Below are 946270 nucleotides of genomic sequence, written 5' to 3'. Positions count from 1 at the left end.
GAAAGTCGCTTTGTTGACATTGTGTATTAGATTAATATTGATTCGATGTTGTTTTCTTTTTTTATTTCTTTCTCCTTCACTGTTCCGGCAGGAGGCTACAGCTTTCATCATGTTAGAATGAAATCTATGATTTTCCCCTGATGAAGGTTTCAATCCGAAATGCATTGGGTCCGCTTTTCACAAATTGTTAAAACCTATGTTTTGAGCATACTGTTTTATGCATTCGACGTGTTTAGTTTGAACCTTGGATATCAGCATTATTGAACAGATAATTTATGTCTTTATAAATTTCATTGAGAAACAAATATCAAGTGAAGAATTGCTTAAAATCACATTTGTGTATAAAGTTTTTTATCTTTTGATGCTAATGATTAAAAATGTTTACTTTATAAAGAGAAACCCTAGGGACGTTTCGCAGAGCGCTGTGTGTTAGGAACGGAGTGGCTCTGTTTCCTCTTCTGAATAACCCAGGAAGGTGTGACATGTCGACTCTTTTAGTTTAGCTACACCACATCAAATAGCCTGCAATGGCGCTGTGTATGTGTTAGGGATGATATCTTGCAGGACACTTGCACAAAGATATTTTCTAACATTAGTTTTCAGTGAGTCACAAAAAAATATAGCGGGAGTGGTGCAGGACTGAGGCACAATAGCAGAGCTATGTGTGGTACTAGTCCTAGAGTAGGATGAGCTGTTGACCAGGAATGAGGTGCATTAGCAAAGTTGTGTTTTGTTTGAGGTAGATGTGGATTACACATAACCACAAAATCTGATGCTGATAGCGGTCACAATGCTCACTATTTATCAGGATCTACGTAGAAAAAAGGAATCTACAAAGAAACAAGTACAGTAATGGACACAAAATGAAAAATCTTTTGATTTTTTGGGAATCAACCTAGAGTGACTACAATGGTGAACATCATTAACTCTTGATGCATCTCCAAAACTTCGCTTAATGACTCTGCCGCATTTAAAAATAAAAATAATACAATCTTTTTTCATTTTAATGTTTTTGTCATTGTCCCCTAAAAATACAATAACATTTGTTATTTTCACTTTTCATTTTGGGGTAATACTGTCTGTATTTCTTAATTTTGGGTCTTCAGTCTTACATAATTAAAGTTTTTGATAAACCGACCCAGTGCCTTCCAACCCTGAGAAGAGCACAGGACCTCATTCACTATTGTAATAATAATTATCATAAAATGAAGTGTATCAAATAAACAAACAAACATCTTTGTGCTTTGACAACATTAATAAATGAGGGCCATCGCACAAGAAAATTATGATTCTACTGCGCCCTGAAGAAGGTGTTGGTTTAAATGTGCATGAGGATTTTTAATAGTCTCTAGCTCCTCATACAGGTTCTAGTTAACATTTCCAGAAGGCCTGTATTGATGATCGCATTATTTTGATTAAGAGATACTCGGCTGTCCTTAACGTTCCACAGTCGTAGTCCGATTTCATCTGAGACAAGTTTCCCAAACCTTTCACAGCTTCTGCAGTTTTTCTTGCTGGAGGTTGTTTTTACTTCACTTCTTCACAACTGTGGTAGGAAACATGGAACACATATATAATAAATATATATTAGGAACTCACATATCAGAGTCACAGAACATGCACAGCACATGCATGAAAGCTATGGTACTGTCAACATCAACTGTCAACATCAGAAGTGCAAGTTTTGCTGAGACGCAAAATAGGTAGAGCCGCTGTTCAGCAATAGCACATGCTTTGGAAAAACACACCCAAAGACGTCCATCCCTTCAAGTTCCCCATGCCTCAAAATAAATGGCCGCATTATATCTAGCTGCTAAGATGTGATAACATCACCCAGTCATTATATAAGGCGTTGGGTAGAGTTGAAAACATTGAAATGTTTATCTGCTCATTCCAGCTGTGATAAAACTCACAGTCCTAATGTGCACTTTACCAGTGAGAGAGTTTCCTTAATCCCTGTCATAGTGTTTCCTCGAATTGAGCTTCCAGCCTTTAAAGTGATTGATTTATATATAGCCTTGTAAAATGTATGGTTAGCAAAGGTTTTCTCGAGCTGGCCTGGCTTTTTACATACACATACAACGACGACAGTAGTGTGGGTTAAAAGCAGTGATAAGGGGCACCTTCCTAAAACTCAGAAGTGGAAGTGGTGTACATAACATGACAGGTCGGAGTTGGGACCTAGAAATTATGTCACTTCTGAGGGCTGTGACCTGGGAATTACATCACCCTGTGGGAGAGACCGGAATGTCCCACTCAGGAAGAAACATCACCCATAGACCCTGACCCTCAATTCTCTTTTTTTGTGCAGTAGAAACTGGCCTTACATTAACTTCAAAAAGAAAAACAAGATAAAATTTCTCCATTAGCTTACCGGCAAAAATGCTATCACGTTCAATTCGCTTGAATCATGAATCCCAATATTCACTCACATAGTTCTGATTATACTATGCCTCATCTAGTTCCAATTTGGAGATGTCATTTTTTTCCCTTTTTTAATCCATCCATTTTTCAGAGTGAGGCCTCTGGCCTGCCACTGATCGATTTAGGGTGAATCCCGATCAATATACTGCTGGGCTCCATATTATACGTGCAATTCATGCTGCAATAAACCAATTCCCCTACACACATATCTGGATTTCTTTCATCTAGTCCAATCAATATCGATGGTGTGGAAAATTCAATTTCCTGTAAGGGAATTAGTCTTAGCTCCAGGCCCGGTTCCAGGAATTTTCATCTGGATGGGCCATGGATGCATTCGGGTGGGCCAATGTGGGCCCAATATTTGCCAATTCTGGAGATGGCCTACAAGCCCACGATTACATCATATCTTATTCCAAACAAGCGTACAGTGCATGTAGAGAGTTATTTGAGAGTAAGAGCTGATGTCTATACTCATTGGCCTAAACCCTTAAATTTCCAGCAGGCCTTCAGCACAAGCACCAGGATTCCAAGCAGATAGTAATAGTAGTTCAAGCTTAAAGAGGTCCCTGTTACCAGACCTAAGCCTTGACATTGTGCACTAGGAAGACTGTCCACGTATTCCTTGCAGTTTGCGCCCACACCAATTTCTTTGCACACTGTCAACTTTGTAACTGTTTATTTTCTTTTTTTTTAAATTTCAAAGTATTTTATTAATTTTATAGACCGGTACATAAGCGTTTCCGTAGCGAGGTACCAGCTGTTTATTTTCATGTCATTCTTTTGCGGTGTACTTTCATTGATAAAAAGGTTAAAAAATAGCAACACATTTGGGAAAAAGAAAGCAGTATTGTTGACAACTAAGAGCAGTTTTCATGTCTAAGAAGTGTAAAACCAGTAATTGCAGTCCCCCTTTTTGGGCCCTGGTTACAGAAGGGGCCGCAGATGCTTGTGCAGGACTTTATGTAAAACTAACAGCAATGGCACGCATGTATAGCCAGTGCTATATTCAGAGGATGTTCCCTCATTTGCATGGGGTGTGACCCTACACATGTGATGGAATCATTTTGCCTCTTAGCCCGTCCATATTATGAATGTGGGCGCACAGGCGAACAGGCACACAGCATGAGAAACAAAAGCTATCATGCATAATAACAGAATACTCCATCATGGTTGAGTTGTGTATAGTTTTTTCTTACTGGCAAAGACCTGCTACAACACAGGCCGCATCCACACTGAATAAGATGTAAACGTACTCTCTATACTGATGACGGTCTACTCTGCTACTTATGTATCACAGTCATCTATACGAAACATGATGTTTGTACGCTTATATTAACAAATGCCAATAAAAAGAATTTTCAACCAAAAAAATGGTTGAGTTGTGTATCAGTCTGATCTGAATGCTCAAATAAAGTGCATTTGCTTCTCTCGAGTCATGTCATGTTATGTTGGTTTGTAAAGTGAACTCTTACCTAGGAGGGTATCTTGGTGCTGAGCAGGTGTGAGATTAGCCAAGCCTAGTGCCTAATATGGGTTCTCAAAAAGCCAGGTCCTCAGCTTCGTATGGAATTAAAGAATTGAGGAGGAGGCTTGGATGTGTAATGGCACATCATTTCATGCTTTAGGAGTGATGTAGGAGAGGGCTCAACCACCGGATGTGGTTTTCCATATGCATGGGATGTGTGAAAATATGAGTCTTGTTGATCTGAGCTGTCTGGAAGATTTGTGAAAGCAGATTGTATTGTTAAGGTATGTTGGGCATGAGTGCCTTGAAAGTTTGGGTGAGGAGTTTGAAATGTGCTCATTTGGGTATGGCTAGCCAGTCTAGCTCTTTGAGGTGAAGTGAGATGTGTGAGTGTCATGAAACGTTGGGAGTGATTCTGGCTGCCGGGTTCTGGATGTTCTGCAGCCTCCTGATGAGATGCTGGTTTATTAGGTATAGAGGGTGTTCTTGTAGTCTAGGTTGCTGGTGGCAAGAGCATGGGTGATAATTTTCCATGTTTTGACTGGAAGCCATTTAAAAATTTTCCTCAGCATCTTCAGTATGTGGAAGCGTAAGAAAATGATGGTATTAACTAGGGCTCTGATGTGTTTGCAGTGCAGGATGATTCGAAGGTTCATGGCCTGAGTTATTCAGTTCTGAGATAAGTCGATATAATTAGGTTATGCCACCTTGTGTATATGTCCCACATTACCATAACCCGTGGTTGCCCTTTATTGAATTTAATTATGATCAGTCCCATTGCTAGTAGATGTGGATAGACAAAGAGTATCACCAGGGCCACTGAATTTATGTGGTGTGAGAGGACCGAATTTTGAAGCAGAGTTGACTAAATTATGCTGCAAGAGAAGGCTAATTATGTGGTGTAATGCAGCAACATTTTGTGATAATATAACTTCATGATTTTGTTTACATTTGTTTACACAGTCTGTTCCTCAGTTGCACCTTATTAGTACAAGTTTTATACGTAAGTATAGCAATAAGCAACTGAAAGGTGAACAGTCAGCCTTTGCAAAGGGTATTCAACTGCCCTGCAATATGTATTGCAGCATTTTGTAGTAACGTTTGATCCCTTTAAGCTAGAAACAGTTTTTTTTTAATTGCAGATTTTGCACCAGATGATAGATTATGTGGCAAATACATAATTTTGCGAAAAACAGCACAGCTATAAAACTGCATAATTTCACTGACAGTGACTATAATCTAGGAATGTGCAATGTACTGTAACAAGATATTAGAATATGAAATGCTCACATTTGTAACACTGCCAAACTGGTGAGAACAAATTCAGCCCAACACATTGTGTTCCCTGAGATAACAAGAAGTACAACAACAATATCTTAACTGGTATGATTATGGAGGACAATTAGAAATGCATGTATAATACATTGCAAACAAGGAAGAGGGAGACTCTGGTAGAATTTTTGGAAGGTGCACTAGGCATCATATATTTTCAATGCATAATAAAGTACTGCTGTAACAGCACTGTAGGCAAAGAAATGCATAAAAACAACCCGAAATTGGACTTGGTGCTCAATTGTGTAAGTGACAAAACAAGTGGCGACGCAAGTGACGATGTGTATTCAGCGAAAAACGGCGCAACGTGAGATTAGTGAACTAATATATACAGTGAGTATTGGTGGTTCTGACAGTAATTTAACACATTTGTTAAAAGGAGGCAGTTGTTTGATGGAACCACAGTGTATAATGCACTATTATTTGCGCTAAGTGGTCGACCACGTTTCGATCCTCTAACTCAGGATCATTTTCAGGACCGGGGTGTTGAATTAGAGCGGTGCTGTACAGGGGCGAAAAAAGAGGAAGGGGATCAGGGAAAAGGGAGGAGGGAGAAGTGTTGGTGCAGCGCGTGCAGGTGAGTGCCGGACGAATATTATTGTCGTGGTCTCAAGGGGGAAGAAGGGGGGAAAAAATGAGCGTTTAAGCAGAAGTGGAAGGGGTGTGGGAAGAGCGTGCTTGGACAGGAGCGTGGACAGGATGGGGATGGTGAGGAAGTTCCTGTTAAGGCAAGAGTGATTACCTGGAAAAGACACAGTCCCGTGTCCTTGGCGAACGAAGAATGATTGTTAGATTTGGTGTGATCTGGACTCCAGGGAAGGATATCCTGGGGAGAGGGAGTGGGCGTGAGTAATTGCGGTGAATGGTAAAAACTAGTGAAGAGCGCGCATGAGGTAACGAAATATACCTGAAAGTAAAAACACAATGGGACGCGTGTTTTAGGTGGATGCCGTGTCGCAGGGGGGCATCGGAAATCGAGAAGGCGAGACGATTTACCGCTCCTCGTGGTACCGGGAATCAGTGCTGAAGGGGGAAAGCTAGGAGAAAAAGGAAGGAAACCGGTCAGGGGCTGACCGGTGGCTGAGGGGGGGGGCACATATACCACATTTGTACCTGATCTGGGCTAGGACTTACTTGTGGGGTTGGAATCAATCCAGATGAACCGGGGCGCCAGGGTTGGCGACTCTCCGCTGCAAATGAGTGCAGGTGGAAGATCTAAGTTGCCACAGAGGTGGTTAAAAGCAAGGAGCTGTGCTTCCGGGTCATGTGACCTCACGGAGCTGGTGATCGCTGTGAAGCCCAGTGGTTGGAGACGCTGCGATGTGGGGGGCGGGGGAAGGGCAGTGTAGGGGTTGGGAAAGGGAACAACTAGACCACATTTGTATATCGCTCAAATGACGTACGGTAATGGAAATTGAAAAAAACATTGAAAAAACACAGAGACCTCATGGTGCAAGAGACATGAGGAATCGTCATTGGTGTACAAGGTGGCTATGATTAGAGGGGGAAATTGCGCAAGATAAGTTGACAGTATAATATCTGATAATTATGATGGTGGTATAATTAAAAGGATATACATCACATTTAAGAAGAAGGGCAAAAACATAAGTGACAAAGTTACAGCATGTAAATATGAATGGTTAGAGAACGTATAAAGTGCTGGAAAGTCATGCTAGGTGAGAGATGATGGTGCCTAGTTTATACAACGGAAATGTATCAAAGTGAAATAATGAAAGACAGGGTCACAGCATGTAAATGAGTACGACAGATAAGAAACTGGGGGGGGGGGGGTTAGTTGGGAGGGGCGGGGAAGGTTTTTGGTTAGAGTCCTGTGGAGGGTGCTGAGGCCTCACTGGTGGTGAGTAGATGAGGCATAATGTGTCTAGCTGGAGGTGATCATGGATGGCGTGTGAATGGAAGTTAGAGTGCGATAGTACTATTCCATTCGTCAATGGTGTTCAGGCCTGTGTGGACAGAGTCACAGATTGTCATCCATTTGCATTCGCATTTGTTGAGGAGTGCTTTCATGTTGCCGCCTCTGATCGGGAGTGTTGGTTGGTCTATCACTTGCCAGGAAATGTCTGTTTCGCAGTGATTTTCTTGAATGTAATGTGCGACCAGTGGTGCTGTAAGCACTTTGCAGTGGATTCTGCTTTTATGTTGGATAATCCTTTGTTTGATCATTTGGGTGGTTTGTCCAATGTAGATGAGGTTGCAGGGGCAGCGGATCGCATAGATGACATTTTGGGACCTGCAGTTGGTAAGGGTCTTCAGTTTGTAGGATCGGTTGTTAGTTTTGAAGTCTTTGGTATTGACTGTGAGATCACAGACAATGCATGCTTGGCATTTGTAGTGACCCATAGCAGGGGGTAGGCTCCAGGCGGCCGTGATCGTGATCGTGTTCCTGCCTGGTGTTTCCATTGACCATGTGATCGCATGAACTAGATGTGTGGCTAGATTGCTGCCACGTTGGTATGAAAAGAGAGGAGCTTCTTTGAATGTTTCAAAAGGTTGTAGCAGCTGCCAATTGCGTTTAATGATCTTGTTGACTTTATTGCTGCAGGGGCTGAATTTAGAGACAAAAGGGATCCTGGTCATAGATTTTTTGTGGTGTGGTGTGAGATGATCTCGATGGCAGTAGCAGGCTCTTTTCCGTGCATAGGTGACAAGGCGTTTGGGGTAATCTCTGTCAAGGAGTTTTTGAATTAAGATGTCTGATTCTCTAAAGTAATCTTTCCGCCATTTGCAGATCCTGTGGATACGGAGGAATTGACCGTAGGTGTGGCCACCCCTGAGGCCTCGTGGGTGGTAACTAGAGTACTGCAGCAAGATGTTCCTTTCAGTGGGTTTCCGGTATAAGCATGTACTGATTTTGTCGCTTCTGCGTGTATTGTAATATCCAGGAAGGGAAGGTCATTGGGTTTGGACTCGTAAGTGAATTTGAGGTGAGTTTGAGACTGGTTGAGCCATTCGATGAAGGGGTTTAGACTCCGGGTGGAGCCTTCCCATAGTAGAAGGATATCATCGATGTATCGACGCCAGAGGGAGATATGGTCGATGAAAGGCTTCTTTGTGGTGAGGATGTGGGTCCTCTCCAGGTGGTGGACGAAAAGAATGGCAAAATTGGGGGCGAAGCATGCTCCCATGGAGACGCCCTTGTCTTGGAGGTAAAAGGTATCGCGATACAGGAAATAGTTGTTTTCTAGGGCGATGTGGAGTAGCTCCCTGATGAATTCAGTGGGTATTAGGCTGGGTTTGGGCCTGGTCTCAAGTAAGGATTCGATGACTTGAAGACCCTCTTTGTGTGGGATATTGGTATACAATGATTCAATATCTAACCCGACTATCAGGTCAGTTCTGGTGTCAAACGGTCTGTCTTCAATGGTAAGGATAAGGTCCATGGTGTCTCTGATGAAAGTGTCTGTAGATGGGACAAATTATTTTATGATTGCATCGATGTATTTGCCCAAGGCTTCAAGAATGGAGCCACAACCGGAGACGATGGGTCGTCCCGGTGGGTTGATGCTGTCCTTGTGGATTTTGGGTAAGACATATTGAACCAGTGTACGAGGATATTGATTGTTGAGGATGGTATATTCTTTTTGAGTTATGATGTTAAGTGATCTGGCTCGTCCAGTGGCAAGTTGCATTTTGGCTCTGAGGTCTCGTAAGGGGGCGGTAGTGGAGGGCGTTGGATAGTTGTCGTTTAACTTCCAGATCGTATTTGTCAGTGTTCATGACCACGATCCCTCCACCTTTGTCTGCCAGTTTTATTATTAAGTCAGGTTTGTTTTTGAGGGAAAGTAATGTTTGTTTTTCGGTGAGGGGTAAGTTGTATGGGACAAACTCTAATTCTGCTTGGAGACTTTAAACTTCGCGTAGAACATTGCGTTCAAATGCAAGTATTTCTGGAGGCATGCTGGAGGAAGGAGGATTGAAGGTGGAGGGTGGGTGGAATCGTGGTCCTGCTGGAAGAATGGATTGGGGTTTGTCTGAAAAAAATTGCTTAAGTCTGATCCTGCGGAAGAATAGTAACAGGTTGGACTGTAGGTCCAGGAAGTTGGTCCGTTCAGTGGGCACGAAACTTAGGCCCCTGCTGAGGAGGATGGTCTCGTCATGGGGAAGGATGTGGTCAGAGAGATTGAAGATAGGTATGGATTGAGGTTCCACAGAGGTGGAAGATGGGAACTGTTCGGTTATTGTTGAAGTTCCCATTGGTAGAACCTGTTTCGTGTTTGTCTTTCTCCTGTGAATTGAGGTTGGTATTGGCGATTTATCTGTGGTCAAGATTGTTGTTGGCCGCATCCGCGGCCTTGTCCTAAAAAAACCTTGTGATAGTAGTGGAGGTGGTCTGTTGGTAGCCCTGAAGGTGCTAGGACCCTCTCCCGAATCCGAGTCTTCAAGTGAGGTATTGGAGGAGTCGGAGAAGGTAATCTGTTGATTGTTGCAGTATCTGCCCCAGTTGCGTGTCCTAGGTGGAAAGTATGGAGTGTTGAAAAATCCGTCACGTAGTGTCGTACTTTAGAATTTGGGACCACGTAGGAGGCAGGGCCCTACCCCTGTCTATCCCGGTATTAGTGAACCGCGAATGGTTAATGTGGTATGTACAAGTGCTTTGTGTAACGTTTTAGCTATGAATGCACTGTGTATACGCTATTTCACATCACTACGTGGGTTCCATTTTGTATCGGTGGCCATCTTATGGTTGCCCTCACATAGGCTATATAACATGAAGCGAATACGGGCCTTTTAGAGCACATGTGGCGTTCTTTGACTTTTCTGTGACCTGGGCAGCTTGGCTCCGCTGCCCCAGGTCAAACTGGTCTCACGAGTTCCCCGTCCTCTGGCCACCTGTGATTAGCATCAGGGCTTGACACACCATAAAGTCTTTTCATCCTACACAAGCCTCCAGCTAATCTCTTTCTCACCTGACTGTTCCTGCTTTATGGCTTGTTTCCCAAAACAGGAGATGCTCATGTTTATTGGGGCCTATCGATATCTGATGTGGGATCTGAGCCTTGCTGTGTAAATAATTGCCGGCTGGCTTAACTGGAATGTGGGATGGTCATCATGACTCTGCCTTTTCGTTTGTAATGTATACTTTAAATGACCATGCCATAAACCTAGGAATGTATGCCTGAGGCAGGATATTCTGTATTTAAGAAGAAGCCCGTTTCTGTGATTTTCAGCAGTCTCCTGAGAACATACACGCTGTTGTACTTCTAGGATACCTGTAATTGGTCTGCAGCCAATAAAACTGATCTTTGACTTCACCCAGAAGACTCTGTGTTTCTGTAGGTCTGAAACAGGAAGAACCCCGAAGTCATAGGGTGTGTTCCCCTGCACCGCTGGGCTTAAAATACCCAGTACTTCAGTTGGCGCCCAACGTGGGGCGATTTCAGCGGTACCGGTCCAAGCCAGAGGTTCGTGAGGAGCTTCGTGTGGAAATTCTGGAGGAAGGCCGCCACTTCATCGACCCCTGCATGTCGACGTGGTCCGAAAGTCTTTTCTGCGAGGTTCTCCGTGTCCCGACGGCTACGAAGGACTGCTGCCCTGATTAATCGCCCTGTTTTGGACCCTTGACGATTTTGGTAGGGCGAAACAATCGAGAGAGTCTTCTGGTGACGCCATCGATCATCAATATTCAGTTAAGTATAAGTGGAGCGTCTCCCAGTTTGAATTTGGTATCCTTCGGGATCATTTTGATTTAGTGCTTGCAAGTCCCAAAGCCAGAGGACTCGTGTATTCATGAGACTATCGTATTCGATAATCCTTTGACGTTTGAAACTAGACTAGTGAGCGAAGATGCCTGGTTCTAGTGTATTTTGTAGATTGTTTTGTTTGGGTTGTGGAAGGGATTTCCAGTTAGAGTATTCATGTCCGGTTCCTCCAATTGGAACTCCAACTTATGAGCTGTATGTAAAACATGGCGTGGGCCCCATTGCATATAATGAAATATGGATCCGATACACCAGAAAGGACGGTGTTTTAAAATGGCCCCAAAATGGTAGTTTCGATACAGATATCTTAGATAATTTGGAGGTTAAATTGTTTAAAAAGAAAGCCCGGCCGGCGCTGTTTGATTCTTTCCGCCTATGGCGAAAGGAAGCCAAACAGAAGGAAATTAAGCTAGCGAAAAGAAATAAGAGAGAGAGAGGTATGTCAGTGATGCAAGCAGCTGTGCAATTTAAAGATAATGAGGAGGAACAAATGAATGAGCAATTGCACAGACAGCGCAAACTAGGGATTGATAAATGTTACCCTGTTTTGTCACCCCTTGTGCAAGATGAGACAAAAGAGAATGAGAAAGATTCCCTAATGTCCCATTTGTTAAGTTCGCCACCCCCATATGCACAAAATGCCACCGCACCTCCACAGCTTGTAAATGTGCAGCCTCCAGTAAATATGCCGCAAGCCTTCCCGCAGCCGCCAGCTCCTCCTCAGCTGGCTCCTATCCCTGCAGTGCAGCCCTCTCAAGGGCCGCCAGTTTTGCTACCTGTTACCCCCGCGCTTCCTGCGACTTTGCCTAGCACGCCAGCGGCTTCCCCTGGCGCTCCTTCTTACACTACTCAGGTACCTGTATCTGAACCTGTTTTTCTTCCCTCTGTCTATCCCCCTGTTTTCGCCTCAACTTCTCCTTCAGCACGACAACGACTAGCTAATGTAGTTACTAGTTTAATGTCGCCTCTCTTTGGGTCATCTAGTGCGACTCCTGCCTTACAGCGTAAGCAATTGCGCAGTCAGCTGCCTGGTCCCGACGAAAAAGAGGTGTTAGATCATCTGGCGCGTAGGTGGATTGGTTTCCCTTCACTCTAGGATGTGGAATCAGTTGTTCACGTTTTTCACCAATGGGATCCACCAAAGCAGAGGTATGTCTTTGATAAAATGTGTGAATTCCTCTGTGAGGAATTGGAGGATAATGGTGCAAACCCAAACCCACAGGAATTGTGTCGAGTGCGATTTGATTTTGAAAAAGGTACAATTGTGGGTCCAATGTAAATAAAGCAGTTGCGATCTTATTATCCTTGAGGAATGATGATTGTCAACAGTCGTTGTTTGAACCAGATTTCCCTATGGGGAGAAAGGGAAAAGCGTGACAATACCCCATGAGAGAAGTCCCTCCGGTATGGAAGGAAGCCGTTGCGGCTGATGCCGCTCAAGGTATTGCTGCTGCTCCAGCACATTTTCAGCGTGTTTGGGTACATGTCCCATGGAAGCGATCTGAGGTGTTAGCACTCAAACAGACATTGCCTGATCCCCGTAAAAACCCTGCAGGATATTATAAGGAGTTGTCACAAACTGCAGAATCTTGTGTAAATGAATCTGTCTGACATAGATATGCTGTTTGGGAATGTGGTTCCACAGCCTTTATGGGGATCCATTCGTAATATAGATCACGCTGCAGAATTGGGTGACACATGGGCTAATATCGTTGCTACAGACGCTAGACAAGTTGGTGGCGCAAAACCTGACCCTTTGGTAGCAGAGCTCCCTGGTAGAATTATTACCTACATGAAAACTATAATGCCTGCGATGCGCGTAAATTGGGATAAACTATCCGCATGCAAGCAGAAGAAAGATGAGACAGTGTCCGATTTCTTCACCAGGTTTGAAGAAACGTTTATCGACCACAGTGGTCAAGACATGAGCACTGAAGGTGGCCAACGGTTATTCGTTGATAAATTTGTGCAGAATCTACTTCCCGAGTTGTGTAAAAAATTAAAAGACTCAGAAAGTTCTTGGGCTGTTTCCTCTTCAGCGCAAATACTGGCTACTGCACAGTATTATGAGAATAGAGACAAAGATGAGAAGGATAGAACAGATAAGAAAACAAAAGAACTTAAAACAAAGGTCCTTTTACAGCAGGCCTATCCGCCACGTGGAGGACAGAATAATTATAGGCAAACACAAGGTGTCTATCACCAGCCCCAACAGTTTCAGAATAGTCAGCAAATGAATGGGTATTATCAACCACGAATCCCTGTAGGTCCCAACCAATGTTCATATTGCAAAGAGGAAGGTCATTTTAAATATAGTTGCCCTAAATTAATGCAGCGTAACAGTAATGCGTACGGCACAAGAGGTAGAGGTGGTCAGCAAGCTCCTAGAGGCAGAGGGCGTGGAAATGTTCTCCAGAACGCGCGTCCTCTTCCGCCTCAAAATACCATAAATAGCTTTGATCAGCAAGCCAACGCGACTGGTAATACAGCTCAGTACTACAATAACGATTATTATGCGGAAGACGACCATGTAGAAGATGATGATTACTAGGACAGCCGTAGACAGAGAGAGGGAGTTGTTTCAGTGCCAGTGGATCAGAGCGGACCTTATGTTAAAGTAACTACAGCAAATGTAACGGAGCCCTTTCTGCTGGATACTGGTGCTGCAAAGAGTTCAATTATGCATTCAAAACTCCCTGGCGCGCCTTTGTCTGGCGAAATAAACGTCTCAGTAGGTTTTTCTGGCGCCCCAGTTAGGAACCCGATTTCTAGTCCTATGTCACTTTCTGTTGGACCTTGTGAGCTAAAAGCACCCCTCATTCTAACGACAGGTTGTGGTGAAAATTTGCTAGGCTTAGATTTGCTAAAAAGATTGCATGCGACGCTATATTGTTCTCCCTCAGGAGTACAACTTACATTAGGTAAGAAAGTGATTTCCCCGATGTATTTGTCTAAAAATGCAATGCCACCTGAATTATCCTCCCTTCCGGATGTCCTTTGGGCTACTGGTCCCAATGATGTGGGTCTTTTGGAAATACCGCCATATGTGGTCACTTTAAAAGCCAATGTCAGATTGCCACGTATTCCCCAGTACAAGATCTCCAATGAAGGTCAGAAAGCATTGTTAGCAATTGTCAGTGATTTGATTAAAAAGGGTGTAATTGAAGAGACAAGAGGCAACGTTTGCAATAGTCCTGTTTTAGCTGTCTTGAAACGAACGGACCCTTCACAGCCACCTGTTTACAGATTTGTGATTGATCTTAGAGAGGTTAATAAGATTGTTATACCACAGTTTCCAGTTGTCCCTGATATAACTGCCTTGTTAACCATGATTCCAGCCTCCGCTGCATGGTTCTCAGTGATCGATCTAAAGAATGCTTTCTTTAGCATCCCAATTGCAGAGGAGAGCAGAGACATTTTTGGCTTCAGTTTAGGAGGTCGAAGCTTCCGCTTTAAACGCGCTCCCCAGGGCTACTGTGAAAGTCCATCAATATACAGTCAGGCTTTAAAAGCGCAGCTTGATGCACTGGTTTTACCCAGTGGCGCTATCCTCATTCAGTACGTCGACGATTTACTAATCGCCGCGGACACTGAAAAGATTTGCAAAAACGCTACCTTGTCATTGTTGCGTCATTTGTCTGCCTTCCATCACAAAGTGTCTCTCTCAAAGCTGCAATATTGTCGACAAGAAGTGACCTACTTAGGTCATCTCTTATCGAAGGAGGGAAGGAAACTGACCCCAGAAAGAATTCAAGCCATTGCACAGTTGAGTGTGCCAAGAACACAGAGAGAAGTGCGTGCTTTCTTGGGCATTACTTCATAATGTAGGCATTGGATTCCCAATTTTTCCTTGTTGGCAAAACCTTTGTTAGCCTTAACATGCAAAGACACACCGAAACCTATCCCATGGTCTGAAGAGTGTCAGAAAAGTTTTTGGGAATTGCGTAATGCATTATGTTCAGCTCCTGTGTTGGGTACCCCTGACTACAGCAAGCCTTTTACGTTGTATGTTCATGAGAAAGATGGTTGCGCATTATCAGTGTTAACACAGCCTTTTGGCGACAGACCGCGTCCATGCGCATATTTTTCATCAACCTTGGACCCAGTAGCGAGGGCATTGCAAAGTTGTCTGAGAGCCACAGCTGCCGCAGCTATGTCTATTCGACAGTCTGCTGGACTAGTAATGGATAATACATTGATTGTTATGGTTCCACATGCTGTGGACACATTGTTAAACAGGACCAAGACACAACACTTAACTAGTGCGCGATTATCTGGTTATGAGCTGACACTGTTAACAAATCACATACACATAAAGAGATGCAACACATTGAATCCAGCTTCACTATTACCAATTCCAGCAGACTGTGATGAGATTGAGCAACATGATTGTCTGTTCAGAACAGAAGAAGAGACGAAAGGGAGAGTAGATCTTAAAGATACTCCCCTGACTGAGTGTGATGGTACCTTATGGGTGGATGGTTCGTGTTTCAAGCTTCCGAATGGTGATACGACTGCTGCATATGCTATCACGACTTTGCACACGATTGTTGAAACTGCACGTGTGCCACAAAATTCGGCTCAAGCAGCAGAATTGATTGCCCTTACAAGAGCATGCGTGTTGTCTGAAGGAATGAAAGTGAACATATATACGGATAGCCAGTACGCCTTTGGCGTGGTTCATAGTTTTGGGCGATTGTGGAAGGAACGTGGGTTCCTGACTTCGCATGGAGCTAAGATTCAGAATGGCAAGTTGGTGAATGATCTCCTTGAGTCGCTGACCCTACCGTTACAAGTTGCGATTATGAAATGCAGTGCGCACAAGAAAATCACTGATGATGTTGGTCGTGGTAATGCGTTTGCTGATGAAGTCGCGAAAGAAACAGCAAAAGATGTGAAAACTCAAATGTATGTTGCAGGCCCTGCCAGATGGGTTGGTGATGTTGGAATGTGTGAAAACACAATAGAGAGTGTGAAGTCCCTTCAAGCTGAAGCCACAGAGAAAGAGTTAAGCAAGTGGAGAGAAAGTATGGGTAAGTTGGATGAGAATGGTTGTTGGATTGATTTGTCAGAACATAGGCGATGGTTGTTACCTGATGCATATGTGCTTCCAGTGGTTACTATGGCACATGGATTGGCACACATCAGTACGAAAGGAATCTGTAAGTTGTTGGCTCCAGTATGGCAGAATGCTGGAATTCCTAAGTGTGCAGAGAATGTGGTCAAGAATTGTATGGTATGCTTGAAGTACAACCCTGGTAGGGGAACCCCAACTCCAGCTGGTCATTTTGCGCCTCCATCATATCCATTTGAAGTTTTGCAGCTAGATTTTATCCACATGGAAAGGTGCAACAACCTGAAATGTGTATTGGTGGTTGTTTGCGCTTTCTCAAAATGGATAGAGGCCTATCCTCTAAAAGATAACACTGCTCTGTCCACAGCCAAAGCCCTTGTGAAGGAATTTTTCCCTAGGTTTGGAATGCCAAGAATGGTGTGGAGTGATAATGGGAGTGAGTTTGTTGGCCAAGTGATGAAGAATGTGTGTGAGGGACTAGGTATAAGGCAGAAATTTCACGCTGCAAATCACCCCCAATCAGCTGGATTAGTGGAGCGCTACAATGGCGCTCTAAAACTCAAACTGGCCAAAATCCAAGCTCAGGTCTTAAATGGCCTGACGCTCTGCCTCTAGCACTCCTGTCCACTAGAATGACCGTGCATTCACGGGTGGGACTTAGTCCCTACGAGGTCGTTTTTGGCTGCCCGGCCAATGTATGGGGTGTGCCAAGACCGACAAAATTCAGTGAAATCGAACACCCAGTACTGCTTGATTACTTGTATGATTTGACGGTTAAACTGCGTGTTTTACGCCAACAGGTGCACGATACTCTCCCTCCGGCTTCTGAAGCTCCTGGACACCCTATCGAACCTGGCACGTGGGTGCTCATCAAAAACTTCCAGCGGAAAACCAACAATGAGCCCCGCTGGATTGGCCCTCTTCTCGTGCTACTGTCTACAAGATCAGCTGTTCGAGTAAAGGGGAAAAGGAACTGGATCCACGGCACCCACGTGAAGAGGATCCCTTTGCCTCTGCCGTATGACCAGTGGGTCCAGGAGGGTATCGCTGACTCTGAAACAGACACTGTGCCTCGTTTTGTGCCGTTCAGTGATGCACGCATAAAAGGCACAACTTCAGCGCAGGAAAGTGACGATATTTTGCAAGAAGCTGTGCCACCGTCAATTCGATTGGACACTACAGAGCCTGAACTCTTGTTTCAAGATCAAACAGAACCTGGCCGTTTTCATTACAATCTAAGACCAAGGCCTATGGACAAATAAATATTCTTTTTCTTTTACCTTTTTATTTTTTGATAACCAGAGCTCTCCCATCTGAAGGACTTTCTTGATTTTTGTTTTCGAACCACCATCCGGGTTCAGCCGCAGGGTCGCGGTGCCAAGACTTTGGGGTACAGGCCGAAGACGTTAGGTCGACGGTTCTGGTTGGTCTAGGGCGTTCCCTGGACTGACAGGCGTACTCCTTAGCAGAAAATACTCACCCGCCGCGAGCGGCACGATTAGAGGATGGAGTTTTGTAAGATGGAGAGACTCACTGAGGAAATGAACTTTAAAGCAAGAATATGTAAAATAATGAGGAGCAAACGTTTTGTATTTTTATGCCTATTCGTATTATGTAGTATGGTAGTGTTTACTGTAGGATTTGTATTCTTCTCCTCTCAAGAGCCCATTGCCCCCACTGTACAGCCTATACCTCCTCCTACTATCTCCTCACACTCTTTTCACCCTCTGCCTGAACATGAACAAGTTAGACGATCAGAGTTTGTGAATAACTCGTTTATTCAGCTCCTGCACCAGCACCAACTAGTCATGAATACAACAAATTGTTGGGTGTGCGGTTTAATGCCACATACCATTAATAAGGGTATTCCCTATCTGGTGCTGCCGTATAGTTACAATGGATCGTCATGGGCATTCCAGACCATGTTTCTCTATGCACTAGATGCGTACTCCCCGCGACAACCGCGTTCCATCAGACCTAGCACCAATAATAAAGCTTTAATGAAAGGAGTTGCCGATATGAGTAGAGATATCGATGCATACTCAGCCATTCCCAAAGAAGAATTGAGAGCTTATGTAGGGTGGAACGCGACGGGGTATAGTATTAGTCTAGGTGAAAGACAACGGAAAATCTCATCCCCAATCTGGGTCGTACCCCACATAGGTCGGTTCTGTTTGCAAGGTAATGGTCAGAATCCTAGAGCTCAACTGGGAAGAAGTGACTGTACTGAAACGTACACTTTTCCGTCACAGTTTTCCCCTGCGTTTTTGGCTGCCAAGGGTACATATTTTATCTGCAATGACCGAGCATATACATGGTTGCCCCCTGATTTCTCGGGCACATGTTATATTGCAAATCTGCTACCGCCAACATTTACTGCCGCCTCTGACTATCACAAGACCAGAGTTGTGAGAGGCGTGATTAGTAAGGAGGATACTGCCGGTCAGGAAGCGGGAGATTTCTTTTTGGGTTTCCTGCCGTTTTGGGGACCTATGGTTAATAGTAGGAACCTGAGACAGCTGACTCGTGTGGTTGAATCCACTGTTAATGTTACGGCTGGTGCCCTTGGTAATTTGACAGCTGAGCTCCAAGCGGATCGCCTCATGACTTTGCAGAACCGCATGGTTCTAGACGTCATACTTGCAGACCGTGGTGGGGTATGTAAGGTTATCCAATCCAGTTGTTGCATTTTCATACCAGACAATGCTCCAACAGTTTATCAAGCCATCTCCAAACTACATAAAATATCTGAGTCCATACACGTGGATAAAGGAGATTGGTCATTGGTGGGGTGGTTCTGGGAACTGATATCTGCCTGGGGTTGGAAAGTTCTGATGGTCATTGGAATGATCTTAGCCATCCTTTTCATGTTCTGTCTGTGCGTACAGTGTGCTCCTGCGATATGTGGCCTCTGTGCTACATTATGTGTAAGGAAACCTGTATCGAGGGACGAGCTAAGTAATAGGATGATGCTACAGCAACATCTCCATGACTTCGTGAATATTGACCTAGACTCGGATTAAAATGAGCATAGTTATTGCCTATGTAAGGGCAAAAGGAGGGTCTGTCGTACTTTAGAATTTGGGACCACGTAGGAGGCAGGGCTCTACCCCTGTCTATCCCGGTATTAGTGAACCGCGAATGGTTAATGCGGTATGTACAAGTGCTTTGTGTAACGTTTTAGCTATGAATACACTGTGTATACGCTATTTCACATCACTACGTGGGTTCCATTTTGTATCGGTGGCCATCTTATGGTTGCCCTCACATAGGCTATATAACATGAAGCGAATACGGGCCTTTTAGAGCACATGTGGCTTTCTTTGACTTTTCTGTGACCTGGGCAGCTTGGCTCCGCTGCCCCAGGTCAAACTGGTCTCACGAGTTCCCCGTCCTCTGGCCACCTGTGATTAGCATCAGGGCTTGACACACCATAAAGTCTTTTCATCCTACACAAGCCTCCAGCTAATCTCTTTCTCACCTGACTGTTCCTGCTTTATGGCTTGTTTCCCAAAACAGGAGATGCTCATGTTTATTGGGGCCTATCGATATCTGATGTGGGATCTGAGCCTTGCTGTGTAAATAATTGCGGGCTGGCTTAACTGGAATGTGGGATGGTCATCATGACTCTGCCTTTTCGTTTGTAATGTATACTTTAAATGACCATGCCATAAACCTAGGAATGTATGCCTGAAGCAGGATATTCTGTATTTAAGAAGAAGCCCGTTTCTGTGATTTTCAGCAGTCTCCTGAGAACATACACGCTGTTGTACTTCTAGGATACCTGTAATTGGTCTGCAGCCAATAAAACTGATCTTTGACTTCATCCAGAAGACTCTGTGTTTCTGTAGGTCTGAAACAGGAAGAACCCCGAAGTCATAGGGTGTGTTCCCCTGCACCGCTGGGCTTAAAATACCCAGTACTTCAGTAGATAAGGGTAGGTTTTATCTATGTTGTAGAATTTGATGTTCTTCAGAATTTTCGTCACTTTTTTGTTGAGCTCGAAGGTGCTGATGGTCGTATTGATTTTGTCTAAGAGACTCTTTGCATCAGTGAAAGCGGTGTCCGCAAGGATAGGTTGTTCTAGTTCCGCTATTTCTTCTAATTCTTTGCGACTGTGTTCAATTGCTGTGTCAATCCTTAGGACCATACAATGGCGTGAGTAGGTGGTCGCTAGATGGCTGAAGCCTGTGCGGAATTTGGGGTCTTGAGTGAATATGGCTGGGGTATTTCTGATTTGTAAACCAAGTGGAATGACGCCTGATTTTAGGTATTCAGTGAGCATTCAGGCATGGAGTTCGGTTCTAATTTGTTTTTTCTTGAGTTTTTCAAGTTTGTCTAGTAGCACACGAGAGGTATTGGGTGTGGTAGTGGTGGGTGGCCCTGAGAGAAGAGAAGGGCCCCCGATAATGCGTTGAATATATTCTTCTGAGTAAGAGAGAGTCTCCCTAGACATTCTTAATGTCAAACAAATGGCAAAAAGAGCGGACAAATGAATTAGTCTGAAAGTAGGGTCCTAAATAATAGCGCATTATACACTGTGGTTCCATCAAACAACTGCCTCCATTCAACAAATGTGTTAAATTACTGTCAGAACCACCAATACTCATTGTATATATTAGTTCACTAATCTCACGTTGGGCCGTTTTTCGCTGAATACACATTGTCACTTGCGTCGCCACTTGTGTCACTTACACAATTGAGCACCAAGTCCAATTTCGGGTTGTTTTTACGTATTTCTTTGCCTACAGTGCTGTTACAACTGTACTTTATTATGCATTGAAAATATACGATGCCTAGTGCACCTTCCAAAAATTCTACCAGAGTCTCCCTCTTCCTTGTTTGCAATGTATTATACATGCATTTCTAACTGTCCTCCATAATCATACCAGTTGAGATATTGTTGTTGTGCTTCTCGCACCTACCCACATCTCAACGTGGTCTATGGGTTATACTCCTGTCGTGTTAAACAAAAAAAAACCTGAGATAACAAAGCATCTGTCAGAAATCAGACAGACACGCTTAGCACCTTATTCAAAAAGATAAACATACACGTTTGTGTAAGTTTAATATTTTTGGGGGATTCATAAACTACAGGTTTAATTTTACAAATAGTAATTTTACGATGGAAGAGACTCCGCATTGATGCCAGAGACTCCCAGCATAAAAAGTTAGGCCTGTCCTATCTTTTTATGTGCAGCGCTCTCCACGCCGACTGCGTCATCTCAGGAGTCAGAAAATTACTGTTAGTAGAAATAAACTCGTAGTTCTTGAATACAAAAAAATTGTAAACTTACACAAAAGTGTAAGTTTACCTTTTTGAGTCCGGTTCTTACTCTATTAGGTATTTTAATTCTTGGGGAAATGTATGATTCCCTCGCCCTGGAGGCTGCTCATCCAATGAGGCATACACTGCCACTATCTGAATAGTATAATGCATGCCCCTTCTTACAGTATATTACTGCATGGATTTTACACAAACTAAAATAGATCAACACTCTAAGAACTCCCACACAGAACATAATTGAGGTGCAAAAGGCCATTCAAAGGCCTGGGCCCTGGTGTCACTGTACCTGCTGCATCATTATCAGGTACATCTCTGTCCCCACTCTCCCAACTACAGATGGGGGACCCACTGAAAGCTTGATCCGGGCTTAAGCCTGAAGCCTGGCTCTGGCTCTGCTTGAGGTCCTTTTGGAACTTGGAGCCCATAACGAGTCAAGTTTACATGTACCTTCTGCCTACCACCCACCATCTACCCAGGATGTGGCGTTACAGCGAGATCTTCTAACTTTGGAACTGAACAAGCTAGGTTCGACCCTCGGTGTTGGCACAAATTCCTGTGATTCTTGGCAAATCTCCAGTGCCTAAAAGAAATGTATCTGACCTTGTGTAATGTAACTGGTGTTCATGTAAAGTGCTTCAGTGCCTCCAGGTCAGGTTTGCACTATATATAAACTTCAGAAAACGTCACAAAGAGCTAAAAACAAAGTCTTAACATGAAAAATAGAGACAAACAGCCTTTTAGCGGCTTATTTTCACAAAGTGAAAACACAAAACCTGGATAAATTACAGCTTTCTCACTTAAAATGGGTGATCATGGGCAAATATTTTATTTAATCAAGACTTACTTTTCTTCATATTTACACATGAAAGCACGTTCAAATGCATGAATGAGAAAAACCAACTATACAAAAACCTATAGTGTTTGATTTAATAGACTAATGTTGCTCTATAATAATATGGACTACATACAGGGATCACGTAAAAACTGTCTAGCCTGTTGGTTCACTAATGACATGGTCACCATTTTGAGGATGGGGGCAGGAATGACTCTAAGCTCATCTTTAAAAACTCACTTTCAATTAGTACTTTTCAGTGCAAACCTATATTGTGACATATTAATGTCAGCGCCTTCATGTGTTAAATATACTTTTTTGAATTTTGAAGATATTCTCACATTTTACATGACGTTTGTTGTATGTTTTACATAGCAAACATTTTCAGGGCTCGGCTCGTTCATGGGCTTTAAGGGCCAAACCAGACCCTTAGCTCAGCTCTCCCTGTTAATATGTCGGCTCGCCCACCTGTACACCCAACACACAGGGCCAATTGCACTTTTAAAGACTAGAAACAACATTATACTGTTTCCGTGTGCCATCTCCATAGCCTCTTCAGTCTTGACTGGGTGGGCCAAAGGTCATTTGTGAGTGGGCCTGGCCCACCCGACCTCACCGCTAGAACTGGGCATCCTAAATTTTCAATAAGGTGCAGTTTGAAAATGTAAGTATATCAACTGCTTCTTTCATATAACATCTAGGACAGGTAGTGCGTCTTTTGCATTTGTACAATTTAGTTGGAGTACACTATATGGAGTTATGTCAGATCTTAAAAAACATTTCTTCCATGCATGCCGTGTTTTGTATGCCACTTTTACAATTTACACAGCCATCCCCCAGGGTCATATTTTAACTAAAGGGGAGGGGGGCATGGCCCCCCTCCCTGTGCCTTAAGAGACCCCACGGACCCCATCTTCCAGGGCCAATTACTTAACTATTAGGGTTGAGGGCGCATTGCCCTCCTCCCCAAGATCAAATGGGCCCCAGGGACCCCGTCCCCGGGGCCAAACATAGCGTTGAATGCAGAGCCCCCGGCCAACAGTGGCCCTTGGGACCCTATTCCCCAGAGCCTTACATTGGTGCCCCGGTGTCCACCTGGGGCACCCACAGACCCTAAGCTGAAGGCCACGGAGGGAGGGCCAGGGCCCCCATACCCCTATCATTGTTGTTGCGGGAGCTGGAAGTGCTCCCAACCGGTGGGAGAATTTTAAAGCTCCCACCAGGTGGGGGCAAATCTCTTTCCCTGGCTGTGGTCCTGTGGGCAGGGAAAACCACTGTGTCCCGTGGGTGGGCTCCTGGGAGACAGTTAAAGAGTCAGCCCAAGGGGTGGGGTCCCAGGGGCTTTGTAAGATTCGGGTGGGCACCCCGCCTCTACTTATTGTTTGGCCCCAAAGGATAGGATCCCTGGGGCTCATTTGGTCTTGCGCCACCCTAAAAATTATATTTTTGGCCCTGGGGATGGGGTCCCAAGGATGCCACAAGCTCGGTGAGGGGGGCCATGATACCCAAGCAATACCTCGCCAGAGGTGGGACTGCAAACAGATTCAGACCAGGATGTCCTGAAGGACCCAACAGGCAAAGTGCCAGTCACAACGGACCGGACTGTCCAGGTAGTAGTGCTGGGGAATGAATGCTGAGATGCCCACGTCGTAGCCTGACAAATGTCCAGGACAGGGACTGCGTGAGCTAATGCAGTGGTCACAGCCTTGGCTCTTGTGGAGTGAGCACACAAGTCCTCAAGGAATTACTTCTTGGTAAGTGTGTAGGATAACTGAATGCAGACTACGATCCATCTTGAAATGGTCCTTTTCTGCACAGCCTTACCTTTCTTTGCTCTGGCGAACCCAATGAAGAGTTGATCGTCCAACCAGTGTTCTTTAGTACGATCAATGTAGAATGATGACACTCTTTTGGGGTCCAGGGGATGGAGTCTTTTCTCTTCTTTGGAAGGGGGAGGGAGAGCAAAGAAGGTCGGCAGTGTAATGGTTTTGCCAACTTGGACGGGTATCACCACTTTCGGCACAAAGGAGGCACGTGTTCTCAAAACCAGTTACCTTGCTGATGTAATGGCCAATAGAAAGGCAATTTTTATGGTTAGAAGACGTAAAGGACCATTGTGCATAGGTACAAAGGGTGAAACACATCAAGAATTTCAATACCAGATTCAAGTGACATTGGGGCATGGTGAATAGTTTCGGAGGGTACATATGCTGTAGTCCTTTTAGGAAGCGAGTCACAACAGGTAACGTTTTATAGGGAGGGCTCATCTGGCAACTGCAACAATGTGGATATGGCCGAAAGATACCCTTTAACTGTGCCCAAAGCAAAGCACTGCTGGACTACTGAGAGAACAAACAACAAAGCCTCAGATAAAGGCACAGAAAGAGGATCAACATTTTTAGAAGCACATCAAGCCACAAATTTGTCCCAAAGGCAGGCATATGCTGTCTTGGTTGAGGGAAGCCTGGCTGCCAGAACGGCATCACAAAGTTCTATAGCATGGGTACTCACAAACATTTTCCCAGTGGATCAAAGTTAGTCTGTGATGTGACCGAGGGCAGCATTGATGCCAGCAGGGTGGCAGGTGGGATGGGAAGGGGGCTGTGTGTAAGGAGTGTGTAGGGGATGCAAATCATATACATCTAGGGGCTTATTTACAAGCCCTTTGTGCAGCGAGAACACCACGTCTTCCTATATTAAAAGTGATGCACCAGTGGCTTGTTAATAAGCCACCTAGTGTCTGAATTATACAGTGTGAAACCAAAAGCTTGGGATTGAACCCAGCTACTCCACTTAACCAAATTGTGTGATCCTAGGTAATTGCTTTTTTCACTTTACCTCCTTTTTCTAACTATAATGTTCATGTTTAATAGAAACCCAGGCCACCCAAAGAGTTCACATAACAACTGACTGGCCACTTAGTTCACTATTGGCATTGTTGCCGGGTAAGAATGAAGGTTTCTAAATTCATGTTTGAAAATTATCACTTTTAAAGGCACTGAAATAATCTGATGTACTAAGGTGAGCAGGTTGTACATGTTTAATGAAATACACTTTTTAAATTTTGAAAAGGCTTTATCATACTTTTACAATTTTGCTGCAAGTTGTCTTTAAAAATGAAGAAGATATTTCTAAAGTCTAGTGGCGCAGGATACCCTAGTTATTTCTATTAGCCTGTATATAAATTATTGCCCGTTTATTTATCTTTTTTTTATTTAAGTTAGTGCCGAGTTGCGTGAACAGCAGCCCAGTGCTGCTGTTGATCAGTGGGCCGCATGAAAAGGTCTGGAAGGCCACATGCGGCCCGTGCCATAATTTGAGTATCACTGTTCTATAGGCATTTGTAGATTGTTTCTTGAGACCTATTGTGAGCAAGATGCCCACGTATCTTCAAGATACAAAAGATGTTTTGCGCTGGCTACCAACCATTGACTTCGACACGCAGAGAGACTTTTTAGTCTCCTTCGATGTCGAAGCATTATACACCTCGATTCCCCAAGACGAAACCTTGGATACAGTAGCTTCCATTTTACATGAAACTGAACTGAATTCCATCACCCCAGTTCATTTTATCATGGCCCTAGCTACACTAGCCATGAAAGACAATTTTTTCAGATTTGAAGATAGGATTTTCTTACAAGTCTCCGGTACCAGCATGGGCAGCATTTTTGCGCCAAGTCTGCCCAATTTGTACGTACACTCTTTTGAACAGCAACATATTTTTACATCTACCAATCCTTTTCTTTTATCTATTCGTCTTTGGAAACGTTATATAGATGACGTGTTGGTAGTGTGGCGAGGTGATCGAGAGTCTATACTTCTCTTTCATCAATGGCTGAACAATAGAAACCAATTTTTGAATTTTACAGTTGAAATCGATAAAAATAGGTTAGCTTTTCTTGATCTGTCGATTTTTGCCACCTCTACAGGGCTAGAAAGTGAGCTTTACCGAAAGCCAATGGCACGTAATTCTCTATTACGATATGACAGCCAACACCCCAAGTCACTAAGGGATAATTTGCCCTTTGGTCAGTTCCTGCGAGGTCGCAGGAATTGTTCCACTGACAGTACTTTCAAAACACATGCTAATGGCCTAACTGAACAATTGGTTTCCAGGGACTATCCCCGCCAATTGGTCAAACGTTCTCTTAAGCGGGCTAAAAACAACCACCGTCAGGCGCTTTTGGAACCAGCTACTGACAAACCAGCTCTTGAACGTTTGACTTTTGTTAGTACAGTCAGCACCATGGCTAATGGGATACAAAAGAGTGTCCGAAGACACTGGCGTATTCTCAACTCTTGTGATGCTAAAATTGCCCCTCCTCTGTTTTCGTTCAAGAGATCAGGGAGTATACGAGATCGGCTAGTGCATACACGCCCCAAACCTATTCCTCAGAGAGAAGTAGGGACTCTATGGGATCTCCCTGCAGTGACAGGTCACTTTCCATGTGGGAATTGTTTGATTTGCCCACATACAACACATACCACCTCCATCGACATAGGCACGAATAGACCATGGATGCAAACAAAATTCACTAATTGTAATAGTGATAATTTGATCTATTTACTTACCTGCCCATGTCAGTGCAAGTATGTAGGAATGACAACCCGCAAGGTGAGGATTCGTATGTTAGAACACAAAAGCTCTTTCAGATGTAAGAAATCCGACACAAGACTTAAAAGACATTTTCTTGATAACAATCACCAGACAGATGATTTCAAGTGGACAGTCCTTGAAAAACCCATTATACCAACTCACATTAGTGATATCTCTAAATATCTGTTCACTAAGGAACAGAAATGTTTTTTTAAACTCCAGAGTGATGTTAGGGGTCTTAATGATGACATCCCGTGCACAACTTTGTAAACTTTCACCTGGGTTGTAAGGATAATACATCTATTTCCAGCGAGTGTAGTCTCTTTTACTAGTCCAGTGATGGTTATGGATATAACCATTGCAGTTTTTTCTACATTTTATACGATCTATGGGAATATTACAGATGATCAGCTGCACTGTATTAAGAACCTAAGAAGGTCATTATGATTGAGCAGGGTATGTCTTATATTGTTGAGATGTAAAAGATTTGGTTGCACTCACTTGTTCCCCTGTCCCCCTTTTTGTAATATTGAGAAATATATACCAACATCACTGGGCCTTAAAGATGTCCAACTTAACCTTTTTCTTCACATTTTGAGCAACTTGTGGATATATACATATATACATATACTACCTGAATGTTGGCGACTAGAGGACTGAGCGGTGTAAGTCACATACACAAAAAAAAAAAAATATTGACCTTCTTATAAAAGTCTTAGTGCCACCACAAGATTTATCATCCGTTACAAGAGGGGTAATCTTTAGCATGTACCTGTATTTATTGTCAGAATAATGTCCTGCTCTATCGCTAACTTTGCCCCGCTGTTTAGACACTCTATACCCTTAAATAGCGGATGGCAGAATATTCACGTACATTTTATACTGATTCAGGCAAGATACGCCTCTAATCTCGTTCTATTTACAATAACAAATTGGAACGAACTACAGACGCCATTTTTATGACGTCATTTTGTAGTTTTGATGACGTGATCACCGTGAGCCTGTGGTCATGTGTGAATGATGAACGGCTGTGCTCGCGTGTGCGTTGGATTACCTTTGTGTACTTAAGCGCGCCCGGAGCTTGTCTGCTTCACCTCCATTCCCTGACTCAGATGCCATTTCGATTTCGAGGTAACGACGGATAGGTGAGGACACTTTGATTTACTGTGACCATTTCGGCATGTAACTGTTTGCGTAGCCTATTTTAGTGGTATACATGCGCAGTCTGAGTGTGTAGGACTATGGACGTTTCTTACACTGCCTAGTACTCGTCACTAAGTTTAAAGATGTACATTTCCAAGGAGATTGCCCCTTGAGATTTTTGTTGGTTGTTTGTTTTGTTTCTAAACATAACGATTATCCATCTTCTGATCGAGTAGAGCAGTGATTCGCTATTTTGGATAATTAGAACATAGAGACTTTCAGTTGGTCTTTTAACTTACGAACCAAGCGCATATATTAAACAGAATAATGAGGTTTGCAGTCCCGTTTTACTGTACATTAATTATTGTACATCTGACCTTTACATTGGGTATTCAGTATTAGTTTTATTGTTTGATTTTTATTTATTTTTATCATTAACATGTGCCCAACTCACCACCTTTTAAATCCTTACCAATTAATGACTATTGTACGTAGACCGGGCAGTTCTCTCACATTTGTTTGTATGTTTGTGAACACTGAGAATACATACACCGGGTGTAGAGGTGTTAGTTACTTTGTTTAGCGAGCACGTGCACAGAGTCAAAACAGTTTTCTTATGCTACTAAAAGAGTTTGATTACTGTAAGCGACCTCTGTCTTTTCCATATAGAGCGGGGCCTCTGAGTCCTGAGTAATGTTCCAGGCAAGGTGAGGTCCATTCCTCGATCAATATGGGTAAGCATTCACATACAATGGGTGTGCTCAAAGTGTACAGTTTGGAGTAGAATTATTTTGATGACATTATTTGGAGATTAAAACAAAATTTCTTATATGTTTTTTTGACAGATGCCTACTGCATCCTTTGAAGCGGAGGATCACATTGAGGTTGTATTAAATCCAAACTTAAGTTAATAGTGTGATAAGCACACTTTGTCACTATTTTTCTTTTGATACACTAATGCAGTAGCATATATTTGACAACTGGGGTCCTGAAGAAAGCCTTTGGGAGAATGAGTTCCCGTATGGCTGAAACATGTCGACCTTTTCATTCAGCAGTTATTTGTTGAACACTGCTCGTTGCACTGTTGTTTTTAGTTAGAGTGTGAGATCTTTTTTTCATATTAAACTAGTAGCGTTTTTCTCATAACTCTATTTTAACACACCACTTGTTTCTTTTCAAGCACTGCACTTCCTTCAATTGGTCTATCACCAAATACAAATGATCTCCTTGCTCTGATCCTTTGCTGATCTTAGACCTGATTGAGTGGGCTCACTCCCTATAAGATATTCTCTATGATCAAGAGATATATCTTGCTTTGGATTGGATGACCAGATGATAGGATTGATCACATAGACAATTGATGGGTATCCAAGCTTTACTCTAGGGTCCTCGTTTTTAATGTTTTCTCTTTGTCTCTTTTTCTACTCCTTGACTTGTCATCTTTTGACAGACACAGCTGAACATAACACCATACACATATGGTTTTTGTTAGACCCCCAGTTCCACTTGTTTTTGACACATGCGGCCCGTGCCATACTTTGAGTATCACTGTTCTATAGGGAGGTCAAAAACCGTCAACAGCCGTCACCCAATCTCCATGCCTGAAGGTTGAGCATTCGCAGGTTTGGGTGCAGGACCCAGCCCTGTTGCTATGACAGTAGATCCTCCCGAAGGGTATTTTTAACAATGAGAGAGAACGAGAGGTTATAAGTGGCCTACACATACCCTTCCAAATCTCACAAATTCTTTTCACTACAAGATGCAATGCCCCAGAGAACAGCTCTACCTGCTCCTTATGTGATACCTATCCCTACAGGGTCCTAATAGATATTAAGAGGAGTCACCTCACCCACCAAACGGTGGCATGCTTCATCGCTGGTGTGTCCCCTCACACAAGTAGTTCAGTGGCATCTGCATGAGCTCAACCGGGCATGGGAGCTCTTACATAGGCTGTATTCTGGACAAATGGAGGGGTCCAGTTCACATAAAAAATTATTATGGGTATACCCTAAGTACCTTTATTCAACGGGTACCCCTATCATAGTTAAAAACTCAAAAAAGTAATGTCCTCTGCTAACCCAATGGTTCCAATATCCTATAACCCCAAAATGTTTCATATGACTCACATATAGCCCAAATGGGTCCCTCAGCTTTTATCAGGGCTCATAGACCTCCCTGCCGACCCCTTCCTAACTATGGAGGGGTATGAGGGATAAGGATGAATATAGCTCTGCTACTTGACCAATATTTTTGAATGTGAAAAAGCTCTTTTAATAGTATAATTATATAGCAATAATTACACACAATGCGTTTGGAATAAAAGGAATGCTCAAACCCATTCTAATTGTTGATCACCGCACATCATGCACACACCATTTTCTATTTGTGTGACCCTGCACCAGCAAAATGAAAATCATGTACAGTGCACACCTTCAAAAACTCACTACTATGCTCATATATAAAGCTTCGTTGACTGGCACCATTGCTATTATATATGGCGTGCAGTAGTGGACACTCGAGAGAACAACTTGACTCGCCTCCTTTGGGGTTTACTTGAGCCTCATGGCCTGACGCATCCCTGTATTCACACTCTTGGGATTAATTGTGGTACAACAATTATTAATACTTTAAACTGGAAGTGCATTTTTAATTATTTAATTGCGTAATTATCAATCCCTCCTAATAACCTGCAGTAGCAACAGGTAATACCTCTATGGCATGATTATTGGGTCCTAATCTAACTGTTCGCACAGTCCTCTCGCTTTGCTCATTGGCTGATACTTTTACATTGCAATGTTACTGCTAATATGTATAACCTGTGTTACACACATACTGCCGTGACATATGTTAATATCAATTTGGCTTGTTTTAACATCCGCCTCAGTACTTGTGGCTTTTCTCATAGGCCTATTTACTGTATCACTCAGCAATTCTTTTTGGTTATTAGGTAATGGCAGAAGCATTTATTTAGTTAACAGATTATATTGGAGATACCAATTTCTCAGTTCATTTAGAACAACTATACCTGCTCATAGTCTGATCATGTCGGAAAAATATCTGGTATCAGATCATGTTATAATTGTGACAGCATTGCCCCAGAGGTCAACAATCAAATTTTCAAAGCAGTAATGGCGGGAAAGAGGACCCCAATATTGTATTTGCTTCGTCAAGGCTACGGTGCCTCCATTCCCATACCTACAAGTCTCTTCTCTGCCATGACAGACATCAAAGTGGCGGTAATCCCTCTGTGTACATGTTCCTTATCCATGTATCCTGCGGCACAAACGCACCCTGCGTGTAGTCAGGTGATGTGCACTTGTCACATACAGAAGCATCATGGAAGCTGTACTCTGGTTGTCTCACTACACTCCTGTATAGCCTACCTGTCCACGTATCTACCGGTGCATGTTCGTCCCGTGTGCAGTCACGAAATGCAAGCTCGCCGTGGGCAATCATGCTCAGGAGTTCGGGATACCATACAAGAATGACCTGGGCCTGGTCGTTCCTCCTCTTCTTGAGAACTCTGAGTAGGAGTGGTATTGGCAAAAAGGCAAACAATAGTCCTGAGCTCCATTAGAAACAAAAAGCGTCTCTGAGGGAGAGTTGCCATAGAAACTCCAGCCGCAGACCTGTGATATTCAGCATTCTCGGCAGAGGTGAATAGATCTAACCAAGGCTCTCCCCACTCTCAGAAGGGACCTTGCACTAGAGCTGGAATAAGACATCATTCATGATCCGTTAGGCACTGACAACGGAGTTTGTCTGCTCTGGCGTTCAGAGAACTTGCCAGTTGTTGAAAACCAGGAATATGTCCTGACGTTGCAGCCATGTCCAGAGAAACAGGGCCTCTTGACACTGGGTCTGTGACCCCACCCAGCCCTGCTTGTTGCAATACCACATGGCAGTGGTGTTGACCATGGACACCTGAAACAGCCTTCCCTTGATAGAAGGAATAAAGACTTTCAATGCTAGGCAAAAGGCTTTCAACTCCAGCAGGTTGATGTGGAGCCAAGAATCCGCCAGAGACCAAAGTCCTCTGATCTCCGCCTCTCCCAGTTGGCCGCACCAACCCAGGAGTGAAGCATCTGTCTCTACATTCAGCTCTGGGTGAGGAAGGGAGAGGGGTCTGCTGCTGACGCAATCTTGTTATGTCAGTGACCCTGGCAGATCTTTTGCAGTTTCTTCTAATACGTAGATCAGGTCAGAGAGACTTCCCTGATGCTAGCACACTAGGTCTTCGGTTCCTACTGCAGAGCTGCAAGCAGGACCTCTAACCTCGGCCAGGGACCTGCTCTCTCCCCCACGTAGCTCCCGTCTGCCGTGCTGTGCCTCTGCCCAGGCTGGTAGGGGTTCGAGCCTAGGTCACCCACTCGCATTGTCTGCCTGCTTTGCCTTGTTGCGCTCTGCTTTGTTTTGCCCACATTGCTAACTTTTGTGCCTGATTGTCTGTTTATTGCTTATTTCTGCCTTGTTGCATCGTTTTCTGTGCCTTTCCCACTGTGTCCTTTGTTTATCCTTTTTTGCGCTGTCCCGCCCGTTTCCCGCTCCTCCACCCGCTGCTGCCCCCGCGGCCCCCCCCTCCGCCGTTTTCCCACTCCCACCTCCCAGCTGCACCTCCCTCCCACCTCCCCTATAAGGCAAGCCCATTTGCGCCCGTCCGCGACTCGACCGCGACCAGCGCCAGGAACCCTAGACCTCCGCACCAACAACGATACAACCCAGCATCACACAACGCACTTAACCAAGGCCGCAACAACAACTGCAAGCTAGCCTCACCAGCCGACACCCACGGTCCCTTCAGCTGTCACCGCTGCCGACAAACCTACAGCACCACCAGGAACACGGACCCCGCACAACCCGACCACAAGAACTCAACCGAACCGAAGACCCTGCAATGCATCCTCCTCATCGTCCGATCCCTCCACAAACACGCCACTGAAATCTGGGACCTCCTCGACAGCACCACCCCGGATGTAGCGTTCTTCACCGAAATCTGGACCAACACCAACTCAGGCCCGGACATCGCAATCGCCATTCCTCAAGGACACAAGATCTCCAGGAAGGACTGCCACACCCACCCGGGAGGGGGAATCACCATCGCCCACAAATCCCCCCTCTGCCTGAGCACACTACCCGACGAGTCCACAGACCTGATGGAACACCTGCACTTCAAGTTACAGGTCAGTCCTACCACCACCCTCTGGGGAACCCTCATCTACAGACCCCCTGGACCATTCACCAACTCCATCACAGACATCATCTCCCAGCATGCCATCGCATCCACCAACTACACCCTGCCGGGGGAACCTCAACTTCCACCTCGACAATCAACTGGACCCCAACACCACATCCCTCCTCGACAACCTCCACAACATCGGACTCCGCCAAATCGTGACCGAACCCACGCACTCTGCAGGACACACCTCTACCCCCTCTTCACAACAGGAAACTCCAACACCGTCAGCCACACCCCCGAACTCCCATGGACTGACCACTGATGTGTCCACTTCACCTTCAAAACACCCACCATCCACAGACACCAGCACCTGCTCCCACGAAGAAACTGGTCCAGAATCACCTACGACCAGCTCACCTCCTCACTCAGCAACTCCACCCCAACCAGCGCGGAAAACAACGACCTCAACACCGCAGCCCGAACCCTGCACAGATGGATCACCGACCGCGCCAACGCCATAGCCCCCTCAAGGAAAACAACCGTGCCAAGAAAGCCAGATGGTTTACCACCGAACTCCGAGAGTACAGACGCACTTGCCGCGGCCTCAATAAGACCTGGAGGAACACCAAATCCACAGAAGCACACAACAACTTCAGGGCCGCCACCATAACCCACCACCAACTCATCAGAAAAATTAGAAAAAAAGCGATCGAAGACAGGATGTCCACACACGCACACAACAGCAAAGAACTCTTCAACATCATCAAGGAGTTTGCCCAACCCCCCAGCGAGTCGACTGACATTCCACCCTCACAAGGCCTCTGCGACAAACTCAGCATCTTCTTCGACCACAAAATCAAGAGCATCTACGACAATTTCAACTAAGACAACCAACACACGGAGCCACCACTTATCACTCCGACACCCGGAAGCCAGCAATCAACAACTGTACAGCCCTCTCCACCGGAGACACATTGGAGACGATGAAGTAATTCAACTCCGGGGCGCCCACGGACCCCTGCCCCCACCACATCTTCAACAGAGCCGCCAACACCATCGCACCCATACTCCGCCACACCATCAACCGCTCCCTGGCAACTGCCTCATTCGCGACGACTGGAAACACGCCGAAGTCAACCTCCTCCTAAAGAAACCCTCAGCTGACTCCACTGACCTAAAAAACTACAGACCCATCTCCCTGCTACCTTTCCCTGTGAAAATCATCGAGAAAGCCATCAACAGCCAACTCGCCACATTCATCGAAGAACACAACATCCTCGACTCCTCCCAATCCGGCTTCAGGAAAAACCACAGTACGGAAACTGCCCTCCTCACCGCAACAGACGACATCCGCACCCTACTGGACAAAGGAGAAACAGTAGCCCTCATCCTCCTCGACCTCACAGCGGCGTTCAACCCACTCTCCCACCGCACCCTAATACGCAGACTCCTTGACGCAGGGATCCAGGACAAGGCCCTCGACTGGATCCGCTGCTTCCTCACCGGCAGAATGCAGTGGGTCAGACTCCCCCCCCCCTTTCTCTCGGACCCCACACCAACCACCTGCGGAGTCCCTCAGGGGTCCTCCCTCAGCCCTACGCTCTTCAACAGCTACATGGCTCCACTCGCCCCCATCATCACAACCTACGGACTCAACATTCTGTCATACGCGGACGACACACATCTCATCCTCTCCCTATCCAACAAACCCAACACAGCCAGACACAATTTTCGTGAAAGCATGGAAGCCGTCGACAATTGGATGAAAAACAGCTGCCTACAACTAAACACCAACAAGACAGAAGTAATCATCATGGGTCCAAATACCGCCGCATGGAACAACACCTGGTGGCCCCCCGCCCTCGGAGACCCGCCCACACCAACGGACCATGCAACCAACCTGGGAATCATACTGGACTCCGAGCTCAAAAAGGACCACCAGATCAACTCCGTCTCGTCCTCCTGCTTCCACACCCTCCGCCTCCTGCGGAAGACCTTCAAATGGATCCCCCTCGAACACAGAAAGACTGTCACTTTCGCCCTGGTAGCCAGCAGACTCGACTACGGCAAGGCACTCTACGCCGGAATAAACAAAAACCTCACCCACAAGCTACAAAACATCCAGAACGCCGCCGCAAGACTGGTCCTCAACCTGTCAAGACACTGCCACATCTCCCAGCACCTGCGCACACTCTATTGGCTCCCTATCGAGGCAACAGTCACTTATAAGATGCTCACCCATGAACACAAGGCCCTCCACAATACACCGGACCAGCATACCTGAATAACCGGCTCAAATTACACGCACCCCAAAGGACCCTACGATCAGCCCAGCTCTCCTACGCCATGGTCCCACGCACCAGGAAAACGAGATCAGGAGGCCGCTCCTTCTCCTTCCTCGTGGCCAAAGCCTGGAACGCCCTTCCAATACTCCTCCGACAGACAACATCGCTTCCCATCTTTGCAAGACACCTCAAAACCTGGCTCTTCGCTAGACCCCTCCCTGATGAACCGGAAGCTGCACCCCCCCCCCCCCTCCCCCCTCCCCCCTCCCCCCCCCAGCTCCTTGAGACCCCTACGGGTGAGTAGAGCGCTTAACAAACGCCTGATTGATTGATTGAGAGCTTGCATATGCCAGCGGGCATGTGTAACCAGCAGGATGCAGGATCCATGAGGCCTTGCACCCTCAGAGTCAGTCTCACCAAAATCCAGAATAGAGGCTGAAACACTGGAATCGTAGAGTGAATATCCTGGACTCGTCGCTCCAGAGGATAGGCACAAAACTGTACTGTGTCCAGAATGGCTCTGATGAAAGGGAGCCTCTGAGAGGGAGTCAGGTATTACTTCGTTACTATGAACCCCAGCGAATGCAGGAGGTACACTGTAGCATGGCAGTGGGAAAAGACTGCCTGGGGCAAGACAGCTTTCAACAGCCAGTCGTTGAGCTCAGGAGAGACAGGAACCCCTGACCTATGCAGATGTGCTACAAACACAGCCATCAGCTTGGTGAACATCCGAGGGGCGCTGATGAGGCCAAAACGGAGCACAGTGAACTGAAAGTGCTCGTGGGCCACTGTGAACCGCAGGTAACGCCTGTGGGCAGATCAGGCAGGGATGTGGAAGTAAGCGTCCTGCAAGTCCAGCGCTACCATCCAGTCTTCAGGACACACAGAACCTGAGCCAAACGTGAGCATCTTGAATTTCTTCTTCTTCAGAAAGAAGTTGAGGGGGAGCAGGTCTAAATTAGGGCTGAGGCCTCCATTCTTCTTGGGCACCAGAAATTAGTGGGAATAGCAACCACAAACTACTTCTGATGCAAGCACCCTCTCCTTGTCTCCTTTTGCCAAAAGAGCCTTCATTTTCTAACTCTCGAAGGAGTAGCAAGACATGGCCTTCCGTCAGCCAGTTTGGGGATGGTGGCATAGATGGCAAGGGTTTTAAAAATGGGGATGAAGTAACCCTCCTGAACAACTTGAAGTACCCACTTGTCCGATGTTATGGAATGCCATCGGGTCAGGTGATGTTGGATCCTGTCACCCACTGGGTTCCTGTGATGCTAAGAGGGCAAAGTAAAGTGGTTTTGAGGCTGCCGGGAGGCTGGTGGACTGGGTGGACCTCTGGCTGTGTGTCCCACAAGGATTGTGGGAATTGTTTCAGCTGCCACAAAAGGGTTGTGAAATCTGTAGGATGGATGCAGCTGGTAGACCCTACCGTAGCCACGGAAGGGGCGAAAGGCAAATGGTGTTGACGCTAGGCAACTGAGAGACTGTTGTATTCTACTATGTTGCTCTGCTGATGCTGTGTCATAGTGTCAGGTGCATGCTAAGAATGTTATGGTTCAAAGAGTGAACTCTTTAACTGCACTTGCTGCTGCTTGGCTGTACTTGGCAGGTGTTGATCTACTGCTGTGCAGTCTCTCCTTCAATAAATTCACTCTTCATCCAGACCGCCTCAGAGTCAATCTCTGCAGATTTCCTGCAACGATTTGACTACACAATGGAACCCGCAGCGTGAGTTCTTCACCTTCAAACCTGGTCTCAATTCTCCTGGCCATCCTCAACACTGCTTCTACTGGTCCCGCTTCTGTCGACTTGCTGGTGGGTCAATTTTGGCTATTTTGTCCCCTTTCCCAGCTTCTCACAGTTGTTCTGCACAAGCGTCCTGCGCTTGTATACGCCTGCGCTGGTGCATGCGCAATTGGGTGTGCACGCGCTAGAGAAAGCTTTGCGCTTGTGTATGCTCTCACGTCACGTCTTTCAGTCTTCTGTGCGTTGGACAACCATCCTCATTGTTCAGCACGCCTCCTGCTTGACACTTTTGCTTCAGTAACGTTTTGTTTTCTCCAGACGGATCTTTTGTTTACAGTGTTTTACTAGTATTAGGCCGCTTTTAAGCTCTGTTTGCACTTGGGCATTGCGAACTCCGGTGATTCGCACACCACTTCCACTTTCATATGCCCTCTGCTTTCTACTGCCAGTTGTGGATTTAAGTGATTCACACACTTTTCACAGAGTTTCAAAAGATTTACACCGAGTTTGACCTACGTGTGGATCATAGTGATTCGCACACTTTCTACCTTGCTTTCTTTGCTCTGTTGTGCACTGATTTTTCTACGTGGATCGCAGTGATTTGCACACTATTCCTTCAATTTGACATTTTGTTTACGTTACCTGCATTTTTTTCTTAACATCGCTTCATTTAGTTCTGGTTTTAATCTTGTTTTCTGCCATGTGTACCATACAAGCCGTTTCGCCACCTCCATCTTTCCTAGACACCCCAGGAGAACCACATGTCAAATGGGATGTCTGGCTCGATGCATTCGAAACATACTTAGGTGCCATTGGAACTTTAAGGTTAGGTGCTGAAAGGAAGAAGTGTCTACTCCTTCACTCTTTAGGCTTTGAGGGAAGGTCCATCTTTAAATATTTACCAGAACTGACTTTGGACGACAACAAAGTCATCAATGAATATCAAGAAGCTGTGTGCAAACTCAAGATACGGTTTGACAAACAACCAAGTTTGATGGTTCTAAGGCACAAGTTCTTTAACAGGAAGCAAACCAATGGTGAAGAGGTTGATGCCTACATTAGTAGGTTGGCTTCAGTTTGCATTTTAGAAAACTTTACTGATCAACTTATTAGAGATCAGTTCGTTTGCCAGTGCAGGGATAAGCATATTAGGCAGAAACTGCTAGTTATGGGGTAGCCGTCTCTCGATGAAACAATTAAAGTTGCAAAAAACATTGACATTTTACAGGTTTCATTGAAAGAGCTTGATGAAAAACCTCTTTAAACCGTCAATGCTGTTGGAGTAGCCAACAATGTAAAACTTAGGTCTGTCAGGAGCAGTAGCAACAATGCCACCAAACCTAATTCTGATTTTACCATTCCTAACAACGTGTGTCTCCGCTGTGGCAGCTCTCCTCATTCCAAAGGGAGTAGATGCCCGGCTACTAATGTTATGTGTAACTTTTGTAAACCACCATTTACAATGCAATGGGTCTCGCAATTACATTATTTTGAGCTATTGGAATTGTAAATGACATTGTTTTTTTTGTTTTTTTTCCTGTGGTGGAGATCCTTTTTTGTTAGATTCCAGTAGAAACCCCTGGTCTTAGATTCTGGTGGAGACCCCTTCACGCTATATTCTCACGGCAACCCCTTGACTTGAAGCTTCATAGAGACGCCTTTGCCTAATGGTAGGATAGAGCCCTTTGACTTACATTTGGGTACAGCCACCCATTGCCTATGATTTCAATGGAGAATAATTTGTGTGGATTCCAGTGTAGGTCTTAGATTTCAATGAAAACCGATGGAAACCCCTGAGCTTTAAGATTTGTAGAAGTCCCATTTGCCTATGATTACGATGGAGACCTCTGTGCTTTAGATTTCAGTGGAAACCTGTTGGTCTAAGATTCTGATGAAGACCCCTTTGCCTTAGATTCCATAGGAGACCTCTTTGCCGTAAATTCCATTGTAGATCTGTTAGTCTTAGACCCCGACGAGGACCCCTTTGCCTTAGATTCCAGTGGAGGCTCCTTTGCGTAAAATCCCATAGGAGAACCCTTTGCCTAAGATCCCATAGTCTGTGCGTCATGGCCACCCTTCCAACGTCACGCTAGGCGCACGGCTGCCATAAGTAGGCCGTGCATTATCCGACCACATTTAATCTCAATAGCGGCTGGAAGTCATTACCCCAGAATAGACGCAGGCCACGCGCATGGAAAGCTGCCCTCCCAGACTTCCTGTAAATGGCGAGGGGCATTGAACAGGCAGGGCGCGCGGCACAGGCTGGAACACAGTAATTGCTCGAACAACAGCACCAACAGATTGCCTCTTTTCACTGCTTTCGAGGCAATTATGTCTTTTTTTGCTCAGGAAAATGGGCCTTCACAGCACTGTAGGTACGAAATTAGAAGGTAAGTGCGATGAGAGGGCAGCTGCCGCCCTCCCTGGCTTTCAAGGGAAGAGGCAAAAGAGTGCGTGGAGGGAGAGGGGGGCAGGCGTGAGCTAAGGGACGGAATGAAAGAGTGAAGAACGGAAGGAGGGATGGAGGGAGAAACGACAGAAGGAAAGACAAACGGAAGCAAAGGAGTTAAAAAGGAAAGAAAAGGGAAGGAAAGGGGAGGGAGATGCGCAAAGGGAAGAAAGGAAAGAGTGTAGAGCGAAAGGAGGGAAGAAAAGAAGAATGGGAAAAAAGGAAGAAAGGGAGCAGGAAGGGAGAAAAGAAGAACACTAAACATGAAAGGAAGGAAACAAAAGTGCATAGGAAGGGGAGTGCAGATGAGCATGAGAGCGAGGGGCAGTGGAGGAAGGAATAAGAAAAGGAACAAAAGGAGGGTTAGTGGGGCAGGAAGAAGGAAAGCGGGGATGGTGTAGAGGGTCAAGATGAAGTAAGTGTGAGGAATGGCGATGGCTGATGGGGCAAAAAACTCAAATTAGAAGATGGGACAGTAGAAACGAAGGAAGTAAATGAAGGAATAAAATATATAAAAGCGAAATTAAGGGGAAGAAGGAAGTACGGCTGAAAGGAATGGGAGTAGATAGGAAGGAGTAAAAAGATGGAGATGGAATGGATAAGCAAAATAGAAACAAAGCAAAAGAGCAACTAAGGAAGAGAGGAAGTAGGAAGAGAAAGATTAAATGTAGACAGAAATGAAGGAGGAAGAGCTGAAAGTATGGCAAAATGGTATAAACGAACAAATGAAAAGAGTGAAGAAAGAAAGAAAGGAAAGAAAGAAAGAAGGAAGGTAGAAAGTGGGGAGGTATAAAGTAAGGTGGAGAAAGGAGGAAAGGGTAAGTAAAATACGAAGGAAGCAAAAAAGGGAGGAAGAGAAGATAAAAAAATACAGGTAGGGAGAGGAAGGAGGAGAAAAGACATGAAAGGAAGGAAGACGAAGAAATGAGGGAGAGTTGAATTATGTACCATAATATGGAAGGAACGAACAAATGAAAAGGAGTAGCGTGGAGGGTAACATTGAGGCCTATCTTTGACAGTTGTCTCCAGCGCTGCCCAAAGCAGCTCAAATTCCCCTAATGAGTCCACGGATAAGCCTCCCCTCCCCCCGGTCTGGAAGGGCTCGGTAAGCAGTGGTGTCAGATGAACAAACTAACCCGCTCCTAATGTAGTGACGTGGATTTAGGAATTAGATAACGGTCGACGTTTATGTTTTTATTTATGTAAGGCCGAAAGTTTGGCAGACGTTATTTTGGAGTTTAGGTTTTTGGGAGACATGTTTTTATGTTTCCACGTGAGCCCGTCCCAGATGTGCACATAAGTTGGCATCTGTTCTCAGTTCGCCCTGGTGACACAGGCATCAGAAGAGGGGTCTCACTCTTACCACCAGAACTGTTGAGGGGCTCTGAGAGCGAGGCTGCATGACCCTGTCGGTCTGTGATGAGATGGGTGGTCTGTAGCCTGCCGAGGAGCCCAGTGTCAGCTACCGAAGATGCCAATGGCCGCTGACACATAGCGCCTAGTGACGCCGCCGCGGAGGGATGCAGGGAGCGCCTCTCTCTCTTGTGTAAACCGCACATGGAAGCTTCTTCCGTGCTGCAGAGGGTGCGAGTTTATTTGGTTAAACATGACTTCAAATTGTGTTTTTTTCGTGCCAGGGCTCGTAAACGCCATGTCTGTTGCTTCGCCCAGAGCAATAAAACACCCCCTGTCCCTACTGCTTGGTGTATCCCGGGTGTCAGGAGGACATGTGCTGAGCAGATGTGCAGTGTGGGGGAAAGGGTGCTGACATGTGCTGAGCAGACGGGCAGTGCGGAGGGGAGGGTGCTGTGCACAAGGGTCGAAGACCATGAACTGGGTGCAAGCTTTGTGCGCTTTTATTGCATTCATTTCCCAAACTTCTTCTGAGGCGACTCTCTGCCCTTGGGTGTACCCTCCTCCCTGCGCACTCCTGCTGTAAAGAGAGTTTAATATCTGGGAGTGTTCTATAGCGCTTCCCAGGATACTGTGTTTTTCACGGCACTATTGTAGGTTCCATGTGTTTCCTGCTCATGAGAAAGGTTCACTTTTGTCTTCTGCTTTCTTACGCATCCACGTGTACAGAATTCTGTTTCAACATTAAGATTCCATTCCATCAATTTATGTATTTGTATTTTGTATAGTGCTTGGTGCTGAGAACCTGCTTCCAAGCGCTGCAGCACGAGCAGTGCGTCTCTGTGAGGCAGAGGGTTGAGAATAAAGGAGGAATGACAGAGAAAAACAAGCATTACACGGACACTAAAAAACAGATGGCCCCTGCACGCGCAGACTCGGGAACTGAAAACAAGACAAGTAACAGATGGCCCCCCTAAAGATCAAAAAATGCTTCGCGACAGCCGCAAAGCAGACGATCTTGTCCGGATGGGCCGGACGAAAGGGCGGCAACAAAAATACCTAATTTCCAATGGCAGGCCACCATTTAGCATAAACGGTGACGCCAGCCAATGAAAAAGAGGGGCTTCAAGTCCCCTTCTGAGAACCCCTCATCCACAATATCTCTCGCCGAGCGAGCAGCGCATGCGCTGCAACGCTAGGCAAGACCTAAAAAAGGGTCATTATGCTAAAGTGTGCCTCAAGAGGAAATTTAAGAAAAAGAGTGTAGCTTGTGTTATAGAATCTGATGACGACTCTAACACTGAGATCATTTCTGTTGTTCTTGATGATTCTTCCTCTAGTAATGTGTTAGATGAACCTGTATCAGGTAATCCTTCTCTATGTGTTGACCTCATTGTTGAAATTATGGTTGGGGATAAAAAAACTCCAACTCTTAGTTGACTCTGGTGCTAGGATTACCATGATAACTCAAAAATTGTTCACCGAAACATGGGGTGACAGTTGTTTCCTCCTGACCGCTCCCCTGTCTCCTATGAGGGACATAAAATTGAACTATTAGGTTTAATTGTTTTTTTCAGGGTACATCTCTCCTTTTGGTAATATTGTGTGAAGTCCACAAACATAGTAACTTTAAGGGCATAAGATGTAAATTTGTGAACTCTGCACAACTTATCTAGGAGAAAATCTAGATCACACAGACTAATATAAAAAACTGTTATAATAGAAAACCGAAGCGCATGTCATCAACACACCCTACATTAATTGGATTCAATGCAGTCAAAATATAAGCTACGAAGTATGTAGATATGAACCACCAAATTATCTGTGACTCCAACCTTGATGCTTTCACCTTTAATTAGGGAGCCCTAAAAGCTTGGATGAGCAGGTCTCAACCGGCTTAGCACTTACCATTCTAGCAAGTAACCAACTAATTAACAATTTATCCCCGGCAAAAGCATTGGCATAGCCAATAGGTCTCGTCTTTGGGACCTTATAAGTGTTTAGCCATGTAACACTTGATGTTGTTGCACCAAGGATATTGTGCTGGATAACCAAACACTTATAAGGTCCCAAAGGCGAGACCTATTGGCTATGCCAATGCTTGTTTTGCAAGTATCTAGATCTACAGCACTACACAATACGAACAAATAGTTACAGGGTAAGTAAAATATTCAGTTCATAGAATGTGTGGCTGTAGAAACACATGCTCTGTATTAATTATAAAGCAGACCCTCTCCAAAGCTGTGGCTAGTGAGCAGATAATGTGCCTTGTGGACACATTATTGATCTAGTCGTCTCCAATATACGGTTAAGTCAATTGGATCCCCTCCCTCTACCCTGGACTGGCCATTATTTGATCTATATTGGTTGGCAGATGGCCTTACATGGAAGTCGTGGCACTTCCTATACACTTAATAATACTCAACCTTTTTCCAGCATTCCTCAGGATAGGCTGCTTAGCACCCTAGAAAGTACTGCATCAATTTGTTCTGGTTCTCTTGATTCAGACGCAAAGGAATTTGATAATTGGATTCGGTCCTCAGTGGAACAGCTAGCCCCCCTCCCCAGATGTTTGATAGGCTGAGCCAAGTGCTCTTGCTCTTGGTTTGAAGAAACTTTGAGGCAGGAAAAAAAAACATGTAAAAAGGTTGAAAAAGCTTGGCGCAAACCTATAACTTGGCGGACAAAGTTAAATATGTCAGCTTCAAAAACCTATACTAATCTAATCAATTTCACTAAAAGGATATTTTTGGTTGAAGGATTGATAAGGCGGAAAACAAGCCTAAAGAGATTTTAAAAACAGTCAAATAAAATGCCTAGACCCGGTGGCTTGCCACCTTAATAAAGCTTCTTTGGTTAAGTAGTGCGAACAACTATCCAGTTTAAAAAAAAAAAAAATCTTTAGAAATTCCAAAAGGTTTAACCAATATAGGCCAATCAGTCATCAATACTCCACTCCCAGTCACTCTCAGATTCTACCTCTTTTGAAAAAACCAAATGCCGACCCAAACATTCCAAGCAACTATAGGCCTATTTCCGTACTGTCTATTTCATCTAAACTGGTGGATAAGTTTGTAAACCGGCAGATTTCAGACTATATTGAATCCAATTCACTCCTTCATCCTAGCCAATCAGGGTTCAGGTCTAAATTTAGTACAGAGACAGCACTTCTGGAGGTGTCCGAAGTGATAAAATATACATTAGATGCAGCAGGAAAGGCAGTCCTGGTACTGCTTGACCTTTCCGCAGCGTTCAATACGGTCCTACACTTCAGGCTACTTGCCTGTCTATATGATATAAGTATCAGGGGCACAACACTGAAGTGGTTGAAATCCTTCCTTGAAGACAGATATCAGGAGGTTTGGATGCCACCTATCTCGTCCTGCAACCGCAGTGTCTGTTGTGGTGCCCCAAGGCTCAGCCTTTAGTCCAACCTTGTTTAACATTTATTGGACCACTTTAGCAGCATTGGTTGAGTCTTTTGGGGCTCAGATAATTCCGTACGCCGATGACACTCAGCTACGGTTCTCTTTCAAGAAGGGTGAGCCTCTTATCCATGACAATATTAAGCCCTGCCCATCAGCGGTGTCCCACTGGATGAGTATTAACCAGCTTAAATGCAACATCGACAAGATAGACGTTCTTAGTTATGGCTTAATTTTTCCCTAAACCTGCAAACCCATTGGCCAAATGAAGCTCTCCTACCTAACCAGCAAGCTGATGCAGTAACAAACTTGGGGAGTCAAGTTCGACAAACAACTGACACTACATAGCCAAGTCAATGCAGTAGTTAGCACATGCTTTTGCCTGATACGAACTGTCAAAAATGTTTACAGTTCCTCTCCTTGCTAGTGAGGAAAACTGTTATTCTGACATTGACTGTATCCAGGCTGGATTATGCCAAAGACTTGTAAGCTGGCCTTTCATAATATCTATTGAGCAAACTGCAGACGGTTCAGAACGTGGCGGCAAGCCTGGTTCTCAACCTAACTAGAAAGATTTCAGTCTTGTTATACCTGAAGAACCTGCGCTGGCTCCCTGTTGATAAAAGGATTCTGTTCAAGACTCTTGTCCTCATGCACAGCACCCTAAACCACTCTGGCCCTGAGAACCTGTCTTTCAGGGCTCACTTCTACACTCCTCTTAGAACTCTTCGTTCCTCTCAGGGCCATTTGGCTAAAGTCCCGCTAGTGAGGCTGACAAAAAAATGAGGCAAGTCCTTTTCTCTTCTGGGCCCTCAAGCCTGGAACAGGCTTCAGACCAGACTACGTCAAATTGCTGTTGAGAGGCCTTTCAGAAATCAATTCAAGACATGACTTTTTACCCTCTCATTCTTTCAGCCTCTGTTTCTTACTTTCTGTTTTAGTGTCGGGACACTCTTCTGAGTAGCTAAGCGCTTTAGAAATCTTAATATTCTTTCATTTATTCATGATGCAGATGTTTAAAACAGTGTTCTTAATACTGCTTGGCCAACTAAAGGCTGTTGACCTCCTGGAACGTACAGACAATAAAGCTTGGTGAATGTATACAGCGTTGACCAAGTAACAGCCTTGCACATATATGTTAAAGAGGCGTTATATTAACCAAGAATGTTAGGGTTGCTACCTTTTAACATGAATAGTGGGCTCCAGGGGGCACATGGAGTGTGCGCTTAGTCTTGGGATAGCAAGTCTGAATGCGGTTAACTATCCATTTGGCAATGCCCGCTTTCAAGATGGCACAGCTGCTTTAAGGTTTTGCAAAGGCTACAAAAACCTGAGTAGACTTTCCAGAAGGCTTAGCTCCATCAAGGCAGTACATAAGTGCCCTTTTGACATCCAGAATATGAAGGGCCATTATGGCTGTCGACTCTGGTTACGGGAAAAAAGACAGCCAACTCTATGGTCAGGTTTATATGGTAAGGAGGGAGGGTCTTGCCTGTCCATTTAGTCCCCCCCTTTGGTGCTGCGTGCACCGGCCTTTCTCCTTCCCCTACCGGGAGCTGGGGGGGTTTTGACCTCTGCCCTGGCCCGCCCCTTCTTTCCCCCCCCCCAAGGATATGCTCTGAGTCCCCCCCAGAATAAGATTGTTTTCTTCGTGGCATAGTTGGGTATGGAGGGTGGGTTCTGGGTGGGATGTGGGATGGGGGTCAGTTGAGCGGGCACTGCTCCCTTTGGGCACGATAGGTTGGAGGCTAGGAATGTACTGCATAACACTGTGTTGAACTGATGACCTCCTTATTTGTATTGTGATATTCTGGATAGGCTTCGATGACAACACCACATGGGGCACAGCGGTAGTATAATGCCTGCATTGTATCCTGAGCTCTCTGTATAACTAAAATGCTCACTGTAATGTGTACTACGATGTACCCCCACTTGAAAATCCCAATAAAGTTGTTTTAAAAAAAAAGGTTTATATGGTAAGGTGAAACAACCTTGGATAGAAACATGGGCTTGGTACAAAGAACTACCCTATGTTTGTGAACCTGGATAAATGGTCTTGGATAAATGGTTTTTGCAGTTTAAGAGCTTGAGGCTCACTAATGCATCTAAAGGAGGTAGGTGATTGCGAATAAGAAAGCCACCTTCCAAAAGACCTCTAGATGACATGAATGTAAGTGTTCTAAAGGATACCCATGAGACAAGTGAGGACTAATCGAGATTCCAGATAGATGCCATACGCGTCTTTGGGGGGTATTATCCTCTTTAGACCCTCCTTGTGGGCTTTAATCATTAGTATTCTAAACAGGGAACATTGTTGTGTGTTTTTAAAGGTATTCAGCCACTGCTGTTAAGTGTAAGCTTTTAGAAGTGTAGGCAAGGGCTGGCTTGTGTAAGTGTAGGAGGTAAGACATAATGTCCTACCCAGACACTCAGAAAGGGTCTAACTACAGTAATAAATTAACTTTATCCACTTAGCGGCATAACAGGCACAAGAACTGGGCTTTTGCATCTACTGCAGGATGCCAAACTATGTATTCCTATGGCAGATTGAGGAAACCAAACTCTAGGATTGCTAAATTGAGGTATTTAGGGTCTGGGAGTCTTAGCAAACCATGACGCTGAGTGAGAAGGTCTGCTGTGTTTGGGAGCTTATCGTGAGGATTTTATTTTATCAGATTTTTTTATAGCGCGAACTTGAACCGAAGGTTTCAGGTATCAGAGCGCTTCACATGAGCACTAGTTGCATTACACAAGGACACATTAATTTTTGTTAGGCACGGGGAGATTAAGTGATTTGCCCAGAATCGCAGGATGTCGAGCATCCCTGCTGAGACTCGAACCCAGTTCGCCAGGGTTGAGGTTGACCGCTCTAGCCGTGAGGCCACATCCTCTCCCCTTAGGATTGATTGACATCTCTAGGAGCTATCTTGACCAGGTTGATGCAACAAGGAAGAGGGTCATGGACACCTTACTCATCTTCCTCACCATCTATGGCATGAGGAGAAGAGGCTGAAAAGCATAGACAAGTATCCCTGGCCACTTCTTCTATAGTGCATTGCTAATGGACTATGGTTACAGGATCCTGGAGGTGAAGTTTTGCCATTTCGTATTTTTGGGAGTGGCGAGCAGGTAGATCTTTGGAATTCCCGACCATTTGAAGTACCTATGAAAGTCTTGTGGGTAGAATTCTCACTCTGGGACTTGAAGCATCCTGCTGAACACGAGTGCAAAGTTGTTTTTCATTTCCAGGAAGCTTCACCTACAGGTGAATGTTATTGCGGTTTGCGCAGTGCGAAGTCTCCTGAGCTAGTGCAGAAAGGTAGGTAGAGAGAGTCCCACCCTAATTCTGGATGCAGAGCATTGCTGTCATGTTGTCTGCATTAGTACTGTTTTCCCCTGCAGAAGTAGGAGGAACGCATTTAGTGCAAATCTGATGAATTCAAGCTCAAGGTAGTTTATGTGGCACACCTGGTGCTGATCTGTCCAGGTGCCTTGTACAGTCATATAATGGAGGTAAGCTTTCCACGGGGCGTGGCCAAGACATCAAGCATGGCGGATGAGTGAGCTAGGAGCTCCGTCCCGGCCCACAAGACATCCTGCCTCTACATCGGCATCCGCCGACAATGAGTAGCTGGAAAGACTCCCCCGCCACACTACATCATGGGGTGGACAGAAGTGGGCCATGTTTGCCATCGGAAGCCCTGAAAAATGCGAAGCGGCTGACGAGAGGGGCATGATACCAGGGCTCACAGAGGGCATAACGCGTTAACGCTGCACGAGAGGCTCAAATAACATTTGTTGTCCCCGGAGCTGCAGGGGTCCTGGAGCAGACACCCGCAGGCGGTGTACAGAACCGGCCTGTCAGGGCCTGGCCGTAGGGCCTACAGTGGTCTGTAGTGTCTCGGTGGCTGTGACGCAGACGGCGGGCCCTGGTGGTGTCGCAGGCTGTAACGCTGCGGACACTGACCTGTCCCTCCGGAGGCCTGGAGAAGCCCCAAAGATTCACCTAGCGGGGGACTTGCCACAAGACTGACCTGGTACCAGAAACCGATGACCTGGTGAGTGCGCTAGGTTGAGCGCGAGGCCCTGAACATAGACTGACCGGGAAGTGACCTGCGGAGGAGCTGGGGGCCCTGAGACAATTCACCGGCATTGCGCCCGACTCTAGGAGGAACACATTTTATTGGGGCGGCTCCGGTGGTTGATGGCGCCCTGAGGCTGATACGGGCCCTGTCCAAACCGAGCCCCGAGTATCAGGCGTACAGTTAAGCAGTGGATCCCCCACCGGCGCATCCCAAATGGAGAGAATAGCACACTGGTGCTTAACAGCAATCCCGGAGAAAGAGGGCAGAGACCCGGGACAACTGCGGGGATGTGCGATGGTGGTGATGCTCCGTGGTCCAAAGAAGCCGAGAAGTCTGGAATGCCCCCTTTCCATCTCACCTGCAGGTGAGATGGGGGAATGAAATAGCTGTCCCTGAATGAGTGGAGGGGCCCTGGGAGCTCACTACCAAACGAGGAGGACCCCCAAAGAACTGGCCTTATCCTCCAATAACCCTCTGGCGCTTGGACAGGTTGTTGGCTGCCATCGCCAACACCAAAGCTGCACAGTAGCAAGACATTGGGGCGGTCTCTGTGGGCCTGGGCCTCTTACAGGCAGAACACCACAAACTTGCTGACAGGGTTCGGGAAGTGGAATCTGCGTTAACCAAGCTACATCCAGAACAAAGGTGGCACACCTTCAGACTAGATGAGCTCTTCTCCAGAGTGACAATCCTTGAGCGTCCGGCCAAAGACGCAGAGAGCCGCAGTCGCAGAAACAACGTCAGATTTATTCGAATTTCAGAAGTGGAAGAAGGGCAAAACATGGTGGAATACCTGGAAAAATGGTTGCGTTCTTTGGTGGCTCCGGAACATCTCTCCCAATTGTTTGCCCCGGAAAGATCACACAGAGTACCAGCTGGCCCCGGGAATACCTCCTCGCCCTGCAATCAATAAGCTCCTCCACTAGAGGGATCGGGACACATTGCAACATTCCCAAATGCATGGCCCCTATGTAATCAAAAACAGCAAAATACTAATATTTCCTGACTTTACTGCCAAGGTTCAGGCCCAGCGAGCATCCTTTCTAGAAGTTAAAAGAGCTCTCCGGGATGCAGGAATGCAATACTCCTTAATATTCCCTGCCCGGCTTAAAATCATGCTAGACGGGGCCTCCCATTTCTGCGACTCTCCAGACGAGGTTTGGTCTTGGAGGCGTACAAGGCGGGCACTAGTATAGAAGTGCTAGGGATAAGTACATGGAGAGAAAGAACGTAAATATACTATTGATAAGGGTGATCTGTAAATGACTCTTAGTGACTGCACACATACCCCATTCCTTGTTACACCATGAATCCCAGGGGTGGTGTTCGTGAATCCTCACGTACTCCCACTTCAGATCCCTGTTACAGTATAACAAAAGCACAAACAAAAATGTATGAAGGTAACATACAAGTAACAGATTCCTTAAGGTCATACGTTGTAAAGAACTCCTCAATACAATACAGATGGCAGGTTCGTAGCAGAAATAGAAGTACAGCTCAAATGTCATCAGTTGCTGCCTTCCAGAATATCTTGATATCCACACTCAGGAACCTCAAAATAACCCAGAGTTACAGAGTTCAAACCACTCGGCTTTCGAGTAGACCAGCACCTTAATGTGCAGAAAAGCTCCTCTCCGACAGAGGGAAGCCCACAGACAGAAGTGTGTTCCGTACGTGTTAATTCTTTCCTTTGCAAGGTCTCAGCCGAGACCACCCAACAGAGGAAAGCACGGAACACCAAAACAACTCTCCCCGACTGCAAGGATCAAGTTAATGACCCGCCAACAGCAGGGAGAACCATCAACAAAGAGATAACGCCCAGGAAGTCAACGAGCCGAGAGAGAGAGAGCGTAAACGAACTTTCTCGAAAGGAAACGAGAAAAGATTACGGTGTCGGAGACACCCTTACCGGACCAGCTCTCCTAGGACCACTGCGTGGACAAACGAATAATCGGCAGCGTTCTCTGCCCCGGAAATAGTATACATCGCGGAAATGCAGCTCGCGTGAATGGCGCACGGGCCTCCGCCCGCATAGGCCAATGGGAAGTGTAGTTTATACGCTCCAGATGGCAGAGTTTACATGCCGCGGTTGACTCGCCGATGGGATCTGACAGTACATCCCTCTCCGAGAGAACTCTGACATGGACAAGGGTTCTGCAGATGCTGATTATGGTATGCCTTTATCAATCGGGCAGCATGTAGGTTGGTGGAAGGTTCCCAGGAGTTTTCCTCGGGTCCATAACCCTTCCATGACACCAGATACCATAACTGTCCCCTCCTAATCTTTGAGTCCAGTAGTTTTTAAACCTCATATTCCTGTTCATCGTTAACTCAGACTGGATCAGGTTTCCTCCTTACTGGGACCAGAGAGGGTTTCAGAAGTGACACATGAAAAACAGGGTGTTTGCGTAAGCTGGAAGGCAACGCTAAGCGAACAGCAACAGGATTGACTACCTTTACCACTTTGTAAGTCCCAATGAATCTCGGGTTAAAGGCGCTATACCGCTTGAATGTATATTCTATGTAGACAGCCACACTCTATATCCCCTTTTTTGTAAAGCGGGCATGCCCTTCTGTGCTTATCTGCCTGCTTCTTGTAAGATGCCTTATCTTGTTTCAACTGCTTTTGTGTATTTGTTAACGTGTTGTGTATATGTTGTATTCTTTTCTGTACCTCAGGTACATCTTGGGCTTCGGCTGGATGAATGAACGGGATAAACCTTGGATGACAGCTGTATGTGCAATAGAAAGGGGAATTCTGTAGAGAAGCATGTGATGCACTGTTGTACGCTACCTCCGCTAACCACAACCACTCCACCCATGCCTCTGTGTTTTAGCCACATAACGCCTAAGGTATTGTTTTAGTGTTTGATTGAGTCATTCTGTCTGCCCATCCGTGTGGGTGGGGGGGGGTATCTAGTGGATAAGGCAGCGGAAATGTGCAAAGCTTTACACCATACTGTACAAAATCGTGCATTGAATTGGGACCCCGTTTGATACAATTACTCTCGGGAGACCATGCAACCAAACAATGTTTATTAACAACAAATGGGCCAATTGACCTGCCGTTGGTAGTTGTTTGCAGGCAATGAAATGTCCTAGCTTAGTTAGGTAGTCCACTACCACCAATATGGTGGTATACCCCTGGTCACTGGGCAACCCCACTATAAAATCCAAGGATATGTTTTCCCAGGGGACGGAGGGTGTTGGAAGGGGACATAAGTAACCTTGTTTCTTCATAGTGTCCGTTTTGTTTCTGGCGCACACCTCACATTTCCGGACCCACAGTACGATATCCATACGTACGCTAGGCCACCAAAACTGACGTAGCACTCTTTCCTGGGTCTTTTCTATGCCATTATGTCCTGCACATGGATCCTCTTGACACCATTGAAACACTTGTTTGCATAACGTTACATTGGGGATTAACACTTGCTGGCCTCGCATAGGTATCCCTTTGATGACCTTCCATTCCGAATGTCACCTCACCCATGTTCTCCATGTAAATGTCCGTAAACCTCGAGCAACCTGGTTCAAGAAAGGGTCCCAATGGAGTGCGAAAAAGCACTTTTTGAGGATCGATGATGGCTCTGGCCGGGGTCTCTTCAATTTCTTTTGTGGAGTCTTGCCTTGTAAGAGCATCAGCTTTTCTATTCTCGCTGCCTGGTCTGAAGGTGATCACGAAGTTATAGCCTGTGAAGAATAGCATCCATCTAAGTTGGCGAGGTGTGAGTTGTCTGGCTGTCCGCATGAACTGTAGGTTGCGGTGATCTGAGAAAACCGTAACCATATGCTTCGTCCCCATCAGCCAATGTCTCCACTCTCCAAAAGCGATTTTGATGGCCATTAACTCTTTCTCTGCGATCGAGTAGTTCCTCACGGCCTCATGCAATTTATAGGACATATAAGCTACGGGATGCATCTGTCCTGTTTTTACATCTCGTTGTGATAGAACTGCCCCCACAGCTACTTCTGAAGCATCGGCTTCCACAATAAAGGGTCGGTCCGGATCAGCGTGAGTCAACACAGGGGCAGTATCAAACGCGACTTTCAGCCCTTCAAATGCTCTTTGTGCCTCTTCCGTCCAAAGGAATGCCACTTTCTTCCTCAAGAGCTTCGTAATGGGTGCTACCATGTGAGAGAATTGGCATATGAAACGCCGGTAAAAATTGGCGAATCCCAGGAAACATTGCATGTCACGAACATTTTGGGGACGAGGCCACTCTTTCACCGCCAACACCTTCCTTTCGCCATCTCCTGTCCATGTTTTGAAAGCATAACACCCAAGAATTTCACTGATGTTACATGGAATTCACATTTCGTAAGCTCACAAAACAGAAGATGCTTCCGAAGGGTACGTAGGACTGCATTCACATGTTGTACATGGTCTTCCTCGCAGTTGGAATATATAAGTATATCATCAATATATACCACCACGTAGCGATCCAGAAACTCCCGCAACACATTATTGAGGAAGAACTGGAAAGCGGCGGGAGCATTGCACAATCCAAACGGCATTACAAGGTACTCAAACAATCCGCAGCGTGTCTTGAATGCCGTCTCCCATTCGTCCCCCTCTCACATGCGCACCAAATGGTAAGTGCCTTTTAAATCCAATTTAGTGTAAATCACCGCTTTCTTAACCTGTTCCAGAAGGACAGATATCAGGGGGAGGGGATACTGGTTCCTCAAAGTGATTGCATTGAGTGCGCGAAAGTCAATACAGGTTCTTAACTCTCCATTAGCTTTGGGTATAAAGAATAACGGAGAGGCTGCGGGGGACTTTGAGTGGCAGACGAATCCAAGGTCCAGGTATTTATCCAGATAACTACGCAGATGATTGTTCTCTGGTTCTGTCAGCGCATAGATCCGTCCACACGGCACCACTGCTCCGGGTATGAGATCGATTTGGTAATCATATTGCCTATGTGGCGGCAGGATTTCCGACATCTTGTCACTGAACACGTCTGCATATTTTTGATATTGACAAGGCAGGATGACATCTTTCTCCGCTGCTGTGGCTATATGATAAATGTTCGCCAAAGCTCTAGCAGGGGGTTCGGCTGACAACAAGCAGTGAGTTGGACAATAGGCGGAAGTGAACTTCACACTGTTTTCTTCCCAGTTGATTTCCGGGTTGTGTTTACGAAGCCAGTGTAATCCAAAAATGGTTCCGTATTGCGGGGCTTGGATAATGCTAAATGACATAACTTCTGTAAGGTTGTTGTCACAGACAGAGAGTTCCTCAGTACCATGACAAATCGGTCCAAAATCCAGTAACTTGCCATCCACAGCAAAGACCTGTTCGGGTACATCCTTTTCCTGCAGGAGAATATCCAATCTTTTGGCTCTGTTATAGTCCATGAAATATGCCGTGGCTCCAGAATCAATCATGGCATGTACTACACACCACTTCTTTGGTATGAACATCCTCACCTCAAGATATAAGTGGTCGGTGGACAAATTGACTTGTTGCGTTATGGAAGGGATGTTCAGAAAGCTCGAGGGTAACCCTTCCCTTTGTCCTGAGCTCTTTAGTTTTCCGTTGTCTTGATTCCTGCGAAAGACTTGGCTGATCCTATCCCAGGTCGAGCGTCTCGGGGTCTGGATACACAGTCGTTAATGAAATGCCCCTTCTTTCCACAATATAGGCATAGCCCTTTCTTCCGTCTCTCTTCTCGTTCCTCAGAGGTCAATGCTGCTCTTACAGTCCCTATTTCCATAGGTTCTTGAAGTGGAAGGGAGCGTGTTTCAAAGGTACGTTGTCGTTCGAACCAATGATAGGTCCTTTCTTTTTTCTGATTTCCCCCCTTTCTTTCACCTAAACGATGATCAAGACGCAAGGTGAAATCAAATCTTCACAAGTTACTGGTCTACCTGTGCAATGACGTCTTTCAATTCATCCGTCAGTCCTTGATAATAGACGGCTGCCTGTTTCACGGTTGGCCAGTTGGTTTCCGCCACCAACCTCCTAAAGGTGTTCAAATAAACCACCAGCTCCTTATTGCCTTGTCGGAGTTCAAGCAATTCTTTATCCGCGGAAAGAGAAGCGGATCTCCTATCAAAAACTTTCTCATAGTCTATTTTGAATGCCTCCCAATCGTATAAGAGGGGATCGTCTCTCCGAACCAAAGGGACCGCCCACTGTGCTGCTTCTCCAGCCGGATATGATATCAGAAAAGCCACTCTGGCCTGATATGATACAAATGCCTTAGGTTTACAGGTGAAATGCAACTTGACTTGTGTAAGAAACACTTGAACCTTGCCTGGGTCACCATGAAACCTTTCAGGAGGGGCCAAAGGAATAGGTGTGGGTACCTCTACTACCATGGGGGTAGCCTGTTGTGGAGCTCCACCCCTTACCTCAAAAGGGTTCTGTTGCAGTCTTTCTACCCTGGCCTGGAGAGCTGCGGTCTCTGTACGTGATGCAGTAACTTCTAAATGTAAAGCGGCAAGAGCTGTTCTAACATCTTCTAAGGTGGCCATTGCATTCAACCCAACCAGGAGGACAATATTCTTGGGCCGATAATTCTGTAATCCGTAGGCAGTCCTCGGGGTTGGTTTGATGCTCTAATGGGTCCACCTCCCAATCGCTTCAAGTCTAACTGATATAATATCCTAGACTGTTGAAGTGATTAAGCGGGGTAAGGAAAGGATGGGATCAGCGGGGAGGGAGACCTGCAAAGAAAACACACTATGACTGATATGTACTCGTCTGTGGTAACATCTCTATGTAAAACAACTTTCCCTTTCTTTTCTAGTGAGTAAGAGTCCTACCTGTAAATAAAAATAACTGTACGGAAAGGTAGGTTGGTTCTTCACCAGTGGTACTAGTATAGACTTGCTAGGGATAAGTACATGGAAGAGAGAAAGAACATAAATATACTATTGATGAGGGTGATCTGTAAATGACTCTTAGTGACTGCACACATACCCCATTCTTTGTTACACCATGAATCACATGGGTGGTGTTCGTGAATCCTCACGTGCTCCCACTTCAGATCCCCTGTTACAGTATAAAAAAAGCACAAACAAAAATGTATGAAGGTAACATATAAGTAACAGATTCCTTAAGGTCATACGTTGTAAAGAACTCCTCAATACAATACGGATGGCAGGTTCGTAGCAGAAATAGAAGTACAGCTCAAATGTCATCAGTTGCTGCCTTCCAGAATATCATGATATCCACACTCAGAAACCTCAAAATAACCCAGAGTTACGGAGTTCAAACCACTCTGCTTTCGAGTCGACCAGCACCTTAAAGTGCAGAAAAACTCCTCTCCGACAGAGGGAAGCCCACAGACAGAAGTGTGTTCCGTATGTGTTAATTCTCTCCTCTGCAAGGTCTCAGCCGAGACCACCCAACAGAGGAAAGCACAGACCACCATAACAACTCTCCCTGTCTGCAAGGATCAAGTTAATGACCCGCCAACAGCAGGGAGAACCATCAACAAAGAGATAACGCCCAGGAAGTCAACGAGCCTCGAGAGAGAGCATAAACAAACTTTCTCGAAAGGAAATGAGAAAAGATTACGGTGTCAGAGACACCCTTACCGTAACAGCTCTCCTAGGACCGCTGCGTGGACAAACGAATAATTGGCAGCGTTCTCTGCCCCGGAAACAGCATATATCGTTGAAATGCAGGTCGCGTGAATGACGCACGCGCCTTTGCCCGCATGCCCAATGAGAAGTGTAGTTTATACGCCACCGATGGCAGAGTTTACACGGGCGCGGTTGACTCGCCGATGGGATCTGACAAAAACACAGAACGCAGAGTCAGCACTGCATACAGTCAGGAGAAGACTGAGTTGAACCCGGAAGAAATCCCGTCTAATAAAACCCATGGCCTCGCAAACCCAGCAGGACAGAGAAGCCGCACTGCAGGCAGCAGTACAACTTATTTTGCCCCACCGCCGAGATCGAACCTCAGATGTATCAGCCAGATCTATCGACGCAATGTCCGAGTCCAGAGACTCCTTTGAAGCTGACTCCCCTTTGCTGAAAATAATTCCAAGATCGGTAGACGACATTGACTAACCCAAAGCGCCTCCTAAGCCGGTATACAATCCACAGCCTCCAAGAACTTTCAGAAGGGAGAGGAGGTTGCATATGGGATTGAACATGGGTGCTCCACGGATTGAAGGCATGTAGACTCGGCGAAGGCTGCCATTCTGAAGAAGTGTATGGGATGGGTCCGGGACGAAGCCCACCTGCTCCTTCAACACGCTGATTCCACCCCCCAGCAGAATGTTCTGCCTGATGGTCCAGAGGCAGCATTCTAGTTTCACATGCTGTTTTGTTTGCAGGTTTGGGCTATTAGCGGTTGCACTGTTGCCCTTGGGTTGGGGAGTTGGGGTTCTAAATGTACAAATGAGCACTCCGGGGCCCAGATGTAGTCACACCCAAACGTGGCAGGTAGGTCAAGACACCAAATACACATGGCAGTCACAAATGTAAATCTTAGAGGGACAAAAATCCTATCTTGGAATGTTAGAGGCATGGAATCCCTGTGAAACGCCACAACATACATAGCTATATTAGGTGTGGGGGAGCACAGATAGTTATTCTTCAAGAGACCCACCTGACTCTGAAAGAGGGACAGCGTCTCTGCAGACGATGGAGAGGCCAATTGTTTGCAACAACATACTCTTCTTTTTCCCAAGGAGCGTTGGTGTGGGTACATCCTGGGACCCCTTTTGACGCAATGCAAACCCTGGTAGACCCTGAGGAAAGGAGGTAGATGTGGGCAGCATCTATGCCCCCAATCAGGACCAACCACAGTTTCTATGCAAGCTCTCTGGCCCACTTATGGGAAATGCCGCTCAGGACATAATACTGGTGGGAGACTATAACTGTGTTGTAGACATTAACATCGATAGACCCAGCCCACCACTACATGGCACAATTGCCAATACAAATGCGAAAGCCCTCCGAGATAGGATGGATAGACTAGACATGTTCCTCCGCAAATAACTGACCCTGAATACTTAGGACGCACTCTGTCAGATCATAGCCAATTACCCCTATCCTTCTCTCCTGTGCCCAAAACGACAGCCATCCCAGTCTGGCGACTAGATGCAGCCATGCTGGAAGATACCTGCTTCCAACAATAATTACATTCTTCAATTGCAGAATATTTCCTAAGGAACCAAGGCTCTGCAAGCTCCTCCCTAATCGAATGGGATGCTTTCAAAACGGTCATTAGGGGCCACTGTATGGGACCAGACTGTAGGGGCCAGGAGGGAGATAGAAAACCAACTGCAGAAATATGAAACTGAGATACATGCTCTAGAAATTAGGCTACGGGCGCAGATACAAAAACAACAGTGATGGACAGAATGCAGAACAATGTTATACATTCACCCCAGTACAGAGATCTGGGACTAAATCCATCGTTTTTTTGCTCACCATGCCATTCCAGTTTGAACCCAGCCATATGCAAATCAGTCTTGACCCTGTGCCTCGTGGGAACAGTCCAGCCTGAACTGCCAAGCCAGGTCCTCCCTGGGCTGGAACCAAGCATTCTAAGACCATGTTCGGGGTTTCACCCCTCTTCAGCCAGGATAGCTTGATTCCAGTGGCATGGAGAGCACGGGAACCAAGACTGGTCATACCCGTCCCACTCGGGGTGACAATTGCAAAAACAACAGTTGATGGACAGAATGCAGATCAATGTCATACATTCACCCCAGTACGGAGATCTGGGCCTAAATCCATCGTTTTTTTGCTCACCATGCCATTCCAGTTTGAGCCTCATCGTTTTTTGCTCACCATGCCATTCCAGTTTGAACCCATAGTTTTTTTGCTCACCATGCCATTCCAGTTTGAACCCACAGATAGACACCCTTACGCAGTTGTCAAAGCCAAGAGTACATATTATAAAACACTAGACAGACTGCAAGCACTAGACCTCAAGAACTATAGGAAAAAACAACATATTGAGGGTGGGAAATCCGTGAAACTGCTTGCGTGGCTGATTCAGCCTGAAAGTAGAGGCTCACCCATAACTAGATTGCAGGCTAGAGAAGGGTCAATGATTTGCTCTCCAAAAACCCTTAACACTTATTTCTTAAACTACTACACTACACTTTATGAACCCCGCCTGAGCTACCAGAGGAATACATTCATAGATACCGGGATAGACTCCATTTACAGAAAATAGACCCTGAAGCACAGAAAGAATTAGGGGAATCAATAAGTGCACGTGAGATCAGAGCAGTGATTAAGGAAATACCTAAAGGGAAGACTCCAGGCCCCGATGGACTTCTAACAGAATTGTATGCAGTCTATAGTGCTCAGTTGGCTCCCTATCTTGAGAAACTGTATGCGGACTCATTAAGATCTGGCCAGCTGCCAGCAACGACCAGGGAAGCCCTGGTGGTGTCCCTTCCCAAAACTAAATCAGGCACTCCCTCTGTCTCAGAATTCAGGCTGTTGTCCATGCTAAATATGGACTTTAAAATTGTAAGTAAAGTTTTAGCTAGCAGACTACTCCTGCACATGCGCACACTGGTCCACATTGACCAGAATGGGTTAATTCCAACAGGATCCACATCGGGAAACCTCTGATGATTATACTACGCAATGTTTCACCGTGATCTCCTGACTCACCCTATTGCTGTGGTTATGGCGGTAGATCTCAAAAAAGCCTTTGACTCCCTGAGGTGGTATTTCCTGATGGAAGTAATGTAAACCATGGGGTTGGGGGAGAGATGGATTAAATGGGTTAAGTTACTCTATACATCCCCCTCAGCCTGGGTTAGGACAGGAGGAATAATCTCAAGCTCCTACAAAGTGCATAGGGGAACCAGGCAAGACTGCTCCTTGTCCCCCCTCCTGTTTGCTTCAATCATGGAGCCATTGGCTGCGCAGTTTCGGGGAAAGGGTAGATGACTGGGTTTGACGCTAGACAGGAGTGAATTTATGATTTCCCTTTACGCAGATGACATCCTCCTTTACTTGCGGAACGGAGATGAAGGGGTCAAGTATGCATTAGGTATCTTGAGAGAATATGCTACCCTAACTGACCTAAGGGTAAACAATTCTAAAACGCACATCTTCCCGCTTGACCCAACAACCCCCCGTCCACTGTCATTACCAGCTGACACGAACTGGTCCCCCCGCTCCTTCAGATACCTGGGAATACAAGTATACCATGATCAGCGAGACTTCCTAGAGGGAAACCTGGGGCCAGCACTACATTCTCTTAAATCGAATGTTACATTCTGGCGCTCTCTTAAACTTCCCACTATGTCAAAGGTGGCCCTATCCAAAATGGTAATGTTGCCACGATTACTATACTATTTTGCAAATTTACCAGTGGTCATCCCGAAGAGCTGGTTCAGCGAACTAGATACGTTACCGAGAGACCTGATTTGGGATGGGGGGGGCAAAACAGACTGTTGTCTACTGCTCAGCGACCACCAGGGGGGTGGGGGGAATTGGGGGTGCCGGACTTTGAGGCATACTACTTGGCTGCTCCGCTGCAGTGGCTGGAAGGGATAGGGTTGGAGACCCTAGACATTTCACCATGCACTGACCTGAAGGTGAGATAGTAGCAAAGCTGCTACTTCCCAGGAAAGCAAGACCAGCAACAGGGTACCTTGCTCACAGTGGCCTTGAAGTTCTGGTATAGAGGCATCCTGCGAGCGTCAGGAGCCCCGCTATATGCCCCAGACCTCCCCTTGGTAGGCCTACCACATAGTGACACCTCCTCATCCTTCACCAAGAGCCAATTGAGGGAATGGATTCATGCAGGCTTACAGACAACCAGGGACTGCTATTTAGAGGGTGCAATGATCCCACTAGGTGATTTAATTTCCCAGTTTGATCCACCTCCAGGGCAATTCCTGAATTCTCATGGGTTGCAGAAAGTATTTCAGACACTGATGGGAAGGCGGGAACCAAGAACCAGCCACACATGCTCTACTACAGGCCAAGGTAACATTAGGATCGTCAAGGCATCTAGTTAAGTGGTTATATCGGGCCATGAGAAAGATGGTAGATGGTCCACTACTAACACTGCAACAGAAATGGGAAGTACTCCTCAGCCGAAACATATCAGAGGTGGAATGGAAAAAAGCATTAAAAATGCAATAGGTCTCGCCTTTGATTAAGTTAAAGCCACTTGCTTTGCTATACAATACCATTAGCAAAGCAAATAGCTTTAACTTAATCAAAGGTGAGACCTATTGCATCTTCAATGCTTGTTTTAAAAAGGGAATTCGTTTCTCTGAGTATGGGCACGTGGGCCTTAGAGTACCACTCAAATAAATGGAGGGGGGTCGGTTAGTCTGGGGAAGGAGGCTTAGTGTGTGTGTGTAAGGGGGTGGGAACACTAGCCTTTGGTGCACCCCATGTGATTACGATTATCAGATGACCCCATGTCATCAATCAGACAGAGCTCCGGCCCTAGGTTTTCCTTTCACAAATCATTGTTTTAGGTGTCACTTCAAGTGTAACAACCCGGACTACAACTCCCAGAAAGCATTGGGTTGCTGAAAACCCAAACATCGAGCACCGCGTTATTGGCAACGTGCTGTTATTTGGAAGCCTTATGTTATGGTACAGGAAGGGGGCCCAGAGAGACGCATACTGTGATGTCTACGCAGGGTGTACAGGTATTGCAACTGGTAGCAAAACAGGCACCGGAGCAGTACTTAATTTGAGCTGATGGTTTCCGGTGCTCAACACCGGCAATCATCATCGCAGTCTGCCACATGGTGGCCATGTCAATCTCATTTATAGAAAAACATAACAGTTGTTTATTCATTCAGTATAAAGTAAAAAAGACTAATACCTGCCCTTATAGCTTGGGAGGCCTGGAATAGTCAGAATTGTCACACTTGTAGCAGTGTGATGGTTAGTAGTGGTGTTGCTACTGCAGCCTGCAGCGCTGGCAGGGCAATGAGTGATGCATGCAGAAGTGCCGTCCTGAAGAGGGCCCTGGCACATGTATTTTCACAAATTACGCACTGCCTGCACCTGAGCCATGCGGCCCAATTTTCCAGTCAGTCATTGAATATCTATGTGGGTCACTCCTTCAAGCACATTCCCTCCGCAGCACACACAGTGCAGTTGTTCATTGAAGTGCCATGAGGCACCAAGGAACACAAAAAAGCAATTATGTACAATTTAAAACAATGGAAGGAACGTATTTGTAGTGAGCGCTGAAAAAATAAGTACTTAAGAGGGTGTTTAAGGGGCAGGACCCTATCCCCGTGGGAGGTGCGAGGTGTCTGAACAATCCAGGCATTTTAACCCCCTCCCTTTGCCTGCTAGCACAGGCTCCCCTGCATGTATTTCTGTATTATTTGGACACTGAACAGCCAATAATCGGAACAATGAGGATGACATTTCAGATGAGTAATACAGTCGCTCACGCCGTATTTTATATAAAATAATTTGTTAGCAAATCTCTATGTATTTTAACGTGTCTTTAAGCACACGTGACACGCACAGTAGCTCGTTAAATGATGTCATTGCTTCGGATTCGGATGAACATACACGGGGTTAACAGTGTGATTCTGTGTGTAAAAATGTTAAAGGGTCCCCAATGAATGATACAACAATACTTCACAAGAGCCCAACTGACATTAAACAGAGCAACTTTCTAGAATGCTTGCTGCCAGTAATTGTTAGAGGGCACGACTGGGTAAAGAAAACAACTTTTATATACACTTTCTTTAAGAAAAAAACCCCGGCAGCACTGCATTCATGAACTGCAAGAAAAGGCTAGGCAAGCTTTCGCTTTACCAGCTGCAACCGGGGTCATAATAACGTGCCCTTTATAGCTTATTGCCTTTTTTTTTTTTTTTTACATGACTTGCAGGCTGCAAGACAGGAGCTAGTAAATATTGCAGGAAAGACGATACCCAAGCAAAGCTGTGGGAGGGGACAAAGGGACACCAAATGAGTGAAACGCTTGACAGAAAGAACAAGTGCACGCCATGATGTATTTGCTTGGCTTTCCTGCTAAAAGGTTTCTTGTCTTTATGGGGCCATGTGTTTGGCTCCGTAAAGATAAGAAACCTTTTGCGACCAACGCAAAGCAAGCGAGTCCGTCCAAATGGGACGGCTCGGAAAGCCAAGCAAATACGTCACGGACACCTCTTTTCCAATGGCTTGCCACCGTTTAGCATAAATGGTGACGCCAGCCAATGGAAAAGAGGGGCGGGCTTAATGTCCCTTACAGAAAATACCACATCTCATTCAATCTCGCCAGCGAGACTGCGCATGCGCGCAGCCTACGCCAGGCGAGACCTATAAAGCACTTAGCTTGCTTAAGAAAATCTCTAGAAATTCCAGCTTTAAATACTCCCAATTCAACATCCTGCACATGACATACCTTACCCCACATAAGCTTAATATAATGCTAGATAGCGCCGACAAGCAATGCCCACGATCTGCAACCCTAGACAGAGACTTTAGACACATGATGTGGGACTGTCCGGCTCTGCTTGATTATTGGTGCCGAGTTACTGAGTTGCTACATAGGGTCCTCACACGCACCATGCCCACCACCATCGAAGTATGATTATTAGGCCTGTTTCCTATGCCTAAGGCCAAAAAAGTGGGCAATCGATTTATAGACCTAGCTTTAATATTGGCAAAAAGACAAATAGCGTGAAGATGGAAGTCCTCCACAGGTCCTAACATTTCAAATTGGGAAAATGCCGTTACGGTCTGGGCACAGACAGAAGAGAGAGCACTAATAGAAGAAGGTAATAGAGGTGTGAGACACTGCTCCATAGTGGCGGAGGTGTTGCGGGCATGGGAAACAAGCAATTTGGGTGAAAGTGATAGCTACCCCAAAACCTTATAACCCACTGCACTAATATGAATAAAAACTTCGCTCATGTATGACCCGGCTGGGGAGGAAGGTACATACCTCGTTCTCACGACCCCCATACTGCCTTACCAGTAGCACTAGACCATACCGAATATACGCATAAACCACCTGTCATTAAGACAACTAGACCAATAGCTAACTATCCTAACTGGAACCCTTATGTGCTCTCGTTGTTAATAAGTTCGATAAGTATCTGTTATTTACATGTTCAGATATAAGACTTTGAAATAGTGCTTTTAACATGACGAACAAACTCCCACATTTGGCAAGATATCCATTGGGCCTTCAACACAAATTTAGTTCTAGAATACACTGACAGAAAAGATGTAATTCACAAAGTTGAAAGACTAAATTGAAAAATGTACGTTTTTTACATACATCTAGTACTTGAAAAATGCTATTGCATGAAGGCCTAATGATACATGTATGTTTATCTGCTGGAAAAGAAACTTAATAAAAATGATATAAATTTTTTTTTAAATGGAGGCAAGCTTCCCCCCGAGGTATCTGTGGTTTTAGTCACCTGTGGCAGGGGTCTCCAAAGGGAATGCCGAGTTGTTGTACGGTTCCTATTAATTAAGTAGGACTGTGTATTGGGACAACATAAACGTCAGACAATGGGGACTGAGTCCATCCATACCATCAGAGTATGTTGTCCTAATTCCTAGCTAGCGCACAGCGCGCTATTTGGACCCCTAGCCTTACAGGGTACCGGATGGTGTCTGCAACCTCAGAACATGACCACTCTAATTCCCCAAGAAAATCATGGAAACAGATCTACCCTTTTGTTATTACTTCGGCATGCCCAAAGGGAGACCAAGATCTACCCTTTTGTTATTACTTCGGCATGCCCAAAGGGAGACCAAGAAAGATACAAAGTAGTGTTTCAAACATATATTGAAGCAAATGTATTCTTGTGTAAAAAACATGAGCTACAATTATTAGCAGGAGAAAAAAAAGCGCTGTTACCAGCATTACAAGAATGGTGAAAAAGATAAACAGTCAACCATTATGGTAATATTGTGTGATTTTATGATAACGCATATATGAATACTCATACCCTAAACCTACCTACACTATCAAGAGCATAGTGAGACTGCTGTCTGTCTGATCACTTGGAAAAACCCAACTCAATGTACCTTTGTATGAAGTATCAGGAAGCCAGTCTGGTGTAGAACAGGCTGCCGACCTTTGCAGGATAGAGATTGGAATCAGAAGGCTGCATCTCAGGCACAGCGCCCAGGATAATCCATAGAAGTGCTCCTCTGAAGCACTTAGCTCAGATGCAGTTTATGTAATCAAAGACCAGTTTTATTAACATTGTGTCAGAGGTGCAATGCTGATGTGATTGGTTGTCTTTCCGAGTCATGGGGTTGGAGGTTTGACAACAGTTTTCTGCTTTGCATCCAAGAGTTCTGAGAGTTTTTCTAAGACAGAGCCCTTTGAGGTGTTTGTCTTTGGCACAGAAGGGGGCTTTGGCGCTGGCTTCCAAGCCAGATGTTGAGGTGCTTTCAGCGTCAACTTCGGCTCACAGTGCGTGTTTTTGGAGCCTCAAGCTGATGTGGAGATGATTTAGATGGGCAGTGCGGTTTTTCGATGCCTCAGTGCTGAGAAGACATGGAAGCGTGGTTCAGTGGCTTTGGATGGAGTCTTTGAAGACAATCTGAGGTGGAGCAAGTGTGTTGGTGCATTGTGGGCCGAGTGTGACGTTGGCAGATATTGTGATTCAAACTTCTTCAAAAAGAAGCTGCAAACATACTGACCCAACACTAGATGACAGGAGTATGGAGAGCATGTGCATCTATAGCCACACACGCTATAAGCATATATTTATAACAGATACAATTATTATTTGCATCTTCAAATTTTCAAAAAGATTTTTTGGGACTGTTCGTGAATTGAATCCCATCTCAAACATTACTGTCCAGATGTATTTGCAAGGATACTCTATCGAAAACCTTCTCTGCATCTTATAAGATAACTGTCATATTCTTTTGAGTGATTTGACTGCATCAAAGAAGATAATGGTCATGTTCACATATGCAGAAGTGGCTCTGCAGGGTATAAACCTGTGTTGTTGTTTGGAAACTAAGCTGGATATCACTTTGGCAAGAGTGTACCTTTGCATCAACATTTACTAGTGAAATAGTTCGATATGATTCTTTCTCTAATTTTGAGTATGCCTTCTTTCAAGAAGATTATTGTATATAAATGTTCCCACAATAAGGGCACTGTTACTCTTTCTGTAAACTCTCTACATACTACCAGCATATATGGTGCTAATATGTCCTTTAATGTTTTATGAAAAAATGTGTCTGGTAAAGAATCTTTGCCTGCACCTTTTCCATTAGCTAAGGTATCTATGATGTTAATCACTTCATTTAAGGCAATGTGTTTCTTAGATTTGTTAACTGCTTCTATCATGAGTTGTGTGAATTGTGCAGTAGTACAATATGGGATTATTTCTGAATAGACGAGTCGAATGAGTCTGTGTACATTTGAGCATATCTGGAACTGCTTAATAATGTCTGTTTGTTGATTAAGAAAATGTTACTGACTTATAATCCTAGTTCTGCATCATAGGAATCGTCAATGAATTCATTAATGTTGCTCTGTACAATTCCCTCTATGCCACTTTACACCATTGTATTCTGTGATACTACTCCACTTCACTCAATGACAATCTACTCCTCTCTACATCACTTTAACCTATTCCACTCAATATAACACCCTCTAAGTCACTTAACTCTTTCTTACACCACTCCACGGCACTCTATGCATCTCCACTCTGACACTCTACTCCACTCTGACACTCTACTCAACTTTAATCCACTCTATGCCCTTCCACTCTAATCCCTCCATGTCACTCTGCAAAACTCTACACCATTTCATGACACTCAACTCTACGACACACAGTGACATCCACACCACTCTTTTTTACCACAGTAGCTTTTAGCCATGCTGAACAGCAGCCATGCTGCTATACAACTTGACAAAAACATATTGGCAAAGCCAATAGCTCTTGCAAAGGTGAGGCCTATTGGTTTTCCCAATGTTTGATAGACGTATGCATTGCTCGGATTCTTTGAGTGCAGACACTGACATGCTGATCACTGGATTCAATATATGGCTTAATATAGTTCTGTCTTACCTCATTTTGGCAAGTGAGTGCTTTTTTGTTCCGAAAGACCGCCTTCTATGCCTTGTGTCCTCCCCACATCAAGCACAAGTTTACCTCACTTTGTACTCTTTGTCTTTAAATCTAGAAACTTGCAAGATATTTTCCACGCCAATTCATTTGGTTGTCTCGCCACTGATTATCTGGACATGGTTTGCCCTTTCTCACACAACTGATATTGCAATTCATGGTGGCATTTCTTCCTCTATACTTGGGTACTTCAGATCATTTGTATAAGTAAATATACATTCTAGTTACCAAATTAAGATTTACACCTGCAAATCTTTTGTTCTTATGTGTGCCATTAATTTTCCAGGTTGACTCCCTTAAGTACACCAACCTACAACTGCTTTGCAAGTTGCATGGGTGTGCTCATTCACCTCAATAGCAACTCACACTTCTTCCGTCTCTTCCTAATGCTTTCACGTGACTGTTTTGCAGGGATATGTCCATGCTAGAATACCAAGTAACAGATTTTTGCTTTAAAGAGAACTTTGTCCTTTTTACTGGCTGAATTCAATTCCTTTGTCCAACCAGTGCTTGTATATGTTTCCACTACCTCATAGGATCTCTAATGTGCTCTCAGAACTAGTATGTCCTGAAGATGACCCTAGAATTGCTATTTTTGGGTCACAATTCCGTCGACAATCTTTGGCAAAAAGACTGCAGGAACATTTGTGACTTGTTTTAGTTGTAAACAAATGTTTATTTTCTCTAGATATTTTATGTTTATATTAGTTTGATGGTAATCTTTTTGTCTATCACCACTCTCACTGATCACATTAATGGACTTTTTCTTTTGGTGCTCTCACTTACCTGCACTGTGCCACCACTCATTACGCAGACCACTGAGATTATCACAGACCTGTTTGTGTGTAATTCATTGGTGGACTAACTCCGGCGTAAGTATATGTATGTACATAAAAAACTCATCTCATGAAATATGGACTCCGTCATATTGTTGTTTACACATATGTATTATCAGAACTGAGTTTTAAAGTATCACTCAATTAGTTTAACAGGTTTCGTTAATTAGTGACATAATATTTCTTGGTCATGCTTGAGCTCCTGGCAAAATACCAAATAGCACCACCTGATTAAGAAAGGCATTTTTCAACAGCAGTGCAGTACGAATTCGGAATAATTTAAATGATTTTCAATCAACTTAGATATTGGCTGAGTCTGCTGATCAGCTCTTTCAAATAATAATCTCTCAAAATCTGGATTGTTTTTATTTAATGGCCAACCTTTGCTAGAATCTCCAAGACTCATCAAGCTGAAAGGCTTTCAGGACACACTTTCAACCATCTACTCCATCAAGGGAGGGACCGATATCCCCTCATCATTGTCAGCAACGAATAAGAATAATTTGATTCCCAGCATACTCTTAAGACCTACCTCAATAGACTTTAAAAAGCAGCTAAACTGTTGCTGACTAAAAACATATGTCAGCAGTGGCTGACAGGATTCTAGAGGACAGAGAGGCCAGAAGCATCATGGATAGCAGGGCTTTGAAGGTTTCTCTGATGCCTCTGGATGTGTCTGAATGTAGGAGTTACATGCATAAGTACAATCATTACAATGAGCTTTGCAGGTCATTAAAGTAGAACCTTTAAGGGTTGCATGAAAAATGTCGGCAATCAGTTGCATCAACGACATTTTGACTTTGGGACCAAATGCTTTTGTGAACTAAAAACCTCCTTGTTCATGGCTTGAGAACGCTAGTTCACATTCTGGGTATTAGAATTATGGGCAGAATCTCAGCCTCCTGGGCCAAAACCAATTGGTTGTCTCACCTTTAATCCAAAGTTGCTGAGAAGCTACAACAAAGGACAGTTAAGATCACTCGAATTTCACTTACTGGTCCCAACCGGATTATTAGAGCATGCATAATTAGCTGAACAGTAAGTTAACTGTGATTACTGTGTCAAACTATCTTAGATTCAAGTTTACTATAAACTCCGGTAGTAAGCCACGACTATTTGACCTACTCTACAAGAGTAACTTAGTTATCCAATCTCAGTGCAAGATTACCTGAGGTTATGAGACATAGAGGTATCATGAACTTGCCATTCCTATAGATGTTAATGAAGGTACTCATAAAAGATCCTAGCTTTGACTTCCTAAGGACCAGGACACTAGGCCTCGAGGAGACCATGGGCCATGTATTTGATTGATTTAAGATTTATAGAGGAAAGTATACATTAAGGACTGGATCGGAAACTACTGTTAAATAGTATCCCCTACTGCAAGTGTTTTAGAAACTGCTATTGGAAAGTCTGAAGAACTGTAGAACTTTACCTCATACATCAAGACATCTGATCCATTGCACAACTGAGCGCCCAACATTACTACAGAGACCTCAGGTGCAGCAGCACATGGAATGAAAAGAAAATAGAGGGCACTACTCAATCATGCTACTGGATGAAGCTTCGACCAAGGATTTGGGACAGGGTTTCATGCTGTTACTTATAATAGCCCTAGGATGTTCATTCTTGAGTGACTGTTGCTCTTTACAAATGCTCAGATGCATTTGATACCACCGACACTGAAGAATGCTGGCTGTTACAGAACCTTCTGCTCATCTTCAGTAGCCAATAGTCCAGGTATGCCTAGATAAATACTTTTTTCTTCCTGAGGTGTGCTATTGGTGTGTTTAACTCCTTGTTAGTGTGAACATCCATCTTGGTGACTCTTCTTTTGCAGTGGTGCATCTTCGTTTTGTAATCTATTGACAATGTTGCTTTCAATCAATAAATCAATCAATCAGGGGCTTATAAAGCGTGGCTATTAACCCTCGGGGGTCTCAAGGTGCTACGGGGGCGGTTGGGGGGGGCGGGCTGCTGATCTCTCTGGGGGTAGGATAATTCGAAAAGCTAGGTCTGACGTAATTGGGACAGCGACACGAATTGCCTGAGGCGGATGGGCAGGATGTTCCAGGTCTTGGCGGCGCCCCCTTGATGTGACATCTTTTGCTGTAGTATGCCATTTCTCTGATGTAACTATGCTCCTCGGAGATCTGCCCTGGGTGGGGTGGAAATACAATATCCTGCTCCCCAGGTACGCCAATTGGCTGTCGACACTGAATGGGACCTCAATGTTAAGGCCAGTCTAGACAGCATGTTTCTCAAAGTGGAATGCCTGAAATGTGTAGATTTCACAAGGAATCATCCCAGACATCCTCAAAGTTGGTCAAATATCCCCCATCCCAAAAAAAACATCGGCGGACCCATCTGACCTGAATAACTATCGCCCAATTTCCAACATCTCGACCCTCGCCAAACTGCTAGAAAAATGCGTCAATGTGCAGCTTAGTAATCACATAGATCACTTCAACCTGCTCGATCAATTTCAATCAGGCTTTCGATCAGGGCACAGCACAGAATCAGCCATGACCCACATAATTGATGACGCGCTACAAATATTGGATCAAAACAAGGGAGGCCTGCTAATCCTGCTTGACTTATCCTCAGCCTTCGACACAGTCAAACATGACAATTTTCTAGATCTCCTTAAACACAGGATGGGACTATCTGGTACTGTGTTGAACTGGTTCACGTCTTTCCTCCAAAACAGAACACAAAGATTCAAGATTAACCAATCGTTATCCAACCCCAGGGTTCATCCCTCTCCCCGACACTCTTCAATATGTTAATGAAACCTCTCACCGAGCTTCTCAATTCATCAAACATCCAATATCACATGTATGCCGACGATACACAACTCTACATTAAGGTCCACTCACTTGATGACATCAAGTCCCTTAATTCAACACTCCATAAAACACAGATCTGGCTGACAGAAAATCATCTAAAACTAAATAGTCTAAAAACTGAATTTCTCCTAATCGCCCCTCGCAACCAAACAACCACCATCCTTGAATGGATGAAGCACATTACAGCACTTGATGGTCAACCTATCATCATTGATTCAGCTAAATCACTGGGAATAACCTTGGACAATAAGTTAAATATGCAGAAGCACATCAGCGCTGCAACCAAAGGAGCTAATTTCCAGATTAACACCTTGAGAAAACTGAAACCCTTCATACCGGCCAGTGACTTTAAACAGGCAGTTCAATCTCTAGTAATTCCCAAAGTGGATTATGGAAGTATTGCTCTTTGCGGCCTACCCAGATCAACGACCGCTCCTTTAAGAGCCACAATCAATACAGCCTCTAGCCTCATCACAGGCTCCAAAAGAAACTGCCACATCTCCCCTGACCTTCGTGTCCTCAACTGGCTTCCTTTTGAGGCCAGAATTCATTTGAAAATCGCCTGTATGACACATAAGGCCTTACATCACAAAACTCCGAGATACCTAGCGGAGAAATTGGTACTATCGGGTGGTAACAGATCCACCAGGAGCTCCAACAATCTTCTACTTAAACCACAAAGGTTCTCCAAGAAGAAAACATACTACCGCTCCTTCTCAGGAATGGCTCCCAGGATTTGGAATGCCTTGCCCCAAGAAACGAGACTTAATCCATCCGCAGCTTTTTTCAAAAAAGAAGTGAAATCTATTCTTCTGGCCAAATTCACTTGACTCATTGATATTCCCATGTAAATACGTGCTATTCGTGTATGCTCACCTTTACTGTATTCACCTATTTCACGATACCTATACGTTTATGTTGATATCTCTGTACTGTAAAGCGCTCTGATACCTGCAAGGGTCTTGTTCGCGCTATATAAAACTGCTAAAAAAAATAAAAAAAATAAAATAAATCCTCCCTCCACCCTGACAAGATAATGCACGTATATCATTACACTACTGATTGGCTCATCAAAAATAACTGATCTTTTAAAAGATCACTTTTTATTTTTGTTTAAGTGATTTTTAAGGGTATGACCCTTTTTTTCAGCGCCATTTTAAAGTAAATCCATAAACATTGGCAATATAGCCTGTTTTTAAGGCTGCAAAAATGTAACATAAAAATGTCTGTCACATATGTTTCCTCTCCTTTCCAAAGTTAGGCAAAGTAGATGTAACTTTGAAAGCACTGCTCTGGGATTCCCGAACGCGGGCGAGAATATTCAGTGCTTATGATTATCAGTGGCGATATCCTGAGAGAGAACTATATTTCCCTGGCTTCTGCAGTAGGCCGTTTATTTAGAAACAGGGAGCAGGTCATCTACTTATTTAGAAACAGGGCACAAAACTATTGCATGTATCATTCTATCCCTGTCAGATACCGTTGTAGCGTTTCCCATATATCCCTGGGTCTGGACGCACTCTACAGGACAGTTGCATATACTTCAGAATGAGCATTACACATTAGTAAATCTTTAAGCCACTCATCAAATTTAGGTGCGCTAGCTCTCCCTAAGAACATGGCCAAGCTGAACTTCCCCAACAGGAAAGACATTGCAGTGTACTTCTTAAATGCAGTTGGAATACTCATCACATGCTCTTCACATATTCCAGGATTTCGATAATGGGTTGACGCCTTCAGTAGGAGTTCAGTCATTTCACATATTTCAAGAAATATTTCGGACAAATGGTCCCTAACAGATGGACATTCCCATGTCAGACGTAGAAACTCTGCATTACGAGCAGGACACCATAAACTTGTTGAGTAACCAGCCAAGCCAAACTTTACCATACTAGCTGGTATGTAATAAGCTCTGGGAATTAATTTATAATGGTTAACTCTATGTCTCCCATTGGAAGAAACTTTAAGAGTTTGTTGGCAACAATATGCTCACTGGGCCTCTGAAACATCATGTTCTATGCCCTGAGCCCACTTTCCCCTGGTTGCCTTTAAAATAATTTAATATGCTCTTCATGGTGGTTATCAACTTTAATGGGAAAAAGTTTAATATAATATTTGGCAGCAGGTTCCACCCCCGTGGCTCCACTGGCAAGGAGGAGAATGGTTTGGTGCAGCCGGTTAGACTGAAGGAGATTAAATGGGGTACATGGTTATCAAGCTGTGTATTCTTGTAGTGTAATATATTTTTTATTTACATGAATATCTTCCAAGGGGGAAACAACCTTACCAACGCAGTCATTACATCGCACTACATTTACAATGCAACATCCTTTACAACGCATGTCACTACAACGCAACCATTACATTGCATGTCACTACAACGGATGACACTACAACGCATGTCACTACAACGCAGGCATTGAATCGCATGTCATTACAATGCATACCAGTACAACGCATAGTACCCCTACACTATCCAACACTTACCCTACTGTTGCACCCCCTAGAGTTAGAATAGTAATTTTTACCCCTACACTATCCAACACTTACCGTAAATGCAATGTAATGGTATGCGTTGTAAAGGTATAATGCGATGTAATGGAATGAGTTGTAAATGTAGTTTTAAAAAATTCGTTTTAGTGGTATGCGATGTAAAAGTATGCGTTGTAAAGGATGTTGCGATGTAAAAACTGCATTGTAAAGGCATGCGTTGTAAATGTATGCGTTGTAACGTCATACATTCCTTTCAAGGTACTCGGCTGTCAGATAAATTCATCTCATTGCCAATGGTTCACAAGTTAGCTCTAGGAGGGGGTTATTGCTCAGTGACAACAATGGTGAGTGTGGACTATCCCTTTTGGGGGGCTTGAGGGCCTGTTTGTGTAATGGTCACACTCTTGTGAGGCTCTTACGTTAGGAGGGCTCAACCCAACACTATATTGAGTGATATCACGCCTCATAGGCCGATGAATATAAAATTCTGCTCTCAAATTAGCTGTAGACTCGATTAATGTGGAAATCTGGTGGTCCGTTTGGTAGAGAAACAGCACTTTATTTATCCATCCAGCTGGGCAGCTAAAACGGCAGGAGCGGCCTAGAGGAGTAGGTGGCCTTCACCCATGAAGATTGGTACTTGTGCAGAGATCAGTTGCATATGGGGACCGGCTGCGCTAACACTCTCAGGGTCCGGCTCTGTGGCCTGAGGTGGGTACTCAGTGGCGTCCGAGGGGTGCTGCCAATTGTGGAGGAAAGTGGGACTGGGCAGCCCCTGGACATATGCACCTGTGGGGTCTTAGAGGCCTATACTGCTACCGGAGGCGGCCGCTCCCTAGGTGGCTCTGAAGGTAGTTGCTGCTGGGTCAGGATGCCGCAGGAAACAATTGTGAACCTCTGACCGGGTAATTTCCTAGCTCTGTTTCCCAATGCCCTCTACCTGTTGGGTTGCCACATGTCGTGCGGCCTACTCTTGCTGGGCCCCAACAGGCAGGGACAGTGCACTGTTGCATCCTGGTCACCTAGTGCCCTCGGATTGTGCTGTTGAGGACTGCAGGCAGGTGAGCCCCCCAACTCTTATTACTGCCCTCTCTGCAGGTTACTTAAAACAAATTTTTTAACGCATGGTCATATTATTTTGTAAACAATACGATATTATAGGCATTTATAGTGCAAAACTGCTTCTGAGGAAACATCCTGGTGCTGGCAACAGGAACATAGACTCATTAGTCCTTGTCCTTAAGCGAACAAGCCTTACGCATTTAAAAGATACACCTTCAGACTTTTCTTAAAAACTGTTTCCGACAATGCAAAATGAAGAGCAGATGGAAGCGGTTCCACATCCTTACCATATGAACAAAAAGGATCTTCCTCCCCATCTAGCCCTGCGGGCCAAAGCGTATACATGAATTTTAAAGAGCTGGACCTCAGGGGTCTGTCCTGACTGTAGGCCTTTATTAATGTATTTGTAAAGCGCAGCACTTATCCCTTAGGGGATGTCACCAGCACTAGGTAGCTCCCCATCTTGTCCATTGACAAAACTCCATTAAGGCCTTAAGTCTGCTTCTAAGATACAGCAGGCCCTTCTGCTCCATAGCTCTTCAGGCAACAATCTGAGCCTTGAATTTGATGCGGGTTTGCTATCAGCAGCCAATGCAGCCTCTGAAGACCAGTAGACACAGAGTGCCATATGGGAATTTTAAGTATCAAATGTGCAGCCGCATTTTGAATGACTTGTAAACTTTGCAGCAGGAAGGCAGGAAAGCCCAAATATTCACTATTCGCTAGTCTAATTTAGAGGTTACCAAGGCATGGACAATGGTCTTACGGGCCACAACTGGAATCAAGTGAATCATCCTCCAGAGCGATTTCAATGTTGAAAAGCAGCTAGCAGAGACTGATTTGACCTGAGGTTCAAAAGACAAGGCAGAATCAAACTTGAAAATCAGGTTTCTTACACAGGAAGATGGTTCAAGGGGCAAAGCAAGCTCCAAATGCCACCAATTGTGAGAATCTGGGTAGTAGTTACTTCCAAAACAAGCATTTGCAATGCAATAGGTCTCGCATTTACGCGAGTTTAAGCTATTGGCATTGTAAATTACAATGCCTTTTATTTATGTTTTAAAAATGGAAACAAAAATAAAAGGCATTGTCATTTGCAATGTCAATAGCTCAAATTCACGTAAATGCGAGACCTATTGCATTGGAAATGCTTTTTTTAAAGGACGCAGCGACGTGCTGCAAAATTGCTCGCAGCGCTGCGCCATTTTCTAGCAAATATATCCCTGGATCTTGCAACAATAGAGTTTTAATGAGTGAGAATCAAAGGACATGACGTTCAACCATGGTCAGAACCATTGTTAGTGACTGACTACAGTATGTGTAATGGTCAGTTTGTTTTCGTGTATAATCAATCAGACTGCATCTTTTTTAGAAATTCACTTTGAGAAGTAACTCAGCGAAAATAGAAAATAGTTTGCTTTTTTGGTCGAGGTGCATAATTTCATGTTGTTGATTTTGTTTCAAAAATTGGTATTTGTTGTTTGCCGTTTTTCCATTTTATCTAAGACTACCCAGAGAGACTCTATAGCGCCTGTGCCTCTCAAGTCACCGAGGAGTGATTACCTTTATCATTTTCTCTTTCCCTTTTTGCAACGAGCTGTTTACGCGACAGGCATTGGCTATAGGGTTGTCTTCTTGCCTATCATCTCGTTCCAATCCAAATTTTCAGGGATCCATTGGACTATTCTCGTTTTCGGAGATTAAGGCAACTCTCAGCTCGGCTGGCGCTTTAACTTAGAAGAACTATCACAGTGGGAGTCATTTGATTCCGAGCGCCAGGCAAGGGGCTCGGTGCCGGTGCATTCCTCAAGTCTGCCTAAAGCATGACTCACAGACGCAGACATGGTCTGAACTTTCCAAACAGTTCGCTATAACTGCTCTCTTAAAGCTGTACGACACAATAATCCAACAGCATAAACTGTCATGAGGACTCGGACCAGCATAAAATAAACCCAAGCGGTATCAGTTGTCCAGTTCATCCCGCCGGTTCTAGGCACGTTAATCTTCCATTTAAAGTATGCAGCCTCGTTTTTCATACAGAACGTCTTGTGATAGAAGCTTTTAAAAAACAAGAAGTTCCAAGGCGAGCCCGCTGTAAATCAAGGCTTACTTGATATGATGCATAAATACCCTTTTTACAAAATTACAAGATATATCTTCAGTGATATTTATTCCAACAACTAAGAGCGGACCATCAGCTCGCAAGGAAAGAAAACAAGCCCGCGAATGGTGCGCATGCGCCACAGCGAGACATCTGGTTTAAATTATCGCGCTCGTGTCTGGGCACAATAATTGAAACCACATGGCGGCCGTGCGGGTAACCAACACCAATAGGCCATGGGCGGAGCAATGCGCCCGCCTCTGGCCAATTGCGTGCTGTCTTTGTTAAAAAGACGCATGCAAAGGCCTATAGCGTTGGCCAAAACAAAAAGCACACACACGAGCGTGTGCGATTCTCAGGTTAGTTTTCGAGAGCCCCTACATGAAGTCTTCGCCAGAACAGCGCATGCGTGCTGCTACAGGCTCGACCTAAAAAGGACTTCCATTTTCTTGGAATTCAGTTTAAGGCAACTCTCACTCATACATTCACCCACTAATTTCAAGCACATCCTGAAAGAATTAAAAGCATCAGTCATCTTCCTAAAAGGGCATAAGAAGCTGGGTATCATCAGCAAAAGAAATCACTTTAAGGCCCCAAGATTCGATCAGGTTTGTCAAGGGAGTTAGATATATAATAAAAAGAGTGGGGGCTCAGAGCGGAGCCCTAGGGAACCCCACATTCAAGAGCTTTGGCATTTGATGTAAAAGAGGCAAGAAATATGGCTTGAGGTATGTTCTGCAGATAACATTCTAGCCAAGCCCAGGCTTTCCCTTGAATTCCAATATTAGATAGCCTATTAAGTAAGATGGAATGAGAGACCAAGTCAAACACTGATGACAAGTCTTGGCAAACCACCATTGCTGATGCTCCCTGAATACGATTAGTCCTAATAAATCTGGAGACCTCCAGTAAGGCCAGTACTGTACCCTGCCCGTAAAACAGGATGTGTGTCATGAAGAAGAGAACTGGATACCAGAAAATAAGAAAGTTGTTTATTATTAACTTTTTTTTTCCAGCATTTTGGCTACAGCAGGGAGAAGTGAGATAGGTCTGAAGATACTAAGGATCTTGGGATCAGCATTAGGTTTGTTGAGCAAAGGAAGCAGAGGGGCCTACATTCACCGCAGTGGGACCCGGCAGACTCCAGAGAGGCATTCATTTGATTATTCAAAATAGGGTTTAAAAGCTGCGGGACTCATTTCAAAATATCAGAAGGGAAGAAATCAAGGGGTGAGCTAGATTTACTATTGGCCAGCAGAAGTGCCAAGACCTCCAAGGGTAGAGGCTCGAACTCAGCCAACACCGGGCAGTGTAATAAATCTTATTAGTAGTATATGCTGACTTGCCCTACCAGGGAACTGATCATAGATTGTTTCAATTTTATTAGAGAAGAAGTTTGCAAGTTCCTCACATAGGAGAGCATAAGGAGTGGGAGGGTTTTGATTAGCCCTAGGAGATAGGATAGAATTCACAATCCTAGTGCATGCATATATGGCTGAAGCAATATAATCCCTTATCTCCTTTAAGGAAGTTTTACGGAAACTCGCCTGCTCCTTCTTATAGGCCAGTTTAGCATCCTTAGGATTTGTGCCAGCTACATTCCAGCCGTTTGCAATATGCCCTCTCTTCTCTTAAGGCCTCCGAAAATCAGGTGGTGGGCATCTTAGAGCAGCTTTGAGATATAGATTTCATCTGGGCAAAATTATCTAAGGCTTTGGACATCCAGTTGTTCACCTGCTCCAGGTCCTAATCAACAGGGCCCAAGAGCAATAGACGATTCACAGGCAGTTCTTCACCCAAAAGCGATTGCGAAATTTACCCCCATGTACCTGCAGATTTATGCCGAGCATCACCAGAAGTTTTGGGTTGGTTGGTTATAATCCTAAAAGAAGCGAAAAGTGGTTGGTCCAGATTTCCTTTTTTTTTTTTTTTACAGAGTTGTATATAGTGCGAACTTGACCCGCAGGTGTCGGGTATCAGAGACCTTTAGATAGCACCGGCTGCGTTACTTGAGGACACATTCATTTTTGTTAGGCACAGGGAGATTAAGTGATTTGCCTAGAATCACTGGATATTCAGCGTCATTGCTGAGATTCGAACCCAGTTCCCCAGATTCGAGGTCGACCACCCTAGCCATTAGGCCAACTCCTCTCCCTCTGCCTTGCAAGTACAACTCATTTAAACATTTAGGGAATGGGAGAATACAAGGGCCAAAATGTGACCAGCCTTGTGGGTGAGGCTGTCTACATGTTGGATCAAATTAAAGCCCTGAAGCACGTTCAAGAACTTGGCCGTGGTGCAACTCGGGTCATCAAAATGTACGTCGCCCAAGCTAAAAAGTTAGGATGAAGAATAAAAAGTTGCCCAAACAAATCGGAAAGTCATCCAAGGGCCTCAACGGAACAATTGGTGGGGGGGGGGGGGGGGGGGGGGGGGGGGAGGATAAATTAGTGACCCTGACAGCGTAAAAGTCGTATCCAACGGAATAGAGAAAGAAAGACCTTCAATGAGCTCAATATTCATCAGCTTGGTAGTTGTACATGCAGCAGTGTCTCCAAATAACAACCACTACATCTCCTCTCTTACTATCAGCCCTATAAATATGGGGCCCACAAATACTATGCCCTCACATTGCATTAGTTGAATCAATTTAAGCACCAATTGCACTTCAGGCCACTTTAACCATGCCTGCTCACATTATACAAAGATAATCCTCTCCTGGTGTGGTGGTCTGCTCGTTTCTCTCCATTCTCAGAGCTCAGGGGGTGATGCTGGATCCAACATCCTACCATCAGCCTCGTCTGGAAGGCTAATTCAGCTACATATTCACTGCAAATGATACAAAAGCAGTGCATAAGTGGACTGTTTTGTTGGGCCTGACTGACTGGTGTGAGTGGTTCCACTGATCTGTCACTACTTATCTAGCATTTCGCATACTTGCCACATTTGGCTGACCCCCACTGGTGGGCAACCAAGTTGCTACCAATTCTGTGTCTGGCAAATTAAACATATGACAGTCTGTGACACAGAAGCAAGGTCATGGAGCAATCATATTTGTATTTTGGGCATATTAGAAGACTTGACGCTAGCTATACTCGGCCAGGAAGCCTTCTAAAAGTCACTGTCGGTGGAGAGGGCCCACCGGTAGCTGGTGCTGAGGCCACCACCAAGAGCCCTGGCATGCCCTTTCATTAATTATGAACTTTTGAGACAGAGATACAGCTCTCAGTCTTGCACAAATAAGTGCTCTTTGTCATATGATGGCTGCCAGACCCCACAATTCCCCGACTTTATACCAGTGGTCCAGGATGCGAGTAGGAAATTAATTCCTGTCAAACAGCAGCTACTCAAAGAGGGCATCCAATATGCTATGCTTTATGCTATCTAATGAAGATCACGCACCAGGGGAAATTGCACATCTTCCCCACTCAGAAATGAGCATCAGAATTCCCATGTGCTCTAAGACAAGCCAGCGGGCCGAGACCTGTCCCGCACTTGCTTGCCGCGCCTTCAGACTGGGGGTGAACTCCTAAAGGGGATCGCCTCTCTTATTGTCTTGCAGCTGCTTACTGTAACTTTGATGGGAGATCAATGTTTCTCTCCTAGATACTCATTGTACACAATACTAATATTACCTCCTCAGCATAACTTTGAATAGGGGCTTACATGGTTTAAATGCTTTCACATAGTGGTGTATAACCAACTTTTTCCCTCCGCCCTCCCTCACCCTCCCTTCAGCCCACCATCACTTGGTGGGTGGTAAAGTGGGTTCTCCAGATGTTACCCCGAGGGTTACCGGCCCTAGCAGTGTTTGATAGATTTTTTTTAGGCTTACTGGATGATCAGGCTAGATATGTCATTTTATGGGGCAGATTCGAGCATAACTTTGGAGAAAATCTGTGGGGCATTAAGACCGTGGCCATAAGTCTTTCTTAGAGTGACATGTGCCATCTGCAAGATGCCTTGGGCAATAACATAAAGTGCCTCAAGATCGGACATGGTGCAAATATATTTAAATACGACAAAGATTTTCACGTCTTAGATCATATAATGTCTTTAGGTGTATGTATATATATATATATATATATATCTCCAGTTACCACTCGAGGGTGCATCCAGGCACCAAACAGAGAAACGGACGACTTAAATATGCTGATACTGCTTGCCGTGATGGCGTTTTTATTTTTGTATTTCAAAGTGTAACTCGAACATGACACGTTTCGGCCAGCACAGTGGCCTTGATCACATGAGCGCGTAGCAAGAAAGTGACGTTTAAATTAAACAACCATAAACCATGTGACAGTGCGTCTACTGCCAGCATAGACATAGAGGAAGGAATATGCTACTTACCAGTATGCATCTGTTCTTGGCATGTAGAGCTGCAGATCTATACACTGTGCATAGATGACCATCTGGTGTTGGGCCCGGATGTTTGCAGTTTGTTTTTCCTCTTGGAAAGTCTTTGGAAGTCACGAGGTCGGTGACTCCTCCTTTGGTTCGTATTGCGCATGGGCTTCGGCTCCATCCTCAGATTGTTTTTCGCCAGCAGGGAAAGATGGAGCGTAGTAGTAACAGTAAAGAAACCCATGTGTGTTGTATCTAAATAAGATAAACTGGAATGGATACAGGTAGCTGGGGAGGCGGGTGGGCGTTTATAGATCTGCAGCTCTACATGCCAAGAACAGATGCATACTGGTAAGTAGCATATTCCGTTCGAGGCATATGAGCTGCAGATTATACACTGTGCATAGATTATATAGCAGTACCCAACCCTAGCGGCGACCACCGGCATCCGTTGCAGTTGTTTGGAACAGTGATTTTAGTACAGCCTGGCCCACACTAGCTTGTTGCTTGGTTTGCACATCTACACAGTAATGTTTTGTGAAAGTGTGCGGTGTTGACCATGTCGCTGCTTTGCAGATGTCATCTAGTGGTATGTTTCCTAGAAAAGCCATAGAAACCCCTATCTACCTTGTAGAGTGGGCTTTAGGGGGAACAGATAGCATTCGTTTTGCTTTGTGGTAGCAAATCTGTATGCATTTTACAATCCACCTAGCTATCCCTGATTTAGAAATAGGGTTGCCTTTATGTGGTGGAGAGAAAGAGACGAATAGCTGTTTGGTTTTTCTGAAAGGTTGTGTTCTTTGGATGTAGTAAAGTAAGGCCCTTTTAACATCCAGTGTGTGTAAAGCCCTTTCCGCAACGGTTTGAGGTTGTGAGAAAAAGACTGGTAATTCTACTGACTGGTTTAGATGGAATGGAGAAATGACTTTGGGTAGAAATTTTGGGTTGGTGCGGAGTACAACCTTGTTCTGATGCATTTGGAGAAAAGGTTCCTGTATAGTGAGTGCTTGTATTTCACTAACCCTTCTGAGGGAAGTGATGGCCACTAGAAAAGCTGTTTTCCATGTGAGAAATTGCAGCTCACATTTATGTAATGGTTCGAAAGTGGGTCCCATTAACCTTGTGAGAACTATATTCAAGTTCCAGACAGGTGAGGGTGGTACTCTGGGTGGAATTACTCTTTTGAGGCCTTCCATAAAGGCCTTGATGGCAGGCACCCTGAAAAGTGATAGGTGCTGCCTGTTCTGTAAATAAGCAGCAATTGCTGCGAGGTGTAACCGAATGGATGTATATGCTAGGTTACACCTTTGTAGATGGAGCAAGTAACATATGATGTGCTGTATGGACACATTTAAAGGATCGATTGTGTTGTTGTGGCAGTAAACAACAAATCTTTTCCACTTTGCAGCATAGCATGCCCTAGTAGTAGGGCGTCTAGCTTCCCTGATAATATTCATGCAATCAGGGGGAAGGTTAAGGTATCCGAATTCTAGGACCTCAGGAGCCAGATCGCAAGGTTGAGCTGAGCTGGGTCCGGGTGTTTGATCTCTCCATGGTTCTGGGTTAGGAGGCATGGTGAGAGGTGTAGCTTTTGGTGTGGTACTACCGAGAGTTCCAGCAGTGTGGTGTACCACGGTTGTCTGGCCCATGTTGGAGCTACTAGGATCAGTGTTAGGGAATGCTGTTGTAGCTTTCGCACCACTAATGGAATTAGTGGGAGAGGTGGAAAAGCGTATGCAAATTTGTTTGACCAGTTCATCCATTTCGCATTGCCTTTGGACAATGGGTGTGGGTATCTGGCGGCGAAGCTTGGGCATTTTTTGTTTTCGTGGGTGGCGAAGAGGTCTATCTGTGGGTGCCCCCACATCTGAAAGAACGGGTGAAGAACCTGTGGGTGAAGTTCCCACTCGTGGATCTGCTGCGTTTGTCTGCTGAGCAGATCTGCCACGGTGTTTTGGACTCCTGGGACGTGTTGGGCCAGGGAAAGATTTTCTGTGGAATTGCCCATCTCCATATGCTCTGTGCTAATTGAGAGAGCTGTGGAGAGCGTGTGCCCCCCTGTTTTTGAATGTAGTACATGGCAGTCATGTTGTCTGTGCGAATGAGGACTGCCTTGCCTGAAATCTGCGTCTGGAAGGATTTTAGGGCGAGGAAGATTGCCAGTAACTCCAGATGGTTGATGTGGAGTAACTTCTGTTGCGGCGTCCATGTGCCCTGTACTGTGAGATGTAACAGATGAGCTCCCCAGCCGGAGAGCGATGCGTCTGCTGTTAGGATTATTTGTGGGACCGGGTCCAGGATCGGTCGACCTTTGGAAAGGTTTGTGGTGTTCCACCATTGCAGAGAGCGATGGGTGCGACCGTCTACCAACACCAGATCTGTCAGTTGCCCCTGGGCCTGGTTCCACTGGCGCGCTAAACACTCTTGGAGTGGACGCATCTGGAGTCTTGCATGGGGCACTATGAAGATGCAAGAGGCCATCATCCCTATCAGTTGCATAAACACCCTTGCTGGGAGAGAGTGTTGACATATGAATTTTTGACGCAGAGCCTGTATATTTGCAATCCTGGCAGGATTGGGATAGGCTATGACTTTTGAGGTGTCTATGGTGGCACCGTGGTATTGTTTTGTGTGTGATGGTGCCAGGTGGGATTTTTGGTGGTTCACCGTGAAACCTAGCTGGTGAAGTAGTTGGATTGTAGTGGCGGTGTGTTGCACACATTGTTCGTAGGACGTGGCTTTTATTAGCCAGTCGTCCAGATACGGAAAGACGTGAATGTGCTGTCTTCTGAGATGTGCCGCCACTACTGCTAGGCACTTGGTGAATACCCTTGGTGCTGTTGTTACCCCGAACGGGAGCGCCTTGAACTGGTAGTGTTGCCCATCCACTACAAATCTGAGGTACTTTCTGTGAGCATGGTGTATTGGAATGTGAAAGTATGCGTCTTTCAAATCCAGAGTGGTGAGAAAGTCGTTCTGGGAGAGGAGTGGAAGAACCTGTTGAAGGGTTACCATGTGAAAATGGTCTGAATGTATGTAAGTATTTAGAGGCCTGAGATCTAGAATAGGTCGAGGAGTTTCGTCTCTCTTTGGAATCAGAAAGTACAGGGAGTAGACCCCTAAATATTGTTGATTGATGGGGACTTGCTCTATGGCTTGTTTTTGCAGGAGGGAGATTACCTCCTGTTTTAGTAACGTGGCATGTTCTTGAGACATTGGGCGTTGCCTGGGTGGAATGTTTGGGGGGGTAGATGTTAATTCTAGGCAATACCCTGAATGAATAATTTGGGTCACCCATCTGTCTGAGGTGATTGTCTCCCAGACGTGAAGGAAATGTTGTATTCTGCCCCTGACCGGAGTGGAATGGTCTGGAGGGAGCGGGGGAAAGTCATTGGGTAGGTGGTGTGGCAGAGCGGGCGGTATTTGTCTTGCCTCTGCCTTTATTATTATTACCTCTGTATCCGCCTCTTTGATAACCCTTTGTGAAGGTAGATTGAGGAGGGGATTTGTAGGACGTGGATGCACTATCCGAGGAGTAGCCCCTGCCCGTGCCCCGAAAGGAAGAGCGGCGAAAAGAGTGCCTAGGAGTGTGTGACTGTAGGGCTCCCATGGATTTCGCCGTATCAGTATCTTTTTTCATCTTTTCGAGGGCTTCATCAACTTTTGGGCCAAAGAGATGATGTTGGTCTAATGGGTGGTTCAATATAGAGGCTTGTACCTCAGGTTTAAAACCTGAAACTCTGAGCCAGGCATGGCGACGGAGAAGGACACTGGTGTTTATGGCCCTGGAGGCTGTATCTGCCGCATCTAGGGCACAGCGTATAGAGGTATTAGTTATTGTTTTTCCCTCCTGGATCAATTCATTAGCCATATTCCTGTATTTTTCAGGGAGATGGTGCATGATGGTCTCTAACTCATCATAATGCGCCCTGTCGTATCTGGCCAATAGCGCTTGCGTGTTGGCGATACGCCATATATTGGCGGCTTGTGACGCAGTGCGCTTCCCTGACGCGTCTAGGAGCTTGGACTCTTTGTCAGGTGGTGGTGCTTCGCCCGACGCCTGAGAATTTGAACGCTTCCTAGCTGTAGATACCACTAAGGAATCCAATGGTGCAGGGCCTTTAATGTATGAAGGGTCTGTGGGGGCGGCTTTGTATTTTTTCTCTTTACGGGGGTTTAGGACCCTGGCCCTGACTGGGTCTTTAAAAACCTCCGGTGCATGTTTGATTACTCCCTTTAACATAGGTAGAATGGCAGTAGACCTATGTGCATTATCAAAGGTGTCTAGGAGAAAATCTTCCACCACTGAGTCAGTATGTAACTCCACCCCGTGGTAATGTGCCGCCCTCTGTAGTAGGTGATGAAAGCCTAACGAATCTTCTGGTGGGGATGGCCTAGATGGGTAAAGGTCATCCTGTGGGACATCTGGGATGTCCGGATTGTTATAGTCATTCCATGGGTCTGGAGATCCAGTAGGGGTGGGGTCTTGTGGCACATCTGCTGGATCATAGTAAGGGTTCCCTAGATCGTCTGGGACTGGAGACAAGGTTGGAGAGCGATGAGGCAGGGGTGGAGAAGGTGGAGGTGGGGAGGGGGGAGGAGGTGGAGGAGGTGGGGAAGGCACTCTGAAAGGGGAGGTAGCAGTGTCCTTCCTCTTTGGAGGTGGAGGTGGAGCTGGTTTGTCCAAGTGTCTCTTAATTTGAAGACAGTGTCAAATGTCCAGTTTTTGGATCCTTGGTAAGTGTATTTTGCAGAGGATCCAGTGTGAAAAGTTCTTGCGACACTGGTTGTTCGGTTGGCGCCGAGGTTTTCGGGGCCGACGGCTTTTTAGGTTTGTCTAAGCCGTGCTTCTTCGGGACCTCCGATTTTTTGTTCGGTGCCGAAAGAGGCTTCGGCACGGGAGTGTCGGTGCCGAGGGCCTTGTCATGTTTGGTCGGCACAGGGAGGGCGGGTTTCGACACCGAGGGCATTGGTGCTGGGCTCGGTGTGGAGGTGGAGGGCGATTTTTTCTTCGGTGCCGAAGGGTGTCTTTCGGTACAGCTGGTAGGCTGGCTCGAGCCCGAGCTGCCGGAAGGCTTAACAGGCTTCTTTACCGGGCCCGAAGGTGGGGTGTTAGAAGCAGTGTCCTTGGTCTTGCCTAGGCCCGAAGGCGAAGGCGTGACCGAAGCCTTTTTGGGTATCGGTGTGGGAGGGGGTATAGTACTCACGACCCTCTGCGCCGGGGTGATGTCCTCCACATCTGAGTCGTCGGCCTCGGAAGCACTGACGAGGTCGTCGTCCTCTTCTTCGATGTTCTGCTGTCCCGGAGCTTCTACGTCGTCCCCGAAGATGTCGACTGGAGCGGAGGTCGAGGAGTGCGCCATGTTGCGTCTGGCCCTTCGATCTCGAATAGTCTTTTTAGATCGAAAAGACTTGCAGGCGGGACAGTCTCGGGCCTCGTGTTCAGGGGAGAGGCAGAGGTTGCACACCTCATGAAGATCGGTGTCGGGGAATTTGGACCCACATCGAGGGCACTTCTTGAAGGGAGTTCTTTCCATCAGCCGAGACCGGAGCCGGAATAGGCCCGAAGGCCGCCGTCGACGACCGGAATCGAAGAAGTGCCGAAGAGAAGGTGATTAAGATGATTTATTATCTGAAGGATCTCGATGAGCGAGGATTTTGCGTCGATCGCTGAACTGGAAAAGTTCGGAACCGGAGCGCGAAGTATTACATCCGAGCCCGATGGCGGAAAAAAACAATCTGAGGATGGAGCCGAAGCCCATGCGCAATACGAACCAAAGGAGGAGTCACCGACCTCGTGACTTCCAAAGACTTTCCAAGAGGAAAAACAAACTGCAAACATCCGGGCCCAACACCAGATGGCGATCTATGCACAGTGTATAATCTGCAGCTCATATGCCTCGAACATACTATACCATATTTGTTTGTAAATACAAAACGCTCTTGTAGTTAAAAAAGACAAAAACTCACTGGTAAAGACTAAATACAAGCATTTAAAAGGAAATATTAAATTTATACTGAACCGTTTATCTATAGCAGTATAACATAACATCAATTATTTAAATATTGAGTATTTAAAGTTCATCTTATCACGGTGTCTGTCACTGAAATATGGTATATAAAATGCTCAAATGCAAACGTATAATAAGTTTTGTTCTAAAACAGAAACATGAATAGACAGAAACTAGAAACTCAAGATGTTAAAATTTCTAAAAATGTCCTAAAAATCATATTCTATTAAACCGTGAGTAAAAATTCATAACAGTACATATATATACTGGATGAGACTATATATATATATATATATATATATATACCAGTCTCAAGAAATGAAAACACACTCTCAAAGGTCAGTCTTTTTTATCATAAATCGCTACGCGTTTCGACACAACCTGTGTCTTGGTCACACGATTACTTCTGGATTCTCAAACATACATATAGGTATATGTAAACATAGAAGAGGTGCTAACATATTGCTCATTTAGGGAACGTAGGCGGCACTAGTCCGCTTAATGCATATATAGTGGAGTTTACCTGGCTTGACTATTCAATATTACTAGCTTTTGTCTGATTATCAACTCGCAATGGATAAAGTTGGTTGAATCTTTTGTCGGAAATTTTAATGTGCGGTAAAACGTATTGCATATATCCGACAACATGACATAATTGGAATTCAATATGTAAAATGTTAACAAGCTGATCGAATGTCAGAACTCAAAGAATACTAGGTTATATTCATCTAATTGTACGAGGTTTGTACCTGTTTAGAAATGGCGGCCGCTTTGCAGCCTAAATGAGCAATATGTTAGCACCTCTTCTATGTTTACATATACCTATATGTATGTTTGAGAATCCAGAAGTAATCGTGTGACCAAGACACAGGTTGTGTCGAAACGCGTAGCGATTTATGATTAAAAAAGACTGACCTTTGAGAGTGCGTTTTCGTTTCTTGAGACTGGTAATTGGATTATCCGGCAGTGGGTTCGCCGGACAACGCACCACCTGACGAGGGCTTGGATCCCGGAAGGACCCGAATAGAATGTTGCGGATTTCCTATGGAAAATAGGTCCTAACTATAACTATCTACTGGCGACCGCCAGTATATAATATATATATATATATATATATATGAAAATTTTGCGAAGATTCGTCAATCGGCGCCAAAGTTATTCCAAATAGAATGTTGCGGATTTCCTATAGGTCCTAACTATAACTATCTACCTATAGGTCCTAACTATAACTATCTACTGGCGATCTATCTATATTAGTAGATAATATATATATATATATATATATATATATATCATGCAGTATGTTTATTTTAGGAATTACACAATCTGGTGGTACATTATGCTACAATTTGTTACCATTTACCGCACTTTGTGTTTTATTTTTTCATAATCCCATTGTGGCTTTTCACCAGTCGCATTTCTCGATAGGATGCCTGAAATGTATATATTTACATCGCTGAAAGCTTTTTTCAATGCATGCTTTAAACATATCAGTATTTCTTTTATGTTTACCATTGCCTTTAAGGGGGGGAAGGGCTATTTATATTCAAATGTGTTTGGCGTCATGTAGATTGAGAAAGACTTCTGTGAAGGCGAAACGCGTCTCTCTTGCCAGGGGGTCGAGCGAGACCCGAGACATTAAAGAAAGCCATACCTGACTTCCTCGAGTACGTGCCTTCTTCTTCATTGGAGTGGGATAGTGGATTCATTTAATTACAGCGGCTGCGGTTCAACGCTGTCCACGTAACACCAGTCGGCTTGTGGCTCTACATCTTGTCCGCATTTTGTTTGGGAGCAGCATGGGAATGCTAAAGGTAGAGCCCCCAGAGTTTGTGCCAGCAGGAGAATTGGGGATGACAGCAGCTGGGAGATGAGGATCCAGTAGCGGGGCGGTTTTGCCAACTGCCAGCATGGGGTCTGTTGTTTCCCCAGTCTAGAAAAGCCCTACTTGGAATACTGGCATCCTCTGGTGACTGGGCACTGCGGACGCCTATGCGGAAGCGGTGAGGAGTGTTCGGCATCAGTATATTTTTTTCATCCTCGGATCTCCTTCGGCCCCGTGTTTATGTCTATTTTTCAAATATTCATTTAGTGCTGCTAGTTCCCACCAACAGCGAGACAGTTCTCATATAAATGACTTTGCCTGCTGCTATTTAAATATACTGAAGTGTCCTGATCTCGTTATGGTGAAGGCTGTTTGCGGATGTTTGGAAGGATGCCCTAATATATGTGACTTTTTACTAAACTGCCAAGTAGCATTATGGGAGATGTAGTGCTTTCGGGGATAAGTGTTCACCGGGAAGCGGGCATTTAAGCTGTGACTGTACACACATGTGTTAATTGGCTCAGCGGTGTAAAGACATTCCCCTCAATCTCAAGGCCGTTTGTGTTGAAAAGGAGATATCGAAGCGATCGCATCTGGGCACACAGCAGTATTATTTCCGCATTTCCAGCGCTCAGGTCAAAGAGCAAAGGGACCTATTAATAACAGAACTAATATTGCCGGCTCTAAAGTGTGTGGGACAATTGCAGCATGACTTTTTACATTCGTATTTTATTATTTGTTATATGAAGGGCTTATTTTTCAAAGAGGCTGGCGCCATTCTTAAAATGGGTTAACTGTTCACCCATTAGGCTGTCATTCAGTATGTTTATTTTACACAATCTGGTGGTACATTATGCTACAATTTTGTTACCATTTACCGCACTTTGTGTTTTATTTTTTCATAATCCCATTGTGGCTTTTCACCAGTTGCATTTCTCAATAGGATGCCTGAAATGTGTATATTTACATCGCTGAAAGCTTTTTTCAATACATGCTTTAAACATACCAGTATTTCTTTTATGTTTACCATTGCCTTTAAGGGGGGGAAGGGCTATTTATATTCAAATGTGTTTGGAGTCATTTAGATTGAGAAAGCCTTCCGTGAAGGCGAAACGCATCTCTCTTGCCAGGGGGTCGAGCGAGACCCGAGACATTAAAGAAAGCCATACCTGACTTCCTCGAGTACGTGCCCTCTTCTTCATTGGAGTGGGATGGTGGATCCTTCATCTTCAAATATATATATATATATATATATATATATATATATCACGCTCAGGCTTGGTTGGTCGTTCAAATTGAAAAGCACTCGACAAACACCACGGTGCTCCAAGCATAACACCTTTATTAACACGGGAAGGGTAACGTCTGCCTGCTGCGTTCACAGTTCCCACCACGTAAACCGACGCGTTTCGAGGCAATCCTCTCTTCAGGGCTGGTAGCGGAAAAATGCACCTCCGGTCACTCCCCACTTAAATGCACAACGCGGCACGCCAGATGATCGTCTGTCACGTGTGCATAAAGCGAAGCATTATGGGCAATGTAGTGCCGGCTTCAATAAGAATGCAATGTCCTGCTGAACAGAGCTCCCAGATGAGCCCCGGCATTTCGACGTTATCCTCAATTCCTTGGTGCTGGTCCCCGAATACATGCTGGCAAATGTCAACACCTTGGGGCCCCCAGGTTCTCGGGGTGCTGCTCTTCGACGGCACGACCGCTGCCAATAAATCACGCTCAGGCTTGGTTGGTCGTTCAAATTGAAAAGCACTCGACAAACACCACGGTGCTCCAAGCATAACACCTTTATTAACACGGGAAGGGTAACGTCTGCCTGCTGCTTTCACAGTTCCCACCACGGAATTGAGGATAACGTCGAAATGCCGGGGCTCATCTTGAGTGCTTTTCAATTTGAACGACCAACCAAGCCTGAGCGTGATATATATATATATATATATATATATATATATATATATATATATATATATATATATATATATATGAGAAGGAGCAGGAGTATACGGGTGGACTATGCAACACTAAAATGCCCAAAATACCCAGTTGGATTCCTTACCGGCCATGTGATGAGGGCGATGAAGCCGAGGCGGCTTGGTCCTCGATAACGAAGCCTCTTTTCCCTGCCCCACAGCATTTCGGACGCGACCCGGAAGGCGTTTCCCCCGGAAGCGGCGGGACTCGACAAACCAACCAATCGGGTGCCTGCAACGGAGGTCAAGAACAGCAGAAAAAGCCGGAAGACAGATCCCCGACGGCACTCGCGGAAGGGCAGCTGGAGACGGGAGCTGACGCCGGAGGAACCAAGGACGCCGACGAGGAGGACCCGCCCGAAGACCCGGAAGGACCCGACACCTGGAGCGAGGAGTGGTGGAATCCGGAGGACACGCACGAGCCGCCACAACTCAGGAGAGTTGTGGCAGACCGCGGTACGTGCGGGGAACCACGGGAGTGACTGCTGGGAAGGGGAGAGGGGAGGGGGGGTAGCGGGTCGGTAATACGAGGAAAAATGGAGGAGAAAATTCTCTAGATTATTTCCTTTTTTCCCCGTTGTTTTCAACCCCTTTCTATAAGATAGAAAGACCTTGATTTATCCCCTGTGATTTGTCCTTTTCCCAGAACACCTAACTTCACGCCTAAATTCTGAGAATTGCACACGGTGTGGTGGAGGCTTTATTACTCACACAAACGAGACGTGGTCAGTGACCGTTGTTTTTTTTTGTTTTGTTTGAGCATACTCCGGGGACCACAGCGTTATCTCAAGTACTGGCGACCACCTGACAAACCAACCGGAACCTGACACGGGAAGACCGCCCCAACAGATCCATCGGCTCCTACAAGCCCTTGTGTGTCTACGGACTTTGTTCGAATTATTTAGAGCCACGTCCTTTCTCACCCCTACGAGTGTTACTTTTGAAATAAAAACCCTTCACTATTCACCCTATACGGCCTCCTCGCTTCTGTTTCCGACACTCACTCCGACAATATATATATATATACATACACACTGGATGAGACTGTGTCTATATTGACATATTTCATTTATTGATTGTAGATTTCTTACTGGGAAAAGAATCGCAAACAGGCCAACATGCCTTTTGCGACTTATGACATTAATTTATCACTTTCTCAGGGCCTGATCATTGTATAATTGCGCTTAAAATTAATTCCAAAAATGAAGCTAAATAAAGTGTTGCATAATTAGTGCCAATCAACACCAGACAAAAGGGAAAAAAGTAAATAGAGAAAGAGTAATGAAAAAGGAAAAGCAGAACAAACAGAAAAATAATATTAACATTCATTGAATAATCAAAAGAACTTTTTACAAAAAAACTAAATAAGTTTCAAGACAAACTAAGAAAAAATATAATTTGACACAAAAGGAAACATTGATGAGGTGTAATAAAATTGGAATACACATGTTTTACAGTTTTGCTTGTAGGTAAATATATTGAACAAATGTAATAGAATGTAAATTATACATATACAACAGAGCCACCAAGGGGTTGGCCAGGAGAGGGTGAGAGGCAAGATGGCGGTTGTCTAAGGCCGTAGCAACGTGCAGCTCAGCAGAGAGCCAGAAACAGTTATGCTACAATAAGAGCAGTGAAGCAGTATGACCCCATAGATCTGCGAAGAGGAATCACCAAACACCACTAGCAAATACGGGCAGTATTTGCACTTAGTAGCGACGCTTATCGGACTGGCGGTATTGAGACATTTCTCTACGGCTGTTAAAACCTATGTTTGTGATAGCAATCCTTACCAGGTATCCAAGCTTACAGAGGTCGGAGCTGAGATGGAGGAAATGGGGCCAAAGCCGGCGGGAGGAGCCTCCAAGACAAGAGTGGCTCGATCCGACTTGAAGGGGCAGTCGGAGATTGGAGATGCCAGCGAGGATACCGCGGCACCAGCTTCACCGGCACAGACTCCCAGGCTGGGGTGTCGCGGACAGCCAATTGATCCATGCCCGGAGAAGAGAGGAAGAGGCAGGGCAGCAGTAAAGGCTCGTCCGGCCGGCCCCTCAGTGGTGGAGCTACTGCGAGGTCCCACAGGGAAAGCTGCTCCGGGTCACGGCACGGCGAGTCAGAACAGTCCAAGCAGGCAGAGGCTGGATGGCGGCTCAGAGGAACAGGGGAAGAAAGATGAAAACACCGCTATACGGAATGCCGAACTTCCGGTAGCTGAGGCAGCCGAATCGAAAGGTAGGCCGGGAGATAACCCCCCTCTCCAAGTGACTGGGAACGGAGGGGGGGGAGGGGGGACAACGTGTATGCTCCAGACACTGGGTTCAATCAAATTAATAATGAGGAGAATGCAGGCAGGGTAAATGTGGGTGGGGGGAACCCCCCTCTCAGGCTGACGCTACAGTGACCCCTTCTCAAAACTCTCAGGCATTAGCCAGTTGCAGTTCTCTAATCACAGCGTGTACTACCCAGATAAGATTTGAGGTGCTGGCTACACTAACAGTGGAGATATGGAAGAGGACCTTGGAAAAGAGCCAGACAAAGAGCCCAGTGAATATTTCTTCTTGGTTTCAGATGGAGTTGACTTGGATGAGGCTGATAATGGTAAAACAAAAACTGTCTTGAGGGAAAAAAAAAGAAAGCAGGGAGTAAAAGATCTCAATTGGGATTACACCCCCAAAACACAATTCGCGAAATCAATATCCACTGGACAACCTGTTTCAGACCTAGGTGGATCCACCCCCCCCCCCCCCCCCCCCGACGCTAGAAGTAATTTTTCAAGCCATATCACTCCACCAAGACGAGACACGACAGGATGGACGCAAAGCCCAGGTGGCGATGCGAAAGGTCCAGGGAGTGGTTCGAAAATTTACCAAAACTTGCAGTCTATTTGGAGAACGACTCACTGACCTCGAATCAAGGGTTGTTTCAACAGAATCGGATCTTACAACCAACCAGGCATTAACAAAATCTCATGAAGCTCAGCTGGTAAATATACAGTGGAAGCTAGAAGAGCATGAAAACCGCCAGAGGAGGAACAACCTGCGGGTGCTTGGGGTTCCTGAGGGGATTGAAGGGACAGATATTCGTTCGTATGTTGTGGATTTATTTAGAGATACGCTCCCAGAACTTATGGACTGGAACTGGGCCCAAGAGGTGCGACGTGCTCACCGTGTCCCTTTTGTAGAGAAGCAACCTACGAGGGCAGGAGCTTTACCCCGAGGGAATCTGGTCTACTTTGGTAATTTTTTGTTACGCCAAGTCATTTTTGAAAAGGCCAGGCCGGAAGCAAGGAGAACCAGAAATGAGGTTTCCTATTTTGTTCGACCGGATTTTTGTCACTCCACCGTCGAAAAGCGGTGGAGGCTACGGCAGCTGATTAAACCATTCCAGGACAAAAATGCACAAACCTTCTTGAATAACCCAGCTAGACTGAAAGTAATCTGGAGGGGGGAAACACAATTTTTTCTGTCAGAAATTAAAGCTAAGAAATACATGGACAGCTTGAGCTACAGAGTAATGGTTAGGTCAGATTAGAATAGAGAATATAGATCACAGGTAATTGTAGGTACTGTTTAAGAAATACATTAGGGGTGCACTAGGAGGGGGTGATTTGGAGGGAGTTTTGGGGTGGATTTTGTTTTTGGAGTTGTGGATTTGGGATTGGAAAGTAGCACTTGTTTGATACTTAAGGGAAACCTACTTAGGGCACTCGGGGTTGCGCGTCGCATCCATTATGCACAGACCTAAGTCTGATCGCCTCTCATGGGGGGTGAGGGGAACGGAGGGTTCAGGGAGGATGGAGGGGTGGGGTGGGGGGGAAATGGGTGGGGGTGGTTGGGGGGAATATTTGGGGGGAAAAACATATCCAGAAATGATGATGTAATTTGTGTGTTATCAAAGATAATGAAGAGCAAACAGGTCGTTTTACTAAAGGTGGGAGAAAAAAGAGAAAGAAAAAGAGGATTACTAGAAGTACTCAAATCTGAATATAGATGGGGAAGATAAGCATTTGTTCTCTGCAGGGCTGAACGATAGAGGGAAAATGGCAAGCTTAGCGGAACTAGAGAGGACAAATGCTTTTGATGTCCCATGTCTGCAAGAAACCCAGATTCCTTGGGGGAAAAATAATTGTTGGGTATAAGAGGATATAACATACTGGCTTGTACTTCCCAAACCTTAAACATTCGAGGAGTAGCTATATTAGCTAAAACTACTTTGGGACTAACTAAATGAAAGGCAGTGGATACATTGGGGAGGTGGGCTATAATAGAATTAGGGGCAGGAATCACCCTTTGTTCAATCTAAGGGTCAAACCAGGATGATCCGCAGATATTTGAAGATCTGGAGCTCGCGACATGGCCCAGCCCACTAATTTTGTGTGGTGATTTTAATATCTCACTTGATCCGGGACAAAGACAGTATAATCAAGGTAGATATCATGGATATCATGGTCGGAAACCCAAAGTGTACAGAGCATTAACTTCCCTTAATATCAGTCATGGCTTAGTGGATATCTGGGCACTGAACTATCCAAATAATGCTGGGTATACATATTATTCCTGTCCACACAGGAAATATGTAAGGATTGATTATTTTTTTGGCGCAAAGGATGTATTAAATCTAGTAGATATTAAAAAATTCCCAAAGGTGATTTCCGATCACAACCCTCTTATTTTGGAGATTGAAATTCCAAACTTTTTGAGACCCCAAAGGAAATGGACGTTTGACAGGAAACTCCTTGTTAATAATGATTACATTGAACATATTAAGAACTAGTCACAAGAATACTTTGACATGAACAGATATAGTGCTGGCAGGGGGACTGTGTGGGATTCCTTTAAGGCCGGCCTTAGAGGGGAGACCATAAGTTTCGTAGCAAGGGCTAGGACCTCGCTTAAGATTAGCAATTAATGCGGGAACTAGTAGAGGCTGAGGAGAAACATGTCACTTTAATAGAAAAGGGGCAGGAAAGTGGTCAAATCCAGTAAAAAACAATTGTTCTGAAAGCTGAAATTAATAGCTGGTTAACGAAAAAATCTGCAGAGGAATACCAATCTCAGAGGAATAATTCCTATGAAAACGGTGAGCTAGTTGGGAGGAGGCTAGCTCTTCGTACTAGGCAGAAGACACCAATGAATCTAATACCCTTTATTAAAGTGAATTGACTTACATTCACAGATCCAGATGATATTATCATGGGATTTAAGGATTATTATCAGAAATTATATCAAGAGGTTAACGATAATAATAAGGATGCAGCTGAAGTATTACAGGATATATCCTGTTTAGTGAGTAATACCGGATTTGGAGAAAGATTCGATATTTTAACCAAAGAAGACATAGAGAGTGAAATTTCATTAGAGGAAGTACAGACAGCACTACAAGGAATGGCATCTGGGAAAGCTGCTGGTCCCGACAAAATTCCGTTAGAGTTATATAAGATGTTACGAGTAGTAATAACCCCTCTTTTATAGGATCTGTTTAGGGGTGTGCAATATAGTGGAAAACCCCATGAATCATGGAGAGAGACTGATATTATAATTTTCCCAAAGAAAGGGAAACCAATAGATAATCCATCATCCTATCGACCAATCTCTCTGATTAATTCAGATACAAAAATGTATTCAAAGGTATTGGCTAATCGGCTGGGGAGGGTTAAAGGACGTCTGGTTTTCCCATGGCAACATGGTTTCATCCCTGGAAAAGAAACAACGGATCATATCCGAAGGGCAATTTCATTATTTGATATTATGACGGGGACTGGGGGCTGGATGGCTATGATTCTCCTCGATGCAGAGAAGGCATTTGATCGGATGTCTTGGAAGTTTTTATGGGGGGTACTGGAGTTAAATGGGATTGGACCGCAATTTATAAGGGCAAATAAAGCTATGTACAGAGAACCAAAACCCCAGCTACAAATAATGGGGAAGGAGTCTAACAATATTGTAATAACCAGGGGGACCAGACAAGGCTGTCCCTGCTCCCCCATTTTATTTGCTATGTATATTAATCCTCTTTTGGCTAAACTTCTAAAGTCCGAGTAGATTAAGCCAGTAACAAACGTGGGGTATGAGACCAAAGTCCTGGTTTATGCCGATGACGTTGCCATATTAACTACTGATCCAACAGAGGCAATTGAGGAAATTGTCCAGATAGCAGAAGGCTTTGGGTTCCTCTCAGGCTATGCTTTGAATAAAGGGAAAACTATTGTTGTATGCACAGATAATGTTGATTTTAATGACCCTAGACGAGCAGATTCGGCAGTCTATCTGGGGGTTCGAGTTAGTGCAAAAGTGGATGATATTGCTAAACTCAATTGTGACTCTGTGGCCAAATCAATAGCCACGGAGTTAAAGAGAGTTAATGGTCTCCATTTCTCTATTATAGGGAGAGGGAATTATCTGAAAATGACAATGCTGCCTAAAATACTTTATCAGTTCTGTTCAATTCCCCTCGCAGTGGATGATCATATATTGAAAACTCTGGATTATATGTTTTCTAATTTTATTTGACAGTATGGTAAAGTGAAGAGGGCTCTAAAATTATCTAACCCTACCGTAAAACAGAGGAGGGCATACAGTTCCCAATATTACATTATATTACTGGGTGGCCCTTCTTCACCAGATGATTTCCCTGTTCACTATGAATGAAAATAGGGATAATGAGCTGGAGGGGGATTTGATAGTACCTACAGTATATGAACTTGCAATAGGAATGGAAGCACAGGGGCTGTTATTGAGACAAACGAAGCCGGGCTATTACAAAAAAAATCGCTTCCAAGTCATTTATAGCTCATGGAAGATCTGGAAACAAGTTTCTAAATTTATGGTGATTCCGAAACTCTGCAGATATACCCCCCTCTGGTGCGCCTCGCTACTCCCTCCTCAGGTATATGGTATTATGGGTAAAAGATGGGAAGAGTTGGGTGTGGGTACTATTGGAGATCTCTATGGGGGGGAACAAGCTTTGCAATTTTCAAGGCTCCTGCGTGAATTTGTAATCCCAGCAAATCAATATTTTAAATTTGTGCAGATAAGGAGCTTACTTACTTTATGTAGCCCAACGTTTAAAGTTGAAAGGATACCAATGTTGGAAGTTCTCACTAGGAGAACAAATAGAATTAGGTATATCTACACCTATTACTCAAAAAACTACCAGATGATTTGGAAAAAACTGAGAAATCCTGGGCATTGAAACTGGATAATGCAGAGGTGGATATATATATGAGCTTATACTTGTCTGACAAAATATTCCTATCGACAAATTTAAAAGCACAACTATATAAGACTAGATTTAATTTATATTTTACACCCTCTAAATTATTTATGTGGGGGAAAAGGCAGGATGATAAATGTCCCAGATGTGGGATAGGTCCAGCAACATTAATTCATATGTTTTATGATTGTGACAAATTATCTTTGTTAAAAAAGGGGTTGCTTGGCTTTTGGGAGAAATTTGTCAGGATTGTCGAGCGCAAGACGCAGTGATCAGTGACTATACCTGTGCGCAAGACGCAGTGATCAGTGACTATACCTGTGCGCATGCTCCTTAAGCGACGAGACTGTAGAAAAGCGGAACGCACAAGGACTCGAGGCTTCGCGTTCTAGTGTTTGCCCCATAGTTGCGTTATCCATTTCCTGTTTCCTGTTTTGCGCTTCCTGAATCTGGATGCTAGACGCCTTCCGTGGCGTTTGTTTGCCGGAGACTCCATTTTTGGATCAAAGACTGCTTCTTGGCCGTGTCGGAGTCGTAACTCCTCGTACTTGTGCCCCGAATTCTGTTCGCCTGCCTGGCCGGGTGTCCCCGAGGCAGGGCGGGCTATCTGTTGTTCCTGGAGTGCCGTTATAGAGGCATTCCGCCTCTCACCCTTTCCCTCCTCCATTGACAGCCCCGCATACCCAGCGCTCCGCCCGCCTTTCTGGAGCTGCTTCCTGAGGGCCGGCCGGGTGTCTGGGGTGCTTTCCCTTCACTGCTGAAGGTTTCGCATACCCAGCGCTCCGCCCGCCTTTCCGGAGCTGCTTCCCGAGGGCCGGCCGGGTGTCTGGGGTGCCTTTTTCCCCCCGTTGCTAATTTCTCCCTCCTGTCGCTATCTCCGCTGGTGCCACTCGCACTTGGATTGGGGTCCTCCTTGTGCCTCTCTGGAGTTGGGCATCTGAGGCTTAACAAAGCAATACTATCTGCCAAGGGTGAATACGAAGACACCACCTACTCACACTGCTTCTTGAGCCTTGCTGCCTCCGACTTGGACTATCGTGGAGCAGGGTTACGTCAGATCATCGCCCTGCTTGCATATCCGGTAACGGGGAAAAGCATGTAGAAGGGAAGGGGGGAGGCATTGGAAGAGTAGTGGAACTCATATATATTGTCTCCTATGTTCTAAGTTTAGGGATACGTATAGAAGGCTTCACCCCAGATTGCCCTCCACAAGCATACTGCCCCCAACAACAGATCTTAGGTATTCCTTTATTCCTTTTTCTGTGCTACAGTTGAACACCATTCCACTGCGTTTCTCCACCCTTTTCCTAATTCTGACATTACCTTTTAGACACAGTATCCAGGGAGCTCTACAGTGACCAGACACCATCCGTAGAGTTACATCCAGAAAGAGCAGTGGACTGTGGCTGCGGAGATCTCTTCCCCTCTTACCTTGTTTTGTTTCCCTGTTTTCCCCTAGTGCCTGTGCTCTCTAGGTTCTGATAGAGGCATTAGGTGCTGGTGGAAGGCAGGGGCTAGCTACGACATCTTCACAGACTCCGGGGCGCTCCTGCAGAATCTATTACGGGTAAGATCTTTACAAAATTGCTTGGTACTACATTTGAACTGACCCCTACATTGATGATTTTAGGTTGTGATAGCTCTTTGGCCCTCAATACCACACAGGAATCTTGTCTATTTCTGGGGACAGCGATAGTGAGAAAAATGATAGCCGCCAGGTGGAAAGATGTAGAACCTCCAACATTTCAGATGTGGCTTGCTAGACTCCTCGGAATATATAATCAAGAGAAGGCTTTGTATGACTGTAGGGGCAGACAGGCTAGCATTCGGGGGAGGAAAATGTGGGCACTCATTTCTGAATGGAACAGAGAAACCAGGGGGGTATAATTATAAAAAGCTTATGTATGTTGATTTGGGTTTACGTATTGTATACGGTTTTAATGGTAATACTCGTGATTGCAATTTTTGCACAGTATTTTGAGGCTGTTAAAATAAGAACGAATTGTTAAAATATATAATCTTACACCCCGGTTGCACCGTTGAGAATTTTATAATATGATCAAATAATATTTTAGGAGTTGTTCACAATCTTAAAACGGTGCCCAAAAAAACCTGCTATGTCTTGTCTAAACCGTTTTACATCTTGGCTTTAATTGCCGGAATCCTACATTTCTAATTAATATCTTAGCTGTTGTTCCCAATTTTATTTGGTATGCACTGCTTGAACCATTTTTTGAACTTTTATGAACTGTTTAGCTGATATTTATCCTCGTGTAATGTATAACCTGTAGTATGACCTGATTAACTGATATTGTCTCTCTTTTTATGTAAATGATGTGTTCTGAATATGAAATAAAAAAAGGAAAAAAAAGAAAATTGTATAAATACATTAGGTGCCATCAGATTCGCTTCCGATAACGGTCCAGGAGCTAATAGTTTTCTTATGTATTTTAAACTATGGCACACTTATTTATATTCGTATTAATTCAATTAACTTTGGCTGTTGACACTATCTCTATACAATTTAAACAAAAAACATGTAATAATGGTTAATCTGAGATTTCATCTAAAACCTTTCAACTTCAAGATAAAGTAAGCCACAAGTATAGTATAATAGCTGAGACATCTGTTCAAGATGGACATAGTCATTCCTGTTGGTGGTAAACATATTGAATGGGGCAAAAAAACATATGTAGAACATTCAAATTCTGCTGAATTTCTAATCTTTTATGGGGCACAAAATGGGTCATATTTTATTAGGTGAATTCCTTTGTATCGCTGTACTGTGATGTGTGACTATAACTATCTCCCACTGTTGTCTGATCAGTATATAGTCTATTTTGCATTAATCAAATTCAATAAAAGGTCATTCGGACACCGAAAATATGAAGTGAATAAGTTCTGATACAAAATACCAGGTCGCTGGTGGTCGTGTTAAAATTCCAAAATAGCCATGTCAGTAGTTTTCGATTGACTGTAAACTTACAGATCACAGTGCAGAAACCAATACTCTACAAAATTCTGAAATTAAAAAATCGGGAGTGGAAGTGAAAAAACAAATATCCTATGCATTCAAGCTTGAGCTTTGAGTAGTGTGGTAAAGAATTAAAGTTACTCACTTGGGGCCTCATGTAGGTAGCCAAATACCGGTCGGTAACGGCCGATTTTCGGTAAATATGCCGTTACCGACCGGTATTCAGACAAGTGAGATGTAGGAGTCCAAAAACCACTTTTCGGTAAATATGAGGCGGTAAATACCGATTCATATTTACCGAATTCCAAAATACCGAATCAGAGTTACCGAATACATAATTAACGAATCGGTAAATATGAAGTGGTAAATATGAAGTGGTAAAAATGAAAATGACATGTAGGAGCACTCGGTAATTAAGAAATCCAAGAAAATCGGTAAATAAGAGTCGGTAATTAACACGGATTGAAAGCAGGTGGTAACCATCAACAGTGCAGATAAGCAATCCCAAAATGCAACAGCGTGGACAACATGCCCGCTATGTACGTCATTGCAAGGCGCCTACATCCACAGGCAGCAGGACTGAGGGTCTGGCGACGGGAGGAACGCATCTACAGACAGCGCATCACACTATTCCAGCTGACTGATGCAGAGATACATGAGAGGTACAGGCTACACCCCGAAAACATCATGGCCTTAATCAGGGACCTGCACCCACTCCTGGACCAGCCAATAAGAAGGGCGCACGCCATACCCCCACATGTGCAGGTGCTCTGCAGCCCACATCTGTTGGCATCCGGCAGTTATCAGGTGGTGACAGCTGCGGTGGGTGGTGTATCCCAGAGTTGCCTGTCCCGTTCCTTCAGGAATTTCCTGGATGCCATGATGCAGAGAATGCACCACTACATCAGCTTCCACAACACACAGGCTGCACTGCAGTAAACAAAAACAGACATTTCTCACATGGCACAGTTCCCCCATTTCATTGGCTGCATTGATGGTACACACATCCCAATCTGTCCACCAGCTGACACAGAGCACATCTACAGGATCAGGAAGTCCACCCACTCCATCAATGTGCATACCGAATTGAATGATTTTGTGAATGGTCCTGTGGGTGGCACAACCAAAAGGTGGGCGTATGCTATTTACAACGAAGTCTGCAAGTTGTCGCACAGTGAGGCGGCTTCCAGATTGAGAGCTATTGACCAAGCAAACATGGAGAAGGCTTTAGCCGTTATAGATAATAGCTACAGCACTCTCTCTTCTAGGATTCATACATGAGACAATAGGCACATGCCAGTACACGGCGCATGCAATGTACAAGCCCCGAATTTGGCGTGCGTCCTACGAGGTATCCCAGTGCCTGTGATTACACCTCCTTTCACTCTGCTTGCAAACGGTATTTATTTAATGTTGAATTATGAAGCTTGCTGCGGGATGTGAGTGGGAATCCCGTACATAACTGTCTCGCATAAAGTTGTCTGCTGCAATACTGTTCTTCTTCCACCCCCGCATGTGCGGCTGGATGTTTCCATCTGGCCTTCGATTCCAACCTTGAAAGCAGAGTTCAACAAGTTGAGCAGAATAGAGCGCTATTGTCCCACAAACAGGTGCCTTTGACTTCCTCTCGTGAAACATTTGTCCTTCACGTTGCTAATACGCACACTGAGGTACAGGCGCCTCTGAATACTGACCTCCCCCTGCATTTCGGCTCTTTGATCCAAACTATTTTCAATGCCTCGTCCACGACCGGCCTGGCTCATTTTTTTACACATGTGGGCTCGGGTCTCGTGACCTCTTTCCAACCTATTTTTGGTGTAATTCCGGCATTTGTTCATTCACTGTTCTCGAGCATCTTTGGAGGTGTCCCGCTGCTCCTGGCGCTAGTGGTAGGTGTGCTGCTTTTCCTTTTCATACTCCGGAATGGCTGCTCCTTCTGTGCCACACGAGCACCTGTCCCGTCTGCATCTTCTTCGTGATAGGATGCTTGACTTTTATGGTACTCTGCCATTGGCGACTTTGAGCCTGGCTTATGGATTATCCTTCAGGTATTCCTACTTCACCTGCGTACAACCTGTATTACACTGCCTGGATTGTCCCTTTGAATGGCCTCTGGATTTGTGCTTGACCAACATGGTGTCTCCGGTGCCGGATTTCGATCGACTGATGAGGCCCTTAGTGTCTCACGAGTTGTCCTGTTCTGGTGTCCGGATCATGGCGTGTGGTGCGGCGCATGGTATCCTGGGTAATTGGGACATCTCAGCGGCAGCCTACGACTTCTTGTCCATGAGCTATTTGGAGGAACATTCCGGGTGCCCTCTGATTGTGCTAGAGGCTCCGTTGGTTGGAGAACACGTATGTTCCTTTTCTTTACTTAATTGGATGGCTGAGACTTTTAGTGGCCCTGCAAACGATTTGTTGTTGGAAGCCGTGGCCACATATGCTGCCTATACATTCATGGATTAACTGGATTGTCGTCCATTGCGCCTGTGCTACTGGACAGCACCCTGGCGCAACATTTATTTCTTTTATTTCTCTTTTTTCTCTTCCTGATGGTCGGCTTGAGTTTTTCACTATACTTGCATTGTGTTTTTTGGAATTTTATGCTGCAATTAATTGGACTTTAGGACTTTGGCGCTGCATTGGTTACGCCTTGTTCTGCTCTGACGAAACTGAACTCTGCGTTCTCTCTTTTCTTGCCTATTAAATATTGCTTCGCTCAAGGGGGCGTGTAGTGAGTTCTCCCTGAATACGTACATACATTGTTCAGTTAGCATAACCACGTTGAATGTTATGTAGCCATCTTTTTGTCTTTGCACACGACACTGCGTTTACATGTTCTTTCTTGAATAAACTGCTGACTCGAGACTTCCTTCAGACGAGTGCATTCTGTTGTTCCCATCCCAAGCTCTGCGCAGCGACCTTGGTCTGTACATGCTGTGACACACAGTCTGGAATTTTACACAATGCATGTTTTCCACTCTAGGTTGTTCGACCCACTATTTAGCCATGACACACGCGCAGCTGCAAATACCTGACAGTTGGTGCTTTTCATATCACAGACATCATGTTTATTATTCAGACCGAAGACGAGCCTTCCTGCGAGACGGCTCCTGATGCTCCTGTGATGTGATTTCACTGAGCTGATTTTTGAGGTATGGGGTCCCCTATTCAAGCCTAAGAGACCTTCTATTATAACATAATTATGATATTAGCTACTTAGTTAAGGGAAGGTGGTAGTATCCTCGGTATTTTCCGAATCGCTAAATACCACCTCGGTATTTTCCGATTCGGTAAATACCACCTCGGTATTTACCGATTCGGTGAATTCCGATTCGTGATTACCGAATGTTACCGAATCGGTAATTGTTACCGAATTTTTACCTACATATAACTTAACGATTCTAATTTAACGATTCGGTACGGCTCGGTATTTAAGAAACGGTAAAATTTATTTACCTACATGAGGCCCTTGGTACTCATTTTATAAATAAATGTCACAAAAAATATAATCCATCCTTACCTATCTGAAAGGTATGATAACCTGTGGTCAATCAATCAATCAATCAAATCAGCTTTGTTTCCGAATATACACAATATATCCATAAAAGCATTCTACTTAAAAACAATTCATCATAATAAGCATTTCATAAAAATCATTTCATCTGTGGAGTATAAAAATAAAGTATTCCGAGGAGGAGCCTAGCGCGCAACCAAGATGGCCGCGTAGGTGCGAGGCTCCCGAGGACCTCCGCGACCTCCTACATATATCCTGACAATATCCTGTCCTAGATGAGGGGACTGTGTTGGTGAGCCCGAGCTGAGGTGGCACCCGCTTTCCGCTTCCAAATTGGACCTCGGACTCCGGCGGTAGCGCCGTTTGAGATTTCCGGCCTTCTCCACGCCGGACCCCGGATTGGAGTTGTGGGGTGATCCGGAGGCAAAGTCAACAACAGCGGCGGGCTGGGCGCGGCGGCTCGCGTACCCCACACTTTCACTTTCGCTTTTGCACCCTCCTTGCTGTTTCGGCGAGGTTGGGTTGCGGGGCACTGTGAGGTGGTGTGGCCCCGTTGGGGTGCCCTGCCGGCCCGCCGGCTGTGACTTGCCCCGTGGCCCTGTGGTGACCCCCCCCCCCGGATCCCGTGTACCGGCTTGCCCGCCCTTTACGACGTGCCTGGCACGGCCGTGGGACTGGAACCATGTCCACAAAGCAAGATGGAGATCGGGCAAAGGTGAAATCGACCCGACGTGGCGCAGTCCCCCAGTCCAACAGCATGGACCGCTACACCCTCCAGAAGGGATCTCCCGAGGTGCCGCGTAAGTCCCCTGAGGGCCCGACTGATGCTCCTGCTCTGCCCGCGAACCTGACCCTGCGAGACGTCATGGGCGCCATCGCTGAGATGAAGGCCTCGGTGGACCAGCGCTTTGATACACTGGCGCAGAAAATCGACTCGGTCCTTGTGGATGTTGGCCTGGTAAGGGCCGATTTATCCAAGACAAATGACCGGGTTGATTCGTTGGCCCACACCACATCGGGCCTCACGACGGATGTGGCAGCCCTCCAAAAGGAGGTGCGCCGGCTTGGCCAGGCGAGCGCGCTGATGGATCGTCGCCTGGAGGATTCTGAGGGTCGGGCCCGGAGGAACAATGTCCGTATTCTCGGGGTGCCTGAGGGACGGGAGGAGGCGGCGGCGGATCTATTCGTGGAGGACTTGATTCTCACCCACCTCCAGCCCCGGGGACTGAGTAAATTCTTCGCGGTGGAGCGGGCCCACAGGGTTCCCGGGGGAAGGCCTAAGCCCGGAGCCCCCCCGAGGCCTCTCATCGCCCGGATTTTCAACTTCCGAGACAGAGACGCTATCCTGCAATCCTCCAGACTACAGGGGCCGGTCAGACTCGACAATATGGATATAAATTTTTATCCTGACTTCACCCCAGCGGTCCAAAAGCAGAGACTAAGCTTTCTCGGAGTCAAACGTAGTCTACGGGACTTAAACCTCAAGTACGCTATGCTTTTCCCGGCTAAGCTGCGGGTGGAGTTGGATGGCTGTACGCACTTCTTTGATCGTCCCGAAGCAGCCGGGGACTGGTTGGATACTTTGCCTGGGGATCGGGATCGGGGGGTGGGGGGGGGGGAGCGGTGGGGGGAGAGGGCCCGCCGGATCAGGACTGAGGGCCTAATATTATGCCTCGCTCTGGACAAAATTGATGTCACTTTAGACTGTTCACCTGTTTGAGTAAGTCTCCTCCTGTGGAGGTCGTGTAGGGTCTCTTGGGGGTTCTCCCTCCTCCTCTGGGGGTTTAGTTAGTTTCACCATCTATGGGGCGACAGGCACACTGCACTTTGGGGGGGCTGTTTGGGCTCATGCAGGGGTGCAGGGAGGGGGGAGTTTTGTTGGGGGGGGGGGGAGTTGGGGTGGGGTGCTGTTGTTCGTTTTTACCACAAGGCAAACCCTTTTCTGTATCGTTTTCAAGGTGCTCTCCGGGGGACGATTGATGGCTCCTGTGTGTTATGGGGGGTAGGGAGTTGACTTTGTTGTCCTGGAACGTTAATGGACTGGGGGATAGGATCAAGCGAGGTGTGGTCCTGCAGTATTTGAAACGAATCTCACCCGATGTAGTCTTCCTGCAGGAGACACACCTTATTGGAAACTCTTTCTGTGCCATGAATCGGCGTGGCTATCGTTTGGTGGCCCACTCGGGCTTCACGTCGGGCTCACGGGGTGTGGGCATTATGGTGAAGAACTCGCTCCCGCTGGAAATTGATGAGGTGCGCCATGATGATAGGGGGCGCTATGCTGTTTTAGTGGGGAGAATGGAAGGCAAAGTGGTGGTTTTTGTATCGGTATACGTCCCACCGGGATTGCAGGCGACCACTTTTGCAGACCTGGGGCGCCTCCTCCTGGGCCTTCCGGGGGGACTCCTGGTGGTTGGGGGGGACTTCAATGCGGTGGTTTCTGGGACTCTGGATCGTCACCCCCCTAGGGACCTCCCCCGGGCCCAGGCGTGGCTACCTGGCCTCTTGGATACACTGGGATTGGTGGACTGCTGGCGCTTAAAACATCCCACGCAGCAGCAGTACACTTTCCACTCGGGGGCACATGGTAGCCTCTCACGGCTTGATCATGTCCTTGTCCCGGCGGCCTATGCTGGGAGTGTGGGGGAGGTGCGCCATCTGGCGCGGGGTATTTCAGATCACTCCCCGCTCCTGTTCCATTTTGATGTCTTTCCGAGGGGTGAGGGCAGGGTAGTTCCCATCAATGCCTGGTACCTGCGCGACCCCACTATTCGCGCTGCTGTGATTAAATCCCTGCAGCGATACTTTGATGAGAATGTGGGGTCCATCCCTTCGGCTATCTCCTTGTGGGAAGCCTTCAAGGCAATTCTCAGAGGAGAGGCCCTGTCCCTCATTTCCCATGCCCGGAGGCGCGAGCGGGAGGAGGTTACCCGGGTGGAGGCCGAAATTGCTGTATTGGAGGGTGATTTAGAGAGCGGAGTGACGGATGCTGCACTGCATGTCCTACAACTTAAGCAGGCGGCCTACAGGGCCCTCGTTACGGAGGCGGCCAGGGGCCTCAGTAGGGAGCAGCATGGGCGACTGTATGATGTGGGTGATAAGGCGGGCAAACTGATTGCGTGGTTGGATAAAAAGGAGAGAGTGAATCGTGTGGTCCCGCTGATTGAGAGGACGGATGGTGTGAGTGTCACCGAGCCGGAAGAAATTGTCTCCTGTTTCGCGGATTATTTCCGCGAGGTGTATTCTCCGGTCTCTCCTTGCTCGGAGGAGGACTCCCATTCCCTGCTTAGGGATATCGCGCTGCCCTCCCTCTCGGAGGAGGACAGGGTGTCGCTGGATGCCGCTCCTACATCCGACGAAATTGCCCTCGCCATACGTTCGGTTGCCTCTGGCAAGGCCATGGGCCCAAATGGCATCCCTATCGAGTTATATAAGCTGCGACCAGATGTATTGGCGCCCCACCTCCGCGCGATGTTCCTGATGGCCCACTCGCTGGGCTCCCTCCCACCGGACCAGCGTCTGGCTACTATCGTGGTGATCCACAAGGAGGGGAGGCCTCGGGACCGGGTCACATCCTACCGGCCTATCTCGCTCTTGAATGCGGAGCCCAAAATTCTCGCCAAGGTGCTGGCCAATCGGCTGGTCGGCGTGGTGGGCGACCTGGTTCACCAAGACCAGTCCGGCTTTATACCCCATCGCAATACAGCCCTTAATCTGCGGCGCTTGCACGGGGTGCTCGCACGTGTCCCATTCGTGCGGGAGCCGGCCATTTTGGCGTCCTTAGACGCGACTATGGCGTTTGACACGCTTGAGTGGCCATACATCTGGGCGATGCTGGCGAAATTTGGATTCGGCCCGGGCTTCATCAGTTGGGTCAAATTGTTGTATTCGGGCCCATTGGCGCAGGTGGTGGTGAATGGAAGAGTTTCGGCCCCATTCGAGCTGGGCCGGGGCACGCGACAGGGCTGTCCCTTGTCGCCGCTCCTGTTTGCGCTGGCCTTGGAGCCCCTGGCGGAGTGGCTGCGGTGGCACCCCTCCATCCGTGGACTCCGTTGGACCCCCGAATATGAGGACCGTGTGTCCCTATACGCTGACGACATCCTTTTGTACCTAGCCTCCCCACGTAAGTCACTCATAGTCCTGGTTGATGTTTTACGTTCATTTGGCCGGAACTCAGGCCTTGTCATCAACTGGGCTAAATCATGCGTGTATGTGCTCTCTGGGGAGGCTCCTGTCCTTCCGCGGGGTTGTCCGATTCAGATTGCCTCTCAGGGGTTTCGATACCTGGGTGTCTACATTACTCTGGACCCAGAGGCTCGTTATGAGCGGAACTTGCTTCCCCCTCTCCAGCGCTTGAAGGAGGACGTCGTGCGCTGGCGGCGCCTGCCGCTTTCGCCGCTCGGCCGGGCGGCGTTGTTTAAGATGATGTCGTTGCCACGTTTCTTATACGCCCTCCAGAACACTATGGACCCAGTCCCGGCGCGCTACTTCCGTGAGGTGGAGAGTTTACAGCGCCGCCTGTTCTGGGAAGGGAGGCCGCGCATTGCCCTGGCGAAGTTGACGCTCCCATGGTATGACGGGGGGATCGCCCTCCCGGACATTAAACGGTATTACTGGGCCTCCAAGCTAGCTGCAATTAACCATGGCCTCTATGGGCCCGCATTGAACCCGGCGTTTGAGATGGACAAGATGCTACTGCCCGGTGGCGACTACAATCGAGCGCTCTACTCTGGCGCGCCTGATGCTCGCTTGACGGGACCTACGCGTGTCATGGTCAGAGTATGGCATGCGGCTAATGCAGCTATGGGGTGGAGGGACCGGTTGACCCGGGCGTCACCGCTGTATGCGTCTGAGAAGCTGGGCTCTCTCTGGACCTCGAAGGGCTTCGCGAAATGGGACATGATAGGCATCAGTAAAGTGGGGGATCTCTGGTCGAGGGGAGGATTTAAAACATTCGAGATGCTGCAGACGGAGTTTCAGTTGCAGGGTAGTGAATACTTTCGATACCTGCAGATCCGTCATGCACTGGGCTCCGTCTTCCCAGACGTCGCCTCCATCCCGGAGTCTTCCCCCCTGGAGGATAGAGTGCTAGATGGCCACGTTCCAGATAGTACGATCTCCCTTATTTATAAAAAACTGATTAATGATCGATCGGGCTTGCTGATTGGCCTTCGCGAGGCTTGGGTTGCCGACGGTCTGGAATTGGACGATGAGGACTGGATCTCCGCGGTGGCCTCTCCGAAGGAGGTGGCTATACCGGCTCGCCTTCGCTTCGTCCAGCTCAAAATACTCCACCGGGTCTACATGACGGGGCCAAGGCTTCAGCGCATGGGCTACACTGTGGATGGTTTGTGTAAGCGTGGTTGTGGTGCCGTGGCGACCTTCCTGCACATTTTATGGGAATGCCCGAAGGTGGAGCGATTCTGGCGCGGTGTGCACGAGGTCCTGCGAGTGGTTACGCGTGTTGCGCTGCTGCCGGAAGCGAGGAGATGCCTGTTGAATGTGTGGGAACCAACTGACTACTCGGCTCCGCAAACGTGGTGGGTGACTCTGGGATATATGATTGCTAAGCGTGATATTGCGCAACTGTGGGGATCCCAGAACCCCCCGACGGTGTCGGCCTGGAAAGAGCACATGGATTGGTGCATGTTTCGAGAAAAGGTGGTGTATGTGGCGAGGGGTAAGCCTGCGACATGGGTGAAAGTGTGGGGCCCCTGGAACGCCTACCGTGGGAGTATTTGCGCGCCACCATTGCTGCCTGCTGCCTCACCAGCCCCGTCCCCTTAGCTGACCCCTTCCCCTATACCCGGGCACAGGTCCCCCCAGCCCTCGCTCTGTTTCCCTTCCCCTCTTTGGACTCCTCTAATAGTTGGGGTTCCCCTTTGGGGAGCACGTGCTGTTACTTTCGACTGTAGGGTAGCCTTGTGGGTGTTGTTTTTTTGTTGTTTGTATAAAATGACACCGCACTGTGACGTATTATGGCTGTGGCCCATGATGTTGATGACTCCTTCTTATGCTCCTATGTAATGCCAAGGGTTCTATGAACGTATGCCATATGTTTTTGCCATTCCTAGCGGCCGGCCGGAAGGTTGTGGGCCCATAATTGTATATTCTTAAGATTTGAAATAAACGGTTTCAAAAAAAAAAAAAAAAAAAAAAAAGTATTCCATAAACAAAACATTTAGGTATAAATTCAGACAAGACCAGATAATTAATATTACTTGGCATCACAGGACTATCCAAAGGTAAAAATAATCGGAGAATGCAAACTATTTGATCAGGATGGATGGCTAATCATTTTCATAACTCAACAATTCAGGTATGAAAGGGCCTTTCTTCTCTTTATGGCCAATTGTACAAAGAGAATAACAGTATTGCATGTTGTTACATTTTCCAAATTGCATATACGATAAAAAGCTGATTTATACGCAATCTGTTGACCATAAATAGAGGCCGTAAAATTGCATTTCTGATGTCCCTGTAAAATTTACAAAAAAGTGCAAGGTGGACTGGAGCGTTTTACCGTCGCACGGGCATTTGGGAAGGTGGGCACTCCACTTGCTCATCTTGGGGAAAGCAATGCTCAGCCTTAGCCTAGTTAGGATAAATCTATGTTGTGGATTTCTCATTGCTGTTAAATATAGCTGAAGGCCTGCTAAAATCGGGCCTTCACAGTAAGAAATAACAAGTGATTTTTTCCTTGCATCCACCTCTCTTGCAGATTCTCTGGATTCCAGTAATCTCTTTTTTTAACTCCCCTTTGGTATAATTCAGATTAGCAGATAACCTGTGGTCTATTATCACATCCTCACATCTAAAATTAGGGAGCCACTACTATACAGGTCCTCTAATTATTAATCCTCATTTATCAAGTGCTTTTTTACCGTGTCCGTGCAGTCTGTTACATGCAGTGGTTAAATGGGAGTTAGTACGCCAACTTGCTGGCCTAGGCGATCTTGAAACCCACCCCACTCTATGGGCCAAATGTACAAAGATTTTGCGATTTCCTAAATCGATCGTAAAATGGTCCGCAACTGCGCAAAAATAAGTATTAAATGTATCAAAGTGGTTTTCAGCTCCATTCACAAAAATAACGATTCAAACCAAATCTTACTGATTCGCTATTGTTGCAACTGGAAATAGCATTTGCCTGTTAACAATTCCCTAATTGGGTTTCCTAAATGGGATTTATTAACCGCTTGCAATTTGTGAATGGTCACAAAAGCAGGTTTTTTTATTTGAAAATTAGCATTTGGTGAGAGCAGGTGGTTATCAAGTGAAAACTATAAAAGGAGAGGAAACCACAGTGGCTGTTCTGTATAATCTGGCAAGAAGACGTCACACTAACAGAGGAAAAGACAAAGACAGGAGTGCATTTTCAGAGTCAGTTAATTTATTCTAGCAAACTCAGGAAGAGGTCTATTATAAGCGGCGGCGGCTGCTCCGCTAAGGCGGAGGAGCGTTGCCCCACTGCGCAAAAGGAAAAATAAAATGACAATAACGTATCATTATAATCATTGTATTTTTCCTATTACAGACAGTGGCCTTGTTCAATGTGGGGGCGGGGCAGGGCTGGACAGAGCAGGGGCGGTTTGGTTTGCACTCCCTAAGTGTGCATGACTGTTTGACCCGCACTCTTGGGCCGGCCAAACAGTTCATGTGCACTTTGCATGTTCTCTAAAAGGGTGTACTGCACAGCCTGATTGGGAACTTAAACAGGCTCCCAGTCCCCATCTGAGCGCGGAACCACAGCTCAGACTAATCACAACACACTGCAGCGTTGTGATTGTCTCAGGGGAGTCTGTGTGCCTAGGTGATTCCTGCTACCGGCCGGGCCTGGAGACAGAAAGAAGGAAAAGGACGGAGGGAGGAACTGGCAGGCCGCTCCAAAGTAAGTGTTTTTTTTCTTAATCACCCCCCCCCTCCTTCTGCCGAGTAGCAGGCGCTACTACTGATAAGTATAGGCTGAGCAGCAACGCTATTTTGAAATAGACCAAGTGTTGTCTAGGAACACACCCAGGAGTGTCTATCCCTACACATCTCCAAGTGCGTTGCTGCCTTCAAAATTAGAGAGCTATCAAGATGCAGTAGCCACTTCAGGAGGTATTTTGCAGAGTTCACTTTTAATGTTTTTTCCGAAATTTCTCAAATGCAGTGCTGATTAATATAAACAGACACATTGCATTTCTAAACAAATCACTAAGATTTGCAGCAAATAAAAATAGGCTTTTCGTATGGCTCATTTTTCGCAGGTTATAGGCTGTGTGGATGGCACACGTTTTAATCTACCCACAAAGTGCCACTAAATGTTTATTTAGAAATAGGAAAAGCCTCTTTAAACAGACACATTGTTTGCAATGCAAACTGTTTAACCCTTTCGCTGCGGCGGGAATTCCGCCGCAGCGCTGGGGGGTGCGGGGGGGCAGCGCGGTGGTGCTGTGCTCATGACGGAGCCGCTCCGTCATGAGCCACGGTTGAGCTGTGCTCATGACGGAACGGTTCCGTCATGACTCCGCCCATTTGCGTTGTCCCCCCGCACAGGCGGGGAAACAGCGCCGCGTAGGCGGAGCGGCCGTCAACGGCCGTGACATGACGGAACCGTTCCGTCATGAGCACACGGCAACCGTGGCTCATGACGGAGCGGCTCCGTCATGAGCGTGCAAGGGGTTAATAGCAGACCTTCTAGCAACATTTCCAGGATATACTCATGATTCAAGCATTGTACTTTATACATCTGCCTTTTCAAAGGAGATTTTGGTTATGTCTTCCTATTAGGTATTTATTTTGATGTAGATTTTGTGTTTTTTAAATAAATATAGGTAGATATGTAAACTGTACCAATATGTCTGCGTTAGGTGATACAACCATGCGCAAAGACGAACCAAGGCAGTAATTGAGCGCACTTTTGGACTTCCCAAGGCTAGATTTCACTGCGCACAAACAAGTGGTAGTGCTCTGCAATATTTCCCTGAAGGGCATGCAAAATTGTTTCAGCTTGTGCAGTGTTACACAGCATTACAATATGAAAGGGTCTTTCAATCCAGCCTGAGGTTGACAGCTCAGATGAGGTAGAATTACCACCACACAACCCATTTCATGGTGCCACTAGGGCTGCAGATGGAAGGGATTGCCGAATATACCTTAGAAAAAGTTTGTTATAATGTAAGTGCATTTAGTATAAAGTATATTAATAAAGACTCAAAGTCTTAAAGTAGACGAGTAATTCTTATTCCTGTATTTATTCACACAAGATTGGAAGAAACAAAATTAAAATTAATACAAAGATTTTTGTTGAAGCCACAATTTTTAGCTAATAATGTAAGCTAAAAGTAAACATTTTTGTTTTATCAAAAAGCTCTTTTAACCCCTTAACTGCTGGGCCTCCCCTAACCTGCAGTGTTGAGCCTTTGTTTGGCTATTTAGGGTATTTTGTGCCTAGGCCGCCATAAAATGTTGTCCACATTTAGTATCCGCGCCACATTTGTGTCTTTTCTCCCTAACCTTCTGAGGATTCTAAAGGTACCCAGGGTTTCTTGATACCCCTGGATAGGACAGAGTTTTTTGCAAAACAAATAGGAAAAAGTGCTTTGGATAAAAGTGTATGGTTTTTTTTCTCCTAAATATGGCATAAATGAATGGATTTCTGTGCTAAACGAACAAGTTAATTACCTTCGGTAACGATATATCTGTAAGAAACTTAGGTTAGTTATAGATTCCTTAAATTAGAATTACCCCCAGGTGTCAGACTGGGTCTGAAAAGTTTTTTTGTCAGCAGTACCTCTGACCGTTGGTCGGCTCCGTGTCCGACGTTGGCGTCGTGGTCGCCGGGATGACAGCACAGTAGCTACATAGAAGACGACCAAACATGCTGACGTCAGATCTGTACACGACTTTCCGCGCCAGAAATGCACAGCCATGCAAGACACTGACCACTGGTGCACAAAACTAGGGCCCTTAAAGGATGTCCTTAACCCTAGAAATAAGTTCACAGAGCGGGGAGGATGGGTGGGGTGGTTAGGAATTTATAACTAACCTATGTTTCTTACAGATATATTGTTACCGAAGGTAAGTAACTTGTTCATCTGAAAGAAACAGTTAGTTATAGATTCCTTGCCTTAGAATAGATACCCCAGCAATACCAACCCCGGAGGTGGGTCTGCCTGCAAACCAAGATCACACCAGAAAATCCTGGAGAACAGAACGGCCAAAGAAGCCGTCTCTTTAGGCTTGGGTGTCCAGGCAGTAGTGTTTCGTAAACTTGTGCAGCGATGCCCACGTAGCTGCCTGACAGATGTCATGCAGAGGGACTCCTCGCTCCAAAACAGTAGTGGCTGCCGTCGCCCTGGTGGAATGGGCGCGTAGCCCCACTGGAGGCTCCTTTTTAGCTAGAGAATAGCAGGCTTTAATACACAAAACGACCCATCTAGAGATGGTCCGTTTGGGTACGGCCCGACACCTTGGCGCCCATGTAGCCAACAAAGAGTTGGTCATCCACCCGGAACTGTTTCATGCGATCTAGATAAAATTAACTCACACATTTTGGGTCCAGACGGTGGAGCCTCTCTTCCTCTTTTGAAGGATGCGGAGGCGTAAAGAAGGTGGGCAAAGTGATGGTTTGCCGTATGTGAAAGGAGATAACCACCTTGGGAAGAAGGATGGACAAGTTCTTAGGACAACCTTGTCTGGATGTACAGCCAGAAATGGAGGTTTAGATGAAAGAGCCTGGAGTTCACTTACTCTTCTGGCAGATGTGATGGCTACCAGGAATGCAGTCTTCAGAGTTAAAAGACGTAAAGGACAATTGTGAGACGGGTCAAAGGGAGCGCACATCAGCTATGTCAAGACTAAATTCAAATCCCACTGAGGCATTACGAAAGGGATAGGAGGAAAAAGATGAGTAATGCCTTTCACTAAACGTTTGACAACCGGGGACTTGAAGAGAGAAGGCTGATCAGGAAGCCTTGGAAAGGCGGAAATGGCCGAGAGATAGCCCTTAATAGTGCCCAAAGCAGAGCCCTGCTGGGCCAAAGAAAGGAGAAACAAGAGAACCTCAAAAAGGGGATCCACAGCCTCTGCAGCTCAGCATGCCACAAATTTGTTCCATCGACAGGCGAATACCATCTTAGTGGAGGGACGCCTGGCTGCCAAGATTACACACAGGTTTCAGGAGGCAAGTCAAATGACATCAACTGCTGCCACTCAATCTCCACACAAGGAGGTGGAGGCTGGACAGGTTCGGGTGGAGGACCGTCCCATGCTGCTACGACAGAAGATCCTCCCAAAGAGGCAATCGAATCGGAGGATCGTTGGCCATGTTGAGTAGCTCAGGATACCAGACTCTTCGTGCCCATCCCGGCGCCACAAGAATGACTTGGGCCAGGTTGCGCTTGATCTTCTTCAGCACTCTGGTCAGAAGTGGTAAAGGCGGAAAGGCATACAACAGACCGCAACTCCACTCGTGACGAAAAGCGTAGCCTAGCGAGTGCCGCCTTGGAAATTCCAACGCGCAGAATTGCTGACATTGTGCGTTCTCTTCAGTGGCGAATAGATCTAACCAAGGCTCTCCCCACTGCTGAAAGAGACCTTGCACCACCTCCGAGTGAAGACGCCATTCGTGAGCCGTCATGCACCTAGGGCTGAGTTTGTCCGCCCTGGCTGATGTTCCAGCCATGTCCAGAGACGGAGGGCCTCTTGACAGAGGGTTCACGGCCCCCACCCGCCTTGTTTGTTGCAGTCCCACATGGCGGCGGTGTTGTCCGTGAACACCTGCACTACTCTTCCCCGGACACAGGAAAGGAATGCTTTCAGAGCAAGATGGATCGCCAGCTGATCCAGAAGGTTGATGTGGTGCCCAGACTCCGCCGGAGACCAGAGGCCTCTGATCTCCGCCTCTTCCATGTGGCCGCCCCATCCCAGAAGTGATGCATCGGTCACCACCGTGAATTCTGGTTGAGGAAGGAAGAGGGATCTGCCGTTGACCCAATGCTGGTTCGTGAGCCACACTGCAATTGGTGTGCAGTGCCCTCTGAGATCTGGACGCAATCAGACAGATTCCTCTGATGCTGTGCCCACTGGAACTTCAGGTCCTACTGCAGAGCCCGCATATTCCACCTGGCATGATCCACCAGCAGGATGACATCAGGCCCAGCAGCCGGAGGGTCATCCTGACCGAAACCCGGGATAAGGGCTGAAAGATTAGAATCATAGCCCGGTTACCCAGGAGGATAGACCCGAAACCGCGTCATGTCTAGAACTGCTCCGATGAAGGGGAGCTTCTGAGAGGGAATCAGGTGCGACTTTGGCACGTTGATAGAGAACCCCAGCGAATGCAGGAGGTCGGCCAAAGTATGGAGGTGGGAAAGGACTGCCTGGGGCGAGCCCACCTTTAACAACCAGTCGTCGAGATAGGGGAAGATTGGAACCCCTGATCTGCGCAGGTGAGCTGCGACCACCGCCATCACTTACGTGAACACCCGAGGGGAGCTGTTAAGGCCAAAGGGGAGCACCGTAAACTGAAAATGCTCGTGGCCTACCATGAACAGCAAGTAGAACTGGTGGCCTGGCATGACGAGAATGTGAAAATAGGCGTCCTGCAAGTCCAACGCTACCATCCAGTCTCCAGGGTCGAGGGCAGACAAGACCTGAGCTAACGTCAACATTTTGAACGTCTCCTTCCGGAAGAAGTGATTGATGCTCCTGAAGTCCAAGATAGGACACAGGCCCTTGTCCTTCTTGGGTACCAGAAAGTAGTGGGAATAACAACCACAACCTACTTCTGGGACAGGAACGCGCTCTATGGCTCCCTTTGCCAAGAGAGCCGAAACATCCTGCTGGAGAAGACCCAGGTGATCCTCCGACATGCGATGGTACCGAGGTGGTATAGCTGGAGAGGTAGTCTCGAAAGGGAGGGAGTAGCCCCTACGGACTATCTGCAAAACCCACCTGTCTGACGTGATGGCGCGCCAGTGGGGGAGGTGATGGCAGATCCTGCCGCCCACTGGTGAATGATGGGCCTGGAAGGTTGAACTAGGAAGCTTTGGAGGCAGAAGCAGGGGGGGGGGGGTGTTGGGGGACTGGCCCGCTTGCTGGCCCCAAGAACCACGGCGGTGGTTCCCACGTCGCCAGACGCGCAAAGGTGGTGCAGCTTGCACTGGCCTGTGGCTCTGGGTTGGACGTAGTGGGGCACCCCTCCTATAGCCACAAAAGGGGGCGAAAAGCAGACTGCGCAAGGTGAGTGAAGAGGTCCAAGGACTTGGCCGTAGCCCGTGGGTCCTTGAAAAGCTCTAGCGGATGGTTAACTTTGCTGCATCTCTTCCAGCGGCAACGGCCTGGGAGAGTACGGTCAAGGCCTCCTCCGGACACTGAAGCAGCACTTGCACAACCGTATCCCACACAGAGTGAGAATAACGGCCCAATAGACATGCGGTGTTTGCCGACCGCAGTCCCAAGCTGGCGGAAGAGAAAACCTTCTTCCCAAGATGATCCAGCTTCTTGGATGCCCTATCTGGTGGTGAGTTGGTGAGTTAGGGATTGCGCTCTTGGAAGTAGAAGCTTGGACCACCAAGCTTTCCGGGGTGGGGTGTTGGGAGAAGAAAGTGGGGTCGCCCGGGGCCGGGCGGTGGCATCGGGGAACCATCCAATCCACAGGAGCCCCAGTGTTGGTCCTGGACTAAGTGCCTAAAAGGATGTCGGTCAGGGTTTCACTGAACGGCAGCAGGGGCTCCGAAGAACTCGCTGCTGGCTGAAGCACCTCTGTTAGGAAGTTAGTCCTGACTGCCACCGTAGGAAGCTCGAGGTTGAGAGCCTCGGCCCCCTACGCAACACCACTGCGTAAGACGCTCCCTCCTCTGTAGCCACGGTAGGAGGATAGAACATGCCAAGATCTGGGGAGGTATCCAGACAACTGGCATCCACCAGGTTCTCTCTCCAGTCCTCTTCGTACTCTAACTGGTCTGATAAAGGGTCTTCAGACCCCTCCCAGTCTTCCTCACCCTCCTCTGGCTGCCAGGTTGGCTGAAAATGGCCAGGGTGGAACACAGGGTTAAAAGTACCCGATGGCGCCGGATCCGGCGTCGTCCGACGCCGGTCTGGCTCCGTGTCCACATCGGGTTAGAAGCCGGGGTCGATGCCAGCTAGGGGTCCAGACGGCATCGGTAGCGGACACGTTGCCGGTGGAGTCCGCACAGGTGGAAGTGTCACAAGGTCGACCTGTACCGGTCCAGATCCAGGCCTGGATCCAAGGGGGCCCTGCGACGCCGGGGCCGAAACCGCCGACAGGGAAGACATAGGGCCCCCAACCGAGTCCGCAGGGCCCAAAGGTGCACCACCGGAGTCGGGCTGCCCAAAGATGGCATGCATGGCTTCGTAAAACTGACGAAGCTGGGCAGGGGTCGCTCCAGGTCCTGGAAAGGGAGGGAACCCTGGAGTCGTCCCTTCAGGCTCTGCACGCAGAGCCGCGTGAATGGCACCGCCCGCATCCCTCATCGCGTCAGCCGACCGACGGGACGAAGTCGAAAAGCGACAATGTGTTTCGACTTACCTGACCCTGAGTGCGAAGACTTGGATGACGAGTGATGATGGCTCCGCGACCGGTTCTTCGACCTCCCTCTTGACCGGGACCTCAAACGGAGCACATCTTGGGGTCGTGGTTGCGAGGTGTGGATCCGTCAGCTACATCAGTTGGTTACAGGAACCGCAAGCCTTGAAGTCAGGCATCCCTACGTGCACCAGAAGTCGTTTGGACTCAAAAGACGTCGACAAGTCACAAAAAGTTCAGTCAAGAAGTGACTGGAGGTACCGCTCTCTCCGGGTCTGCGCTGGCTGGCGCGGAAAAAGAAAGAGCTGACATCAGGACGCGAGTGCGGCGTCTAAGTAGCTACCGCAACGTCATCCCGGTGACCACGACACCAACGACGGACGGGGAGCCGACCGACGCCACCTTCCGACACGCAAAGGTACTGCTGACTTTCCAGTCTGATGCCTGGGGGTAATTCTAAGGTAAGGAATCTATAACTAACTGTTTCTTTCAGATTCACCATATTCCCAGCTTTCAGGAGCATGCAGAGCTGAATAAAAAAACTTTACCACAGTTTTGGCACTTTTCAAATAGGTAGCAAATGTTTCCTTTTTTGTGCTTTCAACCTACTTCCAATTTGTGATGAAAATCAGTGTAAAACCCATGGGTGATCCAGGAAAGCTATAGATTTCTGAAAAGATGCAAACATTCTGAATTTAGCAAGGGGTCATGTGTGTAGGTCCCTTAAGATTTTCCCATAGAAACTAACTGTTCAAATAAAGAAATATTGAAAAGGAGTAGGAAAAATAGACCACTTGTGATGCTTTCATCTGTACATTTTTGTCACAATGGCCGATTTACAAAAGCAAAACACCATTACATCTGCTATACCCTTATGGTTGCGGGGATATACTGGGTTTGTAGGTTCTACAAGAACCTGAGGTACCCAGATCCAACAACTGAGCTGACCCGTACAATGTTTTTTCATTGTGTACCGAGTATAGAGACATTCATATGGTAAGATATGTGGAAAGAAAAATGGTTATCAAGGATACCCAAGTATTTCTGAAATGGGCACAAGATTTAGGAGTTAAGGAGCAGTGGTTATTTGTACATCTCTAAATGTGTGGGTACCTGTACTAGCATGTGGTCCAGAGGGTATTTTTCAAAAAGACTTCTTTCTTACACACTGGCTTCCATTTGGAAGGCACAAATGCAGCACAACCCAATTAGTAATAACAAATGTTCTACCATTCTATTTTCCCACGTCTTCCAGTAAAAATGGTACCTCACTTGTGTGGGGAGAGGCCTAGTACCTGCGACGGGAAATGGACACATTACATTTTTCTACAGAAAACTGGACTTTTTTTGCAATATGGGTAGCTGTGGGTTTTGGGGCCTAGCTAGTCAAACCTAGCAAACCTATACATTTTTGAAAATTAGACACCTAGGGGAATCCAGGGTGGGGTTGACTCGAGTGGTTCTCACCAGAAACTTAAACGCAGAAGCCTTTGCTAACCTCAAGCTTCGACTAAAAACACACATTTTCCACATCATTTTCTGATTAATACTTCTGGACTCTGTGGGGAGACACACATTTCCTACAACCTAGCTTTCCCCCCCAGTCTCCTGATAAAAATGCTACTTCACTTACCTGGGTAAGCCTAGTGTCAGCGTCAGGAGAGGTCCCAAAACGCAACACAGACGCATCAAACTTTTGCAGTGAAAATGCCCCCTTTTTCTTTTTTTGCAATGTGGGTAGCTGTTGATTTTGGGCCCTGGTTCAGAAGGCACCCAGGGAAACCTAGCAAACCTGCACATTTTTTAAAACTAGACACCTAGAGGAATCCAGAGTGGGGTGGCTGGTGGGGCTCCCACCAGTATTTTTTACCAAGAATCTCTAGTAAACCTCAAACATTTAGAAAACAAAACCTACATTTTCATCATATTTCTGTGATGGAAAGTTCTGGAATCCTAGTGAATCACAAACACCCTTTCAGCTAGCATTTTCACGAGTTTTCCAATAAAAATTGTACCTCTCTTGTGTGGCAGGCCTAGTGCCTGCATCACGAAATGGCCCAAAACTAATTTTTCCATAGAAAATGGACCCTTGTTTTACAATGGTGGTAGCTGTAGATTTTGGAGCCCAGGTCATCCAACACCTATGGAAACCTAGCAAACTTGCACACTTTTGAAAATTTGACAACCAGGGGAGTCCAGGGGTCCATGACCTGCATGGCTCTCACTAGATAGTTTTACCCAGAAGCGTTTACAAACCTCAAACTTGGACTAAAACAAACATTTCTGTAAGAACTTCTTTTGGAATCTGCAGGGAGCCTCAATTTTTCTACCAAACATCATCCTCCTAAGCCTCCCGATAAAAATGCTACCTCACTTATGTGGGTAGGCCTAGTGCCTGTGACAGGAAACGGCCCAAAACGCTACATAGAAACATCACATTCTTGCATTTAAAACTCACCCCTTTTTTGCAATGTGGGTCGCTGTGGATTTTGGGCCTTAGCTCAGCTGGCATCTAGGGAAATCCAGCAAACCTGTACATTTTTTTAAAACTAGAAAACCCGGTGAGCCCTTGGGTGCGTGACTTGCGGACACCCATTGACCTTGGTCTAATCCTTTCCTATTGTGGGCTCTAGGCCCAGCCATACAAGTGGGGCAGTGTTTCTATCAGCACATGTGGAGTAACTCTGGGTGGTAGGAATTTTGTTGATTCCAGAAATTTCCAACTCAGAAATGTAAGGAAAATGTGCGATTTCAGGCAAAGTTTGAAATTTGCAGGGCATTGTGGGTAGAAAACCTTGTGGGATCAACGGAAGGCACACCACCCTGGAATCCTCTGGTTGCCTAGTTTTTAAAAATGTCTACGGTTTGTTGGCTTGCACGGGTGGTGCCACAAAATGGCCACAAATACTGCAGCTACACCTATTGCTTATCTCTCAACGTAGTGCTTTAGGGCCTTTTGTGTCATGATCTTATCGAGAGACGTGTGGGAATTCAGGGTCATTGTAAATTTGTGGCTCTCCACCGATGCCAGAAATTTCCGTCACAGAAATGTGAGGAAAATGTGTGTTTCTTACCAAAGTTTGATATTTGCAAGGGCTTCTGGGTAAAATTGCCTATTGAGGGCTAAGCAAGTTATGCACCCCTAGACTCTAGTCTTCAGGTTTCAAAATGTGCAGGTTTGCCAGGTTTCTCTATATGCCGGCTGAACTAGGGCCCAAAATCCACATCTACCCACATTGCAAAAAAAAGGTGCGTTTTCAGTGCAAAAATGTGATGTGTCTATGTTGTGTATGCGGCCCTTTCCTGTCGCAGGCTCTATGCATACTCACATAAGTGAGGTAACATATTTATCAGGAGGCTTGGGGTAATGCTAGGTGGTAGGACATTTGTGGTTCTCCGCAGATTTGAGCACTTTCAGTTGTGACTATCCAAGGCGTAGGCTGCTGCGCTAAGGCGCAAAGAAATACGGAATTGAGAAAGTATCTCATTGCGGTTGCGTGGGATGATGTGCTCTCAGCCTTCCGGGAGTCTCTGTGGCGACAATAGCTCTGAAGGACTCGAAACAGTCTGCACCTCCTAAAAAAGCTCCCCATAAAGACCCCACCACAAAAGGTGGATACAACACAGCAGGGGTAATAATGTGCTGTTTCTACTGAGTCCATAAGCGCCACAAAGTGGTACTACTGTGCCCAGCATAAGTGGTCTACAGTCAAGACACCACCATTCAAGTAACAACTGTATCCAATACGGCTTGAAAGCCCAACAGTTGGGTTTGGTTTATAATAGTTATGTACTGCCAAGCCACTGTGAAATCCTGGAACAAACCATGTTAGATTTAAGACAGCCTACCATCGGCAATGTATTGGCTTATTGATGATCCTTGTCATGTTTGCTGTAATGAGCAGTGTCAAAATGTAATAAAGATGGTTAAAAAAAGTGGCACCATACTGGACACCACAGGGTGTTTAGTTTGCAAAAATAAAGAAGAGTCCTTACTAATGGTCAGATTTACATTTTGACCAACAGAGAAGACTTTGTAGGTGTGGTGGAGGACTTAACATCCACCATACTGAGACTACTCGCACGCCAAATTTAGAAATGACTACCAAGCGGGCAGCCATTTCTAAAAAGTTGTCAGGAGCCACTATCATGGCAGTTTCTGTCAATGCTTTTTTAAGTTTGATGCATGGTTCCATCAACATGATGCAGCCATCCATAAATTAAAAAAAAAAAAACTTTTTTAAAACAAAATCCTAAACCTTGATTTCTGATCTGTATGTCCAACCATCTAATTTTGTTTTTTCATTTTTTTTTCCATTTTACATTAAACAACCAAATGACGTCACAATACATCCCCCTCCAACATAAAATCACATTCTACATATGACAAATAATCATAAATACTCAAACACATCAATGTCCCTGCACATCCAACAAAAAGGACAAATAACTCCAAATTAAAAATTAAAACAATAAAACCCCCAAAAAAACGTCCTCACATCCTCCATAGACGTTAGGTACAAAGTCGTGCTGGAATAATGCAGCATCGCCCAGTCAAGATTTTAGACACCCTGCATGGCCTCCCGTCACCACCCTCACAATCTCTAATGTGCCTCTCCTTGCCCATCAGCAGCCGCCCTACTCAAAAGAAACAGACGCAACGGCTCCCAAATGTCTTTCGGTCTCGACATTGTCGGTAATTCTTCCGTGTAAGTTTCCAAGTTTTCTTTCCAGTAGACCAAGTCCTTTATCCAATGTTCCACTTTCGGAATGCGTGTTCCCCCCCATGTAATTGCCACCCTTCGCGCAGCCATAAGCAGGGCCAATCTCACAAATCTCCCACTCACTCCCCTCACGTGCGGCACACAGCACAGCAGACAGACAAGTGGAGTGCACTGGAGGTCCATCGTCATCATAATCTTTAAGTCTCTCACCACCGATTCCCAGAACTCATACACCTTTCCACATCCCCAAGCTAGATGCAAAAAATCTGCGCCCCCTTGTCCGCAACGCGCACAACAATCAGATTCACGCAGTCCAGTCCACCCATCTAAATTAGGTCGGAAGACATAGAGGTCAGCCTCAGATGGCCCTTACTTAGTCAGACAGAGTAGTCTTCGCCACGGTTATAGCAATGGTCCGTCAGAATATAAATTGGGTGGACAGACCATTATCTTGGAGGCAAGGCAATTCTGTCGCCCTCGTGTCGGAATATACTTAGCACTACAGATATAAATCTTGCTCTCATTTTTTTAGTTAATCTGTCATTTACACTGGTTGGATTTTGCACCTCCAGAAATGCTAACTTTAATGAAGGAATACTTATCACATTATCTGAATATTGAAAAGGAGAGCCATAAGGCAACATCAAAGCACCAACCGCTTTAAGGTTGATTCACACACCATTCACGCACCATGCAGAAGACTTTCCTTCTGCCAGCCATGGGCCAATTCCAGCAGATCAGTGCAAAAACATCAACATACCGCTGGCATTCAAGGGTCCCTCACATTCATATGCCACAGGAGAGAATTCTATTCAAAACAACATCTTAACCAGTCATCAACCAACTTGTATACAAACACATAACAAACAAACCTCTATAAACACATATGTCAAGTCATGTTGACAATTGGTGCCTCTATAACTTTCATGAATGAATATAAAATGTGACGTTTTTACTACCTGTCAAGTATCCGCCTTCGTCGACAATCTGAACGTTTCCAAATGCGTATCTAGTTACCCTTTACCAACAGCTCCCATTATAGCGACATGACGCTCAGGAAGACGTGTCTTTCATGCGCCATTAGCAGGCACACTGTGCTAAATCCAACTCCTTCCAGTTTGTGGATGCAAGTTGGGGTGTCTGAGATTTCAATGCAAGGCCCACACTCCTCAAACTGAGTAAGCATATCTACCTTTGAAACTATGGCAAACATGCTGGGGAAGGCTGCCTAAGTTGCCGAAACAGCATGCCCTAAACTATGAAGAATGTTAGTTTTTGGCATACAGGGTAGTCTGTGAAAACATGGCATAGGTTCTGTCTACCGTTATGTGCAGTGCTGAGACTGTAATGTACTTATCATTTGACAAACGGAACATCTACTATGTTCTGAAGGAGGATGAACATAGCTAGCAGAATACATATGTTACCCATATATGTAGCATTGGGTGCAGAGTCCTCTGAAATATATTGTGTCTGTAAAGCTCAAAATCACACTGGGGTATCCTGATGCCGACCCAGGAACAGGGTAGATCCATGGATTTACCTAGTGGAAGAGCCAAGTATTCAGCTTCATGCAGAAAACAACAGTTTTTCGAGATGGGGCAGATGTATAGGGGCAGGTCATTCTGCCCTTTCAGAACAAATTAGAAGTCACTTCTCCCTGTTCTGGTAATGTGTATGCATGAGATGTGTGTGAGTACAAGTTTGGCTGAGCAAAGGTGTCTGGAAGGTTTCTAAAATCTGAGGTGGTTTTGAGGTATGCTGGGCCAGTGCTGTGTAAGGCTTCGAATGTGTGTCTCAAGAGTTTGAAAAGAGCTGTGGATGGGGAGCCAGTAAGGCTTTTTGGGATGCAATGTGTGTGCGTGGTGGGAGGAGGCTCTGTATGGTTTGGAGTCATCTGCTTAGTTGAGTGAGGGAGGAATTCACGATCGGGGTGAGTGTGGCGCCGATGGGGTTGAGTCCATTGGTGAAGATGTAGTGATGGCATGTGTGTCTGTACTACCTAGAGTATCGCCTTCTACCTATGCAATATCCCTGTGAAAGAACACCTAACCTAAGTTTTTCCTACCTGTCCATGTCTCTGTCCCCTTCAAAGTCCTGTGTACTTGCCAAGTGACCCTTTACTAACACCTATCATTGCTAGTTACTTGAAGCTCAAGAAAACGTGTCCTCTATTCGACTTCAGCACACTCCCTGTGCGAAACACAATTCCTTCCTAATTCGGAATGTAAGTTGAGGGTGTGCGAGACTACAATGGAAGGCACATAGTCCTCGAACTTCGAAACTAAGACAAACGTGCTGGGGAAGACTGCCTAAGTTTCCTAAAGAGCACTTCAAAAACTAGTCAAGACTTTACATTTTTGTCACACAAGGTAATCCGTTGCAACGTGGCTTATATTTAGTCTATCATTATATGCAGTGTAGGAACTATAACACACTTTTCATTTGGCAAACAGAACACCTACCACGTTCTGAAAGCGGGTAAAGGTGTCAAGCAGGTCATAAGCAAGTCCATGATTTCCTCCAGTAGATGAAAACAGTTCTATAGCAAAGTAGTGGCCCATGGAGAGTAGGTATCCATGCACAGCCATTGAAAAGGATATGTTACAACAGCTCCACCTCAGTTTATTTACCAATACTTCACTTTTGTATGGTACAACATAAAGTAAGTAGGAAAACAAAGGGCTGGTTGAGCTGGACACTAAGGACAGTAACAATGACTCTCCTGCCTCGTTCCTTGATTAGAGCAGACTCTGCAACAACATGGTGGAGTCTTTTTAGCTGTGACTGGAATGCGGTCGGCAAAGTGTCAATCCTGCAGCCTTGGCACGTCCTCCACAGCATATGAGGTGGAGGCTGCTGCTTCTGTAGCAGTAAGACTTTCAACGACAGTCAACTGAAAGTCAAAGAAGGACACAAGTCTTCCCGTGGTAATCTGATGTTAAACATATGCATTGTATGTTAATATCTGGATCAGGTGGGTAAACAGCTTCTTATGCCAAATGCGAGTTTTACGAGTCAAATATGGCTAAAGAACATGGTCATTCTTATCCACTCTTCCCATGTACTTGTTGTAATCAAGTATACAGGTGGGCTTGTGAACTTCGGCCATCTCACCCTGAACTGTGAAGGCTGAAGTACTCTCATAATAAACTGTAGTGAGCCATTACACATCATGCCTGTTAGAGAACTTTACTGTGAGCAGTTTGTTGGAACGCAAGGAAGTGCCCTGGGATATTTGGAGTTTCTTACAAACAAGCTCCAGCGAGTATCCTTCGTGTGACTACGGACTGTATAGCATGCCACAGTGCCAGCTTTGTACAGCTCAATTCTTATGAAATCTGTTTATTGGCATTTCATAGATATAGTCACAGTACCCATTACATTGGAGCAGCCTGACGGCTAATAATTGAAACAGGACCAATGATACATCGATGGGCATGGGCATGGTGACAAACAGGATCAGGTGCTACACGCACCCCTTAGGGAAAATGAACATTACGGGCCTCCCAACCAGCCCCACTAACTCAGTAACTCCCTCTGCACTCACATCGCTGGGTAGCTACCCCTAGAGGAGCCACTCGTGATGCGCCCATACTTCCCCAGTGCATTGCAATAAACAGTTCCCTTAAACAATAAGAAGAGAGGGCAAAACAACAAGTGCCTCTACCAAACAACAGCAGCAGCTACAGCATTCTCTGGTACATCCTCTTTGTCCACCCCCAACCGGACCCCCTCCCTGCAAGCCCATATCCCCTCGTACAGACAGTGTGATTGAACATGTCTCGCCACACTCCGGTACCACACCCAGTCATCTAGGGCCTTTTGAGACAACTGTCATGCCCGACTCCCTGTCCGATCTTCATCTCCCCCTCCACAATAGGTGGATCCCCAGCGTGTGTCCCACTGCAACCCAAGGTGTCCCCGTCTAGTTGTGTCAGGGTCTGCAAGAGTGCATTCCATTGGGCCGCTATGGGCGTCCGCCTGAGGCCCATCGTTTCTTCTCTCAATAGGGCCACCCCTTCCGCTCCCGCCCACACCAGCATCGATTTCCGCCAGGCTCGCGCTCGGGGGGGGGGGGGGGGGGGGGGGGAGGGGTCCTCCTCCTTCCAACGTTTGGTGAGCAACCTCTTCGCCACCACCAGGCCCAGGTCGAAAAAGCGTGAGGCAACCTTCGTAGGAGGGGTGCGGCGAAACAAGTGTAGCAGGCAGACCGACCACTCCAGCGGCGCAAGTTGACCCGTGCAGGTACTCAATTCCTCGTGCACCGCCCGCCAGTACGCGCCCAGCGCCGGGCAGCTCCACAACATGTGGACTAACCCAGCATCCAACAACCGGCAGCGCGGACAGCTCGCGTCCGTGCGATGAAAATACCGATTGATAGAGTCGGGTGTAAGATACGCCCTGTGCAGAATAAAGTATTGGATATGGCGGAACCGCATGTTCCTGGGAATCCGCGTGGGGCCTTGTAGCGCCCTACTCCATTCCTTGTCAGCCAACGGACGGGCCAGGTCCGCCTCCCATTTACCGCGCAGTGGTGACAAGTCGGTCGCCGTATGCGTGCGCAAGGAAGCGGCGAACCAGCGTATCAGATGCTGCCCCCGCCCCATGACATGCAGATATTGTAGCGTAAGGTGCTGCGCTGGCTCCTCTTTAAGATCTCCCCACCTACTCGCCAGCGTCGCAATAAGCGACCGGTGACACAGAAATTGGCCTGCTGGCAACCCCGTCTCTTCCGCCAACCAGGTGAATGGGATAAGAGCACCATCCTGATAGAGGTCCCCCAGTGTGTGGATATCCGCCGCGTGCCAGTCCACAAGCTCGGTCCGCCACAGAACCCTCTGCCCACTAGGAGAGCCTTCTATCGGCATGGCAGGGGCGTAAGGGATACATTTCCTGGTTAGGTAGAGAGCACGACGATAGCATTTATAGGCCACTTCTACAAGGAGGGGCAGCGGTTGAGGCGCCCTGGTAGTCGGATGGAACGATGCAATGATGTCAGCTAAGGAAATAGGGGGTTCCGCGGATGCCGTGTCATCCCGCTCCCTGTCCGCCAGCCAACGGGCCACCCATTGTAGTTGCGCTGCCAGATAATAATGCGCGAAGCACGGCATCGCAAGACCCCCCTGACCCGTGGGGAGGTATAGCTTGGGCAGTGCCACCCTGTGGCGCGCACTGCCCCACACAAAGTCCGGAGCGAGCGTTCTAAGGGTGCAAAAAAGGATGCCGGGATATAGAACGGCAGGTTAGCAAAATAATATAAGAGCCGAGGCAGGGTCACCATTTTGACTAACGCGATGCGCCCCGTGACTGCAAGGGGAAGGGTACTCCAAAACCGCATCTGGGAACGGACCGCTGCTACAGCCTTACCCAAATTGCCTTCAACTAGATCATCTGGCTGCCTGTATATTTGGATGCCCAAGTAACGGAAGGTGTCAGATTGCCACTTAACTGGCACCCCCCCTAGGCGGAACTGCGGGTCCGGGGTGTCCGCCCGGAACGCATAAAGGCACGACTTAGCCGCGTTTACCCGTAGTCCGGAGAGCGCAGCGAAATCAGTCAGGACACGCTCCAGGTCTCCAGGGATGGCCGCCACATCCTCAATGAAGACCAGGAGGTCGTCCGCATAAAGGGAGACCAGATGAGTCGCGTCACCCATGAGAATGCCGCTCGCCAATACCCTCCGCAGGGTAGCAGCTAGAGGCTCTATTGCGAGCGCGAAGAGGAGGGGCGAGAGGGGGCACCCCTGTCTGGTACCACGACCCACCGGGATGGCGTCCGAAATGTAGGGACCGGTCTTCACCCGCACCACCGGATTTTTATAGAGGAGCGCCGCCATTTGGAGGAATCCGAGGCCCAGCCCGTAATACGACAGTGCTGCCACCAAATAGCTCCATTCAAGGCAATCGAAGGCCTTTTCGAGGTCCAGCAGCAGACAGCCCGCCCTTGGCCAGCGTTGCGCCCCCTCCGTGGCCACCCGGAAAAATCGTCTCAGGTTAAGAAAGGTGCTGCGCTTGGGCACAAACCCGTTTTGGTCCTTGTGCACCAACAGCGGCACCGTCGGGGTCAGCCGCTCCGCCAAGATCTTGGCTAGTATTTTGTAATCACAGTTGAGAAGGGCGAGGGGGCGGTAAGACCCCAAATTGGTGGGATCACGTCCCGGCTTAAGCAAGGAGATCAGGAAGGCCTCTCTCATAGAGGCCGGCAGGGTAGCCTCCTCAAGGGCCGTAAGATAGAGCGCATGCAGTCTGGGCACTTGGGACTCCCGGTAGGCCTTATAATACTCCCTGGAAGCCCATCTGGCCCTGGCGCCTTACCGGAGGCCAGCGAAGTGACCGCCTCCCCTATCTCTTCCAGCGTGAGGGGGGCCTCCAGCGTCTCCTGGTGGGCATCCGGGACCGCAGGTAGACAGGCAGCCTCCAGAAACTGATCCAGCTCCTGTGCTGGTCTGCGTCCTGTCGAGGCGTATAGGGCCGCATAATGCGCCGTCAGTGTTCGGTGGATCTCTCGCTGCGTGTGTACTAGCGTCCCGTCCGGCCCGCGAATAGATTCTATTGGAGCATGGGCTGCCTCCTGCCTAATCAGCCAGGCCAACAACCGTCCCGCCCTATCGGAGGTAGCATGGACCCGAGCCGAGTGAGCCGCGTAATTGTGGCATCGAAGACGCTCTATCAGCTCAGCGTGTCTCGTCCGAAGCCGCGCCAGTCGGGCCGAGTCCCGCCCTCCTCCTTCGCCATGGCGTTCACACGACAGCAGGCGCAACTCCAGGGAAGCGAGCGATAGCGTGAGTTGTTTACGGATATTTCCCGTCGCCCCCAGGCATTGTCCCCGCATAGTGGACTTGTGCGCGTCCCATTCTGTCAGCGCATTACCTGCCGTGCCCTCATTGAGGTAGAAGAACTGCTCAATCGCCGTGCCTAGAGAGGCACGAAACTCTGCGTCTTCGAGAGCGGCCGGCTGCAGTCGCCACGTCGGAACGGGGGGCCTACCCGGGTCCCAGGAGAGTCGCATTCGAAGCGAATTATGATCCGAGTGAGTCCGGCCCAGGTATTCTGCCTGAGTTATCAAAGGAGTCAGCGAGGGAGAGCTCACCACCCTGTCCAGGCGGACATGAAGGTCATGCACCGCCGAATAATATGAATAGAGACGATCACTAGGGTGTAGGGAACGCCATATATCATATAATGCCCAGCGTGCCAACCAGTCTGTGAGACTCCTCGCATTCGAGACTGCCTGTGTGTTACGAAGCGGTGGGTACGACCTGTCAAGGTGCGTGTCAAGCACTGCATTAAAGTCCCCGCCCAGTAACCATGGGAGACCCACATACGGCGTTAACGCCACCGAAAGCTGGTTCAAGAACGAAGGTTTGTCGACGTTCGGGGCATAGAGTGAGCCCAGGAGTATGGGTTGCCCATTGAGTTTCCCCTGAACCAACGTGTATCGCCCAGCGGGATCAACCACCGAGTCAGTGCAGGTAAAAGGTGTACCCGCACGCACCCAAATCAGCATGCCACGTGCATGCGCAGAGTATGTGGTCCCGAAAAGCTGCCCCCTCCATCGAGCACGCAGCCTATCTAGTTCCGGTTGGGTCAGATGGGTTTCTTGGAGAAGAGCGATGGCCACTCCATGGCATTGCAGGTAGGGGAAGACTGAGTAGCGACGCGCTGGCGTGTGCATACCCCTTATATTCCAGGTAACCAACCTAGTGTCCACCATCGAAAATGAGCGGGAACTACATGAGGCGCAAGGCCAGGAGCGGGCCATCCAAGGAGAGGGGGGGGGATTGCCAGTACGGGTGTCATGTCTGTCTGCTGCGAGAACATAAGAAATAAAAGAATTATAGTGCATTGCCGAGTGCACTTAACCAAAATCAAAAAAGAGAGAACTATCGAACTATGAGGGCAAACCCCAGAACGGGTATTCGTCCAAACGTATAACTCAGTCGCCTATGAGATACTAGGCGAGGTGTGGGCTAGTGGGTGCTAAGGGCAGAAAGACGGGCCCGAGTAATTAGAGCCCAATGTTACCCCGGTCCACGCCTTGTGTGCCGCCTGAGCTAAGTGCCGTGCCAAACCCCCGGCAGGGGCGTCACTATGCTGCGGAAGCGTGGGCTGCGAGAAACACTCACCAGCGGCGCGGACGCGCGCCCCGCCGTATGCCACCACCTATCAACGGAAGCAGGTGTAGTGCCCAACTCCCAATCCTTATGCAGAGAGCTCCCTTCTGATCCCCAGCCCCCAGGCCATCAGGTACGCCCCAGCCAACCCGCATGCATCAGCACAAAGAAGAGTCTACAACCCCCCGCCCAGAGGCAACTGGCCATATGCACTCCACCTCCCTACAGCGTCCATATTCATCATCGTCCCTCCGAGCCAAGGATCACACAATAGTGTCAGCTGTTTGGGGCGTCACCACTGGCATCGTACGGTCATCTGAAAGTATGGTATGCGAAGAGGAGGATCCATCAGTCTCAGCATCGCTGTGGTCACGAGCCGCCACATCCCCTGGACTGCACACAGATCCCAGGGAGGCCACCGCCTCAAGGGCTTCCTGTCGTTCCAGTCGTATCCTCTCCGGGCTGGGGGCCGCGGGCGGGCTCGGCCCTGCCCCTGCACGACTCCTCCCCTGCCGCCGACGTCTCAGCCGCTTCCCTCTGTGACCTCCGACTCCCGCGTCTGAGGGCCGTGGACCAGTGTGTTGCCCCGTTTCCTCCAGCCAGTCCCAAACATCAGACGGGGCGTCGAAGAAGCGTGTCCCTTCCTTCGTGACCACTCGGAGGTGCGATGGGAACAACAGCGAGTATGGGATCTGTAAGTCCCGGAGCCGGCGCTTTACCTCCAGATAGTTGCTGCGCCTCCTCTGAACCGTCGCCGTGTAGTCCGGGAACAGCATCACCGTGCCGCCCCCTACCGTCAGGGCACTCATTTTCCTCGTTTCTATGAGTATCACGTCCCTGTCACGATAGTTGAGGAGCCTGAACAGGAAGGGACGTGGGCGCGCTCCGGGCACAGGCCTCCGCGCCGGTACCCTGTGTGCCCGCTCCATGACGAACTGCGGGGAGAGCACCCCCGGGGGGAGTATGTCGCGCAACCACTCTTCGACGAACTGCTCCGGGTGACGACCCTCTTCACCTTTCGATAGGCCCACCACGCGTATGTTCTGGCGCCGAGAGCGGCCCTCCGCATCCTCAGCACGATCCTCCAGAGTGTGAACTCGGTCTATCAAGCCCTGTAAAGTGGCAGAGTGGCTGCGCATTATCGGCTGGACCTCTTGGAGCGTCTGGCACTGGCTAGCAACAGTGTCCGCTAGTTTACGATGGTCAGCATGAAGTAAAGTGAAATCTACCGTGACTTTGTCGATACGGGATTCCAATGAGGTTCTGGTTTGTTCCAACGTGTTGCCCAGTCGATCCACCGCTGCTAGCATGGCATCCATCTTGGCTTCCAGCGTTGACACCGACGGATTCGCATCCCCTGCAGAGCATCTGGATGTCGGGTCAGGGCCCTCCACCCTCAGCCGGCCCTCGTTCTGCTTGGTCCGCAGCTGCCCCATGGCCAATTGTTGAGCGGACGGCATCCAGAGACACCAGCGGTGCGCTGCAGATAGGTGTGACCCTGGGCACCACCACTCCAAGACAGCAAGGGACCAGACACCCACCGCCACTTGCGGTGACAGGACAGGAGAGGAGGCACAGAGTCCGTCCAAGCACTAACGTTGCCCCCGTAGGGTCGGCGCCGTCCAGATGGGCCCCTCCACGGAGCGAAAGTGGCGCACCCAGTTCCTAATGAGCACCACACGAGGAGGATACGCCCATGGATTGACCCTCCTGGGCTCCAACAACTGTGCCACTCGCCAGTCGAGTCCAATGGTGTGCCACCGTAGCCGTCAGCGACCAGCGTGTAGGAGTCGACACCAGGCGCTCCACCGACCGTGCGGCCGCCCCGACACCGCAGACCGGGTAGACCACAGAGAGCGCCCAACGTGCTTCAACAACCTGCCGCTTATTGCAAGGAACGTTTCTCTACTCCACGTCAGGTTTGGCCGGTCCACGCCGAACTGTGCTGGTAGGGTCACGGCTGCCCCTCGGGTTCCAGTAGGCGCTGGGCGGGAAGAGAGCGGGGGGCCCCAGCCACCAATAGACGACGACCCCCGGGGGCCGCAGCTCAAGGCAGTCCCTCAGGCGTAGTAATGTTCGCAGCCCCCCCACGCCTCCACCACCAGTCAGTCCGGGGGCTGCGTCCGTGCACCAGAGCCCAAGCCAACGAGACAGCAGCACCCGGGTCACAGTCGCACCATCAGTAGGGCGCAGACAGTCGGCCTCCTCCACTATGCACTCAAGAGTGTCCGGTCAGATCGCTCCCCCAGCACTACACGCAGGGTCACGTTCCGCGCCCCGGGGCGCGCCCACACAGTCTCTGCCGTACCTCTGACGTCCGATTGCGAGCTCCCACCGCTTATCCGGGCAGTCCACCAGGCGATCACAGGAGCCCCCTCCAATGGAGCACAGGCGAAGCGGGGGCTCTCACCAACGCAGTCCACCAGGCAAGCGCCGAAACTTCCGTCAGTGGAGCGCAGACGAAGCGGAGGCTTTCGCTGATGCGGCCGCCGGATGCCGTCTCCCCCGCCACCAGCGTTGTGATCCGCTATGTCCTCCGTCGTGTTCCAGGGAGAACAGCGGCCGACGCAGGCCCCCCAGGTACAAAGTCCGCCACAAGTGGCATCAGCGCGGCCAGGGGCGCAGCAAAAGTCCTCGCGGGACACCAGCCAGCCGGCGGGCGTCCGTGCCCGCAGCATGCAACGTGCACGGCTCAGGCCCCTCGGTGGCAGGCCGCGGTCTGTAGTGGGCCTCGCGGCCGGCCGCCACCTCCAGCGCGCTCCGCGCATCTGACCGAGGGAGCCGCTGGCAGAGAAAGATCCGATCAGGAGCCGGCTTCGCCCCCAAAGTTTCTCCCCCAGAGCCGCCGGAAACTCTTAACCGGCAGTGGACGGCAGCAGCAGCCCCGGGGCTGAACACAGGCAGGAGAAATGTCGGATAACGGCTCTAGTGCACGGGAGCCCCACGGAGATGCAGCCATCTTGGCCGTGCGCCCTCTAGCGCCCCCCCTAGCTTTGTACAGCTCAATGAACAGCTCTACTCCTGTACAGAAATTGTCCACATAAGGGTTATAACCTTTGTGAAGGAGTGAATAGGCAAGCTTCCATACAATATTTTCAGTGACTCCTTGCATGGGGGGAAACCTACAGGGTTTAGAGCTGAGTCCTTCCCTGTATGCACTCTCAAGCTGTATACATAGCCAGTAGAACTCTCACACAGAATGTATAATTTGATGCCATAGTGAGCTCTTTTACTTGCAATGTTCTGCCTGAGTACTAGCTACCCTTTGAACAGTATCAAGGACTTATCAATGCTATATTCTTTCCAGGAGTATAAATCTCTGGAAACCTGTCAGACAAATATTACACGACAGGCCGAATTCTGAGCAACCTATCATGGTCTGGATGGTCCCGGGGCACTGCAGCAGAATAATAATTGAAATGCAGCATACGATGCAATAGCAAAAAAAGATCTCTACTAATGTATTGTGCAATGATGGGTGTTACCCAAACTGTGCAAGTAGACCAGCAGGACTGCAAGCATGGTTTGTGTACTAACCTATTTTGAGTGCAAGGCCTAAAAATGTCTTCAACTCCTCAAGTGAAGTGGGAGTTCACTGGGGTGCCCTAGAATGAAGCCCCAGAATGCCTCCATGCTCCCTCAGAAATTGTTTGGCACACAAATTTGTTCGCTGCACAATTTTCTCATGGAAGTCAACATCTAAAAAGAGATGGACATACTCTAATGACAAAAAATTTGCTGTATCAACTTTACATCCAGCTTCACCAGTAAACAGTAGAACTTGGGGCTGTACCAAATTGGGGGGTTCCAAGAGGGCACACAGCTTGTGCTTGCCACCCACATGCCTGCTCTCTGGGTTGGTCAACCCTGCTCCGGTCGCTCCGCTGCACAGACTGCACTTGCGAAGGGACAGCACAACTGCCATTATCATGTTCCTCAGAATCTCTGAAAGACGAGTCGTTGGATGGAACTCTGCTGACTGAAAAATCACTTCCAAATTCTTCTTCATTTTCCTCTCCTTCAGATGCTGTCTCAGTATCCTCCATAACCCGAGTTAGGACCTGGGTAGGAGATGCCATCTCTTTGAAGGAAGGTTTTAGCCAATCACCAAACACTGTCTTATGTAGAAGGCAGACCTACTGTTCTAAATCAGTCGGTGGATATGAGATGTTTACAACGGTAAATAAACACAAAATTACTTATCTTGTTCGCAGAATATGTAGGTTCTCCAAAGATATTTTTTTTAAAAGACACAATCCTACTTCACCTTGCCACATACGCCATACCACAGCATACTTTTGTCATGGTTTATGCAAAACATTATTGTTGGGGGAGGTGTTGGACCTTTGTCAGTGTGAAACAAATTTCCTAAAGCCAAAAATCTATCTTTGATCTCAAGAAGCACACATTCACATAGTCGCCACTGCAACTTCGTGTGCAGGAATAAACCTTGTGAAAACACACCATCCTATCACCAGTCACTTGAATTTTGTGGCAGGAGAGCACCCAACAGGTTTAACTAAATTATGTGAAAAGAAAAGGTAAGTTATGCGGCATAATGTGGCACTTTTTTTACAGTATTGCTTCATTATTTTGTGATTTCAAAACATGGTAATACTGCCTGGGTAAAGATTTCAAATCATTTTATCACCAGTATAGCAATCAAATAAATAGAGAAATTAGCAACTGAAAGATGGCCAGTAAACTTTGTGCAGGGTCTTCCACTACACTACATGTCAATAACATTTTGTTATGTTTATATAGTGTGGCTTCTTTTTGTAAGATAAATTTGTGTTTTACAATGTGTGGGGGAGGTAGCTTAATCGCCCCAACAGGGGGAAATAACGCATTTATAAAAAAAATGATTAGCCCCAATGGGTGGTGACCCATGTCCTGAGGACTGACCCCTACCTACATTCCTTTTATATTTTTTTGAAAATGTGTGTTTTCTCCAGGGGCGGCGATTGGACCCCCAGTGAAAACACAATTCCCCCCAAAAATGTGGGTCTAACAAGGAGTTAGCCTGTATGTCAGGAAATCCGACCCCCCCCCCCCCCCACAACGATCGCACTTTTTAAGATAACAAAATGTGTATGTTTACTCCCCTGGGGACTCAATCACACCCCCCCCCCCCCCCAGGCAAAAATACATTTATAAAAAATTGAGGGCTGACCCCCCCTAAACAATTTCACTTTTTCTTTTTCTTTTTTACTTCTCCTGGGGGCACGATCAGGTAAACACTTTTTCTTTCTCTTTGTGCCCACACGAGGGATCTGTTCATTCACCACAAGGGCTGACCCCCCTACATACTACGTTCTGGTACCCTAGTGGGTTTCCTGGCTGTACATTGCGGCACGACTACAATCCACAGTCAGGAAACAGTTTTAGGAAAGGCCTCATTGGAAAGAGGAGAGACTCTCCTTTCACATGAGGCCTCCCGGAAACGTTGCGAAGCCTTTTAGGTATTTTTCTCCACCAGAGCATGAGAGAGCACTCACCTGCTCCTTTCTGCCACTCTGGTGGGGAATCTGTGATGTCAGCGTCATACAGATGGGTGGGGGCTGACATGGATGCAATTCTGTCACCCCCCCCCCCCCAGCACTTTGTAAAAAACACAAAACCAAAAAAAAGGAATCCTCCAGTGCAAGCATCCTTTTCAACCTTCCCCAATGTGGTCCAATGGGCAACAGACACACTAGGGAAGAGGTGTGGTGCTGGCACACCAAATGGGGTATGTCTCTTTCTTAACTTTCTAGGAGTTCGTATGTCAATATTTGTCTCCGACACGTGCCCTTCTCTCTCAGCAGCCTAAGAGTACACCTACATCTTACTGCATTAGGCGAAGACAAACTACTCATTTCTATTTATTTATTGTTCTCTGAATTTGCCATGACAAAATATATTTTAGAACACACAAACATAATTCGAAAAGATAATAGTTCACATCATAAAATCCTCTTGTTATGTTATATTGATTTGTATAGTACACTAATCACCCAAGAGGGTATCCTGGCGTTTGGGCAAGGTGCGTAGGTGTTTGGTCTCAAGGTGCTTGTATGAAGAACCAGGTCTTCAGCTTCTTGAGGCTCTGATGTGTTGAGGGAGGTCGTTCATGTCTTGGGTGCAATGTAGGGGAATGTGTGACCTCTAGTCTTGCTTTTGCGGATGCGAGGAGTGTGGCACAGTGTAGGTGTCTGGTGGGTTGGTGAAAGTGTATGTGGCTGTTCAGGTATTGTGGTCCTGTGTTGTGTAGGGCTTTGTATGCATGCGTGAGGAGTTTGAATTGGCTGCACTTGTGAATGGGGAGCCAGTGAAGCTTTGTGAGGTGCAGTATGATGAAGGTGTGGTGTGGGAGGCCAAGTGCCTTGTGGCTGCGTTCTGGATGGTCTGAAATCTGTATTATGTTTTGTGAATACGTAGATCGTGGCTAATTACCCGTGAGGGTATCCAATCGCCGAGTATGGCAGGCCTGAAGGTGGAGGAGGAGGTCACGGCTGTTTTGTCTGGGCGAGCGATGCCTTGAGGTTCCTTTCAAAGTCCATGAGGGAGATAGAGGTTCTAAAGAGTTTCAGGAGGTCCTCGGTGCTTAATTTGTAAACAAAGAAGTTCCAGGGCCCCCGACAGGAGGCAACTGCCGCTTGTACCACACATGGCCCCTTCCTACGCTGCCAGCGCTGGCAATGATAAAACCTACACAGGTACTAACCCTCACACTCCTGTAAGTTTTCCAATTCAGACTATTTCAGGGCCCCAAAGCAAAAGGAATGGCTTGGGTGGCAGGTATTAGTCATTTTGAATGGATATTGAATTAAGAAGCAACTGTTCTTCTGCTCATCCACCAATTACACAAACAGTGCCACAATGTGGCAGACAAGCATAGAAAGCTTGGTAAAAGAAAGCATAACTGTGTCATCTGCCCATAACAAATCAGAAATACGCGAATTGCTGAACTTTGACCAATCTAAACTCAGACTATCTAGGTACGGTCCAACATCCAGTGCTTAGTTTGTAAAAAAGTAAGTCCTAGGGCCCTTGTTGTGAGGCCCCTGCAGCTTGTGCTACCCATTGGCCATGCCAGCACTGCCAATGACAGTACCTGCACAACTTCAAACCATCACACTGCTACAAGTGTGACAATTCAGACTATATGAGGCCTGCAAAGCAATAAGATTGGCTTGGGTGGCAGGAGTTAGTTGGATTTAATGTATTACTAAACAGCTTTTGTTCTGCTCATCTATAAATTACACAAACAGCACCACCATATGGCAGCTGTCATGAGTACCGGTGTTGACAAATAAGTGCCGGTGCTGAGCACCGGCTCAAATTAAGCACTGCCAACATCATTCAAAAATAATGTAAAGAGCGGAGGGCAGCACACATACTTGTCGCACACCAGTAGTTCTCAGTAAACTCTGTAATTCTCCCCTGCATGCATAACGCACTTGAGCAAATGTGTCTCTATGCAAATTCTGCAAGTCTATAATCAGATCCTGGTGCAACCCTATAGTTGTAACGCTAGCCAAAGTAAGACCCTATCTATCAATAAACATTTTTTAAAAACAATGAGACCTTCCTCTGTCTGGAATATAAAGGCATGGCCTATTCCACTGTTCAAATACTCCTTCTGAAGTCTGCTTGGATATCTACTAATATTTTCCCGTCTTTAGCCCAATCTTGTATGCAATTTGAAACCACCCACCCATAGATGATACCTGCCCCCATCTAATAAGAAATTGGGCGGTAAGTAGATTGGTCTGTTCTAGCACCTTTCTTTAATAATGGAACAATTATTGCCCCTCATGCCATGATGTTGGCGTATCTCCAGATTTCAACACAGCATTAAAATCCTTAGTGACAAACAGGACCCATAATGAGAGGATCAGCCTTATATACATCTAAAGGAAGAAAAGCAGGGCCCAGGGCTTTGTTAGGTTTTTGTTGTAAGATGGCTTCTTTAACCTCAGATTCTGTGAACGCCCAACCATCCACTCCCAGGAATGATTGCTTAAGCATAAATGTAACTTGTTGGGAACAGTTTCTCTCTCTAGTACAGGCATAAAGACTGGACAAACTATTGTGGCTGAAAGCCTCCTCACTTTTCAGAGCAGAGACTGCTGGATCACTGGAACGTGCTTGTATAGTTTTCAGCAATTCCAGTGATGACGTCACCTAACCCAATCCCTCAGCTACATCCTTGCTACAGTGTGCCATTTCCTGCTGAATATGTATGGTTGTTCTGCTAAGCACCCCTGTAGCAATAAGCAATGTATAATTTTCTTGCATAGTTTAACTTTTTCAAAACTACATGGCAAAATCTTTTTTGTTGCAGTCTCCTCACAAATTGCCCCACATAATGATTTAATGGCACCAGTTAAAGGAAATAAAACCATTCATCCGTGTTTCTGCCAATTTTGAAGCATCCAATTATTTATTTTGCACATCTAACATGGATTTTTCTATCTTCACAAATTCCTCTCTTGAGGGTGCAGCATCTGCCTCATTGTGTGTTACAGTAGGCCATGGTCTTAATGGTATTTAACCTTGCCTTCTTAAGTCTTTGGAAGTAGAGATTGATTGTCATATAGGCAGACATAGAGGTGTAGGTTTGGATGTTTGTCTTCTGGGAGGCACTCTTCTTTCACAAACAGTAGCACAACTAGTAATGTTTATTGATAAAGGAATATCAATTATGGGACTATGTCGATCCTCAATCTTATCTTCAATATTATCGTAATATCCCTCTGATAAATTTGCTTCAATATTTGTAATGAAAGGATGTACAAATGATATAAATGTAATAGATTGATCTTAATCTACCATATGGTTATAACAACAATTTCTATGTGTAATTTGTGTTAGTACATAGAAGATAACATTTGTTACATCAGTAAATAGTTGAAGAGGACACAATGGTATCACATTTGTTACATTAGTAAATAGTTAAACAGATTAAAATGTTATTAAGTATTATTATCATTATTATTTATGAATTTGTAACGCACGCGGCTACTCATGAGTGTCCCGGTGTAGAGCCTATGGGCAGAGAGCTTCAGGGAAATAGATGTGTTTTCAATTTCCTCTAGAACACGAATGGGTCCTGGATGGTACGCAGGGCAAGAGGAAGAGCATTCCAAGCAACTGCCGCTTTCACTGTAAATGAGCTGCCCCATATCCTCTGAAGCTTGAAACGAGGGACAAGAGCATAACATAAGGACGAGGATCGCAGGGAGCGCGCAGGAACATAGAAGGAGAGACGCCTCTGCAAGTAGAGAGGACCACAACCGTGGAGAGCACGGTGGGCTAAAGCTAGTAGTTTAAATTTGACTCTATCTACCATGAGGAGCCAGTGGAGAGAGCGCAGCTGTTGACGAACACTGCTCCTAGCCGACATGCCCAATAAAAGTCTGGCTGCCGTATTTTGAACCATCTGTAACTTCTTCAACATGTAGCCCGGGATACCAGCATAAAGGGCATTGGCATAGTCCAGCTGTGACAGAATATGCGCACAAGTGACCGTTTTCCTCGCGGTCTGAGGTAAGAGGGGGAAGAATCTTCTGAGAATTTTAAGCCGGCCGAAACAGCAGCCAGCCAGCTTCTTGATGTGTGTCGAGAAGGAAAGACATTCATCGCACCATACCCTCAGATTTTTGGCTGGTTTCCCTGACGAGGTGGGTAATGGAAACTCAGGAGGCCAGAGCTGCTCTCTGAAGTTAAGGGGGAATTTACCAAATAGCAGAATCTCTGACTTTTCTTCACTGCACTTAAGCTGCGCTTCCGCAAGCCATTTAAAGATGGAGGATAGGCAATGATGAACCAGTAGTACAGAGTCCGCATCGTTGTACCAAGTAAAAAGCATTGTTGTACTAAGTAAAAAGCAGCTGGGTGTCGTCAGCGAAAGCCATCACCTTGGCCCCCAGCTCCTCCGCCAGATAAATCAGAGGAGTGACATAAGATATTGAAAAGGAGGGGGCTAAGGGAGGAACCCTAGGGGGACACCCGTTGTTACTGGCTGAGAGGAGGAGGAGGACGGTGGAATCCAGATCTGCTCAACCCGCCCTTCCAGGAAGGACCGGAGCCAGCCCCACACACGGCACCCGACAGACCAATCTTGGCCAGACGTGACAGGAGAAGTGAGTGCGGGACCGTGTCGAACGCCACCGAGAGGTCAAGCAAAATTAATGCAGCTCTCCCGCCGGCATCCAAACACTCCCGGATGGCTTCCGCCACCTCAACCAGCACTGTTTCGGTACTGTGGGACGCCCGGAAACCTGACTGGGCTGGAGCGCCTCCCTTTCCACAAAATCGGTGAGCAGTTTATTTACCACCTTCTCACACACCTTCGCCAAAGCAGGAAGGAGGGAGATAGGCCGGTAATTCCCTGGACAAAGGGGTTCAGCAACAGCTTTTTTAGGAGTTGCAAGATCTTAGCCTCCTTCCAAGCCCGTGGTACCACCGCTTTCTGGAGAGACATGTCAATGATGGTATTCACTTCTGTGTTTGCGAACCCTGCAACTGCTGCCAGTATCCTTGCAGGACATGGGTCCGACGGTGAGCCAGACTTTAGAACCTTAAGGATTTTAAGACAGTCCAATGGGTCGACTTGCCTAAATAACGACAAGGAATGAGCTGTGCCAACAAGTTGACAATCCAAAGATGCCTCCATTCTGATGTCGCGGGGAGTAAATGCAGCTTGGATAGCCGAATCTTATCCCTAAAACAGCAGGAGAGAGTGTTACACAAGGAAGGTGAAGATGGCGCCACACTAGCTTGGGCCAGAGGGGACGTGAAGCTCTGGACAATAGCGAAAATTTCCTTAGAGTTGTTACTGGCTAATTCAATATGGGCCGTGTAGAATTGCCCTTTAGGCAACGTAATGGCTGCATAGTATATTTTCTGCTTATCTCTGAGCTTCCGCTTGTCAGCCGGGCAATGCCCACTCCTCCACCAGGCCCGCTCAAGGGTCTTACAGTCATGTTTCAAGGCTTTAAGGGTTGGTTTGAACCAGGGTTTGAACGTAGATTCCCTAGCCAACCTAGTGGAACATTGTGGGGCCACCGTAGCAACTGCATTCTAGACCCAGCTAGAGAACCCAGTCAAACGGTCCTCGAGCTCCTCTACCAGGCTAGGCCTAGAAGCTTCCAAGGCCATATTAAGTTCAAGTGGGTAAATGTGACTAAAGGCTGATTTGTAGCATGACCGTGCTAAAGGCTCAGTATTAGACACTTCCTACGAGAAGTGGGTTATGAAATGGTCCAACCAGGTGACCGGGCAAGGGGCCTTTGATGAGATAGGAAGTTGGTACAGATAGGGTCAAGTATGTGTCCAGCTTGATGAGTAGGAAGGCTGACATACTGGTCAAGCTGAGCGAGATGTAAAATATCCAGCAGGTCACGCGCATCCTTACTGTCCGAGTGATCCAGATGGATATTAAGGTCACCCAAGACCATATAGTGGGCAAATCTAACCGCCCTGGAGATAACAGCGTCTCCCCAGGCCTGGAGAAAAGGTCCCACTGGGCAGGGGGCCTATATATCAAAGAGCCTCCTAGTGAAAAATGGACTGAGAAGCGAAAACTGAAGTCAAGTGCCTCGCATCCGCCCCACGAAGTTACATTCCCCCTACGGAGATCCTACTTGTTTTTAGAAATATTAGCAACACCATCCCCTCTCCCATCTGGGCGATCAGCTCTAGAAATCTGATAGCCCATTGGTGTGGCAAGTGTTACAATCGGATCTGAAGAGGGATCCAGCCAGGTTTCAGTTAAAAACAGCAGGTCAAGTGAATTGTCCTCTAAAAGGTCGAAGACGTCTGCATGGTGTTTCCTAAGAGAACGCACATTAATAGTGGGAGCCCGAATAGGAAGGGTCCTAGGCAGCTGGCCAGGGGGGTTGCCGGTATTATCCAAAAGAGCAGAACCCAGGAACAACTTAAACCCGCAGGTTTGACAAGCCTGTTTTGGTGCCACAGCCACATCCCAACTCCCTAAATGGCAATGAGGAGTAGAATCAAGGGCTCGTAGAGACGCCGCAGTATAACTACGTCTGATAACAGAGGACTCACGGGCAGCATGGCTGGCGCTGGCCGCTTTCGGGACGTTGATGGGTGCAGACGGGCTTGCCTTAGGTGCGCCTTTGGCGCGCCAGCTGCGCACCCGTTGCGCGCGTCCACTGCGCCTCCGCGCATTCAAATAGCCCCTTGTGCCAGAGGAACTAGAACACCAACTCCCCAAGATGGCGGTTCCTCGTGGCAGCAAGGGTGAGCAGGAAGTGTGCAACAGCAGCACCAGCTTCCGTTCGACTCGCCAAAAACAGGTGAAATGAGTGTAAACAAGATTTTGAGATTTTAAAATGCGGGTATGAGGGAAAAGATTAAAATAATAGCAGCACAAAAGATTAAAATAATAGCAGCATTCAGCATAAGGTGCGTAGTGGATAGCAGCTAACCCCTAAGGCCATAAGTATGTTTGCCGTATAGTGTGTTCCTTAGATATATTAAACTCCCATTAAGCAATTCACAGTGCAAAACAAAAAAGGTTTTCACCTTTAAAGTTTCACTTTTAACAAAAAAAAGGAAAGTGATCTCAAAAAGTCATGTTACATTCCAAATAAATTAAAATATTATTTATTACAGAACATAGTACATGCTTTTTAGGTCTCGCGCCTAGCGTTGCAGTGCGCACCACTGCTCGCGCAGCAAGAGACCTTTTGTAGGGGGTTTGAAAATTTACCTAGAAATTGTACATGCTCGTGCGTGTGCCTTTCCTTTTGTGTTACGCGATTGGCCTTTCTGTTCGTGTTTTTATTTAAGACATCACGCAATTGGCCAAAGGCGGACGCATTGCTCTGCCCATGGCCTATTGGTGTCTATTACGCGCATCGCTGACATGTGGTTTCAATTATCGTGCCCAGACACGGGCGCGATAATTGAAACCACATGGTGTTTGTGGAGCGGGCGCGCGCGCACCACTCGCGTGCTTCTTGGATCCATTTCACGGGGAAGCAACTAAATGAAAGAACCGCTGACGTTGTTTTAGCTTCTGTTCCCTCCCGTTTGAAGCTGTCCTACACGGTGCTTTTGCAGGGGTAAAGGGAGGTGAGCAGATTGTACCTTTGTGGGGGTGTTGTCGGCCTCGGTGCATTGATATGAACAGTTGAACCTCCAGGTGTACGTCTGTGGCGCACAGGTAAGGCTCCTGCTACGGGGCAGCCAGGCCTTGCTCTTGCGGGGTCACTTGGCCTTGCTTTTGTGGGGTCACTCGGCCTTGCTTTTGTGGGGTTACTTCACCTCGTATTGATCACAGCCACAAAAACACCCTTTAACCAAAAAACATATCTGCGCCCGGTCCTGAGTTTTGTGCACTTGCTGGTAAAAATGTGAACTCACCTGTACAAGGTCACGTTGTGTCCATTTCCGCCTGTTAATATCTCTTTTAGTGCATTTTACCCGCGCGGTTACCACCAGCTGGGGGATGGGGGGGGGGAGGGGGGGGGGGGGTAAGAGACATAAAATGAGTGGGCACAATCTGGGCACTGTTATCCGAATGGGTACAAAGCCTGTTTATTCTACTGTCCAGGTCCAAACGAGCCTGCAAGCATGCTGGTGCCTGTCACTCTTTACTTGGAACAGATCGCGCTGAACTACAAGTCCCAGCATGCTCTAGTTTTGTTACTATTTCCGGCTGTCTCGCCTGTGACGTGGGTAGGTAGGTAGCTGTGCATTCTCCCCCTCATTCATTCAAGCTCTCATTTTGGCGCAGTGGAAGATGGGTCCAGCTGGTTTTCATTGGGCCCCCCCCCCCCCGTGTTCCTTTCAGGGCTCTCATTGGTTGACCATGATTGCAGGGGATCAGTGTCCGGCTGCAGATGTGGCCAGATGATGTGCTATCCAAACACCTGCTGATGGTCCAGGTGTGACTCTGGGATCTTGACTTGGACAATCTCTGTTTTCCTCGGCAGGTCCCGTGAGCCCCCAGCACCCCCTTCTATAACCTGCAAAACGCTTCGAGCCCCCAATACTGCTTTATTGGGTGTATTGGTCTCTGCAGAACAGACCCTCATCTGAGAGAAGCGTCGCCGTGGTAACATAGATGCCTCTGTGCCCAGATGCTGGTGCACCAGGGTAAAGGGGGCATTCACGTTTGATGCCCTGGGTGCTATGCCCTGCAATGCCCTGTGAACCAGGGGGGGAATGGGCATTCACGTTTAATGCTTGTGAGTGCTATGCTCTGTGCACCATGGTGGAAGGGGCATTCACTTTAAATGCCCCTGGGTGCTATGCCCTGCGATGCCCGGTACACTAGGGGGAAGAGGAAATTCACATTAAATGCCCATGAGTGGTATGCCCGGAGTACCCAGGAGCGCAGGGTGGTGTTTGAGGAAAGGGGCACATCTCTTGTTAAAGTGCCCCCTCTTTTGTACAGCTGGCTAGTTTTAGATCCTGCTTGGGGGGGCGCTGGCAGCAGTGATGAATGCCCAGTCATGCACCCCACAGGGCCTCAGATGTAGGTTAGTCACAGATCGGCTGCGACACAGCCTGGGGTAACCTACACAGCGTCACATTTAACTGTGCCTAGCGCCTGTGTGCTGCAGCTGTCCTTCGAGGCGCTCAGAGGCCTATCACTAGGTATAGTGTGTGCGAGCCTCGTATGGTCTGCCTCTCTCAGGTGAAGCTGTGGTGCACAGTGGAGGCTTCTGGGAGCTACGGTCCGGGGTAACCTACACAGCTTCCCATGTATCTGTGCCTAGTGCCTGTGTGCTGCGGTTGTCCTTCGAGGCGCTCAGAGGCCTATCACTAGGTATAGAGAAGGTGTGCGATCCCCTCCCAGGTGAAGCTGTGGTGCACAGCGGGGGGCTTCAGGCCCACTGCGGTGACCCCCCAAATCACTGGAGCCCCGCAGTGTGTGTCTGGTGCAGTGGCATTACATTGCCTGCGCCTGGGAACGGCGAATCTGTTCCATATTACATTTCATGTTTTTCTTACCCGTGCATTCCCTAAATGCATTTACTTTTTCCTGAATGATGTTTCTGTATTTTGTTCATGCAACATATTACTCGTGTAGAGTGCATAGTGTGAAATGCCTCACAGTGCCTGACAATTGCTAATAGATGGGTTCCAAATACATGCTCATCCAATCATTGGCCTCTCTGCAGGGCGCACAGAGCAATGCTCAGGTGTGCCAATTATTATTTTGAATGTATGTGAAAGTGTGCGAAGGAGGTAAAAGCAGCTGTCAAAATAATGGCCAGGTGAAAGTTGAAGAAAATGCAGAATGAACAGGTGAGTGAGGGAGTGTGTGTTGGGGATGGATGAGGTGAAACAGATGCAAGAGAGAGTATAAAGACGGTGCTGGTGCGGGAAGGTATGATGTGGGAGAATTGCAGATTTGGAGATTGAAAAAGATATAAAGTGTGCAAAATGTCTGTTTATAACTTCTCTCTCTTTCATGCACCATACTTATGCTTAATTCACATTCTGCTGAAAAAGAGTAAATTAATGTATTTATCAGACCCGGCCCTTAGCATGTGTGAGGGCTGCCCCCGCCCAGGGCGCCGACCTCCAAAGTATATTATACATTCTTTTTACGGCCGTAGGCCCCTTGTCTGATTTTCGTTTGGTTTTCTTTTCGTGACCCTACTTTATTTTTCCCCCTCACCTTTCTCAAACATTTTCAATACATAAAGAGAAAGTGGTGTCAAATCTGTTTTTTCCCAGGGTGCTTTCCGCGGAAAGACCAGCTCTGTGGATGCATTCATTCAATCATTCAGACTTGTCAGAGGCTTGAGGTGCGGGTAGTTGATGGTTCTCACCCTGGGCTGTTGATGTGTGACCCGGTTCCTTGTGTACCCTGTTTGTTTTGATGAGGTGTTATCCAGCGCCTTGCAGCAGTGACTGCACCCTCAAGTCGCTTTCTTTTGTGGTGGTTAATCTTGCCGTAGGTGAATGGTTGTATTTACCTCGTACTTTGAACTTAGGCCACGTAGTTAGACCTGAGACTTCAGAGCTTTCATGGAGGTGGGGGGGGGGGGGGGGGGGAGCGGGTTGCACAAGCTCATTGCGGCTGGATGTGTTTGAAAACTCCCTTCCTGCTTCCTGTTTTCTCACCCGGATGTTTCCCTTTCACCCTCCGCTTCTCCCTGCTCCCTACTTACCCCGCCCCCACCCCTCTGCCTTGTATCCCCCCCTGACGTCATTACTCTCATCTCGGCTCTTTCCCCGTCATAGCTATTTCCTGGGGTTCTCTCTCCCTTTACATTCACCTCATATTCCCTCTATCCAGCGTCCTTTTGCCCCTTTTAATCCTCCCGTCGGTAATTCCTCATTCTAAGTGCTCTGGACAGTGCTACAGCTGCGTCTCTGGTCATGGTCGTGATTTCTCATTCTTAGTCCTCTAGGCAGTGCTGGTAGCTGCTTCTCTGGACACCGTCAGTAATTCCTTCATTCCAAGTGTCTCAGTTCCCAGTTGTAATTCCCCATTCTTAGTCCTCTAGACAGTGCTGCAGCTAGGTCTCTGTTCATAAATCCACTACACTCTAAAATCGAAATATATAGATAACACATTGTAATTTACAATGCCAATAGCTCCAACTCTGACAAATGCGAGACCTGTTGCATTGCAAATGCTTGTTCTTTTGTGGAAGCTAATCTGAACGAGAGTCAGGAGTTTAGATGTATTAACTGAAGTTAGTCCTGATAAAGCTTTTGACGACAGTACTCTCAATTTCCCGAACCAAAGGTGTGCGTGGTGGCTGTGTGGAAAGGCCCCCTCGAGTCCCGGACGCTTCCTTCCTCCAACTTGCAAGCTTCACCTCTGTCCTTGAGTAAAGGTCACACCACCTTTTAGGTCTCGCCTTGCTATCACGTAAGCGATCGCAAAGCGAGACTATTGTAAAGGGGCTTTTCAAAGTGCTCCCAAAAGCGAATTGCATGGCTAGCACGCGCACAATCACGCGCATCGTGCCGCCATGCACTCCGCTTTTGGGAAGCGCTTCAGCCCACTGGCGCCCTCGTGCGCGCCACTCCGCCGCGTCACAAATTTACTTTCACATTTGCGGCGGGCGCTCGTTTATTTCAGCAACACAGTTTATTTCAGCAACACAGTATTTTGTGTGCTTTTGATACATGCACAACGGCCACCACTGCCTCATGTAACGTAACTTTTGTTGACGATGTATTCTGAAATTGTGCAGTCTGGATCCTCGGCCAGTAACCCAGCATAAAACCATACTATCTGTCATGTACAACATGCGCACATTGTCTTTGTGTGGTGTCTCCAAGCATAACCCACCCAGCCATCCAGACTGCTTGTGATTCAGAGGTGATTGAATATGTTTCCTAGTCGACGTTCTATCCACTATGTGCAACTCAAACAGTTGTTACATACATTCTAGATTATCTCTGGAGCTTTACAAAACCTCGGCATCCCGACTGGTGCCCTCGCACGCGCCACTCCGCCACGTCACAAATTTACTTTCACTTTTGCGCCGGGCGCTCGATTACCCACCCAGCCATCCAGACTGCTTGTGATTCAGAGGTGATTGAATATGTTTCGTAGTCGACGTTCTATCCACTATGTGCAACTCAAACAGTTGTTACATACATTCTAGATTATCTCTGGAGCTTTACAAAACCTCGGCATCCCCACTGGCGCCCTCGCGCGCGCCACTCCGCCGCATCACAAATTTACTTTCACTTTTGCGGCGGGCGCTCGTTTATTTCAGCAACACAGTATTTTGTGTGATTTTGATACATGCACAATGGCCACCACTGCCTCATGTAACGTAACTTTTGTTGACGATGTATTCTGAAATTGTGCAGTCTGGATCTTCGGCCAGTAACCCAGCATAAAACCATACTATCTGTCATGTACAACATGCGCACATTGTCTTTGTGTGGTGTCTCCAAGCATAACCCACCCAGCCATCCAGACTGCTTGTGATTCAGAGGTGATTGAATATGTTTCCTAGTCGACGTTCTATCCACTATGTGCAACTCAAACAGTTGTTACATACATTCTAGATTATATCTGGAGCTTTACAAAAGACGATAAAGTTGGAATTTTAAATCCTAATAGAAATTTCAGCTACTTTAAACAAGGTTCACTATGTCGTCCTGCTTGAGATGGCGTGCGTGGTGCCCTTCAAACTTTTTTTTTAGTGTTTTGAGTATCTGCCATTTATTGAATTTTTTTTAACTATATGTGTACCCTATATGCTCTTTTAACCTGCACACGTCACTTTTTAGGTCTCGCCTGAGACAGCGCTTTAGCGCTGCTCTCGCAAGAGCTTTTGTTAAAGGGGGATCTGGAAGTGCAAACGAGTGCTTTTCAGGCCTCCAAATACAGTGCATGTGCGCCGGGCGCGCGCACCATTTGGTAGCCTGAAAGCACTGCCTGATCACTTTCACGGCCGCTTTGATGTCCTCAGTGAGCCGCGCGGCCACTGAGGACATCAAAGCGGCCGTGAAAGTGCACACCATTTGCCACCCCCTTCCTGCTTGTTGCCTTTGCTTCCTGTCACGCTACACTCCCTTACTCTCCCACCCAGACCTCTTACACAAACTAACAGGGTGTCTTACACTTTTTTTTGTCATTTCTCATCGTGATGCCCTTTTCCCCCCACTTTTCATCTGGCATAACTCAACCCCCCCCTTGCTCTCTCTGATATAGCTTTCAATAGTAGCGATTTTTTTTTTCCTTCAACCGCATTTCAAAGGTAGTTCCAAGGGGCCCATTTGAGGCCGAAAAGCGATCTATAAATGACTCACTTTTCTCTGGGGTTTGTTCAAATTCTGTAGGATTTCTTTCACCTCCTTCGTCCACATCCCGTCTCTATGTCCCATACCTCCTTCATTCATTTACACCTCACACCCTCTACTCCCTGACTCGTGTTCACTCCCTCACATTTTCTGTCTCCCTCTTTCTCCCTTCATTTCGACACTTTCTTTTCTATTTATCAGCAAGTCTTTTTGTGTGTGGCTTTTTTGCAGTTTTATTTACTGCTGACTCGACCCGAAGGTATTGGAGTGCTTTACAACTCCCCCACTTCTTTCCTCTTTAATGATCTTTCGCCTGCCACTGCCTCCTCTATGATGTGCCTCCCAACTTCTCTGCTACCACCCTTGCGCCTTCTCCTGACTAGACACCCTTACTGTCATTTCCTATGTTTCTCTCCCCATCCTTTCATCTCCTGTACCCAGCACTTCTACTTCCTTTCCCCCTTCCCTTCTCGTGACCTCCACCAGGTCAGTTCCCTCTCCCCGCACTCCTCTTTCTTTTTAACTTTTTCCTACCTCACTTACCATTCCGCCTTCTTCTCCTCCACTACTCTCCCCCTGCATTAGTCCATCCCCTCGCTACCCATCAACGCTCCCTCCTTCCCCTGCTGTCCCCTTTTCGGAGAGTTCCAATGTTTTCATCTCTCCTTTTATCACCTCTACCCTCAGCCCCCCTCTTCATCTCTTCCCTCTTCATCTCCTTCCCCCCATAAGCCTCACTGACCTGCACTCTCCCTTGTCAGCATACTTCCCTCCTTTACTGTGATTTTATTTATGCTTTTTGCATTGTCTTTATTGCGATTAAAGTCTAAACTCTTTAAATCTGGGGTGATGAAAGACAACTTGTCGGCCTACTTCAAAGCGGCGAATTCCCTGCACGCATGAGCGGCTTCACAAAGGAAACAGGCAGCCTCCCGGTAGATAATGGGGGGGGGGCTCTTGTACTGTTGATGAGGACTTTGTTGGGGGAGGGAGCAGATCACCGACAGTTCGTTTTACCAACGCAGGTCCTTAATACACATTTTTTTGCCCAGCCTTATTTCAATATAGCCTTTCCCCTGCGCCTGCTATGGCACTCTTCTGAAGGGCACAGTACTACCCCAGCAGTCCATAGGGAATACATTCGACACTTGTATGCACCCGGAATCGCTTTTAGGCGCTTCTCCTCGGGACAAGCTCTTTTTTTTCTTCTTTTTACGTACATTGCATACTTACTAATTTTACATTCTAAATCCTCCGATGTTGGCAAGTTGTATAATTGGGGCAGAGGGAGTCAAAAACACACGCTTCTCGGCGCTATTCGGGGGTATGTAGCGCTATATCATTTAAATCTCTCAGCGCTTCGAACAAGCATTTGCAATGCAATAGGTCTCACAGTTATACGAGTTTGAGCTATTGGCATTATAAATGACAGTGCCTTTTATTTATGTTTTAAAAAAAACAAACTTAAATAAAAAGCATTGTCATTTACAATGCCAATAGCTCAAACTCCTATAAATGCGAGACCTATTGCATGGCAAATGCTTGTTTATAATGTCAGCTACAATGCGTGTGGTTACACCTACTGCATTTATGCACTCTAGAATTCTGCTCCAGATTCTTTTTTGGTGGCTTCTGAAACTATAAAAATACATAGCCAAAAGGTTGTTCTTTGTTGACCACACGTTCTTCAACAAGTATCTCTATTTCTTCATCAGAAAATCTGTGCTTCTTTTTCCTTCCTGACTTGCCACTCCTCTATACTGACATAAATTGAATGCACCCAACTTCTTTCCTGGCAGTGTCTGTGCTTTTGAATGTGACTAACACGTATTTCCTAATTCTGATGTCATCAATGTGTACCTGAATGACATTTGTAGTTTTGAACAAATCGCTTATTGCGATTCTGCATTTTAGGAAAGCAAATCTTTAAAAAAAAAAAACACTATTTAAATCATGTATTTAACAGTACATTTCATTTTAAGAATCAGAAAATGTGATTTCTTAAGAATCTCAAATTATGTTTCGATAAATTACACATTAATACATATGACTCTAGAGTCCCAAATAGCAATCTGAGTCACGATTTATTGATTATATTTTCCTCATTTGGAAAGGACATGAAGGGGATCTGATTTAATTTCATCAATGTCTCAACCATAACCCATATAACAGAATTAACCTTGCAGTTCAGCAAAGAAAATGTGGTACTTACACTGTGGAGTCTGTGTGAGAGAAAGTAAAATTAAGTGAAAAATAAATAGGAAACCCACCAGTGTAAACAGCATCTTACATTGTAGCTCAGCACCTCCCTTGCATCAAAAACAAATATTCCCTTTGGGGAGCTGTAGTGAGCTCACAGATTATGCAGTTCAGATAATGATTACAGAAAAAAATATATTAATATTAAAGAAAGATCTCTTGATAGAGGTCACAATCTGTGAATAAGGCACTCAACACAGCAAATTCAACTATAAGGGATGGCTTATTCTATAAATAGAATTCTTCTAAAAATAAAAAGACCAGGAGAAGCTAACATAAGATTTGTAACACATTAAAATGTAAATAACTCTCAAATTCATAATATCTTTCAAAACATTGGCATCTGTTATCCCTAGAGAAAATATTATTGAAACATATTAATACTACACCCAATATTGCATTTAAACATTTGAAATCTTTAAAAGATTTACTTTGTCCAAAGAACACCCTTAAATATTTCCAAAACGTATCCCTTGATGGCACCATCATAGCCTTATTAGGTTTTCTTAAATGTGGTAATGGTGTATGTTGCCCCCATACCATTGGATAGCAAACAACTTTTGAGATTCAGTTAACAGAAAATGCTACTCTATAAAATAATTCCTTAATTGTAGTAGCAAATACTGTGTGTGCATCATTTTGTGTGCTTGCTCAAAGATTTATGAATGTCCCACCATCAGTCCTGCTAAGGAAAGATGGAACTTCCAAAACTCCTGAAAGACAAATGACCAATGTCAATTCACACCAGAATTTCATAGTGCCGGTCCAAGATACGTGGCGTTAAATTTGTAGCAACAGAAGGTATGAGAAAAAGTAGACGAGGAGGTAATCGAGAACTTAAACTAAGAGTGAGAGAAAACTATTGGATCTTTAAGTTGGGTTCTGCAAGATTCATATGTTAGAATGGCATTGAATGTTTTTTCGATAGGCAGACTGACTCTTTTTGAATAACTGACAAAGATATAATTATTTCGTATTAAGAATGCTTTTTTTTCCAACATAATTTTTCCATAACTCCTATTCCGATACAATAGCCCATATGTTGGTTTATCAACTATAGATCGCAAGAAAGTGTAAATATTATGAGGATAGCAATAGATCTAATAAACTGAACAATCAATCTTCAGATGGTGTAGTTGTAGAGATCTAGATTAAAGAATCTAGACCAATAATAATGAAATTCTCGTATTCACCACAGCATTAACAAACACACACACATTTGATTTAAAGAATAATAATTGGTGATTACTGACCCTTAGTGAAATTGAGCACACCTAATATGAAAAACAGAGTTAGCACTCTAGCTGTTAATACTGAATGTATTTTTTTTCTTCAGTGCAATGTCGTACTTTAGAATTTGGGACCGCGTAGGAGGCAGGGCCCTACCCCTGTCTATGCCGGTATTAGTGAACCGCGAATGGTCAATGCAGTATGTACAAGTGCTTTGTGTAACGTTCTAGCTATGAATGCACTGTGTATATGCTATTATACATCACTACGTGGGTTCCATTTTAGAGCGGTGGCCATCTTATGGTTGCGCTCACATAGGCTACATAGCATGAAGCAAATACGGGCCTTTTAGAGCACATGTGCCTTTCTTTGACTTTTCTTTGACCTGGGCAGCTTGGCTCCGCTGCCCCAGGTCAGTCCGGTCTCACGAGTTCCCCGTCCTCTGGCCACCTGTGATTAGCATCAGGGCTTGACACACCATAAAGCCTTTACATTAAACACGAGCCTCCAGCTAATCTCTTTCGCATCTGACTGTTCCTGCTTTATGGCTTGTTTTCCAAACAGGAGATGCTCATGTTTATTGGGGACTATCGATATCTGATGTGGGATCTGAGCCTTGCTGGGTAAATAATTGCGGGCTGGCTTAACTGGAATGTGGGATGGTCATCATGACTCTGCCTTTTCGTTTGTAATGTATACATGTAATGGCCATATCGTAAACTAGGAATGTATGCCTGAAGCAGGATATTCTGTATTTAAGAAGAAGCCCGTTTCTATGATTTTCAGCAGTCTCCTGAGAACATACACGCTGTTGTACTTCTAGGATACCTGTAATTGGTCTGCAGCCAATAAACTGATCTTTGACTTCACCCAGAAGACTCTGTGTTTCTGTAGGTCTGAAACAGGAAGAACCCGAAGTCATAGGGTGTGTTCCCCTGCACCGCTGGGCTTAAAATTCCCAGTACTTCAGTTGGCGCCCAACTCGGCGCGATTTCAGCGGTACCGGTCCAAGCCAGAGGTTCGTGAGGAGCTTTGTGTGAAAATTCTGGAGGAAGGCCGCCACTTCATCGACCACTGCATGTCGACGTGGTCCGAAAGTCTTTTCTGCGAGGTTCTCCGCGTCCCGATGGCTACGAAGGACTGCTGCCCTGATTAATCGCCCTGTTTTGGACCCTTGACGATTATGGTAGAGCGAAACAATCGAGAGAGTCTTCTGGTGACGCCATTGATCATCGATATTCAGTTAAGTATAAGTGGAGCGTCTCCCAATTTGTTTGGTATCCTTCGGGATAATTTTGGTTTATTTGGAGTTTGCAAACCCCAAAGCCAGAGGACTCGTGTATTCACGAGACTATCGTAATCGATAATCCTTTGAAGTTGGGAACTAGACTAGTGAGCGAAGATGCCTGGTGCTAGTGTATTTGGTAATTGGTTTTGTTTGAGTTGTAGAAGGGATTTCCAGTTGGAGGATTCATGTCCGGTTCCTCCAATTGGTACTCCAACTTATGAGCTTTATGTAAAACATGGCGTGGGCCCCATTGCATATAATGAAGTATGGATCCGATACACCAGAAAGGACGGTGTTTTAAAATGGCCCCAAAATGGTAGTTCCGATACAGATATCTTAGATAATTTGGAAGTTAAATTGTTTAAAAAGAAAGCCCGGCCGGCGATGTTTGATTCTTTCCGCCTATGGCGAAAGGAAGCCAAATAGAAGGGAATTAAGCTAGCGAAAAGAAATAAGAGAGAAAGAGGTATGTCAGTGATGCAAGCAGCTGTGCAATTTAAAGATAATGAGGAGGAACAAATGAATGAGCAATTACACAGACAGCGCAAACTAGGGATTGATAAATGTTACCCTGTTTTGTCACCCTTTGTGCAAGATGAGACAAAAGAGAAAGAGAAAGATTCCCTAATGTCCCATCTGTTAAGTTCGCCACCCCCATATGCGCAAAATGCCACAGCACCTCCACAGCTTGTAAATGCGCAGCCTCCGGTAAATATGCCGCAAGCCTTCCCGCAGCCGCCAGCTCCTCTTCAGCTGGCTCCTATCCCTGCAGTGCAGCCCTCTCAAGGGCCGCCAGTTTTGCTACCTGTTGCCCCTGCGCTTCCTGCGACTTTGCCTGGCACGCCAGCGGCTTCCCCCGGCGCTCCTTCTTACACTACCCAGGTACCTGTATCTGAATCTGTTTTCCTTCCCTCTGTCTATCCCCCCGTTTTCGCCTCAACTTCTCCTTCAGCACAACAACGACTAGCTAATGTAGTTACTAGTCTAATGTCGCCTCTCTTTGGGTCATCTAGTGCGACTCCTGCCTTACAGCGTAAGCAATTGCGCAGTCAGCTGCCTGGTCCCGACGAGAAAGAGGTGTTAGATCATCTGGCGCGTAGGTGGATTGGTTTCCCTTCACTCTATGATGTGGAAGAAAACAAGTTACTTACCTGTAACTGTAGTTCTCCAGTATTGGACCTTTCATAGATTCACATGCCTGAATCATTCCCCGTCGTCGAGACGGGAGTCTCCGGTACATAAAAAAGCTTTGCTTAGTATCATAGCAAACAGAAAAAAGGCCTAGGCCCATTTTCCTTTGCAACCCATAACCTTCGTTATGTAAAAAAGGACTAAACCAGTCCCTGAGCCAATCAGAGCCTCTCACCCTCTAGAACACTCCTGAGAGAACCTTCTGCCCTCAGATTTTCGTGCACTTGTGCAATAACACTCTTTGTGCTAAATCCGAGGTGAGCCTCTCAGGGGAGGAGGGTGGGTTGCATGTGAATCTATGAAAGGTCCAATACTGGAGAACTACAGTTACAGGTAAGTAACTTGTTTTCTTACTCCAGTATTGGAGCCTTTCATAGATTCACATGCCTGAATCAGAATAGCGAGCAGTAAATAAATGCACATTTTTTGTTACCTAGAAAGTGAATCCAGGAAACATATACAGTGTGATAAAAATGGTATCTGTAAACCAAATTCCACCTCTCAAAATTTCTTTGCAAATGGTAATACAATAAACAACCATAAAATGTGCCAACGTACATAACAAAGGAAGGAGGGATGGTAAAGAAGGCTCACCGTTACTGGATAAGGTTCCTCAGCACCGCTTCTCCCACTGCCACATCTCTCTCTGTGGCTGCATCCAAGCAGTAATGCCTGGTGAAGGTGTGTGTACTCGTCCAGGTCGCCGCTCTGCAGATATCCTGGATCGGTACTCCTGCAAATAGAGCAGTAGAGGTGGAGACTGCTCTTGTAGAATGAGCACGGACTCGTGCATTCAAAGGTCGGCCAGCTGCCTGATGACAATACCCTATGGCACTTGATATCCATCTGGCAATTCCTCTCTTTGACAAAGGGAAACCCTTTCTGGGTGCGCTGTAGGCCACAAAAAGCTGTGAAGACTTGCGGAAAGGCTTAGTTTTCAGCAAATAGAATTTCAAACAACGCTGGACATCCAGCGAGTGGAGAGCTCTTTCCGCCGCTGTTGATGGTTGTGGAAAAAATCTTTTGAGAATTAAAGGTTCGTTCAAATGAAAGTCAGTTGGAACCTTAGGGATGAATCTTGGATTAGTCCTGAGTATTATCCTGTCCTCCTTGAACTGCAAGAACGGCTCTTGGATCGTGAGAGCCTGAATTTCTCCCACTCTCCTGGCTGAAGTGAGTGCAATGAGAAGCGCAACTTTCCAGGAAAGAAATTTCAGTTCCGCCCTGTGAATTGGTTCAAAGGGCTGTTTCATCAACTGGGAAAGAACGACATTCAATTGCCAGAGAGGTGGTGGTGGTTTTATTGGAGGAAAAACTCGGAACAGACCTTTCATAAACTGCTTGATGACTCTAGCAGACCACAGAGATGGACCAGAGGCCGTTCTTCTAAAGCGTGAAATTGCAGCTAGATGTACTTTTATAGACGCATGCGCCAAACCAGACTTAGCCAAAAGCAAGAGGTATGGAATAATCTCGTGAGCTTCTGAAAGCAGCGGATGAATGTTAGACCTTTTGCACCATAAACAGAACCTTTTCCATTTCATCCGATATGTCTTGTTTGTACTATCCGCTCTAGCTCTAGATAGAATCTCTCTGCACTCCGTAGGGATATTCAGATGTTGAAATTCACGGTATTCAGGAGCCAGGCTGCTAACTGCAGAGATTTCGGATCCGGATGCAGCACTTCCCCCTGGAACATTGTCAGCAGAGACGGTATCGGCTGCAGGCAAATCGGGCGCTCCTCTGACAGTAGAAGAAGCTCTGCAAACCAATGCTGTCTGGGCCACCACGGAGCTATCAGGATTAACCTGCATGGTTCTTTCTTGATCTTCATAAGAACCCGCGGCAGGAGGGGAATTGGAGGAAAGGCGTAGGCAAAGATGCCTGACCATGCCATCAAAAACGCATTCCCCCAAGATCCCCGTTGGGGAAGCCAGCTTGCGAAGAACCGGCATTTTCTGTTCTCCCTTGTCGCAAAAAGATCTACTATTGGAGTTCCCCATTTCTGGAAGATGTTGTCCAAAATCCCGTTGTCGATTTCCCAATCGTGACAGACAGACTTTAGTCTGCTTAGAGTATCCGCTTTGGTGTTCTGGTCCCCTGGAAGATGTTCCGCTGTAATGGATACTTCGTGTCGTAGAGCCCATTCCCATATCCACTGGGCTTCCCGAGACAGGGAGAGAGATCTTGTGCCTCCCTGTTTGTTCAAATAGTGCATTGCTGTTGTGTTGTCTGTTCTTACCAACACGGCTGCACCTTGAATCCTTGGCAGGAACGCTAACAATGCTAAGCGGACGGCTCTGAGCTCCAAAAGGTTGATATGCAATTGTTGTTCGTCCGCTTTCCAACGACCGGTGACCTGCAGATCCTGAAGGAATGCTCCCCATCCTTCCAAGGATGCATCTGTTGTAATGACCAATGGAGCTGGCTGAGTCAGGAAAGAAAGACCCTGTGAGATGTTTCGTTTTCGGGTCCACCATGTCGCCGCGTGGACCATGATCGGCGTCACTTTGATTATATCCTCGAAGGATCCTGTCGCTTGATGCCACTGAAGATCCAATTGCTCTTGTAACGGACGCATCCGTAGTCTGCAGCAAGGTACGAGGGGAATGCAAGATGACATCGTTCCCAGCAAAGACTTGTACCTGCGTACTGAAAGAGACTTTCTTTTTATAAACGCCTGGGATAGAGATATTATTCCGCGCTGTCTCTCCTCGGAGGGGAACGCTCTGTTTACCTCCGTATCCAGGATCGCTCCCAAGAAAGTTATATTTCTTGAAGGTTGTAGAGTCGACTTCCCCTCGTTTAGAGTGAGGCCTAAACTGGCAAATAGTTCTATGCAAGCCTCTGTTGACAACTGGGCTGACGCTTTCGATGGAGCCTTGACTAGCCAGTCGTCGAGGTAAGGAAACACTTGGTGTTTCTGTCTCCTTAGTACCGCTGCCACTGGAGCCAGACATTTTGTAAAAATCCTCGGGGCCGATTTCAGACCAAAAGGAAGCACCCTGAATTGGTAATGATCTTCGGCCACCACGAACCGAAGGTACTGCCTGTGTGAAGGATGGATTGGAATATGGAAATATGCATCCCGTAAATCCAGTTTGGTCATATAATCCTCTGGGTTTAACAGCAGCAGAATATCCTGGAGGGAAATCATTCTGAAGGTCTGATCCTTGAGGTAAGTATTTAGGGATCTGAGATCCAAAATGGGGCGCCATTGAAGAATGTTTTTCTTGATCAGAAAAAACCGGGAATAAAATCCCCTTCCTTTCTGGGAATTCGGTACCGGTTCTATTGCTCCCTTTCGGAGCATTGTCCGAATTTCTTGACGCATCTGATGCAAATACTTGACCTCTTGAAATCTTGGAGGTGAACAAGGGGGGCTTTCCAGAAATTCTAGAGTATGACCGAATTGAATTATCTGGAGGACCCATTGGTCCGTCGTTATCTGCTGCCAATTTTGATGATGATAGGAAATTCTTCCACCCAGGGGAATATGTGACATATGAGGAGTAAGTGTCACCAGAATGTCATTGTCTTCGGGTGGTGTCTTTCCCTTGACGACCTCCTCGACCTCTAGGAGTAGATTTTGTGAAACCTCCTCTTTGTGAATATTGTTGTTGACGATATGGTTGAGATGATGTGGAGTAGGAAGAATAACGGCCTTGTTGATAACCCCCTCTATAAGAGGGCTGGCCCCTACCACGTGAGCCACGAAAAGGAACTTTCCTATACTGCAATGTTCCCAGAGATTTCGCTGTTTCCGTATCCTTTTTTATACTCTGTAAGGCCTCATCCACATGTTTTCCGAACAGATCTTCCCCATTGAACGGAAGATCCAAGATCTTATTCTGGACTTCAGGCCTAAAAGATGTTGCTCTCAACCATCCTTGTCTGCGCAAAACCGCCGCTCCTCCCAGAGATCTGAAGGCCGTGGTCGCAATGTCCATTGCACAATCTATGACTTCAGCCGAAGTCCTTTCACCCTCCTGGAGGATTTTTCTAGCCTCTTGTCTGTCCGCTTCAGGTATGCCATCAATGTATGGTGATAGGTCGCACCACATCTGCCTATCATACCTGCCCAGGATGGCTAGTGCATTTGCTGCCTTAACCAGAAGAGCAGACATGGACGAAAACCTTTTTCCTGCATTATCCAAGCGCCTACCCTCTCTATCCGGTGGCGTGGAAATTGGAGCAGAGGGATTCCTCGACTTTTGCTGCGCCGCTTGAGTTATAACCGAGTCCGGTTTGGGGTGACCTAATAAACAAGCCGGAGCATCGGAAGGCGCTTTGTATTTTTTGTCCAGCCTAGCCAGCACTGGAGTAACCGTTGCCGGCGTCTCCATTACTTTGAGACCTTCCTCCCATAGATGACTCACAATTGGAAGAGATCTAACAGTCTTGCGAAACGGTTCTTTAAAATCATATAAAAAGCATTCTGCTTTATCTGATGACATACTGAGCGCAAATCTCTGCGCGGCTCTTTCCATCAGATTATGGAACCCTCCAATGTCCTCCGGAGGGGAATCCACAGGTCTTGGTGACGGAGATGAAGGGGACGGAATCAAATACTCATCCCATTCCTTACTAGGATCTGTTATCTCCCCTTCCTCCTGCTCTTCATCCTCAGAAGTGTCCAGAGCCGGCTGCGGCAAAGGTGTTAGTGGCCGCGGAACCGGTATCTCCTGTCTTCGCAGTGGTGTACATGGCACAGAGTGCGCCGGAGCCACTGGCATCCTTTGGGTAGACTGAGGCAAAGTATGCCTCTTCTTGTAATCATCCAACATGAACTGCAAATCCGTCAGAAGAGAAGCTGGAACACTCACCATCTCTTCCTGTTCATGTTGTCGGGGGGGGTCCTGATAACCCCCATACTCATCCTCCCAGTCATCCTCCTGACATTTAACGTGCAACTGAGAGGGGCTACTTGCATAGCCAAACGGGCCCTCATTATCCTCTTCCTGCGAATCTTCTTCTTCCAATAAATGGGATGGAACCAGAGGCGTTACCTTACTAGGAGACGTAATATCCGGGGTAATCCTTCTTTTCCTGTCAAAACCCCGCTTTTCCGGGGTTTTTTCCCTCGTCGACGAGCCCGTCGACGAGATTGCCATTTTAACCGCCGTCGACATCGTCGTCGTCGATGCCGTCGTCGACGCTGTAGACATAGTCGTCGTTGCCGCCGTCGACGATGTAGTTGTCACCGTCGTCGACGGTGCCGTCGACGATGTAGTTGTTGTCGTCGTCGTCATTGCCGTCGCCGTCGGCGCTCTCGTCGTCGACACTGCCGTCGACGATGCCATCGTCGACGAGAGTACAGGCTTAATAATGACTTTTACTTCACTCTTCGTCGTCGACGACGCTACCTTCTTCGTCGACGATCCCGTCGACGATGTAGATTTTCCTAATTTCTCCTCAGGTGAAGTAGACGCTGGCTTTTTAAGCGCATGTTTAATTTTAAGGGGTGATTTTGAAGGCTCAGAACTTGTTTTCTTTGGCTGTTCCACCCCTGAAGCATGACCCTTGCTCTCCTTTTCTTTAGTTTTAGGAGATTTTGAGGGACTGCGCTCTGAAGACCCAGCAGTGGTCTTTTTAAGAGCCTTCTCAGGTTTCTCCCCTGAGGTATGAGCCTGAGGAGATCTGCCTCTCTTCTGAGATCTCCTTGAAACATTTGACGCCTCCTCACTGTCACTAGACACGACGTCCTTCCTGGTTTTAAGTTTTTGGAGCCAAATTAGCAGTCTGCCTTCACGATCCCTTAAAGTCTTATTAGAAAAGGTGCGACATACCTTACACTCCTTCGCCTGGTGGTGTGGGTAAAGGCAGTATATACAGTCCTTATGAGGATCATCAGTATATAATCTCTTCTTTGAGCAGGTGGCACAGGCCCTAAACAAGCCTTTCTTTTCTTTATCAGCCATTCTCCTAGATGATGTAGAAATTTCAGTAGAAAAAATCACCTCAATCTAAAACCAACTGTAGAATTTGAGCAGAGCTCAAAGGAGACTCCCTAGCACAACGTGCGGTAGAAAATCTGAGGGCAGAAGGTTCTCTCAGGAGTGTTCTAGAGGGTGAGAGGCTCTGATTGGCTCAGGGACTGGTTTAGTCCTTTTTTACATAACGAAGGTTATGGGTTGCAAAGGAAAATGGGCCTAGGCCTTTTTTCTGTTTGCTATGATACTAAGCAAAGCTTTTTTATGTACCGGAGACTCCCGTCTCGACGACGGGGAATGATTCAGGCATGTGAATCTATGAAAGGCTCCAATACTGGAGTAATCAGTTGTTAACGTTTTTCACCAATGGGATGCCCCAAAACAGAGGTATGTCTTTGATAAAATGTGTGAATTCCTCTGTGAGGAATTGGAGGATAATGGTGCAAACCCAAACCCACAGGAATTGTGTCGAGTGCGATTTGATTTTGAAAAAGGTACAATTGCGGGCCCCAATGTAGATAAAGCAGTTGCGACTTTACTGTCCCTCAGAAATGGTGATTGCCAGCAATCATTGTTCGAACAGGAACTCAATGTGGGGAAAAAGGTAAAAGCGCGCCAATATCCGATGCGTGAGGTTCCCCCAGTTTGGAGACCTGCTGATCCAAATGCTAATCCACCTGTCTTAGCACATTTTCAACGTGTCTGGGTGCATGTCCCATGGAAGCGATCTGAGGTCTTAGCGCTTAAACAGACATTGCCTGACCCCCGTAAGAACCCTACAGGATATTATAAGGAGTTATCCCAAACTGCAGAATCATGTGTAATGAATCTGGCTGACATAGACATGTTGTTTGGGAATGTTGTTCCACAGCCTTTATGGGGATCCATTCGTAATGTAGATCACGCTGCAGAATTGGGTAACACATGGGCTAATATCATTGCTGCAGACGCTAGACAAGTTGGTGGCGCGAAGCCTGACCCTTTGGTAGCAGAACTCCCTGGTAGAATTATTACCTACATGAAAACTATAATCCCTGCGATGCGCGTAAATTGGGATAAACTATCCGCATGTAAGCAGAAGAAAGATGAGACAGTGTCTGATTTCTTCACCAGGTTTGAAGAAACGTTTATCGACCACAGTGGTCAAGACATGAGCACTGAAGGTGGCCAACGATTATTTGTTGATAAATTTGTGCAGAATCTACTTCCCGAATTGTGTAAAAAATTAAAAGACTCAGAAAGTTCTTGGGCTGTTTCCTCTTCAGCGCAAATACTGGCTACTGCACAGTATTATGAGAATAGAGACAAAGATGAGAAGGATAGAACAGATAAGAAAACGAAAGAACTGAAGACAAAGGTCCTTTTGCAGCAGGCCTATCCGCCACGTGGAGGACAGAATAATTATAGGCAAACACAAGGTATCTATCAGCAACCCCAACAATTTCAGAATAATCAGCAAATGAATGGGTATTATCAACCACGAATCCCTGTAGGTCCCAACCAATGTTCATATTGCAAAGAGGAAGGTCATTTTAAATATAGTTGCCCTAAATTAATGCAGCGTAACAGTAATGCGTATGGCGCAAGTGGTAGAGGTGGTCAGCAAGCTCCTAGAGGCAGAGGGCGTGGAAATGCTCCCCAGAACGCGCGTCCTCTTCCGCCTCAAAATACCATAAATAGCTTTGATCAGCAAGCCAATGCGACTGGTAATACAGCTCAGTACTACAATAATGATTATTATGCAGAAGACGACAATGTAGAAGATGATGATTACTAGGACCGCCGTAGACAGAGAGAGGGAGTTGTTTCAGTGCCAGTGGATCAGAGCGGACCTTATGTTAAAGTAACTACAGCAAATGTAACGGAGCCCTTTCTGCTGGATACTGGTGCTGCAAAGAGTTCAATCATGCATTCAAAACTCCCTGGCGTGCCTTTGTCTGGCGAAATGAATGTCTCAGTAGGTTTTTCTGGCGCCCCAGTTAGGAACCCGATTTCTAGTCCTATGTCACTTTCTGTTGGACCTTGTGAGCTAAAAGCACCCCTCATCCTAAAGACAGGATGTGGTGAAAATCTGCTAGGATTAGATTTGCTAAAAAGATTGCATGCAACGCTATATTGTTCTCCCTCAGGAGTACAACTTACATTAGCAAGAAAGTGATTTCCCCAATGTATTTGTCTAAAAATGCAATGCCACCTGAATTGTCATCCCTTCCGGATGTCCTTTGGGTACTGGTCCCAATGATGTGGGTCTTTTGGAAAAACCGCCATACGTGGTCACTTTAAAAGCCAATGTCAGATTGCCACGTATTCCCCAGTACAAGATCTCCAATGAAGGTCAGAAAGCATTGTTAGCAATTGTCAGTGATTTGATTACAAAGGATGTAATTGAAGAGACAAGAGGCAACGTTTGCAATAGTCCTGTTTTACCTGTCTTGAAACGAACGGACCCTTCACAGCCACCTGTTTACAGATTTGTGATTGATCATAGAGAGGTTAATAAGATTGTTGTACCACAGTTTCCAGTTGTCCCTGATATAACTGCCTTGTTAACCATGATTCCAGCCTCCGCTGCATGGTTCTCAGTAATCGATCTAAAGAATGCTTTCTTTAGCATCCCAATTGCAGAGGAGAGCAGAGACATTTTTGGCTTTAGTTTAGGAGGTCGAAGCTTCCGCTTTAAACGCGCTCCCCAGGGCTACTGTGAAAGTCCATCAATATACAGTCAGGCTTTAAAAGCGCAGCTTGATGCACTGGTTTTACCTAGTGGCGCTATCCTCATTCAGTACGTCGACGAATTACTAATCGCCGCGGATACTGAAAAGATTTGCAAAAACGCTACCTTGTCATTGTTGCGTCATTTGTCTGCCTTCCATCACAAAGTGTCTCTCTCAAAGCTGCAATATTGTCGACAAGAAGTGACCTACTTAGGTCATCTCTTGTCGAAGGAGGGAAGGAAACTGACCCCAGAAAGAATTCAAGCCATTGCACAGTTGAGTGTGCCAAGAACACAGAGAGAAGTGCGTGCTTTCTTGGGCATTACTTCATACTGTAGGCATTGGATTCCTAACTTTTCCTTGTTGGCAAAACCTTTGTTAGCATTAACATGCAAAGACACACCGAATCCTATCCCATGGTCTGCAGAGTGTCAGAAAAGTTTTTTGGAATTGCGTAATGCATTGTGTTCAGCTCTTGTGTTGGGTACCCCTGACTACAGCAAGCCTTTTACATTGTATGTTCATGAGAAAGATGGTTGCGCATTATCAGTGTTAACACAGCCTATTGGCGACAGACCGCGTCCATGCGCATATTTTTCGTCAACCTTGGACCCGGTAGCGAGGGCATTGCCAAGTTGTCTGAGAGCCGCAGCCGCCGCAGCTATGTCTATTCGACAGTCTGCTGGCCTAGTAATGGATAACACATTGATTGTTATGGTTCCACATGCTGTGGACACATTGTTAAACAGGACCAAGACACAGCACTTAACTAGTGCGCGATTATCTGGTTATGAGCTGACACTGTTAGCAAACCATATACACATAAAGAGATGCAACACATTGAATCCAGCTACACTATTACCAATCCCAGCAGACCTAGATGAGATTGAGCAACATGATTGTCTGTTCAGAACAGAAGAAGAGACGAAAGGGAGAGTAGATCTTAAAGATACTCCCCTGACTGAGTGTGATGGTACTTTATGGGTGGATGGTTCGTGTTTTAAGCTTCCGAATGGTGATACGACTGCTGCATATGCTATCACGACTTTGCACACGATTGTGGAAACTGCGCGTGTGCCACAAAATTCGGCTCAAGCAGCAGAATTGATTGCCCTTACGAGAGCATGCGTGTTGTCTGAAGGAATGAAAGTGAACATGTATACTGATAGCCAGTACGCCTTTGGCGTGGCTCATAGTTTTGGGCGATTGTGGAAAGAACGTGGGTTCCTGACTTCGCATGGAGCTAAGATTCAGAATGGCAAGTTGGTGAATGATCTCCTTGAGTCGCTGACCCTACCGTTACAAGTTGCGATTATGAAATGCAGTGCGCACAAGAAAATCACTGATGATGTTGGTCGTGGTAATGCGTTTGCTGATGAAGTCGCGAAAGAAACAGCAAAAGATGTGAAGACTCGAATGTATGTTGCAGGCCCTGCCAGATGGGTTGGTGATGTTGGAATGTGTGAAAACACAATAGAGAGTGTAAAGTCCCTTTAAGCTGAAGCCACAGAGAAAGAGTTGAGCAAGTGGAGAGAAAGTATGGGTAAGTTGGATGAGAATGGTTGTTGGATTGATTTGTCAGAACATAGGCGATGGTTGTTACCTGATGCATATGTGCTTCCAGTGGTTACTATGGCACATGGAATGGCACATATCAGTACGAAAGGAATCTGTAAGTTGTTGGCTCCAGTATGGCAGAATGCTGGAATTCCTAAGTGTGCAGAGAATGTGGTCAAGAATTGTATGGTATGCTTGAAGTACAACCCTGGTAGGGGAACCCCAACTCCAGCTGGTCATTTTGCGCCTCCATCATATCCATTTGAAGTTTTGCAGCTAGATTTTATCCACATGGAAAGGTGCAACAACCTGAAATATGTATTGGTGGTTGTTTGCGCTTTCTCAAAATGGATAGAGGCCTATCCTCTAAAAGATAACACTGTTCTATCCACAGCCAAAGCCCTTGTGAAGGAATTTTTCCCTAGGTTTGGAATGCCAAGAATGGTGTGGAGTGATAATGGGAGTGAGTTTGTGGGTCAAGTGATGAAGAATGTGTGTGAGGGAGTAGGGATAAAGCAGAAATTCCACGCTGCAAATCACCCCCAATCAGCTGGATTAGTAGAGCGCTACAATGGCGCTCTAAAACTCAAACTGGCCAAAATCCAAGCGAGCTCAGGTCTTAAATGGCCTGACGCTCTGCCTCTAGCACTCCTGTCCACCAGAATGACTGTGCATTCACGAGTGGGACTTAGTCCCTACGGGGTCGTTTTTGGCCGCCCGGCTAATGTATGGGGTGTGCCAAGACCGACAAAATTCAGTGAAATCGAACATCCAGTACTGCTTGATTACTTGTATGAATTGACGGCTAAATTATGTGCTTTACATCAACAGGTGCACGATACTCTTCCCCAGACCTCTGAAGCTCCTGGACACCCTATCGAACCTGGCACGTGGGTCCTCGTGAAAAACTTCCAGCGGAAAAGCAACGATGAGCCCCGCTGGATTGGCCCTCATCTCGTACTCCTATCTACAAGATCAGCTGTTCGAGTAAAGGGGAAGAAGAACTGGATCCACGGCGCCCACGTGAAATGGATCCCTTTGCCTCTGCCGTATGACCAGTGGGTCCAGGAGGGTATCGTAGACTCTGAAACAGACACTGTACCTCGTTTTGTGCCGTTCAGTGATGCACGCATAAAAGGCACAACTTCAGCGCAGGAAAGTGACGATATTTTGCAAGAAGCAGTGCCACCGTCAATTCGATTGGACACTACCGAGCCTGAACTCTTGTTTCAAGATCAGACAGTACCTGGCCGTTTTCATTATAATCTAAGACCAAGGCCTATGGACAAATAAATATTCTTTTTCTTTTACCTTTTTATTTTTTTTGATAACCAGAGCTCTCCCATCTGAAGGACTTTCTTGATTTTTGTTTTTCGAACCACCATCCGGGTTCAGCCGCAGGGTCGCGGTGCGAAGACTTTGGGGTACAGGCCGAAGACGTTAGGTCAATGGTTCTGGTTGGTCTAGGGCGTTCCCTGGACTGACAGGCGTACTCCTTAGCAGAAGATACTCACCCGCCGCGAGCGGCACGATTAGAGGATGGAGTTTTTCAAGATGGAGAGACCCACTGAGGAAATGAACTTTAAAGCAAGAATGTGTAAAATAATGAAGAGCAAACGTTTTGTATTTTTATGCCTGTTTGTATTATGTAGTATGGTAGTGTTTACTGTAGGATTTGTATTCTTCTCCTCTCAAGAGCCCATTGCACCCACTGTACAGCCTATACCTCCTCCTACTGTCTCCTCACACTCTTTTCACCCTCTGCCTGAACACGAACAAGCTAGACGATCAGAGTTTGTAAACAACTCGTTTATTCAGCTCCTGCACCAGCACCAACTAGTCATGAATACAACCAATTGCTGGGTGTGTGGTTTAATGCCACATACCATTAATAAGGGTATTCCTTATCTAGTGCTGCCGTATAGTTACAATGGATCGTCATGGGCATTCCAGACCATGTTTCTCTATGCACTAGATGCGTACTCCCCGCGACAACCGCGTTCCATCAGACCTAGCACCAATAACAAAGCTTTTAATGAAAGGAGTTGCCGATATGAGCAGAGATATCGACGCATACTCATCTATTCCCAAAGAAGAGTTGAGAGCTTATGTAGGGTGGAACGCGACGGGGTATAGTATTAGTCTGGGTGAAAGACAGCGAAAAATCTCATCCCCAATCTGGGTCGTACCCCACATAGGTCGGTTCTGTTTGCAAGGTAATGGTCAGAATCCTAGAGCTCAACTGGGAAGAAGTGACTGTACTGAAACGTACACTTTTCCGTCACAGTTTTCCCCTGCGTTTTTGGCTGCCAAGGGTACATATTTTATCTGCAATGACCGAGCATATACATGGTTGCCCCCTGATTTCTCGGGCACATGTTATATTGCAAATCTGCTACCGCCAACATTTACTGCCGCCTCTGACTATCACAAGACCAGAGTTGTGAGAGGCATGATTAGTAAGGAGGATACTGCCGGTCAGGAAGCGGGAGATTTCTTTTTGGGTTTCCTGCCGTTTTGGGGACCTATGGTTAATAGTAGGAACCTGAGACAACGGACTCGTGTGGTTGAATCCACTGTTAATATTACGGCTGGTGCCCTTGGTAATTTGACAGCTGAGCTCCAAGCGGATCGCCTCATGACTTTGCAGAACCGCATGGTTCTAGACGTCATACTTGCAGACCGCGGTGGGGTATGTAAGGTTATCCAATCTAGTTGTTGCATTTTCATACCAGACAACGCTCCAACAGTTTATCAAGCCATCTCCAAACTACATAGAATATCTGAGTCCATACACGTGGATAAAGGAGATTGGTCACTGGTGGGGTGGTTCTGGGAACTGATATCTGCCTGGGGTTGGAAAGTTCTGATGGTCATTGGAATGATCTTAGCCATCCTTTTCTTGTTCTGTCTGTGCGTACAGTGTGCTCCTGCGATATGTGGCCTCTGTGCTACATTATGTGTAAGGAAACCTGTATCGAGGGACGAGCTAAGTAATAGGATGATGCTACAGCAACATCTCCATGACTTTGTGAATATTGACCTAGACTCGGATTGAAATGAGTATAGTTATTGCCTATGTAAGGGCAAAAGGAGGGTCTGTCGTACTTTAGAATTTGGGACCGCGTAGGAGGCAGGGCCCTACCCCTGTCTATCCCGGTATTAGTGAACCGCGAATGGTCAATGCGGTATGTACAAGTGCTTTGTGTAACGTTCTAGCTATGAATGCACTGTGTATATGCTATTAAACATCACTACGTGGGTTCCATTTTAGAGCGGTGGCCATCTTATGGTTGCCCTCACATAGGCTACATAGCATGAAGCAAATATGGGCCTTTTAGAGCACATGTGCCTTTCTTTGACTTTTCTTTGACCTGGGCAGCTTGGCTCCGCTGCCCCAGGTCAGTCCGGTCTCACGAGTTCCCCGTCCTCTGGCCACCTGTGATTAGCATCAGGGCTTAACACACCATAAAGCCTTTACATTAAACACAAGCCTCCAGCAAATCTCTTTCGCATCTGACTGTTCCTGCTTTATGGCTTGTATTCCAAACAGGAGATGCTCATGTTTATTGGGGCCTATCGATATCTGATGTGGGATCTGAGCCTTGCTGGGTAAATAATTGCGGGCTGGCTTAACTGGAATGTGGGATGGTCATCATGACTCTGCCTTTTCGTTTGTAATGTATACATGTAATGGCCATATCGTAAACTAGGAATGTATGCCTGAAGCAGGATATTCTGTATTTAAGAAGAAGCCCGTTTCTATGATTTTCAGCAGTCTCCTGAGAACATAAACGCTGTTGTACTTCTAGGATACCTGTAATTGGTCTGCAGCCAATAAACTGATCTTTGACTTCACCCAGAAGACTCTGTGTTTCTGGAGGTCTGAAACAGGGAGAACCCGAAGTCAAAGGGTGTGTTCCCCTGCACCGCTGGGCTTAAAATTCCCAGTACTTCAGCAAGGCTCTTTCAGTAGATTTGTGACACTGGTGAAAGATTTAAGTAATGAAAGAAAGTTTGTGATCTACATACCATAAGTCCGACCTAACATGTTTTCATGTTTGTCACAAACAGGTTAGCGTACCAAACATATTTTACCATAGAGTGTGGCAGGCCTCATGACCACCTCATGACACTGACTCAAGAAAGTTAGTGTTTCAGTTCTTTTTAATCAGAGAGTGTGGCACTATATATAGTTACCACACTAACACTTGATAGATGATGATTACTTTAAAAAGGTCATTCGTAATGGCAGCCACTTATTCCTAGACATGGGAATGCTAAAACAGAGCTTGGGTTATTATACTTGTTTTAAAAGGTAAGGATTGCTTATATTTGTTGACATACAAATGTTTTAACAAACTATTATTTTTTTGCTCAAAATCTGTTTTTTTTAATTTTACAGAACAAATTAGGTGCCCTTGCATAGAATAGGTAACATCATATAGTCTTCAGACCCATTGAAATAACAGTGCATGCATGCAGAATTGACCTGTCCACTGAATTGGTGGACGGAGGCAGGAAAAACTTAGGAGGGGCAAGTCAGGCCAGTCAGAGCTGTATCAGGGCTTGAGGGTCTCTCAGGCGCGGTAGACACCAAACAAAGGGAGAATGAACAAGAAGAGGGGTAGGAACGTGGGAGGGGGAGGAGGAGAGGAGGGCAAAGGGGAAGAGTGAGGAAGAGGGAACATGCAGTCCCCATCGAGGTCTTCAGGGGGTAAAATAGTGCCTGTTACCAGGGGGAGAAAATGCAGTTTGTGAGCAAAGAGTTGCTGGTGGTGCTCCGTCAGAGCAATGAAGCAAGGAGGGAGCGCTTCACATCTAGTTATCAAAAAGGTGGAGGGCTCACAACCTGGCGGGGCTGGAAGCAAGAGAACTCCAAGCGGGACTGATAGTGTAGTGGAAAAGGGGCAACCAAAGTTGCTGAAATTTATTGTCAGTGTGTGTGAGTTTGTGCATCATCTGCTCCAGCTCAATGGTGTGCCAGAGCTGTGTGAACCAGGATGCTGTGGGGGGGGGCAACTGGGAGTGCCAGGAACGTGCTATGAGCTGTTTAGCAGCGCCCCTCATAAGCTGCACTAGGTACCAGTCTGCGTGAGTCATTGCAGTCAGTGATGCAGGGTGAGTGCCTAATATGATTGTGCGGTAATCATCTGGAATTGGATATCCCAAGGTGCCCTTGATGTGGCTCAGGATCTCCTTCCAGAAAATCTTCAGGGTAGGGCATGCCCACCATATGCAGTGAAAGTCACCTCGCGGGGCCCTGCATCACCAACAGGAGGCATGAACCACTGGACGCATGGCATGTAGACGGGAGGGAGTGTAATACCATTGAAACATAACCTTGTAGGGTGCCTCCTGCTGGGGAATGCTTCTGTGTATGCGTGGGATGTCATGCCAAAGTTGCTCCTACTGTTTCTGGCTGATGTCGGGCGCGCTGTCCGAGGACCATTTCCATTGGTAAGGGTGGTGGGGGAGAGTGCGAGATTGTTGCAAGACTGAATATGTTTTAGATACCAATCCCTGAGAGCCCACGTATTTGCGGACAAGGTGTTCAAAGAGTTTGAGAAGGTGGGTGGCAGCCTCGGCATTGTGGGGGTGAAGAGCCCATTGGCGAAGCTGGAAATATTGGTGACGAGCAGTTTCAAACAGGTGGACTTCCTGTTTGCATTGTTCAAAGGACTTAACAGTCAGGCCTTGAAATAGGCCGTGTAGTATCCTACATTCGCCTGACACCCACTCTGGGAGGCCTCCCAGGGAAAGCGCGGGAGAGAAGTCAGGATTGCTTGCTATGGGAGTATGTGGCGATGGGAATGTGGTCAATCAGCGCCTACAGCCAATTTGTCTCAGATCTCCAACACGGTGCATGTCGGAGTGGCAGCGTAAGCGCTGCGTGGACGGGAGGATTTAGGCAACCAGGCGAGCTCCCAAAGTGTTAGGCAGGCCGCTGCCCTGTCCATATTCAGCCAATGTTTTTCACTTTCCCTCACCATCCATTCAGAAATTAAGTGGAGGTGCACTGCCCAGTAATAGTCTAAGAGGTTGGGGCATGCCAACCCCTCTCGGTTGTGAGGGAGCGTTAGGAGTGCTGCAGATATGCAAGGGTGTTTAACCATCTTAGCACATTTTTAGGAGAAGAAGTTAGAGTACTAACTCCTGTTTAATCCCAGAGTGTAACAGCCTGTATGGATGTGGTAAAAATCACGCAACACAGAAGGATTAATAGTAGCTGCACCTTAATTTTAGAAGTGAGAACCAATAATACACATCAGGTTATCATGCCTTTCAGATAGGTAAGGATGGATCGTATTTTCTGTGACACATATATTTATAAAATGAAAGTACCAAGGGAACAACTTTAATTTCTTATTACACTACTTGAGGCTCAAGCTTGAATGCAGAGGATATTCGTATTGCCTCCTCCTGTTCTTCATTTTAAGATTTTGTACAGCATTGTTTTCTGCACTAATGTCTGTAAATTTGCAGCTATTTGAAAAATATTCAGAAGGCTATTTAGGCATTTTAGCACAATAGCATGAGCATCCTAGTAATTTGGATAGGAAATTTTGACTTCATATTTTCACTGACCGACTTATATATTATTGAATTTTATGAACGAAAAGTAGATTATATACTAATCAGACAGACATTTGCAAAATGTATAGCCCTGCATCAAAGTATAGCGATATATTGGAAGTGAGCTAATAAAAAATAACCCATTTTGTGCCCAATAAAGATTAGGAACTTAGGGTACTTTGAACATTCTACACACACTGATTTTCAAATCGATATGTTTACCTTCAAAGGTATAAAGGTGTCCATCTTAAGTTGTCTCAGCTACAACACCATACATGCAGCTCACTTCATCTTAAAGTTGAAAGGTGTTAGATGAAATCTTGGGTTCATCATTATTACAATTGTTATGGGTGAGTTATTCATTTTTAGTTTTTTATTGAAATGATATGAAGATGAGGTCTACTGGTGCAGTTACAAATATACATTTGTGACCCATAGCTTAAAATAGATTTGTGCTTTATTAGCTCTTTGGTGGCAATTGTAAGAGATACTCCTGTATATGCTGTAGGGATCCCTTTGGAAGTTATATGCAATGGGAAATCTGGTGATGAAGCAGGTTTCATAGAGAAATTGAAACAGAAGTTTCCTGAGCTTTTTGCCAATGAACTGGGAATGTATAAGGGATTCACACATCATATGAGGTTACAGGACGGGGTCATTTTTGCATGCCATAGAGTAAGGAATGTTCCTTTGTCGTACAGAGGTAAACTGAAGAAAATATTATTGGATATGTGTAAGAGGAAGATTATTGAGCCTTTGCAATTTTCTCTGTGGGTTTCTCTGGTCGTTATCTCAGTTAAACCTAATGGGGATCTCCGATCTATGTAGTCTCAATGATGCAATTTGGGTTGATGCACATGAAAAAGGTATCTACGTTGTCTGGGGAACAGGTGTTTTCATGTGTTGATTTAGCCAGTGAATATAATCAGGTGTTACTGCATGAGGAATCTAACAACTTAACGGTGTTCATCACTCGAGGCTTTGTTTTGGTTCTGTAGCAAGCCTTTTGGTTTAGCAAGTGCTCCTTCGGTATTCCAAAGGTTAATGAACGAAACCCTCGATAATCTTTCTGGGGTGGTGGCTTTCTAGGCTGATATATTGGTATTTGGGAAAGATGTAGAGGAACATGACCATAATCTAGTGAATGTTCTGGCCGCCTTAACATCCAAGAGTTTGACTTTACGTGCAGATAAATGTAGATTTAGGTAAAGAGAAGTAGGATACTTGGGACATTGCATTAGTAGAAGTGGCATTAAACCAAAAAAAGTCATGTAGAAAACATCAACAAGGCTCCAGAGCCTACATGTAAAGAACAGTTGGTGGCTTTTCTGGGATTAACGGAGTTCTATGCAATGTTTATCCCAAACTATACTGCTGTTGTGGATCCCCTCAGATTTTTACTAAAAAACTCTAAATTTTAATGGACAAAAGTCACGTCTGATGTTTTTGACACCTTACAAAAACTAATTGTAAATGCGTGATGTTTGAATCCTCGTACAATTGGAAAACAATGCAGTATAATGGTTGATGCTAGCAATTGTGCTTTAGGTGGAGTGCTGATGCAAGAGAAACATGGACAAGAATGGATTGTGGCATATACGTATAGAGTTGCGTGAGGCAGAAAACAATTACTCAGTGATTGAAAGAGAGCTTTTAGCTTGTGTGTGGGGTGCTGAACATTTTTTGGTTCTTTTTGTGGGGTTAAACGTTCACTATAAAAAAAAATGACCACAAACCGCTGGTGCACATATCTGCACCTGGGTCGGGTTGCACCATGTCTTCTAGATTAGCTTCAAGGCTACCACATTTTCTGTACAAGATAGATTATGTTCCTGGTAAAAAACAAAGTACACCATGACTGCATGTCCAGATTACCTTTGCATATTGAGGATCATGTGGCAGATGATTGTGAAGTTGCGTTCACTTTGGAGGATATTAATCTACTTGGTTTTGATTTTCCTGTTATGGAGGAAAACAAGTGGCAGGAATAAATTAGAAAAGATAGTGAATTGATCAAAGTAAAGCAATTTAATTTGGAGGGTTGGCCTGAGGAGAGGAAAACTGCCCATGACTTAGTGATTTTATTTTAAAATACGTCAAGAACTTGCAGTTGAAAATGACATTATTATAGAGGATGGTAAGCTTGTTCCCCTTTTTAGTTTAAGGAGAGCTATTGTTGACATTGCACATGAGGGACATTTTAGTATTTCTGCTACAAGGAGACGTATCAAAGTTACCTATTGGTGGCCAGGCATTGACTCGTTTGTGGAGCATCAAGTAAGATTGTGTGATAAATGTCCTAATAGTGACAAATCAGCCAAAGCCTTAATTGCTGATCTCATTCCTGTAGAGATGTCCAAAGCGCCTGGCGCAAGTTAGAGTTGGATATCATAGGTCCATTGGCTGTCTTACCTAGACATAAGGTGCTTGGTATTGTTCTAATAGATTACTTTTCAAAATGGCCAGAGATCAAAATGGTTAAAGATGTTACTTCTGAAGTGATCATAGAGTTTTTGGATGAGATATTCTGTAGAAAAGGCATTCCCCAGGAGCTTGTGACAGATAATGGGCCTCAGTTTGCCAGTAAACAGATGGAGAAGTATTTACAAAAAGTGGCGTGATTCACATGAGAATTTCGGTCTTCCACCCAGAGGCCAATGGCCAAGTGAAAAGGCTCAATTGTGTTTTTAAAGAAGCCATCCAATTGGCTGTAAAAGGTGGTTTGAGCTAGAAGAATGCTTTGCAATCTATGTTGTTGACATACAGAACCTCTCCTAATTCTGTTACTTTGTCAAGTCCTTTTGAATTATTAAGGGGACGCAAACCTAGCACTTATTTGGTCCATGGTGGTTAAGAGACAAGAGAGTGTTGCATTGTGATCTGGTGGAAGCAGATTGCAAAGACATTCAGGAGAAAATGGAGTGTATAAAACGAAGATGAAAAAAGATCTTAAGGAAAGAATGGGTGTGCCTGGGAAACAACTGGTGCGAGTGGGTGGCATGGTGCGAATAAGAAAAGGTGTGACAGTGGGTAAGGAGTTTGCAAAATGGTCAGATCCTGTATGTGTGATTCAAGTTTTTAGGAATGCTGTACATGTCGAAGGTGGTATTGTATGGAATCTCAACAGTGTTTCTTTAATTAGGAATGAAATCACGTCATCTGATGAAATCACATCATCTGATGACTGTGCTACAAGTGTATTTTTTGATGTACCAGGTAATGATAGCCTTGGAAGTTCACGCTGTAATGAACCTGTTCAGTGTAATAGGATGTATCCAGGGGTTGTTCAAGAGATTTAAGATCAAGGCGTCCTCTTGTAAAAATTGAAAGATTATGTACTTACATAAATGTAAAAATAAAAATGTAAAGGGAGAAGATGTGTTGCATTTGCATTTCGCACTCAGCCGTGCAATGCACATTACGGTTTAAGGTTGACACAGGCGTGAACCGCTCTTCATGCTCGTGTCCACTTTTTGTGTAATGCTGTGGGAGGCAGGCATTGTGGGAGGACGGGTGGGTGCATCTTTTGTGTGGGAATATATATTTGGGGGTTAAGGACGGTTGCCATTCTGCAACTGGACTTACTGCTGACATGTTCATGCTGAATAACGATTTTGTCTGCAAATTCACTGAGCCATTCTTCATTGGAGCTTATTAGCTTATTCTACAGCTGTGTCTGTTATAATGTTTGCTATGACTTGGTGGGTTTTTCTAGGGTTATTCACCCACCTCACAATCCATGTCATCAGTCTAAGAGGCAGAGTAAGTGAGTTTATTGGGGTTGTGTACTCAAATCTGCACCGAAGCCACACTTTTCAGAGGAAGATACCAAAACATAAACCTGGCTGGGATATAAAAAAAAAATGTTATCGCCCACTACAAACCATTGTGAAACTAAGATGACCTCGGGGGGCCAGAGTAGCAATACAGTTAACCATTACAATGCCCACAATATAAGAAGCTTACTGCATCATCATGTCACTTTTTGGATGGAAAAAGCAAACATCACTCTACATTGCTGAGGTGTTGACTTCCTGATTGGCTGCCCACACCTCTGCCATTCCTTTTTGCAAGCAAGAGCTTGTTTATGAAGGGTAACACTGCCTGGGGATTAAAAAAAACATGCATTTTGCCATTTCTGGTCAATTTAAGTCTTGCAGGGTACAGTATGCTGAACTTTACTTCAAGAGCTTGCAGTTTTGCAGTTGATCCCCTAAGTGCAAAAGGTATGCCCAGACATGGGTCCTGTGCTCAGCTGATCCATAGGACCTTAGCTACACCCTACTGACAATCACTAAGCAGGGCAAAACCTGTTTTGGGCTGCTTGTGGACCCTTCTAGAGCGGGCCTTGCCAACTAGTTCAGGACAGGCTGTTTGCATAAGGCGGGTCTTTGCCTAGAGTGGCATTATGGGGGAAAAACAATGGGCAGGAATGCCGCCACAACCGCTTATTAGTGACTTAGATGAATATAAGCATTCCATCCATTACCTTATTGTTGTTGCAGTCTTACCTATTAGAGCAGCTTACTATCTTACAGAATCAATGTATATTTCCAAGAATGTTTAGCGATCTGCTCGCCTCAGGCAAACAAAAAGATTCTCATTTTGGATATTCCCCTTCAAGTTGAAATTCCCACCAATACCATAACATTATAGCTTAACCATATTCATTCGAGGGGCATATGAGATGCTGGAATTGTGGTACTGTGAACTTGTATTGCTGCATCTGGACTTCTCCACACTCACCAGTTGTGTCAGTTATTTCAATTAAAGGTGCTCTCTTAGTCTCCGGTCCCTGGAGGGTACAGTGCACACAGCCCCCAAGCAGCAAAGTCCGCTGGTGAGGAAAAGAAGGATACAGCTTGCATAGAGCAGGTGAACCCTGCAGAGCGATCTCTCAACCTGAAAGGACACAAACAAATCATATGTAATCCAGTCCACTTGCTCTACTCAGCCTACCACACCTTTAATGCATCAGCTCACCTCTCTATCGCTGCCCTATCTCCTGAGTAATCTCACACTGGCTTAGACAAAGACAAGCTGCTTTAATATAGTGTTAGTCTGTCTTGGCTTTAAATAAATGTGTTCTCCAATGCTGAAATCTTTCCTAAATACACAATATTTTCAATTATTCCTTACTGACATCCTTAGAATTCTCAGCATAATTAAAATAACTAGTTGCAACAGCTATTCATAATGTAGCCTGATGAGCTCAGTGTGTTTGTGTCCATTTTAGTGGAGGGATGGATGAAACTTCAACCTGATTCCCTCCTCTTACCTCAAACACATAAAATGCCCATACCTCAACAGGGAGAAAGGAAGGTTTCATCTGAACCCACAAATGATAACAGACAGTTACAGGTAAGTATTTTTTTTCTCCAGCATTAGAACTTTCACAGATTATACACACTTAGAATAACAAGTAATATAGCAAAAAACGAAAGTGAGAATGCAGAACAGTTGTCCATATCACACTTCTTTTTTGCCAAAGTACTAGTGTTAGGAGAAAGTAAGATGTTGCTTGAAAAGGCATTCCTCCATCAAGGGCCAAGATAGTGTCTACTACTTCTGGGTCATTCTGCCATTGACGCTTCTATTTGGTTTTGTATTGCCCAGTTTATACTTTGTTTCGAAAATGGTTTCAAATAGTTTCATTGTCCAAATAAAACAATCATCCAAACCTCCTTGAAAAAAACCTTGGTGCTGGTCAAGTAGTATTTTAACAGTTCACGTGTTTTCAACTACCAAGACCTGGGTTTCGTAACTGGAGAACAGTCTAAGAAAAGGTCTTTAATACAGTCTTTCTTGAACTATTTGTTTTTTTAAGAGCATTAAAGATCCATCTGCACTTGAATGACATGTGTCGGTGCCTGGAGTTTATGGGCATAGCTGCTACGCTAAAACATTCAATGAAGCTCAGTTGTGGAGAGTAACAGATGAGAAACATCTACTCCTCTTTTCATCAAACATTGAATAGCGCAGGGAGAAACATTTTTCCTGCTCCCTGTCAATATATTGTATAAGCACCTGAAGGAAGACACTGACACTATCAGGCATGCTATCCAGCCACAAGATTTGTAGGACCCTAGCCCCTCTAAGCAACTGCGTGCCAGTTTGAGTAAAAACTCATCTGATCTTTCCAATCTCCTTCTTCCTGCCTCCATCACACATCAAGTAGTACTTTAATTGGTCTCATTAACATCAATTAATGAAGTAAGCGCAGTATACATGATGACACTTTATCAACAAAGCCTTCTGACTTTAGAGTCTCTCTTCCTCTTTATATGCTTGCACCATTCTTTAGTAACTAAGGGTTAAGTAGTACAATTGTTGTTTACACTCACAAAGCCAACACTGCTCTAACTTACAGGCTTTGTGAGTGTAAAAACCCAAATCACAATGTACAAAGGTGACATTGCTAGCCAGAAATGGCTATGCAACTCACAATGGCCATATTTAGAGTCCTGGCCTGAGAATAGCAGGCTCATGTATCAAAGATTTATGACTTCTCCTGCAGTCGCAAACCATTGACAGATTGCCAAATCATTGAAGTGAAGGATTTTATTTGCAAAATTTCTTCGAGGGACCATTTATACTTTTGAGTGTCACTGGCAGGCATCAGTTGGAAAGGGTGGAAATTCACAGTACCGCTCCATCTGATGACCCTTTGTACCCTACAAGAATGTTTTAAAGCCATAGTCTCTCTTCATCCACTGGCCCACAAGTGCAGCAGCAGCCAGTGCAACTTAGAAGCAACAGCAAGGAGCATCCACAGCTACAAGAGATTGAAGTCTGGCTGCAGCGGAGATATGGCTGAGAGCCCACTAAGCTCTCCCTGGCTGAATAATATAGGTGCTGTTATCCAGACTGAGGTTGGCGACCTTGGAATAGTTGCTCCCTGAGTGAGAGGAAGGAAGCTGCTCGGGGAACCTCAGTATCTTCTAGAGCCTTTGGAGTTGGAGCAGGGTGCACTGACCCTGGGAATAATGTGTCATTGTTGCATCCTTGGAGGACTGAGTTTAGGTCCAGAGAGGGTCGATTGGAGTGAGTTGAGCTGGAGGAGTGTTGCCTTTCCCTGGGTCACAACAGAGGCTGCGTTTGCAGTGTAAGGATAACTTAGGGTCTGATTACGATGGCAGACGTACTTCTGTCCGACCGCCATCATACCGGGGGTGGGGACCGCCCGCCTATAAGGCGGCGGTCCCACATAAGCAATTACAATGCGGCCGCCACCACGGCAGCCGCAAAAGGCATTTTTTCCATTGCGGCGTGTGCTGCTGGCTGCAGCTCCCGCCGCAATGGAACAAAGGCAGGTTTTGCTTTTCCCTGCACTACGTGGCAGGCACCATTCAGTGCCTGCCACATGGTGCAGGGAAATGTAGGGGGGCACCATAGATGCCCCCAAACCCAAAGTGCCCAGGGAAAGGGGGGCCCACTACTGGCCCCCAAAGTCCATCCCCGCCAGACTTTCCATGGGGGTGAACCACTATGGAAAGGCTGGCGAGAATGGACCATCATAATCCTTATGGTGGTGCCTGGTGGGCACAGCCGCCATTTCAGGGATAGGGAGGCCCTCCGCTGCACTGTCGGATGCTTGGCAGTCGGAGTTTCCGACCGTCACGGTACCGCCCGAATAGCCTCACAATGGCGGTGAACCCGCCACCGACAGCTTGTCGGTGGCGGGTTCACCGCCATCGTAATCCGCCCCATAGTTGGTAACTCCCTGGCTGCCGAAAGACCATCCACAAGATGATCAATGAAGGGAATCTTCTATGCTTGATGCCATAAAAACAATGGACAATGACTAGGAGCCTGTATGAGTTGTACAGCTGAATGAACAATGCGATACCCATGCCTTGTAAACGGTGCATAAATAGAGATCTGATGTGAAAATGTATGATCTTGTCTACACCACTTGTTACAAGATACACGAGAGGAAGAAGAATGCTTGACACCGGGGGGACTTGGGAGGGGGGAGTTGGGGACAGGTTTGTTGTAATAATGTGACAACATATGCTCACCAGCCGTGATGGGGCTCTTGACGAATTGACTATGGAATTTTATAGTATTATCAGGATGCATTGTTTATATCGCCATTGAAGGAAGCATATGCAGTAGACATGTGTATACTCATTGTGGAAAGATTGGCTGTACAAGATGTGTAACTTGATTATATGATATGTTTAAGGAGGGAAATAAATAAACGTATGTTTCAACAAAAAAATGAAGGGAATCTCCTTTATTGTGCAAGAGTATTGAGACACTTATTTGGAGCTACAGTGCCTGCTCACAGGGACAAAAAGCAAAGAACCCCATCACAGCTAGGAGCTACAGAGGGTATGTGCCAAGCCGCCCTCCACTCAATAGTCATTAAACCAAACAAGGCTTAGCACTGGGAGGGGATATCATTATTATTATTACTTTAGGACCTACACAGCTCATGGAAATAGTTATTTCTCTTCAGCTACTGGTATTGCATCCTGATAGATGTAGTCCTAATCCCCTCAAATTTCAAAATCAACCAAAATAACAGCCCACCGTTATCCAACACCTCCACAGAGAAAAGTAACGAATACTCAAGAAAAAATGAAGGTGAAAGTGAGTGGGCACCTCGCGTACGCAACACCAGGGAGGCTACCAGCCGGTTCTCGCCAGTATGCCCACGTTTTCTCATCATCGGTTGCCCACTCACAAGAGTCAAGAAATTAGAGTCCAGTGAAGAAAAAGAGGAAACAGATCAAGAAAGAGAAATATTTACTGTTCCCATCAGAGAAAAGAAACCCGTGTATTGCGAAGAACCAGATGTCCCAAGCAATATTTAAAATTGAGTTAGAGACTCACTTGCAATAACCCTCTTTATTCAGACCGGTGAGTCTACTCAAACTTAAAGCACTCGATGTTGCTAACCTTTGTAAAGAAGGCCAACATGTTTCATTGCCACTTAACTTTGTTCTGGCAAATTCATCAGGGCAAGGGTTTCAATCGAGCACCTCACTGGACGCATGCTTTTATGTTGCGGAAAGGCTGTTAAAAACAGAGAAAACAAAACAGAATAGCCAATTTCTGTTCCATTATCAACTGACACACACCAACCAAATGTGTTCATAGTCACACATTTTACACATCAATTTCTTATTACAGATGGGGGTATTTACCATGTAGAGGCGGAGGGCATTCGTACCTGCCTCCACTATACCGCACGGGGTTGTATTGAATACTCTTTCCCCGGTTTTTATAGCTGCACTATTGCTAGCTCGTTAGTCACCTGTGGAAAGAAGGCGTCAATCAGGCTACGTATCGCACGTTATAGCATTGTGTATATAGTATTACAAATAGCGCGGGTTTCTTTTCTCTGATGGGAACAGTAAATATTTCTCTTTCTTGATCTGTTTCCTCTTTTTCTTCACTGGACTCTAATTTCTTGACTCTTGTGAGTGGGCAACCGATGATGAGAAAACGTAGGCATACTGGCGAGAACCGGCTGGTAGCCTCCCTGGTGTTGCGTACGTGAGGTGCCCACTCACTTTCACCTTCATTTTTTCTTGAGTATTCTTTACTTTTCTCTGTGGAGGTGTTGGATAACAGTGGGCTGTTATTTTGGTTGATTTTGAAATTTGAGGGGATTAGGACTACATCTATCTGGATGCAATACCAGTAGCTGAAGAGAAATAACTATTTCCATGAGCTGTGTAGGTCCTAAAGTAATAATAAAAATGATATCCCGTCCCAGTGCTAAGCCTTGTTTGGTTTAATGAGAAAAAGCAAAGAAGACATTTTAAACAATGTGTACAGTGTCTGAGAGTAATCGAGGAGACAGACACATCCACTCTTTTTTTGCATCAATTAACAATAGAGTAAGGAGAAAAAACCTTGCTGCACTCCATGAAAATCTTGCATAGGCATCCGAAGGTAGAAACTGGCATTATCAAGGATGCAGTTAAAGAAGGTGAAAATAAGTTGCAGTCCCTTTCTAATAGAGTTTTGGCAGTGGGGAATAAGCTGGAAAGAACAGAAAGGTGATGGCAAAAACTGGAAGTTGTGGAAATGGACGAAAGGCTGAAAGGAGCATCATCTGAGTCCAAGACTGTAGAACCTCTGGTGACCCTTGAACAGAAAATTGAGAAGAAACGGCTACCTACTCGTAGTCGTGGTTCTGCATTGTGGAAATTTTAATTGAAGTCCTAAACACCATAGTGAATCCCCACTGCGATTGTGGGCGTCCAAGCATGTTTCATAAATGTATTTCCCAATAGTAAAATCAAACAGGGCATCCAAGTCCATATGTCTTCTTATTGAGCAACAGCTTGTAACAGCCTATAAAAGGCTTGATATTTTTCTTTGAAAAACGTATGATGAATCTGAAATAACAGTTACACGCTTGAAGTGCAGCATTTAGTGTGCAGGTAGGTGTGAAAATGCTTAAAATGGAAGGTAAACATTTCAGTCTGATCAGCTTTCATTGCAACATGTGAAAAAGAATCCTGTGTCTAAATAAGGCTCTTTTTCTAAAAATTATGCACTCTAAAAGCAGTTACTTTAGAGAGCCAATTCTTTTCTATGGCAACTTAGTTGGCAGAATTATTTACTCCTTATTAACTTTCCAGTGCCCAATCCTACCCTGCCAGGGAGGCAGGAGGGTGGTTTATGACTTTAACTAAGATTCCTCTGATGCAGCACCAGGACTACAAGTAAGTAACCTTTTCTTGTGGGTTGTAGGATCTTCGTTGATAGTCAAACACTAAAACAGAACATCAATGTAATATCTTTATCCAAAATGCGACTGTTGAGCAGCACAAAGATAATATAGAAAACTAGTAATCTTAAGTAATGTTAGGTGGAATGATATAGTGAAAATATTCTCTATTAAAAGAGATTTCAGAAGGTCTCCTGATCCATCTTAGCATTTGCCTGAGTGTAGGAATCAAACCAATGTCAGCAAATGTGTGTGCTGATTTCCATGTAGCTGCTTGATATAGGCCAGCAATTTGCATACGTCTGACCCAAGTTGCTGTAGTTGCTTTGCCTCTAGTAGAGTGAACTTTATGCATACCACGCAAAGGTTTGTTTGCTAGTTGATAGCATAATGTGATAAAGGATACTAGTCATCTAGAACTAGGATGATTGGATATGGTTGGGCCTTGTCTAATCTGACTGTAGTTAATGAAAAGTAATTTCATCTTTCTCTTATCCTTTGTCTTATCTAGCATGAAACGTAGACCTCTTCAAATATCTAGAGAACGTAGGGCACATTCAACAGGTGTCGAAGAATTAGAAAAGAAAGTAGGTAGAGTAAAACTCTGGTTAGCATGAAAGCCCGCAACTACCTTTGGGAGGAAAGAAGGATGGGTTCTCATTAGCATTCTGTTAGAATGGAAAATAGTGTAAGCCTCTACCGCAGATAAGGCCTGCAATGCGTTTACTCTCTGAGTGGAAGTAATGGCTATTGAGAAAGCAGTCTTCCAGAAAATATTCAGCAATATAGCCCTGTGTATTGGTTCAAAAGGTGAGCCCATACAATTTTGACAGAACAATGTTCAACTCCATTGATGGATAGGAGTGTTTAATTGGAGGGGACACCTTCTTAAGACCTTCTAGAACGTCTTTGATGACTGGCAGTTTAGAAAATGATTGCCTGTTTAGAGACTGTCTGTAGACTGTAATCGCAGTCGGACTAATCTGCTTGTGCTAAATGAAGCCAATAAGTAAAAATCATACTTTCCAGAAAAGTGATTAGATTTTGTCCTCTATCTTGACACCATATACAGATTATTTTCCACTTTAAGGAATAGCATAGCTTTACTTTGTGTGAGAATGTTTTGCTTCTTTCAGTATCTCTATATAGGCCAGTTCAGATACAGATGACCATACTGTCTGACTTCGGGAGCCATGCAGACAAATTAAATGATGCAAGGTGAGTGTTGCATTTGTCCCTGAAGTCTGGTTAGCAGATTTGGTGGTTGTGTGGAAGTATCTTATAGTTTGAATATTTTTATTGGGTTTAAACAGCTTGAGCAGGTTAAGCCACAAAAAAAGACATATGTAAGTGGATTATAAGCAGGTGCGTGGCAGGAAGGTAATGATGAACAGGTAAGAAGCACTATTCTGTATCTGTCATACATTCCCTACAAATATGCCAAAAATTCGTACTGGATAGGGGGCCTAGCTGGGGTGAGGGGAAGCAGGAGGAAAGAAGAAGATAGGAATGACGGAAAATTCAGGAATAGCGAATATCTCACAATGGTGTCATTATGTCATCTTCCTATGTTCACATCATCATCCACACTAGGAAAGTAGGATCCAGGATGCAACTAACCAGCCTTTACGGATCAATATAATCGTACAACAGTTATGTCACTAGTCTGCCGCTGTAATTCTATTCCTCTCCGTGCCCATTCAGGGCTTTATACTCAATAAATAATATGAATATGAGCCATTTTATCTCCATTATGGACAAATGGGATTTATCCGAATATACAATGAGAGAGGACTTGGCCATTCTTATCAGATAATGAATTCGCAATAGGCTGCTCTTAATTCTCATTTAGAGGAAGCATAACAGAGTTAAATTGCCTAAATAATGAATGGAGTATGAACCGCTGGCTTAAAAACAAAAAACGTTAGTACTATTATATTGATTTAAGTATTTTCTCACATGTCTTAAGATGGCCGCCACTGTGATGAAATAATGTGAGGCATTTTCTTTTTTTTTTTTTTAACAACAAATTTTATTTGGTCATTTTTCAATATATTGGGGCGAAGCCCCACAGTGGCCTATATGAGCATTTGGACAACGTATGCAGCAATAACCATTACCACTAAAATAAACAGCCCCTGCCAAACATGCAGGTCAACAAAAAATAAGAAACGTATGCAGACAGTGGTCAAATCCCCAGATTCAGTACATGATGCAGCAAGTTTCCTAGAGTCATCCAAATAAGACAATGATAGAAGCATACCATAAGGTTGGAAGTGTTGTAAGGCGGGGGTCGAGGGTCAGCCTTTATGAGTCTTCCTCAGGCAGGGGGTGCAAGTCTATTGCCCGATATGTCGCCCATCGTGTCCATATCTTACGGTGTTTCCAGGGGCAGCCCCGAGCTTCAAAAACAGCGATCTCCGCCCCCATACACTTGTCTAGTGCGGCCTTCCATTTACCTATAGTCGGGGGAGATGATGCCTTCCAACACTGCGCAATGTCTCTTTTGGCGATGGTGAGGGCAAGGAACAGTAGATGTTGTTTATAGCGATTCCCCCCAATGTCATCTGAGGAGTGTAAGAGAATCAGCCATGGGTCCAGTGGAAGCACCCACCCCAATACCTCATTGAGGCATGAATAAATCCTGTTCCAAAAGGGTTGCAGGGCAGTGCAGGTCCACACGGTATGGAAGAAGGACTCCTCCTCGCTGACACACCGCAAGCAGACTGGGGACTGAATGACCCCATTCACCACAGACGTACCCTAGTGTAGTAAACTTGGTGCAGATATTTAAACTGGATGAGTCTCTAGCGTGTGAAGACAGCCGCGCCCCTAGGGCTGGCAATCGCCTCAGCCCAGTCATCATCCGTCAATTCAGGGATGTCAGCCTGCCAGGCCAGTCGGGTCTTGTCCAAAGTGGTGGGGATGTGTGTCGTCAGTGTTTGATAAATTTGCCTGATTTTATGCAATCCGAGGTCCCCCATTAATAGACGGCCCTCCAAGGGCTGGAACTCCGGGAGGGTTTCCATATTACGGATCTGGGGGGAGAGTGCGTGTCGGAGCTGTAAAAATGTGTAAAATTGTGACCTATGAAGGCTGAACTCCGTTTGTAATTGTTGAAATTATTTTAATGTGACACCCCTCATAACATCGCCTAGGGTCGAGATCCCCACCAGGTCCCAACCCCGAAACCCACTCAGTGTGGTCGCAGTCTTGAGACATGTGCCCTGCCACAGTGAGGTTTGTCAAGTTAGTTTCCCCTTCCAGCCCATCTGCCTGGTCTTGGCCTGCCACAGCTGTATAGCTTGTCTGCTAGCCGGCAGTAGATGATCTAGCCTAGTATAGCTGTATAATAAGTGGAGTAGGGGCACATGCTCCATGGCGGCATGTTCGATAGCATACGCCGGGTCTGTGACAGAATTATACCATAGTTCATTGATTGCAAGAATGTGGGATGCGACATAACAGGAATAAATGTCAGCCGCCGCAATCCCTCCACAGTACGAGGACTGGGAACAGATGCGGAGCGCTACCCGAACTGCCCCGCCCCCCCACAGGAAATTATTTTGTATGGCATTCACTTGTGCAAACCAGTTGCGGGGGATAGGATATGGGAAATTTTGGAGGCGATACAAAATCTGAGGCAAGGACACCATCTTAAAAATGGCCGAACGCCCATAAAGGGACAGTGGGAGAGCAGACCATACCGCAGTCTCATTCTTGAGGCTAGCCGTTAATGGGGTGATACTGTGTGCCCAAGAGATTTTGGGGCTTGGGGAGATGTAAATACCCAGATATTTGAACCCATCTGTGGCCCGAGACAGCTGCGCGGTCCACGTTTCACGGCCTTGGTGTCCACACACCGGGAAGGGAACGGATTTGGCGGGATTTGTGTGAAGACCGGTGGTGCTACCAAATACCCGAAGGATTTCTAGGATGCGGGGTCCGGAGTACCACGGGTCTGTCATGAAAAAAAGGACGTCGTCTGCGTATAGCGCTATACGGTCTGACCGTGAGCAGGACCAATAGAACGCCCGGAGCACCGGGTTGACTTCTCACCCAGGCCGCCAGGGGCTCAACCGCCAGGGCGAACAACAATGGAGAAAGCGGGCAGCCCTGGCGGGTACCCCTTTGGATCGGGAAAGGACAAGAGCGGTGACCAGCAATTCGGACTGACGCCGTCAGGTTCATATACAACAGACGTATGTACGCCAGAAAGCGGGGCCCAAAGTTGACCGCTTCAAGCAGCTGAAAAAGATAGACCCAGCTTAAGGAGTCAAACGCCTTGTCGATATCGGCTAGTAAGAAGGCAGCAGGGTGGCCTAGTGTAGGGGCCGCTGCGATGGCATTGTGCACGGTGATGCACCCCCGAAGGTGATCAGCCAAGACTTTCCCCAGCAACTTGGGTTCGAAATTAATTAGGGAGATGGGGCGATAGGAGGATGGATCCTCAGGGGGTCTGCCAGGTTTAAGAAAAAGCAGTATTTCCGCATGTCGCCAGTCCCGGGGCAGACTTCCCAGGTCAGTTGCGTCCACGATGGTTGCCAACAAGTGAGGCCCTAGTAGGGTCATGTGGGACCAAAGGAATTCCAAGGGGAACCCATTGGGATCCGGGGCGCGACCTGGCTGGATCGCACTGAGTGCGCCGGATAGTTCCTCTAAGGTAATGGATGCCTCCAGAGTCTCCCGCACTGAATCCGGGAGCCGGCGAGGCGGGACGTCCGCAAGAAACTCCACTATAAGTGCGGCAGAGATCTGCTCCTTACGGGCGTAGAGAGATGCGAAGTGTCTCGCAAATTTGTCTGCCACCTCCATCGGCGCCGTGTACATGGACCCATCTGGACCATAGATCGTAGGCGTGGCGGCTGGGGCGCCGTCTGTTTGGCACAGTCTATGGAGCATTTTACTTGACTTATCCCCCCACTGATATATCCGATGTTGAGATGCCTCCCAGATCTCCTTGGCTTCGCCCAGGAGGTACTGACGCAGTTCTTGTTGTGCGAAGAGCAGATTACGGCGAATACCGGGACAAGGATTGGCACTGAGTTGGGCGGATAGGGTCGCCTGGCGCGTTTTCAGGGTATCGAGGTATTCTCCTGTGTGCGGTAGCTAATGTCGGAACCCCGGACGGTCGGCTTGAGGGCCTCCCAGAGGGTTGTGTTCGAGGGGGCCATTGTCAACTAAGTATGTAGTGATCGTTGCATTGAGCATGTCCAGATAGGCTGGGCTGCGGAGGTGCCAAGGGGACATGTGCCAGCGGAAAAGGGGCCTGCGTGAGCACGTGTGGAAGCGCATCATGACTGGGGAATGGTCAGACAAACCACGAGGCCGGTGTTGCACCTGAGAGAATCTATGGAGAAAAACCCGGGGAACAAAAAAGTAATCCAACCGGGACTGTGACCCATGGACCGCAGACAGATATGTGTAGTCATGTTCGGTAGGGTGAAATTCGTGCCATACATCTGCCCAGTCTAATGTCATTGTCAAGGTAAACAATTTGGTCGGACCATGTGTAACAGTGGTGTCCAAGGTGCGTTGTCTATCAGAAGGCCCCATGGTGTCGTTCCAGTCGCCCCCCATCGGGGTCAAGCCAGCCGGGAGGGATCCCCAATAAGTTGTCGATAAAATTGGCACCCAGAGGTGGAGGGGCATAAATGCTCCCGACGGTGATCTGCTCACCGTGTACCTTGCCTGTGACAAAAAGAATCGGCCCCCGGGATCTGCTCTATGTGCTATATATTGGAACTGGACTCTGCGATGTGTAAGAACTGTCACCCCCCTGGAGCCTCTTGTAAACCCTGCATGATAGATGTAATAGAAGTCAAAGCGGGCGAGGCATGGGGCCTTCGTGCCCGATAAATGGGTTTCCTGCAGGAGTAGGATGTCTGCCCCATACCTCTTTGCCTGTTGCAAGGTAGCCCCCCTTTTCACCTTGTTTAATAATCCCCGAACATTCCAGGAGACCACTGTTAAGTCTCCTAGGGGGTGTGCCTCACCAGACGTCATTGGGCTCGAGGAAAAAGATGTAGAAAGCAAGTGGATCTGCATAGGAGACAATATGTATCGGAGTGTACCATCTGCATGAGTTAACAATACATAAACAAAATAATCCTACTTGTCCGAAACACGGACCCCCCCGCCCCTCACCCGACACTACCAGAAACAAGGAACATCTGTCGTGGTGTAGATGGCTGGGGACCCCCAACGGGAATTCCCTGGATACCACACCAAAGGTTCCCATCTCACCCTTTCAACCTAAGGAAATGGAGAGTGAAAAGCAATCTGGGTCTAGCAGCCCGCAAAGCGGGTCCCATGCCCACTCAAAGGACGACATCACAAAAACAGAATTCTAATATACACGTTGTCTATGAAACATTATTAGGCCAGTGGAGCAGTCTGGAGCCATCAGGACAGTCACTCAGGACTCGGCGAAACTCTATCTGACCCCAGGCCTTGTCGCTTCTGGGACTTATTGCGACGCGGCCGCTGAGTTCTGAAACTGCGGGAGGAGTCTGATTCCAAGGCTGATGGGGAGTTTGCTCGGAGCTGTGGGCGCTCATCAGACCATGCAAAGACCGTCTTTGGGGTATCGAAGAAATATGACTTGGAGTTATAGATTACCAGCATTCAAACCGGATAAAACAGCATATATTGTATATTCAATTCTCTAAGTCTGCGCTTTGCGGCCATGAAAGATTGGCGTTGTTGCTGGACCAGACGTGTGTAGTCCAGAAAGACCAAGATGGGGCTGGATTCATATAAGAAGCAATCTTTATGTGTCCTGGCAAAGCGCAGAATAGCATCCCTGTCGGCGTAGTTCATGATCTTGGCGATAACAGGCCTTGGGGCCTCACCCGGAGGAGGCTTCCGCGTCAGGGCTCTGTGCGCCCGCTCTACTATTAAGGCAGAGGATAGCAGATCAGGAGGTAGGATATCTTTGAGCCACTTTGTGATAAAGTTCATCATGGATACTTCTTCGCAGCCTTCAGCCAGTCCCACGAAGCGCAGGTTATTCCTCAGGGCGTGGCCCTCCGCGTCCTCCACTCTAGAGGCCAGCTCCTGTGTGACGACAGCTTGTTGACTTTCTTTTGAAGTGAGGTTACTGAATCTTCCACGGTCGAGACCCTCATTTCCGCCACGGTGATCCGGTCTACTGCCTTACGGAGATTCTGGCGTAAAAATGATACCTCAGACCCCACCTCGCCGATTCTTGCATCCAACATATAACGGGCATTGTTGATTGCTGCCAGGAGGGCAGCATTATCCGGAGCCAAGCTGCCCCCAGCTCCACCCGTGGCACCCCCGGTGGCCGTGGTAAACTGGTCTATGGTGCCCTGCATGGGGTCGGCCCCACCCAGCCCACCCTTGCCCATCCCGATGAGTCTCCGCGGGCCGCGTACCAGACCGGGGCGAGGCGCTCACCTCACCGGGCGGCCGTTCCTCTAGGTGGAACCAGGAGGACCAAGGCCGGGGAGACACAGTCTCGAAATGTGTGTGTGGCGCGGCCAGGGGATCAGGCCGAGGGGAAGTATAGGCCACAGAGGGGGAAGCAGCCCCCACACAGGCCTCTGGGCAGTAAATGAATACACGTAGGTCACGCAGGCTCAAGGATAGAAGGCCGCTTGAGCCCGCCCCAGTCACAATTACAGCCCTCCTGGGGCCCTCGCGTAGCAGTCCGGGGCCGTCTCCACCCAGTGAGCCCAAAAGTACGAAAGATTGGCCTCAAGGCGCTGATAGCCCCGCAGTCGGCCTCGGGGCTCGGCCGATCCCATGCCGGTCACAGGAGAAGAGGGGAGGATGGCGGGCCACTCACCGTCGGGGTCGTGGACCGACCCCGAAAAACACCAGTCCTGCAGCCACTCGACTGTCGCTGGCCACAGGGATCGGCAATGTCCCCACTGCGGCGCCGCTCACATCAGGGAATCAGGGCCCCAGCTCAGCCCCGGTGAAATGATGGACTCACAGTGGGCGCAGAGAAATTAGCGGTGGGCTCCCATGGCAGCACTCCGCTCCTGGCCCCACAGCCAGCCAGTCAGGGATGGAGGGCGCCACGCCTCGATGTATGGTCCCAGGGCGCAGCGCCCACAGCGATCCGGGCCGCACCCCAGGGCCAACCGCCCCAATCCGGACCTCCCTGGCAAGATGGCGGCCGCGAGGACGATCCGGCCGGGCGCCTCGCACGTCCGCACAGCTCTTCTCCCTGGGAGCAGCTCGTCAGGGGCCTCTGCACCGGGGTCCCGGTCGCCGGGCAGCGGACACGGGGCCTTCACCTCAATCTCGCCCAGTAGGCCCCGGGTGGGCCGCAACAGCCGGAGCAGCGATCCGCACTTAGGAGGAGAGAGATCACCGCAGCCACTCAGCCGATCACTAAGCCAATGGCAAACCATGCTCCAGGACCATTCGGGGAAACGTTGAAGCTCGGTGAGTCGTCTCTGAGCAGGATATTGACGGATAATTAAAGGATTATGGCGTGGGTGAACTGAGCTACGCTAAGCTGCGTCCACCATGATGGCCGATCAAGCCATGCCCCCCGAATGTGAGGCATTTTGTGACCATCTTCACTGTCAATGAATTAATGAAACGCACCCTGTTCACTTTTTTGTTTAAAATGGCAACCCTGACAGTGCTGTAACCGACATTGAAAAAGGCAGCGTGCCGAAACGTGTCTGTCAGTGTTTGGAGGCTTGTACAGTAAAGTTTTGATTTAATTACATACCCGTGAGTGCACTCGTTATTGGCAAAGAAGTACGGTTCATCATTGCGGTTTCTTGTGTTGCCGCTCACCACCGCAGGAGTTATGCACCCAGAACGTGCGGTGCGGCGGTGGTGACTGTGGAAGTTTGGAGATATTTATATATATAAATATATAGAATATATTGGGCATTGCAATTCGCCCCTTGGAAATATAATACAAGTGTCCTTCCCTTAAGAAAAAGGAAGGCAAGATTTAAAAATATATATATTTGTTTATTCAATTTTCAAGATAATACAAAACAAATTAGTGCAGTACAGCATTATGAAGTACGTTCACATTATCAGTGTGGTAGGTGTGGAAACAGGAGCTTCCCAGGTGATGGCAAGGAAATAAGAGGGACAGACCACTACCAGGCATCCACATTCTGTCAGGTACTACAAGAGGGAATAATGCCAAAGGCTAGGCATTGTGTGATTCTTAAGTGGACCCGCTAGCAGTAGATGGAGCAGGACAGTGTGGGTGTGAGATGGTCTACGGCGCAACTAGTTCAGTCCCAATGTCAGCTATCACAGCAAAGGCCACGATAGCGAACACTGAGACTGAATCAGGAAGGCAAGATTAATGACAGAGAATATCACCACTCAGGGCACTTATATGTTAAGTTTATGTAAACGGCAATTATGACTAGGTTCGAAGAAAAGGGCCCATTTGTCTTCCAATATCTGCGGTTGATCATAAAACTTACAGATCATTCATAAAACTTTATTAGATTAAAAACATAACCATAAAAACACACAGATAAAAAACATATGCATATCAGAAATACAGGGTGACAGATCACTCTAACGGGCCGCTGTGGGTGCCAATACTTCTATCCGTTTAGCATGTGCGTGTTTTGATTTAGCTTTAATTTCCTGAAGATATAGATCTCTGCTGTTGCTAATGAAGAGATAATCCATTGTTTGCTGTGAATATTAAGCCTTGGAATATCCTGCATGTCACAGGTTAGGGTGAATGCCATGGAAGGTATTCTAGTTAAATTGCTTGTTTCCATTATGGTGTTCCACACGGAGGTCCAGAAAGTGTGTATGACTAGGCATAACCATAAAATGTGAAGCATGTTCCCCTGGGGTGAGCGACATTGCCAGCAGCTAGAGATGGGGCTGAGGTGCCCTTTATGAAGTTTTCTTGGCGATCAATTACCGTAAGGAGGAGTAGGAAATAGCTACATTTCAGTGTGGCTTCCCTAATACTTTGCTCATGGGTAAACATTCATTATGCGGTACAAAAGGGGGGGGGGGGGGTGTGATGGACGGAGCATCAGAACCAATCAAACACTCACACCCAGTCAACAGGTCTGGGTTTGATCCATCACCGTTCTTTAGCCCACTCTGCCACCCCAGTTCAGACATGGCCATATGCAAATCAGTCTGACCCTGTGCCTCGTGGGAACAGTCCAGCCCGAACTGCCAAGCCATGCCTTCCCTGGACCGGAAACAAGCTTCCTAGGACCGGTTTCTGGCATTTCAGCCGTCTTCAGCCAGGCTTGCTTGAATCCAGTAGCAAAGTGAGCAAGGGACTCACGTCTGAGCATACCCTGCCAACTTATGGCGAACAAAGCGGTACAAAAGGGGGTGGTGATGGACGGAGCATCAGAACCAATCAAACACTCACACCCAGTCAACAGATCTGGGTTTGATCCATCACCGTTCTTTAGCCCACTCTGCCACCCCAGTTCAGACATGGCCATATGCAAATCAGTCTGACCCTGTGCCTCATGGGAACAGTCCAGCCCGAACTGCCAAGCCATGCCTTCCCTGGACCGGAAACAAGCTTCCTAGGACCGGTTTCTGGCATTTCAGCCGTCTTCAGCCAGGCTTGCTTGAATCCAGTGGCAAAGTGAGCAAGGGACTCACGTCTGAGCATACCCTGCCAACTTATGGCGAACTGTTCACCATAAGTTGGCAGGGTATGCTCAGACGTGAGTCCCTTGCTCACTTTGCCACTGGATTCAAGCAAGCCTGGCTGAAGACGGCTGAAATGAAAGAAACCGGTCCTAGGAAGCTTGTTTCCGGTCCAGGGAAGACATGGCTTGGCAGTTCGGGCTGGACTGTTCCCATGAGGCACAGGGTCAGACTGATTTGCATATGGCCATGTCTGAACTGGGGTGGCAGAGTGGGCTAAAGAACGGTGATGGATTAAACCCAGATCAGTTGACTGGGGGTGAGTGCTTGCAATGTTCAACACTCCGTCCATCATTTCCTTTGGTTTTTGCTTTGTTCGCCATAAGTTGGCAGGGTATGCTCAGACGTGAGTCCCTTGCTCACTTTGCCACTGGATTCAAGCAAGCCTGGCTGAAGACGGCTGAAATGCCAGAAACCGGTCCTAGGAAGCTTGTTTCCGGTCCAGGGAAGACATGGCTTGGCAGTTCGGGCTGGACTGTTCCCATGAGGCACAGGGTCAGACTGATTTGCATATGGCCATGTCTGAACTGGGGTGGCAGAGTGGGCTAAAGAACGGTGATGGATTAAACCCAGATCAGTTGACTTGGTGTGAGTGCTTGCAATGTTCAACACTCCGTCCATCATTTTCTTCGGTTTTTGCTTTGTTCGCCATAAGTTGGCAGGGTATGCTCAGACATGAGTCCCTTGCTCACTTTGCCACTGGATTCAAGCAAGCCTGGCAGAAGACGGCTGAAATGCCAGAAACCGGTCCTAGGAAGCTTGTTTCCGGTCCAGGGAAGACATTGCTTGGCAGTTCGGGCTGGACTGTTCCCATGAGGCACAGGGTCAGACTGATTTGCATATGGCCATGTCTGAACTGGGGTGGCAGAGTGGGCTAAAGAACGGTGATGGATTAAACCCAGATCAGTTGACTGGGGGTGAGTGCTTGCAATGTTCAACACTCCGTCCATCATTTCCTTTGGTTTTTGCTTTGTTCGCCATAAGTTGGCAGGGTATGCTCAGACGTGAGTCCCTTGCTCACTTTGCCACTGGATTCAAGCAAGCCTGGCTGAAGACGGCTGAAATGCCAGAAACCGGTCCTAGGAAGCTTGTTTCCAGTCCAGGGAAGACATGGCTTGGCAGTTCGGGCTGGACTGTTCCCATGAGGCACAGGGTCAGACTGATTTGCATATGGCCATGTCTGAACTGGGGTGGCAGAGTGGGCTAAAGAATGGTGATGGATTAAACCCAGATCAGTTGACTGGGGGTGAGTGCTTGCAATGTTCAACACTCCGTCCATCATTTCCTTTGGTTTTTGCTTTGTTCGCCATAAGTTGGCAGGGTATGCTCAGATGTGAGTCCCTTGCTCACTTTGCCACTGGATTCAAGCAAGCCTGGCTGAAGACGGCTGAAATGCCAGAAACCGGTCCTAGGAAGCTTGTTTCCGGTCCAGGGAAGACATGGCTTGGCAGTTCGGGCTGGACTGTTCCCATGAGGCACAGGGTCAGACTGATTTGCATATGGCCATGTCTGAACTGGGGTGGCAGAGTGGGCTAAAGAACGGTGATGGATTAAACCCAGATCAGTTGACTGGGGGTGAGTGCTTGCAATGTTCAACACTCCGTCCATCATTTCCTTTGGTTTTTGCTTTGTTCGCCATAAGTTGGCAGGGTATGCTCAGACGTGAGTCCCTTGCTCACTTTGCCACTGGATTCAAGCAAGCCTGGCTGAAGACGGCTGAAATGCCAGAAACCGGTCCTAGGAAGCTTGTTTCCGGTCCAGGGAAGACATGGCTTGGCAGTTCGGGCTGGACTGTTCCCATGAGGCACAGGGTCAGACTGATTTGCATATGGCCATGTCTGAACTGGGGTGGCAGAGTGGGCTAAAGAACGGTGATGGATTAAACCCAGATCAGTTGACTGGGGATGAGTGCTTGCAATGTTCAACACTCCGTCCATCATTTCCTTTGGTTTTTGCTTTGTTCGCCATAAGTTAGTAGGGTATGCTCAGACGTGAGTCCCTTGCTCACTTTGCCACTGGATTCAAGCAAGCCTGGCTGAAATGCCAGAAACCGGTCCTAGGAAGCTTGTTTCCAGTCCAGGGAAGACATGGCTTGGCAGTTCGGGCTGGACTGTTCCCATGAGGCACAGGGTCAGACTGATTTGCATATGGCCATGTCTGAACTGGGGTGGCAGAGTGGGCTAAAGAACGGTGATGGCTTAAACCCAGATCAGTTGACTGGGGGTGAGTGCTTGCAATGTTCAACACTCCGTCCATCATTTCTTTTGGTTTTTGCTTTGTTCGCCATAAGTTGGCAGGGTATGCTCAGACGTGAGTCCCTTGCTCACTTTGCCACTGGATTCAAGCAAGCCTGGCTGAAGACGGCTGAAATGCCAGAAACCGGTCCTAGGAAGCTTGTTTCCGGTCCAGGGAAGACATGGCTTGGCAGTTCGGGCTGGACTGTTCCCATGAGGCACAGGGTCAGACTGATTTGCATATGGCCATGTCTGAACTGGGGTGGCAGAGTGGGCTAAAGAACGGTGATGGATTAAACCCAGATCAGTTGACTGGGGGTGAGTGCTTGCAATGTTCAACACTCCGTCCATCATTTCCTTTGGTTTAAACATTCATTATGTCTGACCTGTCATCTGCTGCATATTCCTATTTACATTAAAGAAAGATGCTTGTCAGTTTGGAGTTCGCCTATTAAGGTTTCATAAGGTCCCATTACTAGACTGGGAAATACTGAAAGAGTTTTACCACTTCTTGTATAAGACTATGTTCAATTGTTGCTATCTCAAAATGTTGATTTCAATCAAGATCAAAATCTGCTTGTAGCTGGGGATATGTTTTAAACTATCCCTTGGTTAACAGCTGATCTATTATTGCAATGCCATCAGAGGTTCAGTTAGACCCCTGAAAAGGCCTATTATCAATCAGCAGATCAGCATCTTTCCAGATAAGAATCTGAGAGTGCAGGAAACCATCTGAAACAAGTTCTTTATGTATGCGTCTTTAGGTGCATATTGTTTTATGGATCAAAGGGTTATTTGGATCTATAGTAGCCTTTTGTCTCCTGTAAAGTATTAATGGTCCAGAAGAATTGTATATTATGAGCTCCTCCATTGAGATCCACTCATGCCCTTCTGACTGAGGCAAAATATTAAACTATTTGCAATAAATGGTATGGTGTGCAATTAAAGATCTACGTTCAGTAAGCGCAGGCCCCATACATAGAACTTTGTTGTTGCAACTGTAGGAAGCATGTTTACCCATTTATATGACTTGTTTGTATGATAAATGCTGCAAAGCTGCGCTGGTGTATATTCAAAGTAATCATGTTAAAGATATAATTACATCTGGGAGCAGCAATCAACTTCATAATTTGAATTTCAACCCCATAAAGATAACTGCAACTGTTACCGTCAGTTGAAGTCTGGCTTCACTTGATCAATCAAAATTGTTAGGATGTGTTGAATTATGCAAGCAATGTCCCCACTCAGAAGGATTTCCAGATATTTAAGTTTGTGAGGAACCCACTAAAATGGCAAGCTGAGTGAGTTTCCATTGTCCAGTATCGCCGGACTAATTTTCCAATTTATTTTGTACCCAGAAAAGCCTGAGGATGTTGTAATAATGTTCATCAAGAGAGGCACTGATATATTGGAAGTAAAGAGAGTCAGCAGTATATCATCACCATAAAGTATAAGCTTCAAATCACCAGCCTTCGAGCAGGTCCCTGAGATATCTGAAGTTTGTCAGCTTGCTATCGTAAGGGGCTCGATAGCCAGCAAAAAACAACAATGGAGACAGCGGGCATCCCTGTCTAGTACCCCTTCTAATGCCAATCATATCAAAGTCTAAGCTATTGTAACTCATCACTGCAGTTGAGATGTCATATAGGAATCGAACCATGGTAGGGAAGGTAGATTTAATGCCCTGTCTCGCTAACAGACATTCCACCACATCGAGAACTTTCTCAGCATCTATAAGAGGGCCACAGTTTACTTCGATTTGGTCCTAGACACTCCGAGTAAATGCAGGAGGGTTCTTAGATGATTTCAGGATGTTCTTACGGGGACAAAGCCCACTCGGTTTTAATGAATTAGACTTGGGATTATTTTCTGAAGCATCTGTGCCAAAATCTTGGCTAAGATCTTGATGTCACTGTTTAGGAGTAATACAGGCCTTTTATTTAGAACTGGAGAGCGGATATCTCTATTTAGCTTCAGAATCAGCTAGAGTAATGCTTTATTAAATTCTGGACATATTCTCTGCATACCCAACAAATCTCTATTGACTTTCCCAAATAGAGGTACAGTATGTTGCCCATAATCATGAAGAATTCGAGAGGGAATTCGTCCTCCTTGAGCACCCTTCCTGATGTTAGTAACTTAATAGCCCCGGATACCTTGGTGTCTGTGATATCACGGTTTAGTTCTTCCCTTACGTCTTCAGAGAGTCAGGGAATCTTGAAGCCATTCAAAACCTCAACCTCTTGTGGAGACTCTACAGAGGTTGTGTGGAAGGTGGAATAGAAGGATGCAAATTCTTTCGCTATCACAATAGGATTAGTAATCAATTGTCCCTCAGTGGTACGTATCACAGGGATGGCTGATATGGAGTCTCTCTGCTTAAGTTGGACAGCAAGTAATCATCCTGACTTTTCACCATAAATATAGTGTTGACTCTTTATACATTCTAGGGCTTTTTCCGCCAAAGAGGGATAAAGTATGTTCAATTTGCATTTTTTCCCTACTAGATTCCTGAGGTGGGACTCTAAGGGCTGTCTGGGATAAGTCTGATGTAATGAATCAATCTCTGTTTCGAGGGCTTCACACTTTTGCAGTCTTGCATCTCTTAAGGGCGCCTCTCAGCATTAAGCCACATATATAGAATATCCCAGTAGCCCATAGCAGCTGTGGAGGAGTAAACGAGTGCTCATTGAGCTTCAAGTATTTCTGAAATTGCTTCAGCAGTTCTCTTGTTCTTCAAGGAGCTTATGATAACAGCTGTTCATTCTTCCTGTTTTAGCTTTAGAAAAGGAAACACCCATGTCTAACAAAATGAATTTGAGTGCATAGTCTGACATTCAATATCTAAACAACAGCTTTTTGGTGTCATTACATTATTGACCAGAAAGTTTATTCTCTGTATGCTTGACAGAGCAGGCACCAGTGATCAAGAAAGTATGATGTGCCATCAGATCTGGAGGGACCTGGCCTGCCTACAACAGAGTCAATCATCAAATTCCAATCCCCACCTATCATGAGTCCAGCATGTTTACATTCAGTAAGGAATTTGTCTAGTTTTGAGAAAACCTCTATAGCATACCTCTCCTTCTGGACAGGTTTTCAACATCCTGAAAGGTTAATGTCTGTGACCACACCACTTTTCTCATATGTGACAGTGTTTGTTGTCCATGATCACTGGGATTTCATTCCCTGATGGACAGATCCCCATTCCCACCTAATCCCTCTTTAGTTTCTCTGGTTCATTCTTGGATAGATAAGTCTTCTGTAGTAGTAGAATATCTGGTCTCTTGTTTGCAAGTATGTTAACATCATTTTACGCTAAATATAGTGCGATAAACAATTTATATTCAGTGAGTAGGTAGGTACACTCTTTAGCAACAAGATTCTAGAGTATTCACAGGGCTAAAAGGTAGCACACTCTCCTTGTTTCCAAGAAAGGGGTGTAGGAGCCTAGCAGATGCCAGATGTGCCAAGAGTTTAAACAGTTGGTTCCTAGCTTTATACTCTATACTGTGTGGGGATGCTAATGTCTGTCGTAAGAGGGATACCAATTGGCACTTCCCACCACAGAAGACTGCATAGATCTTTGCTTGTTCTTAAAGAAAATCAAAACAGGTGAGCCGAAAAGCATATACACCATTGTCGACACTCTTAGAAATAAGACATTTAACAGTGGTAGACTGCATGTGCAAGAATCTGCTGGGGCTGGGGAAGGAAGCCAGTCAATACATCTCAAATAAGTAGTTACTGGTTGTCCTCATCATGCCTTGAGGGGTGATCTGGATTTTTCTGTGTGCCTGGGAGGTGATTTATTAGTACCATGACCCTTATAATTGTCACTTTGGTGACCTTGTGGTCTATGAGAAGCACCTGTGGATGAAACTACATCACCACTGAAACCTCTGTTGTGTAGCTGTATGCGCCTTGCAGAAAGGGTCTCACTTCTACTGCAGTGTCTCTTCGATCCTCCACAAACTGTTGTAATTTTTCTGGGGCACATAATTCTTTGGTCTTCCAATCTATGGTTATTATCATGGTTGCTGGATGTAGTAGATGATAGCGGATATCTTTGTCTTTGAGCAGGGGTGGAGAGCCAAGAAATTATTTCGGATAACATTAGTATTGAATGAGAAGTCCGCGGCAACAGAAATGTTGTGACTTTTGTAAATAACGGGGCCATGTTTGACGATTATTTGGCGAATTTAGGGATGAAGTTGGTGTTGTAGTGTAGTTCCTATTTCCCTAATAGGCTCTGCGCATAGGACTGAGGTCAGTATGCCCCTATCGAGTATATTAAACTTGATTACTTTGTGCCTACTAACTCAGAGGCCACTAGAAACTCCTTGTTAACAAGAAGGGAGTAGTTTCTGGCAACCGCATAAACATGGCAACTTTGTTTCCCTTTAGAATTGGAACACTCTCAGAATCGTGGAAACAACAGATAACAGTTTCACTCAGCTAATAGTGCAAGCTTAGTTTCTTCAAAGTTACACAGAAAGAATAGACGGGCGTTCCAATAAAAGGATTAATTGAACAGTCTTGTTTCTCGTTTAAGAGATATGAGCTGTTACAATCGTAAGACAGTACGCAAGATATATTATGTACAGCGTAAGCAGTAGAAAGAAATAATACTGATCTAGCATTATCTTTTAGCTATGACACATATTCATATTGAATATGCTACTTACCAGTATGCATCTGTTCTTGGCATGTAGGGCTGCTGACATTCATATCTGTGCATAGATCGCCGCCTAGTGTTGGGTCCGGATGTTTGCACGTTGTTGTCCTGGAAGAGTCTTCGAAGTATCCTGAGATAGGTGACTCCTCCCCTGGACCACAGTGCGCATGGGCATCCTCTCCATCCTCAGATTGTTTTTCGCCATTGTGGCAGTGATGGAGTAGATACAGAAAGTGATGACCATGCTATACAGTAATTCTGAGAGCTGCAGCTGCTACAGGCGCCGGGGAGGAGGGTGGGCGATATGAATGTCAGCAGCCCTACATGCCAAGAACAGATGCATACTGGTAAGTAGCATATTCAGTTCGAGGCATGTGGGCTGCTGAATTCATATCTGTGCATAGAATACATAGCAGTACCTCCCATTAGCGGCGGCTACCAGTGCCAGCTGCAGCGGTCTGAAAAAGAGTTTTGAGAACAGCCTGTCCTACAGCTGCCTGCTGTTTTGAGTGTACATCTACACAATAGTGTTTGGTAAATGTATGTATAGTGGACCATGTGGCTGCTCTACATATATCATGTAAAGGAATGTTTCCCAGGAAAGCCATGGAGGCCCCTAACTTACGTGTTGAGTGGGCTCGTGGGGGAATCGTTAATGTGCGTTTAGCCTTTTGACAGCAAATTTGAATACATTTAACGATCCATCTGGCTATACCTGCTTTGGAGATGGCGTTGCCTTTGTGTTGTGGAGAAAAGGCTTTTGGTTCTGTCTATATAGTACATGAGGGCTCTTTTGACGTCTAGTGTATGGAGCATTCTTTCAGCGACATTTTGTGGATTCTGAAAGAAAACAGGCAGTTCAATCGTTTGATTCATGTGGAACTGCGATATTACTTTAGGCATGAACTTTGTAGTACGACCTTGTTTGCGTGAACCTGTATGAATGGGTCTTGAATGGTTAGTGCCTGGAGTTCACTAACTCTTCTTAACGAAGTGATTGCTACTAGGAAAGCTACTTTCCAGGTGAGGAATTGAATCTCACATGAGTGGAGAGGTTCGACGGGTGGGCCCATCAGGCGGGTGAGGACCAAGTTGAGGTTCCACACTGGTGCTGGTGGGTGTCTTGGGGGAATTACTCGTTTAAGTCCCTCCAAGAAGGCTTTGATGGCAGGCACTCTGAATAAAGAGAGGTGCTGCCTGTTTTGGAGATAGGCTGCTATTGCGGTTAAATGGATACGTATTGAGGTGTACGCCAGATTGCATTGGTATAGGTGTAAGAGGTAACAGATGATGTTTTGAATGGATGCGTCTAGCGGGTTAATGTCATTGTTATTGCAATAAATGACAAACCTCTTCCATTTGGCTGCATAGCAAGCTCTGGTAGTGGGTCTCCTAGCTTCCTTAATGATCTCCATACAGTCAGGTGGCAGGTTTAGGTAGCCAAACTCTAGGACTTCAGGAGCCAGATTGCCAGGTTCAGCTGTTGCGGATCTGGGTGCTGAATTTCTCCATGGTTCTGCGTCAAATGCGCGGGTTTGATCCGCAGCCTTTGATGCGGCACCACGGAAAGTTCCAGAAAGGTGGTGTACCATGGCTGGCGTGCCCATGTGGGAGCAACCAGGATGAGTGTTTGTGAGTGTTGTCGCAGTTTGCGTGTCACCAGCGGTATCAACGGCGCTGGGGGAAAAGCGTACGCAAATCTGCCAGACCAGTTCATCCATATCGCATTGCCCTGCGACTGTGGATGTGGGAACCTGGCGGCAAAGCTTTGGCATTTTGCGTTTTCGCTTGTCGCGAATAGGTCTATCTCTGGATGGCCCCACTGTTGGAAGTACGGTTGGAGTACTGACGAGTGTAGCTCCCACTCGTGCATCTGGTGGCTGTGTCTGCTGAGCAGATCCGCCATCTGGTTGTCCTTGCCGGGGAGGTGTTCCGCCATGAGGAATATGTTCCTCTGAATGGCCCACTTCCACATGCTCTGAGCCAGATGAGACAACTGTGGAGAGTGCGTTCCTCCCTGCTTCTGTATGTAGTACATGGCAGTCATGTTGTCCGTCCGGATCAACACGACTTTGTTGCACAAGTGTACCGTGAAGGCTTTCATTGCCAGGAAGATTGCCATCAGTTCTAGAAGGTTGATGTGCATCTTCTTTTGTTGTATTGTCCATAGTCCCTGCACTGTGTAATTGAGTACATGAGCTCCCCATCCCTGGAGAGACGCATCCGCTGTCAGTATTATTTGTGGAACAGGCTCGTGAAACGGTCGGCCCTTGCAAAGGTTTTGTGGATTCCACCAATGCAGAGAGTTGTATGCCCGACCGCTCACCAACACTAGGTCTTTTAATTGCCCGTGAGCCTGATTCCATTGGCGTGCCAAGCACTCCTGAAGCGGGTGCATATGTAGTCTCGCGTGCGGGACTATGAAAATGCAGGAGGCCATCATGCCTATCAACTGCATGAACACTCGTGCAGGAAGGGAGTGTTGGGGTTTGAACTTTGAGATCAGTATTTGTATGCCGTTGATCCTCACTAGATTTGGCTGAGCTGTGGCTGCCAGAGTGTCTATGGTCGCACCTAGGTACTGTTGTACGTGTGCGGGTTGGAGATGTGATTTTGGGTAATTTAGTGAGAATCCCAGACTGTGAAGAAGGTGAATGGTGCGGGACATGTGGCTGGCACATTGCTGGGCTGACTTTGCCTGAACAAGCCAGTCGTCCAGGTAAGGGTAGACGTGTATGTGCTGCCTCCGTAGATGTGCGGCCACAGTAGCTAGGCACTTTGTGAAAACTCTGGGTGCTGTTGTCACGCCGAAGGGAAGAACTTTGAATTGGTAGTGCTGCCCCTGAATAGTGAACCTGAGATATTTTCTGTGTGACGGGTGTATGGGTATGTGGAAATACGCATCTTTGAGGTCTAGCGTGGCTAGGAAGTCTCCCTGTCTGAGCAGCGGGAGAACCTGCTGTAGGGTGAGCATGTGGAAATGCTCTGAGAGAATGTAGTGGTTGAGGGGTCCCAGGTCTAGTATAGGTCTGAGTGACCCGTCCTTTTTTGGTATTAAGAAGTACAGAGAGTACACCCCTGTCCCCTGCTGGTGGACGGGCACGACCTCTATTGCGCCTTTTTGCAGCATACTTAGCACTTCCTGTTGTAATAACGCTAAGTGCTCTGAGGACATAGGACGGTGCTTTGGCGGTATTGTGGGTGGAGTGGAGGTTAGTTGGAGGCAGTAACCGTGTTGGATAACATCTTTGACCCACCTGTCCGTGGTGATGGTAGTCCACGTGGACAGGAACCGCTGGAGTCTTCCCCCGACAGGTGTTATGTGGTCGGGGGGAAGGGAGAGGGCGTCACTGTTTGTTTTTGGGAGAGGACCTGGTATTGCCGTAACCGCGTCCTCTGCCCTTCGTGCTGGAGCCACGATATCCACCTCGGGTGTTTTTATCATAGGTACTTTGTGTGCCCCCTTTATTGTAGGTTTGCTGTGACCCCTGTCCTCTACCTTCTCCTCTATTTCTGGGGCGACGAAAGGAGCCACTACGAAATGTCTGCGTTTGCAGAGCCCCCATTGACTTTGCAGTGTCTGTGTCTTTTTTTATTTTTTCTAGGGTGGTGTCAACCTCTGGTCCGAATAAGTAGTCGGGGTTGACGGGCTGATTGAGGATGTTATTTTGAACCTCAGGTTTGAACCCGGAGATTCGTAACCATGCGTGTCGTCTTAGCATGACGCTGGTGTTTATGGCTCTCGCAGCTGTGTCGGCGGCATCCAGTGCACACTTAATGGATGCGTTTGTGAGAAGTTGTCCCTCCCTGATGAGGAGCTCCGCTGCCTCTTTGTACTCGTCTGGTAGATGTTGGAGTAGGGTCTCTAACGTGTCATAGTGTGAGCGATCGTAGCGAGCTAGGAGCGCCTGTGTATTGGCAATGCGCCATATGTTTGCCGCCTGGGCTGCAATCCTTTTGCCGGAGGTCTCTAGCACCTTGGACTCTTTGTCCGGGGGAGGAGCATCACCAGTTGACTAAGAGTGTGCCCGTTTGCGAGCATTGGCAACTACGATGGAGTCCAGAGGTAACTGGCCTCTAATGTACGTAGGGTCCCCAGGTGCGGGCTTGTATTTTTTCTCGATCCTGGGGTTTATTACCCGTGCCCTGGTGGTTTCTTTGAAAATGTCCTTTGCTGGCTTGAGGACACCTTTCAACATGGGCAGAGTCTTTACAGTCCTCTCTGAGGATGCGAAAGTGTCCACCAAGAAATCGTCCTCGATTGTGTCTGAGTGGAGTTGCACTCCATGATTGGCTGCGGCACGTTCAATGAGGGCGTTGAATGCAGCAGTGTCCTCTGTGGGAGACGTTTTTGCGCCATAAAGCTGCGTGTCCTGTGTATCCAGAGCGGCACCTGGGTCTACAGGGTCATCCCAAACTTGATCAGGGTCCTGCTGGCCTTCAGGGTCCATATCCCTGGGGTAGATGGGGTCGTCACCCATATAGTCCTCTACTGCGTCCGTGTCGGAGTGCGTCGGAGAGAAGGACTGTGGTTCTCGGTAAGAGGTGTGGAGGCGTTCATAAAGAACTGGTTCCGATTCCGCCGGCAGTTTTTGCTTTAGCGGGATCCTGTAAGAGTCCAGAGCCTGCTCAGAAGTGATCTTCCGCTTTCGGAGCATGAGCCTGCTGGTGTCGGCGTCGATGAAGTGGGACGGTGATGTCCCAGTAGGAGAGCGTTCAGTAGATGGGGACCTTGTCTGGTTGACACGTGTTCTGATCTCGAACAGTTTCGGCGCCGTGGATGGCGGCAAGCCAAAGGTGATGTTGGTCGGTGCCGAAGGTGCCTTTTGAGCCTTTTTCGGCTCGGAGCCCGACGTGGCCTGGAGGGCTGCCTTTTCTCTGATGCGTTGCAAAGACGCTGCAACTTGTCGCACCTGGAACGCCGACGGTTCTTTGGCGCTGAGTGGTTCTGTAGAGGTAGGTGTGGACTTCTTTGGAGCCACAGGGTCATCGAGTCGAGGAGAGGTAGTAGCTGTCGACGGCGTCGATGACTGGACCGTAGTCGCTGCTTTCGAGGTGGATTGCGATGCAGCGGCCATTTTAACCTTGGTGGTCGGTGCCGATTGTTTCGGTGCCGGGGGCCGAGGCGCTTTGGCGGTACCGATGGTCTTTTTCTTTGGGTCGGCGCCGACATCGGCTGCAGCGAGTTCGGCACCGAAGTCCCTTTTGGTGCGGTCGGAGCCGACGGTTTTGGCTGGCGTCGAAGGTGTGGTGGTCCTCGAGCCGACCAGTGTTATTTTCACTTTCGGTTTCTGTGGAACCGGTGCGACGATTGGTTTCGGTTTTGTGGAAGGGAAACCAGTCTTTTTGGGTAATAATGGCTCTCGCTGGAGGTCCGAGGCCGGGCCAGAGGGCGGGGCCGAAGAACTGCGGGATTGATCTTGGGTAAGGCCCGAAGGCGATCCCTCGACCGGAGCCGTAGACTGACGCTCTGTGATATCCTCCATTTGGACGGGTAGGCCCTGCTCGTCACCAGAGCTACCTTATTCGGCCCCTAAGGCCTCATCGTAGTCTCCTACCTCATCGTCGGCTTCTTCCCTGTGAAAAAGCTCTTCATCTACGTCTTCCGATCTGGAACCGTGTTCGGAAGCGGGGCTGGAGGGTATGTTTTCCACGCTTTCAACATCTTCGTCCTCGGTGCTGAAGATGTTGGTCGGGGCCGGTGCCGCCTGCTGCGCTTCAAGTCTCGCGGCTCGTCGATTCCGGAGAGTCTTCTTGGATCTGAATCGGGCACAGGCCATACATTTTGATTCGTCGTGATCCGGTGAGAGGCATTTGTTGCACACCGGGTGGACGTCGATATGGGGATATTTGGCGTGGCAAACAGGACACCGCTTGAATGGGGTCCTCGATTCCATCGTCGATGTAGGGTCGATGGTCGGATATAATGGATCCGAAAAAGTTGTTAAAGTCGCTAAACTATCTAGTAAACTGTCGATACCGATCGGGAACAGTACCGACGAAAACTAAAGGCCTTTTGGCCTGAAAACTAAATTTTCCTAACTTGAGTCAAGATAAGCACATCCGAACCCAATGGCGGAAAAAAACAATCTGAGGATGGAGAGGATGCCCATGCGCACTGTGGTCCAGTGGAGGAGTCACCTATCTCAGGATACTTCGAAGACTCTTCCAGGACAACAACGTGCAAACATCCGGACCCAACACTAGGCGGCGATCTATGCACAGATATGAATTCAGCAGCCCACATGCCTCGAACACATAAATAACATAAGCTAAAAATGTGAGTACTCATAAGATGCTTCTCTAACTAGTTCTACCCCAGTGTACCTAACCCAAGTGTCGTCCAAGTTAAGAAGTAGGTGATGTATTCTATAGTATGGTAGGCTATAGTATGGTATGCTATAGACTGGTTTACCAAGTTTGGTATGCCAAGAGTCCCTCTAGGTTCTAGTCAGCTCCATACCTTGAGAATGAGAGAGGTGGGAATCTCTTTCCGGGTCTCGAACTCTAACACCCCACGAAGGGAGTCAGAACACTGGAAGCTGGATTCTCTGCGAGCAGGGATTACAGCGTCTCTTGTCAGTGCATCAGGCCGGGACACGGGCTCCTCTAAAGTCGAGGTCTCCCACTACTTGCTTGGGCAAGGGAAGGTATATTTATACCTGGTAGGTGCCTTGGAATGTTAGCATTGACGTAAAGTCAGGCAGAGGAAGACGTCAGGAATGAACCCTTAAGGAATAGCGGTTCATGCATAATAAATGAGTTCTTGGATAAATCAATAATCCTGTGCTAGGGGAACTCCCAAGAGCTTAAGGGCCTGGTTTCTAAGAACTCGTTGTGACGTTGAAGTGGACAGATGTAGGTGACCATGCCTGTATTTGGATAGCATGGCTAATGCCTAAATAAGGACTGGGCTCTTATGCCTATATGAGGGCAATGCGAATTGTGCCTATATAAGGACATGTTTCAGGAAAACCTATATACGGACACCTAAAGCGGAATACAACACCCACTCCACTTTCGAATGAACGATAATGCTAAACATTAAAACTGAGTACCACGTTGCAAAAACATTTGTAAAAGCATACTAAAAGAAGATTTCTTTTTTTTAAAAAACATTTGCTAAACATGTAATGCAAAGGTACTGTACATTTTTAAAGCAGTTTTTCATTCTAAGCATATATCGGAAGTAAATGCAATATGAATGAATAGAAATATATACATTTGACGAAATGTTTGACAATTATCCAAAAACCAAAGCCATTTCATAACATGGTACTAAATGAAATAGTGGTAATTAAGGTGACAATGCGTCCCTGGAAGTATTCAAAGAAGTCCGTTCTATATGAATAGTTCTACTGTAAGCAGATTGAAGATTGAATTGCCATGTATTTTCAAATTTACAAAAAAAATCAATTTTAGGAAGAGTTCCAAGTTTTGTTCTGTTTTGATATGGAGGCCAAATTCATAGCTTCCCTGGTACACTGTGAGACAAATCAAAGTCAGTGTATGGGTCTGGTGTAAACATGAAATCAACTACTCCTATAGACAAAAGATCCTCTACCAATGTCGGTGACAAGTGGAACACCTTGTTTAGAAGGTTAACTGCACAGAGATGTGAAGCATCGCCTTCAGCATGGGATGCCGCAGCAATGTTCGTTGTTAACTGTGTGCCTGTTGATCCATCTCGTACCTCAACAGCAGCACGAAGCGTCCGTGAGATCTCAACGAATGCCGTCATTAGGATTGGTAGCCTCTGGGGACAACACAGGGCATCGGGTCCAGCAGAGTATCGATATCCGCTGGCATGACTGATGGGAGTGTTAGACAGATGTCTAGCACGTATTCTTCACCGCAAAGCAGGCAGCGTAGAACAGGTAAGATGCAATCTTGCCAGATTGGTCTAAATGACAGAAACCATGTTGTATTATGTTCCCGTAGACGATGTATGCCCAATAGTTGCACTATGCGCTCACGGCACTTCCGTTCTAGGAGAGCTATCTCCAAGTTGCTGGGAGTGACACCGGTGGATAGGCTTGCCATAGCATAGTAGTAGGAATAGAAACAGGATTCCTGCAATGAGTGCTAGAATTAATGGCAGACCACCAAACACCGAATGCATGAAGTTTGGAATGATTACGAGGACTGCCTGAAAATGTGTTAACAGTCCTGAACATATGGTCTTAAATACATGTACAATCCCGTTCGTATCAGACATGTTTAAGATACGTCCCATCATTTCCACAAAATGTATAGGGCAGTTTGTACGTATTAGAGCCTGTATCTCAGCCGAAGTCCTTGCAATTGTAGAACATAGGTTTCTTTGGCTGAGATCAAAGGCACAGTCCGTTGCAAAAGCATGGCTTTCATTCTACTTAAAGTATCACAACGTATAAAAGAAACATTCAATGAAGGCCATAGAGGCGACTCCCTGACTGTATCTATTTGGGGGAACAATACTTGCACACAACCCTGGAGCTAACCATTACCAGATATGGGATTCCTGGCAACATGCCAGAGCAACTTTGATCATTCAACATGAGGTAACTCCCGTTAGAAAGTTGGCCAAACGTTGGATTAATCAAGGCAGCTGGTTTACCCTGCAGGTGGCAGGACAAGAGTGCCACAGAACCATTACAAACCCCGTGTAAAGAAATGTCCTGACATATGAGTGATCCGCTCAGTGCATTTTCACAGTGTGTACCGCTTAGAAACACTTCACGACCCCCCACTCCAACATCTGTATTCGTAAGGTAAATCCCAGGATGTCTTAATGTATTCTCTACCCAACCTTTCATATTTGCCTGCTTGCATTTGTTTGAGGCAATACTGAAAATGAAAAGTCGTGACAGGCAGAGTTATTTTGCCATTGATAAGCCATTCTGTAGCTGGTTTTTCTGCTACCGTAAATTTTCCAGTTTTTCAATGCTCAGCACTGTATACTTTGCTCCCCTTTGTGCCAGTTCGATCTGTTTATCCATGAGACTGTATTCTGAAAACAGAGACGACGTGTTGATAAAACGCCAAGGCACTTAGCCTGCACGCAAGGATTGCAGCGTCCAGCATAATAACACAATAGAATGCAACTGAGATTGGCCTTGTTGTAACATGGCTAAATCTTGTTCCAGTATGTCAATAGCAGAGGATACAATGTTGTCCAGTGAATATATTCTGAATGACAAAGTTGTTAACCCATTGTCGACCACAGTGAGAGATTTCTCTAAGTTAATACGATCAACCTCACGTATTCTTTCTGCGGCCTCTGCCTGTGAAACCTTCCATATTTCATTATAAGCCGCATAAATGCCGGCATATATGAAACGTTTTTGATGCGGTTTTCTTGGTCCTAGCAAGAAATCCCTAAGGTCTGCGTCTTCTTTAAGTAAAGATAAGCGTTGTTTCACATCCTCGAGTGTAGATTTTTGTAACCATTCGAGGTACAATTTTCCTACACTGTATGTTTTTACTACCCCCGGATGCTGTCATTGAACATAACGTGGGCCTGGCCTATGGATAGTAAAGCCCTGTATTCTATTCAGGAATCTTCCTTGACACATGTTTGTGTCTGTGGGCCAGAGCAACCATTTTTTCCAATCAGGATCTGATCTGTTGTTTTGTAGTATTGTGTCTACTGTGACCGTTCCCTGTGTAGTGCTATTACTTGCTGGTGTTGGTACAGAAGGTGTGTTCATGTCTTTGAGTTTGGCTAATCCAAGGCAAGACGTTTGTTGCACAGTGTCATTCAAAAACATTATTTGCTGTGGGATGATACAAGCTCTAAACAAAGCTTCTATCCCCTGCACTTGCCAATCTTTAGAACCCCAGACAGATTTTGTGTCGATTGTGTCTTTCCAAAAGTCAAACCCTTGTCTAGACAGTTGGGCAATAAAGGGTGCAGAAAAAATCTGTTTTGCATTAGTTAACATATTTTTCTGTCCTGTTTTGTTTACATTTCTATGGAAAAATGTTTCTGGATCAGATGTAATGTAGCCTCAAAAATATGGAAACTTAATTGCAAAAGTTTTTGAACTACCCTTTGGTGGTGTAGGACAATGTTCCCATTGGTTAAACATAAACACATTTCTTGGTGTTGCAGATTTATGCAAAAAAGGATGACCATAGTGGTTGTAACAATAAAGCTGTTCGTAGTCTGATGAACCCTCTAAGTTTTCATTGTTAGAGAACGCAGCAGACTTTTCTAGATCAGACATCATGTCTCAAAGTCCCAATCATCAGAATAGGTACTGGAGGTACTAAAGTCACTTAATGAAATTTTAAATAAATGTGGAATCTTCAAAATTCAGTCAGGCAGAATATGTCGAAATCGGTTTTGTCGCAAACTATACCATCCTGTATAGGAACGGCTGTGATGTTCACTGCTGACAACTCTCTTGCTTCACGATGGGAAGATTTGTGTTGCTTTAAAAGTAAGTTTCCATTTTTTTTTCCAGTGTCCAAACGAATGTATCTGCCATTCATAAGCACGTGAAGTCATTACCAAAGCTAGCCAAAGCAGAAAGAAAAATATTCCAGAAATAATCCACAGTTCAATCCATGGTGAAACCACATAAGTGTCTTTCAGAAATTGAAAAAAGTCTTGTACTTGTTGTTTGAAAGTTTTTAGGGCTGGCGTTGTTTCAGGCTCACTTGGATCCTCAGAAAACGTATCAAAGTTAATGAAGTAGCCAGAAGCAGTTCGGTCAATTGTTGGAATTGCATCAGGATTGGTCGCAATCACTGGAACCAGTTGATCACGTGTTACGTTGGTGTAGACAGGTGTATCAGGACGAACTGTTACTTGAGTTTCAAGAGGGATGAGTTCCATAGCATTGTTGCTTAGTCCTTCACCTCTTACTGCTGAATTCTCGATGGTTACGAGTCTTTCAGTCTGAACCTCTCGGATAGTAGCGAGAGGAGGGAGTCTTCTACTAGGTCGGAGTCCATAAGGCCTACTATTTAGTATCGGCCACATAGTGTGGTTTGATGAAGTAGATAGACACAAATCTTTTCTCCTTTTTTCAAGCAAGGGGCGGCAGAAGTACTGTTCTTGTTCCGTGGATGGCTAGGACAGGTACTGATTGTCTGTAAGAAGGTCCAAATACCTTCTTCTCCGCAATCTTCTCTCTGACTAGATCCCCAACTTTTGGGATCCTGACAGGCCTTGCTGGGACTGCCGGTTTTTCCCCAGTGGTGGTTGGCTTCAGGAACACGTTGCTTTGTTTCGATCTTAGTTCATTTAGATCCTGTAAAACAGCCAAACGATCTTTGATAGCAAAGGGTTTATTTTCCACCACTGTGCCTTTACATTTGAGATCAGGAACCTACATTCTTGTCCCAAATATGGACCTTATATGGAGTGAACCCCCCAAGAGAACTTCTTGGCAAATTATTTAATGAGCGTTGGACCCAATAAAGATGTTTGACCCACCCATCACCCGAACCTAATATTCTAGCTGTTATAGACTGCATTATGTCCCGGTCTTTCCTTTCCACAACAGAATTTCCCTCAGGATGAAACTGAGAGGAGTACCGCAATGCTATGCCCAAACTGGCCATGGCTTCTTTGTAAGCCCGAGAGCTAAACGCAGGGCCCTGGTCAGAATGTAGTGTGCCAATTGCGTATGTGCCGACAAAGACTCGCAAATCTTCTATAACAGTTTGAGCGTCAGTCGAGCGTTGAGGCCACATCCATAGGAACCTTGACTTAGTGTTTGTGGGAATGCATTTGTCATAAAGGACGCCTGCGCGTAGATAGTCTAATGTTGTCTAACAATGGTGTCTGTACTGGGCAGGCTACTTCGTAGACTGGTGTCTGATGGCGCTCTGCACTACGCTGTCTATTGCAATCTCTGCAGTCATTGATGAAGATGTGAATCAGTGTATTTGTTCCAGGCCACCAGTACATCTCTTTTAATGTTAATATTGTGTTAGAGATTCCCTGATGTGACAGACCCTCCCCAAGATGTGCTTCATAAATCAAAGCTGCTCTACGTTCCATGTTTGGAATTACCCTATCCCCCACTCCAGGGATTCGCGCAAAAGGAACGTTGTTCGCATCAATTACATAAGAGTGCTTGAGTGGATAGTTCTTTGGTAACGCTGCACCACTGCCTTTGCTTGAAGCATTGACAGCCAACAATATCTCAATGTCTATTCTCGTTTTTGAACGAGTGATCGGAGCTACGGAAGCCGTCTGAACAGCCCCCTTTGCGGCTTTATCAGCCAATGAATTCCCTGCAACGTGAAAGCCATCACTTTGATGACTCAGCGTGTGTATCACGTGAGCTTTTGATAATTCATTTCTCAACTGAACTACTTGTTCCCAAAGCGTTTTATGCTTTATTTTGCCACCTTTTGCATCTTTGAATCTGTTTTGAAGCCAATTCTGTAAATATTCATTTTATGACTGACACAGTAAAAGGAATCGCACGCTATAAGTGTGGGGAATTCGCGATCTGTACTTTCAAGTGCCAGTTTGAATGCTTGTAGTTCAGCTCGCTGAGCTGTACAATCTCCTAGAGATTGAGTTTTAGTGACCATTGGTCGGAAGTTACCATTGCGCATGCTACCTTTAACGTTTGCGCACGCTGCACTGTAAGCTTGCTTACTCCCTGTACTGGGTTGTGCTGATCCGTCAGTATAAATTATAAATTCGTACTGATCGAGAGGCAGAATTTCAGTGGGCAGAGGACATTCATGTTCATATTGCAGGAACACTTGTGTTTTTAAATCAGGATCAAAAACATATTCAACATCTGTTGCAGCAAGAGAATTAACCCATTGTATCCATCTAGGATGTAAAGCTTTTGCATTTGGAATGCTCGCTTTTGTAACCGCCTCTGGTACTGGAGTCACAGCAATAATGCGTTTCCCCTGAGCTAATGCTCTTTCTTTTGCTACAGCAGTTTGAACTGTTGTCAGTATTTTTTCTGTTGAAGTGAAGCGCATTTCTGCTTGTGTATACAAATGTGATTTGTATGCTATTGGTACCTTTTCACCCTCATTAAATGTTAAATAGGTGAATCCGCATTGACCCGAAATTATTCGGATCACTAAATTGCGTTTATTTACACGTGTGTGTAAGTGATTTGTTGCTAACATGTTAGCTTGGAGTGAACGCAGGATGTCTGTGTGTTCCTGTGTCCAATGTTTTGATGAAAAATCAGGTTTGATTAATTCATAGAGAGGTTTAACCCTTTCTGCATAATTTAGAATGTAAGTTCTTCCAAAATTTAAGAAACCCAAAATGGATTGTAAATTTTTCAGCATTTTTGGAGGTTGGAGCAGCGCACACTTTTCTAAAAAGTTATCTGCCAGTCTTTTTTCTTCACTTGAAAGCTCATATCCTAGGAAAAGGACATTGAGATGAGCAATTCTTGATTTTTTAAAGTTGAATTTATAGCCCTCAGAGGCGAAGCCCAGTATAATGGTACTCACCCTGTTCAAGTGCCTATCTAGGTCATCGTCAGTCAGATAGATGTCATCGACATATGACAATGCCTCGTCATCATACATTTGTAGTAACTCTGTTACCCTTGCTGAGAATAACCCCGGGCTGTTTTTGAACCCTTGTGGGAGTCGACAAAATTGACGCTAAGTTCTCATTATTGAGAAAGCTGTTAAGTACCTGCTTTCATTAATGATGTATTATGTGCATTTTGCACAGCAAATGTTTTGGACAAGTGTTCAAATGTCTGTAATCCAAACCTAGACGATATGTATTGTCTGGTTTGGATACAGGAAACAAATGATTGTTCATTGAGGAGGTGCATGTTTCAATCACCCCTTGGTATTCAAGTTGATCTAAGATCTCCCTGACCTGTTTTTTTAGCTTCTTGCTTTATTGGGTACTGCCTTTGTGCAGTAGGTTGATTTTTTTAGCTGTATTTTGTGGTGAGGTGAGTCCTCGTCACCTCTTTCATGATTTTTGTATAATGCTGGGGCCTGGGCAACTGCCCATTTCCTGGCATAAGTATATTTTAGGTGAATTGGAATATGGTTGGAGAAACCTGGCATAATGATGTCCTCACCATGTGGGCACTCCCTGACAAATTTTGGTGGCCAGTCCTGTTCTGCTAGAAGTATAGCATAACCCCTTTCTCCCAAAGAGTGCTTTCACTTTTCTTGGTATGTCTCCCTCCATCCGGAGTGTTATTTCATATAACTTTTGTGGAGTACTAACCCTGGTGTCTACAGTCTCTACTGTGATGTACTCATTCAAGCCCACTATCTCCAGAAGTCCCTTCAGGTTCTGGCAAGCTATTGTTACTTCTGCTGCACTGTCCAGCATTGTCTGAGCCCATTCTCCATTCTTGAGCTGTGTTCTCAGTATTCTTGGCATGTCTGATCTTCAGACCTGCTACCTTCTTTTTGGTGAATTGAGGTTATGATTTATTTTTCTGAACGTGTTGATCGTCTTTGGACTGCACGCGTTCTTCTTTGTGATCTGACCGTCCTCTTCTTTCTGATGTCTGTGAGGATATCTGAAAGGTATGAGAGGAACGTGTATCAGTATCCTGATACCTGTCAGGTTTTCTTAAATTATCCCTATTCCTGAGGTTATACCTCCTTTCAGAGGGCTCCTTTTGAGGAGACCTACCTCGGGATTGAGAACGTTTCTCTTTTGAATTTTGTTTATTAGTTTCCCACTTTTTTTTTAGAAGATGTAGGATTTTGTTTAATAGAGTCCTTCTCAGGACCTTCAGACAGTTTTGGCTTCAAAGGTTTTCCACCCAAACTGTCTCTGCCTAATTCTGCATAAGATTTTTCTATTATTCTGGGTAGTTCATGTTGATTTTCTGTTACATCGAATTCCCTTACGCGTTGGCGGATCACCACTGATGCTGCTCCCCCTTTAATATTAGATAATATTATTGTTGAGACCTGGTTAAAGTTTTTCAGTAATGTCATACCTAAGTTCAGAGCAGGCTCTGCCCCGTATTCATTTTGAATTTGTTTCAGGACATCTGGTATTACTGCAATTGACGGAACACCATGTGTTTTAAGTATAGATGGCAGCAAAGACTGTGCCCCAAGTGGTACAGTCTTCCAGTTATGGTGTGGTCCCCATTGGTAAACAGATTGTTAGGATTCTATGTTTCTCATAAGGGCTAGTATTTGGAAATACTGCTTTGATTTGAGTAATTTTTTGAGCTATCCAGAATGGAATTTGTTCACGTTTTGTGGGCATTTTACCCATGACTGCGTGTAAAGTCTGTGGAGTAATTTTTAGTGTATACCCCTGTTGGGGGGTTTGATTTGGAATGGTCATTGGTGGTTGGACTGTAAATTTTTATTAACTCTTGTAGTTGAGTGAGTAATTCCTAGTCTGACATCTCTTCGATGTCAGGATGAGGTGTGTAGCCGGCTAGAATTGGCCATGTTGCTCCTGGTCTACCTAGTGGACCGAGCCTGGTAATGTTTTTATGATGTTTTAGGGCGCCTTTAAACCACAGATTATGCGCCTGGTATGCGAGTGGAATTTCAATATCCTCGAAAGGAATATATTCCTCAGGTGGTTCATCTTCTTTAAAAAAGTGAAACACTTTTGTTACTGGATTTGATTCTGGGAATACAATCCATGAATAGAATACCTCTGTCTGAAAGGATTTGTGTGCCTCTATCACGAAAATTGCTCTACCACCGCTTGGCGTTAGGCCGTGTTTTATATGTTTTAGAGTGATGGCTCTCCTTAAGTTTGGAGGGATGTTTAGAACACCCTCATCGGTTTCATTTAAACCTGTAAAATTAAAAGCTGTAACGACTGGGTCAGCCGCAGCTACACCGTTCTCGGTGTTAGTATCCCCGTTAAGGGACATTGTTTGTGAAAAATGTAGAACAAGTTTCAAGGAAACAAAGATAAGGCGCACAATATTTTGGAACACTGTATCCTTCAACGTTGAACAAGCCAAACAGCTAATATATAGGATTTTTGTCCTATTCAGCTTTAGCGGATACTTAACCTTACCCACTCCAGACGTCTTATGGAGCATGTGAGTAGAGAAAAGCACGACTGAGTTACTCAGTATCTAGCGTTAAATTAGTGCCTTCCCAAACGTTGGGCGTCATGTAGCGTAGTTCCTATTTCCCTAATACGCTCTGCGCATTGGAATAATATACCCTATAGATTTGGCATAGGACTGAGGTCAGTATGCCCCTATTGAGTATATTAAACTTAATTACTTTGTGCCAGCTAACTCAGAGGCAACTAGAAACTCCTTGTAAACAAGAAGGGAGTAGTTTCTGGCAACGGCATAAACATGACAACTTTGTTTCCCTTTAGAATCGAAACACTCTCAGAATCGTGGAAACAACAGATAACAGTTTCACTCAGCTAATCGTGCATGCTTAGTTTCTTCAGAGTTACACAGAAAGAATAGACGGGCGTTTCAAAATAAGGATTTATTGAACAGTCTTGTTTCTCGTGTAAGAGATATGAGCTGTTACAATCGTAAGACAGTATGCGAGATATATTATGTACAGCATTAGCAGTAGAAAGAAATAATACTGCGCTAGCATTATCTTTTAGCTATGACACATATATTCATATACATAAATAGCATAAGCTAAAAATGTGAGTAGTCATAAGATGCTTCTCTACCTAGTTCTACCCCAGTGTACCTAACCTAAGTGAAGTACAAGTTAAGAAGTAGGTGATGTATTCTATAGTATGGTATGCTATAGTCTGGTATGCCAAGAGTCCCTCTAGGTTCTAGTCAGCTCCATACCTAGAGAATGAGAGAGGTGGGAATCTCTTTCTGGGTCTCGAACTCTAACACCCCGCAAAGGGAGTCAGAACACTGGAAGCTGGATTCTCTGCGAGCAGGGATGACAGCGTCTCTTGACAGTGCGTCAGGCCGGGACACGGGCTCCTCTAAAGTCGAGGTCTCCGCCTACTTGCTTGGGCAAGGGAAGGTATATTTATTCCTGGTAGGTGCCTTGGAATGTTAGCATTGACGTAAAGTCGGGCAGAGGAAGACGTCAGGAATGAACCCTTAAGGAATAGCGGTTCATGCACAATAAATGAGTTCTTGGAGAAATCAACAATCCTGTGCTAGGGGAACTCCCAAGAGCTTAAGGGTCTGGTTTCTAAGAACTCGTTGTGACGTTGGGGTGGACGGATGTAGGTGACCATGCCTGTATTTGGATAGCATGGCTAATGCCTAAATAAGGACTGGGATCTTATGCCTATATAAGGGCAATGCGAACTGTGCCTATATAAGGACATGTTTCAGGAAAACCTATATACGGACACCTAAAGCGGAATACAACAGTGTCACAGAAAATAGGACATTTTAGTCCAGGTGTGGTAGAATTGAGCAGCTGTCTTTGGCGCAATATGTGCCAGGCCTGAAGCCAGTAGACAGTAGCATTGTTGGGAAGGAGGCCAGGAATTTGATTACGTTAGAGCCTTCATCAGCTTCGGGTATACCCAAAATTGGAAAACTGTCTCTCCTATACCTGTCCTCTAACTATGATTTTCTTTTTATGGTTCTAAAATTACCCCAGAATGGAGTTTTGAGTATTTAAACAAAATCTCATTGATTACGCTTTTTGTTAGTGTGTCTGCAGTGGCAAACTCCTCCCTGGTAATTGAGGTCTTCATGTGCTTGAGTTCTGATTTCAGAGAATCTAATGGGATAGACAAAATGCAGGTATTGCTCTCTTTTCTTGCCTCCACCTTTCAGAGCCTCAGAGAAAGAGAGTTGTCTAACAGGCTTCTGTTTGGAAATTTATAGTAGATTAGAGGGTGTCAATTACTGAGCCACTGGTGCTCTTGTACAGTTATGGCTTTGGAATGGTGACATTTGTAGGAGACATCATCAAACAGCACGGGAACAGACAGAATCAGTCTCTCTATAAAAAGTTGGCAGCTGGAACTGCAGGTCGCAAGGCCTCAGGAAAGGAAGCAGCAAGTGCGGGAAAGTGTACTCCTCTGTCAAAGGAATAATGGAGTACAGGACCTGATAATGAAGGGTGCATAAAGTCGTGCTAGTAGAAGTTCACCATTTTAACGCCCAATTCCTGCAGCTCGAAGGACCTTGACCCCATAACACTTTCGTATTGTACTGCATGCAGCAAAGAGAGACAGCAAGTTCAGCTTGTCTAAAGAGGAAACTCGGAGACAACTATCTTCCTCATGGCCAGGGTCCTCTCCCACATTACGGAGGCCTCTTGAATGGTTCTATGGACATTTGGAGTAGGTCCAGGCACCACCAACTGTTTGGTCAACCTGGCATGACTAGTATCATTTTCGCCAGATACCTTTGAAGTTTCAGTATCACAGATGCAATTTTTTCAGCTATGGCCCTCGATATTACCAGCAGCTTCATTAATGTTGGCTAGAGGTTATGTTTTGGCATCGAATGATGAGTGTTTTTTAAGTGGACGGTGATCTTTCTGTACACTGACATTTTGTATGATGTTTGTGACGTTGTTTTGTAGCCATCGAACCCGCATGTAATGTAGAACAAGTAGGAGTCGATACTCTAAAAGTTGAAGCAAATACCTTCGTAGTCCCTCTAGAATAACTCAGAGGGTGGTGTTGTTGATATTTAGATGACAGCTTCCTTTCTCCAGATCTCCCTGTGAGGAAATCCTTCTCAGGGGTAGGTAGTTTCTGGGAGGAGACATGAGAGGATGATTTCCCCAGTCTTCTCTTTTTCTTTATTTTCTCCTCCACTCTCGTGTCCTGCATCAGTTCCTTGTGTCTAATGGCTTCTCTGTACTTTAAAGTCCCTATGCACATCTTTTTACAGATGTCACAGTCCTTTACCAAGGGAGAGCTTGGCAAGCACAACCCACAGACCTTGTGGTTTTCAGAAACTGCCTTTATTCTCGCACGTGAGGGTCGTTCTCAGCAATACAAGATATTTTTCTGGAGAAAATGTGTCAGAGATCAGCAACAAATGATTTTACTCAACAGACAGAAGATAAAGACGTTAAGTAAAACTATGAAAACAGGAATTTGTGTTAAAATTTTAATCAAAACTGTGGTGTCAAACCTCTCATTTGCTCTGTAGATCCTACTCACAGGAGCCGGGGGAAAATAACTGTCTCTCTGCAGTGGAGTGCATCATAGATAGGCAAAACTCATGGACCCAGAGATACAGGACACTTTTTCTCAACTTTCAATGAAATCCAATTAGCTGTAATTTTATCCTTCCCCTTCATATATTTTCACACCTTCCTGCACACTAGATGCTGCAATGCGAGCTTGAAACTTATTTCTGGTTTATCGTAAGATTTTCAAAACTAAATCGAGCTTCTGATAAGCTATTACAGGGTGCTGATTTTTTTTATGGGAAATACATCTATCTATGCTATGGAGTCCATGCACACAGGCAGGAATCCTTCTGTCTTTTATGACTATCTATGAAGATACTAATACAGAACATGGACAATTTGCATAGAGACTCACACACTAGGGGCTTAGGGATCCCAGCTGAGATCAAATATAAGGAAATAGCCAAGCAGTGGGAATACGTTTCTGACATAGTAAAAGCGTTTTGACTTTCAAAGAAAGTCCCCTGGCCGGGGGCTGGGGGTACAGTCTTAATCATTGTTCAATCACCTGACTGGAGAGAACAAATCCTAGGGTCTGCCATACAGAAAAAAAGAAATGAAGAGAGAGCAAATTGCTACTATTCCCCAACTTGAGTCCTCATACTGTAGCTAAGAAGAGAGCACTAATATACTTCAGGCAGACATTGAACAAGAGAGATACAGAAGCCCAGTGGGCTTCCCTGTAGATTACAAGTTGAACATCAAGGGAAGAGACATGTGGACACTCGGATGGACTCGGCAAGGGCATTCCTGGACAATCTAGGCCTGCCTTGAAGTGAATTGATGGTGATGGTATGGGATTAGGCCGGGAGACAGTCATGTTTTAATCTTGAATACAGCAAACAGTTAGGTATCTTGTTTGGGAGGGTGGCGGAGTAGTTTCAAAATTTGCATTCTGATGTTGTTCTTTTGCTTCTCAATTTTCCTCCTCTCCTTTGCACCTTTGGAACGTGGTGAACCACGCTGGAGGTTGACCAAGGATAAAAATGCCTTTTGCAATATTCCGAGCCTTATACCAGGTCTTTTTCCAATTTCAGGGTTGAGTTTCCAACAGTTACTCAGAGCTTTACCTTATTGTATTAATATTCAGAGAGGTTTTACAACTCTGCGATATACTGTCTTCAATAAAAAAAAGATTTAAACATTATTAGAACATTGGAATGTGGAGCACTCCATTGTAGACAATGGAGTGCTCCGTGCTTCTACGGGCCGGTAAAGGCCCGCAGAGCAACATTCCAATGTTTTACAAAAGCCTCTCGAAGCTCGAGGGGATTTAAATCTCCTCGAGCTTCGAGAAACCTTTGTTTAATTTGTTAGAACATTCTGCCCTCTAGAGGCAGAATGTTCTAATAGCCTTATACAAAAAGGAACAAAGTGGGGAGTAGAGAGGTACCACTCGCACGAGTGGTGGAGGTGGATACTTCCTCCCAGTCATACGCTCATAAACATAGGGATCCACCTGTGGCTACAGTATGTCAAGAAACTCCCGCAGAAAAAATATGTATCCCACAGTCGTGGAGAATACACATCAGTTGTTTAAATACCCCTCACACACCAAAAGGGCCCTTGGTGTCATGCTTCATCATAGGGGTCTTCCCGCCCCTCTACGGGACGGGGCGTGCTACGACCTACGTCTGCGTGGGAGCACTGTTATTACTGAGACGACTATGTGTGATGCGAGGGTGTGAGAGGAAGGGTCAGGAGTGGATGGAAACGTGAATTAAAAAATACCTGGCTCTTTGGTCAAAAGAAATTTATTATCCCGTTTGAGCTGGTATTAGTAAAAAGGTGAGGGGGAGGAGGGAGTGTGCCTCAATGAGCTGTGCCTCCTAGTGGTGCCGACATGTTTCAAAGCTTCCCCATGCTTCTTCTTCAGGACCTTAAGGATCCCTTCCTAAAACTCACTGTGATGTGTAAAGATAAAGAATAATGAATGAATGAATGAAAAAGGAAGCAAATAACCTCCTCAGGTTAGTAATGCCTAGATAGGTCTTACATGGTCCATTGACCTAGAGGAACAAACATAAAAGCGGAGATAAAAAGACATATTTCACGTAGGTAGATGATCAATCCATCGTGTGTAAATAGTGATCTGAAAAAGAAGTGATATAGTAATCTCCTCTTAACGCTATCCATAACGTTATCACGTGGTCTGTGGTGAAGGTACTGTGTGACAAATGAACATCAACATTAGACAGAACATACATGTAACATAAAACACACGCTCTATTCAGAAAGGAACTGAGTTCCTATGATCCTAAAATACCCAAAAACAAAGGTTATCCATGCCAGTAGGAACATGTCAAAAAAACAACATACTTGCTGTAAAGAGAGAAAATAACCTCATGAGCTCGTGGTCCGAGTGGTGGAAGTGCCAAATCGGCTATCTATATGGTAGGAAAAAAGGGGAGAAAGAATATTGCCAATCGATCACGAGAGTGACGTTGAAATGGTCCGAGGTAGGCAATCCCTACAGGTGCCGGCTGTGCCGTACTTACAACTCCCTGGAACAATGTCCTGCCAAATGAACCACCCCGGTCGGCTCCGTCGATGAAACTGAGCGGGAGGGAGCGGGTTTAAATACCCACTTCAATCACGGTAAGCACGCGAAAGTCGGTGATTACACCGTTGCACGTTGACCCGCTAGCTCTGCGTACGGAGACCCGGAACCGGAAGTAGGCCGGTCGGGTCAAAGTGTAAGTGCAACGGGACACAGATCGTATAGTTAAATACCAAGGACACAAGTACTAAGGCGTCTGATACAAATGCCTGCGCGCAATCGTCTGCAGGACAAATACCCAGAAAGTGGTATCTAAAAAGACGGATACCGCTACGGTGAAACAAATAATAATGTAACGCCGAAGGAAAATCGAAATGTATATACGCATGTTCAAATCATCTGGATATACGCATAATCTGAAGCTACAAGGAAAATAATGCACGCTCAAGGGTGTTATTAGGAGAAATAACCCCCGCCCCCCCGATGTTGTCGGTGGCCATGAACATCAGCCTTAGTTTATAGGGAACCAGGTATTGGGCACAGTGACACCTAGAGTTGAGTAATGGTACAAACAACATGGGAGCAGATCATAACACAGGCACAACTCTCCAGGACAGGGGAGAGAAAGGAGAAGGCTGCATAGATCAGGAATTCATTGCTGGTACGTGCAGAGTTGGTAGTCTGAAAGTCACAAATGGAATTGATTCCATGGTATTTCGTTATTTAGTCCACAGATGTGGGTCCCAAGACGGAAAACCCAACGCTGTTCTTTTTCAAGGAGGCCATGTTCTCCGCCCAATTGCTCAATCACTGTCCACTGCAAATCATCAATGCCATGTCCACTGGATATGTAGTGGCTGGACATCTTAGTGGTACTTCTCCCACATCTGACATTGCTGCGATGTTCACCTACACTTATCTTGATTGGTCTGATGGTCATCCCCACATATTCAAGACCACATGGGCAGGTGATTAGATAGACCACATTTTTGCTATTACAATTAGTAAAGCTTCTTTGGTCCCACTCATCACCATTCCGGAATTTAATGTGTTTGCTTTTTTTCGTGAGGTAACATGTGCTACAGTTACCACATGGGTGATGTTCCTGTATTGGTGGTAGTAAACCTTCAATTCTAGGCCGGGGTGTGCTCTTGGGTCTGGTATGGACAAGCATGTCTCTGAGGTTCCTACCTCTTTTGTGTGCAAACATTGGTTTAGTGATATTCAAACCGCGTAACATTTTTAAGCAGACACACCATCTCTATTCAGTCACACTACCATTTCATCTCACAAGCTATCGAAATGGCAGACAACATGGGATTGACCTTCGCAGAAGACGAAGTGGAAAGGATTTTGGCTGCAATCAACCAAAATTGATAGTGTGCCCAAGTTGTAATGTTTATATAATTCTGTTAACACACAAGATCCCCCAGAGATAGGAAATTGAGTGTAATTGGGAGAGAGAGAACTTAAAGGCAGTACTGGATACAATCTCCCCTGTTAGAACTACAAATACTCTGCAGAAAGAGCATGAGTAGAAGATAAGTCTTCATTAAGAATCCTTGTTTTTATTTTATTAAAACCCTCACCCACTCTATTAGTGGCACGGTTCATCATTGTGTCTCATCCTGGTCCCTGTTTCTAGGGCACTAATATGTGTTTCCAGTATTGCGGCAAATAGGCCTGCATTACTATGCATTGTAGTGTCTCATTATGGTGTGTATGACTAACAATAACAATTCTAAATAATCTCTACATAAGGTCTGACATCAGCCATGAGTGACCATTCAGGCAAGGACAGAAACGTGTTAACATACTATAAGAAGGTGTAGGGAAGATAATTTATTCTAACATTCCAACAGTGTACATTTTTAACCATACCTAGGACACCAACATTAAAGGGAAACCAGGTGTTCCTAAAATATTTTATTATAACTAAACCCAGTTAGGTACTATCCGATGGTTTACCCATGCCTCCCACGTGTAGTTCTCTTCTCACTCCAGGATAGACTGGGTTCTGCAATTTCAATTATTGTGAGACTGGACCTTGTGCAATTCCCAATCCACTTTAACTTGAGAGAGCACACTGGAGAAAATACAGGCAAGTCCCCATTCAATCACTTGACTGTAGACAATTTGGTGCTAAAAGTGTATACACAATCCTAATCTCTAAAGCATTTTAGGAACTGCCACTTCCCCAACTTACCTCAATGTGGGGGTGGAGGAGCTGTAAGTAAGGAGGGGTCATGGGGCAAAGACATGGGGCAGGACGAACATGCCTAAGAGGGAGCCTCCGATCTTCACATGTTGGACAGGGTTTCCAATAGGAGCGTTTCTGAGGGTGTGAAATGTCCATCACAGTAGTGGAGTTTGAGGAGTACCCACGCTTTTACTTAAATGACTTGAATGCTGTTAAAGACATTTATTTAGTTTCAGTACAAGCCTTAAGATCATCATCAAAGAAAAATGAAAACTTTCATAAAGGAAAGTTTTAGTTCTATTAAGGACTCGAAGGCAAGGATTATGTATGCATTCTTTCTCCACTTTGTTTCTAACAGCAGTTATGTTAAACATAAACATAAACTACCTTTTCCATAAGACAACGGAAAAAAGAACTAAACGTATGCAGTCAATACCAACACTGCTAGTCCTATAATAGTCCTTTCTCATTCCTCAAACTCCCTTTCTCTTTGCGCTGCCAGGATCGCCTCCATCCCACAGATACTCTTGTTTGGATGCTTCAATACCTAAAAGGAGTATAAACAACATAACACAGAATTCTTTTCGTAAAGTATGTCAACCAAATGACAACATTGACTTAATCCACTTCATAACCAAGGCAATTCCAGAACAGAAAATGGGCACAATTTAGGGTATTATCCTTTACCTAACAGAACATATTAATCCATACCAAACTGGGTTTCCTAACTCGCAATCCCATCTGATATCTTATTCCTGTAACATGGGTAGGACATAATTCTCTTATCTTAAGGGGGATAATCCTTGCTTCGCAGTTCTTAATAGAACTTATGTACAGATATTTATTGCTGTTCTATGACAAAAGGAGGTTAAGGATGTTGTTCACATCCCAAAGGGTCGAGTACCTAGTCATAAGAGGCAGAGACAGGCGAATACCCCTCATTCACTTCCATACTTGGGATGTTCTCTAACAGGAGGCCCCTCTATCTGAGGATGCCCCGCTGAGATAGCTTACATAAATGTATTTACCAATCTGTAGGCTAGACCATCTGAGGCTAAAGAGAACAGGAAATTGAGAATCTGGATAATGTCAGACCCCATGTAATCGACGTCCCTTTGAATACACCAACCCAGCCATCTTTCCCATGCAGATTGATACCTCTTACTGGTTCCTTCTGCCCAGGCTCTTGATATGAGGCGTTGAGCATCCTGCGAACTGAGAACTGAGACTTTTCATCTTTCCCTGAAATCTTCCACGCCATGAGAGATAATTGTCCTTTCAATACTAGGTGATGGGGATTCCCTTGTGGATCCAGGAAAAGATATGGCAGCAGGGGAAGAAAGATTGGAGAATCCCATGAAAGTTCCATCGGAGCTGGTTACAAGAGTTGTGATCTCCAATTTGGTGTTATCACCACCAACTCCACCTTCTGTCTCCTTACTTGTGATGAGAGTCGCGTGATCATCGAGAAGAGAGGAAATTAATATCCTTTCTCTTGGCTCCAATTTTGCAGAAACACGCTTGTCGCTGATGCATGGGGATCTGGTCTCCAGCTGATGAATCTCGCTAACTGATGATCCAAGCGCGATGCAAAAAGGTCCATTGTGACGGGACCCCATCACCTCTCTAGCTCCTTGAAGACTTTCAGGTGAAGCTTCCAAAGGCTTGCGTCCTGCAAGTATCTTGAGTTCCAATTCGCCACCTCATTGGCCTTGCCCGGCACGTGTTCTGCTATTACCGAGATGTTGTTGCCCAGACAGAAGTTTCAAAAGCTCTTGGCTTACTCTGAAGGGGTCTGAGATTGGGTCCCTCCTAGATGGTTGAGGTAATGACAGACAAGACATTGTCCATCTTCAGCAGAGCACAACACCATGCCTTCTCCTTGGTCCAGCAACATATGGCAAACAACTCTGCCAGAAGTTCCAGACAGTTGATGTGCAACTGCTGTTCCTGTGCAGCCACTTTCTTCCTGTAGAAAAGGCGCAGCAACAGGCGCCCAAACCACTTCTGCTGTTATCTGATTCTATAATGATGTTTGGATTAGAACCAATTATGGTTCTCCTGTTCCATGCTTCCATGTGCGTGAGCCACCATCTCATCGCTTCCTTTGCTTCCTCTGTGAACGGAGTCTTCTCTGAGTACGTCAAGCCCATGTATAGGTGGTGGGCTTTCATGCATTGTAGGGCCCTGTAATAGAGGGGTCCCAGAAAGATTGCTTGAATAGACGAGGAGAGGAGTCCCACTATTCGAGCTACTTGCTTCCAATAGGTCCACTCCTTCGAAAGAATCTTGCAGACTTCCTGTCTAATCTTTGCTATTTTTTTCGATTGAAGACTCAGAGTGATATTGTTTGAGTCAATTACGAAACGCAGGAACATTGTTTATTGCGCCGGAGTGGGAAGCGACTTCTTCGCACTGATGACGAAACCAAGATCTTCCAAACGGAATTCCACTGTTTGGAGATCTTCACAAAGTTTCTTGGTACACTGATCCATGAGGAGGCTATTGTCCAAGTAAACTATTGGGCGGATTCCACGGGCCTGTAGAGTCTCCATTGCCGGCCGCAGCATCTGGGCTAAGAACCAGGGTGTGCAGGAAAGACCGAAAGGCAAGGAGTTAAACTGGTACGATCTTTCATCCCACACAAACTGAATGCAGTGCGGTGGGAAGATGGAAATGGTGAGGTAAGCTCCTTCAAATCCAGGTGTCCCATCCAATCGTCTGGTCTCAAGATGCCTCTGAGGAGATGAATTTCCTACATTTTGAAGTGAAGGTAAACCAGCCACTCGTTTGAACTCCTGCAGATGGATGACAGGTCGCTGGCTTCCATTTTTTTTCCAATAAGAAAAGGTTGCTTACAAAGCCTCGTTGGTGAAGGGTGAAAGGGAAAATAGCCCCTTTATTTAAAAGATTTTCGACCTCCTGGGAAATCAGAAGAGATTCTCTTTCCAGGAACAGATGAGGGTGAGTTCTCTGATAGGGAGACCCATAGAAAATCCTGGATGGACTGGATGTCCCAGGCGTTCAAAGTGATACGTTCCTAATTGTGGCCGAATCTTGCCAGTCGTCCTCCCACCTATAGTTGGGAAGAAGGGAGAAGACTTATCGAAAGTAGTGCCATGGGAGTTTCTGCAACAGCCTCCTCTGGAACCTCATGGTGTGGTCCTCTGGATGGGTAGAACCCTCCAAATCTGAACTTGTCCTGCCGTTTTCTGCCGTGAGAACCTTGGCACCTGAAGGGGGCAGTGGAGAAAGGGCAGCCGGTCGTGCGCCATCTACCAAGACCAGCCGCGACAAAAACCTTGGGAGCAAATATACGCTTCATCGAAGCCTGGGCTATATCAAGGAAAGTGAAGGTGGCTACGAAGTTCGCCAGATCCTTGACAAAAGGATCTCCGAGTAGTCTCCATTGTGCAATAGGACCTGCCTCTGAGGATGCTAGGTCTCCCAGTTTGGGGTCCACTTTAATAAAGAGTGACATCCTGCGCTCAGTGGATAAAGCACAGTTCGCATTTCTCAGGAAACTTATGAGCCACTGGGCCCACCCCAACAAGACATCTGGAGAACTTAGGGTACCTGATTGCTTGGCTTCCTCCGCCATATTCAAAATTCTAGTAAGTGGCTCTGTGATGTCTAAAACCTTATCTTTGCAGAACCGCCACAAGCAGTCAATACCCTTTTTGGGGTCCCAGATATATTTCCCCAGGAAGGTAGCCATTCGTGTGACAATTTCCAGGCTCAATTGTGCTTTGACCTCGAAAAAGGGATGAGGACACTCCACCCTAAGGCGAGCTCTGGTTTCTTTTACTAATGGCTTCCTGTCTACTAGTGACATAAGTCACTACTTTCTCAGCTTGGGACCACTTCAAGGAGAGGGATGCATGAGATCATCTGGATCTAGCATGTCAGATGTATCTATCCCTTATGTGTGTGTGTGTGTGTGTGTGTGTGGTGGGGAGGATTATTTACTACGTCTGTGGAGGAACACCATAGTATAGAGGAGCATGGATCACCATCTGAAACCCCATGGGAATCATCTCCATATAGCGTATCAGGGGTAACTGCCCATCTGGGAAGATTTTACTCTCCCCCGAAACCTTACCCGCTAGGGTAGGAAGGATGGAGTCAGAGTTATCTGTGAGGAAAGTATATTGGAATGGAAACGCACATTTCAGGTGGTCAAATGCATCTACATGCTTTTGTTTGCTCCCCAGCTTGGATAGAATCTGGCCTGAGGAACCTGTTTGTTGCAGTGGTTTCTAGGACCTGTGAAAGGATCCAAAAGATGCAAGGACTCAGGATAGTGGTAATCGGGCTTCATTCCTTTCCGCTCCAGGGGAGCTATAGCGGAGGCCACCCCTTGATCAATTGGCGCATCCACTGCATTGCAAAAATCGGCATCAAATGGTATTAAGGGGCCATTCTCTTCCTCTGAGTAGTCTGCCTTTGAGCAATGCATGATGCTTCAGAAAGCAATGGATATTAAGTGCAGCATAGGCTAGGTTTGAGTGCTGGGTACAGCAGTATGGAGAGCCATAGGCTCGGTATTTGGGTCTAAGCAATGGGACCAAACGCCCTTGTTATTTTATGGGCTTCCCGCCTGGGCCGTCCCTTCCGGTATTCACATGCAGGTTCTCACCTGTCCATAATAGACACCCCAAGAGGCGTCAAGAATATATATGTACTCTTTGTGCCTACACTTGCTATCAAGGCTAAAATTCTGGCAAAGAATGGTGTGGTCAAAACCAACATCTATAGACGTGCTCCAGGTGGTGAGGGACCCAAGGCTCTCTCTGCTGGCGTGCCGATCCAATTGAAATGATAATTACATGCCGCCTGCAGCATGTCTCGATGACGCGCTGTTTGTAACGTAACCTCTAGTGGGCAGCAGTCACTAACGCAAAAGATTATCATCACTGAGTAAGGAGCCTTAAAGAGCGTTCCTGCTGTACCCCTGTTAGGGGAAAGGGTACAATCAGCAACAGTTTGCACAACCGAAAACAGCATAATTCCTCCAAGCCTTATTTCACAAAGAAAAAGAACGTAAAGAGAGAGCACTTATCTTCCATGGCTGCAGAAGCGAAGAAAGAGGGAGCCTGACGATTGAGAAAGGACTGTTATATGACTAGCAGTGTGGCTAGTGGCTGCCTACTCTTTATTCCTTTTCCCAGTTGCCGCATGGGAAAGGTAGTTTATGGTTATGTGTTTAACATGGCTGCTGTAAGAAGTAAAGTGGAGAAAGAATGCCTGCATGGGAAAAGTAGTTTATGGTAATGTGTTTAACATGGCTCCTGTAGGAAATAAAGTGGAGAAAAAATGCCTGCATAATCCTCACCTCTGGTCCTGACATAGAATTTTTAAAAAGCGTACATTTGAGTATTACAGTTCTTCATCATTATAGCCAATATAACCTATATAACTAATAATCTGCTTCACCAGATGACAAACAAACAAACAAATTATCCAAGTAAAAAAAAGTTTAATAATTACTTGCATGACCAATTTGTATAAAATCTTAACTATTTGGCTATAAAACTACAAATCATATTACCTAACATACTACCCAGTACAGTAAAGTGCAGCAAAACTAAAAGAAGACTTGAACTGCCCTAGCTCATATAAGTTAACAAGCATTTGCAAAGCAATAGGTCTTGCAATTGCGAGATTTTGAGCTATTGGCATTGTAAATGACAATGCCTTTTATTTATGTGTTAAACCTGCAATAACAGAGCGCATTGTCATTTACAATACCAATAGGTCAAAGTTTCTAAAATGCGAGACCTATTGCATTGCAAATGCTTGTTTTTCCAAAGATGCTTCTGACTACCCCAAGAAAGGTTAACCATTAAAATGCCACATTTGGGGCGTGGCCAAGATGGCGGCCTGACGAGACGTGGAATTCCGAGGCTCCCCGCGGCTGCCCTTCGCCCGGGCTACTCTGTGCCTGTGGTCCCCCCTAACTTGGCTGCATTCCTCCCGGGGCAGGGCGGCTTGGCGAAACGAGGCCCGCTGTGCCTCCCTAGCGGCGGATCCCACCGAAGCTGTACGTGGAGGGCCCACAAAATGGGGCCCGCTCTATGACCGGGGTGCCAGCGGGAGGCGGCAGAGACCCACGCCGGACTGGAGGTCGGGCCTGGCAGTGGCGGCGGCGAGACGCGCGCCGGAGATGGGAGGCTGCGGGAGCGTTGCTGTGGCCGGAGAGAGGTGAGCGCGGCCCCATCGGCGGAGGTGTGGTGAGGCACAGGGCGGCCGGCGCGCGGCTCGAGGCCGCGGCTTCGGGCCTAGGGGGCCGGTCCGGGACTCACCGGCCGCGCACCTGCTTGCTGCTTTGATCCGGAAACGAGACGAGCTCCACCTTCAGCTGCAGCATTTCCCTTTGAGCTGACATCGGTGCCACAGAGCGCTGCTTAGAGCACTGGACTTCGTGTGGCAGCAACTAAACTTCTTTACTTTGAACCACCTGCGCATCACTGGTCGAGACCGCTCCATCTTATTACCGGGTGCCTTGTCTGATGGAGAGAGACTGAGACCCCTATAATACACTTACCTTGGTGACTTTTTCACGGTTTCCTGCTCCAGGGGCTGGTAACAGAAGTGGGCCACGGTATCAGCCCCCGCAGCGGCAAAGGAGGGTTCAATCTCGGCTGTGGCTGCCCCATACTGTGAGTGACTGGGTGGGCCTTGGTCGCTGGTCCTTGGGGGCACCCGCTTCAGAGGCTCTCCTGGCAGACGCTCCCCCGTCCTCTTCGGTGCGGTGCGTTTAGACGGCTGAGAGGGGCCCTCACCTACCTTCCCCACCGGGGGCTTGTCTGTGCTCTGGCGCTGTGCTCAGGAGTTGGCGCCTTGAGGCTGTGCAGGCGTGGGCTCCCGGGGTGCCTTCTTTGGCCTGGAGGAGTGGCCCTGAGTTCTGGACTGGCACGTTGCTTCCCTCATCGCCCCGGGGTGCTGGAGTTGGCGTGCCTAGAGTGAGGTGAGGTCCGTTTACTGCAGATTAGAGCCCACGGAACGATCGTTGGGCCCAGGGGTGTGGGGGCGACCAAGGAGAGGACCTGAGGCGGCGGGGACACCCAGTGGGTCTAGGATCACATCTCTGAGCTCGAATCCCCTATCTCCTTGTCGCTGCTTGGGGCCATTCCGTCTTCGGGGGCCTGAGGGCGGATCCTGCGAGTGGCTTCATCGTCTCCCCCACTGAGCAGCCACTCAGTAGTCCCGATAGTGGCACCACAATGGCCAACACCAAGAAAAAGGGAGAACGCTCTTTGAGAGACATGCTAGTGAAGGGGTCGGCGAATGGAGAGAGGGGGAGCTCCACCCCAACGCAATCCTCACGACAGGATGGCGGAGAGGTGCCCATCACCCGGACATTTCTTGAAGCTCTCTTTAACACCCTCCGAGAGGACTTTCAAACACTTAAACAGGAGGTTGCAGGGGAGGTGAGAGAAATTCGCCGCGATGTGGACGAGTTGGGAGAGCGTGTCGCAGCTATAGAAAATGCGGAGCAATCTAGATCTGACGAAGTTGAGTTACTCTAGCAGGAAATCCTTCGACTTAGGGATCTGCAGGTTGACCTGCAGGCTCACGCGGAGGACCTTGAAAATAGATCCCGTCGCAACAACATTCGCGTACGGGGCGTCCCATTACAAGCGGAAGGGACAAATGTGACAGACTATCTTCAGGGCCTCTTTCGGGACATTCAGGGGGCAGGTCCGGATCTTGAGATTCACATCGATCGCGCCCACAGGGTGGGCCTGGGGTGAAAGGCTCCGGCTCCCCCACCAGACATATTGGCCTTTTTGCCGGACTTTCCCCTGAAGGAGCGCATTTTAAAGGAGGCTCGCCTCAAACAACCGCTTACGTATCAGGGGCACGCCATAGCTCTTTACCAGGACTTGGCCTCCATCACCCTTCAGAAACGGAAAACCTTCAAGGAGGCAACCAGCTTCCTAAAAGGTAATGGAGTGCCATACTCGTGGGGCCACCCCTTCCTCTTAATCTTCAGATGGAATGGTAAGCTGCACCAACTTCGTTCGTTCCAAGAGGTATCCGACTTGCTTGGCCTAACTCAGCACACTCTTGACTCTTCTCCTAAGCTCTCACAGGGTTCTTCAAGGGATGGCTGGCAGCGGACGGGACGTCGTCGATCGCCTGAGACAACTGTGAAGCCCGACCATGACACGATGACCACCGAACGTGCCTCGGCCCTCGCCACAGTCACGAGAGACACTTCTAGGCCGGACTCTCCGTCAACTCCATATGGGGGGACACGCTACGCATCAAATTCTCGCACCTGTGGGGGAAGGGGGGGTAGCGGGCGGGGAGCCCGGGTCGCCCGGATGCCATGTTTTCCCTGCTCTTTTCTCACCGTTTGTCCTCGGCTCGTGCGGAGGATATTGGACAATGGTTGGCCTTTGGCACTGTTTCGTGGGGGTTGGGGGGGCGGGGGTAGGGAAGGGGGGGTGTTGCGGAGGGGAAGGGAGGGGGGTACCGGCGTGCTGCCAGGGGAAGGTTATAACAGACGAGAGCACTTTGGACGTTGTGCCCTTTGGTGGCGACTTCGCTGGGTCTACTTCTCATGGCCATTACTGGTCACTGCATGGCCGACACACACTCCACAATCTCTAAGGTTCCCCATGGCAACCCAGGTTCTCACTCTTAATGTAAAGGGGTTAAATAGCCCCATTAAGAGACAGACAATTCTGATCTATTTAGAAAACTCAGGGGCCTCGATTTGCCTGTTACAGGAAACGCACCTGTTATCCAAGGACTGGCATAGAATGCGATCTCGGGCGTTTCCCCACCAGTTCTTTTCTTCTATGCCAGATAAGAAGGGGGGGGGGTTGCCATACTGTTGGCGAGACACTTTCAGGGCAGTATTGGGGACAAATTGGTGGAGGTAAAGGGGCGGCTGCTGGCCTATAGGCTTTGGCTGGGGGGTATCCCAGTTATTGTGGGCTCCCTCTACTCTCCCATAGATTCCCTGTCTGAAATCCTTCGTCACCACGACAGGCACATTTTAATTGGGGGCGACCTCAATCTAGTCATGCACCCTGGACAAGATCGATCGGGTCAGTGCAAAGGGGACGCAGGAGCACTCTTGAGTGGGGGACGGGACTGGTTGCGGAGCAGGGGGTTGATAGATCGTTGGAGGGCGGCTCATCCCCATAGCACGCAGTATTCCTTTTATTCCCACGTACATCAGACGTATTCTCGGCTGGATCATTTTATAGGGTCGTCCGACCTCAATGCGCTGGTTCAGACCGTTGAAATAGTCCTGGCGGCTCTTTCCGACCATGATGCCGTGACTGTCGCGCTGGACCTCCGCCCTTTGCATTGTCCGAAGGGGCGGTGGCGTCTTCGGGAATCCCTGCTTCAGCGTCCCGAAGTTGTCCAGCAGGTGCGTAAATGCATCACTGACTATTTGACAACTAACGATCTCCCGGACGTGTCCTTGATCGCATTATGGGGGCCCTTAAGGCTGTAGTGCGCGGGGAACTAATAGCTATTTCCGCGGCAGAGAATAAAACACGCAGAGAGAAGAGAGAGGAACTGACAGCCAAGGTAGCAGAACTTGAAAGAGTTCACAGTGGTACCGGAGCCCAAAGAATGTGGCGGCAACTGAAATCCGCCCGGGCTCAGCTAGCTAGCCTGGACCTTGACAGGGCGGAGTACGCCGCCCTACGACTTAAACATTCCTACTATATCGGGGGCGATAAAACGGGGAAGCTTCTGGCGAGCAAACTTCTCGCCAGGACTTAACATTCCAGGATCGCGGCCCTCAGCACCTCCACCGGTGAGAGGGTTGAAGATGACGAGCGGATTGCGGAGGCCTTTCAGGAGTTCTACGCCACTTTGTATAGTAAAGACCCTACGGTTGACGGCTCGGGGGAGGCCTACCTCGGCCAGGCAGTGGTTACAGCACTGAATGCGTCTGGAGCTGCTGCGTTGGATGCTCCCATTAGGGTGGAGGAGGTTGTGGGTGCGATATCCCGCCTCAAGCCTCTGAAATCCCCGGGGCCGGATGGGTTCTCGGCGGGTTTTTACAAATCCTTCTGCCAGCCCCTTGCGCCGATTTTAACCCGCCTGTTTAATTCCTTCGAGGGACCGGGCTCCATCCCTGCGGATATGCTGGCAGCCGATATCGTGGTCATTCCCAAGCCGGGGAAGGACCCCACACAATGTGCAGCATATCGTCCGATCTCCCTTCTTAATCTGGACCTAAAGCTCTTTACGGGTGTTTTGGCTACCAGACTGGGCCCCCGTCTACCGGGTATTATCGAACCGGACCAATCGGGTTTTATACCCAACAGGCAAAGTAGAGACAACACCAAGCGGTTAATGCACTTAATCGACAAGGCCCACGCTGTCTTGCTTTCAGTCGACGCTGAGAAAGCGTTTGACAGGGTGGACGGGGGCTTTTTGGATAAGACCATGGCTCACTTTGGCTTGGGGACTCGATTTAGGACTTGGGTCGCGAGCGATCAACCCACAGCGACGATCCAGGTCAATGGGGTCAGTTCCCGGCCGTTCGACATCCGGCGGGGCATGAGGCAGGGGTGCCCTCTCTCGCCTCTGCTCTTTGCGCTATATATTGAACCTCTAGCGCAACGGATCAGGGATAACCCTGACATTTCTGGAATTCCCTTCGGGGGGGGGGGGGAACGCCATACGGTTAATTTGTACGCAGATGACATCTTAGCGACTCTCGACAGACCCCCCCCCCCCCCCCCCGGTCGCTTCGTCCCAGCATTCCTACAGGAACTTGCGGAAATTGGTAAGGTCTCAGGTTTTAAAGTTAACGTGGGGAAGTCCATGCTGCTGCCGCTGGGACTCAATGAGAGCACTGCTGACATTGCGGCCATGGGATTTGGGGAACTGCGCCCTCAGCCTGAAATCCCCTACCTAGTGATTACTCTGACCCCGTCCACATCCCAAACAATTGCCCGTAATTACTCAGTCCTCCACTCTCAGGTCACTTGTGCTCTTCCAAGTGGCGGTCTTATCCCCTTTCACTACTTGGCCACGTGGCGGCGGTCAAAATGGCGATCTTTCCTAAAATACTTTATATATTCCAGACGATCCCGGCAGAACCCCCCATGAGTCACATCCACGCTCTGCAACGAAAGCTGCTCAGTTTCATTTGGGCAGGGAGGCGTCCACGGGTACGTAGAGATATTGCCTACCATCCCACGAATGAGGGAGGGTTGGGGGTTCCCCATCTGCTGACCTACTACAGGGTGGCGCAGCTTCGCTATCTTGTAGAATGGAGTAGACCTGAGTCGGAGAAGAGGTGGTTATTTCAAGACAGAGCGATGGCAGGTCTCTCATTGTGGGAGATACCGTTCCTGCATCTGGTAGATAGACCGAGGTATCTTAATAGATCTCCCATCACGCGCTCGGTTGTGCGGACGTGGGATGCGGTGGCGACCCAACGGCAACTTACATATTTCCCCTCACTGCTGACGCCCCTATTTGACAATCCGGCCTTCCCTCCGGGATTCGACAGGAGGGAGTTTCTAGAATGGCGAGCCTCGACCTGTAAATCTGCAGGCTACCTCTTCGATGTGGACGGGTTCCTCCCATACGCAGAGTTGACTAATTGGCATGGCATCCAGCGTCCCAAAAAGTTCCAATATTTCCAACTTCGCCATTGGTTACTTCATCCTACTACGCGCGCATTTGTGAGTAGGCACCTTACAGCTTATGAGAAGTGGCTTTTGTCGAAGCACTCTGACCGCCGTTTGATTTCTGAATTATACCTCATGCTGCGTCCGCCAGACGCCGCCGAGTGCTCGGCTGGGCAGCGGCGGTGGGAGGCGGAGTTGGGGAGGAGCCTTTCACTAAAGGAGTGGCATCAGATCTATCATCGAGCGAACCATACTGCCAGGAACACAGCCAGCAAGGAAGCAGCGGTTAAGGTTACCCTTTACTGGCACCTGACCCCTGCTCGCCTCAATAAAATTAATCCGAATCGCAGTCCCACCTGTTGGAGAAGCTGTGATGAGGAGGGCACATTGACACATCTCCTTTAGGACTGTAGGGAAGTGGTAGGTTATTGGACGTCAGTCCTTGATGATATAGATACCTATTTCGACACAACTGTACCCTGTTTTCCTGTCTATACTCTGCTAGGGTTACCCAATGCACTCACTTTCCCGTAGAAATCTATCCGGGGGAAACACATGGGGCTAGCTATGGGCGCAGCAGTACAACATATCTTATCGCTATGGGGCACACACACTTGCCCTACACATACTGGATGGCTACACAAACTGTGGTACATTATTGGGATGGAACGCATACACGCTAACTTGACCCACTCCTCGGACTCCTTCGGTACTGTCTGGCGACCCCTCTTGGCACTGCTGGCGACTGAATTTAATGAAGTCACATGCCTCAAATACCTCCGTTTACTCCGCCTCACCGACATCTCAAGCTCACCGAACACCGTTTAGGGGACACTCCGTCTTCTTGCCCACCAGAGGTGGCAGCATACCGGTAAAGGGGAGGGAGTCGGGAGGTTGGGGGAGTTGGGCTAGGGAGGGAGGGTGGGGGATAGTAACTGGTGGGTTTAGTTAAGGTGCTGACGTCGACATTGCCCTTTTCAAGTCTGTTATACTACATGGGCCTCATGCTGGACATTTTCCCGTTATCGCATGAACATTGGTAGCCAATTGTGGTTACATATGTAAGGGACTAGTCGCATACCTTCAGTTGTGGGACCTGTTGGGCGATGCATGGGCATTGACGGGTTTGGTCGCATGTCACTATACCTGCCTTATAACACTAAATAAAGTTATTACAAAATAAAATGACACATTTAATTCAAAACTCTTCTTTGCAGCACACCCTTGACTCATAATGCCTTGAATCTTCAACCTCCAATAAAGCTCTTCATTTCCAAGCATTTCGTGCAGTAGGAAAAGATCATGTTTGAAAACCTAATGCTTAATTCTATAGATAGAATGAAGAAACTATTACTTATGGCAATATCGGACAGAGTTCATTGCACAGTACATAAATGCTATCTAACATTACCAGTCAGAACCTTGAAGAGCACCGGATGACGTGCAAATGCAGTTCTACAACACATCGAACTTACTGTATGCGTAACTTTTAATGTGCTCTTGCGTCGACATTCAACCCTCTCTTTTCATCCGACCCTTTCAGCTCTTGATGATGTGGCCAGGGCCGCAGACGGCGGTATAAATGTCATGCTAGTATTTTCATCTTCTCCGGAAACCGAGCAAGACGCACGCGCGAAGGATTAAATGGGAGAAAAGCGAGCACGGGTGGACAGCAGGGGCCTGTTAACATTTATGTCACTGGATGTAACAAGGCGGAAGAGACGCCATGCACAAGAGACGCCGTGCGCGAGCACAATCTCCTGTCTGGGCAGGTGCGGCAAACAGGAGGCAGGGAGGGTACAAACAAGCCTCGCTCACAATCAAAAGCGTGCGTGTGTGACGCGCGCCAATCAAAAGCATGGGTGGAGCTTCCACAACACTTCCAAAGCAAACCCGAAGACAATAGATCTTGCAAGTGAGATCTCACAAGCGAGCAATGCATGCGCTGCGACGCTAGTCAAGACCTAACAAATTCTTACATTTAGTGGTCACAACCCAAATAGTCCAAATATAGGAAGCAATTGTGTGGTCATCAGTATAGTTCAGTAGATGTGAAGTATTAAATTAGGGGAACACGCCATTTTGTGCAGACTTATCTTGTAGCACAAGATAAAATGCATAGTGGTTTTACTAATCTCCATGACACAATGACATAGATTAACACAAACTTTTTGTTTTTCCATTTAGACGTACAAGTCTTTTGGGGCAGATTACCACAACAAAACTTAAATAACTTAAAAAATATACAGTGTGAATCGTGCATCAGAATGAATATTTTCTAGTTAAGTCTCAAAGCAACCTGGTCTTTATGTAAAATAAATCTGAATACAGAGGAATTATTCTTACCAGCATTACAAATGCCCCTGATTTTATACTGGCAACATGCACCCTTAATTCTCCTACATGTACCAGAGGTAGCAGAACAGGGATCTTTAAGATGTTTCATATATGGCTCCACCACTTCACTTAAGCTGCTCCAGGACACCATCTACCCTCAAAGATTGCAAGTAATTATCTGCTTGCAGCTTCCTAGGTACATTATTGAAAAAATAGAAGGAACTTCTTAAAGAAGTTTTTGGGCCATAATCATGAATTTTGTTTTTGTCACATTTATTGTTTTGTTAAGAACAACAATATCAGAGATAGGTTTGATACCTAGTTGTACATAAGGAGCAACCAAGAGTAATTACCTTTAAAAAAGTTTGTCAATTTTCTGCATCACAGTGACATCCATAGGACCCCACAGATCAGCACCATAAATGGCTGCAGCTACTGCTCCTGATCTGCATACTGGTATCAGAACCCCTTTCAGAGTGCCATGGGGCAAGCAGGCATTCATCTACCCAACTGTTGGGGTTCAAGCCTTTTACTCCTGATGTCCAGGGCCCAACTTACTATGGGTTCTGAACAACTTGCCCGTCTTTCCTCTGCTGCTACGTTTCCCAGCGCTCCCGCTGACCGCAACTATCGTATTGCGGTTGTTGTTCTCCTGCCTAATTGGTTTGCCATCCAAGAGTTGTTTGGCGATGGGACGTCCCCTTTGCTCGGATGTATGATAGGTCTAGTTGTGTGTTTTTTATTGCACAAGTCTATCCCTCATCAAGAGGTGTCATATTGCTTATTTCTAGACCTTCACGTGATAATCTGAAGATATATCCATACAAGATTTATTCTGAACACCATCGCAAATCTATCCTGGCGGTTTTGGAATTCGCAATTGTGGGCTGTGCTTTGTAGTCATTATTTGGTCGTGGCCTTTATACAGACGGCACCAATTTCTTGAGATAATAACTTACCGGACGGGAACAGCTTCCTAGCAGAAATTCCTATGACCACCCAGTTCATGGAAGTACTTGACTCCACCATCATCTAGTGCCCTGAAGAAGTTCTGCACTAGGACGAAACGCGTCGTGTGTGTTGAGTCTTTAGAACTGGACTCTGTTTTTTATCTACGTAAAATGAAATTGGAATAAAAAGAAAAAATTGAAGAACTTTCTTCTCTGGATATGGACTTCATAACTGTCCTTATTGATTGAATCCCGTTGCGTAGTGCACCTGTGTTTTTGTTCTAAATTGTTAGGTTCCTGAGGGAACAAGCACTGTGACGTGGGTGCTATTCAGTGTGCACACAGATCCCTGCAAGTATAGAAAGGACAATACTGATGGAGTGACAATAGGTTAAGTGCTGGCAGCTAGAAGGTCCCACTGTTAGGTCTAACTGTTTATGCAAAACTTGGCAAAGTAGCTCTTCAGCATTTAACTCGGTTGTAGGATAGGTTGAACATGCCAAGGCTTCTGGGGGGGGGGGGGGGGGGGGGGGGGGGGAGATGCAGGGGGCGAACACTCGCAACTCAAAATATGTTCAATAGCAGCAATGATTGCTAGCCACAATGAGTGTTTCTAAATAAACACCCCTTCCATGCCCCCAAGAGAAACCTCCGCTAAGCCAACCTCGCCCTAGCCACCGTCACGCGTTTCTACAGGACCAAAGCAGAGGAAGATTCTTCTCCTAACTCGCAGCCAAGACCTGGAACAAACTCCCCCTTCAACTCCGACGAAGCCCGACACTGCACCAATTCAGAAAGGACCTCAAGACCTGGCTCTTCGAATGACCCCAACACAGCTGCTCACCGCCCTCCTCAGGCTTATATCCTTGCTTCTATTTGTGCCGAGGCCCCTTCCTCGGTGACCTCTCTCTGAATCAAAAAGCACTCTTTGAAGTGTACTGAAGAGCCTGGGTCTTCCCTCCTCCAATGTGCATTACACCCAGCTCTCAGAAATGCAACAATCTACACATCTGTCTTGGGGAGAATCCTCTACCTCCTCATTCTGCTCCAGTCAGTCATTGGGTCTCCCGAAATGGAACCCAGAATCTTCCATGTATTGTACCTTTCACAGGCACACATACACTCAGTACATGCATGCAACCACACACATCCTGCATTGGTGCTACATACAAACTTGATGTAGGCCAAGGGTGAGTTAAGCACACAACAGCAGAACTTTACAGGAGTGGGCTGTAGATCTCACTTCAGTGACACAGATAAAAAGGCCTGTTCATTCCTACTGATCACTGCATGGTATGGGGACAGCATCGGTTTCGTGCTACTTAACTCCTGGTAAAGACAGTAGCCTTTCACCATCAAGTGGGTAGTGCTTTAGGCAACTCTCCTGGTCCAACAAAACCACAATCCATTTGACAAGCCTATGTCATTGCACACACACACACACACATGCTCCGTGTTTGCCCTAGACAACAAAATTCAGCACCAGGGATCTAGCTATCTTAGCAGCTGGGGCACTCAGGGCAGAGGTACACGTCTATCGGCATGCAAGGGACTTTTCCGTGCCAACAACTGGTAATAAAGTGCTAAAGGACTGGCCTCTGACCTTTTGTTTAACTAATTACATCAGCTGTGGCTTGTTTCAAAATCGCTGATGCCTTTTCTCTATATTGGCTCCAAGTCAACATGATATCAAAATGAATATTCACGAAATCAAGCGTATCCATTCATTCTAAAAGCTGATTATCGCCAAAGAACAAAATGCTTAAAGAAGTCTTTCGCTTCAAAATCATGACTTTTGGTTTTGTCACATTTATTCTTAGCTGTTATGTTCAACCAATAGTTAACAAAATCATTAATTAGCTTAAGCACAGAAAGCTCATTCAGTGAGAGAAGGACTGCATCTTTAGCAAATAACAGCACTGGAATTCTTGTATTTTAGAGTCTAGGATTATCATGTTTCAACCCCTCCAAGGGTAAGCCAACATCGTTCAGAAATAAGGAAAAGAGCAAAGGAGCTGGAAGGCACTCTTGGCACACACCTGTACGAATAAGGAACCTCTCAGTACACTCTTCATTGGACCAACAACGCACTCTGGCTTTTGTATCCTTGTACGGTCTTGGCAAGATTCGTATCAAGGAATAATTGAATCCCTGGCATTCCAGTGAAAGCCATAATTGTTCCCTGCAGGCCAACTCAAAGGCGGAGTTTGAATTAATAAATATTAAATTTAGGTTGCACAAATTTCACAGAAATCAGGTATAAGCGAATGGTCTGATCAATCATACAGATACCCTTCTGAAAACCAGCCTGGTTATCAACTAGAACATGTTCTGATTCGAACCACTCTTGTATGGAAGCGATTCTTAACCTTTTGAGTTCTGTGGACCACTATTGAATCATTACTGGAATTTTGAGACCCCACTGAGTCATTATTGGTAGCTGGGGTCTCCCGGCCTACGGAATTTCTGTGATTTGAACCTCAAACCAATACACAACAATGCAGAAACAAGTATACATCAAAGGAATAGACAAATGCTGAAATATTTTAGTTAATTCACAATATGGAAAATCTACTTTTTAATGGTAACGTTGGAGCTTTTCTCAATTTGTTTTTTATTCTTAAAGATTAGAAGATATGCTAAACTCCAGGCCATTACTTTGCCTTTTTGCTCTTAATGCATGCACCCTTCTTTTGACACTTCAGCTGAGTCTGCCCATTTGCTCTGCTCCAACAAATAAAGCTAAGGATATTAACTTAATGTTTAGCCTCCAATTTCAAATTCCTACACATTTACAGAGTATGTTCAAATTTTGATTCTTTATTTGCATATACTTTATTAATATTAGGATTGTTTAATTTTCTAAACAGTCTTGGACTGCCTTGGCAGGTGACGCGGATTACCAGGGGTCTGCAGACCACCAAACTATTGCTGTGTATGATTAAAAAGGACTCAGCCACAGATCTTACCACAGCCATCCAATAATTATACGAGGTGGTAATTAGAAGGATTAGATTGAATACCCTTTTTATATAGTGGGACAATTGTCACAGTACACCATGTCATGGGAATAACAACCGTCCTCAAGATGGAATTAAAGACTTTAGTGAGAACTGGGGCCCATGTTTCTGGCTCAACTTCAAAAAGATCATCCATCACAAAATCGGGTCCAAGGTTCTTTATTTGAATGTTGTCTTCCAATTGAAAACTCCACCTCTGTGATCATTATAGCAAAATTATTATTCCCATTAGACAATTATTGGATCATATTGATCATATTTGACCTGTCTATAGGTTTAATCTCAATCATAAAAGAAGCATAAACCTTCTTTAAATGATTTATCCAATCCGTCGGCCAGTTACATAGAGCCTGGCGGTTACTAAAGACATTATATTCCCAAGTTATAAGTGCCCACAATCTTTTAGAATGTTTCTCAGTTGCGGATTGTCCTACACGTTCCCAGATGGTTTGTTGTAGTGCAAGCTTTTTCCACAACAATCAAATCTAGTGACTCGTGGCACCAAACAAGGGCACACACTGGTGCCCTCTTCCTGATCCAGCATTCTTCACCATACCAATTACCATGCTGCCTACTATCTGTAGTGTGTTTAGAGGAATTCTGGTAGTCAATAAAAAAAGATACCTTAATAATGATTTGTTCATCTAGAGAAGTCAACCTACCCTCATGGTCCCCTCTGGATCCTAATAACAGTTCTTCCAAATTAAATTGTATTGATGTCATCATACTAGGTGTAAGGATATTATTATTTTCTTTTCTCCAGTTGACTGTGCTCCTACAGTCTGACAGATTTGTTCCAAGTCAAGGTTACTTACTTGTAGTCCTAGTTTTGCATCGCAGGACTCTTCATTGAAGTCATGAAAGATTGAATGATAGTCATAAATGCTTGAAAGATCCCCTGCTGTCTAAGTGGACTCAGAGGACTGTCCCATAGATATGATGGTCACAGAATATAGCACAGGGTGCCAAAGTCCATCTGTTCATAGGATGAATAACACCCTGTCACAGTCTATCAGAAGTAGAATTTCTTCTGGAATAACTAAGCAGCTTTACTCTAGCAACGGTTTAAAAATACAATCAAACATCTTGGGTGAAAAGACAGGTTAAACATGTAAAAGACAAAGACAAATGTATCCTGATACCTTCTATTACAAACCTAGTGAAAAGGAGTTTGTCTCTTTAGGAATACCAGAAGATTATTCTGCCCATGATGCATTGTACTGGCAGTTTGCCTCACCCACTCATCCTTTTTTAACAACAACAAAATAAAGAAATCAGATTACATTTTCAAACGCCCCACTGCATAGAGCTGGGAAGGTAGTGAATGACTTAAATAAAGATTCCTATGATGCAGAACTATGAATATGAGTAAAGAACATTTTCTTCTGTTTAGCATGATCTTGATTGATAGTTATAAATGCTTGTTTAGAAAGGTAAAGTTTAAAAATAAAGCAGCGGCTGATGGACATGAGGAAAATACAATATATGTAATAAATAATATTCATATATATAATTATCCATATGTAAACATATATGCATGAAAGAATTCAGTATATAAATATATGTACATAACCTAATAAGTGTGCTCTCTGCACCACTATTTGGAAATATTCCAAGAGTTTCTTGACCTGATCTTCCTTCTGCTTCGGTATTAAGATCAAAACAATAATGTTTTGTTATAGTGCATATAGATTTCCAACTTGCAGCTTTACAAATGTCAGCAATAGGAACGTTCCGTAGCCAAGCTGTGGTTGTCACCTTGACTCTAGAAGAGTGTTATGAAGTAGAACACCGGCTATGAACAAAGTAGAGAAGATTTGCATAACTTCATGAAGATACAACTTCAAGACCCTTTTAACATCTAATAAGTGAAGTTAACGATCAACTGGAGTAGGAGAGTTTGGAGAAAAAGTAAGTAATATAATAGGTGGATTATTATCGAAACCAAACACTACTTTTGGGAGGGATGAAAGCTTTGTCCTTATCACTACCCCATTTGAATAGTATAGGGTTCTATAGAAAACAGTGCTTGCATTTTCCTAACTTTTCAGGCTGACCTATTAGCGATTAGAAAAGCTGCTTTCCAAGAATGATGTTGTGATGAAGCTTTATGGATGGGTTAAAAAAGAAGACCCATTAATTTTGATAATTCTAAATTAAGCTCCCACGGAAAGGCAGTTGTTTCAATTAGAGGAAATACTTTCTTGAGACCTTCAAAGCAATCTTTGACTAATGGGGCTTTTGAAGCAAGAGGTCTGATTACAAGATTTTTTGTAAACTGTGAGGGCTTCTAAGAACATTAATTGAAGGAAATTGTAATTTGAATGGGCCAAATTCAGTAAAGAAGAAACTATAGACTCTTCTTGACATGTAATTGGAATGTGTCAATTGATTGGGCACCATATGCTAAAGTTATTCAAGGAATACATTGCCTAGAAGATTAACATGTTGCTTCTTTTAAAAATTTCATGAAGGCAGGAGGTAAACCTAGATGACTGTATTAACTGACTTTAGAAGCTATGCTGCCAACATTTAATGATATAAGGTTAGGATGAAGAAGCTGGCCCTGAAGTCTGAACAAGAGGTGGAGTTTGAGTGCAAGTCTCTTATATGCTTGATGGACATCTGGATAAGACGTAAACAAACACTGTCTTAGTCATCCCAGAGCTATCAGGATCATCTTCACTGGATATTTCTGGAGTACCATAGGTATTAGAGAAAGAGGAGAAAGGCATCAATCAACAATTTCCTTAAAAAGGCGTTTGCCTTTTGCCCGATGTACTGGTTGTCAAGTTTCAGCACTTGCTGTTTTTTTGACGTTGGAAAGAGATCTATAGAAGGTATGCTCCACTCTTTGAAGATGTCACTAAGAACATAGTTGTTTAGCAGACATTTGTGATTTTCTACGTAGTCTCTGTTTTGGCTGTTTACTTGAGAGTTTAGTGCTCCTGTGAGCTCTATTGCTGTCAACGAACGTTTCGTCACTAATGTCCAGTGTCAGATTGTTTGTGCTTCCATGGATAGTATTTTCAAAGCGGTATGTCTCCCTGTTAGTCTTCAGCCAAAGTGGGTGCTACGATTCTGCGCAGTATGTCTCGTTTGTACTGCCTGGAGTGAAGCTTTCAAGATAAACAATCAGCAGAAAATGGCCCGACGCCCTTTGACTTTAACTCATTTTGAAATACTGTGTTCATTTGAACAATAAACAAGATACGTAGTTAACAGCTTTCCAAGGAACTTTGTTCACAACTTAATATCAATTATTCAGAACAGCCAGCTCAGATGAAATACTGTGAATGTATTAGATCGGACTTGATAAATCTATCAAATATTGCTCTGTGGTTGTGGACCTACTGTTTTGGGCTGGCACATTTGTAAAGACCTTAATGCCAGGGGCTCTTGAAAACCAAATTCTGAGCTGTCTGCTAGAGGATGATGTAGAAAACATATCAGGCGAACGGTGTCTTGACCTGTAAGAGTGGTCTACCATAACAAAGGCAAGTGGGCACTAAGTATCGTATCTTATGGGTACTTTCCTAATTTCAATAGAATCTTCTGCACTATTTTTGACTGCATGGAACTATTTCTATAGATTTTGATAATTGTGTTGAAAAGTGACATAAAACAGGGGTTGGGGGAGAGAGGTGTGCGTGGTTAGCAGGCCAAGATGGGGGATGCGTGATGTCACGTCTCCGCATAGGCCCAACCTTTATCCACGTAAGCTCACTGCCCTGGGGGCCATCGCCCACAGGTATCACAGCCAGCGGCACCCAGATCACCTTGGGGGCGGGGGAAGTGGAAACAATCTTGATGGCTTGAGGGTTCAGGTCCCCCCTGTTGTGACCGCTCATACTTGGTCGCCGAGGGCCTGAAGAGTAAAATGGCAGGAGGGCATGCGGCTACCGAGTGAGGCCTGGGCTGCGCGTGGCTGGGAGGTGCTGTGGCCCACATCGGGACTCACACGCAGAGTGCACTGGCACGGGAGCCGTTGGCAGTGGTTCCCGGGGTCCGGTGAGGCCGTATCCTGCTCCAAGGACTGTGCGGACAGAGAGGGCCTCGGTGTAGGCCGCTTGTGGCGAGAGGGCTTGGGAGGAGGGTGGCCGGCCGGAGCCGTTGGCAGTGGTTCCCGGGGTCCGTTGAGGCCGTATCCTGCTCCAAGGACCGTGCGGAAAGAGAGGGCCTCGGTGTAGGCCGCTTGTGGCGAGAGGGCTTGAGAGGAGGGTGGCCGGGCCCACGCCCACTGCGTGGGGCCTAAGAGTCGGGTGACAGATAAGGCCTGTGTCTTTACTCGAGTTCAGTGTGTGCGGAGTCAGCTGTTGCTGCCGGAGGCCACCGGGACCCAGCAACAAAGTGCTCAACTCTGAGGGTGTGCAGAGTTGGGGCCCCGCATGAGGACAAGGTGAGCAGACAGGGGTCGGTGGGGGGCATCCCGTGATGCTCGTACATGGTGTGGTGGGTCTGGAACCGTGGGATAGTGGAGTATCTAGCAGCCCCCCCCCTTTTTCGAGGGGTCAGTAATTCTGTGGATGGAGGCAGCTAGAAGTCGGTATGCCCTGAAAAGCTCCCTGGGCCCTTGTTTGGAGGAGGCAAGTCATCGTGTTTGGATCGGGGCACAGTTTGGTACATGGAGACACGTAGACAGGTGGTCGCCGGTTGCAGGGGCTGCTCCCTCTGTGCCCTGCCCTGGGCTGGGTCCTGATGAGGCCTGGGTTTGCCCTCTTGATTCTACCATGGTGACCAGTGGGGGGTGCAGCTCCCTAAGTAAGAGACGTAGGGCAGACTTTGCCAGAGGGCTCCTCTTCTGCTTGGGACTGTGGACTCCGGTCATTCCCCACACTGCAGCGGTGCCCCACACTGTTGAACCAGGTACACTACCCTGCGCCTGTGGAGGGCCGGTCCAGGTACGGACTGCAGAGAACCTGCTTCCCTCTTCCGCGCCTCTGCTTACTGGCCGTTGTGGCCTGGTGGCTTGCTCCTCATCCCATTGCTGGCCGCACTGCTCCCATGCGGAATTTGAAGTCCTAGGTCAGCAGTCAGCGCAGGTGGAACTCTCCCATGACTCTGTGTCATCGCTGGAGGCATTGGAACCGTTGTTGCTCTCATTGCACTCGCAGCGGGACCGAAGCTTCAAAGCCATTAAGGACACTAAGGCCACCCTTCAACACGACATTAGCAGTGTGTTTGCCGCAGTGGGACTGCTGCAGGCCGACCAGCATAAGCTGTCGGACAGGGTGAAAGGCACAGAGGCAAGACTCAACGAACTGCAGCCGGCCCAACAAACACTGCAGCTACATGTGTCCAAGCTATCAAACCGAGTACAGATAGCAAAGCACTGAGCTGAAGAAGAGGAAGGACGCAACAGACATAACAACATCAGAATAGTGGGCCTTCCCGAAGGCACGGAGGTGTCCTACTTGGAGGGGTGGCTCCGTGATGAGGTGGCCTGACGCAGTCATCACCCTTCTTTGCCCCGGAGAGGGCACACAGTGTGCCCGCCCAGCTCCCTGCCCCATGCTGCCCACCCAGCCCCTTGTCCCAGGCTGCCCGCCTAGGACTACAGTGGACAAACTGCTTCACCACAGAGACAGGAATGTCCTGCTCCAGACAGCGCATGAGATAAGACCACTTTACGTGGAGAACGGCAGGGTGTTTCTATTCCCAGACTACACTGCAGTTGTACAGGCCAAGAGAGCCTTATTCCAGGAGATAAGGAAAGCGTAGCGTGATAAAGGCCTACAATACTCCTTACTGTTCACAGAAAGGCTTAAAATTATCCTAGGGGAGGCTAGCATTTCTTCACTGAACTGGCGGAGGACTGGAACTGGCTTGAGACATATAGAACGGGGGCGACCCCCTCAGCTGAGCGCAGGACGGGCCTTGCGACACAGCGCAGGCCCATTAAACTAGCATGCTGTGCATCCCACCGGAGGCTCTTAAAAAAACTACCAGGTCCCAGACTGATAAAGACCGTGACGCCTCGCTCCTGGCGACAGCGGAGCTTGCTGTGCAGAGACCTACTGGATCGGAGGGCTGGCCCTCGTCGGAGCGGCTTTTGATGGCATCGATCTCTGATGACTCTACTTCAGAAGGTGGTGGCCTCTTTGTGGTCACACCTCAGACGTTGAAGGACCTACTTTAATGGGGAGGGATGAGGAGCGCTTTGAAGACCCCACTGGTGAGGTTCCTCACCTACCTGCGAAAGAGTGTCGCCCCCGGTAATAGGGGGAACAACATGTTGTTGCCTGGACGTGTCTGCCCTGCGGGGAGATGCTGCGGTGTCTCCGGGAGTCGGCAACCTGCGATGACATATGCTGTAGGGCCCTATACTATTGGGGCCCCTCCCTGGGGTAGATCTCTGCTTGGTACTAGACGCTTACAAAGCCCATGGTTTGTCGATTCACATCTCGGCTGATGCGAGACTGTTCAAAACGCGCAAGCTTGTCGCCTCATCCCGCTAGCCTATTGGTTCGTGTCTAGAAGGAACCATGATTGATTCACAGTGTGCGATATTACAGTTTGGGTGGTTGGCCATTGCTGGACTGCTCTTGGGTTGGGGAGTTTGGGGTTGTTTTGTTTGTTTTTTTGTCCCGGGGACTGTTGTGCATGCAGCGTTGGGGGCGCTGGGCCCGTAGAGGGGAGATATATGGGTGTTCTTCTTTCGGCTTACCACATGACTGACTCAAGACGAGACATTCTGCTGATGACATGGAACATTCGGGGAATGGGTTCAGCATTCGAAAGACACACCATACACAGGTACCTCACAGGCAGGGGACTGCACAATGTCATGTTACAAGAAACATATATCACCATGGTGAAAGTCGAACATTTATGGTGCCATTGGAGCAGACAGGCTTATGCAACAACATATTCGGCCGATGCCCGGGGGTCTCATGTGGGTAAGGGATTGAGTCCCTGTTAAAGCAACGCGCAGCAAGATTGACAAGGAGGGACATTACATCCTGGTTGAGGGCACGCTATAAGGCAGACAGATTACACTGGGGAGTGTGTATGCGCCGAACCAAGACCAGGTCTGGTTTCTGCACACCCGAGTAGCCTATCCAATTAGGAGTTGATGCTAGGGTGGGATTTCAATTGCGTGACTGATACGCATGCGGCTCCCAGGGGCGCTAACACAGAGGACAGCCGCAGGACTCCGAGAATGGTTAAGTGATTGAGGTTAAAAGGAGGCTTGGAAGGTGCAACACAGTGGAGTGCAAGACTACTCCCACATCTATCAACTTCATACCCGCCTTCAGAGATTTGTTTGCTCCAGCCAGTTGAGACAGTATGAGACTCAATCGGCGAACCTGGGACGCAGCCTTTCGGACCATAACCAACTGTGGCCAGGTTTACGTCCGGAGGACGAGCGCCAGGATGTCCCCACGTGGCAGCTGCACCAGACTGCACGGGCTGACACACAGTATAGGGATTCATTGTAAGAGGCCATAGTGGGGTGCTTCGAGGTCAGCTAACACACAGCAACTGACTGCATGGTTGAATGGGAGGCCTCAACATGGTGATCCACGGACACTGCCTGGGCAGTTCCATGGGTGCGGGGAGGGAACTATATAGAGAGCTGAGCAAATTTGACGTGGTACTCCAAGCTTGCGATAATGCCTTGGACACTGGCCAATCTCCTGGCTGCAAAGAAGAGATACAATGTGGTAATGAAGCACCTTCAGCACCACAACTATAAATAGTATATTAGTAGGGCGCACACTGAGATGGGCAGGACTGGGAAACTCTTGGCCTGGCTAATCAAACCAGAGACTCTGGGCACACCCATCACTCGACTGCGCATGGATGAGGGTGGGGCCTTGTACTCCCCCTAAAGCCATGAATTCTGCCTTTCGTGATTGCTACATTCAGCTCTATAGGTGCCCACATCTGGTCTTGGGGTGGTCTGGGCCTTCCTAGAACGCTGTGTAGGGACAGGTGGTGAAGCCCAGTGATGCCCCAGGCAGCCATTAAAGGAAAGACCACAGATAAGACCCTAGGGCCGGACGGTCTGCATGCGGAGTTTTACATATCGTATGTAGACACTTTGGCCCTCAGGCTGGTAGCGGTCTACACTAAGTCATTCACAGCGGGGATCCTGCCGGCTAGACGAGGGAGGCAGTGGTGGTACTGCTCCCTAAATCAAAAGCCTCAGACGCCCCAGTGGCGGTGTTCCACACACTCTCCATGCTTAACATGGAGAGTGTTAGCATCTAGACTTCTGCCGCACATATAGACGTTAATCCACGCAGACAAGAATGGTTTCATACAGGCACAAAACACCTTCCTTAACTTGTGGGCTTTACCACATATTGTATAGACTTGAAGTTCAGGCTATTCCTGAAACCCGGATTATGCCAGTTGACCTTGAAAAGGCATGTGACACGATCCTGTGGGACTTCCTTAAGGAGATAATGTGCCGCATGGGCCTTGGTAACTCTTCGGTCAAGTGGGTGCACCTCTTGTACTCCTAGCTGAATGCCAGGGTTAATATGGACCCCAAGATCTAGAAGTGTTATGATATTAACTGTGGGATGCGCCAGGTGGGCCCGCTGTCCTCCATCCTGTTTACCACTGTGACAAGAGTCGTTGGCGGAGTTGCTGAGGCTGGAATGCCGAGGCAAGGGTGTTGTAGTGGGGGAGTACAAACACATCGTATCCCTCTATGCAGATAACCTTCTGCTATAAAAGGAAAACCGTGCTTCAGCTGCCGCTCCCAAGATGCGTCTCCTAGATGATTTTGGTGTACTGTCGGGCCGTCAGGTTAATCAAGCCAAGACCTGCCAATTCCCGGCTGCAGTCGGTCCCCACGGCCACCTGAAGTCCTGCCAGACGTAGCTTGGGCCCCAACGCCTTTAAATACCTGGTGATCCAGGTCTACCACACATTTGAAGATTTGAAGGAGGGCAATCTGGGAGGGGTATGGCGCTCCCTTCTGTCGTGTGTGCCTTTCTGGAGCTGGCTTAAGCTGCCCCTCATGGCATGCATTGCGGGCTCCAAGATGGTGATGCTCCCGAGGCTGCTCTTCCTCTTCACAAATATCCTGGTTGGTGTGCTGGGGTCATTGTTCTGGCAGCTAGACTCCCTCCTTATGGAGCTCATCTGGAACAGGGGCTGCCACAGGGTGTCCCTGGTCACCCTTAAGAGACTGCTGTCAGAGGGGGGTCTGGGAACCCCAGATTTCGAGGTTTGTTTTGTGGCGATCCAACTTCAGTGGGTCTCTCACTGAATGAGCAGTACTCTTCGGAAGCAGCTTAGCCTCACTGGCCGGGAATCCAACTGTAGGGGTTTTGCTGGCTAACTTATTGTGACCGGCACTGAAAATCCTGTGCCCTGGTCCCCTACTATCTGTGGCATTGCACTGTTGGTGCCATTGTGTCCGACGCACATGTGAACAGCCACTTTATACCCCTGTCCTACGACTAGTGGACCTCCCACATGGTGACCCCCCCTCTCCTACTTCTCTGAGGCACAGCTGATCAACTGGACCGAGGCTAGGCTGGTCAAGGTGGGGGACTGCTTTCACATGGGCATCCTTCTACCCATGGAAGATATAAAGGTTCAGAGATCTCTCCCCTGGCCAGTTCCTGACATACTAAGCAAAGGTATGGGTGTTCAGAGGGTTGTGGGACAATGGAGCCCCAACCTGACGAAGTACTTCAGCTCCTGGTAATGATGGGTTCAGCTTGGCACCTGGTGACTTGGTTGTATAGGGCTCTAAATGGGATGGCGAGTAAACCTCTATCTGGACTCAGGGACAGGTGGGAAAATAATAGTGGGATGGGAAATTCCAGATCCTGAGTGGCACAGGATTTTAGCATAACCGCACAACCTGTCCCAAATATATGCTTAAAGTATATCCAGTTTAATTACACCCACATGACATACCTGATGTCACACAGGATACGGGCTATCTACAGCGCTCACTAGAACTCTGATGTCTGTCACATGATGTGGGGATGCCCCCACCAACAGGATTACTGGTCCCCTGTCCCGGACAGATTGAGCAGAGGTCTTTATTGCACTATTGCAAACACAGTGAAGACACGATTAATTGGCGCCATCCCTAGAACTAAATCAAAAAAGGTTGGTAACAGGTTCTTAGATTTGGTGCTTGCGCTGGCCCGGAGGATGTTAGCAATGGCCTAGAAGGCTGGTGCACTCCCTGTTGTGGGGCTGTGGGAGACGGATATGACCTCATGGGCGAGCGCAGAAGAGAGACCCCCATCAAGAGGAGAAGAGGCCAGGAGGGTGTGCAGGCGCCCCATAGCGGGGCTTTGGGCAGAGGTTGTGGATGTGTGGGAAAATCCTATGGATGATATGGACCTTGGTGGGGGTAGTACCTGGCTCCTCGGACGACGCGTACTCCAAAGAAAACTGAGCGATAGTGGGCTACTCCCCCTACTACCTGAGGGGGACAATGTAGTGCTCTTCCGTGGAGTGCTTTCCTCATGTCATTGGCGAGTCCTGCATCTGAGCCCCTCCTCTCATACCCCCTGAGGACTATGCAGAGCTGGGCTGAGGCTCTGGCCCCTCCCCCCACATGCTCTTTTGCTCATATCACTACCCCTGACAGACAGCCTCGGTCCCCCGTAGACAATTGTTCGGGACGTTTCCCACTGTTTGGTTCTCTCTTTTTCCCCCCCCCTTCTTTATGGACTGGTCTAGCACTGAAATTGCAGTGAAACCCTGGGACACAGGATACATACCTGACCCCAAGCACTGCTGACCGTGCAAAATGATATTCAGAATGTAGAAAGGATGCACCTTCCACTACCTTCCAAGATCCTTGGGGAAGCTGGATACACTTACTGTGACTTGGAACCGTTTGTTGTATTTGTCTGCTAGTATGCTACCTGTAACTTAGCGTAAGCTTTTGGTTGTACACATTAATAACATAATTCCAATAAACACAGTTAAAAAAAAAAGACTAGTGACAAAAAATTGCATTCTATATTAATCACACAGTTAATTTTAAAAGATTAAAATGTGTAAGCTAAAAAAAAAAAAGGTACACCTAGAAGAGAAAAAAACATAATAATCATAACATGCGGGTTGAGGGAGAAGTGAAAGGTTGTCACTTTCTCCCCAATGAATATCTTCCCCTTCCGGAGGTTTAAGATTTTGGAGTAGTAGTCTTAGATCTTTCCTGTCTATTAGTATTGACATTTTTGCACTTGCTGATATTGTTGGTATGACCGATAGGTTCATCGAGGGGACAGAACCCTCAATAGGAAAGATCTTTCTCTGGGCTTGCATTTTTTGAACTTTTTTCTTCGCCTGTAGGCCAACTGCATGCAGGGTTTCTGACTCATTCTTCATTTAGAGCATTTCATCATCTGCGTACTAGCCAAATAACATTAAACCTGCAAATGGTAGATTGGCTACCATCAACTGAGCATCTAGGTTAAACGATGTCGAGTGAAGTCCGTATGATCTTTTGATAGCCACACCATTGCAATAAGAAGTAAAGGCCAGACTTGCTGAGTCTTCTGCTGCACTGATTATATGGCTGGAAATCAGCTAACTATAACTGAAAGGTTCCATGTAACCTTGGTGTAGATGTTTGCAAAAATCATAAGCACAAGACTTCATTTAGTCTATAATTTCTCCTTGGTGTCGAGTGAAAACAGCAGAGGCACTCACATGTTTTGCCTCATAAGTCCTACTTCTTGCTTTCTTTTTCAAGAGGTGCAGTGTATTCCGGAGCTCATGCATATCGCCATCTGACTTAAGTGATAATGACTGAGTCTGGTTTAGGATAATTTTGTAGAAAAGTGCGGCTCTTGCTGTGGAGCTTTGTATTTCTTTAATAACCTAGGTGTAGCTGACTTAATTGTTGCAGGTGTTAGGAATTTTTCCAAAAATATATCCATAATTCCTGGCGCCAAAGGGAGCAGGAGTTTTGGAGCTGCTTTTGACTGAAGCATCTCGCGGAAAACTGAGACAGCTAATTTCAAAATCTTCCCAGAAATGTTTAATTTTGATGCACCCCAAGCTAAAACCTTGTGAAAAGTGTTCATATCATCCACAGGGGATGCAGGAGAAGGAGAAGCTGCATGTGATGTTGGAGCATACTACGAATGCGTATCATCAGTGTTGAGAAAGGTCTTGATGGAGATACATTATCTCTTCCTGAGTATGTCTATGAGATGAAGAAGGCCTTGGTGGAAGAAGACAAAGAGGCATCATTGATGTTGTTTTGAAAACCATCCTAATGGGAGATTGTGGCAGGGTAAGAGTGATAGGTCGGAGGCCAGGTCTTGGTAGATAAGGTTTTATTTTTTTTAAACACGCGCTTATGGCGACTTGACAGTCTCTCTACAGCAAACTTAGCCGGATCCGTGATGCCGGGTGGTTTGTCGCGCTGTCTTCATGCCCGGTTTTCTGCTTAGGGTCAGGTCAGGCTTCTCCGTGCGTCAGCCATCGATAGGGCATGTAGGAAGGAAGAAAACATAGGGTCAGGACGGCGTCCGATGGCTAGTATACAGTCCAGGGACCGGGGAGTGAAAGGATCACCACGCTCCTGTGCACTTTTAGTAGCCCACACAACACACACAAAAAAGAAAGAAGGAGCCGTAGGAGGGAGGGTAGTGAAAAGTGACCAGTGCGCGGGTGAGGATCCAAAATCAGGTCTTGAGACGGTATGGGGTTTCAGGGTTTGTTCCATTTTACGCAGTCGGGCATCCCCGCCTCCCAACCCACCCCGATACTTTCTCTCTTACCTGTAGAAGCCACGCTCCTCCAGGAGCGTGGCTCGGCGATGTGTGGGGATGTTGGCCTCCTGGCTCAGCCTGGGTGTCCGCTGGTACCGACCCTCCGGCTCGTCTCCGTCCTCCGTCTTCTCCTGTTCTCTCCGTCACTGCAACCGCTACGACTCTCCCGTCTTCCGTCTCTCCTCCGGTGTCGATGCACCCCGGCTTCCGGGTTTCCTCGGCCTTTAGCAGCTGATTCCCGCTGACGTCGGCTGGGGGCGGGGCTTCTTCGTACTGAAAGTCCCAGTTAAAGGCGCCGGCCTCTTCTTCTTGAACTGTCACAAGCGGTGTCTTTTCCCAATTCCACTCACCCTGCTGAGAAGGGAAAAGAGGGAGAGATGGGGGTATAGCGGTCCACCAGTCCCTATCGGGGTTACTTTGTGGGGCCGGTGAGTCCACCCGGTCACACCCCCCCCCCCCCCCCCCCCCCCCTGGATTCTCCCGATCGGGGAGAGGAAATGTCCGAAACAGGTACTCAGCATTCGCATTTTCCCTTCCCTTCCGGTGACGTACTTCAAAGGCAAATGGCTGCAGGGATAAAAACCAGCGGAGTACCAGTTCTGGGCCTTATTCCTGCACATCCACTGTAAGGGGGCGTGGTCTGTGCATAGAATGAAGGGACATCCTTCCAGGTAATACCTTAGCTTATCGACAGCCCATTTTATCGCTAGACATTCCCGTTCTATTGTGGGGTAATTAAACTCCCTAGGGAATAGCTTTCTACTTATGTATAGGACGGGGTGTTCCAACCCATCATTCACAGTTTGTGACAATACTGCCCCCAACCCAGAGCTAGATGAGTCGGTGGACAGTAAGAAGGACTTGGTGAAGTCTGGGGATATTAACACGGGACTGGTGGCAATGACCTCTTTCAGGTTCTGAAAAGCCCTCGTCATGGATTCGGTGGGACGTAGTAACTGCTGTTGTTTGATGTCCTTTCGTAAGACGTTGGTTAGGAGCGCTGCTACCTCTGAGAATAGGGGGATGAATCTCCGGTAATACCCAATGAGCCCCAGGAACGCTCGTAATTCTCGCTTGGTGGTGGGAAAGAGTGTGCTCGCCATCGCCTTTACTTTCTCTGATTGGGGGGCGATTACTCTATTCCCCAGTGCATATCCGAGGTATCTCACCTTATGGTATGCTGCTCGTGACTTTTTAGAATTAATGTGTAGTCCGGCTCGTTCTAGGGCCTGCAGGATAGTGTCCAAGTGCTGTAGGTGTTCCACCCAGGACGTCCTGAAGACGACGATGTCATCAAGATATGCTGAGCAAAACAAGGGATAGGGTTGGAAGATGGTGTTCATGAGCCGTTGAAACGTGGCCGGGGCGCCATGAAGCCCAAAAGGGAGGACGTTAAACTCAAACAGACCTTCTTCAGTCGCGAACACTGTTTTCTTTTTGTCCTCCTCTCGAAGGGGCACCTGCCAGTATCCTTTCGTTAAGTTGAACGTGGTGATGAACTTTGCCTCCCCTAGCTTTTCGATTAACTCGTCAACTTTCGGGATCGGACGAGGATATAGCATTCAGAGCTCGAAAGTCCATACAAAAACGGGTCGTCCCATTAGGCTTGGGGATCATCACAATAGGCGAGGACCAGTTACTTTTGGACGGCCGGATGACCCCAAGCCGGAGCATCTCCTGTATCTCTCTTTTTACTTCTGCCCTTCTAGCCGCTGGTATTCTGTAAGGCTTCTGTTTTACGTGTTTTCCAGCCTGGGTCTTGATGCAGTGCTCAGCTAGCGTTGTTCTCCCTGGGGTGTCTGAGAATATGGCTGAGAAGGGCCACAAGATGTCCTGCAGGTCTCGTCTCATGTCGCTGGTGAGCTCATCGTTAACTACAAGTTGGTCTAGAGTTGTTTTGTCGGGGAATGTCGGCAATACTAGCTGGGCGGTCATCGGCAAAGGCCCCAACCATTTTTTTAAAGTGGTAGCACTGTTTTCGGGTGGGAGAGATCTGGACTCGGTAGGTTGTGTTACTGAGTGTTTCAACCACTGGATAGGGGCCTAACCACTCACTCTGAAATTTCCGGGTGGACGAAGGAAGCAGAACCAACACCCAGTCTCCTACCGATACTCTCCTCCATTTCTTTCCTCTGTCATATTGTTTCTTTTGTTTTTCTTGGCTTTTCTCCAAGTGGGTGTAGGCTAGGTCCCTCAGTTTCCCCAGCTTGGATCTCAATTGGAGGGTGTACTCCGAGAGGGACTGTTGATCACTTTCTTCTTCTTTTTCCCAGGCATTCTTTGTGATCTCGAGAAGCGACCGGGGTTGTCGGCCGTAAAGTAGTTCAAACGCCGAACAGCCCAGGCTACTTTGCACCTGAGCTCGTAGGACATACAGTGCCAAAGGGAGGAGGCGATCCCAGTTCCGCTCTTCCAGTGTGAGCATCTTCTTCAAGGTGGTTTTTATCGTTCGGTTGTACCTTTCGACCAGGACGTCAGTTTGGGGATGGTATACTGACGTGCGTAGGTGGTGTAGGTCTATGGAATGGCACACTTCTTTCATCAGCCTGGACACAAAAGGCGCTCCTTGATCCGTCAGGATCTCTTTGGGGAAACCAACCCGGGAGAATAGTTCCAGCAGTTTCTCAGCGATGTTCTTCGAGGTGGGGGCCCTGAGGGGAAAGGTTTCGGGGAATCGGGTGGCATAGTCCACAATCACTAGGGCGTATAGGTTTCCTTTGGATGTACGGGGTAGGGGGCCTATTATGTCCATCCCGATTCTTTCAAAGGGATTACCTATGATTGGCATTGGTTGTAATGGGACGGCCGGGGGTCGCTGAAGGTTCTTCTTCTGGCATGTTTCGCACGTCTGACAGTACCTCTGTGTGTCTTTATAGATGCCGGGCGAGTAGAAATGCCGCAACAGGTTTTGGGTGGTCTTCTCCCCTCCGGAGTGTCCTGCGGTGAGATGTGCATGAGAGTGGAACAGTATCTGTTCGCGGAAGGACAAAGGAACTAGCAGTTGCATGGGCTCTCCCGCACCCCCTTCCCGATGTAAGAGCTCATTTTTGATCACGAACAGGGGATAAGTAAGAGAGGGCGTATTTTGGTTGATATGTGCTGCTTCCCAGGCGTTGAGAAGGGTGGTGTCGTTAGCCTGGGCAAACCTGAAACTACGGACCATCAACCAGGGCTCGGGGGTCGTTAGGGCGGAAAGGGGAGATCCCGGATTTCCTACTGTGTTACTAAGAGTGTCGTGAAACAGGGAGAGGAAGTCGGGATTGTCCACCCCTAAAATAAGATCCTCGGGGCAGGAGTCCACTACCCCCACCCTTACCGTACAAGGGGCCCGGGAACACGGGAGTAGGGTGACAACCGCAAGGGGGTATGGTTTAACATCACCATGCACGCATCGGATGTGGACTAGGCTGTCTGGTACGTGTTGGGAAGGGAGGACAAGACTCTTCTGTATCACCGACTGTTTACACCCAGAGTCTAATGAGGCTTTCACCACTTTGTCATTCACCTGTACACGTACATAAAAAGATGGGCCCATTTCTGCAGAGTACAGCACGGCCTTTGGGATGTACCCAACCTCCATGGGCTTGTCTACTGGTTTCCGTCTAGGACATAGCTGGGCGATGTGGCCCCATTCGCCACATTCGTAACACTGAGGTCCTCTAACCGGAGGTAGTTCAGTTCTGATAGGTTTACTCCTTGTGACATCTAGTCCTTCTTCTCTCTTTTTGGAGGAATCCTGCCTCTAGCGGTTTTATCGCTATCCCAGGGTAGGGCTCTAGGCTGGGCTCTTGAGTAGTTGGCGGCCATCTCTATGGCCTGTTCAGTAGAAAGGTTAGAATGCTGTTTGAGCCACCGCTGGGTACCGTAGGGAAGTGCCTCCATGAACTGCTCTAGATAAACCCGGATCATGATTTCCTCCTTTGTGCTGGTGGCGGGTCTGAGCCATTTGTCGGCTGCCATCTTTAGCCGAAAAAACAAAGTCTTTGGGTTTTCCCCGGGTATCCCTCTTTCCTTGCGGAACCTAACTCTATAGGCCTCCGCGTCAAGGCCCAGGTGGTTGAGGATAACCTCTTTGATCTGTGAAAACGGTGTGTTCCCGGTCGCATTGGCCACCTGGTACGCAGACTGGGCCTAACCAGTCAGGAGAGGTGCCAGAAAAAACTGCCATTTCTCTTCTGGCCAGCCGCATGCTCGGGCGGCGCGCTCAAAGTTTGTCAAGAAGGCATCGGGGTCCTTCCCTGTCACATACTTCTGGAGGGACACCCCCGACGGGCTATGGGAGGGGGCTCGTCTTTCTCCTTGTACGAGCGCCCCTGATTCATGCATCGCTTTTTGTAGGCTCTCTATCTGGGCCGATATGGTGTTTTTAAATACTTCTCGGTCCGCTTGAGACGAGGACATCTGTCTTTCAATGGCCCATTCTAGTTTCTCCTGGCCTTTGATCAGGTGTTGTATCACGGTCTCCATCACGGGATCACTGATGGAGGAGGATAATCCCACTTCTGACACCAGTTGTGGCGGGGTAGGAGTGATAGGTCGGAGGCCCGATCTTGGTAGATAAGGTTTTAATTTTTTAAACACGCGCTTATGGTGCAGAGATCACCCACGTTGATACTTAAAGCGCCATGAGCGGCAGGGGCCCAAGCTCGATGCAGAGCAACCGCATCGACAAGTACGCCACCACCAAAGATCGGCATGGCGTGTTGGAGGCGGCGCCGGGAGTCCTGCCTAACCCACCTGTTGAAGCACAAAAGGAAATCACGCTCCATGATGTTATGGCCACCTTGCAGCAGATGCAGGCCTCCATAGGCACCATTTCTTGCGATGTGACGCTGCTGAGGGCTGACATTTCGAAAATGGGAACTAGGATGGCGGAAGTTGAGGCCACAACGGCGGTCCTCTCAGCTGATACGCAGACTCTCCAGCGGCAGGTACACCAGCTTGAATTAGCTAATAAACAGATGGCGGAAAAGCTCAACGACCAAGAAGGGCACGCTAGACGGAATAACGTGCGCTTGGTGGGTGTGCCGGAGAGTGTTACAGGCCCGGCGCTGGATCTATTTGTAGAGGAGCTGATCCAGGACCAGCTGAAGCCCCGCAGACTCTCCAAATTCTTTTCGGTGGAGAGAGCTCACCGTGTGCCGGGCGGTCGGCCCAGGCCGGGCGCTCCTCCGAGACCTATCCTGGCAAGGATATTCAACTTCAGAGATAGGGACGCAATTTTATAAGCAGCCCGAGTGGGACCGCCGATTCGGGTGGACAACAGTGTGGTAACCCTCTACCCGGACTATACGGACGCCGTCACAAAGAAGCGGCGCACCTTCACAGAAGTCAAGCGTGAACTTCGCAGCAGAGCACTAAAATACTCAATGCTCTACCAGGGGCATGGTCGGAGTATTGCTACCCGGCGAAGTTACGAGTGGAAGCGGAGGGTAAAAGTTGTTTTTTTGTAACCCCAGAGGAGGCGCAAGACTGGCTGGAGGGCTGGCGCCCAGCTAGAGGCAAGGGCGCGCGGGAGACGAGAGGACAGCGGCAGCCCGGGCAGCTGGCCCAGCATGAAGAACGAGAAGAAGCGGTAGGACCGACCGCCGGGGAGAGGACTGGAAGCGACGTGGAGTGAGAATCTGAAGTGTAACCTCCAGATCCAGGGGCATGGTCGGAGTATTATAGACTTGTGGAGCCTGGCGGCAGTCCTGCGTGGAGGCCAAGGAGTCGACCCACAGAGATGGTGCAAAGTGGCGGACTGTGAACTGTGCCTGCAGATCCCAGGGCCGGGGGCGCGGACCCCTACCAGTGGTGATGTATAATTTATAGGGCCCGATGGGTGAATGACACTGGACACAGTCCATACACCACAGACTCATAAAACTCTTTGTAAGGGGTGCTCGGTGAGCGGAGGGGGACTTTTCCCCCCAGCACGTAGGTACATGGGTCGGGGATTTAAGCGCTCTGCTATGTTGGGGAGGCGGGTAGTTCCACATCCGCTAAACAGGGTGGGGGGCGGGATCAGTTCATGTTGAGTGGGGTTTCAGTTTTAGTGGCAACACTTTTTTGAAAAGCTGCGACGAATAATGTGATGGACTGTAGCGTGACAGACAAGCCGGAAATAGCAAAGGGCACAGTTCTCGTTCCACATCGGGATGGCAGACTGTGAAGGGTGTTAGCGAAGGGGGTTGGAAGGAACCACAGTGACTCGCTATAAGGATGAATAATCCGGGTTTTTATTAACAGTCAAAGCCTCGTTCTCTGCCTCTCTCCGAGGGGTCCCAGGATGTTATGTTCGTCGGGCCGATTCCCCGCCTGGTCCGGATTCCCTCCTCGTGGTCCGTTTTCCTCGTTGGGCGTCGGGGGAAGAAACACACAAGGACACAACGGTGAGAAGGTTTGAAGGGGGCGTAGGAGATTTGAGGGGGGGAAAGGCTGTGAGGGATCACCAGGGCTACCACCAAGTGCCGTATCTCGGGTCACACCAAAAAAAACAATAAAAAAGAGGATCCTAGGCTCGGAAGCGTGGTTGTGGAGTGACGGGTGAAATACAGCAATCAACACCTCCTACTCAGACTTCCCCTGTAGTCGTGACCTCCCTCCTTTAATCAACCTGTCCCACCTCGTGGTCATGAAAGGCTCAGGATACGGTCACGTTCCTTTCCCAGCCACGCTCCTCCAGGAACGTGGCGGGGCGAGTGGCGTATCTGTTGGCCTCCTGGCTCCGTCGACACTGCTCCGCGGTCTTCTTCGCTCGTTTTCTCTCGTTCTCTCGTTCTCCAGTACTCGCCCGCTCCTCTCGTCTCTCCGATTCTCCGCTCCCTCCGGCTTTCGCCTCGACCTTCACATCCGGGTTTCCTTTACGAGGGAGTGTGACTCCTGATTGGGCGGCGGGTTCTGACGTGTCTCCTGTAGGCTCCTCCCACCGGGATTCCTCGGTTCTCTTAAAGGGAACATACGAGTCCTGTGGCCGGGACGGAAAGGGAGAGTCAAACAATCCTGCATCGCGTTCGTCCAGGGTAGTGACCCCGTGACAGATCCCTCCCCCAGATGTACCCCGATCGGGGGAACATGGGAACCGGGAAAGGAAGTCGGCATTACCCTGGTTCGTCCCTTTTCGATGCCGTATGTCGATTTGATAAGGTTGCAAGGCAAGGAACCACCGGAGGACTCTGTCATTATGCCCATGATTTCGTTGTAGCCAGGTAAGGGGAGAATGATCCGTATAGAGGATAAAGGGTCTTCCTTCCAAATAGTAACGGAGCTTTCCAACCCCCCATTTGACCGCAAGGCACTCTTTTTCAATGGTGGAATAGGCTTGCTCCCTAGGGAATAGCTTTCTACTGAGGAAAAGGAGTGGACGTTCGTGACCCTCGGGGTCGTGTTGAGAGAGAACTGCCCCGATCCCCACCCCTGAGGCATCAGTCTGCAAGACAAAGGTTTTATTGAAGTCCGGGGTCACTAGCACCGGGGAGGTTGTTATGGCATCCTTCAGGGTTTGGAACGCAAGGGCCTCTTGCTCAGAAGGGGGATGCAACCTGGGCGAGGTGTGTGTTTTGCGTAGCAGGTCAGTGAGAGGGCTAGCTATGGTAGCAAACTGGGCGATGAACCGTCGATAATACCCCACCAGGCCTAAGAACGCCCTCAGGTCTCTTTTGGTTTTTGGATAGGGTACTGACTGTATGGCGGCTACTTTTTCAGACTGGGGTGCTATCTGGCCGTCCCCCAAGAGATACCCCAAATAACGGACCTTCTGGAAGGCTACTCTGGTTTTCTTCGCATTGACATGCAAGCTGGACTGTCTAAGGCTTTCCAGGATGTTCCCCAAGTGCCCCATGTGTTCCTCCCAATTCTTGCTGTAGACCACAATGTCATCCAAATAAGCCCCGGCATAGGGGAGGTGAGGGGCCAGGAGGGTATCCATGGCCCGTTGAAAGGTGGCAGGGGCCCCATGCAACCCAAAGGGCAGAACTGTGAAGTGGTAGTGGCCGGAAGGGGTGGAGAACGCTGTCTTTTCCTGGTCTGCGGGGGCCAAGGGGATCTGCCAGTAACCCTTGGTGAGGTCGATCGTGGTTATGTACTGAGCCTCCCCAAGGCGTTCTATGAGTTCATCCACGCGGGGAAGGGGATAGGCATCTTGCTTGGAGACCCTGTTCACGGCCCGAAAGTCAATACAAAACCGGATGCTGCCATCCGGTTTGGGTACCAGCACCACGGGGGAACACCAATTGCTATGGGAGGATACGATAACCCCGGATAGCAACATCCGGGAGACTTCCTCCTGAAAGGCTGCTCTCCTGACCTCAGGAATCCGGTACGGTTTTTGTTTGACCACAACCCCTGGGGGTGTGGAAATGGAATGTTGCGCTAGTAGGGTCCTCCCAGGCTGATCAGAAAATACATCTGAGAAGCTCATCAACAGAGACTGGAGCTCTCGGGTTTGGGACTCCGTGAGGTCAGGATTGACAGGAGTCTCTAGGGCAGTATGAGGGGGAGAGGAGCCCATAGATACAGAGTGAGCCCTGGAAGGAGGGGGTCCTAACCACTTCTTAAGTAAATTGATATGAAACATCTGGGTCCTGTTTCCTCCCATCCGTAGGATATATGTAGTTTTCCCTATCTTTCTGACAATCCGGAAAGGCCCTTGCCACTCTTTTCTCAACTTGTGGGTGGAAGTGGGTAGGAGCACCAGTACCCAGTCGTCTATATCCATCTCCCTCCACTTCGTGCCTCGGTCATAGAAGGTTTTCTGTTTCTCCTGAGCTACCGACAACTGTGAATGGACCAAAGTTCGTAGTTTGTGTAGCCGGCTCTGTAACTGTCGAGTATAATCGAGCAGGGATTCGGCCTCTTGTAGCCCATCCCTCTACCAACTGTCTTTCGTGATCTCTAGTAATGTTCGGGGTTTACGCCTAAACAGTAACTCAAAGGATGAGGTCCCTAAGCTAGCTTGTCTTTGGCTGTGGAGTACAAAGAGAGCTAAGGGGAGGAGTTGGTCCCAGTGTCGCCCATCCCCAGACAGAAGCTTCTTTACCGTGAGTTTAAGGGTACCATTGTATCGTTCTACCAGTCCGTCTGTCTGAGGATGGTAGACAGAGGTGGTAATATGTTTAATGCGTAACTGGTCGCAGACTTGTTTCATTAAACGAGACACGAATGGGGTGCCTTGATCAGTGATGATCTCTCGAGGAAACCCCATGCGAGAGAACACTTCTACTAGTCGTTGAGCGATGGCGCTGGAGGTTGCTGCACGAAGGAGGAAGGCCTCTGGGTACCTGGTGGCATAGTCGATCAACACCAGAGCATACTGGTGACCCCTACCGGACTTGGGCAAGGGTCCGATATGGTCCATACCCAAGCGGTCGAAGGGAGTCCCAATGATGGGTAGGGGATTCAAGGGAACAGGAGGGGGAACGTAGATTTTGCGTTTCTGGCATATTTGGCACTCCTGGCAGTACTTCTGTATTTGAGCGTACACCCCCGGCCAAAAGAAGTGTTGTAAGATGGCCTGTCCAGTCTTTTCAGCCCCGGAGTGCCCCGCCAAGAGATGAGCATGGGCAAAGAACAGGATTTGATCTCTGAACCCTACAGGAACCAATAGTTGGGGAACTGCGTCGAGTTTGGCTATTCTGTAGAGGAGACCGTTTTTTTCTATAAAGGTAGGGTAAGTACGAGTCCCTGGAACCTCTTGATCTCGAGCTTTTTGCCAGGCATGTGAGAGACTTGCATCATTTAACTGGGCCAGTCGAAAGTGATTATCCCTAGCCCAGGGTTCAGGCGTAAGAAAGACGTTGAATTTGGGGTTTATGGCAGCTTGTAGAAGGGGAGTAAAGGATGGGGTGTCAATTCCTATGATTAGGGATTCGGGGAGATTCTCCACCACCCCCACCACTACTTCTGACTGCATGTGGTCATTGATTCCCAGGGCAATCTTAGCCAAAGGGTACTCTCTCACGTCCCCATGGATACATCGGATATGCACTGTCTGCCCTGGTAAGAGCCAAGAAGGCGCTATCAGATCCCTCCTTATGACGGAATGCCTGCATCCTGAATCAAGAAGGGCCCTTACCCTCCTGCCATTGAGACTCACACTTACATAAAAAATGGGTCCGGTTTCTTGTGCGAACAGGACTGTACGAGGTGCATAACTGATGTCCATGGGTTCATCCTCTTTTTCCCTTTTCTTGCGACAGAATCGCGCGATGTGGCCCCACTCTCCACAGTCGTAGCACTGTGGGGACGAGTAAGCAGGGTTCTCTGGTCGGGAAATGCGGAGGCGGTTTCCCTCGGGTGGAGGTCGTAAGGGCTTTTTGTCAGGTTTCCCAGGACCGTTAGGACGAGAGTGTTTTTCTGGTTCTTTCATAGGAGGTCGGGGCTGAGCCCTGGCGTAAGCAGTCGCCATTTCAATGGCCTGTTCTAAGGAGAGACCGGCGTGTTGTTTCAACCACCGTTGAGTGGGATAAGGGAGGGCCTCCAGAAACTGTTCCAAATAAATTTTATTCATGACAGCGTCCATGTTGGCCTCATGTGGTTTAAGCCAGAGGTCAGCGGCTCCCTTGAGTTTGAAGAACACGGTCTTGGGTAAGTCTCCCGGAGCTCCACGTTCTTGTCTGAATTTTAGCCGATGGGTTTCATCATCTACACCCAGGCGATCCAGCACATACTGTTTTACCACGGTATAGTTGGATGTTCCGTCTTGGTTTATTGTCTGGTAAGCGGCCTGGGCTTCTCCCGTCAGGAGGGGGGCTAGAAAGAAAGGCCAACGATCTCCCGGCCAAGCACTGGCCCTAGCAGCCCTCTCAAAATTCAAGAAAAACGCCAAGGGATCGTCCCCTGGCACTAGCTTTTGGAGGGGAACCACTGTCCCAGGGGGGTTGGTCGCTCTTCCTTGTCCCAATGTGACCAGGAGTTGGGCATGTCCCTCTGCTAGTTTCAATAAACTGTCCGCTTGGTTCTGAATTGCTGATGTGAAGACTGCCCGGTCCGCCTCCGCTTGACTTGAGGACTTCTCCACTGCCCACTCAAGTTTAGCCTGGCCCTCCTTCATCTGGTGGATGAGGGCCTCCATCCTGTTTCGGATGCTGGTTCCCAAGGCTCCTATCTGGCTCGCCACTTGTGAAGGGTGTTAGCGAAGGGGGTTGGAAAGAACCACAGTGACTCGCTATAAGGATGAATAATCCGGGTTTTTATTAACAGTCAAAGCCTCGTTCTCTGCCTCTCTCTGAGGGGTCCCAGGATGTTATGTTCGTCGGGCCGATTCCCTGCCTGGTCCGGATTCCCTCCTCGTGGTCCGTTTTCCTCGTTGGGCGTCGGGGGAAGAAACACACAAGGACACAACGGTGAGCAGGTTTGAAGGGGGCGTAGGAGATTTGAGGGGGGGAAAGGCTGTGAGGGATCACCAGGGCTACCACCAAGTGCCGTATCTCGGGTCACACCAAAAAAAACGATAAACAAGAGGATCCTAGGCTCGGAAGCGTGGTTGTGGAGTGACGGGTGAAATACAGCAATCAACACCTCCTACTCAGACTTCCCCTGTAGTCGTGACTTCCCTCCTTTAATCAACCTGTCCCACCCCGTGGTCGTGAAAGGCTCAGGATACGGTCATGTACCTTTCCCAGCCACGCTCCTCCAGGAACGTGGCGGGGCGAGTGGCGTATCTGTTGGCCTCCTGGCTCCGTCGACACTGCTCCTCGGTCTCCGCGGTCTTCTTCGCTCGTTTTCTCTCGTTCTCCAGTACTCGCTCGCTCCTCTCGTCTCTCCGATTCTCCGCTCCCTCCGGCTTTCGCCTCGACCTTCACATCCGGGTTTCCTTTACGAGGGAGTGTGACTCCTGATTGGGCGGCGGGTTCTGACGTGTCTCCTGTAGGCTCCTCCCACTGGGATTCCTCGGTTCTCTTAAAGGGAACATACGAGTCCTGTGGCCGGGACGGAAAGGGAGAGTCAAACAATCCTGCATCACGTTCGTCCAGGGTAGTGACCCCGTGACACAGACATAAACCAAAATTACGGTAGCAGCACCCCAAGCGCACAAGACAATCAAACGAGAGGGCCCCCATGTACTGTGATGTCATGGAACGTAAATGGGTTGGGAGATAGAATCAAACGAGGGCTGGTGTTGCAATTCCTTAGGCGGAAGAACCCGGCGGTGGCACTCCTTCAGGAGTCGCATCTGCAGGGCACGACAGTCAAAGCACTAGATCGCTGGGGTTTCAGAATGGCAGTGCAGTCCGAATTCACCTCAGGGTCTCGTGGGGTAGGGATCCTCCTCAATAAACGCTTCCCTCTGACTGTAACTGCAACACATAGAGATGATCAGGGTAGGTTCGCGGCCATCACGGGCCAATGGGATGGTAGAATATACAACATAGTGTCAGTATACATACCCCCCGACGCTGCACCAGCCTGCATTCACAGATCTTGGGAACTTCCTGCTGGCTCTTCCGGGTGGGAAACTGATACTCGGTGGTGATTTCAATGCCGTCATGGATACGGCTATAGACCGGCACCCTCCCAGAGACCCCAGTAGCCCAACCCATAGATTACAGGAATTTGTTGAAGCGCTTGGGCTGCTCGATGCGTGGAGGGCTAGACACCCAAGCGAAAAGCAATACACCTTCCACTCGGGAGTACACCGTAGTCTTTCTAGATTAGACTACAACTTCACATTAGTGTCAGGGATGCTGGGTATGGCAGACATTAGACACTTACCTAGAGGTATCTCAGACCACTCCCCGATTCTCATCACGTATGCTCCATTCGCCCCGCGGACCCGCAGACTGTTCCCCATCAGGCCAGGACACCTCCAGAACCGTACAATAAGAAAGGGCCTCCTTAGGACGACAAAATGCTATTTTGAGGAAAACTCAGGCTCGGTCACCTCATCGATAGTGCTGTGGGAGGCATATAAGACAGTGCTCCGCGGGCAGGCCATGTCATTGATAGTAGGACAACAGAGAGACCACCGGAAGCACATTGATGGCCTAGAGGCAGAACATTCACGGGCGGAGGCGGCCCTAGCGGCAGACACGACACACAATCTACATTTGGTGCAGCAGGAATATTGGGCATATGCACGAGAAGAGGCTATAGATAGACTGACAAAGACGCAACATGTAATATATGAGCAGGGGGATAAGGCGGGACGACTCCTTGCCTGGTTGGGAAAGCGTGAAAGAGCGGGCAACTGGATAACCCAGATAAGGGCGGGGGATGGGGCATTAGTGACGGCACCACAGCAAATCACGGCCGCGCTGGCGCAACATTACGAGGCAATCTATACACCGATGGCTACAGTGACAGAGGAAGAGCACTTAGCGTTCCTGCGAGATATACGTATGCCATCGCTTGACGGAGCCGCCATAACTGCCCTCGAGGCAGATATTGCGCCAGAGGAACTTACGCAAGCCATTAGGGCACTAGGAAAGGCGCTAGGGCCTAATGGAATTCCAGTAGAATTTTTTTAATTAGCGAGCCCACAGCTGGCGTCCCACCTCCTGGCCATGTATACTGAAAGCTTAGACAAAGGAATATTGCCCAAAGATCAACGACTGGTGACTATAGTGGCTATACATAAGCCCGGAAAACCGGCGCATGAATGCGGATCTTATAGACCGATTTCCCTCCTCAATGCGGAGGCAAAAATACTTGCGAAGACACTGGCATCAAGGCTACAGCCGCATCTCTCAGCTATAATCCATCCAGACCAATCTGGATTTATGCCCCACCGCAACACAGCGCTAAATATTAGAAGGCTGCATTAGAAGGCTGCACGGAGTAATAGAGCGTAAATCAATTATAGGTGAAGACGCAGCTATACTTTCGTTAGATGCAAGGATGGCTTTTGACCTAGTGGAGTGGCCCTTTTTATTTGCAGTCCTTAAACATATGGGGTTTGGGCCAAAATTCTGCGAATGGATACATCTGTTATATACGCAGCCGGTGGCACAAGTTGTAGTCAATGGCATCTTATCGGACGAGTTCCCATTAGGCAGAGGGACTAGACAGGGTTGCCCACTGTCACCACTCCTATTCGAGATGGTCCTGGAGCCCCTGGCGGCTTGGATTAGGCAGGACCTTACGATACAGGGACCGTGATAGGCCAACGGGTGGGAAGATCGCATTTCGCTATATGCGGATGATATTTTATTGTACCTAACGTCCCCTGCATGGTCCATCAACTGTCTTCTAGATATCTGTGCCGCGTACGGGCAGATGTCAGGTTATGCCATCAACTGGGGAAAGTCACTGCTTTATGTCCTACACGGCCCCCCGCCGCGGCTCCCAAGAGGATGCCCACTGCAAATAGTCACGGATGGATTTAAATATTTAGGAATATTTGTTACACATGATCATGGAACAAAAACCTGACCCAGCCCCTGGCGCGATTTAAAAGAGACGTTAAGCATTGGCGTACACTACCCTTAACGCTCCTAGGGCGGGCAGCCCTATTTAAAATGATGGCGCTCCCCCGGTTTTTATATGCACTACAGAATACGCCATTCCATGTCCCAGATGCGTACTTCACAGCAGTCAAATCGGAAGGGACGTTGCTGCTCTGGGATGGAAAAACGCCCCGAATAGCTCTACAGAAACTCACCAGCAGCTGGTACAATGGCGGAATTGCCCTTCCGGATCTAAAGATCTATTACTGGGCTTCCCAATTAGTCGCAATCAACCAGTGGCTCCATGTCCCTCATGACGACCCCGCATACAGGTTAGATAGACACCTCCTAGAGCCATCAGGGATAATGGGTGCTCTATACAATAAGAGGAAGCAACACAACATTACGGGGCCTACACGACACACACTGCAAATATGGTATGCGGCGCAACACACACTAGGATGGGACGGTGTTGTCACACTGGCGATGCCATTATGGGAGACAAAGCGACTTGGAATGTTGGGAAGGACGAAGGGATTTCGTGGCTGGGATCAAATAGGCCTTTCCAACGTGGGGGACTTGTGGCAGAGAGGTGAGGTGGTTACCTTTACTCATCTTCAGGCCACTTATGACATGGCCCAGACAGAATTCTTCCGATACATGCAGGTCAGACATGCGCTGCAGTCCCTAATACCACCAGGTACGAGGCCTGAAGAGGTCTCTCCACTGGAGGATCGACTCCTGACGGACCACCTCCGCAAAAGGGCAATCTCATTGACATACAAGAAAATAGTTAATAACCGGAAGGACCCTATGGTAGCGCTTAAGGTTAAGTGGGAACACGAACTTGGAGAGATTGATGAGGCGGACTGGCGGGAGGCGCTAGCCTCCCCCAGAGAAGCTGCAATCCCATCAAGACTGCGACTAGTCCAATTAAATATACTGCACTGTACATACTACACTAGGCAACTCCTACATAAAATACGTCGGGCGGACACACCGCTCTGTCTCCGGCAATGCGGGGAGGAGGGCACATTTTACCACACCATCTGGTTATGCCCCAAAATAATACAGTACTGGACGGCGGCAATGCGAACACTGTCCCAAGTCACACAGATCGGTACACTCCCAAGCCCGAGATGTTGCCTGCTCAATATCTGGGAACCTACAAATTTAAATGTGGTGGCTCAAGACTGGGTAACTTTGGGCATGACGATAGCCAAGCGTAACATTGCCCAGCGCTGGGGATCCAGAAACTTCCCCACACTTGATCAATGGTGCAAAGACATGGATACGGCAATGGTGGGGGAAAAGTCAGTATATATCCACCGGAGGTGTCCCAAAAAGTGGGAAAGGGTTTGGGATGGCTGGAACAATTATCGTGGGAATATCTGTGAGCCCCCCCCCCCCCCCCCCCCTGGATGAATCGGACTCAGATGCCAGTGGCTCAGCAGATTTGAAGGGGCACACATATAGGGAGCATGGGTGATGGGACCGCAAGGCTGCCAGAGATGGAACGAGAAGGAGGGCACAATGAGATGTACTGTAATGCTAATGTTGATGCCGGAATAATTCAGTTCATATGTCACACGGAAGTAATATCGATGTCATGCTTTGCAAAATGTTTAATAAAAATATTATACAAAAAAAAAAAAAAACGCACTTATGGCGACTTGACAGTCTCTCTGCGGCAAACTTAGCCGGATCCGTGATGCCGGGTGGTTCGTCGCGCTGTCTTCGGGCCCGGTTTTCTGCTTAGGGTCAGGTCAGGCTTCTCCGTGCGTCAGCCATTGATAGGGCATTTAGGAAGGAAGAAAACACAGGGTCAGGACAGCGTCCGATGGCTAGTATACAGTCCAGGGACCGGGGAGTGAAAGGATCACCACGCTCCTGTGCACTTTTAGTAGCCCACACAACACACACAAAAAAAAAAAGGAGTCGTCGTAGGAGGGAGGGTAGTGAAAAGTGACCAGTGCGCAGGTGAGGATCCAAAATCAGGTCGTAAGACGGTATGGGGTTTCAGGGTTTGTTCTGCTTTACGCAGTCGGGCGTCCCCGCCTCCCAACCCACCCCGAGACTTTCTCTCGTACCTGTAGAAGCCACGCTCCTCCAGGAGCGTGGCTCGGCGATGCGTGGGGACGTTGGCCTCCTGGCTCAGCCTGGGTGTCCGCTGGTACCGACCCTCCGGCTCGTTTCCGGCCTCCGTCTTCTCCTGTTCTCTCCGTCACTGCAACCGCTACGACTCTCCCGTCTTCCGTCTCTCCTCCGGTGTTGATGCACCCCGGCTTCCGGGTTTCCTCGGCCTTTAGCAGCTGATTCCCGCTGACGTCAGCTGGGGGCGGGGCTTCTTCGTACTGAACGTCCCAGTTAAAGGCGCCGGCCTCTTCTTCTTGAACTGTCACAAGCGGTGTCTTTTCCGAATTCCACTCACCCTGCTGAGAAGGGAAAAGAGGGAGAGTTGGGGGTATAGCGGTCCACCAGTCCCTGTCGGGGTTACTTTGTGGGGCCGGTGAGTCCACCCGGTCACAGAGATAGATTCAGAGAACGAAGAGATTCCTGGACTGGATCCTTGAAAGTTTTAATAGGTTTGATCAGTCGAATGGCAATGAATGAGGGTCTGTGTTAACGTACGCCTCATTGATCACTTATTTGCTGACTGTATTTTAGTACTTAATTTCTTCAAAAAGGATGAAGTCGAAGATGGCTGCCATAGGAGTGTTGTGAGAAGAATTAGGAGGCAATATAAAAAAAGACACAAGTGAAGAAGACAGTGATGAAGAGCGTGATATTTCTGCACTTGAATGTTGAGAACCCACTGTAAAGTTTGGTTAATTCTCTCACTGTTTCCTCTATGTTGATGGTGAGTTCAGTGACTAGAGGCAAATCTTTGCTGGAATAGAAGGCTTTTTCCATGTCGTGTGTTGATGTCTTGATGACGTTGGGTATCCAGGCTGCCGTTGATATCCTGATGGTGACAGAGATCAGCGATGAGGCTTCGCCATTGATTGTCTCATCCCCGACGCAGCTGTCTTCGACATCAATGAAGTGGAATGTCGTGGAGACCGATGACTCTAGTCTCCATGTCTGTGGTAGGAAGGTGTCAAACGCACTTTAGAATGAAAATGTGTAGGGGGCTGAGGATCTATGCATCAACAGTCTTGACATCGAAGGACAACTAGAGTGAAGATGTTGACAGTGAGCATACATTTCTCGTCTTTTTTCAGAGGATCTTCCTTTTGAGGAGTCCTTATAGGAACGTGCTTTCTTAGCAAGAGATGTTTGAGAAGGAGTGCCCTCCAGATGTTTTGTCTTAAGCCTTCATGTTCTGAAGCAACTCTTTAAAGCCTGATGCCCTGCTTGTCCTTAAGAGTGATTTTGAATATATTTTGTCAGATACTGCAGTCTTTAACAGTATGAGATGGAGGAAAGTGCACCACACAAACCATGTGAAGGTCTGAGATTGCTTTCTTTCTATCTATCACAGGAGAGACAAGTCTAAACAAGAGAATGGAGTTTGGGAAGAAAAGAATCTCCAAATGTGGTAAAAAAATATATATATCCTAGGTTGGTAAAAACAGAGTGAGTATCAAATATTGACACTATGGGCATGGCCATGCACCCACCCTAACAAAATGTGCAAAAAGTCTTTCTACCACCACCCCCCCCCCCTAAAATCTGCCCCCTCTGGGAGGCAAAAAGCCCACTAGATAGCAGGGAAATGAAAAATAAAAAATATATATACATATAGGGGTGGGGTCGGGCCACCATGGGCATGGTCATAGCCCCACACTATAAACAATACAGTCTTTTTCCCCTCCTGTGGTCATTCACCCCAATCTGCTCACCTCAGGGTGCAGAAAGCCCACTAGACACCAGAGACTTCATTTATACAATATTGGTTATTTTTTGGGGAGGGGGAAGCGGAGCTCAATAGTTATTCTGCCCCCCACCCGGGGTGGATATGGATATTCACTCCCAATTTGCTCAGAAAGCCCACTATGCACAAGGAACTGCATTTGTGCAATATTTATTTTTGGGGAGAGCAGCCTTCTTGAGCATGGGCCCATGCTCCCCTCCACCCCGGGGCCCAAGGTGGGTGAATGGGTATTCACCCCCAATCTGCCCCACCCCTGGAGCAGAAAGCCCATTAGACACTAAAGATTTAAAAATGGCGCTAAAACAAATGGACGGAGCAGCCAAGCCTGCCATTCAGCCATATTCCTGCCCCCAATAGAGTCTTTGGGGGCAGATAGGAGGCCTGTCCTAATTGGGGATTTGTCCTAAATCTGCCCCCGATGGGTATAGCAATCCCACTAAACACCAGGGATTTTATATTCGGGGCAAAAGAAAGGGGCGCAGGCGTCACACTCTGATAATAGGCACACTCCTACCCCAAAGGAGACAAACCAGTATTTTTGCACCTTCCCGGAGGACAGAGGAGGTTTGGCCCCAATCTGCCTCCAGAAAGTAGAAAGCTGACTGAATGACAGGACAATTTATTATTATTTTTTTTTAAATAATGGGGTGGGTCCGACCCACCGTGACATCAGGCCCCACCCTCACAACTAAATCCTCAACAGTGTTTCAACTCACCTGCGGGCTAAAGAAATCCCATCCCAATGGCAAGTGAGAGAATATTTCATTCTTTTGGGTGTTGTTTTTACATATGGGCCCGAAGAGTGTGTCTTAATCCCAATATCGACTTACTTGCATGGTGAATTGCTGCACTTTTTGGGCTTGGTAAGCCACCACCCGGAAAAAACTACCAGACCGAGGGGTGTCATGGGTGGTATGTCCCGCATAGACTCCATGGCGTTTTTGTGAACACAATGCCATGCAAACTTTTCTTCAAACCACAAGTTTTCCTAATATTCATGTGATGTAATCATCCGGAATGCATAAAATTCCTACCACCCAGCGTTCCCCCACTTTTCTCGATAAAAACGCCACCCTACTTGGGTGGCTGGGCCTTGTGATCGCACCAGAAACGGATCAAACTAGGGTCAATGGGAAGTCTCACAGTGGAACTCCCATTGACCTTGGTTTGATCCGTTCCTGTCGCAGGCACTAAGCCCAGCCACACAAGTGGGGTGGCAGCCCATCACGGCCCAATTACAGCAGCTACCCCCTATAGCTGACTCACCACATAGAGCTTCCCTAAAGCTGATCTCGTCACACTTTTTTTGGTGGTTTCTTGGCCCACCCACACAAGTGGGGTTACTATTGTTAACAGGAGCTGTAAGGAAACTCTGGGTGGTAAGAAATTTGTGGATCCCCACAGATTCTGGAACCTTCCTAAAATGTGTGTTGTTCGTCAAAGTTTGAGGTTTTCGAAGGCTCTTGGGTAAAAAAAAAAATTAAAAAGGGTTAGAGCTATGCAACCCACACCCTCCATGGATTCCTCCAGGTGACTAGTTTTCAAAATTGTGCAGGTTTTCTAGATTTACCTAGGTGCCGGATGAGCTAGGGCTCAAAATCCACAGGGACCTACTTTGCAAAAAAGAGTCCGTTTTGAGTGGAAAAATATGATGTGTCCATGTTGCCTTTTGGGCCCTTTCCTGTTTTATTGGGAGACTTCTGGGAATACTGGGTGGAAGGACGTTTGTGTCTCCTAGCAGATTCTAGAACTTTCATCACAGAAATTGGAGGGAAAGTTTAAGGTTTACATGGATTCTGGGTAAAAAACTCTGGCAAGCCATGCAAGTCACCCCACCTAAATTCCACTAGGTGTCTAGGTTTAAAAAATTTACAGGTTTGATAGGTTTCTCTATGAGCTGGCTTAGCTAAGGCCCAAAATCCACAGCTACAAACACTGCAAAAGAAGGGTTATTTTCCAGTGGAAAAATGTGATGTGTCTATATTGCGGTTTGGGGCCTTTACAGTAGCGGGCACTTGGGTGAATGCCAGATGGGAGGAAGTTTGTGACTCCCCTGTCAGGAACCCGAGCTTGAACTAGGGGAACAGGAGACGTGTGCCCCGCTGCATCCCAAGCCTGAGCTTCTGGTGCGTCATATACAGGCTGAGGAATTTACCTTTAAGACTCCGTATGCTGTCTGCGGGGAGGAGTCCCATCCAACGACGTTACCGTCAGCGATCCTATCTGAGGAGGCTGGGACAAAGAACGAGGAAGAGGATTCCGGATTGGAGAAGCCCGCGAACGATAAACCGAGAGAGACCAGAGAAGCGAAGGAGGACATGGCGGATTGCAAGAGTCTTCGAGGGATGCCTGCAAAGCTGTCCGAAGCCGACGTCCAGGACGCAAGAAAGAAGCCAGGAGGCCAACGTGACCATGAGCCGCCCTGCCACTCTCCTGGAGGAGTGTGGCTGGAAAAGGTACAGCGCCGTATACAGGGGTTCTCGGGGCACTGGGAGGGCAAGGGAGGTACTTAGAGGGAGGACACCATTACAACGGGACTGCACCTGGTGACGGAACGTGGTGATACCTCACCGACTCCTCCCAAATCCAGCTTAGAGAAATCGACTAAACCACTGATTTGTGGCATTTTGTTTTTGTTGCTTTTCCTTATACCCTCCCGGTTCTTCGTGGGAAAAGCCGAGCATCCTGGCCGAAGCCTCCAGTTTGGTGGAAGAAGCGGGCTGGGTACTTGAAGACTTTCAAAGACTTGTATTGGAGAAATAAAATAGCATACCCTGAGACCATCTTTGCCTACTGGTTCTCTGTCCTTAGTGTGGAGAGCCGGGCCCTGGGGTTGCCTTACGACATCCCTGCAGATTCCAGAACTTTCCATCACAGAAATGTGAGGAATATATGTTTTTATTCAAAGTTTGAGGTTTGTAAGGGATTCTGGGTAAAACAATCTGGCGAGTGTCACATTTGTCACCCTGCCTTGGCTTCCCCTAGGTGTCTAGTTTTAAAAAATGTACCAGTTTGCAAGGGTTCTCTAGGTGCCGCCTGAGCTAGGGCCCGAAATCCACAGCTACCCACATTGAGAAAAAAGGGTCAGTTTTCAGTAGAAAAATGTGACGTGTTCACGATGCATTTTGGCCCATTTCCTGCTGTGGGCATTAGGCCTACCCATACGGATTAGTTACTTACCTGTACTCCTAGTTCTCATCCAGGGGTATACTCATCAAAGTCATAATCTATGAATAATCCCCGCCCATGTGCGGGATCCCGGAGCATATAGAAAATATATATATATATATATACATATGTGAAAACATATACATGCAGCCTAAAATGTTTCCAAAATGGCAAAAAAGCTGAAATTACATAGGTGTGCATTGTAGTACCCTTAACCCATAAGGAAAAACTAAACAATTGTCATACAATAATGCTTTATTGCCATAAAGCAAACTTGTAATTGCAGGCATTTGCCTGTAGGCTGCAGCAGAGTACTAAGAAACAAAGAAAACTGACACCTTGCCTTTAAGGCATTAGAGTAGGGGTACCGTGCCTTTAAGACCTGCAGGAGACCCCTTGCTCCCATGATGCACCACAGGTGGCATTTAGGTCAGTTCTTTTTGACGGTGCATATGCACCTGAGTAGATCTGCAATCAATAAACAATAACTTGAAGAGAATGCTCGTCCGGGGAGGTGGGTGGGTCACTTATGACTTTGACTTTGAGTATACCCCTGGATGAGAACTAGGATTACAGGTAAGTAACTAATCCTTCTCATCCAGGGGATACTCATCAATAGTCATACTCTATGAATAGAGAAGCAAGCCCATACCCAAAGTCTCGCGGACGAGCAACAGAGCTTATAGAACATGAAGTAACATCACATTCAAACCGCAGTTATGCAAACAAATTCCTGAAAGAGGCCTGCCCCACCTGGGCATCAGCCTGTGCATCTGAATCTAGGCAGTAATGGCGTGTAAAGGTATGTATCGAGCGCCATGTAGCCGCTTTACAAATCTCAGATATAGGAATGTTGCGAAGGAGAGCTGTAGTAGAAGCTTTCCCTCTGGTAGAGTGCGCTCGTGGTCTGCCCTGCAGAACCTTGTTGGCTAGTTGGTATGACAAGGCTATACAGGAGACGATCCATCTAGAAATAGATCTTTTGGAAGCAGCCAGCCCAGTATTTGTTGAACCATAATTGACAAAGAGCTGGTCAGACTTCCTAAGTGGAAGGGTTTTATTAAGGTAAAACATCAATACCCTCCGGAGGTATAGAGAATGTAAAGCTCTCTCTGGGGGAGTGGTTGGCTGAGGAAAGAAAATGGGCGACGTGATAATCTGATTGATGTGAAAATCCGAGACCACCTTGGGCAGGAAACTCGGATGAGTCCGCAGCACCACTCTATTGGCGTGGACAACAGTGTAAGGCTCCTTGCAGCACAGGGCCTGAATCTCACTTACCCTGCGGGCTGAAGTGATGGCTACTAAGAAAGCAGCCTTCCAGGTCAAATGCTGCAAAGATGCCTTATGAATAGGCTCGAAAGGAGCACCCATCAATTTGGTGAGGACAATGTTAAGCTCCCAGGGACGCGAAGGGGACCTCACTGGTGGAAACACTTTCTTAAGCCCCTCTAGGAAATCTTTGACCACAGGCAGTTGAAAGAATGAGGTCTGGGTAGGAGACTTTCTATAAGCTGTGATAGCAGCTAAGTGGACCCTGATGGAGGGGTACTTCAGGCCTGACCTTGCCAAGTGCAGCAAGTATGAAAGAATCACTTGCTCTTGACCTTGAGTCGGATCAAGAGCGTTGACCCTACACCAAAGGTAAAATGTCTTCCACTTGAAAGCATAAGACTTTCTGGTGGAGGGCCTCTTTGATTCTCTAAGAATGTCCATACAGTCAGCCGAAAGGTCTAGATGGCCGTATTGGATGACTTCAGGAGCCATGCAGTCAACCGGAGGGAGGGGAGGTTGGGATGAAACACTCTCCCCTCGTTCTTGGTCAGTAAGTCTGGGCGGCAGGGCAGCCTCTGGCGTGGCCACTCCGGCGCTATCGGGATCATTCTGGTGTTGGTCCTGTAGAACTTCTGTATGATCGCCGGGAGTAGAGGGAGCGGAGGAAAAGCATACAGCAATGTCTTTGACCAGCTGATCAAAAGTGTATTTCCCCGTGATCCCTGCTGGGGGAATCTGGACGAGAAGACGGGGCATTTCGTGTTTGCCGCGTCTGCGAACAGATCGATGTCCGGCACTCCCTATTGCCGAAAGACCTCCTGAGCGACGTCTTCGTTGAGCACCCTGTCGTGCGCTTCTACAAAGTCTCTGCTGAGGCCGTCTGCCTGCACGTTCAGGGTTCCTGGAAGGTGGACTGCGACGATTGAGAGACCTCTCGCCAGCAGCCACTGCCAAATGGATTGGGCTTCCAGAGACAGGACTCGTGACCTGGTGCCTCCTTGCTTGTTCAGATAGAAAATAGTTCTTGTGTTGTCTATCTGAATCTGAATGTGGCTGGATTGAAGAGACGGATACAGGGATTTGAGTGCCAGATGGACCGCCCGTAGCTCCAAGAAGTTGATGTGATAACTTCTTTCTGTCTCGGACCAAAGACCTTGTACCTGAAGCTGGCCCATATGAGCACCCCAGCCTTGCATTGAGGCATCTGTGACCACTGTCTCTGTTGGAGGCGTCTGATGAAAAGGGACCCCTTGCAGCAGGTGAGAACTTTCATCCACCATCTGATGGAGTCGCTTGGTGGAGAGAGACACGATCTTCCCAGCGACCTGACCTCTGAGAACATTGATCTTCGAGTGCTTGTTGTAGAGGCCGCATGTGAAGTCGTGCATTGGGCACAATGTAGATGCACGAGGCCATCGATCCCAGTAGTGAAGACACTTGCCTGGCTGTGGGAAGTGCAGTGTCGAGAAGAGTGTGGCACTTGAGAAGCATTGATGACAACCTCTCCTCCGAAGGACACACGCTTGCCTCTGCGGAGTCCAGGGAGGCGCCCAGACAGTGTATCCGTTGAGTGGGGTTGAGGACCGACTTCTTGTAGTTGACTTGCAACCCCAAGGAATGCAGCAGGTTGAGGCAGTATGAGAGATGGCTCTGGAGTAGCACAGGTGTGGAGCTTTTCAGGAGCCAGTCGTCTAGGTATGGATAGACGAATATCTTCCGCCTGCGGAGGAAGGCAGCCACCACCGCCATGCACTTGGAGAATGTCCGTGGGGCGGATTTGAGGCTGAACGGAAGCACTCAATACTGGTAGTGGTGACGAGAGACCTGAAACCTGAGAAATTTGCGATGTTTCACTGAGACAGGAATGTGGAAGTAGGCGTCCTGCAGGTCGATGGCACACATCCAGTCTCCCTTGATGCAGGGCTAGCAATTTTTCCTTTCTGATAAACCTGTTCAGCAGGCGCAGGTCGAGGATAGGTCTGTACTATTTGGCTACTCCTCGCTTTTGGACTAGGAAGTAGCGGGAGTATACCCCCTGGTTTCTTTGGAGAGGTGGGACCTCCTCTATGGCCCTCTTGGAGAGGAGGATAGATACTTTGTCCTGTAAAAGCCGACTTTGAAGTTGAGGAAGGCGCTTCAATTGCGGGGGCACTTGTGGAGGGGGAAACTTGAACCTTAGCAAGTAACCATGCTGCACAATATTCAGCACCCATTTGTCTCTTGTTATGGTTTCCCACTCTTCCAGGTGAAAAACGATACTCCCTCCTACCGGAGTGGAGAACGGGTGCGGAGGAAGCAATGCCTCACTGTTTGGGAAGCTGCTTAGTGGTGGACTGTTGCTGCTCGTTGTTCCCTCTTCCTCTGCCACGACCCCTCTGCTGGAATTGGGGCCTCTGCTGGTTCTGGGAGGACCATTGAGGGGTTTGAACCCTCTGCTGGAAGGAACGTTTGTCGCCCTGACGAAAGCGCTTCCAGTATTCTTTGCGCTTCTCCAGACCTACAGCCTTGACAGTATCCAGCTCTGTCTTCATTTTATTTATCTCCTCATCGGCGTGAGCCCCGTAGAAGGAGGAGCCGTTAAATGGAAGATTCAGAATCTTTTTCTGTGCATCAGACTTTAGGCCTGTGAGGCGCAGCCAGGCTGAGCGCCGTGAACAGACGCCATGGGAGTAACCATGAGCGGCGAGATCTGAAGCGTCCGCTGCCGCACTTATAACTTGATTGGCTATTAGACCACCTTCTAGCAGAATTTCGCTGAAGTCCTGCCGGTCTTCTTTGGGGAGCTTTTCGGTGAACCTTGACAGGGAGTCCCAAAGAGACCTGTCATATCGCCCGAGAAGGGCTGAGGCACTTGCAATCTTCATGGAAGAAGCCGACGTATTGCACATTTTCCTGCCATAGGAGTCCATCTGCTTACTGTCCTTCTCTGGGGGACAGAAGATGATACAGACGCCGAATGAGACCTCATGGCTGCTGCCACAATGACGGAGTTCGCTGGTGGATCAGCTCTGAGAAATAAGGGATCCTCGGCTGGGGCCTTATACTTTTTGGCAATCCTGGATGGTACGGAGCCCACTGTAGCAGGGGTGAGGAATGTGGCCATAGCTGGTTCCAAGAGTCCTGGCACCAAAGGAAGAAGCGGTCTAGGAGCTGTGCGATGGTGTAAGGTGTCGAAGATGATAGATGTGGGAACTACAGGGGTATGCAAAGTGATGTTTAGTTTCTTCGCACCCCTACCCAGGACATCTGAGAAGGTTGCGATGTCATCGATGATAGAGACACCCGCGATGGAGGAGTCAAGGAGAAGGTCGGAGAATAGTCCCGGACCGAGGACCTCGTGGAGGAAGACCAGGTGGGCGATCTCGTGCGTCTTCTCTTATGGGGACGGTCGTGATGAGAGCTGCGACGACCCCTGGACTTTGATCGGTGCCTAGAAGGTGATCTTGGTCTTCTGGGGGGAGACTGACGACCCCTGGACCGTGATCGGTGCGTGGACGGTGATCTTGGTCTTCTGAGGGGAGACTTGCTTCGCTGAGGAGAGATCCTAGAAGGCGAGTAAGTGCGAGAGTAGTCCGAGCCCGGACGTCTGCAGTCACCTGTCCCGACACCTTCCAGCCAGCGAGGCGACAGACCGTACTTCTCTCCACCTTTGGGAGATTTCTCCGGTGAAATTTGCACAATATGCAGTCCTGGGGATGATGACTGGTCCCCAGATGATGTCTCCTCTGTGGCCGCTGCACTTTTTTTCCTCGACATCGAATGCCTCGACATCGATGAAGTCTGCGTCACCCTCGGCGTCGATCGAGGGGATCTGCTATGGGAACGCAGTCCCGCTCTCGATGGTGGTCTCGACGTCGATTGCCTACGGCGATGTGGAGACCTCGACGTCGACTTACGCCGTCAGCCTGGTGATCTCGATGTCGATCTCCCATGGCGTCGAGTAGACATCGATCTTCTTGACGTCAAGTGATGGGACTTCCACGAAGCTCTAGACATCGACAAGCCCACTTGCGGCGAGATGTTCGCCATCGTATCTCTCGACGCCGACCCCCTCGAGGGTGGCGGAGAGTGTTTCGACATCAACGGAAGCCTCGACTGAGACTTCTCAGGTCTCTCAGGACCCACAGCCTTCGAGCCCGAAGAGCTGTGCCTCAACGCCGACTTACTTACATACGGCGGAGAATCTCGACGTTGAGTTGGTGATGCGTCCCTCGACGCTGAAGCGTGTCTGGGTCTCTTCTACGGCGACATCGACGGCGAATCTCCTGTTACCTTCTTCTTTCTGGACTCAGGAGAGGTGGCATGTTGCCGTTTTCGGTGTTGTTTGCTTGAAGAAGGTGATTTGGAGACTCCATCGTCACCTCCATGATGTCTTCTGTCCTTCTCCAGCTGGGCATGAAGTTTTATGCGTTCTCTGTCACGCAGAGTCTGTCTGGAAAATTTCTGGCAGTGGGGACACTGGTCAGGATTGTGTGAGGATGGAAGACACACAATACACACAGAGTGTGGATCTGCCAGTGCCATCTTATTGCCACAGGAAGGGCATTTCCGGAATAAGGCAGGCATTCTGACTGGAAAAAAGTTATGGTAAGACCAAAAAACCAGTAGAATGAGCCTTTAGGAGTCAGAAAATGTCGAGTTTTCTGAGAAAATATCTATTAAATCACTTTAAGTCAAAACACTGAAGAGCTCAAGCTCCAGGATCCTCATAGAAGGAGCCGGAAAAAAGAACTGACCTAACTGCCACCTGTGGTGCATCATGGGAGCAAGGGGTCTCCTGCAGGTCTTAAAGGCACGGTACCCCTATGCTTTAAAGGCAAGGTGTCAGTTTTCTTTGTTTCTTAGTACTCTGCTGCAGCCGACAGGCAAATGCCTGCAATTACAGGTTTGCTTTATGGCAATAAAGCATTATTGTATGACAATTGTTTAGTGCTTCCTTTTTTCCTTATTGGTTAGGGGTACTACAATGCAAACCTATGTAATTTCAGCATTTTTGCCATGTTGGAAACATTTTAGGCTGCATGTATATGTTTTCACATATGCATATAACCAACAAGAGTCAAGAGTACGCAAAATTATCAATAAGAACTGGTATCTAATCAAACAGGATCCGGTTATAGGAGATACAATTCCTAAAAAACCATCTATAACATATAAAAGAAATACCTCAATGAAAGACACTCTGGTAGACAACGATCCCTGTGGCCCTACAGCCAAGGGATCATGGCTAGCTCAAAGGACCGGATTTTACAAATGCAAAACATGCAGGGCTTGTCAATTTGGGGTAACAACCACCGAATATGCAACCCCCTTCGGTGGACCAAACAAACTTATTACAAAGGCCCTAAATTGTAAAACCGAATTTGTTATCTATGTGTTGGAATGTCCGTGTAAGTTAAAATATATTGGTAGTACCATCTTACAAGGGCATAAACGCATACTCCAACACATAAGGGCCATCAAAAATCATGATCAGGCATATCCGGTGGCCCGCCATTTTCACGAGCAGCATGACGGAGATCCAAAGGATCTTAAATACTTCCTATTGGACTCAGTCCCTAAAAACAAACGGGGAGGTAACAGGGAAAAAACCCTTCGCATCCTGGAAATGAACTACATTTTAAATTTAGATACCAAACAACCCAATGGACTCAATAGCTCTGATGAACTCCATGCTAGTCTGTAAGATTAATCAATATGGTCCAACAGCATTGACACCAAATAAGTAATAATAAAAATGATCTTCAAATACACTCCGGGGATCATTTTGAATGAAATAACAAACCAATATTGCAAAAAAAGATAAAACAAAATTTGCAATAAGAGACCCCAGGAACTAAAATATTGGATATTTGGAACAATATGAAAGTTACTGACATCTTTCTAACGATTTTACCTGCTGAAAATCTCCCCCCCCCCAGTGAACTGTTTTTAACCACTTTTTTTAGATTAGTTTTAGGCACTTAGCACTTTTTGTATCAGCACTTAGTTGTGGACACTTATGGGTGTTTTTTTATTCTATAAACACATTAACATCATCCAAGTTGATTTGAATAGTAAACAAAGACACTAGACATTGCCCAGAATAAAGTCCCAGACCAAGGCGTATGAATTAACAACGCCCAGATTCAATAATATCCCTGCGGAATACCAGCAAAGGTAACCCATTATATGGCAATGATTAAAAGCAAATCATTCATTAAATTCAGCCAATACTCAGTATAAATTCCAATTTAGAAAATAGAATGAGCATTCAAGGCGGATTGAACAAACTAGGATTTATCCAATGATGTAAACTTTTATGCATGTATTTATTTATTTATTTATAATAATAATTTTAACATGCAATGTGACGCATTTAATCACCGTATACAAACTGGGCTTCTACAGATGTTTTAAAGATGTATTTTAAACATAAAATTGTGTTTTATTTGCATTTTATTAAATATTTAATTATTTATTTATTTATCTAAACAACTGCAAATTTGCACATACTGCCTTGTACCCCACATTTGTCATCGAAATGAAATCAGAAACCTCAATTTAGAAAATTTAAATGATTTTAAATTGTGATGACAACATATATGAGCAATGCAGATAGATGTCTTTTACTAGCCTTAAATTATTGTCTGTGATGATGTTAAGATACAAACACAAGAGTGACACATAAAGTTAATATGGAAAAAACGAAACAAATAAACAAAAAAAGAGGAGGGAAAAAAACCAAATTGGGAAAAAAAAAAAAAAAGTGTACAGCCTATAAAAAGTATCTCTATTGGCAAAGGCGCGTCATGTGATCAAGTCCCCAGGGAGGGACGAAACGCGTAATGGCTGCCGCTCCTGTTGTGTGAACTTTTCAATAAACTGAGCGGTATTACAAGAGGATTCTGTGGTCCGTGCTCTTTGTTCCAGCATCCAGAAGGAAGGAAATGTGGAAAAGGAGTTTTAAGGTGATTTAATACGAGGCAGTTTTCGACTCCTCCTGCCTCCTACACGGACCCCTCTGCGAAAACGGGCTCACCTGTTTCAAAAGGAGCCACCGCTCGGGCTCGAGCGTTCAACGTTGAATCCGGGAGGAATCTGGACAACACAGCCCCCCGACGGAGTAAAGAAAACAGACGCGGACGGCAGGCATCTTGTGCATCATACAGGTAAGCGGGGGACGTGCCGGAAGGCGCGACTAACGCGTTACTAGTATTTTGTGCGAGGGCCAGCCAGCGTCTAAATTTGTGACTCCGAGTTGGGTGCAGGGTAATCCAGGCTAATAATACTTTGAGGCTCAATTGGTGGACAGTGAGAAAGGAACGTTCTCCAAGCCGTTAGTATTAAGCAACCGCCACACAATCATTTCAAAGCAATATTCACACACAGTGACAATGGCAACCGACGCGCTGAGAGAGAGGGAAGAGGCAGCAGCAGCAATGTTCAATGACGAACTGGCCCCACCAGGGAACTCAATCACCCAGAATGCACCAGCATCAACCAAAAATCCGAGTCTAAGGGACAAGTGTAAATCATTAGAAAAAATGATGAGAAATGAACAAAAACGCTGGTGGGAAGCTAAATCATTGCAACGTTACATTGATGTGGGGCGGGTCCCCAGAGGTCTGAGAATACTTATTGCCCCCAGCTATGAAACACCGGATCGTGAAATGATGCGGGAGTGGGCAGAAACAAATTTGGAATCTTCACGCAAACTATTATTTATTTTGGTGAAATATGCTGAACGAGACTGTATTAAGCTGGCGGAGGATATCGCCACCCTCAATAAAGAACTGGAATCAATGGAAGGACAAGATGAAATTGAAAAACTTAAAACTGACATGAAGAATAGACTCAAAAAGGAAGAAGATGTGATTAGAGAGAGAAAAGCGTACAAATTCCACCGGGACCGGTGTGACTACGAACAAGGCAAAATCTTTACATTTGCAAGGAAGTTTGAAGCATTGAAGGCTGATAAAACTGTCACCGTAGCAAACCAAAAATACGGGACAAGAGCCAATACAACGCAACCGGATCTAACCTCGGCATCTGAATTGAGCTCAGCCGTAGAAAGTGGATCTGAAACAGAATCGAATATGAAAGCCAAGCAAACAGAAACACGCAGACACTCACTAACAGAGGAGGTGGATTTTTTATGTCGCGAGCGCCTCCAATCGCTCAGACCAAGAAAACAGCAAACGAATCCAAAGCGAGGCGAAACATCAAACGAAGAGAGAGAAGAAAAGCAAATCGACGAAAAAACAAACAAAAGACCACCAAGACGTCAGCAGAGGAAATACTGGAAAAAATAGGGGCCGTAGATCCCCTAACAACCAGCGACAAAACAGTAATCAATCTAACTGACGTAACCCTCAATACAGCAGAAAAGCAACTTCTTGCCCTAGGACTGTCATTCTGTCCCGAGAGTTCATTCAATTATGCCAAATCACGGGTGGATATTTATAAAAGCGTCAGAAAACTCAAGCTTTTAAAATATCATGCACAAGCGAAAAAGAAAGAGAAAATTGCTGCAATACAAATCAAAACGGATAAACAACTCGCAGAAATGGTTCCTCAAGAACTAGCCCCAATTGATTCCAGCAATTTGGTGGACACTATTTATGACCTGATCCACGAGAATGACCAATTGGACAGCAACACCAGTGGTGAAACTATGATAACTAACAGCCAACTATGTCAAACCCCCTTTCAAGCCACCATCAAAATTCTATCCGCTCATGATAAAAGACACAATAGACAGCTTTCAGGAACAAGTCATCAAAGACTTAAAACAACTAAATAAAACTACAATCAAAGAAAGGAACAACAACATAAAAAATAAAAAAGAGCTCCAATATCACCAGCTAATGACCAAGATAAAAAACAACAAAGAAGTGGTCATTAGAAATGCGGACAAAGGTGGCAACATTGTTTTGTGGAAAAGAGATGACTACCTGGCAGAAGCAATGCGCCAACTCAACGACAAAACCTGCTATGGCAATAGCAACAGAATGATCTTTAATTCAGTACAGACAATGTTCAAAATGAAACTGATGGGGTGGCGTGATACTGGCCAATTAACAACAGACGAATACAAATATTTATGGAATGCGAACCCCACTATTCCCATTCTATATTTCATTCCGAAAGTGCATAAAAATGAGAAAAACCCGCCAGGAAGACCAATAATATCTGCGAGGAACAGTATATTTGAAAACACTTCAATTTATATTGACTTCTTCCTACAGGAACATGTCCAGAAACTAGCATCGTATATCAAAGACACAGGAGACTTCTTGGCTAAAATGGCGAACTTTTCCTGGCATAATGACTACTTACTGATCACCCTTGATGTGACATCCCTGTACACCTCAATTAAGCATAAGGATGGTTTACGAGCACTACAATACTTTCTGTGGAAAAGAGGAATTCAATACTCTGACCACACAAAAATGCTAGTAAACATGGTAGAAACGTGTTTGTTGAACAACATATTTATGTTTCAAAATGCAATGTACCAACAATTACAGGGAGTAGCCATGGGAGCCAGCTTCTCCCCCAGCTATGCCTGCCTACATATGGGCTGGTGGGAGGAGCTGGTTCTTAAAATGAACTATATGGAGACTCTAGAAACTCACGTGAAATGTTGGTGGAGATTCATTGATGACCTCTTTCTGGTATGGCAGGGCACTGAAGAGTCAGCACTAAAATTCATTGAATCTATCAACATCAATGATCTAAATCTTAACTTTACCGCCAACATTAGCAAAACCAGTGTGGTGTTTCTTGATGTTGAACTTGTTGTTAACCAAGATAAATTAGATACCAGACTCCACAGAAAACCCACGGCAGGGAATGCTATTCTCCATGCCAAAAGCGCACACCCAAAACACTTAGTGCAAAGCATTCCCTATGGGGAGTTACTGCGGATCAAACGCATCTGCAGTAACGTCAACGATCTAGAAACAGCACAAATGGAATGTTTGACTAGATTTAGAGAGCGAGGTTACAGCAAAACATGTCTGACTAAAGCTCTAAATAAAAGCAACTTGAAAACAAGGGATAATTTGCTTAAGCAAAAAAACAAAGAGGGCAAAACGGATACATCAGACAGCAAATTCAGATTTATCTTGGAATATAACCAACAAGAGTCAAGAGTACGCAAAATTATCAATAAGAACTGGTATCTAAGCAAACAGGATCCGGTTATAGGAGATACAATTCCTAAAAAACCATCTATAACATATAAAAGAAATACCTCAATGAAAGACACTCTGGTAGACAACGATCCCTGTGGCCCTACAGCCAAGGGATCATGGCTAGCTCAAAGGACCGGATTTTACAAATGCAAAACATGCAGGGCTTGTCAGTTTGGGGTAACAACCACCGAATATGCAACCCCCTTCGGTGGACCAAACAAACTTATTACAAAGGCCCTAAATTGTAAAACCGAATTTGTTATCTATGTGTTGGAATGTCCGTGTAAGTTAAAATATATTGGTAGTACCATCTTACAAGGGCATAAACGCATACTCCAACACATAAGGGCCATCAAAAATCATGATCAGGCATATCCGGTGGCCCGCCATTTTCACGAGCAGCATGACGGAGATCCAAAGGATCTTAAATACTTCCTATTGGACTCAGTCCCTAAAAACAAACGGGGAGGTAACAGGGAAAAAACCCTTCGCATCCTGGAAATGAACTACATTTTAAATTTAGATACCAAACAACCCAATGGACTCAATAGCTCTGATGAACTCCATGCTAGTCTGTAAGATTAATCAATATGGTCCAACAGCATTGACACCAAATAAGTAATAATAAAAATGATCTTCAAATACACTCCGGGGATCATTTTGAATGAAATAACAAACCAATATTGCAAAAAAAGATAAAACAAAATTTGCAATAAGAGACCCCAGGAACTAAAATATTGGATATTTGGAACAATATGAAAGTTACTGACATCTTTCTAACGATTTTACCTGCTGAAAATCTCCCCCCCCCAGTGAACTGTTTTTAACCACTTTTTTTAGATTAGTTTTAGGCACTTAGCACTTTTTGTATCAGCACTTAGTTGTGGACACTTATGGGTGTTTTTTTATTCTATAAACACATTAACATCATCCAAGTTGATTTGAATAGTAAACAAAGACACTAGACATTGCCCAGAATAAAGTCCCAGACCAAGGCGTATGAATTAACAACGCCCAGATTCAATAATATCCCTGCGGAATACCAGCAAAGGTAACCCATTATATGGCAATGATTAAAAGCAAATCATTCATTAAATTCAGCCAATACTCAGTATAAATTCCAATTTAGAAAAATAGAATGAGCATTCAAGGCGGATTGAACAAACTAGGATTTATCCAATGATGTAAACTTTTATGCATGTATTTATTTATTTATTTATAATAATAATTTTAACATGCAATGTGACGCATTTAATCACTGTATACAAACTGGGCTTCTACTGATGTTTTAAAGATGTATTTTAAACATAAAATTGTGTTTTATTTGCATTTTATTAAATATTTAATTATTTATTTATTTATTTATCTAAACAACTGCAAATTTGCACATACTGCCTTGTACCCCACATTTGTCATCGAAATGAAATCAGAAACCTCAATTTAGAAAATTTAAATGATTTTAAATTGTGATGACAACATATATGAGCAATGCAGATAGATGTCTTTTACTAGCCTTAAATTATTGTCTGTGATGATGTTAAGATACAAACACAAGAGTGACACATAAAGTTAATGTGGAAAAAACGAAACAAATAAACAAAAAAAGAGGAGGGAAAAAAACCAAATTGGGAAAAAAAAAAAAAAAAGTGTATAGCCTATAAAAAGTATCTCTATTGGCAAAGGCGCGTCATGTGATCAAGTCCCCAGGGAGGGACGAAACGCGTAATGGCTGCCGCTCCTGTTGTGTGAACTTTTCAATAAACTGAGCGGTATTACAAGAGGATTCTGTGGTCCGTGCTCTTTGTTCCAGCATCCAGAAGGAAGGAAATGTGGAAAAGGAGTTTTAAGGTGATTTAATACGAGGCAGTTTTCGACTCCTCCTGCCTCCTACACGGACCCCTCTGCGAAAACGGGCTCACCTGTTTCAAAAGGAGCCACCGCTCGGGCTCGAGCGTTCAACGTTGAATCCGGGAGGAATCTGGACAACACAGCCCCCCAACGGAGTAAAGAAAACAGACGCGGACGGCAGGCATCTTGTGCATCATACAGGTAAGCGGGGGACGTGCCGGAAGGCGCGACTAACGCGTTACTAGTATTTTGTGCGAGGGCCAGCCAGCGTCTAAATTTGTGACTCCGAGTTGGGTGCAGGGTAATCCAGGCTAATAATACTTTGAGGCTCAATTGGTGGACAGTGAGAAAGGAACGTTCTCCAAGCCGTTAGTATTAAGCAACCGCCACACAATCATTTCAAAGCAATATTCACACACAGTGACAATGGCAACCGACGCGCTGAGAGAGAGGGAAGAGGCAGCAGCAGCAATGTTCAATGACGAACTGGCCCCACCAGGGAACTCAATCACCCAGAATGCACCAGCATCAACCAAAAATCCGAGTCTAAGGGACAAGTGTAAATCATTAGAAAAAATGATGAGAAATGAACAAAAACGCTGGTGGGAAGCTAAATCCTTGCAACGTTACATTGATGTGGGGCGGGTCCCCAGAGGTCTGAGAATACTTATTGCCCCCAGCTATGAAACACCGGATCGTGAAATGATGCGGGAGTGGGCAGAAACAAATTTGGAATCTTCACGCAAACTATTATTTATTTTGGTGAAATATGCTGAACGAGACTGTATTAAGCTGGCGGAGGATATCGCCACCCTCAATAAAGAACTGGAATCAATGGAAGGACAAGATGAAATTGAAAAACTTAAAACTGACATGAAGAATAGACTCAAAAAGGAAGAAGATGTGATTAGAGAGAGAAAAGCGTACAAATTCCACCGGGACCGGTGTGACTACGAACAAGGCAAAATCTTTACATTTGCAAGGAAGTTTGAAGCATTGAAGGCTGATAAAACTGTCACCGTAGCAAACCAAAAATACGGGACAAGAGCCAATACAACGCAACCGGATCTAACCTCGGCATCTGAATTGAGCTCAGCCGTAGAAAGTGGATCTGAAACAGAATCGAATATGAAAGCCAAGCAAACAGAAACACGCAGACACTCACTAACAGAGGAGGTGGATTTTTTATGTCGCGAGCGCCTCCAATCGCTCAGACCAAGAAAACAGCAAACGAATCCAAAGCGAGGCGAAACATCAAACGAAGAGAGAGAAGAAAAGCAAATCGACGAAAAAACAAACAAAAGACCACCAAGACGTCAGCAGAGGAAATACTGGAAAAAATAGGGGCCGTAGATCCCCTAACAACCAGCGACAAAACAGTAATCAATCTAACTGACGTAACCCTCAATACAGCAGAAAAGCAACTTCTTGCCCTAGGACTGTCATTCTGTCCCGAGAGTTCATTCAATTATGCCAAATCACGGGTGGATATTTATAAAAGCGTCAGAAAACTCAAGCTTTTAAAATATCATGCACAAGCGAAAAAGAAAGAGAAAATTGCTGCAATACAAATCAAAACGGATAAACAACTCGCAGAAATGGTTCCTCAAGAACTAGCCCCAATTGATTCCAGCAATTTGGTGGACACTATTTATGACCTGATCCACGAGAATGACCAATTGGACAGCAACACCAGTGGTGAAACTATGATAACTAACAGCCAACTATGTCAAACCCCCTTCAAGCCACCATCAAAATTCTATCCGCTCATGATAAAAGACACAATAGACAGCTTTCAGGAACAAGTCATCAAAGACTTAAAACAACTAAATAAAACTACAATCAAAGAAAGGAACAACAACATAAAAAATAAAAAAGAGCTCCAATATCACCAGCTAATGACCAAGATAAAAAACAACAAAGAAGTGGTCATTAGAAATGCGGACAAAGGTGGCAACATTGTTTTGTGGAAAAGAGATGACTACCTGGCAGAAGCAATGCGCCAACTCAACGACAAAACCTGCTATGGCAATAGCAACAGAATGATCTTTAATTCAGTACAGACAATGTTCAAAATGAAACTGATGGGGTGGCGTGATACTGGCCAATTAACAACAGACGAATACAAATATTTATGGAATGCGAACCCCACTATTCCCATTCTATATTTCATTCCGAAAGTGCATAAAAATGAGAAAAACCCGCCAGGAAGACCAATAATATCTGCGAGGAACAGTATATTTGAAAACACTTCAATTTATATTGACTTCTTCCTACAGGAACATGTCCAGAAACTAGCATCGTATATCAAAGACACAGGAGACTTCTTGGCTAAAATGGCGAACTTTTCCTGGCATAATGACTACTTACTGATCACCCTTGATGTGACATCCCTGTACACCTCAATTAAGCATAAGGATGGTTTACGAGCACTACAATACTTTCTGTGGAAAAGAGGAATTCAATACTCTGACCACACAAAAATGCTAGTAAACATGGTAGAAACGTGTTTGTTGAACAACATATTTATGTTTCAAAATGCAATGTACCAACAATTACAGGGAGTAGCCATGGGAGCCAGCTTCTCCCCCAGCTATGCCTGCCTACATATGGGCTGGTGGGAGGAGCTGGTTCTTAAAATGAACTATATGGAGACTCTAGAAACCCACGTGAAATGTTGGTGGAGATTCATTGATGACCTCTTTCTGGTATGGCAGGGCACTGAAGAGTCAGCACTAAAATTCATTGAATCTATCAACATCAATGATCTAAATCTTAACTTTACCGCCAACATTAGCAAAACCAGTGTGGTGTTTCTTGATGTTGAACTTGTTGTTAACCAAGATAAATTAGATACCAGACTCCACAGAAAACCCACGGCAGGGAATGCTATTCTCCATGCCAAAAGCGCACACCCAAAACACTTAGTGCAAAGCATTCCCTATGGGGAGTTACTGCGGATCAAACGCATCTGCAGTAACGTCAACGATCTAGAAACAGCACAAATGGAATGTTTGACTAGATTTAGAGAGCGAGGTTACAGCAAAACATGTCTGACTAAAGCTCTAAATAAAAGCAACTTGAAAACAAGGGATAATTTGCTTAAGCAAAAAAACAAAGAGGGCAAAACGGATACATCAGACAGCAAATTCAGATTTATCTTGGAATATAACCAACAAGAGTCAAGAGTACGCAAAATTATCAATAAGAACTGGTATCTAAGCAAACAGGATCCGGTTATAGGAGATACAATTCCTAAAAAACCATCTATAACATATAAAAGAAATACCTCAATGAAAGACACTCTGGTAGACAACGATCCCTGTGGCCCTACAGCCAAGGGATCATGGCTAGCTCAAAGGACCGGATTTTACAAATGCAAAACATGCAGGGCTTGTCAGTTTGGGGTAACAACCACCGAATATGCAACCCCCTTCGGTGGACCAAACAAACTTATTACAAAGGCCCTAAATTGTAAAACCGAGTTTGTTATCTATGTGTTGGAATGTCCGTGTAAGTTAAAATATATTGGTAGTACCATCTTACAAGGGCATAAACGCATACTCCAACACATAAGGGCCAGCAAAAATCATGATCAGGCATATCCGGTGGCCCGCCATTTTCACGAGCAGCATGACGGAGATCCAAAGGATCTTAAATACTTCCTATTGGACTCAGTCCCTAAAAACAAACGGGGAGGTAACAGGGAAAAAACCCTTCGCATCCTGGAAATGAACTACATTTTAAATTTAGATACCAAACAACCCAATGGACTCAATAGCTCTGATGAACTCCATGCTAGTCTGTAAGATTAATCAATATGGTCCAACAGCATTGACACCAAATAAGTAATAATAAAAATGATCTTCAAATACACTCCGGGGATCATTTTGAATGAAATAACAAACCAATATTGCAAAAAAAGATAAAACAAAATTTGCAATAAGAGACCCCAGGAACTAAAATATTGGATATTTGGAACAATATGAAAGTTACTGACATCTTTCTAACGATTTTACCTGCTGAAAATCTCCCCCCCCCCAGTGAACTGTTTTTAACCACTTTGTTTAGATTAGTTTTAGGCACTTAGCACTTTTTGTATCAGCACTTAGTTGTGGACACTTATGGGTGTTTTTTTATTCTATAAACACATTAACATCATCCAAGTTGATTTGAATAGTAAACAAAGACACTAGACATTGCCCAGAATAAAGTCCCAGACCAAGGCGTATGAATTAACAACGCCCAGATTCAATAATATCCCTGCGGAATACCAGCAAAGGTAACCCATTATATGGCAATGATTAAAAGCAAATCATTCATTAAATTCAGCCAATACTCAGTATAAATTCCAATTTAGAAAATAGAATGAGCATTCAAGGCGGATTGAACAAACTAGGATTTATCCAATGATGTAAACTTTTATGCATGTATTTATTTATTTATTTATAATAATAATTTTAACATGCAATGTGACGCATTTAATCACCGTATACAAACTGGACTTCTACAGATGTTTTAAAGATGTATTTTAAACATAAAATTGTGTTTTATTTGCATTTTATTAAATATTTAATTATTTATTTATTTATTTATCTAAACAACTGCAAATTTGCACATACTGCCTTGTACCCCACATTTGTCATCGAAATGAAATCAGAAACCTCAATTTAGAAAATTTAAATGATTTTAAATTGTGATGACAACATATATGAGCAATGCAGATAGATGTCTTTTACTAGCCTTAAATTATTGTCTGTGATGATGTTAAGATACAAACACAAGAGTGACACATAAAGTTAATGTGGAAAAAACGAAACAAATAAACAAAAAAAGAGGAGGGAAAAAAACCAAATTGGGAAAAAAAAAAAAAAAAAAAAAAGTGTATAGCCTATAAAAAGTATCTCTATTGGCAAAGGCGCGTCATGTGATCAAGTCCCCAGGGAGGGACGAAACGCGTAATGGCTGCCGCTCCTGTTGTGTGAACTTTTCAATAAACTGAGCGGTATTACAAGAGGATTCTGTGGTCCGTGCTCTTTGTTCCAGCATCCAGAAGGAAGGAAATGTGGAAAAGGAGTTTTAAGGTGATATATATATATATATATGTATTTTCTATATGCTCCGGGAACCCGCACATGGGCGGGGATTATTCATAGATTATGACTATTGATGAGTATCCCCTGGATGAGAAAAGTGAGTTACCGTTTCTATCAGAAGACATGTTGGAACAGAGAATAGTAGAACATCTCTTATAACAAATTGGAGTTCGCTGCATTTGTGCCTTCCAAATTTAACCCAGTTTGTAAGAAATAAGACAATGGGCTGTATCACATGCTAGTATGGGTACCCACAAATCCATAAATGTAAAAATAACCACTCTCTCTGCATATTTCACCATATGAATTGGTCTATACTCGGTACCCAATGAAAAACCATTGTATAGTGCAGTTCAGTTATTGGTTCTGGGTACCTCACTTCATGGAAAACCTACAAACCCTATATATCCCTGGGACCAGAAGGGTTTAGTGGAGGCAATGGTGTATTTTTTTTGTAAATCGGCAAAAGTTACAGTTGAAAATGTCACAAATGGCTATATTTTTCTACTCGCTTTCAATAGTTCTTTATTTCAACAGTCAATTTCTTTGGGAAAACGTTAGGGAGCTACATATGTCCCCTTTCTGAATTTGGAATTGTGTGCAGTTTGCAGAAATCTTTAGCTTCCATGGATCACCCATGGGTGTCACACTGGTTTCCACCACAAACTGGAAGTAGCTTGAAAGCATAAAAAGTAGTAAAAATGGGCTATCTTTGGAAAAATGTGAAACCTGTAATAATACATTTGTTTTTTTGCTTCCGCTCTGCATGTTCCTGAAATCAGGAAAGATGGTAACTTTAGCACAGAAAAACTTCAGACGATGCTATTTTTAGAGAAAAAAATATAGACACTTTTATCCGGAGAACATTTTTCCCTTTTCGCCCAAATACTCAAAATTTAGCTAGATTGTGGCTATTAACCCGGTCCCCTCCAAGGGATTTCACAAACCCTGGGTGCCTTTAGAATCCCCAGGATGTTGGGGAAAAAAGGACATATATTTGCTGTGGGTATCTAAAATGGAAAACAAGTTATGGAGCCCTATGCACAAACTACTCCAAATAGCTGAAAAAAGAGGCGGGTGGGCGTAATGGGAGGGATTAGTGACAGGGACAATGGTGGAGCCCCAGCATTACATTAAGTGGGGTTTTGACATCCATGATGCCCTGTATATCACAGTCATAAATGTTGACAAGATCTCTAAAGTTGATGTTGTCATTGTTGGGTGAGCAGGAGGCAGGAGAGCTGTGCTATACCTTAACCTTGAAAGAGATTGGTGGTAACAGTGTTCCAGATTTTTGTGGCACTTTCCAAGACTTACTCCTCAGGGATTTATTTTTCTTCTTTTCTCTGCGGCCAGCCGCCAACAGAGTTTCATCATCCTTCTGCCTGCCACTCATGTGATTCCACATCAGTGCTTCCATGTTATTTTGGACATATTATGATAAAAAGGAACACCTTTCCTTAGTGTGTGCATCGTGTAGATCTACCTCATAAAAGCATGAAGGCCATTCAATAAATTTTGACTGGAAATGAAAATCTTGTAAAATGCAAAGTGTTTCAACAGAAAAACAATTAAAATGGCAGAACTCACTGCTTTAGGATCGTGCTGACATGAACTGGAAAAAGAAACAAGAGCCCAAGTGCCATTGGAGGCCATGAAAGTCCAATGACTGTGCTGCCTGTTTAAACATGAAGTTCAACATGGGCAGCTACTGAGAGCTGCCGCCTATCATCAATCTCCAATTTAAATTAAATTGTGTAAAATATTCTTTTTAAAATAGCTTACTTAATGTTTGATTTTATTTACAATTCCGACCAGCGTGATTTTCAAAGAAAAAACAAGCAAAATTATTTAAAAATATAGGTTTTAGAGAGATTTTATCTCTAAAGTCGGATGTTTGCAAGGTTCCACCACACAGAAACTATATTGAGGTTAGGACGAACATGAAGATACCATAAAGTAGAGGTGACATATTCCACTTTACTCTCCAACCCACTGACTTTTGTCAACAGGGTGGTCACAGTGGAGCCCTAGCATCCCAACCAATTCTTCTCCATCTCTCTTAAGAGAAACCTTTGTAGTCAATGTGTGTAGTCACAATAAATGTTTTCACTAGCACTAGCTAACTACTGGTGCAATGGTGGGCACGGAGGGGTTATTAGCACCTCATTTGCGCCACCAACAACCTCAGACAACATGGAGGTGTTACAGTGAATTTAGAAAAGATTAAGGGCCATATGTATGAAAATGTCCATTAGCGATTTTTTGCGAATCGCTATTTGAGAATCGCAAAACGCTATGTATGTAGGATTAGCAAACAATTTTGCGAATCCTACATATTCCTTAATTGGGAATCGCAAATTGCGATTCGCAATTAAGGAATACCTCCCCAAAATTTGCGATTCCTTATTTTGCGAGGGGTGTTTTGTGTCATACATTGAATACTGCAGATTTGCGATTGTAAAATTGCCCCCATACATATGGCCCCTTATGTTTAATTCACATTGATGAGACACAAATAATGTAAGTGTGCTGTAGTATCATAATTAAGCATTTTGGAGTTGACATCAAAAGGCCTCCAATTTATTTGCAATGTCATGTATTGTACATTTTTTAATTAGCTTTATTGTATTATGTATGTACACTAAGAGTTAAAATGTCTTTCTGTAATTAATAAAACGCATTTAAGTTAACATAAGTAGGTTGCAAAAGTAATTTGCCGGGCCTTGCCTAGTTGCAAATCAAAATGTGACTTTTAAAGGTTGCACTGGTACAACGGTCATGATTTAGTGCAAACAGTGTTTTTACTTCATTATTAACTAGTGGAAACATGCTCTGTTCTGTTGAGATATTCATTTTAGCTGTACCAATTTACAAGCTCACTGCCTAAAGCTGAAAGAACAAATATTTAGTGTTTAAATGTTCACTTGCAGAACTGTGGTTTATTCATATTTTGGAACAGCTATACTTTAGTAAGGCAAATGTTGTTTCCCTTTTGTATGTAGGCTAAAAGTCCTAATAGTTTGTGAGTTCTGAAGGGTTTTTCAGAGTGAGCTTGCTGTACGTAGAGAAACTTTAGTATCAGTGCTTCCTAAAAACACCAAGTAAAGCGTCTTGATTTTTTCTGATCCTATTAAAATCTTGGTTTCCATCACACTTTTGAATAACAAAAAAGTGCTTCATTTTTGCTTTCCAAACTCCTGAAAGTGTACAACTTATTTACAGGTATGTTGTATGTTAAGTAAAAATGACACCCTACAGTCATTATTTCCACACTTTATGTACCCAAGCAAGATTGTCACATAATTCACTTTATTTTTCTATCTCTGATTGCAAAGTGAGAGAAGTTTGTAAACACCAGTCCTCTTGTTAAAAAAATAAGCAACATAAGACTTAGCCTGACATTTGACCGCTATCTTTGACGGCAAATGTGGCAAGATATATACAGAATTTAGAGCCATCTTTCTTTACTGCTTGAACTTTCACGGCCCACCAGAGGGTCGTGACCCGTAGTTTGGGAAAAACAGTTCTAAATGATGACTGGCATGCAGTGTTGCAATTTTAGGTGTACAACACTTAGTGACACTTCACACCATGGTTGAGGCTTGGACATTTGCTGCTAAAATATGATAAAAGCTGTTGTATATGGGCTATGTGTCAGTCACTTTCTTATAGAGACAGACATGTCAGTCTTCTAAGTGAATTAAAACTTAGAGGGCTTCCATGATTCTCATCTCCTGCCTTTCAACTGAGCAGACACTATGACTATTTGCTACTTGATTTATTATTTGCCTATGCTGATTCACATTATTTTGCATTCTGAATTGAATTCACTAACCACTGGATTTTGCCTTGTGTAGTAATTTCTAAATTTATTGTAAATAAACCTTCATGTTTTTTACTTGAACCTTGTCCTGTGTGGATTTTTCAGTGTGGATTTCCATTTCCTGTGTAGGTTTTATGGGTTTTCTTTTAATTTATGTCAAGTGCTCTCGTTATTTGGGACTCATATACAGCCCGATTCATCTTATCAATCCTTTTAATGGCAAAAAAGCCGATAGAGGTCAGGATATGGTCCTAGAATTTCAAATGAGACAGCATAATAGTCTCGGCCCACCCCATTTAACAAGTCTCTCCTGCCACCTTAGAGAGCATGGATGTTAGGGTAGTCCAAGATATTCCTCATTGTTCACTATCCAATTCTGACTTCATATAGCATGGGAGTCAGCAAAGTGTCACAGTTCTCCCATCCCATACCTCGTTAGAAACCTGTCCACCTCACCTCAGTCAGCACTGTTGTCAAGGAAGGTTGCCAGCGGTATTTGCCCTGGTAGCAGGATGGGGTTTTCCACAAACTCTCACGCTTGGACGCCTCACGCTTGGACGCTGCACTGGTACCTGATGTAACAGGTGGTTGTGTCAAAGATCGAACACCACAATCAGGAGGTTTCCTGGTAAGTTACAAAAACAATTATTTAATATGGTGCAGGTGTCTGAGAGAAAGCAAGAGAGCGTGAAATAGAGACAGACCATATTATGTGCTATATTTCCAAGCACTTTACAGATTTGTAGTTGTTGAAGTAAGTAGGGAAGCAGGCGCCCTGATAAATCAGTTGAGTAGGGAATAGGCAATTCACGATTGTGGAGGTGTAGCGTCAAGTGAATTGTAAAGTTTTCTAGCTTTCTAGGCCTGAAAGTTGTGATTCTCTTAACAGCATGGAGGCGAGGATTATGCTTACTTTATTTTAATATTTCATAGCACCTCATGAGTAAAAGCAAACACAACCACAATACCCACCAAACTGTATAAAATGGTCACAAGCTACCTTTCAACAAATTATCCATAAGGATACTGACGTCATAGAGGCTCCACGCACAACATTGGACACTTTTCTTAATGCTTAGTCATATTGGGATCGTATGAGTTATAGTTACAACACTAGTATCCTAGACACATACAATGCTGTAACCCACTACAAAAACATATCACCCCGTACTCTAAATGTTGGAAAGCCCACCTTTCAATACCACAAAAACATATAACGTGGAACACGAAGCAAACAACGACTCAGTACAAATAATGATCAATCACAGAAAATCCCCAAAGGCTCATTATTTAAAAACAGGACAGCCAAGAAGGTATGTCAGAAAAACACTCTCTCTATTGACGAGGCCTGACACTAATCCCTTTAACAATATCCCGTAATCAAACAATCTGTAGTGCAAATTCATGAACTACAGGTCAGCTTGTGAAAATTATTTAGCCAAGTCTACACCTGTGAATTCTCCTGCCATAATTAGTCCAACATGACCTCAAAATCCTCTTCCTAACAGAAACCAAGCTTTCTCACATAGCACTCCCTCTCATTGACCTAATGGACCCTCAGGGCTACAATGTTCTACGAAAGGATAAGAGAAAATTAAAGGTGGAGTAACAATAATACATAAAGAGCACATTCTTTGCACACATACTTAAGCCCTCGTCACAAGCTCATTTGAATGTTTATAGTTAAATAGCCAAGTCTATAAAACCCACACATTAAATATTATTTTAATGTACCATGTTCCACTACTGCAAGTTCCATCTGGCCACTGTGGGAAGCTGTTTTTTGTTGCAGTACACCCCCCCACACATACCTTTTGCCTGGTTTTTTATGCAACTTTGACTGAGGAGTACGTGGTCCCTTCTAACCAGGTTTCCAGTGCCAGTGTTCCTTCCCTAAAAACTGTACCACAATTGGCAGAACTTTAGCAACCCCTGTTAAGTCCCTAGTAAATGATACCCATAGTACCTAGAGCATTGGGATTGAAGAGGGTTGACAATGGCTGCAGGAAAAACTGTGCCACCCTAGGGACCCCTCACCAAGATCATGCACACTGCCACTGAAGGCTGCGTGTCTTGGTGTAGAGAAAACTAAAGTCGACATGGCACACATCCCTGTGTGCCATGCCCACAGACACTGCATGAGGTATAGGTAAGTCACCCCTACAGCAGGCCTTACTGCCCTAAGGCGTGCACTATATCATATGTGTGGTCATATCTGCCTGAGCAGATATGACCCTACAATATCTAAGTCCATTCTTGGCTACTGTAAGTGCGCAAGGAAGTCATAGAGAGTACATGGGCTGGACACCTGTCATTAAAAGTTCCCCAGCACCATGATGGTTTTACTGCACCTAGGGATGGTTGGTACCAAACATCTCGTTTTAATAAATCCACACTGATGCCAGTGTATGATTTATTAATAAATGCACAATGACGGCACCTTAGAGGTGTCCCCTGAAAACCTACCAAACACTAGTGTGGTCTCTAACTATTCTTTGCCATCCTGCCACCACCAGACATATTTCTGACCTTATGAGGTGAGAGCCTACACTCTCAGAGGCTGGGAACAATGTCTGCTCTGGGCGGAGTTGGTTCACACCTAAGCCAGGCCAGAATGGCCTTTCAAGGCGGGACGCTTCAAAGGGGATGCTGCTTTTGAAATTCAACCCAGGCATCTCCAGCTAGTGGAGGATGCCAGCCACCTGACCTGCTCCACTTTTGGCGGGAGGACAGGTGTGAAAATAAGTTATTTTATGAGGTGGGTCCACATTCAGCCAGCACCACCCTTAAGGTGGAGCTGGTGATATGGACCTTACTTTTCCAATTCCTCCATCTTGGGATGGAGAGAATTAACCTATCAGGGTCATGGTTGTGCCCCTTCCCACAGGAAGGGGTAACATAGAGGGTGTAGGCACCCTAAAGGTAGGCAGCCCATTGGTTACTACCTGTCACCCCCTTTAAGTCCCTAAATTTAGTATTTAGGTGGCATCCCAAGACCCTGAATTTTCGATTTGACGGACCAAAGAAGAAAACGTACAAAGAAGGGCTGCTGACCCGAGAACAGAGTACCTGCTGCAGAATTTTGGCAAGAAACCGTGCCTGCTGTTTCAAAGGAAATCCTGCCTGCCGTTTCAAAGGACTCGACCATCATGGTGTGCTGACTTGTCCTGCAACTGTGAGGCTTCCAAGAACCCAGGAGCATCTCCAGCCCTTCGATAATAGCCAGAGAACTCCCTTGGAGTAGAGGAACTATTCCCCTGCAGTAGCAGACACCAAACCTGCAGAGTCCGACTTACCGTTCCCCAGCGACACAGCAACCAAACCAGAAGCGGTATACTAGCTCCAGAGGGCCAGATCTGTTCCACTACCAAGTGAGAGGACACCAGAACCTACCAGTACTGTGCCGTAGCAATACCAGAGATACCAGACCACCTGAAATTGAGATGAAGTGTCCAATCCAGACTCCAACTGCCCAGGAAGCAAGCTCCAAGATCCTGAGAACTACTCCGTGAGTGGCCCAACTGTTTTGAAATCGTCCCTACAACATGCCTGCGCCAGACCGCGAAGACCATCTTGACACACACAGCCCGGCTGGCCTACCTGCTCTGCAACTAGCCCACCCTCCTCAGTACCAATGAACCAGTTGTGCTCCTGCGGTCCTGAAGCCCTTGCAACCCGATCACTCATTTGGGGTCCCTAGGAGTAACCTGCAAGTCCCCTTATACAGCCTGTTTTGAGGTGGCTCCCTTCTTCATGGCGCACCAGCTACCAACGACCTTAGCACCCTGCTACCAGCCGAAGCCTGGACGCTCCCGATGATCCGTTGGTAGAACATTGGACCCTGCCTGCTGCTACCCTAAACCTCGAAGGTGAACCCCTAGAACCGACTGTACGATTTTATATACATTTCTGTATTTTCTCCATAGACTTTCATTGTGCATAATTGCGCACAACAGTGAGTTATTTTCAGAACTTTGAAAGTTCATAAACAAATGTTTGATCTTAAAAATTATATACAAATCAATGTTATGTTTGTAAATTGGTCTTGGATTCGTTCTCGAGTGTGTGTCTCATTTATTGCCTCTGCGAGTACAACCAATGCTTAGCACTACCCCCTGTAAGCCTAACTGCTCACCCACACTACCACCAATCGAGTGTTAGTATTATCTACTTTATACCAATCCAGGTCTCACTGGACTCTCTGCACAGTGTACTTCATTTTAGTACACTATATAGACAGCCAGCTTCCTACAGCCACTATGGTTGCTTCTTGACAACTCACAATGACAATCAAATATGGGATGCTAGTAACGAAGTTCATCCAAGTAAATCTCCCCACCATCTTTGCCACCAAACTATGCCTGCTCAGGGCCATAAACTTTAAACGAAAAATCTCAAAACGGACAACCCAGTACAGAAGCCAGTTTAGTGATCTATGATCAAAAGAAATACCATAAAAGGAGTTACAGAGCTGTTCAGAGCTGCCAGCTTACTGAAAACCATAAATTGTGTGCATATCTATCACACTCCTTCATCCATTACACTAAGCTCTATATCCGGGAGGGCAGAGCTGGAAACACCGTATTAACTCTCCCCTGCTTTGGGAGAGTCATCTGGGGACCACGGTCATGACGGTGAAAGGGTGCTCCCGAGCCCCGAAGATCTGTGCGAGCGGCAAACTGCGGGAGACAGCTGACGGCCCACGTGGCGAGAGGGCTGGAGTGCGAACACCCACCCGGGCTTGTAGCTGGATGATGCCTCGGGACAGCTGATGAGTGCCAGGGCCACCACTACCTCCACAACAAAAACTGGCGGGTGATGAAAGGCAGGATTCGCCTGCTGATGGCCGGAGAGGAACTGCTGTTGAGTACGCCTTGCTGGGCCTGCTGCTGTGTGGCCTTTGCCCTGAACGCAGGACTGCTGCTACACGTGCGCGCGAGAGGCATTCTGGCCGCTGACGCCTCCGAGACCCCTGCATGGTTTGGAGCAGGCTAGGCCTGGCCCACGGCCTGGACACCGCTGGAGGCCCCCAATCCGACGTTCTTACCTCGGGGGCACCTGCTGGCCCACTCATACCCCGTGGTGCATTGGATGGACAGAGGTGCATGTATTTCCAAACAGGCAGGAGTGCTTAGGGCTATACTCGCTCAACTGACCAAACTTGAATGGGACATTCGGGACTTAGAATCAGACTGCCACAAGTCCAATGATTCAGGTATACTGGCAGCTACTCAGAGAAAATATCAGAATACATGGCTGTGGCTGAGAGAGAAATGAGATATTTAGGAAGGGACGCACAGGCTCGCCGTTATGGAGAGGGGGACAGACCTGGGAAGACACTAGCAGCCTCCTTCGATGCCCACACACCTCCACATATGTGGTTGAATTGCTAGACAATAACTGTGTCCAGGCCACGACCACAGGAACTCTGACTACGATTTCCACTTTTTACACCAAGCTATATACCACAACCCTGACCCAGGACACGGCTGACCTGACTGCATACTTTGACATTTTACAAATAATCTGGCTCAATAATGCACATAGGAAATTTCTTGACATGCCCATCATGGTGGAAACAATTCTGCAAACCATCAGTTCCTTCTCCAGCGACAAGGCACCAGGCCTTGATGGCTTTACTACTTCTTTTTATAAAGAAAATGGCGTTCTCCTAGCCCCATATTTACTCCCCATGTTTGAGGACTCCCTTAAAGAAGGGAGACTATAATTGTTTCGATTCTCAAGCCTGACAAGCCTGCCTCCAGATGACACTCATACAGGCCATTATCGCTAATCAATGTGGATAATAAGATATTAGCAAACATTCTGGCAAATTGCTTGTTGCCTCTGCTGCCTAACATTGTGACACCAGACCAGGCCGTATTCATTCTTGGCTGCTCAACCTCACACAATCTACGCACTATTTGCGGTAATACACCACCTTGATCCGCACGTGCAGGCCGTAGCTGCCTTGTTTGACGCTATCAAGGTGTTCGATTCACTAACATGGGACTACCTATTCCCACTACTTCGACTGGCTGGGACTGAGCCCTACTTTTATTGGTTACATACAACTGTTATACACACTTCAAACAGCGAGAGTTCGCCTGAATGGGCTTATCTCTGCTCCTATAGTGATCACTCGAGGAACACTGTGTCACTATAAGTACTCCCTTGGTTGAACAGTCAGCCAAAAACAGGTGTGGCTAACTAGAACTGTATGCTGATGGTGGAACGATGGTATGCCCTATCTGAAGTGTGTGACACCACCTAAGTGTGGGGAAGAAAGCATGTCCTTTTGCTTTTATATTCCCTCACACACCCTAGTGGTGTCATGCTTTATCATCGGGACACCCCGACGGGTGGCCTCTACCGTTATTTCAGGGAGCACTTACTGAGATGATATTTGGCCAGGGGGTTAAAGTCGATGTCAGACCCCAGTTTCCCTTTATTCTTGGGTCTGGCACTGATAGTAAAAACACAAATTAGGGGTTTCTAGGGATATTATAGTCCTAGGACCCTATTGCCAACATGTTTCTGTCCCTTGTTGCCCCATAAATGGTGCACGGACTTTCTTCAGGGCGTGGGCCCCCCTGGGATATTTAGATAGTAAAGGGGTTTCCGTACACTACTATGCGATAAGGGCAGAAAGCTGCTCCTTATAAATCAGACAATTGTCGTCACAATCACTCCATCTATAAAAAATAGAAAGACAGACAAAGTATACAACTCGTTATGTCCTGATTGATAATGAAATGAATCAAATATATGTGTACACCTTCGTTTTTTCCACATCATCATACGTGAAACAAAATAGAATGTGCGCGTGATTAAAGCATAACCCATCGTATATATGCTACACTTTTTGTAGCGCGTGAATACATGGGTGGCGGTAATTTACCGCATTCTAATTTCATACACTCTTTAGTGCGTGATTTGTTAATGTCAGTCTTTTCAGTCAGATGTACTAACACGTAGACAGGAGATAAAAACAAATATGCCCCTAACTCATTCTCATATCCATAACAGTTAATACATACTCGCATTCATTCATTTTGTATGTAATTCCGCTTACCCCAATTAAGGAGAGGATAGACCCCATGTGGGACCTCAATAAGTGGGGTAGCCCTTTGTCACACTTATAACAACCTAAGCAGAAAGGAGAGAGAGGCTATGAAGAACCTCAGCACAAGGACTGATATCACAATTAAGCCAGCAGATAAAGGTGGGGCAACCGTGAAACAGAGTCCCTATCGCACGGCGTGTTTAAACCTCCTGGCTGATACTAAGTTCTATAAACCCCTCACCAGAGACCCCACAATGCGTGTCAAAAAGACTATAAGTTCAATAACTACTGAAGCACTCAAACAGGAATGGATAAACAAAAAAGAATATGCATTTCTTAACTGTGAAGACCCCAAAACACAGGTTTTCTACACTATACCTAAAATCCACAAGGGCAAACTTCCCCCCCAGGGAGACCTATTGTGTCTGGCATTGGGTCTCTTTTTGAACCCTTATCCAAATACACTGATTGGTTTCTTCGACCACTGGTCACACGTATTAGATCCTACATACAGGATACTAAACACCTTCTCAATACCCTTCAGGACGTGGCATACAACCCAGAATTCAACAGACTAGTATGTCTGGATATAGAAGCTCTGTATACGAGCATCCCGCAAGATGAGAGCATCCAGACAATTTAAACGATTCTGAATAAGGAAGACTGGACCTGGGATGCCCCAGTGAGTTGGATTATTACCCTATTGCTCTTTGCGCTCAAAGAAAATTTCTTCAGATTTGATGACCAGCTATACTTACAAGTCCACGGTACATTGATGGGCAGTACATTTGAGCCTAGCATAGCGTGTTTGTATATGGGACAATTTGAAGATGAACATATATGGACCCCCAACCCATTTTCAAACAACAAAGAAATGGTGGTGCTATATAGACGACATCCTGGTCATATTGGAAGGAGACGTGACCACATTGGGACAGTTTCACATGTGGTTAAACCATCGAACCCACATCTAAAGTTCACGATGACCCACAATTAAGCCCATGTATTGTTTCTAGACGTCACTATCAGTGCGAAAGACGAGGGCATCGTCAGTTCCTTATGCACAAAACCAACAGATAAGAACAGCTTGCTACATTTCAACCTCGCTCATCCGCGTGCACTGAGAGAGAATCTATCTGTGGGACAATTTCTACGTATACGTAGAAACTGCACTGACGTCAATAAATACAAAGCTGAAGCAGAAATTCTGACAAAAAAATTGGAAGAACGATCCTACCCTAAAAGAATCATAGAGAAAGCAAAAAAACGATCCCGAAATACTCCCCGGGAGGTTTTAATTGAAACACACCAGAAAGAAGAACCCGATGCCCTTATTTGTGTAACGACTTTCAATGCGTCATCTAATGATTTAAAAAAATCATAAGTAAAAAATGGCCAGTGTTAACATCAAACAAACTGAACTTTGAGAAACCCATGTTCTCCTTCAGAAAGAACAGGAGCCTAAGAGACGCCCTTATTCACACAGATCTACAAAAAATGAAAACTCCACATCAAAGTACACTATGGAATCAATCACAAGTTATGGGCCACTATCCCTATGGATCCTGTGTGGCCTTGGACCCGCAGTGTTGCCTGCTTTACCGCCGCCCGTTGAGACATTGTGGGGAGCCGAAGCCAGGAGCCGAAGCAGGGAGCCGCGTATGGTGGTGGCTCTGCCATAGAGGCTGCTGCGGTGTCGCGTGGAAGGCTGCGGAGGCTTTGGTGGTTGCGAGGGTCTCTCTAGCCTCTCTAGGACTCTGGGATTTCTTAACAGAAAGTTAAGGATCCGTCCTGCTTTATGATTTACTAATCGGGTGAACTGTGTGGGAAAAGCAAACTTCTAGTGCACTCACGCATTGAACTCCAGTCCAGTCCGGTCCGGGTATTTCGGCCGCCGCCGCCATTCGAGTCAGAAGCGAGGAGCGAGAGCATGGAGCGAGGAGAGGCACGTCGCTCCGTGAGGCCATCAATTAGGCGGCACTATCCAGAAATCGCCAGGAGTTTCCCGCGGTAGCTGTTTCGGCAACCGCGGCTTATAGCCTCCGTGGCCTGGACCAGCAGCAGTTTCTACAGCAGCTTGGACGAGGGGCTCTACACCTCTACCCCTGGCTGTGTTTCGGCGGTTGAGCAACGGATGGAGTGGAGCAGGAATGACTGGTGAGCTGAAATCAGCGAGGTTCAGCTTCTTTATTTAGCTGATAAAGACTGTAGTACTGTAGTATAAAAGGACGTAAAGCGAAAAAACAAAACAAAAAATAAATAAATGCATTTGCCTTTGCCTTTAATTTAACCGGAAGATTGATGCCATTGATTTGGGTTTAAACATCTGCCTGGTTTTGTGGTTGCTAGTAAGAGTGGGAAGAGGCAGCGGTAGTAGAGCACTTGAGAAGCATTTACACTGCATTACCGCAACCACAACCGCAACCGCAACTGCAATATCGCGGCTGTGAAGCGGGAGTGTTCTGGTGTCCTCTGAGGGGCAGAGGTGCGGGAGAGCAGCGCAGAGCGCGTTAAGGAGGGAACTGAGCCCTGCATCCCTGGGATACTTCAGACATCAATTAAGGTGCTTAGTCTGGCCTCCCGCCACCAGAGGAGATCGGATTTTACTTGCTGTTGTGGGACTGAGCCCTGCATGTCCTGCAGCCCTGCTATTAATGAGTAGGTTGGTGAGGCAACCGGATTGTAGTGCTGCTGCTGGTGCAGACTAGAGGGTTATTGTGCCTGCGTCTGCGACTGCGCCTTGTGGCCCCGGCAGTACAGCTATAATACAAATTTCAAGCCCCTTAAATCTGCGGTAAATTGTGACTGTGGTCTTTGGGTCTGGCGGGGATGTGAAAGTGCTCTCCCTGGGAGAGTTACAGGAGACCTAGAGCTGTATGAGCACCGTCATTGGAAAGCCAGCAGTTGTGAACTTCCATATAATATTCTTTGGCTCTCACTGCCTATATAGTGTCATATACTGTGGCGCCTAAGGAAAGACAAAAAAAACCTAAAGGAAGTAAATAACGCTGCCACTCGAAATGCGCTCAGGCAAAGAAAGAACTTTGGGTACTCCGAAAAGACGTGCCTGAAAAATTCAACCACCAAAAGTGTTAAAAAAAGCTAAAGCACAAATTAAGGGGGCAAGTCAAACTTTAATTTCACCAATAGCTAGAATGTTTGAAAGATCCACAAAAATTCCACAGAAATGTGATTTTATGAGAGATCCAACAGCGGCACTTATGTCAATGCAAACAGAAGTAGAATCAAAAAGTTTACAGACTCCAATAAAACCAATGAACAAGTTGAAAGAAAATGTAGATATAAATGATGTAAATTGGGAATGGGACCAGGTTAACGATAATCAAACTACAGAAATAAAAGAGCAAATAGAGCAAATACATCAAACAATGCATCCAGATATGGGAAATCTAGAGATGGACAAAAATAGGATGGAAATACCAACGAAGGAATTAACACAAATCGACAAGACCAAGAACACATCTATTTCAGGAGCTCGGTTACCACTAGAAGTTAGGGTTGACATAAGGAAAAAAAAAATGACGATTTAGCCAGTGAATATACATTACACAGCAAAACACCACATCAAGAGGTCAGTGAAAAGAATAAAATTGATCTTATGTCCGGAAATCAATATAAAAAAATTATTGATATAACTAATTCCATTCATGGGACACCAGTGCAAATTAATGCAGGTGGAGGAAATAATGTGGAACAGAGTTATGGAAATCAAGATTTGGACGCTATAAATCAATCAAAAACACCAGCAAATAAAGAACTATTTCTTGACCAACCTGCATTCTAAAATGATAATTCTGCTAACAATAATAATATGTCTAAGCCAAAGAAAGTGGACACAACGACATTGATACTTCAATTTGTGCTAAGGAAAAATATAGAGACAAAAATATAGACAACCCAGATCTAGGATCCATATGGGATATATTCTACCAAGCATCAGTATTAACTCTGGAAGCTCTAACAGTACAGTCAAATAAAATGGATACTCAAATTGATATACTTGGAGTTATGGCAAATGCAGTCGCCGGGATTGACCATAAATTGGCTGAATTAAGGAAGCAGCCTCAAACTATTTGGATTGTACATGTGCTCCCTTAATTAATAAATTGGTAACTATTCCGGATGTTGTGAATACAATATTAGAAGATGTTAAAGATATTGTACGCAGAAAAAATAAATATCAAAATGAGGAGAGGTGTCATTCAGATAAAAGGGTACCTGTCGCTACAGAAGAAGACAAAATGGAGCAACCGGGTGAAAAAACAGATACTGAGGTTGTGACTAAATTAAGCATGGGGGCAACTCAGAGTACTAAACAAGATATAAATAAGACGAATGGAAATGGAATACTGTCTGATTCGTTAAATCAGCTGAACAATGAAGGAGAAGATGATGAAGACTCTATAGCCTTTGAAATAACAAAAAGACAAAGGAAAAAATTACGTAAGGCGAGGAATAAGGTAAAAAAGGAAAGTGCAGTAAAAATAGACATTAAACTGGATACATCTTTTAACAATGGAAGTGCACCAGCAACAGACATTAAATCGAATATATCTTCTAATACAGTAAAAGAAGAACAACAATTAAGGAAAGAATCAATAGGAAACCAAGACAGTAAAGTAATTGTGAGGAAATCTGCAAAAACAATAGATAAAAATGGAAAATATTATGATATTTTTACTAAGTCTAGGAACCACCCTGACGAACAAAACTATGTCCTTGAAAATATAATTTCATTATCGGGTAGCACTAACCAATTGCCTTGTGCTCCTGAAATTAAGGTAAGGAGGGCACAAGAAAAAGAAGACCTTTATAGACAAAATGGAAATGGTTGTGTAATAAAAGAGGCCACTTCTTGGGATATCCAAAGCGAACCAACAAAGGATACGACCCAAATTATGAGGCCCTTAAATAGTCTTGAACCTAAAACTGTAATATGTATTCAGAATGAGAAGCAAAACTATGTGGGTCTATCGATCCAGAAGACAACTCAGCAAGATCAAAATACCGCATTAAGCTTAAGTTGGAAAACAAACAAACAAAAAGATATTCGTGATAGAAGCAATTCGTGGGTTGATAAAACCACGAATAATTCCTTTAAAGTAGAAGAATTGGTAGAGGATACGAGGTATAAAAAAACAAGGGACAACCTAGTAATTGGTTTTTTTTTCGTTTTTTTTTCTTTTCGCTCTTGACCTCCCTCCCATCCCCAAACAACCACGTAATTGTATAAAGTGGTCATAACAAGCAAATCACTTATGACGAACACCAAAGTATTAAGGAGTAAAAAAGTGAAGCAGGGTTGCCGAAAAAGTCTGCTCAAATTATTTTTACACCATTATATGATTCACGGGGCAAACATGATATTTTGAATAGAGGAAATATCCTTCGGCTGTTGAAATCAATAACAACATTAGAAAAAGTAACAACTGAAGATATCGAATGTGTAGGTTTTTTACCAAATCCTGAAGGTAGATTTCCTCTAACGTTGGTAACAGTGGCCACCGTCTCTATAGCGGATTTAATCATGCAACAGCAAGGAATATTTCAAAATTGGGGGATACTAATTAATCAACCTACTCCAAAGGTTTATCCAACACCTTTTCTGAAAGAAGATAATCCTACAAAGAGGACAAATCTAGAAAAAGACGATTTTGTCTTTTCTATATTAAAAAATCCCCTTGGTAAAACATGCTATGAAGATGAAAGGTCCTCTAAAGAAGTAAAAGTAGAAAACATAAATGGAATAAACGAAAAATGGATAGTAACAGCTTTATATGGCAATAAAGTAGATTGACAGAATACATCACAGGCCGTAGTAAAAAAACAGATTACGGACAGTTCTATAATAAGAATGTGTTCATGGAACATAAATGGGATATGTAAAAAACTAAAAGATGCCCAAATAGACGCATTACCAAACTCCAATCATTTTATACTATTGCAGGAAAAATGGGCAATGGCCCCATTTATGCTACAACGATATAAAGGATATTTCGAACCTGCAACCAAAAATCACAAATATTCATACTGATTGATCTGAAAGTTAATCATGACCAGCTAGTCACGAATAATTCGAATCTTCTTGCAGTAAAGTTGCGATATATATCTGGCAAAAATAATATTACAAAAACCTTAATTTTAATTAACATATATATATACCCCCAAATAATACCTGTAGGAAAGATATGTGTGCTGCTCTAAATAGTTTCTTATTTAAGCAAATCTTGGAAGAGCCCTTGGCAGATTATATTGTAACAGGTGATTTTAATATGAACTTGTTATTATCCTTCTTACGGGACGACTTTATTCAGTCCCAAAACCATCAATGGTCAATCCCTGAACAAACAACAGAAGCTAGAATAAATATCAAACAAAATAGAATGGGGAGAAACTTTTTGATGGATATGGAAGCATTGGGACTAAGAATATTGAATGGTAGATTTCCAATGGATATACCACCGGCTTGGACATTTCATCCACAGAATTGCAATTCAAGAATTGATTTTACAATGGTATCATTATATACTTTTAACAAAGTAATTTCTTATCATCTGAATAAAGTGTCTGATAGTGACCATAGCCAACAAATAATGAATATAAAACTGTCCTGTCCAAAACCACAAAAGTATTTGACAACACAAGGACAGACATGTACTATCAATTATAGGAAACTTATATGGAAACCAAACGATGCGGATGCTATAATGGAAAAAACACAAAATCTTGCTAAAGAGTGTTTTAAAGACAGAACCAGGAGGACTATAATTGAGCAATGGGAAAACTTTACACAGCAAATAGCGAAGCTTCATGAAATCACTTAATGTGTATATAAAAAACAAGTGATACAGACTGAAACAACATCAACCAACATCAACCTCCCGTATAAGGTGAGAAAAATCAGACGAATCCGTAATAGACTCAGGAAACAGCTAATAAAGTCTCCTTATAATACAGATATATTGGTAAAACTAAAAAATACTAACTATAATCTGAGGAAATTAATTTGGAATGAAAAAAACAAAGTTAAACAAGAATTGTGGACAAAAATCTTCCACGCGAGCACTCAAACAAACTCAAGGGAGTTTTGGAGATTGATTAATGGACCAGCTAGACCTAATAAATCTGCGCTAGGATCTCCCCTAACTGAAGACGAATGGGCTACATTTCTTATAAAACACCTAAATCCAGAGACTACAGTTAACATTCAAGATAATACACCGAAAAAGATGGTTAAATCTGATTTAGAATGTGATTATGAAATCCACATAACTAAATCACAAGTTATAAAGTTTATAAAGAAACAAAAAGATGGGGCACCCGGTCCCAACGGTATCCCGTTTGCATTCTACAAAGAAGAACCAGAATTTTGGTCCGTATACCTAACTGATGTCTTTAATGAAGTGGTTCAGAGTGGAGTAATTCCGAAATCTTGGAGAGGTTCATTAATATCTCCTATTTTTAATAAAGGAAACTGGCAATTGCCGGAGAACTACCGTCTAATTACCCTTCAAGATACCGATGCAAAACTGTTTGCTGGAATTCTATTAGTAATTCTAACAGATTGGGTAAAGGAAAAGCAAGTGCTGCTCCCAAATCAAACAGGTTTTATCAAAGGACTTGGAACCTCTATAAATATATTAATATTATCTGTACTAATGGAAAAGGCAATTTTAGCTAAACAAAAATTATATTTTTGTTTTGTGGATTTCAAATCGGCTTTCGATTGTGTTGATAGACAACTTTTGTGGACAAAACTTAAAAAACAGGGGATTTCTGATACATTGCTAAATATGATTAAGCTTTTACACTCTGATACTTGGATCAGGGTAAGGATTGGTGATGGACGAACACTAACAAAATAAATCCCCACGTCTAATGGACTAAAACAAGGGTGCGTCTTGGCCCCCCTGCTTTTTAATTTATTTTTAGCTGATCTTTCTATGGTTTTGAATAAAGTTAATGCACATCCTCCAAAGCTAGCAGATAAGCATATATCCAACTTGTTGTATGCAGACGACGTTATACTCTTAAGTCAAACCAAAATTGGATTGCAACGATTAATCGATTGTCTTTCAAAGTATGCAAAGGAAAATGGTATGGTAATAAATGATGCAAAGACCAAAGTAATGGTTATTACAAAAAACATGCGACTTAAATATGGTATTGGGAAGACAATGAATTAGAACAAGTTGTTACCTATAAATATCTTGGTGATATTTTTAACGACAATGGAAATTTCCTACCACAAAAAAATGATATCATAAGGAAAGCAAATATCCTGGTTGCAGCATTTAGGATAATACAGAAATTCATATGTGACTTGTCTTATCGTCCCTTTTTAAAGGTGATCGCTGCAAAACTATTACCAACTTTAACATACGGTAGCGAGACATTGAATGGGAATGATGCGGAGATCATTAATAGGGCAGTTGCAAAAACTTATAAAATGATATTCTCCCTGCCCAAGAATGCCTCACAAGCGCAGGTGAGGCTGGAATTTGGGTTAGACAACCAGCTATATGCAAGGAAAGGGCAAGCGCTTACAGTGTGGAACAGAATAAAAAACTGATCAAGATAACGAAATGTCTAGGCTGTTGTGGCATGAAGTAAAAGACAATAGGAAATCACATGTTTGGTCCTATCTAAATACAGCGATAGAGGAATTTGGTGTAACACCGATTTGGAACAATACAATCGCACAGGAAAGCTTAAAAAAAACAATCAATAAACTTACTAACCATCTTTCCTTGATAAAGGATAAAGATATACTTGTAAAAAGAAAGCATGCATGGCCAATTATAAATGGATTTAAGGGAAAAAAGGCTCAAGAGTATCTTGAAACATCTTGGTCAAAGAAAAACAAACATATCTTTATCAATGCTCGATTTGGTTGTTTGCCAGGATTATGTCACTTACCTCCATGGAAGAAGACAGAAGAGGATAATCCATGCAGGTTATGTAAATCTGGACAAGAGAACATTATACACCTATTGTGTCTTTGCCCGGAATTAGAATGCGAAAGAAAAATCATTCTTAAGAGATTATTCAACAACCGTGGAGTAAGGACATGTAGGCAAGCCTTGATAGCATGTTTAAACTCTGAAGATTTATTAATGAACTCTGCATTTGTAAAATTGTTATGTGCTGTTGGAAAAAAATTGGAGGTTTTTATCTGAATTTATTAATGGTTTGTGTTAAAATATATTATATACATTTAATCTCTGGATATAAAATCTTTATATGATTAATTGTTTTATGCTTTTTAATATTGGAGATATTTTAGCAACTTTTGTAAGATTTTAATTAATCAAACAAAAAATAAATAAACTTGAAACCTGTGTGGCATGTGCATTCACGGAACATACTAAAGAAATAGATGTGGGTATGCACCATAGGTGGGAACAAAGGTCTCATACTAATTGTAACTCAGACAAGGTGATCTATATAATAAAGTCCCCATGCCAATTGATGTATGTAGGGATGACAGGGAGAAAGGTAAAAGTACGCATAAACGAACACAGGAGTACAATCAGAAGGTCCATAACAGCAACTAGATTAACTGCACACTATGTAGAGAAAAAACACTCAGACAGCGACCTTTGGTGATCTGTGATTGAAAGAGTCAAAGGAGACGGTAATATATCCAAAAACCTCTTAGAACGAGAACAGAGATGGGTATACAGATTAAAAACTCACATTTCCGATTTGAACGACTGCATTCCGTGGAATCAACTAAACACAGCACTATACGCTCCTTACAAGGCACCTTGAGCTGAAACTAACACGGTAGAATGTGTCAGGTGGGCATGGGGAGGTATAAGGAAAAGGGCTGGGCTAACGCAGCTATATGCTCTGTTTAATCCTGCTGTACGACAACCCCATGATGCCTCCACTACAGGACAAAGGGGCAAAGCAGAGAGCAAATTGCTTAAAGATCTATACCTTTTCAGACCTCTACCCAAATGACAAGTTTCTACAAACAATGCCCACTGACACTGCACACCCACCCACGGCGCTGGTCCTCTTCTTATACTACCAGACTAGAGCCACGTGCCGCACCATGCTCGACACCTTCCCAACACAGCCTTCGACACTTCTGGCACTCGAACACATCCTCACCATGCCATCGTCTCGCAAATTGATAACACGTCTGACAGACGCGCATTGGATATTTTGTTGTGGACAACTGGAAATGCTATCACCAAATTATAGACTCCGGCTGATACACTTCAAATTCTTACACCGGATATAGTGCACGCCAATGCAACTACACAAATTGGGCCTAGCTGATAACACCAGTTGCCTTCGAAGCGCCGCAGGCATACTTTCTTCACTTGGCATGGGACTGTCCAAGAGTGGCTGCTTTCTGGAAGGAAGTATTCCTGACTATTCAGTCCATAAATAAAGCACATATTGATTGCAAACTGCTAGTAGGCTCACTGGCTTATGTTAAAGATGTCCCAACAGATACTGGCAGGCTCAAAGCCATGATGCTTCTCTTGGCCAAGCGTAGAGTGGCCATGAATTGGGGAAGACGGCTAACCCTGAAGGTAGAGGACTGGTTACAGGACTCTGATCATCGCTCCGACCAATTGTCGCATTCCAGGGACATGATGCCACCACAGTCCTGTCCTAGAGACATTTGGGAACTTTTACTTGCTTATGTGAGGTTCAGAAACACTAAAGGTCCACTAACACCACCAACCCACCTCACTGTGCTGCTGTAACCAGATAATACACATTGCCATCCCTCCCCACATGGTGTAAAGCACCCTGCTCTCCAGACACTGTTCCGTGTAACTTCTTACAGCACTGCTGGAGAAACAGGAGAAATGTAACCACCACTTAATGTATTGCCACATATTGTGAAGTGTCAAATGAGCCGTTCACTTGTGGAGTTGTGGGTTTCGGGATCTTAGTCCAATGCATAATGGATAATATATTTGCATATCGCCGTACTGTTTTATTTCTCTTTGCTGTATTCTCTTTTTTCTCTTTTCCCCTCACATGTTCCAAGCTATACAATGCTGTTGGCTATATCGATGTGAGATGTTGTTTGTAATGCTATAAAATGTCAATAAAAAAAAAATCACAACACTACATCCCATAACACGAGAACAGCATCTCATTTGTCATCACACACAACATGGAAGCACTTCCCACACAGAATCAAAACAAAGACAACACCCTTCCAAACAGTGTTTCATGCTACCCAGGTAGGCAAGCATTTCAGTATGTCCCGAGGCATCATCCACCTACACTATATTAATTTTACAATACAATACAACCATTAAAACTAATCACAAAATGAGACCAACATAAAACAATCAACAGTCTCTTTGTCCATATAATTCATGCCATGCAGCTGCCATCTTCCTCTCTATCTTGCTACAAGGCTTCTTTAACAATTTCCAGAGTATCCCCATTTTACATCATTATCTAAAAGGGCAAAATCAAATGTAACTCAAAGTAAACTCATTGTCAAATTTCCTTAACGATGGAGTGGGTAAATATCATTCAAGAACAAGCATATTAAAATGGCAATATAACAAACATGTTTCATTCAAAGAAACACAACAAAAAATACAGTAAATAATATATATCTTATAATTACTACCAGAGCAATAACCTTTGCTTCCGTGGCATTAATAGAATGAAAACTTTCAGATGCAAAAGGTAGGACATTTTGCATTTTATTACTGGACCGGATGTGAGGCTCATGCTAGTTCAAACCTTAGATACCGCATTTCAAGCCATGGAAGAACAAGTAACTTACCTTCGGTAGTGCTTTTTCTGGTGGACACTCTAACTGTAAAGATATCTCTTGAAACCACGTAGTGGAGATGACACTTGTGATAAGCCACATGATGCTGACTCATCTTGCCCGCACTGGCATTATGAGGTGCCACTAGATGGTTGGCTTTTCCTCCAGAGGCATGGCTCCTGGTGCAGGATCCAGGGCCCACACCACCCTGTTTATTGAAGTCATGAGGTCTGAGGAGACCTTTACTAGCAACCCCCAGATGGATGGCAAGATAGCCCAAAGCTCCAAAAGACTGATACGGAGCCGGCTCTAAACCAGAAAACAAAGGCATCTAATCTCCACCTCCCGCATGTGACGTCCCATTACCCAAAATAGCACTGATGCGTCTGTCACAACCGTGAAGTACAGGTGCAGAAGGGAAAGTGGTCTGCCACAGGTCAGAATGGCATTGGTCTACCACCACTGAAGATCCTAAGAGGGTTCCTGTGAGATCTGGATAGGGTGGGAGTGGCATCCCTTATGCTGGACCCACTAAAACTTGAGGTTCCACTGCACGGCCTGCATTTGCTATCTGGCGTTCGGGACAAGGAAAATACACAAGGCAACAAGTCCAAGAAGCCTCAAAGCTGTCCTAGCCAAGACCCAGGATTGAGCCCCAGACATCAAGATGATATCCTACATGCTCTGGACTTACTGAGGCATGGAAAGGAATTAAATGCCACTGTGCTTAAGACAGCCCCAGTGAGGAATCCTCTGTGTGGAGCTCAAATGGTTCCTTGATGAAAAACCCAAAAGTTGTCATGAGTTTCAGCCATCATCTTGAAATGGCCTACTACTGGCTGCAGCAAGTCCGTATGAGCAGTCAATCGTCGAGGTATGTAAACACATGCCTCCACTACCTCTGAAGATGGTCAGCAACCTCTGCGATACTTTTTGTGAACACCCAAGACCAAAGGGTAGCATGGCAAATTGGAAATTTCCAACCCCACTATGAACCACAGATAGACTGTAGGACGGGTTTATGAAAATATGCGTCCTCCAAGTGCTGGGCCATGATCCATTCTTCCGGGTCAACGGCAGAAAGAATCCGAGACAGTGTGAGTCCTTGGAAGAAAAACAAAACATTCAGTAGTCCAGTATAAACTTAGTCTCCCTGTCCTCCTACTGCTTGAGGAAGTAGCATGAATTGCACTCTTTTCCTCTCTCAGAAATACAGCACTTGCTCAACAGCACTCTTGGCCAAAAGAAGCCTAACTTCTTGCAGCAAGATCACAGAATGGTCCGCTGAGAGTTGCACTGATATACATGGAAAACTGGGCAGGGAGGAAATGAAAGGCAGGACATAGCCCCTTTGATTTTTTTGCAAGACCCATCTGTCCGAAGTGATGGATCTCCAGCTGGGAAGGAAGTATTGTATGGACAGTGTGGAACTGTGAGGACAAGGTAAATTGGCTTGGCAGACTGTGGCTCTCCAGGTGCAATTGGCCCTGGCTGCTGCCACATCCTCTGCCCGGGAAAAAAAGGGTCTGCTGCCACTGCACAGGTTGGGAAGATGGCTATATCTGTAATCTAGCCCCCTGGAATAATCCATGAACATTCTGTATTGGTGGAACTGCCTGGTGGGAGACACAACCCAAGGATTGTGCTGCTGTACGTATGTCCTTAAATCATTTGAGCATCGAATCAGCCTTCTCAAACATTTTGGAAACATCAAAGAGGATATCCTTAAAAGATGCTTAGCCATCTCCGGAAAACCTGGTTGATCTCATTCAGGAGTGCCCTCTAAGCAAAATACTGATGCCAACACCTCTCTTAACAGAGTCTGTGGTGTCCAAGCCAGCAAGCAAGACATACTTTGCAGAGTCCAGGCCATCATGTATCATTTGTAACAGAAAGGATCAGAAGTGTTCTGGGCTGGACCACAATACCTTGCTGGCCATATCCCATAAAGCAGATGTGCCCCTTCCAGTATCATAAGGCTAAACCAGCCAAAATTACCAATTTTGTCACAAAGGCATCAATACATTTTGACTATGTATCCGGAAGGTTGACTGGCAAGGCAATAGGAGTGACTTTACTTTTTAACTTTTTGTATGATCAGACTCTCAGGCGAAGAAGGCCTTGTAAGAAAATCAGGACCACTGGGGGCCAGTCTATGTCACCTGGCTACAGGTCAACTGGCTGGGTGGCCTGAGCGGGCTTGGACCAGGTGCCATGCAAGTGCATGTGAGGGCCTTGCTGAATGGCAATGATGGCTCAAAAGATATAGGACCTGGTTGATGGATCACATTTAATAAGCTTGCCTTAGTTTCAACAGTAGGCAACTGTAAATTGAGCACTTCAAAGGCCCTTTGCACAGCTCGTGCAAAAGATGAACTTTTTCCATTGGGGCACCAGGAGGCAAGTCAAGCTTACTCTCTGGACACTTATCTCGCCCACTGCTATTATGTAAATCTAGTTACAGTCCATTGTTGCAATAATGAAGGGGAAGCATGATGGCCTTCCCAAATGCTGCTATTTGCTGAGGGTCGAAGACTGTCTGGGAAAATAAATTGGGGCACACCGAGAACAGTACAGGGGTGGCTACTCCATGTGGGCGGAGGAGCGTTGCCCACTGCTTTCTCGCAGTGAGAGAAGAAGAAACATAAAGTGGTATTACAAATACCATTTTATGTTTCTGCTTCTCGCACTGCGAGAAAGCAGAAGGGTTTGGTTGGGGGTGGGCGTTCCGGCCACAGGGTAGGGGAGGAGTGGCTTGCACACTGTTGTGGGCGCTAACTGTTTGGTCGGCCCCAGGGCTGACCAAACCAGTCATACGCACTCTCCGCTTTCTGGAGAAAATGGCCTCCTCATAGGCGCCTATGGGATCGGCGTCCCAGCCAATCACAACGCTGCCATTGCAGCGTAGTGATTGGCTTAGGGGAGGGTAAGGAGGCTGCCTGCTTCCTGTGTGGAGCAAAAAGAGAAGGAGACGCAACGTGGGACCGGACCGGGCCGATGAAGGTAAGGTAATTTTATTTTTTTTATTTAAAATTACACCACCCTACCTGCGAGTCGTGCCGGCCGCGACAGGAACAGTAGCGAGACTCGGTGCGAGTCAGAAGACTATTGTGAGGTATGATATTTCGATTGACAAACTTGTAAATTCTTGCCTGATTTCGGGCTTTTAATGAAGCATCTTCGACTTACTGAAAGACTTAGGGCCTCATGTAGGTAGCATACCAGTTACCACTTCTAAAATACCGAACGATACCGAATCGGTATTTTAGAAGTGGTAACTCGTATGTAGGTAATGAGTCGGTATTTTTTACCGATTCGTTACTATTCGGTAATTACCGAATCGGTATTTACCGATTCGGTAATGAGGCATACCTTCCCATTGATGGGAAGGTATGCCTCATTACCGAATCGGTAAATACCGATTCGGTAATGGGGGGAACACTTGCATGGGTGGCAGGGTGTCACATTGACACCCTGTTGCACCCCTGATTCGGCCATGTGTGCACATGTGGCACACATACATGCCCTAAGGGCATGTATGTATGCCACATTGCACACTGCTACGCGCGTCAAAATGCATGAATACATACTTTAATTATTTACCACCAACTAAAAGTTGGTGGTAAATACCGACTCTAACACACACCCACACACTCCCCCTACATCTCGATTTTGGTGTCGGAATTTACCGAATCGGTAAAATTACCGATTCGGATAAGTTACCGATTCGGTAACATTACCGATTCGGTATTATTACCGATTCGGTAATTTCAACGATTCGGTAAATTCCGACACCAAAAAATGTCCCCCTACATACCATTAGCCAAAATACCGGTCGGTAACGGTAAAATTACCGAAAATCGGCCGTTACCGACCGGTATTTGGCTACCTACATGAGGCCCTTAGAATGGGAGCAGGATTTCACAAGGGACCAGCCTCTTGAACAAGATCATGAACAGCCCTGCAACTTGGACAGGAACTTGTGATTCAACCATGACCTCATATGTTCAGCATTGTAAGTTTCAACTCTCTCTCCTGGATTGACTTTGGTTGCACAAGAACACGTCTATCAAGCAGCTTTGAGTTGCGACTGGAATCCAAGCGCCAAAGACACACACTGTGCAGGTTCATGACTGATATCTGCTTCCTCCAGTCATGCCTAGGCTTGAATTCTATGGCTTTTGGGGAGACATCGTCCCTGGGACACTGAATAAGTTACATTTCAAAGTCATTGAAAAGTGACAAAGTTGGAAGCAGAGCTATGGATCCGCATCAAAGGGTTCAGAAAGAAAGGAAATTACGTCAGCTTTGTCACTTTCCGGGCGGTCTTGAGTCATCACAGAGCCATATGGCACCACCTATTGGCATGCTGCAGCATTGATGTAGACTTCTTGGCTACAGTCTGGAGCCCGGGGATATTCTTAAAATGAGGAATGTGTGGTTCAAGGGTATTCATCGCAAGGAATGAGTTTAAAGTAAAACTTCTTTAACATTCATTTTTTCGACCAGTCAGTAGTCCTCATGATGCCTTCTTAGCAGACACCTGTCAAAACGCATTCGACACCCATAAGCCTTCTCACTGAGTGACCTGAAAAACGACCTATATTGAGGCCTGCTTCAGTTATGATGACCCATTTCACTCAACATGCTGAGGTAGTCTCAACACTGGCACAAAGGTTTTCTCAAAGAATGGAAGTTGAGAAGATGCTTTACATCTAAATTTCTTAACTTGTCCTCATATCCTTTGAGGCAGCAAACAATACATAACATGGGACTGTCCGGTAAAAACAGGATAAAAGATGGATCTCTTGGATGCAGTAATTCTCATTGAAATCATGAAAGTCAACCTAATCGAAGTAGAGTCTACAGTCAGTCTAAAGCTTTCTGATACTCTGCGAAAAAAATAATAAACAAAGTAACAGTCAATTTGACTGTTTGCATTTAAGATCTGGGTTTATCGGCTAATGTTCAAGGAACCTTGAAACAATGTTAGATTCCATAAAAAAAGAATACTTTTGTTCTGGCTGAAATGGCACGCGATCACTATTTACAAAATTTTGATCAAGGGATGTTCACCACAGGATGACCTGCGAACGATACATGAACTGATATCACCGACCAATAAATGTTACCCATGACGAATACTGAAAATGCACAGCAAGAAAATTGCTGATGTTGACTACATCTGTCCCTAGGGGATTGAAAGGTTGTTCAAAACACAAACTGTACAATCCAGACAATGATCTTTGTTATTGTTTTTTGGAGTGCCTGGGCTTAGGCCTAAAAGATGAACGTAAAAACTTGCTTTGACATTCTATCCTCTGCAGATATTCTCCAAGGCATTAACCAAAATTATCCTAGCACAAGCAGTGGGTATGGTTTGTCCAATTGATTCATTTGAAGAGTATGCAGTGGAAAAAGCAACTGTGGGGAAATGCTGAACAGATACAGACGTACTGGGAACTATACCTGTCATCTCCATCACAGGGTTACTAGTACCAAATTCACTTGTTGACGTCTGCCTTGTATCTCGAGCCTCAGAATCATTATGAATGGTGGAAAAGCATAGTGAGACCAGCTGCCCAGGCCTGCAGAAAAGTATATGTGGCTTTTGCTACTGTGTCTGGCCTCCAAATGAAACATTTGGAAAGTTACTGAGTCAGACAAGATGCAAACCAGTTGTACATGGATCCCTAAGACACATCAATTTCTGAAAAGCGACTGGATTCCATTTCCATTTGCTGGAGTCTCTGAGCCTTGGTATTCCAATCTGTTACTATTATTGTTCTTGTCATGCAGGCACTCTGTTGCCATTTAAATTGTGTGCTGAAGGCAATAGTGACAAAAATCCTTAGCCAGGTCCACCAGGATTTTGGATCCAGTGCCTCCCTATTTGTTGATAAAGCACACTGCTGAGAATGTGTCCATCCCCCAACACTTCATTCTGTACCTGGCAAAGAATCCCACTAATAGTGCCAGACAAGTTAACTGCAAAATAATTTCTTACGCCGTCCAATTCCCACTTAAGGAGAGAGTGCTACTTGTAGCTCTCCGCTTCGGCCTTTTAACACTGGTCTCTAATACCATGTTCAGAGATGACTCAAATATAGCTCAGGCGTTCTATGCTTCCAAGTAATACAAACACCCTTCCAGTTCTTCTTTGGCTTTGCCTGAAATGGTGATCATATCTGCATTTGAAAGACCTTTCCTGAGGTGAAGGATTCTGAATGTCTGGAGCAGTCTGTAATGTGAAGACCCTGGAAAGATTGCCTGAATGGACAATAACAACAACTCCACTACTCTCACTAACTGTTTTTCAGAAAAATTAATTCACTTAAGAGAACATTCTCAATTCTATTTTTATTCATGTTATTTTTGCTATTGGTATGGAAAGAGTTGCTGTTTGGGCTCTGATCTGCAACCCAAGGCTTCCAGCTGTTGACTGGGTGTCAAATCTAAGTGCAGTTCATTTATAAAGGGAGCTCAATTTTTGCAGCAGTTCAATCTCTGAAGAGTGTTGTAACTTGGGAATCCTGGGATATGATAATCAAGTTGTCTAGGTAAATAGTCATACATAGTGCATGGAATCTGAAGACCTCCATTATTAGCTTCATTTGTTTGGTGAAACACCACAGAGGAGCAGACAAGCCTAAGCGTAGGGCAGTAAAATCAAAAAACATTTTTGTCCCATTGGAATTGAAGAAATGTTTGATAAAGAGAGGAGACTGAAATGGTTAGGTATGCATCCTTCAGATTTAGATGCACCATCCAGTCTGTCTCAGGACAGCTTCTAGAGGACCAACCCGTCCCTCTTGAAATGGCAGTTTCAAAGGTACTGAATTTGTTCTGATTTATTAATAAATGCACCTCTGTGCCTTTTTCTCCACCAAGAAGACATTGCTGATAAACCCACTGGCTAACAGAAGATTGGAGTGATCACCTCTTTCTGCAGGAATGCTTGAATCACTGTCTCCACCCAAGTACAGCCTTGAGTTGAAAAATGCAGAGGACTGAAAATATGTGCGTGTATCAGAAACTGATAAAAATCCAGGTGAAAAACCTTCAAAGTCTGGAATTATCATGCATCTCTGTTAGAGTCCAGTGGTGGAAAGATCGTCTCATCCTGCAGCCATTCACAAGGAAACAGATGTTGAAGGAATTAGTTTTACCCAAGGTTCCAAATCCATAGTTTGAACTTCCTCTATGGCCTCTTCTGAACACCCCTGGCATCCACAAGTTCTGGTAGAAAAGGAAGTGACCAAATGACTTTGGTCCCATCCACCACGTTTTCTTGCTTGCTGTCTCTGAGAAACGTTGAATAGGAAGCAGCTGGAAGAAAGTCATCTACCTCAACCGGCCCAGCCAAAATACAGTGATTGAATTTCATGGACAAGTATGCATAGTCTACAGTGGAGACTATGAATCTGCTGAGTCGCTGAATAAGAGGGTCACTGAGCAGCAAACCCTCTACCATGGAACTCGCCACAGAAGATTTCAAGTCCCCTAACATCAGGTCTATCGGAATTAGCAATTAAGGTCACATCTCCTACGAAATGGCACAGTTAGTGTTGCCAAACAAACATATGCCCATTGGCGAACATGTAAGGGTACACTGATGAACTGTTCTCTTTAGCCATCAAGGTTATGAGGTCTAGAATTTTGCTAACAGAGCTTCATAAATCCAAGAGCTAAACCTTGCACCCTGTACAAGCTTGACTTATGCTTTTCTTCGACACTTATGAGAATTTGCTTACAAAGTTGGCCGTATTCTGGAACTTTTCCAGCATGAATACCACTTTACCATTCAATGACAGATGCAGACTTTTCAACAAACAAGCAATGCAGGTCTCTTACATTATAGGCCTACTTAACAACGTGTGCTCAGATGCGGCCGTCTTGATTGACTGAGTCCAGTCAGGCTAAGACGGGAGTACAATGTAATTTGGAAAAACATGTTGCCTATGAATCTATATGTAATTTACATACGCCATGGGGTTTTACTTCGGATCCTCCTGGTCTGTATTTGTCTTTTGTTTGCCTGTCAGGAGGCACAATACCTTTGGTCTTTATCTTGAGTCAAGGTGTTGTAAATTGGCAGCGATTGGCTTAGCATTAGCGGAATCCATCTTGTATTTAGAGGCTATCTTGTCCATTTTGTGGAATCCATTTTGTATTTCTGGCAGCCATTTTGTTTGCCATGTGCTGCCATGTGCTCACCATGTGCTTTGTCCTCCCTCAGTGTTGACTGCTCTTGTAATCTGCCTAGAAACGAACTATATTTAGCATCTTCCACCTTTGCACATGCCCAGTGAGTTTTCGGCTGTCCTTGCAGCTGTTAGTAGTATGTAACTGTCAGGAAGTGTTTACTAGCATTGGCAAACTGTTAACTCCTCCTACTTGTCGACTGTGCATTTCTATATGACCTTATATGTACATAAAACCTTCTCCTGTACTTGTACCGCCCTCTCTTAAGCCCCTGTGTGGGTATAAAAGGACCATGCTCCTTTTGTTTGGTGTGCTACTTCATTCAATACCGAAGGGTGCTGTGTGAATGTAGTTCCACCTCATGAGGTTTATTAAACTTTATATTTTCTATTCCAGTTTCTGTGCCAACTTCTTCCTATTGGTCTGAGGACTCTGTGCAGAGAAGGGCGAACCCCTTGCACTGGTAGGCCTAGCTGAGGTCCACTTCTACAAATTGGCGTCCAACGTGGGGCTCATCGGCGACTCGGATGCCCAAAGGATTGGTCGCGACGAAGGATTGGAATCTCGCTCTGGACGCGAGCCCTGCCCGATGAGACCCGAGTCTTGGCAACCACAGCGTTTTTCCTTTCTTTCTGATCTGACCATCCAGGTGGTGCCGGTCCTCGACTGAGATCTCTTCTGTTGATTCGCCGTGCAGTGACCATTTGGTCGATTTTAGATCTTGGCAGTTGGAACCTGGACACCAAGTGATTGGTAAGTGTCATTCTGCGGCGCTTGCTGTTGGTTTTTATGCCTGGGATTGGTAAGGTAGTTTAGTAACACTTACTGCGGCTTTTGTATTTTGGAATTTGTGTTGGCCAACTTAGATTTCTATGTGATTCATATATAAATTGCAATTTATATAGGCAGGTAATGAGGAGAATTTTCTCTATCTGAATTGATTTGAATGGCACATCGTACTAAAGGTACCTTAAGTGCTACTTTGATTATAATACTGCATATTCTGCACTATTTTTGGCATGCCTGTTTTTAGCACACTTCATAGGATGTGTTGCTTTTGTAGTGGTACCAATTTGAGACTCGATGAAGCACAACCGCCCCCCCCGGAGGGGACGCCTAATAGGGATATGTATATTAAGCATGGTCTTTCTTCTATAATGTACAGCACATTATGGAATAAATACACTCGTAAGGATCCTGAGTTGCGTTGGCCTATGCATGGGTCATTTGATTTACGAAAGATTGATATGTGGAACAATGTATGTTTAAGCGAAAGACTAGGCAAGATATGTTTGACTGTGTACGAATGTGGGAGAAAGAAGTGTGTGAACGAATGAAGCGTGAGCAAGCCTTGATTGAAAAAGAACAGCGAAAGAACATTTATGCAAAAGCATTAGAGCTGAAAAACAAAGAAATAAGAGAGTTAAAAGAGAGAGAAGATAGGGAGCTCAATTTACAGGTAACTGGCCAATACGCTGTTCGGCGGCCCCTTTATCCTATACTTAATAAACCACAAGATGATTTCTTATTATTAGATCGTCCTCCACCTCCGTATACTGTTCCTTCTGCCCCTCATGAGTCAGATGAGGATTCTGGTTCGGAGGAACACAAGGCACGAGAAACTCATTCTATGTTGACCGCTGAGCGTGCGTCCCAGCTTAGATCTGCTGCTCGTAAAGCAGTTCGTAGCACTGCCCCCGCCTCTTAACTTCTAGATAGTATGAAAGGGTGGCAGGAAAGGGAGCAGCTGTATTTTACTGAGGTGTTTGCCGCAGAGGTCCTATATTCGGAGGAGTTAGAGCCCGACGATGTAGCAGATAATTGTAAGCAAATGCGTGATGGTCTTTTTGTTTTCTCCCAGGTGACTGATACAATCAGGCGTTTGGTTAAACTGCGTGTTGATGCAGTTCGCTTGCGAGAGGAGAAAAAGGCTGCAGACGTAGCTGCACAGACATCTCAGACCAGCATGGCACAAGCTTCTATCTTCGGAACAGATAAGACTATGATAGTTCATGCGAAACCTATGCGGGAGGCCGCGCCTGTGTATGTTCCTCCTAAAGGACAGGGTACAAGTGATGATAAGGCTTCTCTTGATGCAAAGGGTTATTTTATTTTTAATTGGGTTTACACTCCTTGGAATAGGACGGATGTCATGGCACTTAAAACTGCATTGCCTGATCCGCGGAAAAATCAAGCCGCTTTTTATGAGGAAGTTGAGGGTGCTATTAGCTCTTGTACTATGACTTTGCCTGATATCTATTTATTTTTCGGATTGATATTACCACCTGATATGTGGAGAACTGTTCATAAAATTGATGATCGTGCAGCTTTTGGGGCGTTATGGAAAGACTTAGAACAAATGGATGTGGAAAGGGAACCCGCACAGAAGCCATGTCAGTTAATTTTAGATCTTCCCGCAGCTATATTGGTTACGTTAAAAACTATTATTCCCCCTAAAAAGATAGATTGGACTGTTTTAGCGTCGTGTAAGCAAAAGGCAGATTAATCGGTCTCTGATTTCTTTACACGTTTTGAAGAAGCATTCCACGATTTTAGTGGCCAGTCATTGACAGATGACACGGGCAGACATCTGTTTGTTGATAAATATGTCATTAACCTGTTGCCAGGAATAGCTAGTCGCCTAAAAGCCAGTGAGAGTTCATGGACTACCTCTTCTCCGGTTTCTCTCTTGACTATGGCTCAGTATTATGAACGCCAGGAATTAGAAGCAAAGGGTAATGAGGATAAAAAGACTAAAGAATTAAAAACGATGGTTATGTTGGCTCAGGCTTATGGTCTGCCTTTTAGAGGTAGTGATAGAGGTGGACAAGGATCTTATGGTTCGTCTTTCCCTTCTTATACTCGTTCGAATTTGTCTGTTGACCAGTGCGCGTACTGTAAGAAATTTGGGCATTGGGCTTCCGATTGTCCAGCACTGCGTGCTCAGCAGTGTCCACGTGGTCGGGGACAAATGAGAAATCGTTCAGCATATTCAGGGCCTAGAGGAAGCACAGGTGATCGTGCTAGGTTTGATGCTAATATACGTGGGCAGGATGGGTTTAACACTTTTGATAGAAGGAACCAATATCAAATGTCCGACTATGTGCCGTCTGATTCTAAAGATTCTGCTTATGCATAGGATTGCCTAGGATGGGGTAAGGAATCAGTTGAAGTTCCAGTAGATCCGAGGGGTCCATATGTTACAGCAAATGTTTTGGGTTCTACTGATCAGTTTCTGGTTGATACAGGAGCTACTCGTAGCGCCTTGTCTAAACAATTGGTTCCAAGGGCTCCCCTGTCTGGCTTAACCATTACATCGATAGGTTTCGATGGAACCCCTTCCCTTAGCCCACTGTCACAACCACTTGCATTCCATGTGGATAAATTTAGTGCTCCATGTCCATTTTTGTTTTCCCCGAATACACCAGACAATATTGTGGGTCTTGATATGCTCAAGTATTTCAGGGCTACGATACGATGTTCTCCAGAAGGTGTACGTGTTATCTTGAATGACAACCATCCTGTGAAGGAGAGAGCTTGTCTTGTTAAAAGAGGATATTGCATTACCTTCACTCCCTAGTACTTTGTGGGCTACTTCAGACACTGATGTAGGGCAAATGGTTATTCCACCAGTACATATTAGTGTCAAGGAGGGCGCTGTGCTGCCACGTTTGCCTCAATACAAAATTTCACAGGAAGGTGAAGAAGCACTCATACGTATTGTCCATGATCTCATTGAAGTGGGGGTTGTTGAGGAAGTTCCTTACAATGTTTGTAACAGTCCGATTCTTCCTATTCTGAAAAAAGATACGGACACTAGGATTTACCGATTCATTATTGATTTGTGAGAAGTTAACAAGATTGTAGTACCACAATACCCCGTGGTTTCTGACATAACGACACTTCTTACTTTGGTTCCTCCGACAGCAACTACATTCTCTGTGATAGACTTGAAGAATACTCTTTTTGATCCCTATTCATCCTGATAGCCGATATTTGTTCGGTTTCACTTTGAATAATTGATCGTATAGAGTTTGTAGAGTTCCTCAAGGCTATACTGAGAGTCCTAGTATTTACAGTCAAGCATTAAAAAGACAACTTGATTCTTTCGTTTTGCCTGAAGGCGTGGCTCTCATACAATATGTCGATGACATCTTGTTGGCAGCCGATACCCCTGAACAGTGTGAAAAATGTACTTTGTCCTTGCTTTCTTTTCTTGCTTCCCATCATCACAAAGTGTCACGAAAGAAATTGCAATATTGTAGACCGAAGGTAACCTACTTAGGTCACCTTCTGTCTAAGGAGGGCCGTGCACTCACACCAGATCGCATTCAAGCTATTTTAGACACACCAGTGCCCCGTACTCAGAAAGATGTCCGTGCATTCATTGGTCTTACTTCTTTTTGTAGGCAATGGATATTAGGGTTTTCACACATTGTTAAAACCTTGCTAGCACTTTTGACAAAAGATACTCAAAATGCCCCTCCCATGGACAGATGAATGTGAGACTGCTTTCCGACAGTTACGACAAGCTCTTTGTTCAGCACCAGTGTTAGGTACTCCGGATTATACAAAGCCTTTTACACTCTATGTACATGAGAAAGATGGATGCGCATTGTCAGTTTTAGTGCAGACACACGGTGACAAACAGCGTCCCTGTGCATATTTTTCAGCAGTACTTGATCCTGTTGCTCGTGCGTTACCTGGATGCTTCCGTTCAGTTGCAGCAACAGCTGTGTCAATACGTCAGAGTGAAGGGATAGTTTTGTCACATAAGCTGTTGGTGCTAGTACCCCATGCCGTTGATGCCCTTTTAAATCAGACGAAGACGCAGCATTTAACTAGTGCTCGTCTGACAGGATACGAATTGACATTGTTGGCCCCTCACATTACACTAAAGAGATGTGCGATACTAAACCCAGCCACTTTGTTGCCATACCCGGTGACTCAGTCTCAGTCACAGGAGTTTCATGATTGTATATTCCTTACTGAGGAACAGACAAAGGGTTGTGTCGATTTGCAAGACACGCCCCTTTCAAGTGTTGATGGGGAACTGTGGGTTGATGGGTCCTGTTTGAAGTTACCAGATGGTACAACGTCAGCTGCATATGCAATTACAACACTTCAGACGGTAGTTGAGACAGCTCGTATTCTACAGAAGTCAGCTCAGGCAGCTGAGCTAATAGCTTTAACACGAGCATGTGAACTTAGTACTGACTTATCTGTGAACATTTATACAGATAGCCGCTATGCTTTCGGAGTGGCTCATGATTTTGGGCTACTCTGGAAGGAGAGGGGCTTTCTTACATCCCACGGGATGCAAATAATGCATGGAGAATTAGTACATAATCTCTTGACTGCTTTAACATACCCGAAGAGAATAGCAATTGTTCAATGTAGCGCACATAAGAAAATAATTGATAAGATAGGACAAGGCAATGCTTTTGCAGACCAAACAGCCCGTGAAACTGCCATGCAGCGAAGCACCACGTCTATGTACGTAGTGAAGTCACAGGCTGAACGCTGGCATGATACCAGACAGGAAGTGCTAGATATGCAGAGATCTGCTTCTGCAGAAGAAATTGAGCAATGGTCTAAGGAGGGAACATTGGACGATGAGGGCTGTTGGAGGAATAAAGAGATGAGCAAGTGGAGATTGCCTACAGCCTATTTACAACCTATGATTCATATGGCACATGGGCCGGCACATGTTGGAGCCTCCTCGATCACAAAATTGCTCACGCAAGTTTGGGAGCATCCAGAAAGTGCCAGCACAGCTAAAAAGATGGTGCAGTCTTGTCTGATTTGTCTTCAGCATAATTCTGGTAAAGGGACACAAACTCCTACAGGAGGGTTTGCTACGCCAACTGCACCTTTTGAAGTTTTGCAAATGGATTACATCCAGCTTGAGCGCTGTAATAACTTAAAGTATGTTTTGGTAGTGGTATGTGCCTTCAGTAAATGGATAGAGGCATACCCTACGAAGGACAATACAGCTCTCACTACAGCAAAGGTACTTTTGAAGGAATTCTTCCCTAGATTTGGTGTCTGTAAACTTTTATGGAGTGATAACGGACCCCATTTTATTGGGCAAGTTGTCGAATATGTCCTGAAAGGACTAGGAATTAAGCAAAAATGTCACGCTGCTTTCCATCCACAATCAGTAGAGCTAGTGGAAAGGTATAACTCCACACTTAAATTGAAATTGGCGAAAATACTGGCTTCCACATCCTTGAATTGGCCAGACGCATTACCTTTGGCACTGTTATCCATTAGATCAGTGCCACATTCGCGATCTGGTCTTACACCATATGAGGTGGTGTTTGGAAGGCCTATGAACATTTGGGGAATTCCTAAACCACGTCCCATACATGATGTACCATGTGTGTTGATGAGTGACTACCTATCACAATTGACTGACAGTTTGGTTTCTATTCATCAACAGGTTCGAGAAGCTCTTCCTGATAGGTCTGCAGGTGAAGGCCATGGACTTCGACCTGGAGACCAGGTGATGATCCGATTATTCCAGAGGTCGAGCAGCTTGGAACCGAGGTGGCGCGGCCCAGAGCAGGTGCTCCTTTCAACGAGAACTGCGGTCCGAGTGACGAACAGGAGGAACGGGGTGCACTCCACCCACTGCAAGAAAGTGCCGTCTACCTTGGTGGATCCTGCTGCCTTAATCGACCATCGGGACATCCTGGATACAGAGAAAGGCCAAGCCATATCACCTTACGAACCTGAGGGAGTCTTCCCGGACCACACAATTCCTGAAGTATCCCGATATCAACTGAGACAACGGAAAGAGCCTGCATCGTCGAAATAGACTGGTTGAGCAACCGCCCTGGGTTAGTGAAACGGAATGCCGATGTGGCAAGGGGGGGGATCAGTCCTGTATAGTGTTGCGACACCCGTCTCGACCCACGGTGAAGAAACCAACGGCTGCCCAGGGATAAGAGCTCCAACGATTGTTTTCAACGACAAGCTGATCATGTCCACAATGAAATCAACTGTTGCTAAGAGAAAGATCATTTGTGCTATAGGGTTTGTTGTTGCTATGGTGGCTGTAGCAGTAATAACCTGGTTCGTTGAGAAAGTGGCTCCTGCTCGAGAGCTTTTGATCGCCACTACTCCAGTATCAGTTGAACACCACTACTTTACGCTTCTCTACCATGAGCAGAAGCATCGACAATCTTATTTAAATAATACCTTTATCCAGATGTTGCATCATACTCATAATGCCACAAATACTACCAACTGTTGGGTGTGTGGGATGATACCTGCACATCAAAAGAAAGGAGGAACACCTTTTATTCCTCTTCCCTTTTCTCATAATGGTTCTTGTCAAGCTTGGTATGCGCTTTTGTTTGCATCTGGAAGACGTACAGTAGGCGGGCTTCTTTTTTGCCTTAATAAAGTATGCTACCAAGATAAAGATGGTTATCCTCAAGCCAAAGGGACCAAATGGGAATGGGAAGAGTATCAACCGGACAATATTTCAACACCATATGTCTTCACAAATATGACAACTTTTACCAGTAATGAACAATTTGTGATTTCTGTTACTAGAGCTAAAGCAGATCTCTATGTGTAAGCAGTATTGGGAGAATTCCAGTGGGGAAAAGCAAATGTACTGTAATTTTGACTATTGAAGGTATAAATAACAGTAGTTTTATAGCCTCACATAATACCTACTTTATCTGTGGTAGCCACAGATATTATCAACTGCCTGCTGGGTGGTCAGGTGTGTGCTATGTGTCCTTTCTATTGCCCCCTGTGTTTCTGGCACCTGCATCATACCACCGGAACCTTAAATTATTCAACGATATCTCTAGAAATAGATACAAAAGGACAATAAGTACTGACAAAGTTGACCAAACTGATACCACTCTGCAACAATATGTCGATTTTAATTTAGGTTTGTTCTTCTTTGTGGGTGCTGCATTAAACATAAGACGATTGACTAGAGTTGTGGAAGCTGTTACCAATCAGACAGCTATGGCACTTGGGAACATTACGGAGGAGCTGCAAATTGCAAGGATTGTAGCTCTCCAGAACCGAATGGTTCTAGATGTGGTTCTGGCTGATCGAGGTGGTGCATGTCGCATCATCGGTAGCAGCTGTTGCGTATTCATACCAGATCAATCACCTTCAGTATATGACGCAATATCAAAACTGCATAAGATTGCTGCAGAAATTCATCCAGAGACTGGTACTTGGACTTTTGCTGGATGGTTTTGGACTCTTGTTTCTGCTTAGGGCTGGAAGCTACTGACTATCCTGTGTGTAATGATTACGATACTTCTTACATGCTGTGTATGTATCCAATGTGGTCCAATGCTTTGCTCCATTTGCGTCTCTGCCTGTATACCTGTCAAAAGGAATGTTGCAGAAACAGAGGCCCAACAAATGTTGAATAAAGAGGTGGCCGAAATAATGCTAATAGATATACGGGATGCATATTTAGATTACCCCAGAGGAACAGATGTCTTCAGCTAATGCTAAAAGGGTCGTCTGTTGTAAATTGGCAGCGATTGGCTTAGCATTAGCGGAATCCATCTTGTATTTAGAGGCTATCTTGTCCATTTTTGTGGAATCCATTTTGTATTTCTGGCAGCCATTTTGTTTGCCATGTGCTCACCATGTGCTTTGTCCTCCCTCAGTGTTGACTGCTCTTGTAATCTACCTAGAAACAAACTATATTTAGCATCTTCCACCTTTGCACATGCCCAGCGAGTTTTCAGCTGTCCTTGCAGCTGTTAGTAGTATGTAACTGTCAGGATGTGTTTACTAGCATTGGCAAACTGTTAACTCCTCCTACTTGTCGATTATGCATTTCTATATGACCTTATATGTACATAAAACCTTCTCCTGTACTTGTACCGCCCTATTTTAAGCCCCTGTGTGGGTATAAAAGGACCATGCTCCTTCTGTTTGGTGTGCTACTTCATTCAATACCGAAGGGTGCTGTGTGAATGTAGTTCTACCTCATGAGGTTTATTAAAATTAGTATTTTCTATTCCAGTTTCTGTGCCAACTTCTTCCTATTGGTCTGAGGACTCTGTGCAGAGAAGGGCGAACCCCTTGCACTGGTAGGCCTAGCTGAGGTCCACTTCTACAAATGGACACATTACTTGTGTCATCATCAAAATTCTGAGAATTATCTTCCCACGTTTGGGTAGGAATTACCTCAGACTTAATCGACTGCTTTGGTGGAAAAATAGTGTGTGCTTTAGCAGACATTTCTTGAGTTTGAGACAGAAAAGTTTATTTTGTTTTTCAAATGCCTTTCTATGAGATTTGCCCTTGGACTTCTTCCTATACTGATAATCACAGTAATTGTGTAATCCTGTTTCTTGATCTTTTTTGTACCTTTCTAAGTGATTAAAAGAGAGGTTTTCAAGTTGGTACTGAATGGGCTTCTGCCCTTAGAAACTGACTGGCTCTCTCTTGCAGTGCTGAACTTATGATATGCAGTAGATTGCCCAGACGTGGGTCCCTTGCTCGCTGTGCCACTGGATTCACGCTAGCCTGGCTGATGAAGGGTGAAACCCCGAAACCGGTACCAGGATGCTTGTTTTCTTTTCAGGGAGGACCTGGACTGGCAGTTCGGGCTGGACTGTTCCCATGAGGAACAGGGTCAAAACTGATTTGGATATGGCTGGGTCCAAACTCGGGTGGCATAGTGAGCAAAAGAGCGATGGAATTAAACTCAGATCTCTTGACTGGGGGTGAGTGGTTAAAATGTTTCAGGACTCCATCCATCATCTTGTTGTGTTTGCTATGTTCGCCTAAGTGACCATGGGTATGCCCAGGCATGGGTACCTTGCTCCCTGTGCCACTGGATTCACGCTAGCCTGGCTGATGAGGGGTGAAACCCCAAAATCTGTCCTAGGATGCTTGTTTCCGGTCCAGGGACGACCTGGCCTGGCAGTTTGGGCTGGACTGTTCCCACGAGGAAGAAGATCTAGACTGATTTGCATATGGCTGGGTCCAAACTGGCGAGGCAAAATGAGCAGAAGAACAAAGTATTAAACCCAGATCTCTTGACTGGGTGAATGATTGAAAGGTTTCAGCACTCGGTCCATCATCTTGTTGTGTTTGCTATGCAGTAGATTATTCCCTAGCAGGAAAATAGCCACCTGCTCCTTTATGATAGAGCCAGCTAAGTTATAGTGTTCCATAAAGAAATTCTCAGCCTACTAGCATACAAGACTTTATATCAGGCATTTACAGCAACCTCAGAGTATCGATGTTAGTAAGGAGCAAGGGCAGAGGTCCAGTGGGACGTCATCTAATGATGTGGTGTTCTCAGGAGGAGGGAGCATTTAGTTTTGGACCCTTTGATGGGCAGTGAGGCGTGTAACACATCCAACGTTTCATGATGTGGAGGAATCACAGCGCAGCCAACTCCCATTCATTTAGCGGACATTTTGAAAGGTTGGGCTTCTGGTGTTTAATGTTGTAGGAAGCTCAACTGACATTAGACAACAGCTTTTTACTGGTGCGTGACAATGCACAGCTGCCATTTTGAAGGTTTGGGCTGATTTTCATAAACTTGCCTAACTGATGTGTAATTCGAAGAGCCTGGTGTACTCTATGAAAGGCACACCTTCAGTAAAGTTTGATCTCGTCTCACAGAGAAAAATGAATTGGTGATGGGCACACCTCAAGTTTGATTTTTCTGATAAAAAACACTGTATTGTATTCACTAAAAGGTACACCAAAAACCTTTTGTTTTCCTGTTGGCATATTTGTTCCTCGGAAGCAGTTGTACCTGAAATCTTTTATGATCTGACAGCTTGTGTTTTAGGAAATAATAACTTTAGAGTTTTAGACATTCAAAACATTTGTGGATCAGTTTGAATTCAACAGGGATTAGTGTGTCAAATTGGTGAAATGCAGAATATCACACAACCGCCGTTTTTTGAGCAGCCCTGGTGAATATCTGGTGAAATGGCGAAAGTGGAAGAATATCTGTGCAAACTATGTGTTGGGGATCTCGTGCCCTGTTGTCATGTGCGTTCCTCTCTGAGTGTTCCCCGCGTGGAACCTGGAATGCGGGGGTTTCGGCAGTTGCTGCCAGGGAAGCTGGGCGACCGGAACGTAATAAAGAAGACAGGGAAACTTGCCTGGATTATTGTCTTCTTTTCAGTGGCGACGAGTTGTCCAATCCCCAGTCTTTTCCACAGTGTGTTGCCGGACATTGTGGTTGCCCTACCACTTCGAGGCGATGTTTTGATGTCACACCTGCAGGACCTGGCGAGAAGAATCTGCTGAGTGTCTCCGAGACTCGTATGGTGAAGACTTCGACACAGGCCGTTCACCATCCTGGAGCTCACCCCTCCGGCAAAGGTTATGGTGAGACTTTGTTTTTTTGTGTGCTTCAAGCGTTTGGCATCTTCCTCGCGCTCGCATTTTGAAGGCACTCTCACGCCCTGGCCTCATGCGCACTCACGGCACCTCATAGAACTTTTCTATGCTTCTCCCGCTACGCCACAAGATACATGAAGTCTCAACACGCACTTTCGGCATGAAAGACTGGTGCGCTGCCTGACCTACAGATTCTGAAGCGCTCAGAGCACGCAATGTAGACGCCATCTTGTGGGCATTTCTAGTACGGTTACTGGCTGTCCAACTATTTAATGGTCTCTTCGGAAACTTGAATTGATTGCAGTGTGTTCTTCAGCACTCATAATTATCAAGTCGTTTTTGTCATAGTACTTATGATTCAACAGTGGCACGCACACCTGGCGTGTCAACCAAGTTATTATCAGCATTGTGCAGCTGATTTTACATTGCTCGTGCAAGTTATTGCTACGGTGACACACACACCAAGCGTGTCAAAGAGTTATTCTTGTGTTTGCTTTTACGGTGACATTTAACCACTCATTTTATTGTAACAGTGACACATACATCTTGTGTCAATGTGTCATACATTGTCGTAACTTCTTCCTCATTTGCACGTCGGTGATGTGCACACCTTGTTTTTTTTTTTTTACTCTATTTTGGTTATCAACACAGCTGGTACCATTCTCACAATTTCTATCTGCAAACTGACAACTTGCTGGTGGTGACTTCTGGGGCAGCAACCCACCCACGTAAAGTCATCCAATGGATCGCCTGCTCGCACCACCTCCCTTTTGACAATCACCCAGTACTCCTTCTATTAATTGGCAGCAGTGGAAAGAGACATTTGATGCCTATTTAGTGGTGATAGATGGGGACACTTTTACCTCAAAGAAGAAGAAAGCCTTACTAGGGTACAATTTGGGTTCTGAAGGAAGAAGTATTTTAAAGACTTTACCCCAAGAAGTTGTGAGCACACGTGTTAGTGGGGGGTGATGATGGCGATTCTTTAATCATAGATGATTATGTTTCACTTATTAAAACCTTAGACAAGAGATTCAATCCCAAAAGAAATACAGTACTTGAGCGTCACAAATTTCTACAACATGCTCAGCTTCCCGGTGAATCAATCGATGATCTTGTAGCCGCCGTCAGAACTCTAGCCGTCACATGCAATTATAGAGAGTTCAGAGAGGAGATAGTTTGTGATCAACTAATTGAACGCACCTGCAATAAGAAGATTCAGCAAAAACATTTATTCTCTGAGGATCCCGATTTGGAAACTGCTCTAACTTTAGCTAGAAGCATCAAGCATTCTTAGTTTTGTATGAAGGAGATGAGTGGAGTCTCACCTTCAAACTAAGTTAAGTTAGTTAGCACTAAACCCATCAGCAAATCGGTTAAAGGAACCAACTCAAATGTGCCTCGCATTCCTGAATCTGTACCTGGTCTGTCCAAACCTAAATCTGAAAGGTTCGAACTCTCTTGTTACCGCTGTGGGAGCAGATCACATCTGGGGAATTTTAAGTTTTGTTTTGCCGTAACTCAAACTTGCTTTAAATGTGGTAAGAAAGGACATTTAGCACGCTTATGTAAGGCTACTGTGGTTCTCAAGGGATCATCGCAAACTGTGAAAACTATTGAGGAGGACTATGCTGATTATGGGGAGGATAATAATAATGATATGTTATTAATGTTGTCTTCTTCCTCCATACAGTCAGATGGTGTGGTAGAAATAGCTTCCATAGCTCAACCTTGTAAAAGGAAATCCCCCTGCGTGTGCAATAAGCTTGAATGGGACGAATATAAGATTTCATGCAGATTCTGGTTCTCCGTTTACCCTCATCAATAGCAAGGATTTTGAAAGACTGGTTAACATTCCAGTAGATCAGTCTAGCATAAAAATTGTTGCCTATGGTGGAAAAAGAGTGGAGGTCCTTTGCAAGTTTAAGGGAAATCTGGAATTCACTTGGATTTTTCACAAGGGACAGTGTACATTGTGAAGGATGGTGCAAATTTGATGTTTTGGGAGGAGCAAGGTGAGCTTGGGATTATTCTAGATTCCAACCATCTGGATATGGTTCTTTCTAAACATGAAGCTAAACAATTTTACTGTGATTCCTCCTCTGTCACTCCTGTGCATACTGTTACCGGGGCACGGTTATCTGGTGATGACTGGATTCAAATGTATCCCGATATTTTTAGTGGTGAGATGGGAAAAGTTAAGGGCTTTCAACACCGCATTGTTCTTAAGGAAGTTGCAAAGGCTATTGCACACAAGGTGCGCAAGGGACCGTTCAGTTTACGTGGTCAATTCAGGCAAGAACTCGAGCGCTTGTGCACCATGGGTGTAATTGAGCCCATTGAGGGGTCCGAATGGTTGTCTCCCATCATTTTGGCGTGCAAGGCAGACAAGTCTCTCAGAATGCGTGTGGACTTGCGCGACCTTAAAGCTTGCCCTAACCGAACATCAATGAGATGCTGGCAACCTTGGAGGGTGCAAAGTATTTCTCTTCACTCAAAATATCCTCCGCTTATCATGAGGTGGAATTGTTTAAGGATCCTAGACATCTCACGTCCTTTGTGACACCCGAAGGTGCATTTCGCTATATACCCATGCCGTTTGGTCTGGCATCGGCTTCTGCAGTGTTCCAGCGTCTCATGGGAAATGTATTCAAGAACACTGCAGGAGTCGTGTTTTTCCAAGACAATATTCCTATTCATGGCAAAACCGAGTTAGAGCACAATACTAGGGTCAAGCAAGTGTTGGAGATAGTCAGGTCTAGTGGTCTAACGCTAAGGAAAGACAAGTGCAAATGTCTTCAAGATGGTGTGGACTATTTGGGGCACCACATTTCTGGGAGCGGGGTTGAACCAAAGGTAAAACTTTTAGATGCCATTCAAAATGCACCTGAACCTCAGGACAAGGATCAGCTGCGTTCTTCTCTAGGGCTGGTTGAATACTATGCGAAATTTGTGGCCAACTTCTCAGACATAACAGTGCGTTTACGTGAGCTTCTGAAAAAGAATGCAAAGTATGTGTGGTCAGATGAGTGTGGTCGTGAATTCAAACTCCTTAAGGAGGCAATTATTCAAGCACACCCTCTGAGTTTGTTTAATATTGAATTGAATTGAAAAGGCATTTCTAAAGCACATGGCTACCCGAAAGCATGCCCGCGCTATTGCGACCCTTAAAGCAGGTAGAGAATTTAAGGAAACAAAAAGGTCTTTAAAAGCTTGTGAAAGGTGAGATAGTTTGATTCACAACGGCAAGTTGTTCCACAGTTTAGCAACATTGTACACAAAACGGCGTCCTCCGCTGCGTGCGCTCTTTATTATCGGGACTATAGCTAGCTGCTTTTTGTCAGATCTAAGTGACCTGGCAGGTCGATAGGGCTGAATAAGAGATCTGATAATGGGGGGACCTTTATCAGAAAGGGCTTTATGAGTGATACACAATGCCTTGAAATAAACTCTTTGGGGGATCGGCAGCCAATGAGGCGCCGAAAGCGACGGTTTAGCTGAAGTGTGTTTAGAAGAGTTGGTAAGTAACCGTGCTGCACAATTTTGAATGACCTGGAGCCTTTTAATTGCAGACAGGGGGGCTCCTAGATAGAGGGCATTAGCATAGTCCAGGCGAGAGAGGATGAACGCCTGGACCAATACTCTTCTTACAGTTAGTGGGAGTAGGGGAAGGATCTTTCTGAGCATTCTTAGTATTCCATAACAGCCGGCGGCTACCTGACTTGCCTGCTTCTTAAAGTCCAGGTTATGGTCTACCCACACTCCAAGACTCTTAATTTCCGCTTTGGGAGTGGGCAGGGAACCAAGACAGTTAGGCCAGGAAGAGGCTATTGTACGAGGGGAGTGATAACCTAAAAACATGAGTTCGGTCTTGTCCCCGTTGAGCTTCAAATAAGAGTTGTCCATCCATCTGGAGACTTTTTGCAAACATAAAGCCAGATTAGGAGCTAAATTGTCCTCTTGACTAAGTGATACCACTAACTGGGTGTCATCCGCATACGTGACAATCTGGATGCCAAAAGGAATTACTAGTTCCGCCAAGGAGCTCATGTACACATTAAAAAGATTGGGGCTCAGGGACGAGCCCTGAGGAACCCCACATCTAAGGGGTATTGGCTCAGAGGTAAAGTTTTCTTCGAAGACTACAAAAGAGTGGTCTTCTAGGAAGAATTGTAGCCATTTCAGTGCCAAGTCGGTAATTCCAACCTCCCTAAGCCTTTGAATCAGAAGCTGGTGGTTAACCGTATCAAAGGCTGCGCTGAGATCGAGCAGTATTAGTGCAGCGCAGCCCCCGCTATCCATCATTTTCCTTAGACTTCCCACCACTACCACAAGTGCGGTCTCAGTACTCTGTTGGGCTCTAAATCCGGTTTGAGTGGGGTGAAAACAGTTATTATTTTCTAGAAATGTAGAAATAGTGGTATTAACATATTTCTCTGCCAGTTTCCCTATACCTGGAAGCAGCGAGATAGGGCGATAATTGGCTAGTATCTCTGGATCAAGTTGGGCTTTTTTTAACAGAGCTCTGACCATAGCCTGTTCCCATAGGGGAGGTACTATACCCTTTTCTAAAGAAGCATTGATTACTTCAAGAATCACTGGGGCTACAGTCTCGGAGACTCGATTTAGAATACTAGGAGGGGCAACATCGGAAGGAGGTCCAGATTTCAGTTGACTAAGAGTTTTCTGAAGGGTGACCAAATTCAAAAGGGGAATTGATTCTAACAGATAAGTATCAGAGCATATGGGGGGTCCTGTCTGTGAATCAGGTACTACGGGAAAGGATTTATAAATAGATTGTATTTTGTCAATAAAAAATTTGGCAATTAAGTTACATCGTAGGGGGAATGTCCTTGATAATGATAAGGGGGGGGGGGGGCGGAGGAATAAAAAGAGATTTAGCAATTTTAAAAATTTCACGAGGGCGGTTTGCTGCTGAAGTAATTTTCTTTTCAAAGTAAGCGGATTTAGCCAATTTTATTTCAAGCTTATAGGTTCTGATTCCAGTTCTATATTCCATTTTTCTGTCAGCTGTCGGATCTTTCCTCCAGCTTCTCTCTAGCTTCTTCGTAGCCTGCCGGAGGACACGTAAATTGGGCGTATATTACAGATTATGATGGGCTCCTGTTTTATTATACGTACGTTTCTTGGCTAGGGCCATTTCCAAAGATGACTAGCCATTTATTGAGTTCATCATTCGCAATTACTGGATTGGAGTCTACTATAGGGACTGACTCTTTCAAATAAGTAGTCCATGAGTCGCATGACAATTTTGCCCAGGGGCGCGTGCGCCTAATACTTTTCTCCATCAGAGGAGGAGCCTCTTGAACTGTCCACGTAAAGGGGATAAGGGAATGATTAGACCATGGAAGAGGAATTGGGTCAGTCGCCACGAGACTAGGGGCATTAGAAAAAATAGGGTCAAGAATATGACCCTTATTATGGGTAGGTTTGTTGCTTAATTGCTTAAGATCAAGTATTTCAAAACCTTCAGTAATTTCCACTACCGATGAGAGTGAAACCTCATCAAAGTGCAAATTAAGATCCCCGAGAAGAGTAAAGTTGGGGAGGGGACTAGCAACAGTATCCAAGAGTAGTTTACAAAAATTAGCTGCGGGGCCAGGAGGGCGATAAACTAAAATGCCAGAAAACGTACTAACATGTGATGTGCTAATCGTAAAGAAAAGGCTTTCACAGTCTTGTAGGGGGTTACATGTAGTACGACAACTAAATCTGTCTTTATAAATAATGGCTAGGCCATCTCCTCTCCCTGTTCCCCTGTTGAGCCTAGATATTGCATATCCAGGGGCAAGGCTTAAATAATAGCGGGGTCCCCCTCTTCGTTCAACCAGGTTTCCGTCAGAAAAAGCATATCAGGACTTTCTTCTTCAAGCAATAGGTAGATTTCCTCTGCATGCTTAACCAAGGAGCGACAGTTAAGAAGCAGCATCTTGACGGTATTAGTACTAAGGTAGACAGCAGAAACTTTAAGAACGGGACATAATTGAAATTGGCAAAAAAGGCATTCTTTGGTAGGGCCATCGGGTGCCATAGAGTGTAAACGCTTACTAGGTAACACAGTCCTGAAGCTCTTAAGTTCCTTGCTAGAATAGTTACAAGTTTTCCTGGCTGAACCACCAGGGGTCGTGGCCCCTGGGCCCGGCCAGGGTTGCCTTAGGCGCGCCCGCGTCATCGGCGTTTAAGAAGCCAAGAGGCACGTGACCTGCGCATACGTGTCGATGCAAGAACTAGAGCGCTGACCCCCGCTTTTAAATTTTCCCGGTAACAACAATGTGCAAAATCGCAATAAATCTGTTTAAAATATTTTTTTTTAAAACAGGAGCATTGAACACAGCTCCAATGACAGTCCCCTTCACAATACAATGAACAGACCTCCGTGAAATTCCGAATACAGGCTCAAAGGGTGCCGCTGCACGGTCGCATCATTGGCGTTTAAGAAGCAGAGAGGCACGTGACCTGCGCAGATGTGTTGATGCAAGAACTAGAGCGCTGACCCCCGCTTTGAAATTTTCCCCGGTAAAAACAATGTGCAAAATCGCAATAAATCTGTTTAAAATATATTTTTTTTAAACAGGAGCATTGAACACAGCTCCAATGACAGTCCCCTTCACAATACAATGAACAGATCTCCGTGAAATTCAGAACACAGGCTCAAAGGGTGCCGCTGCGCGGTTGCGTCATCGGCATTTAAGAAGCCGAGAGGCACGTGACCTGCGCAGATGTGTCGATGCAAGAACTAGAGCGCTGACCCCCGCTTTGAAATTTTCCCGGTAAAAACAATGTGCAAAATCGCAATAAATCTGTTTAAAATATTAATATCAATGATCGCTGTATCGTTACTACCGATGCCAGCAACGTAGGCTTAGGGGTTGTCCTTATGCAGAAGAGAAGTGATAATAAGGAGGAAACTATCGCTTTTGCCTCAAGAGCACTTCGAGGGACAGAAAACACCTACTCTACAATTGAGAAGGAGGCTCTGGCCTTATGGTGGGGTGTACAGTATTTCCGGAACTTTTTGTGGGTAAGGGAAATGCTACTTACCAGTATGCACCATGTTTTGAGTACAGCCTGGCCCACACTAGCTTCTTGCTTAGTTTGCACATCTACACAATAGTGTTTGGTGAAAGTGTGCGGTGTAAACCATGTAGCTGCTCTGCAGATATCATCTAAGGGAATGTTCCCTAAAATGCCATGGAAGCCCCTATCTTACATGTAGAGTGGGCTTTAGGGGGAACAGTGAGCATACGTTTGGCTTTGTGGTAGCAAATCTGTATGCATTTGACAAACCACCTAGCTATCCCAGATTTGGAGATGGGGTTGCATTTGTGTGGTGGTGAGAAAGACACGAACAGTTGTTTGGTCTTACGAAAGGGTTGTGTTCTCTCGATGTAGTAGAGTAAGGCTTGTTTGACATCTAGTGTGTGGAGAGCTCTTTCTGCAATGGTCTGTGGCTGCGAGAAGAATACGGGCAGTTCCACAGATTGGTTTAGGTGAAAGGGAGAAATTACTTTAGGGAGGAATTTTGGATTAGTGCGGAGAACAACCTTGTTATGGTGCATTTGTAGACAGGGTTCTTGAATGGTGAGTGCTTGTATCTCACTGACCCTTCTGTAATGGCTACAAGAAATGCAGTTTTCCATGTTAGGAATTGAAGTTCACATTTGTGTAGAGGTTCAAAGGGAGGCCCCATTAGTCTTGTGAGAACGATGTTTAGGTTCCACACAGGTGAGGGTGGCACTCTGGGGGGAATCATTCTTTTGAGGCCTTCCATGAAGGCTTTTATGGCAGATACTCTAAAGAGTGATAGATGTTGTCTGTTTTGTAGATAAGCTGCTATGGCCGCAAGGTGCAGTCTAATAGACGTGTAGGCTAGGTTGCATCTTTGTAGGTGTAGTAAATAGCCTATGATGTGTTGAATGGACACATCTAGGGGACTGAAGTTATTGTTGTGACAATAGATCACGAAACGTTTCCACTTGGCTGCGCAGCAAGCTCTAGTGGTAGGTTGTCTAGCTTCCCTAATGACGTTCATACAGTCAGGGGGAAGATTAAGATAACCGAATTCTAGGATTTCAGGAGCCAGATCGCAAGGTTGAGCTGAGCTGGGTCCGGGTGCCTGATCTCTCCATGGTTCTGGGTTAAGAGGCGTGGAGAGAGGTGTAACTTTTGGTGCAGTACTACAGACAGTTCCAGCAGTGTGGTGTACCACGGTTGTCTGGCTCAAGTTGGAGCTACTAGGATGAGAGTGAGGGAGTGTTGCGGTAGTTTGCGCACCACGCATGGAATGAGTGGGAGAGGCGGAAAGGCGTATGCAAATCTGCCCGACCAGTTCATCCATATCGCATTGCCTTTGGACAATGGGTGTGGATACCTGGTGGCGAAGCTTGGGCATTTGGCGTTTTCGTGGGTGGCGAATAGGTCTATCTGTGGATGCCCTCACATTTGAAAGTACGGGTGAAGAACTTGTGGATGGAGTTCCCACTCGTGGATCTGTTGTGTTTGTCTGCTCAGTAGATCGGCCATAGTGTTTTGGACTCCTGGGACATGTTGGGCTAGGAGAAAGATGTTTTGGGGTATGGCCCATCTCCATATGCTCTGTGCTAGCTGAGAGAGCTGCGGAGAGTGTGTGCCACCTTGTTTCTCTATATAGTACATGGCTGTCATGTTGCCCGTGCGGACTAGGACGGCCTTGCCTGAGACATGTGTTTGAAAGGCCTTTAGGGCTAAGAATATGGCTAGTAACTCCAGATGGTTGATGTGGAGTAACTTTTGTTGAGGTGTCCACCTGCTCTGCATGGTGTGATGTAGTAGGTGAGCTCCCCAGCCGGAGAGCGATGCGTCCGCTGTCAGTACTATCTGAGGAACCGGCTCCAGGAACAGTCGCCCTTTGGAAAGGTTTTTGGTGGTCCACCACTGCAGAGAGCGATGGGCACGACCGTCTACCAACACCAGATCTGTCAATTGACCCTGGGCCTGGTTCCATTGGCGTGCTAAGCACTCTTGGAGAGGACGCATCTGGAGTCTTGCGTGAGGTACTATGAATATGCAAGAGGCCATCATTCCTAAAAGTTGCATGAACACTCGAGCTGGAAGAGAGTGTTCCGGTTGAAATTTGGCGTGTAGAGCCTAAATGCTTGCTATCCTGGCAGGACTGGGATAGGCTAGCGCTTTTGAGGTGTCTATGGTGGCACCGAGGTACTGTTTTAAGTGGGACGGTCGCAGATGGGACTTTGCGTGGTTTACTGTGAAGCCAAGTTCGTGAAGTAGTTGCATAGTGGCGTGAGTGTGCTGTACACACTGGTTGTATGGGCTGGCTTTTATGAGCCAGTCGTCTAGGTATGGGAAGACGTGGATTTGTTGTCTTCGCAGGTGTGCTGCCACTACCGCTAGGCACTTGGTAAACACCCGTGGTGCTGTGGTGACTCCGAATAAGAGTACTTTGAATTGATAGTGTTGACCGTCCACTACAAATCTGAGAAACTTCCTGTGAGCGTGGTGAACGGGAATGTGGAAATAGGCGTCCTTGAGGTCTAGGGTGGCAAGGAAGTCGTTCTGGGAGAGTAGGGGAAGTACCTGCCGGAGTGTGACCATGTGGAAATGGTCTGAGTGTATGTAGTGGTTTAGGGGTCTGAGGTCTAGGATGGGCCTTAGAGTGTCGTCCCTTTTCGGTATGAGAAAATATAGGGAGTAAACTCCCATGTTTTGTTGGTGGGCGGGAACTGGTTCTATTGCACTCTTTTGTAGAAGGGAGATTACCTCCTGCTTTAGAAGTGACAAATGTTCCTGTGACGTTGGGCGCTGTTCGGGTGGAATGTTTGGGGGGGTAGATGTTAGTTCGAGGCAGTAGCCTGACCAAATTATCTGTGTCACCCATCTGTCTGAGGTGATGGTAGTCCAGACAGGAAGGAAATTGTGGAGTCTGCCCCCGACCGGAGTGGGATGGTCTGGGGGGAGTGGATGGAAGTCATTGGGCGGGGGTTGAGGCAGAGCGGGAGGTGTTAGTTTTGCCTCTGCATTTATTGTTGTTACCCCTGTAGCCGCCTCTCTGGTAACCCCTAGTGAAGGTGGATTGGGTAGGGGCTTTATAGAAAGTGGAAGCGCTGTCGGAGGAGTAGCCTCTGGAGTTGCTTCGAAAGGAAGAGCGGCGAAAGGAGCGCCTGGGAGCTTGCGACTGCAAGGCTCCCATAGATTTTGCCGTGTCGGTGTCCTTTTTCATTTTTTCAAGGGCAACGTCGACGTTGGGGCCAAACAGATGTTGTTCGTCAAAGGGGTGGTTGAGGATGGAACTCTTCACCTCGGGTTTGAAACCTGAAATTCATAGCCAGGCATGCCTACGCAGGAGGACGCTGGTGTTAATTGCCCTAGAGGCGGTGTCAGCTACATCGAGGGCGCAACGACTGGAGGGGTTGGTGATGATTTTGCCCTCCTGGATTAGCTCGTTGGCCCTATTCTTGTATTTGTCAGGGAGGTGTTGCATTATGGCTTCCAGTTTATCATACTGTGCCCTGTCATATCTTGCTAAAAGTGCTTGGGTGTTTGCAATGCGCCATATGTTGGCAGCCTGGGATGCAGTTCGCTTGCCAGAGGCGTCCAGGAGTTTGGACTCCTTATCGGGTGGTGGAGCCACACCTGATGCCTGGGAGTTTGCACGCTTCCTCGCATTGGAGACCACTAGGGAGTCTAGTGGTGCGGGGCCTCTGATGTAGGTGGGGTCTGTAGGGGCGGCCTTATATTTTTTCTCAATGCGAGGGTTGATGACCCTGGCCCTGACCGGGTCATTAAAGACCTCCGGTGCGTGCTTAATAACCCCTTTCAGCATGGGCAGAATGGAAGTGGCCCTCTGTGTAGTGTCAAAAGTCCTCCTCCACGGGGTCTGTATGGAGATCAACTCTGTGGTAGTGTGCAGCCCCATGGAGCAGTTGGTTAAGCCCCATTGTGTCTTCAGGGGGGGGACGGACTTGAAGGGTAAAGGTCGTCCTGCGGGACGTTAGGGATGTCTGGGATGTTGCAGTCGTCCCATGGGTCTGGGGAGCCTGTAGGAGTGGGGTCCCCTGTGGGCTGGTTATCCGGACCGTCCCCTGTGTCGTCGTAGACATCGTCATCATCCTCATCAGGAGAGGGTGTGGGAGAATGATAAGGTGGGGGAGGCGGAGGAGGAGGAGGTGGAGGAGGGGGTGAAGGCAGTCTCAAAGGGGAGGTAGCAAAGTCTCTTCTCTTTGGAGGTGGGGCTGGGGCAGGCTTGTCCAGCGTTTTTTTTTATGCTGAGCATCAAATGTCCAGTTTCTAGGGTCCTTCACAAGTGTTTTTTGTAGTGGATTGGGCCAAAATAGTTCATCTGTGGGGGGCCGATCTTTCGGTGCCGAAGCCGTAGGTTTCTTAGGCGTCAACTCGGCATCGGTTCGTTGTTTTGAACCGGGGGGCTTCGAAATGTCTGTTTGTTTCCTCGGTTCCGAGATGACTTTCGGCTTCGAGGTGTGGGTTTCGAGGGCCTTTAGTTTTTTGCTGGGCTCCGGGGATGGTGTCGGTACCGAGGAGCTAGTGCCAGTCTTCGGCGCCGAGTTCTTCGGTGTGGAGGTTGGCGCGGAGGAGGCCATCTTCTTTTTCGTTGCTGGTGCCGATGAGTGTTTCTCGGCACCGACGGCAGGCTGGCTCGAGCCCGAGCAGCTGGAAGGCTTGATGAGCTTCTTAACCGAGTCCGAAAGCGAGGTATGGGAAGCAGTGTCTTTGGTCGTGCCTAGGCCCGAGGGCAAAGGCGTGACCAAAACCTTTTTCGATGTCGTCGAGGGTGGGGGCCGATGTTAGTACTCACGCCCCTCTGTGCCGGAGTGATGTCCTCGACATCGGAGTCGTCAGCTTCGGAGGCGCTGACGAGGCCCTCTTCGGTGTGCTGCTCTTCCAGAACATCGACGCCTTCTCCGAAGATGTCGTCGGGGATCGAAGTCGACGAGTGAGCCATTGTTCTCCCCGCTCGTCGGTCCCGAATAGTCTTCTTCGAACGGAAGGATTTGCAAGCCGGACAGTCTCTTGCCTCGTGTTCTTGGGAGAGGCAGAGGTTGCACACCTCATGTAGATCGGTGTGGGGAAACTTCGACCCACATCGAGGACACTTTTTGAATGGCGTCCTTTCCATCATCCAGGACAGGAGGCCAGGTAGGCCCAAAGGCCTTCGTCGACGACCGGAATCGAAGACTTTGAATGATGAGAGTCGCGTCGAGTGTGGAGATCGCGATCGAAACAATACAGCGGAAAGGGAAAGGATTGTGCACCGATCAGAAGAACTGAAACGGTTCGGAACCGGAGCGCGAAGAACACATCCGAGCCCGATGGCGGAAAAAAACAATCTGAGGATGGAGCCGAAGCCCATGCGCAATATGATCCAAAGGAGGAGTCACATACCTCGTAACTTCCAAAGACTTTCCAAGAGGAAAAACAACTGCAAACATCCGGGCCCAACACCAGATGGCGATCTATGCACAGTGTGTAATCTGCAGCTCATATGCCTCGACATGAATTTACTCTGAGAACCGACCATAAACCTTTGGAAGATCTTTTTACCACTAAAGGGGGTGGCAGGGCCACTCTACGCATAGCCACATGGCAGTACAGACTGAATGAGTTTAACTATCGTCTAGAATATGTGGCTGGTGTGAATAATCATGTGGCTGATTGCCTGTCCAGATTAGCCCTCACTGAGGTTGCTTTTGACAATGTTGGAGAGGACTTGGAAATGGTGTGTGCTGTTGGCGCAGTGGCTGACTCTGTTGGTACTGCTCTTTCTGAAATTGATTGGAAATTAGCCTTGTCCAAGGATGTTGAGATCACCAAGGTGATGGACTTTGCGGTTCATGGATGGCCTAACAATACGAATCTTATTCCTGAATTGATTCCCTACAAGAGAGTATGTGATGAGTTGTCTCTTGTGGATGGGATTCTGTGGGGGGGGGGGGGAATGTGGCTAAGCCTGTGGAGGTGTAGAAGGTGGGTGTTAGTGCTTTGCTGATTATGTCTATGCATAAGAAAGTTTTAGATCTGGCTCATAAGGGTCACCTGGGCATTCATGCGATGAAGCGGAGGGTTAGAGAAGACTTCTGGTGGCCGGGTGTGGACAGGTCCGTTGAACATTGTGTTTGTGATTGTGGTGCATGTGTTTTGAGTGACAAAACCCAAGTAACCTATCCTTCTCCCATCAATCCCATTGTGGTAAGAGACTCACCTTGGTGCAAGTTGGCTTTTGATGTGGCTGGCCCTTTTGGTGGGATGGGAAACTCTCCTAAATACACTTTGGTGTTAATTGACTACATGTCTAAGTGGCCTGAGGTGTAATTTGCGGATGGAATAAATTCTGCAAACATCATCAAATTTTTCAGGGAGGTCTTTCTTCGGGAAGGGTTCCCGGAAGAATTAATAACTGATAACGGCACCCAGTTGCTGTCCGTGGAGATGCAAGAATTTTTCAAAGAGCATGGCATCAAGCATATCCTTACCTCCCTTTATCATTGCTGCAGCAACGGTCTGGTTGAGCGCCTGAACCGTGTTGTTAAGGATCAACTACAGTTGGCTTTTATCAATGGTTTGGACTGGAAAAAGGTTATCCCCGACATGCTGTGGGCATTGAGAACCACCCCCCACGCAAGCACAGGCATGTCTCCTTTCACCTTGTTAAGGGATAGGGTGGCTGGTTCTAAGCTGAATAAGGACTGGATGTCAAGAAAGGAAGTTGATCTGCAAAAGCTCAGCAATGTGGCGGATGTCAGGGCCCCTGCTCAGTGCAGGTATGCTTCGGATTGTGTTAGAGTATACCCGTTGTGCATTGGTGACTGGGTGAGGTTGAAGAAACCTGTTCTTGTTCGCAAGGGATTCTCTCAGTTTTCCCCTCCGGTTAGAGTGAGGGAGGTGAGAGACCATGTGGTTGTGTAAGAGAATGGCAAGATCTGGAACAAATGTGCTGTCTCTGTGGTGCCAGAGTCGCAAGCTGAGTATGTGAGAGGTAAGTTTGGGGTCCATACACCTTGCACTACTGTGCCTCCTGTGGGTGGTAGAGTGTACCCGTTCATTCCATGGAGATTATTCCCCGGGAATGTTCCTCTAGAACAAGGGTTGCTCCCCCCAGATTTCAAGACTATGTTAGGTATTAAGTTTTGTAACCATGCTTTCTCAACCTGTTTCTTTGCAATTTGTATCTACTCTTATTGGTTTTCTGTTTATTTATGTTTAGTTATGCTGCTTTACTTCGTTTTTTCCCATTGTGAAGGAAGGGGGGTGTGTTGGGATCTCGTGCCCTGTTGTCATGTGCATTCCTCTCTGAGTGTTCCCTGCGTGGAACCTGGAATGAGGGGGTTTCAGCAGTTGCTGCCGGGGAAGCTGGGCGACCGGACCGTAATAAAAAAGACAGGGAAACATCTGGATTATTGTCTTCCTTTCACTATGTCAGAGTTTGTGGAGTCAGTGTGTAACGTAAATATCTGTTATTTCTGCACTGTTTCAGTGATAAAGGGCAGGATATTTTGGAGACACTTCCATCCTTAACCATAGTGGAACAAAGATTATTGAACGAGCATGAAATTTGTATTTTAATATTGGATCAATATTCTCTTCAACCTGTCAGTGCTATTATGAAATGATATTATTTTGGTGTGAGGGAACAAGGAAGAAAAGAAAGTGGAAGACTGTGTGAAAGGTTTAAGGAAACTGGCATCTAGATGTAAATGTGGTCGGGGACCCGAAATGAGGATTATAGATCAATTTGAATTAAAGTGTTGAAATGAGAAAATAAGGGAGGAGCTGTGGTTGAATAATGAGCCTCCTTTGGAAGATGTTATTCCATAGGAAAGCATGTAGAGCATATATTAATGTGTAGGTGAACTGATTAGCAATAAGAACACATCTGGTGCTAATTCTGACAAGGTGGAAGAGGTGATTTGTCAAGTCAACGGCAAATTAAATGAGGAAAATGTATGTAGTGACTTTTAAGGAACGCGTTTTGGTGTGTAAAACAGGGTCACAAAGCCAGTCAAGGTATGTGTCTAGCTACTCAGGTTTATTGTAATGCGTGTAAGGGGAAAAAATAAATTTTTACAAATGTTGTAAGAGCAAAGGCAAGACAGATCAACAAGGTGAATTGAAAGAGTATTTCAAGTGAATGGAATAGAGAATGAGCATCAACGTGACCGTGTAAAAATGTATGAAATTTAATGAATGAATGAATGAATGAAGTAATTTTATAGAGCGCGCATTACCCGAAGGTGTCTTAGGGCTAGGCGAATGAAGGACTGAGGAAAGGGCAGCAAGCCAAGTTAGGTCTGAGTGACTTTGTTGTTTACAGGGGGAAAAAAGCCAGGTCTTTAGCTGCTTTCTGAATAACTTCAAGCTGGGTTGAGACCGGAGGGCAAGAGGAAGGGAGTTCCATAACTCCCCCCCCCCCCACACCCCCCACCCCCCTGGAAGGTCAGTGTTCTGCCGCCCCAGTTTACTTGTTTAATTCTGGGTATCAGGACTAGATGCGCCGAGCTAGATCTGAGTGTTCTACTGAGCGCATACCAGGTAAATCGTTCCTGATAATAGAGCGGGCCGGTACAGTGAAGAGCCTTGTACATTAGGCACAGAGTCTAAAATGAGATTCTCTTCTCCACCGTTAGCCAATGAAGGCCGTGTAACAGGTGAGATACTGGTTTAAACTTAGGGCTTTTCAAAAGGGTTCTAGCTACTGCATTCTGTAGGGACTTCAATTTTTTTAACAGGTATTTCGAGATGCCAAGTTAAAGGGCATTGCAGTAGTCCAGTTTGGAGCCTATGAGGGCCAGCATTACGGTCTTCTGTAAGTCCGTTGGGATGAAAGGATGGATTTGTTTTGAGAACCCGTAAAATAAAGTATCCCCCAGAGGTCACTGCATTGATCTGAGCAGCGAAGCATAGTTTGGCGTCAAAAATGACTCCCAAGTTTTTAGACTTCTGCACAGGCTTGGGCAGGTCACCCAGCTCCTGGGGCCACCAGGATGCATTCCAGAAGGAGGTTTCTTTCCCAAAGAGCAACACCTCCTTTTTTCCCGAATTTAATTCGAGACAATTCTCCTTCATCCAGCTTGCAACTGCAGCCATACATCTGCAGAAATTGTTAGCATCATTTTCAAACAGAGACGAGACGGACACCACTATCTGTGTGTCATCCGCATAAGATAGTACGGTCAGGCTGGAGCTCAAAATAAGCTTCACCAGGGGGGTGAAAAACACTTTGAAAAGAGTGGGGTTAAGCGCCAATCCCTGCGGCACCCCACAAGGGAGGGAAAAGGTGCTGGATTTTGCATCTCCCATCTCGACCCACTGTTACCTATTTTCGAGAAATGAGCTCAGCAGAGTTAGTGCAGTGCTCCTAAAGCCTAAGGAGTGCAGGCATTTCATAAGAAGCACATGGTGGACCGTACCAAAGGCGGCAGAGGGATCAAGTAGAATGAATGCAGCTCTGCCGCTCTTATCCACCCTCACTAATTTCCTCTGATGCTGCCACCAGTGCGGACTCCGTGCAGTGGTTCGCTCTAACCCCGTATTGAGTGGGGTCCAGGAATTGATGGGTGTCCAGAAAGGTTAGAATTTCCACATTTATGGCCTTCTCTAACACCTTAGCTGGGAATGGGAGTCGGGAAATTGGTCTGTAACTGTCCACCAACTTTGGGTACATGGAGGGTTTCTTCACTAAAGGAAGAATAGAAGCCTTTTTCCAGATGTCAGGGTAGTGCCCAAAACTCAGTACTTGGTTCAGTAGATCTTTAAGTGGTCCAGCCACCTGACTAGCCAGCTTATTGATGAACCCCGGACGGCATTGGTCAGAGGGGACCCCAGACTTGATGGAACTCATGAGGCTGATTGTTTTATCCCATGTGAGAAGAGAAAACTTCTCAAAGGTGGGAGATTCCTCGCGACCCGTGACTATACCTGTATTCGAGTCCTCTTCCAGATTGAAGATAAGGTCAGTGCTAGGTGACTGCTGACAGAATACCTGAAAGATAGAGTTGACCTTGAATTGGAAGACATCTGACAGCTTGTTGCAGAGATATTTGTCGAGGACAAAGGAGTTGCTGTTGCTCCAATTCAACAAATCTTTAACCATTTTAAAAAGTTCCCTGGAGGAATTTGCTGCTGCTCTAATTTTCCCTGCCACAAATTTAGTTTTTTTGGCTTTAATGAGATCTTTATACTCCGCAAGGGTTTTTTTGTATGTGGCTTTTTTCCCAGGATTACAGTATACCCTGCAAAAGCGCTCTTCGCGCCTGCACTTCAGCTGTGAGAACCAAGGAGCAGATGGATTTTTCCTATGGCTCTTCAGCGTTTTTACAGGCACCACTTTGATGCATGCGGTCTCCAGCCAGCGAGTGTAGCTAATTGCTGCATCGGCAATGTCCTTGACAGAAGCAGGAACAGAATTGGAGCGAGCCTGATGTTGTGATGAGGTTTGATTGTTGCTCTCATCTAATTTCAGAGAGTAGGTGAAGTTGCACAGAATGAATGTATTTCCCGGTAGGTATGGTGAAACTCTTTTCAGAATGATAGGTTTCTTTAATGCTTGTCTGGAACTAGGTGGTAGGCAAGGAGTATGTGTCAATAGGAGAGGATTATTTGATTGGATGGCCACATCAAAGGCTATTAAGGGTCACATTAAATCTTAACACAAAGCCTCAAATTTAAATTCAAGAGGCTGATGAGGATGTCACTGACTTTGAAAAAGAATTCAAGGCTGTATATCGTAATGAATTGGAATGTCTTGTGAGCTATAAATATAGCATTAGGTTATGAACAGATGCGAAACCAGTAGTTGCCAAAGTAAGAAGAATACCCTTGAGTATACAAGAAAATATACAGAATGAATTCAAACATCTATATGATATAGGTGTGATTGAACCTGTGAAAGCCACAGAGTGGTTACCTTTTATTGTCGTGGCAAAGAAGGCCAGTGGTGAGATACAGCTATGTATAGGCCTCGAAGCACTTAAAGGAATTTTAGTGGATACGTTTCCGTTACCTGACACTGATGAAATTGTAACAGCATTGGCTGGTGCTAATTATTTTGCAAATCTTGATTTAACATCAGCTTATTGTGAAATGGAGTTAGATAAGTTGTCACAGGAATTGACGGCTTTCATGTCATTTAGGGAAGCTTACATGTTTCTAAGGATGCTCTCTGGTTTGGTATCAGCAGTCTCCAAATTTCAAAGAGCAATGGCGTCATTTTTAAAAGGTGTATTGGCTGTGCAACGCTGTCAGGATGTTGTATGTATTTTTGGACAGACAAGGAAAGAGCATGAAGCAAAAGTGTCTGGGTGGTTTTAGATAAACTGACGAAAGCAGGTCTTACCTCGAGAAACAATAAATGTAAATTGTGTGTATGGGAGGTGAATTACTTAGAACAACACATTTCTGGAAAAGCAATTGCAACAAACAAAAATTGTAGAAGCTATTGTACGTATAAAGGATATGTGCACCAAGGGAGAAATTGTGTTTTTTTTGGAAATGTTAGAGTATTAAATTCATCCAAGGATGGGCTAATAAGTCTATTCGCTTAAGAAGTTTACTGAGTAATAATGTTGAATTTTTGTGGAACAGTGATTGTCAGAATGACTTTGATGCGTTAAAAGAAGATCTCAAAGGTGCTACTAATTTACAAGCATATGTTCCTGGGGAAGAGATATACATAACAGCTGAAAAGGTGTAGGGGAGGTAATTTTTCAAAGAAGACATGGTACAGAATATTTGATTGCATGTGCGCCACATTGTCTCAGAGGTGCGGAGTTTAATTACTTGGCTATCGAGAAAGAAGCACATGTAATTTATTGGGCCTTAAGTACACTTAAAAACTTAGTGTGGCCACTACTTTTGAAGTAAACTCTGATCACAAACCTAGGAGAATGTTATGTCTGAAGAAGGAGTTTCGTTCAGTTTGTTCTAGAATAAGAAAATTGGTTATTGCTTTGTAAGAGTAACAGTAGAATATATTCCAAGACAGGTAAGTATTTCAGTGGATTGCTTGTCTCGTTTGGTGGCTTCTGATGAAAAAAAATGTAGAGGAAGATGTCTTTGTAGAAGAAGAATTGAGGGTTTGTGAAGTCATGATGAGTGCAGTTACAGATGAATGACTGGAAGGTGGAACTGCTAAAGACCATGTGATATCAAGGGTAGCACAGATTGTGCTGTCAGGTGATTACACAAAATTGGATAAGCTGTGTTCCATGGTCCGGGAGGAGTTATCGGTGAATAATGGTATTTCACCAGGAGGCACAAGACTACTGAAGGTTTATGTCATACATTGCTTACATTTGCAAATAAAGGGCACATGGGAATAGTCAAAATGAAGGAGAGACTATGTTTTCATTTTTGGTGGCCTGGTCTTAATATAGAAGTAGAGTATATGGTGAGAGATTGTACTGTTATTGCATTATGTGCAAAGCATTCTGTGCTCCCTGTGGTTTGTAGGGAGCTTTCAAAATTTCCTAGGGATGAGTTTCCCATAGACATTATAGGGCCTTTACAAGGAGAACATGGTATACCTTACCTTATACTCTTGATTGATTTGTATTCGAGTTGGGTAGAAGTAGCTTGTGTACAAGATATTTCTATGGCAAGTGTTATCAAATTTCTAAGGGAGATACTTAAAAAGGAAAGTTATCCCAATTCAATTTTATTGGATAATGGTCTGCAATTCCGTTCTATTACAATAGGAAGTAATTTTGAAAAATTAAGTATTCAACACAATTAGAGATCTGTCTATCATACGGAGACCAATGGTGCAGTTAAAAGAATGAATATGACATTAAAGGAGAGTATACAGTTGGCCAGAGTGAGACTTATTAACAGCATATGGCAGGTCTCCTTCTATTACCACTGGACAAAACACAATTTAAACTGTTCAAAGGGTCATCTGCTAACACAAAATTATGTCCTGGGAAGATGATCTGGGAGAAAGATTTTACATTCAATGGTGTAGCTGATTGGAGGAAAAGAGAGTTGAGATTTCAGTCCCCAAGAAAGAAATATTTTGAAGGCAGAAACTATGTGAATGACATTGAGTTAAGTGCTGGAGTTTGGGTGTAGAATAAAGCTCCAGTTAGGTATCAACAATAGTTAAAGTATTCTAAGGAAAGAAAGGTTGATAAGCTGTTTAAAATGGTATTAAATCAGATGATGGTAGGGTTTGGAATAAGACCTGTGTAGTCCTATTTCATTCATGTAGCAAAGGGAATTAAATCTGTGACAACGAACATAGGAACAGCAGTTTCTGAAATTACTGAGAGCTGTAACCATGATGTACAGAGCGGAAGAACTGTTAAAACACAAAAGTGATCAAGGTATTTGAAAGACTATGTAAGCAACTGATATTCTGTGTCTATATCTTCTGTTTATAACCTTGCAGTTGCAAGTTGCATCACTTGTTTATATTTGCATCTGTTTTAATGCGTTTAAGTGAGAAGTGTGAGAGGTCCGTGTTCCATAAAGGAACTCTCAGCCTGTGAGCTGAGAGACTGTTGTATTTCAAACAGTGTCAGTTGGTCTGAGCAATTGGATGGCTAAGGTGTTACCAAATACAGTTTAAGAGTACAACCTTTCATCAGTGCAACTGAATACTTATTTCACATAGTCCATTGCTGGGCAGCCATGAGGGATCACGTGGGAGACACCAGGAAACCTAGATCACGCTTGCAATAATGTGCTGTGATAACTCCCGTCCACCAACTTCTAAATAAGGCCCCAAGTCTTAACTTGCATCTTCATAATCACTTGTCTTGGCCCAAAATCAGGTTATTTCTGAGATCAATTGTTCTGGTGTCCCCTCTATGGAAATCTACAACCTTCATTTCTGTTCTCCAGGAACCGGAATTGATCCATCTATTCATATTAACCTTTTTCCTTCTCTTCTGACTGGTTCAAACAAGGAAGACCCTGATAGGGTCCTGAAAGGTCACCTTGATCCTGTGGATTGCTGGATTTTTACTCCTTATAGCTTAAGTTAGAACATTTGTAGTATGCTGCAGAACTCATTTGAGATAGCACGAAGGCTGAATCTCCTATAAGCACCTTTGTGTTGCAGCCAATTTTTCACTACTCTTTTTGTTCATGGAAAGGGTTACCACACCATCAACCTCTACAGATTGACATTATTGCTGCCACCTTAATGCTGTAGATGGCCATACTTTTATGTAAGAAACACTGTCTATTGTTAGCTCCCATTCACCCAACCGTAATGTTATATTTTCTTTCTTTTCCCTTATACACTGTCTGTTCGGCTCAACATCCAGGCAACAAGCTATGTTTTTACTGCACTACTGCAGCAAATTTAAAATTTATTTCATCGCACTTGGCAGGTTTGGTAGTTCTGTATATTAGTATCTACGATGGATATTGACATTTTCAGTATCTTCTGATTCTTCAAGAAGGAATTTCTTGTTGCTCAGAAAGGAATCACAATGGATGGGAATCAAGATATTATATTTTTTGTTCATTTCTTTTATTGTGCACAGATTTTACTCCCCAGCCAACGACAATACAATCCTTTGTTGGTTATGGCCCTGCATTATGATTTAGGCTATTAAATTACACTTGGAACGTTTCCTTTTAGGCCAAGCTATGGCTTTATTCCTAGGGCTCATATGTTTCTTCTTGTGGCACCTAAGATAGTGCATCATAAACCGATGCCTAATTGTACTCATTATACTCATAATTTTTTTGAGTCGCAGTTTTTACAGAACTGTATTTGAGCTCAGATGGCATATTGGGGTTGTTGCTTTCAGCATCTTGCTAATTACTGAAAATTTGGTTAGGGATGTGGAAGGTTGTGTTATTTCAGCTAAGGACCTTGGTGGGATATTTATACTTTTCACTGTTGATGAAGGATACCAATGTTGACAACCATTATATCTGGGCATGTCTGTAAAGATGTCTCAACAGATTTTGCTCTTTTGCTGATGAAAATGGGATCAGGAGTGTTTGAGCAGTGTAACGTTATCCTTGTCATTTTTACAACTCCTCTGCGAGTCCTGTACATTTTCTGGTGCCACACCCAAGTCACCAGCTCTCTTAGCACATTTAAACAAGCACATTTGGATCCATGGTTAATTTCCTTTCCAATGACACCTTTATTGAAGGGGAAAGGGCTGAATCAGGACTAGGAAGTTTTGGCTAACTTTGGGTCTGCTAAATATTCACACAGTAATGCTGGGGTTTTGTCCCTCTATCCACACAAGAGTTATGGATGGACTGAACATGAAGGAATCTAATGGCCAGACTTGAGCCTTGCTTCTCCAATATCTTTCCTGTTTGTGTGCAGCATTGATTGACAGCCTAAATGAATGTCTTCAAAGACAGAGCGACAAAATCCAAAAACCCCTACATGATTTCTTGTTCCAGTTCTCCCTTTTCTTCAATTTCCACCTTCTCTCCTCCATTACTTTGTTTCATGTTATGGGATTTTCCTGGGAGTATAAGTAACTTACCCTGGGATACAAGAGGTGTGACAGCGAGTGCAGCAAAATCAAAATAGGCTAATTTGGCATTTTCCACACTGTGTCTAGCCCACTGTAATTTCAGTCCTGCTGAGCTCTTGACTTGCTTTGCTGCTAGCAAGCATCAGCACTTTTCCATGGCACTGTTCAAGTCACTAAAATTGAAGGTTTGAGTTTGATCATAAAGGCTGGAACTCGTATTTCCCCCGACGACTGCTTTAAATTGATCCAGTTCCACTTCTACATACAACATACCTCACTCCTCAGGCTCCCCGCCTGGGGCGGATGCGCCCGGAGAATACGGCAAACGCTTGCCCTAGGCGCACTCTGTGCCATGCCGGATTTGCACCGACACTTGGCGGCTGGGGAGGCGCGGCGCTGGTGGGACGGGTGCGCACCGCGTAGCACACTCATAACCATGAGCTACGAAACTGCACACTAGACTCGCCGGGCCTACACGCTGTCAGATATGCTGACGTGAGCTATCCCACAGCATCTTTGTCGCGCTTCAGCCTGCACTATGAGCACGACGCTGACGCTAGGCTGCCCGGAGGCCTTTCCATCTTGGGGTACTAGGGATGACCTGTAAGAATCCAGATCAAGGCCTAGGTAGCCACCGGCACAGCCGCGGAGTGGGCTGAACCACAGCGCCATCCTCTATTGCTGACAACACACATCAGGGACACCACAAAACTACACCCGAAAAAGGAAAGAACCCCATGTACCTGATGTTTTGACAATGTACGCATCTCGTTCCTGTATACACGTTAACCTGCACAACGCCGCCGGACCCCGGGTTGCCGGCTGAATGGCTGTGTTTCACCATCAGGAAACGTGCGCTTTGTTTCACTGATTCGCCGCCTGGACGGTGACCGTACTTTGTAAGATGAAGCAACTGCACATAATAAAAGGTTTTTTTCAACAAAAACAAAAAAAAAAAAACATACCTCACTCCTCAGAGGCTGGCACGGATTTACCCTGATAGACAGGCCCTGTGTGGGAGGTTTGGAGAAGGAGTTGCAAGCTTTTTATATATGGCTTTGTGCTGCCCACGACTGAAGAATTTCTGCAGACTGATGTGCAGGTGCCTGATGCATAAGATCCGTAAAAAAATGTTTACCGGGTATGTTTCCTCTAAAAAGGTCACAAAATGAAAGTTACAAATGTTGGCTTTAGGGACTGTATTGACAAAACGACACACAGCAATCCACTGGGTGGCTCCACGGCTGACAGAATATGAGAAGTGGAAAAAGACTTACAGGAATGGGCCTTCGCAGACGAGCAGCACATCAAGGCACAGGGAACAAACAAAAGGATAACTAAAGACCTGGTGGAATGGACGCAGAGATGCAGACTAAATTACTTGACCTCCAAATAATAGATCGCCATGATTGGTTGCTGTGGATTGGAAGACAGAGAGCAGGACAGGCCCTCTGCATTAGTAAAGGCATATGTCATTTATTCATGCTGCATAGCTGATGTATGGCAGAATTCATGTGGGTTTTTCCATACAGTAAACTGAAATGTTTAACCAATGTAAACATTGCGGAAATGAAAATAAGGATAAAGTATAGCTCATATTTTTTGCGTTTGCCCAAGGCATCTGAAAGAAAGGAAACTAATGCTAAAAGGAATTTTTAGAGAGCTAGACATACGTACATGTAGGCAATCTGTAACATTTTGGCTGGGCTGCACATCCATACCACTTATGTCGGGGAGTAACATTTGTAAAATTGAATATGAATGCAATTGAACTATTAACATAAGTTACCTGTGCACCAAGAAACGAGTCTTTTAATGAAAAGCATCAAAGTAAAACAATACATTTTGAGCAAAGCATCAGCACTTTAACTCAGTGTCTACGAAACGTACAAGAGAAGAACTAAAACCTCCCGGAACAATAAAATTGAAGATCCGTTATCTGAACTGAAACGCATTGCAACATAATAACTCCACATATTTTAATGGACAACTCAAACTAGTTTTAAGATTATATTTTAATACAGAGATGTAAGATTTTATCGTTTTAAGGCAATATCAGGCAATGACCAAATTGATCAAAGTTACTGTAATTTAAAATAAGGGGTAAATATTAAGAATAACAGAAAATGGTAATTATGCGAGTCAAAGACAGGCAAAAACTTTTTAAGTATATAGCAACTTTTACAATGTAAATTAAGGAATGTACTTTTGTGTAATGATTTTTATTGATTATATAGCTTAATAAATATATACAAATACAAATACATTGCGGAAATGTGAGCTCCAGCATTGTGGGAAGACTTTTCCTGGCTAATTTAGAACTGTTGAAGTTGTTTAAGCAAACAATAAACAAACAATTTACTTACCTTCGGTAACAATTTATCTGTAAGAGACATATATTAGTTATGAATTCCTTACCTTAGAATTATCCCCAGGCGTCAGACTGGATCCGGAGATTTTTTCTTCAGCAGTACCCCTGCGCATCGGTAGGTGGAGTCGGTCGACTCCATGTTCGTTGTTGGCATCGTGATCGCGGGAATGACGTCGTGGTATCTACTTAGACGCCACCCCTGTGCGCTGACATCAGATCTTTACACAACATTCCACACCAGAAGCGCAGAACCATGCAAGACACTGACCACTGGTACACAAAACTAGGGCCCTGAAAGGAAGTCCATTACCCTAGAAGTCAGTTCCGCAGAACAGGGAGGATGGGTGGGGCGGTAAGGAATCCTTTACTAATATATGTCTCTTACAGATGTATCATTACTGAAGGTAAGTAACTTGTTCATCTGAAAGAGACTATTAGTTAGGGATTCCTTACCTTAGAATAGATACCCCAGCAATACCAATCCAGGAGCTGGGTCTCCGAACTAAGTTCACACCAGAAAGTCCTGGAGAACTGAACGGCAGAAATGTTTGGTGAACGTGTGCAATGAAGCCCTCGTAGCTGCCTGGCAGACCTAATGAAGGGGGACTCCACGTCCCAAAGCAGTAGTGGCTGCTGTCACCCCGGTGGAATGGGTGCGCAGCCCTACTGGAAATTCCTTTTTCGCTAAGGAATACCAAATTTTGATGCAAAGAACGACCCATCGAGAGATGGTCCGCTTTTGCACAGCCTGACCTTTCTTGGCGACCACATAGCCAACAAAGAGCTGATCATCCACCCGGAATTGTTATGTGCGATCCAGATAGAATGAAAGCGCACGTTTTGGATCCAGACGGTGGAGCCTCTCCTCCTCTTTAGAAGGATGTGGAGGCAGAAAAAAGGTGGGCAGAGTGATGGGTCTGTCCTATATGGAAAGAGATAACCACTTTGGAAAGAAAGGAAGGCCTAGTGCGAAGGACAACCTTGTCCGGATGAACAGCCAGGAAAGGAGGTTTCAAAGAAATAGCCTGAAGCTCACTCACCCTGTGAGCAGAGGTGATGGCAACCAAAAAGGCAGTTTTAAGTGTCAAAAGTATGAGAGGACAATCATGTAGTGGCTTGAAAGCAGCCTACATAACGTAGGTCAGAACATATTCCCTCCTATTCCTTTCGTAATGCCCACTGGGGCATTACAAAAGGAATAGGAGAAAATATGTGAGTAATCCCCTTAAGGAAACAATTTACAATAGGGGACTTGAAAAAAGAAGGTTGATCTGGAAGGCAAAGAAAGGCCAAAATGGCCGAAAGATAGCCCTTGAGAGTGCCCAGAGCAGAGCCCTGCTGGGCCAAGGAAAGAATGAAAAGGAGAGCCTCTGAAAGAGCGGCAGAAAGGGGATCCACCGCCTTTGCTGTGCACCATGCCACAAATTTGTTCCGTCTACAGGCGTATAACGTTTTGGTGGAGGGACACCTGGCTGCCAAGATAGCGTTACAGACTTCGGGAGGAAGGTCGAAAGCTGTAAACTGTCGCAGCTTAATCTCCACGCAAAGAGGTGGAGGATGGGCAGGTTCAGTGGAGGACCGTCCCCTGCTGCTGTGACAGAAGATCCTCCCGAAGGGGCAGTCTGATCGGAGTTCAAGAGCTCAACATACCAAACTCTTCGTGCAAAGTCCTGAGCCACAAGAATGACTTGGACCCGGTCGCTCTTGATCTTATTCAGCACTCTGGGCAGAAGTGGTATAGGCAGAAAGGCGTACAGTAGACCGCAACTCCACTCGCGAAAAAAAGCGTCGCCTAGCGAGTGCCGCCTTGGAAATTCCAACGCGCATAACTGCTGACATTGCACGTTCTCTTTGGTGGCAAATAGATCTAACCAAGGCTCTCCACACTGCTGAAAGAGACCTTACACCACCTCGGAGTGAAGAAGCCATTTGTGATCCATCATGCACCGGCAGCTGAGTTCGTCCACCCTGCCGTTCAGAGAACCTGCCAGGTGATGAACCACCAGGGACATGCCCTGACGTTCCAGCCACATCCAAAGGCGAAGAGCCTCTTGACATAGGGTCCACGACCCCACCCCGCCCAGTTTGTTGCTGTACCACATAGCGATGGTGTTGTCCGTGAACACCTGCACTACTCTTCCTTTGACAGAAGGAAGGAATGCCTTCAGTGCAAGACGAATCGCCCGGAGCTCTAGAAGGTTGATGTGGAGCCCGGACTCCGCCGGAGACCGGAGACCTCCGATATCCGCCTGCCCCAGGTGGCCGCCCCACCACAGAAGTGATGCATCCGTCACCAATGTGAACTCTGGCTGTGGAAGGAAGAGGGATCTGCCGTTGACCCAATCCTGGTTCGTTAGCCACCACTGCAATTGGTGTGCAGTGCCCTCCGAGATCCGGAAGCAATCGGAAAGATTCCCCTGATGCTGTGCCCACTGGAACTTCAGGTCCCATTGCAGAGCCCGCATATGCCACCTGACATAGTCCACCAGCAGGATGCAGGAGGCCATGAGGCCCAGCAGCCTCAGGGTCATTCTGACCGAAACCCGGGATAGAGGTTGAAAGATCGGAATCATAGACCGAATATCCCAGACTCATTGCTCGGGAGGATGGGCCCGAAATTGCGCAGTGTCCAGAACCACTCTGATGAACAGGAGCTTCTGAGAAGGAATAGGTGTGACTTTGGCACGTTGATAGTGAACCCCAGCGAATGCAGGAAGTCCGCCGTAGTCTGGAGGTGGGAGACGACAGCCTAGGGTGAAATCGCCTTCAACAGCCAGTCGTCGAGATAGGGGAAGATTGGAACCCCTGATCTGCGCAGATGAGCTGCGACCCCTGCCATCACTTTCGTGAACACCCGAGGGGCACTGGTAAGGCCAAAGGAGAGCATGGTGAACTGAAAATGCTCGTGGCCTACCGTGAACCGTAGGTAACGCCGGTGGGCAGGCAGGACGGGGATATGAAAATATGCGTCTTGCAAGTCCAATGCTACCATCCAGTCTCCAGGGTCGGGGGCACACAGGACCTGAGCCAGTGTCAACATTTTGAACTTTTCCTTACGGAGGAAGCAGTTGACGTCCCGGAGATCCAAGATAGGACGCAGGCCTTTGTCCTCCTTGGGTACCAGGAATTAGTGGGAATAACAACCACGACCTAGTTCTACCACAGGGACTTACTCGTTGGCTCCCTTGGCCGTAACTTGCTGACGGAGAAGGGCCAAGTGATCCTCCGATAAGTGTTCGGATTGCATGGCATGGATGGAAGGGTAGTCTCGCTGAACACTGGCAACTGGTGGCCCTGAAAAGTCCGACTAGGAGGGCTTGGAGGCTGCTGCAGAGGGGGCGCTGGTGGACTTGGCCGCCCGCTGGCCCCCAGACCCACGACGCTGGGTCCAACATCCCCGGCCACGCAGAGGCTGGACAGCTTGCGCAGGCCTGGGGCTCTGGGTGGAACGTGGGGGGGCACCCCTTCCGTAGCCACAAAAGGGGTAAAAGCAGACTGCGCCGGGCGAGAGGTGGTAGCCCTGGGAATGCTTACAGCGCTCAAGCACGTTGTCCTCTTTATCGCCAGACAAGCGACAGCCATCAATGGGCATGTCCAAAAGAGTTGATTGGACATCACCCAAAAAATGCCAGTGGATCTCAGCCAGGCGTAGCGTTTTAGGGCTCTCGACGTTGAAATTGTCCTGCCTAGCGAGTCGGCGGTGTCCAGTCTACTTCGTACGGCGAACTTCGCAGCGCCTTTACCCTCAGCAACTGCACAGGAGAGCATAGCCCGGGCCTCTTCCGGGCACTGTGGCAGCACCTGCGTAACCGTTTCCCACACAGAATGGGAATAACGATTCAAGAGACATGCGGTGTTCACTGACCGCAGTCATAAGCTTGAGGAAGAAAACATCTTCCCAAAATGGCCCAGCTTCTTGATTTCCCTATCAGGTGGAGCAGTAGGGAATGCACCCTTGGAAGTCGAGGCTTGGACCACCAAACTCTCGGGGTAGGGTGTTGGGAGAGGAAAATGGGGTCGCCTGGGGCCGGGCGGTGGCATCGGACAATCATCCTATCCACAGGAGCCTCTATGCTGGGCTTGAACCAAGTGGCCAGAAGGATGTCCACGAGGGCCTCATTGAATGGCAGCGGGGACTCTGAAGAGGCCGCTGCCGGTTGAAGCACCTCTGTCAGGAGGTTAGCCCTGACCACCACCATAGGAAGCTCCAGGTTTAAGGCCTCGCCCGCCCTACGCAATACCACAGCATAAGAGGCACACTCCTCCATAGCCATTGTAGGGGGAGAAAGCATGCCAAGGTCTGGAGGAGTGTCCAGACCACGGGCTTCACCCAACTCCATTCTCTCCAGTCCGGTTCTTCCAACTGGTCAGCCAGCGGGTCTACAGACCCCTCCCAGTCTTCTTCACCCTCCTCTGGTAGCCACTCAGGGCGATAGGGAACACCATGGGAGAACAGAGGTACAAAAGTACCAGTTGGCGCTGGTACCGACGTCGGTCGACACCCGTCTGGCTCTGTGTCCATGTCGAGGGGGAGGCTGGGGTCGACGTCGGTTGGGGACACAACCGGCATCGGAGGGGTCGGGGGTGTCCCCAAAGGATTCGGCGCCAGAGGAGGTGTCGTCAGGTTGTCCAGTGCCGATCCGGATCCAGGCCTGGATCCCTGGGGGTCCAGCGGCGCCGGGGCCGAAGCCGCCGGCATCGAAGGCCTTGAACCCCCAGCCGAGTCAGCAGGCCCGAAGGTGCGCCAGAGGAGTTGGGCTGACCAAAGATGGGGTGGAGGGCTTCGTAAAAACGATGAAGTTGGGCAGGGGCCGCTTCGGCTCCCAGGAAGCGGGGTGGTTCGGAGTTGACCCAACAGGATCTGCGGGCGGAGCCGGACAACTACCTCCCGCATCCCGCGTTGCATCGGCTGACGGACGGGGAGAACCCGAAGAGCGACGGCGCTTCTTCGCCTTCTTTTTGTGCTTCGACTTACCCGAAAACGAAGACTTCGACAAGGAGTGTTGATGATGGCTCCGCGACCGGTCCCACGACCTCCCTCTCGCCTAAGACCTCAAGGGGCGTGGAGCTGACTGCCGGGCCTCCAGAAGCTTTCGGGACTGCTCCCGCAAAGACTTCGGGGCCATGGCCCGACAGTCGGAGCACGACTTTGGGTCGTGGTTGCACTCCAGACATCAAAGGCACATTAGATGTGGGTCCGTCACCAATATCAGCTTGTGGCAGGAGCCACAAGACTTAAAGCCGGTTCGCCGATGTGACATCCCTGTGCACTACGAGTCTAACGACTCCAAAAAGTTTCGACAAAAGTCATAAAACGACAGTCAAAAAGTGACTAGCGGTACCGCTCTCTCTGGATCTGCGTTGGCTGGCGTGGAAAAAAAGAACTGACATCAGCGCGCAGCGGCGGCGTCTATGTAGATACCGCAACGTCATTCCGGCGATCACGACGCCAACGACGAATGCGGAGTCGAATGACGCCACGTACAGATACGCAGGGGTACTGCTGAAGAAAAATTCTCCCAGTCCGATGCCTGAGGGTAATTCTAAGGTAAGGAAATCCATAGCTAATAGTCTCACATAGCACGTATTAAAAAGAAAAAGGCTGGAACTCGGGGCAAAGGCCATTTAGACCCTTTTGCTGCCGACATCTCTTCTAGGGGAGCGGAAAGTATACTTCTAGGAGAGAAACAGTCACATGATGGGTTTCAAATGTGAATATGGGACAACATCAGAATGGTACATATAACTTGTTGGTAGCTCTTTCGATCATCAGTTCAGCCATTGTCTGAGATCGATTCCGGACATTCGTCTCACCTAACTCTCACCTAACCTACCTACCTATCAATAAAGGTCAGTGCTTCTTCTTCAAAGCAATGCAAAACGTGCATGTCAGATAAGCAGACATTAGAAGAAGCAAATTAATAATCTTCTGTCTCCCTCCTGCATGTTCGTTATCCACACTTTCTTGGTCACCTTGTCACGGTTTATCCTCCATTTCTGTGCACCCTCATTCCCTCTGCCTACCCAGGCCTTTACTTCCCTTCCCAGCTAGCTCAGCAAATCAGCTTGTGCCTATGCACATCCTCCATGGTTGTTGGAGGAGGCAGGTTGGCAGCACACCACTAAGGTGGCTATAGCAATAGAGCTGCAGGCGAGTGTAAGCCACGAAGCACTAGCCACAGCCAGCAAAATATGGACATGGAGGTATCCTCCCTCAGAAGACCCACATTGGTGAAGTGGCAGTGGAGTAAATTGATCTAGTAGATCTCTCCCTCCTATGAATGTGTTTCGTTGCAGTACTTTGTGTGATGTTTGTGTACTACAGTAATCCACTGTAAAGCATATGATACACACAGTAATGAGAAAATACTTGGCAAAACAAAAGCATTGTCTGTATTTTGTACTAGTGTACATATGAACTGTGTGTAAATTGCTGTGCAAATGTGCAGCATGAATTACTGTGCTTCCGTAGTGTCAGACTGTATAATACGTATCCCTGTATCTGCACACTGTGCATATTATTCCACGTCATTTAAGTGTGCGTTCATTAATGTACAAGTTAAGTACTGCATGTATGTGTGAGCGTGTGTGCCTGACTGTGTGCACATTTGTATATCAGATGCCAAGACTGTACTGTATTTTTGCTTCCAACTAACAACGTAGAGGTTGCAACACTCCTGGGTTGGCCACTCTGCGTATCGTCCAGTGACCACACCAGCAAAACTCACCTGGTGCTGGGAAGCAGAGATGTCGGAACAGTCAGGGTGATACAAGAGTCTGTGATCTCAGATAGCAAGCACAAATTTGCTCCACTACATCCTTCTGGGTGCCAGGGCACTGCTGTGAGGTTCAGCATCTCTTCTGCATCAGGACCTGCAGGAAGACAGATGCACTAAGTTGATGATATACTGGCAGCAAGACACAAAGACACCTCCTATTTTTGGTTTAGTTTAAATGCTTAATATAGGAAAACCCTTAACAAAAAGATAGCATTGTACAGCAGTTTAAAACAAACAGAATGCAATATTAGTGCAAATTTATTGATAAAATCAAATAGAAAAAAACTAGGCCGAAGGCAAGCAACAAAAATCACATATAATTCAGTACAAAACACATCTCAGATCTGGTAAGACGTTGCCCCATGTGTATCTCATTTAAAGCAGTAGGAGATTTTCCTTAGAATCAGAGACATTACTCAGCAGGCATGTTCTTTATTCCACCCCTGAATCAAGGCATAAACTAAAGTATTACATAATTCCGAATGGTCCTTTAAAACTGCACCCTGTTTTACCATCACCAGACAAAACTCAAAGGAGGACAGGAGGAGGGGCAAAAATCCAGAAATCGAGAAAACATGAAGGAGAGCAAAATGGAAGCATTACAGCAGCTGAAGAAGGTCAGCAGAGATATTGTTTAGAAGAAGTTCTGTAGCGAGATCAATTGAAGGCAGTTATTGGAAGATATAGGATTGAAAGATTTAAGGCATCTGCAACACCCCATTAAGATGGATTACTTTCGCTACACATCCCTTTTAGAAAATGAGAAGACCATCCCTTGGCAAACAAACACAAATCAAATTTGGATGAAGAAGTCTAACAGGGTTTTTGACATTATCGGATCATAGCTTACTAACAGGCACCCTACAGTGACCGAACTCAAGGAATTTGCAACCTAGTGCTCAATGGAGATTCAACAAAGCTTTGCTGAAAGACACGATATTCTGCAAGAATATTATCTCCAGAATTAATAAATATCTGGCACACAGTGTAGGTAATCTAATTAGGTAGGTATTGCACTAGAATGCCTTGAAGGCAGTGATGAAATGTAAGTTTATAACTAAGGCAGTAATGGAGAAAAGTCTTGGGGAGTCCAGAGCGAAGTCCTAAAGCCGGAGTTGACAGAGGTGGAAGTTAAGGTGAAAGCGACACTCTTATAAAGAGCTTTGCATAAAAATATGGCATTTAGGGTCAGATGTGTCAAGCCTTTTTCCGTTTGCAAACGGGACGATTCATAGAATCGGCCCGTTTGAAAACGGAAAAAGGCCTTTTCTAATGTATGAAAGGCTTTTCATTCGCAATTTAGGTAATCGCAATTTTTTGCGATTACCTAAATTGCAAATGCAAATAGGGAATCATAGTTTGCGAATCCCTATTGCAAATGCAAGAAGCCTTTCTAAATGCGAACTGTGCTTTTAGGAAACGCTAATTACCATCAACTACAGGTTGATCGTAACCATGTGCAAACTTTGAAAAATGCATGTTTCAAAGTGCCATGTAGGGCACATGTGTGTGCTTTACATGCGCACACTTCTTTTTTTGGGGTGATTCAAGGGGGGCCTTAGGCCCCCAGGCACCCTAGGCTTTGCATTTGCTAATTGCAATTACCAATTTGGTAATCGCAAATTAGCAAATGCAAAACCATTAAAGACCGATAGGAATGAAAGGAGTCATATTACCTGATATATATTTATATAAGCATTATTTCGACAACTCATGTCATAAAAGCAGATAAAAACCAAGCATGCAAAAGGATATAAATACTAGACAGTTCATAAGAAACATGGCATTAAATACACACAAGTTCAGCCTTATGCAAAGACAAGAGACTTTGTAGCATGCAAACAATTGAGTGAGTGTCAAAACTCAATCCATCCTTCGGTTTCCACGTGGGACGCACTCTGTGCCAGTTGAAGACCAGCTAGAACTTGATTTTTAGAACAGTATATATACCTTCTAAAAGAGAATATCCGCATATCATCATAAGAATAAGAACAGTTCATCTTAAAAGTACATTCTTACACTACAGAATTAAAAATTCTTAAAATATTGCAGAATATGAAATAAAATACTAAATTAGTGAAAGACCCGTTAAACTCCTTGGCAAATGTTACATAGTACAACCTCTAATTCTGTAACCAGTGAATTTGGTCATCCTACAGACTATATACAATAAAGTGCTTGTGCAATGCCACTACTGGTAAGCATATTTCCGTGGGCAATAATGCTTAGTGCCCAGGGCCAGTTAGGTGCTAGAAACCAGCCCGCTAAGTTCTGTACTTCTTTTTTCAAGTGTCTTTCCCCTAGTGCCCCACATATTGCCAAGGAACTTAGCAACTGCACATACAAAGAGTGGTCTAGTATCAGATTTGAAGATACGCAAGGCCTCACGGTAGTTCTGTGTGCCCATTTGCTGGCAGATAGCTTTTATCCATTTTGATCTTGGGGGTGCATAAACTGGGTATGCCAACAGCATGTGGGCCACAGACTCCACCGGTGCATTGCATCCTGGGCAGTGGCTTAGACTTGGTTCATCGTCCTCGGGACTCCGCGGTACGAACACGTGACCCAACACCTATGCGACCTCCACTGGCTCCCCGTCGAGAAGAGGGTTACCTTAAAGCTCCTCACCCACACCTACAAATCCCTCCACAACATAGGACCCGAATACCTGACCGAGAGAGTCTCCTTCCACGTGCCCAGGAGGAACCTCCGCTCCGCTGACCTCGCACTGTCAGACATCTCCTGCATCTGCAGAAAAAGAGCAGGCGGGAGACCCTTCTCCTACATCGCAGCCAAGACCTGGAACGAGCTCCCAGTGAACATCAGACGCTCCCGACCCTACACACCTTCAGGAAGGCCCTCAAGACCTGGCTCTTTGATCCGGAGCTGCACCCCCCCCCCCCCTCGAGCGCCTTGAGACCCTCACGGGTGAGTAGCACGCTTTATAAACCCCTGATTGATTGATTGATTGATGTGCCACTTGGCTAGTACCTCGTTCACAGGGAGAGTGCCAAACCTGAATTAGATAAAGAGTTTCTTATCCTGAAGTACCTGGTTTATATCAAGGTATGGTTCCAGGACTCTCACCTGTTTGTGCAATAACATTTTTGTGGTGAGTCTTCCCTGGTTGGGCTAAATGGAATCTTGTTGCGCAACCCATTCCCAGTAATGGCGCTTTATTAAGTTTTTTGGAGCAGGGGCGAGTCAGATTTTTCCTAGACTTCCTGAAGCCCTACTTCAACCACCATCTTTCTTACATTTCTTATCCACCTTACCTTGCTAGTGGTATCCAAACGAATAACATCTGTCAGGGTTTCTGCATAGGGCAGCAGCCCCGGAGTCCTCCGAATTCTTGCCCAGCATAACAAAGGGCGAAGCTTGACAATGTCACTAATAGGGTGTCGTCCCATATCTAACATTAAAGGGTAAATTGGGGTACTTTGGGGCAGCATCACTAGATTTCTTAGAAATGTATGCTCTGATCTAGTGAGCTCAGTTGTCTTATCAAAGCCCCACAGCTCTGTCCCATACAAGACAGAGCTAACAGCTTTCGAGTCGTAGACCTGCAGAGCAGCTGCAACAGGTCTACTGAGGGAGGAACGGTGTTCTTTCCCTAATAACCCTGTGACACACTTATGACTCAGTACCATCTTTGTTAGGTGGGGTTTCCATGTAATTTTCTCCTCAAGTCTGACTCCTAGGAAGTCAAAGGTACTGATTCTTTCCAGGGGAGTCCCTCCTAAGATTGGTTTGCCCCTAAATGACTTGAAAGGGTTAAAAGCCATGAAGTTTTAGTGGTGTTTATTATCAGGCCCTGGGTGTCTCAGAAAAGTTTAAATCTATTTAGTAATCACTGTAGCCGCACCGGGGTTTTTGACACCAGCAGGGTGTCATCTGCAAATAAGAGGGTTGTTACCTTTTCCCCACCAAAGGATGGGGCATCAGCGGGCTCCTGCCATAGAAAGCTTACCACTCTATGCATATAAAAAGAAAAGAGCGTAAGAGCCAAAACACAGCCTTGGCAAACTCCCGTGCTGACCGGAATGCGTTCTGTGAGTTGGCCCTGTGTGCACCTACCTTACCAGAGCAAAATTATCTTCATGCAATCGGATGACCAGATTGAGAATTGTGGGCGGAATTCCCATGTCTTTGAGCACGTACCAAAGCTTCTGCCTGGGAGCTAGGTCAAAGCGGTCTTTAATTCAATAAAAGCAAAATATAGACTGCCCTGACCAATCACTACAACTTTCCAGTAAAGGAGCAGGAGGCAGAATACCTGATCAATAGTCCCTGTCTTGCCTCTGAAACCTGCTTGGTATTGTGATAAAATGGCATTGTCATCCGCCCATGTCTGAATCTGCAAAAAACGTTTTTCAGGGCGTCTATCAGGCTGATAGGCCTATAATTGCAGGACTGTCCTCTGTCCCCTTTATTTATTTTATATATAGGGACCCCCCAATCCAGCCCCCCCCCCACCCCCTCCACCTCCAGGACCCTGGGTCTGGGGCACCATTTGCAAGAAGTAAAATATAGTTGGCCAAATTTGAGGTATCCGATAGAAAGCGGTCCCCCAGGATGCCATATAGCCCTGGGGCTTTGGACTTGGCAATACGTCTGATAGAACCTATCTCACTCAGGAAAATAATTTGTCGCTTGAGGACTGGACAGCGCAGGCAACATCCTCCATAGGAAGTGGGTCAGCAACATCTAAGTAGAGCTTTTTAAAGTGATCATACCAAGCTTGGGCTGTGATGTGACTTGGAGGGGGTTGAGCCCGTTTTGTCACCTCAAGTGAACAAGGACCAAAATGTTTTATAAAAGTTTTGTCGGCGCAAGTTTCCTTTAGTTGTTGCCACGGTATTCATCCCATGCCTTCTTTGCTTGAAGCAGGGTTGCCTTGTAGCTCCTTCTAGAGGCTCTAATTAAGCCGCTATCTTTAGATTTAATGGCTAAGGCCAAATTTGAACGCTTGGTTCTACAATCCTTTGTATACTAGGAAGCAGGGCCCCCCTTTGGGTTACTAGCCCTTAGTTTGCTACCAGGTGCAATAAAGTAGGAGCTTATTCGATCAAAGAGGCAAGAGTGGACAGTATCTACTTTGGTCATTCCTCCTGAGCTTTGGACCAGAGACCGTAGTTCGAGGGTGCCTGCCACCAAATCTTGCTGCATACCCCTGAGCTTATCTTTGTGCAGGATTACCTTCTGCCATTTTAACCTACGACTATCATTTGTGGGAAAAACTTCCATAGAGACACTCAAAGACAGTGTTTCATCTACATGGCCTCCCCACAATGGCTTCATACTTAAACAAAGTGGGTTATGATCACTGTCAGTTGTATCGCCCACAATCATGTCGACTACTTTTCTCCAGAACCTCAGGTCTAGTAAAATGTAGTTGATATGAGAAGGGCTATTTATCCCATTAAAGGTAATCGCACCTAGACCATCTGATTTGGTTCTCCCATTCGCAGCCCTTAGCCCGTTCTTTAAGTTCAGGGCATTTACTCGGAGCACCAATTTTGTCCATTTCTTAACTGGGGGGAGATCTGAGGGGGCGGGGGTGGGGGGGGCAGAGCCCACCTCAGATCTTCTTCACTAATCCCGCTATGTTCGCTTTATCTAGGGGTTCGAATGCAGTAATGAGGTTGCCTGCGATTATTAATCTTGATTGTGTGGGGCTCTTGTCCAGTAGCTCCTCCAGTTGCGAGAGTGTGGCAGAAGGTCTGACCCCCCCTTGTTCCTTTCACATAAATATTATATAATTCAATGGGATAACCCGAGGTGCCCTCTATGCGCATTCCCAAGATGTCTGGGCTGCCAGTTAAAAGAAGAGTGGTATGGCAGCCCAGAGCAATCTTGACCAGATTATTAATCTTTGTGCAGGTCGTCCTATTCTCTTTGGTATTGTTGGGGAACAGTAGCAGGCATTCCCTGGCTTGAATAGAGGAACCAAACTCCAGGTCTCCTGGAGAATATATACATCAAACCTTTCCATAAAGTTGTTCCAGTGAGGGAGGGACATTTTTCTGCATAATCCTGCCACGTTCCATGATACTAAAATGAGCTGACAATTAGGTTCGAGATCTGAGCACATTACCGAGCTCGGGTTGTCGAGGCTGCTGTTAGCAAGAGCCTGGATGATTATTTTAGAAATCAGGTTCCTGCCAGTACCTGCCCCCCCGTTTTCATTCACTATTCCAAACCCTTCAGTTTTTGAGAGTCCTGCAAGTATCCCTTCTGTGATTTAACAGCTGAGTATCCTCTAGGATAGAGCAGGGAATAATTTTTCTGGAGTGAATAGTTACCTAATAGTGATTTGCTGTTTACAGAATCGCTATTTGGTAATGTTAAGGAATCGCAAATTAATTTGCGATTCCAAAGTAGCGCTTCGGTCAAAATCGCTATTTCAGAATCGCAAAATGTTTGTTTGATACATGTGAGAAGATAGCCTGGTATATGATGTCCACTAATGTAAGTGGGCACCTTGCACCAGTCCAGACAACCCTTATGCTGCGGTCTCAGACAACCTTAGAAAGCTATCCAAGTGGTAGCTGTGGAAAGCAGCCTTCAGGCTTAATTTTGAAGGAGTGTAAAGTAGCTTCTTTCACCAGAATGCAATCTTATAGTATAGATTAAATGAAAAGGAACCACACAAAGTATTTACAAAAATATGTATTTATTATAGAACCCTCTCTAATACGTTACAGTATCTCCTACACCGAGATAGACACAAAGCTACACAATACTTTAGCAAAGAAATCACAGCAAAAAGCACTAATACACAATGGGCCCCGGGACTGTAAAGGCTTGCTAGAAGAGTGACTTATAGGTTTTAAGTGCAGTGACCCTTAGATAAAGGGAACCTATTTCTTTCATAAGTGGTCCATGCACCAACTTACACAGGCTGCAATGGCAGGCCTGTAGTTCCATTTTGAATGATCTCTCATGGGTGTCACAATACCCGCCGAAGTCCAAGGGTGACCTCTGGGGTACCTATGCCCTGGGTACATGGGTAACATATACTAGGGACTGACAAGGGTACCCCAGTATCCAATCTGGGGTGTACCCAAATACATAACACAACAGTTTAAGGAGAAAAAAGATAGGACTGGGGTCTTGATTAGCAGGATCCCAGTCAGAGTAGTCAAAAACAGCATCACATCAAGCAAAAAGTGGGTGTAACCATAAGAAGCAGATCCTACTTCCCTACACAACCCCCTCCCAAATGTAAGGAGATGAGATTAACCTTGCCCAGTTGAGTCTTCAATTTTAAGTGGAAATATCTGGAGAGTCCATCTGCACTGGCATGGTTACTCCCAGGTCCATGTTCCACTGTATACTTCATCCCTGTAGGGAAATGGACCACCTCAAATGTTTGAGGTTTTCACACTTCATCTGTTTTAGCCATAAGAGGGGCTTATGGTCTGTCTGAACAATGAAGTGAATGCTAAACAAGTATGGCCTTAGCTTCTTCAGGGACCAACGTTTCTCTCTTTAGGTCAACCTTCTGCTAATAAAAGCTACTGGTTGATCCTGACCCTCTGAATTAAGTTGTGATAACACAGCCCCTACCCCCAACTCAGATGCATCTGTTTGGACAATAATTGCTTGGAGTAGTCAGGACTCTGCAGAATGGTAGCAGTGCACATGGCCTGCTTGAGATCCATCAAATGCCCTCTGACAGCTGGCTGTCCACTGAACTTTCTAGGGCTTTTTCTTGGAGGTGAGATCATTCAAGGGAGTCAGTATGGACCCATACCATTTTACAAATCTCCTGTAATACCCATTCAGGCTCAAGAAAGCTCTGACCTGAGGTAGTTGGAGCAACCCATTCCATTATGTTCTGGATTTTGCTCTGCAGTGGTTGAACCTGGCCTCCACCCACAAGGTGGCCCAGGTATGCAACCTTGATCTGCCCTGTCTGGCACTTAGTAGCCTTGATAGTGAGGCCTGCTTTCTGCAGAGCCTCCAAAACATTCTTCTGGAGAACCAGGTGATCCTCCCAGGTGGAGCTAAAGACAGCTATATCATCAACATATGCTGCACTATAGGCTTCCAGACCTGTGAGAACTTTATTTAACAGCCTTTGGAATGTGGCAAGTGCATTCTTCAAACCAAAGGGCATCCAAATAAATAAATGATAATGCCCACTAGGGGTTGAGAATGCTGTTTTTGGTTTGGCATCCTCATTTAGTCTGATTTGCCAATAGCCAGCTGTCAGCTCAAATATGCTCAAGAACTTGACTGAGGCTAAAGTTTTTATAAGCTCATCTGCCCTAGGAATTGGGTGAGCATCAGTCCTAGTGACTGCATTGAGTTCTCTGTAGTCAACACAAAACCTCATCTCTCTCTTACCACCCTGGGTGTGAGGTTTTGGTTTGGTAGCAAGACCACTGGACTAGCCCAGAGGCTATCTGAGGGCTCAATTATTTCCAATTCCAGCATCCTTTGGACCTCTGTCCTGATGCAATCTCTGACATTGTCAGCCTGCCTGTAGGTTTTATTCTTTACAGGTAGACTCTCACCTGTGTCCACTTCATGGGTACACCAGGTGGTTTGACTGGGTATCAAAGAAAACATATACCTATACTGATTGAGGACCCTCATGCAATCAATCTGCTGTTGGTCAGTGACAAGGCTACACCATCAACTGACCCATCAACAGGGTTTTGTGAGAGGAGATCAGGGAGAGGATCACTCTCTTCCTCCTGTCCCTTATCAATTGTCACAAGCAAGCCCATGTCAGCCCTCTCTACAAAAGGTTTGAGCCCGTTTACAAGGAGCTCCCTGTGGGGGCTCCTGGGAGTGCAAAGGGCCACCAGATAGGTGACCTCTCCTCTTTGCTCAATGATAGTGTGGGGGCCCACTCCATGTATCTTGGAGAGCTGCTGGGGCCACAGGCTGCAACACTCACACATTCTGGCATGGCTAGTAAACAGTCAGGACAGCCCTTTGGTCATGCCAAGCTTTTTACAATTCTTGACTGGACTCCAGGTTGTTACTTCCCTTCTTCCTGTACTCAGCCATCCTGGAGCGGAGACCAAGTACATAGTCCACAATGTCTTGTTTGGGAGGTTTGAGAGGTAACTTCCATCCCTCCTTCACTAAACACAAGGGGCCCCTAACTGGATGCCCAAACAGAAGTTTGAAAGGGCTGTAGCCAACCCACTTCTGATGGACCTCTCTGTCGGCAAAGAGAAGGCAGAAGAACATCCCATTTTCACCTAAGCGTTTCTGGGAGGCCCATGATCATACCCTTGAGGGTTTTGTTGAACCTTTCAACCAACCCATTGCATTGAGGATGATAGGGGGTGGTGAACTTGTAATTCACATCACACTCTTTCCATATTAAAGTAATATAACTTGACATGATGTTTGTTCCTCCGTCAGTTAAAACCTCCTTAGGTATGCCCACCCTGGAACAAAGTCCCAAGTGGACCCTTAACACCATAGGAGATGTAGTGGTTCTAAAAGGAATGGCTCCAGGGTCCTAGTGGTATGGTCCACCACCACTAGTATGTAACTGTGCCCAGAGGCTGTCGGAAGGTTCATGGGACCAATTATGTCAATCTCAACCATCTCAAAGGGAACCCCCACCACTAAAAGTAGCATCGGGGGGAGGCTTTGTGGTGCCATCTGCCTTACCACTGGCTTGGCAAGGAGTAGAGGAGCGAGAAAACTCCTTGGTGTCTTCTGACATGTGAGGCCAGTGAAAGTGAGGGACAAGCCTGTCCCAAGTCTTACTTTGGCCTAGGTGTCCTGCCAGGGGAATGTCATGTGCAAGGGTGAGTCGGAAGCCCCTAAACGTCAGAGGTATAACCAACCTCCTGGTAGCACCAGGCTTGGGGCCCCTACCCTCTGACTAAAGGAATCCCTCATTCCAGTAGATCCTGTGGGACCCAGTAACATTCCCAGCAACCTCAGTAGCAGCTTGCTGTATCAGGGGTTCAAGAGAGGGGCAGGTTTGCTGCACCAAACTCAAGTCTGCCCTGGAAGGGTCCCCTGTACCCTCTCTCAAGAGACTGATCCTCACTCTGAGTCTGGAGGGAAGACACAGCCTTACCCATCCTGCTCCTTCTCTTGGAAGGCACCTGGTCCATTGTTCCAGGATCCAGGGCCTGTTCAGTGGATGTCAGTATGGCTTGTGACCTAGTCACAGCAAACACATCTGCAGAGATCCCCAACATTGCTGCATGAGTCATAAATTCAACCTCAGTCCAGGTTGAAGTTTCCAAATCATTGCCCAACAAACAATCTACTGGTAGGTCTGAACTTACCACAACCTTCTTAGGGACAGTTACCCCTCCCCAGCTGAAATTAACAACTGCCAAAAAATGGTCAGTCCTGACATTGTTTGCATTGGTACCAAGTATGATCTGTCCAGGAGACACACGTTTTTCTATCACCATGGTGACACTGGCCCTTGTGTCCCTGTAGGCCATTGCCTCTGTTCCGTTAATCAAAGGCTGTTTTCTGTATTTGCCCAGGTAACTGGGACTGACAAGTAATGTAGAAATATCCATGCCTCCATCACAGACTAAATCAGTCTGAGCTGGAGTTCTGACTAAGCCCGAACCCAACTCAGATCCCAAGGTTAACCCAACGAATCCCTTGTTCCCTGTACCACCAATTGTACTTGTGCTAGGGGGAGCAGTTGCCTTAGGGGCAGTGGTGGTAGGAGTAGTTTCCTTGGCCTTTGGACAATCACCATCTCTTGTCCAAAGGGTCTTCTGTTTACAGAGATAGTACCAAGGTTTCTTTTTGCCTTCTCCCTTGTTGGATTGTGACCCCCCCCCCTTGCAGGTTTTTGGGGCCTTGATGAAGACTCTTTGTCCTTACATTGTACCCACCCTTATCTTGAGCTTTTGAAGAATCTTGCTTCTTCTGGTCACCACCATGGTTCTGATTTTTCTGCTTCACCCTGGTTCTGACCCTTTATCTGCCTTCTTTCCCAATTCTTGGGGAGAAGTCAGATCTGTGTCCACTAGGCACTGATGCAATTGCTGATTTTGGCAATTATTCAGGATCTGCTCTCTCATAATCAAATTGTACAATCCATCAAAATCATGCACTTTGCTGCCAAGCAACCAACTTTCCAGGCCCTTTATAGCACTATCCACAAAGTCTACCCAGTCCTGATTCTGGGTCTTCTGGGTGCCTCCAAGCGTAATCCTGCACTGTTCAGTGGTTAAGCCAACCGCCATCAATGAGAGCACTCTTCAGAACTGAGTAATTGTCAGCATCCTCTTCTGTAACAATGAGGAGCTCATCTCTACCTTTGTCAGCAAAGGAGAGCCACAAGATAGCTGCTCACTGCTCTTGAGGGACCATCTGGACTTTACAGGCCCTCTCTAAAGCAGTTATCCATTTGTGGATGTCATCCCAAACATGGTAGGGAAGGACAATCTTGCTCGGGTTCCTATTCTCAAAGGAATGTTCCTTACTTCTAGGGACACTGTTGCTGCCTTCAAGGGACTCTAGTCCCAATTTCTTCCTTGCCTTCTGGACCTCTAGGGACTCTCTGTTAAGGGCCAACTGCTCTTTCCTGAGCCTAACCCTAGCTGTTTTCAAGTTCAAGCATTTTGTACTACCTATCCAAAGAGTTCCCTCATTTACTGGAAATGGAGGTCCCTACTGACTGTCTAGAAGTATTGGAATCTCCAGAGGAGTATCAAAGAGGGCATCCTCTTGTCCCTCTGTGTTCTCCTTTGGGAGGTCTGAATTGTCCAGTTGGGAGCCATAAGAATCCCCCTGTCCTATCTTCATTCCCTGCCCCATCCACTCTGTCCTGTTCATCTGACCCAGAGGCTTTCCTCAGGTCATCCAACAGTAACACCTCAACCAAGCGTTGAGTTTTGGCACTTGTCCGGGTCTTCAGCTTTCTAGATGCACACAGTGCTTTCAGTTCTTGGAACGAAAGTTCACTGTATCTATTAGGCAGAAAGTCACTTGCATTTCCTTTAGTAGACATACTAAGTGAGGTGTGGTGTTGCACCTACCTAACCTAGTGAGAGCTAAACTCTCTTAGGTTGAAGAAAGGGTGTGCTAGACCCATAACTTACTCAACCCCAAGTTCAGTAGAACTTACTATTCTAAACTTGTATTTATATGTGCCTAGTACTAGTGGTTTTGCAGTAAATCAATACAAAGATTTATCTGGTAAAACAATGAAGGCTTGAATCCCAACCGCTGCACACCAATGTGAGAAGCTGGCCTGGTATATGATGTCCACTAATGTAAGTGGGCACTTTGCACCAGTCCAGACAACCCTTATTGTGATTAAGAGGTCTTAGACAACCTTAGAAAGCTATCCAAGTGGTAGCTGTGGAGAGCACCCTTCGGGCTTAGTCTTGAAGAAGTATAAAGCAGCTTGTTTTACCAGAATGCAGTCTTATAGTATAGATTAAATGAAAACGAACCACACTAAGTATGTATAAAAATATGTATTTATTATAGAACCCTCTCTGGTACGTTACAGTATCTCCTACACGGAGATAGACACAAAGCACACAATACTTCAGCAAAGAAATCACAGTAAATAGCACAAATACACTGTGGGCCCCAGTGGGGGACCAAACCATATACTAAGAAAGTGGTATAAGAACCACGACTCGAGTCAGGACAATGTTGAAAGGACGTAGAATTGTTGGGGACCCACAGAACCATACAACGTAAGTAGATAGGGACCCCATGGGGAGTGTGTGCAGTGTGTGACCACGACTGTTTGCTCTGTACAAGTCTATGTGCAAGTCGCGGTTGGAATTTTAAAGATTAGGGACCCTTCCCAGTGGACCCTTAAGAAACCTCATGGAAGACAGAAGGTTGGAGAGCCACCCCAACCGTGGATCCCAGGGAAGCCGTGTGCATAGGTGTGAAGTGGCATCGGAAACCACTGTTGAACCCAATGGAGGACTTCAGGAAAGTGCAGTTGCTGGAAGAGGAGAAAGTGTCCGGAGGAATCCAAATGTAGATTCTTGAAGAGGAGTACCTGAAAGCAGAGGGGACAGAGTCTATGTCACTCAGGGGGGACCAGGAGACATGGAAGACGAATACCCTCCGATGTCGGGTGCTTAAGGAAGGTTGGCGGTAACCTTGACTCAGCAGCTGCGAGGACCAGGCGATGCGGAGGACGACCAGGACCTGGATACGAGCTGTCCCATGAAGGATGTGGAGTGCTGAGGGGTCGGTGCCCGGCAGGAGCACCAATATGCCTTGGCAAATGCAACCCACACAGGAAATCAAGAAGGTGCACGGTTGGGACAAGCAAGGTCAAGGAGACTCACTACAAGCAGGGGAGTCAGGGCAGGTCCCGAGCAATCATAATATGGCCCATAAAGTTGCTGTCTTCCAAGTTAGATATATTATATGTTATCAGTGGATTGGTTCAAATGGATCAGTCACTAACCAGGAAAGTACTGTGTTCAATTCTTAAGTTACTGATGGCGTTCTACATGGTGAAAATATACTCTGAATAGGCCCTAGAGCAGAGGTCTTCAAACTGGGGGGCGGACCCCCCTAGGGGTGTCTCAAGTGATCCCAGGGGGAGGCGCCAGTCTCTGGCCAGAAGAAACATTATGCTTTGTTTTCAGCCCAAAATAATGAGCGGCAGTAAGCTCGTCTGTAATGGGCCATCATTAACATCCTTTGTCATTTAAATTCTGGCTGGTAGAAGGCGTCAAGAGGGAAGGGACTCCAAATTTTCTCCGAAACCCCCTCTACCATTTCGAATAATCACACTGTGGATACTATTACACATTAGTAAGGCCTGCCTCACCAGAATAGTATGTTTGGAAACCTGTATTTGTTTGCATTTCTAAAACAGTGACAGAACTTAGCTGCAATGTTTAAATAAGTTTAGAAATATTTAAACATTGCAAGTTAAATAGAATAATTGTGGAAAATGTTAAGGGGGGGCCAGGTGATTATTTTCTACACTGGGGGGGGCGTGGAATTAAAAAGTTTGAAGACCACTGCCATAGAGGAATTCCATGATAATTCAATGCTATCATAAGGGTGTTTCTTCCAGAGATTATCTGTAGCATGAAATTACTGCCAGGTGAACTATTATTAATGTATGTTTTCATCTGATCTGGACGTGGATAGAATGGCATCTATAGAAGAACACCAGACACAGAACCTCTTACACCTGGCAGTATAGGCTTTGTGGGACTGAGCTTCAGACCTGCACCAGAATGTCCTGGCCATGCTGTTGAAGGATTTGCCCATAACACCTCAACAGTGGGTATGCCTTCATCCAGAGTGAATCCCGAGTGGAATGTGTGAAGTCTAAGCCAGAAGTAGGCAGTTCGTAGTCCAGATGGGTGCAATCAGAATTAGTCTGCAGGATTCCGGTTTCATTTTGCCAATTAGTTAGGGTCAGTGGCAAACACTTTGTACCATCCAATCAAAAGGCATTTCTCAGTGGCCTTGGTTGTGGATACCTGCTTTTATAAAACTGGCGTTACTTATTGCTTTCTGTCGCACAGAGGTTGATCTTCTGCGTCCTCCTAGTGCTCAATATATTTTTTTTAAGATGCTATATTTTAACTCCAATTCTTGACAAAGCTCTAAAGATTTCTGCTGTGGTAGTTTGAATGGTCGTTCTTCACTCTTCAAAGATGCACTGCTTACAGGGTGATGTGGTGGTGTACTGCCCAGCAACAAAGTACATGAGCCTATGTCACCAGGTTTAGAGAGCATGCTCCTCCCTGTTTATGTAAACAATTTTGGTGGTATGGCTGTTTAGATCAACAGCACCAAATTTTCAATGCATGGGAGAAATAATTGCAAGATTTTTCTGACAGCTCTCAATTCAAGAACACTGATGTTTAGTTTCCTTTCTTGGGAGAACCACTGAGCCTTCACTGACAGCTCCTTAAGGTGTGCACCCCACCAGTCCATCAAAGTATCTGTGGTGACAACAAAGTGAGACTGAGGAGGAACAATCATTAGACCTAGTCTGGTGTTCCTCGGCGAGGTCCACCAAAGGACAGCTGCTTTGATCCTGGAGATAATCCAAACTTGGTCTTCGAAAGAACCTGTCACTTGGACCCACTGACTGTGCATGTGCTCCTGAATGGGCTGCATGTGCACATGGCAGAATTGAATCAGTATTATAAAGAAAAAGACATAATGACCAGGAAAAGCTTGTACTTTCACTTCTAGCAGTTTCAGTAACTGTGTCGCCAGTGCACTAAAAGATGATTATCTTTCCATTGATGGATAGGCTGTTGCCTTTCTTGTATTTAGCACTGTTCCTAAAAACAGAAGCTACTGGGCCAGTGTAAGAGCAAGTTTGCGCTTGTTGATGGTGAATCCCAACAATCTGAAAAGTCTCACAAAGGCTAGAATCAAGTTATTGATGGACCTCTGACCATCCAGTTGAGTAGTTATGGGTACATTTGGTAGCCTAGACATTGCAGGTGAGCTGCAACTGGTGCCATGCACTTGATAAATATTGCAAAAGCGGATCAGAAGCCAAAAGTAAGTACACACAAATGTATATTAGAGACCTGCTACTTCAAATTTTAGGTCTTTGCAATATTTTCTGCAGAAAGGAATACAGAATCATGCATCTTCAAGGTCTACCAAAGCCATGTACTCGTTATTCATGCGTAGTTGCACTGCCTATTGAAGCCTCACTATTCTAAATGATTATTTCGTTAGAATCAGGACTCGAGGTTCTGATGATGTTTTGGGACTAGTTCTATAGCTCCTTTCTGTAGCATGTTGCAGATCTCTGCTTAGATGCTTGTGCTTGAGCCAATGACAGAGATGGGATTGGTGGACACTAAAGAAATTCTAGTGTATGCCTATAGTGGTTTACATCTAGCACCACTTGTATTTGATGATCTTCACCCTCCTGATTTAGAATAAATATTTTGCATGTTACAATACATGGTCTTACAGGGACAGAATGTGGTATCCAGTGCCCGTTGACGAACAAATTATTTACCTTCGGTAATGCCATATCTGGTAAAAAGACTATCTAGCTGCAGATTCTTACAAGAGGGTCTGCAAACAGAGTCAGAATAAGAAGTCATTAAGGACTAGAAAGGGCAAAGTACTTGTTGGGACAGACCTGACTGTCAAGGCAGTTATGTTTAGTAAAGTGTGCAAGATGCCCACATAGCAGCTTGAGAAATGTTCAGGATGGGAACTCCTCAAACTAACACCGTGGTAGCAGCCTTGGCTCTGCTGGAATGAACCTGCAAGCCCTCAGGGGGTTGCTTCGTGGCCATGTCATTGCAGATTTTAATGCAGAGCACGATTCATCTGTAGATGGTCTGTTTCTGCATGGTTTTCTCTTCCTGTGCTCCGGTGAACCCAAAGAAGAGTTTATCATAAACCTGGTGTTCTTTGATGATATAGATGCAGAACAACAAAGCTCTATTTGGGTCCAGGTGATGAAGTCTCTCCTCCTTCTTGGAAAGGTGGGGCAGAGCAAAGGAGGTTGGCAGTGTGATTCTTTAGCTGACGTGAAAGGCGACACCATTTTTGATAGGAAAGAGGAACTTGTGCAGAGAACCAGTTAGTCTGGAAATAAATAGGTGTATGGACGGTGCATAGAAAGCGGTGGAACCACTAAGACCATTTTAATTGTCAGGACACGTAAAGGGCACCTATCCATAGGCTCGAAGGGTGAACACATCAGAAATGTTAAAACAAAATTAAAGTCCCATTGGGGCATAGTGAATGGTTTTGTAGAAAGCATGCTGAAGTGCTTTCAAGTAATGAATCACAACTGGTGACTGAAACAGGGAGGGCTGAACTGGCAACCACAAGAAAGCCAACATTTCTGAAAGGTACCCTTTAACTATACCCAAAGCATTGCCTTGAAGGGCTAACGATAAAACAAACAACAATACCTCAGACAAAGGTGCAAAGAGACGATCCACATGCACCTCAGGGCACCAAGCCACAAACTTGTCCCAACGGCAGGCGTAAAAGTTCTTTGTTTATGGATGCCTGGCTGCCAAAATGAAGACTTCCGAATGGGAGGTCAAAAACTGAACTGCTGGTGCTCAATCTCTATGTACGAAGGCGGAACGTGTACAGGTATGTGTGTAGAAGCCTGCCCTGTTGCTGCAACAGGAAATCCACCTCAAGAGTCAGCCTGATTGAAGGACTAATACTTATGCTCAGGAATTCGAGATACCATACCCTCCGTGTCCATTCCAGAGCTACAAGGAAGCCTTGGGCCTGGTCGTTCCTGATCTTCTTGAGAACGCTGGGCAGAAGTGGTATCGAAAGCATGGCATAAAGGAGGTACAAGTTCCACTAGAGGCAAAATGTGCCTCTGAGTGAGAGCTACCTTGCAAACTCCAGCGTGCAGAAGCGCTAACTTTGCGTGTTCTGGGCAGTGGCAAACAGATCTAACAAAGGTTCTCCCCAGTGGGAGAACAGACCTTGCACCACCTCCAAATGGAGAGTCCATTCGTGATCCGCAAGGCATGGACAGCTGAGTTAATCTGTCCTGGCAGTCAGAGAGCCCACCAGGTGTTGTACGACCAGGAATATGTCCTTATGTTTCAGCTATGTCCTAAGTCGCAGGGTCTTTTGACACACAGTACGAGATCCCACTCTGCCTCCTACTTGTTGCACTAGCACATGGTGGTAGTGTTGTGCGTGAACACCTGAACAAGCCTCCCCTTGATGGAAGGAAGGAAGGAATTCAATGCCAGCAAATCGCTCTCAACTTCAAAAGGTTTATGAAGAGCTGAGCCGCCACCAGAGTCCTCTGATGTCCACCTCTCCCAGAAGGCAACTCCAACCCAGGAATGATGCATCTGTCGCCACTGTGAGCTCTGGGTGGGGAAGGAAGAGGGATCTGCTGCTGATCCAATGGCGGTTCATAAGCCACCTCTGCAGATCTTTTGGACTTCCCTCCAATATTTGGATCAGGTCTGAGAGATTTCCCTGATGCAGCTCCCACTGGGACTTCAAGTTCCACTGTAGAGCCCGCATATGCCAGCAGGCATGTGTTACCAGCAGGACGTAGGAGGCCATGAGGTCCAGCAGTCTCAGAGTCAGTCTCACCGAGATTCAAGCTAGAGGATGAAACATCAGAATCATAGCCTGAATAACTGGGCCTTGCCGCTCCAGAGGATAGGCCCGAAACTGCATTGTGTCCAGAATGGCTGAGATGAAAGGAGCAACTGAGAGGGAGTCAGGTGTAATTTGGCACATTGATAGCAAAACCCAGTGAAAGCAGGTCAGCTGTAGTCTGGAAGTGCGCGACTACTACCCGGTGAAAACCCACCTTCAACACTCAGTTGTCGAGGTGGGGGAAGACTGGAGACCCTGACCTCCGCAGATGGGCTGCAACTAACACCATCACCTTTGTGAACATCCAAGGGGCACTGGTAAGGCCAAAGGGGAGCATAGCAGACTGAAAGGGCTCGTGGCCCACCGTGAATGTCTTAAGGCGAGCAAAAAGGGTATGCGAAAGTAAGTGTTCTGTAAGTTCAACTATACCATTCAGTCTCCAGGGCAGACAGGACCAGAGCGAACGTGAGCATTTTGAATTTCTCCTTTCTCAGGAAGTAGCTGAGAAGGCGCAGGTCTATTATAAGGGAGAGGCCTCTGTCCTTTTCAGAACCAGAACATAGGGGGAATAGCAACCACAACCTACTTCTGATGTTGGCACCCTCTCGATGGCTTCTTTGGCCAAAAGAGCCTGCACTTACTGACACACCAGGGAAAGTTAGTCCTACATCAGCAGGTCTAAGGATGCTGGCCTGGGGGGTGGGGTGTCTGTGAATGGAAGGGTGTACCCCTGCTGAACAATTTGGAGCACCTATTTGTCCAAGGTTATGATGATTTTCATGATTTGGGATTTGGGAGATGACTTATTATTAGAATGGGAACATTTATTGAACAATTCTTCTAATGGGATGATGGGTATCCTTATAAGCCATGCTAAGCGCAAAAGCGATACTTTATTACCTGAGATTGAGGAATTAGAACATGAGATTAAAGACCTCACATTTTCTGAGGCAACTGATGAGGATATGAAATTTTAAAGGATGTTTTAGCTAAACATCAATTATGCAACGAGGACAAGAAGTTACGCAAACTAAAAAGAAATCACTATGACTATAGAAACAGAAGTATATATACATATGCACGCAAATTTGACAACATTAAAATTGGACAGACTTTGACAAAGCAAAAGCCACTCCCACAGCTAGTTCTCCAAGACTCTTTGACTTATCAAGCATAGCTAGTGACACTAATGAAGGTACTTCAATGAGTGGTAACGAGAATCCCATGGGTGGGAACTTGATGCCTTCTTTTTCAGTGGAAGCAGAGATATTGCATAGAGATGAGGGCTGGTTTTAACAAATCAGGGAAAAATCCAAACTCACAAGAAGGAGCATACAAACATCCAGATCGTAACATAAAGGGAGGGGTGGTCACCCAAACGGCAACGAGGAATCAGAAGAAATGAGTGCAGACCAAAAAGATTGGAATTCTAACAATATAGCTATTGTTAATCTTTCTGACTTTACTTTAGACTATGAGCAAAGAAAGTTATCACACAAAGGACATGGTTTTTGTCCTACTTCCAATGCCAATTTCAGTCGGATCCATTTAGACTTATAAAAAAGTTTATTCGAAAGATTAACCTTACAACGTTTTTGTGTGTGAAAAAGTGCAGGGTATTCCAGCACTTACAGTATCTTCCCATCCAACTAATGGCAGATCTATTTGAGACATACAGGACTACAAACATTACTCTCTCCTGATGACACAATGACTACAACACCCTCCATGGCAGATTTACTATTTGAATCAGAAACTGAACCCAATCTTAATATTGATAGCGGCCTATAACCAAAATCCACTTTCATTCCGTCTACATCATTCAATACTATTGATATATTTTACAGGATAGTCACTCAGGGATTATATCAGAGGACAGTGCTTTTCACAATACCAAACACTTTAGGGACAATTTATCAGGTACAAGAAAGAAAAGCACTGGAGATACTCACACAACAGTCAGATATTGTCATAAAGAAAGGCAACAAGGACGGTAATGTCGTTATCATGAATGACAGGGATTACATACAAGAAAGCGATCGCCAACTTTCAGACATACAATCTTACACTAAATTGAATTATAATCCTATTATGGAAATCACTACATTGATTACGTGCAAACGGAATGAATGGCATAGCTCTTGCCTTATTACTGACTTGGAATTTAAGTACTTGTATAACCCCTTTCCTAAGACACCTTACATTTAAACACTCTTTCTAAGAAACATAAACCTGGTCCCTTTCCAACGGGTAGACCTATCATTTCAGGAACCGGATCCCCTATGGAACGGACAGATTTCTGAATATACAGATGTCTTTCTGCAACCACTGGTAAAAACTTTCCCTACTTACATAAGGGATACCAAAGATTTGTTGAGTAAATGGAGTAATTTTAACTGGCCTGATAAACATATTATGGTCACTCTGGATGTATGAGCTTCATAAACATGTATTCCCAAAAAGAAGGGGATCGCAGCTATACAACATTTCCTATATTGAAGGGACGCCACATTAATGGAACACACCAATATGCTTTAGGAAATGACATCTTTGGTCAATGACAATAATATGTTTATACACAAAGGTTGCTTGTTTCAGCAAACGCAAAGGGGTTGCTATGGGTTCAAAATGTTCTCCTTCTTTTGCTGATTTTTACATGTGCTGGTATGAACATTCACACATTTGGGCCCACTGCCCTTCTGAATTGACAAAACGCATTTTATATTGGGGCAGATTCATAGATGATATTTTTATGTTATGGACTTGTAGGATGGATGATCCATAAAGGTTAATTCAATATTTAAACAAGAACACATACAATATTTCCGTTACCCATAAATACAGCAGGGAACGGATACACTTTTTGGATGTGGAATTAAATGTGGAAGGTGACAACATAGCATCCACAATTTTCAGAAAACCCACAGCATGTAATTCAGTTTTACATGCTACCAGTGCACCTCCTCTGTCACAAGCAAGAGTTTTGCCCCTGGGAGAAATGACTCGTTTAAGGAGCAACTGTAACAGTGATGAAGTTTTCACACTTGAACTGAGCATGCTGGAACATAATTTTAGGATGAGAAGATAACCTTCAAAGGTTTTAACCTAGGCCAGGCATAAGATTTTCAAAAGAAAGTAGCATGCTTCTCAGAACCGATTAGAAAGATGGATACCAAAAAACAGGATCTCTCTAATAACACCATACAGTAGACAAAGTTCATCAGTGTACAATATTTTATGTAAACATTGGCAACTATTGACCATGGATGATACCCTTTCTAAAATGTTACCTAAAAAACGTGCCTTAACACATAGCAGGGGGTAGAAGTTTACGTGACATATTGTGCCATAAAGGACAACAAACGACAATTAAGCTTACAAAAAACCCACAATTGCCATCATTACCTAAGGGCTTTTATAAATGTGGTTGATGTAATGTTTTTCAATATGCACTGGACAAGACGGTCACTTATTCACAATATTCTTTGACCCACTTTATAAACTGCAACACCAAATAAGTAGTATGTTACTATAATCTGATATCTGTTGGAAGTACTAGTTGTCCATTAAAGGAAAGAATACAGGAACAATTGAGGGCCATCAAGAACTGTGATTCTAACTACCCGCTTGCAGAACATTATAATTTGAGTCGCTACAAACACATAAAATTCTAATGCTAAAATGTCATGCTATAGCATGTATTTAACCTGATAGAAGGGGGAGGTTGAACACTTACCCTGCGAAGAATGAGATCTATCTGGCTCATTCGGTTACGGGCAATAGACAAGGGAATAAATAATGACAGAGAATTGCACATGTTATTAACCAAACTAGTTTCATTTGGACAAACATCCATCTCATCACATTAGTGGGATATATCCAGAATATTGATGGGAACACACTGTGATTTTGGTCAACTTCATTATTCTGTAACTAATATATGTTTATTTGTTTCTTTTCATAAGAAAAGTAAATTGAATATGATTTGTATTGCACATTACTATGAGGGTGACTTGTTACATATAGATTCAGTGACACCGAGATCCAACCTGTTGTGCATTAATTACAGAACATTATCTAGTACCATGTGATTGGTGTTATATGTAAACATATTTGTTACAGTTTGATCGCACTTTGTCAAAAGTGTGATACCAATTTTATACAAGGAACAAAAGACTTAATATGTTTGGTTCTCTGAGAACTAGATATTACTCTATAACATACAGGGATAAACATATTGTTTTATATGTTAGTATTTTTGTGGGGTGACTTTGTACAATAATCTCTTCACTGCCTATATGCCTCTCACCATTATTTCTATGAACTCTTTCTATTTAACTCTTTCGATTTACTGTGCTTTAGTGGAGTTACTACAAAATTAGTTACTAAAAAAGCTAATGTTTTATTAGTATTTTGCTTCTTGCCATCATACTAGCATGCCGACGCTGTTCTTAGGACAACACTAGTGATTAATTATTTCCAGGGCTCTTTTATTTTGAGCATTAGATAATACTGGTGCGGTTTGTATTTTACATCATGTTAAAATGGACAGATAATTGTTATATACTATATTTAATTTACGATTATTGGGCGGTGACTTTGTGATGATTTAATACATTTTAATTTAGTTAATTTCTTGCTTGGTTCTTATTATACCACACCATGCCATATGACAGGATTTTTTTCTATTGCCAGTAAAAGATTTATCAGAAGGTCTTCTTTTAAAGTTTGACTTAGGGCCTGATTATGAGTTTGGCAGTGCAGCACCGGGTCTGCCCTGCTGCTGCACCACTGGTTGGGCCTCCCACCAGTGTTTCTCGTGTCTGGTGGGCTTTTTTTTATATTCCCAAGGCGGTGCCTCAGATAATGGGCACTACAATGGGAACGCCAAAAACAGTTCCTGCACAGCATGGACTGTAAAGTCCATGCCGTGCAGGAACTGGTGTGCATGCACACAGGGGGGCACAACTGCATCCACATGGTGTGAGACACCAGGGTGCCCTGTAGGGCCTCTTTGTTTACTCTCCTCTACGGTTTTCATGGTGGTGGAACCACCATGAACACTGTGGCGGAGAGGAAACTTGTAATATGCTCTCCCGCCAAGCATATTACAACCCTAGCAGCTGCAGTGGGGCAATGGCAGTCCAACTGCACTAATTGTAATAGCGCCGTCAGAAGACCAACACCGCCGCGACCCCACAAGTCTGGTGGTCTATGAACCTCCAGACTCGTAATCAAGCCCATAGTGTTATAGAGGTAAAAATTAAACCACTAATTGATTTTTGGTCATTTTTTATTAGATAACTGATTTGTGACTTGTGGGGGAGCTCACTATATTTACATTAGCCGCATGTTTTACTTGGCTACCATTAGAAAGGATGGCTTTGTTTTCCAAGTGTGTGCCATTCTCTGGTTAGGAAGTCCTTCTTTCATTTTTACATCACACTTCATTAGCGTCTCTCCACACTGTGTTGGGCACCTAATGACCTCTCAGAATCGGCTTTACACCTCGGAGGTGAGTGTATGCCTATAGGGAACATCGTTTAGTGTTATGGTTACACACATGGTGTTTTCAATTTCGTTTTTACAGCTGATCAAGGATCATTTGCAAGATTACTGTTTGCCATTGCACAACCCTCTATTATCCACGTTAGGGTGGATTCACATCGATGTGTAAACAATAGGGGAACACAGTTTGACAGTTTATTTATTGTTTGGGACTTTGTAAGCATGGTTTACCAATATTTGTGACCATTCTTATTTAGTTATTTTATCAAGTGATATTGACAATTTTAATTCAATTTTGTTATTGTCTTATGGCACATAGGGTTTTGTCATAAATACTCTTATTATTCTGAATACTACCTACAGAGAAACAGAAGGTATTATTCGGAATCTATTACATATACAAACAATTTTACGGGGCACCTAACCTCACAGGTAACCGGAACCTCTGCACACATTTGTTTCATACATGGAAATAATATACGATCAATACTGGTACTTTAGTTGGTATCCTTCTCACATTGGTGTGGTTTTAGGCTTTTGCTTGTACTTTTTTCTTTGGCTTATGGGAATCAAAACATTTAGCACTGGTAGTATGTAGTGGTTTGTCAATTCGCTTCTTTGTGGGACATGAGAAATATAGCACTTATACTTGGACTCTGGAGATTCTTTGACTGGAATATTGTGACTTTTTTGGAGTTGTATTGTATGGATTGACTTATTATTTGTATTGTATATGTATTACAGCCTTGAAAAAGTCTGCTACAGGCAACACATGTCAGCTGTACATTATATGAACTTTCATTTGAAATGAAGAATCTATGAGCTTCTCATCATTTATATTTCTGGAGAATTTGGAAATAAACCACCAAGGACGACGTACACAATAATGGACTGTATATTTTCACAAAGAAGTGATATAATTTCTGCTTTAACTGTTTTAGAGTGCTCCGGTGCCGTCTTAAGGTTGCAATGTGGTTGTAACCCACTGGGGCTATGACATGTGCGATACCGAATAGGTAGCAGGGTGTTAAGGCACTGTATGTAGCACTCAGGTGAAATTGGTAGACCATTGTATGAAACACTTATTGACGTGACTTGTTAACCTTCATAGATTACTTTAGGGATGTGCAAATGATATATTTCACTGCTACCTTTTTGTATTTGTGAATTGTAGATTAGGCAGCGGGCTGCCAGTGGGGTGGCGGACTGGGCAGATTTGTGGTGTTGGGTTCCACAGGGCTTGGGAGATTAGTATCCATGGCCACAAAAGTATTGGGGAGCCTGTTGGCCGTTGTGGCTGGTTGGAAGTGGACACAGTTGGTAGCCCCTACCGTAGCAACAGCAGGGGCGAAAGTAACAGAGGGGCCGTGGAGAGCCCTATGGAGGGGGTTGTGGCACTCCCACTCAAGTCCTTAAAGAGCTCAAGCGCCGAATCTGTCTTACTGCCATATGGGTGACTGCCATCGAAGGGCATGTCCATAAGGACATGCTGATTTATGCCAGGCGTGGTGATGGAGTTCCATTGACAAAGCAATCGCTCAGGTCGTGTCCAGTCTGCAGCAAATAGTCAACTTTGCTGCGTCCCTGCCATCCGCAATAGCCTGGAACAGGATTGCTTGGGCCTCCTCTGAGACCATGGGCAGCACATACACAACTTAACTGTTTGGGAATACCAGCCCAAGAGCCATGCAGTGTTCATGGACAACAGTGCAAGGCCGTTGGAAGAGAAAATCCTCTTGCCAAAGGAATCAAGGCTCTTGGATTCCCTATCCAGGGGTGTGGAACGGAACGCACAAGGGTTAACCTCGAAAATGGAGGCCTGGATCACCAGGCTCTCTGGGGCGGGGAGCAAGGTGAGGAAAGCTGGGTCCCCAGAGACAGAATAACCATGGTTCCTTGGATGTGCCCCAATCACATTCCCCAGAAGGCCTATCAGTAAAGGGAGGCACTTTCTCTGACCCAGAGTGTCATAGTCTAGTCAGTGCAAGAGCAGATTTCAGGCGACACCGGTACTGCTCCATATTGGAGTCGGGTATAACAATAGCATCAGTGGCGCTGGTAAAGACACCACTGGGACGGGCTCCGGGGAAAGTCGCAGACTAACGATCAGAGTCAATAAGGATCCAGGAATAGATACAAAAGGCCCAACTGCCCCAAATGGTGAACCTGCCGGCGGGGGTCAGTAGTGGAACCTGCCAAACCCGTGGGGCCATAGGCACCCAAATACGGGTCAGAAAAGTGTCGGCCCGTCCAAATATGAGGTGCACAGCCTGAACACATTCTTTCAGCTGGAATGGGGTCGCTCTGCCTCTGGGAAAATTCTGGGAGGTGAGGAGTGAACACAGACTAAGGCTCTACAGCTGACATGTGGGAGTGTGGCCTAGAATTGTAACACCCTTCCTGCGCCTCATCCAAAGACTTGGACTTGTGTGATGATATCGAATAGCCCTTTGACATTTTTGATTTCTTGTGTGACTTACCCGACTATGACTTGGAACTTGAGGATGACGAATGGGAACGACTCCAAGAGCGAGCCAGGGACCTCCCTCGCAACCGGGACCTGGAGAGGTGTGGAGTTGTTCGGTTTCAGGCGACCAGCAGCTTCTGGGTACACACCCTGACTGCTGTACAGTGACAGGATCCAAAGGGTTTGAACCTCACAGGTTTTTAAGGGATATCCCAAAAGCACACTGGGAGCTAAGCTCAAAATAATTTCGACTATGGTCGAAAACATAGTGCAAAGACCATACAGAGTCCTCTTGTATTTTTATTTTGCACTTTGAATGACAGGTGAATGAGTGGTATGGTATGGAGTGAGTATGTTGTGGTATTGTATGAGTGTGCTGGGGTACGTTAGTTACATAGAATTGATTCGTATTAGATTTCAATTTAGTATATTTATGTCAAAAATAGGTTTGTGATTCATGTAATTAGATCTCTATCAAATGAATTCTGTTGTGGTTTTTGAAAATGAAAAATAACAAATCTACATAAAAAAATAATATTAAAAAAAAAAGAGTGTTTGGTTAATCACCATTGTCATTTCTATATGATTTCATTATAGATAGGATAAACTTTCTCCTTGTGGGGCATTTGTGAGCCACAGGCTATCTTTGAAAGAAATATATGTCAGCTACAGGACTCTGTATAGTCTTTGCCTGTTTTTTTTCCCCCCTCCCTCTTGGACCTGAAATTAATATTAGGGGGTACCGTCTATATCTTTATCGAAAACATAGTGCAAAACATGTACTGATGTAGTTCTCACCGCATCAGAGTTGATGAACTGGAAAGAAAAGAAGCGATGTCAGTGCACTAGGGTGACGCTCATATAGGCACCGAGTCAATCAACGTCACATACCGCAGTGACAGAGGTACTGCTCAAGGTTTTTCTGATCCAGTCGCCTGTGGAATATTCTAATGTAAGGAATCTGCAAATAGCGGTCTCTATCAGATTTAATGATTGTTTGGTTGCAATCTGCCTAGTTCAAAGACCTGGTGTAGGATTGGGATTGCGTCTCTCTTTACGATTTCTGTTGTGACTGATACAATTATGAATAAAGTTGAGGTTGGTATAATGGATATCTATGAAGCTGATATGACTCACAATATAGATATGCCCCCATGCAAGGACTATGTTCTCTTCTGCTGAAATGCTACAGGTGATCTTGCTGCTTCAGCATCTGCTTTAATATTTTACTGCACATCCTCTATGTGTTTGCCAAACAATAATTGTTCCACAAACAGCATGCCCATAATTCTATTTTGGATCTCAAGACTAAACAAAACCGGCCCTTAACCTACCTTGTCTTTCTAGTACAGAAGCTCCAGTCAGTTGTCTGAAGCCAATATATAGCACGTCCATAGCCAAATCAATTTGAGCTGCAGAAGCCCTTTCTCCATCCTGAAGAAATATTTTCACCTTTTGTTTCTTGTCTTCTGGTAGTAGGTCCAAGAATGGGGCCACATTCAACCACATTCAAATCTACCTACTATTGCAGTGGCATTGACTCTAATTTACATTGCTGCCATATCCATATCCATATGCATCTTCTGTCCTTCTCTCTCCGGTGGTGTTGTGCATGGTATTACCGGATTTCTCGATCGATGTTGAACAGCCTGAATGATGACTTTTTAAAGTCATATAAAAAGCAGTCATTCTCTCTGATTGAAATAGAAAGAGCAAATGTTATTGCAGCTCTCTCTCCACCAAAGTATGAAACTTAACAGATATTATCATCTGGTGGTGAATCAGTTGGAGGGGGTGTTGCTGGATCTGTAACTGCGAGAATATAGTTGCCTCATTCATTTTTCATTAGTCTATCCGTGTTAGGCTAATCACCCTCCTTCACATCAGAATATTGGTCATCATCAGACATGACCATCTGAGGAGGGTCTTGTGAAAAAATCTGAAAAGCACTAGCTCTGTCAGTGTGGAGCTGGTAGAGCCCCAACAACTTAAAGTCTTGAAGCAGCAGGTTTCTGTCCTAAAGAAAAGGTACTTTCAGGATTCTCACTAGATAAGTAAATAGCTCTATATTAATAATATAATTTCAGACAAAAAGATGTGGGAGATAGCATGGATTGCAAACACAACAAGATGATGGACGGAGTGCTGAAACCTTTTAAACACTCACCCCCAGTCAAGAGATATGGGATAAATCCATTGTTCTTTTGCTCACCATGCCACCTCATTTTGGACCCGGCAATACGCAAATCAGTCTTGGGAACAAGCCCGAATGGCCAGGCCAGGTCTTCCCTAGAATAGAAACAAGCATCCTGGGACAGGTTTCGGGTATCACCCCTCATCAGCCAGGCTAGCTTGAATCAAGAGGCACAGCGAGAAAGGGATAAAGCTGATTTGTATATGGCTCTGTCTTCAATGCGATGCCAACAAAATGTCAGCAGTATTGGAGAGATACTGTCATTCCTTTTGGCCCTTGAGAAAAAGTGTGCTGCCACATGCAGAACAGTTTTTAATAAATCAAGATAAGTTTTGGGAAGACAAGTCAGAAGAAAACTGTTGTAGTCTAGTTTTGATAGCACCAGTAATTGCACAAGTGTTTTGATACCGTGTTCCAAAATAAAGTGACGAATGCCCCAGAACAGACACAGTTGAAAATGCTCATGTGGTTTACTTTTGACTTTATATTGAGTGTTTTGTGAAATATGACTTCCAAAGGTTTGGCACTGCTGACAAAGGTAGGTTTGCAGTTAAGGATGCTGACTGAGATCCAAACAGGAGTGTATTGGAAATGATGGCTGGACCGATGAGTTGAAGAAAAGGAAAAGGCTACTTACCAGTATTTATCTGTTCTTGGCATTTAGAGCTGCAGATCTACACACTAAGCATAGATCGCCATCTGGTGTTGGGCCCGGATGTTTGCACTTGTTTTTGTCTTGGAAAAGTCTTTGGAAGTCATGAGATAGGTGACTCCTCCTTTGGATGAGAGTGCGCAGGGGCATCGGCCCCATCGTCAAATTGTTTTTCGCCAGCAGGGAAATGATGGAGTTTTGTGAGAAACAGGAAAGATGCCCATGTATGCTGTATCTAAATAAGATAATACTGGAACAGATAAAGGTAGCTGGGGAGGTGGGTGGGCGTGTGTGGATCTGCAGCTCTACATGCCAAGAACAGATGCATACTGGTAAGTAGCATTTTCCGTTCGAGGCATATGAGCTGCAGATCACACGCTAAGCATAGATTGTATAGCAGTGCTCCTCCTTAGCGGCGACCACCAGTATCTGTTGCAGTAGTTTGAAATAATGTTTTGAGTACAGCCTGGCCTACACTAGCTTGCTGTTTTGTTTGCACATCTACACAATAGTGCTTTGTGAATGTGTGCGGTGTAGACCATGTAGCTGCTTTGCAGATGTCATGTAAAGGAATGTTCCCTAAAAAAGCCATTGAAGCCCCTATCTTTCGGGTAGAGTGGGCTTTAGGGGGAACTGACAATTTTCGTTTTGCTTTGTGATAGCAAATCTGTATGCATTTGACAATCCACCTTGCTATCCCAGATTTTGATATGGGGTTGCCTTTATGTGGTGGTGAGAAGGATACGAAAAGTTGTTTTGTCTTGCGAAAAGGTTATGTTCTCTCAATGTAATAAAGCAGTGCTCTTTTGACATCTAGAGTGTGAAGAGCTCTTTCTGCGACTGTTTGTGGTCGCGAGAAGAACACTGGCAACTCTACAGACTGATTGAGGTGGAAGGGGAAAATAACCTTAGGGAGGAATTTAGGATTAGTTTGTAGAACAACCTTATTATGATGTATTTGTAAGAAAGGTTCCTGAATGGTTAGTGCTTGAAGCTCACTAACTCTTCTAAGAGAAGTGATGGCCACTAAAAAAGCAACCTTCCATGTTAAAAACTGTAGCTCACATTTATGTAGAGGTTCAAATGGAGGACCCATTAGTCTTGTGAGAACCATGTTTAAATTCCACACAGGTGAGGGTGGTACTCTGGGAGGAATTATTCTTTTGAGGCCTTCCATAAATGCTTTGATGGCAGGTACTCTGAAAAGTGATAAGTGTTGCCTATTTTGTAAATAGGCCGTTATGGCAGCGAGGTGCAACCTAATAGATGTATAAGCCAAGTTACACCTTTGGAGATGTAGTAGGTAACCTATGATGTGTTGGATAGACACATCTAGGGGATTGATGGTGTTGTTATGACAATATATAATGAATCTTTTCCACTTGGCTGCATAGCAGGCTCTAGTGGTGGGACGTCTAGCCTCCTTAATAATGTTCATACAGTCAGGGGGAAGGTTAAGGTAACCAAATTCTAAGACCTCAGGAGCCAGATTGCAAGGTTGAGCTGAGCTGGGTCCGAGTGTCTGATCTCTCCATGGTTCTGAGTTAAGAGGCGTGGGGAGAGGTGCAGATTTTGGTGCGGAACCACAGAGAGTTCCAGTAATGTGGTGTACCACGGTTGTCTGGCCCAAGTTGGAGCAACTAGAATGAGAGTCAGTGAGTGTTGCTGTAGCTTTCGCACCACCAATGGAATGAGTGGGAGAGGCGGAAAAGCGTACGCAAATCTGCCTGACCAATTCATCCATATCGCATTGCCTTTGGACAATGGGTGTGGGAATCTGGCGGCGAAGCTTGGGCATTTGGCGTTTGTGTGTGGCGAAGAGGTCTATATGTGGTTGGCCCCATATCTGAAAAAAATGGTTGAAGAACTTGCGGATGAAGTTCCCACTCGTGAATCTGTTGCGTTTGACGGCTTAACAGATCGGCTATGTTGTTTTGGACTCCGGGGACATGTTGGGTTAGGAGAAAAATGTTCTGCGGTACAGCCCATCTCCATATGCTTTGTGCTAGATGAGAGAGCTGTAGAGAACGTGTCCCGCCTTGTTTGTGTATGTAGTACATGGCAGTCATGTTGTCCGTGCGGACTAGGACAGTCTTGCCTGATATTTGCTTTTGGAATGCTTTTAGGGCTAGGAAAATGGCTAGTAACTCCAGGTGGTTAATGTGGAGTAATTTCTGTTGAGGAGTCCACCTGCCCTGCATGGTGTGATGTAAAAGATGAGCTCCCTAGCCGGAGAACGATGCGTCCGCTGTCAGGACAATCTGTGGAACTGGCTCTAGGTACGGGTGCGCTTTCAAGAGGTTTTTGGTGTTCCACCATTGCAGAGAGCGGTGAGTGCGACTGTCTACCAACACCAGATCTGTTAACTGACCTTGAGCCTGGTTCCATTGTCGTGCTAGGCACTCTTGGAGAGGACGCATCTTTAGTCTTGCGTGAGGCACTATGAATATGCAAGAGGCCATCATCCCTATGAGTTGCATGAACACTCAAGCTGGAAAAGAGTGTTGAGACTGAAATTTGGTTATGAGGGCTTGCATGCTTGCTATCCTGGCTGGACTGGGAAAAGCGAGCGCTTTAGAGGCGTCTATTGTGGCACCTAGGTACTGTTGTATGTGGGACGGTTGTAGATGAGACTTTGCGCGGTTTACTGTAAATACCAAGTAGTGGAGTAGTTGAATAGTGGCGTGAGTGTGGTGTACACACTGACTGTATGAGCTGGCTTTTATGAGCCAGTCGTCTAGATATGGGAAGACGTGTATGTGCTGTCTTCTTAGATGAGCTGCCACTACCACCAAGCACTTAGTGAATACCCGGGGTGCTGTGGTGACTCCGAAAGGGAGTACTTTGAATTGGTAGTGTTGACAGTCTACTACGAACCTGAGATATTTCCTGTGAGATGTGTGAATGGGAATATGGAAGTAGGCGTCTTTGAGATCTAGAGTGGCAAGGAAGTCGCCTTGTGAAAGAAGAGGAAGGACCTGTTGAAGTGTGACCATGTGAAAATGGTCTGACTGTATTTAGAGGTTTAGGGATCTGAGGTCCAGAATAGGTCTCAGAGAGCCGTCCTTTTTTGGTATGAGAAAATACAGAGAGTAAACTCCTTTGTTTTGTTGGTGCAGGGAACTGGTTCTATTGCACTCTTTTGTAGGAGGGAGATGACTTCCTGTTTGAGCAGTGAAAAATGTTCTAACAACATTGGGCGCTGTTTGGGTGGTATGTTTGAGGGGGTAGAAGTGAGTTCTAGACAGTAGCCTGATTGAATGATTTGTCTCACCCACCTGTCTGTGGTGATGTTGGCCCAAACAGGCAGGAACTGTTGTACTCTTCCCCCGACTGGAGTGGAATGGGCCAGGGGGAACAGTGGGAAGTCATTGGGTAGGGATGGAGGCAGAGCGGGTGCTGTTGGTCTTGCCTCTACCTTTGTTATTGTTGCCTCTGTAGCCTCCTCTCTGGTAACCTCTGGTGAATGTAGACTGGGTGGGAGTCTTATAAGAGGTGGAGGGGTTGTCAGAGGAGAAGCCTCTGGAGGTGCCCTTGTAAGAGGGATGACAAAAGGAACGTCTGGCAGCTTGCGATTGCAAGGCTCCCATTGATTTAGCTGTGTCCGTGTCCTTCTTCATCTTTTCAAGGGATGAATCAACATTAGGGCTGAATAAGTGTTCCTGATCGAATGGTTGGTTTCAGATGGAACTTTGTACTTCAGGTTTGAACCCTGAAAAGCGTAGCCAGGCATGTCTACGCAGGAGAACACTTGTGTTGACAGCTCTGGAGGCGGTATCTGCCACGTCCAGCGCGCAACGAATGGATGTGTTGGTGATGTGTTTCCCCTCTTGTATAAGGTGATTGGCTTTATCCTCATATTTGTCTGGGAGGTGTTGCAATAGGGTTTCAAGCTGGTCGTAATGTGCCCTATCATACCTGGCTAACAGCGATTCAGTGTTGGCGATACGCCATATGTTAGCTGCCTGTGAAGCGTTTTTTGCCAGTGGCGTCTAAGAGTTTGGACTCTTTATAGGGGGGTGGAGCGTCCCCTGATATCTGAGAGTTGGCCCTCTTTCTAGCATTGGAGACTACAAGGGAGTCTAGTGGTACGGGGCCCTTAATGTACGCTGGCTCTGATGGGGCAGCCTTGTATTTTTTCTCGATCCTGGGGTTAATAACCCTAGCCCTGACAGAATCTTTAAATACCTCAGGTGCATGCTTGGTAACTCCTTTTAGCATGGGCAGAAAAGTGGTGGACCTTTGTGGGTTATCAAAGGTGTCCATAAGGAAATTCTCTTCCACAGGGTCAGTATGTAAGTCAACCCCGTGGTATTGGGCAGCTCTGTGTAGAAGCTGATGAAAACCCATTGTGCCCTCCGGAGGGGAAGGCCTGGAGGGGTAGATGTCATCCTGTGGAACATTAGGGACATCTGGCGTACTATAATCGTCAGCTGACCGGTTTCAGGGTCTTTAAGAAGAGTTTTCTGTTTAGGGCCTGGTTTAAATAGCTCTTCTGATAGAGGCTGGTCTTTCGGCGCCGACCGTTTTGGTTCGGAAGACTTGCGCGGCACCGACTCTGCAACGTTTTTTTGCTCCTTTGGCTTGGAACTGTGATGTTTTACAGTCTCTGTGTGTTTTTTCGGATCCGAGGCTCTTCGGCTCTGAAGGGTGTGAATTCGAAGCTTTATGAATTGGCTTTTTGCTCGCCTCCGAGTGTTTTTTCGGAGTCGAAGGGCAGTGCCTGTAGATTTCGGTGCCGAGTGCTTGTATGTGGAGGCAGCGATCGGCACGGAGGAGGAGGGTGGTTTCTTCTTCGGTGCCGGCGTCCGCTCGGTACCGATGGTAGACTGACTCGAGCCCGAGTCGCCTGAAGGCTTAGTAGGGCCAGAGGGCGGGGCATGGGAAGCAGTCTCTCGGTGTGCACCTGGGCCCGAAGGTGAAGGTGAAGGTGTGAACGAAGCCTTTTTCGATGGTGTAGGGAGGGGGTCGTGGTCGACGTGTCTACTTACGACCCGCTGCCCAGGAGTAATGTCCTCGAGGTCGGAGTCATCGGCTTCGGAGGCACTGACGGGACCTTCTTCGATGCGCTGCTGTTCTGGTACATCAACGCCCTCCTGGAAGATGTCATCGGGGATGGGCGCCGACGAGCTAGCCATTGTTCTCCTGGCTCGCCGATCTCGAATGGTCTTCTTCGAGCGGAAAGAAGCACAAGCCCCACAGTCTCTGCCCTCCTGCTCCGGAGACAAGCAGAGGTTGCACACCTCATGCAGATCGGTGTGGGGAAATTTCGACCCACATTGAGGACATTTCTTGAATGCAGTCCTTTCCATGAGCCACATACCAAGGCCCAGGTAGGCCCGAAGGCCTTTGTCAACGACCGGAATCGAGGACTTCGATGTTGAAGAGATGCGCGACGACTAGGGATCGCGGTCGAAAACAATACAGGAGAAGGGTGAAGGATTGCGCGTCGAGAGTGGACTCAGTGATGGTTCGGAACTGAAGCGCAAGAAACACATCTGAGCCCGATGGCGGAAAAAAACAATCTGAAGGTGGAGCCGATGCCCATGCGCACTATCATCTAAAGGAGGAGTCACCTATCTTGTGACTTCCAAGACAAAAACAAGTGCAAACATCCGGGCCCAACACCAGATGGCGTTCTATGCTTAGTGTGTGATCTACAGCTCATATGCCTCGAACATACAGTTTTAAGTGGATCATGTTTTAAGTGATAGGAGGTCATCCAGTCTAGAACAGTGATTAGTTTTAGCTAGGTGGGATATGACAATGGGTTAGGGGACCTCGAGATACAATTTAGTATACCAGTGACAGAGCATCCCTGATTTCTTTAGTAAGTCTCCAAGGAAAATGGTGCATAGGTTGAATTTTTCGTCTTGATCACTTCTGTGATCTGCCTGTTAGGTATGACTCAAACCATTTGAGGACCTCTCCATTGACGTCTATCCGATTCTTGAATTTATTAATAGGCAAATAGTGATTTACTCTATCAGAAGACACAGATAGGACTAGAAGGATCAGGAGGCAGAAGTTGCTTGAATCCAGAATTTGAAGCGCATCACTGACTATCTGAAGCTGAGACGTTTCTATACTGTAATCTGACTGAACCCGGACTGGTAGTCATTTTTTTAAAGATGTTATTGTCTTGGATATGCTGGGTCAATTGCCATGATACGCAGCATTTAATGATTTTACCATGAAAGGGAAAGTTGAACACAGTGCGGAAGATGTTGAGATCCCTTGAATCCCTTGTTTTTGCATTTGAGATCCCTTGAATCGGCATAGGGTTTTTTTCAGGACTCGGGTGACATGACCATATTTCAGGCAATCAGGAAGCATGCCCTTGCTGACGCAGAGATACACTTGATTTGCCCAATATGTAAGGTCTTTGGCAATATTTCTAAGTACTGGATCCACAAAGTTGTAAGAAGTTTGGTCCTCATCATAGCTGTTAGTAGCTCCTTCTCTCCTACTATTTTAAACCGTTGCCATGTCTTCTTTGATTTGCAGGCAGTGTTCCATATGAATCAAAGGTCTGGATACATTTCCATTGATAATTCAAATGAGTTCACTATGGTTTTGAAAAATTGACCAGTTCGAAAAGTTGTTTGGGGCATGTTCTTCACTTAACTACTGAGAAATCTTAAATGTGATGTGTTTGCACTAAAGAGGTTTCTACTGTAGAGTGAGCTTGCAGTTTTAAGGCAAGCAAGATTAGTGGTGATTGTCTGCACTTCTTTTCCAACATTCCCAAAGATTTCCTCTCCTCATATAGAAATTTACTGAACCAGGTAGAAGATGGTAAAGGTCTTTTCTGTTTGCTTTTGCATGGTGCTAGACTGTTAAACAGATACAAGAGACAGCAAGAGGTAGAGTGGCTGGTGACAGTCAGGATTTCTTAATGGAAGTAGATTTTGTAGAGAGTAAGTCTCTCTTAAATATAATGAAGCCAAGAATGGAGCCTTTGCTGTGGTCAGGTCTGAGGTTGTGCTGGGTTAGGTTATTTTCAGAGAGGAACAAGGAGAGGAGCTTGATAGTTGAATCTTTTTTGTTGCCCAAGTGTAGAGTAAAATCTCCAAGAAACATCACTGCAAAAAGTTTGGCTGGTCTTGAGTTTCAAGCATTTCTCAAATGTAGCATTATTGCCAGGAGGGTTGACAAATATAATTTGTCCTAATAGGGGAATTTTGCTGTGAGTTGATTTCAGCAATCATGAAATTAAATGAGGGAAAGGAGTTATTAGGAATCTCTTCACACAGACGGGAGTTATTAAGGTGACTGCAACACCTTCCCCAGTGCTCCCTTCACGATCATATCTAGTGATGGAATAAGTTGGAGGGAGCAGAAGGTCCATGATATTGTGTGAAGTGTCATTGGACCATGTCTAAGTGGGAATGAGAAAACTGTAGTGGATTAGAGAGTAAACTATTTCCAGCTTGTGCTTCACTGCTGATTTGCAGTGGTGAAGCATGTAGCACAGAGCTGACTCAGTGGTTATGATGTAGGGACTAGCCAGACGTTTGATCGAAATAACGTTCATGTGAGCCAAATTTTGGTATATAACTCGGACATTTGGTTCTTTGTAACAAGATGGTTGGTATTATGTTCAGTGTAAGGTTGGCCACGGAAGCTGGTCAGGCGGAGGCTGAGGAGGTAGTTGGGGTTGAGAACAATAATCCACACTTGGGTTTGCAAATATTTTCTCGTGAAAGATAGGGACAGAGCCTATCTGGACTGGGTAAACGATTGCTCCGTGGTCTTGTGCACCAGTTGAGGTCATTCATTAATTGGGGGGCAATTTTACCAGAGAAGTACACATAGACCATTGGGGAGCTAGAGAATGGTCTAGGTGGGCTAGCTTTCAATTGAAGAGATCAATCTTGTATTCAAGGGCATTTAGATTGGTGGAGTTAAAACAATGCTGAAATTCAGATTGGGCCTTTGTCAGGGTGTGGGTGCCAACTGTAGATGACAGGAGGTAGGACATGGGAATAACAGCTAACTGTGAGGGGCTGTCTCAATTTTTATATAACTGAGCCAATTAACCTGATCTGCGTTTAGGTCTTGGTCCCTGGACTCTCCCTCTGGGATTAGAGATGTGGAAGTATCAGCACCAGCCGGTAAAGGTTGGAGTTGGGGGAAGTAGCAATAGGCTGAGTCTAATCAGGGTGAACAACTAAGATGTGTCCGGCGATCAGGGATACACGAGGTGGAGAGAGAATACATGTGGTAATCATCAGGGAAAAGTGTGGAAGAGAGACAGTATGGGAGGGAGTATGTCAAGAGCCTATCAAGGATCAGTAAGGGTAAGAGGGGGTTTATGAGTGAGTCAGTTTGGTGTATATCAGGGATCAAAGTTGGGGAGAGGGAGCGTAGGGGAGAAATATGTCTGTCCGTCCTACTGGAGTGATAGTCTGTGTATTGTGTCTCTTGGATAGGGGTGTGATGTGACTGATTCAGAAAGAGGAAGTTGCTGTAAGGACAGTGAGATAAGAAGTGAGCAAGGAGTTCATTGGTTGAAGGGTACCCTAAAGCCAAGGCTTAGAGTGAGCAATACAGCAATGGGGTTCAATTTTAACACTGGATTTACCAAGGAGACAAATCCTCAGGCAAGTGATGTATTGATGATGCTTAACTAGTTAGTCTCAGGTGCAAGTGAGGGGCATCGTTTTTAGGGAGAGGTTCAGTCAAGAGACACTTAGGTCTAGTTTCTTTCGAGGGAGTATTTCTAAAGGCCACATGTAGGCGGTGCACATACTTGTGACCCCCCCCCCCCCCCGCCCCCCGAAACTCAAGCAAGAATCAAGCTCTGCAAAGCTCAACTAGAGATAGTAAATACTTGAATGTTCGAGCTTATAGTAGGACTAGAGCTTAGTTTCAGGCCTCATACATACCCCTGAAATTTCTGTGAGAACCACCACATTCAGTGCATGGGTGTACATGTGAGGTTCAACTTCCAATGGGGGACATACCTTTGAGGCCCAGCTTATGTCCCTTGATCTGGGTTACAAGGCGTGCCCTGTTGTGGATCAACACTTCCCCGTTGCCCCCAGGAGGCAGGAACGTGAGGCTGGCGAGGACGGAGACAGTGACCCAGCTCTGGGCATGACCAAGCTTGTCAGTCTCATTCAACACAAGCGAGGTGCTGGGCCACAGGTCTGGAGACTGGTCTTCTGTGTCATTAGCCGGAAGGCAGAAGAGGTTATCACTTAGGGATTGCAGGAATGTGTTCCAGTCCTGGGGAAGAAAGAGGACTGTCAGGATGCCATTCTATTGAACAATGCATCTTCCACTGTTCTTTTACCCCCTGCCCCTCTTGAATAAATCTGCCAATCAAGAAGCCCGAGTCCATTGGCAACCTAGGAAATAATGTACTATCCATTCCCTCCCCCAGTCTACTGAGCGATTTAACTTGGTCCACTGTCCACTATGCTCTAAATATTCCATGACTCCTTAGACTACTTGCCCACTTTTACCAACGTTTTGTCCACTTGACCCATTCTACTGACGACTACATTGCCCTGATAGTGCTATTGCCTCTACTCCCTAGACCTGCTGCCAAGAACCTTCCAGTCCACTGCTCACACTACCCCCGGTCTACTACCACCTGTCCATCTCTTTTACTGCCTGCGGCTTAAATTGATGAGTTTCAATGTCTGCTCTACCTCCAAGTCTACTCTCCATATTATTCACTATTCTCAACCTAGTCTATTGACCACTGCCCACTCTGTTCTATTGCTCACTGTACCCTAAACAGCCTCCAAATCCTTGTCCATCACTGATTTCTCACTGTGCATCTGCTGCACTACCATTTCCCACAAATCTCTGTCTGCTATTCATTGCCCCTCCTCAGTATAGTGCCCACTACTGCCATTAATTTCATTCAGATATGATTAATCGCTGCATGCTCAGTTTACTGCCTGCATTTAGGCCCATTTATAATACGTCTTCCCGGAACAGATTGCACTCACGTCTTCCCTACGTCTCTGCAGTTGACTGAACACTCTTTCCCCAAATCTGTTGACCACTCCAATGATTCTGGATCCTATTTTCACCAACTTCGGCAACAACAAAGTTTACAAGCTCACACAGGTTTGCTAAGCAGACAGCCTCAAGTTCATCATCATCATCAAAACCACTTTATTCAGTTACTAAAAACCATAAAAGTACCATGCATTAAATCACAATACATAAAACACAAACAGTACACAATAAAAATACATACAGTACACAGTAAAATATAATAACCGAATCATCAATAATAGGGCGATTTGAGAAAATTAGGGTGGGAATAAGACAAAGTTCATGAAGTTGCATAAAAATAATTTAGCAATAAAAAGGCAAGTATTAAAAGAGTAATAACATGGACTTAAGTCTCGCGGCTGCGACAAGAAAGCTTGCAATATTAAAAATCTCCCATGGGTCATTAAGCATTTGTAAGTACAGTAAAGCGGATTTAACCTGAATACAACCTTTCCCTTTTAAAATTGGGACTAAGAACCTCTTGCAGATAGCGCTATAGTGGTCACAAAACATAATAAAATGCATTGTATCCTGTATCGAAAAATTATCACAGGTACAAGGACTTGATTCACACGTCCTGCTCCAACCTTGCAAATTACCCAGAAAAAAATGAATTAGATTAAAACGAAATCTGGTTAAGAGCAGGCGGTGAAACGGCTTCATGACAATCCTCAGATAAGGTTCAATCACGGGGGTGGTTTTTAGCAAAAAATGCATTTAAACTGTCAGTTTCAATAATTCGATCTCCCCTGGCTCTACCTTCATCCGATGCAGTAAGTTTATTTTTACCTATGCCAAATCATCTTTTCTTACTTTATCCGGGGAATCGAATAAGTCTGGACGGCCAAGCTTAACTAAAGTATTCTTAACATAGTTTAGCCATGGAATTTTGTTAGCTTGGTCCAGGGTGACACAATCCCTGATTATCTAATGGTTCAGCGTTAATTGGGGGTTAAGCCAGGTTTTAAGCCAGCAAAGCACAGGAGCCTGCCTCAACCTGTCTGCCACGTAACCAAACCCTAATTCCTGGTGAATTGAAAGGTAGGAGTGGGTTGAGGTACAGACAGGAGGGAACGTAGAAATTTATTTTCAACTGTCTGTATCCCCTCCATTGACTTATATCCCCAAATGGCCGAGCCATACAATGCAATTGCTATACATTTAGACCTATAGATATTGAGCATTGCATCCATTGGTTTAGCCCCCAGTCGCTGCGCAAATCCATTCAAAGCGGCCGTTGACCTTGCCATTGCATTTTCTTTTACTTTTTGTTGAGGTACCCAGGAACCCCTCTCATCAAAAAGTACTCCTAGATAGGTAAAAGAGATAACCCTGGTCAGTTCTACACTTTCACAGAAAAATGTTTGTGATTTTTTGGGTTTCTGGCCCATGGTCATTACGTGGGATTTGGCTATGTTTACCACTAAATCCAAAGATTTCATGTAGGCCCCAAAGGAGTCTAAAAGCCTTTAGAGCCCTACAGCTGTGCAAGATAATAGGACGGCATCGTCCGCGTAGAGGAGCACAGGAATGAGCCTGTCCCCTACCCGTGGTATGTCCAATCTAGCCAATTCTAAAAACGTGCCCAAATTATTGATATACAATGAAAAAGTAGTGGTGCTAAAATACAGCCTTGGCGAACACCTCTACCCGATGTAAAGTGTCTTGTGCATTTTCCTTCTTGGTTGACCCTCACCCTTGCGGTAAGATCCCTGTGTAGGTCAGCCAAGAAGTAGACTAAGCTAGGGTCAATGCCCATATCTAACAGGATATGCCGGAGCTTGGATCTATTTACCGGGTCGAAAGCCAGCGAAAGATGCATGAAAGCCAGCTGTAGCGTCACTGCTTTAGCTATAGTGTATTTGCATGCTAGTAAATATAAATTAAGACACTGATCCATGGTACCCCTACCACTCCTAAAACCATAATGTACATTATATAAAACCTCATTTTCTTCTAGCCAATCCATTAATTTTGTTAAAATCACTCTCCCTAAGACGTTCACTGCGGAGTCTATTAGTGAAATCGGCCTATAACAACGAGGGTCCCCTCTCTGACTCTTTTTAAATATCGGAATAATAGTAGAGGATGCCCATGATGATGGGAAACCCTGACAGCTTGACACATTAAAAACATTTGTCAGGATTTTAGTCAAGTTCATCATCCCTGTCCCAGTCCAGCGCTCACACACCACACCAGCCCAGCCCACCAAAACTGGTGCAGCATCACTGATAAGGATTGGAACACTGCTGTCAACACCAACTGACCCGAATGCACCAACAGAGCCATCAAGAGTTTACATTTTTGGATCATCTGCAGCGCAGACTCTCTGTCCCTCGCCTCAAACACAACACAACAAAATCCAGACCCGGACAGTTGGAACATGGAGGAACTCAGACTGATGAAACTGGAGCGCAAATGGAGAACGCAAATGGAGAACGAGCTAGACAATGCAGAAAAGAGGACATTGAAAAAGCCCCGAGATGCTACTACCAAATGATATGGACCACCAAACGCGCCGCTCTGGTGGACCACATTGATAACAGCACCATTAGAAGCAAAGAAATCTTCGTCATTATGAAAGATTTCAGCTCACCATCCGCCGTCTCTCACTCAATCACTCCCTCTCAGGACCTCTGACATCTCTCCCAATTCTTCAGCAACATAATCACCATCATTTATAGCTACTTCATCCCGCATCCAGACCTGTCAGACCTCGCCAAATGCCTCCAGATCTTATCCCCAAAAACTATTTTAACTACATGGCCTGTCATCACCACTGAAAAAATGGCTGCTCCCATGAAATTCAACCAGACAAGGGCCCCATCAGTATCCCTTCACCACCATACCTACTCAAGAGGACTGCAACCAATCAGCGCCATGCTCACACCAATTGTGAATGCCTCCACTTCTTCCACAACCTTCCCACTGCAGAAGAAACCCTCTGGGGACCCTTCAATGCTCGCCAAAAACAGGCCTATCTCCCTGCTACCATTCCCCGGCCAAGATCTTAAAGAAAATCATCAACAGACATCTCACAGAATACCTCAACAACCACCAACTCCTCTACACCATTCAGTCTGGTTTCAGACCAAACCACAACACGAAAACTGCCCTCATCGCTACCAGGTTTGACATCCACATGACTCTGGACAGAGGAGATACAATGGCCCTCATCCTCCTGGACTTCTCCACATCATTTGACACAGTCTCCCAAGTCAGTCAACCCGACACCTTACGCTTCAGATGTCCGTGACCTTATCTGCGGAGTACCGCAAGGATCCTCCCTGTTCAACACATACAGACGACACACAGCTCATTCTGTCCCACACAGACACCCAATACCCAGATCAAGTTCAAAGCCTGCATGACTGAAATCGCCCACTAGATGAAAACCAACTGTCTAAAGTTGAACACCGAAAAGATTGAAATTGTGATTTTCAAGAAGAGCACATCACTCCGGCAGAAGAATCGGATCCAGACTTGAGCAACTAACCCATGGGGTCTAGTAAGGGGACAGATCAATGGCCGGGATCGGTGATCCAGACGTTTTGATACATCTAAAATGTAAAATACGACAACTCTTGATACTGCATTACCTGTGTATATGACCTGCAATGGAAGTAATATGGTAATAGACATTACCCAATGTAACCAGCTTTCTCTTGTTATATTATCACTGTAAATGATAATTATTTATTTATTTTAAAAGAAGAGCACATCACCATGGGATTTCACAAGCTAGGACCAACACCTCCCCCCCCACCTACGCCAAGAAGGATTAGTTACTTACCTGTAATCCTAGTTCTCTTCCAGGGGTATCCTCATCAAAGTCATAAGCATTAGAATATTCCCGCCCATGTGCGGGATCCCGGAAACAGTATATTATATGTGCCCCACATATATATATCCATACATATATACCTATATGTATACACAAGCAATTGCAGCCCATAACACCCTAGAGCTGAACCATGCTGTAAGGAATTTCCACTACACATAAAAAAATAGCATTATAAACATGAGAAACAACATTATAACTTGTTTGGAAACTGTTTTAATGCTTAGAAAACAGCAGAAATTCTTAGAAAACACTGAAAGCATAGGAAGCTCCCAGGCTGCATTGCAAATACCCAGTCTAAAAAGACTGAAAAGCTAACTCATAGCTGCATAGCAAAAACTGACACCGTGCCTTTAAGGCACACCTGACCCCCACCTTCCCATCATGCCTCAGGGGTGGCAGTTAGGTCAGTTGTTCTTTGCGGAGACTGAAAAGTCATGGCACAAAGAAAAATAATAACCTCTGAAAACTATCACACCTTTGCCCGGGGAGGCGGGAGGGTTGCTTATGACTTTGATGAGGATACCCCTGGAAGAGAACTAGGATTACAGGTAAGTAACTAATCCTTCTCTTCCAGGGGATCCTCATCAATAGTCATAAGCATTAGAATAGAATAGCGAGCCTCACCTCATCCCCCTGCGGGCAAAGGAAAGAAAAAACAGAGAAGGAACAGTATGCTCAGATAGCTCAGCTACCCAAACAGGTTCCTCAAGGAGGCTTGGCCTACTTGGGCATCCGCCCTGGAATCGGATTCGAGGCAGTAGTGCCTGGTAAAGGTATGGACCGATTTCCAAGTGGCCGCCTTGCAGATCTCTGCCATTGGAACGTCATGCAAGAAAGCTACTGTGGCCGCTTTCCCCCTAGTAGAATGAGCCTTAGGGGCCAAAGGTAAGGGCCTTTTCGCCAGCTGGTAGGCTAGGGTAATGCAGGAAACAATCCATCTGGAAATGGATCGTTTAGCCGCTGGGAAGCCTGTTCTCATGGAGCCATAGTTGACAAACAGCTGGTCCGTCTTCCTAATGCCTCTGGTACTTGCCAGGTAGAATTTAAGTACCCTCTTGAGGTCTAAGGAGTGGAGCGACCGCTCCGCCGGGGTCGCTGGATTCGGGAAGAAGGATGGCAGAGAAATGGACTGATTAATATGAAAATCAGACACTACCTTAGGGAGAAAGGATGGATGTGCCCTTAAGACCACTTTGTGCTGGTGAAAAACTGTGTACGGCTCTTTAGTACACAGAGCCTGGATTTCGCTTACTCTGCGTGCCGATGTAATGGCTACCAGAAAAGCGGCCTTCCACGACAGATGCTGTAAAGAAGCTTTGTGGATTGGCTCAAAAGGTGGGCCCATCAACTTGGATAACACTAAGTTCAACTCCCACGGAGGCGAAGGGTTTCGAACAGGGGGGTAAACTTTCTTCAACCCCTGCAAGAAGTCCTTGACCACCTGCATCTGGAAAAAAGAAGGTTGACTGGGAGACCTCCTGTAAGCTGTAATGGCAGACAAATGGACCCTGATGGATGCATACTTCAAGCCTGATCTAGCTAAGTGAAGGAGGTACGGAAGGATGACGTCCTCCTGCCCCTTTGTAGGATCATGGTGATTCTCCCTACACCAAATGAAGAACCTCTTCCACTTAAACGCATAAGACGCTCTTGTGGAGGGTCGCTTCGCTTCCTTGAGAATATGCATGCAGTCAGGCGGTAGACCTAAATGTCCGTATTGCAGGACCTCAGGAGCCATGCTGTTAAGTTCAGTGAGGGAAGGTTGGGATGCCGAATCCTCCTGCCCATCTTGGACAGCAAGTCCGGCCTGCAAGGCAGCCGCCTGTGAGGTCGAACTGAGAGATGAAGAAGGTCCGGGTACCACCACTGGCGCGGCCAGTCCGGAGCTATGAGGATCATCTTCATGTCGGATCTGAGCAGCTTGGATACCACCTTCGGAATCAGAGGCAGGGGCGGAAAGGCGTAGGCAAATGTCCCTGACCAGTCCATCAAAAGAGCATTCCCCCTGGTCCCTGGACGGTGGAATCTGGACGCGAAGGCGTGGCATTTTGAATTTTCGTCGTCTGCAAACAGATCGATGTCTGGACGACCCCACCAACGGAACAGGTCCGCCACCACGTCGTCGTGCAGCACCCAGTCGGGCTGATCTTCGAAGTGCCTGCTGAGTGCGTCTGCCTTGATATTCAACTCCCCTGGAAGGTGCACTGCCACCACCGAGAGGTTCCGGGAAGCAGCCAGTGCCAGATCGCCTGCGCCTCCAGGGAGAGGGGGCGTGACCGAGTCCCGCCCTGTTTGTTCAGGTAAAACATGGTCATGCTGTTGTCGGTCTGCACCAGGACTGAGTCGGTCTCGATTGCTGGGAGGAACGCCTTTAGAGCAAGGTGGACTGCTCGAAGCTCTAGCATATTTATGTGGTAGCCCTGTTCTTTTGCAGACCACAGACCTTGTATCTGGAGGCACCCCATGTGTGCCCCCCATCCTTGTAGCGACGCGTCTGTCACCACTGATTGCACCGGAAGTGGCTGGTGAAACGGGACTCCCACCAGCAGATTGTTCTGACGAGTCCACCATGCTAGGGAAGATTTCGCTACCTGGGAGAGAGAGATTCGATCTCCCCAACGGCCCGTGGACTGATCCCATTGGTCCTCCAGAGCTTGCTGCAAAGGTCTCATTCGCAGTCTGGCGTGGGGAATTAGAAAAATGCAGGACGCCATGGAACCCAGCAGAGATGCTACCTGTCGAACTGACGGCCTCCGCATCCGCTGCATAAGCCTGCATTTTCTCTTCATTGAAGACAGTCTCTCCTCCGAAGGATACGCTCTTCCCACGCTTGTGTCCAGAACGGAGCCAAGGTAGTGGATGGACTGAGTGGGCTGCTGCACGGACTTTGCCATGTTGACGTGAAGGCCGAGAGCGTGCAACTGTCTCAGACAGATTTGGAAGTCTTTCTTCACCTGCTGCTGGGTTGGAGCCTTCAGTAACCAGTCGTCCAGGTACGGGTAGACGAAGAGACCCTGCTTGTGTAGGCAGGCCGCCACCACTGCCATACATTTGGTGAAGACTCGCGGGGCCGACTTGAGTCCGAATGGAAGCACTTTGTACTGGTAGTGCTTGCCTCCAACCACAAAACGCAGGTACCTGCGGTGATGTTTCGCTATTGGAATGTGAAAGTACGCATCTTGGAGGTCCACCGAACACATCCAATCTCCGACTTGTAGATGTGGACATATTTGGTGAAGCGCCAACATACGGAACTTCTCCTTAACAATGACTTTGTTTAGGAGACGAAGGTCCAGAATCGGCCGAAACTTGTGCTCTTGATCTTTCTTGGGCACCAGGAAGTACCGGGAGTACACTCCTTTTCCGACCTGCGAAGGAGGAACCCTTTCTATGGCTTGCTTTTGCAGAAGGGACCTCACCTCCTGCTTGAGCAGGTTTAGGTGGTGAGAACGGGACCTCTTTGGCGGGATGTCTCTGGGACGCGCTCGAAAACGTAGCGCATATCCATGACGCAGTATATTGAGCACCCAGCGATCTTTTGTGATGCTGTCCCACTCTGCTAGATGTTGTGACGCACTTCCTCCCACTGGAGTGGGCAACGGCCGTAGAGGAAGCCACAGCTCATGACTTTCCTCCTCTTGTGGTAGTGGAGGACTGATGCTGGTGTCCACCTCTGCCCCTGCCAGACTTTCCGCCTCGAAACTGGGTTTTCCCTTGGGGTTTGCTCTGAGACCACTGAGGGGTTTGAACCCTCTGTTGAGGCCCCTTGCGTTGGGTGGGTCGAAAACGGCGCTTGAATTCCTTTTTCTTCTCCAAGCCCACGGCTTTGAGGGTGTCCAGCTCAGTTTTCATGCGCCCCATCTCCTCATCCGTGTGAGTGCCGAAGAGGGAGTTGCCAGAGAACGGGAGGTTTAAAATCCGTTGCTGTGCGTCTGGCTTGAGCCCTGTCAGACGCAACCAGGACGACCTCCTGGCGCAGACGCCGTGTGTGTAAGAGTGGGCTGAGATTAGCGCACCATCCGCCGCTGTGCTAATCGACTGATTAGCCACCAGTGCCCCTTCAGTAACAATCTCCTCAAAGTCCTTTTGGTCCTCCTTGGGGAGCTTGGATTTGAAACGCTCCATCGAGTCCCAGAGGGCCCTGTCGTACCTGCCCAGAAGCGCCGCCGCGCTGGAGATCTTGAGGGCCGCCGCCGCAGAAGAGCAGGCCCTGCGTCCCCATGAGTCCTGGGTTCTGCTCTCCTTATCTGGAGGGACGGAAGAGGAGGCCGACGCCGTCTGACCCTTCCTTGCAGCTGCCACTATGACGGAGTCCGCAGGTGGGTCTATCTTCACAAAGACGGGGTCAGAGGTAGCTGGCTTGTATTTTTTCAGGATACGAGCCGGAACGGCTTTGACAGTCGCCGGGGTGAGAAAAGTGTCCATGACTGGTTCCATGATTCCTGGGACCAAAGGCAGCAGCGGACGAGAGGCAGACTTTTGGTGAAGTGTTTCAAAAATCACCGAGGTGGTGACTTGGGGGACTGACATCTCAATCCCCAGCTTCTGTGCTCCCCGCTGCAACACCTCCTGGTAGGTGTTGATGTCGTCTACGGGCGAGACCCTGGACACTGGGCTGCCCGAGAGCGTGGGAGAATAGTCCCTGATGGAGGACCTGGAGGACGAGGAAGAGGACGATGATGGAGTCCTTCTGCGCTTCCGGCGATGATCACGAGCCCGTGACCCAGGTGAACGCTCCTCCCGTCTGGGGGAGCGCGATCTGCGTCGCCTGTCGTCCGGAGATCTCTGACGTGCTGGCCTGGGGGGACTAGCTCTGTCCACAGCCGCCACCAGCTGTTGCAGCGGAGAATCATGCACTGGACTGATGTATTCCCGCATCCTCCTTGTAGGCCCTGAGTCCTGCCAATGATGTGCTGGCAGTAGCCATCTGGGCGACAGATTAATGGTCTGAGTCTGAGGAGAAGACCTACGGGGTTGAACTGCAGGTTCTCGTGGATTTGCCGGTCGTGGAGAGGCCCCTGAGTGGGAGGAGGAATGGCGAGACGCCGACTCTGTCACCAGGACCACCGACCTGTCCGAGGCCTGTCTCGACGTCGAGCGCGGTCTTGACGTCGATCCGTGGTGTCGTCTCCTTTCTCGCCGGGACTCTCTCGACGTCGAACGCCGTCTCGATGTGGACCGGCGGCCATGTTCAGTGGGCGAAGTCTGCCGCCTCGACGTCGAGCGGCGATGTGAAGCCGACGACGGAGGCCCTCTCTCCCTCGACGCCGAGCGCCGCGGGGACGCCGGCGGAGATGCTGCCACTCTCGACGTCGACACGGATGCCAACCTCGACGCCGAACGCCGCTTGGAGGACGACGGCGGAGGATCCTGTTGCCTCGACGTCGAACGCCGATGGAGCCTCGACGACGGAGGGGATGGTGCCCTCGACGACGGAGGGGTGACACTCCTCGACGCCGGTCGTCGCCTGGTTGACGACGGCGGAGGGTCCATGCTCCTCGACGCCGATCGACGTCGAGATGTCGACGGCGGAGGGTCCCTGCTCCTCGACGCCGAACGCCTCTGGGTTGGCGACGGCGGAGGCTCTCTGCTCCTCGACGCCGATCGTCGCCTGGTTGACAACGGCGGAGGTTCCCTGCTCCTCGACGCCGATCGTCGCCGGGTTGACGACGGCGGAGGGGTGGTGTCTCTCGACGCCGAACGTCGCCGGGTTGACGATGGCGGTCTGGACTTCAACGTCGACGTCGTACCTGCTCTCGACGGCGAGCCCGCTGTCGAGAACCTCTTTTTCGAAACACGACCTACCGGAACATCTTTTCTCAGCGCCGAGCCCGACGCTGAGGCGGAAGGACGAGAGGACTTGCTTCTAGATGAATCTTTATGCCTCTTGGAGCCCTTCCTCACCGGAGATCGGCCTCTGGATGGTTGTGCCAGGCCATAAGCGCGACTTCGCTCTCTGTCCTTCAAAGTTCTTTTGGACAGGCTCTGGCAGTGAGGACATGTGCTGGAATCATGATCCTCCGGTAGACACAGGATACAGACCCTATGAGAGTCAGTCCTGGCCTTTTTCTTGCCACAGGCAGGGCAAGGATCGAAAAGAGAAGGCATTTTAAGATGGAAAAAATGCCCAAAAAAGCCTAAAAAAGGCAGCCTCTTACTGACTTAGATGAAAAACGTCGAAGTAAGGGAAAAAACAGTTGAAAAACAGACAATATTTTCTGACAAACTCAGAAAAAAGTGGAGCTCTGTTGCCAGGATCCTTCCAGAAGGAGCCGGAAAGAACAACTGACCTAACTGCCACCCCTGAGGCATGATGGGAAGGTGGGGGTCAGGTGTGCCTTAAAGGCACGGTGTCAGTTTTTGCTATGCAGCTATGAGTTAGCTTTTCAGTCTTTTTAGACTGGGTATTTGCAATGCAGCCTGGGAGCTTCCTATGCTTTCAGTGTTTTCTAAGAATTTCTGCTGTTTTTTAAGCATTAAAACAGTTTCCAAACAAGTTATAATGTTGTTTCTCATGTTTATAATGCTATTTTCTTATGTGTAGTGGAAATTCCTTACAGCATGGTTCAGCTCTAGGGTGTTATGGGCTGCAATTGCTTGTGTATACATATAGGTATATATGTATGGATATATATATGTGGGGCACATATAATATACTGTTTCCGGGATCCCGCACATGGGCGGGAATATTCTAATGCTTATGACTTTGATGAGGATCCCCTGGAAGAGAACCTTGGATTCATTATCAACAGCAAACTCAAAATGACTTCGCAATTCATGCCGTCAGTGCCCGTTGCTTCCATACCCTGAAGATGCTGAAGAAGATTTTCAGATGGCTCCCAATCAGCACCCAGAAAACTGTCATGCATGCCCTGGTCACAAGCAAGCTGGACCATGGGAACAACCTCTATGTCAGGATCAACAAAAACTCACCAGAAGGCTGCGCAACATTCACAACTTGGCAGCCAGAATCACTCCCAAGTTTCCACACAACACTCACATCACACCACATCTTAAGGAGCTCGCCTGGCACCTTATTCTCAAACCAGCACAAGTAAAACTCCTCACAAACACTGCCAGCAAACTACATAACACTGGCCCAACATACCTTAACAATCCAATCTGCTTTCACAAACCTTCCAGACACCTCTACTAGTTCAGACTCCTACTTGGACAAATCCAATGCATATGGAAAACCAGCTACAGAAGTAGAGTATTTCCCTACATCGCTTCTAAAGAGTAGAATGACCAGTCTCTACACATAAGAGCCTCCTCTTCACTTCTTGAAATCCACAAAACGCTGAAGACCTGGCTTTTCTAGTAGTCCAACCAGGCCCTAGGTGTGCCTAGACTCACACCTGCACAGCACCAAGATATCCTTACAGGGGATAGTGTGCATAACATAAAATAACAAAAGAAGGAGGGAGCAAAACCTGGCATAGCAGCACTCAACCAAGATGCATTGTGGTAAAAGCAGTGCATGATAGCCCTCACTTCAGTTGAAAGTCTTTAGTATACACCATTGTTGGGACAGCCTATGCTTCTTATTTCTAGACACGTGTTCCAGGATTGTTGTCCTTCAGTAGAGAGTAAGAAGTGGAATTTGGGGGTTATGACAATGTTGCTCACAGTCTTCTCAGGTTTAGTACCACACCCAGAGCACAGGTGTATCCCAGAGCTCGTCAGCCCAATAACACAGCAAGGAACCAATCGCAAAAGGAGGAGGGAGCACACTGCCTGGCACAGCAGCACACAATTAGCACAGATGTATTGGGTAAATGCACAGCATTATAACATTCACTTCAGTTGGAAATCTTTAGTATTCACCATTGTTGGTGCAGCCAGCGCTACATATCTCTAGACATGTGTTTTATCTCTCTATCAACATCCCACTGCTCCAAACAGGTATTGCCCTGTACCTACTATGAACGTTTTCCTGTTACACTCCGGCCTACTGTCTAAAGATGGCAGATGTACACTTATTAAGCGCAGATGTAAGAAAGAGTACATTCTCATAAATGCTGTCCTGTGTGGGATCTTAAGTGTGTACGTTCTGGGACATTTTGACCTAAAGGGAAGAAAAAACTAACGAGTGAGGCAAAGTGCATTTTGAGACAGACAATGTCTTGACTGGGCATTTTTAAGAATAAGGCATGGTGCCTTTAGGTCCTATTAAGCCTGACTAGGTACTTTTGTACTCAATAAAGCCATACCCATTTTGGGCCAATCGCACAGAGATTTTCAAAGGATGGTGAAGACCAGCTTTCCCTGCTATGTATTTCTTCTGACCAGTATGTGTCTGACAGGTACTTCTACCCAAATATTTTCACATTAAGAATCCTCCCAGGTGGTAGATCAATTAGAAGAAAACTTCCATAGCTCCTACATGCAGGTAGGTGGCGCCACTGACATAATCTGTGACTTCACCCCACCCTGGTTTATACACTATCTCCCCGTTTTGTGGAGTGAACTTTGTGGAATTAATAAGGTCCCATGTTAGATTATGCTCATTGCTTATTTCACTTCAATTAAGTCAGACTCAGCTACGATTCTGAGTGCTCAAAAAAGGAGAAAAAAAAGTTACTTACCTGTAACTGCAGTTATCCAGTATTGGTATCTTTCATAGATTCACATTCCTGAATCATTCCCCGTCGTCGTAGTGGGAGTCCCACGGTACATATAACAAAGTAGTAGATAGTAAATAGTACATTCCATAGGCTGTCATGGTGGTAACCATGTACTCTATAGCCTATTAACCGCCTTTTACAAAAAGGACCAAGCTCAAAACACAACCAATCAGCAGCCAGCACCCTCTAGAACTTTCCCAAGAGAGGCTGACTCCCTCAGATTTTCTAGCACAAGTGTAGTGTATTGTAGAGGTGCCTCTCCGGGGAGGAGGGTGGGTTGCATGTGAATCTATGAAAGATACCAATACTGGATAACTGCAATTACAGGTAACTTTTTTCTTATTCAGTATTGGGGTATCTTTCATAGATTCACATGCCTGAATCAGAATAGTAAGCGCGTGTGTGTGTGTGCGTGCGCGTGTGTGTGTATATATATATATATATATATATATCCCAAAACACAGGTTTCCCACTCCTCAGGAACCTTTTCAACAGAGCGCACTCAGAGCCATCAGCGTTTCGTAAGCACTCTATACATTTATTTTCGTCTCAGCTGCTTGCAAAATAGACAAACGCGTTTCAGCGTAACCGCCTTCGTCAGTGTCTATTCGGTTGTTACAATCAAAATGTTTTAAATAAAGTTTTCATGCAATTCATGGAAATAGAAAATAACGTTTTTAAATAAACATAGAAAAAGATCCAATGCTGCAGACATTTGTTATGTTTAAGACAGCGGACATATTTGAACGGTCAATACATTGTATTCATGCATGAGTTCATGGCTTGAATATACTTATATCTATCACTTGTTAACTTTACAATTGATTATTATTCATCCAAATGCATTCCAAAGTAATAGATGATTATAATTCATTCGGCCGCACTTTCTAATTCCGCCCTGTATGGGCATATACTCAAAGAAGTCTGCATAATTACATCAAATGGACAATACAGTTATTTCTGTTATGAGCTCTTTATGGGATGCGGAGACCCTCAATTTAACTTATGTGGACCCACATTTCCTCTTCATTATTGAGTCCTTTTGGGGCCTTTGTTTGCAACTTTATAATATACTTGGATTCAAGAATACGTAATTTCTTCACCTGGTCTCCTCCCCTTTCAGATTTAACAATCTGATCCAGGCAGAAGAACCTGAGAAGGTTACTGTTACTTTGGTGTACCATTTCGAAATGACGGGCAACCGGGTAATTATGGTCTTTATTTGTAATTGCCCGTAAGTGTTCTAAGATTCTTTTTTTTGTGGGATGGATCGTACTTCCCACATATTGTTTCCCGCATGGACACACCAAACAATACACTGTGTGATCCGAGTTGCAATTTAAAAGCTTTGAAATCGGGGTTCTCCCAGTTTTTCCTGGTATTTCATAGTCCTTTACTTTGTGGCTGTTTTTGCAGGCTTTGCATTTCATGCAAGGAAAGAAACCTTTGATAGGTATAGGTTTCTTCCTCTTAGCCACATAGTGACTTTGGACTAAATGGTCCTTCAAAGAATTTCCTCTCCTGTATGTTACCAGGGGATTGTCAGTAAGAATTTTACCCACTGTAGTGTCAGATTTTAATATTCTCCAATTTTTTTTGAGAATATGAAAAACCTCAGATGATTTTTCAGTGAAATTCGTAATTATCCTAATTTTAGCATCTTTACTTTTAATCTTGTCCACTAGTAAGACGCTTCTTTCAATAGAGTTGCAATGGAGCTCCGCTTTATTCAAAACTCCCTTACAATACCCTCTTTGTTGAAATCTCACTTTGGCCTGACTAATTGCTTTGTTCAATTCCGGGGTCTTGGAACAGTTTCGTTTCATTCTCAGAAACTCCCCAAGTGGTATATTGTTAACTACACTCCTCGGATGACAACTTCCTGCGTGCAGGATTGTGTTTCCTGCTGTGGGTTTACGATAAAGGGCTGTTTCTATAGTATTCCCTTCAATGTACACTTTGAGGTCAAGATATACCACCTCCTTACTGCTGATGCAACTGGTAAATTGTAAGTGGATCTTGGTTTGTCCCAAGATCCACTCGATCAGCCTGTGACTCAGTTTCTGTACGTGGCAACATTGGCAGCTTCTTGTAACAGGTGAATCTCTGCGATTAAGAACATTATCTAGACATTCCAAGAAACAAAGAGAAACAGGAAATAGTCTAAGCAAATTATCTTTTGCATTTTAATGACGCTTAATAATCATCGTAATGAGAATTACAAGCAATTGAAGTCTTTGTTGAGCTGGTCTCCGTTTTTATCGTCGTTCCGTTCGTGGATTTTAACTATGGTGGCAGACTTTACTCATCAAATGGAGGCACAAAATATGGACAAGGCCCAGCTGATATTTGAAACATTCCAGCACTGCACTGGCTCATCCTAGAAACGAAAAGGTTTTGTGGTGTGAAACACGAAGGTCCGTTACATGTAGTTTACAGATCAGGTCGCAGCAGTCTCCACAGATTTAAAACGTGGCTCAGCAGAAGGGGAAAAGCCAGTGCCGGCGACCTCCTGCATAATGACTTCTGTCAGTGAAACCAGACAAAAGAGTCGGTACCCACACTGAATGCACATGAACATGAAATAAAAACGTAATTCAAGCACAGTGCATGACTGCCTGCACTTTTAATAATACTGGGCGTTTACGCAGTGTGCGCCACAGCTCAATTGCTTGCATTTGATTATTAAAAACAGCTGTTATTGCTCAACACTACTTTCTCTGTAGGCCTCAGAATGACACACAAGATTTTCCGTTGAATGTGTGTTATTTAATAGGTTTTAATTTTTACATGAAAACTTTGTGATTCAGGATAGAACAGCTACCATTAGAAAGTCCTTATATAATGCCTACAGTCTGATTGTCCCTAATAGTACAAAGAAGTTGCAGTATTTCAAAGGCTTTTCATAAACATCCTATATCATAACTTGAAACATCTATCACCAAAAGAAAGCAGGTAAATTATTTAGGTTCATGGCTAACCTCTAGCTTCTTTTTTAATATTATACTAGATTGTTGTTTAACAATTTACACTGAATTAAAGAAATAGAGGAACCACTATGCGTTAGAGGTGTGTTGGGAATCCACGCTTTTATCATTCACTCTCATGGTCCCTGTTTTTAAGATGTACATACATGCACACAACCAGCCACATGTCTGGCATACAGTATGACTTTATATTGGACTTGCCCACTGTTTTTTTCAGCACTATAAGAAAAAATGAAATGATAATAACTGAGTTATCATCATTTTATTTTTTCCTTTTTAGTGCACGGCAGTTAAGCTTTGCGAGGCGGGGCTGACAGAGCAGCCGTGGGGTGATTTTCCACCACTCCAAGGTGCACACAACTGTTTGTCTGGCCCTCTCGAGCCGACCATAACAGTCATGCACACTTTCCCTCTTCTCCACCCAGAACGTTACGTTACATGAGGCAATAGTTACAATTGTGCAAGTATCAAGAGCAAATAAAATACTAGAGGTAGCAAACGATGCGATATAAAAGGAAAAAGTGACGTGTGCAGGCCTTTTATTTATGTGTTCAAAAAACCTGCAATAATAAAAGGCATTGTCATTTACAATACCAATAGGTCAGTGGTTCCCAAAGTGTCCCTGCCTAGTCCTGCTGGCACTGCCTGCCTCAGCTGTGCCTGGGTCTCTGTCCCGGCCTCGCCCTTTTGACCCCAGCTGAGTGTATGGTAGAATCACGATGGAACTGGCAAAATGAATTTTGCTTGGTGATCTGCATGGTAAATGTTCTGTGCAGCAGGCATATCAACCCTCTGCACTACCTAACCAAGAATAACAACTTTGAGTCAAAACTTCTATTAGGCAAAACTCTGATCTCACCTGGGAGAACATTAATCACCGTAGCTTTATTGACATTTTAATTGCTGCCTGGACACTGCTAGAGGCCAGAAACGGGGCAGCAGGTGCATTTACGCCCCTGTGCGAAGTCAGCACCCGGTGTGGTGGCACCGGTCGCACCTCCCTAGAGCCGGCCCTGCCTTCACTTTTATGAGTGACGCTATAAAATGTATTAAATGCATCTGCGAGAGAGTGGTTATGGAGACTGTTGAAGGGTAGTAGGGAGGGCATCCGTGTCGGAGGTGGTCATTGTGAGGGGTGGCGCCAAAAAACATTGGCACTGGGCACCACCAGTTCTAAAGCCGGTCCACCCAGGAATCCAGCACTGTTTGAACTAAGTCAGAGTTGCTCATGTTTTCTATTGTTGGTTGCAACCGCTGCACTAAATTGCAGAAAACTTTCCATTTGCCATTTTATTTGACCTTAGATTTCGTTTAAAAACTGAATGCTCTTTCTGTCTGTGCGGGGTGCCAATAAGAATAATAAGTCCAAATGGTCACCATCATCATGGGCTACTATAGCAAAATAACAGAAATAACAGATCCATCATTAGGCAGAGAATAACTTTAGTTCTACTTCTACTTGTCTTACCTGGATGTTTTGTACTTCAGGCTTATTATTCCGTGGAGACTGTGGATGAGACCCGCAAGAAACCTGAAAATACTTCAGCAAAGAAAAAGAAAAGACGGCCAGGAACTTTACAGATAGAAAGACCTTTCTTTATGTATTTTGTATATTCTTCTCAATCCGAATAATTAAGACGAGAGGAACTGATTCCCATCTTTCTGATTGACAATGAAGAGATTTCTAATGTCAAGTTTGTCTGAGCAAAGTGAAGTTGCAGGTTCTTCTGACAAAAAAGAGGACGGGAAACGAAAGGCCAAGTACAGAAAGTACGATGACAGGTATTTGGATTATGGTTTCACGTGTGTCCAGGTTAATAACGAGGACCGTCCTCAATGTGCAATCTGTTTAAAAGTTTTGGCTCTGGAATCCATGCTTCCAAGTAAACTTAAGCGACATCTTGAAAGTCTTCACCCAAATGTGGTCGGAAAGCCAAGGGAATTTTTTGTAAGAAAAGTTGCAGAAGCCAAACTACAAAAGTCCACTTTCTCAAAACAAACCAAAATTAATAGTAACGCCCTCCTGTCTTCATATAAAGTGGCCGATCTAGTTGCACAGAGTAAAAAACCCCACACAATTGCAGAAGAGCTGATTTTGCCTGCTGCTGTTGAGATGGTAACAATCATGCTCGGCGATGATGCGGGTAAACAGCTGCTGAAAGTGCCTCTTTCTAATAATACTATCAGCCGGAGGATAAATGATATGGCTGAAGATATTAACGAGCAGCTCATCTGTAGTCTAAGAGGCAAAGACTTTGCACTCCAGCTGGATGAGGCAACAGACAACCACAAAGACACCCACCTTATTTGCTATGTCAGGTTTCTATACGAAAAACAAATTGTTGAGGATTTGTTGTTCTGTAAAGAAATCAAAGGTGGAACTACAGGCCAAGACTTGTATGCGGTTGTGGATGATTTTATGCAACAGAATCAAATTGACTGGGAGAGATGTGTTGGAGTTTGTACAGATGGGGGCCGTTCCATGGCAGGGTGCTACCAAGGACTTCAAGCTCGCATACGATCTAAAGCTCCTAATGCTGTTTGGACACACTGCATAATTCACAGAGAAGCACTGGCAGCAGGAAACCTCAGTGAAGAACTGCATGGTATTCTGAAAATTGTCATCAGAGTGGTAAATTATATTAAAACAAGACCATTGAAAGCAAGATTTTTTGCTAAACTGTGTGAGGACATGGGTGCGGAACACTCATGTCTCTTGTTCTACAGCAGTTCTCGGTGGCTGTCTCTAGGTAACTCCCTGCTTAGGGTGTATGAACTGAGCAATGAAATATACTCGTATCTACATGATGATGAACATTGTTTTGCTGACAAGTTTAGTGATGCAGACTTTCTAATACAAATGGCTTTTCTTTCTGATCTATTTGAAAAACTGAATGCACTGAACAAGTCCTTGCAAAGCAATAATACTAACATCTTGCAACTGTCAGACAAAGTTTCAGGCATTAAGAAGAAAGTGATCCTTTGGAAAAGTAGTATAAGCAAAGGTGACTATACATGTTTTCCTTCATTGGACCAGTTTCTGCAGGAGAATGAGATGGTGTTAAAGGCGGAACTGAGGACCGTTTTTGTTCTGTATTTGTCTCAACTGCGTTTTTACCTTGATAAATATTTTCCAGAGGATGAAGTGGAGCCAATAAAATGGGTGAGAGACCCCTTCAATGCTGAGATACCTCAGCATTTCAGCAATGAGGAAGCAGAACAGCTTATTGATGTTTCAAGTGACTCAACATTAAAAGTAAGGTTCCAGTCTCAGTCACTGCTTGACTTCTGGTGCCAAGCTGGTGATGAATATCCAATGATAAGCAAGAGAGCCCTGCATGTTTTGATCCCTTTTGCTACTTCGTACCTTTGTGAAGCTGGTTTCTCAGCAGTTGCAGTGATAAAGTCTAAATATAGGGCAAAAATTAACCTTGAAAAAGAAATGCGTGTTGCGATCTCGAAAATAACTCCAAGATTTCAGGAGTTATGTAAGGAAAAACAAGCACATCCCTCTCACTAGGATTTGTAAAGTAAATTTCAGACTCTGTTGTTTTACCTGTCCATTGAAAAGATATTTTATTGTATAAAATTTTTTGAACTATTGTGTGGTTAAAAAAAGTTTCATGGAAACATATTTGGCTATTAATCTTGTATCGCTTCACACTTAACACATTTTTATTAAACAGCTGTTATCTTCGTATTTTGTTACAAATATGATTATAATACCTTCATTGCATCCCAATTAATTTAAGGAAGACAACAGGAAGTACTCCCGAGGTCGGGCTTACATCCCCCTCCCACCCCACCCCCACAAAAAAATGGTGGGGAGCCACGGCCAACTGCCAATTAGGTCAAGGGAGCCACGGGTCAAAAAAGTTTGGGAACCACTGACTTAAGGGAAAAAAGAAAAGAACCATACACCGATATATCAATATATACATATACTCTATCCGAAACCTCATCTAATAAGACCTCCATTAAAAGAGGCTTACCTTTAGTGAAATAGGTTCCGTAGTACTGCCTGTCCCACTGATGCGTCAGCAGGTTGTGAAGACTGCAGGCAGAAATGCTGCGTAAACGTGTGTGTCATTTTCCACGTTGCAGCTCTGCAGATCTTTTCAAGTGACACTCCGGCAAATAGAGCAAATGATGCTGCAACTGCTCTAGTGGAGTGCGCTCTCACAGTCCTTGATAATGGCTTGCGAGCCTTGTCGTGGCAAAATTGTATTTCACTCGCTATCCATCTGGCTATGGTAGCCTTAGAAACTGCAATGCCCTGGCAGTTTTGACCATAAGCTACGAATAACTGATTTGACTTGCGTATAGCCTTAGTCCTTTGTAAGTAAAATTTAAGACATCTCTTTATGTCTAGAGTGTGGAGCGTTCTTTCAGCAGGCGTGGAAGGGTTAGGGAAGAAAGTTCTCAGGATGACAGGCTCGTTCAAATGGAATTGAGAAGGCACTTTTGGGATGAATTTAGGGTTTGTCCTAAGAATTACCATTTCATCAGTGAAGCGTAAGAAAGGATGGGAAACGGTAAAAGCCTGTATTTCACTAACCCTTCTTGTTGATGTGAGCGCCAAAAGTTGAGCGACTTTCCAAGTTAAGTATTTCAAGTCTGCCTTGTGAATGGGCTCAAATGGCTGTTTTAGCAATTGAGAAAATCCCACATTAAGTTGCCACTCTGGAGGTGGAGCTCTGATGGGTGGGAAAGTTCTAAACAGTCCTTTCAAAAAATGTTTACGATTCTTGAGGACCATAAAGACAGACATTTAGATGATCTGATCGCCTGTATCAAGATATAGCAGCATGGTGAACTCTAACTGATGAGTGTGCCAGACCAGATTTTGATAAGGAGAGCAAATAAGGCGAACCATCTTCTGAAGCAGAGAGAAAAGGATGTACTTCATTGTGCCTGGACCATAGAAAAAATGCTTCCACTTCAGCCTGTATGTCTTACTGGAGCTGTCAGCCCTAGACTTAGCAATTATGTCTGTGCATTCTTGTGCAATGTTCAGATCTTTAAATTCGAAGAATTCAGGAGCCACGCATGAAGTTGTAGAGTAGCTAGCTCCGGGTGACATACTTGGCCTTCGTTCTTTGGTCAACAGCGTTGGTGCTGGCAATAGGATGATGGGTTGAGCTTCCGACAATAGGAGAAGTTCCGTGTACCAGTGCTGTCTGGGCCACCTGGGGGCTATCAGCAGAATGCAACAGTGTTCCCAATTCATCTTCGTGAGGACCCTGGGTATCAGAGGAATGGGGGGAAAAGCGTGTGCATCGATCCCTGACCAGCGCATTAAAAGAGCATTCCCCCGTGAGTTTGGGAAAGGGAATCTGCTTGCGAAGAATCGGCATTTGGAGTTGATCTGGGTCGCAAACAGGTCCAGCGCTGGTTTTCCCCAGACTGCAAATATTCTGTACAGTTGTTTCTGTTCCAGCTCCCACTTGTGACAGCTGTCTTTCGTTCTGCTCAAACCATCTGCAAAGGTATTCAAGAGGCCTGGAACATGATCCGTTGTTAAGGAAATTCGGAGGAGCGCCAGCCAGTTCCATAACTGTTGGGCATCCTGTGACAGAGATAGGGACTTTGTACCTTCCTGTTTGTTGATAGAGAACATGCTTGTGGTGTTGTCCGTGCGGATCAACACCGATGATCCCTGTATTCGAGGGACCAAAGCCTGAAGAGAGAGAAAAATAGCTTTCAATTCCAACCTATTTATGTGTATTTGGCGTTGAGCCAAGGACCACTTCCCTTGAACCTGCAGGTCCTGTAGGTGTCCTCCCCAGCCTTCCATAGAGGCATCTGTTGTTACTATGTAGTCTGGAACAACCGGGAGAAAAGATCCCACCACTGGAAAGCCTCTTTCATCCGTGGAGTGATATTTACCACGTCGCCGAAAGAACCTTTGGTTTGGATCCATTGGCATTGTAGTTCCTCTTGAAGAGGCCTCATATGTAAGCGAACCAGCGGCACAAGATCTATTGTTGAAGAGAGCTTTCCCAGTAGAGACTTGAACATTCTTACAGAAACACACTTTTTTCTGGACAGTTTGAGTGCTAATGCTTGCAACCGTTGTCTTTCCTGGGAAAGGAAGGCTTTGTTCTGAATGGTGTTCAATCTGGCACCCAGAAATGTCATTATCTGGTTTGGAAGGACCGAAGATTTTTGGTAATTTATTGAGAGACCCAACTTGCGAAACAGGGTTAGACAATCGTCTGTTGCAGCTTCCACTAGACGAGCAGATGGTGCCTTCAGCAGCCAATCGTCTAGGTATGGGAATACCTGATGACCTTTTCTCCGCAAGGCTGCTGCCAACGGAGCTAAAGATTTTGTGAAAGTCCGTGGAGCCGATTTGAGGCCATATGGAAGGACTCGGAATTGATAGTGGGTACCAGCCACTGTGAACCGTAGGAACTTTTTGTGCTTTGGGTGAATAGGGACATGAAAATATGAACCTCGAGATCCAATGAAGTCATGAAGTCGCCGCTGTTGAGGCATTGTAGGATGTCTGAAAGCGTGACCATCCTGAATGTTTGACTTTTTAAGAATTTGTTTAATTTCCTGAGGTCTAAGATAGGCCTCCACTCCCCCGATTTTTTACAAATGAGAAAGAAGTGGGAGTAGAAACCTTTCCTTCTCTGAGGAAAAGGGACCTTTTCTATTGCTCCTCTCTGAAGCATGATCCTTGCTTCCTTTTTGAGTAAGTGAAGACGAGGGGGGTGCGATCCCCTGGGAGGGGTATTGGGAGGAATTTGAGTAAATTCCAATAGTGGCCATAAGAGACGAGATCTAGGAGCCACTTATCTGACGTGAAGCTGCGCCACTGGTGGATATGCTTGGAGATTTTCACACCGTTTGGGGTAGAAGGAAAAGTAACTGGTACCCTTTCGCAATCACTGCTTGTCTTGAGAAACCAGCTGTTGTCGGTTGGCGGTAGGATTGTTGCTGGTATCCTTGGCGATACTGCGGCTGGTAGGACTGGTAAGTCTGGGAACGCTGGTAATTTCCCCTGTATCCTGAGAAGCCCGGGCCTCGAGCTCCCCAAAAGGGCACCTTGTGGTACTGAAAGGTACCTAGCGCTTTGGCAGTATCTGTATCCTTTTTTATTGCGATAAGCGTTTCATCAATGTGACTGTGAAATAGGTTATCGCCATCGTAGGCCATATACAAAATTTTGGACTGCAATTCTGGGCGGAAACTTGTTTCTCTTAGCCACCCCTGTCGCCTTAGAACGGCAGCAGCCGCTAACTGCCAGAAGCTGGTAGTGGTAATGGCCATTGCAATGTCTATTATTTCTGACGCTGCTCTTTCTCCTTCGGCAAGGATCTTAATGAACTCTTCTTTGTTCTCTTCCAGGATAAGGATTTTCATCATCCCCATATCAGACCACATTTGTCTACTGTATCTGCCCAATATGGCCAAAGCGTTAGCAGCCCTGACTGAGATTGCTGCCATTGAGGAAACATTTTTTCAAATGGAATCGAGACGTCGACCATCTTTGTCTGGTGGAGATGTGATGGGAGTAGACATATTCTTCAATCGTCTCTGGGCTGCTTGTGAGATCACAGAGTCAGGCTTGGGGTGACCAGTGAGACACGCAGGGGAGTCCTCTGGAGCTCTATATTTTTTGTCAAGTCTCGGTAGCACAGGAACCACCGAGGCTGGCGTCTTCATTACTTTAACCCCCTCTTGCCAAATGTGATCAATTATAGGTATTGACCGGACTGACTTTCTCGATTGCTCTTTAAAATCGTACAGAAAATAGTAGGACTGTTGTACAATTGTTGGCAAGTGGAATCTGTTAGTGGCTCTGTCCATAATATTGTGGAAACCTCCAATATCCTCTGGAGGCGAGTCTGAAGGACGATGAGGTGGTGGGGATGGTGTTGGTGCTATGTAATCATCCCACTCGTCGGTGGGCAGGGGAGGATCATGGATTTCTCCTTCCTCAGGCTCTTCTTCAGAGGTGGTAGGATCCTCCCTGGGAGGCAGAGAAATTATGGGACGTGGTGTTAACCCAGGTGTGGCAGGAGGTGGTGGTAGCGGTGTTTGAGGGGCTACCAGCACAGGTGGGGGCACTGTAACATTCTCCTCTTGAGGAGGAAACCTCCTTTTGTAATCTGCTAACATATTTTGAAGGTCCAGTATTAATGCTGGAGGACATTGAGCAGGTTGTTGTCTAGGCTGCTCAAAGTATTTGTACTGTTGATGATGAGGGGACAGGTAGTGCTGATAATACTGTTCTTCATCCTCATAGTCATCATTATCTTCTTGGTACTTGACGTTGAGCTCAGAAGGGCTATGTGCCGTTCCAAATTGGCCTTCATCTTCATCAGTATCCTCCACATCTAAAAGATGGCTGGGAGATAACGGTGAAATCTTTGGTGTCCTAAATTCCATCTGTGCAGATTGCAGGAATGGAGTTGAAGGACCTGCATACAAAATTGGAATTTTTGTTGCCGGTGCCGTCGTTGACGGTGAAATTTTTGTTGTCGACGGAGACGTCGTCAATGGTAGTACAGTAGTAGACCGTGGTATTGCCGTAGTCGGCGGGATTGCCGTTGACGAAACAGCTGTCGGCGATGATGGTGTCGTCATCGACGATGGTGTCGTTGTCGAGGTCTTTGTTGACGACGATGTTTTCGTCGTCGGTCTCGTCCACGATGAGCTCTTCATCTGTGGTGATATCGTCGACGATAGAGGCAACGTCGACGGTATGGAACCTTTGATACTCGCCATAGATGTAGTTAACACCGTCGGCGGTCTCGACGCCAATAGAGTAACTGTAGTCGTCGTTGAAGAAGTAATAGGCGTAGATGGTGAACTTGACGCAGAAGAAGATTTCTGGCTGACTTTACCTCTGGAAAGGCTTGACGACTCTGGTTTTCTTTTTGATGTTCCTGAAGGCTAAGGGGAGCCATTCTCTGAGGAGACCTTAGGCTGTTTCTCCTGCTTAAGAGATTCCTTGGTCAGATGGGAGAATTTAGAATGTTTCTTTCTCTATTCAGACCGACCCTCAGGCGACCTGGGCCTCTTGTGTGACTTGGAGGACGTGTCGCTATCCACATCATATGAAACACTCTGCTTCTTTTTAAGCCACAATAAAAGTCTTCCTTCTCTATCTCTCAAAGTTTTGGTTGAGAAAGGGCGGCATATTTTACATTGTCTTGTCTCATGGTTGGGATAGAGACAATAAATGCAATCTTTGTGGGCATCATCCACATGCATACTCTTCTTTCCACAGGATTTACAAGCTCTAAATAATCCTTTTTTATCTGGCATTCTTTAAGACATAAACGTATCTGAAAAAAGCTGAAGAACTGCCCAGAGCTCAGGGAGACTCCCTTACACAACTAAGTGCGGTGAAAATCTGAGGGATTCAACCTCTCTTGGGAAGGTTCTAGAGAGTGCTGGCTGCTGATTGGTTGTGTTTTGAGTTTGGTCCTTTTTGTAAAAGGAGGCTAATAGGCTATAGAGTACATGTTTACCACCATGATTAGCCTATGGAATATATTATTTACTATCTACTACTTTGTTATATGTACCGTGGGACTCCCACTACGACTAAGGGGAATGATTCAGGCATGTGAATCTATGAAAGATACCCCAATACTGGATAACTGGTGTGACTGTGCAGGGATGAGGCCTATAAACAGCTAGTTACCATTATCCAGGGTGGGACAGAGTCACAGACAAAGCTAATGGCACCACTTAACTTATGGTGTATAGGAGCTAGGGACATTTTTATCCATACCTATTCTGGAGCCAGGGAGAAATCTTAAGGTGAAGAATCTGTGGGCAGAATCAGTATACATCGAAGGACTGTTAAAGAAGATAACTTATTCTTCTGTGCAGTAATGGAAAGCTTGTGGGTGGCACTTCACTATGATGTATACAAATATTATCCACTAAGTTAGTGTGTGAGCAAGCTACTATTTCTTTATGGGCTGTGAGTTCTCTCTTCAAGACTTTTGTCAAATCTAATGCAACACTGGTAGTTTATAAATTAATTTCAACCTTCCTGCACCATCTATGTAGTACAAAGAATGTACTCCACTGTCCCTCTCATGCTCCTCATGTTTAAGCCATATTTCATTCCTGCTGGGTCTTTAAACTGCAGGGCACTGACTTTCCAGTAGAATTAAGCACAATTTTGGTGTCGTGGGACGGGACAAAATGCAAACAGCTAAACTCCCATAATGTGTCCACGGCAACTCCTGCTGCAGTGATACAGGCTCTTCTTCATGCTGTACAGTAGAGATAAATCAGAGACAGAAGAAAAGAGAGAGCAGGCTTGTTAAGTGCAATAGTGGACCCTACTACCACTGTTTTGTCCAATAGTAGGTGCTGGAAATCAAAGTCAGCATAACTGGACACACGCCTGATTGCAAAACTCAGTAGGCCATCAAAGGAATTAAATTTTCAGGGCATGATTTAGAACTCAGCTGACAGGTAACTTATCAGCCGCAATATAAATCCTATAATTTCCTATGGGCCTTATATTTTGGCGGACGGGATATACGTCACCGTTGTGACAGAGTAACCCGTCTGCCTAGTTCTTAATCAGGCCCTCAGTCTGCCTTGTTACTTCCCAAGCTGAGCAAAATACCATAAAAGCAGTCTACATTGTTAAGCTGCCTAATCAGCAAACATATTTTTCTAAGAAAGTATTTGATTATATCTTTGGGAAATTATCATCTTTTGGTTGACGTACCCTCAGATTTTTGCCGTAATTGCTTTTGTTGGATGTAGAACTCTGTGCACGTTACACCTGGTAACCAGTGATAAAGTATCTGTGCTCCTCCTTTCAACATGGTAAAATTGGTATCCCCCTAATTGGTATATTTAACTCACCTATCAGTCCCTAGTATATGTTACCAAAAGAACCCAGGGGCTGTAAGTCAAATGTCACTAGTAGACTGCAGCACCTTTTGTGCCATCCACTACAGTAGCAGTGTAAAACATGGCTTCAGGCCTAACACTGCAGCCTGACTGTGGCAGTTTAAACACTTCAACTACACCTGTCAAAATAAACTCTTGCCAGGTCAAAACCTCCCTTTTAAATATTAATAAGTCACCTCTATGTAGGCCTTGTAGTTGACAAGGCATGGTATATTGTTTTTAATAGTAGGAAATCTAAAAATTATTTGTCTCCCCACTGTCCTTAAAAGAGAGGTCCAGAGTCAGGGAGGCTCTGGGGCCTGGTAGTAGTCAGCAGGAGACAGCACTGGTGTGGCGATAAAGGTATAACAGGCCTTGTATATTGCACTGGAGGGGGATGAAGCACAGAAAGGCACTGGTGCAGGTCATCTATGGAAGGAATTGTCCTTGTGTGAAATAAAGGAGTACCCTGTGTTAACTCTGACAGAAATGCTCAGTGCCATCCATAAATGAGCCCCCACAAGGCACCAGGGATTGGCAAAATCCCTGAGGGCCTTATCTTTCAGAACCAGCAGTTTGGGGGCCATATTTGTGGGCAGTTTTTAATGCTATAATGGAGGGAATTCTGATCCCCAAATCATGGTCTGGACCAGAAATTGTACCCATTCACAAAAACGGTTCCCCTTTCATACCATGAAATTACAGACCCATTAGCCTGATTGATGCGATACAGAAAGTATTATTGGTACGACTCCAGGGATCGATCGAGGCCCATAATGTTCTTAGCCCTTTTCAAGCAGGTTTTACACAATGCACCTCCACTACATATCAAATTTTTAGGTTGCAACTCCGGTACACCATAACTTTGGAGGGTGGTAGCCACTAAATATTTGTAGACCTCTAATCAGCCTTTGATTTTGTACCTAGAAACAAGCTGTGGTCAGTAATAACGGACATGGAGGTCCCAGCCTATTTGTGTCATATGTTCAGGAGGCTACATGAAAGCAATTTTGCCCAGGTTTATTATGGGAAATTCAGAGAACTCTCGGAACCACTCACAGTCAGCTGGGAAGTTCGTCAGGGCTGCTTGCTGGCCCAGACACTATTCTGTTTATATATCAATGGCCTGGTGGATATATTAAATAGGGTTGATATGGTTGATAACAACAATGCCCCTAAGATTGCTGCAAACAAAGTACTGGCATTAATGTTTGCCAACGATACCCTCCTTCTTTCAAAATCTTCAATGGGTATCCAAAGGATACTTGATAGTTTTATGATTTTTTCAAGGTGAGAGGGCTAGAAATTAATGCCACCAAGGCCACACGGTAATGCCTGCCTGAAAGGCATTTACCTCAAGAGGTTATCTACATTTTAATATCTAGGGACGACCCTCAGTGAACATATGGACAGGTCGATTCATATCGCTAAATCCAGACTGAAACTAGCACGAATATCGGGGGGACTGACAAGGGTGCATAGGAACTCGTTTCATAAACCCCATTACTGAGATCTACAAAGTGCAAGCTTTGGGCGCTGTTATGAATGGGGCTGAACTCTGGGGGTATAAATCTGTGAAAGATATTGAAAAGACTGAGAATTACTTTATCAGTTAGTTAGCCGTCCCCCTAGGACCCTACTAGTTCTGCTTCGATTAGACATAGGAATCAGAGCCGTCTCCTAGGAAATTGGACTTAGACCCCTCACTTTCCGAAGAAGAATCTGAGCCACTCCTGAGCTAATCTCCTACCGACTAGCGCTGGAGGAGATATTGGGACTACCTGGGGCAGGCAGATTGCCCAGGCTTGATTATATCAGGGTTACGCTGAACAGCATTGGTAAATCGAACCTTTGGATGGATCCTGCTGTGACCTGCCCAACAACATCCAGAAAGGACCTTGTAATTTACTATAAGGGATATAAACTTTCTCTTCTCTAGAGGTGTTTGTCTTTAGGCACTCTAACAGCTTTAGATATAATCGATTCACTGGTCAACTGTACGTTGTTGTTTTTTTATTCACCCCAATCCTATGTATTTGTATCTACACATACGTAACTTGTGCAACTATTCTGTTCCCATCTATGTAAAGCGCTCTGTTACCTCCGGGTCAGGTTAGTGCTATATAAACTCTAAAAATAAAATAAATAAATAAAAATAAATAACAGCGATTTTTATTGGGGTAAAAGACACTTATAGTTTAGAGGCCTTTTTAGACAAAGTATAACCCATTTTAGCCAGGAAACTTTATACAGAATTTAGACACGGGTCACTTCCTCTGCGATCTTTTACTAACAAATGGGGTGGCGATTTGGGATCAGCAGAGCAATCTGAATTGCACATCCTTTTCTTCTGTCATGCCTATACAAAATGTATATCCAAGTGGTTGATTCAAGACTGATAACCGGTACAAAAAAAATGACTGCATATCTACAGCCCTAAAAACTCTAAACTGGCTTCCGTATGAAGCAAGAATTCAGGTAAAGATTGCTTGCATGACTCATAAAGCCCTACATTTCAAGACCCCCCATATATCTGGCACAAAAACGTGAGTAATCAGGTGGATGCACACCCTCATAAAGTGCAAGTTCATTACTATTGAAACCACTGATTTTCCAAAAATAGAAAACAAGCTACAGAGTCTTCTCGGGCATCTCCCTGAAGATATGGAACTCTCTGCCATTATGTCTGTTGAATTTCATCTACCTCTTCATTCAAAAATTAGGTGAAAACAATAGTAATGAACACGTTTCTGCCCTAAGATACATTACGTTTTATTGTTTATTTATCTGCCTATTATTCTGATGCTCTGAATGACCATTACATTGATGTGCAACCATTGACTCCAGCTTTACCATACTACTACCATATATGTAATGAGTGTCTGTTCCTGCAACTGTAACCTACATACCCTATAATGTGAAGTGCTCTGATACCCTTTAGGGTCTTGTTCGCCCTATACAAAAGTTTATAAATAAATAAATTGTGCAGGAATTTGGGAACTCCACGCTGCCAAGTGGTATTGAGGATCCTGAAACACGACACAAAACAATCCATTGTTTTTGCCGTTTCCAGATACTTGTTTACATTGTGGTGCATACACAACCGGTTTCTATGACTGCATCTATGCACCTAGTGTTAGATCTACATCTTATTTTTGAGGATTTGTATTGAAACAGGAGACAGTTGGTCAGGATATGGTTTTTTCAAAAAGATACAAAGGGACTTGGCCCTTGAGAATTCGCTGTAGTGGGGCTGCTTTTATTTGGGGTTACAATAAAACCAGGCCTATGTTTTTGCTGCTGATTGGTATTGCACTTTACGAACTAAGACGTTAGAGATTACATATCGGTTTTAAATTTTTAACTGTTTTTACACGTAATGCTTTTAAAATGAACATTTTATAGTTACATTTTTTTGCTTGTTCTTTTATGGTAAATTGCAAAAATAAAGATTATATGAAATGGACGGATACTAACTAAGTACATCCCCACAGATCTCTCCACCACATCTCCTTTTAACCTATGTCTACTCAGGACCATAATTTTAAACACAACATCTCTGAATGGACAACCCATTACAGTAACCAGATAAGTGGACTATGAACATAAGAAATGCCAGAAAGGGATCCGCAGAAGCTCAAAGCTGCCAGCTTTCGGAAAACCATGAACTACGAGCCTATCTCTCACACTTCTTCATCCATCACACTGTTAATTGCCGCATCCCAATAACCGCACTTCAGTGGTCATCACCCAAAAAATGGAAACACTTTCCAAATAGGATCAAAACAAAGACAACCCTCTTTCAACCACACATCCTACACTGTGTAGCGTGCTATACATGTAGACAAGCTAATGACAAACACTGCAAGAGCCAACCTTATAACAGTCCCTATTTAGAGAATACCGACTGATTAAAAACAAAATCGTCTGAAGAGGGATTGTCAATTAGAATAGAATGAATACAGATACTTTTTTAAAGTGTAAATCAGACACCTCAAAGTCATCTTGTCACTAAGAGAATAAAAGATAAGGAAAGCAGATGAGACAGAAAAAACTAAATAAAACAAACCTGTTGTCACTGTGTGGATGCAGTTGAGTGTTACTTTAAAAACTGCTTTCTATAACTGCGCATGTCCTGTAGATTTTGATGTCAAATGCGCTCACTGGAGCAGTTTTAATCAAACAGCGGGTAAGTGGGGGGCACACAAATCATAGAGACCTGCTGAGTGTACTCTGGTATAAAACTGGCTGAGATGTAAAGACCTGTAACGGTTGGACATTGATATGGAGAATATGTGCTCATTATAGGCCTTTTTAGACAGTGGTTGCCATCTGGCTTATTTGAATCATCTAAGGCAATTGATATCTGCTATTACGCAAGCTCCAACTTGATGCATTTACTTCTGGCTGTGACTAGGACTCCGTTAGCAGCTCTTTCTAATATATATTGGCTATATTTTTCTAGTGACCTGCTCATTTTTAGAACATATGCCACTACAACTTTCTTGAGAGTTGATAGAGCCCTTGGCTATTGACCATGGAATGGTGTGGGATAAACACTATTTTCTCTGTGTTGGAAGCTCTTCTTAAATCTTTTTACACAAATATGTGAGAGAACAGCAAAAGGGGTGACCTGCAACCTTGGAAGTCTATAGAGAGAGAATTTAGTATGGGGAAAGGATTCCCTTCCTAGAGGCTCCTGAATTTCAAGACATGAAGTGTACCTATTCCCCTTACGTAATACCTCCTTGATAGATAGGTGGCATGCCATCCCCCATGCCCACAATCCATTGGGTTTTGGGGTCTACAAGGAAGAGTTATGTATAGGCTAGAGCTTTAATAATGTTGTTGAGCGTGCTTGTTTACTGTGAGATGGCAGCATGGCCATGCTGTGCATGGATAACCTAGGTCTCAAGAGAGAGAGGCTCTTCAATGCCTTCTATTATTGCTGCCACCAAGCCTCCAATTATAAGGCCCAGGTTCAGTGGATCGGTCTTTTTGCTGCCTTTCACTTGCACTGCCAGGGCCCTGTGAGCCCAGTGTTCTGCATTTGATAGCGTGCATTTACAGTCACTTATTGCTTCAGAACTTTTGCAGTAAAGTAGACAGACATACTGATGAAAAACCCAGGGTTTAAACACACCAGAACAACAGTTTATCTTCGGAGCGGCAACCTAGGCATTCTAGAGTGAGGCCTGGTGCTTTGAAATTCTAGGGCAGTCCACCTCTTGCTAGCAGAACATCAGGACATAACCACCAATACCCTAATCTGTGTTCAAAAAGTACAGTCCATGAGTTCGTAGAGACTTCAAGCAACCAAGGGAAACAACTGGTTGTACATGACAGAAACCCAAACCCCATCTTTTATTAAGGGTCATGACATTGGCAGCTAAAAGTGTTTATCAGAGAGGTTAGAAGACACAAAGTGTCAATCTTCAGACACTGTAGTGTGAAAGGAGGTTGGCATTGCAGTCTCCTTCTTCCCTGAGATATCACTCTCTCAGACCCTGGTACCACTCACACTGCCAGCCTCTGATTTATCACTTGCTGCAAACCTGATTTTTCAGTCATCCACCGTCTCCCTTAGTAACTTTTCGCTCTTCTTGGGGAGTCAATTCACAAGGGCAGCATCATGGAATTATTAGGTTCACTGTATGTATTCACGGAGCTCAGAGACATTGGCACACTGATGCCCAACATGCAACTTACTACCAGTTTACTGCCCACTAACTTCCCACTTTCATTGTTTATTACCTACAGGCACTGCCAAGTGTATCCACACATTCCAACCTGCTATACTGGCCAATTTCCTAGAACAATTGCCTACTTTACCGCCACCAATTGCTCTAGCTCTATTGCTCATAGTAACCTAGTCCAAAGCCTATTCATCTAAACCAAAAGGTCAATGGTCCACTTCCCTACACATCATCTTATCAACATCCCGCAGCACCTGTCATCTACCCCATTGCATCTATGAGCCTACTATCCAATCCTAGACTAGTTAGTGCTCACTGCAACCCCTCTCCAGATATTGCACTTTAACTACACTCGTTCATATCCCATATTTGTTTCTCTTATCTGTTAAACTTTGTCGCAGCTCTCACCTGTATGATGTCTGGGTTGTTGACCTCATTTGAATTAACATAGGCCCCTAAAGCCCCAAAAGTGACAGCCAATGTGAAGAGGCAAAGGATGAAGGTAACAAGCGGAGGGCGCTGCTCACAGCAGGCCCAGAAGTTTTCACCCAATGTGCAGGTAACCATGGCAGCCAGGGCATTCACAAAGAGACCACAAGTATCCTATATCCGTCTTCAGGGGAGACATAAGATAAGTTGTAGTTGAAAGACATCTTCAATTATCTGTGGATGAAACAGCATAGAACAGTCACAAAAACAACGGTAGAGAATTAGTATACATGAAATACTTTGCAGAATGACTAAGGTTGGAGGGTGTTATAAAAAATGTTGTTAGCCAAAAGAATTTCCACTTTATCTCCTCTAGTTCTGGATTTCCATTTGTGTAGCCCACTCGTCTAGCTCCTCAGCCGTTCCTGTGTTTGGCAGTAATTTCTTTCCTGCGATCACCCCTGGTATCCGTAGTTCCTTCTCTTTCACAATTTATCTCCAATCCCTGGAACAGCCGAGTGAGTAAATTGATTTAGAGTTACAATTTAAATTTTTCTCCTCTAGTGCCTGCCTTTGACCAGAAGCAGCTTTGGCTTGTTCTAATCTCCTCACCAATATTTGGTTAGCATTTCCACCTCCCTGGTTAACTCTTGTGTCCACCTCTTTGTCACATCGGAATTTCCTGCATTTGGCCTCAAATGCTTGTGTGCCAAAACAGGTTAGTGTTCCAATGTACACCGGCGTACATTCCATTCCATACTCCGTTTGTTTGCATGATTTTTAGACTGTGTAGTGGTGTAGAATACACGCCACACAGGAAAGTGTGTCCTCTATCCTACATCAACATCTTGTATTTGAGGGAAATCAACTTGGACTGCATGCTGCACAGTTTACTCTATCTTTTCCCAAGGTATGTCTGATATTTAATGCTCTTTCTACTTTGTCTCGCATGTTTTCTTTTTTTGTAACATTGGGAAGGTTCACCGACAGAGAGAGAGAGTGCGAGTGTGTGTTTGTCTCTCCTCTACATAAGGCATGCTCTGGGCCTGAAGTATGAACATCATAGTGTAGCAGCAAGCAGGCCCTGGACAGGAGTAGCTCTTCAGAACAAAGATGCTGTCAGTGTTTCTTCTATCTTCATAGGCAATGCATGGCCAGGAATATCTCCATAGCTTCTGACAGTCTAGATTTTCAGTGTTTTTAGTTTGCCTAATACTGCAAAAAACAGACACCAGAGACCATGTTACTGTCCAAAATGAGATCTCTCATGACTTAGAACCAATTATGAAGTACATGCGGAAAGAGGGAAGTAGCACCCCACAACAAACTATGCAGTCTTGTTGAGCAGACGACTGATCAGTCCATTTGAATACACTTCAGGGTTGCTGGGCAGAAAAATTGTCATTAAAATGCCCCGATTGGGGGAGGGTACAACCCAACACCAGACCACCAGAGATCTGAGATATAGGTAAAGACAAGCTGTAAAACAATCTATGACAGGAGCAGCTCAACCCAATTTAGCATTCTTTCCTTTCTGAGTTATGAATCTAACCAAATGTCACTCAGCAGGAAACTGAAATGCTTCCTCCTCCTTAGCTCCTTTAAAATCTGGCCATTATATGTATAAACCACAGCTCTGGTATAGAGAGTACTTCACATTCACATATCAAATAACCTGTCAGTCAGTACATTAGTTGCATTCCTTCCCACACACATACATATTTCTAATCTCCTATAAATTGGCCTCATTTGAGACCTACTCTCAACAATATCACGTGAGCCCGAACTGTTATGCTGAGACAGCACAGTTAGACAGAACCTTAACAACCTCATGTGTATAACACTACAACAACAATTTAATTGTCAAAGACCTGTAAAAACAACAGTACTGTCAGGCACCCCAACAATATGCACCTTAAAACCACTCAGATGGGGGCGTGGTCTCGCTGGCAATGCAGTAAGACGCATGCTGGAGGAGCTCCGGCAGGCCGCTGCGCACTAAAGCCATTACTGCGGAGCTGGGGGCCTTCTGACGCTGAAACCGGGGGTGCCCTAGGTGCGGATGGTGCGGGGCACCCTTTGGTAAGCGGAGGACTGCGTGGGAGCGGCGGCAGCGGTGACCCGTTGAGGTACCTTGACCCGGCAGTTGGTGCGCCCGCCATTTTACAGCGCTCGGATCGGTGGCCTCCAGTCTCGAGGTGCGGGTGGTCCCTATGTGCCACGGGGACGCCTGACGCTTTCCGCCTCCGGAGATGAGGGCGCAGCAGCGGGAGTGATCGCCCCGGGAGCAAGAGGTGCAGGCTGCTGATTTGGGACACGCGCGCGGCCGGACGGGTGGCGGACCTGTAGCCGACCCGGGGCCACCATATTCCGCGCCGCAATGGTGAGGCGCCTCGGTCCCCAGAACCCTGCTAGCTGACTCTCCCAGCCCCGGGGGGCCTCCCCCTGCTCTGACAGTCGGTGGTGGCGCAGTGGCCTTGGTGGAGGACAGGGGGGACGGCCGCGGCGACGCAGGGGATTCTCGGACCCCCGGGAGTTTGCTGCAGCGGCGGCCGCCATATTGCCTGCGTGGGCCACCTGGATCTGTGAGTAACTGGCGCTGACTGGGGCGCGCGACCCTGACTCCTCGCTGCGGGCCCTGTGGGGGCATTGGGAGCGGACAGCCAATCTGACCAGTGCAGCAACTTCGCCTCCAGCGTGGCCTGGATATCATCATACGTCTCACCTTTTCCTCTGCCGCTGGCACGGGGGATGCCCTTGAGAGCGCTACTGGCCGCCATTTTGGAGGTTGTGGACCGGGATTGCATCGCGGGATAGGTTGGGCCCGCGTAGATCCTCCTTGGGCCGCGCCGACACTCTACCTGCCACACTCGTGCCGCACCGTCCCCGGAGGTGGCGGAGGCATCGCGGGTCGTCTGGCGGCCCAGCGACCGCGCCTGTTGCCCGCCATTTTGTGAAGCGGTGAGGCCCAGACTACGGAGGTTGGTGAGGAGGGCTGGCCATCGCTGACACTCAACGAGCCCCTGGTGGCTGGGTGGCCTGGTGGTGAGTGACAATCTTACATAAAGGGAGGCAGCTGAGGCGGACGTGGGGCGGACCTTGAATGCGGTGAACCCGGTGAGACCTTGCTCTCAGTGCCCCGCTCTTGAGATGTGAGGGGGTCCTGAAATTGCCTGGGGCCCGGGCTGCGAGACTCTTGTGTACCAGCGGCCTGGGATTCTTCATACCTGGGGGGTTCCTGGAGACTTTCTTGGATGTTGCCTGTCCCCCACTGGGTCGCTTCCACGAGTCACCTGACGCTCGTTTGGCCTGCTTGCCTGGCCTGCCCCTCCCAATGGCTGGCGCCTGCCCCAGTCATTGGGGGGGGCGCTTCCTTGCCGGTGGGGTGGGGTCTGCTCCTGCGACTGTGCGTTGTCTTCAGCCAGTGCTGCTCACTTTGCTGGACTGCTTCTATCCATTGATCCGCAAACTCTCCTGCATGGGGGCTCATTGATGATACTTTGCCTGATGCTGGTGGTGTCGGGCTGCAACGCCCTGGGCGGCATTTGTCTGGCCTGAGCCTGGGCTGATGACTCTCACTCTGGAGAGGTGAAAGCTGGGGCTCACCCTGCCAGGGGGGTGGTGAGACGGCTAGGTGATCTGGCTGGACGACCCGACTGGGGCGGTGTGTTGCCCCCTTGGGGTCTGGCTGTATGTTCCTGCAGAGCGCTCATGTGCTTGAAAGGGCTGTGGAGGGGTTGACAGGGGCTACTGGCATTTAGAGTGACTCAATACTGCGGAGCTGTGGTGGCGGCCTGAATACTGTCTGGGCTTACTGGGCTTGCAGTGGGGCTGAGCACCTCTGGTGGAGTCTGTGGTGGGAGAGGGGCCTCCCGTGCGGCCAGTGCTTTTCAGTAGCAGCGGGGGATCTCCGTTACCTGTTAGGACTTAACATCGGCTGCTCCACCGTGCCACCGGTATGACATGCACTAATAGAGGCAAAGATGCCCCGGGGCCAGCCCCAAAGGACAACTCGGTGGCGGCCATGTGGGGCAAGATGGGCCCATCTGCACCCGCTGTGAGGCAGGTGCCGGCTGGGGGGGACTCGCCCCCAGTGACACTGGCCTTTATGACCTCCTTCATGTCTGAATTGAACTCCGAGATTGGCTCCCTGCGTACTGAAGTGCACTCTTGTGTCAGAGAGCTCCGGAAAGAGGTCGCGGGTCTTGTAGGACAGGTGGATGGGCTGGAAAAGACGGTGGATGCCCGGACGGAAGACCAGGAGCAGCTTTGGCAGCGCCTGGCTGTCCTGGAGGACCAACACATAGAATTACAGCTGAAGCAGGAGGATTTGGAAAATCGAAGTCGCCGGAACAACCTCCACATCCGGGGGGTCCCTCTCGGTGTGGAAGGGAAAGACATCATGACGTATGTGGTGCAGCTGCTGCATGAAGTGGGGGGTGATGAAGACGCCTCTCCCCGGCCCTGGATCGGGCTCACCGGGTCTCTGGGCCTTCGGGCAGATCGGGCCTTATTCCTGATATTTCAACCAGGGTCCATTTTTTTTTACAGAAAAAGAAGCTATTCTACGGGCGGCACAGGCCAAGCAAGACCTCACGTATGAGGGACATAGGATTCAGATTTTTCAGGACCTGGCCCCCACTACCCTCAGACGCCGCCGTGACTTCAAACCTGTGACTGATAAGTTGTGAAGCTTGAATATCTCCTACCAGTGAGGTCATCCCTTTGCGCTTATATTTATCTGGGAATCCAGGCGAAGGGTGATCCGGTCCTACAGGGATGCGGCACAGCTGCTTCGACTCTCCAACTCACGGCCCGCCAGCTCCACTCATCCTACATCCTCTACAAGGGTGCCTGCTAAACCAGCCTGGTCGACCGTGCGCCGGCGTAGGCGTTCCCCTCCCTTCAATGAACAAGACTCCTTACAGGCTAAGCAGGACATTATAGAACACATTAAGTCCTTAGAAGGCGACAAATCCGAATCTGGTCCAGATTCTCCAACTCCATGATCAACGACCTAAGTGTCTGTGCCACCGGTATGACATGCACTAATAGAGGCAAAGATGCCCCGGGGCCAGCCCCCAAGGACAACACGGTGGCGGCCATGTGGGGCAAGATGGGCCCATCTGCACCCGCTGTGAGGCAGGTGCCGGCTGGGGGGGGACTCGCCCCCAGTGACACTGGCCTTTATGACCTCCTTCATGTCTGAATTGAACTCCGAGATTGGCTCCCTGCGTACTGAAGTGCACTCTTGTGTCAGAGAGCTCCGGAAAGAGGTCGCGGATCTTGTAGGACAGGTGGATGGGCTGGAAAAGACGGTGGATGCCCGGACGGAAGACCAGGAGCAGCTTTGGCAGCGCCTGGCTGTCCTGGAGGACCAACACATAGAATTACAGCTGAAGCAGGAGGATTTGGAAAATCGAAGTCGCCGGAACAACCTCCACATCCGGGGGGGTCCCTCTCGGTGTGGAAGGGAAAGACATCATGACGTATGTGGTGCAGCTGCTGCATGAAGTGTGGGGTGATGAAGACGCCTCTCCCCGGCCCTGGATCGGGCTCACCGGGTCTCTGGGCCTTCGGGCAGATCGGGCCTTATTCCTGATATTTCAACCAGGGTCCATTTTTTTTTACAGAAAAAGAAGCTATTCTACGGGCGGCACGGGCCAAGCAAGACCTCACGTATGAGGGACATAGGATTCAGATTTTTCAGGACCTGGCCCCCACTACCCTCAGACGCCGCCGTGACTTCAAACCTGTGACTGATAAGTTGTGAAGCTTGAATATCTCCTACCAGTGAGGTCATCCCTTTGCGCTTATATTTATCTGGGAATCCAGGCGAAGGGTGATCCGGTCCTACAGGGATGCGGCACAGCTGCTTCGACTCTCCAACTCACGGCCCGCCAGCTCCACTCATCCTACATCCTCTACAAGGGTGCCTGCTAAACCAGCCTGGTCGACCGTGCGCCGGCGTAGGCGTTCCCCTCCCTTCAATGAACAAGACTCCTTACAGGCTAAGCAGGACATTATAGAACACATTAAGTCCTTAGAAGGCGACAAATCCGAATCTGGTCCAGACTCTCCAACTCCATGATCAACGACCTAAGTGTCTGTGGTGGCTCCTGGAACCCTTCTCTGCAATCACCGCTCCTTATGGCCTAGCGCTTTCTAGTTAGGATACCAAAACGGCCAGAGTGGCTATTCTCTGTAGGCCTGGAATCAGGCTGGGGCGCTCTAAAGTCTTTCGCAGTCCGAATGGACGCTTCATAAGGGCAGAGATGCGGGTGGGGGGACGCCTACTTACACTGTGCAATGTCTATGCACCGAACCAGATGCAAGATTCCTATCTCCAAACATTGATGCGGGAACATGTGCCACATGGCGAGCCCTCCTTAATTTTGGGGGGAGACTTTAACCTTGTGTGGGACCCTGCGATGGACCGTAGTGAGGCTTCTTCCAATGGGGCGGGAGCCATGTCCTCCACACTACGGAAACAGATAACAGATCTTGGTTTGCTGGATGTCTGGCGATATCATTCTCCGGAGGTGCGGGATTATTCGTACTACTCCCACGTTCACCGTTCGTACTCGCGTATTGATTATTTATCCATCTCACATGATGCCGTGAGGGACACAGTGGGGGCGTCTATGTCCGACATATCGTTATCTGATCATGCCCATGTGGAGTTACTACTGCAGGACCCGGCCGCCTCTCCTGCCCACCCTTTGCGGTGGAGTCTGCTGTTGCATGTCCTGTGCGACCCGGCAGATGTGGAGAACATACGGTCCGCCATTGATTCCTATTTTGTGAACAATGATTTTCCTGAATCTCCTTTTCCAGTGCTGTGGGATGCGTTTAAGGCTACCATCCGCGGCCACATCACATCCTTAGCGATTGCACGGGCACGGGATGCCCGCTGTCTGGAGGACAGCCTTTCCAAGGACATTAAGGCGCTAGAGCAACAAGAACAGGGTCATTCATCGGTCACGAGTCGACGAAGGCTTGCTAACCTCCAGGGCCAGCTCCGCACGCTACGCACTAATAAGGCAGAACGGTCCCTGCTAACCCTAAAACAACTATATTTTGAGGGGGAGACAAGGTGGGCAGAGTACTGGCGCAGCGCTTGCGGGCCCGTGCGGCGAAGGCCCACATAGCGAATATCCAGACGCCGGATGGGGTCTGGGCTACCACGGAACAAGCTAAATGTGAGGCCTTTAGGGGTTATTACGCTGCCCTCTATAAGGCGGACAGCCCCTCGCCAGCCTGTATAGATGATATCTTAGCTCAGTGCCCCTGGACTCCAATTCACCCACAACGTGCCCAACAATTAGAAGACCCTCTCGCGGCGGAGGAATTGCGGGCAGCGTTGAAGGATCTGCCTCTCGGAAAGACGCCGGGTCCAGATGGCTTGCCATTGGATTTTTACTGTACGTTTCTGCCGCAACTCCAACAACATCTTCTGTGGCTGTATAACTCCTTCTCGGGCGCGGAGGGGCCGTCGTCCTCTATGGGTATGGCTGAAATAGCCCTTATCCCTAAACCGGGTAAGAATTCCACGCTATGTGCGTCCTATCGCCCCACTGCTTTGCTGAACACGGATCTTAAAATTTACAACAAAATGCTCGCTAGACGCTTGGATCCCCACATGCCTGGGCTTGTGGAACCAGATCAAGTTGGCTTCATCCGCAGCAGGCAAGGGGGGACAATGTGCGTAGAATCGCACATCTGGTGGGGAAAGCCCAGCACTGGAAAATACCAGCCTGCCTTCTCTCGCTGGACGCAGAGAAGGCGTTTGATCGAGTGGATTGGGACTTCCTCCGAGCGGTGCTACAAAAGGTCGGACTGGGCAGGAATATGATCTCTATGATCATGGCTCCTTATCTTTCTCCGCAAGCCCGGAATCGAGTTAATGGGCAGCTTACAGACCCTTTTTCAATCTCTAGAGGTACACGGCAGGGCTGTCCCTTGTCACCTCTGCTGTTTGCCCTGGTGGTAGAGCCCTTAGCGGAGATGATTAGGCAGCACCCGTACATACATGGGATCTCCCTTGGTGGCTGGCAAAACAAGGTAGCGCTCTTCGCGGATGATCTTATCCTTACCTTGTCGCGCCCGCATAAATCTCTTCCGACGCTCCATACTCGACTGCAGTCTTTTGAGCAAGCTTCGGGCCTCAAAATTAACCATGGCAAATCCTGGGCTCTGAATCTCACGATCCCACCAGAAGAGGTGCCAATCCTGAAAACGCTCGCTCCTTATCAATGGGCCACGGAGCATATCTGGTATCTTGGCCTCCAATTGACCCCCACCTTGGACATATGGACCCAGGTAAATTGGCGAGAATGCCGGAGGACTGTTTTGGAAGATCTGCGGGGTTGGAAAAACCTAACGATCTCCTGGTTGGGTAGACTTAATGCCGTAAAAATGTCAATACTCCCTAAAATCTTATACTTATTTCAATGTCTCCCCACCCCAATACCGCCACACCAAATACAGGGCCTCCAGCGCGATCTCATTCGCTTTATCTGGGGCGGACGCAGGCCGCGATTCTCCCACAGGACCCTCATGTCCCCGCGCGACAGAGGGGGTCTAGCGTGTCCTAACCTCTTGGACTGTTATTGGGCCTCGCATCTTCGCTTTGTGTCGGAATGGATAGCCATTGAGAGCGAAAAGGTGTGACTCCATATGGACAGGACGGTAACTGGACGTTCTATTTGGGACCTTGCCTGGCATTATCGCGTGGCACGCTTGGGCAGTGCATATATTGCAGTTCCTACCAAAACGGTTCTGGATATATGGGACACGATTGCAGTACGTAAGGGATTAACAACCTTTCCCTCCCCCCACACTCCTATTTCGGGCAACCCAGCCTTTCCCCCGGCCCTTCATCTGCAAGCTTTTGCTAATTGGCTACAGGGGGGATGTAGGGTGATTGGCGATCTGTACGAGGGGGAACACTTAAGACGTTTGCTCGGTGTCTGGAGGATTTTGGACTCCCGATGAACGCGGGATTACATTACGCGCAGCTGCGACACTGGGTGTCCTCCCCTGAGATGCACAGGGCCGCTACCTGTCCATTCACCCAGTTTGAACGGCTGGTCCGTTCCTTTGATGAATCAAAGGGCCATATCTCTCGCACATACCAGATTCTACAATATCCTCCGATCCTATCTCCGCACCCATACCAGCGCCAATGGCAAGCAACATCAACCACGGAAATCACCTCAGTGCAGTGGCATCGCCTTTGGCGAGATATTCCTGGGGTCTATCGCAGTGTCCCGCAGAGGGAAAATGCATATAAAATCATGACGCAATGGTACTATACGCCTACTCGCCTGCACAAAATGTTCCCTAGCGTGTCCCCATTGTGTTGGAAATGTTTGAAGGCTCCTGGAGATTTCATGCACATCTGGTCTGCTCCTGACCCTGTTCTGGAAGGAGGTCCTTAGCCATATTAAGGAGGTGCTGGGGTTTCCGCTTCCTGAATCCGCTACCGTGATTCTTCTGGGCCTTAAGCCTGTCAGTTTGAAAGCACTTACCCGCAGCGATTGGACTATAGCACTTCATATCCTAGGGGCGGCTAAACAGACTATAGCGTTGTACTGGGAAAAAATGGACTCCCCTCAATAGCTGCTTGGTACACGCACATATGGCATGTGCTAACTATGGAACTTTTTACAGCGCGATTACAATCGCTTGACACGCGCTTTACTGCTGTTTGGCGGCCCCTAGTCCAGTACCTTTGTAAAACAGAACATGCGCGTTACTTACCCTCCAAGCTTAGAGCGTTACGCCTTTTCGAAGATGCCATACTTCCATCAGATCCCAATAGACTCCTTGCATGATCAGGTAGTCTTCGGAGACACCCGCATATGACAAGCCCAAAGACAAGCACGCCTAACGTTCTGCGCTGTTGCGTACATACTCCTGTCCGTCTGCCTAGCCACTACTGATACTGTCCTTCTCTTCTCTTTTTTCCCCTCTTTCCTTCTGGCCTCTCTCTGTCTAGTCTCCTCTATCAGCTTTCGACAGGCCCCTCGCCCGAGTTCTTATTGTTTTTGTTCTTGCATTGAAAAAAGGTCCTGACGCTTCACATAACGCTCTCATATTGCCATGTGTTTTGGCACGCGGCCGGCCCCACAGGGGTTGTAGGCGGCATGCTGTATTTTAGATTGTCTTATAATGCCTCCATATAGTCTTCTTGAAGAGCCTCGGATAAAACGTGGCCGGCCCTAACTGGGTTGTAGGCTTAACGCTGTGTCAATGTGGACCTTGGTTCCCTTTTGTTCATAAGGGAAAAAGAAAAAGAAAAAGACAAGTTTAAAAACCACTCAGATAAAACCAATAAAAGTATGCCACATCCTCATGCGCACTGCGATGCTTCATAATTATCTACCTACACTGTGATGTATATTCACAAAGCACATATAACCACCCAAGCCAAATCAAAAAATGGAAAACATATTTAGCAAACCAATTCAAATATATAAAACATAACACACATCTTCAAAGGTTGATCTCGATTTTACTTTTCCAGTGAGATACAAACCACTTCTAAACTACACACTGCAAAAACTTTTCTAGTCCTCCAAAGAACTTTACAATTGAAGCATTTTTCCTTTATCGCTGACTACTACCTTCTATCTCAAACATGTGTTCCCCATTTTACTAACCTTCCTTCTCACTTTGCTTTACTTCACACTTTAGCCTATGCTTTTTAGAACTTCTGTTAGTTAGATTAAAGCAGTTTATCACATTACACATTATCACATTCTTCTACATATGGCCAGCAGTGCTTGAGAGACCAATAACAAGTACCACAGTTTTGATCAAAACCCAAGATGGTGATAAAGTTCTTGTTGTGCCTGGCGCTTGGGTTACACTGCGGCTTCGTGCGCTGGGAACACCATTGTCACAGCCGCCGGGACAGCACATGGACTTTCCCTGTACATATTTCATTTTCCCCATATTCTTTCCCAATACCAGGGAAACCCTCTACTTTCATACACTGTCTTCTCTGCCACCATGCAGCAGCCCATGTCTCTCTTCCAGTCCCTGTGAGTCTGCGCGGGCTCCACCCCCCAAAATCGAGCTATATTTCGCTTAACTATCATCATGCCCAAGTTTACCCAGGACTGGTCAGCACACACCAGTTTGGTGGCCTTCCATACATTAAGAAGGCACCACTTAGCCGATAGCGACAGGGTCACACCACAGACCTCACTCATACACAACACCAGTTTCCCAATAGGACTGAATCTTTGGGCATTCCCAAATGATATGATAAAAAGTACCTTCTTGCCCACACTGATTGTGGCACATCGCATCCGACCTCCTATCCATTTTTACCAATGTGTTGCAGGACATATAAACCATGTGGAGTATTTTGAGCTGCATCAGTTGGAAACAAGTCTTAATGGCCACCTCTCTGGGCGAGGCAAAGGCCTCCAGCCAGTCCTCTTCATGCATATCGATTAAATCCGCTTCCCAGTGTTCCCGCAATTGCAAAAGTGTATCAGGACAGTTATTAATATGTTTCTGGTATCTGAGGGAGGTCGCTTTACTGATGAGGTGTTCTTCCAATAATCTAATTTCTAGTGGTGATGACTCCAGAAGGTCCTCCATCACGAGGTAGCACCGCCTGTAGAGCATGGTGAATGTGTATGTACTGGAAGGTCTAAGTTGGATCCAAGTTATAAGTCTTCTGCAAATTGGCAAAGAGAGTTACCCCAGCCCCGGAACAAAGGTCCCCCACCCTAGAGATCCCAATTGGGTCCCATTTGTCAAACCTCTGTCTCGTCACCATCGTCCCCACAAGTTAGGAGTACTATAAAGGTGTGGCTCAGGTGATACTATTCCCCCATCCTAGTTTGTATAGCGTTGTAGGCCAGAGACGGACCGGCAGTGCTGTCGGTCCCTTCAAGTGGAGAGAGCGCGGGGCTATGTAGACTGCTTGCCGGTAGCCTCCCGGCTGGAGAACCAGGCGGACCATTCAATAAGCTGGCTCATCTCTGGGTTGATGAGCCCATTGGCTGACAGTCGTCAACTGCGCCACTCTATAATAAGATTGGAGATCTGGAAAAGCTATCCCTCCGTCGTACCAATCTCATGTCAACTTCACCAGGGCGATGTGCGGTGGACCACCGTCCGACAACTGGAAGCATTTCAATTTCCTGCTGAGTGACAATCTGGTTGGATTCAATCTCACACTCTATCTCCTTGAAATAGGTATCAGGCACTGGTAACGGAGTGTTCTGCAACACATAGAGAAAGTGTGGCAGCGCCATCATTTTGAACAGTGCCACTCTTCCCAGTAGGGATAGCGGGCGCGACATCCAGTGATTTGAGGCAGATTAGAGGGCTTTGTAAGTTTCTGGCCACTAATACATTGGTGTTCGTGGAGATGAAGATGCCCAGATATCGGAATCCTCCTGTTACTGTCCATATCCCACAACCTGGCGGACGGCGCAGCGCTGGCCTGTGGAGGACAAACACCACTGATTTAGACCAGTTGATCATATATCTGGAGTATTTACTAAAGATAGAGATGATATTTAGTAGCCTGTCATTGGAGGATTTCAGAGCGCCCACATAAAGGAGGATATCATCAGCATACAACGATATTCCTTCCTCCCTGTCCACAGGTTCAGCGTAGAGCAGTCGCAACTGGGACAAAAAGCCAGGGCCAAAGCCCATATGCTTTAGCACAGCAAACAGGTACGGCCACTCAAGTGTATCAAAGGTCATGCATCCATTAAGAGACAAGATCGCCGCATCCTCGCAGACTTTGTGTATACATCCCAAGACCCCATGAAGCTGCTGCAGGTTAAGAGCCATACTGCGCCCTGGCATGAACCTCGATTGGTCTGGGTGGACCGGTTTCTAAATTGGTTGAATCAGGCGACGTGCCAGAAGCTTGGCGAGAATCTTCGTCTCAGAAATAGGTCTATATGAGACACACTGCTCAGGTGGTCTGCCGTCCTTGTGTATTATTACCAGAGAGGCGAGCCTCTGTTCCTCAAGGAGTGCGCCTTTCGGCCGGATCTCTTCAAACATTTTCAATAAGTAGGGCGTTGTGGTGGGCACCGTGAGTTTATATAGTTATTTAGATAGGCCATTAGATCCCAGCACCTTGCCCGAATTTAGAGCTCGAATAGCCTGTTTTACTTCATCCTCCGTGAGGTCACTGTCTAAGAGCGTCAAGTCCTCAGGTAAAAGTGTCGGGAGCGGTCGATACACCAAAATTGGCGGGACTCGTGCTCTGTGGCCGTGCCCCCAGAGGAATATAGTCAGGAATAGTAGGTTGCGAACGCATCAGCGATAGCCTGTGTCCCCCAATTCGAGCACCCGGTGTTGCGTAGCTCTGTATTTGGCCCTACCCTCTTCCGCCACCATATCCCTATACTCTCCTCCTGTTTGAGGTTTAGAGAGTGTTGCATTTCATCATTCTCATCCGCCACTAGTTGGGCTTCCAGCTCTAAAATGCCTCGTTCAAGCGCCTCTACCGCAGCTTGCCTATCGTGCCTGTACTCCACCATCAAAGAGAGAGCCTGGCCTCTTATTACCGCTTTATAGGCCTCCCAGAGTGTCAGTGAAGAGGTAACTGAGAGCTCGTTATCCTTAAAGTATTGGGTTGTGTTTTTCATAAGCCCCTCCCTTACAACCGGAAGGTTAAGGTACTAGGGATTTATGGAAATTGTGCCCTTAGTACGCGGAATGCCTACACCGTATCTTTACCATACAGGGGAATGATCATAGATTCCTCTTGACAGGTGACGTACATTACTGAAATTTGGCAGAGAGGAAGCATACGATTTAATAAAATCAATGCGGGAAAGGCTTCCATGTGCCCTGGAGTGAAATGTAAAGTGTTGTGTGGTGAGGTGGGGTTAAGGACCCTCCAGACGTCAACCAGGCCCAGCACAGCAAGGTATTCTGCCAGCTGGATGCTCGAGGGCACTGGCTGCCTAACAGTTTCTATTATCACATAGTGTCATGTTAAAGTCTTCCCCCATCAGGAATCCTCCATCAGGCAATTGAAGCATAAGGTTGCCCAAGTCTGGGAGAGTGGCTCCATGCAAAGCCGGCAGGACATAAACTGATACAATATTAATTTTCTCACCCTCCCACGTACACGAGTGGGCTGCATATCTGCCCAACTTGTCCGAACAAGACCTGTCAACAGAAAGAGGTAATTGTTTCTAGAGGAGTATCCCCAAGCCCCTGGAGCCAGAGGTGTAGCATGAACCACCATTCTGTAGCCCCAGCGATCTAGTGCCTAGCAGGAATTGCCCATAAGGTGAGTCTCCTGCAATAGGATTACGTCAGGAGAATGGCATTTATTATATTGGAGTCAAACTCAAAATTTACTCTTATCCCCCAACCCGTTCACATTCTGGTATAATAATCAGAGCTCCGGGATGGACGTGTCCACATCAGCGGCCATTCGTCTCCATAGGGTATCTCCTCCAACACCCAGCATCAGGGCCCCAAGCAGCGTCGATCCAGACATGTGTCAACCCAGCCAGTCATATCATGCAGTGTGGTGCATGTAAACTGCCATTGTCGAATCAAAGTAAGAAAAAGGAACACATAAAACCTGTTAAACAACCCCCACCTCCTCTTGCCCATTCCCCTTGATTGTAAGTGAAAACCTGAATAGGAATAACCATTGAAATACCCCCCCACCCGCATCTCTGCATGACGGACACAAAATTGCCCGCCTCCCAACTCTGCAGAGCGCCTGTCGCCCCAACCCAACATAATAAACTTAGATGACTGTGGACCTCCCTACGTGCCCATCACCCATCCCCTTATTGAAAGAAATCTGTAGTGCCATTAGATCAGATAGACTAATATTGTCGTCCCATGCCCCAAACAAGTTTAATGTCTCAAGGCGACGTCCTCCGTTGCACCAAAGGGGTGCCAAGTACAGGCACAGCACCCAAGAGAACCTCCAGCCAGTCACCCAGGCACTCAAAGCATCCTAACCCCAAACCACAATACCAATCCAGCGCTGTTCACCACAGCCAACAGAGAAGAGCACTAGCCCCATGAGTTTGAAACCAAATCAGACAGTCAATCTTCCTGCTGATGCTGTGTACCCTCCTCCAGCATGGGGGCGTCCCCGTGGACCAACCGTCAGTCGCCTTTGATCACTTCCTATGCTTCCCACACATCGCCTCATGGCCGGAGCCTCTAACTGTACGTCATCCCTCGAGCCACTCCCAAGCCTCTGATGTAGAGAAGAACCAAGCTTTACCCTCGGATTCAATTCGCAGTTCAGCGGGAAAAAGCATCAGGTACTTCACTCCTTTCTCTCTCAGGGCCTTTATCCCCTCTAGAAAACTACGTTATTGCCTCTGCACCTTCAGTGTGAAGCCTGGGAAAAAAGTTATGTGCGCATTATCATACACCACTGGTGGAGCTGTGCGGGCTGCCTAGAGCACGACGCCTCGGTCTCGATAATTAAAGAGATGGGCGAGAATGGGTCTCGGCGGAGCCCTGAGTCACGGTTGTCCCCCCACACCCGGCACTCAGTGCGCCCTTTCCACAGTGAAAAACTTCGAGAGGCCCCAGGGCTGAAGTCGTTTGAGAATAAAGTCTTCCAAGAACAGATCTGCAGCCGGCTCCTCTGCACGGTCAGGGACTCCTAGAATAGGGACATTGTTACATCAGGATCCACCTTCACAGTCAACCACCCGCACTTCCAGGAACTTCTTGGAGGCCTGTGCTCGCCCACTTAGATTTTGAGGACCTTTGTGTCTTGAAGCAAAGTCGCCGCCGAGTCCTCCACCTCCTTGACTTTGGCCCCCATGTTTTAGAGATCTGCCCACATCAGAGAGAAATCCATTGTTACTGAGTCTACATGTGATTCCAGTGCAGTGTGGACTGCCTTTATGCCAACCATAATGTAATGAAGTGACAGAGAGGTCCCACTGGATGTCTGTGGGTTTGTGGAGGATGACTGTTCAGCAGCTTTATATTCATGTAGCGTTCTTTTGAGGCCCAGGGCCCGTACAGTACAGAGTAGATTGACTTGGGGTCACCCGGGCTCTGGCTCCCTTAGAACCCCCGCTACCAAACGGGTGCCGCTGGGATTACTGGGTCACAAATCCCAACCAACTAGATCTCTCATATGTTGAATATAGAGGCTCATTCCAAACAGACGTCTGCTGGGCCAAGTGCAGCTCAACTTTTCTCTGGCGCAATTGCATCTCCTCCCCCTGGGGTTCCAGTTAACGCGCAATGGACTAATGTTGCTGTGTTCCCCTGCAGCGCTCCTCAAGGCTTCACCAGTGCAGCGTCTACCCCCTCAGGGCCACTCCAGGTTTCAATAGGCCCGCTGTCGCAAGGGAGACCCGCAGCAGCCTCTCCACCAGCTCGTCTCACATCTTCCGGCTCACCGCTCTCAAAGTCTGGCCGGTTGGGCACGGATGCCGCCACACGGGTGCCACTTGATTCCTCTCTTTCGATAGGGTAGATGGCAGGCGTCTTCTGGCTTCTGCAGTGGGAGACCACAAGCCACAAGCACAGCCAATGGCCTCAGGGTCTGCAGGCCTTCACAATGCCCGCCACTGAGTGCAGTCTGCATAACCAGTCTCAGGCCCCCAGGGAGCAGCAGAGTCAGGAGCAGAAGCAATGCCACAGCGGTCTCAGTCTCTCCGCCAGAGGCCCAGCCGCCAGAATGGTGCCAGCTTGTCTCCCCCGGAGCCCAGGTAAGGTCATGAGGTGTTGATAGCCAGCAAAAGGTCTATAGAGGCACTCCCACCCTGGATATGGCGCCGTCTTATCGGGCATCACGACATGGCCCGTAATATGACGGGCCCTGACCAGACCTCCTGTTAGGACACCCACCACACTCTCCAGCGATACAGGGCGGGATAAGCGCAGCTCAACAGACATCTACATTCAGGGGAGCTCAGGGACTCTCTTCTCCATTGCGCTGTCCACACCCCTCCGCTTCTCTGGCCATCAGCCACTAGCCGCACTTGTAGCTCAATATCAGGTTGTGTTTCTCCGTCAGCCAACAGCTCTAGGTCATGCTCCGATGTAGTGGTGTGCAAGTGGGAGCACCCACAGCCAGGGGTGTATCACAGCGCTAGTCACTGTCGTACACCGCCGACCCACATCCCCCCCGACCGAGTGTGGAAATTGAGGCCGCAGCTCTTCCTGGTCTCTCAGGCCACACTGATACTTTCATCTCAGGGGTGGCGGAACCCACCAGCTACCGTACGTATCTCTGACCCAGTGCTAGCAGAGCACATGCGTCAGGATCGCCGAGATGGCATTCGGATAAGTGTGCGGATGATGGGGGATTACTTAGGTGATGGAGCCGCTTCAGTGAACGGCCATCTTCCTCGGTGGTCAGCCACACCTCTATTTACCCTATATTTAATACTTGTTGATGTCTGCTTGTCCACAACACATTAAATTATTTAATCAAAGTACTCTGACGAATAGGTTTGGTCAATCTATGATGAAAGGTCTGTGTTCAACTTCTGGATGACACTGCACAGTAAACTTCTTTGTGTTTATTTAGTGTTAGGAGGTTTCAAGACATTTAACCCTTAAAAAAACAGCCTAATCTGATAGCACTTATAGCTAGAAAGTAATTTCATCTTCTTTAAGTGTTCCCGCAGTTCTGAACTATAGATCATTGGCCTCTATTTAACCACTGGGCTGCTGAACCAACACACTACATACATTCTGTGCAATCTAAATGATTCTGTCCAATCAGTGCAGATTCCGCTACTGTGGCCTGGCTAATTTCTGCACTGCAGCCCCGGCCCCTGGCTCCGGTGCCAAGCCTTTCTTTGGCTATTTGGGGTAGTTCCCACTTATGCCCCCATAACTTTTTGTCTACATTTCGTTTTGGGGGGAAAACTGGGAAAAAAGTGCTGCAGAAGAAAGCAACTGTTATTTTCCCTGCAAATGGTATCAACGAAGGGTTTGCGGTGCTCAAATCACCATCTTCACAGCTTTCAGGAACAGGCAGACTTTTGTCAGAAAGCCAACATTTTCTACACAGTTTAGACATTTTACTGGGACATAACCTATTTTTTGTGATTCAAACCTCCTTCCAGTTAGTGACAGAAATGGGTGTGAAACCAATAATGGATCCCGGAAAGCTATACATTTCTGTAAAGTAAAAAAAGTCTGAATTCAGCAAGGGGTCATTTGTGTAGATCCTACAAGGTTTTCCTATAGAAAGTAACAGGTGAAATGAACAGATATTGAAATTGAGTTAAAAAAACAGCCATTTGTGGCTACGATTTCCCCTGTAACTTCTTTTAACTATTGCAGATTTTTTACCGTTACGTCCGCTGGCCCTTCTGGTTGAGGGTATATATAGGGCTTGAAGGTTCATCAAGAACCCAAGGAACCCAGAGCCAATAACTGAGCTGTGCCTTGCAATGGTTTTTCATTGTGTACCGGGTATCCAGCAATTTATTTGATAAAATATAAAGAGAGAAAAATAGGTATCAAGGAAACCTATGTATTTCCGAATAGGAAGAAGATATGGAGTTTAGAAGCAGTGGTTATTTGCACATCTCTGAATTGTGGGTACCTGTAGTTGCATGCGAATTAGAGGGCATTTTTCAAAATTACTTTTTTTACACACTGTCTTGCATTTGGAAAGAAGAAATGCATAGAAAGACTATTGACAGTAATCCTTGTTCTACTATTTTGCATTCCCCTAAGTATCCTGATAAAAATGGTACCTCACTTGTATGGGTAGGCCTACTGTCCACGACAGAAAACAGCCCAAAACGCAATGTGGACACATCACATCCGCTGTGGATTTTGGGTCCTAGCTCAGCCGGCACCTAGGGAAACGTAGTAAACGGGAACATTTTTAAACACTAGACACCCAGGGGAATCCAGGATGGGGTGACTTGTGTGACTCTCACCAGGATGTTGCCCAGAAACTCTTGCAAACCTCAAAATTTGTTCAGAAAAACCCCACTTTTTTCTCACATTTCTGTAATGGAAAGTTCTGAAATCTGCAACGAGACACAAACTTCCACACACCCAGCATTCCTCCAAGTCTCCCAATAAATATATTACCACACTTGTATGGGTAGGCCTAGTGTCTAGGGCAGGAAATGGCCCAATACGCAACATGGACACATCACGTTTATCCACTGAAAATGGACCCATGAATTTATGGCCCTAGCTCAGCCAACACCTAGGGAAACCTAGCAAACCTCTACATTTGTGAAACCTAGACACCCAGGGGAATCCAGGATGGGATGACTTGTGTGGCTCTCACCAGGTTCTGTTACCCCAAATCCCTTGCAAACCTGAAACTTAGTAAAAGAAACACATTTCCTTACATTTCTTTGATGGTGCGTTCTGGAATCTGAGGGGAGCCACAAACTTCTACCCGCCCAGCATTCCCCAAATCTCCTCATAAAAATGGTACCTCACTTGTGTGGATAAGCCAAATGCCCGCGACAGGAAAGAGCCCAAAATGCAACGTGGACACATCCCATTTTTCCACTGAAAACTGACCGTTTTCTTGCAATCTGACTAGCTGTGAATTTTGGGTCCTAGCACAGCCAGGACCTAGGGAAACCTAGCAAACCTGTAATAAAAATTACAACTAGACACCCAGGGGAATCCAGGATGGGGTGGCTTGTGTTGCTCTCACCAGGTTCTGTTACTCAAAATCCCTTGCAAACCTGAAACATAATAAAAGAAACACATTTTCCTCACATTTCTGTGATGGAAAGTTCTGGAATCTGAGGGGAGCCACAAACTTCCACCCACCTAGCATTTCCCCGAGTCTCCCAAATAAAATGGTACTTCAGTTGTGTGGGTAGGCCTAGTGCCCACAACAGGCCCAAAACGCAATGTGGATACAAGACATTTTTCCACTGAAAACTGACCTCTTTTTTTCTAGCTGTGAATTTTGGGCCCTAGCTCAGCCCACTCCTAGGGAAACCTAGCAAACCTGTACATTTTTTTAAACTAGACACCCAGGGCTGACTTTGCTTTGGGCACTCACACGTGAGGTATCATTTTTATCAGGAGACCGAGGGTAACGCTGGGTGGTGGGAAGTTTGTGCTGGTGCAGTGATCACACAACTTTCCACACAGAATTGTAAGAAAAGTGTGACTTTTTAACTACATTTTAGGGTTGCAGTGGATTCTGTGTGATAAAAAGCTGGGGGACCCACGCACGCCACACCACCAGCCAAGTGCCATCCAGACACACCAACAGCACACTACCAGCCAAGTGTCATCCGCGCACACTGCCATCCAAGTGGCATCCAGGCACACCTCCAGCCAAGTGTCATCCATGCACACCACCAGCCAAGTGCCATCCACGCACACTGCCAGCAAGCGACAGTCCACATAGACCGCTAGCCAAGTTCAAGTCCACACATACCGCCAGCAAAATGCATGTACACATCCAGCCAAACACCAGTGCACACACAAACATAAATGTACCCTAGGGTCTCGTGATTTTCTGCCCCAGGGGCCTATATATATTGCTGATCTGCCCCCAAGGGGTGCAGAAATGGCCAACATGTGTGCCCTAAATGAAAAATGGGAGAGACCCGACATGCCTATAAACATATCCCTGGTTCCTAGTGGGCTTTCTGCACCCCAGAGGCAGATTGGGTGCTTTTGCCCCCATCTGCAGAAAGACTGTGGCTATTTTATTTGGGGGGACATTTGAATGCCCATCTCAGCAGCCCCGACCCATGCACTACTAAAAAAATAGTCCCTGACTTCCTAGTGGGCTTTCTGCCCCCATTTTCCCCCCGGGGTGCAGAAAGAATATATTTTCCCAAAAACGCTGGGGGCAAAAGCCCTTGCCCATGGGACAGCTTCCCCTTACTGCTAGAGGATTGCCCTCCTGTAGTGATCCCCAAGCAATGATCCACTAGGGAAGGGTATCATTAGAAAGGGGAGATTCTCCCCTTTCCAATGATACCCCTCCCATGTGTTTCAGTGTTCAGGGTACTGAGATAGACCCATGAGCAACGAAGCAATGAAACTGAAATGAGCCGTTCGGCTCATTTTAGTTTCCCTTTCAATGTAATGACGTCATAGCGCCATGCACACTGTCGTCATTACATTGAAAATAAATGCCTCGGAAGGCTGGGGAAGCTCTTCCCTAGCTCCCGGAGCTGATAAACAAAAAAAGAAATCCCTCTGCTGTAAACAGCAGAGGGACGTCCGGGGTGTGTGCCACGGACATTACGGGTACGTACTTTGCCCACCAGCGCCACAGTTGAGGACGTAACCGTTACATCCAAAGCACGGAAGGGATTAAATATGAAAATCTCACTCATTGATAAGACAGCCGTAATGTTTGCAGCGAAGTTTCAGTAATACTAGGGCACAGGATCCCCCATGTACACCCTTTTTCTGCAGCTCAAGCTGCACTGGTATCTGTCAGTTTCTTGCTGCATACGATCTCTGTAATCTGGATTTCAAGTTAGGAAAATGCAATCCATGCCAAAATCATTTTTAAAATTTTGTTTTATCTCGAACACATCAAAACTATTTAAATTTTGCGATCTTTGATTCATGAGATGGCACGCGCCTAATCAAAGCATGGTAGCATTATGAGATGTCCCTTCAGGTAAAGCCCTTTTCACTCTTCTTCTAGAGACTATTACTGTTCACCCCTCTGGACAGTCTCCCATATCCCAGCTGCCTTTCCTTCAATAAACAGTAATTATGGAACTCTGACCAAGTGATTTAGAACTACAACTCCCAGAAGACAGTAAAGTTCTCAAATGAAAGCCCAGGATTGTGTCTCTCAGGTGACTGTGAGTCATCTGGTGAGCATAGGCATACACTGAATATATCTACTCTGCACTTTGTGATTGGGCATCTGCATATCTAGTGCATAGAGTTGGGTGAGCCACTAAAACCACAAGCCAGGCTCGAGCCTGTCTCTGGTTCAGTTAGAGATCCTGTTGGAACCTCGAGCCCAAAACGAGCCAAGCTTTCACTTAGCTTCTGCCCACCTCCCTAGACCCGGGATGTGGTGTTACGGCCAGAGCTGCCAACTATGGAACTCGGGAACCAGAACTGAATCTTGGCGTCAGCTCAATATCATGTGATTCTATGTCAGGATCGAAGGCTTATACAGTCTACTCTGCTTTATTTTAAACAGCAGCCATGAAAACAAACCTACTAACTACGGAGATATTAAAGAAAACTACATATACATGTGACATGGTAGAATGTCCAGTAACCAATCAGCAGTCAATTCAGTCTATAAACTGGTCAAGCATTATAAACTCTGCCTCTTCTTTGCTGCTCAGCGGCCATGTTAAGTATTGTACTCTTTACTCTCTTTTTAAAAAGACTTTTACAGTTTTTCATGCATATTTATTGTGTTGAAGGTTAATTTTGTGTCAACCCTTAACTGCTTACATGCTGAGGACGTACTGAAACTGTCCAGCACCGCAGAATTCGGGAGCGGAGGACGGCTCCAACACGTCCTCGCACTGGCGGCAGGAAACCTCATTGGTGTGAACACCATAGGGATTTCCTTCTTTCTCCCATTTCAGTCTCAGGAGCTGGGGGAAGACCTGATGTCATTCCAGAGAAAGTGAAATGATTGATCGGCTCAATTCACTTTCACTGCATCGGTGCTCGGGGGCCTATCTCAGCCCCCCCCAAGCAACGATTTGGTCGTGGGAGGTGTCATTGGAAAGGGGAGAATCTCTTCCATGAAAGCCCACTAGACACCATGGATTGTTTTTTAAAGGCAAAATGGGTGGGGGTGGCCCTCCCAGGTATCTTGCCTTGCCATCATCCACCCACCCTGCAGTATTTCAGCACCCCCACCCCAAAACGGGCCAGGTAGGAGAAGCTTTCCTCCAATCTGCCTCTCCAGGTCTCCACCTGCCCACTAGACGACCAGGGATTATATTTGGAGGGGGGAGCAGTCCCCCTGGCAATGGGCTAGTGCTGCCCAGAGGCCAAAATGTCTTTCTGCCCCCCCAGGGGCAGACTGGAGGTTACCTCCAATCTGCTCCCTGGGGTGGTTTGAGGGAGCAGACAGCCCAATCAAACCAGGGTCAACATGAGTCACTCCATGAGACTCCCATTAACCTTGGTTTGATGCTTGCTTGTCGAGTGCACTAGGTCCAGTCACACAAGTGAGGTAGCATTTTTATCGGGACAAGTGGAAGAACGCTGGGTGGTAGGAATTTTGTGGATTACTGTTGATTCCGGAAGTTTACGTCACAGAATATACAGTTTCCTACCTAGCGTGAAGGAAAGTTTCAATTCTATTAAGGACACAGAGGCGAGGATTATGCTTAACTCTTTCATTTATTATGCTCAGCAGCATTAAACAACACATTTTTATTGAAAGACTACAAATCCCATGAGTCTTTGCAACAAATCAACAGTATAACCAAAGAGTAAGTCCCATATAAGCAACATCAAGGAAAAGTACTTTCTCTTTCTTCAAATGAAACATCATGAAGTCCGCTTTTCTTTCAGTAGTCTAGCTTCTGGTCAGATTCTGTAGAAAACAAAAACATGACAGCAATACATTTTAAACATACATATTTAAAGTTATCCTCATCGTCAGCAATATTGTTAACAGTCAATATATGCAACAATGGACTAGATCCATCCGCCCATGTATTGATAGGTACAGTTGGAATCAGCATCACATAACAAGTTTTAAGTGGACCTTAGTATTGGTCCCCAATATCAGCATATACTTATCCAACATCGAAGAATTCAGAGGATACCAGGAGGGTAATATTTGATAACTAAAATGGAAGGGATAATCCTCGCCTCAGTGTCCTCAATAGAATTGAAACTTTCCTTCACAATAGCTAGGAAATGTAATATTACATGTCAGGACCGGAGGCTCAGATTAAGCTAGTTTAAAGCTGGTTGGCAACCAGTGAAGCCATGCCAGCGATTGGTTTGAAATAAAATGTTTTAAAAGTGGAGTATAAAGACCAATCAGCTGCTCTGAGAATATCCTCTAGATGGCTCCCCAGGGAAAAGGCCTTCGAGGCAATAGCTCCCCAGTTGGTGGAGTGTGCCCCGAAGGCAGAGGTATCGTTAACTGCTTCATGCAACATCCATCTCACCCAACGGGCAATAGTTGTCGCTGAGATTGACTTGAAAGGCTCCTTGAGGGAAATAAACATGTTGAGCCGTTTGGGTGGTCTATATTCCTCATAGACTCGTATGCCCTCAGACAGCGTACAACGCACAATTTTGGATGACCCGGGAAAGCCAGGTAATGAACCACCCTAGTATTGGATTTGTTGCACTGAGAAATAGTGAATGACACCCTCTCCGGACAGGGGCATAACAAAACTTGTGGGGGCCCCCCTGCAAAGTACATGGAGGGGCCCCCATTCCGGACTCACTCAGGAGTTCTCAGGCTAGTGTACTGTGCTGAGGGGTACCCCTGGAGCTCAGGCCCTCCAGCACTTTGGGGGCTACGGGGGCCTTTGTTATGCCACGGCCTCTGGAGTGAAAGTAAGTGTTATGATATATAAGGCTCTGACATCAGAAACTTGTTTACATGAGATGAGACATAACAGAACTGACAACTTACCTGTTAGTTCCTTACGGGAAAGATACGGTTTATCCTACCATGATTTCTGCAGTTGAAGTACCACATTTACATTCCAAAAGGGAAGAGTACTTCGGTTCCGGGTAAAAAGACAACCGAATGCCCCTCTAGAGCCTATATACTAACAGGTGTTCCTCTACCAGAATGTCATGGATAGGCACATTATCCACCGATATTGCCAACCTGCACGCATTAGAAGTGTGGTAAGCTAACCCATTGTCCACCAATTCTAACAGGAAATTGACAATATGCACTACATCTGCCCCCATGGGATCCAAACCCCGCTGCAAACACTAGTGTGGCAATCTTCTCCATGCCGGGCCATATCTCTGTACAGTAGAATCTGCCCAGGCTCTTCTGATGAGGGAGGTAGTTCTTGACGAACGGCCTGGGACCTCCCAACATCCCCTGTAATCATCCAACCAATGAGTCAGAGACTACCTTCCTGAACCAGTCAGTGCAAGTTGCCATGAGGGTCCGTCAGTACAAGAGGAGTCAGGGGAAGTAGGAATGGAAAATCCTTAGAAAGTTCAAGAAGAACTGGACACCATACTTGTGATTTGCAAAACAGTGTCACCAACATTACTTCTGCCTCCTGATGTCTGATCAACACCATGACCCTGGCTATCATCGAAAACAGGGGAAATAAATACCCTGAAAACCGGCTCCATTCCTGTAGGAAAGCATCCGTTGCTTCGGTGAGAGGGTCCGGGCGCCAGCTGAAAAAACGTGGAAGCTGATGATTGAGACGTGATGCAAAAAGGTCCTCTAGGCATGGCCCCCACCACGCAATCAGTCTGTGAAATAGAGTGGGATCCAGCTTCCAGGCGCTGTAATCCTTTAGGTGTCTGGACTGCCAGTCCGCAGACTGATTGAGTTTCCCTGGTAAATATTACACCATCACTGACTTGTGATCCAGGCAATAGCTCCAAAAGTCCCTGGCTAAATCTGCCAGTACCTTGCATCTCGGGCCTTCTAGGAGATTGACATATTTCACCGCCAAAATGTTGTCCACTGTCAACAAGATGGTGCAGGATACTTTGTTGGCTGACAGGCTCCGAACAACAAAGGATCAGGCGAGGAGCTTCAGACAATTGATGTGGAGAGACTCCTCTAGCCCTGACCAATGTCCGCCTGTGGTAGTATCCCCACAGCAGGCGCCCCAACCTTGAGGACTGGCACCCAATTCGTTCACCAGATCTGGAGCCGGTCAGAAAATGGCATCGGCGTTCCAGGCCTGCATATGCACGTGCCACCACCGAAGTTTCATTCGAGCTTCTTGGGAAAGAGAAATCTCTTGCGTTTACATCAGGCCCCTCCTGAGGTATTGCGCCTTCAGGTGTTATGGGGCCCGCTAATGCAATGGGCCTGAAAAATCGTTTGGATCAGAGTGGACAGAAAGCCCACACTCTGGGCAAGATGCCGCTGGGAAAACTCTCTCAGCACGGCTTTGCACAACTCCCAGTGAATCAGGAGCATCTTCTTCTGGGGCAACCGGAGGCACTGGCCTACCATGTTGACCTCGACCCCAAAAAAAGTCATCTGCTACGCCAGCACAACGTCCGACTTCTGTTTCTTCAGTATGAATCCTAAATCTTGCAACAGATACTGAGTTATCCGAAGTAGAGGGAGTAAAGCAGGTTTTTCCTGGTGCATCAGAAGGATGTCGTCCAGATATACTATTAACCTCACACCCTGTGGCCATAGCCATTCCATAACCGACCTCAACACCTTGGTGAAGCACCAAGGCCAGACCGAACTGCAGGCAAGTGAATTTGAAAATCCGTCCGTCCCACTCGAATTGTAGAAACCTTCTGTTGGGGGGAAAAAAATCAGGATTATGAGGTAGGTGTCCTTCTGATCAAGCTGTACCAACCAGTCGTTGGGGAAGAGGACATCTCTTAGGAGGTGGATGCCCTCCATTTTGAAATGACTGTACCTCACCCATCGACTGAAATCTCAAAGATTTATGACTGGTCTGAACCCTTTGTCCTTTTTCTCGACCAGAAAAATATTGCTCAAGAATCTCTTGTGGTGAAGAACCAACTGTGTAATGGCCCCTTTCTCAAGGAGTCTCACCTCTCTGATTAGCACCTGTGTCCCCTCGTGTGAGAAGACTAAAGGACAGGGTCTGGAGTGTTGGCGGGGTGTACCGTAGAATTTTATCTGAAAGCCCCTCACAGTTTGAAGCACCAATGCATCCACGGTTATAAATGCCCATTTGTGGCTGAAACAATGTAATTTGCCCCCCACCCATGCTAGGGTAAAAGGGTTATTGCCTACCAGCGGTGCCACCTGATGAGCTGCTGGCTAGGTGAAAGTTTCCTTTTCCACCACGTCCTCTGCCTCGACCTCTCGAGGGATAGAACCCTTCGCATTTCTTGTGGTCTTGCCACTAGATAGAGCACCTTGCTTGGAAATTATGGGGCTTGGAGTTGTACGAGCATCTGGAATATCACCCACTACCTCTTCCGGCCCCTCCAAACATTTGCTGGCTGAAGACCTTCTTGATGGACTGTTGGAACTTGTCCAGAGATGAGAAGGTATTGACAAAGCGTGACAACTCCTTTGTGAATGGTTCTCTGAAGAGACCCTCATTTGCCCCGGGCCAGCTTCAGTGGTGGCCAACTCACATAACCTGGGCTCAAATTTGATCAATAAGGAGCGGCGATGCTCCGTCGATAATGTGCAGTTCGCATTACCTAAGAAACATTGGACCCTTGTCAGGATCGAGTGTTCGCAGATTATATGCGACCGCGGCCCGATTATTTCCCTGTAAACGTGCTAACCGCTCTGAGACTACATGTCCCATGAGCGTTAGCGGCAACTAGGCATGCGCGCGCAGACACGGAAGGCTTCATAGAGCCCTTCCGCCCGGACGGCATTGCTGATTATTCTGTATGCGGAGGTTGCGCTGCGCGTCCTTGGTTCGGTCCCAGTCCTCCCTTCGTGTTCCGGTCCAGAAGCCACAGGAGCTTTGGGGAGACGCTACGCGGAAGCGCATCATGTTGGTAGGTCCCGGTGAGAGTTAACCAGCACCGAAAACCTGTGGAGAACGCGTGCTGGCACGGTAAGGGTCAGTGCACCATTTCAGTTCCTGTCGTCCCCACACTGAATTTAGACATTAAAAGACTTATTCCAGCTGCCAGGATAACCCGGATACCCTACTTGGAGCCTCGTAAGGCACACTATCGCTGGATGTTTTTCAGGGCATTGCGTGAGGGGTCATCACCTGGTGTTCCTCCTCGTTGGAGAGCCACACGTATGTAGACTCATGCGAGTAGTAGGAATCATGTGCAGAAATCCATGTGCCTGGACCTTTAAGTACTTAATAGAAAACAGATAGAGCCGAGTGGGGTGAAACACGGATTGTTCGCCAGAAGTGAACCACAACTACCTGTGTTGAAGTTTGGAACTTTGTTTATCTGTACAAGTGAAACTGTTCATTCTCATATAAAGTGAGATCTACATTGAGCTGTTATGATTATGTTTCCCTAGCAGGGGATTGTGGTTGAGTCGAGAAGAACTCATGCAACTTCTGCGACGCTCTAACCAATAACAATTGGGTATGTTTAACTGAGAGGAGGGATTATGGCTAGTGAGAATACTCCGAGCTTAGCACTGGATTGCAACTAATACTGTCTTCTTCATTGTAGTGGTGCGTGTGAGTATTCTTAATTGAGACAATGCCTGGTCTTGCGGACCTCCGATTCGGGGGCGAAGCACGAGGCCTGAAACCGAACCACACCTCTCGTTATTTTCTTTTACAGGTGGTTACTCTTCAAACTTTGAGTTGCTTACACACGGTCAGGGGGCAGAGCGGTGGGGGGGGGGACAGTGAATGATAACATGTTGCGTTTGTGTCGTTAGAGGTCTCCTTCCCTGCTGTCCCCTCCCTTTCCTTCCCTCGCTCGATTGCTTCACTGATCTGCGCTATAATAGCCCTCAGACTTGAAGCTATCGAGAGGTGGACCATAATGAGCATCGTTCCGATCCTGAGGAGCTGAGGAGTCTGACAACCCTCTGAGCCATCATGAGAGAATCAATGGATCAATCATATGGCCAGACTCCCTGGTATCTTTCGCCATATCTAGTATTTCAGTCAGTGGCTCCAAAACATCTAAAACCTTATCCTAACTGGAACATCAGGAACGGTCCAGACACTTCTTAGGGTCTTTGATGAACTAGATAATGAATGTCGCTAGTCTGGCGTCAATATTTGGGGTACGTGCCACCATACTGGCCAGGGAGTGCCTAGGGCATTCTGCTCTCAAATAACCCTGGACATCCTGGTCCATGGGTTTTCTGATGCGGCTGGCCACATAGCATGCTACTTTTCTCACCGGGACCCAGTCCGTAGAAAGGGTATGGTAAATGTCTTCCAAGTTCAGCATGCCCGGTAGCCCTGCAGTCTTGGTAATCGGAATCCTCCAGCCTGGGTTTCTTGGCACCACCTTCAGGTCGCCAGGGTCTACTCGCCCAAATCGCCATCAGGGGTATCAGAGTCGTCCCTGGTTGTCATCTTCTCCCCGACGAGGGCAGGAATAGTCCTCAGGGGTATAACTCTGCTGGGAATCCTCCTGTGTGTCTAGGAGCCTTTTTAAGAAGGCATGGTGCAGTCTCTCAAAGGCATCATATGAGGTAACGGTTGCTTTAACATTCACATTTGGTCTGGCCTTGTTCTTGCCCTTAGGGGCCCCCGTAGCACCAGCAGGAGGCTCAAGTATCCAGCCTTCCCCGGTTGGGGAATTAACACACTGCGCCTTACTTTTAATTCAATAATTCACTGGCTCATGGGTTCCAGAGCCGAGGAGACCGCCCTCTCTAGTGTTGCATCTATGGCATCCACTAACTTCTCATGGATGGAGAGCAGCGACCGCTCCTCCTCCACAGACTCCTAATAGTTATCAAACTCACCTTTCATGGCTGATCAGGTGAAAGTTAGAGGTCAATGTTGTAGGAATTTAGGACAAAAACACTGATAAACATTCCCTAGCCAGCCCGGTTAAATGTACATTAACCAATGCTTATTGTTCACTTAGACTGTACTTGGCCTCTAAATACACTGGCCTTGGGTTGAAGAAATGCTCCACAGGAGGACTGCATATCTGGAGCAATTAAATTGTTAGGGAATGAGTTAGGGATGTAGTCCTCGTTGCCTTCGGCGCACTCACTGAAATGACAGCCTCTTCCAAACAATTGAAGGGGGAAAGTCGCAATGCGCACCAAGGGAGGCAAGGAATATCAGGGAGGGGTGCGCCTCCTATCGAGAGACATGTGCCCTCCAAGCCCCCTATTGGGGCGGTGATTACACCACGTGCCTTATTGCTACGAGACGCGCTACACATGTGGCTCGATGCCGCTGCTGCAAAGCTAGTCAGTTTCTGAGGCGGACACGCTTCTTAGAAAATACTGCCCCCGGCGTCTCCCTCCAGCCCAGGGAGATGCATCGGATCTATTAGGAAAGCCTCGCACTCGCAAGGGTCGCATTCCGAATTAAGGCCTCGAGGGTCATTAGTGTAATTGCAGTCTCTAGGACCAGATAGTAAACGACAACCACAAATGGCTATTAAAAAGACACTAATAAAAATGTTAACAAAGCACAAATACAACGGGATAAGGCCACATTAATAAGGCCAAAAGTGGCGAAAAAAAACAATAAGCAAGGTTAAGGAAAAGCACTTATCTGGCAGCTGAGCAGCCAAGAAAGAGGAAGTGCTGTTCCTTGATGTTGCTTATAGGAGACTTACTCTATGGCTATACTGTTGATTTGTTGCAAAGACTCATAGGATTTGTAGTCTTTGAATAAAAAAGTGTTGTTTAAGTCAGCGGAGCAGAGTAAATGAAGGAGTTACGCATAATTTAAGCCTCCGGTCCCGACATAGAAATGCAAGGAAGATGTGCAATTTTAGGGAAAAGTTTGAGGTTTTCAGGGCATTGTGGGTAAGAAAACCTTGTGGGAGCAATGCAAGGCATATCACCCTGGACTCCCTGGGTGTCTAGTTTTCAGAAATGTCTGGGTTTGGTAGGTTTACCTGGGTGGCCACCGATCCCCGGCCAAAACCGCGCTGCTTCCGCCATTGCCAAATATGTTAATTTTGGTGACAGGAGATGTTGAGGTCTCCAATTGTATGCTGGTGCTTTTCCTGTTGAGGGCACTAGGCCACCGCACACAAGTGAGGTACCATTTTTATCAGGAGACTTGGGGGAATGATAGGTGATAGGACATTTGTGGCTCCCTGCAGATTCCAGAACTTTCCCCACAGAAATGTGAGAAAAATGAGTTTTTAGTCAAAGTTTGAGGTTTGCAAAGGCTACCTTTTGAGAGCTACATAAGTCAGCCCACCATGGATGCTCCCCGGGATCCAATTTTCTAAAATGTAAAGGTTTGCCAGGTTTCCCTAGTTGCCTGTTGAGCTAGTGCCTAATATTCACAGCTAGCCAGACTGCCAAAAAAGGTCAGTTTTCAGTTGAAAAATGTGAAGTGCCTATGTGTGCAGTACCATTTTGATCGAGACACTGGGGGAATACTGGGTGGTATGAGATTTGTGCTTCTCCACAGACTCCAGATGTTTTCTTCACAGAAATGAGAGAAAATGGTTGTTTTCGGTCAAACTTTGAGGTATGCAAAGGCTTCTGGCCAGGAACAAGTGGTGGGAGCCACGCAAGTCACCCCACCCTGGATTCCCCTAGGTGTCTAGTTTTCAGAAATGCACAGGTTTGTTAGGTTTCCCTAGGTGCCGGTTGAGCTAGGGCCTAAAATCAACATCTAGCCACACAGCAAAAACAATTCAGTAGAAAAATGTGATGTGTCCATGTTTCTTTTGGGGCATTACCAGTTGTGGGCACTTGGACTTGGCCTACCCACACAAGCAAGGTACCATTTTTATCAGGAGATTTGGGGGAAATCATAGGTGGTAGGAAATTAGTGTCTCCCAGCACATTCCAGAACTTTCTATCACAGAAATGTGAGGAAAGTGTGCTTTTTTCAGTCAAAATTTTAGGTTTGCAGGAGCTGCTGAGTAGAAAAAAACCTGATGAGAATCACGCAAGCACCCAGTCCTTGATTCCTGAGGGTGTCAATTTTTATTAAAGTGGGCAGATTTGCTAGGAATCCCTAGGTGCTGGCTAAGCTAGGACCCAAAATCCACAGCTAGCCGCACTGCACAAAAAGTCCGTTTTTAGTGGGAAACTGAGATGTGTCCATGTTGCGTTTTGGGGCCTTTCTGGTCGCGGGCACTAGCCCTACCCACATAAGTGTAATACCATTTTTTATCAAGAGACTTGGGGAAATGCTGGGTGGTATGGAATTTGTGACTACCCACAGATTCCAGAAGTTTTCCTCATAGAAATGTGAGGAAAATGTGTGTTTTGCAGTCAAAGTTTGAGGTTTGCAAAGGTTTCTTGGTACGCAAACCTGGTGGGAGCCACACAAGTCGCCCCACTTTGGATTCCCCTGTGCCTAGTTTTAAAAAATTTACAGGTTTGCAAGTGTTGCCTAGGTGCCTGCTGAGATAGGGCCCTAAATTCATGGCCACCCACATTAAAAAAAGGGCCAGTTTTCAGTGTAACAAAATTTGATATATCCATGTTGTGTTTAGGGCTCTTTCCGGTCATAGGCCTTACCACACAAGCGAGATACTGATTTTATCAGGAAACATGCAGAAATACAGAATAGTAGAACATCTGTTATTACCAATTGTATTTCTCTGCATTTGTGCCTTCCAAAGTGAGGCAGCGTGTAATAAAGAAGACATTTTGATAAATACCCTGTGAATCACATGGAAGTATGGCTACCTACCCATAAATTCAGGGATGTACAAATAACTACTGAATCTGGTTTCTATTTCAGAAATACATAGGTTTCTTTGATACCCATTTTTTACTCTTTATATTTTACCATATGAATTGCTCTATACCAGGTACACAATAAACAAGCATTTGCAATGCAATAGGTCTCGCATTCACATGAGTTTGAGCTATTGGTATTGTAAATGAAAATGCCTTTTATTTATGTTTTGGGTTTTAAAACATAAATAAAAGGCATTGTCATTTACAATACTAATAGCTTAAACTCTTGCAAATGCGAGACCTATTGCATTGCAATAAAGGGCCTTCTCGACCGCTTGTTAGATTGTAAATATCAGAAGAAGAAACCGGCCTGCGACGTCTTCAAAGTAGTGATAAATAGTGCAGTGAAGAAGATGTACAAGTGTTGTAAATTACACAGACACAAAGTGTGAAGTGAAAGTTACATATGATCTGAGCTATAAACACTAATAAAGCGCTCCAACACCTTTCGCTCTGTGATTACACTGTCGCGGCTCAGGAGGAAGAGCAGGAGGGGGGCTAGTTCCTGCCCTCTCTGTGATTTGAGTGTGTAGTGTGGCATTGCGTAATGTCATTGCTATCTTTAGCCTAATAAAAAACACTCCAGCTGTAGTAGGGCCCTGGCTTCACCTCCTGGTGCAGGGCGGGCTGTGCTTTATGGCAGGCATGGAGGGAGGGAGAAATGGCCTCTGTTGCAGCTCCGGCCTCGTACAGTGCCCCATCTATTACTAGTGAGTGAGATGCGCTGACATGGTGGTATTGGTGGCGGTGGTGGTGGTATTGGTAATGGTGGTGGTATTGGTGGTGGGGGTAATGGTATTGGTAGTGGTGGTGGTGCTATTGGTGGTGGTGGTACTGGTATTGGTGATGATGGTATTGGTGGTGGTAATGGTGGTGGTGGCACTGGTATTAGTGGTGGTACTGGTATTGTGATGATGGTATAGGTGGTGGTGGTATTGGTGGTGGTGGTATTGGTAGTGGTGGTATTGGTGGTGGTGGTATTGGTACTGGTTAGGATGGTGGTATTGGTGGTGGCGGTATTAGTAGTGGTAGTGGTATTGGTGGTGGCATTAGTGGTGGTAGAATTGGTGGTGGTGGTATTGGTGGTGGTGGTATTAGTGGTGGTGGTAGTATTGGTGGTGATGGTATTGGTGGTGGTGGTATTGGGGTGGTGGTATTGGATTGGTGGTGGTATTGGATTGGTGGTGGTATTGGTGGTGGTGGTATTTGTGGTGGTGGTATTTGTGGTGGTGGTACTGGTGGTGGTGGTACTGGTGGTGTTATTGGTATTGGCGGTGGTATTGGTATTGGGTTGGTGGTGGTGGTATTGGTGGTGGTAGTGGTTGTGGTATTGGTGGTGCTATTGGTGGTAGTGGTGGTATGGGTGGTGGTGGTGGTATTGGTGGTGGTGCTATTGGTGGTCGTGGTATTGGTGGTGGTATTGGCGGTGATGTTGCTATTGATGTTACTATTGGTGGTGGTGGTATTGATGGTGGTGGTATTGATGGCGGTATTGGTGGTGGTGGTGGTATTGGCATTGGTGGTGGTTTTGGCCGTATTGGTGGTGGTATTGGTATTGGTGGTGGTATTGGCGGTGGTGGTATTGATGGTGGTGGTGGCGTTAATAAAATAGGCTTTTGAAGACAACCCGTCAGATGGGTTTAGTACAGATGACATGTAACAAAGATGTGCTGTTGTCAGCTTCAGCCCATTAGCACAGGATTATGTACCTGGAATTCACATGTCTTTCGCTAATCATTTCTAAATCAATTTTACTTGGCGGGGGTTTAAAACACACACAAGATAATGCAGGGTTAGAATGATTGAAAGCAGGCGCCCGTGTTACGGGGGCGGCCGTGCTGCTTAAAAAAACACAAGCGGTTTCAGTTGAAGCAGCGCATGTCCGGCCTGCAATAAGAGAAACTCAATAAAGTAAAAAGTGCTTACAGACTAAATAACAGGTCCTGTGTAACAACTGAAGTAAAAGGGCCAGTCGCCATGGGAGGTTATCAATGAAGACAAGGCTGTACTAAGGAGAGACTAACAAGCCTATTAACGAATCTGAAGGGAGCATTTACGAAAGACAATGACACAATCCAATGAAAAATATGGGAGGAGAGTTGGCGCGGCTTCTCTCCCATACACTGCTACAGCAGTCTCGCAGAGCGAGCAGCGCATGCGCGCTACCGCTAGGCTCGACCTAAAAAACCTATGTAAGGTACAGTTCAGTTGTTGGCTCTGGGTATCTCAGCTTCTAGGAAAACCCACAAATCCTTTATATACCCTCAACCAGAAGTGTCTAGAGGAATTATATATATTGCTTTTGTAAATCGGTCATAAATACAAGAAGTTACAACAAAATGTTTTCACAAAGGGATGTTTTTCATACTCATTTTTTATATTTTTTATTTCAACTGCTAGTTTTTGGGGGGAAACCTTGAGGGTTCTACACAAATGATCCCTTGCTGAATTTAGAATGTGGTCTACTTTTCCGAAATGTATAGCTTTCCCAGATCACCCATGGGTTTCACCCTGGTTTCCACCACAAACTGAAAGGCGGTTGAAAGCACAAAAATGAGGAAAAATGGGCTCCCTCTTTGATAAATGCCAATACTCTGGTAAAGCCTGGGAGCCGGGAAAAAGGTGACTCTAGCAGAGCAAACCTTTTGGTGATGTCATTTTTAGGCGAGAAAAAAAACCATAATTTTTTTTGTAAAGCACTTTTTTCCTAGAAAACCAAAATGTTGCTATATTTTGGCTATTTTCATACTCCCCTCCAGGGGAATGCACAAACCCTCGGCACCTTTGGAATCCCCAGGATGTTCTGGAAAATAAGACGTACGTATGGCATGGATATCTTGTGTAGAAAAATATTATGGAGGCCTAAGCATGAACAACCCCAAATAGCCAATAACGGCTGTAGAATTTTAGGGGGGAAAGGCCTAGAAGAGAAAGAGTTAAGGTTGTCATTCTCTTTCTGTTTCTCCTTACTGCACGACCTTGGTCGCGGTCCTGTCTAGTCTCTTCATTCTCCCCGGCTGGGGAGCACCTTCCTCCTCACGAGCCCAGCCCGCCTGCAGCCCTTCTTTTCGGCCGTTCCTCCGGCAGAGGCTACTCACACGGTGAGATGCCCTCAACTGCTGTAGCAATTTTCTTTAGCCCTTGGACGCCCTCTCAGGCTGTAATAATTATTGAAGGCAAACATTAGCCTGTGGGTAATCATTTCCCCCTCCATTTCTGTTGGTGCTCCATCCAGCCCTCTTGCTTCTCTTATACACCAGTCCATAGCCATATATTTGGCTTTTTAGTGGTTGTACATCCATTTATTTTATATTTGGTAAACGTTGAGAACAAGAGTTGTTGTCACCTCACCAGGATTTCCCCCCCTGTTATAATCAGGCTTGCCTGCAGCAGAAGCGAGGTTGCCCTATATAGATTAAGGGCAATTGATAAGAGAGGACTAAAGTTGAATCTGCCTATTATGTCTTAAATTATGTCTCAGTCCAATCCTACTGAATTACCTACATAGCTCAAACAGGAGCAAAGAGCTAATTTTATTTTGGCACCAGGCAGACAGTCTGTATTCCAGGCCATGCAGAATATGTACAAAGGATCCCTATGAAATCTTTTGGGCCATTAGCTGACAAACTCCAGACTTTCTTTGAAAGGATGTTTCACTCATGGCCTCAAGGCGCCTCTTTACCACGGTGCAAAAACCTACTCCACACAAAACATTGTCCAAAACAGACACCCTAGAGCAATAATAATCAACCTATTTAAATTCCGCATCCTCACTTTCTGAGGAGGATCTGGACGATGAGACCCAAGACAGTGTAGTTCTTCTCAGGATTTAGAACACTGTCGGGGATACGGACGCCTTTGAGGAGGATGATTATAGATTTTGGTTACCTGTCCCTAAGAATAGACCTTCAGATAATTCTGATTCTGACAAAGGTCCTTCTGGTTCCACTCAGGCCCCACTATTACAGTATACATTCAATCCTGTAGACATTGTGCACCCACGTTCTACTGAATGGACTCCGTCCACCAAGACGGCAATTTACAGTCAAGGCAGGCTTTGTAAGTCAATTCCCAAAGAGGCTAGAAGCTGCCTTCGCTCAGAATGTTCCAGAACTTTCTTTGAAGGCAAGGTGGCTATAAATCCAGACACTGACCCAAAAAACTCAACCTTCCTGGGCAAATTTGTCAGGGACCCAAAAAAGGGATTGATTGGTCCTGGAAAACTTGCCAGGTCAACCTCTTAAGAGATTTCTAGCCCCTTAGTTCAGATTTTAAACATGGCCCTCCTGGCTAAAGACAAAGGTACCACTATTGATCTGGAAATACCGGCTGTTTTGGCCTAACAAGCGGTTTGTTTATTGGGCAATGCTAATTGTGCTTTGTCATCCGAGCATCGCCGCTCTATCCTTTTAAGAATTGACACCAACATCGGCGAACTGCCTACTAACAAAGCCGGTCCTTCTGCCAAAGGCCTTTTATTGGGGGACCTTTTTGTAAAAGAGATGGAAAAAAATGTGAACACCTTCACCTTCTTAGATAATGCCCAAGCATCTATGAAAAAGGTTTTCCAGTCCCACCTTTTTTCCCAGGCTGCACCAGGTTGGGGCCACTCCAACAGTCGATTTCAACCTTAAGACTCTCTTAGAGGACAAAACAGAAGAAGATTCTCAGGCTAGAAAGATGATAAAAGAGGAACTCCCTTCAACCCTTCCCATGCTAGAGGCTCAAGAGGATGCTTCAACCAAAGACCTGTCCAGGAAGCGGCTTCCAGACCCTCTTTCCAAGGTTAGTCTTGTACATGCTTCCCAAAAAGAATTTGGAGGCAGAATCAATTTTTTCCTGCACAACTGTAGTTCCAGAACCCTTGATGTGTGAGTCCTTCAGATGGTTCAAAATTTTCAACTGGAACTCTATGCAACTGCAATCCAGACAGTCTCCCCCCACTTCACTTTCAATCCAATCAAATTCTCTTCATAGACCAAGAAATATTTTCCCTCCTACAGAAACAAGCCACCACCCCTTGCAATCCTCATCCCTTTGGGTTTCTAAGCAACATCTTGCTTGTGGACAAAAAAAAGCAGAGGATTCCGTCTGGTAATAAATCTCAGCGATTTCAATTCTTGGATCCTTTACAGCCATTTCAAAATAGAAGGGATTCCTTTGTTACGACACCTATTGAGAGAAGAATACATGGTCAGGTGGTGGAACTCTTAAGAGCAAGGGGAATTCGAATGATTCTCTACCTTGACAATTTCCTCTTGATGTAACACGATCCCAGTTTGCTCCAGAACCAACTGGATTTCAGAATGACCCTGTTAGAATCTCTAGTGTTTGTCATAAACCATGACAAAACCAACCTTCTTCCAGCACAATAGAGGACCTTTTTTGGGATTGTCATTGATTCTGTCTCAGCCACCTTAGCTCTTCCGAAATAAAAGAGGGCGGCAATAAAAAAAAAAGGAGATCCGCGGGACTCTTGGACAACAAACAGTCACACTTCGCTGCGAGACTAGCTGGGCTGTTGGCATCATTTATCCAGGCCATCCTTCCAGGTCCTCTAAACTACTGTACTTTGCAGCATCTGAAAATCGCTCATCTACGCAGAGGCCTCTCTTATTCAGATCAGATCGCTCTCACTCAGGAGGATCGCCAAGAACTGCAATGGTGGCTCGACCACATAGAAGCCTCGAATGAGAAGGCCATTTTTGGTCTCATTCCAGACATGGTGACGAAATTCGATGCCACCTGTTAAAGTTAGGGCTCTCGATGCAGCAATGCAACAACAGGTGGTCAGTGGTCCAGGACATAACTCTCTTTGCACATCAACTGTCTAGAGCTGTCAGCCAGTTCCTTTGCAATCCGCTTTTTCCCCCCAACAAGCTCATTGTTGTATTCTGCTAAAGATGGACAGTGTGTAGGCAGTCCAATCTGTCAGTCGCTTGGGTGGAGGGGGCACATGGTCTTTGCAGAGATTGCAACAGACTTCTGGCATTACGGCATCGAAAAATCCGATTTCGGCCGTAGTCCATCTCCTTCCAGGCAATCAAAATACGGTGGCAGATTGCAACTTGCATCACTTGGATCCAAACCTGTTCTCCAAGTTTGTGCAGAAGTGGGGTGTGAGGAGGACGACGGAGGGCTTACCTTCGGGTCACCCTGGAAAGAACACTCCGGCGTCCTGGGTCAACATAATGCATCCTGGGAGTGGAAGGAGGAATCAAGTCGACAACAACCAACGGTCCCGTATGCTGTCTCTTCACAGAGAGACTACGAGGAGACACCGGAAGGGGGCGGAGATGAACCCGGAAGGGATTCTTCTGTTCCAATGAAAAGTGGACGAAACAGGAAGGAGTCGTCGGTGACCAATGGCGGAGAAGCAGTAAAAGTGAAGGAGAGCAGAGACTTCGGAAGACCCGGCGAGAACGACGCGGAAACCCCGGAAGACGCGGAGGCTGAGGACGACCGGGAAGAAGACGAGGAACCTAACGAACAGTGGACTGAGGAGTGGTGGAGCCCACCGGAGGAGGCTGGAGAGCGGCCGCAACTCAGGAGAGTTGCGGCGGAGCCGGTGAGTCCGAACGCCTCAGGGGACAAGGGGGAGGGAGATGTATCTGGTGAAGAGTACGGATAGCGAATTGACAGACTGCGAGTTGTAGAGGTCTTTGTCAGGCGAGACGTTGTATTTGGGTTACACGCTTTAAATGGGCATTTTTAATCACCGATGCCAATAGATAGCACCATAAGTTTCATTTCTCTGTCTCTTCTACGGCATGTATCCAACCTCTGACCCCTAAGACGTTTGCTTACTTTTCCTTTCCCCCCCCCTCTTAGCCACCATATCTTAAGATTTTCCCTGGGCACCCCCTTTCAACCGACCTTTTACTCACTTCCCGGTGTGGTGACTGGAAGAGACTGAATTATTAATCAAACAGTACCTGACAGCTCCCTTTTCTCTCCTGTGAGCCTCCGGGGACACACCAGCAAGACCAAGGAGGAGCCCCTAACATCTACCTCGGACGGTCCGCCCAGCTCAACCTAGAGCGAATCTGGAGAAGAAAAGGAAGACTTATTCTATGAACAAATTCAAAAAATGCTTTCTGATAATAAACCACGTGTTTTTGGGAAATATATTCGGCCTCCTCGCCTGTTTATCAAACCCGCCCTCCCACAAGTGGTGTCAGAAGTGGGATCGAAAGGCGACATGGAGGCTGCATTAGCTAAAATGGCGGAAAACCAGGAACACCTGGGGAAGGTGATGGAACGCTTCCTGACAGTAGTAGAAGAGGATCGGGGAAAGCTGCAACAAGTGCTCATCGGGCTGAGTCAGACCCATGGAGCAGCTATGGATACGATTTCCGAGGCTCTTGGACAGCAGAGAGGACCCACCACCCTTCCGTCTGTGGTCCTACAACGCTACGTGAGCGGAGAAGACCCTGATTATTTTTTCAACAATTTCGAGAGGATGGCCGCTGCCGCATCATGGCCACCGGATAAATGGAGCCAATATCTGGGACCTCTCCTGTCTGGGGACTTACAGGCGGCATACCAAGCAGCCACAGTTCAGGGGGTGGTACCTTATGCCGACATAAAATGGTGCATTATGGAGAGGTTGGGGGTAGATGACGAGAGCTACCGCCTGAAGCTACGACAGATGAAGGAAGGACCCCATGAGACCCCTAGAGCATTGTATTTTAGGGTAAAAGACATGGCTGATCGCTGGTTAAAACCCGCCACTACCGATAAAGATGGAATCATGGCCAAAATATATTTGGAACAATATCTATCCTCACTTCATCCACCCATTCAGAGGTGGGTGCGACAACAAGCTAATTTAACCCTCGAAACCGCCGTAGAAATTGCCAGTGCCTACAACAGGGCCCAGGAAATACACAAGGGGCGAGAGGAGTCCACAGGAAAGACGGGAGGCCCGAGAGTACATCGTCAGCCCCGTCCACCTTTAGTAAAGAAGCCCGAACCAGTTACCATAATTCTGGGGAACCCTGTTGTCAGACCTCCACCTACGGGTCCTCAATGTTTCCAATGTGGTGGGATGGGACATATTGCCCGGTTCTGTCCTCAAAAAGAAAAACCCATGGAGATCGGTATGGCTCGCAACTACTATTGCTTTCCCTCAGAAAGAAACCCCCCACCCTATCGTTGTACGGTATCTGTGAATGGACAGCCCGTGACAGCCCTGGCGGATACAAGGTGTCTTCACAGTGTAGTTCGACCACAAGACCTGGGGTCATGCCTCGGCCAAAGTGATGGAACCGTAGCCATTCGGTGTGTTTATGGGGATACCAAACCATATCCCACCGCACAGGTACGGATACAACACGCCCAAGATCCAGGAACCACTTTAACCGTGGGACTCATTCCACGATTACCCGAGCAGGCTATACTTGGGAACGATTATCCAAAGTTATCTCAATTGTTAACATGGCAACAAACCCGAAGAGGAAGACTGGTGGGCCACAGCGCCTTTTTCACAGGATACTGATAAGGATTGGCCACCGTCAAAAATCAAGAAGAGCAGGAAACAAAGGAGAGCAGAGAAGGGAAATGGCTTGTTGGTTCTACCGATTATTCAGGATGAGAATCCATGGGAAACCAACAGGAGTTTCCATGCGGCACAACGAGAAGATCCACTACTACAGGAGGCATGGAATAAGGCCTTAGAGAACGAAGACCCCCAACATGTATGTCCGTATTTTTTTAAGAAACAGGGTCTATTGTACAGGAAAGGGAGCCCTACTCAGAATCCCCAGTTATTGATACCCGATCCGTTCAAGGATAAAGTGTTGTATCTAGCCCACAGTCACTTATTGGGAGGACACTTTGGGGTGGAGAAAACCAAAAAACAGATCATAGAACGGTTTTATTGGCCCGGCATATATCAGCATGTAAAGAAATACTGCAAGGAATGCCCGGTGTGCCAAAGAAACAATAGATACCGGCCTCCCAGAGCACCCTTCCAACCCCTACCTGTCATAAGCGTACCTTTTAGTAGGATAGGTATGGACATAATAGGCCCTTTGTTACCATCCCGCAGTGGTTATCGTTATGTTCTGGTTTTGGTGGATTACGCTACCAGGTTTCCCGAAGCCATACCTCTACGTATACCTGATGCCTCTAACATAGCCAAAGCCATGATAACAGTGTTTTCCAGGGTGGGGTTCCCAAAAGAGATTCTGACCGACCAAGGGACTCCCTTTCTGTCTCGCTTAATGAAACAAGTCTGTGCGCTGTTAGGGGTGAAGCATATCAGGACGGCTGCTTATCATCCGCAAACGGATGGGTTAGTTGAAAGGTATAATGCCACTATTAAAGACACCCTCAAGAAACTCCTAGCCTTAGAGACCCGAAAATGGGAGGACATGTTGCCTTTAGCCTTATTCGCCATCAGGTGTAAAGAACAAAAGAGCACAGGGTATTCCCCTTTTGAACTGCTATATGGTCATAAACCACGTACCTTTCTAGAGATGGCCCAAGAGAGATGGGAAACAGAACCGAATGATGTCAGGCCATTGACCGAATACATTTCTAATCTACGTACTCACCTAGGTAAAATAAGGACCATTGTAAGGAATAACTTAGAGAAAGCCCAGGTAGCCCAGAAAGGACAATATGACAAAGGGACTAAAGTCAGGAATTTTGAAATAGGGGATTCAGTGTACTAATGAATGCTTCGTCAGATCATAAATTATTGGGACAATGGCAAGGTCCGTACACTATCATTAAAAAGATCTCTCCTGTGACCTATCAGGTTGAGACCGATCCAACGAGACATGTCTCTCAGATTTATCATGTGAATTTGTTAAAGAAATGGGAGGGTCACATACCCGCGGATGTAAACACGGCGGAAGCATCCGTTCCCCTCTATTACCAATGTATAGATGCTGGTCTTCCACCTGACCTACTAGGTAAACTGGTAAAAGTACTAAGTCCGGTACAGGAGGTATTTTCCTCATCACCTGGTAGGACCACCCTCTTGGAACATGCTATAAAAACAAACCCCGGGAAAAGGGTACGCCTTAGGCCCTACCGTATCCCCGAGGCTCGTCGCCAAACCATTAAAGATGAAATACAAAAGATGTTGCAGATGGACATAATTGAGCCCTCTGTAAGTGAGTGGAACTCACCCATCGTCCTTGTACCGAAGCCAGACGGCTCAGTACGGTTTTGTATTGACTTCAGGGAAGTCAATAAGAACTCAGAATTCGACACATACCCCCTTCCCAGAGTGGACAAAATGGTTAAGAGAATAGGGAAGGCCAAGTATATCAGTACCTTGGATCTGTGCAAAGGGTATTGGCAGATACCCCTCAGAGAACAAGACAGAGAGAAGACAGCCTTCACTACTCCTGATGGATTATACCAGTTCAAAGTACTACCCTTTGGGTTACACGGAGCTCCAGCCACGTTTCAGAGAGCTATGAATGTGATACTACAACCTCATGAAAGATATGCTGGGGCATATATTGATGACATAATCATATATAGTGACACATGGGAACAACATTTGATACATCTCTTCCAGGTCATACAAAGCTTGGGACGATACGGGCTCAAAATAAATCCTGCTAAGAGCCATCTAGCGGCCCAAACTGTTCGATATCTCGGATATCTGTTAGGAGAGGGAGTGATAAGACCTCAAACCTCTAAACTAGCTGCCATTTCCCAGATACCGTTGCCTCAAACAAAAAAAGATCTCAGAGCTTTCCTGGGATTGCTAGGGTACTCTCGTCGGTTTATTCCAAGATTCTCCCAGATTGCAGCCCCTTTGACTAACTTACTCCAGAAAACCGTCAAGACAGAGGAAATATTAAGACACCCTACTAGGGAAATTGTATAGGCTTTTGAGACTTTGAAAACATCTCTCACATCTGAAACGGTTTTAGTTAGTCCTGACTATTGTTTACCCTTTGTCCTTCAAACCAACGCATCTGATCAAGGAATAGGAGCTGTCTTGTCACAAGAAACACCCCAGGGCGAAAGTCCTATCCTATATATAAGTCGTAAGCTTTTTTCCAGAGAGAAAAATTATGCTACCATAGAGAAAGAGGCCTTAGCCATCAAGTGGGCAATAGACACACTACGATATTATCTTGAGGGCCGGGAATTCACCTTATACACGGCTCATGCCCCGTTAGAATGGCTAGCTAGGAACAAAGGTAATAACGAGAGAGCATTGAGATGGTTTTTGTCACTTCAACCCTATAGATTCCAAACTAAACAACGGAAGGGCAGCGAACAGAGAAATGTAGATTACCTGTCAAGGTTTCCCCAAATTCAGAACCCCAGTAGAAAGACAGCAAGGGAAAGGGGATGGGAGGACGACGACAGAGGGCTTACCTTCGGGTCACCCTGGAAAGAACACTCCGGCGTCCTGGGTCAACATAATGCATCCTGGGAGTGGAAGGAGGAATCAAGTCGACAACAACCAACGGTCCCGTATGCTGTCTCTTCACAGAGAGACTACGAGGAGACACCGGAAGGGGGCGGAGATGAACCCGGAAGGGATTCTCCTGTTCCAATGAAAAGTGGACGAAACAGGAAGGAGTCGTCGGTGACCAATGGCGGAGAAGCAGTAGGAGTGAAGGAGAGCAGAGACTTCGGAAGACCCGGCGAGAACGACACGGAAACCCCGGAAGACGCGGAGGCTGAGGACGACCGGGAAGAAGACGAGGAACCTAACGAACAGTGGACTGAGGAGTGGTGGAGCCCACCGGAGGAGGCTGGAGAGCGGCCGCAACTCAGGAGAGTTGCGGCGGAGCCGGTGAATCCTAACGCCTCAGGGGACAAGGGGGAGGGTGAGCGGGAGGAGGGAGGTGTATCTGGTGAAGAGTACGGATAGCGAATTGACAGACTGCGAGTTGCAGAGGTCTTTGTCAGGCGAGACGTATTTGGGTTACACGCTTTGAATGGGCATTTTTAATCACCGATGCCAATAGATAGCACCATAAGTTTCATTTTTCTGTCTCTTCTACGGCATGTATCCAACCTCTGACCCCTAAGACGTTTGCTTACTTTTCCTTCCCCCCCCCCTCTTAGCCACCATATCTTAAGATTTTCCCTGGGCACCCCCTTTCAACCGACCTTTTACTCACTTCCCGGTGTGGTGACTGGAAGAGACTGAATTATTAATCAAACAGTACCTGACAGCTCCCTTTTCTCTCCTGTTCTATGAGCCTCCGGGGACACACCAGCAATACCAAGGAGGAGCCCCTAACATCTTCCTCGGACGGCCCGCCCAGCTCAACCCAGAGCGAATCTGGAGAAGAAAAGGAAGACTTATTCTATGAACAAATTCAAAAACCGCTTTCTGATAATAAACCACGTGTTTTTGGGAAATATATTCGGCCTCCTCGCCTGTTTATCAAACCCGCCCTCCCACATGGGGCCTATGCCAGGTTGACCCGTTTGCCTCTCAACTGACATTTCAGTTACCATTGTTCTTCAGTTGGCAACCAGACCCTTTAACTCAGGTAACTGATATTTTCTTGCAGAACTGATTGAGCTGAATTATGCCTGTCCGCTGTTATCAATGCTTTTGAGAGTTGCCCTTCAGGTTAGGTGTCAGACAGCGGAATTGATACTGATCTCAACCCTCTGGAGAACCCAAAGTTGGTTTCCGACCTTTTACTCACTTCCCGGTGTGGTGACTGGAAGAGACTGAATTATTAATCAAACAGTACCTGACAGCTCCCTTTTCTCTCCTGTTCTATGAGCCTCCGGGGACACACCAGCAATACCAAGGAGGAGCCCCTAACATCTTCCTCGGACGGCCCGCCCAGCTCAACCCAGAGCGAATCTGGAGAAGAAAAGGAAGACTTATTCTATGAACAAATTCAAAAACCGCTTTCTGATAATAAACCACGTGTTTTTGGGAAATATATTCGGCCTCCTCGCCTGTTTATCAAACCCGCCCTCCCACATGGGGCCTATGCCAGGTTGACCCGTTTGCCTCTCAACTGACATTTCAGTTACCATTGTTCTTCAGTTGGCAACCAGACCCTTTAACTCAGGTAACTGATATTTTCTTGCAGAACTGATTGAGCTGAATTATGCCTGTCCGCTGTTATCAATGCTTTTGAGAGTTGCCCTTCAGGTTAGGTGTCAGACAGCGGAATTGATACTGATCTCAACCCTCTGGAGAACCCAAAGTTGGTTTCCGACCTTACTGGAGCAGTCTTGCGATTGCCCTCCCTGCTCCCTTGGTTCCCGACTCTCCACCTGGACCCTCTCGGGTGTCAACATCCTTTGGTCATGACCAAACAACTGCAATTAATAGCGTGGAGACTTTCCCGAGATGCTGACAAGTGCCTGGACTTTCGGAAAAGGCTCTCAACCTCACTGACAAGGCCTCGGCAGATTACACGCATAAATGCTATTGATCATCATAGAACCAATGATTTAGCTAGAGCTTGCAACAGCATTTGCATCCCATGGCAGCAGATGTGATCTACTTTACAAATGTTATGACCTGTTTTGTTTCGGAAGGAAATTCCCACCATACCATAAATTCTTACCGATCAGCAATTTCAGCAGGCCACCTCCCCGTTGCCAACAAACCTGTTGGTGAATATCCACTGGTTAATAAACTTCTTAGAGGGGTCCGTTTTTTAGTTCCACCTATACTAAAGTATTCTTGTCTCTTTCAAGCATGGCCAAATTCCCTTACGTCCAGAAAACAACTTTCTAATAAATAGATGCTCTTACTCTATCTTGTAAGCGAGTCTCTGATGTTCGAGCTCTTGATCTTGCATGTCGATTCTTTACCCCCAAGGGTGTTACCTTCCCGATTTCCAGATGGTCGCCGTAGACAGGGGGTTTCTGGCTCTTTCTTCTGATAAGATATTCTGTGTGGTTCAGTGTTTACAGGAATATCAGAATGTTACGGCTACCTTAAGAAATTCCCCCTCTAGTCCATTATTAACTTCTTTGGTACCACCTCGTACCCCAGTGTCGTGTCCCACCTTAGCACGTTAGATCTAATAGCTTCTTTCAGAAACAGGAATAGACACACTTTTGATTGTGGAGCTTATTCCGTCCAAGGAGTCTAGGCTTTTAACTGTTTCGCAGTAGGTGGTCGATTGGAAGAGATTATCTGCATGGCAGATTGGTCTTCTTATTCAATGTTTAAGAAGTTCTATCAGAAGCCAGTAAGTAATCCTTTTTCTATGGTAGTTGAGACTATTAAGCACACAGAGGCAAAGGTTATCCCACCCAGTATTGTGATTCTCAACTATTATTATCCAGTCTGTACTTATGATGATGCTAGTAGTTGCTATCTTCAAATGATGTCGATATTTTAGACGCCACCCAAGTTATACTACAGTTGTTTAGGTCTTTATGCTTTCAATTTCAGATCAGAAGCAAGAATGAACTCATGCTGGTACATACTCAAGAGAGAATCCTTCGCAGCAGAAGAGACGGGGTTTATAATGTTCGACCGGTTTATAGACTGCTATTAGACTAGCTGTCCTATCGGGTATAGATTATATCAAAGGGGAAACAAAGAGTTTTCTTAAAATAACCCTCACCCACCAAAGTGACCCAAGGTGGCGTGCTTCATCATCGGGTTCTTCCCGCCCGCTGCGGGACGGAGCGTGCTACAAGCAACGGAGACGTGGGAGCACTTGTGGGGTGTTGGCTATGAAGGGATAGAAGTCGGAGGGTCAAAAATAAGTGTGTATCATTAAAAAGTACCTAGGTACGTGGAGTCTAACTTTTATTAAATCCTGTAGCAGGTACTGTTAAAAAGGGAAAATGGAGACTTACACTATGATGGGTGATTATCTCCTGGTCTACATGTTTCAAGCCTCACCCTTAAGGCTTTTCATTGGGACCAGAGCAAATGATCTCTTGTACCACTCCTAACAGAACCTATTTGGTCTATTTTTTTAGTTGAAACGATAATAATGCTGATGAAATCCTAATTTCATGCATATACAATACCTAATCAGTATGTTTTTTTAATTAAGACCTGCAAAGATAGGACAATATAGAAAAGTAACAAATAAAATACATTTCCATATGTGAAGCACATCACCAAATAGTGGAAAAAAGTGATATTTTTCACTCGTGCACGACTATTCTACTTGACTAATAATGATGACTGTGTCATGGTGCCCTGAAAATTAGGATTATGCTTGTTCAAAGCTTGCCCACCACTGAGGAAGCCAAGTCCACTACTGGCTTAAAGTAGAATCTCTTAGACATGGAGTCCGAGGACCTGTCAGCAGCAATAATAATGCCCTTCAGGTAAGCCCCCAAGGAGAACGCCTTAGAGGCTATTGCGCCTCTGACTGAGTGCGCCCCAAAGTGAGAGACATCAATCCCCACCTCCTGCATGACTCATCTGATCCAGCGGGCTATAGAGGGAGGAGAGACTGCTTTGAAAGGCTTCCTGAGTGAGATCAGTAGTTGCCACTCCCCGTGGGGACGGTGCTCCTCTGTCATGCTCTCATACGCCTTCAGACAACGAACCACACACACAGCTTGAGGTGCCTATCGAAGACGGGATACAACACCACTCTGGAATCAGACTTCATACTTCTAGAGACGTGAAAGGTGACCCCTTGCGGAGTAAAGATCTGCCCGAAATGTCCAGTGCCCATACATCACATACTCTCCTGCACGATACTAGGCATAGAAACTTGGCTAGCTTTGCTGACAGTGCCTTCTGAGACACATACTTGTTTGATGGCCACAACTTAAAAAGGGAAAGGATCTTGTTAACATCCAACAGCTTGGAGTATTTAGGTTGGGGTGGAAGAGAGAGGCGATCCCTCTCATCAGTTTACATACGAAATGATGCTCCCCCACCGCCGCTGCTTGGACAGGGACATGGCCCGCAGAAATTGTTGACCTATAAGAGTTTATCATACGATAGGCCAATCCTATAGACGCCAAGGACGCTAGAAAGTTCATAATGTGGACCACTTTACACCCCATGGGATCCTGATCGTTCCAAAGACACCAACCAACACATCGGGTCCAGGCTGATCTGTAGCGTTTGTTAGTGCCGTCCGCCCAGGCTGGCACCAGGAGTCTCTCAGCCTCCTGTGAAAGGCTTCGGAGTCGCCAACGACACCTGAAATCCGCCAGGCCATGAGGGGCAACCGATCCTGCAGCACCTGGGGATGTGGATCGCCCTGGGGATTCTGGAGGAGAAACTGATCCCGGGGTAGAAGGATTGGAGCATCCCAGGAAAGTTCCAGAAGAACTGGAAACCACACTTGAGATCTCCAATAAGGGGTGATCAGAACCACCTGTGCCAGCTGTCTGCGGATCTGGGCAGAGAGGCACATAATCATTGTAAATGGCGGAAAGGCGTAACCAGTCTCCTGCAACCAGACTTGGAGGAAAGCATCAGTTGCTGCTGCCAGCCAGTCCGGCTTCCAGCTGAAGAACCTGGGAAGCTGGGGGTTGAGGCGGGAAGCGAAAAGATCCACCTAGAAAAGGCCCCAAAGGGACTGTGATCTCTGACAGACTCGGGGTCCAACTGCCAAAGGCTCATGTTCGACCATGCCCTGGAGCACCAGTATGCAATGATGTTGGACGCTACGGGAAGAAATTCCACCGTTACCGAGACACTGTGGTCGAGACAGAAAGTCCAGAACTCTCCGGCCAGGTCTACAAGCACTTTGGACTTCGTACCGCCTAGGTGGTTTATATAGCACAAAACCGACACGTCCATCTTGAGGAGGACACTGCAACTGATCCTGTCCTTCGTCCAACACTTGATTGTGAAAGACCCGGCAAGCAGCTCCTGACAGTTGATATGGAGCTGCTGCTTGTCTGCCGACCACTTTCCTAGTGTAAAGGAGTCCCCGCATCGCACTCCCCAGCCAGACTTGCTGGCGCCTGACTCTATAACTATCTCCGGGGTGGACCCAAAAATGGCCCGTCCCTTCCCAGGCCTCCATATGGTCCAAACACCATCTCATCATTGTTTTCACTTCCTCCGTGAGCGGAACCTGTTCGATGTAATGCAGGCCCCTTCGCAGGTGGGAGGCCTTGAGGCGATGGAGGGCCCTGTAGTGAAGCGGACCCGGGAAGACTGCCTGTATGGAGGAAGAAATGAGACCCACCTCTCTGGCTACCTGCCGAAGAGATGTCATGGTTCGGGCCAGAGTCCTCTGCAACTCCTTCCGGATACCTTTCGGGCCGGCAGACTTAAAGTTTTCTGCACCGTGTCGGTAATAAACCTGAGGACGGTGGTCCTCTTTGCCGGGGTCAGCCCGGACTGGCCATAGCGGACACCGGGCATTTCCCTGGTAGGCTGCTAGTGTGGGGGCCGGTTTTGGGCCCCTGGGGGTCCGTTTTTGTTACAGGGTCGGCAATATTGGCCCCCGGTAACAAAATCGGCCGAAACAGGCCCTCGTAAACTGCTCGGCTGCACCCCCCCCCCACCGCAGGAGAGGGGGGGACTGAGCAGTTTGCCAGGGCTGGTTTCTGTTCCCAGTCCGGCCCCGCTTCTCCTCATTTACTACAAACCCCAAATCCTGCAGTAGATCCACTGCTAGCTGGAGTTACTCCGCTAGCTGAATCGGGGATCCAACAACAGGAGATACGTTGAGGTATATGATAAGGCAGAAGCCTCGGGATCTGAGGTACTCCACCACTGGCTTGAGTACGTTGGTGAAGCACAAAGGTGCCGACCAGAGACCAAAAGGAAGGGTTGTTAACTCGTAAACCTGAATCCTCCATTGGAACTGGAAAAATCAGCGATGAGGGGGAAAAATTGAAACTGTTAGATAGGCTTCCTTTAAGTTGAGGTGCACCATCCAGTCATCTGGGCTCAGGAGATCGCGCAGCAGGTGGATACCCTCCATTTTGAAGTGGCGGTAGACCAACTAGCTGTTGAACTCCTTCAAATTGAAGACCGGGCGCTGCCCCTGTCTGACTTGTCCACCAAAAACACATTGCTTAGAAAACCACGCGGGTGGAGGGAGGAGAAGGATATTGCACCTTTGAGGAGAAGTTCTGCCACCTCCTTGTCAACCAGGGTGGCCAGGGAGTCCGCGAATGTCAACGGCCGGGGCCGAGTCGACTGGTGTGGGAACCCATAAAACTTGATGCGGAAACCCCTGATGGTCTGGAGTACCCACGGATCCGCGGTAATGCGCTCCCAGTTGCGCACGAAGAGGCCACCTGCCCCCTCACCTGTAAATGGGGGACTGGAAGGTTCTTCTGGAGGCGCCCATGGAGCCATGACTGCGGTTGCCTTTGCGGGACTGGAAGAACTCCTGTCTGGGCTGCTCCAGTGGCTGCTTTGAACCTCTGGCAGGGCCTTGGGTGTAGAAACAGCCAGCCCAGCGCGCCCCCCTGCCATGGCCGGCCCGACAAAACTTTTCTGGTGGAAGACCTTCTTAATTGACGCTTACGCCTTGTCCACGGTGGATGAGGTGGCAAACTTAGTCAGCTCCTTGATAAATGGCTCCCTGAAGAACCCGTCTTGTGCCACAGCACCTGCCTCCGAGAAACCGAGGTACCCAAGTTTGGGGTCAACTTTTAAGAGGAGAGAATGGCGCCTCTCGGTTGAGAGGGTGCAATTTGCGTTGCCAAGAAAGACTATGGCACGCTGCACCCATCCCGAGACCGATTCGGGGTAGAGAGTAGTATTTGAGGTTTTAGCCTCCTCTGCCAGATCAAGGATTTATGGTGATGGGGCCACAGACATCCTGGAGTTTGTCCTGGCAGGCTCTCCTTATCTATCCCTTTTTTTGGGGTCCCAGATATATTTCTGCAGGAGCGTGGCCATTCTAGCATTAATCTTCGGAGTGACCGCCACCTTACCCGAGAGGGCTGGACGGGGGCATTCTGCCCGAGGCTTGACCCAACTGCCTTTTCTAAGGGCTTCCTGAGGCGGCTTGCCACAAATTGTGCCACTTTACTTGACGGGCCCACTCCGCGGTGTGAGGGTGGACAATTTCTACGGGAGCTGACATATCTGAGGAAGGTTCCGCCCCACTGGAGGGGGGGCACCATGGCCTTGAAGGTCCACCTCTTCGTTAAACTCATTAGGGGAGTCCTCATCACCCCAGTCCAGACCACCTTGGGGAATCAGGGTGTCTACGTCCCCGGGCGCGACCGTATCGGGGGAAGGACAGGCCAAAAAGACCCTCTTTAGGTGCTAAAAGGCACCAAGATCCATGGCCGAGTTTTGCATGCGCTTAGGAGCACGATTGGGAGCGGGGGGTCCCAGGAGGAGGAGGGCTCTGCAGGTGCACAGCCTACCAGATCAGGCACTGCTATGCACTGATGACAAAGAAAAGAAACTGGGATGTGCCAGTTACCGACACTTTTACAGGCTGGCATCAGGCTGTGCAGGCAGAAGTAAAATACAGACCCGTAACAGTACAGGCGTCACGACTTACAGGGCGGCTCGGCAAAAGGCTTCTGCAGGGACACACGCTATCAGTAGTACTTTAGAAAACTGACAGAAAAATGTGCGTCCACTGTGGAGCAACGAGGCGCATCTGCACACGTTTAGGAATGGTTTGAGTGTTTGCTCCTCTTTGCGTAATACAGGTGAGTACAGCCACACTCAAGGTTTTGTATTCTCTATGTGGAATATTAATATTTGTGCTCTGGAGGTGCAACAGCCGACACGTGTTTCGCCCACTCTGGTCAGTGCGACCTGGCCTTTCTCAAGGCTTTCACAATTTTAATTGGTATCGAGAGAATCACATAGGATACACAGCATGGGTCTTCAAAGCAAATAAACAAGTAAATGTTGATTTTCTGGCAGCAGAATGGAAGTCACAGGTCAATCCCTCGTGGATGTTTTCTGCTTGCGAGCGTCTGAACACGTTACCGCTGGCCGCTCCCCACCGTCACCGCATCAAGCGCTGCTCGAAGCAAGGCAAGTCGGCCGTCACTGGAGCAATGAACACGCTCCCGCAGACACACTCTGCCGCCAAGGCGCCGCCAGTAACACAAAATAAACACAATCTAGAATCACCACAATGCAAGGAAAAAACGAGGATGACAAAACTGCTGGGTGAGCAAGAAAAGAAAGAGGAAGCTACACAGAAGCCTCCTGCCTTTGTGATCCTGCTGAGCTGTTTGATTGGTTCACCTTCTTCTTTGACCTTTCCCTGTGAACTATGGGAAAGATAGTTTGTTTACTGTTGTTAAATGGTGCTGGGAAGGAAAATAAAGAAAGTAGAGCATAATCCTCGCCTCAATATCCTTAATAAAATTGAAACTTTCCTTCATGTCTACTAGGAAATTTTTCATTCATAGCTTTCAGCATATTTATTAGCCTTGTGCCCCAACAGTGGTAGACTACTGCACCCTGTGCTGCACTGAATGCTGAAGGTTGTTTGGGGGTTACACATGTGATCCCGATAGATTGAAAACTGCCTGAACTGATGAGAGAAAGAAACAGATAGCAAGAAGCTGTAATACCTACGCGATTACATTTCAAGGACTACTCGGAAGACCACTTGAATGAAGTTGGAAAGAGCAGTTTAGGCAGTAAGCCTCAGATCCTCTTTGTGGTGTTGGCACCCTACTACCCTTTGCACTGAAAAATACACGGAGGTAAAAAAGTATGTCAATAAACTGGACTGCCCATTCATGTCATCAACACTGGTGTTCCTCGTCTTTTGAAAAGGTGTGTTTTTTAACATTGTAGTGTAAAGAAATTGGTACTCTGAATTACTAATGTGGCTTCCAAGAGAAGCATTGCACACATGGCTGTCAATTGTTTCGGTATAAAGCAATTTAGTGCTCCTTCTTATTGGACCTCCTTCCTCTTTTCTGCCATTGCTCTGAATGTGCCTAGCCTGTCCTCGTCTCATTTTTTGACTTCTGATATACTTGGAATCCTTCTCCTCCCCCCATCCCCGCTTGCATCATGACTAGTGCAGCGCGGACCCTTCACTCCTTAAACACCTTCACTCTAGGCCTGTGCAGAACCCCATTCCTAGATCAACATCACTCTGCAACCCAGGCGCCCTAAACTATAAAGCTGTACTCTCAGCAGCAAGCATGGTATCCTCCATGAAGCGGGAAAACAGAGACTAGTAGGAAAAAGGAATGGGCAGAATGCAGATTCAAAGCACATCAGACAAGTATGCCAATGTTTGGGACCGCTCTACAAGAGAAAATGTGTACCAGATAGGGAATCATACATTTATTTGTGAAATATGTGTTCATCCATGGGTTTGTTGGTGCTATATTGCAGATGCTTGTTTCCCATCCGAACAGTACACATTCTATGGTCACTTTATTTATTTTCCTTACTTATTTTTAACTACAATTCAGACTCACTTCTGCTCCCATACAGCAATCCTGTTTAATGCTTACTGTCTTTCCAGTATTTGTTTTATGTTATTTGTTTTCACAAAGTGCTTGTAGTAACCACAGTGCTCCTGCCAGTTCAAAACAGGAACTGTAATTATTAAGGATAATGTTGTGGAGAAATCACATATATGTTTAAAAGAACAGGAGAGTAGCTTTTAAATGTGTGCTCAGAGACTATTTTAATATCTTAACATTTTCAACAAAGTTGGTCCATTTCATTAACCTTGAGAATGTAAGTAGGGGAATGTTCCTCCTAGACTTGCATGTCTGAGATGCAAATTATTTTATGGCAGATTTTCCGCCAGGATCACTTTTCTTTTTCAGCTCGGTATTTCTTTATCCATCCAATTAAATCAGGTTGAATGAAACACTGTTGTTTTGAACATCCGGGGCTTTTGCAGTCGCAACAATTTTCAAATACAAGCACGTAAATAAAACAGCTTGTTTGTTGGTATGGTTTTATGATTAAAATTGTGATACCGGTGCAAACATATTCCTTATTTCCACACTGCAAAGTGAGTAAGTCTGCTGTTGCAATTTTAAAAAAAGTGAGTTACTTGGTTTATCCCTAAGAAGGGTTGTGGTGGTGGGAGGAGTCACATCTTGGACAATCCAGAGTCAGGAAGAAACACTTCAAGGCACACTTCACTCTGCCTTGATCAACAGCCCACCGAGAGTTCTTCACCTGTTAGCAAGAGATTCCTTTGTTTTGCGAGCTCATTAAGGCCACCTGCACAGTGAAAATTATACTGTGCGTGGCCAAGGGGCAGATTACAATCGCGTCGGGAAAGCAATCTGACCGACTCAGCTCGAGGGAGTCCGACAAAGCGATTCTGATGCATCCGGATACGATTCGGTTGGACTCCCATTGACTTCAATGGGAAACTTTGCTCGAATTGAGAAAAAAAGCTCCAATTGAAGAAAGGGGGGGCTGGGGAAAATCTTGCACCCTGTGGCAGGTACCCCATGTACCTGCCACACTATGCATAGTTGGAAAGGGGGGCCCCTTGGGTACCCCCACAAGCCCGATTCGGAAGTCCCTGGGTGAACGGCGTTTCGATCTCAACTGTTCAAGATCATCATCAGGACATATAACGGGTGAGCAAGCTGAATTGATGCAATTATTCGTAGCGCAAGCAAGAGCAATTGAGGGCTTCAGAAAACAGCTGAGGGTAGACGAGTTCACCCAGATTAATTCGCTGAAGGTACGAGCGTGAGAATATCACGTGTGTGTACACTTGAAAGGCAGGGTCAGCTGTATAAATTGCGCTTAATGATTTGCTGCCAATAAGTTTAGTTAAAGTCCCTCCCAGTTCATATTGAGATCGAAACGCCGTTGACCCTTTACAACAAAACACTTCCTATTCTATAAAGTTGCTTGAGGAGTTTTACACTATTGTCAATGCAATGCCGTTATTTTAAACGGCACCATCACTCTGCACGTCACGGCTCTTTCACTTATTGTGTGAGCACCTGAATTCTATTGTTGTGGAAATAAATGTTTCACATGAACTGACTTATGTCCCTATGTACATTATTAATTTTTTTGCTCCTTTAAAATACAACTCTCTAACCACAAGTGCTCTCCTTAGGATCACTTTATTATTGGACCTTTTGGCCACACCCTAACAGTTTTCAGGGCATCGTAAGCGGCCAATGGGAACTGTGTACAATTCGGTCGGAAACAAGTGTTCTGAATCAGATTCAGCAAACACCAATTCGATTCGGAGACCTTCCGAACGGCATCGTAATCGACACCTTAGAGGGAACACAGGATATGACTGCTGATTAGTTATTGGACATACTACCATGTAACATATTGTTATTATATTTATTAAATTTTTAGTTTTCTTTTACATCTCCGTAGTTAGTTTTCCAGGCTGCTGTTTAAAATAATGTAAAGCAGAGACTATATAATCTTCGCCTCCAAGCTCTTAATAGAATTGAAAGTTCTTGTTGAAAAATGCTATAAAATTTTCGACTGTGAAAATCACTAAATCTCCCCATGCCTATAAACAATGCATGTGTTAAAGAAACTAGTGCTCAAGTAAAGTGTTCAAATACCTTCATATCGAGTTTGCTGCACTATGATTTAAAAACTGCATTAGAACGCACTAAGAGGTAAAGAACCAAAGCCTTACCATAAGGAAAGACAACTAGATACCCGTTTACTGACTGACTGGTACAGAATGAAACCAGGAAACCTGGTTAAACTGCAACTTTCATGTTTAAATGTTGCCATCCCAGGCAAAAAATGTGATTTACCAAAACTCTTTTTTCTTTATTATTGTGTATAACAGCATTTCAACGGCACTTTTGTTGCACGATTTACATATTTTCAGGGCTCGGCTCGTGCACGGGTGCTAAATTACGAGCCAGACCCTTGGTTCTCCCTGTTAATTTGTTGGCTCGCCCACCTCTGCTCGTGCACCCAACATTTTACACCGAGAGAATGATCAAGACATGGCCACTGACTGAACACAACCAAACCTACAGCCCACTCGTTAAGTTAAAAAAAAAGAGAGATCCTCTCGTGTCGCTCGATGCGGCGTATAATTGACGGACCGTTCACTTACTGCATCCTTGTGCTGTGTCTCATTCGAAGTTAAAGGAGTCAGCAGTGAGATGCCGGCTACTCAGGGGACACGTCAGACACCTTGGATTGGGCTGCCTTCCAACGGGCGCAGGGAAACGTAGCGTTTACCACGTAAACGGAACCACGTAAATATGGCGCCCAATAGATGGCACTGTGAGCACTGAATGTTTGTGTTTGGGCTTACTTTCCTGTTACTCACGAATTGAAAATGAAAGCTTCACTGATTCATTCCGACGGATAAAACGGATTCGTGCTTTTGTCTGGTGCTGCCGTGGCAAAAATTATACGCGCACGCGAGACAAATGGATGGTTGAGCCTAGTTTTAACCAATAGCACTTTGAGTGCATGAACGTTCGAAACCATGCGATATTTACAACAAAACTACGAAAAAGCAACGTGGTGTTGAAAAGAGAGTAACATTGACAGATTGGTTTTGCCATACGTCGTGGGGTTAATTGATGATTGGGAAGTCATTTGTGAACACGTATCCTTTCGATAGTCGTGACTGCGGAATGCGCATGCGCAATTTTGTGTCGTGACGTGCAACTAACGGTTTACCGGCAGAATCTAAAGGCACTGGAGCATGAACAATTAGCTTCCTCAAGGCTGTTCAGTTGTGCAGCAGGCAATAGACGTAGGGAACACAATATCTGCTCGTGTGATCACCGGAGCCCTGGGTTCCGGTTCCTTTTATTTTAAACATCCACAGAAGGCCACTCCCACTCTGAAGGGTAGTGGCCAAATATAACATTCCTCCTATATTTGAAAATAGATCACGCAAGAAAAAGAAAACAGAAAAGAACAAGCATTGAAAAAGCAATAGGCCTCGCCTTTTATTAAGTTAAAGCCATTTGCTTTGCTAATGGTATTGTATAGCACAGCAAATGGCTTTAACTTAATGAAAGGCGAGACCTTTTTTAGGTCTCGGATAGCGAAGGCTGCGCTTGCGCAGTCTCGCTTGCGAGATTTAATGACTTGGAGAAGAGGGGCTTCAACCCGCCCCTCTTCTCCCCTCTTCTCCATTGGCTGGCCTTTTAAATGCTGGCCAGCCATTGGAGAAGAGGTTTGTCACTCCGAACAGGCCCCGTCCTTTTTGGATTCGGGGGCGTGTTTTTTCGTTGCTTTTAGCTGGGCGTGTTGTCTCTCCTCCAGCCAATGGCAAGAGGAGAGAAAAAGAAACACGCCCCGAATCGGAAAACGCCGCTGCGTTTCTCCGGGGCATTTCTGCTTCGCCTCGGAGAAAGGCAGTGGTGTGCTTGTTTGGGAGGCTACTGTTTCAGGCAATAGTGACAAAGCGCATGCCAAGAACTCAAAAACCCAGATCAAGAACTATGAGCAGTCAGGAGTCAAAGAAGGTGAGTAATCCTCTCTAATTCTCTGTAAACAATTTCTGGGGAATATCGTGTTCTTGTGCGGGCCCAGGCTCAAAGGGATTACACCGTCTGGAACCTGCACCTTTAACTCTTTATCTGTTTTGTGTTGGTTACTGCCCTAGATAGAATTTTTGGAAGGACATGGCCAAAACTACCGTCTCTTTGACGCATGCGTAGAGAAATTACAGCCTGGTGCGAGACGAAAACAGGATACACCACCAACCGGAAACTGTATATGTGCGCTTCGGACCGAGTATGCCTCAGTGAGTAGTGTCTTTCCCCGGAGCATCATCACCCGTAATTCACTGTATAATTCAGACCCTACCAACAACAATAGGCCTGGTTTGGTATTCCAATACATAAAACTGGGAATTAATTAATTATAGCTATTATTTTCGTAGAGTGGAGAATCGTAGTTAAGTCTTTGCAGTGTGAACGAGCTGCGGGGCTGGAGTGTGATCAAAGCTGCCCGTGGGCACTGCCAGCATCTCTGCTACCCACCGAGGGGGTGGGCAGGGCTCGCTAACATGATACCCTAGCAGAGCTGGACCCCCGCCCCCACCCCCACTACCAAGAGAAAATAGATAACAGCGCTCTATTCCAAGACAGGACCGACAGCGTCTCTTGTGGAGAGGCAGAGATGGGCTGGGGAGGGTCCAGCCCTGATACCACCCAGTGACCTGCCCCCAGCCCCTCCTGCATGCCATCAGCATGCGCCACCCACACCCTCCTCCCCAGGACAGCTGTAGGGGCTGCCGGCTGATCAAAGCACTGTAGGGAAAGGTCTGACAGCATCCCTGATGCGACGGGGAAAGTATGGCCCCCTCCCCACCCCACCCCGTTATACTTAGGACATTACTATCCACCAACCCACCCCCTCAGATCTGGGCGACGCTGGAGTCTGATCAGAGCTGTTTGTATAGGAGGGTCTCGGGCGCCACTACCGGTGGGATGGTGGGGCTGGGGTGGAGCTCTGACAAACCTTTCCAAGACAGCCTTAATTATCCTCCAACCCCTCCCACCCCCGTCTGCTGCCATCCACCTATGTGCACCTATGACCCCTGACAACGCACCACCATGCGCGCTGCTGCCTTTTAGCTAAGCATACATACATGCATAATGCATGATCTCCATGGTTTCACCCCGCAAAGTGCCTGTATCATAATATCCAGCCCCGCGAGGTTCGCCCTGCCCCCCCTCCCCCCTCCTTTCATTCCTGCACCTTGCCCCCAGCCTGCATCAGAGCGCATCCAGTGCCGGTTATTGCACCGCCCCCGGTGCTGCAGTCAACCCCCACCCTGCCCCAGCCCCGGTCCTGCACCCACCCTGCACCATGCCCCCTGCATCGAACCTGAGCCCCCACCCTACACCATGCCCCCTGCACAGGCCCCAATCCAGTGCCAGCCCTGCACCGCCCCCGGTGCTGCACTCAACCCCCACCCTGCACCGTCCCCGGGCCTGCCCCCAACAACAATAGGCCTGGTTTGGTATTCCAATACATAAAACTGGGAATTAAATTAATTATAGCTATTATTTTCGTAGAGCGGAGAATCGTAGTTAAGTCTCGCCGTTCTCCTGCTTTGGAGACTCAGTGTCAGAGGACATAGTGCGCGAAAATACACCTGCACACGAAGAATTTCTAAGTGGATCGGAAGAACTATGAGCAGTCAGGAGTCAAAGAAGGTGAGTAATCCTCTCTAATTCTCTGTAAACAATTTCTAGGGAATATCGTGTTCTCGTGCGGGCCCAGGCCCAAAGGGATTACACCGTCTGCAACCTGCACCTTTAACTCTTCATCTGTTTTGTGTTGGTTACTGTCTCCAGTCAAGTATCCCAGGGTTAGATTCAGTGTTCTGAGTGCTGATGCCACCTCCTTCTCGTAATAGATGTAGCAGAAAATACATACCTGTTAACTTTTCAGAATCAAATTGAACAATATATTTACGTGGCGTAATTAATCCGTATTGCAGGTGGACCTAGTAATGGCGAGGCCCTAGATTGAATTTTTGGAAGAAATATGTATTTTTAAGCACAATGGTCACACATGGTTATTGTGTTATATTGCATTGGTGCATAAGTATTGTACTTCATACCCATTGCCACTGGAATTATGCAATTCTGCAGCCGCTGCTTATCTCTCATAGTTATGGATTTACTGGATTCGCCGTATAATACTTCATCTGCTCCATAATCTGTAGATTTTAACAACAACAAAAATAGTTTCCAGCTCAAACGGATCAAAAGTTAGTAAAAATGCTGTGAAATGTGTTTGCGCGCATTGGAAACTCTTTCACAGAGGTTAGCTGCTCATCTTTCAGTTGCTTGTTTCTGTATTTGGTTGAAAACTGGTACAAATAAAGGTGAACTCTTTATCCAGACAGTATTACCATGTGTAAACGTTACAAAATAATGCAGTAATACTATCAAAACCGGTGCTGCAATATGCCACATAATTTGCCTTTTCTTGCAGCATAATTTAGTTGACTCTACCACATAATTCCAGTGGCCCTGTTCTTACCACAGCCAAGGACGGAAAGTGCTTTGATTTGCATTGGGTTCTTAGGCACCCTTTCGGTGTGTATGGTTGGAAAGATTTTGCATATATAATATTCAGTATCGGTAATGCTTGAAATAAAAAAAGTTACTTGAGGGATGCCACACGTTTGGCCTTAAGTCGTGGGATCAGAAAGAGTGCGGTTTATGATGAGTGGAATCTAATAGCCATCATATGCATTTTGTTTTAAACTCTGTTTCCAAAAAATTGACATGATAGCAAATCTTGTTCTGACTCACTTAATTGTCACAAACATACTGCATTTTAAAATTATGTATGTGTTAAGGCCCTGTCCTTGATAAATAAATCAACGTGTCCTTTTTGGTGTTGTGCAGTGAAGTGGCAAATTATGGTAGCTTTCTCATTATGTGAGCACTCTGGTAATAGCCTCTCTGATTATGCCATTGGTCATATTGTGTGAGACTTTGGTTTCTAGCAACGATTATAGCTACAAGAGCAACCCTCAAACCCATGGGAACATGGGTATATTGTGCTTAAGTTCTACAGTGGTTCTCACTGGAAACAATTCAAGAAAATATATTGTACTCTTTGCCAGGAGAACATTGCAGTGGGCGAAGTGGCGCCTGTACTTTTGTTATATCTACTGGTGCACGGGGCATTGCAGCGAACGAAGGGGCGTACTCCCCCTTGTTATATTCTACTGGTACACTGAACATTGCAGTGGGCGAAGGGGCTCGTCACGGGGCATTGCAGTGGGTGAAGGGGCGCGTGCATTTGTATAGTTGTACTCGATTTTACTGGTGCACAGGGCATTGCAGTAGGAGAAGAGGTGCGTGCACTTCAGCTATGTTCTACTGGATCATGGGGTAGGTCTTCCCTCCTTCATGCCGCACTTGTTAAGGGCATCTGACGGTTTGTACAGTGCCTTCGACGCACACAGGGCCGGCTTTAGTGCTGGTGGTGCCATGTGCGACAATGCTTCAGCGGCCCCCCCCACTCTTTCCTTCTTCCCTCTCTTTCTGTCTAGCAGTTCTTCTCTTACTGAAAGCCTTCACTTCAAGATAGGGTTCTCACTCTCTTTCCTCTACTTTCTTTTATTTGCTCCCCTGTGAAATGGATCCAAAAAAGAAAATCATTTTTGTTGGAAATGTCGTATTTTAATTCTAAGGTGCAGCATCTGGAATAAAAGGTTACAAATATGAAAAATAACTACATAAAGTAAGACAGAGTGGTAGCAAACTGGCCAGATTGATTTTATTCACACTCAAACACAATTAGCGCCACTTTTACAGAGTTTGACAGTGAAGTGCTATTTTTGTTTTCTTGTCTTTGTTTTCCCTGGGCTTGCATCTAGTGCACCATTCCTGGAGGTACTGCAAAGTGTGGGTTGGAAAACCAAAATGTGTACTGCGGCTCTGCGTCCAGGGATGTGGTCTTTTTACCTTACTGCTAACGTTTTGTAAGGATATCAGCAATGGACATTGAAATGGGACCATTCAAAGCCCCTTTCAGGCAAAAGCACTCACTGATTTCTGAATAGTGAGTGTAAAAGCGTTAAGGTAACAATGTTGCTCCTGCTTGCATTTCACATGGTTTGCTAAATTTTGCATTCCTCTATGAGTGTTTGCTTTTTCCAGGATGATGTTAATTTTTTTTGTAGGCCTCATATTGCTCTTGTCTATTGCGTCATTTAAATTGAGCCTCATCCAGGTGTTTATAGCCGGCAGCAATTGGGTTGTAGTTGAAGGCAGTGTGAGTTTTTCTCAGTGGGACAGTATGGTGTTCAGTGGGGGAGAGGATGTGGCCCTATGGCCACAGCTGCTGAATTTGGAACTGTGTCCTCATAAATTGTGTGTGGGAGGCTCTATGTGTGTGTGTGTGGCTCTGTGTGGGTGGCTTTTTTTGTGGGTGGCTCTATGCGTGGGTGGCTCTGTCTGTGTGTGGGTAACTGTGTGTGTAGGTGGCTCTGTGTGGATGGCTCTATTTGTGTGTGGGTTGCTCTATGTGAATAGCTCTGTGTAGGTGGCTCTGTGTGTGTGGGTGGCTCTGTGTGTGTGGGTGGCTTTGTGTGTGTGGCTTTGTGTGCAAATGCAATAGGTCTCGCATTTGAGAGAGATTAAGCTATTGACATTGTAAATAATAATGCCGTTTCTATAAATGTTTTAAAAACAAAAACATAAACAAAAATAATGTCATGAGCAATGCCAATAGGTCTAACTTTAACAATGCCGAGACCATTGCATTGTAAATGCTTGTTTTTTTAAGAAGGCTAACCACAGTGAAAGGGAAGGTGGTACTTCTATCTGGTGGTGCTGCATCTCGAGAAGGCGACAGTGAGATAACTATGTAAGCAGCTATATAAGAGGTAACTGGAGGTTGGAAGTTATCCCGCAGTTCTTGTGCCACTTTGCGTCTTCATTATACCAGCCTCACAGCTATGCGCTGACCACGGTAGTGAACCCAGTCCACCATTGGAGAACCGTGCAGGAAAAGACACGGGACAGGCCCGATTATCAGAGACCAAACAGCGACCCCACACCCTCTGGTGATCCATTATCCTGCCTCATGAGGTAGCATCCAGAGGCATTTGTGAGCACCTGGCCCGCGCCACTCCATCAAGGGGGTAGGCAACTAACGCATACACTCAAATTCCACCCCAGCTCCTCCAAGCCTTACCCGCCGTTGAAGGTGTATGGGGAGAATCTGTGCTCTACCGGTCCACTGTAGTGATAGTCCGCCATGCGCAGACTTTCCTCGTGCCGCGGGATGGACAGCATTGTCTACCTCAGGTCACACTGTACTCCGGGGCTGCTTATATTCTGTTCACAAGCTCTTGAACACTGCGCTGGATCTACCGCTTAACCCGTTGCTGAGGGCTGACGGTGCTGTCTCATTCCAAGATGGCGCGGAAGCGGATATCAGGCTCTGCTTCCTTTCGAAACCGAAAGGTATCTGCATTAATCATTCAAATCAAATCAAATCAGGTGTTTATTAAGCGCGACTACTCACCCGTAAGGGTCTCAATCATTGCTTCAACCAGCGATAACAACTAACTGCCAGGAGGAGATAACATTAAACTTTCATAGAAACATAGCATAATACAATTATATCAGTCATTTTGTAACCTTTTTAAGAGGCATGCCTATTTTTTATTCATGAAGACTTTTTTGACGTACAATATTTACTTTACTGCTCGTATTTAAAAATGTGCATCTGTCTAACAGTTCATTATTTTGAAGTTCAGCCAAAGTACAACAACTGTTCCGAAACCAAATCCCAAACGCTGGTGAGAGCACTAGCGCGTTAGTTACCTACCCCCTGTGCGTTTCTTTCATCATATTGAGTAGGTGAAAACAATGAGGAACTAGGGCAGGAAGCGAGAGAGTGGGAGGGCGCCCTGACACCACCCTCCACGGCAGCGGCAGGCCACGCATGAAAGGTTTTCCTGTTTAACCCTGTTGCACATGAAAGATACTGCGCGTCAAAAGATGTTTGTAAAATTTTATATATAGCGCGCTCTCTTTTAGAGCGTCCCAGTTGGACTGGCACGCATGACTGGTTTCTTATCTATATGGGGCCATGTGTTTGGCCCCATAAAGATAAAAAACCTTTTACGCCAGCAGTTAGTCGGGACAGCCAGTCCAACTGGGAGGGCTCTAAAAGAGAAAAGTGTACGTCACTAGACGCTCTTTTGTAATGTAAGTAATGTAATGTAATGTAATGTAAGTATGCATTTATAAAGCGCGAACTGTCACTCCGCAAGGAGCCTCCTGGCTTAGCATAAACGGTGACGCCAGCCAATGGAAAAGAGGGGCGGGGGTTAAAGCCCACTAGAGAAATCTCCTCAAATCATTAAATCTCGCCAGTGAGACTGCGCATGTCGGCACTGTCTTACGCCAGGCGAGACCTAAAAACGAGATAAGGAACAACAAGTAAAAAGAAAACATTGAAAAGGAATAAACAAAAACACAAACGCCAATAGAGACTTAGCTCAACACACAATCTTTCAAACAAGAGAAAACTGTAGGACATGGCCGGAGACGGTATCTTCCAGTTCCTGCGACGTCTGTCATTCTCCAGGCCATCATCTCCACCAGACCCCTGAGAGTCAGTAGGGATAACCGTCTCAGAAACCCCAGCAGAATCCACATCCAGTACCCCAGGTGACAAACCTTCATTACTAGGGGTCCCTGGCTAAAGATAGATGTCATCAAAGTCTACCCCTCCATCTGTCTTGTTGGAGGGTATATCCGCCCCTGGGCTCCTTGGACTCCTATACTCCTTGAAACAAGATATATTCCGGGTGATACTCTCTCCAGCCCTCCGGGCCGTGATCATTGTCCCTTTTACAGCCTGACCTATCCAAGGGTCTAACTCAAAAGGTAATGTGAACTTCCGACGTGGATAACGGTTCTTCACCATGACTGTATCACCAACAGCAAAACATTTAGTCTTGACCCAACGGATCGTAGGCATGTGATCATTCTTGACCTGCCGTTGGCTCAACTTAACCGCCACACTTTCTTGTAGCTGTGACAAAGGTCCCATTTGAGGTAAAATATCACCCAACTCTCGGTTCATACAAAGAGAAACCGGACTTGCCTGTGTTGTTGAATGGGGTGTATGCAGATATTCTCTCAGGAACGTGTACTATATACAATCTATGGTCTGACCATGGGCTTGCGCAGTCCGAAGAACTTTATTTAAAGTGCGCATGAAACGCTCTGTTGTGTGTGGATTTAGATTCCGTATATAGGTTTCCCGATTTATGCCCTTATATAGGTACAATTCATATTGCCCTTATTTAAGCATAGAAAATCCAGCCATTATTTAGGCATTGTCCATGCTAACCAAATACAGGCATGGTCTCCTACATCCGTCCATCCACGTCACAACGAGTTCTTGGAAAACCAGACTCTTGAGCCTTTAGGAATTTCCCTTGCTTGGATATTGATTTCTCCAAGAACACATTTATTATGCATATACATCTATTCCTTAGGGGTTCATTCATGACGTTCCGATGCCCAACTTTTACGTCAATACAAGCATTCCTAAACACCTTCAAGGTATAAATATACCTGGACTTGCCCTGGCAAACCACGGTTCCAGTACGGTCCAGCTCGACTGCCTATTTGCGGTTCGCCACAGCAAGTTCGGAAGGAAATCGAGTTCCAGCCTGATGCACTGACCAGACGCTGTCATCCTCTTCGCAGAGAATCCAGCTCCAGTGTTTCTGATTCCCCTTGCGGGGTGTTAGATATCGAGTCCCGGAAAAGAGATTCCAACCTCGCACATTCTAAGGTATGGAGCAGACTAGAACTTAGAGAAACTTTTGGCAACTCTTGCCAAAACTAAAACTATAGCTATAGCTAGCTATACTTTAGAAAACAACACCTACTTTTTACCTCGTACTACACTTAGGTTAGGTACACTGGGGTAGAACTATTTAGAAGCATCAGATGAGTATCCACATTTTAGCCTGTGTTATTTATGTATGTATTTTATGAATATATGTCATAGCTACAAACCATGCTATTGCAGTATTATTCTATCTTACTGCTAACTCTGTACCTATTGTACTTCTCAGCCTGTCTTACGATTGTAGCAGTTCATATCTCTTGCATGAGATATAAGACTGTTCAATAAAACCTTTTTATTGAAACGACCGTCTCTCTATTCCTGTGCAACTCTGTAGAAACGAAGCATGCACGATTGACTGAGTGAAACTGTTATCTATTCTTTCCACGGTTCTGAGATTGTTCCGACTCTAAGGGAAACAAAGTTGTCATGTTTATACGGTTGTCAGAAACTAAGCCCTTCTTGTATATTCGATAAGTTTCTAGTGACCTCTGAGTTAGCTGGCACACACAAGTAATTAAGTTTAATGTACTTGATAGAGACATACTGACCTCAGTCCTATGTCAAATCTATAGTGTATATTATTCCAATGCGCAGAGCCTATCAGGGATATAGGAACTACACTACATGGCGCCCAACGTTTGGTAAGGCACTAATTTAAAATGCTAGATACTGAAGTAACTCAGTTGTGCTTTTCTCAGAGACCCCTACTCCATAAGACGTCTGGAGTGGGTAGGGATGATATCCGCCATAGCTGAGTAGGACGAAAATCCTATGTATTAGCTGTTTGGTTTGTTCAACGTTGAAGGATACAGTGTTCCAAAATATTGTGCACCTTATCTTTGTTCCCTTGAAACTTTTAATCATACAGGTTTTCAAGAAACTGACGAGGATGTTATAATCATCCATCCAAATTTAAGGAGAGTCATCACTCTAAAACTTATAAAACATGGCCTAGCACCAAGAGCTGGTAGAACAGTTTTTGTGATAGAGGCACATGAATCTCACTAGACAGAGGTATTCTATTCATGGATAGTATTCCCAGAATCAAATCCAGTAACACATTTGTTTCACTTCTACAAAGAAGATGATCCACCTGAGGACTATATTCCTTTCGAGGATATTGAAACTCCACTCACATACCAGGAGCATGAGCTCTGGTTTAAAGGCGCCCTAAAACATTACAATCACATTACCAGGCTCGGTCCACTAGGTAGACCAGGAGCAACATGGCCGATTTTAGCCGGCTACACAACTCCACAGACTTTACACGCAGTCATGGGTAAAATGCCCACACAACGTGAACAAATTCCATTCTGGATAGCTCAAAAAATTACTCAAATCGAAGCAGTATTTCCTAATACTAGACCTTATGAGATACACAGAATTCTAAAAATCTGTTTACCAATGGGGATCACACCACATCTGGAAGACTGCCCACTTGGGGCACAGTCTTTGCTGCAATCTACACAAAAACACATGGTGTTCCGTCCATGGCGGTAATACCTGATGTCCTGAAACAAATTCAAAACGAATACGGGGCAGAGCCTGCTCTGAATTTCGGTATGAAGTTACTGAAAAATTTCGACCAGGTCTCAACAATAATATTATTTAATATTAAAGGAGAAGCAGCATCAGTGGCAATCCGCCAGAAATTAAGGGAATTTGATGTAACAGAACAACCACAAGAACTAGCCAGAATAATTGAAAAATCCTATGAAGAAGTAGGCAGAGACAGTTTGGGGGGGGGAACCAGTTAAACCACAATTGTCTGAAAGTCCTGATAAGGTCTTTCCTAAAAACACTCCTACCTCTTCTAAAAAGAAGTGGGAAAATAGCAAACAGCATTCCAAAGAGAAGCGTTTTCAATCCCGAGGTAGGTCTCCTCAAAAGGAGCCCTCTGAAAGGAGGTACAACCTCAGGAATAGGGATAATTTGAGAAAACCTGACAGATATCAAGATACTGATACACGTTCCTCTCGTACCTTTCAGATATCATCACAGACATCCGAAAGAAGAGACGGTCAGAGAACAAAGAAGAACGCATGAAGTCCAAAGACGATCAACACGTTCAGAAAAACAAACAAAAAACGCAATTCTCCAAGAAGAAGGTAGCAAGTCTGAAGATCAGACATGCTGAGGATTCTGAGAACGCAACTCAAGAACAGAGAATGGGCTCAGACAATGTTGGACAGAGCAGCAGAAGTTACAGTAGCTCGCCAGAACCTGAAGGGGCTTCTGGAGACAGTGGACATGAATGAGGACATTCAAGTTGAAACTGCAGATACCAGGGTTAGTTCTCTGCATAGGTTATATGAAATAACACTCCGGATGGAGGGAGACATACCAAGAAAAGTGAAAGCACTCTTTTGGGATAATCTTTAATGGGGTTATGATATACTTCTAGCAGAACGAGACGGGCTACCAGAATTTGTCAGGGAGTGCCCACATGGCGAAGACATCATTATGCCAGCCTTCTCCAACGATGTTCCAATACATTTAAAATATACTTATGCCAGGACATGGGCAGTGGCCCAAGCCCCAGCATTGTACAAGAATCATGTAGGATGGGATGAGGACTCACCTCACCACAAAATCCAGTTAAAAAATCAACCAACTGCACAAAGGCAGTACCCAGTTAAGCAAGAAGCTAAAAAACAAGTCAGGAAGATCTTAGATCAACTTGAATACCAGGGGGCGATTGAAACATGCACCTCATCAATGAACAATCCTTTGTTTCCTGTTTCCAAACCAGACAATACGTATCGTCTAGTTTTGGATTACAGACACCTAAACTCATGTTGTAAAACATTTGCAGTGCAAAATGCACACAGTACAGCATTAATGAATAACATTGTGCGTAAAAAGTACAAAACCACATTAGACATTTCAAATGGTTTCTTTTGTCAAAATATTGCGCCTGAAAGTAGATATTTGACCGCTTTCTCAATAATGGGGACCCAGCGTCAATTTTGTCGACTCCCACAGAGGTTCAAGAACAGCCCGGGGTTAGTCTCAGCAAGAGTAACAGAGTTACTACAAATTTATGATGACGAGGCATTGTCATATGTCGACGATATATATCTGACAGACGATGACCTGGACAGACACTTGAACAGGGTGAACACCATTATATTGGGCTTCGCCTCTGAGGGTTACAAATTCAACTTCAAAAAGTCCAGAATTGCCCATCTCAATGTCCTTTTCCTAGGATATGAACTTTCAAGTGAAGGCAAAAACCTGGCAGCCAACATTTTTAGAAAAGTGTGCGCTGCTCCAACCTCCAAAAACGCAGAAGAACTTACAGTCGATTCTAGGTTTCCTGAATATTGGAAGAACATACATTCTAAACTACGCAGAGAGGGTTAAACCTCTCTACGAATTAATCAAACCTGATTTCAAAGCCACAACTTGGACACAAGGTCACACAGAAATTCTGCGTTCACTTCAAACAGACATGTTAGCAACTAAACACTTGCAAACACGCGTAAACTTATGCAACTTAGTGATCCGAATCATTCCGGGTCAATGCGGATTCACCTACTTAACTTTTAACGAAGGTGAAAAATTACCCATTGCATACAAATCACACTTGTATACACAAGCAGAAATAAAATTCACTTCTACAGAAAAAATTCTGACAGCAGTTCAAACCGCTGTAGCAAAAGAAAGAGCACTAGCACAGGGGAAACGCATGTTGGTCGTGACTCCTGTACCAGCTTTAGAGGCAGTTACTAAAGCTAGCTTTCCAAATGCAAAAGCTTTACATCCAAGATGGATACAATGGGTTAATTCTCTTGCTGCAACAGATGTTGAATATGTTTTTGATCCTTATTTGAAAACACAAGCATTCTGCAATACGAACAAGAATGTCCTCTACCAACTGAAATTCTCCCTCTTGATCAGTACGAATTTATACTGACGGATCTGCACAACCCGCTACTGAGAGTAAACAAGCTTACAGTGCAGCTTGCGCGATCGTTAAAGGTTGTATGCGCGATGGCAAATTCAGACCAATGGTCACAAAAACACAATCTCTAGAAGATTGTACAGCTCAGTGAGCTGAACTGCAAGCATTCAAGATGGCCCTTGAAAACACGGATCGCGAATTCCCCACACTCATAGGGTGCGATTCTTTTTACTCTGTTCAATCTCACAATGAATATTTACAGAATTGGCTTCAAAATGGTTTCAAGGATGCAAAAGGTGGCACAATCAAGCATAAAATGCTTTGGGAACAAGTAGTTCAGTTACGAAACGGACTACAAAATACTCACGTGATACACACGCTGAGTCATCAACATGATGGTGTTCACGTTGAAGGGAATTCATTGGCTGATGAAGCCGCTAAAGGGGCTGTGCAAACGGCTTCCGTAGCTGCAATCACTCGTTCAAAAACGAAAATAGACAGTGAAATAATGCTGGCTGTCAATGCTTCAAGCAAAGGCAGCGGTGCAGCGTTACCTAAAAAGTTTCCACTCAAATACTCATATATAATTGATGCAAACAATGTTCCGTTTGCTCGAATTCCTGGAGTAGGGGATAGAGTAATAACAAACATGGAACACATATTAGGACTAATCCTAGCAGCAGAAGAAGTGATCACCTCTGCCCATGCAGGTGTTTCCGGCACAGTATTGTTATTGAAACAGAGATACTGGTGGCCAGGCATTAGGAAACAGACCAGGAATTATGTTTTGGAATGTGAAATATGCCAGAAGATGAAAGTCTCTACTTTGAAACGTCCTGCGTAGACGCCCCTGTTAATTTCAGATAAACCATTAGCTTGTGTTTACCTGGACCACTGCGGTCCCTTACAAAGGGATGGTAACTATAAATATATCATGGTCGCAGTGGATTCATGTTCTAGGTTCCTATGGATGTGGCCTCAGCGCTCGGCTGACACTCGAACTGTTATAAAAGATTTCCGAGTCTTTATCGGCACATACGCAATTGGCATACTACATTCTGACCAGGGTCCTGCGTTTAGCTCTCGAGCTTACAAAGAAGCCATGTCCAGTTTGGGCGTAGCATTGCGGTATTCTTCTCCATTCCATCCTGAGGGAAATTCTGTTGTGGAAAGAAAAAAACGGGCTATAAAGCAGTCTATAACAGCTAGGGTATTAGGTTCGGGTGATGGGTGGGTCAAACACCTTTATGGGGTCCAGCACACACTTAATAACTTGCCAAGAAGTTCTCTAGGGGGTGTCACTCCATATCAAGTTCTCAATCAATCAATCAATGAAAACTTTATTCGGATCATTGACAATCCATAAAAGTGCAAGAAAAAAAAAAACAATTGTGAAATCATACAATTAAATAATAAAATAATGTTTACACATGGGGAATAGTCCATATAAACTTTAAGACATTGTTAACCGGGCACGAACCACGGTTTTTAAGAAAGAGCACACACGAAAGACAAGTTCATCGTCATCCGGGGACAAAATCATTGAAAATGCGACTTCCAGGCTAATTGGTTGTAGTTTTTTAAAATACGGAGTTAAAAACCATTTGATGTACTTCATATAAAATTTACAAAAGAATAAAAAATGTAAAATTGTTTGCCTGCTCTGAGAGTCACAAGGGCATGGCTCAACACATTGGTCATTAAAATTCCATAAAGGGAAACTAAGTGCATGTTTAATACTGCCTGCCCTAAGGCGAAATATAAGGCCACGCTCCCAATGGCTCAACGGGAGGGTTAAATAACTGGGTGTGGGGTGAGTTATGAAATTGCGGGCTAAATAACCACAAACACTAGATTTCGAAGACTCCCTTGCTACCCTTTCGGCATCAAATGACATATAAAGTGCTTTTTTAAATTCACATTTAGTAGGGAGCGTAGTAGTGGTGGGTTTTAGGAAAGTATCTTCAAAGTTCACGCTGCGAAATACGCTATGCACCCCTGACAACCAGGGAATGGTCATGCCCTTATCGCAGCGTAAACAATCCTCGATGATGTCCCTAGTCAGTTTGGCGGCGGGATTTTTCCAGATCGCCAGCCAAAAAAGGGCTGGACGAGCACGAATAAAATCCCCTATAAAATGCAACCCCAATTCCCTATGACATATAAAATGTGGGGAAGTAATGGGAACACAGAGAAGTTTCCTACAGAATCTATGTTCCTCGGCAGTTATATCTGAACAACTGGCAGTTCCCCAAACCTCAGCACCGTATGTGGCAACCGGGACGCATTGAGTTTTGTATATTTTTAGGATAGCGGGCAATGCCCCGGTCAGTTTTGGCCGGGGGAGGCTCAGAATTGAGTTAATGGACTTTGAGAACTTACTCCTGGCGTGGGCAATATGCCCACTCCAGGAGTTGTTCGCAGCAAAGACCACACCCAAATACGGGAAACTGCTAGTTGACCCCAGTCTTTCTGCCCCCACAACTATGCTGCCAATATAATGCCTCTTCGGGCCGCAGGACATTACAAAAGACTTTTTAAAATTGGTCTTCAAGTCTAGGGAATCCATATGTGCGACAAAGCCATTCACTAAAATACGTAATGCGTTTGGGGTGCGTCCCATAAGGACCGCGTCATCTGCATATAGCAGAGCGGGGAGATAATTACCTTTTATGGTCGGGACGTCACCGGTTAGAGAAACCAGATGTTTATGTAGGCCATTTATATATATTATGAATAAGAGAGGAGCTAGGACGCAACCCTGTCTGACCCCTCTATTAACTCTAACTGGCTCGGAGACCTCACCCCCAGTACCAATCCTGACACAGGCCTTCAAGTCTCTATGCAAATAGGCCAGGAAGTGTACCAGTGATTCATCCAGACCATAATCCAGTAAGGCCTTCCAGAGTAGTGACCTATTTACAAGGTCAAAAGCAGTAGATAGGTCCATGAAGGCCAAATAAATTGGGCAATTACGTGCTACGGTGTATTTACCCAAAATAAGGTTCAGATTAAGGCACTGCTCCGCAGTTCCGACTTTATTGCGGAAACCCAACTGGCAACTCTCTAAAATTTGGTTATCCTCGGCCCATGATAGGATTTTATTATACAGTACTCTCCCTAAAATCTTTAGAGTATTATCAATAAGGGAGATAGGCCTATGACATAACGGTTGGGAGCGGTCACCCTTCTTAAAAATAGGCACTATTATGCTAGATGACCAGGTTGGAGGTGGTAGAGAATTAAAATTTAGGTTCTTAAAAACGTTCAACAAGAGTGGGGCCCATAAATCAGGGTGAGTCTTAGTAATATCAATTGGGAGGCCATCTGGGCCAGGGGCTTTATTCCCCGCGCTCTGTGCGATGGCCTCTTCCACCTCAGGTAGTGATATATCAGCCCGTGGGGGGCTGTTGAATATTGGGATGGCCGCCGCTGAGGGTGGAGCCGCGTAGATCTTAGAAAAATGGTCCACCCATACAGCTCCAGGGATAGTGCAATCCATTGGGGTCGCGAGCTGACCCGCGCAACGCAGGTCTTTGACTGCGCCCCAAAAAATATCTCCCCTACCCCGGGCGGCAGTTTGCGCTAGCACCTCCCAGCGCTCCTCGAGAATCTCCTCCTTCCTTCTACTAATGGCCAATTTATATCGGGACCTAGCATTTTTTACATCAGTCAGGTTCCTCGAGCTAACAGATAAGACTAGTCGCAAGTCGCGGTTAGCCAGAGAACACTCATGATCAAACCATCCCTGGTCATCCGTGGTGGCGCGCGACGAAATCGTGAGCTGTGCTTGAAGGGCTGAGCAAATCTTAACAAAATTGTCTACTGCCCCAGGGTTAGGACTTAAATCGGACAAACATGAGAGGAAAAGAGGAAAATTATCTCTGACCAAGGTCTGAACAGTCGTCATAACATTAATGCCCCTCCATTTTAATCTGAGATTGTTTGAGCCAATGGAGAGGTTCCTAGCACCACATTCCTTATTGTAAACTGGTCGATGAATAGTCTTTAAACTGATCTTAATAGGATTATGGTCCCCTTGGGACATTGGAATTACCTTAGCCTTACTAATGCGATCTGCCAGCCCAGGGGATATAAAAATGTAATCAATTATTGAAGAACAATCTCTACCTCTAAATGTGGGCACTAGGGGGACAGTAGGAAAACGGTCCATAACATTCTCCAAGTTATGTGTACTCAAAAAGGTAATTAATTCCGCACCCCTTTGACACCCCAAACCCGAGTTACAATCCTTAAAAGTTGGGCAAGCTTCATTTAGTTTGGCATTAAAATCACCACCCAATACAAGACCAGAAGTGTCGTTAAAATCAGCCCTAGACTCCAGAGTGGTAATAAAGTTAAAAAGGTTCCTAAAATGTATATTAGGTAATGAGCTAAAATCATTGTTATAAAAATTAACCAGAAAAAAACTAGTTTTCTGTTTAAATAATATAGCCTGGAAGTTCTGATTGTTCGTCGATATGACCCTGGTAGAGCCTCCAGCAGAGATATTAATCCAAATGGATAAACCTCCGGAAGGACGGCCCATTCTAGATTTAGTGGCAAGAATATTATGACACTGAAACCCATTAACATGTAAATTGACCGTTGCCCACGTCTCCTGTAACATAATTATGTCTTGACTCTGGATAAAATTGACCCACCCAGGGTCGAGGAGCCTTTGTTGGAGGCCTGCTATATTCCAACTTATAACATTTAAGGTACCTGACCTTGATGCTATGCACTCTAGTGAATTAACAGAATTATCAAAGGTAACAGGTACAGGTGCTAACAGCAGGATAGGGTCCTCTATCAGCGGCAGGGCAGGAAGTCCGTTACTCGGTCTTGGTTGTCAATCAGGGACATCTAAGTCAGACAGAGCCAGGAAGCGATTGGCCAAAGGGAGGGCCATAGGCGTGGGCACACAATTATTGGCGATGGGTTTATAAAAGTGACCAAGGGAAAACATACATATGTTCGTCATAAGCCCTGGCAATAACTCGCGGGTGCGCATTAAAGACTGAACAATATGGGGTCTGCAAAAATTTATAACAATGCAATCCCCGCTGATGTTATTTGCCGATGTGCCCACCCATCCCACTCGCCGCACCATTAAAATTTCATGCAATCTGGCCGGTTCAAAACCCTTGTGTTTCCTTAGCCAGTCCACGCATTTATTACGAAGGTCCACCCATGATTCCTTCTTTGTGTCGGGCAAACAGGGGACTCCGGCTAGAATTATAACATAGGGATGTTGTTTTGAATGTAGCTTCTCACCAATAAGCCACACCCAATCCCTGCACTCCCACCTGGGAGGCAAATAACAAAATGCAAAGACTCTATCACTTTTAGAATAAGGCTTGGGGTTTATTACATAATACTCTCTAAACAAAGGCTATCTCAGATACCAAATGCATAAGATTCAAATATATGTAGCAAACTTACAATCTAAAGGCATGAATCAATAACTGAGCAAACTATAATACTGATGAATAAACAAGCAATAACTGATATAAGATAAGGTACACTGGACGTCCTGCAAGAGATCAGAAAGATATACATATATATAGAGCAGAGGAGTACTCTGGATGTGCACCTCCCACACCACAAAGAAAACACCTCCAATGATCAAAGAACCACACAACTCAATACATCACCTGGTGCATACACTGCCCACTTCTGACTGGGGAAATTACAGCCGGAGATCAGAGCTCAGCAAGCCAGGGTTCAATCCGAGATAGACACGTCTGCCCTCGCTCGGAATCCAAACTCCCAGTTTCTCAGCCTGCAACCCTCAGCTATAAACACACTAGAAGATTCGTGAAAGACCTCCTCCCACCGCCAGAGGAATTTTACCAGAACTGGCCAAGTTCCAAGCAAGCATCTCCATGGCAGTAAGGAGCTCTCAAGTCTCTTCATCCATTCGCACTTCTTCCAGCCTCTGTCTTGACGAAGCTCTCACAAGGCCTTCCACAGTACACTAAACAAAAACAATCGCTCAGCAAAACACCAAGACCTTGAATGTGAATAACCCAAACAACTTGCAAGCACGGCTGTGCACACAGCAGCAAGGCAGAGTCAGACATGAGGCCCTGTCAAAGGCAATAGTCCGCACCTATAATTCTCATCCACACAACTTACAAGCACCACTGTGCACACAGAAAAGTTTGAAGCAAGGTAAAGTCAGAAGGCAGAATGACATTAGACTACGTCAAAGCCAATAGGTCAGAGTCATAATTCACCTAACCCAAATAACATTATACACTTAATCCCTCAGTATACAACATTGAGCACATGTGTGCACCACCACCCACAAGACTGCACCTCAACATCCCATACCTTCTATTCTTGGAAAGACTATTCCACTAAAAGGCAGAACACAATTAAGTCAGTACAGAATGGTGGTGGTTGAGGGTCATCATAGGGTGTCAGACCACAAAAGTGGCTGATTCACTACATTGCACCCCATGACCCTTGATCATCACCATTCACATATGTCAAAAACAAAATCTAATGAAGCACTGCGACTCGTAACTGCAAAAATGAAATCATTGCAAAGCAAATAGCAACTGTATATCATAACTGAAAAACAAAACTATCATTGAAGCACTGCACATCTCAATTGAAAGCAAAATCATTTAAAACCACATTTCTAAATTGAAAGGCACAACTACTAAAAAGCACATGTTGAAACAGCAACTCATGTGTTGAAGTCGCTACACAAAAATACATAATTCAAAACAAATCATGACTAAAAAGCAACTAGTATGGAAATGCTCCATTGCAAAACTGAAAAACTCATCAAAAGTATATGATAATCACTTTAGAGAAAATAAAGTCTGCATTTTCTAAATACATGTAAAAGCAATAACTCAGGTGCTTCTAGAAATAGCTCATAGATATCTGGATACATGTTTAAATGAATACACAAAATAAATGAATCAAGCTTTTGAATGCTCCTAATGCCTCTAATGGTTAAACTGGAAACTCTACTGCCAAACTCATATATGGTAGCAACAGGTTATTACTCTTCAGTCTCTAACTCAGAAAATATCTACTCTGATTGCAGTAAAGCGTCTCTATCTGTTTTTTCTCTCTAAAATCAAAAACAGTCCTTCTGTGTGACAAAACACACAGCCGTCTCCCATCGCATCTGAACTTCACGTTGATAAACCGTTCTGGCAAAGCACATCCTGTAGTTCCCTCTTTTGTTGTTTCTTCACTGTCACACAAGCAGTTACCCTGTGTGAAAGACACACAGCCTTCATGCATGTAAAGTCGACCTCACGTGTGGGAAACAGTTCCACACTTTGCTGATCCCTCTTTGCTTGGAAAGAAGCAGTCCATCTTGCTCTCCGGTATATATCTGCATCTGTATCTCCTTGACAAGGGAGGACCCCATCCAGTCTGGTCAGCCACAGGCATCAGCCGCCACCGTCTGGTCTGGCGATCATTCCAGGCCTTGGGGGGGGGGGGGGGAAGGGGAGAGGGGAGGGGAGAGGGAGGGCCCCACTCACACGGGAGAAGGGAGTCCCACTCACACGCGGAGAACTGGGCGAATCTGAAAAAGAAACAAGCATCACTCTTCTAGCAAAAAACATTTTTCAAAAGCACACTTTTATTTCTACATAGCTGTCTTCTAGCTCTGGGGAATTGTCTAAGAATTCTACCAACGCTTTAGCCTCTGAATTCTTGGTAAAATCTCTCTTTTTCTATACACAGCAAGAAGGGCTGGGGAAGTCTCCTTCTCTCACTTCTCTCACTGCACCCCTCACAGGTGCTGCCCCCCTTCACAAATCTCTGCGGACACTAAATGGCCCCTTGCCAAACATAACAAGCAGAGACTTCTCCGGCTGTCTGTAGCTCACACCTTATCTCCTTCAAGGTCGGAGTGAACTGCACTCCTGCCAACTTTCTTGGACTATCTGCGACTCTCCTCATGGGGGGGGGGGGGCTGCGCCTGTGCAAGCCTCCCAGACATCTATCTCCATGAAGCTGTCCCTGCCTACGGAGGAGAGGAGCTGAGATGGGATGACCCCTCCCGTAGGAATTCCTTCTCGGACTTCACAGAAAGCCCGAGCTCTGCTCAGCGTTGCTGGATGATCTCACTGCAAGCCTCCCAAACATCAATCTGAAAGACGCTTTCAAATGACCCACTTCCAGAACAACTCTTTACATGTCTGAGAGGAAAAACAGCTGTAACCACTCCTTACCTCCAGCAAGACATCACATTCTGTAATCTGAAAATGCTCTCCCATTCTGTCCAACTAATTCTAGCAAATTCTTAACTGACATTAGTCTATCACCTCATGAGAAAAAAAAAAACTAAACTGCTCTTGACATATCAAAAAGAAAAAAAAAACATTGGCAATATCAAAAGTCACATATCAAGTCCCATGCTACTTCTGTAACAATATCTGGGACAGCATCAGTCAAAGAAGGTATATATTTGTTCAGTTAATAATAATCAACTGTCATGCGCCAAGTATTGTCACCACCTCAATCTGTCAAGCCCTGAATGATCTCACTGATCCCTTCACGCACATCTGGCATTCTGTACTGTTTCAAATTAATTTCCTTTATAACATAGGGCACCTTCACTGGGAAATCTTGTGTTTCAAACTCCACTTCAGGACTTTCTATCAAATCCTGTGCAAACAGTTTTTCTGTCTGTACATGCCACTTAATAACCATTGCAATCTCCCATAGGCAAACCACATTTTCTCTACCAGTATCTTGTGGTGCGCAAACGCACAAAATCATCTGCATTTGTCCAGCATCTGAATTTAAAAGTAACCTTTCATGTACCTGCACTTTCCTGTAACTAAAAAGGGCACATTGCTCTTGAATGAACTCACCGTTGGTCTGTTTACCTTCCTTCACATTCCTTTGTAGCTGAAAAACTTCATCAGAAGAATTAATTAAAACTGTCTGTGTAGCTCGTAGACTGACTGCATTCTCTGTAACATTTATCACATCTGAATCATTCTGCCAGGTCAAAGTAAACAGCTTCACAGCCTGGTACACGTTTAATTCTGTCTTCAAAGATATATTTTCAAACTGGGCATCAACTAGCTCTGTTTTTAACTCACTACGTTCTTTTAGCAAATGCTCACATGTTTGATGCATATTAACCAACACATTTAAAATAACACCGCTGTCTCTGTCTAAAATGTCATTAATCTCCTGCTGATTAACACCCTTCATCGCAACTCTGGAGTCTGTAATCTCGGAGTCCCACGTTTCAGAGTTATGCTCTGATATCTTACATTCACTTTGCAACTGAAAACATTTGATATGCATTCCTTAACAAACACTTGAAAGGGATCCAGCCCTTTCTGCTTCACGTAGCAAGCTATTTATAAGCACTTTTTACAAAACACACTTAAACACACACACACCAATTCTAACTCAGCACAATTAGCTCACTTCACGAGCCAGCACATCATATGGGCTACCCCCATGCAAATAAATCAATTGATATCTAAGAGTCTGCTTTCAATTTCTAAAAAACATATTTCTTCCCCTTTTAAATCAATGTTCAGATCCTGCAACCGACTACGCCAAAATGTTTTGAATGTAGCTTCTCACCAATAAGCCACACCCAATCCCTGCACTCCCACCTGGGAGGCAAATAACAAAATGCAAAGACTCTATCACTTTTAGAATAAGGCTTGGGGTTTATTACATAATACTCTCTAAACAAAGGCTATCTCAGATACCAAATGCATAAGATTCAAATATATGTAGCAAACTTACAATCTAAAGGCATGAATCAATAACTGAGCAAACTATAATACTGATGAATAAACAAGCAATAACTGATATAAGATAAGGTACACTGGACGTCCTGCAAGAGATCAGAAAGATATACATATATATAGAGCAGAGGAGTACTCTGGATGTGCACCTCCCACACCACAAAGAAAACACCTCCAATGATCAAAGAACCACACAACTCAATACATCACCTGGTGCATACACTGCCCACTTCTGACTGGGGAAATTACAGCCGGAGATCAGAGCTCAGCAAGCCAGGGTTCAATCCGAGATAGACACGTCTGCCCTCGCTCGGAATCCAAACTCCCAGTTTCTCAGCCTGCAACCCTCAGCTATAAACACACTAGAAGATTCGTGAAAGACCTCCTCCCACCGCCAGAGGAATTTTACCAGAACTGGCCAAGTTCCAAGCAAGCATCTCCATGGCAGTAAGGAGCTCTCAAGTCTCTTCATCCATTCGCACTTCTTCCAGCCTCTGTCTTGACGAAGCTCTCACAAGGCCTTCCACAGTACACTAAACAAAAACAATCGCTCAGCAAAACACCAAGACCTTGAATGTGAATAACCCAAACAACTTGCAAGCACGGCTGTGCACACAGCAGCAAGGCAGAGTCAGACATGAGGCCCTGTCAAAGGCAATAGTCCGCACCTATAATTCTCATCCACACAACTTACAAGCACCACTGTGCACACAGAAAAGTTTGAAGCAAGGTAAAGTCAGAAGGCAGAATGACATTAGACTACGTCAAAGCCAATAGGTCAGAGTCATAATTCACCTAACCCAAATAACATTATACACTTAATCCCTCAGTATACAACATTGAGCACATGTGTGCACCACCACCCACAAGACTGCACCTCAACATCCCATACCTTCTATTCTTGGAAAGACTATTCCACTAAAAGGCAGAACACAATTAAGTCAGTACAGAATGGTGGTGGTTGAGGGTCATCATAGGGTGTCAGACCACAAAAGTGGCTGATTCACTACAGATGTGATGCGGGGGGGAGGTTCAAAGTCACAGTACTGGGCAAGGTCTTCAATGAAACTGGTACAGTGGGTCGTGATCTGGCATCAATGTCCGATGGAAAAGGAGGAACCATCGCCGGGGGAAGTTGTAATGAACCATTGTGTAAGCACTGAGTACTATTATTAACATTGGCTGTCCCAGTACCTAATTTGTCAGTAGAATGTTGGTACCGGACCTTGATATGCAAGGCACAGTGATGGAAAATAAGAAATTTGATATCAAAGATCGTTTGGCTGTTTTACAGGACTTAAATGAACTAAGAAAGAAACAAAGCAACGTGCTCCTGAAGCCAACCATCACTGAGGAAATACCGGCCGTCCCAGCAAGGCCTGTCTGGATCCCAAAGCTTGGTGATCTAGTCAGAGAAAAGATCGCGGACAAGAAGGAATTTGGGCCTTCTTACAGACAACCAGCGCCTGTCCTAGCAATCCACGGATCGAGAACAGTACTTTTACCGCCCCTTGCTGGTAAAAAGGAGAAAAGATTTGTGTCCATCAACCTGATCAAACCACACTATGTGGCCGATACTAAGCAGTAGGCCAAGTGGACTCCACCAATGTAGCAGATGCACTCCTCTAGCTACAGTCCAAGAGGTTCAAACTGAGAGACTCCTCACCTTGGAACATTCTACAGTGAGAAGTAAAGGACTAAGCAACAAAGCTATGGAACTTGTCCCTCTTGAAACCCAAATAACAGTTCGTCCTGATACACATGTCTACAGCGAAGTAATTATTATTATTATTATTAAATTCTTATTAAGCGCAACTGTCACCCCAAGGGCATCCTGGCGCTGGACCATAGGTGAGTCATCAGATCAAATACACTACATTACTTTGGAAAGAGATAGGTCTTTAGCTCCCTTTTAAAGGAGGGGAATTCTTGCTTACTCCTAAGCAACAGAGGGAGAGTATTCCACAGCTTAGCTGCTGTAAAACCAAAGGCACGACCACCCATCCTCACTCTAACAAATTTAGGGACTATAATCAAAAAAGCCGAGGAGGATCTTAAGGGTCTAGCAGCCTGGTACCACGAGAAGAGGTGTTGAAGTGGCAGCGGTCCCAGCCCATGCAGCGCTCTGAACACAACACAGGCAGCTTTAAAGAGAATACGCTGCTGAACAGGCAGCCAATGGAGGTCAGACAGAGCTTCTGAAGATGATGCAGAGCGAGGTCGGTCTAAAGCCAGTTTGGCCGCCATGTTTTGAACCCTCTGCAGCCTACCTACTAAAGACTTAGGTGCCCCCAGAAGTAGTGCGTTACAGTAGTCTAACCTACTGAGTATAGTACTGCGCACCACCTCTATTCGAGCCTGTGGGGGGAGCAACGGCAAGATTTTACGTAGGGCTCGAAGCAGGCCCATGCACGTAGCTATGGTCTTATTCACCGAGGCATTTAGTTGCAGCCCGGCTCAAACACAATCCCCAGGTTACGGGCCGACTCCGCCACTGTCACCGTACCTAAGATAGAGGCTGGCCAGAAACCTTCTGGTAACGTACGGGAGGGCTGATCCAATGAGCAATGAAGCACTTCAGTCTTTGCCCCATTGAATTGGAGTGAGTTGAGTCGGAGCCATTCTGCTGTTTCCGACATACACTGATGGAAAGTGTCCCTCGAAACCGCCTCCTTTCCCTCAAAAGAAAAAATCAGTTGTGTATCATCGGCATAATTGATAACCGAGATGCCGAAGGATTTTATCAAACTGATTAGGGGCCGGAGGTATAGGTTAAAGAGGATCGGGCTGATCGCAGACCCCTGTGGTACACCCTGCTTCACCTGACGTGTGTCTGACCGAAAAGGTGGTAATGCCACTGCTTGCTGCCTATTTTCCTGGTAGGACTCAAGCCAGCCCAGCGCCAGACCACCCACGCCTGCCCCCTTGAGGCGATCCAACAGGACAGCGTGATCCACCGTGTCGAACGCCGCCGACATGTCCAGCAGCACCAAAAATGCTGCCTAACAAGTGATCAACTGGTTCCAGCGAATTCAACAAATGCTGATGCAATTCCATCCATTGACAGAACTGCCTCTGGCTATTTCATGAACTATGATACGTTTTCTGAGGATCCCAGCGAACCTGAAACGACGCCAGCACAAAGAACTTTCAAAGAGCAAGCAACAGACTTTTTTCATCTCCTGAAAAAGACTTATCTGGTTTCACCATGGATTGAACTATGGATTGTTTTGGGAATATTCTTCTTTCTACTTTGGTTAGCTCTGGAATTAACTCTGGGTATACTGATAAATGGAAGATATATTCAAATGGACACAGCAAGTAAAAGAGTGAACTTACTTCTCCAGCCACACAAATCCTCCCATCGTGAAGCAAGAGACTTGTCAGCAGTGAATATCACAGCCGTTCCTGTACATGATGGTATAGTTTGGGACCAAGCTCAATATGACATGTTTGGTCCGTCAGAGCTTTTGAAGATTCCACATATATGTAAGATTTCATTAAGTGACTTTATTACCTCTAGTACCTTTTCTGATGATTGGGACTTCGAGACTGTTAATAATATGATGTCTGATCAAGAGATGTCTACTGTATTCACAAATCATGAATATTTAGAGGGTTCATCAGACTATGAACAAATGTATTGTTATAACCACTATGGTCATCATTTCTTGCATAAATCTGCAACACCTAGAAATGTATTTATGTATAACCAATGGGAACATTGTCCTACACCTCGAAAGGGTAGCTCAAAAACTTTTGCAATGAAGTTTCCATGTTTTTCAGGCTACAATTTGTCTAGTCCGGAAATGTTTTACTTTAAAAATGTGAACAAGACAGGAACGAAAAATATGTTAACCAATACGAAAAAGATTTATTCTGCAGCCTCTATTGCCCAACTGTCTGGACAGGTTTTCGTCTTTTGGAAAGACAACATTGACACAAAATCTGTCTGGGGTACAAAAGATTGGCAAGTACAGGGGGTAGAAGCTTTATTTAGAGCCTGTATCATCTCTGAGCAAATAATGTTTTTGAATGACACTGTCCAGCAAACGGCTTGCCTCGGATTAGCCAGGATCAAAGACATGAACACACCGACTACACCTATACCTGCAAGTAATAGGACTACATGGGGGGAGGTCGATGTACATAATATTTTGCGTCACAACAGATCATATCCAGAATGGAAGCAATGGTTGCTCTGGCCCACAGACACAAACAACTGTCAAAATCGATTCCTGAACAAAACACAGGGTTTCACTATCAATAGGCCAGACCCACGCTATGTTCAAAGACAGCATCCAGGGGTAGTAACAACATACAGTGTAGGGAAACTATACCTTGATTGGCTACAGAAAGCTACACTGAAGGATGTTAAACAACACTTAACTTTACTCCAAGAAGGCGCAGACCTTAGGGAATTCTTGCTAGGACCAAGAAAACCGCGTCAAAAACGTTTCATGTATGCCGGTATCTACGCCGCTTATAATGAAGCATGGAAGGTTACCCAAGCAGACACTGCAGAACCAATACGAGAAATTGATTGTATTAATTTAGAGAAAACTCTCTCTGTAGTAGACAATGGTTTAACAACTCTGTCGTCCAGAATATATTCATTGGCCAGCATTGTGCCTTCTGTCATAGACATCATGGAACAGGATTTGGTCATGTTGCAACATGGTCAGTCTCAGCTACGTTCTATCATGCTATTAGGCTGGATGCTACAAAACTTGTGTGCAGGCTATGTGCCTTGGCGTTTAATCAATACTACGTCCCTGTTTTCAGAATTCAAACTCACTGATAAACAGATCAGACTGGCACAAAGGGGAGCAGACTACACTATGCTGAGCACTGAAAAACTGGAAAAAGTACCATTCACTGTGACAGAAAAATCAGCTACTGAGTGGATCATACATGGTAAAATTACTCTGCCTGTTACAACTTTCCATTTTCAATATTGCCTAAAACATATACCAGTTGGCAAATATGAAAGGTTGGGTAAAGGATACATAAAGACATCCTGGGATTTACCTTACACACATAGATGTTGGAGTGGGGAACGTGAGGTTTTTCTTAGCGGTGAAAACTGTGAACACACACTAAGAGGTTCTCTCCTTTGTCAGGGTATTAACTTACACGGGGCCTGTGATGGTTCCACTACAAACTTATCCTTTCACCTGCAAGGTTTACCGGCTGTAGTGATCCAATTTTTGGCTAACTTTCTAATTGAAGTTACAGTATGTTGAATGATCACAGCTGCTCTGGCATGTTGCCAGGTATTCCATATCTAGTTACGGTTACATCGAGGGTCACTTGTTGTATGCAAGTCTTGTTTCCATAAATAGACACAGTCATGGAGTTGCCTTTGTGGCCTTCACTGAACATCTCTTCTATACGAATTGATACTCGAAGCAAAATAAAAGCCATTCTTTTACAAAAAACAGTGCCACTGACCTCGGCCAGTGAAACCTATGATCTCCAAGTCGCAAGGACTTCTGCGGAGATACATACCCTTTTGTATACAAACTGCCCTGTACATTTCTCGGAAATGTTAGGTCGTATCTTAAACATGTCTGATACGAGCGGTATTATACATGTATTAAAGAACGTGTGTGCAGGACTGTTAGCACCTTTTCAAGCAGTCCTCAGAATTTTTCCAAACTTCGTGCTCTCTGTGTTTGGCGGACTGCCGCTCCTTTTAGCACTCGTTGCAGGGATGCTATTTTTGCTCCTTCTGCTACGATATGGCAAGCCTCATCACCAGCGTCACTCCAGGCACCATATAGAGAGCTCTATTGAAGATGAAGTGTCGTGAGCGCATCGTCCAAATTTGGGGTTTACCTCATCTACGAGAATTAAACACCACATGGTTTCTGTCATTCAGACCAATCTGGCAAGATTGCATCTTACCTGTTCTACGCTGCCTGCTCTGCGGAGAAGAATGCATGCTAGACATCTGTCTAACGCTCCCATCAGTCATGCCTATGGATATCGATACTCTGCTGGACCCAGTAACGGCCCATGCTCTGTGTTGTCCCCAGCGGCTACCAATCCTGATGACGGCATTCATTGAGATCTCACAGACGCAAATTGCGCCTACATCAGGCACGCGGGTAACATCCGATTCGAACATTGCTGATGCAACCAATGCTGAAGGCGATAGTTCACATCTATGTGCAGTTAATCTTCTAAACGAGGTATTCCAACTTTCACCTACAACGGTAGATGACTTTTTGTCTACAGGATTGGAAGATTTCATGTTTTCTCCAGGCCCACACACTGACAGTATTCCAATGAGACTCTGAATTTGGCCTTCATTCTTTTCAGACAAGGGACTAACTGTGGAACTTTTTTCCTATGATTAATTTTGTTTCCAAATTTGTATTTTTTTATTTTTTGGCACAGTAATCTGCTTATATTAGAATTATTCATAGAGAACAGAATTCTTTGAAAAACTTTCAGGGACATTATGCCACCTTGTCACATCAACAATTGATTTGCGTTAACCTGATATGAAATGATTTCGGCCCTTTTTCTTCTGTATTAACGAGCCATTTCATCATATGTATATATTTCTGGTTCATTCTTGTTGGCATTTTCAATGCACGCATCTACTTAGAATGAGACATTGCTTTTAATATGTACAGCACCTTATGCATAGCAATGGGTTTGTAATGCATTTTTAGGACATATGTTTTTAGATATGTTTTAGCATGTTTTCGATTATCATGGGATATTCTCTTTTAGACATGTTTAGTATGTTTGGTATTTAGTAATGTCGTTCATACAAAACTGGAGTGGGTGTTGTGTGTACATTTAGATTCCGTATATAGATTTCCCTATTTATGCCCTTATATAGGTACAATTCATATTGCCCTTATTTAGGCATAGAAAATCCAGCCCTTATTTAGGCATTGTCCATGCTAACCAAATACAGGCATGGTCTCCTACATCCGTCCATCCACGTCACAACGAGTTCTTGGAAAACCAGACTCTTAAGCCTTTAGGAATTTCCCTTGCTTGGATATTGATTTCTCCAAGAACTCATTTATTATGCATGAACATCTATTCCTTAGGGGTTCATTCATGACGTTCCGATGCCCAACTTTTACGTCAATACAGGCATTCCTAAACACCTTCAAGGTATAAATATGGATCACTGACAAAATATCGAGAAGGAGAATATCGACCTACCAAAATATCGAGGAAAAAATATAGAATGCCAAAATATCGAATCCCTATCTCCAAACATGTAAGTACAAAAATATAGAATCCAAAATATCGTTGTTAAAAATATAGTTGGTCAAAATATCGAATTTTTTAAATGTCTTAAAAGTAATGTAAAATTAATGAAATAATACATATAATTAACTAAAACATACTTAAAAATACTTAAATACCTTTAAAATTAATAAATAATTAATGTAAGTTAAAAAAAATTTTTTTAATACATATATTAACGTAATATTAATTAAAAATATTCAATATTGTTTGCGTAGTATAACGGGCGGGTAAAATTTACTATTACCACTCCAGTAAGTGCAATAGTAGGGAAAGCGTTGGATAGCGGGAGGGTAAAAATTACTATTCCCACTCCAGAGAGTGCAACAGTAGGGAAAGCGTTGGATAGTGGGAGGGTAAAAATTACTATTCCCACTCCAGAGAGTGCAATAATAGGGAAAGCATTGGATAGCGTAGGGGTAAAAATTACTATTCCCACTCCAGAGAGTGCAACAGTAGGGAAAGCGTTGGATAGCAGGAGGGTAAAATTTACTATTCCCACTCCAGTGAGTGCAACAGTAGGGAAAGCGTTGGATAGCGTAGGGGTAAAAATTACTATTCCCACTCCAAAGAGTGCAACAGTAGGGAAAGCATTGGATAGAGTAGGGGTAAAAATTACTATTCCCACTCCAGAGAGTGCAACAGTAGGGAAAGCATTGGATAGCGTAGGGGTAAAAATTACTATTCCCACTCCAGAGAGTGCAACAGTAGGGAAAGCGTTGGATAGCGTAGGGGTAAAAATTACTATTCCCACTCCAGAAAGTGCAACAGTATGGAAAGCGTTGGATAGCGGGAGGGCAAAATTTACTATTCCCACTCCAGTGAGTGCAACAGTAGGGAAAACGTCAGATGCCGTAGGGGTAAAAATTACTATTCCCACTCCAAAGAGTGCAACAGTAGGGAAAGCGTTGGATAGCTTAGGGGTAAACATTACTATTCCCACTCCAGAGAGTGCAACAGTAGGAAAAGCGTTGGATAGCGGGAGGGTAAAATTTACTATTCCCCCTCCAGTGAGTGCAACTGTAGGGAAAGCGTTGGATAGCATGGGGTAATTTACTATTCCCACTCCAAAGAGTGCAACAGTAGGGAAAGCGTTGGATAGTGTAGGGGTAAAAATTACTATTCCCACTCCAGAGAGTGCAACAGTAGGGAAAGCGTTGGATAGCGGGAGGGTAAAATTTACTATTCCCACTCCAGTGTGTGCAACTGTAGGGAAAGCGTTGGATAGCCTAGGGGTAAAAATTACTATTCCCACTCCAAAGAGTGCAACAGTAGGGAAAGCGTTGGATAGTGTAGGGGTAAAAATTATTATTCCCACTCCAGTGAGTGCAATAGTAGGGAAAGCGTTGGATAGCGTAGGGGTAAAAATAACTATTCCCACTCCAGTGAGTGCAATAGTAGGGAAAATAATAATTTAAGATTTTATTAAAAAAAAATTAATTATTAATACCAAAAAAAGTATTAAAATTAATTACCAATCACACAATATTTAATAATTAATTAATTATAAATACCAATATTGTTTTTTAAATTAATTACCTATTAATAATTAATTAACAACCAATTAATTTTCATTACCAAAAATTAATAAATACAAATAATACCAATTAATAATTAATTAATAATAAATTACTTATCAATATACAAAAATTATTTCAATAATTAGCTATATACAATTAAATTACTTCCCACCATATTCCCCTATAAACCCACAACCCGCTACAAACAATAAGTTAATACAATTAACATAATGATCAATTAAACAATTAATACAAATTAATTACCAATTAATACAAATTATTTACCAATGAATAATTAATCGACAACCAATTAATTTTCAATACCAATTAATAATTACCTAACAACAATTAAGGGGCCGATTCTGATCCTGGAGAAACCGGGTACGAACCGTCGGACGGAGCATTTTCTCCGTCTGACTCGTACCTGGCAATAAAACATTACAAAAATGCAAGTACGATTCACATGGAAACACTATTTCCGTGCGAATCGAACAAAACACCGACCGACGAAAATATACATACAAATGTGATCCGGAAAAGCGCCGACGTGACGTCGGGACGCATTCTGGCTGCGTTTCACGAACCAGGAAGTACGATCCGCACCGACGTCACCCCGCACGGATTATATTCTCCGGCTGACAAAAACTGCCGGGAAATCAGGACGACGCGCACAAGGAGCACCTGAACGCGACGGACAGCCATGGACCCCAACCTACGCGTCATCCCGGCCCTCATAGCAGTCCACCTGCTCTACAGGAACCGCCACAGACGCCGCAGAAGGTCAGAACAACACCCAGGGGCAAAGGGGGGGGGCAGGGGCAGGAAACATAACCCCCACCCAAGTCCCAAATCAGACATGCCCTGGACATACCTGACCTGCAGGACCTGGTCACCTCGAGGGGGTGGGGGCGTGTCCAGCAACGCAAGCGTCCGCCGCAACAGAAGTGGATGTTGACGCGAACCGGCAACACAACAATTCCGGTACGTATCGTACCCACGCCTGAAGAGCGTGGGCACGGGTCGTACCACGCCCACCCCTACGTCACCCCAACAATGGCGGTACGGCCCGTACCCACGTTCCAAAGGCATGGGTATGGGCCGTACCAGCATCGTTGGGGTGATGTAGGGGTACGCGTGGTACGACCCGTACCCACCCTCCGAAGGCCTGGGTACGGTGCGTACCCCTACGGCACCCCATTGGGGGTCCGCACCCTACCCAGGCCTTAATAGCGTGGGTATGGGTCGTACCACGCGTACCCCTACGGCACCCCAACAATGCTGGCACGCACCGTACCCACGTTCCAAAGGCATGGGTACGGCCCGCAGATCGTGGGTACGGGAATGTACGGAGCGTACCCCCATCCGTGTATCAATGGAGCGTACCCACACCCCACCAGTGTATGTACGGAGCGTACCCCCACCAGTGTGTGAATGGAGCGTACCGCCACCCCATGTATGAATGGACCCCACCAGTGTATGTACGGAGCGTACCCCCACCAGTGTATGAATGGAGCGTACCCACACCCGTGTATGAATGGAGCGCACCAACACCCCACCAGTGTATGTACGGAGCGTACCCACACCCGTGTATGTACGGAGCGTACCCCCACCCGTGTATGAATGGAGCGTACCAACACCCGTGTATGTCCCGAGCGTACATGCCCAGACACAGGAGGGGTGGGTGCAGAGTCCTCCCAGCAGTGCCCAGACACAGGAGGGGTGGGTGCCTATCACTCCCAGCAGTGCCCAGACATAGGAGGGGTGGGTGCAGAGTCCTTCCAGCAGTGCCCAGACACTGGAGGGGTGGGTGCCTATCACTCCCAGCAGTGCCCAGACATAGGAGGGGTGGGTGCAGAGTCCTCCCAGCAGTGCCCAGACACAGGAGGGGTGGGTGCAGAGTCCTCCCAGCAGTGCCCAGACACAGTAGGGGTGGGTGCAGAGTCCTCCCAGCAGTGCCCAGACACAGGAGGGGTGGGTGCCTATCACTCCCAGCAGTGCTCAGACATAGGAGGGGTGGGTGCAGAGTCCTCCCAGCAGTGCCCAGACACAGGAGGGGTGGGTGCAGAGTCCTCCCAGCAGTGCCCAGACACAGGAGGGGTGGGTGCAGAGTCCTCCCAGCAGTGCCCAGACACAGGAGGGGTGGGTGCCTATCACTCCCAGCAGTGCCCAGACATAGGAGGGGTGGGTGCAGAGTCCTTCCAGCAGTGCCCAGACACAGGAGGGGTGGGTGCAGAGTCCTCCCAGCAGTGCCCAGACACAGGAGGGGTGGCTGCAGAGTCCTCCCAGCAGTGCCCAGACATAGGAGGGGTGGGTGCAGTGTCCTCCCGGCAGTGCCCAGACACAGGAGGGGTGGCTGCAGAGTCCTCCCAGCAGTGCCCAGACATAGGAGGGGTGGGTGCAGAGTACTCCCAGCAGTGCCCAGACACAGGAGGGGTGGGTGCCTATCACTCCCAGCAGTGCCCAAACATAGGAGGGGTGGGTGCAGAGTCCTCCCAGCAGTGCCCAGACATAGGAGGGGTGGGTGCAGAGTTCTCCCAGCAGTGCCCAGACACAGGAGGGGTGGGTGCCTATCACTCCCAGCAGTGCCCAGACATAGGAGGGGTGGGTGCAGAGTCCTCCCAGCAGTGCCCAGACACAGGAGGGGTGGGTGCAGAGGTCTCCCAGCAGTGCCCAGACACAGGAGGGGTGGGTGCCTATCACTCCCAGCAGTGCCCAGACATAGGAGGGGTGGGTGCAGAGTCCTCCCAGCAGTGCCCAGACACAGGAGGGGTGGGTGCCTATCACTCCCAGTAGTGCCCAGACATAGGAGGGGTGGGTGCAGAGTCCTCCCAGCAGTGCCCAGACACAGGAGGGGTGGGTGCAGAGTCCTCCTAGCAGTGCCCATGGAAAGAAAAGGGTGCGGTACCCACAGATACAATGGCCACAATTGTCAGTCAGGTGCCCAAAGACCCTGCAGAACACGTAACACATGTGTGCGAGGCTGGGAGTACACACATGCATAGTGTGTAAAAGGGAACATGTCCACATGAAGTCATGTCAATATACTCCATACACAAGTACAGTGACCACCAAGGATGTCACTAATGATGCAGGTGGAGACATTGCCCAGCATGCATGGGCAAAGTTGAACGGATCCGTCACACACCCAGGATATGTAGACACAGCCCAGCACAACATTTATGAAACACCCTGCAGGGAAGATGTCAGGGGCCACAGAGGAAGGAACACACCTTGGGACAATGTCACCATGCAGTAAGAGCTGACATGAACAAAGACATTTGGCAAATACCTTGTGATGGCACACAGATACCAGGGTCCACCCCATGAGCAGCACACCACTACATTTCCCAGACACCTAACACATTATCACCACCCCAAATCATGGAGCAGCACCAACAACAGCAATACCAGAAAAGCAGTAGTGTTCAAAGGAAAAAAAAACATTGCTTTATTCAGCATGAAAAAAAAGGTAATAAAAGTTCAATATGTACAAGGCCCATAGGGCAGTCCATAGTCCAATTCCTGGTGGGGGACACATAGGGACGTGTGTTCCCTAGCTTGCCTGCACAGTTCATACCTCCTTAGCTTCCACAGGGGGGGGCATCATGTGGGGGGGAAGGACCAGGCACCGCAGGGACAGGAGGGGCAAGGGTAGGTGTTGTGGGTGCAGGGACAGAGGACTCCACCACAGGGGGTGGGGCAGCGCCAAAGGTGGTGGTAAGAATGGCGCTGCACACGGTTGCAAGGTCCCCCAGCGTCTCCCCTGCACCCGACGGAACCACAGGCCCCAAGGAGGGGGGGGTCGGAGGGATGGGTCGTAGCGCTACTGGGGGAGGGTGTGGAGAGGGGGGGGACTCAACTACCCTGACCGGGGACTCCTTTGACCGCTTGCGGGGGGGTGACACACTGGGGCTCAGGGACAGAGCGGCCATGAAGGAATCTTTTGTTGAATCTTGGCCAGGAGAGCTGAGGGGAGTGGATTTGGAGGGAGTGGGTTGTGAGCAATGTGGACTCCCACTGTGGCTGCGTGTCTTCCGTTTGACCCCGACCCAGTGGGTGTGCCTCCTTCACCCTGTGTGTGCGTGACAGGAGGTGTGCGCTTGGCCTTCCCTGGTGGTGTGGTGCCTGTGTCTGGTGGGGTGTGTGCATGGGGACGTCTGGGTGTGCTCGGGACAGGCATGGGAGTGGGAAGTGTGGATGGTGCAGGGGTAGGGGGGGACACAGCGCTGCAGGAGACCCACTGCTGCAGTCAGTGTCGAGTCTATGGACCTCAGCAACTGGCGTTGGTCAGACTGCGCAGCTGAGATGCCCTCCATGTATGTCTCCATCTGGGTGAGCACACGGGTGTGGCCATGGAGGACATTAAGCATCGCAGTCTGACCAACCTGCAACTGGCGCAGGATGTCCACAGACTCGGCATTCGCGGCAGCAGTGGAGACAGGGGCAGGGGGTGCGGTGCCTGGCAAGAAGGAGACACGTGGTGACCTAGCACGGCGGGAAGGGACCCGAGCAAGTGGGAGGCCGGTGATGGTAATGGAGGGGGCGGGCAGAGATTGAGTGCTGCTTTCAGCTGTGGGAGCTGCCTCAGCCCCCTCTGGGAGCTCAGCCTCGGACCCGTCAGCGTCATAGTCGGTGGTGGGACTGGATAGGTCCTCCGCCGTACTCCCCTCGGCCTCCGTGCCACTTGATTCGCCAGACAAGACAGCACTGGTGCTCGATCCCTCCTCACGGTCCGTGCCAGTGTCTCCCTCGGAGTCCCCCGACGATGCTGTGGGCAAGGTGAAGAGACAGAAAATAATCAGACACCTGGATACATATGTCACATGAGTCAAATCTACATAGGTCACAGTGCATAGCCTGAAAAGCAACATGAGTAACATCTACAATACAAGGTACATATGTAGGCCCTGCAACACACGGTTGGTTGACCCACCATGCCACTGAGAAACAATGGAGAGCATGACACAACAGCAAATTACTTGATATCAAATTGGACAGAGGAGCCAGGCTCTGGGGACAATCGTGCACAGCATCTGCACCACACAGCGTTGCCAAAAAAGGGATGAGCAGGAACCATGTCTATTAACTTCATGCACATGCTGCAAAGCTAATACATTAAACCATGCCCAACATGACTGGGTCACTGCACCTTGAGTGTATGACCAGACAAACATCACACACAGGCCAGACCTACCAAGGAGACTTCAGATTTTTACATGTAGGCCTTGCCCGCACAAACCACCCCCTACCTGAGACAATGTGATTGAGACAGAGGAAGTACTTACACCTCATACTCAGGGATAAAAACACATGGCCTGCACTAAATCCTGATTGTACATAAACTACCCCTGGTGCGCCTGTCCACATATATCATTGACAATAAACCATCATCAGATTGTCGTACCAAGACACACAGGCACTGCCCACTGTGAGTATGCACAAGCAAAATTGGGTCACACAGTACAGTGGACACATGTAGCACAGTTTACGTAAATACAGATGAGGCCAGGGTACAATGCCACAGAGCCCAACCTATGCCGAAGACACAGAGAATGTCCACATTGTTGGATGACACACATGATACCTAGGAAAAGGTGCCCCAGGGCACGGTAGTGGCCACACTCCTCCATGGTCCTGGATGGATATGACTGCAACTGAAGCAACCGTCCCTGCACTATGCATTACTCCCACTCATGCACATCATGTCAGAGGGCACAACATTGGACATGCATGCTGTAAGGCAGTACACTTGTAAGACACACTCCTATGTCGGGACTCACCATCAGTGCCAACTGACATGGACCCCACAATGACTGAACTGGCCAGGGCACAGGCAAGGTCCCAAAACCTGTTACACACCACCCCCACACATGATGCTGCAAGCATTGGGCACTTGGATTAACTGCCAGCCTAGATAACCTTGTGCAAGAGTGACTACACACAGACCAGGGAACACATGGCAAGGAGGGGAAGGGAGGAAGAACAGCACCGGTGTACTTTGGGGAACAGGTCATGCACTGCACATTTAAACCCTGGCAGTGTATCCATGCAATAGCGCACTTCCAAAAGCTGGTGACACACAACAAACACACATGTACCTACCCCCTTCCTGCTGCTGCTTCTCCAGCAAGCGCCTATCCATGTCGGGGAAGACCACTGCCAGCACACGCTTATGGATGTGGGTCAGACGCCGGCGCCCACGGTTCTTGTGGCTCTCAGGTGAGTCCCCCAGCAGGACCCATGCGATCCTCCTCGTCCAGCACCGGATATCCTGCCAGCGTTTCCTCACCTGGGCTAGGCGCCGCTTCCGACCCTCCGTCTTCCTCACGGCACTGACGGCTTGCTTCCATATCTCCCCCTTGGCATGGACGCCTACCTGTGAGGATGCAAAAGTGAGAATACTTTAATACACCTGAGCAATGACACAGAGACACACATATTAATAACTTGTCTTGTTTGAACAGGCCATGGTATGCAGGCAACTCATTGCACCTTTGTCATAGGGACATTATCCTCTGGGGAAGGCCAAATGCACTACGTGGCATTGAACGTACACAGGTAGCATGAGGGGTGCCACACAATCAATGATCCTGGATCACACTGTGCATCACAAGCTACACCAGGATTATGTACAGCACCTCAAAGCAGTCACATGCCCCAGCCCACTGACGCAACCTCAGCAGAGTACACAGACACACACAGGCACAGGACAATCACCTGCCATTGGCAACTGCGGGTACATACCTCACTCTGCCCATGTGCCACTAGACTGGGGGGTGTCACAGGTGTGGGGCTGGCTCAGCACGGCAGTCACACAGCACTGCTCCCTGCTCACATCAGATGGCCAGGGTATATCCATCCCTCATGCAGCTGGTGTGCAACACTCCCCATATGCACTCACCCACATGACAGGGGACTTACCGCACACACCAATGTCCAGGGGACGAACACATCATTTGGACACTCACAGCACAGGTACACTAAACAAACACACATCTATGGGTACTGTCACCTGTCACACTGGGGGGACCACAGAATCACATCAGGACTGTAGAAACAACATTCCCAGGAGGAGTAGCCAGGCAGAATGTGGCATGCACCATGCATTGATTGTCACATTAAGCACTATGCAAGTGAGGAGTGCACACAGGAACTACAGCATTCTCTGCATGGGAGACATGAGGCCTTCCCCACCCTGGGACCCACTCTAAACAACATTGCATGTCTGTCACACATGGACACAATGCCAGAAGTCACAGTCACAAAAAGGGGCACAGTCTAAGCTAGTGGAGTCTGCACTCACCTGCTCCCCTGGTCGACCATACAGCATGGTGTACTGTGGGAGGATCACATCCACCAACGCCATATTCTCCTCCATGGTGAATGGATGGGCCCTCTCCACAGACCTGGACATGGTGCCAGAGGAATAACAAGCAGCAGCAGTGTTGTGGAATGAAAGGTTGTGCAGGCAAGTGCTCTCTCATGGGACCTGGCTGCCTTATATCTGCCTTGCTGGCCTGTTTCATTTACAGGAGTACAGAGTGATTGGTCAGTCACATTAGCATCCTACGTTTCCTCCAATCCCTTTAAACCTACCCCAGTGAGTGTCTTTGCATGGTTTAAAAATTGAGCATGATGTCAAGTCAACAACCACTTTGCAACAAAGTATATTGTTTCCAACCGACTTCTGCTGGCCACCTGATGGAAAAATTCAAACTTTAAACTCGGTCTCCATGACAACCAGCATGCATTTAGGCCCTTATACTTGTCCCTCATGTGTCCCCTATGCTGTTCCAATATTCACACACAGGTACGGTGCGTTCCACGGCCCTAGGGCACCCCAAATGCAGTGAAACGGACCGTACATGCGTGTGTAGGGTCCCTAGCACTATGGGAGTGCTCGCGTATGCGTACGCCATAGTAATACGGACCGTGCACGCGTGTGTAGGGTCCCTATCACTATGGGAGTGCTCGCGTATGCGTACGCCATAGTAATACGGACCGTACACGCGTGTGTAGGGTCCCTATCACTATGGGAGTGCTCGCGTATGCGTACGCCATAGTAATACGGACCCTACACACGCGGGTACGGACCGTATCACCATGGCGTACGCCTAGGGCTGCACAACCATGGTGGTACGAACCCTACACACGCGGCTACGGACCGTATCACCATGGCGTACGCCTAGGGCTGCACAACCATGGTGGTACGGACCCTACACACGCGGGTACGGACCGTATCACCATGGCGTACGCCTAGGGCTGCACAACCATGGTGGTACGGACCCTACACATGCGGGTACGGACTGTATCACCATGGCGTACGCCTAGGGCTGCACAACCATGGTGGTACGGACCCTACACACGCGGGTACGGACCGTATCACTATGGCGTACGCATACGCCAGCATTCCCATAGTGATAGGGACACTACACGCGCGTGTACGGTCCGTATCACTATGGCGTACGCATACGCCAGCACTCCCATTGTGATAGGGACCCTACACACGCCATCAGTGCGTATGTACGGTGCGTTTCACACCTGACAGTGGTGACAGGCGGCACACAGACAGGAATAGAACTGTCATACTTGGCCAATGCTGGACATCAAGGCATTGTCTGTGCAGTACTACATGTGTCGGGCACAGGTGTGTCAGGCTGTGATGTGGCACATTACTCCTGAGGTGTGAAGCAAATGACTGTATGATGAGCTGTGTACACATATCATGTGTGATGGTGCACTATGTGCCACACATCCCCTTCACTCCTTTGACATGTGTGCATGTAGTACAGACTTGTTGAGCCATGCATCACTGGCATGGCACAGTCACCGACACCCGCAACTGTCCCCTGATGCCAGGTACACGGAATGTTACACCTGAAATGTGAATGCCCGCGTTGCACGCTGTGACTATGTCATGTGTGTGTCATGTGTTCCCATGGGTTTGCCGTAGGTGTTTGGTCAAATGCATCTGCAGTTGCTGCAACCAACATGTGTCTGTGTGTAGATGGGCATGGCACACTGTTCCGCACACCAGCCCACATGTGTAATCCGACGTAAGGTGTGTATGTAGGCATCGACACAGAGTTCCAAAACAAGGACATATCTGCATACTCTCAATGTATGTGTGATCAGTCTTGACATGTACCCCTTGATGGCAAGGTGTGTGGTCTGTCCTTTTTACATTACATGTGACCTGTGCCTCTAGTGTTCCGCAACCTGTCTGTATGATTGACATATTTATTCTGCCCATATGCGGATGTCTGGCACTCCTGTGATGCGTCTGCCTGTTCACTCACACTGGCCCACCGCTAGTTTACTGCCATGTCATGTTGAGCCTGAGAATCCACGTTTGTGGTTGGCTCTCGGTAGGAGTGTCACCTGCCTGGCATACGTGTCCAGGGCATATTGCACAGACCTGACTCTGTATGTAGCATATGTGTATTGCCTGTTGAACATGTGCTCAGTACATTGACATTGGTGGTGTACTGTACTCACTCTTCGTTGTCCCTTCAAATTCACTGCAGGGCTCCGCCTCTCCTTTGACCAATTCCGGACTTGGCTGACCTGAGGGAACGTGACTGTATACGCCGCTACCGCTTCCCCCAACAATTGATTGAGGACTTGACGACACGGCTGGCACCACACCTCCAACCGCTACACAGGAATCCTACTGCACTGACACCCAAGATGAAGGTGATGGCAGCCCTACATTTCTTTGCCACGGGTACCTTTCAATATACCATTGCTCATGTTGGGGGCATGTCCCAAACCATGTTCAGCCGTGTTCTGCATGATGTTTTAGAGGCCATGTTGGATCACCTAGGTGAGTTAATTAAATTCCCAACTCCTGAGCAGTTGACAGGTGTCAAGCGTGAGTTCTATGCCCTGGGAGGGATACCCCATGTCATTGGGTCCATAGATGGAACACATGTGGCTTTGGTACCACCACAGGCACAGGAGGTAGCATATAGGAACCACAAGCATTACCACTCCATTAATGCCCTTGTGGTGTGTCTTGCCAACATGGTGATTTCACATGTCTGTGCTCGTTTTCCAGGATCAGCACACGATGCCTACATCATGAGGCATAGCAGGGTGCCTGAAATGATGCTGCAGCTGCGCAACGAACGAGCATGTGTTGTTGGTGGGTATACTCTGGCAGTCCTGTATTTAACGTCATCTTCTTATCTTACTGCTTCTCCTGACCCACTCTTGTCCATGATGTTTCCATGTAGGGGACGCTGGCTATCCCAACATGCCATGGCTGATCACGCCTCTCCGCAACCCCAGCACGGCTGCCCAGCACCGCTACAACAACGCCCATGGGCGGACCAGGCGAGTGATAGAGAGGACGTTTGGCCTCCTGAAGAGCCGATTCCGTTGCCTCCACAAGACCGGTGACGCACTCCCATATGCACCGGTGAAGGTCTGCAAGATCTTCCTCGTGTGCTGCATGCTGCACAATATGGCAGTGGAGAAAGCTGTGCCACTCATCCTGGATCCGGATGAGCAGGTCCATCCACCCGTGGAGGATGAAGGGCTTGGTCACGAGGCAAGTGATGTGGAGGAGGAGGAAGCGGTAGAGGACATCCGGAGCCGGCTCATACGCAACTTCTTTGCTTAGTGGTGAGTTCCAGTGTCTGAGTGTGCACGCATTTGGCCGTGTGTGGCATGTGTTGCGATGTGTGTGTCCATCTGCATGTCTGCCAAGTTAGTCAGAGGTGTGTTTGGATGTGTCACTCGAGTGATGGTGCAATGGAAGAATGTTTTTCCAGAGACATCATTGTCACCTAGCATGTTGACAACCTTATACGTGTCGTGTACATGCACATGCATGCGGATGTGCTTCTTTTGGCTGACTTCTGGTGTGTCTCTCATCCACAGGTACTTGCGCTTGCTGTCTGCTGGTGGCATTGTTGTGCTCCTGCTATTCCTCATGAACACAGCAACATGTGCTGAATCAGCGTTACATGCACGGACAAGTTTGAAAATCTCCTTAGGGTAAGGGATGCAGCACGGCTTTTTGGGTGTGGTATTTGTTTGGAATGTGTGTGCACTGCTCCTGTTCATGTTTGGATACTTTACATACATGTAGAATCACCATGGGGCACATGACATGGAGCTGAATTCACCTGAATTGATGGTCAGACTTGGTGACAGTCATCTGTAATGGGATTGTGGATTGTGATGAAGCCATCAATGTGTGTAACACTGCCCTCGGAAACATACGGGTTGCACCGGGTTGACATGGTGTGTGAATTCCCCATTAGAGGCTCAATGGTGTATAGCAGCCTCTCCGTGAGCAGCAGGGGGTGTTTAGCTGTAACCCGTCCCTTGTGTGCCAGTTCTATGGATTTCCAGCATCTGTGGTGCACAGGGGGGTGCCAGTGTTGGTCCCACGTGTTCATCCACATGACCTGTGTATGTGTTGACAGAGTTGCATTAGCATTCCGACACACATGACTAATAAAGGTGTCCCTCTGCCTCCAAGGTGCCTCATCTCTCTCAATGGTGGTCTGTTGCCACTGTGCATGCGGCATGTCTGGCATAGTTCTCAGAGATGGTGCATATGAGTCTATGTATAGAGTAGCAAGATGCAAGCTGTTTGTCAGGGATTAGAATCTGTATTGTGCATGATGTCCATGGCTGTGTAGGTATTGTGGCATGTCAGTCTCCACGACAGCCACTGTGCTGCATGTGCATCCATTGTGTGTGTGTGTGCCATGTTGAACCAGACAGTCCTTCCTTGACATACACCGTTTGCATGGTTCCTTCCTGAGATCCTTGTCTTTGTGTGCTACTTGTGGCATTGTTTTCTTGACATGGCGCATGCTGCTGCAGGCCCTGCAGCAAGGGCACCCAGTGTCCACGCAAACGAGCTGGTGTTCATCATGGATTGCTTGCTGACGTGCTATGCAGATCAGCAGCATCTGTGCCTCATGCTGCTGCACACTCTGGACTATGCACAAGATCCCCAGTTCCATCCACCTCAAGGCAAGAGAGACCATCCCCCAGGTCAACTACGACATCCGTGTCTAATCCTACCCTGCACTCTACGAACGTGTGCGTTACAACTCCCATGATACTTGTCCACATCCAGGGTGCATCTGCACAGCTCTGCTTCTACATCCGGCGACCAGGCCACATCAACGTCCAACAGAGATACTGGGGAATGAATCACTGCCAGCTGCAGGATGACCTTCTCAATCCACGCACCCACTCAGGATGCAGCCCACAACCACAACACAACCTTGTGGCACTGTGATCCAACACCCCATTGTGCCATCTCCATGCATCCAACGTTGGCCGGCCCACCATTCTCCACATCCACCTGACTCAAGCATGCAGGAAATGGTTCTGCCACGTGTCTACACATACCTGGGAGTAGCACCCCAGGACACTCCTCATGATCCCTGACCTCTGCGCATGACTGTTGCTCTTCTACATTGGTCTGTAGGCACAGTTGTGCAGGCACCCCCTCAGCTGGTTGGGCCCATCACGGGTGAGTATGGTGCTCCATGTCTGTATTGGATGGTACATTGTGACCCATGTGTGTCCTGTGCCAGACTCAGACCCCAGGGTATGGATGTTTGGAGTTACTTCTGAAATCAGGCATGGTTTGACTTTACAACACACACATGTAGTGGAATAATGCAAAATGACGGCATCATCTTGTGATTGTGATGAATTTTATTTGTGCTGGGGTACGTGTTTGGGGGGGTGACAAGAGGTGCTTGGTGGGAGTGTAGAATCCAAAGTTCACAGGGGGAGTTGGTATCCTTGCCATTGAAAGTCATCAGAGTCTGTGCCACAGTCTTTGTCAACTTTGGTCAGACAGTGACCAGCAAGGCCATGTGGCAGAGAATGTCATTTGCTGCTGTGACCTGGGAGATGGTGATGTTCCGCTGACTCTCACGGTCTTTTGCGTGGACGACCCACCTTCCTGCGGGGACCCTCAGAAGCAGGCCTTGACAATGCTAGGGACGCTCCGTCAGATGAATCTTCCTCCTCCTCCCTCCCTGTTTCTGGTGCTGGTCTACGCCTGGTGGCACAGGGAGGGTTTGCCAGGCTTTGGGCAATCTGACGGAGTGATTGGCTCATGTCCCTGTTCACCGCCAGGAGCTCAGCCAGTCTTGCCTCCATCCGTCCATGGTGTTGTAGATGACTGGCATGATGCTCGACCTGCATGTTCTTGATCTCATTGAGGGTCTCCACTACCTGGTCGATGCCTCTGGAGTCACGCCGGTATGTGTCCAGGATGTTGTGGACGTGTGACATAACCGGGTCCTGAGCTGGCTGGTCAGGCTCGCGCCTCCGCCGTCCTCCACTCCCACCACCCCTGCCCACTTGAGCCCGGCCTGCCGTTGTGGGCACGTCGGGTCTCCGGTACCCCTGAGGGATGGCATTTGCAGTGTCGCCTGCCTCCTCCTGGGTGCCCGGAGAACCTTGTCCCTCCTGGACAGACTGGCTGTGTTGTTGTGTGTGGGCAGGGCTCCTGGATGTCTCCTGGGATGTGGCAGGAATGGGGGTGGTGGTTGGCACAGTTGTGCCTGACGCAGGTGCTGCAGGTGGTTGGACACCAGAGGGGCCAGGTTGGTCTGGGTCATCCACGGAGTGAAGAGAGTCGTCGCTGCCGGTGGGGTCCTCTTCACGCAGAGCCTGGTCCTGTGAGTCTTCCCCCCCAGTGTTGGGGGGAGATGGACGACGTTGACCTGTGTGTGAGAGAGACAATGTTAATTGTGTTACATGCGACATCCATGTTTAATTCATTTTGAGTTGGCACAGTTCCTCTGTGTGGTTGGATTTGGCTTGCATTCCTCTCACAGTGCACTCGTGCATGGGTATGTCCCTTGGCCACAGCTTTCGACACTTGATCTAAGTGTGACACAATCTTAGTTGATGCATCTTTTTGGAACGCAGTCAGCAGTGTACTGAGCGGGCGTAGCAAGCCATGCAGAGCCGCCTTACGTGTTGCACTGTACGTGGCCAAATGTTGTTTTTTCCATGCTATTTGGAATGCAGGTAGGTAACTTAAGCATTTGTGACAGGGTTCTAACTAACACAGTGAGTGGGTATACTGGGTGTAAGGTTAGGTTTGTGCCTGCAGCACGGATGTACTCGTGCACAGATTGACACATGGCCCAGTGTTTATCAGAGGTTGAAGGGGGGGTTCACGCACTGCCAAACCTTGTCTACATGCACACAGTCCACCTGCTGACGAGCGGACATGGCCACAACACCCAAGGGTGATTTGGTCTCCCACTGTCTCCCTTTCTCTCCTCCCTCTGTCCGTCTCCCTCTGTCTCCCTTTCTCCCTCCCTCTGTCAGCCTCCTCCCTCTGTCCGTCTCCCTCTGTCTCCCTTTCTCCCTCCCTCTGTCAGCCTCCTCCCTCTGTCTGTCTCCCTCTGTCTCCCTTTCTCCCTCCCTCTGTCAGCCTCCTCCCTCTGTCCGTCTCCCTCTGTCAACCTCCTCCCTCTGTCCGTCTCCCTCTGTCTCCCTTTCTCCCTCCCTCTGTCAGCCTCCTCCCTCTGTCCGTCTCCCTCTGTCTCCCTTTCTCCCTCCCTCTGTCAACCTCCTTCCTCTGTCCGTCTCCCTCTGTCTCCCTCCCTCTGTCAGCCTCCTCCCTCTGTCCGTCTCCCTCTGTCAGCCTCCTCCCTCTGTCCGTCTCCCTCTGTCTCCCTTTCTCCCTCCCTCTGTCAGCCTCCTCCCTCTGTCCGTCTCCCTCTGTCACCCTCCTCCCTCTGTCCGTCTCCCTCTGTCTCCCTTTCTCCCTCCCTCTGTCAACCTCCTCCCTCTGTCCGCCTCCCTCTGTCTCCCTTTCTCCCTCCCTCTGTCAGCCTCCTCCCTCTGTCCGTCTCCCTCTGTCAACCTCCTCCCTCTGTCCGTCTCCCTTTCTCCCTCCCTCTGTCAGCCTCCTCCCTCTGTCCGTCTCCCTCTGTCTCCCTTTCTCCCTCCCTCTGTCAGCCTCCTCCCTCTGTCCGTCTCCCTCTGTCTCCCTTTCTCCCTCCCTCTGTCAGCCTCCTCCCTCTGTCCGTCTCCATCTGTCTCCCTTTCTCCCTCCCTCTGTCAGCCTCCTCCCTCTGTCCGTCTCCCTCTGTCAACCTCCTCCCTCTGTCCGTCTCCCTCTGTCTCCCTTTCTCCCTCCCTCTGTCAGCCTCCTCCCTCTGTCCGTCTCCCTCTGTCAGCCTCCTCCCTCTGTCCGTCTCCCTCTGTCTCCCTTTCTCCCTCCCTCTGTCAGCCTCCTCCCTCTGTCCGTCTCCCTCTGTCACCCTCCTCCCTCTGTCCGTCTCCCTCTGTCTCCCTTTCTCCCTCCCTCTGTCAACCTCCTCCCTCTGTCCGTCTCCCTCTGTCTCCCTTTCTCCCTCCCTCTGTCAGCCTCCTCCCTCTGTCCGTCTCCCTCTGTCAACCTCCTCCCTCTGTCCGTCTCCCTCTGTCTCCCTTTCTCCCTCCCTCTGTCAGCCTCCTCCCTCTGTCCGTCTCCCTCTGTCTCCCTTTCTCCCTCCCTCTGTCAACCTCCTCCCTCTGTCCGTCTCCCTCTGTCTCCCTTTCTCCCTCCCTCTGTCAGCCTCCTCCCTCTGTCCGTCTCCCTCTGTCAGCCTCCTCCCTCTGTCCGTCTCCCTCTGTCTCCCTTTCTCCCTCCCTCTGTCAGCCTCCTCCCTCTGTCCGTCTCCCTCTGTCCCCCTCCTCCCTCTGTCCGTCTCCCTCTGTCTCCCTTTCTCTCTCCCTCTGTCAACCTCCTCCCTCTGTCCGTCTCTCTCTGTCTCCCTTTCTCCCTCCCTCTGTCAGCCTCCTCCCTCTGTCCATCTCCCTCTGTCTCTCTTTCTCCCTCCCTCTGTCAACCTCCTCCCTCTGTCCGTTTCCCTCTGTCTCCCTTTCTCCCTCCCTCTGTCAGCCTCCTCCCTCTGTCTGTCTCCCTCTGTCTCCCTTTCTCCCTCCCTCTGTCAGCCTCCTCCCTCTGTCCGTCTCCCTCTGTCAACCTCCTCCCTCTGTCCGTCTCCCTCTGTCACCCTCCTCCCTCTGTCCGTCTCCCTCTGTCTCCGTTTCTCCCTCCCTCTGTCAACCTCCTCCCTCTGTCCGTCTCCCTCTGTCTCCCTTTCTCCCTCCCTCTGTCAGCCTCCTCCCTCTGTCCGTCTCCCTCTGTCACCCTCCTCCCTCTGTCTGTCTCCCTCTGTCTCCCTTTCTCCCTCCCTCTGTCAACCTCCTCCCTCTGTCCGTCTCCCTCTGTCTCACTTTCTCCCTCCCTCTGTCAGCCTCCTCCCTCTGTCCGTCTCCCTCTGTCAACCTCCTCCCTCTGTCCGTCTCCCTCTGTCTCCCTTTCTCCCTCCCTCTGTCAGCCTCCTCCCTCTGTCCGTCTCCCTCTGTCTCCCTTTCTCCCTCCCTCTGTCAGCCTCCTCCCTCTGTCCGTCTCCCTCTGTCTCCCTTTCTCCCTCCCTCTGTCAGCCTCCTCCCTCTGTCCGTCTCCCTCTGTCTCCCTTTCTCCCTCCCTCTGTCACCCTCCCTCTGTCTGTCTCCCTGTGTCCACCTCTGTATCCCTCCCTCTCTCTCCCCCTCTCCCTCCCTCTGTGTGTCACCCTCTGTCACCTCAGCCCAGCTTCCTGGGCACACACAGTTTGCAGGTCTTTCAAAGGCCATTGGCTTGTTCATGTGGGTTTGTTGCTTATCTCCGGGCACCCATTGGGCAGAGTGTGTGAGTCTGCGCTGCTGCTGTGGCGGTGTGTGCTGTCACTCTTTCAGAGTGAAGCGTCTTCATTAGCTGCTGTTATGTGCAAATTGTGCCTTCATATCCATGTCATCCTGCAACGCGGCCACCATTTGCATACAACACAGTACTGTGTGGGGACACACTGTTTGTATGGCTGTGCCCTAGGCCATATGGGCTGAGGGCATTGTTGTGTGCTTCAGAGTTGCTCTATGTTAGTTTTGAGGGCCACCCTCCCGGCATCGGGACATCCTGTCTTGTGTTGGTGTTGTGTGTGGCCTGTGACTTGGCCTGGCCTTGCTTGGGGCATGGAGGCGCTAGTGGCATGTGTGTGTTTTTGGAGTGTGGTTGTGTCCGGTGCTGGCTTTGGGGGGGTTGCATGCATGATTGGTATTTTGGTTGTGTATGGCGTTCTCCCCATGTGAGGTGAGTTGTTTGTGTACTCACCAGGCTCTCGGACTCCTTCTAGTCCGTCTACTCCCACCGGCGGCAGCGTGGCCATCACCTTCTGCTCCCAGGGATGGTAGTGTACCGGTCTGCGGGCCGGCCCTCCTCCAGTGATGTTGGCCTGGTTGTGCTCGTCTGTCATTTTGCGGCGGACCGTCCTCCGCAGATCGTACCACCTGGCTTGGCACTCATGCCTGGTCCTTCTGGTGGACCCAACAGCATTCACAGCATTGACAATCCTCTCCCACATGGCAGATTTTTTGGATAGGCTGGTCCGTCTGACCAATGTTCCAAAGAGCTGTGGCTCGACTCTGACGATTTCGTCGACAAGGACCTCCAGCTCCTCCTTTGTGAACTTTGGATTCTTGTTAGTGGGCATGGTGTGGGATGTGGGTGTGGATGTTTGTGGGGGTTTGGGTGTGGATGGTTGTGTGTGTGTGAGTGTGGTTGTGAAGGTGTGTGTATGTGAATGTGATGAGGGGGTGTTTATGATGGTGGTTGTGTGAAGGAGTGCAAGTGTAAGGTGTATTGAGGGATGTAGTATGGTGCAGTGCGTTGTCTCTGTGGTCTGGCAGTAGTGGATCCGTTGCAAAGGATCATGGTTTGTGTGTGTTGGCCCTTTTTATTGGTCCATTTGTGGGTGTGGCTGTGTTTGAAGTTTGGGTGGGTGTGTTATAAGGAGTGGTTGTGTTTTGGGCCTCCGTTTAGGTGTTTGGCAGTTGCAGGTCAGTGTATAGGATGTATTTGGGCTTGTTGGACATGTTTTGTGGTGTTGTGTGCATCAAGTTGACTCTCCTTGTGTTGTTTTTGTTTGTCCTGGTTCAGTACGAGTGTTTTTGGCGTCTGTACGGTGCGTACATGGGCCATGTTGTTGTACAGTGCTGTCCTTTGCTATGGCTTAGTACGACTCCTACATGCGCGATGTTGGGTGAGGGTGCTGGTGTAGGGGCCTGGGGTAGGGTACGTACAGACATGGGCAGGGTGTTGGTCCACACCGTCCATCGGTGGTGGTGTTTCGCACCGTACATACAGGGGGTGCTGGGTGTACGCTCCGTACATACACGGGTGGGGGTACGCTCCGTACATACACGGGTGGGGGTACGCTACGTACATACACTGGTGGGGTGTTGGTGCGCTCCATTCATACACGGGTGGGGGTACGCTCCGTACATACACGGGTGGGGGTACGCTCCGTACATACACTGGTGAGGTGTTGGTATGCTCCATTCATTCAAGGGTGGGGGTACGCTCCATTCATACACGGGTGGGGGTACGCTCCATACATACACTGGTGGGGTGTGGGTACGCTCCATTCATTCACGGGTGGGGGTATGCTCCGTACATACACGGGTGGGGGTACGCTCCATACATACACTGGTGGGGTGTGGGTACGCTCCGTACATACACGGGTGGGGGTACGCTCCGTACATACACTGGTGGGGTGTTGGTACGCTCCATTCATTCACGGGTGGGGATACGCTCCGTACATACACGGATGGGGGTATGCTCCGTACATACACTGGTGGGGTGTGGGTACGCTCCATACATACACTGGTGAGGTGTTGGTACGCTCCATTCATTCATGGGTGGGGGTACTCTCCGTACATACACGGGTGGGGGTACTCTCCGTACATACACTGGTGGGGTGTTGGTATGCTCCATTCATTCATGGGTGGGGGTACGCTCCGTACATACACGGGTGGGGGTACGCTCTGCACATACACTGGTGGGGTGTGGGTATGCTCCATACATACACGGGTGGGGGTACGCTCCGTACATACACTAGTGGGGTGTTGGTACGCTCCACTCATACACGGGTGGGGGTACGCTCCATTCATACACGGGTGGGGGTACGCTCCGTACATACACGGGTGGGGGTACGCTCCGTACATACACTGGTGGGGTGTTGGTACGCTCCATTCATTCACGGGTGGGGGTACGCTCCGTACATACACGGGTGGGGGTACGCTCCGTACATACACTGGTGGGGTGTGGGTACGCTCCGTACATACACTGGTGGGGGTTCGGCACGTACATCCGTGGCCGGGGGGGCGTTTGGCGCGTACATGCGGAGCCTGGGGGGGGGTTCAGCGCGTACATACGAGGGCTGGGGGGGTGATCTGCGCGTACATACGGGGTCTGGGGTGGGGTGTTCTGCGAGTATGCGGGCACATGTCTCCATGGTTGCTATGGGAGTTGGGTCCGTACGGTGTTTTTTCCATACGGTTGTGAAATCTAAAGGACGGGACTGATCGTACTTGCGCGGTCGGACTTCATTTTTCCGATTCGTACGGTAAATCGTCCGGGGATGTGTCGGACACATTTTCCGACCCGAGGACGTGTGGGGAAATTTTCCCACTACGATTCGTATGGACTTTTTCCCATGCGAATCGTACTTGGCAGTTTGTACGCTACTTGTACGATTTGTACGGTAAAAAATCCGGATACGATTCGTACGGGGGAAATTTATCCAGGATCGGAATCGGCACCTAAATTACTTCCCACCCTGTTCCCCTATAAACCCACAACCCGCTACAGAAGTAAAACGCAAAATTAAATTAAAAATAATTAATAATTCCTAAAAATTATTATTTAATGTACTATACTTAAATTACTTCCCACCCTAATCCCCTATAAACCCACAACCCGCTACGGTATTAAATTACACAAAAATTAAATAACATAAAATGAATTACTTTAAAAATATTCAAACATACATTCCAAAATTAATGCATACTTTTAACACATATACTAACACCTGAAACACTATAAAAAAATTCGAAATTTTTAACAACTATATTATGACTGTCGATATTACTTACTTCTATATTATTTAAATCGATACTTCTTACCTGATTTCCGATATTCTTCACCACTATATTTTGGCAATTCAATATTCTGTCCATTCTATATTAAAAACTCGATATTCTGTCCAGTCGATATATTTTTTTCGATATTATGTCTGTTTACCATAAATATACCTGCACTTGCCCTGGCAAACCACTGTTCCGGTACGATCCAGCTCGACTGCCTACTTGCGGTTCGCCACGGCAAGTTCGAAAGGAAATCGAGTTCCAGCCTGATGTACTGACCAGACATTGTCATTCTCCTCGCAGAGAATCCAGCTCCAGTGTTTCTGATTCCCCTTGCGGGGTGTTAGATATCGAGTCCCGGAAAAGAGATTCCACCCTTGCACATTCTAAGGTATGGAGCAGACTAAAACTTAGAGAAACTTTTGGCAACTCTTGGCAAAACTAAAACTATAGCTAGCTATACTTTAGAAAGGAGCACCTACTTCTTGCCTCGTACAACATTTAGGTTAGGTACACTGGGGTGGAACTATTAAGAAGCATCAGATGAGTATCCACAATTTAGCCTGTGTTATTTATGTATGTATTTCATGAATATATGTCATAGCTACAAACCATGCTATTGGAGTATTATTTTATCTTACTGCTAACTCTGTACATATTGCACTTCGCAGCCTGTCTTACGATTGTAGCAGTTCATATCTCTTGCATGAGAAATAAGACTGTTCAATAAACCCTTTTTATTGAAACGCCCGTCTCTCTAGTTCTGTGCAACTCTGTAGAAACGAAGCATGCACGATTGACAGAGTGAAACTGTTATCTATTGTTTCCACGGTTCTGAGATTGCTCCGACTCTAAGGGAAACAAAGTTGTCATGTTTATGTGGTTGTCAGAAACTAATTCCTTCTTGTATATTCGGGAAGTTTCTAGTGAGCTCTGAGTTAGCTGGCACACACAAGTAATTAAGGTTAATGTACTCGATAGAGACATACTGACCTCAGTCCTATGTCAAATCTATAGTGTATATTATTCCAATGCGCAGAGCCTATCAGGGATATAGGAACTACACTACAGCTCCGCCACCCCATTAGCTTGAGGCCAGGGTGGAGTGAGTTTTCGATGATGAACACCCGAGACAGTAAGTTATCTGAGAACTCGTGGCTAGAAAATAGAGGACCATTGTCTGTACGCAATTCTTTAAGTCTGTGTGTGGCCATTTTCTTCTCCAGCCGTGGTATGGTGTTACTTGCTGTCATTGAATCTAGGATTTGAACCTCAGGATATTTCGAAAAGTCATCAATAACAACTAACATATGCCTGCCATCAGGGAGACATCCAAAATCAGAACTCGCTCTAGACCAAGGATGTGATGGTATTTCTTCTGTGATGACTGGCGCTGAAAGTTCTGCTGGACCAGTTGCTTGACACAAAAGGCACTGTCGAACAGTCTGCTCTACATTATTGTCGAGATCAGGAAACCACACCTTACAGCATAGACGAGCTTTAGTCTTCACCACTCTCTGATGAACTATGTGTGCTTGATCGACCACACGCTGCTGTAACGCCCTTGGAATCACTAGACGAGATCCTCGCATGAGGCAACCATCCAGAGACACAGTCAGTTCCACATGAATGTTGTGTAACGCTCGCAAAGCTACGTGTGCCCCATCGGTCCTACAAGATAAATTCACCAGCAACAAGTGCCATTTCCTTGAAGTCACTGCCCCAATGGCCAATTGCAATCATTCATCTCCAAAAGTGGCGCTCATGATCTTCTCCAAGGAGAAGGGCCGCGGGCGTGATCGCTCCACCAACAGCCTGACGTATGCCTCCACCTCGTCCGCTGCAAACTCCTCCTCTGCCGTTGCCGGTCTGGCATGCCTGGACAGAAAATCGGTAGGGTTGTGCGCCCCTGGGTGATAGATACCTGAAACTGATATTCCTGCAGCTGCAGAATCTGTTTTTCGATCCTGGGTGGGGGCTGGGAAGAACATCCCATAAAAAGCGGAATCAACGGTTTGTGGTCCGTATGGACTATAAACGGCTGTCCATAAAGATATATGTGGAAATGGCGACAGCCCCAGTGAATGGCTATCGCCTCCTCTCCATATGCGAGTACCGTTGCTCAGTATCTGTAAGAAACCGACTCGCATAGGCCACGGGTGCCCACTCTCCAGCTTCCTGCTTCTGCGACAACACAGCACGAAGGCCAGTAGGACTAGCATCCACAGACAGTTCGGATTATCGGGAATAATCAAAATACACCTGACTGGTATCAGCAGAGAGTGCTTGCTCGGTATCCTGAAAAGCTCGTTCTTGGGCAAGCCCCCAGTCCCAGCTGACCTTAGATTTTGTCAGTTTTCTCAAAGGGGCAGTAAGATCCGCCAAATTTCGAATAAAACATCCACAATTGGTAACCATGCTCAAAAAACTCCTTACGCCAGTCACTGATGTGGGAGCAGGCGCCACCTGAATGGCATGGACTTTAGACGAATCCGGTAATACTCCATGCTGGGTGAAACGGTATACAAAAAATGCAATCTCCCTTTTAAGGAACTCACATTTTAAGAGTAAGGCCACACTCCTGTAAACGCTGGAAAGTATCTCTCAAACAATCCATATATTCTTCCGACGTGGGGGCATGCACAAGAATGTCATCTCTGACATTGACAACACCCTTGAGGCCTGCCAGCACCCCTCGGATGGTATCTTGGAAGACTTCGGCGGTACTGGACACTCCAAAACTAAGGCGTTTGTAACTCCGAAGACCGAAATGCGTCGAGAACGTGGTAATGGCTCTTGACTCAGGATCCAGAAGCAGCTGATGGTATTCTGCTCTCAGATCCTTTTTAGAAAATCATTTGGAGCCACTCACCTCAGCCACAATGTTGGTGGGGGTCAAATGACGCTCTCTTTTTTGATTGTATGGTTGAGCAGCCTCATATCCACGCAAATGCGTACTTCACCTGGTTGTTTAGGCTTCCGAGCCACAACAAAGGGAGACAGCCAGGAAGTTGGGCCGTCAACCCGTTCAATGATGTCAGCCTGCTCAAGCTACCTCAACTCCTCTTCCACTTTCGGCCTTAGATGAAACGCCACTCTTCTATGCTTGAGGGCCACAGGCTGAATGGATTGATCAATATGAAGTCGAACCATATGATTCTTAAGGCATCCTATGCTCTCAAAGAGCAAAGCAAAATCCTCCACTAAGGAATCCACGCTTACTTGAAGAATAGCGAATGTAAAGACCACTAGCTGCAGGTGTTCCCCCATTCGACAGCTCAACAGCATCCCCTCTCCTTCCTAGGTGACATATATGTTAGTTCGAGTAGAACAGGAATCATGGAAGATACTGGTGGTAAACACTCCAGCCAACAAAAGAGGAGTGACGGATCCATATGCAAACACTTGTGCGGTTGTGCGTCGTAGAACCAGTTGTGTGGGAAGAGTCTGCAACAGGGAGCGCGCCATGATGTTTATGGATGCCCCAATGTCAATCAGTGCGGGAACTGGCTGCCCAGCGATCAGTACATTACACCTTGGGATCCGCCTACCTAGACCCCCACCTGACTGCATGGTGTGAATAATATGGACAGTACCCTCCACATCATCATCATCCATGTCCCCACCATCTTCCATAAAGATAGTAGTGTTCAGGACATTAATGTGCTTGTGTTGCTGTCGCCGTTGTGTCCCTTGTGTAGTAGAAAGACACACCCTTGCGAAATTATAAAGTTTATCGCAGGCGGAACACTTCTTTCCCTGAGCGGGACACGGCCCTTGATGAGGAAAAGGCCCACCACAACCATAGCATAGCCTATTAGAAGTATGCGACTTGCCGCACACCGATCTCCTATCAGGCGTTTCAGACACCACAGCATTGACCGGCACTATCTTCTCCTGACTTTGTGATGCAGCTTCCATATGTGCTGCCCGTACCTTGGACAACTCCTTCGACCTTCCCATTGTCAGCATATCCGCCATCCCCAGGACTTGGAGAATATGCTCCCTCAACTTAGCAGATGAACACTCTTGAATGAATTGAGCACGTATCTCATCATTGACATCCAGCAATGTACACGTACTCACCAGCTTTCGGAGCAGAGCATAGAAACCATCTACGGACTCCTCTGGAAACTGTCTTGCCTGACGCAATAGGAAGCGTTCATAATCAGGGTTAGTAAGATGTGTAAAATGGGCGGTCAGGGCAGCCTTCAACGTAGTGTAGGTAAGAGGCAGGCTAGCTTCCACTATTGACTTCCCAAGCTTGTGCAACACAGCACCACCCAGATGCAACAATATGGGGTGTTGACGTTCAGCTGGTAGACCCACCGCCAAAAAGTAAATATCAAGGCGCTCCAACCAGTCCCTCCAGTTAGCCGATTGTGGGCCATCAAGCAGGAATGGTTCAACGGGTGGCACAGTAGACACTACAGGTGTCGCCCTCCAGAGCTGATGAAATACAATCTGAGTCAGGCACAATACCGAAACTCAGACACTGGGCTGCTCCTTCCCAGTATCAACAAATGCAAAAGAGGGTAGGCCTAACCCCCAGGCTCCAACTAGAGGAAACCCACTGTAGGTTGAGAGCGGAGAGCTGCCCAAGAAGTCACACAAAAGCCAGCAAAAGTCACGCAAACACCTTGTAGATGCAAAGCATAGTCCGGTACCTGACTCCTAGATGCGTATCTCAATCGCGTTCCCAAAGCATGAGTTGGCGTTCCCAAATCCTCGCTTATCCAGCAGTGGCCACAGGGAACCAGAAAGCACTCCCCAATTGCTTTCCCAAAGCATGCGTTGGAGTTCCCAAATCCTTGTCGATCCAGCAGTGGCCACAGATAACTAGAAAGCACTCCCCCGCCTTGGTCGCAGGCAAAACACAAAGCCGGGAGGCTGCGCGGCAACGAGGCAAGGCGGGGCCAACCCCTTGCAACCTCCAGCACGGAAGTCACCGCACCCGCAGGCTTCCGGCCTGCCGCTGGGACACAGGGAGACAAACACCACACACAGCAGAAGTGGGGGAAAACCCAGGACACAGGCAGCTACTCCGGGTCCAAATGCTGCACCCAGCGTCCAGCGGCCGCCTCACCACCGCAGCAAGGCACGAAAGGCAGCAGCAGCATGAAAACAGGCAATGGTCAGGAGCTCCACAGACCGCACCACAGATCGCAGGTATTGGGAGGGGCAGGCACAACACTCTCCCCCATCTTCGTCGTCAGTGTTCAGTTGTGCAGCCGGCAATAGACGTAGGGGACACAGACACCAATATCTGCTCGTTTGATCACCGGAACCGGGAGCCCTGGGTTCTGGTTCCTTTTATTACAAACATCCACAGAAGGCCACTCCCACTCCTGACCGTTACCTAGGAGAAGGGTAGTGGTCAAACATAACAAAGGCCACCAAACATGAGGCATGTTTGTAAACAGCTATCAGTGCACTGATACAGTCAAACAGCTTCCAAATACTGTAGTGCCAGAGGTACTCTTATGGTCTGACACCCTGTGAGGACCTTTGACTACCATCATTTTAATTGACTTTGGTGTTTTATTTGATCTCAGCCTGAATGTATGACATCCTGCATATGTCTTGTTTCTCATAGTTTTGAAGTGGGAGCTGTCACAGTAGAACAACCTTACCAAGAATTGAACTTGTGGGATGTGCATTTGAAAGCATGGAAGGGATAGAGGTGTGGAATGTACTTTTTGGTCTTGAAGTGCAGTGTTATAAGCAGTGGTACACAAAGGTGCATTATGTTGTACACTGAGAGATTAAGTATGTGATGCTATAGGCAGTGGTGCACAGATGTGCATTGTGTTGTATATTGGGAAGTATTATGAAGTTCTTACTATTGGCTTTGACGTGGCCTCATGTCATCCTGAATTCTGACTCTGCCTTGCTTGAGCTTTTCTGTGCGCACAGACAGGCCCCCAGAGTGTTTGCAAGTTGCTTGGGTTAATCACGTTCAAGGTTTGTTTTGTGAGAGATTGTTTAATATACCCTGAAAGGCTTTCGTAAGCTTTGTTAAAATAAAGGCTGGAACATGTGAGAATGTAGAGAGAACGTGGGAACTCCATCTTGCTGTGGAATGCTTGCCTGGAAACTGGCTAGTTCCAGTAAGTTTCCTTGGCGCAGAGGGGAAGACTCTCGAACCTTCTAGTGTGTTTTGAGACTATAAAGCTGAGGGTTGTTGACGGCCATGCTTGGGAGTTCAGTAGTGGAGTAGACGTACTGCCACAACAATCTGGATTTGAGTCCTGATCGCAAATCCATTGCCTAGCTGTTACGGACTCCTCCAGCTTGAGTTGGCAAGGATGTCAAGTGAACGATCCGGTGAGGTGATTTGTTTCTGACTAGTGCCATTGTGATGCGTGGTTCCAGTGGCTGTGGTCATTTGAGGTGTTTTCTTTGTGATGTGTGAATGAGTCAGAGTGCACATGTAAAGTAATCATTTAATGTATTTAGTGTACATATATCTTTCTGATCTCTTGCAGTACGTCCAGTATATTTTCTTGAGTTTTATCTAATTTTATTTGCTACTTGTATTTCATATTATTATCCATTCATTTTAACACTTGCATTTACCAAGTGTCTTATTATTGATTGCATATAAATATATATCTCTATCTACATTTGAATGTGGTTCATTTGACATCTGGGATAGCCTTTCTGTTAGAGAGCACTGCATAAATAAACCCCCAAGCCTTATTCTAAAAGGAGAGTCTTTGCATTTTGTAAAGTGAAACCCTTTTCAAGGTGTTGTTTTGTTTAATGTCTCCTGTTTCGCCGTGTTTGAGCCACCGTGTAGGAGTGGAATTTGTGGAACTCTGTCTTATCTGAAAGGTGAAGCAAGACAAATGCCCGCTATCAAATACCTATTGGAAAGACAGATGTACACCTCCCTTCACTCAAAAACTGGGCCAGCCCCTTGGACTGGTGACAGAGTTTTCATTCACACATGCAGACACACATTACCATGCCAAACACATATTTTCATTTAATCATGTATCAAAAAAATCTGTCAACCCCTTTAGCACATAGCCATGTGTGCGCATGCATAACAGGCATTCCAATAATTCTCTAATTCTAATACAGCCTGGCCCATTTGTCTCAATATACCTGTACCTGCGAGGCAAGCAGGCACGCATAAAATCAAAAACTTGTCCATGTATTCAAACCACACTCAAAAGAACAAGAAAACCTTAAACAATACTTCTTTAACTTGGACCATCGATCTTATGTGAAGAATGTTCCAGTCATGCCCCCTGTCATCAGATGTGATTTCGATGGCAATTACAGATACCATGTTCATATATAAGCATCTGAATCAGCACCCAGAATCCAACATCTGGTCTGTGAACGGATCACTATTAACCTCAAACCATGCAAGTCTCCTAGCAACCCAAGACCCATCCTTGCCTGAATGCAATAAAGTACGTATCATTTGCATTTTCACAAAGGCACACTTACGCTGTATTGGCACATCCAAACATTCTCTTGCATATCAGTGGACTGACTTATAAATACCGATACAACATACTCAGTATACAGATTGAAAGAATAACAAAATATTTCGAGTAAAACGAAAAAATAAAAAAATCAGCCTACTGGACACAACATACTCAGTAATACAGATTGAAAGAATAACAACATATTTCCAATTGAGTAAAATGAAAAAATAAAAAAACAGCCTACTGGACAATCAGTAATACAGATTGAAAGAATAACAAAATATTTCCAATTGAGTAAAATGAAAAAATAAAAAAAACAGCCTACTGGACAATACTTGTACTTTTTTTCTGGATTTTGGCATGACTCCCTCTCCAAGCAGACTCGAAAACCACAACTTTCTATTTTTATTTAACCCATCCCTGCCTCAGCGTAGAAATTCAAAATGATCAAAACTGTCCATTCAGGAGCATGCTCAGGTATGTGGATGCTTGCAAACCAACGACACCTACCACTGTAGCAACTACCCTTAACAACAGCCCTCCAGTTGCTGATTGAGAGCCACCCCACATCTTCAAGCAGTGACTGATCACAGGTGTAGGGTGCATGCACATCTTCATAGGCATAACAAAAGGCCCCACCCATGATTGCTGGAAAACAAAGACAAGACTCAGAATGCAAAAAACAAAATGCTGACAGGAGTCACCATTATTTAAAAACAAAAATAAGGAAAACTTTAAAAAGTTTCCCAAACCTTTATAGATTGCCCCAAACACAGTCCAACTCGTGCCCAGTCTGTGAGTTCCAGCTCATGCTGGGCCTCAGCAGCAGATACCTTTTTCCGTCTGTCACTTAGCAAAATTGTGCACAACAAGGGTCTTTTTTTCCCAATCACACCATTCAAGCAATGTATTGGGCCAAAACCAGTGCTTCATTTGAGCCGGAGGGGGCCACCAGCACTTATTTTTCTGTATCACACATTTACAGAGAGCAAGAGAGGGAAATGCACACGCAGCAGAAAGTCAGAAAACCCGTCACACAGAGAAAGTAGGAACTTGTAAGAGCTGATTACGAGTCTGGCAGTCCGGCAGTCTGCCGGACATATTTGGAGTTCCACCACCACCAGCCTTTTCATGGTGGTGAGCACGCTACAAAAAGGCTGGTGGTGGGGAAACAAAGGGGGCCCTTGAGGGCCCCATGCCCTCTCCCCATGGGGATGCGTTCAGGGGGGCACAAAATGTGCCCCCCGTCTGCTTGCATTCCCAGTTCCCAGTCACACTCACAGTCACAGTCTATGCCGTGCTGGAACATATTTGCTGCTTCCATTGCGGTGCCCTTTATCAGGGCACCGCCGTGGGAAAGGCAAAAGTACTGTCCGCCTGCATGAGTTCAACTTGTAATCAGGCAGGCGTTTTTTGCGCTGTTGTGAAGATGCTGTGCAGGTGCAAAGCCGGCATAGCACCGCCAAATTCGTAATCGAGCCCTAAGATAAAGGGGCAGGAAGTTTTATGAGGGATCTGGCGGAGTCAAGACTACACAGCCTTGGTATTGGACATGCTGACAAATATTTGCACCAGTCACTGGCTTCTAAGCAGAGGTTTGGGGACCAGCACTCACTCTTTTACAAATTAAGCACTAGCCAAAACATGTAGTGAATCAATGTACAAAGAGTATATGCAGTTCCTAGATGTGTGTAATGGAAAATACCATTGGTGTCACACCCACACCAAGAAAGGTCAGAGAAATTGTCGAGCCTTGAGATCCCCTTGAGAAAGCTAGCTTAGATCTTCACAATTTACAAAAAAGGGGACCGGACAAACTCAGGGAACTATCACCCCATCAGTCAAATTGACTGTATTCAAAAAATATTTTGTAAGCAAGTGTTGACTCAACCGCTGGACTGGATTACAGAGGAAGGTATCTTATCTGACTTACAGGTGGCTTTAAGAGCAAATGTTAGTACACTAGACCAGGTCTTACAGTTTACTTGTATATACAGGCGCGAGGTACTATTTAATGGGGGAAAGCTGTACATTACCTTCAATGACTTACGCATAGCAATTGATCTGGTCGCGCGAGGGAAATTGTGGAGGTATTGGAAAACATGGGTATTCCCCCTTCTCTTTTGAATATTTTGGTGATGCTCCATGTGGGAAACTTGGCTCAGGTCAGACAGGCAGTTGACTGAACCTTTTAGGGTAGTTCAGAGAGTCAGACAGGTTTGTGTTTTAGCCCCCACCTTGTTTTCCCTGTATATAAATGGGGTGATTGATCACCTCAGTAAGGACAGGTGTTATGCACCCAAATTGGTGGGAAGAGGTTCTTGGCCCTCCTCTTCGCTAATGATACCCTATTGATTTTAAAGTCTCCCCAGGGACTGCATTTGCTGTTAGATGTTTTTCTTCTTTCTGTGTTGAGGGAGACCTGAAGCTTAATAGTGCTTAGACCAAATATATGTTTTTCTCCAAAAACAGCGCGATCTGTTGTAACAGACAGATACTAGTGGGTAATACATGCATAAACCTTGTGTCTGCTTTTGTCTAGGTATCAGACTGACGCCCAACCTGAGCTGGGCACCCCGGCTTGAAAAGGATCATTTGGTGCTCACCCAGCAGATTGCAAACATAGCAAAGGTCCATCGTGAGACCGTGTCCCGAAGGGTTGCCCCAGCCCTTGAGAGCTGTCCAGGGTTATGTCAAGGCTAGTGGGTCTGTTCTTTATGTTGCTGATTTATGGGGCTCCTCTAAATAAAACATGCGTCATATGGTGGAACATTCATTTTTGAGGGCCTTATTATCTCTTCCCATGGGTACTACCCTTAAAACCATATATCTGTATCTAGCCTAGCTGAAGAGTTCACATAAAATCGGATGCAGATTGTTAATTTTTTGGTACCGGTTATGGACCACTGCTGAATTGGAATCCTATTGTGATGGTGCAAGGGATCTTATGGCCTTACTGGGTGTAGAGAAGATCCTGTGGTTCTGCACCATAAAACACAGAGAAAGAGCAAGACGAAAAACTCATCACACGGAGAAAGTAGAAACCTGCAAGACTAAGATAAAAAAGGAGGGAGTTTCAGGTAGTGTATTAAAGAAGCATGTGGTGGATACAAGGCTATGCAGCCTTGGGTTTGGGCATGCCAACATTTACTTGCACCGGCCACTGGCTTCTAATCAGAGGTTTAAGCACCAGCACTCATTCTTTCACAAATTAAGCACTGGCCAAAACATATAGTGACCTTCACTGTGTAGTACTTGGTTTCCACTAATGTAACCCCTCCTCTCTTACTATGTGGTCCTGGTTGACGCTAACTGCACAGACACAAACACATTTAAGAATTAATTTGTCTACTGTACTATATGGACAAATTACATATTCTATAACAAATTAAAGTTTGTCCTTTCTGGGTAAGTGCCTTGTAGATTAAGTTTTCTTATTCTTCTATTGGATGATTTTCACCTCATGTTGTGAATCAATACCTCAACAAGCCCCCTCCACGGATGTAAGGTAAGTATGAGGAGTAGACTTCATACCAGGAAGCCCTGTAGGACTGAACGTCAAAATGACCCTCCCCCCAGATTCAGATTGATACATTAATGCATGGTCAAAGTCAAAGTCAAAGCAAGCTTTATTCGGTTAAAAAAAAAAGAAAACCATAAAAGCATCCTAAAAACAGAACATTTTCACATTTCATTCCAGGGGAATACAATAAAGTGCATTAAGTTCCAGTTGCGAATCTAATAAGAATTATAAAACCTTAAGAACATCCTAAAGCAAGACATTTCTATGTTTCATCTAAAGAGAGTACAATAAAATTTATTTGAGTTTCAAAATAGCAAAGTAGCGATAAACATTATTTATAAAGTGTCATGTGCAAAATATATAGTCTAAATCATAACTCATATCCAGAATATCAATTATCAATATGCGTCCTATCTTCTTCATATGTAAGGGCCTCAAGATATGAATTGTTTTTCCTTATTCTAATCGCCTTCTAGATATAAACCACCACTGCATTGCAAACTCTAATATTTGCAAGATTACAGATGTACTCAAAAGCAATTTTGTATGTAAACAGTCTCTCATTTAAAAACAATGGGCGTAATATACTCTTCCTTAAGTCTCTGTAAAAGCCACAAAATAGAATAAAGTGCAAGGTTGTCCAATCTGATTTACCATTACATGGGCACTTAGGAAGATTTCCTGTCCATTTCCCCATGGATGGAAATGCAATTAGAAAAGGGGCTATTCCCATTCTTTTTTTTTTTTTTTTTTTTTTTTTTTAAACCGTTTATTGCAATCTCAAGAATATACAAGTATGGGCCTACAACCTTCCGGCCGGCCGCTAGAATGACAGGAGCATATGACATACGTTCAAAAACACTTGGCGTTGCAGAGAAGCAAAATCAGGAGGTATCAACGTCGTGGGCCACATCACTCTGACCCCACAGTACGGTTTCATTTTATACAAACAACACGAAAAACCACACCCGCAAGGCAACCCGCAATCGAAAGTAACAGCACGTGCTCCCCGAATGGGGGACCCCAGCCATCCACAGGAGTCTAAAGAGGGGGAGGGGAACAGATCGAGGACTGGGGGAACTCTGTGCCCGGGGCTAGGGAAAGGAGTCAACTAAGGGGACGGGGCTGGTGAGGCAGCAGGCAGCAGTGGTGGCGCGCAGATACCACCGCGGTAGGCGTTCCAGGGGCCCCATACTTTCACCCATGCCCCAGGCTTACCCCTCGCCACATACACCACCTTTTCTCGGAACATGCACCAATCCATGTGTTCTTTCCAGGCCGACACCGCCGGGGGCCTCTGGGATCCCCACAGTTTAGCAATGTCACGCTTAGCTATCATATATCCCAGAGTCACCCATCGCGTCTGCGGAACCGAGTAGTCAGTTGGTTCCCACACATTCAGCAGGCATCTCCTCGCTTCAGGCAGCAGCGCGACATGCGTAACCACTCGCAGGACCTCATGCACACCACGCCAGAATCGCTCCACCTTCGGGCATTCCCACAAAATATGCAAAAAAGTCGCCAAAGCACCACACCCACGCTTACACAACCCATCCTCAGCATAGCCCATACGCAGAAGCCTTGGCCCCGTCATGTAAACCCGGTGGAGTATCTTAAGCTGGACGAAGCGAAGACGAGCCGGTATGGCCACCTCCTTCGGAGAGGCCACCGCGGAAATCCAGTCCTCGTCGTCCAACTCCAGCCCATCGGCAACCCAAGCCTCGCGGAGGCCAGTCAGCAAGCCCGAGCGGTCATTAATCAATTTTTTGTAAATAAGGGAGATTGTGCTGTCCGGAACGTGGCCATCCAGCACTCTATCCTCCAGGGGGGAAGACTCCGGGATGGAGGCGACGTCTGAGAAGACGGAGCCCAGTGCGTGACGGACCTGCAAGTACCGAAAGTATTCACTGCCCTGCAGCTGAAACTCCGTCTGCAGCGTCTCGAATGTTTTAAAGCCCCCCCTCGTCCAGAGATCCCCCACTTTACTGATGCCTATCGTGTCCCACTTCTCGAAGCCCTTCGAGGTTCACAGGGAGCCCAATCTCTCAGACGCGTACAACGGTGATGCCCGGGTCAAACGGTCCTTCCACCCCATAGCTGCATTAGCCGCGTGCCATACTCGCACCATGACACGCGTAGGTCCCGTCAGGCGGGGGTCGGGCGCGCCAGAGTAGAGCGCTCGATTATAGTCGCCACCAGGCAGGAGCATCTTGTCCATTTCAAATGCCGGGTTTAAGGCGGGCCCGTAAAGGCCATGATTAATTGCAGCTAGCTGGGAGGCCCAGTAATACCGTTTAATATCCGGGAGGGCAATCCCCCCGTCGTACCATGGGAGCGTCAACTTCGCCAGGGCAATACGCGGCCTCCCGTCCCAGAACAGGCGGCGCTGTAGACTCTCCACCTCACGGAAGTAGCGCGCCGGGACTAAATCCATAGTGTTCTGGAGAGCGTACAGGAAGCGTGGCAACGACACCATCTTAAACAATGCCGCCCGGCCGAGCGGCGAAAGCGGCAGGCGCCGCCAGCGCGCGACGTCCTCCTTCAAGCGCTGGAGGGGGGGAAGCAAATTCCGCTCGTAGCGGGCCTCCGGGTCCAGAGTAATATAAACACCCAGGTACCGAAACCCCTGAGAGGCAATCTGGATCGGGCAGCCCCGCGGGAGGACGGGAGCCTCCCCGGAAAGCACATACACACATGATTTAGCCCAGTTGATGACAAGGCCTGAGTTGCGGCCGAATGAGCGCAAAACATCAACCAGGACAATCAGTGATTTACGCGGGGAGGCTAGGTACAAAAGGATATCGTCAGCGTATAGGGACACGCGGTCCTCATACTCGGGGGTCCAACGGAGACCACGGATGGAAGGGTGCCACCGCAGCCACTCCGCCAGGGGTTCCAAGGCCAGCGCGAACAGGAGCGGCGACAAGGGGCAGCCCTGTCGCGTGCCCCGTCCCAGCTCGAATGGGACCGATACTCTTCCATTCACCACCACCTGCGCCAATGGGCCCGAATACAACAATTTGACCCAGCTGACGAACCCCGGGCCAAATCCAAACTTCGCCAGCATCGCCCAGATGTATGGCCACTCGAGCGTGTCAAACGCCATGGTTGCGTCTAAGGACGCCAATATGGCCGGCTCCCGCACAAACGGGACACGCGCGAGCACCCCGTGCAAGCGCCGCAGATTAAGGGCCGTGTTGCGATGGGGAATAAAGCCGGACTGGTCTTGGTGGACCAGATCGCCCACCACGCCGACCAGCCGGTTGGCTAGCACCTTGGCGAGGATTTTGGGCTCCGCATTCAAGAGCGAGATAGGCCGATAGGATGTAACCCGGTCTCGGGGTCTCCCTTCCTTGTGGATCACCACGATTGTAGCCAGACGCTGGTCCGGCGGGAGGGAGCCCAGCGAGTGGGCCGCCAGGAACATCGCGCGGAGGTGGGGTGCCAGTACATCCGGTCGCAGCTTATACAACTCGATAGGGATGCCGTTCGGGCCCATGGCCTTGCCGGATGCGACCGAGCGTATGGCGAGGGCAATTTCGTCGGAGGTAGGAGCGGCATCTAACGACACCCTGTCCTCCACCGAAAGGGAAGGCAGCGCGATATCCCTAAGCAGGGCATGGGAATCCTCCTCCGAGCAGGGAGAAACCGGGGAATACACCTCGCGGAAATAATCCGCGAAACAAGAGACAATGTCTTCTGGCTCGGTGACACGCACACCATCCATCCTCTCAATCAGCGGGACCACACGACTCGCTCTCTCCTTTTTATCCAACCATGCAAGCAGTTTACCAGCCTTATCACCCACATCATACAGTCGCCCCTGTTGCTCTCTACAGAGGCCCCTGGCCGCCTCCGTGATGAGGGCCCTGTAGGCCGCCTGCTTAAGTTGTAGGACATGTAGTGCAGCATCCGTCACCCCACCCTCTAGATCACCCTCCAATTCAGCGATTTCGGCCTCCACCCGGGTCACCTCCTCCTGCTCGCGCCTCCGGGCATGGGAGATAAAGGAGAGGGCCTCCCCTCTAAGAACTGTCTTGAAGGCTTCCCACAGGGAGATAGCCGAAGGGACGGACCCCACATTCTCATCGAAATACCGCTGCAAGGATTTAATCAAATCAGCGCGAATGGTGGGGTCGCGCAGGTACCAGGCATTGATTGGAGCTACCCTGCCCTCCCCCCTCGGGAAGACATCAACGTGCAACAGGAGCGGGGAGTGATCTGAAATACCCCGCGCCAAATGGCGCACCTCTCCTACCCTCCCAACATAGGCCGCAGGGACAAGGACATAATCAAGCCGTGAGAGGCTACCATGGGCGCCCGAGTGGAAAGTGTACTGCAGCTGCGTGGGATGTTTTAAGCGCCAGCAGTCCACCAATCCCAGTGTATCTAAGAAGCCGGACAGCCACGCCTGCGCCTGGGGGAGGTCCCTAGGGGGGTGACGATCCACGGTCCCAGAAACCACCGCATTGAAGTCCCCCCCAACCACCAGAAGCCCCCCCCGGAAGGTCAAGGAGGAGGCGCCCTAGGTCTGCAAAAGTGGTAGACTGTAACCCCGGTGGGACGTACACTGATACAAAGACAACTACTTTACCCTCCATTCTCCCCACTAAGACAGTGTAGCGTCCCCTCTCATCATGGCGCACCTCGTCTATTTCCAACGGGAGCGAGTTCTTCACCATGATGCCCACCCCCCGTGAGCCCGACGTGAAGCCCGAGTGGGCCACCAAGCGATAGCCACGCCGATTCATGGCACAAAAGGAATTACCAATAAGGTGTGTCTCCTGCAGAAAGACCACATCTGGCGAAAGTCGTTTCAAATACTGCAGGACCACACCTCGCTTGATCCTATCCCCCAGTCCATTAACGTTCCAGGACAATAAAGTCAGGTCCCTACCCCCCATCACATACAGAAGCCATCATTCGTCCCCCCGAGAGCACCTTAAAAACACCAATACAATAAAGGGTTTGCCTTGCGGTAAAAACGAACAACACCCCACCCCAACCCACCCATCCCAACAGAACTCCCCCCTCCCTGCACCCCTGCATGAGCCCAAACAGCCCCCCCAAAGTGCAGTGTGCCTGTCGCCCCATGAATGATTAAACTAACTAGTCCCCCAGAGGAGGAGGGAGAGCCCCCAAGAGACCCCGTACCACCTCCACAGGAGGGGAACTTAACGAACAGTCAAAAGTGACGACAATGTTGTCCAGAGCGAGGCCTACTATTAGTCCCTCAGTCCTGATCCGGCGAGCCCTCCCCTCCAACCGCGCCCCCCCCACCCCCCCGGCCCCGATCCCCGGGCAAGGAGTCCAACCAGTCCCCGGCCGCTTCGGGACGATCAAAAAAGTGCGTGCGGCCATCCACCTCCACCCGCAACTTAGCTGGAAAAAGCATCGCATACTTGAGGTTCAGGTCCCGTAGACGACGTTTGACTCCGAGAAAGCTCAGTCTCTGCTTCTGGACCGCTGGGGTGAAATCAGGATAGAAGTTTACGTCCATATTGTCAAGTCTGACCGGTCCTTGTTGCCTAGAAGTCTGCAGGATAGCGTCTCTGTCCCGAAAGTTGAAAATCCGGGCAATGAGAGGCCTCGGAGGGGCTCCGGCCTTAGGTCTTCCTCCGGGAACCCTGTGGGCACGTTCCACCGCAAAGAATTTACTCAGCCCCCGGGGCTGGAGATGGGTGAGAATCAGGTCCTCCACAAACAGGTCCGCCGCCGCCTCCTCACGTCCCTCCGGCACCCCGACAATGCGGACATTGTTCCTCCGGGCCCGACCCTCGGAATCCTCCAGTCGACGATCCATCAGGGCGCTCGCCTGGCCAAGCCGGCACACCTCCTTTTGGAGGGCCGCCACGTCCGCTGTGAGGCCCGAGGTGGTGTGGGCCAAAGAATCGACCCGGTCATTGGTCTTGGATAAATCGGCCCTCACCAGGCCAACATCCACGTGGACCGAGTCAATCTTTTGCGCCAGTGTGTCAAAGCGCTGGTCCACCGAGGCCTTCATCTCGGCGATAGCGCCCATGACATCTCACAGGGTCAGATCCGCGGGCAGAGCAGGAGCATCAGTCGGGCCCTCAGGGGACCTACGCGGCACCTCGGGAGATCCCTTCTGGAGGGTGTAGCGGTCCATGCTGTTGGACTGATGGGCTGCGCCACGGCGGGTCGATTTCACCTTTGCCCGGTCGCCATCTTGCTTTGTGGACATGGTTTCAGTCCCCAAATCGTGCCAATCACCTCGGAAAAGGCCGACAAACCAGTTCACGGGCTCCGGGGGGGGGGGCAACCACAGGTCCGCAGGACGGATCACAGCCGGCGGGCCAGCAGGGCACCCCAACGAGGCCACACCACCGCACACCGCCCCGCAACCCAACCTCGCCTACGCAGCAAGGAGGGTGCAAAAGCGAAAGTGAAAGTGCGGGGTACGCGAGTCGCCCAGCCCTGCCCGCCGCTGTTGATCACTTTGTCTCCGGATCGCCCCGCAACTCCAATCCGGGGGGCCGGCGTGGAGAAGGCCGCAAACCTCAATCGGTGCTCCCGCCGGTGTCCGAGGTCCAATTTGGAAGCGGAAAACGGGTGATACCTCAGCTCGGGCTCACCAACACAGTCCCCTCATCTAGGACAGGATATTTTCAGGATTTATGTAGGAGGTCACGGAGGTCCTCGGGAGCCTCGCACCTACGCGGCCATCTTGGTTGCGCGCTAGGCTCCTCTGGCTATTCCCATTCTTAATCTAGTAAGATAAAATCTGTGCCTGGTATTTGTAACCTGAATTAAATAATGTTGTATCCCTGTCCCCAGTATCCTGTCATTATGTGCCCTAATCATCTTTTTTGAGTTAGCTTCAACTTCCCTTAAACTATTCCATGATGCTATAATAGCAGTTTTCAAATCCTTTTTGTTATACTCAAGTATTTGAGGGGCATTATTAAAAACAACATTTTCAGCACATTCATTTAAAAGATTGTTCATATATATCAGCCATGGAATCTTTTTCCCATGTTCTAGTGCAAGGCAATCCTTTATAATGTCCTGGGTAAATTTTGTACCCTCCTTTCTTCATATTCCATACCAGGTATTTAAGCTTGCCAGGCTTATGAAATCCTTAATATACGGAGCACCCAACACTTTGGGTATACTGTATATGGGGGTTGATTTAGGAACAGCTAACAGTGTCCATAAGAAAATATTTTCTTGAATCTGGAGAGTGGAATGGTTTGTTGCTCCCCATAGCGCAGCGCCATAACATGTTCCTGATAGATACTTACTTTTATACAATGCCATAATTTCTCTAATGGGTTTATTACCTACTTTCCTAGAAAATCTAAAAATAGCTTCTGTAATCCGGTTAAATTTTAGTTTACATTGTTCGATATGGGCTCCCCATTATCCATTTGCTGTAAATGTTAGGCCTAAATAAACAAAAGAGTTAGTTGTTGCAATAGGGACATCATTTATGTGGTGGGTCCTTGTCTTTATTTTTCACATCCCACACACCATTGTGAAGGTCATTTTCAGATTTAATATCAAATCCTTCTCCTGCATGTAATCAGCAAATTTCTCGATTAGAGACTGCACTGCTGGTAGTCATATGCACCCACCCCTCATATTGCAGGCCACTGCTGGGAGTCATATGAACCCACCCCTCATATTGCAGGCCACTGCTGGGAGTCATATGCACCCACCCCTCATATTGCAGGCCACTGCTGATAGTCATATGCACCCACCCCTCATATTTCTGGACACTGCTGGGAGTCCTCTGCACCCACCCCTCATATTGCAGGCCACTGCTGGGAGTCATATGCACCCACCCACGCACCCCCTTGGAGCAGTACACTGGTGGCCTGGACCTACACACACACCAATATGAAGGTAAGATGCTGGGCCAGTCCTCTAAGCCCACATTCCTGGTGTGTGTACGCCTCGTATCCCAAATGTACTGGTGCTGTAACAGGGTATGTGTGACACGCACCGTACCCACGTATTCATTGCGTGTGTACAGTCCGTATCACTGTTCTAATGGTGCCGTAGGGGTACGTGTGGTACGCACCGTATCCACGCATTCATTGCGTGTGTACGGTCCGTATCACAGTTCTACTGTGCCGTAGGGGTACGTGTGGTACGCACCGTACCCACGCATTCATTGCGTGTGTACGGTCCGTATCACTGTTCTAATGGTGTCGTAGGGGTACGTGTGGTACACACCGTACCCACGCATTGATTGCGTGTGTACGGTCTGTATCACTGTTCTAATGGTGCCGTAGGGGTACGTGTGACACGCACCGTACCCACGCATTAATTGCGTGTGAACGGTCCGTATCACAGTCCTACTGTGCCGTAGGGGTACGTGTGGTACGCACCGTACCCAAGCATTCATTGCGTGTTAACGGTCTGTATCACTGTTCTAATGGTGCCGTAGGGGTACGTGTGACACGCACCGTACCCACGCATTAATTGCGTGTGAACGGTCCGTATCACAGTTCTACTGTGCCGTAGGGGTACGTGTGGTACGCACCGTACCCAAGCATTCATTGCGTGTGTACGGTGCGTATCACTGTTCTAATGGTGCCGTAGGGTTCGTGTGACACGCACCGTACCCACGCATTCATTGCTTGTGTACGGTCCGTATCACTGTTCTAATGGTGCCGTAGGGGTACGTGTGACACGCACCGTACCCACGCATTAATTGCGTGTGAACGGTCCGTATCACAGTCCTACTGTGCCGTAGGGGTACGTGTGGTACGCACCGTACCCAAGCATTCATTGCGTGTTAACGGTCTGTATCACTGTTCTAATGGTGCCGTAGGGGTACGTGTGACACGCACCGTACCCACGCATTCATTGCTTGTGTACGGTCCGTATCACTGTTCTAATGGTGCCGTTGGGGTACGTGTGACACACACCGTACCCATGCATTCATTGCGTGTGTACGGTCCGTATCACAGTTCTACTGTGCCTTAGGGGTACGTGTGATATGCACCGTACCCACGCATTCATTGCATGTGTACGGTCCGTATCACTGTTCTAATGGTGCCTTAGGGGTACGTGTGCAACGCACTGTGCACGTCCACTTCCGTTGTTGTGGTACGCAGGGGTTGCTGGCCACGCCCCCCCCAAGTGACCAGACCCTGGTGGTAATGTACGGCCTCCATAGTATAGGTTTGGGTTTGAGTATGGGGTTTGTTTCCTGCCCCTCACCCCCACCCTGGCACCTGGGTGTTGTTCTCAACTTCTGTGGCGTGTGCGTCGGGTGCAGTGCACCAGGTCGTAGGCCAAGAGGACTGGGATGACACGTACGACAGGGTTCATGGCGTGTACGTCGCGAACCGGGGCTCCGTTGCATAGCGGTTCACGTCGGACTCTACTTTTCCGGCTGTGTTTGACTCCCGTAAAAAAAGAGCTGTACAGAGTGACGCAGGGACGAATCGTACTTGCTGGGCCGGAAACCGCTGCCTGAATACGTCCGGACGTCGCGTACAAGCTGTTCCGGATCAGAATCGTAGGTTTTTTGGACCCGTACGGGCTTTTTTACGAAACGTACGGAAATAGGCTTTCTGTACGAATCGTACTTCCTAGGTTGTACGGAAAGTTTACCGGGTACGAGTCGTACGGTGTATACGCTTCGTACAACGATTTGTACAGCCTTTTTACAGGATCGGAATCGGCCCCTAAGTAGGCATCTCCGTGGTTATGGGGGGACATCGACCCCGCAAACCTGGGTTATTGTGGCCATCACCGCCCTCCAATATTGTTGAATGTTGGGACATTCCCAGATAGTGTGGTAGAATGTACCTGTAAACCCACAGCCCCAAGGCAAAATGGCGTGTCTGCCTTCCCTATTTTGTGAAGTGTCGATCTTGTGAAGTATGTTCTATGCAGTATTTTAAGCTGCACAAGCTTTAGTCTGGCGGGGGTCGCCACCTCTCGTGGGGACGCCAGCGCCTCCTGCCAATCTTGCTCGTCCATCTCACCCATCTGCGCCTGCCATCTCTCCCTAAGGGTCTGTGTGGGGTCTTTCTGGTTGTTAACCAACTTCCGGTATGTTAACGATATTGCTTTTTTAGTTAGAGAGTCGGTTAGCAAACGGTCCTCCAGAGGTGAGGACTCGGCTAGATCGCTTCCCGGAGGTATGGCCCTCGATTGGGCGTGTTTTATTTGCATGTATCTGTATTGCTCTGTCCCTGCCATTTGATACGTTGCTTGGAGTTGCGCAAAAGGGACCACCTCCCCCTTTTTCCAAAGGTCGCCTACCTTGGAAATGCCTATGAGGTCCCACTGTGTAAAACCTTTGCTCTTACGCAGCTTACCAAACCGGGGAGAGTCCCACAATGGTGTGTGTTGAGTTATCACCCCCTCCCAGCCCAGTGCCTGCTGCGCCCTAAACCAAACCTGCACCGTGTGGGCCATAGGGCCGATCAACTTGTTTATCTTGGATTTATCATACAGGGCGCCCATGATTCCATTCGTACCCATCATGTGCCTGTCCATACGTAGAACCGGTTCGTCCTGGGGGCATGCAGCCATTGATTGATCACTATAAGTTGGGAGGCCCAATAATATAGGTTAATGTTTGGCAGAGCAATGCCACCATCGTACCAGCTCCGTATTAGTTTAAGCGCAGCTATACGATGAGGCTTCCCCTCCCATAGTAGGTGACCCACCTCCGCCGCAATGGCTTTAAAATATGAGTCGGGTATTGGCATGGGTGTGTTTTGTAGTGCCGGGGGAGAACCATCATTTTAAACAACGCAGCCCTCCCCAACAGTGTCAACGGGAGGGAGTGCCAGCTCCTAACGTCACTCTTTAGCCTCTTCAGAGGTGGAAGCAAGTTACGTTCCGTGAATTGAGCATGATTTGGCGTGATGTGGATACCGAGATACCTGAAACCGTCAGATGTTATCTGTATTTCAGCCCCTCTGGGCAAGCGTGGGGGTGGGCCTTTGAGTATGTAGAGCACAGATTTGTTTCAGTTGATGGAATAGCCGGAGACTCTGCCATATGAAGCGCAAATGTCTAACAGGCTATTAAGGGATCGCTCTGGGTGTGTCAAATATAATAAAATATCATCTGCGTATAGCGAGATACGGTCCTCCCAGTCCTCTGTCCATTTCAATCCCTTTATTACTGGGTCTGTCCGAATCCAATACTAATGCGAACAGTAATGGGGAGAGGGGGCAGCCTTGTCTAGTCCCTCGCCCCAGCGGAAAGTCTTCTGACATTCGCCCATTGACCACTACCTGCGCCAGTGCCTGTGAGTATAGTAACTTTATCCATGCACAGATTTTGGGTCCAAACCTAAAGTGCTGCAATACCGCAAAGAGAAATGGCCACTCTACCCGATCGAAGGCCATACTGGCATCCAGCGAAAGGATGACCGCCTCCTCTTGTATAACGGGTGCACTAGCTAGTATACCGTGCAGGCGTCTAAGGTTCATCGCTGTGTTTCTGCCCGGCATGAATCCGGATTGGTCCGGATGTATGAGCGTCGCCAAATGGGGTTGCAGTTGGGCCGCTAGCGCCTTTGCCAGTATTTTCGCTTCTGAATTGAGGAGCGAGATCGGTAGGAGGAACACTCCTGAGGAGGTTTACCGGGTTTGAGTATCGCTATGAGTGTAGCCACCCTCTGGTCTCGTGGGAGCATCCCCTCTGCCAAACTGGCTTGGTACATTCTCAACAAGTGTGGTACCAGTGTGTCCGTCTCCCTTTTGTACCATTCCATTGGGATCCCGTTGGGTCCCAGCGCCTTCCTGGGCTGGAGTCCCTTATTGGCTGCAGTGATTTCCTCAGTAGTAAGGTCTACTTCTAGTAGTTGTGCGTCTTGTGGTGTCAGTCTTGGGAGCTGAATGTCTCGTAAGAATTCTAAATTCTCCTCGACTGTCGCCGTTGCTATGGGAGTGTATACTGTTTCGTAATGATGCGCAAATGCCATTGCGATATCATTCGGGTCTGCTATCATCTCTCCGGTAGGCAACCTAAGTTGTGCCACCCAACGGCTGGCCCTCTACTTTTTGTCTAGCCATGCCAGTAACTTGCCCGCCTTGTCCCCCACTTCGTAGACCGTGTGTTGTGTTTTTGTGATCTGTGCCCTGGCCACCTCCCATACATGGTCCCAGTACGCCTGCCGAGATAAGTTTAGAGCATGGGTGTTGGTGTCACTGGGATCTGTTGCATGAACGACCTCCGCGCGGTCTACCGCTCGTTCCAAATCCAATACTTGTTGCGCTAGTGCGTGTTTATGTGCAGTGATCGTTGAGATGGCTTGTCCACGCATGACCGTCTTGTAGGCCTCCCAGAGGACAATTGGAGAGACAACTGTATGTGTGTTGTCAGGAAAGTAGTCCTCCGAGGTCTTATGCATGGTTTTCCTAATATGTGGAACTTTGAGATATCCTGGGTGAATGTGGAAAATACGTCTCCGGCCCAGAAGGCGTGGTGTATTTGTTAATAGTAGGGGTGAATGATCGGAGATGCCTCTAGGAAGATGTTTGATCTCCTGTATTTTGTATAAACCTGTTTGGGCGGTGAAAAAATAGTCTATCCGGGAAAGACTGTTATGTGCGCCTGAGTGATGTGTATATTGGTGTTCTGAAGGGTGACGCATGCGCCAAATATCCACTAAACCAAGTGCGTCGGTGAAGTCTTGTAGAGGTGATGAACCTGTTCCATGACCCCTAGGTGGATGCCTGTCCCATCTGGCATCCATTATGGTGTTGAAATCGCCCCCTATCATGAGTTGCAGATCGAGCAGGAACTTACCTAGGGCCTGGAACGCTATCGTGTGTAGTGCCGGAGGAATGTATACCGAGCCAAAGTTAAAAACTCGCCCCTCCCACTGACAGGAGGCCGCTGAAAATCGACCCTGATCATCAGTCCAGGTTGCGGTCAGTACCAGAGGGCAGCTCTTACGGAGCAGGATCCCGACCCCCCAGGAACCCGACGTGAATTCAGAGTGGGTCACCATTTTAAAGCCCCATCTGTCCAATGCTTTGACTGCTGTACCAACCAGGTGCGTTTCTTGTATCAGGGTGACTGATGGGGCATGTCTTTTGAGGTATTGCAACACTAGGCCTGTCTTTATCTTATTACCAAGGCCGTTTACACTCCAGGAGACTATGGTCAAGGGCGACCCCAGTGTGTGCACATTATTTACCTGTGAGCTAAGGGTCGTGTCTGTCATAACCTTGTGGGTCTGGTGACAAAGACATGAAGGCGGGCCTTAGTCAGCGCTGTCTCCGGCATGTGTAGTGACTTTTGTATGTTTATTTGCATAGTTAATAAAAACCGTTGCAATACACAGTACATCAAGTTAATACAATTCTGCATATGATATTAAAATATATTTCATAATTTATATTTTTTTTTAAAAACAATATTCGGACTGAGAAGAAGTTCTTCTGACCAAGCTGTTTTTGATATAGCAGATGCTGTTAGGGGTCGAGGGTACTTAGGTGCTCATTATGATGTCCGCCCGCCATCATAACGGTGATGGGACCACCCACCAGACGTGCAGCGGTCCCACCAGTGCAATTAGGATGCGCCCGCCATACTGGCGGTGGGTAATTCTCTTCACGATGGCGGAACTATCGCCACCGCAGGCCCGGGGGTGGTGATAGTTCCGCCATCGTAATGAGCCCCTTAGTTCCAGTCCACTGCTTCCCGTCATTCTTATACTAGACTTCAGAAAAGTGGTTCTACGTGCAAATAGTGCTTAAGACTTTAATAAAGTGCTTTAGTAGCAGGACTGATGTGAATAAGAGGAAATTGCCCTCTTTGAGCCCCCATGATAGGATAGCAATTTTTCCCGGATACTATCCTAAGATTGGTTCATGACTCTAGCCACTATCTTCAGGAGCTTCACTAGACAGCAATTCAACTGTGGCTCATTCGGTGCAAAACAGGCCAGCACTGCTTGTCTCCTAGTGTGTACCCCTCGCTGATTGAAGTGGCATTTTAGCATTTGTTTTCGTTCTTCCAACAGTTCTTTACATGTACATAGCAAGTGCACCAGATCTTCTGGTGCTGAGCCGCATATGCAGCAGATAGAGCCCGCTTTTTCCTTTAGCCAGTGCGGGAAGTGCTGTATACAGGGTAGCACACCAAGTCTGTGCTTCAAGAACTTGATTTTAGTGGCTTTGGCATAACCAAGGTCAAAATAATTCTGAGCTGCCGGCGCTGAATAGGTGCTCAGAGTCATCCAGCCATGTAACCTTTTTGAGAGAGATGCCATGTCCTCGATCCACGAAGGGTGTTTGACTGTCTTCCAGACCAATAAATGTGATGTTGTTTTTAGGAGTGTTCCAGAGTTGGTTTAGTCCCATATTGGTCAGGCTAAGGTATTTGGCAGCGGGTGAGGCGGCTTGTTGTTGTAGCTCCTTCCACAGATATTCATTTAGGGTTCCTTGTTCTGATTTCCGCACTTTGTCCCAGGTGAAAACGTACGCCCCATGTCTTGCCAAAGACTGCTTCTCAAAACCAAACCCTAGCCTGATTTGCACTGGTGAGCTATTTTTGGGAAGACCAAGAATAACCCTATATGAAGCTGTAACTATATTGTGACGTGTTTTTGCATCTCTTCCTCTCTGTGCTTCGCTGCCATAGGCTATTGTTGGCAGAGGTTTGGCCAAGGGCAGGATCGACAAGCCATTTAGTTTGCTGTTTAGTGCTTTTAAAGAGATTGCCAAGGCAAGGCCTTTACGTCTGATGCTGTTTTTCTGTGCAGTGAAGTGGCCACCTTTATCTGTCATCACGCCAAGATATTTAATATGGGTCCTGCCCCAAAACCAAGCTGCAGGTTTTTTTCCTGTTTTTGCCGACCATCATGGTCCTTGTTTTCTCGAGGTTTATGGTTAGTCTGTTTGCTTTGGAAAATCCTGTGTGACGTTTAAAGGGTGTTGTAAGCCTCCTTCTGTATGGCTGATCAGGACTATGTCGTCCACATAGAGGAGGCATGGTAGTGTTAAACCTCCTAATCTTGTGGCGTGTGAATTACAGCTGTTTAATTTTAGAACGAGGTCTGCAAGAAACAAGTTGAACAGTGTGGGTGCTAAGACACATCCCTGTTTGAGCCCTTTTTTAGTTGGTATACGTCTTGACCGGAGTGACCCATCACCCAGTTTTATCTGAACGCATGTGTCCATATGCAGATTGATGAGCAGGTTTAGCAGAGGCTGTGGAATCCCCAGCTACTCAGTTTGGACCATAAGCTGTTCCCATTTAGGTGGTCGAAGCCGGCCTTGTAATCTATAAGGCATAGGTGTAGTGGCATTTTTTTTACATGGGATAAGGGTAGAGAATATTTTCAAATATGTAAATAAAAATTGGAAACCTTAAAAAATGATAATTTTTGTCATTTAAAATTCTTTTTATGAGTGGTATGTTGTGTTTATAGAGGATAATGGTGGGAGTGTTTAAAAATATTTTAGAAAGTTTAGGATAAAAAAGAGAAATTATTATTCAATAAACAATATGTATTTTTATTTACTTGGGGTTTATATGGTATAATGTTTGTGAGATGATTTTTTTAAGTTATGGGGATGATTGTTATTTAGAATTTAATTTTGAAATTTTAAATTTACATTTACGGTTTTTAAAATATTTGTATTTGATTTAAATTTGAATTTTGAAACATTTTAGAAAATTTGTAAATTGTATTTTTTTAATTGAATTTGTTGTTAGGTCGTGTTGTTGATTTTATTTTTAAAGAAGATTTTGGGATTATTTAAAAGGAATATTTTGTAGAAAATAGTGCTATATTTTTGATTTTTTTAAATTTGATTGTGTTTTGGGTTTTTCCTAAAATTGAAGTGTTTTTTTTTAATTTTGATTTTTTATTAATTAAAAAGGAAAAAAGTTGTTTCCGTTTATATTTTTTTGTTAGAAAAGTATATGGTATAAAAATTGTTGATAGTTTATTTGAGTAATGTTGATATTAGAATTTGAAATATTACTTTTTGAAAAAATAATATATTTTTGATTTTTTTGTGTTATTTTGATTATATAGATTACTGTGATAGAAAAATCTTTAAATGTTCGTTTTATTTATTGAATATTTTTAGAAATCAAACATAATTTTGCTGTTTTTTATTGAAAAAAATAGATAATAAAAAAGAGTAAATTCGAAAAAAAAAGTTTTTACATTTTATAACAATTTTGAAGAAAATGTAAAGTTTTATACATTTTTGGGTAATAAGTTTTTTGGGGTGTTTATTAATTTTATATTGTTATATTAAAAAAGATTTTATAGGATCATTCTTTGTTGTAAGTGTTAAAAATTATATATGCGTAATGTTTATTAATATTTTTAATTGTTATGTATCTTGTAATTATTATTTAATTTGTTTTGATATATTAGTGTGTTGTTGGTTAACTTTAAGGTATATTTCTGTTGTTTACTACATTTTGAATAGTTGAATGTGTAGAAAGGTTTGTCATTTGATGAAATTTGGAATGGCAATAGTAAATTATATATGTTTAGTGACCAGTACCTTCCCTGAGTTAAAGTAGTTTGAAGTGGGAATAGTAAGTTATATATGTTTAGTATCCAGCACCTTCCCTGACTTAATGTAGGTTTCAATGGTATTAGTACAACATATATTTTTATTAATATAATAATTTAAAACAGGGTTTGAATTTTAGTAAATGATTTTTATTCCATTTATGATATATGCAAATTAAAATAGAAAGTAAGTAAATAAAAAGATTTATATTTAATTTTTCAATTTATCTTTGTTAAAAAAATGATGAAAAGAAATGTAATACAGTTTATTTAATGTAAGATATTTTGTATGCATTTTTTATTAAGCAAGACAATAATCATTTTTGTAATGTAACATATTTTGTAATTATTATAACATAAATAATAACATTTTTAAACATAGTTAACATTTAACAATTTTATATTATATAACGCCAAAGTTTGGAAACATATATATTTTTATCAAATGTAAAAATATTAATTGGGTTTTTTGCATGCACATATATTTAATATTTATTTTGTAACAATTATACAATTGTTCATATTTTTCAAATATATATTAAATAATTATATAAAGTGTATATTATTATTTAATATATGTTTTTGAAAATGTTTGTTATATTTTCATTTTTTTAAAAAATATGTTTGATATTAAATAATATTATAGTTTTTATAATATTAGTTAATGTATAAGAAAAATAAACATTATATAGTTAGGAAAACATTGTGTAAAAGTGAATTTTTTCCATCATATTACACATTTAGGTGCCGATTCCGATCCTGTAAAACCCGGGTACGAATGGTCGTACGGAGCGTATTCTCCATACGACTCATACCTGGGAAATCCTCCTTACAAAGCAGCAAGTACAATTCATACAGAAATACCATTTCCGTACGAATCGTCCAAAACTACGTGCGGCGAAATACCCACAATTTCAATCCAGGACATCGCGTACGTGATGTCCGGACGGAGTCAGGCAGCGTTTTACGGACCAGCAAGTACGATTCGTGCCTACGTCACTCCGCACGGCTAATATTTTACGGCAGCCAAAAACTCCCGGGAAATTGAGGACGACGCGAAGAAGGAGCACCGGTACGTGACAGACTGCCATGGACCCCATCCTACATGTCATCCCGGCCCTCCTAGCCTACGACCTGGGGCACCGAAACCGCCGCGCACGCCGCAGAAGGTCAGAACAACACCCAGGGGCAAAGGGGGGGGGGGCGAGGGGCAGGAAACATAATCCCTGCCCAATTTAAAAAAACTATATTCTGTACATACATGACCTCCAGGCTCTGGTCACTTCGGGGGGCGTGTCCACCAATCCCCGCATACCTGTCACCACTACAATGGTGGGACGGACCGTACCCACGCTCTGAGGGCGTGGGTACGGTCCGTACCACCATTGTAGTGGTGATGTAGGGGTACGCGTGGTACGGACCGTACCCACGCCCTCAGAGCATGGGTACGGTCCGTACCACCATTGCAGTGGTGATGTAGGGGTACGCGTGGTACGGACCGTGCCCACGCCCTCAGAGCGTGGCTACAGTCTGTACCACCATTGCAGTGGTGATGTAGGGGTACGTGTTGTACGGACCGTATCCACGCCCTCAGAGCGTGGGTACGGTCCCTACCATGCGTACACCTACATCACCACTACAATGGTGGTACGGACCGTACCCACGGCCTCAGAGCGTGGGTACGGTCCGTACCATGCGTACCCCTACATCACCACTACAATGGTGGTACGGACCATACCCACGGCCTCAGAGCGTGGGTACGGTCCGTACCACCATTGTAGTGGTGATGTAGAGGTACGCGTGGTACGGCCCGTACCCACGCCCTCAGAGCGTGGGTACGGTCCGTACCACGCGTACCCCTACATCACCACTACAATGGTGGTACGGACCGTACCCACGGCCTCAGAGCGTGGGTACGGTCCGTACCACGCGTACCCCTACATCACCACTACAATGGTGGTACGGACCGTACCCACCCTCAAGAGCGTGGGTATGGTCCGTACCACCAATGTAGTGGTGATGTAGGGGTACGCGTGGTACGGATCGTACCCACGCCCTCAGAGCGTGGGTACGGTCCGTACCACCATTGCCGTGGTGATGTAGGGGTACGCGTGGTACGGACCGTACCCACGCTATGAGGGCGTGGGTACGGTCCGTACCACCATTGCAGTGGTGATGTAGGGGTACGCGTGGTACGGACCGTACCCAACCGATAAATGCGGGGGTACGGACCGCATCACCCGTACGCCTAGGGCACCAGTACATTTGTGAGACAAGGCGTACACACGCCACGAATGTTGGTTTAGGGCCTGGTGCAGCATATAACCAGTACATTGGGGGGGTGTATGGCCAGGACAGCAGTGTACTGCACCAAGGGTGCGGGTGGGTGGGTGGGTGGATGCCTAGGATTCCCAGCAATGGACAAAGACAAAGACATGTGAGGTGTGGGTGCAGAGGAATACCAGCAGTGGACAGAGACATGTGAGTGGTGGGTGCCTATCACTCCCAGCAGTGGACAGAGACATGGGGGTGGATGCAGAGGACTCCCAGCAGTGGACAGAGACATGTGAGGTGTGGGTGCAGAGGACTCCCAGCAGTGGACAGAGACATGTGAGGGGTGGGTGCAGATTACTCCCAGCAGTGGACAGAGACATGTGAGGGGTGGGTGCAGAGGAATACCAGCAGTGGCCCGAGACATGGGGGTGGGTGCAGAGGACTCCCAGCAGTGGACAGAGACATGTGAGGTGTGAGTGCAGAGGAATACCAGCAGTGGACAGAGACATGGTTGTGGGTGCAGATTACTCCCAGCAGTGGACAGAGACATGTGAGGGGTGGGTGCAGAGGAATACCAACAGTGGACAGAGACATGGGGTGTGTACATCATTATCAGATGACCACAACTCCATGGGTGAATGTACGCATCCCTAATTTTCGACTATGTCGAAAGTGCCATAACAACACATCACTGACAGCAGTGTCCCACTCCCATGAGGATGGATGTCTTTCCCCCACTGCATGACACACCACATGTGGGTGTGAGGACGAATGACACATGCATACCCACCCCTGGCGGATGCAGCACAATACACACACAGAGATTATGCCACAAGACTGTATAGTCATGTCAATGCCTACTAAACTAAGAGAGCCAAAGGGAACACACACTGTCACGCACATCCCAGGACTGATAGGAATGTACAAGTGCTGGCACAGCCACCAAGATGTTGTCTCTCATGGAAGGAATAGGGTGGAGTTCCCACAGATGCAATGGCCACAATTGTCAGTCAGGTGCCCAAATACCGTGCAGAACAAGTACCATATGTGTGCTAGGCTGGGTTTACACACATGCATAGTGCGGAAAAGGGAGAATTACTCCCTGAAGGAATGGCAACATACTCAATACACAAGTACAGCGACTAGCAAGGATGGCACAGACGATGCAGCCGGAGACATTGCTGAGCAGGCATGCATAGTTGAAGGGATCCGTCACCAACAAAGGGAATGTATACACATGTCAGCACAACAATTGTGCAACTCTCTGCAGGGAAGATGTCAGGTGCCACGGAGGAAGGGACACACCTTGGTACAATGTCTCAAAAAACAAATAACACACACAACCAAAGATCCTTTGCAGAGACCTTGTGATGGCACGCAGATCCCATGGGCCACCTCCTAACCATCAGACTCGAACCTTTGCCCGAAACATAACACATTACCACAACCCCAACTCCTGGAGCATCAGCACCACCATCAATACCTGAAATGCAATAGTGTGCAAAGTTAAAGGAAAAGGCTTTAATCAGCATAAGATAAAAATTGTATCAACAACACTATATACAAAGGCCAATGGCCAGTCCTGAATAGAAGTCCTTAGGGGGACACATGGGCACGTGTCTCCCCTAGCTTGCCTGCACATTAGAACCCTCAGGTTAGTCGACTGGGGGGGGGTAAATCATGTGGGGAAGGACCAGGCACCGCAGGGACAGGAGGTGGAAGGGTAGGTGTGATGGGTGCAGGGCTGGACACCTCCACCACAGGGGGTGGGGCAGCGCCAAAGGTGGAGGTGAGCTCGGCGCTGCACACCTCTGCCAGGTCGTCCAGAGTATTCCCTGCACCGGAATAAATCACAGGAACAAAGGAGGGGGTGGGGTCGGAGGGATGGGTACAGCGCTACTTGGGGAGGGGGTGGCAAGGGGGGGGAATCAACTCCCCTAACCGGGGAGCGCCTTGCCCGTTTGCGGGCTGGTGAGCCAGTGGGGCTGAGGCCCAGCACAGCCAAGTAGCTCTCCTTGTCTGACTGTGTGGCAGGGGATCCAAGGGGAGTGTCTTTGGAGGGACTGGGTAGTGAGGCATGCGGACTCAGACTGTGGCTGCGTGTATGCCAGACCCAGTGGGTGTGCCTTTATCCCCCTGAGTGTGCGTGCCAGGAGGTGTGTGCTTGCCCTTACGTGTTTGTGTGCTGCCTGTGTCTGGTGGGGTGCATGCTTGGGAATGTCTGGGTGTGCATGGGACAGGCATGGGAGTGGGAAGTGTGGATGGTGCAGGGGTAGGGGGGACGAAGCGCTGCAGGAGACTCACTGCTGCCGTCAGTGAAGAGTCCATGGACCTCAGCAACATCCGTTGGTCAGACATCGCTGCTGACATGCCCTCCATGAACGACACCATCTGTGTCAGCAGTCTGGTGTGGCCATGGAGGACATTCAGCATCGATGTCTGGCCAACCTGCAACTGCCGCTGAATGTCCACAGACTCTGCAGTGAGGGGCGCAGGGGGGACAGGGGCAGGGGGTGCGGTGCCTGGCACAAAGGAGACATGGTGGTGCCCTGCACGGACAGAAGGGACCGGAGCAACTGGGAGGGCGGTGATGGGAATGGAAGAGGCGGTGACAGATATTGTGCTGCTGCCAGGTGTTGTAGCAGCCTCCTCCCCCTCGAGGAGTTCAGCCTCAGACCCGTCAGCATCGTAGTTGGTGTCGCCACCAGACAGGTCCTCCGCCTGACGCCCCTCGCCCTCCGTGCCACTTGCTCCCGCAGACTCGCCAGCAGTGGTTGCACCGGTGCTGGATCCCTCCTTAAGGTCCGTGCAGGTGTCTCCCTCAGTGTCTTCCGATGATGCTGTGGGCAAGGTGAAGATACAGAAAATAATCAGTCACCTGTATACATCTGACACATGAGTCCAAACAAAATAGGTCACAGTGCATACCAGGAAAAGCATCATGAGTAACATCTACATTACTCCTCACATATGTAAGCCCTGCACTCCCCAGTTGGTTGACCCACCATGCCACTTGGAAACAAGGAAAATTAGGACACAACGGCAAATGACTTGATATCGAATTATACTGAGAAGCTAGTGTCTGGGAACAGTTGAGCACAGCAATACTATGAAGGCATGCCACCTCTTGTTTACTGTGAACGAAACAGTATTGGTGCACCGAAGGCTAAATAACAGACCGCAATGCTGAAGGTGTCCCCACAATCAGAGACCTGTGAGTACTTTGGAAACCCAAACGAAATACATTGTGATCCCTTGGGTATCACAACGCTTTACACAATCTACATGTTTAGAATGTGTGAATGTGCCACTTTGTGAACAGAACACACATGTGCCTGTATAAAAGAAGTCACACAAGGAGGTGCACACAAAACTACATTTACACAGTCCTTGTATGAGCTGCCAGCCTTATTCAAACAAGCCACTGTTAGAAAGAAATGGGGTTTCAGTAATTACATATACATGGCCCCACGGCGGTCTGGATGACTTGACACTCGTAAGTTGGTATCAGCAACAACCAAGGACTTACCCAAATGCCACCACACTGTGGGAACATGGATATGTATTACCTTAAAAAAAGTGTTATTCGAACTGTGCCTTTCTTTAATATGTGCCAGCGTGTCCCCTGAAAGTGTAAAGGTGGTTTCTTGTGCACTTCCGTGGGAGACATCTGTCATGCAGGCACATTATTGTCCTACACAACAAAACTTCAAAGTCAAGCATTGAAAACATGAAGACATGTTGACAAGTGTAGTGAGTGCCAGGGTACAAGACTTCTTGACTAACAACTTGAATCATGCCACCTGTCACATGGCCATCCGTACCATGATGACACAGTTGGCAACACATCTGACCCACTGTCTGTCATGTGGAGTGGCGCACATGTCCAAACACAGGACAATGCATAAGATAATGGGCCTGCAATTGTGTTGGAATAAGGAGCACCTGCACTGAGGAGACACACTCATGGCAAGCAAGAATGTCCACACAGATGTAACCACACAAAGAACAAACTACGTAGCATCTGGACCACACACTGGTGCCAAAAATGGATGAGCAGGAATCATGTATTTTAACTTTTGACACATGCAGCAAAGTACCAAAATTAAACCCTGCACAACATGACTGGGTCACTGCATATTGAGTGTCTGTCCAGACAATTATCACACACAGGTCAGACCTGGCAAGGAGCCATAAGGTTTGGACATGTAGGCCTTGCCCGCACAAACCCCCCATACCTGACACAATGTGATTGAGACAGATCAAGAAGTTACACCTCTTAATCTGGGTTTACTAAAATGTGCATCAAGAAATCCCAAATGTACTCCACATCACCTTGTGAGGCTGCCAACACATATTTGTGACAAACAACCATCAACAGATAGTTGTACATAGACACACAGGCACTGCCCAGTGTGAGGATGCACAAGCCAAATGGGGTCACCCTGTCCAGTGGACACATGTAGCACACTTTACATAAATACATATGAGGCCAGGGAACAATGCCACAGAGGCCAACCTATGCTGAACACACAGAGAATGGGCACAGTGTTGGATGACACACATGATTCCGAGACAAGGGTGTCTCAGGGGACTGTAGTGGGCACACTGCTCCATGGTCCTGGAATGATCTGACTGTAACATGAGCAACCGTCCCGACACTATGCATATCTCCCACTCATGCACATCATGTCTGAGGCCACAACATCGGTCATGCATGCTGCAAGTCTGTTAATTTGAAACCTCACACTCCTATGTTGAGACTCAGCATCAGTGCCAACAAATATGGACCCCCAAATGACTGAACAGGACAGGGCATAGGCAAGGTACCAACACATGTCACAGACCACCCCCACACATGATGCAGAAAGCAATGTGCACTTGGATTAACTGGCAGCCTAGATGACCATGTGCAATAGTGTTTACACACAGACCAGGGAACACATGTTAAGGAGGGGAAGAGAGGGAGAACAGCACCGGTTGACTTGGGGGAAAACGATATGCACTGCATATATAAACCCTGGCAGTGTATCCAGGCGACTGAGCACTTCCAAAAGCTGGTGTCACACAACAAACACACATGTACCTACCCCCTTCCTGCTGCTGCATCTCCTGTAACCGCCTATCCATGTCAGGGAAGACCACCGCCAGGACACGCTTCATCTGGTGGGTCAGGCGTCGGCGCACGCCGTGGGGGCGTGGAGGTGAGTCCTTCAGCAGGACCCGGGCGATCCTCCGGGTCCAGCACCGGATGTCCTGCCACCGTTTTCTTACTTGTGCTAGGCGCCGACTGCGACCCTCCACCGATCTCACGGCCCTGACGGCCTGCTTCCAGATCTCCCCCTTTGCGTAGGCAGTTACCTGTGAGGATGACAAAGTGAGACAACATCACTACACCAGCTCCATGTCAGAGAGACACACATTTGAACATCTTTGATATGTTGAACAGGGCATAGGATGCTGCCAAGGAATAGCATCTTAGTCCTATGGACATTGGCCTCTGTGGAAGCCCCAATGCACTACATGGCATATAAAGTACACATGTGGCATGAGGGGTGCGACACACTCCATGAACATGGCACACACTGTGCATCACAAGCAACACCAGGCTAATGGACAGCACCTCCAAGCAGTTACATGCCCCAGGCCACTGACGCAACCTCAGCAGAGTACATAGACACACACACAGGCACAGATCAATCACATGCCATTGGCAACAGCGGATACAAACCTCGCTCTGCACATGTGCCACTTGCCTGTGGGGTGTCACATGTGTGGGGCTAGCTCAGCAAGTCAGACACACAGTACGGCTTACTTCTCACATCAGATGGGTAGAGCAGTTGCCTCCTCCATGCAGCTGTGGTGCAACACTTCACATAGACACTCACCCACATGACAAGGAACATTCACGCACATCAATGTCCAGGAGGCGTACACATCACTTGGACACTCTCACCACAGCTCCACTCAACTCACACACATCTGTGGGTACAGTCACCTGTGACACCGGGGGGACCACTGAATCACCTCAGGACTATAGACAAAAAATGCCACAAGGATTTGCCAGGCTGAATGTGTCATGCACTATGCAGTGAATGTCACACTAAGCACAATACAAGTGAGGAGTGCACACATGAAGTACATCATGCTCTGCATGGGAGACATAAGCCATTCCCCCCCTGGGACCCACTCTAAACAACATTGCATGTCTGTCACACCTGGACACAATGCCAGAAGTGACAGTCACAAAAAAGGTGCACAGTCAAAGCTAGTGGAGTCAGCACTCACCTGCTCCCCTGGTCTCCCATACAGGCTGGGGTACTGTGGGAGGATGACATCCAGCAATGCCTCATTCTCCTCCTGGGTGAATGGCTGGGCCCTCTCCACAGACCTTGATATGGTGCCAGAGGAAGCACAGACAGCAGCAGTGTTGTCGACAGGAAACTTGTGCAGGCAAGTGCCCTCTCATGGGTTCTGGCTGACTTATATCTGTCTTGCTGAGGGGCATTCATTTGGAGGAGTACATAGTGATTGGTCCGATTCATTCGCATCTTACGTTTACTCTAATCCCTTTCCACATACAGCAGTGACAGCATTTGCATCGTTCAAAATTTCAGAATCATGTCCAGTCAACAACCACTTTGAAACAATGTATTTTGTGGCCAACTGACTTTTCCAGGCCACCTGATGGAAAATCTGAACAGAAAACTCCGTATCCATGACAACCAGCATGCATTTAGTGCCTAATACTTGTCCCTTATGTGTCCTCTATGTAATTTTCAAATCCACACACAGGTACAGTGCGTTTCACACGTACCCCTACGGCACCAGTTGCACAGTGCCTTTGACACGTACGTGTAGGCACTGGTAGTACACGAATGTGTCCGCAATGGTAGTACACGTACTCGTACGTGTACTCACAGTGCCTACACGTACGTGTCCGCAATGGTAGTACACGTACCCGTACATGTACTCCCAGCGCTTACACGTACGTGTCCGCAATGGTAGTACATGTACGTGTACGTGTACTACCAGTGCCTACACGTACGTGTACTCCCAGTGCCTACACGTACCTGTAGGCACTGGTAGTACACGTACACGTACCCGTACGTGTACTTCCAGTGCCTACACGTACGTGTACTCCCAGTGCCTACATGTACGTATCCGCAATGGTAGTACATGTATGGGTACGTGTACTACCAGTGCCTACACGTACGTGTACTACCAGTGCCTACACGTAGGTGTAGGCATTGGTAGTACACGTACCTGTACGTGTACTACCAGTGCCTACACGTACGTGTCCGCAATGGTAGTACACGTACCCGTACGTGTACTCACAGTGCCTACACGTACGTGTCCGCAATGGTAGTACACGTACCCGTACGTGTAGTCCCAGTGCCTACACGTACGTGTCCGCAATGGTAGTACATGTACGGGTACGTGTACTACCAGTGCCTACACGTACGTGTACTACCGGTGCCTACTCGTACGTGTAGGCACTGGTAGTACACGTACCCGTATGTGTACTACCAGTACCTTTCACGTACGTGTCCGCAATGGTGGTACACGTACGGCCGCAATGGTAGTACACGTACCCGTACGTGTACTCCCAGTGCCTACACGTACGTGTCCGCAATGGTAGTACATGTACGGGTACGTGTACTACCAGTGCCTATACGTACGTGTACTACCGGTGCCTACTCGTACGTGTAGGCACTGGTAGTACACGTACCCGTATGTGTACTACCAGTACCTTTCACGTACGTGTCCGCAATGGTGGTACACGTACGGCCGCAATGGTAGTACACGTACCCGTACGTGTACTCCCAGTGCCTACACGTACGTGTCCACAATGGTGGTAAACGTACGGCCGCAATGGTAGTACACGTACCCGTACGTGTACTCCCAGTGCCTACAAGTACGTGTCCGCAATGGTAGTACACGTACCTGTACGTGTACTACCAGTGCCTACACATACGTGTACTCACAGTGCCTACACGTACGTGTAGGCACTGGTAGTACACGTACGGGTACGTGTACTCTCAGTGCCTACATGTACGTGTCCGCAATGGTAGTACACGTACCCGTACGTGTACTACCAGTGCCTACACATACGTGTACTCACAGGGCCTACACGTACGTGTAGGCACTGGTAGTACACGTACGTGTAGGCACTGGTAGTACACGTACCCGTACGTGTACTACCATTGCGGACACGTACGTGTAGGCACTGTGAGTACACATACGGGTACATGTACTACCATTGCGGACACGTACGTGTAGGCACTGTGAGTAAACGTACGTGTATGCCCTGGTAGTACACGTACGTGTGTACGGTCCCTACCACGAGTGCTCCTACGGGCACACAACTCTAGTGATACGGACCGTACACACGCCCTCAGAGCGTGTGTACGGTGCGTTTCACGCGCTTACACTGTTGATAGGATGCCCACACGAAAGGAATGTAGGTCTCAGACCCGCAGAAGGATGTACATCAAGTCTTTGTCATTGCTGTCCTGCATGTGCAGGGCCTAGGTGTGTCAGGCAGTGATATTGCACATGTCTCCTCATGTATTTGCACAATTGATGTGTGATGACCTGTGTACACATGTCATGTGTGATGGGGTACTATGTGGCACACTTCCCCTTCACACTTTGCACATGTGTGCATGTAGTACAAATGTGTCACGCACAGCATCACTGGTATGGCACAGTCACCACCACCCGCAACTGTCCCCTGATGCCAGGGACAGGGACACTGACCACTTACATTTAACGAACAGCGTGCACCGATGTGACTATGTCATGTGTGTGTCATGTGTTCCCATGAGCTTGCTGTTGGTGTCCCGTCCACTGTATCTGCTGTTCCTGTATCCAACATGTGTCTGTGTCTAGATGGGTATGGCACACATCTACGCACACCATGCCACATGTGGATTTCCACATAACGTGTGTCTGTATGCATCGAACTTGATATTTTGACATGAGGACATATCTGCGTCGTCTCAATGTCTGTGTTTTCTGTTTTCACGTGTACCCCTTCATCGCAATGTGTGTGATCTGTACATTTGACCTTCCATGTGATCTGTGCGTCTAGCTTGCTGTCAGCTGTCTGTATGAGATGACATCCTTAAAATGCTGAAATGTGGATGTATGTCACTCTTGTGATTTCTCTGGCTATTCACTGACACTGGCCCACAGCTCGTTTCAGGGCATGTCATGTACACTTGCCAATCAACGGGTGTAGCTGGCTTTTCATAGGAGTATCACATGGCTGGCATACGTGTCCTGGATGTATTGCACAGACCAGACTCTGTATTTAGCAGATGTGTATTAGCAGCTGAGCATGTGCTCAGTTCATTGACATTGATGTTGTTATGTTCTCACTCTTCGTTATTTATTCCCAATTTCTGCAGGGCACCGCCTGTCCCCAGACCAATGCCAGACTTGGGTGCCATGAGGGAACGTGACTGCATACACCGTTACAGATTCACCCAACAGTTGATTAAGGACCTGACAAACAGGCTGGCACCACACCTCCAACCGCGTCACAGTTATCCTACTGCGCTGACCCCAAGATGAAGGTGATGGCAGCCCTACATTTTTTTGCCACAGGTACGTTTCAATTCACCATAGCTGATGTTGGTGGCATGTCCCAGACGATGTTCAGCCGTGTCCTGCATGATGTTTTGGCAGCCATGTTGGAGCACCTGGATGAATTCATCCATTTTCCGACTCCTGAGGAGTTGACAGGTATCAAGGGTGAGTTCTATGCCCTGGGAGGGATGCCCCATGTCATTGGGTCCATTGATGGGACACATATGGCTTTTGTACCACCACAGGCCCAGGAGGTCGCCTATCGCAACCGTAAACATTACCACTCTATAAATGCCATTGTGGTGTGTCTTGCTAACATGCTGATTTCCCATGTCTGTGCACGTTTTCCAGGGTCAGCACACGATGCCTACAGCATGAGGCGTAACAGGGTGCCAGAAATGATGCTGCGGCTGCACAACGAACGAGCATGTCTTGTCGGTGGGTATACTCTGTTTGTCCTGTGTTTTGCGGTGTCTTTGTATCTTACGGCATCTCCTGACCCACTTTTTTACATGATGTTTCCATGTAGGTGACTCTGGCTATCCCAACGTGCCATGGCTGATGACGCCTCTCCGCAACCCCAGATCAGCTGCAGATCACCGTTACAAATATGCACACGGGCAGACCAGGCGAGTGATTGAGAGGACGTTTGGCCTCCTGAAGAGCCGATTCCGGTGCCTTCACAAGACAGGCGGGTCCCTCCCATATGCACCGGTGAAGGTCTGCAAAATCTTCCTCGTGTGCTGCATGCTGCACAACATGGCAGTGGAGAAGGCAGTGCCACTCATCCTGGAGCAGCATGAGCAGGAACATCCACCTGTGGAGGATGAAGGTCTTAGTCACGAGGCAAGTGAGGAGGAGGAGGAGAAGGATATCCAGAGTCAGCTCATATGCAACTTCTTCTCATAATGTTGAGTCACTGGGTCTGAGTGTGCATGCTTGGAGCCTTGTGTGGCATGTGTTGCAATGTGTGTGTCCAGCTGACTGTATGCTAAGTGACTTAGATGTGTGTTCTGATGTGTCACTCGAGTGATGATGTCATTCCAATTATTGTAGCTGTGACCCTAATTTTTATAATCGCATGGTGACAACATTATTCCTGTACAGTAAATGACCATGTATGCGGATAACAATCTTTTAGCTGACTTCTTGTGTGTCTGTCATCCACAGGTTCTTGCGCATGTTGTCTGGTCGTGTCATCATTGGCCTCCTGCTATTCCTCATGAGTATTGCAACGTGTGCTGAATCAGCGTTCCATGTTCGGACATGTGGAAAAGTCATTTTGGGTGAGGATTGCAGCAAGGCATTTTGGGGTTGTTAGGTGTTTGGAATGTGTGGGGACTGCTCCTGTGCATGTTGGGTTACCATGCAAACATGTCGACTCACCATGGGGCACATGACATGTAGCATGACTCCCATGAATTGATAGTCTACCTTCCTCATCTCTAATGGTTAGTGGATTCTGATGAAGGCATCAATGTGTGTATAACTTCCCTCAGAAACATACGGGATGCTACGGGTGGACATGGTGTGGGACATCCCCATAACAGGCTTAATGGGGAATTGCAGCCTCTCCGTGTGCAGAAGGGGGTGTTTGGCTCATCCCCTTAACTTGTGTGCCAGGCCATTAGGATTTACTACATCTGTGTTGTGAAGGGGGTGTCCAGTGTAGGTCCCACATGTTCAGCCAAATGACCTGTGTGTCTGTTCATATTGATGCTTTTCCCTTAGTGTGAGCCTGAGTAATAAAGGGGTTCCTCACCCTCCAAGGTGCCTCATCTCTGTCAATGCAGGTCTCTTGCCACTTTGCATGCGGCATCTCTGGCGTAGTTGTCAAAGATTGTGCATATGAGTCTATGTGTAGTTTGGCTACATGCATGCAGGTCTTCATGGGTCAGAATCTCTATTGTGCATGAAGTCCATGGTTGTGTATGTATTTGGGCATGCTGGTCCCCACGACGGGCCGTCAACGCCTGCTGAGGGTGTGTCTCCTGTGCGCGGCTCGGCCTTCTGTTTCCTGATCCTGTGTCAGTCATCTTTGGTGACTGTGCATCCATTTTCTCTGGGTGTTCCATGGGTAACCGGACACTCCTTCCTTTACTTACGCCTGTTGCATTTTTCCTTTCTGACATCCTTGTCTTTGTGTGCTACTTTTGGCATAGTTTCAAGGACATGCCACCTGCTGCTGCGGCCCCTGCAGCAAGGGCCCACAAAGTGGCGGGATTCGGCAACACACATGCCTCAAAGATGCTCCTCCCTGCCTACCTCCAGCCATTCATTTGGCTGTCATCACCTTGTCTGTGCCACTGTTGGGTACACGCGGTGCCAAAGGCAGGTCCGTCACCACATGCAACGTGCACATTGCACGACCCTCATGTCCTTGCATGACCCACATCACACTACAGTCTGAGGTTGTAGCCACCCTCCAAGCAATGTCTATCCGAAACTCAACCGCCTGCTCTCAGCCATACCCTAAGCGCACACATGACACCTTTGCATGCTGAGTGTGCAACTCCAACTGCCTACACAGCGCTGCCTCTCCTTCCAGGCCCTGTCACACCAACCAGATCATGTCCCTGCTGCTCCACACCGGCTCCGTACACCAGCAAGGCCATGTGAGTGGGACTCAGGCCTTCAGCATGTGGTATAGTGGCGTCATCTGGCACATGGCCCAGGGCTCATCTCTCAGCGTGTCAATCTTCAATGTGTCCAGGACCCCCCTCTCCACCATCACATGCGCACACAACCTCATCATCATGTCATATGCCATTGACACCCAGGTGCTCCTCACCCTCACCAAAGACCCAGCCATTGCCAGTTCCAACATTCAAGAAGGCATGAGGTCCGTGGATGAATGGCTGAACATCAGCCACCTGAGGCTGAACTTGTACAGGACTGAGGTAAGCATCAGAGGATTGTCCCCTTACAGCTGGCTCAACTTCTTGTGTCCCACCCGCAGGGGCCCTACACAAGCACCCATTGGCCACGCACACAAGATGTTGTGCATCATGGATTTGTCACTCACATTTGCCATGCAAATCACCAGCATCTGTACCTCATGCTGCAGCACCCTCTGCATGATGCACATGATCCTCTGATAGATCCACTCCAAGGAAAGACAGACCATCCCCCAGGTCCACGACACCAGCCTTGTCAACTACTGCCCCGCCCTCTACGGAGCAAGTACATCCTAACTCACGGGAAAATTGTCCACATCCAGGGTGCATCTGCACAACTCAGCTTCAACATCCCGCACCCCATCAACATCACCGTCCACCTGAGATAGCTGCAAGGGATCACTATGTGCTGCAGGATGACCTTCACACTCCTCACACACACTCAGGAGGCAGTCAACAACCCCAGAGCCCAATACCAACCTTGTACGTCTGTCATCCAAGACCCCGTTGGTCCAACTCAATGCATCCGAACTTGTCCTGGCCACCATTCTTCACATCCACAACACTCCAGCATGAAGGAGATGGTTCTCCCACCTGGCTAAACATACCTGGGACTCACTCCCCGGGAACCTCCACATGAGCCATGACCTGTAGGCCTTCATCATCGTCTTCCTGATTGGTGTGTGCGCACAGTACTTCAAGCCCCCACTCAGCAGCTTGAGGCCATCACGGGTGAGTATTGGGCTCCCAGGCTGTATTGGATGATACATTGTGACCCATGTGTGTCCTGTACCGGACTCAGATCCCAGGGTATGGATGGCTGGAGTTGGTTCAACACTGAGGCATAGTTTGACATTAACACACACGTATGTTGTGGACTAATGCAAAATGACGGCAACATCTCATGACAAAAAAATAGTTTTATTCTCGGTGGGGTGCGTGTTTTGGTAGATTACATAAGGTGCTCTAACGGGTGCATAGAATCCAAAGTTCACAGGGGGAGATGCTATCCTTGGCATTTGAAGGCATCAGAGTCCAGCACACAGTGTTGGTCATCATTGGTCAGACTGTGACCAGAATGTCAGTGAATGATGTGCTACTGTTGCACATGAAGGCCAGGTGCCAGCCAAGGTGACCTGGGAGATGTGGATGGTCCGCTGCCTCTCACGGTCTTTTTCGTGGACGACCCACCTTCCTCCGGGGACCCTCAGATGCTGGCCTTGGTGATGTTTGGGACGCTCCGTCGGACGAATCCTCCTCCTCCTCCTCCCTCCCTGTGGCTGGTGCTGGTCTGCGCCTGGTGTCATAGGGAGGGTTGCCCATGTTGTCAGCGATCCAACGGAGTGAATGGCTTATGTCCCTTTGCACCGCCACAAGCTCAGCCAGTCTTGCCTCCATCCGTCCTTGGTGTTGTTGTTGACTGGCGTGTTGCTCGGCCTGCTGATTCTTAATGTCTGTGAGGGTCGCCACTACCTGACTGATGGCCCTGGTGTCACGCCGGTATACCTCCATGATGTTGCGGACGTGTGACATACCGGTCTTTTCAGCTGGCTGGTCAGGTTCTCGCCTCCGCCTGCCTCCACTCCCACCACCCCTGCCCACACGGGCCTGGCCTGCCTTTGTGGGCACATCGGGTCTACGGAACCCCTGAGGGATGGCAGTGTCGGTGTTGTCTGCCTCAGTTCCTTAAGGTAGTTGTATGTGCCTAGCATTCACATCAATGTTCACTTGTGGATGGGTATGTTGCAGGGGACTGATTGAAATGTTCTCCACGGTGTTTGACATGTCGAATTTGGCCTTGGATGCTTCTTTGGCTGTGGCTTGATCTTGTTGTGTCACATGTCCATTGTGAGAGTGGGTAACCCCATTGGCTGCCCCGGGGGTGTGTGCTTGTGTAAGGGGTGAGTGATCATCCCTCAGCCCGACGCTGTTCAACATCCACACGGCCACCCTCACACAAGTGGCCCGCCCCCACCATCTCAAAACCATCTCCTACGCCAACGACACCCAGCTCATCCTCTCCCTCAGCAAGGACCCTCACACCGCCAAATTAAAACATCCACAAGGGCTGAGGTCCATCGCCGACTGGATGCGGAGCGGTCATCTGAAACCGAACTCGGACAAGACGAAGGTCCTCATCCTGGGACACACACCCTCAGCCTGGGACGACTCCTGGTGGCCGATCGCTCTGGGGACAGCACCGACACCCACCCACCACGCACGCAACCTAGGATTGATCCTCGCATCTTCCCTCTCCATGTCCAAGCATGTCAACGCCGTCTCCTCCTCCTGCTACGACACCCTACGCACGCTCCGCCGGATCTACTGGTGGATCCCGACCGAAACAAGTATAACAGTGACACAGGCCCTCGTCAGCAGCTGACTGGACAACGGCAATGCACTCTACGCAGGACTCCCATCCAAACACCAACGGCGGATACAACGCTTCCAAAAATCCTCCGCACGACTGATCGACAACGCCCCCGCCACAGCCACATCACCCCCCTCCTGAGTGACCTGCACTGGCTCCACATCGACAAGAGGATCACCTTCAAGTTCCTCACCCACTCACACAAGGCACTCCACAACGCCGGACAAGCCTACCTGAACATCAGACTCAGCTTCTACAACCCCACCCGCCAGCTCCGCTCCGGCAGCCTCGCCCTCGCAGCTATCCCCCACATCCAACGTATGACCGCCTGCAGGAGATCCTTCTCCTACCTCACCGCCAAGACCTGGAACACCCGCCCAACCCATCTACGACTGACCCAAGACCTACTTGCCTTCAGATGACTCCTCAAGACCTGGCTCTTCGAGCAGTAGTGGAGCCCCCCCCCCCCCCCCCCCTCAGCACCTTGAGACCCTCACAGGTAAGTAGCGCGCGTAACAAGTACCCTGATTGATTGTTGATTGATTGACGGTGCCTGCTGGTGGGTGTAGTGGGATTTGGCAGTGGGTCTCCCAGGTGATGTATCTGTCCCCCCATGGAGCATGCTGCCATGTCAGTGAGTGTGAGTTCCTGTCCTAGATATCTGAGCTGGTTGTGTTTGTGTTAGATTTTGCAGTTGTCACAGGAGGCCCTTGTGCTGCCTACAGCAGGGCCAAGTGTCAGCTACCTTGTCAGTACTTTGCCAGTCCCTGTGCATTGAGCATGGTGCATGGGTATGTACCTGGGCCATATGGGCTGAGGGCAATGGTGTCTGTTTCTGAGTTGTACAATATGTTTAGTGATCCTCACCCTCCCAGCATCCTGGACATCCAGTCTTGGGTTTGTGGTTTGTGTAGGCTGGGACATGGCATGGCCTTGCTTTGTGAATGGGGCATACACATGTTAGTGGCATGAGCGTTGTTTTTGAGTGTGGTTGTGTCCGGTGAGGGCTTGGGGGTAGGTGTGTGCATTTGTTGTAGTTGGGGTGTGGGTGCCATTACCCCCATGTTACGTAAGTTGTTTGTGTACTCACCATGCTCTGGACCTCCTTCGACTCCGTGTACTCCCACCGGTGGAAGCAGGGCCATCACATTCTCCTCCCAGGGGCAGCCCACTTCCTGTGATGTTACTCTGGGCGTAGTCCTCGTTCATTTTGCGCTTGACTGCCCTGCGCAGATCGTACCACCTGGCTTGGCATTCATTCCTGGTCCTTCTGATGGGCGCAACAGCATTCACCCGATCGACGATCCTCTGCCACTGGCGTGATTTTTCGGCTATGCTGGTCTGTCTGACCAATGTTCCAAAGAGCTGTGGCTCGACTGATGACTTCGTTGACAAGGATGTCCAGCTCCTCCCTTGTGAACTTTGGATTCTTGTCTGTGGGCATGGTGTGGGGTGAGGGTGTGGATGGTTGTGGGTGTGTGGGTGTGAATGTGTAGGTGTGTGTATGAATGTGTAGAGGGGGTATGTGTGAAGGAGGTTGTGTGATGGTGTGTAAGTTAAAGTGTATGGGTGCTGTTGTTTGTGTGTGGTGTCTGTCAGCAGTGAGTCTGTTGCAAAGGCTCATGGTTTGTGAGTGTGGGCCCTTTTTATTGGTCCATTTGTGGGTGTGGCTGGGTTTGAAATTTTGGTGGGTGTGTTATAATAGGTGGTTGTGAGTTTGGGCCTCTGTTGCCTGTTTGGAAGTGCCAGGTCAGTCTTTTAGATGTTTTTAGTACTGTAGATGTGTTTTGTGGTGTTGTGTGATTCGAATTGACCCTCCTTGTGCTGTTTTGCAGTGTCCTGGTTCTGTACGAGTCGTTTTAGCATATGTAACGTGCGTACATACGCGATGTTGTTGTACAGAGCTCACATATGCAATGTTGTTGTACGGTTCGTACATACGGGATGCTGGGGTACGGTGGTGGGGTACGGTGCGTCCAAGTACGCGGCTGGGGTATGGTGGTGGGGTACGGTGCGTACAAGTATGGGACTGGGGGACGGTGTTGGGGTACGGTGCGTACAAGTAAGGGGCTGGGGTAGGGTGGTGGGGTATGGTGCGTACGTGTACGGGGCTGGGGTACGGTGGTGGGGTACGGTGCGTACAAGTATGGGGCTGGGGACGGTGTTGGGGTGTGGTGCGTACAAGTAAGGGGCTGGGGTAGGGTGGTGGGGTACGGTGCGTACATGTATGGGGCTGGGGTACGGTGGTGGGGTACAGTGCATACAAGTATGGGACTGGGGGACGGTGTTGGGGTTCGGTACGTACAAATAAGGGGCTGGGGTAGGGTGGTGGGGTACGGTGCGTACATGTACGGGGCTGGGGTACGGTGGTGGGGTACGGTGCGTCCAAGTACGCGGCTGGGGTACGGTGGCAGGGTACGGTGCGTACAAGTAAGGGGCTGAGGGATGGTGGTGGGGTACGGTGCGTACAAGTTAGGGGCTGGGGTAGGGTGGTGGGGTACGGTGCGTACATGTATGGGGCTGGGGTTCGGTGCTGGGGTACGGTACGTACACGTACGGGGCTGGGGTACAGTGCGGATATGGGGGGGTACGAGGCAGACATGTGGGGGGGAGGGGGTGGGCTGTACGACTCGTATCCCGGGCACAAGTTTACCCGGATTCGAGTGGTACGGCGTTCGATCCGTACGGAGCCTTTCCCATGCGCTTGTGTTTTCGGACGGCCGGTACGGATCGTACTTGCGCGCTCGGACTACACTTTTACAATTTGTATGTAAAAATGTCCGGGGACGTGTCGTAGACTTTTCCTGAAGTCATTCGTATGGATTTTTCACGTACGAATCGTACTTCGCCGTTTGTACGGGAATTGTACGATTCGTACGTAAAAAAATACGGATGCGAGTCGGACGGTAATTTTTTTTGACGGATCGGAATCGGCACCTTAATTTTTTTTATAAACAGTAAATAATAATTTGTAAAACAAAAAAAATGAAATCTTTTTTAGTGTATAGTAAAAAATATTATATATGTTGTAATATTTAAATATTCTATTACTTACCGGTAATCTTCATTACTCCGGGTCCCGTTGTCCTTGTCCCATTCTTTAACAATTGGAGATAACCATCTCCCGACAGAAAAAAAGAGCAGAGGAATGCTGGGACCCTAACACTGCTCCTCCCACTGGGAGTACATATACAGCACTTACCCAGCATTCCGCCTGAACCACCAAGCCCCTCAGGAAGGCAAGGCGTAAGAATGGGAAAGGACAACGGCACCTGGAGTAATGAAGATTACCGGTAAGTAATAGAGCATTACCCCCAGGTCCCTTATGTCCTCGTCCTATTCTTAACAAGTAGAGAATACCAAAGTAGAAAACCCGGCCTTCCGAACCCACAAGCACACCCAGGAAACCACACCAAGGCATCAATCCAAGGATCGCAAAAGGAGAGAACCGCAGGAAACAACAGGCACAGCAACCAAACAGGAAGCACCCCTCTAAAGCAGGAACGCACCCACCAAGGCAAACGGAAGACGACCAAGCTGAAGAAGAGGATAACCCACAGAAGGCAGCCAGCACACACCAGGAGCCCCCTCCCTCACCCCGCGAACAAGGAAGGGGGAGAAAACGCCCAACAAAAAAATCCAACAGAGGCCGCCCACAACAAAGGACAGCGAGAAGGTCACACAAAGAAGAAGAACCCCAGCGGCCCAACCAGCCAGTAAGCCAGAACAGGCCAGCAGGGACACAACCAAGGACCGGAACCGGACCAAGGAAAACAGAAGGCGACAGCCACAACAAGGAGGCAGCCAACCAGAGAAACCGGATACAGAGCACCCAGGCCAACCAAAGCGAAACCCCGAACCGCCAACAGCGGCAAGCATGCCAAAAAAGGCGACCTGGCCAAAAAAGAAGCCAAAAAGGAGGCACCCCAAAGAGACCCCAGAGGCAAAGCCCCAGAAGGGAAACAGGCGCCAAAGCAACCAACACCCCGGCCCGCAGCGGACCAGAGAAGACAAAGCCCAACAGGACACGGCCAAGGGAACCCACCAGACAAAGGCCGACAAACCGAGCACCACCAGGAAGGCACACAACCCGGCCCCCAGAGAGGAAAAAGGGCCTGAAACCCCCAGAGGAGGACCAGGCCCCAGGAAAGAATGGCCAGCACCAACCACCAGAGCCGCCAGACGACAACCATCAAGCACCCAGTCCGGGAACCGAGCCACAGCAAGAGCCCAGGAGCAAACCAAAAGCCAGCAAAGGTGAAGGCACACATAAAAAAGAAGTCCCGGGAAAACAGGGACACAAGCCCAGGAACGCTGCCCCACAAGGCCTACCGAGACAGCAAGAGTAGGCCGCAAACGCAACAGAAACCAGCCCCCGAAAGAACGAAAGCTAGGAGGACCAGACAACCAGACCACAACCAAATAGAAAGGACAGAGAAAGAGCCAGAGACCAGAACCCCAGGAGGCCAAACGCCCCTCAAGGAACAAGGCCGCAAAACAGACCCAGGGACCAACACAAAACCCCAGAGCAGCAGGGGCACCGAAGGGCAAGTCCCAAGTCCTCACAGACAGAAAGATCAGGCAGACAGCCGACCAAACAACCAAGAGGCCAGCAAAGACCGGGGACCAATATCCCGGAATCGCACAGGCACGGAAGGGGCGGGACAGGGCCAATGGCTACAACCCCGAAACCCCCAACCCCAAGGGAAGGGAAAAAGAACCCCAAAAACCAGGGAAGCCATAAAGGCAACAAAGCCAGGATGGAAGCAAAACAGACTGCACAGGCAGGAGGAACCAGAGGCACAACCAGCACCCCGCAGAAGCCCCCGCAGTGCACAGGCTGAGGGAAAGGACCGGGATGCCAACAAAGACCCCCAGCACAGAACAGCCAGACCACACAGCAGGCCGGATGAAAATACAACAGAGGCAACGGCCAGCAGCACCAGGCACGGACAACCAGCAGCAAGGAGGGCAGACCCCCACAGCGGCAAAAGAAACACCAGAGGACCACACCCCGACAAGGGAGGGGGGAGAGGGGGCACGCCCACCAACAGACACACCCGGGGATCAGGACCCGGGGAGCAAGCAGGAAAGACAGGAGCGGGCAGACAGGCAAAGACAGGCCCAGACTGAACCAAGAGGCAAAAAAACAGCTGGAACATCCCCAACCAGCAAAAACCAGGAACCGACAGGAGAGGGATCAGTCAACCAACAGGCAGGGAGCACACAAGCCAGGACACCGGGACCAGGAAAGGGACCGGGGACGCCAGGCCAAACACACCCCAGAGCTGGCACAAAGCCACAGCACAGCCAACGAAACGAAGGAGGCACAGCTGGAGACCAAGCCGAACCAGCTGCAAGCCGGCAGAATAGGAGCGACCGGAGGGAACCCCGGACACGCCAACCCAGAAGCACAGAACACCAGAGCCCCAATATAAACCCCGGCACAAGTCCAGACGCGGCCCAGGGGAAAACGGCAGATACGCCGCTAGCCACAAGACGGGCCAACGAAGAAGGAGGGCAGGAGCAATGGGGGAAGACAGGAACGGCAGGCAAGAGCAGGCCCAGGAGGGCACGCAAGAACCAAGCCGAAACCACCGGAGCGCCACGCCTCGACACCCAGAGAGCGCACAGCAGGCGAGGACGCAGAATCAAGAAAGGCGACCGACACGTGCCAAAAATCGCACAGAAGCTGGAAAGCCCAGGCGGCACCCCAACCAGGCCCGACACCGCCAAACACCGGAGACTAGATGAGACCAGGAGCTTCTAGGGACAAAAGGCCAGAGGCGGAAACAGGCACAAGGCCCAGCAACCGCACCAGGAACCCAGGTGGAACCCCAACAGGGAGAACCGCAGGGAAGAGAGGAAACCAGGTGCCAACGATCCGGATACAGCACCAGCAAAAGACAGCCCAAACAGCAGCGGCACGAACCCCAGACTCCCAGGGACCATCGGAAAAAGGAGCACCGCCACAGGCAACGCACCTGGTGGGAGGACGGGAGAAACAAACGAGGCCCCCCCCCGAGCTCAAGGCGCACCACCAGCCACCAGGGCAGGAGGAGCAACCAGCCCGGGCACCAGGCACACCGGGGGCAGAAAAGACCAACCCACAGCCAACAGCCAGGCCGCGAGGGGGCTGGGGCACCAAGGCCCCCAACGGACAACCAGAGGAAGCCCCTAGTCGCCCTGCACTCCAAAGTACAGAGAAGAGCAGGAGCCCAACGCACACCAGCCACAAAACCCACACAGAAGTCCGGCCACACAGCACCCCAACCAACACCAGAAACACAGCCACCGAACAGAAGCCCACAGAGCGTGAACGGGACCCGAAGGGAGCAGGGACAGCACACCAGCACAAGCTGCGCAACAGGAGGACACAGGCAGCAGGCAGACGCAACCACCAGAAGGGGGCCGCAGCAGGAGCAACCCCAGACCGCGCAGCACAGCAGGAGGAACCGGCGGACAGGCAAAGCCGGTCCCAAGGAGAAGGCCGAGGCCGCCCCTACCTAAGGAAACCAGAAACAATCCCACACAGGAAACAGAGGAGAGCCCGCAAAGCCAAGGCCCGAAGAGGCCCCAGGGCAGCCCCGGAGAAACAAGCAGAGTGCACCCAAGTGGTGGCAGGGGACCACAGGGATCAGGGCATGGAACTCACAGAAGCCAGCAAACAGCGAATCGCACAGAATCCGACACAGTACAATCGCCAGCAACACTTGCAAAAAGAGGTGCCCGCAAAGCCCACAGCTACAGGCAGCCCCAGGAGGACGCACAACCAGGCACCAATCAGGCCCAAACGACCGAGAGCAGGACAGAGCAGAGGCAGCCAGGGCAGAACGGCTGCAGCCAGCCCCACACTAAGGAGCCTAGGGGCAGAGGACAGGCACACACACCGGAGGCCCCGGGACAAACACCCGGCATACCCAGGCCACTCCATGCCAGAGCCCCAACACGAGGAAGGCAGAGAAGAGCGAGCCGCGCAAGCAGGAAGCCCTGGAGACAAGTCCCCCGCAGCACCAGGCAAAGAGAACTGCAATGAAGAACAAGCCAAATCCGAGGCAACACCAAGCAGCCAACGTGGCAGGCAAACAGAAGACCAAACCATGCCAAAACTCAGGACTGAACCAGAGACCAGCAGATCGGTAGGTGAATGTTCGCCCAACTGAGCGAACACGGCCAGTCTACACCAGGACACATCCAGAAGCCAGGGAGAAAAGACAAGCCCAGAATCGCAGAATGCGGAGGAGACGCCAAAGCACAACGCGGCTCCCCAGCACCAACAGTGGTAGCCTGCATCAGGACGGGACACACACGTCCCCGGACAGAGGAGGCCAGCCCCCCCTAAAGCCCACAGCAACAGGGGCAAAAGAAGGGCAAGAAAAGAGACCGCTACACAATACTTACCCGGGAGGGTGACCAGGAGGCCGGGAGACTCGAACAAGGTCCCCCCCCCAACCAGCCCAAGGCGCACCACAGGAACCACGCCAGGGCCACACAGAAAGCCAGGAGACAACCGCGACATGTCTTCCTCCCGGCCAGGACCCAGGAAGATGTGCCCCTCGACCCGAAAGAGACCCAGAGGCCGGTGCACCAGACGCAAAGGGCCGGCCAGCCGGCGCCCAAGAGCTTACTGCCATGAAGAAACCAGCCTCCCAGCAAGCTCGGCAGGCCAGGAGGCAGGACAGCAGACACCCCGCCCGAACAGCCAGGAAGCCAGATGGGGAGTACCAAGGAAGAAAAGCCACTCAAGCCCAGCAGGAGCAGCACCAGGATAAACAGCATACTTCTGTCGACAGACAGAAAAAAAGAACAGGCGGAATGATGGGTAAGTGCTGTATATGTACTCCCAGTGGGAGGGGCGGGGTTAGGGTCCCAGCATTCCTCTGCTCTTTTTTCTGTCGGGAGATTGTTATCTCCACTTGTTAAGAATGGGACGAGGACATAAGGGACCTGGGGGAATAGTCTTTTTTTAATTTCAATTATGTGGCCATTTTTGTTTTCAGAAACTTTTATTTTTTAGTCTATGGGTGTTGTTTTGGGTCATTTCTGAAGGGAGAAGCTTGCGGTTGGAAGCTACATTGCATCGGTTAAGGTAAGTTTATTTTAATTACTTTTTGAAGGTAATTTAAGAGTAGGGGAAGGTACTTAGGTAGATTATTTTATTTGAAGCACAGTTAGTGCGTCTTAAGTTTAGTGTTATGGTTTGATTCTTTTCATTAAACACTGCAAAGGATAAGTGCACAGTATGAGGATCACATAGGACCCGGCTGAGATGGAAAGCGACTTAACAGTATCTTGACATAAGCAAACAACGCCCACCCCCCCACCCACTACCCGAAGAAGGAAAGGGAGGAAAAGAAAAGAGAAGACAGATGCCACCCCCGCCCACCCACGGTCCAGGTCGGTGAGAGCGCACTGGGCCAGGTTATGTGCCAAGCCTGATGTTCGAGAATCTTAGGAGGTAGATTCTGGTGTTGTTAGGCGCAAGAGACGAAGGTATCTCGGACATGTCAGTTCCCGGAATACTTGTGCGAGCAGGGTGAGAAAAGGTTGCCACAGGTGGCCGAAGGAGGAGCCTTTCCCAGCCAAAGTAAGAGAGATCTTTTCCATACCTAGAACAAGCCACAGTCTTTGATACCATCCCGTGTGAGTAGAAGTGTGTTTTTTTCCCAGTGATTCAGGATATTTTGGACGGCTGTGCCCAGAGCTATAGCTATCTGTTTCCCTTGTCTAGATTTCAGGGGATAAGTGAGGGGGTTGGGCACCCTTAAGAGAACGTATGCGGGAAGTCTAGGGAGTTCTGTATCAAGGTGTTTGTCCACTTCGTCTAGAATGTGTGTCCAGTAGGTCCTTAGGAGTACACAATCCCAAAGCACGTGAACTAGTGTGCCCCTCTCACCACATCCCCTCCAACAGTCAGGACTCTGTGTCGTATCAGCTTGGTGGAGTCTCTCTGGGGTGTAGTACCAGTGATAGACTAATTTGGTGAAAGTTTCAGTGAGGCCCACGTGTGTTGCCGTGTGATGTGCCCTGTAGCATGCTCCCTCCCACTCCTCAGGAGTGAGGTGGCGCCCTAATTCCCGTTCCCATCTGGCCCGCCCCGCGTGGTAAATGTGGGTATATCTGGATTGTAGCATCTTATAGAGATCCGAGATCAGTTTCTTGTCCTTGGACCGTGTTTTGAGCCAGCGCTCATATGGCGTAAGAAGTCTCGCCGCTTGTGGACGGTTGTCAGGGTGCATGGCCCAATGTCGGACCTGTAGGTAGCGCATGCACTCATTCTCTGGGAGACCATAGTCGGTCTGGGGCTGCGGAAAGGAGATAATGTCTACCTTGGCGAATACGAGATTTAACGTTTGACAGCCGGCCTCTCACCACAAGTGAAAGGACTGAGAGTTCGTCTCTGGGCCAAAGTCGGGATTATCCAGAATCGACGTGAGCGGCGAGGGAAAGGTCGTGAGATCGTGGCGGGTGCACGTCTGATCCCAGACCGTTAGAGTTGTGAGTGTCACCTGTGAGGAATAGAGATTACGGGGGCGGTGGACCTTCAGGAGAAAGGGAACCTTCATGAGAGAGGTGCCTGCGACAGCTCGGTCTTGAAAAAGCCAATTCTTCTCGGATTCGGCCCGGCACCATTCGACCAAATATCTAAGCTTGTTTAAGTCGTGGTTTACGGCCTTGCCAGATGAAAAGTGAGAGGTCCGCTTGTACCTTCTGGAGCCAGCCAGTGGGGGGTGGCAGGGGGAGTGTTTGAAATAAATAGAGGATCTTAGGAAGCACTGACATCTTTATCTCCGCGATACGCCCCAGCCAGGAAATCCGATGGTGTTTCCACCGCCGGAGTTCGGCGCGGATGTGGGCATGGAGGCGTGAGAAATTAGCTAGTCTCATTGCTTGTAGGGTTGAGGCCAACTGTATACCCAGATACGGGACGGTGTCTTCAGGCCACTGTAATGGAAAACTGGCCTGCAGGTCTGCCCTCTCCTGTGGTGGTAGGGAAATATTCATTGCTATAGATTTGGTCAGGTTAACCTTGAACCCAGAGGCTCCAGCGAAGATGTCAAGTTCCTCCAGGAAAGCGCCCAATGCTCTCTCGGGGTTCGCTAGAGTGACAAGCACATCGTCCGCGTATGAGCTGATGGTGTGGTTGTCCCCCCAAATCGGGTGCCTGTAATCTGAGCGTGATCTCTAACCCTCTGCGCCATAGGCTCCATGTAGAGAGTGAAGAGGAGAGGTGACAGAAGGCAACCCTGTCTCGTTCCCCTATGGATGGGGAAGGGAATGGAAGTGTGCCCGTTAATTCTTACCGTCACCGTGGGAGACCAATAGCAATTAAAGATGTGGGTCCGCATTTTCTCCCCAAAGCCTTTGCGGGCCAATAAAAGCTTGAGGTATGGCCAGTGGACCTGATCAAAGGCCTTCTCTGCGTCGATCATGAGGAGCATGTACTTCCCCGGTATACGGGAGCCCTTTTCAATGAGATGACTGACCCGTTTCGTGTTGTCACTTGTCTGCCGTTGAGGTATAAATCCGGCTTGGTCGGGGTCCACTAGTCGCTGCATGTAAGGGGCGAGCCAGCTCACCAGAATGCTGGTGTAAAGCTTCAGGTCTATGTTCAGGAGTGAGATAGGCCGATATGAGCCACATTCCATCTTATCTTTCCCGGGCTTGGGGAGACCTACTATCACCACCTCCAGTATGGAGGGAGGGATGGCCCCGGACACTGCGAAAGAATTAAAAAGCCAGGTGAGCAAGGGAGCAAGTATTCCACAAAATTGTTTATAGAAGGCTGCCGTGTAGCCATCTGGGCCAGGGGATTTTCCTAGTTTCAGGTGGGCAATGGCTGAAAAAACCTCTTCCGGCCTGATCTCTCTTTCAATGTGGGCTGCCTGGTCTGGTGTCAGGGTAGGGAGGTGAGCCTCCGTGAAATAGGAATCGATGTCAGCTTCATCCAGAGGCTGGTCATCGCAAAGTTGAGCATAAAACTTGCAGAAGGTGTCAACAATGGTCACGTCATCGGAGCATGTATTGCCTGTGTCATCTCTGATTTCTTGGATATCCTCACGTAAGCGGACCTCGCGGAGCCTGTGCGCGATGAGGCAACCTCATTTATCTCCACCCATGTAGTAGGAGTGACTAACCGCATCGCTGCGTGTTCTGCCTTGTCCCTGTCTAAAGCCATCAGTTGTTTCCAGGTGGCCGTGAATTGTCGCCATATGCAAGGGGCTCCTGTTCGTTGGTGCATTTGTTCCAATTCCCGCACCTTCTGCATCATCTCCTCTCGTTTGGCCTTATGGTCCGCGTTATCCGCGGAAGAAATAGCAATGATCTCCCCCCTAATAACCACTTTAAGGGCATCCCAGCGCGTGGAGAGAGCAGTGTCGGGTGTGTCGTTGTGCGAGAGGTAGTCTTCTATGACGCGTTTTAACTGTGTGACCGTCTCTGGCCTATGCAAAAGAGTGTCCCGAAATCGTAAGTGTCTGGCCGGTCATCGGATCTGTGGGAGTGCCAGCGTGAGTTCCACCGGGTTGTGATCAGACAGGAAAGTCGAGATGATGTCGGTGGAGAGTGTGGCCTCGCGAAAGGTTTTAGTGCCAAGAAAATAATCGAGTCTCGCATAGGTTTTATGGGCATTGGAATAGTACGAGAATGCCCGCGAGTGAGGGTGGTGGTCGCCAGAGATCTGTGAGGTCCAGGTCGTGTAGCCTGGTAAACCCGGTGGGGGAAAGAGCACCCACATGGCTCGCGCGCTGTGCCGACCTGTTGAGGTCATTGTTAAATACTATATTGATGTCCCCTCTAGTAATATGTGGCGCTCCTGGGTCGCCGTGGCAGCCATTAGAGCATCTTGCAGGAAACGTTCCTGTCCCAAATTAGAGGCGTAAATGGAGCCCACAACCACAGTGTGCCCCCCTATAGTAAAGTGATAGGTGAGAAGCCTGCCCCTAATTTCTACTCCCTTCTGGATTGCCTTCCCCTGGAAAGCCCTGGGAACCAGAATAGCCACCCCTGCCGTTTTAGACGATGTGGAAGAGAAGAAATGGGTTGGGAAGGCTCGGGACCGAAGCTGGTGGCAGTCCCTGGAAAGGAGGTGAGTCTCCTGAAGCAAGCAGATGTCTGCTTGCGTGCTCTCTAGATATGAAAGAAGTGCCCTGCGCTTAATGGGATTGTTGAGTCCTCTCACATTAAAGGTGAGAGCTTTAAGTGAAGGTGGCGACATCATATAACGAGATCTGGATTGCAATAGCAGAACTACCAGGGCGCCTGAATGCTAGCGCAGGAATAAAGGCCTCGTGGTGTACTCTGGATCGGGTTCCCCACAGAAATAAAGGACATCAAGAGGGATAGAGAAAGTGGAGAAAGAAGGAAAGACCCATGAGAGTTAAAAAAACAAGGCACAACTGGCGCCAATAAGAGAAAAATAAAGCGTCCGTGAGTTCGATCGTTAGTCTGTCATCCCTGGGTGAGCAGTAAGAAAGTCTTGTAAGGCACAGCAGGTGCCCAGTTGAGCAGAATAAAGAGGACATGAGTTCGGCCAATAGGCCACCATCCAGGGATGAACAGGAAGGGAGTCTTTGGGGTTGTTACGTAACCAAAGGGGGCCTCCATTCCCTTCCCCCCCCAACCCCCAAAACTTGTAAAGTGGAATGCATCATGGCAGCCAGGGTCAGTTACGAATTTGTCGTCTTGGTCAGGGCGTCCGGTAGCGCCGCGTGGGCGGCCTGTTGCTCCTGTTTGACAACTAGCGGATCCGGTCGCCGAATGCATCGTCGGCTGCGTTGCCGCCTCCATCTGGGACGGCCGTCGCTGGAGCCCTGGTCCGAGCGCTGTCCCTCGTCAGTGTCCTCCGGAAGAGGAATTCCCAGCAGCTTGCATGCTTTAGACAAGGAACGGAGCTGGAACAGTTTCCCATCCTGCCGGAAGACCAGACGGAACGGGTGCCCCCAAGAGTAGGAGATGTTACGCTGGCGGAGGACCTCTGTGATAGGTCGGAAGGACCTGCGTTTTTGGAGGGTAATGGCGGCAAGATCTTGGTAGAGGGCCAGCGGCTGATTGCGGAAAGTGATCGGCTGCAGCAAGCGGGCTTTACGGAGGATCTCTTCCTTGGTGCAGAAATCCTGCACGCACACCAAGATGTCCGTCGCTGCTCTAGGGGGGCCAACCCTGTGTGCTCTATCCAGTTTGTGATCAAAGTCAGGTGGGTTGCCCAAAACGTAGTTGAAAAGGTCACGTACGTATCCGAAAATGTCACCCGCTTCCTCATTAGTACCCACTCCCCGAATGCGAATATTGTAGTGCGGCAGCGGTGCTCTAGATCTTCCAGGTGAGATTGGACATCCACTTCCTGCTCATGAATTCGGAGGACTTCCTGTTGCATAGCCGCCAATTTAGTGTCCTGGGTGTCGCTTCTACGTTCCAGGGATGCCACTCTGCCCCCAATGTTGTCCACGTCTTTGCGGATGTCCTGGATCTCTGTTGTGAGGTCGCGCTTCACTATCTGGAGATCGTCTCTGAGGGCCGCGAACAAGGATTCAAGAAAGCCCTGTGTCGCCGGTGCATCTGGGTCGGTAGCCATCTGTATCGCCGTGTCAGCACCGCCAGAGGCCGCCGGCCTCCCGCCCTGCGCCCGAGCAATAAGGTCCCTGAGGGACTTCTCTCTCGTAGTCGATTTGTCCTTCCTGCCCCTGGTAGATGGCATGCTAGGTATGCCCGGCTGTGCTGGCCCGGTCTAGCTCGTTCTAATCACCACAGCGGAGCAGGGGCATTCACTCTGCCGGGTCTAGGTGGTGGGCACACCGAATGAATGCAAAATACTCAAATAGCCCCTCTCGGCGTGCCAGCCCTCCACTGTATACTAGATCCTCAGGAGCCACAGGTGTGGGAAGCCAGAGTCAGGGCATTCAAGGTCGGTCAGTGATGTGCCCTGTGTGCCGGCCCTCCAGGCTCAAAGATAGGGGGTGCGGAGTATCGAAGTCCCAGTGCTGCTCAGATATGTGAGGTCACTGCGGCAACTAGCCCGCCGTGGGTAGCCGGCGGTCACAACTGCCAGGGCACTGTCTCTCTCCACCTCAGGTGGTCCAGCAGCTGATGAACTGGCAAGAATGTCCCTAATAGCGTGGCCGGCACCACCCTGTTCAACCGGTGGGGGGCCCACGGACTCCGCGAGGCACAGGTGGAGAGGTGGGCCGGTGCTCAGTGTAAGGCCATCCGGAGCTGCTTGTCAGGGGGAGTGCGGCCGCAGCTGGGTGCAGGGAAGTGGCAGGACTCACCGCCACAGGCTCTGGCCTGCCGCCTCACTGCTTCTCTGCGGGCAAAGCCGCTCCGGCCAGGGCGGTCTCACGGGCTCACCACGTGCTCCTTGTTCCCCTTGTTAGAGCCGGTGTCTCCATATGCAAAATGGCTGCCGCCCCCTCATGCGGTGCAGCATGTGAGGAGGAGACGATGGGGCCCACCGCCGCCAGTCACCAGGTCGGCACCGCCCACCAAAGCCGAAAGATGGTCCACCGACTCACCACAGCAAGATGGCGGCCGTGGCCGAGTCCCGGGACACAACGGACCCCAGCAGCTTGGGATAGGAGGGCGCTGATGCCTGCCGAGGGTCAAGAGCTCTCCGGCCTGGTACGAGCTCCGCCGGCCACCTCGAGTGTTCACCACTTCCACAGGGCTCCCTGCCGCCACCCGGCGTGTCGCCGCATCTGCAGGCAGGACGGCAGTCTCTGCTCCGCTGTGCCTCCGTTACCGCCAAACACCAGATCGAGACGGCGGGAGGAGACCGGGGGGCTCACCTAAAGTCAGCCCGTGCTGCGGCAACCGCAGCCTGGGATCTGTGATCTTCGCCTCGCACTGGTACAGCGCCACGCTCTCAACCACAAATCAGCGCCCTCCTGTAAGTTTCGGGGCCCTGGCTGGTGCTAGGATTCGGTGGGTGGTGGAGAGGAGGCAGAACACGTCGTATCTCTCCGCCATCTCAGCCACCCCTTATGGTTTGTTTTAGAGTGTTACTTAAATGTAGAGTAGTATGTTTTAAGTAGTTCCAAGTATGTTTTTGTGTGTTCTATAGTATTATTTTTATATGCTTTTGCGGGAGGGATTTGTGTTAATTTCTTTTCAGGTACTATTTGTTCCAGACTTGGCATTGAAAGAAGCTTTCGTTTTGAGTTATTTTTTAAGGAAATGTGTATTAGTTTCGAGCAAACTAATAATTATTTTACATTTGCTTTATTTTTCGGGTTTTCATGGAGCGTTTCTTTTTTTAAATCTATTTTTCGGGTTTTTTATGGTTCTACACTACAGATATTCTGGGCCCAATTCCGATGCAGTTAGGAAGCCATCCTAACCGCATCAGACCTGCCCGTTCGGAATCCTTTTCAACCGAGTCATCCTGATGGACTCGGTCGGAAAGGAATCCGACTCGGTTTTCCGGATGGTCTCCGACGTGCTTAGGGACTCCCGAGGGAGTACGATGACAGTTTCCCACTGCCTTTCTGGGCGGGCTTTCCGTCACAGAAAGGTAGTGGAAAACTGTCTTTGGGGGACCCAGCAGGGCCCCCATGGGTGCGAGGCCACCGAATGGCAGCCTAGGTGGCACTGATGGTGCCCCCTGTTGATCCCTGCACCCAGTGGCAGGCACCTTGGGGTGCCTGCCACGGGGTGGAGGTATGAACTGCACCTCTGCTCTCAACGATGCGGTTCGAAATGCATGCCCCTATTGTTAAGTATAGGATTGCCGCCCCCTCATGCGGTGCAGCATGTGAGGAGGAGACGATGGGGCCCACCGCCGCCATTCACCAGGTCGGCACCACCCACCAAAGCCGAAAGATGGTATGCTTCCCGAGGGCTTGCTCTGCCTACGGCCAGTCTCGGATGCTCTCTGGGGCGCCCCTCTCTCCGGTCGTGCTCCATGAGGCCCACCGACTCACCACAGCAAGATGGCGGCCGTGGCCGAGTCCCGGGACACAACGGACCCCAGCAGCTTGGGATAGGAGGGCGCTGATGCCTGCCGAGGGTCAAGAGCTCTCCGGCCTGGTACGAGCTCCGCCGGCCACCTCGAGTGTTCACCACTTCCACAGGGCTCCCCGCCGCCGCCCGGCGTGTCGCCGCGTCTGCAGGCAGGACAGCAGTCTCTGCTCCGCTGTGCCTCCGTTACCGCCAAACACCAGATCGAGACGGCGGGAGGAGACCGGGGGGCTCACCTAAAGTCAGCCCGTGCTGCGGCAACCGTGGCCTGAGATCTGTGATCTTCGCCTCGCAGTGTGTCAGCGCCACAGGCCGCAGCGGAAGTCTCCCGGCTTCAAGGCCACCCCAGGCGTAATGCCGATACCTCCATCATCGAAGCCCCGGGAGACATCAGATTCGGGCCACTGGTACAGCGCCACGCTCTCAACCACAAATCAGCGCCCTCCGGTAAGTTTCGGGGCCCTGGCTGGTGCTAGGATTCGGTGGGTGGTGGAGAGGAGGCAGAACACGTCGTATCTCTCCGCCATCTCAGCCACCCCTTATGGTTTGTTTTAGAGTGTTACTTAAATGTAGAGTAGTATGTTTTAAGTAGTTCCAAGTATGTTTTTGTGTGTTCTATAGTATTATTTTTATATGCTTTTGCGGGAGGGATTTGTGTTAATTTCTTTTCAGGTACTATTTGTTCCAGACTTGGCATTGAAAGAAGCTTTCGTTTTGAGTTATTTTTTAAGGAAATGTGTATTAGTTTCGAGCAAACTAATAATTATTTTACATTTGCTTTATTTTTCGGGTTTTCATGGAGCGTTTCTTTTTTTAAATCTATTTTTCGGGTTTTTTATGGTTCTACACTACAGATATTCTGGGCCCAATTCCGATGCAGTTAGGAAGCCATCCTAACCGCATCAGACCTGCCCGTTCGGAATCCTTTTCAACCGAGTCATCCTGATGGACTCGGTCGGAAAGGAATCCGACTCGGTTTTCTGGATGGTCTCCGACGTGCTTAGGGACTCCCGAGGGAGTACGATGACAGTTTCCCACTGCCTTTCTGGGCGGGCTTTCCGTCACAGAAAGGTAGTGGAAAACTGTCTTTGGGGGACCCAGCAGGGCCCCCATGGGTGCGAGGCCACCGAATGGCAGCCTAGGTGGCACTGATGGTGCCCCCTGTTGATCCCTGCACCCAGTGGCAGGCACCTTGGGGTGCCTGCCACGGGGTGGAGGTATGAACTGCACCTCTGCTCTCAACGATGCGGTTCGAAATGCATGCCCCTATTGTTAAGTATAGGATTGCCGCCCCCTCATGCGGTGCAGCATGTGAGGAGGAGACGATGGGGCCCACCGCCGCCATTCACCAGGTCGGCACCACCCACCAAAGCCGAAAGATGGTATGCTTCCCGAGGGCTTGCTCTGCCTACGGCCAGTCTCGGATGCTCTCTGGGGCGCCCCTCTCTCCGGTCGTGCTCCATGAGGCCCACCGACTCACCACAGCAAGATGGCGGCCGTGGCCGAGTCCCGGGACACAACGGACCCCAGCAGCTTGGGATAGGAGGGCGCTGATGCCTGCCGAGGGTCAAGAGCTCTCCGGCCTGGTACGAGCTCCGCCGGCCACCCCGAGTGTTCACCACTTCCACAGGGCTCCCCGCCGCCGCCCGGCGTGTCGCCGCGTCTGCAGGCAGGACGGCAGTCTCTGCTCCGCTGTGCCTCCGTTACCGCCAAACACCAGATCGAGACGGCGGGAGGAGACCGGGGGGCTCACCTAAAGTCAGCCCGTGCTGCGGCAACCGTGGCCTGGGATCTGTGATCTTCGCCTCGCAGTGTGTCAGCGCCACAGGCCGCAGCGGAAGTCTCCCGGCTTCAAGGCCACCCCAGGCGTAATGCCGATACCTCCATCATCGAAGCCCCGGGAGACATCAGATTCGGGCCACTGGTACAGCGCCACGCTCTCAACCACAAATCAGCGCCCTCCGGTAAGTTTCGGGGCCCTGGCTGGTGCTAGGATTCGGTGGGTGGTGGAGAGGAGGCAGAACACGTCGTATCTCTCCGCCATCTCAGCCACCCCTTATGGTTTGTTTTAGAGTGTTACTTAAATGTAGAGTAGTATGTTTTAAGTAGTTCCAAGTATGTTTTTGTGTGTTCTATAGTATTATTTTTATATGCTTTTGCGGGAGGGATTTGTGTTAATTTCTTTTCAGGTACTATTTGTTCCAGACTTGGCATTGAAAGAAGCTTTTGTTTTGAGTTATTTTTTAAGGAAATGTGTATTAGTTTCGAGCAAACTAATAATTATTTTACATTTGCTTTATTTTTCGGGTTTTCATGGAGCGTTTCTTTTTTTAAATCTATTTTTCGGGTTTTTTATGGTTCTACACTACAGATATTCTGGGCCCAATTCCGATGCAGTTAGGAAACCATCCTAACCGCATCAGACCTGCCCGTTCGGAATCCTTTTCAACCGAGTCATCCTGATGGACTCGGTCGGAAAGGAATCCGACTCGGTTTTCCGGATGGTCTCCGACGTGCTTAGGGACTCCCGAGGGAGTACGATGACAGTTTCCCACTGCCTTTCTGGGCGGGCTTTCCGTCACAGAAAGGTAGTGGAAAACTGTCTTTGGGGGACCCAGCAGGGACCCCAGGGTGCAAGGCCACCGAATGACAGCCTAGGTGGCACTGATGGTGCCCCCTGTTGATCCCTGCACCCAGTGGCAGGCACCTTGGGGTGCCTGCCACGGGGTGGAGGTATGAACTGCACCTCTGCTCTCAACGATGCGGTTCGAAATGCATGCCCCTATTGTTAAGTATAGGATTGCAACTGAACGGGGTTCGGTCGCATCCTAATTGCAGGTCTGCAACCGACAACAAGAGGTCGTTTGATTCCAGTTCCTGACTGATGTAGGATGGACTCTGGTCTGTCCGACATCGGAATCGGCCCCTGTGTCGGAAGATTTTGTTTTGGACAGTTGTTTTTTTCCCCTTCTTTTTTTTTTTATTAAGTATTGGATTTTCTACAACTTCTGATTTTTTTACTTGCTTTGTTGATAACATTCTTCAGCTACTAAATTGTAAGTAGTTTTAAATTATTTATAGTGGGTGGGAAATGTTATTTATACATTTGTTATTACTAATTATTTTAATGATGTGTTTATATTTGTTTTGATTTAGGTAGGATTATTATATTTTGTTGTTTATTGTGTTTTTTAGAAGAAATCAATATTTGGAGATATTTTTAAGATATATAATATTTTTATTATGTCAATTATTTTATATGAATATATTATTTGACAATATATATTTATATTTTGTATCTTAAAAATAATTTTAAGGTTTTGTTAGCAATTTAATTTAGAAATTGGTGCTTTTTATGTAGGTGTGGAAGTTTTTTAGAGTATGGATTTTGCAATGGTTTCTAAGTATTCTAGTCCTTTAGTGTTCGGGTAGAGCCTTACTTTGAATTGTAAATGCTCATACATTGTTTTAGTTTTTTTGTTAATTTGGGACATAGTTGTGTTACAGATTGTTCTAGTCTTAACTGTTGGTAGCTTTGTTCTTTTTGGATCGATTCCAGTAATTTATGTAGGGTGGGTTGGGTTCTTCCCATTGTGGCTTGGGAGGCATTATGCTATCCTTCGACTGCGTTTTAGTTTTTGCTTCCGGGTTCAGTGTACTGTTGTACACATTCCACCATGGAATGTGGAATTTTGGTTGTCTTCTATGTCCAAATCTATGTAGTCTTTCTACCCAGGTATCCTTGAAATAGTCTAGTAGGGGACTTAGTTTATGTTCATTGGTTTGGAAATAGGGGCTTTCAATTAATAAATTGTAGTGTTCAGCAACTTCTGTTATTCTGACGTAGGCTAGTGCTATTAGTTTTTTTATTTTATATGCAAAGTTGGTGTTATTTGAATATTCTGCACTAAGGGGGTCATTAGGATGGTGGACAGACTGGAGTCCGTCCGCCATCCTGGTGGGAACCGGGACCGTCTGCTATGCATGCAGCAGTCCCGCACCCCCGATCAGGATGCGACCGCCACCATAGCGGTCAGATCTTGCTTATTAACATTGTGGTAGGTGCTGCTGACAGCAGCACCCGCCGCAATGTTAAAATACCATGTTGTGCATTTCACTGCACTACGTGGCAGGCACCACACGGTGCCTGCCATGTAGTGCTATGAAATGTAGGGGGGTACCATGGGGACCCGCCAGTGCACCCTGACCTCCCTCCCCCAAAACAAGGGGAACCCGCAACGGGCCCTCGTAACAAATCCCATCCAGCCTTTCCATGGCGGCGATGAAGGACGGCTGTAGCCAGCATCCTAATTTGGTGGACGGTGCCTGCTAGGCACCACCACCATTTTAGGCTATCTGGACCATCCGCCAGGCAATCTGTAAGATTGCTTTTGGCGTTCCCATGGCGGATGGTCTATGCATCCGCCACGGTCCGAGCGCAATTCCCTCCGCCATCGTAATGTGGCGGGGGAATCTCGCGGTCCCATTGCGGAAGGACCGCCATAGCATGGCTGGCAGTGACCGGCCTTCCACAATTGTAATCAGCCCCTAAGGGTAGATTTTTGAAGGTGTTTCCATATGCTTTGATTAAAATGGTAATAGCAATCTTGCATTGCTGTGTGAGAGTAATTTTTCAGGATTGCTTGTATCATTGAATGTTCAAAGTTTATGATAATTTTTTGTGGGTAGTAGTTAATAGTTTCTTGCTTGATTTTCGTTAGTAGTTCTACATAGGTAGTTGTTTGTTTGTTAGGTAATAGTGCATAAATGAAGGGGGTGTTGCTATTGTGGTATTGTCCATGGATTGTGTTTAATTGGAAAAATGGTTTGGGACATACTTTAAACGTACCATCCATCATCCATGTTTCACATGTTGGAAGTTTTTGTAGGTTTGTGGGAGTTGCAAATATAACAATTATTTTATCATTAGATTTGTTATCATAAAGAAGGAATTGTTCTTTGTTATGAGTTTGAGTAAGTTCAGGTGGTATTTCAACTTCAATGAATTTTTGGGGGGCAGGTGGGGTGTTAGTAGTAGATTCTTTAGTTCTAGCAATTAATGTTTTTAAAGTTGAGATAGAGGGTGATTGTTCATTTACATGTCCTGGAACTCGGGATAGGATGTCCTTTATTATTTCTGTTGTGGGTTTTTGAGAGCTAGTGCTTGCCTCTTTAAGAATTTCTAAAACATCTCTTACTTCTATCTCTGCTATATTAAGGGGGTGGTTATGCTCTTTGACATTTATTACAGTAGTTTCCTTTGTTGTTGCCTTCCCATAACATGCATTGGCATAGTATTTGGTGCACATCCTATTAATCTTGTCAGCTGTTTGTTTCTCTTGGGTGTAGACATATCCCATATAGCATAGTAAAAGTTTTCCTTTTTGCGATGTTATGAGTTTTGCACCTTCAGTCATTTTGATATTTGAACAGAGTTGAGAAATGTATTTAGAAAATGTTAAATATATTATACATGTTTTTATTGTATACAAAAGTAAAAATGTAAAGTATACTTCAATGTGTGGTTTTGGTAGAAATGTTTGGATTTTGTGACGTTTTCTGTTGGTTTTTTGGATGCAGTGCTTGCTTTCTTTTCTGTTGAAGAAAAATATATTTTTAATTTAGTTGTTTACCAGTATTTTTTGTATTTTGAGGAGTGGGAAGTTAGTGGGGTTTTAGTTATTGGATTAGTATTTTTTAAATATATATTTACTTTGTTTGGAGGAGTTTCTTGGATGTTGTTTGTAGTTAGTTGAGGGTAGTTTGGATATTCTGTAGAGGAGACATAATTTATAATAACATTAGATTATTTGTTTATGTTAAGTTTCGTTTTATTTTGTTACATTATTAAATAATTATCACATTTTACTTACTTTGTAAAGTTTAATTAGAAGTCTTGGATGTGGCAGTGTAATGTTCTAGGAGTCCGGCAGAGATTTGACTTCCTCCGGTATTTTGCTGGTGTAATACAGATTTATGTTGGTTTTTCATTTGTTTATATAGTTTTCATTTAATTGTACTTTTATTTTTATTTGTTAATTTGGTTTGTAGTTGTTTTTCATTGGTCTTTGAAGCATGGGTTTACATTGTTTTGGCAGTTGTTTCCTTATTTGGTAAACGCTAATGTTAAATTATGTTTTTTTGAAAATATTTAGGGGTCTATTACGATGGCGGGCGCTGGCATCCCCTTTTTCCCAGCATTGTGGCGGGCGGTGCTCACAGCACCGCCCGCCACAATGCTGGGAATAAACGGGGCCTGCCACTTTTTGCATGCCAATGCAGGGGGGTACCATAGGTCCCCCCATGTGCACCCCCCATGTACCTGGGGGCCCGCAACGGGCCCCCATAGGCAAAGACCGCATGCCTTCGTTGCCGCCATGGAAAGGCACATCTCCGCCTGCATGCTAATATGGATGGCAGTGTCTTGCAGACACCGCCACCATGTTAGACCCCTTTTCCGCCCAGTCTCCTGAGAGACCAGCGGAAAACCGGCGGACGGTCTTTTCCTTCTGCCGGGGTCCCCCTCCGCCATCCTAATATAGCGGGGGGAAATGGGAGGTGGGCGGTGAATAATGGCAGTCGGTTCACCACTGCTATACGGGCGGTGGCGATCTGCCTGCCATTATAATAGACCCCTATGTGTATATTTAGTTATATGTTAGTATTTATTTTGTAATGTAGTAAATGTATTAAATATATTTTTTTTTAGTAGAGTTCTTTGTAAAAATGATTTATTTGATGATGTGAGTTTTGTTAAGTATTGTGTAGTGGTGTTTTATTTTAATATTGAAATTATTTTTAGTTATTTAATTATATTGTGTGTGTTTGTACTATTGTTTATATTCTTAATGTTATGTGTTGTGTGATTTTTATTTTTTTTGAGGTGTCGATATTTGTGTGTTTATGATAATAATGTGGTCTATATTTTTGATTATCATATTTTTGTTGTTTTGTATGTTTATTTAACGATTACGATATTATTTTTAAGGATATTTATGTTTTCGAAATTAGATGTATCTGTGTTTTTACTGGCGATATTTTTATTTCGATATTTGTGTATTTTATTAAATAAATATATAGGATGTCGATATTTTTGTGGTCGATGTTATTGTGTTGATAACTTGTTTGCTCGATATTAGTAGTGTCGATATTATGTCAGGGAACACACCACCCTAATGTTGTTCCTACAAGCGCGACCTTCCTGATCCTCCAGTATCACCTCCATCACTGCTCGCTACATCGTGAGGCGATGCACTTGTTCTTCCGGTTGCTTCGATGTATACTGTAACTGGTTGATGTTAGTTTCAGCTGCAGAGACCTTATCAGAGATTTTATGGAAATACACTCTCAATAAGTTCACATCAATAGTAACGGCATCAGTCTTTAGGTTGATAGTTCCTTTCAAATCAGTTATTGCCGCTATGATAACTCAGCTTGTTTCGCCTGTTGACTAGGCACGTACAGCCCTGTCCTTGGCACTGCATATTTTCCCATTTTATTAGCGTGGGGGAGGCCTGGTCCCTTAGGCTTTATTGTAAGCCTCTACGGCCTGCACCTGTATGATTAGACCACAGCCGACCAATGCGGCAGGCTGCGAGTCTCATCTTCTGTATAGACCTGGGCTCCCTTCGTCAGCAACCCCTGTTGCCAGGAAAACCTCCCACCTCACTCAATTTCTCCAGCTCCAGATACCTCTGTTAATGTTCACCCTGGATAATAGCGGTGTTAGGATGTCGTCTCTCTAATCCAGCTCACAGCTCATAGTGTGAGAGGCTCCCAATAAGACATTACATTAGGACTCCAATCCACGACTCCTAGCAGCGCGGACCTTCTCCCCGCCCCATGTGTTGATCATGGCACCTCGCCCTGCACTCAGACCGAGTCCATGGGGGGTGGGCACAATATGGCGGTAAACACGAATCCCCTGCTCGCCGCCTTTAATCAAGTCACGGCCCCAGGGCAGGCACCCCAGTGTCTCCGTGCGATGGGTCCCCAGCCCGAAAGTGCTAGACCGCTCGTTCTGCCCGTCAATGCAGAGCACCACACTCTCGGAGTCTCCACTCCACAGCCCGCAGGCTCAGCTCACTGGCTCACCGGGTTCGCCTTTTCCCCTTTTCTGTGAGCACCTCATCACTCCTGTGGAGGGGGTATCTTCTAGAGACGCCTCCGTTATCTCCACAGACGGGACGACCTCCACTGTGTCTCCACATGCAGCAGACCCTTCCCGAGACTACTAGCTTTACAGCCACACACCTACTGCCACTCCGCAGGCCGCGGCTCCTCCTTCTTCAGCTCCAGGTATTCCCCAACCCTGTCTTTCGGGCGGGCTCTTCACTTCCGAGTCTCAGCCGTGACACTGGCCAGCACTTCAAGAGGCAGATGCCAGCTCTCCTCCAATTCTCGTCTTGGACCACAGCCGGCGATCTTGATCGGTCTCGCAGCTGCACTGCCAGGTTGCTGCCGCCCACCAGGTCCAAAGCCAGGCCCCTCTCCGCAATGTTGGTTAGGGTTTCAGGAAGGTAGCGGGAGGTCACCTGGATGGTACAGCCTCGTCTCACCGCCCTCCCGATTCAGTCCACTTGGTGTGTATAGAGCAGGAGCAGATTATTAAACAGATGTTAGGGGTTTTTCAGCAAGTTAAGCTCGGAGCTCTTTTAGCTTGCGCCCATCTCGGTCGGCGCCAAGTCACAACCCGAGACTATATACTTTTAACCTAACATACCTCCCCTTTCTACATTGCCTTTCTGCCACTTCTTTTTCAATTCTTCATCAGTGTGGGGCATACCGTTAACTTTGATGTGTTGGTTTTACTGAGAAGTTAGGGCAAGTGAATGCCTTGTTATGTTTAAAGACTTGATAACAAACAAATTTAAACATCAGTACCTAACATAGTACACAGGTATTACTGACTGCAAGCAAAGGTTTCAATTATAGTAATTGAGAAAAAGACAAATGTAGTACAGTCAGACTGTGCTCACTGAAAAACGTATAACTAGAATATTTGGATCGAATGCTATCCCCTGCTCACTGTAAATGAAGAGATCTACCGATTGTGTGAATCAGGAGTATTCAGGACTCAACCTCTCATCAAGTGGCCTTGCATCCTGACTCAAGAGACATCACTGTATTTATCCATTTATTTTTACAAAGACTTTTCACTGAGCTTTAACCTTTTTTAGTTCTATACCAGATACTACAGTTTATTTAAGAATGATAAAGAGGTAAAAAATAAGGTAGACATAACGTTACTCCTGTGAACTCCAGAGTCTACCTGTTCTACTATAAACAAGTTAAATACAGATAACCTACAACCAGCAAACAAACATAATAAACGTTGCAAGCAACTCCTATTTCATCAGTGTAAATACAGTATGGACTGACTCTCAAAAATATTGTAGGAAAGTAGGACCTGCTTCTTATGGTTACCTGCCCTTTTTGCCTGATGTGATGCTGTTCTAGACTAGTCTGACTGGGATCCTGCTAATCAGGACCCCAGTCTATCTGCTTTCTCCCTAAATGGTTGTTTTCAGTACTTAGGTATATCCCAGATTGGATACTGGGGTACCTTTATATGTCCCTAGTATATGGTACCCATGTACCCAGGGCATAGGTACCCCAAAGGTCTCCCTGGGCTGAAGCATGCATTATGCCACCCATGCAACATGGAACTACAGGCCTGCCATTGCCATACACCACTTACTAAAGATATAGGTTTACTATATCTAAGGGTCACTTCACTTAAAACCTATAAGTCACCCCTATAGCAGGCCTTTACAATCCTGAGGGCAGGGTGCTTGGTTCTAAGTGAGAGGTTGCACCCTGGATGAACAGGACACCCCTGCAGCCAATGGAATCCATTCTCCCGGGTTGTCAGTGAAGAAGCCATATTGTATATAGGGGGCACCGCGTAATTGCGTGAAGACCATCTTGAAAATGGCTTCAACGAATTCTATCATTTTTGGTATCAAACATGTTGGAATCATACCCCACACCATAAACGGTGTGAGAGGGATGATTCCAAGCACTGTAAGAGCCCTCCGTTAGGCTCTCCGTGTTCCCGGTACCAGCCTTCTAGTCCCGGACAGCACAAAATGGTTGCTGCCGACCAGAGACACATTTCTGCCCTCCTGCTGCTGAGCCAAGCTCAAGCAGGGGAAGGTAGAGCAATAGACATCCTGTCACAGGGAGGTGTGACCACCTCTCAGATAGGATTTAGTGTATTAGGGCTGGGTGGGTGCGCTTGCCAGCGCCTGAAAGTCTGCATGATGGGCATGGGTGCTGGACTTTGTTTGGGCCTGACTTAGTCTCCCTTCCAGTCTGCTGCATTGTCTGTGCCTGTGCATCATACAGGAACCTTCTAAGGCCTCTGAAGCATCAACGACTACTGAAGTAATCTCCCTTGGAGTGAAGGAGTCCCTTCCCTGCATTCACAGACACCGCAACTAAATCGATCGGTCTGCAGATCCTAAGCTCCTCCGGACGCCGTGGGCTCTGCAACACAGGTGGTAGTTTTCCTCAGCTCCCGAGGCCTGGTCTACCCTCTCACCAAGTTTGAGGCCAGTAGTCCTCGTGGGGGGTGCAATAACCAAACCCCTGAGTATTGCATCCCCTTTGCAGTTGCAAAGGCTTGTTGACATCTTTGCAAGAAGATCCTTGGGCTCCCAGTAGCCCCAACCTCGAGAACCACTAGTGACCAGAATCTTTGGCCACACTGCATCGTGGCCTGCATCTTTTGGTGAGCTGCTTGAGGTCCTCTCGCAATTCCTGTGCCTCTGGCCTGTGAGTTAATTTGAGGGTCACCTTTGTTTTCCTTGGGCTTCCCTGATTTCTCGGGCCTGCCCTGACTCCCCTGCTTGTGGTGAGTCCCCTGGACCTTGCTGGTCCCAACGTGCACCTTCTTGACTTCTTGCGTGGGTTGCATTTGCCAAGGGTTTTTGGTACTCCTGCCGGACACCGACCCATCCGCATTTGACATCCTTCGTGGAACAGCTCGTATCCGGCTCCTGGTCGTCCTCTCGTCGCTTGGTCCTCACAGCTGCAGAGTCAAGGTCACCGTCATCTATCCGGAAGCACCCGACATCGGAGGGCATCCGTCTTCCAAGTCTCCCAATCACCCCTGAGTGACAGACTCTGTCCCCTCTGCTTTCAGGTACTACTCTTCAAGAATCCACATTTGGATTCCTCTGGACATTTTCTCCTCTTCCAGCAGTGGCACTTTCCTGAAGTCCTCCATTGGGTTTGACGGCGGTTTCCGTCGCCACTTCACACCTATGCACCCGGCTTCCCTGGGATAGGTAACTTGGGTACCACAGTATCCACGGGTGGGGTGGCTCTCCAACCTTCTGTCTTCCACGGGCGTTCCTCAGGGTCCCCTGGTAAGGGTCCCTAATCTTTAAAAATCCAACCGCGACTTGCACATACACTTGTACGGAGCACACAGTCGTGTTCACACACTGCACACGCTCTCCATGGGTTCCCCATCTACTTACCTTGGGTGGTTCTGTGGGTTCCCAGCAATTCTACGTCCTCTCGTCATTGTCTTGACTCGAGTCGTGGATCTTATACCACTTTCTTAGTATATGGTTTGGTCCCCCCCCCAGGGGCCAACTGTGTATTCGTGCTATTTACTGTGATTTCTTTGCTTTAGTATTGTGTGCTTTGTGTCTATCTCCATGTGGGAGATACTGCAACATACTAGATAGCGTTATATAATAAATACATATTTTTATAAATACTTTGGGTGGTTCTTTTTCATTTAATTTATACTATAAGATTGCATTCTGGTAAAACAAGCTGCTTTACACTCCTTCACGACTAAGCCTGAAGGCTGCTCTCCACAGCTACCACTTGGATAGCTTTCTAAGGTTGTCAGAAACCTCTTAAATCACCATAAGGATTGTTTGGACTGATGCAATGTGCCCACTTACATTAGTGTACATCATATAGCAGGCCAGCGTCTCACAAATATACTCATTTGGGTGCTTGAAATAAAGCCTCTCCTTCCAGCGTATGGTTATCCTGGAGTTGAGAGAGAGTGAACACATGAGCATTTACTTTGGTCTTCCTCACAGGGCAAGGAAGGCAAGCATATGGACACTCACAAACTTGGGCGGACTGGGTCAGGGGAGCCTTGATTGTAGCAGAGGATGTGGGTTGGGTCCCTGACTATATCCCTATGGGTGGCAGTGTTGTATCCAAATAATTATTCCAAGGGCCACACTTACCACTGGCCCGCAATATTAAGTAAAATAAGGAGCAGTTGGCAACGTGGAAGGTTCAAACGTTTATTAGCCACCACAGAACTCTATATAGAGGAGCCTCATCGATCCTCACCCATCAGGTGCGCCGAGGAAGACTGCTGGCTCCTTGACAGTAACACACTTTTATACATTATCAGTACAGCATACAAAACCTTATATGTGGAAAAGTACCAGTTAGTCCTGGCGCTCCTAATGAGCTCATGCCTATTTCTAGTTTCGGTTACACATACAAAGGGTTACTATCTTTACAGAGAAGGTCGAAAGGGTGACTCCCTTCTCGTCCCAGGTCTAGAGGAATTTGCTTGATACTCCCTTTTAGCAGATGTGACCTTGCTTCTCAGCAACTCAGCCTGTCTCCTAATAAATGCATGAAAAGGGGGAGCAGAGGGTGTGCGGAAGAGACCATGTGATTCCCAAACGAAAGAGCCGCAATCCAAGATGGAGGCGGTTCAGTTCTCGGCCCTTTTTGTCGTACTAAACATAACGGGGATTTCGAACCTCTGAATACACCATAACTAATCATACTATCATTAGATATACTGCGCTAATCATACCATAGTGACTTGAATACCTCAGAACGGCCCTTTTAGCGCAGCATACCTAATAACGGGATCAGTCTTCAAAAATACCCTCATCGATCTGCATTAAGTCATGCATCTCCTTCTGAGCCCGCTGGGTATCTATCCTGGTTTGGACGGGCTTGGGCCTAGGGATGGATCGGCGAACCTGAGTAGCGCAATATGCACAGCAAGCAGGCCCGCACTGTAGACAAAGGCAGCAGGTGAAAATGAACCCTACTACTCCCAAAAGAATCATGAATAACTTCCATCCCCAGGTGGTCACCAAATCCCAAAACCACCCGGACAAAGACCAAGTACCAGTCTCGGTGTGAATTTCAGAGGCTAGCCGATGCAGTTTCTGGATGGCTAAATGGACAGAAGGGGCGGAGTCAGGTATATATACACAACAGGAACTGCCGATGACTCTACAAGCTCCTCCGCGATCAGCTAGGATAACATCTAAAACAAGACGATTTTGAAGGGTCACAAGCCGGGTCGCCTGGAGCTCCACCGTGATATTAGTTAATATTCCTGCAGTAGTATTAACCACCCCTTCCACCACTCTAGATAGCCTCCTAATTTCTTTACTAGTGAGGATGGGTCCCCATATGGGCAACACCCCTTTTATGATATCAACGAAGTGTTGGGCTGGAGTGTCAGTTTGGTCAGTGGCATCATTACTGGCGGCTTCAGCTCTCAGACTCCGCCGATTTAAGGAATGGGACTTATGATAATCAGAAGGAGCTATGTAAACCGGTGGGTAAAGGAAAGATAAGTAACACCTACCTGCCCATCCTCTGGGTAGCCAAGTGTATGCGTTTTCACCGCACACAAAATAAACATTGGGAGGGGTGAGCGTTGGGGGACTACTGAACGCCTGCAGTCTATAAGTGTAATTACATCTACTATAACCTACAAATAAATGTCCAGTACCCTGCACGCAGAAGGAGGAGGATGTATTCAGTACCGGGACCGGAATGATTTTCTCATCTGAGACATTTCGCTCCTGGAAATACTTGAAATACTCAGTAAAGTTAAAAGTCATGAAATCCAATACTTCATCCCTCAACCAGGTATCATTTTCATGATCAGTGTACACGTTCATGCAGGTTGGTAGGATCAAGGGTACCATCCGTTCCCTCAGCATTAGGAGTAAAACCTTGGTGTTTCTCTATATAGGCTAGAATCAAGGCATAATCCTTCTCTGAGAATCGACGTTCATCTATAGTGTAGTGTTTGTACAGCATGGATAACATTTTGAACCAGGCTTCGCAACTACCTAAATAAGATAAGGGCATTGATATAAACAAATCTTGCTTATGCATCACTGACGGGAGGAGACCACAGACCCAACAATCAGTAACATTTGTGGAACTATGAGTCTGGTGCAGCATCTCAATGAAGGCATTATGTACATATGTCTGTCGGTGCCTTTCCCTATGAGGGGCAAAGGTCTGGAAATGATGTTCCTTAGGAGCAGGGGTGGACACTATCAAGGTGTGTACAGGATGGCGGAACTCTAGATATATAAACAAACCTAAGCATAGTACAAATGATACAATCAGTATAGAAATGAAAACAATTTTAACACGCAAACTCCATGAGGAGAACATTGGCAAATGCGGGGGAATGGTACGGGGTACTATGGGACGCCCTTCTTCAGGGACAAAACGAGCAAAAGGGTACATTTTCTCACTAAAAGTCCAATATAATCTCGGGAAAAAGGGGGCTACAAGCAGTCCGACCTGCCGGAGGGTGCTTCTTTCCTGTGTCCGTATAGAGCCTCACAGCCAGACTACTATCGTTCAGAGAAACCAAAAAGGTAAAAAGATAAAAACTTCTCGCGTTGGGGTCGCACTTGACGCAACCCGTGTTGAAAAGAAACTCCACCTGGGCCCCCACCAACCGATCAATGTCTCTATCTTCGTTCTGAACAGAGCTTTACTTAAAGTTCCATGCTCTCAACGAGTTCAGTCCAGTGTTCTACCAATCCTCAGGTCTTTGCCGAGGCCTCCAACCTCACTCGCCAAGGCTAGACCTGGGATTCTCTATTTCCGGGGCCGCAGGTGATATCGATCCCGACCAGGGGTTTCAGGATTCACAAAAAAGCGGGCACAGTGGGGTCAGACGAGGAGCTGGGCTCCCGACCAGATGCCTCGCTTTGGGCAATTGGGTGGCCACGGAAAGGGGTTTCCAAGCTCACAGCACTCTCCCCTCGCCCGTCAACCTCTCTGCGGGTGTCCAGGGAAAGTGGCTCTCTAGTGCTGGGTTCGCCCTGAGTTGGCAGGCCTTCCTCCTGGTCAAGCTGCTGCCTGGGCAACGGGAGGGGAACTCGCTTAAGATGGGAGATATGGATCCAGTGCTGCTTCCCCTCGACTTTCACCGCCGTTCGCGTGGCCAGGAGCACCTGGTACGGCCGGGACCAGCGTGGATCCAAACTCGACTTTCATTGGTAGTTTCGGACCAAGACCCACTGTCCAGGTTCTACGCTGTGTCCAGGACCCTCCGGCAGGGGCTGCAGTACGGCAGATATCTGTTGATGAATGGAATGGAGATCTTAAGTCAAAGCATACAAATAGTCAGTCAACATAGGATGGTCAATGTCCCTGAAGGATTTGGGCCGGGGTACTCCCCACACGTTGGCAGGTCTGCCAAAAATTACTTCATAAGGGGAGATACCGCTCCGTGAATGGGGAGTAGTTCTCACGGACAACAGGGCCAGGGGCAGGAGATCAGGCCATTTTAATCCTGTCGTGTCCTGAAGTTTAGCCAGTTTCAACTTCAGAATCCCATTATATTTCTCAACCAGGCCCGCTGACTGAGGATGTCGGGCTGCGTGAAACTTCTGCTGGATGGACAGACCCTTGCATACATACTTAACTAAGTTAGCATTAAAATGTGTCCCGTTGTCACTCCAAATCACCCGTGGCAACCCATATCGAGGAAAAAACTCTTTTACCAGAGCTTTCGCAGTTGCCAGGGCAGTATTTTCCTTTGTGGGATACGCCTCCACCCATTTACTAAAAGTACAAATCACCACTAGCACGTATTTCAGATTGTTAACTCGCTCTAGCTGTATGTAATCCATTTGGAGTACTTCAAAAGGCAGAGTGGGTGGCGCAAAATTACCCGCCAGGACGGGAATACTAACCCCAGGATTATGCTGGAGACAAATTATGCAATGCTGGACCAAGTTCCTAGCCGTCTTATGGATATTAACATTATACCAGACAGGATCCAATGTTGCACAGATGCCCTGAACTCCCACATGCGAAGGTCCGTGTGCCATGGTTACTACCGCATTTACAAATGCGTTTGGCAGTAACCATCGACATCTCTCTGACAAGTCAGTCCAACATCCATTCTCATCAAGCCTCCCCACCTGTTCTTGCCAGTATGTCAGCTCTTCCGGGGTCACTTCCTTTTGTAGCTCTTTCACACTATCTATGGTGTTGTTAAAAACCCCTGCTTCTATCATTCTTGTTACTACAAACATGGAAGTGGTGTCAGACTGGGCCGTTTCTTTGGCGATTCGATCCGCAAAGAAATTTCCCCTCCCCACATCATCGATTATAACCTTGTGTGCACTGCATTTGACTATGGCCAAGGTCTTGGGCAATGTTAATGCGGCTAGTAATCGCTCAACTAATGGTCCATACTTTATTTTCTCGCCATGGGATGTCAAGAATCCTCTTTCCGCCCATAACCTCCCGAAGCTATGTGCTACACCGAACGCGTACTGGCTATCGGTGTAGACATTTAGCCTTAAGCCTTTCCCCAACTCACAGGCCCTGAATAATGCAACCAATTCGGCCGCCTGGGCCGACCGGTATGGTATCTTTGCTGCCTCGACTACCGTTTGCAGGGTAGTGATCGCATAAGCCGCAGCTGTCGTACCATCCGGTAATCTGAAACAGGACCCATCAACGTACAATTCTCCTTGGGCATCAGATAGTGGGGTGTCAGTTAGATCTGTCCGGCCCTTGGTTTCTTCTTCAGTTCGAAAGATACAATCATGTATGTCTTGTCCACCGTCTCCCGAAGGGAGGGGTAACAACGTGGCAGGATTCAAATTAACACATCTTTTGATCGTTATATGAGGTGCAAACAGGGTCAATTCGTACCCTGTAAGACGCGCACTAGTTAAGTGCTGCGTCTGTGTCCTGTTTAATAATACGTCCACAGCATGAGGCACCATCACTGTCAGATCCGTATTCAGGACTAGCCCTTCCGATTGTCTGATCGCTATGGCCACTGCCGCTGCAGCCCTCAGACAACTGGGAAGTGCTCTGGCGACATTGTCCAAAACCGCCGAGAAATATGCACAAGGCCTTTGCTTACCACCAAAGTCTTGTGTCAACACTGAAAGAGAACAATCGTCCACCTCATGCACGTAGAGCACAAAAGGTTTCCGGTAGTCAGGGGTGCCAAGCACAGGAGCAGAGCAAAGAGCAGTTTTCAGAGTGGAAAAGGCAGTCTGGTATTCATCAGTCCAAGGTAAAGGTTCATGCACATCCTTCGTAGTTAGATACAGGAAAGGTTTAGTCAAGAGAGAATAGTTAGCAATCCATTGGCGACAGTAGGAGGTTATACCAAGCAAAGCGCGGACATCACGTTGCGTGCGAGGAACAGGCATGTTAGTTATGGTTGCGATGCGCTCAGAAGTCAACCGTGTTCCCTCCTTCGACAGGAGATGACCGAGATAGGTCACCTCCGGTCGACAATATTGAAATTTAGAGAGCGACACCTTGTTACCATGAGTAGCCAAATGCTGTAGCAGGGTAACCGTGGCATCGCGGCAACCATGTTCTGTATCAGAGGCCACAAGGAGGTCGTCGACATACTGCAATAGGACATTACCTGGCGGCAATTGTAAAGAATCCAATACTCTCTTTAGGGCTTGGCTGTAGATACTAGGACTTTCGGTATACCCCTGGGGGGCGCGACAGAACCTAAAGCTGTGGCCCCCCAATGAGAAACCAAACAAATGTCTACTATCTGGATGAATGGAAATACTAAAGAAAGCATTCTTCAAATCAACCACCGAGAAAAACGTTGCAGTGGGAGGAATCATGGTCAAAATGGAATTAATATCTGGTACCACAGGATATTGGGGTACCACAATCTTGTTAATCTCTCGCAAATCAATCACAAATCGATAGGTATCAGCATAATCAGGGGACTGGGGTACGGGGGCTCGTTTAAGAATCGGAAGAATAGGGCTGTTGCAGATGTTGGAAGTCGTTTCCTCCACCACCCCTGTTCTAATCAGATCAGAAATAATGGCCAGTAAAGCGCGTTCTCCCTCGGGGGCTATTTTGTACTGTGGGATCCTCGGCAATTTGGCATTCTGTTTCAAAGTGATGGACACCGGGGGAATTTGTAGGAACCCTACGTCAGTGTCCCCCAGGGCCCAAAGATCCCTCGTGAGTTTTGCAAGCTCAGGGGGTAAGGAGTCCGTTTTTGAAAAACATTGAATGGAGGGGATAGAGGTATTCCTAATGGTCAGGTAAACTCCATCGGGGGAGCAAAAGATGTGGGCATGCAATCTTTTTAATATATCCATACCTAGGAGATTTTCCCCACACTGGGAGGTGAGGAGGAAAGGTGATTCTATCGTTACCGGTCCCAGAGTAAGGGAAAGTGGCTTAGAAATGGGGCTCACCACCGGAGTTCCAGAGAACCCCACGGACACATTAGTCTGGCCAGACAGAGCGGCCCCCGGGACCAGGGCACGTGAAACAGAACTGTTCATAGCCCCTGTGTCAACCAAAAAGTTACCTGATGCATCCAGTAATTGTGCATGGACATAAGGTCCAGCTTGATCCATCGGGATTGACACATGCCCCTTACTCTGCCCTTGGCTGTCCTATGCTTGAGTATATCCGGAGCCTTCGTCCGTCACACGTCCGTCATGGTAGAACTGCTTACCTTGGCTTTGGTCAAAATAATTCTGACTGTTCTCACCTCGGGCTGCCTGTTCTTGTCTCGTGTATCCACCTCGGTGCCCACTCATTCTTCCCCGTCCACGACCCCTTGAAGCAGTATTCTGCTCATACAACAACGGGCACTGTGCTCTCCAGTGCCCCTCCTCTTTACAGAAAGCACATTGATTTATGCCTAGATCTGTTCGCCCAGCCGTTTGCGTGGGTCCCGCCCTCTTGGAACGAAATTCTGCAACCCTCTTCCTCTTCCTCTACCCCTCTCCACTTGCTGCAGTAACACTCGTGTTTTCAAATCTTTCAACTTTCTTTCTGTCTTATCCTTGCTCTCATTTTCCCGATGCTCATAATACTGAGCCATGCTTAGTATTGTGGAAGGCGTGGTGGTCGTCCAGGTACTCTCAGCTGCCTGCAACCGGGCCGATACCTCAGGTAGCAGATTGGTTACGAAGCTATTGACAAATAAACGCACACCCCCCTCCGTGGCCAGGTCCTGTCCGCTGAAATCAATGAATACTCCCTCAAACCTCGTGAAAAAATCGGATACACTCTCATCCTTCTTTTGCTTACAAGCCGTCAGTTTATCCCAATCTACTTTCCTTGGTGGGATCAATGAATGCATATAGGTTATTATTTTTTCAGGCAAGGTCAGTATCTCAGGTCGGGGCTTGTTTCCCGGTTTACGATCTCTATCCCAGTTTCTCAGTTGGTCCCATGTCCCACCAAATTCCGTAACATGGTCCTGGTCATGTACCTGGCGCCAAATGTCCACCAGTACTAATAAGGCAAAGAATAATTCAATATCCGCCAACGTCATTACTGCTGATGAGGCGGCCTCGGTCAGTTCCTTGTAATATGCAGTGGGGTTTTTTCTAGGATCTGGCAACTGGCTTTTTAGGGATAATACCTCACTCCGCTTCCAGGGGGTATAGACCCATTGTTCCTGGAACCGGGCGTCTCTTCCCGGGCGGGTAACGACACCGTGGGCATCCACCACCTCAGCAACTTCCGGATGGAAGATAGGGTGCACTTCTCGCATAGGGAACTGGGAGAATCCGGCGGGAATGGCAGACTGCAAACGAGTTCTATAAGAAACCAAAGTCTGCACTTTCCCATACACCTCTTCCGGTGTCAACTGAGATTTGTGAATCTGATCAAGAATATCATACAATATAGCCGGAGCTCTCCCTCCCTGGTGTACCTGTTCCCATACAGAAATAAGACGGTTGGCCATATGCTCCAGGGCATGCTGTTGCATCACCGGTTCGTAGTCTTTCATGGTACTCCAAATATCAGAAAGAGTATAAATAGGATGTCGCATCCACTGGGACGCTTGTGTGGCAATAGTTTCCCTTTCTTCCGTTCCCAAGGCAGAACGAGTGAACAACCTCCTACCCTCCGTTAGACTGGCCGGATGTATCGGAGTAGTCACAGCTGTTACCGGCGTTGTACTGGCGGAGGAGGAGGGCAGAACAGAAGGGGAAGACATTGACCCCGGCAACAGCTGAGGGGTCCCGGCTGCAGCTGCCGTCAATAAATTAGGCAGCATGGCCATAACTTCAGACACAGATGTCGGCAACCGGGAGAGGTTCGGCAGGGAGGGAGGGGTAGAAGTGGCCGGGGGAGCCGAAGCCCCCAGAGACATATTTGGGGCCGGGGCCGAGGCCCCTGACACCTCCGGATATATCCTCTGCGGTACATAAGGGGGCGGTGGCCTGGTGTCCAATAAATCCTCTATTTCATCTTCCGCATTCGGGCGGGTCACATAGCTCTTATCAACCTTTAATCTAAATTCGCGATTCATGCAATCCAATCCCTTTTCTACTCTGTCTCGGTCATAGGCCATAGCTTTCTGAGTAACATTCTGTCCTGCCTTGGCTCTAGCTACTTTCTCTTCCCTTATTCGCCGTTGTTTGGCCTCCTTCTGCCATGCAATTAGAGCATCGAACATAGCCTGCCTACTTCGCCTGGAAAACAGTTGTTCCTGTAGGAACCAATTTTCTTCTCATCAAACGAACCCGTCTTGGGCCATCGTAACTCCTCATTTCCCTTAGTATACTTATGCCACAGAGTGCAGAACAATAAGGGAGAGATCCCATGTTTGACATACATAAAATGGCTAGGACTGCCCTCCGGCGGGGCGGGTTGGCTCTCAGCTAATCTGGAGTCACTTGTTCGGCAGCAGCAGCCAAAACAACTCAGTTTACTAAAACAGGACATTTTGGTTAGTTTTCAGACATGTACACACAAAACAACGATCAACACGAATCATACATAATATACAATCGGTATCAGAGAACCAAGCCCGTCGACTCTGGTTCACAGTTCAGACACAAAACTGCACGCGGGATTCCGGCCACCCTTCCGGCTCACCACTAAGACCAGCTCCCAACGAGGACTTGCCCCGTCAGGAGTATGCCCTGTGGCTACCCAGTCTAGGTCGCAGGTCCTTCCACGTGCAATCCATCTATATTCCTCCGGCGCGCTGTTTTAATCAAATCAATACGATCTGTACGTACTTCGAGTCAAACCACTGTAATGCTAACCCGACCAAGCAAGGCACCACCCTCCGGTGCGCGCCTTCAAATCAATGCACCGCTGTCCAGCGCGAGCTTCAAACAAATGCAGCCAGTGTTCAAATCAGAAATGCATCGTTCTCAACGAATGCTCTTAAATCAATCAAATAGCACCCCGTCCTCAACGCGTGCTTCAACAAAAAACAATGCACCGTTTACAACGCGTGCGTCAAATCAAATCAATCTATACTCACCGGGTGCACCCAGATACGAATGTTCATTCTCCGCTGCCAACTTCTCCCGACCAAATCAGTCCATTTTCTGGGTTAAGCCCGTAGGACCCCGGTGAAGGGTGACTAGCAGCAGGGGACGTACCGAAAAGTTGCGCAGGGTGGGAGAAATCCTCAGGCTCCTCTCCCGCCAACCGGTCAGGACGCCCCCAATCCCACCACCTCAATACGGGGGGGGAGACCCTTTCACGGGGTCCCTTCGTGGTCGCCAACTGTTGTATCCAAATAATTATTCCAAGGGCCACACTTACCACTGGCCCGCAATATTAAGTAAAATAAGGAGCAGTTGGCAACGTGGAAGGTTCAAACGTTTATTAGCCACCACAGAACTCTATATAGAGGAGCCTCGTCGATCCTCACCCATCAGGTGCGCCGATGAAGACTGCTGGCTCCTTGACAGTAACACACTTTTATACATTATCAGTACAGCATACAAAACCTTATATGTGGAAAAGTACCAGTCAGTCCTGGCGCTCCTAATGAGCTCATGCCTATTTCTAGTTTCGGTTACACATACAAAGGGTTACTATCTTTACAGAGAAGGTCGAAAGGGTGACTCCCTTCTTGTCCCAGGTCTAGAGGAATTTGCTTGATACTCCCTTTTAGCAGATGTGACCTTGCTTCTCAGCAACTCAGCCTGTCTCCTAATAAATGCATGAAAAGGGGGAGCAGAGGGTGTGCGGAAGAGACCATGTGATTCCCAAACGAAAGAGCCGCAATCCAAGATGGAGGCGGTTCAGTTCTCGGCCCTTTTTGACGTGCTAAACATAACGGGGATTTCGAACCTCTGAATACACCATAACTAATCATACTATCATTAGATATACTGCGCTAATCATACCATAGTGACTTGAATACCTCAGCAGCTACAGAGAGGAGATGGCATACCTACTTACTCAGAAATGCAGGTGAAGTTAAGCCTTTAAAAGGTTGACGCAATTCATTCGAAAGGGGAATGAATATATTTTTTAGAATGATACAAGTTTGAAAATAATATAGTTTGAATATAGGAAGGATTGTGTCATTTGAGACCATTCTCTTTCAGTTCAACAGTACATGGAAGTTAGCAGTGAAGTTGGCAAAGAAGAGAACTCAGCTGCTTAACATGGTCTGCCATGCATTAACTTTTTAGCCGGATCCCTTATCTCTTGGATTGGGACAGGACTAATTAAACAGCACTTTAAGACTATGAAGTTCTGAGCCGGTCTTCTGATCAGTCAATGAACCAAAACATAATCCGTATTTAGCTGGAATTAGTAGTCATTACTGATTGGAAATGTTCAGGGAGGATAGAGGGCTGTAGGCATTAAAGATCTTAAAGTACATACTGGCACATGCATCAACAATGCCATTTGCGATTCCTTAATAGCGAAAAATAAGGATTCGCTTATAAGGAATAGCAAAAGGCTATGCATGTAAAAATCGCTTACAAAATAGCGATTTCTAAACATTCCTTAATTGCTACTCGCAAATTGCGAGTCGCAATTAAGGAATACCTCCCCATTGATTCCTATGGGCCTAGAGGCCCATAGGAATGAATGGGAGGACTTTCTCAATTTGCTAATCTCAATTAGAGAATCGCAAATTGCTCATGCTATTTCAAGGGTGCCAGAGCGTCAAAAAGGACATCCTGTTGCACCCCTGAAATCTGCATATGAATACATCTTGCACACACACATGCCCCAAGGGCATGTGTGTGTGTAAAATGGAACTTTGAAAAATGCACTTTAGTGCATTTTTCAAAGTTTTTGCAAATTACCATGAAGTTCAACTTCATGGTAATTTGCTCCCCCTATTAGCGAAATCGCTAATTTTTAAACTTTCATGCATTGCATTTAAGGAATCTCAATTTGGGATTCCTTAAATGCAATCGCAATTTAAGGAATCGCTATTTAGAGATTCCTTAAATAGCGATTTTTGCATTTGGGATGATGCATCCCAAATGCAAAAATACCGGTCGCAAAGGGGCAGATTCTGCTAATCTGCCCGTTTGCGAGCAGGTTTCTCGTTGATGCATGTGGCCCATAGTTACTTAGGAGGGTGGCTTTCCAAGCTACCTTAGGAAGCGGGAAGTAAGACGATGGTAGGATCTGTTAAGACGTCAGCGCATATGAAGAGATACACAACACAATGTGCATTTAGTACTGACTAACTCGCCAAATGGAATGTTGTTCATACAGCTTATTGGGTGTCCAAAGTAAACTTTACCATAGCCCACCTCTACTAATAGCACAATACATGCTCAATCTAGACACCCAGCAAGACAGAACAACATTATTCTGTTTCACAAGTCAGTCAGCTCTAAATGCATCTGCAAGAAATATTTGCGATTGAAACCAAATAATCTTAAACAAGTTCTTACACAGATGCGATAATGGGAGAATTGTAATACAGGCAATCACCAGAGTGAGACAACTGGACAGACAGTTATTATTGTGGGGTAAATCTAAGAATAAGAATAGCAGGATAACAAAACACACTTATGCATTGGTTTATAAAAAAGAACAAAATCTGGGAGAATTTTATCACAAGGACACCAGAAAACAGCCCGTGGGGGGAAAACAGCCTTTAGGAAAAGATAGTTGGAAAGGAACAATTCCCAATCTGAAAGGTCCTCCAAAAATCTACATGTCCTCTCGTTATGGTGAGTCAGATTTTAGCAGGGCAAGCTATTTTTGAGTTCTACTGTCCCGTTCTGACAAGAGCTTCAATCGGCAAAGAACAGGTATTCTATCCATTCAAAAAGTGAATAAGCAACAAAGATGCCTTTAAATCTTGTTTTCATCTTGTCACTTTTGCTGTATGTTCAAAGGCAGATGTCAGCGTATGTCCTTCTACACATTGTTGCCTATTTTATCTTAGAGGCTGGTGTTTACTTTCCTTTCTCTGGCTGCAAAATGAGAGGATTTTCTAAATTGAACTGTCTGACAATCGTGCTGTGACAGTGTGCAATGAAAGGTTGTAGGATGTCAGCTTTTTTACTAACAAGCAACATTTAAATAGTTTGTAAATAAACTGTATAAATATTTTAAAATATTAGCAGTTAAGAAAGCATACTTTTTTGTCATTCTGAAGTGTGATGGAACAGTTTAATGGGATCAAAACACATTCAAACACTCAACTAGGTGATGTGCAAAGGGTAAATATTTGCTGAAATCCGATTTCCATTAAATATCAGTTGTATGCTATATCATTTTATCAGTAAAAATGCATATCAGTGGGAAAGTTTGCGGCCATTTCAAAATGTACGGTCTGTAAATGATAGTAAGCTAACTTCACATGTTTTACTAGTATGAAAATTCTATAAAAGAACTAAGAGGCAAGTCAGCAGTCTTGTGTGCCCGATATGTGGGCTAGATTTGTATTATTCAAGGAGCAAATGTTTAGTCTATTAAATCAAACAAAAGAGTTTTTTGTACAGGAGACATGCTGACCTCAGATTTGAAGGTGCTCTTATATGTGATCATAAAGAGAAAGGCGGCTCTGTCAAATAAAAAGAATTGGATAGGATTACATAATTTGAGTCAATTTTGTGGCTTGTGAGCATTACAGTTAAATCAATTAGATTATTGAAGTCAGTAAACATGCAGGTCTGGTAACTATTTTATAATTTTGCGACGTCTGCTGAAGTGACAGAGTACAACATTTTCTGTGGTATTATTGACTAGTGACAGAATAGTACTCCATTTTATTTGAATTTCTTAACATACATTGCTGTTCCACAATAGGTTTCGAAAGTTCTGAGGCTTTCCTTTTTGAACGTCTAAACTCACAAAAAGCTTTCTTTACCCTTTATTTGTCCCTTACACTAATTGTAGTGGGGTCCACAAACAAAATGTATTCTGTGAAGATCTTCACATACTGATCCTATATACACGAACCAAGGAATTTTTTGCCACCTCTTCATTTTTAAATAGCCAGTGATGACAGCCTAAGGAGGTCGTTATGGAGACTAGGCCAGACGTAGCACCACAATAAAATATAGACAATTTTGTGCCCACATTATAACATGCCAAGTTAAGTGTTACAGGAAAAATGAGGACTACTACGGGGTAGACCTAGAAAACAACGACAAAAATGATTGTCTTCCATCTGCAGAGATTTTCATTTTTTGTAGACCCAGATACCAGGTCCATAACTAACAACTGTTAAAAATGCATTTGTTTCATCAATCCAAGCTTGTTTGATGGATGGCTTTCTTATATTTGGAGCAAAATAAAAAACACCCTCTCAATGATGTAAAAATAATCTCTGTCTCAATAACAGGACCGGATACAAGCTATATTAAAGTTGACATATGCATAATATCGTCAAGCTCAAATAGGTAGTGGACCTCGAACGATGTAACTGTGTTAGAAAGAACTTCATTGTTATTATTAGCATACATGTTATTTATGTGTGAGACCCAAAAGTTGAGTCAAAATCAAGCTTTTGGACTACAGAAGTAGTGAAATAAGAACTATTAGAACATTGGAATGTTGGGAGCTTCATTGCAGACAGTGGAGTGCTCCATGCTTCTACGGGCCGGTAAAGGCCCGCAGAGCAACATTCCAATGTTTTACAAAGGCCTCTCGGAGCTCGAGGGGATTTAAATCCCCTCGAGTTTCTAGAGGCCTTTGTTTTATTTGTTAGAACATTCTGCCCTCTAGTGGCAGAATGTTCTAATAGCCTTATAGCCCTTCCTATCAGGGCTATACCGGCTAATAAAGTCCTGGTTCCTTGTTAAAGTCCCTCGCCTTCGGCTCGGGCCTTTAACGCGGGAGCGGGCCTTTAATAGCCGGTATAGCCAGCTATGGCGGGCTATAAGGCTAAATTAGAACTTTGGAATGTTGAGAGCTCCAATGAAGACAATGGAGTAGCTCTGGGCTTATAATGGCTCATATAAACACGGCGCTCCAACATTCCAATGTGTGTTTTTGTTTTTCCCTTTTTAATTTGCAACATTCTACCCTTAGTGAGTGGAAAGTTTTAATAGCCTCCTTATAGGCCTTCTGCCTCGGGCTATACCAGTTGTTAAAGACCCTCTCCCTCGTTACAGGCCCTCGCCTGCAGCTCGGGGCTATTACTCGGGATCATGGCTTTTAACAACCGATAAGATATAGCCCTCAGAGGCATGCTAAAAGGCTATATTAACCACTTTCCAAAACAAAGAGACATCCTTTTAATTCACTGGCCCTATTTAGTTAATCACAGGTGTCCTTTTAATAGAGATTTTGTACTGAGCTCAACAGAAGATGATCTTGTTTCTGTCATGGGGGGATCTCGTCAAAGCTGTGCGAGGCTGTCAATTAGCCACCGAACAAGATAAATCAAACCATAGATAGGAGTTATTTGCCTGCACTTTCAAAGATTTAGGGGGTAAATTATTAGCTATCTCAGCAATAGCATTAAAAGAGGGGAGAATCAAGCAATCTGCAAACCTAGACAGAAAGAAAGATGGTGGCCACATAGATACATCGCGGCGGATCTCTTCCACTCCCCCATACTCCTGCCGATGCACCTGCTTTGACCTACCTGTGCCGATGATTCTTTGTTAACGGTTTTCACGTTGCACTGCTCTCCTTCTTGAGTGGCTAACACAGTATGCTGGCTGGATTCCTGGTGCCGGGAGAAGGCAGGATTGCGGGCAGGTGCTCTTCAGTGCTAAAGCTCTCTCACGACACAAAGGTGCCTCGGCGTTCTTGGAAGGTGGGTGGGACTAACCAGAAGATTTTCTCGATTGGTGGCTGGCTTCAGCTCCAGTACTGCCTAGGTGGCTGCCTGTGTCGAAATGCCACCAAAGCCCACAAAACTGCAGAAAGACAGGGGAGAAGTGCTTTCTTCTTCAGCAAGACTTGCTGCCCATGAACTGGCTGCATGACAGGACTCTCCTCTTGAACAGACGGCTGTTCTGTCAGGTAAGCCATCTAACCCTCATGTGGGGATGCACAGGTCAGAAAGTATGGGGGCAGGAAAAAGGAGGAATCAAGTTGGTACCAAAGACACCAGGGCAGGCTTGGGCATGGAGAAGGGAACTGTAGACCGTGTTAATAATGTCCTGCCCACGCCACAGCCTGTAATAACTGAATCTTTTGCTATTAAGAATTTTGGAGGAGTCAGCCGTGCACTATTGAGAAGCATGGTAAATCAGTTGTTTGTGCCGCCCTGGCTCCTGATGCATGGGCAGGGACAGCCTTAGTGTCAGAAGCAGACCTGGTTGATTCCAGCAGAACGTCACCAGAGCCATGTGAACAAACCTTGAACTCAGGGATTGAAGGGCTGGGTGTCTGTCTAAGTAATTCTATTGTGGGAGGACAGGTCTCTCTATTTGAAAGTGCTGGAGCCAACTATACCCCTTAACCTGTCACTCTTGATGGGGCAGGGAGTAGCAAGGAGGGGTGCAGCAAGGGGCATAGCACAGATAGGCGCGGAACAGCGGCAGTGAATCATCTCACCTTGGACGGGGCAGATACATTTTTCTCCTTGACAGATTACTCAGACTCAGAGGCCCCTAATTCATATTTCAGTGAAACAAGTGGCAGTAACTCTTCAACGTCGGGCTCCAGCACACTGGAAGCACCTGAAACAGCGCTTAGGCGCCCGAAGCACCAAAAGGCCCGTAAAGGTTAGCACAGAACTCGGAGAGCGAAGAATTCGACCGGCAGTAGCCTGAAATGGGACTACTCCCATACTAAGATGGTTGGGCCTCCGGAAGAAGCACCAGCCCTAACAGTAATAGCCTCATCCGCTGTACAGCCAATTGCAATAGTAAAAAGACAAGACATGCTAGGAAAAAACTGGAAGGCGCCTTTCAGAAGGTGGGGAAGGCATGTTCTGAGATTGGGGAGAGGCTAAGCTGTATTGAGTATAGGACCAAAGCCTTGGAGGCAGAGGTCACAGAGGTGAAAGAGCAAGCCAAGATGCATGAGTCCCAAATAACTGATGTGCAGTGGAAGCTAGAGGATATGGAACACCGACAGCGTAGAAATAACCTTTGGTTTCTTGGAATTGATGAAGGTCTTGAGGAGATAATATATGCTCTTACATGCTGGATCCCTTAAAGACTGCCTTTCCCGAACTGTCAGGATGGGACTGGACTATGGACGTCCAAAGAGTACACCAGTTCCCGATGACCCATAATAAATCAGCCCAGGCTGGCAGGGACTCAAGGCAACCAAGGGCTATCTTAGTTTTTTTTGGCAATTTCTTGCTTCGTCAGGCTATTTTTGAGAAAGCTCGCCCGGATGCGAAATGGACTATCCTAGTGGAAATTATTTTTATTGCAATGACAGCTTTAAGGTTGTGTATCTCTTCATCATGGCTGGTTATTTAGCCCCAACCTTTCAGAAATGGAAAGGCCACTTTCTGCATGTGTATCACTTTGAAAAGGCACTGTATGCATGTTAAGGCAAGCGGGCTAAAAGGTAAGGGAGGAGGATCTTGGGGGCTTGAATGACATGGATGGAGCAGTTTTATTAGGCAATATAGTTTAGATCATTTTATACGCTGAGTCTGTTCACAATTTGAAATGTATTATAAATTAGTGCTGCTACTGTATTTATTGAACGCTATTTATCTTGGCTAACTTAATGGATTTACATGTCAGTTATTTATGCACACTTGCTGGTATTGTATATGTGAAATTGGATGCGGAAATAAAGCAATACAAATATTTTAAATTAAAAAAGAGAGGAGAAACAAACCAGAGCTGTCAGAGAAAGGCACTGATAAAAATCATTTACTCTAACATTTATCAGTTTATGCAATTGATCAATATTGTGCTATTTGAGTCTTAGATCCCCTTTCTTTATTGTTTTCAACCCAGTTATTCTAGCAGTTTTGACTAGATGCCTGGTTGTAAACAGGAAAGTGACGGACTAGAGGTTATGGTCGCTGAAGCCAGTTTCACGTACAGTGTGCTCAATTACGTTTTTACACAATTTTCTTGTAGTAAAAACATAATTGATGATAGAATAGCAACCTCTGTTTCTGTACGTTGCCCTAATTTCCTCGTCCTGACGGGAAAGTTCATGGACAGTAATTAGATCTCTCTCAATGAGAAAGTTGTAAAGGATTACCTCACGATGGTTATTTTTCAGGTTTGGATTGAGGCTATCATTGCTAATAAAAATTTGATTAATCTGAAACTAATGTTTGCATTAAAGTCACCCCCAATATTAAGGTAAGTTTCCTGGGTTTCTGGTTTAGCATTTCAAAGGGCCGTATTAACATTATAAAATAGTAATGAGGAAATCAATCGTAAGATCACATGAAGGCAAAGTATCATTATATTAATTACGGATTAATATGGATGGGTCCCTGTCCAAGTTAGGTGAAACAAATGTAAATTCTGATGATTGTAGTAAGCATCACAATGCAGCATTTTAAAGACAGCTTAAACCAGCTACAGAAATCACCACTGGCTCTGCCTGAGATTGATAGCATGGCATGGGCAGAAAAACAAGCATCTGTTGTTGCCCATGTTTCTGGGAAGAGGATAATAACAAAATCCTTGATTAGGGTGATCCAGTGTAACTTTTAAAGCTAAGCCTGCTATGTTCCAGCTAGTAAGCTGAGAGTAAAATTCCCCTGAAATGGGACAGTGTTGTAAGTCTCTGCATTAGAAGAGTAATTAATAGGAGGATCGATGAGTTATCTGGACTACAGGTTAGTCCGCATGATCTTCAAGCACAGTAAAACGGTTCTGAGTGGGGATAGGGATTAGTGGTTGATAGTTAGAATTGTGGAAATGTAAAGCAGGGGGTCTACAGAAGAGTCCAAAGGCACCGCCTTAATAACCACTGCTGGGTTGCTAAAATTGATAACTATACAGTCACCTAGTAAAGTCTTAGCAGTCAGGCTTACCAAAGGGGTACACCTGACAAACAGAATTGATTCATACATAGGTGCACTGATTTTAGCGTTATGGGAGAGGCAGTGAACCACCTTGTTTTTTTTGTTTTTTTTTAATTGAGACGTGTTTTCAGTCTTATCGGCCCTTAGTGGATGCACAGTGGTTAAAGTAGCATATATGGGCAGGTGGTAAACATAGAGTGCCAGAAAGAGTTTTAAGTTCAGTCAAGGACTAAATAGAATCTTTAGGGGCTTAAATATGGGAAGACCCAGAACACTAAGGGGTCTATTAGGATGGCATGCGGATCGTCACCGACCTACCGGCGGTGGCGATCCGCACACCAAAACACCCCGACGGTCGGCCTTTTACCTGCCGCCACAGTAGCATGGCGGGGGGTGCCGCGGTGGGCGGAAAGACTGTCCGCTGCTTTTCCGCCAGTAGGCAATCGTCACAATTGCCTACCAGGCAGAAAAGGCCCATGATATGGTGGCGGTGTCTTGCAGGTACCACCATCCATATTAGGATGTGGCATTTTCAATGCCTTTCCATGGCGGAGACTCCGCCATGGAAAGGCATGCGGTGTTCTCTGTGGGGGCCCGTAGCGGGCCCCCAGGGGGGTGGGGTGCTGCACTTCCAACATTGTCATGCACAAGGTGGCAGGCACCGCGCGGTGCCTGTCACGTTGTGCATACCAATGCACAACATGCATATATAGCATTGTGGCGGGTGCTGCTTACAGCACCGGCCGCCACAATGCAATATATGCAGGATGCCACCGCCACCATGGCGGTGTCATCCTAATTACTGGTGCGGGACCGCTGCACCACTGGCGGCCGGTCCCAGCACCGCTAGGGTGGCGGACGAACATCCTAATGAACCCTTAAGATGTTCTATTTCTAAGCTGTTGGGACAAGTTGTGTTGCTAATCCTCTGACAGATTACTACTAGGGTCGCTGCACATGGTGGAATGCTATAAATCAGGAAGCCTGCTATATAGGGTGTGGGATAAGCACCAATGTGGCCAACAATGGAATTTAAGGGTGTACACAAGTTGTCCTAGGCAGCAAAGGATTCTTAATTGACAAGAAGGGTGTTGGCTTTGGTTCTCTATGCAGGGTCACCCCAAACTTTTTGCCTTCACTCCTTGTTTCTTTGGCATTTGAACTCTATGCACTTTACCACTGCTAACCAGTGCTAAAGTGCGTGTGTTGTCTTCCTTAAATATAGTTAATTTATATCAATAAGAGAGAGAGGAACAGAAAATAGGCTAGTTCACTAACCCCTTGGTATATGTAGAAATCAAAAAGAGCTAGCTATTAGTTAGAAACTCAAGATGTGTGTGTCAGAAAAAAACAATATTTGTTTTTTATGAAGGCCCTCACCCACCAACCTAGTTGGTGGCATGCTTTATCATCGGGCCCCACCCAGGGCACCGAGTGTGCCTCGGGTGTGCTGCGACGTCTGTTTTCAGTGGAGCGGATTGTGTAAGGTGAGTGTGCAGTGATGGTGTTAAGGGTGTAGGTTTAAAAACTGTCCTAAGGGTCCCAATGTCCACAAGGGTAATTTTAATAGTGGGCCCTTGGCAGTGTTAAAAACAAGGCAGCGGATGTGTGTGGAGATGACTATGGACTCCCACATCCAGTGTGGTCAACATGTTTCAGCCAGGCCTTGCGTTAAATCTGGCTTTCATCAGGGCCTATATGTGAATTGTGAATTTAATAGGTGGTTTACAGAATGTGTAAAAACTCCTAAGTGACGCACTCGCTAAGGTGCGATATATGTAAGAGTATGGTTTCCTCTAGTTTTGCATCTGTTGGGGGTAAAAAACAGACAAACAAATAGACAAACTCACACAAATGAGTTAGCATCAAGTGAGGCACAATTACATTGTGTGACTTCATACCGTTGTGCCTGTGTTGTAATCGGAATAAACGCGAAGGTGTAATGTGGTAAGTGTCGGCGAGTGATTCAGAATTGTTGTATTGATAATATGCGGTATCGTGCTATAAATTCAATAGCGAAAAAAATATATATACAGTGGCAGTTGTGCTGAGGGAAGCATGGGAAACATTCACTTCTTACTCTGATAATGTGAGAGTTAAACTCCATGAGACCCTGGAGGGGGTCCGGCTTTATGTCACACTCTGGTGGTGTTAAAAAGGAGAAAAAGAGTGAGGCGTGACCATACTAAAATCACGAAGATAATCCCCAAAGTCAGGGTCTTGGTTAAAGCATCCCCCCATTTACCCCACTTACTTTGTCACAGCTCGGGGCCCGCAACGCAACCTACGTGGCATGTACAGGGACTCCGTCGGTACTGCTACCGGGTTCCGGCGAGGTTTAAATATCTTCCTTGTCCCGCAGGTGAAGGCAATTTCCTGTTGGGCACGAGCAGTGTCTGGGGAAGAAAAGAGTATAAATATTCGACAGACCTAGTCGTATGTGTGTATAGCATCATGGGCGGTCCCCAGAGTGTGTTGACTGCTGGACTGGGAACTACAACCGGCCCAGGCAAAGTGCTCGGCCGCCCTCCCGGGGGGAGGAGAGTGCCGCCGAGCTCTTTGCCAGGGCCGGTTTTCGGACAATTTTGTTACAGGGACGATATGCTGCAAAATCGGCCCTGTAACAAAAACGGCCCCCAGGAGCCCAAAACCGGCCCACACCCGTGCGGCGCACCGGGGGATTGCCCGGTGCCCGCTACGGCCAGTCCGGCCCTGCCTGCATCATCTAAATAGGGCGATTATTTTATGGGAAAAGAGTTAAAGATTCTGCCAGCAAGGTTCAGTTTAATTATTGTTCCAGGGCCAATGTTTCTCGCAAACCATAGGCAGCACCATTCACAGCCGCCAGAAGGGATCAGCTCATTTATTATGCACCAGGCAGCTCCGTTCAATACCAAGTGAGAGCTGCACTTCATGCTACAGTAATACAGACGCACAGTGACCACGAACGCGAAGCTCCTGCAACAACCATTTACGTCGCCCAACCATATCTTCGTGCTACAGGGACAAAAGCCTGCAATGCCAGGCCTGCTCTTCGCGCTGCAAGGATGACCATTTGCAACATTAGTCTTTCTCCTCTTTGCTGTTTTCGCCCCAAACTGGACTCTGCCAGCCTTTGAGATGGTTAACTTTTTCAGCAGGACAAACTTGTTGCTTGTATCTGGCCCGTTCCCCATCACGGCCGGCCTGAACTTGTGACTTTCACCCACTCCAACATGACCAGGTGACCACGAATGAATGAATTAAATTAATTGAATGAATTAATCTTTATTTGATTATACAATATAATCATAAAAGAAAAAGAAAATCTGGATAAAACCATAATACAAAAATATGTATCTGATAAAAACCAACATAATAACAATGAGTATAGATACTAAAAATATGCCAATGTACTACTCCCATTCAGTGCAAAGATTTATATTACATTATTAAGAATTTATAATTTTATTCCAATATAAGGCACCTTTCAAAAAAGAGGAGACTGCCTGCATTACTGTGTGATCAGGTAATAGTTTTAAGTATAAAAAAGCAGGTCAAAACTGTTGGAATCCCCTCGATTTTAAGACAGGAATACCTGCATCATAAAATTTACAAAACAGCACCAAATTCTCCAGTCTGCTGTGAGACACCATCACTGGGGCACACCACAATCATATTTGGGTCAGACTGTCCCGGGGGAAAACAAATAGATGACCGAATGGACCCCACCCGAAATTTACTCAGGAGTGATCCTTCCCACGGGTGGGTAACAGTGAGGGAATATAGTTCAGGGCTGCCACAGGTTAAAGGGTCAGTAGCAATCTAGCGGTTGCCCATTTGAGAACTTCAAAATCCCTAAGTTCCTTTAGATAATGTAAAAACTGATCCCCAATTACTCTTCTATTCCTCTTTCTGAGGAGATACAGCTTATAAAACAGATCGGGCAGCCCAAGGTCCAAGCAACAGACTCCACATAACTCAGACCTAGAATTTTGAGACCGTAGTGACACCCAAAGCAGTCCTCGATCACATCCCTGTTAAATCCTGTGTGATCCCCAGACCACACAGAGATCCACAATAGCATGGGAGCCAGCTTCACAGAATCCTCCATGTAGTCAAGGCCCAATTCTTCATATAAAAATAAGGACGAGCTATTGGGAGCCAAGTCCAACAGCCGCCTACAAAAAGATTCTTGCTTGATGTAAAACTTTACCATTGGGATTGTCCCAAATAACTGCACCATACAAAAGTACAGGTAGGCATTTCATTTTATATATCTACAAAAGCAGTAGTATGTGTTTGTTACGGATCTAAATCTAAAAAGGGCACTACAGGCTAAAGACAGACTGGAACACCTCTTTGATAAACAATAAATAATCAAAAGTAACCCCCAAATAAGGGAAATCGGCCACCCTTGTGACCCAATTACCCTTAATAACAATAGTTATAGTTTTAAAGTTTTTCCTCCCACATACCATATAGTGTGTTTTAACGCTATTCACCTCCAGCTCCAATCCATCCATAAAGTTGACAAAAAGGTCAACAAGGGTTTTTAGCTCTTGCAGTTCAGGGCAATCAGCACTGCATCGTACGCGTTCAGTAGGGAGTGTATAGGAATTAATTTTACCTTTGGCATGTCTTTCCCATGTGAGGCTAAATAAGTGTTCAGACCGTTGATATAAAGGAGAAAAAGCAATGGTTCCAGCGCACATCCTATCTAACCCCACGTGGAAGCGAAAAAGATTTGAAGCATTCCCCACCCATGCCGTATCTCACTGACACATTTGCATCTGAGTGCAGTGCCCTTAAAAAAATGATCAGTGCGGTAGGTAACCTTAGTGCCTGCAAATTTGACCACAGCTTTGACCTATTCAGCTGGTCAAAGGCGCCACTCAGGTCCATAAATGCAAGGTAAATCGTCCCTTGCTTAGCAAATACTTATTTCCCTATTATGAGATTGAGGTTCAGGCACTGTTCCATAGCACCTTTTCCTTCCTGAAACCTATACTAAACTGGACAAAGAATATTATGTCATTGCACCCACAATTCTACACATTATAATATAATGGGGCCAACCACTTTCACTACAAAATTGAGCAACGAGATTGCTCTAGGGCATGTAGGATATTGCCAGTTTCCCTTTTTAAAAACTGGTACTGTAACTGCCGCTTTCGAGGACGAAGAGAGACCGATCTGCACAACAACATTTAAAACATTTGTTAGAACGGGGGTCCAAAAATTAGGTTTGACTTTATAAAGATCCACTGGTCTCCCAACCAGGCCAGAGGCTTTAATAGATGGGCTAGCCTGTATTACTTTATCAACCTGTACCAGGTCAAACCTGTTCTCCAAAGGATAAAGATCAGTATCCTCATTCAATGCAGGAAACTGAGAGCATAAACATTTTCAAAATGGGATACCCATTGCTCTGGTCTTATGGTGGAGCCAGTAGCATCTGGAGCAGTCAAAGTTGGTTGCCTGACATTTACAATGGCCCAAAAGCCCCTTGTGTCCTGAGAATCACAAGTAAGCAGTAACACTCCCAAGAAGCCTCTTTGAGCTCCGCGTTTGCCTGCTTATAACCCTTCCTTGCTACTAATATGGCTTCTTGGTTGCGAGGCTTTGCGTTAAGGGCTTCCCGGAGTTGGTTATTGGCCACTCTACAGGTTTTATCAAACCAGCCATGTGGTACGGCTTGGCCCTGGCCCACAAGATCCCTCATAATAGTGTTAGTGGAAGCATTCAATAGGAAACAGGACTCCAGTATCGTACAGGTGGAAGGTCGATAACTAATAGATGTTCATCAATAAGTTTCAGGTTGGATCGGACAACAGTCTCAAATAGGGTTGGAATAGGGAGGTTATGCCATCAAATCCTTTTACCCTTATCTTTGGTCTTTAAACCTGGCAAACCTGGGGCAGTATCGGGGCTGAACCCTGGGGGAAGTCACCCTAATTTCAATGGGTTTATGATCACTAAATCAAGTATTGTGTACACTTCTGGGCTTAGGAAACTCACAAGAGACCTGGATATAAAGACATATCCAATTATCGTTCCATTACCCCATCCAACAAATGTGGGTAAATCCTTCTTAGAACCGCCTCTCCCAGACATCACATTACACAGGCCCGCATGGCCAAGGCCTTCATGTAACTCCTGCCCCCTACAGACATGAATCCATGCATTACTAGAGGGGATGTAGACAAACTTAAGCTGTTTAGAAATATGGATCAAAATAGACAGACCTCCACGCGCTCCAAGGCCAGGAGAAGGGATTGTTGCTACATTATAACTCTCATACCCATCCCATACTACTGGCTGCTGGGCCCAAGTCTCCTGCAGCACAAAAACATCAAACTGAGTTGCAAAATTGAGACATTCTGGGTCATGTATTTTATCCCTTATGCCTGCAACATTCCAACTAAGGATACTAAGTCACTCTCATATCGTTTGAAGCTAGAGACTCATTTGACCCTGCAGGATCTAAACCAGCTAAGGCAGAAAACCTATTTGCAGTGGAAACCACAAACTGATGTAAACCATGGTACCTCTCGGTATCCATAGGTAAGATGTTAAATTGCAAATGGCGATAGAAAAAACCAAGAGGAAGAATGTTAATTTCTGTCTTACAAGACGTCTTTGGGGTAAAACTATACATCAATCGCTAGGCCAAATTGGATGGCCTACAATTAATCACTACGCAAACCCCAAGAAGATTCTTTCCCATAGGTCCCACCCAACCCACCCTTCGAACAAAAAGTATGTCATTAAAATTGCTAGCAGTAAAATCAATATTTTGGCATAGCCAGTGACAAACTTTATTTTTCAAATTGGAGGTGAATACATTTTCCCTAACTTGGATTACCCCTGACAAAATAGCAACATAGGGACAACAGGCAGGGGTAAGATTCAAATATGGCATCTCTACTGCTAATGGATGATCTCCCCTTACTCTTATAGAACCTTGCACTGTAGAGATATTTTTTTTTTTTTTTTTTTTTTAAAACCTTTATTTATGTCAGTCTGGAACACAGCTATTCAGCCGACATCCCGGAGGTTCGGCAGCCAAGTAAGGACAACACATGGAAGTGTCCGCTCTGGTACAGGAAAAGACAAAGGTTCCTTTTTTAGAACAACCTAAAATAAATAACACAAGCAAGGCAGTGTACACAATAAACACGTGTAAGTTCCCGGTGGGGGCGCAGCCCCATTCTCAAACACAGAACAAATCCACCGGTCGGGTGGATGAGGGAGAAGCAGAGGCACTAGCAATCTAACATATTATCATCATAGAAATCCCAAGTTGGAAGTGAGGCTAGGGGGAAAGGTGCTCCTCCAACGGTTCAGTGGCCGGGGGCAGACATATATCCCCCCTATACTGGTTCCATCGCCCCCATATCTTATGCCATTTCTTAGGCCGCCCCCGGGCACAGTACGCCGTCTTCTCCCTAAACATGCTCCAGTCCATATTTTCCATCCATGCTTCCACAGCGGGAGGTCTCTGAGAACCCCACAGTCGCGCAATATCACGCTTCGCCACCATATTTCCCAGGGTCACCCATTGAGTCTGCGCAGCATCATAGTCAGTAGGACCCCAGACATTCAAAAGACAGCGCCGTGCCTCTGGCAACAGTGCAAAGCCCGTGATCTCCTGCATCACTACATGAATTCGCTTCCAGAACTCCGCAATCACACCACATTCCCATATGATATGTAAGAAGGTGCCCACCATCCCGCAGCCCCTCTTACACAAGCCATCCTCGGAGAAACCCATATGAATCAGTCGGGGGCCCGTGACATAGACTCTATGAAGTATCTTAAGCTGCACTAGCCTTAGCCGTGCCGGGATCGCGACCTCCTTAGGAGAGGAAATGGCATACTGCCAGTCCTCATCATCCAGTTCAAGACCGTCCCTAGTCCACTGATCACGCACCCCGAGGAGGAGGTCGGTCCGGACATTAACAAGCTTCTTATAGATTAAGGAGATTGTACTCTCCGGCATATGGCCATCCAGAATCCGATCCTCCAAAGGAGAGGACTCGGGCACAGCCTCCCCTTCGACGAGGACGGACCGCAGAGCGTGGCGCACCTGTGCATACCGGAAATATTCCGTAGCCTCCAGATCGTACTCCGTCCGTAGCTCATCAAACGATTTCACTCGTCCCTTAACCAGAAGATCCCCCACTCTGGAAATCCCAATCAGGTCCCATTTCTCGAACCCCTTCGTGTGCCAAAGTTTCCCCAACACATCGGAATCAAACAACGGAGTGGCGCGGGTAAGCCTATCCTTCCAACCCAACGAGTTCGTAACAGCCTTCCACACGTGCACCGCCGTCTTGGTCGGTCCCGTGAGGGACCCATCCATCGACCTGGAGTAGAGTGCTCTAAAGTAATTACCCCCGCGCAGCAACCATCGGTCCATAGCAAAGCCGGGGCTCAGCGCCGGTCCGTAGACGCCGTGGTTGATAGCACTTAACTGGGTGGCCCAATAGTATCGCCTGATGTCAGGAAGCGCGATACCCCCATCGTACCACGGAAGGGTCAGTTTTGCAATAGCTATACGCGGTCGGCCCTCCCACAGCAGCGAGCGCTGGAGGCTCTCAACCTCCCGAAAATAGCTGGCCGGGACCAGCTCCAGAGTATTCTGCAGGGCATAAAGAAAGCGGGGAAGAGACATCATTTTGAACAGCGCGGCCCGGCCCAGGAGGGAAAGCGGCAGCCGCCGCCAACCCGCCACATCCCGCCGCAAGCGCGTCAATGGAGGGAGCAGGTTTCTCTCATACCGAACAATCGGATCGGTGGAGATATAGATCCCTAGATACAAAAAGCCATCCCGGGCGATCTGGATCGAGCAATTCCGCGGGAGAACAGGGACGTCTCCACACAGGGCGTACAGATACGACTTACCCCAGTTAATGACCCGAGTTCCTACCAAAAGAGGCCAAAACGTCACAGACTACTATGAGAGACTTCCTAGGGGAGGTGAGGTATAGCAAAATGTCGTCGGCATAAAGAGAGATGCGGTCCTCATGATCTGGTGACCATCGGATCCCCCTTGTGTCCAGGTGCCATCTTATCCATGCCGCCAGCGGTTCAAGGGCAAGAGCAAACAACAACGGCGACAGGGGACAACCCTGCCTGGTGCCCCTCCCCAGCTCAAACGGGCAGGACGCCCTACCATTGACCGCGACTTTGGCCAAGGGTCCTTCATATAGTAATCTCACCCAGCCAACAAAGCCAGGCCCAAAGCCGAATTTTGCAAGTGCAGCCCACAGATATGCCCACTCTACCGTGTCAAAGGCCATCGTGGCGTCAAGTGCGGCCACAACGGTCGACTCCTGCAGCGTCCCCGTCCGTGCAAGCACGCCGTGGATGCGCCTAAGGTTCAACGCAGTGTTACGATGCGGGATGAAACCGGATTGGTCCGGGTGAATCAGATCCCCAATCACCCTAATCAAGCGGTTGGCCAGTATTTTAGCAAGGATTTTCGGCTCGGCATTAAGTAGCGAAATCGGCCTATAGGAGCTGCATTTATTTCTGGGCTTGCCATCTTTGTGTATGACCACAATTGTCGCCAGACGTTGGTCAAAGGGAAGGCATCCCATTTCCCGCGCCTCCACGAACATAGCTCGCAGATGCGGAGCAATCTTGTCAGGACGGAGTTTATAGAACTCAATTGGCAGACCGTTCGGGCCCGAGGCCTTGCCCGGGCGCAGTGAACGGATAGCACCCGCGACTTCGTCAGCTGTGATGTCACCATCCAAGTCGTCCCTGTCTATATCAGAGAGGCAAGGCAGAGCCAGATCACGCAGAAGTTCACACGAGTCCTCAACCGGCCTGTCCGACACCGAGGTGTAGACCGTACGGAAATAATCCGCGAAGCACTGGACTATGTCATCCGGCTCAGTAACACTAACGCCACCCTCTGTAACAAGTTCTGGCACAACACGATTAACCTGCTCTTTTTTATCCAGCCACGCTATTAATTTCCCGGCCTTGTCCCCAACATCGTACAGTCGCCCCTGCTGCTCCCTACTCAGGGCTTTGGCCGCGTCCGTCACCAGGGCCTTATACTCCGACTGCTTAAGGCTCAATTTGTGCAGCGTTGTTGCCAGAACCTCCCCCTCCAAGGCCAACTCTAGAGCCGCTATCTCCGCCTCAAGCTGTGCGACCTCCGCATCCCTCCGACGCTTGGCCGCCGTTATTAAGGAAAGGGCCTCTCCCCTCAGCACAGTTTAAAACGCTTCCCACAAAGACACCGCAGACGTGACCGAGCCTAGGTTTTCCTGGAAGTAGCGATCGACCGCCTTCAGCACAGCGCTACGAGTCCTAGGGTCACGGAGATACCAGGGGTTAGTCGGGGCCACCCTACCCCCCACCTCTCGACCAACATCCATACAGATCCACACCGGCGAATGGTCCGAAATACCCCTAGCCATGTGCCTAGCCTCAGACACAAAGGAGGCGTGTGCAGCCAAAGTAAGTACATAATCAATTCTGGAGAGACTGCCGTGCGCCCCTGAGTGAAAGGTGTATTGCCGCTGAGTGGGATGCAGCAGTCTCCAACAGTCAACCAGACCAAGGGTATCCACGAAATCTGTAAGCCATTTCTGCGCCCCCTCAGTGCTCCTCGGCGGGTGTCTATCAAGCAATCCGGAACCAACCGCATTGAAATCGCCACCCACCACCAACATCCCTTCTGGGAGATCCAGCAGAGCCCTCCCCAGGTCCTCAAATGTGGAGGGCTGCAGCGCAGGAGGGACATACACAGAGACCAGGACCAGCGTCCTGCCCTCCCACCTCCCCGCCACAGCCGCAAATCGCCCCCTTTCATCAACAGTGGTGGAATCAACCTCAAACGGCAGTGAGGCCCTGACAAGTATTCCAGCCCCTCTGGAGCCCGAGGAGAACCCTGAGTGCGCGACAAATTTATAGCCCTTCCTGTTGAGTGCGTAGCACATGTTACCTATCAAGTGCGTCTCTTGCAGTAGAACTATATCAGGGGAACATCGCTTCAGAAATTGCAGAACGATCCCTCGCTTAATGCGATCCCCTAAGCCATTAACATTCCAACTGAGTATCTTTAAGCCCCTACCCCCCATCCCGAAATGTAAGGAGACCACCACCCCCCCCGAAGAACCGCACTCGAGCTACAGAAGCTTGCATCACTACGCCTTGCAAAACAAAAACCAACAACAACCATCCCAACAATCCCAGTCCACCACCCACCCTGCACCCCTGCGTAAGCTTGAAAAGCCCCCCCAACTTGCAGTGTGCCTGTCGCCCTATTCTAAAACTAATCTACAAAAAGAAACCCAGAGGAGGAGAAAGCTCCCTTCATACCCCCGCCACCCCCCGGGTTACTACCCTCCCGGAGAAACCGAAAACTGCGAGTCACTGTCCGGGGCAAAGTCAAAATAATCTTGCACCAGAGTCCTCATTCTTGATCCACACCGCCACCTTCTGCTCCACCAGCATGCTCCCCGCCAGCCCGTCGCTGGGGCAATGTGTCCAGCCATTCTCCAGCCATGTCCGGTGAATCAAAAAAGAAAGTCCGCTCTTCATACACCACACGCAGTCTGGCTGTGAAGAGCATGGCGTATTTCAGTTCCATCCCTCTAAGCCTTCTCTTAACCGCCAGGAAGCTCTGCCTCTGCTTCTGCACCGCCTGGGTAAAGTCGGGGTAAAAGTTCACTGTGGTGTTCTGGAAGGCCGTCGGGCCGGACACTCTTGACGCTTGTAGAATGGCGTCACGGTCCCTGAAATTAAAGATCCTTGCGACAATCGGTCTCGGAGGGGCCCCCACCTTGGGCCTCCCACCAGGGACTCTGTGGGCCCGTTCAACAGTAAAGAACTTACTGAGGCCTTTGGGCGCCAGATGGTTTACCACCAAGTCCTCCACGAACAGGTCCACCGACTGTTCCTCCGAGTTTTCCGGGACCGCAATAATGCGCACGTTATTGCGCCGTGCCCGGCCTTCAAAATCCTCCAACCGTCGGGCAAAGAGGTCGTTCGCGGACCTCAAATTGCGGACTTCCAGCTGCAGGTCGGAGACATCACCCAGGAGGCCAGAAGTTTTAAGGTCCAAGGATTGAACCCGTTCATTGGTTTTCCCCAGGTCTGCCCGAATCAAGTTAACGTCGATCGAGATGGTGTCCACTTTGTGTGCCAAGGTCTCGAATTGCCGCCCGATAGAGGCCTGCATTCCCTCGATGGCACCCATAACATCCTGGAGGGTTGGTTCCGTAGCGGGGGGTAAACCGTCCTTCAGGGCTTCCAGTGGCCGACCCGAGCCGCCCGGTGACTCCTTCTGATGGGCATAACGGTCCATGTTGTTAGTTTGGGTATACCCTCCCCGCCTGGTGCTCTTGGACTTCTGTTTTTCGGCTTCCGATTTGGTTGACATCGTGATCTGCAGCCGAGAACAGTACCCTTGCCCATCCAGAGAAGACAGTGCAACAAATGGCCGGCGCGGCGCACTCCCAAGCCAGGGCGCGATGAAATCAGGAAAGTGAAAGTGAAAGTGATGACACCGTCCGTCCGATGGCTCGCCCCACACTCAGCCGCTGTTGTTCAATTAGTGCTCGGGCACCGTGCCAGCGCAAGCCCCGGGCATCTTCCGGGGAGCAGGCCGCAACCTTCCATGTGGCACAACTTCGGCGTCCGGTGGGCGATTTCAGTCCGGACAGCGACAATCACCTCAGCAACGGTTCGCCTCCAATATTCCGGGTGTTAAAGACAGGATTCGTCACAGGATATTTGCCGGAGGGAGCGCGGGTCTCAGGAGCTCTGAGCTCACGCGGCCATCTTGGTCACGCGCTAGGCTCCTCCTCGCACTGTAGAGATATTAGTATTGCTATATGCCCTCCCTACTCTAGATGTGCCCCTGGGGCCTACTCCCCAGGGGGAGGTTGGGGCAACACAGGAGCATCCATAGTTGATGGCACATTAGGAGGCACATTAGGAGGCACCCAATCAGAAACTAAAACATGTGGCCTGGGAACCCCACTAAGTTCTCTTCTAGGTACACTTTTGTGAGTAATAGATCCGAAACCAGCATAAGAAGAAGAATTTCCAGGAATGTCCTTAGACTCTATGATCTTAGTCAGACATGATACACCAAATACAGTAGACTCTAATGTGGCAGCCTTTCCATTAATGGTGTAACAAATTGCACAATAGTGTCCTTAAGTCTATTAAACACCTTGTCCCATTCCAAATTACCAGCTCCCAAATACTTTGGTTTATAAGAAAGGTCCCTTTTTTGGGGGAAGTGAGATTTCTGCTTAACTGCAGCAGGATGCCTAGGCTGGCGCGTCCTTTTGATGAGCAGTGGGCAAATACTGGTGTCAAACGTTTCCGATGGATCCTTCTCCACCAGACTTTTCAGGGTTCCTGCGGAGGCAGTTAGAGAACTATGGGTAACCTCCATACCACTTTATGTTGTAGGTTCAATATGTATGCTTTGAGCAGGTTGTAGCCTAATCGGGCAGCTCGAGCCCTCCTCAGCCTCCAAAGAAAGTCTCAGTTCCGCTAGATCAATTTCCCTTGAGATTACACCCACTGCCAGTGCCAAAAAGGAATCTAAGGTAGTACCATTGGTGGGCCTAGCAGCAAAGACTTTAGCAGAGTCTTTAAAGCATTGTAACTTGCGCTTCCTAATAGCACATGTTTAAGTGTGAGAAACTGGGTGAGCGTAGGACACCAGGGATCCGAGTAATGGAGGCAAAATATACAAATGTAGGAGGTAATAAAAAAGAACCCTACCAAATCAGGGATGATCCAGCACAAGGGGGCAAGATTTACATATTCTCCCTATGTCACAGACTCGTAATCACAACTCATCCATACACTCATTCATTGGTGGGGCCCATAACACCAACAAGCACTCGTCTCATTCAAATCCGTACACAGGAGAAAAAGCGCTGGACATGTGGGTACCTTACTACCTGTCAGGATTACATTTCTTTACATTATATACATTATATACGTGCACCTATAGAATCCTGACCTTAACATCAAGGCACTCCACCACTTGGTCGATGGACCAATTAGTTGGACTGGTTGATGGTGAATTAGAACCAGCTAAAACACAATTAAAGCCTAGGAAACATTTGATTATTTTCTGTAATCAATTAAGGAATCACAAACTCATTTCCTATTAATTCAAATGTTGTTTATATAATAATAATTTTCCCTGCATTAGCATTTATGCACTACAGGTCATAATATAAATTCAGTTTATTTCAAAGAGAAATCAAACATCTGGTAAATAAGCATAGATTTAGAAAGCGCATTTAATAATTACCAATTAGTACGCATCTTTAACTCTCTGAGTAAAACAAGGAGCTCTCAGCATCCTCTGGTATAATATCCGGGATATGCTGTCCGACCCACAGCAATCATCAAACCATCAGACGAAATGACTTCCCGAAAATCAAAGAAACCCAAGGCAAACCATGGAAATCTTCACCAGCTCAATGCAGACCCTACGCCATGAAAGATCAGCCCGATGAACCACCCCCCTTTGGCGGATGAGAGCATTTTATACCCTTTTTCCCTCTTACCTCATTTTAACACGCAACATTTTAGGGGTAGAGAAATGTTCTGATTGGACAGTCCAGGGTTATCTGTAATTTTATAAGAGTTTCCCAGGGTAAACAGGTTCTCCATGAGACTTGGCATAGAAAACCGCAAATTGTATACTATTCATTCGGTTCCCAGGTGAAAGTTTAGAAAGTAACGTTTGGAGGAAGAGAAGACATTTCAGTACAGGTTCTGTATTGTCCCCTTTGCTGTTCACACTGTCAGTTGGCAGGCAACCACGCTCATATCCTTGACTAGGAACACGGTGTCACAGAGCTAAGGTCACTTAGAGATCTCCAGAGCCATCCGATTCTGCGCAGAAGTCATCGCGCTCACATGGTTGCGGCTTTGTAGGGACTCCATCTTAGGTACTGAGGCCTAGTAGGCCCGAATGCCAACTTAAGCAAAAACAGACATAACAGTAATTAAAATATAGAAATGGAGATTCTAATGATTAAACCCACACTAATCCCAATGTATATTAGCATTTACCTAGCTTGTAGCAACATTTAAAGCAATAATACTCACCATTTTATAGTACTGGAAGCACAAACAATCACAAAGCAACATAAATCATGCAATTTTCTGTTTCACCACAGTCTAAAGTTAGTTTGTGTACCATAGTTAATTAATTAATTATTCTGCCATGCAATTTGCAATTTAGTCCCACGTGCATCTCGTGTTTATCAAGGTGTAAATGTTGATTTGTAATATTTCACTTCAAACCAATTAGTACAAGTTAGATTTAGAATGATTACGTAATTAATTTCATGCAGATTAGAGGAGGTATACAAAATTGTGTTTTACCTGCTCTATCAATCTCCCCTTTCAAAATTTCTCTATGGAAATGTTTTTATTCATTTTCTTGCATTTGTTAGGTTAAATCATAGTGTTTCCCATGTTGTTCTCTTTTGTTGTCTTGTACACATTTTCTTGCAACTCTTCTAATTCTATTTCTTCTATCTCTCTTTCTCTTATTTCCTTCTCTTTTCTTTTCTTGTTTTCTGCTTTTATCTTATTTTGTAATTTTCTTCTTTTCACGCACACACATCCTAATCTTAATATTAACCCTAAAATAACCACAAAGGTCACGGGTATCAGTATTTTACCCACAAAGGAACTACCTAGTTTTGTTAATAAATTCTTAATAGGGGAAAAACCCTTACCAAATTTCTCCCATGCACCTTCAACCTCCAGTGGAACAATTTCTTTCTGCAAATCAGTTATATTCTTAATGTATTTCTTTAGGTTCTGACTTTCGTCAGGAATGTAAGTACAACAATGTTGCACTTTCAGAATTCCACAGACTCCTCCCTCTTTGGCCAATATAATGTCAAGGGCAAGTCGATTTTGCATAATCATAGCTCTCATGGCAACCATTTTGGTATTCACCATTAAGAACCCTCCAGCTGTGCTTGTTGATAACCGATCCACAACTGTAGACAATTTTCTAATTTTATGTGCATTCAGAGATATTCCAACTGCTGGTATCAGTGCTCCAAAAATATCACCTATAAATTCTGACCACTTTCCCTCCTTCTACGTGTTAGTTGTCTACCTATTTCGTGCAAACTGTCCTCTCCCCTTCCCACCTGAAATATTTTTGGGAAGACCAGACCTAGGTAACATGTCCCATACCAGTGGTCCGGTAACCTATAATAAGCTCTGTTCCCACAGATGTAATATATTCCAGGGTGTGATGAATGAGCCACTTTTGTGGTCTGACACCCTATGATGACCCTCAACCACCACCATTTTGTACTGACTTAAGTGTGTTATGTTACCTTAGCCTTAATGTAGGATGGGTTTGCATATGCCTGCTTTTCTTCTGTCTTTTAGTGGAATAGTCTTTGCAAGAATAGAAGGTATAGGATGTTGAGGTGCAGTGTTGTGGGTGGTGGTGCACACATGTGCTCAATGTTGTATACTGAGGGATTAAGTGTATAATGTTATTTGGGTTAGGTGAATTATGACTTTGACCTATTGGCTTTGATGTAGTCTAATGTCATTCTGTCTTCTGACTTTACCTTGCTTCAAACTTTTCTGTGTGCACAGTGGTGCTTGTAAGTTGTGTGGATGAGAATTATAGGTGCGGACTATTGCCTTTGACAGGGCCTCATGTCTGACTCTGCCTTGCTGCTGCGTGCACAGCCGTGCTTGCAAGTTGTTTGGGTTATTCACATTCAAGGTCTTGGTGTTTTCCTGAGCGATTGTTTTTGTTTAGTGTACTGTGGAAGGCCTTGTGAGAGCTTCGTCAAGACAGAGACTGGAAGAAGTGCGAATGGAGGAAGATACTTGAGAGCTCCTTACTGCCATGGAGATGCTTGCTTGGAACTTGGCCAGTTCTGGTAAAATTCCTCTGGCGGTGGGAGGAGGTCTTTCACGAATCTTCTAGTGTGTTTATAGCTGAGGGTTGCAGGCTGAGAAACTGGGAGTTTGGATTCCGAGCGAGGGCAGACGTGTCTATCTCGGATTGAACCCTGGCTTGCTGAGCTCTGATCCCCGGCTGTAATTCCCCCAGTCAGAAGTGGGCAGTGTATGCACCAGGTGATGTATTGAGTTGTGTGGTTCTTTCATCATTGGAGGTGTTTTCTTTGTGGTGTGGGAGGTGCTCATCCAGAGTACTCCTTTGCTCTATATATATGTATATCTTTCTGATCTCTTGCAGGACGTCCAGTGTACCTTATCTTATATCAGTTATTGCTTGTTTATTCATCAGTATTATAGTTTGTTCAGTTATTGATTCATGCCTTTAGATTATAAGTTTGCTACATATATTTGAATCTTATGCATTTGGTATCTGAGATAGCCTTTGTTTAGAGAGTATTATGTAATAAACCCCAAGCCTTATTCTAAAAGTGATAGAGTCTTTGCATTTTGTTGTTTGCCTCCCAGGTGGGAGTGCAGGGATTGGGTGTGGCTTATTGGTGAGAAGCTACATTCAAAACACAGGGAATACCGGATCATTTCCTCCTTTAAATCCCCATCCCCCCATGATTTTATATAAGTCATGGCATTCACTTGCACCTCCAAAATAATTATCATATACAGTATTATCTCTACTGACGCACAACTTCCCTTTCTGGAGCCAATCTAAAGCCATTGCTGGATTTGTTTCTCCCTTTAAATGATTTTCCTTCCCAACATCCCAAAATGTTGTTTCCATCTTTTCCCCAGACGCCTTCTTTGCATCTTAACTCTCCTCTCCTCTACCATGTTCAGGAAAGTTTTCTCTTCTTTTCTCAAACTACAAGTAAGGTTATTCTTAAACACTTCTTCTAAAGTTAATTCTCTTGTTTCCAGGAAAAATTCACCTAATGTACTACCAGGAATCACCTTATTTAGTTCAGGAATTACAGGAATCTGTGAGAAGATATTATCTACATTACGGTGTAATAGTATTCTAATTTTCCTGTTTTATAAAACAAACTAGCTAAGACACTACAAGTTATCCCATATGTCAAAGTGACACCTTCTGATACAGATGCAGGTAGCTGAATGCAAACGTAGCGGTCTCTAACCTCCATGGTTTTTACATACTCATACAACAACTTGGAAAAAACATTTTTAGAAAAATTATTTATGGACTTATCTTTGTGAAGTTCTGTTCTATCTACCAGTTTGGTAACATGACTTTCATCAACCTTTTCCTTATTAGTTCCGTTTACTGTGTGTTCTTCTATATTTTCAAAAGTAACTTTAAATGAAATTGTTATTGCTAATATGATCCAGACAAGCATTAGTAATCCTGTACAACAAAAACACATTTTACACCATCTTCGGAGAAACCCACATGTGGGATTTCTATTCTCTCTGTTATCTAATAATAATTTTCTCTGCATTAGCATTTATGCACTACAGGTCATAATATAAATTCAGTTTATTTTAAAGAGAAATCGAACATCTGGTAAATAAGCATAGATTTAGAAAGCGCATTTAATAATTACCAATTAGTACGCATCGGCAACTCTCTGAGTAAAACAAGGAGCTATCCGCATCCTCTGGTATAATATCTGGGATAAGCTGTCTGGCCCACAGCAATGATCAAACCATCAGACGAAATGACTTCCCGAAAATCAAAGAATCCCAAGGCAAACCATGGAAATCTTCACCAGCTCAATACAGACCCTACGCCATGAAAGATCAGCCCGATGAACCACCCCCCTTTGGCGGATGAGGGCATTTTATACCCTTTTTCCCTCTTACTTCATTTAACACGCAACATTTTAGGGTTAGAGAAATGTTCTGATTGGACAGTCCGGGGTTATCTGTAATTTTATAAGAGTTTCCCAGGGTAAACTGGTTCTCCATGAGACTTGGCATAGAAAAGCGCAAATTTTATACTATTCATTCGGCTCCCAGGCGAAAGTTTCGAAAATAACGTTTGAAGGAAGAGAAGACATTTCAGTACAGGTTCTGTATTGTCCCCTTTGCTGTTCACACCGTCTGTCAGTTGGCAGGCAACCACGCTCATATCCTTGACTAGGTACACGGTGTCACAGAGCTAAGGTCACTTAGAGATCTCCAGAGCCATCCGATTCTGCGCAGAAGTCATCGCGCTCACATGGTGGCGGCTTTGTAGGGACTCCATCTTAGGTACTGCGGGCTAGTAGGCCCGAAGGCCAACTTACGCAAAAACAGACAACAGTAATTAAAATATAGAAATGGAGATTCTAATGTATAAACCCACACTAATCCCAATGTATATTAGTATTTACCTAGCTTGGAGCAACATTTAAAGCAATAATACTCACCATTTTGTAGTACTGGAAGCACAAACAATCACAAAGCAACATAAATCATGCAATTTTCTATTTCACATTCTAAAGTTAGTTTGCGTACCATAATTAATTAATTAATTATTCTGCCATGCGATTTGCAATTTAGTCCCACGTGTATCTCGTGTTTATCAAGGTGAAAATGTTGATTAGTAATATTTCACTTCAAACCAATTAGTACAAGTTAGATTTAGAATGATTGCGTAATTAATTTTATGCAGATTAGAGGGGGTATACAAAATTTTGTTTTACCTGCTGTATCAGGGATGAACAAAGAGGGGCCTAGCCCAGCATCATCCAGGTGATGACGGGCCTGTCCTTGGCCCAGCCTTGGCCCGGGTGCGTTCCGCGCCGCAGGAGATGGCGAGCGCTTAAAGGCGGCACGGGCTGAATGCAGTGTTGGTCCCTCCTCCTTCTTGGGGCAGTGGTAGGCTGGGATGGCCTCAGAGCAAAGGTAAAGTCCTGGTGCGTCCCACTCCATGGGAGATGGCGTTGTGCTTGATTTGTGAGGGGTTTATTAAGGTCAAAACAGGATGGGAAGGTTGCTTGGCAGATAAGTCCTCGGTATTCCTTATAGCAGGATTTTCTTCCAGGAAGACTCGTCTACTTCGACTGTAGCAGGTCCACCACCTATTCCTAGGTTGAAGAAAAATAGGGGGAGGTAAGTAGTATGTTTGCTACTATGATACCCCAGCATCAAAAATCACGATGAATGAGATGAAATGACTCTCTACCCCTAACAGTCATAAATCTGCTTGGGCAGTGCTCCGGAAATGTCGGTGTGTCAGTGCATTACAGGGAGAGATTTATGTAAACAAAAAAAATGGTATGTGCAGGTGGCTTCTCAACCTCCCTATGGCGGCTTCTCTCCCTTACGCAGGTCTCTCGGGATGGACGGACTCTGCCTGGATACTCACAGCAGTCGGGGAGATGGTGTAGGTGATCTTTGCAATCTCAGTCAAACTTTTCTCCAAAGAAATGTTGGACTTCTTCGAATCAGATGGACTCCACAAATAAGCCTGCCCACTGTGTCTTCCAGTTTCAAAATGATTCCAGAACTGTTAAGTTGGAATCCAGCGTGGCTCTGGAGTTCCTGTCCCTGAGACGCTGCCGCTCGCGACAACTGACAATGTGAAGCTCAGGTGAACCTGACTCTATTGCCAACAGTGACTGCCCACGATGACCAGTAATCCGAGATCTGCGCTTCATGCTATAGTAACAAAGGCGCGCAGTGACCACAAACGCGAAGTCCAGCAACTACCATTTACGTTGCCTGACCAGATCTGTGTGCTACAGTAACAACAGCCTGCAATGTCAGGCCTGTTCTTTGCGCTACAGCGATGACCATTTGCGGCATTCGTCTTCCTCCTCGTTGTTGTCTCTGCCTGAACTGGACTCTTTGCACCAGACTTTGAGAAGGTTACATTTTTCATCAGGACAAACTTGGACGACTTGAAATTGTGGCTTTCCCCCGGTCTAACATGACCAGATGACCATCAGGTGGCCGCCCTTTTATATGGGCACACTGCGTACGCAGCGTTCAGCCTCAGTTCACTTGGAGGTGCCCAAGGAAAATTACACTGTGGTGGTAGCGAGGTTGAAAGAGATTCCACCTCCTGACCGTCTCGACCATCAAAACTCCCAGCACCATGACCCTTCCTGGATACTCCTAGAGGTAACTCCCCCCGTGGTCTCTGGATGCTGGCGAGGTAGGTTGCCACTGACCGTGTCACTATTTGCTTGAACCTCATTAAAAGAGTTACCGGATGTTCTCCCTTACAGGCAGCTTATCACAGAACCTGTGGAAAACAGACCATGACATCAGTGCTGGCAAAGGACGCCTGCCCACTGCTCAAGCCATTCTCTGCATCCCACACCCAACTACTGGAACACAAAAACGCAACCAACTAGATTCCTGAATATTTCCCTTGTCCAAAGCAGCAGAGCAAACTTTTTTTTTATTAGAACCCTCTTGTCTTCTGCCTCAGCAATGGAACTGACCGTGAAATCTTGCACTCTGTTTTCTCATTAACAAATGTGGTGTGGTTCAAACAAATGCTGAAAAACCTCATTACCTAGCACTGGAGCTTCGGATCCTGCAGCAATGGGGCTGCCGGGCTGCTCTCTTCCTTGTTGAAAGTGTCTGCACACAATTGTTTTCAGCTTGTGTAGGAAAGTAGGATCTGCTTTCATGATTACTCCCTCCCCCCCTTTTTTTGCTTGATGTAATCCTGTTTCTGACTAGTCTGACTAGGTTGCTGTTAATCAGGACACCAGTCTCTGTGCTTTCTCCCCTAAATTGGTTTGGACTGGCTGAGGATGCCAAGCCAAAAACAGCATTTTCAACCCCTAGTGCGTATTATCAATTTATTGTGATGCCTTTGGTTTGAAGAATGCACCTGCCACATTCCAGAGGTTGGTGAATAAAGTCCTAACAGGCCTAGAAACCTATAGTGCAGCATATCTAGATAATATAGCTGTCTTTAGCTCTACCTGGGAGGATCACCTGGTCCACCTCAAGAATGTTCTGGAGGCTCTGCAGAGAGCAGGCCTCGCCATCAAGGCCACTAAGTGCCATATAGGGCAGAGCAAGGTTGTGTACTTGGGCCACCTGGTAGGTGGAGGCCATGTTCAAACCTTACAGAGCAAAATCCAAACCATAATGGAATGGATTGCTCCCACTACCCAGACTCAGGTCAGACCTTTCTTGGGCCTGACTGGGTATTACAGAAGACTTGTGAAGGGATATGGATCCATTGTGACTCCCCTGAATGATCTGACATCCAAGAAAATGCCCGCAGAATTTCAGTTGACAGTAAGCTGTCAAAGGGCATTTGATGACCTCAAGCAGGCCATGTGCACTGCTCCCATTCTGCAAAATCCTGACTACTCTAAAACTTTCATTGTCCAGATAGGTGCATCTGAGTTAGGGGTAGGAGCTGTGTTATCACAACTTAATGCAAAGGACCAGGATCAACCAGTAGCTTTTATCAGCAGAAGGCTGACCGCCAGGGAGAAAGGTTGGTCAGTGATTGAGGGGGAGGCCTTTGCTGTGGTCTGGGCCCTGAAGAAGTTGAGGCCATACTTGTTTGGCATTCACTTCATTGTTCAGACAGACCGCAAGCACCTCTTACGGATTAAACAGATGAAGGGTGAAAACCCCAAATTTTTGAGGTGGTCCATTTCCCTACAGAGGATGGACTATTCAGTGAAATATAGACCTAAGAGTAACCATGCCTATGCAGATGAACTCCCCAGATATTTCCAATTAGAAAATGAAGACTCAACTCTGCAAGTTGAGTCTCATCTCCTCACGTTGGGGGGGGGGGGTGCAGGAAGGCAGGAACTTCTTTCAAGGTTACTCCCACTTTTACTTGATGTAATGCTGTTTCTGATTAGTCTGACTGGGATCCTGCTAAACAGGACCCCAGTCTCTATGCTTTCTTCCTTAAATTGGTTTGGTAAGTACTTAGGTACATCCCAGATTGGACACTGGTGGAACCTTATCAGTCCTTAGTATATGGTGCTAAGGTACCTAGGGCATAGGTACACCAGGGGTCCCCAATGGGCTGAAGCATGTATTATGCCACTCATGGGAGACCACTCAATTTGTAACTACAGGCCTGCCATTGCAGCCTGTGTAAGCTGGTGCTAACACCACTTACGAAAGATATAGGTTTCCCTTTATCTAAGGTCACTACACTTAAAATCTATAAGTCTCCCCTACAGCAGTCTTTTGCAATCCTGAAGGCAGGGTGCTTGGTTCTAAGTGTGAGGGTACCCCTGCATGAGCAGGACACCCCTACGATCTACGGAGTCCATTCTCCCGGATTGTAAGTGACGCAGCTATATAACATATAGAGGGGCACTGTGTCAATACGTGTTGACCATCTCGAAACTGGCTGCAACGAATCCTGTTATGTTTGGTATCAAACATGTTGGAATCATACAATTCCATGTGCCAAAAAGCTCCTTTGGGAGGCCCTTGGTGCTCCCGGTACCAGTCTTCCAGACCCGGACAGCAAGCCAGGGCTGCTGCCGGCCAGAGACACGTTCTTGCCCTTGTGCTGCTGGGCAGGGGAGGGCAGAACAAAAGGTATCCTGTCACAGGGAGGTGTGACCACCTCTCAGACAGGATTTAGTGTATGGGGGCATGGTGAAAGCGCTTGCCAGCGCCACATAGTCTGGTGCAGGGCACACTTGGTGCTCTCCATGCATAGTCCAGTTCAAACCAGTTCAGGGAGCCGTTAGGTTCTGATCTGGAGCATAACCGGACAAAGGACAGGGGAGTATCCTCCCCCTTGTCCAGCCCTTCCTATGGGAGGGACCCCATAATCCTCCCAACCCTTTCCTTAGGGTATTTAAGGGCTTACCTGTGGGTGGGTTCCTAGATTCATTATGGGACAAGATTCATTTCCGACACCACTTCTTCTTCAACGTCTGAGCACTCTGGACTTCGCTCTGAGCAATAAGGCTGCAACTAGTAAGACTCCTGCTGCTCCTGATCTAGTCGCCCTGCTCGTCTGCTGCAACGTCCATGCCTGTCCACCATACGGGAACCTTCCAAGGCCTGTGGGCATCCAGGACACCTGAAGGAATCTCCCTTGAAGTGAAGGAGTAACTTCCCTGCATCTGCAGGCCCCGCAACTAAGCTGACCGGTCTGATGATTCTGAGCTCCCACGGACTCCGAAAGGCTCAGCAACAAAGGTGGTGGTTCTTCACATCCCTCGAGGCCTGCCCTGTCCTCTCACCAAGTTTGAGGTCAGTATCCCTCGTTGGAGCCCCAGGAACCGAACCCCTTTGGACAGCGTCGACTTGCAGTTGCAAAAGCTTGTTGGCTTCCTTCCACCAAAATCTTTGGGCTCCAAGTAGCCCCCACCTCAAACATCTCCAGTGACCAAGATCTTCATTCTCACCGCATCTCTTGCATTGTGGGTGTGCATCTTTGGTGAGCTGTTCGAGGTTCTCTTGCAACTCCAGTGCTTCCAGCCTGTGGGTTCTCTTGAGGGTAATTTTCATATCCTTTGGGCTCCCCTGATTGCTCAGGGCCTGCCCTGACTCCCCTGCTTGTGCTGAGTCTCCTGGACCTTGCTGGTCCCCACATACCACCTTTCTCCACTTCCACGTTGATTGCAGTTGCCAAGGCTTGTTGCTGCTCCTGCCGGACACGGACCCCTCAACTCTCGACATCCGATGTGGAACAGCTGTGTCCAGCTCCTAGTCTTCCACAGCGTCGCCTGACCCACACAGCTGCAGTTCTAAGGTCACTGTAAGCTCCCCTGCAGCTCCCGACATCGGTGGGCAGTCGCCTTCCGTGCCTCCTGGTCTCTACTGAGTTGTATAGACTCTGTCCCCTCTGTTTGCAGGTTCCTCACAGCTTCAATCCACCTTTGGGTTCCACCGGACACTTTCACCTTCTCCAGCAGCAGCATCTTTCGGAAGTACTCCATTGGAATCGACAGCAGTTTCTGACGCCACTTCACACCTATACATCCAGCTTCCTTGGGGCAGGTATCCTGGTTCCTAAGGTATCCACGGGTGGGGCGGCTCTCCAACCTTCTGCCTTCCACTGGGTTTCTTCAGGGTCCGCTGGGAAGGGTCCTTCTTCTTTAAAATTGAAACTATGACTTACCCATTGACTTGTATTGATCACTTGTTCATGTTCCCACTTAGCACCCGACCTCTGTAGGGCTCCTAGTTACTTACCTTGGGTGGTTCCTTGGGTCCCCGACAATTCCACGTCTCTGGGCACAGTCTTGACTCGAGGCGTGGTTCGCATTCCACTAATTTAGTATATTGTTTGGTCCCCCCTAGTGACCACTGTGTATTACATGCTACTTACCTGTTTCTATTGAAAAGTATTGTGTATTGTGTGTATCTCCGGCTTGGAGTTACCTGTATGTGTTAGTGAGTATTATACTTTATATGCTCTGTATTGAATGCTCTTTCATTGTTCACCTGACCTTCCTGGTCAGTGTCACTGCTCTCCCTCCACGCAGCTCCACCATTGAAGGACTGCCCCCTGAGCCCGAGCTCTGTGCCAGGTAGGTATTTGAGGCCCTCCTCCTCCCGCAGGCTCCTGCTTGTGCCTCATCCCTGGTGGTCTAGTGGAAGAGCACTCTGTTCTTCTCCTATTCCACTCTGTTTTCTGCGCTCGTTTTTCTCTTTTTGCTTGCTCTGTTTTGCTCTTTCTCTTTCTTTTTTGACCTTTCTCTTTTCCTCTTTCTGTAATGCTTTCGCACTTTTTTGCTTCTCTTTCTGATCCTTTTCCCACGCTCCCTGCTGCTGCTGCTAACCCCCGCGGCCCCTTCCCCCCAGCGTGTCGCTCCCGCCTCCCAGCTGACCACCCTCCCCCAACCTCTACTTAATGGCAGCCACTGTGCGGCAAGAAGAGCAAGACCACTGACCTTACTGGTCAGTGTCACTGCTCTTCCTCCGTGCAACTCCACCATTGCGGGACTGGCCTCTGAGCCCGAGTTCTGTGCCAGGTAAGTGTTCGAGGCCGTCTTCCACCCGCAGGCTCTTGCCTGCACCTCATCCCTGGTGGTCTAGTGGAAGAGAACTCTGTTCTTCTGCTCTTCCGCTCTGTTTTCTGTGCCTGATTTTCTCTTTTTGCTCGCTCTGTTTTCCTCTTTCTTTTTCTTGCTCTTTCTGTTTTGACCTTTCTCTTTTGCTCTTTCTGTTTTGCTTTGCTCTTTTTTGCTTCTATTCCTAAACTTGTCCCTCGCTCCCCGCCGCTGCTTCTCCCGCGGCCCCTCCCCCCAGCATGTCGCTCCCGCCTCCCAGCTGACCACCCTCCCCCCGACCCCTACTGATTGCCGGCCACTGTGCGGCCACACTGCTTGCACGCCAAAGGCGCGCCTGTCTGAGACCAGCCGCGACCAGCGCCAGGGACTTGGCCCCCCGACTCACCGCTGGTACGACCCCAGCACCCTCCACGATCTCAACCCCGGACGCAGCAACAACTGCCAGGTCTCGACACCAAGCAACACCCAAGGCCCAATCACCTGCCAACACTGCTGCCCCACCTTAACCCACCTCCAGACCCCAGCAGTAGCCCCCAGCCCACCAGACGCCAGTGCACACAAACCACTGAACTGCATCCTCCTCAATGTGTGCTCCCTGCACAGACACGCCATACAAATCTGGGACCTCTTCAACACTCACACCCAACGTCGCCTTCCTCACAGAGACCTGGACCAACGCTAGCTCTGCACCCAACTTCACAACCACCACCCCGACGGATACAAGATCCTGAGGAAAGACCGCCCCACCCGCCCAGGAGGTGGCATCACAATATTCCACAAGAACTCCCTCCGCATGACAACAACAGACCCGGGCGACGTCTTGCCCACAATGGAACATCTCCACTTTCAGATCCAGACCAACCCCAAAACGATGCTCTGCCAAACCCTCATTTACCGACCGCCAGGCCCCAGCTCTCTGTTCACCAACATTATCACCGACCTCATAGCACACCCTCGCCTCCAAAGATTACACACTACTCAAAGACCTAAACTTCAACCAGGACAACCACGATGACCTCCAAACCACTGCCCACCTAGAGAACCTCACAAACATAGGACTAAAGCAACTTGTCTCTGACCCCACTCACACAGCAGGACACAGACTCGACCCCATCTTCGCAGGAGGAAACAGCTTCTTCTTCAGACACACCATTGAACTGCTCTGGACTGACCTCCACTGCATCCATTTCTCCTTAAAAAAAACACTGCATCCAAGCACACTCTCAGCCTCCCACGCAGAAGCAGGAATAAAGCCACCGAAGACCACCTCACATCCACCCTCACCAGCACTCCACCCCCAACCACGCCAGGCACCAACACCGCGGCAAGCAACCACCACCAATGGATCACCAACTGCACCAACACACTTGCGCCCCTCCGGAAGCCTGCAGGGCGACACAACAAGAAAGCAAGCTGGTTCACCACCGCACTCCAAGGAACTCTTCTCAATCATAATAGGAATTTGCCAAACCATACAGTGAAATAACAGACATCCCACCATCCCAAGATCTCTGCAACAGCCTCAGCTCCTTCTTTCACCTCAAGATCAAGACGCTTTATGACAACTTCAATGACCAAGACCTTTGCACCACCTCAACTCCCATCCCCAGTGACGCCACCCAACAAACCCTACTACCTGGACCCCGCTCACAACAGAAGATACGTTGAAGACCATGAAGAGCATCCACTCCGGAGCACCCTCAGAGCCTTTTCCACTCCACATCTTCAACAGGGCCGCTACAGCCATCACACCCGAACTACGTCGAACGATCAACTGCTCCCTCGAGACCCCCACATTCCCCGATGACTGGAAGCATGCCAAAGTCAACCTCCTCCTCAAGAAACCCTCCGCAGACCCGACAGACCTCAAGAACTTCAGGCCCATCTTGCTGCTTCCATTTGCAGCCAAGGTCATCAAAAATGCCGTAAACACCCAGCTAGCATACTTCATCTAAGCCAACAAAGTCGAAGGCCTCTACCAATCCGGATTCCGCTGCAACCACAGCACCAAGACCTCCCTCCTCACTGCCACTGACGGCATCTGCGCCCTCCTCAACCAGGGCCAAAAGGCGACCTTCATTCTCCTGGACCTATCAGCAGCCTTCGACACCGTCTCCCACTGCACACTAGCCACCAGACTCCACAACGCCAGCATCCGAGGAAAGGTCCTAGACTGGATATGATCATTCCTCAAAGGCAAAACACAGAGAGTCAGACTCACGCCCTACCTCTCAAAACCAGCAGAGACCAGATGCGGAGTATCCCAAGGATCCTCCCTCAGACCCACCCTCTTCAACATCTACATGGTCACCCTTGCTACCATCGTCAGACACCACAGGCTCAACATCATCTCCTACACCGATGACACCTAGCTCATCCTCTCCCTCACCAAGGAACCCAACACCACCAGGCTCAACTTCCAAGAAGGGATGAAAGCCGTTGCAACCTGGATGAAGAACAGCTGCCTGAAACTCAAGTCAGGAGACACAAATTCTCATTCTCTGCTCCACCCCCTCAGCTTAGGACGACACCTGGTGTCCCCCCGCCCTTGGAAACCCACCCACTCTGACAGACCATGCATGCAACCTCGGCATCATACTGAACTCATCGCTCACTATGAACTGCTAGGTCAACTCCATCTCCTCAGCCTGCTTCAACACCCTCCACATACTCTGTAAAACATTCAAATCTATCCCCCATGAATCCAGAAAAACGTCACGTATGACCTCATCACCAGCAGACTAGACTACGGCAACACCCTCTGCACCGGAATCAACAAAAAACTCCTCCTCAAACTCCAAACCATCCAAAACATCGCAGCCAAATTAATCCTCGACATCCCCAGGCTCAACCACATCACCTAACACCTCCATGATCTGCACCGGCTCCCCATCGAAAGAAGGATCACTTTCAAGCTGCTCACACACTTGTACAAGACCCTCCACAACATCGGACCACAATACCTCAACAACCGGCTCTCCTTCCACGCCCCCAAGACAAACCTCCATTCAGCCAACCTCTTCCTGGCCACCATCCCACGCTTCTACAGAAACAGAGCGGGTGGAAAGTCCATCTCCTATCTCGCTGCCAAGACCTCTCCACCTCTGGCAAAGCCCTACACTGCTGTAGTTCAGGAAGGACCTCAAAACATGGCTCTTCAGATGACCCCTACGGAACTGCTCCCCGAACCCCGCCCCCCAGGGCCTTGAGACCTTAACCGGTGAGTAGTGCCCTTTATAAAACTCTGATTGATTGATTGATGGTCTTCTGGCATTTTGTGCATTTAGTGCATTATACCACCTGAAAGTTTGAAATTGCAGATGTCTGGTTTAGTAATTGGATTTTTATTGTTTTGGTATAATTATATTTATTAAAGTGTACTCTAATTTGTTTTATTGTTTTGTGATGTGTTTTCACTTTATCTTTGTTTGTGTGTTGTATAGATGCTTTACACATTGCCTCTAAGTTAATCCCGAGTGCTTTTGTGCCAAGCTACCAGAGGGTTAAGCTCAGGTTAATTTAGTAACTTTTGTGGTTCACCCTGACAACGATTGTGGTTGTTACTTGAGAAGGGTTTCTACCCCTCTCAACCAATAACCCAATTTTTTAAAAAGGGCATTCATATGTGAGTGAAACATTGGTTTTCATCTTCTTAGTGGCTGGTTGGGGACCATCGCAAATCGAAAGGCAACTCTCAGTTAGTTACATTTAAATTACCCCAACAGAAGTATTTTTCTTGCCCATCTTATGCCACTAGTCAGAGTAAATTAAAACTCCAGTACCAAGAGATGTGGCCAAGCCCAGCCTGTTCTGGCCTCTGACAAGCCTGCCCTTGGCCATTCTGCCTGATTGCCCACAAAGACCTCTGGGAAATGTGATTTCCCCCTGAGAGAATCTCTCATCACACAGCTGTCCCTTTCCCCTTGCCCCCTCCCACCAAACATTAGTAATATTTGGGAAAACTGCATCACTTAAATTATTATTGGGCTGAGGTGGTGAGGTAGGCGGGGTCCGGGCATGTGGGTGGGGGGCCCGGTGGAAGGAGGGTGTTAAAAATAAAGAAAACTGCACCTACATGGCTGCTGCCTCTCCTCCGTTCTTCTTCAATCGAGGACAGGAAGTACCCAGGCTTCCAGTCTCTTCCAGCCAATCATGACGCTGCTGATAGAAACATTGTGATTGGTCCGAGCGCTGTGGTTCTGCGCTCAGAGAGGGAGTGAAAGCTTGGGTATGTTCTCCTCCCAGGCTGTAATGCAGTCTGGGTAGAGAACATGCAAAGTGCGCATGAAGGTTTGGCCTGCCCGAGATGGCCAGCCAAATTGTCATGCGCACTTAAGTGCACATACCACTCCTCTCCCTGTTGGCTGACAGCCCAGCCCCGCCCACCCCTTAAAAAGAATGTACCGTAAAAATACAATGATAATAACGTTGTTATTATCATTTTACTTTTCGTGTGGGGTGATGCTCCTCCGCCTTAGCGGAGGAGCTGCCGCTGAATCTAACAAAAACCACAAACAAGAAGCATTTAATAATTGATTGAGGATGATATACACGGCTGTGAGCGGTTTTGTAAGTATATTTCCTGCGATCATATTGGTAACTGCCAAACATTCTGGAATAGGAATACAACTAGAAGCTTTAGGATTTCTAAATTATTAATCAATAGTGAGGTTTAACTTTGACTTTACTGATTATATGTAAACGTGGAAAATAATATGTGGTTCAGCAGAAAACACCCTGAAGAAAAATTTAACAGAACATCTGCAGCCATAAAGACATATGACGTGAATCCTTTGCAGCTTATTTTAAGACTCACCACCATGACATGGAAGTAGAGAATGTCGAATTTGTCGGGTATCCATCAAGCGCATCAAGATGTACTGTAGTGGTGGTAACAGAGAAAAGACAAATGGAAGCATGTTGGATTGATAAGCTTGAAACTGTGGGAAACAGGTGGAATTCAGATAGGGAAATCTGTTATGAAATATGGGTGACAGTTTATGCATAATACCACATTTTGATGTGCAATACTGGGTTCATTTGTTAATATAACTAAATGAATGCTCAGATGCAAATTCTGAATATTTGGAAAAATGTGAATGAAACAATTCCTTGGTAAGAGTAAAATAGTCTACATCACATTGCGCTAACAACGTAGGCAACAACCATACTATCAACTAACATGGCCCATATATAGATTTCGTTATGGATCACGATTGGTACACATTTTAACTAAGAAGCCGAACAACTGGCGCTCTAAATAGGGCTAACCCGAAGTGCTATCTTTTGATGTACGAGTTTTCAAGAAACCTTGGATACTAGTAAGATCTGTATAACGGAGCTCCCAAAAGAATAGGAACATTTCTAGGACTTTCCGAAGATCATCTCTGTCTATGGTATATACCTCACGGCACGTAATTGTCCATTTGAATGAAGCGCTATTGGTGGGTTCGCACCGGCTAAAGAATCACGCCCCTTTTCTGAGAGGATGAAGTAATGTTCTAAATTTTAATATGCACATGCTGAAAGTATATTCTTTTTTTATTACGTAAACTCCCATTCCGTTTTTAGGTCTCGCCTGGTGAACGCAGCGCGAAAGCGCTGTCGCCAGCGAGATCTATTGTTGCTTACTTGCCTCGCAAGTGGGACAGGAAATAGGCACGCGCAGGGCGATTGGCGATTGGAGGCTGTGAAAGCGCACATACAGCCTCGCGGTGTGCACATCTCCTGTCCCCCTTCCGTCCTCAGCAGCCTCATGCACTTTCACTTTCCATTTCCCGTCGGCTCCACGGAGACAGCTTATTTTACAACAGGAACTGGGATTTTAAACAGAAAGCTATGGATATAAACTAATTCGAAAAAGTTGGCCCCGGTGTTTACACCCGCGACGGTGCGACCCCGCAGTTGCTTTACTACTTCATGCTTGGAGATGAGCGCCTATTAGAAAAGACCAGCCAAGAAAAATGTAGTTGCAGGCTTTGCTTTTCTGAAAAGTGAGAGTGCCCTGCACCCCAAAAACCACAAGCTGAGAGGCTGCATGCAGCGCCGCTGGACTCTTACCGTGACCATCCCTCTGCTGAAGGGCACTTAATCCTGTCAGCCCAGCCAGTGCCCGCGGTGCCCTCCTCAGACCCCTTCAACGCGCTGCTCCCATGCCCACTGACAGCTGTTCAGCCCCAGTCTCTCCCCCGGCTCCGCCTACCTTCAGAGGAGCGCCGCCCACTGGGTTTACAAAGGTGACTGACAGGGGGGAGGGCGACGGCCGTGCATGGAACCGGAGCAGCGCCCGGCTTACAGGATATCACCTCAGCGCCCAAAATTCCTTTAGGAAAACGTTTAGACTTTTAACTATTAACTAGTGGTATTAAGGCAAGCACGCCCCCCAAAAAGCTACTAAACTTTTTCTGCTTCTGTTTATCTTAGGTCAGCTCCGCTTCCTGAGCTTCATACTTGCTAATACATTTTTATTTTTATAAATGCATGTATCATTGGTAGACATAGTATTTGATGTTACAAATGGTTTCTCTTGTTTCCATTGCTCTGAAGCGTGTGTGGTTAGATCTGAGGTGTACCAGTACACAGATTTGTCTAGAGTTCGATTGAGGGGGTCTGACGGCTCTGACGTGTCTGACAAGCAGCTGCAGCAGTGGGAGAGGGGAGCTCCGGCGGCGAGCGCGGTGGCGAGGCGAGTGCGGTGAGCGGTGGTAACGGGGTGTTGCTGCCCAGAGGAGGTCGAGAGGAAGACCCCCTGTGACCCCCACGACACCAATCTCGGTAGGTCCATGGCCCTATAACTGCCTCACCTCCACGATCGCGATCACAATCTGGTTGCCCTCGCGCCTGCCAGAACCAGAGCCCTCATTGTTTGCCTTAGGGAGTCTGCGGGGGGATATTTGCAGAGCCACTGCGGAGCCATTGCTTGTGGCATAGCAGCTCTTGCTCTCACCCCCCCACCCCGCGGAGGCGGCCCAGTGTTGGACCGGGGGCGGCTTGTGGGGGTGTGGTGGTGAGCAGCAGTTACGATGGGTGGCTTTCTCCGTGAGGAACATTGCACTAGGTGGCTGGAGGGCTGGAGGAATATTCTCCTACCTCCCCCTAGCCCCCTGTCTTCGATTAAGAGAGGCCCGCAGAGGCACAGGGCATAGGTCACTGGCGACTTTGTGAAACAAGCATTTGCAATGCAATAGGTCTCGCATTATAAAAGTGTGAGCAGTTGGCATTGCTAATAATAATGCAACAATAGCTATTGGCATTGTAAATGATGCCATTTATTTATGTGTTTGTTTTATAAAATAGATAAAAAAGGCATTGTCATGAACAATGACAATAGCTGAAACTTTTGCAAATGCAAGACCTATTGCATTGCAAATGCTTGTTACTACTACATGTTCCGGGTCAACTGGTGTGCTCGCTTTGGCAGGACCAGAATCTCAAAGTAAAGCGAGTCTGCTATGGTTCATATAAGCACAGTGATTAAACGCCGTTCATGAGAGCACAGGTACGTTTGTGTAGATAACATAGGATGCCTATGCACACGTTGTCAGATAATACTGTATCAATACAGAAAGTAATGGAGAGAACAGAAATTTCGACTCAATTTCATGAGTCCAACAAGGTTTATCTTACTTGATTTAATATGATTCCGTTGCCCAGCCAACACGTGTTTCGTCCGGGTGTAAACCCACGACTTCTTCAGGGCTACAAAAACACATAAGGATACATTGTAGATACATTTTACAGTTACAACATATCTTATATAATTAATAGCGTGATAGACGTCGGACACCGTGACTGAGAGCAGGCACCAAACAAAAAAATCACATTATTTTCCCATGAGAACGCAAAGTTTGTGACATGAAAGACAAAGCATAAAGGTTCCTAATTGTAAATAGTAAAGCCAAGGCAGTGACGCCAGTAGGGCGTATGGTATAGAAGTGCAGTAAAACAGGTCTCAAAACTATTAATTTATCAAGGAAGAGCCTATACATGTGTACACCCGAAGAATTTCACATCAATTAATGGAGAAGCATTACTACATTTAGTAAAGATCAAGATAGTCCAAGAATTGTTAAGCTCTTAATCATTCATGAACACAGATAACTTTACAGAGGTAAATTACTTTCTGTATTGATACAGTATTATCTGACAACGTGTGCATAGGCATCCTATGTTTTCTCATTTTAGACTTCGGTCTACTGGAGGGGTTTAGGGTTTGTTTTTCCCCTCGTCCTATTTTCAGCCCTAGACTTCTACGTACACACTGTGGGTGCCATCGCATACCGCAAAGCTTAAAACCCTGCGTTCTTAATTACGTTTCTGTAGATAGTGGTCCGATTTGTTTTCTGTTCACAATAATCTGTAGGGGAGGTGAACGCTGTTTCTAATCCCCAACGGCACTGCTCTCGCTTTGTTTTTCATCCCTCATCGTGGACAGCACTGTTTAAAAAAAGCGATATGGCGTAGCTAGAGCTTGTGGCGCCCGGGGCTATCCCTCTGATTGCCGCCCATGGTATCCGCAGCCCTGTGATTGTGTGAGCTTAAATCTCGGACTCGAATTTTGAATCTCACCTGTCAAATTTCGGGCACAAATATTTCTCACATGCATCATTGGAATGCTAGTTTTACATTGGTCTATAACTAGTGCAAGTAAGTGTTAACTATCTGAACTCGCAGTTGTAGAGGGCTGCGCACAGCACCTGGGGGTCACTCGCTTAATTATACTGGTGTGATTTAAAAAAAATACTTTTAAACATATTTGTCATCCTGCCTGACTGTGACCGCTATGTGTGTCTCACAGGCTCTCCCGAGGCTTGCCCTATCACGCACATGCTCACTGCGGCGGCCGGAGTCCGTGAGTCAGCTGACTCTAATGAATTTATGGTATAGGCCTGACGCAATTGAGATGTGTGTTAGGGCCTCTCACACCCTGTTATAGTCTGGGCCCAGGTCCCATGTGGGACAGAGAGAGCAGCATGGAGTTGAATGATTCCTGTCCTGGTTTATTATTTGAGCCTTCTCCAAACAGCCGCAATGCCATATATTCACAGACAGGTACTCTCATCAGTGTGCGTCGTGACTGTCACTCGAGACAGACTACTTTTGCACTTACGTGCGTGAATCTGAATCTGAAGGTGGGATGTTAGATTTAGGGGTCTTTCGACTCTTGCTTTGCTGCAGGCTTTAAACAGTAATGCAGGGTGGACTGAATACTCGACTGAAGACCAAGCTGCTTCTGTGCCATGGGCAGAAAAAAAAATGTCAGTCTTTGCCTGAAGTTTCGTCTGGTGAATTTACACTTGGTGTGTAACTTGTCACTCGCTGTGCGACACTAGAGATATTTATACCAGGACATCAGGGCAGGTTCTGGTGATGCTCATGCCACTTCAACTCTGAATGCCTCATGTGCACCCAGCAATACCCCTTTTACATTGGTGGGGTCCAGTAAAGATCTGTGTTCTCTACAACACTGTTGTCTTATTGCACAGCTTTGCTCCAGTGGTTCTACGGCCTAACCGCAGGTCCTTGCTCTTTTTGGTGTTAATTCTTAGCGGTGTCCATAGCTGTCATTTTAATTATAGTCAGCTGCAGCAGGCGTTTGCAGCAGTTTTAGATCTTCTAAGAGTTTCTCGTTGCTCAAATGGGTCTAATTTCTGATATTTATGTTTCCTCATCTTCATTGCTTGATTTTTGCTCGCAAGAAAGTTTCAAATGTTTCTCATAGCCACACTGAAATTATGAAGATGTCACACATAGCAATCTGAAACCTTGGCAGTTATGGATGGCATGTGTCATGATGTAATTTGCTGACTGCCTAACTTGGTTAGTCCCCACACTTCTTTTTATAGGACTTGTGCCCACTGCCCTGCCACTCACCAAAGATCCTTTCCTCCCCTCCTGACAACCGTTTAGCTGTTACCTTCATCAGGCTCCAGTACTCCACAGTGGTGGCAGGGTCTCTACCGTAGGAGTTGGTTCTGCTGCAGCCTGCAGCAAATTGCCCAGCACTGCCACTGCCCCAGACTCGACTCATAACTGCCAAGGTTTCAGATTGCTATGTGTGACATTTTCATAATTTTAGTGTAATTATGAGTGACATTTCAATGACTATGAGTGACACTTTCACCCAAGAAAAATCAAGCAATGAAGACGAGGGAAACATACACATATCAGAAATTACTCTCATTTGAGCAAAGAGAAACTCTAACAGCTGAAAAAGCACCCGAAATGGAAGGGAACTGCCCTAGTGCCCATGTAACCTAATTGGACAGGGGTCTCAGACACTGCATCAGGCAAGGCTCAGGGCAGTGAGGGTGAGGCACACATATGTTACAGCCAGCCAGGGCGGTGTTGTGAATAAAATGGTATGTCCCGTTATGAGAAATCCAAACATAGAAGACGCTGACACACCAAAAGAGGATGGGTTAATGTTTGACATAGGCAACAAAAGGGGTGGAAAGTTTCTTTTTTTTTTTTTTAAATTAATCCACCATACGATTTGACAGGAGGAGCACTTTTTTATCAGTTTCCCATCTGCTGACGGATGTCCCATTAATGTTAAACATAAAAGCCTGGAACAACTATTAAAGTCAGAAAGAATAATGGTAATAATGTGGAAAGTGTCTAGACTAATGGCCATTCAGAAAATGACATTCCCCATTTGTAACGTTGAAGAGAAGTCAAGAGCACAAAGAAAGCTATATATAAACGTACTGTGGCACATAAACAGGTAAGCGCTTTCAGTCAAACAGAGAGACAATAAAAGAGAGCTGCACTGGAGAGACAGTGAGTTCAGGTACCTAATGTCTGTGGACTGATGCTGGACTGCATCAGTTGCCTTAGGTGATAAAATATAACGTGCACTGTTTAAAATCGCTTTCTGAGCATGTATTTGACAAGAATAACTTTCAGAATTATGTTGCTCAACGACACTAATGCATGTTACGATTTTCAGTGCTACAGGATGGTGAATGCAAAAGCAGAAGAGCTAATAAAACATAATACAGATTGTGCTTTAACTTAATTTGGAAAGCAGTCACTGTATGGGACATCTATTCAGGAAAAACACAAACCTTTCCCTCCCAAAGCTCGAGGTTAGCACCTCTCAGTATGTAAGTCACAGTATCAATTTATGAAAAAGTGTCTCATCATGAAGTATTGACATCAAGTGCCTGCTGACGAGACCCTAAACACCTTCCATAGCTGCCAAGGTTTCAGATTGCTTATGTGTGACATTTTCATAATTTCAGTGTAAATATGAGTGACATTTCAATGACTATGAGTGACACTTCCGCACGAGCATAATCAAGCAATGAAGACGACTGAATCATATAAATATAGGAAATTGCACCCATTTGAGCAACAAGAAACTCTAAGAAGAACTGAAAACTGCTGCAAATGACCTGTGGCTTTGCTGTTACTCAATATTTGTGACTGCTGTAATTTCTATTTTTATGCTCTTTGTCGATCATATATGGCCCAACGCCATTGTGTGGTATCATTAATATGCATTATATCTTTATTTGTAAAGCACTCTTACATCTTTCAGCCCCTCTCTCCCAAATTGTTCATTTGTTTTCTAGTGCTGCTCATACCAATGTAGGGTGCCAGAGCACTTTACATCAGACAAACATTATACCAACACAATGACTTTCATGGTTATTCCAGTCTAGCAGAATGTTATTTGTAGCACATCTCCCCTGACAACAGCTGAATTGGTTTCATGGGTAGTTATGAAACTGAAGTGATTTGCAGTGTTCACAAGCATTTTGCCTGGTGTACTTCAAGAAATAGAGCACACATTTGAAAATAGCAACTGGGGGCCCAAACCAGCAGGATATTTGAAACTGAAAATATCCCGCAGTGTCACCTTAGTACTAACACAGGCAGGCACGCACAGGCTTTAACCCACCGAGCTATCTCACCCATTCTATTTTTTTGTCTAAATCTAGATGCTTATATGGCGTGAGGGTTAAGGCTGATTTAAGAGATTTGTGTGTTGTATCGTCGTGGTTACGCGCTTCTAATGTACAAAGGTCAATTCAAATGATATCATCAGTATACTAATGACCATTATTAAAACTTCAAAAAGCCTTTCTATTTTGGCCACAGGATATTGGAAATTTTGAACGTGACAAAGACAAAAGGGCGCAAGATATCATTGTCCACTGACTGAGAAAGAGTTTAAACGTGCCACCTCACAATGATCTCGCTGCCTGACTGCGCACTGCCATTTATTGTGTAAATCACACGGAGGCTGGTGGCCCTTACTTGGGCAGTGGTGGGAGAGTTCGGAGGAGTGTGGCGATGGCGCTCCAAGAATTGCTTGACACACCGTCTCAAAAAGGCAGTGGCTCCAGGCTCAATTAGGCCGCTACTGCGCACTGTGGTAATTCGGGTTTGCCGGCCGCCTCATTAACAGTCACCCTCCAGGCTGGCAGGCCAGTGAGTCCTGGGGCGGGTGGGGCGGTCTAGTGACATGCAGACTATGTCCTGGCGGCCGCTACAACCCGGGTCACCCACTTGATTTCTCTTAGACTCCCTCGGGTCCGGCATTATTAAATTGAGGGGGGTTTAAGGAAAACGGCTGGTAATAGCACCCGGAGGGGCCGGGGCGAGCGGCATGCAGCAGGCGCGAGGCTGCAAGCGCCATATTTGAATACATTTGCGTAGCCGAGCAGATTCAGAGGCAGCAGGTTGGTTTCCATGTGCCCCCATAACAGTTAACCCTCTCAACCAATTCTGGCCTTGCGCTTTCAGCGTTCTATAATTTAAGGCATCGACTCCGGTCTGCAGAGGGGCAAGTAAGGCTGGCTGCAGGCAGGTTAAGGCCGTGAGTCACAGCGGGCCGCGGCAATTTGAGTTTGCCGCTCGGGTCCAGCCACCTCCAGTGATAGTCATGCTGGTGGCCGCTCATGAGAGGAGAGCGCGTGACGAGTCACTGCTGCGCTACTTTTCAGCGCGAGGGCTGGCCAAACATTATGCCCAGGGCTGTCATTGGTAGCGCTTTCGCGCGCTACAAGATTGACGGCCCTGGGACGGGACCCACAGCCACGTCGCGCATGCTGCACTGTCTGCAGGCAGCATTTACAAGCAGGTGCGTTTGCTCTTCACATGGGGGCCGCACAGCACTAGCGGCCCGCGCAGCACTAGTAGCCCGTGGCGGCGGCCTTTATAATTTATTTGGGGACACTACTGTAGTGACTGACAGTAGTGTCAGTGAGTGTCCCCAAATAAATTTTAAAGGCCGCCACCACGCCCCACCAGTGCCGCGCGGCCGCGGCCCAAAAATTAGTGCCACCTGGGGCGGACTGCCCGAGCCCCCCCCCCCCCCCCCCCAGCTACGCCAACTGTAAGTGGCAAACCTGCGGGTGCAATTTACGGGTCAATCCGACCGCTCGGGAGGGAAAAACAAAATAGTTACAGAGTCTAACAGCAAAGGTAAGCTCCAGAGTGATGGCATCATTTCCATTTTGTTTAACACGTTTCACCACATTGCCAATTGAATCATCAGATTCATTTGTCATTGACCTGATGAGAGAGATACAATGTGACTGGACATTTATTAGCACTCGCCGGAACTCACTGGTAACTGTGTAAACATCTGCAACCCATTCGTACTCATACCAGTCGACTCTTAAGAGACTTCGACACTTGCTTACCAGCCCCAACAATGCCCTGGTTACTTACGGGTAATCTTCATTACTCCGAGTCCCAGCCTTCCTCACCACACTCATTAACACATGAACTATACTGTGGCGAGGAAGACGGACGAGGAGGTAATGAGACTGTAGAATCAGGTTGAGCCTAATATCATTTATAACTGTTGTTTTCAATAGGATCAGACAGGGCGTGAAAGAAAGTGAACGTAATGCGCGAGATGGACAGTATGAGCCCAACCTTAGGTACAAATAAAACTCAAAGATCTTTGTTAATGTATACCAGCAGACTATGTCATTTGGATACATAGGGTAAACGTTACAGGCAAATTGAAAACCTTAGCTTGCTGCATGTACATACTAGCATGCCCCTTTGTAACACACCACAGAATACTGGGGTGCAATGTGTATTGCTGACTGTATAAACGTAGTAGCTGCCATGGGTATTATAGAGATGCTTAATTGTGCTATATCCTTATATAAACAGTATGCCAAGTATTAGCTATCTCTTAATGAGGATTATGTAATTAAATGTTTTAATGTCTGGCAGATCACTTGCTTAATGTGATACACATGTAACATGATAAGATGGAATTGTTTGAGAAGACATATTGATTAAGTCACTTATGTGTTATTTGTATTACCTTTACAGTCTTGAAAAACAAAGACATCCTGCCGATCATGAGTTAGCTGTTCTTCTTGTATCGTAAGTGGATTGTATCTTTTTTTATCTGCAAACAGAGACATGATGGATGTATCTATGGACATAGAAGGTCTATTCTCTACAGGTGGAACTAAATAAGAAACTGAGAAATACACAATGTCACAAACTGATACTATGAGCTAATATTTGTCTAAAGGCTGTCCAATGCCCAGAAGAAAGCTCCCTTGTTGATGTGAATGAAGTTGGTCACACAAGTTGGTATCCAGTGTCTTAGTGGTGTACTCTGGTCACCAGGCCATTTACCCAGCTACCCCTTAATGAACCTATACAGAATATATTCATGTTTCTCCAGTATTGTATCTTTTATAGATTCACATGCTTGAATCTTCCCCATTGTCATGGTGGGAGTCCCACGATAACAGTGGAAAATAGTTGTACTGAATACATTACATAGACCACCATAGAAATAAAATTAAATTGAGTACTCTTTCAACCTCATTTTATAACATTCAAATTTCAGTCAATCACAGCAGAGACCTCAGAGTAACCCTCTCCCTAGAGCCACCACATCTCAGATTTCTTACCGCACATCGTGTGATTGGGAGTCTCTCTGAGCTCTGCTCAGTGACAGTTGGCCTTTTCAACTTTTGACCTCCAGCATCCAGCTCAAGGTATTCCTTTCTGTGACTTGCTAAATGCCAGACAAAAAAGGGTTCTTTAGGCCCTGTAAAACTTTTCTAAGAAGATCCCCACAAGCAATGTCTCTATTGCCTCTACCCTGACTATAAACCCAGGGAATGCAAATACTGCCGCCCGCTCTCGGCCAAGACCCTGAAGGACAGGGAAGGAAGACTGCTCCTTTGGCTTTAGAAGAAAAAAGCTGTTTCTGAATCTGACTCTGAGACTGTTGGAAAAACCCCATTCTTCCTCAGGAAAAAGAAAAGTAGATCAAAATGTCAGGAGCATGAAAAATCTGAGGCGAAATGCCACAAAAAACATGAAGAAGTGGCTTCAAAATCATCTTCTGCTGCAGTCTCTGCTTCCTTGACTCCTGTGAGGGATCAATCTTCTCGTCCGTCCACGGCTTCGTTGATGAGAGCTATCACCGTCGGTAGACCTGAGGTGATTTCTACCCTGTCGATGGTTTCTCCAGCGACGGCTACAACGTCGACGGTCACGTCGACAAGACCATCACCGTCGACGAGACCTTCATCATCGATGAGTCTTCCTCCGCCAACGAGAATTTTTCCGTCTCCCACCACTCCGTCGACGATGCTGTCCTTAATTACCCCGACAGTGGTGGTATCAGCGTCGACACCGTTGATCGGCCAGTCGACAGAAGGAAAAATAAATTTGGGGCTTTCAAAAATACAGGACTTTTCAAAGATATCTCCATTACCTCCAGCATGTCTGCTTGACTTTCAGGAGTCTGAAGATGAGAGAATGTTTGGCCCTGCATGTAGTCCATCTCAACTAAAAGTTAAGTGTCAGGACTCTGATGATGAGGACAATGACCTTTCCTCTTACTTAACAGGAGAGTATTCATTCACTGATACGGCTACTGAACAACAGCCAGAATCCTTTCAAGAACGTTATCCCTATGACGAAGAAGATCCTCGCCATTTTTGAGAACCATCTATTAGCGTCCCGGTATTGTTGGTGACGGACCTGCGTCATATGTTAAATTATTATTACAGACGCTTTCCTGAGGCTAATGCTCCGCAACATCCTCTGCCTCCTCAACATGCTCCTGTTGAGCACACAGGACAAGTTACACCTAAGCCAACCAGGGAAAAAGTTTTGCCTCCTCCAATTATTATTGCTGAGGATACTCTAAATGTGGACCAACAACTAGAGGAGGAAGGAGAAATACACACTGACGTTGATACTCATGATGAATGGAATGATTACATCGTTCCCATGCTGTCATCTCCTATCGCTCCTCCAACAGATTCTCCCCCTGCTGACATCGGGAGCTTTCATGACCTTCTGGAACATTCATCGAAACGCTTTGGTCTGCCTATGCCAATAAAACAAACAGAGTGTTTCTTGTATGACTTCAAGCCCGGCACTCAGTGATCCATTAGGGCAATTCCCATAGTGGATTACTTGTGGCAAGGTCTTAAACTGATGAGGACACCAGTTTCTATCCCAGTTGTGATACCAAAACTGGACAAGAAGTACAAAGCCCCTGATAATTCACCCACATGCCTCACTGGTCATCCTAGGCCGGATTCTGTAATTATGCAGGCCGCACAAAGAAGAGCTAAAAACCCGGCATCTCAGTGTTTATTTTGCAGTCATATAGATGAAGCCCTTCAATCTATAAAGAAAGACACAGACACTGCTAAATCCTTGGCAACGCTGCAACAACGTCGTTTCCAGTTCTTTCGGTGCAGAGTTCGAGGGCAGTATACTCCTAGACCACAGTTCCAATAGCGGTTTCCACATTACCCTCAATGCACCTATCAGACATATAATCAACCTTTCAGGTCCAGCACTGCGTCGTCCTACAAATAAATGGGTGTTGGATATCTTTCATCACGGTCACACCCTGGAGTTTGTACAGCATCCTCCAGTCACCCCTCCTCCGAAGGTACCGCTTCGTCAACTTCCAGATCTCAAGAGGGAAATAAAAACTGTTCTTTCCAAATGCGTCATAGAGAAGGTACAACAGCGCAATCAGGGGTTCTATTCCCATTTCTTCCTAATCAAAAAGAAAACAGGGAAATGGAGGCAGGTCTTAGACCTCCGGTTGATGAAAATATTCATCAAAAATCAATAATTCAAAATGTTGTCTTTGCAGGAAATCCTTCTTCTCGTGGAAAAAGGGGATTATCTGTCATCTCTCAATCTTCTCGATGCTTATTTTCACATCCCCATTCATCTCAAGCATCAAAGGTATCTCAGGTTCGAAGTTGCGGGGTGCCATTATCTGTTCAGAGTGCTTTCCTTCGGTTTGAAATCGGCCCCCAGGGTCTTCACCAAATGCATGGCTCCAATAGCTGCCTTTCGAAGACGTTCAGGTCACCAGGTATTTCCCTACCTTGACAACTGGTTAATAAAAGCTCCTTTGTTTCAGGCAGCCAGAAGCTCTACTCAAGCTTGCTGGAATCTTTTCCAGTTTCTGGGTCTTCACCTCAATCTAGAAAAGTCTTCTCTCATTCCTTCCAACTCTCTGACTTTCCCAGGGACTCGCATCGACACAAGTCTCGGCAAGGCCTTTCCTACTCCCGAAAGGGTCTTGTGTCTCCAGGAGATAACACGTCTTCTAGCATCAAAAAGGTCTGTTTTTGTCAGAAAGTACACATCTATGCTGGGGATGATGTCCTCATGAATTCAACTAATTCCTAAATGCTGTCTTCGTATGCGCCCACTGCAGGAGCACCTGGACATTCAATGGGTTCAATCCAAAGGGTAATTCAACGACATGATCCAAATCTCGTCGACTATGAAAACTGCCATGTCCTGGTGGAAGACCAAGTAAACCCTTACTCAGGGTCTTTCTTTCATTCACTCAACTCCTCAGTTCATGATGACGTCAGATGCGTCCATGGAGAGTTGGGGACTCACCTCCAAGAGTTACAAGTGTACGGAAAGTGGTCCAAACAGGAGTCGAAATGTCACATAAACCTTCTAGAGTTAAGAGCAGTGTTCTTGGGCCTGAAAGTTTTCTTGCCTCGGATTCGGGGATCTCCAGTTCTAGTCCAGACGGACAACACTAACACCATGTTCTATCTCCAGAAGCAGGGTGGCACGAGATCCCAAGCTGTCTCTCTTAAAGCGCAGCAGATTTGGGAATGGCTTCTCATCAATTAAATCTCTCTAAGAGTGGAGCATATGCCAGGGGTCCACAATCAGTGGGCTGATCTCTCAGCAGGGTGTTTAAACAGTGCCACGAGTGGAAGCTCAATGACCAGATGTTGCAGATGGTCTTTCGATTTAGGGGCTCCCCAACATTAGATCTATGCGTTACGTACCTCAGCAAAAAGTGCACCTTTTACGCAAGCAGAACTCTTCAACCAGGAACGTGGGGGGGACGCCTTTCTTCTCCTTTGGACAGGAAAATTTGCCTTCTCCTTCCCCCCCATTTCCTCCCATTCCTCGACTTCTCCAAAAAATGAAACCGGAGCCATGCCATTTCATTCCCACTGTTGCCTGGTGGGCAAGGCAATTTTGGTTCACAGAGCAACTTCGCCTATCAGAGTGCACTCCGAATCTCTTTCCTCTGAGAGAGGATCTTCTATACATGGACAAGGCGCAGGTGATCCATCTCAAATTCTCTCTCATCACTCGTCGGCGTACGAATCCTACTTTCATACCAAAAGTTCCATCATCTTATCACCTCAATGAGCCCATAATCTGGCCTACATTTTCTCCAAATCCGTCCTCGGTGGCAGAAAAATCTCTCAATTTTCTAGACATCAAACGCTGTTTGAAATGTTATCTGCAAAGAACAGGATCTTTACGTAAGTTTTCTCAACTGCTGATTTCTTACTCTACACCCAGAATGGGACTTGCCCTAACTAGGGCCATTATTGCTTGCTGGGTCACTTTAACTATCGTCATCTGTCATGAAAAGGCTGGACGTCCATTACCTGCAAGGGTGCAGGCCCATTGACGAGAAAGGTCGCAACTTTTTCCGTCCTGTTTGCGGGGTCTTCTCTACCTGACATATGCAGGGCAGCAACGTGGGTGAGGATGCACACATTCACAAAGCATTACTGCCTGGATGGTTGGAGAAAGGCTGATGTGGCCATGGGACAAGCGACACTTTGTCATCTTTTTGCCTAAGGTAGGCAGCTGGTAACCACCTTGGTTTATTTATTTACGTACGTATTATTCATGTACACCTATTTGATTGTTATTATTACTTGCATTAAGAGAATTCTGATTATATATGTTTTTTTCTCTGGTGCTGTCATGGTGGGATTGTTCGCCTTCTCGCCTTCATTATATATATATATATATTATCTACTGGCGGTTGCCAGTAGATAGTTATAGTTAGGACCGAGTTTCCATAGAATATCTGAAAATTCTATTTTGAATAACTTTGGCGCCAGTTGACGAATCCTCGCAAAATTTTCAAAACTAATGGGGCGCTCCGCTGAGCTCCTACCCTGAAAGTCTTGGGGTGATTCGTCAAGCGGGGGCTGAGAAAAAAGGGGGGTCCCAAAACGCATTTCCCCATGCATTTTCCCATAGGACCTTTAGTCGAAGGTACAGCCCGAACGGCTGAACAGAATTACTTGAAATTTGGCAGAGAGGTAGCCATAAGGTCAAGGAAGCGCCTTTTATAGGTCTGGTGTAAATCTGTTCAGTATTTCGTGAGAAAATAGCATTTAAAAGCATATCAATATCTATACGCGCGCAGCGTGCACGCACTGAGCAAGCCCTGTGCGCGCACCCTGCCGTGCGCGAGCGTAATTCTGATTGGTTGTTAGATGTCAGTAAACATTCGAATCGGTCGAAATCAGGAAGTGTCGGCCGCCATTTTGTCTGTCGTACTAAAAAGGAAAGGTGGAGACCGTGAACAGGGGGCAGGGTAGGGAGTTCTAGACACCCTAGTCATTGTCAGGGGGGCACAGTAGGACCACGAAGGGCAAAAAAAAGATTTGAATTTTTTTTAAAACATCGCGAGGTGCGCGCACTCTACGCGTACCCGAAAAAAGTTTTAAAACATCACGAGGTGCGCGCACCCAGCGCGCACCCGAAAAAAATAAATAAAAAAATTAGAAATAAAAATCACGTTTAAGTGTTTAGATATTAGGTGGCTCTAAAAAGAGCCCTTGTGTTCATTGAGTGTTTTTCGGTACCTACAAGTAAGTACCGATGCAGAGTCTAAAGTTCAAGAGGAAGACTCTGTTGCCTTCATCATTGAAATGTACACCGTCTCCTCTATAAATGTCTTGCATGTTGTAACGCAAGTTGTTGTGGTATATAGAACCCATACCATAGTCTCTGAGGAAAGCAGAAACAGACTTATTGACGTGCTTTCTTGCTTTGTCAATCTGTGGACAGAATTGGTTGGACCCGTTCCACTTTTGCCTTTGGCATATGTTAGAATATACAAAGGCAGATTGAGGAAAAAGCGACATCAATTGCACAAAGGTGTCCTTAATAAGCATTTCCAGACCTACCCCAGTTAAAGTGCCTAGGTCATTTCCACCACAGTGCACAATAATAAGGTTAGGCTGTGGGAGATGTAGAAAGGTTTTCACCAAAGGCATTAATTGGTGCCACTTTAACCCTCTCTGACCAATCCATTCAATGTCTACATTTGGCAAAGCAAGGTCTCTCACCACACCTCTTTTTTCTGCAAACTTTTCACTCCAGAAGACATAGCTATGACCTACAATCCACACTGTGAACATGTTTCAAGGAGATCTGGATGCACTCAGAAGGTGTCTTTCAGTAGAATGGCAATATGAAAAGAAACACAGTTGGAAAATGGAGGCATACATACTTTTTTTTGATAAAAAGAACTCATTGGCTGATTTAAACCATTTTACAGTTAAAACTAGGCTGTATGTTTAAATTTTTAAAAGCATGTTTTGGATTGGTACAGAAAAATGTGTTTCCACTGAACATTACTTTGGATTTGCTGTTAGGTTTGAAAGTCAAGCACTCTTGCTGTTTTGATTTGAAACAATGTCTGCTGAACTTCTGACCTCTCTGCTCACACCTGTGTTCCATGAGCTGTTGCTATGGTAGCAGGCTGAAGTCATGTTGGGGGAAGGGATGATTTGCAAAGGGGTTGAAAGTTGCAACCAATAGAAATGTGTGATTCCATTTGAAAAAATGTGGGAAGGACTGTGATTTTACATTAACCCCTTGTGTGCCCCGCCCTTTCCACGCCCTGTGCCGGGCGTTTCATTAGCGGGCGGGGCTCATGACGAGATAGTCTCGTCATGGGCACAGCGCAACCGCGGCCCATGACGAACCATCTCGTCATGGGCACTCAAGGGGTTAACATGTATATGTGGGAAAAAAGAGAGGGAAAAATTGCCATTTACTGGTTGTGGCTCTGATAATCTGCTGTTTGAGTCCCACATTTCTTTCTCAACTAATTAATTTTAAAGGTGAGTTATGAGTTTGAGAGGAGAAGTATGTGGGGTATTTTGATATAAATAACAGAATTGTCATTCTTGTTTTTAAGTTGTGTTTTACATTTTGTGATTTAGGAGAAATTTAACTGTCTTGTACTAGTAAGATATTATGGAGTATGTCTTCACTGTAAGTTAAGGTGTAGTGGTATTAGTGAGGAATATTGTTTTGTGACTAGAATTACATCATGAGTCTGTCTGCACACAGGATTTTTAGACAGAGATTTAATTTGTGTTGCTTTTGTTATGTTGGCCTTGCACTCGCAGAAAAGGGGTAGTTTGTAATGGAATGTTCTCAATGTAAATCAGACATATTGTCAATATCTGGAAAAACTTTTGTTGCAGTTGCAATAATTTTTCATGATGGGCCTTCTATAACTTCTGGTCATTACACAGTTTATCTTAAATGTGAAAAAGGATGGACACTGTGTAATGATTCTCAATTGATTTTCAAGCAACGTTTGCCTTATGATTTACCCAATTGTTACCTAATTTTTCTGAAACCAAAATTTTAAATAGTAACATCATCATTGGAAGAAAGCATTATTAAAATTTAAAAGGATTTAAATTGGATATTTCGCTCAAAAGAGATTTGAAACTTATCATTTGGCCGTAAGGAAAGGTAAAACAAACAATTGTGTACTTCTTTGACAGATATTATTTTGGAAAATGTTCTTTTGCAACAAGGTTTACAGACGTTATTTTTTGGAAATTGTTATTCTTCTTAAAAGGTATTTTTAACATTTCTATTAAGGTATGTTTTAGTGAGGATACATTTGGGGCTTTTTTAAACAATCTTTCAGATTGTTTTTTTTTTGCCCGCTGTTGAATGATGAATACAATTGATTTCACTATTTTCAGTGAAAATCAAAACATTCTGAAAACAGCAAAAAAAGGGCAAAAAATTGCTTTGCTAAATATGAAAAAACATGTACTGTTTAATAAAGTGTATTGTTGAATATTAATACTTTTTTTCTTTTTTTCAGAACTAGAAAGAAAATTTAGAAGATGTTATTCAGTTATCTTTGCAATTAAATAAAAACATTTAAATCTAAATTATTTATTTTGATGGTCAGGTAAGTTTAACATATCTGTATGTGTCACTGGTTTCGTTTCATGCTTCCTTTTCTTCACCTCTCCTTACTCTACGTTTCTCATTTCTCTTCTCACTCTCTCTTCCTGCTTTACTACTCTTTTGTAACTTCCTCACTCCATCTATACTACTCCCCTACCTTTACTACCTCTATCACTAATTTTTCATCCATGTTTCTTTTTCTGTATCCATATGTCTTAGTCTTTTTAACTGCCTTACTCCTTGTCAGTTGTTTGCTCTCTGTGTCTGTATCTGTCACTCTTGATTTGTCTGTTTCACCGTTAATTTCCTTAACATCTCTGGGGCACATTTACAAGCCACCTGCGCCACCACTACGTCAATTTTCTTGACGTACTAGTGGCGCAGGGTGCTCCTCCATATTTACAAGGAGAGGATAAGCCTCTCTGTGTGTCTTTTCCTCTCCTTGTCAATACAGCCAATTCAAATGCAGCACTAAAATGAGCTATTATGTTTTTTGGGTACCCTTACATAAATACTAATGCAGAGTTTAAAGTTTAATAGGAAAACTGTTTTACATTCATCTGTGAAATGTACACCATCTCTTTTTTAATTACTTTGCCACTCCCCTCTCTTTCTCAAGGAGTTCCTGAAGGTTTACTAAAGGTGAAAAAATTTTTTTTTTTTTTTTTTTAAAAACCCATTGGGTGCGCGCTGGGTGCGCGCACTCTAAAAAAAAAAAAGAAATAGATTGTAAAAAACAAGTTGTGGTGTTTTGATTTTAGGTGGCTCTAAAAAGAGCCCTTGAGTTAATGTAGGGACAGAGGAAGAGAAAAATGAAAAAAAAAAAATAAGAAAATTATGGCCTCTCGCAAGGATGCTCCTCAAATTTTCTTTGAATGAGATCAATACTGCTCTCACCCACAGTAATAAGACGACCACAATCCATGCAGTGAGTACTCATCCTCAAAAAACAAGGACGAATATCCAGAGGTGTGGTAGAAGATGAAGGCACCACTGCAGAAGAAGTGCTTGCCTGAGCTGCCGAAGATGTGCTCGGCTGAGCTGCTGCAGATGTCGTCGGCTGAGCAGGTGGAGGATTTGCTCCAGAAGCTCGACGAAAAGTCACTGGATGCATTTTCTCAACGTGCCTCGTCATAGTATGAATACTAAAAGAATACTTCTTGTTAGGATTCCCACGTGACAAGACGCACTGACACAGTTTGCAGGTGACCTTTGGTGCATTCACCTTCTTTTGTCCCTCTGGAAAAGTGAAAAACTGCCATATAAAGGAGTCTTTCTGCTTCCTCTGCCTCTGTCTCTCAAGAGTGTTCTGCTCACTCTCAGAAAATGGCTGCTGCTCTGCCATTGTATCTCAACACACAGATTAGCTCCTTCTCCTAGGGAATCAGAACTAACAATGAGGGGGGTGGGTGTGATTTTGGAAGAATCTGGAACTGAAAGTACTTTGAACCAATGAAAAGTGATGTTTCTGGATCACATGACTTGCCATGAGGGGATTGGGTGTGGTGTTGAAACAATCTGAAACTGAAAGTAATGAAAACCAATTAGAAGTGTTGTTTTATTCATCACATACCCCGAGGTGCGCGCACCGAGCAAGCTCCCTGCGCGCACGGTACAATTACGCATGCGCGAACGCACGCATGCGCTTAAGTACTATGCGCGTACGTAACGCGCATACGCAGCACGCACGTATGCGTAAACGTCAGCGCGCGTACTCTACGCGTATACGGAAGTGTACCGCGTGGAGTACGTACGACGCACGTAAGCATGCGTACCTACGCATGCGTACTAGGTGCGCGCTCCGAGTGCACAGTAATACGTATGTATGCGTACGTAAATAACGTACGCCGGAATTCATGAAAAATGTACGCAAACGTACTAGGTGTGCGCTCTGAGCGCGCACCCCAAGAATTTATATATAAAAAAAAAAAAGTGGACATAACTTAATAGAAGATATTAACTATGCTGTTCAACTTTAAATTAAATAAAATTTTTAAAAAAAAAACCCACACCAAATTAAAGGATACAGATAATTTATAAATGTATACATAGGGAAGTTTTAAAAAAAGAAATATTTCAAAAATATAATACAAAAATAAAAAAAATTTGCATTTAAAAAACCATTGAAATTCACTGAAAAAAACATAGGTTTCACACACGTTATAGTTACGAATTAGCATTTAAAAAACCTTGCAAATTCACTGAAAAAACCAGAGGTTTCACACACATTATAGTTAGCTGGACATTTTACTCGTAAAAAACCAATGAAATTCCCCCGTTATAGTTAGTTCAGCTAACTATAACTCGCGCGCCCGCAATCCACTGCTGATGACGTCACATATTACATCACTCGTGACATGGTCAGTGACATCACTGATGACATCACTGATGACATCTCAAATGACATCACTGATGACATCACTGATGACATCATCCCTGTGATAGAGTAGCACATCTTCTCACACTCTAATATAACCTTTGATACAACGACAAAAAATTTAAGAGTTCCATTCTCAAAACCATACATACTGCAATACCAATAACTACATACCCAATTATTAACTCTTAGGTCTACATACACCTCCACACACTCACCTGTACAGTCACTCATACTTACAGTCACTCCATACAAAAGTATCATATGAATTTATACACACACATATATAGACACTGACACACTACAAATCATCCATAGAGGTGCTCTCACACTTACTCAATCATGCAAATAATCACACTCCCATTTACTCACCTAGGCAGTGAAACACACTCAAGTTCACTTACTCATAAAAATAGTATCACATTCTTACGCTCTTATACAATCATTGATACAAGCACACACTCATCCATACAGCCACTCTCACAATCACACACTCTCACATATACCCACTTATATACTCTTACACACATATATACTGCCTTTCACATATGTAGTTAGTCACACATGTGCCACTGAGATATACATTCAATCCCTAACACACCCATACATACACTCATCCAACCATAAAGTCCCTCACAGATGCACTCTTAAAACCATGCACCCATAGAATCACCCAATCACACATCTATGCATAGAGTGACACACACCCTACCCACACAAACACTCAGGAACCCATACAGATATTGAGACAAGCAATCAATAACTCATATAGACACTCATATAGCTGTTCTCAAAACCATGCAGCCACTTATACACCAACATACAGACACATACATACATTTACACAGTTTACTCACTAGTCTGCAGTAAGATACATTTAATGACAAACTTAAAGAATCATGTTATGCACCACAGAAAATCATCCATTTACATACTTGTACACCCACTCATTCTTAAACAGGCCTTTCCCTATATATATTAAACATATTGAAATTTTTCAAAAACACATCCTCACTAGATGATGGCTTCAGTGATGTCATCAGTGATGTCATTTTAGATGTCATCAGTGATGTCATCAGTGATGTCACTGACCATGTCATGAGTGATGTAATATGTGACGTCATCAGCAGTGGATTGCGGGCGCGCGAGTTATAGTTAGCTGAACTAACTATAACGGGGGAATTTCATTGGTTTTTTACGAGTAAAATGTCCAGCTAACTATAACGTGTGTGAAACCTCTGGTTTTTTCAGTGAATATATATATATATATATATACTGCTCCCCAATGGGATTCAAGCATGTGAATCGATAAAAGATACAATACTGGAGAAAAAACAAGTTACTTACCTGTGCAATGTGAATCTCCAATATTGATATCTTTTATAGATTCACATACGACCCGCCCTCCTCCCCGGTTAGGCTCACCATGTTACCTCAAAGTTCCTGATATATATATTTGCACACTTGTACTCTAAATCTGAGGTGTGGTGGCTCTGGGGAGAGGGTTACTCTGAGGTCTCTGCTGTGATTGGCTGAACTTTGGATGTTATAAAATGAGGTTGAACGAGAACTCAATTGAATTTTATTTCTATGGAGGTCTATGTAATGTATTCAGTACTATTATTTTTCACTATTACCGTGGGACTTCCATCATGACAACGGGGAAGATTCAAGCATGTGAATCTTTAAAAGATATCAATACTGGAGAACCACAGTGTACAGGTAAGTAACTTGTTCTTTTTATGTAAGGACTGAGTCCTGATTGCTCTATTGCAGGAAACATGTCAGACACATGCTGAATATGCAAAACTTACAGAAATATGGACAGACAGTTGTTTTATGCTTCTTATCCAGATTATGCAAGAGGGTCATTAGAAGGTGGCATTAACATTACCTATGTCAGTGAGAAACATTGTTCAGGATCAAGAAGGCATATATGTTCTAATACAGGGACTCTTGGATGGACAAAAAGCGTGAATGCCGAAGATTTTGGCTAAATCTGTAGGAGTGAGTTCCCTTGATGTGGGAGTAGTTCTGGGTTGAGTTAGTAATGTTAAGTGTACAGTGACCAGGTCTGCAGAGAGACACCCTTCTAATCCACACACTACCCCACTAGACGAAGAATAAGCAACGCACTGGCACAAGTTATATGGGGTTTGGGTCTTTCATGGGTCTGGAGAAAACAACACCGAAATGAGAAACATTTTACATTCTTTTCTGTATTTTAGAATATGTACAGTAGAACAGACTATGGGCCTAATTTAGAGTTTGGTGGATGGGATACTCTAGCACAAGCGTGACTGATTTCGCTTGTGCCATATTCCATGTGCATTATTTATAATGGCAGTTATAATATGACAGGCGAGATATCTGTCATTTTTGTGACCAGCTCTAAATCAGTCCCTATATATTTGAAAACAAATGAAAACAAATAAACAATACCATACGTTTTCTGAGATAACCTACCCGGGACAGACAGTATCAGATCTAACCTTGGGTGGAGTTCGCATAGCCATGCTACGCGGAACTCAGCGAAGCAGTAAGAAAACTCTGCCACTCTATGTGGTGTGCCGCATGGGAGCGGAGTTGCTTATTCCGCCTGTTCGGGTGATGTTTCTGCAGTATGGCAACACAGATTGCGTGCTTGGGGGGGAAATATCGCGGGCAAACTGCACCACGCGGTGCATGGTCGCGGACATCTTGTTTTCTTCTCTGTTACGGTGCTGGGGCCTACTTTTGAATCCTCCCTAAATCTTTTCAATCCTTCTTTCTGAAAACTTTTTTTCTGATAATTTTTATTGATTATCTTTCCTTGTGTCTTGTTAAGTGTACATTTTGTGTTGTTTTCTACTTTATGTGCTTTTACTACGTTTTTTAGTTTTATACTGTTTTTCTATATTACTTGCTTTCTCGTTTATTTACTTCCTTTCTTCTTCCCCTCCCTTACTTTTTTACTTTCTTCATTTTCTTTTCTTTTCTGCCCCCGCCACCAAGCATCATGCCAGAGAGTGCGACTCAGGGAAAGAAGAGCCGCCTTCCTTGGGGAAGCCGGCACCCGGAAGGGGTGCAGCCCTGGACCTTGTTTTTGGAGGTGGAGGTGGCAGCTCTTGTTTTTTTCATGCAGTACCACCTCCCCTCCACCCTGGCAGAAGGTGGCAGGCCTGGGCCAGGCTCCGGGAACATCAGTAGCAGTGGGCGAGGGTGCGCAGGGCAATGTCTCGCTGCTCTGGTCCCATATCCTGGACTGAGAGCAGGACCTGCTAGGTGTTGAAGTCACGGGGCTTGGTGAGTAGCTAATTATAATTATTATTGTTTATGTGCTGTATGTTATTGCGAATCTTTTTTTTCCCAAATAGCAAGAATGCTGCTGCTGACATGCAGGTAAGTTACATTTAAAAATCTTTAATTATGTGATCGTTATTCTAGACAGGTGCCTAGCGCTACCTAATCATACTTGTTCGCAACTTTGCGCCCGCTTGGGCTGATTATTTATGAGAACTTAAGTTAAGTAATGCAGACTAGAGAGACTCCTTTCCTTTATCCTGTCACTAAGATAGTGGTAGTTAGTTAGTTATTACTTAGTATTAGTTAGTAATTTAGTGGCCCGCGTCCTCTCACTTCAGTCCTTGACTCCTTAGTAGAACCTTTTTTATAGTTTGTATTAGTGAGTGAATAGCAACCAACCAATTTGGTGTATGCAATACGCATGCGTCCATCTATGCATTTAGACTAAATGCAGACTTACTGAATTGGCCCATCAAAGTGGGTTGAGATGATTGCGAATGAGATGGGAACTTAGAAGCAAATATCATTTTTTTACAATTCATTCCAAATGCTTTGCAATAGGCGCGCTAGGTAGGTTTAGGATCCAGGAATCGGAATGGATCTGTGGAATAATAAAGATAGGAGGGTCCACGACCGCAATACTAGTCTACTACTACTACTAGTCGATCTGATTTAGGAAAGGTCAATGTTATTACAATTGCTGTTTCCTTTCAAAAAATCTTTTTGGAGCGATTATTTTATATTTATTTAATACCAATCATTTTTTGTCTCTTTAATTATGTCTTACATGATCATCAGCATCCAGGGACAAGAAGAACACAAGGTCTTCCGAGGCGGGTGTGGGAGCTGGAGGGCAAGGAAAGCTCCTCATCAGATGGCTCTGCTGGCACTAGTAAGTTCTCCTGTTGTTAATATTAATAATTATTTCCCTAACATTTACTGCCCCTTATTTTTTTGAACTGTATTATTTCTGTTTCCTAATTTTATTTTTTTCCCAAATCCTCTTCAATCTATCTGTTTCTAAATTCTTGTTATCCCTGCATTAAGTATAACTTAGTTATTTATATTGCCAGTGTCTTTTTTTTTTATCTCAAACTGTCTTTGACTCTGTATTTGTCTGTAGCTTGCTTCTGGTTTTCAGTCAGCTTCTCCTCACCCCTTAGATATTTTGTGGACCTGCCTAGTGGTGGTACTGTAAAGACTCAGATAACCCATTGGTCCTTACTACTACCAGTACTAGTACTCTGCTGTGAAAATTGCATGTCCAAGTAAGGTATTCTACGCATGTTTGTTGAGATGAGAAGGCTTTCTTTTACTTTCTTATGCTCAATCAGTAAATGATGGTTCAGTTGGACACCCCAAAGTTGTCTTCTTCTCATCTAGGCCTAGTATTATTATGATTAGCAGCAGTTGTTGATGAAATAATTACCATGCACCATGGCCGGAAGGAAGTAGGAGGAGGAGGAGGAGGATGGCACCATTACATTTTCCAACCAAGAAGACCTTATGTCTGATTGTCAGCCCAGTTGGTCACTCTTTTTCTTTTCAAAGACTCAGATTCATCAATAGCTCTAGCCACCGAGTTCAGTACTTTGGGTTGTCCTCTTCTTAAGAGGGTTTTCAAAAATTGCCACCAAGAAAATGCCCAACTGGAAATATCATTATGTTTGATAGGACATACTGTCTACTCTAGTCTGTGTACCCGAATTATACTGATTGGTGTGGTGTATGTATTGTATTTTCAATCTTGCTAGTGACAAAAAAAAAATAGAGGGAGGTGTATATGGCATCTAAAAAATGTGTGATATTTTTTTCTAGGCGTACTGACCACCAGTGCCGGGGCCAGTGGGGAAGGCAACGCCAGCCAGGAGGGAGCAGATGCGGCAGCTGTAGGGGGTGAGCCAGCAGCAGTGGCGGGTGGCGGTAAGTCATATTCCTTGCTTATTGCCAATCAAATTTATAGTATATACACTCGCTGCAAGGGTGTACACTGTACTGTTGAGACTAAGTTGTGAACAGTTGAAGAAGAGACCCTTTACTTAGCATTAGCATTAGTAAGAGTTGAGTAACTAATGGCCTCTTCTCTGCTTCAACTCAGCAGAGAAAGTTTTATGAAGAAGATAGGAGTCAGACCTTGATAGGTTGATGCAAAAGGGAATGAAGGATGGAAGAAGGAAGGATGGGTGACATGTAATATATGACTGGCAGAGAAGGATGCGCGGGTGAAGGGGGCCAGGGGATGCATATAGGTGGCTGATAGGATGCATGGGTGGTTGAAGCAGTTACAATTGACTTTTTTTCTTTATATAGGTATTCCTTCCCAACCCATCAGGCAGGAAATAGCAGCCAAGACCCGACAACGGAAGCTGGAGGCCATCAGGGCAGAATATCTGTGGCTGGTGGCTCTGGCGGAGAAGGTAGCAGCTGCAGCCTCCAATGCCCTGGACCCCAGCCAGCCCCCCAGTGCCTCCGGTGGTACGGTGCCGTGGTCCGGCAGCCGCCCGTCGCATGTCAACCACTGCTGCCACTGATGTTCATGTAAAACCTTTCAGCGCCGCATGCTCTTCTGGATGGCGCACCTAGAGGTCAAGATGGAGGAGCACTTCGGCCATCTTGAGCACAAGATCTGGCTCCTAGCCTGCCGCTAGATGAATGATAGACCTCTCTTGCCCCCTTTTTAATATTTTTTGGGTGAGTGGGACTTGGGGAGAGGGTGGGATTGTAGGAGTTAGGGAAACTTGGGTGTTCTTTTTTGTATGGACATTTGGATTTTTTATGGACAATTGGACTTTTACTGGACATTGGTTGGGGTTAGGGAGAGGGGTGGGTCAGGTGTTGTGGGTTTCTTTCATTCTAGTTTATTTGTTTGGGGAATAAATGTATAGTTTTACAAATGATGTAAATCATTTTGGGGGTTACTCTTTTACTTCGCACTGTTTCCTTTGCTGCAGGGGCACAGCCTTTTTTTGAAATCTGTAACACACTAACAGATAGATGCGGTACCCTCAGTTATCTTACTACTGTCAGTCTCTCCTCCTAGTCTATGCAGTCTACAACTAAAACCCCTATGGACTCGGAAGGGGTGTGGGTGTGTGAATTAATACATTTCCATAGTATATACATTATTGCAACCCCCACACTTCTTCTCTTACCTGTGATTGATGATTAGGTGAAGCGATGGCTGCATGGTGATGGTTGAGTTTCCCAAGGTGCCATGGTGGTGGTAGTAGTAGACAGTAGCAGTTGCAAAAAAAGAAAATGAGACAGTCATCTGAGGGAGACTAGAGAATGACTAGTAGAAGTACAGTACACAAAAAGAAGCCTGCCAAATGAGAAACCATGATAAGCAATGCTAAAGTAAAAAAAACCTGAATGGTGGGCTAGCCTAGTTCAAGTGACAAACTGAAGTCGACTCGAGCTATGAACTTTTTAAGTGGACAACCTTTAGTGCTGGAAGGATGATTATGCTGGCAATTATGATGGATTATGTTGCTCTGAAAAATTTTGAATATCGAATAGTGTCTGTGTATGGGTGGGCAATCTAATATATATATTGCAAGTGTGGGCTATAGTTATACTTAGAGCAGAACTTAAGATCCTCGCCCTGCCTGCCCTTGAGTTGGTGTTGCTTTCACCACATCTTCCCCACCAAGTGTGTGATCAATTAATGGTGTAAATTCAATTTAGTCTCACCAATAAATCACACAACTCGAAGGAAGCGGGTTAGGGGTTCTATGAATAGATAGGAAAGGAGATGTGAGGGAAAGGTTTGACAAAGACAAACACTAATACACAAGGACAACACATTCATCTTGGCGGCCGACCATCATAAATCTGTTATGGGAGGAAAAGGAAATGTATGATGATGAGTACTAGACTAGTACAGGTAAATAAATTTTCCGTCTGCCCCAGAGAGACCCAAGTTACATTTATGTTCTTGTAACGGGCTTTGAAAGATAGCAAATACAATTATAATATCTATAGGAGTCAGGTGAACAAACATAAACAACAACACACACAGTTGTACTGATTGAAGAGAAAAAATAATACTGAATGTTTTGCCAAATTGGGAGTTGCATCTCTGCACTGCATTCCTCTTGGACTGTCCGTTAATCTTGGGTGCCTGGCGGATGCGGTTCGGTAAGCTAAGTGTGAGTTGTTTTTCCAGTATGGCGCAGGGTAAGGTCCAGTAGATGGGAAAAAGAATGATATTGAAGAATCAAGGGGGAAGTTAAACTGCATAAAGGAGTGCAACAAGAAGACTTTGTTTCAGTGGCAGCATGGCTAATTGTCTGTTCCTGGCAGTTACCTTCTACAACAGGCCCCCCACCCAACCTCCACTTAGCTTCAAATTTAATCCAGACAGCACTGAGCACAGACACACATAGCAACATAGCATGCCATTTTCCCAAAAGAGTAAGAAAATCAATGCACCGCTATCATCACCACACTCATCATCACCACCACTACACAGACGTGTACGTCAAGTGTTGTTGTTGTTTACCTTTAGGCCACTTCAAAGTCATCATCATCCAAATAGGTTGGGTTCAGTGAATTTGGTGGCAGTTCTTGAAGTAGTCATGCCCACGCCCTGAGTCATTCCATCATCTCTGATCCTCCTGAGTTTGACTACGAATCTGAGTATGGTGTCCAATTCTGTACCAACAGTGTCCTGAGTGAGTCCCGACTCAATGTAATGGATCGGCCTGTAGCAGTACAATTTTGTTATTCAACAAGGGAAAGATTGACTTGACGGACTCACTGTAGAGTAGACTAGAGTAGGCTAGATTTGTGTTTGAAAACTTTGCATTAACAAATTGACTGATCAAGTCTGAGTCTTCGAGGTGTATAAGTAAGCATGAAACAATTAAAAAATGCAGTGTGGACAGTGTGGAGCGGACCCGGTGAAGGAATCTCGCTATCCAATCTTTCAAAGGGGAAGGAAAAAAAATAGCTTTCAGGGGAAAATTATTGAACAGCTGTTGGTAGGCCACCACAACATTGTGAATCTCAATCATCATCATCATCACTAAAACATTAAGTGTTACAAAATTCACCCAGTCTCACACTGCCTGCTGCCACCACATAAATCATCTTTCTTCTTCTCAAGTTTTAACTGAAGTTGACAGACACATGATTGAAGTTATTAGGTATCAAGCGGAGAGGGAGGAACAGCAGGGCTAGTTCACTTCCCCTGGAATATATGTATTATCAATGGCAACTAGCCTCGGGGGCGTGGTCTGCAGCCCAAGATGGCAGTCGCATAAGCGACGAGCTCCTGGCCGGGGCAATCTATCTGACGCTCCCTGCCTTGTCCAGCGGTAGACAGAGAGCGGCTGATGTGCTTAGTCGGCGGAGCAGCCTTGTTGGAGTTTTCCGGCGGTTCGGTTCCCCGGAGGACGTTCCTTCTGCCGGTGACGTTTTCGGGCCTTCCCGGGGCATGCTGGGAGCTGAGAGCAGCGGAATTTTCTGTGGCCTGGCGGGGCTGCGAGGGCTGCTTTATCCATGCGGCGCCCGCGCAAGAACCCGGCTTTGGGCCTGGATTTGGCCATCAACGCGGATCCCTCCTGAGTGGCACTCTGCCCGGGGGTGTTGAAGAGAGGAGGACCCCGGCTGTGACCTGCTACGAGGGGTGCTACAGGTACGACCAGGAACTGCGGTGACTGACGCAGGGAGGAGTTCCTCTGGAGGGGCCCCGGGCGATTAGACTGCGCGGCGGAACGGCGGGGGCACCTTACCGGATCTCAGGGGCGCTTCCTGGCCGTGGCAGATCGGGGATGTGAGGGGGACTGCTGTATTGGTGCATCCACCCCCCTATCACTACAGTGAGAAGATCGTGGACGGCGCTGTGGGTAAGCGCGGAGTTAATCGTGGCAGTGGACTGTGGGTTTCCTCGGGGGGTCGGTGCCTCTTCGGCTGGAACAACTAGACAGGTGGCGTTCATCTGCTGGTCAGAGCCCTGCTGGTCCACATTGCCGCGAGGTGCCCTGCCTAGTCCGGTGGAGATTGGAGGGGAGATGCGCTTGGGGATACATTGAGACTGGCATGCACTGGTGACTGGGGCATACGAAGCGGATATCTGGCTGTGCAGGGGGCGGTTTGAGCTGCTTGGCCTGAATGCTACGGGAGTTGCCTGGGCTCCGGAACGAGGCCCTAGACGCTGTTTCTGGACTGGGGTGCTAAAAGGGGCACACTGACCTGCTGGAGTGGGGCTACCATAGTCGGGGCACTTGGGTTGCTCCTGCGCACGACCCGGGGGCTTCCTTACCATAGCCTTAGACTGTTGACCCGAGGGGGCCGCATATACGGATACTTGGCGTTGGGCCCTGGCACCCTGCAGATTATGGGAAGGGGAAGGCCTAAGGTGCCGCTGCGGTCTGGGGGAACAGGGTCTCTCTCACCGGCATCGGGTCACTCTTCTGCCATGTCCCATCAGGCGGAAGGGGCAGCGGAGACCGACGCGCCCTGAGACAAGCTGGACATGAGACTGTGGGAGATTCGTGATTCCCGTTCTGTATTGGAGGCACAACTGGGCATCATCTCGGTAGATCTTAACCCGTTAAAGGACGATCATAAGAAATTAGCGGAGAGGGCCCGTACGACTGACCAGAAGGTTGATACCATGGTATCCCAGGCACAGGCCCATGACGAGCGGATCCAACACATGCGCCAACAGATTGACTCCCTTCAGGCGCGGGCTGATGATGCAGAAGGTCGGGCGCGTCGGAACAACCTCCGAATAGTAGGAATGCCGGAGGGGACGGAGGGATCTACGCCTACAGAATATATTGAGAACTGGTTAAAGTCGGTTGTGGCCCCCACCGGACAATCTGCACACTTCACGGTTGAAAGGGCGCATCGGGTCCTTACACGTCGCCCAATACCTGGAGCTAACCCACGTCCTATCCTGGCCAGGATTTTTAATTTTAGGGATCGAGATCATCTACTGCAGGCGGCACGAGAGCGTGGCCCTCTGCAGATCGATAATGCCAAGGTTTCAATATTCCCAGATTACACTCTGGCAGTTCAACGAAAAAGATTTTCCTTCATGGAAGTGAAGGCAAGGGCTCGAGCGGTGGGCCTGTCCTTTGCGTTATTGATTCCTGCAAAACTGAATGTCCTATATGAGCAGCGATCCCTGTTTTTCAATACCCCTGACAGCGCGTGGGAGTGGCTAGACAAGACATTTCCCGATGTGCACCCCATGAGGCGCATGGACTCCTCATTGCCCAAATCACAAGGCCCACCTCGCAGGCGTAAGAAGGGTCTTCTCACACAAAGTTCGATCTCTGACACCTTGGATCGTCAACAGATTCTGGAGGGCCCTCCGCGCTGCCTCCACTTTGCGTGCCTCTCGTCCTGACATCAGCACTAGCCAGTCTGAAGGTTTGCATACGGACACCAACTCTGATGGCAGCATTGCATTGTTTCCTTTTGCGGCCTCGCGGCTTAGCAATGATCCTCTAGCCGCAGCAGACTCTTAATTGCATGTCTTAGACTTTGGGAGATATGTTTAATCTAATGTTGCTTTTCATGTTCGGACAAAAGAGTCATTGTGCGTTACATGCGCCTTGCCTGTCGGGCGAACGCATCATAGACCATGAACACCGTTATGACAGTAGGGAACAGATGAGTAGGTCCCTGGCCCGGGCCCCGTACTGGGCTCTCATATGTGTGCCTTACTGTTTTTACGCGACTGTTAAAGGTGTTAATGACCTTCCCCCAAAGGCGCTAGCACTGGTTGTATGTGTAGTATGCTTATGTTGTTTGCATGGTTTGGTCGAACGATGTTTGGGCGTTGGACCCAGTATTGGGATTTTGATAAATTTGTTGTATTTATGCCGCATGGTCTGAGGATCCGGGGGATGTGGGTGGGATTGGGTGGGTGGGTCTGGGATCCGGGGGGGTCCTTTATTTTGTCTGATGATGCCTGCTGTTAATTCTTATACCCTGGTTTCGTGGAGTGTGCGAGGCATGGGTTCCATAGCTAAGCGTCATAGAATAGCTGCGCAATTACATCGCTGTAAAGCCGACATCATTTGTTTTCAAGAGACGCATTTGCTTCCCACTGAAACCGCAAAGCTGCAACGGCAATGGCGTGGTCAATTCGATGCGACAGCATACTCAGCCTTTTCCCGGGGGGCTGCCATCTGGATTAGGGCGGGTGTTCCCTTCTCTCTTACTGAATGCAGAGTTGATGAACAGGGCCGGTTTGTCCTTCTATTGGGTGCGTTAGATGGAAGACAGGTTGTGCTGGGGTCCCTCTATGCCCCAAATACAGACCAAGAAGTATTCTTTGCGCGCGTGTCTCGGGCGCTTGGTGGCTGGTCCCATGTCCCGTGGCTTCTGGGTGGTGATTTAAATGGAGTATTCGATATTGGCTTGGATCGTGTCATGGCCCAACAGAGGGGGCGCAATAGAGCAGGTACGGTATGAGAATGAATGACGTAAGGGATTATTAAACTACCGTTCCCAAGATGCAAGGGGGTAGATCTGAGTACATTATAAAAGCACCGCCCCCACGCAGTTCGGTGCTTGTCACTCAAGTACCTGAGTCCGGAAGAGACGCCACGTATTGCCACGCTCCGAGAGGAGATACCCGTTCCCGAATCCACCTGGAGAGACCTTTGTATGCACTCCGTGCGGAAGCTCCGCGACGCCAGCCAAGTTCCCAAGCCGTTACGGGCTTAACTGCCGAGGCGCTCGCTTCCCCACAGGAGACCGACGCAGGCTCACTGCGACGGAGGAGAGCACTGCGCATGCCCCCTGCTTCTTCCTCTACCTCGTCACCGACCCTTCCAGGAGGCGGACGTAGGGCAGGCACAGCGTCAATTTCCCGAAGCACCGACTTCCAGCGCTTCAAGCACGACGAAACCACAGAGGCTCCAAGCCCCGTCGGAGGACTGGGATACCTTTGGCCATTGTTCCTTCCGGGGTGGAATAACGACGAGGCACAGCAGCGGAAACGAACTCCTCTGCACCTCGTTTCCCTGTGCCACTTCAGCCCTTCATTTGCCGGAGGACCGTAACCTTGACACTGAATACGGAGTGCATGGTGCGCTTATGAAAGCGCTGGAATTCTGCATGACACTGAATGCGGATCACATGGTGCGCGTATGAAAGCGCTGGAATTCTGCATGACACTGAATGCGGATCACAGGGTGCGCTTATTATAGCGCTGGATTTCAGCTTGAACCAGAACGACGTCGATGCATAACAGACAAGCACGCGACGGACGGATAAGTATCCTTTCCTCTATTTTTCGAGACTGTGTTCTTAACTTCAAGCTAATAGAGGTGTTATTTGTTTACTGAACTCGCCTAGTGCTACGACCCCTTCATTGTCATTACCAATTGTAAGTGTCAACCTGTGGAGTTGGGAGGGGATTAGAAGTGCATGTCTGCGTCCTCTGCTGAATGTATGTCATATTCTCGTTGCAGGGCATAGAGGTATACGCTGACAAGAAAGAGCACCCTTCTGGCCAAGTGGGTCCAAAGTACAGGCGACAACTCTGTTTTTGTTTCCTTTGTCCCTTTTTTCCCTTCCCCGGTAGGCGTGGCATTTGTGCCGTGCTTATACGCTGCGAGCAAGTGTCACTTCTTAGGGGAGGAGATTACCTAGCATCGTTCCTGCTGTATCCGGCTTTCAGGTTAGTGGCTCTCGTTACATACTAGACCACGACAGAGTGACAAGCCCGCGGATTTATACAGCCCGAACGATGGACACTAACACCGTACTAACGTCGGTATTAGAAACCCTGACGGCCCTAAGGATGGAAGTAGATGTGTTTCGGGGGGAAGCGCTAGAACTGCGCAGCGAGATGAGCACTATGCGATGCGAGGTATCTGGGCTATCTCGCCCAGGTTCCAGGGAGCAGAGAGGAGCGCAGTACATTAGGCAATGGACTCTGCCCCCGCCAAACACTAGCAGTCCCCATACAGGCCATACCTCACAGACAGAAGGGGGACCTTCCACCATACAGGTCATTCAGCCAGCGCATCTGCCTTTAGCCCCTCTCGAACGATTCTTTGGGGACCCAAAGAAATTCGGCATTTTCATGGGGCAGTGTAACTTGCATTTCATGTGCAAACCTGCGATATTTCTTGATGACCAGACTAAGACCGCCTTCGTCATGTCATATCTGGGAGGCGACGCTGCCAGTTGGTCCTTCCCCCTCATTGAACGGAATGACCCGGCCCTGAGAGATTTTGACTCCTTCTGTGAGGAAATGCGCAAGTTGTTTGACCGAAAGGCTCATTCCCTCTCCTTAGACCGCGAATTAATTACCTTACGACAGGGAAATCAAGACTTATTAACTTATATTACTTCATTCAATAGACTAGTCTCTGAAACAGAATGGCCCCAAGAGAAGCGCACGTCCTTATACTACCAGGGATTAAGAGGCGAGTTGAAAGACGTCCTTGCGCAGGTGGTGCATCTCCCGACCTCTTGCGATGAACTCATTGACCTCACAGTCCAACTAGAACACCGCTTACAGGAAAGAAGAGGGGACAAAACAAGAGCGGGAAATCGTTACGCTGCCCCGCGACCTCGACCTCTTAGTACTACTCCTTCTCCGATGGTTGACGGGGTAGAACCCATGCAAGTTGGTGGTATACGGGGTCCACTGCAGCAAGAAGAACGGGAAAGGCGGAGGAAGCTACGCTTATGCCTCTATTGTGGGAAATCAGGGCATTTCATAAAAGAATGCAAGGCCAGAACCCGGGCACCATATTGAGAGACAAAAGGCCCGCAAAAAACGAACACCACAGACTCCCTGGTTGAGCCGTCGGAAAACTAGAGAGCCCAGACAAGAATCAGACCCCTTGTTTGAGGCCCCGGGAAAAAGAGGTCTGTCCTGCTCTTGTCAATACTATCCAAAGTGCGGTGGCTCATATCAACGTATGTGTGGAATTAGCAGCGAAGGAGGTAGGGGTAGTATCGGTACATGCATTACTCGATTCCGGTGCTACCGGTAACTTTATGGATCAGACCTATGCAAAGACAGCAGGTTTCTGAACAGTAAAAATGTCTATTCCCGAGATGGTGAAGGCGGTGGATGGCACAGAGCTCACGTCAGGACCGGTAACATACCACACGCAAACCCTCATGATGACAATAGGTGAGAACCACCGTGAATCCATCCACTTCGATTTGATTGATGCCCCACAGTTTACCTTGATATTGGGGATGCCATGGTTAACCCTCCATGACCCTCTTATCCAATGGGCTGCACGGACAATATCACTGAATTCAACTTATTGTATGGAACACTGTGTTCTAGTTCAAAAGGAAGAGTTGCCGATGAAAGACAACCCCGCGACATTCTTGGCCAGTGGAAGATGCTCCACGAACATAGGATGTACTTCACAGTTACCCCCTGAATACCGGCAGTATCAAGACGTATTCAATGAACAAGAAGCCAATAAACTACCTCCGCACAGGGCTTATGATTGCGTGATTGAATTGGAACCAGGGGCCAGTATTCCGTGTAGCCGCGTCTATGCCCTTACCGAAGCAGAAACTACCTACCTACAGCAATATCTCAGTTGGTTACTGGCCAACGGATTCATTAGACATTCTTCCTCTCCTGCGTCATCTCTTTTATTTTTCATTCCGAGGCGTGAAGGAGGATTGCGGGCCTGTATAGATTATAGAGCCCTAAACAGCATTACCAAGAAGAACAGGTATCCCCTTCCCCTCATCCCGGTACTGTTAGACCAACTGAAGGGAGCCAAATACTTCACGAAATTGGATCTCAGGGGGGCGTACCATCTGGTCAGAGTGCGGCAGGGGGATGAGTGGAAGACGGCGTTTAGAACAAAGTTTGGCTTATATGAGTACCAAGTCATGCCCTTCGGTCTCTGTAATGCCCCTGCCGCCTTCCAGTACTTCATGGATGAGGTACTGAGGGGCCTACTAGACGTCTCCTGCATCGTATACATCGATGACATTTTAATTTACTCCTCGTCACTTGCAGAGCACATACACCATGTAGCTGCCGTATTGGAGAGGCTCCAGAGCTACTCTCTTTACGCAAAACTTGAGAAATGCTTCTTTCACACGCAAGAGGTTGAATTCTTGGGGTACGTCATCGGTCCCAATGGGGTGTGCATGGATACTAAGAAAACACAAGCCATTCAAGAATGGAAGTCACCTACTAGTGTCAAAACCCTCCAGAGCTTCCTGGGGTTTGCGAACTTCTATAGAAGGTTTATCCAACACTTCTCTACCCGTATCCAACCCATGACATACCTGCTGAAGAAAGGAGCCACCTTCAAATGGACAGCTGAAGCTGAGGGAGCCTTTCAAGACCTAAAAAGGAGTTTCTCCGAAGCACCGATATTAAGACACCCGGATGCCTCCCTGCCCTTCATGCTAGAAACGGACGCTTCATATTACGCGTTAGGAGGCATCCTATCGCAACGTCACCCGGAGACCGGACTGCTCCACCCTGTTGCCTTCTTTTCGAAGAAACTGACAAACTGCGAAATAAATTACAGCACCTCGGACAAAGAACTGTTGGCCATAAAACGCGCTTGCGAGGAGTGGAGACACCATCTGCTAGGGGCTAGACACACAGTCGAAATCTATACCGACCACAGGAATCTCCTGTTTTTGAAGAGTGCCCGGGCCTTGACACCCCGACAACTAAGATGGTCTCTGTTTTTTGCAGATTTCGATTTTGTCATTAAATATCGACCAGGACCACAAAACGGAAAGGCAGATGCCTTGTCTAGGCCAGAATATGAGGGTTCTGCAGTATCAGAGAAAGAAGAAGAACCTCCTATGATGTTACAGAAGGCCAACTTCCCTACTCAATCAACGGCATCCATATCCACTCAGCTCTTCCTTGACGAAGTCAAAAGATACGTGAAGACTATGGATACGACAGCCTGGGTCCAAGAAGGGCCTCCACGGAGAACACACAAAGAAGGGCTGCTGTTTCATGACGATAAGTTGTACGTTCCCAGCAAGCCGTTGCAAGACCAAGCCTTACACTGGGTCCACGATACTACACTAGCCGGTCATGGTGGAAGACAAAAAACCGAACAAGCAATGTCACGCTATTTCTGGTGGGAAACAGTAAAACAAGACACCGCCTCCTATGTGGCAGATTGCGCCGTCTGCACTCAAGCTAAGGCCTTCCACCAAAAACCCAGTGGTCTCCTTAGACCTATTCCTACGCCACCGGCCCCCTGGCATACCATCGCCATGGATTTTATAGTGGAAATGCCACCTAGCGGTAAAAACAACACAATTGTGGTGATCATAGACCATCTAACCAAGATGGTACACTTTATCGCATTCCCCAAGTTACCCACGGCCGCAGAAGCCGCCACGATCTTCCTACAACAGGTGGTTCGATTACATGGAGTACCAGCCGCCGTTATCACAGACCGAGGGACCCAATTCACGTCCAGATTCTGGAAAGAACTGTGCTCAATAATGAAAGTGGACGCTCGACTATCGTCTAGTTATCATCCTCAGACAGATGGGAAGACTGAAAGGCTCAATCAAACCTTAGAGCAATACCTCAGATGTTTCACCCTGATGCATGCGGACGAATGGAGTACACTTCTATGGACTGCGGAGTTTGCGTACAATAATGCCACCCATTCCTCCTTGGGATGTTCTCCGTTCTTTTGTCTATTAGGTTACCATCCCAACATGCTACCGTTTGATAATCCCACTATATCGAAACTCCCTTCCATTCTAGAACACCACGCACACCTAAAACAAGTGTTAGACACGGCCAGGGTACATCTCGAAGAAACTCAAGCAAGGGTTAAGGCACAGGCCGATAAGAAACGGAATCCAGAACCCACATACTCTGTAGGGGATAAAGTCTGGCTGAGTACAAAACATTTGAGGATCAAGGGAAACACTAGGCTACAACCCAAGTATATAGGTCCTTATCTGATTAGAAAAATCATCAATCCTGTAGCCATGAAACTCATGTTGCCACCCTCATGGCGTATCCACCCGGTGTTCCATGTTTCCCTTCTGAAACCTTGCCGCGCTAGTGCGCGCCTTCCTGTGAAACCCTCTGCAATAGACATAGAAGGGGAGGAGGAATATGAGGTACAGGCTATCTTAGATTCCAAGGTACTGCGAGGTAAGGTACACTACTTAGTAGCCTGGAAGGGTTATGGGCCGGAAGACAGATCTTGGGAACCTAAGAGTAATCTACACTGTCCCATACTGGTGAGACGTTTCCATACCCATCACCCGTCTAAACCAGGAGGTCCGCCGAGACGACGGACATTGAGAGGGGGTCCTGTCATGGCCCAACAGAGGGGGCGCAATAGAGCAGGTACGGTATGAGAACGAATGACATAAGGGCTTATTAAACTACCGTTCCCAAGATGCAAGGGGGTAGATCTGAGTACATTATAAAAGCACCGCCCCCACACAGTTCGGTGCTTGTCACTCAAGTACCTGAGTCGGGAAGAGACGCCACGTATTGCCACGCTCCGAGAGGAGATACCCGTTCCCGAATCCACCTGGAGAGACCTTTGTATGCACTCCGTGCGGAAGCTCCGCGACGCCAGCCAAGTTCCCAAGCCGTTACGGGCTTAACTGCCGAGGCGCTCGCTTCCCCACAGGAGACCGACGCAGGCTCACTGCGATGGAGGAGAGCACTGCGCATGCCCCCTGCTTCTTCCTCTACCTCGTCACCGACCCTTCCAGGAGGCGGACGTAGGGCAGGCGCAGCGTCAATTTCCCGAAGCACCGACTTCCAGCGCTTCAAGCACGACGAAACCACAGAGGCTCCAAGCCCCGTCGGAGGACTGGGATACCTTTGGCCATTGTTCCTTCCGGGGTGGAATAACGATGAGGCACAGCAGCGGAAACGAACTCCTCTGCACCTCGTTTCCCTGTGCCACTTCAGCCCTTCATTTGCCGGAGGACCGTAACCTTGACACTGAATACGGAGCGCATGGTGCGCTTATGAAAGCGCTGGAATTCTGCATGACACTGAATGCGGATCACATGGTGCGCGTATGAAAGCGCTGGAATTCTGCATGACACTGAATGCGGATCACAGGGTGCGCTTATGATAGCGCTGGATTTCAGCTTGAACCAGAACGACGTTGATGCATAACAGACAAGCACGCGACGGACGGATAAGTATCCTTTCCTCTATTTTTCGAGACTGTGTTCTTAACTTCAAGCTAATAGAGGTGTTATTTGTTTACTGAACTCGCCTAGTGCTACGACCCCTTCATTGTCATTACCAATTGTAAGTGTCAACCTGTGGAGTTGGGAGGGGATTAGAAGTGCATGTCTGCGTCCTCTGCTGAATGTATGTCATATTCTCGTTGCAGGGCATAGAGGTATACGCTGACAAGAAAGAGCACCCTTCTGGCCAAGTGGGTCCAAAGTACAGGCGACAACTCTGTTTTTGTTTCCTTAGTCCCTTTTTTCCCTTCCCCGGTAGGGGTGGCATTTGTGCCGTGCTTATACGCTGCGAGCAAGTGTCACTTCTTAGGGGAGGAGATTACCTAGCATCGTTCCTGCTGTATCCGGCTTTCAGGTTAGTGGCTCTCGTTACATACTAGACCACGACAGATCGTTCCCATCCTCCTTTACTCAACACGGCAGCGAGAGCGCAAGCGGCAGCCTTGACCCGCTGGGCACGGGGTTGGGGTTTATTAGACATCTGGAGGGCACTGCATGCAAATATGAGGGAATATTATTTTTATTCTTACCCTATAAACTACACTCACGGTTGGATCATTTTCTTTGCTCTCCTGAGCTCTCCTCCGCTATAACGCATTGTGAGTTTCTGGGCAAGACAATCTCTGATCACAATCCGCTTGAAATGCGGTTGGCCTGGGGCCCTTCCCCGGCTCCTATTCCAGTGTGGAGGATGCAGCCTTTACAACTCGAAGACCAAGTCTATCGGGCGGCTTTGTCTACAACTGTGCACACATTTTTTGTGGAAAATGAAGGTTTAGCCTCGTCCAGGGCTATTGAATAGGAGGACTTCAAGGTGACGATACGTGGTGTTGCCATGGGGACTCTGGCGGGGTCACGGAGGGAAACGATCAGGGACATTACTGACCTGGAGGGGAAGCTGCAGGCTCTGGAGGTAGCGGCCCAAGATGGCGGGGACGGTGCAGAACCGTTACAGTCGACTAGGATTAAATATGCGGAGTTGTTAGAGCGCCTACGCCTGTTGGACTTTGCTGCTTATACACAGCGTACGCACTCTAAGGCGGATAGGGCAGGCACCTTAGTGGCACGATTGATCCAGCCGACATTGAGCCCTACTCCGGTTCTGGCAGTGCACACGGTTCATAATGTTTTGGTTACATCCCAGGGAGGGATTAATGCGGCGTTGCAAGAATACTATGCTCGTTTATATGCGGCCCCTGGTGTAGATGTATTGGCTACCACCCTTGCCTTTCTGTCAGAGGTTCAGCTTCCTGCGGTCTCAGATACGGTGGCCGAAGAGATGGCTGCTCCGATTACAGCAGCGGAAATCCGGATGGCGATAAAAGCACTGGCCCGCAATAAGACACCAGGTTCAGATGGCCTTCCAGTGGAGATTTACTCCACTTTTGCAGATAAATTGGTTCCGAGGTTGTTGCAACTCTATAGTACTTCTCTGGAGAATGGGGCGCTGCCTCCTACTACCAAGGAAGCGATTGTTACGTCATTATTGAAACCGGACAAGGAGCCGACTGATCTCCTGTCCTTCAGACCCCTTTCTATTCTGAATACAGAATATAAGATACTCAGTAAGGTCCTGGCATCACGGCTCCTTCCTCATCTGTCCCGCTTAATCCACACGGACCAATGTGGATTCATACCCCACCGCAGTACCTCTTTGAATATCCGCTGCCTACATGCTTTGATGCATGCGGTATCGGTCTCTTTCCCGCTTGCTGGCTGCTTGTCATTGAACGTGCGCCAAGCTTTTGATACCCTTAGCTTGTCGTATATGTTGGCGGTGCTATCTAAATTAGGCCTGCCCCAATCCTATTGTACATGGATTAAATTGTTATATACAGGACCCATGGCGCGTGCTAAAATGGGAAAGACTATCTCTCCCTCGTATTCAATATCCCAGGGCACACGTCAGGGCTGCCCCTTATCCCCATGTTATTTGTGTTGGCCCTTGAGCCATTGGCACAGCATCTGCGACAGACTATGGTCCCATATGGCATTCCACTCCGTGGGGAGGTCCATTCCGTATCTTTGTACGCGGATGACATGCTGTTATATTTTCGTGACTTGGGGGTTGATAAACACTTATAGCTGCTACCTTTTCTAGATTTGGGGACATATCGGGTCTGGGCCTTAATGCTACCAAATCGGTAGCCTTCGCCTTTTATAATACTGTGGCGACCCCTACACTCCAATTTGGTGACTTGCATTTTAGAATTGAGCCTATTACTTTTAAATACCTGGGGATTCATATTTATAGATCAGATGCTGATACCATAGATGGTAATGTAGTTCGCGCCGTTAACTCGTTGCGCTCCCAGATTGCCTTTTGGACTTCGTTGCCATTGATGGTGGCGGGCAGAGTGGCAGTGTTGAAAATGGTCATGCTGCCCCGCCTCCTTCATTACTTTGTGAATTTACCAGTAGTCCCGCCAGCCTGGATTTTTAAATTGCTTGATACGTTATTATTGTCCTTGGTATGGGGGGTGGGCAGGCGTCGATTGGCGCTGGCTAAATTACAACTGCCCACCACTGTAGGAGGCATGGGGGCACCAGATTTTAAGTCCTACTGTGTAGCGGGACAATTACAGTGGCTGGCATATTGGTTGGCGGGTAAGAACTTATTCGAAATTGGGTACACTCCGGAATTGTTAAAACGAGGGCTTCTTCAATCGCAATTATGTCCAGGTGCACAGAAGTTGCGTGACTCTCCTTACTTGTTGCAAGTTGCGTTACAGTACTGGGCACAGGCAAAACGGATGGCTAAGTTACCATCGCCGTACGCCCCGAATGTCCCCCTGTCTGGTCTGCCGACTAGGAGTGGAGTATTAACACTGAATCAACTGCGGGGATGGACTCGCGAGGGGGTGGAGACAGTCGGGGATTTCTTTCTCGAGGGCCAGCTGATGCAGCACGATGAGTTCGCACGTGCTAATTTGGTGCCTGACACCATATTCCTCATGCATGCGACCATAGTGCATTTCATCCGCACCTACTGGTACACAGATCGGGTAGAACCCCCAATTTTCCAATTGCTGAGATCCTTACACATTATGGAGCCCAGCCGATACCTGGTGCGCTGGCTTTATCGTGGCTTGAGAGGGCATTTGTATGTTCCATTGCTACATCTCAGGCAGAAATGGGAATTGAACTTGGGGTGGAATTTGGATGATAGGGAATGGGTACAAATGATAGAGCATCCCCGGAGAGTCTCACGGAATTGCAGCTTAAAAACGATCCAGTTGTTTATCCTCCATACAGCATATCTTGCCCCAGCAACAATACGAAAGATGTACCCCACGGCAGCCGCGGCGTGTCCGCGATGTCAGACACCTGACGCTGATTTCCTTCATATGATATGGTACTGTCCACGGCTGCGGGGGTTTTGGTCAGAGGTTATTCGAGGGCTGGCGGTGTTGACGGGGCGTACCCCATGGGACACCATTGAGGCCTGTCTCTTGGGGCTATTTCCCCTCCCAAAAAAAGCAAAGTTGATACGCAAATTTGCAGGGTTGGCTCTGATATTGGCGAAACGTATGATAACAAAACGCTGGAAGTCTACCCTAGCGCGGAGAGTAGCCGCCTGGCGTGAGGAGGTGGGCAGATGGGCGGTAGCGGAACGGGAGGCCTTATACCAAGAGGAATATAGGGGTCTGCGGAAACGACCGATTTCACTGGACTGGGCACATCTAGTAGAACAATTCAAGGCGATGGAGGAATTGGATCCCGTGGTATCGCAATATGGTCTGCGAGAGAGTGGGACGGACGGGTAGGAGCTAATGGACTCATGTTAGTCCGTACCCTGCCTGAGTGCCTTCCTAGTACTCCCCTCTCCCCGGCTGGGTTTCATATCCTCTCCCTCCCCCCTACCCCCTTTTGTCTTTTTTAACCTTTGTTAATATAAAAGAAAGGAGTTCTTGAGTAGCCTTAATTGGAAACTAGCTATGATATTAATGTTTAAGATAGGTATTATTCCTCATCCATCACAGAGAATTGGGGGCACGCTGTTAATTAGGGACCAGCAATATTTCATTTTCAGAACAAGAAGAGGGATCTTTATTATAAGAACATAATAATTATGTATGTATTTATGCAGACATTAGTTAATATATCAGGTTTCACAGGTTCAATTAGTAACGTTAGGGAATGTGATTTTCTAATATGTAAGAAAGAGAGATGGATAAATTCTTTTAAACTAAATGGAGAAGAGAATTTTCAATACATGTTTCATTTCCCATTTACTACAGATATCTGGTTGTGCGCTGCAAATTTATGACACAAAGTATTCGATGTTTAGAAAAAGAAGAGAATTTTTCTCTCTAAAAAACAAGGTGTGTGAAGTTTAACAATCATTACTATAGTTTATTGGAAACTGTTAATTTATTAAGTTTATAGAAGTCACTGTTGCCTTTTTCATTTGATGAGGGGTGCTATATGTCATTAGTATAGGAAGTGTCTGTATTAGAATCAGGTCATTTAAACTAAATGTTTGTTGTATCACATGGTTTTGGTATATTGAGAAAATCGGGTGTAAATTGTATGTTTATTTGTTTATTATTACAGCCCTGATGAAGTCCTAAGGGAAGGACGTAACGCGTAGGCAGAAAGGCTGGTGATCTATAGAAAATGCAACTGTGATCTACAAATCGATTTTGTATTGTTGATTGAAGCAACTCGTTGAAAAATCAGCAAATTTGAAGAAAATAAAGGGTTACTGTAACCTGAAGGAAAGATTTCATGGACTCTATTTTTTGATGTTCCTTCCTAACTGTACTCTCATAGGGATAGTGTGTTTGAACTGAAGAAATAAATATTATTTCTTTTGAAAGCCCTCACCCACCAACCTAGTTGGTGGCATGCTTCATCATTGGGCTCCACCCGGTGACACCGAATGTGTCCCGGGTGTGCTTCAACGCATGTTTACAGCAGAGCTGGTTTCGTGGTAAATGAGTGTGCAGTGATGACGTGTGAGTGTGAATTAAAAACTGTCCTCGGGTCCCAATTGCTATACTAGGTAATTTTATTAGCGGGCCCTTGGCAGTGTTAAAAACATGGCAATGGATGTGTTGTGGAGTTATCTATGGTCTCTCACATCCTGTGTGGTCAATATGTTTCAGCCAGGCCTTGGTAATGAGCTGGCTTTCTTCAGGACCTAAAAGTGTGTGAAGTGCTCGTGAAGTGATTTAAAAAGGCAGGGTCAGGAATTGAGTGTACGTGACCCGCTATGTGTTGCATTTGCTAAGGTGCAATATGGGTAAGAGGGTGCTTCCCTCTCTGCTTTTTACCTGTAAAAAGAAAGGACATAAAATAATACAAACAAACACATAATGAATGGAAATTAGCATCCCAGAATGCACATGTATCCTATGTGCTTAAATGCCGTCGTGTCCGTGTAGTAACCATAATGCTAAAATAGTGGCGCGGTACGGACTGTGACGTGGTAGTTGGTCGGCAGTAGAAGCTATATGTGCAAATAATCAATAGCGGAATCACGCCATGTTGCTGAATTGGTGGCGGACAGTTAAAAGATTACAAATGCTTATTCTTGAGATTATCAGAGCAAAGCTTCATGAGTATCCGGCATTGGGGCCGGCTTAGACACGCCTTCTATTAAGTTAAAGAGGAGACATACAAAAAGGTGAGTGAAGTCGCCTAGAGATCAAATAGAGGATCTCCCGTGGCCTCGAGAGTCATCAAGTCCTTACAGTCCCTACTTACTTGGGTGAAGCTCGGTCCCCGCGTCAGCACCTACTTGGTATGCATCGGATCTCCTTGAATGTTCACCCTCAGTGTGCTTAGGCTTATATACTCCCCACCATGTGCCAGCTGGAACCACCTCCTCAATTGTGTGAGTGGCGTCTGCAGTGGGAGAAGAGGGGTTGACATAGAGGAAAGACTAGGCCCTCACTGTGTAGGTAGACATAGGGGAAAGACCACACTATGTGTAGTACATAGACATAGGGGAAAGACTAGGACTAGGCCTTCACTGTGTAGGTAGACAGAGGAAAGCCCTCACTATGTGTAGTACTATTTTCTTCAGTTGAGGAACAGTAAAGATTGGGTTATGAAAGTAAAAGGTAAAAATTATCGCTTCAGATTATGATTATTTAATTGGGGTGTGATAGATGGGCTACGTGCACCTGTATACTGGAAGACGGGTAAATGATATATATGCTCAAATCGCACAGAAAATGGGTTTTTGTTAAAACAAACGTTTGGTCACTTTTTACTGAGACTATGCTGCGCACTCTAGAGTGCATTAGGATTTGTCAAATGGGATCAGAGCAGCGCGTGGCTAACAGGCATCGTACGGTCCAGGTAAACTGTGTTCAGCACGACCGGGTGAGAACCTCAGTCATTAGTATATATGTGGGCTCAGGAATTCAGACTGTGCCAGGGGATATTGTCGTTCAACCCCTGTAGGTGGGTGGCCAGGCGGTAAATCCAACGTTGTTCTTTTTTTAGCAAAAATTTGCTGTTGTTAGTGTTATGACACTCAGTATGTTCCACTACAGTCCAGGACATGTCATTAGTTGTATGTCCTTTTTGGAGGTAATGGTCCATTAGTTTGCTAGTGTTTTTTTTGCACCCGATGGTACTACGGTGCTCCACAATTCTTGTTTTGACTTTGCGTGTAGTCATACCAATGTAGCGTAGTCCACATGGACATTCGATCAAGTAGACTACATTGGATAAGTTGCAATTTGTATGTTTTATGTGTCGCCATATTTTTCTGGGTTCCAGATCAAGTGTCTTTGTGGGGCGTGTTAAGTGGCAGATGCTACAATCACCACATGGGTAGTGCACAACCACATCAGGGAGGCCCCAGGCATTGAGTACCAAGTTTGTAGTGATTTTTTTGGTCACTTTGGGTCTCGTGGAGACTAGTCGGTCTTTGAGGCTGCTGGCTCTTTTGTACGCAAAAAGCGGTTGGTCCCAGTTCCTTTTCCCAGTGTTTAAGATTTGCCAGTTCTTTCTGATTATTTTAGACACCATGTTCTTTGCCTCATTATAAGTGGTGACACATGTCAAAGGGGCGGTGGTTTCCTCCCGTGTGTTGTCTTCCAGGAGAGCATCTCTATTCTGATTGCGGGCCTGTTTTTTGGTGTTTTGGACTATTTTGTCAGGGTATCCCCGCTCACGTAATTTTGTGGCCAGCTGCGTTGATTGCTTTTGGTAGTCTGATACATTGCTACAATTTCTACGTATACGTAGAAATTGGCCGAAGGGGAGGTTCTCCCTGAGGGCCCGGGATGGAAGCTCTCGAATTGTAACAGTGAATTTCTGGCCGTGGGTTTGTAGTATGTTGTGGTTTTTAGCCTACCTGCCTCTGCCTCAATGTTGAGGTCCAGAAAAGCAATGTTCGTGGGGTCGGCTGTGCTGGTAAATCGTAAGTATGAATCACGGTCATTGAGCCAAGTAAGAAAAGTGGCTAGGGTGTCTTGTGACCCGGACCAGATCATGAGAATGTCGTCGATATATCGACGACACAGCTTGATGTTGTGAGAGTGAAGGTTGACAGTTGTTAGTATGTGTGTTTGCTCAAAATGGTGGACGTACAGGCCCGCTACACTGGGGGCGAACACGCTGCCCATTGATGTACCATAGCCTGAAGGTAAAAATCCCCCTCAAACTCGAAATAGTTATCTCTTAGCACCAATGTGGCACATTTCAGTATAAAGGCCCTCGGGTGGTGCTCCCACTGGGTCTCCATCAGGATGTCGTGGAGCACTTGTAAGGTGGCATCTTGTGGGAGACTAGTATACAGGCTCTCTATATCTAGCCCCACTAAGAGTTGTGAAGTGGGGTCAAACTCCTGGTCTTTTATGACGTTGAGAAGATTTTTGGTATCTCTTATATATGTGGATGCTTTTTGTACCAGTGGATTTAAGAAGAAATCGCAGTACCGGGGGAGGGGTTCAAGGAGGGAACTGATCCCCGAGATGATAGGCCTACCGGGTGGTGGTCTGGTCTCTTTGTGTATCTTGGAGACGGTGTAGAAGTATGATACCCTGGCGTTGTGAACGCAAAGGTAGTCTGCCTCCTGTTTGGAGATGTGTTGATTTTCTTCTGCATTTTCAACTAGAGATTTGATAGTCGATTGTAGGTCATTTGTGGGATCATCTCTCAGGCGTCTAATTGCGAGAGTCACTAAGTAACCTTCTGCACTCCTCAGTGTAGTCTTTCTTGTTCTGAATTACAATTCCACCCCCTTTGTCGGCTGGTTTTATGGTTAAGTTCAGGTTGTCTTGTAGCTTGCGAACTATTTCCCTTTTGTTCCTTGGAAAGATTATTGTAGGTCTTGGGCTGTTCCATCCTCTCGACTTCGTTGTAGACTGCTTGTTCAAACGTGGTGATTTCCACGGGAGTGCTAGTTGGTGGTGGTAAGAACGTCGATTTAGGTTTCAGGCCCATTTCATTATTGTTGGTGTTAATGGAAGGCTCTGTGGCTGATTGCTTTTCAAAAAATGCTCTCAATTTGAGTTTGCGGGCGAATTCAGCCAGTTCGGTGTGTAGTTGAAACTTGTCTAGCCGTGTGGTAGGTACAAAGGACAGTCCTTTATTGAGTACGTCTTCTTCTTTCTGTGTATGGGGAATCGAGGATAAATTGAATACCAGGGATGTGGGTTTCGGATCTTGCGTTCTTAGCGATGTCCGCTTGCCTCTTGTTGTGTTTTTTTTGTCGTGTTCCTGGTGTTGGACCTCACTGGTCCTTCTTCCTCTGCCCAATGGTCCTGTGGTTGGTTCCTTTGTCATCCTCTTGGTCTCCGGCCACGTCCTAAAAAAGGCGGCCTTTGGTTATTTTGAAAGAAGGGTTGGGGTCCGAAGTGATACATGGGGGGCCACCCAAAGTATGGATTTTGGGGTGGGTGGGCAAACTGCGGAGGTCCATAGTTAGGACATTGAAAATCTGGCGTGCCCCATGGTTGTTGCCACCGTTCTTGTCGTCCCTTCCCTCTAGATTTGTGTGGGCCTGCGCTGAAATTACTTGAGATCGAGCTGTTATCCCCCGAAGTGTCACTGGATCTGTCTTGCTTTTGGGGAGCAGTGTAGTTATCCTCTGTGCAGGGATACATTTTTGTGTACGAGAATTGTTTAAGGTCAATTCCAGACCCTGCCTTTTTGGCCAGGCTTTGGTAATGACCTGAGGACAGTTTTTAATTCACACTCACACGCTATCACTGCACACTCATTTACCACGAAACCAGCTCCGCTGTAAACAGGCGTTGAAGCACACCCGGGACACATTTGGTGTCACCGGGTGGAGCACGATGATGAAGCATGCCACCAACTAGGTTGCCACCAACTAGGTTGGTGGGTGAGGGCTCTCAAAAGAAATAATATTTCTTTCTTCCGTACAAACACGCTATCCCTATGCCCTTTGAGGCTAGTTCCCATTGATAATACATCATTCACAAGTTGACATCACAACAAACAACAATCACTCAGCGTGCAAAGCATGCCATCATTTACCTGTTCTTCTGGTATGCTCACCGTGATCGATTGGTGGCCCATTGCAGAATGCAGATCATCCATTGCTTAGCGGTAAATTCTCACATGTGGGGCAGACACTCTAGGCTAGGAGGAAAGGAAAGAAAGATAGTCAGGGACCAGGGTTGGAGGCAGAGGCAGGCACACATTTGTTTATATTCTCCATCAAATGTCTGGCTTGAGGGAAATGGCTTTAGGGCAAGTCGGGACTTCTTCACTGCACACATTTGCAACTCCAATCTGGCAATGAAATGTGTCTAAGAGTAAGATGGTGGGGATGTACACACACAAATAATAAAATAAATAATGTTCTTTAGCTATATCTTGTTTCGGGGGGGTGGGGACGTCAAAGAAAGAAAGAAAGTAACTAGAAACTAAAGCCTAGTTGTCAGGGAAGTAAAGCTCGTCCTCAAACTTTGGTGGTTCGCCCAGAAGTAGGTCACCTAACACACTACTTCCATGACGTGAGTCGCCATCATCATCTTCCTGCTGTGGTACTTCAGGTATGGTGTAATCTGGTGGTGTAAAGTTCTGATTCATTTTGATCATGTTTAACCTCTCCATGTTTTGGGGCGAGAGACTGGTCCTTCTAACTGTCAGAACGGCACCAGCAGCACTAAAAATACACTCAGCAGAGACACTTGCTACAGGGCAAGCCAAATAGTTTATCCCCAGCCTGCTGCACACTGGCCACTGGCACCTTTTCCCATACCGATACAGGAAAGGGTTTTGATCAAAGTAGACCTCTGTTGGGTCATCCGGATATACCTGGACCATCTGCTGAATGGTCATGGGTGCTCCGCTTTGCTGGGCCTCTTTTGCCTTTGCCTCAGGACTGGACTAAACCCTGCCAGTAGATACCATTCCTTTGCTGATTTTGGGGCTGATGCTCCTGTTCTTGTTGATGTTGATATTGTTCTTGCTGTTGTTGGGGATTTTGGCTGCTGAGAGCCAACTGCAGTGCCCTCAGGCTCTGAGGTTGAACTTGAAGGCTGCCCTGCAGTACTTGTTGTGCCATGGAGGAGCGGGCCTCTAATTACCGGCCGTTCTATTTCTAGCTGAATGGCTTGCACACCTATCCAAGTTTTGTAGTTGGCAACATCCCCGTCTCAAAGTGTCCAGTAATGGTTTGTACTTGGATCAAGAATTATGGCACAAATGTAATGGTTGGATGACACAATGCCTCCTTACACCGTTGTTTTTCCAGATAAGCAAAGGATTAAGCTCTCCACCAACTCATATGCTTCTTTTTTTTTCCTCCACACCTGCATACATTGCAGACACCTCCTTTAGCTGTTCCTGTAGCATGTGCAACAATGGGACAGCTTGGCCCATGGTACAGTCCTCCTTGCTGACTTCACGCGTGAAGACCTCGAAAGGAAGCAGCATATCTGTCAGGCATTTAACCAGACCCCATTGGTCCATCTCAATGATCATGCCTTTCACAGTAGCATAACATATTCATTGATTGGTCTGTACTGCTCAAACAGATGTTCAAGCATGTAATAAGTTGAGTTCCAACATGTTGGCACCTCCTGGATGAGTGCTTTAACTGGTATTCAATTATCACGTTGAATGAGCCTCAGCTGCTTCTGGGCTTTAAAAGAATGGCTGAAATGTGTGTGAATTCTTCTGCAGGTGATCAGTAAGTTGCTGACTCGGTCTTCTTTTTCAGAAAGTCTTGAACAATGATGTTAATGCAGTGTGCCAAACACAGGACCCTGAAATAGCCACCATCAGCCTTGGCCTTAACTATATTACTGCCATTGTCCGTGGCAACAACACCAATGTTAAGCCCTCTTGGTTGTAGCCATTTAAAAACCTTAGTGTTAAAGTCTTCCAAAATGTTTGCAGCAGTATGGGATTTCTCCATGGTGAACATGGCTACTGTTGCTTGCTTCCGAGCGCCATTAAAAATGTCAGCAGTGTCAACACCTGCAGATATCTTTTCTCTAACCTCCACAAAAGAGATACAGTGTGCAGTGATGCACATGTAATCAGTGGCTTGGAAACTGGTCCACCTGTCTGTCGTCAGGTGGATAGTGTGAACAGCACACTGCTGCAAAGCTTGTCCAAGCAATTCAAGCACGTCGTGATGTAGTGCTGGAACAGCAACTCTGGTGAAATAGGACCGGCTGGAAACCTTCCATTTCAGGCAGATGGCTGCCACAAATTCTAGAAAACACACCCCTTCCACAAAAGAAAAAGGGATGAGGTCCAGCGCTAACATTTTAGCAAGCTTCGAGTTGTACAAACGTGCCATTGGGTGGTTGCGTTCGTACTGCTCCTCCGGCCTAAACATGCTGATAATGGTAGCCTGGATTTTTTTCTTTTTTGGTGCCACTGATGCAGATGACTTCGAGACCAGATATTGTTAGGCTCAATGCGCATTTTTTCATTGCAGTACTCTCTTGCCTTGGACCCCTTGGTGTCTCGGCCTGACTCTTGTGCCATTGCGATGGTGCTGATGATGATGTGGGCAGGACCACTGCACCACTGGGGACATAGCTGCTTTGTGTACCGGAGAAAATGTCTCCCTTTTGTTCACCTTCGACTGTGATTGGATCTACATCCCCTCCACCAACAACACTTACAGTTTTTTGGCAACTAAGGTGTGCCTCCCACTGGATCAAGTGGTGTTTTCTCAGATGGGTTGTTTGGCCTCCAGTACCATAGTTTGTACCAAGCTTACCTCAACTAACATCCACTCCACAAATGGAGCATAAAGCAATGTTCACCTCCTTCTGGTTAACGGAAAAGAAGTCCCAAACTGAGGAGGTCAACTTTCTGACGCTGCTGGTGCCACTTGCAATGTCGGATGAATAGGTAGGTGGGCGTGACATTTGACTCTCTGCAGTACCTATGTCTACTGAGGTGGTTGTGGTGGATGTAGGTCGCTGCCAGTACTTTGTAAATATGGCAACTGGAGGTGGTGTTGGTGGTATCTGTGTAAATGGTATCAGTGCCACATCCCACACAGCAATTTGGGATGGGGTAATGTCGGTCTCCACTGGGGCAGGGCTAACGTCCATGATGACTGGCTCATCATCATCCTCCTCTTCTACATCTGCCTCCATAACTCTAAGACTTTCCGGAACCTTCATTTTCCCTAGCCTTGTCTCGTGGGCATGGCATGGTGTGTCTCACTCTCAGACTGAGGCGCGATCCAAGTGGTGTGTAGAAACTACAGTCCACCCACCACAATAAATTTTTAAAAAATTATGAAAAGTACAAATAAATCCAGGTGCATGGCCCCAATCAAACAAACAACACCAGTTTTCCAACTTACTTGTGAAATCTCAAATCCAAAGTCCTCAAATCCAATGATTTAGTATGCAGCAGACACAAAGAGTGATCCTTCCAGCTCCAAATCCAAATGTAAAGTGTTCAGGAGATGAACAAAGCATTGGGAAGAGCCTGCTGAACAGGAAGTTGGAGGCTCTGGGATACTTCCTTCCTCTTGAAAAAAAAAAAGTAAAAAAAGAAAAAGGACTCCTTGCGCAAAAAGTATAGCCAAATGTCAATTTGATGAATTCTTTTACTCTAAATTGTCATTTTGAGAAGGTTCTGATGCTGCTTGAGGAGAAAACCTTCTCTAGATTACAGTTGCGGAAGATCCTGCACGTTTGGGATCACAATCTTCACAAACCCCCCCATCGGAAGTCGGCTGCCTAGCAAATCTCGTGGCGCTCCTGAACGGCTCGCAAAATCCCATTGGCGATCGCAGGCACCTTGTAAGTTCCCCCATATGCATGAAAATGCATTTCAGGTGTGCGAACACAAAAAATACTCCGCTCCGTTGTGGAGTTTTTCAGCTCCTCCGCGTTCTACGCGGAATGCAGGGTTGCCAAAACTCAGCGAGCGAAGCAGAGTTTTGCATCCAGGGTTGATCAGATCCCTTGCTTCTACACGAAGACTTCAACTGATGATAATGTCTGTGATGATCAATGTGACTATGTCATGGGAGCTAGCGAAACCATTATGCACTTTATGTTAGTCTGTCCCACGATAACAATTCTCCTTACAAATCGAATGCTCCTCTAAATTATATTTATATTGCACTGATTTATACAGATGACTTAACATTGTGTCATAGGACAGATCAGCTTGCGAATTACTATACGGTCACATCTTGCATTTGGATTCCTTGGATTGTTACCGGATAGGTTAAGAATAGTTGAAAGCCAGACTAATTTAACCTGTGTGCGCCAGATTTGCTGGAGTCTTGTTTTACTTTCATAGCACTTTTTTGTATTGGGTAGTACAATTTGTAGTTTTAAAGCCATATATATAAGATTTTCTATTTTGTGGTCATGTGAGTAGTCATTTAAACGTTTTAACTACAACGTTTTGCATAGATGATCTGCCCAATGTCTGTTATTTGTTTCTCATTTAGTGAAACAGATTGAATATATTGATATATTGACTGATTTAGAACTGTATTAATCAGATATCAGTTGTTTTTTTTATTTGCTCTCTACGATGATTTAAATGTTTTACTGTTTACAATACCTGGAATTCAACATAAATGCATAGCATAGAGTGGGAAGCCATGAAAGTAATGATTACAGAAGTATGCTTTAACAAAGGTTCTGAGACCTGGATAGACGCAAAAAGGATGGCAAAGTAATATGACGATACGAATAAGGAATTGGAAAGGGAAGCCCTAATTGAACAAAAAATAAAGGGTGGGGTACTCGAAGAAAGCAGGACATTGTAGGAAGCCCCAGAAACAATTGGTAAAATTGAGCATATTGAATGCAGACTATGGTTGCATAGGGAAGCAAATAAGAAAGGGAATCATGTGTCCTGGAATTTTAGACGAATGATGCTTAGGTAAACATTCTTATCATTATTATTTTGTAGGGTCTGAAATTATATAAGAATCCCATTTTGTTAAGTATCATCTCAGGCTTTGCAGGACAGGCTCTCTACCTCAGGCCAGAGAGCCAGGAGTAGCAAATACATCACCACTAGTGCAACTCTTCTGTAGGAAAATGTGTGATTAAACCTGTGCATTCATTCATAGAGGTAGTATGGGTACAAAACAAAAACTCTCCCACTCCTACATCTGGGTCACTCCAACCCCTACTTGTCTTACTTCACCCCTGGAATGCCACAGAGGTTGAATTAATAACTGAAATTCTAGTTACCCGGGGTTTCACTATAATCTTGGTAGGTGTAATGCATGTAACCAACTTAGTCTCGCTATAGAAAATCCCAGCCCAAAAATACCTAGCAGATGTATTTACCCAGAATATAGTCGATCATTGATTACCCTCAGTGTTTCTAACTGATCGCAGGCTTTTGTGTCCCAGTTCAGGAGAGCTTTACACATGCCCTTTGGCATTGATGCACATCTGTTGTCTGCTTATCAGCCTCACACAAAAGAACAGCTTCTGCTACTGATGATTGGGCTGAGGCACTTGATTTGGCAATGTTCACTTATGAAAAACACCCAGCACAGCAGTATCACCTTTGCTTCACTGTGTCCCAAATGTGTACATAATAATGAACCTAAACATCGTTGCACAAAGATTATGATCATCTCAAGAACATACTTAAAGAAGCTCAACAACATTTTGACAAAAAAAATAGTTATAAATGTATACGTAAATCACACAAAAACAAGCAAACACAGATGAGAATGCCAGCCGTGGCCCGTGCAGGTAAGAGCAGTAGGGCCAGGTAGGGGGGGGGGGGGATTGGGGTGCGTTCAATGGATGATGATGAGGGAAAATTGAAAACGTAATTCCCCTAACCCGGCCCCACCGCTTTTACCTACACGGGCCGCGGCTGGAGAATGCCCACATCTGTTTGAAGGGTCGTGAATTTGGTTATTAACCAACTACCGGTGACTCAGGGACTAATGTAAGATTCAGCTACATAGCCTATGTTTCAAATCTACTTGCTTAAGACATAAAATAAAAACAGTAGACATGATGTTTGTGACAGGCCACAAGAAATACAAGGTTGAGTCAATCTAGTAGTCAGAATTAGTAGGGGCTGTATGCATTACCTGATAGACCATAATAGGAAGGACCTGGATAAATGCTCCCAAAATCCAGCAGAACACTTGCTTACCGCCCCAGCCCCCCTGGTTCACTTGGCCCGCATGCAAACATCAACAGCACCCCACTCTATGGAGTGGCCTTTTGGAGGAGGGGGGAGGTGTCATGGCCTGATTCTATCTGGGGTCTAATTTTTACTGCATTTTTAGCACCCCTAGCACACTTGTCCTTGCCTGGATCACTGAAGCCCCAACACCAATGTACCATCTGGGACCCCTAAAATCATGACCCCTGCCCTCTTAACCAACTCAGGAGTTTATCTTATGTTCCATTGAGGTGGCTCGTCTTTTAAGTCTTGCAGGATCTACAAATATCACAGTTCTATTGCAAGACTACCAGGTTTCACAAGGCAGCAATATTGGGTGGGCGAGTATACTAGGCTGAAGTGTTCAAGTCAGATTAGCCGGTTATAGACAGCCAGACAATCTGACAAGTGCACTGGCAGGGGCTGCAGTATTAGTACAATTGCATGAATTAGCCCCACCCCTGCCTTCACGCTGTAACAGCGTGAACCTGCGACCAAAATAAAATGGTATTTATTACCATTTTATCAATGTGTGTGCCTGCTGCACTTAAAGCACGCGGGGCGACGGTCCTTCTCCATAACGGAGGAGCCACCACAAACCCTTGCCCAGAAAGTAAAGACATGATAAAAAACCAAGATTACTTATTCAGGAGATAAAAGTCAGTTTCTCTGCATACCTGCAATTCAATTTCCTAATAAATCAAATCAAATCAAAATATCTTTATTCGGTTTCATATTGATAAAACCATAAAAGCTCACTATCTAAAATACAGAATAAAAATGTTCTGTAATACAGTTTGTACAATTACAGGAGCAGACCAGGATTAACAACTTAACAATTTATTTTATGTCTATGTATTGACACTAGTATCCCAAGTACCTAGGACAAACAAACACATACATAAAAACCCCTTTAGGTGAATCAGGCTATTGGCAAGAGAAATGTGTGAAGCCAAGGTTAGTGAAAAAAGGACAAGTGGGTCAATACCAACTTGCCCTAAACTTAATGGAGGATTTAAATAAACTTAACACATAAAAGAAGGTACTACCCGTCAACATCTGAAGGAATAAAAAAGCAGGCCAAACTTGTCTAAAATTTAAATGGTCAGAACATTGTAAAGTGAACCATGTCTTGCGGAGATGAACCATCACAGCCACAGGACGAAAGGAGTTGCCCTCTATTTGTTCCACTGGGATAAGCGAGAAGTAAATAAAAGAGATCCAGCCAAAACCTAGTCAAAAGAAATTGATTGTAGGAGTTTGCAAAACCCAGTAGGTCCGGCTCTGTCCTCACTGTTGTCCTCAACAGGACAAAACGGCGTACGCTGGGCTTCGCGAGCTCACTCTCCTCTCTTAACATGGTCCAGCCTGCGATAAACGCCATCGTAAGGACAGCTAGATCTTCCTTTCGCGTTCCTTTGGGGATGGAAAAAAGATCTCTTCTTCCCAGGCCCATCAGGCTCCATTCTATATATTTAAGCCACGGTACCTTGGATACATGTTGCATGGCTAGGCAGCCTTTAAGGATTGCCCCCCTCTTTAGGCCATATTTTTAACCAACGGGAGACTGGACGGAAGGCTATCAGATCTGTAATATAAGGCATTCTTAACTCCTCATGAACAATAAATGAGGAGGTACTCTGAGGAACAGATAGCATTTCCTAATAAAAAAGTGCATGAAATGTGATTTAAAGCAGGCTTTCATTACATTACTAGGTAAGGATGCGTATGGTGCCAAAAACTCAGTAATATGCACAAGACTAAACAAAGGATTGCACTGAGTTCAGTATATGCTACTCTTGGCAGAACAATCCTCAAACAAACAAAAAACGTAAAAGAACTAGGAGTATTGCAGTATTCTTCACCCCAACTCCCCAGTACGAGATGTGACATGTTTCAACAGACACTTAGAACAGTAACATTTGAAGGTGCCCACCAGAAGATAAGACTCTAAATAGAGACAGGTGATGTGGGAATCATTGCCAGCGTGTTGAATACAGATTTCACTATCAACTCTGCAATAGTATTCCAGAAAGATGAAGCACAAGGAAACAAAACTGTGCTAGATCTAAGTAGATATTGTCTTCGTTCATCCTAATTCCCTTCCTCCCATGTCATTTTCACCTGTGTTCATGGCTCATACATTGGTGGTAAAAGAGAAAGGGACCCTTGTCCTCCACATCTGTCCCAGAAAAGAGGTTAGTTGTCTCTACAGCCTAGAAAATTAATAATGGTTTATGTGTGAATGTTGTTTTTGGCAAGAGACCTCAATCTGTGGTGTATGTACTTAAGAAAACAAATGTAACAAATCGTTTGTCATTGACCTCACACATAATAGTCTGACACTCAGTAGTTCTTGATTGATCAATAGATGCCGTCTCTGTCTTTGCCCATGAAGGACTTACTTGAATGCACTAGGAGCAGTGAAAAATTCAGTGTGATGGGAAATAGCTCAGGTTTTTTCAGTGGAATGTTTCTGAGAAGATGTATGTAGTAATCCCTGTGGCTCTGCTTACATGAGTGATCAGCTGAAAACTTGCAGGAATCACCTTGCCTGGAAGGTCTGAGAGTAACCGATGGTTCACAGTCAGTGGATGAGGTGAAAATAACTTCTTATTCAGAAGTCCTGTGAATGTGTTCTTGAATTTCACACTGGGAACATGGACAGGTGCATATTTCCCCTCAACACAACAATTACTAGACTCGAAAGACATAGTCAGCAGCAACTTTTACAGTTATCAAAGTCACAATGCATCTGGTAGACAACACAAAGGAAGGCAGTTAGAGTGTCAAGTGTATTGTTCCCAAAAAAACTAAATTATTCAGTGACGAAAATGCAATTTTTAATTCAATTCAACTCTGTGTGGTTACACAAAGTAATTTGTGTTGCCAATATATTCGCTGCATAGATTTGATAATTTTTCATAAAAATCTCTTTTATTGTCATACATTATTTTCAGTCATAATTACATCACATAGATAGTTTTTGATGTTAAAAATCCTTTGTATATTGTTTCCTAAACAGGGCCGACTTTAAGGTGGCTGCACTGGGCGCTGACTTGTAGGGAGGTGCTGTGTTTAGCAATAATGTGTGATTTAAAAGAACCCGCTACAGAGTTACTTGTTCATCCACCTTCAGATAGCAATAAAATGTCATGATACCTCTTGTGATTAATGTTGCTGCTGGAGAGAGAGGGTATCAGAGTTGTGTCTAGTTGCAGCTTTGACTCACCATAAAGTACCTCAGAGGGTTAATATGCCTGCTGCAAAGAACAGATCTGTATTTTATTTTAAGCGCGGAGATACCCTTTCGGGGGTTGACTTCCTGCGCTCTATAAGCATATAAATAAATAAATAATAAATAAATGTGGATATCTGAGTAGATTAGTAAAGCAATCCTTCTCCAGCGCTTTAAAACAAATAAAATGTATTTGAGAGAGTGGCTATGGAGAGATGAGGGACATATTTGCTGGCTAATAGTGAAGGAATCCTAGGAGGATGTCATATGCGGGGATGAGTCAAAATATATTGTCACACCACCACCAGCGCTAAAGCCAGTCCTGCTCCCAAATGATGTCTGATGTATTTAGGTGCACATGCATCAAAATATCCATTAGCGAATCCTTTATTGCGAATTTTAAGGAATCGCAATTAAAGATTCGCTATTGGCTATGCATGTAGGAATCGCTAATAAACTAGCGATTCCTACAAATTCCTTACTTGTGACTCGCAAATTGTGTGTCGCAGTTAAGGAATTGTTTCCCATTCATTCTTATGGGCCTAGAGGCCCATAGGAATGGATGGGAATTGCATGCGCAATTTGCGAGTACCCAATAGGTACTCACAAATTGTGCATGCAATTTCAAGGGTGCAAGGGTGCCAAAAGGACACCCTGTTGCACCCCTGAAATTACAATTTAGCCACATGTTGGGCACACACATGCATTAGTAATCAATGAGAACTAGCTCTGGTTTAAATTGTTTGTATGTCTGCGGGTGGAAAAAAACCATTAGGTTTTTTATGAAGGCCCTCACCCACCAACCTAGTTGGTGGCATGCTTCATCATTGGGCCCCACCCGAGGTACCGAGTGTACCTCAGGTGTGCTTCAACGCCAGATTACTGCGGAGCGGTTTTTTTGGTTCGTGAGGGTGCTGTGAGTGTGCTCTGAGTGAGGTTTAAAATACTGTCCTGGGTGTCCCAAAGACTGTTTTAATGGTGGGCCCCAGGCAGTCGATAAAAACAAAGGCTGTGGGACGGGAGGCTTGTGGCCTCCGACGTCCTGTGCGGTCAACTAGTTTCAGCCAGGCCTTTTCTTCTGCTGGCTTTCGTCAGGACCTTATATGTGTGGGGTGTTACAGCGGTAGTTATGAGTTTGTCAGTGCCCTGTGTGTAAAGCACACGCTACGGTGCTTATATGTGCAAGAGGTGTTTCCTCTCAGGTTGTACACCTGATTGTAGCGAACAACTCAGCATGGAGCTCAGCCGGGGGCCAGGACCATGTGCACTTGCGTGATGTCGCTGGACCCTCAATGAACCTGTTGTCCGGGCAGAGGCTCCGTGAGTGGGTGAGGGCCTTCATAAAAAACCTAATGGTTTTTTTTTCCACCCGCAGACATACAAACAATTTAAACCAGAGCTAGTTCTCATTGATTACTAACACATAAACTGGGGAAATGGACTAGCCTCTCTAGTTCTCCTCTCTCTTTTTGATTGTAACAACACGGGCACACACATGCCCCATGGGCATGTGTGTGTAAAATGGGACTTTGAAAAATGCACTTTGGTGCATTTTTTAAAGTAATCGCAAATTACTATCACCTTTCAATTGACGGTAATTTGCAATTGTTAATTGCGAAATCACAATTTTTTTTATTGCATTGCATTTAAGGAATCACAATTTGAAAATCCTTAAATGCAATTGCAATTAAAGTAATCGCAAATTTTGCAATTCCTTAATTAGAGATTTTTGCATTTGGGATGATGCATCCCAAATGCAAAAATACTGGTCGCAAAGGGGGCAGATTCTCCAAATCTGCCCCTGTGCGACCGGTATTTGGTTTGATGCATGTGTACCTTAGTCCAAGATTATTCAGAAGTCTCATGGTAAACCAAATATATGTGTTACTAAATTGTTATCAGTTTTCACTTGTTTGGGAAGCAGCCAACATGTGTTTCTCCCCCCTTGATGGCTTTTAAGCCTGGGGCTTTTTCAAGGCTTTTGTTTTCATATAATTTGGTCCGTAGAATGAAGCGCAATCCGTTCCGGGCTAAATACAGCCTGCGTTTGCTACAGCTCTACCTTTCCAATGTGATCACATCGGAAACAAAAGCCTTGAAAAAGCCCCAGACCTGAAAGCCAAATTAGAGGGCGAAAGATGTGTTGGCTGATTCCCAAACAAGTGAAAACTGGAAATAATTTAGTACAAATATATTTGGGGTACAATGCAATCTCTGAAGAATCTTGGATAAAAAAATCTTTAGCTACTCACAGAGGTATAGTTGGTCCTAGTCTCAGGAGTATACAATAGTCCGCAGAAGATATTAAAGAGGGTAATAGCAACCAGATCAGGGAGTGTCGAGCCTAAATATTTTTCTGATAAAGGCAAGTAGAACGGCTTTGGAGAGGAGCATTCAAGACTGTGGTATGTGCACTAATTAGGCAGGGTAATTTTAATTCATCCTGCCTTTCAGAAGTTAATTATTACCTCCCGCAGCCAAGTTAAAGCAAGAACAGACCATGTGCTCTTACACAAATTTAAATGGGAAACCATTGAAATGCATAACTTGCATTTGAACCTTCTAGTGTTAGCACTGTGAAGGCAAAACAAGGTCATGAGCTCTTGGACATCTTCAAAGGCTAAACAAATGCGCTCTAGTTTCCTGATGTGATAGTATTGTGGTGTGCCTTGCGTCTTTTGTAGGGGTGAGATTCTAATGTGCCACACATAATTCAGCAGTGATTCACCAGTGGCAAAGTGGCCAGTGCTGCAAGTGAAGTGCTGTTCATGAGACTGACATCGTTTTTAGTGGCCTCTGGTATACTGTTACTCTTCCGGTATTTATGCATATGCGCTCGTCTCAAAATACAAATGCTCTTTTTGCAAGTCAATGTGTTTGCTGCAGTCGCCAACAGTATCGTTCTACCCTGCTGATGTACCTATGAGATGATCGCGCAGTGGCAAGCAAGGTGACAAGCTCCAGCTTTATCTTTATTGAGCTTTATAAGAGGTATGGTGGGGATCTGTGGACAAAATTTGTGTTTCTCAGGGTGTCTCCCAGCTCCACTAGCTTCCCATTAAAACATTTATATAATTCAAGGCCTTCTGCTGCGCCTTCAAGGCAATGTACGGGGTGAGGCCCAAGTACCTTAAACAACGCTTCCATTGGTACACCCCCAGTAAATCACTTAGCTCATCCTCAGCTCAAAATTTAGCAGTACCCAAATTTAAAAGATCCAACTGGGGGAGCAGGAGCTTCATCACTTTTACTGCTAAGCTTTGGAATTTGATGCCCTCAGATCTTAAGAAAAAAACGGTTTTCTTTTTAGAAAGCTCTTAAAAAATGGCTTTTCCTTTCTCATCTTTAATTTTTCTGCTTAGGCTGTGATCTGTTTCCCAGAGCTATCGTGTCTATACACCCCAGGGTACTAGAGCACTCTATAAATTACATTTTCATTTCAGTAATACCACACGATGTCCCTGTTTTTGCACAAACCTGCCTCTGGATACTTTTTTTCGACATTGAGGACTTTTCCTTGGACTCATCAGACCCACCACTGCATGGAACTTGTGCATTTAAAATTTGACCTAAAACAATATATTTTGTTCCACCATGGATTTATATTTCGATTTCAATGGCATTGCTTTTTTCTTCAATTTAGATCGGCTTTGTAACTGTGTTCTTTTTACTCTTAAATGGACACTATCTTCCAGAATGTTCTGCGGTTGAAACTGTAGTTGAGGTACAAAGTGCAAAGAGACCTGTCCCTTGTGAACATTTCAGCTGTTACTGTGTTTGATGGAACTGCTTGGGATAAGGTTCCTTTTGAAATATTTGGACCGACAGACACGTTACAAATACCTTATGTTTTTAAATTGACAATTCAAGATGTTATTATTCCTGGAACCATCTCTGATTATTGGGACTTGCATTCTGTTAAATCCATGCTCGCTGAGCTAGAACATTATATTGTATTTGAGAATGAAGATATGTATAGTTAGGCTGTCCGGAATTCGGTTTAAACCGAATCTAAACGACAATACCCTACCGGATGAAAATCAGCGCACTCGGTTTAAACCGAGTGTCACTGATTTTCATTGCTGTTGCACCACTTGGCCACTTGATGGAGCTCTTTGCTTAAAGGCCAAGTGAATAATCTCCGTAAGAGTGCTTGGAAGATCCACCTTTAGGCATTTTCGCTGTGATTTCATTACTACTCCCAGAGCTATTGGTAACGAAGGCCCCGCGCAGCCCCCGCAGTACGGGGGGTCCCAGCTCCAGGGGCACCCTTCGGCGCGGAGAGAGAGACCACACGACCGGCGCAGGCACCGTTTATTTACAATACTCCGTGCTTGTGCAACTGCGGCCGATCTGTGTCAGCCAGTCTGAACAACCTTCCCCTTTCGAAGGTTTGCTGCACAATTTTGTCCCTGTGACACCCCCTTTGAAGTAGAGTGCAGATATGATTGAGGGAACCAAGCGAAGTGGGGTGCAGTCGGGAGTCAAGGCACGCATGTCATGTGTATCTGCCTAGCCCTGGTGAGGGTTTTCAATCAAGCTGCAAGTCAAACCTGTAGGCAAGCCCTTATTGCAGCACTCATATACCTGCCCAAACAGAAGTGGGGGACCACGAGTCGACCACGAGTCGATAGCCCACAGATGGATACAAGCCATTACCGAGCAGTTTCATTTTAGAAAACTTTGCACCATTTCCGCCTGTCTCTGCTCTAACAGTGCCGCTACTTGGGTGTCCTGGGCAGCGTTGCCACTGATTGCCTTCATTCACAGCATGGCATGGCAGCACTTGGATTCAGACTCGAAGCTGCTTAGAAGCCGGCAGCGGCGGCAGTGTAAAACAATTATTATTGGACTTACAGGGCTTCGCCCCCCTCCCACGCCCCCCCCCCCCCATCGTGTGAGGCGGCCCGGGATGAGAATGGTTCCTGGCGCACACACACCCGCACCCGAGCACGTCACAGGTCTTTAAAAGACCATTTGTATGTTAATGAGGCCTCGCTGTTGTTTCACCCCTTCTTAAGCCCCTGCAGCTCCACTCGATTAGTATTTACGGGCATAAAACGTTACATGATTGAGGGAATCAAGCGAAGTGGGGTGCAGTCGGAGTCAAGGCGCGCATGTCATGTGTATCTGCCTAGCCCTGCTGCCTAGCCCTGCTACCTACCTGTGCGTAGATCGAGGCTTCGCAGGGTGATGCACAGGCACTTCACTAAACCACTCACTTTATGAATGCGTTTTCCTTTTAACTTACTTTTTCTTTCACCAGGGAGACTGTCTAAAGAGAGCTGATTTTAAATGGCACACAGTAACACCTTATTTCTTAACAGATCTGCTCACATATGCTTTTGCTTTCCTTCGTTATTATTTACTTGCAGAGTTGGACTGGGACAGAAAATAGGCCTGCCACCAAATTAAAATTAGCTCTCGTTAGTGAATTAGATAGCTAAAAAACATGACCCATACTTGCTAATTGGGGCAGTATTGAACTTTTCAAGGCACACTGGTATAAGTGTTTTACATGGCATTGACGACTGCATGGATTTGAGTATGAGCCCACTGTGTGAAAAAATGTTTAAAAGCAGCAGCACCCACTGTTGGGATTGACAACGTAAAAGACTGACGCTCGCATGGAAATAATAATCTCCAGCATGTGTACTGTACATAGGGAGACAAGTCAGCAGACATGCCAACCCTCCTGATTCAGGCGGGAGACTACCGATTTCAAGGATAGTCTCCTGCCTCCCGATTCAAGCATCCAGAAACCCGATTCCTCGGGGTTTCAGCAGACAGGGCTTGGTATTGTGTAACTGCTAATTCTTCCAGCAACAGCCAGTGGCGATGCAGGGGCTCTAGATGAGGTGAAAAACCAACAAAGCCTCATTAACAAGCGAATGGTCTTTTAAAAACCTGTGAAGTACTCGGGGGCGGCTGTGTGCGTGCCCGGGGGGGTGTATGCACTGCCAGCAACCTGCCAGGCCAGTTTACAATATTTGCATCACCCTCTCTCTGCCTGCCATTGCGCTCCATGAAGAAAAAAACGTGCATTTGCGTTTCAAATGTCCGATCCTGCAGCAGCACACTTCCAAAGCCCATACATGAGAGTAACCCGATTCAAGGCCCCATTCTCCCGATTTTTTCTGAAAAATCTCCCTCTTTGCTCTTCTGAAATGTTGGCATGTATGAGTCAATGTTCCGCGGTCGTAATTCCCTAAGTATACCTAGTGCAACTTCACCCTTATCTGACGAGCAATATGGAGAGCACCAGTCCTTTGCACCAAAGACATTGATGTGGTCTATTATTGCTTTGGGAGAAAGGGTCAAGGGGCCAGCAGCTCATCTTTTCAGATTGGAACAGCAAAGAAAAGTGCAATGGTCATAGGATTTTACTATAAAGGAAACAACTGAAAAGGTTTAAAATAGCTCAGCACTGCGCTGGAACTATAAAGACACATTTCCAATAATGCCTGTTAAAAGTTATTAGCATGAAAGTTGATCTTACTATAGACCCCACTTACTTGAGGATGACAGCGGTCGACACACATCGTAGGGTTTTAGCTTCAAGACTGTTGATCGAATAAATGGATTTTGCAAAAGTCCCTGGGAGTGCAGCATCTCCTTTTGTGAAATAATTTGTAATGGGTTTGTGGTCTTTTACCCCCAATGTTGCATCAGCATTAGAGCGTGTTGCATGGAGACCACATTGTGAAATAATGTTTTAAGGCGGCAGTGCCCGGTGTTGGGATTGACAATGCAAGAGACTGAAGTTAGTGTGGAGATACTAATCTCCAGTGTTTGTATTGTAAATATGGAGACAAGTCTCCCCCAGTTGCAACTCCCTGAATGCATGAGAAATGGCTAGCTATGATGCATAGAAATGTCCCTTCACCAACCATGGCGTTTGAAGCCAATGAAGCCTCACTTTGGTACTCTGCGCAAGTGTTAGATCCCTTCCGTAAAGGGGAATTTTCGCCAGACTTTGCGAAGTACAGCTTCATTTTTGACCGCTTTAACACCTCTGAGGGCATATGCACCCAGTTCAACTCATATGTTTCAGAACCTGGCCCAGACAATGTCAACCTTGAGGTGCACCAGTATTGGCATGGAAAGCTATGTCAGTGGCCAGAGTTGGCAAATTGTGTACTGTCTGTTTTGGCGTTGCCAGTCTCAAGTGCCAATGTCGAGAGGGCCTTTTCCCAAATAAAAGTGTACATGGGTAGGAAAGAGAGAGTGCGAATGACCAAAGATTCACTGAAGAAATATTGTATGGTGTACTACAATAAATTCGACTTGTAAAAATGTATTTTAACCTCATATACACTGTACATAGACTGTCTATATTCCATGCACCAATTAAGAAAGCAAACAATAATAAAAGCAAAGCGTCCCATAAACACCGGTAAAACACCGTTTCAGTTGTTTTTTATGGCGCGAAAATTAGTAACCACTGAAAAGCACTGTTTTTTCGAGGTATTGAAATCACTGGAAAACACTGAAAAAACACCACCAGAATTTACCAAAAATAGAAACTGAAAACAGGAAAGCCTATGTATAGTGGTACATATAATTATGGTGAAATGTATTGCCTTCACCACTATGCGCACAACTTCTTACACAGAGATAGTACTCCATGAACAGTATTTAATTATACACAATGGAATCATTGTTCTACACCACCTGTAGGCAGTTCAAAAACAAGAAGTTTGCATATTTTTCTAGCAACAAACCTGTAGACCCACTTTCTTATTATTATAAACTTGTTACTTCCGCAGGAGAGAAAAATCTGCTAACAGATACTAAGTTAATATATTCAACTTCTTTTATTTCCAAGTTGGCAATACAAGGGTTTCGCTTTTGGAAATACAATATTGACTTAAAATCTGTTTGGGGAACGAAAGACTGGTGAGTTCCATGTAATGAGGCTTTGTTTAGAGCAAGTCTTATACCAAGACAGATATTATTCCTGAACAAAACAGTGCATCAAACATTTTGTCCTCACTAAGACAAAAGAGTTGAACACACCAAACATTCCAACGTTTGCACATTTAGACAATTAGCAACAAATCACAAACCACAATGAAGCTCCGAGACCCCTTCCGGCGTCTCTGAAAATCCGGGCAATGATCCGCATCTCCTGACGGTCGATGAGCGGTGGTACAAGCATCACACCGCACACGGCATACAGCGACGATCCCAAACTGGGGCGAAAGTGAATTGAGCCGACACAGCGCTGTGTAAACGAGCTGCGGCCTACGCGAGGGGGAGAGACCGGGGCCTTGAGTGCACGGAGTGCTCGTGTCGTGTGCCCCGGGCTCGGCGAGGATCCGCAAGCTGCTCAATTTGGCTGGTTTCGACATTCCGGGGACATCGGAGGCACTGGCTGGGGCAGCGGAACCCTGAACTTCGGTTTCCGCCCGACCGGACCTCCGTGGACCTTTTTATTCGGCACCCCTCCCACCCCTCCGACGGTTGGAAATAGTGCCGCGGTCCGCGGTGCGAATGAGACAGCAAAGCTGAGCCGCACACAACGGACGCAGACACGCGATCGGTGCCTGAAGGTAAAAAGAACAGCTGTGGGGGGCTGTGGGTGGCCGGGGCCACGCTCCCCACCCCCCCACCCTTTTATAATATCGATTGCGGCCCACTGCAGCGGAGGACCACTGGCGCGGCGGGCGGAGGTGGCACTGATTGACGCACCGGACAAAGTATAGGCACCTGATCCGTGGCAAGGAGCCTTAGCAGCAAAGGGGGGTGCGAGTGCTGGTCCCTGGGATGCTTGCAGTGGGCCCCACTGGCAATAATCAACCTGCATAAGCAACACTGCGGGGCAGAGCCAGGCACTGCGATGACAGGGACGGCTGTAGATTCTCCGATTGGGAGCATGAAACCCGAAAGGCCGCAGGGGATGCAAAGTCTCCTTGGCTAGCAGTGGTGAGTACTGCCGACCGATTGTGCTCTAACATTGCAACACAGCGCCAGGAGTGAAGATGGGGGGCCGCGGACAATGCAATACCCAGCAATCCAAATTAGAGAAGTACGCCTACACTAAAGATCAGCAAGACTTGGTAGAACATCCGACAAGACATGAAGAGGACGCGCCTGCGGGAGGCGGATCAGAGGTCACGCCGCAGGACATACCACTCTGAACAAAGTACATACAGATCTTGATGGAAAAATCGGCGCAGTATCATCCGAACTCACCCTGCTCAGAGCTGATTTCAAGAACATGCGCGCCAGAGTCAAGGAGGTAGAGACAACCACCGAGAACTTATGTACCGAGACCAAAGAGCTCCAATGAAAAGTGTACCTTTTAGAGACAGAAACCAAAGTACTTACCGACAAACTCGATGATTACGAAGGCCGGTCTTGCCGAAATAACGTCCGCATTATAGGGGTACCGGAGGGTGCGGAGGGACGGCCAGCTGACCTATTCATAGAGGAACTCATCCAATAACGCCTGCAACCCAAAGGACTCTCAAACTATTTCTCGGTGGAAAGAGCACACCGAGTTCCTGGAGGTAGACCGAAACCAGGGGCGCCCTCCAGACCGAACCTGGCATGCATTTTTAACTTTAGGGACCGGGACATGATTTTACAAACTGCACGGATTGCTCACCAGTCCGCTTTGAGGACAAAACTATTAATTTATTTCCAGACTACACGGCAGTAGTTAGCAAACAACGTCGCACGTTCCTGAAGGTTCAGAGAGAACTCAGAAAGAGGGAGCTGAAATTCTCCATGCTCTTCCTGGCGCGTTTGCGAGTGGAGGTGGAAGGCGAAGTGTGGTTCTTCCAAGCGCCTGAGGAGGCCCGGGACTGGCTGGAAGGGTGGCGCCCAGCGACAACAACAGGGAAACAACACGGTAAATTGCACCAAACGGCAGTAATACATGCATGGTCGGAATCTAATGCTACTTCAATACCGCAAGACAGCTCACCTGAGCGGTGCTGAACAGATAGGAACTATACCTCTGAATTTACCATGACTGAAACAGTATTGAGGTTTCTCCACCCAAAGTCTTGAGACATCCACCTGCTACTATCCAGGAGAAGGGGATGAAGCCGTAGTATGGACATTTCCTTGAACACTGCTATTACCACACACTCATTTGATTGGTGGTGTTGAATTCAGGACTAAAGCAATCATTACTCTATGATGAGACGAGGGGGGGGGTTGGTAGGAGTGACCTAACCCCACTAAGGTAACTGGGTATGGGACATAAGTGCTCTGCAAAGTTGGGGCGGCGGGTAGTTTTAATTCCGTCAGGCAAGGAGAGGGTGGGACAATTTCTAAGGGATACTAAATGTTTTGGGAATGTACCTTCTTTTGTTGGTTTTGTTGTAACGGTTGAAGATCTGCAAGCACTAAGACACAGTCTCCATGAGCACATATGTACGTGCAGCCTCAAATATCCGCTCTGGGATAGGAACTCACGCCATTTTAGACCTCACCTAAATTAATGACGCAACACACCACAACACCAGCGCTGTCGTTTGTTTCTTGGAATGTTAATGGTCTGAGGGACAAGGTAAAGAGGGGGTTGGTGCTGCAATATTTAAAACGCAAGGCCCCGGCAGTCACACTGCTACAGGAAACACATTTAGTGGGGTCTACGTGTAAAGCGCTGGACTGGTGGGGGTTTAAGCTTATAGTACATATGGAATTTACCTCAGGGTCCCGAGGGGTGGGAATCCTGGTTAGGAAGCAATTTCCTCTTCTTGTTCACCGCATTTTCAAAGATGTTCTGGGTTGGTGTGCTGCGACATTGGTCCAATGGGAAGGCCGTCTTATTAACCTCGTGACTGTGTATATCCCACCGCCTTGCAATCGGTGGCCTTTCAGGCCTTGGGCACGTTCTTGCTTACGCTGCCAGAGGAGGACTTGATATTGGGGGGCGACTTTAACATGACGGTAGATGACGCAATGGATCGTACACCTGCCCGACCTCAACACCGTCTTCGATCACACCTGGCATTACTTCAAAGAAAATGAAGCCTCGGTCTCCTCTCCGCTAATCTTGTGGGAGGCGTACAAACCAGTCCTGCGGGGGCAGGCTATTTTGCTCACTGAAGGCCATAAAAAAAACAAGAAAAAAGAGATAGAAGCCTTAGAACAGGAAGTTCACCATCTGGAGTCCCAGCATGCTGGGGATCCCTCGGATACTAATGCACATAGGCTGCGCGCGAAACAACAGGAATATAAAGAATACCTCTGGGCAGCTGCCAAGACCCGCATAACGGCGGTTCAACATGCGGTCTACGAATCAGGGGACAAAGCCAACAAACTTCTGGCTTGGTTAGATAAGGCGGAGCAGGCGACTAGATGGGTGGCGGAACTCAGGTCAGAGGACGGGGAATTAACATCAGACCCGCAAGAGATAGTGACTGCGCTGGCCACACACTACACATCCACGAACACGGCCACAGTCCAGGAAGCACTTGACTTCCTTAAAGATATATACATGCCGGGGCTCACATCAGAGGAGGCTGAAGGGCTTGATGTCGATATCACAGTGGATGAACTTAAGGTGGCCATCCACAAGCTACAGTCGGGTAAGGCCAGTGGTCCTAATGGCATTCCAATCGAACTATATAAACGTAGGGCTGATAGAGTGGCCCCATATCTGTTGAAAATGTTTGAAGCAAGCCAGGCCCAAGGCGAGCTTCCTAGAGATCAGCATATAGCTACCATAGTGGCCATCCATAAACCTGGCAAACCTGTAGAAGAGTGCGATCATATCGGCCGATATCATTGATTAACGCAGAGGCCAAGATTTTGGCCAAAACATTGGTGCTCAGACTGATCCCCTATCTCGCCAAATTAGTCCACCCGGACCAATTGGGATTCATGCCTGGCAGGAATACCGCTCTGAACCTTCGGCGCCGGCGCCTCCATAGCATTCTGGGACGGAAGCATACAATACGGGAAGACGCAGTCTTGTCTCTTGACGCGAAAATGGCCTTTGACTCTGTGGAATGGGCGTTTTTGTTCGCTGTCCTCCATCACCTGGGGTTTGGATCAAAATTCTGTTCCTGGGTACACCTACTGAACGCTAACCCTATCGCACATATGGTGGCTAATGGACACATATTACGGGAATTTGCTTTGGTACGCGGGACGCAGCAAGGTTGTCCGCTGTCGCCCCTTCTGTTCGCACTCGTTTTGGAGCCGTTGGCTGCATGGATTAGATGGGACCCACTAATCCGGGGTCTAAAGTGGAGGGAGGGATGGGAGGATTGTATCTCCCTCTATGCCGATGACATCTTGGTGTATATAGCTTCCCCCACGCAGTCCCTTCAAGTATTGTTAAACATCTGTGAGGTGTTTGGGTCGGAGTCCGGATACACGATTAATTGGGAGAAGTCCGTACTGTATATTCTGCATGGACCACCTCCCTGACTGCCTGGGGGATATATGATCAGGGTAGTAACCGATAGCTTTAAACACCTCTGGATACATGTAACGTCTGACCCAGACGAATTTCAGGCGCTCAATCTTCAGGTACCCTTACAGAGGCTTAGGAGGGATATTAAACACTGGAAAGCATTGCCACTCACCCTACTCACTTTTTAAAATGATGGCATTACCTAGATTTCTATATGCCCTACACAACACAACACACCCTGCCGGATCCCTGACTTGATAGGGATCTCCCCCGGCTGGGGGATCTCTGGAAAGAAGAAAAGGTTGTCACCTTTGCTCACCTGTAGGAGCACTACGAAATGGCTCCCGGTGAAAAGTTCTGATATATACAGATTAAACATGCACTAGACGCAGCTATTTCAGCAGTGGAGGTACTCCCTGAATCGTCCCCCTTAGAGGGCCGACTGTTAACAGACCACTCAGACAAGAAAGCAATTTCTCTTACTTATCGGAAAAATGTCAATAATCAAACAGACCCCCTGATACGACTCCGGACAGTCTGGCGGGCAGAGGTTGGGGACCTAGATGATACCGACTGTCAGGATGCGATTGCATCGCCTAGGGAGGTAGCGATCTCCTTGAGGCTGCGTCTGGTGCAGCTAAAAATACTGCATAGGACCTACTACACGAGGATGACGATGCATAAGATAGGTAGAGCCACCGACCCATGCTGTATGCGCCAATGTGAAGAATTAGGAACATTTTATCACACTTTGTAGGAGTGTCCGCTGATTACACTATACTGGAAGGCAGTGATGGATACTATCACAGAGGTTAGCGAGAATTTAGTCCCGCTTGATCCCAAGTGTTGCCATATGGGAACCGACGGACCTCAGCCATGCGGATCGACAGTGGGCAACGACGGTAATGATGATCGCTAAGTGTAATATAGCCCAGAAAAGTGGGCGACAAAAGCCTAAACCCGGACACAGTGGTGCAGAGATGTGGACATGATAATGGTGGCTGAGAAGGCTACGTATGTTCACAGAGGGTGCCCCAAGAAATGGGGGAGAGTGTGGGGCAGATGGGATGCCTATTGAGGCCATATATGTACCCCTCCTGTTTTAGATCGAGACTCTGATTATGAAATATGATAATCAACACTGTGGAACTGTTGTATCGCTATGTATGATGTTAACTGATGAGACTTTGTCAAGGTATTATTCCCTATATAAGAAATGTGATTGCAGATCTTGTTTGATGCACAATAAAATGTTTATAAAAAAAACCCAAAAAAAACACAAACCACACGGAGGAATAGTTCAAGAACATGCTAAAGAATGGTGCATACAATTCTTCACATTCCAGTCCTTAGGGGTGGTTAGTGTGGCCATTAAACACCAATGGGTGTCATGCATTTTTACTGAACAACAAGAAGGGCTTTAGAATAAACAGACCTGACCCTCGTTATGTGTAGACACAATACTTGGGAGTAGTAAAAACTTATAGCGCGGGGTAATGATTGGTAATGACACTCCATTTGTTTTTTTCTTTTACAGAGTTTTATATAGCACAAACTTTACCTGAATCAGGTTTCAGAGCACTTCACATAGCACCAGTTGCATTACATGAGAACACATTCATTTTTGTTAGGCACGAGGAGATTGAGTGATTTGCCCAGAATCACAGGATGTTCAGCGTCATTGCTGAGACTCAAACCCAGTTCCCCAGATTCAAGGTCGGACGCCCTAGCCGTTAGGCCAACTCCTCCCCCAAATCTATGTTAGATGAATTGAAAACACACTTTCCGATGACATGGATTTACAGTATTTTTTTTGTTAGGTCCTAGAAAGCCACGTCATAAACATCTCTTGTATGCAGTATCCAACAAGCTCTGGAAGGCTTCCCAGCAAGAATCTGCTGAACTGATACGTGAATTTGACAATTAAATTGGAAAGATCATTAGCAGTCATAGAGAATGGTATGACTACATTATCCAATAGAATGCATTGTTTGAGTAACATTGTCATCAGCTATTGACCTAATACAGAGCAATATGTCCCTCTTACAACATGGACAGAGCCAGCTCTAATTTGTTATGGTATGGAGCTGGACATTGAAAGTTCTACACAGTGGTCACATGCCATGGCGACGTTTAAACATTACCAATTTCTTTTTGCCCTATAATTTAGGAGCAGAAAACAATGGCTAAGAAAGATGCGACATACACCAGGTTATAAATAGGGCATTTAGAGAAGTTACCATTTACTGTGGCAGAAACACCATCAACAGATTGGCTAATACATGGCTTTATATCTCTACCGATCTCAACGTTTAACCTCAAGAGCTGTTTGAAATATTTTCGGGCTGGCAGATATGAGGCGTTAGGGGAGAGATTTGTGCATGAGAAACGGGTCCTACCTTTTGATTACAGGAGTGACAATGGGGAATCTGAGGTATTTCTCAGTGGTACAGACTGCAAGAACACTTTCGGCTGTTCATTAGTTTGCAGGGAGTTGACACTTCATAGGGCTTGTAATGGGTCCAAAGTGAACTTAGCCTGTTATCTCAGAGTTTCTCCAGCTACCGTAATTAGTCCAACATTTGGATTGCTTTCTAATGGAAGTTATTTGATGTTAAATGACCAAGGTTGCTACGGGATGAAACCAGGAGTGCCCTATGTGGTTACTGTTTCCTAGATTCTGACCTGTTGTGGCAATGTTTTGTTTGCACCAGCCCGCACAGATAGGGGAGTGACAATTTGGCCTCGAATTGCTATTTCTGCTGTGGTCTTTGATGGTTGAAGCCGACTGAAAGCCTTATTGTTTTAGAAAGAAGTTTCATTAACATCTGCAAGAGAGACGTTTAAGCTCCAAGTTGCAAGGTCTTCTGCTGAAATACTGTTGCAACTATGCACCAACCTCCTGCAACATTTTGGAGAACTTGTGCATCACATATTTAATGAATCTATCACGGCAGGAGCAGCACAATTTTTTAAAGAGATTGGGACTGTGTTTATCAGTACTTTTCAGACTATCTTTGGAGTAATTCCGTTTTTTATACACTCCTTTGTGTCCAGCATATTCAGACGTTTGCTGCTCGTACTGTCTCTCAATGTTGGTATTTTGGTTCTGTTTTTGCTGCTCCGCAATGGATGTTCCACCTCACGGCCAAATAAGAATGGCACGTCCACATGTGCTGCTATGTCGGAAAAGAATGATACAGTATTTTGGCACACCCTTGCTTAATGAACTGAACGAGAATTGGTCACTATCCTTTCGACCTATATGGTTACTTTGTGACCAGCCCGTGTTCCGCTGCATACTAAGCACCTTCGAGTATGTAATGTATTTATGCCTGGTTAAACAGCTGCTCCAGTCTACAGGTGTGGAGTTGCTGATGGGTCAGTTAAGAATCTACCTGCACGGATGTCCTGGGAGATTACCTTTGTTACAGAATACATATTATGAGTCATTCATGGATGCAAAAACTGTCTCCTTGTCATCAGGAACCCTACTGGCTGCCACACCTTCAGCGGCTGCTGTGTGGGTTGGACATGACCATGTTTGTTCTTTAGAACTTGTCTCTGGGGTGCCAACAGACACATCATCTGCAGATGCTGGGAACAAGCATGAAGTTCAAGCATCTTTTTAAAATATAAACATTTTTATACAAAAATTAATTGCGTATATTTATTGGCATTTTATCAATTTGGCTTTTTTTTATGCTTTTTATTATTAAAGTGATACATATATTTTTAGGTCTTAGGCTTTATGATATATATTGTGCTAGTTTAAGGATATAATTTTATATTTAGCCCAAACATTATGGGTGTCTTATAGTTTACTTCCATTTTACATATTCACGTTTAAAGTTGACATCCTTTTAAACAGAGACCTCTGTAACACATTTTGCTTGCACATCTGCGTACTGAGAAAATAAATTGCTTGTATGTACATTTCCTCGTAGGCACATTATTGTCTCTTAGAACACTCTGACCAAGGTCCTCTGTACTCTGCACAAACTATGCTATGGATTGTTGTGTGTTAGGCGACAGCCCTGGATGGGTAGAATAAACAAGATGCAGCCGGCCTGGAGCTCAGGCACTGAATGCATGGGTTTAGTTTAATATATATACTGCATGAGCCCTTGCATAGGCAGAGGAGCATTTTGACAGGATTGTCGTGGTCACTCTGTGCCTGAATCCTGGCCCAGCTGGATCTCATCCCTATCCTGAGAAGGACAGCAGCCTTCTCTACACCAGACCTGGCTGTCCGATGATAAACACACACAGGTAAATAGGGAGTTAGACCACTCTGTGAGATCTGGCAGATTAGCACACCTAAGCTCATTAGGATAGGCAAAGCTAGGTAGGAGTAGACTTGTATGTCTTAATATAATCTAATGCAATTGTAAAATGGTTGAATTAGTCATCCTGTTCACCATTCTTGTCATACTTGTGACATTGGTTTACTTCATATTAATAATCATTGCATCACATATATTTTACACAAGATTCCAGGTGCCTCAATAAACATTTGAAACGCCACGCATGTATTTCTTATGTACTTCTTTGGACATGCCCGAGTAACAAATGAAAGGGCAAGATTTGTTTATACGAATTCCTTGAGCGAATTAGGGTTGTCATGTTCTGAGGTTTCAGATACCATCCTGTGCCCTGTCAGGTTAGGGGCCTAGATGGCGCTCTGTGAGCTAGGCAGGAATTAGGTCAACATATTCTGATGGCATGCGCAGACTCATTCCTTGTATGCTGGGCCACCCTACAGGGATTGTCTCCCCACACGTGCTGCCAGTCTGCCCGTATGATGGAATATCTCTCCAAACAAATCTGCACTTCATCTTTTTTTGAAAATTTTACATGGTGCACCGCAAAATATTTATCCTTCCTCTTATGCTAAAATACAAATTCACACAGTTGAATGCTGTCTGATCACCTTTGTGCCATTGCGTTATGTCTTATTTATGTCTAGCATTAATGACTAGGAGATCTCTTCAGTAGAAAGGTCCAAACAAATCTCTTACCCAGTAACTAACAGTTTTAAGATTTTTACTGACTGTTTATTTTAACTTTTTTTTAAATAGTGTTTTCCTCATATAATAAATCATATTTTTAACTTATTAAGGCTCATTTTATTGAAAACATGTATAATATGAACCCAACATGAATTTAATTATGATAGAATGACAGCTACATTCCTATATTACCCCAGATTGCTTGGAGGACCCTCTAGTGAGGTTTTAGCTCTCATCTTAATAGCTTTGCTTCATTCTATGATTCTTTTCAATATCTTTGCACAAGTTTATGTTAATGCTTCCTTCTTGTAGTTTTGTATCTATATAATATGTAATATTTCAGTATTGCACCAAAGCTTTATGAAAATGTACCTCATGTTGTATTGTACTTTTATGTTCTATGTTTTAATTAGATCAAATAAAGTGATTTGATGATGATGACTCAGCCCCACATAGTTTTGAATCTTATGTTGCCCAAACACATTCTTACTGAGAAAGTAAGAACTGTACACAAATTTAGACTAAGGTATATGTGGCGGTTAAGGGGTGTAACATTATGGGTTGGTTGGATCTAGCCAAGCTAGGCATTTACTTGTGGGCAGGATGTGATCCACCTATAGATTTGGGAGAATTGTCTATTTTGTCTATCAGTTCCAATGATGGTGATGTTCTTCAGGCAATGATTTCCAAGTCTCCGAATGTATTCAGGAACTAAATTGGGACGGTCAAGGGCTTCGAGCACAAAATTAAAGTCAAGAAAAATTGCCCTGCCAGCAGTGCATACGTTTGTCCCATACCACTGAGTGCGAGTGGATTGAAAACTCTTATATATACACTGTTCTGAAGGAGTAATTCAGCTTACTGACTCATCTGATTTGGTTTTGCCAGTAGTTTAGAAGAAGAAACGGTCTGGTGACCTCAGTTTCTGTGTGGACTTGCGATCAATCATCGAGAGTATCTTAGTGGACTGCCACCCTTTGCCACTCATACAAGCTAATGTGGGAGACTCCAAATACTTCTCCACCTTAGATGTATGTTCTGCATACCATCAGATCACCCGGAGTCAAGACTCTCAAGCATTGATCACATTCGCCACACCTTTGGGGCATTTAAGCACTGACGGCTGCTGTTGTCAGCAGCCTGGGCTTTCAAGAAAATCATGGATGCATTATTTGGAACCATGCCCAATGTACAAGCCTTCTAAGATGACATCCTCATTTTCATCAAAACCAAAGAACAACAACTAGAAATCTTACAGCTCCTGATCAATGGGTAATAGGAAAGGAAAACACAGTGATGTTTGCCGCAAGGATGCTAAAAGAAACAGAGGTGAACTATAGTACTATAGAGAGGGAAGCTCTTGCATGTGTTTGGGTGCTACAAAAGTTCAAAATGTACATTTTAGGAACAGCGTTTGATGTACATACTGACCCCACACCCTTATTGTACCTATTGAGTGGCAATGGACTGGGAAAATCCTCCGTCCGTCTTCTAAGACTTCTGTCCAAACTACAAGAGTACAAGATGTGACAGTGAAGGTAATCCAAGGGGGAAAACACTTCAGGGCGGATTGCATGTCTCTATTGCCGTTACCTAATTATGAACCTTTGGATGAGTGAGAAAGCGAGTGCGTTGTGGCCCCTATTGATTTAATTCAGGGGTGTGTGGGCTTCAAATCTGAAAGAGAATGGCTGGAAGCCACAGAAAAGTATCAAATTATATGCAAAGTCTTTGACTTCATTAGAAAAGGTTGGCCAAAGGAAAAAGTTTTATCTGGTTAATTGAGAATTGTATTGCAGGTTTCTCCTGAGTTATGGTGTGAGAATAGAGTGTGTATGAGAAATGGCTTGCTATATCACCTTCAGGCTTGCAAAATCGCATTGTCAAAATTGCTCATGAGGGGCACCGAAGTATATCTGCTACCTGCAAGAAAATGTGCGTTCCCAGTGTTTGGTGTGGGACAAACATTGGAAGTCAACTACAAAACCATTTTGTCCCGTATCTTTGCCCTCCAATGCTTAGGACAAAGTTGCATTGGACTTTGCTGGTCCTTTCCACATTTTTTCATCGGACAGGAGATTTCTCATTGTCCTAATATATTACTTTTCAAATTGGATATACTTTTCCTTTGTAGATGCCCCTAACACCAAGAATGCGCTATAATTTCTTAGAAATATTTTTAAAGCGAAGGGACCAGCCAAATGCATTGTAACTGACAATGGCTTACACTTTTTCTCCAAGGAAATGAAAGTTTGTTTTTTAGAGGGTTTCGATATACAAAGTTTGCAAGTTGCACTGTACAGTCCTTCTTGCAATGGCCTGGTGGAAAGAGCCAATTGATTATTAAAGGAAGGGGTAGAAACTTCCCTTTCATCAGGCCTTAATGTATATGAATTCCCAGTAAAAAAAAAGGTTTGGGCGTATCTAACAACTCTGCAATGTACAACTGGCATTTCTCCTTTTATTCTGTTAGGAGGGAGGGAGGGAAGCCAGGTCTAATTTGGTTCCTGGTTGGCTCTATAATACTATTTCTAAAAAAGAGGAATAAGGGGAGCATGAGTGGTTGAATGATGTGAAAACAAAAGGAACTTAAGAAGCGAGTATCAGAAGAAATATTTCGATGTGAAAAACAATGTGAAAGAGAGAGTTTTTGAGAAAGATGGATGTGTTTTAATTAAAAAACCCTTCAGAACAATGAAAGGGAAATATTAATTTTCAGTGTGGTCAAAATTCTTAAGGTTACGAAAACTTCAGCTTTATTGTCTGAAAGGGTGGTGGAACATAAGTAGTGTTATACCCCTCAGTGATAATCAAGCAGAAATATATTTTCGCACGTATTTTAGTCATGACTCTAGTTTAACAATTGATGTTTTAAATCAGATTACTCATCAGGTAGACTCTCCTATTCAGTCTGATCAGGTTCAAGAAGCCCAAATGGCGCATCCAGACTCTGAGGTTTCCATCACTAAATCTCAATTTGATGTGGTACAAAGTGAGCAAGCATTGGCAGAAAATGATGGTGTCAGCACAAAGGTTTGGTGTTCTCGGCCCATTAAACTACCTGCCTAGTTGAAGGGTTCTGTTCTTTTTTAATATCTATGTGTTAAGGAGGGAGGTGATGTAGTATGCAAAGTGCAATATGTTTCACTCACTTTGTTTATGTATTCCTGTATTTTTATTACACAAGTACTTACTTACCTGTACTTACGGTAATGTTACCTTCCTTTCCATCTATGAGAGTACCAGCTTGCATTCCATGTCTCCTATTGTTTATTTATGTATCCCTTGAAGTTGATGGGATATTCTGGAATTCAGGGTAAGAGCATTTGCCTAAGGATTATGAGCCTGCCAGATGCTTTCAAGGTCATGGATCTGTTGTGGTAATAAACTTCATTCGTACTTCAATATTGGACTCCTTGTGTTTGATATGGAACATTGAGCTATCCCATACTTCACTTACAAGGCTTGAAGTTTGAAGCTCCAATTTATTTATATGCCTTACTGTATATGCTTGTGATAATTAACCTATGATTTGCATAGTGTTGATATGTAAACACTATGCCTGATGTGACGCATTTGATGTAATAGATGTGAAGGGGTAGGAAAGTGAAATTGTCTCCCCTTGGTTTTTTGATTGTGTTCCACCATTGTACTGCTTTCCAAACATAACAACCATTAAATCACTCCTGTGTTTGCAACCATTGGCTGCTTCTCAAATTGGTCCTATATGTAATCAAGTATTACAAATTTGTTGATTAAGTGAAGATATGATCCCCAAAGTTTTATTACATCACTGACTGTTGGATACTGAGAAGTCTGGTACACGGGAATTAATTCCTGCAATGATTTTCCCGTTCTCTTGATTGATTTTACTATAGATAAATTGTGTATGAAGTGGCATTCAGAAAGCTTTTCATCTTCTCTGGAATTGGCAAGGGTTCTTATGCTGACTTTAAATCTTTATCTATACCTCTATAGCATTGCTAAATAAATTCTCTTTCACCTGCCAGCCGTTGAGACAGGAGTTCACATGAATTGTACAAAATATCTAGTGCACTGCCAATATCATGTCTTTTGAACACTTTTAGAAAAGAGTTGATGCTGAAGAGTAGAACTTTGATTTGTAATGGATCCCTTTCATTAGAAACTGTAAATACTTGTTAAGTCCTGGATACATAGAGGTCAAACAAATACCCATCCAAGAGGTCTAATGTTGCCAAATATTTGTTATTTTCCAGTAAGGTAATCACCGACTGTAGACAAACACATCTCAAGCTGACCGGCAAACAAGAGGATAGCATGTGATGAAGAATTCTCTGACTGAAAATGAAGGCGGACGCAAAAATGTGGCAAACTTTAGGAAATCCAAACATATGAAGACAAGGTTGGAGAAGAGAAGAAAGATATAAATGAAGAGGACAGTGTGGAAGAGGACAAACCTGATACCAAGAGGTGAGAGCTGGGAGCCCTGGTGTACACTCTGGATGAAACTACCCCATACACAGGTAGTGCGTTTAAAGCAGGGGGTGGGGGTGAAGGGCAGAGGACCCAACGTGTACATTCTGCGGCGGCTCCTCTGCTAAGGCGGAGGAGTGTCGCCCCACTGCTGCTGTGCAGCAGTAAAAGAAAGGAAAAATAAAATGATAACATGATGTTATCATTTTATTCTTCCCTGCTGCTGTAGCGCAGGGGAGTAGTAGTGGGCACACTAAAATGCGCATGATGCTTTGACCGGCCCTCTCAGGCCGGCCAAACAGTCATGCGCACTTTATCATGCTCTCCATCCACGCTGCATTACAGCCTGCATGGAGTACATTCTCAGGCTCCCAGTCCTTGTCTGAGCGAATAACCTTGTCGCTCAGACCAATCACAGTGCTGTATTGCAGCGCTGTGATTGGTTTAGGGGGGACTAGCTGCTTCCTGTTCGGCAGAGGAGAGATGACGTGGGACAAAGCGGCGAGGAGGTATTGAATTTCTTTTACAAATATACCTCCTTACCCCTCCACCTGGCCCTGCCTCACCACCCCAGATCCATGCTGGCTGCCACTGTGTGTGTTGCCTGCTCTGCTAGGGGAGTTAGAGGTGTTGCTCTTGTACCACGTTGCATGGTGCAACAGCGACGCAACTCCTGCCATAAATTTGCCTCTAAGTTTTTCCATGTACAGGCAGCTGAAGCATTAACTGGATGGCTCAGTCTGGGAGCAAAGGAAATTCACAAACTGCAGTAGCAGCAACGTGATATATATGATCACGTGCCCATGCAGGCTGGAATACGTCGGAATGACGTCAAGACCGGTGAGGATTCGCATTGGTGAACACAAAAGCAACGTTCGCTGTAAAAAGAGCTCCACCAAGATGGCAACTCACTACTTAACCACGGCCCACAGCATGGATGATCTGAAATGGACAATAATTGAGCAACTCAACAGCAAGAACAAGCTACTAGAAAAAGAACAAATATGGGTGTTCCATCTGGGCACCCACTTAACAGGTCTTAACAACGACATACCTTGGGCACAACTGTCTTGAATCGAGACGTAATCACCATTTGGCCCTATCTTAATAAACACTGTCTTTATGGCTAAATGCTCTTTGGTCAGTGGGAGTTTGACCTACTCTGTGACCTTGTGCAACCTTGTTTCCCCTCCGCACCCTATGCCCCGACCGATTCCACCGTCCTGTCGGGGACATGCCTCTTGAACATCGTACTATACCACCCCGTACTGAAGGGGTCGTGATAAGCAGTGCCACTGTATTTCATATTATAAACTGCACCATCGTGCAATGAGCAAAAATTTACTTAAACTGGAAATTGTTTGTTTTGGGCCTCGTGTGTATAATATGATTTTTTATAAATACCTGAAGGTATACGTTTTAGTTTCCCCGTAAAGAGTTGATCCACAACAGTAAGTAACCATGACACACTTCCTGGTTCACACTTGTATCGTCAGGTTACCGCTCTAGCGCTCGGCAGTAACCTCCTTGTCACCGGATGTGGCCTGCAACCACTTCCGGGTGATAGCCAACGTTGACACAGGTGCTATCGGTCTTTGGCAATAACTTTCATTTGCCGGAAATATAAATAGAGCCCTCCTCGCGGACTCAGTACTGCACGGAGGCGCAGGATGGCGTTACCTAGAGCGAGGCAGTGTTGACTTAACCGTAACTATGGCGTAGCCGCTTCAGACGAACCAGTCGGATACGCTTTACTTTTAGACCCCACTACCCGCTTACTAGCCGCTAACAATGGACAGTCAGTTTTTCAAGACTCATCTTTTCCTCTTCCTTCCCCACTTTGGTCTCTACTGAACAGAATGCAGTGTCAACACCCCTCCCACCAGTTCTAGAGGCTCATGGAGCATTGACTCCTATATATCCCAGTATGTATTCTCTCATTATGTTTATTCTACATACTAGACTACTCTCCACTCTTTAGACGTCAGTATAGAGTGTGTGCTTTCTGTTTCAATGTGTGTATGTCTAGTTTGTCATTTTTTCCACAGGTCACTGCAATAATGGTTAAATATACGACTATGGCTAATAACACTATAGTCACCATGTGGCACATTTTGCCTTACAGGTTACATGTGTTTGCGCTTAAGGAGGCGCAGTTTTACAGTTTGTAAGGAATTCTGCTTTCTTTTCAGATTTACATTTAGAATAACAATGTGTATTGTATACAGTGCATGATCAATTGCATTTTCACTTATTTGTACATATCACTAGTTTCACTTTATTGATAGCAACATAGTGAGTACTGAAGGGATCAGTTTCAGTCCTGATGAAGAAGCCTTGGTGCTTCGAAACATGTTGACTTGATTAGGAGGTATCCGCACATTACACGCAGCACATCTCGGACCCACTGCTTTTAATAGTACCAGCTCCAGTGACCTATTAAAGTTTCTTATTCCACAGGGGCCAGGTACTTTTTATTTCACTTTTTTCATTCACTCTTGACCCTTCCTCTCACTACCCCTACACCACTCATAGTACTGAAAGATCAGTGCTCCCGCATAGTCTCAGGTCGTAGCATGCCCGTCCCGCAACGGGGTGGGAAGACCCCTATGACATAGAGAGAATCTCAACCGATAGAACCCCTTCTACAGGTGGATCCTTGTGTTTTGTAATAGATTTCTGTCCGCTAAGGACACTACCTCTTCACTCCCTACTTTTGTTTTTTGTAGCGATTTTGACAACGTGCAGCTGTGGGAGTATACCAGTAACTCTGGGAGACATTGGTTAGTGTACCGTAAATCCCCTACTTATAGACAAAGATCAATAAACATATCCTTTTGTCACAGAATTTTGGCAGCCCTCAATCCCTTTGAGGGATTAAGCAGCACAGATCCAGGTCCGAGTAATGCGGACTGGGATGAGTTGGCTAATCTGAAGAGAACCCAGATAAAGACAGCTCTACACAGCTTACTAATGACAGAATACCTTAGGGCTAACGCGGCACCACAATGCCTGCTAGTCCGTAATGAGCCTTTCATATTCCAGCATGACAAATCATTCAAAAAGGAATGGTCACTGATATCGTGGCACTGTACCTGGCACTGGCTGGTCCTTATCATCAAGACGACCACCTGTTTGGTGCAACAATTAAAAATCGACATACACAAACTAAAGGTCCAACTGAAGAGCTACTAATTGACCACTGTTTTAAAGAAGAGACTGGATGAACTCAACCAGCAGATGAGTGAGTACGAAATCTCATTGAAACAGAGTAAATACAAGAAACTAAATTAGGACACTGCTGTTTTCAGCCATGAGTCTACCCATACATATGGGAGGACTATGTAACCAAAAAAATAAGCAACGAACAAGGGACCGACAGCGACTTGTCTGACACAGGATCCAACAATTCCTACTTGAGCAAAGGGAGTAATCCTAGAAATCAGGGAGGAGGAACACAATACCAGAGGCCCTACAAACCAAGAGGAAGAGGTTGGGGCAATTACCAAGGACCACCAATCTATGCACACTATCCCTATGGTCCACCGCCGATGGGAGGACCTTTCCAGCACTGGAACTCTCCACCACAAGAATTTAACTATTACGGACCACGTCCTTTTTTAGGAGTGCACCCAGGCCCACCCAGAGGAAGGAACCGGAGAGGCAACCAAGTCCACTGGGGCAGCGAGGCGGTGGAAACAGCAAGGGTATCAACGAGGAGCATGACAGCGACAGCGAACAACCAACCGTCAACCAGCAGGAGGGGCAACTAGTAGTCAATTTGACAGAGTATGAACTCACAGAACCCCAAAAGTGTGTCCTGGAAAAGGGTTTTGGTTTTGTCCCCACTAATAAAATGGACAAATTCAAGCTATGCATGGAAATGAAAGAATTGATACGCAAGCTGAAACTACAAGCCTTTTTTGCAGACAAAGAAACAACAGAGGACCAGACGTCTGATACTCGACTACGACATAAATCTACCCTCACCCCACTGGACTCTACACTGCCAGTAGAACTACTTTCGAAAAAGCAGTGATGGAGGAACTGACCAGTATACCACCTGAGGATAACAAAACCTTCCAAAACATCACATGACTGGAAAAGGAAGCATTACAACAACTGGCTGACATGGTCATAAAACCTGCTGATAAAGGGGGAGCAATAGTAATTCAAACAACACGCAATTACGGCACCAAATGTAGAAAACTTTTGGAGGATCAGAGGAACTACGAAACCCTCAATGAAGACCCAACAGAGGACATACGGGTACGGATTTTTGGGGATGGTAGAAGAAGCCACGACACATGATTGGGTGTCCAGGAAGGAGGCTGAATTCCTGATCCAAAAATCGCCCAAGACACCATATTTTTACATCATCCCCAAAATCCACAAAGATCTGGAAAACCCCCCCGGTCGTCCCATTGTGTCAAGGATCGGTTCTATTTTAGAACCGCTTTCCAAGTTTGCAGACGCATTCCTCCGCCCGCTGGTAAAAAAACAGACACTTACCTCAAGGACAACAAGGCCGTCCTACAACTCCTTGAAGACCTTCCTTTTGACCCAGATCAACACCTCTTGCTGGGGCTTGATGTGGAAAGCTTGTGTACAAGCTTACCTCATGACGAGACCATGGACATCATAAAAGAAGTACTATTCACCACAACATGGGAGTATCACACACCTCGAAACGTGGTCATGGAATGTATTGCTCTGGTCCTAAAGAAAACCTTTTTAATACGAGGGGATATACTATCTACAAAAACAAGGGTCCAGCATGGGGAGCACCTTTGCTCCCAGTCTGGCTGGTCTCTATGTACACCATCTTGAGACCAGGAAGATACTACACCAGGATAACCCGTTCCACGACAACATCATAATCTGGAAACGCTACATCGACGATGTACTGGTGATATGGAGAGGTGACGCCCAATCCATTGGAGCATTCATGGTCTGGCTCGACCAACAGAACACCTATCTTAAGTTCCCTCATACAACCTCAAACCCTTATCTGGTGTTCCTAGACTTGAATATCTATTCGAACAGTGGCACGCTCAAAACAACCACGCATTTTAAACCTACCTCAAAGAATTGCCTGTTAATATACAATAGTTTTCATCCCCGACACCTTCGGGACAACCTCCCTTATGGACAGTTTCTCCGCCTACGGAAAAACTGTTCTGAACTCACTGATTTTAAAAAACAAGCCTCCGACTTGGAAAACAAATTACTGAAACATAACTATCCAGAACAGATCATCAAAAGAGGGTTGAAACGGGCAAGGAACAATAACAGAGACGCACTCTTGGAAAACCGAATACCTAAAGAACAGGAAGTTAGATCCATTTGAGTCACTACTTTTAACACTCACTCCAATCAAGTGTCCAAAATAGTGATAAAACACCGGAAAATTCTGAACTGCGGGAGTCTCAATTACCCTAAGCCCATGTTTGCCACAAAAGGGGCAGGAACCTGAAGGACATACTGGTCCATTCGAGACCTTGTGTGACACCTATAAGGGATTTTGTGAATTCAATTCCGAATGCTACACTCCCTCCAGTTCAAAACCATTACCCATGTGGCAATTGTAGCACATGCAACCTTACGAGAAGGAGTAAAAACATCAAATTCATGAATGGCTCAGTCTGGGAGCAAAGGAAATTCACAAACTGCAATAGCAGAAACGTGATATATATGATCACGTGCCCATGCAGGCTGGAATACGTCGGAATGACGTCAAGACCAGTGAGGATTCGCATTGGTGAACACAAAAGCAATGTTCGCTGTAAAAAGAGCTCCACCAAGATGGCAACTCACTACTTAACCACGGCCCACAGCGTGGATGATCTGAAATGGACAATAATTGAGCAGCTTACCGAGAACAGCCTACTAGAAAAAGATCAACGATGGGTGTTCTGTCTGAATACCCACTTAACAGGTCTTAACAACGACATACCTTGGGCACAACTGTCTTGAATCGAGACGTAATCCCCATTTGGCCCTATCTTAATAAACACTGTCTTTATGGCTTAATGCTCTTTGCTCAGTGGAACTTTGACCTACTCCGTGACCTTGTGCAACCTTGTTTCCCCTCCGCACCCTATGCCCCAACCGATTCCACCGTCCTGTCGGGGGCATGCCTCTTGAACATCGCACTATACCACCCCGTACGGAAGGGGTCATGATAAGCAGTGCCACTGTATTTCATATTATAAACTGCACCATCGTGCAATGAGCCAAAATTTACTTAAACTGGAAATTGTTTGTTTTGGGCCTCGTATGTATAATATGATTTTTTATAAATACCTGAAGGTATACGTTTTAGTTTCCCCGTAACGAGTTGATCCACAACAGGAAGTAACCATGACACACTTCATGGTTCACACTCATATCGTCAGGTTACTGCTCTAGCGCTCGGCAGTAACCTCCTTGTCACCGGATGTGACCTGCAACCACTTCCGGGTGATAGCCAACATTGACACAGGTGCTATCGGTCTGTGGCAGGACCGCAGGAAACCCAGAGACAGTGGAGGATAGTGAGGAAGATTGTATTGGTCGTAAAACCTTTTTCCGATACGTGACCACTCTGTAATAGGGTAGGGGGGAGTCCGCCTCTTGTTCCGGTGACCCTCGTCTTCTCGGACTCTTCGTTCCTCTCCTAGTCCGGTCCAGGTTGACTTCGTCACCGTGGAATTACTCTCCGGTCCAGGGCGTGGGTGAGAAAAAAAAAGGGAGACTGGTTTCAGTCTGGTGCTCAATTGGTGTCTTTACGTGAGGGAACGGGGTGAGGGTTCACACAGTGCTCTTTCTCCTTTCTTAGGTGTCGGGTGTGTGAGGGTAGGGGTATAGGGGAATACGACTCCTATGGCTTGGCTAGCCCCTGTCAACCCGCCCAACCCGAGATACGAGCTCGTACCTGTTGGTGCCACGCTTCTCCTGAAACGTGGCGGGCGAGTCACAGGGTCGTTGGCCTCCTGGCTCTGGTGTCCTTATCTTCGGTCTCGGGGCACCTCTTCCTTCGTCTGCTTCTCTCTCTCGAATCTCCTTTGCAATCGTTCTCCTCTCGTTCTCCTCTCCGTCCGCTCTCGCTACCTCTTTTCACTCTACACTTCCGCGATTTGAACTCCTCCCATTCTCTGCGTCATTGGTGTGGGCGGGGCAGGCGGCAAATTCGGCCCAGTTAAAGAAACACGGGTCTCCTTTTTCGCCCGTGGTTCGTGTGGACATTTCCGGGTTCCAGGCTTCAGGCTGCTGGAGGTAAAGAGGGGAGAGGGAATTGTTCACACAAGCAGTCATTAGTGGTAGACTCTCATCCTCGTCAGGTCGGGACACCTCGTTACACGGTCTTTGACAATAACTTTCATTTGCCGGCAATATAAATAGAGCCCTTCTCGTGGACTCAGTACATCACGGAACCGCGGGATGGCGTTACCTAGTGCGAGGCAATGTTGACCTAACCGTAAGTACGGCGTAGCCGCTTCAGACGAACCAGTGGTATACACTTACTTTTAGACCCCCACTAGCCACTTACTAGCCGCTAACAATGGACAGTCAGTTTTTCACGACTCTCATCTTTTTCCTCTTTCTTCCCCACTTTGGTCTCTTCTGAACAGAATGCAGTGGCAACATCCCTCCCGCCCGTTCTAGAGGCTCATTGAGCATTGACTCCTATATATCCCAGTATGTATTCTCTCATTATGTTTATTCTACATACTAGACTACTCTCCACTCTATTTTTTAGACGTCAGTATAGAGTGTGTGCTTTCTGTTTTAATGTGTGTATGTCTAGTTCGTCATTTTTCCCACAGGTCACTGCAATAATGGTTAAATATATGACTATGGCTAATAACACTAAAGGCACCATGTGGCACATTTTCCATACAGGTTACACGTGTTTGCGCTTAAGGAGGCGCAGTTTTACAGTTTGCAATGAATTGTGCTTTCTTTTTTCAGATTTACCTTTAGAATACCAATGGGTATTGTATACAGTGCATGATCAATTGCATTTTCACTTATTTGTACATATCACTAGTTTCACTTTATTGATAGCAACATAGTGAGTACTGACGGTATCAGTTTCAGTCCTGATGAAGAAGCCTTGGTGCTTCGAAACATGTTGACTTGATTAGGAGTGTCCGCACATTACACGCAGGACATCTCCAGCCCACTGCTTTTAATAGTACCAGCTCCAGTGACCTATTAAAGTTTCTTAGTCCACAGGGGCCAGGTCCTTTTTATTTCACATTTTTCATTCACTCTTGACCCTTCCTTTCACTACCCCTACTCATAGTACAGAAAGATCAGTGCTCCCGCATAGTCGCAGGTCTTGGCGTGCCCCGTCCCGCAGCGGGCGGGAAGACCCCTAGGATGAAGCATGACACCAAGGGCTCTTTTGGTGTGTGAGGGGAATTTAAGCAAACACTGTGTGCATCCAACCAATGTAGGAAACACACTTTTTGACATAGAGAGAATGTCAACCGATAGAACCCCTTCTACAGGTGAATCCCTGTGTTTTGTAACGGTAAAGATCTTAGTCAGAATGGTAGGCATATGGTTCTGGATTTGGCAGACGGGCTGTGCAATAGAGGAGGGTTTGAATGGGCCAGTATTGTAGTACTGATGATTTCTCAAGGTGGCATGAGAACAAGAGAGCCTTCCTGTTTCTTGGGACTGGAAGTAGGTTTGCAGAAATCATCAATGTTACCATTAATTAGGATGAGGGGCCGAATAATGTATTGTGAGTAACTAACCACAAAACACTCTGTCCTGCGAAGGCCATTCGGTCTCCCTCCTCTGGTTTCCAATGTAGGTATGCGCCTTCTTTGCACCGATCACACAGACCATCCTACCAGAAAGAGGTGATGCTCTCTGGGTGAAAACTGTTTTAGAACATACGCAGTAAAAGACAAAGGTATAACCTGGGCCCTTACTGATATTAGGCATTGACAAATCCAGGTGTTGCAAACCTTTACAAATTGATTTTTTTTAATGGAGTCAAACAGGACGCTCAAACCATCATGTGCTCTCAATGTGAACTGTAGACCGACAGTTGTGTAGCAAGCCTTGGGAGTTGGAAGCGGCATCTTGCTGTGTCTAGTGGTTCTCTGCAGACTCCCTGGGTTCTTGGAAGTTGCTGGCTGTGGGCCACACCAGTTTCTTGGAGCAGGGTCGCTGGAGGAGGAGACAGGCTGGTAGGGCTGGGGCCAAGTCAGTTGTTTTCTTCTTCTGCAGTGCTCTTTGGTCCTTCTTCTAATAGGTCATCGAATCTGAGGAACGAGGTTCAGGAGAGAGCTTAAATACTAAATTTAAGGGCATTACTGAGGTCGGGGGTCGTAGCCAATGGCTACTGTCCCCTTGAGTGACTACAACCTTTCGGTGCCCCCTCCCTTTGGGGTACAGGGCCACATCCCTGTTCCTATTGGGTCTAATTCTCCAATTCAAGATGGAGATTTTCTAAGAGAGGGGTTCACCTCAGCTCCTGGCAACCCTGGGAGTGTGCCAGGCTAAGGTGTACACTCCTACTCTGCTTACTATCAGTATCAAATTCCTTTATTACGGCAAAGGGGGCCATAAAAGTACAATCCATCACATTAGCAGCATACATCATTAGACAAGTAAAAATAGATCCATTATTTCGTAAAAGCATATAAAATGTATATATATACATAATTATATGCACATGCTTCTAAAAATGAGACGTCATTTAATAAAAGTGATAGAAAAAAAAGAAAGAAAAAAAATAACCCAATATAGGGTCCAAATAAAACATGCTGAGATGCAAATCATCAAACGGGAGAGTGTCCTAAGGCTTTTTTACGTAGCACCCACATTGCACACAAAATATTTGCGAAAGAGATAACCACTGGTGTGGAAGAATCGGATTTAAAAATATGGAGGGCATCCTGATGGTTTCGTACACCTATGAGGACAGCCTCTCTGGTATTAGTGAATGTTGTGCAGGCTAAATTAATGGATTCACAGAAAGATGTGGACGTTGCAAATAGAAGAATGTGGTCACTATCTGTTCTTTCTGTAACTATCATGTCGATGACTGTTGGCCAAAGCCTCAAATCAAACAATTTGTAATACAGTCACTGTTGTAGCCCGTCCTTGTCCTTTTATAAAACAAAGAACCAAAGTTGAAACACAGCCAATCAGGGTCTAGCACCCTCTAGAACACTCCACGGAGAGGCAAGCCCCTCAGATTTCATACCGCACGTCGTGTGACGGGGAGTCTCCCTGAGCTCTGCACAGTTTTTTGCTACTTCTCTTGAATTTTGTGAGTACAGTATGTCTGATGCTTCTAAAAAAAGGTTTTTTCTTGCCTTGTGGCTCTTGTGGTAAAAAGAGACTACATTTTGAAGATCCCCACAAGGAGTATATTTAATGCCTTTACCCTGCTCATACAATCAAGGACTGTAGCATTTGCAGGACCTTTTCATCTAAAACCTTAAAGAACAGGGAAGGCAGATTGCTTATTTGGCTGGAGAAGCTGAAATCTAAATCCTCTGTGGTATCGGAGGATGAAGGCAGTGGTAGTTCCCAGGCGTCAGTCAAGCTGGCTAAGAAGAGGGACAGATCTGATGAACCTCCTGAGATACTTGGAAAGCCATCAAAAAAGTCCCATCATAAGACTAAGCACTCTACCTCTAAAAAAGGAAGCTGACATTCTCTTCTGAGGAAAAATTTGGAGAAAAAGCTACCCGTAAAACACCTCAGAAAGCTGCCTTCAAACAGCCTAAAATTCAGTCAGAGCCTGTCAGATCATCCTGATCGTCGAAAAAGTCATCGGCGACAATAAAACCGCCACCTTAATCGACGCTTACTTCATCGATGGAGCTATCGACGAAGTCTGTACCATCATCGACAAAAATCTTCGCCGTCGTCGACAGCACTGTCGACAGTACCGCCAACAGTCTCTCCCCCATCGACGTCTCTCCTGCCGCCGACACCATCGGCATCGACGGTCCCTCCCCCACTGCATCGAAGACGACATCATCATCGACGATGGTTCTTCCGTCGACAGCCTCAACGACAACAACTTCAACAATGACGACGGTCATGTCAACTTCAACTATATCTGTGTGACCGTCGACGGTCATCTCATCTACGCTTATACAGAGAAAGCCTACTTCCTTGCAATTGACACCTGTATTGTCATCCAGGTTTTTTTCAAGACCCTCCTTTACCTCCTAACCATATTTGGAGGAATCTGAAGATGATGAGCTGTTCAGTCCAGCTCACAGCCCCTCTCAACTTCATGTAAAGTACCAAGAAGAGGACGATGAGGAGTATTATGAACATTATCAACCTATGCAAAGTTTTGTTGCCTCGTCAAGAACCTATGGTTCAAATGCCTGTGGCATTAGCGGAGGACTTGACAGCTATGCTGCAGGACTACCATACTCGTTTTCCCACTGCAGCAGGTTCTGTTGACAGACAACCCTCTCCTCCGCCTGCTCTCCATACAGGAGGACCCTCGATTATGGAAGCTTGCTTGAATCCAGTGGCAAAGTGAGCAAGGGACTCACGTCTGAGCATACCCTGCCAACTTATGGCGAACAAAGCAAAAACCAAAGGAAATGATGGACGGAGTGTTGAACATTGCAAGCACTCAACCCCAGTCAACTGATCTGGGTTTAATCCATCACCGTTCTTTAGCCCACTCTGCCACCCCAGTTCAGACATGGCCATAAGTTGGCAGGGTATGCTCAGACGTGAGTCCCTTGCTCACTTTGCCACTGGATTCAAGCAAGCCTGGCTGAAGACGGCTGAAATGCCAGAAACCGGTCCTAGGAAGCTTGTTTCCGGTCCAGGGAAGACATGGCTTGGCAGTTCGGGCTGGACTGTTCCCATGAGGCACAGGGTCAGACTGATTTGCAAATGGCCATGTCTGAACTGGGGTGGCAGAGTGGGCTAAAGAACGGTGATGGATTAAACCCAGATCTGTTGACTGGGGGTGAGTGCTTGCAATGTTCAACACTCCGTCCATCATTTCCTTTGGTTTTTGCTTAGCTAATAAAAGCACCATCCTTTCAACAAGCCTCAAAAGCAACGCTAGCTTGCCTTCAGATGTTTCAATCCCTGGGGCTATCTCTCAACTTTCAAAGTCAGTTCTACATCTTTCTCAAAGGGCGCAATTTCTGGGAGCAGCTTTGGACACTATCCAAGACAAGGCATTCTTGTCCACAGAAAGACAATCACACCTAATTTCTCTAGCAACAGATTTAAGAGGAAGAAGGTTTGCTTCTGTGAGGAAGATAAAATCTCTTCTCGGAATGTTGTCCTCTGCAATCCTATTAGTACCTCACTCTCGTCTCAGGATGAGACTGATACAAGAAGAACTAGACAAGCAATGGCTTCAGGTAACCGAATCGTTCAACAACTTAGTGTGGATAACCCCGGTCATGCAAACAGCTCTGCTTTGGTGGCAACGTTCCAGCAATCTCTCAACAGGGCTCACTTTCCTTTCTAGAACACCGGATCTCGTCTTTACTACAGATGCTTCTATCGAAGGATGTGGGGCTCACCTTCAACATGTCCGCATAAGGGGGAAATGGTCCAAAGCACAGTCAAAAATGCACATCAACTTTCTAGAGCTTGGGGCAGAGCTAGCCACGCCTGGAGATGGCCGCTCTCTGAGTGAACTCCTTCGGTCACTCCAAAATCCTGAAGTTATCCTGTGCTACTATCCTGCTGATGAACTAAATAAACGGAGACAACCGACCGGAGCATTTTCCCGACCAAGCAAGCCGACTCCCGTGCCCTGAGGTGCCCTGTAGGTGACGAAATCGCCCCTGTAAGCTTTCGGCCGTGGTGCGGCCTCTTCAGCAACTGTGCGCGTGATCTTGCTGCCGACGACATCGGACCGTGGTGGGCGTGAAATACCCGTGCCGCGCTGGGGGAGGCGACTGGAGTTCTGGAAGACGGGCTGCCGGCCACCCGTGGAGCGCTGCGGCTGACTGCCTCCAGGTGCCGGGACGAGTAACGGTGATCGCGGGACCTGCACATAAGGTAACCGGTGCCCTGGGGGTGAAGGCCGAGCATGTAACTTGAATACTGCACGCGGCCTGGGACCGGTGGTTGGGGCGCATCGGGCATTCTGCGGACGACGTGCTCCTGATTGACTGCATTGTGACCGACGATAGGGAGCACAGACATACATACCCAGCCCATACCTGCACAGATCGAGACTCAGGACCTCTGGGGGTGCAGTACATTGGGCTGGAGAGTTGAGACTGTCATCCAGCGCTGCCTGTCCCTGTCTTGTTGATCGGTGGAGCAACTGCTGCACGCGGTGTGTAGCTCCATCTGTGCCGCCCTGCCCAACAGTGCTGGGCCTACCACGAGGTACATGTGATGTGAAGGGGGACATGAGAGGTGAGTGCACCCCGTGCCTGCGCAGTGTGGGAAAGGACAGCACCAGCCATTTGCATTCTCAGCTGGGGGCACCTTCTCCTCTATAAGATCATACTGGGAGGTGGGCTGCGAGGTACTCACCATTAACCCCAGAGATGCAAAATGAAATGCGGCAGATAGCGTCCAGTACAGGCGGACCCGCTACTGTAGATATTCAGGCCATGTTTTCAACGATACAAGCCTCCCTCACTAACATAGACAGCAAAATAGACTCCCTCACATATCGAGTAGATCGCATGTCTGAGAGGCTGGACAGACATACTGAAAGAATTGACATGGCGGAACGGCGCATTTCAGACTCAGAAGATGCCCAGCAACAACTAGAGACTAAGCAGGAGAAAATGGACGCCCACCTGAAGACGCTCATGGCAAAGGCTGAAGACCTAGAAGCGAGATCGCGCTGCAGTAACCTATGCCTTATGGGAATCGCAGAAACGACCAATACAGGTCCCATGGAGCGATATATTGAACAATTGCTTATCACCCTAATGGGTAGAGACAATTTTTCCGATGTCTTCATTGTGGAGCGGGCCCATAGATCGCTAGCCCAGCCTCCGCCACCTGGATCCAGACCGTGCCCAATAATTGCTAAAGTACTGAACTACAGAGACCGTGATGCCGCTCTCCGCAAAGCCCGTGAGCTGAGTAAACTGAACTATCAAGGTATGGACATCTCCATATATCCTGATTTTACCCCGCAAGTACAAAAGGTGCAAAAGAAATTTGTTACAGTCAAAAATATGCTCAGAGATCAGAATGTGCCATATGCAATGCTCTACCCAGCTAAGCTGAAAATAATGGAGAGTGGAAAGGCAGCGATTTACACTGACCCAAAAGATGTGTTTAAGTACTTACAACAAAAAGGATTTCGACCACCACGCCGAAGATCACCTAGCAGCAGCCCTGAAGACCACGCAAATACTTCAGATGTTGAATGATGGCCCACCCCCTACTTTGCTGATCTACTTACATTGTCGCATGCCACGAACTGTATGCATACATCTATGTACCATTAGAGATAGATGTATGCTATGACTCTCTAGGTGGGAGCCGGCTGAGATACAGACTCTACGTACTGGTAGGATGCTTATGTCCTTTATTAAGCTGTGTTCAAGGTACCGTGTTAATTTTGATACCTGTCAGATTGCATTACACTACATTGGTTCTGAAGTTTGGAATGTTGCCATATGAATGACCCCCTGGTGAATATCTGTCACCGGGGTAGCCGGCTGGCAGCTCTTGCCCCAGTGTGTATACCAAACCACTTCTCCTCTCGGTCTCATTAGGTTGGGGGAGGGGGGGAAATCTTTGGTTAATTACGGGGATTGTCTTTGTCACAGTTGGGCTAATGAAGTGGGAGGGACGGGTGGGGGGTGGGGCGGGACTACTGTTATGTTGCATGTTCTTTCGGATCAAGTCACGATACGGTTGCTAGTGTCCACAGGCACTGTGCACACACAAGCTATGTACATTACTAGGCTCTGGATAACTTTGCTCATTATCATTGCGTACCAAGGATAATCTGTTAGATGCTATGTCTGGAAACACATTGACACACACTAATGGTAATCCTATCCTGCTGAAATTGGCCACCTGGAACGTACGGGGTCTCAACAACCCTAGGAAAATCTGACAAGTATTAGCGTACCTAGACAGACATGCTATAGATATAGCCATGCTCCAAGAGACACATCTGACCTCTGCTAAAGCCGATAACTTAGGAAAGCGCTGGGCAGAGCTAGTAGTTTCCTCATCATACTCCAGCTATGCATGTGGGGTCACCACCCTGATAAGGAAAAGTACACAGTTTACACTGGAACGGACCATCACAGACACTCAAGGGAGGTATGCCATCCTGACTGGAATATTACGAGGCACCAGAGTTGGCCTCATTAACACACATGGCCCTAACATAAACGACCCTGACTTCTACATGCACTTATGTACAGAGCTACGAGGGCTACCAACGATGGAATTTGTCTGGTGCGGAGATCTCAGTGTAGCACTGGACAGTACTTATGACAGATCACAAATTACGACCGAAAGACACCAGCGTGCGGCAGCAGTGATTTTAAAGTATGACAGAATTCACAATGCACGACATATGGCGTATGCGTCATCCGCATACCTACGAAAGCACCCATTCCTCGACGGTCCATAATAGCTGGTCCAGACTTGATTACTGGCTACTCACTGATCGGATGTGCACATGGACCACTGATGTCCCACACCTCCCGAAAACATTATCAGACCATAAACCTGTTTTGCTCTCCCTACAAATACCAACGGATACTCCGCCACCATTAATATGGCGCTTTCACGCTAACTCCCTTCTCGATCCACTATATACTGAGACAATCCATTTGGCAATAGAGGACTATTTTACTACTAATAAACTATCGGTTGATAGCGCGGGCACCCTCTGGGAGGCTTTCAAGGTGACCTTACGGGGCATTTGCATAAGCACCACGGCAGGGATACTTAAAGATCTCCGCACGCAACTGCAGCAATGTGAAGCTCGCATTAAACGACTGGAAACGGAGTATGAGGCTACTCGCAATGTAAACCTATTAGGTGCAATACGAGACAAAATCAGTAATTATAATGCCCTAGCAGAGGATGAAATAAAGTACATCACATAACGCCACACAGCACGAAAGATGGGTGAGGGGGGCAGACCTGGCCGTATGCTCGCAAACAATATTCGCATAGAGCATAAACAGCTCACTATTCTCCAAATGGTGGATGATGATAACGTAATACACTATGACACAGCTGGTATCTTACAGACTTTCATGGACTCATATAGCTCATTATATAAAACGCAAGTCACCGCACCTGCACCTGAAATTTTAGCCTACCTAGATGACATTGCACTAGCTTGGCTCTCCAATGCACAACGTGAATTCCTAGCGCAACCAATCACAATAGAAGAAGTTCAGGAAGCGATAAAAGCACTGTCGAGTAACAAGTCGCCAGGTCCAGATGGATACACGTGTGAATTTTACAAGGCGTATTCAGAGTTGTTGTGCCCGTATTTATTGGAAATGTATGATGAAGCATATCACAATCAAACTCTTTCCCCCACACTACGAGAAGCTTTGCACTGTTAAAACTGGATAAAAACCCGGAGAAAGCAGATTCCTACAGACCGCTATCGTTAATAAATACAGACACTGAGATACTGGCTAAAATAATTGCAACTCGCCTACACCCGCTCATGACGAATATTGTGTTACCTGACCAATCTGGCTTTACACCAGCTAGGTCTACGGCACATAATCTCCGTACCATATTTGCCCTACTACACCAATTGAACCCCGAATTACAAGGTGTGGCGGTTCTTCTCGACGCAGCCAATGCTTTGATTCGATTGAATGGGTCTACCTATTCACTATTTTACAACTAATTGGTCTTCCCCATCGATGTTAAATTGGATTAAATTATTATACACAAAACCATCTGCGCGCATCAAAGTAAATAGACAAATATCAGGAGTAATACAGATACAAAGAGGGACGCGGCAGGGCTGCCCACTCTCCCCCCTTCTCTTTGCGATAGCCCTAGAGCCCCTAGCCTGCAAAATCCACCAACGATATTAACATACAGCCCTGAGTTTCACCATGCGCCCTATTGGCATATCGTTGTACGCTGACGATATGGTCGTCTATATCAGAGATCCCAATGCCAATCTATCGCCACTCATCAGGGAATACATAAAATTTGGTAGACAATCAGGCCTTCAGATGAATTGGTCCAAATCTGCAGTAATACCACTGACGGAGAAAACGACATCTCCGCAGGTGGACCTTCCCCTAATATGGCAGGAGGACCCTATTAAATATTTAGGTATCTGGATACATCGAGATTCAGAACAGGTATTGCAAAGAAACTATGGCACTGCACTTGTCAAAATAGAGACACAGGTTGATCGGTGGATAACACTGCCCCTATCTTTAGCAGACAGAATCTTCCTTGTTAAAAGGGTAATTCTACCTAATATGCTTTATCTCTTCACTAACATACCCATACCCCCTCCAACACCTATATTTAATCGCCTGCGCGCCACTGTAACTAAACTCATATGGGCAGGAAAACAAGCCAGAATAAGCCTTCACACTCTGACGCTACCTTACGTAGCCGGAGGTTTCACGGTCCCTGATTTTTACCTCTACTATCTATGTGCGCAAGCACAGTATGTGCACTACTGGTTTCACCCTGTGCGTTACATGCCACATCTCGCAGTGGAAGACGGAGACGCCCATCCCATTAACTTAACAAGTATTCTGCCACATAAAAGACCTCACCTATCCAAATGCGAGATAAATACTGTACGGACCACATCCTTGGCATAGCAGCGTATTGCCAGCCTTGCGGACCAAAATCCAATATATGCTCCAAATTTCCCACTGGCCCAACACCCAGCCCTGTCCGTAACACAAGAGAAAGGAAGTATGGAACTACTGACCCAGGTTGGCATCTCGGTATTGGGTGACATGTACCCTAATGGGACATTCATAACGCCGAACGATTTGGCATTTGTAAGTAATCAAACACTTCTGTTCAAGTTTGCTTATCATAGAATACGTGCAGAGGTACAGGAACACTACACGTCATTCCCTGTTGAACCCCCTACACTAGAAACACTACAACTGTTGATAACTACCCCGAACCATACACATATTGTGACGAAATTATACAGGGCCCTGCAGAGGGAAATTGGCGCTGACACGCGAAAGGCGCAGGACAGATGGAACATCATACTTGACAAGCCCCTAGAGCTAGACGAGTGGCAATCATGCTGTGCACTCACCGAACTACTTACTCCGAATGGTAATTTGCGTATAATCCACTACAAATATCTACACCAGACATACCACACACCGGTTAAATTACACAAACACGGCCTGAGAACGGATGTGAAATGTAAAAGATGTAAACTAGACCGAGCAGATTTTGGTCATTTGGCATGGTATTGCCATAAAGTGCACTCATACTGAGTACAGGTGATCCAAATATTGAATGACATACTGCAATGTAAGCTGGAATGTACGCCGCAGGTATGCCTATTGGGTTATATGACATGCTTGAAATCTAGGAGAAAGAAGCTGGCAGCCATACTGTTGCTGCTACCGAAGCGGAGAGTAGCCATGCATTGGGACAGCTCGACTGCACCAACTGTAAACCGCTGGATAACGGACTCTATATATTGTCAGGACAATTTCTTGATCTACGCAGAAGAATTACCAACAGCTGCTAAGCCTGCTAATTTCTGGGAGCCTCTTTCAGGCTATTTACATGCTCACCCTGATTTGTTTAAACCTAATGCATGATTTCTGTCGGTATTCTCTTTTTGGGGAAAGAATAAGATGGACAATGGATGGCCTCTTTGTTACATAATGCTGTACCATGTATAACTGCCGCCCATATAATGTACACGGTGTGATTGCCTTGATGATGTATGTAAACATGCTGACTATATCTTTTGGGAAATTTATAAATAAAATAATAAATAAAAAACTTTCTAGAGCTTCGGGCTATTTTTCTAGCCGCACAGGCTTTCCTCCCAAGACTTCAGGGATCCTGCATCCTCATAAGGACAGACAATGCCACATGCATGCATTACCTAAACAAGCAGGGAGTAACGCGCTCTCGCATCCTATCTCAGGAAGCTCAAGAGATATGGAAATGGCTTCTATCTCACCACACATCTATAAAAGTGAAACATCTGCTTGGGATAAACAACAGTCTAGCAGACACTTTAAGCAGAACTTCGAATTCTTGCCACGAATGGGAACTAGACCAGACAATCCTGGAATACATTTTCCAGTTGTGGGGCAAGCCCAACTTGGATCTCTTCACTTTTGAGACAAACTGGAAGTGCCAATTCTATGCCAGCTGAGAACCAGAAAAAGGCTCTTGGGGAAACGCTTTTATGATGAAATGGATGGGGATCTTCGACTATGCATTTTCCCCCTTTCCGTTACTCCCGAGACTTCTCAGGAAGCTGAAGATGGAGCCATGCTGGATAATTCTCATTGCCCCACGTTGGCCGTGTCAACACTGGTTCACAGAGCTTCTCCTACTCTCAGACTGCAGACCTTATCGCCTCCCAGTATCGCCAACACTGTTGACATTGATCCACATCCAGCCCCGCTGCAACTACACGCCTGGCTTCTGAACTCTCTGAATTCAAAGAAATAGATTTGCCTCAGGACTGTAGAAACATACTTGCTAAAGCTAGAAAACCATCCACCATTTAGACCTATTCGCTTAAGTGGAAACGTTTCTGTTCTTGGTGCCTTAATAATAATGAGCATCCTTTTGAGTGTTCTCCGGACAAAAGTCTTCCATATCTGCTTTCACTGGCTGAATCTGGTCTTATGTTCACGTCTATCAAGTTACATCTGGCCGCCATCTCCACTTACAGGCGTTCCTCTGGTGGCCCATCTCTTTGCTCTAGCCGATTGGTCAAGCAGCTTATGAAAGGTCTCTTCAGAGTTTTGCCTCCTATTAGAGCTCATCCTCCTAAATGGAGACTTAATCTGGTTCTAGCGCAGCTCATGAAGCATCCCTTCAAACCAATTCACAGAGCTGAGATTAAATATATCTCCTGGAAAATTGCTATTTTGTTGCCTCTTACTTCCGCTAGGCGAGTCAGCGAAATACAGGCATTTACTATTAAACAGCCATATCTTCGCTTTACCAATGACTACGTTCTACTCAGGATTAATCCTACCTTTATTCCTAAAATTCCATTGTCTTTCCATCTTAATGAGCCTATTATTCTGCGTACATTCTTTCCCAGTCCTACTTCCCCGGCTGAGAAGGCTCTTCACACTCTGGATGTAAAGAGATGTTTAAAATTGTATCTGTCACATACTAAGTCCATTTGAAAGTCGGATCAACTTTTTGTGTCATATGGTGGACAAAAACCAGGTACAGCAATGACTAAGGCAACAATTGCAAGGTGCATTGTATTAGTTATTCAATTTTGCCACTCTAAACCAGGAAGTCCTCTTTCTGGCAAACCTAAAGCTCATTCCACAAGAGCAGTGTCATCATCAGCAGCGCTTTTTGCTGCAGTTCCATTAGATATAATCTGCTGTGCTGCAACTTGGAAAAATGTACATACATTTACACTGCTTGGATTTGGCTACAGAAGCAGAATCAGCTGTAGGACAAGCAGTTTTACGCAACCTTTTCCAATAAGGTAAGCCTCTGTTTGGAGATGATTATTTATTAAATGCTAATTCAAAATGTGTTTCACATGTTAATGTTGTCTCTTTCTCTTCTTGCATAGTGCTTTTTTCATAAATGTTGCATGTGTTGTATGTATGTTGAGGTATATCTTTTACGAGGTATCTAAATGTCAGTCGTATGAAACTCACCATCCACTGAAATGTAATTCTTTAACTGCTAGCTTTTCTAATTCAAGCATGTGAATCTATGAAAGATCCAATACTGGTTAAGAAAACGAGTTACTTACCTGTAACTTCAGTTATCCAGTATTGGTATCTTTCATAGATTAACATGCAACCCACCCTCCTCCCCGGAGAGGCTTCCCTTATTGCTAATTATACTTGCTGTCACTTGTGCTCGAAAATCTGAGGGACTTGCCTCTCTGTGGAGTGTTCTAGAGGGTGCTAGAGCCTGATTGGCTGTGTTTCAACTTTGGTTCTTTTTTTATAAAAGGACAAGGACAGGCTACTACAGTGACTGTACAGTCCATTATAGCCTATTGTAATATGTTTACTACTGTTATATGAGTTTATTTTATTATACTGTGAGACTCCCACCTCGACTGCAGGGATGATTCAAGCATATGAATCTATGAAAGATACCAATACTGGATAGCTGAAGTATCTGAAACAAACAATTTAGTTATAGATTCCTTACCTTAGAATTACCCCCAGGAGTCAGAGTGGATCCGGAAAGTTTTTTTGTCACCAGTACCTCTGCGCGTCGGAAGGTGGCGTTGGTCGGCTCCGCGTCAGTCATTGGCGTCGTGGTCGCCGGGATGACATTGCAATAGCTATTTAGATGCCACCCTCACGCGCTTACGTCAATTCTTTCTTTTTCCCCGCCAGATCCGGAGAGAGCGGTACCTCCAGTCACTTTTGACCTACTTTTTCTCTGCTTTTGTTGACTTAATTTTTTGAGACCATCGACTCCTGGTGCACGAGGGATGCCCGGCTTCAAGTCATGCGGTTCCTGTAATCGAATGATATTGGTTACGGATCCGCACTGCGTGTGCCTCTTTACCTGGAGCATGACCACGACCCCATGTCGTGCTCTGACTGCCGGTCGATGGCGCCGAAGGCTTTGCGGGAGCCGTCACGAAAGCTGTTTGAGCGCCAGCAGTCAGTTCCGCGCCATTCGAGGTCCCGGTCGTGAGGGAAGTCGAGGGACCGGTCGTGGAGCCATCACCACTCGTCCAAATCACCGAAGTCTTCCCACTCGGGGTCGGGTAAGTCGAAGAAGCATCGTCGTTCATCGACTTCTCCCCGTCGGTCGGCTGACGCGACGAGGGTTGCGGGCGGTACCCCTCCTGCGGAGCCAGAAGAGTAGACTCCGGGCTTCCCTCCCTTCCCGGGACCCGGAGCGACTCCTGGCCAACTACGTAAGTTTTATGAGGGATGCATGCCATCTTTGGGCGGCCAGAACCCACCGGCACGCCTTTGGGCTCCGCGGACTCGGTTGGGGGGGCCTATGCCTTCTACGCCTGGATCCGGATCGGCGCTGGTTGACCTTATTACACCTCCACCGGCACCGCAACCGACATCGGTCGTGTCCCCGGCCGGCGTCGATCCCGGCCTCCATCCTGATGTGGACCCGGAGCAAGACTGACGTCGCCCGACGCCGGATCCAGCTCCGAGTGGGGCTTTTGTGCCCCTGTTCACTCCTGGGGTCCCTTTTCGGCTAGATTGGCAAGGAGGACTGGGAGGGGTCAGGTGACCCTTTAACTGATCAGATGGAATCTGAGCAGGACTGGAGAGAGGAACTGGGGGATGCCAGTGGTCTGGACACATCTCCTGACTTTGGCATGTTGTCTCCTCCTACCGTGGCTACGGAGGAGGGAGCATTATACGCAGTGGTGTTGCGTAGGGTGGCCAAGGCCCTCAACCTCGAGCTTCCTACAGTGGCGGTCAGGACTAACCTCCTGACAGAGGTGCTTCAGCCGGCAGCGAGCTCTTCGGAGCCCCTGCTGCCGTTCAACGAGGCCCTTACCGACGTCCTTTTGGACACGTGGTCCAGGCCCAACACAGGCGCGCCCATGAATAGGATGATTGCCCAACGCCACCGCTCAGCGCGATCCCACTTTCCTCTCCCAACACCCCACCCCAGAGAGCTTGGTGGTCCAAGCCTCCACTTCCAAGAGCACATTCCCTACCGCTCCACCGTAAAGGGAATCCAAGAAGCTGGACCATCTTGGGAAGAAAATGTTCTCTTCCCCCAGCTTGGGACTGCAGTAGGTAAACACTGCATGTCTATTGGGCCGTTATTCCCACTCTGTGTGGGATACGGTTGCGCAGTTGCTGCCTCAGTGTCCGGAGGAGGCCTGGACAGTGCTCTCCCAGGCTGTCGCCGCCGGGAGGGATGCGGCTAAGTTTACCATCCGTTGTGGGCTGGATACCGCCGACTCTCTAGGCAGGACGATTTCCACGTCTGTGGCTCTTTGTCACTACACCTGGATAAGATCGACTGACTTTCCGGGGGATGTCCAGAACACCTGGATGGACATGCCCTTTGATGGCCGTCGCCTTTTTGGCGACAAAGCGGACAACGCTCTAGAGCGTTTCAAGGACTCAGGGGCTACGGCCAAGTTCTTGGGCCTCTCCAGCTGCCCAGCGCAGTCTGCTTTTTGCCCCTTTCGTGGCTACAGAAGGGGTGCCTTACTATGTCCCGCTCAGAGCCACAGGCCGCAGCAAGTTTCCCAACCTTTGCGCGGCCAGGGCAGAGGGAACCAACGCTGTGGTTCAGGGGGCCAGCGGGCGGGCCAGTCCACCAACCCGCCCTCTGCAGCAGCCTCCAAACCCTCCTTGTCTGACCTTTCAGGCCCATCAAGCGCCAGTGGGTTGCAGGATTCGCCATCACCTCCCCCACTGGGGCACCATCACGTCAGACAGGTGCGTTTTGCAAATAGTCCAAAGGGGCTACTCCCTCCCCTTCGAGGCTACCCCTCCAGCCATGCTACCTCAATACCACCGCATGTCGGAGGATCACCTGGCACTTCTCCAACAGGAAGTTTTGGCTCTCTTGGACAAGGGAGCCATTGAGCGCGTTCCTGCCCCAGAAGAGCCTTATTAGCACAGCTACCTCTTTTTGATTATCACCATAATCCTACGGGGAAGTGAACTAGCCATTTCTGTTCCTCACTCTCCTTTTGATACTCATCATCTTAAGCAGTGCACATCTGTGAGAGAATTAATACATAACTTACACACCTTGTAACATGGCGGAGAACCAGGGTCTGACCTACACTGACAATGATGTCAGCGAGCTCCTCGCTGACCCCCCTTTTCTGGCTGATGTAAACATTTCCCAGACCATAGCTCAAACCACAGACTGGGAAGCACTAACAGAGAAAAAATGCAACAGGATTCGCACAATCCTACATGGTGTCATCCTCACGGAATACTTACGAACCAACACGGCTCCTAAAGGCTTACTGGTAACCAGTGCCCCCAGGATCTTCCTGGAGGATGCCACCTTCAGGAAGGACTGGGCACAGATCGCCTGGCATTGTACCAGAGATTGGCTGGTACTTATAATCAAGACATACAAACGCCTTTCGGATGCGATGATCATCGATATCCAAGCCACAGGGACCCACTTTAAAACTACCATCACATCTTTCAAGAAGAAACTGGAAGAGTCAAATAAAGAGATGGCGGAATACAAAAAATACCTCACACAGGCCAAAATCACCAAGTTTCAAAAAGATGTAAAAAAATTCTGTTACACAAAAGTATACCCATACACTGATGATAATTACATAGCTCTACAGAAGCAGGACAGATCTTCTGACACTTCTGAAGACAACACCTCTATCTCCAGTGACTCAAGCATGGGCTCCTAAAAACAGAGAGGCAGAGGACACACACCATGATGGCAACAACCGTGGGGCGCTTCACAACACCAAAGCCAGAACTTTGGACCACCAACCTTTGCGCACCCACCACATAATCCATACTATGGATGGCCTCCTCTATACCACTGATCCAGCGCAAACTGGGGTAAATTTACATAACCTCCCTGCGTCGCAGACCTGTCGTCACACTAACTCATTCACACACGCATTCATTGGTGGGGCCCATAACACCAACACTCATACGTTTCTCTCACGAATCTGCGCACAGGAGGACGATGTATCCGCTGGACATGTGGGGGGTACCTTATTACCTATAGGGAAGGAAAATTTATTACAGAATATACATATTTACATCAACACCTATAGGATCTTAACCTTAACATCAAGGCACTCCACCACTTGGTCGACGGACCAATTAGTTGGACTGGTTGATGGTGATTTAGAACCAGCTAAAACACATTAAAGCTTCAGAATCCTTTAGTAACCTACTGGAAAAACCACAAACTCATTATTTCTGCTAATCAATATTTAGTTTATCTAAATTCTTGTGTGCAATTATATAATTAGCATTTCGGTCAATCAAATTTGAATTTAAAACAATCAACACAAATTGCATGACATTTTATATTTACCTATTCTTGCTATCGGGGTTCTTTTCTAATTCAATTGGCTCTGCATAAACCAAATTCTTTGCTCAATTGTCCCAATGGAAAGCAGGCCAAGACTCAAAAGTCTGGGAAAGTTCTTTGCTCAGCACGACACAGTCCCAAAGATCTCCAAAGAACCAAATACTCGTGCAAGCATGTCAGTGTGTAGCTCGTCTGTCGTCGTCTGTGGGTGTAGTGTGTGTCCCCTCCCTATTCTACTACCCTTTTTATAATAAAATTCTGGGTAACATGAAACATTTCTTGGGCTATGAGGAAATACGGTTGGTCCATTTGGTGAAATTTGCAATATGGTCCTGTTTTCCCACTGACTTGGGTTCTCAGAGAATTTGCTGGGTCACTTCCTCAGTCTATGTCATACTCATGCAACATTGTCGATTCCTGGTTGTGTGCGACTATTGTTTCCTCCGGACAAGTTTCACTGACTGAAGTTTGGCAGTCCTCCATGTTCCTATCCTTGACCAGGAACACTGTGTTTTGAATTGAGGATGCCTGGAGATCTACGGAGCCATCCGAGTCTGCGCAGTAGACATCGTGCTCACGAGACGGTGGCCACATCTGAACTCCATTTTGAATGTCACGGCTTGGTAGGCCCGAATGTCAACTTAAGCAAAACAAACACAAAAGAATAATTACTATGCGGAAATGAAGATTCTAATGTTAAACCCACACTAATCCCTTTATGTATTAGTAATTTCCTAGCTTATAGCAACATTTAAAGCAATAATACTCACCATTTGGCATCAACAGGAACGCAAACATCACCAAAGCAACATAAATCATGCAATATTCTATCACCACACATACTACTGTTGATAGGCGTACCACGATTAGTTATTAGAATTATTTTGCCATGCAAGTAGCAATGAGTCCCGCGTGTAATTTGTGTTTACCAAAAAATGCACGTTGTTGATTACTATAACACAGCACACAGTTAATTCAAATTAAAAATGTAAATTGATTATGTAATTCGTATTTTCATGCAAAATAGAGAAGGTATACAAAATTTTGCTTTACCTGTTCCATCAATACCCCCTTTGGTGATTTTTAATATCACCACAAATTCCCTTAACCCCTTGTGTGCCCTTGACGGAACCACGCCGTCATGAGCCACGGGCGGCGTGTGCTCATGACGGCGTGGTTCCGTCATGGAGCGGCCGCTCCTCCCACGCGGCTCGAATTCCCCGCCTGTGCGGGCGAATTAGAGAGTGGGCGGAGTCGTGACGGAACCACGCCGTCATGAGCACAGCCCGCCCGTGACTCATGACGGCGCGGTTCCGTCATGAGCACCGCGCCACCGTGCTGCCCCCAACCCCCCCCAGCGCTGCGGCGGAATTCGCGCCGCAGCGAAGGGGTTAAATTTTGATAAAATTTATAATAGAAATGAATTCAGTTCTCTTAAGTTTTGTTAGACCACATGATTGTTTCCCCTGTTTCATCCTCTCTGGTCTTTTTATACACATTCTCGTTCCATTCTTCTAATTCTATATCTTCCATTTCTCTCTCCTTTCTTTCTTTCTCTCTTTTCTTAGCAGCTTCTCTTTTTATATGATTTTGTAATTTTCTTCTTTTGCTACATAAACATCCTAGTCTCAAAATTAATACTAAAAATATCACTTGTTACTGGAATTAGAACCTTACCAATAAAGCTACTACCTAATCTTAGTAAAAAAGTTTTTAATAGTAGAAAACCCTTTTCCAATCTTTTCCCAAACACTTTCAACCTCCAATGGAACAATCTCCTCGTGCAAATCAGTTATATTCTTAATGTATGTCTTTAAATCTAGACTTTCGTCAGGAATAGAAGTACAACAATGTTGCACCTTCAGCATTCCACAGACTCCACCCTCTTTGGCCAAAATAATATCAAGGGCAAGTCGATTTTGCATCACCATGGCTCGCATGGCAACCATTTCTGTGTTTACTAATAAGAATCCTCCAGCAGTGCTCGTCGATAAGCGATCCACTACTGTAGACAATTTTCTAATTTTGTGTGCATTCAGAGATATTCCAACTGCTGGTATCAGTGCTCCAAAAATATTCCCTACAATTTCTGACCAACTCTCCCTTCTTCTACGTGTTAGTTGTCTACCTAACTAATGCGCACCATCTTATCCCCTTCCCACATGAAATATCTTTGCGAAGACCAGGCCTAGATAACATGTGCCACACCAATGGTCCGGTAATCGATAATCAGCTATGTTCCCGCAGATAAAATATAATCCAGGGAATACCGGATCATTTCCTCCTTTAAATCCCCATCCACCCATGAGTCTATAAGTATCGTGGCAATCACTCGCACCTATGAAATAGTTATCATACACAGTTTGATTTCTTTTAATACACAATTTCCCTTTCTGAGGCCAATCTAAAGCCATAGCTGGACTAGTTTCTCCTTTTTTTTCCTTTTTTTTTTTTAAACAATTTTTATTAACAGTAGTTGTACACCTCTTGTCAATACAGGCTTCACTCCCAAAAACACAGTCTGTAACCACATAGTTCAAATTATAACACCCTTGATAGTACCATTATGCATTGATGTTTAACATTTTCCACACACCTCATGTTACTTCGTAGAGCCTCTCCCATTCCCTGGTTCCACTATCCCTTATAGCGTAATGATGCCCAGATTCTATTCGCTCATTTCCGACTCCGAGTCTGGCAGAGGGGGTTCACATATATTACCCCTGAATGTATTCCATTTTCCCCAAACCCGCTGCCATTTCGGGGGGCAACCCCTGTTAACACAGACCGCTCTTTCCGCAATCATGGCACCGTCCAGGTCACGACACCACCACGCGTGGGAGGGGGTTGACTGCGCCCCCCAGTGTTGTGCAATATTCCTCTTCGCTAACGCCAGTCCCATGGCTACCCAGGTTTGGTCGGCGTGGTTAAGATCGGTAGCGTCCCACACATTCAGCAAACACATCCGTGGTTCAGGGGGGACATCGTGACCGGTAACCCGGGAGAGCGTTGCCATAACTTCCCTCCAGTATGTAGTGATGTCAGGGCAGTCCCATATGGTATGATAGAAGGTGCCCTGGAGGCCACACCCCCGTAGGCAGAGCAGAGTATCTGCCCTCCCTATTTTATGAAGTGTGGATCTAGTGTAGTATACTGTGAAGAAGACCTTGGGGTACACAAACCCCGGACTGAGGCAAATTGGACGCCTTACCGTTTCGACGATGATACAACCCTGCTGGAATTAAAGACAGACTTCTCCCTTCCGCAGGACGCGTACCGTAACCCGGAAGAGGAAACCCCGGGAGGAGGCGGACCGGAGGTGACGAACAACCAATCCCCAACGCGGGATCCAGGTCATGGACGGCAGAAAAGCGGGACTGTGAACAGCGAAGGTGTGTCAGCCCGGAAGAGGAGTCCAGAAGCAGGAGACGCGGACTACGGGAGAGACGCCGAGACACCACGAGACGCCGCCGGAAGCATTGAAGGAGGAACCGCTGACGAGGAAGACCACGAGGCTCCTGAAACCTGGTCGGAGGACTGGTGGATCCCGGAGGGCGCACAAGCTGCCACAACTCAGGAGAGTTGTGGCTTCTAGGGTACGTAGCGGAACAAAGGTGGGAGGGTGGGAGCAAGCATAGAGGGAGGGTAACGTTTTGTTTTGGTAATTACTTCTCCACTTCGTTCTTGACTCTTTGGTCTCCAAGCCACAGCCCTTAATCCCCCTCCTAAACCTTGAAACCCCCCCAACCGCACTGCTCTTCCCCCAGGAAAGAGCAAGACAGACGTCAGGGCATACATTGTCTATACCTTGAAAAGAAACCCGACGGCAGTGACCAATTAAAACCACAGTTATTTGTTATTGATTTTCTTTTACCTCCCACCTTTAAAAGAAAGACCACCGATTGTGTGTATTCCCCTTACTTATGCACTTGGTGTGGTGACGGTAGACTAAAATGTCGCAATGAGACATTAACCGCTCCTTCTCATTTGTTTTCTTTTCCGAGTGCATTCCGGGACCACCTCTTCGTTCCACCATGGCTCAACAGCTGAACCTCTAACGAAGAACCACCCAGGAAGACGTTCGTGAAGTTCCCTATACCAGAAGTGAACTTATTGAATTGTTTTGTTCCTCAAGAATATCCTCTGTTCAACCCCCTTTCTTACTCTCGCCACCCCAAAATAAATATCCGAATATTCACCCTATACGGCCTCCTCGCTTCTGTTTCCGACCGTCCCTCCGACATATACCCAGTGTAGTATTTTAAGTTGCACCAGTTTTATTTTGGACGGGTTCGCCACCTCCCGCGGGGACGCCAGCGCCTCCTGCCACTCTTGTTCGTCCATTTCCCCTACCTCAGCCTCCCAGTTTCTTTTAAGGATCCCTGTGGGATCTTTTTGATGGTTCACCAGTTTACAATATGTCAACGATATAGCTTTCTTGGCTAAGTGGTCCTTGAGCAATCGATCCTCAAGTGGGGAGGATTCGGGTAGGACGGTCCCCTTAAATATGGCCTTCCTTAGTGCATGCTGTATTTGCAGAAATCTGAAATGCTCCGTCCGTTCCATCCGATATTCTGTCTGCAACTGCTCGAACAGGATCACCCCACCCCGCTTCCAGAGGTCACCGACCCTGGAGATGCCTATGAGGTCCCACCCCGCAAATCCTTTACTTAGGTGTATCATGCCTATCTTGGGGGACACCCACAACGGCTGCTGCTGAGGGATCACCCCCTCCCAACACAGCCTGCGCTGCGCCGTGTACCATATCTGTACGGTGTGTGTTGTGGGGCCTGTTAGCTTATTTTTCCAGGATTTATCGTACAAGGCTCGGAGGACTCCCTTCGATCCCAGCATGTGCCTATCCATCCGTAAAGCCGGGTCGTCTTGTGGTGCGTGTAGCCACTGATTAATTATAATGAGCTGGGAGGCCCAATAGTATAGACGTATGTTGGGCAGGGCAATTCCACCATCATACCAACTCCGCACAAGCTTAGAGAGAGCTATGCGGTGAGGCTTACCCTCCCACAGCAGACAGCCCACCTCTGCCTCGATTGACTGGAAGTAGGAGTCTGGGACCGATATGGGTGTGTTTTGCAGTGCATAGAGGAACCGAGGGAGAGCCATCATTTTAAACAAAGATGCTCTCCCTAGTAGCGTCAGTGGAAGGGAGTGCCAATGCTTGACATCACTCCGTAGTCTTCTCAGGGGCGGAAGTAGGTTGCGTTCAATGAATTGTACCGGATTAGGCGTGATGTTAATACCGAGATATTTGAAACCATCCCCCGCCACTGATATCGTCACTCCTCTGCCGCCAACGGTTCCAGCACCAGGGCGAATAGCAGTGGGGAGACAGGGCACCCTTGTCTAGTCCCCCGTCCCAGCTGAAAGTCCTCGGACAGTCATCCGTTCACCGCCACCTGCGCCAGAGGTCCTGTATATAGCAACCGCACTCATGCACAAAATCTGGGCCCGAAACCCAAACGCGCAAGCACTGCAAAGAGAAAGGGCCACTCTACTCGGTCAAAAGCCATACTTGCATCCAGCGAGAGAATGACTGCATCCTCGTGGATGTAAGGCCCACTGGCCAGTATGCCGTGCAATCGTCTAATAATAATTGCCGTGTTTCGCCCTGGCATAAAGCCTGATTGGTCTGGGTGAATGAGTGCCCGCAAATGAGGCTGTATACGGGTCGCTAGTACCTTTGCCAATATTTTGGCTTCCACATTGAGGAGTGAGATAGGTCCGTAGGAGGTACATTCTTGAGGGGGTTTCCCAGGTTTTAGTATTGCTACTAATGTCGCAACCCTTTGGTCACGGGGAAGTATGCCCTCTTTCAGACTGGTTTCATACATTTTCAGTAAGTGCGGAACCACCGTATCCGTCTCTCGCTTCAGTTTCTCCTTTCAAATGTTTTTCTCTTTCAACGTCCCAAACTGTCTTTTCTTCCTTTCCCTCAGGTATCTTCTTTTGCATTTTGATTCTCCTTTCTTCTACCATATCTAGAAAAGTATTTTCTTCTCTCTTCAGACTACAAGTGAGATTATTTCTAAATTCTGATTCTAAAGTTAATTCTCTAGTTTCTAGGAAAAATTCACCTAAAACTTTACCAGGTTTTACCCTATTCAATTCAGGAACTACTGGTACTTGTGAAAAAATGTTATCCACATCAGAAAAATAATATTCTAGTTCCCCTGTTTTATAAAACAAGCTTGCTAATACACTACATGTTATTCCATATGTCACTGGAAGGTGATGGTACGTTACTCCCTCAGACACTGATGCAGGTAACTGCATGCAGACATAGCAGTCTCTCACATCCATGGTTTTTACATATTCATACAACAACTTTGAGAAAACATTGTTAGAAAAATCAGTTATGGACCTATCTTTATGTAAATAAGTTCTATCTATTTCTTTAGTCGGATGAATATCATGAATCTTTTCTACATCAGACTTATTCTCACTATGACCTTCTATCGTTTCAAATGTTACTTTAAATGAAACTATTAAAGCTAACGCACTCCACAGAAGCATTAGTAATCCTGTACAACAGCAACACACCTTGCACCATCTTCGAAGGAACACACATGTAGATTTTCTACTTTCTGTGTTTGCCATTTCGGAAAATGATCAGTGTCTTGACTTAGCCTCGTCTACACAAAACTAGTTTTGTCTAAACCCAAGGCTCTAAGCACCTACTTGGTTCTTTTCGGTTATATCTTTTATTCTGTATTTTTCAAATTTCTCCTTTTTGGAACACCTTGGTTCCCTCAATTTGGCATTTGATCGCCTTTCACTTTACTCTCACAGTCTTGATTCAGAATTTCCTGAACATCCGTCTCTTCCCCGATGTCGGACAAGATAACTCTCAGGATTTCCGATTCTTCGTCTTCCTCAACCACTTCTGGTATAGTCACCCCTAGATCCCCTTGGCTGTCTGCTTCATCTTGTACTTCAGGAAGTGTGACGTATGACCATTCTGGCGACTTATACTTCCGGTTGGGTTTCTTAGTCCGTTTTCCTTTCTCTGATGGTGTCTGTTCAATGTCTTTTGATTTCTCTTGGCTAGACACCTCATTCACTTGTTCAGCTCTAGATGACTTTACTCGTGTCAATCGGTATCTTAACCTCTTTATCTTGTTTGGCCAAACTTCCTCCTTCGCTGGCCTTTTCAACTTATTTCCTTTTTCGTTTCTCTCAGTTCTCCATGCTCTTTTTCTCAGAACCCGACCTTCCTGTACTTCTTCGTCACTGTCCTCAGATTCAGTTCCACCTTGACTCTTACTTTCAGTAGTCTTTCCTTCTGCAACTTCCTTTTTCTTTTTTTTTGATAATCAAATTTATTGGTTTCAATAACAGATTACAAAGAACATCTCTGGCAGTAAGAACATGCACATGATTGAGGAGACCCAATGGAAAGGAAAAGGGCAGAGCCCTGCAAAAGTGTCCGCAAAGAAAATAACACATGCACCCACTATCAGTCTTGGCAAAAACGGTTGCACCCCCTAAGGCCGCAGGTTGAACTACTTGCCCCAAACCTTGTCAAAAAGCTCGGAACAACCCCGGGCTTCAAAGAGGGCCTCCTCTTGGGTACCGCACCAGTCCACTCCCCTTCTCCACTTCCGCCTAGTCGGTGGCTTGGCCTGGGACCAGAGCGCCGCTATATCCCTTTTCGCCACCGCCAACGCAGTGCCCAGGAAGCGCTTATCGGCCCGGGAGCCATCAAGACCGTCGAACACCTCCAGGATCAGGCGCAGCGGGTCATGAGGAATCTCCCATCCCAGGGTCTGCGTGAGTTCCAGTTCCACCCCCGCCCAAAATGGCTCCTGGACGGGGCACTGCCAGATCATGTGGTAGAAATCCGCAGGGGCATGACTGCAAAGCGTGCAGGATGGAGAGGGCCGCAAACGAGCCCTGTAAAGGCGCGCTGGGGTGAGATATGCCGCATGGAGATAATAGAGTTGAATCAGACGCAGCTTGGAGGAGGTTGTCAGGGTCTTGGGAGCCAAAAAGGCATCCCTCCAATCAGCGTCTTCTAGGGGACCCAACCACCCCTCCCAACGGGCGTGCAGCAAGGTTAGGGATGCGGGCCATTGTTGACGAAGGAGCGGTAAATCCGCGATACCCCCCTCTGCCCAGGTTCCCCATCATCACCTGGGCTTCCAGAGGGCTGAATTTTGGGATGGAGGTGGGGGACGGAGTGTGCATTCGTAGGGCATACCTTAATTGTAAATTTTTATAAACTTGGGAGGAGTGGAGTGAGTATCTTTGCTGGAGATCCGCAAACGATCAAATGTGGTCCCCTACCCAAACATCTCCGAGGAGCGAAATCTCGACTGAAGCCTTGAAGGGATGAAGTTTCCTTCAGCCAAGCGCCATTCCACAAGGGCGTCGGCCTGGTAAGTGTCCCGTCCCAGCGTGTGAGGTGTAAGGCTGCATGCCAGGCCACGAATACCGTTCAAGTGACAGAGATGAGGGTGTGTGGTATGGGGGCCCTGTATAGGTAGGCTTGGAGCTGTGGAAAATCCATTGACCGGAGTTCCACCCGGTATGCTGGGTCGGACCAGCTGCCCGCAAACCAGTCACGGATCACAAGAAGCCTCGTGGCCAGGTAATATAGGTGGAGATTGGTGACCCCCATCGTATGGAGGTATGCGACAATGTGCCAGAGAGAGACGCGGCCATCTGCCCCCCACAAAAATCGGGAGAGGGTACTGTCTAATTCCCGGAACCAACTCCCTGGGAGATAAAGGGTAATGTTCTGTAAAATGTACAAAAAACGTAGTAAGACCATCATTTTGTAGAGGGCACTTCTGCCAAGGGGGTTGAGGGGAAGGGATTGCCATTTCCAGAGGTCCGCTTTGGCTTTGGTCACCAGGGGTGTAATATTCAGGGCCCATTCAAGTTCTGGAAGGAGAGCGACCCACACCCCCAAGTATTTGAACGACTGCCTGCGCAGGGGAATGGACGTCTGCCAGTCGAAACAATCTCGGGATGGGTGTAGAGGGACCAGTGTAGATTTCGCCAGGTTGAGCCGGAGCCTAGAGACTCGTTCGAAGGCCGAAAGGGCGGCCAGGCAACGCGGGCCCGAGCTCTCGGGATCCGCCAAAAAAAGGAGGACATCGTTCGCATATAAGGTGATCTTGTCAATCTGGTAGGGGTCCCAAGCCCAGCCACAGATACCGGGGTCCTGACGGATAAGGGAGGCCAGCGGCTCCATTGCTAACGCAAATAAGAGCGGTGAGAGCGGGCAGCCCTGGCGGGTGCCCCTGTGAATAGGAAATGTCTCCTAAAGCACGCCATTAATCAGGACCCTCGCCCTGGGACTGGAGTACAGTACCCGGATAAGGCGCCGAAACGGGAGCCCAAAACCCATCACCTCCAACATGTCCCCCAGATAGCTCCAGTCGACCGTATCGAAGGCTTTTTCAAAGTCAATGAAAAGCAGGGCCAGATACAGGGTAAGCTGGTGACGATGTGCTAGGGCGAGGTGAAGTCGGCGTATGCAGTGCCTGGTGCCCCGGGCCGGCATAAATCCACAATGGTCTGGGTGGACCAAATCATGCAAGTGGGGGCGGAGTCTTTGGGCGACGGCAGTGGCGAAAATCTTTACCTCGGTATTGATGAGGGAGATCGGGCGGTAGTCCACGCATGCTAGAGAGGGTGGCTGCGTCTTCGGGAGGACCACGATGGTGGCCACATCCGTCACGGAGGGGAAGGACCCCGTGTCCACCACATGGTTGAACAAATCCAGTAAGGGGGAAACCAAAGTGTCGCGATAGGTGGCATAGTATTCTGGCGCCTTGCCTGGATGTAAAAGTGAAATGGCCCCCTGTATCTCCTCCGGAGTGAAGGGAAGATCCAAAGTCTCCGCGACCGCCTGAGGGAGGCGGGGCAGCCGGGTCCTGGTCTCGGACAGCAGGGCAGCGAGAGAGGCACCGGGGGGTCGGGCCGCGTAAAGAGCAGTGTAGTAGTCTGAAAAGGTTTTGGCGATCGCCCGAGAGGTGACGTGATGACCACTGGTCACATCACGGATCTCGGGAATAATGTGGTTGGCTTTGGGGTAGGACACCAAGTTATGGAGCAATTTACAGTTTTTATCGCCCCACCCGTATACGCGTGCCATGGAAGACCGCCATAGCATTTGAGCTGAGTCCATTGAGATCTGACAAATCTCTTCACGGATCAGTGCAAGTTGCCGAGCAGACACAGCGCTGTCGGAGTGAGCCTGCGCCCCTTCCAGCTGTGCTGCGCAGGCCTCGAGCTGCACCACTCAGGCGGTCCGCTCTGCGTATTTCGCATGGACCAGGCCTCTAGCCACTCCCCGTACAGTAGCCTTGCCGGCCTCCCATAGCGTACCCGGCGAGGGGACCGAGCCTTTGTTAGTCGAGAAATAGTGCCTCAGTTCCTGCCTGAGGGCCTCGACAAATTCGGTATCTTGTAAGAACCAGGCATTCATCCGCCACACCGTGCGGGGGCTATCAGGAGAGTTCCCAAGACGGAGGGAGACGGGGGGAGTGATCTGAAATGCCTCGGGGAAGGATCGTAGCCCCGGCCATCAATTGGCAGTCTGGGGCTGATAGCAAAAATAAATCTATTCGGGAGTGGGTGTGATGGGCCGCCGAAGTGTGAGTGTATTGTTCACGACGGGGGTTCCACACCCTCCAAGCATCACATAGACCCAGGGCAGACGACCAGTCAGACAAGCGCCTAGCAGAGGCAATGCGTGGTGCTGAGGGAACACCCGACGCATCGCGGGAGGGTTGTAGAACAGCGTTGAAAGCGCCTCCAATGACCGTCAGAATTGGGGAAACGAGGAAATGACAAGTGTGGGACAGCGAAGGACAGAGGCCATGGCGACGGGAGGGACATACACACATAGGAGGTTAAAGGGGTGTCCATCGACCTTCCCTGTCAGGGCCACATACTGGCCGTGTGCGTCTATCTTCGCCTGCGCCAGGGTAAAAGGAAGACCCTTCCGGAGCAGTATGGCAATCCCCCGGGAACCCTGTGTGAAACCAGAGTGCCAGACCCTATCAAACCCATACCGGGCAAGGAAATTGCATTGGGAACCCAGAAGGTGCGTTTCTTGGAGGAAAAGGATATCAGACGCATGTCGCTGAGCGCTACGAGGGACGGCAGTGCGTTTCATGCGGTCCAGAAGGCAGTTGACATTCCATGACAGGACATGGAGGGTTCTATTTAGGGTGGACACCATCTGAGCGGATAATGTGTGGTGAAGGAACCGCAAGCGCAGGTTGACCCGGATCCCAAGGAAGGCAGCGGACCATGATCGGTGTCAGTGGGTGAAAGTGGTGCAATTCAGTAAAACCCAGGTCATCATCGTAAGTGGACGTGCATAGATCTCTGCCAAGAAAAACAAAAAACAGCGGCCCGTAGGTGGCGGAAAACAACAAACAAGCGGGAGACAACGGTCTACCCCCGTCCCTTGCCCCCCAACACCCCCCACCCTACACTTCTGAAGAGGAAGCATCTGTCGCCCTAGAAGGAAAAACAACATGCAACAACAACCCACCAATGAGTCTAACTGCTAAGCTAAAATGGTTAGCTGAACATGGACAAAGCGGAGATGGACCCCCCTCCATAGAGTCGGATAGATAAACGACATCAGCTGCAATTATCATGAGAACATTCTAGCAACAGGAAAACTCCAGTAGAACCCAACATTGAAATAGGAAGCAGTTTGCATAACAAGAGTATATCAAGGATAAATCGCTCACAATACAGAGACAGAACAACATTCATGGGTACAGGAGCCATGTAAGAGGCTGAGTAGAAAGCCTTGCTGCAGGCCAGAGTTCAAGTCCCCTCGTCGTCCCCGGTTCCACAGAGCACGGGGCTCTAATACAGGTCGGAGTCAAATATGGCCAGGCGCAAAGCCATGGAAAGATCCGGGAGCGGGCTCAAATGATTCCGGGAGGTAGTCGGGCTGGGAGAAGCTGACCTCTGAGTGGATGCACAAGAGGGAGATCGCTGGGCCCGCGCCCCCGGCGAGCGGGAAGCCCCCCCCCCGACGGTCACTCTTCCTGCAGGACCTGGTCCTGCGTCTCTGGGGCCTCGGCATGGTCGGGCAGGACTGCGCAGCGTCCTGCCCTGTATGAGAGGGGGCCGGCCGACTCAAGAGGAACTGCTCCTCCGTGAGCCAGGTCCATGCCGCCTGGGGGTCATCAAAGAAGAATGTCTTGTCTTGGAAGACAACCCTGAGCCGGCCGGGAATAGGAGACCGTAGCGCAGGCCCAGGTTGCGATGCTTCTGTTTGACATCCGGGTATGTCCGACGTTGGGCCTGCACCTCCCTTGTGTAATCCAGGAAGACCATGATCCTATGGTTTTGGAACAACAGTGGACCCTGCGCCCTAGCCGCCCTGAGAATGGCATCTCTGTCCCGAAAGTTGAGGATCCTCAAAATATTAGGGTGGGCGGGTGCCCCGGGAGGAGGCCTGGGGGCCAAGGAGCGATGAGCACGCTCTATAGTGAACCAGGGATAGTGAACCAGGGCAAAAGGGACTCCTGAGGCATCCACGAACGCACCCAGCTTTCCACGAACGTGTCCGCGTGGCCCTGCTCAGCCCCTTCAGGAAAGCCGATCAGGCGTAGGTTGTTTCTTCTCGATCGGTTTTCAGTATCTTCAGCTTGCTGGTGGAGCTCCGAGGTCTGAGTCTGGAGGCGGGCCACCTGGGACTTAAGCTGGCCAATGTCGCCTTCAGCCGAGGAGATACGGGATTCAGCCTCCTTAATGCACTCCGTGGCATTGCGCAGGTCCTGACGAATAAGGGCCATTTCCACCCTCACCTCGCCGATCTTGTTCTCAACTGAGGCCTGTGACGCGCCCATCGCCTGAAGTATCGTGGAAAGATCGCCCCCTGCGAGGGCCGGCGCATCAGGAGCCCCTCCTCCGGGATCGCGGCCCGATGTAGTAAACTAGTCCGTTTTTGTCAGGGTTGGCAGGCCAGAGGTCTGCAAGGCACGAGTCCTGCCCATCACCACCAAAGACGGGGCCTGGTCACCGCCCGAGCAAGAGGCCGAACAGCAGTCCCAAAAGGAAGGGCGAGGGGGGGCGGACACCCAGATCGTCAATACTCAAACCCGGGTGCTCCGTTCCACCCCCCGGTATCACTGCGGAGATGGGAGCTTTCCAGGGGAAGGCGGACAGATCATGCCAGCCGGCAGCGGCCCCGACGGGTCAGCGACACAAGCTCTATGCCTGATGGGACCAGCCCCGTCTCCAAGCGAGTACTATGGACCAGTGGAGGCCACGGGGGACCCGCACCCCGCAAAGAGGCTCCGCAACCAACCCAGGCCGGTCGGAACAGAGAAGGGCCAACCTTCACCGCCCAGCCCCAGACCGGCACCCCCAGGCGCGGACCCCTCGATGAAAGTCGTGGTTTGCGGCAGGGGGGGGAAGAGAACAACAAGAGCTGAAGAGGGGCGAGTGCACCAATATCACCCCCACCCCCTGGCAGCCCTGGGAGGAAGACCAGGCCTCCGAATCACCGCAGAGCGGGCGGACAGAGGGGCGCAGGAACCAGCACCGCAGCAAGCGGTGACAGGGGGCCCCTAGATGACCCCAGGGGACCCTGGAGAGGGCGACGGATCAGTTATGTCAGAACAAGGCCCCGCGGGCGAAGCGCCCTCAGGTAGGCAGGATAGGCTAGGAAACTGCCCCGAGGAACATGGCGTGCTGTAATAAAAAGGAAAGAGTGCCTGGCCAGCCTCAGCGCTCCTCCCCCGCTGCCCGACAATAGCAGCCGATCAGGGACACAGCACGGGAGCACCCATGCCCCCCACACACAAGTCCACCCGCCGGCCCCACCTCCAGGGCTCCAAGCTGGATGAGGGAAGGATCAGGACCAGAGCGGCCCATCTACGCCGCTGCCCGACTGCGGCAGCCGAGCCCCACCACACCTGCTAAAACCTCCAACAGTTCACCGTCGGGCAGCCCAGGCCCAAGCAGAAGGTCCGGGGATAGAGACAGGCAGCCGCTGCCCCGGAAGGTCAGTGCCCACCTCCCTCTGAGCAAGTCAGAGCCAAGGTGAGAAGGAAAGCCGCCGCTGCAGGGGGGACACGCACACCCCCCACGCCGCTGCCCGCTCCCGGCAGCCGATCACCGCAGCCCACACTCACCGGGCCGACGCCGGAGGGATCCTCTCCAATCGGGCCTCACGGAACCCCGGGCAGGTCCACAGGTTGAGGAAGGTGCAGCCCGGTCCCTGCCCCCGCGGGTCCGACCACGCGGGGGTGAATCCACACGGCCGCAGCACCACCGCAAGGCCGATCAGCGAGGCACCAGCGAGGAAGATGAAAAGGGGGGGGGGAGCAGTCCAATCCAACTCCGCAGGGCCCCCGCAGCGCCTAAGGGAGCCCGGCCACGATCCAACCAGGCGCAGGTCCCAGGTCACGAGCGCCGCTTCAAGGAGGCCGCCATTTTAAGGGTTCCAGGCCGCAGCAGGTAAGACGCAGAACGGGACGGCAGAGACCCTGCCGCCCCCACCAGAAGCACCAAAAACCAGCGAATGGGGACGAAAACCCCGGAGGGTAGCAGAGAGCCACGGATGACAGCAGCAGACGGGTTGATTAGAGGCGGATGACGGAGGGGGTCCAGAGCACTCTTAGAGTGCGACCACCATCTTGACGCCTCAGGCCACGCCCCCAACTTCCTTTTTCTTATCTAATTCTGTCCCTCCTCGTGTTTCTTCCACACAATCTTCCTGCTGACTAACTGTCCCTTCTTCTACCTGGATGTGTGGTTTCCCTACACCTCCTCGGGGGTCTTCCGCAATAATCTTTCCCTCTCTGTCTGTATCTGGTACCTCACCATCTACCTCTGTGATTTCAGGTGGAATTTCTCTCGTTTTTACATGTGGAGCTTCTTTATCAAGAATTTCTTTGACAGTCTCTTCACTGTTTTCGTTTACTCTTTCATGTACTTGTACTGGTTCAGTATCTGACTCTGAGCTAGTGTTAGAAATCTGCAATCTTCTTCTTAATGGTAGATTCTCTGGTGCTATTACTGGACTTGATTCTAACTCCCCCTTTGAGCAGTTGGTCTTGTTCTTGTTTCTTCTGAATCCGACTCGGAACTGGTATCAGATTCTTAAAAGTATTCTTCTTCACTGTATTAGGAATTCGCAAGGTATGACTAGCGTGAATCCAATTCTTCACTCCTGCACATTTCACAGCTGTTGTCGTAGTCAAGATTACCTGACGCGGTTTACCCCACCGCGAGACCAGACAATTTCTTCTTCTGTGCACTTTAACTCTCACCCAGTCACCTGGGCTTAGATCATGAGCTGGCTTCTTTTCAAGAGTGGTTGCATCCGATCCAACCTGATGAAACACAGAATGAACGGAATCAGCCAACCCCTTGCAATAATCCAACACCAAGTCATCAGATATAGGCAATAGTTTGTTGACAGGAATGAAAACATGTCTCATTGCCCTCCCCATTACTATTTCATGGGGACTCAATCCAGTATTCCTATGAGGGATAGATCTAATTGTCATGAGCACTAGAGGCAAGACATCAGGCCATTTCAAACCTGTGGCTAAACACATTTTTCCCAATCTATTTTTAATGGTGCCATTTACTTGTTCCACCACACCAGAAGCCTCAGTGCGATAAGCACAATGCAGTTTCTGTTGTACATTCAGTGCTTCACAAATCAGTTTCATGATTTCATTATGAAAATGTTTTCCTCTGACTCGATCGTGACTGGAAAACCAAATCTGGGAATGAACTCTCTCAATAGTAGTTTTGCTACAGTAATTCCATCACTCCTTCTAGTCGGGTATGCCTCCACCAATCGTGAAAATAGGCAAACTGCCACTAGAACATATCTCAGTCTATTGCAGGGGGCATTTCAATGAAGTCAATCTGCATTCTGGTGAGAGGCCCTCCTTCTCGTCCTATTGTTCCTAAGCTCACCACTGTCTTTCTTCCAGGATTATATTGCTGACATATAAGGCATCTCTGACATAGGCTCTCAGCTACAAGTCTAAACTTGGCATTATACCATGTCTGTTTGAAAAGTCTGATCATAGCATCCCTTCCTACATGTGCTTGTCCATGATACATCCGTGCCATGGTAGAGACCATGCTATCAGGCATGACTGGTCTTCCATTCCGATAAACCCAAACGTGATCTGTCTCTCTGGGTGCACATCCTGCTTTTAGCCACTGTTTCCTTTCCTCATCTTCTGCTTCTTCATGTAACTGCCTTACCTCCTCCCATGTATTCACAGTGTTAGTAAAAAGCAAGGGACATGAATTCATTTATTTTTCCCTGCCACGATTAACTGAATTCTGGTTTCGTGCACAATATTGTGCCATGTCATTAGCAAACTTGTTCCCCGCTGATATATAGTCAGCAGTTTTTGAGTGTGCAGCACATTTTACTACTGCTAATTGCTCAGGCAGCTGTATCGCCTCAAGCAACTTTCCAACCACTTCAGCATTCCTTATAGGAGTTCCACTCGATGTCAAAAATCCTCTTTGGGACCAAATTTGCCCAAAGTCATGCATCACACCAAAGCCATACTGACTATCAGTAATCACAGTGACTCTCAGATTCTTTCCCAACTTGCACGCTCTTGTTAATGCAAATAGTTCAGCAACCTGGGCTGATTTCACTCCTTTCAGACAAGATGCTTCCAATACAGCTGCTACAGTACACACTGCGTACGCTGCACTCAAAATCCCTTCATCTGTTCTCAAGCATGACCCATCCACAAACATCACAGTCACTTTCTTTCAGAGGTACATCTTTTATATCAGGGCGTGGCTTAGTACAAAAATCAAGCACTTCCAAACAGTCATGATGCACATCATCCCTGACTTCCACATTCTCAGCATCAGGTAACAATGTCGAAGGGTTCACATTAAGACAACTCACAAGGCTCACATTTGTTGCATCTAAAATGACCTTCTCATACTTAGTTAGACGACTATGCGTCATAAACTGAGTGCGGCTCCTAGTTAAAAGGATCGCTACGTCATGAGGCACAAACACTCTCACAGGATATCCCATCACAATTCCTTCACTGTGTTCCAAGCTCTTACAAGTAGCTGCTACAGCTTTCAAACAACCAGGTAATGCCACAGCTACAGGATCTAGTATAGCCGAAAAATATGCAATTTGTCTTCTCAATTTTCCATGTTTCTCTACTAGTACGGAAAGCGCACATCCATTTCTTTCGCTGCAATTGAGCTCAAACTCTTTTTCATAATCAGGCATGCCAAGAGCTGGGGCTTCACACAAACCATCTCTTAATTGTTTAAAAGCCTTCAACCCCTCTTTATTCAATTCAATGAGGTCTTTTACATCACTCTTCGTCAATCGTACCAGAGGTTTTGCAATCAATGAGAAATTACTAATCCACTGACGGCAATATCCAACTATTCCAGGAAACATTCTCACCTCTCTGAGTCATTGGGGCTCTCATTCCTTTGATTATCCTGATTCCATCTGCAGTCACTTTTCTTAGTCCTTTTTCCATTTTATGGCCTAAATACTGTACTTGTTTTTGACAAAATTGTAGCTTTGATGGGGATACGTTAAGTCCTCCATCTGCTAAATGATTCAGAAATGCAACAGTATCCACTACGCAGGCTTCTCGAGTTCTCGATGCCACCAATAGGTCATCGATATACTGGACTAGTACCGAACTTTCGTGGATTTTTAAATCTTCTAGGGACTTCTTCAGAATCTGATTAAATATCGTTGGACTTTCTGTATACCCCTGTGGGATTCGGCACCATGCCAAAGTACGTTTGCCAAACCGGAACGCAAAAATCTGTTGGCTATCAGGGTGCAATGGAATAGAAAAGAAAGCATGACAAGTCAGTGACTGTTTACCATTCTGCATCATGAGGAATCTGATATAAAATCACAGAAGGATTTGGTACAATAGGACAACATGATACAACAATTTTATTCACCTTTCTCAGGTCTTGCACTTTCCTGAAAGTTCTGTTAGGCTTTTTCAGACCCATAATTGGCGAATTGCATGGACTACTCATTATTTCTCTCAAAATACCTTGTTCAATCATTCTGTCTATTATAGGAGTAACTCCTGCAATTATCTCAGGTGTCAATTTATACTGTGGAATATTTGGGTAACTTACTCCTTCCTTTACAGTAATTTTTACGGGATCTACATTTCTCTTTAATACCACATCTTCTCCCGTGAAATCCCATACCTCCGTTTTCACTGTGTTCTTCAATTCATGAGCCAATTCCTCAGGGTCAAATACAGCAAATGCCTCAGTAACCTCAGGTTCCATATTAGCTATAGTCATTTTGTACAGTACATCCTCGTCAGGAGTCTCAAAGGCTATGCCATCAGGAGTACGGAAAATTGTGCAGTTCATCTTACACAACAAGTCCCATTCTAACAAATTTACAGGGCTGACATCTCACACGACAAAACGGTGCAGCTCAGAAAATTTCCCTATTTTAACCTTAACTGGTTCAGTAAGATACGTTTTTATCTGTCTGTTGGATACTCCAACTACTTGGATAGTCTCATCCGAGAGAGGAAGGTTTTTAACATCAGCTGATCTAACAGCTGAATGAGTAGCACCAGTATCTACTAGGAAAGTAATGTTTTCGGCATTTATCTTTCCATCCACAAAAGGGCCTGTCTGGTCTACTTCCAGAGTTGCGCCAAGTACGCAGTCTTCTTCCTCCCCTCGGCACCGTCAATATCTCTCTTCTGACTCACTCTCATCGCGTTGCAGCCAATACTGCGAAACAGCACTAGCGCACGGCAGCTTAGTTACCTGTTCTTCGGTGTAGAATCCTGTCTCCATGTTATACTTTTACATAGAAACATTAGTTATTCATCCTGATATGCTTATAACTTTTCTGTGGGACTAGTTCCTATTATTAATTCTTCTAAAGTTATTTTTAATTTTGCCACATCTAAAGGTCGAGGTTCGGCATCTTTTTGCTGTAAACTCCTTAACCATTCGCTTAGTTTATCAGAAGTGGGACCTACAGGAATCATTTCATTTCTCACTTGTTCTAAACTCTTTGGTGACCCTGGTACTGATTCTGTCGTCATTAGTGTTTTATTCGTTAGGCTCCGATTCACTGTCAAATTTTTAGGAGTACTTAATCCAGAAGTTCCTACCAATTGTCCCCATGGATTTTCTCCTGAATCTCTTTTTCCCCGTTTCGGCTTGCTTATTACTGTTGTAAGGGATCGTTAGACAATGTTCACTATCCTTTTTCTTATCAAAAATAGTCATCACTGGTCTTATTGTTACAGAAACAGTTACAGCTTCCATATTTTTAGTCAATTTCCTAATCTTTTCAGTTAACTCCAGAGTAGTTCTGGCTAATTCAGCTGAGTTTTCATTTGTCATTCTACCAGGCTGTGTATTTTCTGATTCTCTATAGGGATTATTTTTCCCTACCTCAGGTGGCATTGACTCAAATTTTATATTTTGTGGTGCCTCTTTTACTGGGGCACTAGGTGTCAACAACGTAGAATTTGGTAGGTACGGGGGAGGATTTTTATAAAACATGTCCTCGAGCACATCATCCTCCGACTCATTCACACCATACTTGTAGCCTTCTGACCCTGAATTGTTTATTTTTTCTGTACACTTTCTACCACTAGTCTCTTCAGCATTTCTCATAGGGAACACCCCATCAGCCATATTCGCACTTCGCCATCTCCTCATTCTGTCATCATGATTCTCCTGTCCACATGGTCTACCAAAAATGTATTTACACCTTCCGCCACTCCGCTGTCGCTCTCTTTCATACATCTCATCTTCCCATTCTGTTAATGCTTCAAACTGAGTAGGTCTAAGTCTCGGTTCTAGTCTCATCATCCTTTCTCTTAAGTTTCTTAATACCGCTAAATTAAATGAACCATTTTCTGGAAACGCTAAAACTCCATCATCTTTTGTATACTTTGCACAATTATCTAGCCAAATACATGTATGATACCCATATTTTGCAACCATGAAGGACGTGGGCGATTTCGGCGGAGGAAGCAACTGTCCCTCTCTATTCACAATCGGTTTATCCTTTTTAAATAAGTTCTTAATCTTTCCAAACCAGGACTTTTTTTCTTTTTCTGGTGGATCGTAATACATAATTTTCCTTATTCGGTATCGCTAGATTTCCTCTATGACTATTATGTGTTTTTATCCAATCGTAGCGCGGCCCACACTAACGCACCAATCCGGGGCGTCTATGTCACTTTTGCAATTCTCCAAACCCAGCGCAACTTATACTAACGCACCAATCTGGAGCATCTACGTCACCCTGTCACTTCTCCACTCCTAGCGCGACGTACATTAACGCACCAATCCTGTGCGTCTACGTCACTCTACAGCTGGCCAATCCCAGCGCGGTCTTTCTGACGTCAACTGTTCTCGCTACTCCTGCATCTGCTGACCCCTCCTTTACAAAGTTTATCGGCAACATTTTTCTTACGTTCACTTTCATTCAAAATCTGTTAGTAACAACATAAAAACACCACCATTGTCCGCTTCGCTAACCAAAGAGATAGTTTTGACCTTTTTCACAAGAATTCCGTATTTCTCGAGAACAACGCTTACCTCTGCCCTACCACGGATTTATGTCATTTGCCGATAAAGTAGCACTTCCCTTTACCTTACCCTTCTAGCAAGCATTAGCTAACCGTTTCTCTGGAGATAAAACTCATGTGGAGACTACACTGCTCCTGAGAATTAAGGCCAGAGTTTCACGATAAAACCAAATGCTATTTCACTTACACACATTCATACGAAAAATTTAGTCCATTTACACAAGAATCCTGTATTTCTCGAGAGCAGCGCTTACCTCTGCCCTTCCACAGAATTATTTCATTTGTTGATAAAGTAGCACTTCCCTCTACTTTACCCTTCTTACAAGCTTAGGGGAGACCTATTACCTTTCCAGTGATAAGCGTAACCAGAGCTCACAATTGACTCGTTACTTAAGACCGAAATTTCACAGGTGGCCTTCGCTATCCATACACCACTTTCACACAGAAAATCCCTACTGATAACACACGATGAGGTTACCAATTTCGAACCAAGACAATGCGTTGTGCGACTCCAATGGTCACACGTTTTTCCCCGTGTACCTACAGGGCAACAGACAATACACCATGTGACTTCCCTTGCCACGCGATTTCCCCGTGTACCTACAGGGCATCCAACTACCTACATCCCGGAAGTCTTCAAAAACAACATAGAACGCAACGCGACTCAACATAGATTGTTAATACATAAATCAGCAATCAATCAAACATCTGCGATCAATAATCAAAAATCAATAATCACCAAACCAATGCAATAAAACCATAACTCTGCTACCAGAAAAACTGATCCAGCGCAAACTGGGGTAAATTTACATAACCTCCCTGCGTCGCAGACCCGTCATCACACAAACTCATTCACACACGCATTCATTGGTGAGGCCCATAACACCAACACTCATACGTTTGTCTCACGAGTCTGCACACAGGAGGACGATGTATCCGCTGGACATGTGGGCGGGTACCTTATTACCTATAGGGAAGGAAAATGTATTACAGAATATACATATTTACATCAACACCTATAGGATCTTAACCTTTACATCAAGGCACTCCATCACTTGGTCGACGGACCAATTAGTTGGACTGGTTGATGGTGATTTAGAATCAGCTAAAACACATTAAAGCTTCCGAATCCTGTAGTAACCTACTGGAAAAACCACAAACTCATTATTTCTGTTAATCAATATTTAGTTTATCTAAATTCTTGTTTGCAATTAGATAATTACCATTTCGGTCAATCAAATTTGAATTTCAGTCAATCAACACAAATTGCATGACATTTTATATTTACCTATTCTTGCTATCGGGATTCTTTTCTAATTCAATTGGCTCTGCATAAACCAAATTCTTTGCTCAATTGTCCCAATAGACAGCAGGCCAAGACTCAAAAGTCCGGGAAAGTTCTTTGCTCAGCACGACACAGTCCCAAAGGACCAAATAATCGTGCAAGCGTGTCAGTGTGTAGCTCTTCTGTCGTCGTCTGTGGGTGTAGTGTGTGTCCCCTCCCTATTCTACTACCCTTTTTATAATAAAATTCTGGGTAACATGAAACATTTCTTGGGCTATGAGGAAATATGATTGGTCCATTTGGTGAAATTTGCAATATGGTCCTGTTTTACCACTGACTTGGGTTCTCAGAGAATTTGCTGGGTCACTTCCTCAGTCTATGTCATACTCATGCAACATTGTTGATTCCTGGTTGTGTGTGACTATTGTTTCCTCCGGACAAGTTTAACTGACTGAAGTTTGGCAGTCCTCCATGTTCCTATCCTTGACCAGGAACACTGTGTTTTGAATTGAGGATGCCTGGAGATCTACGAAGCCATCCGAGTCTGCGCAGTAGACATCGCGCTCACAAGACGGTGGCCACTTCTGAACTCCATTTTGAATGTCACGGCTTGGTAGGCCCGAATGTCAACTTAAGCAAAACAAACACAAAAGAATAATTACTATGCGGAAATGAAAATTCTAATGTTAAACCCACACTAATCCCTTTATGTATTAGTATTTTCCTAGCTTACAGCAACATTTAAAGCAATAATACTCAACATTTGGCATCAACAGGAACGCAAACGTCACCAAAGCAACATAAATCATGCAATATTCTATCATCACACATACTACTGTTGATAGGCGAACCACGATTAGTTATTAGAGTTATTTTGCCATGCAAATAGCAATGAGTCCCGCGTGTAATTTGTGTTTACCAAAAAATGCCCGTTGTTGATTAGTATAACACAGCACACAGTTAATTCAAATTAAAAATGTAAATTGATTATGTAATTAGTATTTTCATGCAAAATAGAGAAGGTATACAAGATTTTGCTTTGCCTGCTCCATCACCACCAAGTACCTCAAGCCTATTTTCCGCACAACCATAGGCCGCCTTTTTTAGGGCAAGGCCGGAGATCAAGGGGCCGCTGAAGGAACCAGCAACAAGTCCATTGGGCAGAAGAAGACGGACCAGTCAGTGCCAACACCAGGAACAAGAGGAGGGAACCACAACCGGGACCGAGCGGACATCGCTAACAACGCAACACCTACAACCAGCATCCCTGGTATTTAACCTATTTTCCATTCCACTGGCACGGACTGAAGAAAGTGTATTGAATAAAGGACTCTCTTTTGTCCCCACCATGCGAGTGGACAAATTCCACCTCCACATAGAGTTAGCAGACTTCTTTCGCAAACTCAAAGTAAAAGCCTTTTTTGAAAAACAACCACCGACAGATACCACTACAAACATGAATGAAACTGGCTTGAGACTGAAATAAACATTCATTCCCCCTCCATCAAGCATCCTGGTTGAAATATCTACCTTTGAACAGGCGGTTAACGAAGAGGTTAAAAATTTGAAGCAACCAAATACATACAACAATCTCTCACAGAAAGAAAGGGAGGCGGCACGAAGACTACAAGAGAACCCCAATATAACTATAAAGCCCGCAGACAAAGGGGGTGGCATAGTGATCCAGAGCAAACAGGACTACACTGCTGAATGCCATAGATTACTCAGCGATGAACGCAACTACAGACGCCTGAGAGATGATCCAACAAACACCCTACAGACTACCATCATCTCAATGGTAGAATCAGCAGAGAACCACCAATACATCTCAAAACAGGAGGCAGACTACCAATGTATGAAAAACCCTAGAGTCCCCTACTTCTCCACACAGTACCAAAAATCCATAAAGAGACAAGACCACCACCTGGACGTCCTATCGTCTCTGACATTAACTCTCTTCTAGAAACTCTGTCTAGGTACTGGTCCAGAAGGCTTCCACCTACATCAGAGACGCGAAACACCCACTGTCCCTGATCAAGGACATAAGTTTTGACCCCACTACATAACTTCTCGTGAGTCTAGACATTGAAAGTCTGTACACGAGCCTTCCCCAAGACGCCACTCTGAAAGTTCTCAATGATATGCTAAAGGAGACCCCCTGGGAATACTCTACCCCCAGAGAATTCATTCTGCAGTGTGCCACGCTTGCCCTAAAGGAGAACTATTTTGAATTCAAAGGGAAATTATCTCCAAACAAATGGCATTTCGATGGGCAGCGTCTTTGCCCCCAGCGTGGCTGGGCTCTATGTATATCAATTTGAACAAATAATCAGAAAAGGGGGGAGAATGGACCACTTGTCCTGTGTAAAAGGGTCACGTTTTTCCTTCTGTAAAAAACCCTCAATCACGTACACAAGGTAGGGGTGGTATATCTTGATTCTCCGCCTTTGTTTAACGTGACAGCATCATCATAGGGTTTCTGAGAAAGTGCTGACCTCCACCTGGAGGAAGACCAACTGGTGTTACAGTAGGGTCCAGAAATTAGGAGTGAAAGGAAGGGAAGTGTCCTTGTGAGGTGAGTATAAAATTCCCTACACCACCTTGTCAGTAGATACTTTAATGAGTTAGGTGGTGTGAGAAAAAATAAAAACAAAGGTGCGTGCATAGATAAAGTTACCAATCTACCGCACTGATGGTGGTCGACATATTTCAGCCTCGTATTTCTTCTAGAGGCTTTCTTCAGGACCGGTGAGTCTGTAGTGGCGCGTTGTGGCGACTACCATGGGTGGTTAATTTACCACTCCATTCTTTGTAGAGTCAGGTCAGTAGTACCTGTGACTGGGAATGAAGGAAAGAAAGAAGCAATTGTTTCTTTAGAACAATAGGACCTCTAAATGGTGATGCTTATATAGGCTGTTGGCCTCTAATGACACTCCAGTCGGTGTGTTGCTAAAACTGTGATTGTGTAAGGGGAAATAAGTATCTGGATTTTAATTAAGAGCGTGATCTATACACTGAGGTTAAAAAGTGCGTCGTTTGATGTTATGGTAGCGTAAGTAGAATGTTGGTGAAATGTGAGGGTGAGACATAGTTCTAGTTAATTGCGTATGATTCTCACATGCGTGATAAATATGTGACTTTCATCAAGGACGTATGGTTGCTGTGCCAGTTTATTCAGTGATAAACTTATTCCTATCGTGCTGCGCCCATTTGGTTTTCTAATTTTAGTAGCAGGAGCGTATGTTGTATGGCGCTCAAGCTCCTTTGGTATGACATGGCAGAGTGTTACGGGCCAAGTTGTGGATCGTAAGCGGTGTAACTTACATGAATGTTGGTGGGATCGCTTAGAAATGCTGTACATGACATGTCCTTAGTAGGACGAGGTGCACATGATGTTCGTAGATGTTAACTAAAAGCAGGCTCTTTTGAAAGTTTAGAGTGACTCTAAGGAACGTGTGATCGCACTCATTTGTAAAACGGCTTGTGTTTCTTAAAATGATTCGTACTTCAATAATGCATGTGTGATTACCAAAAGCTATTGTATTCTTTCACAACAATATCTCGATGGAGCCCCGCTGTGAGGACTGAACGTTCTTGTGAATAAGCATTGCTGGGCAGACAAAAATTAGCGGGCGGAAAACAAATTAGTACTTTATCGCGCTTCGCGGTTAATGTGTAAAGTACCTCTGTTATCCCTGATGCGGGCTTCCTCGAGGGGCCGAACAGCTCTGAGGACCTGTTTCAATGGGAGAAAATAGGTTAGGTATTCTTACTTTGTGGCGGTGTATGGGACAAGCGTGTCTCGTGTCTCGTGTCTCTCACCGATGTTTGTTCAGTCTTGACTTGTGCTGTCTCTGTTCGCGGTGCATCGGGTAACGCGAGCCCGTGATGAGACTGCATTATCTACTGTCAAAGGCTGTAAAAAGAGTAGATAGACTCTACAAAGGCATGGTTGTTAATGGTTACATAGTCAATTTTCTAAATTTGTAAAGCTCAAATGTTATAATTGCCCATTACTTATTTCAAGACTAATCGTTGCCAGAAATGAGTTAGTATTCTCTACACTTTTGGTGTTATGGAAAGGGTGGACAGACTTCCCACATGGGTAGTGAGACGATGTTATTAATTATATGCTCATGTTTTTGCGGATTTTAAATTCTTGAGTTCATTCTGGTTTCATGGCTCATTACTTGTTTCCGATCCTTCTATTCTTCAATGTATTCACACTTGTATGGTCATCTTGATTTTATTAGTATGGTTTTGGGGATCTTTTGAGGGTCCTTCATATCAGACAGGTAAATGTTATTGTTTCTATATTCCGAATGTCTTTTGACTTTTACAGTTATATGTGAAATTGGCATCTTGCAATGGAGAGATTTTTTAGATGTAGAAATCGCTTGTGTTCATATCTCTGTGGTTTGTATCAGAGTATCGTGAATGGGATGTGGTAAAAAGTATCACGCCCAGTCACAGGTACTACTGACCTGACTCTACAAAGAATGGAGTGGTAAATTAACCACCCATGGTAGTCGCCACAACGCGCCACTACGAACTCACCGGTCCTGAAGAAAGCCTCTAGAAGAAACACGAGGCTGAAACATGTCGACCACCATCAGTGCGACAGATTGGTAACTGTATCTACACGCGCACGCACCTTTGTTTTTATTTTTTCTCACACCACCTAACTCATTAACCCCTTCGATGCTCATGACGGAGCGGTTCCGTCATGAGCATCGGTTGGGCTGTGCTTATGACGAAACCGCTCCGTCATGAGCACAACCCCTGGGGGAAGCGCTGGCGCTCCCCCCCTGGGGATCGATTTTGTAACCAATTGGGGGGTTGGCAGCGGAAGAGTTTCCGCTGCCACCCCGAGCCCCCCCACGCTTCCCCATGACGTCAGCGCGCACAGCGCGCGCCGACGTCATCAGGAAGCGTTGGACGCGCTGGAATTCATTTCTTCCAGCACGTCCAACGAACAAGGTAGGTGTTTGGCTCTGGTATGGCGGGGGGGGGGGGAATTGGGATGCCTTGAGGCATCGGGTAAGAGGAAAGAGTATTTCCTCTCCCCTGATGTCTCAATGCTGGGCATTCCTGCTTCACGATCGCGCACAGCGTCGCGATCGTGGAGCAGGGATGCCCCACTAGACACCAGGGATGTGTTGTGCAGAGTTAGGAAGCGACCCCTTGGGCAAGGGTCGCTTCCTGGGGGCGAATATTAATGTTAAGACTTTTCTGCCCCCCCTGGGGGCAGATCGGTCGCATAAGTCGCCGTTTCTGCTCCCAGGGGGGGCAGAAAAGCCCACTAGACACCAGGGATGTCTTTTCTAGTTTTAGGAAGCGACCCCTTGGGCAAGGGTCGCTTCCTGGGAGCTAAAAATATAATTAAGACTTTTCTGCCCCCCCTGGGGGCAGATCGGTTGATTATGTAGCTGTTTTTGCTCCCGGGGGGGGGGGGGGGCAGAAAAGCCCACTAGACACCAGGGATGTTATTTTTTGAGTAAAGGAAGCGACCCCTTGGGCAAGGGTCGCTTCTTGGGGGCGCAATTATTTATCAAGACTTTTCTGCCCCCGTGGGGGCAGATCGGTCTTGTGTGTAGCCGTTTCTGGTCCCAGGGGGGGCAGAAAAGCCCACTAGACACCAGGGAATTAGTTTAAATAAAAATGGAAGTGACCCCTTGGGCAAGGGTTGCCTACAGCAGGCAATTTTTTATAATATGTATTTGGACCCCCCGCCCCTGGACAGATTAGCCTGTTTTTTTTTCCTGCTGTTTTCTGCCCCACCTGGCACACAGCCCGATTGACCATTTGGGTAGTTACATAGCATATTATAATGTTTATTGTTATATTTTTTGTGATTTGAAATTGTAATGGTTTTTTTTTTTACCTTTTTGTTCTAGGTGAAGGCTTTTGCTCTTTCCAGTTTGCGGTTTCGTTACTGGCGGTTCTGCTGTTTGTGTAGTTTGGTAAGAGACTTTTTTTTTTACAATGTAAATGTGTTTGATTTCTCTGCATGAATTTTTTTTTGCAAATGGTGTAATAATAGCAGTATGTTTGGTTTTTGAGTGTCAAAAACTGTTTGCATTGGTGCTCGATGTGTATTTTGTTGTCTTGTGAGTCATTTGTTTTTTTTTCTTCTTTCTATTTGGATATCGTTGGTTTTTGCTGTGTCACTGCAGAGTAGGTTCTGGTGAGTGCAGCTGTCTCTTGTAATTGAATTGTATAGTTTTTGAGTACATTGATCTTTGTGATAAAGGTACACATTTCTTTACTTACTTGGTTTGCACATTGTTGGTTGTTGTTGACTTGTTTGTGCAGTCTTCTATCTTAGTAAGTATAATGGCTAGCCGCAGGATTACTGCTCAGCAGGTTGGTGGTTTGCTGTTTGAGTCTTCCTCTGACCATGGTTCAGAGACTGACTCTGCATCTGAGGGAGAGGAGGCAGGGGACGATTCTGGCAGTGAGTTTTCTCTCCATATGGAGTCATCGGATGATGAAGATACTCTTAGTGCGGATGAAGTGCCTGTGTTAGAGGAGGAGACTGATGTGCCGATAGTGCGGCAAGAGGCATCTGGGCTTCAGCCTGGGGCTGCAAGGCTTCCCGTTGGTGTAGTGCGGCAAGAGGCTTCTGGGCTGCAGGCTGGGGCTGCAAGGCTTCCCTTTGAAAGTGATGACCTCTGGGTTACCCCTGGCATGGTGCAGCCGGCATTGCCAGACTTTACTGGTGTTCCAGGGTGTAGAGTGAATACTGAAAACTTTTTGCCGATACATTTTTTTCAGTTGTTTATGGACGATGTGTTTTTGGCAGAGATTGTTGAGCAGACTAATTTGTATGCCGAACAGTTTTTGAGGGACAACAGTGCCAGTCTTAAGCCACACTCTAGAGCTACCCGGTGGACTCCGACAAATCTTGAAGAGATGAAGAAGTTCTTGGGTTTTACTTTTTTGATGGGCTTGCTAAGGAAGCCATCAATGTCTTCATATTGGTCTACTAGTCCCTTGATGGCAACTGCTATTTTTCCAGCAGTCATGAGTCGTGACAGGTATTTGCTTCTGCTTCGGATGATGCATTTTGTTGATAATGGTTTAGCGTTGCCACGAGATCACCCTGAGTGTGACCGTCTTTTTAAGATTAGGCCTGTCCTTGATCACTTTGTTGATCGATTTTCTGAGATCTATGCTCCTGGGAAAGAAATTGCAGTGGATGAGTCTTTGGTGTTGTTCAAGGGCCGCTTGGTTTTTAGGCAATACATTCCTAGTAAGAGGGCACGCTATGGAATAAAGCTGTATATGCTGTGTGACAGTAGGACTGGATATGTCTCTAATTTCAGGGTGTACACCGGTAAGGAATCCAGGATTAACCCCCTGGTTGTCCGTCCACTTTTGGAGTGACTGAGAAAATTGTTTGGGAACTTGGTAGAGGATTTTTTAACAAAGGCCGCCATTTATATATAGATAACTTCTACACTGGTGTGCGGTTGTTCAGGGAATTGGCCAAAGTGGACACTGTTGCTTGTGGCACAATCCGCTCTAACCGTAAAGGTTTCCCAAAAGAACTTGTTTGTCAAAAGCTTTTGCGGGGACAGTGCAGTGCGTTGCGTTGCGAGGAGCTTCTTGCTGTGAAGTTTTCAGACAGGAGAGATGTCTACATGCTGACTACCATCCATGATGAAAGCACTGCACCTGTGACTGTTTGGGGTCAGGTCGCTGAAGCGCGCAAACCTGTGTGCATTTTAGACTATAATAGGCACATGGGTGGTGTTGACAGAGTAGATCAGAGGTTGGAACCTTACGCTGCTCTTCGTAAGGCTTACATTTGGTACAAGAAGTTGGCTATCCATCTTTTCCACTTGGCAATGTTTAATGCTTTTGTTGTGTTCCAGGATTCTTGCCCTGAGTCAAAGATGACTTTTGCTAAGTTTCAGGAGTCTGTAATAGGCAGCCTTGTTGTAGTGGAACAGGCAAGTGTTCCTAGAGTAGGAGTGGTGGAGGATGTTGCTAGATTGAGAGATCGCCACTTTCCTGATCACATTCCTCCCACACCCTCAAAAGATTTTCCCAGTAGGAGATGTAGAGTCTGTTGGCGAAGAGGTATGCGGAAGGAGATTCGTATGTACTGCTCCGACTGTCCTTCTAAACCTGGGCTGTGTGTCCCTGCTTGTTTTAGAGCGTACCACACGCAGAAAATTTTTTGGGAGCATTCATGAGTGGTAAAGTGAACTGCCTGGTCTGTATTCTTTGGAAAATTTGATTCTGTTTCAAGGTTGGCGTTAGTGCAATGTATTTAGTTGCTGATTTTGTGTTTGTAGATTTGTATCTATTTGCGATTTGTTTGTGTTTTTATTTTTTTCTAAAAAAATCCTAAATGTGATGGCGGTGTGTGTAGGCTGGCGCTTGGCTGTTGGTGTGTGTGGACTGGCACTTGGTTGGTGGTGTGCGTGGAATGGTGCTTGGCTGGCGGTGTGCGTGGACTGGTACTTGGCTGGCGGTGTGCGTGGACTGGCGGTGTGCGTGGACTGGTGCTTGGCTGGTGGCGTGCGTGGACTGGAGCTTGGCTGGCGGTGTGCATGGAATGGTGCTTGGCTGGCGGTGTGCGTGGACTGGTGTTTGGCTAGCGGTGTGCATGGACTGGCGCTCTGCTAGCGGTGTGTGTGGACTGGCGCTCGGCTGACTGTGTGTGAGTAGTGACTTTCTGCTGGTCACTACACACACTGCTAGCTGAGTGCCACTCTACGCAATCCATCAGCCTGTGTAGTTGCTGTGTCAGGATTGTGGGCGTGTAAAAGTGATGGGCCCTTGAATGGCGCTGTGTTCTGGTGTGAGTTTTGTTATGTGATGGGCCCGCGGCTGGCGGTGTGAATGGTTTTGTATGTCTCACACGTATGAAAGGTGTATGAATGGCCTGTAAAGAGGTTGGTGCCTTGTCGTGGCTTTACAGCTCACGAGCTGTGAGTCAATGGTTCAGTTTCTCGCCCTTTCAATTATTAACAGTGCATTTCATTTTTGTGAAATCACTTGCTAATACAATTGTATCTACTGAACCATCACTCACCCTCGTGCCAAATCCAACCAGTATGTGTGTGTGCTTGAGGATTAGATGGCTGTGCAGTAATATTTGTTTTTCTGAAGCAGGGTGTACCTTGTCCCTTTTTGTGAATTTTGTAATGTGTTGCTTTTGTGCCTGGTGGTGTGAATGGTCTTGTTTGTATCACGTATGAAAGGTGTGTGAATGGCCTGTAAAGTGGTTGGTGCCTTGACGTGGCTTTACAGCTCACGAGCTGCGAGTCATTGGGGTGGTTTTTTGTGCATTTAATTATTGACAGTGCATTTCATTTTTGTGAAATCTCTTGTTAATAAAATTTAATACACTGAACCATGACTTGCCCTCGTGCCAAATCCAACCAGTATGTGTGTGTGTGTTTGAGGAATAGATGGTTGTGCAGGAATCTTTGTCTTTAGTTTCTCTGCCAAGGTGTACTTTCCATGTAAGAATAACCCACCAACTGTAGATATTGTCGAAAACCCATGGGAGTTCATGGTGATGTCTCTCTTGTGAATTCAAAAAGTTTTTTTATCCACAATGTCCTGCAAACCTCAAAATGTCTGCCACATTTTCATTGCAATATTGTTCCAAAATTCTCACGCTGTAGGAACAAAGCAATAGTTATGTCTAAACAATCTGGTTTTGCAAGGGGGGTCACTTGGGTTTTTGGCCCGGTGCTCGGCGGCCATCTAGGGAAACCTACCAAACCCATACATTTCTGAAAACAAGACACCCGGCGGCTTCCAGGGAGGTATGGCTTGCATGGATCCCCCAACGTTTCCTTACCCAGAATCCCCTGCAAACCTCAATTTTAGCTGGAAAAATCACTTTTTTCACACATTTTTGTGTGGGAAAGTTGTGGCATCACCGGGCTCACACAAATTTTCCACCACCCAGCGTTCCCCCAGGTCTCCCGGTAAAAATGGTGCCTCACTTGTGTGGGAGGCCCAAGTACCCGCAGCAGGCAAGGGCCCAAAACTTAGTGAGGCGACAACAAAATGGCCTATCGCAAAACCACCTAGTTTTGCAAGGGGGGTCACTTGGGTTTTTGGCCCGGTGCTCGGCGGCCATCTAGGGAAACCTACCAAACCCATACATTTCTGAAAACTAGATACCCGGCGGCTTCCAGGGAGGTATGGCTTGCGTGGATCCCCCAACGTTTCCTTACCCAGAATCCCCTGCAAACCTCAATTTTAGCTGAAAAAATCACTTTTTTCACACATTTTGGGGTGGGAAAGTTGTGGCATCACCAGGCTCACACAAATTTACCACCACCCAGCGTTCCCCCAGGTCTCCCGGTAAAAATGGTGCCTCACTTGTGTGGGAGGCCCAAGTACCCGCGGCAGGCAAGGGCCCAAAACGTAGTGAGGCGACATCAAAATGGCCTATCGCAAAACCACCTGGTTTTGCAAGGGGTGTCACTTGAGTTTTTGGCCCGGTGCTCGTCGGCCATCTAGGGAAACCTACCAAACACATACATTTCTGAAAACTAGACACCCAGCGGCTTCCAGGGAGGTATGGCTTGTGTGGATCCCCCAACGTTTCCTTACCCAGAATCCCCTGCAAACCTCAATTTTAGCTGAAAAAAATCACTTTTTTCACACATTTTTGGGTGGGAAAGTTGTGGCATCACCGGGCTCACACAAATTTTCCACCACCCAGCGTTCCCCCAGGTCTCCCGGTAAAAATGGTGCCTCACTTGTGTGGGAGGCCCAAGTACCCACGGCAGGCAAGGGCTCAAAACGTTGTGAGGCGAAATCAACATTGCCTATCCAAAAAATGTTTGGGCCCTTGCCTGTCGTGGGAGTTTCCTTGGTGATTACGGCGTCAAGCTTGTCAGTTTCATCGATGTCTATGGCGGAAAGCTAGTCACGCCGATTCAGGTTCCGTTTCTGTGATTACATCCAACTTCTGAGGCTGGAGACAGTCCTCCGTGGCTTACGTCCTATCGTTGCTTAACTGACATGGATAATTAGCCAAAATACTTTTAACTGGTCACCGGCTTATTTTTCTTCAGCTGCTTGTCTTTCCTCTGCAAAGTTGAAATAACGAGAGTTTCAGTCCAGTTGACACGTTATTAATGTTAGAGCGCAATCTGGTGGAATAATATATTATTTTTTATTTCTACTTTGAGCATTGAGTAAGAAGTGTTCGTCAATATTCTTGTTCATATTTAAAATATATAGAAAATCCGTACAAATTTTGGTTTTAATCGAAGAAGGGAAAGTTTGTCTGTATAACAATAGGTGGGGAAGAGTTAAGGGTAGTTATTTACTCCACGTATTGGTAACTGTTTCTACTTACCATGCAGAGTGTACAAGCACCTTCTCCTTTCCTACAGCTTCCAGGGGATCCGCCAGTGGAGTGGAAAGTGTGGTACAGGGCATTCACTAAATATCTAGGGGCCATTGGTGGTCTTAGATTTAGCGCTGAACGCAAGAGGTTCATCCTTGAACACAACCTAGGTTTTGAGGGTCAGGCGGTGTTAGAGCATCTACCTTTACCGGTAGTAGCTGAGGGTGATGAACCTTTGAATGATTTCGATCAAGCTATTTCTATGTTAGAAAAACAATTTGATGTTGAGAAGAGTTTGGTTGTAGCTAGACACAAATTCTTTACAAGAGAACAACAAACTTCAGAAAGTATAGTGTCATATGTAGCTTCATTACGTATTTTAGCTTCTGAATGTGAGTTCGAAAATTTTACGTCTCAACTTATCAGGGATCAAATTGTTGTACGTTGCAGAGATAAAAAAGTTCAGCAGAAATTATTAACTTTAAAAAATCCTTCTCTAGAGGAAACAGTCTCTGTTGTCAAAAGCATTGAATTATCTCAGACGTCTTCAAATGAGCTTAGATCGGATAAGTCAACTATTGGTGTTGTTAATGAAGAGAAAAGTGGGTTGGAGAGGAATGGTGGTACTGGGAAAAACAGTAATGACATGAAAGGAAAACCGTCTACAGTTAGACAAGATAAGAAACAGTCTTTTCTTCAAAAGAAAAATGTGTGTCCCAAATGTGGTTTTCCGGTACATTTTTCCAATTCACGAATATGCCCTGCCAGAAATGCTTTCTGCAGAAATTGTGGGAAGTTGGGTCATTTTGCAAAAATGTGCACTGCTAAGAGGAATATTAACGTTGTATGGGAAGAAAATGACAAGGTGCAAAGTGACACAGAAGTTGTAAGTTCCATGAGTGATTTAATGTTAGTGGTCAAAGATGAATGTGAGGAGTGCGCAGATCCCATTGTTGACATTGTAGTTGACGGGAAAAGTTTGAAATTGCTGGCTGATTCTGGGGCACGTATGATGATGATCACTGAAGAGTTGTTTGAGTCGGTGAGGGGTGATAGGCACCTTGAAGCTCCGGACAGAAGTCCTGTGTCATATGAAGGAAGGAAGATTCAACCTAAGGGTTTTTTTGAAACCACATTGGCTTTCAAAGAGAGACTCATTACTGGGAAGATTTATGTTGCCATAAAGGGGTTAAACATATTAGGGTGGTACCACCAAGGTTTATTTGGGATGACCCTTAGACCTGGCACAAAGGAACCTTTTTCTATTGTTAATGAGTTTACAGGTCATGAAGAACCTTCAAATTGGGGAACTACTTTTCCAAATGTTTTCAGCGACACACTTGGTTTAATCAAGGGTTTTAAACACCTTATTAAAGTAAAAGAGGGAGCTATTCCTATTAAACATAAATTGCGGAATGTACCCTTGAGTGTTAGAGAGGATCTATTGAAAGAGTTGGAGAAGGTGTGTGAAACAGGCGTGATTGAGCCCATTGAGTCCTCTCTTTGGTTGAGTCCATTAGTGGTCACAAGGAAAAAAAATGGGAATCTTAGAGTCTGTATTGATTTACGCTGTCTCAACAAGAATATATGGGTAGATTCACACCCCTTCCCCGCATTGATGATATAGTAGCCAAGTTCCAAGGGTTTAAATGGTTTTCGAAGATAGATTTATCCTCGGCTTACCACCAAGTTGAATTAGATCCTTCATCTAAACATTTAACAGCCTTTGTTTCCCCGTCTGGGACTTTCCAATTCAGAAGGATGCCGTTTGGGTTAGTTTCGGCTGCTTCTGTGTTCCAACGCATCATGGAAAAAGTTTTGATGGGAGTTAAAAACACGGTTGTCTTTCAAGACGACATTTTAGTGGCGGGATTGTGTAAATCATCACATGACAAAAGTTTGGAAGAGGTTTTGAATAGACTACAAGAAAAGGGTATTGTAGGTAACCTGAGTAAGTGTGTTTTTTGTGTGGATTCCATTGACTATCTAGGACATTGCATATCGGGTAAGGGTATCCTTCCTAGAGTAGGTCTGATTGAGTCTATTGTCAAGGTCCCATCTTCCAAGACTAAAGAGCAGGTTTCTTCTTTCTTGGGGATGTGTGAGTTTTATGCTAAATTCATTTCTAATTTTGCTGCTAGAACAACTCATTTACGAGAACTCTTGAAGAGAGGATCGGTATTTGTATGGGATCAAAGATGCCAAACTGATTTTGATAATATCAAGAGTGAACTGGGTGCTTGCAAAATTTTGACTCCATTTGACCCTTCCCTTGAATCTATTGTATCGGTGGATGCAAGTTTAGATGGTCTCGGTGGTATTTTGACTCAAATGGAGGGCAATGTTGAACATACGGTTGGTTTTATTTCTCGATCACTACGTCCTAGTGAGAAAAACTATTCGGTCATTGAAAGAGAGCTTCTTGCTTGTTGTTGGGCAATTGAAAGGTTCAAAAGTTCTCTTTGGGGTAGATCGTTCAAGCTATTAACTGATCATAAACCCCTTATTCCCATTCTCAATGGCGTGGTAGTGAAGGACCACACTCCCAGGATTACTAGATTAAGTTCTAAACTTTTGCAATATAACTTTGTCGTTGAACACATTCCTGGGGGAAAAAACATAAGACCTGATCTCCTTTCTAGACTACCGTTACCCGATGGGAGAAAGGAAATCACTGGAGATGAGGATGAGGAATGTTTGATTGCAAGTATTGATGCGTGCAAAGAGGGATGTTTTAAGGAGGAAGAGTGGTTTGACGCCCTGCATTCTGATTCTGTCCTGAAAGAAGTGCGAAAGTACATTATAAATGGTTGGCCAAAGGAAAAGCACTTGGATAGCGAAATACAACCATTTTCGAAAGTGGCTGATGAGTTGTCTCTTGAGGGGAGGGGGATGATTCTACATGGTGATAGATTTGTACCTCCTACAAGTCTGAGAGATCGTATAATTATGGCTGGACATGAAGGTCATCTGGGTCAGACTTGTACCAAACGTAGAATTCGGTCAATTTACTGGTGGCCTTCAATGGATCGTCATATTAAAAAAATGGTTGAGAGTTGTTTGACTTGTTGTACAAGTGACAAAGTTATCAAGACTGTTATTCCTCCCAAAATGAGAGTTGACCCACCTGCTGGTCCATGGATGAAAATGGCGTTGGATTTCATTGGGCCGTTTAATGTTTTGCCCAACAAAAAAAGGTTTGCCTTCGTTGTTGCAGATTACTATAGTAAATGGTGGGAGGTTTGTTTCATGACTGATCCCAACACGAACGAAGTTATTAAGTTTCTAGGGAGTCTTTTTGCCAGGGAAGGTTTTCCAAAGGAGTTAGTGTCAGACAATGGAGTACAGTTTGTCTCCAAAGAAATGTCAAGTTTTTTTAATCAGTCTGGTATTAACCATCGGCGAGTCGCTCTTTACCACCCACAAGGTAATGGTTTCATTGAGCGCATGAACCGTATTTTGGTGGATTGTGTGCAATGGGCTATTTACAGTAAGATTGATATTAAAGGAGCGGTTCAGAGTATGTTGTGGGCTCATCGCACCACACCGGGTGCGGAAGTTAGGGAAAGTCCTTTTGAGCTACTGAGAGGGAGAGTTGCTACCTTCAGCATGTGTCCAGCATGGATGAGACAGTGGGGATTATTGTCTAAGTCGTCGTGTCCTTCTGTTCAAGAAAGTGCTGAGAGAGAGATGTTTTCCTTAGAAGGCGTAGAAAGTAAGACACATCCTCTTGCACAGGTGATAACTGATGTGAAAGAAAAGAACAAAGAAGATTGGTCTCACAAAATCAGGGTAGGAGATTGGGTTAAAATTAAAAATCCACATAATGTACCCAAAGGTCTCTCAAAATATGGTCAACCGATGTGTGTTGATTCAGTTTCACGTTATGCTGTGAGAGTCAATGGGAAGAATTGGTGGAATGTCTCCAGGATTTATAGAATGCCTGATTGTCTGGTACATCAAATGGGCCTGGAATTCAATTCTGCCGGTTCTTTTAGTAGACCATTGGATGGTGGGGTAACTGAGTTGAGTGCGAAAACTCCGATTAGCAATGGCTTATCTCAAAATACGTCTACTCCTGTAGTGAGGAAGAGTAGTCGCAGGAGATCTGTTACTAAACGTATGGATTTATGAAGTGTAACAGTGGATTGGAGACCTGTTCTTAAATGTATGGATTTTTGAAGTGTATTTGTATTGTTCTCTGCATTTATTTAGTTTTCAAGGTCTTTATTTTTTTTATTTTTTATTTGTTTATTATTACATTGGGTTTTCTAAGTTTTCTAGTGCATTTAAATTCTTTATGCAGTTTTCTTTATTCCAGGACTTCTTCTTTCCTTAATGATTCTGTGAGAAAGGGAGATATTGTAGTATCCTGGGTAGCTATGTCATCACATACTGAGGGTTCTGACATTGGCTTGGGGATGGAATGTATATGTTCAAACTGTAGAATGTTTATTGCTGTCATTCCCTGGAAGCTGTTTAGATGAGCGGTAATAAACTCCACTCCTCTACCCTCAACGTGTATTGGTGGTCACTTCATTTACCAAGGTGCCGGCAGAGGTAGGGTTCAAAAACTACAGCTAGTCACTTTGCCAAAAAAGGGTCATTTTTCACTGCAAAATTGAGGTGTGACCACGTTGCGTTTTGCGCCGTTTCCTGTCGTGGGCACTAGGCCGACCCGCACAAGTGATGTACCATTTTTCTCGTAGGACTTTGGGGAACGCGGGGTGGGTGGAAATTTGTGGATCCACGCAGATTCCAGAACTTTCCATCACAGAAATGTGGGGAAAAAGTGTTTTGTTTGTAAATTTTTTAGGTTTGCAAGGGATTCTGGGTAACAGACCCTGGTGGGAGGCACTCAAGTCACCCCATCCTGGATTCCCCTGGGTGTCTAGTTTTCAAAAATATATAGGTTTGCTAGGTTTACCTAGGTGCCGGCAGAGCTAGGGTTCAAAAACTACAGCTAGTCACTTTGCCAAAAAAGGGTCATTTTTCACTGCAAAATTGAGGTGTGACCACTTTGCGTTTTGCGCCGTTTCCTGTCGTGGGCACTAGGCCGACCCGCACAAGTGATGTACCATTTTTCTCGTAGGACTTTGGGGAACGCGGGGTGGGTGGAAATTTGTGGATCCACGCAGATTCCAGAACTTTCCATCACAGAAATGTGGGGAAAAAGTGTTTTGTTTGTAAATTTTTTAGGTTTGCAAGGGATTCTGGGTAACAGACCCTGGTGGGAGGCACTCAAGTCACCCCATCCTGGATTCCCCTGGGTGTCTAGTTTTCAAAAATATATAGGTTTGCTAGGTTTACCTAGGTGCCGGCAGAGCTAGGGTTCAAAAACTACAGCTAGTCACTTTGCCAAAAAAGGGTCATTTTTCACTGCAAAATTGAGGTGTGACCACGTTGCGTTTTGTGCCGTTTCCTGTCGCGGGCACTAGGCCGACCCGCACAAGTGATGTACCATTTTTCTCGTAGGACTTTGGGGAACACGGGGTGGGTGGAAATTTGTGGATCCACGCAGATCCCAGAACTTTCCATCACAGAAATGTGGGGCAAAGTGTTTTTTTTGTCAATTTTTTAGGTTTGCAAGGGATTCTGGGTAACAGACCCTGGTGGGAGGCACTCAAGTCACCCCATCCTGGATTCCCCTGGGTGTCTAGTTTTCAAAAATATATAGGTTTGCTAGGTTTCCCTAGGTGCCGGCAGAGCTAGGGTTCAAAAACTACAGCTAGTCACTTTGCCAAAAAAGGGTCATTTTTCACTGCAAAATTGAGGTGTGACCACGTTGCGTTTTGTGCCGTTTCCTGTCGCGGGCACTAGGCCGACCCGCACAAGTGATGTACCATTTTTCTCGTAGGACTTTGGGGAACACGGGGTGGGTGGAAATTTGTGGATCCACGCAGATTCCAGAACTTTCCATCACAGAAATGTGGGGAAAAAGTGTTTTTTTTGTCAATTTTTTAGGTTTGCAAGGGATTCTGGGTAACAGACCCTGGTGGGAGGCACTCAAGTCACCCCATCCTGGATTCCCCTGGGTGTCTAGTTTTCAAAAATATATAGGTTTGCTAGGTTTACCTAGGTGCCGGCAGAGCTAGGGTTCAAAAACTACAGCTAGTCACTTTGCCAAAAAAGGGTCATTTTTCACTGCAAAATTGAGGTGTGACCACGTTGCGTTTTGTGCCGTTTCCTGTCGCGGGCACTAGGCCGACCCGCACAAGTGATGTACCATTTTTCTCGTAGGACTTTGGGAAATGCGGGGTGGGTGGAAATTTGTGGATCCACGCAGATTCCAGAACTTTCCATCACAGAAATGTGGGGAAAAAGTGTTTTTTTTGTCAATTGTTTAGGTTTGCAAGGGATTCTGGGTAACAGACCCTGGTGGGAGGCACTCAAGTCACCCCATCCTGGATTCCCCTGGGTCTCTAGTTTTCAAAAATATATAGGTTTGCTAGGTTTCCCTAGGTGCCGGCAGAGCTAGGGTTCAAAAACTACAGCTAGTCACTTTGCCAAAAAAGGGTCAATTTTCACTACGAAATTGAGGTGTGACCACATTGCATTTTGTGCAATTTTCTGTCGCGGGCAGTAGGCCAACCTGCACAAGTGAGGTACCATTTTTCTTGTAAGACTTTGGGCAACATGGGGTGGGTGGAAATTTATGGATCCACGCAGATTCCAGCACTTTCCACCACAGAAATGTGGGGAAAAAGTGTTTTTTTTTGTCAATTGTTAGGTTTGCAAGGGATTCTGGGTAACAGATCATGGTGGGAGGCAGTCAAGTCACCCCATCCTGGATTCCCCTGGGTGTCTACTTTTCAAAAATTTATAGGTTTGCTAGGTTTCCCTAGGTGACGGCAGAGCTAGGGTTCAAAAACTACAGCTAGACTCTTCGCAAAAAATGTGTAAATTTTCATTGTGAAAATGTGGTGTGTTCACGTTAGGTTTTGAGCCACTTCCTGTCGTGGGCACTATGCCTACCCACACAAGTGAGGTACCATTTATATCGGGAGACTTAGAGCAGTTCAGATTTGTAAAGCAACTGTTATTACCTATTGATTTGTGATGCATTTCTCCATTCCAAATGAAAGACATTGTGTAAAAAAAAAGTCATTTTGAAAAATGACCAATAATTCTCATGCTAGTACGAGTATTCCCAATTTCGAAAATGTGCAAATATGCACTGTTTCTAAACTCTGTAATTTGTTCCCATTTCAGAAATACATAGGTGTCTTTCATACCGATTTTTCCATGTTTACATTTTCCCACAATAATTGCTATATACCCGGAACATAATAAAAAACCATTACAAAATGCTGCTCAGTTTTTTACTCTGGGTTCGTTGGGCTCTTGGTGAACCTACAAGTCCTATATATCCCCACAACCAGGAAGGTCCAGCGGATGTAACGGTACATTGCTTTCAAAGAGATGTCATAAATAGAAGAAGTTACAGGTGAAAACGTCGACACAAAAGGCTGCTTTTTTCAACTAATTTTCAATTTTTCCTATATTTAACTGTTAGTTTCTATAAAGAAAACTTGATGGATCTACACAAATGACCCCTTGCTGAATTCAGAAGTTTGTCTACTTTTCAAAAATGTATAGCTTTCCAGGATCCATTATTGCTTTTGTACCCATTTCTACCATTAACTGGAAGGAGGTTGAAAGCACAAAAAATAGCAAAAATAGGGTGTGTCCCAGAAAAATGCCAAAACTGTGTAAAAAATGTTGGAATTCTGACAAAAATCTGTCATTCCCTAAAAGCTGGAGAAATGGTGATTTCAGCCCCACAAAGCCTTTTTTGATACCATTTGCAGAGAAAAACCCAGACGCTTTCATTTGCAGCCAGTTATTCCCATTTTTCACAAAAAAAACAAAATGTTGCTGTATTTTGACTAATTTCTGGGAACCCTCTAGGAGAATCCACAAACCCTGGGTACCTTTAGAATCCCCATGATATTGGAAGAAAAGGACGCAAATTTGGCGTGGATACCTAATGTGGTCAAAAAGTTACAGGGGCCTAAGCGCGCACTACCCCAAATAGCCCAAAAAAGGCTTAGCACAGGAGGGGAAAAGGCCTAGCAGCGAAGGGGTTAAAGTATCTACTGACAAGGTGGTGTAGGGAATTTTATACTCACCTCACTAGAACACTTCCCTTCCTTTCACTCCTAATTTCTGGACCCTACTGTAACACCAGTTGGTCTTCCTCCGGGTGGAGGTCAGCACTTTCTCAGAAACCCTATGATGATGCTGTCACGTTAAACAAAGACGGAGAATCAAGATATACCGCCCCTACCTTCTGTACGTGATTGAGGGTTTTTTACAGAAGGAGAAACGTGACCCTGGTACACAGGACAAGTGGTCCATTCTCCCCACTTTCTGATTATTTGTATCTTCGTCTGGAAGCCGAATGGACCATTGCTACTCCCTTCCTCCTCCTTGATTACACTACTATCAATTTGAATAAACACATATCATACCAGCCAACAACCCATACACCAATAACATCAGGTTTTGGCGTTGATATATCGACGACATACTCATGATCTGGACCGGCACAGATGAATCCTTGCCCACCTTCCTCACCTGGCTCAACGAGCATGACCCATATCTACGATTCACCAGCACAACTAATGCACAAAGCATAGCCTTTCTTGATCTCTACATCGAGGCCGAAGCGGGAACCCTCAACACCTCTATATACTATAGACCTACTGCCAGAAACTCTTTGCTCCAATTCGAAAGCTTCCACCCACACCCCCTCAGAGAGAACCTGCCGTTTGGACAATTTTTGTGCATTCAACGCAATTGCAGTTCAATTACAGACTATGAAAGACCTCACATTGAAACTCCGGGAACGTGGCTACCCAAACAAAATCATCAAGACCACCAAAAAACGCGCCTGTAATCAGAACAGAGAAGGACTCCTGGAAGACAATGTACGGATTGACACAACAGCACCACTGACCTGCGTCACAACCTATAACGGAATATCAAAACAGGTGGCGAAAATAATAAGAAAAAACTGGAGGATTCTCAACACAGGCACTAGAAACTGGGAACAACCATTGTTTCCATACAAGAAAGCAAGTAGCCTGAAAAATAGACTGGTCCCCACCCGCCCACAGACAACCGAAAAACCCACTGCCAACACAGTCCTGAACGCATGGGGTCTACCGAATGTGGTCGGCCATTACCCGTGTGGTGACTGCAGTGTCTGTCACCTGATACAGCCCAGCAAGACACTAAACCTAGAACCGAGCAAAACATGGCACCAACTCAAACATACAAACTGTAATTCGACCAACATAATATACCTCATTGAATGCCCATGTAAACTCTGTTACGTCGGCATGACAACCCAGAAAGTGAGGACGAGAATTGTAGAGCACCGCAGTACCATCGGGTGCAAAAAGACCAACAGTAAACTAATGGACCACTACCTACAGGAAGGACACACCCCTAATGATATGTCCTGGACAGTGATTGAACACATACCACATCACCAATGACAAAATCGCTAAAGAACATTGCTGGATATATCGCCTCTCGACCCACACCCAAGGATTAAATGATAATATTCTTTGGAATAGTCTCAGTCGCTGAATCTCATAACCCACCATATTTATTAGCAAACACACATACTATGTGGGCTTATGACATAACCAAACAGGTCTTACGCCAAACTATGCATCCCACTTGGGATCATGGCTATACCCTCGTTGGCACCTGAGAAATGACACTGCCCTACTCACCAGCTGCACCAGCCTCTAGTACCGCACAATATATTCCAACATGGACCATATCGTAATTAACCTACTTTCATGTGAATTATAAATCACACCCATATACGTGGCGTTCGAATGCCACACATAGCTGCTCTGAAACGCTATCTGTTAGTCTGCTCCCTGTCAAGACTCATATTTCCCATACCAACTGGTCGGGAAACTCTGCCTCTACTTGGCTCAATTTTAGTGATAACATCATCCTAAAAACCCAATTTTTGCCCACATATCTGCTCTGAAATGCAATCTGCTAGTATGCTCCCTGTCAAGACTAATACTTCCCATACCAACTGATCGGGAAACTCTAGCTCTAATTGGCTCAATTGTAGTGATAACATCATCCTAAAACCCCCAAATTTTGCCGAACTGCCATATTTACAGTATCGCTAAAAATTCCGATTACTATTCACTGTGAAAACCTTTTCTATACATATAAATGAAACATCGATGACACAACACAGTTCTGCAGTCTGTTGTCTGTTTTGACTCTTTTTTCTACAGACGCAACTCGCGCCTTAGAGACACTACATGCACTGAATGAAGCACCCGCAACAGCTGTGGCGTCAAGATGATACATAAACGCCCACCGAAAGGCCTGCATACACCGATGGAGTTCCTGTTTGGCCGCATTAGGTTGAGACGTGGGTCCTGAGCAGTCACCAAGTAAGTGAGGCACGGGGGAATTTCTGGACGATTAGCGTGTCCTTGTGAACTGCCCTCATGACTCGATCCAGGCCACTTTCCGCTACTCAGTGTATGAATAGCGTCCATGATCATGACAGGGCAACACCTTACTGTTTTCTCTCTAATTTTCTTTAAATCACCATCAGAGTGCTACTCGTAAGCCGTACCCCCTCCAGGGACTCATGGAGTGTGTCCCCTTGAACATGAGAGTAAGCACACTGCCTAAACGTCTCGTTCAGCACCTTGGTCACAAAAAGTGTATTACCAATCCGCCTTTTTACTTTTAGCACAGTAAAACATAATCACTCATTTCGGCATTTTAAACCACAAGCCAACACGAACCGCCAAACACTTCTGTTTTTAGCCGACAAATCACTAAGGCACGACGCAATGAAGTCACTAAAATAACTGGGCCTAGCCTGATTCTCATCTATATGTGTGTGTCTGTATGTTGTTTTGTCCTTTTATCTTCACAGGTACAAACTTAGAGGAAAACATCCTCTTACAATTACCGCACCTTAGAGAGTACATCACTTAGGAGCGTATACATACTCTGTAAACCCCCTTTTAACTCACCTTCACACATAGATCCTGATGAAAGCCAGCATTAACACGAGGCCTGGCTGAAACTAGTTGACCACACCGGATGTGGGAGCCCACATCCTCTAGCCTGGCTTTTAAAACACTGCCAAGGGCCCACAAATAAATTAACCTGTGGATCTTGGGACCCTTAGGACAGTTTTTTAACTTATACCCTTAACACCATCACTGCACACTCACTTAACACTATCTGCTCCACTGTAAATAGACGTCGTAGAACAACCGAGGCACACTCAGTGCCGTGGGTGGGGCCCGATGATGAAGCATGCCACCAACTAGGTTGGTGGGTGGGGTCCTTCATAAAAATGAATATGTTTTTCTGACACACACTACATGAGCCTTACTAGTACAGCTAGCTCTTTTTGATTATCACCATAATCCTACGGGGAAGTGAACTAGCCATTTCTGTTCCTCACTCTCCTTTTGATACTCATCAAGCGGCTAAGTTTACCATCCGTTGTGGGCTGGATACCGCCGACTCTCTAGGCAGGACGATTTCCACGTCTGTGGCTCTTCGTCGCTACGCCTGGATGAGATCGACTGGTTTTTCGGGGGATGTCCAGAACACCTTGATGGACATGCCCTTTGATGGCCGTCGCCTTTTTGGCGACAAAGCAGACAACGCTCTAGAGCGTTTCAAGAACTCACGGGCTACGGCCACGTCCTTAAGCCTCTCCAGCTGCCCAGCGCAGTCTTCTTTTTGCCCCTTTCGTGGCTACAGAAGGGGTGGCTCACTACGTCCCTCCCAGAGCCAAACCCCCCTAGTCTGACCTTTCAGGCCCATCAAACGCCAGTGGGTGGCAGGATTCACCATCACCTCCCCACTGGGGCACCATAACGTCAGACAGGTGCGTTTTGCAAATAGTCCAAAGGGGCTACTCCCGCCCCTTCAAGGCTACCCCCTCCAGCCATGCCACCTCAATACCACCGCATGTCGGAGGATCACCTGGCACTTCTCCAACAAGAAGTTTTGGCAATCTTGGCCAAGGGAGACATTGAGCGCGTTCCTGCCCCAGAAGTAGGTCGTGGTTGCTATTCTCACTACTTTCTGGTACCCAAGAAGGGCAAGGGCCTGTGCGCTATCTTGGATCTCAGGAAGGTCAACCGCTTCCTCCGGAAGGAGAAGTTCAAGATGTTAACGCTCGCTTAGGTCTTGTGTGCCCTGGACCCTGGATGGTAGCGATGGACTTGCAGGACACCTATTTTCACATCCCCGTCCTGCCGGCCCACCGGCGTTACCTGCGGTTCACGGTAGGCCACGAGCATTTTCAGTTTACAGTGCTCCCCTTTAGCCTTACCAGCGCCCCTTGGGTGTTCACGAAAGGGATGGCTGTGGGCGCAGCTTATCTGCGCAGATCAGGGGTTTCAGTCTTCCCCTATCTTGACGACTGGCTGTTGAAGGCAGGCTCGCCCCAGGCAGTCGTCTCCCACCTCCAGATTACAGCCGACCTCCTGCATTCGCTGGGGTTCTCCATCAATGTGCTGAAGTGTGACACCGGATTCCCTCTCAGAAGGTCCTCTTCATCGGAGCGGTTCTGGACACGTCGTAGTTTCGGGTTTATCCTCCCGAACAGCGAGTCTGGGATATTCGGGCTATGATTCCGATCTTTCAGCCTCTATCCCGGGTTTCGGTCCGAATGACCCTGAGGCTGCTGGGCCTCATGGTCTCCTGCATCCTGCTGGCCGATCATGCCAGGTGGCATATGTGGGCTCTGCAGTGGGACCTGAAGTTCCTTTGGGCGCAGCATCAGGGGAATCTGTCCGATTGCATCCAGATCTCATAGGGCACTACTCGACAGTTGCAGTGGTGGCTCACGAACCAGGAAAGGGTCAACGGCAGATCCCTCTCCCTTCCCCAATCAGAGCACACGGTGGTGACGGACGCATCCCTTCTAGGAAGTGGCTGCCACATGGGAGAGGCGGAGATCAGAGGACTCTGGTCTCCAGCGGAGTCCGGGCTACACATCAACCTTCTTGAGCTTCGGGCGATTCATCTTGCACTCAAGCCATTCCTTCCCTCTGTCCAGGGAAGAGTAGTGCAGGTGTTCACGAACAACACCACCGTCATGTGGTACTGCAACAAACAGGGCTGGATGGGGTCGTGGACCCCATGTCATGAGGCCCTCCACCTCGGGACATGGCTGGAACATCAGGGCATATCCCTGGTGGTTCAACACCTGGCAGGTTCCCTGAAGGCCAGGGCGGACAAACTCAGCCGCAGGTGCATGATGGATCACGAATGGCGTCTTCACTCGAAGGTGGTGCAAGATCTATTTCAGCAGTGGGGAGAGCCTTGGTTAGATCGATTCGCCACAGAAGAGAACGCTCAATGTCAGCAATTCTGCACATTGGAGTTTCCAAGGCGGCACTCGCTGAGTGATGCTTTTCGTCACGAGTGGAGTTGCGGTCTGTTGTACGCCTTTCTGCCTATACCACTTCTGCCCAGAGTGCTGAAGAAGATCAGGCGCGACCGGCGCCAAGTCATTCTTGTGGCTCTGGATTGGGCACGAAGAGTCTGGTATCCTGAGCTGCTCAACATGGCCATCGATCCTCCTATCAGACTGCCTCTTCGGGAGGATCTTCTGTCGCATCAGCAGGACACGGTCCTCCACCCGAACCTGTCCAGTCTCCACCTCCTTGTGTGGAGATTGAGCGGCGGCAGTTGACGTCTTTCAACCTGCCTCCCGAAGTCTGTGACGTAATCTTGGCAGCCAGGCATCCCCCCACTAAGACGGTATACGCCTGCCGGTGAAACAAGTTTGTGGCATGGTGCACAGGAAAGGCTGTGGATCCCCTTTCTGCCCCTCTTTCTGAAGTTCTCTTGTTCCTTCTTTCTTTAGTCCAGCAGGGATCTGCTCTGGGCACTATCAAGGGCTATCTTTCAGCCATCTCTGCCTTCCTTCGGCTGCCAGATCAACATTCTCTTTTCAAGTCCCCGGTAGTTAAACGTTTCTTAAAAGGCTTAGCGCATCTCTTTCTTCCAATCCCCTTCCTTATGCCTCAGTGGGACTTGAACCTTGTTCTTACCTATTTAATGTGCGCTCCCTTTGAGTCGCTTCATAACTGTCCTTTAAGACTCTTGACTCTTAAGACTGCTTTCCTGGTAGCCATCACATCTGCCAGGTGGGTCAGTGAGCTCCAGACCCTTTCCTCCAAGCCTCCTTTCCTGTCTGTCCATCCGGACAAGGTGGTTCTCAGGACTCGTCCATCCTTCCTGCCCAAGGTTGTCACTGCCTTTCACATCGGGCAGACCATCACGTTGCCTGCCTTCTTTCCGCCTCCACATCCTTTGAAAGAGGAGGAGAGGCTCCACCGTCTGGACCCAAAATGTGTGCTTTCCTTTTATCTGGATCACACAAAACAGTTACGGGTGGATGACCAGCTCTTTGTTGGCTACGTGGGTGCCAAAAAAGGTCGGGCCGTACACAAGCGGACTATCACCCGATGGGTTGTTTTGTGCATCAAAGCCTGTTATACTCTGGCAAAGAATGAGCCACCAGTGGGGCTGCGTGCCCATTCCACCAGGGCGACGGCAGCAACTACTGCCTTGGGACATGGGGTTCCTCTGAATGACATTTGTCAGGCAGCTACGTGGGCTCCGTTGCACACCTTTACCAAACACTACTGCCTTGACAATCAAGTCCGGACAGATGACTTCTTTGGCCGTTCTGTTCTCCAGGACTTTCTGGTGTGATCTTGGATCGCAGACCCACCTCCGGGGTTGGTACTGCTGAGGTATCTATTCTAAGGTAAGGAATCTATAACTAACTTGTTTCTTTCAGATGAACAAGTCACTTACCTTCAGTAATGGTATATCTGTAAGAAACATTAGTTAGTTATAGATTTCTTACCGCCCCACCCATCCTCCCCGTTCTGCGAACTGATTTCTAGGATTAAGGATGTCCTTTCAGGGCCCTAGCTTTGTGCACCAGTGGTCAGTGTCTTGCATGGCTCTGCGTTTCTGGCACGGAAAGTCGTGTACAGAACGGACGTCAGCGCGCGAGGGCGGCATCTAAGTAGCTAACGCGACATCATCCCGGCGACTACGAGGCCAACGACGGACGCAGAGCCGACCGACACCACCTTCCGACGCACAGAGGTACTGCTGACCAAAAAGCTTTCCGAATCCAGTCTGACGCCTGGGGGTAATTCTAGAGTATGGAATCTATAACTAACTAATGTTTCTTACAGATATATCGTTACTGAAGGTAAGTAACTTGTTCTACAGGTAAGTAACTCGTTTTCTTATGCAGTAAGGAACTATAGAACAGAGGATACTGATCTTTTTTATGGGGCAGCTAAGGTTTGACTATGGGCACATGTCAAAATGGTGGGTGCCTCATGGTGTTCATGCTTATTATAGTCATTAAATAAGCTTGGTATGCTAGTTTGTTTTAGTGAGTGATCACCAGATGTGTGTGCTGCAGTGCTAATAGGATGCAAATATACAAAGCCCACTGTGGGAGTCAGAATTGCTTGGCATTCACTCACCAAATCCACAATACAGTTAAGCACACAACTCTCCCCCGCATGTTTCTTGCTTTTTTTGTTTTCATTTTAACTGCTGCCGCCCTCCCCTCCATAGCCTTTTACATCCCCATTCATACAAGGAGCAACAGATCAAAATTAGGTTGTTACGCTATGAGTGTGGTAAACCACGCTCTAAAGAGGAGAACCTATTACTATTAGTTAAAAGAGGGATTGGGAAACCCCCCAAGCACACACAATAGCACAAAGCAACAATTGAAACAACTGTATAATTAAAATAACTTGAGTAAATTATAGAACAGTACCAGTCAGAGGGGGGATCTAGCCCGGGCTCCTCTGGGTTATGACGGGCGCAGACGGACCCACCCTTAGCCTGGGCTTTGCCCGGGCACAGCCTGCGTGCATCTGGCTCCGCAGGTTAAATAGAGCGTGTCGGTGACCCCTCCTCCAGGGTCACTGCAGGCAAAACAGGAAAGCAAACTCCATAGGTTACCCCTCCTCCTGGGTCACTGCAGGCAGAGCAGGAAGGGGGACTCCGCAGGTGACCCCTCCTTCCAGGTCACTGCAGGCAGATTAGGAAGGACTACGTCCCAATATCATGTGCGAGTACCGCGCCGTGGGTAGAGTCCTGCACATAAATAGCGCGTGTCCGTGACGTAGGTGACCCCTCCTCCCAGTCACTGCAGGCAAGCAAGAAAGCAAACTCCATAGGTGACCCCCTCCTCCCGGGTCACTACAGTCAGAGCAGGAAGGAAGACTCTAGGTGACCCCTGGTGTCTGTGACGTTGGTGACCCCTCCTCCCAGGTCACTGCAGGCAAAGCAGGAAAGCCAACTCCGTAGGTGACCCCTCCTCCTGGGTCACTGCAGGCAGAGCAGCAAGGGAGACTCCGTCCTAATCACACGCGGTAATCCAATGTTATTGTATAGCAGAGGTAGGCCCTTAGCAAGTATAGCCAGTCCTCCCAAGAGGGTTGCCGGAATGAAGTAAACCCCTCCCTAGAGTGTTGCCGGAATGAAGTACTCTGCTTACTAATTTTCCTGCCTGCCTTCCGCCAAAAGTGGGGCCTGGACAGGGGGGTGGGCATCTCCACTAGTTGGAGCTTTTCCAATCAGCACCTCACAAGATAGGAGCCTTTGAAGCTCACCGCCAAGCGTTGCTGTTCCTGCCAGGGGGAGGTGTGAAGCACCTTCACCCAGGGCAGGCTTCGTTTCTGACCTTGAATAGCACAAAGGCTCTCACCCCAGGAGGTCAGAAACCTGTCTGGTGGCTGGCGAGGACCAGTCAGACAATACACTAAGAGTTGGTTGTTTTTTAATATGCTGAGAAGTTTGGTACCAAACTTCCCAGTTTTCAGTAAAGCCATCATGGAGCTGTAGAATCCGTAATGCCAAACTCTCAGCCCATGTACTCAAAATGGCTTCACTGCACTTACAATGTCTGTGAATGGCAAAGACACTGTATGGGCATATTGCTCATGCAGCTATTCCCTCACCTGTGGTATGGTGCTCCCTGCCTTATGGCGGTAAAACCTGCTAGAGGGGCGACTTTCCCACACCACAGGCAGTGTTGGTTGGCATTGCACACAGGGGTGTGTGCCATGTCAACTCTTCAGTTTGGTCTACACCAAAACACGCATTCATTGCAGGCAGTGTGTAGGTGTTAAGGTGAGGTGTCTCGGAGGGTGGCATAATACATGCTGCAGCCCTCAGAGGCCCTCTCTGGTTAAAAAAGGCCCTTGGTACCAGGGGGTACCTTTTACAAGGGCCTTACATGTAGCCCAGAGGTGTGCCAATTGTGGAAACAAAGGTACAGGCTTGTGAAAGAAAAAAGGCGCTGAGGCCTGGTTAGAAGGGTCCAAGCACACACTCAAGTCAAGTTAGCATCAGGTATCTGGCAAAAACTTAGGGTGGAACCATGCAAAAAGGGGCACTTTCCTACATAACCCCACCCCATCCAAACAACAGTGGATGAGATTAACCTTTCCCAAGAGAGCCTTCATTGTCTAAGTGGAAGAACCTGGAGAGTCAATCTGCATTGGCATGTGCGGACCCAGGTATGTGTTCCACTGTAAAGTCCATTCCTGTAGGGAGATGGACCACCTCAGTAGTTTAGGATTTTCACCTTTCATTTGCATTAGCCACCTGAGAGGTCTGTGGTCAGTTTGGATTTGGAAGAGAGTCCTAAACAGGTAGGGTCTCAGCTTCTTCAGGAACCAAACCACAGCAAAGTCCTCCCTCTCACTGACACTCCCAACACTGTTCCCTGGGGAGTAGCCTCCTGCTCATAAAAGCAACAGGTTGGTCTTGGCCATCATCATTGTTCTGGGATAGGGCCACTCCTATCCCTAGCCTTCAGAGGCATCAGTCTGCACAATTGAGTAGCCTGGAGCAGCTTGGAGCTTTGAGAATAGGTGCTGAGCACATTGCCTCTTTCAGGGTATTAAAAGTCTTCTGGCAACAAACTGTCCAGTTCACCTTCTTTGGTATCTTCTTGGAGGTACGTTCTTTGAGGGGTGTCATAATGGATCCATACACCTTCACAAACTCCCTGTCATACTCAGTCAAACCAAGGAATACTCTGAATTGGGTCTGGGTTGTTGGAGCTTTCCAGTGCAGAATTGTCTGGATCTTGGGTTGTAAGGATTGCACTTGGCCTCCACCTACAAGGTGGCCCAAGTATGCAACAGTTCCCTGCCCTATCTGGCACTTGGATGCCTTGATAGTCAGATCTGCAGACTGAAGGGCCTGTAAAACCTTCCCCTGTTGGACCAGGTGATCCTGCCAGGAGGGGCTAAAGACAGCAATATCATCAAGGTATGCTGCACTAAAGGTCTCCAACCCAGCAAGGATTTGATTCACCAACCTTTGGAAGGGGAAAGGGACATTCTTTAAACCAAAGAGCATAACAGAAAATGGATAAGGCCCATCAGATGTGGAGAATGTTCTTTTCTCTTTGGCTCATGGGGCCATGCCAATCTGCCATTACCCTGCAATTTAGTAAAAGGTGCAGAGAAATTTGGCTGCCCCAATCTATCAGCACATCAGCCCTGGGTATGGGGTGAGCATCTGTCCTAGAGACAGCACTGCGACCTCTATAGTTCACACAGAGCCGCATCCCTCTATTTCCACCCTGGGGGTGAGGTTTGGGGACTAAGACTTTCAGAGGGCCCAATAACCCCTAACTCCAGTATCTTGCTTACTTCAGCCTTGATGCTCTCCTTAACTTGGTCAGATTGCCAATCGATCTTTGTTTTGACAGGTAAGCTGTCCCCAGTGTCCACATCATGGATATACCAGTATGTCTAGCCAGGGGTTAAGGAAAAGAGCCCAGCATACTGTTGCAGGACATGCCTACAGTCAGCCTGAAGGTGGGCAGTGAGGGTTTCTGATTGGTAACTCCATCAACTGACCCATCTTTTGGACTGCAAGAGAAGGGGTCAAAAAGTCCAAACTCTCTGTCTCCTGATCCTCATCAGTGACCAACAGCATGGACACATCAGCCCTGTCACAGAAACGTTTCAGGCGGTTCACATGGATCCCCCTCTTGGGGTGCACTGCTAGAGCCTAGGTCTACCAAGTTGGTGACCTCATTTTTCTTCTCAAGGATAGGGTAAGGGTCACTCCATCTGCCCTGGAGGGCCCTTGGTGCCGTAGGCGCCGAAACCCACACCTTTTGCCCTGGTTGGAACTCCACCAGTGCAGGTCTTTGGTCAAACCACAGCTTCTGGAACGGTTGGCTAGCCTCAAAGTTTTTGGATGCCTTTTCCATGTACTCTGCCATCCTGGAATGGAGACCTAGTACATAGTCCACCACATCTTGTTTAGGTTCACGGAGAGGCCTCAAACCCAAATCCCTTCTGAGGCAGACAGGGCAAGAGGACATCCCATCTTGTTTTGAGTTTTTCATGGAGTCCCATGATCATGCCTTACAATATCTTATTGAATCTTTCAACAAGGCCATTGGTTTGTGTGTGATAAGGTGTAGTGAATTTGTAGTTCACTCTACACTCATTCCACATGTGTTTCAGGTATGCAGACATGATGTTGGAACCTCTGCCCGAGACCACTTCTTAGGGAACCCTACCCTGATGAAGATACCAATAAGGGCTTTGGCTACTGCAGGAGTCCTAAAGGGATTTGCTTCCGGATACCTGGTGGCATGATCTACTACTACCAGCATGTATTTGTTTCCTGAGGCTGTGGGTGGTTCAAGTGGACTCACAATGTCCACACCAGCCCTTTGAAAGGGAACCCCAACCGCTGGTCCTTCACTGTCTGAGACATCGGAGGTCAGTTTAAATGGCTGACAAGCCTTTCCTAAGTTTTAGTCTAACCAGATGCCCAGCTAGAGGGATGTTATGGGCCAATGTGGGTAAGAACTCCCGAAACAGCTGAGTCACTTCTACTCTCCTAGTGGGACCAGGTTTGAGATCTCTGGCCTCAATGTACAGGAGTCCCTCCTCCCAATAGGTCCTGTGGGAGCCACTGTCATCTCCCTTTTCCTGTGCAGCAGCTTGCTGTCAAAGGCTCTCAAGAGGGAGACAGACCTGTTGTCCAAGGCACAGCTGTTCCCTAGAGGGTTGCCCTGGGCCCAGGAGCTCAACCTGGTACGGTCAAAGGTTCCATGGGCTCAGTTCCCTCTGGGGTTGATAAGTCCTTTCCTTGAGGAGAGGCGTCCTGGGATTTCTGATGTTTAGTGGCTGGTTCCTCAGTCTTCTTGCCTTTCCTCTTTTGAGGTTAGGCCATCTTTTCAGGCTCCAACACTTCTTTTTCACCTTGGACTCGGCTTTGCGCTCTGGTTTTTGCACACACTCTCTCAGGGATGTGCAGCATGGCTTCATGGGCTTTCAGCTCTACCTCAGCCTATGCTGAGGTCTCCAGGTCATTTCCAAGCAGACAGGCAGCCGGAAGTTTTAGAGAGACCTCTACTCATTTCCGACCCCGTAATCCCCCCCCTTCTCCAGTCTAATGTCACCATAGCCATGGAATGGTCTGTAGTGACACTGACAGCATTTATGACTGGATAGGTTTTTCCAGTCAGTTACTGTCCTGTGGAAACCAGTGCATCTTTCACCATAGTGACACTGGCACCTAAATCCCTCAGGGCTTCTACTCTAGTCCCATTCACAAAGGGCTACTGTAGGTACTTTAAGTTAGGAGGCCAGACATCTAAAGTGGCCAACTCTCCCTTCCCTTCAGAGACCAGAACATCTTCAGTGTGAACCCTGATTTGCTCTGGGCACTCCTTGGATCCCATCTGGAAATTTGCCACACCAGTGGTAATTGAAGCTGAACTCAGGGCATTCTTGAGGACAGGCAGAATCTCCAGTTCGGTGTCCTACCTTCTTACAGGTGTGACACCAGGCCTTTAGGGGATCAAATGTTTTACCCTTATACCCACCAGTGGGCTGGCAGGACATTTGAGGCCCACCCTCCTGAACAGGGTTTGGGGGACTTTAGAAGACTTGTTTATCTTTGGAGGTTGTGATCACCCCCTTTACCCTGAGGAGGTTTTGTGGCCCCTTTCTTTTGGTCACCCCAGTGTTCTGCCTTCTTTCCCAGTTGAGGAGAAATTAGACCTAGGTCCACCAGATACTGATGCAACTTTTCGTTTGTGCGATTACTTAACATGCGTTCTTTCATCATGAGAATTTAGAGCCGAACGTGGCCATGCACATCACATCCAGTTAACCAACCATCTAGTATCTTTACTGAGTAGTCTATGAAGTCAACCCAGAACTGGCTTGGGATTTAGTGAGCACCCCCCCCCCCCGAATCTGATCCTCTACTCCTCAGTTGTGAGTCTAAAGACCTCAATCAGAGGGCCCTTCATGTGATCATAGGGCTCAGCATCTGCCCCACTAAGGGTCAGAAGTCTATCCCTGCTGTTACCAGTGAACAGTTCCCAAAGTAATGCTGGGCAATGTGACTTCTTCACTTTTCTCATACCACGGCCCTCTCAGAAGCTGTGAACCGTTTGGTAATGTCATCACCTTCCTTATATTTAGGGACAATCTCTTGGGGATTTTAGGGTCACAAGATTGCTCTATTTCCCTATTTGGTTTCTGCCACTAAGGATGAGGAGGGGGGGTGGGGGGGGGGGACCAATCGGTGCTCTCTCTTTTTCCAGAGCCAGGAGTTTGGACTTTTGATCTATTCTTTTGGTCAACCTAGCTAGAAGGATGTCCTCCTCATTGAGGCTGTTCTCAGTGATCTCATCAGGACCTGACCCACTTGTGTGGGATCTAGGTCTTGTGAGTACTACCCTTGGAGTAAGGGGCACGGGAACACTGTTCTCCTATGTAGTGATAGAGGTTTCAGGTGGTCCTCCATATCACTTACTTCATCATCTTCTGAGCTGGGATCTCCTCCCTCAGAAAGGTGGTCCCTTGCATACTCTACCAGGAGCTACTGGAGCTTGACCTTGGAAACAGGGGACCCCATGGAAATCTTTTTAAGTTTACACAGAGTCTTTAACGCTCTCATCTCTAGCTGGAGATAGGGGGTGAGGTTTAGCTCCTTAACCCTGTCCTGTGCATCAGCCATTATTTCACTAATAGTGGGGATCTTTATACGAAAGGTCAAACAACTTCTAAAATATTTTTACCCCTAACTACAGTAAGTTTTACATTTCTGAAAGGGACTTAACCAAGGCACTCACAAGACTTTTAAAAATTTAGAAAAATGGTAAATTCAAAAATGAGAATCTAAAGATAATTTAGGAGTTCTATCGTGAGTGTGATCAGGTGTTGGCTGAGTAGATCAACAAATGCAAAGTCATAGACCCCACCGCTGATCCACCAATGTAGGAAGCTGGCTCTATATATACACACCATACCAAAAGGAGGTATTGTGTGCACAGAGTCCAGTGAGTTCCCAAAGGTATGGCAGAGCTTAAAGTAGACATTACCTTACTCTCAATTTAGTGGTAGCTGGGCTGAGAAGTTCAGTTTATCAGAGGATAGTGTGAATGCAGGGGTACCTTTTACAAGGGACTTACATGTAGCCCAGAGGTGTGCCATTTGTGGAAACAAAGGTACAGGTTAGGGAAAGAAGACAAGTGTTGGGGCCTGGTTAGCAGGGTCCCAGCACACACTCAGTCTAGTTAGCATCTGGCAAAAAGTTAGGGGGTAACGATGCAGCAAGGGGCACTTTTCTACAATATGACACATCCTTGTGCTTTTGAAATGACGCAGCTCGGTGCAGCAAAATGGCTTGCAGCACAGCGTAATTTTGTTGTAAATGAGGCACTTAGTTCTTTAAATCCCAGTTGCTTTTACTTTACATATTCTGTCCAAGCTGGTCATAATTAAACACAACATTGTGTCTCGCTCTTCATAGACTTAAGTATTGTGGCATATTACAATACAATACATAAAGGAGAATACAAGAAAACTCTACATGCAAACAAGCATATGCAAAACCAATAAATATGGCCTCAATACCAGCTTTTTAGCGTCACCAAATCCTTGTTTTGTTTTTTTTTCTCTCAAAACTTCCTTTCTAGGGGAGCTGCTGGCCCCCGCCCCAGTTTTAAAAAATGCCTAAAAGTATAAATATTTTGGGGGGTCTCAAAAAGCACACATTTCTCCAGTATTGTATCTTTTATAGATTCACATGCTTAAATCTTCCCCGTTGTCATAGTGGGAGTCCCACAGTAACAGTAAAATAGCAGTATTAAAACTTTTTTGGGGGATAATTTTATTAGGCATTGAAGAGAACAAGAAATTCTTTGGCAATAAATCAGACACATTATTCACGCACAATGCAATCATCAGAAATGACAAGAATTCATAAAAGCATTCAGGGGGAGGGCATACCAGCGACTGAGAAAAGGACCATGTACAAGAAGAACACAAAAACCTCAGACCCTCAGTAAGTTGAACCATTTGCCCCAGATTTTACCAAACAGTTCAGGGCATCCCCGGGCTTCGAAAAGAGGCTCCTCCTGAATTCCACACCAGTCCACTCCCTTCCTCCATCTCCGGACCGTGGGGGATTTAGCCTGAGACCACAGTGCCGCAATGTCTCGTTTTGCCACCGCCAACGCCGTGCCCAAGAAGCGCTTATCAGCCCGGGATCCATCAAGGTCGTCAAACAGCCCCAGGAGCAGACGCTGCGGTTCATGGGGTACCTCCCACCCAAGGGCCTGCGTGAACTCCCGTCCAGAATGACGTTAGGGCGGGACATTACCACACCATGTGGTAGAAGTCAGCTGGAGCCCGTTGGCAGCGCGTGCAGGATGGAGAGAGACGTAAGCGGGCATTGTACAGGCGCGCGGGGGAGAGGTAAGCTGCATGGAGATAGTAGAGTTGGACGAGACGCAGCTTGGAGGAGGTCGACAGCGTTTTGGGTGCCATAAGGGCATCTCTCCAATCCGCGTCCTCCAGGGCACCCCTTCCAGCGAGCGCTCCTCTACCCAGGTTCCCCATCATCACCTGGGCCTCCAGGGGGCTGAATTCGGGGAAGGACACAGGGGAAGGGACGTGGACCTGAAGGGCGTGCCGCAATTGTAGATACCTATAGAATTGGGAGGAATGGAGGGAGTGACGGTGCTGTAGGTCTGCAAAGGATCAAACATGGTCCCCCACCCAGCCGTCTCCCAACAGCGAAATCCCTATGAGGTCCCACCTGCGAAAGTCCTGGAGAGAGGAAACCTCCGCCAGCCACGTCCCACTCCACAGGGGCGTGTGCCTGGTAAGTCTCCGATCCCACTTTACATATCTCAGCGCCGCACGCCAGGCCATAAACACTGCCCTGGTGATGGTAGCAAGAGCCTATGGCACCGGGCTCCCATACAGATAGGCTTAGAGCTGCGAAAAATCTAGCGATCTAAGATCCCCTCTGTACGCCGGGTCGGACCAGCCTCCCGCAAACCAATCATGGATCACGATAAGCCGTGTGGCCAGGTAGTAAAGGTGGAGATTAGTCACCCCCATTCCCCCGTCATAAGGGGGTATGCGGCAGCGCGCCAGGGACATTCACGGCCTCTTTCCCCCCCACAGAAAGCGAGTAAGGACCCTGTCCATTTCCCGGAACCAACTCCCCGGGAGATACAAGGTAACATTTTGTAGTATGTATAGGAAGCGGGGGAGGACCATCATTTTGAAAAGGGCGCTTCTGCCAAGAGGGTTGAGGGGGAGAGATTGCCAGTTCTTGAGGTCCGCCTTTACCCTAATAACCAGAGGGGTGATGTTCAAGGCCCACTCAAGCTCCTGGTGTAAAGCAATCCACACCCCTAGATATTTAAAGGATTGCCTACGCAGGGGGATGGATGTTTGCCAGTCAAAGCACGCCGGTGTGGGGTGCAGGGGGACCAGCGTGGATTTCGCAGAGTTAAGCCTGAGCCCGGAAATCTGCTCAAAGGCTGAAAGAGCATCCAAACATCTCGGGCCAGAACACTCGGGATCCGCCAGAAAGAGGAGGACGTCATCTGCGTAAAAGGCTATTTTGTCAATCTGGGTCCGGTCCCAGGCCCAACCCCGGATGAGGGGGTCTTGGCGGATAAGGCAAGCCAGGGGCTCCATCGCAAAGGCGAATAAAAGCGGAGAGAGCGGGCAGCCCTGGCGGGTGCCCCTCTGGATGGGGAAGGGTTCCGAGAGTACACCGTTGGTAAGGACCCTAGCCCTAGGAGCGGAGTAGAGGACACGGATCAGACGGCGGAATGCGGGACCAACACCCATCCTCTCCAATACATCTCCCAGGTAGCCCCAATCCACCGTATCAAAGGTTTTCTCGAAGTCCAGCAAGAGCAGGGCCAGATACGGGGTGAGACGGTGACGGTGTGCCAGAGCGAGGTGGAGGTGGCGTATGCAATGCCGAGTGCCCCGGGCAGGCATAAAACTGCATTGGTCCGGATGGACCAGCGTTTGCAAGTGGGGGCGAAGTCTCTGGGCTGCCACTGTGGCAAAAAGTTTGATCTCCATATTAATAAGGGAGATGGGACGGTAATCTGCGCAGGCGAGGGAGGGCGGCCGCGTCTTTGGAAGGACTACGATAGTGGCCACGTCCGTCTCAGGCGGAAAAGACCCCACTTCCACCACATGATTGAACAACTCCACCATTTGCGGAACCAGCGTGTCCCGATATGTCGCATAGTACTCCTGGGGGTAGCCGTCGGGCCCGGGCGCTTTGCCGGAGCGCAACAGTGAAATGGCTCCGTGTACCTCCTCGGCCGTGATGGGGCAGTCGAGAGTTGCAGAATCCGTCTGGGAGAGGCAGGGTAACTGGGTCCCAGTGTCGGTCAGTAGGGCCTCCAAGGAAGACCAAGGGGTTCAGGCTGCATAAAAGGTCGCGTAATAGCCGGCGAAGGTCCGAGCGATGGCCAGAGAGGTGACATGGTGAGCCCCCCCTTCACCCCGGATCTCCGAAATGATGCGGTTGGCCCTGGGGTAGGACACCAGGTTATGCAAAAGTTTGCCGTTTTTGTCACCCCAACCGTAAATGCGTGCGACCGAGGAGCGCCAAAGCATTTTGGCGGATTCCAGCGAGGTCTGACAGATCTCTTCCCGGATCAATGCGAGTTGACGAGTGGAGATGGCATCCTCAAGGTCAGCCTGGGCGCCCTCCAGCCGCGCCGCCAGGGCCTCCAGCTGTGCCAGCCTGGCGGACTGCTCTCTGCGCTTCGCATGGACCAGACCCCTACCCACCCCCCGCATCACTGCCTTGCCGGCCTCCCACAAGGTCCCCGGCGAGGAGACCGAGCTGGCGTTGGTAGTGGTGTAGTGTTTCAACTCCTGCCTGAGAGATTCAACAAAGTTCGCGTCCTGCAGGAACCAGGCATTCATCCGCCAAACTGTAAGGGTGCCAGTAAGGGGGTTTCCGAGACGGAGGGAGTCGGGGGAGTGATCGGAGATGCCCCTTGGTAGGATCGCGGCCCCTGTCACCAATTGACAGTCTGTAGCCGGTAACAGGAGCAGGTCAATACGAGAGTGCGTGCCGTGAGCTGCGGATGTATGTGTGTACTGTGCTCTACAGGGATTCCATACTCTCCAGGCGTCACAGAGGCCTAAGGCGGAGGACCAGTCAGAAAGTTGCTTTGCAGAAGACAAACGGGAAGCCGATGGGGTGCCCGTCACGTAACGCGAGGGATGCAGGACCGCGTTGAAGCCACCCCCCACAACCATCAGACCCAGGGGAAGGGAGGCAAGGACCTGCGTTAATTGGCTAAGGGTAGAGGCCAGATTGGCGGGAGGAATGTAAGTACACAGAAGATTAAGGGGATGCCCCTCGATCATGCCCGTTAGGGCCACGTACCGACCCTGCAAATCTGTTACAGCCTGTGTCAGGGTGAAGGGAAGCCCTTTCTGAAGCAGTATAGCCACCCCTCGGGAACCTCGCGTGAAACCCGAATGCCAAACCCTGTCGAACCCGTATCGGGCGAGGAAGTTACATCGGGATCCCAGGAGGTGCGTTTCCTGTAGGAGCAGGATGTCAGGGCCATGGCGCTGAGCGCTGCGAAGAACCGCTGTACGTTTGATCCGGTCAAAAAGACCATTCACGTTCCAGGAAAGGATGTGTAGGGCCCTATGTAGAGTGGACATCATCCTGGTGGGTAGTGTGTGTAAGGGGGGACCGCTGCTCGGGCGGTCCCGGAACCCAAGGGAACCAATGAACCTCACCCGAAGCCTCGGTGCAAAGGGCGCGTGGGTTAAGGAGTCGCTTGTCATCGAAGGCATTTGTGCGTGTGTGTCTACCAAGGAAACCCAGGAACAGCGGCCCGTGGGCGGCTAAAAACAACAAACAGTCGGGAGACAACGGTCTCCCCCCCCCTCCCACTCCCCCCAACTCCCCCCACCCTACACTTCTGAAAAGGAAGCATCTGTCGCCTTGAAAGGAAATAGGTCAAAACAACAACCTTACAATCAGACTAGGTGCTAAGCTAAAACGGTTAGCGAGGCAGGAATACTGCCAGCAGTATTAAAACTTAACATTCAAATGCCATAGGAATTCGCTAGCCTTTAGTAACCTATTACCATTGTTTTAAAACATCCAAACTACAGCCAATCAGAGCGTAGACAATAGAGTCTCCATCCCCTGCAGGGCCACCATACCTCAGATTTCTTACAGCATGTCGTGTTTTAGGGAGCGTCTCTGAGCTTTGCTGAGTCACAGTGTTTCTACTGGTGCCCTTTTTAACCTCCAGCTAGCAGTTCATTTCTTAACTTCATATATTCTTTGAGGTACTGTCCAGGAGTGTGAGCACCTATTTTTTCTTCATTATGTCGAAGTCTAAAATAGGGTTGTTTAGGCCCTGTAAGACTTGTTGAAAGTCCAGACTATATTCTGAGGACCCACATAAGGAGTGCCTTTATTGCTGTCGTACTTTCTCCGCAAAAACCCTCAAAGACCCTGAGGGTAGGCTGCTTCTCTGGTTGCAAAGGAAAAAAGTGGCAAAAGGCTCAGAGAGTAAGGATAAGCCCCTTACCTCCTCCAGGTAAAGAAAGGAACAAGGGTCTTCCTCTTCGCTTAAAGACCCTAAGAAATCCAGATCTCAGAGTATAGAGAGGGTTGAGGAAAAAAGGCTAAAAAAAAGATCAGCCCGGTCCCTGTTCTTCTCACAAGAGGGCAGGTTCTGCTCCACCGTCGATGCGTCATTCTCCTTCCATGAAGTCCTAGGCTGAGAAAACCCGAAAAATCACTGTCTACTGCCTCCATCTCCACAGGATCTGGCGCTACGTCAACGGTTTCCTCAGCGACTGCGCCGACGGTCAAGATGACGGCAGTGGTGGTGTCACCAGCGTATGCTGCAGTTAGACTGTCTCAGTCGATAAAAGCTTCACCGTTGACGGTCCAGCAAGTCCGATCACCTTCGGCGACTCTTCAACTACCGCAGACTGTTATACCGCCAACAATCCCATCGACTGGCCCATCGACGACTCTGTCGACGAGCGAAAAGCACAGTCTGCTTTCAAATCCAATTCCTCCCGTTCTGCAGGATTTTTCGAAAATCTCTCAATTACCTCCTACTCGTCTTGTGGATTTCCAGGAATCAGAAGATGATGGTCCTTTTGGCCTTGCATACAGTCCCTCAAAACTCTAGAGTTAAGTGCCTCAACTAGGAGGAAGAAGAGGCAATGGATGATCCATCTACTTATTTGGAGGGGGACTATTCATTTTCTGATACAGGGTGTCCCAGTGCTCAACGCTTGGATGCATTTCAGGAGCACTACCCTTACAAGGAACAGGAGGAACACATTCAGGAACCATCCATTAATATTCCTGTTTTATTGGTCACTGACCTTAGGTTGATGCTCAATGATTACTACAAAAGATTTGCAAAGGTGAACTCTGCTCCGCAACCACCTCCTGCTCTGGAAGCTCCCCTGAACTTTCCTGTGTCGCTGGCTAGCCCCCGATGCCAAAAGCAAAACCGTTCCACCACCTGTGGAAATTCTTTCACAAATACAGGATGATGATGACCAGCAACTAGAGGAAGGGGAACCGGATGTCCATGATGAGTGGGATGACTATGTGGCTCCTACTCCCCCTTCAACTACTCTGCCTCTAGCCGACTCCCCGTCGGCATATATCGATGGGCTCCATGATCTGCTGGAACATGCTTCTAGGTGCTTTGACCTCCCTATACCCGCCAATCAGACAGAGAGTTTCTTATATGATTTTAAGCCTACAATGCAGCGCTCCACTTGGTCCGTTCCCATTGAAGACTACTTATGGCAAGAGAAATTAAAAAAGACTCCAAGTTCTATCCCTGCAGTGGTACCAAAATTAAACATAAAATACAGGGCGCCCGAGGACTCTCCTGCATGCCTGATTGGTCACCCTCTGCCTGAATCGGTTATTATGCAGGCTGCTCAGAGGTAATCTTAAAATCCCTCTTCTCTGTGTCCAGCTGCACCTGGCAAGGAAGGGCAATGACTAGACAACATCGGCAAAAGGTACTCCACATTGGCAGCCATCAGGGCCTCCAACGCCATGGACATCCACAGGAGTTATGACCGCCAGATGTGGTCCGACATATCTGCCTTGCTGGAATTTCTTCCAGAGAACAAAAAGGAGGCACAGGAGGTGCTATCGGAAGGAGAGAGAGCCTCTTCCAAGATGATTGATGTGGCTCTTGATATTTCATCGACTGCCTTCAGGGAGATGGCAGGAGCAGCGGTGTTGAGATGGCAAGGGTGGCTAAAAGCTAAGTTTTGCCTGGTAGTTCAGGCCGAGTTATTAGATATGCCATTCAACAGCGAATTTCTCTTTGTCAAGCATGTAGATGAAGCGCTGCAGTTGATCAAATCAGATACAGCTAAATCTGCAGCAGAACAAGTTTGCTTCCTTCCAGGGACGAAATGCAAAAAGAAACAAATGATGGATGGAATGCTGAACAATGCAAACATTCACCCCCAGTCGCAAGGATCTGGGATTTATCCATCGTTCTGTTGCTCACCATTCTACCCTAGTTTGGACCCATCCATTTGCAAATCAGTCTTGACCCTGTTCCTCCAGTGAACAGTCCAGCCCGAACTGCCAAGCCAGGACCTCCCTGGTTCGGAAACAAGCATCCTAGGATTGGTTTCGGGGCGTCACCCCTCATCAGTCAGGCTTTTTTTCAGCTCCATCTTCGCCACCTAAAAGAGAGCCCCATACACTGGACATTAAACAATGTTTAAAGTTCTACTTGCAAAGGACTCTGGTGTTCCAAAAATCTACTCAATTGCTCATTGCCTTCTCTGCCCCAAGGAAGGATCAGGCTGTGACGCAGGCATCAGTTGCGCACTGGGTCTCAGACTATTCTCTTCTGTCATGAGAGGCTGGCTGCCCTCTGGTTTCCAAAGTCGCAGCTTATTCAACACGCAAGGTGGCAGCTTCCTCTTCCCTATTTGCCAGAGTGTCCTTGCCTGACATCTGCAGTGCAGTAATATGGATGAACATCCATACCTTCCCCAAGCATTACTGCCTAGATGCTTGGCAGAAGGCGGATGTAGCAGTTGGACAAGCTGCTCTGCGACATCAGTTCCAATAAGATATGATCTTTGTGTCTGTTTCTTGATGTGCATTGTTGTGAATATTTCCCAATTTAAGTATATGAATATAGGTATAAATATATGTATATTGATAGAATCTCATGATGTATGTATGCTCTTTATGATTATTTTTTGTATTTTCTTCTCTGGGTCGCATGCCGCTGACCCTTTGATAAGTGCTTGCTATTCTGATTCAAGCATGTACATCCATAAAAGATACAATACTGGAGAAAAAACAAATTACTTACCTGTACACTGTGGTTCTCCAGTTTTGATATCTTTTTTAGATCCACATGCGACCCTCCCTCCTTCCCTTTCAAGTTCACCTGCCATACCTTTCTTGTTCCTTTAATTGTACTCATGCTCGAAATCTGAGGTATGGTGGCCGTGCAGGGGATGGAGACTCTATGGTCTATGCTCTGATTGGCTGGAGTTTTAATGTTTTAAAACAATGGTAATAGGTTGCTAAAGGCTAGTGAATTCCTACGGTGTTTGAATGTTAAGTTTTAATACTGCTATTTTACTGTTACCGTGGGACTCTCCCCTTGACGACGGAAGATTCAAGCATGTGAATCTATAAAAGATATCAATACTAGAAAACCACAGTGTTCTGGTAAGTAACTTTTTTTCGCCTACAGTGACCTCTAGCAGTATGGTAACATCAAGTTGGCATTTGTACCTTGTGAAACTGCAGAATTCAGTCACTCACATTAAAGTAAGCCAATGGCTTAAGTGAACTGACCCACTGTCACATGCTGTAGTGGGAGTAAGAAAAATGCTAATGACACAGCAACAAACTAATGGATGAAAAGGCTGGCTTAACACCCCTATAACTATATTATGTATGTAATTTTAATACAATCTAAGTGTCTTGAATAGTGTCAGACCTAATAGTAAGCAATACTTGACAATGTAGACTCAGACCATACAAGTCCACTGCAAACCTGAATTAATGCCTTCAGGCACCCCAAGTGCACGAACGGTCCCTTGAGCTAAATGCAAAGGGTAAAGAGGGACAGCAAAAAGTACACCACCCAGGGATATGGGTAAAGCATGAGTGTGGTTTGGATCCACCCAGAAACAGACAAGCGGCCCAAAAGAGAACAGTGTACTGGCACAACCAGGTAAATCTGGCCCTTGAATTGAAGCTTCCACTACGGCACAGTGCCAAGTGTAATAATAAATCTACATTGGTTACTTTATATTACACATTATTAGCTGGCACAGATTTCATGTTGTCCCCTATCAAGTGTTGTTTCATCCAGATTAGGCTTAATGAATGTCCCTTGTAGCATTCATATGACAAAATTATATTAGACATAGGATTTGAATAAGGGGCCACGGTGCAGTAGAATTGGCATTTTTGGGATTGACTCAGTAAGAGGACTTAGGAATGAAGTTTCACTTCTGTCCTCGTTATCCTTGACCCAGTAATCCAAAGACTTGAGGAAGCAGGAATAGAGGACACAGCTTTCGCTTGTATCACATCGTACCTACATAATAGAACAAATATTAAACATGCTCCTCCATTCTTTCCTAAACCATGCAGCATTAAGGAAGGAGTTCCACAAGGCTCAGTCATCTCAACCATGCTTTTCAACATCTCTATGAAAGCATTACCAGGTTTTGATTTCACCTGCTAGAACAACACGGATGAAAAAAGATACTTCTGTAACTGGAAAACTCAAAGGACATTGGAACATTGAAAATCTTCAGTTGCCTTTGGGTCATTGACCAGTCGATGACATGGAGCCACTTAAAAATGAATCAACTGTGGGGACTGCAAAACCTATGACCCTCTCTGCGCCTTGCCTGACAATTCAAAACAACAGCCAAAAATATCGGAGGAGGTAGGAAACCATAGAATTATTGTGTATGCCAAGCTGTCAATGAATGCCAAATCAAGCTTTCTCACAATTAAAACACTGCAGCAACTCTTCCTGTACCTACGATTCCCTGAATTCAGAATGTTGCCACTAGACTCCTCTTACATGTAAAGCCACAAGCACACATCTCCTCTGCCTTGAGGCCACTGGTTGCTAGTTACCAGAAGATCCACCTTCAAGCTGTTTTGTATCACATGCAAAGCAATACATGGCAAAGGACCGCTCAGGAAGAAAATCAACAAATACATACAACAAAGGAACCTACGCTCAAGAATGGCTCCCGGGCAAAATATTCCTACATACAAGAAAGAAATCATGGGTGGAACATCTTTCTCTGTTCATGTAGCCAAACTATGGAAGTCATTGCCCATAAGATACACAGACAGGAAGATTAGTCAAGAGCTGGCTTTCCCCCAAATGACAACTATATTCACAACAGTGTGCCACAACATTGTACTCTGACAACCAGGGGGTGCTCTTGTATCTGTTGTGGTTAGCCAGGGAAGGGGGGCAGCGATGGCCTGTCTCGTTATGTAGGCCACGCTAGGGTCGTCGCTAGAGGTGGGCCTCTGAAATGTTGCTGTTTGGGTAGTCTCATACTTATTCCTGTTCTCAACAGTAAGTGGAGAAACAAGTATAGTGAATCTAAACCCATGGCTCACGGTGTGTATGTAGAGATTAACTTTGAGGAGCAACTTTCTAGGCCCCAGCTCCCACTTACCTTGGACTGGTCCTCAACCAGTCTAAAGCTCTTTTGGATTTGCCTATCTTGCGTTGAGGTCCCGCTTCTCTGCACTCTTCCTTCGTGCCAGTCTGTCCCTGTGCTTGGCCTTCTGTGCCCATTGTTGTGTGCCCTCTTTGTTACTCTGCCCAGTCCTTTTGTGCCAGGTCTCTTGTACTCGTTCTGAGTCTGTGCCCATTTTGCCTTATGTGCTTTGGTCTTTTGTACTCGTTTTCCCTCTGTGGCTAATTTGTCTTTTTGTGCACGTTTTGCCCGTTTTTTGTGACTCTGTGTCCATAATTGTGGTCCCCCCTCCCATCCTCTTCTCGTCTCACTCCTCTTCCTCTCCTTCTCCTGCTGCTTCCCGCCCCTCCAATCCTAGGACATACTTAATGGCGGCAGCTGCACGACCCTATTGAGCAGGTGCATAGGCCCCAACCTTGGACTGGTCCTACAACCAGTCTAAGGCCATTCCGGACCAAACTAGCTTGTCTTGAGGTCCAGTATCTCTGCGCACTTCCTTCGTGCGCATCAGTCCCAGTCTTTAGCCTTTTGGGCCCATTGTCGTGTAAGCCCTCTTTGTTGCTCTGCCTAGCCTTTTTGCGCCTGGTCTCCTGTACTCGTTCTGAGTCTGTGCCCATTTTGCACTTAGGTCTTTTGTACATGTTTTTCCTCTGTGGCTATTTTACCTTTTTGTGCACGTTTTTCCCATTTTTGTGCCTCTGTGTCCCTATAACTGTGCTTCCCCTCCCATGCTTCACGCCTCCCTCATCTACCTCTCCTTCTCCTGCCCCTCCCCTTCTAGGACCTACTTAATGGCAGCCGCTGCACGACCCCATTGAGCAGGTGAATAGGCCCCAGGTCCCACTTACCTTGGACTGGTCCTACAATCAGTCTAAGGGCATTCCAGACCCGGCCATGTTGCCTTTAGGCCTGGCCTCTCTGCACACTTCCTTCATGCCCGTCAGCCCCAGTGTTTGGCCTTTTTTGCCCGCTGCCGTGTGTGCCCTCTTTGTTGCTCTGACCAGTCTTTTTGTGTTTATGCTTGTTTTTGTGACTGGATGTCTATAGACATGGCTTGGCAGTTCGGGCTGGACTGTTCACATGAGGCACAGGGTCAAGACTGTTTTGCATATAGCTGTGTCTGACCTGGGGTGGCAAAGTGAGCTAAAGAATTATGATGGATTCAACCCAGATCTGTGACTGGGGGGTGAGTGTTTGAAAAGTTTCAGCACTCCGTCCATCATCTCTTTGGGTTTGCTTTGTTCACCCTAAGTTGGCAGGGTATGCCCAGACGTGGGTCCCTTGCGCACTTTGCCATTAGATTCAAGCTAGCCTGGCTGAAGAGGGCTGTTAGCCCAAAACCGGTCCATGGAAGACATGGCTTGGCAGTTCGGGCTGGACTATTCCTAGGAGGCACAGGTTCAAGACTGATTTGCATATAGCTGTGTCTGAACTGGGGTGGCAAAGTGAGCTAAAGAATGATGATGGATTCAACCCAGATCTGTGAGTGCTTGAAAAGTTTCAGCACTCCGTCCATCATCTCTTTGTGTTAGCTTCGTACTTGTTCTGCCTCAGTGCCCGTTTTGCCTTTTAAGCTTTGTGCTTTTGTATTTGTATTCCTCTGTGCCAGTCTTGTCTTTTGTGCTCCTTTTGCCACTTTTGTGCTTTCATTCCTGTTTTGCTCTGCCTGTAGTTGTGCGTCTCCCTCCTCCCTCCTCCCCCTCTCCTTAACTGCAACTCCTGCTGCTTTTCTACCTCACCTCCCTCCCCTCCTAGGAGCCACTTAATGGCAGCTGCTGCACAACCGTGGTGCCGGCACACCAAAGGCAAGCTTGTCTGCGTCTGGACCACACCCAAAGCCAAGGGCCATAGTTCGTCCAACTGCCACAGCTCAGCCGACCTGCTATCCCTCAACACTGAATGCCGCCGCCGCTACCACCGTCACATCGCACGTCAGGTACTTTCTCATGCGCTCACTGCCACTGCTCCTGCCGCACCCCTCTCCCATCCTGTCCCGTCCCTATCCCACCCCCACTACACCACACCCTGGATCACCTGCATGTGCCTCAGCAACAGATCTCTTTGCAAGCACACCACAGAGATCTGGGACCTCTTCAACACTTACCGGACAGCCTCTCCCTCACAGAGACCTGGCTCAGCCCATCTTCCACCCCCACCATGGCCATCCACCGTGACATGCCCCTCAAGCTCAGAGGAGGCATCTCAACCATCCACAAGAATACCATCACTTGCACCCCCTCTCTGGATGAACCAGCGGCACTTCAAACTGTATATCAACCACTCCACAACCACCTCAGGCACCCTCGCTTGCTGACTGCCAGGACCCCGCACCACCGTCAGCAACCTTCTCACAGTCTTGATCACCCCCTCGCCATCATATCCAACGACTTCCTCATACTTGGTGGCCTCAACATTCATCTCAATAACCCACAGACTGCAACACCACCGACCTCCTAGAAAGCATCAACTTCGGCCTCACACAGCTTGTACAATGCCTGACTCATGCCGCAGGACGAACAGTCGACCCAATCTTCACATCCAGTAACAAGATCACCTTTAGACACATTCACATGGACAGACCACTCGATCGTACACTTCAACAGCAGTGCATCCAACCCCAACAAGCCTAAACAGACCAACAAACCTAAACAGACCATCAAACTCAGCCGCAACTGAAGCAACACATCAAAAGCAGACTGGACCCACGCCCTCATATCCAACCAACCAATCCTCACAGGCGACATATGAAAGACATACCCACCTTTGTCAACTGAATTGGAGACTGTGCCAACAACCTGCTCCCCCCCTCCCCCAAAAAAAGAAACCAGACACTCAAGACCTTGTGCTCAAACATGCTGATACAACTAGGGCCTCAGACTCCAAACAGCAGGAAAGAAATAGAGGACCAGCTGAGACAACACCTACAAATCTGCTCTCAAAAGGTACCACACACACAGATAAAAGAAGCTAGGAAAGTGACCCTCGTGATCAGACTCAAATACTGCTCCAATAACGACGAAGAGCTCTTCAACATCAAGGAATTCACCAACCCAACAACTCTATCATCCCCTCGCCATCATATCCAACGACAAGCTTTCATACTTCTTTCATAACTAAATCCTCAAGATCTACTCCAAATTTGCACACCTTCCCACCACTACCAGGAGCACCCACCTCCTAACAAATTGGAGTCCCCTAACTACAAATGACACCACCAGAACCAGGCAGACCATCTACTCAGAGTCCCCCTCAGATGCCTGCCCTCACCAAATGTACACCCTGGGAAGCACACTGTTCAGCACTAACCTTATCACTATTAACTCTTCCATACTCAATGATCACTTCCCGGATAGCTGAAAACACGCAGAGGTCACTGGTCTGCTGAATAAACAGCTAATTCTAAGGATCTCCGCAACTACAGGCCTATCTCACTTCTACCCTTCCCAGCCAACGCGCTGGATAAAGAGATCAACAAGCAGCTCTCAGCCCATCTTGAGCACCACCACCTCCTGAACTCCACCCAATCTGGTTTCTGCAGCAACCACAGCATGGAGACAACCCTCCTGGCAGCAAGAGGTAACATCCAATCAATCATGGATAGAGGAGAGACCGCAGCACTTATCCTGCTCGACTTCTCTGCAGCGTTCGACACATTCTCCCACGGCACCCTCATCGCCAGACTTCAGGAATCCAAAGGCTTGCTATAAGTTGGATTACCTCCTTCCTCTCCAACAGGACACAGCAGGTCAGACTATCCACTTTCAACTCCAGACTCAAGTAGCCCATCTGAGGAGTCCCCCAGAGTTCCTTTCTTAGTCCGACCCTGTTCAACTCTTACATGGCACCTCTCGCCCGCATCATAAGAACCCACGTCATCAAAATTGTTTCCTATGCCGATGACATTCAGCTCATCCTCCTTCTAACTGTCATGAACACCGGCTGCATGTCCGACGTAGCATACTGGATGAGAGAGAACGGCCTCAAACTCAACACGGTGATCCTGATCTTCGGAAATAATAACTCTTCTTGGACTCTTTCTGGAGGCCACCTGACCTGTTTTCGATGCACACCCCCACAGACCACGCTAGAAACCTAGGCATCATCCTTGACGACAGGCACTCAATGAACAAACAAGTCAATGCCGTGCTCACATCCTGCTGCCACATCCTCAGAATGCTGCGCAAAATATTCAAATAACTCCACATGCACACTATATGCACAGTCACCCAGGCACTCATCACCAACAGACTCGACTATTGCAATGCACTATGCACGGACATCTCCAGCCAACTATGTTCACCAGACTCATGATAGTGCACATGGAATGCTGCATATTCAAGCTTCTCATCCACAACTACAAAGCCCTCCACAACTCAGTACCAGCTTACCTCAATGGCTGACTTCAACTTCACCAACCCTCCAGGCATCTACAATTCACCTCTCTCCCCCTCACACAAAAATACCCCCAAGACAGATTTCACTTTATCCTTCATCACAGCCAAAAGCTGGAGAAAAAAACTCCCTCTAAATATCAGAATCGCCACTCCACGACTTTCTCAAGAAGCTTAAGACCCGGATGTTCAACAAGATCACTCCAGTCCTACGCTCCTGCTCCGGTACATGGTTACTATCACGGATGATAAGCTGCGCCAATGAAACCTGCATAATAAAATTAGTCAAGAGCTGGGTCTTCCCCACATGACAACTGTGATGTTGTACATCTTCCTTCCTCTTCCTTCCCCAAGCTTATCTGTAGTACAGTATTAGAAGTTAGAATAGTAGATTGATTCTATTCTAGAAGGAGAGAACATTGAGTGGAAAACATTTGTGTAAGAGACAGTTGGAGATGTACTGTTGGTGGAGGAGGTCCTACTACGACTGGTGTTCCTGATCATTACTCTCTTGGAGAACACCACATTCATTTGGCGACGATCGGGCGAACCGGCACCTCAACACCAATCCAATTTGAATTTCCGCAGTGCGCTTTCATCTGACGGCGGCCGCTGCATCAAAGATAGACCTCCAGTCGAGAAAAAAAACTTAAAGTTTTCACAACGGCTGAGAGCATCGTGTCAGATGTAACTTTTCTGGTGAGGCGCGCTTTAAAATAATTTTGTGCGGAAATCAGAGTGAGGAGTATTTGGAGTGACGTGAACGCGACATCTGCGCACGCGTGCTACGCTTCCAAAACGAGGCTTGAATCTGCACATTTGCTGAAGACGCTACGTTACCAAACCGAGGCTTGAATCTGGCTCATCGGTGAAGGATACGTCACAATACGAAGCATTCTCAAGTGTTTGGAATAACACACACGGATTTGGCTTTGGAGCATACTGCGTCTGAAGCGTCTTATCAACAAAAGGAGATCGATCCGTAGTGGCCAGAAAGGAAAGATGAATTAAGCGCGTCCGTTCACCACAACTAAAGGTATTAGGTTGGCAAAATTCCTTGGAGAGTACAGGTGGATATATCTTTCTACGGTACTGTGTTCTGATTAGAGACGTGGGACATGTCATGAATTACCTCACTTGTCTGGTGTAAGACATCATCCCAAGTATATAGGGAGGGAGTTATTGATATTGGATTTCTGAATAATATTGGAGTGGGTAAATGCACTGTTTCATTCCTCCCTTTCGGTGACTGGCACACCTTTTTTTTTTTAAAAAAAAGGAGTGAAGAAAATGAAAGAGCCAGTTGTATCTGAATTCGATTAGAGTTAATTTTATTTCATCAACCTGTTTCCTTTTCAATCTTTTGTTTTTGCTCCTTGGTACATTTTTATGTTTCTAGGGTGATTCAAGCGTAAACAAAGAGTCCTCAACTCTTTGATGTGCAAGTGATCTGGTTCTGGTTTACTTTATTCATTGCATGTATAAAAAAATTCCTACTGTACAATTAGCTTCAACATGCATAATGTAACGCAACCTCCTTTCTTTCTAACGAGCCCAGGAGAACCTAGTGTGAAATGGCAGAAGTGGAAGAAAATATTTGTAAATTATGCAAGGGTATGCAGTACGAATTTAAGTGCGGAACGTAAACATTCTTTACTACTACATTGATTTGATTTGGGGGTGAGGGACAGGAAGTGTTAGAACATTTACCGGATCTAAGTGCTGCTAAACAAAGAAACCTGAACGAATACGAAATATGTATCTTACCATTAGATCGCCATTATTTACCAAGATTGAGCACTATAATGGAAAGGTATCATTTTGGTTTAAGAGAACAGAAGAAAGATTAATCTGTGGAAGACTTTGTTTCAGCTCTTAGGAAACTTGCGTCTTCTCGCAAATTTGGTCCGGCTGTAGAGGAGAGAATCGGGGATCAATTTGTTCTAAAATGTGCACATGACAACATCAGAAAAGAGCTCTGGTTGAAGGATGAACCTCCACTGGAAGAAGTTATAGCTATTGCTAAACAAGTTGAGCACATGATGAAGTGCGTTGATTAACTCAATGGTGAGAAGAGCAAACTGGCCACGACTGAAACTAAAGTGGAAGAGGTGGTGTGTCAAGTACAAAAAAAAGAGATGAAAGGAAAAGAAGATAAAAGTATCCCTGTTCACAACAATGGTGCTAGCTCCTCTGTCGGTGGCAAGCCCATATGTTTTAGATGTGGTCGATTTGGGCATCTTGCAAATTCGTCCTTTTGTCCTGGCCTACGGGATATTTGCAACTCATGTGGATGGAAAGGTCACTTTGCAAAATGTTGCAAAAGCAAAATTAGTAGAGATAACCGTGCTGTTACCAAAAATCAACCCGAGGTAAAAGTGGTCACCTTCCAGGTTGAGATAAGGAAAGGTGATCATCCTCCTCATATGGTGAACATTGTTGGGGTATCGCTTGATTTCAAGTTTGACTCATGCTCGCATTTAACCACGATTGGTGAGGATGTTTTTCTAAAGCATTTTACTAACAATGTTAAACTTCTTAGAAATGACCTTTCTCCCGTAGATTATGGTGGTTTACCTAGAAGAATGTCTGGATATTTTGTTGCCACTATTGAACTCTGTGGAAGAATTATTGCAGGGAAAGTATATGTAGCTAAGCAGGGTGATTCCCTCATGGGTTGGCCTCACCAATGTTTACTTGGAGTGGGTTTGAACCCTAACGCCTCTCCTCAGGTTCAGGTACAAGCAGTTGAAGATTCCTCTCTTGCATTTGTGGAACAGTTTCCCGACATAATTAGGGACACTCTGGGGGGTCACAAGGGGTATAAACACCACATCAAAGTAAGAGATGGGGTGGTGCCTGTGGTCGCCAAAGTAAGAAGGATCCCACTCAACGAACAAGCTGGCGACGAGGATGGGATGATGTCTTACACCCTACATACTCACAACAGTGCGCCACCACATTATACTCTGACATGACAAACTAACCTTCTTACAGTATAGACATGAAGTTGTTGTTATACGTGTGTCATTGTACATTGAACTAAGCTTCCTGCTAGAAGCAGATTCTTTATACAAGAGAAACATTTTATATTACACAACAAGATACAAGTGCATATAAGACAATATCATAATTGCTGCTTCTACATACAAATAGGTGCAGTGCATATGTAGGAGGTTTATGACTGCTACTAAAACTTTAAGAAATGTCATGAAGAAATGTGCATACTTCACCACACAATAATTGTGCACATCAGACCATGTATATATTGCTGCTTTTATGCACATAGGGGTATTAATATAGAGGAGTTTTCTCTAGTCGATAAAACCTTACAAAGTGTCATGTGCATATATGTATTTAAAGTTAATTAAAATAAAATCCTCCTTTCAACCTTACTCCCATCCCTCCTCTCCAACATATCCAAAACCTTTCAGACTACTATGAACACCCAAACATCCTTGCCAAACTTTCTCCTCCTTTTTTAGCTAGGTCACCCAACTAACATGCGCACACAACCACTACTGACAAACAACTTACTACTTCTTCCTTTCATATCTGTTTCTCATCATTCTACCCTTACTCTACACTACTAAACAAACAAGAAATCAAGAGCACAAACCTAACATAACAAAGGGGGAAAAATGTACTATTCTATTAACCTCTAATCTGGGATTCCAGAGTACAGTGTTACTCACTGCAAAGTGCTTCCTCTCATCAGGGGCAGTAAGCGCTATATAATGATTATGTTACTTACCCTTTAAGCATCTATTCGTAGCATTTAGTGCTGTAGATTCACATGCTATACAAACTCCTGCCACCTAGTATTGGGCCCAGACTCTGCAAGGTGTTTTTCCCTCTGGGAACTTTTATGATCGGCGTCGTTTCTCCTCCCCCGCAAGGCATTGCCCATGTTGAACACTTTGTTTCTTAGAAAGTTTGTTTTCCCCTCGCCATGAATGGAGTGAGGATATACTCCGCTTAGTAGGCGTTTGTTATTAGACATGCTATGTATGTAGGTATTTTGTCACACAAAAGACAAAGGTTCCCAATATTTAGCTTCTATGCTCGGACAAAAAGGCTTTTTGCTAGGCCTATTGAGTCCTAAGAATAGTAGATCTTATAAGAACAGAAAGACCCACTATCTAAAAAGAACTGTTCAATGACTCTTGTTTGCGATGACAGTACAATCTACGGTTTCAAAAAACATACTATAAAAGCAATCACGGTTAAAACATCAATTTATTATATGACATGTTCAGTAGGAACTATACGTGATCTTCCTCCCACTATAGGTTACAATCTAATGAGTTATTAAAAACATATTTTAAAAAACAACAGTCGACGCGGCGTTTCGGTGTTTGGTTCTATGTTTTCACCTTCCTCAGGACAAAAAAACTTTTCATAAAATCTTAATAATGCAACAGATTATGTTTATTCAATTGCATAATCATGTGGAGGCACCTTTTTCAACACCTTTATGGTCTCAATGTAGGGTGCTATGATTATGTGGTTGCTTAACTTGATATCCGTTGACGCCACCGTATTTTAATTTTAGGCGAAAAAATATTACCACTCTCAAATCCTTAGTATAGGGGATTCTGTTCGAGAGGCAAAGCAGGCACTTTACTCTTTTGAAATTCATTGATGTGAGTCCATGCTCTTCATCGCTGCGTGTTTAAGCTCTGTATAGATGGATTCGGCCTCCCTGCGACAACGGATATCCGGGGTTCTGTGTTGTCACCATCTAGCACATGACGGGGAGATGGTAAGGTGCATATGAATCTGCAGCACTACAAGCTACGAATAGATGCTTACAGGGTAAGTAACTTAATCCATTCGTAGTATGTGTTGGCTGCAGATACACATGCTATGCATAGACTGTAAAGCAGTACCCCTCCACGCTGTGGCTACAGGCATGAGATGGTGCTGTTTGAAATAACATTTGATGGACTGTTGGTTCAACTAAAGCTTGTTTTGATTGAACATCCACACAATAATGCTTTGTGAAAGTGAGTGGGTTTATCCATGTTGCCGCTTTGCAAATGTCATTTGTAAGTGCCCTTTTAACGTCTAGTGTATGTAAAGAACGTTCTGTAAGAGTTCGTGGTTTTGGAAAGAAAACCAGTAACTCCACTGTTTGATTTAAATGGAAAGGTGAAATGACATTAGGTAAAGATTTCGAGTTGTTACGTAAACGTACTTTATCAGAGAACACTTGGATGTAAGGTTCTTTGATTGCGAGTGCATGGATCTCGCCGACCCTTCATAAGGATGTTATTGCTACGAGGAAAGCTACTTTCCATGTTAAGAATTGCAGTTGACAATTATGCATTGGCTCAAATGGTAGTCCCATAAGCAGTGTTAGGACAATGTTTAAATTCCACGCTAGTATTGGAGGTGTACATCATGGAATGATTCTTTATAATCTTTTCAGGAAAGCTTAAATTACAGGATTACTGAAAAGTGACTGGTGTTTCCTGTTTTGTAAATAGGAAGCAATAGCCGCTAAATGTAGGCGTATTGATGTGTATGCCAACTGACTTTTGCAAGAGCAACAGGTAACATTAGTTGCTGTTCTGTTGGGGAAGAAGGACTAATGTGATGTGTTATACAGTAATGCACAAAACACTTTCATTTTGCGGCATAGCATGCCCTTGTGGTCGGTCTAATCGCTTCTTTGAGAATAGTCATACATTCATCAGGTAGATTGAGGCATCCAAATTCTATAACCTCGGGAACCTGATTTCAAGATGGAGCTGTTGAAGGTTGGGATGTCTCACCCTGCCCTTGCTGTATGTGGGAAGATTTGGATAATGGGGTAGCATCTTGTGAGATTGTAGGGAGAGCTCCTATCATGTTGTGTACCATGGCTGATGAGCCCAGGTGGGTGCTATCAGAATTTAAGTCATTGAAGTCTGTCTGAGTTTCCTGACCACAGAAGGTATGAGTGGGAGATGAGGAAAAGCCTACGCAAATATCGATGACCAGTTCATCCATAGAGCATTGCCCTAGGATTGTGGGTGTGGATGTCTGAATGCGAAGTTTTGGTATTTTACATTTTCTTTTGTTGGGTGTTGCCCAATGTTGGAAGTATGCTTGTAACAACGTGCTCTGTATTTCCCACTCCTTAATCTGCTGGTGTGTTCTGATGAGGAGATACACAATTGTATTGTCCTTCCCTGATATGTATTGTGCAAGGAGGTGGATGCTGGGACTTTGTCCATTTCCATATGTTTTGTGCTAATTGAGATAACTGAATGGAATGCCCCCTCCACACATTTATGAATGTCGTACATTGCAATCATATTGTCTGTGCATAAAAGGACAGTCTTCCCTACTATGTTTGTGAGGAACGCTTTGAGTGTCATTCTAATAGCCAGTAGTTCTAACATGTTGATGTATAGAACGTGTTGTTGTCCAGAATTCCTGAACCAAAATGTCTTCATATGAGCTTCCCATCCCAGAAGTGATGCATCAGTTGTCATTGTTTTTTGCGGGATTGGAACCTTGAAGGCTGTCCCTGCTAATATGTTTGTAGTATTCCACCACAATAGAGTCTGATGACTCTTTGGTGAAACCAACACTAGTTCTTCCATGTTCCCTCCCGCTTGTGACCATTGCAATGCTAAGCACTCCTGGAGGGGTCCCATGCGTAAGTGAGCATGAGGCACTATTGCTATGCAAAACGCCACAATTCCTAGTAGATGCATTACTGTTTTGCCTGGAAGGCGACGAAGTAGCTGAAAAAGATCCAGTTGGTTCTGGAGACTGAGAACCCTTTTGGGGTTGGGGGTCAGCTATCCATAATATGGTATTGAGTATTGACCCCCCGAAAAGGGTGAATTTGGAATGGTTGGAGATGCGATAGACACATTGATTGAGCAACCCAATTAATGCAATAGATTTATAGTCTTTTGGGTGTCTGATAGAGATTTTGTTTTTGTTTGGACTGTTGATCAGCCTATCATTGAGGAAGGGAAATACATGGATGTTTTCTACTCTTAGTTTTGCTACTACTGCTAAACATTTTGTAAAGACCCTCGGACTGTTACTCCAAAGTGTAGTACTTGGAATTGATAATGACGTCCACTTACCACAAACCTCATGAATGTTGTGTGCCAGATGCACTGGAATGTGGAAGTAAGCATTCTTCAGGTCAAGTGCAGTCATGAAGTCGCCTTTTTGAACTAGAGGTATTACATCCGGTAATGTGACCATGTGAAAATCTTCTGATAGTATGTAACAATTGAGTGGCCTTAGATCCAGAATGGGTTTTAGGGTTCCGTCCTTCTTTGGTATTCGAAAATAAACTGAGTACACTCCTTTGTTTTGATACTTGTGTGGGACTATTTCGATGGCCACTTCTTGTAGTAGTGCCTTTACTTCTTCTTTGAGCAGGTGCTGATGCTGTGCATTTAAAATATGTTGCTGAACTTTGGGTTTGAACCCAGAAATGCGTAGCCATGCACGTCTTCCGAGCAGGATAGATTTATTTATTCCCCTAGCAACAGTGTCAGCTCTCTCTACTGGGAGATGCCCTCTAATGTTGATTGGGTCGGTTGGTGAGGGTCTATATTTTTTCTCAATTTGGGACGTTAAGGACCCTTGATTTGACTAGGTCTTTGAAAACCTCTTTTGAAGCATTAAGAATGGATCCAATCATAAGTATTGGAATGTACACTGTGTGTGAAAATTTCCTCAAGAAAGTCACTTTTCTCCTCTGTAGAATGCATTGGGAACTTATGATAATCTGCAGCTCTCTTTATGACACTAATAAGATGAAGTGTCATCAGGGGAGAAGGGTTTAGCAGAAGTAAATAAGGGTTTTGTAGACACAAGTGGTTTAATATCTAGATCTGATAGGAACATATCATCATCTTCCCATGGGTCAGGTGTGTGGTTCATATCTTCTGTGCCCTGGGAATCAGTGTCTTGTATTTCTTGCTCTTTTGCGCCTTGAGAAGGCGAGTGATGCTGAAACAGGTGGACTACAATTATATGGCTTGTGGCCCTGTGCTCCAATGGGACAATTTTCGGTGGAGGTTGAGGAAACTGTTCCTCCTCTGCCTTTCTCTTTGCTGAGCCTTTGCATTTTCGCTACATAAAAATGCTACAGTACCTCAAATACTAACCTGTGGTCTCGATTGGGTTTGGTAGTATGTGTTTTTGTTTTTTTGTCTCTGATGGCATTTCTTTAGAAACAGTCTGTGGTTTGGGAGTCCCAGAGGAACGGATTTCCTTCTGTGTAGAAGAATGTCTGTGCGATTTTTCTGCTTCCCAAGTGTGTTTCGGTTCCGTCCTGCTCTGTTCCACGCATTTCTTCGGCTCTGGTGTCTGTTTTTGGGAAGTCTCTGGTTCCAATGTTTTTGCCCATTCAGAAAGATGCCTTGGAGTCAAATGTCTGGTTGGTGCCGATATATTTTTCGTGTTGGCACTGTGCCAGAACTGACCCCGTGTTTGGTCTGGCTGCCCCATTATAATAGAGAATATTCCTGTCCTTTCTCAGGGGTCTACCTGAGCCTGTTGGATGTGGCGCACCATGGCACGGGGTCGTGGTGAGTGTATTATTTTCTTGGGGGGGGGGGGGGAATTGTGTAACAGTACTCATGATACGTGGTGTCGTCTTGGTCTTCAGTCCCGAGACGGTGGTCGTGTCTGCGAATTGGGCTGTACCGGAGCAGGTTAATCTCCAGGCGACTAATCTGATGTGGTAGGCTGGCTAGGACCATCCTGCCTCCAGTCAGAGCACGGGCCTCCCTGTCCCCATCGCTGGAATGACTGAAGTCTGCCTTGGCTGCATGCTCCACGGTATATGCGAGGCATCGATCCTATTGTGTACTAAGAGTCTTTTTAATTTTGAACAATGCGCAGCCAGCACACGGTTCTTCCTTGTGCTCTGGAGACCGGCATAAATTACATACGTCATGTATATCAGAGTGGGCGTACTTGGCTCCACACGAGGGCACAGTCCTAATAGTTCTTTCTTTGTCTCCATCACTCAGAGACGGTCATTTTTGACTTGTTTGGACGCTGGGAATCCTTTCCAGAGTAGCAGTTAATCTTCCGATCCAGTTTTTTTCCCCCCCACAGGCTGTGTGGCATCGAATTCTGCAGAGGTTCAAAGCAGTCCGTCCGAGCCAGATGACGGAAAAAAACCGCTCTTGGGAACAAAGCCTTCGACATGCGAAATGCCTTGAAGGGGAGGAGAAACAAAGCATAACACTGATCATAAACAAACAACTTACAGAGTCCAGGCCCAACACTAGATGGCAGGAGTATGCATAGCATGCGTTATCTGCAGTCAACAAATGGTACGAATTCACAATTACAATCATCTGGAACCTCTGCATCTTCTTAAATCAGTTTATAAAACCTCAGATTAGTGTAAACCCTAGAAGCAAGACTCATTCAGCAATTCAGAAGTAGACAGAGTACAGTCCAAAGTATTGGTCCTCCCAAGAGTTGTTCCTGTACCACTTGTAAAATTGATAGTGGGGCGCTCCTGTATCTTCATTCATTCCAAATCTTTATTTCGGTCACTATGGACCATAAAAGAATGCAACTGAATACAATTATCAATTAAACATTACACATAAAGTAATAATAAAAAATCTCATGTGCCGCTCGTATAAAACATTTAAAATTTGAGATACATTATTATTTAGACATAATAAAACGGTTACGAATAAACCACACCGCAGTTAAAAATTTGGCTACGGCAAATACAATTGGGGCAGATAGATCAGACTTTAGAATTCTATATGCGGGTTGGTGTTCCCTAAAACCCAAGTTTCTAAAGAGTGGGACAAGCCAGTGTTTCCGTGGGTTATTGTATGCAGGGCAAAAGAAAATAACATGTACTTCATCTTCTCGCAAAAGAGGACATACTTGGCAATTTGGGGTAGTATGGATCTTATGCCAATGATCTGTGTGGGCCCTCAAGGGGAGAGTTCCATAGCGCCACTGCATATACAACTTCCGTGTTAATGGTGGACCCATATCATCAAAGACTGGTTCCAAATAATAGTGATCTTTGATGGCAAGGAAATGTTTGGATAGTGAGTCCTGGCGTTAGGGCTCTGTTGCTACCCGTAGCTTGTACTCGTAGTATGCCTCCGCTAGGGATCTACGAGAGATCCTAGGGCAAGCTCTCAACGGGTCTAGCCACAGCTCCGATCTCCCCATCGCTTCAAAAGTGTACTTGATATATTTAAACCAAGATATTTGTAACACTTTTGGAAGGTGCAAAATTTCTTCAAGTTCTGCTCTATAGCTTGATAGCTCCAATGAGCTCCATATTCTGCGCCAGTAAGTCAGGGGTTTAAGTCCCAACTCCTCGGTAATTGATCTTAGGCCGAGGTCAAGTCTTAACGGGAGGAGTGGGGTGCTAGATGGTAGTGCAGCCAATTGCCTAATGAAATTGTTCTCAGTTGTCTGTAGTTTCGGGCACAATATATGCCCCCATAACTCGCCCCCGTAAGTTACTGCCCCTCTTGCCTGGGTTTTATAAATGTGGAGAGGTGGGCCTAGTGGCTTATACGAGGACCTAGATATCATCCGTGATATGCCACCTGATAACTGGGCAAGTTTCAGATTTGCCTTCGTTATATGCGAGTCCCAAGTCAGGGTTTGATTTAAGGTTACTCCCAGATATTCGAAAGTAAAAACCCTGTCTAATCTAGCGGAACCTATCATAGGGTTAGGGCGGGTTGTGGGGGGTGGGTTGAAAATCATGAACTTGGTTTTAGTCGCGTTCACTTCCTTCCAAACCACGCCGCTCACAAAAGTTCATGAACCCGTCCAAGACCCTCTGAAGGCCCATTGGGGATTTGGAAAGCAGCAGGGTATCATCCGCGAACATAATTGCGGGTACCCTGCTGCCATCCAGCTTTGGGGCATCAATATTGCTTAACCCTGTCAGGAAGTCTATGACCCCGTCCACAAAGAGGCAAAACAGGGTCGGTGCAAGAACACAGCCCTGTCTGACCCCTGTGTCCACGGGAAAGGCATCCGACAGTGCTCCCCCTCTGCCGCACCTCACCTTGGCAAAATTGCCCTGGTGCAATCTCATCAACATTGATAAGATGTCAACCGGGACATCTAGATCTTTTAATACTGTCCATAATTTGTCCCTAGGTACCAGGTCGAACGCTGCTCGTAGGTCCACAAAAACCGTATACAGGGTGCCTCTGCCTATTAGCGCCGTCTTCCAGTATAAAAGGTTGAATCGGAAGATCTGATCTATGGTTGAGACACCCTCTCTGAACCCAGCTTGATATGGGCTCAGTATTTCCCGCTCTGCAATCCAGGCCTGGAGCCGGTTCAATAACAGTCTACCAAACAATTTTTGAGGAATATCTATTAAGCTAATAGGTCTATAATTGGAAGGGAGCAGAGGAGATCCCTTTTTGAATATTGGGACAATCTCTGCTCCCAACCAAGTATTTGGAACCTCCATACCACCCAAAATAGAATTAAATAAGCTCAGTAAATATGGAGCCCAAACAGCTGGTTCTTGTTTAAATAGGTCACCTGGCAGACCATCTAAGCCAGGTGCCTTACCAGATGCTAACCTATCTATTGCCTCTTGTACCTCCATTATTGTAAATGGAGGCCCTTTTGATTCTGGGTTATTAAAATTAATTGAATTTGGAATGGCAGGGGAGGAGCCTAGCGCGCATCCAAGATGGTCGCGTGAGCACAGGGCTCCCCGGACCCTCGCTGCTCCTCGGAATTTATCCTGACTTTATCCTGACTTGGTTGATGGAATCTGGAAGACGAATGTTGGCTGAACACTAAACTCCTTTCGGAAACCAAATCGGACCTGGCAATCCTGAGTTATGGTGGTTTGAACTTTTGAGGCCCAACCGATGGATGTGCCCGATGCGAAGGTGATCTGTGGAGCCGGGGCGTAGTTGAACAACAACGGCAGCGGGGCTGTGCCAGTGGCCGTCCCATCACTTTCGGTTTCACTTTTGGATCTCTGAGGGGCTGGACAGTGGAATTGCTTGGTGCGACTGGGCTTTCACTTTGCCTTCGCTTGATGCCTGTGTCTTCGCCTGCTACCAGTGTGCCCATCGACGGTGGTCCCTTCGCTCCGCCACATTGCGGCCTCTGGTGCGGCCCGCGTGTGCTTGGCCTGTGCCCCCTCGACGCTTCCTCGGTGGTCCCCTTCGGCGAACGTGGTTCTCATGGGAGGCAAGGGAGACCCCGAGAGGCGTAAGACCAAGACATCCCTACGTGGGGGACCGGTCCAGACGAACAACATGGACCGCTACACTCAGGGTAAAGGATCCCCCGGGACGGCCAGTGTCCCCCCGGATGATGCCAGTGGTGGCCCGTCCGTTTCTCCGGATCTGTCCCTGCAGGACATCATGGGCGCCATTAATGGCATCAGGGAGACCATCGCTACGCAGTACGAGGCCTTGGCCCGTAAAATCGACACGGTGGCCATTGATGTTACGCTAATCCGGGCGGATCTCTCTAAGACCAACGAGAGGGTTCAATCGCTGGATGTGCGGACGTCCTCCCTTGGTACGGACGTGTCGGACCTGCAGACTACTCTCGGCGATCTCAAGTCGGCCAACGATCTGATGGCCCGGCGGCTGGAGGACTTCGAGGGACGGGCTCGACGCAATAACATCCGCGTCATAGGCGTTCCGGAGACCTCCGACAACCGCCCGGTTGATCTCATGGTTGAGGAGCTCATCCTCGAACAGCTTGCCCCCGCTGGCCTGAGTAAGTTCTTCGCCGTGGAGCGGGCCCATCGAGTTCCAGGTGGTCGGCCGCGACCGGGGGCCCCCCCGAGGCCTATTGTTGCGAAACTTTTTCATTACAGAGACCGAGATGCGATTCTGCAGGCCTCACGGGTCCATGGCCCGGTCCGATATGAGAACTCGTCCATTAACTTTTTCCCGGACTTCACCCAACTTGTCCAGAAACAGCGGATGGGCTTCCAGGGGGTGAAGCGTCGTCTCCGGGACCTGGGTCTCAAGTACTCTATGCTTTTTCCTGCTAGGCTCCGAGTGGAATATGAAGATCGGACTACCTTTTTTGACTCTCCTGCGACTGTGAGTGACTGGCTGGATTCGCTGCCTGACCGGGGTGACCGGACTGGGCCCTCTGCCGGTACCGAGGGTGGCGGGTCTCCTTCGGAGTGACTTTTGGTCCTTGACTTTGCCATTTTGTATTGTTCGGCTGGGTTCTACTTCTTTGTGCATTTTGTTTCATTATGATCTGTGTGGGGGGCGGGCGGGGACGGGTCCCCTTCCTCCTCCGGGGTCTTTCCGTAGAATGGGGTTTGTAGGGCGACAGGCACACTGCAAGTTGGGGTGGTTTTTTGGACCGCAGGGGTGCTGGGTGGGGGGTGTTGGATTCGGGGGGGGGGTTGGCGGGTGGGTGGGGTTGTTTGGATTTGTGTTTTTTGTTTTCAAGGCGAGGTATTGGCTATGGTTCAGTTTCGGGTGTTGCGCTATTTGCTAGGGGACCTTTGATCTACTGGAGGGGATGGGGGGGGACGGGTTGAAATTGATGTCTTGGAACGTCAACGGATTGGGGGACCGTATCAAACGGGGTGTTGTGCTGCAATATTTGCGTCGTCTGACTCCTGATGTGGTGTTCTTACAGGAGACGCATCTGGTTGGTAATGTTTGTCATGCCATGAACAGGGGGGGATACCGACTCGTGGCCCATTCTGGTTTCACCACTGGTTCTAGAGGGGTAGGCATTCTCCTGCGATCTTCACTTCCGTTAGAGATCACCAGGGTAGTCCTGGACGATAGAGGGCGCTATGTGGCTCTGACTGGGAGGTGGGAGGGGCAGTCCCTTTCCTTGATCTCGGTCTATGTTCCCCCGGGCCTCCAGAACTCCACCTTCTCAGACTTGGGTCGTATGCTGCTTGGGCTTCCTGACAGTCTTTTGCTTATGGGTGGGGACTTTAACTCGGTTGTCTCGGGTGACCTGGATCGCCACCCGCCCAGGGCCCTCCCTGCTGCCCAGGCGTGGCTCGGCGGACTCCTGGAGACCTTCGGTCTGGTGGATTGTTGGAGGTTAATGCATCCGACACAGTGTCAGTACACATTTCACTCTGGGGCCCATGGGAGTCTCTCCAGATTGGATTATTTTCTTATGCCCGCGGCCCAGACTGCCCGGATTCGAGAGGTTAAACACCTGGCCCGGGGTATCTCTGATCATTCCCCACTGTGGTTGCTTTTTGACACTGGGACGCGGTCCGCTGGGCGGATCGCTCCTATTAACCCTTGGTACCTGCGAGACCCCAAGATCCGTGATAGCCTGATTAAGTCGATTGATCAATATTTTCTTGAGAATGAGGGGTCGGTGTTGTCCTCAGTGTCCCTGTGGGAAGCTTTTAAAGCAGTGCTCCGCGGGCATGCCCTGTCCCAGATAGTGGAGGCCAAGAGGGTTAAGAGAGAGGCGGTGGTGACACTGGAGACTGAAATATCGGGGCTGGAGGCAGCCTTGGAGGCGGGTGTCACTCCGGATGGGCTGCATGCCCTCAGCCTGAAGCAGTTTGAATATAAGTCTCTTGTTACTGACGCTGCCAAGACCATGTATAGGGAGCAGCAGGGTAGGTTGTATGATGCCGGAGACAAGGCGGGTAAGCTGATTACCTGGTTGGACAAGAAGGAGAGAGTGAATCGTGTGGTCCCGGAGCTTCGGGCTTCGGATGGAGTGTGTGTGACTGAACCTGGTGAGATTGTGGAGTGTTTTGCTGACCACCTCCGGGCTGTGTACTCTCCGGTGTCTGATAGAGATGAGGACGACTCTCGTCTTCTGCTGCGGGATATTGCCCTGCCCGGCTTATCCCTCGAGGACCGCGAGCTGATGGATGCCCCTTTGTCTGTCGACGAGATTGCTACTGCGATTCGCTCCCTTCGCTCGGGCAAGGCTATGGGCCCCAACGGCCTGCCGATTGAACTGTATAAATTACGCCCGGATAAAATCGCGCCTTTCCTCCGCCTTTCCTCCGTCATATGTTTCAGGAGTCGCTCGAGAGGGGTTCCCTTCCCGACGACCAGCGTCTGGCTACTATAGTGGTGATTCCCAAGGATGGTAAGCCACGTGACCGCTGTGCCTCATATAGGCCTATTTCCCTACTAAATGCCGAACCCAAAATCCTTGCTAAGGTCCTCGCTAATCGCTTGCTGAGCGTTATATGTGACTTGATACATCCGGATCAATGCGGCTTCATCCCTCATCGTAATACCGCTCTCAACTTACGGCGTCTGCACGGCGTCCTCGCTAGGGCGGAGTACTTCTCTGAACCGGCCGTATTGGTTTCCTTAGACGCCACGATGGCCTTTGACACCATTGAGTGGCCATTCCTTTGGGCCGTCTTGGCGAAGTTTGGCTTTGGGGAGGGATTTCTTAGCTGGGTGAAGCTTCTTTATGCTGGACCAATGGCTCAGGTTGTTGTCAATGGGCGGGTTTCTCGGCCTTTCGCTCTCGGGAGGGGAACTAGGCAGGGGTGCCCGTTGTCCCCGCTGCTCTTTGCTCTCGCCTTGGAACCGCTCGCTGCCTGGCTCCGTTGGGAGCCCTCGATCAGGGGGCTCCGGTGGGCCCCGGGCTTCGAGGATCGGGTCTCATTGTACGCGGATGATATTCTCTTGTATCTCACCTCGCCGCGGAAGTCGCTCAATGTTCTCTTTGATGTCCTTACTTCCTTCGGGAAAAATTCGGGTCTGATAATTAATTGGTCCAAATCTTGTGTGTATCCTATCTCTGGTGGCCTTCCTCTCTTGCCGCCTCGGCTTCCGCTCCAAATATCTCAGTCCGGCTTTAAATACCTGGGGGTGTACGTTTCGTTGGATCCGGCGGTCCGCTATGAGCAGAATCTCCTGTCTCCACTCCGGCGTTTGAGGGCGGATACGGCTCGGTGGTGTAAGTTGCCCTTGTCTCCACTTGGTCGCGCGGCGCTGTTTAAAATGATGTCCCTTCCCAGATTTCTTTATGCACTCCAGAACTCCTTCGATGTCATTCCGGCGGCCTACTTTAGGGAAGTGGAGAGTTTGCAGAGGAGACTGGTTTGGGACGGGCGAGCGCGTATCGCTTTGGCAAAGCTGACTCTCCCCTGGTATGACGGGGGCATCGCGCTTCCTGATATTAGACGGTACTATTGGGCCTCCCAGCTGTCTGCCATTAACCATGCTACGTACGCTCCTGGTTTGAACCCGGCATATGAGATGGATAAATTCCTGCTTCCCGGCGGTAACTATAACAGAGCGCTTTACTCTCGATCCGCTGGTAGGACCCTTACGGGCCCTACTAGGATTGCGGTACGTGTGTGGAAGGCGGCAAACGTAGCGATGGGCTGGAGTGAGCGTTTAACGTGTGCCACTCCTTTATTCGCCTCAGAAGGCTTGGGAAGCCTCTGGACAACGAAAGGCTTCGAGCACTGGGACACGATCGGCATCGGCAGAGTGGGGGACCTATGGGTTAAAGGTGCGGTTAAATCCTTCGCGGCGCTCCAGAGCGAGCACGAGCTTAGTGAAAGAGAGTTCTTCCGTTATGCACAGGTTCGGCACGCCCTGCTCTCGGTCTTTGGGGAGGGGACCACGGTCCCTGCTTCTTCGCCTCTCGAGGACCGCATACTCGATGGTCACGTCCCCGACAGTACTATCTCCTTGATTTACAAAAAACTGATAAATAATCGGGCTGACCTCTTGGTGCGTCTTCGGGAGGCATGGACGGGAGATGGGGTGGAGTTGGACGACGAGGACTGGCAGACTGCACTGTCATCCCCTAAGGAGGTGGCCATCCCGGCCCGTCTCCGTCTGGTCCAGCTTAAGATTCTCCATCGTGTTTATGTGACGGGCCCCCGCTTGGTCTCGATGGGGTTCTCGGACGACGGACTCTGTAAGCGTGGCTGCGGGCTCAGTGCCACCTTTCTCCACATTCTATGGGAATGCCGCGAGGTGGCGGAATATTGGCGCCATGTGCATGATGTTATGAGACGAGTCACCGGGGTCGCTCTGCTGCCGGAGGTGCGTCGCTGTGTTCTGAATGTATGGGAGCCCAATGACTATAATGCGGCTCAGGCTCGGTGGGCGGCCTTGGGGAACATGATCGCAAAGAGAGATATAGCGCAGCTTTGGGGTTCCCAACGGCCTCCCACCGTGTCCGTATGGAAGGAGAACATGGACTGGTGCATGTTCAGGGAGAAAACTGTGTATGTGGCTCGTGGTAAACCGGGGGCATGGGGTAGAATTTGGGGGCAGTGGAACGTGTATCGCGGGTCTATCTGTGCTCCCCCCCTGGTGGATACGTCTGGGGTTGCCTCGTCCCCCTGATCCTTGAGGGTTCCTTGCTTATCTCGTACTTCGGAGTACAGATTTGGTTCTCCCGTGGCCCCCCCCTCCCTCTCAGGCCTCCTTTTATTGACCGCCCTCGGGTGGTCGGGTGTGGACTCCCCCGGCTGTGGTTCGACGCCCATTTCAAGTCGTTTCGCCTTGCTTTTTGTTTTTCTTTATTTTTCTTGTTATTTATATTAAAAGTGTGTATCCTGACATCCCTTATGTGCAGTCTGATCTACTGTAATATAGCGGAGCCCCTGTGGGCCAGTCATTGTTTTTTGATCTGCTTGACCACTTTAACTACTAGCGGCCGGCCCTGGCGGTTGTAGGCCCGTGCTTGTAACCTTTTCTCTGCACAATAAAACTTTTTTCAAAAAAAAAAAAAAAAAGAATTTGGAATGGCACCATCAGGTGAGCTATATAGAGATTTAAAATGATTTTGCCATACAATGGCTGAAATATTTGGCTCAATTGCATCGGGCTGTGATTCTGACCCTGTATTCACGAGACGCCAGAATGTACGTGAGTCTCCTCGTGCCAAGGTAGTTTTCAGTTTCTCCCATTTGTTATGCTCCCATTCCTATTTAGCGAGACCGATCAGACGTTTGTATGCCGATCGCCTAGCCCGGACAACCTCCATCCCCATACCCTTTTTCATTGCATCCAAGAGATATTTCGGCATGTGGGATTATACCACGTGGGGCAATAAGAGCGTCTGTTAGGTCCTTGCGGAGTTAAGAAGAGGATATCAGACAATGCTAAAATTAAGTCTTCGTGGAGCATTCCCCACTCTTCCCGGGTGTCAAGGATAGTATTTTGTTCAATAGGTACAAGAGCTTTTGTGAGTATTGGGATAACCCGGGCGTAAAGCCTAGGTAAATTCTCTGGATTTGAAAGTAGTCTCTCCCATCTCACTCTCCGTCTGTTACTCGAAAGAGTTAAGCCCGTCCGGGATGTCAGCATGTGATCCCCTATAGCCTCGTGGTGGAGAAGAGTATATTCCGTTTCCAGAGCATCATGGTCACTATCCACCCTCTGGATTACCTGAAAGTCTTTGATGAGTGACCACGATGCCAGGGGGACAAGAATATAATCCAATCTGGATTCCCTGCCACCTCTATTGAATGTATGTTTTGGTGGAATATCGGATTTTTTTCGGCCATTACAGGCCCGAAGACCAAATCTTAAGGTTAATATTGTGATTTGGACAGCAAGAGGTGTCCATGCTCTTGGGCCAGGCGCCTCCAGAGGAGGTATGGACCAGAGCACATCCTCCTCATCAGCCAGACCGTCCAGTGAGCCATGAAGTGGCTCATAGTGACAGTTTAGATCACCCCCAATTAAATAAGGAGTACCTGCGGGAATTTCGCTTAAAACTACAGCGAGTTCCTCTATAGTGCAGGATTCGAGCCCATTATTAACTGGGCGAGAATAAACGTTTACCAACATGAGTCTGTTTAGGTTAGGCCATTCCAATAATACAACAAGGACGTCCTCCGTCGTAAGTGGGTGTAAGACAGCACTACATCCCAGATCTGCTGCCAACCAAGTTGCAAGTCCGCCCGAAGGGCGTCCCTTCCCTCCCCATTTCGCTTTTGTGAAAAATGTTGCGTATCCTGGATAAGTCACCTCTTCACATGCTCAGGTTTCTTGAAACATACATATGTCTTTACTCCTGACAAATGTATTCCAGTCTGGGCAGTGCAACTTGTTAGTGAGGCCCGCCACATTCCATGATAATATTTTTAATGCGGGGGAGGTGGTACTAACAGTGGATTCATTTGAAGCAGAAGGCCTACGGACTTGATGCGCCGTGAATATACTGGTGCCGGTATTAGGGACTTGAGAAGTCTCCACCTCCCAAACAGGAATATCGAGGGGAGCAAGGAAAATAGGTGTCTGATTCTTAGTATCAGCCTTCACAGGATTGGCTTCCTCAGTGGGGGAGGTTATGGGGTAATCCTCATTGCTACCTATCCTGTACTGTCAATCTACCATATCTAAATTCCTATACCAATTCTGGGTAGGGAAATAGTCAAAATACGATGTTTCAGTCGTGAGTGGAATTCTCCTTTCCCCATTGCCCCTCCTGGAACCTCTGCCCCGTACCAATTCCCAACCTCCATCTCCCTGATCTTGTAATGGGGGTGGATAGAAGAAAGATAATGGTAAAGCTTGGATTGAGGTTCCCCTATCACGGTAGGGCCAATTAGATATGTATGAGACGGTCCTGGGGTCCCTAAAGTTGACCAGGACACAGTCTCCATCGATTGATTTATTTGCACCACCCAGCCATGGAGTTCTTCTGACCATCAGAACTTCGCTTCTTATTCCTTCAGGGAGCGGTCTGTTAATAGATAGCCAGTTAATGCCCTTATTTTTAAGCGATTCCACCGACTCCTGCATAGATTCTTTGAGTACAGGGATACCAGCTAGGATTACTATGTATGGACTGGCCTCAGGCGGTAAATTAATTAGCCTTTGTTTACCAAAGTTACTATTATTCAAACCCTCATTGCCGGACACAGCCGGTTTCTCCTTCGCGCTACTAATTGGTACCTGACCTATGACCGGTAAATTAAGATGAGGAGGGGAGGTCTGGGACTTTAGGAGGTCAGGAGCAGGGCTCGTAATTATAGCTGGGGGGGGTATTTTGGTTGTCACTCTACTCGACCCTATATCTGGTAATCTGCTGTCTTTGGCGCGGGCAGATGATATACGGCCCATTTCCTTTTCCATACACTGTAAGGAGGTTTCAATCTTTCCTAGCCGTGCTTCCAATGGTTTGAGCATCAGCCTCATCAAATTACGAATGTCAGAAAGTGTGATATCCTCCTCCCCCGAGGTTAATCCAGTATTAGGGGATTTCTGGGTTGATACATGAGATGGTAAAGACCCTTTGTGTTTTAATGGAGTTTGCCGTTTATTACTTATCTCGGTCTTCTCCCTTTCTATTGGAATTTGATTTTTAACATTTTTCCGTTTTTTCCCTAGTGGCTTTTGGGGCCTCTTAATAATTTTTGGAATCGCTCCTTCTCTCGGCCTTAACTTGTGTGGTTCGGATATTTTAGACCCAGCGGTGTTTTCCTCCCTACCCTGCGAGATGATATTAGGGGTAGGATTAGGTTGTGAAAGCTTTGGTAAAGGTAGGGGTAATATACTAAGGTCTACCTGAGACAGAATGGTACAATCTACATCAGGGATGCTAGATATAGTAGAACAGTGTAGTCTGGATATATCAGGCATATCAACTGGACCCTCTCCCCCAGCTGCTGATGGACTACATTCGAGTCTATGATTCGGGGTAGTTACAGAAGCTAGGGGGCCCAGAGACGATCTCGTTACCCAGTCAATTTCTTGGGAGATACGTCGTTCTAATGTAGTAATGTCTTCAATAAGTAATGTTCCAGCCTTTGCAAAATAGTTGTCTAGGGTACATTGGGACTGCCCGGCAGCCATCAGAGTCTTGCTTCGTGTTCCTCTCATAGACATTATCCAGGAGCAAGCTTAGCAAAAGTACCAGGGAACACAAGTGAACACGATAAAATGAGGGTGGCCCAGGTCCGAGCTCGTCCGTTCTCGAACGGCCTCAAACAGCCCGCTCTTTACCCGGTCTTCGCCCCGAGCTTCACCCCGCGCGCGTCCCGCTAGCGCGTAGGAAAGTGGAGTGTTCAAATAGGTGATGTGAATTACGGGAGGAGCTGGCGGGAAGAGGGCGCAGGTGCAGCGGTGATTGCCGCGCTGGGCACCTTGTTCCTCGCAGTCCCGCCGGCTAGAAGAACACACACAGAGGCTCCCGCGATGCAGGCGATGTCCTTAACTGCAGGAATGGGCTCCCAACACTCTCCCAGCAACACAGTCCGGAGATTAGAGCCAGCGAGCGGCTCCCGCGAAGCGGGGGCCGCGAGTCTTAAGTAGAAGGTGAGGGTGATGAGAATTACGGGAGGAGCTGGTGGGAAGAGGGCGCAGGTGCAGCAGTGATTGCCGCGCTGGGCACCTTGGTCCTCGCAGTCCCGCCGGCTAGAAGAACACACACAGAGGCTCCCGCGATGCAGGCGATGTCCTTAACTGCAGGAATGGGCTCCGAACACTCTCCCAGCAACACAGTCCGGAGATTAGAGCCAGCGAGCGGCTCCCGCGAAGCGGGGGCCGCGAGTCTTAAGTAGAAGGTGAGGGTGATGAGAATTACGGGAGGAGCTGGCGAGAAGAGGGTGCAGGTGCAGCGGTGATTGCCGCGCTGGGCACCTTGGTCCTCGCAGTCCCGCCGGCTAGAAGAACACACACAGAGGCTCCCGCGATGCAGGCGATGTCCTTAACTGCAGGAATGGGCTCCCAACACTCTCCCAGCAACACAGTCCGGAGATTAGAGCCAGCGAGCGGCGCCCGCAAAGTGGGGGCCGCGAGTCTTAAGTAGAAGGTGAGGGTGATGAGAATTACGGGAGGAGCTGGCGGGAAGAGGGCGCAGGTGCAGCGGTGATTGCCGCGCTGGGCACCTTGGTCCTCGCAGTCCCGCCGGCTAGAAGAACACACACAGAGGCTCCCGCGATGCAGGCGATGTCCTTAACTGCAGGAATGGGCTCCCAACACTCTCCCAGCAACACAGTCCGGAGATTAGAGCCAGCGAGCGGCTGTGTCTTATTTTTTGATTGTAGATGGCCTCTGTCTATGTAATGTGTTATTAACTGTCAATCTTGAAATGTTTACTGGTGTTTTATGTTACGGAGCAACCATTCATTTACTTACTGGTGTTGAACCTCTTAAGGCTGCGCAGGTACCTTGAAAGTGGTATCAGATACAAGGCTGCCTTCATTGGCCTCTGTGATGTGAGGAAGTCACTCTTCTTAAAGATGCTCTCATTTGTAGATCCCCATTTTTTGCCAGTCATCTGGGTTTTTAGGTCTCGCTGAGCCCAGCGCATGCGCTGGCTCGAAGAGACATTTTGTATGTGGGCATTTCAAAGTGCTGCTGGCTGGCCTAACGCTTGCGTTCACGCGATCGTGCATGCTCGCAGCCTGCAGCCAGCAGCACTTTGAAAACTCGTGCGTCATCGCGATCGCAATCACTTTCGCTTTCAGAGCGATCACGATGACGCACGCGCACACACAACTCCCGCTTCTCCCCCTCCCCCACCACATATTGCATCTCCAGGCGCTCGCCCGCGGCCAACGCTTGTAAGTAAGTTACATCTGTCTTGCATAACTCGTGTACGCTGCTTTCCTTCGAGAGTAGTCATTTTTTTGTTTTGAATATGTGAGCTCACTTTGTTCTTTTATTCTGGTTCCTGTACACTCCTTCATTTGGTAACACTTTGTGGTTATTGTTTCTGTATGTGTTTCATTATTTCCTGCACTTTCCTCTTGTCTATCCCTCACTTGCTTCTTCCTGTGTCATTCTGATCTTTATTAAAGCTTCCCAACTTTTTGGTTGCCTAGTGACACACCGTTGTATAACCTGGAGCCCTGTGAGCCGATGCCCTTTGATGTCTCAAGATTCCATGGGCTAACTGCTTCTGTGGTACTGGACCTAACCTTTCTCACCGGCATACACGAGGACCTGGGCAAGCTGACGACCAAGCGACATGATAAGAAGCACAGACATGAGTCTGAGGAGAAATGTGACACAGAGCAGAAGACAGACGGCGAGTACACATGTGACCTCCGTCCTGGCTCCGGGTTTGACGAGGCCAGAGGTAACTGCACAACAACTTCCAAGCTTGAAAGTGAAATTGCTTCATTTTCCTTAGATGCTGCACCCATGGGTGTTGAGGTCCCGCATCTTCCCATGGAAGGGAAAAGAAAAAATCATGAACACACCTTGAAAAACCATGATCTTGTGCAATCTGAAAACCGAGCAGTGCAGTTATCCTATATCTACCTTGGGGCAATGAAATCACTTAGTGCTATGCTAAGTTGCAGCAAATATGCTGCATTATTGCTAATACCAAAGGCCCTTGCAGAATATGGTCACAATTCGGACTGTGCTAGCTCTCCAGATGTCCATGAAGATGTTGAAATGCGAGCTGCTCTTCAGTTCCTTATGCGTCACATGGTTAAACGGGCCATCATGCGATCACCAATAAAGAGAGCCCTGGGACTGGCAGACCTGCAGCGAGCACAAGCTATTTTATACAAGCTTGTGGTTCATGGGACTGCTGGAGGAGCAGTTTGGTGGCCGAATCAAGCAAGGTAAATCTACATATTCTTTAAACTTGCCTACTAGACTGTTTTTGTTACTGTTAGTGTGGCTAATGAACCAGCAAATGACCAGTGTGCGCGGCAATACACCCATTTACGCTTGCAAAAGCATTTAAAAGCTGTTATGAATCAATGACCCATTATGCTGCATTAGTTAGTGACTAACACACGGGCTGCTAGGATGTAGATAGACTGACAATTTGAGTGTTGGGTTGTGAAGGTTGAATTTTGGGCACATCAAAGGGACTGGGTTTCTCTGAAGCAGAGTTTGTTTTCTTGGATTTCTAATCAGATGTTTCTGGTTACTTCTATCTAAATCTGTTTTTATTCACTACTCAGCAATGCAACGGCTGTTGAGGTTTGGGGAAAAGGCTGTTGAGGTTTGGGAAAAATACAACAGAGTCAAGCTAATTTATACAAAGTAATAAAGATTTCTTAAAAGGACGTGAGTGAGTTTGCTATTCTGAGGGACTGTTTAGTACTGGTGGTACACTGATTTATTGAGAGTGATCAAAAGATAAGATAATGTACTATACCTGTTGATGAGCAGAGCCTTAATTGTAGTTTTACCCCCATTTCATATTGTAAATGTTTTTCTGTTTGTCGGCTGAGAGAGTAATTTCATTTAACATGTTTTTTACATAACGGTAGATCTCATACTGTGGCTATAGATTGTAAAGCCATACGGAGCATTTAAAAATACTTTTGTTGCAAATGTCTTTGTGTGAGTAAAGTCTGGCGTTTCTTTTACTGGCTCCCACACTCGGGCACGTTGGCACTCTGTCAGCCTTTATTTTGCCGCTGGAATGTTAACTCTCAGAAGTCTGAAGCTCACACGATGAGACGAACATTCAAAAACATTTGCACTGCATCCGTACCTTCGATAAATGCGAGCATCGATTTTCCATTGTTTTATGAGGAAAGAAACTTTTATATAATTACGTTTGCTAGAGTCTTATATTTAAAAAAGACCGAAATAATTATATTTATGCATAAGTGGCCGTTGCGCCTCAGCACGTCACTAACAACCCTCACTCGATCATTTTCGCAGTGACTCCTTGGTTCTAGAAATATTGTTGTAATTGGTGCGAAACAGGTGAGTTCACCTAAAGTTGAGGGCGTGTTGTATCCTTAGTCTATATATTGTCTAGAGCTACTCTGCCGTTTCTGAACTTCACCTGCACTTGTTAGATAGCCAATAGGTCTCGCCTTTGGGAACTTATAAGTGTTTAGTTATCCAGCACAATATCCTTAGTGCAACAACATCAACTGTTGCATGGCTAAACACTTATAAGGTCCCAAAGGCGAGACCTATTGGCTATGCCAATGCTTGCTTTTTCTTTCTATTTGCTCCAGTGAATCACTGAACTGAGCTCCAACAAATGTTCACCAGTAAAAGGCAGATCCAGAATACTAGCTTGTACCTCTGGTTTAAAGCCTGAAATGTGTAACCAAGAATTACCTTCCTCCACAATAGGTGGCCTCTTTTATAACTCCACAGCAAGATAATCGTTTTCAACTTTTCCCATTCTTATAGTGCATAGCTATTAAGCAAGGTGTTAGAACGGACTCCACACAACTAAGAGGCAGCTGCATTTTCCATTATTTCCTCCATACCACCTCTAGTATCATATTTCTTTCAGGTGGACATGTGTGGCTGTTAATTACGCTCTTTTTTCTAAGACCTTTCAACAAATTAGACTCCTCCTTAGCTTTAGATCCAGAAGGCTCAGTTTAATATAACTCTTCAAGAGAACATTCTTTCAATGGCATTGGAAATTTCTACATGCAACTTTATTTTTTGTTTTAAATCAAAAACTTCAACTAGAAATCAGTCTGCATTGGTGTCTTTTCTTTGGACAGCCCTATAAAATCGTGTGGCAGCAGCATTGTAGACTTAGGGTGTTTATACATTAATTTTCTTTTTTTTGGGGGGGGGGGTTGGGGAGGGAGTGATTCTTCTGCCTTAACAGTTTTGGAAAAATCCCTTTAAAGTTGAGAATCAGAATGTGTTGCCCGGTGATAGCCATAGGAAACATCCTAATCTTTTGAAAGCTCCCTCTCAAGCATATATGGTGCTTTTTAAAAAAAGTTTTGCTCAATGTACCAATGTGATTTTTTTCTCTGTGAACTCAACATTTGGGCTCTAAAAAAGAAGCAGCCGTACAATCCTATGACTTAAGGTCACTAGGGAGTAATAACACCAGGTCTTCACCATTTATGATGAACCTTTGCTAAAAGGTACAACAAAATGTGAACAACATGCTAACAAAAATGGAAATTAAAAGCCTGGGAGCAACACCCTTTCCTGTATCCATTCCTCCTACTGGAGACAGTAGAACAAAAACCAGTCTCCTTGTTCCAATGACGCTCTACTTCCAGCAGATATTATTCTAAATTATCAAACTCAAATCAACAACATATTTTGTTGTCCTTGGCAGCTGCCTCACACCTCCAAACCCAACAAGAGAAAAAACTGAATGAATCTGAAATACAAGTCATGTCGCCAAACACCTCACCTCCCCAAAATATGAAGGGGTACTAAAAGTGGAAACACTTTGAGACCCAACCACTACAACAAGGAATTATGCAGGTCATGTGAATCGAGAAGAGATTTTCCACAGCGCGCTTGTGAATTTGCCCGGAGAACTCTGCCTGTGCTGGGGGACTTCATTGCCCAGAACAACGGACTCCCAGGAGGGAGGAGAATCCCTAGCTGACGCGCTCATAGGCGCGGGAGAACAACGCTGCGCGGGACGCGCTTGTGAATTTGCCCGGAGATCTCTGCCTGTGCTGGGGGACTTCATTGCCCAGAATACCGGACTCCCAGGAGGGAGGAGAATCCCCAGCTGACGCGCTCATAAGCGCGGGAGAACAACGCTGCGCGGGACGCGCTTGTGAATTTGCCTGGAGAACTCTGCCTGTGCTGGGGGACTTCATTGCCCAGAATACCGGACTCCCAGGAGGGAGGAGAATCCCCAGCTGACACGCTCATAAGCGCGGGAGAACAACGCTGCGCGGGACGCGCTTGTGAATTTGCCTGGAGAACTCGGCCTGTGCTGGGGGACTTCATTGCCCAGAATACCGGACTCCCAGGAGGGAGGAGAATCCCCAGCTGACGCGCTCATAAGCGCGGGAGAACAACGCTGCGTGGGACGCGCGCGGGCCAAGGGCGGGCCCGTCCTTGCACGTCACAGACCGGAAGAGACTGGACTGGGCCATACCCTTTTCATCTGAGGAAAGGTGAGCTGTGCCCATTGTCTCATATTGACTTGTATTAACTGTGTCATCCCCCATTGCACTATTGTTGTAACCTACCGTTTCAAAAACTATGGGGAGGCGTACAAACGTACCTGCAACTAAATCGGCCACAACGTGTATCGAAAACATGCTGGAGAGGGCTGTCAGCATCGTGAACAACGAAATTGAGCTCACAGAGAGGCGCTTGTCCCTTGGATTAGGGCAACTTGTACTACCCTTTGGGCACACTTTTGAAGCTACTGATCCTAAAGTTTGTGCGCCTGCCACTCCTGCTGTGAACTGTGAGGAGGCTCGCGATGTCATCACACTTGATTTAACCGAGCCGAATTCGGCAATAAACAACACCCCTCTTTTAGGGGCTAAGCGCAAAAGGAAAGTTGGGAAACAAGTAAATGCGAAGAGGAAACAACCTATTCGTCCTTGCTCCTCTCGCTCTACTCTAAAATCATGGATTAATCCTACACCAACAACCATAACATCAACAGAGGCTCTCGTACATGCCCTGCCGTTCAAATTATCCACTCATACAATTGGAACTCAAACTGAGAGTGAACGTTTGTTTCCTTCCATTGACAATGCTAATCCAAATAGAGCAATTGATATCAGTTATTTATCTACTGTTATTGCTGACTGTGTTAAGTCTGCTTTAGACAATTTTCTTCCCTCCTTACATGAGCGTATTGTCAACTCTTTGTCCGTACAGCAAGCATACCCTGCATCGCAGCGTCTGAATGATGTGCCCCAGGTTAATGGTAAAATACCTGATTCCAACATTGTCAGTAGTAGGCCAACTCTATGCGACTCCACAAATAATGTGCCTACCCTTCACCCAAACACTCACATACCTCAATCCCCAACCCAGGGAGTTAATGACTGTGTAACTTGCAACAGGATCCGCACTTGTTTTGGAATAAGGGGAACCAGGGATGCGAAAAGGCCACTGGACCATATATCCAAAAATAATAATGGCAAATTGATAAGTAATACAACACTTGCCATTAATGTACCCACTGACACACCCTTTAGTGATAGTTCGGCTAGGACCACCCAAGTAGACGACACTGACCCTGATTATATAAATCCCACTGAGGGCAATAATGTGGTATTAAATCTGCCCCCTGAGGCATGCCCATATGTCGTGATTCTAGCAGGGGTTCCCCCCCTGAGAAAAGACCAAATAGAGTCCTGGGAGCAATTACACTGTAAATGCGTCGATTGGCTCACAAAACACAGGAGATTTAGACCTTCACTAATTGGAGATATCATCATGGTAAGACGAGTGGGTTGGTTGGGACAATCCCATAAAATATTAAGGGTGATTACATTATTATCAATTTTCGGAGACAATCGGCAGCCAAAAGTATTTTGACATTACAGAGGGAACAGATTGGCCACAGTACTAGCATATGTACCTTACCATTAGGTTACTTTTACAAACCTGCATTCGAGACACTGCCTTGTAATTTGTATAGTTCTATTCCGACTTCCAATAAATTCTCACCATTATCTGGCTTAGACTGTCAAGATTGACTGCCCACACTAGCAATGAATGAAGTAAGCATGGATGTATTAACTCTAGCACCATTCATGTGCACTCCTCAGCCCACTAAATCTGACCCACTACCTATAACAAAAGAGGATCAACTACTTAAAATATTGAGTTGGAATATAGCCGGTCTGAAATCTAAGTTACATTTACCAGACTGGAAAGAATTAATTAATTCTCAGGACATTGTCATGTTTCAAGAGACCTGGGCAACCCAGGATTTGCATATGGAGGGCTTTGAATGTTTTAACACCCTGTCCCCTATTCCTATATCAGGCAGACCCGCCGGCGGGCTTTCAACTTGGATAAATATTAAGTCAGGCGGACGTTCCAGTATTTTGCCCACAACCAGTGATACATTTCAAGTAACCCTCTATACCCGGGGTGACCCTATTTACTTGATCAATTTTTATAATGATGATTTTAAATTAGTTCCCAATGTGAACTTTTCCTCGTTGTTTAATTTTAAAATTACAATTAGCCAATTGTGGTACCCGAACTAAGGGCATATGCTTAGGCGGATACTTTAATGTTAAAATCCCAAAGGACATTTATTCCGCTATACGGCCTGCCACTAATGAACCATTAAATAAAAGAGGGGAACAGTTAATGAATCTTTTAAGCACGCATAACTTTTCGAATGTTATGCAGATTGCTGCTATCCCCTCACCAGATGGATGCTTAATTCCAACCTATAGAAGTCGAGGCTCTACCTCTACTATTGATTATATTTTTGTAAATACTCCTTTAGAAGGCCAAGTATTAAGGGCTGAAGTCATCCCAACAATACAAGGGGATCACAACCCAATCAGCACTACACTAAGTTTCTCTCGCCGCCCAGTGTACGATTGTACACCTGGGGCCTGGGATCTAACGATAACCACTGATAATCGTAGAATTGTTTGGCGTAATATTGACAATAATGCCCTTTTTGAATCAATGATAAAATCTCATCCAAACCTAGTTGATACATGTCTGACGTTTAGCATAGGTAAAATAGAGGTAGTCGATGCTTTTTCAAGGTTATGCTATGGGATTAAACAAATACTGTCTAAACCAATTCGGATACTTAATTCCGAACCTGGCTGGTTTGATACAGAATGCTCCGTGGCAAATAGAGAACTAAGAAAGGCTCTTATAAGTAAACCCAGAGTAAGCTCCCTCGTAACATCATTGAGGGGTAGTTATAAGAAAGCCATTACGCGTAGAAAGGAGGAGCTTATCAACGACCATTGGGCAAACCTTCTGCGGGCAAATGTTTTAAAAAACGGGAAGAACTTCTGGAAGGCATTTAAAGATATGAAATTTGTGGGTAATATTTTCTCACCGCTTGGATGTAATATATCTAGCGAATCTTGGGAGGCTCACTTTAGTAAGATCTATGCCTCTCCAATCCCTAACGAACCTGAAAAAGTATATACCTTTACCTCTGGACTACAGATCGAACTAACCGAGGTTGAAGATGCTATAAGCCAAAGCTTAGGGGGTAAAGCACCGGGGCCTGACGGGCTTCCGATCGATTTAATTAAAAATAAACCCGATTTCTGGGCACCACTTCTTACTAATATTTTTAATAATCTTACCGATTCATTTATTCCTGATTCCTGGTCATATAGTACTATAGTCCCAATTTTTAAGAAGGGGGACCGGACGGACCAGAGTTGTTATAGGCCAATTTCATTAATCGATAACACCCTAAAAATCCTGGGTAGGGTAATATTTAATAGGATCAATTTATGGGCAGAGGAAAGTCAGGTCTTGCATCCATCTCAGCTAGGGTTTAGGAGCAAGGTTGGCACAGTGGAACAGTGCCTCAACCTCCATCTGATCATTAGCAAATATACAATAGCTAAGAAAACACCAGTGTACCTAGCATTCATGGATCTCACGTCAGCATTTGATTTTGTCAACAGATCACGGCTGTTGCTAACTCTCTCAAATCTTGGGCTAGACGACCAATTAGTTTCTTTTTTGGCATATTTACACAGAGACCTGAAAGCTAGGGTGCGCATAGGTAGGAATGGTGAGATTTCGAAGGCTATTAAAATTGGTAGGGGGGGGGGGTCAGACAGGGTTGTGTTCTGGCCCCGCTTCTTTTTATATTATATATTAATGATTTAACCAAATCTCTCCTAATTACAACTGAAGACGTCCCAATTATCAATGGAAATAAGATTCCCGCGTTGCTTTATGCTGACGACGCCGTGTTAATGGGGCACACTCCTAAAGCTTTGCGCGCCCTGGTTCACGGCTTTGTGGATTTTATGGCAACCTTGGGCCTATGTACTAATTTTAAAAAATCATTCTTAATGTCATGTGAGTCCAAGAAATATTCTAATCTCTCAATTGTTTTAAATTCTAATCAATTTTTAAGCACGTGCACTTTTCCGTATTTAGGTCTGGTATTCGCATCAAATGGTCTATGGAATTATCACATTGCCCACTGTAAAAGGAAATTTACCAACTCTATTAACACAATCCTTAGGCTACCGTAGCCTAAAAATATAGGGGTAGTTCCTTCTATTATCAAAATTTACAGATTACAATGCACACCAACTGCTACATATGGTGCAGAGTTATGGGGGAACTCTATTTGCACACCTATTCAGTGTGAAGAGAACAGATTTTGCCGTAAAACTCTGGGAGCTCCTTTCTTTTCTTCCACATATGCTAGCCATAGCGAACTACATCTGCCTTATATAAAAGATTTTATAAAGGCTCGCCCGACATTGTTTTGGTTAAGAATCTGGAAGAATACGGCTGCACAATGGACCAGAGATAATTACGGATTGTCTGAATTGTGACAGAGGGATGGATATAACGTGGCTGGCAGGAGTCCGTAAAAGTCTGAATAGCCTGAATTTGGAACATTTGTTCTTAAATCCTTTAGATTATAGCCCCGTTAATATTAAAATTACAGAAAAATTACTCTATGCTTCTTATAAAGAAATAAGACTAGCAACTGAATATAATAAAACCTCAGTGGCTAGATATATGCAAATTGAGTATGTAACCCCAGTCATGCCAAAATATCTTTTAAATCCTGTTGGTCGCTGGGAAAGGGGCTTATTCTTCAGGCTAAGAACAGACACAATAAAATATCTGTTGTCATTCCCTACTGGCTATACAGCTAACCATGAACTCTCCCTCTGTCCATGCAATAATACCTCGAAAAACAATCAATGCTACATTTTCTATTTTTCTGTTCTTATTACTCATCCCCCACTAAAAAATTCTTGATCCCATATTTCAAGTCACAATGTGTTACTGACTACAAGATTGCTTACGACATGGTGCTAGCTATTAACAATGATGAATTATGTTTTAGAGTTGGATCCTTTTTAAAATCGGCGGTTCGCACTCGTAACACCATGTATTCGGTATAACTCCGTTATTTGATGTGCTTGAATTACCTGCATTTTTATGTTTTGTTATATTTGAACTGTACTTTTATGGATATGATGTTTATCCGAATAAAGTTCACATTCATTCATTCATTCACAGCGAAAATAAGCATACATCAAGACTGTACTCCAGTGCAACAATGGAAGCTTCTTAGCAATGCCTATGGTCTCCAATTACAAAAGATCAACCACCTCCATTTCAATGACGAATAACACCAAATGCAACTCCTCCCTTTTAAAACCACCTAAAGAATGTTTTAATTTGTAGCTTCCATCTTGTAAACAGGTTGGGAGAATGTTTAAACAATAGTAAAGCACTCACAGTAGCTACAAAAGCATTTAGATGAAAAAGGTTTAACTCACATGACCAACGGTGCCCACCATGGAAAAAGATCAAAGTACTGGTTCCAGAAAACATTTACTGCAAATTGCAATACATGCCAATCAGTAACAGACCCAACTCAGTTCTGTGAACACTCTATTCACCGATCACACATATCCTTTCTATAATGCCTCCACAATCAACAAAACGAGAAGCAAAAACAGTATTATTTTATTTTTATTTTTTTTAAATCAATAAATGTTTCAAATGGAAAAAATAGTTGAGATGAAAAGGCCAAAACCGACAAAGCATTCAGAGAAAGACTATGGCACAGTTAACAAAATAAAATAATGATATAACTGTCTTTTAGAGGGTCCTTAGAGCAGTCATTTAGCAAAAGGGTTTTTATACTTGATGTTTATCAGACCATCTACCAAGCTCTTCCACATTTACAGAGGTTATACACCTGCTTGCCTCAAAGCACTACACTGTAAATGGTGAGATCAAAGATCAATAACTACACATAGAAGCCACACACACACAACAGACTTTTGTGCCATTGGGCCAAAAATCAAGGAGTAAGTGATTTATGCCAATTCAAGACAGTATTTTACGCAAGTCACTGAGGATAAAGTACACATTGCAGTCTATTTTACTCGCATTCGGAAGAGTAAAAATATGCAAAACATAGGCACTTACTAAAATACTGTCTAACCAATAAATATCTTTTCTAAGCTTGTAAACTGTTTAACTACATGGACATATCTGCAGTTTCCTTTTCAGGGGATTCTCAAAGCCATAAACACTGAACAGGCCCGCCCACACACAGGTACCCTAAAGCGCTTATAAAATACATGTACACATGCATCAATCAATCTAAAAAGTATTTATACTCCTAACAGGCTAAGTTGCTCGAATTTTATTTTCATGCTAAAAAAGAAACATTTAATTGTATATAGGTCACTATAAAGTATAAATGAACATAGTAAATCTTTCACAAATTTTTGGGAACATAAATGGACAGAATTAGCCAATAGTATCAGCCAATACAACTGGTACTGTGCCTTGAAGAACCCCACAGTATCCCATCATTCCCCACAGGGGGCAGTTAAATCAGTTCATTCTTCTGGCTCCTGGAAAAGAATCCTGGGGCACTGAGCTCTGCCTTTTTTGGCTATTACTGAGAAACTTTATTAAAACTGGTTTTGAGGCTTTTGCTCGACATCCTTTTAGATTAATTTATCCCCTTTTTAGGTTTCACCTAGCGACGCAGCGCATGCACGCTGGTCGCCTTGGTGAGATCTATTTTGTCGATTTCTTGGCGGAAGGGGGACAAAACATGTGCGCGCCTGGAGAGGCAATGTGAACGCGTACTGCTCGCGGATTTCAACAACTGAAAGTGAATGCGCCATAAACGAAGGAAGACCGTTACTAGCTTAACCCACTTGGGGGCACTGTTGAACATAAAAAAAGCTAAGTATTTTCAAGTGGGAAATCCATTTAAAGAGTAACACCCCCGTATAGTTTTGTGCGATTTATATAGCGCAAACGCGAGCCGAAGGTATAGGAGTATTGTATGAACACCAGTTACATTACCCAAGGTCACTTTTATTTTGAACTTGTTAGGCAGCTGAATACTCTGCACAAGGTTATGGTCTAACTACATATCAGATGGGTAATGTGCAATTAAATTACTCACCTGTATACTTTACCATGCGTAACGGCAACTCGCCTCCCTCCCTGTAGTTTGATCCGCGTCACGTGTGAAAGTCCCTTATTGCTGAAACAGATGTTTGCTTCCTGGGAAGAAACGCCTAACTCATGGTATGCTGGGGTTCCACATGAATACTCGCACTTCTAGAACACGTCCATCGGCAAGGGACATTTTACGAATAAAAGGAGGATCAAAGTGCTTCAAGAATTTTAAAAATGTTTTATGCCAAAGTTTCACAAAATAAAAAACATAGACATCACTGTTTTATATGAGTGCTTTGAATATTTTATACAGAGAATACACACTCCTGAGGCTTGAGCCGGGAGTACGGCAGTGTGATTGGTGACTCGTGAGATGCGATTCTTGAGACGTGAGCACTTTGCTGATTTTGCACAACTTTTATTCTGTATTTTGTATTTTAACTGACTACACTGCTGCCATTGCTTTTATCCTCTTGCACCTTTTAACTTTTTAACATTGAACCGGGGGACGTCTGAAATAAGAGGCGGACCTCTCGTTTGTAGTCGCCATATTGGATGGACGCAGGTCAGCGGACTAGGTTCCATGACTGCGTATAAAGGGACGACCTGGCGCGAGCGCGCAGCGTCTAGAACTCCTGAGGCTTGAGCCGGGAGTACGGCAGTGTGATTGGCGACTCGTGAGACATGATTCTTGAGACGTGAGCACTTTGCTGATTTTGCACAACTTTTATTCTGAATTTTGTATTTTAACTGACTACACTGCTGCCATAGCTTTTATCCTCTTGCACCTTTTAACTTTTTAACATTGAACCGGGGGACGTCTGAAATAAGAGGCGGACCTCTCGTTTGTAGTCGCCATACTGGATGGACGCAGGTCAGCGGACTAGGTTCCCTGACTGCGTATAAAGGGACGACCTGGCACGAGCGCGCAGCGTCTAAAACTCCTGAGGCTTGAGCCGGGAGTACGGCAGTGTGATTGGTGACTCGTGAGACGTGATTCTTGAGACGTGAGCACTTTGCTGATTTTGCACAACTTTTATTCTGTATTTTGTATTTTAACTGACTACACTGCTGCCATAGCTTTTATCCTCTTGCACCTTTTAACTTTTTAACATTGAACCGGGGGACGTCTGAAATAAGAGGCGGACCTCTCGTTTGTAGTCGCCATACTGGATGGACGCAGGTCAGCGGACTAGGTTCCCTGACTGCGTATAAAGGGACGACCTGGCACGAGCGCGCAGCGTCTAAAACTCCTGAGGCTTGAGCCGGGAGTACGGCAGTGTGATTGGTGACTCGTGAGACGTGATTCTTGAGACGTGAGCACTTTGCTGATTTTGCACAACTTTTATTCTGTATTTTGTATTTTAACTGACTACACTGCTGCCATAGCTTTTATCCTCTTGCACCTTTTAACTTTTTAACATTAAACCGGGGGACGTCTGAAATAAGAGGCGGACCTCTCGTTTGTAGTCGCCATATTGGATGGACGCAGGTCAGCGGACTAGTTTCCCTGACTGCGTATAAAGGGACAACCTGGCGCGAGCGCGCCGCTGGCGCGCCCAAGGCGCGCCCAAGGCAAGCCCGTCTGCGTCCGTCTGCGCCAGATCAGCGCCCAGCACCGGGCACCTTGTCTCTGTCGTGCCGACTGTCGAGACATTCCTCAGATATGACTCGTGCACCATGCTGAATCTCAGGAAGGGGATTACCTCTACTTGCCTTTGCTTGGCACCGAGGGATCTGTCCTCATTTCCCCCAGTCTACTGCTCAGGCTGTGCCACATATATTCCGAGAATTCTAAATACTTCCATCCACACTAAGAAGGGCAGGAGGGGTGGGACCGAGACCAAGAAGGATTGCTTTGTAGCCTGCATTTTGTTAAATGCCAGGTCACTAGTCAAGCACAGTATCGAGTGTGCTAGACTTATGGAGGAGTTGGAAGTGAAAGTAGCCTTCATAACAGAAACATGGACCGACCCTTCTGCAGGGCCTGACATGGTAAAAGCCACCCCCCCGGACTTCCTTTCCTACACTATGGATAGGCCTTTAAGGAAAGGCGGAGGTCTGGCGGTGATATATCACCATTCCATCAAAGCATCCTTCCAACCGATCCCTATGGATACGTGCGAAGCCCTACTTTTTAACCTTACGCTTACTCACCACCAATCCTTTAAGGGCTGCTTGGTGTACAGATCACCGGGGATCTGAAATTCGTTCCTGACCTCCGTTGGAACATTACTTGAGGAAGGGCTGCTCTCCCAAGCCTTCACAGTCCTGGGAGATTTTAATTTCCACTTGGAATTAAGTGAAGATGGGGACACCATGGCCTTGCATAATCTTATGTCAGTAGATCTCAAGCAACGGGTTGATGGACCCACGCACAGGGGAGGGCATATCCTGGATGGGATTTTTTCCATCTATAGTAAGTTTTCCTTCCAGGGCCTTCTCCCTCTGGCCTGGTCCGACCATGCCGCAGTTCAGTTCCAGATACTACCAGGCAAGCCTGGTAAGGAAACCACTGGTCGAAAGAACATAAAAATCCGAGCCTGGAATAGGGTGGAGCAGGTCTCCCTTAACAAGATGCTCTCGTCTCCAGCAGATTGTATGCTAGATGACGTAGAGAGCGCCTGTCAAAATTATACGGGCTGGCTGGAGCAGGCATGTGACAGTCTTGCTCCAACTAAAGTACTACGGCCAAAGAGAGCACAGCCCTCCGCACCTTGGTACTCGCAAGAGCTCAGGACCCAAAAACTCAATTGTAAGAGGCTTGAACGCGCCTGGAGGAGCAATTACAAAGAAGCCGAGAGAAAAGCATATAAAATCAGCCTACAAACCTACAAACAAGTAATAGCGTCTGCCAAACAAACATATTTTGCTGCCCAGATTGTAGAATCCAAAAATACAGCAAAAGAACTGTTCAAGACGGTAGCGATGTTGGCTTCACCAAAGCCTAGCCCGGTTCAACCGAGCCAACAATTATGCAAAGACTTGGCCAAATTCTTTTTGTCCAAGGTGGAATGCATTTTTGGGGTCTTTAGTGAGGGATGTACGGGCTCCCTGGACGTTAACTGGGAAGGCCCAAGGCCAGAAGATGCTCCTGGCCCAACCTTTGAAAAATTTCGGACAATCTCTATTTTAGATACACAAAAAGGTTTGCTGGAAATTAACTCGGGCTCCCCTTTTGACCCCTGTCCCAGCAGGGTGGCTAAATTGGCTTCGGGCCCGATTGGGATAAGGCTCACGAGCATATTTAATCTTATGTTCGAAACCGGTATCTTTCCAAAGCAGTGGCAATTAGCTTCGATTTTACCACTTCTGAAAAAGCCCAACCTGCCAATAAACGATCCTAATAGCTTTCGCCCGATTGCTAGACTTCCCCTTCCGGCTAAGTTGGTCGAGAAATTCATGAACAAGCAACTAACTCTCTTCTTGGTAGATACCCAAGCATTCGACCCCACGCAATATGGCTTCAGACCAGGTCATAGTACGGAGTCTGCCTTGGTTAAAGCCACGGAAGAGATCAGAGAGGCAGTGGACCAGGGAGGGAAGGCGGCACTGATCTTGCTCAATCTGTCCGCTGCTTTCGACACGGTTCACCACTCTATACTCCTTAAACGCTTAAAAATGTGTGGTATTTGCGGCAAAGCTTGGGACCTTATTAGATCTTTTCTTAATGATAGAAAACAAGTGATAACCCTGGGGGAGTTTCAGTCTAAACCCTTCTCCACACCTTGTGGTGTCCCTCAGGGGTCGTCACTCAGCCCTACCCTTTTTAATATTTACATGAGCGTTATCAGTGCATTTGGATTTGGTATCACCTCTTATGTAGACGATACTAAAATCGTGGTCTCACTGACTCCAGGGGGGAAGATTGATACGGAAGAGCGTCTGCGGGAATGCATGTTAGCAGTAGGGAACTTGATGGCTAAGAACTGCCTGAATTTAAATTCAGACAAAACAGAGGTCATTCTGTTCGGAAATACTTCCAATTTCTGGACCCCGTCCTGTTGGCCTGATTCGATGGGCACGCTTCCAGTTCCAGTGGAAAAAGCCAAAAACCTCGGCATAATCCTGGATAATAGACTGACGCTAGAGCATCATATCAAGGAGGTGACTTCCAAAACCTTGTACACCATTAAGATGCTGAGGAAGGTGCTACCCCTGTTGCCCCATGAAAGCAGACACATGGTGGTCAGGGGGTTGGTGCTAGCTAGGCTAGATTACTGCAATGGACTTTATTTAAATGCACAATGCAGGGCCCCGAGTAAACTTCAGATCCTGCAGAACGCTGCTGTCCGTCTTCTTACGGGCTCTTCAAGATTCGCTTCGGCGTCCTTGGGAAGAAAAACCTTGCACTGGCTTCCTGTTAAAAGCCGCATTCGGTTCAAGGCACTAACCATGACCTTCAAGGCATTGCATGGTCTAGGCCCTGAATTTCTAAAGGACCGCTTACATGGGTATGTGCCAGGTAGATGCCTACGGTCAAAAGAAGCCAATCTAGCCCAGGTCCCACGCATCAGGAAAGCTCGCTGGGGAGGCAGGAGCTTCATCTATGGGGCTGTTAAAGCCTGGAATGACCTGCCGCCATATCTCAGGACCGTGACTGATCTTCTTTCATTCAGGAAGGAACTCAAGACCTGGCTGTTCCGAAATGAATAAATCCCGGTCATCTATATACATTAGCTCTCCTGGGTGAGGACTCTCAGGTTTTTTCTAGACAGCGCCAGGACACCTCCGGGTATTTGCCGCATAATAAATATCTGAAGCAGAATCATGCAGAAGTTTAGCTGAATATTCTAAATATGCTTGCATTACAATATTACTACTGACCCATTATGGTTATAAACACATATTGTAATATGACCTCTGAGTTTGTGTGCTCGGAAGCAAACATTGGCTAAGTTTGTCGAATGACTTTTAAACAATGTGTCCATATTACGAGTATTAGGTAAACCTCAAAAGGTCCTGGTCTCAAATGTTCTTCTCGCGTTCATGTCGCATATAAAATGAATTCCCACAATACAGCTTTAAAGATACGGTCATTTCCAGAGGGCTTAAAATGGTGCGCCTTCCCAAAACTTATTTTGTAATTTTATCTTCTTAAAAGTTAAACAACGAAAGCAACCCGAAAAATACGTGAGTTGCATGAGCTAGGCTTCCCAGCTTTCCATAAGAAACAAGCATTATTAATGCATTAGGTCTTGCATTTACGCGAGTTTCATCCATTAGCATTGTAAATACCTTTTGTTTATGTTTGTTTTTAAAACATAAATAAAAGGCATGGTCATTTACAATGCCAATAGCTTAAACTCGCATAAATGAAAGACCTACTGCATTGCAAATGCTTGTTTCTCACTAGAAGAGGTTATTTTTCTGTCTTCCTGTAGACAAATGATGTCTCAAACAGAACCACACAGGGTCTGTATCCACGGTCTTCCTGAAGATCATCCTAGTTCATGCAGACACTGTCAAAAGCTCTCGAGGAAATTGACAGAAAAAAAATAATAATAATACAATCAGGCTGCATAAACTGCTGGAACAACAGAATGCTGCTTCCACAAGAAGCCATGTTGAAGGTCAGTCTTCCACCAAAGCGCTTTCCTTCCACTCCCCTGGAGGCAGATTCAAGGAGAGAATGCCTCAAAAGGACAGACATAATTTCTGATTGACATCGAGGAACATGCCTACCTGTTTGCTATCGCCAGGTACTCCAGCGAAGTTGAGGCACCATTCGAGGTCAGGAGACCACAGTCGATGTCAAGGCAAGGGTCAACATCGAAAACCCCTCAGTCAACGATAATACCAAAACAAATGTCGAGCTCCCTCCGCCAAGAAAGACCCCACCAAAGTTGACGAGATCTATGAGGTCAACATGGAAGCATCTGCTGTTCACCTCAAAGACAACACCACCAGTGGCAAAGCATCTCTGCCATGGACGTCAAGAGTCACAGCAGACCCAGTTGCAGTCAAGGCCAACATCTGTGATGTCAAGATCTATATCTCCATCACTCCACTAGTCACCAAGATGGTTACAAGAGTTAAGAGGGCAGAGAGGGGACTGCTATTGGTTCATATTATTCTCGCACATAATAGGACTTTCAGGAACACGCCAGAGTGGGCCTGTTCCATTTCACTGCCTCTTGGGCCAGTTCCCTCTCCAAGGCTGTTTGGAGAAGCCACTTCTCTCGTAGGGGGATTTCCATGTATAGTCATAAGCGTAGACTAGTCCCGCCCACCTGCGTGGACCCCAGAGCACTTGTTCCAATATCTCTCATCAAGTGCTGAGGTTCACATTTCTTCTGGAAGGCCTTGAATAGTCACTTAAAGTCATTACGCAGCCTATAGAATTAGGTTACAGTGGTCAAAATTCTTCATCTTGTAGCAAAAGGAGGATATCCAAGGAAGCATGCAACTAATTTTTTTTTTTAAACTTTTTTGTCCTCATTTAGCAATAGTATTAGTATAAAGGAATTCGGGGGCCCATTTCTCCCTAGTCCTGGACTTTCTCTGCCTTTGGATCTGGGTTTAGGCAGTTCCCCTGCGGATTTAAGGAAGACTGACGCCCCTTATTTCCAATACTCTTCTGAAGGTGTTAAATCGGGATGGAGTCGAGCTAGCCATCCTGGCTACTCTAGGTAACCTTCAGTAGATTTCTTATTGCTATCACATAATCATTGGACTGAAAGAGAGGTTGTACCGACCATTTTTATTTTAGAGTTGCCAGAAGTATAGACAGCCTTATTTTCTTTGATAATTTTCCCATATCTCCCAAAAATTATACTTTTTACTAGACATTTTCCTTTTATCCAAATTATAGATTCTTAATATTGAAGCTAGCCATTCTCCATGGAGGGGAGGAACTTGGCTCACCCATTTCACACAATTTCTCTTCTCGCTAGTAATAACAATAGAAATAGTAAATTTTCCTGTAATTTGGATAATCTATCTAAGACATTAGTGATCGTTATCCCAAAGAGGATCAAATCAATACTTACATTTAGGTGTCTTCCTAGTACTTCATCTACTGTCTTACCCACATCCTTCCAGAAACCATCCAGGAGAGGTCACTGCCGAAACATGTGTAGATCGTCAGCTTTGTGGAGTCCACACTTTGGGCAACTCCTCACTGAGGCCCCCTTGAATTTGGATAGTCTTTTCGGGGTCCAATAAGCTCTATGAACAGTAAATAGATGGTTCCTCTTTAAAGCGGAAGATGTTACAATTGACCAGCATTTATTCATAGATACTTGCCATAAGTTGTGGATATCCAACGTCGGCAGTTCTTTCCCCCACGTCTTGACTGGAATCTGGAAGTTTACCTCGCCTGCTGTAATAAGAGCCCAGTACCAATGGGAAATCTCCTTTTTGAAAGGATCTTCGCTTTGCATATCAGTCTCTAATGTTGGGTTTCCTTTTCTGATTTCTTTTAATGATTTTGCCCAGCTTACGAGTTGATAACATTTAAATTTGGCTAATGATGCATTGGTTTCCAAGGTTAGTAATTCCCAATCCATTATTTTGTTTTGTGTCAGCAGTTGTCCCCAATTTTTTATTGAGGCCGTTTTAAGGGGGAGAGCAAGTTTGTCTTTAAGGCACTCCGGTGTCCCTGGCAAGTCCCATATTGGTGACAAGTCACTATGATAAGGAATATCCAGAATGCACCTTATATGATACCACAATTTTGAGGCAGATTTCAAAGTCTCTAATTTCACTTTTTTAAAGTACTTTGGATGACCAAATTTGTATAGATAATGGGAATTTTTGGGGGTAATTGCTTGTAGATAGATTGGATAATTGTCATATGATCTTAATAAAGTTCTACTAGCTTTGAATTGAAAAGCTCTACAATATTCCATGAGATCAGGGCTGGCAATTCCCCCTTGCTCTTTTTTCCTTCTTAATTTGCTCCATGCAATTCGAGATCCTTTTGTTGACCATATAAAACTTATAAGTTCCCCTTGGATTTTTTTTAATTGTCTCTCTCTTGAATCCCAACGGAATAGCGCTAAAAGCAAAGGTGAATTTTGGGATAATAGCCATTTTTACTATGTTGGACTTTCCCAGAAACATTAAAGGTAGAGCTCCCCATACTTTTAGCAACTTGTTTACCTCCCCTTCAATTCTATGCAAGTTAATTTGGGCTACTTTATCCAAGTCCTTAACAAGGTCTATTCCTAGATACCTTATTTTATCCTTATCATAAGGACTAGCTGAGGAGTCATTCCAGCTCATAGTCTCAGTTTTGAATTGATTAATTTGGTATCCTGAGATTTTCCCAAAATCGTGGAGAGATTCTTCTATTACATTAAGGGACTTACTAAGGTCCTTGGTAAAGATCATAAGATCATCTGCATACAGGGCAATCTTTTTATTCCAGCCTTGGTAGGAAAAGGAGGGTATTTAAAGTTGATTTCTAAGGCTTTCTGCCACAGGTTCAATATATAGATTGAAAAGAAGGGGGGGGAGAGGGGACACCCCTGTCTAGTTCCTCTCTTTATCTGGATGTTTTCTGTGAGGTTGCCATTTATTAAGATTTTTGCCCTGGGAGAACTATAGATCTTGCTCACCATATTCTGAAAGTTTGCCCCCAAAATTAAATTTTTTCAATACTTCATTTAAATAGATCCAGTTGACTCTATCGAATGCTTTGGCCGCGTCAAGTGATTATAGATAGGGGAAGATTTTCATTAATTGCTAAGTCAATAGCCCCAATTAATTCATGTGTTAGATCTTGTAGTTGTCTTCCTGCCACAAAGCCTTTCTGATCTGTATGAATCAAAGAGCCTACTGTTTTCTCCAGTCTTTTTGCCATAATTTGCATATAGATTTTGTAATCGCAATTCAAAATTGAAATTGGGTGATATGATTCGCCTTTTCTTGGACTTTCTCCTGGTTTTAGAAGAATGGCGATTGTAGCATCATTCCATGAGTCAGGAAGGTCACCTTTTTCCCAATAAATTTTATTCAGGAGGGCTGTTATAGGTGTAAGTAATGGATCTTTCAGTTTCTTTAAGAACTCATTTGGGAGGGCATCTGGGCCAGCAGCTTTGCCACATTTAAGATTTGGTATAGCTTCCTCCACTTCCACTTTTGTTATTTTTGCATTTAAATCATTTCCCCCCTCACTGGTTAGGACTGGAAGGTTCTGGGCATCCAGAAATGAGATTACTTCATCTTTATTAGGGTTACAATCTTCTGTATAAAGATCTTCGAAAAAGGCTGTAAACTCCTGTCTTATTACAGCTTCTTCTGAGCTGGGACTACTGGCATTTCGAGAGACGATGCTGGCTATTTTGTTTCTTGATTGGTCGGTCTTAATTTTCCATGCTAGCATTTTACCACATCCTTCCCCGTATTCGTAGTGCGCCAGTTTACTAATCTCCCATTTTTTCTTAATATTTCTTCCAAAGTTTCTGTTAGATATCCTTTTTGTTTTAGTCTCTCCTCCTCCAAGCGCACTCTATTGGAGGGTATCTTTTCGGCTAGGAGCTGTAGATCAAGGGTTTTAATGTTCGTTTCTAAGTTGCAGATCTTCTGCCTAACCCCCTTAGATTTATATGCAGCCAGATTAAGAATTTTTCCCCTAATTACAGCTTTATATGCGTCCCATGTGGTCTGAACTGAGACTCCCGCTTTGTTATTTTCAAAATATGAGTCAGTTTCTTGCTTGAGCTGTTTGATGATCTCGGGATCTAAGAAAATGGTACGATCTACTGTCCACTTTGAACTTAGGGAACTATCTCAAAATTGTATTGTAATCTGAACTGCTGAGTGGTCCGAAAGATGTGCTGGAATATGGACCACCTTCAGTGTTCTATCAAGAAGACCCTGGTCGACCAAAAAATAATCAATCCTAGATTGTATACCCAGTTTTTTAATTCTTGAAAGTAAAAGCATATTGCTCGTCACCCTTCTTTTTCCATATATCCGCTAGACTTAAATCTCTCATACATAGTCCTAACCAATCTCTCATTTTTGGCAAGCTAGTTTGTCTTCCTCGTGGAAGCCGGTCCACCTTAGGGTCGATAATATTGAAATCCCCTCCTACTATTATTGGGGTAGTAGCTGTAAGTAAATGTGTATACAAGGATTGCAGGGGAGTAGGATCGTCTATGTTTGGGCCGTAGTATCCTGCAACCGTGAAGCTGTCACTGGATACCCTTACTTTAGCAACTGCCCATCTACTCTTTAAGTCCGTCTCCGCTAGCTCCGCCCTTGCTTTTAACGATTTTTTGAATAGAATGGCAGCCCCCTTAGTAACGCAATCTTGATTAGTGCATATGTATGTATCAACCCAATGTAGTTTTTTTACAATCTCCTCCCATTCTTTTTTTAGTAGGTGAGTTTCTTGGAGTATTATAATCCCGCTATCTATTGTCTTTAAATACTCTAATATTCTCCTTCTCCTACCTTTTGTACGCAAGCCATTAACATTCCATGATGTTATATTCACATATTTCAGATCTTTAATCATTTTTTTTGTTCAACCTCCCAAACCAGACTGCTGGCTCCCGTACTTCCTCTCTTTCTTTTATCATAATGAGGACATGTTTTTTTATTGTTTCTTTCCCTAACTTGCTCCCATCTCGCGTGCATATTTTATACTGTTTTCTTATTCTATGCAAAAAAAAATATATATATATTTTTTTTTAATTTAAAATATACAAATTTCCCTCCCTGGAGAAGCCTCCCTTCTTGGGCTTATTAAAAGCCCACTTCGAGCTCCGTGTTCGCCATGGACGTCAAGAGTCACAGCAGTTGCAGTCAAGGCCAACATCTGTGATGTCAAGATCTATATCTCATTCACTCCACTAGTCACCAAGACGGTTACAAGAGTTAAGTGGGCAGAGAGGGGACTGCTATTGGTTCATATTATTCTCGCACATAGTAAGACTTTCAGGAACACGCCAGAGTTGGCCTGTTCCATTTCACTGCCTCTTGGGCCAGTTCCCTCTCCAAGGCTGTTTGGAGAAGCCACTTCTCTCAAAGGGGGATTTCCATGTATAGTCATAAGCGTAGACTAGTCCCGCCCACCTGCGTGGACCCCAGAGCACTTGTTCCAATATCTCTCATCAAGTGCTGAGGTTCACATTTCTTCAGGAAGGCCTTGAATAGTCACTTAAAGTCATTACGCAGCCTATAGAATTAGGTTAGTGGTCAAAATTCTTCATCTTGTAGCAAAAGGAGGATATCCAAGGAAGCATGCAACTAATGCATTAAATTTCAAAGGGAACACAAAAAAACCTTTCACAAAGCCTTTTCTTACGCGAGAGAAGGCTGAAGTAGGGCAGGTGTAGCCCATAGGCTGCAATTCTAAGGGAAGACGAAGGAGACTGCGCCTTTAAGAACTGTGTGACCTCCAATATCCCATCATGCTCAGCCAGAGGCAGTTACCTCAGTTCTTTTGTCCGGCTTCTGCTGAAAGGACCCTTGGAGCATTGAACTCGGCCTTTTTAGGTTTCCTCTTCAAAATAGATCTTTAAAGATCAGGGATTTTTGTTTCACTCAACATCTTCCTCTACTAATTTTTGTCATTTTCGGATAGAAAAGGAGGTATGTTTCGGTCTTAAAATGCCTTCATTTGACAAATGTCATCGCTAAGGCAGAAAAAAAGGCCAAAACAGACCTCCATGAGGTATGCATCCTCTGCCTGCCTCCTTTGACATCTGCAAGACTTTCTCCAGGCGAACTCGGTGTGACAGGGAGAAAATTCGACTTTAAGGTAAAGAAGAAGTCAACAAGCCAGTGGGAGCTTTGAGTGAGAAGGTAACTTTTTCACCAGAGCTCTTCCCTAGCCTTAAGTGGTCGTGGAAGGTCAGAGGCATTTTGCAGGAAGAAAATGCTTTCGGTCCCAGTTGACGTCAAGAGGAAGTACGGAGCCAATATGCTCGCCGTCAAGGACTGGCTCGACTGCATACAAATGTCAGTCGACGTCAAGGCACTCATCGGTGACATTGAGACAGTCTACGCACCATCACCAAATGTCAAGTGCTTCGACGTCGAGAGACTCTCACCCGCCATCACCCAGGAGACGTTAGATGTCGAGTCAAACAACAACAGGAATGGTCGATGTGGAGAAGGCATTCAACATTGAGAAGAACTAGGAAACCCTCCAAAGGGTGGAGAAGTTACTAGTCATCTGACTCACACCAAGTCACCTTCCCGAAAGAGGTGCCATCTTCTCTTGTACCATCTCATCTCCTCCACCATCTTTAAGGCCTACGCCCCTGAGAGAGTTGCCAGCTCTACCTGCTCCAGCGCCTCCCTTGTTACCTCCAGTGGGTTCTCCGCTTCCAGTGTTGCTGCCACCATCAGCTCTACCGGCACCTGGAATTCCACTGCCAGTGTCGCACTTGCCTTCCACTCCAGCCCCCAGGCACTCACAGTCAAGGTCACGCCATGGCCACCAACAATCTGGGCGTTCTTCTACTAGATGACAACACTCTTGTTCCCAAAGCAGCATGTTGGATTCTCCTCAGACTTGTTCCTCACAGTTTGATGACAAACACCTTTCAAGAAATTATGGTGAGAGGTGCAGCGAAGCTAAACATAACAGTGGCTGTCTCAATGCCATCTACGGTAACATTCGAGACACTCCACCAACACATGGCCTCGAGACCTTTGCTCCCACTAGTGCTGGGTGTTCTTGAGCCAGCCATAGACTGGTTTCTTACTCCAGCTGTGGTAAAGTTGGCACCCTACAGGCTTCAGGAAAAAATACTGGCCTCCAGAGCAAGATCCGTTGTTCTGGTTTCTGACCCGCCACCTGACTCCGTAGTAATTCTAGCTGCCCACAAGTCTCACAACAGGTCTCCTTCTACCACTTCTTCTCCAGATAAGGAAAGTAGAAGATTAGACTCTTCGGGCCACATGGTCTGCAACACAGCCGCTACTTCAATTAAGGCGGCCAGTGCAACAGCCATATTGGGCAGATGACGGAGCATTGCGGGATTCTGTTCTACACTTCACTGAACACCTACCAAAAGTTCACTGGCAGGATTTTCTGGACATCATTCAAGAAGGTGCCATGGTCACTAACCAGATCATTAGTGCAGCAGCCGACTCTTCTCTTCTAAAAGCTCACAGTTACTATCATGGAGTGTCCTTGCGCAGACATGCATGGCTCTGACTGACATCATTGAAACTAGACACTCCACGGACTATCTAAAAGTTGCCATTTTCGGGTTCAACACCGTTTGGTTCCCACACTAATGACGAAATGGAAACAATTAGGACATAGATGGACACTTTAAAAGCCGTAATGCTTGAGAAAAATGGACTACACCAATCGTTTCGACCCTGTACAGTCGCTACTTGTCATAGAGGGTTTAAACCCCTCAATGGCAGACAGAGATCGCAGCAGCAGTATCAAATGTCCTACCGACCATAGCACATACAGTAGAGAGAACATGCATCCCACGAACCTAACTGGGGAGGACAACAAACATCATTGCGCCTGAATCCTTTCTTCCCAGTCTTCCGGTACCCTCTCTGGTAGGGGAAAGCATCTCAAATTACCTAGCAGAGTGGCAGCGCGTAACGACAGACATCTGGGTCTTGGCTATTGATGGGTATTGTCTTAGATTTACTGCCCCACCACCGTCCAATCAACAAAAGTAATCAACCTCTGACCTCGATCTTCTTAAAAATAAAAAATAAAGGCAGTCACAAAAAAGGAGGGGGGAATCTGTCGCCATCAGTCAACATGGAAAGGGGATTTATTCCAGGTACTTCCTCGTACCTAAAAATGGCAGACAAGAGTACAGATCCATTCTTGACCTTGAAAGGAGAAGTACAGGATGCTGGCTTTACACCAAAATATACCCTCAGCTTCGCAAGGGAGACTTTTTTCCTTTTGCAAAGAAGCATCGGAAGTTCCCAAGATTCGTCGTGTGGCAAGACCACAGCCGATATGCCGTCTTACCGTTTGGTCTCAAGTCAGCACCCAGGACGTTCTCCAAGTGCATGGCTGTAGTGGCAGCACATCTACGAAAACACTCAATCTTTGTCTATCCTTACCTGGACGACTGGTTGATCAAGGTATCCACCTTTCCAGAAGCCCAACTACATTTCAAATGGGCGTGCAATCTCCTCCACCGGTTGCGTCTTCAGGTCAACTTTCTCAAGTACATGTCAACACCAGTCTAGAAGATGCACTACACAGGCGCTACCATCAACACACTTCACGCAAGAGTGTGTCCTTCAGAGGGATGACACTTATCCATTCACCGGAAATGTCACTCTCTCCAGTAAATGCGTCCAACAACAGTCCAAATAATCTCACTTCTTGGCTCGATGTTCTCCTGCATCATCTTAACTCCCAACGCTCACCTCCACACGCACCCTCTCCAGGAGTGCCAGGAGGACCAGTTGTCAGGAAACTGGGAAGACATGATAACTCTATCCCTTCATGCCATCAGGTCACTCGAATGATGGTGTTCTCAGAGCATCCTGCAGGGGACGTTATTTCACCAAGAGGATACAACACAGACCATTGTGATGGATGCCTCTTCTTGGATGGTGAGCCCATGAGTCACATGCAAACAAGGCTTATGATCTCTGAAGGAGAGAACATACCACATCAATCTCCTCGAACTCCGCACAGTTCATCTGGCGCTGAAGGTGTTTCACCAATCCTTTACGACCAACAACCTGCTTGTTCAGACGGACAATACAACCACGATGTACTACCTGAAAAATCATTGGGGGGGGGGGCTGGGTCAACGGTCCAGTCACAATAGACCCAGATGATCTGGCACATCACCAGGAACCTGAAGGTAACTACACACCTTCCAGGCATATGCGCTCAGCAGGGCTCTCGACAAAAAACACAAGTGGGTGTTGAACCAAGAGGTTGTGCGAGATATCATCCACTTGTGGGTGGCACACCCTTGATTAACCTTTTTGCCACAGTGGAAAACAAAGAAATGGCACAACCTCGCCACCGGGTTTTACCACCCAGAATCATTGAGAATGCCCTATGGACAGACTTTTTCTGTACACTATTTCACCAATTGCCCTGATCCCGGCAGTCCTGCTCAAACTTTCAGCCATGACAGCCAAGATGAGCCTCATCAAACCACAGTGCCATAGAAAGTGTGGTTCCCAGATCTTCAGCCGGTGCTCCGACCACATCTTAGGCTAACATGCAAGCCAGACCTCTTGACAAAATATGGAGGACAAATCTTACACCCCAACCTCCCCTCCTCAAATTGGGCAGCATGACTCCAGAGATAATACAGTATGGCTACTTGAACTTCCCTCAGGACAGTATGGACATTCTGAATGAGGCAAAGCAGCCATCCAAGTGGTCTGCATATGACTTCAAATGGAGCTGTTTGCACCTGGTGCTCATCCAGACAGATGGACCCTACATCTTGCCAGGAGGTGGTGGTTCTCCCAGATCTTTTACACCTTGCTAAATCTAGCCTCAAACTCTACTCCATCAAGGCCCACCTTGCTCCTCTCACGGCACACAGGAAAAATATTTCACAAACCTTTTTCTTTAAATCCCGGTTATCAAAGCTTCCCTGGAGGGGTTAAAGGTTTTTCCTCCCGTTAGGTGCCCCTCTCCTCCATGGGAGCTCAACGTAGCTCTTTCACGTCTGATGCTACCACCTTCTGAGCCCATATATAAAGCATCTCATTTGGAAAACTGCTTTCCTTGTGGCAATTACATATGCACATAGAGTTAGTGAGATACAGGCCCTTTGTGCTCATGCGCCATACAGTCTTCAACTACTCCAAGGTAGTGATGAGAACCCATCCCAAATTCCTCCTTGAAGTTCTCTAATGTTCATGTAAACCAGACTAAATTGTTACCCACTTTCCTCCAAAATCCATCTACTCCAGTAGAGAGAGCCCTTCACTCTCTAGATGTGAAAAGAGTTGCAATGTTTTATCTGGATAAAACCAAATCTAGTCACAAATCATAACAATTGTTCATCACTAATGGCCCAGTTCACACAGGTCTGGCTACCTCCAAAGTCAGTTTCCAGGTGGATTGTCTCTTGCATTCTACTCAGCTAGCTAATAAGACTCTTGCTGGCAAACCCAAAGCACAGTTCACTAGGGGAACGGCAGCCACTGCTGCCTTGATGAGAAATATTCCCTTGCCAAACTACATGGAGGTCAGTCCATGCATTCACCAAGCACTAATGTCTTGATAAATGCTACAGCAGAAGCTCAAGTGGGACAGGCGTCCCTCAGGAATCTCTTTACCTAGTTATCTATCAGACTGTTTCTGCATACTCCACCACTTCAGGCGTGATGGCCTTGCTCCTCTTTTCTACGCTTATGACTGTACATGGAAATCCCCTATGAGAGAAGGTATAGTTTATTTGTAACTCCCGTTCTCTCATTGGGGTATTTCCATGATAGTCATAAGGAACTTTCTCTCCTCCCCAGTGGATTAGATACTTTCATGCTCCGCTATAATACAGCTAGGGCAGAACGGAGGCAACTGTCTTTGGCTCTGCATAATGGGATATTCAAGGTTGCACAGTTTTAAAAGCATAGTCTCCCTTTTCTTCCCGTATAATGGTGGCCCATTGGCTAAACTGCCCTGCAATTCTTCTTCCGTCTCTCACATAACAAAAAGGTTTGTGAAAGGTTTTTTCTGTTACCTTGCAATGTTTTTCATGCATTAGTTACATGCTTCCTTGGATATTCTCCTTTTGTTACAAGTGATGAATTTTGACCACTGTAGCCAAATTCTATAGGCTGCATAATGACTTTAAATGACTATTCAAGGCCTTCCTGAGGAAAGGTGAACCTCAGCACTTAAAAAGATATATTGGAATAAGTGCTCCAGTGAACTGTAGGCGGCCAGGACTATTCTACGCTTATGACAATTATGGAAATACCCCTATGAGAGAACAGGACTTACATGTAAGAAATAATAACATCTGTCCATCACCAGTCAGACAGACCCCATCCCAAGAACGAGAAGACATCATACTCGCTCTAGAAGAATATCTACTTCAGTCATCCTTGAGAGACTTTACACCAAAAGAACCTCTTCTAGACTCCTGCTGTCTTTGGTCCCACATATTTTAGAGCCAGAAATGTAGCTATTTCAGACAATTACACCAATAAGGTCAATCACTTCCATACTAAAGTACAACCAATGCATCAGGAACCTCTTTTTAATTTTTTTAAAGTAAGATCCTACTCCGAATTCTGCAATTGTAACTGCAGCTTAAAAAAGGGAATTAGATTTAATTTTAAAAAAATTCATACGATTGCTCCTCTTGCTTCACCAGATGTGAAAAGCAAAAGGATGGACTTAGGTAGGGAAATGTGCAGAACATCTGCATTAATCATGAAGGTGGCAAGTGAAAGATTAGATCATTCCCTGTAGGACTCTTCACTAAAGTACTCTGACAAACTCCCCAAAGAAGATACATAATACTTCCAAGAAGTCCTTAATCAAGGAATGCTAGTCTCGAATCAAATCACTGAGTCGGTGGAAGATGTGTCAGTCTTAGCAGCGCATCGGTACTGCCACATCTCCACTAGATTAAACTCCTTGGGCTCAGTCTTCTGCCTCAGATTCGGGTAGGAGATGACAAAAAGAAGTCTAAGAAGCATTGTCGCTCTCAGACGTCCCCCCGTCAGTCCCCAGATGCGGACAAGGGGCACAGGGGTTCTGCCCCTGCAGCTCCTTCAGAGCCCAGGAGTCCCACAGCCTGCCCACTTTATCCGGGCCCGTCGGCGACTCCCGCACAGGTGCGAGAATTTCTTGCTACCATGGACCGCCTGTTTAGGCCTCGGGCTCCCTTGGGCCCTGTGTCAGGATCCTGTCAGGCCGTCTGCAGTTCCAGCGCCACTGGCTCCAGCCACGGCGCCACAAGGTCATACACTGCAGGCTCCGTCCCCAGCACCACCCTCGGCTCCGGCACCGCAGTGGATGCCATTTGTTCCGCCCCTGCCCAGGTTCCAGAACAATCATCTCGCTACCTGGGATCCGCATTGGTACACTGCGCAAGTTCGGCCTCGTCCAGCGCTGTTTGTTCTTTCCCTGGTCCCTGCCGCCGCCGCAGTCTGTACCACATACGGCAGAGGACAACTGGGAGGGGTCCGAGGACCCTCTGGATTGTCAGTGTGAGCAGGACTGGGCGGAGGAGTTAGAGGAGGCCTGCTGCCTTGATGTCTCCTCTGACCCGGGGTTTGCCTCTCCTCCGCCTACCATGGAGGAGGGCGCTTCTTACACGGTGGTGCTCCATCGGGCAGCTGAGGTCCTCAACCTTTATCTCCCTACGGTGGCCCTAATCTCCTCACTGAGGTGCTCCAGACGGCGTCCACTTTGTCGGAGCCCCTGCTGCCATTTAATGACGCCCCCACGGACATCTTACTGGGCACTCGGTCGCGGCCAGCCACAGGGGCCCTTTGGATAAGAACGTCGCCAGGCATCATCGCCAGGTGACCCTGCCCACTCATCCTACGCCCGAGAGCCTGGTCATCCAAGCTTCGACATCCTAGTGTGCCTTTCCCATGGCTCTGCCAGATAAGGATTCCAAGAAGCTGGAGCAGTTCAGCAATCGGTTGTTCTCTTCGGCCAGCTTTGGGCTGCGGTCGGTGAACACCGCCTGCCTATTGGGCCGCTATTCCCACGCGGTGTGGGATACAGTTGCACAGGTGTTGCTTCAGTGTCCTAAAGAGACCCAAGCTGTGCGGTCCCAAGCTGTTGCCGAGGGTAAAGATGTGGCGAAGTACGCCATTCAGTGTGGTTGACACCGTGGACTCACTAGGTAGAGCAATTGCTATGACTATGGCGCTTCGTCGCCACGCCTGGTTGAGATCAACCGGGTGCTCGCCAGATGTCCAAAGCTCACTCATGGACATTTCCTTTGATGGCACTCGCCTGTTTGGCAATAAAGCAGACAATGTGCTGGAGCGTTTTAAGGACTCGCGGGCCACGGCCAAGTCCTTAGGTCTTGCCACGAAAAGCCCAGCCACTCCTAGTTTTCGTTCCTTTTGTGGCCACAGAAGGGGTGCCCAGGCACGTTCCTTCAACAAGCCTGTGCGGACCCAGCCTCAGGGGCGGGTCTGGGAATCAGCGTGGGGGGGGAGGGGATGTCAGTCCACCTCCAACCCTTCCTAATCCGAGCTTTGGGGGTACCCCCATGCCAGTGGGTGGCAGGATCCATCACCTCCCCCACTTGCACGCTATCACATTGGACAAGTGGGTGTTGCAGATCATCTGCAAGGGTTACTCCCTTACCTTTCAGTCCACCCACCAGCCATGCCACCTCAGTACCACTGCATGTCAGGGGAACACTTAGCAACCCTCCAGCAGGAAGTTACGACTCTCTTGGCCAAGGGGGCCATCGAGTGCGTTCCTGGGCCAGGTTGTTATTCCCACTACTTTCTGGTCCCCCAAGAAGGACAAAGGAGGTCGGCGTCCCATCTTTGACCTCCGGAACATCAACCGCTTCCTCCGGGAGAAGTTCAAGATGTTGACTTCGGCTCAGGTCTTGTCTGCTCTCGATCCAGGAGACTGGATGGTAGCGTTAGACGTGCAGGATGCCTATTTTCACGTTCCCGTCCTGCCGGCCCACCGGCGTTACCTGCGGTTCATGGTAGGCCACGAGCACTTTGTTTACTGTGCTTCCCTTTGGCCTTACCAGCGCCCCTCGGGTGTTCTCAAAAGTGATGGCGGTGGTCGCAGCTCAGCTGCGCATTTCGGGGGTCTCAGTCGTCCCCTACCTAGACGACTGGTTGTTGACGGCGGGCTCGCCCCCAACGGTCGTCTTCCACCTCCAGACTACAGCCGACCTCATGCATTTGCTGGGGCTTTCCATCATTGTGCCAAAGTCGCAACTGAATCCCTCTCAGAAGCTCCAATTCATCGGAGCGGTTCTGGATTCGGCGCAGTTTCAGGTCTATCCTCCCGAACAGCAGATTCGGGATATTCAGGCTACGATGCCGATCTTTTAGCCTCTATCTCAGGTTTCAGTCAGGATGACCCTCCGACTCCTGGGCCCGATGGCCTCCTGCATCCTGCTAGTGCAACATGCCAAATGTCATATGGGGACTCTGCAGTGGGACCTGAAGTTCCAGTGGGCGCAGCATCAGGGCAACCGGTCTGATCACGTCCAGATCTTGGAGGGCACTGCACGACATTGTCGTGCAGTGGTGGCTCACGAATCGCGATTGGGGTCAATGGCAGATCCTTCCCCAACCGGAGTTTACAGTGGCAACGGATGCGTCCCTCCTGGGATGGGGTGACCACATGGGAGAGGTGGAGATCAGGGGCCTCTGGTGGAGTCCTGGCTCCATATCAACCTTCTTGAGCTGCGGGCGATCCGACTTGCTCTGAAAGCCTTCCTTCCCTCTGTCCAGTGACACGTAGTGCAGGTGTTTACAGACACCACCACCATGTGGTATTGCAACAAACAGGTTGGGGTCATGGACCCTATGTCAAGAGGCTCTGCGCCTCTGGACATGGCTGGAACATCGGGGCATGTCTCTGGTGGTTCAACACCTGGCAGGCTCCAGGAACGCCAGGGCGGACGAACTCAGATGCATGTTGGATCACGAATGGTATCGGACCTCGGACGTGGTGCAAGGTCTCTTTCTGCAGTGGGGAGAGCCTTGGTTAGATCTATTCGCCACCAAAAAGCACGCAATGTCATCAATTCTGCGCATTGGAATTTCCAAGGCAGCACTCTGAGACGCTTTTCGATGCGAGTGGAGTTGCGCTCTGTTGTACGCCTATACCTCTTCTGCCCAGGGTGCTGAAGAAGATCAGGCACGACTGGGCCCCAAGTCATTCTTGTGGCTCCAGATTGGGCAAGAAGAGTATGGTATCCCGAGCTACTCAGTCTGGCAATCTGTCCTCCGATTCGACTGCCTCTTTGGGAGGATCTTCTGTTGCAGAAGCAGGGGACAGTCCTTCACTCGAACCTGTCCACCCTCCACCGCCATGCATGGAGATTGAGCGGCGACATTTGACAGGTTTTGAACTTCCTGACAAAGTCTTTGATGTTATTTTGGCAGCCAGGCGTCCCTCCACTAAAACGGTATACGCCCGCAGGTGGAATAAGTTTGTGGCATGGTGCACAGCGAAGGCTGTGGATCCCCTTCCTGCATAAGTTCTTCTGTTCCTCCTTCTCTGGCCCAGCAGGGCTCTGCTCTTGGCACTATCAAGTGCTATCTCTCGGCCATTTACGCCTCCAGATCAGCCTTCTCTTTTCAAGTCCCCTGTTAGTCGTTTCTTGAAGGGCATTACACACACGTTCCCTCCGGTCCCCTTTATAATGCCTCAGTGGGACTTGAATCTTGTGTTGACTTATTTGATGTGCACTCCCTTTGCGCTGCTTCACAACTGTCCTTTACATCTTCTCACCTTAAAGACTGCTTTCCTGGTTGCTATCACCTCTGCCTTGCTATCAGCTCTGCCAGAAGAGAGAGAGCTCCAGGCTCTTTCTTGTAAACCTTTCCTTTCATCTGGACAAGGTGGTAAGGACCCGCCCTTCTTTTGTGCCCAAGGTTGTCAAGTCCTTCCACTTCAGCGAGACCATCACTTTGCCCACCTTCTTTCCACCTCCTTCGAAAGAGGAAGAGGCTCCACCATCTGGACCCAAAAACGTGCGCTCTCGTTCTATCTGAAATGCACACAACAGTTCCTGGTGGACGAACAACTCTTTGTTGGCTACGTGGGCGCCAAGAAAGGTCGGGCTGTGCACAAACAAACCATCTCTGTGGGTCATTCTGTGTATTAACACCCGTTACTCCTTGGCTAAAAAGGAGCCTCCTGTGGGGCTGCGTGCCCATTCTACTCGGGCGACAGCAGCCACTACTGCTCCGAGACGTGGAGTCCCGTTGCAGGATATCTGTCAGGCAGCTACGTGGTCCTCGCTGCATACCTTTACCAAGCATGATTGCCTTGACAGCCAAGTACGGAGAGACTGCTTCTTTGGCCGTTCTGTTCTCCGGGATTTTCTGGTGTGATCTTATTTGGCAGACCCACCACCAGGGTTGGTCTTGCTGGGGTATCTATTCTAAGGTAAGGAATCGATCACTAACTTGTTTCTTTCAGATGACCAAGTTACTTACCGTCGGTAACGATATATCTGTAAGAAACATTAGTTAGTGTTAAATTCCTTACCGCCCCACCCATCCTCCCTGTTCTGTGATCTGATTTCTAGGGTTGTCATCCCTTTTAGGGTCCTAGTTTTATGCACCAGTGGTCTGTGTCTTGCATGGCTCTGCGTTCCTGGCGCAGAAAGTCGTGTACAGAACTGACGTCAGCACGCATGGGTGGCACCTAAATAGTCTCCGTGACGTCATCTCGGCGCATACGACACCAGCGACGGACACTGAGCCGCACGACGCCACCTACTGACGCGCAGAGGTACTGCTAGGGAAAACTTTCCAGATCCAGTCTGATGCCTGGGGATATTCCAAGGTAAGGAATCTAACACTAACTAATGTTATCGTTACCGAAGGTAAGTAACTTGGTCATTAAGTCTGCAATGGACACTTTAAAAGCAGTTGACCTGGAAAAGAGGAAAGAGTTTAGAAGGTGATACATGCCTTATGACAGGTGTCATTTCCCTGAGAGGGTTAAAACCTCATTGGTTGCACCAACAACAATACAATCACAGAAAGACTTCCATAGGGAGAAGTTTCCAGAACTCACCAACCGTGTCCGCTGGAAAACCTCCTGCAAAACAACGATTTCCTCCTTCTCTGTTGCCTACTCCTGTAGGAGGAAGTCTAAGCAAATATCTCCAACAGTGGTTCCAAATAACCAAAGCAAACACAAGGAGATGGACGGAGCGCTAAACTTTTCATATACTCAACCCCAGTCACAGATCTGGGTTGAATCCATCATTCTTTAGCTCACTTGGCCACCCCAGTTCAGACAGCCATATGCAAATCAGTCTTGACCCTGTGCCTCATGGGAACAGTCCAGCTCGAACTGCCAAGCCAGGTCTTCCCTGGAACGGAAACAAGCATCCTAGGACTGGTTTCGGGGTAACACCCCTCATGATGGCTGGGTCCAAACTGGGGTGGTGAGCAAAAGTGTGATGGATTAAATCCAGATCCTTATGACTGGGGGTGGATTTTTGCATTGTCCAGAATTCCGTCCATCAATTGTTTCTTTTGCATATGTTGCCCTAAATGGGTAGGATATGCCCAGAAACTAGTCCCAGGATGCTTGATTCTGGTCCAGGGAGGACCTGGCTTGGCAGTTCAGGCTGGACTGTTCGTATAAGGAACAGGGTCTAGACTGATTTGCATATGGCTGGGTCCAAACTGGGGTGGTGTGGTGAGCAAAAGAATGAATTAAACCCAGATCCTTGTGACTGGGGGTGAATGCTTGCATTGTCCAGCATTCCGTCCATCAATTGTTTCTTCTCCAAATAACCAAAGACAAATGGGCCTTAAAATTGTGCAGAATGGACCTTCTCTACAATTCCGATCCCCTCCTCCAATATCACCAAAGTATCGGACTATCAAATACATCTGTTGCTAAAGGAGGTCAACGCACTGCTGTAGAAAAACAATGGAGGTTCCACACCATCAAAAAAAGGATTTGGAGTTTATTCACAGTACTTTCTGGTTCAGAAGAAAGAACCCAAACAAGAACTCCGAACCATATTCGAGCTAAGAATGTTCAACATATTCATAAGAAAAGTTCAGGATGCTTGCACTACACCAAATATATTCCCAGCTACAACAAGGAGACTGGATGTGTTCATCCATCTTCAAGATGCCTATTGCCACATATCGATCGTACAAAAACATCGAAAGAAATTCAATTAATATAAGCCTCCAAGAATGTTCAACTGTTAGGTCTACCTTTTATGCTAAAGTCCTTTACTGACTACATGACAGGTTGCAGCACATTGAAGAAAGCAAAATATATTTGTGTACCGTTATCAACTGGCTAATAAGGGGTCCATCCTCAGAAACATCTCTAAAGCATTTCCAAATATATCTGGACACGTTCCAACAACTAAGTCTTCAGGTCAACATAAACAAATCAACAGTTTCTGATTCTTAAGATAAACTAATTCAGAGCTATTCTGGATATCCAGTTGCCAGGAGTGTATCCTTCGAAGGAGAGACGGTCATCTATCCATCCTAAGTGTCTGATTCTGTTGCAAACTCATCATTGAGCTCGACAGATGACGTTTATTCTGCAGTCAATGGCATCTTGTATATTCATAGTATCCCATGCCAGACCTCACATGACAGCACAGCAAAAATGTCTGGCGGATCAGTGTAATAAGTCCTCAAACCGCTGGGAAGAAAAACTAATTGTTGCAGTCTGCACTACAGTATCACCCATGGTAGACCAAGTCGAAGAATCTAACGGTGAGGATTCTCAGACCCAAACTTGTCACGGATGCTGCACTTTAAAGATGGGATGCTCACAGGAGCCATTTAGAGACTCAAGGAGTATGGTTGACAAAGCCAGTTCTGACCATATCAAGCTCCTAGAACTAAGCAGTTCATCTAGCACTGAAGTCCTTCCTTCCTGCAATAAAGACAAACTCCCTGTTGGTTCAAACAATACTACAACCATGTATTACCTCAGCAAATGGGGAGGAACTCACGCCAGACCTCTGTTGCCCGATTCACAGACCAGATGGAAATGGCTGATAGCAAGGAATCTAACAAATACAACAGTACACCTTCCAGGTGTTCAAAATACAGAAGCAGATTACTTCAGTCATATCACATCAACCACTAATAGGTTCTAAACAGCGTAGTAGAGGAAATCCCTAAAGAATGGGGCTAGCCCCAAACATGTTTGCAGATGCAGAAAACAAAAAATGCCAAGACAACTCCTCCAGAGTTTACCAACTGGGGCTGAAAGGGATTGCCCATTTGATTGGTCAACAATTACATGTTTCCTCCTATCCTGCTGGTCCTGATCAAATCCAGAACTTGAATGATTAGTAAAGCGCTGCAATGACATTAGCAATGGTGCTTCATCTTCTTCACCTCTCCGAGCACCCATGCAAAAGGTTGCTCTGCAGGCAGAATGTCCTTTACAAGTTGGGAGGGCAGATTCTCCATCCTAATCTTTGCGATTGACACCATGGCTACTGAATTCCTACAATATCGTCATAGCTGCCACAAGAAGATCCTATGCTACTAAAATGGAAGAGGTTTTGCATGTGGTGTAGTCAAAAGAATTTCGATTAATTTAACTGACATGTTGAAGTGTTGTTACCATACCTGCTTTATCTAGCAAAGTCTAATTTACAGTACTAGTCTATTAAGGTACACCTTGCAGCCATATCCTTCACAGACCTTTTTTTAAAAATCCCTGTAGTTAGGATTTCTTAGAGGGTATTAAGGTTTTCCATTCAGTTAGATCTTCGGCATGGGAGGGTAACATGATTATATCCAAATTAATGGGGCCTACTTTTGAACCTATTCAAAAGACCTCTTTACAACACCTTACATGGAAAGTAGCTTAATTACTTCAGTGCACAGGGCAAGCAAAATCTAATCCCAGTGTTCAAACTAACCATATTCAGTATTCCACAGTAAATTGTGATGAGACCTAAACCTGGTTCTGTCTCTAAAGTAGTCTCTGATTTCCACATTAATCAAATGATTTCTTGGTCTGCTTCCCCTCCATCAAATCTATGTACTTTGGCAGAGAGTACTCTCCCACTCCCTTGATGGATCAAGGGTGCAGGAATTCTATTTAGACAAGAAAATCGGATGAGCTTTTCCTAAATTATGGACCAGTGAGAACTGGTTTGCCTTCTGCAAACCAGTCTATAGCAAGACGGATAGTTTTTTTTTGTCTTTGCATGTCAATTAGCAAGGACTTCCTTACCTTGTAGGCAAAAACATGATTCAACTCAGGGTAAAGCTCTATAGTCCTTCTTAGACATGTCCCATTGCAGAGATTTCCAAAGCTGCGATCTGGAGGTCTATCCATAATTTTACGATACATTGTGTACATTCAGACTCTAGAGTAGATACTAAAGTAGAGCAGGCATCATTGATCAATCTTTTTGGGCAATTGGTGGGATTGTCTCAGTTTTTGTATTGGCTCTTTTCCAGGGATCAGCCTGCCTTTCTATTCAGTACTTCTGATTATTGAGGCGGATCCCCTACAAGAGCTGGAAAAGTTGCTTGCCTTTAATTTCAATTCTCTTCAAGAGGTACCCTCAAAGTCATAAGAGACTCCCTATCCTACACAGGAAAGAAATACTACAGTCCTCATTAAGATTTAACCCACATTCCTCCATGGTTCCATAAAAATGACTTGACACCAGTGGGGCATGATGGGATACTGATGGTACTGTGAGGTTCTTAAAAGACACAGTGCCAGTTGTATTAGCTAAATGCATTCTTTGCAGTCTACTGGTTAATTATGTTTGTTCTTTAAAAAAACAAGTGGGAAAGACTGTATGCTTTATAGTGATGTATATCAAATTAAACGTTTAAATGAAAATAAAAATTGGACTTCATAGCCTGTTTATAGGCTGCAATGTTTATGAGAGAAAATCTTTTTTTTAGATTAATGTTTGCATACATACATTTTAATTGTGCTCTGGGGTCCCTACACATGGGCAGTACTATTCAGAGCTTAGAACTTTGATTAGGATACCCATGGAAGAAAACCAGGATTACTTTTCCTTGTGGCCAGGGATTGGGAGATGAGCATCCTAACATTTCCCATTCTAAACCTTCAAGCTGATTTGCCAGTTATCTTATAAGACTAAGAGATAAAAGTGACAAGTGAGGCAATAAAAAGAAAACCCTCCAAACATTATTAGCCATAGTATTTTTTTTTTTTTTTACAGCTTGTAAACCTTATGGCCTTTTAGACGGTTTTAGTGAAACTGCACTTTACGAAAACTGCAGGTGTTTCATGGGTTTCTTGGGAGGCATGAAGATACGACACCTCAAACCTCTGTCACACTTCCTTTTCAGGTCTCGCCTGACCCAGCACATGCGCTGGTCTGGCGAGACTTATTGAGAGCTCCAAAAAGTGCTACCAGGCCAGCCTAGAGCTACAGTGCATGTGCGCGGGTGCCACGGTTTACCGCGATTACTTTGGCGGCCGCTTTGATGTTTGATCGTGATCGAGATCACGTTCACGCTTTGCATAGCCAATAGGTCTCGCTTTTGAGACCTTATAAGTATTTAGTTATGCAACTGTTGCATAGCTAAACACTTATACGGTCCCAAAGGCGAGACCTATTGGCTATGCCTATGCTTGTTAATAATGTTTGTCTTACCCAAAATGAAGGGAGGTGGCAGCCACTCTAAAACCGGTGCCTGGAGTGCTGAATGTGTAAATGGGGCCAGGAGTAAGTAGATATCAGAACCATATATTTGGGATTCTCCCAACCACACAAACGAAAATTTCTTGGGATCATCAATTTTTTGTCTGACATGAATCATCAAATGGCTAAGCCAAAATTAACAAAACCCAACAAATAACCACTGCTTCTAAACTCCATAGTTTGTTCCCCTTTCGAATATTCATAGGTTTCCTCGATTCCCATTTTTCACTCTGTACATTACCAAATGAATTGGTGTATACCTGGTACACAATGAAAAACCACTGCAAGGTGCACCTTCGTTATTTGCTCTGGGCACTTCGTGTTCTTGGTGAACCTACAAGTCCTATATATATCCCCACAACCAGAAGGGTCCAACAGACATAACAAGGTGAAGGAAAGTGCTTTTAGACTTCAATGCAGTGCGTTCAGATTTTAAAGCCCTCTAGCACTTCGAAGAGGGATAAGTATTTAACAAATTGCAAAATTCAAATAACGGCCTATGATAAATACAGGAAAAACATTTCCCGACACCAGTCTAGCAATGCAAATCCTCACCTCTATTTAAAAGATCCCCAAATTCATAAAAGCAATAACTTAGGCTGTTTTCTTGTCAAAGCATTATTGTTCGCCAATGAAAATTAGAAATACCAACTCCCCTTTAAACAAATCCAGTTCTTTAAATGAAAAGAAGAAAAAATAAATACCTTCTGGCATTTTCAACAATTGTTTTGAGAATCATAAATTAAAACCATATTTATTATTCCCCAATTTGGATTTCCACTGTAGCATAATGTATAAGAAGTAATTTTAATTGTTCAAATAAAATAAACGAAGATTTTTTTTTGTCCTTTTATTATTGCACAGTTCACTCACTGGGAGGGAGCCATTTTGAATTCAGTTCAAATGCCAAATGGCAAGACTTATTTCACCCCTGCATACATTGTCCATCTTGCTAGTTTTCTGGTGGGAAGGACGTGTGGTTTGTTTCGGGATGCCAGCAGCCAACTGCTCTGTTCATGATTTTGTTTTTTTGTTTTTTTTAACATAGCAACCAGAGGGTAGGCACTCAAAAAGTCCATTGGTTTCCTCACTGATTGGGAGAGGGTGGATGAGAGGGTGGGATTGCTTCCTTTGAAATGTTCGCAAAATTTCGTCAAGACGACAGGGGAGGGGCTTGCCATTCTTGGTTTATAAAACTCTTAATTCTAATAAGAAATGTAGCCCAAAAGTATAAAGGCAAGAGAAGGGGAGTTGTGGGATGAAGATATCACATATACACATACATGGGGAAAAAATAACACAAATCAATCTCCCTTGAAGACAAAAATGCAGACACCCCCAAAATACAGTAACCATGTCCTTCCCACCACCACAGGAGGGGGGGGAAAGGGTTATGCCCACTACTCCTCTACATCAGAACTAAGTCCAATATGAGAAGTGAGTGCAAATGTGGAGGTTTCACCCAAACCAAGATTTAACCACATATTCCTGAATGCAGTAGAAGGCCATAGATTGAAAGGACATCACGAGTCGGTCAAATTCGATCTTGTGGACATCCACAAGATTACTGCACATGAAATAAGTAAGGAGGTGGGAAAAGAACCAACAAAATTGTTCCACGCAAAGTCCAGAAAGAAGTAAAATTCGAAGGAATTTGGAGCATAGTAAAGCAAGAGGCCGAGCATTTTGCCTCACAGGGAAATGAATAGGTGAGGATTCAGGAACAAAACACATAAAACTAGAAATGTAATTTGCGGTTAAAAAAAAAAAATTTGCTTGCAGTTTTAATGTGTCTGCACTACTTTGACAAAATATATAAACATCTTTATATTTAAAAAAAAATTGTTTTGTGTGCAAATTGCAGTCTACTGGCTAAAGGAGAAAATGAATGGATGGTGCTGAAGGCTTTCAGGTAGCCAGTTGTGTCATCAGCAACACCAGGTCTCCCTTACCTCACCACCCCAATCCACAAGAATAATTGACACAATAAAGTAGATGATATTCTCTGAATTGTGTTTGGTGGATGTAGATTAGTTATGGTATTACCACCATACGGATTTTTTATCAAGGGAGTTTTAAGAACTACCTACCGTAGGCCCAATTCACACTAGTCACCCTAAAACAGAAGACATTTGTACCCACTGCAAATTTACAGAGCCGCTATTCAAATTTTAACCCAATCAAAAGAACGCACTAGAATGAAGAAAAAACATGGCAAGCAGCGGCATCCGCAGAGAACCAATACCCTTTGTCACAAGGAAAGACCAGAGGCCCCTCTATCCAATATTTCAACCCTCTATTTCGCTCAAATTTGCAAGATGAAGACCTTTCTTTCCCAGTCATTTAAAAATAAAAATTTTAATAAGGCTGAGACAGCAGATGTTGGGTAGAAACTCAGCAAATCAGACATTGCTTTTGGTAGGAGTTAGTGGGAGGAAGTGGCGAGGTCAAGGGCAGTGCAGGACAGGAGAATGGGTATGATGGACTGGACAATACAGCTTTAGAAAAGAAAGGAAAATACATCAGAAACTAAATGTGTTTAAAGATACAAAAAGAATAGGGCCAAAACAAAAATCCTCAGAAAAGTCCAGGGATGTTACTCCGGTTTTATTCCTATAATAAAACGCACGAAGACAGGAATACTAGATTTACCTCCTTGGGATAGGCCAGAAATCACTTGTATGAAGAGCACACCGCATTGGCAGTTAAATCTGGACTTTTAAATAGTTTTAATTGAACTTTTCAGACAGAATAAAAACTAAGTTAAAAATCTTAACTATGACTACAGTTCTAGTTAACACATGAGCACTGTGAAGCAGACATATCCCACAGCGCTAGTTTCACACAGCACCGAGTAACTGGGTTTAGGCTTTTTTCCCACCCTGCACAAATTTTCCTGTTGCTGTACTGCCACAACATTGTACATAACTCACAACCTATGCAGGGAGTAGAAACAGCTACCCAGATCCCAGCGCTAAAAAGGAGAGGGGGAAAAAACCCAAGACATTGCTTTAAAAGACTGCTGCAGTGCATCCAGCTTAAAACCACCATCGATGTAGGACAAAAAAAAAAAAGAAAATTAAATACATATATTTCTTTAAACCTTGACACGAAAAAAGCTGCTTGATGTGCCATTGAATTATAAAATTTTTGGGTTAACTAAAAAAAAAAAAGTTAATTATAATTTCCCTAGAAACCAAACAAAAAAAGTGCCTTGAGGAGAGGGGAAAGGGTGGGAAAAAAATTACTACATCAAGCACTTCTTTCGGTCTCTGGAAAGTTACAGCAAACAACTGTTCTTGAAACTGTGTTAATAGTAACTTTTCTAAATAATTTTTCTATTTTTCCTTTTTATTTTATTTTTTAATTTTTTTTCTTTTAATCGGATGGTAAAATTTCACAGCCGGGTACTCCTTTTGCATCAAAAGGACGCAAGGAGTGGGTATGGTACTACCCCCCCCCAATCAGCACGGCGTACACACCACCGCCAGCCTTGTGTGCACACACATAGACACACCTGCACAAGGGCAGCCAGCTCTCCCACATGGATCACTTTTTGTAACGCTTTTTTAAAATAAAGAGTTTTGGGGATTTTTTAGTCCTTAGTTTTCTTTTTTCTTTTTTGTGTGTTGAAGAGGTAAAAGACACAAGAGCTCAGGAGGTCAGTCCTCTTTAGCTCCCTAGGGACAAAGTCGTTTTAACCCTTTCCATCCATGGACTCTGAGTAGATGACGACTCTGGTGGGATCTGCAAAAAACAAAGAAAAAAGTGAGAATATTGCATTTGTATTGACTTTCTCTTTTTGGCATTTTGAAATGTTGCCTCAAATACACCCATAAGGAGCTGGGAAAGCATTGTGTCGAGGATACAAGATCAAATGTCTGAACTTTCTATTTTGTTACTTCCTAGCAAACCTTTTTGGCAACAGTAGACTATACATTGCCTGACACCCCTACCATCTTTTCCACACAAACTGCATTCACTGAAGGAAAAGAAGGAAATGGGGGACACCACACAGCTATGCAAGAACCAACCTAATCTAGGACCATGCAGACCTCAAGTAGTCATGTCTAACAAATGAAGTTCATACACAAGCATAAAACAAACTGGCAACTACACTGTCTTCATGGAATAATTATTTAGCAGCTGGATGCCAATATAGATTAACGTGCTGTGTATCACTTAATTCTCTAGGGTTTGGGAAAACATTTTGCTTATTTTAATTTTTTGAGGTGAGACTACAGGAAGACTCAGTAGGACTTCTATTGACAGACGAGAAATCTACAGATTCCAGCTTCAGATTGTATGTTCCCTTTGAATATCTGTGGTTGTGTGTATGTTTCAATGTAGTTTACCAACACTCTGGTGAACTGAGATGGGAGAGTACCAACAAACTACTCTGCTGGGTAGACAGGAGAGTCTAGTCTTTTCTGTGTTCACATGTTGTGCATGAAGTGGAAGACACACATCCGTATCTTCTTGGTCCACATTGCTCAACTCTGACTACGCATGTTACTTCTTTTCATCGTATCTAGACCAGCTCTTAACGGTTTGATACACCAGTTCCAGATATTCTGACAGGGGCTTAGAATTAGCCTTTTTAGCCTCTGCAAACCTACTGTAATCAGAGATATAAGACTCAATTTCAGTTCGCCATGGAACGAATATTAAGACATCACAGATGGGTGACCTTCCTGGTACAGTCCCTCAGGTTTCGAATTAGGAGTTATTCGGCTGAGTGGTTTGTAGTTGACTGGTCTCCATAAGCAGTTAATGCCCTTAGAATGTAAGTAAAATTAGCAATGATTTGATTTTGGACAATTTTATTATCTATTAGATTCAAGCACTCAAAACTGATCAACATTCCAATGATGGTCCTGAAGAACAAGTGGTACTCCACCGAAAGTGCGGCTTATAAAATTGCAATCAAATTGGTCTCTTTTAGTTAAACTTTTGTTACACAACAGGGATCTTTGTGTTTAGACTGGAGATAGATCTATTATTTTTTTTTGGAATAGGTTCTGGGGAAGGGATCAATGAAATGTATGTATATTTTAGAAAGGAAAACTCAAATGCGGGTTTCTTTTAAAAATGATGTCCTTATTTCACGTGCATATTTAACTAAGAATGTTTATATTTTTTCTGATAGCATTCAAATAGCCTAGAGAAAGAATACACACCAAATATGAAGCAATATGGGGTGTAGAATATTACATGTTTAAATAAAGTTTTCTGTGTCAGACAAAAAAATGCAAACAAAACCGGCTAGGATGTATCCAGAAAATCCACATGCAAAAAACAAGTCTTTCTCCTCATTGTCTAATAGCCAGTGATTGGTGTAGAACCACCATGTGACCTTTTTTGTATTCAAAATTTTATGTATTTTAACCCACATACTGAATCCGTTCCTCATTGCATGATTAAGGCAGGTGATGCCGAAACGCGTAGCAATGGACTGATAACAATAAATCTGTGAATCCAGTAAAAGTCGTCGGTGTCCTCTCTTTTGTGGAAGATAGGACTTGGTGGTTGATTATATATATATATATATATATATATATATATATATATATATATAGATAAATAAATACAAAATCTATTGTCTAAAGTAATTTTGCATCAGTCATCTGAGAGTTGTTGTAACATCTGTTTTCTCAGTATTATGCTCTTGAGCTAGGTCCATTGCTTGATGACCCGTTTCTGAAGCAGCTTCATGCAAAGGCATGCATTCGGCACCCTGAACGAATGTTTGAAACAAAATAAATTTTATTTGCTTCAGACACACAGAAATGAGGAAATAAATCATCCCTAATGTAAAACAGAATATATGATGAAGTATTTTACCACTACCATCACCAGGATAATGCCATATTGCATATACCTATCAAATAGTTTGCAAACCTCAAGCCGTAACGACATATGCTCCATTTTAAATTGCTTGTGAGAGCATCAACAAAAAGGGATTTATTCACTGGAGAAGACATTTAGTGTCCTTGTTAAAGTCCTCTTCTTAGAACAGTAACAGACATGAGAAAATCATGGAAAACCCCAACTTAACATGGAGGGGATTGACATAATGGGTAGGACTCTGGACTGCAATTAACCTGCTGCATAAGAATTTGCCTGCGATTTGTCAGGACTATCCTGAAAATGGTGTTACTTAAGAACCGTGGTAATCCTGATGCCACTTTGCTACTAAAGGACAATGGGGATGGCCCTAGGCACAACCCCCCCCCCCCCCCCACCCAACCTTAAGTTTCAGCATCAGAGCCAGAGACCAAATTCTACTGTGTAACTTCAGAATGGACTTCAACTTTCCCTGTCTCGACTCACTTGGCCGTTACAACACCCAGCACTGGTCAGTTTTCAATATCTTTGATAGAAACGGCATAGAAGCTTGAAACCCACAGCTCTCTCAGTCCAGTCGAAGACACAAACTACACACCTAGAGTAGATCTTGCCATTGTTACTGACAGCAATACATTTAAATCATCCATTTCTGACCCAAACTACAAAACAAAACCATAACTTTTTGAACCATCATAGACAAGCTAGCATGGGGAGTCCAAACTCCAACCACTGTTTGCAATACGAGCAACCGGTTGGTTTTTCCGCTCCTGTCCTAGTGGCTGGTATGCATATGAAACCAATGGGATGGGGAAGGTGCTGTTTGGAGGATCAAAAAGACGTTAATGTTGAGGCATTGTGAGTCGAGTCAATGTCAATATGATTCGAAGAGAGTCCATGGTCGCCTACCAAAAATTTTATTCAAATTAACCTGTTTCGTTTCAGAGCTCAAGCACTATAGGGCTACTGTCTACAGCACATGAATCTAGAATAGGTTCAAAGTGCAAAAACATTGCTTAAGAAAAGTCAAAGATATTTGTAATTGAATTCCAGTATTCTCAATGCAGATACATTCCTGTCCACCATACATTTCAAATAAACAGATCCATTCTGTCGTAGAGAAAAACGCCAAGACACTTACTTTCCTGTACTTTACCAATAAACTGAAAAAGGTGCGAGTATGAATATATATATATATATATATATATATATATATATATATATATATATATATATATATATATATATATATATATATATATACACACTGAAAAAACCACAGGTTTCACACAGGTTATAGTTAGCTGGACATTTCACTCGTAAAAAACCATTGAAATTCCCCCGTTATAGTTAGTGCAGGCAACTATAACTCACGCGACCGCAATCCTCTGCTGATGCTAATACTGTATTTAGACACTTATTTGCCCATGTCTTCTTCCATTAAATTTTAGCTATACATATATTACAAATATTTTTTTTTTCATAAAGACACATATGTCATCAGCAGAGGATTGCGGTCGCGTGAGTTATAGTTGCCTGCACTAACTATAACGGGGGAATTTCAATGGTTTTTTACGAGTGAAATGTCCAGCTAACTATAACATGTGTGAAACCTATGGTTTTTTCAGTGAATTTGCAAGGTTTTTTAAATGCTAATTCCTAACTATAACGTGTGTGAAACCTATGGTTTTTTCAGTGAATTTGTACGTTTTTTTAAATGCTAAGTTACTTTACGCCGTTCGTGGCGTGCGCGCCCACTTCACGCAGTTTGTTCCGTGCGCGCACGGTGCGCTTCGCGCACCGAGCGCCCACTTTACGCAGTTAGTACGCTGGATGGGCCATGTACGCACGATGCGCTTCGCGCACCGTCCGCACACGGAGGACCTATTATGCTCTTTGTTGTGAAAGTTTTATCTATTAATTGTTCTTTGATATATAAATGCCATGCACAAAATAGGTAGGTAATATATATATATATATATATATATATATATATATATATATATATATATATATATATATATATATATATATATATATATATATATATAGAGCCATTTCTGTAATTTAAGCTTTACCTCATCCTGGAAGTACCATTAAGTCCTCTCTAGCTATTGCACCAAGGCAGCAGGAACACAGCCCTGTATACATTTTTAGACCACAGAATTCTATGGTAGCATTAATCTAGGGTCCGTGATGAGGGTCCCCAGATTTTATCCACCATCTAGCAGGTTTAATATTAGCTTATAAAAAAAAGGGAGAGCAGCGGCAAGTGAAACTCTGTTGGAGGGCAGCAATGGCTAATTAGATTACAAGCCGTGTTATGCTTTGAGAAACAACTTCTTGAAAGAATTAGGTTTCTACACATCAGTATACCAGTACCTATCCTTAAGGGAATAAATACCGTTTTGTTACTCCTCACTTGCCTAACCTGGACCTTCTGCTAGATTTGTGGTACAGCAATACCGCACAGAGACGCATACATAACCCATGGCATCCTTGCTGATCTTCAAATAAAAAATGTATGTATACTTGTCTGGCCAGTTGTAGTATTGATTGTCTCATGCGCGCCACGCTTTTTACTTGCAACAGATACACAACTAGGTTTCATGGTCTAGAAACCGTAAAGGTGAAGCTTAAGGGGGTAAAAAGGAAGCAACACCACAAGTTCTTAAGACTAAAGTGGGCTCAATTAGGCTAGTACAGAATGGTATAGAAGTCCATCTCTTAGTTTGGAGGGCTAAAGGCATTGGTACTAGGATAGAGAGTCAAACATTTGAACAGCTGCACGAGTTATAGAATCAGGGGAGAGATTACTTTTTTCATATTTACATACCCTGTTTGTGTAGCTTCCAGATATGATCCCATTCTAGAGAAAGGAATAAAAACAATTTTAGAATTTAAAAAAAGAGAAAAAAACAATTTAAAATGTTTTTTTTTTTAAATACTACATTTCCACTTGTGTTACAAGTACAGAATGCACACACTCCCCTATATCCTCTTACCACTGTCCATGGTAACATTCACTTTAGCACCCTTTAGACACAATCTGGCATCAACAAAGAAGTCTGGACCAGATCTATCTAAAGCAGCAATTGCAGGGACCACAAACAGAAGAAATAATGATATAAAGACACTTCAGCCCCTGCAATAGTCCCGATCTCAGGGTTATCAGTATAAAAGGCATCGGGGCACTCGTACCTCTCAAGAAAAAGCTACGAGGTTAGGTTTGGTTGCTAAAATGCTGCGCAGAACATCACTGCACTGCTAGGGATATTGCAAGGACCGATTGCGTACAGCTTCATTCTTGGCATTTCTTCTGCTGACTTTCCCTGAAGCTGCTCCCAGATGCAACACTATATGCAAACAATAAAACGATTCCTAACTCATAATACATTATTTCCTCCTGTTGAAGGCCCATGGGCAGATACAGAAGGATTTAAAACGTCAATTGATGCTTTTACAGGATAAATCTAGAAAGGTTTTTAATCTGGCTTCTTGAACATTCTCAGGCCAAAAGGGGAGCAATCAAAAACTGAATTCCAGCTCAGTTTGTTTTATTTAGCAGTTAACTATAAGCTACTTTACACTGCCACAAAGCACCACAAAGCACAATAAGCACTCAATTAATCAGAAAAGAAACCTAGATACAATTGAAAATTAGGAGGTTAAAAGATTGATTAAAAACCTACCCTGGTTTTAAAAATTGATTTTATCACAGTATTTACAATAACGCCTGATGAAAAGGAATCGATGTTACAAGACAATTCTCGTCTACACAGGTATAATGAAAAGAACATGTGCAAAAGTAAATATCAATTAAAACTGAATTCTAGATAACCCTTTTATAAACAAAAAAGTTAATGAAAGCATGATTTACTGCAGTCTGTTTCTAATCAAAGAACTTCAAAAACAGAATGGTTTGTTATTCCAATACTTAAATAGTAATAGGTGTGGCATGTCAGAGGTCACGTGCACTGGCAACAGATACGATTGGTCCTTGTAGTTGAATAGCAGGTGGTGCATCAAGGTAGAAGAGAGATGTATGTGCAAATGTGTGTATCCCCCAACACTGGAACATGTGCTGCATGTTAGTATTAATCTGTAATTATTATTATTAGGAGTTTTAGATCGCGCACGGTTACCCTTGAGCATCCCAGCGCTAACCATAGATCAGACCACCAACCAACGCATGACACCTAGACCGGGAACAGATGGGTTTTTAATAGTTTGCGAAAGCGCAGAGTATTGATCTCTGCCCGCAACCTGAGTGGCAGCGAGTTCCAAGCGGAGGCCGTATTCACTGAGAACCTTCTCCCTCCTGTGCGGGCTCGCCTTACTCTAGAAGACTGGAGGAGAAATTTATGATCCGAGCGGAGAGCCCTTACTGCTTTATAGGGTTGGATCATGTTCCTCAGGATCGCTGGGCCCTTCCCCTGCAGACTCTTCTGTGCCATGCAGAGTGCTTTGAAGGTTACTCTTTCCCGCACCGGGAGCCAGTGCAGCGCCTTCAGTGCTGGTTTGGCGGACTGCCTTCTGGGAACATTGGTCAGCAGTCTGGCCGCTGCATTTTGCACCTGCTGCAACTTCTTAAATGTGGATTCCGGCGCGCCCAAGAAGAGTGCATTGCTGTAGTCCAGCCTTGAAATGATGAGCCCCTGTATAAGCAGCTTACGGGAGGTCTCAGGGAGGAGTGACAGAATCCTGCGGGCTGACCGGAGCATACCAAAACATACACCGGCGATCTTTTTGGCGTGTGTTCTAAACGTCAGGTCCTGCTCCAGCCACACCCCCAGGCTCTTAATCTCCTTCTTCGGGCTGTGAGGAGCTCCCATGCAGTCAGGCCAACTACTGGGGGACAGGGAGAAGGAAGATTCACCTAAGATCATGAGCTCGGTCTTTGAGCTGTTCAGTTTAAGGGATGAATTACACATCCACCCAAACACTTCCTCCAGGCAGGAATGAAGCACCGCTGGTTGCTTCTCTAACTGAGAAAGCCCCACCACCATCTGCGTATCATCCGCATAGCTGATGATGTTAAAGCCAAACGGAGACACCACATCCTCCAGGGGGGCCATATATACATTAAATAATGTAGGGCTAAACGACGAGCCCTGGGGAACCCCACACTGGAGGGCAAAGGGGGGGAGACTGCTCATTTCCTTCCCAAACTTCAAATGACCATCCTCCTAAAAAGGAGGCAAGCCATCCCAGAGCCATCCCTGTGACACCCAGCCCTTCCAGTCGCTGGAGTAGTACCTGATGATTCACGGTATCAAAAGCCGCACTCCGGTCCAGGAGGATCACTGCCACTGACCCTCCTGAATCCAGAATGCATCTAGCTTCCTCCACCACGGCCAGAAGGGCAGTGTCTGTGCCCTGTCCAGGACGGAATGCCGTCTGGGAATCCCGTAACCGCCCATTGGACTCCAAGAAATTCAAAAGTTGATTGTTGACCAGTCTTTCAGCCACCTTGCTCACCCCTGGGAGCAGGGAAATTGGCCTAAAATTAGCCAGGTCAGTGGGGTCAAGGCTCGGCTTCTTCAGGAGGGCCTTCACGACCGCTCCTTTCCATCCAGGTGGCACCACCCCCTGCGATAGAGACAGGTTAATCAACTCTGTCACTGGGGCCACAATGGTCGGCGCAACCCGTTTTAAATATCGCATCGGGACAGGGTCCTTGGGAGAGCCACTCTTCAGTTTCCCAAGCACACTCAACACTTCCTCCGCAGTCACAGGGCCAAAAAGGTACAGCTCAGCTGCTCCTACCCTTTGCTGAGCAGTTGGCTCTGCCCCTGCAGTTGGCTGAGGGAGTGAGCGCAAGATGGTCTCAATTTTGGAATTGAAGTAAGTATCCAGCTCCAGACATTTCCCTTGGGGATTGTCGTGAATAACCGGTGGGTCGGGGGGTTTTAGCAACTCTTTCATCACTTTAAAGGATTCTCTCGAGGAGCAAGTGGCTTTACAAATTTTCATCGAAGTATTTGATCTTAGCCTCCCTTATCGCGTTTTTGTACGATCTCATGGCTGAGCGATAATTGTTCCTACTTGTTATCCCCCAATCCTTCCTCCACCCCCGTTCCAGCCTTTTACAGCTCTTTCTCAGTGCCCTCAGCTCAGGAGAGTACCATGGGGCCGAGCCCGCTCTCTTATCCCTGATGAGCATCTTTTTCTTTGGGAGAATGGCATCCAAGGAGCTACTCAACCAGGTATCCAGGCTGGCGTCCGCATCCACCGGGTCAGAGCCCCCTTGGGGGCATGTTGACTCCAAGTGGGTCACCCATTTATCCATAGGGAGCCTCGACCAAGCTCTATCCGTCCTAAACGTCCTAGGTGTGGGAAGATCCCAAACCGCAGGGGCCCAGCTGACTAAGACCAAGAAATGGTCTGTCGACGGTAGGGCAAGGGGGGGGAGGGGGGAGGGGGGGGGGAGGGGGGGGGGGGGGTCGGGCGGTTAGTTGTTCCATATTTGAGAAAATTGGGTCTAACAGGTGACCCTTTTCATGGGTCGCACCCGAGTTAATACGTCTCATCTGCATAGCGCTCAGGTCACATTGCAGGTCAGAGGCCGGCAAGTCCCTTGAATCCTCAAAATGGAGGTTCAGATCTCCTAAAACGACAAAATTCGTAGTAGTGGAAGCTAGGCAGGTAACAGATTCCATTAGTGAATCAATGAAACCGGCCACTGCCCCAGGGGGGTGATAGACAAGGAGACCTGAGATGGCGACCGTAGGGGACAGCCGGGAGAATTGACAGCTTTCGCAGTCCTTAACCCCAGCCTCCTGCGCTTTACAACTGAGCGTATCCCTGTACAGAATAGCCATACCCCCTCCCCATTGGTCTGTCAAGATGGAAAATCACAAATCCCGGCGGGAGGGCTCGGACCATATCTGGGCCGGATGTGGACGTGATCCATGTCTCCGTTAAAAATAAGACGTCAAGATCGTGGTCCAAAATTAATGAGTTAATTTCTGTGGAGTGACAGGGAAGTGACCTACAGTTCAACAGACCAAATTCCAACTTTTTTCTATCCTTAAGGTCCCTAAACCCTGGGAGACACACCTTACAACTTCCGAAAGGTTGCCCATCCTTTACAATGAACCCACATGTGTCCAATTTAGGGGTTCGCAATAACAGGAGATCAGTCGTGGCATACCTGATGCAGCTTCCCCGCGAAAATGTAACAACGGCCCATCTGGGCCCGGACGGGCACAGACGGGCTTTCCTCCGGCGCGACGCTGTGCGCGACCATATCCTACCCCTAAGTAGCGTATGGCAGGGGGGCGTAATTCCGACCTAGAGCGCTGAGCCCGGAAGCGACGTGGGAGCGCTTCCGACCCACACCCAAGATGGCGGTCGGGGGTAGGACGGCGAGAAAACACCAAAATGGTGAGTTCAGTGCAGTAGAGTTTTAAGTGCAGGCAGTGCGGTCGTTTTGGGGAGGCAGAAGGCGATAAAAATACAATTTACAACACTTTTAAAAACACAAAAATTCAGCAATCAATATTCAGCTAAAAGACTAAACGATGATAGCCACAAGCAGTGTTACGTTTCTAGAGGCCGCGTTGATGTAACAGTCCTATCTCATAATCTGTAATGTCAAATTAGCCTTAACACATCATCAGATCTTTACCCTCACATGCATCTTTTTCATACCCATCATTGGTCAGCAATAATACAATAGAGCCAAGAGCCTTACCTTGCATATGGTAATGGACAGTAGCCTCCCATTCCTTCGGGTCTACCACATCCCAGAACCCTTTGTGTCCATGTTCCTGTGGTGTGGCATTCCCAACAAAGAACCCATGTTGAGCAGATTCGGACAAGTTTCCTGTTTCACTGCCCCCAGCACTTGTGTCTGCAGTTTCAACCAACTCTTGAGTTGGTGGAACAGATGCTGTTGGGGCCACTGTAGTAGTTACGCCAGCTGCATCCTGCCCGGGGTCATTGATAAAAGAGAGTCCCCACTCATTTTGAAAAATGGCACCTAGCTGCTCTTGACTCTGGCCAGCAGGGTGCCCGTTCTCATGACATGGTGAGGGGGACGGAGAGGAAGAGGAAGAGGCAGCAGAGGAGGAGAAGGATGAAGAGGAGTTGGAGTGCAAAAGGATGGGCTCTTCAGTTCTGGGGGCACCAGAGGACAGGGTGGTTGCCACAGCACAGTGGAAGACCTCTGCAGCACCTGGGAGCATCCCACCATTCTGCTGGGCCGTTGGGCTGCTGGACAAAACACAGTTGGGCAAGCTGCTGGTAGTCCGTACGGCAGAAGCTGGCACTTGGGTAGGCTTGCCCTGCACACCAGCCTGTGGCTCCTGACGCCGCCTCTCTAGGTTCTCCTTTACCTTACTGGCATAACTGATTTTCGGTTGGGTGCGTGCACTGCTATTGTCTACAGGAAAGACAGGCAATGGCTTGAACAGGGACCAGGTATCCTCTGAAGTGCCAGGAGGTCGCCCCTTGACTGGCTCCTCCTTCTTGGTTACAGCAAGAGTTTTCCCCTCCTCAACAACCTGTGTAGGTTCAGTTGGCGGGGCAGGTGAGGCAGTGGCATAGCGCCCATTTGGCTTGACAGTCCCAGAGCGAAAGGGCCGGTTGTAATCTGCTGATGGGGGACGGTCGCCCTCCTGCACAGGGGGAGGCGTGCTCTTCCCTTCCTCTAAACTAGCCAATGACTCAGTGCTGCGTGCTGGATGGTTCTTTTGTTCCCCTACTTGATGAGGACCATGACCGTTCACAGCTCCCCCCGGCCGAGAGGCCCACTCCTTCCTTTCAGGTCGCTTGTTGCCATCTCGGACAAATTTGCTGCGATCATAGTCCCTGTAGTTTTTACGATAGCCTGGATAAAATGGCCGCGGCCTGTCGGAGTAGTAGTAGTGCTGGTTCTGATACTGGTACTGGTGGTGTTGGTTGTGGTACTGGTGGTGCTGGTTGTAAAAATGGGTGGCTTGTCTCTGCTGGGGCCTGGAGCCATGCTCCCGGTCCGAGCCCCGCACATGGTGGATGTTCAAGCTGTTAGAAGGACTCAAGGGGACGCTGTCTTCGCTGCGGCTCGGCATAGCTTCGATTTCCAGATCTGCTTTATAGCCGTTAGTTTCCCAAGAACCTGGAGAAAAAGAGATGCAGGTCTGTGTCAAATATGGTAAGGAAAGTGCAAGAAGGCAAAAGTAAAAAGCACTAAATAAGACTGTTGGCCTAATGGAAGTGAAAGAAAATGGTCAAAAACTCACTGGCACGAAACAAGTGGGAAACCTCAGAGGAATGGCTTACCACAACTGAACCTATATACATTTTTAAGATGCACTGTGGGGTACAGCATCACAGTCCTGGAGCAATCTTCCGTCAATCAGTGAAACGCGTTTTACTGCCTCAAATTGCGTTGCTTGGAGTTAAATTAACGAGTTTGTGAATATTTTAGCTTGTCATTCCAAATTAACAAAGACTAGGCTTTGGCCTCGACCTAGTCTCGCGAATGGATTTGTGAATGTCTAAAAATCTTACATTTAGAAATATTGCAACCAAAAAGACAGATTGAAAGTGCAACTGTGGCAACACTGGACCAAATACGTGTCGCATTCATTCCAAGGCTGGTGCCAGTTTACATGTTCTTAAGCTGGTCCGCGAGTGTTTTTTTTTATATCCGAAATGTACGACAGCATGGCTGTCTCAAACATTACAGGAGCTTTCTCACCACTGACATTTGGGGAGTAAAATCAAGTAGTACAGCTACACAAAGATAGTTGCTTAATAATAAAAACGCTATCCATCTCAAAGAGGCATTAACGAAGCAAAAAAAGAAGAAACTTTGACTAATATGTAGTAAAAAAGTATTCTCGGGCATCATTAAGTGACAAAAGGTACAGGGAGACCTGCTAAAACATTGCTCACATGAGTAGTTGCAAATTGCGAAACAATCCAAGATTCACTCACGATGAACAGTTAACTAAGAACGGCGTCAGCTCCCACTGAACAAACAAACAAAAAAAAACAGCATTGGCAAATACAATAGGTCTCACCTATGCAAGAGCTATTGGCTTTGCCAGTGTATTTTAGCCATGTTGTACACCAATGTGGCTACTTTCCGGCATGCTGAAAGTTAGTACTGTCGAGTAGAGTGGCGTGGCATAGTGGTATGGTGTAGAGTGGCGTAAAGTAGCATGGCATAAAGTGGCATAGAGTAGAGTAATGTGGTGTAGAGCAGAGTGAAGTGGCAAAGTGGAATGTTGTAAAGTGGCGTGGTTTGTCGTGGCGTAGAGTGAAGTAAATTGGTATGGAGTAAAGTGGCATAGCGTAGATTGGACTTAAGTGGCCTGCAGTAAAGTGATGTGGCATAGACTGGAGTAAAGTGGTGTAGGGTCGTGGAGTGTCAGAGTAGAGTGGGATAGAGTGGAGTGGGACCGTGTGTCAATAGTGGAGTAGTGTTGCGTAAAATGGAGTATGCATGGTGTGGTAGTGCACTGCCATTTCACACAGACAAACGTTTCCAATTGAAATGACCATTCCGTTTGCACAGACATCCAGTTTTACGGATAAAATTAGTGACCAAACTAATTTGAGTAAATGGCATCACCTAGTGTACTAATTTGGTCGTACTAAAATACGTTTCCACCACACATTTGAAAAGAACAAGAAACACTGCTCTTCATTTGTGCTTTCCTAATGCTAATATACTCTTAAAATATTTGCACAGTTCATTTACAGACATTTTGATGTGTGCCAGAAAAAAGCCTTTCCTTTCACACCCCTTTGGTCAGATAAAGCCTCACTTTCGACAAAGAAAAGCAAACACAAAGCTCCTTGGAACCAAGACCCTGACATTAGACCTTGGTCTTTGAATGCACAGCAAATGTGACAAGTTTATAACAAAATGTAAAGGCCTATTTACAGAAAGCGAGCATTCTCAGAAAAATAGAAGGTGCCAGTCAGAGAGGTGGTAAATATGCTATGCTCCAAGGAAGGACACAGACATGCTGGACAGCCCAAACAAATAAAGCCAGTAAACAGAAAGCCAGCAAACGCAAGTTACAAACCAAAAATTCAATGGTAAGCGAAGAGCAGAATACATTCCCAGGGAAGCTTTTTGAATGTCAGAGTAGTATTTTCACAAAGATAGCTATACTGTTTGGTAGGCTGCGATCTTAAAATTCACAATTTTGACAAATCAATGGGAGAAAGCGTTTGCACTGTGGTGGGCAGAGAAACATACATTTACATAGGCTTAAGACATTTCCACACAAGAAGGCCAACCTATGAGTGGTACTCCTCCATGCCAAATCCACACCTGATCTCCTTACAAGAAGTTATTCAGGAGACGTCCAGTTTAGGAACTCCTATTTCTCGATACCAATTCACCACTAATCCCTTTTAGGTTCAGGAGTAGCGTGCTCCTCAACGAAAAGAGATTTGATACCCCGCCAGTGGTAGTAAGCACTAAATAAATACAGTTACAATATCCGGTTCCTGCTCAAAGCAGATCACTCCAATTTACCATGGTGGCTCAAATTTTAGACCAAGCTCCTGTGTTGAGGAATATTGCATCACCCACAAAAAAGTATATGAGACTCTTTGGACTAGCAAATAGTTGAGAAACAGGCGACATGATTGGCGCCATCTGAGCAACACGCTGCAAAGTGCGCACTGTCTATGACTAAGGCTAGGTTTGACTGTTCTGCGTTTCCTGCCCTCTTCTTTTCAAGTCTAGTCAGCAGATTGGAAGCATCATTCACCTGAGCGAATTGCAAGTGTAGGGAGACACTGATTTCTCTGACCTCCATCGCAGCATACCCGCCTCTCGAGCTCCAAAAGGAGCCCAAGCAGGTGGGAACCAACAGGCTTGAACAATTTCTCTAACTGCAACTGTACATCTTTAGATAGTCACTTGAATTACCCACATTGATCCCAGATTTCTGTGTAGTCATGGGCCCTAGAGCAGCAGGATAGTGAAATGGTACAGACACTGAAGTACTGCTAGAACTTGAGTGAGGGCATGTGCACCCAGCTCCACTTTATTAGCCCAGTCACCTGACCTGGTGGTGATGAAGGTGTAGAGAAGGTTACTGTAACGCAAGGTACAGCCCTCTGGAGAGAGGGCTGAAATAAGTTACAAGTTCTAGGGACACTACATTTCTTTCCAAAGGATGCATTTGGCTTTTGTTTGAGGAGGTCAGATGAGTCGGATCGTAAGACACTGTGGGAGTAGCAGTGTTGCATTTTAAAGTGAACTGGCAGAACGGTGTTGCCAGGTGAAACATTGGGTTTTAACAGCTGGCTCACGTAGAAGTCAAGATTTCGGGATAGTGACCAGATGGTCTTCATATCCATATGTACCTGTGTGTTGCTGGAGTTTAAAGTGCCCTGCATTTACTAAGAGGTGGCTATTCTTGGCATGAAAGCCATGTTTCCCTAAGCGGCTGGTAACTGGAAGGTTGCTTTAGAAAATTAGAAGAGTCTGTGCTCGTGTGCATGCTGCCAACTCTTGGTTCTCCCACTTGGCCATTGCGAAGTTACTGTTGCTGCACATCAGAGGCCTGCCTGTTATAGCTTGGTTGGTGTGCTTACAATGGTAGTAGTCTTATGATGGTGGGCTTCAGGCACAGGCCATCCCGATCACAGACCACAGCAGGTTCTTCTTTTCTTCAGTAGAAATATTATCCTATGGTTTGCCAGGGTGGGCCAGCAGGCCGCTCCCTTCTCGGTCTTCTCGATGCTTGGGTGTGCATGGTCTCATGGAGTAGGCCAATGGGCATCTTGACGAGTGAGTGTTCATAATCAGGTCAACATGGCCAATGGGGTGGTTGAATAGCTTTACAATAGAACGATCCATCACCCTGGGAGCAGGTTTCAATCTTCTTCCCACTTACAGGGAAAAACAGTCTGGTGTGGCAATCATGATGTGTTCTCCCTTTTCAGAAAGCCTTTGTGCTTCAGGTTGGAGTGGAAATGTGCAGCAGAAAGAGGCAGATGCGTGGTATGGTCAGGTAAGTATGAGGGCATCGCTCTTTAGCACAAGCTTCTCTTTAGAGTGGGCTTTTTGAGCTATAGATAGCTTCTCAGCTACCTTTTAGTAGCTGCATTGTGTGCAGCCCTTAATATTTAATAAGCAGCTTTTGGTTCGTATATATATATATTCTCTGATCTATCATACATAATTCTTAAGTTGTGATGTGATCAAAGTATGTTTTCTATGTCTATTGCTAAACAGCACACCTGATGCAATTGGTAATGAGTTTTGCACTTGCACTTTAAATACTTCCTTCACGCCCTCAAACGTTGTCATGTGATCAAGGCCCCATGAGGGCTGAAACGTGTCATGGCGGCATTGGTGTTGGGCACTAAATAAACGCTGGCACGAATTTACTTTGGGTTCGCTTCGTCTTTTCCAAGGATTGGTTACCTGTAGGTGATTTGCTATTATATATACATACATATACACACACATACATATACACACACATACATACACACCTATATACCAAAATTAAATGGCAATTAGAGACGAAAGGGAGTGCATTTCCAGAAATCACAAGCTAATATTTGTAGAAAAATAGTTGAATTGCCCACTGATAAATCATGCAACATTGGGGATACATTTTATTACTACCTGGCTGCTAGGAATATTGCAGCAATGACTTGAGCATTACCCATGTAGTGGCCTTGCACATATCCAAAGATTTTTTATTTTTTTTTAGATATCACTGCAGGCAACAATGCCTGATGAAATGAGGCGATCTGCTAGTAATCTTGCATATTGTTGCCACTAATGTAATCTTGCATATTGTTGCCACTAATGTAATCTGGTCTATTGTGGTCACTATTGCAACCCAAACCACTCGTGTATCTTTCATTGAACATAAGTAGCTCTTATTACAGAAAAAAGATTTGATACCTGTTTGGCCCTTACAAAAGATCGGTCCACAAAATTCAAAGGGCCAGATTCAATGAGAAGGCTTTCAGGAGCAGATTTGGGAAAACAAATACTCTCGGATGTCAAACTCTTCCCCAAAAAATCTTTAACCCTCCACGCGCACCACGTCCGTCATGCTCCATGGTGCTCGTGCGCCGACGAAGGAACCATTCCGAAGCCCCCCCCCAGCACATAGGGAGACATACCATTGGAAAGGAAGGAATCTCCTCTTTCTAATGGTACCCTTTCGGCGATCCCCAAGCAAGGATCCACCATTAGATGGGGGAGAGCAGCCCCCTGGGCAAGGGCCTTTATCCACAAATATAGAGGGGGGGCATTTAGGTGCAGAAAACCCCAGGGACTGCTTATTTTCCTATACAAAAGAAGGGTGGGGGCTGACCACAATGGGCATGCAAATGCCCCCACCTCTCCAAAAAAATGGGCACAGTCTTTATGTCCCCCTGGGAGGGGAGGGATATCGCAGCACTAGCTCCCGGGAGGGCAGAAAGCCCACTAGGCACAGGGACTCTCTTTACCTTGGTCAGGAGTGGGGTCTGATGATGCTCCCCCCCCCCCCCCCTTTCAAATAAGTGGGCACACCAACATTATTTATCAGAAAACAACCTGGGTTTTCAAGGGGGCACAGGCGTTTCTGGTCCTGTGCTCGGCGGCCATCTAGGGAAACCTACCAAACCCAGACATTTCTGAAAAGTAGACACCCTGGGGAGTCCAAGGATGTGTCGCTTGCATGGATGCCTCAACCTTTTCTTACCCAGAATACACCACAAGTGTTCAGGCCCAAAAAAAAGCTTAGCACTTGGGACTAGTTGTGAAGGGGTTAAGAAAGTAGTTTGTAGGCTTCACATCTACTGGGCTGATGCCCTAATAGTGCAGGCACATCAGATGGGCTAGCTCTTACTCCCCTGTACAACCACTCATGCCTCTAGGAGGTGGGCACTTTCAAATGAGGCCGTATTCTGTACTCATGGAAGCAAAGGCAGCTGGCGCACTACCAGTACTCGCTAGTAGGGGCAGCAAATCGGACAGGCTTTGCAAGCAGCGTTAGAGGCAGTTGTGTTGCATTCAGTGGTTCACTAGTGAATACTGGGGGTAAACTAGTGTCTTGAGTCCTAGGGCATTTTGAGTCACTTCACAAGGTAGTCAATTCAAGCACATCACTCCTTAATGTTGATGCAGTACAGCAGGATAGCATTTAAGAAGCGTGAATGCCCAGGTGTTAGTAGGGAGGACAGAGCGACTTCAAGCCTATTGGAGTGAGAGAGTAGAAGAGTGTTTTTAGGCATCTTTCTCAAAGGCAAGTCAGTTCCTACAGCTGTGCCTCGTATGTAATCAGATCAACTCTGCCCTTCGATTACACAAGCAATGTCTCTGCAGGCAACTTTTGCTGTGAAGCAGGTTGGCAAAGCACTGTGCCGGAAAATATTTTCACGGACAGGTAGTGCCCTTACATGAAGCATAGTGGCTCTATTAAAGGCTATGTAGCAGTGGTGCATACCTGAAGTATAGGGAGTGACTTGTTTTTAACATGACCCGGTTGTGGCGGCTCCTTGAGGGGGGGGGGGGAGGCTGTGTCGATGCTTTTTTTCTACGCAGGAAGACAGGGCGATGCAATTAGCCCACCTGGAGAGACTAGCAGCTCTATTCAAGTACCTGGAGTCAGGTGCAGGACAATACAGAGATTACATTTGGGGGTTGGCAGCCTCCACCCTGCAGGCGGGGAATGCCTTTGGTGTGGAGGAGTACAAGCTTCCAGGACTGGGAAACTGGCTTCTACAAGAGACCACTTTCAGAATGCTAGGTGGGTCACTTTTTATACAGGACAATTACTGTTTACTGTAGCCTTTGAATACAGACAGACTTGAAATCTCAGCAGAGAGGCATGCCAAGTGGGCCAGGATGGGGAAGCAAGTAGCTTAGGCAGCGTCCTCTCCTCAACACTCAGTGCTGCCTGGCTGTCATTTATCTGGACCAAAAGAGATGATTTTGGCAACTGGCTGTCTCACCTGCTGGAGCAAATCTGGATGCTCTTTGTGCACTAGGAAGTGCAGAGAACACAGGGAGTCTCTGCGGCAGGCATCCTCATCCTGTTGTGTGGCGACCAGTCTGAATGAGGGCCACATTCCTTAACAGTGCTGGGTCCACTCTTACAGGAGGGAGGGGCGTTGATGGTGGTAACACTGATTCTTCGTTTTGTTACAAGAGGCCAGTGTTGCTGCACCGGACCCCAGTAACAAAACTGGCCCCAACACTTCCGGCCCACTGGGAAAATGCATGGTGCCCGCTAGGCCGGCCCTGAAAGGCAGGCATGTAAAACTTCACATTCTTCACTCTCAGGAGCGAGTCAGTTTTTTCTACTGCCTCCTGTTTTGCAAGGTATGCAGCAGCAAGATGGACAGATCCTAATTCCCTCTTGGAGGAGTGAGGTGAGAGCTTGCGCGTGGTGCAGAACAACAAGTGACACTGGGTGAATAAATGACTTCAACCGGCAATGGCCCCCTCTCTAGAGTTTGTGGCTCACACCTAGCAGGCAAGTGGTTGATGGCCCGGTCGTTCATGGGGCCACACAGACGCCTCACTCGAGGAATCTGGTGTCACTTTCAATTCCATTGATGACTGCCTTTCACATCAACATCAACCTTGTGTATGATAGCCGCCTTTCTTCCCTGCTCTATGTTCTTTGACATCCATCGCTAGCTGGGGGGTCAGGAAACGGCATGGACTCATTCATGCCGCCCAGTTTCACTACCACCAACCCCCTGGCTCCCAGGGTAAGTCCAATGGCACCAGAGTCTGGTAGGACTGCAGCGGTGCCTGTAGTCTCTCAAGCCTCTCGTGGACTCGACCGTCAAGATATACAAATATTATATTACCTTAATGTCTTCAAATTAAAAAAAAAAAAATCTTACTGAATGGATTTCGCCACAGCATAATCTGCAGACAAGATCTAACTGTCAAATTTGGTGTAATTCCATTCAGCAGGTTTTAATTTAGCCCTGCTTCAAGAAGTCTATGGAAAATGCAAGGGGATTTGGCAAGCCAGATTAACTGGGGGGGGGGGGGGGGGGGGGGGGGGGGGAAGTGGTCCAATTACAACCAAAGCACCGAAATTTACCAGTTATAGTTCTTTCAAGTAACTAGCACTAATGCCCTAAAATAACTAACCCGTGCACCATTATGCAGTGTCGTCAATGAGGTCCGTTCAGTTGCTTTAATTGAACAGGTTATGACTGTAGTAGTATGTGAGGTGATAAGCTGCACATTGCTAGGGCCTCTGGGACCCCTCCGTCCCTGGAAGGTCAAGGGGGGTGGGAAGAAAGAGTATTACTACCCTGCTCCCATTGATAGTAAAAAAAGAATTGTTAAAAACTCAGGACAGGGAACAAATCCCCAGGGTCCTGTAACTGCCGATGCAACATTTCACTTAAAATTTCGGTCAGCCAATCAGTCTTACTCCAACAAGGGCGAGGTGGCAGATGGAGAAAAAAAAACCTCAGCCAATAAGGTTGCTCCATTTCATTTATCTTTGTGTGATCGTGAAGATTCATCAAACGGCGCCAAAGTTGACAAAGGAAAAAATGCTCTTCTTTAGTAATTCGGTCCCTACTAGAACTACACAGTGGCAGCTGTGTGTGTGGGCAGATTATTAGTAAGTCACACTACAAGCACCTTGTGAAGCCGAAACCTGCCCAAGAGGACTATCATCGACTCCTTAGCTGTTCGATTGATGGACATGGAATAAAATCTCAATGAAGCAGAGCTTTTGTCTGGTTCTGATGCCAGCTCATTCTCAGATGCACAATGAAATATAATCAAGTGGGGTTCTAGTTGGATCAGCATTTGCATAGTAAAAGCGTGTTTTGGGATAATAGTGTAGACGTTAGATGAACCACTACGAAAAGTTCCCAAAAAAGTGCCAGTTTTTTTTTACTAGTATGTGCGTCAAAAGTTTCAGGGTGATACGTAAAGCAGGGGCCTGGCCTGCCAAATCCCCATGCATTTTCCATAGACTTCTTGAAGCAGGGCTAAATTAATACCTGCTGAATGTAATTGCATCAAATTTGACAGAAAGCCAGATCTTGGTCCGCAGATTATGCTGTGGCGTAATCCATTCAGTAAGATTTTTTTTATTTGAAGAAATTAAGGTCATAAAATATTTGTATATCTTGACGGTCGGGTTCATGAGAGGCTTGCGACTCTACAGGCACCGCGGCAGTCCTACCAGACCCTCTACCAGCCTCTGGTGCCATTGGACTTACCCTGGGAGCCATGGGGGTGGTGGTAGTGGAACTGGAAGGCATGAATGAATCCCTGCCCCCCCAGCTAGCGATGGATGTCAAAGAACAGAGCAGGCAGAGAGGCGGCTATCATACACAAGGTTGATGTTGATGTGAAAGGCAGTCATCAATGGAATCGAAAGGGACACCAGATTCCTCGAGTGGCGTCTACAGTGTTACTCGAAATGGCTAAAGAGAAGGAACACAAACCTCAGACACAGGGCAAACTGGACTAATATGCAAAAGTAGTGGCCCCCTGGTGGCGGCAGAGCAGAACATCCCATCATACCGGACAGCGCAGACCTGCTATTAGCAATACAATCCTCGTGGGAGGCACTTAAGGAATGCATTGGGGAGGTCCAGTTAAAGGAGTTTCTCCTAGGACAAGATCAGCAGAATGTATTGGAGGGGGACCACGGAGGAGGCAAGGATTTCAGATGTTGAAGACACAACCCACGGTCTACGTAAAGGAGTCTCAGAACTTGGTAGGGAGGAGGATGCAGAAAACCACGCCAGAAGGAATAAACTCCGCTTTGGGCTCTCTGGTGGGGGTGGAGGGCTCTAATATTGGTGCCTTCCTGACCAAATGGGTGCAGGCCTCCGTTAAAAGGGAACAGTTCTCCTCAGGTTTTATCACAGAACGTACCAATAGGGCCTTAACTTCCAAACCGCCCTGGGTGCCTCCCCTAGTCTAGTGATGGCCCCCTTTTTTAAATTTCCTGGCACTCACTGCAATTTCCTAGGGAGAGGGGCGTCCACGCGTGTTTCACAACAGAGTCCCATGTATTGGGCTACCCGAATGTGGACCCCCCCCCCCCTCCATATCTGGAAAGCATGGGCCGATTCCAGTGGGGCATATGTGGCAGCGAAGGGGTTTTGAGGGTCAAAGAGATGAGTTTATACCCCCCCGCCCCCAACTTCAAAAGGTGACACTAGAAGGGGTGGCAGTAATCTTGTTGGAAACCGGTTCCTCTTTACATATTGTTGGGGGAGACTTTAATGATGCAATCAGCCCAAACCTAGATCGAACCAGCCTGGTAAAGGGACCACAGAAAGAGATGGTCCTAGCAAACGTTGCGGCTATTATGGGCCTCTCAGACCTTTGGCATAGACACCACCCCATTGATCATAAGTAAGGCACAGTTTTCCGTTTTTACTGATTTTTACAAATAAACAGACAGAAAACATTGTGTTTCCTGTCTGTATTTATATGTAAATGCAGAGAAATGCAGAAAGTAGTGCTTCTTCGGAGTGACTTTCCATGCAGTCCTTCATGAATTCTAAGCCAACAGTTTAGCAGATAGACATCATGGAGAGTTACAAACAGACATCATGGAGAGTTACAAACATTACATTTCATTAAATAAAGGCATATTGTTACTAAAAATGTATATGTAATGCTAATACTTACCTGTGGATGTAGTATTTTGATGTATTTGGCTGCTTAATTTGCTAAAATGTGGCAGGTATCAAAAGTAGAAGTGCATGTTTATCAGTTATATAAATTGCGGAAATATACCATTTTACTTTCACATTTATTCTCAAAACACAAAATAAATATGTAAAAGTACCAATAGGATGGCCCACAAAAAAACCCCACAAAAATGTTCTCAAAATAAATACCATAAAACCGGGAGCCCTAATCATAAGTACTCATACTAGTCTGGAGCCCACATGGTGTTTTCCAGATAGGATTACATTTTTGCACCAGCTGGTGAAGTAAGAGGGTTGAAAAGAGTGGAGTACCTGGCCAGGGTCTGTCACACCATTTCCCACTTTGGCTGATGTTTGGGACGCAGAAGATAAGAAGAACAATGACGGAGATGAAAATGCTTGGGAACTCAGTAACACTGAGGTAGCCACGGAAATTCGAGTGGACACAGAACTTTACTTCATTGAGAATAAGGATTCTATATTATCTGCTATGGTCCTCTGGGAGGCTTATAAGACAATACACAGTGACAGGGCACAAAATATCATAGCTCATGAAAAGAAAAAAGTGGTACATGAAATAGAGAAACCGGAACAAACCCATAAGAACTAGATGGGATGCCCGAGACTTATTCAGACCCAACTTTCCTGCGTTAGATAATGTAGAGAATAACAGTCATTGGCACAGCAAGAAACCACACCTATGATCATGTCCCAACAACATGGTCTATATGACACTGGGGATAAAAGGGGCATCTGTTGGTCTGGTTGTGTAGGAGGGCAGCTGAGGTTTATGGGTGACTCAGATCGTAGGAGAAGATGGGGAATCCTTTACCACACCCAGAGACATCCCAACCGAAATTGCAAGATACTATGCAGCCTTCTAGAAGGAGCTTAGCAGATGCCACCCAGGTAGAGAAATACCCGGAGGAGGCAACGGGCCCAACTTTGTCATGCGATAAAATGCAGACAGCAGAGGGAGAGGTGGGATTATCAGAAGTTTTAACCGACATTGGTCAGTCAGACTGGGAAGGACCCCACTCCCTAATGGAATACTGGTGGAACAAGAATACCGGTGGAAAAAGAATGCCGGAATCCTTGGTCCACACCTACTTCAGATGTTTTGTGACGCTAAAGAAACAGGAACTCTCCAATTGGATCTCCACAGTGCCACTATTTTAGGGATTCACAAACCAGGTAGGCCAGCAAAGCTACGTAGCTCTTACCGTCTGATATCCCTCCTTAGCACAGAGACCAAGATACTAGCCACCATATTGGCTAACAGTGATCAGTGATTTAATAAAACTGTTCAATCGGGCTTTATGCCAAAAAGGTCGTCCAGATTCAATCTCAGCCGACTATACACCTGGCTTGAGATAATCCGAAATAGGAGAGATCCCCACATAATCCTGTCCCTAGACACTGAAAAGGCATTTGTGGCTGTGCATTGGCCCTCCCTGAGGAAGGTATTGGTAAAGTTTGGGTTTAGTCACAACTTCATTGCCTGGACTGACCGTCTCTATAACAACCCGGTTGCTAGAGTCGGAGTGAATGGTGAGCTGTCCGCAGAATTTCCCATAGAAAGAGACACTAGACAGGAGTGCCCCTCATCTCCCCTTCCATTTGCCCTAGTATTGGAGCCCCTGGCAATTATAGTCAGGACCCACCCATGCGAGGTGGGAGTCAGAATACTAGAGCAAGACTAAAATGATTAATGAATATCGCTATATGCGGATATCCTTCTCGGTCTATCCAGATCGACTGTCACACTCAGACATATTCCAGATATTGGTCAAATGCAGGATACCAAATTAACTGTGACAAGTCCAGTCTCTGCCCCACAGGTCGTCCCCTTAAAGAACAGGGCTGTCCAGCACAACTACGTAGTGACAGGCGGGGGTTTAAAATATATGTGTATCTAGGTGACTGCCAACATTGAAACTAGTTTAGATCACTTTAGTTGGCGGGTAATTCACGATTTCTATAAGGATGTAGAAAAATGGAGAACACTGCCATTGACTATATTGGGACGAGCGGCTATGTACAAGATGTAACGCCCGAAGTTTTTATACATATATCAAAATACCTACCATAAGATCCCAGAAGGCGGGTTTACTGGGACAGACAGCGAAACCTAAACGTTATTGTGAAATTTGAGACATCGAAACCAATATACAGGGGGTATTTCCCTCCCCAACATCCGGGCCTACTATTGGGCAGCACACCTATGTCTGGGGATACTAGCCTTGGACATCACCCAGCCTATGTGCTAGAGGGCCTAATTTCAGGTTCACTCATACCTACACTACATATACAGGGACAAAGGATCACGGAACTTGTTGACCGCAACTCAGGTGATCATCACCGCATGGAAAGGTTAATGAAATGGGACAAGAGATTGTCACGGGAAACGCCCCTGTGGGTAGGAACATGCTGAAAAGAATTTGGAAAGTTGAAGGGCTTTAGGAAGTGGGACATAGTTAAAGTCTTCAAAATGGGAGACCTTATTGAGGAGGGTACACTGCTTCTCTTTAGATCCCTACAGCGGAAATACCGTCTACATAACACCCAATATTTTAAATACCTGCAACATACCTGGCAGGTGGAAAAGTTAGTAGGGAGGCTCCTCCACTGGAAATTGCTGAGAAAGCTATAGCGTAGACATACAAGACTATACTAAATAACGTCCCCTGACGGAACTGAAAGCGACCTGTGAAAAAGTAATGGGTGAATCAGACTCCATAAACTGGGAGGCGGCCCGGATGCACCCAAGAGAGTTAGCAATTAAATACCGCCAGCGATTTATTCAATTTAAAGTCCTCCACAGAGGGTATTATGCTAGGGCCCACCTTCATAGATTTGATAGGGCTGCAACATTCAACTGTCTGAGATGTGGAGACGCAGCAGGGTCATTTATACACGCGATAAGTCATGCCCGGAGGTCAGCTCAAATTGGAATAGTGGAGGAACTAAAAGAGGTAACCTACCAATAAACTCTAAATTTGCCCTATTGGTTATACCCACAGATGTAGACGTGCTTAGGAGTAAACTTCCTTTTATTAACTTGGGTATGGTGGTAGCGAAAAGAGACGTGGCACAACACTGGGTAGCCCCAAAGCCGCCGACCCTTCGTGAATGGAAATTGGTAATGGACCTCTACGTGGCTGCCAGGAGTTACGTATAAGGCAAGTGGGAGCCCCAGGAAGTTTCACAGAGTGTGAGGTTCCTGGCTCAAATATTACAATATAGATATGAGTGCAGGGGGGTGAAGAATCATCTGTCGCACAATGTCCCTGAATGATACGAACATAGACCAAAGAGACTTCGATCCACCGGAAATATGCTATAGAGAATATGCAGATACTGTACAGTAACATTGTACTATTAAATGATCTATATGGTCTACCGCACATAGCTTTGTTAATGGACGTACTGTTTTGTAGCATGTCTGGTTATAGAAATTGTTTGGAGGTTTTCCAGGGTACAAGGCACCAGGAGTGCTTGCGTCGAGAGCAGTCTAACTGTATATGGCCAGAGAGATATTCAACATTAAGACGCCAGCTTTAAGGAGAACGGTGTCAGTGTTCAGGTGATACCAGTTTAGCCCAGTATGGCTAAGCCACTACACTACAGAACCAGGACATGAAACTGGAAAAGAATACAGACAAACAAAAAAAAAAAAGAGAAAAGAGCAAATGGAGAAGAAGAAAAAGCACAAACCAGGGTGTGTGCGGGGGGGGGGGGGGGGGAGTTTAGATTTGGTACAGTGTAAAAAAAAAATAATAATAAAAGAAACCTAACACGTAGCTTCGAAAAGTAGCAACGGCTGATGAAAATAGTACATCAAATTGCAAAATAGCATATTGGGCTAAGATCTGTATGTGACAGCTATACGTGTAGTGCCTTTGAACTGTGTTGAAGTATGTGTGCCTCTTATTAACATGTTCTGCCAGAGGGCGAGATTGTTTGTTATTATGGTTGGTACCGTTGTGAACTTTAAATCACCAATTCTATCGAATATCTGAGATTTGTGTGCACAACGCTCTAGTTAATGTATTAGGTTGGTAGATACCTAGTTAAATGCCCCATAGTGACTTCTAGCACCAGATGTATTATACCTAGGCCTAATTATACCCCTTGCACTCCAAAGTACAACTCCAGCGAGTGTGCACAGCTGTGTATGATCTACAAGTCTGAACTCTTTGATGCCAAGCTGAATGAAACATTTCGGTTCAAATGGACAGACCTGCAGGGTGCTGTCTAGTATTGCATTTGTTTTTCCTAACAGATGGGGCTGCAGTAAGTGTACGGATACCTACCCATTTGATACATCTACACTGTTTGGATGCTTTCTCTCTGGTTACTGTTGGGTGTACAGTATAGTTATATGGATGTTCCTCCCACCAACCAATGGCAAACAAGCACTGGCAAAGTGTCATTCCACAATCTATAGGTTTTGCTAATCGTTTTTGGCGTTGTTGTAGGGCATCGATAATTGTGTGCATCATGGCTGAAGAGTGTAAACAAAAAAAGGTGCTATGACAATACGCGTGCATACACCCAGAGAAGCAACCCAGGATTCCTTTTTTTGGGGGGGCGGTGGTGGGGGGGGGGGCAGCTTAAGTAAGTAAGAAAGAGAAGCACATGGGCTAGAGAGGAAGGTGGAAGTGAAAGCAACGCAGGTGGAGAAGCACAAGAGTGCAAGAACACAAAGGGGTATGAGGGAGACGCACAGACGAGAGCGCGCACAACACGTAGCATAGTAAATGAAAGAGCAGCACACAAATTACTTAATTACTTCAGCTAAATCATGCAATTACTTACACCTTTCAAAGATCCAACTCTTTTGGTCAATTCCAGTCGGAACCTTTACCATGCTGTCTCAAAGTCTATCCTCTTCCACCAGCACCCAATTACTTTGTTGATTTCTATTACTGTGTGCTCACTGCGTCTACTTTAATACTCTATGCTCCTATATTTATGTGTATGACCTCATGTGATCCCCATTTACCTCTTGCCGTGTACTTATCCCCAATACAGGTAAAGTGCTCCATTACCTCTGGGTCGTCCCACCGCTATATAAAACTCAAATTAACGAAGCAATGGCCTAGCCAATGGGGGGGGGGGGGGGGGGGGGGGGAAACAGCCATTACAACGTGGGTTTTACCACGCGTTGCTATTACATCGCATGCGTTACAACGCATGCGATGTTACAACGCGCTGTAAAATCACACATACCATTACATCGCATGCGCTTTTACAACGCATGCGATGTAATGAGGCGGCGGCTATCCAAGTCGTCGTGAGGAAACTCAGGCTGTTTCCTCACAACGACGTGAAGCAAGGAGGAAGCAGGATCCGACGGCGACAATGGAGAGGAGAGAGGTAGGGGGTTTGCACTTGGGGTTAATTTTTGGGGTTTAGGGTAGTGTAAAAGTAGTGTGTGTTTTTTTAAACATTTTAGTGTTTTTTTTGTAGTGTAATGTAGTGTATTAGGATAGTGTTGTAGTGATTTAGGGTAGTATTGTAGAGTTTGTGTAGTGTAGTGATTAAGTGTTTTAGGGTATAGGGTAGTGTAGTTTTTTAGGGTAGTGAAGTTTTTTTTGGTAGAGTAGGAGCGTTTGGTAGTGTAGTGTTGTAGGGTTAAAGGTAGTGTAGTGTTTTAAGGTAGTGTTTGTGTAGTATAGTATTTTAGGGGTAAAGGATAGTGTAGTTTATGGTTTAGGGTAGAGTAGTAGTGTTTGTGTAGTGTTTTACGGTTTAGGGTAGTGTTAGTGTTTTAGGGTTTAGGGTAGTGTTTTAGGGTAGTGTAGTAGGGTTTGAGTAGTGAAGTCCGTTAGGGATTAGGGTAGTGCTGTAGTGTGCGTGTGTTGCGTTTTAGGGTAGTGTCAGGGGGTCGTGTAGGGTAGCGTAATGTAATTGTAGGGAGAGGACTGGGGGGCAGGGGAGGGTTGTGTAGGGGTAGGGTAGTCACTTACCTTGCAAACTAACCAAGAATTTAGCTTTACCATGCATGCCTTTGCATTGTAATGGCATGCGTGGTAAAGGCATATTCGTGGTAATAGTTTGCGATGTCATTGACATCGCGCAGTAATACCCGCGTTGTAATGGCATGCGTGGTATTAGTATGCGATGTAATGACATACATCCGCCAATAGGTCTCGCTTTTGGGACCTTATACATTTTTAGCCATCCAACAGTTCATGTAATTGCACCAAGGATATTGTACTGCATAACCAAATACTTATAAAGGTCCCAAAAGCGAGACCTATTGGCTAAGCCAATGCTTGTTTTTTGTAGTATCCTTGAAGAGCTGCCGTGAGTGCGTTAAGTCCAAAGGTGGAGACTGGGTTGGGGGAAGAAGGAAGGTCTTCACCCCTCTACCATTTCTGGAGTCCCAACAGTGGTGTGGGAGCAAACGACTGTCCTTCACATCCCACCTTGTTGTCCAGAATGAAAGTCCCAAACTTTTATGTAAACCAGACACCGATAGAGTAGAGTAGAGAAAATGTGTCTGGTTCATGGCCTTTGTGTACAATATTCAGGGCAGGCGTCTAGTGCTGGCATGCTAGGTCAGAGGTCCTCGCACAGGGAAGTGGATATTGATTTGTGTACTTCAAGACCAAGGACCTGCTCTGTGCATATCGGGCAGTCACAGTTCCCTGTGCACGGGCTTTATGTGATGGGTCGCAGGGAGCACTGTCCTGTGCTTGGTTTTGCCAAAGGAGGTGATTACAAGGTCCTTGTTTGGGCGTGCCGTCCAGAAAAAGGTGTGGAAAGTGAAGGTGGCAGCGTCTTATGCTTGGCATCACAGAACGCGTTGGCGCTGGGTGGAAGATCCTAGTTTGTAGATGCCATCCAAAAGAGTAGGTTGTGGAGTGAAGGGGTCTGTATCTTCTGCTTAGTTTTGCCAAAGGTGGTGGTTGATGCAAGATTCCAGTTTGTGCATGCCGTCCAGAAAAGTGGGGGTGCTGGACTCCTGCGTGCGTGTGCTGTCCCCAACGGGGTGGGGGTGTTGTGCTGCGGGCGAAGAGTGGTAGACCGATATCGCTGCCTGTCTGCTACCCTATCCCTCACGCCCTGTCTTGGCACTAATGAGTTTATATTAAACAAACAGCCGCAGCTCCCGCACAAACAACTCCTGTCCCGCTGCCCCGAATCTGGCATTTTAATTAGTCACCACTCCTGCTTGTGGCTAAAACCCTGCCCATTTCCATATTAATTAGCTTGGGATTAATACTGTATTTAAAACAAGACAAATTGGTAATGAAGCAGTGCTAAATGCAGCAGCTGAGATGTGGCGGGGAGGGGCCCGACTTCCTGGTGTGCACCAGTAGTGTAGTCCGGCGTCCTGATAGGGTGTGCACTCGGCGCGCACAGCGCCATCTGCTCTAGTTTGGGCCGAGGGGGTGGGGGTTGTTTCTACCAGAAGAATCTAAAATACTAAAATAGAGGGGTATGGATTTTCAAGTTTTTGGTTTATAGTTTTGCAAGATTGTTTGGACAGTTATTTATCGAAGTAGTCCTTGGAAATGCAATAAATGCGTAGTTTAAAAGAATGAATGCAGCAGTTCATAGTTCTTCCCCCTTCACCCTCTCCATAATACCAGCCGTAGTTCCAGCGCAAACACACGACGGGTAGGGACAGGATTGTAGGGGATGTCCTCTCATACATAACATGCCGCATGGCCAACACTCGGCATACTTTCCACCAAGTACAGCCCCAGCAGTGTATGAAAAGCAACCACTCTGCAGCCTACTCACGGCGACGGTATTAAAGCAAGCCTAGCTGCCATACTAAAACAAGCATTGGCTGCGATTTCGTAAGACGCGCGGCTGTGAGACGCGCTCTGTGGAGGGGCGAGCAAGACAGAGGCAAAGCGAGGCGCGCGCACGGGAGAGCGAGAGGAAAGCCATATGGCACCTCTGCTCGTAAGCGCGTGTCCATGCGCGAAAGCTGTAGGCCGGCCATGGTAGCATTTTTTGAAGCCCTTACTAAAAGTCTCGCCAGACCACCGCATGCGCTGGGTCAGACGAGACCTAAAAAACAAGCGAGACAGCTAGAATATATATATGCTTTCACATGGAGTGCTTAATAAAGGAAAAAGAAGTACTTCAAAGTGAGCATTGGTAGGACAAGTAATGCATTCATGCTCATGGAGAGGGACAATCAAGAGAGGAGGAAGTTCAGCCCACAGACACAGACTAATAAAAAATAAGCATTTGCAAAGCAATAGGTCTCGCATTTACGTGAGTTTGAGCTATTGACATTGCGAATGACAATACCTTTTATTTTTGTTTTAGTTTTTAAAGCATAAATAAAAGGCAGTCATTTACAATGCCAATAGCATAAACTTGCGCAAATGCGAGAGACCTATTGCATTGCAAATTCTAGTTTGTTAGAGGGGCATAAAAAACAGGAGGGTGAAGGTTAGGAAATAGTAGCGCGAGACTCAGCGAGAGGGAGTCAGAGCCAGCGAGAGGGAGTCAGACAGTCAGTCAAAGTCAGAGTGAGAGTCAAAGAGAGAAAGAGAATAAATTAGCAAACAATGGGACGTATGAATAGTCCTAAATTACAAACAACGGGGTGGTTGCATAAAAATTAGATCTGAAAACAATGCATCTGAATTAATTAGTGTGAAATAAACAGTGCAGTTAAATGAACACCAACGAGTTTTGCTAGGATTACGAAGCCTGCAACCTATTTGGCACAATGCACGATTGTGAGGTCTGAAATGGGGTTGAAGGACTATTGTGAAATCTATAAATCATGGCGGCACTAAAGAAATATTTTAGAACTATGGGTTAGATGAAAAGTTACAAAGGGGATCATCACATATTAATTCACCCACGTGTAATTGGAGAGCAACACTTGGCTGCGAGACTATTCAATTAAAATAATTATTAAAATAAATAAAATTGCATTTTACTGGAAGGCGGCACAAGTGCAATTCATCACATTTAATTTGGAGTGCTATAAACACCCGTCTATCGCAAACGAAAAGGCTTTGGCACACATTTTATCAAATAACTGTAAAGGTGTTACGCTTAACAATTCCTTAAATGTGTAAAAGGAGAAAAGTCTGACGGGATACTTGTGCCCAATACCAATACCCACTGGTCCTGCGGTACTGTATAACCCACACTATATCAAGTCCCTGAAATGTCTGCCTCTGTGCAACCCGCGGCTCTATGGGCAGAGAAGGGCCCTGTGGTCTGCAGGGCAGCATGAACGCAAGACTCCTGCCCGCCTATTACCGCGCCCCAGCCTGTCCCGGAGTCAGGAATCCAGACTCCCATCTTCCATTCGCGTCCAGGACGCGACGAACATTGTTTGAAGAGCTGGTCTCGTCGGATAAATAACCACGAGCCTAACGAAAAGATCCACTCCCACATGCATTATCGTTTAAAAGTCCGGGGGACGGGATCCTAATCAACTAAATCGCTGAGCGGTTTAAGTTCTGCATATAACGCACAGAACAACGGCCTAAACTATTAAGTAAACTATTAAGTGGCCCACTGCTTAAGTCAAGATGGAGGATTATACCCTTTCTTTCTGCTTTTAGAATAACGGCCTGAACAAGAAGTGGCCTACTGTTGATGATTTGATACCTACATAAGGAACGAATCATAAGGCCAATATGTGATGTGGTCTTTTTAAAATTGAGGAAGATCAAAAAAACATTGTCCTGAAGAAGGTGGTCTTAATTGATATAGCACCATCGAAACGCGTCGACGCCCATACATTCGATTAATTTTAGTGAAGTCAGCAAATAGGTTGAGACAGGGAATTTAGACCTATGCAAGTGTCTAAATTAACACCGTAAATTTAGATAGTGGATTATCTTTTTGTATTCTTCCTCGTTTGTATCGCTCATATATGCTGAAAAATTCTTTCTCTGACATATGTTTTATATTAGCTATTGCTTTGTGTTTTTATATATAACTGTCTATGATTTTAATGTAAGCTCATACGAGTACTGTGTATTGATGTATTCATAATATTGATTAAAAACAATATTCATATATTTTTATATGAGTGTTGTTGGTCTATAAGTGCTTCAACTATCAGCTGCTTGTGCAAACTATATGGTTTATAGTGGGTTATGTATGTGTGAATGAGAAATGGTCAGTGTTTGGTTCATCAAAAGGGAAAACTTTTTTTTAACTTGTCAGTTACTGGGTGCTCCATCCCTTTGGTGTGTGAGCCCCCTCTGCTTGGTTCAAGGTATTTTGTCCTTGAGACAAGTAGGCCAGACAACCTGCAGCACACACATGCCAGTTTGCAGTACCAAATTATGGACCAGGGAAGGGCACGGTAATATTTGTGTCCATATGTTAATGCTGTTCAAACTTGTATTAAATTGTTCATTATTTGAAAGCCTATATTATTAGGGTAAGCGCTCCAAGTAAATGTAAGCTCTGACTGCACTGCTGACAGTGATTTTAGTATAATAGTGTGTACACCTGTTTTCAAAGTTTATCAATATGAGGCTATGTATATTGCTCCCATAACGCTATCTGATTTGATAGAAATATTGGCAGAAGCTTGAAAGAAAGATTGACGATTCTTTGCTTTCATAATAAAATGTTGATAAAAAAAATGAAGGGAGGAATAAAAAAAAACATTTAGCTAAACTACTGTAAAATTTCAGGTACCATTTCTATGCATCATTTCAACCTGTGTTGATGCATGCTTGTATTTCCCTAAAACATTCATAATGGAAAAAAGAAAAATCAGTGTAACCAGTTACAATAAGATTCTGGGAAAACAAAAATAAACAATCATGAGCAAAGCCGTCTGTAATTGGCCAGCTTTTTAGTTTTGTCAATGGGTGACATGTATTGGAATGGTTTTTGTAAAACCTTATTGGTGCGAGAGCTGCTGGACCCTCACCATTATAACAAACAGTGGCCAAAGCAAAAATAGTTTTTGTTTCAAAAAGCGCACACACTGGCACAGTATTTACTGGCACTTAAAACTACTTTGAGTGTGAATTTACTCCTTGTGAAAGAGCAGAATGCTGTCACTGACAGTGAAGCCAGCAGATAGAGAGAGAATTTTAATAAACTGTCATGGTAAACGCCAGACCAAATTAGGGCCCAATTATTAAGAAAGTCTCAAAAGTGCACCCATGATATATGTCCTTGCATGAAGTGCAGCTATACAGCTTTCGTGAATTCCCGAGAATTTACAAAAGTAGGACAAGAAATAGTACTCCTAGAAAATATTTATGAACTGCATGTTAGCATAAGCAAATATGGATGTGTTTATTTGCTCATGCGAAAACCTGAGTGTTTGCAAGTTCACTTTCCCTAAAGTCACTCCCCCCCCCCCCCCCCCCCCAACTCTGGAAGAAGGGTTTCGTCTGCCATTGTCTGGAGTCAATTTCCATCATTGCTGAGTATGGGTAAAGATTAGAGAAGAGTTGTTGAAAATCCTTAAAAACATGCAAGTTAGTAGGTTTGCACAGAATCAAAAGGGCATTCTAACCCTGGAACTATTGCTTACCACTACCTTCAGCCCCAGTATGTAGACCTGCGGAAACGTGGCAACATAAGGGGATTGCAAATATTCAAACACTACTATGGTATGGCCTTGGCATACATCAAAGAGGCTATATCAGAGCTCTTATATAATGAAATTTGTGCCATAATTTGTCTCCACACTACATGGCACCAAAGGGATAAGTGGACGTTATTACAGGACAAGAAGATTTGCGAAGCAACCTGCCCAATGGACAAGTAGATATTTTACTAAATTCCACACCCCTGTAACTTTATAAAATAGGAGACAGCACAATGGGGATTGACATAGCACCCAAGAAAGTAGGTCTAGGAGGGGGCACATCAAATTAAAGGCTTATTGCAGGCCAGAGCAGGAAGCACATGCCTTTTGATTACAGCAGTGAATCAACAACCAAAACTGCATGCAATGCCTAAGAAGGTGCAGCAGCCCAGATAAGCAGTCCCGCAAAAGGAAGCAGCAGCAGTCCTGACCAAGGAAGCCTATAATCCACGACCGGGATAAGCGGGTAACCAAGACAGTTTGCCAGGAAAGGAGACTATAGCTCAGGTAGCATCCAGACAACAGACGAAAGGCTGCCAAGATGGCAGCCCTGGAGATGTTTAGGTAGTCCAGATTGTTCTCCCCGAGACAACGAAAGACTGAGACTAAGGAAGACAGCATCCCTGGAAGGGATTAGATGACAGTGGGTGAGACTGGGGTGAATAAACTGGCCGCCAAAATCTGGAGGCTATAGGCCACCCAGCAAGAATCTGGGGGCTACAGGCCACCCAGAAGCCCGGCTTCGAGAATGAGATGTAAAGGTTGCCAAGATGGCAAGCTAAGAACCTGGGAGAAAAAGGTTGCCAAGATGAAGGGGTTCGGGGATGGAAGGGAGGGGTTGCCCAGCCAGGAGGCTGGGAACAGAGCAGTTGGGGGTGTTTGCCCAGAGAGAAAGGCAGGAACCAGCAGGGGTGGCTGCCCAGGCAGGAAATGGGGTAGTAAAAGATGCCAAGACAGTGAGCAAGAAACTGATAGGAAAGTCTGCTCTGCCAGCAAGCAGGAAACAGCAGGATGAGGTGTCCATGTGTAGGGTTGGAAAGAAGGTGAATGTCGCCCAGACGTCAGGCCAGGAATGGGGCTTGAGAAAAGGGTTGCAAAAGCAGCAGTTCAGAAACAGGGGCAGGTCAGGAACAGTGTGGGGGTGAGGCTTTTCTAGGCGGGGTCCAGGAACTTGGCGAGGCTGCTCAGGCACAGGGTGGCTTTGCCCAGACGGCATACCTGGGGATAACGGTTGTGTCTGGCAGCCCAGACTGTTCTCCTTGAAAGTGCAACAAACTGTGAGCCTTAGCAAAGGAGAGACAGTTCACACTGCATATCTGGAACGATGCGCAAGGGAAATTCAGTAGCTATGGACTGGGGAAGTTAGCCTAGACTAAGCACCTAGAGAAAGAGGGAGGTGAGAAGACCAGAATGCACACATCGGAGGGAAGGTAGCCATGACTGCAAGCAAACTGAGGGGAGCGATTTGAGACTGCCCGCTTCGGCATGGAAGGTAGAGACTCATACATGCCCATAGGCCTGACGCCAACTGGATGAACACCTACTGTCTTAAGCAAAACACCGACAAGACCGAAATGCTGGTCTTTGGCAACAACACCTCTTATAAATGACACCTGCTGGCCTGCAGAACTCAGGCCCAGACCAACACTTGACGAACATGCCCGCAACCTCGCCATCATCCTGGACAGCAAGCTCACTACGAAGTGACAGAAACAATGTCTCCTTCGCCAGCTTCCACACTGCATACTCCGAAGAATCTTCAAATGGTTCCCCGTAAACACAGGGAAACCATTGCTCAAGCCCTAGTCACCAGCCAACTGGGCTACGGCAACGCACTGTACACACTTATAGATGATACAGAACTAATTGGCCAGACCCATCCTGAACCTGCCTAAACGGACTGACACTACATTAGGAACTTCCACTGGTTCGACACCCAGAAAAGATGCCACTTCAAGATACTGACCCCTACACAGCCCTCCATGACCTAGGACCACCATACATCAACCACTGCCTGAACATCTACTAACTACCCAAAACCCTTCGCTCTTCTGCCCACGCACACCACGCATCCTCAAAGCCACAGTGGAGTCTACTCCTTCTCCTACCTGGCTGCCAAGTCCTGGACTACTAGCCTTCCCCTCTACCTCCGTTCTTCACCCTCAGTATCCGACTTTAGGAAAAGACTCAAGACCTGGCTTTTCGAATGAGCCCTGCAACCCAATGCCTAGATTTCTGGATGATTGGAACGCTATACAAATAATGATCAACTGGGGCGGGAGACTCCCTTTTTAAGCCAAAATACCATCATCGTGGCTGTTTCCCGCCTGAAATTGCCTCGTTTTCAATAGAAGTCAATGTTGGATATACATTCTCCCGATTATACATATATTTTATTCTCCCACTTGCGTCTTCTAAATTGTTTCCGTGAGACTGGATGTCTGGGTCACGGGGAAAGGCGACCCTGACAAGCGGGAAGGTGTGAGGACATGAGATCGTGAGAAGAGGCATTCTGCCCTTTTCTGGACCGTACTCATGGTCGCCTCATGTTAAGGAGGATCGTTACCCCTGCACGAGTCAACAGGGGGTCCCGGCTCTCAGCCTCGTATCTACTTAAGTCACGAGTGGTTAGAATTGCTAGTTTACAACGATGCCTTATATCCCCCCCCCTCTTCTCTCCAAGGTCAGAACGCTATACTACAAATGCAAGACCCTCTCGTCTCTTACGACCCTGCCCCCCCCCCCCCCAAACAGGGATTGGGGGAGGGGGGGTTCTCATCGTACTATTAACAGTTGTGAACCTACCACAAAGATAATCCCACCGGCCCATCCTCCTAACTTGTAGTCCGCTGTAAAACACGAAATCCCCTAGCCCAGTGAGCTCCTATCTAAAACACCCGCCTCACTCGCCACTTCGGCGTTGCCGAATAGTCACATGCTTCTCTTTCTGCTCCCTGCAGCCATTTCGGTACTCGGGGCCCTGCCGGCAAGGCTTCACTACTGCGAGCAGGAAATGGCTGCAGTTCCCCATGTGGTTAGGCTGCGAGCACTCGGTGGGACTCTTGAACCCCCCCCCCCCCCCCCCTCGAGCCGAAAGCGTGGGTGCGCTCACAAGCATTCATCTGCTATCGCCGCCCCCCCCCCGACCACGGAACGTGCACACCTGACATG

The 946270-nt window shown here is 46.4% G+C and overlaps 2 protein-coding genes and 1 long non-coding RNA gene across 3 annotated transcripts; all 3 read right to left on the bottom strand.

Moving 5' to 3' along the window:
* Positions 1-986: 986 nt before the first annotated feature.
* TMEM219 (transmembrane protein 219) lies at positions 987-496726 on the bottom strand. Its single transcript, XM_085618798.1, has 7 exons — positions 496599-496726; positions 440244-440498; positions 406747-407011; positions 368858-369002; positions 299302-299470; positions 177279-177434; positions 987-1546 (listed from the first exon to the last, which is right to left on the bottom strand). The coding sequence occupies exons 2-6, from the start codon at positions 440400-440402 to the stop codon at positions 177300-177302; spliced, it is 873 nt and encodes a 290-aa protein (XP_085474924.1). The 5' UTR covers positions 440403-440498; positions 496599-496726; the 3' UTR covers positions 987-1546; positions 177279-177299.
* An 18394-nt stretch (positions 496727-515120) lies between these two features.
* LOC146811807 (uncharacterized) lies at positions 515121-520534 on the bottom strand. Its single transcript, XR_014966780.1, has 2 exons — positions 519746-520534; positions 515121-517335 (listed from the first exon to the last, which is right to left on the bottom strand). It is a non-coding gene; the product is annotated as an uncharacterized LOC146811807 (long non-coding RNA).
* A 388099-nt stretch (positions 520535-908633) lies between these two features.
* LOC146811806 (FMR1-interacting protein NUFIP2-like) lies at positions 908634-921004 on the bottom strand. The gene is made up of 3 exons (XM_085618797.1): positions 919604-921004; positions 914741-914773; positions 908634-909804 (listed from the first exon to the last, which is right to left on the bottom strand). The coding sequence occupies exons 1-3, from the start codon at positions 920958-920960 to the stop codon at positions 909755-909757; spliced, it is 1440 nt and encodes a 479-aa protein (XP_085474923.1). The 5' UTR covers positions 920961-921004; the 3' UTR covers positions 908634-909754.
* Between the last annotated feature and the right edge of the window lie 25266 nt (positions 921005-946270).

This window comes from Triturus cristatus, chromosome 7 (assembly GCF_964204655.1).
Source record: "Triturus cristatus chromosome 7, aTriCri1.1, whole genome shotgun sequence".
In the NCBI taxonomy this organism is placed as follows: Eukaryota; Metazoa; Chordata; class Amphibia; order Caudata; family Salamandridae; genus Triturus; species Triturus cristatus.
The sequence above is the reverse complement of the archived record's forward strand: the minus strand, read 5'-3'. Positions and strand labels throughout refer to the sequence as shown.

Excerpts from the sequence above, each read along its gene's own strand:
- LOC146811806 (XM_085618797.1), bottom strand. The coding sequence starts at position 920,960 with ATGCCGAGCCGCAGCGAAGACAGCGTCCCCTTGAGTCCTTCTAACAGC. Across the intron at positions 914,774-919,603 it reads TGTCCATTACCATATGCAAG|AATGGGATCATATCTGGAAG; the intron begins GTAAGGCTCTTG and ends TCCTTTCTCTAG. Across the intron at positions 909,805-914,740 it reads CTGGAAGCTACACAAACAGG|ATCCCACCAGAGTCGTCATC; the intron begins GTATGTAAATAT and ends TGTTTTTTGCAG.
- TMEM219 (XM_085618798.1), bottom strand. The coding sequence starts at position 440,402 with ATGGTTACCTGCACATTGGGTGAAAACTTCTGGGCCTGCTGTGAGCAG. Across the intron at positions 299,471-368,857 it reads TCTCTGCTTCCCAGCACCAG|GAAACCTCCTGATTGTGGTG; the intron begins GTGAGTTTTGCT and ends GTAACTTACCAG. Across the intron at positions 177,435-299,301 it reads TGACAACAGTGCTGACTGAG|GTTGAGAGATCGCTCTGCAG; the intron begins GTGAGGTGGACA and ends GTGTCCTTTCAG.